Source organism: Muntiacus reevesi, chromosome 1, assembly GCF_963930625.1.
Source record: "Muntiacus reevesi chromosome 1, mMunRee1.1, whole genome shotgun sequence".
NCBI lineage: Eukaryota > Metazoa > Chordata > Mammalia > Artiodactyla > Cervidae > Muntiacus > Muntiacus reevesi.
This window is the reverse complement of record NC_089249.1, coordinates 17364249-18517681: the sequence shown is the minus strand read 5'-3', so window position 1 is coordinate 18517681 and position 1153433 is coordinate 17364249. Positions and strand designations below refer to the sequence as shown.

Genomic DNA, 1153433 nt, shown 5'->3' with positions numbered 1-1153433 from the left:
TGCTATCATCGGTGCTATGCAAATTGAGTTTGGGTTGAAATATGAGTTCTGCTTGCCTGACTTAAAAGCACCTGGTGAAAACATCAGTGCTACTGTAAAATATGGTGACATGCTGGAGTTCATACATTATGCCGAGAGGCCTCCAATAAGACAGTGCAGCACAAACAGTTCTCCTTTATTCTTTTATTCAGTGTTTGAGGGAGCTGCCTATCTAATAATAAATTCTTCTTCTTGGGAAGAGGGCACCAGATGAGCACAAAACAACATTTTTGATGAAGAAAAATGTATATATGTTGGGGGAAGAAATTACTTGGCATTTTTTCAGCTCTTTCCACAGAAGGAAAGAGTGTGGAAAAACACACACTCGTTTATTGTCACAGCAGTAGAACAGCAGGGACTCCACACTGTCTGTTTTTCTAAGAAAGGAAAATGGAGCCACAGAAGAGTTTCTGAGAACTAATAGCAACATGGAATCAGGGGCCAGAATGTTGAGATGGGTCATCACTCCTAAGACTACTAAGGTTCTAGGGGACAGCACCATCTGAAGGGACACAAGCGTGCCCAGTGTGACTGCCAAGACTTAAGCTGGGTTTGTATAGAGTGGAATGGACTTGATTGTGATACTTAGAAAGCCTAAATAAATGGTTTCTAAATTTTGCAAAATTAATTACTTCATAAATTAAAAAAAAAATGTGAGCATGCATCACGAATACAGTAACTCCCTTGCATATGAATGAGTTCCGTTCTGAGAGTGCATTTGTAAGTCCAACAAAGTTAGCCTGGTTACCCAACTAACACAATTCGCCATATCTCACTGCTTTTACACATACTTTTGGACATCCCAGGTTTGAGATAAAGATACCATGCTATTGTACTCTATTCAGTACTGTAGAGTAAGATACGCAACGAGAGAACCACTTGTAGAGGTTGCATGCACATGACAATGTATGCCAGACACATGAACTAACTTATGTGGTTGGACATGCTAATATATGTTCACAGCTTTGAAAATTCACACCTGAAGTGTCTCTGTCTCTCCCTCACCTTCCATGAGGAAAATATAAACTCCATAAGGACAAAGACTCTGTCTTATTCTATACTGTATCTGAAGAGCCCAGAATAGTGCCTGGAGCATTGTGAGTGCTCAATAAATAATTGAAGAGTGAAGTAATAAACATGAATAAATACATGTATATTTATTTATAAATTATATTCATGTTCTTAAACAAACCAATGCATATTCATGTAGTGAAATATTATGCAAATTTTGATGCAATTTGGAAAAGGGGGAAACTTTAAGAAAGGGATATGAATATGAATAGTAGTTCCAGTGACAACTTCCACTCCCCAAATATTTCTATCTATGCCACTTTTCATTGGATATAAAATTACTTTTTATACCTCAGAGTGAATATGAATCACCAGGGAAGCAATGTTTAAATGAATATTTTTATCCAGATTTCCCTTCTGTCCAATCTTTGCCTTCAGTTCAGTTCAGTCTCTCAGTTGTGCCCGACTCTTTGCAAACCCATGGACTACTGCATGCCAGACATCCCTGTCCATCACCAACACCTGGAGTTTACTCAAACTCATGTCCATTGAGTCAGTGATGCCATCCAACCATTGCATCCTCTGTCCTCCCCTTCTCATATTCCCTTTGATCTTTCACAGCATCAGGGTCTTTTCAAATGAGTCAGCTCTTTGCATCAGGTGGCCAAAGTATTAGAGTTTCAGCTTCAGCACCAGTCCTTCCAATGAATATACAATACTGATTTCCTTTATGATTGACTGATTTGACCTCCTTGCAACCCAAGGGACTCTCAAGAATCTTCATCAACACCACAGTTCAAAAGCATCAGTTCTTTGGCACTCAGCTTTCTTTATAGTCGAACTCTCACATCCATACATGACTACTGGAAAAACCACAGCTTTGACTAGATGGACCTTTGTTGTCAAAGTAATGTCCCTGCTTTTTATTATGCTGTCTAGGTTGGTCATAGATTTTCTTCCAAGGAGCAAGCATCTTTTAATTTCATGGCTACAATCACCATCTGCAGTGATTTTGGAGCCCCCCAAAATAAAGCCTGTCACTGTATCCATTGTTTCCCCATCTATTTGCCATAAAGTGATGGAACTGTATGTCATGATCTTAGTTTTTTGAATGCTAAGTTTTAAGCCAACTTTTTCACTCTCCTCTTTCACTTTCATCAAGAGGCTCTTTAGTTCCCCTTCACTTTCTGCCATAAGGGTGGTGTCATCTGCATATCTGAGGTTATTGATATTTCTCCTGGTAACCTTGATTCCAGCTTGTGCTTCATCTAGCCCATCATTTCGCATGAGGTAACATGCATATAAGTTAAATAAGCAGGGTGACAATATACAGCCTTGACATACTCTTTTTCCTATTTGGAATCAGTCTGTTGTTCCATGTCCAGTTCTAACTGTTGCTTCCTGACCTGTATACAGATTTCTCAGGTGGCAGATCAAGTGATGTAGTATTCCCATCTCTTTCAGAATTTTCCACAGTTTGCTGTGATCCACACAGAGACCTTGGTGTAATCAATAAAGCAGAAAGTGAAGTTGCTCAGTCATGTCCGACTCTTTGTGACACCATGGACTGTAGACAATCAAGCTTCTCCATCCATGGGATTTTCCAGGCAAGTGTACTGGAGTGGGTTGCCATTTCCTTCTCCACAATAAAGCAGAAGTAGATGTTTTTCTGGAACTCTCTTGCTTTTTGGATGATCCAATCAATGTTGACAATTTGATTTCTGGTTCCTCTGCCTTTTCTAAAACCTGCTTGAACATCTACAAGTTCACAGTTCATGTACTGTTGAAGTCTGACTTGAAAATTTTAAGCATTACTTTACTAGCATGTGAGATGAGTGCAATTGTGCAGTAGTTAGAACATTCTTTGGCATTGCCTTTCTTTGGGATTGGAATGAAAACTGACCTTTTCCAGTCTTGTGGCCACTGCTGAGTTTTCCAAATTTGCTGGCTTATTGAGTGAAGCACTATCACAGCATCATCTTTTAGGATTTAAAATAGCTCAACTGGAATTTCATCACCTTCACTAGCTTTGTTCATAGTGATACTTCCTAAGGCCCACTTGACTTTGAATTCCAGGATGTCTGGCTCTAGGTGAGTGATCACACTATCATGTTTATCTGGGTAATAAAGATCATTTTTGTACAGTTCTACTGTGTATTCTTGTCACCTCTTCTTAATATCTTCTGCTTCTGTTAGGTCCACACCATTTCTGCCCTTTATTATGCCCATCTTTGCATGAAATATTCCCTTGGTATCTCTAATTTTCTTGATGAGATCTCTAGTCTTTCCCATTCTATTGTTTTCTTCTATTTCTTTGCATTGATCACTGAGGAAGGCTTTATCTCTCCTTGCTATTCTTTGGAACTCTGCCTTTAACTCTAACTCTAACTTTGCCTTTGATTCTGACTTAATAGGCAAGTCTTGGAAATTGCGTTTTTACAAGTCCAGGGAAATTATGTTCTAGGTATAATACTTGGAATTGCACTTGCATGTTATAGAGAAAGCATTGACTACAGGGGGCTCAATTCCCTCCAAGTCCAAGCTTCTGGAAATGAGCCAGCTCCGCCTTCCACAATGATGAAGTTCTTTGGAGTCTGGCTTTACAAACAGGAAAACACACACACACACACACACACATACACACACACCATAATTCCCACGTGCTTGGTACTCTAAAGTTCATATTTAATTACAGCTTCCACATGCAAAATCTAAGATCCCCGCTGGCCCAGGTTTGATGCATAAGACAGGGTGCTCAGGGCTGGTGCACTGGGATGACCCTGGGGGATGGGATAGGGAGGGAGGTGGGAGGGGGTTCAGGATGGGGAGCACGTGTATGTCCATGGCTGATTCATGTCGATGTATGGCAAAAACCACTACAATATTGTAAAGTGATTGATTTAAAATTAAAATAAATTAATTATTTTTTTCAAAAATTAAAAAAAAACTAAGATCCCATGCCTGGGCCAGCTTAGGTCCTGGACATCTATCTCAGGACCATAGACAGCTCCCGGGAGCTTCGCTGGGCAACTCCAGCGCCTGCGAAGCATCATTCTCAGTTGTCTGCTGCCCCCTATGTGCGGAGTGCAGAGCGGTACAGATGACTATAAGACGCTGGAGCTGGGCTTCTGTTCTGCAAGGCTTAGCTGCACTTGCCCTGCGCACTGCAGTGCCTCTCAATTTCCATGCCTACCTTTGTTTCTTCTCTAGTTCTTTCTTCTCCAGAATGTTCGTGAAACCGATCAGCAGCTCACATCAACATCAAATAATTCATGGCCACATATAATGTCATAAAGTGAAAGTTGCTCAGTCGTGTCCAGCTCTTTGCAACCCATGGACTATACAATCCATGGAATTCTCCAGGCCAAAATACTGGAGTGGGTAGCCATTCCCTTCTACAGAGGAATCTTCCCAACCCAGGGATTGAACCCAGGTTTCCCACATCACAGGTGAATTCTTTACAGGCTGAGCCACCAGTGAAACTCAAGAATACTGGAGTGGGTAACTTATCACTTCTCCAGCAGATATTCCCGACCCAGGAATTGAGTCGGGGACCCCTTATTGCAGGCAGATTCTTTACCAGCTGAGCTACAAGGGACACCCATTGTCGTAAAATGAATCAAGAAGTGTGGGGTTGACAGAATAACACCTCAGGTGGGGGAAACTGACAGATCAAGCATATGGTGCAAAACAATTGCATGTGCACTCTCAGTTGTGTCCAGCTCTTTGCAACCCCGTGGACTATAGACCGCCAGGCTCCTCTGTCCATAGGATTATCCTGGCAAGAATACTGGAGTGCGCTGCCATTTTCTTGCCCAAGGGATCTTCCCAAGCAAGGGATCAAACCTGTGTCTCCTGTGGCTCCTGCACTGACAGGCGGATTCTTTACCACTTGAGCCACCTGGGGAGTCCAAAACTATTCTACTAGCATATATTAAATTTCTACTGTATGCCTGACACTATGAAGGATCAACCAAATTAAATATCTTTTTCACCTTTAAAATTTTTATATCATTTTAGATTTACAGAAAAGTTACAAAAATAGCATTAAGTGCTTACATTACTAATGCTAACAACTTAAGCATAGGTCAATTGTCAAGATCGAGAAATTAACATTATAGACTATTCAAATCTCACTAGCTTTCACTGAATGTCCCTTATCTGTTCTAGGGTCTAATCTAGAGTCCCACTTTCCATGTATTAGTTATTAGTCATATTTCATTACCTTTGAATTGGTGACAGTTCCTCATCCTCTCCTTGTTTTTATGACTGACACTTTTGATGGGTTTTGATCAGTAATCTTATAGATTGTCTCTCAGTTTAGGTTTGTCTGAAATTTTCTCATGATTAGTCTGAGATCACTCACACTCAACATTCAAAAAAACTAAGATCACGGCATCTGGTCCTATCCCCTCATGGCAAATAGAGAGGGAAACAATAGAAACAGTGGCAGACTTTATTTGGGGGGGGGGGTGCTCCAAAATCATTGCAGGTGGTGACTGCAGCCATGAAATCAGAAGACACTTTCTCTTTGGAAGAAAAGCTGTGATCAACCTAGACAGCATATTAAAAAGTGGAGACATTACTTTACCAAAAAAGGTCTGTCTAGTCAAGGCTATGGTTTTTCCAGTTGTCATGTATGGATGTGAGAGTTGGACTATAAAGAGGGCTGAGTGCCAAAGAATTGATGCTTTTGAACTGTGGTGTTGGAGAAGACTCTTGAGAGTCCCTTGGACTGCAAGGAGATCCAACCAGTCATTTGTAAAGGAAATCAGTCAGTCCTGAATATTCATTGGAAGGACTGATGCTGAAGCTGAAGCTCCAATACTTTGGTCACCTGATGTGAAGAACTGCCTCCTTTGAAAAGACCCTGATGCTGGGAAAGACTGCAGGCAGGAGGACAAAGGGATGACAGAGGATGAGGTGGTTGGATGGCATCAGCAACTCTATGGACATGAGTTTGAACACGCTCTGGGAGATGGTGAAGGACAGGGAGGCCTGGCGCGGTGCAGTCTGTGGGGTTGCAAAGAGTCTGACGTGACTGAGCTGAGCTGAATTTGAGGTCAGCGGCTTTGCTTAAGTTTTATAAGGGCCACACTTGGGAAATACAATCATGCACACGTATCGATACACATCTCATTCATTTGTGTTTATATATTTTAGAACCATAAATTCATACAGATATCTCCAATTTTAATCCAATGGCACCAAGTTCATACTAGCTTTTCTCCATCCCTTATTCTTAACTTCTTTCTCTGCAAAGATACCTGGTTCTCATTATCTACAATTTATTCACTTGTTTGTGCAACAAGAATATACACGTAGTAAGAAAATGCAAAGCATATCCTACGTGAATACAGTATTCATGCACAGTTCTTTTTGTCGTTAACCTTAAAAGCCTTCTGCTTTTTAAAAAAAACTGCTTTCCAAATGTAGAGTATCTTTGTTATCAATTTATGGAGTAAGTGTGTATGTTTGTGAGTGTATTTTACTCAGTTCAGTTCAGCTCAGCTCAGTCATTCAGCCATGTCAAACTCTTTGCAACCCCATGGACTGCAGAATCCCAGGCCTCCCCATCTATCACCAACTCCCAGAGGTTACCCAAACTCATGTCCATTGAGTCAGTGGTGCCATCCAACCATCTCATCCTCTGTTGTCCTTTTCTCCTCCTGCCTTCAATCTATCCCAGCATCAGGGTTTTTCAAATGAGTCAGCTCTTCAAATCAGGTGGCCAAAGTATTGGAGTTTCAGCTTCAACATCTGTCCTTCCAATGAACACTCAGGATTGATCCCCTTTAGGATGGACTGGTTGAATCTCCTTGCAGTCCACGGGACTCTCAAGAGTTGTCTCAAACACCACAGTTCAAAAGCATCAATTCTTCAGCACTCAACTTTCTTTATAGTCCTACTCTCACATGCATACATGACCACTGGAAAAACCATAGCCTTGACTAGACGGACCTTTGTTGGCAAAAGTCTCTGTCTTTTAATATGCTCTCTAGGTTGGTCATAACATTACTTCCAAGGAGTAAGCATCTTTAATTTCATGGCTGCAGTCACCGTCTGCAGTGATTTTGGAGCTCAAAAAAATAAAGTATGCCACTGTTGCCACTGTTTCCCCATCTATTTCCCATGAAGTGATGAGATCAGATGCCATGATCTTAGTTTTCTGAATGTTGACCTTTAAGCCAACTTTTTCACTCTCCTCTATCACTTTCATCAAGAGGCTTTTTAGTTCTTCCTCACTTTCTGCCATAAGGGTGGTGTCAACTGCATATCTGAGGTTATTGATATTTCTCCTGGCAATCTTGATTCCAGTTTGTGCTTCATCCAGCCCAGCGTTTCTCATGATGTACTCTGCATATAAATTAAATAAGCAGGGTGACAACATACAGCCTTGGCGTACTCCTTTCCTGATTTGGAACCAGTCTGTTGTTCCATGTCCAGTTCTAACTGTTGCTTCCTGATCTGCATACAGGTTTCTCAAGAGGCAGGTCAGGTGGTCTGGTATTTCCATCTCTTTCAGAATTTTCCACAGTTTGTTGTGATCCACACAGTCAGAGGCTTTGGCATAGTTAATAAAGCATAAATAGATGTTTTTCTGGAACTCTTGCTTTTTCAGTGATCCAGCGATGTTGGCAATTTGACTCTGGTTCCTCTGCCTTTTGTAAATCCAGCTTGAACATCTGGAAGTTCACAGTTCACATGCTGTTGAAGCCTGGCTTGGAGAATTTTGAGCATTACTATACTAGCATGTGATACGAGTGCAATTGTGTGGTAGTCTGAGCATTCTTTGGCATTGCCTTTCTTAGGGATTGGAATGAAAACTGACCTTTTCCAGTCCTGTGGCCACTGCTGAGTTTTCCAAATTTGCTGGTATATTGAGTACAGCACTTTCACAGCATCATCTTTTAGGATCTGAAATAGCTCAACTGGAATTCCATCACCTTCACTAGATTTATTTGTAGTGATGCTTCCTAAGGCCCACTTACTTCACATTTCAGGGTGTCTGGCTCTAGGTGAGTGATCACACCATCATGATTATCTGGGTAATGAAGGTATTTTTTGTAGAGTTCTTCTGTGTATTCTTGCCACCTCTTCTTAATATCTTCTGCTTCTGTTAGGTCACTACCATTTCTGCCCTTTATTGAGCCCATCTTTGCATGAAATGCTCCCTTGCTATCTCTGATTTTCTTGAAGAGATATCTAGTCTTTCCCATTTTATTGTTTTCCTCGATGTCTTTGCACTGATCACTGAGGAAGGCTTTCTTATCTCTCCTTACTATTCTTTGGAACTCTGCATTCAAATGGGTATATCTTTCCTATTCTCCTTTGCTTTTCACTTCCCTTCTTTTCACAGATATTTGTGAGGCCTCCTCAGACAGTCATTTTGCATGTCTTCCTCCTCAGACAGCCATTTTGCATTTCTTTTTCTTGAGGATGGTCTTGATCTTTGTCTCCTGTATAATGTTATGAACCTCCATCCATAGTTCATCAGGCACTCTGTCTATCAGATCTAGTCTCTTATATCTATTTCTCACTTCCACTGTATAATCGTAAGGGGTTTGATTTAAGTCATACCTGAATGATCTGGTGGTTTTCCCTACTTTCTTCAATTTAAGTCTGAATTTGGCAATAAGCAGTTCATGATCTGAACCACAGTCAGCTCCCAGTCTTGTTTTTGCTGACTGTATAGAGCTTTTCCATCTTTGGCTGCAAAGAATATAATCAGTCTGATTTCAGTGTTGACCATCTGGTGATGTCCATGTGTAGAGTCTTCTCTTGTGTTGTTGGAAGAGGGTGTTTGCTATGACCAGTGCGTTCTCTTGGCAAAACTCTACTAGCCTTTGCCCTGCTTCATTCTGTACTCCAAGGCCAAAACTGCCTGTTTCTCCAGGTGTTTCTTGACTTCCTACTTTTGCATTCCAGTCCCTTATAATGCAAAGGGCATCTTTTTTGGGTGTTAGTTCTAAAAGGTCTTGTAGGTCTTTATAGAACCATTCAACTTCAGCTTCTTCAGCATTACTGGTCAGAGCATAGACTTGGATTACAGTGATATTGAATGGTTTGCCTTGGAAACAAACAGAGATCATTCTGTCATTTTTGAGACTGCATCCAAGTACTGCATTTCAGACTCTTTTGTTGACTACGATGGCTACTCCATTTCTTCTAAGGGATTCTTGCCCGCAGTAGTAGATACAATGGTCACCTGAGTTAAATTCACCCATTCCGGTCCATTTTAATTCATTGATTCCTAAAATGTCGACGTTCACTCTTGCCATGTCCTGTTTGACCACTTCTAATTTGCCTTGATTTATGGACCTAACATTCCAGGTTTCTATGCAATATTGCTCTTTATAGCATCAGACCTTGCTTCTATCACCAGTTTTACTCAGTACCTTTCATGATTTAAATGGTCCTGGTAGTGCCATTTCCCTAATGTAAAATGAAAACAAGCCAGTATAAATAGTTATTAATATGCAAGATGACTATAGTAGGTGTAGGAAGAGTATGGATGTCACAGAAGGCCTTCTGTCTCAGGTATCAGTTCCTTTCGGCTCTAACCCTTTTGATCTGTATTCAGACCTGCTCTACAAAGCTCAGGATTAATTGCTTGTCACTTTTTCATAAACAAGAGCCAAACCTTCTCTGACCACTGTTTTCCAAGGTCTGTGCTTCCATAGACATCTGTGATTGCCTCTGTTGTAATATTTACTAGAAACTATCTTTTTACTATTCTGTCTCTCTCTCCTCCCAAGACCCTAAGTTTTTGAAAACAAGAGATTTTACCTTACTTATATCTCTCTCTCTACTGAGACTGAACAACAAGAAGAAGTCCAGATGCAGAATCCATAGCTTTGACCATCACAGTGTGGTGTGAAAATCCTGTTTTACATAGCTACAGTTATTAATAATAGATATGGACTTCCCTGATGGCTCAGCCGTAAAGAATCCTTCTGCAATGCAGGAGACACAGGTTCAGCCCCCGAGTCAGGAAGATCCCCTGGAGAAGGAAATGGCAACCCACTCTAGTATACTTATCTGGAAAATCCCATAGACAGAGGACCTTGATGGGCTACAGTCTATGGGGTTGCAAAAGAGGCGGACGTGACTCAGCAACTAAACAACAAAAGTGAACAGATATAAGTAGGTGAGTAAGGGTGTGTGTGTGTGTTTCTGTTTGGCAGTGATGTGATGGGGTCTCTAAAACTTAATCAGAAGCACTGTGAATTTATAATCTTTGTTCACCTTGAGGAAGATGAATGGGGAAGAGGCGCCTGAGCTAGAGTACTGCATCTTGAAGCCAGCTTGATGAAGCTGAGGCCATAAATCTTCCTTCTGGTAGCAAAGCCTTCTTCTAGGGAGATTGCAGCTGACGAGCAGAGGAGAGGGTGCTGTCATCCCGTTTGTGGACATAACGGGACCTTCTCTGGGAGCCCGGGGAAGCTGAGAGGCAGAGCAATGATGACAGGAATAGTCCTCCGTTCTCCTCTCAGGCACAACAGGAGGGGACAACCAGGGACTAACCCCTAAAGCTCCAAGGGATAAGCTTTGGAAACAGGGAAACAGAGGTCTCAATCAGGGCTCTTCCTCTTATCAAATTTGTGACCGTGGGGGAGTCATTTAATGTCTCCAGCCTAACCCACTAACGTGGGTGATCCCCCATGTGAAAACTGGATGATAATAATATCTCCCTCAGAAAGTTGTCAGGGTGATTTAGTAACATGATATTTCATAAAATACTAGCTTGGAGGCTGGCATCTGGTAATGTCCAGTGCTTGTTGGAGACAAACTCTTTCTCTCCTTAACTGATGGTAATGAGACCAATGTTAGTCAGTGTTTTTCCTATAATCAGACCCCAGGCACATTCTGCAAGAAAGAAAGTCAAAAGTAAGTGCCTCCCCAGTGTCAGATGTGGTAGAGCCAGTGGGCTATGTACACGGACTTTGGCCAAAGCTACCGGTCTTCTAAGTGCAGCCCCACTACTCACCTGTTTTCTGGCTTGCAGCAAGCTTATTAAGGTCCTGAAGCCTTAGTTTCCTCACCTGTGAAGTGGGTGATAATAGTAATGCTCCAGCGCGGGGCAGTTATGAGGGCTTGCTGGGCTAGTGCACTTTATGGACTTGACAGAGTCCCTGGCACATGGTAAACTCTTGATGCTCATACCTGCGGTCCTCATGGTACGTGATACGAGACACATTGACTGAGAATGTGGGCTCTAGAACCAAACTTAGCAATCCAGAACCTTCTGAGAGTTCCTGGGGCACAGAAGGCAACCTTCAGCAGCAGCTCAGCCTTCCTGGCTCAGCCCGCCTACCTGTGATACGGTGATAACAGTGTGATCCTCACGGATGTTGCTGTGAAGATGAACTGAGTTGGTACATGGAAAACACTCAGGATAATGTCTGGCTCAAATAAGGACTCAGGAACCATTACATTGTCTTAGTTTCTAAAAAAAGTATCTACTTTGGGGCACAAAGGGCCCCAAAGTGTCTTCTATTTTGTGTCCCCATGGACTGTAGCCTGCCAGGCTCCTCTGTCCTTGGGGTTTCTCAGGTCACAAGATGAGAGCATATATACACAAAATTCATGCTATCAGGGACATGAGCAGAAAAAACCAAATAAAACTCCAGTAAAATACCTAGGAGAAAGGAATTAAAAAACAAGCAGAGGTTGCTGCTTGGGCAGGAAATGAAGTCAGACCATGGTTTCTAAGCTCTGTTAAATGGAGAAAAATACAAATAGTTGTGTCTGTAATAGAAGAGGTTCTCAAAAATTTATATAGATACAATTTAGGTATTTAAAATTATACATCTTATAGAAGTGAGCACATTTATATTTTGACTATATAAAATACAGAAATGTAGCAAAATGTTAAGGAATTCTCAATGCATAATATCCAGGAAACTGAACCTGGTCTATAGCTAAGGGAAGCAGTGTGGTATATAACAGATGTTCACTAATGATTTATTGAATGAATGAATGAATATTGGGGGTATGACTCAAAATTATGAATTAATTTAATACCTGACCAAAAAAGCATGGAAACCACTGGTATACAGAATTATTTTCCAATTCCTAGTTTAAGAATCCATACTCTTCCCATTTCAATCCCATCTCCCTTCACTTTCTTTGTTCCTCTATCCATCCTCCGTCTACTTGTGATTTCATCTCATTTTCCAAACATAAACTGCCCTGCTTCTCTATTTATTTGCGATATTCTTCCTTCTGTCCTCATTCATCCCCAGCTCTTCCTTTCAAGCCCTATTTAAATGACTCATCCTCTATGAAATCTTTCCTAACTCCCCCAGTGGCCTCTTTCTTCCTTGCCTCTATATCAGCTTATACAAAGTTTTATTACAGCTCTGATCACAGTGTATTTTAATAACCCATTTTGAGTCTGTTTTCCCATTCTCTGTTCCACTGTGACAGGACAGTGCTAGGCAAAAAGTGAACCCTTAAATTTCTATTTGTGAAAAAATGAACAAAACAATGAATGGAGGGATATATGAATGAATATTTTCAACTACTGGATGGACTCCTGTCCTCCTCTTCTCTTCCCTTCTAGCAGAGACCTCTTATTCCTCTGACTGTCCCTGAGGGACTTACTGAGTTATTTTTTCACCCTTATTTTTTTTTTAAGTTTTTTTCAATGTGGACCACTTTTTTAAAGTGTTTATTGCATTTATTACAGTATTGCTTCTGTTTTATGGTTTGGCTTTTGGGCCACAAGGCATGTAGGATCTTAGCTCCCAACCAGGGATCAAACTCACACTCCCTGCATTAGAAGGCAAAGTCTTAACTACTGGATCACCAAGGAAGTCCCTCTCTCACCTTTCTTAATCTTCCATCTTTGCATATCTTGCTTTTTTCTTTTCTTTTTACACTTTCTTATACCTTTCTCAGCAATCCCAACATTTTCCATTCTGTATCCATACCTGGTCTGCTGACCTACCAGTTATTTCCCAAATGCCTTTTTTTTTTTTTTGATCCAGCTCTCTGACAGACACTGATCTCAAAAGTCTTCTAAATCACCCATTTGCCTCTTTACTACTTAGCATTCAAAATTCTCGGTGGTGAATTCATTACCACCTCCAGCAAGTTTTGTACAACCAACCCAGAGTCTTTCAAAGAGCCTTTCAGGATTCAAGTCAAGCTGCACCAGGACACCCTCACCCTCCACATCCTTGTTGTACTTTAATTTCCACTTTATGCACTTGCGTTGTACCTGGAAACCTTCCCACTTCTCTGGCTCCACTTCCAGTCTGCCTGCTGTGACGCTGGGAGTTTTGTATCAAACTCACAATTAACAAACTACTGTATTTAAGCTAAAGTGAGAAGTAAAAGTGTTGGCTGTTCAGTCGAGTCCAACTCTTTATGACTCCATGGACTGTAGCCCACCAGGCAACTCTGCTCATGGGATTCTCCAGGCAAGAATATTGGAGAGGGTAGCCATTCTCTCCTCCAAGGGATCATCTGAACCCAGGGATCAAACGTGGGTCTTTCGTATTGCAGGCAGATTCTTTACTGGCGGAGCCACCAGGGAAGCCCTGTACTGAAGCTAACCTCAGCCGTGGCTGCTTGAGGCATCGGTGCTGATAAAGCGAGGCTGTCCCTACTCAGGCAACTCTGCTTCTTCTAGGCTCAATTGCGTCAGAACAAGGAGGTCGCATGCATCCGGCCTCCATCAGAGCCCAGGGATTTCTTAGTTCAGTTGCAGGCGATTGAGCACAGAGATGAATTTGCATTTTCCAGCTTTCTAGAACTCTTGGGAAGGCTGTCCTGTGGACTCAGTTCCAACATCCCCCCCACTCCCCACCTCACTTAGAGATGCTTTCAGGAGCCTCCAGTATGCAGTGAATATTTGCCAGGCAAATCTGCTTGTTCTTGTTCAGTCACCAAGTCATGTCCCACTTCTCAGGACTCCATGGACCACAGCACTCCAGGCTTCCCTGTCCCTCACCATCTCCTGGAGTTTGCCCAAGTTCATGTCCATTGAATCGGTGATGCCATCCAACCATCTCATCCTCTGTCTCCCTCTTCTCCTTCTGCCTTCAATCTCTTTCCCTGCATCTAGGTCTTTTCCAGTGAGTCAGCTCTTTGCATCAGATGGCCTTCAGCTTCAGCATCAGTCCTTCCAAAGAGTGTTCAGGGTTGATTTCCTTTAGGATTGACTGGTTGATCTCCTTGCTTTCCATGGAACTCTCAAGAGTCTTCTTCATCACCACAGTTTAAAAATGTCAATTCTTTGGTGCTCAGCCTTCTTTATGGTCCAACTGTCACATAAGTCCATGACTGCTGGAAAGATTATAGCCTTGACCGCTTACACTTAGTCAAACTGACATTTTTCTGGTGAAAACATTTCAAACCTTTTCTGTTCATTTCCTTTGATGATTACGGTAACATTAGCATATAATATTTAAAATTATATAGAATTAAAATTTCCCTTTAATAAAATGCAGCATATTCTGATCACAGAAGAGTTGAAAAATATAGAAGTTTAATAAAAGGAAATACCGCCCCATGCTTCTAAAGGCAACCTCTTGAATACTTTTGATACATTTCTCTGCAGTCTTTTTCTATTTTCAGTCTCAATGTTTGCATAGTTTCAATGGTTTTATGAATGCAATTTTGAATCTCAATTTAAAAATTAATATAATTAACACTTCCTAAGACTTTCTTTCCCTTGGAGTGGAGCATGGCAACCTACTCCAGTATTTTTGCCTGGAGAACCCCATGGACAGAGGATCCTGGAGGGCTACAGTCCACGGGGTAGCAAAGAGTCAGATACGACTAAAAAGACTTAGCACAGAACACATGCAAGAGTTTCTTTTGCTTGCGTGGGTATAAATAAGTGTCTGGACTACAACAAAATAAAAATAGCTCATTTTGAATATTTACCTTTGTCCATAGTACATATTTCTATGTTATATGTATTTTCCAAACTAGAATCTGTGCACTAATCTTACAAGGTAGATGCTATTATAAACACTTATCCACTCAGGACAATGGGCCCCAGAGAAATGAAATAACCCATCCAAGTTCACAGGGTTAGGATGTAGCAGAGATATAGTTTGAATTCAGGTCTTCTACACCCCAAAACCTGCTCTCTTTACCATTAAGCACACCGCAGCTCCAAAACACATTGACCAGTTTTCTCTACACTAGTGGTCTCTGCACATATTCATGGGAAGGAGAATTCTATTTAGATTTTAATAGATAAAAATCTATTTAGAGTTCAAGCACTTTGGGGATTCATTTCTCTTCTTAGCAGGCTGTTGTTCAGTTGAAAAGATATGTCTAACTCTTTGGGACTTCTTGGATTGCAGCACGCCAGGCTCCCCTGTCCTTCACTATCTCCCGGCATTTGCTCAAATTCACATCTATTGAGTCGATGATGCCACCCAACCATCTCATCCAGTGTCATCCCCTTCTCCTGCTCTCATCTTTCCCAGCATCAGGGTCTTAGTAGGTGGTTTATAGTAAGCCATGTGATAGATAAGGCAGAAACAAAACAGAATAGGAGTTGTAGGAATTTCTCTTTGTCATCAACTTAAACCTCACCCACAAGTTCACATTACCCTTTCCCTGATTTTCTTATCATGATAACACAATCCTGTGACTATTGATATAACAAGAGCTTGGAGCATGCCAATTTAATTTGAATGCTAACTGTGCCACTTGCTGCGTCTGTGGCCTTGAATCAGTTCCATACACTTTTAGTTTTCTCATCCACAAAACAGAAATAATAATGCCTATCCTACAAAGATAATTGCTTTGAGTCTTAAATGAGGATTAAAAGGTCAACAGATATAAAGCCTCTCAGAGTGTCCCTGATAATTAGCAGAGTACCGTTAATGGTAGATATTTCTTTATGTAGGATTCAACACACTTAGGGTTTTTAGCTTTCCTGATAGTATGTATTATCATCTATTTGGTCGCAAATTTTGTTTTTACTAATAACAAGTCCTTGAGCTAAATTAGAAAGATGACAAGATTAAAATTTTACTCATCTTTGGATTTTTCTCTATCTCTTCTGATAGGTCCAGACTCCTGCCTAAAAGGAGGGAGATGAGAGAGAAAATAAGACATAGGCCACTGCCAAATGCTGCAGCTCCAAGCAGCTTAATGAACCAGGAGAAGCAGGAGCTTAGCCAGACCAGTGTCCCTCCACACAGTGGTGGTTCTGGGTAGTGGCATGAGGATTCCCACTTATTTCATTATTTGTATTAATCACAAATATACTCAGTGGCTTACCCAAGAAGAGTCTGAAAAGGTTCGGTTCAGTTCAGTTCAGTTCAGTCACTCAGTCGTGTCTGACTCTTTGCAACATCATGAATCGCAGCACGCCAGGCCTCCCTGTCCATCACCAACTCCCGGAGTTTACTCAAACTCATGTCCATCAAATCGATGATGCCATCCAGCCATCTCATCCTCTGTCGTCCCCTTCTCCTCCTGCCCCCAATCCTTCCCAGCATCAGGGTCTTTTCCAATGAGTCAGCTCTTTGCATCAAGTGGTCAAAGTATTGGAGTTTCAGCTTCAGCATCAGTCCTTCCAATGAACACCCAGGACTGATCTCCTTTAGGATGGACTGGTTGGATCTCCTTGCAGTCCAAGGGACCCTCAAGAGTCTCTCCAACATCACAGTTCAAAAGCATCAATTCTTCGGCGCTCAGCTTTCTTCACAGTCCAGCTCTCACATCCATACATGACCACTGGAAACCACAGCCTTGACCAGATGGACCTTTGTTGGCAAAGTAATGTCTCTGCTTTTTAATATGCTATCTAGGTTGGTTATAACTTTCCTTCCAAGGAGCAAGCATCTTTTAATTTCATGGCTGCAGTCACCATCTGCAGTGATTTTGGAGCTCAAAAAAATAGAGTCTGACACTGCTTCCACTGTTTCCCCACCTATTTGCCATGAAGTGATGGGACCAGATGCCATGATCTTAGTTTTCTGAATGTTGAGCTTTAAGCCAATTTTTTCACTCTCCTCTTTCACTTTCATCAAGGGGCTCTTTAATTCTTCTTCACTTTCTGCCATAAGGGTGGTGTCATCTGCATATCTGAGGGTTATTGATATTTCTCCTTGTAATCTTGATTCCAGCTTGTGCTTCTTCCAGCCCAGCGTTTCTCATGATGTACTCTGCATAGAAGTTAAATAAGCAGGGTGACAATATACAGCCTTGACATACTCCTTTTCCTATTTGGAACCAGTCTGTTGTTTCATGTCCAGTTCACACTGTTGCTTCCTGACCTGCATATTGGTTTCTCAAGAGGCAGGTCAGGTGGTCTGGTATTCCCATCTCTTTCAGAATTTTCCACAGTTTATTGTGAGCCACACAGTCAAAGACTTTGGTGTAGTCAATAAAGCAGAATTGGCTGGCCCCTTATAAATCCCTTTGTGTGTGTGTGTGTGTGTGCACACGCTCACTGACTGTCATGTCCAACTCTTGCGACCCCATGGACAATAGCACGCCAGACTCCTTTGTCCTTGCAATTTTCCAGGCAAGAATACTGGAGTGGGTTGCCATTTCCTTATCCAGGGGATCTTCCTGACCCAAGGATCAAACCCGTGTCTCCAGAGTCTTCTGCATTGGCAGGCAGATTCTTTACCACTGAGCCACATGGGAAGCCTATAACTCCATTTACACAAGGTTCAAATTCTTCTCCTCCCGAGTTCCTTCTCTGCTGAGCAAATTTTCAAACTGTTCGAATACTTGCCAAATACTTTAAAAATTTGCCAAATACTTCTCTCAGCCTGCCTCCAAAATGGAGCTGTGTAGAACTTTGGTTGCTTTTCTGTAGTTGTGATATATTTCATTAGCATGTGGACTGGTCCCTTATTTCAAGATCATTACCACGGGTGGCTCTATCACCAGGATACAATTTTATTATACCTGCACCTTCAGCTCTGGTCAGACAAATTCTTTATGCTCATAGAGCGGATCTCATTTTTATGATCACAATGGTGTAAACATACAGCAGTTCATTTATTTTCTGAGGTTCCATTTGCATATATACTCTTTTTTTGCATTTTATCCCTGTATCTTATTCTACTTCCACTAACTAATATTGATAATTTTTCTTCATCTGATATAAAACATTTCCCTTGCGATCAATACTGCTTAATTAGCAGATCTCACCAAGTAATCCAGTAGACAGACATAAAATCAAATATGGAAATCATCGGGGAAAGCAATCTTACATCTGAACAGTGCACGCACTGTGGAGTAGTGACTGGAAAGAGAGTAGTTAACTCTTCTTAGAGCAATCAGGAAAGCCTTCCAGGGAGGTGAAAGTTGAATTGTGTCTTTAAGACCCAGTACAAGACTTCCAGACATCCCCCTGAAGAAATCAACAAAAAAGAACTGAGAGGTTAGTATGAGGCCAGACATGTGCAAAGACAGTGGAGGCCTGAACCACGACAGACCAAGTAAATATTAGGTTCTTCAGCATGGCTGGAGCATAGGGAGTGTAGGGTTGAAAGTGGAAGATAAGGATGGAAAATAGGTTTGAAGCCCGCTCACAGAAGGCTATAGGTCTCTATAGGGCTGCAAACTGTAGGTGACTGGGAGCCATTAAGTAATAAGCAAGCAAATAAAAAAGCCTGTAATTAAAATAGCAATCATTTAGTGAGCCCAAAATAAAGTGACAGACTCTGTGCTAATTTCACTGTTAGAGATGAAAGGGAATGAAATGATATTAAATAACAATAGCATATGGTATTATATTTAGTGACCCAGGATGGCCTGGATGTTGCCTAAGAAGTCATACCAACCCTACCAAGAAGTTCTAATGTAGATAGTAAAATACCCAAAACTTAAATCCAGCCCTGCCACACTAGGCCTGCACTTCGAGTCACATTTTAGAGTGATTGGTAGTGACTGGGTGGGGAAAACCTTGGAGGAAGTAAAAGAGCAAACAGAATGTTATTTCATGAGTCAAGGTAAGGAGAAACTAAATTAAAGAAGTGGCCCTGGGGATGAAGAGAAATAAATAGATTGGAGCAGTATTTAGGAGATAGAATAAACAAGACTTATTCACTGAGAGCGAAAAGTGAGCAAGAGAGAAAACATGACTGGGCTGCAGACTCTGAGATCGCAGGGATAAAGGACATTTTGGAGAGCACTCCAGCCCTCTTCCTGCTGTCCTCCCATCCAGAACCTCAGCATACCACATCCTGAAACCTTCTGAAACTGCCCCCAAATGCCAGGACTCCCACTGCCTCCTCAGTCTGCCTTCTGTAACTACTGCAAACACAGAGGTGATTTAACTGTACCCTCTCAAGCTTTTCATCACCTTTGTTTGCAGTTAGCTCTCCATTGTTCTGCACTAATTGTTCTTCTGGACACAGCTCATGCTCCACCAGCTCCAGCTCAACACAGAGCCAATTTCTCCTGAACTCTTGTGTCCCTGGTTGTAGAGTGATGGTGAATTGAACTTTACTTTTGAATTTCCAGTGCCTGGCACAGTATCTGGCACATAGAAAGCAAATGAATAAATAAATACTTGACTTTTCTGAGCTTAAGTTTCCTTGTTCAAGAAAAGACGATAGGAAGTCCTATCTCAGTGCATGGTTATTCTTTTTTTTTTTTTTAAGGTTTTTAAAATGTGAACCATTTTAAAGCCTTTATTGAATTTATTACAATATTGCTTCTGTTGTTTATGTTTTCTGTTTTTGGCCATGAGACATGTGAGATCTTAGCTCCCTGACCAGGGATTGAACCTGCACCCTTGGATTCAAAGGTTAAGTGTTACATACTGGACTATTAGGGCAGTCCCTCAATGCATGGTTTTGATGATAAAATGTGATTTTAAAAAGGTTAAAATGTCTTGCTGGTTGCATTGTACAATGTCCATGGGAGGTATTATTATTGTCCTCATTACCATGAACAATGGCTAACTTTGCGTGTCAACTTGACTGAGTCAATAAGTATCCAGACGTTTGATCAAACATTATTCTGGGTGTGTCTGTGATGGTGATTCTGGATGAGATTAACATTTGAATTGGTAGACTGAGGAAAGTATATTGCCCTTCCCAATGCAGATGGATCCTGAAAAATCAACTGAAGGCTTGAATAGAATGAAAAGGCTGACCCTTGCCTGAATAAGAGGGAACCTCTCCTGCTTGGCTATCTGTGAGCTAGGACATCAGTTCTTTTCTTGGATTCGTGATAGAACTGAAAACTCAAACCTTCTTGGGTCTTGAGGCTTCAGCTTTCAAATTAGAACTTCAGTCTCAGATTGGAACTACACTGTCAGCTCTCCTGGGTCTCCAGCTTGCCAACCTCAGATCTTGGGATTTGTTAGGCTCCATAATCACATGAGTCAATTCCTTATAATACATCTCTTTCTCCTATGGATCGATCGGTCAATAGATAGATTGATAGATAAATAGACAAGACAGAGAGATATATAAGTAAACAGAGAGGTGGATGGCAGGTAGATAGCCAGGTAGATGGACAGATAGATGACTTTGCTGTTATTGTTCAGTTGTCAGTTGTGTCTGACTCTTTGGGACTCCATGGACTATAGCAACCAGGCTTGCCTATCCTTCACCATCTACCAGAGTTTGCTCAAACTCATGTCCATTGAGTCGGTGATGCCATCCAGCCATCTCATCCTCTGTCACCCCTTTCTCCTCCTGCCTTCAATCTTTCCCAGCATCAGGGTCTTTTCCAATGAATCAGCTCTTGGCATCAGGTGGCCAAAGTATTAGAGCTTCAGCATCTAACTGAAGCTTTAGCTTCAGTCCTTCTTGTGAATATTCAGGGTTGATTTCCTTTAGGACTGATTTGTTTGATCTCCTTATTGTCCAAGGGAGTCTCAAAAGTCTTCTCCAGAACCACAGTTCAAAAACATCAATTCTTTGGCACTCAGCCTTTTTTACTGTCCAGCTCTTACATCTGTACATGACTACTGGAAACACCATAGCTTTGGCTAGATGGACCTTTGTAGGCAAAGTAATGTCTCTGCTTTTTAATATGCTGTCTAGGTTTGTCATTGCTTTTCTTCTAAGGAGCAAGCGTCTTTTAATTTCATGGCTGCAGTCACAGTCCACAGTGATGTTGGAGCCCAAGAAAGTAAAATATACCACTGTTTCCATTGTTCCCCATCTATTCGCCATGAAGTGATGGGACCGGAAGCCATGGTCTTCATTTTTTTGAAGGTTGAGTTTTAAGGCAGCCTTTTCGCTCTCCTCTTTCACCCTCATCAAGAGGCTCTTTAATTCCTCTTCACTTTCTGCCATAAGGGTGGTGTCATTTGTGTATCTGAGGTTATAGATGATAGAAAGACAGATGTAGATAGAGATTCTATTGGCTCTATTTCTCTGGAGAACAGTCACTAATAAGACATGGTTATTCCTAAGGCCAACATTCCAGAATTCTTCCCTTCTGAGAAGCTCCCACTGAAATCCAACCTATGATGAACAGAATAAGAAATGCTACTGTGGAGAACTTGGGCAAACTCAAGGGACTGGAGTGGACTGAATGAGTGGAGGCTAAGCAGGAGAGACCAACAAGGTCAGCAGCACAATCCACATTTCCATTAAGCAAAAAACCTCAGAAGTGTCCTCAAAACCACAGCAGGAGCAACGCCTGGACAGTCAACTACCGGAAGGAGACATAACCAATCATGTGAAGATAAACCACAGGGCTACAGTCTGAGGCTTCCAGCGTATTACTTTTTGTTGCAATGTATCAGGATACACTTGGGATTATTTCAGGAGACAGAATGAGAAGTGCACAGACAAAATATGTGGCAAATGGCCAGGGTACAGGCATCTCTAATATGTCAAGAAACATCATTGAAAGATTCAGAGATGCAGGGTGAGTTCTAACAAGTGATTCAATATATACAGACACACATACAAAGTCATGGAGTCAGGGGCCTGTGTTTAAGTGGTAGCTCCACCTTGGTGTGATAACAGGAGTGACTTGATGGCTTAAAGAATTCGGGTAAATTAAAGGCTCTGGAGGAAAGTCTTTTCATTTCTTTCTTCATTTTTACAAAATGGGCCAAAGAACTAAACAGACATTTCTCCAAAGAAGACGTACAGATGGCTAACAAACACATGAAAAGATGCTCAACATCACTCATTATTAGAGAAATGCAAATCAAAACCACAATGAGGTACCACTATACGCCAGTCAGGATGGCTGCTATCCAAAAGTCTACAAGCAATAAATGCTGGAGAGAGTGTGGAGAAAAGGGAACCCTCTTACACTGTTGGTGGATGCAACTAGTACAGCCACTATGGAGAACAGTGTGGAGATTCCTTAAAAACTGGAAATAGAATTGCCATATGACCCAGCAATCCCACTTCTGGCCATACACACTGAGGAAACCAGATCTGAAAGAGACACATGCACCCCAATGTTCATCGCAGCACTGTTTACAATAGCCAGGACATGGAAGCAACCAGATGCCCATCAGCAGACGAATAGATCAGAAAGCTATGGTACATATACACCATGGAATATTACTCAGCCATTAAAAAGAATTCATTTTAATCAGTTCTAATGAGATGGATGAAACTGGAGCCCATTATACAGAGTGAAGTAAGCCAGAAAGAAAAACACCAATACAGTATCCTAATGTATATATATGGAATCTAAAAAGAAGGAAACGATAACCCTATATGCAAAGCAGAAAAAGAGACACAGATGTACAGAACAGACTTTTGGACTCTGTGGGAGAAGGCGAGGGTGGGATGTTCTGAGAGAATAGCATTGAAACAAGTATACTATCAAGGGTGAAACAGATCACCAGCCCAGGTTGGATGCATGAGACAAGTGCTCAGGGCTGGTGCACTGGGAAGACCCAGAGGGATGGGATGGGGAGGGAGGCGGGAGGGGGGATCAGGATGGGGAACACATGTAAATCCATGGCTGATTCATGTCAGAGTATGGCAAAAACCACTACAATATTGTAAAGTAATTAGCCTCCAACTAATAAAAATAAATGAAAAAAAATAAAATATTTGAAAGTAAGCATTCATTTTCCAAAAAAAATTCTCTTTAGAAACATGTGCAGCCTGAATAGCTCTGGACTTGAGTTGGAAATGAGTTCTTCCAACAGACCTTTAAACTCATCTGTCAGGTCTGAAACAAATTAACTCTAATATTGTGAAAATACCATCCCTAGCTCTACAAGGTCCCCAGGAAACATGTCCTTGGACAGCAGAGATGCAGAAGAAATATGAGTGGACTGTCCTACCTGAAGGGAGACTCTGATCAATGTGTTCTTGAATGTCCAGGAAGGACCAGATATAAACTACATCAGCCTTGCTATAAAAGGTTGTGCAAAGACCTTGATGGAGGAGCTGCCCAGTTTTGAACCAATCATAAAAGGCACAGACATGATGAAGGACAAACTGGGGGATCAATGCTGGGTCCGGGCCAAGTCGGGGGGGGACTAGATGAGCTCTACTCAGTTTCAAGGTCACCTACTTGAATCAAGAAAGCTTATGAATAATCCAGTAGGCAAAGTGTGTGGCTCAGGGGCCTGGGTTAATCTCCATGAGTGCATATATACTTATAGAGGTACCTGTGCATTAGTAGAAAGACATTTTCTTCTGAGAGCATTCTTTTTCAACATCATTTATACCACTATAAGCTATGAGACCTTTAAAGATTTACATACCTCTTTGATCTATCTGGGCTTTCCTGGTGACTCAGTGGTAAAGAATCTGCCTGCCAATACAGGAGACATGAGTTTGATCCCTAATCTGGGATGATCCCTTGGAGAAAGAAATGGTGACACACTCTAGTATTCTTGCCTGGAGAATTCCACGGACAGAGGAGCCTGGCAGGCTACAGTCTATGGGGTCATAAAGAGTTGGACATGACTGAGGAACTGAACATTGCACTGCATTGCTGATTTGTCTATCTACTAAAAATAAATTAAAATTCTTTGGGGAGACTTCCTTGGTTAAAACTTTGTGCTGTCACTGCAGGGGGCACGGTTTCGATCCCTGGTCGGAGAATTAAGATCCCACATACTGCATGTCACAGCCAAAAATAAATAAATAAAAATAAAACAAAATCTCTTGGGTACAAATGAAAGGAAACAAATTTAATCAAGCTTAAGGAAAAAGGAATTTGCTGATTCATTGACTTACATCATTTAAAATTTATTTTTTGATGTGAACCATTTAAAACAAAAAAAATCTTCACTGAATTTGTTAACATATTGCTTCTTTTTATGTTTTGGCTTTTTAGCTCTTCGACCAGGGATTGAACCCAAGCCCCCTGAATTGGAAGGAGAAGTCTTAACCACTGGGCCAATTTTTTTTCTTTAATGTAGACCACTTTTTAAAAATCGTTACAGAATTTTTTGACTTGTATCAAGGAAAAGTCCAGAAAAATACAAAAGTCGGGCAAGGCCAGGATTCAGTCAAAGTATTCAAGATTCTGTTACTCTCTCCAGTTCTCAGATAGAGTCTGTCCATATGAAGGAAAATATGGCAGCTGGCAACTCCAGACCCAGAGTTTATTTCCAATGGAAACAAACCCTTCCAAAAATTCCAACAGAAGGCACCATGGAAGATTCTAATTGGTCCAACTTGGATCATATTTCCATATCCCTAAGCAAATCACTTTGGCAAGGAGAATAGGATATTCTTATGAAAACAGAGATGCAGGAAACGGTAGTGCAGTGGTGAAACGGGTGGTATATAGATAAAAGGAACAGATGTCTGTACTTGTTTCCTTTTCTATGTTTGTAGGACCAGATGAGATAACTACTTGAAAATTATGTTTTAAAGTGAAAATTCTTGTAAAAATTCAGATATGTCTAGCACTTCACAGGGGGATAGTCAATGTTAATGCTTTATTTGTCCACAAATAGCTGAGAGATAAATGTGGGATCTTTTCTGGCATGGCAACCCACTCCAGTATTCTTGCCTGGAGAATCCCATGGATGGAGGAGCCTGGTAGGCTACAGTCCACGGGGTCGCAAAGAGTCAGACACAATTGAGCGAATTCACTTCACTTTCCCACATTGAATAATACAAAGATAGAGTTTCTGGAATAATGAGACCTGAATTCAAATCTAGACACCCCTGTGTTACCAGATGCGTGATCCAAGGCAGGATCTGCTGGTTCACAGGACAGCTAGGCGGATTAAAGGAAACTTACTATGTGGAAGCACTTTGTTACCCAGAGAGCTGTATGCAAACATAAGAGGAACCAGTAAGAGTTATGAAGCCATGTTCCAGAACAAAGAGAGATGGGAAAAATGCAAACAGCCAGGAGCTTAAATGCTCCCCAGAAGCCTGCAAGGCAGCTTCAAGGTCTGAGGTAGAAAGGTCAGTTAGACTCAACTCTCTGGAGTGGTCAGTTACAAAAGCAGGGTCAGCCTAGCAGTCACTGATGCCAGGGTCTTTTGGTAAATACTTTTAGTGGAGAGAAGACCCAGTTCAAGACTTCTCAGCCATGCCAGCTTCTCTCCATCATCCCACATCACTCTGGTCCTACAGCCTACACTGCAACCTCCTTGGCAAGGGTCTAGTGAAAGGATTCTTAACAAAATAAAGGCTATGCAGAAAGCAGAGCTTAGTGTTAATATCTCATCATCCAAGTTTCAAGAATAATGTCTAGATTTGCATTTACATGAGCTGGGAAAGGCAGGGAGAGGGAGACTGGTGGATGGGAGGGTTGAATAATTTGGCTAGAGTACACAGATGTTTTCTACACCAGACTCTTGGATTTAACCTTGCCTGATGAGTGCTGTAAGACAGAGCAGAAGAATAGCCCTTTTTTTGTGTCATCCTGGGCCTAATTCATTGATTTAATTAAAATATTTAATTCTTATTCTCTAAACATCCCATAGAGTTGCTGAATGCTGTTCTATTAAAATTCATTGAGTCCTTACTCTGTGCCAGGTCCCGTGCTGGAATCTGAAATGTGAGAATGAGTAACCCATGTTCCCTGTCATGTCGAGAAGCCCAAAAGGTAAGGATAGCTCAGCATGATAGGGAGCACAGGGGAACTGGAAGAACAGAAAAGTTGTATCAAGTCCACAGTCCAAGGAGGCATCCCAAGAATGCTTCCTCAAGGAGGAGAGTTGACCTCATCCATGCAAAGGAATGTGGGAAGACCACTTTGAGTTAAAGAAATATGAGAAGCCTCATAATATGTACAGAGAATTGTGAAAAAGTGTATTTTACAAAGGACAAAGCATGAGATAGAAATGAGGTTGTTGAGGGGGTAATTTGGGTGTATAAGGAGCATGGGCCTTATCCTGAGGTTGTTAGGGAGCCTGTGAAGGTCCTAACATGGACTGCCTGGTCTTATTTTTACTTCAGAAATATTTTTATGGTGTCTGCATGGATGATCTATTAGCGGTAAAGCTGGGTGTAGGAAACAAAGAGCTAGAGCAATAACTCAGTTGGAAGATAATGAGGTTTTCAATGAAGACAGAGCTCTAGTAGGGATGAGAGAAGAGAATTAATTTAAAAATATATGTGGAAGGTAAACTTGGCCAGATAGGCTACAAACTGATTGAATATAGAGCTGAGGGAGAGGGCAAAATCTAGTTTAACTCCAGGCTTCTGACTATGGGAACTGGTGTGTGTATGGGGAGGTGGGTGTGGTTGGGTGTGTGTGCTGTCAAGTCTGACTCTTTGTGACCCCATGGAGCCCACCAGGCTCCTCTGTCCATGGGGTTTCCCAGGCAAGAATACTGGAGTGGGTTGCCATTTCCTTCTCCAGGGGATCTTCTCAACCCAGGAATTGAACCCAGGTCTCTTGCATCTCCTGCATTGGCAAGAGGAATCTTTACCACTAGTTCCACCTGGGAACAAGTAGTACCATTAAATGAGTTACTCAAAGCGGGAGGGATAGGCTTAGTGGAGGCCATGATAAGTTTGCTTTAGTATGTATTTAAAACTGTGATGTTCATGGAACATCTAGATGGAGAGGTCTAGTAAGTAACTGCCAGAGAAGGCAATGGCAACCCACTCTAGTACTCTTGCTTGGAAAATCCCACGGGTGGAGTAGCCTGGTAGGCTGCAGTCCATGGGGTTGTGAAGAGTCGGACATGACTGAGCGACTTCACTTTCACTTTCCACTTTCATGCATTGGAAAAGGAAATGGCAACCCGCTCCAGTGTTCTTGCCTGGAGAATCCCAGGGATGGGGGAGCCTGGTGGGCTGCCGTCTATGGGGTCGCACAGAGTCGGGCACGATTGAAGCAACTTAGCAGCAGCAGCAGCAGCAACATCCACAATTCTCTGTGTCAGGGTAAGTCTCACCAGACTAGGGGCTTCCCAGGTGACTTGGTGTTAAAGAATCTGCTTGCCAATGTGAGAGATGTTGGTTCAATCCCTGGGATGGGAAGATCTCCTGGAGGAGGAAATGGCAACCCTCTCCAGTATTCTTACTTGGAGAATCCCAGGGCCAGAAGAGCCTGGTGGGCTACAGTCCGTAGGGTCACAAAAAGAGCTGGACACAATTTAGCACCTAAATAACAGAAATGAGGAAGTAGAACAGATAAACAATGCCAAGAAAAGAGTGGCCAGCAAAGGAAAGACAAAGAAGAGGTAAGTCTCAAGATGGAATGCAAGGGGTCATTGTTATCAAAGGTTACTTAACTGTCACGTGAGTGACAGGCTGAAGAGTCCTTTGGAGGAGGTAATTAGTAAGTCACAGGGGAGAAGAGTAATTGTGATTGAGAGCGATCAGTTCTGGGGGAGTCAATTAATAGCGTCCCTACCTTCCCAGTCTGTGGTCAGAACCAACTGAGAAATTAAGACAGAAAAATCATATGGAAAGCAAAATGTGGCTTAGAAGTGTAATGAGAGAGGCTTGCTTCTTCTCCCTCTTCCCTGAATTGACCTCCTCCCTTGCAAGTTGTGTTCTGTTGGTTGCAGAGTAGAATGTGTCAGAGTGAGCTTGCTGCATGGATGAACAGATAAACCTGAAAGAAGGCAGGAAAGGGTTGAGGAAGCAGGCTTCAGCTTGTTTTCAGTATCATCCATCAGATTAATCTATCCATCCACAGAAAATTGGAGGGAACAGTGAAGCTGCCTTTTGGGCAAAGCTTCATTCTGGGAGGGAAGGAAAAGTTGCCATCCCTGTTTGAGACAAAAGTGAGAGGAGAAACTAATGTTCTCTTATAACAGTGGTGGGGATAAAATCCAAATTTCAAGACACTGAGGATGCGAAGAACTGACATTGGAAAAGACCCTGATGCTGGGAAAGATTGAAGGCAAGAGGACAAGGGGATGACAGGGGAAGATATAGTTGGATGGCATCACCGACTCAATGGACATGAGTTTGAGCAAGCTCCAGGAGTTGGTGATGGGACACCATGACAGGGAAGCCTGGCATGCTGCAGTCCATGGGGTCACAAAGAGTCAGACACTACTGAGCGACTGAACTGGCTGACGACTGACGAATGAATGGGAGTGAGGAAGTAGACATTGTCCATGTAGATAACTCATTCTGGGGGCCCAGCCAGGAAGGGCAGGAGAGAGAGACTGAGAGAGGAGAGTTGAATGTTTGGCTTGGAGCACATGGATGTCTTCGACACCAGACTCAGATTTTGTCTTACTTGCCACAAGGCCATGACTCCTCAATTTCAATTAGCATTACACCCAGGGGCAAGAGAGAAACTTCCTTATCTTAACCAAGGTGAATCAGCTGGTCTTTCCCTCGCTTTGCTCTTTGATGGTAGAAAGAGCGCTGGGTTTGGAATCAGAACATTTGGACTCCAGCGCCAGCTCTTGACTCACTTCTCTCACCCAGAGTAAATCTTCTATTCTGAACCTCAGATTTCCCATCTCTGAAATGAAAGGAATTGGCATTATCTCAAAGGGTTACTGTTAAAATTGACTCAATTTTAACTCACATCAGATTAGGCTGGTATCAGCAGGAGAATGCACATGATCTGGCCTCAGCCCATTGCTCAGGTACTTCATACACCTTCATTGATTCTAAATCTGTTTACTGGCAACCGCACTCTTCTATAAAAGCATCTAAGAACTACAATTTAGGACTATTACACGTGACAATTAGTACACAGTTGTCCCTCTGGGAAGACTCCCTTTTGTTTTACACAGAAGAAACACTGGGCCAAGAGTTTGGCTGCCTACTCAGGGCACAGCACTGTCTTGTCAAAATCACACATTACTAGCGTTTAGTCACCCACTTTGCCAATTTGGATTCTCAATACCTAGAGGCATTATAATTCAAAAGAATAAATTAACACTGGCCAAATTTACAAGAGACCTGGTACATGATACAAGAGGTGCCAGTATATTTTTAACAAATCTCCTGTCTACTGGTGATATATTTAATGTGTTACTTTTATATACTCAATCATTCATTCAAAGCTTAGATTGTTCTGTGTCAGATATTGTGAATACAAAGATGACAATAATGATCCCTTTAGGAGCTAACAGTCTGTTAGCAGAGAGATTTGGGCAAACAGATGCCTGCGAAGCAAAAGATGAGTGCAAAATATCAAGTCTAGGGACTTCAGTACCACTGAAGACAGGTTAACTCTGCTTGTAGGAAATCAGGGGAGATTTGAGGGTAGCAACAGATTGAACTCAGTCTTGGAGAGTAAGTAGGAGATGGAGATGGTAAGAAAGAGTCCTGTAGACAGAAGGAACTGTGATCTGGAGGCATGAAAGAGCCTGCTCATTCTAGGAAATGTTCATTTTGGGAACAAGTTCCATGGGAATGGGGTATTGGATATAAGTGATGTAAGCTGCAATGGAAAGTGGAAAAACAGATGTCATATCAGGGAAGACCATGAATATGACGATTTGGGACTCATCCCATGGGTAGAGGTAGTGAGGGAGAGTGGCTGGGATGAGGCAGCCTCTGTGTGTGTGAAACCAGACTCCTAGGAAACGACTTGCTGATCCTGACGTCAGAACAAATATATATTGATGACACTCTTCATTAAGATCATACAACTCACCTCATTAGCTCATTACTCGCCATCATCAGTTTGGCAGAGCACCTCCCCTCCTCTTCTATGAGCCAGGGGACTATTCTATGTCCCATATGGATAACTTGTTTCCGTTTTAAAATATCTTGTTTCTAACCTATTACAAAAGAGCTCAGCCATCAAGAACGTGGAGCCAGACTGCTTGGGTGTGAATCCTGGCTTCTTCATAGTCATGGGACCTAAAATGTAAGCTAAAGGCTGTTGTATCTCAGTTTCCTTATCTATAAATTGGGGGGGGGGGGGAGTGGCGGTAATATAACTGTCTACCTTGAAGTGTTGTTGGATTAAATGGGTCAGTATACCCATGAAGTGCTTATAAATGTTAGTTGTTGCTATTATATCTTAACAATTAGATTATAGCTTTTAAAGTTCTATTCTAGACTTTTAGCAACACCAGACCCCAAATTGAGTCATTTATGTTAAGCCCCATGTCACCAAACTGAGACTTAATTAATAGTTTCAGCTCTCCCAAAAATGGAATCTTAAAACAGTCAGTAAGGAATTGCTTGATCAGCCCTACTTAGGTAATCTGCCTGATATACTCCTATTATCCCCTAAAGAAAAGTTAGCTTTCAATAACAATCCTTTTTTTCTCTCTGCCTAGTATAACTTCATTATTCTTGCTCCCTTCTGCCTGTAAGTCTTTCATTTTGTTCAACACCTCAGATTTCCTTTCTATCTGTTAGATTGGATCCTGTATGTATGTGCTCAGTCACTTCAGTCATGACCGACTCTGTGCAACCCCATGGACAGTAGCCCCCCAGGCTTCTCCGTCCATGGGATTCTCCAGGCAAGAACCCTGGAGTGGGTTGCCATTCCCTCCTCCAGGGGATCTTCCTGACCCAGGGATGCATCATCTGCATTTCCTGCACTGCAGGCAGATTCTTTACTACCAAGACACCAAGAAAGCCCAAATTGGATGCTACCTGATTCAGATTGATTTTTGTTCAAATAAACTCGTAAAATTCTTAATATTTCTCAGTTTGTCTTTCAACAAGACCCATGCGATTTCCCCAGACTCTGGAGGATTCTGTCTAGTGTTAATCAAAGAAGTTCAAACTGTCTAGGTTCAAATTCCAGTTTTGACCCTCAGAGTCCAGATAATCTTTGGCAAGTTACAAAATTCTGTTAGCCTCAATTTCCTCATTTATAACATAAAAGCTACAATGTGAACCTCAAAGGATTAGCGTGAGGGTTTAGCCCAATAATGGCTGTAAATATTCGCATCACACAGAAGAGATACAATAATTTCCTATTTTTTCCATTAGGAATCAGCTAACACTGATTCTTCCCTGTAACCCAAATAAGAAAATCAACCCAACAAGAAAGAGCACATAGGGAATTTTGTCATCTAGGTTTCAGAGACGAAAAACTGAATAAGAACTGACTTTGAATTTGTCTTTAAAGCCCAGTGAATAGATTAATCATGTTTTATCCAGACACTAATTAACCTAAGCTGATTTGAAAATTGTGAAAAATGTCTTTTGTTCTCTTTGACCCTAGACTTGAGTCTTGGGCACATATCCATCGCAGATTCCTTTCATGTAGATAAACGGTGCTGAAATTGCACTAACTATGATTACTCACCTTGGCTATAGCCTCTGGATGCCTATACAAGTTGTTTTTGAAGTCCCAAAGCATACTTCTATCTGACCTGAAGAGGTGCCAGTTGGAAGATGACTTTGAATTAATCTAGCTGCCTTTCAGAGACACTCTAATGTATCCCTGGTTTAGACACACCTAAGTGAATATACATTTACAAACATTTCTTCTGAAATTTACTCATCTTGGCAGCCAGTTTCTCGTTGGTAAATTGGGGAGTTTTGATTATCTGGGATCTTTTTCCAATTTTTTATTTTTTGTTGAGATATAATTATAACATTGTGTTAGTTTCAGTTTGTGCAGCATAATATTTTGATATTTATATATACTATGAAATGAATACTACAACAAGTCTAGTTAACATCTAGTTTGCAACTAGTTAACTTAGTTACAAAATATTTTTCTTGTGTTGAGAACTTTTAGCATTCATTCTGTTTAGCAACTTTCAAATATACAACACAGTATTATTAACTATAGTCACTATGCTTTAAATTATATCCCCAAGACTTATTTATTTTATAACTGGCAGTCTGTACCTTTTGACCACCTTCACCCATTTCACCCACAGCCAGTCTACATCTCTTACAATTACAATCTGTTCTCTGTAACTATGAGCTCACCTGCTGTCATTGTTTTGTTTTATTTTTAGATTCCACACATACATAGTATAGAAGAGAAATTTGGGAGTTGTCAATATTTTCAGGGTGGATATGCTTTCTTCAAATGGTACAAGTCTCCTGGGGATTCTGATAGTTGTTTTCCTGGAAAAAGGAAAGAAGAGGAAAATGCTTCCCTGCTCCCATAATGGAGAAGCTCAAAATCATGTAATAGAAACTCTTTATTTACTTTTTTGGTAGGAATATGAAGAAGAAATGTTAAGAACTATTGGATTATAGTATTTCTGAGAGCTTAGTAAACTCTCAGAAGTGAAGTAGTTGAAAGGGAACAAGTTTAGATGCTGGAGAGGTGATATTCAAATTCCAAACGCATCTTTTACTAGTGAGAATGAAAAGTTGTTCAAGTCCTAGCCTTGATTTCTCTGTCTTCAAAATGGGGATGATCATAACTGTCTCACAGAAGAGTGAGAGATTGAATGTAAAATCATACTAAATGCTCAAAAACGTCAGATTATTTATCCATGCCGGACACTATGGGACCTCCCCAGAACAGACACCACTCCCTCCTGACCACCATCCCTTGTCCTCAGCCTGCCTCTTGCCTGTAAAAAATTTTAGCCAAAGAGTAAATTTAATCAGAAGACAGAAAATGATGAAACAAAGGAAAACAAGACTAAATAATAATAGTTTAGCCCCATCAAGCAAACTAGCAAACTAGTTCCTTCTCAAGGGCTATAGATAATATTCTGAGCCATATAGCCTTTGAGTTGTTTTTCAGGTACTGAAACTCCCATCAGGTGGAAGAAGTTAACTACACAGTGACCAGATTATAGCCATGACATAAGCTGCTCCATTTGACCAAATTCCAAGGAAATGGGAAGAAACCTACCCTGGAGTTGAAGGTAAATTATACTTAAAACAGTCAAGATGATACTGACCAGACTATCACATGACCAGTGTCAAGATGACTGCAGGAGTTACCTGTACTGTTATACATGTAACCCCCTACCTGTGAACTCCGGAATCTCCCCTTTAAAAACTCTTGCCCCTTGATTGCAGTGAGGACTTGATTCTTTGGGACATGAGTCTACCTTCTCCCTAGGATTGCCAGCTTTCTCAATAAAGCTGTCTTTCCTTTTACCCAGTATCTGTCTCTCTGTATTGGATTCGTGAGTGATGAGCAGCCAAACCTGAGTTAGGTAACAATACTATTTTTTTTCTAACATCCTGAATCTATGATTCAGAGTAGAAGTCACAGTCATCCATCGTTTTACTCTGTATTTGAAATAAATGACTAATATTGGGGGTCTCCCAGTAATTAAATAGACTGATTCATAGAATTTTGAGCCCTCAACTCCTGTTGCCTGCTGCAATTGCTGGAAATAGTCAAATATAGTAACAATAATCTGCTTTTTTAATTATTTTAAAAGATGATGGGATGGGAAGTTATATTAAATGCAATTTAAACTCAAAGACTTTAAGATTCTTTGTAAGTCACTTCTAACTTTTAAAATGTCCTAATAGATAAACTAGATGTTCTAAAGACTCTTCACAAGAGTTCATAGTGACAATACCCCAGTGACCCAGAGAAAGAAAATCTTTATTTAATTATTTTATATATTTATTTATTTATTGTTATTATTTTTTCACATATTTATATTAGTTGGAGGCTAATTACTTTACAATATTGTAGTGATTTTTGCCATACATTGACATGAATCAGCCATGGATTTACATGTGTTCCCCATCCTGATCCCCCCTCCCACCTCCCTCCCCATCCCATCCCTCTGGGTCATCCTAGTGCACCAGCCCTGAGCACTTGTCTCATGCATCAAACCTGGACTGGCGATCTGTTTCACAGTTGATAATATACATGCTTAAATGCTATTCTCTCAGATCATCCCACCCTCGCCTTCTCCCACAGAGTCCAAAAGTCTGTTCTATACATCTGTGTCTCTTTTTCTGTCTTGCATATAGGGTTATTGTTACCATCTTTCTAAATTCCATATATATGCGTTAGTATACTGTGTTGGTGTTTCTCTTTCTGGCTTACTTCACTCTGTATAATGGGCTCTAGTTTCATCTACCTCATTAGAACTGATTCAAATGTATTTTTTTAATGGCTGAGTAATGAGCTTGATCATGGGAAGAAAGTTCTATTAACATTATTTAACTTCAAAGGCATCAATATCCTTGAGATACCATAGAATTAATTGATTGCTTTGTAAAAATGGAGATTACGCAGAGATTACCTGTCAACTAAAAAAAAAAAAAAAAAAAGGACAGGAACAACTATGCAACCAAAAAGTTGCTCTTTTATGTGTCCCCCAAAACAGTTTCACCTCTAGTCCTTTTTGAATTGACTTGAATTAGCTTCAGCATTTATCAGAGGGAAGGAGAATAATATAGCCTTACAGATTGCTATGGCCTCTTTTATTTAGAGGAAAGCAAGGTTTCATGATGAAATCCTAAGCTTCAGCCCCATCTCTGCCCCTTGTAGCAATATGTCTTGAACTAGTCATAAAATGCCCTGGAATTCCAATTTCCTCATCTGTAAACAGGGATAAGTTTTAAACACCTTGTAGAGCTGTTGTAAGAACAGTTGAGATGTGCTTTCCAAAATGTGTATTTTTTTTTTTTTTGCAAAATAGTACAGCCACTTTGGAAGACAGTTTGGTGATTTCCTACAAAACTAAATGTGCTCTTAAAATTAATGACTCAAAGGCACAGAAAATTTATGTCCACACAAAAATCTGGACAAGGATGTTTATAGCAGTTTTATTCATAGTTCCCCAAACCTGGGAGTAGCCAAGCTGTCCTTCAGTAGATGAATGAATTGTGGTATATCCAGGCAATGGAATATTACTTAGTGCTAAAAATAAATAAGCTATAAAGACATGAACAGATATAGAGGACACTTAAAACTTAAATGCATATTACTAAGTAAAGGAAGCCAATCTGAAAAGGCTACATACTATGTGATTCCAATTATAACATTCTGGAAAAGCAAATCTATGAAGACAATAAAAGGTGGGTGGTTGCCAGGAATTGGTTGGGGCAGGTGGAGGAATGAAGAGGTAAAACAAAGGAGATTTTTAAAGCAGTGAAAAGACTCTGACATTAATGATGAATCCATGTCATTATACATTGGTCTAAACCCATAGAATTCACAAGAGGAGTGAACCTCAAGGTAGACTGGACTTTGGGTGACTATGATGTGTCAGTGTAGGTTAATCGACTATAACAAGAGTACCACTCAGGTGGGGATGTTAATAACAGGGGAGGCTATGTGTGGGAGCAGGGAGTATATGAAAAACCTCTTTACTTGCTGTGAACCTAAAACTGCTCTTATTTGCTGTATGTCTCAGGAAACCCAAACAGAGACTTTGTATCAACCTAGAGGGGCGGGATGGGGAGGGAGATGGGATGAAGGTTCAAAAGGGAGGGGATGTATGTATACCTATGGTTGATTCATGCTGAGGTTTGACAGAAAACAACAAAATTCTGTAAAACAATTATCCTTTGATTAAAAAATAAATTTAAATTTTAAAAACTTTAAAAAAAATGTGACCCTTGTGTCACTACTGTTCTGCATATAAAGAAGATATAAAGAAACCAAACAGATAAAGTTTGGGTCCTCTCACTCCACAAAGTCCAGAGTAGCTCTATATTGACTCCAAGATTTTAAGCATTTGAAAACCCTTAAACATTTTCATTTAGTGATTCAGGTATTCACACATGTATACTTTATTTTGCTATGGTCCAGACACTGTCATAGCCCCTGGGGACACAAGAGTGATCAAGATAGACAAAGTCCTGGACTTCATATTCTAATGGGGTAACGTCCATAGGACTGAGGGGAAGTGATTGCTATTTTACTAGAGGACTGGCTTTAAGAAAACCAACAAGTCTGGCTGTCACTTGGAGAACATGTGAAACCTGAGTTTGGAAGCCAAAGCTCTATGTCAAATTTTTCAAGAAGTTGTGCCAATCTGGCCAAAATGCTTCCGCTCTGGGGAAACGGAGTTGCCAAATGGCAAGATGGGTTCCAGTGGGATGGTACAGGCATCCTTCCCCAAGGTGGGGCAAGAAACCTACTGCTCAGAGTAACTTTCCAAGCATCCTCTTCATGATATGAAGAATTCACCACTCTCCACTCTTTAATCATATGGCTGCTTAACCTGCGATCAAAGGCTATCTGTGGATTGCCTTGAGCTAGTCTTTGCTAAGCATGGGTCATTTTCATATCACTTCCAAGGTATTTCTCCTTTTTGCCATATACACGTACTTCCATTATCATGTACAGATGTGTGAGTTGGACCATAAAAAAGGCTAAGCACTGAAGAATTGATGCTTTTGAATTGTGGTGCTGAAGAAGACTCTTAAGAGTACCTTGGACTTAAAGGAGATCAAATTATTCAATCGTAAAGGAAATCAACCATCAACCCTGAATATTCACTGGAAGAACTGATGCTGAAGCTCCAATATTTTGGCCACCAAAGAGCTGACTCATTAGAAAAGACCCTGATGCTGGAAAAGATTGAAGGCAAAAGGAGAAGGGGGCAACAGAGAATGAGATGGTTAGACAGCATCACCAACTCAGTGGACATGAATTTGAGCAAACTCAAATTGAGCAAAGAGTTGGACACAACTTAGTGACTGAAAAACAACAACAACTCACTACATAGGTTTAAATCTACTCACATTTTACTCAAAACTTACTTATAAAAATTTCTAGTGGATAAAAAACTGGAATCACTTTCCAGAAACCAGAAGGTGTGCATAGGGAATAAATGCTACACACACAAAAAATAATGTTATTAAACTCTAACGTGCTGTCTGCTAAAGATTTTCAACCTGAGACCCGCTGTCTCTTTTTAAAATGTACTAAAGAAAGGGTTCAGTCAGTCAGTCAGTAGCTCAGGCATGTCCAATTCTTTGAGACCCCATGGATTGTAGCCCGCCAAGCTCCTGTCCATGGGATTTTCCAGGCAAGAATGCTGGAGTGGGTTGCCACTTCCTACTGCAGGGGATCACCCCAACTCAGGAACAGGACCTGGGTCTCTTGCATCTCCTGCGCTGGCAGGCAGATTCTTTACTCCTAGCATCACCTGGGAAGCCCATAGCAAATGTTAGAATGCTGCTAAAGATAAGCTGACAGTAACCTGGACTTCCTGCTTGCCTTAATCAGAAACATGGAAATTGAAAAAGGGCTGTCTCAGTATGTGACTCAATGATATTTAATTCCATGGCTGCATACCACCTAAATTCATCTCACAGCACACACTGATCTAAAATAAATAGACTGCCATACATTTCTCCGGCAAAGATGGGTTATTTAGAATCAGCAGAGAATTGCAATTTGGGGTCTACAACCATGGTGAGCCACATGCAAGACCCCACATGGAAAGGGAAGGAGATCCTTTTTATAGAGGAGGGAAACGGAAGATGGGAGGGCTGCAGTAAACAAGGAATCTGTGGCTTTTCATTGACTGAGTCCTTATCAGGAAAAAAGAGGAGTCTCTCTTCCTCCTGTTGGGCTCAGCTCCCATCGCGGGGTGTGAGAGCTCCCCCTGCAGGTCTCCTGACTATTCAGCTGTGGTTTCTGTTCATTAGGACTTCCCTGGTGGTTCAGGCAGTAAGGAATTGGCCCTCAATGCCGGATGCCTGGGTTCGATCCCTGGGCCGGAAAGATCCCCTGGAGAAGGGAATGGCTACCCCACTCCAGTATTCTAGCCTGGATAATCCCATGAAAAGAGTTGCCTGGTGAGCTACAGTCCATGAGGTCACAAGAGTCGGACACGACTGAGCAACTAACACTCTGTTTATTAAATGTTTGTCATTTCTGGCTTTACATTTAGGTCTCTAATCCATTTTGAGTTTATTATTGTGTATGGTGTTAGGAAGTGTTCTAATTTTATTCTTTTACATGTAGCTGTCCAGTTTTCCCAGCACCACTTACTGAAGAGGCTGTCTCTTCTCCATTGTATATTCTGACCTCCTTTGTGCCCAGAGGTGGCCAGAGGTGCATGGGTTTATCTCTGGGCTTTCTGTCTTATTCCATTGATCTATATTTCTGTGTTTGTACCAGCACCATACTTTCTTGCTTACTGTAGCTTTGTAGTATAAGTCTCAATTCAGAGAGCCTGATTCCCCCAGGTCTATTTTTCTTTCTCAAGATTTCTTTGACTATTCAGGGTCTTTTGTGTTTCCATACAAATTGTAAAAAAAAAAATTTTGAATTTTGTGAAAAATATCCTAACCCTAAGATTTTGATACAAAGGAAAATAGGAATCTCACTTGACTCTCTAGGGTTAAACCCAATGATAGCTCAAAACGAATTTTTATCATATTTAGTCAGCCATCTGTATCTATGGACTCAGAATCTACAGATTTAACCAACCACAAATCAAAAGTACTTGGGGAAAAAAGTCCAGAAATTTCCAAAAAGCAAAACTTGGATTTGCTGCATGTCAGAAACTATAACATGTTCACTATATTAGGTATTATAAGTCATTTAGACGTGATTTTAAGTCAGTGGGAGGATGAATGTATGTCACAAACAAATATTACACCATTCTATATAAGGAACTTGATCACCCATGGATTTTGGTATCTGCAGGGCGTCCTGGAGCAAATTCCCCATAGATACCAAGGGATGGCTGTACATTGAGTTTGGGGGGAACTGGATCTGCTAATGATAAAGTGAAACTTTGATGTATCCTCCTATTGGTTCTCCTGTGTTTTGCTTCCTTAGGAACTTGGTGGAAATGGGAGTTGTATTATTTTCTATTACTGCTCATCAAACCACCCCAAAACCTAATGGATTAAAAACAATGACCATTGATTTGTTCGTCATCCTCTGGGTTGGCAGTTTGGACAGTGTTCATCTGGGACGGCTCATTTCCGCTGCACCTGTGTCAGCTGGGCTCATTCATGTGTTTCCAGTTGGTGGATCAGCCAAGTGCTGGCTGTCCCTGGATGCCTGATGATTGCCGAGGGTGATGGGGGAGCTGGACCACATGTCTCTCACCACCCACCCAGTTAGTCTGAATGACTTCCTGTGGTGGCTAAGTCTCAAAGGCAGCAAGAACAACTTTCATTCCTTTGTTACCATTCTATTGGTCCAAACAGACCCAGTCACATGACCAAGTCCAGAGACAATGCAGGAAAGGAGATGAGGTATAAAGCCTCACATGAGCTGGGGCTGCATTTACCTCTCTAGCTTTGTCTTTAGCTAGACTACCCCCATCCTCAGCCTCACCAGCCTCCTTCCTTCTATCTGCCTCACTCCCATCCTATCTTATGATCTAGACTCATGGACACTAATTGCATTCCCTACCTTCTCCATGTTTATTTTCATCTCTGGCCCTTTGCTCATGCTATTTACCCAGATTTTGACTCATTTTTTTTTTTTTAACCTACCACCATCCCTCTTCTGCTTCTTGTGACCAGTGCTGGCCATTCTTCAGCATTAAATGCAACTTCCTACTCGAAGTTTTCTGCCAATCCTCTGAGGCTGTAAACTTTTCTTAAAACATGTTTTCATGGTGCCCATCTCCTGTGCTATTACATAACATATGGAGCTTGTCTGTTTGTTCATCTGTACCCCCACCAGACTATGGGCTTTATAAGGATGGAAACCAAGCACATTTCTGTGAATATAGCCCATCGAACTTGTTTTCTCTAACCTTCCTAAGCAAAGAGTTCTCTAGAAAATAAGAAACTCACTTCTGCATTACAGTGGTGTGAGAACAGGGCAAGCTCAGGACATGGAGATGTGGCATTTTCCCATTCTTTTCTTGTTTGGCTAATGTGCTCTATAATTAGCCTTCTGGATTTGAGATGTTCTCCTCTGAAAGCAGTTTACCTATTATATATTGTTATTCTAACATGCTCCCTGGGGGTATTATTGGGAAGGAGAAGATTTAACTGCTACAATGTTAGGATTTTTTTGTCCTTATTTTTTTTTTTTATAAAGAGCTTGTATTTGTAGACATAAATGGGGGGAAATTGACCCACATGGAACAACAATAGAGAGATGACTCAGATAGCTAGACTAGAATTTAATGGCTAATAACCAAACCTCAACACAATTATCAACGTTTCTGCTTACAGGACACATACTGTGGGGCAAACGCCAGGAATACCTTAGTGAATAACCCTTGTCTGACCTTCAAGGGTTGGGAGACATCTTGCTTTGGGGAAGGAACCCCTCACATACATACCATCCCACCACCCTAAACATCAGTGTGGAAACCAGAGAAACTTTCACAAAGTAATTAGTCATCTAAAAGGAGACATCTAGAAACCCATTCCCCCCTACACACCCAATAGTCATGAAGGTTGGATGCCATGTCTTGTTCACAAAGCACAAACACAGCTTTAAGCATCGGAGATACTTAATAACCATATGATGAATAAATTGATGATCTTGACAAACAGGTATATAAAGTCCACATTCAAGTCTATGTTCCAAGTGTGTAAAATTATGAATGAAGCACACCTTCTAGAAGGTACTGAAAAAGTCTGTTGAATGAAGGAAGGAGGCTGATGCCCTAGAGAATGTCATCATTGCTATTCAATCTCAGGAGTTAGCCTCCTCTCTTTGATGTTTCTTCCAAAGTGAAAGTCCCTTATCCTTGAAATCTGCTCCAACACTTTGCCTCTGATTATTCTTGAATATGTAAACAAACAAACAAACAAAAAAAAAAAAAACAAGGCAATCACCTGGGGAAGTAAAATTTATGATGGTAGGCTTTGAGAGGGAGATTTGATTCATTCTGGAATATCCAAGATGGAAACTTAACATGTAGCAATGGTAGAATAGTGGCAATGCCTCTGGGAGTGACATGAGTCCTGCCTACTGCTTCTCATTCCAAACTTCTACCTTGGGAAGATGCAAGGTCTTTAGAACTTCAACGCTGGGTCTGAAATAGAAGACACCTTGTCTCTGCACCTTCTTTGACTACCTAGAGCTACAAATTCATCTCAAGACAAACAGGAGGACAGTACATGGCATAAAGACAGAGTTCTGTGTTGCAGGTTGATAAACCTGGGTTCAAATTCAGGCTCTCCAGATAACGAAGTCTAGATTATTTCTGCCTTTCAGGCTTTAATTTTCTCATCAGTAAATAACTACAATGATGTTTCAGGTTGTGGTAGGCAGTAAAAGAGAAAATTATTTTATAATGAGCCGCAAGCTGTCATTACTATAAAGACAGAGCTCTCAACTAGAGAAACTTAAAATCTAATCAGGGATAGAATCTGTGTTTGAAGCTGGAATTCATGGAAATCCATAATCCTAATCCATCTGTTCCTTGAGTGATTTTCAATCATTATGTGTCCATTTAACAAATATTAATCAGTCAGATAATGCCTAAGCATTATCCTCAGATAATGCGAGGATATAATCGTGGGATAAAGAGAGACCATCACTCTTCTCATGGACCTTCTAACTAGGAGTGAGATCTGCAGACACATGCAAACTGGATGTTGAGAGCTTTTAAGGCAAATCTCATTGGTTGCCTCCTGTCTTTTTTTTCCATGGACTGTATAGTCCATGGGTCACAAAAAGTTGGACATGACTGAGCAACTTTCACTCACTCACTATCTTTTTTTAAAGGTTTTTAAAAACGATACAACAATTTGTTTACTTGTTTGTTTGTTGAGGTTAAAGCGTCTGCCTCCAATGAGGGAGACGCAGGTTCGATCCCTGGGTTGGGAAGATCTCCTGGAGAAGGAAATGGCAACCCACTCCAGTATTCTTGCCTGGAGAATCCCTGGTAGGCTACAGTCCACGGGGTCACAAAGAGTCGGACATGACTGAGTGACTTCACTTTCACTTTGTTTGTTTACAATTTTAGGCCACAAGCCACAGCATGTAGGACCTTAGTTCCCTGGCCAGAGACTGACCCCTTGCCCCCTGCATTAGAAGGTGGAGTCTTTACTGCCAGTCCCTCTCATCTCTCTTCTTTGAGTACTGTGATCACTCTAGTCATTTCAACTGCCTAATCTTTGAAGGCAAATGATTTGGCAACAACTGGGCCTACTATTTGGCTTTTTGCTGAAGGGGATTTATGAGCTAAGTTGTTGTTGTTTAGTCGCTAAGTTGTGCTTGACTCTTCTTGCAAACTGCTTGGACTATAGCCTGCTGGGCTCCTCTGTCATTGTTATTTCCCTGGCAAGAATACTGGAGTGGGTTGCCATTTCCTCCTCCAGGGGATCTCCTGACCTAGGGATCGAACCTGCATCTCCTGCATTGCAGGTGGATCCTTTACCACTGAGCCACCTGGGAAGCCCTTATGAGCCAAAAGGAAGGTTAAGATACACCTGACCATGGAAGGGATATGAAAAAAGTCTGGGAATGGAAAGATAAAAGCTCTTAGGGATTTTAAGGATTCCCAGTCCGAAAGTTTTCACTGACATAAAGAATTCAGTTTAGGGACTTCCCTAGTGGTCCAGTGGCTAAGACTCTGTGCTTCCAGTGGAGAGGACCTGGGTTCAACCTCTGATCAGGGAGCTAGATCCCACAGGCTGCAACTAGGACCTGGTACAGTCAACAAAATAAATAATTAACTTTTAAAAGAATCCAGTTTAGTTGAAGAAGTTCTTATGTTTTTCCCTGGACTGGGTCTTTAAAGTTTTAGAAAAGTGGCTATTGTAGAGGTAGGTACAGGTCCACGTGGCCCTTGTTTCTAAAGTCAAAGTAAGAAAATCAGTGACTCCTTCAGAAATGTAGACAAAGCTGAAGTCACCATCTTAGTAAAAGGGAGTCTGAGGAGTAGAAACATGGAAAATTTGTGAAATTCCCATTCTTATTTTTTTATTTGCTTTCTCATACAGATCAAGAGTGAAAACCCTTTAAAAAGCCAAAAAGGGACCACTTCTTCAGGAGAAGCTGAGAAAAGATGTGGATAATTTATATCCCCTTTTGCAGCTAGAGTGGATCCCAAGCAAAAGCCTGGATGGGGTGTGCTGCAAAGACAACATACTTCAGTGGCTCTGCTGGTTGGTGGGGGAACGGGGAGAATTAGCTGCTGGGATGCTGATCTGGACCAAAGAGGGCACCTGGGGCTGAGCCAGGAAGACCAGGGAGGATTCCCTGAGGAGGGGATTTGTCTATGAAGCCAGAGAAAGTCACCCCAGGGCAACTATGCCATTACCCAGATGGAAAGGCCGAAATCCAAGAAAGGGGGTCACTTTTCACTGACAAAGAATCCTCTCCTCCACTGAACTCTAGTCAGGCCCCTCTGAGCCATCTTCTTGAGTGAGCATCAATCTTGGCCCCCATTCTGTCCTCAGCCCTGCAATAGCCCAGTTTTAGCAAGAATCCTGCTAAGTCAGTTAGTCAACAATCCTCCTACCTTGATGACCTCGTCACCCTAGATAATCTGATCAAGTTCAACATCCCTCACCTTTGATGTGTAAATCCATGTCTGCCTTCAGCAAGAATCCTGTTAAGTCAGTTTAGCAAAAATCTCCCTCCCCTTAGTGTCTCCTCCTAGCAATTTTCCATCCGCTGATCCCTCACTGTTGATTGGCTGTAAATCCTGCTGCCTCTGCTGTGTTTGCTATTGAGCTGAATTCTTCTCCCCACTTCTAATAGCCTTGAGTCCTAATGCAAAGAAGTGAAGTGAAGTCTCTCAGTCATGTCTGTCTCTTTGCAACCCCATGGACTGTAGCCTACCAGGCTCCTCTGTCCATGGAGTTTTCCAGGCAAGAGTGCTGGAGTGGGTTGCCATTTCCTTCTCCAGGGGATCTTCCCTACCCATCCTGAATAAAAGTCTTTTCAACCCACTCCAGTATTCTGGCCTGGAGAATTCCATGGACAGAGGAGCCTGGCAGGCTCAAAGGGTCACAAAGAGTCAGACACGACTGAAGCAATGTAGCAGCAGCAGCTACCATTTTAATTGTCAGAATAATTTTATTTTCAACATGAACTCTAGTGACTCTGCAGAATAAGAACCAGATCCCGTGACTCCAAATCCTGGGCTCTTTTTCCCAATCACTCAGATTTATAGCTTCATACTACTCTACCCACAGCTTGACACAGGTCCTCTGTCTTACAGATCATAGGGAAGCCTCATGGCAAGTCTTACTACTTATCATGATCTCTGCTGCCATCCTCTCCACAGTGTGGTCCATGCAGTATTTCTGGAGAATGTGTGACAGGATACATTTACACCCCAGAGCAGACTCTGTGAAGAAGAGAACGGTTGAATTGTCTCTCAGTTTACATATGGAAGACTGGAAGTTAGATGCAGTCCTCATATATGTTTGTTTTACCCACAGTCTTTTTTATTATTTTTCCCCATTTGTAGTTAACAAAATACATTGTGTGTGTGTGTTCTCAGTCACTTCAGTTATGTCTGACACTTTGTGACCCCATGGACTGTAGCCCGCGAGGCTCCTCTGTCCATAGGATTCTCCGGGCAAGAATATTAGAATGGGTAGCCATGCCCTCCTCCAGGGGATCTTTCTGACCCAGAGATTGGACACACATCTCCTGTGTCTCCTGCACTGCAGGCAGATTTTTTACCCACTGCACCACGTGGGAAACCCAAAATATATTTTAGATGGGCTAAATATGTTTATATATTCATAGAAGTCTACTGGACTCTTTTTAACTCTAACTCCTTATAGTCAATTGATCAAGAAGCACTGTGAAGGCTTTCATAACACTGTGGATGGTGTTTCTACTGACACTTTAAATATGGTCTGACTTGATTAGCAAGAAGTCTCCTTCATGTCTAGTTGAGATGGAGTTGGTGGTTGGTGACCCCAGAGTTTTGTTTTTTATAAAGAATAAGTTAGTTAACAACTAAAATTAAGAATGAAAATCAACCTGGAGAATCAGCTAAGAGCCTAAATTTCTTCCCTTGAAAAAAATGGAGCATCTAGCCCTACTGGGCCAGCATTTCTAAAAGGCAACAATCTATTCATCAGTTGATGGACATTTAGGATGTTTCTTGTCCTATTGAAAATAGTGCAGCAATGAACATTGGGGTGAATGTATCTTTTTTGAATTATGGTTTTCTCAGTGTAGGGTTCTCAACTCAATGTTCTGTGGTGACCTAGATGGGTGGGATGGGGGTGGGGTGGGAGGAAGGACCAAAAGAGAGGGGATATAAGTATATATATATATAGATAATTCACTTTGTTGTACAACACTGTAAAACAACTACACTCTTATTTTAAAAATATAATTAAAAGGCAACAATCCAATGGGGGAGCAGTTGATGTTGTTCTCATAGGTGAAGTGTGTGCACCCCAGTTTGCCCCAGTCCCCACCATTCCCTATCGCTTTATCCCCATCCCACTCCATTGAGTGATTTAACTGCCTAATCTTTGATAACATATATGTTTATGACAAATGGGGAACCTACTTGGGCTTTTTTGTACTGTGTGAGATATGCAAGTTAAAGAGAAGAGTGGACATGTACCTAACAAAGGAAGGATATAAAAACATTGGGTGGGGAGGGAAGAAGTTGGAGAGAAGTGTCAGAAATGGCTAATGGAAAAGTTTGATGAAGCAACCCACACCTTCCATGAAATCTCTACTTTTGGGTGCTTTTTGTCATTGGCTTTGAGAGTTACAGAAAAGCATTCAGAATCAGCCACAAGCAGACATAGTCCCAGAGCAGAGACTGCCTAGGGGGTTGCCCAGCAAACATGGCTTGTAGATCTTCCCGGTCACATCACTCTCCTGTGTTAAATCTGTGTCCCTTTTTCCTATTCAGCGATAGGCCTCTCATGAGTAGGGACCATGTTTTTTTCTTTGTGTCTCTTGTATCTTTCTATCACTTTCCTGATTAAACCCAAGTTGCTGAGACTAGAACATTAGGCCTCCAAGATCTGATTTACTTCCCAATTCTTTTTTCTCACTTCTTCCTCTGAAGCACTGTAAACTGTTTAATACCAAAATGTTTACAGTTCTCCAAATGCACCTTATTCTTCTACATCCTCCTGCCTCCACATTTGATGCTTCCACTGCCTGCAATATCAAACATCACCAAGCAAACAGAAAATTTTCTTCAAGCCTCAGCTTAAGTTTCTCCTTGTTTTTGAATTAATCCCAAAGTCTCATTTTTCCAAGGGCCAAATGAATCCTTCAGCTGTTTTTGTGCATACCTGCGTTACAGGCATTTCATTCATCATATTGTCATGTGAGCACCTCTTTACAGGATTATCATCCCAAAAGTTTTCAGAGCAAAAGATAACAGTAAAAGCATCATTCCATAGCTCAGCCCCCACCTGTTAATGTTCTGCAAATGGAATGCTGGCCCATCTATGAGCATTTCTCTGCCCTCTAACCAGTATGCTCTCTGCTGAATGGATGAGTCTGTGGATGGATAAACATACACATGGCTTGAGAAATGGAAAAGTGATTCCTGATGTGTCCTAAGAAAGATTGCTCTCCTCTGTGCCCATGTTGTCTTGGCTCACACCCGAACTATCTTACATCCCTGCCATTGCCTGATGCAGTCCTCGTCCTCTTAGTCTAGAAAGTGCCACTGAAGATGCTCCTGCTTGGCATCCATAGCACCTAGGACTCTGTCTTTGGGTCCCAGAATCTTTCATATGAGGGGCCAAATAAGCCTCTGGCATGATTCTTCAAAGTATGCTCTGTAATTGGATCAGCAGATGTTCTTTCTGTTTTACTTGTCATTTTTCTTATCATGCAGTGAAAGCCTTCCAAAAGGGATACATCTCACACTGGGAATGTTCTCATTTCTCAGACACTTGCACCATTATCTGGGTGTTTTTTCCCCAAGTTCCACGGAGCGATTCAGTTCCCTCCATACGGGAAGGTGCCCCTTCAGAGAGCTTGCCCCACCTTCCAAGCAGCTCCTTCAGCTTCCTGCTTCCTCTTCCCATTTCATAATATCTCAGTCAGCAGGCTTGACTTAATTTTTGTGATTTTCTTGAATGCTTTTGCCGCACATAGAGGTCTACCTCTCTCACTAGACAAGGCTTCTGAAGAATAGGAGCCACCTTTTCTCATCTTTATGGGCCCTAGAAGTTACTTAATATTAATAACTACTTGTTTAATTAAATCCTGGCCTATAGTTGTAATAATAACTGTAATATTAATGACACAGTTTATTGAGCATGGGCATACATAAATTATGTCATTTAATTTTGCCCTGAATCCTGAATGGTCATATTATTTTTTCCATTTACCAAACCAAGGTTCAGGAAAAGCATAAGACTTGCCCAAAGTTACACAGTTTAAATAGTACCCATGTTTTTGATTGGAACAAAGACTGGACTTCAAAACACATACACAGAATGAATTCAAGAGCAACCATGTGGACGTTTGCATTTGATAGTAAATGAACAAGTAAGTGGAGCCTAAATATTTCAGTGTAGGCATGATCCTATCACCTCCACACATGCTATAACACTGCACAGCTCTTATGATCTGCAGGTGCCTGGGGTCTTAGGAGCAAGAAACTTGGGTACTCTTCAGCCTCCCAATTGTTGCTTGGCTGATGAAGGAGACTCAGGGGTTAGGGCAGAGTAGGAGGCAGAAGGAAATCGGGGAGGAAGTTAACAGAATTTTGCTCTGATCTGTTCATCCGTTCTCTGGCTTGAAACACATTTTTCTCCAATTCAGAAAGAAAAGAAAAACCAGAGATCTCTTTTGCCTCCCCCTGCTCTTCCTAAAGTCTCAAGCTCTTTCCCACAGGTCCACAGAACTATCAAATATCCACTGAAGTGGAAAAAAGGAGATTTTCTATCCTTCAAGTTCTGGTCTTAGGAACACCTCTGGAATGGATCTTTCAAGGAAAAGACTGTCACCTCAGTAATTACATTGCCAGCCACAAATTCCCTCGATGCCTCCAGCACACCTTGCTCTCACTGGAATAGATGACCTGAGACTGGAAGAGCTTCATTTTATTGACATAGGTGAGGGGGACTCAAAGCCCTTTTCTGTAAATGGATTTTCCCCATGTTCTCAGGACTAGGACTGACAAGAGTGTTGAGCCTTCTTGCTAAGGACACTGTCATTCCCCCAAAGAGCTGGCACCAGGGACATGGAGGTAGCTAGGCATTGTGAGGTAGGTAGCGGGCCTCCAGGACTTTTGGACTTCCCTCAGAAGCCCAAACATGATACACTCCCTGATCTCAGCAGCTTTCCCACTTGCTGTTCTCTCATCCTCAAAATACACGTCTCTGGTCTTTTCATCGAAGCCATTGGAACCCAAACTTGTGATCTCAGCCAAAAGATCACCTCCTCCAAGAAGTCTCTCTTGACCATCAGATTATGTCACAGTGGTAGAGTGGCTAAGAGTGTAGGAGCTGGAATCCCTTGGCTTGAAGTGGTACCCAAGCTAACACTTGGAGTTGGACCCATAGCTGTGATCTTTGGGCAAATTGAGCACATTGCCCTGTGTTTCAATGTTCCCATTTCATATTGAATTGGGAGAATAATGCTGTGAGCATTAACTAAGTGACAGCATATAAATCACACAGAACAGCCCCTGCCACGTAGTAAAAATTCCTTAACTGTCAGTTATTGTCATTATCATTATGATTTTCCTTAATTACACTTTGGCACTTGGAGTTATTTGCTCGATAGCAGCATTTGCCCCTAGACTTCAAGATCCAAGGGGTGCAGCGAGTGTGTTTGTCTTGTTTACTGCTGAATTATGGCTGCTGCTCATGGCACATCAAAGACTGAATAGTTTTGAATAATGAGTGACTCAATCAATGAATTGAAAATCTTTAACAAACACTGAAAGTAACACCAGATACCTCTAAGAACATCTATCATGCTTTCTTTTAAATCCCGAAGACCCACCACAGTTTCAGGCTCCTAATAGACAAGAAAGAAATATTTTGGGGGTGAGCAAATGACACTTCTGTGGGGAGCAGGAAGAGTAGTAGAAATAAGAAATGCAATCGCCATGCATGTGGCAAAATGCCAGAAAGGCTTTGTTTTTGCAACTGTTTAGCATCCAACAAAAGCCATCTAGGATAAAGGGGCTTGCCCTATATCAACCTATGAGAACACAGAAAGGAAACACAGTGGGGCTGCCGAGTGAATATGTTTCAGGCAGGTGAGGCCAGGTTGTGTGGTGGAGGGTGAAAGCGAAAATAAATACCTCACCACTGAAATCAATGAAGTTTGATTTCTAGTCCTGCTCTCGGTGCAGAGCTGATCTACAGGGAGCTTGCTCCGTGGACTCCCCCAGGCACCGGGCTAACGGTGGCTCTGTGTGTGTGCTAAGTCTTGTCTGACTCTTTGAGACCCCATGGACTGTAGCCTGCCAGGATCCTCTGTCCATGGGATTCTGCAGGCAAGAATATTGGAGTGGGTTGCCATGCCCTCCTCCAGGGCATCTTCCTGACCCAGGAATTAAACTGGGATCTCCTGCACTGCAGGTGGATTCTTTATTAGCTGAGCTACCAGGGAAGCCTCAACAGAGGCTCTCAGTTCAGTTCAGTTCAGTCACTCAGTCATGTCTGACTCTTTGTGACCCCATGGTCACTGCAGTGCACAAGGCCTCCCTGTCCATCACAAACTCCCGGAGTTTACTCAAACTCAAGTCCATTGAGTTGGTGATGCCATCCAACCATCTCAATGTCTGTGATCCCCTTCTCCTCCCACCTTCAATCTTTCCTAGCATCAGGGTCTTTTCAAATGAGTCAGTTCTTCGAATTAGGTGGCCAGAGTATTGGAGTTTCAGCTGTAACATCAGTCCTTCCAATGAATATTCAGGACTGATTTCATTTAGGATGGACTGGTTGGGTCTCCTTGCAGTTCAAGGGACTCTCAAGAGTCTTCCCCAACACCACAGTTCAAAAGCATCATTTCTTCTGTGCTCGGCTTTCTTTATACTCCAACTCTCACATCTATACAGGACTACTAGAAAAACCATAACCTGGACTAGATGGACCTTTGTTGGCAAAGTAATGTCTTTTAATGCTTTTTAATGTGCTATCTAGGTTCCTCATAACTTTTCTTCCAAGGAGTAAGTGTCTTTTAATTTCATGGCTGCAGTCACCATCTGCAATAATTTTGGAGCCCCCCAAAATAAAGCCTGTCACTGTTTCCACTGTTTCCCCATCTATTTGCCATGAAGTGATGGGACCGGATGCCATGATCTTAGTTTCCTGAATGTTGACCTTTTTTTTTTTTTTTTTGAATGTTGAGCTTTAGGCCAACTTTTTCACTCTCCTCTTTCTCTTTCATCAAGAGACTCTTTAGTTCTTCTTCATTTTCTGCCATAGCCATAAGGGTGGTGTCATCTGCATATCTGAGGTTATTGATATTTCTCCCAGCAATCTTGGTTCCAGCTTGTGCTTCACCCAGCCCAGTGTTTCTCATGATATAGTCTGCATATAAGTTAAATAAGCAGTGTGGCAGTATACAGCCTTGATGTACTCTTTTCCCTATTTGGAACCAGTCTGTTGTTCCATGTCCAGTTCTAACTATTCCTTCCTGACCTGCATACAGATTTCTCAACAGGCAGGTCAGGTGGTCTGGTATTCCCATCTCTTTAAGAATTTTCCAGTTTGTTGTGATCCACACAATCAAAGGCTTTGGTATAGCCAATAAAGCAGAAGTAGATGTTTTTCTGGAACTCTCTCACTTTTTCCATGATCCAGCAGATGTTGGCAATTTGATCTCTGGTTCCTCTGCCTTTTCTAAATCCAGCTTGAACATCTGGAAGTTTACTGTTCACGTACTGTTGAAGGCTGGCTCGGAGAACTTTGAGCATTACTTTACTAGCATGTGAGATGAATGCAATTGTGTGGTAGTTTGAACATTTTTGGCATCGCTTTTCTTTGGGATTGGAATGAAAACTGACATTTTCCTGTGACCACTGCTGAGTTTTCCAAATTTGCTGCTATATTGAGTGCAGCACTTTCACAGCATCATCTTTTAGGATTGGAAATAGCTCAACTGGAATTTCATCACCTCCAACTTTCCATCAATACCAGCTTTGTTCATAGCAATGTTTCCTAAAGACCACTTAACTTCACATTCCAGGATATCTCGCTCAAGGTGAGTGATCACACCATCATGATTATCTGGGTCATGAAGATCTTTTTTGTACTGTTCTTCGGTGTATTCTTGCCACCTTTTCTTAATATCTTCTGCTTCGGGAGGGGGGATCGGGATGGGGAACACATGTAAATCCATAGCTGATTCATGTCAATGTATGGCAAAAACCACTACAATATTGTAATGTAATTAGCCTCCAACTAATAAAAATAAATGGAAAAAAAATATCTTCCACTTCTGTTAGGTCCATACCATTTCTGTCCTTTATTGAGCCCATCTTTGCATAAAATGTTCCCTTGGTGTCTCTAATTTTCTTGAAGAGATCTCTAGTCTTTCCCATTCTATTGTTTTCCTCTATGTCTTTGCACTGATTACTGAGGAAGGCTTTCTTATCTCTCCTTGCTATTCTTTGGAACTCTGCATTCAAATGGGTATATTTTTCCTTTTCTCTTTTGCCTTTCACTTCTCTTCTTTTCTCAGCTATTTGTAAGGCCTCCTCAGACAGCCATTTTACATTTCTTTTTCTTGGGGATGGTCTTGATCTTTGTCTCCTGTACAATGTCATGAACCTCCATCCATAGTTCTTCAGGCACTCTGTCTATCAGACCTAGTTCCTTGAATCTGTTTCTCACTTCTACTGTATAATTGTAAGGGATTTGATTTAGGTCATACCTGAATGGTCTAGTGGTTTTCCCTACTTTCTTCAATTTAAGTCTGAATTTGGAAATAAGGTGTTCATTATCTCAGCCACAGTCAGCTCCTGGTTCTGTTTTTGATGACTGTATAGAGCTTCTCCATCTTTGCCTGTAAAGAGTATAATCAATCTGATTTCGGTATTGACCATCTCATGATGTCCATATGTAGAGTCTTCTCTTGTGTTGTTGGAAGAGGGTGTTTCCTATGACCAGTGCATTCCCTTGGCAAAAATCTATTAGCCTTTGCCCTGCTTCCTTCTGTACTCCAAGGCCAAATTTGCTTGTTACTCCAGGTATTTCTTGACTTCCTACTTTTGCATTCTAGTTCCCTATCATGAAAAGGACATCTTCATTACCTCCACCATAGTTTGAGTGAAGTCACTCAGTTATGTCCAACTCTTTGCGACCCCATGGACTGTAGCCCACCAGGCTCCTCTGTCCATAGTACTCTCCAGGTAAGAACACTGAAGTGGATTGCCATTTCCTTCTCCAGGGGATCTTCCCAACCCAGGGATCAAACCCAGGTCTCCCGCATTGCAGGCAGATGCTTTAACCTCTGAACCACCAGGGAAGCCCTCCACCATAGTTTGGCCCTAGGTAAATAGCAGAGAGAGAACACAGCTCCACCCGTCAACAGAAAATTGGATTAAAGATTTACTGAGCACAGCCCCACCCATCAGAACAAGACCCAGTTTCCCCCTTAGTCAGGCTCTCCCATCAAGAAACTTCCGTAAGCCTCTTATCCTTCTCCATCAGAAGGCAGACAGACTGAAAACCACAATCACAGGAAACTAACCAATCTGATCACATGCACCACAGCCTTGTCTAACTCAGTGAAACTATGAGCCATGCCATGTAGGGCCACCCAAGATGGACGGGTTATGGTGGAGAGTTCTGACAGAATGTGGTCCACTGGAGAAGGGAATGGCAAACCACTTCAGTATTCTTGCCTTGAGAACCCCATGAACAGTATGAACAGGCAAAAATATAGGACACTGAAAGATGAACTCCCCAGGTCAGTAGGTGCCCAATATGCTACTGGAGACCAGTGGAGAAATAGCTTCAGAAAGAATGAAGAGACAGAGCCAAAGCAAAAACAACACCCAATTGTGGATGTGACTGGTGATAGAAGCAAAGTCCAATGCTGTAAAGAGTAATACTGCATAGGAACCTGGAATGAAAGGTCCATGAATCAAGGCAAATTGGAAGTGGTCAAACAGGAGATGGCAAGAGTGAATGTCAACATTTGAGGAATCAGCAAACTAAAAGGAACTGGAATGGATGACTTTAACTCAGATGACCATTATATCTTCTACTGTGGGCAAGAATCTCTTAGAAGAAATGGAGTAGCCTTTATAGTCAACAGAGGCTCTATCATCTTATAATTCACCATCTCAATGCAAAACTTCAGGGTTTGTATCAGCAATGTGAAGAGCTCAGAGAAACACATGTCCCACAGTTCAGGGAAAGAAACTGTGTATTGGATCATTTGGCAGTTCAGTTCAGTTCAGTTCACTCGCTCAGTCATGTCCGACTCTTTGCAACCCTATGGACTGCAGCATGCCAGGCTTCCCTGTCCATCACCATGTCCTGGAGCTTGTTCAAACTATTGTCCATTGAGTCAGTGATGCCATCCAACCATCTCATCCTCTGTTGTCCCTTTCTCCTCCTGCCTTCAATGTTTCCCAGCATGAGGGTCTTTTCCAATGAGTCAGTTCTTCACATCAAGTGACCAAAGTATTGGAGTTTCAGCTTAGCATCAGTCCTTCCAATGAATATTTAGGACTGATTTCCTTTAGGATTGACTGGTTTGATCTCCTTGCAGTCCAAGGGACTCTCAGTAGTCTTCTCCAATACTGCAGTTCAAAGGGATCAATTCTTTGGTGCTCAGGTTTCTTTATGGTCCAACTCTTACATCCATACATGACTACTGGAAAAACCATAGTTTTGAGTAGGTGGACTTTTGTCAGCAAGATAATGTCTCTGCTTTTTAACATGCTGTATACTTGGATCTAAGTTGGCACTACTCCAGTATTCTTGCCTGGAGAATCCCCATGGACAGAGGAGTCTGGCAGGCTACAGTTCACGGTGTCACAAAGAGTCGGACAGCACTGAGTGACTAAGCAAACATGCACGCACTGAGTTGGTGCCACTGGATCTGAATCTTTCGTACAACTCCTAGAAAGCAGAAGTCTTGGAAAGTAGAGTGGGAGTGAAAATGCATTATCTTAGGAGCCAGTAGCAGCATTTTTCTTGAGGATGAAATTGTCTTTTTTGAGGGAAATGTTTTAGGAAATTTCTTGGGGGTAGGAGGTGGGACTCTGAAAGCAGTGATGCTGGCAGGAACTCTGAGAGGAAATAAGCCATTCTGAAGGAGATACAAGAAACAAATGTAAAGGAGAGGAAATCTCATTTGTTCCTAAGAAGGGAAAGATGGTTAAGTGAATGAAACGATGCTCTTGAGATCTAAATCATGGCCCTACTTTCCTCTTCATACACACCTTCAGTAATATCAACCAACACAAAGAGAGCTTAATATAAGCATACAGTGCATGAGTGGGTGGGTGGCTGAGTTCCTATATAGACCGACCATGTATGGAGTGAAGACACAGTACAGTGGTGGGTGAGATATCCTGCCCAACAAGGAAGCCAAAAACTCTGCCAAAGGCAACTATGAGAAGTGTACAACCCCTGGGAATTGTCAAAAATATGGGACAGCACTTTGAATTTCCGGAGACTAGGATGGAGGCCAAAGAGATAGGAAGAGTCTGGCTGGAATCTGGGACATCTATAAATTAAATGCTCATGAAAACATTTCTTCTCTAAGTGCCCTGCAGTTGTAAAAATCACACACTGAAAATAAAAGAGTTCATGGGAAGAATGAATTGGGCAAGATCACTCGAAGCTATTGGTTGACCAAAAAGTTTGTTTGGTATTTTTCTGTAGGACTTTACAGAAAAACCTAAATGAACTTTTTGGTCAACCCAGTATTTGTAACCAGAGCACTTATAAGAAAATAACAGCCCTAGTACAAAGGTCCGTGTGGTCAAAGCTATGATTTTTCCAGTAGTCATGCATGGATCTGAGAGTTGGACCATAAAGAAGAGTGAGCACTGAAGAACTGATGCTTCTGAACTGTGGTGCTGGAGAAGACTCTTACAAGAGTCCCTTGGAGAGCAAGGAGATCAAACCTAAAGGAAATTCTAAAGGAAATCAACCCTGAATATTCATTGGAAAGACTGATGCTGAAGCTGAAGCTCTAATACATTGGCCACCTGATATGAAGAGATGACTCACTGGAAAAGACCTTGATGCTGGGAAAGATTGAGGACAGGAGGAGAAGGGGGCAACAGAGGGTGAGATGGTTGGATGGCATCATCGACTCAATAGACATGGGTTTGAGTGAACTCCAGGATATAGTGAAGGACAGGGAAGTCTGCTGTGCTGCAGTCCTTGGGGACACAAATACTTGGACACCACTGAGTGACTGAACAACAACAAAGTAGAAATAGTAACAGAATAAAGCTTGCAGCAGCAAATACCTGCAGAGCAGAGTGAGATCTCAGGAGCTTTACACCTGGGCCTTATGTCTCTCTTAACTAATAATTTCATCAAAATTAAAAATATGACCTAGGGTGTTACTTTCTTCCTGAACCCATCTCTTTAATATAGGGGAACTGTCTTCCCAGAATCTCTAGAAGCTTAATATGTGGAAAGCACAATAGTTCTTGTGGAGAAAGAAATGACACCCACTTCAGTGTTCTTGCCTGGAGAATCCCATAGACAGAGAAGCCTGGCGGGCTACATTTCATGGGGTCACAAGAGTCGGACATGACTTAGCGACTAAACCACCACCACAGTAGTTCTTGAGACCATCAAACTAGCCATGATGTGTACAAACATTGCTGGGTCACTATTTCTGTTACAAGCTCTTCTTTAATTATTGGAAAACTTGCTCCTGATCATGTTTTTACATGATTAAAATGCTGGGGGAAAGCTGTGAATGAGCTAATGTGACTTCCGCCTTACACAGACATCATGTCTTTCTTAACTGATCACATAGGAGATAATTCATGTCAATGAAATATGTTGGAAGAACAGACAGCATTGGCTACTTGCTTCTCTCTATCCCTTCTTTGTTATTTTTTCTTTAAGATGATGGAGACTTTAGGGCATCTCTGAATCACCCATCTGAAGCCCTGCTTACCCCAGACAGCATCCCTGGCAACAGAGTAGCAGTGATCACTGAGACTTGGACAGGACCAAATGTTAGTCACTCAGTCGTGTCTTACAGTTTGTGACCCCATGGACTATAGCCCATCAGGCATCTCTGTCCATGGAATTCTCCAGGCAAGAATACTGGAGTGGGGTGCCATTTCCTTCTCCAGGGGATCTTCCCAACCCAGGGATCGAAACTGGGTCTCTTGCATTGCAAGAGCAAGAGCTCTTTGTAGCTCTATTTGGACTTGGACAGGACAAAATATCTGCTAATTAATTTTAGAACATTTTCATCTCCTCCAAAAGATGATGGCTGCACCCCTCAGCCATTACTTGTGTCCAACTCTTTGCGACCCCGTGGACTGTAGACCACCAGGCTCCTCTGTCCATGGGATTCTCCAGGCAAGAATACTGGAGTGGGTTGCCATTTCCTTCTCCAGGGGATCTTCCCAGCCCAGGGTCGAACTCTGGTCTCCCGCATTGCAGGTAGACGCTGTATCCTCTAAGCCACCAGGGAAGCCCCAATCCCCTCAATAACTCTTCTCAAAGCTCTCCTATTGAAAAATGTGTCATAGATGCAAAGGAATAATTTAATATATATGTAAAGTTTTAAAAATAAAACAAAGAATAAGTTTTCATTGAATGAAGAACTAATAAGTAAAACAATATTAAAAAGTGAAAATGAAACAAATCTCAAATATTCATTCCCTAGATGAAAATAGAAAACATTGCAAATGCTATTGATGTTCCCTGTGCTTTTCTCTGATTTTATCCACTTACTTTCCACCTAGAGGCACCCAGTGTCCTGAATATTTAAACATTAGCTTGGTTGCTTTCGCTAATAATTTCAGAAGAAATGCATGCGTTCTTTTGTTGTTGTTCAGTCTCTCAGTCGTGTCTGACTCCAGCACGCCAGGCTTCCCTATCCTTCATTATCTCCCAGAGCTTGCTCAAACTCATGTCCATTGAGTCGGTGATGCCATCCAACCATCTCATCCTCTATCGTCCCTTTCTCCTCCTGCCTTCAATCTTTCCCAACAACTGGGTCTTTTCTAGTGAACCGGCTCTTCGCATCAGGTGGCCAGTATTGGAGTTGTAGCTTCAGCATCAGTCCCTCCGATGAATAGTCAGGACTGATTTCCTTTAGGATGGACTGGTTTGATCTCCTTGCAGTCCAAGGGACTCTCAAGAGTCTTCTCCAACACCACAGCTCAAAAGTGTCAATTCTTCAGCGTTCAGCCTTCTTTATGGTTCAATTTTCACATCCATACATGATATTGGAAAAACCATAGCTTTGACTGTATGGACCTTTGTAGGCAAAGTAATGTTTCTGCTTTTTAATACATTGTCTAGGTTTGGCATTGCTTTTCTTCCAAGGAGCAAGCATCTTTTAATTTCGAGTCTGCAGTCACCATCTGCAGTTATTTTGGAGCCCACAAAAATAAAGTCTGTCACTGTGTCCATTGTTTCCCCATCTATTTGCCATGAGGTGATAGGACTGGGTGCCATAATATTTGCTTTTTGAATGTTGAGTTTTAAGCCAGCTTTTTCACTCTCCTCTTTCACTTTCATCAAGAGGCCCTTTTGTTCCTCTTCACTTTATGCCATAAGGATGGTGTCATCTGCATATCTGAGGTTATTGATATTTCTCCTGGCATTCTTGATTCCAACCTGTGCTTCATCCAGCCCAGCATTTGGCATGATGTACTGTGCATATAAGTTAAATAAGCAGGGTGACAATATACAGCCTTGACTATATATTCCTTTTCCTATTTGGAACCAGTCTGTTGTTCCATGTCTAGCTCTAACTGTTGCTTCTTGACCTGCACACAGATTTCTCAGGAGGCAGGATAGGTGTTCTAGTATTCCCATCTCTTTAGGAATTTCCCACAGTTCTTTAACTATGTGTTATTTAGTTTTATCTGTTCTAGGCTTCTGACTAGGCTTCCCTGGTGGCTCAGTGACAAAGAATCTGCCTAACAATGCAGGAGCCATGGTTCGTTCCCTGGGTTGGGACAATCTCCTGGAGGAAATGGCAACCTACTCCAGTATTCTTGTCTGGAAAAGTCCCATGGACGGAGGAGCCTGGTGGGCTACAGTCCATAAGGTTGCAGAGTTGGACATGACTCAACATGCAGGTATGCATCTGTTCTTGAAAGTTGAATAAGTGATATCAAACTTAGTATACTCTTCTGCAACTTGTTCTTTTCCCCTTCAATGTTATGGTTCTTGAGCTGTATCCATGTTGATGCTTGTAGCTCTAGTTAATTTCACTGCTTATTCATTTCTGTTGCATGAGTGGAGCACAATTTATTTATACATTTCATTTATAGACAATTTAGTCAGACATTTTAGTCATTGTTTTTGCAATTCTGAAAAAAAATGCTGCAATAAACATTCTTTACATGCCTTTTAATATTCATAAGCATGCATGTATATAGAGCATAGTTTCAGTTGTAGAAAGCTGGGTAATAAGGCAAGTCCCTGTTCAACTTTATGAGCTAGTGCCAAGATGTTTATCAAAGTAGTTGTTCTATTTTCCACTCCTTTTGTAAATAAATGATATTCCTAGTGTTTCACCTCTTTAGTATTTTTAGACTTAATTATTTTTCAATTTAATATATTTATTTGACTTTGTCCCAATTAATACTGAGGAAACAAACTTTTTGTCACATCCATATTAGCCAATCATGTTTCCTGTTCTGAGACATGCCTAATTTTGTCTTTTGCTTATTTTCTGTTTTGTGATTTGTCTTTTCATATTGTTTCACAGGTACCCACTATGCATTCTGGATAATAACTCTTCCTTGGTTATGCATATTGCAAATACCTACTTCAAATTTATGGCATATGTTTGTGGTGTCTTTTGATGAGAAGAAATTCTTAGTCAAATGTACCAAACTTTCTTTATGGGTTGCATATTTTTGAATCTTGTTTAAAAAATCTTATCGTTTTTGCCATCAGAAAGACTTTCTTTTATACTGCTTCATTCTTTTTTCTTTTAAGATTTTTTGATGTAGACCATTTTTTAGAAGTTTTTATTAAATTTGTTACAATATTGCTTCTGTTTTATGTGTTGGTTTTTTGGCCCCAAGGCAGAGAAGGTCGTAGCTCCCTGACCAGGGATTGACCCTGCACCCCCTGTGTTGGAGGGCAAAGTCTTAACCACTATACTTCCAGGAAAGTCCCTTCACTGTTGTCTAATAATTTTAAAAGTTTTCTTTCGTATTTAAAACTTAGATCCATCTGGGTGTGATTTTTATGTGTACTGTGCAGAAAATATCAATCCTACTTTTCCCTATGAATAAGCACTTAATATATAATGAAAAGGACTTCCCTGTAGCTCAAATGGTAAGGAATCTGCCTGTGATGCAGAAGGCCAGGTCTTGATCCTTGGGTCAGGAAGATCCTGTGGAGACGGGAATGGCAATCCACTCCAATATTCTTGCTTGGAGAACTCCATGGACAGAGGAGCCTGGCGGACTACGGTTCATGGGGTCACAAAGAGTCACACACGACTGAATGACTAACACACACACACAAATAATGAAAAATAAGCTAATGCTTCTGTTCATCTGAAACATCAGCTCCATCATGCATCATGACTCCAAGTAGACAAGGATATGTTTATGGTCCAAAATTGTGTTCATGTGGATTAATTACCTTGCTTTTGCACCAATGCAATCAATTACTATTATAGCTTAATTAGACTTCCTCAGTGGCTCATGGTGAAGAGCCCGCCCACCAATGTAGGAGACACAAGAAATTCAGGTTTGATCCTCAGGTCAAGAAGATTCCCTGGAGAAGGAAATGGCAACTCACTTCAGTATTCTTGCCTGGGAAATCTCATGAACTGAGGAGCCTGGCAGACTACAGTCCATGGTGTCGCAAAGAGTTGGACACAACTGAGTGACTAAACCACAACAGCAACAACTATTCATTATTTCTCCTTTATAATTATTGGTCTATGAAGTTCCATGAATACTCTTCTTGGGATGTTGATTGGAATTTTGGTGAATTTTCAAATGAATTTGGAAGGAATTGACATATTCATGACATTGAGTTTTCCTGTTCATTAGCATAGCATCTCTTCCTGGTATTTGAATTTTCTTTAGTGCCTTTCATATAACATTTTATACTTTTTGCCATAAAAGTCCTGGACAACTTCTCATATATTTTGGTGATTTAAATATTGTTGGTTCATTCATTTTCAATTTGACCATTGCTAATGTATAGAAATGCAATTGAGTTTTGCATGTAGATCTTTTATCTAGAAATTTTGCTAAACTCTCTTACACATTACAAGAATCTTCAATAGGTTCTTGAAATTTTTGATATAGAAGATCTCATCCTCAAGTAATGACAGTTTTATCCTTGGTTTTCAGTGCATTTATCTTTTATTTCCTTTCCTTGTTTTATTTTGTTGACTAGAAATTTCCAATAAAATACTGAAAATAATTGATGATAGCTATCTTTCTCATCTTTTTTCTGTTTGTAAAGGAAATACATTAGCTATTCTACCAGTGGTATAATATTTGCTGCAGAGTTTGTGTATATATGTTAAAAGCAATTATTAAACTCCAAATCTGAGAACTATAATGCTATTAATGGGCATGGAATTTTGATAAATTCATTTTTATATCCATTGAGGTGATCATTTATTAGTAATTTTCCTTTAACTTGAAACACAATGGTTACAATAATAAAATTTTCTAATTTGAAATAACCAGGCATCCTTGGAAGAAATTTAACTTGGTCATACTATATTATATATTTTTATGCCTATGGATTATAGATTTAGAGTACAAGTGTATATTCAGGAGTGAGATTGATCTATAATTTTTTGTCATTAAGATTGCATGGTATAGTTTTGATGTCTAAGTATAGAAGGCAAAGAGTTGGGAAATTTTTCATCATTCATTTTTAAAATTTATTTTAAATTTATATATAGTAAAATTCATTATTTTTGATGCACATTTGGCAAGGTTTATTTTTTTCTATTCAGCCTCCAAATGCATAGATAAGCACTGATATCTCAAGCAGTGACTAATGGTGTTGAATATCTTTCCACGAGCCACCCATATATCTTCCTTGTTAAAGTATCTGTTCAGATTACCAGGTCATTTTTTAAACTGGATTATCTGTTTTCTTATTGTTGCACTTTTAAAATTCTTTATTATTCATATATGTATACATATATGTGTGTGTGTGTGTGTGTGTGTGTGTGTGTGTGTGTGTGTATGGGCTTCCCTAGTGGCTCAGATGGTGAAGAATCTGCCTGCAAAACAGGAGACCCAGGTTCAGTCACTGGGTTGGGAAGATCCCCTGAAGAAGGAAATGACTACCAGCTCCAGTATTCTCACCTGAAGAATTCCATGGATAAAGGAGCCTGGTGGGCTACAGTCCACGGAGTCAGAAAGGGTCAGATATGACTGAACTGCTAATACTCCATATATATATGCATATATATATGATTTACAAATATTTTCTCACCCTTACAGCTATGGTCATTCTTCAAGTTTTGATTTCCTGCTCCAGCTGGCCTGTTACTATTTTTTAGAATTCTCAAGTAGTTATTTTTTGGGGGAGTGAGGCAGGAGTCTAGAGCTTTGTTATAATCAATGGGAAAGTCAGGCTATAAAAAACTAATTTCATCTCAACCTGTATGTAAAGTCAGTCATTCTTTTATCCTCCAAAAATTTTTTTTTGAAAGATTGGAATGATTAGTTTCTTTATGTTCCACAGAATTCACATATAAGACCATTTGAGCCTCTTTGGGTAGATTTTAATTATCTACAGGTTTTGAAATGATCATAAAATCATTCAGTTTTTCTATTTCTCCTTTAGCTGGTTCAGTAATATACATTTTGGAGGGAATTTGTGATATTACTTAAGTTTTAAAATTTATAAGCATAAAGTTATTCATAATATTCTCTTTTCAATTATTGTTGATTTCTAGTTATGGCTTTCTTTTGTTACAGTATTGTTTATCTTTGGCTTCTCTTTTTTGTGGAAGAGGGATGTGTCAGCTGTGACAGAGGTTGACAAATACGTTACCATTTATAGAAAAGGACTTTCTACTTTTTTATACATTTGCATTCTATTTAATCTCTTCCTATTATCTTCTTTATAATTTCCTTCGATCTCTCTTTGAATTCTGTTTTATCTGTAACTTTTCTAGTTGGCTGTGTATTTCATTTATCTCCATCTCTCCAGGATTGTAAGCATTAGAAGCTATACTTCTCCCCTATGTATACTTCTCTATGTAGTTTTAGTCCACATGAGTATTGGTTTGTGGTTAAGAATTCTTCTGATAAACTCTTGTATGTCTTAGTTATGCATTTCTTATAGTGTATCCCACAGGGAAAATATAGCCTTTTGTTTGAGGTTTCTGCAGTTTCCAGTCAATTTTTACTAGCCTCGCATGTATAGCACATGCCTTGTTGGTCTCCCGCCAAGAAGAGTCCATCTGGATATGACATGTCTGATTCTCATGCCTGATTCTCAGTAGTAGGACCCTCGGGGAATAAGTGACTGGCAATCAGCAGCTCACCCAGGAAAGTCTCATCTCTCTCTGGGATTTTCATTCTTCTATTTTCCTTTGCTCTCATAGCACTCAGTTATCTTTTAAAATATAAACTTGCAGTTTACTAATTTTTTTCCAGTTAACGCAAAGGGAAAGTGAGACTACCTCAACCTACAACATATCACTTAGAAATAAAATCCTCTTTGTACATTTTAAAACCATTTCTCATTTTCTTGAGATGCATAAATTTGTATCTCCAGTCCTGAGCTCTTTCTTGATTCTTGAATTCACGTGTTCACCTGCCCTCAGACCCATCAACAAGAAAGCCCTACTTAGAGTTTCAACAGGGTATCCAGCATGCAGCCCCTTAGGCAGCGCCTCCCACACAGCTCAGCCCTCTCGTGTTCCCCGCCCCAGTCGGAGGCTCCACCGTCTCTCCAGTCACCCCAGGTGTTTGCATACCACGCAGTCCTAATGTGAATTGCTATCTACTTACATCCGTAAGCGTAATGATTGGTTAATGAACGAAACCTTGATTCACGATGGGCCAATCAGAATGCTTCCCTGGAAATCTCTCGACTAAACCTGAAATAAGAGGCCTTTCCCATCTGGAAAGACGTGTACCTGAAGCTATTTGAGACCAAGGTCCCAGTCTCACAGATAAAGCAGGGCTGAGAGGATGAGACAGTAATGATAGATAGCTCCCGTTACTTGAGCACTTGTCATGTGCCTGGCGCTGTTCTTAACGCCTTGCATGTATCAACCGTTTAAATCCTTATGCTAACCCTATGAGGTAAGTCGTATTATTCTCCCCATTGTACAGATGAGAAACTGGAGCACAAAGGCGTAAACTAATGGCCAAGACGGTCCAGTGCGGAGGCCAGGCTAGGAACACAGGCAGGCTGACTCTGCTCCTAGTCGCTATGCTATACTGCCCCCTAATGGTTAGTCAGGCGTTGCAGCTGAAGCACATCACATGGAAAGGCATGATCACGTGCGCGTTCCTGGGAACAAGTATTCCTATTTGTAGGGAGTAAACATTCCTACAGAAAAGAAGTAGGAGAAAAGACTGAGTTCTGTCACTTGCTCAGGGCAGCAGAACCAGCACTCAAATCCAGATCTCACTGCTAGCAGCAGTGATATTTCAGCCTACCTCTTCATCATCAAGGTTACACGAAAGTTTCCCCCATGGACGCCACGCTATTGATGTGCCAGTGCCAGGGGAAAGCTGACCAGGTGGTTCCTGATCAATCACACCCGGGATCAACTCTTGTCATTCAGTCGCTAAGTCCTGTCTGACTCTTTGCGACCCCATGGAATGCAGCACACTTCCCTGTCCTTCACTATCTCCTTGAGTTTGCTCAGACTCATCCCATTGAGTCAGTGATGCCATCCGGCCATCTCATCCCCTGATCAAAGACCCTGCAGAACTTCCCATCAGCCTAAGAAGACTTAAAGAAAATTAGCTTCCGGGTTGGAAAACTAATCCTCCACGGAGTGGACTGCCGTTTGCTCTGAATACCGCCAGGAAATAAAGCACAGAAGACAGGTGAGCCGTGTTCCTGGCAGCCGACGAAAGTGAAAATGAAATCTATTCTAAGCTGACAACTCACACCTCTCCTTCAGTTTAACAAGTGTATTATTGTCGAATTTGCAGCTACGGACATGCCAGTTATGGTTCAAAACCCTTTCTGTTTTAGCCCCAACTCAGTCAGATTTGGCAGGGAAGGATTTAAAAAAAACAAAAACAAAAAACAGAATACTTTTCAGTCATTATTCTCCAATGTGAATCTTAAGTTACCGTGGCTGCGTGTGAGTAGCAGTGGGAGAAGTCCCCGAAGGCTTTTCTCAGGTCATTGAGGAGGGCATTTTGCCCCAATTCCATTCCCTTATCTTTAACTTCTTCAAACAGAATTTTCTTCCCCTGGAATTGTTTAAAATTTTAAACATCAAACACAGCCTCCAGGGAATCCTGGTTGAGGGCATAAAATCCTTGCTGAGCCAAAGGAAAAAAGAGATGATTTTGAATTAAGGAACTTACTCCCTTGAAGAGATGCTACGTTAAGACCTGCAGATGGATGAGGTGTCAGAGAACCAAGAGATCTATTGTAAGAAACAAGAAAAGGGAGAGAACCCTGCCACTGCTGTATACTGTTCCAAAAATTTACAGTTACTAACTCATTTAAGCATCACAACACCTTGACTGGTCAAGTACCATATTAGTCATCTCCTTTTACAGATAAGGAAACTGAGTCACAGAGAAGTTAGATAAATCACTCAAAGTAAAAAACATTGGTAGAGGTCTGGTTGAATGCAAGTTGTTTGGACAAAGAGGCCATGCTATTGACCATCATGCCACATGGCCTCTTAGTGCTTGCTTTGTTTCAAGGGACTTTCATGAAGACAATTCTCATGTAGCTGAATGGAGGAAGAGCTTAATCAGGATACAAGCAATGTGTAATGGGCACCCATTACATACATACCACCCATCCATACAAGAAGCTGGAGGGGATGGAAAAGAAGCACCCACCTTAGAGCATGGGTAAATTTGTGCAGGATCATGGGAAGTAGGTAGGATTTTGAAGGATTATGAACAAGAGGTTTGTGGATGGTTCCCTGCTTTTGAGTTCAGGCATGCAACTTCTTTTTGGACCTTCTAAACTTGGCCACTCACTGTGATTTCAACTCAGCATATATGAAACTGAACTCAAAAGTTTTCCTCTCCCTCCAAACCTGTTTCTCTTACACTCTGCTTCAAATAGTGGCCCCTTCATTCCTTCAACCACCCAACTCAGTAATCAACCTTTATTTACTCCTCAACATCTCAACAATTATCCTGACTCTCATAATCTTATTTTGACAGGAAACCCAATGTATCAGGAGAGCTTGGCCTAAGGGACACACGGGGGAGTCTTTGGGAAACTCCAAATGGGGAATACCCTCAAGAAGTTTGATTTGTTAGACTTGCCCATCATTAACTGCTGCAAAATGAACACATCTCCTTGAGGCTCAAATTTCTCTTCTGTAAAATGGCAGGAGAAACAATAAAGAATAAAAGTTGATGGGCTAAATTATTTCTAAATTTCTTTTTAGTTTTAGCATTCTCTTGTTCTTTGCTTTCTGTCCATTTGCTTGCAGTTACTTAAGAATTTATGATAGATTTTGTTTGGTCTTCATCAAGTTTTAATTAATCCTCTTCCCATCCTTCATAAGTTCTGAAGGCAGAAAGAGCTTGATGGACCTGTAAATTCTGATTCTTACAAAATCAGAGGCCCGAGGGATCCCCAGGAGGTTCAATGGGAAATAACCTGCCTGACAATGTGGGTGATGGAGGAGATGTGGTTTTGATCCCTGGGTGAGGAAGATCCCCTGGAGAAGGAAATGGCAACCTGCTCCAGTATTCTTGCCTGGGAAATCCCATGGGCAGAGGAGCCTGGCGGGCTACAGTCTGTGGGGTCTCGAAAGAGTCGGACACGCCTGAGCGACTAAGCACGCACATACACAGAAGCCACAGTGAATCACCTCGCTGAGGTCTTCTTGTTCCCATCTTGGTTATCAAGGTTAGTCCATTGGTCCCTCTATCCTAGATCAGACGGCAAATCTCTGGCCTCAACAGAGCTTCTTTTTCTATAAACCACACTCTGATTCCTGCCAGGTCCCTCAGGATGAAGCTTTCTCTTGAGAAGAGGCATCCCTTGATCTGCCTTATCGAGCCAGTCCCATGGGATGGAAAAGAGGAAAAAAAAGAATCAGATGAGAGAGAGAGGAGTCTAAGACAGAACAAAGAAAAGAGTATCGTAAATTCCCCAAATTTGAAACAAGAAATCTCAAAATGCAAGGGTACCCAAACGCAATAATAAGTTGGTTTTTCCATCCCCAAGTTCCACTCCTTCCTCCTTCCCCCAAGGTCACAGCTCAAAACTGAGTCTTTGACAAAGAAACTCTTGTTTGGAGTAAAATGAGGCAGAAGAAACCTTGAGCTCCTCTTAGAAGTCGAATCCTGCCACTGCTATACAATGTGCCAAATAAAAGGTAGATGTTCAATTGATATCTGTCAAGTGAAGGATGAATACATTAACATTGTTATGTTCTTCTCAACACCATATTTAATAAAAAATCTGATTCAAGCCACTGTTAAGTATTTGACCAGATAAAGCTGAGTTTCCTTCTCTCTGTTTTCCAATCATTTAGTCTTTGGATCTCTACTAATGTTGCTTTTATTTTTGTTTTATATATTTGTCAATTGAAAACATACTGTTATTCCATTCTTTTCATCGACGAGGAAACTGAATTTCAGAGTCTAGGCGCTGACTGACAAGTAATAGAGCTGTGAGGGGAGCCAAGATTCAAATCCATTTCTATCGATTTTCAACTGGATAGCTTTTCCATCTCACTGTGTATTGATAGGTAGAGATGTGAGCAAAGTTCAGGACAAACAGACTCAAGTTTTATCATCCTCCTACCCTCTAGCTTGCTGAGAAAGTAGAACTTTAATTTCCACTTTGCCTGTTCAAATATGTCTCTTAGTAGCTACATCAAGAGGAAGATAGTGTTTCTTGAAGGAGTATCCCATTTCCTTGTCTAGAAATGATAGCAATACTGCAAGGCTGACATTACATTACTATAGACTTTTTTTTTTTTTTACTTATTGAAATTAATGAGTGTTTCAGCTGGGACTCTCCTCCTGAGAATCTATCCTAAGATGCTGAAAGTACAGTCAGGTATATCTTTGTTACTCTCTTTCATTCCAAAGAAGAATAGGAACAAAACAGCCTTCTTACCAGGTATGCAGCATGAGCGGGAGAGCCTGACAGCTTTTTCCTTCTGCCCTTTCCCATCTCTGCCACTGCAATCCAGTCTATTCCACTTCTGGTTTAAAGAAGTTTTTATACCCTTGTTGATAATAGTTCAGTTGGTAAAGAATCTGCTTGCGATGAAGGAGACCCCAGTTCTATTCCTGGGTTGGGAAGATCTGCTGGAGAAGGGATAGGCTTCCCACTCCAGTATTCTTGGGCTTCCCTAGTGGCTCAGCTGGTAAAGAATCTGCCTGCAATGTGGGCAACCTGGGTTCAAAATCTGGGTTGGGAAGATCCCCTGGAGAAGGGAAAGGATACCCACTCCAGTATTCTGGCCTGGAAAATTCCACGGACTGTATAGTTCATAGGGTAGCAACAAGTCAGACACGACTGAGCAACTTTCACTTTCACTTACACCCTTGTTGGTTCTTATGCAGCCCACCATTCTTTACAAAAGACTTGTGCCCAAAATACGAAGACCTAAGTCAAACTCTTAGAGGTATCAGCTTGAGATGCAGGGTTTATCTAGACATTAGCTCAGCTGAACGTAGATGCTAAATCTTAAGGGAAAAGGAGACAATGTTTATACACTGCAAAGGTTTTGGTCTTCCAAATGATCCATACAATTGTAACTTTAAAGAGTTTCTGTTCTTTAAAGATAATTTTTTTTTAATGATATTTCCATTTCTGTAGCTTGTCAAGGTATAATATTAGTAAAATGACTGGTTGGATAGTGCCAGTATTCATCAATTCATATTGATACATATTCACCTGTGCACAAGTACAAGTACCCACACAGCAGCTCCCTTCTCACCCCTTTCCACTTTAGAACTTGTAGGCAGGAATCTTGTTCCTATAATTTGATGTTTCCTTGCAAATGAATTAATATCCACTAGAGAGATTCCCCTGCATCTTGCTGACACCTCACCCCCTCCTTCTCTGAGTGTGAGGGGCAATGCTTGCTCTGGTAACATTTATATGTTATATGACTTTGAGAAGATGAACCAGGTATGTCTAGAGATCTACCTCTTCCATTCTTGTTATCTCTTTGAGAACACCCTTCTGTCAACCACAAGGTAAGTTTACCTGTAAAGTCCTGCCTCCTGTTAGTGAGACTTATCCCAACCCTGCCTGTCTCATTCTGAAGCTTGGTATCAGGAAGCCCGCAGTGGCAACTCATCTAAGCCATGAATCTAGCTTTAATAATGCTGATACCTTCTCTCTCAGTGCTGAACACAGGCAGGGGGAAGGGAAGTTATGAATTTACAACAACAACCCTCAACAATGACAACTGCAATGTTCTTTATCTTTCTGACTTACTTCACTCTGTATACAGGGCTCCAGTTTCATCCATGAGAGAGTCAATTCCTAGGCAGTTTGATAAGAAGTTGGGGGTCCCCAAGGAGAGAGGGGTATGGAATTCTCAAGGAGGAGGAAAGGACAAACTTTTTTTTTTTTTTTTTTTTTGGCTACATTCCTTAGTCTTAGTCAATTACACAACTCAGTTTAAACTCTGGTACTAAGGATTTTACAACAACAATCCTGCTTGAGGACAGTTTCTCCTTCCTGAAAACCTTCTGGCTAATCCTGTTATTTTAAAATGTAGATTATGGGAGTGGGTCTAGTGAGGTCTTTACAACCTCCAGACAGTCTTTTGATTCACTGTAAAAGTAATTAAAAAGTATATAACTCCCTTGCTAACACTAGAACTCTTTCTGCCCCCTTCTGATGCCTATGTCAGAAGCTTTCTCTATCTCCTTTATACTTTAATAAAACTTTATTACACAAAAACTCTGAGTGATCAAGCCTCGTCTCTGGCCCCAGATTGAATTCTTCTCTTCTGGAGGCCAAGAATCCCGGCGTCTTTCGTGGTTCAGCAACAACCTTTCATCTGTCTGTGGAGAACTGGTTCTAGGACCCATGGCAGACCCCAAACACTATAGATGCTCTAGAACCATAGTTGACCCTCCATATATACAGTTCCACATCCGAATATCAATAGACAGTTCTGAATGGTGCAATGCTGTATACATTTACTGAAAAAACTTGCATATAAGTGGTCCTGAGCAGTTCAAACCCATGTTACTCAAGAGTCAAACTTAGTTCCATTTTCTAACCTGTAAGTGGACACTAGCTAAAGGAAGGGAACAAACACAGGATATAGTGATGGAACACAAAAGTCCTCCCCAGACAACAGCTCTGAAATATCCCTTCCATTAAATGGTGGGAGTGGGAAGGGAATCCTGGCTCCTTTTCGGGCTCAGCCAGGAAACCAGCTCCATCACAGTACCACCAAACAAGTTACACACACTCTTATGTTCATAGTAGCACTATTCATAATAGCCAAGGCAGGGAAACAACCAAAGTGTCCATCAAGAATTGGATGGATAAAGATGTGGTGCATGTATAGAATGGAATGCTACTCAGCCATAACAAACAACAAATTAACGTTACTGTCTCAGCAAAAGTTTGTCTTGTCAAGGCTATGGCTTTTCCAGTGGTCTTGTATGGATGTGAGAGTTGGACTATAAAGAAAGCTGAGCACTGAAGAATTGATGCTTTTGAACTGTGGTGTTGGAGAAGACTCTTGAGAGTCCCTTGGACTGCAAGGAGATCCAACCAGTCCATCCTAAAGGATATCAGTCCTGGGTGTTCATTGGAAGGACTGATGTTGAAGCTGAAACTCCAACACTTTTGTCACCTGATGCAAAGAGCTGACTCCTTTGAAAAGACCCTGATCCTGGGAAAGATTGAGGGCAGGAGGAGAAGGGGACAACAGAGGATGAGATGGTTGGATGGCATCGCTGACTCAATGGACATGAGTTTGGGTGGACTCTGGGAGTTGGTGATGGACAGGGAGGCCTGGCGTGCTGTGATTCATGGAGTCACAAAGAGTCGGACATGACTGAGCAACTGAACTGAACTGGGCTGAATGCCATTTTCAACAACATAGATGGAAACAGAGATTATGACGGTAAGTGCAGGAAGCCAGACAGACAAACACCATGTGATATCACTTACATATGGAATCTAAACTATGACACAAATGAATTTATCTATGAAACAGAGACAGAATCACAGACATAGAGAACAGACTTGTGGTTGCCAGGGGGAGGAGAGTCAGAAAGGGTAGGAGTGGGAGTTTTGGGATTAGCAGATGCAAACTGGTATATATAGCATGGATGAACAACAAGGTCCTACCGTACCGCATAGGGAACTGTATTCAATATCCTGTGATAAACCATAGTGGAAAAGAATATGAAAAAGAATACATATAACTGAGTCACTCTGCTGTACTGCAGTAATGAACACAACATTGGAATTCAACCACACTTCAATAAAATGTAAATTAAAAAAAAAGACATTTCCCCACACCCCTTGTGAGCATAGAGGTCCTCTACTGACCCGTTTTATAGATGAGGCACCTCTCTGGGCTGTACCTCTTTCACCTACTGGGGATAATATATAAATAATGGTGCTATCCACCTTATAGGGTTACTGGAGGATAAAAGGAAGACACCAGACAGGAAATGGTTTTGGATGCTCTAGAGGTCTCAGTAATTGAGTCTTTATCCAGATTTGTTATTTCTTTGCTTTGTTTTTACTTCGTGTTGTTAGTTTTGACAATGAGGCTCAGGGAGGTTATGCATCTTCACACAAACACTCATTTCACAATTTGACATCCGTTTGCTTTGACATCTCACCCATCTCTCATCTCAGCTCATTGTTAGCGTAATGCCAAATTAGCCTAAGTGGGCAGGTCTCCTTTTCATGGGAATTGAGTTAGAGTCCTAATCATTTTTTCAAAGTGGTCACCTTTAATCAAGAGAGACAGGACCTCTGTGTGCACAAGAGTCCTCGCTCAGTCCTGCATTGATTGGTAAAGGTGTTTGTGGCACCAAGTCTGTAATTAATTACGCAGCCCTCAGAGGTCAGCTTTTCCACTATCGCCAATTTTGTCACAGATGCATCTAACGTGAAGGAGGAAGGCACAGGGGAAGAGTCTAATAGGCCCTTCAAGACAGTTACAGCCCTGTGAGGACTCTGGGAGCCATGGCTGCAGAAGAAGCAGACCAGGTCAAGAGGAAGTGATGATTTCAGAAGCGTGAGAGTGCTAAGTCGCTTCAGTTGTGTTCAACTCTTCGCAACCCTATGGACTGTAGCCCACCAGGCTCCTCTGTCCTTGGAATTTTCCAAGTAATGATTCTAGAGTGGGTTGCCATGCCCTCCTCTAAGGGATTTTTCTCCACCCAGGGATCTAGCCCATGTCTCTTATGTCTATTGCATTGACGGGCAGGTTCTTTACCACTAGTGCTATCTGGGAAGTCTGATAGTTCAGAAAGCTGGGCCCCTGAGCAGAAAGGGTATGGCTTTGAAGTTTGGAGTTCTGGGTTCAGGTCACCTGTCTGCCTCTAAGTGGTTGCCTGAACGCTGACAATAGAAGGAAACTGGCGTCACTGAATGCTTACCCTGCCAGACTGCTCATGAATTTTATTTCACTTCTTTAATATTGCAAAGAGAGTGACATTATTTCCCCTCCCCCAATCTACAAAGAGTAAAAATTAAGCTCAGACCAACAAAAACTGACTCAAGGGCACACAGTGAGTAGATTGCAAATATGGGATCCAAACCCTAGAAACAGGCTTGTTGCCTGGCATCCTGTCTCTAAGATACCAAGTTTCCAAACTGCAAGATGAGGGATGCCTCTACATCACAAACTGTTCACATGTTCCTCACCAATCAAGGGGAAGCTCTGTGCTATTTCATCCATCACATTGCCTCTGACTCCAGCCAGGTACTATTATCTCTTTGTCCTTTAGATCCAGGGTTATGGTCATTTAGAGGAATCTACACATTGCCTCTGCCTCAAATATACTAGTCCTTTAAAAAGCATTTTGCTTGTGCCTATAATGGACATAAATTATTAAGTCTTCCCAGAATTTCTCCCTTCCAACGGGAATAGAAATTTCTTTTCCTGGAGCTTCTCTTCCTGCAATTCCAACTGTGGTGTTCAAGTGGCTACCACTCTCTTCTTACAAACCCTATCTTCCTGATTACATCGAATTCAAACCAGTCTATCATAATACCACATCTCCCAGCCTTTCTCCACTCTTCCTTGATTGGTCTAGACATGAAACAAGCAAAGGAAAGACTCTGAAAGTGGAAACAGCAGGATTAAAAATGGGTGGCCCATGGAACTCATGGGCGGCCATATCCCATGCCAAGCGGAGAAATCAGCGTGTGTTGGAACTGATTGAAACAGAGGGTTAAGACCAAGGCAAAGGGCGCCCTGTTATTGTTATTGCTCAGTTGCTAAGTCATGTCCACCTCTTTTCAACCACATGGACTGTAGCCTGCCAGGATCCTCTGCCCATGGGATTTCCCAGGCAAGAATATTAGAGTGGGTTGCCATTTCCTTCTCCAGGGGCTCTTCCTTACCCAAGGATCGAACCTGCACCTCCTGCACTGGCAGGATTCTTTACAACTGAGCCACCTGGGAAGCCCAAAGGGCATCAGCTCAGTTCAGTAGCTCAGTTGTGTCCAACTGTTTGCGACCCCATGGACTGCAGCACACCAGGCTTCCCTATCTATCACCAACTCCTGGAGCCTACTCAAACTCATTGTCCATCAAGTCGGTGATGCCATCCAACCATCTCATCCTCTGTCATTCCCTGCTCCTCCTACTTTCAATCTTTCCCAGCATCAGGGTCTTTTCCAATGAGTCAGTTCTTTGCATCAGGTGGCCAAAGTATTGGAGTTTCAGCTTCAGCATCAAGTGGTGTTCAAATCTTCCAGGTCCTATTTAGCTGCATCTGTACACTGCCTTCCACATTGTAGTTCAGCTAATACCAGAATACCTTTACAACAACTTCTGATTTTTGCCTTCTTAAACTGAGTATACAATTTGGTAACAAAAATTGATAACAAAAATTGATAACAAAATAACAAAAAATAATAAGTCAGCTGTTTGCATCAAATGGCCAAAGTATTGGAGCTTCAGCTTCAGCACGAGTCCTTCCATCGAATGTTCAGGGTTGATTTCCTTTAGGATTGACTGGTTTGATCTCCTTGCCCTTCAAGGGACTCTCAAGAGTTTTCACCAGCACCACAGTTCAAAAGCATCAGTTTTTTGGCTCTCAGCCTTCTTGATGGCCCAACTGTCACATCCATATATGACTACTCAAAAAATCATAGCTTTGACTATGCAAACCTTTGTTAGTGAATTCATGTTTCTTCTTTTTTATATGTTATCTAGGTTTGTCATAGCCTTTCTTTCAAGGAACAAGTGTCTTTTAATTTCATGTCTGCAGTCACCACCCACAATGATTTTGGAGCCCAAGAAACTAAAATTGGCCACTGTCTCCATTTTTTCATGATCAATTTGCCTTGACTGGATGTCATGATTTAGTTTTTTGAATGCTGAATTATAAGTCAGCTTTTTCACTCTCCTCTTTCACCTTCAAGAGGCTCTTTAGTTCCTCTTCACTTTCTACAATTAGGGAGGCATCATTTGCATATCTGAGGTTGTTGATATTTATCACAGCAATCTTGATTCCAGCTTGTGATTCATCCAGCCCAGCATTTTGCATGGTGTACTCTGCATTTAAGTTAAATAAGCAGAGTGACAATATGCAGCCAATCTCTATTATTCATACACACACATATATATCTGTCTATAAAGAGAATATTACATATATATATGTATATAAAGAGAACATAACTACCATATATATGTGTGTGTATGTGTGTGTTTGTGTGTGTGTGTGTGTATATATGTATATATATATATCTTCCCTGGTGACTCAGTGATAAAGAATCCACCTGCCAAGCAGGAAGTGCGGGTTTGATCCCTGGGTGGGGAAGAGCCCCTGGAGAAGGACATGGCAACCCACTCCAGTATTCTTGCCTGGGAAATCCCATGGACAGAGGAGCCTGGTGGGCCACAGTCCATGGGATTGCAAAGAGTTGGACATGAAGGAGCAACTAACACTTTCACACACACACACACACACACACACACACACGTATCCATATATGTGTGTGTGAGAGAGGGAGAGAGAGGAAAAGAGAGTGAGAGAGATTTATTAGAAGTATTTTCCAAAAATCCTCCAATGGATAGGGACAATTTTACACATATTCTTAAACCCTTTCCTCATCACTACCCTACTTTCCTCTTACTATTGAGTAAATAAATGCCTACTGAATGAAATGATGATTTTCTCACCTATCTAATCAGATGCTAATTATCAAGCACCTACTGTATCACCATAGACTGTATATTACAACTCATCTGCACAGAAATCCTGCAGAAGCAATCATAATCACTCCCAGTGAAAGGAGAACAGCTTATCCTGGGTTTACCCGTTGTCAGGGGCATTGGAGAGTAACTTCAAGAGGAAGTAAAAACATGAACTTAGGTAGTCTAATACCTGAGTTTGATTTTTAGCACTCATTAGCCCTGAGACTTTGGCCAGTCACTTAATATATGTTCCATAAAATATTCCTCTCTCCATGAGAAGGTGCTCTAGAGAAACCCTTGACCAGCAACCCTCTGAGATGTGTGATGGGCAAATGTCCCTGCAATCACGCAGAGGAAGGGGTTCTAGAGAATAATACACTCTCAATGCCTCCCTTGATAGCGACTCATATGACAGGTAAGATGAGAAAGTTCCCATAAGACAACACAGAGAAAGCTTGAGCCCACAGCTTCATTCTGAAACCACCAGAAATAACCTACCAGAGTCAAAGCTAAAGATGCCAGCAGGGATGAAAGGAGGTTGAGGTTGAGTAATTAAAAGCCCCAGTGAGGATTCTGTAATAAGGGGAAAGGTGAATTGTGGCACGGTGGGCAGAAGCTATCCTGGAGCTATTTGCAAATTAGGAGAACAAAAAGACAAATCCCTGAGGAACCTTTAGTGATCTGGGGAGCCAGGTCTCTATAGTCAAGCCTCCTGTGCATGCTTGGAAGCTGCTGACTAGCTAAATTTGTTGCATAAAAGAAAATAACTGCTTACACATGGCCTAAACACTTTTTAGTTGGCAAAGCACTTTCCCTATGCTGTCTCACATTTGATTCTCACAAATACTCTAGAAAGTAGGCACTTTTACAGTAAGGAAATAGAGACACGTAAGTTAGGGGAAATGCATGAGGTCACATTGGCAGTAAGAGTCACATCTGGAGCCAGAACTCAGGTCATCTGATTCCAAACCCAGAGCTCTTTCTGCCCACCGTCACTGTGTCCACTAGACATAGGGACCCTAGGGACATTAGGAGTATGTTCTGGACTTCTTCATAGGGGACAGAAAGGATAAACCTCATTTCCTATACAGAAACCAAGGAAATGTGATACCTACAAATGAACAAACACCAGGTTGGACCCAAACATCTTCTCACGGAATAGGGGAAAGTGTTTTAAAATATTCTCCAGGTGATTTCAATGTGCAAACAGGGATGAGAACCACTGGACTAGGATAGTGTTTTTCAAACTTTGATATGCATCAAAATCACCTGTATGATTTATTAAAACACCTATTCAGTTCAGTCGCTCAGTCGTGTCCGACTCTTTGCGACCCCATGAACCGCAGCACGCCAGGCCTCCCTGTCCATCACCAACTCCAGGAGTCCACCCAAACCATGTCCACTGTGTCGGTGATGCCATCCAACCATCTCATCCTCTGTCACTCCCTTCTCCTCCAGCCCTCAATCTTTCCCAGGATCAGGGTCTTTTCTAATGAGTCAGCTCTCTGCATCAGGTGGCCAAAGTATTGGAGTTTCAGCTTCAACCTCAGTCCCTCCAATGAACACCCAGGACTGATATCCTTTAGGACGGACTGGTTGGATCTCCTCGTGGCCCAAGGGATTCTCAAGAGTCCTCTCCAACACCACAGTTCAAAAGCATCAATTCGGGGCTCAGCTTTCTTTATAGTCCAACTCTTACATCCATACATGACTACTGGAAAAACCATAGCTTTGACTGTACCTATTACTGGGCCTTTGTGTGCCAAGTTGCTGATTCATTCGTGGGGTAATGAATTTTCACTTTTAATGAGTTGTCAGGTGGTTCTAACTGACACAGCTGGTCCAGGGACCACACCCTGAGAACCACTGTGTTATAGCATGATAGGCTCAGGTATGCCTCTCTCCCCTCTTCAATCCTACCAGTTTGCAGAGACATTTCTTTCTAGGCAGTTTCCCTGCCTAGGCAGTAAACTACATGGGAGAGATTCTTACTCCATCAGAGTGAGATGTGCAATTTTTAAAGGGAAACCAAATAAATCTCAGACTGATGCTGTATTTCCCAATCCAGCTGTGCTTGAAATGAAGCTAATGTTTCTGATTCCTTGTACAATTTTCAATTGATTCCATACTCAGAAGATGAAGATAAAGTTATAGTTCATTGGTACTCTTCAAGCTCCAATAATAGAGAACATAATTTTCAGAACGTTGAGCCTGATGCTCAATGGGATGAAACTTTGGGGGGCCTTGGGTGAGAGTGAATATATTTTGCATGTGCGACCAAGAAGGCTGCTGTGATAGATGGAATCATTAGCCCAGATGCTTCATTCCCCCACTGTGGTGTTACGTATCCACAAGCATGCCATGTCATTGATGGTGTTTCCCTATCTATGCTTTGACTTGACTTTGCTCAATGGGATTTTAGCAAATGTGACATTGACAAGACTTAAAATATGCCTTCCCTCTTGTGCTCTGAACCTTATCTCTGTAGGAAGAATGTGTCTAAAGAAACCGTGTTCCTCTGACCTCTGCTCCCCTAAAGATATATGGAACAGAGTTAATATGACCCATACTCAGAACCCAAGCTCCAAGCAGAGCCATCTGTGAGCACCTGAGTGAGAAGTATCTGCTTATTATTAAATGTCATTGCATTTTACAGTGAACTTATGTAGCACAATTAGAATGATGATTGAATAATACAAGAGGGATGATAGAAATTTCAGAATGAGATTAAATAAGAAATAGAGGGATCAAAATATCTGGAGAAATTATAAGTGTGTATCAGTCAGAGTAGTCTATTAAAAAGAAACAGTGGCATATATATATATTAAGGAATTGGCTTATATGATGTTGGAGGCTGACAGGTCCCAAAATCTGCAAGTTGGGGACCCAGGAGAGTTGGTGGTGTAGTTCTAGCATGAAGGTCAGCAGACCTAAGACTCAAAAGAGTCAATGTTTCTGGTCAAGTCTGAAGGCAAATAAAGAAAAAAGATCCCAGTTCAAAGGCAGTCATGCAGAAAGAGATTCCTCTTATTCAAGAAAGACTCCACCTTTCTGTTCCATTCAGGCCTCCAACTGATTGGATGAGGCCCACCTACATTAGGGAGGGCAATCTGTATTATTCACTTTATTACATGGCTCAGTAAAGTTGACACATAACATTAACCATTATTATCTGCAAGACTGTTCCCAAAGTAAAGAAAGAATAAGACTGCATATTGAAAAACCTCATGTAATACCAAGCAAGATAGAAATAAGAAGCCCTCAACTCAAGATACACAGTGAAACAGCACTAAACGACAAAGAGAAAAATACAAGTGCTTATGAGAAAAACATCTTTTTTATAGAGATCACACCAGTCAGTCTTAAAGGAAATCAACCCTGAATATTCATTGGAAGGACTGGTGCTGAAGCTGAAGCTCCAATACTTTGGCCACCTGAAGGGAAGCGCTGACTCATTAGAAAAGTCCCTGATGCTGGGAAAGATTGAGGGCTGAAGGAGAAGAGGGTGTCAGAAGATGAGATGGCTGGATGGCATCATCGATGCAATGGACATGAACTTGGACAAACTTTGGGAGATGGTGAGGAACAGGGAGGCCTGGTGTGCTGCCATCCATGGGGTCACAAAGAGTTGTACACAACCGGGTGACTGAACAACATGAGAAAAATGGAAGGTCAAGTAAAGAGAGAAAATAATTGGTTTGGGGAGTTAGAGATTGACATAAATGCATTACTAAATTTAAACAGGTAACCAACAAGAGCCTGCTGTACAGCACAGGTGACTCTGTTCAATGTTGTATAAAAACCTAAAAAAAAATTTAGGTTTTTAGGGAATATTACTTTTAGGGAAGAAATATTTAAAATAATAGATATGTGTTTATGTATAACTAGATCACTTGGCAGTGCATCTGAAACTAACAAAACATTGTTAATCAACTATACTTCAATATAAAACAAAAGTTAAAAAAATAAAGACCTTATTTAAGGAAAAAAAGCAATATTGCATAGTCAAATTCAGCTGGACTGAATGGCTAGCAACACAGTGATTTAACTTCACTGTGCCTCATTTCCTTATCTATAAAAAGGGCTAATAATGGTAATACCCACATTTATGAAGTCTTTATGGATAGTAAATGGACTACTATACATCAAGTACCTAAAATAAGACATGGCACATCAGGAGTGATATTTAAGTGTTTACTTCTGTTATTTATCTAAAACTTGTAAACAACACCAGATGCTAGAATATGATGTAATATTTTAAAGTGTTGTAATGATGGGGTTTTTTGTTTTTTTTTTAATTTTTAAATTTTATTTAATTTTCATTAAAAATTTTTTTTTTTTAATTTTTCAGTGGGTTTTGTCATACATTGATATGAATCAGCCATAGAGTTACACGTATTCCCCATCCTGGTCCCCCATCCCACCTCCCTCTCCACCCGATATATTTTAAAGTGTTGTAATGATGGGGGTTTTGGATTTATATTTTATGCTCCACTAAACTAAAAGTTAAAATTAATATAAAATATATTCTTGGTTGTTTAAGTCCTCAAAATGTTTATGTTTAAAAAGACCTTTATGAAAATGTTCCTGCAGAAGAAATATGGCAGGGAGGAACCAGAGAAATATAGTACCAAGGGGGGGATTAATGGGACTCAATAAGAGTTAATATTGATTAAATAAACCGTGACCAAACATACAAGGAAAGGAAAAGCATACTTGTGACAGCACAGACCAAAACTTTTTGATTAAATCAAGTTGTTGGGGTACATGGCTAGGTGGATATGCACCATGACAATTCGTGCACAAATGAAAGAACTTGCCTGCCAATGTAAGAGATGTAGTTTCAATCCCTGGATTGGAAAGATCCCCTGGAGAAGGAAATGGCAACCCACTCCAGAAACCTTGCCTGGTGAGTTCCATGGACAGAAGAGCCTGGTGGCCGATAGCCCACGGGGTTGCAAAGAGTCAGAGACAATTAAGCAACTGAGCATGCGCATTCATAGCAGCATTATTCGTAATAGCCAAAACGTAGAAACAACTCAAATTTCCATCAACCAATGAATGGATAACTAATGTGTGGTATCCACAACAGATTAGTAATAAAAAGAAATGAAGTGCTGGTACATTTCACAATGTGGATGAACCTTGAAAACACTGTGCTAAGTGAAAGGAGCCAGTCACAGAAGACCATATATTTTACAATTTAATTTATATGAAATGTTCAAAATAGGCAAATCTACAGAGTCAGAGAGTAGACGAGTGAAGTCTAGGGCTCAGAGATAGAGGCAGGGGAGGAACACAGAGAATGACTCAGTGGGTGAAAGTCTTCTTTTTTAGGTTAATAAAATGGCAATGGTTGCACAACTAAATATACTGAAACTATTGAATTGTACACTTTAAATAGGTAAATATAGGTAGATATAAATTGTACCTCAAAAAAGAAAAAAGAAGAAAGTTTAAGCAAATTTAAACAAAAATTCTTCAAGAATTAATAAAAATAATTCTAGGCAATAATCATTTCAAAAAGGTCATTAAAATTAATAAAATATTAATTTCAGTTCATCTTAAAGGTCAAGAATAAGATCAAAATTTTTATATATTAGATGAGAAATTTATAAAAACAATCCTTGAGAATGACTTTATTACTTTGTTACTTTGGACAGAACAGAATGTGAAAAGAAGAGAATGACAAAGAAGGTTTAATCATTTAAACAGTATGATAAAATTAATAAACTACATATACAAATATACTGACATTAAACAGAAGACACACCTTTGTAAGTATTCATGTGATGTTTCCAGAATTTAATTATATAGTAGAAATCATACAGGTCGTATTATATTCTCTGGCAACATTGTATGAAAGCTAGAAATTCATCAAAAAGTGTAATCAAAACAATGTGAAAAAACCACTTGGAAATTAAACAACATTCTATTAAATAAGGGTTGGTTCAAAGAAGAAATAAGAAGTATAATTACATGCTATTTAGAAAACAGAAAAAAATGAGAACAATATTTATAAAACATGATAGGAAAAGGTTACCCTTTACCTAAAGTCACAGTAAACAAAAGAGTCCGAAATGCAGTACTTGGATGCAATCTCAAAAACAACAGAATGATCTCTGTTTGTTTCCAAGGGAAACCATTCAATATCATAGTAATCCAAGTGTATGCCCCGACCAGTAATGCTGAAGAAGCTGAAGTTGAATGGTTCTGTGAAGACCTATAAGACCTTCTAGAACTAATACCCCAAAAAGATGTCCTTTTCATGATAGGGGACTGGAATGCAAAAGTAGGAAGTCAAGAAATACCTGGAGTAACAGGCAAATCTGGCCTTGGGATACAGAATTAAACGGGGCAAGGCTAGTAGAGTTTTGCCAAGAGAAGGCACTAGTCATAGCAAACACCTTCTTCCAACAACACAAGAGAAAACTCTACACGTGGACATCACCAGATGGCCAACACCAAAATCAAATTGATTATATTCTTTGCAGCCAAAGGTGCAGAAGCTCTATACAGTCAGCAAAAACAGAACCAGGAGCTGACTGTGGCTCAGATCATGAATTCAATATTGCCAAATTCAAACTTAAATTAAAGAAAGTACGGAAAACCACTAGACCATTCAGGTATGACCTAAATCAAATCCCTTACAATTATACAGTGGAAGTGACAAATAGATTCAAGGGATTAGGTCTGATAGACAGAATGCCTGAAGAACTATGGATGGAGGTTCATGACATTGTACAGGAGGCAGGGATCAAGACCATCCCCAAGAAAAAGACATGTAAAAAGACAAAATGGTGGTCTGAGGAGGCCTTACAAATAACTGTGAAAAAAGAGAAGTGAAAGGCAAAGGAGAAAAGGAAAGATATACCCATTTGAATGCAGAGTTCCAAAGAATAGCAAAGAGAGATAATAAAGCCTTCCTCAGTGATCAGTGCAAAGAAATAGAGGAAAACAATAGAATGGGAAAGACTAGAGATCTCTTCAAGAAAATTAGAGATACCAATGCAACATTTTATGCAACAATGGGCTCAATAAAGGACAGAAATGTTATGGACCTAACAGAAGCAGAGATATTAAGAAGAGGTGGCAAGAATACACAGAACTATGCAAAAAAGATCTTCACTATGCAGATAATCACAATGGTGTAATCGCTCACCTAGAGCCAGACATCCTGGAATGCGAAGTCAACTGGGCCTTAGGAAGCATCACTATGAACAAAGCTAGTCGAGGTGATGGAATTCCAGTTGAGCTATTTCAAAACCTAAAAGATGATGCTGTGAAAGTGCTGCACTCAATATGCCATGAAATTTGGAAAACTCAGCAGTGGCTACAGGACTGGAAAAGGTCAGTTTTCATTCCATTCCTTAAGAAAGGAAATGCCAAAGAATGCTCAAACTACCACACAATTGCACTTATCTCACACGCTAGCAAAGTAATACTCAAAATTCTTCAAGCCAGGCTTCAACAGTATGTGAACCATGAACTTCCAGATGTTCAAGCTGGATTTAGAAAAGGCAGTGGAGCCAGAGATCAAACTGCCAAAATCACTGAAAAAGCAAGAGAGTTCCAAAAATACATCTTTGACTATGCCAAAGCCTTTGACTGTGTGGATCACAACAAACTGTGAAAAATTCTTCAAGAGATGGGAATACCAGACCACCTGACCTGCCACCTGAGAAATCTGTATGCAGGTCAAGAAGCAACGGTTAGAACTGGACACAGAACAACAGACTGGTTCCAAACAGGGAAAGGAATATGTCAATACTGTATATTGTCACCCTGCTTATTTAACTTATATGCAGAGTACATCATGAGAAATGTTGGACTGGATGAAGCACAAGTTGGAATCAAGATTGCCAGGAGAATTATCAATAACCTCAGATATGCAGATGACACCACCCTTATGGCAGAAATCGAAGAACTAAAGAGTCTCTTGATGAAAGTGAAAGAGGAGAGTGAAAAAGTTGGCTTAAAGCTCAACATTCAGAAAACTGAGATCATGGCATCTGGTCCCATCACTTCATGGCAAATGGATGGGGAAACAGTGGCAGACTTTATTTTTGGGGGCTCCAGAAGCACTGCAAATGGTGACTGCAGCCATGAAATTAAAAGACGCTTGCTCCTTGGAAGAAAAGTTGTGACCAACCTAGACAGCGTATTAAAAAGCAGAGACATTACTTTGCCAACAAAGGTCTGTCTAGTCAAAGCTATGGTTTTTCCAATAGTCATGTATGTATGTGAGAGTTGGACTATAAAGAGGGCTGAGCACAGAAGAATTGATGCTTTTGAACTGTGGTGTTGGAGAAGACTCTTGAGAGTCCCTTGAACAGCAAGGAAGTTCAACCAGTATATCCTAAATGAAATCAGCCCTGAATATTCATGGAAGGACTGATGCTGAAGCTGAAACAACAATGCTTTGGCCACTTGATGCGAAGAACTGACTCATTTGAAAAGGCCCTGATGCTGGGAAAGTTTGAAGGTGGGAGAAGAAAGGGACGACAGAGGATGAGATGGTTGGATGGCATCACCAACGAGTTTAAGTAAACCCCGTGTGTTGGTGATGGACAGGGAGGCCTGGCGTTTTGCAGTCCATGGGGTCACAAAGAGTCGGACAAGACTGAGTGACTGAACTGAACTGAAAGTCAAAGCCCTTAAAAGCTTTCATTATTAAACACAAAATAATGCCATTAGAATCACTAAGCATTCTATTTTTAAAAACTAAAATGACACCAAAATTAACTGGGAAAAGAGGAAATGATACTGTTAAAAGGAGATGCTTGTGAATTACAAGTTAATAGCATTCTTAATTAACTTTGGAAGTAATTCCTTGATGCAGGAATAATGAGAATGCGACAACACTAGATGTCCAAGAAGACTTCTCAGAACAACATATGAAATGCTGGATAAAATATGGAACTTGAGTCTTTAAACACATTGCTCAGCTGGCTAGGATGAAATACAAACCTTAAAAGACCAAAAAACAAAACAAAACATGCAGAACGGTAAGTGATCCTTGTAGCACCGTTTGCCATCAAGACTTTTGTCATCCCATGGTGGCCTAGAGTGTGAATTTTAAGGGATTCCAGACATGATGGGGCTTCCCTGGTGGCTCAGTTGTTAGAGAATCTGCCTGCAGTATAGGAGACCAGCATTCAATCCCTGGGTGGGGAAAGCCCCTGGAGAAGTAAATGGCAACCTGCTCCAGTATTCTTACCTGGGAAATCCCAAGGACAGAGGACATGTGTGATGAACACAAGGCATGTAATCAGAAAATAAAACCTGTAACACACAGATGGAAGACTATGGCACAAATCCAAACCCCACTAAGGGCAATGCCATCCTTAGTAAGCTAAAATTATACACACATAGACACACAAACACACATCCTCAGAGACAGACAGATAGAAAATACGGATTCTGATCTCTCTTGAACTTGACTCAGTGTGAAAAATAACAATAATAAAGACTAAAGCAAAAGGGAAAAGATTTCACCCACCTCTGAGTAAGGGGTGGGCCATTGGAGAAACCACAGTTCAATGTAATCGCTATTAAAATCCCAAGTTTCTTTAACAGCAAGTTTATATTCACATGAATTTTGACTACCTTGCCCACTGCCCTCAAAAATACATATATATATATAATATATATGTAATATATGTATAATGTATATGTATATATATGTATATAAATGTATAATGTAAAATGTCCTGGAATAAAAACCGTCCCTAAGCCACTGGCAGTAGCAAATGTATTTCTCTCTGAAGAAATGGACCTTAAACTCACCTCAAAAATTTCCACAGATAACGTTTGACAAAATATCACCTTATAATCATAAATCATAGGTGCAATGGGAAATTAAGCCACCCTAATGGGAGGCAGCAGAAAGAAGTGATCAAGCTCACGATGACTGTAGATGTGGGAAATATCAGATAGACAGTATATAACTGAATATACAATTTACTTAAAAGCAAGAGAAGTAAAGGGATTTAGAGTTCAATATGCAGTTGTTGTTTACTTGCTAAGTCAGGTCCAACTCTTTTGCAACCCCATGGGCTGTAGCCTGCCAGGCTCCTCTGTCCACGGAGTTTCCCAGGCAAGAATATTGAAGTGGGCTGCCATTTCCCTCTCCAGAGGACCTTCCCTACCCAGGGACCGAACTCTCATCTCCTATATTGCAGGTGAATTCCTTACCTCTGAGCCACCAGGGCAGCCATAGCTCAATATAATGTCTATCAAAATCCTAATGACTTTTTTTGCAAAAGTAGAAAAATCTTCCCTAAAATTCATATGGAATCTTGAGGGACCCTGAATAGCCAAACAAAATGTTGAAAAGGAAGAATAAATTTGGAGGACCTATACCTTCTGACTCACTTACTGCAAAGCTACCACATCCAGCAGCAAAATTAAAAGAATTATTCACAATGACCAAATAAGAGTTACCTAAGAAATGCAAAATCACTTATTATAAGGAGGTCTATCAGTGTAACATTTCATGTAAACATACTTAAGAGGGAAAAAGGAGTAACAATTTTAATAGAGGAGGAAAAAACAGTCAGTAACATGAAAAGTACAGTCTATAATCCCCAAATTTGCTTTTTGGGGGGAAATAGAAATAGAAGATTTTTAAAAACATATTAAGACTTTGAGTCTGAAACTAACTACTAATATTAGATTTAAGAGTGAAAAACTAAAAAAGAATTCCTAGTAAAACCATAGGCAAAAGCAAGCAAACAAGATACTCATTGTCATCATTATCATTTGCCATTGTTCTGAAAATTCCCAGCAAAGCAATTAGCATGAAACAAGAAGAAGAGATATGATTATCAAAAAGATGACAAAACTATCTCTTTGTACAATAATGCAATTATATTCTTTAAAACTTCAAAGAATCAATCTTTAAATTATATCTTTTTAGTTTTGTAAAATAGCTTCATAAAAGGTATTGTTAAAATCTGTATTTTTTTTTAATCTGTATTTTTATATATAAATCAGTAATAATCCATGAGAATGACAAAAAAGACATTTTACCATGGCAATAAGAATATAAAACTCTGAGGAAAAAAAGACTTTTTGAAGAATAGGTAGAATTTATGGGGTACCCTAAAAAAATTACTGAAAATAACAAGAAACATTTTTAATATAAAGGCAAAAGTATTCATGTATGAGGGATTTGTACATTAATTCTTCTGGAATTAATTTATGGGCTTAATGAAATCCTCATTACAATCCTAATGGAATTTGTTTGGAACTTAATTATTGGATTCTTAAGTTCTCCTAGGGGAAAAGCAATAATAAGACAAACAAAGCTGATTAATAAAAAGAAAAACTACTGAGAATTTTTAAAAAAGAGTTATTAGGAGAGAATTTTCTAGCAAAAAATAAAGAAATCAAAGCATACAACCATCAAAATCATGTGATAAAAACAAATGGAGAAAGGTTATTTAAGGAGGGTGGTTGAGAAATAGGACTGTTTCCTAACTGAATAGGGAAATCTCTACTCAGGAAGTGAGAGAATATTCACAATATTTTAATGGAAAAATTCACTCTAGGTTTAGGGGAATAAACTGTAGCTTCAACCAAACCACTACACACAAATTTTGTGCTGATAAAGAAAAAAGTTGAAACAAACAAACAAGTACACAAACTCAGAAATCAGAAATAAGGGGGAAATATGGGTGTTTTAACTTAGGCAGCTCATTAGAGCTTCTTCATCAAGCCCTGCCTGTCTCCTCACACCCCACCGCTATCCCCATCTCACCCCTCATCAAGTCCTTTGGAACTAAGTCCTACAGCCTGTCTCTAATGCCTGCCCATTTCTCCATCTTCTCTGCTACCTCACCTGCCCGGGTCACTCTCCTCTGGACCACTGCTGCTATCTCCAGGGGTCTCCTGGTCTTTCATCCTTCCAATCCATTCCCCACCTAGCAATCAAAGTGAACTTCATCACACACAAGTTTATTTGCATTATTGCTATCCTTACTTCCCTTCCAGGCTTCCCAGGTGGCACTAGTGGTAAAGAATCTGCCTGCCAATGCAGGAGACTCAAGACACCCAGGTTTGATTCCTGGGTCGGGAAGATCCCCTGGAGGAGAAAATGGCAACCCACTCCAGTATTCTTGCTGGAAAGTTCCATGAACAGAGGAAACTGTGTGGGTCACAAAGAGTCGGACACGACTGAGCACGCACACCAGCACATTTCCCTTCCTGGCAATCCGTTGCACTTAAACATCCCACAATCTAAAAAATTTTCTTATCTGACTCCTCTTTGTCTCTCCAATCCCAAATTTGCATATCTTCCTCTCTCTCATCTCTTGCTCCAGCTATATTGCATTGATCAGTTTTCAAAAATAAGAAGCTTGGGAAGAAAATAGAAACAGGCAATGAAAGAAATAGCTAAGAGAAAAGATTGATAGATCTGATTACATAAAATTTTAAACCTTCTTTCCATAAAAATCATCACTGAAAAAAATCATCATTAATAAGAGGATGAGAGATGATGAACTGGAGAAGGATTTGCCACAGATAACTAGACCTGGATTCAGTTGCACTGCTACTTAACAAGGCTTTTCAAATTAGTGCGATAAGACCCCAAAATTCCGATTCGAATCTGGGTCTGGAATACACCCAGGGAATTCACCAAATAAATGCTAAGACAAATTGACATGTGAACGATTTTCTTCCTTACTGAGTCAAAGAAATGAAAGTTTGAACTACAAGATAGCATTTTTCACCTATTGCTTTGGTAAAGGCATTTTTTTTCTTTAAAAAATGTTTCTATTGAGTTATAATGTATATACACTAAAATACACAAATATGAAACATACATAGCTTTTGTATCCATGTAACCACACCCAGTGGAGGAAGGCAATGGCAGCCCACTTCAGTAATCTTGCCTGGAAAATCCCATGGACAGAGGAGTCTGGTAGGCTGCAGTCCATTGGGTCTCGAAGAGTCGGACACGACTGAGCGATTTCACTTTTACTTTTCACTTTCATGCATTGGAGAAGGAAGTGGCAACCCATTCCAATGTTCTTGCCTGGAGAATCCCAGGGACGGGGGAGCCTGGTGGGCTGTCGTCTATGGGGTCGCACAGAGTCGGACACGACTGAAGTGACTTAGCACAGCAACCACACCCAGATCAAGATATAGAACATGTACAGCCCCCTGAGAAGCTTCTTCATGCTATTTTCTAGTTAATATCTCCCTCATAAAAAGTAACCGTTTGTCTGGCTTCTGTTTCCCTAGTTTAGTTTGGTCCGCTCTTGAATTGGACAAAGTGGGATTTTATAAAATGTCCTTCTTTGTATCTGTCTTGTTTTGCTCATATGTAGAAAACACTTCAATGTGTCTCTTCATTCTCTTTTGGATGGACATTAGGGTTGTTGTTTAGAACAAATTTGAACAGATTTGCTCTGATACCAGCATTTGTGCTAAGTCACTCAGTCATGTCCGACTCTGTGACCCTATGGACCATAGCCCGCCAGCCTCCTCTGTCCATTAGATTTTCCAAGAATGAATACTGGAGTGGGTTTTCATGCCCTCCTCCAGGGGATCTTTGTGACCCAGGGATTGAACCTGTGTCTCTTAAGTCTCCTGCATTGGCAGGTGGGTTCTTTACCATTAGCTCCACCTGGGAAGTCCTTGCTCTGATATTCTTGTATATATATTTTGGGGGACATATATATTCATTTCTCCTAGATATAAACCTTGCAGCTGGACCAGATTGCCTGGGTCATATGTATTTTATTTGTTCGGCTTTGGTAAATAACACCAAAAGTTGTTCAAAGTTATTACACCAGCGACTGGTGCTCAAGCCTTCTACAATGGAGTTTGGTTCTCTTTCCTAGAATGTGAAGGTATAATATTCTTTTCTTCCTCCACCACTCCTTCCTCCCACCCTTCCCTCCTTTTCCAATCTCTCCCTCCCTCCTTTCATCTCACACTCTTCCTTCTCTAATCTCTTTCCATCTCTTTCCCACCTTTTCTCTCCCCATTCCATCTGTCCTCTCCCCATTCTCTCTCTCGCCCTCCTACAAGCACCATTTCAGACCACTTACAGCTGGAGACGCTTCTGGCCTGAGCAAGGCTGTAAACTAGATTCTGTGCTCCTTGGATCAGCAACCACCTAATTAGAGGCACAATTTGTGGTCCGGTGAAGTCTCCACCAGCCTAATGCGCCTCGCGGAGCTGCATCCTGCCTGTAATTACCTCCAACTTCCAGTTAACAGAAGGGCAAGAGCAACTGTATCAGGAGTGATGAGAAAGCCCTTGCCCAGGGTCCTCTGCAACAAGAATGTAAAGCAGGGAGCCAGCATGAATGGTTCTTCTGTGGGCCATCCTTCACTCCTTCCAACAGCTCCTCAGTATCTACTGTCCTCTGTCTCTCTTGCTCAAAGGAGAGGACTCAGTTTCTGCTTTTGGAGCCAGTATTTATCATTTAAATGGGAGAAGAAGGAGAGAACGAGGCTTGTGAGCAGCATATATTCTTATTTTTAAAAATTACTTTACTTATTTTCATTTCATTTTTGGCTGTGTTGGGCCTTCATTGCCAGGCAGGCTCTTCCCAAGTTGCAGTGAGCACGGCTGCTCTCCAGCTGTTGTGCACGGGCTGCTCCAGTCGCAGTGGCTTGTCCTGCTGCAGAACGTCGTCTCTGGGGTACATCGGCTTCAGTAGCTGCAGCTTCCAGCTTCTGGAGCCAGGCTCAATAGTTGCGGTGATTGGGCCTAGTTTCTCTGCTGTGTGTGGGATCTTCCCGGATCGGGGAGCAAACCTGTGTTTCCCGCATTGGCCGGTGGATTCTTCACCACCAAGCCACCAGGGAAGCCTTGGAGCATGGCTTGTTAAACAGAAGAACACTGAGGCGTGTTGCAAAGTTAGTCGGTTACTAGTAATTAAAGTACCAAAATCTCTAAGTGATGCTCTTTTCCAATAGATAGAAGATGCACATCTTTCCTTACAATAGCAATTCAATACCATGCGTTTGACTCTCTTTAGCACCTACCATGTGCCAGGCAGTGGAGAGTCAGTACAAGAAAAATAGAAGTTCTTCTTATTGTAGTACTTTTACAGTCTAGTTGCATATTAAGCAAGTCATCACTCAATTATTTACTTAGTAACTGTTTCATGTTGGGAAGCAAAGGAGAGGTTACAGAGATATAAGGGCAAATTTCAAGGGTCTTAAAGAAGGATGAGGAGGTCAGGAAAGGCATCATTGAGGAAACGACAGTCGTGGGCTACAGGATGGATGGTTGTTAGGAGGTTGGAGGGTCATAGACCAAATAGTCCAGGGTGAGAGGGTGCTGTGTTGGTGGGAGAGAAGGGGCCAGAATGACAATCAGGTACTGGAATTACCAACTTCCCTGGTCATTCCCATCAGAACATCACAGGCATGCAAAATTTACTCTAGCTTAATTGGCTGGAACAGATAAAAGCAGAAACTTGGTCTGGCAGATATAATTTCTTGAGCACTCACTATGTCCCATGCATCAAACCGGTCAATCCAAAAGGAAATCAATCCTGAATATTCACTACAAGGACTGAAGCTGAAACTTCCAATACTTTCATCACCTGATGCAAAGAACTGACTCATTGGAAAAGACCCTGATGCTGGGAAAGATTGAAGGCAGGAGAAGGGGACGACAGAGGATGAGATGGTTGGATGGCATCACCCTCTCAATGGACATGAGTTTGAGCAAACTCTGGGAGACAGTGAAGGACAAGGAAGCCTGGCGTGCTGCAATCCACGAGGTCACAAAGAGTCAGACAACTTAAGAAACTGAACAACAATGTGTTAAAAGTATTTTCTCATTTAATCTTTACACTCATTTTTTGAGCTTGGCCCTCTTGTCATTCCCAATGTACAGAAGTGGAAACTGAGGTACAGAGTAGTTAAGCAGACTCACAAAGTTGCTAGTAATTTCAGAACCAAGTACACAAAATTTTCCATGTTTGGTGGAAGCAGCAGCAGGCCACCATCCATCCTGGGCCTTCTCTTTAGTTGCAAACCTATTGTTAGCCCAGGGAGTTCCCACCCAGACGCAGTAAAACCAAAAGGCTTCTCAGGGGCCTCTTCTTACATGCAGACTTAGCTGTTGGTGCCGACCTTGCCCAATTGACCTTCTGAGATAAATCCACCCAAGGAATCTGGAGAAGCCTAGAAATGGCATGAGGAAGCCAGTAGAACAAACCCTGTACTTTCAACATGATATTGCCCAGTGTCACAAGCATGACTTTACTCCACAAATTTCAGGTTGAAAAATATTTCAGAATGTGTTCTCTGAACCAAAAGAAATCTGGCTTCTAGGTCACTAGTGGGCAGATCATTCCTCTTTCTAAGGTCGCCCAAGGGCTCAGAGGGGCAGAATCAGCACAAAAAAATGTTGTGAGTACCACTGTTCTCTTCTTCCCTCCAGCTGAGTCTTCTCAGCTCCCTCTGATGAGGTTTGGACTTCTCCCCATCATGGGAGTTCCAGCCCTAAAGCCCAGCTTTGGAGGTGGCGGGGGGGCAAGTGGAATCCAGCCCTCCATTTGCTACATGGCAGAAGCAAAATAATGTATCACTTAGTACTTTCTGATGAGCTTAGGGGAGAAGCAAGGTATCTTGGGGGTCTGTGAGAGAGAGAGAGAGGAGACAGGAGAAGACAAAAATCTAACTAGAAGAAAATACTCCAAATATAAATACTAATTATCTCAGCATATGGGAATTTGGGATGATTTTTGCTTCTTTCTTAACATTTTTTGCTATTTTCTAAATTTTCTAAGACTGACTTTTGTTGCCGTCATAATCAAAAAAGAAACAGTAGAAGTCCTCCCTCTCCCCTGCTTCCTTCCTTCCTTCCTTCTTTCCTCTGTTTCTTTCTCTCTCTCCACTCCCCTCTCTCTCTTTCTTTCTTTTTCTCTTCGACGCTTGTGTTTATTCAACTCTGTATAATTGCAGGGCGCCTTCGCTGAACGTGAGCTCCTAGAATTCCACTGCACTTTCAGCTGCATTTTTGTTTCCTTCTGTCTACATGCCATGAGCAAGCAATGTTATTATCACCAGCTTTCCCCCTGCCTCGCAGTCCAGGGAAATGGGAACTCAGACACCCAACCTCCGCGTCTCACAACTGCAAATTAGGTCTAAGGTTGTGGTGACCGTGACCCGCACCAGGAGAGGAGAACTGAGAGGGAATTTGTTGAGGCCACGTGGGTCTCCATCAGGCTAGGAGGAGAGAGAGGGAGACACTCGGGACAAAGGGACCTGAGATGCTGCCGTGCTGGCTCTGCAATTTTGTGTGTTTTGACAAGAGTGATTTAGCTCTAATTACCAACAACAATTATTTTCCAGTCACAGTGGGAAACTGTCAGGCTTGTAGCTATGTGGATTCCAAGGACCTCTACTTGGGCAACGCCTCTGCTGAGAAGCAGTTTGGGCCCTAAGGGCTCTCTGGTATGAAGGACTGAGCCTAGAGATAAAGGGGAAGTGGGGAGGAGGGATTCCAGGAGGGGAGAGCTGCTGGAAGCCAGGCTGATGGCCAGAGCGCCCGCATCAGAGCATGTGCCCATGGCAAGAACACTAGCCCCAGCACCAGAAGCCCAACTCTCATGCTAACTTGCTGTGTGAATGCAGACCTCTCTAAGCCTCAGTTTCCTCCTCTGTAAAATGGTGATATAATGCCAACCTCACAGGCTTGCTGTGATGATTGAATGGAAAGCTCTGGAAGAGAGGGCCTTTGTTGGGTAATGGCCTCCCAGCCCTCTTGCTACCTTCCCTGAGTTAATGACACTTCAGCTTCTATCTGAGGAACTTCTCCCGCCCCCTTCTTGGTTCACATGTTTCAGGAGGCTTCCCTCACTTGGCTCAAGTGGCCCCAAGTCAATTAGCGCACACAGGTCCAAGGCCCTCAGGCCTCACACGAAGGTGTGTGCACATTAAGTTACAAAAGCCAAATGGAAATTGTACATGTACTCAAAGTGAGGTCAGTCAAGCAAGCTGAAATGTCAAATTTTCTTTCCTTTTTTTTTTTCAAACTTAAGACTCAAACTATATTCTTTCAATGATAAAAAAAAAAAAAAATGATTAATTCGTGCCCGTCCATAGGTCTATTTGTGGAATATCTTTGGTTTTCAAAAAAGCATAAGTACAAATTAATTATTACTTAACAGATGCACTCTTTTAGATATAGCCTTCTGAAACATTCGGTCCCAGGGGAAAATAGCTACAGGGCTGCTTGGGTGTTAAAAATGATGAGATCCTAACGAATTCCCTTCTGGCTCTAAGCATCTATGAGCATCCTATGGAAACTGTAAGCCTCCTGACAGACAGAAGGGAGTGCTTCAGGACTTGGGAATGTAAGTCGACAAACCTGAAACCACACTGTACTTCCAGGTGAAGGAATGACCAGACAGACGGCTCTCCTGGGCTCTTCCCATGAGTGTTCTCACTGAAGTCTCACAAACCCTGAGAGGTGGGAAGGTTATCCACATTTTACAATGGGAAAATTGAGGCTTGGTGAAGTGAAGTAACTTTCACATGTCCCTGTGAGAGAGTAGTACAGTCAAGGCTGGAAGGCAGGAATTCAAAACATTAAAGGGATGTCCAGCCTCAGGCCCAGCTCCCCTAAGCCAGCTCAGAGGCAAGAGCTACAGCCAGTTTCCTGACCCCTGAATCGTAGCTCAGCTGTTTTGTGTCTGGAGTCAAAATTTCTAGTGTTGGAACTTCTTAACTCCCCAAATTCTTAAGAGTGACAGAGGAAGCAGCTCCATTGGAAGCAGCTCCATGGGTGGGCTAGTTCTGTAATGTCATTCTGGGGTGTTCTATGAGCCCAGACTTCTGGCCACTCCTCTATCCTTTCGAAAGATTCTGACACATCCTATTCTTCTGTTTGGGCTTCCCAGGTGACTTGGTGGTAAAGAATCTGCCTGCCAAGGCAGGAGATGCGGGTTCGATCCTTGGGTCATGAAGATCTCCTGCAATTGTTGTCATTGTTCAGTCACAAAGTCATGTTTGACTCTGTGACTCCATGGACTGAAACACACCAGGCTTCCCTGCCCTTCACTATCTCCTGGAGCTTGCTCAAATTCACATCCATCGAGTCAGTGATGCCATCCAGCCATCTCATTCTCTGTGGCCTCCCTACTCCTCTTGCCCTCAATCTTTCCCAGCATCAGGGTCTTTTTCCAATGAGTTGGCTCTTTGCATCAGGTGGCCAAAGTATTGGAGCTTCAGTTTCAGCATCAGTCCTTCCAGTTAATATTCAGGGTTGATTTCCTTTAGGATTGACTGGTTTGATCTCCTTGCTGTCCAAGGGACTCTCAGGAGTCTTCTCCAGCACCTCAATTTGAAAGCATTGATTCTTCCATGCTCAGTAACCCACTTCACTATTCTCGCCTGGAAAATTCCATGAACGAAGGAGCCTGGCGGGCTGCAATCTCTGGAGTCGCACAGAGTCACACATGACTGAGCAACTGAGCATAGCAGACAGCAATCCCCTGTTTAAAACACTTCCTGATGAAAGTATCTACCACAGTTTCTCTGCCTGCAACTGACTCCTGATTGAGTCAATTCTCAACCTCTCTCACCATAAACATGATTCTCTTATCTGGGAGCAGGAGGAAAGGAAACAGCCAGCATATCTGAACACAAAGCAGAACGCCTGCGTGGGGCTTATTTTCATTTCTTTACCCAATGGGTTCTGTCCGCTTACCTTGGGATGTCTGTGACTATACTGGGTTTGGGGCTATTAAATCCACTCCTTCTTTTCTACTTTGCAGCGAATGTCTCCCAGAACACAGTTGCTTATGGAGCAGTGATGCGCCTTCTTTCTTAGATGTCCTCCAAGGGTAAATTGGCATTTAGGAAGTCCTTGCACATTGACAAAGGGTTTAGCAAAACTATTTCTCTAGCTATTCCTTCCACTGATATACCAAACTAGGCTCTGGAATAGGGCCTCAGAACCCATGTCATTGGGAAGCTAAAAATTCCTGTGACCAGAGTACAAATAAGCACTTTCTAGGAACCCAAAGGAACCTCTAGAATCTCCCCCATCTCCCATCCTTGCTGGAAGGCAGCATGGTTCTCTGGGGCCTCCCAGGTCTAGAGTAAGTATTTTGTATTTATACCAGTTTTCCATAATACTGTACAACCATGGACATTTTTTTAACCACTTGGTGTTATTGCTGCATTGACTGAAAAATTAGGATTAAAATGGTACCTATGTACTCCATAAAGTTGTTGTCAGAATTAAATGAAATGATGTGTATACTTCACTTAGGACAAACAGGTCCAAGTAAAATTAAGTTCTGTACAAATACTCACTGTTATTATTGTTCACATAACATACAAGGCAGACAATATTTCTCCATGTTACATTTGAGGAATCTGAAGCTCAGAGAAGTAACTCACCTAAAATCTCTGCTGCCTCTTCCTGTCTATCAAACAAAATACCACCCTACTTCCTGGCCTAGTATGAATACTCTCTTCTCTGTGAAGCTCTTTCTAGTACATATACACTTATGGATGGGCAAACACACACACACATACACATACACAGCCTCCAGATTAGGTAAAATGTTTCCTTTTACTATTTGGTTCCCATAAGATTTAACACTTTTTGACATATACAATTGACAAGGGCACTAACGTTATCCACTTTCACAAACTGCAAGTTTCTACAAGACAGAGACACTGTATTTTAGTGTTTGAATTCGCCCTGGTGCCTAGCATTTTGCCTTTCACACAATAATTATAACGATCCCAACATGGGTATGTAGACTTTCAGTTTACATCAAGTTTTCATTTGGTCCCATCATCCCCCTAAGGACTGGGTGTTGATCTCCACATTTTACAATAAATAAGAAGAAGCTGGGAGGTATGGTAGAGTGAGGGTTTGAACTTCGGCCCGACATCAGAACTCATGGCTTTTCTAATACACTACTATTATTTCAGGAAGAAGCTTTGGGACAGAATGGAGTGGAGGAGGATGGACTGGGGAGATGAGACAGATGAGAGGCAAGGTGAGGACCATGTCTACAGGAAAAACAGGACGCCTTGTCAGAGTCGGATGGAAGAGGTGAACAGTAGAGCTTGATCACTGGAGCACATTTTCACAATAAAAGCACTTGCACCTTCCTTTTCTTCCAGGCTGTTGTGAGAGTGAAATGAGGGGAAAAAACTGAAACTGTTGAGGAGAAACAGTGCTTCCTGAAAACGTAAAGGATGGTTAATGTCATCCCACGTCATTCCAGTGAGGACCAGGAGATGACACCACTTCTGGGCACTCTCCCGGCCAGAAAGCCCTGGTCTGACAGTACTGACATTGAGACTATTGAGGGCAAATCACTCTTTCCTCTCCTCTCACAAGTGCAGGGCCCATTTCTCTTCTCCATAGAGCTGGGATGCCAGAACAGAAGGTAAAGACTAGACCTACGAGGCTCAGGGCAGCTCAGAGGAACTGAGGCCCTGGGTCATGCTTCTAGCTGCTCAGTCAAAGGCAGGAATTCCTGTGGGGATAGTACTGAACATCTGAGGGGGAACCATGCAGAAACTCAAGACCTTAGCTCTAGGTCAGCATCTGGACACCCTGATCCAAGGCAGCAAGGACTCACTTTACCAGAATAGACTTCCTGCTCAAAACTCCATTTTTTTTTTAATGAATTTTGTACATAAGCAATGATATCTTCCTGTCTCACTTATTTCACTTAGCATAATGCTCTTCGAGTACATCCATCTTGCTGCAAATGGCAAATTTTCATTTTTTATGGCTGAGTAGCATTCCATCATGTATCTCACATCTTCTTTGTCCATTCATCTGTCAATTGTCAACAATGCTGCTATTAACATTGGGGTAAATGAAATAAGTCAGACTGAGAAAGACAAATATGGTGTCTTTGACAAATGTGGAATCTAAAAAATACAACAAACTAGTAAATATAACAAAAAAGAAGCAGACTCACAGGCATGGAGAATAAACTAGTGGTTACCAGCGAGAAGCAAGATAGGAATGGGGGAACAGGAGATACAAACAAACTACTGGGTATAATATAGGCTCAAGAATGTATATTGTACAACACAGGGAATATAGCCAAAATTTTGTAATAACTGTTAATGGAAAGTAACCTTTCAAAATTATAAAATAAATAAATAAATAAATTTAAAATTGTAAATATTTGACATTCTTTCCACAGGCAACGTGCCTTACAATGGATAGGAACTGGACTACAAGAATGTTCAAAGTCTGTATATTTTTGAAATTAATCCTTTGTCTGTTGCTTCGCTTGTTATTATTTTCTCCCAGTCTGAGGGCTGTCTTTTTACCTTGCTTATAGTTTCCTTTGTTGTGCAAAAGCTTTTCAGTATAATTAGGCCCCATTTGCTTATTTTTGCTTTTATTTTCAATATTCTGGAAGGTGGGTCATAGAGGATCCTGCTGTGATTTATGTCGGAGAGTGTTTTGCCTATGTTCTCCTCTAGGAGTTTTATAGTTTCTGGTCTTACATTTAGATCTTTAATCCATTTTGAGTTTATTTTTGTGTATGGTGTTAAAAAGTGTTCTAGTTTCATTCTTTTACAAGTGGTTGACCAGTTTTCCCAGCACCACTTGTTAAAGAGATTTTCTTTTTTCCATTGTATATCCTTGCCTCCTTTGTCAAAGATAAGGTGTCCATAGGTTCGTGGATTTATCTCTGGGCTTTCTATTCTGTTCCATTGATCTATATTTCTGTCTTTGTGCCAGTACCATACTGTCTTGATGACTGTGGCTTTGTAGTATAGTCTGAAGTCAGGCAGGCTGATTCCTCCAGTTCCATTCTTCTTTCTTAAGATTGCTTTGGCTCTTCGAAGTTTTTTGTATTTCCATACAAACTGTGAAATTACTTGTTCTAGTTCTGTGAAAAATACCGTTGGTAGCTTGATAGGGATTGCATTGAATCTATAGATTGCTTTGGGTAGTATAGTCATTTTGACGATATTGATTCTTCAAATCCATGAACACAGTATATTTCTCCATCTGTTTGTGTCCTCTTTGGTTTCTTTCATCAGTGTTTTATAGTTTTCTATGTATAGGTCTTTTGTTTCTTTAGGTAGATATACTCCTAAGTATTTTATTCTTTTTGTTGCAGTGGTGAATGGTATTGTTTCCTTAATTTCTCTTTCTGTTTTCTCAGTGTATAGGAATGCAAGGGATTTCTGTGTGTTAATTTTATATCCTGAAACTCTACTATATTTGTTGATTAGCTCTAGTAATTTTCTGGTAGAGTCTTTAGGATTTTCTATGTAGAGGATCATGTCATCTGCAAACAGCAAGAGTTTCACTTCTTCTTTTCCTATCTGGATTCCTTTTACTTCTTTTTCTGCTCTGATTACTGTGGCCAAAGCTTCCATCTCAAAAATATGCAAGCAACCCCTGCAGCTCAATTCCAGAAAAATAAATGACCCAATCAAAAAATGGGCCAAAGAACTAAACAGACATTTCTCCAAAGAAGACATACAAATGGCTAACAAACACATGAAAAGATGCTCAACATCACTCATTATCAGAGAAATGCAAATCAAAACCACAATGAGGTACCATTACACGCCAGTCAGGATAGCTGCTATCCAAAAGTCTACAAGCAATAAATGCTGGAGAGGGTGTGGAGAAAAGGGAACCCTCTTACACTGTTGGTGGGAATGCAAACTAGTACAGCCACTATGGAGAACAGTGTGGAGATTTCTTTAAAAACTGGAAATAGAACTGCCATATGACCCAGCAATCCCACTTCTGGGCATACACACTGAGGAAACCAGATCTGAAAGAGACACGTGCACCCCAATGTTCATCGCAGCACTGTTTATAATAGCCAGGACATGGAAGCAACCTAGATGCCCATCAGCAGACGAATGAATAAGGAAGCTGTGGTACATATACACCATGGACTATTACTCAGCCATTAAAAATAATTCATTTGAATCAGTTCTAATGAGATGGATGAAACTGGAGCCCATTATACAGAGTGAAGTAAGCCAGAAAGATAAAGAACATTACAGCATACTAACACATATATATGGAATTTAGAAAGATGGTAATGATAACCTTATATGCAAAACAGAAAAAGAGACACAGATGTACAGAACAGACTTTTGGACTCTGTGGGAGAAGGCAAGGATGGGATGTTTCAAGAGAACAGCATGGAAACATGTATATTATCTATGGTGAAACAGATCACCAGCCCAGGTTGGATGCATGAGACAAGTGCTTTGGCCTGGTGCACTAGGAAGACCCAGAGGGATCGGGTGGAGAGGGAGGTGGGAGGGGGTTTGGGATGGGGAACACATGTAAATCCATGGCTGATTCATGTCAGTGTATGACAAAAACCACTACAATATTGTAAAGTAATTAGCCTCCAACTAATAAAAATAAATGGAAAAAAAAAAAAAAAAGAATGTTCAAAGCCACGTTGATTCAAATGGAGGCACAGTGGCCAACTCTGGGGACAAAAGTTCTGTGATTCTGAGTCCCAGGAACTCCCCACTAGCCACAGTCTAAGCATCAGAATTGACCGGGCTGCTCTTTTAAGCAGAGGTCAAGAGTTTCCATCTTCAGGAGTTTTCATCTTCCAGGTCTTGGGTCTACTCCTATTCCTGCAAAATAAAGGCATTTACTGCCAATTGTATTCGAAGCAAGTCATGCCCTTGCTTTAATATTATGGGGTGTATATAAGATATAGGATAAAATCTTGGAATCATAACCTGAGCTATGGACACTATCCCTCCTACATTTTTAGATATTCCAAACTCCAAGAATCCATTTATATGAGAATTCAAGGAGCACATGGCAGGGCCAATGATCAAACATGTGGTGTGATCAGGGACCGAGGTCATACATTCATCCATTCTTTTTATTTTTTTTCTTATCAAACATGACAAATGGAAGATTGTCACTGACTTTAAGGATCTTGCATGAGATAAACATGTAAATAAATGATTTTGTTCTTTGAGCAAAACACCATGCCACTGGCAAGCATTTAGCATTGAGAAAGACATCTTAATCAGACTCAGGGGATGGAGAGAAGGCTTCCAGGAAAAGATGAGGCTTAGTTTGAATACTGGGGGATAAGAAGGTGTCCACTGGATGATTAAGAGGGAGAAAAACATCTGGGGAAATATTTAGTTTACTCAACATGTATTTCCCGAGACTATACTATCTGCCACGTCCTCTGCTAGTGACTGGGCATATACAGTGAATGAAACAAGCATGGTCCCTGGCTTCATGGAAATTGCATCTAAGTACTTAACTGTAGATACCAAATAAATTCACCTCTAGCTGGCATCCCTGATAGGAAAATAAATTGCAGAGAGACTTATTTTATATAAAGTTGTGGCCAGGAATGATAAAAGTTAAAGAAAAGCTGGATCAAGGCTCCCATGGACATAAGCAATGGCTTTTATCTAGGAACTTGAACCAAAGTCCTAGGAAGCAGAATTCACTCATGCTGAAACTGAAGCTCCAATACTTTGGCCACCTGATACCAAGAGCTGACTCACTGGAAAAGATCCTGATGCTGGGAAAGATTGAAGGCAAAAGGAGAAGGGGGTGGCAGAGGATGAGACAGTGAGATAGTATTACCAACTAAATGGACATGAATTTGAGCAAACTCTGGGAGAGATGGCAAAGGACATGGGAGCTTAGCATGCTTCAGTTTATGGGGTCAAAGAGAGTCACACTGAACAACAACAATAACAAGGGAACAGAATCGTGATATAGGGTGGCAGCTTGATGCTACAATAAGACTGCACTCAATGAAATGACTATATCTCTGCATCTTTTGGTGGAAACCAAAGCTTTATAACCCAGTGAGAGAAGGCAATGTGGGTAAAATAGAAAATGAATCCACAGGGATTCACTTAACAATTTTTGGAACAGAAGAAATCTGTTAAGTTATTAGGGAGAAGTGTTATCTCACCTCAGTAGCCTCTAAGCAGAGGAAGGACGACCCTTCAGCTAAAGGGTCATTTAGTGGTCTGTATCAAGGGAGGGAGAGCTAGAAGTTGCCAGGGATGGAAGGAAATGGTGGGTGCAGCTAGTGGTGATCCCTACGAGGCAACCTCATGGACCCCAGCAGAGAAGGGCAGAAGGATTTGCATGGGCAGGGTTCTAAGGACTCATGGTAGGGACTGAACCAGGGCATCAATTTTGGTGTGTATCCAGAGAAGTCACGATACCCCAACTCAAAGACCACCACCTCTTGCTCATCAAGTCTCCCCCTCTTTGAGATCAGAACAGCAGATCACACTGCTGGTGACTGGGTAAATTGGTACACACTTCCTTTAAAATACTTTTAAAATTCCTATCATGGATGTTTCTTGAAAAAAAAATCAGACAACATGATATTTTGATATCTGTACACATTGTGAAACTATTAGCATAGCCAAGCTAATTAACATATCCATCATTTCAACAGTGGTAAAATGCCATTGAAACAACTACTAATTGACACCAACTCAGTACCCCCAGATCTGCCAGGATAGCCAGTAAGGAAAGCTCACATCCTTCCCCACCACTGGCTGCCAAGCCATCCCATCCCCTTGTGCTGCTGCCAAATTCCACAGCTTTCAGTGGGGACACTTCAGACGGGCAGGAGCAAGTGGCCCAAGGGAAGGACAGACATTGGGGACTGGCAGAACACTCCACAAGATATGAAGTCAGAACCCAAGATTGTGGCAACAATGCAGGCTGCAAAGCTTACTCTGTGTCAGCAAGTTCCAGGAATCTTCTTCCTAGAAAGTTTTTGAAAAGAGAGAAATAGGGAGCGAGAGAAAGCATTATTTTACTGACTTTAAAAGCCCTGACCTTTTAATCCAGCCAAAGAGAGAATAGTTTGTGTTTCACAATTTCTTTGGAGTCAATGAGCCTGAATACGTTCCTTGAAATAGGCACTCATAAATCTATATATGTACAAGTTAAAAAGATAACGAAGCGCTCCGATTCTGAGAAGCAGCGGTCCTTAACAATTAAAAAACCGAAAATGCATTCATCTCAAACTCTTTTCTTAGACCCAAAGACCTTCCTTCCTATTCTCACTCATTCTCATAATAATTCAATCAAAGCAACACCCGGAGCATATTTTCTTGTCCAGCTTGAAGAAAGCCTTGCAGAGAATACAAAATAAATAAGACTCAAAGAACTTAGACCCAGGGCAGGGAAAATGCAAGTATTTACCCCACACGTATTGCCAGGTGCTAGAGCTCTAACAGGGACCCTTAGAGACACAGTCTTTAACCATATGGAGGTTAAAAATCTATTGAAAATAGGTAATGGGCAGCCCAAAGTGAAACCCAGAGGCTCAGATAAGTGGCAAGGACAGGAAGAAGCTGAAAGTGTAACTGGGTGAGGCTGGTACTGAACCCAAGTTCAGCTGCTCGCCATTCAAAAGGCCAATACTTTTGAGACAAGGAACAGTTGCTTTATTCAGGAGGTCAGCAGCCTGGAAAGATGGTATACTAATGTCCTAAGACCATGTCTAAGTTGCCAATTAGGAGACAAAGGTTTTAAAGACAGTGTGAGGGAGGGGTCTGTAGGGTGTGTGGCCAGCTTGTGCTCAGTTCTCGGATTGATTGGCATCAAGGTGAAGTTTTGAGCATCAGTCTTCTGGTTTCATTGGGTCTGAGATCTACATGCTCACAGTTAGCAGTTCTTACCTGGTGGGGTCTGTTTCCTGTTAAAACAATTTAGGAATGTGTGTCAGACCTTTATCTATATCTTTCAAGGAAGTGGGAGTTCCTTGGTAACTCTGCTAAGTGGTTGGCTTATAGTCTAAATTGTTACCAGTTTCCAGGCCAAACAAGTAATTCTTTGTTTCTACATCTTCACATTTCCTAAGAGAAGCTTGGTCCGCTATACTCCATGGCGCTGCAAGAGTCAGACATGACTTAGCAACTGAACAACAACAACTCTTGAGCCATCCTTTTGACACTTGGGGGAGGCCCTGGGAGGCTAAAGCAAAAATCCTTTTACTTTAAAGGACAGAGACACAGGAACTTGTATGCAGTTTCAATTCCCCCCTTTTCTGTGATGTCTCTCAACCTTGAGGGGAGCACATGTTGGACAAGAAAGGGAATAAGGTTTTGGATAGAGAGGTAAATCATAAACTCCTCGGAGGAGTGCCTGCTTTGTGCCAACACCATGAAGGATTCTTTGCATGCACTGTATCATTTAATTCTGGAAGGAAGGAGTAAGGATTGTACCCCTTGGTGGGAAATTGATTGCCTCCAGATTGCATGAAGAATATGATGACAGAATCCATGTCTCACTCCAAGTGTGTGTTCTTCCAGCATTAATAGCAGTGCTACAGGGACTTCCCTGGTGGCCCAGTGGCTAAGACTCTCTGCTCCCAATGCAGGGGGCACAGGTTCAATTCCTGGTCAGGCAACTAGACCCCACATGCTACAATGAAAAGATCCTTCATGCTGCAACTAAGAGCCGGCACAGCCAAATAAATACATATTGGGGGAAAAAAATGTGTCACAGCCTAAGATGCTGGATCCAGGGAACAAAGGATCGATTGGCTCCCAAATAAGAGGTGCTAGTAAAGCAAATTCCTCATTGGATACTGAGGGTCACTGAAATAGACAAGACTCCTCACAGAAGGAACATGCACACCGTCATTTCCCTGCCTCAGATAAAATCCTGCTTTGGAGAGTTTCTGTTTCCAGCTTCCCTTGGAGTGAAATTGAAAATTCCCCTGTTTGTTCCTGGGAAGCATCAATATTGATTTTCTAGGGCTGCCATAGCAAGTTTCCATACACTTGTGGTGATGAGTTTAAATAAAAGATGTATTGCCTCCCAGGTCTGAAAGCCAGAAGTCCCAAATCAAGTTACTGGCAAGGCCACGCTCCCTCTGAACTTGCTAGGGGAGGAGCTTTCCTTGCCTCCTCCAACTTATGGTGGCTTTGGGTGTTCCTTGGGCTTCTCTGATGGCTCAGACAGTAAAGAATCCACCAATGAGAGAGATCTGGGTTCAATCCCTGAGTAGAGAAGATCCCATGGAGAAGGGAATGGCAACCCACTCCAGTATTCCTGCCTGGAGAATTCCATGGACAGAGGAGCCTGGTGGGCTACAGTACATGGGATCGCAAAGTGTCAGACATGACTGAGCAGCTAACGCTTTGGATGTTTTTCGGCTACAACATTATAACTCCAGTCTCTGCCCTATCTTCACATGGTTTTCTTCCCTGTGTGTCTGTGACCTCTCTTCTTTTTATAAGGATACAAGTCACTGGATGTGGGAACTACCTTACATCAGGGATATCTTGATATCCTACTATATTTCAGAAATCCTATTTCCAAATAATATCATATTCTGAGGTTCTGAATGGATATTTTGGGTTGTACTATTCAACCTATTGCTGGACCCCATCACCCATTTCTTCATTTTATAAAAACACCTAAATGTTGATCAATTCAAAACAATTTTTTCCTAAGCTTCGTACTAGGGTATAAGGAAAAAGTGGAAGGGAAATGGTCTTCACTGACTTGAAACATTTTTATGATTTTGAGAGATGTAGTAGTGACAATATAGAATATGAACTGGGAGATAATGCTTTTAGTAGTAACCCCATTGTTTGCCAATAATGAGACTTCAGATAATTTGACATCTCTCGGAACTCCATTTTTCAGGTCAAGAAATGGAGGCTTAGAGAGGTTTAAAAATAGCTCACCGCCCACCAAAGAGTGTTGTTATCTCTTCAATAGTATAGGTTATTGCTTCAAAGTAGTTGACCAGCCAAAGGTTACATTTCAAGTTCACCTTTCATCTTATCGAGTCTTTTGAAAAGATCTTGCCAGTGGGATTGTGTCACCTTCAGGCTGAGTTAGCTAAGAATTGGTTACACCTCTTCTATCCTCTACTTCCCTGTATGGAGACTGAAGAAGATTCTGAGGGCTTCTGAGAGGGTGGAGCACCCCAAAATGGGCTGAGCCTAGGTTCCTGAATCACCATATGGAAGGCTGCCTAATAACAAGGAGCACAAAGGTCAAGTTCTTAAGTTAACAAGAAATAGACATCAATTACATATCTCTTACATCTGGGGCTTTGTCATTCATCATAGCACATAGTATCACCCTAGATAATAATCCTACCCACAGTCATGAAATGAGTGTGCTGACGTGATTAAAGCCCTTTCCCTTAAGACCCATATCCTTCACCATACTTTCCTGTTGCAAGAGGTGAAAGGAACAGACCTAGACTCAGGCCAGAATCTCCATCCCACAATCAAGATGAGCATTTGGCTGGAATACAGCTCATCCTAAAGCCCTTAGGGAACTGAGCTTGATGGAAGCAGCATAGAAAAGTAAGTACTAAAAGGGGTCACAGAGTGAACTGGAAAGGTGAATGAGTGAGTGAAAGTCGCCCAATCATGTCCGACTCTTTGCAACCCCATGGACTAAACAGTCCACGGAACTCTCCAGGCCAGTAGATTGAGTGAATCAGCGTGAAGGTTGTTGAGGAAGAGTTCAGGACCAATACTGAAGGGAATATTGTACAAGCTTCCCTTGTTGTTCAGTTAGTAAAGAATCTGCCTACAGTGTAGGAGACCCAGGGTTTGATTCCTGGATTGGGAAGATCCCCTGGAGAAGGAAATGACAACCCATTACAGTATTCTTGCCTGGAAAATCCCATGGACAGAGAAGCCTGGCAGGCTACAGTCCATGGGGTCGCAAGACTTGGACACGACTTAGCAACTAAGCCACCACTGGAGGGAAATCTCCACACTGATGAGCAAGTCCTCAGTTTCTGCAAAGGGTGCTATCTTTGAGATGCAGGGTAACCTTTTTCAGACCTGCCACTTCCTCGTCTTCCAGACAACCAACCCAACAACTTCTCAAAGATGTATAATTGTTCTTTTAATAAACCCAAGTCTCTCTTCTCTCTCCTGTCACAGAAATGTATGGGCCTACAGTAAAAAAAAAAAAAAAAAAAATCCCTTACGACAAAGTCAAACATCAGATATTAAAAGTCAACTGTTGGAGTTTAAAAAAAAAATAATAAAATAAAAAGAACACTTCTTGTACAGAACATTCCTTTGAAAAGCCTTTGTATTTCCCATTATTGAAGTGATGGTATTTTATTCAGCCCAGCATAAGAAATTTGAAGCCATTGTAGAATATCCAGAGGAAGTTTGCAGATGGAATTTTCTGTCTGAGATTAAAGGCATGTTAGAGCAAATGCTTGGCATTTTATTATACAGAGGAGATCCCATCAGAGCTCATGCTTTGTTAGGTGGTGGAAAGGCCTTTATTGCTACATTTAATGCCTTGTGTTATACCAAGTTTTGTACATTCAGAGCACTGGATTTGAAGCCTGACAGGCGTGATTTCAGGAATTCATTGTTAAAAGGTTTTGGTCTTTGGAACCCAAAAGAGTACTCAGATCCAGTCACCCTGGCTTCATCCCAAGGGAGAGACACTCACAAAGGACAATGACAAGTGGGACAACTTGGTAAAATTTTATTATTAGTTGGGCTTGTGCCTAAAGCCACATGAAGAGCTTTCTGGTAAATTTAACTGGAGAATGAAGAGGTTCACCGGAAGCTTGAATCAGAGGAATCTACTCCAACCCCAAGGGACCAAACCCTATGTTTACCTGATAACAACATTCAAGTCCAAGAAACAAAGAGAGAAGGACAGAGAGAGAAGACAGATAGGTAGAGAAGCTACTATCATCCCAGTGCTGCCTTCGTATGGATAATCAACCCTGCCCTCTAGGACAGGGGTCCCCAAACTCCAGGATCTAATGGCTGATGATCTGAGGTGGAACTGATGTAAGAGAAGCAGAAATAAAGTGCACAATAAGTGTAATGCACTTGAATCATCCCCAAACCACCCCCCTTCCTGGTCCATGGAAAATTGTCTTTCATTAAACTGATCCTTAGTGGCAAAAATGTCGGGGACCACCGCTCTGGGACATTGCACCAAATCAGATTTCTCAGATGTACCTGTCGGATGAAGAACTCCTGAGTGAAGGGTTAAAAGAGAGTAAAATTGCAGGGGGAAGGAAGACAAATGATGTGGGTGCATCTCATGTTCTAAAATCCTACCCTCCCTCAAAACCCATCCCTCCCACTCACTATTTGTGTACCCTTGGGACAGTCATTGGTCCTTCTGCCTCGACCTTCTTCAGATGATTGTCAGAGGCAGTAAAAGGAGTAAAATACGTAGAGTTTCTACAACAATACCTGGATTCTATAGAGGTGGTGCTATTCCCAGGTCAGATCAAAATAGACCCTACAGATTAGGCGGAAGGATGAGCTGAAGGTAGAGGTTAGGTTTGTCAGATGGCAGCTAAGAAGGATGCAAGTCTGAAGAGGTTTCAAAAGCAGGATGACAAACCAAGAATGAAGACAAAAACTGAAATTCCTTGTTTGGAAGAAACAAGGGTCAGGGTCACCCTGGGTTTGGAGCACAGGTCACCATGAGATCCTCCGATAGGCTAGGTAGCCAAAGATCCCCGCCACCCCCCGCCCCACCTCTGATGAAGAGGCTGATTAGTCTCAGAGCCTGAGGCAAGCCAGACCTGCTTTGAGGACAAAATGGCTTGTGCTGCAGGGGATTGGAAAAATATGGGGGCAGGGAGCCAGGCAGGTTTATTACGAATTCCAGGTGTCGAGCTACAGAGGAAGTAGGGTCTGGCAGTCACAGGCCAAAGAACTGCCAAGACTTTTGACAATTGTCATTTGATTTAATTGTTCTGAGGCAGCATTGCTCAGCAGTAAATACACTTAGGAGGCTTGCAGAGAACTGGGATATTCTGGTGGCCGTTGTGGCATGATGAACAACTGAATAACTCTATCAAAGAGGAGGCAGGCCAGGGGAGGAAAGGAGACAGCTGTGAAGGGAACTGTGCTGCCCCATTGTTCTGGCCGAAAAATGTCCAGGACTCAGAGCACAACAGTCCCTCTTCTGGGCCCTGACCCCTGGTCTAGAAGTTTATTCAAGGTAATTTTTGTTCAGAACTCTCTGCCCTTCCAGGGAAGCCAGGGGTAGTTGGACTTTTGTAGGTCTCCCAAAGGCTGGGCACGTACAAAGGATTTTCCTTAACCAGAGCTGTTAAGTGAAGATTATAGAAAGTAAATAGTAGTTCCTTATGTTTGTTAAACATTTCTAATTTTCAAAGCACTGCAGGAGTGCTTTCTAAGGATTATTTCATTTAACTCTCTAAATGGCCCTATGGATACAGAACAGTTATATACCCATTGTTTAGATGAAGAAACTGAGGCCTATATATGTTAAATAACTTACTCAAGAATGCCCACTGGTCAGTGGTCAGTCAGGAACTCACACCAATGCCCACATCCATAGCTACTATACATCGCCATTTGCCAGGAACCCAAGAGCCTGAAGAAAGTATGTATTTAGCACCATTTCCACTAGAATACATTTGAATGCAAGTAATAGATTGTTTCAGAGCAGCTTAGAGTCTAAAAACAGTTGCTATTTGCTTATTAAAGTCAACACTTCATCAACGTAAAAGCTGATGAAAGCTTTTGAAGTCTTCTTGGACTTTCCCTTGTGGTCGAAAGGTCTTGCCTCAGCTGTAAGGGTTGCTTGCTACCTAAGTGTCACCAACTCATTTCTCTGACACTCTTTACAGGGAGGCTCTTCAAAATCATTTTCCATGCCCTCTCTTTCTCCTGCATCTCCAGCCATTCTCTCTAGAAACAAATCCGACCAGGCTCTTTTTTCACCCCAATCCCACCAAGACTGCCTCTTTGTAGGTCACCAGTGACCTCACATTGTCCAACCCAAGAGTCAGTTCCCAGTCTTGATCTTCTGTAGCCCACTTGCAGCATCTGATACACAGGACAACTCTCTCCTTGGTGAAACACTGCCTTGTTTTGCTTCAGGACATCACTCGCTCTTTGTCCCCCTTTCTGGTCACTATATTTCAGTCCCTCTGCTGGTTTCTCCCCATCTTTTCCAACTTCCAAATGCTGGTGTGCCTCCAGGCTCAGGAGTTAGACCTCATTGCCCTATATTTCATACACAATCCCTAGGTAACATAACTCAGCAAGGTTTTAAACACCATGTGTAAACTCATCACTCAAAATGTACCTTTCCAGCACTAACTTCCAGATCTAAATATAAAACTGACTTTTTAATAGCTCCACTTAGGTGCATCCAAAGTTTACATACCCCAAACAGAATTTCTGATCTCACTTTCTCTCCCAAACTTAATTCTTCTTCAGTTTGACTCTTCTCAGTCAATGACAACTCTATTCCTCCAGTCACTCAAGTCTTAGAATTGTCTTTGTCTTTCACCTTTATTTATCACCCCACGTCCCGCTTATCAGAAAATGTGCTGGGCCTTTCTTTGAAATAAATCTATAATCAGACCACTTCTTACCAGTTCTACTACCTGTTGATTCAAACCACCACCACCTCTTATGTAGACTGTCGCGGTAGCCTCTGTCTGTTCTCTGCACCTCCACCTTTGGCCAATTACATTACACTCTCCAAAGAGCAACCAGAGTCATGTTTTCACTTTATTTATTTTTGGCTGTGCTGGGTCTTCTTTGCTTCATTGGGCTTTTCTCTAGATGCAGCGAATGGGGGCTGCTCTCTCGTTGTGGTGGCTTCTCTTGTTGAGCCACAGGCTCTAGGGTTTGCTGGCTTCAGTAGCTGCAGCTCCCAGGCTCTAGAGTGCAGGCTCCATAACTGTGGTGCAGGGCCTTAGGTGCTCCTCGACATGTGGAATCTTCCCAGATCAGGGTTCGAACCCGTGTCCCCTGCATTGGCGCATGGATTCTTTACCACTGAGCCACCAGGGAAACCCCAGAGTCATGTTTTAAACATATAAATCACTCTTTAACTCCAGATGTTTTAATAGCCTTCTTACCCAGTCCCCTTTCAGAACCTGAAAAAGCACATTCTCTGCCCTTCATTACCTTTCTGATCTGAATTCCTACCACTCTCAACCTATCTCAGTGTAACTGTGGGATATGATCTACTAATAGGTAATCTAATCTATATAGATAATCATGACCAGACTTTTTTTTTAATTGGGGTATAGGTGATTCACAGTGTTGTGTTAGTTTCAGGGGTACAGCAAGGTGAATCTGTTATACATATTCGTGTATCTATTCTTTTTTAGATTCTTTTCCCACATAGGCCATGACAGAGTATTGAGTGGAGTTCCCAACACTATACAGTAGGTCCTTATTAGGTAATGAAATAGAATAAAATAGAATAGACAACATTGAGGTGCACTGCACAGGATAAAGGCATGCATTCCTTTGTGAAATTTTGAGTTCAGTGTGCGTGTGTGTGTGTGTGTGTGTGTCTGTGTGTGTGTGCAAATAAGTGAGTGTGTATGTACCTTGGTTCCAGCAGAAAATTTATGTCTCACTGTGGGTCATGGTCCAAAAGTTGGAGCCCTAGCTCACTCTGCTCCAATCATTCAGATTCCTTTTTAATTTCTCCAACATGCCAATCAAACCACCGCCTGAAGGACTTTGCCTTCTGCCTGGAATTCTCTTGCAACAGATATCTGCTTTCTCACTTCTTTTTAATCATTCCTCAAGGTTCCCCTGATGAGAGAGGTCTTCTCTGGTCACATTATATAAAATAGCACCTCATCTCTTTCTGCTCTACCCTACTTAATTTTTTTTTCTTCATATGGCTTCTCACCACTTGACATGCTATGGATTAATTTTTAAACTCATTCTTATCTTCCTTCTTCCAGTATAAGTCCCACTAAAGATTTTTCTGTCCTGTTCCTGGCAAATAGTGCCAACTCGATAAATATTTTTCAAATGAATGGATTACATAACTCAAATAATATCCTTCCTAGAGATGGGAATAAGGCATTCTCCCAGGATATTTGATTTCTCTCACTAAGAAGAGGTAGAAAAAGCCTTCTTCCAAGTGCTGGGTATACTCAAAATTGGGAAGGAAGAACCTAGACTCCAGGGTAGAATTGTAAACTGAAGGCTTACAGCTTCTCTAAATGAGTTCCTCACCCAGCAGACCCAAATCCATATTGGGCTCTGTGTCTGGGCATCAGATTGGAAGCCTTCTTATCTGCCATCCCCAGCTCCTGGCTCAGACTCAGAAGTGGCCCCAGCTCCATTTTGAAACAGCAGCGAGAATTTAACTGGCCCATCTCAGGGGATAGTAACTCATTCATATCCCAAAATGTTGAATGAACATTTTTGTATGAGGCTCTGCTCTAAGTTCTTGGGATAGAGCTGTGAATAATGCAGAGTCCCTGCTCTGATGAAGCTCGTGTTGTAGTTAGTTTTAGAATAATTAAACTAATGAATAGCTTCAGCTTGATGTAAATGCTGTGAAAAAATTAAATAGGATAATGTGACAGGGTGACAGAGAGGGAGGAGGAATAGGACCATAGGAAATAAAGCAGGTTAGGGAAAACTTCTCTGAGAAGGTACATTTGAGAGGAGACAGGAAAAAGCACATGGTAGGATACATCACTGCTCTTCCAAATATATGCAGACATTATTTTGCACAAGAGTGTGGGATCAGAAAAATGGCCAAGCAAGTGGAACAAAGCAATCTTAACAACAGGAACAATTGTGATAATTTCATGGCCTTGAAAATGTTTGTCAAAGCATCACACTTCCTACCATTTGTAAATACATACAGAAATGAGAAAAATTTAAAAAGGATACAGTAGTTTTGCTTCCCTTCCTAAGTAGCCCCTCTCGGTGACAGGATTACATTTCTGCCTCATTCCTGGGAGATTTGATGAGGACAATGGAATGTAAATTCAGAGCAAAATTGTTTTTATTTTTAATATTTTTTTTATTTAGCTGCATCAGGTCTTAGTTGCAGCATGCGGAGCCCTGCAGTGTGTGGGATCCTAATTCTCCCACAAAGGATCAAACCTGTGTCCTCTGCGTTGGAAGGTAGATTCTCAACCACTGGACCACCAGGGAAATTCTCTGAAGCAAAGTTTTAAGAGCTAACTCTTGGCTTGTGTCTCTCTTTTCAGTCTCAGTAGGGCCTGCTCCATATGCTAGCAAAGTAAGATGTAGAACAAAGCTACAGACAATCCCCAGTGCTCTTGTAAGTTTAATGAAAAACAAATCTTTCTTATTTAAGTTTTTAAAATTTTAGTGTACACCAAAAGCAACCAGAGGTCTCAGTAAGACAAGAGAAGCGGGCCCCCGCCCAAGTTTTTCATTCAGGAGGTCTGGATCTGCATTTTTACCAAGTCCCCAGGTGACACTGATGCTGCCTGTCTAGGGATCACACCTTGAGAATCATTGTTCTAAATCACTCTAATTTGGGGGTTCAATTGTTATGTGGGATAACAGCCTACACTGACTGGTACAGAGAAGAATAAACGAGCTGTGCACAGATGGAGGAAATGAAGGATACAAGCAGAAGTCACTTTAGGGCTTTGAAATTAGACAGTTTGGAGTTAAAATCCTTGTTGTTGTTGTTTAGTCTCTAAGCCTTATCTGACTCTTCAATCTCATGGACTGCAGCACACCAGATTTCTTTGTCCTTCACTATCTCCCAAAGTTTGCTCCAATTATGTCCATTGAGTTGGTGAGGCTATCTAACCATCTCATTCTCTGCCACTCTCCTCTCCTTGTGTCTTCAATCTTTCCCAGTATCAGGGTCTTTTCTAATAGCTCATCTCTTCACATCAGGTGACCAAAATATTAGAGCTTCAACTTTAGCATCAGTCTTTCCAATTAGTATTTAGGGTTGATTTCCTTTAGGATTAAAAATTCTTATAACTGCTTATCATATGTCAGGCATTGTGCCAATATTCATGAAGAGGACTGAGAGTTGCTGCTCTCAAAAAGTTTATGCCCTTGGAATATTTGTCTAGATTTTTTTTAATGGTTCTCTAATTACTTCCATTACTCAACAAGATAACACTTATTATTCCTCTAGGTGATTTTACACTGAATCAAAAATGGGCCAATTTGAATATTTCTCCCAAAAAGTTAAAGTTTGGTTAGAGAAATTCTAGTTAAGGCTGACCTAAACTTGCAAAAGATGTTAATTCAAGATTCTATTGTGTGGCCAAGGATAGCTTGGTATGTGTAATGTGGAATATAAAAGAAAGCTTTAGAAGAATATGAGATAATTGTTCAAAGAAAAGTGAACATGTGAGTTAAAGAGATTGTCTTGATGTCTTTCCAGATTCTGGTTCCAATTTTTTTCCTGAGACTTAGCTACTTTCTTCCCCCTTGGGTGACGTGAGACACTTAAGTATTTTTATAATGAAGTCCTCTAATCCCTCATGATCTTTTTTTTTTTTTTTTTTTTTGGTTTAGCAATCTCCAGTGGATATCTACAATTTATACTTTATTATGATAAAGTTTATAAGAATTATAAGAATGGAGTTTTTAAACAAAGAAATAGACTATACTGTGAGAAGTGTAATGGCATTAATCCACTGGATATATTCTGAATGGTTTTGATGAGTTTAATCATCCTAACAACTCTGGCAAACACATTATCCTTATGCTCTAAAATTGCAAGACAGATGTAATGAAATGTTTCTTTGGCAGTATTTAAATATATAATGACTCGCTAAATTCTCATCTGACTAGACACTGCTTTTAGACGGGATATCATATAGGCAGTGGTAGGAGGTGGAATGTTTGTTCTCAGAGTCAAAGAGGGCGTAGTCTTAGAAGAAAGAGACTTTATGTCAAGGCTTTACCAGTTCCACCCTAATCTCAACCCCAGGTTCTAGAAGGGCCCACTGCTTGGTTTTAGTAACCAACTTCAGGCATGCTCCCTACACCAAAGAACTTGAAGTCTAACCTTGGTCATCAATGCATGTCCTTGTCTGCTGCTGGAAATGTTTGTTGTCACTTTCAAACTGAGGTCTGTTCAGGGCACAGTCTATCAGTGGGTTGCTGAGGCATCATTGTATCTCCAGGTACATTCATTTCTTCAGCCAGTCAGTCAGCCAATCCTCCATTCATTATTCATTATGGTGGGAGGGAGGTTCTGGATGGGGGAAAAACATGTATCAGTTCAGTTCAGTTCAGTTCAGTCTCTCAGTTGTGTCCAACTCTTTGCAACCCCACGAACTGCAGCACGCCAGGCTTCCCTGTCCATCACCAACTCCTGGAGTTTACCCAAACGCATGTCCATTGAGTCTGTGATGCCATCTAATCATCTCATCCTCTGTCGTGTCCTCCTCCTCCTGCCTTCAATCTTTCCCAACATCAGGGTCTTTTCAAATAAGTCAGCTCTTCACATCAGGTGGCCAAAATACTGGAGTTTCAACTTTAACATCAGTCCTTCCAATGAACACCCAGGACTGATTTCCCTTAGGATGGATTGGTTGGATCTCCTTGCAGTCCAAGGGACTCTCAAGAGTCTTCCCCAACACCACAGTTTAAAAGCATCAATTCTTCTGTGCTCAGCCCTCTTTATAGTCCAACTCTCACATCCATACATGACCACTGGAAAAACCATAGCCTTGACTAGACAGAACTTTGCTGGCAAAGTAATGTCTCTGCTTTTTAATATGCTGTCTAGGTTGGTCATAACTTGGCTTCCAAGGAGTAAGCGTCTTTTAATTTCACGGCTACAATCACCATCTGCAGTGATTTTGGAGCCCCCCAAAATAAAGTCAGCCACGGTTTCCACTGTTTCCCCATCTATTTCCCATGAAGTGATGGGACTGGATGCCATGATCTTAGTTTTCTGAATGTTGAGCTTTAAGCCAACTTTTTCACTCTCCTCTTTCACTTTCATCGAGAGGCTCTTTAGCCCTTCTTCATTTTCTGCCATAAGGGTGGTGTCATCTGCATATCTGAGGTTATTGATATTACTCCCGGCAATCTTGATTCCAGCTTGTGCTCCCTCCAGCTCAGTGTTTCTCATGATGTACTCTGCATATAAGTTAACTAAGCAGGGTGACAATATACAACTGTGACATACTCCTTTTCCTATTTGGAACCAGTCTGTTGTTCCATGTCCAATTCTAACTGTTTCTTCCTGACCTGCATACAGGTTTCTCAAGAGGCAGGTCAGGCGTTCTGGTATTCCCATCTCTTTAAGAATTTTCCACAGTTTATTGTGATCCACTCAGTCAAAGTCTTTGGCATAGTCAATAAAGCAGAAATAGACGTTTTTCTGGAACTCTCTTGCTTTTTTGATGATCCAGCGGATGTTGGCAATTTGATCTCTGGTTTCTCTGCCTTTTCTAAAACCAGCTTGAACATCTGAAAGTTCACGGTTCACATAAACTCAAGGCTGAAGCCATGTATACCTATGGCTGATTCATGTTGATGTATAGCAAAAGCCATCACAATATTGTGAAGTATTTATCCTCCAATTAAAATAAATAAATATCGAAACAAAACAAAAAATCTGATTATCAATCACCTTTCCTGAGTCAGATCTCATGTTGTAGATATACAGACACTACAGATATAAACATTGTTTTTCAGTTGCTAAGTTGCGTCCAAATCTTTGTGACCCCATGGACTGCAGCATGTAAGTCTTCCCTGTCCTTTACTATCTCCAGGAGTTTGCTCAAACTGATGTCCACTGAGCTGGTGATGCTATCTACCCTTCTCATCCTCTGTTGGCCCCCAGTCTTTCCCAGCATCAGGGTTTTTTCCAATGAGTTGGCTCTTTGCATCAGGTGGCCGGTATTGGAGCTTCACCTTTAGCATCAGTCCTTCCAGTGAATATTCTGGGTTGATTTCCATTAGGATTGACTGATTTGACCCCATGAACTGTAGCCGGCCAGACTCCTTTGTCCATGAATTATCCTGGCAAGAATACTGGAGTGGGTTGACATTTCTTCCTCCAGGGGATCTTCCTGACCCAGGGATTGAAGCTGCATCTCCTGTGTCTCCTGCATTGCAGGTGGATTCTTCACTACTGAGCCACCAGGGAAGCCCAGATAAAAACATAAATACAGTATTTCTCCTACCTTCCAGAAGTCTAAAGTCTTTCGGTAGTCAAGAGCATAGACTTTGAAAATGATGACTTATCCATCATAGATTGTTTTAAATATTCCTTAAGATTGGGACTTCCCTGGTGGTCCAGTGGTTAAAACTTCATTTTCCACTGCAGGGGGTGTGGGTTCTTGATGCCTGTACAGGGAGCTAAGATCCTACATGCCTCGGGGCCAAAAAACATAAACAATAAAGACTTAAAAATGGTCCACATAAAAAAATCCTTTTAAAAAATTTATTCAGGTAATGCATGTAAATAAAACACTAAAAACAGCCTAGAATTTTGATAAGTAGTTGCCTGATGTGTGTGTGTGTCTGTGTACATGCTTTCTTTTACTTTTGACCTGTGTCCTTATATTTAAAGTGGTTTATTGTAAGTAACATATAACTTGGTGTTTATTTTTTATCCAATATGAGCATCTCTGAGGCATCATACCATTTTGATTTAATGTAATCATCAGTGTGATTGTGTTTTAAACTACCATATTGCACATTTGTTTTCTTTTTATTCCATCTGTTCTTTGTTCCCTTTTCCCTATTCTCCTGCCTTCTTTTGAATTAATTCAGTATATTTTAGTATTTCATTTTGTGTCTATGATTGGCTTCTTGACTATGCTTCTTCATTTATTTTCCTAGTGGTTGCTCTTGAGTTTACATTATATAACTTAAATTAATCATAGTCTACCTTCAAACAATATCATTTCATGGATAGCATAAGAATATAATAATCTTGAACTTACTTGTCCCCTCCTTATCTCTTGTATTATTGCTATCTTATAATTTTTTCTATAGGTTATAAACCTCACAACATATTGTTAAAATTTTTGCTTTAAACAGTCAATTAACTTTTAAAGTGATTAAAAATGAGAAAAAGGAAATTCCCTAGCTGTCCAATGGTTAAGATTCAGTGCTTTCACAGCTGTGGCCCCGGGTTCAATCTCTGGTTGGGGAACTAAGGTCCCCCAAGCTGTGTGGCCAAAAGACAAAATGAGAAAAAGCACTTATATTTATTTCAACACTAGTCACTTTTGGTCGTGTTTATTTCTTTACATATATTGAAATTTCTGTCCGATACCATTCTCCTTCTGCTTAAATGGCTTAGCAATTCTCATAATGTGGCTTGTTCATAAACTGGCCCAGTTTTTATTTTTCAATTACTTTTGAATAATATTTTCCCTGAATGAACAGTTTTTCTGATCCCATCAAATATGTCACTCCAATATCTTCTTGCTTGTATAAATTTTGATGAGAGGTCTGCTGTGATTACTAAATTTGCTCCTCTACATGGTATGTGATTTTCTTTTGCTCTGACTTTTCAATTTTCTAATTACTACTAGCTTTTGGCAATTTAATTATGATATATATTTGTGCAATTTTCTTAATTTTTTTGTTAATTTTTAATGGAGTATAATTGATTTACAATGTTGCGTTACTTACTGCTGTATAGCCAAGTGAATCAGTTATACACATACCAATATCCGCCCTTTTCTTAGGTTTTTTCCCATATAGGTCATGACGGAGTATTGGATGGAGCTCTCTCTGTTCTATAGTAGGTCTTATTAGATGTCTATTTTTACATGGTAGTGTGTATATGTCAATCCCAACCTCCCAATTTATCTCTTCCTTGTTACCCCTGTGAAACCATAAGATTGTTTTCTACATCTGTGACTCTATTTCTGTTTTGTCGACTTTCTTAATAGTTTACTTAGGGTTTGTTGAGCTCTTTGGTTCTGTGAGTATATACTTTTCATCAAATATGGACTTTCTTTAGCCATTATTTCTTTAAATACTTTTTATGTTTCCCACCTGTTTCTGAAATTTTAAACACATGTGTTACGTTGTTCGACATTCATGCACAGAACATAACATTTCTTTGCAGCCCATTATGAAATATTTGAGTTCTCTAAGCTTGGGTTTCCTGACCAGTGATGCAAACTCTCCTCGGCTTCTCTGTGTTGCTCCTGTGGGGCTTGGGAGGCAAAGAAAACCCAGGAAAATCTGAAGCTTAGGCTGCTTGCTGCACTGTGAGCAATCAGTCAGGAATTCCATGTCTCCTACCAGCATCCAGGAAGCTGAAGCAGTCGTCATAGTTCTTGACAGTTGACTCCACATCAGGCCCTATACCACACAGTCTAGGCTAACTGTGATCATCCTATCCCCTTTTACAGACCTACTAAGGTGTGGACATGAGCTCTGGTTTTAACCAATGAGATACAAGAGGAAGCTAACTTCATGGTGCCTCTGGGCAAATCTTCTTGTTTTTCAAGAGAAGGAAAAACAGGAGGAGGAGGAGGGCAGGGGAGAGGAGAGAAGGAGGAGAAAGAGGGGGAGGAGATTTCTTCTGTTTCTCTCCTTCCATAGGATGACAATTTCTGAAATTAATAGAATCATATTTAAGCTTCTATAAAAATAAAGAAGTCTATCTCAAGAAAGCAAGGTCTAAATGTAGGAAGCTTCCAGGGTTAGTTGATTCAGTAACTCAACTCTGTAGTCAAGAACTCAGATTTTTTTCATGTTTCTGCTCTCCTATTTTCAGCATTTTTTTAAACTGGTCTTTGGAATGATAACCAATGGCTGCTCATCCAAACACATTTAGGGGAAAAGCAGAGTCAGAGGCAGTGCTGTCACCACTTTCTTCTCCACTCTGTTCCATTACCCTGCCTTCTTCCTTCTCTGCTTTCTCCCCCTTCCACTCATCTTCCAACCAGAGATGGCTAAGTGTGCACTAAAACCAAAGTGGAGGGCTGCCATAGGAAGCACTAACAGGGGCCATCCTGATGATGCTATGATCACCAAGAAGGAGGCTGCTAGGATGATCCCCAAAGAGTAAAACTTCTTCTGGAGACATTGCCAAGAGCAGAAAAAGAGAAAGCAAATATAAGGCTTTTCCCCCTCTGACAGAATCTTCTTACTGGCAAAACTGAACAAGAAGCCAGATGGCAAGGGAGTTCAGGAAATGTAATTTGCACAGGCTCCTGGCCTCAGCATTACAGACAGAGGTACAGGTGTATCACTTCTACTGGAGAAAGGAAAATGGATTTGAAGCGAAGAGATGATGATGACAGTGATGGCATTGATGATGATGGTGGTGATGATGATGATGATGATGAGGATGATGATGATGGTGGTGATGATGATGATAGTGGTGATGATGGTGATGATGATAGTGGTGATGATGATGATGGTGGTGATGATGGTGATGATGAACATGATGACAGTGATGGTGAAGATGATGATAGTGGTGATCATGGTAACAGTGATGATGAAGATGATGACAGTTACAACAGAAATACTAACAACAACAGAAAAATTAGGATTTGTGGCCAGGACCTGTTCTAAGCACTTTGAATGTATTTGCTCAGGAGAGAGAAGGAAAGAAAAGAGGAGAAATCAGGGGGAAAGGATGGAGAAGAAGCAAACTCACTGCTCTGATACATAGCTTATCATCCCCGAGAAATTTCAGTTTGTCATTGTTCTTGCTCACTGCCCTGCTCTAAAACACAGAGGAGAAAAAAAATAGCATTATGTTGAATGAGAAGCCAGGGGCTAGATGTGGTACTGAGGACTCCTTACCACTTATCTCATCCAATGTTTGCAATAATTGTATGTTAAAAAGGGCACCAGGGGACTTCCCTGGCAGTCCAGTGGTTAAGACTCTGAGCTTCCAATGCATGGGATGCAGGTTCTATCCCTGGTCAGGAACTATGATCCCACAGGCCCATGGCATGTCAAAAATAAAAAAATAAATAACCAGATAAGTAGCTCTGCATCATTTTAAAAAAAGAAAAGAAAGAAAGAAAAGGGGTACCAGGACAAGTTAAATAACTTGCTCACCGTCAGTAAATAGCTTACAGAAAGCAATAATTAATTTTCTGATTTTAGAGCTCCTGCTCATTCAGTCTAAGTGAAAAAAGGAAAAGCTATTCTCACCTGGATATCCAAACCCCGTGCTCATACCTGCACCCTCTCTGAAGGCTGCTTCCACCCATGAGAGGCACGGGGAAACAGTGCTGTCTTTTACCTGGGAATCTGAGTGGGTCTAGAGCCTCTGGCCTGGGGCAACCCACTCTGGCATAAAGAGGATTTGCTTTGAGAAAGGGGTTTTGAAACTGACAATGAAAGTAATTTTCTCCCCAATAGAGCGAAAATAGCAGATAATGAAAATCTGTCAAGCAAAGAATAGTTTAAAAGAGAGAAAAATTCAAAGTGCTACCACTATCCACCCTCCTTCCCCCAAAGGGGGGACATAATTCAAGACAGCATATTATCTAAATTAAATAGTCACAAACAACCAATAAACATTTTTTCCCAGCTTTATTAGGATATTATTGACATATAACATGTGTCAGTTCAAGGTGTTCATTGCAGTAATTTGATATGTGTATATATTTGTGAAATGATTATCACAAAAATGTTATGTAGCACTTCAATCCCCTCACATAATTACCTTTTTTCGCACAGGTGATGATAACAGGTAAAATCTATGTTCTTAACAATTGTCAAGTATGTTGTATGGTGTTGTTAATTATAGTCATCATGCTGTACATTAGATCCTCAGAACTTACTCATTTTATAGCTGGGAATTTGCCCCCTTTGACTAACATCTCCCCCTTTCCCCCATCCCCCAGCCCTTGATAACCACCATTTTACTATTTATTTCTATGAGTTAGGCTTTTTTAGATACCACATATAAATTAGATCATATTTGTCTTTCTCTGAATTTTTCACTTAGCATAATGCCGTCAAGGTTCATCCATGTCACAATAGCAGGATTTCCTTTCTTTTTTATGGATGAATAAAACATATAAGACTATACATATATACATACACACACACACACACACACACACACACACACACACACACACACACATGTTTGGCTTCCCAGGTGGTGCTAGTGGTAAAGAACCCTCCTGTCAATGCAGGAGATGTAAGAGATAGAGGTTTGATGGATTTGATTCCTGGGTTGGGAAGATCCCCTGAAGGAGGGCATGGCAACCCATCCCAGTATTCTTGCCTGGAGAATCCCATGGACAGAGTAGCGTGGCAGGTTACGGGCTATATGGTCACAGGGTAGGCCACAACCTGAAGTGACTTAGCACACATGCGCATGCGCACACACATGCGTGCACACACACATGTGCACACACACATGTAGATAGATATATATCACAACTTTTTTATCCATTCATCCATCAGTGGACACTTAGGCTGTTTCCATGTCTTAGTCATTATAAACAAAGCTGCAGTGAACACAGGAATGCAGGTATCTCTCCAAGGTAGTGATTTCGTTTTGAATATATACCCCAGGTGAGACTGTTGGATCATATGGTGGTTCTATTTTTAATTTCTGGAGAAATCTTCATGATGTTTTTGATCCTGGCCGCATCCGTTTACATTCCCACCAACAGTGCATAAAGGTTTCCTTTCGTCTCCATCTTTATCAGCATTTGTTGTCTCATGTCTCTTTGATAATAGTCATCCTAAAAGGTATGAGGTGATATCTTATTGTGCTTCTGATTTGCATTTCCCAAACGATTAGTGATCATAAGCATCTCTTAATGTACCTGTTGGACATCTGTATGTCTTCTTTGGGAAAATGTCTATTCAGGTTCTTTAACCATTTTTCAATCAGATTTTTTTTTTTTAACTACTGAGTTGTATGAGTTCCTAATATATTTGATAAAGGGTTAATATGCAGCAGTTTTTTTTTTCACAAGGAACCACAGCTTTTAAGGCTCCCTGTGTATGAGAACTTCTGTTGGCAGAATAGCTAGTTAAGTTCACGTAAGTGTGAATGGATTTACTGTCATTTTCCAAGAGACATTTGTGATGATGGAAGAAATAACATCCAGGCCCTAGTGCTCAAGGCAGGAAGGAAAAGGGACCACTCCATTCATTTTTTATCACTGTTGATTTCTGCCACTGCAGACATTACATGTTTATTATAGACATTACACATTTATTATCTCACAATCTCCATGCATCAGGAGTTCCAGCATGGCTTACAGTTCTCTGCTCAGGGGTCACAAGGCTTCAGGCAAGGTGTCGACCAGACCTGGACCTCATCTGAGGCTAGAGGTCGTCTTCCAAGCTCATTTAGTTTGTTTGCAGCAGTCAGTTCCTTGTAGTTTTAAGATTCCTAGTGGCTTACTTCTTCAAAGTCAGACAGAGAGAGAAAGATTGCCTAGAGTGAAGTGAAAGTCACACAGTCGTGTCTGACTCTGTGACCCTGTGGACTATACGGTCCATGGAATCCTCCAGGCCAGAATACTGGAGTGGGTAGGCTTTCCCTTCTCCAGGGGATCTTCCAAACCCAGGGATCACACCCAGGTCTCCCACATTGCAGATTCTTTACCAGCTGAGCCACAGGGAAAGCCCAAGTGAACTGGTCAGCAAAATGAGCCTTATGTAACCTGCTCACAGGAGGTCCTATTGCCTTTGACATGTCCACTGGTTAGGAGTGAGTGGCAGGGCCCATCCACGCTGAGGGGAAAGGACTTACACAGGGGTGTGAACGCCTAGAGTCAAGGATCACTGGAACCACCCTAGAGGCTCTCTGCCCCAACCCCTGGGGCTGCGGAGCAGAGCAGGGACAGGGCGCTGATGAGGGCTTCGCAGCTTCCTCACTTTCTCTCTGTCTATCTTGTGCCCATCACCCACTCTTTTCCTACTTTGCCCTGCTACCATCCTCGTAGACCACGCAGCAGCTTCTGATCACATCCCGCATCTGCCTAGAAACAACACTGGAAGTCTTTGCCACTCAGGGCTCTCCTGACAGGTCCAGGAGCAGGAAAAAAGGCCTTCAGGTGCTCTGTGCCTCAGCAGATCCACGCCTAAGGCCCCTGCACCAGGGCCTATGGTGGGAATGAAGAGCAGGGGATTAGCAGGTGATGAGAATAGGCAGGACTGTGTTTAAACCTTCTCCCCTATCTAAGCTTTTATTGACCGAGAAACATCACAAGGAGGTGTCTGGGAGGAATTAACACTAATCCCTTTCCAACTCTGCAGTGCCTTCGCTCACCAACCTTCTCCTCTGCCTGGATGCTCCACTGGGGATCTGTCAGTCATAGAGGATCCTGGGTAATCAGTTAAGATGCTCACACACCACCTTCAGAGATCCATTAGCTATGGTCCCACCAATACATTTTAAAGTAAATCACAATAGAAGTGAGACCTGGAGCATCACAAATGAATTAAAAGAGGAAGATGAAAGTGGGAGAGACAGGCATGGCATAGGTTTTCACTTAAATAGGAAAAGAGGGATAAGAAAAGGAAAGGAAAGCAAAGGGAAAGGAGAGAAGAAAAAAAGAGAAAGGAGCTAATTTTTCTTTTAAAGCTTAATTCTGCTGCTATAAACTGGGTCTGACAAAGTGTCCAGGAACCTACATGAAATGCACTGGTAGGCCTGCCAAAAGGTGAAATTCATAGTTGTGAAAGTGTAACAAGAGTTGAATGGTCCAAGATGAGGGACTTGCACATTAGAAAGAAGTCTGATCCTTATGTCTTGGGTCATGCTGTCCAGCACACAGCCTGATACAGAGGAGATATTTTGGAACTGTTTTGTTAAATGAATCACTTTTGTTTCCTACACCAGTGTTTAATCACATTATCCCCCCCAAGTTTCTGCTTACCCTATTTTCATTCACTCATCTGTCAATTCATCTATTTACCAGATATTTATTGACTGTAACCCCATCTGTGCCTGTCCCTATGATAAGTGGTGACATAACAGTGACTGAAATGACATGATTACTTTCCCTGCATACCCCTTTAATTGGGCAGATATTCATAAGAGCTAGAAGATGTTAATAGGTGATTAAGTATTAAGTTAGGACCCATAGGAGAGGCACTTATCCTCTGTTTTATGGGACATAGAGAACATTCGGGAGCTAGTTACGTCTAAGTTAAGATCTAACAAGCGAAAGCAGGCAAGGGAGCTTGGGACAAGGGTCTTCCATTCAGAGAGAAGAGCATACTTGAAGACTTGATGTCAAAGCGCACATCAGAGGAGATCAGCGTGGTTCAGAATGACAAGAGCAGGGACCAGGTACAAGTACCAAGTATAAGAAGTAGAGGGGTGTCTGAGAGCTAAGCCTGGAGAAATAAACAGCATCACATTATGTTTCATATTTTGTTCTCAGGGCAACAGAGGCCTCCTGGAGAGTTTCAGGGAAGAAAAATGGCATAAATCTGTTTGTGTTTAAAAAATGTTACCCCAAGTCTAGAGAACAGACTCAAGGAGGTAAAACTAGAGGTAGTCAAACTAGCCAGGAGGCAGGCTGAGACAGCACTCTTGGTAATAGATAAAGGTGACTTGAAAGTGGGTAGTAGTGGAGGTGATGGGGAAAGGTGAAGAGATTTGGGGGGAAGGGGTGGGTGGGAAATTGGCAGAACTTCATGGCCGGTTGTGCATGGGTGGAAAGTCAGGAATGACTTTTCTCCTGGTATCTCTCTTGCTTGACTGGGTGATTGATGGTTGTGTTTACTGGTAGAGTGGTAGGATGTTGGAGGGAGAGAGGTGATGAGTTTAAGTATAGGGACTCTGATTTATCCACAGTACATCCAAGCAGAGATTTCTAGTAGGCTTTAAGAGAGAAATCCTGGCTAGAGGCATCATCATATGGATGGTGATCAAGATCATGCAACTAGATGAGATTATTCAGGGAGATGTGCGGCCTGCAGCCACATCTTGTCTTACTCATTCTTCCTTCCCCCCGTCAGATCTTGACTCCCAGCCCATGTCAGAAGTATAGGTATGGCCGAGCTCCACTAAAATGGACTTTATAGCAGCTTTTGATAGGGAGTGAGAGTTGGGGAGGGACCGTTTCCTTAGCATTAGGTTTGGACCACAGAAAAGCTTTCTGCTTTTCTCACTGTGATTCTTAGAGCCAGAAATATGTATTTGGAGCACTGGCTATTTTTATACTGCCTGTATTCACTGCAATTATTTCCTTTCAGTTTCTCTTAGTGTTTAGTAAAACTCTTTCTGAAAATATCAGCCTGTCTCAGTTGTGTTAAAGAAATAGAAGAAAAAGGAGTTTTGTCAAGCTTGGGTTGGACTGTTGAACGGGTAACTGTGGCCCCTGGGGCCCTGGCATGGTGTCACAGCAGGGACCAGCCAGGAAGAGACCCACGTGGAGGGTAAAACCCCGGGGAATGGAGTTGGGGGCCATGTACACATCTGTCCCCTCTCACCTGAAGATGGTCTTCCAACCTGATTCTCTGCTCTCACTTGTTCTGTGAGATGTGGTGGAATATTGTGAAAAGCAGGAGATTGGAGGTAGACAGAAAGGACTTTGATCCTTAAGACTGACATTTAGTAAATTGAGAGACTTGGGGCAAGTGACTTAACCACGCTGAGCATCTGTTGTCTCACAGGTAAAATGGAAATAATAATAACCAACCTTGCAATATTGCTAGAAAATATCTGTAAAACTCAAGCCACAGAGTAGGAACTCAATAGATGGTGATTGTTGTCGTGATTATCCCTGTTAGTAGCCATAAGGAGTGAAAACGGCTGAGGTCTAAAATTAAAAAATCAGAATGAGCCTAAAAGAGTTGAATCTAGGGAACTAAAGGGTAAAAAAAAAAAAAAAAAAAAAAAAAAGGGTCAACATCGGCATCAAAATCAGGCAATAGATTCAAACCCACTGGTGAGAAACAGGAGATCTGTCAGAAACAGAAGAACAGAACAGAGAGAAGATAAGAGGCCCCACCTTCAGAAGATACCAACTTGAGACCAAGTCATGCCTCAGCCCTTGCATTCTTGTACTTTTCCTTCTGGGACAGCAAGTCTACTCATCAGCTCAGTTCCCCTGTGATCTGAGATTGGCCCAATGGCCAGAGGGAGCAGGTGTCTGGAACATAAGTGGAGGATTCTGATGTTCTTTCTGGGTTGTTGACGTTATTGACCTAGTCACACTGAACCCCTACTGCCTGCCAGTGACTCTGGATGTAGCCTGTATGCTCTATTTACCTTCTCTACCTACTTCGAAATGGAGTCGGATGAGACTCCAGTTACCTTTCAAAGACTGGGTGGGTGACTACACAGAACAACTGCTGGCCTCCAGCTCATTTCCTCCCCCTTGTCAGTTGTCTGCATCCCTCTTCCCATCTCCAGTGGTGGGAGGTGGTTGGACTATAGTTATTTCCTAGGAATTACAGTTGCAGAGATGACAAGATGGATAAGAAGTAGGTCTATCTGGCACAATTCACCCTTTTTGGTAGATATTTGTGATGCCAGAGATGAAAGAAAGAGCTCATGAGCTCACAAAATACAGGAGTTGCAAACTAAACTGCCTCACCTCAATCCTATGTGCCCTTGCCCCTGGGAGACAACGTACCCAAGCCAGAGGGATGTACTTTCCCAGGTGTCCGCCAACCAGTACATGGCATTCTCCTGTGGGTACATGACTGATGTCACAAGGGAATGAGCTTCAAGACTTCCATTCAGTGGTTGGCAGATAAAAAGTCATCTCTCTGCTCCTGGATGTGAGTGAGGGACCAGGTAGCCCCGGGAGCTGTCAGCATCTATAGTGTTGACCTGAGAAGTTAGTCAGAGATCAAAGCCAAACCTCAAAGATGTAGAACCAAGACACCCGGGGGGGAAATGGAATGGCAGCCCCATATCCCTGGTGTGTCCCTGAATGAAACAAACTCTGAAACCTGCTCTCCTGGCTTCCTGGATCACTGCCTATAAGCCACTTTGAGTCAACGTCTCATCATTTGAAATACCAGAGCTTTCTCTTGACTTACTACATGGAGATTCTTACTGTTCTGCTCCCCTATGGATCAACATGGGCCCCAGAAAGTAAATCCACATTCCCACACTCTTCTGCACTCCATACGGAATGCTGACTACCCTTTCGACCTTTGGAAAATTATGTAACCTCAGAACCTCAGGTTTTTTATCAGCAAAATGGGATGATAATAGATGAACAGCAAAGAATGTGCTCAGACCAGCACATGAGTGCTCACTGTACATTGACAGTTCTTACTGCAGACTGTGATAACAGCACTGATGGTAGTTTCATCAGTATTGGTATTATTACCCACAACTCTAATTCTGGGACAATTCTTCATTTTTTTCCCATTACTCTGTGGTCTGGAGTAAGTCACTGGGGATAGGAATTAACTTTGTATTCAATAATCCCCAAGTCTGGGAAAGAGCCTGGGTCTCAGAGGGACCTGGGTGGGGAGATCTGGCCAGGTATCAGCCATGTGGAGTGTGCTGTGATCTGAGTGACAAGGGGTGACAGCCAGACAGCCAGACCGAGGGGTGCTTATCAGAGGAGAGAGGAAACAGGTGAACAGGCAAGTTCAAAGCAAACCCAAACAAACTGAAGTTAACCAAGTCTAAAGGTGATTAACCAGGTCAAAATTCAGGCACAAGTAAGAACAGAACTAGGGTAGGGGAGGAAGAAAGAAAACTTCTAGGGAGATTGCTCTCAGGCCACGTGGTCTTTGGTGAACTGGATTTCTCTAGACACTGAACTTTCTCTAGACACTTTCTCAGCTCCACCTTACTGGTCATTGCTTGTGCGGGTCATGGGGATGGGGGCAGGGAGAGCTGCATTAAAGAATCTGGGTCAGGGTGGACAAGAGCTATTGAGGATTCAATGTAAGCTACTGAGGCTTTTCAGTCACTGCAAAGCCCCTATGGGTCCTGTGATTCTGTGAACCCTAAAAAACAGGAGCAATCTTTCCTGTTGTTTTTTGTGCAATTGTCAACTTCCAAAGTCATCCTGAATTTTTCTTACAGCAAAGTAGTCACCAACCTGCATGATGCCCTCTCCTGATCAGTCCCTCTTCCTGCTACCAAGTCATTCCAGGTGGATAGATCAATTTTCCAGGGGAACCAAGAGATATCACTTTGCTTTCTTCATAATACAATTTGTCTCTGATAATCAGCTTGTCATTTCTAACTTTCCCCCTTCCTAACGGCAGCGACAAGGGCCCTTCTCATTACATGGCTGCCAGACTGGCTCCAGCCCAGTCTGCTGCAGAATTAACTTGTCATGTCCACCTCACTATGGGGACTCGCGGGGTGTCAGAGACTCCAGCAAATGAAATGCCTGAGGAAAAGAGGATCGGCTTCCTGCATCAGTTCCCATCTTCAGCACCACGGCCCGCTCATTAAGGAGTGCATTGGAAAGTGCTGTGGATGGAAAATGTACAAAGAGGATGGGGACTTAAAGGATGAACTTAAAGCCAGGAGGACACGTGTTTGTAGGACATTTTACACCTTCCAAAACACTTTCTCACATTCTCACGTGTGAGGCAGGCCGTTGGGAGGTGATTATTTCTCTTTTCACAGAGTTAGCTGCCATGCTGCAGGAAAAGAATCCCTGAACTCTGAGTCAGGAGCACTCGTCTAAGTAATGCCTCTGCTACCAACCAATTTGTAAATTTGTGCAAAGTCACTTAACTTTTTCAATCTTAGGTCTTCTCAGTTTCAAAATCGAGGCCATAAAACCAATGTTAAGAGGATTTGATCAGGTGAATGTGATTTCAAAATGTTTCATAAATTCTAAAGTGTTGTAAACATTGATCCATTATAATGATTCAATTATGAAGCTGCAGTTCATGCTGAAGTGATGAAGTGTCAGCAAAGGCAGGAGAGCAGCATGTGCCCTGGGGCCAAACTCCCCAGGGTCCAATTTTTGTTCCTTCTTTTCCTGTCACTCTCTGGCCTAGGTAAGATACTTAACTTCCGTGTGGACAGATTGTTGCATCTGTAAAATGGAAAACAATAAATGCTACTTTGAGGTTTATTTCTTAACTCTCTGTGCTATTCTTTGGAACTCTACATTCAAATGGGTATATCTTTCATTTTCTCCTTTATCTTTCACTTCTTTTCTCAGCTATTTGTAAGGCCTCCTCAGACAGTCATTTTGCCTTTTTGCATTTCTTTTTCTTGGAGATGGTCTTGATCACTGTCTCCTGTACAATGTCACAAACCTCCATCCATAGATCTTCAGGTACTCTGTCTATCAGATCTAATCCTGTGAATCTATTTGTCACTTCCACTGTATAATCATAAGGGATTTGATTTAGGTCATACCTGAATGGTCTAGTGATTTTTCCTACTTTCTTCAATTTAAGTCTGAATTTTGCACTAAGGAGCTCCCAGTCTTGTTTATGCTGACTGTACAGAGCTTCTCCATATGTGGCTGCAAAGAATATAATCAATCTGATTTCAGTATTGACCATCTGGTGATGTCCATGTGTAGAGTCTTCTCTTGTGTTGTTGGAAGAGGGTGTTTGTTATGACCAGTGAGTTCTCTTGGTAAAACTCTGTTAGACTTTGCCCTGTTTCATTTTGCACTCCAAAGCCAAATTTGGCTGTTACTCCAGGTATTTCTTGACTTCCTACTTTTGCATTTTAGTCTTCTATAATGAAAATGACATCTTTTTTCGGTGTTAGTTCTAGAAGGTCTTGTAGTTCTTCATGCATCTGGTCCCATCGCTTCATGGCAAATAGATGCGGAAATAATGGAAACAGTAAGAGACTTTTTATTTTGGGGGCTCCAAAATCACTGCAAATGGTGACTGCAGCCATGAAATGAGTCCCTTGGGCTGCAAGGAGATCCAACCAGTCCATCCTAAAGGAAGTCAGTCCTGAATATTCATTGGAGGGACTGGTGCTGAAGCTAAAACTCCAACTCCAATACTTTGGTCACCTGAAATGAAGAACTGACTCAATGGAAAAGACCCTGATGCTGGGAAAGATTGAAGGTGGGAGGAGAAGGGGACGACAGAGGATGAGATGGTTGGATGTCATCACCAACTCAATGAACATGAGTTTGAGCAAGCTTCCAGAGTTGGTCATGGACAGTGAAGCCTGGTGTGCTGCAGTCCATGGGGTCGCAAAATGTCAGAGATGACTGAACGGCTGAACTCAACTGCAATTTATTTTGAGGATTAAGTAAGACAGTGCAGTCAAAGTACACAACACAGAGACTAGAACATCATTACATGTTCACTGAATATTTGGTATTGTCATCATCATCATTATTCACTTCCAGTTACTAAACTACAGAATTAGAAGCTAGAATCCATGATTCCTGGTCCAGTGCTGCAGAAGTCTCCCATCAATTTGATGACTCTAATAATTTCAGACCACAGATGTTTAGAGCAAGGGGTACTAGCAACCACAGCCCACTTTCCTGTTATTATAGACAAGATAACTGGTGTTCAGAGAGGGAACTGAGCTACTCAAGGTCATAGGAAGTGAGGAAAGGGCTCAGACTTCAACTCAAGTTCCTGGGCTCTCAGTCCAGTTCTCCTGGCACCATCCTGCTGAGCCAGAGACACACAAATCTTGGAACTGCAAGGAGTGTGAAGGACCACCTAGGTCTCGTCCCATTGCTCATGATGGGAGATGGGAGGCAGTCGTGACAGAGCAGACAAGGAACAACGTTGCTACTCCATGGTCCTCCTGACTCACCTCAAGTCTCCTAAGAAACTTTGACATTGAGCACCAATGTCAAAATGAAAATCTAAAAGTTCCAAACCAAAAGGAGAAACTGCCTTCAGAGAAACAAAAGAGACAAAGATAACTCACTTATCAACAGATACCAGCAATGCCAGAAAACAAAAGGACGGCTTCTTAAAGCTCTGAAAAAAGCAACTGCTAGTATACAGTTCTACTAAGAAAAAGCATCTTTAAAAAATGAAGGCAAAACAAAGACATTTCCAGAAAAACACAAAAGGAGAGAATTTGTGGCCCACAGATTCACATTGCAAGAAATGGAACTCTTTGGAATGAAGAAAATTTACTCCAGATGACTGACAGTTCAAGAAGGAATGACCAGCCCTGAAGAGGGTAAACATATAGGTTCACTTTAAGAAATATAAGGATGGTTTAAAGCAACACTAATAGCAATGCCTTGTGAAAAGCACAACATACACTGAGAGAAATATATGATAAAAAAAGAAAAAAACAGAAAAGAGATAAGTGGAGTTAAACTATAGTAAAGATGAAGTGGTATTCTGAGTGTGATAAAATATTAATTGTAGGGAGATTATAATAAGTTTAGAATGCATTTTGTAATTTCTGGGATAACCACAAAAAGATGATATTGAAAGACAGAAGAAAACAGGGGAAATAAAATGGACTAGTGAAAATTCTTAATAAATATCTCATATGTAGGAAACAGGGAGTAATAGAGCAAAGGACAGAAAGGACACAGAAGAAATACCAACAGATAAATTTGATAACCTTAGCCTCAGTTTCTAAGTAGCTGCCTTGAATTAAAATAAACACTTCAATTAAAATATTTCCAATGAAGTAAGAAAAAAACAAGACCAGTATGTGTGTTAATTACAAGAAATATATTTCAAATCTAAGGGAGTTTACTTTTGAAAGTAAAAGAATGAAAAACATGCATCAACGATATTTAAACACTAAGCAAAAGAAAGAATGTGTGGCTATATTAACATCAGAGAAAGGTAACATTAAAGGAAGAGTTATAAGGAGAGAAAAAGAGAAACAAATAAAATAATAATAAAAGAGTCAATTCTATTGGAACATGTAGCTCTCCTCAAGTTAAAAGTACTTAGCAATAAGCCTCTACTATATATAAACTCTAAGTAGAGCTAATAGGAGAAATAGACAAAGCTATAAGGGTTAGAAATTTTAATACATGTATCTGAGTTTATCAGAAAACAATCAGAAAAAAATAGTGAGTCTATAGAAGATTGGGATGATATGACCAAATCTGACCAATCTGACCAAATGGGATGCATTCAACAATGTAGAATCCATATTTGTTGCAAGAAACATAACATTTATCAAAACAGACTGTACTGCAGGCTACAAATCATGTCTTTAAAGAATTCCAGGGCTTTCCTGGTGGCTCAGTGGTAAAGAATCTGCCTGCCAATCAATGCAGGAGACTCGAGTTTGATCCCTGATCCGGGAGGATCCCACATGCCGAGGAGCAACTAAGCCCACGTGCCACAATTACTGAGCCCGTGCTCTAGGGCCCGGGAGCCACAGCTACTGAGCCCATGAGGCAACTACTGAAGTTCGTGCTCCCTAGAGCCTGTGCTCCACAACAAGAGAAGCCAGCCCAATGAGAAGCCCATGCACCACAGCTAGAGAGTAGCCCCTGCTATCTGCAACCAGAGAAAAGCCCAAGCACCAGTGAAGACCCAGCACAGCCAGAAATAAATAGAATCATTAAAAAGGAAGAAATATAAACAATGATTAAAAAAGAACTCCAAAGAAGAAAACAATGCAATGTGTACACTGATGAATGTGAAATTAAATTAAAATTCAATAACAGAAAGATAACTAGAAAATTTCCAAGTGATTGAAACTTAGTTAACATAGCTCTAAATAAGCCACCTGCAAAATGGAAATCTAAATGGAATTTAGAAGACATTTTTATCTGAATATTGAATATCTCAAATACTAATGCCTAAATTTGTTAAATGAAGCTAAAGTAGGACCTGGGACGAAAGTATATATTTCAGTTCAGTTCAGTTCAGTCGCTCAGTTGTTTCTGACTCTTTGTGACCCCGTGAACCGCAGCACGCCAGGCCTCCCTGTCCATCACCAACTCCCGGTGTCCACCCAAACCCATGTCCATTGAGTCAGGGATGCCATCCAACCATCTCATCTCTGTCATCCCCTCCTCCTCCTGCCTTCAATCTTTCCCAGCATCAGGGTCTTTTCAAGTGAGTCAGCTCTTCACATCAGGAGGCCAAAGTATTAGAGTTTCAGCTTCAACATCAGTCCTTCCAATGAACACCCAGGACTGATCTCCTTTAGGATGGACTGGTTGGATCTCCTTGCAGTTCAAGGGGCTCTCAAGAGTCTTCTCCAACACCACAGTTCAAAAGCATCAATTTTTCTTTGCTTAGCTTTCTTTATAGTCCAACTCTCACATCCATACATAACCACTGGAAAAACCATAGCCTTGACTAGATAGACCTTTGTTGACAAAGTGATGTCTCTGCTTTTTAATATGCTGTCTAGGTTGGTCATAACTTTGCTTCCAAGTAGCAAGCGTTTTTTAATTTCATACTGCCATCACCATCTGTGATTTTGGAGCCCAGAAAAATAAAGTCAGCCACTGTTTCCACTGTTGCCCCATCTATTTCCCATGAAGTGATGGGACTGGATGCCATGATCTTAGTTTTCTGAATGTTGAGCTTTAAGCCAACTTTTTCACTTTCCTCTTTCACTTTCATCAAGAGGCCTTTTAGTTCTTCTACACTTTCTGCCATAAGGGTGGTGTCATCTGCATATCTGAGGTTATTGATATTTCTCCCAGCAATCTTGATTCCAGCTTGTGCTTCCTTCAGTGCAGCGTTTCTCATGATGTACTCTGCATAGAAGTTAAATAAGCAGGGTGACAATATACAGCCCTGACGTACTCCTTTTCCTATTTGGAACCAGTCTGTTGTTCTATATCCAGTTATAACTGTTGCTTCCTGACCTGCATACAGGTTTCTCAAGAGGCAGGTCAGGTGGTCTGATATTCCCATCTCTCAAAGAATTTTCCACAGTTTATTGTGATCCACAGAGTCAAAGGCTTTGGCATAGTTAATAAAGCAGAAATAGATGTTTTTCTGGAACTCTCTTGCTTTTTCAATGATCCAGCAGATGTTGACAATTTGATCTCTGGTTCCTCTGCCTTTTCTAAAACCAGCTTGAACATCTGGAAGTTCACGGTTCACATATTGCTGAAGCCTAGCTTGGAGAATCTTAAGCAAAACACTTTACTAGCATGTGAGATGAGTGCAATTGTGCGGTAGTTTGAGCATTCTTTGGCATTGCCTTTCTTTGGGATTGGAATAAAAACTGACCTTTTCCAGTCCTGTGGCCACTGCTTAGTTTTCCAAATTTGCTGGTATATTGAGTGCAGCACTTTCACAGCATCATCTTTCAGGATTTGAAATAGCTTAACTGAAATTCCATCACCTCCACTAGCTTTGTTCATAGTGATGCTTTCTAAGGCCCACTTGACTTCACATTCTAGGATGTCTGGCTCTAGGTGAGTGATCACACCCTCATGATTATCTGAGTCACGAAAATCTTTTTTGTACAGTTCTGTGTATACTCGCCACCTCTTTTTAATATCTTCTGCTTCTGTTAGGTCTCTACCATTTCTGTCCTTTATTGAGCCCACCTTTGCATGAAATGTTCCCTTGGTATCTCTAATTTTCTTGAAGAGATCTCTAGTCTTTCCCATCCTGTTGTTTTCCTCTATTTCTTTGCATTGATCACTGAAGAAGGCTTTCTTATCTCTCCTTGCTATTCTTTGGAACTCTGCATTCAACTGGGGATATCTTTCCTTTTCTCCTTTGCTTTTCACTTCCCTTCTTTTCACAGCTATTGTAAGGCCTCCTCAGACAGCCATTTTGCTTTTTTTTGTATATATTTATGTGCATATATTAGGAAAAAAAGAAAAGTTGAAAATCAATTATCTAAGCTTCTAACTTAATAAACTTGAAAAAAATCACCAAATTAAGTCTCCCAAATGTTAACAAAAACAAAAATAGAAGCAGAAAAAATTATGAGAATATAGACATAAAATAGAGAAATTAGCACAGCCAAAAGTTGATTCTTGAAAAGGTCAATAAAATAAACCAATAGTGAGACAAAGAAATTAAAAAAAGAGAGCAAACACAAATTATGAGTATCAGGAATAAAAAGTTACATTATTATAGAATTTGCAGACATTTAAAGGATAAAAGAATATTATGAAAAATTTTATTCCAATATATTTATTAATTGCATGCAATGAACAAATTTCATGAAAAAGATAATTACTAAAACTTTTACTGGGAGAAATCGAAAGTGTGGACAATCCTGTAACTACAAGCTTTCACTATCAGACATCAGAGTTTACAAATCTTTTTGAAACTCTTCCAGAAAACAGAAAAACAATGAACACTTGCTAACTTCTATCACAGTTCAGTATAATCTTGTCCTAAAACCTGACAAGAACATTGTAAGAAACAAAAAATTGAGATTAAGATCCTTCCTGAATAGAGAAGAAACAAGTCAAATCAAAATATTAGCAAATCTAATTCAGTGGCTATTTTTATTTGTTCCAGTAATGCACTGAAGAACAAATGTTACAGGAGACATTTTAAAAAACTGCATGTCAACCTGTCTTGTGAACATAGTATTAAAAACTGCAGAGAGCATTCCTAAGTGTGTGTACAGGAGAAATGAGTGCATATGTACAGAGGCATGTACAGAATTTTATATCCTTTTATTCATCACAGTCAAATCCTAGAAACGGTCAAAATGTCCAAGAACAGAAAAAGTGATAAATTTTCTATATCAGGTGTGATATACTGCACAGCGACAAACAACAAAGCCCTCAAACGTAGAGCAACATGAATTCATCTCACAGGCGTCAGCGCGAGTGAAGCCAGTAGCTTCCACCTTCTGACCGGACCCTGATGGTTGCAAGCACATACTATATGATCTTGTTAGACACACCTGAACAGACCCAATTTATCTATGGTGGTAGAAATCAGAACAGAAGTTACCTCTGGGGTGGTGATATTGACCAGAAGAGGACAGGAGGAAATCTTCCAAAGTGGTGGTGGTATTCTACATTTTGACTAGTATGGCAGCTACACAGTTGTATACATATTGCAAACACTTATTGAGTTTTCACTGTATGTAAAAGAGAGAAATATTGAATTGCCCTTCAAATCATTTTACTGTTACATTATCTTTTTCTTGTCAAGCTGTAAGCACATTTTTAGTTTACAGATACCATGTCTTGATCTTTCAGCAGTATTAAATTTTTTCAGATATATTATTTATTGATCCTGTCCATTGATTTTGTTTATGGCATCTTTCATCATACAGAGTTTAAGTTTTTTTATATAGACAAATATTCTGCTTTTAAAGCCTCTGGGTCTCTAACTATGGTTAACCAGTTGTCAAGGTCCCAGATTGTACATGTTATTCCCTGGATACATTTTTAAGATATTTATTCATTTTCCTTACATATATATTTCAATCTACAGAGAATTTTTTGTACATCGTGTGTTCTATGGGTTGAGTTCTGTCCACTCAAAATTTATACATTGAAGCCCTAACCCCTAATGACTATATTTGAAAATATGGCCTAAAAGGAGTTTAGATGAGGTCATTAGAGTGGGACTCTTGACACTATAGAATTCATACCTTTGTAATAAGAGACTTGAGAGACAGATCACTCTTTTCATCACGTGAGGATATAGTGAGAAAATGACTGTCTTCAAGTCAGAAAGAGAGTCCCCACCGGAAACTGGGCACTGAACTTGATATTGGACTTTGTAGCCTCCAGAACTGTGAGAAATGTATTTCTGTTGTTTCAGCCGCCAGTCTATGATATTTTGTTATGACAGCCAGAGGAGACTAAGACCATCTGTTATGGTAACCTATTTTTTATTTTCTTTAAGGTGTCTAAACAAACCCAAAAGATTTTAAATAATCTTTCTTTATCACAAATATTTTGGGGTCAATGTCTGGATTCTCCATTCTATTACATTAATGTTTGCCATCTCTATACACATTTCAATACCATATGAAAGAATAAATGCTCAGGAATAGTCACAAAAAGAGAATACTAACTATCAGGCTATACTATAAAGCTCCTAAAATCAAATTAATATAGTGTTGCTAATGGGGATACACTTAGAAGTGCTTTCACATATTGCTGGTGGAAATGTGAAGGCCACAGCACTTGTAGAAGCAAATTTTCCAACATCTATTAAAATTAATAATACATATCCCCTTCAATGAACCATTTCAATTCAGAGTATATACCTATGGAAATGAAAGAGTAAGTACATAAAGACATGAATTCTCGGGTGTTTATTTCAGTATTTTTCTAAGTAGAATGCACTGGAAATCAAGTGAATGTCCATTAATAGATCAAAGACTGAGTAAACTGTGGAACGTTTACATGGAATAGTATGTAGTCCATTTACAGAAAATCAGTTAAAACTATCTGAGGACTTGGAAACATCTCTAGAAGGAACTGTTGAGTGAGAAAAGTAAGATGCCTGAAAGATCTGTGACTGTGACTCCATCCGTGTGAGTTGACCAGGACTATCAAACATTTGATCCGTGTGTGTATTATGTGTGCTCAGTCACTCAGCCACGTCTGACTCTTCACTATCCTGTGGACTGCAGCCCTCCAGGCTCCTCTATCCGTGGGATTTTCCCAGCAAGCTTACTGGAATGGGTTGCCAAAATATCTGTATAGAATCTTATGAGCTTTCCAGGTAGCTCAGTGGTAAAGAGTCTGCCTGCCAATGCTGGAGGTGTGGGTTCCATCCTGGGTCAGGAAGATCTCCTGGAGAAGAAAATGGCAACCCACTCCAGTATTCTTGCCTGGGAAATCCCATGGACAAGGGGGCCTGGTGAGTTGCAGTCCTTGGGGTCCCAGAAGAGTCAGACATGATTGAGAGAACAACACAGAACTATATGGACACCAAGAGAAATATGGAAGAATTCATCATGGTTTATTAATATAAGTATACAGTGAGAGCAAGAAGATAAAAAGATCAAGGATGTGGGGAAAAAGTCACACTAAGGAAAAGCAGGCTTATGACTACATTTATGTGTTACTGTAAACCTGTGTGTGTGTGTGTGTGTGTGTGTGTGTGTGTGTGTAGGGGACAATGTTCAGAATCTTTTAAAGAATTTTTACATAGAAGGAAAAACATTGAAAATTTGAAAACTGAGGTTAAGCTCAAGAAATTACAGTAAAAAACTGAGAAATAGAGGATGAAACAATATAGAAAATATCAGAAATTAAATAAATAGAAAAAAACAACTATAAAGGTGAACAAAAAACACTTGCTATTTTAAAAGACTAATAAATACAACAAACAGCTGGCAAAATGAATCAAGGGAAAAGGAAGGGGGAGAGCTACTGCGTATAGTAGCACACAGAAACTAGAAGAGACCTGCTAAATGATGTAACAGGTTGTCCTAAGAATCTAGGTTTGGGAGAGGAGTTAAACGTCACTCCAACAATTTAAACACTGATGGAATTCTCATTCGCCTTAAGAGCACCTATAACCATTTGTGCAGCTCCATAGCTATTTCAGCACTACAACGGGCTTACAATGGGAAGATCTGGATCAAATTAAACATCTACAACAACAGGACAATGAGAAACCAAATCAATTTTCTAAATATTCTTTGAAGCTTAATTCAGTGGCAAGTCTTGTGTTAAAACCTTTAGTTGCTTTCTAATTTAATCTTCACAGCAATCTTGTAAGATAAGAATTATTATTATTTCGCCCATTGTTTTTTTTTCAGGTGAGGAAGGTTCAACATGAGGAATTAAATTGTTTGTCCAGAGTCAACTCGCTTGTAAATGATGGTGCTACAATCATCCCACGTACTCAGAACCTCAGTTTCTCATTTATAGAAGGTGGCTAGTGACCTCTATCTCAGAGGGAGGATCTCAGATCAAAGAGACTGAATGCTGGACATCCACAAAAGGTGGGTGAATTATTATCGGGTTTCCAGAGACAAACAGATCTGGGTTCGTGTCCATCTCCGTTAACTGAGAAGTGGTCTTGAGAATGCTGACTCTTTAAACCTCCACTGAGACCTGCTAGATTTAGCAGGTAAAACACAGAAGTGGAATTAAATTTGATTTCAGATACACAGTGAATAATTTGAGCATAAGTATGCCCTAGGCAATATCAGAGACGTAATTGTACTCAGAAAATGTTGTTCATTTGAAATTCAAATTTACCTGGGCAGCCTATATTTTATCTAGCAACTCTACCTCAGTTTTCTTGTCTGAGATGAATAAGGTGAAAGTAACTGCCAAGCACATTAGTGTCACTGAGTGTGTTAGTTGTGGCCAAGTATCCATCCTCTTCTTTTCCCTAATAGAACCCTGATTTGTAGCTTAGCATGTAGGTACCCACCTAAATAACTGCATTTTCTAACCTTCCTCGTAGGACGTTGTGATCATGTGACTTCGTTCTGTCCGATGAAGAGGTAGAGGAGTATAGAATGGATTTCCAGGAACTTGCGTTGAAAGTAAAAAGATATGCCCATCCTTAATCTCATTTTCCTTCATCCTACTCTTCAAAACATGGATGTGATGGCTGAAATTCAAACAGCCATCTAGACCATGAGGTTGGCCATAAAGCTCATGTCTATCCTAAGGTTTGCAGTGCTAAGAGCTGGAAAAATTGGGAAGTAATGACCATTATCAATGAACTGTAACCTGCCTTTCTATTAGAATTACCTGAGCAGCATTTAAAACTCTTAATATCTCAAATATTTGAATTAGAACTTCCATGGGCATCTGTATTTCTTAAGTGCCCCCTAGGTTACATTATTTGGCCAAAGTTGAGAAGCTCTCTTCCTTTTATTTTATTTATTTTTTATTGAAGTATAGTTGATTTACAATGTTGTTAGTTTCAGGTGTATAGCAAAGTGATTCATATATACATAAGCATGTGTATATTTTTATATACATATATAATTTTTTAGATCTTTTCTCTTATATGTTATTACAAAATAGTGAATATAGTTCCCTGTGCTGTACAGTAGGTCCTTCTTGTTTATCTGTTTCATACATTGTTGTTGTTTACTTGTTAAGTCAATATCTGACTCTTTTTCACTGTAGCCCGCCCAGTTCCTCTGTCCATGGGATTTCCCAAGCAAGAATACTGGAGTGGGTTGCCATTTCCTTCTCCAGGGGATCATCCTGACCCAGGGACTGAACCTATGTCTCCTGCTTGGCAGACAGTCTTTACCCCACTGACATACCTGTTTTATATATAGTACTGTGTATATGTTAATCCCAAACTCCTTATCTATCCCTCCTTCCTCTTTCTCCTTTGATAGCCATAAATTTGATTTCTATGTTTGTGGGTCTATTTCTGCTTTATATATAAGTTCACTTGTATCATTTTTAAAAGCTTCCACATATAAGCGATATCATATGATATTTCTCTCTTTCTGATTTATTTCACTTAAGATAATGATCCTAGGTACATCCATGTTGCCCCACATGGCATTGTTTCATTCTTCTTCATGACTGAATAATATTCCTTTGTATATATATGTATACACCACATCTTATTTATCCATTCATCTGTCAAAAGACATTTAGGTTGCTTCCCTGTCTTGGCTATTGTAAATAGTGCTGCAGTGAACATGGGGGTGATCCCATATACCTTTTCAAATTACGATTTTCTCTGGACAGAAGTCCAGGAGTGGGATTGCTATATCATATGGTAACTCTATGTTTCATTTTTAAAGGAACCTCCATACTGCTCTCCATAGTGTCTGCACCAATTTACATTTCCTCAGCAGTATAGGAGGTTCCTTTTTCTCTACACCCTCTCTAGCTTTTATCATTTGTAGAATTTTTTATTATGACCATTCTGACTCTTGTGAGGTGATACCTCATTGCAGTTTTGATTTGCATTTCTCTAATAATTCATGATTTCTCTATTAATTAAGTTCTCTTCTGTGTTTCCCAGACAATACCCAATGAATAACAAGAGTTACTGTGCCCTTCCGTACCCACCCAGTGGAGACTATAATTCAGTAAGTTTACATGGGGGCCCAGAAATCTGTTTTGTTTCTGTCTCCACTCAGCACTCCAAGAGATGCTCATCTTTAGTCAGGTTTGGGAAACGCTATGTCAGTGTGTCTGAGTCTGCACATCTAAAATTATAATGAGCATCAAAATCACCTGGAGAGCTTGCTTTTTTCAAACAACTTTATTGAGATATATTTTACATATCATAAAATTCACCTATTTCACATGCACAATTCAGTGATTTTTAGTAACTTTACTGAATGGCACCATAAATCAGTTTTAGAACATTTTCATTCTCCCAGTAAGATCTCTCAAGCCCGCCAACAATTAATTCCCGTTACCACCCCCAAGTCCGGACAACCTCTAATCTACTTTCTGTCTTTATAAATTCTGCCTTTTCTGGACACTGCCTATAAATGGAATCATAAAATGCATGGTCTTTGGTGTCCGGATTCTTTCACCAAGCATCATGTTTTTGAAGTTTATCCATGATATAGCATTTATCAGAGTGCAGTCCTTTCTTTTTGCTGAGTGGTGTTTGGAGAGTTTGTTAAAACTCAGAACTACCAGTGGGATCCACCCCTCAGAGAGTCTCCTTCACTGTAATTTGCATTTCTAACATGCTCTCAGGTGGCACACCACACTTGAGCAGTGGTCCAGAAAAGGCCAAACCACAACTGCCTATACTAACATACCTGTCTACTGAATACCACTCCCGCTCTCCATTAAGTGACAGGATATCATTATGAAGGTGCCCCCAGCATCAGGGGTCATCCTGAGGAGGCTGATTGTTGAAAGTTACCTTTTATTTTCACTTTGTCATTTACTGACAAAGATGTCATTGCATGCATGTCCCTGCAAAAATCTCAGAAGTCATTTAGAAAAATAGGGAGATCAGGTCATTGGCATGTGGGAGCATTGCATTTGCCCAATAACTGGGAAGAAAATGTTAAACTTCACTAATAATTTAAAGGATAAAAATTAAAATCGCCTTATCAAATTGTCAATGAGGCATTTAAATATCAAATGCTCAGTGTTGAGGGGGTCATTATGAACTAAGTGTCCCCAGCTGATGGAAGATTAATTGGTAAAACCATTTTTGAGGATAATGTAGCAATATTGTCTATATCAAGATCCTTAAAAAGGTTTGTGCTCCTTTCTCTTCTTAATTCTATTTTTAACTTAATTCTGATAAAATAAAGATGCACACACATAAACAAGAGAGGCCAAGATACAGTAATATTACCTATGGCTTCCCATATCTCCTGCATTGCAGGTGGATTCTTTACCACTGAGCCGCTGGGGAAGCCATAGGTAATATTACTGTATCTATTTTACAGATGGGGAAACGAAGGCAGAGAGGTATTAAGTGATTTGCCCACAGTTATGGAGCCAGCAATTGACACGGCCACTCCAGTATTCTTGCCTGGGAAATCCCATGGATAGAGGAGCCTGGTGGCCTGCAGTCCATGAGGCCACAAAAGAGCTGGCAATGACTTAGTGACTAGACAACAACAACATCAGTATTACCTGCCTCCAGATCCATGATGGATAATTTTATGTGTCAATTTGACTGGGTCACAGGGTACACAGATATTTGGTCTAAAATTATTCTAGGTGTTCCTTTGAGGGTGTTTTGGGGAGGAATTGAGACTGACTTAAGTAAATTCTCCTCCCTTAATGCAGGCCTCATCCAATCAAATGAGAACATGAATAAACAAAAAAGGCTGACACTTTTCTGGAGAAAACTTCTCGAGATAAAACCTCCTACCTGACTGCCTGTAATCTGAGACAATGGGTTTTTCCTGCCTTGAGAGTCAACTGAAACATTAGTTCTCATGGTTCTCCAGCTTGCTGACTGCTGATCTTGGGACCTGTCAATCTCCATCCTCATGGGAACTGACTTCTTCTCACAGATCTGTTGCCATAGATGATAGATGGATAGAAAAATAGAGAAAATATATGTAATGTACATATATCCTCTTGGTTGTATTTCTCTGTAGAACTCTGGATAATATAAAATGGCACTATGGTGATTTCTCAAAATCTTAAAACTAAAATGACTGTATGACCCAGGAATCCCACTTCCAGGTATATTCCAAAAGAATTGAAGGCAGAGACTCAAAAAGATATTTGTGCCTCCATGCTCATAGCAATGTTACTCACAATAGCCAAAGGATTGAAGCAACTCAAGTGCCCATTTGGCCTATGCATTGATAAACAAAATGTGGTCTATATACATGCAAAATAATACTATTCAGGCTCAAATAGGAAGGAAGTTTTTGACATATGCTACACGGTGGATTAACCTTGAAGACATGATGCTAAGTGAAATAAACCAATCACAGAAGGACAAATACTGTATGATTCCACCTGAATGAGGCACCTAGAATAGTTGAATTCATAAAAACAGAAAGCAGAATGCTGGTAACCAAGGGCAGCGAGGAAAGGAAATGGAGAGTTAGTATTTACCAGGTCCAGCTTCAGTTTGGGAAGATAGAAAAGATGGATGGTGGGGATGGCTCCACAGCCCTGTGAATATACTTCATGCTACAGAATGATACGCTTAAAAATGGTTAAAGTGGTAAATGTTATGTGTACTTTACCACAATAAAAAATGAAGGAAAGTTACTTACCTTGTAGAGTCTCTGTGAGAAATAAAAGCATTAATATATATATAAAATGACACACACACTGAGCATGATATAAATATATTTGTTTCACAAATACAGATCTCACATATTTTCCAAGTACATTAGCACATAAAAATACTCATGAGAGAAGGTAAAATTAAAATGCAGAATACAAAACTATGCATTACCAGTATAATTCTAGCTTTACTTGAAATATTTTTTAAGATCTACATATATCTCTGCTTGGCCATCTGATGCGAAGAGTTGACTCATTGGAAAAGACCCTCATGCTGGGAAAGATTGAAGGCAAAAGGAGAAGGGGATGGAAGAGGATGAGATGGTTAGATAGCATCACCAACTCAATGGACATGAATTTGCGCAAACTCCAGGAGATAGTGGAGGACAGGGGGGCCTGGCATGCTGAAGTCCATGGGGTCACAAAGAGTCGGACATGACTGCAACTGAACGGCAACAACAAGTATCTGTGCATGGAAATGTGATCAAGAGTCTTGACGTGTTTCTGATTTTCCCAGTTTTGACAAAGGATGCGTAGTATTTTATAAGCTTCCCCCCAAATGATGATTGTACATGCTTAAGGGGAGCTTATCTGTATCCTATGTTCTAACAGTTCCTCATTTACAGGGGAAGAGACTGTCTGTGTACTGTTTATATCCCCCAGACACTTCATCTATATGTCCAAGACAAAGCAAGGGTCTCAGTATTAAGGACATTTCGTGGCCCATTTGTTTCACATCCTGTCTTCAGAAGAATTTTGAGAATCCACAGAGACCTGGAGACTACAAATAAGACACAGGAGTCAGACAAGAAAGTTGGCTCCTGTCAGATATGGGCAAAGTTGGCATTTCTATGTATGTTCCACTTTTTTGTCAGTTAAAGAGACATCAGGGAACTCACCCCACATCCCATGTAATCAGGGCTTAGTTGGACATCTCTGAGACTGTACTCATCTCTGGGCTCTCTATTGTCAACCACATCTTCTCTTGCCTTCCGTGTAGTTGGAGGGTTTCAGAAGCAAAACTTCAGAGAATGTCACTACGTCCTTCCAAATTTGGCCTCAAGTCTCATAACCTTACTCCAGGAGTCCTAAATCCAAAACATACCAGCTACACCTTTGCACCATCCTCTGCTGGGTACATGCACAACATGCTTGTGCTCTTCTCTCTGCCCAGATGTATTCTTCCTAGTCTTCTGCCTTTCTCAAAATACTTCCCATTTTTCAAGGCCCTCATGAATTGTCAACTCTGGGCAGCCATTCCCAACTCTCCAGGCAGAGTGGAGCTCCACTCAGTTGCCAGGGCATTTGGCAACCACTCAGATGATTCTCTCTTGACGTATGTCTAGGGAGGTACATCAAGAAAGAATCTGAGAATGTGAGCTTCCTGAGGACAGGGATGGTACTCACTCAGCTTTCCAGCCAGAATTCACTGAATATACATCAGATATTAAAGTATTCTGTTCATCTTCCTCTCAGCTGTGACATATCCAGGTGGCGCTAGTGGTAAAGAGCCTCCTGCCAATGCAGGAGACATAAGAAATGCAGATTTGATCCCTGGATCAGGAAGATCCCCTGGGGGAGAGCATGGCAGCCCACTCCAGTATTCTTGCCTGGAGAATCCCAAGAACAGAGGAGCCTGGTGGGTTACAGTCCACAGGGTCCCAAAGAGTTGGACATGACTGAAGGAACTTCATGCATGCACACACTTGACATATCAATAATGGAATCCACAATGGAAAGACCATTCTTGTCTACTTTGCTTGGTTGGCAGAAGGTGAAGATCCAATAAGTTATTGAAAATCTCTTATTCAGAAAGTTTCAAAATGATCCCAAAGGATCATGATAACAACCATGAACTTGCCTGACTCCAACAAAGCAAGCCTGAGCCAAACCATTGCTCTGGTCACAGCATCGCTTAATGCTGCTAGAAGTGGAAGCTTTTCAACCGCATTCACCTGAATAATTGAATGGTTCAGTGCTTGGGAGAGGAACAATTGAGTATTCAACTGTTGGGAGAGGAACTATTGAGTATGCTCCATTGTTTGGGAGAGGACTGATTGAATGTTCCATTGCTTGAGAGAGGAACAATTGAGCGTGGAACTATTTGGAAGAGAAATAATTAGGCATTCCATTGTTTAGGAGAGGAACAATTTAATATCCTATTCCTTGGGAGAACATTTAAGGACACACATTCACCAAATTAGGCTTCTGTTCTACCTAAAAAGTTAGTTTCCAAGTCATTTATTTGTTTTTAACAGAGAACACTTTTATCCAGAGAAACAATGTTTATAATGATTTATAGATTTGTAGATTTCCAGAGTAGCACCTTCACCCCCTGCAACATCTATTAACTTTCCATTATATTTGAAGGAGAGTGCTGACTTCGATTTCCCTTTCAACAAACATATCACCACTTCTGATTGTGCATCAGTAAGAGTGTTCCCGGCAATATAGTCCATGGAATTCTCCAGGCCAGAATACTGGAGTGGGTAGCTTTTCCCTTCTCCAGGGGATCTTCTCAACCCAGGAATCAAACCCAGGTCTCCCGCATTGCAGGTGGATTCTTTACCAGCTGAGCCACAAGGGAAGCCCAAGAATACTGGAGTGGGTAGCCTACCCCTTCTTCAGAGGATCTTCCCAACCCAGGAACCAAACCAGGTTCTCCTGCATTGCAGGCATATTCTTCGCCAACTAAGCTATCAGGGAAGCCTGCTCAGTCACTCAGTCATGTCCAACTCTTTGGGACCCTATGGACTGTAGCCTACCAGGCTCCTCTGTCCATGGGGTTTTCTAGGCAAGAATACTGGAGTGGGTTGCTATGTCTCCTCCCAGGAGACCTTCCCAACCCAGGAATCGAACCTGTGTATCCCATATCTCCTGCATTCGCAGGCAGGTTCTTTACCACTGAGCCACCTGTAAGCCCTGCAGTAAGGAAACGCAGCTCTAAATTCAGCCCTGGATGGCAAGTGTTTGCATTCCCTGCCTTCTCTGCAAATATGTGAACTCTTTTTTTTTTTTTTTTTTTTTGCTGTCCCTGTTGTTTTGGCCCTTCACAAGTAGAACATGCTGGATAGCCCAGCCTGGTCATGCTCTCCATCACTCTATGTATGCTGAAATCAGCTCTGTGTATGTGCGATTCAAGAAAGTGACTCTCGAGGCCATTCACCCCTTAGTGTGTCCAAATGTCCAAAGGTCAGAGTCATACATCAGGTTACCAGTTTCATTGCTTTATGTTTCTTACCTTCTAAGAGCAAGTGACAGTGAGTTGTACCATCAGCTAAGCCACTGGTACAAGATTTCTTTTTTTCTATCTTTTTAATTGAAGTATAGTTGATTTAAAATGCTGAACTAATTTCTGTGGTACAGCAAAGTGACTCAGCTATAAACATGTGCATCTTCTTCTGTAATATTCTTTTCCATTATGGATTATCTCAGGAAACTGTATATAGTTCCCTGTGCTGTACAGTGGGACCCTGTTGTTTATGCATTCTAAATGCAACAGTTTGCACCGACTAACCCCAAACTCCCAGTCCATTCCTCTCCCCACACTTCCCTCTTAGCAACCACAAGGCTGTTCTCTATGCCTGTGAGTCGGTTTCTGTTTCGTAGATAGGTTTATTTGTGCCAAATTTTAGATTCCACATGTAAGTGATGTCATACAGTATTTGTCTTTATCTTTCTGATTTACTTCACTTAGTATGGGACGAGACGTCAAAGCCTTCACTCTTTTGGAGCTGGTTGCTTCTTCTAAGAGATAAATCTCTGACAGTGCCAGTTTCCTTCAGATAGGATTTTAGATACGTCCTTCCCTCTTTCCTTCTCTTCATTTTATACCTGTGATATGTGTATACCTTTATACACATACATACACTATATAAATGTGTATACCTCTATACACATTAAACAACAAAAGCTAACTGCTACAGGAATTGACACCTAAAAGTTGGAAGCTGCTGTAACTAAAATCTAAGATCTCTAGATCAAAGAGACCCACATTCAAAGAACCACAGTCACAGAGCCTCATCATATCTGGGCTTGAAGAAGTTCAGGAGATCCCAGACTTACATTCTACTGCTATAACTGGATGATATTTCAGAGGATTCAGAGATGGAACAAGTATGTTTTGCATGTGGGTGGAATGTCATTGATTTTGCAGAGGGCAGACTGTGGTAGATTGTATAGGGAGCCAAAGATTCTTCTTAGAAAGGCTTGTACGCTATGTTTTAACTTTCTTGCTTCTCTTGAAATGTGTGCTTACTCAGTCATGACCAAATTTTTGCAACCCTATGGACTGGAGTCTGCCAGGCTTCTCTGTCTATGGGATTTCTCAGGCAAGAATACTAGAGTGGTTAGCCATTTCCTTCTCCAGGGGATCTTCCTGACCCAGGGATCAAACTTGGGTCTCCTGCATTGCTGGCGGATTCTTTACTATCTGAGCCACCAACAAGCCTCGGCAATCCTGACACATGAAAAAGGAGTCGGATGCAGCTGAGGTGACTTGGCAGGCATGCATGCATTGGAGAGGGAAATGGCAACCTGCTCCTGTGTTCTTGCCTGGAGAATCCCGGGGATGGAGGAGCCTGGTGGGCTGCTGTCTGTGGGGTCGCACAGTCGGACATGACTGAAGCGACTTGGCGGCAGCAGCAGCAGCCTGTTGGATGATGAGAGAGCTGTGGCAGACATGTTCCTTGCCAGTAACCCACCAGAAGTCTGAGTGATGCCATCTACAACCAGCCCACCTGCCGAGGCCAAACAGTACAAAGTGAATACAAACCTATGAGCAAGCTCTGCTGAGACTCGCAGAGTCCCACCCGTGTGGAAGAGTCACCCATCAGAAATGTGAGCAAAAACTGACACACCTCTAAATACCTGTGATCTATGATTAATCAGGGCTTCCCAGGTGGCGCTAGAGGTAAAGAACCCACTTGTCAATGCAGGCGATGTAAAAGACACCGGTCTGATCCCTGAGTAGGGAAGATCCCCTGGAGGAGGATGTGGCAACCCACTCCAGTATTCTTGCCTGGAGAATTCCATGGACAGAGGAGCCTGGCAGGCTACAGTCCATGGGTGCACCATGAGTTAGACTTGACTAAAGGGACTTAGCATGCACAATTAACCACTTTATCAAAATGATACCATAAAACCACTGGAATAAATTATACATATTCTAATTTTTTGTTTAAGATTTTTTTTTTTTTTGACGTGGAGCATTTTTTTAAAGTCTTTATTGAAGTAGTTAAAATATTGCTTCTGGTTTATGTTTCAGTTATATGGCCATGAGGCATGTGGAATCTTAGCTCCAGAACCAGGGATTGAACCCACAGCCCCTGTACTGGAACTTGAAATCTTAACCACTGGACCACCAGGCAAGTCCCTACATAGTCTAATTTGGAAACTTTAAAGATGCTCCAACTATACCATGTACTTACCACTCCCCTTCATCCATTCAAAACAAGGTTTCCTCCTTTATTCTTTAAGGAGAAAAGTCTCACCTCTTCCCTATCTACACTGTAAACTCTAACCTCCCCCCCCCCCAAAAAAAAAAATGTGACATTGTGGTTAACGTCACAGACTCTGGAGTCACACTATGTGAGTTCAAGTCTCAACTTCATGACTACAAGTTCTGTGACTTTGAGTAAGCCATGTGACCTCACTGCATTCAACTTTCTTAGTCCTAAAATAGGTATAGTAACAGTATTCACCTCTAGGGCTGTGGGAGAATTACATGAATCAATATGTGTTACCTGCTGACAATAACGCCTGGCATTTACTAATAGTGAGTTTTATGTGTTTCCATTATTTGAGGTTCAAGATGAGTCTTAGACAGTGCCAGATCCCCCTCACTTCCTCATGCTTTGATTGATAGTACATATCTATAAATTGTTTGCTGTTTCATCACTAAGTCAGTCCAACTCTTTTGCGATGCCATGGACTGGAACCCACCAGGCTCCTCTGTCCATGAGATTTCCCCAGACAGGTTCCTCTGTCCATGAGATTTCCCCAGACAGGAACACTGGAGTGGGCTGCTCTTCTCCGGTGGATCTTCCAGACCCAGGGATCGAACCCATATCTCCTTCACTGGCAGGTGAATTCTTTACTACTAAGCCACTAGGGAAGCCTGCATCTATAAATAAAGTAATGGTTAATCAAAGATGTGGGAAATTCCAGGGATTAATTAGACTAGGAAAGAGTGAAATAGATGTAGTATATTCATAATCTTGTCAGTATATGGTATTTGTGCAGCACTTTTCTTTTAAGAATCTGGGAGTACAGTGCAGTAAGATTAGATCTCAATTACAGGAAAAAAATTGTTAAAAATTCCAACATATGGAGGCTAAATAACACGCTTCTGAATAACCAACAAATCATAGAAGAAATCAAAAAAGAAATCAAAGTATGTATAGAAATAAATGAAAATGAAAACACAACAACCCAAAACCTATGGGACACTGTAAAAGCAGTGCTAAGGGGAAGGTTCATAGCATTACAGGCACACATCAAGAAACAAGAAAAAAGCCAAATAAATAACCTAACTCTACACCTAAAACAATTAGAGAAGGAAGAAATGAAGAACCCCAGGGTTAGCAGAAGGAAAGAAATCTTAAAAATTAGGGCAGAAATAAATGCAAAAGAAACTAAAGAGACCATAGCAAAAATCAACAAAGCTAAAAGCTGGTTTTTTGAAAAAATAAACAAAATTGACAAACCATTAGCAAGACTCATTAAGAAACAAAGAGAGAAGAACCAAATTAACAAAATAAGAAATGAAAAGGGTGAGATCACAACAGACAACACTGAAATACAAAGGATCATAAGAGACTACTACCAGCAGCTCTATGCCAATAAAATGGACAACTTGGATGAAATGGACAAATTCTTAGAAAAGTATAACTTTCCAAAACTGAACCAGGAAGAAATAGAAGATCTTAACAGAGCCATCACAAGCAAGGAAATCGAAACTGTAATCAGAAATCTTCCAGCAAACAAAAGCCCAGGACCAGATGGCTTCACAGCTGAATTCTACCAAAAATTTAGAGAAGAGCTAACACCTATCTTACTCAAACTCTTCCAGAAAATTGCAGAAGAAGGTAAACTTCCAAACTCATTCTATGAGGCCACCATCACCCTAATTCCAAAACCAGACAAAGATGCCACAAAAAAAGAAAACTACAGGCCAATATCACTGATGAACATAGATGCAAAAATCCTTAACAAAATTCTAGCAAACAGAATCCAACAACATATTAAAAAAATCATACACCATGACCAAGTGGGCTTTATCCCAGGAATGCAAGGATTCTTTAATATCCGCAAATCGATCAACGTAATACACCACATTAACAAATTGAAAGATAAAAAACATATGATTATCTCAATAGATGCAGAGAAAGCCTTTGACAAAATTCAACACTCATTTATGATTAAAACTCTCCAGAAAGCAGGAATAGAAGGAACATACCTCAACATAATAAAAGCTATATATGACAAACCCACAGCAAGCATCACCCTCAATGGTGAAAAATTGAAAGCATTTCCTCTGAAATCAGGAACAAGACAAGGATGCCCACTCTCACCACTACTATTCAACATAGTGTTGGAAGTTTTGGCCACAGCAATCAGAGCAGAAAAAGACATAAAAGGAATCCAGATAGGAAAAGAAGAAGTGAAACTCTCGCTGTTTGCAGATGACATGATCCTCTACATAGAAAATCCTAAAGACTCTACCAGAAAATTACTAGAGCTAATTAATGAATATAGTAAAGTTGCAGGATATAAAATTAACACACAGAAATCCCTTGCATTCCTATACACTAACAATGAAAAAACAGAAAGAGAAATTAAGGAAACAATACCATTCACCATTGCAACAAAAAGAATAAAATACTTAGGAGTATATCTACCTAAAGAAACAAAAGACCTATACATAGAAAACTATAAAACACTGATGAAAGAAATCAAAGAGGACACAAACAGTTGGAGAAACATACCGTGTTCATGGATTGGAAGAATCAATATTGTCAAAATGGCTATTCTACCCAAAGCAATCTATAGATTCAATGCAATCCCTATCAAGCTACCAACGGTATTTTTCACAGAACTAGAACAAATAATTTCACAATTTGTATGGAAATACAAAAAACCTCGAATAGCCAAAGTAATCTTGAGAAAGAAGAATGGAACTGGAGGAATCAACCTGCCTGACTTCAGACTCTACTACAAAGCCACAGTCATCAAGACAGTATGGTACTGGCACAAAGACAGAAATATAGATCAATGGAACAGAATAGAAAGCCCAGAGATAAATCCACGAACCTATGGACAGCTTATCTTTGACAAAGGAGGCAAGGATATACAATGGAAAAAAGACAATCTCTTTAACAAGTGGTGCTGGGAAAACTGGTTAACCACTTGTAAAAGAATGAAACTAGAACACTTCCTAACACCATACACAAAAATAAACTCAAAATGGATTAAAGATCTAAATGTAAGACCAGAAACTATAAAACTCCTAGAGGAGAACATAGGCAAAACACTCTCCGACATAAATCACAGCAAGATCTTCTATGACCCACCTCCCAGAATATTGGAAATAAAAGCAAAAATAAACAAATGGGACCTAATGAAAATTAAAAGCTTTTGCACAACAAAGGAAACTATAAGTAAGGTGAAAAGACAGCCCTCAGATTGGGAGAAAATAATAACAAATGAGGAAACAGACAAAGGATTAATCTCAAAAATATACAAGCAACTCCTGAAGCTCAATTCCAGAAAAATAAACGACCCAATCAAAAAATGGGCCAAAGAACTAAACAGACATTTCTCCAAAGAAGACATACAGATGGCTAACAAACACATGAAAAGATGCTCAACATCACTCATCATCAGAGAAATGCAAATCAAAACCACAATGAGGTACCATTACACGCCAGTCAGGATGGCTGCTATCCAAAAGTCTACAAGCAATAAATGCTGGAGAGGGTGTGGAGAAAAGGGAACCCTCTTACACTGTTGGTGGGAATGCAAACTAGTACAGCCACTATGGAAAACAGTGTGGAGATTTCTTAAAAAACTGGAAATAGAACTGCCATATGACCCAGCAATACCACTTCTGGGCATACACACTGAGGAATCCAGATCTGAAAGAGACACGTGCACCCCAATGTTCATTGCAGCACTGTTTATAATAGCCAGGACATGGAAGCAACCTAGATGCCCATCAGCAGATGAATGGATAAGGAAGCTGTGGTACATATACACCATGGAATATTACTCAGCCGTTAAAAAGAATTCATTTGAATCAGTTCTAATGAGATGGATGAAACTGGAGCCCATTATACAGAGTGAAGTAAGTCAGAAAGATAAAGAACATTACAGTATACTAACACATATATACGGAATTTAGATAGATGGTGGCGATAACCCTATATGCAAAACAGAAAAAGAGACACAGAAATACAGAACAGACTTTTGAACTCTGGGGGAGAACGTGAGGGTGGGATGTTTTGAAAGAACAGCATGTATATTATCTATGGTGAAACGGACCACCAGCCCAGGTGGGATACATGAGTCAAGTGCTCGGGCCTGGTGCACTGGGAGGACCCTGAGGAGTCGGGTGGGGAGGGATGTGGGAGGGGGGATCGGGATGGGGAATACATGTAACTATATGGCTGATTCATGTCAATGTATGACAAAACCCACTGAAATGTTGTAAAGTGATTGGCCTCCAACTAATAAAATAATATTAAAAAAAAAAAAAAAGAATCTGGGAGTATTCTTCAACCATTATCACCACCAGCTCTGCCACATGCCCTGCTAGGTTCTAAGCCTAAAAATGGGTAGATGACTTTTTACACATTAAAGCTGTGTTTTATTATTAGAACCTCCCTTCCTGGGCAGAGAAAACACCTGTTGTACCCCCTCCAAGTCTGGCTGAGGCTGACAAGTGCAGCCCCCAACTGTTCACATCTCACCTTCTTGATAGGATCTACTGTGTGTTCTATGAGCTCTGCTTTTCACAAGGCCTTTGTCAGATCTCTGGACAATCAGCAGCACAATGTCTTTGAAGGCAAAGTCACACTTTGTTGCATGAGACAAAATCTGGAAATGAGTCCTTCGTCATTCAGCACAGGTGAATTCCCCATCGATGGAGGAAAGGTGAATAGGTAATTCCATGAAAAGAGGAAGCTGCCTCAATGCAAGGAATCTTCCTCAACTTACACATGAAGCTTGTCCACTCCAGTCCACTGTGGTCTCAGTAAGAATGTCCACTGGACAAGTCAGGCATAGCTGGTCGGTATCAATCAACACCTGCATTGATTTAATCTGTCCTTGCATTATGGATATTTGTAAAATATGATCCTTGACTCTACATCAGAATCTCCAGGAACCCAACTCAAAATTCTGATGCTGAACTCAACCCAGGCATGTCAAGTACATGTCTCTAGGGTGGGGGTGTGCCTGGGAAACTCCTCTTAATGATCTCCCAGATGCCCCTTGTGCACACTCATGGGTAGGTCAGGGGCTGACTTGTGCTATAATGACAAGAAGCACGATGAAGAGATTGAAATAGAGAGGAAACAGAGTGCATTAAATATCCCTCCTTAACAAATTTCTCCTTTCATTAAAGACAGAATGAATGCCCGTGCAGAATATTTTTACATCAATAGCTGACAGACATACGCAGAAACACACACACTTAACCATAACAGAAGTTTCTGAAAATAATACTTACAAAAATTTCCTGACACAACTTGGATTTCTTCTATCTTTTCATCATACTTTTTTAAGAAACCAGTCACATTCAAGTAAATTGGTTTTTTCCACCCACTAATGATTTGTAAAAAGCACTGGTGTGGATGAATTGGTGTGGTGGTAGCAGTGGAAATTGAGATTCTCTCCAAGTGAGAGTTCCTTGGACTGCAAGGAGATCAAACCAGTCAATCCTAAAGGAAATCAATTCTGAACATTCTTTGGAAGAACTGATGATGAAGCTGAAGTTCCAATACTTTGGCCACCTGATGGGAAGAGGTGACTCATTGGAAAATGTCCTAATGCTGGGAAAGACTGAAGGCAAAAGGGAAAGAGGATGGCTGAGGCTGAGATGGTAGATAACATTACTGACTCAATGGACATGAGTTTAAGCAAACTCCGGGAGATAGTGGAGGACAGAGAAGCCTGGTATGCTGCAGTCCGTGGAGTCTGCAGAGAGCTGCACACGACTTAGTGACTGAACAAAACAACAGTGGAAATTAAGGTAGACGAGAATCAGAAATTGGGCTTTTCTTTTTGCGGTGAGAACTGATAACTAATATTGATTAGAAAGAAAAAGATATCCCTTTCCTCCCCTTGCCTCAGTCACTTTCATGACATGGATCTTATGGATTCCCTATGATAATTAAAACTCTTGGGAAAGATAAATTGAGAATAAAAATAGTAGCTAGCCAGGAAGCAAACACACTGAGTTAGAGGAAGAGGATAGAATAAGATGACTTTCTGCAGACTATGAGGTTTATACCAAAGCTGTTTCTCATGGAGGAACAGCTGTCCTTAGGTCAATATGAATCTCCAGAAGTCTGGAGACATTCAGCTCTGGTCTGTGCCAAAATACCTAACTTTCCACAACATTCTTTTGCTCATCTGACAGAGATTTATTGAATGCCTAGTGAAACGAGGGATAGAGCAGTGAACAAAAGAGATGAAATCCCCTGCCTTCATGGAGCTCATATTCCAGTGGAAGAAGGCAGAATTTTTTTTAACTTTTTTATTTTGTATTGAATTATAACTGGTTAACAATGTTGCAATAGTTTCAGGTGAACCTCAAAGGGACTCAGCCATATATCTACATGTATCACATTCTCCCTCAGAAATCTTTTTTAAAGTAAGCAACATATGTGATATGTTTAATAACAGTAGGTGTTAAGGAAACAAGGAAGACAAGAGTAACAGAGGATGTTGGGGAAAGGGTTGCAGTTTTAGATAGAGATAGCCAGAGAAGGTTTCACTTCAAAGTGCCTGTAGTGGATAGAACTGTGACACATCCCTACTTTTCCCACTTTGGGAGTGGGGATATAGTTGCTATATGAAATTGTGTTAGTTTCTGCCATACAACGAAGTGAATCAACTATATATGATTACTTCTTGGACCTCTACAGATACCTGCAAACTTCCTTCAAAGAGTATTAAACTTTCCTTTCAGTTCAGTTCAGTTCAGTCACTCAGTCGTGTCTGACTCTTTGCGACCCCATGAATCGCAGCATGCCAGGCCTCCCTGTCCATCACCAACTCCCAGAGTCTACCCAAACCCATGTCCATCGAGTCAGTGAGGTCATCCAGCCATCTCATCCTCTGTTGTTCCCTTCTCCTCCTGCCCCCAATCCCTCCCAGCATCAGGGTCTTTTCCAATGAGTCAACTCTTCGCATGAGGTGACCAAAGTATTGGAGTTTCAGCTTCAGCATCAGTCCTTCCAATGAACACTCAGGACTGACCTCCTTTAGGATGGACTGGTTAGATCTCCTTGCAGTCCATGGGACTCTCAAGAGTCTTCTCCAACACCACAGTTCAAAAGCATCAATTCTTCGGCACTCAGCTTTCTTCACAGTCCAGCTCTCACATCCATACATGACCACTGCAAAAACCATAGCCTTGACTAGATGGACCTTAGTTGGCAAAGTAATGTCTCTGCTTTTTAATATGCTATCTAGGTTGGTCTTAACTTTCCTTCCAAGGAGTAAGCGTCTTTTAATTTCATGGCTGCAATAACCATCTGCAGTGATTTTGGAACCCCCCAAAAATAAAGTCAGCCACTGTTTCCACTGTTTCCCCATCTATTTCCCATGAAGTGATGGGACCAGAAGCCATGATCTTAGTTTTCTGAATGTTGAGCTTTAAGCCAACATTTTCACTCTCCTCTTTCACTTTCATCAAGAGGCTTTTTATTTCCTTTTCACTTTCTGCCATAAGGGTGGTTTCATCTGCATATCTGAGGTTATTGATATTTCTCCCAGCAACCTTGATTCCAGCTTGTGCTTCTTCCAGCCCAGCGTTTCTCATGATGTACTCTGCATATAAGTTAAATAAGCAGGGTGACAATATACAGCCTTGACATACTCCTTTTCCTATTTGGAACCAGTCTGTTGTTCCATGTCCAGTTTTAACTGTTGCTTCCTGACCTGCATACAGGTTTCTCAAGAGGCAGGTCAGGTGGTCTGGTATTTCCAACTCTTTTAGAATTTTCCACAGTTTATTGTGATCCACAGAGTCAAAGGCTTTAGCATAGTCAATAAAGCAGAAATAGATATTTTTCTGGAACTCTCTCACTTTTTCGATGATCCAGCGGATGTTGGCAATTTGATCTCTGGTTCCTCTGCCTTTTCTAGAGCTATCCCACATCCGAGGTCAGGGGCAGTGGCCTAGAGGAGCAACCCCATGTCCAAGAAGCGGCGGCTGCATGGGTGCAGGAGGGCCGAGAGGAGCTACTCCACATTCAAGGTCAGGAGGGGCGAATGCGTCCAAGGTAAGGAGCAGTGGCTGTGCTTTGCTGGAGCAGCCGTTAAGAGATACCCCACGTCTAAGGTAAGAGAACCCCAAGTAAGACGGTAGGTGTTGCGAGAGGGCATCAGAGGGCAGACACACTGAAACCACAATCACAGAAAACTGGCCAATCTGATCACAGGACCACAGCCTTGTCTAACTCAATGAAACTAAGCCATGCTGTGTGGGGCCACTTAAGATGGATGGGTCATGGTGGAGAGGTCTGACAGAATGTGGTCCACTGGAGAAGGGAATGGCAAACCTCTTCAGTATTCTTGCCTTGAGAACCCCATGAACAGTATGAGAAGGCAAAATGATAGGATACTGAAAGAGGAACTCCCCAGGTCGGTAGGTGCCCAATATGCTACTGGAGATCAGTGGAGAAATAACTCCAGAAAGGATGAAGCGATGGAGCCAAAGCAAAAACAATACCCAGTTGTGGATGTGACTGGTGATAGAAGCAAGGTCCGATGCTGTAAAGAGCAAGATTGCATAGGAACCTGGAATGTTAGGTCCATGAATCAAGGCAAATTGGAAGTGGTCAAACAGGAGATGGCAAGAGTGAACGTCGACATTCTAGGAATCAGAGAACTAAAATGGACTGGTATGGGTGAATTTAACTCAGGTGACCATTATATCTACTACTGTGGGCAGGAATCCCTTAGAAGAAATGGAGTAGCCATCATGGTCAACCAAAAACTTTCCTTTAGCAAGCACTTAAGTTACTGGATGATCACCTATTCATTCTGAGATTTCTTCTGAAGCTTTGCTAGACTGTGTTTACAGCAGACTTTAATCCAGGCTAGTTTATCCTTGGGCTTCCCTGGTAGCTGAGATGGTGAAGAATCCACCTGCATTGCGGGACACCTGGGTTTGATCCTTGGGTTGGGAATATCCCCTGGAGTAGGGCATGGCAACCAGTTTATCCTTACTACTAAAGCGTGACTCCACTGGGTCTCTTCTGAATGCCTATCGTTCATCAAGGACTCTCTACTGAAGCTGATCAGAGCTCTAATGTCTTCAGCCCTGTATGGGGTCTGGAAATGATTTAACTTACAGCTTCCTGGATATTCTTTGCCCAACCTTGCAGTTACACCCTATACATTTGTGTAATGTATTGGTGATTTGGAGTCCTCCCAGGTGGTGCTAGTGGTAAAGAATCTGGTTCGATCCCTGGGTCAGGAAGATCCTCTGGCATAGGGACTGGCAATCCACTTCTGTATACTTGCCTGAGAAATTTCATGGACAGAGGAGCCTGGTGGGCTACAGTCCAGGGAGTCACAAAGAGTTGGACACAACTGAGTGACTGAGCACACACATTAGTGACATAGTAGTCATCAGCAGATTCAGGAAAACTCGTGTTCAGATGTCTGAAGCTTCCCTTTTATTGCATTGATTCTCTAGGTTAGACTAATCTCAGTTATTCTCTTATAACCAGAAATAAAAATCTTGTTTGAGCTTAAGTACTATTATAAATACAGATTTAAGTATGTTTTGTAGTTATTATTCTCTTTTCACCAATAGATGTCTTATAAAGGTGACGTTCAGGTCTTCTGGACATATTCTCATTAATTATAATAGCTTTCTGGGTTCTACCAAGATGGTCCAGCCTTGTCTTATTGTTTTGTCTGTCCAAGATCTGGAGTCAGGCTTTCTACAGATGCCCTGGTTTCTTCTATTTGGAAGTGGAATTGGGGACCACTCTTCTTCTCTTGTAGCTCAGTCAATAAAGAATCTACCTGCAGTGCAGGAGATCCGGGTTCGATCCCTGGGTTGGGAAGATTCCCCTGGAGAAGGAAGTTGCAACCCACTCCAGTATCCTTGCCTGGAAAATCTCATGGACAGAGGAGCCTGGTGGGCTGCAGTCTATGAGGTCGCAAAGAATCCGGCACGAACGAGCGACAAACACTTACTTATTTCCTTACTTCCTGTGATACTAGGGACACTCATTGCTACAGGACTGGCCATTGAATCCAGTACTTTTCAGTATGCTAAGCTAGGAAATAAGATTTTTATTTTCTTTTTCATTTGAGGGGATTCATTATGTGTCATACTCAAACTTCCAAATCAAATTCAAGACTAAGGAGTTTTTGCTTATTCTCTTCAATCTGACACCTTTATACTACCCCCCTCACACACACACACACACACACACACACACACACACACTAATCATTTTAGTTCTCAAGATACCAATATAAGCACTCATTTAATTTATCCCACAATGTACACACAGAAGTCTCAGAATAACCATAGCAACACTACACCAACATTATTACTGCAGATGTTTAAGTGTATTTTATAGCTATTTTTATCCATGGAATGTATGCCACTAGAGATGTAGTCAAATTATTGTGTTTGGAAGTCACTCAAAATAATTCTTCTCTATTTGGTTATTGAACACACAGCTAAATTCATTTCTTTCACTTTGCTTTCAATCTTTAGAGATTGCTATCTTCTAAATTTGATTTTGTTTTGTAATTATGTAAAATGCCTTTCTGGTTCCAGAGTTGAGACTATAAAGCAAGGTATATTCAGAGATATTTCACTTCACCCACTATGTCCCTCATCTTGTTTCCTCACTGTCCTTAGAGGTATGTGTAACCTTTTTATTTGTGTTATCTTTCCGCCATTATTCTAAATATTCATATATGTGTGTGTGTGTGTGTGTGTATACACACACACACACACACATATGCATGGGCTTCCTGAGTGGCTCATATAATTTACAAACTTACTCCTTTTTTCTCAAATTACACATGCTTCTTTCCACTTTTCTTGATTTACTTGCTTTACCCAGAGTACATCCTGAGATCACTCCATTGCCGTTCATAAACATACTCCTTGTGATAGCCCTGTGGACATACCAAAGTTTATCCAGCTAGTGCCCTGTTGATGTGCTGCATTTAGGTTTTTCCACTCTGTCATATGCCTTTCTTTTTGCCCAAGAGTATTTTTAGGTTCTCCTTTAGATTTTTATGAAATCTTTGACTCTACAGACAGTAGGGTCTTTAATAGATGGGGAGAAATACACCCTTTATGTCTTGTTTCAACTTCAAGGATATTATTGACCCTGTGCTATGTCAAAAGCACTGTGCTAAATAAGTGTCACAGGAGACACCAAGATAATGAGAACCATCTTGCCCTAAAGAGCCCCAAATGAGTCAGAAAAGCATGAGACAATTAGTCATCAATAAAAGGCACAATAAGATCAATGTTATAAGAGAATCACAGATGAGAAGATGAAGAGAAAATATGGGATGACATAGCTGGGAAGAATCAGATATAATATCATGATAGAAGAATACTGGATCTTTTAAACAATTGTAAGACTTTTGACCAACAAAGGTAAAGGAAGATGGGCATGCCAGAAACAATTACAGGCATAAGCAGAGGTGTGCTCAAGGGACATGCGACATGAAGCTTGGGGGACTCAAAGGGAAGCATTCACAGGTAACATAAGGATAGCATAAAATTACACCTTGGGAGTCAGACACCAGAGTTCAAGTCTTGGATGTTCACTTAGACTCTGATCTTCAGCAAGTTCACTCAACATGTATCTTTGTTTATACTGGACCTATTGTGACATATAATTTGCTTATATTGGACCTATTAGTTTTCCCTTGCCCAGCTGAGTCCTAAAATAGAATTCCACAGTGTCTGACATTGTTGATGACCTCCTTCTTAAAACTCTTCATCATGGACTTCTGAGATGACCTCCTCATTTCCTAAGACTAACTCCCTATTCTCTCCTCTGACTGCCTCTCTCCTAAGCTCACAGGGAGGAACTCTAGCAGCAGAGGAATCCAGGCCTTTGTTCTTAGCACAGATTTCTTCTTCCCTAGGTTCCTGCTTTCATGGTGTGGTGATGTGCTGGCTTCTACGGCAACCATCTCCACTATGTGCATATCTCTACATGCATGGCTCTTCCTTCAGACATCTCCAGAGAACTATTCCATGCCTGAGATGCTGGTTTGCACCAGCAATATCTCAACCATCCTATGACTATATAAGTCAGAGAAGTTTCTCCAAACAATCTTTCCCAGAACACCTTACTCTTTGTTGCCATACCAAACTCCTTCAGGCACGTGATGTGAAATTACACGTCATCTCTCCTCAATAACAATAATAATGATTGATTGATAGCTGACATGTTAATATGTATTCAACAAATATTTATCAATTGCCTCTTTTGTACCTGGCAAAGTTCTAGACATTGAGAATAAAGTCATGAACAGAACACCCAGACAAGGCTGTTAAGGAGCATGCAATGTATCAATTGTCATTTAGTCACTAAATCACGTGTGACTCTTGTGACCCCGTGGACTGTAGCCCAGCAGGCTCCTCTGTCCATGGGGTTTCCCAGGCAAGAATACTGGAGTGGGTTGCTATTTCCTTCTCCAGGGGATGTTCTGGACCCAAGGACTGAACCTGTGCCTTCTGCACTAGCAGGCGGATTCATCACCACCAAGCCGCCAGGAAAGCCCTGAAGAGAGCTGGGACGCTCAGTTGAGGCACCGCTGGGATGTACGCCAGGCCATCCGCTGAATATTTTATGTCTATTGAATGAATGAATCCTTGCAACAAGTCTGTGAGATCAGTGTTTTTCTTGAGTCTGTTATAGGTAAAGAAAATGAGTGCTGATTAGAGGAACTAATGTGACACCTGAGCTTGTCTGTATTTTTCTCTTCCTCTGACTAGTTGTCTAACTTTGACACAAGTTTCTTTTGAGAGCTCTGAGCCTCACTTTCCCTACCTGAGAAATAGGGATTATAGTCACTCCCTCGTAAAGGCTTGTGAGAAATAAATGAGCTCTTTCCTGGAAAGAAAGTAGACCAGTAGTAACAGGGTATTTCATAAATGTTAAAATTATTGTTGTATGTTTCCAGACTTATCATGCTTCCCTGGTCCCTCAGAGGCAAAGAATCCACTTACAATACAGGAGACGTGGGTTCAATCCCTGGGTTGGGAAGATCCCCTGGAGAAGGAAATGGCAACCCACTCCAATATTCTTGCTTCGGAAATCCCATAGACAGAGGAGCCTGGCAGGCTGCAGTCCACATTGTCACAAGAGTCAGACACAACTGAGCAACTAAACAACAAGAACAACAAAGAGTATCCTACTCATGGGATGGGACAGTGTTGGTAATTTATACTCTTGCTACTTTCTAAGTCTTATCACATGATATGACATTCATTTGTTTAAATATTTGTCCCCTTAGATTGTGAGAGTCAAAGGATCTCAATTTTGCTTTATTTCAATCTCAAAATCCTCCTGCATAAATGGGGCTGCTAAGACTTTGCAGCTGAGCTGCAGGATTAGTGTGAATGTTTGTTCTTATTGAAAGCACAGTTCCTCATCTATAGCAGATGCTTAATAAATTTCTATTTTATAATTGTTATTACTATCATCACTATTAATTCTTTAATGATTAGCACAGTTCTAGTAATGAGAGAATGTTCAAAAAACATTTTGCGACTCAAATGGAAATAAGTGGGATAGAATTGATTTGGAAGCACCCCCGCCGTCCATGAGACCCGAGGGAGTACCATTGCCCCCCTCTGTTTCCTAAATGGCATCTCATCACTCGCTTTGGTTGACACTGAGCAGGAAGGGCTTACTCTTGCTAACTACTTAAAAACTAATATTGAGTTTGCAAAAACTGCTTTTTAATGACCTTCAACAGCCCTCCAGAAAGCCTCCCTAGCAGGCATCAAATCACCTGGGGCTGTGCAGAGCGGGGTTTGCATATGCATGGCCAGAGGTCATTAGCGCCCATTTGTGTCTGATTAAAGGCAGAGCATGTGCTCTGTACAGGCTCCACAGAGACGCTTCCCCTCGGTTCCTGAGAATCACCTCTTCTTCTTCTTGTCCATCTTATCCGGGGCCTCAGGGCTCAGCCACCAGCCACCTGACCGGCCAGATTCCAGACTTTTCCTGCATGGATCCTCCCTGGTCCTAACAGATAGGCACCATTCCTTTGCTCAAATGCCCAGCATGGATCCCTATTTCCTCTGCCACCAACTCTGATCTCTTCACAGGGGGCCCATCCCACCTCCATCACTTGCTTCTCATGACACCCCCACGCTGAGACCATCTGAATCAAGTAAATTGGGATGCTGTGTCCCAGACCCACAATTTCCCTGCGTCTAAGCTTTTTCACATGAAGTTACCACCACCTGGATTGCCACTGCTCACTCCCCAGTTGCCTTTGGGGCAACAGGAGGGAAGAGAAAGAATTCAGGAAGTGGACTCCATAGATAAGAGTTCTGATTCCATCTTTGTCCCTAAACAATTCTTTGTGAGAGCAAATATATCATTCAATGGTCCACCTGTTCTTCTTTATGATTCAAAATATTTCTACAGTACAAACATGTAGGGTCAGGTAATTCTTTTTTGTTGGGGTGGGTTGGAGGCTGTCCTGTACACTGTAGAATGTTTAGGCGCATCCTGGACCTCTATCCACTAGATGCTGTTAGCAGTCCCCTTTCCCCAGGCATGATCATTCAAAATGGATCCAGAAATTTTCCAATGTCCCCTGGGGAGCAAAATTGCTGGCAGTTAAGTAGTATTGTGCCATACTGATCATAAGAACCTTTGTCATATTCTACCTAGGATACTGTAATTTTCCTCTTCATACATCTAGTATCCCTTTTAACAAAAACAGCAACAGCAAATACTTCTGTAACCCTCATTAAATGCCTAGCATTGTCCTTAAGAGAGCTATTTACGTTAATTTATCATCACCTCCCCCATGAAATAAATACTTTTATTGTCTCTGTTTTACAGAGATGAACAGAAGAGTCACAGGGAAGTTAGATAACTTGCCCACAGTCACACAGGCAGAATTTACTTCCAGGCACTGTGTCTCCAGGATTTCCTCTTCTAAATCCATAACAGCTCTTAAATTAAGAAAATATTTTTAAATAAGAAAGATCTAGGTTTACATTCCAGCTCTGGCAACCATGAGCTCCAGAGTTTTGGGCAAGTTGGAGCTCTGATTTCCTTAGTCATCAAAATGGAGATGAAAATACTGCTGTTGCAGGACTGTTTGAAGTTTAAAACTAATGTGTGTGTGTGTGTGTGTGTGTGTGTGTGTGCACACACACATGCACACTCAGTCATGTCCAGATCTTTGCAACCCCATGGACTGTAGTGTAGACTGCCATGCTCCTCTGTCCATTGGATTTCCCAGGTGAGAATACTAGAGTGGGTTACCACTTCCTTCTCCAGGGGATCTTCCTGACCCAGGGGTCGGATTCATGTCTCCTGCTGCATAGCAGGTGGATTCTTTACCACTGAGCCATATATATGTGTATATATATATATATATGAAAGGTCCCAGTGGGAGACAGAGAGAGAGAAAGAGCTCCTAGAATAGGTCTGACCCAGAGAAGATGCACCATCAAGAGGGCCAACTGTGGTGGTGGTGACAGATAAAAGAGAAGTCAAAAAAGGAGAGAAGAAACTGTAAAATCCCAGGGAAAAAAGGTCAGTGCCCTTTTTCTTCTATATATCCCCACAGTGCAGACAGTTCCTGACATAGAGGAGATGTCATAACTCTGTCTTCCTGGGCCCCCAGAGCATGGGCTGGCAAACAACAGTCCACAAGTCAACATGGCCCACCACCTATTGTTGTTAATAAAGCTTTATTGGAATCTAGCCCCACCTGTTCACTTATTCATTGTCTATGACTACTTTCATACTGTAGTGGCAGAGTTCAGTAGTTTCAGCAGAGACTGATGGCCCACAAAGTCAAAATTATTTGCTATTGGGGTTTTTAAAGAAGAGGTTTTCTTACCTCTTGTATATAATGTGAATTAGAAAACTCTGAATGTTAAGATCTCCAATGTCCTTTCCTGACTCAAATACATCCTGTGATTTTCTGAATTCCCATTTCCATACTCACTTCTTCCACATTACCTTCTGTAATCGACTTCACCCAGTTCAGGCTTTGCTGGTTATTTTTTTCTCGTTGTCCCCCTTGCACCCTCAGATGAAGGCACTGTGCTGTTAATTTTCACCATCTCTCATGTTGTCAATCTGCAGGTGTCTCACGATTGCTTTCAGCATGAGCTTTTGCAGACAAACCCCTGGGGCTAGCTCAGTGTTGTTGCCAAGGGCCGCCCTCTGAAGTTTCTGACAGCACATTTGCCAGCTTCCAGACTGGAGGAACAACACTAGTCTCGCATTCAAAGGGAGCAGACTCAGGCAGGCCCACAGCTGACCCAACCCTCTGCATCTTGGTTTCCCCTCCATCCCTCCTAGGGTCTCCAGATCTGGTTGATTTCCTGTAGATATTGCCATGACACTCAACAGCTATCAAAACTCCTCTCTATAACTATCAGTTACAATAGAACAAAGTTCTCTCTTAAGAATTCAGAAACTTGAAGGGAAGAATAAAGCAAACACAAAAGTATAAAGAAAAACAACTTCTGGGTCCATTTTGCTTTCTAGAGACAGGTGCTTAATTTCTAAGGTAGCTTCCAACTCTGTCACTCCATTTTCCGCAGACTGATGCTGTGATATTAACAGACAGGGTGTTCAACAAATGTAGATCAGGGCCACTTACCAGCTGTGACACTGAGGTATCTCTCCTTATTGGGGCAGAAAACTCTTAAAATAGGTTCATATGCTCTTGCCATAGCTGCATGAGAGATTGAGGAAGTGAGCACCTGTCATTCTCAACATCTGTTGTGAGAAGGGGTCTCTTCCAAACGGAAGAAGTGGGAGGGAAATGGCTGTGGAGCAGGAGCAATCTGTGTTTGTCATCCTGAGTTACTACTACCCAAGAATATATAACGAAATGCCCCTTGTCTATATACAACAATGTATATTATTGTTTACAAATGCCAGCTCCCCAGAGGGCCCACACTGTGAGTCTCTTTTCATTTTTGCTCACAGAAAGACAAGGCTCTATTCATCCTAGCAAGATGCTTTTTCCCCTTTTGAAAGGCTTGAAAGTTTTAACAAATTCCTTGAGTCACCTTTCCACAGCCTGTTGAGATTGGCACATTGGAGACGGGAGCTCAGTATGTGAATATTCACTGTCCCCATGCACCCAACATCCTTCTAATTACTTTCCATGCATCACTTTATTTAGACTCAGGCAGGCCCATATCTCTATCTCATATCAACCCTATGAGAAAGAGATATGCTCATCATCAGGGCCAGGGGACTAGGGTGAAAGATTGAGTGCCTAAGGCTAAAATTTTAAGGAGGTTATTCTCAGGGCTGAGCCCGTGGCTTCCCTGCACTGACAAGACCTAGAGAGTGAGTGTCTCCTTAAATTTTGCACTCTAGGCTCCTCACTCAACTTAGCCTCAATCTGGCCTGATCATCACCCCTGTATAGAGGAGACGATCTGAGAGGCTGTAACTTATCCAAAAATACATTCCTGGAATTTGACAGTCTGCCCGACTCCAGAGAACTCACTCTTAAACACTGGATGCTGCTGCTTTAAGTGATGCAGGCAGGTTCCGTGCAAACAGGGTGGAGGTCTGTTAGAAGAGCTGGGACTTACTGGTAAGCCAGACATCTTAAAGAAACCAGGCTCACTTTACTGAGTAGCTCAGCCATTAAGGGTATGTGTTGACCACAGCTGGTAGAAGACAGCTGCTTCCCTCCACCTCCCTGGTTTGCTGCTAGTCCCACCCACAGCTCAAGCCCCCTTTGTTCTGTTCCTCTCTATGGCATTTGCCTTCCCTCCTGGTAGAATATACCTGCAAATCCCTAGAGCACTCCCCAATCCATCTTCTGAGTAATTAACTAGAAATCTAAAATACAGCATCACCCCCATGCCTCCCTGGTGTCATTCAACAAGAGATACCTTGCTGTTTACCACTTCTTAGCTCAGATTTCCTGTGTGCTAAGTATTGAGGCGCCTTAGTAACAGAGTGCTTTTCCACATCCGGTGAGTGTCACAAGACAATTTGTCTAACCGTGTCTATGCTCTTCCAGTTAATCACGAGTATAGAAAAAAAAATCCATCTGTGCCCAGATAAGAGGACAATGTTCAAATGGTGTTTAATTTGATTGGCAAGTGCTTGGTGAGTTGTTACGATGCGTGAGACACTGTGTAAGTCTTTGCCAAGGACACACGCGCTGAGCTGCTGAGGTTCTGCCCTCCCTGTAACCTAAATTTATGGGCCAATTAACACCTCCCCATAGATCCATCCTGCCACAAATGTGGTGACAGATTTTTATTACTCAAGTAAGGGGTATATTACAAAAAGACATCCAAATCTACCCAGCCCCATGCTTTAGCTTTTATTTCCTTAATTAGATTAAGTGTCATTTTACTTTATAATTTAACAGCTAAGCTTCTACTGTATATCCCACATTTAGGGAGCAGGTTTCTCTCATGTCACTAGGCTTACACAGCACCTTTTCTATCCTGGGTAGACTTCATGGTGTAATGGAAAGAACATGGACTTTGGAAGGAGTTAGAGCTGTTTAGGAAAACCTGAGCTGAAGCAGGAAGGTTCCCTCCTAGTCTAAATATTACTTATGGATACTAGCTAACACTTAACAGAGATCATTTGCCAGAGACTGTTCTGAGTAGTTTATATAGATTGACTCATTGACTCCCCATAGAAAAAGCATAGTTACTATGTCTATGAGGAGGTCTAAGGCACAGAGGGTTTAAATATCTTGTCCAAGTTTGCATAGCAGAGTGCTGGGGCCTCGTCAGCCCCAGCAGTCACATGTGAGAGACTGTGGTCATAAATACTATGCTTCACTGCTTCTCATATGGAATCCTTACAAAAGTAAGGACAACAAAAATTAAAATTATGTTTCACTTTGAAAACAATAGAGATGATTCTCAGATGCCACAAAGAGAGAATTTAAAGCAAAGAAGTAACCAGGGGTTGAAGTAAATACCCAAATTGGTACTGGAATAAAATGTGGGATTTAGGAGCTATGACTAGAGTTCTAATATCCTTTGAGGAACAGGGATTGATACCTCATAACATATTTAAAGAAATAAAATAGGGTAGTAAAAGTATGACAAAAGATCATCTCCTCCCCTCCTAAAGAAAAACTATCAAAATTGATGGGGAAATTTTGAAAAAGAATTTCAAAATGGGAACTTTAATAACTGAATAAATAATACTAATTAGACACTATGAATAGATTATATAGTAGATTATGTAGAGATGAAGAGTCTTGGTGAACTGGAAGATAGGTTTAATTAATTACCAATATTGCAATCAAGAAAGACAAGTCAGGAAATAAGAAAAGGAATCATAGAAGATACAGCAAAAAGATCTAACCCAACAGTTGGTGTCCACAGGGGACAATAGAAAGACTAGAGACAAAGGTCATGTTTAGATTGCTATCTGAAAAATTTTCAGGATCACTGAAAGGCATAATTCTACAGGTTTAGGAAATCCAATAAATCCCGGGAGACAAAAATGCACGTTACTGTCAAAAGGGTTACAGACTAAAACATGACTTCTCATTCACAAAAACGAAAGCCAGAAGATGACGGAATAATATCAAAAGTAGTGAAAGAAAATCATTGTCAATCTAGAATATATATATATAGTCAAAGAAATCACCTTTTAATAGAAATAAAGACATTTTCAGACACAAAAAATAGTGTTTACTACCAAGAGACTTTCATAAAGTATGTCCTTAGAAAGGAAAAAAAGTGAGCCTCAAAAAAAGGAGGAATGGTAAGGGAAGAAAGTAAATGTAGGAAAAGTAAATGTGGGTGAACCTAAATAATTTAGAAATGTACACAGCAACAAAATGAAGTCTTGTTTGTCAGGCTAAAAAGGAACTAAAAAAATGAATCAATTTTTATTACTGGAGGGTAAGAAGTGAACAGCAACTATAGAGCCTCTTGATGAGGTGAAAGATGAGACTGAAAAGCTGACTTGAAATGAAACATTCAAAAACTAAGATCATGGCATCTAGTCCCATCACTTCACGGCAAATAGAAAGAGAAAAACTGGAAACATTGACAGATTTTATTTTCTTGTGTTCCAAAACCAGTGTGGACCGTGACTGCAGCTAGGAAATTAAAAGACTCTTGCTCCTTACAGGGAAAGTTGTAACAAACCTAGACAGTATTAAAAAGCAAAGACATCACTTTGCTGACCAAGATCTGTATAGTTAAAGCTATGGTTTTTCTGGTAGTCATGTATGGATGTGAGAGTCGGTCCATAAAGAAGTCTGAGCACCAAAAAATTGATGCCTTTGACCTGTGGTGCTGGAGAAGACTCTTGAGAGTCCCTTGGACTGCAAGGAGATCAAACCAGTCAGTTCTAAAGGAAATCAACCCTGAATATCCATTGGAAGGACGGATGCTGAAGCTGAAACTCCAATACTTTGGTTACCTGATGTGAAGAGCTGACACATTGGAAAAGACCGTGATGCTGGGTAAGATTGAGGGCAGGAGAAGTGGGAGGCAGAGGAAAAGGTGGACAGATAGGAACCAACTCAATGGACATGAATTTGAGCAAACCTCAGGCGATAGTGGAGGACAGAAGACCCTGGTGTGCTACAGTCCATGGCATCGCAAAGAGTTGGACACGATTTAGTGACTGAATAACAACAAGACATAAAAAAGCATTCTCTGATCCTTTTATTGGTCTATGCTGTACTTACTTGCTTAGTCAGTCGTGTCTGACTCTTTGTGACCCCATGGACTGCAGTCTGCCAGGCTCCTCTGCCCATAGGGATTCTCCAGGAAAGAATACTGAAATGGGTTGCCACGCCCTCCTCCAGGGGATCTTCCCAAACCAGGGATTAAACCCAAGTCTCCTGCATTGCAGGCAGATTCTTTACTGTCTGAGCCACCAAGGAAGTCTTATATTTATTCATCAGGAAAATAATAATTGGTCCTTCTATTGGTCAGGAAGATAATTGGGCTTCCCTGGTGGCTCAAATGGTTTAGAATCTGCCTGCAATGCAGGAGACCCAGGTTCAATCCCTGAGTCACAAAGATCCCCTGGAGAAGTGAATGGCAACCCACTCCAGCTTTCTTGCCTGGACAGAAGAGCCTGGCAGGCTACAGTCTCAGGTTGAAGACAGTAGGACATAACCAAGCAACTAACACTTTCACTTAGATTATTTTAAGCTAAGTATACATTTTAAAGGGCTTCCTTGGTGGTTCAGTGGTAAAGAACACGCCTGGCAATGCAGGAGACATGGCTTCAATTCCTGGGCCAGGAAGATCCTCTGGAGGAGGACATGGCAACCCACTCCAGTATTCTTGCCTGGGAAATCCCCATGGACAGGGGAGAGTGGAGGGCTACAGTCCATGGGGTCACAAAGAGTCGGACACGACCAAGTGACTAAACAATATATATTAAAACATCTAACTACTAAAAGAACAGAAATAGCTAACTTTAAGACTAACAGTAAGAAAACTATAAAATGAAAGATCTCAATTCACAAGATGAAGCAAAAGGAGATGGAATAGAAACACAGAAATTAAAAACAAACAAAAGTAAAACATATTATCTTTATTCCCTTCCCTTCCATATATTATCTTTATTCCCTTCCTTCCTTTATTCCATATTATCTTTATTTCCTTGCTTGGAGAAGGAGTAATGAACTTTCCTGACCACCTGAGCTGGAGGAAGTTGTCTTCATTGGATATCTCCAAAGGTCAGGACATATGAGATTCACAAAGGAAAAGAGTTGCAACTAAAACTGAGCTTGTAGTAAAAAAAAAAAAAAAAAAGAAAAGAAAAAAATTAGTAACTACATGAGGAATAAATGTTAGAGTCAGTAGACATACAAGTGTTAGAGTCACATGTCAAGAACTGTGGATGAGAATAACAACAACAAAGACAATAATAATAATAACAGCACTATTTTATAAACATAGAACTCAGTTTTAGAGAAGTTAAGCTGTTTTTCTAGTATTCAGTATGTTACTTTCTACCCAATATTCTGACATTTTGGAGCCAAGGCCAGGTAGGGGATGAGGCTTCCAACTTAAGTATGTTTAAAAATATTCAAAGACATAAAAGAAGGAAGAGAGTCACTAATGTAATAATTACAAAAAATTACCACCAGATTTGAAAAAGAACAAAAAGAAACTCAAGAAGTGAAAAATATTTCAATAGAAAACAAATAAAACTTCAGTAAATAGATTGAATGGAAAATCTTTCATTGAATTTCACTTCTATAACCTACATATTAATCACAATTAGGCAAATTATTTTACTTCTTTAAACCTTTGTTCCTATATTTATAAAATGGTTTATTAATAGCTATCGCATAAGATTATTATGGTATTTAAATGAATAATATACGTCGACTGGCATGTGGTTAAGCTCAACCTTTTCATTTTCCACATGCTTGCCTGTTTGTTTGGTTTTTTTATGTTCTGTATTATAGTTATTTTTATACTTGACTTTTCCATTATCTAAGTTCTTCACAAGAAAGATCTACCACAAAGTTTGTGCAGAGAGGGTTTTGAATAAATAAAATTATGTATATATAATATAAAGTGTACACAATATGAGCAAACTAAAATATATTGAAAATAAAGTAGAAAATGAAGGATCTCTGTCCAAACACACTCAAAAAACGAACCTGAACAGTTGCCCCAAATTTGAACTGATGGTTCCTGGCATTCAGCCATGCTTATTAAAATAGCTTAGAAATCAACAACCTTTTTCTGTTAAAGACCGGGAAGTAAATATTTTAGGTTTTGCAGATCATATGGCTTCTGCTGTAACTACTCAACTCAGCCACTGCTGTGCAAAAGTAAGCTCTATTTAAATAATTGAATGTGGCTGTGTTCCAGTAAGATTTTACTTATAAAAACAGGTAGCAGGCTGGATTTGGCACATAGGGCATAGTTTGCTAACCTCTAAAGCAAGCTGCTTTTCTCTATACTCTTTTTTCTTTTAGTCCCTTCCTTTTCTAGTCATTATCATACTGTATGCACATTATGAGTATGCACATCTGCCTCCATTACTGGACTATAAACTTCTCCAGGTTAGGTATATGAATAATTCTCTTTTGTAACCCCCATAGTAGTTAGCCATGCCTTGACACAGGAGAGGAGCTCTGTAAATACTGACTATGGAAATGAAAGCTTGAGAGGTGGGGTTTAATACCCGTCTGCTTGAATCTGCACCAGTCTTAGGACTTACTTAACTAATAGAATGTGACAGAAATGATGGGGTGGCGGGGAGGGGGGGTGTTTCTGAAACTTTGACATAAGAAATCTTATTGCTTCTGTTTGGGTTTCTTGAAACACTGTCTTGTAGCCCTGAACACTTATGTGAGAAGTCAGACTATTCTGCAGGGGAGAATGTTTGGAGTGGCAGATGGTGAGACAACATGAAAAAGGAAAGTGACCTAAGACTGGTCTTCTAGTCATCCCTGACAAGACAACAGGTGTAAACAATTTATATTGGTGCCTATAGCCCAGCCCAGCCATCGGTTGAATACCATGATTCTAGGTGCAACGTGGAACAGAAGAATCATCCAACTGAGCCCTGTCTGAATTCCTGACCAACCAAGTTATGAGATAAAATAAAACAGCGGTTGTTTTGGGCTGCCACAATTTGGGGTGGTTTGTTATACAGCATCAGATTATTGGAACCCTTGAATATGTATTTATATCAAGGAGGTAAGTTCCTTCCACGTCTCTGGGTAGCACTTGTTTGGGAAGCTGTCTTATCCAGCAGTCTTAGAATTTCTCTGTTCCATTCATCACTTTCCCAGAGGGCTCTCCTGGCTTAGCTGACCTTTGAAAATCTTGCCTTCAGGATCTAGACCAAGCTAAAGAAAGGCCTTTCTGGACTCCTTCAGGCCATGGTCAACACTTCCTTCTCTACAGATCAATAGTACTTATTTCCTGGTCCACACTCTGGAAATTCTTACACTGCTATTATCTAAAATTGTTGTTTAAGTCTTACTCAGGTTTTTATTAATACATATTATGCTCTAATATATGTGGGAGATTGGGCTGTATGAATTCTCTTCCAGCTCAGCAATTCCTAGGTCACATCGAGGATGTCTGAGCACTTATTCTAGCTGGGTCTAAACTTCTCTTTAACAACATAAACAGCAAGGATAAAGCCTGGAGCAAACCCTCAGGGATCACTGAATGCACAGGAAGAAGGGCAACAGGTTTGGGGGTCCCCTGCAACCTCTTCACCTGCAGTGATGGATACTTGGGTCTGGGCACAGCTGGACAACCTGTCAGTCTGAACTCCAGAGAAGGGACCCCACCTAATGCTCTCCCTCTGTAACAGGTGATCCTGAATATGACCTGCAGAGGGAAATACACATCTTGGACTTGTGTACCAGGCAGACTGAGGCTAGGTGCCAGGTACTGAGAGGCGCCTTGGGGATGACCAGATGCCCAACACCTGGAGGCCTTGGGAAGCAGGTGTCAAGCATAGCCCCTCCCACTAGAGCACAGGGCTAAGACCTCGCTCACTGGTTGCCAGGTAAGGTGAAGAGAGCTGGAGAGGTTATTCAGCCATTCTAGGCTGCACCGGAAGCCTTGTCCCCTTTCCCTTTTACGCTGCCCCATTGGCTAAAACAATCCTAAACCTTTGCATTGTTGGGCCCCATCCCCCACCAACTTTGCCTGACAGAGAACAAACAAATATGCCCTGTGCCTCTTCACGACTGTCAAGAATTTCTTTTTCTCACACTCTGTATCCTTGAGCAGTCCTTCATGAATCCACAGCAGATGTTTCTTAGTCCTTTCATTTTCCTTTTTCAGAGGAATTGTATCGGCTGCGCTTTAATTAGGATCTCCCTCAGGATACTCCTGCTTTCTTCCACACCCGCGAGTCTGCAGCTTCCTTCTTAGTGCACCAGGCTGATTAGATTTCTTAATTCTCTAAAATTTCCTGTCTCAGAGCCTAATAGTGATGAGGTCTGCTCCTATCCCTCTCTTCTCCTTCATGCGCTCACTCCAGGCACCCGTCCCTGGTTAAGGGGCTGATTCTCTGACTTGGGATCCCTTTCTCCAGCGGGTAAGCTGGCCTCACAGGTGGAGCCTCTCCTGGGTGGACACCTTTGCTGTGGCCTCTGCACTGGGCTTCCCAGGTGGAGCTAGAGTTAAAAAGCCCGCCTGCCAGTGCAGGAGACATGAGATGATGGTTCGATCCCTGGGTGGGGAAGATCCCCTGGGGGAGGGCACTGCAACCCAGTCCAGTATTCTTACCTGGACAATCCCATGGACAGAGGAGCCTGGCAGGCTACAGCCCATAGGGTCGCAAAGAGTTGGACACGACTAAAGTGACTTAGCATGCACACATTGCACTGATTTGGACAGTCCTCCTCCTCAGCAGATTGCTCTGATCCCACTGGGTTGAGGGCTTCCCAGGTGGCCCAGTGGTAAAGAATCTGCCTGCCAAGCAGGAGACTCTGGTTCCATCTCTGGGCTGGGAAGATCCCCTGGAGAAGGGAATGGCTACCCATTCTAGTACTGTTGTCTGGAAAATTCCATGAACATGGAGAGAGAGCCTGGCGGGTTGCAGTCCATGGAGTCACAAGAGTCAGACATGACTAAGCATGCATGCACGCACACCACTGGGTTGAATCTAATTTAGAGGGACCAGAATCAGCCTAGCATAGGCTATAACTTCTTATTCATTCACCATCACTCCTTCCATGAATTTTTATGGGGTGCCTGCGATTTGCAGTGGAGATATCATAATAAACATGGCCATTACTTTCTTAGAAATTATTATCTAGAGGGAGAGACCAATAAGTGGAAAGACAATTAAACACCCTGTAGTGAAAATGCCTTTGAGCAAAGCAGGACACCTAGACGGGCATCTCACCAGTCTTTGTGGAACAGAGAGGAATTTCTGGGAAGAGAAACATTTAAATTGAGACTTTAAGTGTAAGTAGATGTTTCAGGCCAAGAAGACATGACAGAAAAGAAGAAGGTCTTCTAAGCAAAAGGAAGACACAGTGAGGCTTGTTGTAGGACTTGCAAGCAATTCATTGTTTCTGGAGGGTAATGCAGGGGACAAGGAAGTGAGGTGGGGTGGATTTGTGTAAGGAGTGTTGAGAGCGAAAGCTGGCAGAGCAGGCAGAGGCCATGGCAAGAGTCAGCGAAGCAACGGGAACCGTTAATCATGTGCGCTGCATCTGATAGAAGTGGTTCTCTCTGCTTTCAATCCCAATGTGGAGTTTATAACCTGGCACCTCGTGTTCATGGGAATTGGGAAAGCCCATCACTACTCACAGCCTAGTTCAGGCTGGTCCTGCCTGCAGTGCTGCCGTCAAATTCTAAAACACACACCATCTCTGCTCCTTGAAGCCTATAAACCACTCTAATGGCAGAAAGTGAGGGGCAACTAAAGAGCCTCTTGATGAGTGTGAAAGAGGAAAGTGAAAAGGCTGGCCTGAAACTCAACATTCAAAAAACTAAGATTATGACATCCGGTCCTGTTACTTCATGGCAAATAGAAGGAGAAAAAGTGGAAGCAGTGACAGATTTTATTATCTTGGGCTCCAAAATTACTGCAGATGGTGACTGCAGCCAGAAAATTAAAACACACTTGCTCCTTGGAAGGAAAGCTCTGACAGACCTAGACAGTGTATTCAAAAGCAGAGACAGCACTTTGTCGACAAAAGCCCATGTAGTCAAAGCCATAGTTTTTCCAGTAGTCATGTATGGATGTAAGAGTTGGACCATAAAGAAGGCTAAGAGTTGAAGAATTGATTCTTTTGAATTGTGCTGCTGGAAAGACTCTTGAGAGTCCCTTGGACTGCAAGGAAATCAACCAGTCAATCCTAAAAGAAAGCAACTCTGAATATTCATTGGAAGGCTGATGCAGAAGCTGAAGCTGCAATGCTGTGGTCACCTGATGTGAAGAGTCAACTCATCGGAAAAGACCGTGATGCTGGGAAAGATGGAAGGCAAAAGGAGAAGAGGGTGGCAGAGCATATGGCTAAATAGCATCACTGACTCAGTGGACATGAATTAGAGCAAACTTAGAAAGGCAGTAGAGGACGGAGGAGCCTGGCACGCTGTAGCCCATGGGGTCTCAAAGAGTCTGACACAACTCAGCAACTGCACCACAGCAGCAAACCCTCTGACCAAGGAGGCAGTTTGGAAAAGGCAAAACGGGTCCAGCAGAGAAGCAGAAAACGCTTACAGCCTCTGTGAACCAGGGACTGGGTGTCCTGGGCCCTTGAAAAAGAAGCCAGTGATTGGGCAAAGCTGCTTTCAAAAATACCCTCACCACATCCAAACATGGCCAATAGCCTCTCCAGACGGGCCCTGTCATTAATACTTGACACAGATGGGTTGTCTCTTTTTATCTTTTTGAAGTTTTGAAACTTTGGTTTGTCTCAAAAGCTTCTTACTGGGCTAAAGGGTAGAAGAATGGAGGAATGGGGCAGAAAGGGCAGTTGTGTTTGTTATTTTTTATCCAGATTCAAGGAAAAGCAGAGAAATGGAACTTTCTCGGAGGATCCAAGATCAGGATAAATATGAATTCATGGAGACCAGAGCAGGACTGGAGTTAGGGACTCGGACAGGAAAAGAGTGAAAGGCAAGAAGACATCACAAACTGACGTCAGCCAGAAGACAAAACCCACAAAGTCCCAGCAGCAGATTGGACAGAAGTGTCAGGTAGGAGGGCTTTCCTGATGGCTCAAATGGTAAAGAATCTGCCTACAATGCAGGAGACCTGGGCTCGACCCCTGGGTTAGGAAGATCCTCTAAAGAAGGAAATGGCAACCCAATCCAATATTCTTGGCTCGGAGATCTCATGGACAGAGGAACCTGGCAAAGAGTCAGATATAACTGAGCAACTGAGCACACACACACACAAGCATCACTCTTTCCTCAAGCCACGGGGTCACAAAGAGCTGGACACGACTGAGTCACACTCACACACACACACACACACACACACACACACACACCAGGTGTGAACGTTAACTATCAACCAGTTGATAACAGTTGATAACACTGTTATCAACATTAGTTACGATGGTTATTATTGTTAACATGATAACTTGGTATCAATCAATAATACTATCAATGATCACTAACAATCACAGTGTGCCGTTATCAGGCATTAACTGTGTGCCAGGCACAATGCTTTCTAGAAGATTGGTGGACAAATACAGACACTTAGATACAGTTAGATATCTAGGTAAGTGGGTAGACACAGCAGGACTGTCTGTCTCCTGTTCCTTCCGATTAGTAGATAAAATCTAATTACGTCAAAGCCATAATTGGGCAAAGTACATCCAAAGTTAATTTTAAAAAAAGGTTTATATGGGGCAAGAAAGATACACAAGCACTGTGAAAAACTAAATCTTATATATAGCCCTCAGGGAGGGCATTTGGCAGAATATTAACCCTTGAGGGACAAGGTATCTGAATAAAAAAAAAAAAAAACTACTCCAGACTACTGAAGGAAAACAGGGGGATAAACGAGTCAAGAAGGGACCCATGCAAATGGTTCTCAAGTCTTTCCCTAACCCCACTCCACCTCCATGGTTTTCTGTCTGCCCTCACCCAGCAACAGAAATATATGCAAGAATCCTGATGCAAAAGGAGGCTGGAAACTTGATCATTGCTAGAAAAGGATGATGGTCTCGGAAAGGAGGGGAGGGGCCTTTCTGAGAAAGGTAGGAAGCTGTTTGACATTCTTCACAGGCGAGAAGATTGTCTACAAGGGCTCCTGGAGACAGGCAGCTGGGGAACTGCTGCAAAAGCCCTAATCCAGAGCAATTAGAACCAGCTAGTTGAAAAGATAGTTAAGGAAGATAAATCTTTGAAAGATGCACATCTTAAAAATTTTGTTCCCACATAAAACATATTCCTGAACACGTGTTTGCCTTTTTCCAGAGGGCCCATATCTTTTTTCCACATCACCCTGCAGATTGGATACCCCCAGTCTTCTTCACTGGGAAAGACCCTGGTGCCGGGAAAGATTGAAGGTAGAAGGAGAAGGGGGTGACAGAGGATGAGACGGTTGGATGGCATCACCGATTCAATTCACACGAACTTGGGCAAACTCCAAGAGATGGTGAGGGGCAGGGAGGCCTGGCGTGCTGCAGCACATGGGGCCTGGAAGAGTAGGACATGACTTGGCGACTGAACAATAACACAACAACAATCTTCTTGTGGCTTCCCCAGTGGCTCAGTGGGGAAAGAATCCACCTGCAATGCAAGGGTCACAGGAGATGCGGGTTTGATCCCTGGGTCGGGAAGATCCCCTGGAGAGGAGAGTGGCAACCCACTCTAGTATTCTTGCCTGGAAAAGTCCCATGGACAGAGGAGACTGGTGGGCTACAGTCCACGGACTCACAAAGAGTAGGACAAAACTGAACAACCAAGCAAACACACAGTCATCTTGTAGAAACCGCCTTCATGTTTCCATTTTTAGCTTCAAACCCTTTAAAATGGAATGAGAGTACAGAGACCCACATGAAGCAATCAGAGCGAAGAGTCATTTTCCGTTTTTACTACTATTTTCCAACCACTTACTATTGCCTCACGTACACCTGATGGAACAGCATTTTTTAAATGACTTGCCTTTTCCGATTTTTCCAATTAATTTAACTTTATTTTTATGGGAACGCTGCTCTATTTCCTTTTACATGCACATTTTATCAACTTATATAATTTCTAATTAGGTTAAAGTAACAAGAGTAGCAGGATCTCAAATGCAATTTTTACTGTTGACCCAGAATTAGCAAATGGTGAGGTGGTGTTGAGTAGCCCATATGCTAAAGAGAACTGAGAAGACCCTCCCTCGGGGTGTCTAGGGTAGGCTGAACCCCCAAATCTCTCTTCTGTATGAGCAGATCACTAGGAGAAGGATGAGCTTCCAGATACCAGCAGAGTCCTCACAGACGTCAGTATGGTTTTGCTCCTCTCTTCTCGCAGGGGAAAGAGAAGATGGCCCCTTCTTCCAAGACATGAAAGGAAGATGTTGCGGGCACCCCCAGTAAATGCTGGGGACACTTCGGTGAGTTGTTGGGTATACATCATATTTCCTGATTTCCCCTGTTCCATGCCTGTTTGAGCAGAGAGAGAAGACAGCGGGGAAGCAATGCCAGGCTAAGAGGAAGAAGGAGCATAGAAGACTGTACTCTCACAGATGTGGCAAGGAGGGAGGGGCTCCTGTGGGTCAGTGGGTACTGCAGAAGTAGCCACGAGCCAGGAGCAGAGAGCTGGTCACTATTGAGGAGACTTTCTTAGCCAAGGTGTGAGAGTTGTGATACAGGAAATGAGCAGAAGACAGGCGTTACATCCTAGTACACACAGCAGAGAATCGCCCCCCACCACTCACTGCAGAGGCCCACACGTGTGTCTGAAGAGTCAGTCTATCACCACACAAAGGGCATTGCTAGCAATCAATGATGGACACAGCTGGCTTACAGCACGGTTTATTTCTCCCTGTTGCCCATTTGTATCCCAGGAGTTAAAGAGATGCTGGTAATTACTGAAGGCAGTAGAGAATACTTTTAGAAACTGTCTGAATATATATATAAACCTATAGATACCTAAATGACAAAAAAAGATAGCAAATCTTTATATGGTACCTATTAATAGGCACTACTCTAAATACTTTACCTGTGTGATAATTCATTTCTAAATATTTATTTGTATATCTCCCTGGTGGCTCAGATGGTAAAGCGTCTGCCTACAATGCGGGAGACCTGGGTTCGATCACTGGGTCAGGAAGATCCCCTGGAGAAGGAAATGGCAACCCACTCCAGTACTCTTGCCTGGAAATCCCATGGACAGAGGAGCCTGGTAGGCTATAGTCCTTGAGGTTGCAAAGAGTCAGACATGACTGAGAGACTTCACTTTCACTTTCAAATATTTATTTGTACATTTATATACAAGAAGATAAAAGAATATATACAACATATGCATTTTGTCCAATAAAAGTGGAACTTATTTATTCAGGAATAGAGACCTATGGCAGATACTGTTAGTTGCTTACCCACCAGCCATCCTTCTTTCTTCTTCCTAATAGAACTCGACTTTATGCTGGGCAAAATCATGCCATCTCCAACTGATGAATTGTGATTGCTCTTAGCCTTTTCTCTTTGCTGCCTGTCTGTTTCTTCCCAAGGGGTAAAGAGGAAAGTGTGCCTGGAACTTTTCAGAAAGGTTTTGCTTTTCTGATTAGAGAGACCTCTGAAGCTGCTCCTTCCCTCCTTCTTTCTCCTTGGATATTGATGTGGTATCTGGCACAGCAGCAATCATCTTGCATTTATTAGGTAATAATAATTATTATTGTATTATAATTATATATTATTATAATTATGATATTATAATCATATGATTAGCAAAAACTAATGTACTAAGGATAGTGAAGCAGAAGGACAGAACATGCATAGTCTTTGACAACATTATTCAGCAGCTGAACCAGTAACAACAACAACTCCTTAATGGGGTAAAGGTGGGTGTTATTTAATCATCACTTAGGTTTTATGCTATTAATTATAGTCACCCTCAAATGTCTTATTCCTAAACTACTACATATCTAGATTTAAAATTCTTTTTGATAAAATTGTATCGGTTGTATATTAAGATATAAAATAAAGTTTGGAAGACTTGATATGAGTTCATAAGAATAACATATAAATAGTACTGTAACTATGAAAAGTAACTTCTATATAATTAGCCAACCTCATATAAGAAGGGATTGAATGACTCTGAAACATGGTTCTGATTAGAAATATACATATCATCACACGGTTTTATCAGGACAAGCAAAGATACATTCTCATTATTTTTCTGAGCACGTCTGCTCGAATTACAAAAGGATAAGTTTTAAAAATGAAACAGAAGAGATGTGCACCAGTCGCTGGATTGCTTGAGCAAGACAGAAAAAAAAAAAATAAGGGGGGGGGGGGTTACTGAATAAATAAAAGGGTTGCTTCAGTACTAATTAGGAATAACTAAGAAGATGTCACACTCAGCATTGATCTTCATTAACTTTTGTTACCCCTAGCCATCAGAAGTTAACTTACACTGTGGTTTGTCAAGCCTTCTGTATGTGTGTCCCCCATTTGCTGAAGTTGTGCATTCAGATCCAGGCTGAAAGGTGCCCCGTGTGAACAGTGACCATTTGACATTAGGAGTCTTCTGAATGGACCACTCCTGATACACAAGTAAACTTGATCTGAGGAAAGCATTAACAGGACCTTCAATTCTTGAAAAGCAGAGGCTAGAAACATATCTTGGCCAAATCACTTTCCACTGCAAATGACAGAACCCAACTCAGCTCTGCTTTGAAAGGAGGGAGGGGTAGCTATTGGTGGCTCATTCAAAGGCAGAGTTGGGTATTCTAGCTTTAAGCAAGGCTGGATACAGTTAGTCAGACAATATCAACGGAAATCAATCTCCCCGTCCCTTAACTCTGCTTTCCATTGTATTGGCTTTATTTTCAGCCAATGCTTCTCCATACTGGTTGGAGGAGTGGGGACAAATGGCAGAAGCTCTTGCAAGCTCCATGATTGCATGATCCCAGCCTCAAGGCAAGAGGAAAGAAAGGTTCTCCTTTCCAAGAGTCCCAACAAAACTGTATAACTGCATCTTATTGATGCCCAGACTGGATCACAGTATCATCAACCACACTTGATCTACTCAGACTGCTGTAACAAAGTACCATAGATTGGGAGGCTTAAACAACAGTCACTTACTTCTCATGACTCTGGAGGCTAGGAGTTCAAGATCAAGATGCTGGTATGGCCAAGTTCTGGTAAGAGCCTCTTCCTGGCTTGCAGATGGCCACCGTCTCATTGTGTCCTCATATGGCAGATAGAGAGGGCTCCACTTTGTTTCTCTTCTCATAAGGACACTAATCTTATTATGGAGATCCCACTAGCATGACCTATCTAACCCTAATGACCTCTCAAAGTCCCCACCTACAAATTCCAATACGTTGGAGGTTAGAGCTCCAGCATATGAATTTGAGATGGGGGTGAGGGGGACACATACCTTCAGTTCTTAATACCCATTGTGAACCAACAGCTGTGCTGAAAGGGAAGAAGCTCTGCTGTGAATAGCCATGCTCACAAGGGCTAGGTACCCTTCCCTGGGGCAAGAGGTGAAGTCAGCTCTACCTGAACCACATAGACTAGGCTAGGGGAGCTTTCCCAGAGGAGTACCAGGACACTGTCATAAGGAGAAGGGGGAGGGATCCCTGGTAGGAAAAAAACCAGATTTCCTCAACAGATAAGGGAGGTTATTGAGCTACCACCAAGTGAGAGCATTCTATATGCTAAGAGAGCTGCAAGCATTGTGTCCGTTCATCCCCACAACCACTCTGAGAGATAGACAGCATTATCCCTATTTCACAATAAAATAAACTGAGACTCGGTACGTTGAGAAAACTTTCCCCCAGCATCACAAAACTAGTAAATAAAGTTGCAGGGACACTATCTAGAATACATCTCATCTCTAAGTGCCTACTCCCTGGAATTCTGCCTTCTGTTGTGCCATTTACAAATCAACCGACATAGCAAGCAAATCCCTGTTCCATTTGATGTGGGGGTAAAGGTTGGTGTTTATCTTCAATAGTCTTGGGATCAGCAGGAAATTTCAATGATGGGCAGAGAACCGAACAGGATTTTGAAGGCAAGGCAGAATTAGCTAATTATGGGGGGGGGGGGGGGGGGATTCAAAATTATAAATACCGAATAGATTATTAGAAATGTAGAAAAAGAAAAAAAGACACACAGACAAACTGCCATCATATATCCCAAAAGATTGAGAATAAATGCTTCAGGGAATTAAAATGTAAGGAATTCTTTTTCCCCTTTATATTTTTCTGATCATTCCAAATTTTCTGCCCTGAGAATGAATTCTTTTTATTCAAGGGAAATTTTATTTTTTTTAAACAATCTTGGAAATACAGGGTGAGAAAAGCCAAACTAACCACTAAGATATTTGAATCAGGTTGATAAGCTGGAAAAAGCTGGAAAAATCTTGTCAGGTTTCTGTTAATGAATTTTTTTTTTAATGCAGCATTGGAGTTAATAGGAAATTCTCTGCATGAACAGAAGCTGATATTTTCATGCCCTACAGCTCTCGGAGGCCAGCAGCACAGAGGGCAGGTATATATATTAACAACCTAGACACGAGTGCAAGTAGCAAGATTGAAAAATTTGCTGACTTAGCCAAGCTCCTAGGGTTGGAGGAGATGAAGCAAAGGCAAAATTCTGAGAATTCTTCCTGGAAGAACTAGAGCTTCCAGGAACACAGACAAGGGCAAGGTGAGCAATGAACCTGGAAAAGGAAAACGAAATGGAAGTTTCCCCTGGGATGCAAAGCCCCAGGCAATACTTGGTGGTGGCTCCCTCCTGGTCACCACCTAAAATCCTTTTTCCTGGTGAAACCTGAGAAACTAGTCCTTATCACAATCAGGGCCCCTCAGATCTTTCTATTCATCACAGTTTACAAACCACTTTCTACTTTACTGCCTCATTGTACTCTGGTTATATCAAAGAATGTTTTTGTTTTTAATGATACAAATACTGAAGTATTTGGGGGTAAAAAGGCATCAAGCTCTCAAATGAAATTTTTCAGAAAGAGAGCAAGCAAAGGAGCAATGGAGAGGGAAAAAGAGAGCCCTTCACACACACACACTTACACACACACACACACACACACACACACACACACACACAGAAGGATTAAACCAATGGTTTACAAAAGTAGACATAAGAGATATAGGCATAGATATAAAATAATAAAGCCTGCTGACAGTTGGGCAATCTGAGCAGAGGTTATAAAACATTTCTTTTTGCTCTTCCTGCAACTTTTATGTCAGTGTGAAACTCTTTCAAAATAAGAAGTTTAAAATAAAATAAATAAATGAAGTACCTCTGAGTGTATAGATTTGGGGTAGATGGGCACCTGAGAAGCAAGTTTCCACTGCATTCGACAAAGAGGTAGGAAGAAGACAGGTGGTTGAATATGGTCACGGATGGGACTCATGAGGTGTATGTTACTTGTTTCCAAAATGAGGTGTACCTGACTTGACTCTGTTATTTTTTCTACACAAGTCACTGGAGAAAGCTCACTACGGTCACATGACAGCTACAACCATACCTGGAGAGACATCCTAATTCATGTGAATGTCATGCCTTGGATCCAAGAATTGGAGATGAGGGAAAATTAGCTATTTGTGACTCCTCTAATAAATACACTTCAGTCTTAAGAGTATGAGTGTTAAAAGCATTTATTTCAACTGGCTCATCTGGACAAGTAGTGGATGAGTGTAATAAGTTGTTCTTATTATGTTGAATAATGGAGCTTATCCACAAGCTGGACAACAAGTCTCTCATATTAGCTATAATAAGATGGCCCAGCAGAGCCAAAAGCATGTATCTTCAGCGCAAATGAAATGGATTGACCACAGAAACCCTGCCCACAGCAAGATGTCAGTGAGGTACATGAGATTAAGTACCCAGACTAGGACAGCATCTGAGGAAACAGCAAAGTGATGTCTTAAATAACATGTGTGACTTCTTCATGGTGTTTTGGAGGACTGGCAATACTACCCAGTCATGGATTAAATTTCAAATCCTCCACATCGGTGTGGGGGCCCTCTGTTTATCATCATAGCTAACCCAAAATCTCCTGGGAAGAACAAGTCCCTTTTCCATTTTGAAGGTGAGAAAAGCCCAGAGGTTAAACAACTGGCTCAAAGACACACAGAACAAGACTATAGCCGTGAATACACATTTTATATCCTCTTAATTGCACATCTTAGAAGAGTCACTTTTAGAACTTGTGATCTTCCACACAGTGTTTCCATCTTTGTCCACTTGACAAAAAAGATATTTGTGAACAAGATCTTTGTAGATTTCATTTTTAATTTACCCCGATTCTAGGATAATACCAGTTATGAGGTTAATGTATAATAAGTGTTTGTTGAGTAGATAAACATGAACCCTTAGTGGTCATCTCAACCAGTGGTTCTCAATCATGGCTATAGATTAGATTTATCTTGGAAGGCTTATTTAAAAATCTCAGTCCCCCCCCCCAAAAAGTGGATATATGTATATGTATAACTGATTCATTTTGCTATACAGCCAAAACTAATACAACCTTGTAAATCAATTATCAGTTTAGTTCAGTCGCTCAGTCATGTCCGACTCTTTGCGACCCCATGGACTGCAGCACGCCAGGCTTCCCCATCCCTCACCAACTCCTGGAGCTTGCTCAAACTCATGTCGATCGAGTTGGTAATGCCATCCAAACACCTCATTCTCTGTTGTCCCCTTCTCCTTCCACCTTCAATCTTTCCCAACATCAGGGTCTTCTCTAGTGAGTCAGTTCTTCACATCAGGTGGCCAAAGTATTGGAGTTTCAGCTTCAGCATCAGTTCTTCCAATGAATATTCAGGACTGATTTCCTTTAGGGTAGACTGGTTGGATCTCCATGAAGTCCAAGGGACTCTCAAGAGTCTTCTCCAACACCACAGTTCAAAGCATCAATTCTTTGGTGTTCAGTTTTCTTATAGTCCAACTCTCACATCCATACATGACCACTGGAAAAACCATAGCTTTGACTAGATGGACCTTTGTTGGCAAAGTAATGTCTCTGCTTTTTAATATGCTGTCTAGGTTGACCATAACTTTCCTTCCAAGGAGCAAGTGTCTTTTAATTTCATGGCTGCGGTCACCATCTGCAGTGATTTTGGAACCCCCCAAAATAAAGTCTTTCACTGTTTCCATTGTTTCCTCATCTATTTGCCATGAAGTGATGGGACTGGATGCCATGATCTTAGTTTTCTGAATGTTGAGTTTTAAGCCAACTTTTTCACTCTCCTCTTTCACTTTCATCAACAGGCTCTTTAGTTCTTCTTCACTTTCTGCCACAAGTGTGGTGCCATCTGCATATCTGAGGTTATTGATATTTCTCCCAGCAATCTTGATTCCAGCTTGTGCTTCATCCAACCCAGCATTTCACATGATATACTCTGCATGTAAGTTAAATAAGCAGGGTGACAATGTATAGCCTTGATGTACTCCTTTCCCGATAATATACTCCAATAAAATTCAAAAAGAGAAAAAGAAAAACTTGCAACTCCACTCTAATCATGAAAAATCCTCAGTCATACATAAAATGAAGGACACTCTACAGACTACCTGACAAGTACTCCCCAGAGTGTTAAGGTCATAAAGTGTCAGCAACTCTCACAACCAGGAGGAATCCGAGGGGACATGACAACTAAATGTCACATGGAATCCTGGCTGGGATCTTGGAACAGAAAAAGGACATTAGTGAAAAATCAAGGATGTCTGGATTTAAAAAAAAAAAAAAGGACTTGAATTAATAAGAAAAAATTCTTAAGTTAAAAATTAAAAACTAAAAAAAAAAAAAAAAAAATCACTGACCTTGGATTATTGTTTTTATTCAGTAGCTAAGTCATGTTTGACTCTTTGTGACCCAAGGGACTGCAGTACACCAGGCTCCTCTGTCCTCCACTATCTCCTGGAGTTTGCTCAAGTTCCTTTGAGTCAGTTCAGTTCAGTCGCTCAGTCATGTCCAACTCCTTGCGACCCCATGGACTGCAGCATGCAAGGCTTCCGTGTTCATCACCAACTCCTGGAGCTTATTCAAACTCATGTTCATCAAGTCAGTGATGCCATCCAACCATCTCATTCTTTGTCGTCCCATTTTCCTCCTGCCTTCAATCTTTCCCAGCATTGGGGTCTTTTCCAATGAGGCGGCTCTTCGCATCAGGTGGCCAAAGTATTGGAGCTTCAGTTTCAGCATCACTCCTTCCTTCCAATGAATATCAGGGTTGATTTCCTTTAGGATTGACTGGTTTGATCTCCTTGCGTCCAAGGGAGTGACTAAATTCAAATACATGGGATTGGAGGAAAAGTTGAGGTAGGGAGAGGTTCTATAGTTCTTTGAAGTTCTTCAAGTGATTCTAACATGCTGCCAGGATTGAAAACACAGATTAAACCAAAATCTCTCACATTTCAGAGGCAAAATTGAGAAATGTGGAGAAGGAAAGTGAACTTGTTAAGGTCTTACATAATTAAATGGGATGACAGAGATTGGAAGGCTCTTTCCTGGCTATCAGCCCTATAATCTTTTCATTCATCATGATGCTTCCTAATTCAGTCACGTTGTCTGGAATGGAATGAGGTGAGAATAAATGGGGAGGCACAGGATGGAAATGGATGCAAGAAAGAGGAATAAGATGGGATGGGAAGGAATGGGGTTGGATGAGATCGGATAGGATGAGATGGGTTATAATGGTCTGGAATGGAATGAAACTGAATGCAGTGGGATGGGCAGAGATGATATGTTATAGAAAGGAATGAAATAGAAAGAGCTGTGATGCAGTGTGATACCCTGCAATGTGATGTGATAGGATTATAAAAGGGGAAAGACACCATCAAGCAGAAAACAGAATGTGGATGACAGATCCTAACATTCATGGCAGGAAACAACATTGCACCTGGATAATGCACTCCATACTCAAAATTCTGCATGATTTAGTTCCACATTCTTTTATATTTAGATCCACGTTCCTCTCAGAGAGAAGTTCATAATATGAGCAGCTGACTTGCCAGCCAGGAAGATTAAGATATTTGTATCCACTGGCCAGCCAGGCAACTTTGGAAAAGCCCTCCATCTCTAAACCCCCCAAACCTTACCTCCGTAAAGTTTCCAGAAACATCTGATACAATCCACTGCTGAATGCATAGTGCACAGAACAGCTCCCTGGAATAAATGCATTATGTCCCACCACCTAAATTCAGGGTTGACTCCATCCACCCCATTACAGGCTCCTGAAAAGACCAACTTGAAATTCATATCAACATATAAATTGTCAGGGTTTGATTAAGCCTTAGAGAAGATTAATTACTGACTTTCTTATGCATTAACCCCCATCCTCTGCTCACATTCCCTACCCCCCACTAAGCCTCTGAAAGAATCTAACATTATAAACAAGGATCTAATTAGCAACTTGAATTCAGATTTAAGATCTTTTGTGAAGGTTTGGTCACAGATGCTGCTTTAATCGCTGAGGATTATTCCTCAGCATCCAGAGATACATCAGTTACTTTCCAGGGCCTTTGAGGAATTTTATCTCATTTGAATACAGCTGCCAGCTCTGAGGACCTGCTGAGAAGTGGACCCAAGATTAGCCCTGAGAGGGCTAAAAAGAGCTCTCTCTCTAGCGTTAGACTTCCTTTCCATTCTGTTTTCATCCAGAGGAAGCTAACTCCCCTAACTCAAGTCCTTGGTTGGGATGACAAGGAGAACGTAAGTCTTCAAATGCTGGCTTCATGTTGGGGAAGATACAAGAGAGCGCTGGTTTGCTTGCCAACTCTAAAGAACTTTGACGGTCAAGACCCCCAGTGCGGTCCCTGGAGCTGATATTCCTTCCCTCCCCTCATTCCCACTGCTCCATCCTCACAGAGGTTATGAAATGAAATGTTTTCTGCTCTATTTTTACCAGTAAACAAGCCTTTTCTAGATGCAAGTTTCCGAGCCCAGGTGAAACAAAGTCAGCTGTTTGGAAGCCATCAGCCACTTCTTCCCCAGCTACTTCCTCCCCACTGGAGAAGGGAATGGCAACCACTTCAGTATTCTTGCCTTGAGAGCCCCATGAACAGTCTGAAAGGCAAAAAGACAGGGCGCTGAGAGATGAACTCCCCAGGTCGGTAGGTGCCCAATATGCTGCTGGAGATCAGTGGAGAAATAACTCCAGAAAGAATGAAGAGGCGGAATCAAAGAAAAAACAACACTCAGCTGTGGATGTGACTGGTGATGGAAGTAAAGTCCGATGCTGTAAAGAGCAATAATTCATAGGAACCTGGAATGCTAGGTCCATGAATCAAGGCAAATTGGAAGTGGTCAAACAGGAGATGGCAGGACTAAACATGAACATTTTAGGAATCAGCAAACTAAAATGGACTGGAATCGGTGAATTTAACTCTGATGACCATTATATCTACTACTGTGGGCAAGAATCCCTTAGAAGAAATGGAGTAACCATCATAGTCAACAAAAGAGTCCGAAATGCAATAGTTGCATGCAATCTCAAAAACAACAGACTGATCTCTGTTCGTTTCCAAAGCAAACCATTCAATATCACAATAATCCAAGTCTATGCCCTGACCAGTAATTCTGAAGAAGTTGAACAGTTCTATGAAGACCTACAAGACTTTCTAGAACTAACACCCCCAAAAGATGTCCTTTTCATTATAGGGGGCTGGAATGGAAAAGTAAAAAGTCAAGAAATACCTGGAGTAACAGACAAATTTGGCCTTGGAACACAAAATGACCCAGGGCAAAGACTAAAAGAGTTTTGCCAAGAGAATGCACTGGTCATAGCAAACACCCTCTTCCAACAACACAAGAGAAGACCCTACACATGGACATCACCAGATGGTCAACACTGAAATCAGATTGATTATATTCTTTGCAGCCAAAGATAGAGAAGCTCTATACAATCAGCAAAAACAAGACCAGGAGCTGACTGTGGCTCAGATCATGAACTCCTTATTGCCAAATTCAGACTTAAATTGAAGAAAGTACGGAAAACCACTAGGCCATTCAGGTATGACCTAAATCAAATCCCTTACAGTTTTACAGTAGAAGTGAGAAATAGATTCAAGGGATTAGATCTGATAGAGTGTCTGAAGAACTATGGACAGAGGTTCATGACATTGTACAGGAGGCAGGGATCAAGACCATCCTCAAGAAAAAGAAATGCAAAATGGTTGTCTGAGGAGGCCTTATAAATAGCTGTGAAAAGATGAGAAGTGAAAGGCAAAGGAGAAAAGGAAGGATATGCCCATTTGAATGCATAGTTCCAAAGAATAGCAAGGAGAGATAAGAAAGCCTTCCTCAGTGATCAATGCAAAGAAACAGAGGAAAACAATAGAATGGGAAAGACTAGAGATCGCGTCAAGAAAATCAGAGATACCAAGGGAACATTTCATACAAAGATGGGCACAATAAAGGACAGAAATGGTATGTACCAAACAGAAGCAGAAGATATGAAGAAGAGGTGGCAAGAATACACAGAAGAACTATACAAAAAAGATCTTCACGACCCAGATAATCATGATGGTGTGATCACTCATCTAGAGCCAGACATCAACATCCTGAAATGCAAAGTCAAGTGGGCCTTAGGAAGCTAGTGGAGGTGATGCAATTCCGCTTGAGCTATTTCAGATCCTAAAAGATGATGCTTTGAAAGTGCTGCACTCAATATACCAGCAAATTTGGAAAACTCAGCAGGAGCCACAGGGCTGGAAAAAGTCAGTTTTCATTCCAATCCCTAAGAAAGGCAATGCCAAAGAAAGCTCAAACTACCGCACAACTACACTCATCTCACATGCTAGTAAAATAATGCTCAAAATTCTTCAAGCCAGGCTTCAACAGTATGTGAACCATGAACTTCCAGATGTTCAAACTGGATTTAGAAAAGGCAGAGGGACCAGAGATCAATTTGCCAACATCTGTTGGGTCATCGAAAAAACAAGAGTTTCAGAAAAACATCTATTTCTATTTTATTGACTATGCCAAAGCCTTTGACTGTGTGGATCACACAAACTCTGGAAAATTCTTAAAGAGATGGGACTACCAGACACCTGACCTGCCTCCTGAGAAATCTGTATGCAGGTCATGAAGCAACAGTTAGAACTGGACACTTAACAACAGACTGGTTCCAAATTAGGAAAGGAGTACATCAAGGCTGTATATTGTCACCATGTTTATTTAACTTACATGCAGAGTACATCATGAGAAATGCTGGACTGGATGAAGCACAACCTGGAATCAAGATTGCCAGGAGAAATATCAATAACCTCAGATATGCAGATGACACCACACTTATGGCAGAAGGCAATGAAGATCTAAAGAGCCTTTTGAAGAAAGTGAAAGAGGAGAGTGAAAAAGTTGGCTTAAAGCTCAACATTCAGAAAACTAAGGTCATGGCATCTGTTCCCATCACTTCATGGAAAACAGATGGGGAAACAATAGAAACAGTGACAAACTTTATGTTGGGGGGGGGCTCCAAAATCACAGGAGATGGTGACTGCAGCCATGAAATGAAAAGACCCTTGCTCCTTCGAAGAAAAGTTATGACCAACCTAGATAGCATATTAAAAAGCAGAGACATTACCTTGTCAACAATGGTCCATCTAGTCAAAGCTATGGTTCTTCCAGTGGTTATATATGGATGTGAGAGTTGGACTATAAAGAAAGCTGAGCATAGAAGAACTGATGCTTTTGAACTGTGGTGTTGGAGAAGATTCTTTAGAGTCCCTTGGACTGCAAGGAGATTCAACCAGTCCATCCTAAAGGAAATCAGTCCTGAATATTCATTGGAAGGACTGATGCTGAAGCTGAAACTCCAGTACTTTGGCCACCTGATTCGAAGAATGGACTCACTGGAAAATACCCTGATGCTGAGAAAGATTGAAGGCAGGATGAGAAGGGGACAACAGAGGATAAGATGGTTGGATGGCATCACCAACTCGATGGACATGAGTTTGAGCAAGGTCCGGGAGTTGGTGATGGACAGGGAAGCCTGGCGTGCTGCAATCCATGGAGCTGCAAAGAGTTGAACATGACTGAGTGACTGAACTGAACTTCCTCCCCAGTAAGGGCTAAGGAGCTGGGCGGATGTGATAGGTGGTGATCTGCCACATTCACCATCTCCTAAACAAGGAATTATTATGTGAAAAAATAAAGCAAGATTGGCCCCAGATAGCTAGATGCATATGAAAGAAATTATTTCAGGAAGCCCAGACATTTGCATCTTCCCATACATAGAAGATCGCTAAATCTCTTCATGTGAGAGATTTAGTTTTCTCTTAATGAACAGTAATCTTCTAGTATTCAGATTACCTGCCCCTTGCTGCAAACTTGTATATAGCCTGGTTCTTTCACCAGCTCCTTCCCTGCCTTCTCAGAGTCTGCTTTCTCAGGGTCACCTGAGATACTATCTCCCAGGCTTGAGTTCTAATATTCACACTGAATAAAACCTAACTCTTAACTTATAGGTTGTGTGTATTTTTTTTTAATCAACAGGTTCCATATGCCTCTTTCCCAGATCACATCTACCTTCACTCCACTTCCATCTGTCTTCACTCCTACATAACTTTCCTACTACAGCCAGCTTCATGGTCTTCAAAACAGTTTTCATCATATTACTGTATTTAAACAAACCTTTAGTGGCTCCTGGCTGTTCAGTGACCAAAACCCAGAGTCCCTGCTATGGATCCAAACCACCATGTCTACCCTTCTGCCTTACCCTCATTGACACACTTTTATTCCAGGTTCTTCAAGCTGCTGGCAATGGCTTATTAAGAAGGCCATATGGGATGTCCCTGGTGGTCCAGTAGCTAACCCTTTGAACTCTCAATGCAGGGGGCCTGGGTTCAATCCTTGGTCAGGGAACTAGATCCTACATGTCACAACTAAGGTCCAGCATTGCCAAGTAAATCAATATTTTTAAAAAGGGAGGTATCAACATTTAAAAAAAGGAGGTCCTAAAAATCAATGAAGTGTATTACAATCAGTATTTTTAATGAGGTGTACAGCAAAATGGCAAATATGCATTAATATTTGGCTTCATCCCCTGGAAAAGGGAATGGCTACCCACTCCAGGATTCTTGCCTGTGAAATCCCATGGACAGAGCAGCCTGGTGGGCTACAGTCCATGGGGTCACAGAGTCGGACACAAGAGAGTGACTAACACTTTCACTTTTTCCTTAAAGCAGGCTCTGTGCTAAATCCTTTACATTAGACTCACAGATGAGGACTCTAGGACCCCATGTGTTTAAATAATTTGCCTAAGGTGGTTAAGCCAAACTTGACCCCGGGCAAACTGGGGGCAGAGGCTATATCCCTAACCACCATGCTGTATGACCTCCTATGCTATAGAACTATGTGGAATAGAAGAGAAAATCCAGGTGCACTGCTTCTATAAGGGTAACTGTCTTATGAAGGTCTGTTGCAGATGAATGTAAATATGTATATACACAAGAATAACAGAAAATGCGTGTCACCTGAGTGCACAGCGTCAGAGTGTCTTATTGGCACGTGAGGTTAAAATGTGTGAAACCCACTCTTCCAGCCAAACTGAAGGAACCTCCAGTGGTTCCCTCACACTTCTCTGCCTCCATGCCTTTACCCACTCTGATCTCAGCACTTGAAATGTCTTTCCTTATCTTCTTCCACCTACATATCTTCAATCCAAATATTGTCTCCTCCACAAAGCCCTTCTTAGTTCTTCTCTCCATTCTGTCTTCTAAAGTAGAACTTTCTCAAGGACTTGTCTATATTAATTTCGTGCTTTCTGATTGAGCCTCATCCTCCCAGAAGTCTTCACTCTTACTCCCCATCAATTTGATAGTTTTCTTGGTCTTCAGCTTCTTTCTGTGTCAGTTCAGGGCAGTGGGAAGTGTGGTCCCCAGACCTACAGCTTCAGCACCACCTGGGAACTAGTTAGAGATGCACATTCTCAGGTACCACCCATCACCTACTGAATCACAGATTCTGAGGGTGAACAACAGGACTGTGTGCTACAACAAGCCCTCCAGATAATTCTGCTGTTTACTCAAATGTGACAACCATTAGCTTAAGGAAAAATCATTCTTATTCAATATCAGAGAAGAGTTTCCTCCATGAATCTGGGCCAGTTGATGCAATGTGATGTTGATGAGGACAAGGTCATGGGATCAACCTCATCATGGATGCAGGTCGGCAATATTTCTCACTTATATGCTGACCTCTAATTTTAGCCTTTGTGCAATTGTAGGCTATTTAGTCCTAAGAGAAACAATGGATGCTTCAGTGCTCATCTGTCCCCTGCTCAAGGCTAACTTGCAGTTCTAAATGCTTACTGCACGGCCCTGGCTCATTTGAGGAGCCAGGCCTGGGCCATGGGCTATCAGCACTCAGAAGCAGGCAGTAAAAGCAAATCTAGGAATGGACAAGGATATTGTCAGAGGCCAAGAGAACCTGGGCAGAACACCAGTCTGTAAGGCAAAAGCATTTTCAGAAGTATAGCCAAGACAGATTGAAAATGATTCCAAAAGACAACGCAAGTCCATATGGGTTTAGAATGGGAATAAAATTTCATAGGACATCACTCACTGGATTAGGGACCACCTTGACACACATGAACTCATCTCAATTTGAGTACATCTGCAAAGATCCTATTTCCAAATAACATCACATTCATAAGTACTGGGGATTAAGACTTCGATATATCTGTTTGTGAGAGACACATATCAACCCACAACAGCCCCAGACACTTCCACCACAGTATCTTATTTTATCACCTTCATAACACTTATCAGTACATGATGCTATCCTATTGACTGATAAGCATATTCATTGTTGCCTACTCCTATAGTCAACTAGAAAATTGAGAATCCTTCCAGCCAGGGTGTCTCTCTATCTTCTTCACAGCTGAATCTCCAGCACCTAGAATGAGGCCTGGCACAAAGTGATGTTTATCACATGATGACTGTATTCCCTCTCCCCATTGGGATCTTTAATCACCTGGACCCACCTCTGCAACCACAGGGATGAGTGTATGACCTGGGCTGGCCAATCAGATTGGGCCTGGTGCACTGGGAAGACCCAGAGGAATCGGGTGGAGAGGGAGGTGGGAGGGGGGATCAGGATGGGGAATACATGTAAATCCATGGCTGATTCATGTCAATGTATGACAAAAACCACTACAATATTGTAAAGTAATTAGCCTCCAACGAATAAAAATAAATGAAAAAAAAAAAACCATTTTAAGGAGATAAGACTGTGTAAAAGGAGGAAACCATGCTCTTTCTTTGAAGTTACTGGCTGTGCAGATGATGAATGACACTGTGGGGTTGCCAAATAAAGAACAGAATAACTAATACATGTTTTATTGTAAGTGTAAACCAAATGGGCTTCCCAGGTGGTGCTAGTGGTAAAGTACTTGCCTGCCAATGCAGAAGACATAAGAGATGCAGATTCAATCCCTGGGTTGGGAAGATCCCCTGGAGGAAGACATGGCAACCCAGCCCAGTATTCTTCTTTGGAGAGTCCCATGGACAGAGGAAACTAGTGGGCTACAGTCCATAGAGTCACAAGGAGTTGGATACCACTGAAGTGACTGAGTGTGCATGGATGCATATCTCAAATATTGCATAGTATTTAGTATATCTTATACTAAAATATGGACTAGCTGTCTGAGATTCGAGTCTAACTGAGCCTTCTATATTTTTATTTGTAAATCTGGAAATTCTATGAGCTCAGCCTCAAACCATCAGCAGCCAGGTTGTCCACCCCATGGAGAAAGCATGCCTAAGAATGAAACTTTCGAAAAGAAAACAGCCTAAAATGACTGATTCCTGGTGATACTTTCCAAATGTCTGCATCCTGCATCCTGTCATGTCTAAATTCTTTCTTTGCCACTGGGACTTTCTGGTAATCCAGCTCAATAAAATCATCTTTTTTTCTTTCCTTAATTTTTTTGAATTAAGTTTTTGCCACTTGCCAATGAAGGCGTTCTGGTGAATACAAGTCGCCTTCCAATCAGCACCAATTCATAGCTCCATGAACAGCAGAAAGTCCATGATCTCTCCATTTCCCTCCTTGCTTTTCTACCACTTTCTTCATGTATCCCTATTTCATTCTGATGTGGTCCCTTGCATTCAGGCCAGACATCTCATCTGCATGCCCTGGATCTGCATTATCAAGTCCCACCAAGGTGCAGAGCAAGAATCAACAAGATACAAAGCCTCGCATGGTGATGTTCCTCACCTTTCAGAGAATAAATTCAATGTGTCACATTATGCAAATTAGTAGTGATGAATGAGAGGGAGGAAAAAAGATGAAGAAGACAGAGAACCCCATCCTATTGCAGCAAAAATGTCAACAGAACCTCAGGAGAGACAGGCCCTAGTGCTTGAGCTGGATGCTGTAGATTTCCTGAGCAACAGGACCCCAGCCTTTCATTCCCTTCTCCAGCTTCACAGCAGAAGCCCTAGAGAAGACCTAGTTGACCATACAAGAGTGACAGCAAAGGGAAAGACCCCAGAGGGAAGGGAACACCCCAGGAGGCATTACCTAGAGAAGATTCGTGCATTGTTTTCACTGTAAAATGTACCCCTTTGCTTCTGCATAATAGATCTTCTCCTGTTGAAGTGGCAGACAGCTGGGATCACTACATTTACTGTTGACAGATCTTGATTTGATAAAGCTTGACTTTCATTCCAGGAGAAGAGAAAAAAGAGGCCAAATACCAACGTGCCAGTCTCTGACCATCTGAGCAGGAAAGAAGAAAGAAAACTCATGACCTTATCAAGAGATCATTCAAATGGCCATAGGCAAGGTCACTGACCTCCACTCAAATGAAACAGTCAGGCTTCTGAGTCCAGTATTTGCCAAGCATATACTTCATAAAGACACTGCTTATTTATCCACCAAATATTTATTAAGCATAAAGAATATGCACTTGGGAAACAACAGTGAGCAAATGTGAATGTGGTCTCTTCACCCTGGTATCTCTAGTAGGGAAGATAAACATGGATCTAATAAACACCCAAGTAAATGAAAACATTATTGTGGCTAAATGCTTCCAAAGAGAGAAACATGTAATATGAGAACAAATAAGAGAGATTCAACAGACTTTATTCAATATTCAACAAATATTTGTTGAACCCCCGCTGTGTGTCAGACACTTGTGAGTGACAACCACACTCTATTCATCCAGGGATTGGATGTGCTCATTAACTGAAGTTATTTACCACACCACCCCACCACCAAACACCCAATGTAGAAGCTCATCTTGGTCCCAGCTTGTATAATGAATATTCTTTCCATCCTGTTGCCCACTTCCTGGTTATCTTTAGCCCAGAATAGACACTTGTCATACCTACTGGTTTAAGCCTGCAGAAGCCCAGGGTTTGCAATCAGTCACTCTGGGCTCTCAGGGAAGCAGGGCACGGCCAAATGAGCTCCTGAATCTGAATGGAGCAGGCTGTTATTTTGTTTCTGGCCTCCACCTGAGATGGAGTAGAATTGAGAGAATTACAGAGTAGCGTTAATGTAGTACCCAACTGGTTAGCATTCAGAGTGCTACACTTTGCTGATGATTCATGAGGTGGGAGGTTTGGGATTTTAACGGTTACATACGGACCTTTACAGTGTTTTGTTTTGTTTAATATTCCTGACTGCCCATGGCTTCTCTCCAAGTGATGTGCCCTGTGATAGCTTGACTTCAGACCCACCCACCACAGCCAGCTGAGGAAAATCCAGCAGTGGTTTCCTTGCCATGAAATTGCCCTTGCTCTTCCTATAGTTTGGCTGTTTGCCCAGATTCAAAATTCTCAAAAATTTTGCAAACTTAGAAAGCATCTTCCAGCAGTTCTGGATCGTAGCAGTTCATGTGTTCGTCAAGTCTTTTGAGGGTAAAAGCAACCCACTCCAAATGAACTTAAGCAGCAAAAACAAAAAGTGGAGAGAGACATGTCTGGTGGTCCAGTGGTGAAGACTCTGTGCTCCCGGTACAGTGGGCTCAGGTTCGATCCCTGGCTGGGGAACTAGATCCAATATGCCACAACTAAGATCTGGCACAGCTAATAAATAAATAATAATAAATATTTTAAAAAAGAAAAGGGGGAGAGGTAGGAGGATGTATTTGGAGGACACACACATGCCTTATAGAACCCAAGGGAATAGAACATCACTGGTCCCTACAAGGGTCTGGAACCAGGAATTGGGAAGGCCACAGGGAACAAGATGATCACAAGTCAATTTCCTCAGTGTCCCCAAGATTTCTCATCTTCGCTGGCCTCTGTGTTACCAGAGTCATTCATCTTGTGCAGAATAGCTGTCTCTTCACTCTGTGCCCAGATGGAAGGATGACCAGTCTACAGCTTCTGCATTTCTACATCCTTACTTTCTGCCACACCAGAGGTTAACTAGCTGTTGTTTTCCTCTGAAGTTGTAAAATTCAGCCATGTACTCACTTAACTGCACTTACGACAAGTGACGCAGTGGTAAAGAGTCCACCTGCCAATGCAGGAGAGGCAGGAGATGCCGGTTCAATTCCTAGGTTGGGGAGATTCCCTGGAGGAAGAAACGGTAACTCACTCCAGTATTCTTGCCTGGAAAAGCCTATGGACAGAGGAGCCTAGTGGGCTACAGTCCATGGCGTCCCAAAGAGGCAGACACAACTAGCATGCATGCACCTATTATGAAGACCTGCCAGAACACTGTTTAAGCACTCTACAAATATTTACAGGTTGAGGTGAGCCCTTCAAAATTATTATTGTGAGGGTCATTTGTGAGGGTCTGATAAGTGCCATCCCCTCCCACATGGTGTATGGAACAATTTGAGAGACAAGAATATCAAGCCAAGTGAAACTGAAAGTCACTCAGTTGGGTCCAACTCTCTGCGACCCCCTGGACTATATAGTCCATGGAATTCTCCAGGCCAGAATACTGGAATGGGTAGCCTTTCCCTTCTCCAGGGGATCTTCCCAACCCAGGGATCGAACCCAGGTCTCCCGCATTACAGGTGGATTCTTTACCAGCTGACATATGAGGGAAGCCCAAGAATACTGGAGTGGGTAGCCTATCCCTTCTCCAGCAGATCTTTCTGACCCAGGAATCAAACTAGGGTCTCCTGCATTGCAGGCAGATTCTTTACGGACTGAGCCATGAGGGAAGCCCCATAGTAGTGGTATGTTTTTATTATTTTCAAACCAAGTAGTATTGTTTTTATTACTAAGACTAGGTTGGATTATGTGAGTTCTATCTGTACATCTTCTAAAACTGAACCCCAGAGTTTAAGACATACCCTCAATGGCAACCCACTCCAGTATTCTTGCCTGGAGAATCCTACGGGCAGAGGAGGCTGGTGGGCTACAGTTCCTGGGGTAGCAAGGAGTCGGGCACGACTGAGTGACTAACAGTCTCAGACACAGGCAGACCTGCCAGGCGAGGCCTAAAGCCCTAAGCAGAGACGAGAGCCGCTGCCTGGAGGAGCAACTTAGAACTCATATACCCTAAGGGCAGCTCATCCCACGGAAGAACCAGGAAGAGCTGAGATGAATGTGACCTGTTTACTTTTTCTAAATTTACCAAATAGATAAATCATTTCTCCTCCCCTCCGGCAGAGTGTCTGAAGAGGCAGAGAGAGCTCAGGAGTAGCAGAACTATCTTGCTACATGGAAAAAAAAAACAATAAGAATAGAAAAAGCACTGTCCATCCTCAAATAATCATGTATAATGTTATTCTTTGTCATTATCATTTAAGTTTTCAAAATCTTTCATTATTTTTAAACTGTGTAGGCATGTTTTACTGCTGATATTTTGGAAATTTGGGGGCTTTGTTTGTTCCAAGTGGCTGTCTTTATAACTATGTGTGATACTTAATTCTCTATTCTTCAGCTGATGTCTGTCAACTCCCTAATATGAACTATGACAACAATATATTTTCTCTTTCTCACATACCTTCTTTCTTTTTGTTAGTACCCAATTTTCCTTGATTCCTTTTTTAAATTTAAGTATGTTGACTTAACAATGTTTTGTTAGCTTCAGGTATACATCAAAGTGATTCAGTTATAAACATTTGTAGTTTTTTTTTTTTGGATTATTTTTCATTATAGGTTAAAAGCTATGATAAACCAAGACAGCATATTAAAAAGCAGAGACATCACTTTATTGACCAAGATCCATATAGTTAAAGCTATGGTTTTTCCAGTAGTCATGTACAGATATGAGAGCTGGACCATAAAGAAGGCTTGAGTGGCAAAGAACTGATGCTTTCAAACTGTGGTACTGGAGAAGACTCTTGAGAGCAGCTTGGACAGCAAAGAGCTCAAATCCGTCAATCCTGAAGGAAACCAACCCTGAATATTCTTTGGAAGGGCTGATGCTGAAACTGAAGTTTCAGTATTTTGACCACCTGATGCGAAGAGCTGACTCACTGGAAAAGACCCTGATGCTGGGAAAGATTGAGGGCAGGAGGAGAAGGGGGCAACAGAGGAAGAGATATTTGTGTGGTATTACTGACTCAATGGACATGAGCTTGAGCAAACTCTGGGAGATAGTTAAGGACAGGGAAGCCTGGCGTGCTGCAGGCCTGTAGGTCTGCAAAGAGTCAGACATGATTTAGCAACTGAAAAACAACAACAACACAGTATTGAATATAGTTCCCTGTGCTATAGAGTAGGGTCTTTTATCTATTTTATATATATTTGTATGTGCGTGCGCAGTCACTTCAGTCGTGTCCCGCCAGGCTCCTCTGTCCATGCGATTCTCCAGGTAAGAACACTGGAATGGTTGCTATTTCCTTCTCCAGCAATAAAGTATGAAGTGAGTGAAATGAAGTGAATCAGTCATGTCCGACTCATTGCGACCCCATGAACTGTAGCCTACCAGGCTCCTCCAGCCATGGGATGTTCTAGGCAAGAGTACTGGAGTGGGTTGCCATTTCCTTCTCCTATATTTGTATGTATCTGGTATCTATTAATCCCAAACTCCCAATTTATTCCTCACCCTGCTTACCCTCTAGTCACTGTAAATTTGTTTTCTATGTCTGTGAGTCTGTTTCTATTTCATAAACAAGTTTATTTGTATCATTTTTCAGAATCCACATATAAATGATATCATATGGTGTTTGTCTTTCTCTGCCTTACCTCACTTAGTGTGATAATCTCTAGGTCTATCCATGTTGCTACAAATGGCATTATTTAATTCTTCTTTTATAGCTGAATAATATCCCATTGTATATATGTACTACATTTTCTTTATCCATTCATCTGCCGATGGACATTTAGGTTGCTCTAGTTGATTCTTATGTTTTTAAATATACTTCTACTACATGATTTATCAGCGTTGTGTTAGTCACTCAGCCATGACCAACTCTTGCAACCCCATGGACTGTAGCCCACCCGACTCCTCTCTCCATGGAATTCTCCAGGCAAGAGTACTGAAATGGGTTGCCATTCCCTTCTCTAGAGGGTCTTCCTGACCCAGGGAGTGAACCCAGGTCTCCTGCATCACAGGCAGATTCTTTACCAGCTGAGCAATCAGAGTAGCCCCTTCACCCTCACAAATCCTGATAAACATCTTTCTACCCTTCAAAACGCAGTGGACTGTTTTGCCTACCCTGCCTCACCTGCAGACTGCTTCTTGGGTTTGTGGTTTGTCTGTGTGAATTCCCCATTCAGTCCTGTCTTCTCTGCTTCTCCATCAGGTCAAAGTGGGTCCAGGGAAACTACTGCCACGAATTTATATACCAGTCCTTGGTGTTCTAATAAGAGCTCACTAGGTTTGCCTTCTGGCTGTATCATGGACTTTGGAGAATGTGTTTGACCATTTTCTCCTGAGGATCTGTAGCGTGAACATACTTTCTCTGTACTTTCCCTCCCTTCATTTGATCTTCACTCTACCAGCAGCTCCTCTCTATAAATCGTGGTTCAGGGTTACAGATGTCTCCTGGCATCACTAGAGATGGAGATTTCATTTCTTTCCACATAATCTTTGTTGCTTTGAGGGTAAACTCCAAGAGGAGAAAGAAGAAACAATCTGTCTCTCTACCATATGAAAGTGGAAATCACAAGGTATGTGATTAGTAATTTGCTTTTCAGAAGATAAATCTTGACTATAGTAGTTAGGTTGGATTGGGAGTAGAAAACAAAAGGGCAGGTTTACACCACGTGGTAATAGCAGATGGTCCAAAGAGAGGTGTCCAGGAGGCTATTGGAAGTTATAGCCCAAAGAGGTTACCAAAGGATGCAGCAAGACAGAACCTTAAGCATTAACTCCAGTGAGCCAGTCAGGGCTCAGTTGTAGATAACAAAGCTATGCTTTTTAACTTTTTAAAAAGATATTTAAGGGAACCAAATCAATACAAGACCTGCAGAAGCAAGTTCTAGGTAGGGAATTGACCAGGCATGACTCTAAAAGAGCACCCCAGAACTGACTCATCAAGGGAACTCGGCAACAAAAAGGCTATTAGGGAGTCGGAGAGCCAGTGGTCTAGCTACTGCTTCCACAACCCAGGCCCAGTGCCACAAATGTTGGATCCAGAAACAATGCACCTTAAGAGTCTTATGAGTATACATTCCCACATGTAAAGGAGATAGCCAGTGGGAATTTGCTGTAACACAAGGAAACCAAACCCAGTGCCCTGTGACAACCTAGATGGGGAGGGAGGTCAAGAGGGAGGAGACATATGTATACCTATGGCTGATTCATGTTGAAATATGGCAGAAACCATCACAATATTGTAAAGCAATTATCTTCCAATTAATAAAATAAAATTTTAAAAAAGAATCACGTGGGGTTCGGGAAGCCACCATCAGCATGATAACCCCTCTTGAGCCAGAGTGGTCCAGACACTGGCAACATAACACTTCATGTGTTGTCCCCTTCCACTCACCTCAGTTCTGAATCCAAGTCTCACATGTGTCTGATTGGCAGGATTTTTACATCAAAAACTACACTTTCAATGGAACGTGTTATTTTTAGATTCCCAACCTGTCTAGTTTAGAAAAGCATATAAGAAGAACACTGGAGCAGATGATGAGCAAAAATACCCAACTTTGGTCCAACTTTCTCCTGCCTCCTCCTGACCTCAGTTTATTGACGCATTGGCTGTTATTAGTGCAGATTCCCTCAAACTCCAGTCCTCTCCCACAAATACCTCTCTTATTGAATATCTCCTACTATCATATTTGCTTATCACAACAGCCCTAGGTATTATTAAACTCCATTTTATAGAGAAAGACACTGAGACCCATAAAAGGTGAAGTAATGTGCCTAAAGTCACCCAGACAGTAAATGATGGATTGGGGACTTAGCCTCACAAACTGCAGTAGGTAACAGTTACCCACTCCAGTATTCTTGCCTGGAAAATTCTACAGGATCACAAAGAGCCAAACATGACTGAGCGACTGAGTACATACATACCTCACGACATAAGGGCTTCCCAGATGGCACAGTGGTAAAGAACCACCTGCAATGTAGGAGACACTTGTTTGATCCCTGGGTAGGGAAGATTCCCTGGAGGAGGAAATGGCAGCCTGCTCCAGGATTCTTGCCTGGAGAATCACCATGGACAGAGGAGCCTGGAGGGCTACAGTCCATGGGGTTGCAAAGAGTCTGACATGACTGTGCATGTGCACTCCCAGCCGAACTCTGAACCCCATCGTGTTTCTTCTGCCTTTTAAATTTATTGAACTTCTTCAACTATGTTTCCTTCTAAGCTGAGAAGGGCTTTGGCCTCTTCTGAGCAAGTAAAGTTGGTTTCTTAATTCCTTTTTCTTTTTTTCAGAAGCCTGGTTACTCTGTACCCCTCACCACTGCATGTCCAGGTGGTTAATGTTGTTACCAGCCTGGCTGAGGATACACATAGCGTTCCCCTATTCTTAAGGGGCTGCCACCTTACCAGCTGCTTCATTTTGCCTGCACGGATCATCAATCAAGTTTCCCCGCATTGGTCACAGTTACTGATGGTCCCTTGCTCCTGAATATCTAAAAGGAAAATTCTAGGCTCTCTGATCCACAGGATTGTTCAGTCTATAAACTGACTGGAGCCCTCACTTGTCCCAATTTCCCCTGATAAACATCACTTGCCTCCACAATCTGGCTGAGTTATTCTTGGGCATGCCCCTGCGTTCATGCCTTTGTTGATAACTATCCTCTTTGCCTGGACTTTTCTTCTTTTTCCCAATGCCTGGGAACCCATAACTTCACTCATCTTATATGATCTATCTCCATCAACCCTTTGTCCACAATTGTAGACTCCTGCATAGATTTCCCCAAAATCTCCATTCCCAAATCTGAGTTCTTGCCACTGCAGACAGTTCTCTGCACCGGACATAGAAATGTGATAACCTACAAGCACAGTTATCTTCAGAGTAGATCCAGAGGTTCAGTCAAAAGGATGAGCTACTTCTCTTTTCTTCAGCACCTCAGGCCCGCTCTCAGTTCAGGGACTGTTGGCTCTGGGACTGGCCTTACCCCCCAGCAGCTGCGAACAGCGGGAGCTCAGGTTTGCGGAGAGCCCGCCTGACTTTGAACACAGCAGGGGAAAGTCAGAGTCACGCTCTCCTACTGGTTGTGATTTCAACAGCATGCAGGCTGTCTGTGCTTTCACAGAAGGCGTGGGGCCAGAGAAAGGGGCCTATGAACTGGAGGCACTGGTTCTAATACCTGATCTCTGGTTAGTGGTCAATGACTTCGGACAGGGCACATTGTCTCTAAGACAACTCAGCATTCTAATCTGTAAAACAGGAGCAACAATAGCTAAATTCCAGGGGTGATGTAGGCATTTAAATGAGATAATGCACGTGTTCACCTATAGTCATTGCTCTGCATTCTTTGGTCTCCTCTGCATTGACCCCTTCATTCTTCCTCTTCATGGATCAGTCGGGATAGACACATGGAGGACAAAACACTAAGACAGAAGGACAGGTTGCAGTAATGCACCTGCAAGCCAAGGAATGTCAAAGAGTGTTGGCAAAGGGCAGAAGCTAGAAAGAGACAAGGAAGGAGGCTCCCTTAGAGTCTACAGAAAAAAAAAAAAAAAAGAGAATGGCCCTGCCAATACCTGGATTTTGGAAACACGAGACAATACATTTTGTTTTCTAAGCCACTCCATCTGTGGTACCTTGTTATGGCAACCAGAACAAAATACAATTGGTTATCATTATTATGTGGCCAAAAGGCTTCTTGAAGACAAGAAGGATTTCGTGCCTTTCAGACAATCTCTTTGGGTTTCTGGGGCCCTTTGGGAGCCTAGAGAGAGGGCAGTCTGGTTTGCAGAATCACAGGAGATTTTATTGAACTCATCCTTTTTATGACATCATGGAAACAAAACCACGAATTATCTCCAGCCTCGTTTACTAAGTGAATTTTAACTGAGGCTTACATAAAGCACACACACAAATAAGCACCCTGCTCCTTTTCTAATGCCTCCTAGCTCTCTTACAGTTTCAACCTAACTTCCATCACCATAATAAGCCATATCCCCGGACAAGCAGCAGGAATGTCATCCAGAGAGACAAGGAGGACCAGCCAGGCAGTGCAGCCTCTGTCCTCATCTCAGAAGACTTGTCATTACCAGTTAGGTCGCAGCCTAACTGGTTCACTTTCTGCATTTGACATTCTTCCCTGTGAGCTCGAAAGGGCTCCATATGGGATCAGACTTCAGACAAAATCTTGGCACCAGGTATATGACTTAAAAACTTCCTCCATTCATTTTTCCACCCAACTTCTTCCTGCTGATCACATCAACTGGAAGGTATATATCTTAGTGGATGGATGCATACCCATAGTGGACATAGCTGGCTGCCCACTCAGCATCCATTTGTCCGTTTCTCCCTCTTCCTCTTCCACAAGCAATGGGCCTCAGGAAACCCCTCCCCACTCCAGGGGTTGGTGCAGGACTGAATGGTACCCAACTCAGAACCATAATATGAGCGGGATTCTGCAGGTGGGCTAGTGAGAAGAATGTCCTCACCCACCAAAGAATGGCAGAGGGAGGCAGGAAAGGGCAAAGAAGACAAAGAGGAGAGAGAGATGCAATCTTTTTTTCTTTTATGGACATTATTGGGTCTGGATATAACACCTCCACCCTAAGGATGAAGACAGCACGCAGAATAGCAGAGGAGAGATTTAGAAAGAAACTGGACTGTTGATAAAAAAAATGCTGAGCTACTAAACCAACCAATTTGGAAGCCTCACATGCTTTGGGGTTTTTTTCCTATTATATGAACTTACTATATTTTCTTTATTATTTAAGCCAGTTTGAGTCTGTGTCTGATACCAGCAAAATAAAAGCATTTCAACAAATAAAAAATATATTTTTAAACCAAAATTACCACATTGAAAATAAAATTTACCTTGCTTTTTCACTTGCCAAGAGAATTTTCTTATGTTGGTAGATAAGCTTTATAAATTTAATTTTATAGAGAGATTATTTTTATATCATAATTTACTTAACTATTTTGGGCTAATTAGGTTTAATTTCATTTTCACTATTATAAACAACATTGAAATCAACATCTACAAACAACTCTTTTTAGTTTCCTAAACTAGATCAGAGAGGTAAAATTTCTGGTTTAAAAAAAAACTTTTTGAAGGTTTTTGATATTGCCAAATTGCTTTCTACAAAGACTAAATCCATTTAAACTTCCATTAGCATGATATACGAGGAACTATCTCACCACAATGTAAATCAAAGGCATTTTATTAAGATAAAAGAATAGCATTCTCATCTTAATTGAAATGTTTGATTACTAGCGATGCAATATTTTCCTCTGTTTACTGGCCACATATATTTTTCTTCAACAAATTGCCCATTCATGTTCTTACTAATTTTTAAATTGAGGTTTCATATTTCCCTGCAGACTTGTAAAAGCTCTAGGACTAATATGTGCAATAAACTTTCAATTCATAATTTACTTTAACTCTCAAAATAATTTTGTTAGGTGGTGGTTGTTTAGTCTCTCAGTCATATCTGACTCTTCCATGACCCCATGGACTGTAGCCTGACGGGCTCCTCTGTCCATGAGACTTTCCAAGCAAGAATACTGGAGAGGGTTGCCAATTTCTACTCCAGGAGAATCTTCCCAACCCAGGGAGTGAACCCATGTGTCCTGCATTGCAAGCAGATTCTTAATGGCTGAGTCACCAGGCAGGACCAATTTTGTTAGGCAGGTTTGATTAAACCCATCTTGGGACAGGGTGTAGGATCACAGAAGTTAAATAAATGTCTAGCAGTCATCCAGGTGTGTGATTCAAGGCTGAGTACAGGTGCACACACAATACCAGCTTGACATCTGCCATCTGAAGCGACTCACCTGTCACCCAGGCCCTGTTCTTTCTCTGGCAGGTGAGCCTTTATATCTGGGTAATAGTCTAGTTCTCCATGAAAAAGAGGTATTGGTAAAAAGACAGGTGTATTTTTTCCAGCTGGTATGTTTCCTGTTCTTTTGATATAACCTCAGCTCCCTGAGAGTGACATATTTCCCACCACGGAAATGCCCCCCAATGAGGCAACTGTAGCGATAAACACAAATGTTTCTAATGCGTGAAATATGGCCAGTAATTGCCTTTACCACCTGCTTCTTGCTTGTTAGCAATCGCAGGGACAATTGCATCCCATGCTCACGCTGACGGATGATACAGTGGTCGTGGGACACTTTGAGCTCCCACTCTGGTAGAAATCATAAAAATAATCCAAAGAAACTGGTGGGAAGGGGGTGTGTAACATATCTGGGTTAGGAACCATAGAGTACCGGTTTTGAAACCACATATAAGAATCACCAGAGAGTTTTAAAACCATCATACTTCAGGTCACACTCAATACCAACTAAATCAAAATCTTGGGTGGGTGGGATGGAGACATTGGTGTTTTTTTACAACCTCTCAGGTGATTCTAACATGCAGTCAAGTTTGAGCACTAGTGATGTAGAATCACACCTCTGATTGTCTGTCTTGCAAAGGAAACCTTGCACTCAGACATTCAGGAAGGCTCCAGGAGAGAGAGAAGAAAGGTGGAGCTCAGGAGGAGCTTGGAGACAAGGCCGGAGCAGTCGGACCATGCTGAGATGTCTTCTCCACTGCCTGCCTCCACTCCAGGGTGTTCTTTGATTTAGAAGTAAGGTACCTCCACTGGCTTAGGTGACTGATGTCGAGGTAGTTCTATCTTTGAGTAAACTCATTCACTGAAAAAGTCAGCTCATTGTCTGGAAAAAAGAGCAAGGGTAAAATACTGGGGCGGGTCCTTGGCTTAGAAACCAAGTCACTGTTAGGAGATGGAGCTTATGTTCTTTTAAAAAAGAAATTCCTCTTGAGCTCATGAAAGATACAAGCATGAGGTGAAAGGACCCAGGAACCCTCTTAATGAGCATGATGATGCCTTCCCAAACTCTGAACTCTTGTCACATCCTTCTGAGGGAGAAGATTTTCTAGAGGCTGGGGACTCATAAAATGATATCCCCCACTACTGCCAGGAAACAAACCAGAATAAAAAGAGCAAACATGCTGAAGGATCTCCTCCTACCTCTAAGCACAGCGAACTCCCATTTCATCCTTTTCTCCTTTGGTTCTTCTTTCAATGGTGGAACTAAATTAGGTTTCTCCTGAACCTAATTAAATGGTGATTATTTATGCACAAGCACTCTTCAGCATTTCTATTGTCCTGAAAAATCTTTCTGCCCCATGACCACAATTTGAACAACAGCTTTATCTCCCCCTATGATACATGTCTTCTACTCTCCCTCACCATTGTTAGTAAAAATCCTCAGATGTGGAGCAGGAGCTACAATTCCTAATTTACAGATGAAGAGGTCAAGAGAATTCCTAGGGTCCAAATCTACTCAGTGGGAAAGATGAGAGACAGTCAGACACAGGTGTGGCCAGTGAGAAAGACTAGCCCAAAGACAACCAGAAAGCAGACAGATGCTCACAGACTCAAAGCAAAAGAAAGCCACAGATTCTGGTGGATGCAAAGACGTAGAAACATAAGAGAGATTCAAAGTCAGGAACAGAAGAGCTTTTCTTCCATTGGAGACAGGTCTTAGCAGAAAAACCTATCAGTAGGTTCTGCTGCTGGGTGTTGGGTCATTTCCCCTGCTCAGTATCCCCCTGTGCAACTGGCAGTAGAAAAGGGATGACAAATGAGTTTCATCTCGTGTGCCAACTCTGATCAATCAGCAGTCACTTACACACTGTATTGACAAGGCTTTGAGGCTACACCTGGGCTCAGAGAAAAAGACTGCAATGATGGATCAGCAATGTCTGCCGTGGATGTGGGTGATGAGAATTACAGTACACATGCCAAGTGTTCTCCAGCTCTGAAGTGGATTGTTTCTAAATTCTAACTTGGGCTCTCACATTCTATGATTCAATGCAACCATGGCAAAAATGCAAAGTCTTTTCACTAGACCACTGTTTTCTTCTAAAATTGTAACTATTAACTGCCATCATTGGGTCCAGGGAAAAAAATAGGATAGAAGGAATATTTAAAGAGGGAACATTTGTGGGTTTTCTTTTCTCCCAGAGCTTCTAGAAATACGAACATTTTAGAGTGCTAGAGGCTGCGTTTTGCATCCCTTGGAGAGATGGAAAAAGGGAGACAGTTGGAAAAATTTAGGACACTTCTAAATTATTTAAGACCCTTTGCTTTACTTGTACTTTCCAAAAGAACACAGGCACCAAGGTCTCAGCCCCATGCACCCTGCTCACTCAATAAGAAATATGGAAGCTTAGGCTGTGAAAATGAAATAACCACAGCATGTGCTCAGAAACATCTGAAAGCTGGAGTTTGGTGATTTGTGTTTTACAGTACAGGTGATTGGTCCTCCAGGAACTGAAATTTGTGAAGGGATGGGGTGGTTGGCAAGGAGTTCAGACCCATGGTGTTCAGAGGGTGGTGATCTTGGGAAACAGAACTGTCTAGCTTGGGCTCTAATACAAGGCTGCCGCTGGGGGCTCTAGCCCTCCTAATGACCTTGCAACACAAGCAGTCTGCTATGAGATGCTCTGGACTTGGGAGTCTAGAAATCGATTTTAGATCCTGAACGTTTCAGAAATCTGTTATTTCTCTCTGACTCTTCCACTAATTCTCTAGACATGTCCTCATCAGCTTTCACCCAGATTCTTGCTAAAGTCTTTTATCTCTTCTCTTGACCTGTTGGTCCACCCTCAACATGGTAGCCAGACCGATCTCTTCAAAATTTATACTTGAAATACTCTTCAAAATTTATACACACTACTCCTGCTTAAAATCCCTTAATGACTCGTGTGTGTGTGCATTTATTTTTATTTTAAATTAATTTTTATTGGAGTATGGTTGCCTTACAACATCGTGTTACTTTCTGCTGTGCAACAAACGGAATCAGTCACACATATACACATATCCCATCTTTCTTGGATTTCTTTCCCATTTAGGTCACCATCGAGAACTGAGTAGGGTTTCCTGAGCTGTACTATAGGTTCTCATTAGCCATCTATTTTATGCATAGTAAATTCAAACTCCTGAAAATGTCCTAAGAGACTTTAATCCCTATTTCATATGTACAAACCCCAACATGGCTGAGCTTCCCCTGCATGTTGCACTCTATACGTTTAATCCTTTATCGGGAGTGACTGATCCATAGCTGTCTGCCTGGATAATTCTTTAGCCTCCCCATCCTCACCCCGACTCTCCATATCATGATATTTATCATATTTTGCTATAATAAATATACTGTTTCTCTACTTTTCCAGACAGGAGCACCTTGAGGATAAGAACAACATCCTACTCATCTCTACACATTTGCCATCTGAAAATGTGCCAGGCGCCATATAAATTTGTGTTAACAATGAATGAAAATATAAAGCATCTGCCTTTTACAAGAATCACTCCTGTTCTTTAGCAAATTTACCCAAAGAAAGTTACAGTGTATCTTTAAAAGGATGAAATAAAAATCAACTTGAAATTCAAAATGGGTTTGTATAAATAGTCTACCTACCCGTTTTCTTCCCATTTGACCATCTTCTCAGTGAAACCATACTCAGCTACCTACCACCCCCTGATCATGTGGAATTATTGTTCCTTTCCATGGTTTCCTTAACATCTAATTTCACATCTTCAATACAAAGTAAATTTTATTTATCAAGAGAAATATCAGTCTTCCCAGAAAGAATATGAGCTCCTTGAAGGCAGGAATTGTGGTTGATTTGTCTTTGGAGTAAAAATTCACAGTACAGATAGTAACCATTTAATAATTTTTAAAGCAAAAAGTAAATAATTTATTATTATAATACCTTATATTTATTGAGTACTTATCTTACTTAACTCTCACAGCAACTCAATGAGCTAGACACAATTGTTACACCTATTTTGCAGATGAATCAATTGAGTCTTCTAAATGGTAGGTGATTTGTCCAAGGTTACATTACCCCCAAGTAGCCGAGCCAAAACTTGAAGTTAGATCTGCCACACAATGAAGTGCCTCAGTGAATGAATGGGTTGATGGATGGATGAATGGATGGGTGGGTGGGGGGATGGATGGATGGATTGATGAGTGGATGGATGGATGTGTGGAGGCGTGGATGGATGACAAGCAAACTACTTGGATTCTAAAATCAAAGGGAAACATTAGACACTCTTCACCACCACTACTATTACCACCACCCCCTGCTCCAAAGTCTTGAGAAGACTAATAGCTCCAGCACTCACTGAAAATGATGATTTTGTAACTAACAGAACACACTGGGCCCTTCCCAGCACAGATTCCCCTCCCCACATCCTCTGCCTGCCTCTTGTCTTGAGAAAAACCTTAGCCTCCTAGGCCTACCCCAAGTCCTGAAGAATAAATTTAACCAGAGAAGTAAGAAAATGCAGAAAGGAAAACAGTCAAGCAAGATAAAATAATAGTAACAATAAAATAATAAACAATAAATTAAACAAATAATAATAACAATTTAGCCATTATACAAAGTCAAGGACCTATAGTTCCTCAAGTGCTTATGCTCAGGTGCTAAGTTGTATCTTTTTGAGACCCCATGCACTGAAGCCCATCAGGTTCCTCTGTTCATGGGGTTCTCCAGGCAAGAATACTAGAGTGGGTTGCCATTTCTTTCTCCAGGGAATTTTCCCAAACCCAGGGATCGAATCTGCATCTCCTGCACTGGCAGGCGGATTCTTTATACTGAGCCACCAGGGAAGTCCCTCCTCCTCCGGGGCTGTAGATGATATTCTTAGCCATATCCTCTGAACTGTTTTGCAGATACTAAAATCCATACCAAGTGGAAGAAGTTAACTGTATGCTGTCCACAAGCACGTAGACCTCAAATCAGCTGGAATCAGAAGGTTGATGGTGTTGACTCCCGATTACCTCACCACCAACCAATCAGAAGACTGTACACAAACTGATCACACACCCCAAACACCCCTCCCTCACCTTATCTTTAAAAGCTTTTCCCTGAAAGTCATTCGTGAGTTTGGGTCTTATAAACACTAGCTGCCTAGACTCCTTGCTAGGTGCTCTGAAGTAAACACTTTCCTTCACCATAACCCAATGATAATAGCTTGACTTTACTGCATGCAGGCAAGTGGACCCAAGTTTGGCTTAGTAGAATTCTTTGTGGGAAGCGGGGAGAGAATCTTGGAGGAGAAGCCTAGTTTGCTTCACCAAGAAATGATATTTTCTTAGTACCTGCATTGTATCTGAAAACTTGTTTTAAGTTACAGGATCTCAGCCTTTGTCCCTATTCATTCTTTTTACTCCTTGAATATTGCTAAACTATTATATGTGTCTGTGTGTTAGAGGTGAGTCTCTTCCCTTTTTACAAAAGAAATACTGACATTTATTTATTTATTTTTAAAAGTGATTCTCGACCTTTTCCCATGCCAGAAGGAATTCCCACTTAGCCTAATTAGGCTCTCTCCTTCCTTAGGTCCCCATCACTCATTTGTTTCCAGCTGAGTGATGCATTACAAGGAGTTTTCTAATTACTTTTGTTTTGTAGGCATCCTCACCTGCAGGTGGCCAATGAATGCTTACCTAAGCCAGACTACTGATCTCTACTGACCATTGACCTAATAATACCTGCTTCCCCCATCTCCTCTCACCCTATTAAGAAATCAAGAACAAAGACCCACACCATACAGTATAAAGAATATCACCAAATAAAGATGTCTTAGAGGAGCATCCTCAAGACGAAGAAGCAGAGTTTCACTTCTGAACGTACCTTTCTTAAAGCCTCAAGTTTATCTACCACAAGATTTCTCAATCAGAGCACACTGGTCCGGCAGTGGCTCCCTATGCTCTACCAGATAAAACCTTTAGTTGGTTGCTACCAGCTGCCCTTCTCTTGAATGCATCAGCAGCTCACAGAAGTTTTCAATAACTTGAGTGACTTTATAATTTATCACCTGAAATTAATGCACTTTCGGAAGTCAAAGTGGGCATTATCATGATGCCACCAAGGAAATAAGCGCAAAGTAGGACCATCCCAATCAACAGCCCTATCAGTAACTACTCAAGCATCTTTGTATTACACCCCTTAACCTCTGTCCATGTTTTCCATCCCTCATGAGGCTTTGGGATGAGGCTGCCTGAGCTACAACTCAGTTCTTCCTATGGCTCTGAGCACGTGCTTCCACCAAACTCCTCACAGAACACAGGTTTACTCTGTCATGACTGCTCATGTCATTGTGCTCCCTTCTAGACGATATGCCAGATGATGGCGGGAATTGGGCCTTGTGTCCCTAGCACTTAGCACAGTTCCTAGTTTAGAATCCGTGGCTAATACATACTTGTTTTGCACATGGACAGTAACTACTGTGTAACCTGCTTCACTGATGACCCAATAAAGACCTTGCGTAGGTGATCAATTGTGTCCAACTCTTTGTGACCCCATCGACTGTAGCCCACCAGGCTCCTCTGTCCATGGCATTTTCCAGGCACGAATACTGGAGTGGGTTGTCATTTTCCTACTCCAGGGGATCTTTCCGACCCAGGGGTTGAATCTGTGTCTCTTACCTCTCCTGCATTGGCAGGCAGATTCTATACCAACTGCCCCACCTGGGAAGCCCAATAAAGACCTGAGGATTATGGAAATAAGGATGATGGCAATTCACCCATTCATTCCTTTTCTCTATTTACTGAGCACATATTACACATGAGCCACCAGATCTTCATTTGAGAGCAAACCCAGGACTATTTGTCATCTCTGTAAATTTATTTCACATTTTCCCCTAAAGTGAATCAGCTGATGCCATATGGGTCCTGTGCCTTATAATTCTTAAATTTTCCTTTTCCTTTTGCTGTGCAAAACACTACGCCTATTTTCTAAAAACCGGGTCAGCAGATTTTGATCCTGACACACCGCAATGGGACAATATGATAGATTAAGCCTAGACAGTCACAATTAATTCCTAAACAGACTTAATTTAATTTCCCTTCTCCAATAAACCCAATTTACCTCAGCGGAGGTGTGACACGTCTGATTAGACACAGCGATGCTGAGAGCAACCGGCCTTACAGAGGAAGGGTTGTGTGCGCAGGGCGATAAGAAATCAAAGCGAAGTGGGATTCCTCCACTGTGTGATTAGCAGTAATTCACCAGAACCTCCAGTTCTGTTGTCCCTCCGCTGCTCTTTAATTGGAGAGATAATTAAGCTGGGAGACGGTGGGGAGGGGTAGGCAGGGTCAGCCCTCGCTTAGCATTGGAATTACAAGGCGAGGAGAGACTTGTTCAAGGAAATAATTTTATAATTTTTGAATGCTAACTCAAGAGTTCTGCTCCCATGGAGTCCTACAGAGGAAGGAATAGGGTCAAGACCAGTGCTTCAGAGATACTCATTTTTCTCAAGAGCATCTAGATAAACTGATTTTTAAGTCAATGTGCAAAGTATTTTTTGTAATTGAATGAGCATGATAACTGTCGATGCTTAAGGCACAGAACTTTTGGACCTCTCTGATGTACTCTGGGTGTTGAGGGTAGTGAAATTAATAAGACATGCAAGTTTGTTTTTTTTTTCTTTTTTTCATTAGTTCCACAAAACTCAGAGGTTGAGTATCACAGATGTTGGGCTTCCCCTGTCCAGTTGTTACTGTTAATCCCCCTGATGAACTAATCATCACAACCATTTACTGAAGCATTGATAATTGCTTCAGACATTTGAGGTTTCTTCCTTTGTAAGGGCAATTTCATCATCCTACCGCTCACCCCTTTAGTATCCTTCTCAAGACATGGCAAACAACATTACTGGGGACTTCCCTGGTGGTCCAGTAGCTAAGAATCTTCCTTGTAGTGCAGAGGACACAGGTTTGATCCCTGGTTGGGGAACCAAGATTCCCTAAGCTCTGGGGCTACAGCTACTGAGGCAACATCCTCTGGAGCCCACCCCACCCCATATAATGCAACGAAGAGCCCACATGCTGCAACTAAGACACAACGCAGCCAAATAAAAATAAATATTTTTTTAAAGACAACTGAGGGCTTTCCTGGTGGGTCAGTGGTAAAGGGTCTCCCAGCTAATACAGGAGACACAGTTTCGATACCTGATCCACGAGCATCCCACATGCCTTAGAGCAACTAACCTCGTGTGCCGCAATTATTGAGTCTGTGCTCTAGAGCCTGGAAGCCACAATTACTGAAGCCCACGTGCCCTAGAGCCTATGCTCCGCAAGAGAAGCCGCTGCAATGAGAAGCCTGCACACTGCAACTAGACAGTAGCTCCCACTCACTGCGACTAGAGAAAAGCCCACACAGCAATGAACACCCAGCACAGCAAAAAATAAATAAATAAAATTATAGGTATATAAAACAGACAACTGATTCTGTTTTTAATTCTTGTTCCTGCCCTGACAAGCTGTGCAGTCTCAGGCAAGCTACCTAACCTCTCTGAGCCTCAGTTTCTTCTCAGCATTAATGGGGATAATACAACCTGCCAAGTGGAAGTCAAATCAAGTAACTAACAGGGAGCACCACTTACTATGTTCTCCATAGAACATGGTGCCTTTCCTTCCTAGGAATCGCTACAATGACACATTGCCCAAGGAAATAGTTCAGACAATTTCCAGATGAAGCAAGGAAGCATCACAATCAGGGGTCTTCAAATGATAGTAGGATAAAGAAAGACAAAAACACCTCTGAATTGTGACTCTGTTGAACAGAACTGAATTTTAATTAAGCAACAAGATAGGAGACACCATGCATTTCCAGGCAATTGTGGAACACCGCAGGGGGTGTTGTAAAGTAAAAGGCTGAGGCTGAGTGACTTCAGAAGCTCACCAATTCCATGCAAACATGGACCCCAGGATGTCTTGTTGCGAATGGGGAGCAGTATCTGTCAATGAAAAGAGGAGAGAACTCTGGCGGCGAGACCAAGCGAGCCATCGGACGGAAAAGCTGGATTCTCATGCCTGAACATAATGATCCCAAGCTCTTTCTGTGTAGTGGTGCTGAGCACACACCAGGCTTTCCCAGTGGCTCAGTGGTAAAGAATCTGCTTGTTAATGCAGGGGACACGGGTTCGATCCCTGGGCCGGGAAGACCCCACATGTCGCAGAGCAACCAAATTCATGTGCTACCACAAGAGAAGCCACCGCAAGGAGAAGCCCATGCATCACAACTAGAGAGTAGCCCCTGCTTGCTGCAACTAGAAAAAAGCCCACATGGCAACAAAGACCCAGCACAAACAAAAGTAAGTAATAAATTAATAGTCTTTTAAATTAAAATAAAGAGTAGACATTTTGTTTAAAAAAAAAAGTTCTTGATGGACAGATGTTAATATCTTACCCATGGTTGGCTCTACTCTTGTCAGTTTGAGGCAGGACTCAAATTTAAGTTTTCAGAATAGAATTGTTGATACTCTACCCCAAGCCTACCCTTCTCCTAATCTTCTCCATTTCATTGAAGGTCACCACCATCTACAAGCTGCTCAAGATGAAAAATTCTTGATCATCCTTAATTTCTGGCTATTTACACACTCTGTGTCCACCAGCAAGTCTTTTAGCTCTTCTTTCAAAAAATACATCACACATCTAACCACTTCTCGTGTTTGTAGTGTCCTCCCAACTGTACTCTCAGCTTCCTCTTTTGCTTTGTATATTTTATTCTCTACATAGCAGCTTGAATCGCCTTTGAAAGATATAAATCTCTCCCCTATACAAAACCCTCCAGTGGCCCATATTCACGCAGAATAAGATCCAAATTCTTTCCCATGACCCACAAGGTCCTACTTGATACAAGCATACCCTCACCTCTCACTCTTGCCTCATTCCACTTTCCTTTCTCACTCTATTCCAGCCACTCTGGTCTCTCTATTTCTGTAAAATGCCAAGCTAGTCACCACCACAGGGACTTTGAATCTGCTTTTCTCTCTGCCTGAACTATTTGCCTCACAGAACTATCATATAACAATCAATAACATGAGGCTTGTTTCCTCATGTTATTCACTTTCTACTACAGTGAACTTCCTTCAAGAATATTTCCCTGTCACTCATATATCCAGACAAAACTATAATTCAAAAAGATACCTGCACCCAATGTTCACAGTAGCAGTATTTACAGTAGCAAAAAAAAAAAAAAAGATACAACCTACATGTCCATCAACAGGTGAATGGATAAAGATGTGCTGCATATATGCAGTGGGGTATTACTTGGTCATAAAAAGAATTGTGTTGCCATTTGAAGCAACATGGAAGAACCTAGAGCTTATCATACTAAGTGAAGTAAATCAAAAAGGGAAAGAAAAATACCATATGGTATCATTTATGTGTGGAACCTAAAATATGACACAAACGAACTCATCTACAGAACAACTCACAGCCACAGAGAACAGACTTGCCAAAGTGGGGTGGGGAAGGGATGGATTGAGAGTTTGGGATCAGCAGATGCAAATTAGTATATATAGGATGATAAACAACCAGATCTTACTATATATAGCACAGGGAACTATATTCAATATCCTGTGATAAACTGTAACAGAAAAGAATATAAAAAAAGAATGTATCTGTGTGTGTGAGTGTGTATAATTGAAACAAAAAGAAAAAATATTTCCCCATCACATATTCTTCTTTTCCATTTTCTCCCAAAGTTTACATTCTACCTACTTTATTTTTCCTGATAATATTTCTCTCTGCCATAAATTGTATATTTATTTATTTCCTGCTTTCCCTGCTAGCATACAGACTCTACCAGGGCAGGAAACTGATCCATCTGACTCACCTCTATGCCCCTCATACCTACTATAGAACCCGGCATGTGACAGGAACCAGAAATATTTGTTGAAGAAAAGAATAAACTGATAGTGGAAGATGGGTAACCATCTAAAAAGATCAGGGTGATTTAACTGGAATAAGGAGAAAAGAATGATGGGCAAGTACTGGCCACAATGTATCCCTATATAAAACTATCTGGTTAGCAGATCAACCCATTTTCTGAATTTCCAGTAATTAAGAGGAACCACATGGATTGTAATAATAATAACACACATAGGAGACCAGCCTTTTCCTGGCTCATCCAAAATACTAGGTTTATTGAATATGTTCAAGAAAAACCCTGATGCCTGGAAAAATTGAAGGCAAAAGGAGAAGGGGATGGCAGGGGATGAGATGCTTAGTTGGCATCACTGACTCAATGGGCATGAGTTTGAGCAAATTCTGGGAGACAGTGGAGGACAGGGAAGCCTGGCATGCTGCAGTCCATGGGATCACAGAGTTGGTCACGACTTAGCGACTGAACAACAACAAGAAGAAAAACTACTGAGATATGGGACTCGCATTCTGACCTATTTAGACTTTTGGTTCAGAAGTTCAAAAGTAAACAAGAAGTTTGTGAAGGAGCTGCTGTAAGTGAGGGTGCAAGGTACCAGTGAAATACACCATCTCATATTTCATTTTAGCATCAGAACACGTTGACTGAATATTTCCACCTTCCTTTTTTACACAAGAAGAACTATAAGGATGGGTGTTTAAGAAAGTAAAGGTAAAGATTTCATCATCCTAAACTGATCTGATTTGATTTCAGACATAAAAGCTGAACTACTTTGAATGCATGAACTAGATCATTCTCTTCCTATAAATACTGCAGAGCAGCCTAACCTATTTTCAGGTGACGTGACGTCTTTTTTTTTTTTTTCCTTCCTAAAGCTTGTATTAAGAGTCTGATTTTAAGAGCAGGTGATCAACACTATGGCCTCATTTGCAATGATGAAAGGCTGAAATTTTTTTCCACCTGTATTCTTCACACTCTTTCAATCAATTGCCTTAAGATTTTAGAGATAGCTTCATTGATTCCCCAAATCTCCCCATCCACCCTTCTATCAATACTGAGTTCAAGGTTACAGGAGGTACCATTTGTCTTATTGATGTAATTCTTCCTTCTATTTCCACTGACCTAGCTTGGATCAATTTTATTAATAATACAATTGGTATCTTTCCGCCCTTTCCCCCTCCCTCAATCCCCAAATACACTTCAACTTTAACCTTTCCATTAAAAGTATTCCCTCTTTCTCAGAACATTCTGAAAAACTGCACTGTCAAGAATAAACCCTCCCTCGGCTGTCTCTGAACTGAGGGTGTTCAACCTTCAATGAATGTTTGAAAAATTGCAAGCTTAGGGAGTCTTTGTTTCCAATGTTTGCATGTTCTTTTCATCGCAAAATGTTCAAAAGTCCAATCTCATTTTATTTATCTTTCTACTATGAGCGATCTTTCTTTTTGTATGTTTCAAATTTACTTCTTTTATCATAAGCCTCTTGAAGGTAGATATTGTATTTTAGTCACCTCTAAGCCTCCCCTATAGCTTAGCAAGGAGCTTGACACATAGGAGGCATTCAATAAGTATTTGGAGAATGCATAAGTAAGTGGATTGTTAAGGTTTCCATAGGGACACTTATGTCATCCTCCTACAGATTTTCTAGAAGGTAGATTCAGAATGAGTGAACTGACTCCACCGGACCAAGCTTCTAAGAGCCTGAGTGTCCCTTACCTCTGTATCCCCAGGAGTGAACAAGCAGCTGGTGACACAGAAGAGTAAAGTGAAATGAAATATTGCCAAAAGAAAGAATAAAAGCAATACTTTAAATTTTTTGTTTACTAGAGTGAAAAGTTGCATACAAAGCTCCTTGAGTTCCACAGAGATGCTAGACTTTTTCTGCTGGGAAGAGAAACTTGATGAAAGGTACTGCATGGGTTGAATGGTAACCCTGACTTCCCTAAAAGATGAGTCCAAGTGCAAAACCAGAGAACCTGTGCATGTGGCCTTAGTTGGAAGAAAGAGTCTCTGAAGATATAATTAAGGATCTTGAGATGAGATTATCCTGGATTTCCTGGTGGGCTTTAAATCCAATGACAGACATCCTTAAAAGAGACAAAAGAGGAAAATACACAAAAAAGAAGAGAAGGTGATGTGACAATGGAAACCGAGACTGGAGTGACGTGGCCACGAAGAAAAGGATGCCAGCAGACACCAGGAGCTGTAAGAGGCAGAGTCTCCCTTAGAACCTCCGAAGGAAACGCAGCACTTCTGGTCTCCAGAACTGTGAGAGAAAATGTTTCTGTTGCTTTAAGCACCAAGGGTATGGCAATTTGTTACAGCAGCCTCAGGACTCTGATACAGACGCTTACATTGAATCCTTGTTTTGTGGAATCCTTTCAGCTTTCAGTATTTTCATTTTTTCACGAGGGGAAAGTTGAAGCACATAGAAGTGAAGTGATGATGGTCTCATAGCTGGTCAGAAAGAGAGCTGAGATTGAAAACAACATGCATCTTGAATAACAGTTCAACAGATTTTCCACGAGACCAGGCTTTTGCTCCCAGTCCAGATGGGACTCTGGGGTTATAGACCCAAATAAGGTGTGAGATCTACCTTTGAGGAGCTTTTAGGAAGCATACTGCCTTATACCAAAGCCCGTGTTCTTTCTTTTGTATGTGTTGCAAAAAAGAAAATGAGAAGTTCGACTTACACATGTGCCAATTTTTCCTTCTATACTTGGCTTTCCAATCTAGATATCCTGTGTACCAGAAGACCGTGTAAGCTGTCTGTCACAGATGCAGGGAGGGAAGGAGGAAGAAGAAGAGAAAGCCAGTCTCCAAGAAATGGTTAACAGGAGAGTATTTCTGTGCTGAAGGACACTGGCTATCTGATACACAGCTGGAGGCTGGTTTTGCACTCTGGAGTGACAAGAGGTTTAAAAAAAAACAACACATCTTCCCCGGGAATTCCTTCAGACACTGAAAGCCAGCTATTATATCCTACCTACTTGTACTCTTCTTCAAGTACGTCTTTCATTTGTGTATTGCTTTAAGGTTTGAAAAACTCTTTCCTCACATATTAACATGCTTAACCCTTCCCATGATTGAATGAGGTAGGAATAAAATTTTAACTTAGTAGGAAAGGAAATAGTTTCATGGATGTTAAATGTTTTTCCAGATTAGAGATAGAATTCACATCCAAGAATTCTAAATACACATTTCCTTACATCTGCACGAGAAAAATTAGGAACAGACAGACTTTGTATCAGGGGAAGCTAGTCCTCTAAATGCATTCTCCCTGTCAAATTTTAGCTGGGTGTGGGGTCACTCAAATAAAAGCAACATTTCTTAGGCACCTCAGCTGCTAATTGTGGCATGTGACTAAGTTCCAGCAAAAAAGAAACATGCAGAAAGTTATTTCCAATTTTTAGAATAAAATCATACACAGAAAAACTATGTTCTTCTTTTCTCTCTGTCCTCCTGATTCTTAGCTGGAATGTTGATGTGTTGGCAAGAAGTTGGCAGTTATGGACTATGAGGTGAAGCTGTTTTGAAATGGTGGATTAGATGCTAGAAAGGAACTAAGATCCAGTGATCATGGTAATGTCTTGTCCACCATCAATTATTTACATTTACCCACATTTACTGGGGGGCTTCCCAGATAGCTCAGTTGGTAAAGAATCTGCCTGCAGTGCAGGAGACCTGGTTTGATCCCTGGGTTAGGCAGATGACACCACCCTTATGGCAGAAAACGAAGAACTAAAGAGCCTCTTGATGAAAGTAAAAGAGGAGAGTGAAAAAGTTAGCCTAAAACTCAACATTCAGAAAACTAAGATCATGGCATCTGGTCCCATCCCTTCATGGCAAATAGATTGGGAAACAATGAATACAGTGACAGACTTTATTTTGGAGGGCTCCAAAATCACGGCAGATGGTAACTGCAGCCATGAAATTAAAAAACGCTTGCTTCTTGGAAGAAAAACTATGACTAACCTAGACAGCATATTAAAAAGCAGAGACATTACTCTGCCAACAAAGGTCAGTCGAGTCAAGGCTATGGTTTTTCCAGTAGTCATGTATGGATGTGAAAGTCTGACTATAAAGAAAGCTGAGCACTGAAGAATTGATGCTTTTGAACTGTGGGGTTGAAGAAGACGCTTGAGAGTCCCTTGGACTGCAAGGAGATCGAACTAGTCAGTCCTAAAGGAAATCAGTCCTGACTTTTTATTGGAAGGACTGATGCTGAAGCTGAAACTCCAATACTTTGGCCACCTGATGCGAAGAACTGACTCATTGGAAAAGACTGATGCTGGGAAAGATTGAGGGTGGGAGAAGAAGGGGATGACAGAGGATGAGATGGTTGGATAGCATCATCGACTGGATAGACATCAGTTTGAGCAAGCTCCGGGAGCTGGTGATGGACAGGGAGGCCTGGCATGTGGCAGTCCATGGGGTCACAGAGAGTAGAACACGACTGAGTGACTGAACTGAACATTTACTGGGAGAGAATTAATTTCAATATGGTTTGTTTAATTTATTATTTCTTTGACGTTTCTGTTATTTTCTGTGAAATCTAATTTTAACTGATATGGTTTCTAAATCTGCAAGGAGACCTACTGGTTCAAAATCTCTTGGGTTTAAGGTTCAGGTGACTTGCCAGTGTTAAACTTCTTAAAATTGCTTTTGTTGTCTGTAAAAACTGTAAAAATGGAAGGACATTAAAAAATCAGAATTGCACTAACCTGTGGAATACCTACGAGGAGCTTGGATTTTGTTAAGAAAGAACTATTGTCATGGATATCGAGTCACTCTATTTCTCTTAGGTCTTGCTACAGGTTGAACTATTGCCTGTTAGAGAGATTGGTTAAATAATTGGGTTTGGTGTAGTCAGCTTATTTCATCCTTTTTTGGTATCAGTTTTATTGTGATATAATAAACTACCATTCAATTCACCCATTTGAAGTATACAGTTCAGTGGTTTTTATATTCACAGAGCTGTTGGCAACCACTGCTGTAGTCGATATGGCACATTTTCATTATCCCCCCAAAAGAAACCCTATGCCCTTGAGTAGTCACTCCCCATTGCACCCTAACCCTCCACTATTAAGCAATCAGTAATCTACTTTCTATCTCTAGGGGGTTGCCTATTCTAGACATTTTTATATAAATGGCATCACGTCATGTGAACTTTTTGCCTGGTTTCTTCCATTTAGCACAATGTTTCAAAGGTCCAACTGTGGTGTAGCATGCATCAGTACTTCCTTTTATTGCCATAATAGTCTTCCGCTGGAGGGATATACCGCATTTTATTTATCCAGTCATCAACTGGTGGACATTTAGACTGACCCCAGTTTGGGGCTTTGATGAACAGGGCTGCTGTGGACACTCCTGTCTTATCTCAACTTTGAAGAGTTCTGACCATTATGAAGTTTTTATTCATAGTAAACCACATTTTAGGACTAAGTTACTATTGATCTTGACTTACTTTCTTGATAATTATTTTAGAAGACAAAATGTGTTCCCTTTGGTCAACTGGAGTCTGTCATAGTATCAAGGGGAAAAGCAACTTGTTTCTAGGGCCAGAGTTTAACAATAGCAAAGATATTAATAACAATAACAGTACTACTAATTGTTGAGATTCTCTTATGTGTTTATCACTTCCCATTAATGCTGTTGATGCACCTTAACTTGGTGAATAATTCCCCTGTTGCTCCCATTTTGTAACATGAAGGTTAATACTTCAAAAACCATTTTCATGCAGGAAAGCTTTTTTTCCCCCTAAGAGTATCTTCTCAGGATAAATTCCCAGGTGGCGCTCATGGTAAAGAATCAGCCTGCCAGTTCAGCGGACGCAAGAGACCTGGGTTCGATCCCTGGGTTGGGAAGATCCCCTGGAGGAGGGCATAGCAACCCACTCCAGTATTCTTGCCTGGAGAATCCCATGGACAGAGGAGCCTGGCGGGCTACAGTCCCCTGGGGTCACAAAGAAGCGGACATGACTGAGCACTTGTCAGCAGCAACAGCAGAAGCCTCTTCTGAGGATAAATTCACAATACTGCTGGTGAAAAGGATAAACCCTCCTACTGCTTAAATGCCATATTGATTTATAAAAGCATTTAGAAATACTAATTTCAGCACACTTCACCATCCCTGGGTTCTAACCTTTAAAACTTTTACAAATTTAATCAGTGAAAAACACAAACTTCTCAATAATGACTAAATTTGCATATCTTTGATTACTTCTTTATTGTTTTGTTGAGAACTGGGGCTGGGTTACCCCATGGAGTCTTTGTGAAAAATTGAATTTAAACGAACACATACTTTAACCCAATATCCTTATGAGCAACTGACCAAAGGAGTGATAACATATTTGAATTAAAGGTGATTTCCTGGAACAAGAGGGAGCCTCAGGGGAATTTCCCAGAAATGCCTGCAAAATTCAATTCCATTGAATGTGCTATCTTCATTAATGATTTGGGAGAAAAGAGTAAACAGCACTGAAATTAACTTCACAGATGGCTCTAAATTGAGAGGATTGTAAATAGCAATGAATAATGAGAAATTACACAGGGATCAGAAAGGTGAGAACCAGCAATACATAAACACCAATCCATCCTGGGAAACAAGAGTGCCAGGGCAGGAAAGCAGAGGCTTATGACCAATACAAAAGAGGGGAAAAGAAGAGAAGTGCAACATGCCCACACCCACAGACACCCACCCTGCATGGAGCAAGTGCCAGGGCCTCTCAGATCCCCACGTGCAGCCTACTCTTGCATCCATAACCACTCACACACAATGTTCCCTTTACCTGAATACCTTACTCTCCAGTATTTACCCAATGGAACACATTCCTCTGGGACTTTGTTCAGACGGCAGTTCCCTCCTCAAGCTGACCTCCAGCTCTTGCCCTAGTCTTCCTCCACACTCAGGAGTATCCCCTGCCTACAGCTGATTTATCACTTAAAAAAAAAAAATCGGGCCACACCACACGGCATTTGGGATTGAACTCACGCCTCCTGCATTGGAAGGCAGAGTTTTAACCACTGGATCTTTTTTTTTATTTTTTTATTTTTTTAAATATTATTTTATTAGTTGGAGGCCAATCACTTTACAACATTTCAGTGGGTTTTGTCATACATTGACATGAATCAGCCATATAGTTACATGTATTCCCCATCCCGATCCCCCCTCCCACCTCCCTCCCCACCCGACTCCTCAGGGTCCTCCCAGTGCACCAGGCCCGAGCACCTGACTCATGCATCCCACCTGGGCTGGTGGTCCGTTTCACCATAGATAATATACATGCTGTTCTTTCAAAACATCCCACCCTCACGTTCTCCCCCAGAGTTCAAAAGTCTGTTCTGTATTTCTGTGTCTCTTTTTCTGTTTTGCATATAGGGTTATCGCCACCATCTATCTAAATTCCGTATATATGTGTTAGTATATTGTAATGTTCTTTATCTTTCTGACTTACTTCACTCTGTATAATGGGCTCCAGTTTCATCCATCTCATTAGAACTGATTCAAATGAATTCTTTTTAACGGCTGAGTAATATTCCATGGTGTATATGTACCACAGCTTCCTTATCCATTCATCTGCTGATGGGCATCTAGGTTGCTTCCATGTCCTGGCTATTATAAACAGTGCTGCGATGAACATTGGGGTGCACGTGTCTCTTTCAGATCTGGATTCCTCAGTGTGTATGCCCAGAAGTGGTATTGCTGGGTCATATGGCAGTTCTATTTCCAGTTTTTTAAGAAATCTCCACACTGTTTTCCATAGTGGCTGTACTAGTTTGCATTCCCACCAACAGTGTAAGAGGGTTCCCTTTTCTCCACACCCTCTCCAGCATTTATTGCTTGTAGACTTTTGGATAGCAGCCATCCTGACTGGCGTGTAATGGTACCTCATTGTGGTTTTGATTTGCATTTCTCTGATGATGAGTGATGTTGAGCATCTTTTCATGTGTTTGTTAGCCATCTGTATGTCTTCTTTGGAGAAATGTCTGTTTAGTTCTTTGGCCCATTTTTTGATTGGGTCGTTTATTTTTCTGGAATTGAGCTTCAGGAGTTGCTTGTATATTTTTGAGATTAAAGCTACATTTTGGAATCGTGGAAAGATGGCTACAGTGGTCCAGTGAGACCATATGGAGCAATTATGATAGCAAAACTAAAATCCCACAGACAATGAGTATTTCCAACACAACCAGGAGATGAGATATTCTCAAGAGCAGCATAACAAGACCCAGTGAAGACAAGCCGTGGCCGTCTGTTCTTCACAGTATCAGCATTTGCATGTCAGGTAGGAGAGGGAAGTAGTCAGGAATCTGGCAGCCTGAGGCCAGAAGAGCTTCTAAAAAGAGCCTCATATGTTCATTAGGAAGTGCAGTGAGTCAACCTAAGAAAGACGTGACATAGGGTGAAGCTTCCTCTGTCATTTGTGAGTGAATGCCAAGGGTTCTCACAAAGCTGAAGCAGCCCATGCCCTATAAACAGTCACAACCAACTACAGTCACAACCTACCACACCCTTTCAAGACCACGCTTCACACTGAGGAAAACCTCTGGAAAGAGAGCTGATATTGAGCAGGATAGAGACAATAGAAGCAAAGGTCAAAGAAATCTAGATAAAAGTGGAAGGAGGAAAAGCAATCATGAGCTCTCCGAATTCATAAGGCCTTGACTTCTTAAAACTGCAAAAACAGCAGAAAAGAGAACTCCAGAGTTCTAAACCTAGAAAATCTATCCTGACTCATCCCTCCCTCCAAAGACTACAGGAAAAGAAATTTCATGTAAAACTGAGCATGAGAAAAAGACTACACTTAAATACCACACAAAGTGATTATGAAAACAGCAAGGTAAGAGCGGGAGAAGGGGACGACAGAAGATGAGATGGTTGGATGGCATCACCGACTCGATGGACATGAGTTTGAGTAAGCTCTGGGAGTTGGTGATGGACAGGGAAGCCTGGTGTGCTGCAGTCCATGGGGTCGCAAAGAGTCGGACACGAATGAGCAGCTGAACTGAACTGAAGAGCAGAATAATGTTCTTACATATGATAAAAGAATGACCCCTCCAAACTGTATAGACTGTCATATAGGAGGAAGTAAGTCAAAAAGAGAAACACAAATGTCACATATTAATGCATATATGTAGAATCTAGAAAAACAGTACAGATGAACCTATTTGCAAAGCAGAAATACAGACACAGACATAGAGAACAAACGTCTGGACACCGGGGGTGGGATGGATTGGAAGATTGGGATTCACATATGTACACTACTGTGTATGAAACACCAGCTTCCCTGGCGGAACTAGAGGTAAAGAACTCGCGTGCTGGCGCAGGAGAAGAAAGAGGCATGGGTTCGATCCCTGAGTCAGGAAGATCCCCTGGTGAAGGAAATGGCAACCCACTCCAGTATCAGTATTTTTGCCTGGAGAAGCCCATGGATAGACGAAACTGGCGGGCTGGAGTCCATGGGGTCACAGAGAGTTCAGCACAACCAAAGCAACTTAGCACATGTATAAAATAGATAATGAATAAGAACCTATCGTATAGCACAGAGAACTCTACTCAGTACTCTGTGGTGACAAAGAGAAGACATGTGTTTATAGCTGATTCACTTCTCTGTACAGCAAAAGCTAGCACAAATTGTAAAGCAACTGAACTCCAATCACAAAATAAGAAATAAATTCAAAAATAAATAAAATTTTAAAAAGTGGTGACTCTTGAAGTTTTATTGTTTTCTAGGGGCAGAATAATGTATTGCATTATGAATGATAAGCCCTGAGCATGTTCTGTTAATTAAAGTCATGAGAAAAAAAAATATTACTTCATAGTGGGGAATGAAAGGAGGAAGAAGAATCTGTTTATTAATTGCAATTGCTTATAGCAGAAAACCAACAGACCATAACTAAAAACAAGGAGATTGAGGGTGTTAGTATACAGATGAAAAAAAAAAAGAAGAAATATCTATACACTGCTATGCAGTTAAGTCCCAAATTACATCTTTAAGACAAAATAAGAAAATATATAAACATGCATTTGGTATGCTCCTATTTATTGAGAAAAATTTTATATATATATATATATATATATATATATACACACACACACACACACACTTCAGTTCTTAAAAAAACAATAAAAGATAAACTATGGATATTTTTAATGGTTATCTGTAAGTGAAGGATTAGGTTAGAGTTAGCTTCCCTGGTGGCTTAGTGGTAAATACCCTGCCTGGCAATGAAGGAGAGGTGAGTTCAATCCCTGGGTTGGGAAGATCCCTTGGAGAAGGAAATGGTAACCAACTCCAGTATTCTTACCTGGGAAATCCCACAGACAGAGAATCCTGGTGGGCCATAGTCCAAGGGGTCACAAAAGAGTCAGACATGACCTAGAGACTAAACGACAACAATAGGGAAAGAAGGAACAGGGTGAAGGTACAGAGATCGAAGGTAGGCTTATTTGAGTATATTTTGTTTTACAAGTTTGATTTAGAATTATAAATTATTTTATGTAATTGCAAACTAAAATAAAAGTACTAAAAATTAAAAATAAATCAAGTTAACAACAACAAAAATCCCTAAAAATGCATCTGATTTGTGCCAGAACCACACAGACAGGAATTATTCCAAATAACTTCAAAGCACAGTAATTTTACCTGTATACCCCTAGTGGAATATAGACCAAGAATTGTTTTTTTAAGATGCAATATAAAAATAAACTGTCTTCCATAATTATAGTACAAGAGATGGTGTTGGAATTATTCTTCCACTGTGTGTACAATAATAAAGCAACTTTCTGTAATACTCTAATTCTATTATTCCCAATTTTCATGAGATCAAGCATCTCCCAAGAAAGAAGATAAATATGTAATACAGAAAAGATTAAGGAAAAACCGTATAATCCTGGCATTGAATTGGAAATATCAGTATAAATTCATGATATAGATTCTCTTAGAAAATATTTCTTAGCTTTGTCGACTTGAAGAGACTTAAAACATTGAAAACCTGATAGCAATGAACATTCCCAAAGCACAGATTGCAATCTTGAAATTTCATTTCCTAGTAGAAGAAATCAGGTTCCCGGCAGAAAAGACTGATTCTCTACCTGAAGCAGGAAATGCACAAGGTGAGCCTAAAACATTATTAATATAAATTAATATATTAATATTAATATTGCCACACTGGAGTCCTACGAAACTCTCCAAGATGACCACTAGCTAATGTTAGAATCAGGAACCAAATCAAAGAGACTTCCACTGGCCAAAAATAGGACATTTTGAGCATCAGGGGGAAATAACTTCAACTGGTTAAAACACAACAAATTTCTTTGCACTCATGAGAACATAATGATGCTTTAAAAATGTAAAGTAATTGGTCACTATTGAAAGATAATAGAGAACTCGGTTTACTATTTTTAAAACCTTGACTTCCTTACTCTAGGCAACAACAGCATAGAGGGGAGAAGTTTTTTTATTTCTAAATCAATAATTCTCTACTGAAATCAATAATCCAATGAATCAAACAGAAGCAATAAAATTAGAATGTCGCCATTTTGTAACCCTTACTTAATAAACAAATGCAGGTATTGACAATTGTCACCAACATCACAAAGAGAGACTTCATGTGCCTCCTGGTGGAAGAGTCTTGTCAAAGAAAAAATAATCAACCTGAATACTTTAGACCCAATTGCCAGTTTATAAGAAATAGAGGATAGAGAAAATGTTTTAAATGTAACATGTGGATGCAATCACTCAAATCCAGAATTAGGGAAGCTATAAAAACAGAAGACATAGTTGCAAAGGGGGACAAAAGAGATGGAGTGAATATTAGATTTAGGGTCTTAAAATACATGTCAAACAAGGTATGGACTTATTTAAACAAAGTTATTAAAAAGTGACACATGAAAAATGGAAATTTGACTACCACCTTTAATATAGTGTTGAAGAACTGAAGTATTATTGTTACTGAAGGATTATTGTTAACTTTTCAAAGTATAATAATGATATTCTGTGTTGCTTTTAGGTTCCTTAATTTGTAAGGATATATAACTAGTAATTCTGGAAGCAATTATATAATGTCTGAGATTTGCTTCAATGTAATATTGTGGACAAAACACACACATGAGTCCAAACACACAGGGAGAAAGCTGAATAAGATCAGCAGATTGTTAATATCCTAGTTGTGCTATTGTATGGCAGTTTTTGTTTGTTTGTTTGTTTTAACTTTCTGTACAGCATGTGGGATCTTAATTCCCTGACCAGGGATCAAACTTGCACCCCTTGCATTAGAAATAGAGTCTTAACCACTGGACTCCCAGGGAATTTGCTGGACTACAGTTTTTGCAAGATGTTACTTTTTGGGGGAAAACTGGGTGAAAAGTATACAGATCTGTGTCATTTTTTACAACTTCATGTGATCTACAATGATCTCAATAAAAATTCAAATTAAAAAATAATAATAATTTTGAGGATATTGGTGGACGCATAGACAAAATAAGAATGACAATGTTGGTGATTAATTTATAATTGTTGAAGCTGAATTTTAAGTTCAAGGGAGTTCATTATACTATTTTATTCAAATTTGTATATGTTTTTAATTTTCTATGATGAAGTTTTTAGTAAATTTATTTTTCATATCTCTCCATCTGTGAAACTTTTGAAGACAGTATTTGTGTCTCATATATCCCTAGTTGTTTGCATAGGACTTGGTTGAAAATATGTTGGCTGGATAAGCTCATGGTTCAATAAACTAATAGAAAAATGGAATGATGAATGAAAGCATATATAAATAGAAAAATACATCATACTGGTGAAAGTTTTAATCCAGATCAGATGCCAAAGTCTAATTGTTATCAACTGTGCCAAAATAAAGCTTAGAGTAATAGAGCTATAGTAGACTATGAATGTGTGTGTTCTCAGTAGTGTCTGACTCTTTGCAACCCCATGGACTATAGCCCGTCGGGCTCCTCTGTCCATGGAATTTTCCAGGCAAGAATACTGGAGTGGGTTGCCATTTTCTGCTCCAGGGGATCTCCCTGACCTAGGGATCAAGCTCACGTCTCTTGTGTCTCCTGAATTAACAGGTAGATTTTTTAACACTGTGCTACCTGGGAAGCCCAGTGGACTATGAAACTACCAGCCAACATTTGATTCCCCACCTTGGCGGTGGAAAATTTTTTTTTTTTTTTTTTGGTGGTGGATAATTTTATTGAAACTTGGTTTGTCATATGACTTGCTTAGCCAATTAAATATGATGAGAAGTCATTTGTGTCACTTCTAGGAAAATCATTAAGCAATAAATCACCAGGAAAAAAAAAGAGAAAGAGAGAGAGAACGAGAATTCACCGTGTTCTCTCTCTTTCTCTGGGACAGGAAGACAAATATTAATTATTCCAGAAAGTGTTTGCTGCATTTCAATGTACGGATCCTGAGTAATGTGGAACAGAGATGAAGACAGCCAGTGATGAGTATGTAAAGTATGCAAGAAAGAAACCTCTGTGTTGAACAGCACCAAGATTTTAGAGTTGTTTTTTACTGTATGATAAGAATAGCATCACCTGATAGAGAGTTACTGGGGTTTTGCTTTGTTTTTTTAATCAGAGCAAGAATAGTAAAAGCCAAGCTTGCAATGGACCAAAAGAGTTGATGAAAACATAAACTAATGGCAGTGAAAAGTGATGGAGCTGAGAGATGTCGTAGAAGTAGCATCCACAGGGCCAGAAAAATGAATAGAGGGCATCAGGGAGAGAAAGATTCAAGAAGTTGTCTGGGTACATGGTGCTACTTTTACTGAGAAAGCACTGGGAGATGAAGAGAAGGCTGTTATGGAAGGGGAAGATGATGACTTTGGTCAAGCAAGACTAAAACTATACTCTATTTGTATTAAAAGTTCTGCTCACCACCCAGCAGACCAATAAAAGATGCTGGGATTGGGAATAATGACTTTACTTGGAAAGCTGAAAGTCCAAGAAGATGGCAGTCTAATGTCCTAGGAAATCATCTTACCCAAGTCAGAATTCAGGCTTCTTTAACACTACAGGAGGAGGGAGCATGACTGGCTTTTGCAAACTTGTTGGGGTTGGAATCATTTGTTCTTGCAGCTGCCCACCGAGGCCAGGTCTTGATGTTCCTGTAAACTCCATCAGGACAGATATCATTCTCTGTTCAGCAATTTTCTATTTCCTTATGAATAGGAAAGTGTTAAACCTTCAAAGTCACAACCTTGACAATGGACGATCTTGTATATTTCCGGCTACAGGTAAAATTCTTAACTGGAAGAAAAAACAGTAGAATATGAAGATTAAAGAAACAAATCTAATATGGAGTCAGATTTGTTTTTCCCTGTTACATTTGTATGGTCTAGCTGCTCAGTAAGCAAAGCAGAATCTCAGCACAGGCTGCAGGTATCAGAAGGGTGGTGATGTGAGAGGAGGCTCCTCCCAGGGTCGTGTACGTGTCCCTGAACTCCCAGCCAGGCTAAGCCTGCAAAATCCCTGACAGATGGGGGTGTTCCTGCTTCTCCGCCTTTGCCAAAGAAGGCAAATTCCCTGACTTCTCCAGGACCCCAGCAGTGTTTGACAAGGCCAGTCGTCAGCAAGTTTTCCTCTTAGTAGGCAGGCAGCATCCGCCCCTGGGGTGGGCAGACCACAGAGCATTAATCAATAATCACTTTTATCAGAGCTTTCAAGATTTGGCATTGGAGGTAGTGTTCCTGGATTCCTGGAGTCTGTCTGAGCTCCAACCTTGAAAAGGCCTCTTTCCAGAAGTCTCTTTCCTTGCCAAAAATAAAACAAGCTATGAGAGATCTTAGCCGTGTATCTTTATTTGGGAGCTTCATGTGGTAGCAATCTCTTACTGGCAGTGGTAATAATAAAATAAGAATTATAAAAATATAATTTATTTAGCACTTCATTATATTCCAGATATTGTGCAAAGGGCTATTGAGCCTGGCAGGAATGGGGGAACCTGGGTCTTTGCAGTCTCAGCTGGTCTTTTCCGAACAGAGAATCCAACCTCAGTGAAGCAAGATGAGACCCACTCAACCCCATAAAAGATCAGGAGCTTCCTTCTGCCTATTCCCACTACTGACCCCAATCACCCTACCAGAGAAGCAGGTGGATCTAGCCTGAAATGCCAAGGTTGTTCCACTTACCAACTGGATCATCTTGAGTGACATAATTTATCTGATTCCCCAGTTCCCCGACAAAATGAGGACAATGGGCAAGACCTACCTATCCAAGAGCTAGTCAGGCTCAAACGGACTTATATATATGAAAGAGCTAATGACCAGGCTTGGTACCCATCCAGCCAAAACACAGACATAGCATCTTCCATCACCACTACTGGGAGACTCAGGACTTTTCTCTTTGAGTCATGACTTAGAGACAGGGGATACCAGGGCACACACCTCTGGGTCATCACGAGCTCTGCAAACTCTGCTCATCTGTAACATGGGAACAATGGCAGGGGTTCCCTCCCAGGATGCTTTTCAGGCCCCAGTGAGATCTTACACGTAAAGCTCTCAGGATGGAGGCTGGCCTGTCATCATGTTCGCCAACCAGGTTGTTAGAACGTTTGGTTTGGTTTAGTTTTCAAGCGTCTCTTCTCCCATCTCCCTGTCATGTGCTAGCATGTGCAGTGCCCACTTGCACTCACTGGAGAGGACCGTGTTTTAATCACCACTTAGGCTGGCCTGTGGACGGGCAAACTCGGAGCCTCAGTCACGTTCTAACGGTTCACAAGGAACACGAAGCGGCCCTGGACTGTACTTTGAAAACATCCTGTTACTGGCTTCTGGGGAATGAATAATTCCATCCAGATCTTTATTTCAGAGATGTCTCTTCTTAAAAGGGCAAAAAAATGTTCAAGGGAAGAGGATTATATTCTTGTTCTCAGACGTTGTTCTGGAAAAGGAACACGAAGTGCTCCCAGTAGGTCGGCATCGATACAATTCTATATTTAATGGTGTGGTTTTGCTTTTGTGAATTCATTATTAGCTGGTCATTAAGAGTATAATCGCTGATTGGAATTGGTACAGAGGGAGGAATTTTCTTGCTGTCTGCTTCTGAATCTTAATTGTAAGGCAGATGGAGTGAGTTTGTGAACTGACCTGGGAACGTGTCTGAAGACATCTTTCTGGTGAAGATAAAAACAAACTAACCAGCCCATAGGCAGCCTGGCTCCCAGCTCAGTCTGAACGGTGGTAGGGAGGGGAAACCGGACAGACCCTTCTTGGGCTGAACTCTGGCATCAATGGCAAAGGAATTTGAAATCGACCAAAGGAATTTGAATTGACCACCAGAGAGACAAAAGCTAGCAGGATACTCAAGTAGATTCATCAATGACCTTGTTCTGAACCCCTAGTAATAAGCATACCCACCTAGATGCTTATTACATACCAACGACATGCCCCTGGGAAAGTGCCTTATTCTCCCTGAGCCTATTTACCTGCCTGTAAAATGGGAATGATAATGTCTTCTCAAGATAATTTCTGTGAGATTTAGCAAACTTATGCTTGGTATATGGTAACTGTTCAGTATGAATGATAATATCATATTACATTATTATTGTATATATTATGCTATAATATAATAATTGCAGGTTTTACTTAAGTAGTTTACACAGGTTTACACAGGTTACACAGGTTAGTTCGTGTAATACACATAATCCTATAAATAAACATTCTTATTCTTAGAAAAAAAGAGGAAAACATAGGCAGAACAGTCGATGACATAAATCAAAGCAAGATCCTCTATGACCCACTTCCTAGAGTAATGGAAATAAAAACAAAAGTAAACAAGTGGGATCAGATTAAACTTAAAGGCTTTTGCAGAGCAAAGGAAACTATGAGCAAGGTGAAAAGACAACCCTCAGAATGGGAGAAAATAATAGCAAATGAAACAACTGACAAAGGATTAATTTCCAAAATATACAAGCAACACATACAACTCAATACCAGTAAAACAAACAACCCAATCCAAAAGTGGAAAAAAGACCAAAACAGACAATTCCCCAAAGAAGACATACAGATGGCTAACAAATACATGAAAAGATGTCAATATTGCTCATTATTAGAGAAATGCAAATCGAAAATAGAATGAGATATCACCTCACACTTGTCAGAATGGCCATCATCAAAATGTCTATAGACAGTAAATGCTGGAGAAGGTGTGGAGAAAAGGGAACCCTCTTGCACTGTTGGTAAGAATGTAAATTGGTACAGCCACTATGGAAGAGAGTACAGAAAGTCCTTTAAAAAAACTAGGAATAAAACCACCATATGACCCAACAATCCCACTCCTAGGCATATACCTTGAGAAACCAAAACTGAAAAAGACACATGTATCCCACTGTTCACTGCAGCACTATTACAATAGCTAGAACATGGAAGCAACCTAGATGTCCATTGACAGATGAATGGATAAAGAAGTTGTGGTACATATACACAATGGAAGATGACTCAGCCATAAAAGAAACACATTTGAGTCAGTTCTAATGAGGTGGATGAACTCAGAGCCTATTATACAGAGCAAAGTAAGTCAGAAAGAGAAAGATAATATTGTATACTAACACATATATATGGAATCTAGAAAGATGGTACCAAAGAATTTATTTGCAGGGCAGCAGTGGAGAAACAGACACAGAGGACAGACCTATGGACAAGGGGAGAGGGGAGGAGAGGGTGAGAGGTATGGAGACAGTAACATGAAACTTACATTACCATATGTAAAATAGACAGCCAATGGGAAATTGCTGTATGTCTCAGGGGACTCAAACACAGGCTTTGTATCAACCTAGAGGGGTGGGGTAGGGAGGGAGATGGGAGTGAGGTTGAGAGGGAGGGGACATATGTACACCTATGACTGATCCATGTTTAGGTTTGACAGAAAACAACAAAACTCTGCAAAGCAGTTATCCTTCAATTAAAAAAATAAATAAATTTTGAAAAAAGAGCATTTGCAACTCAAAACAAACAAACAAAAAACCCAGAAAATTTAGACTTAAAGAAGGTAACTTACTTTCCTGGTCTTAAAGCCAGCAAGTATAGGGTAGAACAGGCTTTACATTCAGATGACAATCTGATTTCAAATCTTAGGTCTTAATTCCTACAATATCATGGTCAACGGCAGAAGCAGGAACATCTGGATTCATCAATAAATAAACCACCATCCTAGCCCCCAAACAGCTTGCAGACTGATGGGGGAGTCAGACATATAAACACATAAATGACTCAACAATGTGTTAAGCGCTGAAATAGAGTCGCAGACAAACGTTTTGAATATATCAAGGAGAGACAAGCTTGTCTGTCTGGTCAAGTGAGAACAGAGGAATATTGAAGCTGAGGAGCTCACCAGGCTGAGAAACGGGAGCTGAGGTCAAACCAAGGAAATGGGAAAACAGGTACAAGGTCATGAAATCACAAATGGGCATGCTTTGCCCAGGCTAAGATGGAAAGTCCAGTGTGACTTTAGTGGATAGAGCGTGGATTGAGAGGGCAGAAAAAGCTCAGCATAGAGAGATTTACTGGGGCAAGATTATGAAAAGTCTTACGTATAGCAAGTTTCAGCATTTGTCCTGCAAAAACCAAGGAGCGAATGGCAGGGAAGTAGAATCATAAAGTTATCAAACTGTATTATTTTTTAATAAAACTCTCCCATGGCAGTTTGGTGTAATGGAGGCAGAACTTGAAACGGTAGAAAAGACTTTGAGAATCAAAGAACCGGTGAGTGACAGACAAACAGAACACAGTGTCAGCAAACTGTAGCCTGCAAATAAGGCAGGATGAATTCTCTGGTCCAAGAATGAAATGCATGTTCTAAGATGGGGAATCATGTCTGCACAGAGGTCAGACACAGAGATGGGGAGGCTTTAAAATGAGAAATGAAGGAGGCAAAAAATGCCCAGAAAAGGCCTTTTCTTGAAGAAGATAAGCATATACTCAGACATTCAATAAATTCATATTAAGTGCTTATTAGATTGGAGGCTCTGGGGGTACAAAGATGAACACCTTGCCGTAGCTCCTGACCCCTTGAGCACAGAGTCAATACATGAGAAGGACACAGAGGACAGGAGGGTTCAAGAGTCACATGGGAAAGACCTTACGAAACATGCTCAAGTATCTCTTCACCTGCCAGCAGAGCAAGCATGGATGATGAACAGCTTGACCTGGGGGTCATCACCCAGGGAGGCAATGCATTCCCAGAGCATCGCAAGGATCCGGTGAAATAGGATTTGAGATAGGATGACCAGGCGGTAGAAAGGTATTATTTTTCTCCTCAAAATAAGAAGGAGGTAGAGTGCACAGACCCAACGCTGGTAATCTACGAGACAATACAGAGTAACTTTCTGTGGCAACATTAGGATAAGATAGAACAGCCTGGCTCCATTTTAGTAACATGAGATTTGGAGTTTGGCCAACCTAGATTCTCTCCTATTGAGTCTCTGAGTGATCTTGATTGGTAACTTCATCTTTCTCCTGTTTCTACAGCCTCTTCACCTGAAGAATGTGGACAATAACATCTTCCACCTAGGTTTGTGGAGAGGAATACATGGGACATTGTGAAATGCCTATTGAAGGGCTGCAATATAGCAGTTGAATGCTGGGAGTCTCTGAGGAAGACTCAAATGTTTATCTCGTCTCCTTGCCCACATTTCTAAGCAAGGGGAGAAATAAAATATAAGAATGTTCTGTAATAACCTAAATGGGGAAAGAATCTGAAAAAGAATGGATCCATGTATATGCAAAACTGAAGCATTTTGCTGTATGTCTGAAACTAACATAATATTGTAAATCAACTATACTCCAATATAAAATTAAAATTAAAAAACACAAGAGTAAATAAAGATGGAGGTCCAATATTAACTTTATTACTCATGTGCAACTCTTTGCAACCCTTTGGACTGTAGCCCACCAGGCTCCTCTGTCCATGGGATTTTCCAGGCAAGAATACTGGAGTGGGTTGCCATTTCCGCCTCCAGGGATCTTCCTGACCCAGGCATTATGCCCTCGTCTCCTGTATCTCCTGCATGGCAGGCGAATTCTTTATGTGCTGAGCCATCTGAGAAGCCCATTACTAATTCTCTGCATAACAAACCACCTTAAAATTTAGTAACTGAAAAACAATCTTCATTTTGCCTCTAGAGCTGCCATTTGGACGTAACTAAATGCAGACACCTTGTCTCTGCTCTAGGGAGCATCAGGTGGGGCAACTCGAAGATCAAGGGCTAGAATCATGTGATGATTCAGTCACACAACTGGCGATTGATGCTGCCGTAAGCTGGGGCCGATGGCGGGGACACTGGTGAGAGTCTCCTCAATGTGCCAATTGGGTTCTGTGAGCAAGCCTCCCCAGGGGGCCAGACAGGAGTTGTATTGCCTTTTATGACAGCCTTGGCATTCACCTGGCATCACTTCTGCCGTTTTCATAGTCCCACCCAGAAGTAGGGGTGGCGACACAGTTTCCCGCCTCTTGATGGAGGAGCATCAACATCACATTTTAAGATGAACACATGTGAAACAGGATATGTATTGACACAGTCATCTTTGGAAAATACAATCTGTCCCATCCATAGGTGTAACCAGTCAGGCTAAGCTGTGGACGAGGGTTTAGTATACACAGAGATGTGGGAAAAGTTTAGGAAACGACCAGGACCTAATTATGGTGGGAGTTGTTACCACATCTTAGGCTGAGGGATAAGGGAGAGGAGTGGTTGCCTGGCAGACTGCAGTAAAGAAAGCAGCCAACCAAAAACAGTCAGTGCAGAGAGACCCAAGGAAATAAATACTCCACCCTCACTCTCCTTCCTTTTGATCTCCCTCCAGACCCCTCATTCCAAGTCTTCAACCAGAGGGCAAGGTAGTCTGTTGATGCAGGAGGCAGTTCAAGATGCAGCAGAGAACAGAGAAAGCAGAATATGGATCCGAAGGGGCAAATAAAAGTCATACAATACAAAATCCATGTTGGGATATCTGGGTTTAGGTAGGATGACTAAATAGTTTGACTGTCCTAAAGCTTCTCAATCTCCAACTAGGGTCAGCCCATCCATAGGAAGCTGGCATCTTCAGAGTAGATACATTTACCCTGGCCATTGCCTGCTACAGGTTGTGCAGAAAAGGAAGGAGGAAGGGACCATATCACTCCCCTTTGCTTCATTAACCCAAACAGAAATGCAGACGGGTCACCAACTAGGCAATTCACTCCCACCACTGCAGAGATGGGGGTTGTAAAGAGGATGGGGGAAGGCAAGTCCCAATCAAGAAACTGGGCAGGGGTCAGAGGGGGATTCCCTCCAACAGGGTTCAGTCCTCCTCTCCCTCTTGTCTACCAGCCGCTTGCCTCCTGATGAAAAGGAAACCACGACACTAAGTTATATGAGTGGAGTGTAGAGATGGAGATTTTGTCTACATTAAGCCAGCAGCACAATCCATCAATTTCAGGCACATCAAACAGACCAACTGAAAACAAAAGGCTTTGCATTGGATTTCTGCATTTCCCATGTACGCAAATAATACGAGAGGAGACAAGCAATGCCCGAGCATCTCAATCTTCCTCCTTCCAGATCCTAACGGAACCTGACACTCTGCCCGGCAACTTCTCAAATAAACAGCCAGGGATGGACAAGAAGCAAATGCTTTGTGCAAACACCACTAATTCTCATTCTATCCTCTTACGTATTGACATGTTCTAGCTGTAATCTTTTGTTTTTTTTTAAAGCTGTTCTCCTTTGGGAGAAGGTAAAGTGGTTCAGAAGGCAATTCCAATGACAGAGAGACCAGATGAGGAAGAAGGGTGACGTGGGAGGTGGTAGCCTGGTAGTGGCCTCATCTGGGAACCCATCCCAGGTCTCCCAGGCATGACCAGTCACCTCTCCTTTCCGCTCCCTCCACACACTGAATCATACATGGCATCTCTCTGTTCACATGGTCCACCCTCCTTAAGGGTAGAGGCAGCTTCCTACAGGCAGAGGCTGCATTTTCTCTCCTGTACCTGGCTCATTAAACATGGGGTGTTTAATAGCGTGAAGTAGGATTGGATGGGGCTTCCCAGGCACTAGTGGTAAAGAACCCTGCCAATGCAGGAGACGTAAAGAGATACTGACTCGATCCCTGGGTCAAGAAGATCCCTTGAGGAAGGCATGGCAATCCACCCCAGTATTCTTGCCCAGAGAATCCCATGAACCGAGAAGCCTGGGGGGGCTACAGTACGTAGGGTCACAAAGAGTCAGACATGACTGCAGCAACTTAGCACACATGCAGGGCAGGCCGGAGTGGACACTCCTGCTATGGAGATAACTCTAACATTCTTCATCTTCTCCACTTGTGACGTTACGTATATGATACATGGGAAATTGCAGTGCAAGCCGTCATGGCTACAATGTACGGCACTCTCTGAGTGCTGACAGGGGCAGCAATCAAAACCCAGAGGCTCCATGGTCAGACTGGTACAGACTATTTCAAATCAGAAATACAGCACAGTTGTTAAAAGCAAGATGGCCTTGGTTCAAGTCCCAGTTCAACATACTACTAACTGTGTGATTCTGCTCAAGTCACTTACCTTCTCTGTGCCTTGGTTTAAATATTCATGAATTTGGGAATATCATGCCATTACCTCATAGAGGGACTTGAGAGTCAAATGAGCCAATACAGAAAAACTCTTGGGGGACATCCCTGGCAGTCCAGTGGTTAGGACTTCATCTTCCAATACAAGGGGCTATGGGTCCTATCCCTGGTCGGGGAGCTAAGAAGCCACATGCTTCGAGGCCAAAAAATAATATAGAAACAATATTGTAATAAATTCAACAGAGATTTTTCAAATGGTCTACACCAAAAAAATAAGAAAGAAAGAAAGAAAAACTCTTGGAACAGAACCCAGCATAGAACACGCACTATACTATTAGCTGCTATTGATAAACATTTTTATTTTCATTATAAATACTAATAACCTATATACAGCTACTGCCTCAATCTCCTGCAAATCTTAGAGGCACAATATTCCATCCTCTCGCCCCCGAACTTCTGATGGACAGGTGCACACTGTCACACTTTTGTCTCCATAAAATTCAGTGAGGTAGATGCCATATTCCCCCATTCTGTAGATGGGGAAATTGACGTTCAACAGGAAAGCTTCTCCTGGTCACACAGCCAGGAAAGGGTAGAACCTGAATCCCAACAGAGCTCGCCATACCGTCAAGCCCTGCTCAGCCCTGTCTTAGCTGGGGGATCACTCTGGGCTCCAGCCGCTGAGTGTGAGCTAACCTTCCCTCTCCCACCTGCCATCTCCTCCTGCTCCATCCCTTCCAGCCACTTTCATTTAGTAAGTGTAAAAACACTTCTACTGATTTATTTATTCATAATTTTCTGAACACCCACATGTGCCAGTCACTAGCATGTGTGCAGTGGGTTAAAAAATAAAAATGAGTAATCCACACTCCCTGACCACAGAGTCTAGGGAACTCTGCGTTTTCAGTGCCAGGCAAACGTTCATTAGGTCATATCATGATGGAGATGGAAGAAGAGATGGATGGCCACAGTAAATGGCTTAGGCTGAGGTCCTCCTAGAAAGCAGAGCCTGAGTCAAGGCCTTACATGCAGGTATTTTGTTTTGGAAAATGAGCCAGGGAACAGGAGTGGGAAACTGGATAGTGAATCATGGAAGAAGGGGAACCCATCTAAGGCACAACACATAATATTGTGCATGCATAAGTTGCCCTGCGCAGTGGACAATCGGGACATGGCTCCCTGAGACCTTCAGAGGAACCCTCTAGAATGCAACTCAGAATTGTCTACCGATATTTGCCTACTAGCTCAGTAAAATATATAAATGGAAAATAAAATCATATAAAACTCAGAAGAAAATTTCAGCAAAAAAACAAAACAAAAACAAATTGTGACCTCTGGCAAAAAGTTCTTAGACATGAAAGCAAAAGCAGGATCCACAAAATAACAAATTTATAAACTATACTTCATTAAAAAAAAAACTTCTACTTTGCAGAAAGAAATGTTAAGTGGATGAAAGGGGGAGCCAGATATTGAAAGAAAATATTTGCAAATCCCCCAAATTTTGTATTCAGTATACATGAAGAAAGCAAAAACGAAACAATAAGAAAACAAGCTGATTCTTAAAACAGGCAAAAGATTTGAACAGACACTTCAAAGAAGATATTTGTACGGCAGATAAGAAAATGAAAAGATGTTCAACATCGTTAAGTCATTAGGGAAATGAAGTTAAAATCCCGATACACGTTAGAATGACTACAATAAAAAATTTTTAAAAATCCAACATTACTGGTAAGTTCAGAGAGCACTGCATCTTTCGTGCCTTGCTGTTGAGAATGTAAAATGATATAGGAAAATATTTTGGCAATTTCTTTTAAAATTGTAAACATGCCCTTATTACATAGCCAAGAAATCACAATCCTTACGTGTACCCTAAAGGGATGAAGTGAAAGTGAAGTCGCTCAGTCGTGTCCGACTCTTTGCGGCCCCATGGACTGTAGTCTCCCAGGCTCCTCCACCCATGGGATTTTCCAGGCAAGAGTACTGGAGTGGGGTGCCATTGCCTTCTCCCAAAGGAATGAAGAGATACGTTTACTCAAAAACCTGTATGTAAATGTTTATAGCAGCTTTATTCAAAATCACTCCAAAAAAACCCTTAAATAACCAATACGTCCTTTAGAAGGTGAGTAGATAGACTATGGCACATCCACACAATGGAATACTACTCATCAGCACAAGAAACAAATTACTGATCGTCACAGCAACTCAGCTGAATCTCAAAGGCACTGTGCTGAGTGAAGGAAGTCAAGTTTAAAAGATGATACAGTGTGTGTGTGTGTGGATCTTCCCAACCCAGGGATCGAACCCACATCTCTTGCATCTCCTGCATTGGCAGGTGGATTCTCTACCGCTGCACCACCTGGGAAGCCCATGCACAGTATACTGCATGATGTTTTAGAAAAGACCAAACAGTTGCCAAAGGCTAGAGATGGGGAATGGTGAGGCTACAGAGGGACAGCACACGGGAGGTGTTCTAAATCTTGGGGCTGTCATAACTGTGAAGGTGGTCACAGAAACATACATGTAATAAAACTCTCAGAACTGTAACAACAAAATCAAATGAGTTTTACTGTAATAAATTAAGAGCAAACAACCCAAAATAAAACTCAGAAGGTAGGCTCTGGGATCATTTGATCTATCTGGTTCTTAGCTGCAACTCAGACTGGCTGTGTAAACTTCAGTAAGTCACTTAACCTCAGTGTTGTAAAACGAAGATATTTTCTGCCTCACAAAATTTGGGGGAGGATTGAGAAAATCATACGTATCCAGAATGTGGCATATAAAATAAATGTCATCATAAAAAAATGTTTACTCTCATTATTAAGTTTAGTCCAGTTGTTATACATTGATTTTACTTTGTTATTCAAAGACTGATTTCTTCAGGGGGGTTGTGCAGAAATTCTCATTTAATTCAGAATATCCCTATTTCTCATTGCAATTTTTTCATCTGTACCAGATTCAGAAGAAGTTTAAGAATTTTGTAATTTACCCTTACAAGACCCTGAGATCATCCTTCTGTATTAAACTGTCTGCCAGGTTTCAAAGATTTTTCAAGTTTGCCAGTTTAAACTAGTTTTGGGGAGGAAGTCAGGACCAAAAATTGGAGTCCAGAAATGGCGTTGTGTCATCTGCTTAACACTGCATGGCTCAAATTCTTCCTAGCTTGTCTTGAATACCATCACTTTGATAGAGTGAATTGTGATTCTTGACACAGAACAACAAATGACTCACACATTCTTCCTCAACCGTGGAAATTCCTGTTATTCTTTTCTCTCGTGTCCTGTGGTTCTTGAAATAATCTCTCTTTTATATTCCTTCCATCTCCCAGTCCCCAGCTTCCCACCGACTCTATAACACACTAAAATAAGGAGATGATGGCCTTTGATATGCCATTTTCGTCTTCAAAGAACTAAGTGTCTCCGCTCTCCTTCTTGAATCATCATTAGCCTCCTTTAGCACATTTTCCACTGGAGATAATTGTTGTGACATGTCCTCAATTCCTTTCTAATGAAAGTGGAGCATAACCCAAGGCTTTTCAAAATTTGAACAAAAGGATTTCATCTCAGGCACACAAAACACAGTCATAGCCAGCTGTCAGTTCCATGCCTTAACAAATGTATACTGAACATCGTTTGTGCAACGCACGATAGGAACAAACACGACTAAGAACGGCCCCATGAAGCCACAGGGATTCTCATATATTGCTGCCTCGAGTGTAAATGGGAATAACACTCGAGAAAACAGTTTGCCATTATTATTAAAGCTGAAGATATACCCTGTGACCCAGCCATTTCACTCATGGGTCTCTATCTTAGATCACCAACGCGCGTGTGCTCCAAGAGAAGTGTCTAAAAACGTTACACAGCATTGTTCCTTACAACACCCAAACCAGAAACAGCCCAAAGGCTCATCAACATTTGAATGGATAACATATTGCTGTCTGTTTATACAATGGTACACAGAAATGAAAATTAATTAACAACAGCTATGCACAACGACATGGATGAGTCTCACAAACACTGTCAAACGAAAGAAAGTCAGACATAAAAGAGTACATTTGATTTAAATAAAGTTCGAAAAAGGTATAATTAAGTCATACTGTGGTACAGATGGTAAATAAAAGATAAGTATGGAAATAGTTCCTTTAAAGTCAGTAGTTAACAGTTACTTCTAGCAAGGAGGGGAATGAGTCATCAGTGATATCAATAATGTTTTATTTCTTAACCTGAGTGGTTGTGTCAATTCATACTCACTTAACTATATATATGTGTATATACATGCATATATTGTTATATATATATATATATATTTATGCTCTTATGTCAATTTACACTCATTCAGCTATATGGATATAACTATATATGTGCATATAGTTATATATATATATATCTTATGCTCTTTTCTTATGCAAATTTGCTATGTAAATTTATACTCATTTAACTATATATATGTGTGTATATAGAGTTATATATATATCCCTTATGCTCTTTTCTTATGCATATTATGTTTCATAATAAAATCTTTTTTAAAAAGGTAAAGTTAAAAGAGAAAAGTAAAGAAACAGACTTACCATCTTTCTCCCACTGGATGCAGAATGCATGGCACAGCTCTTTAAGACTGCTGAAAAATAAACAGCAGGGGACTTCACTGGTGGTCCAGTGCAGGGGATGTGGGTTCCAACCCTAATCAGAGAACTAAGGTCCCTATGGCACCGAGCGCTGCCAAAAATTTTCAAAAATAAATAAATAGCATCAGGTAAACTAGGGAAGATGAGAATTTGAACCACCAAATGGGAGGCGGGTTTTGAGGTTTTGTTTTTTTTTTTTTTACTAATTTTATTTTCTTTTTTATTGTAATATAATTGTTTTACAATGTTGTATTCGTTTCTGCTATACAACAAAGTGAATCGGCAATCTGTATGTATGGACCCCTTCCTTCTTGAGCCTCCCTCCCACCCCACACCCATCCCGCCCCTCTAGGTCATTACAGAGGAAAGAGCTGTGCTCCAAGCTTCTAGCTGTGGCTCCAGGTCCAGAAAGAGTATGAAAACAAACACTCACCTTTTCCTTCTCTCTGTTCTCACTTACCCGGATCTCAAGCAATCCCATGATCCCAAGGGGCAGAGGATTCTATGCGAAGCCACAAGGGCCAAATTCTGAGCTAGGCGATCTGGCTCTGATCCGTGCAACTGTGAACCCAGGAAGGTGGGACAAGCATTGATTGACTTTTAAAAACACGCATTTTTATTTTAGAATAGCTTTAGATTTATAGAGAAGTTGGGAAGGAACACAGAGAATTCCCATTTACCCCACAGGCGGTTTCTTCTATAGTTAACATCTTACAGCCTCAGCTGGGCCCTGAATACACGCACAGGTTAAGTGGTTGGTGCAGAAATGTACTTAAAACCCTACCTTTCTACCCAAATGTAAGGTGCCAGAGGCATGAGGGAGACAGGAGAGCTCAGGAAAGTGATTGCATAAAGTGGCTGATGAATTCCTATGCTCACATCCAAGCTGTGCCCGAGTGGTTCTGATCTGAATCTCTCTTAACCCTGAGACTTGGATCAGCAGCTACACCACTACTCACATACTTAGAATGACCACTGGAGGGTGCAGACATGCGCAGACCTATAGCGTTATGGAGTCTTGGACACAATTGATATTAAAATCAGAGGCCACACAAGGAAAGTTGGAACTTTCCACCGGAGCCTAAGGAGATTGATTTCCTACTCAAACAAAAATGTTCCACCAGGTCCCAGAGTTACATAACAGGCAATTCAAAATGTTCAGAGTCTAATCCAAAATTGCTTAGCATACCAATAATCAGAAAACTTTTAACTCCTATGGGGAAAAACAGTTAAAAGATGACATAGATGTTGGAATTATCTAACAAAGGCAGTCAACATATAAAAATTTTATTTAAAAAAAAGAAAAAAAGTATCAGTTCAGTTCAGTTCAGTCACTCAGTCATGTCTGACTCTTTGCGGCCCCGTGAACTGCAGTAGGCCAGGCCTCCCTGTCCATCACCAACTCCTGGAGTCCACCCAAACCCATGTCCATCGAGTCGGTGATGCCATCCAACCGTCTCATCCTCTGTCATCCCTTTCTCCTCCTGCCCTCAATCTTTCCCAGCATCAGGGTCTTTTCAAATGAGTCAGCTCTTTGCATGAGGTGGCCAAAGTATTGGAGTTTCAGCTTAAACATCAGTCCTTCCAATGAACACCCAGGACTGATCTCCTTTAGTCTAACTATAATAATACTTATGCTAGATACCAAAAAAATAAAAAAGTCAATATACAAATGCTCCAATAAGCAATGATCAACAATCTTGAAATAGGCAGAAACATAAAAAGTCTTATTAAAGAAATAAAAGATCCATCAAAGAATCAACTAGAAACTAAAAATAAAAAAACTGAAACTAAAAAAAAAAAATCTCCATGGATGAATTCAGTTGCAGATTGGATATGACAGAGGAAATATTTAGTGAACTTGAAGGTCTATTAGTAAAGATTATCCAATTCTAAGAACAGAGAAAAAAGATTGAAAAAAATAAGCAGTCCATTACAGGCCTGTGGCATCATAACAAAAGGTTTAATATTATTGTCATCTGAGTCTAAAGGGGGAAGTTAAAGAGTGTGACAGTGAAAAACTATTTGAGGAAATAAAGGCTAAAAACTTCCCAAATTTGGCACTGAAATGATTATTAAAAGGAATATAGTCAAAGTCTAAATAGAAACATTAAAATAAAATACTGAAAAACATTTAAAATAATTCATAAGAAAGCAGGATAGGGAAAATAAAGAAACAAAACCAAAGTGAACAGAGAACAAAAAACAAAACAATAAATCTAAATCAAAACATATGCCACCTAACAAGTTTCAAAACACACCCCAAGCCAAAAAAAAAAAAAAAAATCCACATAAATCCTGAATTATGGTATGAAATGTTTAACCCTTGTCTTTCAGTGATAGATAGAACTAATACTCAATAAATTAGCAAAGATATGGAAGAAATAACAAAAACATCAACTGACCAGACCTCATTAGTTTTATAAAACATTCTACCCAACAACATTAGAATACATATTCTATTCGTGTGCATGTGGAATACTTACCAGGGTAGACCATATTCTCAGCCTTAAGACAAACCTTAACAAGCTTAAAAGAATAAAATTCTCCAGAATATGTTCTTTGACTATAACTGATTTATATATTAACAAAGTCTGGAAAATCTTAATACAGCTGTTTGTTAAAAACATCCTTTTTTTTTTTTTTTTTTTCAGTAGTGGCTAAATTAGGGTAGCTTTTTATTTTTTTATTTTTATTTTCTTTTTATTTTTCAGTGGGTTTTGTCATACATTGATATGAATCAGCCATAGAGTTACATGTATTCCCCATCCCGGTCCCCCATCCCACCTCCCTCTCCACCCGATTCCTCTGGGTCCTTAAAAAACTGGAAATAGAACTACCATATGACCCAGCAATACCACTTCTGGGCATACACACTGAGAAATCCAGATCTGAAAGAGACACGTGCACCCCAATGTTCATCGCAGCACTGTTTATAATAGCCAGGACATGGAAGCAACCTAGATGCCCATCAGCAGACGAATGGATAAGGAAGCTGTGGTACATATACACCATGGAATATTACTCAGCTGTTAAAAAGAATTCATTTGAATCAGTTCTAATGAGATGGAAAAACATCCTTTTAATTAATCAATGAGCCGAAGAGAAAATCTCAAGCGAAACATGCTGAACTGAATAAAAATATAACACCAAATTTGTCAGGTGCAGGTAAAGCAGTTCATAAGGGAAATTTCATAACATTAAATGGTTGTGTTGGAAAAGAAGAAAGGTCTCAAATCAACAATCTAATTTTACACCTTAAGAAACTAGAAGAAAATGAGCAAAATAACCCAAAATTAAGCAGAAGGAAGAAAATTTAAAAAGTTAATGAAAAGAAAAATGAAAAATGAAAGAAAGAAAGAAAAATGAAAAGAGAAAATCAATGAACTGCTATTTTAAAAGACAAAAAATTTGATAAATCTCTGAGACTGACTGTGAAAGACACCGATTACCAGCATCAGAAATAAAAGAGGAGAGAGGGGGAAAAAAGAAATAAATAAAAGAAGGGCTAGTAATAGAACCTACAGACATTAAAAGGATTGAAAAAATGTTATGAACAAATTGACAAGGTAAACTTCACTAACTGGAAGAAATGGACCAATTCCTGAAAAATTCACAAACTTCTCAATTTCATCCAAGTGAAATGGATACACTGAATGGACTTACACCTATTAAACAAGTTAAATCCAGAGTTTTAAAGCCCTCCAAAAAAGAAATTCCCTTACCCAAACTGGATCAGTGCAAATTCTCCCAAACATTTAAGGAACAAATGTCAATTCTAAACAATCTCTTAAAGAGATTATAAGTAGAGGAAACACTTCCCAATTCATTTTGAGACCAGCATTACCCTGATACCAAGGGCAGTTCTGAGCTGGCAGTACAGAAGTGGGAGTCATCAGTGAAACAGGACTTTCTGGGTAACTCACCTGGCAGAGTCCACCTGCAATGCAGGAGACCCCTGTTCAATTCCTGGGCCAGGAAGTTCCCCTGGAGAAGGGGTAGGCTACCCACTCCAGTATTCTTGGGCCTCTCTGGTGGCTCAGCTGGTAAAGAGTCTGCCTGCAATGCAGGAGACCTGGGTTCCATCCCTGGGTTGGGAAGATCCCCTGGAGAAGGCATGGCAACCCATTCCAGGATTCTTGCCTGGAGAATCCCCTCCAAAGGAGCCTGGCAGGTACAATCCATGTGGTCACAAAGAGTCGGACTTGACTGAGAGACTAAACCCAGCACAACAGCACAGTGTAATAGGAAATAGCAGTGCACGTGTAAAATCCGTGCAATTAGCTGAGACTGTCCAAGAAGAACACATCTGATAGGAAGAACCCGGAACGCATGGGAGAACACTGGGAAACCACGAGGGACTGGCGGCTGAGAAGAAGGTCAATGACGGAGACTAAAAAGTGATCAGAACTGAGACCAAGGGAAGCAACAGCCACACACACACACACACACACACACACACACACACACACTGAACGAGAGGTCAATAGCATCAAAAGAAGCAGTGTGATGCTAAATGAGAAGAAAGGTGCCTACAATTACTGTCCACTTAAGAGTACAGACTCCCTAAAAGGGAACCATTGTGCACTCACTGTTGGGATTGTAAAGTGGTTTGGCCACCATCAAGAAGAGTATGAACATTCCTCAAAAAATTGAAAATAGAGCTATAAGTACAACCCATCAATCCCACTTCTGGGTATATAGCCAAAGGAAATGAAAACAGGTCATGGAAGCGCCCTCTGCCCTCCCATGTTTATTGCAGCATGATCCCCTGGTGGGTCAGACAATAAAGAATCTGCCTGCAATGCAGGGGACCCAGGTTCAATTCCTGGGATGGGAAAATCCCCTGGAGAAGGGAATGACTATCCCCTCCAGTATCCTTGCCTGGAGAATCTCATAGACAGAGGAGCCTGACAGGCTACAGTCTATGGGGTCACACTCCTGAGTGACTAAGCACATACACACATTCACAATAGCAGCTGTGGAAACAACCTATGTGACCGCCAGTGGGTGAGCGGATAAAGACGTAGAATGCACACGTAGTAGAATACTGTTCAGCCATGAGAAAAGAAAGGAAACCCTGCCATTTGCGACAACATGGACGAACTTTGAGGATATGATGCTAAGTGAGATAAACGAGAGAAAGACACATACTGTATAATTGCCCTTTTACCTGGCGTCTAAAAAGAATTGAACTCACAAAAACAAACGGTGGAGCTCTGAGTTGGGGAAATAGGAGAGATGCTATTTAAGGTGCGTGTGTGCGTGCTAGGTCACTTCAGTTGTGTCTGGGTCTTTGTGATACCCTGGACCGAAGCTTGCCAGGCTCCTCTGTACATGGGATTCTCCAGGCAAGAATATTGGAGTGTTTGCTAACACCTCCATCACATCATAATCGCAATATAAATGCATCATCTTATACAATAAATAAATGCAAAACTTATGCAATGAAAAGTGAAAGTATTAGTGGCTCAGTCATGTCTGACTCTTTACAACCTCATGGATAGCCCACTAGGCTCCTATGTCCATGGGATTTCCCAGGCAAGAATACTGGGGCAAGTTGTCATTCCTTTCTCCAGGGGATCTTCCTGAGCTAGGAATGAAACCCAGGTCTCCTGAATTGCAGGCAGATTCTTTACCATCTGAGCCTCCAGGAAAGTCCCATATTGCAATATAAATGCATCAAATCAATATGATGCACCCCTTATACAATATTATATGTCAATTATTCCTTAATTTTTTTTCAGGCAATATAGGCTGTCAAGTCCATCTCACTGGGCTCATCCTGACTTCAGTAACTCAGAGCCTTGGTGCCTTATCTATAAAATGGACTGATAATAGTTCCTGCTTCAAAGATTGCTGTCAAAGGAAAGAACGAGCTAACAGGAGTAGACACTTGGAACAGTTGCTGGGTACAAAGAAAGTACTTGATAAATATGGTGTGTGTGTGTGCTCAGTCGGGTCCGACTGCTTGTGACCCCATGGACTATAGCCCTCCAGGCTCCTCTGTCCATGGATAAATATTAGCTACTAATATTTCAGTGCTCTTCCTGCTGACTTTCCTGGCAGGAACTATACATAACATATGTGGAGGCAAAATGAAGTGAACAACCAACACCCACCCCAACACCTTGGTTGGTCTTAATGTAAACACATGATTGCACTCACAGTAAACTCTGACTTCAGTAGAGCTTCAGTCCTTCTCTGAAAATGCTCAGAGAGCACAGTGAAAACCCAGGTATGGGTGTGACCTTGTTTTCTGATTGTGCTATGTAAGTGAGCCTATCTTCCACATACAATTAAAAGGCAACATGATATTTATATAGGATCTGTAGGCCAGTTTGCCAAAAATAAGGGTTATAGCCCTGGATTCTGCCTCCAACTGGCTGTGTGCCTGAATGCTCAGTTGCCTCTGAGTCTGACTCTTTTCAACCCTATACACTGTAGCTCCCCAGGCTCCTCTGTTCATGGAATTTTTTCCAGGCTGGAATACTGGAGTAGGTTGTAGTTTCCTCCTCTTTCTGACTGAGAGATCACACCTACATCTCCTGCATTGACAAGTGAATTGCTTACCACTGAACCATCTGGAAAACTCAGTGGTGGCCACAGGACTAGAAAAGGTCAGTTTTCATTCCAATCCCAAAGAAGGGCAATGCCAAAGAATGTTCCAACTATCTCACAATTGTACTCATCTCATGTGCTAACAAAGTAATGCACAAAATTCTCCAAGCCAGGCTTCAACAGTATGTGAACCATAAACTTCCAGATGTTCAAGTTGGATTGAATAAAGGCAGAGAAACCAGAGATCAAATTACCAACATCCGTTGGATCATAGAAAACGCAAGAGGGAGTTTCAGTAAAACATCTGCTTTTGCTTTATTGACTATGCCAAAGCCTTTGACTGTGTGGATCACACAAACTCTGGAAAATGCTTCAAGAGATGGGAATACCAAACCACCTTACCTGTCTCCTGAGAAATCTATATGCAGGTCAAGAAGCAACAGTTAAACTGGACATGGTACAACAAACTGGTTCCAAATTGGAAAAGGAGTTCATCAAGGCTGTATATTGTCACCCTGCTTATTTAACTTATAAGCAGATTACATCATGTGAAATGTTGGGTTGGGTGAAATACAAGCTGAAATCAAGATTGCCAGGAGAAATATTAATAACCTCAGATATGCAGATGATACCACCCTTATGGCAGAAAACAAAGAAGAACTAAAGAGCCTCTTGATGAAAGTGAAAGAGGAGAGTGAAAAAGTTGGCTTAAAACTCAACATTCAGAAAACTAAAATCATGGCATCTGGGCCCATCACTTCATGGCAAATAGATGGGGAAACAATGGAAACAATGACAGACTTTATTTTCTTGGGCTCCAAAATCACAGGAGATGGTGACTGCAGCCATGAAATTAAAAGATGCTTGCTCCTTGGAAGAAAAGCTATGACCAACCTAGACAGCAAAATAAAGAGCAGAGACATTACTTTGCCAACAAAGGTCCATCTAGTCAAAGCTATGGTTTTTCCAGTAGTCATGGATGGATGAGAGTTGGACCATAAAGAAACCTGAGTGTCAAAGAATTGATGGTTTTAACCTGTGGGGTTGGAGGAGACTCTTGAGAGTCCTTTGGACTGCAAGGAGATCCAACCAGTCCATCCTAAAGGAAATCAGTCCTGAATTTTCACTGGAAGGACTGATGCTGAAGCTGAAACTCCAATCCTCTGGCCACCTGATGGGAAGAACTGACTCATTTGAAAAGACGCTGATGCTGGGAAAGATTGAAGGCGGGAGGAAAAGGGGATGACAGATAATGAGATGGTTGGATGGCATCACTGACTTGATGGACATGGGGTTGAGTAAACTCCAGGAGTTTGTGATGGACAGAGAAGCCATGTATGCTACAGTCCATGGGGTCGCAAAGAGTCAGACATGACTGAGCGACTGAACTGAACTGAGCACCCAACTTCCCAGTGGGCTGTGTGAGCCTGGGCAATTCCATTGACTTCTCTGCGCCTCAGTCCCACCTCAGTATTGACACTTATCTTCCTGTCTCATATCACGACTGTAGGGCTTGAGCAATCACTGAAAGCGGACTCCTCCCCTCCCTCTGTATTTCTGAAAATCTTCAAGGTGCAGCTGTGTCTGAAGTTGCCAGCCTGAGACTTAGCAGGGAGGGTTTGAAGATCAACAGGCCAGTGTGGATGATTTAGGAGTGACCCGATCCCTCCCTTTAATCCCAGGGGTAGAAAGATCCCCTGGAGAAGGGAATGGCTACATAGCCCAGTATGCTTGCCTGGAGAATTCCATGGACAGAGGAGCCTGGCGGGCTATGGTCCATGGGGTCACAAAGAGTTGGACATGACTATGCTATTAACACTTTCACTTTCCCATCACTCCCTAGAATTCCAGATCCCCTTCTAAGAGGTCAAGAGGTTACCCAAACTTTCTGCCATAATGTCGGTGATGGAGATCTCACTATCTACCAAAGCCAAACCCCAAAAACCTATTCTGCATTTGAAAAGTTCTCACCATTCAAGAGTCCCCGAGGATGTGGGTATAGCAGAATCACTAGTACAACAGTCAGGGGAGCTGGGTGCCAGGCCAACTCCTGACCCCAGTTAGCTGTGAGATCTTGAACAAAATACTTCTCCTCTGTGGACCAGTTACCCAAGGAGAAAAACAAAAACAAGTAAATTTCCAACCAGAATACTTAACTGCTTTTCAATAAGAAGGTTTTCTTCTCTTCTCCTTCTGTTCTCTTTGGGTGGCATTTAATGTCCATGGAAAGTGTAGGTTTTAAAGCCACCATGGCAAAAATGCTAGCTGACAGTGATGTCAAATGGGATGAGGGCAACGTCACCTCAGAACCGCTTATTATTCGGGGACACAGGAGGAAATCAACTCCCCATCATTTCCCAATTATTTCTCCTCCTGAAGCTCATTAAGGCATTCTCAATTCATAATCAATACATTAAAGTCCCTCTGTTTTATAAAACAGTTCATCAATATTTTATGGTTTTAATAATTTATGTTTTATTACAGAAGCAGATGGAACCCTACAGCACACATGTTCCCGAGAGAGTCAACAGAGGAGAAAGCAAACCTGAGTTGCAGACTCTAGACTTCGATAGTCAGCCTTTCTGGGCCCTGACTCCAATTTGGAGCTTTGGGAGGCGGAGTGGTGGCTGGAGGATGAGCCAGCCGACCAGACAGTTCATGAGGGAGGATCTAGGTCCGATTACCTCCCGAACCTCTCCCCCATGTCAGTCATTACACTGAGTACTCTGTCCTGGTGGTCCAAAGGCGGGTTGGAAAAGAATTTCCAGACACAGAGTATTGCAGAAAGGAGTGAGTTTATTAAGAACAAAGAGCAGAGACAATGTGGACGCTGGGAGCGCAGCAGGCCGACGCCTTCTGATATGCCAGGGAGAGTCGACCCTCTTCATGGGTTAGTGGCCAATTTTTATAGCCTCAAGACAAAGAAAATTCCTGCTGGAAGGGTGGCATTAGGTGGTTATTTAGTGCATTTTTGCCTAATGTGGGGTCAGGAGGCTGGCTGGGAAGGATCACGGGGACTTTTGGCAGTGGTTGCAATGGGGCTCAGTCAGTTTCGGAGATGACCTTGGTTTTGGACTCGTGTCTGTGGCCTTGGTGCAAAGCCTCGTGTGTGTGGGCTCAGACTCCACTCCACAAATCGATGGATGTTATATCATCAGCTCCCCCTAGTAACATGATGACAGGTTGAGATTGTAGTGGAATAATCCTAGTTCAGGCATACAAACCAGAGTGAGGCAGTCACTGAGAATCTGATCCCAGACACATGCCTGAAGCACCGAGAACCTGAGCTTTCTGGACTGTACCAAAGCTAAGGACACCACCAGTCATTGTTTAGAATACCTGCTAGCTGCAACCTTGTAGTTTCAAGGATCTCTCCTTGCAACTAGGCAACCAATTCAGACCCCAGCCAATCCTTGCTTAACAAGTACCCTTCTTACCAGCTGCAATCATAATACTTGAAAAACAATGCAAGTACCTAAATGTGGCCTTGTGAGTTTTGCCTTTATAAGCCTCCTTCATTTTATGGTCTAGCAGAAAAAACACAGGGGCTTCCCAGGTGGCTCAGTGGTAAAGAATCCGCCTGCAATGCAAGAGAAACAGGTTCCATCCCTGGGTGGGGAAGATCCTCTGGAGAAGGAAATTCTAGTATTCTTGCCTGGAGAATTCCGTGGACAGAGGAGCCTGGCGAGCTGCAACCCATGGGGTTGCAAGGAGTCAGACACAACTTAGTGAATATACAGCAGCAGCAGAACAAACACAATTCAACCGCTTCTTACATCTGTGCTTCCCGACCTGCAGTCCTAAAAAAACCCCAAATAAATGCCTCTTGACTTCAATCAGGTCTTCATTTCTAGAGTTTTGGTTAACAAACCATAGGCGATATGTATTATTGTCCCTCTGCCCAGATGGAGAAATTGGGGCTCACAGCGTGTAGCTTAGCCAAGACAGCACAGCCAGGAAACAGCAAAGCTGGGATTGAAATAAAGTTGTCTGACTCCAACATCTATGCAGTTAACAGCTTGCCATACAAGCTGTTATGTTATGGTCAACATTTCTTCCTTTGGAAATATTTGTTTACTGATCACAGTCTTTTCTAAGCATCCAGGATGCTAAGATGAGCCACACAGACAGGAACCTGAACTCATGGAGCTCACACATTGGTGGGGGGGGTTAGACCACATACAAGTAAAGGTTTTTAAAAATCAAGAGAACTCAGAACTCCCACCAGCATCCATTCAATTTTGCCATTGCAACAAGGCTCCTGGAGCAGCCCATTTTGCATCACCAGCCAGGTCACGGCATGATGTGATCATCTCAGCCAGGCTCATGTGGTTGAGGGCAAAGGCCTGGACCAGACAAAGGAGAGGTCAGACTAGGTTCCAAACAAGTACCCCCAGAGGTACATGATTTGATTGACTTTCCCGCTGGGAGTGTGTTTTCCCTATGCACCTATGAGTATTCTCCTGGGTGTTAATGTTTTCCCAGTAGCTGTTATTCTCAAGGGAGCTGTGGTTTACTGCAAGGCCAGGAGAGTAGCTTCTTTCATAAGCTCGCAAAGGAACTTCAGGCTTGGAGAAATACTTACTTTGATTTCCAAGACAGAGACAAATGTATAAAGGTGTGTTCCACTATAATTTCGTTGTCTGCTTATGAATCTATCTCCCATATTAACTTCTTAAAATGGAGGTTTGTTTCATCACTTGCTAGACTCCATTGCCTAACACAATGCTAGGTGCTCAAGAAATGAATCAAAGGATCACTGCTTGAGTTCAAAACTGGGGCCTGTCATTTACTTCCTATGCAACTTTGTGCTAGGGACTTCACTCTGTGCCTCAGTATCCTCATAGACAAAATAAGGCATAGAATAGTACCCGCCTCAAAGAGCTTTCAGGCTTTCCTGGTGACTCAGGGGTAAAAAACCCATATGCCAATGCAGGAAGCTTGGATTCAATCCCTGGGTTGGGAAGATCCTCTGGAGAAGGAAATGGCAACCCGCTCCAATATTCTTGCCTGGAGAATCCCATAGACAGAGGACCCTGGTAGGCTACAGCATGGGGTTGCAAAAGAGTTGGACATGACTTCGCAACTAAACAACAACATAGAACTTTCATGAGGATTAAGTGAGCGGACAGACATGAAACTTTTAGAGGAATGCGTGGCCAATAATGTACACAAAATAAATAATAGTTTCCTGTTTTTCACAGTGGGTATATAGAGTCATGACCATTTTCCTGATGAATATCATTTTCTCAAGCATATTTTCCACATAAGTATTTGTCCCATTCAGGATACGTTTTTGTATGCATTTTAAATATTGAGTGTGGTCTTTCCCAGAATATATTTTTATCTGTGCTTATTTTTTGAGCACTTTTTACTCCTAGTGAAAATTTTTCTTGTAGGCATTTTTCCCAGAAAGACTATTTCTCCAGAGGTTATCCCCACCCCACCCCTGTTTTTTGCAATGATTTTTTCCCAGTGTATACTTTTCCTAATGAATATGTTCCTGGTGACCATTTCCATAATTACCATTTTTCTTAGGGAGCATTTTTAGTTAGAATTCTTCTTGATGTGTATTTTTCACAGTAGGTGCTTTGATTAGACAGTATATGTTTCCGTGGAAAAGGAAGTTTGTATCCAGTGGTTGTTTTTCCAAATAGGCATGTTTTCCCAGAAGTTACGTGTTTCTCCTTGAGTATTTCCACCAAGAAGCATGATCTTCATTATTGACTGAATTTTGCACCCCCCACCCCACTCAAATATTGAGAGTACGAATGTAAGAGTTGGACCATAAAGAAGATGTTTTCAAAATGTGGTGCTGGAGAAGACTCTTGAGAGTCCCTTGGGTAGCAAGGAAATGAAATCGGTCAATCCTAAAGGAAATCAACCCTGAACATTCTTTGGAAAGACTGATGCTGAAGCTCTAATACTTTGGCTACCTGATGCAAAGAGCCAACTCATTGAAAAAGACCCTGCTGCTGGGAAGGATTGAAGGCAGAAGAAGGGGACAACACAGGATGAGATGGTTGGATGGCATCATCAACTCAATTGACATGAGTCTGAGCATACTCTGGGAGATGGTAAAGGATGGGGAAGCCTAGTATGCTGAGGTCCCTGGGGTGACAAAGAGTCAGGCGTGACTGAGCAACTGAACAACAACAACTCACATATTGAACCATAATCCCTATGTATTTGGAGGTGGGGCCTTTAAGGAGGTAATAATTAAGGTTAAATGAATTCATAAGGATGGGGCTCTGATCCAATAGGATGAGTGTCCTTATAAGAAGAGAGAGAAACACCAGGAGTGTGTGCACTGAGAAAAGGCCATGTGAGGGCATGACAAGAAGGTAGCCATCTGCACACTGTGGAGAGAGGTCTCAGGAGAAACTCATCCTGCTGACACCTTGATCTTGGACTTCTCACCTCCACTACTGTGGGAAAATATGCTCCTGATTTTTTAAACTACCCAGGCTGGTGTTTTGTTATAGCAGCCCAAGAAAACTAACACGATGAAGCCAAAATAGCGATAACCTTTGGCTACTTTCTGCTGATCACTCAAGAGCATCTCTTGCTCACTCCACATTGAACAGTAAGGCCTACCACAGTAGAAGCAGAAAGCCTACACTGGCCTATGGCTCCCTTGTGTGCTGATAAAAGGAGATACTGTCCTTAATCCAATTTATTTCCCAGCCAGCAGCCCTCCATAACTCTAGCCCTGCAAAATCAGCTCAATAATGACTGCCTTCTTCCCATCCGTGCAGCCTGGAGGTCATATCACAAAGTGCTACAGACACATAAAAGATCCTGAGGAGTGCAGAGAAATGGCTTAGGTCCCTTTGCACATCAGGGGGGCACCCCAAGAGTCCTCTCCCCAAGGGTCCATCCCTTCCATCCTCAGTATGGTTCCAGAGACCAGGATTTGTGTTTGGAGAGTTCAAACTCTCTCCACTAGAGGTCTTTCAACGGAGACTGGTTTAGCATTTGGGAAGATGCACCTTATATTGCATCTTCCCAAATGATATATATCTGATATAATAATATATCTCCTTTTATCTCCTGAGACCTCTCTCCACAGCATGAGGGCTTCCCTCACAGCTCAGGTGGTAAAAAATCTGCCTGCAATACAGGGGACCCCGGTTTGATTCCTGGGTTGGGAAGACCCGCTGGAGAAGGGTTAGGCTACCCACTCCAGTATTCTTGGGCTTCCCTTGTGGCTCAGCTGGTAAAGAATCCACCTGCAATGCAGGAGATCTGGGTTCGATCCCTGGGTTGGGAAGATCCCCTGGAGAAGGGAAAGGCTACCCACTCCAGTATTCTGACCTGGAGAATTCCATGGACTTTGCAGTCCATAGGCTCGCAAAGAGTCAGACACAACTGAGCTACTTTCACCTTATATTGAGGGCTTTCCTGGTGGCTCAGACATTAAAAAATCAACCTGCAATACAGGAGACTGTGGTTCAATCCCTGGGTCAGGAAGATCCCCTGAAAAAGGGAATGGCTATCCACTCCAGTATTCTTGCCTGGAAAATTCCATGGACAGAGGAGCTTGGCAGGCTACAGACCATGGTGTTGCAAAGAGTAGGACACTTTTCACCTTATATTAATACGGTTACATGTTAGACTTTGAATAATCATATATTAACTCTGTGAGCATGAGGAGAAGTGCTGGGCAAAATACACCAGAAAAGGACTTCCTTGGCAGTCCAATAGTTAAGACGCCACATTTCCAATGAAGAGGGTGTGGGTTCGATCCCTGGTCAGGGAACTAAGGTCCCACATGACTTGTGGACAAAATAAAATATACATTTCTTTTTTAAAAAAAAGAAGAACTGAGTTCTGGCCAATGGCATCTGAACAAAAGTGATGTGTGTCACTCCTAGGCCCCGCTGATAAAAGCCTTCTTGGCCTGATCCTCACACTCTTCCTCCAGCTAAACAGAGATGTCCCTGATGACTTGTAGCAGGGAGGAGTCACAAGGTAAAAAGAATATGGATTCCCGAGGGACTATGTGGAGGAGAGCCCTGCCTGCCCACGCTGGATGTGATGTGAGTGAGAATTACTTGAAAGAAAAACTTGAATGCATTAAGCCATTAAAATCTCTGGAGTCTTCACTACAGTAGTTAGCCTACCTTGGGCCATTCACTGGCCCTAGTTGAGTCTCAATTTCTGTATTAATTAAAATAAGGCAACCATGCAATGTCTAACATGACTTTCCTTTAAAAAATCTACAAATCTCTTACCTTACTTTAACCCTCATATAACAGAAAACATTTGGAAGCAAAAAATAAGGCAGATTTTCAATTTTCAATAAACACTTCTTAATTACCTACCAAAAAAAAAAAAAAATGCTGCATGTCTCTGACTTTCTCCAGAATTTGGTTCCAAGTCTTCAGGGATTAAAAAAAAAAAAAAAAGTCAAGCGTGTCCATCCACCAAGTAGGCTCTTAGTGTTATGTATGTTATGCTCTGAACAGATCCATTTGTTTTAATAATGGAACACCAGATCCATCCATAACTGGCTCATTCTGAAACCGGGTTTCAATTGACTGAGCCTAAGAGCGCTTGAATCCCATAACAGAAAATCAGTCAGCGATTGACTGAATTTAACTAATTTCAACTTGTGAGATGGCTCCTGATTTAAACACCATTTCTTTTTCTTTTTTCCTATCACTCAGCTCTTTGCCAGCTGTACACTTCCAGATGGATGATTATTCTAGATCTTCCAGCTAAGAGCGATCTCTGGGGGTACCGTCCATCTTAATGGAGCAAACATGCATCTTGATTGCCTCTGTTTGGGAAATTTGGGGCACAGCTAGAGGGAAGGACCTCTCTCTCCCTCAGCAAACTGTATTCACTGACAATAGTGAAGTCTTTCCCAGTTCCCATGATACTCTGTCGGTGAAATCCACCGACAGAGATCAGTGAGAGAAAGAAAAGATGTGTTTTGTTTGTTGTGTGATGATGACTGATTTTCCTAATGGTCCACGCTTTCTGCTTCACCCTAGAGCTTACTCTCAACCCAGCAGCCAATATGATCCTGTTAAAACACAAGTTGGACCAGGTCACTCCTTTGCCTGCAGAATTTAAAGGAATTCTATCTTGTTCAAAGTCAAAGCCATAGTCCTTCCAAAGATCCATGCGGCCCTACATTTTCTGGTCAGATGACATTTCCTTCTCATCTATTGTTCTTCCAGCCCTGTGACTCAAACACCCTAACCAAACTCTTGCCTTGGGGCCTTTGCACTTCCTATTTCTGCTTCCTGGAACACGCTTCCCAAGGCGTCTTTGCATCCACCCCCACTTCCTTCAACTCTGTTCTGATAGAGAGCTCTTCCCTGAAAATCCTGTTTATAACTCCTGTCACCAGTGGTACTGCCTATCCCTCTTCCCTGATGCTATTTCCTCTGAAGCCCTTTTCACCTTCTATATATTCTTACTAGCACACCTAGGTTTTATTTTATTGCCTACCTAGCCCTTCTTGAATATTCTGTGAGAACTTTTGGTGTTCTTTTGCTGCCATTCCCCTAGCACCTAGAAGATTGACTGGGACATAATGAATACTTAATAAATACATTTAACAAAACTGAAATTTTGTTCTGCCCTTGTATTTATGCTTCCCTGGTGGCTTAGAGGGTAAAGCAGCTGCCTGCAATACAGGAGACCTGGGTTCGATCCCTGGGCTGGGAAGATCCCCTGGAGAAGAAAATGGCAGCCCACTCCAGTACTCTTGCCTGGAAAATCCATGGACAGAGGCGCCTGGTAGGCTACAGTCCATGGGGTCACAAAGAGTCGGACACATCTGAGTGACAACACATGTATTTATCAAATGATATTCAAGGCACCTTGTATTTAACATATTCCATTCTGTGCTCTGGGAGGGTGTCAATTGTTTTTTCCATAACTTTCCAGTAATTGCAAGTTTCTCACCCAAAGGTAGAAAATGCAGTGGCATTGCCCCACTCTGAAAAGCCAACCTCGAGAGAAGAAAGAGAGTGGTGGGCATTGCTGGATCACAGAGATCCCTTTCACTCAGATTTTTGACTGCATGGAAGGTCAGCTCCCATAACTCCAGCACTGTTCAGGGTCAACTGAATATGTATATATAAAGTCATATAGACCATGATATGATATTTTATATAATTCATTGCATATTGTGTTTTGCTATGTTATGCTATAGTCAGAGCTTCTGTTCTCAACCAAGTAACCTTAGTTGTAATCAGATCTCAAAAGGATCTAGGATCTCCAAAGTTTAAGAATAGTGTTCTAGAATCCCAGACATAGGGAATGGACTGGTGATTGCCCAGGGGGAGGGTGTTGGGAGAGTTATGGAGTGAGAGGTTGGATTAGCAGATGTAAGTTTTTTACAGAGAATGGATAAACAATAAGGTCCTACTGTACAGCACAGAGAACTATGTTCAATATGCATAGGATATTCAATGTCCTATGATAAATCATAATGGAAAAGAAAATAAAAAAGAATACATATATATGCATAACTGAATCACTTTACGGTAAAGCATAATTAACACAGCATTGTAATTCAGCTATGCTTCAATATAAAATAAAATAGTGTTCTGGAGCTTTATTAATCAAATTATGGCCTGACCAGCATTAGCTTCACCCAGGCAACGGTTACAAATGCAGTCTTTTGGATCCCACCCCAGACCTATTCAATCAGCACCTGCATGTTCACACAGTCCCCAGGGGACTGTTACAGAAGCTTGAGGAGCCCCGTGTGAGCATCGGCATGATGAGGGAGGAAGCTGTCAGACCAGAATTCAGGAAAGCGGGGTCCTAGACTTGATCAGTCCAGATCTATACTAGTGTTCAGGAAATGTTTTTGAACAAATGATTTAATTAAAAGAGTCCTTTAGAAATGCCACATTGAATGCAGAGAGCAAGGTAGTTTTTAATTATTACTACCATTATTATGAGGATTATCTCTTTAGAGATCCCTCCCCAGTTCCAATAGCCTTTGAATCTATGGAATGAGTCACTTATCACTTGAAGGGCTAGCAAGGATGGGTTGTATCTTTTGGAAATCGCAGACCCTCAGCTGATGCTTTTCTTATGAAGATGTCATCAGCAGGTTATGTCAACCCACTCATAGAAACCTTCTTAGAAAACAAGGATTAGCAGATAATTCACCTGCCTAGGAAAAAAAAACAAAACAGGTGCTAACTTCAACTTTATGGCTAAGCCTTGGGGAGGGGGAGTTGATAAAAGGGACTGTTTCCATAGCAACAGAAATGCACACATTAAAGAACATAATGTCTTGCTTAAATCTATTTATAAAAGAATGTGTAGGAAATACAATTAAGGAAACTAACAGCAGATGAAGTGCTTGGGCTCTGGCTTAATTGTCTGTCTTCCATCCTTTAGCACTCAAGAAAAATGGGCTGTAAGAGGGTTGAGGGGTCAGCGCCTGAGTGGGGGTGGGGGCACCAAGAGGAGCAGTGACTTTCCCACATGGCTACAGAGAGCTGAGCGGCCCCCTCCTCCAGTGCCTGGTATTCCCCCAACACACACAAAGCAACAGCTCCTTCTGCCAGAACCAGAACTGACCCTGTTCAGTTTTTCAGAGCTGACCAGAGTTGTAGGTTAGTAAGCCATCACCTCAGGGGCTTGATTTAACTGTCCTCTGAGGCTTACTAGCTGCAAAAGTCTTTATTGTTGACCTGAAATTCCCACCACAGGATTCCCAAAGCTTCATCTATATCCCCTGACTCTTTCCCCAATCTCATAATGCTACCTGGTGCTTCAGTAGTGCTGATATCGCAGCCTTTTAAAAAGCAGTGGCCCTTCCTGACCAGTTTCCTTCTGTCCCATCACCCTCTCTAGCATCCAGAACTGATACCTCCCACATCCCTAAATCTTGCCCACTTTTTATTCTCAACTGTCTCTTGCAAACCTTTCCATTGTTGTGTGCCAAGTTTGCACAAAACGCTGCTGAGCCTGGCTGAACGCAGGTCTTCTGAGGACAGTTCTGGGCTCTTTCCTGAGCCACATCTTCTCTCCTGCCACACGCCCTGGTCCCGGGTTCCCAACCCAGGGTGTACCCAGCTGTCTAAATCCAGTATGCGAAGCAAAAAGTCCACCACACAGTTCCTGAACTGCCTAGCCTAACGCTCGAGGATCGATGCTGGAGCAAACACAGGATGGTTTTATTCCCCGAACAACATCACCAGGTGTTTCCAGCCTTCACCTGGTTTTGCGGAAGCCGGGGTTCTGAGCCTTCCCCCACCACTTCCACCTTCATGCTGTGCGAGGCACTCAGGACATGGCCAACTGTCAGTGGTGACTGCTAACCTCTCTCCCCCACCCTCTCAAGCTCCACAGCATCCACAGGCTCTTATTCAACCTGGAAAAAGGAAAAGAACACCCAGAATATATCTGTCTCTCTTACTAATGAGACAAAGTCATCTGGGCCACCTGGGACCAGTGCAAGCCTGCCTCCCCTCGTCTCCTCGTCATGTGGGTTGATAATGACCCAACACTCCAGCTGATAGAGAAAAGTCCTAAACACAAGAACACACAGCCCCTTGCTTGTTCAACAAGCTCTCCTGGTTCGTTTCTTCAGCACCCTCCTCCCTTCCACCAAACTGTAAATCTTCCATCTTTTCTCTGTAATGACTAAAGGTCAGGATGCTGCTGGAGGAACTTCACCCTTAGGTCATCATCCTTGAGCCAAGTTCAGGTTCTCCTCAAACAAACCAGGTGCATTCCCCTGGGACAGGCTGCTCCCTCTCCCTGAATCCCTTTCCTCCAAATCCTTCTCTGTTTGGCTTCTTCTTCCCATTCTGTTCTCGGCTCAGAGTAGCCTTCCTGGACCACCCTGTCTAAAGAACCAACCCTTCCTGAAAATGTCATCTTCTGTTTGCTGCTTCCTTCATGGGATGTGTCCCTGCTTGTGATCATTTTGTTCATTAATAGTTTCACTTACTCACTTTTTATTTCCTCAGCTTGGATATCCATTTGTTGAAACAAATACCTTATCTATGTTATTCACCGTGATATCCCCAGAATAATGCCTGAAATGAAGTAAGAGTCCAGCAAATATGCACTGCATGGATGAGTGGTTTGTTCATACAGCCTAACGCTTAGAACCATAGGCTTCAAAGTCTGTCATCCTCCATGTAAATCCCGGATTGAACCATCAGTAGTTACCTGACCGCAAACTGTCCAAGGTCTCTCTCTCTCTCTTTTTTCTTTTATCGTTTGTAAAGTAGAGTAACATAAAGCCATTTATCTCATAAGGTGATTGTGGGAACTGAAAGAGAAAATACAGGCCAAACACTAAATACAGTGCCTGGCACATAACCTCAACAAATGAAAATATCGTTATCTTCCTATTTATCCTTATTCTACTTTAAAATGTTCTTCCTATTATTTCCAATTAATAGAAATTAAAATGCATATTCTATCTCACCTATAGTCTTAGTGAGACTCTGGTCTAACCCAATCCTTCCCTATTACCATGTGGAATTCCTATCCACAAGTTATTATAAAATAAGAACGGACTGCTTATTTATCAAGCATCTACTGTACTCAGGCATTTGACATATATTCTCTCTCACCCTCGGGGAACCCTGCCAGGAAGAGGGCAGACACGGACGACTGTCACACAATATCCTTTCTACCTTCCGTCTTCAGTGACACAGCCCTGACTATTGAGGAAGGGGGAGCAAAGAGGAAGATTTCTCAGCCTCTTTTCCTTAATTGTAATCAAGTCAGTGGTACCTGGGTTTTCTCTCCCTAAGTAGGAAAACTTAATCCCAATCTTCACCATAGGCATTAAAGGTCCATGTTCTATGACCCACCTCCCAGAATATTGGAAATAAAAGCAAAAATAAACAAATGGGATCTAATGAAACTCAAAAGCTTTTGCACAACAAAAGAAACTATAAGGAAGGTGAAAAGACAGCCTTCAGAATGGGAGAAAATAATAGCAAATGAAGCAACAAAGGATTAATCTCAAAAAATACAAGCAACTCCTGCAGCTCAATTCCAGAAAAATAAATGACCCAATCAAAAAATGGGCCAAAGATCTAAACTGACATTTCTCCAAAGAAGACATACAGATGGCTAACAAACACATGAAAAGATGCTCAACATCACTCATTATCAGAGAAATGCAAATCAAAACCACAATGAGGTACCATTACACACTAGTCAGAATGGCTGCTATCCAAAAATCTACAAGCAATAAATGCTGGAGAGGGTGTGGTGAAAAGGGAACCCTCTTACACTGTTGGTGGGAATGCAAACTAGTACAGCCACTATGGAAAACAGTGTGGAGATTTCTTAAAAAACTGGAAATAGAACTGCCATATGACCCAGCAATACCACTTCTGGGCATACACACTGAGGAATCCAGATCTGAAAGAGACACGTGCACCCCAATGTTCATCGCAGCACTGTTTATAATAGCCAGGACATGGAAGCAACCTAGATGCCCATCAGCAGACGAATGGATAAGGAAGCTGTGGTATATATGCACAATGGAATATTACTCAGCCATTAAGAAGAATTCATTTGAATCAATTCTAATGCGATGTATGAAAACTAGAGCCCATTATACAGAGTGAAGTAAGCCAGAAAGATAAAGAACATTACAGCATACTAACACATATATATGGAATTTAGAAAATGGTAATGATAACCCTATATGCAAAACAGAAGAAGAGACACAGATGTACAGAACAGACTTTTGGACTCTGTGGGAGAAGGCGAGGGTGGGATGTTCAGAGAGAACAGCACTGAAACAAGTATACTATCAAGGGTGAAACAGATCACCAGCCCAGGTTGGATGCATGAGACGGGTACTCAGGGCTGGTGCACTGGGAAGACCCAGAGGGATGGGATGGAGAGGGAGGTGGGAGGGGGTTCAGGATGGGGAACACATGTAAATCCATGGCTGATTCATGTCAATGTTTGGCAAAAAAACACTACAATATTGTAAAGCAATTAGCCTCCAACTAATAAAAATAAATGGAAAAATAAATAAATAAATAAAGTTCCATGTTCTTGAAAAGCAACCAGAACCTCAGAAAGAATGAATAATGTGCTTAAGATCACACAGCTAAAAAGTCACCACCTGGTATTTGAATGCAGATGAACTTCATTCCAATATACTAGTCTTCACAAGACATTAATCTGCAAGCTATTTTTCAACTCATAGCAGAAACATCAGAGCAGCAGCCTAGTGATGGAGCAAAGCTACCACAGAAGCAAGTAACCAACAACATATCAACCCAAAAACGGAAGGCACCAAAAACATGACAACAGCAGCAGCAACAACAAAGCCCACTGTAATGAAGAAGTCAAATAAAAACAGGAGCCGCTCAAAGAGCTCCCAACCGCAAAAGCTGGAAGAACGTGAACAAGAAAATAAAGTACTATTGGGTTATAACCCAAACCATAAAATGTTCATGAGTCTATGCAAATCACTGAATCAGTAAATAAATGGGAGAGAAGAGAAAAATCTCCCACGCAGAAAAATTTCAAATAATATTTGGAAAAACTCCACCCTCAAGCAGGTGGAGCATCATTTCATGCTCCTTAAGTGCCAGTTGTGCAGAGGGACTTCCTTCCGAAGAAAACAATGTGGCAAGTGGACAGGATAACTTTGCAGTGGAGAAGCCTGGCATATGCGACCTTGAAAGGTGACCAAGATCAACACCAACAGTGACAAGTCATGCTGACGGTGTGTACGCTTTACCTCTGTGATCTTCTTCCCCGAAACCCTCAGGTCTCCTTAAGACTGTAGGTGAGATAGTCGATAAGTTGTGTCCAACTCTTTTGGCCTCATGGACTATAGCCCGCACAGGCTCCTCTGTCTGTGGGATTTACCAGGGAAGAATTCTGGAGTGGATTGCCCTTTCCTTCTCCAGAGGATCTTCCTGACCCAGGGGTCAAACCTCACTGCAGGTGGATTCTTTACCTCTGAGCCACCAGGGAATCCCTCCAAAAACCAAAGCCCCTGTCTAATCATCTTCTGAAAGATATGTGAATACCAGACCACCTGACCTGCCTCTTGAGAAACCTGTATTCAGGCCAAGAAGCAACAGTTAGAACTGGACATGGAACAACAGACTGGTTCCAAATTTGGAAAGGAGTACATCAAGGCTGTATATTGTCACCCTGCTTATTTAACTTATATGCAGAGTACATCATGAGAAACGATGGGCTGCAGGAAGCACAAGCTGGAATCAAGATTGCCAGGAGAAATATCAATAACCTCAGATATGCAGATGACACCACCTTTATGGCAGAAAGTGAAGAAGAACTAAAGAGCCTCTTGATGAAAGTGAAAGAGGAGAGTGAAAAAGTTGGCTTAAAGCTCAACATTCAGAAAACTAAGATCATGGCATCTGGTCCCATCACTTCATGGCAAACAAATGGGGAAACAGTGGAAACAGTGGTTGACTTAATTTTTCTAGGCTCCAAAATCACTGCAGATGGTGATTGCAGCCATGAAATGAAAAGACTCTTACTCCTTGGAAGGAAAGTTATGACCAACCTAGACAGCATATTGAAAGGCAGAGACATTACTTTGTCAACAAGGGTCCGTCTAGTCAAGGCAATGGTTTTTCCAGTGGTCATGTACAGATGTGAGAATTGGACTATAAAGAAAGCTGAGCGCCAAAGAATTGATGCTTTTGAACTGTGGTGTTGGGGAAGACTTTTGAGAGTCCCTTGGACTGCAAGGAGACCCAACCAGTCCATCCTGAAGGAGATCAGTCCTGGGTGTTCACTGGAAGGAGTGATGTTGAAGCTGAAACTCCAATACTTTGGCCACCTCTTGAGAAGAGTTGACTCATTGGCAAAGACTCTGATGCTGGGAAGGATTGGGAGCAGGAGGAGAAGGGGATGACAGAGGATGAGATGGTTGGATGGGCATGGGTTTGAGTGGACTCTGGGAGTTGGTGATGGACAGGGAGGCCTGGCGTGCTGCGATTCATGGGGTCGCAGCGTGTCAGACACGACTGAGCAACTGAACTGAATTGAACTGAATCATGAAAAAAAAAAACATTGGACAAATTTCCACTGAGAGACAGTCTTCAAAATACCTAACCAACACTTCTCCAAACTGTCAAGGTCATCAAAACAAGGAAAGTCTGAGAAAATGTCACAACCTAGAGATGCCTAAGGAGACAGGATGGCTAAATGCAACATGCTGTCCTGGTTGGGATCTTGGAATAGAAAGAGGATGTTAGGGGAAACTGAGGAAATCTGAATAAAGTACAGACTTTAGTTAATAATAATGTATCAATATTGATTTCTTAATTGTGACAAATGTGCCCTACTAATGTAAGATGTCAAAAACAGAGGGAACGATCCGCAGTCGGAACTTTCTGTACTAACTTTGCAATGATTCTGTAAATCAAAAACTGTTTAATGCACAAAGATTAAAAGTGCATTAAAAATACAAAACAGATGGTGTCAGACAATGTGTGTTTTAGGTCTTTGCACATCTGTGGGGATAACCCTGACCAGCCTCTCTAGAGCAATGACCAGTAAGGGTCCCAAAGATTTGTTCTGAATTCAAAAACCCTGTTTCTCTCCTCTTTAAGATCATCTAAGATATGCTCTCCCTTTTTACTCAGATTCTAAATTACAGAGACATAGGAGAGGAAAGGCACTCTAAAAATCAATGAATTATCACAGATAAAAAGGGAGCTTAAAACACTGGACTTGAATTACTGCTTGGACCCATCTAGTAGGGCAGAGATACTTGAATGACAAGAATGATCTTGGGGAAAAAAAGAAGCTCCATTTATGCTGCACAATTTTTTAGAAATTTTTTATTGAAATATAGTTGATTTACAATGTTGTGTTAGTTTCTGCTTTATAACCAAGTGACTCAGTTATATATATCATTTTTCATATTCTTTTCTTTTCATATTCTTTTCATGCGGTTTATCACAGAATAGTGAATATAGTTCCCTGTGTTATACTGTAGGACGTTCTTGTTTACCCATTCTATATATGATAGTCTGCATCTGTTAATCCCAAACTCCCAGTCCATTCCTCCCCCACTCCCCACTTCCTCCCTGGCAACCACAAATCTGTTCTCTGTGTCTGTGAATCTGTTTCTGGTTTGTAGATAAGTTCATTTGTGTCGTTATGCTGCATAATTAAATGTTACATGCCTGAAGAGCTAAGATTGCCAGAGAAAGAATGAAAAGAACAAAAAGTTGTGAGCTGTAGATTTGTGAATAAAAGTTTCTCCCATTCTGCTGGATATATAGTTACTCTTTTTGAGGCTCTTGCTCCCAGGACCTGCCTTCCCAAGTTCAGAAATAAATTTTGACTTAAATTGGTGAGTTTTAAAGAACAAGTGATTAAACAAGGACTCCATGGGCTGAAAAGTCAAGATCCTATTAAACAGAGGAGAGTTAGTTTCCTCTCCTGCCCTTGTTAAAAGGTTGGTTAACAAGCCTGTTCTAATAAGGCTGCTGTCAGGGTGTCTGGAGTTAAACTGACATTCATAATACCCATCCAAGGGATGGACAATAATCTCATCTATTGTGCATTTATTTTAAAATAATTGCTTGTCTTGTACTCTCACTAAATCATTTATTGAACACTTACTACATATCACGATCCCTGGGAGTAGAAACAAAGGACCAGACCTTACTCTTCAAGTGGGTCACAATCTAAAGAGGAAGAAGGACAAATAAAAGGTCTGTGATGGTGCAATTTAATGGGTGCTATGATAAGACGTATTTGCAGAGAGGGAAGAGGAATTGGCATCAGAACCAAGATTTGAAGGATGAAGAAAAACTTGGTCTATGTCGTGAACTTAACTGTATGTTGTTTGCTATTGTGGAATTTCCTTGGTGGCTTGACAATAAGGAACCCGCCTGCCAATGCAGGAGACGTGGGTTCGATCCCTGGGTGGGGAAGATGCCCTAGAGAAGGAAATAGCAACCCACTCCAGTACTCTTGCCTGGGAAATCCCATGGATAGAGGAGCCTGACAGTCTATAGTCCATGGGGTCACAAAAGAGTTGGACACGACTTAGCGACTAAACAACAACGTCATGAACTTAATTATATCCCTCCCCCAATATTGAAGTCTTAACCCCTAACATGATGGAATTTGTAAGTGGGCATTTAGGAGGTAATTAGGGTTAGATGAGGTCATGAAGGAGAGGCCCATCACAATGGTGGGATGAGTGGCTTTTTAAAAAGAGGAAGAAAGAGCACTCTCTCACCCAGAGAGGACACAGAGAGAAGGTGCTGTGGATGAAAAATGTTGCCTGCCATTATCAGCAAACAAAGGATGCTTCAGACATCAAGCCACCAAGCCGCTATAGCTGCTCTCAACAGTGAGCCTGAGGGAACTGGGAGCCGGATGGGCTGCATGCCAAGCCCATCAACTACTGCAGCTGCCTGCAGAGGAGTACCCTGAGGGGTTCCGGATAGGAAAGCACAGGAGCCCTAAAGAAAGAAAGTGAAAGTCACTTAGTCATGTGCAATCTTTGAGACCCCATGGACTATAGCCTACCAGGCTCCTCTGTCCATGGAATTCTCCAGGCCAGAATACTGGAGTAGGTAGCCATTCTCTTCTTCAGGAGATCTTCCCAACCCAGGGAATCGAACCCAGTTCTCCCACATTGCAGGCAAATTCTTTACTGACTGGGCCACCCCTAGATATCAAAGAAATGATGTCAAGGTGCCTGGACTCTTGCATCTTCCATACACAGAAAAGCACTAAATTCATTAACTGGAAATGTTTGCTTTTCTTCAACAGTAACCTTTGGTGTTCTGACTACCTGGTCTTTGTCGCAAGAACTCCTTTACACCCTGGCTCCTCCCTTTCCTCTTCAGAGCCGTCCCTCAGAGCTATCTGAGAGTCTGCCTTCCGGGCTTGCAAATAAAATGTAATTCTCAACTTTTCGGTTGTGCATTTTTTTTCAGTCAACAGTTCCCATCTGAAAACCAGGAAGACGGTTTTCATTAGGCATCTTAATCTTAGATTTTCAGCCTCCGGAACTGTGAGAAGTAAATGCCTTTTGTCTGAGCCTCTCAGTCTGCGGTAATTTTTTTTTTTTTTTTTTAATGCCAGTCCAGGCAGACTCAAACAGACGTAAGGGAGAGAGAGTATTCTAAGCTGCAGGAGCAGCACAAGTAGACTCCCAAAGAGATGTGCTGCGTTTAGTCACTCTGTTATGTCCGACTCTTTTGTGACCCCATGAGCCCTCCAGGCTCCTCTGTCCATGGGGATTCTCAAGGCAAGAATACGGAGTGGATTGCCATGCCCTCCTCCAGGGGATCTTCCCAACTCAGGGATTGAACCCGGGTCTCCAGCATTGCAGGAGGACTCTTTACTGTCTGAGCTACCAGGAAAGTCCCCCAAAGAGAGGAACTCCTGCCATATTTGGGGAGCTACAAACAATTCTAGAGCTCACAGTTCCTGTATTACTGGTGCTACAAGGAAGGTGACAATGACAATGACAATTAGAAATGAAAGGCGACAGATACCCAAGAGTCAACCTAATCATATATGCCCTTCCATGGAAGCGCAAGTTCAGTGAATGGTGAGCAGGGGCCATGGAGAAGGAAAGATGCTTGGAGCGGATGTGGCCACAGAGGGGCCAGGTGCTGGCCCCAAGCCCAAAATAGAATCCAGTACATCCCTATTCTACATCCAATTGTAATATGAGCAAGGCCACCTTTCTCCTCTCAGCCCCTTTACAGATTTTTTTTTTTTTTCCAACCCGGAAGTTGTTGAGGGGCTTGTTTTTTTATTTGCTTAAGGCAGATTAGAGAGGCGAGGCTTTGGTAAATGTACATGGAGCTCATTCAAATTGAATAAATTAAAGTACCTTCTGACCAAAGAATTCCCCAAAGTCCTTGCCAGGCAGGTTACACAGAGGCAATGCTATGTATCATATCCTCTGATACCATCTCATGTACTGGGTTGTACATCTACTGTGGACCCCTATACCAAGGTCACAGGTGGGGAGCCCTGTTCCAGGGTCACAGGATAAAAATCTCGGGAACTGACCAAGTCTCACAGCAACTGTTGCCATGAGCCTCTAGATCTAAACAGGCCAGTTTCCTGACCCCATATTAGGGATCCCCCCCATTACCCGCCCTATAGTTCCCTAATCAATCACTTCATTCCACTATTCTAGTAGGAACTTTCTCTGCCTTGAGGCTATAAAAATTGGCTACTAGCCTGCGAAAGGTTTCACTCTCCCTTGAGCCAGCCCACTGTTCTAACAGCATCTCCCACTCTAATAAACTTTATTCTCCTTTCATTCTGCCTCATGTCTGGAAGAGACACGCACAACTCTATTAAACCACTTAGCACTACCATCCTCAGGCACTTGGGACCAGCAAAGATGGTGTGTTTGAAGGGTGGTATTTAAAAAGACTCATTCCAAGCATGTACAGAAATCATTTTTTCTAACAATTAAGAAACATCTTCAGATACTTTACTTTTATGGGGTATTTCAGAAACATTTGTGTCTTTAAATACCAGTTTCTTCAGGTTGGTAATTGCAGAAGTATGGGAAAAAATTCTATTTGAAGACATTTGTTTCAGAATGCACTCAGTGGTTCAGGATGGGGGACTTTTTAATTCTTTCTCAAACTTTGAAGGATATCTAGGAGTGGTTGGGACATGTGAGGACCTTAAGAAAAGCTCCCTTCCACTATAGTTCAGTTCAGCTCAGTCACTAAGTCATGTCTGATTCTTTGCAACTCCATGGACTGTAGCATGCCAGGTCTTCCTGTCCATCACCAACTCCCAGAGTTTACTCAAACTCATGTCCATTGAGTCGGGATGCCATCCAACCATCTCATCCTCAGTCATCCCTTCTCTTCCTGCCTTCAATCTTTCCCAGCATCAGGATCTTTTCAAATGAGTCAGTTCTTCGAATCAGGTGGCCAAAGGATTGGAGTTTCAGCTTCAACATCAGTCCTTCCAATGAATATTCAGGACTGATTTCCTTTAGGATGGACTGGTTGGATCTCCTTGCAGTCCAAGGGACTCTCAAGAATCTTCTCCAACACCACAGTTAAAAAGTATCAATTCTTCGGTGCTCAGCTTTCTTTACGGTCCAACTCTCACATCTATCCAGGACTACTGGAAACATGATAGCTTTGACTAGATGGACCTTTGTTGGCAAAGTAATGTCTCTGCTCTTTAATATGCTGTCTAGGTTGGTCATAGCTTTTCTTCCAAGGAGCAAGCATCTTTTAATTTCATGGCTGCAGTCACCATCTCCTGTGATTTTGGAGCCCAAGAAAATAAATTCTGTCACTGTTTCCCCATCTATTTGCCATGAAGTGATGGGACTGGATGCCATGATCTTACTTTTCTGAATGTTGAGCTTTAAGCCAACTTTTTCACTCTTCTCTTTCACTTTCATCAAGAGGCTCTTTAGTTCTTCTTCACTTTCTACCATAAGGGTGGTGTCATCTGTATATCCGAGGTTATTGATATTTCTCCCAGCAATTGATTCCAGCTTGTGCTTCATCCAGCCCAGCATTTTGCATGATGTACTCTGCATATAAGTTAAATAAGCAGGGTGACAATATACAGCCTTGACGTACTCCTTTCCCAATTTGGAACCAGTCTCTTATTCCATGTCCAGTTCTAACTTTTGCTTCCTGACCTACATACAGATTTCTCAGGAGGCAGGTCAGGTGGTCTGGTATTCCCATCTCTTGAAGAATTTTCCAGAGTTTGTGTGATCCACACAGTCAAAGGCTTTGGCATAGTCAATAAAGCAGAAATAGATGCTTTTCTGGAACTCTCACACTTTTTCAATGATCCAACAGATGTTGGCAATTTGATCTCTGGTTCCTCTGCTTTTTTTAAATCCAGTTTGAATATCTGGAAGTTCACATTTCACATATTGTTGAAGCCTGGCTTGGAAAATTTTGAGCATTTCTTTGCTAGCATGTGAGATGAGTGCAATTCTGCAGTAGTTTGAGCATTCTTTTGGATTGCCTTTCTTTGGGACTGCAATGAAAACTGACCTTTTCCAGTCCTGTGGCCACTGCTGAGTTTTCCAAATTTCGTGGCATATTGAGTGCAGCACTTTCACAGCATTATCTTTTAGGTTTTGAAATAGCTCAACTGGAATTCCATCACCTCCACTAGCTTTGTTCATAGTGATACTTCCTAAGACCCACTTGACTTCACATTCCAGGATATCTGGCTCTAGGTGAGTGATCATACCATCATGATTATCTGGGTCGTGAAGATCTTTTTTGTATAGTTCTTCTGTGTGTTCTTGCCAACTCTTCTTTTGTCTTCTGCTTCTGTTAGGTCCATATCATTTCTATCCATTATTGAGCCCATCTTTGCATGAAATGTTCCCTTGATATCTCTAATTTTCTTGGAGAGATCTCTAGTCTTTCCCATTCTATTGTTTCCCTCTATTTTTTGCATTGATCACTGAGGAAGGCTTTCTTATCTCTCCTTGCTATTCTTTGGAACTCTGCATTCAAAAGGGCATATCCTTCCTTTTCTCCTTTGCCTTTCACTTCTCTTCATTTCGCAGTTATTTGAAGGGCCTACTCAGTCAACCATTTTGCCTTTTTGCACGTCTTTTTCTTGGGGATGGTCTTGATCCCTGCCTCTTGTACAATGTCATGAACCTACATACATAGTTCTTCAGGCACTCTGTCTATCAGATCTAATCCCTTGTATCTTTTTCTCACTACCACTGTAAAATTATATGGGATTTGATTTAGGTCATAACTGAATGGTCTAGTGGTTTTCTCCACTTTCTTCAATTTAAGTCTGAATTTGCCAATAAGGAGTTCATGATCTGAGCCACAGTCAGCTCCTGGTTCTGTTTTTGCTGACTGTATAGAGCTTCTCCATCTTTGGCTACAAAGAATATAATCAATCTGATTTCGGTGTTGGCCATCTGGTGATGTTCACGTGTAGAGTCTTCTCTTGTGTTGTTGGAAGAAGGTGTTTGCTATGACCTGTGCCTTCTCTTGGCAAAACTCTTAGCCTTGCCCTGTTTCATTCTATACTCCAAGGCCCAATTTGCTTGTTACTCCAGGTATTTCTTGACTTCCTACTTTTGCATTCCAGTCCCATATAATGCAAAGGACATCTTTTTAGGGTGTTAGTTCTAGAAGGTCTTGTAGGTCTTCATAGAACTGTTCAACTTCAGCTTCTTCAGCAATACTGGTCGGGGCATAGACTTGGATTACTGTGATATTGAATGGTTTGCCTTGGAAACGAACAGGGATCATTCTGTCATTTTGAGATTGCATCCAAGTACTGCATTTCGGCCTCTTTTGTTGACTATGATGGCTACCCCATTTCTTCCAAGGGATTCTTGCCCACAGAAGTAGATATAACCTCTATAGGTTAATTTTTTTTAAGTGTTCAGTTTATCTACTGTACTCAAATACTGCCAAAATATCAGTAACTGACCAAGCATTTCATGCTGTTGGGTGTCTTTGTTTTTGTGCTGTTCCCCTGGCCTAAAGTGAACTTTCACAACCATCTGCCTGGTGAACACTTTCTTACGTCCTTTGAAATAGTAGACACATGACTTCCTCCAGAGTCCGCAGGATAAATTTACTCACTTCCTCTCTGCTGCAGCAACACCTGCGAGTTCAGTTCCTACTCTTGGCTACTTGGAAAGTAGAGGTGAGCTTCTGACCCTCTCCTCCCTGCCTTATAAAAATAGAGAATCATGGCAGTTAAAAAAAAAATAGAATGAAATAATGCCACTTGCAGTACCATGGATGGACCCGAAGATTATCATGCTAAGTGAAGTAAGTCAGACAGAGACAAATACCATATATCACTTATATGTGGAATCTAAAAAAACTGATATGAATTAATTTATTTATAACACAGAAATAGACTCACAGACATAGAAAATAAACATGATTACTGGAAGGGATGGGAGAATAAATTAGGAGATTGGGATTAACATATATACAGTGCTGGGGACTTTTCTGATGGTCCAGTGGTTAAGAATTCACCTGCCAATGCAGAGGCTACAGGTTTGATCCTAGATTCAGGAAGACCACATATGCTGAGGAGCAAGTAAGCCCAGGCTTTAGAACCCAGAAACCACAACTACTGAAACCCCTGTGCCTGGAGCCTGCAACAAGAGAAGCCACCACAACGTGAAGCTCAACCACCGCAACTAGAAAGTAACTCCCACTTGTCACAACTAGAGAAAGCCCACACGTGGCAGCAAAGACGCAACACAGCCAAAAATAAATAAATAAATACACACTGCTATGTATCAGATACATACACAACAAGGACCTACTGTATAGTGCAGGGAACTATATTTAATGATTGAATGTCTTATAACTTGTAAGGAGAAGAATCTGAAAACTTTGATATATAAATATATGACCAATGTCTTACAATAACTTACAATGGAAAAGACCTGATAAAGTTTATATATATACATATATATATATATATATATATATATACATGAATCACTACTGTACATCTGTAGCTAACACAACATTGCAAATTATACCTCAGTTATTAAAAATAAAAAAATTAAAATGGAGAGTCAGAACCAGCTTCAGAACATGAGCCTTTGCTCTTCGTCCATCCCAGACACTCATCTTCCATGGCTCTGGCCCAGGCTTATTCCAAAGCTCTCTCAAAGCTCAAGTGGGCATGTTCCTTCCCTGGTGAGTGTTAGAGCTGTGTCCATTCTCTTGATGAACTTACAGGTACCTGGGTGCACACACAATGCTATCTGACAGTCTGTGCTTTCCTAAGTATGTCTGGTGTCTTCACAAGCAGATTATTTCTTGCTCTCAGTCTTTGTGGGCCTGGGCTTTTGGGGCAGGGCAAATCAAAGCTTAGCCTCACACTGGCCAGCCGGCCAGCAATGAGGATTGAATTTTAGGCATTCTGATGAGCACTTAATAGAATTTTTGGCACAAAGTGCTGTGGGAGCACAGAGGATGGAACTGCTGATTTTGTCCAGGGAACAAAGATAGTTTCACAGAGAGATGATCTGTGCAATCATTACATCTATGCCAGTGTATCCCGGACAGCAATGTGGCCTTATCTGGGCTGTTCGGTAGTTCATGGGTGAACATTTAAGTTTAAAATATGTGTCAGTTTAAAGATAAAAAGTAGTAAAGGTAAAATATGGGTTTGGCAAATATTCGAACAACCCAAGTTTATCATCTGCAATTCTATTTGCTTAATTGATGAATGTCATTTTGTCCTTACTATGAGAGGGTCACTCATTTATTGTTTTCAAATATTAATTCATTTGATAAAAAATTCATTTGAGAACAATTCTATGAAATAGATAATCTACTATGTTTAAATCCAAAGGATAGAGGAACTAAAGTACAGAAATGTTAAACAATTTTCCAAGGACATAGAACTAACAAATGGAAGCATTTGATCCCATGCAGTAAGGGGCTAGAACTTGTACACTTAGGTACTGTAGTATGTTGCCTGCTATGCAAATATGTTTGGAAAAACCATAAGCTCTAGGAGGCTAAGATTCATATCTCTTTTTTTTTCCCCTCCCCTGTATATCCATCCTGAGCTTACAGCAAGGCTCATAATAGGAGCTAAATACTAAATACTTTTGAATAAACAGACAACCGAAACAATAAAGAAAAATCTTTTGGTTGCATTGCTCACACTATTGTTTATGTCTGTTTACATATTTGTCTTCTCTTCAGGCCTTGAAATTCTTAAACATAAGAACTAGATATTTTTACTCATCTCAGAATCTTCTCAGGTCCAGCCCACTCCTGTCACATAGTATTTACTCAGTGAATTCATTAATTTAAAAGACATGTATTTTAGTCCTTTAAAACTAAGTATCACATCATAGAAGATCTATAAATGGTGCAATAATGGTGCTGTAAAAACTTGATGGGGGAATTTTTTTCAATCAAAAATAATTAGCACATCAATCATAGGCCTATATTTGTGTACAGTCATCACCACAACAAGGGTAAGCCCCTTTAAGAAAGTCTGATTTCGATCACCAGCCCAGGTGGGATGCATGAGACAAGTGCACTGGGAAGACCCAGAGGAATCGGGTGGAGAGGGAGGTGGGAGGGGGGATCGGGATGGAGAACACATGTAACTCCATGGCTGATTCATGTCAATGTATGACAAAACCACTGCAATGTTGTGAAGTAATTAGCTTCCAACTAATAAAAATAAATTTTTTAAAAAAGTCTGATTTCACAAAAGAGAAATTGACAGAACACCATGCTACTTGTGTTACAAAGAATACAATAGGGTTCTTCCTTATATTGTGTTTTAAGCCACTTCAGTTGTGTCTGATTCTTTGTGACAGGATGGACTGTAGCCCGCCAGGCTCCTCTGTCCATGGGATTCTTCAGGCAAGAATACTGGAGTAGGTTGCCATTTCCTTCTCCATCCCTTGTATTGGTTCCCCTGAAATGGATTTCAAAGTTATCATTTTCAAAACTTTAACTTACACTTTTTCGAGGGCAGTTCTGTGATGTAAAGTGAGTGTACCCATAAATCAATCAACTTAACATTACACACATAAATTTCACAGTGATGCCCACAGAAAAGAGCACAGAGCATTCTCATCAGATAGTTCATAATTCTTCCAGCAAAATTATGTGATGGTTACCCTTTCAGTTGTAATTAGTGACATTATCTGGTAGAACATGTTGCAGAATAGTGAGTAACAATCAGCTTTACAGCTGGACTTATATGGGTCAGATTTCAGTCCGACATCTCTAGTTGTATGCCCTGGAACAAGTGAGTCCTGGAAAAAAAGGAAATAATAATTGGTCGTCTACATGGACATTGTGAAACACTGTATGTCAAGTACCAGATGCATAAGAGGTCCAAAATAAAAATTACTTCCTTTCCTTTTTTCTCATGATCCTCTATATTCATAGAAAGCTATCAATTGTATATTATTAATAAGAAGCACCTAAGCTAGAAAAGACATGCCTTGCCAATGCCCTCCAGTGTTACTCAGGGAGTCTGGTTATCCAGGAATAACTAATAAGGGCTAGAAATTGAAATAGGGTAATAGAATTGACTTCTCCCAACACTTTCAGGGTCATTTTAGTGAGTTCTTTGAAAACTCAATAAAGGGAATTCCCACTGTACTGTTTCCTGAGGTGAGTGATACAAGCTGCAGCAAGCTATTTATAAAATATGTATGCATGCACGTGGGCGTCCCCAGTGGCTAAGCAGTAAAGAATCTGCCTGCAGTGTAGGAGCCACAGGAGACCCTGGTTCGATCCCTGGGTCAGGAAGATCCCCTGAAGCAGGGCATAGTGACCCACTCCAGTGTTCTTGCCTGGAGAATCCCATGGACAGAGGAGCCTGGCAGGCTGCAGTCCATGGGGATTCAAAGAGTCAGACACAACTGAAGCAACTTAGTACACACATGCTCAATAGTATGATATAATTTTCAAGAATGTGGATCCCAGAGCTGGACTACTTAAATTAAAACTTGAGATTTCACATGCACTAGTTGTGTGTTCTTAGGAAACGTATTCAACTACTATATACCTCAAGTATGTCATTTGTAAAAGGGAGATGAGAATAACATCTATCTTTTAGGGTCGTTTGGAGGATTGAATGAAATAAGGCATGTGGGACACTTAGCTCAGTGCCCACCACGATGGAAGTGCCCAAACAACCATGCGCATCCAAATATTTAACAGGATTATCTGGATGGTGCGATGATGGTTGAGTCTCAGTACTTTATATTATTACTTATTTCTTGAATCCTTTACAATGTTAGCATATTCATTCATCCTCTTACACACACACCCAAAACCTTAATTTTGTTTTGACATGATAGACCTTTTAAAAATGAGCAGCCTTTAATTCAAAGAGATGAGAGTTGGAGACTTGCTTAGAGTCAAAGCGTAGAATCCAGGAAGAGCCAACAGCAAAAGACAAGGCAATACAGTCCAGAGCAATTTCTAGGGGGAAAGGAGCTGCAGAAACTTTTCACACAGGCCTCAGGGATGAAAAATCTTTGTAAAAAACTTGTTATGGAGTATAGTTGTTTTACAATGGTGTATTATTTTCTGCTGTACAGAAAAGGGAATCAGCTATACGTCCTCTTTTTTGGATTTCCTTCACCATAGAGGATTGAGTAGAGTTTCCTGTGCTACACACCTAGATTCTCATTAGTTATCTGTCTTATACTTAGTAGGGTGTATACGTCAATCCCAATCTCCCAGTTCATCCTGCCCCTCCTTTCCCTGCTGGTGTCTGTCCATAACTTTGTTCTCTACATCTGTGTCTCCATTTCTCCTTTGCAAATAAGTTCATCTGTACCATTTTTTTCTAGATTACACATATACAGGGGTGAAAAGTCTTTAAAGTAAGATCCAAAATCAAATACCAGCCGATGATACAAATGGGTGAGGGTGAGAGGTTGCAATGAGTAGGGAGTGGCGGGGATGCTAGAGAAACGACAATACGCACAACCCATCTAGAGAGGGTACTTCTTGCTTGCTGTGGCCATGCAAACTTTCTAGATCTTCTCTTTTCTAAAGACAACTAAAAAAATCTGGAACTTTATGTAAAATATCCTAAAATTTAAATGTTGGAAACTAAACTTTTAAAAAATATATTGAAAGCTAAATAAACTTGTCATGAAGCCATCAGTTTACAACCAACCAATGCATTAAAAGCTCATCTCTATCCCCCCAAAAAAGTCTGTAGAAGAACTCCATCTACTGTGCACTCTATTTCTGTTGTTATTATATCACCTCCATTTCAGATTGTCAGGCATTGAATCCTGGAGGTTGGGGACCCCTGATCTAGAGAATAATTTCATGTCAGGCAAGGTGAAGAAATAAAACTGTAAAAAAAAAAAAAAAAGAAAGAAAGAAAACTGTAGACTTGCCTTTGGCTGGCTGCCAAGAACATGGAGCCTGAGTACAAAAGTCAAGGAACAGAGGGTTTAGTTGGTGGCCTCAATGCCTTATTTATAACTATGTTCATCTGGCTGGTATCTAGGAAGGTCCTGGCTCTCATCCACTTGTCACTTTCTTGTACTGTCCAATTTGACAACATACTTTCCAATTTTCCCTTCTCAGATATTTCCATGGCTTGGGAATGAGTAGATAAGTAGAGGGAATATCTCTGGGAGAAGTTAGGGAGACGGGGCATCTGGGAGGAAGAAACTGGCTGGAAATAACTGCCTTAGGAAGATGAGCAGAAATTTGTTATTTTCAGGGTCCCTGTCAGTAGCTCCTCCCTCTTATCTGCCCACCACACTCTTCCTCACCCTAACCCTAACCCTAACCCTAACCCAAACTCTAACCCTAACCCTGACATAGACACTACAGCCAGCTCTGGAGAAAAGCTGAAGCTGGTTCAACTGTCTCAGAAATTTGAGTAAATCAAAAGATGAGAGCCAGGTGTGTCCAACAGGAAAGAACCTCTTCTTTTGTTTCTACATCCTTACGCTCAGAAGTGGAACCTGGCTGCATGCCACAAAGGGCGGGAAGGAGAATTTCTTCCCCAAAGAGCCCTATTTCCTTCTCCAAAGACCTCTTCAACTAGGAGACATATTTTTCATCTTTCTTCCTCAAATCAGAGTTAGTCCTATGTGACTAAGGCGAGGCTCATATAATTACTTAAAGCAGCAGCCCCCAAACTTTTTGTTGAGTGACAAATTGGAAGAAAAATAGCATCACAAAGAACATGCCACTTGGAGGAAGAGAATGACTGTGAGGGATGGCTGCTCAATCTGCTCCTCCTCCTTCCATCCCTGAGGCTTGTCTTTCTCTCTCCCTCCCGTCTTTTCATTACCAGGAAGACCAAAGAACTTAAAAACCATCTCTCATCCTCAACTTTCCTATGCTAGTTCTACTTCTGGCAGATTTTGACTGTCTTATTTCTTTTGACTGTCTTATATCTTTCATGCTCCCTCTACAGCTCACAAGCTTCTAATCATCACTCAGAACCCAACCGAAGTGGCACCTCCTCAGCAGAGTCGATTCCTCTCCACCAGGGAATATAAGCACCCACTCCCCAGATTCTAAAGAACTTTGGCTGTTGTTCACAGTCCTGCTCTTACACCAACCAGGCTGAAATCTTTGCCATGTATGTCCTCCTCCCCATAAGAAGAGTTACCTAGGGGCAAGGACTGAATCTTCCTGTCTCTACCTGTGGCATCCAGCAGAGAGGCTGGCAGCTAGCAAGTGCTCAGGAAATGTATTGACTAAATGAATGAGTGAATGAATGACCAGCATGTGTCCAGTTTTTTTAATAGAAAATTTCTCAAAAGGCAAAGGCATTCAGACATTCCGTAGCTATTTCTTAAGTGCCTACTCTGCGCTGGGGACAGTTCAAGGCCCTGGAGCTAAAGTGTTGTACAAGGTAAGAGAGATAAGAAGCAAGTAGAGAAATAAACAAGATAAAGTTATATAGTCATGATGCTATGAGGGAAATCATGTGGGAGGATGTAAGAGAGTCACTGGGGTTTCTTATAAACAAGAAGTCAGGATGGCCTCTCTGAGGAACTGAGACCTGAATAACCAGAAGGAGCTGGTGGGAAAGATGAGTGAGCAAAGCTGTAACAGGCAGAGTGAGCATTGAGGGAACTGCTCTCAGGAAAAATAGGTTTATCATGTTGGAGGCAGAGTGAGGGGATTTGGGTATCTGATGGGGTGGGAATGAAGAGGGTAGAGGAGATGAGCTTGGAGACCATACGTAAGGGTCAGATCATCCAGGCTAGTGGATCATGGTAAGGACTTCAAAGGGTGTGCAACAGGACAGTGACTTGATCTGCCTTTTGTCGTTGGGAAATCCCTCTGATTCAGGTGAAAAGAATGGGTTTGATGCTACCGCAGGAGGAGACACAGGAAAACCAGTTAGGAGACCATTGCAGGAGTCTAAGTGTCAGCTGATGGCAGCTGGTCTAGGATGTATCGTAGGGATGTAGAGGAGAGGTGAGATTTGGGAGATGTTTCAGAGGTGGGACCTACAGACCTTGCTGGTGTAGTCAGTGCAAAGAGTGAGGAAAGATGAAAGTGGAAGGGAGTGGTTGTTTGCACAAATGCATTTATAAACTAATACATTTCCATTATTCTTTGCTCCTAGAGAGGATTCCTCTCAGTTTCACCTCTCCACAGATCCGGCGGAAGGTGCTGGAGTGTGAAATCTACCAGCACACACCGGGCTGCCTTCTTCCTATTTTCCAACCCTTCTCCGCTTGCCTCCTGCATCTTTTCCTCCTCAAATGCACTGCCTAAGCCTGCAAGTCATTGCTATTGATTTCTCCAGCAAAATGTAATTTGGGAGGCTGGTTTACTTTTTTTAAAACATCATTTGTACACAGGAAAGTGTTATGTGGGGGCTGATGGCTTCTATGGAAAGCCATGCCATCTCAGGCGTGGTAAGGCTCTGGATGAGTCAACAATGCGGGGACGGGGTGGGGGGCTGTAACATTTCATGAAGTGCTGATTCCTTGTGGGGTTTCGTGTCATGGAGGGAGGTGGCCTGAGCCAGTCTCAGGCTTCTTTGGCTTGTGGTTGCCAGAGCTCTTTAAGGAGGTTTAGAGGTTCATTGCGAAAAGAGCCTGTTATAGATCAGACCCCATTGAATCCTAGGCCAGGCTATTAAATTGATTTCTTGTACTTTATTTTCATGGTTTAAATAGCAAATGGGGGTGTCTGCGGTTGGTCTGCAAAAATCCAAAAATTGAAAACGCACCCTACTTCCAGATAGCCCATTCTCTCCTCCCCTCATTGATGTACACTGGTCAGGCTGAGCTCCTCCCAAGGTATTCAGAGCATTTAGTCAGTCAGACAATATACAAGCATTGAATGCCTCTGAATGCTCTGGGGTTAAAGCCAAGATCAAGGCAGAGGTCCCTACTCTCATGGAATTCACATGCCAGTGGGAAAGGGGAGACTGAAATAAGAAAGGAGATGATTTCATAGAACACTGTAACAAGAAAAATAGAACTTATTGCTATAGAGTGACTCCAGAGCTGGGCCTGGCAACTGTTTTCTGTCAAGAGCCAGAGAGTAAATATTTTTGGCTTTGTGGGCTGTAGGGTCTCTGTCACAACTACTCAGCTCACCTGTTGTGGGATGCAAGCAGTCATGGACCATATGTAAAGAAATGAGGAATGAAACTTTATTCTGAGAAACAGGTGGCAGGCCCAGGGACTATATTTTGCCCACCCCTTCTTTAAGGGAAGGTAGGAGGAATATTGAATAGAGTGGACTGAAATAGGGTGACATTTAAGCTGAGGTCTGAATAAAGAGACAGAGCCAGCCCATAAAGATGAAAAGGGAAGACATTCCAGACAAGGAGACAGAAGTGCAAAGTCCTGAGTCATGGCTATTTCGGGAGCAGAAACGCCCACCCATGTGGTAGGGCAACAGGAAGTTGGAAGGAGAGAGATGACAGAGAGTGATCAGGCTGTGATGGGCCTCATAGTCCACGTTGAGATCTGGCACATAGTAGGTCTTCAATAAATTAATAATGGCTCTAGCAAAGGAAATTTAAGGAGCTATAGGTTATTACTCAAGGCTTCCCTGGTAGCTCAGATGGTAAAGAATCCACCTGCAATACAGGAGACCCAGGTTCAATTCCTAGGTCAGAAAGATCTCCTGGAGAAAGGAATGGCAACCCACTCCACTATTCTTGCCTGGAGAATCCCATGGACAGAGGAGCCTGGTGGGCTACAGTCCATAGGTTCTCAAAGAGTCAGACATGACCTGAACACAAGCACGAGGTTATTACTCAAATAATTAGATGACATTCCATAATCTTTGAAATATTGAGGGTAGGAGGAGAAGGGAGTGACAGAGGATGAGATAGTTGGATGGCATCACCAACTTAATGGACATGAGTTTGAGCAAACTCTGGGAGATGTGAAGGACAGGGAAGCCTGGCGTGCTGCAGTCCATGCAGTCATAAAGAGTTGGACATGACTTAGCAATTGAACAACAGCAATCTTTGTTAGCTTTATGTGCCTCATTTGTACCAATTCTAGAATCTTACTTTGCTCCTGTTATCAAACTCCCACCTAGAACCTAGAACCTCAGTTCCCCGAATTATGTTTAGCCTTGACTTCTGTAAGGGGCTCACCTGTGCCTAAACACTGCCTCCATAACCTAACTTAAGATGCCAGATCTTCCCAAACCAGGCCCTCATTAACTTGAACCTAAGAAATTCTTGCCTCTGACGGCTTAGAAGGAAGGGTGTTCCTATGTGCCAGCTGCTGACAGGTGAAGACTTGTTAAGACAGTTATTGGGAATATTCACGAGTACTCTAGTCATAATTTTTCCAGGTTCTTCCTCATTCCCTGAAAGTTTTATGCAATCAGTGACTTGCTTGAGCCAATGAACTGTAAACAGACAGGGCATGTGTCATTTCCAAGTACAAGCTTCAAGAGTCCAGGTACAAATTGCTACCTCTCTCTCTGACACCATAATTGTGGAAGATCTGCCAAGAGGGAAATATGGTATCAGCAGAAATAAACTTGTGTCAAAGCACAAAGACTTTGTGGTTATGATTCCAGCATGGTGAGCTTCTCCATCCAGACTAACACAGAAATGAATACTTAGAAGAAAGAGACTGTCATAGCAAAAATCTAAAATATGTGGCATAGACCTAGAAGTTGCACAGTGCATGACTCAGGATATCCAAAATTAAGTCAAGAGAGAATAAGCCCTAGGATGGTAGGAACACAGTAAATCTAAGAAATATGGCTCCTCAAGAGTTGTGGACATAACCATGGGCTCACAGGAACCACTAGAGATGAATTCTGGCCTCTAGACACTCATACTCTGTGAAGGGCACATCCAAGTAAACAAGGAAACACAATGCGTTGTGTAACAAAGTCCATGGTAGGGTCGTGAACAGAGTCACGGCAATCAGAGAAAGAGATGGGTCATGAATGCTATCTTTAACTGTACAGTGATAGTAAGATTAATGGGCCAGGCTAACTTTCATAGATTATGTAGGCTGGATGAAAGTTGGGATTTGTCTGGCTAATCCTAGAACCCTTCTATGAAGACTGGTGAGTCAGCATTTCATAGATTTTTGTTGAATAAATGAGTTTTGAATTTCAGAAATATAGTGGTGAAAGAGTATTTCAGACAGAGGCAAGAGCATACGCTGAGGCATGGGGCTTATCTCTGTAGTCTAAAGATTTCCACTTACCTGACAATGTAATGTGCCCAGGATGAGGCTGAGGAGACTTAAGAGAAGGGCTTGGGATGGTCCTGGAGAAGTAAACTGGGATTCTGTTTTGCAGGTACCCTTGCATCCTTCACTGTGGCTGGCTATTAACTTACAGACCAGGCTACTCAAGTTTAAATGCCTACAGGGATAAGGAAAAAAAACATGAATGTGTGAGGCCATAAGTTGTTAAGACAATATGTGCTTGTGAAAACCAGGACAACATGATGAACTACTGGTGCATGTTCTGAAGGCTGTCAATAAGTGATGCTTAAAAATACGATGGGGCTTCCCAGGTGGCACAGTGTAAAGAATCTGCCTGTCAAGGCTGAAGACACAAGAGATGCTGGTTCAATCCCTGGGCGGAGAAGATACCCTGGAGTAGGAAATGGCAACCCACACCCAGTATTATTGTCTGGGAAATTCCAGGGACACAGAAGACTTGTGGGCTACAGTCCAAACAGGATCACAAAGAATCAGACACAACTGAGCATGAATGCATGCCCCAAAATATGATGATGGCCAAATACAACATGTCTGTAGGTCATAGACCAGTTGCAAGGCACCAGTTTTCAAATCCTGCTAAAAAAGACAGTCAGAAGCTGACAGAAGTTTCTAGAAAAAGAGTTCAAATCCACAATCCATTAATCCTTATCTTAAAATTCTAAAAGTCAACAACCGAAGAATTTTTCATGAGTTTGGCACAAACTCATTTGTCAGGGAACACTAAACTTACGTGAAGGCTATTTATAATCTTTATTTGTCCCTCTTCATGTAAATGCTCTTTTGCGTTTCAGGATAGGGTGATGGTTCAGAGTACACTGCAAGGCCTACACAGTGTCCTGCATCTTGATTTTCTTTCATCCAAAAGATTCTGAACTTTTGGAGCACTCCGTGTTTTAGATAAAGGATTATGGATCTCTAGCACCATCAGATTCATAATCTTTTGATGGAAAACTTTGGCAGCAGAATTAATGATAAACCGGAGGAAGGAGAGAAGGAAGCTGGTGAAAGAGCCATGGGCAAACCAGTGGTGATAGACACTGACAGCTGCAGCAAGATGGAAATTCTGGAAATTGAAGGCTTTGGGGGCTATTTCCCAGCCATATCAACACAGCTTGGTGCCTGATTGGAGGTGGGAGGTAAGAGAGGAAGGAATCTAAGATGAGCCTCATGCTTCTAGCTTGTAAGACTGGACAGATGGTGAGCCATCCACCACAAGAGAAAATTGAGAATGACTAGAAGTAAGAAAAAATGATAAATGTCAGTTTGGACTTGTGCCTGTGAGATTCTTCTGCATCCTGGGGTTGGAGACGTGTGGTAGGGAGTTAGCAATGTGGATCTGGACCCCAGAGAGAAGCTGGTGACGGAGGTACCAATTTGGGAGGGGTAGTGGTTTGAATAGTGTCCTTCCCTCAAAAGATACGTCCAAGTCCTAATCCCTGGTAAAGCAAATGTGAACTTATCTCTAGGTAGGATCTTGATGGATGTAATTAGTTTAAGGATCCTGAAATGAGATAATCCTGGATTTATAGTGAGCCTAAATACAAAGAATTGGACAGGACTTCATGACTGAACAACAACAACAAAGAAACACAGTAACTGTTGTCCAAATAAGAGAAAAGGAAAGGAGATTTGAAACATAGAGACTACATGGAGACATGGAGAGAACAGAAAGGAAAATGAGATTTGAGACATGGAGGGAAAGACATATGATGATGGGGGTAGAGATTAGATGGATACATCTGCAAGCCAAAGGTTGCTAGAGCCTCCAAAACCTAGGAGAAAGGCATGGAACAGAGCCTCCCTCAGTACTTCCTGGAAGAACCAAACCTATGACACCTTGATTTTGGACTTTTGGCCTCCAGAACACTGAGAGGATAAATTTCTATTACTTTGCATGCATGCTAAGTTGCTTCAGTTGTGTCCGACTCTTTGCAACCAAGTAGACCATAGCCTGCCACGTTTCTCTGTCCATGGGATTCTCCAGGCAAGAATACTGGAGTGGGTTGCTGTGCCCTCCTCCAGGGGACTTTTCCTGGAGGGAAAAGATAGATAGAACCCAGGGTAGAACCCACATCTCTTATGTTTACCCACCCTGATAGGCATGTTCTTTACCACTTGTGCCACCCGGGAAGCCCTCTATTATTTTAAGCCACTTATTTTGTGGTAATTTGCATGGCAGCTCTTGGAAACTAATACAGAAGGGCTTTCATTTGTTTTCAGCTCCATAATAGGGTGAGAGAAGACAGAGGTAGACCCAAGGACAGAAATCAAGGCGACACCAATCTTGAGGAGAAAACGTCACTGTGACTGAGAAAGGGCAGTCGGAGAGGTAAGATGAGAACTAGGAGAGTGGAGAATCAGAAAGGCATGAGCTCCAGGCAGGAAGCTATGTTCCGTGGTGTCAAATTTTGCAGAGAAGACATCTAAGGCTTAGAAGAGGATATCAGATTTAGCAATAAGGTCATTGATGACATCGAGTTGGAGCAGTTTCAGTAACTAAGAAAGAAATGTCAAATCAATAGAGAATTCTTTCAAGATGTTTGGCAGAAGTGAAGGGGAGAAAGAGGCCATGTCAGTAGTTTGAGAGAGTTTAGAGTAAAGAGAAATCATAGGTAGGATGGGAAGCAAGAATATATCTAAGACTTCTGTGGAAACTAGTGCTGGGCAAGGCTGTCAGTGAAGGTAAGAACAAAGAAAACAAAAGAACCAGGATCATACGGCAGCAATAGTTAAATGTTCACCAACATTTGGTGTATAGAGTACAGAGTATTTCTTAATAGAGAGTTGTTTTGGGGAAGCAGGTATCATTGAGAGGCAGCCCTTCCCAGCCTCCCTTGCATCCAGACGGGGACATCAATCAGTTCTAGCCAACAGAGTAGGGTGGAAGTGGTGAGTCGCCTTCATGCCACGGTGGGTGTGCTTTCACTCCCCTTTCTCCCATCTTCAACTGGAAGCAGAGGATTTCACAGTCCTCAGAGAGGGCAAAACCACAAACGTGAAGTGTCTCAAGTTCCTGAATCACCATTTCCCATTAATAGGAAAATCCACAATGGATTGTTACACAAGCAAGAATAAAGATTGTCTTAAGTTACTGAAATATGGAAGTTCATTTGCTGCAGCAGCTAGTGTGACTCTAATACAGACTGCATTTTATATGCCCAGATCTTACAATGTTAGGTTCCCACCACCTGTCAAAGAGTCAACTCCTACCAGCCTAGCCCACTAAAAACCACCTGCCTGGCAGCACCTGGGACCTGTCGCATCCTGACTGAAGGTCTTTCATCCATTCAACACAGAGTTATTAATCTCCTACTGTGCGTGGTACACTGGACTGTAGTCAGGGATGTGGTCATAGATGTGATCAAGACCTGCCTTCAGGTAGATTATTTTCTAATGGGGCAGATAGAAACTAAACAGACACATAAAGAAACATAATAAAAAAATAAAAATAAATAAAAAATTTAAAAAAGAAACATAATAACATCAGGTAGCAAAATATGATGTGCTGTTTAAAGAATAAATAAGGCAGAATAAAGGGATAGAAAGTGATGAGCAGGAAATGGTGCAATTTTGATTTTTTTAATTTATTCTTTAATTGAAGGATTGCTTCAGAATTGCTTTACATAACGTTGTTGTTTTCTCTCAGTGCAATTTTAAATAGATTGGCCTGAAAGGCTGCTTTGAGGACGTGGTGTGGATGCAGAGACCTATGTGAAGGGACCAAGTGAACAAAGAAAGAGCTGGAGGAAAGATAACCTGGACAGAGGGAGCGGCTCATGCAAATGTCCAGAGCAGAGCACAAGCTGGGTGTTTTGGAGACGATCAGGAAGGCCAGTGTGGCCAGAGCAAAGCAAACAAGATGAGGAGAAATGACCGAAGTGAGGCAGAAAGATAGCAAGGGGTCAAACGACAATGGGTCCTGGTGAGGACATCAAGTCCTATTCTAAGAAATAGAGGGACACTGACCCTGCCTAGCCTCCCAGGCAGGCAGAATTTCTCCCAGTGCTCCCCATGAGTCAGCTTCTTCCTCGCAGACCTGTCCAGCTGCCAGGACCCAGATCCAGTCCGTCTGTTCCCGCCCCATTAACTTGCTCTGAGCTCCCCCGGGCACTGAGCCGGCAGACTGCAAGGTGCATTTGCCAAGGGTGAGCAAGGCAGAGGAAGTATCTTTTTTTTCCCAGAGAGGTGACTCCTCTGCAAAGAAAATAAAGTTCATAGGTTTCCTAGGGGAGAAGCTGCACCCACGAGGCACTGAGCACTAAGTCTATATTTGAGCTGAAAAACATGCAGACGGGCGGGCGGGAGCCCAAACACAACTGCTTCTGCCTTCTGCGATGGCAAATGAGTAATTTTGCCTCCTGGAGTTTCAGGAAGCTCCTCTAAGCTCTGAAATGGAACCATTCCTCATACTAGAAGGCTGCAAAGATACGTGTGAGGGCTTTGGGGCTGCCACAGATGGAAACAATCCTAAGAGCCACAGTAACTCGTATTTGCAATCTACACTTCCTTCCTCCCATCCAAGCTGCTCCATCTTCAGAGCAGTATAGGATGGATCCTGGACAACTTCATCCTACAAAGGACATGCTGGCCATGAGAGGTGAAGCGTTATGGACTATATGGTCACAAAGCCAGTGACTTGGTTATTCTCATGTACCATATTTAAAACTAATCATGATTCCCCTGCTTGATATTGTCCATGGGTACTTAAAATTCAAACCTCTCCCAAGGTCCTGCAACATCTTGTACCAGGGACCAGTTAACTGCAGCCCATGACCCAACTCTGTAAATAAAGTTTTCCTGGGACACAGCCATGCCCTCTCATTTGCATATCATCTATGACTGCCTTTGTACTATGATGGGAGAATTGAGGAGCTGTTCATAAAGTATTAGGGCCACAAAGCTGAAATATTAGCTGTCAAACCCTTTACAGAGCAAATATGTCAACCTGGCTCTTTGAGATGAGTCCAGTGCCACATTCTCTCACGTATTCAGTCCTCTCTCTGCCCAGTCTTTTCCAGGCACCTTATTCTTTCTTTTCTCCCCAAAGAAGCCTGGATTTCCTGCCTCAGAATCTGTGTACTTGCCACTGTCTCTGCCTGAAACTCTTTCCTTCATGATTTTGACTCTCTGACATCCCTTCACTTTTGAGGCCTCAGATCAAATGCTGATTCCACAAACTCCATATCTAACAGCACACCCCTCCAAGTCTTATCTCAAATTCACTCCTTTATTTATGGCATATATAACCTTCTAAATTATCTTATTTGTTTACATACTTGTTGTCAGAGTGCCCCACTAGAATAACAGCTCCATGGAAACAAGTACCCAGACAGTCTCGATCACAATGAAATCCCTGATGTATAGAATAGTGTCTGACACATCCTGGGTGCTTCACTGTCAAGGGCTAAATAAATGAATCAAATAACTATTAAATAAATCCTAACTGTCCTTACTCTACATCAGAGTTTCTCATCACTCAATGATCTCATGGATCTCAAATGTCCAGCATCACTGACAGTTGGGGCTAGATAATCCTGTGTTGTGGGGGGCTGTCCTATGTATTGTAGAATGCTGAGTAGCATCTCTGGTCTCTATACACCAGATACCTGTAGCAACAGCCCACCACCAAATTGTGACAATTAAAAATGTCTCCGTGTGTATGTGCTCAGCCGTGTCTAATTCTTTGTGACCCCACGAACTCCTGTGTCCACCAGGCTCCTCTGTCCATGGAAATTTCCAGGCAAAAATACTGGGGTGGGTTGATATTTTCTCCTCCAGGGGATCTTTCCCATACAGGGATCGAAGCCACATCTCTTGTGTCTCCTGCATTGGCAGGTGGATTCTTCCCTACTGTGCCACCTGGGAAGCCAAAAAAATGTCTCCAGATATTGCCAAATGTCCTCCTGGGGGAGAAGACACCACCTCCTCTTGAGAACCACTGGGCTACATGGTTTGAATTTACCCTTGAAACTTAAAATATAAACAGCAAGCTTGTGCACAAGATCAGAATCATTCTGGACTTCTGATTAATTGTAGTTGTACCTAAGGATGACCTTGGCACTGGGGCCAGCTCCATCATAAGTTGATGAGATGGCTCCTGAAAGGAAGTATCAGCATGTTTTGGAAACAAAAGGCCCAAGTTAGAAATCACTTCAGAGTTTTCAGTAGGGAACGATTAATAACAGGGAAGCCAGAAGCTATAGCGCTACAAGTTATTACCACAGTCCAGACTGACATCACCGCAAAAAGATGCTGTTGTGTGACAATGAGAGTGGCAGGGGGAGGAGGCAATGAGAATGGCGAGGCCAAGGGGCTCTCTTGGGGATTTGGCCATTTACAGGGCATCACAATTATTGATGTGAGTGTTTTGTTAAGTCTCCCTCCATGACAACAAGAAAAATGGATGAGAACAGATATGGAGCAAATGCACCGACTGGCAAGGCCTGCCGGTGATCTCTGGGGTCCGCGGATGAAGGAAGGATATGGAAAGTCATTTAGTGATCTTGTTTTCTACAAGGAAAATGCTGAGTGCAGGGAGGCTGTTACTGCTGCAATCTGGCTGCTGCTGCTGCCTTTGACGTAAAGGTTGGTCAGTGTATTTTGCTCAGTTCCCGGGGATGGAGTCTATTTTAATAGCTCTGGGCCCCATGGGGCACAGCTTAATGCAGTATCCAATGGCTATAGTTCTGCTCACCAGAAGGAGGATTGCCCTCCAGCAGATGACCCATGGGGCACCGTGGTGTTAGCCAAGAGGAAGAACTCAGGTCACACAGGCTTCCATGACCTGTAAGCTGCATTTTCTGGTGAAAGTGGGGTTTGGAGTGGAGTAATGGGGCATCACAGCCAGCACCCAGTCACCATGCCTATTGAAGTAAGTCAATTTCTCCCAGACCAACTCCCCATGGGTCCCTCTCCTCTTCTGAAAACCTCCAGGGATGAATTCTGCTTCCTATCCGTCCTCCCTACCACCTCTGTTTCTCAGATTTGTCTCCCACCAAAGACTCGTTTCAAATCGGGATGCAGTCCTGGCTCCCAAATTTCACTGTGGAAAACAAGCCCCCAGTCATTTCTTCCTTGGATGTCAGGACTAGGAAATAGAGAGGGATGCATATAAATAGAGAAAGGAGGGAAACAAATACAGCAGAATCTGTTGTTTTTTAAATTTTTCTAGCATCTATTTCCCCTTCCTATTATAACACTTACATATTGGGGGAGATCCATTGTACCCTAAATCTCAGTCCTTGGAATTTGTGTTATGGCTAGATTCAGTCATACCAGACCAAGGGGCAGGCACGTGGCCCAGTCCTGGGCCAATCAGGATGGTCCATCTTCTGTTCGTGAAAATGGGTGTCCAGATGGACAAATGACCCAGGTCGATTCAATCATCATTAGTCCAAGTTCATATGCACAAGAGTTTAGAGAAAAGGAATGTTTTTTCTGCCTGGATTGAGAAGAGAATAGGAGGAAGGTTAAGAACCACTAAAAATCATTTTGTCATCACTGGTAGGAGGAGTCTGGAGCCAAACGTGAAAGACAGCAGATAGAAACAGGAGATGGGACAGTGTGACTGCATCCTGGTGGCCACTTGATACAGTCATGCCTGAATGTGGTCCTACTCTGAATTTAGCAATCACATGGATGTTCACTATATAGAATACTTTTTGTTGATTTTTTTTGTCAAGCATGTTTCAGTTCAGTTTGGTATCACTTGCAACAAAGGAATCTTGTATTTTAACTGACAAAGTTCCCAAACTCTCTGAATTTCACAGAGACGTGCTATTCGGTCAGTATTAGTTTTCCTTAGTCCCTTTGATTTCTAAGCCTCATTCTTAAACAGTGGGGGGTGGTGGTACTTTCTTAAGTTTAAGAGTATTCACTCTTTAATCCCAGCTAATAAATAAGTATTTGTTGAGCACCAAATACATTCAAGGCATCATGTTTGGTTTTTAGCTAGGCTTTTTCATTTAACTTAGGTTATAAGAACACGTGATACACAGTCTTACTTTTGATTTAAAGGTAAACAATCTGGAATTCAGAAAATAGAGAAAGTGCTAAGTCACACAGCTAATAAAGGGTAAAGCGAACCTTTAAATCCAAGACACCTTTCCTAGGTCACAGAAACTCTCCCATTGAAGCCTGAGGTTATAATTAGGTACTGCTTGACAGTTCAAATTAAGTAATACAATTCACCATTTGAGTACCCACTAGAAGCCCGTGCTCTAGGCTAAATGCATTGCCTATAATATTTCTAATAACAATACAGTAGGATAGGGATTCTTTTCTTTTCATCATCATCTCTTTTCTTTATAAAGGAAGATACTAAGGCTTAGAAAATGTAAAACAGCTTGCCTAAGATTATACATATAGTCAGTTCAGGAAAAGATTGGGTACAAAATCAAACAGACTCTAAGCCCATTGCTCTCTCCAGTAGCTAAATTTTCTCCCAAGTCTCAAGTGAGAAATTAGCATCTTAAGAGTTTTGTCTTCTCCACCCCCAGGTATCCCTAATGTGTAAGAGAAAGCTCTCTTAGGAAATTTCGTCATGTACCATCCACTTAAATACTTCACGCAGGAAAGCATGAATCCCCAGTTAAAATAAGGTACTTGGAGGCTGGGTTCATGACTTACACATCCACCCAGAGGCATAGCAAGTGCATGGTAAATAGTTACTGAAGACTACACTCTTTCCATAACTTTAAAGCCTCCATTTACACCTTTTCCCCAAGTGTGATCTATGGAGATTTCCCCAGGAATTCTACTAAAAATGAAGGTGGCCAGATCTCAGCCCAGGCCTATGAAATCAGACTATATGGGATGAATGGATAAAGAAAATGTAGTATATTGAAATAGTGTATACATATAACAGATACAAATGATATAATTTATATAAGCTATAAATTAAATATGCAGTATATATAATATGGATTTATATATTACAAATTATGCTACATAAAAGTGTATATTATATATAATATTCCAATAATGAGTATATTGTATTATATATTATGCATATTATGTATTATATTAAGTATATTGTATAATGTATTATGAAAGTATTTTTATATTTATAAATACATCTGCTGCTGCTGCTGCTAAGTCGCTTCAGTCGTGTCCAACTCTGTGCGACCCCATAGACGGCAGCCCACCAGGCTCCCCCATCCCTGGGATTCTCCAGGCAAGAATACTGGAGTGGGTTGCCATTTCCTTCTCCAGTGCATGAAAGTGAAAAGTGAAAATGAAGTCACTCAGTCGCGTCTGACTCAGCGACCCCATGGACTGCAGCCCACCAGGCTCCTCCGTCCATGGGATTTTCTAGGCAAGAGTACTGGAGTGGGGTGCCATTGCCTTCTCCGATTATATAGTTTACATATAAATTTATTTATTTATATGTGGATGTACTTATCGGAGAAGGCAATGGCACCCCACCCCAGTACTCTTGCCTGGAAAATCCCATGGATGGAGGAGCCTGGTAGGCTGCCGTCTATGGGATCACACAGAGTCGGACACAACTGAAGTGACTTAGCAGCAAACTATATAATTGTATATAAATAATGTATAAATTATATGGCATTTAATTATACTGTATATAATTATATATCATATTATTTATAATTACACATATAATAATTACTATATATTATATTAATGACATGATTTATATAAATCATTATTATATAACAGCCCAATAAACCACATAGTCCTTATATATTTATATATAACACTCATGTTGAGCTCTGAAGGTTGTGTAGGAATTAACCAAGTATATTGGCAAACTGTTGCAGGCATGAAGGTCAATATGTGCAAAGGTCCTGAGATGCAAAGGTGAAAAGAGGATTCTAGAAGCTGAAGGAAAGGGAAGAAGTCATGCCCTGGAGAGAAAGAGTGAGAGAGAGCTCTGCATCCTCGGGCTGGTGAAGCCCAGCATGCAGGGGTCCCTACACCACAATCAGGTTCAGGTTTTTGAACTCTCAACCCTGCTGCTTTATTGAGAGGAGAAGAGAAGAGGACAAGGGTGAAAGCAGAAAAAACCACAGGAAGGCGATCTTCTCCGAACTGGAAAGGAAGGTGGCATGGACTGGGTGACTGTAGACAATGGACCCAACAGTGTTTTGGGGAAATAGAAACAAGTCTCAGTGATTGAGCTGATACCATGGTTAGCAGAAGAAAGAGTTGCATGACTAGGTGGAAATTCTAGAAGAGAACCAGCATGTGTCAGAGGATGGGATGAACTCGGTCTTAAAAACGCTGAATTTAGGTATATATCAGTCAAGGCTCCGTTGCAGACAACCAAACCCCCTCTAGCTATTTTAAGCAATAGTGGATTTATTTCCCAGATAGGTATGCTCTCTGCTATCTCTTGCTGTGTAACAAGCCACTCCAAACTTTGCAGCTTCTAACGAGAGCCATCTACTTAGCTCATGATCCTGTGGGCTCTTAATTTGGGTTGAGCTTAACTGGGTGGTTCTTCTGGTCTTGGCTGGGTCACACTTTTCTGTGCTCAATTGCAAATTAACTAAGCCTCACTGCATCTGTTGCTTGAGTATGATGAAGACAATGGGGCCATGTATTTATGATCATTTAGCAGACTTGAGTTTTTCACAGAGCTGCTGAGAGAGTTGCAAAATGGAAACTGCCTCTTAAGGCACAGGCTCAGAATGGGCACACTGTTACTTTGCCTCATTCTGTTGGTTAAAGCAAGTTACAAGCAGCCCAAATTCTAGGAGTGGGAAAGAGACTCTTTCCAAGGGGTGGGCTGCAAAGTTTCATTGCAACGAGTTATGAATTTTAGAAGGAATAGGGAAAATTGTGGCCATTTTTTGTGACCAATCTACCATAAGTACTTAACAAATCGTTGAAATGATAGCAGGACATGCTAAGCCTCTAAGAATGAGTCTGCTCACCAGGGGAGCTTTTGCCCCTGCCACAATCAGGAAGTCTATCCCAGGACCACTGATTCCAAGAATACACCACTGTCTTATGATCCCACGATCAAGAAGCCTCTTGAGCTGTCCCTTCAGCAGAACTGCCTTTCCACGTTCAGGAAAGCAGTGAGTGGAGCCTGGAACCCTGCCACAGAAAAATCCAACATCCCAGCTACTGCAGCAAAACAATGACCTCACCTTCCAAATCTAACACAAGTACATATAACTGATGGAGTTGATGGTTTTGATCCAAAACTTCAAGAGAGTCTAAGAAGTGTTTTCCAACCTCAATAGTATAAGAAGTCATTCTGGAAGGAGTTTGGAATGAATTTTGCATGACAAATCACCATATACAATTCATATATTGTGAAAAAGCCAAAGAGAAATCATAATGAAGTAATAGAATAGATGCAATTGCAACTCAGGTAGGGATTCTGGGCTGATCTGGGATTTGAACAAAGACCTGAGCAGGACCCAGGAATTCATCACTGTATGCCTAGGACTCATGCCAAGATCAAACTTCCTAACCATTTCTGGAATGTAGTTAATGTCCAATCCTATTCCCACTGTCTTGGTGATTTGTGCTTCAAGAGAGGAATAGTAAAAACATTTTTCAATTACACCAAGGAGACCAGAGTCTAAGCTTGTTATTCAACAGTTCTGTGAGTGTGACCACCCTCTTTCCTCCCACAGTTTTGGTGTTTTCCCTATCCAGCAAGTTGAGTGGGATTTGTCTACATGGGTGAATGGCAAAAGCCTCTTTCAGCAACAGAATCTATGAGAGTTCCTTGCTCCCATGCCCAGGTAGGACTCATCTACATGACAGAGTCTCTTTGTCAAATGTATACTTCCCAACTGGCACGTGTGTGCTCAGTCACTTCAGTCGGATCCGACTCTTTGCAACCCCATGGACTATAGCCCGCTGGGCTCCTCTGTCCATGGAATTCTCCAGGCAAGAATACTGGGGTGGGTTTCCATGCCCCTCTCCAGGGGATCTTCCCAACCCAGGGATTGAACCTGTATCTCCTGAATTGCAGGTGGATTCTTTACCGCTGAGCCACCAGGGAAGCCCTGCTGGTAGAAGAGCTTATTCACTCGACACTTGGCAATTGAAGCAAGGGATATGCCCCGGGTTGCCTGCCAGGCTGTCCTGTTCCCCACTCCTGATGGAAGCAGCTGTGCCCCCTGCATTGGGATCCCTTCTTTTTCCTTCCCACTTCACCCTTCCCTTCGATACATTCCTACCCCATCCTGCCCTGGACCTGGTCTCTACTGGGGGCCAATTATAGGACATAATCCATCTGTCCTACAAGAGCAGCTTAATGGCTGGGATCTCAGTAAACTCCTAATCCACCCATTACAAATCCAATAGTTACTCAGAGACCAGCCAGATGGTTGGTAAAATTTGCATTCAACTTACAAATGGTCTAAATAACACTCCTGTGTATCCTGGCCAGAGAAGATGCCACACCAACCCTGATGCTCAGTTACTAGGAGCATTCAGAGAATGGCACCAATGCAGTAACCCATCCATTTCTCCAGACTGGCCAAGAAAAATTTATTGGGCAATTACTTGGAGCCAGGCATGGTTCTCAGTGCTAGAGTTTCAAAGGCTAACCTATTTGACAAAAGCTGTGCTGTTGTTGAGTTTGCCTTCTAGAGAGGACAAGTGAACAGAGAATTGAGATCATAAATGAACAACAAACATTAGTGAGTGTTAAGTGCTATGAATAAATCAAAACAAGACAAGGAAAGGTTGAGGGACTAAAACAATCTGCTTGATTCCAGTGACTGAGAAGGCTACTCACAGGACACAGAGGGCATCACCAAGCAAGTGGCCCATGAACTTGAATGGTGCCCAATGGTGAGAAGCATCAGGAGACAAAATTATGAGGATATCAGTTTCCAGAAAGATGGGGGAACAAGTGTAAAAACTCTGAGAGGGGATCAAACGAGACATTCAGGGACAGTGATGCAGCCAGTGTGGCTGGAACCCAATGAGTGAACTGTGGGATGTGTCAAGGCCCAAGATGTCTGCAGGAATTGATGACGTAGAATTAAACAGGCCACTCAAGGAGGGGATTTTAGTCTAAGAGCAATAGGGAGGGGTCAGAGGGTTTTAAGCATGGGCATGTGTAATCCAGCTTGAAAATCACTCTGAGTGCTACAGCAAGAGGAGATAAAGGGGTAAGAGGAGGAGGAGAATTGATCAGGAAGCTATTGCTGAGACCTAGGTAGATGGAGACATGAAAGATGATGGAGCCTCTGCAGAGGTAATGGCAGGAGAGATGGTTGAGCTGTGGTCAGATTGGGGAGGGGGAATGTTAGCCAACAGGACTTGCCATTGCAAGGGGTTACGGGAAATAAACATAATGACTCTTAGTTGTTTTCCTTGAGCTTGAGGGTGGGTCATGCCAACATCACTGAGATGAAAAGTTCTAGAAGAAAGAGTTGAAGAATAAAAGTGTCAAACTTGGCCCAAGTGACACTTGAGATGTGCATACAATGCTGAATTAGATGTGTGAAATAATGGATAATGGATATGGGGATGTGAAGCCAAAGAAGGTCAGGTCCAGAGATGACAATTTTAGCATTATCACAAAATACATGGTTTATAAAGGTCTGTGCTGTTTATATGTGGAATCTAAAAAGAAATAACACAAATGAACTTAGTCACAGAACAGAAACAGACTCACAGACTTAGAAAATGAATTTATGGATTGCCAGGAGGAAGGAGGAGGGTAAGGGATGGTTAGGGAGTTTGGAATGTACAGGTACAACCCGCAAGGACCTATTGTATAGTACAGTTAACTCTGCTCAATGTTATGGGGCAGCCTGGATGGGAGGGGAGATTAGGGGAGAATGGATACCTATATATGTATTGCTGATGCCCTTTGCTGTCCACCTGAAACTATTACAACATTGTTAATCAGCTATACTCCAGTATAAAATAAAAAGTTAAAAACAAAACAAAACCAAGTGGAAAAAAAAAAACGATAATAAAGGCTTGGGCTGGATGTGATTACTCAAGAAAAGAGCAGACATAAGAAAAGGACCCTGGCCTGAACCCAGGGGCCCTTTTTTATTTTATTTTTTCAATCAGAGAGGATAACAAGTCATCAGGGGAGAAGGACCAAGCTAGTGAGGGAGAAGTGAAGCAGGAGAGGGTGGCATCCTGAAGCCAAGAGAAGAACAACACCTGAGCAGATGAGGTTTGCTCTTGCTCTTGCTCAGTCACTTCAGTCCTGTCCGACTCTCTGCGGCCCCATGGACCATGGCCCGCCAGGCTCCCCTGTCCATGGGGTTCTCCAGGCAAGAGCACTGGACTGGGTTGCCATTTCCTTCTCCAATAGATGAGGTTAGGAAAGTCCAAATCAATCACCCCTTCTGGAAGGACATTCAATCAAGGACATTATCTCCATGGAGAAGGGGAGGCATTTACTGAGGAAATGATGTTGGGTAAATAACTACATGATAATCAATAACCATCACCAGGGAGAAGAACTATTTGGTTCAAACAGTAATTACAAGCCCAAATCACAGATCATGGTTTGAATTAATTTTGAGAGCTTAATCTGGTAAACCCCGGTCCCAAGAATATGTAGAGACCAACTAGACAGGAAATATCATGAGAGACTCCACTCCATCCTTTAGATGATGTCTCCATAGTGACCATTAAATTTTAGAAAGGTCTTAATATTTAACTGGCTTAACTTACAGTTGCTTTGCAGTGCTTTTAATTGTAGTTAATCACTTGTAGCTTCAAAGTGAAATGAGATGCCTCAGCTGCAGGAGACAGAAGGGCACCAGGAAAAAAAGAGGATTGACTTCAGATTATTCTAGAAGCAGGGACCCCTTGAGGAGCTGTGGACAGAACTCACAGGTCTGTAAAACTGGGTGGCAAAAATTTTTCCTCTTTATTTTTACTAACCTCTGATACTTGGCATTTCTTTCAATGCCTTTGTCACCCAAAGAATCGAGGGATTTCTGTATCAGAGTTGTTGCAGGTATCTTGAAATATTATTGATGCTCACCTACTACATTGGAGGAGACCGATCTCTAGGTCTTAAAATTTAATGTGTTAATAAAAAAGTACATAACATCATTAAATTATGATGCTTATTTGTTTCATCAATATTTTGATAGCTGAATTTCAATGTAATTCCTTAGTACTCCCTTGTGTTTTACTTCATGCATTTAAAAGCATTACTCTGAGGGGGGGCCCATCAGCCTCACCAGACTACCAAGGAAACCACAATGCAAAAAAGAGGAAGAGCCTGTGTCTAAAAGGAAGCCTGGGCCCAGCAGGGGAAAATTGTTTCAGGAAAAATGGAGAAGATGGGTGACTTCAGAAACAAACCTGATCCAGAAGAGGAGGTATTCAACAGGGAAGATTCCACACAAGGGAAGAACAGAGCTAAGTGGAAATGGCTCCTCAGAAAACTCAGAAAACATCAAGCAGCTCTTAGTACCTGAGTATAACAAAGAAATAAACACCCACTTTTGGAAGTATCTGAGGCAGAAAAACCCAAAGCAGCAATTTTATAGTAAGAGTTTAAAAAGACAATAGTGCAGGTGATATATTCTTACATTAATGGTTTCCAATATAAAGATGCCAGATTTAGCCAATAAAAATATTGGGTGACTGGTTACACTTTAATTTTAGGTAAACAAAAGATAGCATTTTAGTATAAGTATGTCCCAAATAGTGCATAGGACATGTGCTCAGTCACTCAATCATGTCCGACTTTGTGACCCCATGGACTATAGCCCACCAGGCTCCTCTGTCTGTGGAATTTTCCAGCCAAGAATACTGGAGTGGGTTGCCATTTCAAAGTAAAAATTTTAGTGTGTTTCCCAAATATAGCACAAAATCCACTTACTTTATATTTATATTTATATATTATATATATTTTATATAATATATAAATATAAATATATAAACATAAATATATTTATATAAATATATAAATATATACATATATACATAAATATATATGTTTATATTTATATTTTATATATATATAATTTCTTTACTATCTGAAATTCAAATACAACTGATTATTCTGTATTTTATTTGGCAACCCTACCAATAAACTGTAGCTCCCAGCAGCTGTAGCTTTGCATGCCCTTCCCACATTGATTCTGGTCATGTGACTAGCTTTGGCCAATAATATGTCAGCAAATGTAACACAGACAGAGACTTGATAAATGCTTCTGCAGTGAGGCTAATTCTTTTGGAATGCTGCTGCCACCATGTGAAGAAGCTTGGTTTAGCCTCTTTGAGGATGGAAGGCACCATGGAGAAAGAGGCCCAACTGGCCAGTTGGCTTAATCCCAGCTGATGCTGCAGCTGACTGCAGACTCATGAGGGACCCAGGTGGGCCCAGCAGCACAATGCAGAGTGCCAACCCACAGGATTGTAAAAAATAGCAAATCATTGCTGTTTAGTGGTGGTTTGTTAGGTAGCAATAGATAATTAATATGGTGCATCTTCATCAAATTTACTTAATGACTCTGGAGCACCTACTACCTGCCAAACACTAAAATAAGTTGATGAGCTATAATTCCCAGAGCGCTGTCATCCACCTGCATTAGAACGACACAGGTTATCTGTTAAAACTCCATATTCATGGACCAGTCTGATTGAAACCAAACCTTTGGAGGTTGGACTGTGTAATTTGCATTTTTGACAAGCCTCCCTGGTGATGTGTAACCCTCCCTCTTTAGAATTTGAAGATTACTGCACTAAAGAGACACAAATACGTTAGATACCCCTCTGCCCTCATGCTATGCAACCTAGGAGAGAAGATGGAGAGATACATAGATACCTGTAATACAAGACAGAAGGAAAGGACTGCCCCAAATGGGTCTAAAGGAAAACTCCATGAGCCACAAAGAAAGATTAAATCAACTCTGAAAGGGAGGTACAAGAAGGCTTTGCAGGAAAGAAAGCTTTAGAGCTAGACCTTATAGAAGGAGTATGGGTCAGCCCTGGATATTAGAAAAGGGCTAGGCTAAAACCTGGGGTTCCTGGATTTGGGTCTCAGCTAATAATAGCCATCATTTATTGAACAACTACTATTTGTAAATGAATGAGCTAGACTCTTCATACGTGCTGTTTTGAATCTTCACAAAAACTCTTCAAGGTAAGTACTGTAATGCCATTTCTAAATAAGACAAGAGGCTCAGAGAGAAGACATCACTTGCCCATGGGCCCACAGTTAGGAACTGGCAGAGTGAAGATTTAATACCTGTATGCCTGACCCCATGAATTAGGTACCTTCCACTGGCTCACACTGCCAGCTCACCCTCCTGGGCTGGCCTCCACTTTCTCATCTATGAGATGAGACAAGGTGTACAAGATGATTTCTGAGGCCCCATTATTGGGGCCTAATCAACTCTACTCCACATAATGATTGTACTTGTTGGGTGGGGGGAGGAGGGAGTGACGTCGCTGAAGGAGTGAACCTCAGCCCTTGGGGATTTGTTGCTCTGTCAGCTTGTGCTGCTACAGCAAAGATCACAACTGGGTGGTATGTAAAATGTTTACTTCTCTCAGCTCTGAAAGGTGGAAGTCCAAGATCAGGGTGGCAGGATGGGTGACTTCTGGTGAAAACCCTCTTACAGGTTGCAGACTGCCAACTTATTGCTGTAGCCTCACGTGGCTGAGAGCAGAGAGAAGAAACAAACTCTCTTGTGATTCTTTTAAGGGCACCAATTGCATTCATGAGGACTCCACCCTCATGACCTCAACCTTAAGTAATCCTGTTTACCTCTCAAAGTCTCTACCTCCTATACTATCCCACTGTGCAGACAAAGTTTTAACATACAATTTTTGAGGGGACACAAATGTTCAGTACATGACAGAACTCAACCCAAAATACCAGCTGCAAACAATCTGCCTGTCACTTTCAATAACCATAACTCTAAAAACTCTGCGTGTCTCCTTCTCAAGGAAGAGAATGAACAGGAAAGAAAGGATGAAGGGAGTGATGCAAGTTAATGAATAACTGGATGATTATTTGAGAATAAGTGAATGACCGGATGAATGATTGAATGGATAATAAGTCAATAAATAAATAATGGGGACACAGGTGGTTGAGGAAACTCTCATAGATTGGCTTCCAGTTCCTCAAATTAAGAGGAAAATTAGGGCTTCCCTGGTGGTCCAGTGGTTAAGAATCCATCTTCCAATGCAAGGGACATGGGTTCCATCCCTGGTCAGGGAACTAAGATCCCACATGCCATAGGGCAAATAAGCCCATGCTCCACAACTAGAGAGAAGCCCCCACACATCATAACTAAGACCCAGCACAGACAAATAAATAAATAATTTTTTTAAGAGGTAAAAATCAAGTGACTGAAAAGGAGGCAAAGGGGGTTATCTGTTTTTGGAGCAAGAAGAGTTTAGCAAGCATGGACTAAGGCAAAGAGTAAGACAAGGTGTGAACGGGTGATGAGACCAACAACTTTGGCCCTGATAGTTCAGGAGGAAGGGCAGAGAGGATCCAGCAGAGGGTGAAATAGAGCCAGTCTTAGGGCGGTGACAGCAGCCAGCTTGCTATGAAATGCAGGCTGAGTGAAGAGCATGTTAACACCCTCTGCACAAAGTTCTACCCACAGTGGGAGATCAGTCAGTAATTAATGAGGAAATAAACAGGGAGATTTCACTGCAAAAGGTCAGAAAGGCCATTCAGATGCCTGGGTGGTGAAGTGTTGGAATCATCAGATTCTGAGATGATGAAGGCTAATGTGATGGTCAAGAATACCAGCCCATGCTGAGACCTTAATTCTGTACTAAATGAAGTCAATTCAGATCATTTAATTAACTGTGTTCTCAAGTTTTCTTACTTTGAAGAGAAAAAAATGCTTTCATTTTATTCTGATTTCTGAGAAAATTAGACTAGGCTCTAAGACTGTGCATGTAAGCACTTTGAAAATATGAAGTGCTTTTAAGTGCAAGAGATTGCTTTGTTGGAACCAGCATTTATATGCCAAGCTGTGTACTTGATGAACATCAATTCCTGTAATCCATACCACAACCCTCAACGGTGTCTTGTCTCAACTATACAGGTAAGGAAACCCCACCCAGCAGAATCCAGCCAACAAGAAACCAAGCCCCCAGTTCAGGACTTGGCCAAGGGCTTGCCTGTAGGATTGTGATGTGTGTGTCATTGTTTTATTTCCTTTCTCAGGGCACAACCCGGAGAGTACATCTCTTCCAATATCTGCCATACTAAAATACCTTTTCCATTACCAAAACCCATTCTATTAATTGAATTTGGGAATCCTGACTAGGGTCTAATAATTCGATCTTATTTAATATAATTGCTTTCTCCTAGTTAAAAGGGCAAATGTAAGGGCTGGAAAGAAATTTTCAATCCAGTATGCCTCTAACCAAGACTCTCTTCCTGGGAGAATAGTGATAAATTATATTTACATGGAATGTCAAAAGACTGCAGGCATTTCATGCCTGACACATTCAGAACGGAAGCCTGGGTTTTCCCTGAAGTTCTCCATCCTTTCACTATCTTTTCTCATCTCAGTCAGTGTCTCTGGCACCCATCCTATTGCTCAGGCTGTGTTTAGCAGGGAATGTAGGAGTTCCATTCCCCAACAAGGGATCGAACCTGTGCTCCCTGCAGTGGAAGTATGGAGTCCTAACTACTGGACCATCAGGGAAGTCCCAGGAGACATTTAATTTTTTTTCCCTTTACTCTCAATTTGTTCCCCATTAAAACCCTGGGTCCCAAACCCTTTCATCTTCTCCATCCTCACTGTCAGCCTCATATCCCACCATCTCTTACTCGGTCCCCCACTGTGGCTTTCTAACTAATCTTCCATTTCCAGCCTTATCCCACTCTGATTCATTCCCAGCCAGGCCATTTTCTACAAGGACTGTCCTTCTATTATGTTTATCTTAAAGATTAGGAGACTATGATAACTGGTTATACCCCAATACAAAATAAAAAGTTTATAAAAGAAGATTACTTGGACTAAAATTCAAACTCCTTCCTACCGCCCACCTGCCTCCCATGAAGAGTTACTGTTACCCTCCCACGCTCCTTCTTCTCCATTTACTGCAGCTTCTTCTCATAGAAAATGCCAGTCATGAAAAGGCCCTCTCCACCCCTGGATCTTTGCACATGCCATCTTTTCTTCCAGTAACTCCTTCCTCTGCTTTTCATATTGCTTTTTTGGGTCCTAAAGTATCAGATGAAAACTCCTGCTTGGTGTCTATCCTGATTCCCCAGACAACATGGTTTCCTCTCTGAGGTACTAATTCTCCCAGTTGCACACAAATAGTAAGTAGCAGAGTCAGACTTTAAACCCAGGTAGCCTGGTTTTTTATTCTGTGCACTTAAATCTAAAAGTATTACCTACCTCAAAAGAGAAATTTTCTCATTAAAAAAAAAAAAAATTAGTCTCGTTTGGGGGAACTGAGAATGTACAGAATGTTAAACTTTTGATCTACTTCCTTTTAGGCTTTTTCTTTTTTTCTATCTTTGTTTAAGCAGATTATAACCACAGTTTATATACAAGTTTAAAGCCTGCTTTTGAAGGAAATGGCTACATAATTAACTTTGCTACAAATATCTTTGTAAAAAAGTTTTGCAAAGTGAAAATAATAAACATGCTTATTGCTTGCAAGTTACGGTACCCAGCCCAAAAGTTGGAATTCTTCTCCACCAAGGGTTGTAGGGACTCTGACAGAGCCTTCATCTCAGAATTTCAATCTGAAATGTAGAAGCTGATGATGTTTAGTTGGTGCCTTGACTTTATATACTCAAGAACATTCCATTGCTTTCTATCTAGTGTTACTGTTTCTTCCACAGAATACTCGATACCTTCTTTCCTTTGCTCCCCTTCACATCTGCCAGCTAGGGGTCTATTTGGACAACTGCTACTGAACATAGCAGAGGACAATAAGTCCTTGTTTTTCCTTTGAGTTCTTGTTAGTTTATCTTCTGGGGCCTGTGAGTTACACTTTGCAGAAAACAGAGTCTATGCCTTTCAAAAGCAGTTAATAAAGTGCTACAGCTAAACCTTGTACTCTTTGCCCATTGTTTCTATCCAAACACAGCATTTATTAAGCCTTCCTATGTGTTGAAAACAATATATAGAGTGAGAGATTTGGAAGTCTTTATTTTCCCTGATATTGACCTGAAATATCTAAGTAGTCTCCTTATTTCTCAACATTACTTCTCCCAGGAATACATAAACCAATGCTTATGTATTTTATATGATTCTAAATTTGGCGAATTAGTAGTATCTCCTGCATAGTTTGATTTAAATACAAATTCTTAAACTTTTCTTATCCCTCCTCAATTGGAATTTCCAAGGATAAGACCCAAAATGTTCTGTTTTTGAAATATACCCCAGTGTATCTGAAGGTCTGTCATACTGGGAACCACAAAACTAATTCAAGGTATACTGAAAGATACTGGGTAATTGAATTTCAACTGAAATTTTACCTTTTCACTTGGAAAATATTAATTAAGATATAACTCGAAAGTAAAAAGACCAACACAATTGAAAGAGGGCAAAAAGGATCTGAATAGACATCTCTCCAGAGAATGTATACAAATGGACACAATAAACACATGGAAAAGTCTCAACACCATTAGCAATTAGGGAATTGCAAATTAAAACCACAATAAGATATCACTTCATACCCATTAGGATGGCTATAATAAGAAGGTAGATGATAACAAGTGTTGAAAACATGTGGAGAAATTCGAGCCCTCATACACTGCTGGTGGGCATGGAAAATGGCACAGCTACCGGGGAAAACAGGCAGTTCTTCAAAAGATTAAAGATCGGGTCACAATGTGAGCAAACAACTCCACTCCTAGTTACACACATAAAAGAAATGAAAGCATATATCCAGGGACTTCTCTGGTGGTCCAGGGGCTAAGACTCCAAGCTCCCAATGCAGGGGGCCGGGTTCAATCCCTGGTTAGGGAACTAGATCCCACATACCACAACCAAAAATTCACATGCCACTGCTAAAGATCCCACATGCTATAGTGAAGATTGAAGACCCCATGCACTGCAACTAGGACCCAGAACACCTAAATAAATAAATACCAAAAAAAAAAAAAAAAGAAAAGAAAGAAAGCATATGTCCATTCAGAATTCATAGGCAAAGGGTTACAGCAGCACTAATTATGATAGCAGAAATAATCCAAATATCCATCAACTGATGAGTGGATAAATACGATGTAGTATATTCACATAATGAAATATTATTTGATAATAAAAAGAAATGAAGTACTGACAGATGCTACACCACGGGAAGGTCTTTCCATATTTTCCTTGAAAACACACCAAGTGAAAGAATCCAAAGATCACATAACGCATGCTTCGTTCCTATGATATTTCCATAACAGGCAAAGTTATGCAAATAGACATAGATTAGTGGTTGCTTAGGGCCCAAGGGAAGGAGTGATGGGAATTTGAGAATGACTGCTAGTAGGTACAGGATTTCTTTGAGGGGCTATACAAATGTCCTAAAATAGATTTGGTGACGATTACACAACTTTGAGGGCTTCCCTGGTAGCTCAGGTGGTAAAGAATCCTCCTGCAATATAGGAGACCCCAGTTCAGTTCCTGGGTCGGGAAGTTCCCCTGGAGAAGGGATAGGCTCCCCACTCCATTATTCCTGGGCTCCCGTGGTGGCTCAGACCGTAAAGAATCTGCCTGCAGTGTGGGAGACCTGAGATTGATCCCTAGGTTGGGAAGATCCCCTGGTGGAGGGCATGGCAACCCACTCCAGCATTCTTAACTGGAGAATCCCATGGGCATAGAAGCCTGGCGGGCTACAGTCCGTGGGGTGGCAAAAAGTCAGCAATGAAGCACAGCACAGCACACAACTCTGGATATGCTGAAAAAATTAGATTATACATTTAGATGAGTTAGATGGAATATAAATTATATCTCAATAAAGCTATTTTTAAAAAATCAATTAAGATAAACAATTAGCTCAGTCAGACAGCAGTCATTGCATCGTTAAGATAGTTGGACACACCAATCAGACATTTTTGACTCAGTCTTTTCCTTTGTCTGGATATGCTGCTGCTGCTGCTGCTAAGTCACTTCAGTCGTGTCCGACTCTCTGCGACCCCATAGACGGCAGCCCACCAGGCTCCCCCGTCCCTGGGATTCTCCAGGCAAGAACATTGGAGTGGGTTGCCATTTCCTTCTCCAATGCATGGAAGTGAAAAGTGAAAGTGAAGTCGCTCAGTCGTGTCCGACTCTTAGCGACCCCATGGACTGCAGCCTACCAGGCTCCTCCATCCATGGGATTTTCTAGGCAAGAGTACTGGAGTGGGTTGCCATTGCCTTCTTCCTGGATATGCTAACCATCCCAAAATACAGTATCTTACAATGGCAATCACTTATTTAGCTCATAGACCTGTGGGTCCCTTGTGGTGATGCTGGACTGGGTTGAGCCTAACGGCTGACGCATGTCTAATAGTCAGCTGGCCAGTCATTGGGGAGTGATGAGTTAGTGATATCCACTGCACTGATTCATGTCTGTCTTATATGCTCTCTCCTTATTCAATGGAGTATCCTGGCTTTGTTCACATGGAGATAGTGAGTTCTAAGAGGATAAGTGGAATCCTGCCAGACCTCTTGAGCCCTAGCCTGAAATGGGAAATTGGAGTATAGTCACTGCCACCACATTCAATTGGATAAAGAAGGTCATAAATCCAGTTAAGATTTAAGGGGCTGAAGGGGTGTCCCTGAAAACTCATACTGCAAAGGGCAAGCATACAGGAGGAAATAAAGAATTGAGGCAGTTTTTATAATCAATCAATTTCATAGTCTTGGAGCCATAAGTCTAGTTTTTAATTTCATATTAACCACTCATCTTATAGGTAGTGTTGGCCACGTTTATTGCTTCTTCTTGCGAAGAGATCAGGCACGTTTGACCTTCCATTAGATCTCTTGGTTGAAATTAGATTTAAAACTTCTTTATGCTACCTATTTCAGAAAAAAAATTTAAAGGTTAAATACAAAGAGAGTATTCCATGCTTATTAGCAGTAAATGTCTTATGATCCATGGATATAAATAGGGCAGAGTTTAAGCTATCACATACTGGAAAGATCTGAGATTTCTGAGAATTAAAAACCTATTTAGGTAATGCCTTCCTTGGAATAAAAGCAGAGTACAGAAAATCCTTACATACATAGTATGATTCACCCACTCTACCCTGTTCAGTTTACTCTGACACTGTGTAAGACACTGGGATACAAGAATGAACAACACCTGACCCATTCCTTCTAGGAGCAGGTTTAGGTGAGAATAGGAAAAGAAAAGATGCATTCTAGAACCCAAGGTATGAGAGCATTTCAAGAAGGATGACCAGTCAGCAACATCAAAGGCATCCGAGAAGACTGTGAGAGTGACAGTGGAAACGTCCATTGGATTGAGCTGAGCTCATTCACTCTAGACAAGTTAGTTGATCCCTTCTCTGTCTTTTGGCTAAGACTAAGTGTAGTCTTTCTTCTTATCAGTTTAATATAAATGCTAGCTAAGAAGTTACGATGCGCTAGACCCTCTGTTGGATGCTAGAGCACAGTACTTTTTTAATCTTTTTTTTATTTTTTGGCCTTGCCACATGGCTTATGCGGTCTTAGTTTTCTAACCAGAGATCCAACCTGGGCACCCTACAGTGGAAGTGTGGAGTCCTCACCAGTGGACAGCCAGGGAATTCTTTAGAACACAGTATTGATAAGGCTCTTAGATTTCAAAGAACAGGCCAGTGGGAGAAGAGAGACATCGAAAAATAACAGTAAGTGTTTTGATGGAGTCTTTTGGTCTCCTTACAAAGTGTGCTTTCAATGGAAAGAGAGTCAGAGCAAGAACAAGACTGCTGCAGGATGGATAATGAGGGAAAGATAAAGAAAATAATAGTAATTGAAGAGAAAAATAAATCAGGGAGCAGCTTGAGGAGAAGGCTGAATTCTGGGAAATGTTTAGTTTGTTTTGTCTTGACTTTTATTTTGGTTTGAATTTTGTATGTATTTTACACAAACCTCAAGGTACACTTGAAGGTTACCAGAAGAAGCCAGTGGAAAAGAAGAGCTTGAAAGTCAAGAGTGGGGGAAAGCAAGAGCATTGTTTCCTAGAAGGGAACTGGATCCAAGACACACGACAAAGATTTATTTGGAAAGGAAAGAGGAGCACTTCTTTCTGTATGCAGGAAGGAAAGGAGTAAACTTGGGCAAGGGCTCATATTTTTTAACCAAATATCTGAACACAGAGCAATTTGGGTCACTTGAGATCAAAGAGAGGCAATCGAGGGAGATTTACTTTGGATTTAAATATATTGCCATTTCCAGGTACTTCTAAAGTTTACTGGAAACACACAAAACAGAATAATTGAAATGGGGAGCTTCCAGGAAAGCTCTGACTTGAGTTTGTTAGTTATTCTTTTTTAGAGATGAGTGTGAGGGAAGCTGAGAGACATCAGGGCAGCACATCTCCATTTTTCTTGGTGGGGTTGGAATAAGGTCATCTGCCGAGAGTAGCACTGAAGCCGGGGACTTTCAGAAGGCAATGAATTGGACCAACTGACATGAAGGTAGGAATGGGTGCCAACCAGAAGTCATCTCCCCAATTTTTTGGGTACAATTGAAAACGGGCTTATATAGTCTGGGATAGATGCTACAGATCATAGGTGCTTTAGACCACCTAAACCGTGCTGATTTATGGGAAGCCTAATTAGGAAAGTTAATCAGATGCAAAATTATCCCAGTCAGTTCCATGCATTCCCAAGCTCAAGCATTATGATTTGAGAACTGCCTGCTGTTTTGGACCCGGGACACTGCCAACTCTCCTCTACTATTGGAGATAATTGTATCCATGTCTCTATGTACAAATGTGCAGAGCACGTCACGCTTTTTCTGGGAGCCGCTTGTCTCTATGCTAGCTTGTTACCTTGAAAACAGTAGTATTTGTGGTTGTGCTTGGACAAACAATACAGCCAGACATGAAGGCTACCAAGCCTTTGATGGTGTGTGAGTGATATGTGTACCGTCCTGATTCCTAAAAGTACACATTCTCTATCCCCAAAATGTCAGCTCCAATACCTCATATTGAAATCTGCTTTCTTATTTGCTAGGAGCACAAATAGTTGAGGGAGATAGTTGACACTTTTGTATTTTTTCTTTCTTCACAGGAAAATTTTAAATGACTGTACTGAAAAAGACTTGCTGGCTACTTTATTCATAATCTTAATTAGTTTTTAAAAAAACAGCACAAGTTTTCAAGTCAGGTAGTTTAGACTAGAAAGTCAGCTCTGCATCTGGGGTCTGCTAAGTTCTCTGAGCCTCTTGTTTTCTTGTCTGTATTACTGGGCTAACTGTATGTACACAAATATGTGTATAGAGTATGTAGACAATAGAAAGATGATTGATAGAGAATGGTAGACAGATAAACAATGGATATGATGATGATGGTGATGAAGATAGATAAATAGATGATAGATAGCTAGATAATAGATAGTGAAGGAGAAAGAGAAGAATAAAAATGCATGTGTAATTTGAAGGATACTAGTTCAGAGCACAGGCCCTAGAGTTAAACTGCCTAAATTAAATCCAAGATGTTTCAGTTACTAGTTATGGTAACTTGGGAAAGTTCTGCTTCATCGGATGGTTATGGGGATTTAAACTCAATAATCCTCTAAAATCCCTGGCACATAGCCATATTAATAACCAATCATTATTGCATGCCTATTTCGAGTCAGCTTCCAAGCTAAGCAATTTATGCACAGTAACCTACTTAACTCTCCCAAGATCCCCAGGAGGAAAGTGTTGTCCCCATTTTCAGATGAGAGGATGAAGACTCCAGGCAGCGTGTACAGCCAGGATGTCTATGCATTGCCTGCCCCTATGGCTGCTGTCCAAGGACTAGATGGGGTTGAGCTGTCATGGAAATTAAGCAACTTGCCTGAGGTTATATGGGAAGCAAATGGTGAATCAATGACTTAAATTCTGGTACATATAATATCTAAACAAATTTGTGTTTTTAACCCCTAAATCCCTTCTACCATAAACACTGTTTATTTTGTCACCCAAATCAGGCTGGTTGAAAACTTAGTTTAGTGTTCAGAAAGGTAAAGAAGGTAGGGGATTTAAAAAAAAAAAAAAAAAAAAAACTGTTGAAAAAATTATCTTGACATGTCTCCTTTTCTTCACTGACCCTCTGTCTCGGGCATTGCACAAATTCTATTAGCAAGCTTACAAAGTCAGCTTACACAGGATTTAAATTTTTTTGCACTTAAGCTCTGGTTGCTCCCTACTCTCAACTAATTGGGTGTGGCCTATCCCTTGCAAATCCCTTCCTTATTTCCCAAGCAGTAACTATTGGCCCCTCTTGCCTCTCTGTCCTTCAGTGTTTGCTGAGGGAACAAAAGCCAATTTAAATCATAGCCCTAGGAAATCTCCATTAGGATGTCTGTACCTGTTCTCTTTCTCTTTACTCTGACAAATTCCATGCCCAAAGGCCCAAGTCTTGGCAAGATCAGAGTGGAGACACTCATCAATGTTTAGATAATCTGGCTAGGAACAGATACTGAAGGTGCCAGCATGCAGGTTCCAGCTCACTCAGGAATTGTCAGCATCTCACCCTAACTTGCTCTTCCAACAGTGACTTCAGCCCACTTTCTTCCTCCTTAGAGTCCTCTCCAGATGACAAATGTATGTCCACCAAAGGATTTAAAGTAGGGGAATAAAATAGCCAGATTTGCATTTCAGAGAAAATCATCTGACAGAAGAATGGATTGAAGTGGAGTCAAGATTAGAAAAAAGAAAATAAATCAGAAACCTGTTGCAACTTGTCCAGAAGTCAGATGGAGAAGTGAAGATGGAAGGACAGATATGACGGAAGAGACACTGGAGGAATTTCTTTATGTGACTTCCCCCAATTCTCCCATTCTGCTCCAACCTCAAACTAGAATTTGCCTCTTTCTTCTCAGAATGCCATTTTTATTGATAATTCTCTTACAGTCTTGACAATTTTCACCATTCATTATAGGCTTACCTACTCAACTAGATTGTTGCCTTTGGTGACTAGAACTTTGATTTATTTCCCCTCATTGACTGGAGTCACAGTTAGCCATTAATAAATGAATTCACAAAATGGATTAATCCTTACAAGTTAGAAAAGAAGTATTCTAGCAAAATCAACAAAGGGTAAACCCGGAAAGGGAGCCGTAGCAGTTACCTGCTGCTATACAACAAACCATTCTGGAAACATCCTGACTTAAAACCACATCATGATTTACTGCTCACAGATTTACAGGGGAGGTGGGTGGTTCTGCTGATCTGAGCCGGGCCTTACCTCTTTCACGTGTCTGTGGTCATCTGGCAAGTCGCTGAGGACTGACCAAGAGAGGACAACTGTCAGCTGGGCAATGAGGACTCCCGGACCACGTGTCCTCATCTAGCATGCTGGTCTGGTTTGGTTCTCGTGGTAACAAGGCAAGTTTCCAAGAGTGTAAACAGAAGCATGGGAGGCCACTTGAGGTCTGAGCTCAAAAGTGGAACAATATCATTTCTGCTGTATCCAGTTAGCCAAGGCAAGTTGTACAACCAGTCCAAATTCAGGAGGTAAGGGAAGAGAAACGGGAGGAGCTGACAAGTCACACTGTTAAGGACACAGAATAGGGAGGGGTAGAAAACTGGGGGCATTTCTGCAATGAATCTACCATGAGAAATTTCCACACACAGCTTTGGCTGAAGCAAAATCAACCCTTACCACCAGTGACCAAGAGAGAGATTTGTTTGATGATCACAGATGATGATAATGACGATGCTGATGATAATGAAGATGCTGATAATGATGATGATTATAAACATCACACATCACAAAGGTTCTCCTCCATAAATATCTTAGGTAAATGCTGCTGTGATCTCCATTTTACAGATAAGGAAACGTAGTTTTCAAACAAGGAAGTGCCTTACTCAAAATTTTCTATCAACTAAGATGATAACAAAACTAGCAACAAACACACAGAATCACCTTATGGAGTGCTGGACAGTTGACTTGGGATCCAACTGCAGGGAAAATTTAACACAGGCTACCCTGCTTGGTTTGGAACTACAGAAGATTTTTCATTGAGGTCTCCTCTTCCTATTGCATCTTCTTTGTCTTCTCACCCCTCTTGACCATTCCTATTCCTGTTAAGTCTATTTTTCAGATCTAGTTCATAATGTTTTATAATAAAAGACTTTTTTCACTGCTTTATAGAGACATGGAGAGGATTAACACTTCATTTAATATTTGCAAATGCCTTAAGCACCTTGGAATTAAACGTGTCATGTGCAAATAAATAAATAAAGGCTTTAGAGTAGAGACATAGGTTTTCCTGAATTATATGCTCAAAGCATCTAAATGCATGCATGCACACAGTTGAAAAATCCTTAGACAGGGACCAGGTGACCCTAAAATTTGCTTTTTTCATGAGGTCTTAGAAGGAAGAGATGTAAGACAAGATTCCATCATCCACCATATTTTCTATCTGTATATGGAAGAGATAAAAATAAATTAAAAATTCTTTCCTTAATGTTTTATAATGCAAGTACACACACATACACACATCTTTCATATCTTTTTCTATTCCCTTCTTTCTCTATTCCATCTCTCCAAAACTCCTTTACTTCTCCAGGATCCAATCATCTGGTGGGTGACTGAACAAAGAGGGGGAATTGGAGGGTGTGCTTTAAAGTAGACCTAGAAAGAAGTTTGAAGCTTACATAAAGACAATGCCTAGTTTATTAGCATGCTTTTATAGCAATAACCAGTTTATTGATAAACTCTCTGGCTACTGCAGTTAAGGTTTTCACCCATGTTATCCAATCCTAGCTTCATGACTCAGCTAAGTATTACCCTGAGAACTCAGCATGCACAGAAGCCTGTGATTGGAGAGAACCTCTGGAACTAGTTATTTAGCTGAAACTACACGTGAACTTAATATGTCTTTGTGGGTTTCCCTAAAATCACTTAAAACATCTTCTAAACAACTGATGTATGGATGGAGTTTTAGAGCAAAATCTATGGTTGTCAAGTATGTGGCATGCATGCTAAGTCACTTCAGTTGTGTACGACACTTTGCAACCCCGTAGACAGTAACTCACCAGGCTCCTCTGTCCATGGGGCTTCTCCAGGCAAGAATACTGGAGTAGGTTGCCATGCCCTCCTCTAGGGAATCTTCCCCACCCAGGGATCAAACCTGCATCTCTTTATATCTACTTGCAATAGCAGGTGTGTTCTTTACCACTAGCACTACCTGGGAAACCCTAAACCATGACACCACTTCCTAACTTCCTAAACCCTATAAATTCTTAGAGAAACATGGGAAACAGATGGAAAAGCAATCTTTATTTCCTCATCCAGAGCAGAAGTGGCCTAAAACACATGTGGGAGGCTTCCAGCCCAGGACTCTAGTCTGGTTTCTGAGGGATCCAGATGTAAGGAAAGAAGAGCCCCCCAAAAGGAAGCAGTTGGGTTATGGGAGAGACAAAACAGCAGTTTGCCATGAGAAAGCAGGTCTTGCATGAAACTCTTTGTTTCTTCCACAGAAAAGTCCACTCCATCTTCATAGACAATTGGCAACTTTATAAGAGCTCCTCCTTCCAAGTGGGGAGGTGAGGTTTGAATTGGGGAGACACCTGGAAAGACTCTAAAGGGCAGAGTTTGTCCAAGTGTGGTTGTTCTACCACCTGCATTGGAGCCTCCCAAGATGCCTGTTAACATTTCCATCTCTGTTGCATCACCCCATGCACATGTGCTAATCAAACTCAGAAACTGGAGTTTAGGAAAATGCATTCCAATGGGCAAAAGTGATTCTTAGTCTTGATGAAATGAATCAGACTCACTTAGGAAGGTTACTTAAAATGTACATGTCCAGGACTTCCCTTTCTATCCAATAGTTAAGACAGTGCTCTTCCAATGCAGGGGCATGAGTTCAATCTCTGGTCAGGGAACTAAGACCCCACCTGATGCACTGCATAGTCAAAAAATAAAAATAAAATGTACATGCCTGGACCTCATAAGAGGAGATACTGACTCGGTAGATGCAGGGGAGGGACCTAAAATCTACAGTTTGATGAAGATTTACAGGTGATTTTGATGCTAGTTCAAGTTAGACTTTGCAAAAAGCACAGATTTTCTTTTTTTTTTTTTCCTCACAGGATAAGCTTTTTTTAATTTCTTTGCCAGAAAATCTAGGAATTTTCATCAAACACTGCTAACCACATATTGGAGACTTAATATGAGCAGGCACTGTGATGAGCTTTTTAGCGTGGATTACTTCTTTTAACCCTCAAAGCAAACCCATGAGGTAGAAATGTCTATAGCAGGGACAGAATCTATTATTATTCCCATTTTATAAATGAGGAAATTGAGGCTTGGAGAAGTAGTCATTTCTGTGAGGCCAAAAATCTAAAGAGGCAAAGCCAGAATTTACACCCAAGCAGTTTGATACTAGGACCTACACCCTTAATTGTTAAGCCTATTGCCTTCCAAAGATGTTCAGACTAAAAAGATCAAAAAAATTAATTTAAAAACCTGGCCAACTGAGCAAAAGTTGTGTTGTTGGTTTTTTTTTTTTTTAATCTTAAACATTTCTCCAAAATGTCAAATTCCATTTTTCTGGATTTTCCTCATGTAGAAGTTTGAACTAGTTAAAATGGATGTATATGGGTGGAAAGCAATCAGAATAATTGCTTTGAGTAGAGCAAAGTAAGCAATAAATTAACTTGAACAAGACCTTTCTGAGGTGGCCTTCTATTTTGTTCCTATTCTCTGGCCTGGCATTGTCGCTCATTAATTGGTGATTTGTTCTCTAGTCGGGCTGCCTTTTTCCGACACTGCGTAATGTATTATGAGATAATCTACTTTCTGTGACTTCACACAGTTTCCATGGCAACGGTCCATGCCATTTCCGTGCAGAATGGCTGCTTCATTTTTTCCCAATGTGTTGCAGGAATGTAAACATCTTCGATAAAAATGTCCACCAAAGTGACAGTCCAAGCAAAGGATGAGATCTATATAATTACAAAAGGGAAACAATCTATACCCCAACTTCTTTCCCCAAATTGAAAAAGGAGGGGAAGGATCTTGTTACTGTTGTGTTTTATTTTAAGATTTTTTGTTTCGGGGTGGCAGGGGGGGCTGAAATCCAGAAAAGTTTTGCTTAACAAGACTAAATTGTAGAGACACAACATTTCCATGAAAAGATCTTGTTCATTAAAGCTTTAGTTCATTGAAGTTGAGATGGCAGAATTTCTAGAAGGAACATATCCATCAGCCCAACCACCCCAGATGCAAGGCAAGTGCTCACCAGGAGCATTGCCTCAGGTGATCTAGACATCTGGACATTCGAAACCAATAATTCAAGATTTTCCTGGTCAATAGATAGAGTTCTTTATTTTTAGTTCTTGCTAGCTAGCTACTTGTATCCTCAGAGTGAGTTCCTGAGAAAATCTTTCCAATCAAAACTCTAAGATACTATCCCAATGTGAAGGAAATCAGAGTCTAGGTTTTTTTAAGCTTTGTGTGTGTTAGTTGCTCATTCGTGTCCGACTCTTTGCAAAACCCCATAGACTGTAGCCCTCCAGGCTCCTCTGTCCATGGAATTCTTCAGGCAAGAATACTGGAATGGGTAGCCATTCCCTCCTCCAGAGGAACCTGCGACACAGGGATTGAACCCAGGTCTCCTGCATTACAGGCAGACTCTACCATCTGAGCTCCCAGAGAAGCCCATTTTTAAAGCTTTATTAAGGTGTAATTCATACACAAAAATCTGCACATATTTAATGTATACAATGTAATGAGTTTGGACATCGCATTTGGATCTTGAGATCCAAGAGCATCTGCTCCTTTTCTCTATCTTCTTTGCTCTTTCCTCTTTGCACATGCTGTTCCTTCTGCCTTGCCCGCTCATCTCAACTTTTAGGTCAATTCACTTCACTGTCTTTTGGAACTAAGTTCAAGTGTCACCCACTCTGGGAAGCTAGAGCAGGCAGAATTCTAAGATCATCCCCAAGACTCCCATCCCCTTTATACACATCTTGTGTAATCTCTCCTTGAATGTGGGTGGCATGTATGAATATGATGGAATTTATCTCCTGGCATTACAGTAATCAAGAAATTTATCAACAGTGGGCCTGACTTAATCAGGTATCAAAAGAAATTAATTTGGGGCTATTTATTTCAACTTGGACATATGAAGAGCTTAAAAATTATCACTCCTATCCTCATACCAACAAAAAATTGAACAATCTGAAAAATCAATAAATTTTTTGGACCCTTGAGATAACTGAAGATGAAGAAGTCTTGTCCAGAGAGAAGTAGCTGAAATCATCTTATCTGGAGCAGAAACATCTGGGGTCATAAACTGATAGGAAAAATCAAAGGGCAATTTTGACAAACACCTGGGGGCTCAGCAGGCTTAGGAAGACTCCTACACTTATGAACTTTACCTCCAGGAATTCTACTAGGTTTACATGGTGAAGGTTCAAGAAATATGCTTTCCTGGCTAAGCAGCATGAGGGGACGAGTAATCACTTGGAAATATACTGGTGCTTTCTCCATCACAAAGGGCTAGTCTACAGAAGAACTTTGCCAGAGCCATCCAGCTTGAGGGAAGCAAATTCTTCCACTCTAACCCCCTTCAATATTTCTATCTCACCAAAGGAGAGGAAAGAGACAGTCAACATGGGTAAGGGATTCAAGGAAATAGATAGGAAACACTGTAGCCAGAGAAAAGAGGATAACACAGGAAACAAACAAACAAAAAACTCTGTCCCTGGAGAAATATTTGTGAGGATCACAGCCTCAAAACACAAGCACAACAAAAGACTGAGATTTAATGATAAGGTTATAGAATGTTCCTCCTCCTTCTTACCTTACCACTGCATCAACAGGATTGTAATAAAAATAACTTAGCAGGTCACAGTTAAAAGAGCTGCAAGATGCAGGCTCTGAGAAGGAGCACTTAAGGAAGATTCAAGTCAAGAAGAGAGACACAGATAAGGACACTAATGAATCTGAAGCCACTGGCACCCATAGCTAAGTAAACGTCAAACAGAGTCCCACTTCTCCCCAGATTAACATAAACCCTTACACTAAAGGTCTATACCCTGGGGAGCTGGCCCCTATTGCCTAACACAACACATCTGGCTTTCAATAATAATTATAAAGTAGGTCAAAAGGCAAGAGAAAAAAAAATCTAAGGAGACAAAGCAATCATCAGAACTAGACTCAGATATGACACAAATGTCAGGATTATCTGTCAAAGAATTTTAAATAACTATGATTAATATATTAAGGGATCTAATGGAAAAAGGAGACAACATTAAAAAAATACAAGACTAATGAAAACAGGTAGAAACTCCGAGAAACAATCAAATGATGCTAAAAATCAAACACAGAAATAGAAATCAAAAATTTCTTCCAAGGGTTCACCAGTGGACTCAGCACAGGCAAGGAAAGAATCAGTGAGCTTGAAAACAATTAAAAGAAACATCTCAAAATAAAATGCACACAAAGATAAAAAAAAAAAGAAAAAAATAGAACATCCAAGAATTGTGGGGCAACATCAAAAGGTGTAACATACACAGACAGAAAAACTGTAAGAAGAGAGAGTGAAACAAAAGAAATATTTGAAGCAATAATAGTTGAGAACTTTTCAAAATGAATAACACCACCAAGCCACAGGTCCAGAGAAAACCAGTGAGGATAAAAGAAAACAAAAACATTAAGGCATTCATAGTCAAACCTCAAAAAGACAAAGAAAAAATCTTAAAAGAAGCCAAAAGAAAAATGCACCTTACCTATAGAAGAACAACAATGAATCACAAGGCACGTTGCTTCAGAAACCATACAAGAGAAAAGATAGTGTAGTGAAATCTTTAAATGTTGAAAGAAAAAAACACTATCAGCCTAGAAATTTATATCCTGCAAAATTATTCTTCAAAAGTGAAGAAGAAATAAAGACTTCTTGCACAAAATTGGAGGAATTTCATTGCCCAAAAGACCTGCCCTACAATAAATGCTAAAAGAAGCTGTTTAGGCAAAAGGAAAATTATCTGGATAAGAAACTTGGATGTGCATTTTAAAAATGAAGAATATTGGAGGAGGAACTAATGAAGGTAAAATAAAATCTCTTACTTTCCTAATTTTTAATCAATTTAAAATATAACATTTTAAAGCAATAATGGTAACAAAGTATTGCATAGTTATATCATATGGATAGTTGAAATAAATAACAGTAATATCACAATGGATAAGAATGAGAAATTGGGTCTACTCGTCTGTGGGGTTGCACAGAGTCGGACACGACTGAAGTGACTTAGCAGCATTACAAGATACCTGCGGGACCTGTGAAGTGATGTAGTATTATTTGAAACCAGACTTCGATTATATGTGAAGGTGTGTTGCAGATAATACATGGAATGTGATATGCTGAATGGGAACCCAGACAAAAGAGGATATTAGAAAAAACATGAGGAAATTTGAATAAAATAAGGATTTCAGTTCATGATAACATATCAGTATTGGTTCATCAATGATGCTAAAGGTAAGACGTTAATGACAGGAGAAAATAGGTGTGGGATAGGTGGGGAATTATCTGTTATTTTGTGACTTTTTCATAAATCTGAATCTGTTCTAAAGGGAAAGGGAAAAGAAAGTGAAGCTCAGAGACATGATCCTGCCAGTGCCAAGGAAGAAAGCAAACGCAGCTGCCTCTGGAGGAAGGGCATTATGTAATACTGAGGGACTCGGTCCCACAACCACAAGTAACTGAATTCTGCCAAAATCCAAAAGGAGCTTGAGAGAGGACCCCAGGCTCCAGCTGAGAACCACAGTATGGTCAAGACTTGATCGCAGCCTGATGGAACCTGAGCAGAGGTTTCATCTGGGCTATGCCTGAATTCCTGATCCACAAAACTGTGAGATAATAAATTTATGTTTTTTTAAGGTGCTATATGTGTATCCATTTGTTATGCATCAAAAAAAAAAAAAAAAGCACAATTCTTCCCTGACTATTCTAACCCAGATACATGTGTTTCCCCTGGTGGTGCCCATCCCCTTTACCCATTCATCCAACCTACACATATGAAGACCTACTACCTGCTACACACCATGGTAGACAATGAGTGCATTCATTCATGCTCAGTTGTGTATGACTCTTTGTGACTCCATGGACTATAGCCCACCAGGCTCCTCTGTCCATAAAATTTTTCAGGCAAGAATACTTTACTGGGTTGCCATTTCCTTTGATAAACAATGAGAAGAGAATGGTAAATGAAATATACTCCTTACCTTCTTGAAGCCTTGAGTGTGGTGAAAAGCACAAACAAACACCATGTAGATGCTTAATTTATAAACTCTGGTATGTCCAAAACAAGGAAAAAACAGGATTTCACAAGGAGAAGAAATGTTTAAATACTGGAGAATCTGAACAATCTTCTTTGAGGAAATTGGAATTAAAGCTAAGGCCAAAAAGATACATGTGAATTGACTAGACACCAAATGAGAGGAGAGAAGATATTATTTGCTAAGGCCCTGAGAAAGGAAGGAACTGGAAGGTTTTGAGGAGCTGGAAACCACCACATGATAGAAAATCAAATAAAGAGAAAACCTTGAAAAGAGTCAGAGAAAACAGCCAGCGTGGCTGTTGTGAGTGATCAAGGGGAGAGACACAGGATGTTATGCAGAGGGGTAGAGAGAGGCTGACTGTGTAAGGTCTCATAGGCCAGAGTACAGATGCTAGGAGTTTATGTTAAGGACTCTAGGAAGCCCTTGAAGGGTTTAAGCAGGATGGTGCTCAGATTTGCTATGTTAGAAAGTTCAATCTGGCTGATGGAAAACAGATCCTCTGGGGGCAAGAATGGGCTTGAATAGAGCAGTGAGGAGAGGATTCCAAAAGCCCAGGTAGGAGATCAGTCAGGGAAGAATGGTCGCCATAGATATGAAAAGAAGACCTGAGAGCGACTCAGATGCTGGAGTAACTGGACTTGAAGTGAGTTGATGAGAGCATGAAAGAAACATCTATGCCAAGAAGGACCCTGAGGTCTTCCACATCCTGGAGGAAAGCATCAAATGAGGCTAAGGTGAGGAAGGCTGGGATACACATATAGCACCTGTTCTCTTTCAGGACTACACCTTTCTATTACTATTTCCTCTGCCTCAAACACTCTTCTCAGCCAGTTCAGAACCCAGTTCAATGCCACCTCTTCTGAGAAGCAACCCTTGACCACTCATTCTTCTTGTTCTTGCACTTCCTCTTGTCCCTGAGCATTTGGGCACCACTCTTACAGAACAGATTGTTCTATGACATGTCTGTATACTCCCTTGCCCCACAAAAAAGCAGAAAAAAAAAATGTACTTCAAAACTCTCTATTTCCAACTGGAATGTATTTGGCACACAACAAAGGTTTACTGCATGAGCAAATAGAGTAAAAACGTAAGAATGATTCAACATAGGGAGCTACTGTTCCTCAGTGCACAGCCCAAATGTGAGGAATAAAGTCCTCTGACACGTGGAAGGAAATACCTTTAAAGACAAGCAGTGAAGTTCATGCACTCTACCCCAAGGCAAGACACCTCGACAGAACTGAGAGGCAGTTCACAATTTTAAGAAATACAACTTCTCAAGTCTCTTCATCCAGAACAGGTTAGTTGAAATTTACGGAGGTTGCCACCCTGACAATGAGCGCAGAGCAGGAAAATAAAATGCACTTGATGTTGAAACCGGGGCATCTTGCAGCAAAAAAGCAGCCTGTGGGTGTCTAATCTCCAGCCCGTAGCCACATACTGATTGCAGATTTTAAAACAAGGTAATTATAATAATGAGCATTTACATCGCACTGTCCACAAACAAGATTAATTCAATCTTCTTAACAAATGTATGAGAAATTAAAAAGTCTGTTTCAAGAAATGATCCATCTAAAATTCTGGAGGAGGCTTTTCTTGGCCATCCAGTGGTTAAGACTTGGTGCTTCCACTGCAAGTGGCTCAGACGCTATTTCTGGTCAAGAAATTAAGATCCCACAAGCTGCGGGACACAGCCAAAAACTAAAACAAAAAGCAAAATAAAAAATATAAATCACCAAAAAATAAATAAAAGAAAATTCTGGAGGTAAGAGGGGGTGGAGTGGCACAGAATACAGAGAAAGAGGACTATGAGATGAAAGATGAATTCCCCAGGGCATCCATGGGTGTTGGTGATGGTCTGGGTGGTAGTATTAAGGTGTTTACTTATGAGCTTTTACTTTAGAATTATATTCAATGTTTTTATTTGCATGTAGGAATTTTAAGATATAGCTTGCTTGCCCAGGGTCACAAAATTAGTCCATGGCAGAGCTGGTTGAAACTTCAATTCAGACTTTGCAATTCTAAATCCAGTGCCAGCCCCAGTACTCTTTGGTGACCTTGTTGCATAGCAGGTGTCACCATGTGCTACGTCATGGTACATCCCAACCAGTGTCTATACGTGACAGGGGTATCCAGGGAGATGTGAGCATCTTCTTTGGTTAATACCATGAAGTTTGATAATAATGATGCCCTTGTTATGGTTACTCTTGTGGTTTTTTCACTGCATGGGTATACATTGCTTCACTCTATAACTCAGTTTATATATAGAAAATCACTCAGTCACATCACAATTGCCCTTCAGGACAAGTCATATCGCTCCCATTAAACAGAAAAGGAGATTCGGGCTAAGTAACTCAAAGACCACGTGGAGTTGAATTCCTTTCTTCCTGATTCCAAAATGGCATTCTAGCCCTAGTCTCTTCTGGCAGTGTAGGTCTCTACTCAACCTGTTCATCATGCTTCTCAGCAGTAACAGATTGTGCACACAAGACTGCTCAGATACTCACTTGGCCACTTACACAGGGAACAATCACAGAATGGCTGTCAAGACTTCGCTTCAGCCAGAGTTTCCCATTAGCTGAACTCATCGTTGTGGAGTTCAGGTACGATGCTGAGCATGTGGCTCAGATCTTGGGTCTAAGCATCCCTCCGCCTTCTGACACTGAGGGCGAACATGCTCAAACAGGCATGCAGCAAGACAAACAGACAGAAAGACAGAGAGAACTCCTGACTCCAAGATCCTCTGACTCCTCAAGAGGGCCCTGAGCCCAACTACCCAGAGAGCCACTGGATAAAAGGGAGGGGGTGTTGAGGTTCATGCCTTTATAGTCACAGTGACCTGGAAACCAGGTAATTTGATGAATAATTTGATATAATTTTCCTTCCTTATAGTGGTTCAGTGCCTGAAATGTGCACTGGGAGTAGACAGAGTATTTTCTCCAGACCCAGATGATGCTTTCCATATTGCTTCCAATACCAACCTTAATGAGCCTAGGCACTGCACTGGCTTTCCTGTCTTCTGAAGCACATCAACCTGGTCTCTACATGCAATGGTTCTCAGAGTTCAAGATCCAGCTCTAAGTCATAAGTAAAAGTGAGGAACCCATTCTCCCTTTCTTTGTTGCACGCTGCATGGGTTGGTTTCCTTCTAGAATCAAAGGAGACAGTCTCACGTGAGCATCACACTTAATGCTCTCCCAGCTGGATGCCCATGACCGCCCTGCAGATACCCTTTGTGTTGACACATTATTAACTTGAAAAGCTTAGGGTTATTTGCATCATTGGAGATGCTATTGTGAAGAGCAATTGGGAAAGTACTTAAAATCTAAGACCTCACAAATCCTGCTCTTTTAGAGTCTCCCTCAAAAGAAGGGCTACAGTCATTAGATTCTAAACATTTAGCTGGTTTCTGGTCTATTCTAGTCTATCTACAGAATAGACCAGAAGCCAGCCATATTCCATGAGTAATTTTTTCCCAATATGTACACTTCCACATAGAATAAATGTCTATTTTGTTTTCATATTTGAATGATAGTTTCACCAAGTATGGAATTCTATATTGACAGATTTGAGTTTGGGTGGGTATATTAATCTACTTGGGATCCCTTTTTAAAAAATCATAGGCTGAGAGACTTAAACAAAAGAAATTTATTTTCCCACTATTGTGGAGGCTAGAAGTTCCAGATCAAGGTCTAGTAAGGTCAGATTCTGATGAGGGCTCTCTTCTTGGTTTGCACCAAGGCTCCCTTCTTGTTGCACCAACACACTTCTTGCTGTGTTCTCACAAAGGGGAGAGAGAGAGAGAATCTAGTGTCTTTTCTTATAAGGACACTAATCCTATTGGATCAGAACCCCACCCTTATGACACATTTAATCTTAGCTTCTTCCTTACTCAAAATACTGCCATACTAAGGGTTAGGGCTTCAACATACAGATTTGGGGGCTGAGGGGAGACACATTCATTCAGTCCATAACAATGGGGATTTTAATTTTAGTTTATTGTCTTCTAGTTTGCTCTATTTCTGTCTTGAAGTCTATAGTCATTCTTGTCTTGACTCCCCGGTGCATCCTATGTCCTTTTTCCTGGCTGGTTCAGGTTTGTTGAGTTTCTTAGACCTGTGAATGTATAGTGTTCAGCAAATTGGAAAGTTTTCAATTATTTCTTCAAATATCTTCTCTGTCCCTGCTCCTGCCTACCTGGAACTCCAATTACACCCATATTATATCACTTGATATTATCTTACAATGTCAAAAGTGACATGTCACCAAAACTTTTTTCATTTCTTCTCTTATTTAAAAATTTGTTTTGATTCAGTTTAAACGATTAGATTATTTCTATTGCTACATCTTCAACTTCATTTGATTTTTGAAGTCCCTAGTCATCCAGCGAATTTTTCATTTCAGACGTTACATTTTTCATTTCCAGAAGTTTCATTTGGTTCATTTTTTTATATCTTACTCTCCTTAATATGTTCATATTTTCTTTTAAATCCTGGTATCTTCCCAAGTGACACGAGTGGTAAAGAATCTGCCTGCCTGTCTGTAGGAGACTCAGCAGACAAGGGTTTGGTTCCTGGGTCAAGAAGATCCCCTGGAGGAGGAAATAACAACCTGTTCCAAATTCTCACCTGGGAGAATCCCACGGACAAAGGAGCCTGGAGGACTGCAAACCATTGGATCACAAAGAGTCAGACACTACTGGGTAACTGAACACACACACATATACACATATTTAAAATAGCTTTTTTCATGTCCTTGGCTGATTATACCATTGTTTCTGCTATTCTTGTATCTGTTTAGATTGCCTGGTCACATTTGTTTCTTTGTATGTGAAATTTTTTATTAGGTTAAATTTTTGTCTTCCCTTCAAAAAATGTTGGGTATTTTCTAGCAAGCAGTGTGTTACTCGGAGTTCATTCCTTTTAGTGTTACTTTTAGACCCAGGCCTTCCCTCTGGGTCTAGTCTAACCTCACTACTAAGGCATAATCCTTCTGGGTCTCCACAAATTTCCCTGGGTGTTCAAAGAGCCCTTCCACCCTGGATAGTCACAACTTAGGTGTCTTCAGCCCTGTGTGAACTCTGGGAATTCCTCAGTTTATAGCTTACCAGTCACTTTGCCCAGCCTCATGGAGTTTCACCCTACACACGGCTTAGCACTCAGCAAGACTTGGATGAATTCCTGTGTAGATTTCTGGAGTTTGCTCTTTCAGTTCCCTCTCTCTCTGCATCCTCTCTTACTCTGTGTGTGTGTGTGATCAGTTGCTTCAGTTGTGTCCGAGTCTTTGTGACCCTCTGGGCTGTAGCCCGCCAGGCACCTCTCTCCATGGGATTCTCCAGGCAAGAATATCGGAGCGGGTTGGCATGACCTCCTCCAGGGGATCTTCCCGACCCAGGGAATGAACCTGTGCCCTTTGCATCTTCTGCATTGCAGGTAGATTCTTTATCCACTGAGCCACCTGGGAAACACATCCTCTCTTACTCTATGCCCCATAAATGCCAGCGACCACAACCTCCCTGACCTCTAGGCCCTATGTCTTCGTCTCAGCCAGACCACCATGCAACACGGTTAGGACAGTGCCTCCAAGCCAAAAACCAGGACGCTGGCAGGAATTACACTTCCGTTCCACTTCTCTCAGCAGTCATTGTCCTACACTGCCTGCTATCCAATGACTGAAGACAGTTTCATATACTTTATCCTGTTTTTTAGTTTATAGTGGAGAGGGCAATTCTAGTCCCAGTTATTCCATCCTGACTAGGAACAGGAATCTGGTCCCTTTTCAAGCTATTTTTAGCCACACAATTCTCTTTTTGAATGAAATCTGTCATAGGATCACAATAGAGCAGAGGGGTAAATGTGAAAAATTTGGAGTGCCTCTGAATTTAACTCATATTCTTAGACATAATTCTTTCATTATTTATGGAACCCCTTATTGCTCCTCTGTATGCATGAAGTTTGAAAGTCATTGTCTAGATCAGTCTTCAAATCTCTAGAACAAAGAAGGCTTAAAACGACCCTTTGGGGTTTTGGAAATAATACTTGAATTGATCTTTATTTTCAACTCATTTTTAAATGTCCCATTTGGATAAATGCTTTATGGTTAAAAAACATATTAGTAGCATGGTAGGACATTTAAATACTACTTCATAAGTAAACAAATATACATATGTAGGTCAAAAGATGTGGGTTTTTTAACTAAGAGGAGTCCATGATCAAAATAGCTTGAAGGCCTCTGGACTTGATGTGGTCAGTAAACTTTTCCTGTAGAAAACCAAATAGTGAAATTTTGGGCTTTGGAGACCATATGGTCTTTGTCAAAACTACTCAGCTCTGCTCTTGTAGCATGAAAGCTGTATGCACATAAATGAGCATGGCTGTGTTCCAACAAAATTTTATTTGCAAAAACAGGTGGTAGGCTAGATTTGGCCTGCAAGCTATAGTTTGTCAACCCTTGGTGTAGGTGATTTCTGAAGACCCTTTCAGCAGGTTGACCCTTTCAGCTCAATCTCAATCTGCAAACTAGGCCGGGACAGAATGGAATCTCTTTAATACATCCAGCTCCTACATTTCCTTAAAGGGCTAACATGATTTATATCACTGAATCCTAACATTCCTACAAACAACACCCCTTCTTTCACAGCATTGAAATACATAATTAAAAACTCTTCCAAAATCATTGAGTAGTTAAAACTCAGGCACTGAATAAAAGAGAAGTCAAAATCCTTATGCCATGGTGTAGAGCTAAGTTCAGTTTCATCATTACTCCTGTGGACTTCCATCCCCATCATGTGTAAAACAGGGACTTTAAGCTAGCTAGCAGGTCTGCCCCACTGACTGAAAGAGACAATGTATTTGAATTTGGCAGCATAGGTTCACAATAAATACTCCTCCAATCTTCACTCAAGGACCTTTTTGCCCTCCAAAGCAAAAAATGGAAAGAGAAAAACGGCGTGAAAGCAAATGGAAAGATGGAGAGAAAGAGAAAAAGAGAGAAAGTTTTGTTACTCCTTTGTCCTTCTCCCAAAAGTTTTGCTTCCTGTATTGGGAAAGATGAAGCTCTTTAATGCTTTGGTCACCACACCAAAGGTACCTCCCTAAGGAAATGGGATGGGGGAAGAAAATAAGTGATGGCTAGCAAACCTGGTAAGAGATCCTTTAAGATGTGTGCATGTTCAATTGCTCGGTGTGTCTGAATCTTTGCAACTACATGGACTGTAGTACACCCGACTTCTCTGTCCTTCACTATTTCCTAGTTGCCCAAATTAATGTCCATTGAGTCAGTGATGCTATCCAGCCATCTCATCTTCTACTACCTCCTTCTCCTTTTGCCTTCAATCTTCCCCAGCATCAGGGTCTTTTCCAATGAGTCGGCTCTTTGCATCAGGGGGCCAAAGTGTTGGAGCTTCAGCTTCAGCATCAGTCCTTCCAGTGAATATTCAGGACTGATTTCCTTTAGGACTGACTGGTTTGATCTCCTTGCTTTCCAAGGGACTCTCAAGAGTCTTCTCCAACACCACAGTTCAAAAGCATCAATTCTTCAGCACTCAGCCTTCTTTATCGTTCAACTCTCACATCCATACATAACTACTGGAAAAACCATAGCTTTGACTAGATGGACCTTTGTTGGCAAACTGATATCTCTGCTTTTTAATATGCTCTATAGTTTGGTCATAGCTTTTCTTCCAAAGAGCAAGCATCTTTAAATTTCATGGCTGCAGTCACCATCTGCAATGATTTTGGAGCCCAAGAAAATAAAGTCTGTCACTGTTTCCACATTTTCCCTTTCAATTTGCCTTGAAATAATGGGACTAGATGCCATGATCTTTGTTTTTTGAATGTTGAGTTTTAATCCAGCTTTTTCATTCTCCTGTTTCACCCGCATCAAGAGGTTTCATAGTCCCTCTTCACTCTCTGCCATTAGAGAGGTGTCATCTGCATATCTGAGGTTGTTGATATTTCCCCAGGTAATCTTGATTCCAGCTCGTGCTTCATCCAGCCCAGGATTTCACATGATGTACTCTGCATATAAGTTAAATAAGCAGGGTGACAAAATACATTTAATTACTGCTTAATAATATTAAAATGTATTCTCTCTCTTCTCCAGGTAAATGACTAGGGGGAAAGCATCTGTGATTTGGCTGTTGGTGCAAATGCTCAGTGTCGGGCGTGTACTGGGATGCCCGATTCGTCTGCTTTGCAGAAAAACCACATAAAGAGGCAACAGTGGCCTTCCTGAGAAGTTATAAGCTCTTTTCCATTTGAGGTGACAGAGAAATATTTATCCAGGGTTGCAAAAATCCTCCAGGAGGGCATTACATGGAAAAAAAAAAATAGAGAAAAGAAAACAGAAGGAAAGAAATTTCTTGCCGTCTTGGAGAAGCAGCGCTTCCCTTTTGACATTTCATAAGGCATAAATTTGATAGCAACAGAAGCCCCAGAGACATGCAGTGAGCTGAACTGCAGGTGAAGGCGCAATGCTGGGCGGCCTGGGGAGCACTGTGTCCTGGCCTCTGGTACCCTGAGCAGAGCCTGTCTACAGCGTCTCTGGTACACATCTCCCTTGCCAGTGTTAATTCACCGGGGACTGCAGCTTCCAGTTTACCCTCTTAGAGATGCATGCTTTAATCCCCGCCCCTGGCTCCCTCCCAGAAGCCGTCCTGACAGCAAATAACTCCGGGGTCTGAATTTAAGAAATTTGGCAGAGCTCTCTGGGACCTGGCAAGAGCCGATTCTTATTATTTCTGCTGCCTTTTAAAAGTCACCCCCTTGCTCTTGAGTAAGAGGGAGAGGCAAGCCGGACTGCCATCCAAATGGTGACATTTGGGCCAAGGGGAGGTTTTACACAAGAGTGTATTTCCTGAGCTACCAACAACTCCTGGTGGGTTTCCATGAGGCATGTGCCACCACCAACTTTAAAAAGAAAAAAAAAATTTTTTTATGGTTGCCAGGTCCATGGATGTCATGTACACACTGCTATATTTAAAATGGATAACTGACAAGTTCTATGACACATGGAACTTTGCTCAATGTTATGTAACAACCTGGCTGGGAGGGGTGTTTGAGGGAGATTGGATATATGTATATGTATGGCTAAGCCCGTTCATTGTTCTCCTGAAACTATTACAACATTGTTAATCAGCTATACCACAATAGAAAATAAAAAGTTAAAAAAAAAAAAGGAAAAAAATTTTAAATAACAAATGGGTGGGGTTCAGAATCTGATCCTTACTGAGATGAACTTTGGGATCCTCTAAGTTAATTAGAGAAGGTTGACTTGCTGTGGCTCTTGACCTTTGGTGTATTTAATTTGCCTGCTTGCTTTACTGGAAATACAGAATCTTAGCCCCCATTCCAGGAAAGTTTGATTCAGTAGGGTGGTATCTTTGACTCTGCATTTTGCAAGTCATCAGTATGATTTTGATGCAGATGGCTAGGAAGTCAACTTCAGGAAACTCTGATTAAATGAAAAGAGGAAGAACTGCAGAATCAGAAAGCAATATCCACTCTGATTCAAACCCTTACTAGGTCATTGATTTGCTGATTGGGGCATGGAGCTTAACCTCTCTGGGCCTTGGTTTCCTCATCTGTCAATAAACCTCTGTCTCAGGGAGATCCCCACCGTTTGGATTCCTAATCTACTGAATCTCTGAGTGGAAGAGAAAAGAAACCAGGAACCAGCATTTGATTGAGCCCCTGTGGTGTGTCAGCCCTGAGATCTTCCCCTCCTGTACCCTCTCAGCTGAGTATGCTTCCTTTCCAAGTCCAAGAGCCTATACTAATATCTTTGGGCTTCTGGAAAATACAGGGCAGTGGTTTCTGACCCATATTCTAACACAAAATATGGGTAGTGGGTTAATTTTGTTCAACACACCTTGGTTGTTTTATGAAAAGAAAGTCGTTCCGCATGGGTTATTTAATGCAGTTCAATTTCTTTTATTCAGCAATCATTTAATGAGCTTCCATTGTGTTCCCAGCCATGTGTGAGATGCTAGGGATCCCACCTGGAAGAAGTGCTAGGCTGACCTCTCTGAGCTGGGCGCACTGGCCTTCCTGGCTGGCCCACAGGGCAAGTTTATTAAAAGCAGCTGGAGCAGACACGTCCCTGCTCACCCTGGGCAAGGAGGGGCTGAAGAGGAGCTGGGAGGGATTGGCTCCAGGGGCCAGGCTGAGCTGTCAGAGTTTGGCTGTTCTACACTGCAAGAGGCTCAGACCAGGTTCAAAACACCTGCATAAGACAAATAGCAAGATAAGAATAATGTGACATCTAAACCCCGGCATCTAGACCTCTTGGGGCTTCCCTGTGGCTCAGATAGTAAAGAATCTGCCTGCAATGCAAGAGACCCCAGGTTTGATCCTTGGTTCAGGAAGGTCCCCTGGAGAAGGAAATGGCAACCCACTCCAGTATTCTTGCCTGGAGAATCCCATGGATAGAGGAGCCTGGCGGCCACAGTCCATGGGGTCGCAAAGAGTCAGACACGACTAAGTGACTAACACACATCGAGACCCCTTATCAGCTGTGCAGGTGTGTAGGGAGAAGGTTAAAACAATGGAAAAGCCACACATATCCCCTTAGATGGAAACACTGTGACTCAAACAGGCAGGATTTCTTCAAATGTGGTTCCCAGGTCACTGGCCACAAAACTACATGGGGAGCTTATTTAAGATGCAGATTCCTCCCTCCTCTGTTGGTGGGAATGTAAATTGATGCAGCCACTGTGGAAAGCAGTATGGAGGCTTGTCCAAAAAAAGCTAAAAATAGATGCACCATATGAGCCAGCAATTCCACTCCTGGGTATGCTGTTGTTCAGTAGCTCAGTCATATCCAACTCTTTACGACCCCATGGACTGCAGCACACCAGGCTTCCCTGTCCTTCACCCAGAGCTTGCTCAAACTCATGTCCATTGAGTCAATGTTGCCATCCAACCATCTCATCCTCTGTCGTCCCCTTCTCCTCCTGCCCTCAATCTCTCCTAGCATCAGGGTGTTTTCAAATGAGTCAGCTCTTCGCTTCAGGTGGCCAAAGTATTGGTGCTTCAGCTTCAGCGTCCGTCCTTCCAATGAATATTCAGGGTTGATTTCCTTTAGGATTGACTGGTTTGATCTAGAAACAAAAACACTAATTTGAAAAGACACATGCACCCTGGTGTTCATCAGTTCAGTTCAGTCGCTCAGTCATGTTCAACATTTTGTGACCCCATGGACTGCAGCACACCAGGCTTTCTGTCCATCACCAACTCCCAGAGCTTGCTCAAACTCATGTCCATCCAGTCGGTGATGCCATCCAACCATCTCATCGTCTGTAATCCCCTTCTCCTGCCTTCAATCTTTCCCAGCATCAGAGTCTTTTCCAGTGAGTCAGTTCTTTGCATCAGGTGGCCAAAGTAGTGGAGTTTTAGCTTCCAATGTTCATAGCAGCACTGTTTACAATAGCCAAGGCGTGGAAACAACATAAGTGTCCTTTGACAGACGAATGGATAAAGAAGAGGTGGTACACGTATTTACTGGAATACTGCTCAACCATAAAAAAGAACAAACTTTTGCCATTTGCAGCAACATGGATGGACTTGGAGGGTATCGTGCTAAAAGTGAAATAAACCAGACAGAGAATGACAAATACCTTAGGACATCACTTATATGTGGAATCTAAAAAATACTACAAACTAGTGAATTAAATGAAAAAGAAGAAGACTCACAGACATAGAGAACAAAATAATGGTTACCAGTGGAGTGAGAGTGAGGGAACGGGGTAGGGGCAACATAGGGGTAGGGGAAAAGGGGGTTTTTATGGGATTATATGAAATCATGTGTGTGAAACTTTTGAAAATTGTAAAACACTATAGAATTAAGACTTTCACTCAATAAAAAATGGGAAAAAATTAAAATAAAATAACATAAAAATGAAGATTCCTGACATCCCTCCACCATCACCACCACTCCCACCGCCACCAAAATTTGCTGCGAAGAACTCAGACGGGGGTGGGGGGTTGAGGGGGGGGAGCTTGAAAGCAGCATATATAACAAGCTCCAACCCTCCCCTCCCCGCAGTGAATTGCTACAGCTAATCTGAGAACTACTGGAGTCTTTCTGTATCTAACCTGTGTGGTTTTGGTAGTAGATGTGTCTTCCTCCTTTTTGTTATTAGTGCCAATAAAAATAATAATTGATAATGTTTCCTGAGCACTTTCTGTCTGCCAGGGAGTGATCTAGGCACCTCAACTGTAGCTTGTTTTATTCCTACCAAAAAACTATCTGGGTCCTAGTGTTGTTCTCCATTTTACAGATGGGGAAACTGAGGCACCAACTTTTCCAGAAAGATTGGTGATTTTCAGGGATGCAGCCAAAATTCATTCTCAGACCTACAGGCCACCCAAGAAGAAAAATCCAACGTTTTGTAAAAACAAAATAAAATAAAAGCAAGATATTAGTGGCAGTTATCTTAGGGTAGTGGGAATACAAAGGGGTTTATTGTTGCCTATATACCTTTCTAAAGTTTCTACAATGTTTGTGTGCCTGTGTGTGTGCTCCATCATGTTCAATTGTTTGGGACCCTATGGACTGTGGCCTCCTAGGTTCCTCTGTCCATGGAATTTTCCAGGCAAGAATACTGGAGTGGGTTGCAATTTCCTTCTCCAGAGGATCTTTCAGACCCAGGGATCAAACCCACGTCTCTTGCATCTCCTACATTGGCAGGCAGATTCTTTACCCCTGCACCACCTGGGAAGCCTTTTTTTTAAAATAAACGTGCTTTTTTTTTTTTTTTTAGTGTGAGAACAGACCTTGGTTCATATTTGTTATTTTGCATTTATCTGCCGTGTGAATTCAGGTAAATGTCTTAAACTCATTGAAGTTCAAGGTTTACATCTGTAAAATGGGTATAATAATTATTATCATCAGATTGAACTAAGATATTTTATATTAAACAGATGGCTCAGGGCAGTTATATAGCTATTGGTGCCAAAACAGGGTCGTTTTCCTTGCTTCTTTTCATTGCTATTCTCTGACCCTCAAGAAGGCATCCTTGTTTCATCTATCACAAGTGATGAACTGGAGTCTTTCTGCCCTAAGGATGGTCCTGGACCAAAAGCGCTCATATCCCTGGGAAGCTTGCTGGACTCTTGGGTTCCCACCACAAAGATCTACTGAATCAGAATTATGCATTCGGGGACTTCCCTGGTGGTCCAAGGACTTCCTTGGTGACTCAGTGGTAAAGAATCCACCTGCCAATGTAGATGACTTGGGTTTGAGCCCTGGGTCAGGAAGATCCCCTGGAGGAGAAAATAGCAACCCACTCCAATATTCTTGCCTGGAAAATCCCACAGACAGAAAAGCCTAGAAGGCCCCTCAATGGGGTCACAAAGAGTCAGACATGACTGAGCAACTGAGCAGGCAGGCATGCTGGTGGTCCAGTGGTTAAGGATCTGCCTTCCAGTGCAGGGGATACCCATTCGATCCCTGGTGCAGGATCTAAGATCCCACATGCTGTGGGCCAGCTAAGCCCACATGCCACAACTACTGAGCCTGCACACCACAACTAGAGAGAAGCCCACGTGCCACAACAAAGATCCCATGTGCAACAACTAAGACCCAACGCAGACACACACACACACACACACACACACACTATACAATTTAAGGCCGCAAGTAATTCTCATGGAAACCTGGGCTGGAAGATTATTTTCCAAATGAAGTGGTGTTACATGGGAATTAGAACAGTGATCTCCTGGGGTACAAGAAGAAAATATTAGAACTTCTATCTATATTTATTTTTAAGCTCCCATTTTAATGCGTGATATTTGTGTATATTCTGTGATGCCTTTGGTTGATGAGTACCAAGTGCAGACATACATAGAGTTTATGAGTAAACACGGTCATGGTCCTGAAAGAAGGTTGCCCTCAGACCTTCACACATTCAGATGACATCATCCCTGTGGACCTGGATCACCGCCTTCCAGGGGCTCTGCTGATTTCGATGGGGATACCCCTTCCCCACAACTTTACTTTGCCTAAAGGACTCTTTGTTTTGGTAATATGTCCAACCTCTGTTGTTCCTGGGAAAGGGAGAGTGAATTAATCACTTCATTAGTTGGTGACCTAGCCCCTTTCTCTTCCACCTCCTTGGGGAAAAGACATTTCACTCTGCTTTCCCATGATGTGTGCTATAAGGAGCTATTCTTTCCCTATAGGGTACCCCATGGTCACCCCCATGCCTAGCCTGTCAAGTCTCTTGCCTGCCCTTTCTCCATTGAACTTGCCTAGCAAAACTCAAATCCCGGTTTACTCCAACACTCAGCCTGTCAACTCCTACCCCAGAAAGTTGCATGTAATCTGCAAAAACACACACCCAGCCAACAGCGCTCTCCGGGAATGCACGTCCATGAAGGTCGGATGGACCTTTAATCCTGCTGGACCTTCCTACTGTGTTTTCCCTGTCAGTTACTCTCTCTTTCTCCTTTCCCTCCTTCCTCAAACCTCCAAGATCTCCTCTCCCTTCCCACCCTGAGCTCAGGACCCTTGTCCCGTGCTTCAGGTTTTGGGAAGATGCCTGTTCTTCGCCAGGGCTGTTCCCACCTGGACTGTGTATTCAGACATTTCAGCCCTCTGGGATCAAACCAGAGCATCTCCAGTTCTGTGTTCTTTTCCAGCACACAGCACTGCGGGCGCCCTATCAGCGCTGAATCCAAAGACCACAGCTTCAGAAACTGCCCCGCTTCCGAGCACCTTGTGTTGTGTTAGTCACTCAGCCATATCTGACTCTTTGCGACCCCATGGTCTATCCATGGGGTTCTCTAGGCGAGAGAACTGGAGTAGGTTGCCGTTCCCTTCTCCAGGGGATCTTCCTGACCCAGAGATCGAACTGAGGTATCCACCTTTACCATCTGAGCCACCAGGAAAGCCCCTGCTAACCTGGTGAGCGGGTCTAATTATGTTCTAGCTCTGCATGTGCTCAGTAGCTCAGTCGTGTCTGATGCTTTGTGGCTCCATGAACTGTAGCCCGCCAGGCTCCTCTGTCCATGGAAGTTTCCAGGCAAGAATACTGGAATGGGTTGCCATTTTCTACTCCAGGACATCTTCCCCACCCAGGGATTGAACCCATGTCTCTTGCATCTTAAGATACTGGCAGGCAGACTCTTTACCACCAGGAAGGACCCATGTTCTAACTCTAACGGAATCAAAAAATACAAAATGCAAGGATTTCTCCCTGGCTCCCCAGATGAGCTTGTATAACTAGTCTGGAAGATTTCTACAGATGTGGGCTAGTTTCAAGACCCAGAATCCAGGATGGGTGTGAGGGATGCCAGGGAGAGGTCAACACCTTTAAATTCAATGAGACCTTTTAAAACAAAAAACAAGAATGACCTGATCGAGCTGGCTACAAAGGGCCCTCAGATCTTCAAGTGGTTCTCAACCACTAGGCAGGCTGAGGATGGGCTTTGCAGAATCCCCTAAGTCTATTGCAAATGCATATTTCTAGGCCCTAACTTACACCAACAGTATCAGAATCTTCAGGGTAGGATCAGAAAATCTGTATCTGTAACAAACACCTCAGCTGTTCATGATACACAGCCAGGTTCAGGAAACCTTGAGTCCCTCTCATTATTAATCTATTTCAGTCCTAAAATGACAAAGCTGGCAGGGGCATAGAGATCCTTTAGACCAGCTCTTCATTTTATGGATAAGAAAACGAAGTCTCAGAGAGCTGTTGTCTGTCCAAGTTCCTAGACCCAGGGTGAGTTAACTGTGGCCCATTTGACTTTGAGTTACAGTCTCAGATCTAATTTCAGGATCAAATCAGTACCACCGACATACACTTGAATGTTAGCTTTTTTAATGGCTGAAAAGCAAAGCCCAGTTTCTCATGTAGATTCTTCTATCCAATAAAGTGGGGAATTTGAATCAGAAGAATAGGCATCCTCATGCCCCATCAGAGGGACAAAAGCCAGCACAGCAAAAAAGACCCCGCACAGGCCAATAAATAATACATCAATAAATAAAGGACATCTTCCACAAAAGAAGATCAACCTTGTTTTAATCCCTAAATTTAAAAACAAAGAAAGAAAGGGGGAACAGAGTCAGTGGACAGGAAAACAAATAAGCCATCTTAGTGGGTGTGAGAACTGGGAGGGCAACTCTAGCTGTTATCACCTGCGGTTCCTCCCAGAACCTCTCCCTTTAGGGCTTTGTCCCTGCAGTCTTTGCTTGAGCACCGACCCCAGGCCTGTTTACTTGCTTCTTGGACATCTGCCTTCTTTAACTGACCAGAGCCTGCTGGGAGCTTTAAGCCTAGCTCAGTGCCTAGCATTTGGTGAGCACTCACAAAAATATTTGATGAATCTTTGAACTGGAGTTACCCTGATAGCCATGTTTCTTGGGCTGGTTCTGAACCTAACAGCTGATGCCAAGTGTTATCCTTCAGTCGTGTCTGACTCTTCACGACCCCATGGACTATAGCCTGCCAGGCTCCTCTCTGCACTGAATTCTCCAGGCAAGAACACTGGAGTCAGTAGCCATTCCCTTCTCCAGGGGATCTTCCTAACCCAGGGATCAAAACCAGGGCTCCTACATCTCAGGCAGACTCTTTACCATTTGAGCTACCAAGGAAGCTGATGCCAAAGTAAATTCAATTGGATTTTTACCCAACAAGCTTTGAGTGCTTCTTGTTTGCTGTAGCCATGTTAAGGTCAGTGAAACAGATGCCCTCCTCATCCAGAGGCTATAATCAGGGGGAAACGTGTGTCTACATGTTCATGTCATCCTTACGTGAAGCAACTTCTGATGAATGCAACTCAAAGTGCAAAGAAGGAGGCAGCCCAGAGGAGGATTCCCACTTGACGGTCTCCTTTTTATATGTATTTTGAACAGCTTTATTGAGATATCACTGACATAGATATTGTATATATTTGAGGTATGCGATGATGTTTTCATATACATATGTATTGTGAAATGATCACCATCATCAAACTAATTAACATATCTACAACCTCTACACATTTACCTTGTGTGTGTGTGTGTGTTGAGAAAACTTTAAATTTATCTTCTTAGGACTTCCCTGGTGTCCCAGTGTTTAAGACTCTGCCTTCCAACAGAGGGTGTGGTCAGGGAACTAAGATCTCACATGCCACTTGGTGCAGCTAAAAATTTTTTTTAATTATTTTTTAAATGTATCTTCTTAGCAAATTTGAAGTCTCAATACAGCACTGTTAATTAGTCAGCATACTGTACACAGATAGCTCTCCAGAACTTCTTCATCTTGCATAACTGAAACTTTGAACCCTCCTCCCCATCCCTGGAAATCACCATTCAAATCTTTGCTTCTATGAGTTTGACTATTTTAAATTTCACATGTAAGTGAAATTGGGCAGTATTTTTTTTTTCTGTGTCTTTCTTAGTTTGCCTAACATAATGCCCTCAAGGTCCATCCATGATGTTGCAAATGGCAGGATTTCCTCCTTTGTTAAGACTAAATAATATCCCACTGTGGTCTGTGTGTGTGTACACGCATGCGCCATGTGCTACGTCTGTTTTATCCATTCATCTGTCCAAGGATACTTAGGATGTTTTCATGTCTTGGTGTTCATGAATAATGCTGCAACAAACATTTGAGTGCATACAATCCCCAACCCACTCCAAGTTGTTTACTGTCTGTGGATCCCTCTTCAGACAGTAAACACCTCAAGGGTGGGGATCTTTGTTCCTATTTGCTGATCTTGCCAAACATCTGAAACAGTGGTTGGAACACAGCAGGTGATTCACAAATATTTCTGAATGATTTTGATTCAGATGGAGTCTAGATTCCAGTGCTCTTTCTGCTTATTACTATCTCTGGATCCTAGGACAATGCAGTTTTTCGTTAGCTTCAGTTTCCTTGCCGGTGAATCAGGAATAGAGACTCATTGCCTAGTTTAGGGCTAGAGGCATTTAGGGTCATTGGTACCAAAATCCTGGGCTTTGGAAAGGCCAGATAGACTTTCTGCCTCAGTTACACATGTGTTATGACCTTGAGCAAGCCACTTATCTTCTCTGGTCTCAGAAGTCTCTGCCCTGATGGAGCTTTCAATCTAGTTCATGTTATTTCATTATACTCAAAGCCCCATTGGATGGATCACTACTATAATTATACCCATTTTATAGGTGGAGAAACAGAGGCCCTTAAAAAGCAGCTGGACAGCAGAGTACACAATATTGGAGAATCTATCGGTCCCACAGGGTGATTAAAGCAATCTCAGTAGCTGAGAAGGCCCAGTCCAGTGAGTGAGGGATGGCAGTTCAAAACCAATGCTATGTTGGTTCTGACCATATGATCACATGATCATTTGCTCACATCAAATGGTCATAGAAAGTCCTTTATCAGCAGAGGACAGGCAAGATCTCACCTCAGACCCCAGGGGAGGGATGAACAAGAAATAAATAGCAAGAACCCATGTGTACCAGGGGCACAGCTTCTGGGTAGTCATGAAAATCTGTGCTTGTAATCCCTCAGTTTGTGAGCTCACTCCTGGTCAGCATACATCCTAGGTAAGTCTGCAGGAGATTTTCTAAGTTGTTTTCTGTGACTCTTATACCCTCCTCACAAAAATATTTACCAAACCTGCAAAACTCATGATACAGTTGAATCCAATATAGGAATCAGTGAAGGGTCCACTTTGTGGGAAGGTTGACTCAAAGCCCGGAGAAGGCAATGGCACCCCACTCCAGTACTCTTGCCTGGAAAATCCCATGGATGGAGGAGCCTGGTAGGCTGCGGTCCATGGGGTCGCTAAGAGTCAGCACGACAGAGCGACTTCACTTTCACTTTTCACTTTCATGCACTGGAGAAGGAAACGGCAACCCACTCCAGTGTTTTTGCCTGGAGAATCCCAGGGACAGAGGAGCCTAGTGGGCTGCCGTCTGTGGGGTTGCACAGAGTCGGACACGACTAAAGTGACTTAGCAGCAGCAGCGGTGACTCAAAGCCAGAGCAAAGCCAATCCATACAGTCAAAGGGACCACTGATGGTTGGCCAAATTGTACTAGGTAATGTTCCAGTTGAGCAAACACTGTGTGCATGAGAGGGTAGCACAGATTATCTCATTCAGCATTTACAGTATCATGAGAAGCAAGCACTCTTATTCTCTGCATTTTGAAATTTAAAAAATAAATAAGGGCCAGAGAGTTTCAGTAAGTTGCTCAAGATCGTTACGTAGTAGAACTTGGGTTTGAACTCCATTCCATTCGATTCCATGTTCTTGTTCTTAATTACTATACTCTCCAACTCCTCAAATGAAAGGACTGGGTGTAGCCTGCAGAGAGGAGAGTCTGGGGAAGAGACTGACAAGGAAGCTGTTACTCTTTTTTGATCCCCCATTACCCTTTCTGCCTACCCACCAGGCACTTTGCTTTTACATTTCGGTAGTGTTTTTAAAAAATTGGAACAAGAGCAAAGATCAACTACATGGCCCTACATCCAGCTCTCATCCCCAAATCCTGTAACTAGTAGAACATATTTGAAAGACTACATCTATAGCAAGGATGAAAATCAATAAAGGACAAGTGGATCAGAGGAATATCTGAGAAACGGAAGGCAAATTGGATCAGACCACTGATGGAGGGAAAACATGACCTAAAACACCTGCAGGGGCTTCCCAGGCTCTGGGGATGCTGGAAGATGAGAGACAACGCCTGCCTTGCATCGCAGGAGAGGGCTCTGAAGCAAACATCAAGGTGATTGGTCGGGGAGCCTATATTTTAAGCATCAATGCATTGAGCCCCTTCTGTGTCTTACATCTTCCCATGCCAAGCAATGGGCAGGGAGGTTCCTGTCCCTCTCCCCTGTCCAGGACAGGGTTATGAGTGTAGGTGTTTGGGCTAACGAACCTAAGTGGTACCCAAATAGTAACCCCAAGAAAGAATGTTCAGTTGCTAAGTCACGTTTGACTCTTTGCGACCCCATGGACTGCAGCACACCAGGCTCCTCTGCTCTTCACTATCTCTGCAAGTTTGCTCAAATTCATGTCCACTGAGGCAGTGATGCGATCTTGAGGAGACCCCATATATTAAGGGAAAAATTGCTGAGAGGCCAGCCTTGGATTATGTCCTATCGTTCCTCCATAGCTATTAGAGATAGAAGATAATAAACAGAGAAGCCGCAGAAGGAAGGCAGGGCATCTCCAAGTGAGTGAAAGTCGCTCAGTCGTGTCCAGCTCTTTGTGACCCCACAGACTATACAGTCATGGAATTCTCCAGGCCAGAATACTGGAGTGGGTAGCCTTTCCCTTCTCCAACCCAGGGATCTTCCCAACCCAGGGGTCGAACCCAGGTCTCCCACATTGAAGGCGGATTTTTTACCAGCTGAGCCACAAGGGAAGCCCAAGAATACTGGATTGGGTAGCTTATCCCTTCTCCAGGATCTTCCTGACCCATGAATCAAACTGGGGTCTCCTGCATTGCTGGCAGATTCTTAACCAACTGAGCTATGAGGGAAGCCCTTCTCCAAAACAAAGATGGGCATAAAACCTAAAATCACTGATAAACCAAGGAAAAGCAACATCCAGAGAGATGTATGTATCACCAGCCTTAGAAGAGAAGGAAATGTCATATGCTACAACATGGATGAAACTGGAGGACATTATTATTATAAATAAAATGAGCCAATCACAGAAGGACAAATACTGCATGATTCCCCTTACAGGAGGTATCTAAAACAGTCAAACCTGTAGAAGCAGAAAGTAGAAGGATGGTTTACAGGAGCTGGGGGAAAGGAAAATGGTTCAATGCATATATTTTCCATCATGTAAGGCGAAAAACATCTCGAGATCTGCTGTAGCTTAATGCACATATAGTTAATGATAATGTGCTGTACACCTATAATTTTGTTAACAGGGTAGATTTCAAGTTATGTTTGTTGCTTTTTTTTTTTTTTTCACCACAATGGAAAGAGAGGGAGAGAGGAGCAGAGAAGGACAGAGAGAGACAGAGGGGGAAGGAGGCGGGAGAGAGGGAAGGGAGGGAGGGGGGAAAAAAGATGATTTATTCTTCTCTAGCGCCTTCAGAGGGAGAATGGTCCTGCCAAAGCCCTGATTACAGCTACCCAACTTGGAAAAGACCCTGATGCTGGAAAAGATTGAGGGCAGGAGGAGAAGGAAGCGACAGAGAATGAGATGGTTGAACAACATTATTGACTCAATGGGCATGAGTTTGAACAAACTCCGGGAGACAGTGAAGGACAGGCAAACCTGGCATGCTGCAGTTCATGGGGTCACAAAGAGTCGGACATGACTGAGCAATAATAACAATCTCCAGAACTGTGCAAGAGCACATCGCTGTTGTTTTGTGGCCATTTGTTACAGGAGCCCTAGAAAACCAATGCAAGACAGAAACAGCAAGCTCAAAAAGTGAAAGAACTAATGCCCAAGGAAATATAAGAGGACCAAAACAAAAGGAAAAATATTTTAAAAGAATAAGAAGTAAACATTTTCAATGATAAGGGAAGATATCCATAAAATAGAAATAGGCTCTTAAGAGATAAGACCAATTACCCACCATGGATAACACCCTAAAACAAAACAGATTTGATAGTGTAACACACAGGTGTACACACATGGCAGTGGGCGGGGGGTGGGGGCCGACAATGTGGTAGGTGGAGCCTGGGAATTCTCCCGAAATGCTGTGCAAAAGAATAAAAAGGAAGAAAACAAAAAAGAAGATTCAGATATAGAAAATAATTTGAAAAGACTAAACATCTTCAAACAGGAATTCTAGAAAGAGAAAATGGAGGGAATTGAAAAATGAATAAGGAACATCCCTCGTGGTCCAGTGGTTAAGACTTCATGCTTCCAAGGCAGGATGGGGAGTGGGGCATGTGTTCGATCCCTGGTTGGGAACACAAGATTCCACATGCCTGGTGGCAAATAAATAAATAAAAGTAAAAATGAATGAGAAGACATTTCCGGAGTTCATGAAAGACACAAGACTTCAGACTCCATGGGCATTAAAATGCTGAGTGTTTGATGGGAAAGAGAATATTTTGATGTTATAAATTTGGCTCCGTTGCTCATGAGATTGCTCAGAGGCAATTGGTTCCCCACCCTCAGCCTTGACATTTATATTAGGCACATGCCTATCTGGAGGTGTTTTCCTTTCTCTCTCATCTTCAATGAAACTTCTCCTCTGTTATCTGAAATGCAATAAAAACATCGGTTCAGAACTCATCCTTGGTTTGGTGCCAATATTTGTGGTGTATGGAATTGGGAGTGCCATTTCAGAAGAGGCCTGTGGTGTAATTAGAGTTTATTAATCTCAGTAGTGTATATTCATCAGAAGTTCATCCCATTTGACAGTCTTGGCCTGTGACGGGCTAAAGCTTTCATCCTTGCCAAATTAGAAGGGAAATCAAGATAAGGAATCATCTCTGAGATCCTTTATTGCATATAAAGTGTGCAAAATGCTAGAAACAACAACCACCTCAATCTGTTTGGGTAATATTGGAAGGTATTTATTGGAGATGTTAACATGTTTAAGTGAGAAAGCTATAGTTCATAAAGTGAAATGGACTGGGGGTTATAAGAACCTCTGACCAGATAACAAAATAAAGAGCTCCATAAACCAATCAATTCTTTAAATTAAAAGAGCATTAATCTGGACTGTGAGATATCAATTTTGTAAACACAGTTCAGGACTCGTCCTGGGTAACCTCCAGTGTCTCTTGAGAAGTCAACAATTCACAGGATTATTTTGTTAATCAGCTCTTAAGAGACAGAATCAGACAAAATACCATTTTACTTAGTAAATGAAACATATTTAATTTGCTATCTCATTCTGTGTTAGGCCGTCTTTAGAGGAACCCATATCAAGACATATAACAACAACTTCCCGTCAATAATTATTTGACAGTTACTATGCTACTGGGTGTACCTTTCAAATTTATAATTAGGAAGACTTAGGCAGATGGGACACATTGATCAATAACATAGTCAATTTTCCATCATGGAAATAAATTGATATTTCCATTGTAAAAACATTTCTTTCAGTACCTGAGGATACCACCATTTATTTCTAGCAAGAAATTAACTAAGGGGAGGTATAAATGTTAGACAAATCAGTGGCGCAGTGGTAAAGAATCTGCCTGCCAATGAGGGAGATGCAAGAGAAATGGGCTTGATCCCTGGGTTGGGAAGATCCCCTGGAGGAGGACATGGCCACCCCCTCCAGTATTCTTGCCTGTAAAATCCTATGGCCAGAGGAGCCTGGCTGGCTACAGCCCGTGGGGTCACAAGGGGTCAGACAGGACTGAGCAGCAGCATGGACCAGTCCTTTCAAACACACTGCATTTTCAGTCTCCCTAGGAGATGTCAGATTTGCTCAGCAACTTCCTTGCAAGAGTTTTATTCCTAGATGGCTGCCTCAGGTCAGGACAACTGGCCCCAAAACTTATCTTACTGTTCATCCAAGGTGAGTGTTATTGGAAATGGAGTTGGCATCAGGGGCAGGTGGTAGGCAGAGGAATACAGAGCACACGTGTAGAAATCAAACAGATCTGGACATAGATCTTGGCTTTGCACTTGAACATATTACTGACTCTCTCTGAACCCTAGATTCCTTGTCTATTAAATGGACCTGAAGGAATCGAAAGAGGGAGTGAGAGGCCTCGGGAATGGAAAGGAAGATATTTTAAAGGTTTGATGGAGGAGCTGCAAATTGCTGCTCTCCTCCACAGGGTGAGCCTGTGCTTGCCAAAAATGGCTGCAACGACCTCTCCCATCTCCCACACTCATCTGCAATGTGACCTTGACTCTCCTCCACCAACACATGGTATCTAATTTCCTCCCCTCGAAATTTGAACTCATCTCCAGACTTGCTTGTAACCAGTAAAATGCATCAAAAAAGGAATAGATACATGTATGTGTATAACTGAATCACCCTACTATACACCTGAAACTACACAATGTTGTTAATCAACTATAAGTAATTTGTGTGCTAAGTCGCTTCAGTCGTGTCCGATGCTTACAACCCTATGAACTGTAGCCCACCAGGCTCCTCTGTCCATGGGATTTTCCAGGCAAGAATACTGGAGTGGGTTGCCATTGCCTCCTCCAGGAATTTTCCCGACCCAGGGACTGAATATGCATCCCTTAGGTTTCCTGCATTGGCAGATGGGTTCTTTACCACTAGCACCACCTGGGAAGCTCCAATATAATTTTTTTTAATTTTTTAATTAATTATTTTTTTTAAAAAAGAAATGACTCTGACATTTCTAGGACTAGGTCAGAGCGTCCAGGCAGCTCCCACCAGGTTTTTGTGAAACCAGGCACTATGCAGTGAGAAGGCTGCGTACACCTGTGCACTCCAGAGGAATCACCCCAGCCCGGGTACCAGACCAGATCGGACCTCCAGATGATGGTAGCTCCCGGGTGTCTGAGTCCCCACCAGCCATTTGAGTCTCCCCACGTGAAGCCCCACGCATTGTGGAGCAGAGACAAGCTGTCCTCTTTGCTCCCTGCCTGGATTCCTGATCCGCACAGTCTTGTGAGCTGGACAGCACGCCGCCATTTCACCCTGCTGAGTTCGAACTGGTTTGTTATGTGGCATTAGTGACGGGGACACTCCCCAGTGCAGACAACAGGTAAGCACAAGCATAGACACACTCGTGCGTCCTCGTCCATAGTGGGAAGGGGAGCAAATGTTACAAAAGAGAGACCGACTCACTAACTCTCTCCATGGCCCAGTTTCCCCACCCGCAGGTGATGGGGAGGTGATATGGGGCTCCCAAAGGCTCTCCCAGTTCTAACGTTCTGCTCCTGTGATCTCCTCTCCCTCCTCTTCCATTAAAGCCCAGTCTGAAATCCTTCAGGTTCTCTGAGGTACACATGACCGACAACTCCCCAGCAGTGGTTGTATTTTAGGCAGCATCAAAGCCTAAAGGGAAAGGAATAAAGCTTTGGTGGTGGAATTTTAGAGCCCGTGGTTATTTTTTTTTTTTTAAGAAGATGACAGAGACAGGTTATCCTAAGTCTTGAAGATGTAACTGCATCTGCATATCCTTATGATATAAATGAATTCTATGATACAAATTAGACACAGTGATTATTTTACATGGAGTGTTACCACCTGTTGATTCGAATTTTGTGCTGAACGTAATTCCAGACCCTGTGCATGCATTATGCTCCCACCTCATCATGAGTGGTACCTTCCCTGACACCATATTCGAGAACATAAAGGAATCCGTGCCCTGGGGAGATGAGTCTACTTGAGAATTCTGCGCTAAACATGAGCCTATCTAGCCCAGAGAGTTTTCAAACCTCATTACACTGAAACACTTATACTCTGTATTCTGAACCAAGGTGTTCTGCTGCTAAAAACTGAATAATGGTCATTTCTTCATTTGCAGGAGGAATATGCTAATGAAAAGGGTTTTCAATTTTCCTCCCGTAATTTTTTAAACCTCAACATTTGACACCACTCGCTGGTTAGGAAAACTAATTCTAGCTCAAAGGAGAGGAAAATATTGAAGCAGTTATTCAAATGGGCTCTAGAGTTAGACCAGAGTTTGAAAAATGAACAAAAATTAGCCACTCACTGCTGTGTAACCTTGGGTGAATCACTGTTCTAACGCTTAATTCTATTATTTGTAACGTAGAGTGGCTATAGTTCCTTCCATGTAGGGTTGAGTTGGGACTGAAGGAGACAGTGCGTTAGGTATAGTGCCTAGCACACATAAATAGTTAATCAAGGTTTGCTGCTTTTATTAATAAACCATTCCTGTATCACTGCAGCCAGATACAAGGCAGAAGGCAGTTTTGTTTTCAAAGTGATTTTGACCTGCCAGAGAAAGTCTTAGGAAAAAGGAAAGTTGCCTGTGAGCATGCTTTCACATCTTAGTTTTGCAAAGTAAATAATGTCTTACAATGTAACTTCCAGATTGGTTGTTTAATTTTCACTCATTTCTGATATAAAAATATCCTAGAGAAAAATAATACAGTGAAGCAGGAACAGCATAGTCTTTGGGGTAGGACAAAAATGGATTCTAATCCTGGATTGGTTACTTATCTTCTCTGTGCAAACATGTATTAAGTGTTCAATAAATATTTGTGGAGCAGAATTCTAAACTTTTAATACTATCTACCTGTTTCTTTTTTAGGATTAAATGAGATATAGAGTCAAAGTACCTAGCTCACAGTTGCTAGCTGGCAAATGATCATTTTCTTTATCCACACATGAGTTTTTTAAGTGCCTGGCATTTTTTATTAAGAAACTCCAAGTTCGATCAGTTCTTTTCATCCTGATACATGTCAGTTCCTATGTTTATCATGCAGGAAACTGTTTTAGCCACAAACCTGGTTTCACTGAATGTACTTATTCTATTCTACCCCAGAGGTTCTCTAAAGCTATACGCTGTGTGGATAAAGCAATGTTGCTTCTCGAAGGAACTCAGAAACTACACAGATATTAATCTCCATCTTGGTGAAAATAGAAAACACATCATTTTTCATTAAGAGCTAGCTGAGTTTCCTTTTATCATGGAGACACACACATACACACACACTCTTACCCCTTGAGTATGCTGTCTCCTTATAACCATGAAGTTCGATACGGTTGTGGAATCATTAGACTTTCTTCCTCTGGGGATAAATTTAGATCTTTATGATTTCCTGAAAGAAGATCATTTGTTTCATCTTTAAAATGAAGGAGTAGAGGGGGAAAGTTCCAGTGATTCTTTTTTTAATATTGAGCAACTTCTACTTTTCCACTTAGAAGCAACTAAATTCACATCATGTGACTCACCTTCCTGTCATAAATCTGGTGATCAATCTATAAGCCCCAGCCAGCCAGGCATTTCCTAGGTAACCAACCCCAAGTGGCTTTAATGGACAGCCCAAAGCAGTCAGAAACCAGCAAGAGAAAGAGAACACTTGTCCCTCTGTACTTTTTCTCAATATGTTTAAATAATTTAAAACACCATCAAGAAGCTAATCCATAGATAAAATGACATGTAAAATATGATTGCAGAGCTCTCCTCTCCCTTCATTGATTCACTCGGGAGGAGAAAGAGCCACTTACTCAAGGCTTTACTTGTCCCCAAAGACACTTCTTCCAACCTTTGAAATGAAGTTAGAGTTATCAGGCTCAGTCTTGTTGATCGGATGAGTTACAAATGGGCATGAGCTTTACAAGGAACAAAACTGGGTCATTTGCAGAGACGGGGATGGACTGTCACACACAGTGAAGTAAGTCATAAAGAGAAAGACAAATACCACATATTAAGACACATATGTGGAATCTAGAAAAATGGTACAGATGATCTTGTTTGCAAAGCAGAAATAGAGACACAAACATAGAGAACAAATGTATGGACACCAAGGGGGAAAGAGGGTTGGGGGGGTTGGAATGAATTACAAGGTTGGGACTGACATATGTGCACTGCTATGTATAAAATGGATAGCTAATGATAATGAGAACCTACGGTATAGCACAGGGAACTCTGCTCAGTGTTCTGGGGTGACTTAATGGGCAGGAAACCCAAAAAGGGAGGGGGAGGAATATATGTAAGGCTGATTCATTTTGCTATACAGTAGAAACTAACATATAGCAACTATACGCCAATAAAAATTTAAAAAACAAATGAGCATGAGCTACAAGTCATGCTTCTAAGTCTCTTTTTAATCTGGAAATATCATAAGCTGACTCTTTTTGGAATGTTCACTGGATTAAATTTAGTAATTCAAGCAAGTGTAAAGGTTAAAGCATCCATCAGGGAGTTAGTCCACAGCTGAATCCTGACTCCAACATGTATCAGGGCATGACCTTTGGAAAGGATACATAATCTTTTGAGACTCTATGTATTGGTTTGTTAGGTGGGAGGAAAGAAAATAGATTGTATTTCATCGGGTTCTTGAGGATGCCTAAATCACGTAATACAGGTCAAGTGCCTAGCACAATGCTGGTCACATGATAAGCATTTAACAAAGGTTAGAAATAAATGAAAAAAAAAGTGTGGGGGGGGGGGGATCACTTTCTTATATGTAAGTACCTCTGAGCGTCAGGGACCAGGTTAAAGCATTTATACACTTGAAAATACAAGAGCCATAAAGAGTTAAGTGACTCGAATTGGAAGAAAAAACCTTTTAGCTCTGGAATATCATAATTGACATCACAGACAGCAAACATATACTGAGCATCCTTTTTGTGCAAAACAGAGGAGCAAATGGAGAAAGCATGGGTTTAGAATCAGATAGAATTAGGTTCAAATTCTGTTTTTCCATATTAGTTGTATGACCAGGGATAAACAACAGATCTTCTCATCTTCAAAATAGTTACGTCTATCAGGGCTTATGGTTGCAATCAACATAAATGGACTCAGCAAATTAAACCAAACATGCAATTCATGAAAAGTACTTGGAACACTTATAGAGTCAACGAGAGACTGGAAGACCAATTTGGAAAACTGGTAAAGGTTTGGGAAGTTCTCAGACAACTAGGTGGAGGGAATCACAGAAAGGCTACACAGTAGTCTGGTTCAGTTCAGTTCAGTCGCTCAGTCGTGTCCGACTCTTTGCGACCCCATGAATCGCAGCATGCCAGGCCTCCCTGTCCATCACCAACTCCCGGAGTTTACTCAAACTCATGCCTATCAAGTCGGTGATGCCATCCAGCCATCTCATCCTCTGTTGTCCCCTTCTCCTCCTGCCCCCAATCCCTCCCAGCATCAGGGTCTTTTCCAATGAGTCAACTCTTCACATCAGGTGGCCAAAGTATTGGAGTTTCAGCTTCAGCATCAGTCCTTCCAATGAACACCCAGGACTGATCTCCTTTAGGATGGACTGGTTGGATCTCCTTGCAGTTCAAGGGACTCTCAAGAGTCTTCTCCAAGAGGCCATCAATATTACCGGCGTGACCACGACCTCCAGTTGACTCCTGCCCTTAGGTCACTGTGACTGCCTCCTGATTCACATGCTGCTGCTGGCCCTGCAGGATCCAAGAGTCCTCTTTAACCTCCATCACGGGTCCCTCCGCCAGACCATGCCTGATGAGCTATTCCAGAACAGGACAACCGGGCGCCAGACCAGCAAACACCCTCACAAGAATAATGGTGTTTATAACAGAATATCAGAATAACAGAATATCACAGATTTGTGAGGATGAAAGTGCATATCTCAATGTCTGGCACATAGTTGACACTCAAGCTATTATTACTAAATACTCTGAGCATAGGCTCTGGAGGAGAGAAAACTTGAATTTTTTATTTTATTTATTTTTAGTATATTTTTTTTGGCTGTGCCACATTGCATGTGGTATCTCAGTTCCTCAACCAGGGATCGAACCCATGTCCCCTACATCAGAAACTTGGAGCCTTAATCCCTGGACCAGCAGGAAGTCCCAGAAAACTTTAATTGACCACTATTCTGCACCTGATCCCATGCTAGACTGAAGATGAACTGGTGAAAATATAGGTTAATATAGTATGACATCTGCTCATAATGAGATTACAGTGGATTGAGGAAGGCTGAGAAGTCAAAAATAATAATAGCAATTTTAAATAGCCATGATGAGGACCATATGCTCTGGGTAGAGGTGAAGTGCTCTAAATTCTAAAAGGAAAAAACTTTTTATTCTGTCTTGGATGGCTGGAGAAAATGAGGGGGGAAAAGGAATTTCTCATTGGAGTAGTGACAGTTAAGCCTGGAAAGTATTCTTCTGTCTTCTCTGCTGATTCTGTACATTCTTCAAGGTGTTGCCTTGAATGAAACAGTCTTGCTACTTAATCCAAAATGTTCATTGAGGACTTTAATAGATAAAAGTTCTGGGACAAACCTTCTAAGTGGGCAAGAGGTTGCCAGTCAAAGGCATTCTTACATTCTGGGGTTTGTTTTGTTTTTTGTTATTACTCATTGTCATCTTGACATTATTCGCAGAGAAACATTTTTCCTCCTTAATTAATGGTCTGGTGCAAATAAAAGGCTTTTCTCTTATTTACTCATTTATGATTCCAATAGATGGCCAACATTCACTGAAGTGACCCAGGCAGTAATTTTTAGTGGTTAAGCTCTGGGATGATGGAATCAACCAGATTGGGATCTAGACCCTACCTTTACCTTACTCACCAAGAAACATTAGACAACTCACTGAAACTGTTTGTTGTTTATCCGCTGAGTTGTGTCCAAATCTTTTTCAACCCCAGGCTGTAGCCCGCAAGGCTCTTCTGTCCATGAAATTTCCCAGGCAAGAACACTGGAGTGGGTTGCCAATTTGTTCTCCAGGGATCTTCCTGACCCAGGGATCGAACCCACATCTCCTGCATTGGCAGGCAGGTTCTTTACCACTGAGCCACCAGCAAAGCCTTAAAAATGTTTAACTACATGCAAACAAGGGATACACACAATAAACATGTTTCTCAGAGTTGTGACACCACACACATATATCCTTACAGGATGACAGGTGTTCAAGAAATGTTAGCCGTAATAATGAAATATGAGAGAAGGGCTTTCCATTAGCAAAAGACAGCCTAGAGTTTTCAACATGTATATAAATACAAGCAGACCAGGAAAGAAATAAAGAAAGTTCAAGAAGTACAAAAGTTTGACTTAATCAAGAAGAGATTTCTGATTCTTTCATCACCATCACTGAGAGAGGAAAATGGGCAGGTCTGCCTATGGTAGTAATTTGTGGTGGTGAGAGAGTAGAGAAATGAGGTCAGGTTCCCACGTGGCTCAGTGGGTAAAGAATCCACCTGCAAAGCAGGAGATGCAGGAGACATGTGTTCAATCCCTGGGTCAGAAAGATCTCCTGGAAGAGGGCATGGCAGCCCACTCCAGTATTCATGCCTGGAGAATCCAATGGACAGAGGAGGCTGGCGGGTTACCATCCATGGACTCACAAAGAGTCAGACACGACTGAATCTACTGAGCACACAGCACATGCAGAGTTGGATTTAAGCTTTTTACTAAATTGTGTGATGTTGGGCAATATACATTGGGAATCTCAATTGAGTGAACTGTGATTCATAGAGTGTCAGGCGGAAGGGTCAACCCTGAATAAAAAGTAGTGATAACTAAAGCTTCCCTGATTGTTCCATAGTGATAAATTCTTCGGCAACCCTCTCTCACATTCAGTCTAAACAGAGTTAGCGAAGCACAACCAGTGGATCAAAAACAGCAGGCCACTTGTGTTTGTAAATAAAGTTTTGTTGGAATGCAGCCAAGCTCATTCACTTACTTTATCATCTATAGCTGCTTTCACACTACAATGGCCAAGTTGAGTTGCTACAAGAGACCAGATGTCCCACAAAGCCTAAAATATTTTCTATCTCACACTTTGCAGAAAAAAGTTGGCCCATCCCTGTTTTAATCACCAACTGAATACATTTTCTGTGCTGTTTATGATGATGAAGATTTATTGTTACATGCAAACATCCTCTTCCACATTAAGATTTTAAGTTTTTTGAAGCTGGACCACCACATGTAGTTTTTCTCTAATAATACTATTTCACATTCACTTCTTGCTTGCCAGAGAACTTTGATGTGTGAACTGTCATGTCCCACAGAGTCGAGTATAGTGTTGAGCAAACAGAAGACGCCTGAGAAATATTTGACTGATTGATTGCCTTTCTCTGGTATATTTCAAGCTCTAAGCAATTGGGCCAATGGCTATTTTTATCACTGACACGATAGGTCATGAAGACCATACAAATCCATGTATCAAATGGAGACTGGAGACGGAATATTTCAAACCATTGTATGAAATGGCTTTTTTGTGCGTAACATTTCTGGTTGTCACTCCTTTCCATCTGAATCCTTTATAAGCATTATGTGATTTTTTTTTCCCCCACAAGAGACAGTACTGTTTCTGTAGAAAAGAACAATGTTTAGAGTCAGACTTGAGCTAAAAATCCCAGTTTGACCACTTCCTAGCTTTGAGGCCTCAGCCATATGGCTCATGTTTCAGTATCATTTAGAATCTAGACAAGTCAGAAATATGTTCTTCCTTCAGTCATCTATCTTAGTCTCAGTTTTCTACCTAGCAGCTCCACAGAAACAACGGTTTAGAATTTACCAGTTCCTGGGAAATCATATTGGTAAACTGTCTTTTTTAATTATAGGCAAAGGCACAGACTGACCTAAAGTCAGATAAATTCACTAAGAAAAAATAATGACAACAGGCAATGTTCAAGGCAGGCGATAAAGAGATCCTGAGAAATACACGTGCCTGTTTGAGAAGCTCTGAACGGATGTGCCGTTTCTTGTCATTGGTTTGACCTACTTATTGCTCTTCCATGTAACAAACGGCAAAGCACTCAACACTACTAAACATTCTAATTCTGCACAATGTACAGTTAATTTTAATAATGCCCTCTAGTTATTTTGTGCTTTTTTCTTTTGCTTGCTTTAACTTTTTATTTGATATTAATGTATAGCCGATTAACAGTGTTATGATAGTCTCAGATGGACAGCAAAGGGACTCAGTCATACATATTCATGTATCCATTCTCCCATGGACAGAGGAGCCTGGCAGACTACAGTCCATGGGGCTGCAAAGGGTCGGACACGGCTGAGCAGGTAACACTTTCACTTTCACATTTGTCTCTCCTCCTGGGTACGAAACAAGTGGTGCTAGTGCTTAAGAAACTGCCTGACAAGGCAGGAGATGCAAGAGACGTGGGTTCGATCACAAGGTCAGGAAGATCCACTGGTGGAAGGCATGTCAACTCCAGTATTCTTGCCTGGAGCAGCCCATAGACAGAGGAGCCTGGTGGGCTACAGTCTATGGGGCTGCAAAGAGTTGGACTCCACTGGAGCAACTTTGCATGCCCGCATTCTCCCCCAAACTCCCCTCCCATCCAGGAGGCCACATAACATTAAGCAGAGTTCCCTGTGCTATATAGCAAGTCCTTGTTGGTTATCCGTTTTGAATATATTTGTGTTTTGTATCATGTGAACAAGGGAGACCTCTTTAAAAAATTGAATTTACCAAGGAGATTTCACTACAAAAACAAGTTGAACATGGTCCAACTACTTAATATTGTGGCTAAATGTAAACCTGATGCTGAAGATTTTAAATAGGAGATTTATGTAATTATTTTGAATTAATTCTGTCTTTATTCCAGGTATTAGATTCTTCTTTGTTGGAATCTTGTATTTACTAGATGCATTTTTTGCTGGATAATTTATTTTAAAAAGCCTCTGAAAGGGATTATGTAGCCGAAAAACAAGACTAAGTGTGCAAGAGATGTTTTCAACTAAAGGAGAATATGACATAGTCACTAGCAATTCTGCACACCATTGAAGGTAACCAAAGGCATGAATTGCCTTCCATATCATCATATATTTGACAGCAATTTCACATTTATATTTGAATATGGAGAGAGCTTATATTGTGGGAATTCACTTCAAATTAAATAATGAACCATGAAGACTTAAACGTGGTTGAACGTTCTTGAACTTATCCTTCAGAACCTTAATAGTGATAAGTCTTGACTAATAAGTAATAATATTCTCCCCATGGCACTTACCTTATCTCATTTGATCACCATAGTGGTCCCATAAGGTAGGCATCTGTTCAGTTCAGTTCATTTCAGTTCAGTCGTTCAGTCGTGTCCAACTCTTTGCGACCCCATGAATCGCAGCACGCCAGGCCTCCCTGTCCATCACCAACTCCCGGAGTCCACCCAAACCCATGTCCATTGAGTCGGTGATGCCATCCAACCATCTCATCCTCTGTCATCCCCTTCTCCTCCTGCCCTCAATCTTTCCCAGCATCAGGGTCTTTTCAAATGAGTCAGCTCCTCGCATCAGGTGGCCAAAGTACTGGAGTTTCAGCTTCAGCATCAATCCTTCCAATGAACACCCAGGACTGATTTCCTTTAGGATGGACTGGTTGGATCTCCTTGCAGTCCAAGGGAATCTCAGGAGTCTTCTCCAACACCATAGTTTAAAAGCATCAATTCTTCTGCGCTAAGCTTTCTTTATAGTCCAACTCTCACATCTATACATGACTACTGGAAAAGCCATAGCCTTGACTAGATGGACCTTTGTTGGCAAAGTAATGTCTCTGCTTTTTAATATGCTGCCTAGGTTGGTTATAACTTTCCTTCCAAGGAGTAAGCATCTTTTAATTTAATGGCTGCAATCACCATCTGCAGTGATTTTGGAGCCCCCAAAAAATAAAGTCAGTCACTGTTTCCACTGTTTCCCCATCTATTTGCCATGAAGTGATGGGACCAGAGGCCATGATCTTAGTTTTCTGAATGTTGAGTTTTAAGCCAACTTTTTCACTCTCCTCTTTCACTTTCATCAAGAGGCTTTTTAGTCCTTCTTTGCTTTTTGCCATAAGAGTGGTGTCATCTGCATATCTGAGGTTACTGATATTTCTCCCAGCAATCTTGATTCCAACTTGTGCTTCCTCCAGCCCAGCGTTTCTCATGATGTACTCTGCACAGAAGTTAAATAAGCAGGGTGACAATATACAGCCTTGACGTACTCCTTTCCCTATTTGGAACAAGTCTGTTGTTCCATGACCAGTTCTAGCTGTTGTTTCCTGACCTGCAAACAGATTTCTCAAGAGGCAGGTCAGGTGGTCTGACATTACCATCTCTTTCAGAATTTTCTAGTTTATTGTGATCCACTCAGTCAAAGGCTTTGGCATAGTCAATAAAGCAGATGTAGATGTTTTTCTGGAACTCTCTTGCTTTTTTGATGATCCAGCGCATGTTGGCAATTTATCTCTGGTTCCTCTGCCTTTTCTAAAACCAGCTTGAACATCTGGAAGTTCATGGTTCACGTATTGCTGAAGCCTGGCTTGGAGAATTTGAGCATTACTTTACTAGTATGGCAGGTTTTAAAATTTCTATCTTATAGAGAAAAAAAGTAAGCCTCAGGGAAAGCAAGAGATTTCTCCATGCATACTACTGGGTTTTAAACCCGTGTGTATGTGTTAGTCATTCAGCTGTGTCCGACTCTTTGCGACCTCATGGACTATAGCCCACTAGGCTCCTCTGTCCATGGAATTCTCCAGGCAAGAATATTGGAGTGGGTTGCCATTTCCTTCTCCAGGGTATCTTCCCAACCCAGGGATTGAACCCAGGTCTCCTCCATTGCAGACAGATGCTTTACCATCTGTCTTTAAATCGGTTAAGATGTCTAATCGTTTATCAATATGCCATCCTCTGCTATTCAGAAAAGGGGCAAGCCTGACCTTAACAATTATCCTATGTTCTCCTTCCCTAAAGAGTCCATCTGGCTTCTGACTTTTTCTTTGGTCTTGTCGCTCAACTCTAATCTGCACCATCCCCTTGGGAGCCATTAAAGAATTCACCTTCTCTTTGGGGGCCATATTTCTGGCTCCATGTTGTTTTAAGGTAAATACTCAGTACTACCCAATGCATCTGCAAGGCTTGAATCCATTCCTCTCTACTTTTGGAAGACAGTTCCTGCTCTAGTAAGTTATTTTGGCCTACAAAGAATCTCTGTACTCCATTTACTCAGGGAGCATATGTTCCGAGACTAATAGTAGAGACTAGAGTTCTGGTTGGGGACTGGGGATTGAGGAGAAGACAAAGACTGAAGAAAATATGCCCCATCTGGCAGGCTGCTAGAGTCAGGTTTGGTCCCTGTCGCTAAAAGAATAACGCAGGATTGTTTTACTGAGAAATTTTACGAGACTCTGAGCAAAGTCAAAACTTCTTTGGTGCCTGGTGCCTTATATAGGCATTTATTCAGCAAATATTTAATGAGAAACTACTGTGTGCCATATGCTATTAATAGACACGAAAGAAACATCAGGGAATGAAATAGGAAAAAATTCCTGCTCTCAAAGAACTTACATTCTGGTGGAAGATGCAGACAATAAACATAAACAAAAATAAAAACATTTTCGCTTTCCAATCCTTGAACATATGTTTCAATTTACTTATTTATTTCACTTCTCTCAACAATGTTTAATAATTTTTAGTGTACAAATCTTGGCCTTTGGTATATTTAGTTATAAGTATTTCATGTTTTCAATTTGACTGTAAATAGGATTTAAAAAAAATTCACTTTCCGATTTTTTCCTACCAACATGTGCAACACAGTTTATAGGTTTACAACAACTATGAACCATGTGACCTTGCTAAATTCACTTACTATTTCTTGTAGTTGTTTTATAGATTCCTTAGACTTTTCTCAGAGAAGGCAATGGCACCCCACTCCAGTACTCTTGCCTGGAAAATCCCATGGATGGAGGAGCCTGGTAGGCTGCAGTTCACGGGGTCGCTAAGAGTCGGACACGACTGAGCGACTTCACTTTCATTTTTCACCTTCATGCATTGGAAAAGGAAATGGCAACCCACTCCAGTATTCTTGCCTGGAGAATCCCAGGGATTCTGGTGGGCTGCTGTCTATGGGGTCACACAGAGTCGGACATGACTGAAGTGACTTAGCAGTAGCAGTAGACTTTTCTATGTAAATAATCATCATATCTGCAAATAGAGACAGTTTTACTTCTTTCTTTCTGGTTTGTAAATTTTTTTAGTAAATATCTTTTGACAGATTAAGGAAGTTCCCTTTTATTCCTAGTTTGCAGAGGTATTTTATTATGACTCGGTACTGACATTGTCAAGTGTGTTTTTACATCTACTGAAATATTTTTATGGTTTTTCTTAATTATTCTGTTAATATTATCAACTATAACAAATTTTTAAACACAGATATATAAAAAAGTTGTGGAATAAATGCTATAAAGAAAAATGAATTTGTTAAAAGGTAATACTAATAGGAAGTACTGTTTCAAACAGAGTGGACAAGGAAGTCTTTTTTTGAAGATATAATATTTGAATAAAGGTATAGATGAAGGGAAGGAACAAACTATGCAAAAGCATGAAGAAATATTCCAGGCACCAGATAGTAGAAGATGGGTTTAAAGAGATATCCAGGGGCTGACTATAAAGCCCTGGAGGCTATTTTAAGAAGTTTGAGATTTTGTTCTGAGACCATGGGGAATCATTAGTAGGTTTTCAGCAAAAGAGCACCATGAAATGATCTATTATCTTAAAAGATAATTCCAGCTGTTATGTGGAGAACTGAATGTAAGTGGCAAGAGTGGAATGGGGAAATTAATCAGGAAGCCATTTTATTATGCCACCAGGGATTATAGCATCCTGGTTTAGAATGGTTACAGGAGGTGGTAAAACATGATCTCTTTTGGAATTTCTGTTGGGTTGGATCTGGACCCAAGGGAAAATGAGAATTCAAGGAGAAATACTAGAGTTTGGAACCTGAGAAACTGGATGCATGATGGTGCCACTAATTGACGGAGGAGAAGAGGATTGGGAGATTGAATCAAGAGACCTTGTTTTTGCAATTTGGATATTCATCTCTTTAGGTGAATTCAACATACATGACTGGATATAGAGTGCTGGAGCTTAGGGAAGAAGGGAGAGAAAAAAGGTCTTAAGAACACAGGTGATATTTAACTCCACGGCTCTAGGTGAGTTCACAAAGTATATGAGAGTAAATGGAACTATATACTGGGAATTTCTAACACAGGTAGAGTCAAAAAGAAGAGGGAAGGCCAGCAAAGGAGGTTGAGAAGGAGCAGCCAGCAGGGTAAGAGGAAAACACGAGCAGTAGGGTGACTCAAAAGCCAAGAGAAAAAAGGTTTTGAGAAAGAGGGAACGATCTACTGTGTCCAATGCTCCCAGGAAGCCAAGTAAAACAAAAATAAAAAATTGAGAGGTTTGGGAATATTGTGGTGACTGATGTAACAAGGGATGGGAGGTAAAATGGGATCAGGATCTTGTAAGGGAAGATAAGTTCCCAATTTTCATTACAGACTCTTCTTAGAGATTGACCTAATGGATAGTCAGTTGTGAGGACCAATTTTAATTGTCTATCAAGTGTGCATAGATTTCCGGGGCCTATGATGGGTTACACCATGAGATGTCTCTCCTCACATCTGCACAGAAGCCCACACCCCAAGTCCTGGCAGTTTGGGAAGGACTGGGAAACTCTGCCCTTCGTAGACCAAGGAAGAATCTTGATGAGCATGCAGAACAGTGACTTCCCCAGGCATCCTTTAAGCAGATTCCAGAGTGATCAAGATGAATGATGGGAGTTAGAGCAGAAGAAGGTCATCCTTTTAAGAATCCTCCCCCCAAATACCCTACATTCTTGCATGGGAGGATAGGAGTAGAGAGCTTCCTAGTCACTACAACTTGAACATAAGTATGAAGTGACTCCATTCTATAATCATGGGTGGGTGAGGCCAGAGGATATAGAACTTACAGGCAACTGTCCTAAAATCAAGTCTGCTTGCAAAACTTTTCCCAAATAACTCACTTCTTGCTCCCTCTCTTTCCAAAAAAAAAAAAAATTGAAATTTGTGTCTTTTGAAAGCATTCCCTAGAGCTTGCTCCTTGGAAGGCAAACCTAGACAGCGTATTAAAAAGCAGAGACATCACTTTGCCAACAAAGGTCCAAATAGTCAAAACTACAGTTTTTCCAGTAGTCATGTATGAATGTGAGAGTTGGACCATAAAGAAGGCTGAGTATCGAAGAACTGATGCTTTTGAACTATGGTGTTGGAGAAGACTTTTAAGAGTCCTTTGGACAGCAAGGAGATCAAACCAGTCAATCCTAAAGGAAATCAACCCTGAATATTCATTGGAAGGACTGAAGCTGAAGCTCCAATACTTTGGCCACCTGATGTGAAGAGCCAACTCATTGGGAAAAACCCTGATGCTGGGCAAGACTGAGAGCAAATGGAGAAGAGGGTGACAGAGGATGAGATGGTTGGATGGCATCACTGACTCAATGGACATGAGTTTGAGCAAACTCTGGTAGATGGTGAAGGACAGGGAAGCTGGGTGTGCCGAAGTCTATGGGGTCACAAAGAGTTGGACACAACTTAGAAACTGAACAACAAGAGCAGCATGGCTGTTCACCAGATAGATTTCAAAGAATGTCTTCATTGGCAGCGCTATCCAGAGTTGAGGTGTCAACAAAGTAAGTGAGAAAGTAGAGAGGTCTAGGGTCTCACACACAGTCATGCAAGTTCTACACGGGGGCACCCAGACAAGGAGTGCTATTTTCCAATCTGAACAAAGGCACCATATAGGCTAATGGCAGTCCTGAGTGGATAAACTTGAAAACAAAGCCAGAGCATGTGTCCAAGAGGCAACAGAGTACTCTTCATCTGTATAAAGCGGGAGGACATGGACCTCATTTATGGGAAGATTCTGGTGAAAGATGGAGGAAAAACTTGGTTATTTAAATACTTCTCAGTGTTCAACAGCTTTTTTTAGCAAATCGTTTCAAAAAAGGCAATTCACAATATTTTGTCTTCCATTATACATGGCATGAAGGATCTCTCAACATCTGTTCTCGCTCTATGAAGATATTCACTTCTTTGTTTCCCTTCCCTTTCTGAGAGTTAGGATCATAGTCTAATTCATCTTACATTCCCAGGATTTGACCAAACATAGGTACTCAGAATATGCTTGTTGAATGGACCTGAGCAACACATTGTCTGTAACGTGAAGCTTCAGTTCTAAGACAATTCTGAGCTCAGAATTTTAAATCTTACAAAATCAGAATGGAACTAAGAATAATTAATTGCTATTGAGTTCTATATGAATTATATTATTTAGTCCTCACAGCATAGTCCGTAAGGTAGATACTATTATTACTTCTTTTACAAATAATAATAACAACAATAACGAATAATATATAGTATCTAATATGTTCCATTCAGAGTTCTAAACACTCTTGCTTATGTTAGCTAATTTAATCACCCAAACAAACCTTTCAGGTAAGTACTAGTATTCTCCCCCTGTTAATAGCATGATAGGAAAACTGAGTTGTAATTAACGCACTTAGTAAGTAGTAGAGCTTGGAGTATCTCCGGCTTCAAGGTCCATGTGATTGCATTGTCTCTCTCCAAATTCCCCAGCCCAAATAATAAACATTCCAGGATTTTCCTAAACATCTATATTGACCTCCATCTAAAAAACAATAATAAACTCTAAATCCAAAAGATTCTGTGTTCTTAGGAGAGGAGGGAGTAACTAGAAATGGGGAAGTGTGTCTTTGAATGTATTTCATCCCAACGAAATCTTGGGAGAAAAAAAAAACTATCAAGAGTTTAGAAATGTTATTGCAAAGCTTGACTGCACCCTTTCAATGACCTATGTGCCACCCTCACAGTGAGTGGCTCAAGTACAGATTTCCCATTTGGTCATTAACACCCATTATCTCACTCCCCACCCCCCACACAGACTTGCCAAATTTACTTTTAACTGCTCTCAGCACTGAGACAGAAGGGGGGCCGAGATAATGAGCCTCCACAATGTATAATTATTATAAATGAGCAGAGATAAACTACACCTGTCAAAATAAATGATCAGCATCCTAAATCGCTGGTTTCTTCACGAACTGTTTTGTAAACTCGAGTTATTCATTCCTGCTAATTTCTCCCACAGTCATTCCCACGACTTTTTTCCCCCTGATCTGAGCTCCTAGAGTTCGCTCAGAAAGTGCTTGTCACCCCTAGATTCTTCAGAGGATAAGAGAAAAGCTCGAAGTAAATTGTTCCTGCGGGAAATGAATTACTACATCGCGAGAGTTCCCTTGAAAGGATGTCAGACATAGGCTGGTTCATTGTGGCTCTGTCTATCAACGTTCAGCCCTTCAATAATATCCCCTTTTTGTTCTTTTCCTAAGATTCTGCCAAAGTGACAAAAAGACAATGGTGGCACAGCATAGAAGTCACGCTAATTCTAAGTGTAACTGTATTTAAGGAATGTTCAGCTGACAGTATTTTGGATGCAGAAAAAACACTTACTTCATAGTCTACAAAGTTCAAATCCAACTAAGAAAACTATTGCTGGTTCCAGGTCTATGCATCTACACCCATGTAAAATAACTGTCTATGTGGTTTTTAATGAGAGTACACACACCTCTTTTTGCTGTGATTTTCTTTTACCTTACTACCTGGGTCTATTTGTCAGGGTCCCCAGGATGCAAGCAACCCAAACAAAAGAAAGGAAGAAAGGGAGCTTTGTTTAGAAAGACAATGAGTTCATTGAGCAACTCAGAAATAGAACAGGACAAACAGACAGCATGTTGGGAATAGGGACACAGTTCCTCCTAGGGGGACTCAATAGGATTGATTTGAACACCCCCATTCTTTTGAGAAAAGATCTGATTGACCTTGAGAGACCCATGTGGCCAACCACAGGGGTGAGTGAGTCTATAACCAAAGGAAGGGAAAATAAGAACAAAAGCAAAAAATACACAGCTTACACCCTCTGATTGGTTTGTTACTCCACACAAGGAACTCTCAGGCTTCCAGAATTTAGTTCCTGTTCCAACACATGCACTGGCCCAAGACACAGATCTGTTTTCCTTTGAGTTCTTGGGTGACAAGCAGATCTGTGGAAAGAAAGGCAGGTGGGGGGTCAGCACATGAAGTTGTTCAGATCATGCTGTGTCCACTACCTGCTTCTTGTTGCAGTGGTCTGGATATTCAGAGTTTAGGAAGAAAAACGATTGTGTAGCTTGGTCTCTATATACTAAACGCCCTCAAAACCTGCTCTCACACCCTCAATCCTCTGGTGATCCTGTGGTTAACTTCACCTTGAGGGTAAATACATCCAAGGAGGCTATTCAAAGCCTGCGGTAAACCTCATGGCTCGGACTACCCCGCCCCCGCGACCCCCCCCCACCCCTCCCCTCAGCTCAGTTCAGTTCAGTCGCTCAGTCATGTCCGATTCTTGCGACCCCATGAACCGCAGCAAGCCAGGCCTCCCTGTCCATTACCAACTCCTGGAGTTTACCCAAACTCATGTCCGTTGAGTCAGTGATGCCATCCAACCATCTCATCCTCTGTCATCCCCTTCTCCTCCTGCCCTCAATCTTTCCCAGCATCAGAGTCTTTTCAAAAGAGTCAGCTCTTCGCATCAGGTGGCCAAAGTATTGAAGTTTCAGCTTCAACATCAGTCCTTCCAAAGAACACACAGGACTGATCTCCTTTAGGATGGACTGGTTGGATCTCCTTGCAGTCCAAGGGACTCTCAGGAGTCTTCTCCAACACCATAGTTTAAAAGCATCAATTCTTCTGCGCTAAGCTTTCTTTATAGTCCAACTCTCACATCCATACATGACTACTGGAAAAACCATAGCCTTGACTAGATGGACCTTTGTTGGCAAAGAAATGTCTCTGCTTTTTAATATGCTGCCTAAGTTGGTTATAACTTTCCTTCCAAGGAGTAAGCGTCTTTTAATTTGATGGCTACAATCACCATCTGCAGTGATTTTGGAGCCCAAAAAAATTAAGTCAGCCACTGTTTCCACTGTTTCCCCATCTATTTGCCATGAAGTGATGGGACTGGATGCCATGATCTTAGTTTTCGGAATGGTGAGCTTTAAGCCAACTTTTTCACTCTCCTCTCGAGCTCAGGACAGATCCAATTCCTGCTATACCAAGAATTATCCCTTTAGTTGCTGGGTCATGGGAGGTCCAAAGGCTAGTGGGGTGCAGAATATTGGCAGGAACACTCACGGGTCTCAGCACAGCAGCTGTTTACCAACGAGCAGAGAACATTTCAGTAGGTGAACAATCTGCATGGCTGTGCTGATGTGTCTCTGATACCAACCTTACATATAGACTCTGAAAGACTTAAGCCCATGGGTCTTTAGGTTTTTTAAAACCCAGATGAAATCTAAGCGCAGTCTTAGTGATGAGAAATTTTGATTGAGTAGAGAGAATTAGAGAGGACAAAAAAAAAAGTAAAAAAGGCAGATACATTCCAGCACAGACCAAACACTTACTCCTCAGCCCAGGGGATGCTTCCTCCTCCAGTCAGTCTCCAAGACCCTTCCCTCTTGCTGCTGCCTCTGGAGGCCCCCCTGCAGTCAGTTGTTAGGAACATGCTGGAAGCTCTAGTCTGGGTCTTGGCATCAAGTCCTTTGCTATACACCTGAATCAGATGTGATGCACCTGTTGTATATCTGGGCTCCAGTTCTATTTTTGAGCAAGAGTCCCCGTGGAGTGACCCATTATTTAGATACTACAGACAGTCTTTGTCCCCTGGAACCAGCTTCCATTCCAGTACTACGCCTAGGATCTCATTCCCAACCAAGGACATGGACATGGACTGCTGGGTACCATTTCACCTGCCATTCATCCACTGGTCCAGTCACAAATATTCCCTGGGGACTCTGAGATTAATTGAAGCACAATCCTTGGGATTTCCCTGGTGGTCCAGTGGCTAAGAATTCAGCTGTCAATGCAGGAGACATCTCTGGTCCTGGAAGATGCCAAGTGCTTCAAGGCAACTAAGCCCATGCACTACAACTACTGAGCCCGAGCTTTAGAGACCCATGAACTGCAATTACTGAAGCGCTCGAGCCAAGAGCTCAGGCTCTGCAACAAGAGAAGCTACCCCAGTGAGAAGCCCGAGCATTCCAACTAGAGAATAACCCCTACTTGCCTCAGCTACAGAAAGCCCACATGCAGCAAGGCCCAGAGCAGCCAAAACAAAACAAAACCCACAATCCTTGTCGAGGGCAAAAAATCCTACTCTTTGGGCCCCATTTTGAGCAAAGTGCTGGCTACCTGCTTGTGGAACTCTTAGAAAGCAATAACCTACTTGACTTTTTGGTTTATTGCCATGTCTAAAATTGCAGAAGCTGTCCTCTACCCATTTCTTGGGAAGGCTGAATACTGGGATGGACAATGCTGACTGGAGAGCTTGGATATTAGGATTCCCTGGTAGCTCAGATGGTAAAGAATCTGCCTTCAATGCAGGAGACCCAGGTTCATCCCCGGATGGAAAGATCCCCTGGAGAAAGGAATAGCTACCCACTCCAGTATTCTTGCCTGGAGAATCCCATGGACAGAGGAGCCTGGAGGGCTATAGTCCATGGGGTCTCAAAGAGTTGGACATGACTGAGCAACTAACATTTTCATTTTCACTTTTCCTTCAACACGAGGAGCTGCTCCACCCCCTCCAAATGGTATTAATCTAGCTCTCTTTACCCTCCTCTTGGTTTCACAGATGGCACTAGTGGTAAAGAACCTGCCTGCCAATGCAGGAGACATAAAGATACATGGATTTGATCCCTGAGTCAGGAAGATCCCCCGGAGGAGGGCATGGCAACCCACTCCAGTTTTCCTGCCTGGAGAATCCCATGGACAGAGGAGACTGGCGGGTACAGTCCATAGGATTGCGAAGAGTCAGACATGACTGAAGTGACTTAGCACATAGGCACCCTCCTCTCACATTTCCTGGTCTTACTGAGTTACAAGACACACCTAGCTACAACCCCACATAGTACCCTTAAACTCCCCATAAATTTCTGATTCATTGTTATCATGGGGTATCTTGTGTTTACCCTAGGACAAGAGTAACTCTAAGGCCAAAGGCTGTCTTAGTCTGTACAAAATGTGAATGTTCAGCTTTCCCCAAAGCCTCTGCTTTAATATAAAAAGCATATTAGCTTAGAGAGGTCACCCTAAAAAAAATCACTAAAAATAGGTTATTAATTCAGAAGATACCTGATTTTGAGATGTCCTACTTTATTACCCTAAATTTCAGACTGCTATATCCATATCCATGACTAGACATTATATAGCTATTGTAATGTTCACAAAATATAGGAAATTGGAAGCATTGGCTGAAATATGTTTGAGGATATACTTGTCCTTCAGAACAGAAAATAAACTCCCAAAGACAAAATGTCACTGTGGCTATCAGACAAAATTCGTTTTTATTCAAAGGCAACCAGGACACATAGTTGGTGAAAACTGAGAAGGTACCAGATTGTCTCCCTCTGTTGGTTCTGTAGTAAAGTGAAACCTGCAAAGGTTCATGGGTAATATTGGGTTGGTTTTATCTTGTCATTGCATCTTGTCAGTGTTGTAAGATGCAAACAGGGAGCATTTTTGGTGGTAAACAGCCACTGGCCTTCAGCCCTGCAAGAGCCTGTCTCCCTGATTCATCAACCTGGATCCGGAACACCTAGAGTTACCCGGTTCTGACCCTCTTCCAAGGCCCACTCAGTGCACTCACTGCATTGCAACCCAGCTCCAATCCCCAAGTTTCCACCACTCTTTGCTGTTGATGGTCATGGTCCATTTTGAAGGTCTGATGTTCGGTCCCTCTTTCTCTCCTTTCTTATTATGACGTTGACTGATATCTAAAAGTCATTTCCAGCTATTTTGCCTCTGGATGCTCTGGGTAAATACCTAGCCCAATTCTTTTTGATCACTGGGCAGTAGAAAGAGGCTCTAGAAAAAGACGAATGCGAGACAAGCAGTCCTTCTCTACAATAAGCTAACATTTATCTTTCCCGTAAAGACTGGCCATGGCAAGAGGCCATTCCCTTCTAAAGAAGCTGTGAAGTCTATTGCCCTTTTTTCTATCTGAACATCCTGAGGATGCAGGATTGCAAGCATCTAAAGATGGCTCCAGAACTGATTAAACCAAGGTTCAGTGAGTGACATATATTAAAGATCCATCTCTCTTTCCTTTTATGACTGTACCATTTTTTAAAAAATATTTATTTATTTAGTTGGCACCAGGTCTTAGTTTTGGCACACGGGATCCTTAGTTGATGCATGTGGGATCTAGTTCTCTGAAAGTGACAAAGTGAAAGTCGCTCAGTTGTGTCTGACTTTTTGCGATCCCATGGACTATACAGTCCACGGAATTCTCCAGGCCAGAATACTGGAGTGGGTAGCCATTCCCTTCTCCAGGGGATTTTCCCAACCCAGGGATCAAACCCAGGTCTCCCTGTCCAGGGATCAAATCTGGGTCCCCTGAATTTTAGCCACCGGACTATCAGGGAAGTCCCCCATGGTATTAGCTTCATGCTTGGTGAAATCATGATCATAGGACAGCTGCTGTCATTTCAAGCATGATATGCACACACCAAAGTTTTCAAAGGAAGAAGGGGCTATCTCTTCTATCATGTCCCTTTATGTTGGTAACGACACCTGTGCCTAAAGCTGTGGAATATTTATCACACCTCTTTGACCAGAACTGCCTTAAGTCACAACTCTAAACCAATTTCGGGCAAGGAGTACCCCAATGGTAGATTCAGACTAATGAGGATTTCTTCCTGGAGCTGGTGGTGGTTTAGTCGCTAAGTCGTGTCCGACTCTTTCGATCCCATGGACTATAGCCCACCATGCTCCGTGGTCCGTGGGATTTTCCAGGCAGGTATACTGGAGTGGTTTGCCATATCCTTCTCCAGGGGATCTTCCCAACTCAGGGTTTGAACCTGAGTCTCAGGCCTGGAGCTGGGGACTTTGCCAATAAAGATGAAGAAAGAATGGCCTTGGCACTGGGAGGGGCACACCATCTGGATGGCAGAATTACTGTGGACAGTTTGCATATTGGTTGCTTTTCAGAGAATAATCAGGCCTCCCAGGAAGGGTACACAGCAAGTAGCCTAGGAGTGTTTTATAAACAAATATTTAACAATGAGCCGCTCTTCTGAGCTCTGGGTGATTAAGGGAACAGATTTGGAAATACTGCCTCAGGCTATTTCCTGCTAGATGTGCATTTCTGGCAATGGACCAAAAATTTTCTGTGCACAATGGATACTCCAAACTTCCCTTAAGACCCCTTGATGGGAAGAGTTAGTTACACTACAAATTTAGTGTGAGATTGTGATTTATTAAAAGCAATCTGTATTTAGTCTTTGTCCTTTAGAACACAAAGTTCCAAAAACCCTCAGAATTTCCTGAATTATTTGAAGTGTCTTTTGTTATGTTAATGAGATGGCTTTGGACTGCACCTAAGGTTGGAGGCTGATTACCAGGAAATCAACTGGGTTATTAGAGGGTTGGAACTCTCAGTAGCCCCCTGACCTCCAGGAAGGGGAGAGGGGTTAAAGTTTGAATCTGTAGCCAAAGACTAGTGCCTTATTCAACTGCGCTTGTATAAAAAAGCCTCCATAAAAGCCCAAAGTGTGGGGTTCAGAGAGCTTCCAGGTTGGTGAGTATCTGGAGGTGCTGGGAGAGCCCGGATGCTCTGTGCTCTGCCCCCCACAACTGTCCTATGTATCTATTCCATCTGGCTGCTCTTGAGTTGTATCCTTTTACAAGAAACCATTGATTTAGTTTTCTTTAAAGCTATGCCAAACCTAGGTAAATGTATTACAAAGCAGAGACATCACTTTGCCAGTGAAGGTCTGTATAGTGAAAGCTATGGTTTTTCCAGTAGTCATGTATGGGTATGAAAGTTGAACCATCAAGAAGGCAGAGTGCTAAAGAATTGATACTTTTGAGTTCTGGTGTTGAAGAAGACTCTTGAGAGCCCCTTGGACTGCAAGGAGATCAAACCAGTCAATCCTAAAGGAAATCAACCCTGAATATTCATTGGAAGGACTGATGCTGAAGCTCCAATACTTTGGTCACCTGACGTGAAGAGCCAATGCATTGGAAAAGACCCTGATGCTGGGAAAGATTGAAGGCATGAGAAGCGGGCAACAGAGGATGATATGGTTGGTTGTCATCATTGACTCGATGGACATGAGTTTGAGCGAGCTTCGGGAGTTGGTGATGGACAGGGGAGCTTGGTGTGCAGCAGTCCATGGGGTCCCAAAGAGTCAGACACGACTGAGCAACTGAAGAACAACAAAATGGTACAACCATTATCAAGGCCATGCCTCAGAAAGAGTGTGATTAGGAGGCCACTCTGGGTCCTGTCATCCCTTAAAGAACTAACGTGCTAGCTTCCTTTAATTTCTGAGCCTACACCGCTGCCATACCAGCTTTTCAGTGGTCACTGGAACCATCTCCAACTGACCTGGGTGTCTGCTTTACTCTCTCAGATGTCAAAGTCTTTGATGGAGACATTTGATCAGCTCAGCCTAAGTCACCTGCTCATGTCTTAGTTCCCAGAGAGTGCCAGGAGGGAATATCTGCCTTGTGATAGGTATTTGGATATTTGTCCTAGTTTTGACTGCCCAGTTCCTTTTGATCATTTTGTAATCTCTAAGTAATCCATGCCTTCCCCAACAGGTCCCATCTTCTCAAGGTAGAAATCTGAAAAATAATTTTTCTGGATTCCTTTGAAGTCATGGCCCAGAGCTGTGACCTCAGCTCCACCCATCGACAGAGGACAACACAAGAAAATGGGTTCTATGTGGAGCTTCCATTTTGTGGAGTTGCTGGTTGCAAGGTTAAGAACCATGCAGAAGTGGCATCTGAACTGTAGCAAGAAGTCTAGTTCCTAACAGAGGCATAAGCTCTAGAATCTAAGACTCAATGGCAGCTCCAAGTTTCCTTACTGGACCAGCTCTCCAGCACAGTCTGGGGCATGGTCATCTCTGAGGCCCACTTCTTTCACCCTCCCAATGATCTATAAATGATCCCACTTTGTGTTGATCGCAATCAAGATCCCTGCCTAATGATGTATCCCTCTCCAGTTTCTATAGCTGAAGTCTGGAACTTGCCTCCCACCAAGACCAAAATAACAGAGATTTCCCCCAAATAGGAGTGGGAATCTGATCCTGGGAAGCAGAAAATTTTAAAAAGACATATTATTCCTAGGATTGCACTCTCACATACATTATCTTCAACTCTCACGGTGGTCTCTAAATTTTCTGTTTGTTGTTGCTGCTGTTGTTTAGTTGCTTAGTCATGTCCTACTTTTTTTGCAACCTCATGGACTGTAGCCCGCCAGGCTCCTCTGATCATGGGATTTCCCAGGCAAGAGTACTAGACTGGGTTCCCATTTCCTTCTCCAGGGGATTTTCCCAACCCAGGGATCAAACCTGCGTCTCCTGCATTGGCAGGAGGATTCCTTACCGCTGAACCACCTGGGAAGCCAAAGTTTGCTATTAGTATACTCATTTCAGAAATTAAACCAAGGCTCAAAGAGAGAAAGCAACTCGAATGAAGTCACATAAGTCAGCAGAGCTGCACCTAAGCCCATCAAGTTCTGATTCCCAGAGAGCATTCAAAGTCAATTATTTCTAATTCTTGTATAATGTAGTGCATGCATGCTCTGTTGTGTCTGACCCTGCCACCCCATGGACAGGGCCCACCAAGCTCCTCTGTCCATGGAATTTTCCAGGCAAGGGTCAGTTCAGTTCAGTTCAGTAGCTCAGTCATGTCTGACTCTTTGCGACCCCATGAATCGCAGTACGCCAGGCCTCCCTGTCCATCACCAACTCCTGGAGTTTACTCAAACTCATGTCCATCGAGTCGGTGACTCCATCCAGCCATCTCATCCTCTGCCATTCCCTTCTCCTCCTGCCCCCAATCCCTCCCAGCATCAGGGTCTTTTTCAATGAGCCAACTCTTTGTATCAGCTGGCCAAAGTATTGGAGTTTCAGCTTCAGCATCAGTCCTTCCAATGAACACCCAGGACTCATCTCCTTTAGGATGGACTGGTTGGATCTCCTTGCTGTCCAAGGGACTCTCAAGAGTCTTCTCCAACACCACAGTTCAAAAGCATCAATTCTTCGGTGCTCAGCTTTCTTCACAGTCCAACTCTCACATCTATACATGACCACTGGTAAAACCATAGCCTTGACTAGGCAGACCTTTGTTGGCAAAGTAATGTCTCTGCTTTTTAATATGCTGTCTAGGTTGGTCATAACTTTTCTTCCAAGGAGTAAGCATCTTTTAATTTCATGACTGCAGTCACCATCTGCAGTGATTTTGGCAAAATCCTGGAAGTATCCAGACAAGGATACTTCCCTGGAAATAGGAATGGGTTGCCATTTCCTATTCCAGGGGATCTTCCCAACCCAGGGATTGAATCCACGCCTCTTGTGTCTCCTGCATTGGTAAGTGGATTCTTTACCACTGGCACCACCTGGGACACCCATTACTATTTTTTCATGATAACACACGAAACACATTTCTTTTTGTTAACAGAAAGTAAAAACACAAAATGGCACCAAACACAGAAGTCAACACCCACAAAAACCCCTTCCCTTCATGGAAGGCCCGTTCTTCCTAGTAGTAAATTTTGAGAGTTTTTCAAACAGGGTCCTTAGCTAGGAAGATTTCATAGGGTGAAAAATGTCCTTGGAGAAGGCAATGGCAACCCACTCCAGTGTTCTTGCCTGGAGAATCCCAGGGACAGGGGAGCCTGGTGGGCTGCCGTCTATGGGGTCGCACAGAGTCGGACACGACTGAAGCGACTTAGCAGCAGCAGCAGCAATGTTCTTACCAAGAGGTTCACAGCAAACACGTGGGATCTGTTCTGTGGGTTCCTGAGGCAGCACTGCATCATTTCTAGTTTTTGTTTTTTACAGAAGCTTTTTTATAAAAGTTATTTATGTATTTATTTTGGCTGTGCTGAGTCTTTGTTGCTGTGTACAGGCTCCTCTCTAGTTGCAGTGAGGAGGGGCACTCTCTAACTACAGTGCCCGGACTTCTCACTGCGGGGTCTTCTCTTGTTGTGGAGCATAATCTCAGGGCACATGGGCTTCAGCAGTGGTGTCACAAGGGCTAGTTCCCCCAAGCCAGGTGGACTCTTCCCAGGCCAGGGGTCAAGCCCGTGTCCACTGCTTTGGCAGACAGATTCCTAACCACTGGACCACCAGGGAAGTCCCAGCATACCATCCCTGACAGCAGAGGGTGGAGCCACACACTCCTGACTCTGAACCCTGCCTGTGTCACTGAAGCTGTGGCATCCTGGCTTCATTCCTTAACCTCTCTGAGCTTCATGTTACTCTTCTGAGCAACAGGGATAATAATAGAACCATCCCCTTTGTCATGAGAGTTGAAAGATAATGCTTTTAAAGCACTTAGGGAGCACAATATCTGACATAACATTAAACTCTCAACAAAAGTTGGCTATTCTTATCCTTGGGTGACCTTTGATAAAAGGCGAAGGCATTGCACAAGGAGCAAGTCAGCAAAGGGCTTAGAGGGAGACTGTAGTGATGTGGCTGAAGCCTCACGTTGGTCCAACTTGATCCTGAATCTCTACAGGAGCAAATTAAGGCTGAGTTTGGTTTTATTTTTTCCCCAGGGAGATAATAACATCCACCCTCCCTGATTCACAGAGTCATTAAGCAGACAAAATAAGATAATGTATGTGCAAAAAAAGCACTAGGCAAAAAGTTAAGTGCCATCAAGTTGCAAGGTATTGTTGTCCTTGTGGCTGTTATCATTTTTGGAAAGCTTTTACTGTGGTAAATAAGAAGACTTGCCCTTGAAAGCCCTTAAATATGTAAGGTCTAAGTATGTGACCAAAAAAGGGGGAAAAAAAGTTTAAGGGATTTAAATTAGTCTAGCAAAAGGAAGGTTGAATGGGGTGATTTAATTATTTTTTTGTAACACGAATATTGACTCCACAGGGAAGGTTGTGACCAAATCATCTGGTTTCTACCAAGGTCTGAACAATAGGAAATTAGTTTCAAGTGCAAGTGGAAGAGATTAGGTTAACTCTACGAGATTTTATTGGAAGGATTAAAACTGTCATAAGATAATGCTCTCTGTATAACTGCAGGGGCTTTCTAGTACCAGGAGCCCAGGTGAATGATTGGACAAAAATGAAAGGTTTATAAAAATAAGATCATGGCTTTTATTCTAAAGGTAAGCAGAGATGGGACATGAGTTTCTCAAAATGGAAACTGAGAGTTGAGCAATATATTGGAGGTGGTCCTGGTAAAGCCAGATTACTGAAAGGTCATCCCATTCCTATGGGGAAGGAGATGAATGAGAATGGGATGAGAGACACTATCAGAAACTATAATAGGGAAGAATAAATCTGACTCCATACTGGATCTGTTACTTTAACCTGGGTATTCTATTGCTTTTGCTAAAAGTTCATCACTAAAGATGGACTTCTCAGGTGGCACTAGTGGCTAAGAGCCCACCTGACAATGCCAGAGACATAAGAGATGCATGTTCAATGCCTGGGTCGGGAAGACCCTCTGGAAGAGAGCATGGCAACCCACTTCAGTATCATCCCATGGACAGAGGAGCCTGGTGGGTTGCAGTCCGTAGGGTTGCAAAGAGTCAGACATGGCTGAAGCAATTTAGCATGCATGCAAGCACACAATCACTAAAGATTGCACATCATATGGCCCATCTCTGAGAACCCTGCCTCCGAGTTAACGAGCATTAAGCTGAAATACCTTTGTTTAGCTCACAGGAAACATCCTGACCAGGTCCATCTGTGAATGACTGCAGACAAGAAGAAATGAATACATCCCCTCCAGGTGCAGACTAGAACCAAGAAATGTTTGACTTTATTCCTTCCTCTTTCAATATAAAAGAAGCCTGGATTCTAATCAGGCAAGATGGTTCTTGGGAACATAAGTCCACTATCTTCTCAGCCTGCTGGCTTTCCCAATAAAGTTGCTGTTACCTGCCCCCACAATGCTTCTCATGATTTTTTGGTCTGTTGTGTGGTGAGTGGTACAAACTGGGATTCAGTATCAAAGCCAGCTCAGTTCAGAGTCAAAGACACATTGACAGTTTTCCAATAATCTCTCTGCTTAGGATAGTGTATTCCCAGAATATGATTTAAGGGGTTAAGTAGGTCTTCCAGCACAAATGAAAGAAATGCAGGGGGAAGGGAGCAGGGAGACCATCACCAAGGGTAAAGCTGGGTTTCCCCAGGTCTCCTTAACAGGCAAAACTGAAAGACAGAGTGATAGGCTTTTGCTGGAGAAAGTTCCAAAACTGTGCTGACTTGGATCAGCATTAATTTGTGTTGAGTTTAAGGGACCACACTGCTCCTTGGCAATGCACTTATTCATCTTTTGTGATTCCCCCAAATGCCCTCAACAGCTGTGCATGTCCTGTTTCTTTCGGTAAGACTCTCCCTCCTACTCACTAACTTCCAACTGCCCTGACCTTCTTTCAGCCTCTCAAACCTGCCATGTTCTCCTGCCTCATTGCTTTGTACATGCTGTTCCTTCAGCTTGGAATAGCTTGTCTTCATTCATTGCCTGAATTACTTCTACTGCAACCTAAATCGCCCTTCCTTGGAAAGATCATCCTGAACTCTAACTTTGGTCCTTTTCCCATTGTACCTATTTGGTTTCCTTTTTAGTATTTCCCTAATTAACAATTATGTGTGTTTTTTGTTTTTACTTAATGTTTGTCTCTCCAACCTGATCATACTCTCCATGAGGCCCACAAAAAGTCCTGGTTGAACACATGTTGAATGTCTTCATCCGAGGTAACTTCCACCAGCAATCTACTAGGTTGGGCAGGAAAGAGTTAATTCATGACCACGTTAGTCTCAATGGAAGGGTGAATCCAAAGCAACAACCAGGCTAACTGTTAGACTAATCTAACTGGCTTTGCTGTGATAATCTGAGCACTAAATAGGTCTTTTTGTATTCTTCTTATGTTCCCTTGAAGCAGATGATTGTTCTGAGAGAAGATGCAATATTTGAATTCTCACACCTTGTTTCCATTGGGAAGTTGGAATATATACTTTTCACTAAATTATAGCAGCAAGCAAATCCTTCAGCAGGTGATGCTCATAAACAAAGCCCCTCACAACCACGCACAAGAAAATGATAAGCTGTGATCCTCTCCCTCGTGAGCATGGAATAGATTTGATTGCTCACACATTGCCTCTTGCGACTTCTTACAACACAATAACATGGAAAAGTGGGCCTCACAGTTGAGTTGTTATTTCTACCAACTACACAGCTGTTGGTGAGATGAAGAGGCAAAGAGTCATGGATCAGCATTATAGAGGCAATTGAAGCAACAGGAGCTTGAATTCATAGGTAGACCCTTCCTCTGTTTGAGAAAGTCTAGGTCTGAACTCATGAGAATCTGACAGGTATAGTTCCTGCAGGTACAGCAGTATATGGATGCACAGCGAGGGGAAGAGCTGAGAACCTTTGCCTGCTTCTCTTGTTCAGAGTGTGACTTCCCTGGTGGCCTAGTGGTAAAGAATCCACCTGCAATGCAATGCAATGCAGGATATGGGTTTCATCCCTGGGTCAGGAAGATCCCCTGGAGGAGGAAATGGCAACCCACTCCAGTACTATTGCCTGGGAAATCCCATGGAGAGGATCCTGGTGGGGTACAGTCCAAGGGGTCACAAAAGAGTCAGACATGACTTAGCAACTAAACAACAAAAGCAACTAGTTCAGAGTATTGGAGAGCCAGGTGAAGGGAAAGAGGAGATTCATTCTCAATCCAGCAAGCCACATGTGACCCAAGTAGGCCAAGGAGGGAGCATTGGGCAAGGAGCTAAGTGTGCCTACCAATCTCTGCCCAGCTGTAGATCTGGAAAACAATTCCAAGCTACCACTCTTGAGGCTTGAGCTAAGGGAAATCCATCATCAGTGTACTGGTGAACACCGCGTGTAGGTGGATATGTTCTTATTTGAGGATAAATAAGCAGAAAACCACAAGTACCTGAAGCCGACGAAAAGCACCACAGAATAAGGGAAAGGGGAAAACACCTTAAAGATTCAAGGAAAGAGTAGTTCTCTCAAAATGATTTACTGTTGGAAATAAAGTAATACTTTAGAACCTGCCTGACATCCATAAAACTGGAGCAGAAAGGCCAAGATGTCAAGGCAAAGAAAATGAAGTTAAAAGAGAGACAGATGACATAAATAAGAATTGTACGGAGAACAAAAAAAAAAGAAAGAAAATACAAACAAAAAAATTAAAATTTACAATGAAGCAGTAAAAAACAGAAGTGAATATATGGAAATGTGGATCAGTGCAAGGGAGGACAAACCAGGGTAGCCCTCTGTGAAGGTGTATGTCAAAAATAATGAGATGGTGAATGGCATCTATATTAGATGACATATATGGACAAAAATATAGGGAACTAGCCTGCATCTTTATCCACCTCTTCCCCAGCCATTATTCAAGTTGTGAATAACCTTTCAAAAGCTCCTGCTGCTCTGTTTTAGGGGCTCAGAGATGTACCTCCAAATCCATATCTTAGTCTTGTTATGATCTTAATTTGTTTTTGTGATTGCACTTTACAGAGGCAGTATGGCAGAGTGGTTAAGAGCACATGTGTTTGTGCTCACTCAGTCGTGTCCAACTCTTTTCCACCCTATGGACTGGGGCCCACCAGGCTATTCTGTCCATGGGATTTTCCAGGCAAGAATACTAGAGCGGGTCGCCACTTCCTACTCTACGGGATCTTCCCAATCCAGGGATCGAACCTGTGTCTCTTGCGTCTCCTGCATTGCAGGTGGATACTTTACCACTAGCACCACCTGGGAAGCCCAGACTCTAGAAATAAATCATGTGTGTTTGGATTCCAGTCCATTATTACTAATTGTGTAATGTTTGGTAAGTTATATGACTTCTTTATGGCCTATGTATCTAATCTGTAAACTGGTCATGATGATGATAGTAGAGATATGCCCTACTGTATGAAAGAAAAGCATTCCTATGTCACCTTTTGTAAACTGACCTTAGGCCACATCTTGCTAACAGATGCACAACATAGATGGAGATGAAGCCTAGAAGCTCACAGACATGGTTCAAAGCTATGGCGGCTTGACGCAGAGATGTTGAATGTATCTCCCTGGGAAGGAGCTCACAGGGCTGCTCTCACAGCTTGGGGTCCAGGCTCCCTGCAAAATAAATGCGGAACACTGTTTTCGTTTTATGCCCTTTTTCATAGAAACAAAAATCCTCTTTCGATTTCTTTTGGTTAGCAAAAACAGATCCCAATGTAGGGCTTCCATAAAAGAGGTGCCATAAAGTGAACTTTGAAAACATGTTATAACACAGTTTTCTCATAAGATTTAGTAGGATTAAATAAGCCAATGCATGAAAGTGTTTTGAACATTGCCTAGTGGATTGCAAAATCCATGCCGAGTCATTATTCATATCTGTTGCCTTGTCCTTGGTTGCTTTTTTTTAAATTAATCTTTTATTTTATATTGGAGTGTAGTTGATTTACAATGTTGTGTTAGTTTTAGGTGCACAACAAAGTGATTCAGTTATGCATATATCCATTCTCTTTCAGATTATTTTCCCATATAGCTTATTATAGAATATTGATTAGTGTTCCCTGTGCTATACAATAGGTTCTTGTTGATTATCTGTTAATAGTCTATATATAGTAATGTGGACTTCCCTTGTGGCTCACTGGTAAAGAATCTGCCGGCAATGAGGGAGACCTGGGTTGGGAAGGCCCCCTGGAGAAGGGAAAGGCTACCCACTCCAGTATTCTGGCCTGAAGAATTCCATGGACTGTATAATCCATGGGGTTGCAAAGAGTTGGACACAACTGAGCAACTTTCACTACATGCTAGTTTGTATATGTTAGTCTCACAAACTCCTAGTTTATCCCTACCCACCACCATGTTCCCCACTTGGTAACCACAAGTTTGTCTTTGAAGTTTGTGAATCTGTTTCTGTTTTGTCATTAAGTTCATTTGTTATCTTTTTTTTTTTTTTAGATTTCACATATAAGTGATATCATGTTATTTGTCTTTATCTGACTTACTTCACTTAGTATGGTAATCTCTAGGTCCATTCATGTTGCTGCAAATGGCATTATTTCATTCTTTTTTTTTTTTTTTTTAACAATTGGGTAATATTCCAGTTTGCTCCCCAGGCTGCTCAGTGGTGAAGAATCCACTTGCAAGACAGAAGACACACATTTGACCTCTGCATCAGGAAGATTCCCTGGAGAAGGAAAAGGCAACCCGCTTCAGTGTTCTTGCCTGGGCAATCCCATGGACAGAGGAGTCTGGTGGGTTACAATCCATGGGGTCATAAAAGAGTTGGACATGGCTAGAGGACTAAACAACAGCAACAACAATTCCAGTTTAGTATAATTAAATGAATGAATGCATGAAAGTGTTTTGAACAGTACCTGCGGGCATGTGAAATCACTTTAGTCATGTCTAACTCTGCATCTCTATGGACTATAGCCCATCAGACTCCTCTGTCCATGGGATTCTCCAGGCAAGAATACTGGAGTGGATTGCTATGCCCTCCTCCAGGGGATCTTCTCTACCCAGGGTTTGAACCCGCATCTCTTATGTCTCTTGCATTGGCAGACAGATCTTTTATCACTAGTGCCACCTGGAAAGCCCCTCTGAATAGTGCCTATTGGTTTGTAAATCCATGGTAAATCATTATTCACATCTTTTGCATTGTCCCTGATTTCTTCTGCTCTACTCAAACCTGACTGGTATTTCAGGGTTGACACTTCACTTGAGGGTTTCAAATGAAATTCTGAACTATAGGCTTTCCCTTGGCTCTACACTCTGCAGCCCCTGGAGCTCTGGGATCACTCCAAACCTGTCTGGGGTTGGTATCCCAGATCCCCGCACAGGGAAGTCAGACTAGAATTATAAACATTTTTTTTTTTGCAAAGTAAATGGAATAAATAAGACATAGGAACCATGAACTAGTAAAAAATATGCTCAGATATACTCGGTGGAGGTAAATTGGTTAATATGTAGGTATGGGGAAAGGCCAGTATTAGGAAGCTGAAGCTAGTAAGTGGGTTTTGCAGTATTTCAGGTGACAGATAAAAATGTGAGGTAAGGCAGTAACAGTTTGGATGAAGAAGTGGGAATGGATTTGAAGGATATTTTGAGGGTAGGATGGACAAGAACTGGGGACGGAGGAAAAACAGTGGATGAGTCGAAGAAAAGTTAAAAATTTAACCCATCATCTTTTACTATTCATATTTCCTCTCTGTAACTTGGCCACGTTCTATAAAAGAACAAGAACTGTTTATTTTTATTAAAATCCACAATGGTCAACAAGATAACTGACACACAGTAGGGATTCAGATATTCTTTGTCAAATAATTCTAGACCCAACTTGCATTTCCAGTTTCTGATCCCTTAAATAAATGTGTCACCTTAGCCAATCACACCTTCCGCTTAACATCTTTGTTGCTTCTCAAAGATTGAAACTTCTTCCTTTTACATATGGTCCACTCTTGCCAGATCTTCAGCCCAACAAGAACCTCCTGCTCTTAGACACTTTCCAAAGACTAGATGAACCATGTTTCTCTCTCTTCCAGATTCACAGCACTGTTTATCTTTACTGCGTCTTTTGACAACACTCAATGACAGCCCTTCATATTGACTTAATGTTTGCAAAATCACTTAACTCTTCAAAGTAAATGCTTGACTCCTGAATTGAGAATTGGAGGTTCTCAGTTGCAGGACTCACATCCACCTTCCCCACCACACCCAACCCCATAGAATGCATAGAACGGTAGTAATGTATGAATAGTAGCTACTTAAAATCCATAGGCTACACCATTCTAAACACTCAGGTTACATGTTTTGATTTCTTAAGTGAGCAATTTAAAAAATTGTTTAAGATGAAAAATCTTTGACTTTCTAGAAATCTTTGTCAGTGGGTAAAACACTGTCAGAAATGGCCCTTCCGTAGCTTCTGTGCATACCCTAATCTTCCATGAGAGAAGAGACTAATTTGAGGCTTGGGTCTGGAGTTTAACTGGGACAGCAATGACTTGACCCGTCCATGCAGAGGTCACCAATCTAAATCCCCTAGTTCTGTGACCGTAGCATCCTCAAGTCCAAATATACAGAAATAAAAGCCAAAAGGTCAATTGGCATAGTGGAGAAAAGAGTTGTTACGGGCACTTTGAGTCATCAGCAGTTCTCAAGTCAGATTCTTGCCAGAATGTAGATCTGCAAAGGTCAAAGCAAAGGTTCTGGAAGCAGCATCCAGCCCCCATGACAGAAATACTGGAAGGAACTATGGGGCAGGGGTGAGGATGGCTAAAGGACCAACCAAGCAGGCTGGGTCTCAGGATTAGCTTCAGACTCAGTGAGGGATTGGTGTGTTAAATAGATCCTGAGGCAAAGCAGAGTTGTGGTTTAGGAGACCAAGCATGGATGCCCGGTATTAGGTGACGTGTGAGAATTGCAGGTTAATGCTCATGAGGCATGTAGGTCTCTGTTCATGCCAAGCATAAAGTAGCAAATGATTTCCAAATCAAATTTCACTCTTGGGAAGAGGGGGAGCACTTTGAACCCTTTGAGGATCAGCTGTCATTGCATCCAGGAATAAGGAGGATGAGATCTGCTGTATCTGAGTCTTTGGACAGGAAGTCTTTTTATCCATATTTGTTAGGATGTTCTTGGATCCAAGTGAGAGAAACAACTAAAATTTACACAGTAGGTGGATTTATTGACTCATGTAAATGAGGAATTCAGAGTGAGGGTGAGTTTCAGGGTTGGTCCTATTCAGTGGCTCAGTGGTGTCAACAAGTGTCAGATACTATTAGTATGTACCCAAGAGCCATGTCCTCTCTTTCTTTGCTAATGAAACCCCACAATGTTCCATTTCTAGAAGGTGGGTCATGATTAGCATAAGTCAATCCTAAGAGGGAAATATAGCAAAAGAGGAGATACTTTCTGCCTGTCTTTTTCTTTCTGCTTTGGATGTTGGTTTGAGAACATGATGTTTGGAGCTACTGCAGCCATCTTGTGACCATGAGGCAACCCATAAAGTCAATGTGGCTGATAGCAGAATAGCAGACTTGATATAAAAATCTTGTGCCCATGGGGCTTCCCTGTTGGTCCAGTGGCTGGGAGTCCACCTGCCAATGCAGGGGACATGGCTCAATCCCTGGTCTGGGGAAAATCCCACGTGCCTCAGAGCAACTAAGGCCCTGTGCCACAACTACTGAGTCTAAGAGCCCATACTCCACAACAAGAGAAGCACTGCGATGAGAAGTCCGTCCACTATAATGAAGAGCAGCCCCCGCCTGCTACAACTAGAGAAAACCCGCATATAGCAACAAAAACCCAGTACCACAATAAATAAATAAATCTTAAAAAAAAAAATCTTATGTCCTTGAGTTGTCACACCAAATCTGGACTTGACTACCTTGAGACTTCTCCTTATGTGAGATCATTACTTAAGGTCCTATCAGCTGGGCCTTCTGTCACTGGCAGCTCAAAGCAATCCTAACTGATACAAACTGGGTTTTCTGTCTCTCTGTGCTCTACTGTTCTCCATGTCAGTCTTATCCTTTGTGGCAGCAAAATCACTGCAGTTTTGTATCTGTGGATCACGTGGTCCAGAGGTGACAGAATCTTTTCAGTAGTCCAGCATTCCAAAGTCCCAAGAGTCACCTTGATTGAACCAGCCAAGATAATCAACTAGGCTTTGCACCAAGATGGTAGTCAGGAGTACGGAATGCATGGACGAGCTTATGCTATTCAGGGTCTGCTCCTGGAATGAAGGAGAGGTCAGGTCAGGTGCAAAAAAAAAAAAAAACAAAATTAGTACCTTGCTCATCTCTCCTAGACCCATCTCCTTGGGGATCACCTCCATCTCTGATGGACAGTTTCCATATACACTGAAGGTTTCCTACTTAGGCACTTGTGACCTCTCTGCTGTGGATATGCTCTGACGAGGGGAGCAAGGTAGAACTACTAGGAACTGACCAATTTCCAGGAACAACCCTCAAGAAGGAAGAGATTTGGAGGGTAAATACCCCTCTAGATTTCTTGGTCCTTAATGGGACAATTCCAAGTTATTTTCCATAACCTACTCTGTCCAACACAGTAGGCAGTAACCTCATGTGGCTATTTAAATGTAAACTGATGAATATTAAAATAAAAGATTTAGTGTCTAAGTCACACTAGCCTCAATTCAAGTGCACAGTACTCACAGATGGCTAGTGGCTGCCATATTAGACAGGGCAAACATATAACATTTTCATCACAGATAAGTTGTTTTTTTTGTTTGTTTTGTTTTCGACAATGGCATTCTACACAGGGGCTTCCCAGGTGGCTCAGGGGTAAAGAATCTTCCTGCCAAGCAGGAGACTTGGGTTCCATCCCTGGCTAGGGAAGATCCCCTGGAGAAGGAAAGGGTAACCCACCCCAGTATTCTTGCCTGGGAAATCCCTCTGTCCATGGGGTGCTGGTGTGCTACATTCCATGAGGTCAAAAAGAGTCAGACACAACTTAGCGACTAAACAACAGCAACATTCTACACAATCTCTTAGGGGGTCCTTGCCAGAAGAGCACCATTGACAATTCATTGATTCACCCCTTATTGGTCTTCCTCCCATTCCTATTTCATCTCCTCTCACTGAAGCTTCCAAATAAGTTTCTTGCCCCTAAACCCTTTTCTCAGTGTTTACTTTTTGGGGACCACTACTAACATAATTCCCTTGGGATAAGAAAGGGGACATAGGATGTGGTTGACTACCAACAGAAGTCCTCTACAGCCTTTCTCCTTAAAGTTTGGTCCATGGACAGGAACCAGATGCCAAAGCAGAACCTTGGGCCCCACTCCAGGTCTGCTGAATTTAATAAAACTCCCAGGTGATCTGTAGGCACATCGAGGTTTGAGATGTCCTGATCTATGAGTCCCTTAGATAGAGAGAGGGAAAAAAGCAAGACGTGATAAAATACACCCACACAACTATGGCAGCTTTTTAAATAGAGGTTTTCTGCTTAAAAGTCCCCCAAAGCATGTGCCATCATCTTTTATTTCAGGACTTCAGTTTCTTTACCAATGTTTGAATTTTTTTGCTTCTTGTGATCCATTAGCTTGAGATCCCCTTATCTTTATGGGGGCTATGATCTCAGGAGAAAAACTTACTCTATGCTTTATTTATTTATTTTAACCCAAGTGTATTTTATTAAGATGCAAATTGTACAAAAATATCTGGTATTTTATTTCACTTTGTCATCATCTGTATTACAAGTGATAATAAATTTCCCTATACTTCTCCCTTCCAAAAATTAAAAAAAAAATTTCCCTCTTTTAAAAAGTTAATCATTTTTCTCAAAAACCTATCATCAAGGCCAGAAAGGAGATTCAGTCAGAAGCTCCCTAGAGTCTAAAACTGAGGAAAAACACTTTAATACTGAGGAAGGTCTTATTTATCACTGCCTCTAGATTTAATCTAAACTCAGTGGATAAAATAGCATATTAGGATTTTCCACAAAATTTATTCTTTATTCTCTAATTTCAAGTGCACATTTGTAATGACCCACAGTAATAGTGTTGGGTGTTTTCCATTCCGTCTTAAAACAATTCAAGGATAATGAATTAGTGCCTAAGTAAAGGACCATTTGTTACTCTTGTACTTTAAATTGGTCTCTTTAGCACTGATGTTTCCTCCCTGTCTTCAGAGGGGCTTTGGGTCCCCAGCTGAGCATTTTGTCATAAGGTGATCAGGGTACTATATACCTGGCAAGGGTTTCCTCTAATGGATTTTCACAGTCAGTGAGTGAATAAACTCTCTCTCCTAAAGACAATAGGATTCTCCATCTAGAATCAAATTTGTTCTCATTAGCTGGCTCTGAAGCTTTCAGTGGCAAGCTTTCTGGATGTTAATAATGCTATTTTGAGAATACCTGTACCTTACCTGCTTAATGATCACGATGATGGAAACTATTTTTCATTCCACTGAGAAGGACTTCATGCCCATTCCCTAGCTCATGTTTCAGTTGTAGACTTGTTTTGCTTTCTGTGAAATTATGTTCAAATCACACTTCCATTAGTGTTAATTTGGTCGCTTTTGCAATGCTCTTTAATTCTTTAGCTAGCAAGAAGCTTGTTCCCTGCTTATCCCTGATGGAGGCGTTTTGTTTGGCTCAGGAATGTCTTTTGAATACTGGCTTCAGTGACAGAAGAGTATCACAAACGGTGCTTAAATTTACACCTGAAATGTATCTGGAAAGGACATATGTTGTATCAGCAGATTATTTCTACAGTACTGGTTAATTAAAGGACAATCAGGCCTCTCCATATATGTGCAACTTGAGCACTGTTTGATTCTTGATCCTCATAAAAGACATCTTAACCTTATTTACTGGGAAGATGTGGGAAATACATTATGTGACAGCTAAGGATTTGGAAGCCCTGAAAATGTGATTGCTAGATATTAAAGTCTAGGAAAAATTGGGGGAAACTTTATGTGTGGTCAGACTGATATTCAGTTGTTTTGAAAAATAAAACACTATTTGTTAAAATATTGAAATACTTCCACATTGGCTGTCAAGTGTTTCCAGTGGTAAGCTCCCCCTTCCCTCACCATTCCTGCTATACCCTGCCTCACCACCCCAGCAGTCACTGGCTTCCCCTCAAAGAACCTCCACCTCCCTCCCACCTCTATAATTTCACCATTAAATCCACTAAAGATTTAACACCTGGCCTTCCAGGTGCTTCTGATCTCGAGGAGATAGCAGTGAGCAATGACTCGGAGTGAGATCTTAGTTCCCTGCCCAGGCATTGAACCTGGGTAGCCTGGGTGAAAAAACCAGAAATCCTAGCCACTAGACCAGCAAGGGTCAGAGGCAAGAGGCAAAGTTTCCCTGGCTTTTGCTCCATTTGAAAGCAAAAATGTTTCAAGCAGGCAAAAACTGTAAAAACAAGTAAAAAGTTAATTATTAGAGACATAGTCTAACAAGTCAGAGAGGGCAGAGAGAAACAGTTTACTGAAGACAGAAGCAAGGCAGAGATGCACCCCAGAGAGAAAAGGGTGTGGGTGTCCTCCCTAATGGGGAGGAAAGCCCCAGCGAGGTGACCAATTACTTACATAGAGCACTTCTTCTGGGCCTTTGTTTCCTTTTGGCCAATTATCTCATTACTTTCACAACATCTGACTTGTCTTAGGTCCCTCCTTGGCATGCATGCACATCTTTTAGCCAAGAAGGATTCCAGCACAGAGGCCTATGGGAAGGTTGACAACATCCCTTACGGGCTGGCACCCTTCCCTTTTGACCCCTAAGGAGACTTTCTGCGCATGTGTAGTCAAGGAGGCCTCCTTGACCTGGAGGATGAGAAATACATGGTTTCTTTATCTTTTATTCAAGCAGGACTCAGCTCTTCCTCACTCCCGTCATCACATTTATCTTGGAGTGTCTGTCCACAGGGGACAGTTTTCAGCTGCTTAGCCTGGGGACCATCTATCTCCTGCCTCACTTCCAGGACTTTAGTTATTGCTAGTGCCCCTATGGCTAGCTGGCTTTCCATAAGTTGGCTGGTGAATGCTCTGCCGTATAGGTTGCTTAAAGTTTTTTCATGTCACCCCTGTGAGGATTCATTCATCTTGCTACCTATCACTTGAACATTCAAAGCATTCAGAAAACAGCCCGACAATCTTAGAAGAGAGGTTCTCTTTGGAACAGTAAAAATAACTGAGTCAACCTAAAGTGGGTAAGACTATCTGGCCACTTTCATCCCGATGAATGCAATATTCCTTTTACTTGTGTTGCATTTTTTGGAGGCAAGCAGAGTGGGGCACATATTCTTCACTCGTCAGTCAAAATGAGACTCTGGTCTTTTAAGACGTAATGCTCAATTTGCCTCCAAACTTTGCACCATGCTTCTACCCTGTTTTTAGATTCCAGTTTCATTAGTACCCAGAAAATAAGACCTGGAAAGACGGAGGTGAGAGCAGGTTTTTCTCCTTCCTCTTTGAGATGCTTTTAGGGCCCCCTAGTGGCTGTTTTGAAATAGGTTTCTTATGATTAGATCTCCTTGACCCTGATTTTTTTTTTTTTTTTTTTTTTTTGAAAAGACCTTTTTGAATCTCTCCTGTGACAGGTGCAATAACAGTGTGGAGATAAATAGATAACAGTCGGTTTAGAGGGCTCAATATTTTTTTCAATTCTCAGCTCTTAGCAAAAGCAGTGCAGATTCCTTAGAAATAACAGATATATCACCTTACCTATTCTATTCTGCATTCCTCATACTATATCATAGCTGAAATCCTTTGAAGACATTTATATCTGGTTTATGTCAAAGGGTTATAATTCATAGGCAAGTATATCCTACTTTTGGAGATAAAGATATAGATACAGGTATAGCTAAAATCTCCCACTGGTGGGGAGAAGGAATTCTTCAAATGTGGGGTTTGACATGATATTAACAAACAGAAGGGTTCAGTTTGTGGAATAATTCAGTCTGGCAACATTCCTATCATTTACAGTATTAGATATACCACTGACTTTAAAACACTGCAAAACTGAATTGACAGAGGAAAGCTTTTACACGTTTAAGGTGCTTACTGACTGATGCAAGTAATTTGTGTGAAATCCCTGAAAAATGAATGTACCTTACTGACCAAGGTGACTATTATTCCCTCCCCTACCATGTTCATATTTTTCTTTCTAAAATCCGATCTCAAGAATTCACTACATTGGGGTAATTATAATGGAGATGTTTATTTCCCACATGCTTATCTTTTAGTTTCTGATGTTATTCTATTATTTTCCCCATTGCTTGTAAATTTCAGGTCTCTCCTTTGTCAGTCACATTACTCTTATTCATATGCTAATATAACAATGTATTTTACACCACTAATGAATTGAAGCAAAGCAATGAATAAAAAGAAAGCCCAAATTCTTGCCTTAACTTTACCCGGTTCTGAGGCGGGGGTTGGACTAGGGGGAAGTAGGAGGAAGCAAGGACAGTCGGCCGCAAAAAATAAAAACGATCCCCTTGTTTTCAGCGCGTTCTAGAACAGAGCTGCACGTCACAGGAAGAGAGGAGCAGCTTTCGAGCTAAAAGGCTTGGCATTAAACTTTGACACTTTAATGGCCTCTAAGGATATTAGATAATATTTTAGCATTTAATGTTCTCCGACACGGTAATGGCATCAAAACCAGATAAGATCTCCTATCCCTGCAAATGTGCAGGGTCAGACTCGTCCCCGCGGAGATAAGACAGCAGGACCCCAGCTTCGTAGTTAACTTATCCCGAAGCTCCAATGCAAACGTTTTTTACTCCTTCGCCGGGACCGCTGCTTTGCAACCACTACCTCCTATTCGCATTGTCCTCGGCTCGGTGGCCACAGAGATTAGGTAAACTGCGCTCCGGAGCAGGGCAAGAGCGGGTGGTGGTGGTGCTCGCGGTGTAAATTGGGGTGGGTGGGTTGCGGAGTCGTTGCTAAAAGAGGCTGGAAAGAAGGGAGCGGGTGGGGGGAAGGGTCCTGGCGATGACTCGGGTTACCGAGGCAGGAGTCAGCTCCGGAGCGGAGCGAGGGACAAACCTCCGGAGCCCTTGGGTTTCCAGTCTGACCTCTGGAGAATGTGGTCAGCGCGGCAGCCCGAGCTCGGCGTCCTTTGCTTACGCTCCCACTCCCTTCCCCACCCTTGCACTTTCTCTTTTTGCTTCCTTTCTTTGCCTCCTCCAAGGGCTAAAGTGGGCTTTCCGCTGCTTTCTCTGAAACCCAGGCTAAAAGAGCGCCGCGCGGAGGCGAGGCAGAGACCCGCTGCCCACGGAGGGGGAAAGGTGGGGACCCTGGGGGGAAGGGGACCCCAGAAGCCTTGGGACCGAGCTGAGGAAAAACCCAGGAGCTGGATCGCGCGCCGGAGCTCCGGGCTCCCAGAGTTGTCCATCCTTCTCCCAGTCTGCTTTCTCCGTCTCTGGGTTTTCTCTCCGGGCCTCCCCGTTCCAGCCACCCTCACCGTCCCCCCCGTCCCCCAACCCCCGGCCCAGCCGATTTCACCCTTTCCTTCCTATAGAGAAGTCTCGGCGACCCACGCTGGTCTTTAGGATTGGGAGACTGGAAGTCCATTCAATGGGATCTTGCGCTCGGGATTCTTGTGCCGAGAGGGAAAGAGCAAGAATGAAATCAGAACAGGGAGGGGGCGTGTTGTGCTTGCACCGGGTGTGTGTGTAGCGTTGCGGGGGGCGGGGGGGCAAAGAAATGCAGTTTCCCCAAAGAATAGGGAGCCTTGGACCGGATTTTTTGAATACGTAGCTCCAAATGATGCTGTCAAAGCCCTTCAACGTGGCTTCTAGCAGCCTCAGCCTGTCCCATATCCTGCCCACCTTCGAGAAGAGCGGCGACCCAAGACTAAGTGGAGGCGGGGAAACTTCCTACTTCCCACGACGGCTGCTTTGTACAAGCAGGCGTGGACAGGCTGCACGGCCTTGCGAGCTTGCAACAAGAGTCTCTACGGCAGCAGCTGCGGACCCGTCTCGCTTCCCTTCCCCCTCTTTCCGCGAGGCTCGCCAAGCCCGAGGCGGCCGGGAGCGGCCCGGCTGGGGAGGGAGAAGGGCGGGGAGCTCCCAGCTTGCACCCTTTCAGCCCGGCCCGGGCCAGAATCCCGGCTCCGGGTGTTGCTTCCGCCTGAGTGCGAGAGAGCCGAAGAAGTAGAAGGGAGGAGCCTCGTCCGGGGGCGGAGCCTCGGCGCGGGGCGGCCGCTCGGTCCGAGAGGCTGAGGCGCCTGCGATTGGCCGGCTCCGCCGTCACGGGGTGGAGGCGGGCGCCGAGGCGGGCACTGGCCCCGCCCCCGCTCGGAGCCCGGCCGGGGCTCGAGGTCCCCCCCAGCTGCACAGACATGACACAGACACACAGTCACTGCAGCTGCTGAGCGAGCCCGGCGCCCTGGGCACGCGGCGGCGGGGCCAGCCCGGACCTCGGACCCCAGCGCTCGCCCGACTGCACCCCGGCCGGGCCCCGCGAGGCGGCCCCCGCCAGGTCCGGCGCGCGAGGCGGGGATAGCGCGCCGGCTCCGGCCAGCGGCGCCCGGCTGCCTGCGGCGGCTGCAGCGACCGCCCAGCTCCGAGTGCCGGGAGCTCGGGGAAGCCGGCGCGTTTCGGAGGCGGCGGCGGCGGCCGAGGCCGGCGAGCGCTCCCGGAGGCAGCGGGGCCGCCCGCCTCGGCTCCCCGCACCCACTGCTCTGCGCCCCGCCTCCGCTCCGGTGACCTTCCCGGGGCGCCTCCCCCGGCCCCGCGCCCCCCGGCCCCGCGCCCCAGGCCGGGGCGAGGCCCTCTCCAGCGTCTCCTTACAGCGGAGCCGCGGGCGGGCGGCGCAGGCCCGGGGGGAGGGGGCGCCGCGGCCGGTTGCAGCCCCCTCGCCGCCGCGCTCTCGGGTCCCGGCCCGGCCGGACTGCCGCCGCTCCGCCGCCGCGCGGGAGCCCGGGCGCCCGAAGCTGGGGGCGCGGTTGCGCTCGCCCGGCCGGGCTGGGAGCGGGCAGGCCCTGCCCTGAAGGGGCGAAGCGGCTCCGGGAAGCGCGGGAGGTGGAGCCGGCCCCGGCGGCCGCCCCGCGTCTCTCCCCAGCGCCACCTCCCCGGACCCAGCCCGAGGCAGACCCAGGCCCCATCCCATGCGGGGCGCCCCCGGCTCGGAAGAGTCCGGGGGGCAGGGAGCAGCTCCAGGCAGCAGTGTCCAAGGGAGAGGAAGAAGAAACGGTGCTCAGCTCGGGCGGCCCGGACCCTCCCCGCCGCCTTCCGAGGCGGGGGCTGCCCCGAAGTCTGCGCGTGGCACCGCCGCTCGGACTCGGGCAGCGCCTGCTGGGACCCCGACCCGGAACCCCTGCGCCTCGTAGGCGGCGGCGCCGCCGAGCCACCCGGCTCTTCTGCGGTCTCCCTCTGCCCAGCGGCAGTCGCGGCCAAGGTAGGAACCCCGGGGGTGCGAGAGAGCCAGCGCGGGGGCTCCCTGGTGAGCGGCGCCGGACAAGTTCTCCCGACCTGTGGCTGGTACTCCCTCTGCTCAGGATGCTGGAGAAGAGGGAGGGAGGGAGGGAACACCGTCTGCCGCCTGGGCCCAGAGCCCTGAAGAGGCTGGAGTGAGAAGTCGCCGAGTTTCTGGAGTCCTCTAGACTCATCCCCGGGCCTGCCCTGCTGCTAGGCTCTCGGGCTGCTAACTGGGATCAAGGAGGAATTTCCCGTTAACAGCGGGAGGTGTTGTCCCCTCCCCCTCCCCCATGCTGCTTGTTAGCTGTGAGCATCTGTGCTTTAGGGGAACCTGCTGTATTTGAAGCTGTCCCTTTGGGCAGTCCCCACCTGCCTTTCCAGGCGTGATGCTGTGAAGAACTTTTCTTTGCTCCATGTTGCAGAGTCGAGGCCGATTTGGGGTGAGAGCCACAGACCGCGAGTCCCTCGATTGGACAGAGTGGTTTGGGTGACAGTGGTAGTTGGAGGCAGGAAACCCCATCAGGATCACCCCTGTTAGACAAACTTGCTTGTGAGGGGTGGTCTCTGGGTAGCGATTCCGTCTTGTGAAAGTCATTGTTTCTGAAGGATGGAATGACTCCAAAGTTTGTGCATTCTTGTTGTTTTGCTGCCTTAGCACCTTCTTTGAAATTTTCCTCTTAAGGAACCTCAGTCCCCGCAAGCCTACCCTTGCCTGTGTGAAATTTACTGAACCTGTGAGCTTTCCTTGGAACGATCTGATTTTAAATGGGTCACCTAGGAGGGAGCAGATTGTCTCTCCTGCCCTGAATATGTCCCCCCGGGTGACCCTGTTAATGGGGATGGATTTTTTTTTTTTTTTTTTTGTCCCTGAACTGATGTACCTCAGTTGAGCAGGTTTTTGCCCATTTCTGAATCTGTGAATTTTGTCACTCGGTCCTTTAAAATGATCCCCCGAGGGAGCTGGATAGCAGCTTACATTCTGCCTGAATGTCACAGGAAGTTTTCCAGGGTCTTACATAAGTGCCCCCAGAGTGGGCTCTGGTGCCAGCTTCCTTCTTGGGTGGGAGTGGGACTGGGGAAGGGGCACCAGGTGGGCATTCCTCTTCACTAAAGGCAGGTGCCAACCCTTTTCGACACAGGTGAAAACCCAAAGTGCTTATTCACTCCCTGCCGGCAGTCACATCAGGTTAATTTTCCTCCTCACCTCTCCTGCCTCCTTCCCACCTCAGGAGTCAGCTTTGATAGACTTAAGATAAAGGAAGAGTCTAAATTGGGACAGGAACACGTGGAGGTTTCTTCTCTCATCCCTCACAAATGGGTGACATGAATGAATTACTCGCGGGCATGGAGAGTCCTTGCTGAGGATTAAAAAAAAACAACTGGCTTGAAGGTTTCACACGTCTGTTAGTGTACCTTTATTTTTCAAGAGTACTTTACACTTTAGTGAAAATTGCTTGCGGAGAACACACATTTATCGAGCCTGGCCCTGTTAATTCCATCGCGGGAAGAAAACTAATTGAAACAGAGAGGCAAAATTGTCCAGGTTTAGCTCTTAGTGGGTTTTTGAGAATGGTAGGGAAAGAAAATAAATCTCCCTAGTGGGATAGAGAGGTTTTTAAAGAGAAGATGGTATTGCTCTGGGATAAGTGGAGGTTGCTAGCAAGTATGGCTAACACTGAATGAAGTGTATTGGGTTGGGGGTTAACTTTTTGACATGGGATAATGCAGATTCCTTTGCCTTTTTAAAACATAGCTTAGAAGGGCCTCAGGAATGAAATGCAAGCTTTTTCCATATCATTGCAGGTCCCAGGAGTGCTTCCACCTCTTGGGAAGGAAGCGAAGGTTTCCTGTGGTTCTGGGATCCTGAGTCGTGCTTGAAAGTTGATGCAGGAGTGCCTCCATCCTTCCGCTCTGTACAGTGGCAGGACACTAGGGGGGACTAGTTTTCTATTCCATCACCGATGAAGAAAACACCAGGACCTGTGTTACAGAAGGCTGTGGTTTATCTCGAAAGCTCAGGAATCCAAGTTTTTGGTACCCAGTACATCCACTAATGAGTGGATTCTGAATGCTTAAGCAGTAGGCCTGCTTACATCTAAAGTGTCATTTGGGCAATGACAGGTGATCTGCAAAGTACTGTGTGAGACTCTGAGAAGACTCAGTGATAATCTAAGTACGTGAGGGCTATAAGTTTTGGGGAGACAGCACCTCCTGCAAACTCTCTCCTTGGGCATTAGATGATGGTCTCATTTCCCTGGGGGTTTGTAATCTTAACTCCCCCTTTTGGTTTTTTGAGCTGTACGTCTCCTGCTGTCTTCATAAAAACATGCCACCTTCATTCTAGTTGGTGTCTAAATTGACTCCATTAAGCTTAAAGTTTCTCACTGTCATTCCCTTAAAAGTACATGCCTTGTATTTATACAGATGTAACATAACGGTTGGCAGCGTGGTTGCGCGCTCATCCCAGGTGCTGTGCACTTTTAACAGTATTAAATCATTAGTGTCTAGGTGTTATGCAGCAGAAATGGAAGATAATTCTATTTCAGCTGAAGAACAAAGCTGCCTGGCCCAGGCTTACCCATCGTGGCCAAGTCTTATCAAAACTGACTCCAGAAATGGGCAGACAGGAAAGGTTGGAGAAAGAGTCCAAGAAGAGACTGCCCAGCTAGGAATACTGGCACAAAGAGAGGCAGATGTTGCCAAGATTTAGGCGTTACTGGATTCTTAAAGACCCAGCACAGCATCAAGAATCAGACTCAGCCTTTGGGTCTGTGAAGCTGCTGGAGTCGTTTCCCAGAATGTTGGAGCCTAGTAGGTTGTAGCTGTGATCCTTTACCCATATGTAGAGTGCATATTTAAGTAGTTTGAGGAGAGCTACTGATGGGACCTAGGGGAATGGTCAGCATAAAACTGCATTTCTGCTATCAAAGGCTTTGTAGATTGCTTCTCCTGAGTACAGTATAGCCAGGGGGTAAGAGATTAGAACAGGAAAATACTTTAAAATTTTCCGTTGAGAGTCAGCTAGTGAAAACTGGTCTTGGGGAAGGTGTGTGCTGTGATCTCAAGGCATGAACGGGGTCTTGTGACTTTCAAGGAATCCACGTGGCAGAGGTTGAGTAAGAAATTGACGCATGATTTGGGCCTCTTTTAGGGTCCAAGAATAAGGTGAAGGTGTATTTGCAGCCAGAGCTTCTCAGACTGGGTGCGCACAGGGTCAGGGGTGTAAGACTCAGGGGACTAAGAACTCCAGGTCCCTAGCCCTTGGCACCCTTGGTGATTCAGCCATCTCCCAGGATCTGCTAGTGTTGATGAGGCTTTGAACCTCTGCTTCACAGCATCTGACAGTGAGAGGCACTCAAGTCCTCTGTCCCTCCCTGACCCTGCTGCCATTCGGAGAGCAGGAGGCAGCAGCCAGGAAAGCTAAGGCCTGGAAGTGAAAGTCACCAAGTTGTGTCCGACTCCTTATGACCCCATGGGCTGTAGCCTTTCAGGCTCCTCTATCCATGGAATTCTCTACTCAAGAATATTGGAGTGGGTAGCCATTCCCTTCTCCAGGGGATCTTCTTGAGTGTATTCCAGGAGGCTTTTCTCTTTTAACTCAGCAGATGATAACAGAACATCTGTCATGTGACAGATGCCATGCTCTACGTGGAGGCTACCGAGGGTCCAAAATTAGTTTATTGTCTTCTGGGGGCAGGCAGACATTGAACCATTACAATGAGGTATTCTAGAGTACAGGTTTGTTCGAAGAATGAGCTTGAGTTTGCCAGGATAGTAGAATGGGACAGAATCCCAGGCAGAAAGAACAGCATGGAAACCTTAAAATATGTAGTGTGAATGGAGAACAGTCAGTAGTGTGGCTGGAAGATAGGATGTTCTGGAAGAGGAAAGCTTGGTGTTACTTAGCAGGGAAATAATTTAACAGGATTCCTGGTTTCATGCTCTGTGTATTCAAGCTGTGGCAAGAATGATTGCTGGATAAGTTCCAAGAGTACCAGTTGATTATCCCACATTGTTATTAAAAGCAGAAAAGGACAGTTTCTTTTTTTTGTTCTTTATCCTACATACAGCATTTTGCCTGTTCTTAAAAAAAAGAAAAAAAAAAAACTATTAGCAATACAAATAAAGAAAAGGTCCCTTATCAACCATAAGTCTGTCCTCCTGTGTACATGAATTACATCTGCGGCTTTCATTAGGAGATTATGCAGCAGTGGGAGAAATGATGGTGTTACTTGACAAATGATACAGCTAGGGGGACAGATTCTTCCCTGTGAGCACAAATTCCATTTTGTCAGATTTGCTTCTGGGTAGAGTTGTGACTGCATTTAATACTCAGAAAGCTTCTTGTGTTCGAATCATCTCAGTTCTGGCCTCAACTTTCTTTGCTGTTGGAAAAGGAAGAGTTTTGTAGTCTTGAGGATGGGCGTGTATGTGCCTGTGACTGTTTCGTGGGATGAAAGACTTGAAGCGAGGAACATAGGCATCCGTCTTCCTAGATGGCCCTAGTGGTAAAGAACCCTCCTGCCAATGCAGGAGACGTACGAAATGTGGGTTTGATCCTTAGGTCAGGAAGATCCCCTGGAGAAGGACGTGGCAGCCCACTCCAGGATTCTTGCCTGGAGAATCCCATGGATAGAGGAGCCTGGTCAGCTACAGTCCATGGGGTCGCAAAGAGTTGGATGTGACTGAAGCGACTTGGCACACACACACTGGCCAGAGGACATTAGAGAGAATGGAAAACCACAGTTGCAGCAGCGATCCCCAGGGTCAAATGTATTTAGTTTTCCCAAAACAGTAGCCAGGATGAAAGTGAAGGTAGAAGTCTCTCTCTCTGTCTGTGTCTGTGTCTCAGTGTATGTGTGTGTTGTCTCTGTCATCCTTCCCTGAGATCAGTTGAGTTGACTGGGAGGCAGCGTAGTTTAGGTAAAATCTGGAGATCTGGGTTCACATCTTGCTTCAGCTTATGCTGATTTGCACTTCATGGCAAATAGATGGGAAAACAATGGAAACAGTGAGAGACTTTATTTTCGTGGGCTCCAAAATCAATGCAGATGGTGACTGCAGTCATGAAATTAAAGGATGCTTGCTCCTTGGAAGAAAGGCTGTGACGAACCTAGACAATATATCAAAAAGCAGAGACATTACTTTGCCGACAAAGGTCCATCTAGTCAAAGCTTTGGTTTTTCCAGTGGTCATGTATGGGTGTGAGAGTTGGATTATAAAGAAAGCTGAGCGCTGAAGAATTGATTCTTCTAAACTGTGGTGTTGGAGAAGACTCTTGAGAGTCCCTTGGACTGCAAGGAGATCAAACCAGTCCATCCTAAAAGAAATCAGTCCTGAATATTCATTGGAAGGACTGATGCTGAAGTTGAAGCTTCAGTACTTTGGTCACGTGATGTGAAGAACTGACTCATTGGAAAAGACCCTGATGCTGGGAAAGATTGAGGGCAGGAGGAGAGGGGGTTGACAGAGGTTAAGATGGTTGGATGGCATCACTGACTCGATGGACTTGAATTTGAGCAAGCTCCGGGAGTTGGTGATGGATCAGGGAATCCTGGCGTGCTGCAGTCCATGGGGTCGCAAAGAGTCAGACACGACTGAGTGACTGAACTGAACTGATGCTGACGTACTGTGTGACCTTAGACTGTGTGTTGACTTCTCCAGGCGGCTTTGGGTGCTGTCTCCATACTTCAGTGAGTTTTTTGTCTTGTAACTAGGAATGCAGAGGCCAGAGAAAGGGTTCATCTAAGTTAGTTAGTGGCAGAGCTCAGACTCCTTAGGTTTTCTAACTTTCTAGCTCTAAAATGGGAAGAGACCTGACCAGTTCAAAGGTGTACCCTACGTTGAATTATCAAATCACTACAAGCATACAGTGATGAAGAAAAGAACCACAAAACCTTTGCTGTGTTGGTTGTAGATTCCATAGAATTGTAGACTGCATTAGAATTTCTCTGATATGTTAGGCCATTGATATGCAGCTGGGCTTGCTTGCTAAGTTTTTCTGTATTATGGAAACCAGTGGGTTTGGAAGTGTTATCTGTTCTTTGAGAACTACATGAGGATGATGCACTTTGTCATAAAAAGCGATGCTGAAAATTGTAATTGTTTCCAAATTAAGTAGATAAAAGCTGAGTTGACCCTGTGGCATTTTGCAAAGCCTGGACTCTAACATGAAAAGGAGAACCTTCTCATTTCGCCTGGGAGGTTACTTTGTAGGGGAGTTGTAGGGTGAGTGTGAAGGGAGGAATTTGGGGAGGAGACACAGATGCAGAAAAGCAATTGTGTTGAAGTAGAAGTCAGGAAAATTGCAAACCAACTAAACTTTAAGCCTCCAAATTTGTGTTTCTAGAACGAAGCTTCCTCACCACTCTGGTTCTGATGCTCCCCTGGGTAGAAAGTGCTGTGCTTATTGGAAAGAGAAGATTAGAAGTAAGTGCAATTGTAAATATAAGGTTTGTGGCATTATTATTTCAATATTGAAGCTAAGTGTAGGAATCACCTGTTTTTAGGAGAATTGGGAGAATTTTTTCACTCTTTAACTGTTTATTTTGTAATTGTAGCTAAGCATAGGAATGCCCTGTTTTAGGAGAATTTGGCTTATAAATCTGATTTTTAGAAGCAGATAATTCAAAGGAAGTAATTGGAGTACAAAAGTATTTTTATTTTACAAAAAGGATTCATAGCAAACCTCTTTTTAATAGTTCCTTTATTGTATTTCAAGTTATTTGAGTAACACAATCATGATGGATGCTTTTGACAGCCTTGCCTGTTATAGGAAAACCGAGGATTTTTCAAATATAAACTTTTCAAGGAATAGAACTATCATATGACCCAGCAATCCCACTACTGGGCATATACCCTGAGAAAACCATTAATTGAAAGAGATGCATGTATCCCAGTGTTCATTGTAGCACTTTTTACAATAGCTAGGACATGTCCATCAACAGATGAATGGATACAGAAATTGTGGTACACATTTACAACGAAATATTACTCAGCTATAAAAAACATATTTGAGTCAGTCCTAATGAGGTACATGAACCTAGAGCCTATTATACAAAGTAAAGTAAATCAGAAAGACAAGTATTGTATATTAGTGCATGCATATGGAATCTAGAAAGATGGTACTGATGAACCCATGTGCAGATGGTGGAGATGCAGACATAGAGAACAGACTTGTGGGCCCAGAAGGGGAAGAAGAGAATGGGACGAATTGAGAGGATAGCATGATAACATGTACATTACCATGTGTAATATAGATAGCAAGTGGGAATATGCTATATGACACAGGGGGCTCAGGGCTTCCCGTGGCTCAGAGGGTGAAGAAGCCACCTGCAGTGTGGGAGACCTGGGTTCGATCCCTGGGTTGGGAAGATACCCTGGAGGGGGGCGTGTCATCCCACTCCAGTATTCTTGCCTGGAGAATCCCCGTGTACAGAGGAGCCTGACCGGTGACAGTCCATGGGGTCGCAAAGAGCTGGACATGACTGAGTGTCTAAGCACAGCGCAGGGAGCTCAACTCATGTTTGTAACGACCTAGGGGGTGGAATGGGGATAGAGATGGGGAGGGGGGTTCAGGGGAAGGGGACCTGAATATATACCTGTGACTGATTCGTGTTGATGTGTGGCAGAGGCCAACACAGTATTGTAGAGCAAGTGTCCTCCGATAGTTATATTTTGTTCCCTATTTCTCAGTATTGTACGGGTATAACCTTTGGTGATTATTAGTTAACTCACAAACAAAACAAAACACCTACTTCAGTATTCTAACAAATAACACCAGCTTCTCCTGCCACTGACTGCATATTGTTACTTTGCTTGCCTACCTACTGGGGCCAGTTTATCAATTTAACCACCATTCCTCCTGGCAATTTCAGTCATAACTTCATAACTATCCATCTGCATGAGTTCCTCAACCACTCTCATGTTCTATGTCTTAGGACATACCAGGAACAGAAGTGGTTTAAAAAGTAAATTGGGTTAGAGTTTCCAGGCTTCTGCATTTTCCTAGTTGGAGAGACGTGGAAGTAATTTTGTTCCACCGAAGTATACAGTTGAGGCAATATGCATGAGACATTTACAAAAAAAATCGAAATCGTGCTCACTCGCTGGCTCCTTTTTCCCTGCCCTGAAATATCTAGGGCTTTTGGTTATTTTTTTTTTTCCTTTATCTCTTGTGAAAGTTTCCAAAAAAGAATTGGTTCTAGGAATGAAAGAAAATGGAAGGCGCTTAAGGCTCCAGAGGTAATTTTGGGCAACCTGGAGTGGTAGATAATCACAGGCTGGGGTGAGAATGGGATGTGCAGCCTCATCCATAATTTTAGCTTCTCGTGTCACATTATGGGACCACGCTTTGGATGGGCAGCAAATGCAGATGGAGATGGAACCTGGGCTACTGGATGGGGCCTGCTCTTAACAGAGCCCTTTATTTTGACATCCCCAGGCCAGTTGGGAAGAAAGGACTTTCGCTGATCTTTCCAGCTCTACATGGTAGCATGAGAATTTAGGGGGATTTACAACAGAACTTAGTCATGTGGGGATGCCATTCATACTCTCTTTTTTTTTTTTTTTTAATTTAAATTCAGTATCGAATCATGGACTCTTCAGTGTTACTCTGTGGTCAGGGACTGCCTTGGTGCATTAGACACATGTTTGTTATTATTGAGGTTAACATTTTTGTGGCTAACTGGGAACCATCCCCTCCTGGCTTTTGTTTCCAGAACAGTTGCATAGATCTTTAATCTGCCAACACTATTTGTGTACCAGTCTCCTTGACTGATGCCAGCTCTCCTCCGGGAAGGGAATGGTATTTCGTGGCTGCCTGAGGAGCCAAGACAGGCTGAGTGATTCCCAGGGCGGGGCTTCTCTCGCCTGCAGGCGTGGCGCTGGTCACTTAGTGGGTCTGCCGTGAATAAGCGGTTGTGTCCACACAGAGTGATTGCTGTCTGAGTTGTGCTTCCAGCTTCAGAGCAGAGGTGATGGGGAGAGAGAGCTGAGTGGATACTGGTGGGCTCACAGACATGGGCTCCTTGAGGTCTCTGTCAAAAGCTGTTATCTTAAAAATGTGAGGGACATTTCAGATCAGCAAAATGAATTCTCTTAGGAGTTCATTGTTGTGGCTCAGACACTGACAACTTTGTAAAAAGGCAGGGGAAATAGGATCCTGGAATGTGGCGTGGGTCTCCTTTCCTCTGAGTTTCTAGGGACTGTGACTTCTCTGGCCTGGGAGGAGTGGACAAGCTCTGATGTTGATTCACGTGTGCAGGTCAGGTTGCCTTGAAAAGCATCTTAAATATAGCACACCTTCGGACGGATGGTGGATGATGACCTTCCTGTCGATGAATGTGGAGGGACTTAGATGTAGATGCGGCCAGGGCTTCCGCATTTGGAGGGTGAAATGGACCTGAGTGAACAGAGGGGGTACTCAGGTGCTCAGTGTCCAGTAGGAAGGACTTTCTTTGCCATCTTGGCATCTTCTCCCCCTTCTCTGTTGGCATAGTTCTTCCTGCCCAGGCTTGGCAGTACCTTGTAAGTACTCACGGATTCCTTCTCGGTGGATATCTGAGCTGTGATGTTGAGACACCGCCGGGGCTGCAGCTGACCCTTGAACCCACTTGACCTTCATTTCACAGTCGGGAAACTAAGGCTGGGGAGGTCAAGAGAATGGTCCAGAGGGGAGGCAGGAGGGGACCCTGGCTTCCTGACCATCTTGTGCAGTCTGAGGCGCTCCCTCTTCATATCCCCTACCTTCTGGGTGTCTGCCCTCTGCCCTTTCCTCCAGCGCATTCAGCTCCAGTCTATTCCACGTTTCTTGTGTGCTTCTTTTGTGCCAGCCGCTCTTCCATTTGTTCATTTTATGTCACTTCATCCTTAACGATAACCCTGTGAGGTGAGTGGTCTTACTCTCCCATTTTCCCGTTGTGGAAGTTGAGGTTTGCCCAGATCACACAGTCATGGAGCTTGGAGCCAGGACCCAACCCACAGCTGTCCCAACTCCTCTGTCTGCTGTCTCCATACTGACCTGGCTTCTAATCAGAATTTCTCCTTCCTACCCACAGGCCCTCTACACTTTCTGTCTCCTTGAGGTCATCGGTCAGCATCTCCTTAGCTAGTGTTCATTCATCAGCCACCATTCACGAAACTCCTGCTCTGTGAGGTCTCTGTTTGACATTAGGAACATGGAAATGAGCTCACCTGCTTGCATCCTCTAGTAGCCTTGTCTTGGTGAGGGCGGTCGATGTGATGAAGGCATGGATGGAGGGCAGTGGGCATGGGGTCTTGGGTAGCATTTTGCTGGAGGGAGTCAGAGAAGGAGAGAGTTTCTATCTGGGTCTTAGTGACTAGGAGCTGAAAGAACAGAGTGAGAGGGGGCATCACCTAAAACACCCCAAAATGTGCTTGTCCTCTCCTTGGCTTTGTCAATATCTGTCTGCTTTTCTTGTTTTCTTCCTTCTGTGTCAGTGCTTTGAAGCACTGAGACTGGCTTACACTCATCCGGCTCCTCTCCTAGCACTTAGGAATCCTTCAAGAAACATTTATTAAATTACATTGAAAGCCTTCTGTCCTTGCCCTCAGGCAACATAGTTGGAGTGATTGGGGAAAAAAACATGTGTGAGAAGTTAACCACAGAAGATGCAAATGAACCGTTCCGAGCGGCAGCAGCAGCAATGTGGCAGTGCAGGGAGACGTGGTGGATTATTGGAGCCAAAAGTTGATGGAAAATCAGAAGCCAGAGTTTACTTTAGCTGTTTCAACTCAACTAAGGTAGGATTTGACTTGGGTCCTTGGACACAGGATAATTAAAATTTGAATGGAAGGATTAAATGGAGGTAGAGAGGCCGGCTTAGGCTGATGAATGCACACATAGACATTCTGGGGTTGTGAAGTAAGTCAGCTTGGGTTTCCATTAGTGAGGAACTGGAGATGAAATTGGCAAGTTAGACTGAAGCTGTGGGCTTTTGGAAGGCTTTTGATTGGGAAGATGGTGTGTGTATGCAAAGCTCTGTTTTAGGAAGCTGAACCCAGTGGCAATATTGCGGCCAGACTGGAGTGGGGAGAGATGGCAGCTGGGAGGTTACCTAGGCTTTTGTACTAGTTCGGATTTGAAGTTCTAAAGGCCACGGAGTTAGAACCAGTCCAGGTGGATGGAAACAGAGGGATGCGTCGGAATTTTCCTCTGGTCCTACTCATTGAAGTCTGAGATGATTTTCATTGCCCACTGGAAAGTAGTCTCATTGGAATGAAGTCTGTTTGTGGCAGTAGCAGCAGTTCTTAGTGGTACTTTCTGCCTTGTCTGGGCTGGGTGTGAGGATGGGTTTGGGGTAAAAATGAACTCCTGGACCCTGTCTTATTGGGGGCTTGTTCAAATGAGCCCTTGATGATAGAATAACCTTTTTCCTAGTCTTGGATGACTCCGATGAGAGGGAGAATGTAGAAAAATTTTCTTTTCCTTGTGAGTGGTTCCTAAAGCAACTCTGGAGGGATGAGCGTGAAATAATTGGAACTCTGACATCTGGGCTCCGGGTCCAGCTTGAAAGTGAAGCTGGGTCGTGCTCTGTGTGACTGCTGGTGTGTCTCTGCCGAGGAGGAACCCACTGTGAGAGATCACACACTTTTCAGAATTGTGCAATTAGCCATGATGGGTAACAGAATTTTTCAAATAGGAGAGTCCAGTGCCTTACAGAGAGTGTCTTTATTTTGAATCTTTAAGAAGAATGAGGGCTTTTCTGGAATGTTCTATGTATTTATCCTCACTGACTCACTCTCAGCCACTGGAAAACATACAGCTTTCTTATCAGGACGCACAAAGCTTGTTGTGAACTGGCGCCTGCCTTTCTCTGCAGTCTCATCTCCCCCTGCTACCACCGCCCCAGTCCCTAGCTTATTATTTTTCTTTCTTACTGTTTGGTGTGTGTGTGTTAAGTTGCTTCAGTCCTGTCCGACTCTTTGTGACCCTATGGGCTGTAGCCCGCCAGGCTCCTCTGTCCGTGGGGTTCTCCAGGCATGACTACTAGAGTGGCTTGGCATCCCCTACTCCAGGGGATCTTCCCGACTTAGGGATCAAACCCGTGTCTCTTTATGTCTCCTGCATTGGCAGACGGGTTCTTGACCCCTAGCGCCACCTGGGAAGCCCTCACTGTCTACTTGCCCTCAAACCTACCAAACTGTGCATCTCCCTCTCCTTCTGCCTGATAAGCTCTTTTCGCCTCTTTATCTGCTTGGGATACTTCTGTTTTTCCTTCAAAACCCAGCTCAGGCAGTCTTTCCTTCAAGCGTCTCTTGACGCTGGGCGCTGAATTGCATCTGTCTTTGCACTGGCTTCTCCTGCCGTGCCACGTTCCCGGTGCCTCCAGCTGGCTGGCCCGCCCGAGTGTGGGAGCCCTTCAGTACAGACAGCTTCGCACAGCTCTGATTGGACCGTGTGCCAGGGCCATGTGTTCTACCCAGGGAGTGGTGGATGGTGGTGGTGGTGATTTTGGATTTCATTGAATTTGCTGTCTGGGCGTAATGGAACACTTTCTAGCTGAACCTTGACTATTCTCCTGTCCTGTAAGGGGATTCTCAAATCTAAAGAAGGTAGACTCCCTTGCCAGTGACCAGATGCTGGTGGGTCATCCCTGGGGTCCCTTGATGCCTTCAAGGAATGTGGTGGAGGTAGAGGAGGAGATGGGGGTGAAGGGGTGGAGGTGGAAGGGGGGCGTGCCTTACCGTTTCTCCAGGTTAGACATGTCTTCACACCAGCCTTTACACCAGTAACAAGGGGGCGGGAGGGCTGGAAGGCCCTTGGTCTATGTAATCTCCACGACTGTTGCCGCCACTCTCATCCCCATCCCTCTTCTACTTACTGCTTTTCCTGCTGTTTCCCTGCTACATTTTTCTGCTTTTTCCATTTTCTCAGATCTTCAGCCTCCTCATTCCTCTCCTCTTAGGCTTTTTAAGCCCTGATGGAGTCATCGTCAGGCAATCCAAAACACACCTTTTCTTCAAGTGTTTGATTGAAGGCCTTACCCTCAAGTGTTTCCTTTTTTCTGGCCACGGTGTCAGTCCCTCGATGCTCACAGAGGCATGGATCACGTTTTCCGTTTACTAGGCTTAATACCATTTCACATTCCTAGAGAACCAGTTGCAGAATTGCGATTGTAATTGATTGAGAAATTATCAGACAGTGAAGGGGAGTGGCTGGGGAGGGGTGGCTGAATTTGTGCAGAAGCCCAGCGCCTAAAGACTCTTCACTGGATAAGCACGTGTTTATGTTGGAATATTTATTATTGCCTCTAGTATTTGTGAGGTCCATTTGGGTTTTTATTGCACTGCCCTTGTCAGCCAGGCATTGGTGCTGCCTGCATAGATTTGCTCAGCGAATTACGGAGGAGTGATAGACGAACCCTGGGCTTGTCAGAGGGGCCGTGTGATCCAGGCCCCACATTTTATGAACCTGCATGTGGCATGGGCTCTGGTTACATGGTTCGGGAAGTCCTGCTGCTTTTCCAGCGATGGTCTGACCTCATGCACACCCGGGGATACTTTCTCTCTCTCATTCTTTGTGCCAGTTTCCTTTGCCTTCTGCTCGGGTTTATCCATGACTCCTGTTGAAATGGCATTTTTGAGCTCATTGAATCTGTTAATGCGTGTGTAATGCTCAGGACAGCAACTGGTACACAGAAAGCACTCTATATATATACATTAGCTGTTGTAATTGTTTTTATTTAGAGTCTCTCTGTTGTGTCTCCTCCATCTCTCCCCCTTCTGGTGGTGGTACTTGGTGAAATGGGAGAACAAACAGTTCCCAGGGATGAGGAGAGGGGCCACCGACTTTCTCTGTTCAGCCCTGTCCGGAGGTATCAGAAAATATGCCGAAGTCCAAAGGTGAAGGCAAACACTTGCCCGGTAATCACTCGAGGCCATTTTTTCAGGAGCTTTTGGTCCATCTTGCTACTGACTCTCACTGGGGTTTTGGGCTCCAACAGGTAAAGTGGATGAGAGCTAATAAAGAGTATAGGAAGGCACTCTTAAGGAAGTTGTCATGAGTGGTATTTAAAATATCAGTAACATGATAACAGGTGATCACCATGACAGCTCCCATTTATCAGACGCTTCTTATTCACTTCTGAGATGTGCTTGACATGCATGGGACCTTGAAATCTTATAACCCTCTGAGCCATACAGGTTCATGGTACAGATGAGGAAACTGAGGTGCCCAGAGGTTATTTGTCCATGTGACAAAGCCGGAGATGGGAACTCAGTTCTGGCTCTAGAACAGTTTCCTTGTAATTGCTGGTCCATGATCCACTAGCCCAGGTATCTTGACACTGGATTATACAGACCCCTGGGGATACATGAAGTCTTTCATGGAGTATGACAGGTGTGGGTAGTTTTAAGGGGAGTCAGTATCCAGAATTTTGACCTCATTTGGATGCTTTCTTGAAATTGATTGGACTGACACCACCATTTCCACCTCGCCTTTCATAGCTCTTTGTCTCCATTTTATAAAGCCACATCTCTTGTCCAGCACTAATCTTACTGACGTATGTTGCTCTGAGTACAAAGTCCTTAAGGGGCCCTGAACAAAGGAGCTGTTTGAAATTGGTGTGTGGGAACCTTCTACATAAGCAAGGCACTTCTGCAAGGCTGCCTCTTCCTCCTTTTTTTTCACCTGTTTAAACTTGGTGCTAAAAACAAGGCATTTGGGTTCCTTTCTTATACTAAGGAATGCTACAAAATTTTCAGATCTTAAAAAATAGCTTGCTTTTAAATCTTTAAAAATGAATGATAGGTATCAGATTTAGATTCCATTTAAAAATATGATGTGAAAGTTTTATTTTAAAATGTTTGTGTTTACCATATGCTCAAAATTCTGTTCTTAGAAGGTACTCAGTTTATAATGAAAACATTAGACAGTAGCCTAAAAATAGGCAAGGTTTTCAAATCTCAGAATTCAAAAAAAGCTTGAAGATCACTGTACTATACTTCTTCCTAAGATACTGCAGTTCAGAGGGGACAGTTATAAAGTTGTTTTCTGCCACAGACCCTTAAACACTAGTGTGTTTTTTGTTTTTTTTTTTCCCCATAGAATTTTAGCAACATCAATGTCTTCCCAGGTAGCTCAGCTGGTAAAGAATTTGCCTGGAATGCAGGAGACCCTGGGGTTTGACTCCTGGGTCGGGAAGATCCCCTGGAGAAGGGATAGGCTACCCACTCTAGTATTCTTGGGTTTCCCTGGCGGCTCAGATGGTAAAGAATCTGCCTGCAATGCGAGAGACCTGAGTTCGATCCCTGGATTGGGAAGATGCCCTGGAGGAAGACATGGCAACCCACTCTAGTATTCTTGCCTGGAGAATCCTCATGGACAGAGGAGCCTGGCAGGCTGCAGTCCATGAGGTTGCAAAGAGTCGGACACGACTGAGTGACTGAGCACCGTGCTCCTTCACTGTACCCCTGACTATGTTGTTGTTGTTCAGTCCTGTCTGACTCTTTGCGACCCCATGGACTGCGGCACTCCAGACTCCCCTGTCCTTTACTGTCTCCTGAAGGTTGCTCAGATTTATGCCCTTTAGGTCAGTGGTGATAACCATCTCATCCTGGTTAAGCACCCTTCAAATTATACAGAATTTCAGTAAAATGTAATCATACTTTGAATTTTGATGAAACTTTTAAGTACGTAACTAGACGTGTGATCTTGTATACCAGAGTGGTTAGTGATGCAGCCAGGACTGTTTCAGGCATCAGTGATAGAAACCCTATTCACCCTGATGTTAAAGAAAGAGAAATGGACTTTGTCTGCTTCAGTAACTAGATTCTAAAAGGCACCTTCAGGTAGTGCTCGATCCAGGTCCTCAAACTTCATCATCAAGTCCTTGCTCTTGTCTCTTGACTCTGCTCTCTTCTTTGCTGGCATCATTCCCAGGCAGAATGTCCCCATGGGATGGCAGGGATGGTCCTCAGGAACCCCAGGCTTACATCCTGTCCATCTCAGCATCACAGAAGAGAGCATCTTTTCCCAACAGATGTGATGGAAATCTTTGCTGTGAGCTGATTGGAAGGGCCAAGATCACATCCTTGAACCTGATCGAGGAGAGATGGGATCCTTCCTATTTGAATTGCTTGGAGAGAGGAGACAAGGTGGTTCTGAAGGAGAAGCTGAGCAAACAGAAAACCCCAACGTGTTCATAGGAATATTAACCCAAAGACCTTGCAGATCAAGTGAACTACAGGTGTCTTCTCTAAAACCCTTTCACTCTCCTGGGCATGCGTCTTCCCTTACACACGTTACCAGCCAACACTTGTACTGTTGTGACACCCATCTGCCCATCGACAAAATGACATTAGTGATACCGTCTGTTCCCTGCATTGGTAATCTTAAGAGTTTTAAGGCAGTGCCAAAAATCCTTGACTTAATGTATTTTGTGATTTTTTTTTTTAAGCCATTAGTTATGCAATTAAAAAAAAGAAATTAAAAATCATGGAACTCCATCTGTGTTAGTTTGCTAGGCTGCCATAGTAAAGTTCCAGGGACTGGGTGACCTAAACAAAAGAATTTTGCTTTCTCACAGCTCAAGAGGCTAGAAGTCTCCAGATCAAGTTGTCAGCCACATTGTTTGTCCCGAGGCCCCTCTCCTCGGTTACGAGACAGCCAGCTTCTCCCTGTGTCTTCACATGGTGTTCCCTATGTGTATATCTGAGAGATAGTCATACTGGGCTAGGGCCCATGACCTCATTTAACCATCATCCTTTCTTTAAAGACCTTTTCTCAAAATGCAGTCACATGCTGAGGTCCTGGGTGTTAAGGTTTCAGCATGTGAATTTGTGGGGGATTCCATTCAGTCCACAACATACCTGTTATTTTAACTCTGTGCGTGGCTTATATTTTGAAAAATGAATGCACACACCTTTTAAAAAATCCAAATTAGTGACAGGTTCACCTGTGCAAATGCAAGCTAACAATTTTAAATCTGACACAGTTTGCTATTTGAGTATAGTTTCCTTTGAATAGGATCAGAAAGAAGACAGAGTAGAGATGACAACTGGTTGTGAGTTTGTCGAAGTTGCTTGGGGTCAGAGAGTGAGAATCTGGACCTTTCTCATCCTTAAGCTCAGGGCTGCCGCTGTTATTGTCGTCACAACTTCCCTGATCTGGCGGGGAGCTCTCCTTGTGCCAGAGCTGGTGTGTGTTAGAGAGAATCCTGTCATCCTGCTTTTTATGTCTTAGGGTGCAAAGTTTGTACACGAGGGGTTTAATGAGTCACTTTGACCCAAGTCCCCGAAGGACCGTTATTGCATCAGAAATCGCTTTCCATTCACACTCAGGGCTCAGCCTCTTTAAACACCGCAGATGACAAACCGGTCCATTATTCTCTTCTGCTAAGCAGTTGTCACTGTTCTCTTCCCGGCATTAATTATTGTTTTAATATGGCTTGTGTGTTCATTGTCTGGTCTGTCGATGTTTGTCATGGAACATCACAGGCAAAAGGATGTGGAGAGTAGGTAGCAGCTTGTCAAAATGGTAATCTTTTCATGTCAGAAACCAAAAAATCCCCCACCTGAATTTAGCTTGCCTACAATCCAGAAATTCCAAAGCTTCAATGCTTTGCAAAGCAGTTTGCTACAAGATGTGTGTGAAGTGCGCATGTGTTACGCGGGAGGAGGATGAGGTTTTGAAAAACCCATCCACGAAGCATCACCCCTTCATATGCCAGTGTGGATGGTGGTGACTGATTTGGAGATTGACTTGTTGAGAGTAAATTCCAGTCTTGGAGGAAACAGGACCCCGGAGCAAGAAGTTTTGACTGAACAGTGTTATTCGATGGCTCATCGTGTATGAGGCACTTTCCTACATTGTATGGACTACGTATGACTGCTGTAACAAAGTACCACAAACTCAGGGGCTTAGAATAACACAAGCGTAAGGTTTCACAGTTCTGAAGGCTAGAATCCAAAATCAAGCTGTCCCCAGGTGTCAGCAGGCCCACCATCTCTGTGTTGGCTCGGGGGGATAATCCTTTCCTGCCTCTTCTAACTTCTGGTGTTTGCTGACAGTCCTTGGCAATCCTGGGCTTTGAGATGCATCACTCAGGTCACATGACCATGTTCTCACGGTGTGTTTCCACATCGTTTTCCCTCTGTGTGAGCCCCTGTGTTCAGATCTCCCCCTTTAAAAGGACGCTGATTATGCTTGGTGGCTCCATAGTAAAGAATCTGCCTGCAAAGCAGGAGACACAGGAGATGCAGGTTCTATCCCTGGATCTGCGAGATCCCCTGGAGGAAGAAATGGCCACCTAGTCCAGTATTCTTACCTGGAAAAATCCCATGGACAGAAGAGCCTGGCGGGCTATAGTCCATGGGGTCGCAAGGACTCAGACATGACTGAGTGACTGAGCACCCATGCAATCATTCTGGATTAGGGCTCAGCTCAGTGACTTCATTTTAACTTCAATCCTCTGTAAAGACCTTTTTTCCAAATACGGTCAGTCTCTGAGGCCCTGGAGGTTAGGCCTTCATCATAGCTTTTTTGGGGAAACACAGTTCGACTCGTAACTCCGTTCAACTCATAACTCTGCAAGCTTTATTTCTCCTCCTCTAGGAAACGAGGTACACCTTCAGCGTAAGGCTCAAACACAGTCACAAGAGAAAGCACCCTAGGAAATACAACTCCTGGGTGATGGCAGAACGCCCCATGGGACGTTAGATGGCTCTTGTTACTGCTGTATGGTATCTAGTGAGTGTTCGGATCTGATGCTCATGACTTCCATTCTGTGCAGTTTTTCTATGGTAAGTCCTTCAGGGGTGCTGTGAATGTTTGACCCGGGCTGTGTGCTCAGTGGAAACTTGGAGCAGCTTGCAAACTGGCAAGACTTGCAGGGGACGTGCCATCCCGAGGGTCGGACTATGGCCCCGTATAGACTTTCTGGCAGTTGCGTCGGCGGCTTCGTCCTGACTTGTCGTCCACTCACTGCTGCCTCGCAGGACTGTTTGTCTGTAAACCCCGAGACATCTGTCCCAACTCCTGAATCTTTCATGGAGAGCATGGGAATGTGTAGTAGTTTTATTGGTTTCTTTTCAAGAGTTGTGTTTTGGTATTCATAAGAGGTTCACTGGGGCAGAGGCTAAGCGTGTTTTTAGAATACATTTCTCTTTTGCCTGCTGCTAGTAACTTGCAGTGATAAGGAAAAAGCAACCCAACAAACAGGCCAAAAGCAACCCTTAAAGCCCGCACACTGACATTGAAAGGATTTGGTGTGTCTAATTGCCTTTTACATAAGGCACAGGCGTGTATTGCTGTCTGAATATCTGTACATATAGGTGTTTTCTTTGAAATGCTGAAAGCTCTGCATAAATCTCACTTTATTGGTTAGTTTTAGCTCTCTTCCCATTAGCTGGATCCAGGTGTTTTTTTAGAAGGGGCTACAGGTCCTGGGGGCCTCTTGGCTCCATTTCGTTTCTTCACTCACTCATTCAGTGAACGCACTGTCTTCAGTCATCCGTACGTGCCAGGTACTGAGCTGGGCTCTGCAGTGGGGAGGAGAGCAAGGGCCCTGGCTGCATGGAGCGCTCACCCTGGTGGCCTGGTTCATTGTGACCAGGTGTGTTTATCTCCCAGATCTCCATCCTCTTTGCAGGCAAACCTACTTCCTCTGCCCCCTGCCTTCTCGGCTAAAAGCTACCATATATCTAACTCCACTTGGTATTTATTGGGTTGTTACACCAAATTCTGCAAAGCCAGAGGCATCACCTGGTTAGAAGGAATCCTCTTTATTCTGCTCCCCAGAGGCCACTCTGGGCTTTGATGATCCATAAAACCCAGCTCCAAATCTAACATGGGAGCTTGTAACTTATTTTTTCCTTTGAGCTCTTTATAGAGTATTTTGAGAGTTGGGCACCATCAGGCGGGTTTTATGTTGCTGCCTCTCGGATGGGTGATGAAGTTCTGGGATCAATTTTGTTATACGACAGCAAGGCGCTTGGAAGCATGACAACATGAGAAGTGGTCTTTTCATGGCATAATTTCCACGTGGTAATTGACATGGGGCTTCCCTGGTAGCTCAAAGGGTAAAGAATCCAGCTGCAGTGCAGGAGACCCAGGTTTGATCCCTGGCTGGGGAATGTCTCCTGGAGAAGGGAATGACAACCCAGTCCAGTATTCTTGCCTGGAGAATCCCATGGACAGAGGATCCTGGCAGGCTACGGTCCATGGAGTTGCAAAGAGTCGGACACTACTGAGCGACTAAACAGAATTGAGACAGAAACGCCAGAAAGGGCTCTTGGTGTGTCTCTGCCACACACAGGAGTCCACAGCCATCCTCCAGAAGACCCTAAGGGATTTGCTGTCCTGCTTGCTTCTGATGGGGAAGAGTGCATGCTGTTCTCCCTCTTTGGGCATCTGGCTCAGCACATTCTGTCCTTGGGTATCCAGCCTTCCATCCACTTCCTGGTGGATAACTCTGCGAGAGGACTTGTTTACAGTATTTAGGTTGTGCTATTTTGAAAGGCAACTCAAGGGGTGAGGGAACAGGAGGGAAGAAGGTTTCTACATGGGGGAGGATGTCTCAGACAGTTGGATATGTGTTGGTTTTATCTTAAGATGAATCTTGTAATGATCTTATTGAGAGAAAGGCAGGAATAGAAGCTACTATTATCTGGCTTAAAGCTCTTTGCACTCTCTGCATCTTAGAGAAATGCAGAAACCTTCCAGCTCCAAAGAGGCTGTGGACAAACTGTATTGTTTGGGCAGATGGAACACTTCCACCCAGGAGGGCTAAGGACTTGCCTAAGGTCACACCAACTTAATGGTAAAACCCAGGCCCCCTGGGTTCCAAACTCTTACAGTCTCCTTCCAGCCCAGGCTGCCTGCCGCATGATTTGGTGGCTCTTTAAACATGACTCAGGCTGTTTTGGGGGCAGGTGGGTCCCCACAGAAACAACACAGCCCTCCTGGAAATAGTTGGGTATCTTTGGAGTTGCCACAGCCATGGCCATATTGATGCTGAAGGAATGCCAGGGTTGGATCTTGTTTTTTTTTCTTTTTTAAAGCAAGGGTCTCATTGCTACAATTATCGAATGTATCTTTTAAAGATGAATATAAAACAGCTACTCTCCCAAGCAAATCATAAAACAAATTATGCCCTTGCCACCCAGAACTACAGAGAAACAGCAGGCTCTTCGTGGCATGGAGAGTAATGGCTGCAGTATTAGAACAATGATGGGGAAACCAGGATCGGAGAGCCGCAAGGCAGGGAGGGAAGCAGGCCCGTGATCCCCCAGGGATAATGGTTCTCAGTGACAGGTCCCTGTGATTTATTGTATTTAATGTACTTATTTTTATTTGTCCCCTTCAACACAGAGCTTTGTCACTGAAGAGATTTGATAATGGCCTGTTTGTAGTCACTTAGACTCCGTAATAAAGCGCCACATTTTGGCTGTCTGGGGATCCGGCGGCCTCATTGGCATTCCCTCTCCGATTTCACCTTCACGGGCTGAGATGGGATAGAGGGAGATAAGGACTTCTTTGCTGCCCTTGGCGTTGTCCCGTCAGGCCACCCATCCTAACTCCTGCCCCAGAGCCAGACTGGCTCGGCAGCTGTGCAGGCCCCCTGCCTCCCTCTCTCATCTGCTGCTACTTGGGGACAGCAGGAAGGAACCCCTTATTCTGCTGTGATTGTAGATCTCTGGGACTTTATTTTCCTGAACCACCAGTGAGAGTTTACCGCTTACAGCTTTGGGGCTAAGCGAAAATAAGAATGGAGGAGTAGACGTGGGAGGCTTTTCAAAAGAATGGGCTTGATCTGAAGGCTGTGCTAGTCGGGTCACGGTGGCCAGCTGTTTTGCAGAAATGAAGGTGTCCCCTTCAGCAGCGGTGACTGAGTCAGCCTAAGGTTTCATTTCAGCTTCTTCCCGGGTTTTGGGGGACAGGAGCTGGAAGACTCCAGGAAGCATGTCAGAGGACTGGAGAACTGCCTACAACCTGCGAAGGTGTGGGCAGAGAACTCCACGATGCAGCAGTCTAGGGAGATGGCAGGAAAAGAAGCTCCAAGTCTTTTCTGATCCCTCTTTGCTCCCTTGAGAACCTCTGCTGGAATTCAGCTGTCAGGTCTGCTGGGCAGGGAGGGGGCTCTAATGTGGTGTATCCACACTCGGGCCCTAGAGTGCTGCTACTGCTAAGACTACTGCTTTCGCTGTGGCTTGTCTGAGTACCAGGAGAGAGCAAGTAAGAAAACTCAGATAGCGGAACCCAAAAAGACTCCTTTCAAGTGCAGAATAATAGCAAAAGTTAGGAGCAAGGGTGGGTACTTGGGGTGGGCTGTGTCCCTGGGCCTCTGTAGGTGGGTCCCTGCAAACACAGTTATATTTGTACAACATCACAAGGCACCATTGAGGGACAGGTGGTGTGGCTGTGTTACACTGCTCTTGGCTACTTTGGCACTTTTTTTTTAACCCACTCTCTGCTCCTATAAATCTTAACAGGTTCCCAAGCCACTCTGTTCCAGTAGAGGTAGGTGGAGCCTCAACAGTGTTCATAGTACCATGTGATCCAGCAATTGCACTTCTGGATATATATCCCAGAGAATCAAAAGTAGAGACTTGAATGAATATCTGAACACCCAGGCTTACACTAGTGTTACTCACAATAGCCAAAAGCAACCCAGATGTCCATTGATAGATGAATGGAAAAACACAGTGCAGTTATAGCCATACAATGAATGTTGGTGATTGTGGTTCATGGTTAAGTACCTAAGTCATGCCTGACTCTCTTGTGACCCTGTGGACTGTAGCCCACCAGGCTTCTCTGTCCATGGGATTTCCCAGGCAAGAAAACTGAATTGGGATGCTGTGCCCTCCTCCAGAGGATCTTCCCAATCCAGGGTGGAACTTGGTCTCCTGCGCTGCAGGTAGATTCTTCGCCGACTGAGCCACCAATTACTCGGCCTTAAAAAGAAGGATTTTCTGACACATGAACCATCCTGGATGAACCTTGAAGGTATCATGCTATGTGAAATAAGCCAGTCACAAAGGACAGATAATTATGATTCCACTTAGATACCTCAAGTAGTCGGATTCGTGGAGACAGGAAAGTAGAGCGGGGGTTTCCAGGGCCTGGGCCATTAGTGTGTCTGGGTGCAGAGGTTCCCTTTGAGAAGATGAAAACTCTGGAGATGGATGGTGGTGATGGTTACACAACAGTGTGAATGTCCTTAATGCCACTGAAGTGTGCACTCAAAAATGGTGAATATGGCTATATATTTTACCATAAGGAAAAAAGAGACCGATTCCCTGTATCCCCATGTCCTGACGTTCATGCCTTTGTGTGATCGCTGTATCCCCACGTCTTGATGTCCATGTCTTTCTGTGATCACTGTGTCCCCACATCTTGATGCTCATGCCTTTGTGTGATCACTGTATCCCCATGTCCTGACGTTCATGCCCTTGGGTAATCACATCCACTTGGGTGTGAGTGATCAGGACTCGCCTCACCAACGGGATAAGCAAAGGTGATGGGGTGAGACTCCTATGACTGCATTTACTGGCTGACTTTGCTGTAGCGGCTCTCCTTGCTGGCTCAGTGCTATTGGAGAAACCCACATGGCAAGGAACCGTAGGTGGCTTCCAGGAGCTGAGGGTGACATCCAGTCGGCTGCCAGCAGGAAGGTAAGACCTCCTCGGTCCTATGGATACACGGAAGTGAATTCCGCCAACACCCGAGCTTACAGGTGGATTCTCCCCATCCACCCAGAGCCTCCACCTGGGGACCGCTTGATTATAGCCTTGTGAGTCTCTCTTCTGCTGATGACCCAGCTAAGCCATGGCCAGACTGGTGAGCCACAAAAACTGTGAGATAAAGTGCTATTTTAAGCCAACCAACTTTGTGGTAACTTGTTACACATCAATAGCTAACACAGAGCCTCATCGGAGGCTTCTGTGGATATCTTCCATCCTCACTTTCTGCCCCAGACAGCCTCAGACCTCTCTCATCCCTTATTGTGCCCTGGAAGTCTGTGGATAGCCTGTTTTTCTCTTTTCTGCATATGTTCAGGTACATTCATTGTTAGGGCCACTTCATCCTTCTGGTTCCTTCCTCCTCCCTTATGGTTTCTGCCTTAAGGGGTGTGTCCCATCCCTTAAGGAAGAACAGTTAGGTTTTGTTGTCTGTTGTTTTTATTAAAGTATAATTGATTTACAGTGTTGTGTGAGTTTCAGGTTTGTAGCACAATTTCAGGTTTAGATCACTGTGCTATAAACAGCTTATCTATGTCTATATATGTATTTTTTTTCAGATTCTTTTTCCAATATTACAAGATTTTGAGAACAGTAGGTTTTAATGCAATGACTGAGTTCTGAGACCCAGGATACCACCTCCACTCACTTCTGTGCAAGTGAGCTGTTATCTCCATCCACTCAGGCATAAACCCATGTCTTACCTCTCGGTCACAATGCTCATTACAGAAAATCAGGTAATCAGATTTTTCTAAGGTGGCTCTAATTTCAGATATTCTTCCTCATTCGTTGTCCCCATAAACTTTGCAGCTGTCCCAGATATTCTGTGTTGGTATATAATGCTTATTAGACTGGTTCTCTTATAATAAATTAGTAAAAGCCCCTGCCATTTGAGGTAGGGAGGCACCTGCTATATGTCAGACACTTGATTAATGATTCTCATTGTGTCTTCCTATCAGCCCCAGTGAGGTTGGTATCACAGTGCCTGATTTACAGAGGAACACACTGATACGCCGTGGGCTTCATTTTCTTGGCCAAGGTCACATGAAGCTTGTGTGTGTCCAGACCAGGATTAGAACACCAAACTGTGCTCTAATTTACTTGCCTTGCAAAAGAGTACAGGGGTATTTTTGCCAGATCGTGTGTCCCAGCTTTGCTTGGATAATAGAGTTGCTACACGCAGGCCACCTGGAAGGTTCTGATGAATCCTTCCTACTGAACCACAGTGGGATAATGTGGAGCTGAGGGGCATAGCTGAAACCTTAAGTTGAAATGGTGGAGGAGCCCAGATGGTCAGGGATGGATGACAGCCTGGTGAGGGGGAGAGAGAGTGTTCTAGGTTTCCCCTGTGTATTAGGGTCATCTGGGAAGCTTTAATGTTTACAGATGCCTAGGCTCATCCCTGGAAATATTGATTCAGCTGGTTTAGGATGCAGCTTGAGTGCTGGGATCCAAAACTCCCCAGGAGATTAGCGTAATGCCCCGATTCAGAGCTGTGGAAGGAGGGCCTTCGTATGATGGGCAGTTGGGCAGGAGAAAGAGAAGACAGAGGCTAAGGATGGGGCATGGTCCCACCACTGCCACAGTTCCCCACCCCATTGAGAGGCTGACCCTGTGTGCTTCCAGCCTTGGACTTGTAGAGTCAAGTCTCACAAGACTGGCCTCTAGGGACCCAGTTTGGGGACCCAGGGAGGCAGGCTTGTGGTTTCCTCTGGATTTGATGGATCCCTCCACTGTTAGTGCTGTGATCTCGCTCCTTACTCAATACACAGTGAAAGGGACTGAGGGCTTGGGGCACACACCTGCTGCTGCTAAGTCGCTTCAGTCGTGTCCGACTCTGTGCGACCCCATAGACAGCAGCCCACCACGCTCCCCCGTCCCTGGGATTCCCCAGGCAAGAACACTGGAGTGGGTTGCTGTTTCCTTCTCCAATGCAGGAAAGTGAAAAGTGAAAATTGAAACCGCTCAGTCGTGTCCGACTCTTAGCGACTCCATGGACTACAGCCCACCAGGCTCCTCTGTCCATGGGATTTTCCAGCCAAGAGTACTGGAGTGGGGTGCCATTGCCTTCTCTGGGCACATGCCTAAAAGGCCGTAATAAGTCAGCTGTTGGTATCTGCATGGGCTGCCTTTTGCCATTGCTCAGAGTGAGTGATTAAATCTGGGCCTTGTGGTTCTTCTGTGTTACTTGAGTACCTCTTGATTGCAAACACCTTGTGGCTAGGTTACCCCACCTTTGTGTCTGCCAGAGCAAATGACAATAATTTACCTGTCCTGGGTGTTTTCTGCAGTTTCATTTGGTGGTTGATTTTACAAGCTTTTCAAAGTTAAAGCATGAAGAACCTAAGGTTATTGAGGGAAATGAAACACCTGATGGTTTTGCTTCTCTTTAAATGTGCAGCTTTCTGTTAAGTCTGCCCACTGGTTTCCTCCGTCTGCTCCGTTTTCCCGATAGCATCACTGTTAATACGACGTGCAGTTTTCTTGAGTATACGCTGATGACTGCAGAAATTTCTGCCCTGTTTTGTCTTGCACAGAAGCCTTTCAATAAATATTTGTGGAGTGAATGAGCAAATGGTGGCTTGTAGCTGGTGTCAATGGGATCCAGAGGGAGAAATAGACTCATCTAAGACTCATTCCTTGGCTTGAGCTCCAGGAGGGAGCTGTGGGTATTTCTGGGGCAGCGGGACTGGGGAGTTGTTGAAGGTTAATTTTATTTTGCCTCTCCTTTTGGAACAGGTGTCTCCTTTCTCAATTAAAATGTATTTTTTTTTCTTTTTTTTTTTTAGCAATTACCTTGTAACGAAAAACGACACTTCTGCAGGCTTTGAATCTTTAATGTCTTCTAAACGGTGCCTCTTCCCCTGCTGTGGCTTCAATGATGCATCATTTCATAAGTTCACGGACTTTAATGTGTTTCTGTGGAACCTCTAGTCTCAGCTAGGTAGTTAAATGGAAATTAACCACCATGGGTTTGATTCAAAGTCAATTTTTCACCTTCTCTCTCTTCATCTCCCTCCACCCACCCCATGTAGGCACAACGGTGTCATGTTTTCCTTCTTTTACTGAGCAGGTTGCTGTGTGTGTTCTCATGGACTCCCAAGTGTGAATGGATATATTGATTCATTTTGTAATCAGAGAGCCATGAAAGAATAATCATGTGTATATGCAAGTTTTTGAAATTCCACCTCTCCAGCTAAAGTACAGTGGTGTCTAGGGACCCATCATAAACTAATATTAATGAGAGTGGTACTGATGAACCAGATTTAGGATTCATAATGACTGCTGGTAAATTGTCATGTGTCTTGAAGACGCTGAAATTTACTCAGTATTCATTCATTCATTCAGTGTCTGAAGATTATTTTATATGTGTGAGGCATCTGGGTGGTGTATGTGGTTTGCTGTTTGTATGAATGACCCAATTCTTTTACACCTTTCTGAATTCTTACCCAAAGATCTTATTGTTTTCTGCAACTTTTGACTTTGGACTTAACCCTGTGGCTTATTTTGAAGGACAAGGCAGAGGTGATGGGGTGTGCTGGATCTGAGCCTAGTCCTTAGAAGACCTTGAGGGTTTCTCCTTTCTCCACACTCCTCCCCCCACCCCAACTTCTCTGCCTTTGCTTCGAGAACAGCATGCTCTAGTAGCCTGGTTGGTCCAGGGAGCAGCAGAATGAGCGACACTTGGGATGGAGCTGCCCAGCCAGGCCGAGAGTCTTCAGTAAGAACCCAAGTCCACCTGAGGTCACCGGAGTTCCAGCCGACCTGCAGATGCATGAGTGAAGATGAATGCTTGTGGCCTCAAGACTGCTTCCTGGGGTGGCATGCTAGGTGGTGTGATTATACAACAGATGACCGATACAGTGGGATATGATATGACCCCTGTGTGATGTGGATCCCGTTTGCAGGAAGACTTAGGGTTTAGTGACGGTGGTGGGAAGGCCAGGACAAGATCAGTAACTCTTCCAGGGTAGAGAAAGTGCCCTCAGAAAGGACTTGATATGAGGGGAGTTTAAGAAGGGAGAGTCTTCTGTTAATTCGAAAAGATGCATGTACCCCAGTGTTCATAACAGCACTGTTTACAGTAGGCAAGACATGGAAGCATCTCAAATGTTCATCAACAGACCTTGATAAAGAAGATGTGATAAACACACACTCCATGGCATATTAATCATAAGAAAAGAATGAAATAATGCTATTTTCAGCACTATGGATGAACCTAGAGATGACCATACTAAGTGAAGTCAGAGAAAGACAAATATATCATTTATATGTGGAGTCTAAAAAAATGGTACAAAGCAAATTTACTTACAAAGCAAACAGGCTCACAGGCCCAGAAAACAAACTTGTAGTTCTTAAATGGGAAAGGAAGTGGGGAGGGATAAATTAGGAGTTTAGAATTAGCAGATGAAACTATTGTTTATAAAATGTCAATAGATAAGCAACAAGGTCCTTCTTATAACACAGGGAACTAACCATATTCAATATCTTGGCATAGCCTGTAGTGAAAAAGAATATGAAAAAGAATATGCATATGTATGTATAACTGGATCACTTTATATACACCAGAAACTAACACAACATTGTCAGTCAACTATATTTCAATTTAAAAAAAAAAAGGAGGGGGAGTCTTCTGGGTGAAGGATCAAAGAAAGCCTCATGAGGGTGTGGGCTTTGAAAAGGTGTTTTTAGATGATGTATCAAAGTTTAGAGTAGAAAAACATTGACTAGGTTTCTGAATTTAAAATATGTGATGTTTCAAAATTGATTTCTCATCTGAGCCGGTACACTATGCCAATTTCCCATTAAATACCCAATAACTGCTTTCACTGTTACCAAAACAAAAAAAGACTCAAGACTTAAAGCTTCTTTGGTATCAGAAAGCGACACCCCAACCCCCTTGATAATAGCCAACATTTACAATGCTTTTCACAAAGAATTATCCAGAATGGGTTTGGCTTGCATACTGAGTGTCATGGATCTGCTTGCTCAGCATTTTATAGGCATGATGTCATGTAACCCTCTTATCTTCCTAAAAGACAGTAATAGATACTAATATTAATGCCACTTTCCAGATAAACCAAGCTAGAGAGGGGAGGTTACTTGCCAAAGCCACGCAGTGACGTCAAAGTGTCATTCCTGACTCCCTGACCTGACTCTCCTGTTTGATTGACTTCCTTTCTGTTAATTTCTCTATCACCAGCACAAAGCATGAGGCTTGGCACAGAGTAAGTGCTCCGAAGATGTTTGTTCAAGGAAAATATGAATAAATCTCTTAAAAAGGAATCATGACTTCATCTACATCCATATGGAAGTCATAGTCTGGTAGAGAGACAGATTCCTGGACTGATTCTTATAAAACAGGCAAGGTCAATGGCAGAGAGGTAGGAAATATTGATCAGTGTTTGGAAGAACACAGAGGGGGCGCCTTTGGTATAACCTAGAAAGGTAACACCTTCTGGAAATGGTTAACTCTGGAATGAGTCTCAGATAAGGACCCTGAATTAGACAAGGGAGGTGTAGGTGGCTTGCGTTCAGAGGAGATGTGAGGTTGCAGTTTATAGCTTCTGGAACATAGTAGATGCTCTGTTATAAATGATTATTGTTCCGACCTGGTATCTGAGGGAGACACTGGCCATGAACCTTCTGAGCTGCTCTGACCAGTAAAGCTACAAAGATTGAGTCTCGGCAGGCTCATTACCTCTTTCTTTCCAAATTTCCCAATACTTGTCCCTTTAGGGAAACTGAGGCAGCACAAAGGAATTATGGCCTACTTTGACCTAAAGATTTGAGGAATTGTTACCTAATAAGGCTAACTTATAATTGAGATAATGATCTTGATAAATAGTCCTCGGAATTGTGCAGGTATAAGATATACCTGAAGTAGCCTACTACAAGGTAACCTTACCTTGAAGTTTTTGAAACTATTTATTTAAGACTCAAATTGACCCAAATCTGAATCCTGGCTTCAGCATTTTCCTGTGAGATTTTGGTGAAGTGCCTTAATAGCTTTCTAAGCCTCAAGTTTCTTCATCTGTGAAATAGGGATAAAATCCACATCCTAGAAATATTATTCAGCCATAAAAAAAGAATGAAATAATGCCATCTGCAGCAATGTGGATGGACCAAGAGATTGTCATACTAAGAAAAACAAATGTATGATACCTGTGAGTCTATAAGTGATACAATGAATTTATTTACAAAACAGACTCACAGACATAGAAAACATAGTTAGGGTTATCAAACGGGAAAGAGGGGAAGGGATAAATTAGGAATTTGGGATTAACAGATACATGCTACTATATATAAAATAAATAAGGACCTACTGTATAGCACAGGGAACTATATTCAGATTCTTACAATAAATAACCTATGATGGAAAAGAATCTGAAAAAGATATATGTATGTATAAATGAATCACTTTGTTCTATACCTGAAGCCAGCACAGCATTGTAAACCAATTATTTTGTTGTTTAGTTGCTAAATTGTGTCTGTCTCTTTCTAATCCCATGGACTGTAACCTGCCAGGCTCCTCTCTCCATGGGATTTCCCAGGCAAGAGTACTGGAGTGGGTTGCCATTTCCTTCTCCAGGGGATCTTCCTGACCCAGGGATCAAACCCACAGCTCCTGCTTTGGCAGGTGGTTTCTTTACCACTGAGCCACCAGGGAACCAACTATACGTCATTAAAAAAAAAAAAATCCTAAGAGTTGTATAGGTTAATTTAAAAAATAGCTACAATTTTATTTTTTTAAGCACCATCTATGTGCCAGGCCCTCTTTTAAACCTCTGTATGAATGGATCTGTTTGACATTTTAAGTTCTTACCAAAAAACCTTATGATGACCTTTACTTTACAATTTGGAGTTTATAACTTGCTCAGATTACAGGGCTAGTTAGGGGAGCACCTAAGATTTGAACCCCCAGACCCGTGCTCTTCACACCTAAACTGTACTAACTCTGTACCTGGCACACAGCAAGCACCCATTGCCCCGTGTCCCCGTTGCCTTATCTCTGGGGTCCGACCACCATTGCTCCCCGCCTGCCCTGAGGACCCCGTGGGTCCGCCGGGCTAGGGAGGTCTCTCTGTCAGCACAGACAGGGCGGGTGTGCTACAGTAAGTCCCCTGCATATGAACGTGTTCCCTTCCAAGAGCATGTTCGGAAGTCCATCCGGTTGGTTCCTGAGTCCAGCAGCGTTAGCCTAGGTACCATCTACCACAGTCAGCCATAGAGTACTGTACTGTAGCTGGTTTATAATGCTTTTCACATAAATAGTACATAAAAACCACAAAAAATAAAATCATTTTTATCTTACAGTATGGTACCTTGAGAAGTACAGCAGTACCAGCTACATCACCATGGCTTTTACTCTTCTGGACTTTCTGGGCTTAAAGATTCTGTACTCTGTACTCTGTTATAAAGTACCCAAAAGCACAACCATTTGTAGAGAATGCACACAAATGACCGTGTACACCAGACATGTAAATTGACTTACGTGATTGGACATGTGAACACACTTTTGCATATTTGAAAGCCGAAATGTGAAGGTTCATATGTAGGGATTGTTGTTCAGTTGCTAAGTCATGTCTGACTCTTTGCAGCCTACGAACTGCAGCACACCACCCTTCCCTGTTCTTCACTACCTCCTGGAGTTTGCTCAAACTCGTGTCCATTGAGTCAGTGATGCCATCTAACCATCTTATCCTCCATCACCCCCTTCTCCTCCTGTCCTCAGTCTTTCCCAGCATTAGGGTCTTTTCCAATGAGTTGGTTCTTCGCGTCAGGTGGGCAAAGTATTGGAGCTTCAGCATCAGTCCTTCCGGTGAATATTCAGGGTTGATTTCCTTTCAGATTGACTGTTTTGATCTTCCTGTTTGCCCATGTGTTTATCCTCTGAGATTGCACAGTTCACTGGGGCAGGGGCTACGTCTGGTTTCCTGGACCACATTGTATTTCTGGTCCTAAGCATAGTCCCTTTTCCACGTTGAGCACTTGGTAAATACTCAAGGAATAAATACACTTTTGTTCACTTCTCTGTCTACCACCCATCCAATCTTCTGGTTACTCCAGACCATTCTCCACTCAAGGTCTGGCTCAAATGATCCCATCCTCTTGTGGAGAAGCTAGCGGCTGGAACCTGTCTGTGATGCTGGCATTTTATGTCGGTGCCGCTGTGGGTTTTGGGGTCTCCTTTCCTTCCCACTGATGAGCCCCTGGGGACCCCCAGAGCCCACCTCCCCACATTGAATGTTCTCCATCAATGGTGTTGACATAAGTTGATTGAACAGAGGCCCCATTTGAAAAGAGTCTGACCTCTGCCTTTGCTAGAATTTCAGAAGGGACCAAGAAAACAAAGTTTGTTTGTGGAAGCCCTTCTGCAGAATTTCCAAAGATGTATATTCCAGCTTCCAAATCTCATACTTAGGAATGGATGGATTCCAAAGCTTGCATTTTCTTTTCCCCAATTGAGAAGGCTGTCACAGATGCTGGGGTGTGGTGGTCGGTGTGCAAGAGGCTGCCTAGCCCAGGAGAGAGCAGTCCTTCTGGACCTTTGCCATGAGAATAATCAGAGCACTACACTTGCAAACCTGACAGTTAAAACAGGAAGATGAGAAGATTGAATAAGAATCATTTTCATTTATATTGAATGAAGGGGCTTGAGGAAAGCCTTCTGTAATTAAAAGGAGAACCATGGTACTTCATAAATGAGCTTGGGGAGAGTTTTAGAGGCTCTAGTCATTTCACTGCAGCCAGTTCTGCTTCAGAAGGTAGGATTCTCTTTGGAGGAATGAAATGGTGTCCTGTGTGAAGTTCAAGTTTTAGGGTCAGGCCAGACTTCAGTTTAAATCAGGTCCTTGCCTATTATCCAGAAAAAATTATAATTTGAAAAGATATATGTACCCCAATGTCCATAATAGCACTGTTTGCAATAGCAAAGACATGGAAGCCACTCAAGTATCCAGAGACAAATGAATGGATAAATATATATATATACAATAGAATATTATTCAGCCAGAAAAAAGTAATGCCGTTTGTAGCAGCATGGTTAAATGTAGAGATTGTCTATAAGTAAAGTAAGTCAGACAAGGACAAACACCATATGATATCCTTTATATGTGAAATCTGTTAATAAAAAATTACGCAAATGAACTTATTTACAAAGCAAATAGATTCACAAAGAAAACAAATTTATGGTTACCAGAGGATAAGGGGAGTGGGGATGGATAAATTAGGAATTTGGGATTAGCCGATGTGTACTATTATATATAAAATAGATAAACAAAGACATACGGTATAGCACAGGGAGCTATACTCAATATCTTACAATGATCTCTAAGGGAAAAGATTCTGAAAAAAGAATATATACACATATATAAAACTAACACAACATTGTAAACCAACTATACTTCAGTTTTTTGAAAATTAAGGAAAAGTAGGAAAAACAAATTGGATCCTTGACTACACGTGCATCTGACTTAAATTTGCCGAGCACCACCGGTTTTCACACCTCTAAAAAGGGTGAAGTGTTTGTCAAAGCTGTTCTGAGGATTGTGTGAGGATATGTTTGAAGGTGCTCTGTGGGTGGGAGGGGCTCCGATGTTGGCCACTTTCCTACCCCCATCTATGATACAGAAGCATCCTTCTTACATTGACCCACCAAATGCACAGCATTTCTTGGATTGGGAGGACCACAGAGAGGCAGTTGAAAATGAGGCAGGGAGGGGCTTTTTAGAGGCTGTCGAAGATTTTGACAAAATTGAAAAGAAGACTTCCTGGGAATTTGTTTCTCCAACAGTGTGAGCTTGCTGGTATTCTCTAAGTCACTTTTTAAAACTCTTCGCTGCCCCATGGATTGCAGCCCACCAGGCTCCTCTGTCCGTGGAATTTTCCAGGCAAGAATACTGGAGTGGGTTGCTATTTCCTACTCCAGGAGATCTTCCAGACCCAGGGATCAAACCCATGTCTCCTGCATTGGCAGGCGGATTCTTTACTACTATCCCAACTTTTGGCATGAATTTAAATTGACATGTTGATGTTATCTCAATACAAGTATTCTCTGGGTTATTCACATGACCACGAATGGCCAAATATTGCAGGATGGGTACACATTGCTGTGCCATAAATACTGGGTTTGAAGCAAGCTCTGCTACTTCCTGGCAGAGACTCAGTTTCCATGTGGGTGGAATGGGGGTAGCAGTGTTTCATCAGGGCATTGGGATGAAAGGAGTTATCATCTGAAAACTGCCCCATTCATCCCTCAGACACAGTATTCCTGCGTGTGAAGTAGCTTCAGTCATGTCCGACTCTTTGCAACCCTATGGTCTGTATCCCGCCAGGCTCCTCTGTCCATGGTGATCCTCTAGGCAAGAATACTGGAGTGGGTTGCTATGCCCTCCTCCAGGGCATCTTGCCAACTCAGGGATTGAACCCACGTCCCTTATGTCTCCTGCCTTGGCAGACAGGTTCTTTACCGCTAGTGCCACCTGGGAAGTCCTGTTAATATTCCTAGTCCCCCCAGATTCTTACCTGTTCTTTCACCTAATTTTTTAAAGTTTTCTTTATGTGCTCATTTATTTTTGGCCATGCGGGTTGGGTCTTACTTGCTGTGCACAGGCTTTTCTCTAACTGTGGCGAGTGGAGGCTACTCTCTAGTTGCAGTGAGTGGGCTGCTCATTTTGGTGACTTCTCTTGTTGTGGGGCGCTGGCTCTGGGGTGCGTGGCTTGGTAGTTGTGGTACACAGGCTTAGCTGCCCCTCTGTATGTGGGATCTCCCCAGACCAGGGATCCAGACCATACCCCCCTGCATTGGCAGGGAGATTCTTAACTGCTGGACTCCCAGAGAAGTCCTGTTCTTTTATTTAAAAAAAATTTTTTTTTCCTCTGTTAAGTAGTCTCCCCAGTGCACTTGCTGTTGGTATGATGACAGACTCAAGTGACCACCTCTATGGTGGCCAGGCACCTTAGAAGCGCAGGGAGCTTGGGCTTCAGAGCCATGGAGGAGGTGGTTTTGAGTCCCTGGGAAAGCTAGAGGCATTCCTGTCACTGTCTCTCAGACCTGAGGCTTGGCTTTTGATGTCAGTGCATGGGTGCCATGAAGATGGTGACTTGCGGGAAGTGGGGGGCCTCCCTTCCCTGGGCAGGCAGATCAGAGGCTGGGGTGCGGCCCCCAGTGGTGTAAGTAGCAACCTAGAGCTTCTGGTAGCGCTGCGGGTGGTGGCGTCTGTTCTTTGAGTTCCTGCCCCATCTGGTTGGTCCTGGGCTTCCCAGGTGGTGCTAGTGGTGAAGAACCCACGTGCTGATGCAGGAGACATAAGAGGTGTGGGTTCGATCCCTGGGTGGGGAAGGTCCCCTGGAATAGGTCGTGGCAACCTACCCACTCCAGTAGTCATGCCTGGAAAACCCCATGAACAGAGGATCCTGGCAGGCCTCAGTCCCTGTGGGGGTCACAAAGAGTCAGACAGGACTGAAGTGACTTAGCATGCATGTACGCACGCATCTGGCCCTGCCCAGCTCCCACTGGTTGATCCCTCGCATTGCTGTGACACTCCAGCCAAACTCACAGTCACTTAGATGGGACCTGGACCTTCCCACGTCAGGCATGCTGCAGGGCTGGTGTGGTGCTGGGGCCTCAGAAGAGACATGGAGGGTGATAAGTGGGCAGCTTCTCCTGGATGGACTCACCTGAATGTAGTGTGTAAAGAGCATGCTCTTTAATACCAGCAGAGGAAAGGGGTCCCATGTATGTGTATGGAGACCCAGGCCTGTGTCCTTTGCAAATATACAAGTGCTTTCTTTAAAGTGATATGTTCCCCAGGCTGGAGGGACAGCAGCTCAGTGATGACTAGTCGATGGGAGGAAACCCATGTGGACTGAGGCCAATTCTGTGGGCTCAGTTCCTGCCCTCGTGGGACTTAAGCTCTGGCTGCAATGGGGAGAGGTGGTGCAGTGAGCAGAGACCACCCTGAGGCAGTTGTTTAGTCGCTAAGTCATGTCCGACTCTGCGACCCCGCAGACTGCAGCAAGCTGGTCTTCCCTGTCCTTCACTGTCTCCCGGAGCTTGCTCAAACTCATGTCCATTGAGTGGGTGATGCCATCCAACCATCTCATCCTCTGTCATCTCCTTCTCCTCCCGCCCTCAATCTTTCCCAGCATCAGGGTCTTTTCCAATGAGTCAGCTCTTCACATTAGGTGGCCAAAGTATTGACGTTTCAGCTTCAGCGTCAGTCCTTCCAATGAATATCCAGAGTTGATTTCCTTTAGGATGGACTGGTCCTTCATTCAAATCTAATTTTTTTCTTTATCCGTTCATACAGATATTTATTGAATCCTATGTGTGAGTCACTGCTCTTGCACAGTGGGTCTATTAATAAACTGAGCGGTAGAGGTCCCTATCCTCAGGGAACTCATATTCTAGTTGAGGGAGGGGTGTGTGTGTGTGTGTGTGTGTGTGTGTGTGTGTGTGCATGTGTGTGTTTATGGTGGTGGTGGTTAGAGTTGGCAGGTTTAAGTTGGTCACAAAGGCATTCTCAGAGGTGGTGATTTGAGCAGATACCGGAGGAGGTGAAGAGATGGGTCATCTGGGGGAAGAGCTAAGGCTGAGGTAAGTGCAAAGGCCCTGAGGCCACTTCTCAGTTGCTGGCTGAGTGAACACAGGGCTGTCACAGGGCTGCAAGGGAGGAGGCAGGGAGAAGGTACTGGAGCACGAGGTCCCAGGGGAGTGGGGCTTAGATCAGGACTTCTCTGTGGCTCAGACGGTTAAGAATCCACCTGCAATGCAGGAGGTCTGGGTTCAATCCTGGGTGGGAAAGATCCCCTAGAGGAGGGCATGACAATCCATTCCAGTGTTCTTGCCTAGAGGATCCCATGGACAGGAGCCCAGCAGGCTACAGTCCATGGGCTCATAGAGTCAGACACAACTGAGTGACTAACACGTGTAAGCCCTTGAGGGCCGGGGTCAGTGGATCAATGGCATGAGTTACTCATCACGGACAGTGGTACCTCTCCTATGTTGAGAGTCGCCCATCAGGGGCAAAGATGAAGGAGGGGTGCCATGTAGGAGGGGCTTCAATTCAGGCAGCGCTCAGGGTGACCCGGCTAGGGTGACAGTGATGGAAGGCATTGAGAAATGCTGGTTCTGCGTCTCTGTTGCTTACCATCTCTGCCATCCTGGGTGGGCCACTCAGTGTCATTCAATTTTCGTTTTCTCTGTGCTGCAGCAGAGTTAACAAAACCTGCCTAGTTAGAAAGAGAAAAACAAATGTTGTATATTAATGCATATATATGAAATTTAGAAAGATGGTTTGAAGAACCTATTTGCAGGGCAGCAGTGGAGACAGACATAGAGAACAGGCTTGTGTACACAGTAGGGGAAAGAGAGGGTGGAAAGAATTGAAAGAGAGCATGGAAACATACATTACCATATGTAAAATACATAGCCAGTAGGAGTTTGCTTTTAAGAGGCAGGAAGCTCAAACCCATCAGGTGCTCTGTGACAACCTAGAGGGGTGGGATGGGGTAGATGGTGGGATGGGGTAGGAGGTGGGAGGGAGGTTAGAGAGGGAGGGGACATACGTATACCTATGGTTGATGCATGTTGATGTATGGCAGAGACCAACACAGAATTGTAAAACAATTACCCTCCAATTAAAAACAAATTTAAAAAGAGAAACCCTGCTGCGCAGGGTGGTTACAAGGTATCAGCCAAGCATCGGCCTGGCTCTGGAGGGGCCCTGCCCTTATGTCGCTGGTGCTGGAGGTTCATGTGTTACTGCTTCCATTGCATTGCAGGGAAAAGCTCTTACGTGGCTGAGGCTGCTGAAGCATGAAAACTTCCTGCTGGCTCCTTCAGCGCTGGCAGCCCGGGAGACCTTTAGAAAAGTTCTAACCTGACCTTGTGTTATTGATTCGGAAACTGGGGCCCAAAATGATGAGTTTTCCCATTTTCCACATAATTTGTCCAGCCGTATGTCACGTCTCGAAGCCCCTGTGGATTTGTGAGGAGGCTGGGTGACTTGTGGTCCAATGTGAAGAAAATTGGATTATGGAGCGATAAATTAAAAAGAGTTCTCTATCTGTCTGTTGAACTCCCTGTAACTTTGGGCTCCTGGAGTTCAAGATCATCCTAGAAAAGAAAGTAGAAGGGTGGAAGAAAATAGAAGTCTGAGCTCCAGTTTGTAAGCAGGGAATACACACCTGTTGGCGCAAGACTGAATCTTAGGAATTTCCTACAGATGCTGGAGTGGGGTAGTTAAGTGCATTTGATTACTCTGAAGAATGTGTGGAACTTGGGATTTGAAAAGTGCTTTATTGACCCTTTGTGAATTACTTTATATGACTAGGTCAACACTGCTGTTCAACAGAAGACCCCATGCTTTCCTGCAGAATTCATCCTGGGTGTTTTTCCTACACCCTAACCATGTTTCCTTGCTGGGAAGTCCCCTGACCCCTTTCAGGGGTGCTAGAGGCCTGGCCAGTCTGGAGAGAAGCTGGGCCAGCTTTAGACACAGGTTCACTTGCACGAGGTCATAGGCCTTTGTCATGATGCAGATGGACAAGGAGTATGGAGGAACAGAGGCGGTCCTTTTTTAAAAAATGATTTTTATTTTTGGTGGCTCTGGGTCTCTGTTGCTTTGTGCAGGCTTTCTTTAGCTGCAGTGAGCAGGGACTCCTCTTCCTTGCAGTACACAGGCTTATTGCGGTAGCTTCTCTTGTTGCGGAACGCAGGCTCTAGGGCGCCTGGGCTTCAGTAGTTGCGGCACACAGGCTCAGTAGTTGTGGTGCATGGATTTAGTTGCCCCGAGGCATGTGGAATCTTCCTGGACCAGGGACTGAACCAATGTCCCCCTCATTGGTAGGCAAATTCTTAACCCCCTGGACCACCAGGGAAGTCCCAGGGGCAGTCTTGCTGGTGCAGAGCGTTCGCACCTGCTCTCCGAATTAATTCGGGTCGATGTCGCTCCATGTCACGTGCCCATTCTGGTTGGTAAACCCTGAGGGCTTTTGCAGCATCAGTCCTGGAGAACTGGCCCCAGAGGTCAGCATCCTGTCCTCCCACAGGAGAGCGAGCCTCGACATCAGCTCTCTATTTCATCCACTGCCCTTTAACCCCTTGTAACAATGTGATGAAACTTATTTCCTGAACCCTCCAGGTTCAACCAGGATGAGATCGGCTTGGTAGATGGGTTCTTCTCCAAACGGGATCCGTGGGGTCTGAAATCTGTATGTTCTGGGGGAGGGAGATGGTATTTCGACACTTTTTAAATCAGGGGCTTATATTTTGAGGATAAACAATGAAACCAAACTTCCCTGTGATTCTTGGCTGAACTCATTTGCAATGGAAATGTAGTCTCATAAAATAAGACCTGTGCTTTTTTACCAGCTTCCTGCTCTTCTTTAAAAGGGTCAGTTTATTACCCACGTTTGGAAGATTTGATAATCCTAATTGTTTGACCTTCCCTTTCTCAAATCCCCCTCTAGGCGGTGAGGCTCAGGTCAGTCAGCCTTCCCACACACGTGCTCATCTTGCCTTTCAATTCTCTACCTGCTCATTCGAGAGAGAGCCAGAGTGACTTCACGTGGCAACATCGCACGGGGGCTCCTGGGCTGCTGCAGGCTTTGAGCGGCTCGCTCGTTAGGCAGGACAGTAAGCCATGCGGCGTGTCTCCTGTGCAGCACGGCTTTTCCGGTCCCAGGGGGCTGGTAACTGTGCTTCTGGAAGCCTGGTACACAGAGGCATCTGGAATGTCAGACTCTCCATATGGGAGCCTGTCAGGGACTGTCATCAGGAGTCGGCCCAGCGGCCTCTGTGGCATCTTTATTGAATGTGAAAAAAAAAAAGCTACTTATAAAGTGAAAGGGGACAATTTGGAAGGGTAACATTCATCCTTTGCAAGCAGAAGGCTGACAAGTGCATTCTCCTGTATAGGAAACCCTTCCCTCTTCCTCTGGTCCTTCTGCTTCTGTGTTTTCTGCCCACCAGATGAGACACCGCAGGCAGGAGCGAAGGACAGGGGAAATACCTGCCTCCAACACCTGTGTCCTAAGACGGGCCAAAAATGTTCTGATGAAAAATGTTTTAGAGCTGGAAAGCAAGATCTCGAGGGAGGTTCAGATGAAAACATCTTAAGCTGTGACAACTAGAAGGGTGGATAAACCATTGGCACAGGAAAGAAAACGTTGATTGCCTGAGGCTGCCTGCTTCACTGGACTGCCCAGCAGGTGGGTGGTAGGTCTGGGGGAGTGAGCCAGGCCACAAGGAAGAGGCAGGAGTGTGACCATCAAGTCGTGGGTGGCAGGGACTCTGCAGGACTCCTCCAGTGATGACGAATGAGTCTGGATCTTAGCTCTGTCTCATTCAGCTGGGTGACCCTGGGCGAGTCTGTAGCATATTTCTCCATTGAGCCTCAGTTTCCTTATCTGAATGCTGGCATAATAACAGCCATCTCAAAGGATGGTGAAAGGACTCAGATAAACAAGTACATCAGAGTTCACTCAGGTACCTACCTGCTGCATGGAAGCTATGCATGGCTGAGATTTTGATCAAGACTGTTCTTCCATCTAATCTGACTCAGACCCAAAGGTTCGGAAAAACATGGCAGTCGCTCAAGATGCAAAAGACTGTGATGTCATTCCTTTTGCTTCAGCTTACACCTTGTTTTCTTGGCCATCCAGAAATGCTTTCATGTTAGCGTGGGTGGGCAAAATTTGGAGTGCTTGATTAACCCCGCAATTAATAAAAGTGGAGAGGTGACAATCGGTGTTACTGAGCTACAATCGAAAGTGGTGCACTTGGCCTCTCTCCATGCAAACAGATTGGCGGAGAAGCCTCCCGTGGGGAGGAACATCGGAATGCAGAAAAGGGAAGCTGGTTGGCAAGAGGGACGCAGAACAAAAACCAGGGTGTCAAGACAGGTTGGTTGATTATTTCATTCAATCAACAGATTATTTATTGAGTAATTCCTATGTGCCTGATATTGTGCCAGGAACTGAAACTGTACATATGGACAAGGTAAGGCTTCTCTGAAGAGGCTCAGGCTGTTGTGGATATAATAGACATGTAAGCAATGAATTCTAACACTTAGTGGTAAGTGCAGGATTTGTTGTCGTTTAGTCGCTAAGCTGTGTCCGACTCTTTTGTGACCCTGTGGACTGTAGCCCACCAGGCTCTTCTGTCCATGGAATTTTCCAGGCAAGAATACTGGAGCGGGTTGCCATTTCCTTCTCCAGGGCAATCTTCCTGACTCAGAGATGGAACCCATGTCCCTTCATTGGCAGGCAGTTTCTTTACCACTGAGCCACCTGGGATAGGTGAGGTTTAAAGTTCATGGGTGATCAAAGAAAGGAGTGATTGGGTTTATGAAAGAGGAGAGAGATTTTTGACTTTACAGAAAAGGTGGTTTGAGCCAGACCTTGCTGAGGATGAGGGGGCATTCTATCCCAGGGGACCATAGGAGCAAAGACTGGGAGGTGTAAAGCGGGATTCATCGTTGCTAACGAGCCCTGGGATGGAATTCCAGCTCTGCCACGTCCTAACTGGATGACTGGGCAGACCACTGAGCCTTCCTGGGAGTTTGTTTGCTCATCTGTAAAATGGGCATAAAGAATCCAGATCTCAGGGGGCACAGAGAAGATTCATTCGTAGTTCGTGTAAGGCACAGCTGACCCAAGGTGACCCCTCTGGTTAGAGCCTTGCAGCAGCCCGAGTTCCTTAAGTGATTCCGTGTAAGAAGCAGCCAAGACTGGACTTGTCATTTAGGGCCAGGTATCAAAAGCGTGAGCGCATCTCACATTCTAACCTTACCTCTGCAAATGCTCGCTCACACCCTGGTTAAGCCACGTTCCTCCTTGCCCCCCTCGAGGTACCAAACAGTCTTAACCTTTAAAACACAGCCACACACTGGTGGTCCTGGTGACAAGTAACAGACAGTTTATCCTCTCCTGGGGTGAATGTGTGGAGAGACCACCATCTCAAGGAGATCAGTATCTCATTTGGAGACAGGAGTGAAATAGAGTCAAGAGCTCAGCTCAGCACCTGGGGTCGAATTCCGGCTCTTCCATTGCTCAGCCTCACGCCTAGGCCGGTCACTTCATCTCTCCCAGACTCAGTTTCTCCATCCATGGAATTTGGTCTAAAATGTATTTCCGTATTGAGAGGAAACATTTATCTTAAGAACTGAGATGAAAATTCCTGTGAAAGAGAAAACTGCCTTTGTGTACGAAGACACATTGATAAGCTGAAATAATGCTGCACAATAGAAATGTATATCGGGCCATGTATGAGATTTCAAATTTTCCAGTAGTCATATTAAAAAAAAGAGTAAAAAGAAATAGGTGAAGTTAATTTTAGTAATATGTCAATATAGCCAAAGTATATTAAAAACATTCTTGAGATATTTTAACTCTTCATTTCATACAAAGTCTTTGAAATCTGGTGTGTGTTTTACATGTGTAGCACAATTCAGGTGCTCGGTAGCCACATGTGGTTATTATGGCTACTGTACTAGACAGCGTCCACGTTGGTAGAAACCAAAGCCAAAGGTAAAGTGGTTCCACGGAGAAAGTGAATTTCCATCCTCCCTTCTATCCCAATCCCCATCCCTCCTTCTCTCTGTCTCTCTCTCCCTTGTTTGGGTCCCCTTTCTGAGAAGGTAAATGACCTGTGGATGCTCTGGGTTGGTAGGGTTTCATGGGGAAAGAAGACAGAGGTAAATTTCACGGACAGATGTAGCAAAAGACACAGCTCACTGGGAATTTGCATAAATTAACAAAAACAGCCAGAGTGCATTAAGTGCCAACTATACGCCGAGCACCACTCTAAACGTTTTACTGCCTCATCTTATATAATTCTCTCAGAACCCTAAGGGGGAGTCATTACTCCCATTTTCAAAAAGAGAACACTGAGGCCTGGAGAGGTTAAAGAGCTTAACCTAGAGATGATACACGTGTATCAGAGCCCTGCTGTGTTAGATGCCTCAGAAAATCTTGGAGGGAAAAAAAATCTTAACGAGATTCTTGGCTTCCAATAAGGCATGGACTGGGAGGGCGGGCTGCAGGTGAGAAAGCCCTAGGAATCATCTGGAGGCACCTGAAAGGAAGCCTTTTTGAAAAAAGGAGCATTCTTAGTTTTCTTCTTCTCTGGGTCCATGCCTGGCCCACAGTAGCTGCTCAGTGAACATTTGTGCAAGTCAGTGAGGATGGGTTGGCATCACTGGATAGGACAGCCCTAAATCCACTGGGGGGAGGGGTCTACAGATGCCACTTGATCATTATGTGATGGCTTTGAGAATAATTTGCCATGAAATTAAAAGATACTTGCTTCTTGGAAGGAAAGCTATGACAAACCTAGATAACATTAAAAAGCAGAGACATTACTTTGCCAACAAAGGTCTGTTTAGTTAAAGCTATGGTTTTTCCAGTAGTCATGTATGAATGTGAGAGTTGGACTCTAAGGAAAGCTGAGCACCAAAGAATTGATGCTTTTGAACTGTGGTGTTGGAGAAGACTCTTGAGAGTCCCTTGGACTGCCAGGAGATCCAACCAGTCAATCCTAAAGGGAATCAAAGCAGTCAATCGTAAAGGAAATCAGTCCTGAATATTCATTGGAAGGACTGATGCTGAAGCTGAAACTCCAATACTTTGGCCACCTCATGCAAAGAACTGACTCTCTGGAAGAGACCCTGATGCTGGGAAAGATTGAAGGCAGGAGAAGAAGGGGACAACAGAGGATGAAATGGTTGGATGGCATCACCAACTCAATGGACGAGTGTGAGGAAGCTCTGGGAGTTGGTGATGGACAGGGAAGCCTGGTGTGCTGCAGTCCATGGGTTTGCAAAGAGTTGGACACAACTGAGAGACTGAACTGAACTTAACTTGTGATAAGCCCTGGGGGAAGGGGGCCACGTGGCAAGGTAACCGGCATGTTCAGATCCAATGTTCATTCTCTGAGCTTAGGTCAAAGGCTGGTTTATACATCCCTCCCAAAGCTTTTTTTGTTTGTTTTTTCTCGTAAATTCTAAAAATTGAACATATTCTACAATATTGTGCATTCTACAAGCAGCAAAGTACAAGAAGCATGCAGTGTGAAGCTTGGCATATTTTTACAAAGGGAGTCCACCTGTATAACCGGGTCCCAGATCAAGGAGTAGGACATCACCAGTACCCCTGGGCACCTGCCCCTCCCACCCCCCGCCCTGGCCCTCATCTCTGCCTCCTTGCTCCTCGCAAAGGCGCTTGCCCTCCTGGTTTCTGACTTAACGGACTACCTTTTTGTGTCCATGCCTTTGAGTGAATTCTAAAGATTGAAGTGGTGGGGTTCATGGTCTCCAGGTTGGGGTTCTAGGCTGCTTGTCCTGTCCATTGCACAGATGAGAATGACTCGGAGGCTGTGCAGCTTGTCCGGGTCTCATGGCTTGAGAATATGTCAGTGATTCAGACCCAGAGCTGTGGTGTGCCAAAGCCCATGCTCTTGACCACCCCCTGGGTTTTCTTCTCTGACGTTTTGCCTACAGTCCTGAGGCTGGGATGCTCAGGTTGAGATTGCTGGATTTCACAGTATCCGGGTGTGGCTACCATGGTACTATACTGGATTTATCCTGAAGGCATGCTTCCAGGCCCACAGGGACCAAAGGCCCCACCTTCCCTGCCAGAATGACTTGGCTGGTAGAGCCCATCCTGGGTAGGACCGCAGGAGGTGTCAGCATATGGAGCAGGGAGGGCTGTTCCTTACGGCCCCAGGCTTCCCATCTCCCCTTGCTGCTGACAAATGCGCTCAGGCTCTGGTGGGAGAAGCTTTCAATTAAACAGAGTCAAACAGCTCCCTCCCACCGCAGTGGAAGGACTGTGTGCTGCCAAGTTCAAGCTGAAGGCGCTGGTCGGCTCTTGGGACACAGCTGGGGCTGCTGCCCAGAGCATGATGGATTTCAACACTGGTCAACACTCGCTCAGGATGGAGCCGGGGGAGGGCAGTCCCTTTTCCAGCTTGCAGGCCCCTGGGAATGGTCGGAGGTGGGCCTATCTGTGTCAGGCTGGGGAGCTTTCCTCTCCACGTGGAGTGGCCTTCTGCCCCCACCGCTTCCCAGTCGAGAGTGACAGGTGGTGGTTGTCATTCTGCAGTTGGCCCCAGCCACGGAGAGATTTGCCAACAATTCTGGAGTGCAGATACCCGCCACCCCCCAGCCTCTCCAGCTCAGAGAGTGCAGCCTGACCCGTGAAGCCGTGCGTAGGCAGGCAGTTCCCTGAGCCCAGCTTTCTTTCCAACAGGATGGGAATGGATAGCAGGCAGAAACATAAGCGATTACACTAGGTTTTGTGCCCCTAGGATGGAAATTTAATTCAAAAAGGCAAAATAAAAAATCACCCCCCTGGAGGCAGTGGTGTTTATAGAAATAAAGACAGTATATTATGATAATCCTAGCGACGGAGCTGTTGAACAGTTTACTCTCTGCTGTCCACTGAACCTAACATCGGAGATTGGACAATGTAGGTGTGGAGCCAGACTGTCTAGAGGCAGCGTCTACAGTCTCAGCTCTGCTGTGTGGCCTTGAGCAAGTTATTCGACTTCTCTGTCCATCTGTGAAGTGGGATTACAACAGTCCCCAGTGAGGGTTATCGTGTTAATGAATTAATCCACGTTAGACACTTACCGTCTGCCATGTTGAAGACTCAATAAATGTTCACATAACAATGATGAAGCACCAATACTTAGGCCACCTGATGTGAGGAGCTGACTCATTGGAAAAGACCCTGATGCTAGGAAAGATTGAAGGTAGGAGGGAAAGGCTGGATGGCATCACTGACTCATTGGACATGAGTTTGCGCAAACTCTGGGAGATGGTGAAGGACAGGGAAGCCTGGCTCATGCTCCAGTCCATGGGGTCACAAAGAGTCAGACACTTAGCAACTGAACAACAACAGCAAATGATGATGAAGATGTGTACAGGGTCAACGTCAGGTATTCTAGATGGTTTAGTGGGCTTCGCAGGTGGTGCAGTGGTAAAGACTCCGCCTGACAGTTCAGGAGATAGAGGAGACACTGGCTTCATCCCTGGGTCGGGAAGATCCCCTGGAGGAGGAAATGGCAGCCCACTCCAGTATTCTTGCCTAGAGAATCCCATGGACAGAGGAGCCTGGCAGGCTGCAGTCCTTGGGATCGCAGAGAGTCAAAAATAACTGAGGAGGCTTAGCATTCTTAGTTTACAGACGAAGAAACTGAGGCAGACAGGGTGGGTTCCTGGCCCGGGAATAAGTAGCAGAGGTGGGATTTGAACCCAGAGCTGCCTAATGGCATGCTTTCCAATGAATGGTGATCAAAGCCTTGATTGGCTTATTTAGGATTTATCGCCTAAAGAGTAAATGTATTTCAGAACAGCCTCCCTCACCAAAATTGTTCTAGTAGAAACATAATGAATTCTATTTTATGACTCTTAAAATAATAAACATAACTATGTCTATTGAGGGCTTCCCTGGTGGCTCAGATGGTAAAGAATCTGCCTGTAATGTGGGAGACCCAGGTTCAATCGGGAAGATCCCTTGGAGAAGGGAATGGCTATCCACTCCGGTATTCTTGCCTGGAGAATTCCATGGACCGAGGAGACTGGTGGGACACAGTTCATGGGGTCGCAAAGAATTGGACACAGACACGACTGAGCTACTAACACAGTGTCCGCATTGCCCCATTCCAGCCTCTACACCTCTGTCGCCTTGTTGTTTGGGTCATGTCCTCTGTGAAAAAGTTTTGAGATCAGATCCAGTTAGAGGTGCTTCTTTTCTCAGCAAGGCTGTCGGCCATGCTCCTGAAGGACGAGGTGCCCTGGTGTGTGCGGGCCTTCGTGGTGGCATCTTTGGAGCAGGGGAGAACCTGCTTTTTCATCTGTGTCTGTGCTCCGTGTCCTTCATGGGAAGTATGGCCATCACCCCAGCTGGCTGTCCCTCTTGTGGCCTGCCCGTAGTGTCTGTATCAACTCTCACAAAGGCCTAAATCATTGAGGAAAGATGAGGTTTGGGGTTTGACAAAGGTAGGACGGCACAGTGCAGTCTGCGGAAAAAATGTACAGAAATTTTCTCATTTAAGTTCTCTGAGCAGAGGACCAGAGGAGAGGCATGAGAGGGGAGGGAGAGAGAGAAAAAATACAGGATGGAATAGGGAGTGGGGACGAACTCTCAGGGTGGGAGAGTGAGAGGGCAGGGGGCAGGAATGGAGTTGGAGGAGGCGGCGGGTGCAGTGGGTGACTTGAACTCGGAATTTTGTGACGTGGGCAGGATGGGGAAAGACCGCGCAGGAGGCAGATCCTCAGCCTGGTGGGAGCCGGGAGAGGAATGTGAGATGCAGCCGTGGGAGGGTGAAGAATGCAAGTCGATAGGAGAAAGGCTCTATAAGTTTGTTTTTTTAATTAATTAAAAAAAAAAATTGAACCATAGTTGATTTACAAGGTTGTTTTAACAGCAAAGTGATTCGATTATATACATAGATACTTTTGTTTAATGTTCTTTTCCATTGCTGTTTATCATGGTATTTTTTTTTTTTTGGTTAGAGATTTTCCTAGTTTATTACATTTTTACTTATTTATTATTTTTGGCTGTGCTGGGTCTTCAATGCGCTATTTGGGCTTCTCATTGCAGTGGCTTCTCTTGTTGCAGAGCAGGGGCTCCAGGCACGTGGGCTCGGTAGTTGGGACACACGGCCTTAGTTTCTTCGTGGCATGTGGGATCTTCCCAGAGCAGGGATCGAACCCATGTCCCCTGCATTGGCAGGAAGACTCCTATCCACTGCACCACCAGGAAAGTCCCATATCATAGGATATTGAATATAGGTGCTGTACAGTAGGACCTGGTTGTTTATCCATTCTCTCTATAAAAGCTTACATTTGCTGACCCCAGCTTCCCACTCCATCCTTCCTCTAGCCCCCTACCCTTGGTAACCACCAGTATATTCTTTATTCCCATGATTATTATTTTTACTTTTAAAGATGCTTACTTAAATTTATTTTTATTTGTTTATTTTTTGGCCATTCTCTGCAGTATGTGGGGTCTTAGTTCCCCCACCAGGGACTGAACCCAAAGCAGGGAGTCTTAACCACTGAACCAGCAGGGAAGTCCCTCTATGTCTGTGATTCTGTTTCTGTTCATAGATAGTTTCATTTGTAACTGGCTGGCGGAGGCCCACTGTTGGCCACGAAGCGAATGGGTGGCAGTTTCCTGCTCCTGACCTAGTGCCCCTCAGCCTTGTCACCTCTCAGGCCAGAGGGCGACGAGCTCGCTGAGCTGGTTCTGCTGGATGGGTGGGTCCTCCCACATCAGAGCTTCCTGGGGATGCCGGCCCCGGGGCCGGAGCAGGCACCGTTTGACCTCGTTCAGCAGAGACCACACCAGTGAACCTCATGGCGCTTTGTTAGTCGGGGGACAGCTCAAGCTGATGAAGGTGTGCCTCTGTCGTGCAATGCCCATGCCAGGGGTTAAAAAAAGAAATACTCACGCAGATCCAAGGGCTTTTTGTGAGCAGTGCAGAAATAATAAACCCAAGCACAGAGTCCAGCCGCTTCAGGCTCAAGGTTGCACGTCCTTTGGGGCCAGGAGATCGACGAGGCTGCCAGAGGCGGTTGACTCTGAGCCCTTCTGGGGGGCAGCTTCCCCAATGCAGGGCAGAGGTGAGTGGGCATGTTTTCTGTTCATAGGATCTGATTTTAGTGGAAGGGGCTTGTTTGTTTACTCGGCGAGACCAATGCCGTGGCTCTTTACTGTGGCCCCAGAATCACTCCAGTTGGGCCAGTGTCTGGGGTGAGCGCGGCCTGGCCTCACTGTGCCCAAGTGTCACGTGTTGTCCTACGGTCCATGAGAACTCACTTCACCGATGTGGAAATTCAGGCCAGGGCTGTAAATGACTTGTCCAAAGCTTATGTGCTGCTTTGGTGGCAGTAATGGTGATGATGATGGTGAGGATAAAGGAATAGGATCGTGAGGATCACTGATGGTGAAGACTGTGTTCATTCAGCACCGTCGTGGCTAACGTGGATTGCGTGTCTGTGCTCTGTAACGTCCCACTGGTGCTGGCAACCGCTGTCAGGCAGATTCTCTGTGTCCCGTTTACTGTGCAGATAGCAGAGGCCTGGGTCAAGTCAGAGCCTGCAGTCTTTCTGCTAATCCACTTGCCAAGTGATGGCTGTGCCAGCCTGCTGGGTGTGGTGTGACCCTGTGGTGGGTGAGTGGCCGGCTGAATATTGGTGGCAGTGTACATCTTTATTCTAGATCTTTCTTCTTTGGCTCCCAGGAACCCACGTCCCCACCTTCCTGGCATACCTTCCACCACCTCTGTCCCCATCCGTTTTTCCAGGGCTGTGTTCTCCTCCACTGTTGGTAGAAATAGATTATCTCTACATCTGTTAATCGAGGGATAGATAGTTTAGCTGAGGACTTCCCTGGTGGCTCAGTTGTAAAAAACCCACCTGCCAATGCAGGAAACTTGGGTTCAATCCCTGGGTCAGAAAGATCCCCTGGAGTCGGAAATGGCAACTCACTCCAGTATTCCTGCCTGGGAAATCCCATGGACCGAGAAGCCTGGAGGGCTGTAGTCCATTGGTTTGCAAAAGAGTCTTACACGACTGAGCAGCTGAACAGCAGTTTAGCTGAATTAACACTAACCATCACTGGTTACCTATTAACTTTAGTTATTCAAGGATCTGACCTTAAAAGTGTTTTTTTCTGAAGGTGACCAATTACTTCTGTTCCTTTCATTATGGATGAGAAGTCACAAACAATGATTATTGCTGAATATCCTGGTCACCTGTGGGCTTCCCAGGGATGCCAGTGGTAAAGAATCTGCCTGGCAGTGCAGGCGACCTAAGAGATGTGGGTTTGATCCCTGGGTCAGGAAGATTCCCCTGGAGGAGGGTATGGCAATCCACTTCAGTATTCTTGCATGGAGAATCCCCATGAACAGAAGAGCCTGGTGGGCTACACTCTGTAGGGTCACAAAGAATCAGACGTGACTGAAGCAACTTGGCATGGATGCTCGTGGTTCATGCAGTGAAAAAAGTCTAGTATTTAAGGGGGAAGTTGCATAAAGAAGGATAGAAAGGAGGAAGGAGGGGGGAAAGAAAGATGGGTGCGTTTGTATGTGTTGAAAAGAGGTAGGGTTAGATTAGCTTTAAAATAAGAATAAGCTTGAAATTAAAAATGCATTTCAGATGTCGGCTGCTCTGAAACCATGAACTAGGTCTTCCAACAGCACCTCTGTTCTGACTTCAGAGTTAAGACTTCTCAGGATATATGGCAGTTTGATCATGGGCATGTCCCTCCTGGGCTGGGGTCATGTCGTCTATGCTGCCATTACCTGACACTGTACTGGCACACAGTAGGTGCTCATTAAATGTTTACTGAAGTGGCTTAGTACCTGAAAGGTTCGTAAGTAAGGGAGAAGCTTCACGTCCCTCGGCCCGCTTAGGGCTCCAGTAACCTAGTCACTTGTTTCCTGATTTCCGTTGTCCATATGGACCTGGGTCAGTCTCAATTGCTAAAATGAACTTATTTAAATTTAACTTGAACCAATGGGATGTATGCAAGCCACTGCTTGTTTGATTAATTTGTTTGTGTCCCCGGATAAGCATTTTAAGGGGCAGCTCAGTACAGAACATTCTGTGTGGCAGGTGGACGACAAAGTAGAAAGAGGGTACATGTGTTGAAACCAGACCACGTGAGTTCAGGTCCAGATTCAATACTCTTCTGGCTTTCCGTGGTTACGGTGGTTAAGAGGACAGATTCTGGGTTTGAGTTTGAATCCTGATTTCACCACTTAGAGGCTGTGTGACCTCAGGCAAATTACCCAACCTCTCTCTGCCTTACTTTCTTTATTCTTCATTAAAGTGGGATAGCTTCGTGGGGTTGGTGTAGGGCTAGGATATTTGTGGGGATTAAACGAGTTACTACTCTATGTAAAGCACTTTGCACCATGTTGATTTGTTATTGGTAATATTTGCTTTTAATTAAGCTTTGATGCCCTTATGTGTAAAACCTGATGTTTTAGTACCCAAGTCTTCATCAAAGTGTGATGAGGATTGTATTAGTTTCCTGTGGCTAAGTCCCCTACATACGAATGTTCCCAGAGTACATTTGTAAATCCAGTTTGTTTGTAAATCCAGCAACGTTGGGCTTCCCAGGTGGTAAAGAACTCACTTGCCAATGCAAGAGACATAAGAGATGCAGGTTCAATCCCTGGATCAGGAAGATCCCTTGGAGGAGAGCACAAAAACCCATTCCAGTATTCTTGCCTGGAGAATCCCTTGGACAGAGGAGCCTGACAGGCTGCAGTCCATAGGGTCACACAGAGTCAGACACAACTGAGGCAACTTAGCACATACAACAACAAAGTTAGCCCAGCTACCCAAGTAGCACAGTAAGCTGTACTGTAATAGGTTTATAATACTTTTCATGCAAATAATATATAAAAACAAAAAATTGAAACACTTTTAATCTTACAGTACAGTATCTTGAAAAGTACAGTAATAAAGTACAATAGCTGGCATACAGGGGCTTGCATCGCCTGAGCAGGCAAGAATAGTTACTGACTGGAGAAGCAGAGGGGGTAGGAGATGGTAGAGCTAAAGGACCGTCAGCAGTAGGAGGCAGAGGGCACGCTGAAGTGTCACTCACGCCTGATGTTGTTGGAATGTACATTTGCATCTTTGAAAGTTCGCAACTTGAAGTTTTGTATGCAGGGGACGAACTAGGTGGCCCCAAAGAAAAGAAATGTATTGTCTCACATTTTGGGAGGCTAGAAATTAAAAATCAAGGTGTGTCACCAGGCCCCAACTCACTCTAAAACCTGTAGGGTAATCATTCTTGCCTCTTCCTAATGTCCAGTCATTTGCTAACAATCTGGTGTTCCTTGGCTTGTTAGATACATCACTCTAATCCTCTGTCGTCACATGCCTTTCTCTCTGTGTCTGTCTTCACGTGGCCATCTTTTTATAAGAACATCAGTCGTAGTGGTTTGAGGGCCCATTCTCCCTCAGTATGATCTCATCTTCAGTATATCTGCAGATTCACTGTTTCCAAATTAGGTTGAAAGATTGACGGCAAAAAGAGAAGCGTCAGCGGCTAGATAGCATCACTGACTCAATGGACATGAGTCTGAGCAAACTCCGGAAGACAGTGAAGGACAGAGGAACCTGGCGTGCTGCAGTCCATGGGGTTGCAAAGAGTTAGACACGACTTAGTGACTGAAAAACAGCACCACCACCAGGAGTTAGGACTCCATCATGCCTTTTCTGAGCAGACAATTTAGCCCATAACCAGGATGAAATGGGAGAACCAGTAGGGCATTGAGCACAGAACATTGAACAAAACAGTGTCAGTAAACGCTAACTATGATTGTTCTTCCTGTTATCCTGTCCTCATTGTCATGATGACCGCCTTTGGCCTTGTGTGGTTCTCTGGCCATCTTTGAACCCCGGTTTCCTATGTACTAAGTGTGAATAGTGTGGCCCATTGCAGGGTGACCGAGGTACTCATCTTCCCAGATCTGCATTGTCTCATCTCCGAAATGAGAAGGAGGTAGACCCACCTTCGGGAAGGTACCCCCTGGGTAGCCTGGAGTGAGGGCAAGTGTCTACTGTGGCTCAGACATACGGGGTCTCCTGTGTTTGCTCTGCTTATTTCCTGCTGGTGCCTTGTAGCTCAGTGAGGTCAGGCCCCTATGGGTGCCACTGTGCTGTCCAAGAAGCCTCCTCTCTCCCTTTTCATGGGGTCAGGAAGGCTCAGAGATGTCTAGACCTGAGAAGCCTGGGATTCCTCCAGATCCCCAGTTGCTTTGCATTCAGAACAGAAGAAAAAAAATTTTTTTCTCCACTTGGGAGCTGAGCAGATTTGCTACAGAGAAGTCTAGATATCTATGGAAACAGTCCTAATTTTAGCCTTGCTGCACTTAATGCCAACTCTGAGAGTGCAGTGTTGGGTCAGGGCCCAGGGAATGGGGAGGATGAGCAGGCGGAAAGGGTCAGAACGGGCGCGGAGTAGCCAACTGACAAGCGGGATGCTGTGGCAGTCTAAGTGGTCCACCGAGGGGCTGGGGTTTTCTTCTAGGAGAAAGTGGATCTGGAGAGAAGGGACAGATGAGCATGTATAAAAATTAACACTTTGAACTGAGGGATCTCCTTGCCCTCCCCATCCCTGTCTGAATTCAGCTCGTCTTCGGCTTGGTTTGAGACCCCTGTTTCCACTCTTGCCCTGAATTTGCACATCTTTTAGAATTCTCTTGAAGCACTTATGGCAGTCCACTTAGTTTTCAGGTAACTCCATGTCGTTGCTGTCCCCCATTTGTTTTTGAGGCCCTCAAGGTCAGCCATGACCATTGTCCTGTGTGTGTGCTGAGCCTGCCATGTAGAAGACATGCAGAAAATACCTAATGGGTGGAAAAAGACATGGCTGCTGATTTCTGGGTGACCAACCAGGGGTTGGGCAGCTACTGGAAGGGGGCATTAAGCGTGTGACTGTTACAAAGTGTACAGAAGCACTTTCAGTGGAAAGAACCCACTTGGATGGAGATAGAAGTTGCCCGGTAATTCTGCTCAGGACGGGTTGGGGAGGGCCACAGCAAAACAAGGCCATGTCTGGTGGGCATTGAGTGCTGTGGGTGATGGATGACATACACAGAGGCTATTTCAGTAATGCAGACTGAGAGCATCACTTTCCTTGGGTCAGCCCTGTCCTTCCAGCCAGGTCAATCGCCATAGAAATCACCATAGAATATAAAACATGGGAGGGCTTCCCAGGTGGCTCAGTGGTAAAGAATCTGCCTGCCAATGCCGAAGATGCAGAAGACATGGGTTCAATCCCTGGGTCGAGAAAATCCCCTGGAGGAGGAAATGGCAACCCATGTCAGTATTCGTGCCTGGAGAATCCCTCGGACAGAAGAGCCTGGCAGGCTGCAGTCCATGGGATCACAGAGAGTTGGACATGCTTTAGTGACTATGCATGCACCCACATGTCAAACATAGGAAGAACCCTAGATCTCATCTACATCTGTGTATTTTGACATGTGATAATCAAGACAAGCATTTTTCTTAATTCTTGGTGATTTATTTTTATGTGTGAGACCTGTAATCAGCACACATCCTGGTCCTGATGTGAGCATATGGATGTAGAGGTTGTTGGGGTGAATTCTGGTACTGAATTTCCATATGCCTTGTAATCTTTTCAGCAGGATGAAAAGCAGTGTAGTTATAAACTTGGGAAGGTCATGTGCAAGAGATTGCAGGGTGGGTAGCACAGCCAGATCCCCCGCTCTCCTTTGAGTGACAAGGTGGTGGGTGAGACACAGGTAGACCAGATGGCCCTGATAAGGTAGTGGCAGGACTGGGGCCTTGACCCATATCTCCTCCTATCTGACCACCTTGACACATGATGTAGAATATAAACTAGTTCCTACTGAATATAAGTTATCTCATTTAATGCCACAAACAGCATTGTGAAGCAAACAGTGTTCTCCTTACTACACAACAAGGCCGAGGCTGAAAGATTGGAAATGCCATTCTAAGACCTGCCCTGCTGCTAAGACAAAGATTCAATGATCCCACGTAGCCCCTCCTGCGACTTTTAGCTGCGTCAGGGAGCTGCAAACCTACCAAAATGAGCTTCAGGGTTTGGAAATAGAAGCACATTCAGAGCTGTGGTGCCAGCTTCCTCCTCCTGGGAGAATTCTGCCCCCTGAGTCCTAGAACCCAGGCCAGCAGACCAGTCTGAGGGAGGGTAGGAGTTTTCAGGTCACACTCTCCCTCTCGGGTGGCTCTGCATATCCAAAGCCAGTGAAGGGCTATTTGCCCAGTGGGAGAGGTGGGTGCCAGCTTCCTGGCTGGTTCTGTTCCCCCCTGGGTACTGTAGAGGGGAGGGAGCCAGCCCTGTTGACAGGTTGAGTCAGGGCACAGCCCAGAATAGAAGCCCAAGGGCACGCATGTGAAGGCTTCTCTATCCCAGTCTTTAGGGATAGAGAAAGATGATTAAGCTTTATACAGAGCACAGCTTGTGGACTGCTTGGGGATCATTTATTAGTGTTGCTTGGCAACAGCTCTCTGAGCTAGCCACACCCGTAATAGGGTAGTTAGCTGAATCACCCAGGGCCCAGCTCCCTGCTTATGGATCTATTGAGTCTCCTCTCAGCTCCTTCCCTCCATTTGTTCATTCACTTTTATTAGGCGTCCTCTTTGTAGCTACCTTTGTATTTGACAGCACTCCTTTTTGATTGTTGGGGATCTTTAATAGGTGGTTAAAAATGGAAATGTTGATATTTCTGTCGCACTGACATCATCACCCCATTTATTGAGACTATAAGCTCCATGAGGGCAGGGCCTTGATTCACTTCTGTGTCTCTAGAGCCTAGAAGAATGTCAAGTACATAGTAAGTGCTTCATGAACATTTGTTGAAAAAAATGAGTGTGTGAACTGAGTGTCTCTTTGGCCCCATGGGATGGGCTTTACATAAAAGTCTTTCTAATTCTCCCAACACAGGTTCTGTGTGTACCTGTCTGTCACTCACTGTAGGGTATCAGCTGGGGGCATTTCTAAGCACGTGCCAGGCAGGGGATCCTCACCATGACTGAATAATAAAGTGACTGTTATCCCCATTTAACAGATAAGGGAATGAGGCACAGAGAGATTAAATAACTTGCCTAAGGTCACACAGACCCTCTAGAGTCAAGCCATTTTTCTTTACCTCTATACCATTCCAAGAGAACTTAGTGCAGGATGGAACTCCCCCATGTCTACTCTGTCCACTAGCCACAGGCGATTACCGAGCACTTGAAAGGTGTTAGTGAGACTCAGGACCTGGCTTTTAAATTTAAATTAACTCAAACGCCACATGCAGCTAGTGACTGCCATATTGGACATCACAGCTCCCTACGATGCTATCTCTAAATAATAGTAACAGCTCACATTTATTGAGTGCTTTCTATATGCTGACATTTTTTACATGCTTTCCCTGTAGTAAGTGATTTAAATCAGTCCTCATAACAGCAGATGACTGGTGGTTAAGCCTCTCTTGCCACCTCCAAGATTTAACAGCATGAAAGTGATATAGCAGAATCCTACCCCAGGGAGAACTCTGCCTGAGTTTTAAAAGTTCTCCCTGCTTTTCTTCCTCTTTTCCATGAGTATCACCATAAAAAACAGGATTTCATTGTTTGATGTGTTTTTCAGCCCCAAACACAATGTTGCCCACTGTACTTCTTGATAAAGGGGTCATTCCATTTGCAGACTTGCAAACTCACTGTTCCCACCCAATGACTCATTTAGGGGGAAAACATATACTTGAAATAGAGTTGGGTCAGTGTCACTCTGAAAACACATATAAACACACACACACACACACACACACACACACACACACGGCCAGTATTCCTTATCAAAATGTTCATTAATGTAAACAAACCAACCAATGAAACCCACTTCTTAGTGTAATGGTGATAATAGTTTGAGGTGGGACTGGAAAGGAGAGAAAGGGGAGATGAAATTTTCTGTGTCTTGCTGGGTGAAACAGGTAACTGCAGCCTGTGGGCATAGTAATCAGATTTGACTACTCCCTTCTCGAGGATGGGTGGGTGAGAGTGTAAGGGTTGGGCATCAGAGGAGGAACCAGAGGTCACTGAATTTTGTTCCACAGTAGAGATCAACTGTACTTGGCGATAAAAATTCATCTGAATGTGTTCTCTCTGCTGGGCTGTAGCTGTCATGCATGCCTGTGGTTCATCCTGAAGCTGAACTGATCTTGAGGCAGGGCCAGAAATTGAGGTTAGGAGCAGAATTGGGGTAAAGGTGATTGGGAGAGGCACATGGAAAGAGTGACAGAGAGAGAGGCTTGAGGGATGAGACCACATCAGGAGCACAGTCCACACGTAGGCAGTGGTTTTAAACCTGGGAACACAGGTCAGGGGTGCTTTGGGTTTTGATCAAAAGGAAAAGGAGAAGTGTGATGATAGACCTCCATGGAAAACATGTTTTGAGGACTTTGATTAACCAGTTAAATTCATATTGTTCTTCCTGTTGCTGTCTCAAGGCAGTCATGCAGCTTCCCAAACCATCCCCATCTCTTTCATCTCTTTGTTCATCTGTCCATTCAGCCATCCATCTGTCCATTCATTCATCCATCTACCCACCAATCCATCTGTCTATCCATCCACCTATTCATCCATCCACAAGTCCATTCATCCATTCATTTAACATGTATGTCTCATATCTTTCCACAGTACTGGGGGTAGTGTGGTGGATAGGTACCATCCCTACCCTCAAGGAGCTCACAGTCTTGTCTAGAGACCTGTGTTTCTGAAGCAAGTAAAGGAAGCCTTTGATGCTCTGTATCCCAAAGCCAACTGCAGCTTGCTGGTGTAGCTTTTCCTAATAACATGAAGCCAGCCTTGGTTTCTCTACTTACTCTCTCATCTTTATCATACATGTACTTATGTGTATTGTGCTTTGGGATAGGTATTTAATTTATACTCCGTATAGCACTTTATTGCATCTTTATGGTGATCTTCTAAAATATGGGCTTCCTTGTCATCCCTGGCCCAGTTCAATTGTAGAAGACATAGCTGGGGATTATTGAGATAAATCTGATCCTTTAAACCTAGAAAGGACCTAAACAGTCATCAGTGATCTGAGGGGTTACTCTCAGTCTTGTTCTCTCTGCCCCTCTTAGATAAGGTCCATCTGGGTAGGTAAAATCATAAGCCATTGCAGTCAGTGGAAGAAGAAAGGGAAGCCCACCCCTCTCTGAAAATTACATCTCCTCCCTCTTCACAGTCCCCTGGAGATAAGGGAAGGATTTGTTTTGCCAGATTAACAAATGTGGGATTTCACACAAATTTACTTTGCATTCATGTAAATCCAATGTGAATATACCAATTTGTTTGGCTACCAAAATATATATATATATATATATATATATATATATCTCTAGGTTATAGAGATATATATATCTCTATATATAGAGAAGTAGGGGACCACAATTTATGATCTTTTGCAAATAAAGGCATGCCTATATGCATGCATGCCAAGTCACTTCAGTTATGGACTGTAACTCGCCAGGTTCCTGTGTGCATGGAATTTTCCAGGCAACAGTTCTGGAGTAGGTTGCCATGCCCTCCTCCAGGGGATCTTCCTGACTCAGTGATTGGACTCACGTCTCCTGAGGCTCCTGCATTGAGGTGGATTCTTCACTGCGGAACCACCAGGGAAGCCCCAAAGGCATGCCTACTCCCCTTTAGTTCTAACAAAGTTAACCTGAGCCTAGAGCGAGTCCGAGGCCTGGCCCAAATGCATGTTGGCCTGGCACAGTCCAGGCATTGTGAGGTGTCCAGGAGGCTGGGAGCAAGCCCAGAGGGCAGAGGTCTTCACGCTGCGAAAAGAAAGGACAGTGACTTTATGGGAGTTTCCTTTGTCAAGTATTTGAGTCATGTTGCTTCATTTTAATTGTCTCAGTTACCCAGGGAGGCTGGGTTATTCTTCACTTTAGAAATGAGGAAACTCCATAAGCCCAGTGAAACCCATTTGGGACTTATAACCTTCAGAATTGTAAGATAATAAATTTGTCCTAAGCAAAAAAAAAAAAAAAAAACCAGGAAAATCCCAGGAAAAAAACAAAAGATGTAAAGAGATGACATGCCCAAGGTCAAACAGCTGTTGAGTGCCAGGTCTGAGACTTGAGCTCTACATAATCTGTTGGCTCTGGTGTTCCCATCTGCCACCCTGCTGAGGCCCCTCGTGGAGGGAATGCCCTTTCTGGATCATATTCACACCATCTCGGGTTACTCAGCTGACTTCAGTGCCTGTGCTCTCATCTGTAAAATAGGTTAAAAATAATAGTCTTGTCTTGTAGATGAGTAAGGATTGAGTGAGACTGTGCACATTATAAGCACTCAGCACAGTTTAGCTCTAAAATAAAAAGCTGCAATAGTGGCACTTCCCTGGTGGTCCAGTGGCTAAGACTCCATGCTCCCAACACAGGGGGCCTGGGTTCGATCCCTGGTCAGGGAGCTAGATTCCACATGCCGTTAACAAAAGATCCTTCATGCTGCAAGGAAGCTCAAACTTCCCTCGTGCCACAGCTAAGACCTGGCACAGTCAAATAAATAAATATTTTAAAAACCTATAATGGTAACATTAATGATCATCATGGTTTTGATAGTTTTTACTTTTCATAGCAATGTTGACAATTGTGTCGCCGGACTGCCCCTTCTGTGTTAATAGAATTGTTGTAATGATGAAGATACAACTCTTAGAATAAGAATTTGTGTTTTGGGTTATTAGGCCCCCATACAACATCATGGTAGCCCCCATGGACATGTAGCAGAGGTGGGATTTGAACCCAGACTATCTTGCCTCCACATCCCCATGCCACCTCTCCTGGGACCCCAGGGTTCTGGCTGGGACTCAGTTTCATCTCTGTGGTCCTGGACGCTCTGCTTCTGGGGCTGCTGTGTCAGGGAGGCCTGCCCTGAGTGAGTTTATAATCTAGTTGACGGGGACCACAACTCTGCTGGAGACGTGGAAAGACAGGAGGTTGCAGGTTCCTCCCGGCTGAGCTGGAGTTACTGCTCAGTGATTGCCATCTGCCAGCTTCCTTGGGAAAGTCCTGTGTTGCTCCTGGCGGGGTTCAGCTGTCACCACCATCAGGAAGCCTTCCCTGATAGCAAGGACCCTGCACTTCAGGCTCACAGGTGAGGTGGGTGGAGTCTTCTTCACTTCTGTAGCAGTTTATGTGAGCTTCAGTTGTAGCCTTTCCCATGATGTGTTCTTAGGGGTCTGTAAGTCTCATCTCCACCAGCCATGAGCTCTTGAAGACGGGGGGCTGTGTCTGCGTTAGAAACGCCTGCTTCTTGCCCAGATCTGGTCCCCCTTTCTCAGGGCCATGAGAACATCTCCCTTCCCAGCTCCTGTCTATCAGGCAGTGTGATGCACCTACTTCTGGCTGCAGGGTAGTGAGAGGGGGGAACTCTTGTACCTCCAGCCACTGTATTTTTTTGTTGCAGAGCCAATGAGGCTGGCTTGAGCAATGGGAGGAGGACAGGGCAGGCACCCAGTATGCAGTGGGGATGTCTATGAACCCCAATCCTTACAGCAGCATCCAGCAGCCAGGTGTGGCTGTGTGTCTGCTCAGCAGTGAGGACCCCGAAGTCTTTGTAGGGCTCACGGCTGGGGTTCAAGCCCGTGTCTGACTTGTTCTATGACGACACACTGCCATTGACTGGCCCAGGTTTCTGGGGTCATTGTGATAGCAGTAGGCTAAAGGAGTGTGTGTGTGTGTGTGTGTGCGTGTGTGCATGGGGGGCTGTGAATGTCAGTGGAGCAACATTTAGCAGAATTGTGAGGCTTACCCGCCTTTCCAGAGCAGGTGATCGTGGAGGCTGTATCCTTCGCCCAGGTGCTAGCTGTCCTCAGCTGCCCAGGGTAACTGCGGGGAAAATGAGTTCGCTGTTGTCTCTGTGCAGATGCCAGCTTTCCTTTAATGTGGAGTTTCTGTGAGAAGAGCAGAACACGGCTGTGCTTGCTGACCTCCTCACTGCACAGATGGGAAGAGGGGGCGGAGAGAGCAGGAGGAAACGGGACAGGGAGCCCAGGTGGAGGCTGTCTGGGCGATGCCCCGCTGCCCAGACCCCATGCACACACACACATGCACTGAGGACAAGGTGGGTTTGGAGCCATGGTCACGCTGCGACTCTGGGAGCAGGATGTGGACGCTTCTTTGCAGTTGTGGCAGTTGGCGTGAGTGCAGCCTGGCTCTCGGGATCAAGGCACTGGCCTGGAGATCAGCCATGTAGGGTTTGTCCCCACTTTGCCCGGTTCGTTCCAATGAGGCTCACATTTATGAGTCCTTAGAGTGTGTTCTGGGCACTTTCCTAGGCACTGTCCACACATTTATTCTCAGAATGGTCTCCTCTGAGCTCTGGGCTCTTCAGCTGCCTGCATGGAGGCTGGGTGACTATCCTCAGGCCCTAGAGGCTAAGTGGAGAAAGCAGGTTTGCCTCAGGGCATTCTGACTCCAGAGTTTCTAACTGCTGTGGTTTCTCTTCTAGGCACTGAACTTGTCTGGGTCACAGCTTTCTTTTTTTTTTTCTTTTTCCTTTGTTTTCTTTTAATTGAAGTATAGTTGATGTACAATTTTGTGTTAGTTTCAGGTGTCCGGCAAGGCGATTCAGTTATATACATGTATTTTTTTCAGATTATCTTTCATTATAGGTTATTACAAGATATTGAATATTGTTCCCTTTGTTGTACAGTAAATCCCTGTCATTTATCTATTTTATATGTGATAGTGTGTCTCTGTTAACCCCATGCTACCCCTGCCAGGTGTGACCCCAGGGACTGTAGCCCTCCAGGCTCCTCTGTCCGTGGGATTCTCCAGGCAGGGATACTGGAGTGTGTACCCAGGCCCTCCTCCAGGGCATCTTCCCGACCCAGCATTGCAGGTGGGTTCTTTTACCTCTGCTGCTACCTGGGAAGCCTGTTAATCCCATACTCCTAATTTATCCCTCCCCTGCTCCCTTTTCCCTTTGATAGCCCTAAATTTGTTTCCTATGTCAGTAAATCTGTTTCTGTGTTGTAAATACAGCTTGATTTCTTATTTTGAAAATAAAGGAGATGGGAGTCACAAAGATTTATTTAAACACTTCTTGTGTGCCAGGTCCTATATTTAGATTATGGACATTATTTTGTCTAAATTTTATTTCAAGCCCTGGGCTTATGTATCACTCTGTTGATTTTTTAAAAAGACATATTTAAAAAATTTTGAATTGTGGTATAGTACACATAAAATGAACCATCTTAACCACTCTTAAAGGTACAGTTTAGACATGTTAAATATATCCATGTTGTTGTTTAATCAGTCTCTGGAATTCTTCATCTTTCAAGACCAAGTCTCCGTAGATAACTAATGAGAACCTACTATCTAGCACAGGGAACTCTGCTCCGTGCTCTGTGGTGACCTAAATAGGAAGAAAATTTTAAAAAGTGGGGATATACGTATGCATAAGACTGATTCCTTTTGCTGTATGGCAGAAACTAACACAACATGGTAAAACAACTAAACTCCAATAAAAATGGAAAAAAAAAAAGACTGAGTCTCCACACCCATTAGACAAGTCCACTTCCATGAATAAACCACACCATATTTCTCCATTCATCTGTCAATGGACACTTGGGTTTGTTTCTGCCTTTTGCCCGTTTTCTTGATTTAAGTGATCAGTTGAGATCAAGGTCACATACGGCTGCATTTAAACCCAGGCCTCTGTTTGATGGTCCACTTTTGACTTCTTTTACAGCTAAGGAGTTGAGACTTTTGCTCTCTGAGCGAATGATGTTTTCCGTAAAGGAGCCAACGGGGAAAGTTCTAGAAATGGTGGCTGTGGGTCTTCTAGCTCCTCCTGCTACCTGGCTGCTGTGTGCTGCTGCTTTCCAGCTGGGCATCTGCAGTGCCTGCCCACGGGGTCCTGGGGAGTCCGGGGAGGTGGAGCAGCAAGAGCAGAAGGCGCCTGGTTTCTGGCCCTGGCCCTGTCTCCCGGGACGAGCCTGCGCCCACCCTCCTCTGGTCCGGGCTCAGTGAGTATCTGAAGAGGGCCGTTCTCCATGGTGTCTAGTACCTGGGGGTTTCACGTGCCTTTGAAGTCTGGCCCTGCTTGGCCAGAGAAGTACGTTGACCTGGCTCTCGTCAAGCCTGGAATGACTTTGGACCCTTTTTGAATCCCTTCTCAGAGTATTTCTCCCAGAAGCTTTACAGAGACCCACTTTATATCACTTCATTTCACAGTGAAAAAGTGAAAGTGTTAGTCGCTCAGTCCTGTCTGACTCTTTGTGACCCCATGGACGGTAGCCCACCAGGCTCCTCTGTCCCTGGGATTCTCCAGGCAAGAATACTGGAGTGGGTAGCCATTCCCTTCTCCAGGGGATCTTCCTGACCCAGGCAGATTCTTTACCATCTGAACCACCAGGGAAGACCCCAGAATCTAGAAGTAAAGGCTTTTGTTTTGGTGCCCATAATTTTCCTAAGGTGTACTTTCTCCAAGTATTTGACAGTATCCCAGTTTGCTGGATTCATGTAAAGCTCTTGTGTTTCTTTTTGTATCTAAAAACTGAGTATCTTGAGTTGTTCTTCTGAAATTAGCAAGTAGAGTAATATAACACCGTTGTCATTATATTGGTTTGAGTTTTCATGGGTGGCCTCTCTTGAGCCTTAAGAGTTTTTTTATGAAGACCTGATCAGTGGATGACACAGTCATGGGGCTCATGATGGTACTAGCCAGGCCTCCTATGGGATGTGCCAAGAGTTTAGCATTTTGTTTAGATTTTGTTGTTGTCCCTCTGTCCATGGGATTTTCCAGGAAAGAATACTGGAGTGGGTTGCCTTTCCCTTCTCCAGGGGATCTTCCCGACCCAGGGATCAAACCTGTGTCTCCTGCATTGGCAGGCAGGTTCTTTACCACTGTGCCACCTGGGAAGCCCCTTTGTTTATATAGAAGAGTGTTACTTACCAATTGCTAACATTCAGGTTGTTCCCCAAGAAACTACCCTTGAATGCTTAGTTCAGCTGTACTTCCTCTGACCCCGTTTTTTACAGTTGCCTGTCCTTTGGGGATGTTTCTTGCTCCTATCTCTTGAACTCCAGTATTTGGGGGTTTCCTTGTTATTTGAGTGTCAGAAGCTCGTCATGGATGTTCTCCTGACCTTGAGAAGAGCCTGTTTCTTTTGCTTCCAGCTTAGAGCAGAGGAGGAGTGTGAGTGATAAGGTTAGCTCCCAGAGGTCACCAAGCTATCTGCCCCACCAAACTTGACTTAAGATGCTATTTCTGCCTTTTCTGCTTGCTCTTGGAAAAACAGAAATTGGAGAAAAAGAAACATACAATGACAGGCTCATCAGACAGCTAACTTACGGGGGTCTAGATTCTTTCAGAAACTACAATTAGAAACAAATTCAGAGGTATCAGCCCATTGTGGAGCACCTATTGTGGGCCAGGTAAGATGAGAAGCATTTTCAGAGTTTTAATAAATCTCCATGGAAATGCCTCTGAGTCAAGGCTCTGTTATGGTTCTCTCATCACAGAAGACATAATGGCTTCTTCATGTTGACCCAGAAGTGATTCTAAGTCCTAGTTCCAGTGGGACCCTCTCTCTATCTCTTTTTATTTTTTAAAATTGAAGTATAATTGATTTGCAGTATTTCAGATGTACAGCAAAGTGATTCAGTTATACATACATATATATATATTCTTTTTCAGATTCTTTTCCATTATAGGGTAGTATATAATAGGCCATCCTAAAGGAGATCAGTCCTGGGTGTTCCTTTGAAGGACTGATGTTGAAGCTGAAACTCTAATACTTTGGCCACCTGTTGCAAAGAGCTGATTCATTTGAAAAGACCCTGATGCTGGGAAAGATTGAGGGCAGGAGGAGAAGGGGACGACAGAGGATGAGATGGTTGGATGGCATCACCGACTCTATGTACGTGGGTTTGGGTGGACTCTGGGAGTTGGTGATGGACAGGGAGGCCTGGCATGCTGCGGTTCGTGAGGTCACAGTCAGACACGACTGAGCGACTGAACTGAACTGAGATATAATTTCCTGTGCTAGGCAGTGGGACCCCGTTGGTCATCGGCTTGATTTATGGCAGTGTGTGTCTGCTAAGCCCAAACTCCTAATTATCTCTTCCCCTCCTTACCCTTTGGTAACTGCAAGTTTATTTTCTATGCCTGTGATTCTGTTTCTGTTTTGTAAATAAGTTCATTTGTATCCTTTTAAAAATTACACAGATAATCAATATATGAAATTTGTCTTTCTCTTTCTGACTTACATGTAGCATGATAATCTCCAGGTCCATCCATGTCGCTGCAAATGGCCTCATTTCATCTTTTCTTGCGGCCAACTAATATTCCATTATATGGCTGTGTGTGTGTATGCGTATTCCACATATACGTAACACCACATCTTTATTCATTTCCCCTTGTGTCTGTCCTCTCTGCCAGCGGTTGGTACATGTCTTCTTCATCACTCCTAGGAACTGCAGAGACCTCAGAGGTGTTGTTTTAGCCTCTTGGTTTGGTCGTCACTGAGTCCCTGAGAGGGGAATAACTGCTTAGACCCTTCACACAGCTTTTCATCAGGAATGGTTTCTGTCCTTCTGTGGAGGGTGTGTGGCTTTCTGAATGGAGAACATTTCCAGAGGAGCATGGCGCCCAGGAGCGGATTCAGCCATGATTGTGGAGCATTTTGGAATCTCTTCAGCCTGGCGTGGAACGCTCTTCCTTGGCTCCCCCCACCTTGCTCTGACCCTGCTTCTGAAAACAGAGGCCATTCCTTATGCTCATCACCCAGGGGCTATCCCCAGGAGGCCCCCTCAGTTATTAGCCCTGGGGTAAAAGATGCTTCTCAGACAGCTCAGGCTGAACCCTGAGTCTATGATTTATTCTTGGTGTTCACTTAACCTTCTATTTCTCAGTTTCTTTATCTCAAAAAAAAAAAAAAAAAAGGAAAGGTGAGAATAATACCCTCATGGTTTTGCTGCAAGGACTTAGTGAGCGACAATGTTTAATGAGGGCAGGTATTTTTGTTGTATTCAGGGATGTAATTTCAGGGAGGTATTCAATACATATTCATTGAATGATTGGAGAAATGAGGAAACCTTTCATTCTGCCTCATTTGCCCCACTTTGGAAATTGAGGTAATAGTGTTGATCAGTGGTTCTTTAGAGGTTTGCTCATCAGAAATTCTTTGGGGGCCTTTTTTGGCTTTTTAAAATTTTTACAGATTTTCTAATTTATTTTAAAGTTGGTGTATAACTGCTTTGCAGTGCTGTGTCAGCTTCTGCGTACGACAGCGTGAATCAGCTGTAGGTACACGTGTCCGCTTCCTCTTGAGCCTCCTTTCCACCCGGCGCCTCCCAGTCCCACCGCTTTAGGTCACGGAGAGCTTAGCTGAGCCTCCTGTGCTGTGCAACGGCTTCATAAGCACGTGACCAAGCCCTGCTTCTGAAATGTTGACTCATTATGTGTGGGGCTTGGCGCGTGCATTCTGAAAACAAGAGGGCCAGGTGATTCTCCTGTGCAGCCCCGGTTAAGGATGAGGGGCCCCCTGGCCTTCGAGGTCTCTTGCCTGATTCTGTGTTTGGAGATGCTGGGGACAAATGGAATGGCCAGAACATCATCAGGGTCTTCTCAGTGCTCATGAAACTCCTTCAGCCCCCCACCCATTCTTCAAACCCAGCTTAAACATCACCTCCAGAAGACTCCTGTTTCCAGATTTAAAGCACCCCTCTCTGCTGGATGCCCCACGGTCATCCTCCTTGGCATCATGTGAGGGCATCTTCTTTATCAGGTGCGTCTTCTTTATCAGCCAATAGACTAGTTGAGGACAGAGTCTCCCTGATTCAACGTGGTGCTCCTTGCTGCATCTTGCCCAGCCTCTTGGATCTAATTGGGACATCGTATATATTTAAATATCACCAGTAAATTTTATGAAAGGCGATTTCAAAAGCTAGCGTCTTTGGTTTCATGTGTGTGAATCACAGCTGTCTCCCTGGAGATTCCTTCTGTACTTATTCAGACCAGTAACAAAGGGCATCTTTGTTAGATGGGTCTTTTTTTTTTTTTTTTTTTAATAAACCAGAGACACTTGCGGGGAGGTGGGTGGGGGTGGGAAGGCGATTTACTCTTCCTTTGCAATTAGCCTTGATGATTAGACTATCTTTGCTATTATGTTTTATTTTTACTTTCCTGGAATTTATCAAGTGGCCTCTTTTCTGTGAAGGTTATCCTTCAGATGAGTAAGGGAGCTTGATTAGAGCACTGTGGGATTTATGTTGTGTTTTTTAAAAAATAAAGAATATGATGGAGAGGGCTGATGTGAGCAGACGGGTGAAAGGTCAGCCCTTGAGATATGAAGAGACCTTCTCTTGAGGAACTGAAACTGATGCTCCAAGGACAGACTTTTTTTTTTGGCTGACTGGCAACTGCTAAAGCAATTAATAGTCACTTTTGTGCTTTGAATTTGACTTATATTTGACAGAACTCCCTGACCAATTCTTCGTGGCTTGTCCTTTATGTTCAGGGCAAGTTCCTTTTTTTTTTTTTTTAAAAAAGCACATTAATAATTGTATTCATCAACTATAACATTATGTTAGCTATTTGAGTGTGAGTTTTATTTTTTTGGATACAGATAGATTTCAGAGTCAATTCTAGAGTGCCATGGTAGACTACTTAACCCTTACAAAGCAACTTAATCTTCTTGTTCGGATCTAAAAGAAGTTTCCGGTGAGGCTAGGCTGGGTACCAGATTCCTTTCTGCATTCCTGGTTGGGACTCAGCTGGGTATTTGCTGAGAACAGTTTCACTTTCATACTTGCTTTCCCTTGTCCATGGCTGAATTATGAGGCTTTCTTGGTGGAGGGATGGGTGCCCTGGAGTGTTGAGAGCAAAGAGCAGAAGGAAGTGCTTTCATCCATCCATCCATCCATCCACCCATCCACCCATCCATCCATCCATCATTCATCCTCCATCCATCCATCCACCCATTCATCATTCCATCCATCTACCATCTGTTAATTCATCCATCCATCTATCATCCATCCTCCATCCATGCACCCACCTATTCATCCATCTATCCATCCATCCATTCATATATCCATCTATCCACAACCCATCCATCCGTTCACTATCCATTCATCCACCATCCATCCATCCAATGGCTATTTAGTTCCTATCCCAAAACAGGTTCTGAGGATACAGAATACAAATCCTGTCCCCATGAACATGCTTCAGCACCAAGCTCTTTCCAACTCAGCTTATGTGGGAAGGGAGGTGTCCTTGCTGCCTTAGACCTACTTATTTAGTATCACAGCTCTGTGCAATAAATATCGTTAGGGATTGCATACACACATGCACACATCTGTAAACATTATACTGGTGTGTGGTGTTTTGCAAATCATTTCTAGCTATGGAATTATGAATTCTGGACTTGAAGATAGACTCTGCCTCTTAGCAGCTATGTGGTATTGAACTTCAGCATTTATAGCCTCATATCCTTTGCCGAATGATGTTAATGCTTGGACCCACATGTTGGGGTCACTGAGATAACGCATGAAGGGCTTAGCAGATAGCCTGACTACATGGGGTAAGCCTTTGGTAGGTTGGGATCCTAACAAGGGAATAAAGATTTTCCTCTGCCCTGTTAGACTCAGTGGCCAGCCCTTTGAAATAAACTGACAAAAGATAGATTAACAGGAAAAAAGTGTACAAATTTTATTGGATGTTAAGAGTTTTACCTGGCCCGGGCTTGGGGCAAGGGTGGGTGGAGGGGTGGAGGAGGTTTTATAGAAAGAAGGAAAAAAAAAAAAAAAAACCCAAAGAAGCAGCTAGGGGACTTCCCTGGTAATCCAGTGACTTAAGACTCTCTGCTCCCAATGCAGGGGGACCTGGGTTCCAACTCTGATCAGGGAACTAGATCTCACATGCCCCAACTAAGAGTTTGTGTTGGCATGCCATAACTAAAGATCCTGCGTGCTCCATCGAAGATCAGAGATCCTGTGTGCCACAACTAAGACCTGGCACAGCTAAATAAATATTACTAATAAAAAACAGAAAGCAACTAGGGTGGAAGGCTTGTCTACTATTCTGACAAAAGTTGATGGGTTTGTAGAGAAGTGACAAGACAAATGAAAGGGTTTCTGGATGTTTTAGGGGCAGTAAATTGTGGGAAGATAAATATATGGAAAGTGTTTTCCAGTAGTCATGTACGGATGTGACAGTTGGACTGTAAAGAAGGCTGAGCACTGAAGAATTGATACTTTCAAACTGTGGTGCTTGAGAAGACTTGAGAGTCCCTTGGACTGCAAGGAGATCCAACTAGTCAATCCTAAAGGAAATAAATTCTAAATATTCATCAGCAGTACTGATGCTGAAGCTGAAGCTCTAATACTCTGGCCACCTGAGGTGAAGAGCCAGCTCATTGGAAAAGACCCTGATGCTGGGAAAGATTGAGGGCAAGAGAAGAAGGGGACAACAGAGGGTGAGCTGGTTGGATGGCATCACTGACTCAATGGACATGAGTCTGAGCAAATTCCGGGGGATGGTGAAGGACAGAGGAGACTGGCATGCTGCCGTTCATGGGGTCGCAAAGAATCAGGCACAACTGAGGGACTGAACAATAACAAATATATGGAGGACAGCAGTGGCAGACAAAGGTGATTTAACAGAATTTGTTTATGTTGCTGCTCCTTGGTGCCATCTTCATCTCTAATGATAAGGATGCTCTCTCTCTGTTCCATTTTGGAAGATGGGGGCGTCTTCACAGGGGAATTGATGCCCTGTTTTCAAGTAGATAAGAAGAGGGCAGAAGACTCATTCTGTGTCTGCTTTTCCCAATGCCTTCTGTTCTGTCCTTATGCCTGGCATCATTTGGTAGGGGGTGTATTCTGATTCTCTTCGGTGTGGATTAGTTCTAGCCTAAGCCCCTGGGAGAGTGAGAAAGCAGAGGTTCTTCCTGGTTTCAGGCCTCATGCTTCCACCTGTGAGTCTGAGATCCGGTTTGTTGTTGGAAAGAGCTTCCCTGGTGGTTCAGCAGTAAAGAACTTGCCTGCCAATGCAGGAGATGCGGGTTCGATCCCTGGGTCGGGAAGATACCCTGGAGAAGGAAATGGCAACCCACTCCAATGGTCTTGCCTAGAGAGTCCGATGGACAGAGGAGTCTGGCAGGCTTCAGTCTTTGGGTTTGCAAGAAGTCAGGCATTGCTGAGCACCTGAGCACTGGGCAGATTGTGGCAGAGCGTTCGGAGCCCCAGGTGCTCCCTGGCTTCCCCGTGCCATTCCTGGGCAGTCTCAGACACATTCCCCGACCCCTCTAAGTCTCACTTTTCTCATTTCTGAACTGGGACAAGGGTGATGCTCATTTTCACATTTCCCTCCTCCACTTCCTTCATCTGTTTAAATTTCCTGTGGAGGAGGACTTCTTCGGTTACCCTGCTTATGATTGCCACCTAGCCCACCACTCCTAGTCCCCCTGACACTGCTCTGCTTTTTCTTTCTTTCATTTTTCTCCCCCATAACACTTAGAACCTTTTAACAAACTGTAAGTTTATCTTTTAATGTATTATGTTTATTTTTAATTATCTCATTCCCCCATTGGAATGTCACCTCATTTAGGGTTGGGATCTTTACTTATTTTATACCAAGACCCCGTTATAATTGCCTGGCACAAGCAGGTACTCTCAACAGTTGAACAAATTACTGGGAAAAGGAAAAAGAAAAAAAACAAAACAAAACAGCAACTTCTGACTGCTGTCAGCTTGGAGCTGGGCGGGCTGTGATAACTGGGCCCCGGTGTTCTCCTATGGAAATGAAGAATTCCATAGCACACTGCCATGTGACAAGGTTGCTCTGTGATGATGATAGAACAAGACAAAAGCAAGCCCACTCCATAGTCAAGACAGAGCACAGATGAAAACCAGATCATTGTGCAGTCCACAAAACTGACCAAACATCTGCCTGTCTCAGAGCAGGTGAGTGACTGCTGAGTCTACCAGTTACAGCCAGAGCCCTGTGTCCTGCCGTGTTCCAGGTGAATGTTTACAAGGAAACCTGAGCATCACAGTCCTGCTTTATGACTGCACCCAGCAGAGCAAAACTGTGTTTCCTTGAGCCTTCCCCCAAATCACTGAACAAGCTCACGTCTGTACAGTGAGCACCCCTAACATCCTCTACTGAGACACCAAGGTTCTCTGTGGCATGGTTGCAAACCCAACCGTGTCTGACTTCACATATGTTCTGGGTGGTCTTCTGCTGGAGGCTTCAGCATCATGCTCATGGCAAATAAAACTTTGTAACTAGGCATCACTCTACAACTGTGGAGGTTATTACAGTTGGCTTCCCTGTCCATGGGTTCCATGTCCAGGGGTTCCACATCCATGATACAACTAAGTGTGGGCCGATTTTCATTCTTCTGTCCGTGGTTGGTTGAATCCGAGAACATGGAACCTATGAATGTGAAGGCTGATTGTACTGTGTCATTTTATATAAGGGACTGAAGTATCCATAGGTTTTGGTATCTGGGTAGGGGGGAGAGCAGGGATGCTGGAACCAATCACCAGTGGATATCGTGGGATAAGAGTATTTGTTGATGAGCAAATTGAACAGGTGTGCTGTCTGCTGAGGCTGACTATTCTAATCTGCAGCATGAGAGGGTTGACCAAATGACTCTCCTTATAGGTATCAGATTCTGTAATTCCTGAGTATTACTAAACATTTATTGTATGTTGTACATTGTAAGGACTATAAAAAGAAGGGAAGCAGGAGGTGGCATCTTGGAATTCTCTGCTTGGCTACAGTACTTACTTGCTATGTGACCCTGGGCTAGATACAGAACCCTGAACTTAAGTTTTTTTAACTATAACATTGTGATGATGTTGGTTAATAATACTATTAATGATTATAATAGCATGAAACTTCCAAAAGCTTACTCTGTTACCTGAATCAAGCTCCCATTGATTCTCACAATAACCTTAAGAGGTCAGCACTAGTACACATTAAACCCATGAGGGAATGAAGTCATAGAGCAGGTAAGTAACTTTTCTAAGATCACACAGCTTAGTAGTGTCAGATCTGTGATTCACACTGAGGTTTTTGTCATATGAAGTTCCATATCATGTTGTGATTTCTAGGCTCAAACTCTTAACCACAACCCTAGTGAACTAAGGTGGTTGCTACTTGAGAGATGTCAAACCATATTTATCATGAATCCTGCTTTAAATGGTGAACAGTTTAATTGCAGAAGAAAGTCATACATACACTTGCTGGTAGTTGAGACAAATCAGGCTGTGATAGCAAAAATGCAGGGCTTGGGGTGTACAGGCCAATAGGCATGAAGATGAGTGAAAGGGAGTGGAGTGGACTGATAGAGGAAGAGGTACACTCCAGGAGCAGTGCCTCGACTCAAGAAAGCACCAATTTGGATGCTGAAAGACCCAAGGTCTTATCTTGATCCTACTATATAAAAGCTCTTAACAACTCTAATTGTTACGTTCTTAATTTGTAAAAATAGAGTCAGTCATCTCTCTTCCTCCTCTCACAGAGTAGGTAACACCTGTGAGAGCACTTTCATAAATGGCCATGTGCTGTAAAAGGGTAAGGCCTGGCTCCAATTGTGGAGAAAAAATTCTTATGCAGTTTTAAGGCATTTCATGCAACCTAAGCCAGGTGCTAAGTGATCCACGTGCCTTCTGCTGCCCCAACTTTAGAAACAAGGGTTGCCATAGGAACCTTGTCATTATCTTTCAGCAGTACAGACTTGTTAGGGTGGAGTATTTCCTAAAAGACCCTATAGGTTATAGGTAGGATCTTGGGAACTGGAGTGTGATGGCAGAGGCATGCTGGAGATGGGGAGGGATTAGAAGAAGGAAGGGAGCAAAAGAAGCCCCGCCCCACCCACCAGTTGAGGGCGGGGCCCAGGATCCATCAGTCACCTTTAGAGCACTCACCCCGTCTCCTCCATTCTGAGTCAGTCTCAATGGTTCAAGGATTTAAACTGGAAAGTGTGTTAGCCAGATTATCCTTTCAAATCAGGTTCTTGGAAGGTCCGACCTGTATTAAAGAAAGGAGGAGCTCCTTCTGTGGACTTTCAGGTCACAATGATGCTGATGATGACAATAATATTGCCATCTCCCACATTTTGGGTGGTGGATACCAGACACTGTATTCAGCATGTGCCTGCTTGACCTCACTGAACACTGATAACAAGGTCATTGTTATCGCCTTTTGCAGATGAAGAAACTGAAAGAAGTGAAAGTGAAGTCGCTCAGTCATGTCCAAATCTTTGCAACCCCATGGACTGTAGCCTACCAGGCTTCTCGGTTCATGGGATTTTCCAGGCAAGAATACTGTAGTGGGTTGCCACTTCCTTCTCCAGGAGATCTTCCCAACCCAGGGATTCACCCCGGGTCTCCCGCATTGTAGGCAGATACTGTCTGAGCGACCAGGGAAGTCGAGGAAACTGAGGTATAGGCTAAATTACCCACCCACAGTCACGAGGTTTTATAGCCTAGATTTGAACTAAGTTCTTCAGACCTCATGTCCCAAAGCCTTAAGACTGCTAACTCTGTCCTTAACACATAATCCTAGAACATAAGACCTATTGTTTAGGACTATCATCTTTTAGAGGGGAGAAAAGAGGTTAGAAGACATGAGGTCCCTATTGGAAGGCTGTGTCATTACTGGTGTTGGGGACTGTGTTTGGGCCTGAATCTCTTATTGATCCAGGGAGTTAACATGCCTTTTCTCCAGATGGATTTAATGTGTGTTTGTGGCTGCTCTGGTTTCTCAGGCAGAAGTATGGACCTTTTGTTTTTCAATTGGGAAAGACCTAAGGCTATGAAATGGAGCCAGACCCTTTGGCCCTTGCTCTCCCACCCCACCCCCAGCCCCTGCTGTGTCCTCTGCCTGCCACTTGTCTTTGGAAAAGCTTTAGCCAAAGAATAAGTTTAATCAGAGAAGCAAGAAAATGCAGAAACAAAGGAAAACAGTCCAGCAAGACTGAATAATAATAGTTCAGTCATTAAACATAGTTAGGGGCCTTTAGTTCCTTCTCAAGGGCTAGAGATAATATTCTGAGCCATATCCCGTGAGCTGTCTTGTAGAGACTGAAGCCTCCACCAGGTGGAAGAAGTTCTACGTGATGACTAGACTGTAGCCATGTCATAACCTGCCACAATTCCAAGAACTGACCTCAAGGAAACTGGAACTAACCAGCCCTGGAGCTGAAGATTAACTGCACCTAAAACCATCAAGATGATGCTAGTCAGATCACCGATGACCAATTTCAGGATGTCTGTCAGAGCTGGCTGCCCTGTTTCTGCATGTAGCCCCCTCCCTTTATCTATAAAAACTCTTGCCTACTGGTTGTCAGTGGTGGGGGCAGGGGAGTCGGTCTTTGGACAGGCATCCACACCCCTGCACCCTTACAAGCATCCAAAATAAAGCAAAGGCAAACTTTCTTTTTCACCAACTTGGCCTCTTTATTGGCTCTTGAGAGACAAACAGCCAGACCCCACTTTCAGTTACAATTACAGAGCCAGGGCCCCCAATCCTGTTTGAACTAGCCCTGACCAGCCATATGACCTGGGACTTGTTATTGAATCTCTTTATACCTGTACGTTCCTGCATGTAGAAAATGGCGATGCCAGGGTTGTGATAGGAACTAGTGGAACCGATAGAGTTACAGCTTTCAGCCCAGTGCCTGGTCGGTAGCGAGCTGTCTGTGAGTGCTTTGTTGTTGTTCTGTCGCCCAGTCGTGTCTGATTCTTTGTGACCCCGTGGACTGTAGCCCACCAGGCTCCTCTGTCCATGGGATTTCCCAGGCAGGAATACTGGAGTCCCTTGCCATTTCTGTCTGTGAGTGCTGCCTGGTGATGAATTGCTTGTTTGAAGTGGTAGTCCTAATTGGAGTCTGTTCCAGTTGGCTGAGGTTCCTGTTCTTCCCCCTGCCTGAGCCCATACCTTCCTGAAATATGGATATTGTTGAAGATACAGTGAAAGTGGTGAGGTGCTGGATGGTGGGGCAGAGAGTTTCTGGTTCATGAAAAACTATCTGTTGGCCATGGTCACCCTGGTGGTTGGGTTATCTAAGGAGTGGACTTGCATGTGGGTCCGCTGTGCCTGGTGTTTAGGAGACAGGTTTATTTTGATGCAGCATCCCAGCTTTGGTAACTCAGGGAGGCCGAGGCTTTGCCTGGTGATTGAGGCTGATGACATACCCCTAGACCAGGAATGGCACAGGGCTTACGGGTTATATTCTGCTTATCTTCTCTGCATGGTCCCTGTGGCAGAGCCAGAGCTTGCTGAGTGAATGGTCCAGGAACTGTCCTCAGTGGTCAGGGGCAGATAAAGTAGATGGGGTATGCAGATGAAGAACACAGAAGCAGAGAGAATGAAAAGGGGTGGGATGGAGAAGAAAGGAATTAGCCTTCCTCATGCAGTTCGCCTTTTTAATCCTTTACAGAAACCTTAGGATCTTCCGACATGACTTGTAGAGAAGAGAGGTTTCTCAGATGAGGTACACTCCATACTTTAGATGTAGATAGGTTTGTAATGAAAAATATTGTGGCAGCTGAGATAGACTGGGTGGAGGATTTTTTCAATAATTTTGGTTATTTATTTACTTTTGATTGCGTGGGTCTTCCTCATTGTCTGAGGCTTCTCATTGTGGTGGCTTCTCTTGTTGCGGAGCACAGGCTTAGTATTTGTGCTGTCCAGGCATAGTTGCTCCGCGGCATGTGGGATCTTCCCGGCCCAGGGATCGAACGCGTGTCCCCTGCATTGGCAGGCGGATTACTATCTGCTGTCCCACCGGGGAAGTCCTGGGTGGGAGATTTTTGATTAGGCTTTTCCTAATAAGCACTCACTTGCTTATACTCTGAGCTTTCACAGCAGATACAAGTATTAGTAGCCTTCTAGTGTAAAAAAAAAGAAAAAGAACGCCTACAGAGGACTTAAAAATCTATTTTGCCTGATTTAATTTTGATTGCTCATCCCTCTGGCTGCTTTTGTAGGACAGTTAATTGACTGTTGGGAGTGGCTGCTTCTCGCCACAGTAACTTCCCCGTCATGAGGTGGAACGGTGACATTGATCGTTCTGGGTCCTTGAGACTCGGCTACACAGAAACAGGCTGCTAATTTTGTAACCACCAGTTAGCTTTAGTGGGGGTGGCAGGAATTACTGGTTTGAGTATTGATCAGGGGCTGTGATTTATGCTTAGGCTATTTGGGGGAGGAGAAAACTGATGAATGGGTGAGTTAGGGCAGTAAAAGATGGAGTCATATGGGTTTTTAGGCAGTTGTTTAAAAAAAAAAAAAAGGACAAAATGTAATATGGTGAAGAACACGACTTCCTTGGCTTTGCTTAATTTATAATCTGAGAAGACAGTGGGAATTTTTAGAAGGCTTGGTATAACATACAGTACAGCTGGTGGAGCCCTTGTGTGAATTAACTGATAGTGTAGCACTACTTCTAGGAAATCCACTGGATTTACTGGTATTGCTTATTTATTCAGGAACTATTTATCAGTCACTTTTTCTTTTTTTTTTTTGGCCACTCCGTTTAGCATGTGGGATCTTAGTTCCCTAACCAGGAATCTAACTGGTGCCCCCTGCCTTGGGAGCACAGTCTTAACCTCTGGACCACCAGGGACATCCTCATCAGTCACTTACGCTGTTCCAACCACATGCCAGAATTTAAACTGTAATTGTTAATGTGTTGTGTATCCTACTGAATTCTAATTTTTTTAAAAATTAGTATTCTCGTGTTGTAAAATGAAAGGTTTCAGAACATGAGTGGAGTTTAATACAATGTGGTTAAATTAAAAAAAATAATTGTGTGTTTATGTATGAAACATTTTAGAAGACATGTAAGAAGCTGAAAAATAATCTAATATAGAAAGTGGTCATCAATGACTGTCAACAACAGAAAAAAAGAAAAACAACCAGATGTTATGTGCCTCCTGATGCAACTTGAATCTGGTCAAGACCCTTGATTTGACCCTGGGATCACCAGAAAGTTTATGTTAAATGATGAACAGAGATGCCGTCAGGGAAATTCAGGCAATGGGAAGCTGTAGAAAAATGACTCAGTTCTTCTTCAAATTAATTATGAGAAAGAGCATAATGCAGCACTGATCTTGGATGTCAGATAATGTTAAAGAATTAATATTCTTATTTTTCTTGGTGTAGAAATGAAACCAAGATCTAGTTTTTCAAAATCTCTGTGTTTTAGATTACTATACTGAAATGTTTTTAAGTAGTTGGATAATATTTTGGAGATTTGCTTCAAAATAATCTCAAGAATAGGGAAATGGGCTGAGTTGAGATAAAACAAGATGACCATGAGTATGTGTGTGTGTGTGCTCAGTCGCTTCAGTTGTGTCCAACTCTTTGTGACCCCGTGGACTAAAGCCCACCAGGCTCCTCTGTCCGTGGGATTCTCCAGGCAGGAATACTGGAGTGGGTTGCATGCCCTCCTCCAGGGGATCTTCCCAACCCAGGGATTGAACCCTAGTCTCCTCCATCTCCTGCATTGCAGGCAGATTCTTTGCTGCTGAGCCACCAGGGAAACCAGGGCCAAGAGTACATGCTTTGAATATTTTTCAAATATTTTTGACATTTTTTTCATGATAAAGTTAAGTAAGATCATCAGTCTGGTCCTATTTTTTTATCCATTCCACTTTGAGAGGTGTCATAAAGTCCGTTGTAGGGAACATCCTGAAATATTCTAATTTGATGTGATCTTAGAAAAATGATCTCATTTGCTGACACATTTCCAGGATTCCAGGGTTTCCTAGGGGAAGGGAGAGAGGCTTAAGTAGATGGGGCTTCATAAATCCCCTTCATAAATGCACCTTTGATCTTAGCTGCTCTGCTGTATGTTTTATATTTTGGAGTTTCCCCATAAGATTTCATTTTAGAAAAAGGCACTTTTTTCCCTTAAAAAAAAATGGTTGGAAACTTCTCCCCTCCCTCAATTTTATAGACAAGGAAACTGAAGCCCAGACAGGGAAGGTGATATGTCCAGTTTCACACGGCAGGCAAATTGCAGAGCCCAGACTCCCTGTTAGACGTTGGTTACACTACTCAGTCATGCTACGGGTTACCCGTTAAACCTCCTGCACAGGGTCCCCTGGGAAGATCGGTCACCTGCATTCTGATTCTGGTGCTGCTTTGCCTTGAAGTAGAAGCTGGGCTGACCCCATTCCCTGTGTGCAAATAGCCAAAGAGAAAGCCCGGTTAGAGATGCACTTGCCTTGCATTTGGCAAACCCTGATGTTGTCTCTTACTAAACTCCTGGCTGAGTGCCTGTGCCCGGGAGTCTTGCAGCAGGAGGAAAACATTGAATCTGGGGAGTAAGCACTCCAGTATTCTTGCCTGGAAAGTTCCATGGACACAGGAGCCTGGCAGGCTACAGTCCATGGGGTCGCAAAGAATCGGACACCTCTAAGCGACTGAACACACACACACACACAGTACCACTGAGACTCTACATGGGCTAGAAAGCCTGTATATTGAACACTTAACCATTTTTTTTAATGCTTGTTTCACCTGCCACTCATCTTCATCTACCTTCAGTGACACCTCGGAACCTCAGAGGGCCTCAGGAGACACCCCCATCCTTCAGGGTTAGGTGCATAGGTGGAGCACAGTTAGAGTCTAGGTGTGTAGGATGTTTCGGTAAATTGAAGGTTTTTCTCCCTCCTCCCCAATCCAGATATGCACCTAGGAAAAGAGGGGGACAGGCAAACTAGAAGCTTAGTGTTTCTTACATGTATCTGTTATGCTAGTGTTAGACTACTGGCCCATGAACTTTGATTACTGCCCCCCAAAACCTGCAGGATACATCTTATCTCCATCAGAAACATTTTGGTCATGTCTTGGGGATTTGGAGAGGGTCTGGTAAGACATCGGGGGAGGTGGTGGGGGAAGTCAGTTTGGATGCACTTTGAATAATAACTCATAAAAATCTTTAATCTCCCTGGGATCGCACACTTCTGCCCTCACCCACGTCTGGTTGAGATCTCTTTTTTAGACTCTTTCACATTTAGAACAAGGTTGTTTAGCACTGTGGAGGGTATTCAGAACTGAGTTTAAGATTAATAATCTTTAATGAGTGTATATTGTGTACTCTGACTCCATATTGAGATGGCTAAGACCTAGTACCTTCTCAAAGGTGTAGTCTAATAATTTGATGACAAGTAATATATATGAGGGCTTCCCAAGGGGCGCTGGTGGCAAAGAATCTGCCTGCCAATGCAGAAGATGCAAGAGAAGCAAGTTCGATCCCTGGGTCTGGAAGATCCCCTGAAGAAGGAAATGGCTACCCACTCCAGTATTTTTGCTTGGAAAATTCCATGGACAGAGGAGTCTGGTGGGCTATGGTCCACAGTGTCACAAAAAGTTGAACATGACTGAGCAACGAGCACAATGCCTATGAGCTCAATCTTTGCTTCTTGCCAGGCAACCTGGTAATGTTTTATCTGCATTTGGTCATTTAGCTAACCGTAAGGAGTTATAAGGCTTCCCTGGTGGCCCAGAGGTTAAAGCATCTGCCTGCAATGTGGGAGACCCGGGTTCGATCCCTGGGTCGGGAAGATCCCCTGGAGAAGGAAATGGCAACCCACTCCAGTATTCTTGCCTGGAGAATCCCATGGACGGAGGAGCCTGGTAGACTACAGTCCATGGGGTTGCAAAGAGTCGAACACGACTGAGCGACTTCACTTTGACTTTCACTTTCTTTCAGGGAGTTATCATTAATGACTTGATTTTACAGATGGGGCATTGAGCTCAGAGAGGTGGTCTAACTTGCCTGATGTTATGGAGCTACTAATAAGTGCTAAAGCTGGGGATTTGACACTTGGCACCTGTCTGTGGAGCACTCATTCATACTACTGTGTCCTACCCCTTCCATTGTGGAAGGGCCAGGCTTGCGACTCATCACAGTGTGCTGAGTCCAGTCCCAGAAATATGCAAGAACAGAGGCAGTGGAGGAGAGGTGACCCAGTCTCATGAGTGGGGAAGAGAGAAGAAGAATCAGGGAAGGCTTCAGAGAAGAGGTGACCCTTGAACTGGGTCTAGGGGATGAAGAGGAGTCTACCAAACAGCCTAGGAGTGGAAATTCCAGACGAAAGGAACAGCATGTGTAGGAGTTCAGAGGCACCAACAGATACCCTATTTGGGGAACAACAGGTGACTTTCTGTGGGGATAGAAAATGCAAGTGAGAGAATAATCGATGACATGCCGGAGAAATTTTCAAGGGTGCGATCTGTACTGCCGTCCAGTTCAGTTACCACTAGCCACATGTGGTTACTTTAAAATAATTAGAGTTTAAAAAAAAACCCTCTAGTTTCTCAGTCTCAATAGCTCGTGTTTAACTAGTGACTGCCATACTGGACAGCACAGATACAGGGTTTGCATCATCACAGGAAGTTCTGTTGGACAGTGCTGGGCTAAATCATTTTCTTATTTGACTCATACCCAGCAGGCTACACCTGGTGTTTTGGGCCGTGTGCGTGTGTTAGGTTTTAGAGGATGTGGTGGCTTTAGGGGAAGAGCACGTGTTGGCTGCCTTGGCCTGCTGTGGAGGAGTGGAGCGATGGTTTGTACAGTTAGAGGAGAAGCATTGAGCAATTTCTCAAGATATGAATATTGGTAACTTTTTTAGAATGTGCTGCTCAGATCAATATGTGAAAATCCCAAGAAATATGTCATTTCCCCTCTAAGCTGACAGAGCTAGCAGTTTCATTAGAAAGGCAATGGCAAATCTATTTTTAATTTTATTTTTTATTAAAAAAGGCCCTCTTTCTTGAGATTCTAATCTCCAGCTGAATAATAGGTGTCATTTTAGAGTTGCAAATAGCCAGTGCAATAGCATGCGTTGATGCTACTTAATAAATAGGAGTCGGGGCTGTACATTAGCGTAGGGACAAAACTAGGTCAAAAAGCTTTCCTTTTTTCCTTTTGAGTACAATGTCCTGACTTTGCAGATGGTCAGGAACCATTTAGAGCTGTAAAGAGATTTTTTATTTAGATAATGCTCACTGTGTTTAATTTTACAAAATTCATATTTTGTAAAATGAACTTGGCTTTCTTTGAAGTACTGTAGGCAGTCGATCAATATTTTAGAATGTTATTTGTAACTAAGAGATTCCATTTGGGAGACTTCTTGTGATTTACTCTCTATGTTTTAAACCAATTTGCCACTATTTTTGGAGCACTTGGTTTCAGAGATTGGTACTTGAGTCCTTCCTGATTTTTGTCTGCTTGAATCTCTGCAACTTTGGGCAAGTCACATAGTCTATGGCTGGCTCCTCTTGGTTGTCCAACCTCAGCGTTTATTCACCTTGCTCAGTTTTTCTTTGGAAATCCACTGTTCAGCCCATGAGCATTGGTATAGATGATACTGCAAGACTTTAGGGTGAGACAGCTGATTCAAATTACCCTGACCACAGTAATTTGAGTGGGCATATAACCTTGTCAGAGCCAATAAAATGTGCTGGGGATTTTTTTGTAGAGACTTGAGAGAGGTACGTGTGTTTGTTTCCATTGGGCTTGAGCCTTAGAGGATGAGGCTGTGCATATCCTTGTTACATCCTACCTACAACTGTCTGTCTACATTTGGGAATGAAGTCGGTATGATACTGACCAGGGTTCTTAGCCTTCCCCAATCAATAGAAATTGACTAGAGGCCAGACCAGACATCCATGCAAGGTTGTGGGACCCCTGCTGCAGCAGTGGGGAGCAAGAACAAGCAACAGGTTCCTTGCTGGATCCTTCCTGAGCAGGGCCAAGCTTGTTCCTCATATGGGGTGACATAAGGGTGTGTCCAAGGGTCAGGCTGGAGTGGAGCGTGGGTGGTTTGCCCACCCCTAGGTGGAATACACGGTGCATGTGCAATACACTGCTTTTGCTCCTGGCTCTTCAGAATTGGTTGTTGGGGTTTTGGGTTTTTTGTATCTTTTGTCCAGGATTTGCCCCAGTTGCATGCATGCAGTTATTTTTAGTCCCTTATAGTTTCTTAGTATTTTGTTGTTCCAGGAGCGGTTTGTCCAGGTGCAAGCATTGCAGCTCTGCAGCGAAGGATCCCAGGTCCTAGCCTGTTTCAAACATGAGTAAAAGCAGAGCTGAGAAATGGAGAGAGATCAGGTCCTCCCATCTACCCAGACTGAACCTTACCTGAAGGCAGATCTATCCTTGGGCTTTGTAGATTATAAGCCACTAAATTCAGTGTTTTTGTTTAAACTAGTTTTTCTACCACTTGCTACTGAGAAAGCCTTTAAAAAAAAAGCACACATTTCTAAAAGGAAATAATGAGTATTTATCTATGACCTAAGGTTGTTGTAATGACAAAGGAAAGTAATATATATCCAAAAGCATTTTCAAAGTGGTAAAACCATAATTGGATATTAGATATCTGCAAGGGAAAATGAGCTAGAACCTTTCAAAACGGATTTTGACTTTGTCTTCGTTAAAGAGCAATAACTTTTCAGAGATGAAAGCTAACGGAAGAGATTAGACTGTATCATTAGACTCTGTATTTTCCCAAAGTGAGTTGCCCAAAAATAATTTTAAATGAATATACGTAAAGCAGTTCTAAAGGACTGAGAGTAAAACTGCGAAAGGATTCTGTATTTATTTTTAGGACCACTTTCACTTTTCTGAATTAGATCCTTTTCTTGGTACATATGCATGCTGAGTTGCTTCAGTTGTGTCCGACTTTTTGTGACCCTATGGACTGTAGCCTATGACACTTCTCTGTCCAGGGGATTCTCCAGGCAAAAATACTGAAGTGGGTTGCCATTTCCTTCTCCAGGGATCCATTTCCTTCCCAACCCAGGGATCAAACTTGCATCTCTTCTGTCTCCTGCATTGGCAGGCAGGTTCTCTACCGATGAGCCACTAGGAAAGCCTCAATAATTATATATGTGCCTTGATTAATTTTCCTTGGTTTTTTTCTTTGAACTTTTTACTTTGTATTGAGGTGTAGCCAATTTACAATGTTGTGATAGTTTCAGCTGAATAGGGAATGGACTTAGCCATACCTATACATGCATCCATTCTCCCCCAAACTAATTTTCCTAGATTTTTAAGTAGGGGCTGTTCATTGTGAGGGGGGCCTATTTGGTGCCATGCTAGCTGGTTTGCTTATGATGTCATTAAATTGAGTACTTTGTGTTAAGTTTGAAGTAGGAAAGAATGCCTAACCTGGCCAGTATGGATGTGTGTTCTTCACATGACACATTTTCCTCTGTAGGTTTGCATAATCTTTTACTTTTTGCAATTCAGAGGCATTTTAGAGGCTTGTTCTCAAATGATTTGGCCTGTGCATCATTTCATGATTTTATAATCCACAAGTGACTGGAATGAACAGTTTTAAGTCACATGCAGCAGAAAGGGCCTAGGTTTTAAGACTGTGTGGATCTGGGCTTGAAACCCTGCTGTCCACACGCCCTGGGTCTGGGTGACCTCATCTGAAAAACCAAAGGACCATAGTTCTCTATAGTATGTTTGTTATAAAGATTGAAAGAGGCGATGCATTTGAAAGTGCCTCATACCTAGTAGGTAGTCAGTAATAACATTTCTTATCTTTTTTTTTTATTCATATAAATGAGATATTTTAAGGCAGTCAGCCTGGCTCTAGGGAAATTAAGAATTTTATTAAGAATCAATATGTCTCTATAGCTTTCATCTTTTAACTCTTTAGGCTGCTAAATCTTATTCTCATGAGATGTTCTGTTTTTGTGATCTGGAGTAGTTTTAAGAGAATGTTTTATGATTAAGCATGCTAAAAGATGTTTATTTGTTCATTTATTCATCCAATCAACAAATACATAATTCATTCTGTGCCAGGTCACCTCAAGGGAACATCTTATTCTTTTCCTAAGTCATTTCTTGACTTCCTGGTTTGTCTGTGAACTAAACTATTTCTGAAGCTGATGTTGAGATAAAAGTGGAGTTTTCTACCAAAAATTCCATGTAGGCTCCCTCTCTTGGGATAGATTTTTCTGTCGTGGAAGTAGTCCATTCCTTTCATTTCTTCCTCTCCTGCGGCAGATAAAAATGTGGAGAACTCTCATGGGAAAAATGGACTGGATAGATTCTGCAGATGCCACTGGGGAGACCCAGGGACTCTGGGGAGATGGGGAGGTACCCCCAGTGGAACTATCAGTCCTGGAGCTGCCCACCTGCAGGATGGGACCTTGCAGGATGCAACTGAGACCTGCTGCAGCTCATCAGGACCAAAGGACAGTTCCTAACAAAGATATTCTGAGGTCCTAGTAGTTCTATGAGCCACTGAACACTGAATAGAGGAGATCCCAGCAGCCTCCGTTCCAGTAAAGAATGTCAGGAAGACCTTGACATTCAGACCATGTGATCACAGACAGCAATGGGGAATGCTTATAGCAGGGGTTGGCAAAAAAGTGTGCCCTGCCTCTGCCCCTCAAAGGAGGACGTTTCCATTTACATTTTTCAGTGGTCCAAGAGAAAGAAAACTAGAGAATACCATTCCGTGGTGTGTGAAAGTTACATGAAATTTAAATGTCAATGTCCATAAAGAAGGTTTGCTGGCATGCAACCAGACCTATTCGTTTACCTTTGTCTCTGGCTGCTTTCTGTTACGTTGGCAGAGTTAAGTAGTTGTAGCAGAGCCCATATGACCTCCAAAGCCTAAAATATAGACTGTCTGACTATTTACATAAGATGTTCGAAGATCCCTGTACTAAAGTACAACTTCCTGACTCCTTGCACCCTGAAGTCTAGTGGAAAGTGCTAATGTTTGCACAGCACACTGGGATAAATGGTGACAGATGAGGCATTCTAGGGACATGAGGAAACAGACAGTGCTTGCCTTCTTGGATGTTCTGTTCCAGGGTAAGGAAATATGAGAAAAAATTTTTAATGATCAGTGCTATGAAGAAGTAATCCAGATTATGGCTAGAGAGTGGCTGGTGAAATGGGAAGGTTAGCTGGTTAGAGTGGGCACTTGGGGAGGAGACAGCTGAAGGCTGTGATAAAGCTGCCATGCAAAGACAGGACAGTAGAGAATTGCAGGCAGAGGGAACAGCAGGTGCAAAGGTCCTGAGATACAAATAGACTTCGCTTGCTTAAAGGACAGAGAAAAACCATTGTGGCTGAGAGGTAGCAGCGGATGTGGGTTTGGAGAGGGCATGACCAGGGAGCAGCTGAATCAGCCTGTGGTCGAGCTCACACTTGCCCAGCTGGGTCCTCTGTGCTGCCTGGGTTCTAGCTGCCAGCTCTACGTTGCTTACTTGCACTATAGCGGCTGTTGTGAAGTTCACGGGAGGGCCTGTCTTCCTTGTACTTTCTAAGTGTTACCGGGAATAACAACCACTGTCTGAGCTGGCAGCTAGGACTTACAACACGCTGGGCCTTGTCCTTACTTTGTGTGTGCCTGTTAGTTGCTCAGTTGTGTCCAACTCTTGGCAACCCCATGGACTATAGCCCGCCAAGCTACTCTGTCCCTGGGATTCTGCAGGCAAGAATACTGGAGTGGGGAGCTATACCCTTTTCCAAGGATCTTCCCAACACAGGGATCAAACCTGGGTCTCCTGCATTGTAGGCAGACCCTTAACCATCTGAGCCAGAAGCCCCTCACACTTTGCATGGGTTACCTAATTTTTTCCCCAGTGAAGTAGATAATAAGATCATCCCCATTTTATAGGTGAGGAACCTGAGTCACAGAGAGGTTGAGTTACTGGTCTCCAGCCATCAGCTAGGAGCTGGAAAGGCTGATGTTTGAACCTCGGTGGCTTATTCCTGAAGCTGTGCTGCTTCTTGAAACCAAAGAACATAGCTGGGACTCGCCAAGGGGTGGAGCTTGGTGGCAGTAGAAAGAATGTTGAGTTGTAGGGAGATGTAGACAGATGAGGTTGAGCCTGGCTGGATGCAGGCATAGTGAAGGTGGGGGTGTTCATGGGGTGCAGAGAAGCAGTCGATGGACAGAAAGGGCAGTTGTTCCTATTGGCCGGGAAGAACCTTCTTTTCTCCCAGCAGACTCTGAATGGAGAGACGGACACTCAGTTGGCGCTACTGCATGCCAAATGTTTGTTATTATATTTAACCCTCCCAGCAGCCCTGTGAGGAGATAGCCTTGACCCTGTGTTACTGAGGTTGCCACAGTGCTCAGAAGGGTGGAGAGCCCAGCCAAGGTCACCTAGGAGGAGGGCACAGAGCCAGGATTTGAACTTTTAAACCATCTGACTCCTTTGTATTCCTTCTCTCACACTACCTCTCTCCTGCCTGGAGGAAGTAGGCTGAACCAGAAGAGAGCCGGGCTCCACACGGCTCACTGTCAGCTCCTTTTGGTGGTGATTCCTTTGAGAGGCTGTTGTAATTTGGCCTCTTTCCCAAAAGTGCTTGCTTGTGCATGTGTACACAAACACACATACATACACACAGTCACCCACACACTCACCCACACACACACACACAGAATTCTGCATGCAGATTGAAGAGCTTTGTGGAATCCCTCTGGGGGCCCAGAACCCTGTTCTGACCTTACAAAGTCAGGCTGGACACAGAGCTAGAAAAGTTGGAAGGAAAAGTGATTCCTAACCTTGGTCCTTGTCCAGATCTTTCTGGCTAATAAGCACTGAACTTGTTCATCTAAATAACATCACTTGAGCACCTAGCATGGGTCAGACCTAGGCTCAAGAGCTCACATGCCTGATCTCATTTCCATGTCAGTTTAATCCTGTGACGTGGGTTTTGTGGCTTTCTATTTTGAAGATGACAGAACAAAGGTTAGATCTGGAGGGATTTATCGGTACCAGGTGGGCTCCGAATTGTGGATTGTAACTTCGCTCAAGCTCTGACTGCCTCTCCACGTAGCTGGGCGCTGCTGTCGGTGCTGTTGAGTTCTTAGCATAAGTGAACGCATGCCGGGGGATGCTGCCAGGTCCTCAAATGTCATTTCTCACCTGCCTCTGTTAGGCAGCTCAGATCCACGAGCCTGGGGGATGCTATTGAGTTTCTGGTTCTGGCTTGAATGCCATCCGATACAAGACTTAATGTGACTCTGGAGGCATCTCCCACTCAAGGAGGGGTATAGAAATGAGAAGTCCTCCTAGCCCATCCATTGCAGGCAGTGGTGCCATTAATCCCAGCTGACACAGCTCTGAGCCATTGTGGGGGCTGACAATTACAGGGGGTAACACAGACTCACTTGTCATTACAGACCCCAAAGTGCAGGCTTGTAAATGAAAAAAAAAAAACCACTTAAAGATGTCACATATTGTGTAAATGCTTTTCCACAGGTAAAATATTATGCCAACATAAAACCCTTATAAACATGTAATAATAATTTACACCTAAGCACCAGCCATAAAGTGAAATTCACCTCCATTCCAGTTTTGCAAGAATTTTCCCTTGTGGAAAGTGCTCTAGCTAGCCATTGTATGAATTCTCATCTGGGTGAAGAAAAAACAAAATCCATTTCCCTGAGCATGGTTATTCTTTGAAATAGCTTTGGCCTCAAACTTTAGAGGGAAACATTTTTCCTGCATAGGAAATACTTAACTGTATCATTTCTAAAACCACAGTTTTGTTGCTGAGTCCTATTAACATGATAGAAACTTTTACTCAGGGCTGATAACTTGATCCTGTCTGCTGTTTTTCATTGATTTAAAGAAGAATGAAATAAGCAATGCTCTCTGACCCCTTTCTGCCCCCAATTTCCCTTTGAATATTCACTTTTATGGTTTAGCTTTCCTTTTTAAGAAAGGAAACTGTGTTTGTCTTAAATGTTTGGAATCAAAATTTAGACTAGAATGAGAAAAAAATCGCTTATATTCTCAAAACACTTCACTTATTTCTGAAGATTGCTGTTGTTTCATTGCTAAGTCATGTTTGACTCTTTGTGACCCTGTGGACTGTAGCCAGCAGGCTCCTCTGTCCATGGAATTCTTCAGGCAAGAATACTGGTGTGGGTTGCCATTTCCTTCTCCATTTCTAAAGGTAGATATTTTATATTTATATGATGATAGTTATTTACCTCCTTCTCTAGTAATAAGCTCCATGAGAGGAGGGACTTCTTGGTCACTACAGTATCCTTAGCACCTTAAATAGATCTTGTTGTCATTCAGTCAGTGAGTTGTGTCCGACTCTATGACCCCATGGACTGCAGCACACCAGGCTTCCCTGTCCTTCGCCATCTCCCTGAGTTTGCTCAAATTCCTGTCCATTGAGTCAGTGATGCTATCTAACTATCTCATCCCCTGCTGCCCTCTTCTTTTGCCTTCAGTCTTTTCCAGCATCAGGGTTTTTGCTAATGAGTTGGTTCTTTACATCAGGTGGCCAAAGTATTGGAGCTTCAGCTTCAGCATCAGTCCTTCCAATGAATATTCAGGATTGATTTCCTTTAGGAATAATCTTAGCATATGGAAAATATTCAGTAAATATTGAATAACTTTCAGATCCTCAGAAAGTGGTGGAAACGGCAAATTCTCTTGATTCTCAACTTTATTACTTAGTGTCTGACTGGTTCGGACAAGTCTGAGATTCCAGTGTTCTCATGGTAAAATGACGGTAATCACACATCAAGACTGGTACATTACCGGGTATATTGGTTAGGTAGGGCTGCTATTACAGAGCACCATAGACTGGGTGGCTTCAGAAATAGAGGTTCATTTGCTCACAGTTCTGGAAATAGATCAGGGCGTCTGCAGGGTAGTTCTCCTGAGGCCCCTCTCCTTGGCTTGTAGATGGTGTCTCCTTCCTGTGTCTTTATGTGGTCATCCTGTGTGTGTCTGTGTCCTAATCTCCTTTCCTTATAAGGACACCAGTCAGATTGGACCGCCCCAGCGATGTCATCCAAATACCATTAGTTTTCTTTTTAATAATTTTATTTATTTATTTATTTAACTTTCAATATTGTATTTGTTTTGCCATACATTGACTTGAATCCTCCATGGGTGTACATGTGTTCCCCATCCTGAACCCCCCTCCACCTCCCTCCCCATCTCATCCCTCTGGGTCACCCCAGTGCACCAGCCCCGAGCACCCTGTATCATGCATCGAACCTGGACTGGCGATTCGTTTCACATATGATAATTTACATGTTTCAATGCCATTCTCCCATATCATCCCGCCCTCGCCTTCTCCCACAGAGTCCAAAAGACTGTTCAATACATCTGTGTCTCTCTTGCTGTCTCGCATACAGGGTTATCGTTACCATCTTTCTAAATTCCATATATGTGCGTTAGTATACTGTATTGGTGTTTTTCTTTCTGGCTTACTTCACTCTGTATAATAGGCTCCAGTTTCATCCACCTCATTAGAACTGATTCAAATGTATTCTTTTTAATGGCTGAGTAATATTCCATGGTGTATATGTACCACAACTTTCTTATCTATTCGTCTGCTGATGGGCATCTAGGTTACTTCCATGTCCTGGCTATTATAAACAGTGCTGCGATGAACATTGGGGTGCACGTGTCTCTTTCAGATCTGGTTTCCTCGGTGTGTATACCCAGGAGTGGGATTGCTGGGTCGTATGGCAGTTCTATTTCCAGTTTTTTAAGAAATCTCCACACTGTTCTCCATAGCGGCTGTACTAGTTTGCATTCCCACCAACAGTGTAAGAGGGTTCCCTTTTCTCCACACCCTCTCCAGCATTTATTGCTTGTAGACTTTTGGATAGCAGCCATTCTGACTGGCGTGTAATAGTACCTCATTGTGGTTTTGATTTGCATTTCTCTGATAATGAGTGATGTTGAGCATCTTTTCATGTGTTTGTTAGCCATCTATATGTCTTCTTTGGAGAAATGTCTGTTTAGTTCTTTGGCCCATTTTTTGATTGGGTCTTTTATTTTTCTGGAATTGAGCTGCAGGAGTTGCTTGTTTATTTTTGAGATTAATTCTTTGTCCATTGTTTCATTTGCTATTATTTTCTCCCATTTTGAAGGCTATCTTTTCACCTTGCTTACAGTTTCTTTTGTTGTGCAGAAGCTTTTAATTTTAGTTAGGTCCCATTTGTTTATTTTTGCTTTTATCTCCAATATTCTGGGAGGTGGGTCATAGAGGAGCCTTCTGTGGTTTATGTTGGAGAGTGTTTTGCCTGTTTTCCTCTAGGAGTTTAATAGTTTCTGGTCTTTTGTTTAGATCTTTAATCCATTTTGAGTTTATTTTTGTGTATGGTGTTAGAAAGTGTTCTAGTATCATTCTTTTACAAGTGGTTGACCAGTTTTCTATTTATTTGTTTTTGACTGTGCTGGATCTTCATTGCTGGGCAGGCTTTTCTCTAGATGCAGCAAGATGGGGCTACTCTCGAGTTGTGGTGCACGGGCTTCTCACTGCGGTGGCTGCTCTTGCCGTAGAGCGTGGGCTCTTGGTGCGTGGGCTTCAGTAGCTGTGGCTCGTGGGCTCTAGAGCACAGGCTCAGCAGTCGTGGTGCCCAGTCTTAGTTGCTCCGTAGCATGCGGGATCATCTGAGACCAGGGGTGGAACCCATGTCTTCTGCATTGGCAGGCAAATTCTTTAGCACTGAGGCACTAGGGCAGCCCTGCCATTACTTCTTTAAAAACCTCGTGTCCAGGTGCAGTCACATTCTGAGGCACTGGGAGTTAGGAATTCAATGTATGATTTTGCATGCAGAGAGGAGGGAGGATGCGAGAGACACAGTTATCCTTTGTCATCGGTAGGGTGCTCTTCAGGGGTTTAGGTGTTATTGAGGAGTTTAAAATCTAATTGAGATAATATCATTAACAACATACAAGTCAACTTGCTGTCCAGGCTTATAAATTCTTAGCTCCTTGGTGAGTGTGGTGCTTTTGGGCTTCTGGAGAAGACTTCATTGCACCCCCTCAGTGTGACAGAGGGGCATCCTCCAGACTGGACTTTTCAGTCACAGATACATGTGTGCCCTGGAGCTTGTGGAATTCCTGTGGCCTGCCTTTACCCACCTGCGGGCAGGGCTACACCTCAGTCAATACAGGGTGCCTGCCAGTCCCTGTCTGGTCCAACAACAGTGGGCTAATAGCAGCACTTACCGTATGCTGGACACAGTTCCAAGTGTAGAGTTTCAGAAAGCTCCCCCAGAATTACACAGCATGTTCTGGAGTCTGGATTTGAACCCAGGGCATCTGCTTCTGGCTCTGTGTTCCTCTCAGCTGCTGAGCTGTACTGGTTCCATCCTCTTGGACGCTCAGCCTTGCTGGCCTGGGCTGCAGATTGGTGGGCGCTGAGCCTGAAGGCAGCTGGAAACCCCCAGGGGCAAATCTGTGGCCTCAGCTTCCAACAGCTAGTTTTGAGGTGCCCCAAGAGTGCTCCTGTGGGCCAGGGCCGTCCAAGGCCTGGGGAGGGCGTGAGGTCCTGGTGCAACCAGGGGAAGGCGGCAGATCCTGAGGAGCTGCCTGCCTACCCTCCTGCAGCTCTCTTCCAACTCTCGGCATCTTGTGAGCTCTCCAGACCTGTCCCCTTGTCTTCAGGTTTGTTACTGGAGGACTAGGAAAGCAGGCATAGAGAAATGGGGCTCATATGCACCCACACACAGGCTATAATACTGCATTTTTACAAAACTCTTCATGAAATTTTTGGTCACTCCTTTTCTCTGTGTACCCCAGAATCTCTGCCAACATGTGAATGGTGATGTCACCACCATCACTGTTACTCTTCCACCAGCACTATCTCCACTGTCACCATTTTTATCTTCTTTCCTTTCTCTTCCTCCTTCCTCCTACTCCTTCTCCATCATCACCATCATCATCACCATTGTCATCATGACTATCACCACCAGCATTCCCATACCATCATCATCTTCTCATCACCTCTAGTCTCTTGAATGCTTTCATGACCCTCTTGATATACGTGAACTCTTGTAATTCACGTAACAACCCTGATTGGTCATTCCTTGTTGGGATCGTCATGTAACCTTTGAGGAAACGGAGGCACAGAGGTGTTAAGTGAGCTGTCCATGATGACAGAGCTGATAAGCAGTAGAGGTAGAATTCAAAACCGGGCCACCTGGCATAGTGTGCACGTTCCTATCTCTTATGGAGGATGGGAAATGTGTCCTTGATGGTTCCTTACCCCTGAGCTGGGAAGAGGGAAGGACAGCAGCTGCCAGCTCCTCCTATGTGGGCATCTGCATGGCGTTGGTTTCCTCTTCCCTCTGGAGCTCCCTAAAGTTTTATGTTCTCATCGGATGGGCTTGCTACTTGCCCATGGCAATTGATGAAGCTGGACCACCTCTTTCTGTACTTCAAAGATGGAAGGTCCCTTGAAGACAAAGTGGCCATGGGTCTCAGGCATCAGGACTAGGAGTCTACACACTGCTTTAATAAAGGAGCTGAAGGCACTGTTGGCTCCCAGCCAGAAGGCCTCTGTTGACTGATGGGCAAATGGTAGGCTACATGTCATGGCGGCGTCATTCCTCATGGCCCATGGCCATTAACTTGCCTAAGCACTTTTGCTCAGAGTTTCTCCATCTCATCTTTTCCTGGGACAAGTCATCTGTAATCAAGCAGCGACCCTGCCTATCTCCTGCCTTCATTCTCAGGGAAGGATGGTTTTTTTTCCAGGCTCTCACTGAGCCTGGAAGCTCAGTGACTCCTGACTCGGAAGGAGTTAAGTCCAGCCCAGCTGCCTCCTGGGAACCTGTCCCCCTGGATCACTGTTGGTTTTCATCTTCATTATCTTGAATGACAATGCTGTCAGCACCCGGGAGGGGTCCTTGAACAACCAGATGGTGGTTGGATTTTTCTGCTAGTCATCAGTTTTCGTCTGATTGCAGTGCAGGTGCGGGGGGTTGGGGGAGTTATTTCTCAGCACTCCCCCTGACTTCCACTGTTCAAGTACATTCCTCCAGGAGTCCTTAAAGTGGCTACCAAGGCTGAGAGAATTCCAGAGAGGTAAGGTAGTGGATTCATTCATTTAATAGACATTGACTGAGCACCTACTATGTGCCGGCAACTACATCAGGCACTGAGGGTACAAGAATGAACAAAGCCAAGCTCTTGCTCCGGTGGATGTTATATTCCAGTAAACAGAGAAACACGTGTGGAGTCGGTCAAGTGCAGGGGGGCCGGGAAGGGAAGATACAGCTGGTTACAGTACAACAGGTCAAATGGTGATCAGCCCGTGAGTGATGGCTGGGGTTTGTTTTAGAAAAAGAGATTCTTAACAACCTCTCAGAGAAGGTAACAAGTGATCGCAACACTGGATAAAGTCACCTAGGTGATCGGGGAAGAGCATTCCAGGGAGACGGCAAGGACAGGGCTCTGGGTGTGGGGTGTCATTAGCACCGAGTATGGGTCGGGGAGGATTCCACACCCATTTCATGATCAAAGAATGCTTTGCTTTCTCTCATTCTAGCATTCTTACATTCATTCAGTGATCCTTTGCTAAGGGTGCCATCGGTGCCAAGTACTGCTTCAGCAACTGGGGATTTAGAAACACATATACTCCTTTTGGGAACCCCCTGGGATACTGGTTGCTGGCATTTCGGCACCTCCAGAGTTTCCAAACTTGCTTCACAAATTCCTGGCTCTCAGGCCATCCATGTCACTTCTCTTGCTTACCTCTTCCATCTCTCTTTGGATGACTTTTGTCTCTGCAGAGAATGACTTCTCATTGTAAAGATATAAAACCTTGTCTCTCAACCCTGCTTCCTTCTGCATCCACCTTCATCACCAAAGAAGAACCTGCAGAGAAGGCATTGACTTTCTCATCTTGGCCACCAGCGTCTGGCTTCAGTCCCACACGCTGCTCCATGTGCCACTGGCTGCCTGGTTGTCACATCTAAACAACATCTCTGCTGTCCTTACCTTTCCTGAACTCGCCTGCTGATCTCATCATATTGACACCTCCTTCGGCAGAGACCTCTTTGCGATTTTGGAAGAGGGCTCGCCGGAGATCCAGCTTGCTCTTGAGAGCTCCCATCCAGTCCCCTCCTGCCTTTCAAAGGCAGGCTGTCCCTGGGTTCTGTGGCTTTTTCTCATCTATGAACTCACCCCCTGGGGTACAAATGTATTTTCCCACCTGTCCCAGCAGCAGCTTTATACTCAACATGTCAGTTACAGAGTCCTTCATCTTCCCTTCTCTGCTCTATTGGTGAGCCTCACCTTTGTCCCTTTCTGCCATCCTTTGTCTTCTCATCCCCCAGAATCTTAGGGATTCTCCCAGGACTGTCTCTGACATACATCTCGAGTTCCATTTCTACTGCTTTTCTCCTCCCTCACTGCCCTAGCAGCTTCACCAGCACCTGGGAACTTGTTAGAAATGCTCGTTCTTGGGACTCCCCTGGTGGTGGTCCCATGGTTAGGACACCGTACTTCTACTGCTTGGGTTCAATCCTTGGTTGGGAAACTAAGTTCCCACATTCTTCAACTAAAAAAAAAAGAAAAAGAAAGAAAGAAATGCAGATTCCTGGGCCTTACCCGAGATCTACAGAAGTGCAAACTCTGGGGATGGGGCCCAGTAATCTGTTTCAACAACACTGTCCAGGTGGCTGATGCTCCCTAACATCTGAGAACCAGGGAAGGAGATGCTGCTTCCTTCATGGGGCCATGGCTCAGTGCTTGCTGCTCCAGGCAGCGGTACACCACGATGTCAGCTTGCCTTCTTCAAGAGCAGCCCCCATCTCAGCCCTCCTCTCATCAGCCATCTGTCATGGTCCCCTTATCAGCCGCCATGTGACTGGTCTGAGTTCACGTGGTCCAGATGTGAACCCAAGGCCAGGACACTTGAACTTTTTATCTCCAGTCTGCTGAGCTAACTCAGAGATTGCTTTTTTTGGTAAATGATATCCCAGGTGGTGGCTAGTGGTAAAGAACCTGCCCTCCAATGCAGGAGACATAAGAGATGCCAGATTTCATCCCTGGGTCGGGAAGATTCCCTGGAGAAGGGCATGACAACCCAATCCAGTGTTCTTGCCTGAAGAACCCCATGGACAGAGGAGTGGTCCCCAGGGTCACAGAGTTGGACACAACTGAAGCGACTTAAGCATGCATGCATTCCTTTGTAGGGGCTTCCCTGATGGCTTAGTGGTAAAGAACTCTCCTATCAGTGCAGGAGACTCAGGTTCGATCCCTAGGTCAGGAAGATTTTTGGAGAAGGAAATGGCAATCTACTCCAGGATTCTTGCCTGGAAAACCCCAGGGACAGAGGAGCTTGGCGGGCTGTAGTCCCTAGGGTCCCAGAAAGAGTCGGACATGACTGAGGGACTAAACAGCAACAACAATCTCTTTGTAGAGATGTGGCTCTTTTTATACAGTAGATGGGTTCCAAATTTTATGCACGGTGTGTTTTTCTGGGTGGGGCAGGAGAGAGGTTGATAGATTACTATTTTCAAGGAGCTCTTTTAAATGCCCTGGGAGAAGCTGTGAATTGAAATAGCTCTTGTATGCTAGTAGGGTGAATCTTCTGAAAGTGAAAACAAATCACTTTCACTTCTGGCTTCATCTTTTTTATTGGAGGAAACAGGAGTTTGCTGTTTTCCAAGGCTACTCTCAGCTTGGGTATTTTAGCTTTATACTTCTTCCCCGTTTGTTTTGAAAGGTTACCTATATGATTTTCTTAAGATTAGGTAAAATGAGAATTGTAGCAGGATGAAAAAATGTCCCCCAGGACATCAGGTCCTAGTCCCTGGAACATATAAATGGTACCTTATTTGAAAAATAGGGAAAAGCCCATGGGAGATAATTCTGGCTGATGGGAGAGGAGTGGACCCTAAATGCAACCCCATGTGTCTTTGTCAGAGGGGGATGGAGGGAGATACTCACACACCAAAGAGGAGAAGGTGAGGTGACCGGAGCCAGAGATGGGAGCCGAGCAGGCGCCAAGTCACAGGCTGCTGGCAGCCTCTAGGAGCTGGGAGAGGCGAGGAGCAGATGCTCCCCTGGAGCTAGCACAGCCCTATGACACCTCAAGTTTGGATTTCCGGCCTCTCAAGCTGTGAGAAAGTTTCTGTTCTTTTAAGCCACCAAGTTTGTATTACAGCAGATAGGAGATTTTGGAAAATCCTGTGGATGAAGGAGCCTGGTAGGCTGCAGCCCATGGGGTTGCTAAGAGTCGGACACGACTGAGCGATTTCACTTTCACTTTTCACTTTCACGCATTGGAGAAGGAAATGGCAACCCACTCCAGTGTTCTTGCCTGGAGACTCCCAGGGATGGGGGAGCCTAGTGGGCTGCCGTCTATGGGGTCGCACAGAGTCGGACACAAGTGAAGCGACTTAGCAGCAGCAGCAGCAGCAGCAGCAGGAGATTTTCACTGTTACAATGTGTAATCACTAAGTCAGGTCGAACCCTTTTATGACCCTTTGGACTGCAGCCCGCCAGGCTCCCTTGTCCATGGGATTTCCCAGGCAAGAGTGCTGGAGTGGGTTACCGTTTCCTCCTCCAGGGAATCTTCCCAACTCTGGAATTGAACCCAAGTCCCCTGCATTGGCAGGTGGGTTCTTTACCACTGAGCCACCACGGAAGCCCAAGGGGATTTTTTTTTTTAACCAGAATTTAATAGAAATTAAAAAGAAGCTGTAAAAAAGAGAAGAGAAATGGCTATGACTGTGTATAAAGGATGTCCTGGATGGCAGGTCTGTCTCTCCTTGGAATCAAGGCGTGGGACAGGCGGGTTTCCGTCCTCAGCCCTGTCCCTTCCCAGCTCTGTTCTGATAATCTCCTAACCCTCCTGCTCTGCCTTCCCCCTCAAGAGTGGCAGTTCCTGTCTCGCATTCCCAGCCGCTTCCTCTACATCGTGATGTTCCCCCACATCCACACCTGCTCTTTTGTTCTCACTAATTGCAGCGGGGGAGTTTAGCAGCATCCCTTTTGGAGTTGGGATGGACAGGCGGTGGGAAGAACCAGGTGGGCTTTCTCCTCTGTCTCTATCCCCACTCAGTGTCTGGAAACTGGACAGATATCCCAATTAGGAAATGAGCAAACTGGCCTCTGGAATGTTCCTTTATGATGCTTTTCCTTTAGGGCCCCTCCATAGTTTTGTGTAGCAGAGGCCAGTGTTCTCTGCACGGTGCACTTGGAGAGCTGCCTGGGATGCTTAGTCATTAAGTTACTCGTTTACTGGTCAGCCACCGGAAGCACAAAAATGGGGACAGGAGTGCCTCAGGCTCTCAGTTGATGTTTATAGGTGAAAGAATAGAGATCAACAGGTAAGCACGGACTCAGAGAAATAGATGTAACTAAGAAACATCAGTCAATAAAATGCTAGCAAATTCAGGGGACCGTGTGTCTCATGGGGACAAGTATCACGAACTTTTGGTTCTGTTGTTTTCTAATTTGTGAAGTGAGGGTAATAATATCTACCTTATAAGACTGTTCTAAGGATTAGATGGGGTAATCGTATAAGTGAAGTACCTAGCCCACACCATAATGGCATTTTTAAAATTAGTGAATGCTCAGTAACTGCCTGCAGGTTTTGTTCACTGTTAGGTAATGTATTTAATGCAAATGAAGAATGCATTGTCATGGGTCATGGGGTGCCCTGGGGTAACTGTAAAGTCTTGTACCAGGATCTGCCCTTTAATCAGGACAGGGAGCATGAAGTACTGATGACTCAGTTTGAACAAGGATATCTTGACCCGAAGGACTGCAGAAAAAGCTCTGCCCACCAATGGACCTGGCCAGAAAATTCCTCCCTGTCTAAGGGGAAGGCCAAGAGGACACGGGGTGCTGTTGGCTTTGGGCAGACGCATCTGTCCATGGTCACAGTGTCTCTAGGCATGAGTCATTGGCTCTGTCCTCAGATAGAGGGCAAGGACAAGGGACACGCCATGTCATCGGACCTCACCAATGGGGTGGGTGGAGCTCTGTCCTTGTAGAAGGATGGCTGGGCCTAATTCCTTCTCTAGTGACAAGTTTGATGTAAACTTGGGCAAGTTATCATAAAGATTTTCTGCTTCTTGATATCCAACAAGAGGGCTAACTTAGATGAATATGTATTGGCCTCTACTCAGTACCGGGCAGTGTATTAGGTTCTGGGAAGACAGGGGGAAAAGACGTGGTTTCTATCCTTGGGTCCTTGGGCAGCTAAGAGCTCCTAGGAGACTTGCACTGCAGGGAAGCAGCTATGACAGGTGCCCTCTGGTTCTGTGGATGTGTTTACACACACAAACACACACACACGCCCTTTGGGCAGCCAAGGTGTGTGTCATAGTCTGAATATAAGTTTATGCAGTTTTCTCATTGGAGGGCCTCTTGGCTGATGATTCATGATCTTGTTATTTTTTTTAATATACCATTTATATTTATCAGGATTGATCGGGTTATGCTATTTATATGAACAACCCCCAAATCTCTGTGGTTTAAATAACAGAGATGAATTTCTTACTCAGATTAACACTTTCATCTGCGGTGGGTATATGTGTATGTGGTGGATGAGGTCCTGTCCTATGTTGCATTCGGGGACCCAGGGGGGTCCTAGCCCTGGAATGTCAGAGCTCACAGTGACCGGAGGAAGTTGGAACCTGGGGAGTCATGTTCTGGCTCTTGAAGACTTTTGCTCATAGTTCACTGGCCAGAGCTAGTCACCCAGGCACTGTTCACTTCCAGGAGCTAGGGAAGATTGCATCTGCCTATGATGGGGAGAAGAGAAACCAGTGGATTCCTGACAGCCTGAAGGACCCCTGCACTACACCGACTGGCTTCAGGTTTGAATTCTTAAGCTAGAGAATATAACATAATGGTGTCCTTGAAAGAGGAGCTCAAGAAGCTGGTCAGAAACATGAGAGACGTGGGTCTGACCTCTCGGAAAACCACCAGGAAAGCTGTGTCCACAAGCTACAAGGTCAAGTAGATCTACTGCGTAGGACTCTTTGTGGCTCCCAAGGGCACACCTAATGCCATTGAAGCTAAGTAAAATTTAGTGCCACACAGTTCCTTTGCCAGGCACCATGCCAAGGGAGGGGATACATGATTAACTGGGATCATTAAGAAAAATTTAGAATATATTTGTTATATTGATTATAAAATCAGGCAAGCGTCTTTTCGCTTAGTTAAAACTAAATGTTTTAGCAATATAAACAGTAAGACTTTTGTTACCTAAAAAAGTCTCTTAAATGTACCTGGGGAATTGGGGCATCGCTGTTTATAGTTTTGCATTTCCTTCCTGTAGAGTTTGTAAGTGCTGAATCACTTGGGCAGTCTTCTGTTTCACTCCCTTTTTCTTATTTTCTTTCTTGTTCATCATGCTTGTGATTGTTGAGCACTTCTAGTAAGGTATTGAAATTGAGCCACTTTGATATAAGCATATATGTGTACATACACATGTATACACACACACACTCTCTCTCTCTCTCACACACACACCTGCCTGCTAGGAGATAAATGGGCTTTACCAAACAGAAGCTCATTGGTTGGGGTCAGAGAAGGTACATGGCATCATTTGGGAGTAATCTTGCCCGTTAATCTCTACTCCGTCTTCCTCACATGCCCTTAGTCTTCCTTTGTGCAGGTGGTTGGAAAGATAGCTTCTTAAATACCTTTGGCTCACTCTCCTGGAGATCTTCACTACCCAATCAGTCAAACAGATATTTATCAGACATGGTTTTTACACCCAAGGCATGTTGGGAAAAAAAGAGAAGTGTCAGGTATGACCCACCCCCACACTGGTAGTTTACAGTTTAGGAATGGGGACGTAAGCTAGTAGGTACCTGCTGTGTGCCGGGCACTGTTCCAAGCCTATTCTGGATGCATCATCTCATGTCAGCCTATAATAGTCCCCACTAGCTTCTGTTTTTTCTACTTTGTGATGAAGAGATTGAAACTCAGAGAAGACCGCTGACATTGTTGTGCCTATGTAGTAAGTGACAGCATTTATAAACAAAGCTAGGATTCTCTTTTACATCCAGTCTGTGCTCTTACCACAGTGCCTGCCAGCCAGCACAAAAGCAGTTAGAGGACGCTAAAGCAGAGTAGGTTCTCAGGACGGCAGAGATTTTTGTTTGGTCTCTTCCCCATTGTGTTTCCAGGGGCTAAGTGAGAGCTTGACACAGATACAGTGATGATCAGGAAAGTCTCCTGCCTTCAAGGAGTGTATAGTCCAGAGCAGTGAATACTGACAAGTACATTCATCATGTCATTGTGAGGTATTGTGGGCCTTGGTGCAGAGCAGGGTGCATCCCGTGAAGGTTTTCAGTAGAGGTATGGGTTTTAGACAGTGTGCATCTTGAGCAGCAGCCTGGAGAAGGACTGGAGGGGGCAAAAATGGAGGTAATAAGGCCACTCCAAGCCTTGGATGAGTATGAATGAGAAGGGACTGGATCCAGACAGTAGCAGTGGGATGACGTTACTAGGGGTGGCACTGGGGGTGTTAAGCATCGGCAATAAAGGAGCGAGAAGAGTCTGGGAAGACCTGCACATTCCTGGCTTGTGCAACTAGCTGGTTGAGAGTGGACAAGGAGGAAGACCAGGTTTGACCAAAAAGATCCTCCTATGGGATGAGAATATCAGCTTTGGAGTCAAGCCCAGGTTCTATATTAAGTGCTTGTCTGGTGGCTCAGTGGTAAAGAATCCTCCTGCCACTGTAGGAGATGCAGGAAATGTGGGGTTGATCCCTGGGTGGGGGAGATCCCCTGGAGGAGGAAATGGCAACCCACTCCAGTATTCTTGCCCAGAGAATCTCGTGGACAGAGGAACCTGGCGGGCTACAGTCCATGGGGTCGCAGAGAGTCGGATACGACTGAGCACGCACACAGCATGCACACACCTAGTTATATATTAGCTTTTTGACCTTGGGCAGAATTCTTAACACCTGAGCCTTCGATTCTTACACTGTGGAAATACTAATTATACCTGCTCGTAAGGTTATTGTAAGGATGATATGAAATTATACACATAAAGCACTTAAAGTTTGGCATGTAAATGCTGGCTGTTGGTAATAATTAATACTGAATAACTAATGATGAATATGGATAAACATACTGTAGTGGAGAAGTTAATATCTGGTAACCTATATTCTTGTTTTAATGAGTTGTGGTAAAAAGCTATATAGGAAAAAATAAAGAGAGGAGGAAAATTATTAATCAAGTATCTGTTACATTGCCAGGGTCTGTCTCCGGTCCTGTACACTGTGTTTTGCAAATTTTCATTGTTTAATTATCATAACCATTCTGTCAAGCTAGGAAAGTGGTGCCTTAGGTAGAAGCCGGCCGAGTAGACCCAAGAATGTCTAATGACTCAAGATGTTTATTTCTCACTCTCAGATTGAGTGTGTTGGGAGAATAAAGGAGGGGATGTCTCTGCTCCACACAGTGACTCAGGCTACAGGAAACCTATCATCCACAAGAGATTTCTAAGCTCTGGACAGCAGAGAGCAAGATCACAAGCAGTGAGTGTGGGACCACATCTTTGCGGCTCACATCCGGCTGGTTAGAACTTAGTCAGATAGGTGAACTCCAGGGGAGAGTGGAGGACAGAGGAGCTGGGTGCGCCACAGTACGTGGGGCTGCAGAGAGTCAGACACGGCTTAGTGATTGAACAACAACATGGAGGCTGGGGAATGTCTCACCCTGATCAGGGTCTGCTGGGCAGCTGCCCTTCTCCAGAAGAGGCCCGATTTATAGATGAAGAAACTAACCAGGGTTTGCTGGACTGTTGCCCTTCTCCAGAAGAGGCCCGATTTATAGGTGAAGAAACTGACCAGGGTCTGCTGGGCAGCTGCCCTTCTCCAGAAGAGGCCCGATTTATAGATGAAGAAACTGACCAGGGTCTGCTGGACAGTTGCCCTTCTCCAGAAGAGGCCCGATTTATAGACGAAGAAACTGAATTTTTGAAAAACTAACAGTCTTCTTTAAGGGCACAGTGATTATTCACAGGGATGGTAAGATTCACGTTCAAGTTTGTCTCCCCCCGTCGTCCCCCCATGGGACATGTAGAGGATGGTTAGGGAGGCTGTGTGGGTTAAATGAAGTAGATTTGGTTGGATTAAGTACTTGGTAAAGTATGTATGTACATAAGTAATAAAGGAAGGATATTGGAAGTCAAGGTTGTTGAGTCAGCTCCTAGAGGATGTGGAGGGCCGGGAGCTGGCCCCAAGGAGGCGTGGTGGTGCAGGCTGTTGGCGTCAAGGAAATGAATGGCTTGGTAAACCAGTGGTGTGGGTGAGTAGCCACAGTCCTGCTAGAGTTGCCCTGGATGGCAGTATACTTTGAAAATGGAGGAGCTGAGATTTTCTAAAGCACAGCAGAGGGATACAGATCTTGTGGCCAGAAAGCCTAAACTTAAAAAAAAAAAAAAAAGTCATCTCGAGCATTTGTATATATGCACTGTTTTTTAGCTCTGCCATGAATTTTATAGAATTTTAAACTGATGGTGAGCTTTGAGCTCACGTACCACAGGGAGGAGATAAAATGTGATGTGATGATGGGCCTGACAGAAATTGGTTGTTGTGATCAATACCTTTGGATTACAGAGACCACAGGGGCCTGTGTGAACTTTCAAGTTGCTTGCCATCTAGGATCAGGCTGCTGGTGAAATCGATGAGTCCAGTTCTCTTCAAACTGGTGGTCTTTGAAGTTGCTTTTGAACATGGGGATAAATCAGTACATCAGCACGTATTTATTGAGCATGTACCACGTGCCCAAATATTTTCAGCTCCAGTTCTTAGGATGGCAATGGGGAATGGGAAAGAGAAATAGTCTGCAGCCATAGCTGGGATCCAGTTGTAGAGAGGATGCCCTCCCGGGGAGTGGTTAGGGACTAATAAGTCATTTAGTCATCCCAGGGAGATCACAGAAAACAAAGCCCTCGAAGTTGGGATGACCTGAATTCTCATCCACTGAGTTCTGTGAGCCTTCGACAAGTTACTGGGTTGGCTGGTCTTTGGGTGTCTCATCCATTTAACAACAGACTTCCCTGGTGGCTCAGAGGGTAAAGAATCTGCCTGCAATGCAGGAGATCCAGGTTCAGTCCCTGGGTCAGGAAGATTCCCTGAAGAAGGGAATGGCTACCTAGTCCCGTATTCTTGCCTGGAGAATTCCATGGACAGAGGAACCTGGCAGGCTACAGTTCATAGGGTCATAAAAGAGTCAGATACAACTTACCAACTATACAATAACAATAGCACTATTGTGAATGAGAGTGTGCACTCAAATATACTACCTGTATTTTTTTTTTAATGAAAGATTTTCTCCTACTTTTGCACTAAAAATGCCCTGTTGAAGGACTGTTAGTCCATACACATGATCAAATTTTACAAACTGCACTCTGACCTGCACCATTCATTGACTGAGCCCAGGAGCCCCACATTGGAATCTTCAGCCCCCTGTTCCCTCGTGCCCCACCTTGAGGAGGAGGGGAAATGCCACGTATTCAACAATTATGAACTGGCTCTTGTGTCATAGGGAGATCTGAATATTTGTGCCATTTGAGCAGGTATTGTAATATCCCCGTTTTTATAGTTGTGAACTGTCCAAGGTCAAGTTAGTCACGGAGCTGGGGTCTGTACCTGCAAAGGCCCTTTGACCACCCACCCTGTTCTCACTTCCTCCCTCCACCCTCAGCTTCCTGGTCTGTCAGCTGTGGATAATGGTTTTGTCCTGTCTTACTGCTGACCCCCTCAATAATATTGACCTAGCAGGAAGTTGTAAGGCATAACTAATAAAAATGACAGGGAAGCCTCCTGCCAATAGAAGGTGTGCTGCTGCTTGCTAATTCATGGAGGAGCCCGGCAGTGATGGGAGGGCAGATTTATTAGGCAGCTATTTATCTAGTGGATTTTTCTTGCCCTCAGTTCAATTAGGAAGCTGCGTCTGGCTCCAGCAGCTCCGTCCTCTATATTTTTGCTCTGTTACCTTCCGTGGTCTCTCCATATGTGGATTTGGGGACCTTGCGACCACTCGACAGTACTGTTACTCTGGGAGTTGGGTTTGGGGATGCTGCGTTGGGTGCCCAGCCATGAAGGCCGTGGGGTCTGCCCCAGGGGTCTCCCCCAGGGTCTCCCGGTCTAGAGGGAGGGCACAGATGAGTAAGTGACCAGGAGCAGCAAGGGACGGTGAAGCTGGAGAGAGGCCCCCGAACACAGGGCTATGGAACACCTTACCTCTAAGTGAAGGAGAGGGAAGAGGCAATCGGGGGGCCTTCCACAAGGAGTGACACTGGCAGAGTCTGAGCCATGGGCCCACGCAAGAGTCAGGAGCTTGAACTCTGGAGCCCACTGGCCCCTTTCTGGCCGGGAGGCCTTGAAAAGTGTGAAAATGTTAAGTTGCTCAGTTGTGTCCGACTCTTTGCAACCCCATGGGCTGTAGCCTGCCAGGCTCCTCTGTCCGTGGAATTCTGGAGGCAAGGATACTGGAGTGGGTAGCCATTTCCTTCTCCAGGGGATCTTCCCAACCCAGATCAAACCCGGGTCTTTTGCATTGCAGGCAGATTCTTTACCGTTTGAGCCACCAGGGCATTGAGTTTCTCTCTATGGCTGTAATATGGAGGTGGCGAGACTGTCATCATAGCATGACAGTAGGGCTGTCTTGAGCAGGAAATGAATTTTTACATGCAGAGGGCCTACAACAGTAGGTGATACCTGAGTAGTTCAAGCACGAGTGTGCGTGGACCTGTGTGTTCCAAGCAGAGGCATCAGAACCTGCATGGGCTGGCGGTGAGAATGCACTTACACAGGGCTGGGTGGGAGTTGGGCAGGAGGCGGGTGTCAGGACACCTGTGTGACAGGCACAGGGGGACCTGCTGAGGCTCAGGTGTAGATATTTGACATTGTGTGCGTGTGTGTGTGTCTTTGTGTGTACATACACACCTGTGGCACTCACTCAGTGTCTTAACTCTAGGGACAGGCTGTGGTGAGTGAGGTCGGGTGGAGGAGGATGACCTGAGAAAAGGGTGACCATCCATCACACTCGCCTTTCCAGGAGAGCATTCTGGAATTGGAGATGACTGAGTGAGAGTCATGGAGGGGATATTAATTTGGGGGGCCAGAGAGACCTGACCTAGAATCTTGGTCCCCAACATATCTATCTGTCTAGCTACTACTCAATCAATTAATCGTCCATCACTCCATATATTTATATCTATGCATGTTTTATCTATCTCTCTCCCCCCTCTATCCATCCATCTAGCTATCTACCAGTCATCTATCTCTCTGTTTACTTATATCTCTCTGTGTTTTATAGCTGTCTATCTACCTACTTATCTATCATCCATGTCTCTATTTATATCTGTATAAGTCTTATCTCAGAGAAGACAATGGCAACCCACTCCAGTACTCTTGCCTGGCAAATCCCATGGATGGAGGAGCCTTGTAGGCTGCAATCCATGGGGTTGCTAAGAGTCGGATATGATTGAGCGACTTCACTTTCACTTTTCACTTTCATGCATTGGAGAAGGAAGTGGCAACCCACTCCAGTGTTCTTGCCTGGAGAATCCCAGGGACGGGGGAGCCTGATGGGCTGCCGTCTATGGGGTCGCATGGAGTCGGACACGACTGAAGCGACTTAGCAGCAGCAATAGCAGTAACAGCAGCAGCAATAGCATTAACAGCAGCAGCAGCAGCAGCAGCATGTCTTATCTAGGGGGCTTCCTAGATAAGAAAGCGTCCTAGATAAGAAAACTTCCTAGATAAGCTCAAATCTTCAGCTGGTGAAGAATCTGCCTGCAATGCAGGAGACCCCAGTTCGATCCCTGGGTCAGGAAGATCCCCTGGAGAAGGAATAGGCTATCCACTCCAGTATTCTTGGGCTTCCCTGGTGGCTCAGACGGTAAAGAATCCACCTGCAATACAGGAGACCTGGGTTCAATTCCTGCATTGGGAAGATCCCCTGGAGGAGGGCATGGCAACCCACTCCAGTATTCTTGCCTAGAGAAGCCCCAGGGACAGAGGATGTTGCAAAGTGTTGAATATAACTGAGCAACTAAGCCAGCACAGCATGTCTTATCTCACTATCCACCCATCCATCTAGCTGTCTATCAGTCATCCATCTTTCTATTATGTATGTTTTATCTATCTATATATCATCTATCTATCTACCTACCTATCAATTAGTCATCCATCTCTCTATTTGTATTTATATATGTTCTCTCTCTCTCTTTCTCTCTCTCTCTTTCCCTCTCAAAACCAGACTACCTCTTGAGGATTAAGTCAGCCAGGAGAACCCAGATGGCTGCCCTGCTCTGCTCCGAGATAGTTTTTCACTCCTCATTTCTTTCCCACACGGACTATAGTGGGGCGTTGTCTGAGTCAAGCCTTGAGTTTCTCTTAGACACTTTCTGTTTGTGAAAACTGTGCAAGCGTCCAAAAGCCAGGCCATGCCTTTGTGTGCGCATTTAATGAGCAAATTGAATGCGAAAGAGGAAAAGTTTGGAGATAATTGGACTCGGGAGGGTTGCCTGTTTTTTGGGAGGTGATGAGCAGTTGATGGTCTCATAAGAAGCGCTTATGATGATCTGCACATGGTTCGGCAGCTGCATGCCTTCCTTGTGAAGCACCTCCGGGAGGTTTTCCTCTCATGACAAACCCTCCCCATTCTCTGCAGATGCTGAACTCACAGGACGACGGTATAGATGGAAACACACATATCTTCCAGCACCGTCCCCTGGGGGAAAGGTGGAGAAGGAGCTCAAATCTTCGCTGTAATTCTGTGCCGAGGCTTCATTTTTCACGGCCGGGCAGTCTCCTCCCTGAAGTCACAGCCCCAAGTGTGTGGGCCCCTGGGCTGGGTTGATGGACAGGTGCCTGCGCTATGCACTCGGCTCTGTTTCCAAGATTGTACCTCGGATGCAGAGTTCTGTTTGGTGGTTGTCGAAGCCACTGTCCAAAGCTGATCACTCACCCACATGTCTCAGAACAAATGAAGGCCACACAGTTCTTTTTCTCCCATGGCAGATTTGCCCAGCATGAGGAAAGAACATAATTGGAAAATGGGCAATATTCACATAGCAATTACTGTGTCTGTTAATGAGGTTTACATGAAGGCTTCCAGTGCATGGATGAAGAACAGTGAGCTTGGCATTCATGTTGAGCAGCTGAACAGCCTGATAAGGGAGCAGATGAGGGGGGCCTGGGCCTAGCCAAGGGGAGCAGGACCAAGAGAAACCCTCGCCTTGGCTCGCCCCTTTCTCAGCGCTGCCCTGGTCTCCTTGCTGTCCTGGAACAAACAGCCTGTTAGACTCCAACCTCCAGACTGCACCTCCCCAGCCAAGAGGGAGAGGGGCCAGTGTGGCTAGGCTGTGGGCCCCCTCGGGCTGTGCTAAAGTGTAGCCAGTGGCAAACTATTAAGTCTCCTTTCCTTGGTGTTAGGACCTGGGGTATCTTTGGGGGACCACGTGTCAGGGAAAGCAGCATTACCATTTTGAGTGTGAAGTCCTGAGCCTCAATCAAGGCTCTGTTATTAGCATCTGTGTGTTCCTTGGACACGTAATTTGGCTGCAGGTAGCTGCAGTTTCCTCATCCATAGGAAGGTCAGCCTTATGGAAGTGAACGGTTTACATGAAATGACGTTATGCATGTGGTGGTCGCCGTTTGATTCAGTGATCTCCAGAGCAGTAGAACCAATGGGAGCTGTAGATGTAAGCAGATACAGATACACATATTCCCAGAGGCTTTGGTGTAAGGGATCGGCTCACATGACTGTTGAGCCTCGCAAGTCTGAAATTTATGGGGCAGCCAGCAGGCTGGGACCTCAGGCAGCAGTGAATGCTGCAGTCTGGAGGCAGAATTTCTTCTTCTCTGGGAAACCTCCACCTCAAGTTTTTCCCCAGAGGCCTTTGACTTATTGAATGAGGCCCACTCCCATTATTGAGGGGCCTCTCTTTTACTTAAAGTTATCTGACTGTAGATGTTACCCATATCTATCTACAAAACACCTTCACAGGAACGCTGAGACTAGTGTTTGGTGAGTAACTGGGGGCTCTGGGCCAAGTTGACACATAAAAGGAACCATCACAGTCACTGTCATTGTCGTGGGTGTGCCAGAAACCGGGTGCTATGTTTGGCCCCATTGGAGGTTACTGGTAAACTGTCCCTTGCTGACCTGCCACACACCTGGTATCTTAGCTCCAGGGACAGATTGTGGTGGATGAGGTTGGCTTGAGGAGGATGACTTGAGTGATTGAGGCGCTTCAGGGGGGGTGGCAGTCCATCACACTAGCCTTTCGAGGAGAGCGTCCTGGAATTGGAGATGATTGAGTGAGAGTCCAACGTATGTCATCGAGAGGATATTAATTTTGGAGGTCAGACACAGCTGACGTGGAATCTTGGCCTCAAGACATCTTCTTTCCCACCCCACATTATGATCAGTAACTTAATCCTAATGATAGTTTTTCTAATTTGTTCTGTAAAATAGGAAAAACGATTATCTTTTAAGCTCATTGCAAGAGTGTGGAGTATATCTGGTGTGATTTGAACACTCAGTAAATTTTTGTTTCCTTCTCTGTATCTGTTCAGTGTTCATGGAATATTTGTTTCACTCTTAAGATTTTCTTGGACGGGCTTTTAAATTGGGAGCCTTGCAGAATGCAGGGGAGTTAAACTGGAAATACCCATCAAAATGGGGAAGAGTATGCTGCTCAGCAGTGCCTGGGCTTACTGTGTTCTTAGCGAAAATGCATTTCCCCATGAGCTTTTTTTTGTTTGCTGTTTGGATGGGCTGGGCTGGGTCTTCGTTGCTGCACAGGCATTCTCTTTGCAACGAGCATGTGAGCAATGAGCGGGGGCTACTTTTTGTTGTGGTGCATGGGCTCCTTACTGCGGTGGCTTCACTTGTGGTCAAGCACAGGTTCAGAGCAGGCAGGCTTCAGTAACTGTGGCACATGGGCCCAGTAGTTGAGGCTCGGGGGCTCTGGAACTCTGGCTCAGTAGTGTGTGGCCTTAGTTGCTCTGTGGCATGTGGGATCTGCCTGGACCGGGGATTAAACCAGCGTCCCTACATTGGCATGTGAATTCTTAACCACTAGACCACCAGGGAAGCCACCCTCCCCCCATACCCACACACACAGCTTCTTTGAGCAGAAGAGATAGAGCGTCCTGAGCAGTGCTTTGTCATCTGAGCGGAGAGCTGAGATAGGTAGAGGTGGAGGACTGTTTCCTGGTGATTGTGTTTACATGGGACCAGCAGCACATCACTGCCTCTGAAGATGAGGGCTCACTCTTCTCCATCCTTTTTCATGTGTCCCCTGGTCTGTTAGGCCAAGGGGGTCCTACATGCGAGATGCACCTTTTCTACCAAGATGTGTGTGGAGGAGGACATCATGGGCACCCTGTTCTGTTTCTGGCCTGGGATACTTGACTGTCAGGGGCTGAACAAAACAATCTATGTGATACTGGTTGTATTTCTACAAGCTTGGCATCCTTATCTGGGACAGCTTCTTAGAATGGCACTTCTTAATGCACTAGATGTTTCTGGTAGCACCACTGCAATAGACTGGATGTCTGTGTCATCTCCCCTCCCCAATCATTCATATGTTGAAACCTAGTCCCTAAAGTGGTGGTATTAGGAGGTGGGGCCTTTGGAGTTAGTTATGATTAAATGAGAGCATAAGGATGGAACCCCCACGAATGGAATTAGTGCCCTTATAAGAGTCACCACCACCTGCTCGACCACTTCCGACTCCAAAGAGTCGGACGTGAGTGAAGCAGTCGACGTAGCACGCATGCGTGTCGAGGGGGTGACACAGACGTTCAGTGGTGTTGTTACAAACATCTCCTGCATTCAAAAGTGCCATTCTAAGAAGCAATAAGCTATCCCAGATAAGGATGTTGAGCTTCTGGAAATATACCTCTATCACATAGTTTCTTTTGTTTACCTTTTGACAGTGAAGTATCCCAGGACCAGAACCTGACCTTGCTGGCACCTGGATTTCAGACTTCCCAACCTCCAGAATTATGAGAAATAACTTCTTTTTTTATTAGCTAATCAGTGTATGGTACTTTGTTGTAGCTGCCTGAGGTGACTTAAGACAACCACTGAAACCAAATCTAAACTAATAGCCTGAATTTATATACTAACTTGGTACCACCTAATGGGAAGAAAAACCAGAAAGCCACCAGAACCAATCACAATAAATATACCTGTATTTTGTCTTCTTCTTTCTTTGTCTCCTTGAGGAAGCTGTGAACTCCTTGAAGGACAGTTGGCTTTCTTTTCATCTCTGTGCTTCATTGTCTAGGATCTGGTGTGCTGTCAGGGCCTAGTTTGTGTTTGTTGGATGAGTGAATAAACTGTGAAGGAACGTTCAGATCAGTGTTGGGTTCTTGGCCTGGACATCTCTTGAGGTCTGACTGTGTTTATGGAATGAGTTACTCTACACAAAGGGAAACTCAGCAATGGATCAGCATCCCAAGGGGACATCTCAGAGGATCTGTTAGATGGATGGACCGTCTGTGCCCTGGCCATGTGGATCAAAGATGAACATGTGATTGAGTGAGGTCTTAGCAATGACAACCCACCCTGGCTGGAATGTGTGCAGTGGGAGGCTCTGATTTGAGTCCTGGTTTCCCTTGGGGACTTGAGTAGATGGAAATGGTATTGTGTTACAGAGAGCCATCACTTGGGCAAACATTTGGGGGATGTAATGACAAGGAAAAGACAATACATGCCCAAAAGAGCCTTGTCCAAAACGAAACTGTCTATCACAAGCTATGGGGCAAGCATGCTTCCCAGTACCTTCAGAGCTTGCTAGAGCTTATTAGCATGGCCGTAATCTCATGAACAGGTCCTCTGGGGTCTCTGTTCCTGGAGATCAAATATTAAGTCCTCTTGAGGAAGAAAAGAAATGAGTTTTTAAGGTCTATATTTACATGTGTTAATTGTCTTCTGCACTGGTCCACCTAGATTAGACCTATCAAACCATTTTTTCAAGTCTCTCTTAGTGGCATCATTATGTCCCCAAGGTTGACATCTCAGAGTCATCCTTAGAAACGTGTTCTCCCTTCCATTTTCTCTCTCCTTGCCCCCTCTTGCCTAGGTCATCAGGTTGAGCTTTAGACCAGGTAGTCCATTCCCTCCTGGTGTCGCCAGCAGGTTTTTTCACCTCCGTCTGTCACAGCCTTGGGCGGAGTTCCCATCCTTACTGGCCTGGAGTGTCCTACTAGCCTGGCCTCCTCCTCCCCTTGTCTTCTAATCCATCATTCTCCTGCTGCCACAGTGGTTTTTCTAAAGCCCAGAGCAGCTCATGCAGCCCCTGCTAAAACCTCCTTGGTCACTCCTCATTGCCTCTAGAAAAAGTGCAAACAGCTTAATAGGATGTATAAATCTGTTCCCAGGCGGGCTCCGGCCTTCCTGGCCTTGGGCCCTACCTCTATACATCAGATCTCAACTTCCCCACTCTCTAGATCTGACATATTCTCCCATGTTTCCAAGATTTGGAGATTCTTTTTCCCTCTTGGAAAGCATATTAACTTTTCCTGCCTGTCAGACACCTCCTTATCCTTCAAGACTTCAGGTTTTGTTGGTGGAACTGAATCGCAGGCAAAGGATGACTCAGAAGGTGCTGAGACCGGCAGGCTTCCGTGAAATGCACGGCTTTCTTTTCGTGGAAATTCTCTCCAACTCAAGCCAGCAGTGCTGCACAAGGGAGCCTGGTTTGTTCATGCCTTTACTTGCTCTGTTAAATTGTGTTTTATTAATGTGTGTGATTGTACTGACGCTCGGGCTACTGTGCTAATGGCTGATAATTGCCTTAATGAGATATTTGTGAGAAATACAGTAATACCAGGAGGAATGAAAGCAGTCCCCACCACAGCTGGTGGTGGAACAGCCCTTTGGCTGACTTCAGGGAGGAACAGCTCGTAGGATTCTGGCAGTTAGAATAAGGAAGAGTTCCAAGTTCCCCACTTATTTTGAATGCCCAAGTTACCCAACTTCCACTCAAAAGTTAACCACACACATGTCGGGAGGGTACATGATGATGATCAGAGTTTCCCCCATACTGTGTGTCCATCCCAGTTCAGTCCCCTGGGGCTCTCTCTGTTGCATGCTGTTTTCACTATGGGATCCAGGATGGTGAGGTCACCCCATCAGGACTATTGGGGAAGCACACAACTGGTTCTTAAAGCTTCCTCTTCATCACCTGTTTTCTTATTTCTTTGGACAGAGTAAGTCATGTAGCTCTGCCTGGGCAGAGCAGTTCTGTCCTGAGGTACTCAGAGCCTGACGATGCTATTGTGATCAGCCTGAGGGTCACTGTAGCACTGGATAGTGGTGTGTGAAACTCCTGTTGTCACATCCTCAGCGAAATACAGTCTCTGTGCACACATCACCATTTGGACTGCATCTATCTCTAGTGTCAGATCTTAAGCATCCTTGGGATGGGGAGATTCTGGGTCTTATTTACATTTGATCCCAGAGCTGTGTAAAGTGCCTCCTTCAAGGTTTGTAAACACTCAGCAAATAATAGTTGGTTAAATTTATGTGTGACTGAAGAAGGCTTATTATCTGGATTCTCCTCGCACACACACTTATTTGTGTCAAGCACCTTTGTGACAGGTGGGGAGGGGTTGCGTGTGTTCTCTTGCTGACTTCTCCCAACTCTCTGGCAAGTCTTCACCCTTCTTATTCCAGATAAGGAGATGGAGAAACTTAAAGATGGAGGAACTTAAAAATTTAATACCTGGTTGTAAACGCAAAAGCTTACTAAGTGAGCACTTCCTATGCACTGATCCCTATTGTAAGCACGTCTTATGGATTAACTTACTCACTTCCCCACAGTTCTGTGAAGCAGATGGCTATCATCCTGGCTTTGCAGATGATGAAACTGAGCACAGAGAAGTTGAGAAGGTTAGCGGAGGTCACACACCTTGGGAGTGGCAGAGCTGGAATTTTAACCCAGGCAAGCTCTCTCCAAGGCTTTGCTCTTTATAACTCTCTGTGGTCTCACCTGCTGTGCCAAACTACTGATCACACTGTGTTTTTGGGAGTTGCAACATTTGAAAGTGTAAGGGAGAAGATTTGAGGTCAGCTCTGAGTCTCATTGACTCCCTTTGAGCAGGGCAGCTGGCACCCCTGAGAAGTTTCAGGGGCCTGAGCACTGCTCTGGGGACCAGAATTCAAAGATAAATAAGCTCACTCCCCATTTTCAAGGAGTTTATAGTTGGGGAGATGTCCTATTACAGATAATTTCAATGGCTATGTAATGACACAGCCACGTTCTTGGAAAGTGTTCAAGAAGCTATTTGTTTTCGTCCAATATGTGATTACATAAAGAGGTGTTTTTGCTGAAGGTCCAGTAAGCACTGCATCTGGAAAACATACCAGGTTCATTTGTACAGCTCCAGACTGTCCTAAAGGCCAGACTCAGAGACTCTGGGCCATTCTAACGTGTGTTTATAGCCAGGTTTGCTGCCACCGCCTCTAAATTTGGTTTCACAGTTACGTCTGATCCTCTCAACTCCTTCAGGGAACCTTGCTTTTGCTTGTTTCTCTTTCTTCTGGATGATGTGACCCTTCATTCATTCGTTCATTCATTCATCTACTTGTCCATCCATTCATTCACTTAACAGACACTTAAAATTTTAACTACTGGTTTTGTTTTGTTTTTGTATTTTTGTGTTTTTTTGACCAGGCACAACTTCTTGGCACAGGAAATACGAGTGGTGAATAACAATAGACTGTTGTCATCAGCTTAAATTCTACTGACAGACAGTGAAAGAAGTCAGATAGTAGAAAGGTTCCATATTGTATGATTCCATTTATGTGAACTATCCAGAATAGTTAATCTCTAGAGACAAAAATCCAAGTTGATCATGATCAAGGTTTGTTGGGGAAGGGGGCAGAGAGGGAATGGGGAGAAACTGCCTAGTGTATAGGGGTTTATTTGGAGTGATGGAACTGCTTTGGAAATAGACAGATGTTGGGTACACAGCACTGTGAATGGACTAAATGGTGGTGGATGGATGGTTCACTTTAAAATAGTTAATTTTGTGGTATGTTGCATTTCACTTTGATAAATTTCTTTAAATGGTGAAAAAATTCTGAGAAGGAAAGATGGACTTTAAACGATGCTCACAGTGATAGTGAATGTTTCAGAATAGAAGACAGGAAAGGTAAGGGAAATAGGACATGATGTGGTGGGGGTGATGGGCTGTCATTTTACATAGGGATGTATTAAGGGATATTTGAGGGATCCTGAGGGAGGTGGAGGAAAGAACATCCCAGACAGAGGGCACAGCAAGGCAAAGGGCTAAAGAGAGCGTGGCCATGTTACAGAGTCCAAACTCATACTGCCTTCTGTTCAGTACGCCAGTGAGTCAAGAGACGAAGTGCTGGACAAGAAATAGAAACTTTATTCAGAAAGTCTATTGATCAAGAAGGTGGTAGACTAGTGTCCCAAAGAACTGTCATTTGAGTTAGAATTCAGGCTTCTTTTATACGGAAAGGGGAAGGGGTGCCAGAATTCTTTGTTCTTGAAGCTGTCCCCCTAGGTCTGGTCACAATGTTCCTCTAAACCTCCAGCAAGACAACTGTTATTCTCTGTTCTGCAAGTGTTTATCTCTATATGAATGGAAAAGTGTTATACCTCTAAAGGTCAGAGCCGAGAGAATAGGCTATCTTGTGTATTTTGGGGGTATAGACAGCATTCTTGACTTATAGCAAATGCAATAGTGTACCAAAGTTAAAGAAACAGCTCCAGTATGGAGTCATATTTGTTCTTCCCTATTATAGCCATTGAAGTCTAGAAACAGGCTGAGTGAGTGAGGAGGAGGGTGAGACAGCACTTCCTCTATCCCTCAAGTGCCTTTGTGCAAATTAGAAAGACAATTCCTTGGAGGTACAGCCTGAGGGCAGGGCTCATGAGAAGGGTGGGTTGGATTTTCACCTGCCCTCTCCACTCCCCTTGTTCAGGGCATGGTGGGCTTGTGTAACATGGTGGCCCTGCTAAGAGCTGAGGTCAGACAGGGAAAATTACATGCAGGGTGTTTACTTCAAGTGAAATGGAGTAAGAGAACCACTGAAGGGCTCCCAGCAGGGTAGAGATGACCTGCTTGCTTTTCAAAAGAACTCCTCTGGTTCCCAGGGTCAAGGAAGGGATATAGTTAGGAAACAAGGACAGTAATTCAGGCAAGAGATGCTGCTGGCTTGGACCAGAATTGCAGTAGCAATAGTAGGGGGAAGTAATCAGAATCTGGATGTGATTTCAAGGCTGGTTCAACACTTTGGTTGTGCAAACTAACAGAAAGTAAGGAGTCAGTGGTGAATCTAGTTTCTCACTGAGCAGCAGTTAATAGAAGGAATGGGGGAGACTTCCATTTTCTGTAATGGGAAAGATCATAGGAATAGCCAATTTGGAAGAAGATATCAGTAGTTTGGTTTTAGTCTTATGGAATTAGCGATGCTTTTCAGGCAGATAGCTGCGTGAAGACACTGGGCCGGCAGGTGGCTGGCTACGAGCCTGGGGTTCTAGAGCAAACTCGGACTGGAAGATGGAGTTTGGGAGTTGTTGGCATTTAGGTGGCGTTTCAGGCCATAAGCCTGCCTGAGATTAGTAAGAGAATGAGTGTAAGCAGAGAAGGGGAGCCTGAACTTGGCTTCTCTCTCTTCGTGCCCTGGAAAAATAAAATCTGGGCTGCACTGGGAACATTGGGGGCCAGTTCAGTTATTTTTAAAAACAGACTTTTTTTTTTTAAAGCAAAGAGTTACAGCCTTACTCCCAGGGGAAAATAAAAGTAGGTTGCTCATGGTATCAAAACCACACAAACACAGCTGGCTCTCTGCAGAGCTTTCCCTGGGAAGCAGTGTCCAGGTCCGTGCATGGTGAGTGTGTTTATTGTACTGAACAGCAGTGAGTGGGCTGTGGGTTCTTGCAGCCATCTTTCTCATACGTATGTCCCTAGCAACTAACAATCATCTGAAATTCGGAGGTGCCAAATACATGTTTAGGGCTCCCAAGGTTGCACTAGTGGTAAAGAATCTGCCTGGCAATTCGGGAGATCCCAAAGATGTGGGTTTGATCCCTGGGTTGGGAAGATCCCTGGAGTAGGAAATGGCAACCCACTCCTGTATTATTGTATAAATTTCCATGGACAGAGGAGTCTGGAGGGCAGAGGCGTCCATGGGGCTGCAAAGAGTTGGACATGACTGAGCACACACACAAAAATACATGTTTGAAGAATGAATGGAGGGATGGCCTTTGTCCTCTGTGCTTGGAGACCAAGGTAGAAGGATCCAGTTTTATTATTTTATCGTTAATTTGTGGTTTGAACCAAAGAGACTTGTCTATACCTTGGTTGTTGGAGATAAGGTCCATCTTCATGGGTTGAAGTTTCGAAAATTTAGCACATAGGGCTTTTAGGCAACTGCCGAAGAGAAATCCCAAACTGTTATGAACAAAGGCAACGTTGTTGGAATCAGTGGATGACTTCCTAAGGAGACTGCTCTGGCCAAAATTCATATGTATGTATCCCCTCTGGAGAAGAAGTTGACTTAATGAGCCTGACTACCATCTGTAGAAAGCCCTTGGCTTGAGGCTAGTGATCAAGGGATCACTTTCCCACCACCTTTCCTAAAGTTCAGAAGAGTGACTTCCTGTGTCTACACCATTTGTATAGACAGTATCGTTCATGCTGAACACCTCTTTCCTTCTGCATGTCCAGGCTTTTAGTACATGTTAGGCAAAGGATGCTTACCTGAGAGTCCCCAGTGGAAACACTGGATCTCCAAGGAGTGTCCTCTGTGGACCACGTCATATGTGTTGTCACAGCTCATTGCTGGGTGATGCATCCTGGGTGACTCCGCGGGGAGAGGACCCTCGAAGCTTATGGCTGGTTTCCTCAGATTTAACCCCACTCGCCTTTACCCTTTGCTGATTCCACTTGGTGTCCTTTGGCTGTAAGAAGTCATAGTCATGAGTATGCGTGAGTTTGTGCTGGGTCCTGTGAGTCCTGCTGGAGAGTCATGGAACCTGAGGGCTCTGACACCCCCACCGCCCTTTTCTTTTTGTTTGCCTTATTAAACCATCAGTCATAGGCCACTTAATGCCATTAGCATCTCCTGGGTTCTCACTCTATGCATAACACATCATAAAATGGGCAGCTCTCCAGATGAGTTTAACTTTAGAAACTGACTCACACCCTCACATGCTTCCTTGGGTGACTTGTTCTCAAGCCATTTCCACATATGGTGCACCATGTAAGCTATAGAAATGATAGATGTAGACAAATACAGTCTCAATTTGAGAGAGAGAAAATGTTACTTCTGTAAAAGCAGAATTCCCTGAACTTTGGGGAAATGAAGTTCTCTGCCACTTCTATGATGTAATGGTAGCTTTTATTAAAGAGAGGTGTATGATTCTTGTCTCGAGGAAGATACAGAAATAACTGTAAGGCATTAGTAGAGCTGGATGATTTGGAGAAAGAATACTTTGGGGACGGGGGATCGGGATGGGGAATACATGTAAATTCATGTCCATGTATGGCAAAAAACCACTACAATATTGTAAAGTAATTAGCCTCCAACTAATAAAAATAAATTGGAAAAAAAAAAGAATACTTTGCTTTTCCCTGGAACCCCTTACTCTTCTTTCAATTTTCATCAGTCTGTCCATCTATCTACCCATCTTCCTATCCATCCACTTGTCTGTCTACCCAGTCATCCACTTACCTGTTCACCCAGCCATCCAGTGTTGCCAGGCAACTTGTTCCATTGCTGAGCATTGATTATGTCCTGGGCACTGAGGCACAAGAGTGAGTTGACTGGGGTCCCTGCCCTCCTGTGTATGGCCTTGGGTAGGGAGTTATGGAAACAAATACTTCCAGGTGGAAAGTAACAGGCATCCTATCACGTGTCCTGGGAGATTATCCAAACAAGGGCGCCGATGCTGGGGCTGTTCTCTGTCCCCACCTTCATGGTCATTTAAGCAAAGTAAAGGGAAAACAGCCTCCTCTTGTGGGAGTTTCCAAAGGTTAATTTAAAATGCTCTTTTCCTTTGGCATTAAGCTGGCACAGAGCCACCTCTTAGTACACAGCTAAGGACACAGCTGTGTCCTAAGGCAAATGGAGATTACCCTTCCTCACCTGCCAGTGGGAATCAAAGGACACACTCCAGCTGAGTGGTTCAGAACATTCAACAGGGCCTAAGAACTTTTCTCTAAATGCCCATGGGTCGAAAGCCCCCTTTCTTGTGCCTCCTTTGCAATGCCGAGCCCTTTGAAGTGGGAGTGGCGATTATGGAGTCAGCAGTTGTGAGCTGAAGCCAAATTATAGATTTCACTTTTGGCTTTCCCTTGGGTCACAATTCCTTTTGTTTCTGATTTACCTTTTGTTTGAGAAACTTGGCCCGATTTCTGTATTCAGAGTATTCTTTAGTCATCTCTGCCTCCACCAGATCTTTCCATTGCACAGATGTTTGTTCACCCGCATTTTTTTCATAGTTAATTATCCGGCATTTGCTGTCAGGATTTTCCCAAGGTGGTCAAGCAAAAGAAGGTATTACACATTTTCTAATAATAAAATAGCAACAGCAAGCACTGGGTGTTGGGTTCTGTGTAAGTGCTTTATATACTTCAGCTCTGAATTCTTAAAATAACTCATTAAGTAGGTGCTATAATTACTCTCCCCATTTTACATGTTAGGGAACTGAGTCATGGGAGGGTTAAGGGTTGACTCAAGTGTCTTTACTAATCTTGGGTTAAAAAAGAGAGTGGGGGGACACACAAGTCACAACTCATAAACGAAAAGGATACATTGAGCTTAATCAAAATTTAAAAGGCTGCTTTGGCAGAGGAGTCTGTTAAGAGGAAAAAATGATATTGAGAGACTTCCTTGGTGGTTCAGTGGTTAAGACTCTACGCTCCCAATGCAGGGGGCCCGGGGTTTGATCCCTGCTTAGGGAAGTAAGATCCCACATGCTGCAACTAATGAGCCAACATGCTGCAACTAGAGAAGCCCATGGACCACCATGAAGACCCAGCGTTGCAAAATAAAAAATAATAGCAGTAAAACAAGATAAACCACTGACTGACCGGCTGGTCTTCAGGCAAGATTGACCAGGGCACAGACTGTGTCTCAGGCATGTTTCCAGGCTGTGTTCTCTTCCCTCAACCACTGTGGGTTCTACAATCATCAGAGCAACTCAGACCCATGCAGACCCGGAATCAATCACTGGCATGGGGGCTTTAATTACACTGAATGCAACCAACCAGAAGACCTGAGGTGATGAACGCGCCTTCCAACCCAAAGGGGAGAGAGGAACAAATGCCTGGGAGCTAAAGTGGGCAGATGGCAAGTTTCAGAGGCCTCAGGTTACCTGCACCAGGCAAGGTGGGGCTATGAGGGCTCCTTCCTAGAAGGTGATGGTGGCTGAGAAACGGAAGGCACATCTGGGAAGGTGGATGGCCGGGATGGGAGGGATGTCCTTCCCTCCCATTTCATCCACCTACTTCCACATTTACTTGAAATCCAGCCACCCACTCATACACCCACCCACCCCATCTGTTTCTTTTTCTACAAAATGTATTCTTTAAATTTATTTTTTATTTTGTCTGCAATTTCTAAAGGTTACTTCCATTTACAGTTGTTACGCAGTATGACTGTATTCCCCCAGTTGTGCAGTGCACCCTTGAGCCTATTGTACACCCAAGGGTTTGGACCGCTCACTCCCCCCCCCTATATTGCCCCCTCCCTGCCACTGGCAACTGCTAGCCTGTTCTCCATATTTGTGAGTCTGCTGCTGCTTTGATATAGTCACTAGTCTGTTGTATCGTTTAGATGCCACGTATCAGCAGTATCATATAGGATTTATCCTTCTCTGTCTGACTTGTCTCACTTAGCATCGTGCCCTCCAAGTCCATCCTCCTGTGCTTACCCCCGTGCCGGTCACTTAAGTTGTGTCTGACTCTTTGTGACTCCATGGACTGTAGCTTAGCTACCAGGCTCCTCTGACCATGGAATTTTCCAGGCAAGAATACTGCATTGGGTTGCCATTTTCTTCTCTAGGGAGTCTTCCTGACCTGGGGATCGAACCCATGTCTCCTTCATGGGCAGGTGGATTCTTTATCACAGTGCCACCTGGAAAGCCCCAGGTCTATCCATCTAGCTGCATATGGCAGAATTTCATTCTTTTCTGTGGCTGAGTAGTATTCCATTGTATATAACCCATCTGTTTCTCATGTTTTTTGTAGGGTCTCACTTTAATGAGCACCTTTCGAAATGCTCTTAGAAGAGCCCAAGTCTTATGTCACTTTTAAAGTAGAAATGTCCTCTTTTCCTTCGTGTCTCTGTCTCTCTCTATTTCCCCCAGGTCTTCCACAAGAAGGATTTTGTTATTTTCATGTATATATATACTTAAACATCACAAAGTCCCTATGAGATAGGTATAATTTTTTTTTAATCACATTTTACAGATGAGGAAACAGGTCCAGGGGTACCAGTTGGATTGCATAAACTCACACACCCCGTAGGTGGCAGAGGCAGGATTTGAATCTAGGCAGTGTGCCTCCAGAGTCTACACTCTTAATCATTATGTCAACTGTGTTTACAACACACACACATGAACACACACACACACACATATTTGTATACCTCCATATACATATGTCCATTAATCTGCCAGAATCAAATTGGTAACATCTATGTAAACAGAAATATAAGTAAGTAACAGTGATTGTTATTGCTAAGAGTTCACCAAATACATACTGTACACCAGGCATTCTGCTCATTGCTTTACTTATATTATTCCACGCTGAGCTTTCAGTAGTCTTACAGGTTGCTACTATTGTGTTATCCCACTTTTTGGTTGAAGATACGTGAGGCTGAGAGATTCAGTCATTTCTACTGGGTAACACAGTTGATAAAAATGGAACCAGAATCTCTTTAGAGATCAGTTCTCTTCAAACAGGACCCACAGCAATGATGACCACTCCCTGAGTCCTAGTCCATGCTAAAGATGAGGAAGACCCTCACTGAGTCCTGTTCTGTGCTAGGGACTAGGAAGACCACTCACTGAGTCCTAGTCCATGCTAGAGATGAGGAAGCTGCTCCTAACATCATCATTGGTTTCTGTGAATGGAGCTCCTTTTCTCTCTGGAGCTGGTCTCACTTTGGGTGATTGAGTCTGGCTGCTGCACAGATGAGGACACTTGAGTTTAGAGAACTTGTGTGAGTTGCTCATGGCTACATAGCAGTGGGAGGGCAAGTTGGGTTGAAATATCTGCCCGAAGAGCCAAGAGGATCAGCTGTCATAGCCGCTGGTTCCTGTGAGATCCGCTGCCTCCGTGCTTCTGCTGAGAGCAGTATTGGCTGGAAAAGTTAGGTCTGTGGACAGACGCCCCATGCTCTAGCCCGAGTCTCCAAGGCCCCCTGGGACTACTGGTGCCTGAGATGCCATGGCTTCGGCCCCTCTCCCCCTCTTTCTCCCTCCTTTCTCTTCCTCCTTACTTCCTTCCCACCAGACACCATCTTTTGTGGTCCACTGTCTAGGAAAAGACAGAGTGTCCTTCAGCATTTGCAAATTATTCACAAATTATACGCACAGATGCATGGGGTCCTACCACATACTTCACGGACTTGAATGCAGGTCTTGGGAAGATTATGGATTTGGGAGTGTAGGAGGGTGAGCATCTCATCAAGCATAGATTTATCTTCATGCTTTCGGCCTTACAGTATCCACACCCAGGTTATTCTTTATTTTCCTTGCAGTTGGAGGAGAGAGAGCCCCTACAGAAAACTTGGAAATTAAACACATTCTTTTGCAAAAGAAAAAGAACAAACCAAAACAAAAGAAAAGCTACCTCTCTCTGTTCTGTTTTTGTTAGTTTTTCTTTATTTTCAGATCTATTTGCATGAAAGCAAGAAATTCCTTCACCTTTTTTTATGATAATAACAGGCAATAAAAAGACAGATTTTTGAGGAAAAGAGGGGGCTAACCTTATTTAAATAAGCAGAAGCCTGCCTGGAGGAGGAAGGAAAGCAAACCTGCTGGGTGGGTTAGGAGAGGAGCTGGGGAAAGTTCTTTGTAGGAAGAAGTTTTCCTGAGTTCTTGCGTGGTGGCAGGAGGGACTCGGAAATTGACAACTGTTGTCCATATCTTTGTAGCTCATATGGTAGAGAATCTGCCTGCAGCGTAGGAGATCCAGGTTCGATCCCTGGGTTGGGAAGATCCCCTGGAGAAGGAAGCGGCAACCTACTCCAGTATTCTTGCCTGAAGAATCCCACGGACAGAGGAGCCTGGCGGACTGCCGGCCATGGGATCGCAAAGAGTTGGACACAACTGACTAACACTACTACTGCTACATTCATATTCTGGAAGGAAAGCCTTGCTCCTGAGAGAAGGGGAATTCTTTCCTCACTCACAGCTGGTGCTGGGTTTCAGGTTTGCAGGTGGGACGGGGTAGTGGAGGCTTTCATTTCCTACAGTGAAATTGTAATAAAATGAAACCAAAGTCCTAATTCAAATAAAGATGGGGGCGCTGTTGGGAGCAGCTGTTCCCTGGTTGGGAGGGTCCTTTCTGCTCAGTTTTGGGGATGCCAGGCAGGAGCTGAGATCTCTGGTGTTCATCCTCCTTTAAAACTGGAGAAGGCCAGTGTCCCCGACCAGATACGGGGCAGTTGGCTGTTTACTTTCTCACCCAGCTGTTGCAGTTTTGGAAATTGGCAGTCCTGGAGCGATCCAGAATGGTGAGAGAGTGAAATTTCAAACTTCTGGGACATGTTTCCAAGTCTTTTTCAGATCACTAATGTGAGTGATGATGCCCCATGGAAAACCTGTCTTGGAGACGCCTTGGGAGTGCAGTGGGTGTCTCTGAAATCAGGAAGGCATGGTGTGTGATGGCCCAGCCAGTCACGGACCTCCCTTCTCTGAATACACGTGGGGGAGTCTTTGCTGTTTTTGTGAAAAATCATTCCTGGATGTTGAATGAAATAGTACTAGATGGTCAGTACTATGTATGGTTCCTTCTGCCTCTCACCGTGTGTGGCCCCTGCCTACCTTTTCCTTTCTTTGTTTTTTTCAGGGGTGGTGTTGGGGGAAAACTCTTGGGCCCCTAGGGAGTGGGAGTCTGTGTTCCCCTGGGAGCCAGTCATGTTGGGTAGCAAAGAGAGTGAGGGAGACTGGTGTGAACAGTGGGGCAGGGGCCTGGCAATGCCTGTGCTTCCTGGGGAGGGGCTGTCTGAAAGCCTGTGTTTTTGGGGTGTGTACTTTTTATAGTTTTTATTGGAGGAGAGTTGATTTGCAGTGTTGTGCTATTTGTGTACAGTACAGTTGATTCAGCTGTACGTAAACACGTACGCACAGTGATTTGGATTCTGTTCCCATAGAAGTCATCACAGACTGATAGAGTTCCCTGCGCTGTACAGTGGGTCCTTATTTTTGTTGGTATTCAGGTGCTCCGTTGTGTCCGACTCTTTGCAACCCCATGGACTGCGGCACACCAAGCTTCCCTGTCCTCCACTATCTCCCAGAGTTTGCTCGGACTCATGTCCATTGAGTTGATGATGTCATCCAGCCATCTCGTCCTCTGTTGCCCGCTTCTTCTCTTGCCCTCAATCTTTCCCAGCATCAGGGTCTTTTGCAACGAGGAGTTGGCTCTTCACATCAGTTTTTTTTTTTTTTTTAATATACTAGTTGTATGTATTGATCCCAGTCTACCAATTTATCTCCCCCCACGTATGTCCTGGTACCTGTAAGTTTATTTTCTACACCTGTTACTCTGTTTCTTGGTGTGTGTGTTCTGCGTCTCATTTTTGAAGACAGGATGGCGAGTCTCGTTTGCAGTGCCACCCCTAGGGTGTAAACGATGCTTCTCGTTCCTTGCCGGTCCCCTGCATCCTGCCCTCTTCGTGAGGCTCCCCAGTGACAGGTTTTCCTGGTCACGTTCTTCCCCTCTTGATCTGTTTCATCCCACCGGTCTGCCGCCCGAGTGTGTCCTGTCACAGAGCGAAGGTCACGCTCGCCTTGAACTCCGTGTGTCTGAGCACGGACACTGGCCCTGTGCTGGGGGCAGGCGCCTCGATGTCCACTCGGCCTGCTCAGACAGAAGAGGGGCCAGATGATGAGAGTCTCCTTTACTCCTTAGGGCTGTTGTTGAGGATTGGGGGAGATGATGTGATCCAGGGCCTATCCGTGCACAGAGCAGGCGTTTTTAACAAATAAGATGTATGATGGTCTCCTTTTCCCTTAGACAGAATAAGAAGTTACAGTATTTTACTGGAAGGACAGCAGTGGTCATTATTAGTGAGGGTGGTGCTAGCGGTCCTATAGTAGTGATACTGGTGCTCATATTGATACTTGGTTGGTTGAAAAGCTTGTTTGGGTTTGTCCACAACCTGAAGCACTGTACTACACACCTGAACTGACACAGCATTCCAAATCATCTCCTCTAATCACAGCTATAAAAAAAGTACACACACCAAAAACGCAAGCTTCTCCAAACGGTCCCTCCATAGGAAGCACAGACATTTTCTATAACATGGGATGGAAAAATCCGAACAAACTTTTTGGCCAACCCCATGGTAGCAGTAAAGCTTTGGCTTAGCTTCCATAGGGAAGTCCATAAGGATTTCTATATAATGATCCACTATATTACTATACTGAATATAACATTCTGCTGATAATATTATTCATATATTAATAAATAATAATGTAGCATAATATTAATCATCAATAACATTATTAACAATGCAACTGAGCAGTATTATTCCTATGGAAATTTATCTATGAAATGCCCCAGAGCCTAATGATAAGGCATTATTAGTAATAAAGTATTCCGTACACTTGAATTTCCAGATGAAAGAACAGTTTGCCTTTTTTTGGCAGCAAAATTTCCCAAAACAAACCCCAAAATGCATAATGCTGTCCTGGAAGATGTTCTAAACTTGTATTTTTCTCCCTTCTCAAACAGGCAAGTCTGAATCTTTTAAAATTCTTCCTTCTTGTGACTCATTTCGCCTTTGTACTATACCATAATCCAGGGGAATTACCAGGTGTGAAGAACCATTTGCCCTGACAGTCAGTGACCCCAAACTAGCCTGCTTTTGTAGTTCTTGCGACCGCTTTTTATTGTTCATCTTTTTTTAGTGCTGCTGTCAGACCATCCTCACCATGTCTCAATTACTTGGTAAAAATTTGAAAGTGGCTACAGCTTTTTCAGTATGGAGCTCATAGACTTTTTAATTGAATGATTTATCTCATCACTCATGGGCTTTTCTCATTTACTTCTAGGAAAGTGGATTCTTTCTTCATTTCAAGCCTTGTCTTTATAGGTAATACAAGTTATAAAGCAGAGCTCTTTATGTTCTTTTAAGAAAATTTTGTTTATGGTATATGGAAAGAAAAGTTCAGTTCAGTTCAATCGCTCAGTCATGTCCGACTCGTTGCGACCCCGTGAACCAGCAGCACGCCAGGCCTCCCTGTCCATCACCAACTCCCGGAGTCCACCCAAACCCATGTCCATTGAGTCAGTGATGCCATCCAACCATCTCATCTTCTGTCATCCCCTTCTCCTCCTGCCGTCAATCTTTCCCAGCATCAGGGTCTTTTCAAATGAGTCAGCTCTTCACATCAGGTGGCCAAAGTATTGGAGTTTCAACTTCAACATCAGTCCTTCCAGTGAACACCCAGGACTGATCTCCTTTAGGATGGACTGGTTGGATCTCCTTACAGTCCAAGGCACTCTCAAGAGAAAAGTTACCGCAGCTGTTTTTGGTAGAATCTTTACCTGAAGTTCACCTTGAAAGGACGTGTGCCTGTGGGCATTTAAAGCAAAAAAGCAAAAAAAAAAAAAAATTAGGATTGAAACTCTGGAAGTCATCTAAATAAATATTCTGGATAGTTATTATGGAAAAAATTCAAGTCAGCTTTTGGAAACACCTGTCAATTTTTATATCTTGCTGAATTTAGGAAGGTGGCATGTGAGACTTGTAGATCCTCTGGGAGTTTTTCAGGATAAACCTAAACTTTGGTCAACTTCCATGGACAGACAGTTGGCCTTTCATCATATCTTTGAAGGCAAAAGACTAGATGGAGATTACTGGGTGGTATGAATTCTCAGTATTTCTTTGGGGTTACATACCTTAAGGAAAAGAACTATCTTAGTTCCATAAATAGCAAATATTTATTGGCTTTTGAAGCAGTTTGGTATAGAGTTCCGAAGTTGAAAACATTTGGGTCTTAGAGTGAGAAGAGTCTTAGAGTAAGAAGATGTGGTTGAAATTCCAGCTGTGTCCTTTCATGGTTCAGCTGTATCCCTGAGTTTCAGGTTCCCTCCACAAATAGTTATTGAGTGGCTAGTTCATTCTGGGTACTATGCTGAGTGCACAGACACAGCTGAGAACCAGCTCGACACTCTGTCCCTGGCCCTGTGGAGTTTACAGTGGGGCAGGGCTTTGTCCCAGGTGGCTCAGCAGTATGGAATCCGACTGCAGTGCAGGAGGATGCAGGAGATGTGGGTTCGATCCCTGGGTGGGGAAGATCCCCTGGAGGAGGGCATAGCAACCCATTCCAGTATTCTTGCTGGGATAATCCCATGGACAGAGGAACGTAGTGCGCTATAGTCCATGGGGTCACAAGGAGTTGGTCAGACACAGCTGACGCAGCTAAGCACGAGCAGGCACAGGGGTTTGTCAACTCTGTCATTACCATTTTCCTGTTCAGTGTTTGGTCACATCTTCTAAGACCTTATTATTTATGTGAAGGCTTTTATGGTGATAAGACTAAATATCTCCGTAAGCAGCAGATAACCAAAGGAACCATCCTGTGTTCAAGTCTGCCCAGGTGCCATTGTTAGCCAGACGCTGCACGGTGAGAATTCTCAGTTCCCCTTGTCAAGTGTTGGAGGCTGTAAGGATTTACTAGTGCCATATTGAAAAGGTAGGAAGAAACCTTCTCACTGAGTCCTTTTAAACCGAAATAGGAAGATTTTTAAAATGGAGTTGAATGAGTGATTTTCTCACTCTGATGGAGCTGAGCTCAGTCTGATGGGGAAGACTTCATGGAGGGAGGTGATGGTTGAAGTGGGGTCTGGAAGGGCAATTAGGAGTTGACCTGGCAGATAACTGGGAAGAAGCTTATTTCAAAAGAATGGTCATAAAGATTTATTTTATTGGTTTTGAAATGTATTTTATTTGTTGTTGTTGTTCAGTCGATAAGTCATGTCCAACGGTTTGCAACCCCATGAACTGTAGCATACCAAGCTTCCCTTTCCTTCTCTGTCTCCCAGAGTTTGCTCAAACTCATGTCTGTTGAGTCAGTGATGCCATACAACCAGCCCATGCTCTGTTGCCCCCTTATATTTGCTGTAAGATATAGAAGTCTGAAATTGTGGAAATTAAAAGACATTTCTCCTTTAATGAAGAATATTGAGACTTTACCATGAAGATTTATTTTTAAGAAGATCATGGGGGAAATGTCCTGGTCAGTTCCCACCTGCTTTCACTTCCTGCTAAGGATGAAATCATCACCTCTTGGATTAAAGTCACCTGGTCCTGGTCCTCAGGCTGTGAAACTTTACTCTCCAGCAATTTTTCAGAAGTTTGGATTAACCTGTAAGTCAGGGTGTTTCAAAGATCTTCAGAAATTTTCTGTTGTTCCTGTTTAAAATTGGGTGAAAAATAATATGAGCCATTTTACTTTTATTTATTTTACTTAGAAAGAATCCCTGAGGGAGCTTATACTCTACAGGGGAAGAAAGTAAAGCAATAAAATAACCTTGCAAATAAGTGTATTTTGTAATGATGGTACATTCTAGGAAGGAGTGGTATTCCCTGAGCAAGCAAGAACTGAGACTTGTGGGGGATGCTAAGGGGATAAAGGAGGAAAGGATTTGGAAGGTAAAGATGCTCAGAGCCCCTCTGGAGAGAGTGGGCAGAGAACTGTCTGGGGAGTAGGGAGAGAATTGTGCTTCTGACCTCCCTCCTTGGTGGCTTTATATAAGGTCAGGATGTTTCATACCATTTCCCAACTTCTGGGAAAAAAATAATTCATCTTTTCCTAGGCAACCTCTGCCAGCTCTGGAGAGTCTGAAATGGAATTCCAAGGGACATAACTGTGACTTGTGCACTGCAGCATGCCAGCCTTCCCTGTCCTTCACTATCTCCGAGAGTTTGCTCAAGTTCATGTCACTTGAGTCAGTGATACCACACATCCTCTGTCAACCCCTTCTCCTTTTGTCTTCAGTCTTTCCCATCATTAGGGTCTTTTCCAGTGAATCAGCTCTTCACATCAGGTGGCCAAAGTACTGGAACTTCAACCTCAGCATCAGCCTTCCAATGAATATTCAGGGTTGATTTCCTTTAGGATTGACTGGTTTGATCTCCTTGCTGTCCGAGGGACTCTCAAGAGTCTTCTGCACCACAATTCAAAAGCGTCAATTCTTCAGCACTCAGCACTCTAACATCCATACATGACTACTAGAAAAACCATGGCTTTGACTATAGGAACCTTTGAATGAAACTAATTCCTCAAAGGAGAAGTGCCCCTAGGCTATGGAGTAGCAACATTGACTCTTACTTTGCCAGCTCATGATGGCACAATTGGGAGACAGATATTGGGGATGCTTTATTACTCTGATTCAGTCAGTTCAATTCAGTCAGTCCTGGAGCTTGCTCAAACTCATGTCTGTTGAGTTGGTGATGCCCTCCAACTATCTCATTCTCTGTTATCCCCTTCTCCTCCTGCCTTCAGTCTTTCCCAGTTCAGTTCAGTTCAGTCGCTCAGTCATGTCCAACTCTTTGCGACCCCGTGAACTGCAGTACACCAGGTCTCCCTGTCCATCATTAACTCCCACAATTTACTCAACCTCTTGTCCATTGAGTCGGTGATGCCATCCAACCATCTCATCCTCTGTTGTCCCCTTCGCCTCTTATCTTCAGTCTTTCCCAGCATCAGGGTCTTTTCAAATGAGTCAGTTCTTCATATCAGGTGGCCAAAGTATTGGAGTTTCAGCTTATTCTCATTAATAGACTTGTATAAGAACCTTGGTGTTTCTTTGCATTACAACATGCATGTCATATTAAAACATCAGTTTTCCTCTATCAAGGGCCTTAATAGAACTTGGAAAGCCATCTTTCCATCTTCCCAGCATCTGAGCAGTGTGCCCTACTTATGCCCTAGACTACAAGTTTCTTAAGCAATTCCTCATTTTCTCATGATCCCGAGTTTTATAATTTGAAAGCATGTCTTTGCTACTCACAGGATTTAAAATAGGAGGCAGTCAGAGTTGGCTTCCAGGCAGTTTAGAGCTGCCTGTGGCCTGAGTGCTGAAGAACTGATGCTTTTGAACTGTGGTGTTGGAGAAGACTCTTGAGAGTCCCTTGGACAGCAAGGAGATCCAACCAGTCCATCCTAAAGGAAATCAGTCCTGAATATTCATTGGAAGGGCTGATGATGAAGCTGAAACTCCAATACTTTGGCCACCTGATGTGAAGAGCTGTTATTTGAAAAGACCCTGATGCTGGGAAAGATTGAAGGCAAGAAGAGAAGGGGCCGACAGAGGATGAGATGGTTGAATGGCATCACCAACTCAATGGACATGAGTTTGAGTGATTCCAGGAGTTGGTGATGGACAGGGAGGCCTGGTGTGCTGCAATCCATGGGGTTGCAAAGAGTTGGACATGACTGAGCGACTGAACTGAATTGAGCTGACTGTGGCTCCCAACTCGGGGCATTTTAAACATTCTCTGTCTTTCTCCTTTCCTGTGCTTCTTCACCATCATGCCCTGGTTGTGGAGACTTAATATCTGATGCCTGTCAATATCTACTCTTGTTTGCACAAAAATAGTGCACAAATTGGATCAAATAGCGTTTCCTTTGGAGAAGGAAATGGCAACCCACTCCAGTATTCTTGCCTAGAGATTCCTGTGGACAGAGGAGCCTGTTGAGCTGCTGTCCATAGGGTCGCACAGATTCGGACACGACTGAAGTGACTTAGCATGCATGCATGCATTGGAGAAGAAAATGGCAACGCAGTCCAGTGTTCTTTCCTGGAGAATCCCAGGAACAGAGGACCCTGGTGGGCTGCCGTCTATGGGGTCTCGCAGAGTCGGACACGACTGAAGCGACCTAGCAGCAGCAGCAGCAGCATTTCCTTTCTCTCCTGACAGCTTGGACTTTTTTTTTTTTTTAAGTGTCTTTGACAAGAGTCAGGGCCAAATTACTAAATCATCAGGGTGACCCTTTCTGTTCATCAGCTGCTAATGAACATAGGAAATTGGGATCTCATCTGGCAGACAGAATCATTTTGTTTGACAAACAGCTTAAAAGTATTTGTAAACAAGAACAAATTGGGATATGTCATCTTTTTTCCCCCCAAACTGGGCCTATGATCAGGATTGCATGGGTTTTAGAGGTTTCTTTTGTCTTTAGACTTTACAGAGAAACAAAGCACTGAATTTCTTCATATTTTAGTTACTACCATTGTGTTGTCAGCCTGTTGAATCCCGAACACAGCAATGCTTCCAGAATTAATCAGTAGGGTACATTAGACATTGGTCCCCAAACTCTCTGGCACCAGAGACAGGTTTTTTGGAAGATGATTTTTCTAGGAGGTTTGGGGGAAATGGCTTCAGGATGATTCCAGCACATTACATTTATTGTGCACTGTATTTCTATTATTATGTTAGCTCTACGTCAGAACATCAGGCATTAGATCCCAGAGGTTGGAGACCCCTGCGATTAGAAAGGGTGCTAGAAGCTGTGTTAGTGAGATATGGTTTGACCAGTTATGTGTTGATTTGATGATGATAATAAAACTGAAACAGCAGCTCAGGAAGACTAAAATTCAAAATCTAGATTTAATTCTGGTCTTATGCTGTCTAGATAACTTTGGATATGTCATTCCCTTATCTGAGCCCCCATTTCCTTATTCAGATAATTTGTATTGGATTCAAGAAGTGCTCCCTCTGCAACTTTTCTTTTAGATTTAAACTCATTGATTTTTAAATCTGTACCTATATATATTGATTTGCCTTAAATATGCTTGTTAAAGTTTCTTTCTGCTTTTTATTATCCACAAAGCTGGAATTACCTTCTTTCCTTCAGTTTCAGTGTTCTAATAAATATAAAAATAAGTAAATATACTATGTATTCCCATTTGTGTGTGGGTATACATAAAACATTGGCTTTTTTTCTTTCAGGTCCCTCTCCTCTGAGAACTAATGAGACAAATCATGTAAAGTATAGCACAGGGTTTGGCACATGGTAAGTATTAGATAAAAATTCCTTGCTATGTGAATAATGGGTCACCCTGGGTAGACCAGTTGACCTTTGCCCATGTGCCCTTGTTAAATTAATTTTCTCAGGTGATCCCAGTTGGAAGCTTCTTTGATCTCAGGATGGGGCCTCTGATATCTGCTCTCTTTGCCTTCGCTGGTTTGTGGAATGTGTCAGTGTGAAATTATAGATTTGAAAAAAAAAACAAATGCCATGAGAGGAACAATTTACCTTATCCTTCTCTCTTCAAGTGGCATGGGAAATGAAAAATGTCCAAATGAAGACAAATTTATTGGATACCAAAACTACCAGCCTATTGATTCTTAAAGCCAGACAGCAAGGTTATGAATTGGGTGATAAAAATGGAAAGCATTTAGCTTGACTTCTAAGATGGGAACCGCGTTGTGTTATCACAGCTCTTGGGTGCTCCTGACAGCCCCACAACTAATGAACTCGCACTTCTTAACTAGACTGTTTACTTTATGTGCTGCATCTGTCTAATGTGCTGTGGGAGTGAGATATATCGGAACAATTTGATTTTTTTATAGAAGGCTGGATGCCTGCGATTTAATCTGATTTAATTTGAAAGTGGCAGGAATGTTAGCTGAAAGTTCTTACCTACAGCTAGAAAAGGAAGAGATTGTTAGAAAACCATGAATAGTTCTGCAGCCCTGCAGAGAAGGGATTTAAATTTCCCCATGGATTTTGGAACTGATAAGCAGATGTTGTGTTTTGGGTGTCAGAGGTCAGTTATGGAACCTGTAATTATTTTAATTGGATGCCGAGGCCTCAAGAAAGTGAGGGTCCAGTTGGGTCGTGAAATAAGCTGCTAGAACTTGGTGTTCTGGAACTCGCCTTCATGCTGTTCCTTTGACACCGTTTGGAGTATTGGCCACCTGATGCGAAGGGCCAGCTCACTGGAGAAGACCCTGATGCTGGGAAAGATTGAGGGCTGGAGGAGAAGGGGGTGACAGGAAATGAGATGATTAGATAGCATCACTGATTCAATGGACATGAACTCCAGGAGATAGTGGAGGACAGGGAAGCCTGTCGTGCTGCAGTCCATGGGGCTGCAAAGAGTCAGACACGACTCAGTGACAGCAACAACAGAGTGTGAGACCCGTGGTAGTTTTCAGGCCGTCTCGTCCATCTTCCACTTGTCTTGAGTCGTCTTGTCTTGAGCCCCGCTCCTCTTTGACCTGTGGCCCCTGGGGACTGGGTATCCCTGATCCTATAGAACTAAACCACCTCTTCCTGACTCTTCCTCGTGTTGTTTTCTTTTCTTGACCTTTGTGTGATGGTGAAGGTAACTTTCATGGAAAAATTGTGTCCCCCCCCAAAATTTTTATGCTGGAGTCTCAGCCCCCAGGACCTCCATATATGTTAAGATGTCATTGATGTAATTGTCAGTAGCTGGAATTAGATCATACTTGATGAGGGTGGGCCCCCATCCATGTAAAGGTCAGAGCTGTGCTACCCTAGCCAAGGGACCACCAGAAACTCAGAGAGACCTGGAATGGGTCTTCCTCTAAATGTCTTCAGAGAGAGCGTGCCCTACTTACTCACACCAAGGTCTTGGATTTCTAGGCAAATAATGTGAGCATTGGGGAGCAGTAGATGCAACTTCACTCGTTCGCCTGGCGCTGACCTCTTACTGTGCAGCCTGATTCTTAGCAGGCCGTGTGGACTGGTACTGATTAGGATTTCAATATATTAAACCTGAGGGGGATACATTCATTTCATCCTACCCACATATGGAGCAAAGCAGCATCTTGTTAACAGAAATGTCCCCACATCAAGAACATGGCTCTTGGCTTGGTCTCCAGTCATCAGCTTAGCCTCTGGGTTACACTTTCTTCTGCACGAACCCTGTCCTCACACTGCTCGCAGAGTTGCTGGCTTCCCCAAGCACAGATACTTAGGAATCTCCCCAGGAGCCTTGGAATGAAGTTGATGTCTTCTTCATGCAATTCAAGGCCATCTCAATCTCACTCCCTCCGCCCATCAGCCTTGTTGTGTGATGGCTCCCTGTTCTGCTCACCCTGAGGGATTAGCTGCGTCCCTGCAGGCATGCCCTTTCACTTCTCCTAGTAGTTCCCTGATCTTCTAGGATGACTGCTGTCTCCTCACCAGCCATTTGACATTGTGGCATCCTCTTTGGCTCCAATCAAATGTTTTTCTCCTGAGAATCCTGCCTCCCCTGGCCCTGTCTGTGTTCATGTTCCTGGGATCTGTGTCTGTCTGTTTGCATTCTCACAGGGGATCCTCACAGCGGGGGTGGGGGAGGGCAGCTGTCAGAGTCACTTCTGTATCCCTAGCCCCAAGCCCTGGGCCCAAAATAGAACATGGGCCCAGTAAATATGGCCTGCGTGCAATGGATGAATGGCAGAGAGTAGAGGAAAAGTAAAGAAATCACTGCCTTCATTTTCATTTGCCACAAGAGTTATTTGCATAAAATCTCCATCGGCCTCTGCACGCAGAGGGAAAAATAGACTCGGCAAGTTAGACACGTAATCCTCCAGCAGTCGGGAAGACTAGAGTGCATTTTGCAGTATCGGCCCTTGTTAAATGCTTGTGAGTGTTTGCTTAAGCAGAATGAAAATGTGAGGCAGGCCTGCCTAAGTCATCCCTTTCCAGAATGGAAATCAAAAGAGCGAAGACCAAAACACTCCGATGGGTGGCTTCACGGGTAGCCTCGTGGATGTGATTAAGAGCTGATTTAACATTCAGAAGAAAAACATGAAAATCAGCCTTCGTGGAGCTAGAGTCTGACCCCAGGAAAAGTGTATATCCTCAGGAAAGATCAATTTGCATTCAAGATCTCTTTGGCAATGCATTGTTCAAAGAGGTTAATATTGTAAGTGGAAATTTTTGATTGCTTCACAATTCTTTTCCCCCTTTCTGCTTCTCCACCTGTGTCACCCCAGAGAGAGCTCTGTGTTAGAAGTGATATTCACATTGCCTGCCTGTGGATGTCTCTATTAAACTTGAGTTCCTGCCCTTAAAAAGCAGAATCCAGGTTGGATGGTATAATAGAAGGGGAGGAAATTAGGAAAAGTATGGAATGAAGATCAATGTATTTTGCTTTCCCAGGCCACGGGAGGTGACTGGAGGAGAAGATGACCACTGTGAATTTGTAGTTCTTCCTGGCATCTGCCCCCTGGAAACATGCACTGAGCCCTTTAATATGGGATGTACAGGTCCCCCCTGAAGAAGTGGTGCCTTCGATCAAGGTTTCCCAACTTCAGCCCTTTGTTATTTTGGGCTTTGTAACTGTTTGGGGACTGTCCTATGCTTTGTAAGATGCTTGCCAACATCCCATCCCGAAGGGGGCAAGACACAACCTTTAAAAGAATGGCATAGACATAGGACATGACAAAGACTGGTTAGAATCAACTGGGTCCAAGATGGTGGAAGATTTGACTTCCAGTAGACCTTGAGCCTCATTATATTGCTCATTGTTATACATTCAGTTCAGTTCAATTCAGTCGCTCAGTCGTGTCCGAATCTTTGCGACCCCATAAACTGCAGCATGCCAGGCCTCCCTGTCCATCACCAACTCCTGGAATCCACCCAAACCCATGTCGATTGAGTCGTTGATACTATCCAACCATCTCATTCTCTGTTGTCCACTTCTCCTTCTGCCCTCAATCTTTCCCAGCATCAGGGTCTATTCAAGTGAGTCAACTCTTCGCATGAGGTGGCCAAAGTATTGGAGTTTCAGCTTCAACATCAGTCCTTCCATGATTCAGGACTGATTTCATTTAGGATGGATTGGTTGGATCTCCTTGCAGTCCAAGGGACTCTCAAAAGTCTTCTCCAACACTACAGCTCAAGAGCATTAATTCTTCTGAGCTCAGCTTTCTTTATAGTCCAACTCTCACATCCATACATGACCACTGGAAAAACCATAGCCTTGACTAGACGGACCTTTGTTGTTGCAAAGTAATGTCTCTGCTTTTTAATATGCTGTCTCGGTTGGTCATAACTTTCCTTCCAAGGAGTAAGCGTCTTTTAACTTCATGACTGCAATCACCATCTGCAGTGATTTTGGAGCCCAGAAAAATAAAGTCAGCCATTGTTTCCACTGTTTCCCCATCTATTTGCCGTGAAGTGATGGGACCAGATGCCGTGATCTTAGTTTTCTGAATGTTGAGCTTTAAGCCAACTTTTTCACTCTCCTCTTTCACTTTAATCAACAGGCTCTTTAGTTCTTCTTCACTTTCTGCCATAAGAGTGGTGTTATCTGCATATCTGAGGTTATTGATATTTCTCCCAGCAACCTTGATTCCAGCTTGTGCTTCATCCAGCCCAGCGTTTCTCATGATGTACTCTGCATATAAGTTAAATAAGCAAGGTTACAGTATACAGCCTTGACGTACTGCTTTTCCTATTTGGAACTAGTCTGTTGTTCCATGTCCAGTTCTAACTGTTGCTTCCTGACCTGCCTACAGGTTTCTCAAGAGGCAGGTCAGGTGGTCTGGTATTCCCATCTCTTTCAGAATTTTCCACAGTTTATTGTGATCCACACAGTCAACGGCTTTGGCATAGTCAGTAAAGCAGAAATAGATGTTTTTCTGGAACTCTCTTGCTTTTTCGATGATCCAGTGGATGTTGGCAATTTGATCTCTGGTTCCTCTGCCTTTTCTAAAACCAACTTACGTAAAGATCTGGAAGTTCACAGTTCCTGTATTGCTGAAGCCTGGCTTGGAGAATTTTGAGCATTACTTTACTAGCGTGTGAGATGAGTGTAATTGTGCGGTAGTTAGAGCATTCTTTGGCATTGCCTTTCTTTGGAATTGGAATGAAAACTGACCTTTTCCAGTCCTGTGGACACTGCTGAGTTTTCCAAATTTGCTGGCATATTGAGTGCAGCACTTTCACAGCGTCTTCTTTCAGGATTTGAAATAGCTCAACTGGAATTCCATCACCTCCACTAGCTTTGTTCATAGTGATGCTTTCTAAGGTCCACTTGCCTTCACATTCCAGGATGTCTGGCTCTAGGTGAGTAATCACACCATCGTGATTATCTGGGTCTTGAAGATCTTTTTTATACAGTTCTTCTGTGTATTCTTGCCACCTCTTCTTAACATCTTCTGCTTCTGTTAGGTCCATACCATTTCTGTCCTTTATTGAGCCCATCTTTGCATGAAATGTTCCCTGGGTATCTCTAATTTTCTTGAAGAGATCTTTAGTCTTTCCCATTCTATTGTTTTCCTCTATTTCTTTGCATAGATCACTGAGGAAGGCTTTCTTATCTCTCCTTGGTATTCTTTGAAACTCTGCATTCAAATGGAAATATCTTTCCTTTTCTCCTTTGCTTTTCACTTCCCTTCTTTTCAAAGCTATTTGTAAGGCCTCCTCAGAGAGCCATTTTGCTTTTTTGCATTTCTTTTTCTTGGGGATGATCTTGATTCCTGTCTCCTATACAATATCAGGTACCTCCATCCATAGTTCATCAGGCAGTCTATCAGATCTAGTCCCTTAAATCTATTTCTCACTTCCACTGTATAGTCATAAGGGATTTGATTTAGGTCATACCTGAATGGTCTAGTGGTTTTCCCTACTTTCTTCAATTTAAGTCTGAATTTGGCACTAAAGAGTTCATGATCTGAGCCACAGTCAGATCCCGGTCTTGTTTTTGCTGAATGTATAGAGCTTCTCCATCTTTGGCTGCAAAGAATATAATCAGTCTGATTTCAGTGGTGACCATCTGGTGATGTCCATGTGTAGAGTCTTCTCTTGTGTTGTTGGAAGAGGGTGTTTGCTATGACCAGTGCATTCTTTTGGCAGAACTCTATTAGCCTTTGCCCTGCTTCATTCTGTACTCCAAGGCCAAATTTGCCTGTTACTCCAGGTGTTTCTTGACTTCCTACTTTTACATTCCTGTCCCATATAATGAAAAGAACATCTTTTGGGGGTGTTAGTTCTAGAAGGTCTTGTAGGTCTTCATAGAACTGTTCAACTTCAACTTCTTCAGCGTTACTGGTTGGGGCATAGACTTGGATTACCGTGATATTGATTGGTTTGCCTTGGAAACGAACAGAGATCATTCTGTGGTTTTTGAGATTGCATCCAAGTACTTAAGCAGCATCTAAATGACACACCCACCAGTGCCAAGATAGTTCTGGGACTGACCATAAAAGGTAAAAAAGTGGGTGGTGGCCCACTTCCTGGAAATCGCTGTCTCTTCCCCCAAATAATTGGAATAATCCTCCCACTCAGTAGCCTATGAAATTACCCTGCCAGTAAAAACTAACCAGGTCATATTTCAAGGCTCTCTCTGGCCTTCTGAGATGGCCCACACTCTGTCTGTGGAGTGTGTTTCTCTATCAATCCACTTCTTACCTATCATTTCATCTCTGAATTCAAATTCTTTCCTAATGAAGCAAGAACCTCAAATTCACTGGGAAGATTGGTACCCCATTCTTTCCTGTCTTGATCAAAAGTGTCCCTTAGACATTGCCAGATGTCCCTATATATAGGGCAAAATCACCCCCAGTAGGGAAGTACTTGTTTTAGAGGCTTACCATGTTGATAAGTAGGAGGTAGTCTAGTAGGAACAGGAGGCAGGCGGTGGAAAGGCAGGGAGGTGCCCCTCATTTGCCTGGTGGAACCGTCCTGGAAGGTGTGATCATGGTGGCCCTGAAGTGACCTAGTTGGCAGAAATCGGACCTCCGAGGCCCTTAAAGTCATCCTGAGGAAAACACATCGGATCTGAAGGCAGAAGTCTTAGGGTGAATCCAGTGCCCCTCTTCTCAGCTGTGTGGGCCGCGTTCCCTAACCTTCTGGGCCTTGATGCCCTTATCTGTAATGTGGACTCTCACAGATTGTTTGTGAAGCCTAAGTGAACTACGGCTGTGGGGGAGTGTCAGTGGGGTGCCTGGCATCCTAGTTGTGCAATGAACATTGTCTTCTTTCCCAAGCACTCCCACCTGCAGTTACATCCAGTTCTCTCTTGTTCTGCCACCACCAGCTCAGACTACTGTTAGTCTAACTGTATTACTACAGACTCACTTGGACCGTCTGCCTCAAGTCCATTCTTAAGCCCACAGCCAAACTTACTTTTCTAAACAGGATGGTGTCAAGGCCTGGAAGATATTTAAACTTTGTACTGTCTAACATCATGGCTCTCTAGCACCTGAAGTGTGGATAGTTCAGATGGAAATAAGCTGTTAATATAAGGAGTCCTTTGGATTTTGATACAGAATGAGAAAAAGAGTGTGAAATATCTCATGAATATTTTGTATTGATTATGTGTTAATTGCTAATATTTTAGACATGCTAATAGAGACTAGAATAGCAATCCACTCCAATATTCTCACCTGGGGAATCCCATGGACAGAGGAGTCTGACGGGCTACAGTCCATGAGGTCGCAAAAAGTCGGACAGAACTGAGCCTCTGAGTCCAAACAAACATGGGTTCTTAACTCTCCAAGCAGGACTTGAACCCACACCACCAGAAGGCAAAGTCTTAGCCACTGACACACCAGGGAAGCCCCTGAACTTAACCTTATTTACTTCTACCTTTCAAAAAGCAGTTATGGAAAATAGGATGAGTTTTATAAGAGCTGCTATTGTCTTGTCCAAGGAAACATATTGGTTCCTCATGGGAGAATCATTTCCAGGTACTAAGTACTGAAATAGAATTTGTTTCATGAGGTAGTCCCTTTTTAAAGTACAGTAGTGTACTTTTAAAGTAGTCCCTTTATAAACAGCAGTGACGTATTGAATAATATGCTTATTTAGCACAGTTTATTTTCTTCCGTCCTAGTGGATGTTAGGATGGGCTTCTCAGGTGGTGCTAGTGATAAAGAACCCACCTGCCAACACAGGAGATGTAAGAGATGTTGATTCGATCCCTAGGTCGGGAAGATCCCCTGGAGGAGGGCATGACAACCCACTCCAGTATTCTTGTCTGGAGAATCCCATGGACAGAGGAGCCTGGTGGGCTACAGTCCATGGGGTCGCAGAGTCAGACATGACTGAGCAACTTAGCACACACACACCTTAGGATGTCCTTTCCCTTGTATGGTACTCCCTCTGCTGATATGCGCCACCTTGAGGCAGAACATGGCACAGTCATGTTTATTCATCCTCTCTCCTTTGTGTGGATTGAGTGTTTGTGTCCCCCTAAAACCTGTAGGTGGTGCAGTGGCAAAGAATCGGCCTGCCAATGCAGGAGATGCAAGAGATGAGGTTTTGATCCCTGGGTCAGGAAGATTCCCTGGAGAAGGAAATGGCAGCCCACTCCAGTGTTCTTGCTGGGAAATCCCATGGACAGAGGAGCCTGGCAGCCTACAGTGCATGGAGTTGCAGAGTCTGACACAACTGAGCGACTGAGCATGCGCGCACACACACACACACACACGATCTGTGTGTTGAATCCTAATGCCTCGGTGTGATGGCTTTGGGAAGTGATTAGGTCATGAGGGTAGAACTCCCATGAATGGGATCAGTGTTCTTATAAAAGAGGTCCCAGAGAGCTCCCTCACCTTTTCCATGTGAGGGCACAAGGAGAAGGTGGCCACCTGCAAACCAGGATGCACATCCTCACCAGTCACTGAACCTACCAGTACCTTGATCTTGGGCTTCTTAGTCTCCAGAACTGTGAGAAATAAATGCTTGCTGTGTAAGTCACCCAATGTATGATATTTTTGCTGTAGCAGCCCAGATGAACTCAGACACCCTTCTGCATGCTTTGTGGACGTCACAGCAAGGAGCCAGTAGTCTCTGCACTGTCTTTAGGATTTGATTGATCAAGCAGCTAAAATTCAACTAATTCATTTTAATGTTGTTACTACTATTAATACATAGCATCTTACGTTGTTGTGTAAATATATTTGGAATTCATTTGCTCTCCTTTGATCCTTGCATCAACCCTTAATACTTGATATTGCCATGGGTCTTCACACAAAGAGATGGATGGTCTCAAGGTATTGAATGATTTTCTGAGATCCTGCAGCCAACGTGAAGAGCCCAGGTCCTGACTCCCATTCCTCTATAAATGCCATGAGATCTGTATGAAATCATGCTGTGCCTGGGTGTTGTATTTTAACATAATTAGAAGCAAAACAGTCAATACTCTCAGGCTGTAGGTAGCATGTCCTAACTGCAGAGTTTTGGAAAGATGGATGGTTAAATACTGAGGTCATGACCCTAGGAAGGCCTCCACCCTTGATCTGGGCCATCACAGTGGTTCCAAGGGCAAAAGAACCTATTTTCCCACAGCAGAAGCATTGACTCCACAGCAGGATCAAGAAAAGTAAGGTGGTGGGGATGGAACCTTTGAGACCTTAAATCACAGTGAACTCCACGTTGTCAGAGTTTGTTTCAAAGCATATTGCATGTGGCTGTTAAGTTCACATGACCAATTTTTACACAGTGCCTCCCAGGCCAAATGTCATTCTCTAAATGAAAAAAGAGATCAAGAGTGCCAGTTTTATAGGCCAAAGGGTCACCTGCAGGAGAGCGAGGCTTTGGGGCCTGATGGAGATGGAGGAGCGAAGTGACTGCTGATAACCTTCAGGAGGGGGATCCTCTAGGCCCCGAGCCTCTTGTGCACTCTTCCTCCTGGGGCAGAGGAAGGAGAGGAAGCTGCCAAAGTGAAGTTTGCAGGCGGCCTCAGACATCACAAAGGATTTCCGAGGGGCACACCATTACCGCAAGGACCTAATTGAGATACTGTGAGGATTTTGTTTCTCATATTACAGATGGCGTGTGGTCAGACCACTCACTGGCAGGCTTTTGTTTAAAAGGGATTTGGGGACAATACTAGAGTGACGGCAAGGTGCGTGCCCGCCGAGGCTCTCCTGGCACCTTGGACCATTCATTCAAGGAATACCTCCTGGAATTTACCATTCAGAAAAGAAGACATTTGGGGAGAAAAGGAATGTATAAATTATTTATCTCAAAGGATAGGATAGTTAAGGAGTCTGGAATGAACATGTACATACTACTATTTTTTAAAATGGATAACCAACAGGAACCTATTGTATAGCACCTGGAGCTCTGGATAGAGCCTGGATGGGAGGGAAGTTGGGGGGAGAATGGATACATGGTATGTATGGCTGAGTCCCTTTGCTGCTCACCTGCAACCATCACAAGATTGTTAATTGGCTATCTGTCAGTTCAGTCTTGTCCAACTCTCCGCTACCCTGTGGACTTCAGCACACCAGGCTTTCCTGTCCATCACCAACTCCCAGAGCGTGCTTAAACTCATGTCCATCGAGTCAGTAATGCCATCCAACCATCTCATCCTCTGTCATGCACTTCTCCTCCTCCCTTCAATCTTTCCCAGCATCGGAGTCTTTTCCAATGAGTCAGTTCTTCGCATCAGGTGGCCAAAGTATTAGAGCTTCAGCATCAGTCCTTCCAATTAATATTCAGGACTGGTTTCCTTTAGGATTAACTGGTTTGATCTCCTTGCAGTCCGAGGGACTCTCAAGAGTCTTCTCCAACACACAGTTCAAAAGCATCAATTCTTTGGTGCTCAGCTTTCTTTATGGTCCAGCTCTCACATCCATACATGACTACTGGAAAAACTGTAGCTTTGACTATACAGTTGTCTGTCAAAGCTATGGCAAAGTAATCTCTCTGCCTTTTAATATGCTGTCTAGGTTGGTCATAGCTTTTCTTCCAGGGAGAGGCATGACTAGGACTTGCCAAATGACTGACAAGGACAGAGAGAACCCCTGGGGTCACCAAGGAATGGTGATCTTCCTTCGAGGGAGGGGCAGTAAGATTTTGTAGTGACAGCTGGAAGCTGCACTACAAATTAGTCACAACCTGAAATTAGGGAGTTATTTTATTTGTTGGGAATGTTAAGGACTTCCAAGACCGGGAGACAGTATCTCAGTAGCTCTGAGAAAACTGCTCCAAGGAGGCAGGAGAGGGAGTCAAGCTATATACTAGTTTCCAACAAAGGGGGCAGGCAGTCTGAACATCAAAGATTTTTGTTAAGTAGCAAGGAAAACCAGAGTCAAGCCTTGAAATTAGTGTTCTGTGTATGGGAAAATGCAAGCCTCTGGGCTCACTGAATTCATTCCTTTCATATGCACCTCAGCTGTCTGGGGCCAAATCCAGTTTCCTGTCTCTGTAAGGGGTGACAGGTGTGGTGGATGGCTGCTTCTTGCTCCTCACCCACAGCCACCCCCATCTCCTCAGCAACCTCTGTGGGGAAAGGGGTGGCGGCATCTGCTAGATTTCAGGCATTGTGTTCTCTTTGGGGAGCCCTCATTCACCTTAGGAGACCAGAAATTGCTGATAGCTGTGACCTTTTTTTTTTCTTTTTTGCAGGAAATATTTCATTTCACAAGACCAAATTCCTAGCCCTTAGGTATGTGGACTCAGAATGCCACCTGCCCTATCAGTAAACTTAGAATGTTGGGGCCATCAAACCCTCAGCTACTGCAGCCGCCCCGAGCCGTGCACCCTGAGGGGACTTGGGGTGGGCAGGAACAGGATCCTGGCCTCAGAAAGCTAAGATGCTTTTCAAAGGAATGATTGCAATGAGCCCAGACCCTTGCATCTTCCCATACATAGAAAAGCACTACATTCATTATCTTGAGATGTCTGGTTTTCTTTAATTAACAGCAATCTTTTGATGTTCCAGCTACCTATTTTTTTGTTGCAAAACTTCTATACATCCTGGCTCCTCCCTTACCTGTTCAAGAGCAGTCCCCCAGAGCTATCTGAGAGGCTACCTCCAGGGCCTGAATTATTCAGAAAGTCCACCAAGTAAAACATAATTGTTAACTTTTAGGTTGTGCTTCCCTCTCCCCACCCCCCAGTTGATGTTGTATTTGCCTTCAAAGAGTAGAGGAAAGCAGTGGTCTAGGGAACAGCTGTTGCCTTCACTTAAGAGCTGGAGGTAGAATGAAGCAAGGGGAAGTTGAGGATAAAGCAGAATTTGTTGCTCACATAACAGGAGTTCCGCAGGATTCCATGTTGGATTGGGGAGGAAGGAGTGGGTTGGAGGTTGTGTGACAAGAGTCGTTTGTATGATAATGAACATCCAGGGAGGTTGCTGGCTGCGCCTGAGATATTCAGGCCTTGACCCACTCAATACATATTTATTGATTACCTTTTTATATGCCAGATACAGTGCTGGCAACAAATAAAACAGGAGTGGCCAAAATGGACAAGGTGCTTGCCCCTTTGAGGTATCTGCTCTGACTGAGGAGGTACAGATTGGTCATCACTGGTATGTCCTGTAGCAAAGAACTGATTTTCTGTTTTTCCAGAAAATACTAGAATTTGAGTTCCATGATTTTTGATAGCTAATTCAGCATCCTTAGCCTCAGTTTCCCCTTCTGTGAGATGACTGAAGTGATGCCTCTGTGGGTGATGTCGGTGCTGTTCAGTCATTATTCAAATGTGCAAAAAGAGTTTTGATGGAAGGTCAGGATGGGTCCAGGTGGCGTTAGTGGTAAAGAATCCACCTGCCAGTGCTGGCAACTCAAGAGATACAGGTTCGATCCCTGAGTCAGGTAGATGCCCTGGAGAAGGAAATGGCAACCCACTCCAATTTTCTTGCCTAGAAAATACCATGGACAAAAAAACAAAGAAAGAAAAGAAAATACCATGGGCAGTGGGGCCTGGTGGGCTACAGTCTGTAAGATCGCAAGGAGTTGGACACAATTGAAGTGACTTCGCGCACACACACGAAGGATGGGTCGTCAGAGCTACCGTTAGTCCTTAAGATGCTTCTGTTTAATTAGAAAAAGACACTTTTCCTTCTAGAAACCCTGCTTCCATGTGCCAGAGAACTGTTGTAGTAAGTATGAAGTCAAAGAAGTCCAGGAAGTGAATGGTGCTGTCTTCTGCACTGGCTGGTCCCTGTAGGGTAAGGTGAGGGGTAAGAGAGAGAGATGTACATGCTCAGTTGCATCAGACTCTTTGCAACTCCATGGACTGTAACCTGCTGGGGTCCTCTGTCCATGAGGTTGTCCTAGCAAGAATACTGGAGTGGGTTGCCATTTTTCCTTCTCTAGGTTTGGCAAGGTGGTGATGCTGAAAACCCAGCCTCTGTGCACTGGTGCTGAATCAAATCTCAGAGACAGAGTTTGGTGTGCCATGGAAAAGAATTGCTTATTGTTTTGCCACCCAAAAGGTGATACACAGCAGGGTCATGCATATCAAAACAGTGTGTCCCAACCCAGAGGGATTTGGTGAGGAGTTCTACAACAGTGGTTCAACGGCAGAGTTGCTAATAAGGAGCAGAGTGTGTATAAGGCCTGCTCCTTTAATCTGGCCTCACGTGGTCTCCTGATGAGTGTCTCTGGTTCATGGATGAAGAATGCTAATACCTACCATTGGCGCAGTGGTAAAGAATCTGCCTGCCCATGTAAGAGACGTGGGTTTGATCTCTGGGTTGGGAGGATCCCCTGGAAAAGGAAAGACCAATCCACTTCAGTATTCTTGCCTGGAAAATTCTATGGACAGAGGAGCCTGGTGGGCTGCAGTCCATGGGGTCACAAAGAGTCCGCACTACTGAGCACACATGTATGATGACCTTTTGTTGGGAGTTTTGGTTCTGTAAAGAACTCAAAGATACAGTTATGTGTATCTCTTGAGGTGGAACCAGGACCTTGCCTGAAGGCTGCAGTATTGTTTCCTGACTGCTGCTTTCTTGTCTCCCTGATTAGCAGTTGTTCAAATTTGCTCTTTGAAGCTCAGGGAAGCTAACGGAGGCTGGAGTCTATTCCCTGCAAACAAGAAATGGGAGAAATGGAAAGGCTTCTGTGCCCAGGAGCCCCACAGAGTCCTGCTAGGTTTCAGTGGGGAGGCCAGCTTTGGGCATTAACTAGTTATTTACCAAGTGCTTGAGTACAGGCCTCTTAAACGGTAAGGTGCGCTTCAATCACCTGGGATCTTGTTAAAATGCAGATTCTGACTTAGGGCTGTAGTGGGGCCTGAGATTCTGCATTTCTACTGTTACTGCTCATTCAGGGACCACACTTTGAGTTGAGATGGCTAAGTATAAACTGTTGTCTTAGTTACCGGTAGATGACTGGGATTCTTTGCCCTTAGAGGTTTTGATCTGATACAGAGAGATTAATGCACAGGAAGTGACTAGAAAACAATTATGTGATCAGGAAATGTGCTTTTGACACCTATTGGGATTTAGAAAAAAAGGGAAGGAGGGAATGCCTTCAAGCCTGGACTTGCTGGAGAGGTTGCAGAGAACAGAATGACTTGAAATTCCTCCTGAAGTTCAGCAGAGGAGGAAGGACATTGCAGGTTCTGGGGCTGTGTGTGAGAGGATGGCTTGGGTATAGACATGAGAGGGGAGTGTCATACCAGCAATAGTATGAATAATGAATGGTAATAGCCAAGCTAACATCGGTCGGCTGTCTATCTGCTGTGTGGGTTGTGGGTGGGTGTGTGCTCAGTCATATTCAGCTCTTTGCAAATCCATGGACTGTATCCCTCCAGGCTCCTCCGTCCATGGGATTTCCCAGGCAAGAATACTGGAGTGGGTTGCCATTTCCTTCTCCAGGGGATCTTCCTGACCCACAGATCAAATCTGTGCCTCCTTCATTGGCAGAGAGATTCTGTACCACTGAGCCACCTGACTTCCTCTCTGCTATAGGACCTGTATTATAAGCTCAGGGAAAAACAATTCTTTGCCTGCTTGCTACAGCGATGACAATGCTTGACTCTCAGGATTCAGTCAATCTTTTAGTGAGGCAAATTAATGGCCCTTATCTGCTTCATGTCTGTAGGATCAGTTTTTGGATCCTAAGTGATTCCTTTGGATTTTGACCATTGAATTCCTTAGTTGTTTTTTTTTTTTTTTTTGAAGGTTACTTAGATTTTTATTCCCTCTTCATGTGCAGTGTTTCTGGAAAATTTGCACATCTTGAACACCCATGAAGAATCATTTCTAATATCCATGATGCTAAATTAAAGGACAGCCTCTGGTGCCGATGAGAGATGGCTGAACACAGCAGTATTTGGAATGTAAGCCTCTGACTGGTCTTTCGAGTGGTAACCAGCCAACCACGGAGGGTATGTTCCCAACTGGCATCCTACAGACGTTAACTGACTGCCCTAGCATGCAGAGAAAGAGTAACACACACATACTACACTGTCCGCACAGAGGTATTTTGAATCACAAGGAATACAACAAGAAGACACAGTGATTTAAGTTTTTAAATATTTTTAAATGATAAAAGCAATGCATACTTCTTATATTACTATTTAGGAAAAATATGTGTTCATGTTTGTTGAAATTACCCATATGCTATATCCAGAGATAACTTTCAACACATACCTTTTTCATATTTATAGCTACGATAGTATTTATACATTTATAAACAATTTATCACATTGGATGAAGGGTACTTGCAGCCACATTTTATGTTCAGCTTTGAATCCTACTTTTGTGACTTAATAGATCACAATCATTGTTCTGGCACCTACATGTATTTTATAGATTTGAATTTCATTGGCTAAGACAGATGGGAGAAGACAAATGAAGTAGTTATTCGGAGGAGTATTGGCCAAGGAATTGGGTGTTGGATTTGAGAGAGGGGCATTTAAAGATGACTCTTAGTCACCTGGGTTAATAAGTGAGGCCTTCTCCCTCCCCCCAAGCAAGAACAGTTTAGAGACTGGTTTTCTAGTTAATACATCCATATTTGCACATGCTTGGGATGTAATTTGCAGCCCACCTCCTGTTTCTTCCTTCCTTCCTTCTTGTGTTGATTCCCGTATTAACTTCCTGGAGGAACCTCTGATATAAATTGAGATTTTTCTTTAAAATGTGTTTTTACTGCACAGAGGTGTCATTTAAAAGTCAAATCCATGAAGGAATATTTTTTTACCTGCTGGGTTTAATTTCAGATGCCAGTGTTATCATAAAATGCAAACCACCCTAGACTCGGTTTTAAAACTTTGTACAAATTGTGCCAGTTGAAATTAACTTCTGCAGATGGAGAGAGGAGAGGACGAAAATAAGTGTTATAAAGAGTCTTAAAAAGTATTATTTAAATATTAATGCCACTTGAGTTCCGCTCCATATATATTCCATCTTTTCCTTAAAGTATAGACTTTTCTATAGCTTTCCAATTATATTTTTGTCTATTTAACTTTTCTTTTTCTTTTTTTGTGGAATGGGAGCAAACAATGGTGATATGTTTGATCCTGGGAAAGAAAATAATCATAAGATTCAAGATGAAGGATTTAGGTTTGATGAGAAGGAAAATGCCCCCTGGCAGAATTGTTAGGATGAATTATTTAAGGAGAGCAAAGCTTGAGGTGTCTCTGCCCCAGATGTGTGTAACCTTTGGCAAGTTATTTCATGTTTCTGGATTTTAGTATTCTCATCCATAAAATGGGGAGGAAAAATAATATTAATACCTACCTCAGGTTATTTTGAGAGTTAAACAGGTAAAAAACATAGGAAAGTGTTTGACAGATAATAAGTGCTATTTACTGTTGGTTTTCTTTATCATTAAGTGAACTGTAAAAAAAGAAAAGAAAAAAGTGATTTTAATGTAATGGTACCACCTGAAGGGGATGTCCCTGGTGGCTCAGTGGTAAAGAACCGCCTGCCAATGCAGGAGACGCGGGATCAATCCCTGGGTCAGGAAGATCCCCTGGAGAAGGAAATGGGAACCCACTCCAGTATTCTTGCCTGGGAAATCCCATGGACAGAGGCGCCTGGCAGGCTGCAATCCAGGGGGCTGCAAAAGAGTAGGCCATGACTGAGCAACTAAACAAGGACAACCACCTGAAGGAGAATTGAGTAGCAGGTCTTTCAGATTTAAAACACCCCCCTGGACTGTCAGGCAGGACCTACTGGTTGAGATCTAACTTTTTAAGCTGAGCTCTATGCGGGTGGGGGAGAGTGGCCATGATCCCCTGGTGGAGGGCATGGCAACCCACTCCAGTATTCTTGCCTGGAGAATCAATCCCACGGACAGAGGAGCCTGGTGGCCGCAGTCCATAGGGTCAGAGAGAGCCGAACATGACTGAGGTGACTTAGCATACAATGCACAGAGAAGAGCGGCTTGCCAGGGTCACGGCTCTTCAAGTGTGGCACCCGGATTTGCATACGGATCTTTCTAACTGCACAGCCTCCACCAACACTCCCTCCCCCTGAGAGATCCTCAGCTTATCTGCCATCCTCCTTCTTAGTGACTAGCGGAGTCTGTATGTAGGGTTTGTTTGCTGTGCTTCAGAATGTAAAACTTCCCTAAGAGGGACTTCTCCAGTCAACATTCTCCTTGTTTAAAAGAGATTTTGCTTTTTCAGGTTTTGCTTTCTCATCCACACCCTCTAACCCTGTGGTCTTTGATATGTTTCTAGAAAGAGCCATTCAGGAAATCCAGAAGACAGCTTGGCCTTAACAGCTGAGATTGATTCCATCAGGCGTTCATTGCCAACAACTTGCCTAACACAGACTCAGCTTGAGAGGGTCACCTTTGGTTAGGATCCAGTTCTGTTCATTTGTTCAGTAGACAGTCAGCAAGCCCTGCAGGTGATAGGCAGTAGGCTATGTCTTAGTGAATGTGAGGTGAGTCGGAGGGGGCACCTGCCTCCTGAAAACACCAAGGGTGATGGGGAAGGAGACACTTCAACCAGACCTTTGTCCCATAGGGTTTAAGGGACACATCCAAGGGAACATTCAAATCAGCTCTTCCATGGCCATCCCTTCCTTAGGAATCTGCAGGCTTTTGTACCTGTCCGCCCTGTGTCCATGTGGACTTTTCACTTCCAGCCAGTGTGTGATGTCCATGTTAGGGCCTGGGAGGAGATGAGACTGTATGATCTGCTAGTTTTTACATTTTTTTTTTTTTTAACAAGTCATATGCCTTCCTGGTCAAGTACTTGGGTGAAAGATCCTGGGCCCTCTAGTCCATCTGAATTGACCTTCTGCCTCTTCTTTGGTCCTCTCTCTACCGGCCTTCTGTGTGGTCTACGATTGTCCCGCTGCAGGCTGGTTGTAGGTTGTCTGTCTTCTCCTCTCCGATCTGTTCCTGTTTGAATTGTTTCATGCTTTTCTGGACATCTTCCCTGTGAAAGGGGTAAAACCATAAAGACACCCTCTGTGGAATGTTTCTAGGTTTTCCACGGTGATTGAGGTGCAGCATCCAGACCTCTTGGGGAGGATCTCGGGGCCCCTCCAGTCTCCTTTCCCTTGAGTGTGTTGTTCATCAGCCTGATGGGCCTTCTGCATTTCTCTCTGCCGGAACATGGGGACTGTTCTGCCTTCTTGACCCAACATGGATGGATCAGCTTCATTGGTTCGTGAAAATCCCAGTCGTTACATTCTTGGGGTTCCTGACGTTGGTCTTTCTTGTTAGACTGTGCTCTTTAGAGCCAGCCCTTGTTCTGGTCATTTTTGAAAATGCAGCCCTTGTTTAGTGCTTGGTACTTACAAGATGTTTACTAGGTGCTCTTTTTACTAAGTGTTAGCCCAGGCTTCAAAACTCACCTATGTACTTGTCCGTGTATATATGCATGAGAGAGACAGACAGAAACATGGTGGGGGGTGTCTGTTATAGTTCATTTAATTCTGTGTTTGTTTATTTTGTAAAGAACTCTTTTTGAGGTTTGACAGAAAACAGCAAAATTCTGTAAAGCAATTATCCTTCAATTAAAAAATAAAAACAGCAAGGAAAAAAAACTCTTGCAGTTTGGGTAGACTGCAAGACTGCAGCATCATCTCTTGGGATGAAGTTGTAGATGAGCCGAACCACTCTCAGGATCTGCAGGATATTTCTTTTCTGTAATTTGCATCCATCGACAGTGCTAAGAACTCAGCCCTTCCTCTTTGCTCTTCCTTCCAGGGAGTATTATGAGGGAGGCTGAGGACGCCACGCTCGGGGCAGAGACACGGCGCTGGGATTAGGGACTGCCACTTCTGAGAGGATGCTGGGGGTCTGCAGAGGGAGACGGAAATTCCTGGCTGCTTCGCTGACTCTTCTCTGCATCCCAGCCATCACCTGGCTTTACCTGTTTGCCGGGAGCTTTGAAGGTAAGAAGGAAGCTTTCCCACAGGGAGAGGGGTGGAGGGAAGAAGGAACACTGGCTGCCCTGGAGTCCTCGGAACAAGCTCCAAGTCTTCTAATCCCAACTTCACATTCTGTAGAACAATGGAATGTTGATGCCCCATCACAGGGAAAGATTTGTCTAGGTTTGGGTCTTCCCAGGTGGTGCTAGTGGTAAAGAACCCACCTGCCAATGCAGGAGACATAAGAGACATGGCTTAGTTTTCCTGGGTTGGGAAGATCCCCTGGAGAAGGACATGGCAACCCTCTCCAGTATCCATGCCTGGAAAATCCCATGGACAGAGGAGTCTGGTGGGCTACAGTCCATAGGGTCGCAAAGAGTCAGACATGACTAAAGCTACTTAGCATGCACGCACACAGGAAACTGGAGGGAGTCAGTGATGGGAGGAGAAAAAGGTAAATACAAAGATAAAAATAAGGTGCCTCTGGATGCAGCAGTATAGTGGAGGTTACACGAATGTCAGAAACCAGCTTTGTAGGCTGATCGCTGTGTTGATAATGGGAAAAAGGTTGGGTCCTGCAGGGATTACTTCATGCAGTTTATGGAGTCAAATGTTTCATTCATTTTTTCATCTATTCACTCACTTATCTGTTCAGCCAACATTTTGCAACTGTTTAACATTTGTGCTAAACTAGGTGCTGGGAATCTGGTGATAACAGATGGGAACCTTCAGAGTATCATGGAGGAGACAGTGATTGCTGTACATGGTAACTCCTTAAGATGAGGCAAGCTCACGGGGCTGGGAGATAGGGTGGTCAGAGCTATCAGGTGGTCTGGTTGTAGAAGATGAGTGGCGATGCTCATGGACTGAATACAGGGGTTCAGCAAAGGAGACGCCCTTCCCGAGCAAACAACAAACTCCTCCCTGACACTGTCCTGAATCCATAGAAGAGATGCACACACCGTCCTTCTAGCCAGGAGTTTCCAATGTAGTGCGACACTGTGCGTATCAAAGATGCTTTTCTAAGCCTCAGGGAGGGAAGGAACGGCAATATTGAAGAGCCTACTTTCTTTTTATTTACCCCCAAACTTGACTTAAAATGCATATATACATCTCCAGTGAAAATCTGTCTCCAGAAAGTCACTACTGTGTTTTTAAACATTTCCTTTATGCATAATTTTATTGATAGCTCAAGGCTACCTTTTAATTAGGAGTTCCACTTCACTTTCTGAGATTTGCCCTGTATTTGCTTGGCTGAATATCAATGAGCAGGAACTCTGTGCCTTCCGAGCAGGGAAGGGCCCAGTACCACGCTCTTGTCCCTTTCCTGTCCCCAGACCTCCCTGGAGGGGTAGCTAGAGCTCTCACCTAAGCATCTAGATAGAGTGGATTATGCCATGACTGTGGGTGATAGATTATGCCATGGCCGTGGATGGTTAAGTTTTGGTAAAGCGATCAGAGGGAGGATGGTGAGTTGGTATTGGCAGCGGGAAAAAGTAGAAGGAAGCATTCTCCAGGGATGATGGAAGAAACCCCGTGAAAGAAAGCCAAGAGCGTTAGTGCTGGTACAGGCTTAACACATTGAAACGCTGACTTTGGCAGTGTAACTAGACTGGTAATAATAGTGTAGCAGCAATAATGATGATGACAACAACAGATACTGTAATATTCTGAGCATTTCTACATGCCTGGCATTGCTGTGAGGATTTAACACATGTTAACTCCTCCTTTGTGGGGGGTTCCAGTGAGGAGGTCTAGGAAGATCAGCTGCGGTGATATGCCCAGGGGCCCAAAGCCAGCCGAGATGGGGTCTGGGCTTATTGAACTTGAGAGCAGGAGGTTTTCGCTGCAATTCCATGTTGTGGATGGGGCTTCAGTGAGGGTAGACTTTGGGTAGGGAAACGGGGACCTGATGAGGTATCACATGACCTTTCTGGATGTGTATGAGGGAAGCTGTACAATTTTGATTTCTGCTTGTTGGTGGAAACCCAACTCTAAATGATTTTGGCAAAGAGGGAATTCGGTGACTAATGAAACTAATAAGTTCAAAGGAAAAAATTGGCTTCAGGTATGGTTGGATCCAGGGACTCCAGTGATATTTTTGTGGCTCTGTCTCCCTACTTTGTTTTGCTCTGCTTTTCTCTGCTGTAGTTCTTTTCAGGATAGCCTTTCCTCTCCAGTGAAAACTGTGGCCAGCAATTTATTCTCACCAGTCCCTTGTAGAAAGAGGGGGATTCCTCCCCATAATTCTCCATCATCACCTCTGGTTAGATTACCTCTGGTCCCTCTTGGTCTGGAGAGCAATCACTGTGGTTGGGGGAGGTGGATGAGGGCAACTCTGAGCTCTGTGGCTATTTCTAGGCCAGAGTTCCCTGAAGCATGTGAAGTGAGACTGGGGAGGGGTGGTCCCTAAAATTACCTGGTGCAGTTCCCCAAAGAGGGGACTAGAAGATGATCTGGGGTGTGGAGAACTCAGATCTGGCTGTCTAGTGATGGGTTGATATCAACTTGAAGGTCTCTTTCCAGCATCATGCTCTCTAGTCCAGTTCTGGCTGATGGAATGACTGTGCCCATGGACTTCTATTAGACTGGCAGATAGATTGCATTAGATAGGCTTTGGAATATCCAGATGCAGAAAAGATCTTCATGACCCACAAAATCACAATGGTGTGATCACTGACCTAGAGCCAGACATCCTGGAATGTGAAGTTAAGTGGGCCTTAGGAAGCATCACTACAAACAAAGCTAGTGGAGGTGATGGAATTCCAATTGAGCTATTTCAAATCCTAAAAGATGATGCTGTGAAAGTGCTGCACTCAATATGCCAGCAAATTGGGAAAACTCAGCAGTGTCCACAGGACTGGAAAAGGTCAGTTTTCATTCCAATTCCAAAGAAAGACAATGCCAAAGAATGCTCAAACTACTGCCCAATTGCAGTCATCTTACACGCTAGTAAAGTGATGCTTATGATTCTCCAAGCCAGGCTTCAGCAATACAGGAACTGTGAACTTCTAGGTGTTCAAGCTGGTTTTAGATAAGGCAGAGGAACCAGAGATCACATTGCCAACATCCACTGGATCACTGAAAAAGCAAGAGAGTTTCAGAAAAACATCTATTTCCGCTTTATTGACTATGCCAAAGCCTTTGACTATGTGGATCACAATAAACTGTGGAAAATTCTGAAGGAGATGGGAATACCAGACCACCTGACTTGCCTCTTGAGAAATCTGTATGCAGGTTAGGAAGCAACAATTAGAACTGGACATGGAACAACAGACCAGTTTCAAATAGAAAAAGGAGCCTTGACGTCAAGTCTGTATGTTGTCACCCTGCTTATTTACCTTATGTGAAGAGTACATCATGAGAAACACTGGGCTGGATGAAGCACAAGCTGGAATCAGGATTGCTAGGAGAAATATCAATAACCTCAGATATGCAGACACCACCCTTATAACAGAAAGTGAAGAAGAACTAAAGAGCCTCTTGATGAAAGTGAAAGCTGCTGCTAAGTTGCTTCAGTCGTGTCCAACTCTGTGCGACCCCATAGATGGCAGCCCACTAGGCTCTGCTGTCCCTGGGATTCTCCAGGCAAGAACAGTGGAATGGGTTGTCATTTCCTTCTCCAATGCATGAAAGTGAAAAGTGAAAGTGAAGTCACTCAATCGTGTCTGACTCTTCGAAACCCCATGGACTGCAGCCTACCAGACTCCTCCATCCATGGGATTTTTCAGGCAGAAGTACTGGAGTGGGGTGCCATTGCCTTCTCCGGAAAGTGAAAGAGGAGAGTGAAAAAGTTGGCTTAAAACTCAGCCTTCAGAAAACTAAGATCATGGCATCTGGTCCCATCACTTCATGGCAAATAGGTGGGGAAACAATGGAAACAGTGGCAGACTTTATTTTTGGGGGCTCCAAAATCACTGCAGATGGTGACAGCAGCCATGAAATTAAAAGACGCTTACTCCTTGAAAGGAGAGTTATGACCACCCTAGACAGCATATTAAAAAGTAGAGGCGTTACTTTGCCAACAAAGGTCAGTCTAGCCAAGGCTATGATTTTTCCAGTAATCATGTATGGATGTGAGAGTTGGACCATAAAGAAAGCTGAGCGTCGAAGAATTGATGCTTTTGAACTGTGGTGTTGGAGAAGACTCTTGAGAGTCCCTTGGACTGCAAGGAGATCCAACCAGTCCATCCTGAAGGAAATCAGTCCTGAATATTCATTGGAAGGACTGATGTTGAAGCTGAAACTCCAATACTTTGGCCACCTGATGGGAAGAGCTGACTCATTTGAAAAGACCCTGATGCTGGGAAAGATTGAGGGCAGGAGGAGAAGGGGAAAACAGGATGAGATGGTTGGATGGCATCACCGACTCAATGGACATGAGTTTGTGTAGCCTCTGGGAGTTGGTGATGGACAGGGAGGCCTGGCGTGCTGCCAACCATGGGGTCACAAAGAGTTGGACACGACTGAGCGACTTTTCTAACTGATCTGGATACATTAACAGAAGCAAGACCTAGGTTTGTTCCCTGAGTCGGGAAGATCCCCTGGAGAAGGGAATGGCAACCCACTCCAGTACTCTTGCCTAGAGAATTCAATGGACAGAGGAGCCTGGCGGGTTAAAGTCCATGGGGTGGCAAAGAGTCAGACATGATTGAACTGCTGACACTTTCACTTTCTAGCTAGGAGGATGAAGGTGACACATTTCTTTTACGAGGTATCAGTTAGTCCATAGCAGGGCCACTGCGTTTATTTCTGGATGCTGCACTTGGAGAGCAATCTAGATAAATCAGCACATTTAGGAGAATCTAGGTGAATGACAGTGCTATCTCAAACCTTATTTTGTACAAAATAGTGGAAAGAATGGGACTGTTTACCTTGGAGAAGCAGAGGCTCCAGGTGTATATGACCAGCTTCAGCAAACAGTCAAAGGGCTGCCATCTGCAAGAGAGATTGGGCTTACTCTGACAGCCCCTGAATCTATGGAGGGATATGGCAGGGAGCCAGTTGTCAAGATCATCATAATAAGGGTCATTCTGTCCAGTGCTGGGATGAGCGGCCCTGGGAGGGAGGGATGAGAGGTGTGCAGGCAGAAGGGTGATCATGAGGGCAGTTGCACAGGGGGACCTGCCTGCCCAGTCCTGACCCAGAGATCCTGAGACTCTTTAGAAAAGCCTGAATGTTTATTCAGAGACAAAAATTTCCTCCTTGGAGTTTCTGCCAGTTGCCGCAGGCATCAGTACACTTCCAAAAGGGCCTGCAGAGACATTCTTTTCTTTGTAGTTAAACATAACAACTTTGCAATCCATTTATTGACACCCTTGAGTTTTCTGTCTCGAGGCAGATGGAACCATAAATAAGGGACAGAGTTGCTGCCTGAATTCGGACTTTATGTGGGTTTACTTATTTCTCAACCCTGCCTAATTTTGATGGATGATCTCCTGAGAGCAGAGCCTAGAACTCTTCCTGAGATGAGGATGCTTTTAGATAGTGTAAGATTTTGGGGTCAGATTACACGCAACATCATGATATAGTGAGAGCAAGGGATGGAGTCAGGATCTCAGACTATAAAATCAACTCAGAGTAGCTGGTGATTTGGGGCATAATCATGCTTCTCTTCTCCTTCTGCTTGAAATGATGTTATAAAAATGAAGCTCACCTATTGGGGCACAGCATTCTACATGTTTATGATTCTAAGCATCGGATGTGAATGAGTTGGAAATGACCAGGATCTTCTCCAATTAACAGGAAATAGGACAGGAGGAGGAAAAAGTCTTAATGTGATTTGCTCTGGAGTGTGGCTTCCCAGGTGGCGCTCGTGGTAAAGAACCTGCCTGCTAGTGGAAGAGCTTAGAGACGTGGTTTGACTACTGAGTTGGGATGATCCCCTGCAGGAGGGCAAGGCAACCCACTCCAGTATTCTTGCCTGGAGAAGCCCATGGACAGAGGAGCCCGGCAAACTACTGTGCATAGTGTGGCAAAGAGTCGGACACAACCAAAGCAGCTTAGCACATGCACACACGTGGATCCAGGATCAGTGCATAAAAGTTATAGGGAAGCAGGCGTTTTCTTAATGTAAGAAAGAGCACCTCTTCTAACACCTTTGCCAGGTGTTAGAATTCACCATTTGGGAAAGCCTTGAAATCTTCCTTCCTGGAGCTGTTTGTCAAAGGCCGGGTGATCATTGGTTAAGGATGCCCATCAGGCGATGTTTTTGCTGATGCCTTAATCCCCAAATTCCTACACTCCTGACTGCATGTCTTCCCACACCTTGTGTTCCTCTTCCATCTCGGTTAACATCCCCAGCTGCCCATGCTGCAGGCTCTGAGCTTTGGAGCCTTTGTTCTCTTCCCTTTTCATTCCCTTGGTTGTCGTATCCTGTCATATCTCATCTTGGCCTCGTGCAGCTGTGTCTTTTGTTTCCCCCGCTTTCACCGCCTCTGCTGCGCTGGCTCTGTGTCCACGTTCATCCTTTGGGGTCAGGTCTGATGCAGCAGCTGGCTCTCCTGCACGTCTCCTCCACCCTCAGTCACAGCACCTCTCTGCCCCTCGTCTGCCCTCCAGCCCCGTGTCCTGACACCCTCCTCGTGTTACTGTCCAGCCGCGCTAGACTTCCCTCCATGCTCTCTGTCCTCTGGGTTTCTCACATTCTGCTCCTTCCCATCCCGTCTTTGCTGGGCTGACTTAGAATCTCCTATCTCAGGGTAAACGCCAGAGCGTCTCCCCCTTAGCTAGGCTGGCTTCCTCTGCTCCACCCCCCGCCCCAACTCCTCATCCTTTTCCCTCCCTCATGCTCAGGAAACTGTTTTTCTTGTGTTTGGAATTTCTGTCTTCTCTACTGACTGTATTTATTTCTCTACTGACCATATTTTGTCATCTGATGACATTTTTTATGTATTTTGGTCATCTGATGTGAACAGACGACTCACTGGAAAAGTTCCTGATGCTGGGAAAGACTGAGGGCAGAAGGAGAAGAGGGCATCAGAGAAGGAAGATAGTCGATGGCATCACCGATGCAATGAACATGAACTGGGTCAGTCTCCGGGAGATGGTGAGGGACAGGGAAGTCTGGCATGTTGCGGTCCATGGGGTCGCAAAGAGTCGGACACGACTGGGCAACTAAACAGCAACTACTGACTGTAAGCCTCAGGAGGCAAATGGTTTACCCTGTTCATCCTTCCGTCTCCGGCACCTACTGTGTGCCAGGAGAACTGTGTGCTGAATGCATGAGTGAGCGAAGGAACGTGCGCGCTTCAGGCTTTGCATGATGTTGCCAGCTCTCTTGGTTGCCTGCTGTTTAAAGGCAGGCTTCTTGTCAAGGCAAGCCCTTTCACGGGCTTTCTCTCTTAGCCTATGATTTCTATCTTCACTCAGGTGAGGACGCCTCATCGAGCGTCCTGAGAAAACCCGTCTTCATTTTCCCTCTTTGTTCTTTCTGCCCAGGATTCAGTTCTCTTTTCCACAACCCTTCCTCCCAGCCCGCTAATGTCTGATCCTGTCTTATAATTTCCGTCAGAAAACTCACCAAGGGATATTTTGCTTACTTGGTGTCTTTCTAGCCACTTGTGTGTGAGATTCTTGAGACAACAGACTGTTTTACTGAACATCACATCCCCAAAGCCTGGGCATCACTCTGCTCAGTTCTTTGTAAATGTTGCCTGGAAACGATTCTGCTATTAAGGGCAGCAGGAGCCCAGGTGTCTTCCCAGTTGGTGCTAGTGGTAAAGAACCTGCCTCCAGTGCAGGAAACGTAATGAGGCATGGGTTTGATCCCTGGGTCGGGAAGATCCCCTCGAGAAGGAAATGGCAACCCTCTCCAGTTTTCTTGCCTGGAGAATTCCTTGGACAGAGGAGCCTGGGAGGCTACAGTCCATAGGGTCGTAAAGGGTCGGACATGACTGGATCAACTTAGCACGTACACACGCATGTAGGAACCTGTGTAGAGAAGGGCTTCTCCTGGTGCTCTGAGCATCTCTGGTTTTGAGACCTCAGGATATGGCACTGGACGCCTCACCTGCCTTCTGGTTGGGATGTTAATTCTGGGACTTGACTGGTTCTGCTTAAACACATCTCTCTTTGAATTTAGATCCTGCCTGTTATTTTCTGCCAGAATCGCCTTTTCTCATGGGCATGGGAGTGGTTCTTTCTTGTCTGCCCATCAAGGAGATGGCGTTCAGCTGCTATTGAGTTATCAGCAGGTGGAAAAGGGTGCTTTTCAGCCACTCAGAAAACAGTTCACACATGGTTCCCTCCGAGCATTTATTACCAGCTCCGCGCAGGCACTTCCCGTGGTCAATGAAGGCGGGCCAGTGAGGGTTGTGGGTGTTATTTAAAAGCAGACGCTTTCAGAGGTGTAGCACCTAGAACATTTAAAAGCAGTACCATGAATGGGCACAGGATATTAATTCCTGGCTGATTTCAGCTGGCACCCACGTTTGTCATTCCTGAAGCCTCCCCTCACTGTTCATGCGCTCTTTATCAATACAAGCTCCTCCTGAAATGGATGGTTTGCAAGTCATTACTGTAAATTTCAACAGGAGAAAATGAGGTCCTGGCATTTGACCGTTTTGAAGAGTTGCAGTGAGAACCAAGGAGTTGTAAGTTAAAGCATTTTCCTTGTTTTTTCATTATGGGGGACCGCAGGGCACATAAACAGTGGAGTAGGGGAGGTGGGGGCTTGTCGAAACATAACTGCTTGCCTAGCCCCATATTCCCTTGCCCCATTCCTCAGCCTGGACCTGATGCAGGAGGTTGGGAATTTCAGACAAGGTGCTAGTGGGTAATTTGCTGAAGGTTTCATTAGCCCCCGAGGCTGGGCTGTGTGGCAGCTTTGATGGCAGCCAAATCATTTTGCCTTCCTGCCGATGGCCCCAATGTATCACTTAATAAGGATATTATGAGGTATAAGAACATAGGATGCTGAATGCGAAATGAAATGGGAAGTGTAATATAAAAGTTTTATTGATTTAAAAAAAAAAGATCAGAAATAAAGGGCTTTTCTGGCCAGGGCTTAATAGCATTAGTGTTGAGCTTAAGCAAAAGTCTGCAAAGGTTGAGAACGTGCAAGTGAGAGGCTGCAAGTGGTGCCCTGGGCATAGGGCACAGTGGGGCTGTGTGTGTCAGCAGTTCTTACCTTGGGCCAAAAAGCATCTCTTCAGGGTCTTGGAATCTGAAATTGCAGCCCAAGTCTATCAAGGTCCACGATTTTATCTGGTTGTGAGATGGTTGCTAAGGTGACCTCTACTTTTCTTACACCCAGCTTTTTTTTTTTTTTTTTTTTTTTTTAACACCTAGCTTTTAACCTTAAAATACTATCAGTGGTCCTGCTGGGGTGCAGAAAATGACCCTGAAGTGTCAGTTGGCTGCATCTCCTGAAAGAGCTCCTAGCAAGGGTCTTGGGTGAGGCGTCAGGAAACCTGGTTTCCACCAGCCCCAGCAGCCCGCCTGTATTGGTTTCTTGCGGCTACGTAGTGTGTTACCACAAATGTAGTGGCTTCAAACACAGGTTTGCTGTCTTACAGTTTCAGAGGTCAGAAATCCAAAATGAGTCTCATTGGGCTGAAGCCATGATGTTGCCAGGGCTGGTTCTTTCTGGAGGCCCCTGGAGAGAATCCGTATCCTGGCCTCATTCATCTTCTGGAGGCTGCCGTTTTCCTTGGCTTGTGGCATCTTCCTCCATCTCCTGGGCCAGAGGGGTAGCATCTTCAGGTCAGCATCTCTCTGACCATGACCTCTGCTGCTGCGGTCACATCTCCTTCTCCAATTTGTGACCCTCCTGCCTTCCTCTTAGAAGGACCCTTGTGATTATGTTGAGCCCATCTGGATAATCCAGGATAATCATCCCATCTTAGAATCCTTAATCTAATCACATCCACCAAGTCCTTGTTGCCATGTACAATAGCATAATCCCAGGTTGTGAGGATTAGGACGTGCACATAACTGGGGAACCATTATGTGGTCCTCCATACCCCTCCCCCGCAGTACTATACTCCTGCATCCCCTCCATTATCTTCTTCTTCTTTGGAGACAAAGCAAAGGGGTATTATACTATCTGCTTTCTCATAAGGACTTCTTATCCTGCTCCAGGAGTTTTGACTTCAACCATTTGGATACATGAATGCCCAGCAGGACTCAGCACTCATGGAAAAGGGCATTGTATTTAGACGTGTTTGCCTGTTCAATTCTGACCCTAATACTTTGTCTGTAATAGGTGCTTCATCAGGAACCAGTGATAGGTTAAGGTTTTCTGAAATGAAAGGCCCAGAACTTCTGCTCTTCGAGGGTTCTGGTCTGAAAATGGTTTGATTTTTTAGTTTCAGATACCAATTTAACAAAAGGAGGGGGATTTCATCAACCTATTGATGGTTGAGTACATTAGTTTTAAGTAAACGAGAGCCACTTGTGTAATTATTTGGGCTGCTCTTCAGTCTTACCACCTAAACCTATCACCTACCTAAATCAGCCATCTGCCAAAGAGAAATGTGTCTATATCGGCACAAAAGATGAGTGAGAGGAGGTTTACATGGGTGTATGTAAATGCCTGTCCACAGTAAAAATAAACACATCAATAGTGGCATATTTATATTGTGAAATATAGCAGAGCAATGAAAACCTACTCACACTGTTGAGCAAAAGAAGCCAGACACAAAAGAATAAATGCTGTAGGATTTCAATTATATGGGCAAACAGTCAGCTTATGGGTAGAGATGAGACTGGGGCAGGACTAAAAGACTGTGTGCTGGCAATAATTGAATTTACTTTTTAACCTCTGATTATACAGGTGTGTTCACTTTGTGACAGTTCATCCAGTTTTTCATTGATTTGTTTTCCTGTATGTGTGTTGTTTTGTTTATTTAAAAAAAAAAAAAAAAAAACCTATGCAGGCTGCAGGCTTTGTTAAATAAGTCCCTGAATTTGAAGAGATGGTGTGGATCTTGCATTCTTTTCAAATGAGAGGGATTTTATTAACTTTTGCGATTTACGAATCTATGTCACTGTTTAATTTTGAAATTCAAATGCTTTTCAAGCATGGGACTTTTCTTTGGGGATAGATGTTTAACATTTCTGTGCAACCACATTTCCATTTTTCCTTCGTGCTGTACCTCATCATTTGGACACATATTCTCCCTGTGAGAGTCAGATCACAGCTCTGACTTCAAGTTATGAAATTTGCTTATAAAACCCTAATTCTGAAAGAGTGTTTTTATCCATTTGCAACAAGGCCAGTATTCCTACCCGAATTCTGGCAATAACATAGTTCCTATTAATATTAAAGTGGTATTTCATATCAAGGACACCAAACCACGTTGTATAAATGGTCCTATCTGCTTTAGTCAACAAAAATGCATCTTTATAAAGCCCTGGTGCCTGGAAAAGAAGACTTTTATTGTATTATAGGGGATAGAAAACATGAAAAGGCTGTGTACTATTTAAACTATAACCATAATGGAAGCAATAGCAATAGTTTCTGCTCGTGTGTTAGTTGCTCAGTCGTGTCCAACTCTGTGTGACCCCCATGGACGGTAGCCAAGCACCTCTATTCCATGGAATCCTCCATGCAGGAACGCTGTTTCTGTTTATCGCTTGTTAAACAGATTGGCTGTCTCTGCCTTGCAGGTGTATTGGGTTTGGCTTGCTGAGAGCTTATTTGTTACTAATAGTTAAATTTGGAGATGGCACTTAAAAGTCATGATTTCTGGTTAAGTAATAAAATGGAAAGATCTAGCAAGCTGGACCCACCTTGCAGAGCATCGTTGATTGGACCTTAGTGCTGTCACTTTGCCTAGAGCCTGATGCTTCAGTTTGCCCTGGTCCCCACCCTCGCTGGTTTCTCCTGTGTCATTCTATTCACAGAGCCGGATTGAGAAGCAAGAGCCCCTGGTTTCTGCTAATGTCACTTACTGACCCCCAACTGGCTCGGGTTGACTTTGGGCTCACTGTCTGCCATGTGCTGTGTTAGGTATTTTACATACATAACCTCATTTATTTCTCCAGACACTTTCATACCTTCCCACTTTATAGACAAGGAAACAGGCTTTGGGATGTTTAGTTCTTTGACCAAGCTCACCTCGCCAGCGAGTAATGGGGCCAGCATTGGAACCCAGGCCGTGCCTGTAAAGGCCCTGCAGACTGCTCTCCCAGCAGCTTGTAGATACACAAACAACTGGTAGATGACATTTTAAAGTCAACACGCCCAAGTTCTAGACAAGGACAAGACAAACCCTGTGATGAGGGAGCAGGGCCATCTTAGACTAGAAGGCAGACCGTGTTCTGTGGCTGGCAAGATTAGTATAAGCCAATAATAAGCAGAAAATTCAATCAGACCTTCAGTGCAATTTGCATTTTGTCTCTGCCATAGACTCATACAATTAAGAGCGCAGAAGGACAGTAGGAATCATCTAGGCAGGCTTACAACCCAAACGGATCCAGCCTTTGAAAACTACCCAGGGACTTTAGAGCAAGGGCTGATGGTGGAGGGGAGGTGTCCATAAATGACAGGTGACACTTAAATCAGTGACGACAAGTTGCTTACTATCACTGCTGGTCAGTTTCCCCTCCACAAGAAGGGGAATATATGTAGCTACCTGTATGTAGCTCATACAGGCGTTAACAGGGTAAAGTTGAGTACGCATCATTGAATGGCAGTGAGTATTAGTTTTCTCCCCCTCTCGAATTTTCCTAGGATGTTGGAAAGTCATTGTACGTGCATGTGTGCATGCTCAGGTGCTCAGTCGTGTCCGACTCTTTGCAGCCTCATGGACTGTAGCCCTCCAGGCCCCTCTGTCTATGGGATTTCCCAGGCAAGAATACAAGAGTGGGTTGCCATTTCCTTCTCCAGGGAATCTTCCTGACCCAGGGATAAACCTGTGTCTCCTGCATTAGCAGGCGGATTCTTTACCACTGAACCACCTGGGAAGCCCCGAGGTCATTCTGAGAAAGATGCAGAAGATCACCCACCTGGTATGAATAAAGCTCATTGAGGTACCTGAGGTCTAGAGCATGTGATCTAATGAACTAAGCTCACAGCCTGGATCGGTGTTATAACTGGAACCGCCATTCAGGTGTGTTGCCTTTAGCCTGCTGACTGCTTTTATATCATTTTGGAATTTGTTATTAGCAGTTAAAAATTTGGAGATGGCACATAAAAAATCATGATTTCTGACTTTGCTTAATAAAATGAAAAGACCTGATTTCACTGCTTTATCCATGTTTTCGTCAACATTTTTAGTGAAGGCAAGAGTGACTGTCCATTTATTTATGTCTTATCCATCTATATTTCCAGGCATTTTGCAGTTAGGAAGCAGAATGTTAGGTGGGAGGAGACAGGGAGACCCTTGAGATGTAGTGTATGTGCGTGCTCAGTCGCTTCAGTTGTGTCCGACTCTTTTCAACCTTATGGACTGTCACCTGCCAGGCTCAACCATGGTCATAAATGCACCCACATCTAACTGTGAACCCAGCAGCCATGTTTGGAGAAAATGATTTCACACACATTTAAAGAGTCATAAAGAGAAAAGGACCATCCTCTGATGCAAAGTGAAATCACTTTTCTATCTTAAGATTTTTCTGAGGGGGTGGTAGTTGAGTCAGCACACTTTGAATTCCCAAACCTCCCCTTAAATGCTGTGTGTCCTTAATAGAGTGACTTAACCTCTCTGAACTCAAATGGTTTCCTCCAAAGCAGGAGGTACTGCTTCCTATTGAATAGGGGTTTTCTGTCCTGATCTTCCCTGTAGCTCAGATGATAAAGAATCTGCAATGCAGGAGACCTGGGTTTGATCCCTGGGTCAGAAAGATCCTCTGGAGAAGGGAATGGCAATCTATTCCAGTATTCTTGCCTGGAGAGTCCCATGGATAGGAGCCTGACGGGCTATAGTTTGTGGGGTTTCAAAGAGTCGGACATGACTGAGTGACTAACACTGCTGCTGCAGATGAAAAGGAGTCCGTCTAAAAATCTAGCATAGATTTTTAGAGTTACTTTGTGTTCAGCCAGATTCTACGTACTGACTATATGTCTGAAGCAAGTTGCTTAAAGAATAGAGAGTTAAGTGTTAAGATTACACTATTTGGAAGAACCCTGACAATGCCAGATTCCTTCTCTTTCTAGAGTGGGACGTTCAGACAGTGGGTATTTGTCATTTTCGCCCCAGCAGAGGGCACCCCATGCCCCGTCTCCTGTCCATCATGAATTCTCCTGTTGATACAGAGCCAGTGCTGGGCTGGCTCTGATGAGCCAGCTTGAAGCATTGAAGCTTGCACTGATGCCTTGGAAGGAAGCTGCTGCATTGTACCAATAGTAGCAATTTGGGGTAGGGATCCAGGGAAGTGTTGAACCGGAGCTCTCCCATATACATTTAAATAATCCTCTCACTACCCCATCAGTGAGTGGGGATCTTCCATTTTTGAGATGAGGTGATCGAACTTCAGAACCCTTAGGTGACTCCTCCGAAGTGGTTCATTCCTTCAACTAACACCATCAGGCACTATTTTAGGATTTGGGTATGGAGCTGTGAATTACACAAGCCTTTTTTCATGCAGCTCACTATCTAGTGCAGGAAGAGAGATGATTCGTAAATTCATACTCTGCTGAGTGGTGATCCACATTACAGGGAGAAAGCAGGGGAGCTTTGGTGAAGAACATGTTTTTGATAGGATGGTCTGGACAGGGGCTCTCCAGTGATGTTTAAGCAGAGTCAAGCAGAGATTGAGGGCTTCCCAGGAGGTGCTAGTGGTAAAGAACCCACCTGCAGGAGATGTAAGAAATGCAGGTTCATTCCCTGGGTCGGGAATCCTGGAGGAGGGCATGGCAACCCACTCCAGTATTCTTTCCTGGAGAATCTCATGGACAGCGGAACCTGAGGAACTGCAGTTCCACAGGGTCGCAAAAAGTCAGACATGACTCAATCGACTTAGCACACATGCATGCAGGCAGAGATGAAGAGGCACAGCATTTCAGGCAGAAGGGGATAGCTGGATGTGTAGAGGGCTTGGAGCCTTTGCAGAAAAGCAGGGAGCAACCAGGGCTGCTGGGGGGAGGGAGAGGAGGGGGCAGGGTGGACAAAGCCAGGAAAGGTGGGAGGACCCACTTCACAGGCTTCGTGACCGGGTCTTAGGACCTATGTTCTGACTTCTCTTTCCTCATCCTGTCTCCTCCTTGGGAAGCTTATACCTTTTGATCTGGACTTGCCTTTGGCTGCTTGCCTAGGAGGAACCTGAGAGCATTTCCAGCCTGAGAGGAGGTTGCCTGGCTCTCTGGTTCCAGAATTGACAGATAAAATCACCTGGGCAGGACTTTCCTGGTGGTGCAGTGGCTCAGAATCTGCCTGCCAGTGCAAGGGACACAGGTTCCAACCCTGGTCCAGGAAGATCCCACATGCCGTGGGGAAACTAAGCCAGTGTGCCTCAACTACTGAGCCCGTGCTCCACAAGATGAGAACCCCAAGCACCGTGGCTGGAGAGTCGTCCAGGCTCGCTGCGACTATTTATAGAGAAAGCCCACGTAGCGACCAAGACCCAACGCAGCGAAAAAGAAATAAAATAATCACCTGGGCATCTGTCAAACATGCAGACACTCAGCCCACCCTGGGGCAGTACTTGGGAAAAACACAGTGTCAGGGCCCTGTGCTAGGTCTGCTCAACCAGAGTCTACAGGGGAGGTGCCTGGGTATCTGCATTTTTAGCAAGGATGCCAGGTGATCCTTACCTTCTGGCCAGTTTGGGAAGTTTAACCTGGATCAGCTGAAACCCCTGGGTGGGTGATCTTTCTCCTCTCCTCAGGCCCTGGCCTCCAGGGCTTGGGTTTAATAAGGTGGAATCAGGCTGGTGATGATAGCGCTGATGGAGGGCCTGCTGTTTGTCCCACTAAGCAGCTTTGTCGCCTTCGACATTTAAGTCTTAGTCTTCACACCGGGTTCCCGAGGACGATATTATTATCCTCAGCCAATCTATCATTTGTGCCTCTGTTAATCCCTTGTGTTGAATTGCACCTCACTTACATAACTTACCTCCTTTTCAGAGTTGTTGTGCAGACCTAATAGTGTGCATTACTTAGAAAAGCGCTTAGCGCCTAATGAACTCTGGATAAATGGTCATTAGTACTTACTCTGATTTCTACACCCTTCAGATGGCGAGGCCTCGCCTTTCTGTAGTCATCTCTGAATGCTTAGTCTTAGGCACAGTACCTGGAATAAAGTAGATGCTTCATAGGCATTGGAGTGCCAGAGATGAGGATGATGTTAGCTGCTCCTTATGGAGCATTTAATCTTTGACTTGTATTAACTCGTGTGTCCTTCAGAAGTGCCCTACATAAGGTAGATACTGATAGTCCCAGATGAGGAAAATGAGGCACAGCAAAGTTCAATAATCAGCTCAAGTTTCCAGAGCTAGTAAGTGAGAGTTAAGAATTAACCCGAGCATACCTAGAGCAATCAAATTCACAGTCAGAAAGTACACTGGTACATGCCAGGGTCCCCAGGGATGGGGTGGGGAGAGGGGATGGGGAGTTCGTGTTCAATGCGGACAGAATTTCAGTTTAGGAAGGTGAAAAATCCGGGAGACAGATGATGGTGAGAGTTGCAAACAATGTGAATACACTTAGTGTCACTGAACTGTACAGTAAAATAGGGTTGAAAAAGTACGTTTTGTATTATGTGACTTTTACCACAATAGGAAAAAAGCATTAAAAAAAGAAAAAGATTTAACCCCGCAGCTGTGTTCACCGAGATCTCTCCAAGGTTTTGTTTACCTCTTAAATTGACATAACTTTTTAAAAACCAGTAGTTTTTTTGTTTTGGCTGCACTGGGTCTTCATTGCTGTGCAGGCTTTCTCTGGTTGTGGCAAGCGGGGGCTACTGTCTAGTTGCAGTACGTGGGCTTCTCTTGTTGCAGAGCAGAGACTCCAGGTGCATGGGCTTCAGTAGTTGCAGCACTTGGTCTCTAGAGCGCGGGTTCAGCAGTTGTGGCTCACAGACTTAGTTGCCCCTTAGCATGTGGAATCTTCCAGGACCAGGGATCAAACCCGTGTCTCCTGAATTGGCAGGCAGATTCTTATCCACTGGTCCACAGTGAAGTCCTTAAATTGACATTATTGATCTTCCTCTTTGCTAAGTAAAATTCCTTCCTCTTGCTGCGCTCTCCATGGAGATTGGGAAAAGTTGGTCATTTCCAAGTATAACCTTCACATATACTTGAAAAAGGTACTAGATTCACACTTCTGCAGGCTCAGTGAGCTCAGCTGTGTTCACCTTTCTGACTTCTCAAAGCATGCCTTTTCCTTTTGCCTCTGACCCGGTGGCTGGCTGGACGCAGTCCTCGGGGACAGGTGAGGGTCAGCCCATCCTGAGTAGTAAGGTAACTGGGCCCTCGCCTTGCCTTCCTAGGAGGTGTACCTGTGGTTTGTGGTCCCCAGGATGCTTGCCTGGCTTGCTCCAGAGAGACTTGGGGGCAGTTAGGGTTCCAGGACTCCTGGAGTCAGCAGTCCAGAAATGAACGCAGACACCTTCATGCCTGGAGAGGCAGGGCACCCCCAGGGCTGGTTCCAGGGTGGCAGTGAGCGAGACAGGTCGGGAGAGAGAGGAGCATCTCACACACAACTTCCTCTCATGTTTTAGGTAAACACTTGGAGTGAGTGGCATGAAGGGGCGGGTAAGTAAGCATCTCTGGGAGTGAGTATTCATGAAATTTTTCTGTTTCTCTCTCACCAGTCTCTCTTCACAGAGAATCCTGCTCTGATGCCTGGCTGAGCAGAAAAGACTCTGCTTTTCCCTTTGGTACACCCCTCTGCCCCAAATAATCTCTGCCTTGCTTTCCAGATCCTTCAGGGACATGTAGTAATCAGAAAGAGACCCTGGAATTGTGTATATTCTCCATTTCCTCACTAGTTCCATTCCCAGGTGACATCGCTGGTCTCCTCTTGGCTGTGAGGCAGTTCTTCCCTTCTTGTCCTTACTGTTCAGTTCAGTCACTCAGTCGTGTCCAACTCTTTGTGACCCCATGGACTGCAGCACGCCAGGCTTTCCTGTCCATCACCAACTCCTGGAGCTTACTCAAACTCATGTCCATCCAGTTGGTGATGCCATACTACCATCTCATCCTCTTATCCACTTCTCCTCCTGCCTTCAATCTTTCCCAGCATCAGGGTCTTTTTGAGTGAGTCAGTTCTTCATATCCGGTGGCCAAAGTATTGGAACTTTAGCATCAGTCCTTCCAAATGATATTCAGGTCTGATTTCCTTTAGGATTGACTGGTTTGATCTCCTTGCAGTCCAAGGGATTCTCAAGAGTCTTCTCCAACACCACAGTTCAAAGGTATCAATTTTTTGGTGCTCAGCTTTCTTTATAGTCCAACTCTCACATCCATATATGACTACTGGAAAAACCATAGGTTTGACTAGATGGACCTTTGTTGGCAAAGTAACGTCTCTGCTTTTTAATATGGTGTCTAGGTTGGTCATAGCTTTTCTTCCAAGGAGTAAGCATCTTTTAATTTCATGGCTGCAACCACCATCTGCAGTGATTTTGGAGGATCTTAACATTGGTCAGCATCTGCTCTGAGCACTGTTCTCAGCCCCTGTCTCCATCCTCCCCTTCTTGTAGATCATGTGCAAGAACTTCCCCTGGTCACAGAGCCAGTGTGTGCAGATCCGGTTTGTCAGACTCGGAGCCCTGCTCTTAACTGTTGACGCTCAGCCTCCTGCTTCCCTCCCTGCCACCTTGTCCCCCTTCCTTTCTGTTCCGATCGGTTGCCTGCATGGATTCTTCTCTCTCCTGAGCACCATACCAGTCATTAGGTACCAGAAGTCAGAGATTTAGACACAGGAGTGAAACAACCTGGGTGAAAGGGAAATTCAAGGGTGTCCCAAGTGTTCTGAGCTTCTCCAGTGCCTGTCAGAGAGGAACGTCACCTCCCAGGAGTGAGGACAGCAGGTCAGAGTTGGGAAGGACATGGATTTGTAGCCAGAAAGCTTTGTGTTTGAGACTGGTCTGTCCCATGCATGTAGCAGCTGTGTGACCGCAGGCATGTCTCTTCTCTTTTCTAAGCCTCCATTTTCTCACATATAAATGGAAACCACCGTATCTCCCATTCAGATTTATGTGAAGGTCTCATCATTGATTTAGGCAGGCAGCTGGTGTATATTGGACTCTCCGTAAATTCCTGCTCCTTGTTTTATTGCATTTATTTTTGATGAGGTCATTTATCGATGAACTTCAGATCTGTAATTGCAAATAAAATATAGCACAAGAAAATCTCTTGGCACATGGTTGTTGGCCAATAAATATTAAGCAGAGGGTTCATCTGCATGCAGTCGGACTGGCTTCGTGGTCAGCATAATGGAAAAAGCAAAATGAGAACAGAGAGTGGGTAAGTGGATGGCTCGGGGTCACTCGGCTCATAAGTGTCAGGGCTTTCTCATTAGTTCTGCAGCAGCCCTGGGTCAAGTGAGAATAGCATTGTCTTCCTCTTAGAGAAAATGAGGACCTGGGGAAGCTGAATACATCTCATCCGAGCTTTCAAGTCATTACTGCCTAGAATGGACTTCATCACCAAACAGCGGTGTGGCACAACCAGGACCGTTTCCTCATCTGTAGGGTGGAGGTGATACTATCCACCCTGACTTCCTCTAAGAGTGACTGTGGAGATCGGATGGGATGTATCATGAAGAAGGAAACTGTGACATATAAAGGTGAGCTGGCCTGACAAAGGACGGAATTTTTTCTTCTTCTTTTATTTTTTATTTAAACGTTTTATTTTGTACTGGATTATAGCCAGTTGACCGTGTTGTCATAGTTTCAGGTGAACAGCAAAGTGACCCAGCCACACGTATACATGTATCAATTCTCCCCCAAACTCCCCACCCATCCAGGCTGCCCCACAACATTGAGCAGAGTTCAAAGGACAGGTGGAATTTCATTGCCAGATTGTAATTTTCCAGGGCTCCCTATTGAGTCCATTTTCTAGAAATGCAGAAAGCATTTGGAAATAAACTGTTTTTGGTCCACATGAGGAGCTACGATAGAAGTTGAAAGAAAAATGCCTCCTCCCTCTGAATACAGCTGAGGTCTGCGGGATAGATGGTGGAGGTATTTAGCTCCATGGGAGAATTTCTGAATTTATTATACGCCTCATTGCATCATTCAGAGAGTAGCTTCGGCACCTGAGCTCACACCTTCACTTTCCCAGCTCCAGCCCACCCTTCAGGGCCCAGCTTCAAGCCACACTGCCCTACCAGTGCTCTTGCCCAAGCCTTATTCTTCTCAACCCCCAGTGATCACTCTTTCCTGTGCTATCCATCCACCTCCAGGCATTGAGAAGCAGGGTCTACAGTCTTGTGTTGATTTCATAAGCCTCATCTACTTATTCACTCAAGAAAAATTCACTGAGGATCTGCTCAATGTAACTCAGGCACACTTGAGTACTTTGGAAACACTCCAATTCCCATGGAGCTTATAAGTTAACTTAAAGACAAGAAAATGACACCTGCATGCACCATTCTGGATGTTGTGATGAGAAAGGACTTCGGCAAAGTGACATTTGCACTGGTACCTGATGTATAATTATGAGCCACCGGTGCGGGGACAACACCCCAGCAAAGAGGACAAGCATAGTTGCTCAGAGGCTAGATGGGACTGGGTGTGTATGGGAAAAGCTGCTGGAGGTAAACGCGTCTGGTGGATGAGCAAAAGGATACAGGGTCAGAGATGAGGTTGGGGGCTTCGGCAGACACCTCATGGACAGGCCACTGAGAGGAGTTCGGACACTTTTAAAGTCCACAGGTTGTCTGCCTGAGTCTAGGCTGAAGGCAAGGCTGTGTGTATTAGTTTTCTGTGGCTGCTATAACAGATGGTCACAATCAGACTCTCCTTCTGTGGAAACAACAGATTTATTCTTAGAGCTTGGAGATCAGTCATTTCAAGTCAGTCTCACTGGGCTTACATCAATATGTCTGCAGAGTTGATTTCCTCCAGGGCCTCTGTTTCCTTTCCTGCCTTTTCCAGTTTATAGAGGTGATCTGCATCCCTTGGCTCTTGGTCCCTTTCTCCACTTTCAGAGCCAGCCGTCACATCACCCCAACCTGTTTCCATCATCACATTTCTCTGACTTGGACCCTCCTGCCTCCCTCTTATAAGGACTTTTATGATTACTTTATACCCACCTGGATAATTAGGGTAATCTTTGCATCTCAGGCTATGCATTAATTTAATCACACCTGAAAAATCCTGTAAGGCAACCTAGTTACAGCTTCAGAGATTAGGATATGGACAACTCTAGCGGTTATATCCAGCCATTCAGAGATTAGGACATGGACAGCTCTAGCAGTTATATCCAGCCACACATGCCAGGCGTGTGTTTCCAAACAGTCTGGTGTCTTGGAGAATGATCGAAGGGGCATAAGAGTTTGGGCCAGGCCTCCAGCTAGGTGACCGCTGTAGTCATCCAGGTGAGCAGTAAGGTGACCTGAACTCAGATGGTGGCAGTGGAGATGAGGAGACAGGGTTTGGAGGTAGAGCCTCTGCATCTTGGGGGGATGTTTAGGCTGTGAAGGTGAGAGATGGAATGAATCAAAGATGACTCCAGGTTTTGATGGGAGCAAGTGGGTTTCGGGTGGAGAGGCCTGGAAGGAAAACAGGGGTGGGGCAGGCGATCATCCGCTGGCTTGGGACAGAGAGCAGAATAAGTATCTGACAGTCAGCACCCCTACCCTGCTCCCACCTGGATGTTGGGACACTTGAACTGGTGATGCCCAGCATGGAGGTGAGCTAGGACTCCAGGGTCAATCATCTTTCCTAGAAAGAAGAAAAGGCAATATGAAAAAAAAAAAAAAAAGATTGGGATGCCTTTTTCAACTTCAAAATGAAGTATATACTGTGCTACAGTTTTTATCGTAAAAGTGTGGCTGAAGTAGCACTGGTGTGCCAGCCGTGACTTTGTCAGGTGGCGTGGTAGAGGTATGTTAGGGTGGGTAGTGCATGGGGTAGCACGTAGGGTGGACAGTCCGATTCTGCCACTCGCTAGCTGCATGGGAGGAGCCACCTTTGACCTTTCTGACCCTCTGCTCTTCATCACTGTTTGGGGAGTGGTTGTGATATTTAAATGAGCTAATACGTGAGCCTTGCATGCATGGTGCTAGGTGTATAGGGGTTCTTTAAGTGTTTGCCTTCTTTAAGGGAGCAGTGATGGGAGAGAATGTAATTATCATCTGTAATAATAATAACCACTAATTTAGTGAACACTTACTATAACACACTGCAACACACTTGCTGAATCAGTTCAGTTGAGTCGCTCAGTCGTGTCTGACTCTTTTCGACCCCATGAATCGCAGCACTCCAGGCCTCCCTGTCCATCACCAACTCCCAGAGTTTACCCAGACTCATGTCCATTGAGTCAGTGATGCCATCCAACCATCTCATCCTCTGTTGTCCCCTTCTCCTCCTGCCCTCAATCTTTCCCAGCATCAGGGTCTTTTCAAATGAGTCAGCTTTTCCCATCAGGTGGCCAAAGTATTGGAGTTTCAGCTTCAACATCAATCCTTCCAATGAACATCAGGACTGATTTCCTTTAGGATGGATTGGTTGGATCTCCTTGCAGTCCAAGGGATTCTCAAGAGTCTTCTCCAACACCACAGTTTAAAAGCATCAATTCTTCGGTGCTCAGCTTTCTTCACAGTCCAACTCACATCCATACGTGATGACTGGAAAAACCATAGCCTTGACTAGGTGGACCTTTGTTGGCAAAGTAATGTCTCTGCTTTTTAATATGCTGTCTAGGTTGGTCATAGCTTTCCTTGCTAGATGCTGGTGTGTAATTTACGTAGATTGACTCATTCAATCCTTACAACTATCTTGAAGTCGGTCCTATTAATATCCCCACTTGCAGGTAAGGACCCCGAAGTCCAGAGAGGTTAAATTACTCTGTCCAAGGTCACTCAGCTTGGGTTCAGGCTGGAGAGCCTGCCCTCTGGCCCCCAGGGACCATATTTGTAATGACTGAGCAGTACGATCTCTGTGTATAGCGAGGGACCATGGTCATCCCCGTCTTACGGGGGAGGAGACCGAGCCACTGAGACATTAAACACAGAAACTCTGCGGGTCGGTGGCAGTTGGCGCGTTTCTCACTGGTGGATGGATGAGAGCTGAAGCCGATTCTGCTGGGACTCTGAGTCCAGGAGTCCTAGATCCTGAGCCGAGGCTCCGCCTAGGGGTGCAGCGTGGATCCAGGCTCAGGTGCTCTTTCTTGGTGCTCTCCTTCCAGCCCTGGGTCTTGGGAAGGCTGGATTTTTTGCAACGTTTTCCTAGTGTTGCTGCCCTTTTCTCCCTTCCCCGGGGCTCTTGACTCAGCTGCCTCACTCAGCATCCTGGTGCCCTGTAGCCCCTCCCACTGGGTCTCCCCCGTCCATGCCTGTGGCTTGGTGAGAAATTACAGTCTGGGGTGATGGGGGCGTGTTGGTGCTTCAGCCAGAATTCTGCCTCTCTGAGGACTCACAGCCCAGCGGGTCAGGTGTAATTGCTGGCTCAGCATTTCTGCATTTGGCTTGCGCACACTTGGACAATTAGGAAAGTCTCCATTCCACTAGAAATGCTTGTAGCCAGCCTCAGGTGAGTCACATTTGATCTTCAGCTGCTGGTTTTTCTGTGGATATTTACATTCCTATCAGCTGGAAATGCCTTGAAGGTTCAGACTGGCTCTGGGTCTCTTGAAATCCTATACTGTATGTTGTCCACAGTGGGAGTGGTGGAGGTGGTCCTGTATTTTAAAACTTCGTTTAAACTTACCTGGGAGCCGTGTCATTGCATGATGTATCAACTTTGGTTTTGTTTTTGTTTTTGGCATTGGTGAGCTACAGTGTTGTTGGGACTGAGCTACAGGCAGACCTCATTTTATTGCACTTAGCTTTAACTGTGCTTTGCAGAGTGCATTATGTAAAAAAACAAATTGCAGCTTTGTGACAGCCCTACGTCAGATCTGTCGGCACTGTGTTCTCACAGCAGCTTCTCACTCTGTCTCTGTCACATTTTGGTGCTTCTTGCAATATTTCGAACTTTTTCATTATTCTTGTTATGATGACCTGCGATCAGTGATCTCTTGTTTTAAATTGAAGTATAGTTGACTTAGAATGTTAATTTCTGCAGTTCAGCAAAGTGATTCAGTTAATGTACACACACACACACACAGATTCTTTTTTTACATTCTTCCCCATTGTGGTTTATCACAGGACTCTATGAATATGGTTCTTTGCGCTGTGCAGTAGGACCTTGTTCGTCCATTCTCTGTGTTTGCATCTGCTAATCGAAAACCCCTGCTCTGTCCCTCCCCAGCCCCCTTGGCAAGCACAGGTCTTCTGTCTGTGAGTCTGTTTCTATCTTGTAGATGAGTTTATTTGTGTCATATTTTAGAATTCATATATAAGTGATATAATATGGTATATTTCTTTCTCTGACTGATTTCACTAAATATGATCATCTCTAGTTGAATCCATTTTGCCACAAATGACATTATTTTGTTCTTCTTTATGGCTGAGTAGTATTCCAGTGTGTGCCCCGAGTTTTCTTTATCTATTCCTCTGTTGATGGGCATGTAGGTTGTTTCCGTGTCTTGGCTATTGTGAATAGTGGTGCTATGAACAAAGGGGTGCATGTGTCTTTTATAATTATAGTTTTGTCTGGATATTTGCCCAGGAATGGGATTGCTGTGTGATCATTGATCTTTGATGTTATTACTGTAATTGTTTTGGGATACCATGAACCACACCCATTGAAGATGGAGAAATTAATCAATTGTTGAAAGGACAACAGTGGATTCAGAATATTACATAAATTTAGTTGATAAAGCTATGACAGATTTTGAGAGAACTGACTTTAAAAGCAGCCCTACCATGGGTGAAATGTTATAAAACAGCATTGCATGCTACAGAAAAATCCTCCATGAAAGGAAGGGTCAATCAGTGTGGCAAACTTCACTGTGGTCCTCTTTTAAGAAATTGCCAAAGTCATCCCAACCTTCACCACAGCCGTCCACATCGAGGCAAGACCCTCAATCAGCGAAAAGATTACGGCTCCATGAAGGCTCAGATAGTGGTTAGCGTTTTTTACGCATTATTTTTAAAGCAATGAAGTGTTTTAAAATTATAGTAGGTACATGATTTTCTTAGACGTAATGTTATTGTACACTTAAGTATACATAAACATAACATTTGTAAACACTAGGGAGCCAAAAAATTCATATGACTCACTTTATTGTGATATTTGCTTTGTTGTGTCTGGAACCCCGCCTCCAGCATCTCCAGGGTGTGCCTGTGATGACAAGCTGGGGCAGAGAAGCCTCCATACTTCTCAGGTTGCTGCGTGTACTGTATTCCCACAAGCTGATGATTCTATACCTAGCACAGATGGTATGTTCGTCAGGCACATTTTGGTGATGCCTTGTCCTTTTCCGTGAATCCCAGACTAGTCCCCCTTCACATTTGAAGTTTCATGCACTTAATGCAGTGATTCCAGTTCACTCTGTGAAATAAGAGGTTAATTGTTTCTGCAGGAGATCTGCCCTTCGGGGGTTCTCCCCTTCTGAGCCCACATGTCCCAAGTCCTTAAGACCAGTTGTCAGATGGGGTGGGATTTAGGGAACTGGGAATCCTGAGCTTATTTGAGATGAAAATTCACCCAGTGTTTGAGTGAGGCTTAGTAAAGAATGTGGAGGAGATTGAAGGCAGAAGGAGAAGAGGGTGACAGAGGACGAGATGGTTGGATGACATCACTGATGCAATGGACATGAACTTGGGCAAACTCTGGGAGATGGTGAGGGACAGGGAGGCCTGGTGTGCTGCAGGCCATGTTATCGCAAAGAGTCAGGCTTGATTGAGCAACTGAACAACAAGTGGAGGAGATACTCCTTTTTGCTGCTTTTTTTTTTTTTTTTTTAATGACCACCTTTTGAGGAGTATCTTAATACTTTTGAACAGCTAAAGGCTGTGTTACCCCTGATATATTTGTACATTTCATCGTGCTCCTGAGGTTTCCTCTGTGCATCCAGCTGAGTTTTGATGCCTCTATTTTCTACTTCTCTGTTCTCCTATTATTTAGATGATGGGACAAATATTAATATTTATTAAGCCAGTGTCTGGTTTGTACTGGACTAGAGTCTGAGAAAGACACAAAGAACGTTGAGACATGGCCCTTGCCCTTAAGAAAAATTGTTCTCTTGGTGGTCTTGGGCGGTAATGACCTTTCTCTGTGTGCTTATTCCTCAAAGACAGTGGATCCTTGGAGGAAAACAGGAGATGAGGTGATAGAGATACTGTTTAATGGATAAGGAAAGTTATAGGATGATAGTAAGCAAACATTCAAGTCTAAAAGTAGTGATCTCTTTTGGAGGATGGCTCCCAATTGCAATCCACAGGAATTATTGTAATAGTAAATATATACCTGTCTCTGGGAGTCCAGAAGGAAGCACTCATAACTCTCTGGGGATGGACGTCCAGGAAAGCTTCATGAAGTAGCTGCCTCTTGAGCTTTGTTTTGGAACATGACTTGGAGTTGTCCATGGAGGGTGGAGTTGGAAGGCCATACCCGAGCTAATAACCTTGAGTGGGGCCTTAAGATTGCAAGGGGGTGACAGTCTGCTGAGACCATCCAGTCTTTGAGATCAGCATGTTGAACCGAATTGATCCTGTCGTTTTAGTAGGAAAAGTGCCAAGTACACCTAATACTGTATGGTCTCATGTGCTGCTTCAGCCAGCAGATTTCTGTTATAACTTTTGAGCCTTGAGGAAATCCTGTCTTTGTACATTCAGGGTGTCCCTTTCTGCTTTTGTATGGTATTGGCAAGGCATTCTCATCCCTTCCCCCACTTCCCTCCACGCCCCCATCTTTGGCCCTCAGTGATTCTGTATTAGTAGAAGCGATTAAGCCCGCCTCATCTCATCAGGGAGGAGATATTAATCTTCATCAAGCCCAGGAAGGGGCTGCCTTTTTTTCTCCTGCTCTTGCTTCCTCTCCCCGGGCTCCCTCCATGAGCTCAGAGACTGCTCCAGTGTCTGTGGGGAGCTCTCTAATCTGCTTCTGCAGATGCCTTTCAGGGGGTCACTTCCCTGCCCACCTCCCTTAGCCTCCCTGTATCCAAGCATCACACACTGTAATTGAAGACCACTGTTGGAGGATGGAGGGAAGGGAAAAAATGTTCCCTCAAATGGAAACTCCCCGCTTCATTGTCCTCGCTGCTGCTAGGGAAATTAGAGCAGGGCAGTACCACAGCTGGACGCTGTAGGCTCTTTTTGGTTTATGAAATCCTATCCAGCCCTTGGAGAACGATGCTGGCACCTGGGCGCCTTTTTTTATGCTGTTTCTGTGATTAGCAGTAAGCCGAGGACACTGGATGCCAGGGGGCAGGGCAGGAGGAAGGGAGGCTTGAGGATCACTCAGAGAATTAGGATGGAAAGGATTTTTCCCCCAAAGCTCAGGTCCCAGCACTTCTGCTGATCTGAACTGCCTGCCGATAACAACTTCTCATGCCTCGAGGTTCTGTTATGTGCTGGCGCAAGGAAATCACATACATTGTCTTGTGGAATCCTCACAAACTTGCCGATGTGTACTGTTCCATTTTTCAGATGAAGAAATTGAGACTGGGAGTTTCAGAACCTCTCTTGGGGTGGCATGGGGAGCAGCGTGCATGCTAAGTCCCTTCATTCGTGTCTGACTGTATGCGACCCCCATGGACTGCAGCCCGCCAAGCTCCTCTGTCCATGGGATTCTCCAGGCAAGAATACTGGAGTGGGTTGCCAGGCCCTCCTCCAGGGGACCTTCCTGGCCCAGGGATTGAACTCGCGTCTCTTACCTCTAACCTGAATTGGCAGGCAGGTTCTTTACCACCAGCGCTCCATCGTGGGCTTCCCTGCTGGCTCAGATGGGGAGCAGAGAGGGAACCACATTCTATCCTTGGTTTCTTGACTCCTCGTTAGGAGAAAGCTCCTTTGCATCCTGATTCTCTGAGTGATCCTCAAGCCTCCCTTCCTCCTGCCCTTCCTTCTGGCATCCAGCATCCTCAGCTCATCACTAATGTTGTGCCCACTGGACCTAGGGATGTGGTTACAATTTATTGTCCAAGCTGGAGTGCTTTAAAGGATGCTATAATTAGACTGGGGCAGCAGGCATAAACGGGGCGGTGCTTAGTCACTCAGCTGTGTCTGACCCTTTGGACTGAAGCCCACCAGGCTCCTCTGTTCATGGGATTTTTCAAGCAAGAATACTATGGTAGGTTGCCATGCCCTCCTCCAGGGGATCTTCCGGACCCAGGGATCAAACCTGTGTCTCCTGCTTCACAGGCAGATCTTCTACCCACTGAGCCATCGAGGAAGTCCATTAAATGGGGATTGATTCAGGTAAACTAAGAAGCTTCTGCTATACCTGGGGGCGGGGGGATGCTTTCATGATCCTTTTGGAAGCAGAGATGGCACAACACACGTTGCCCTCCCCCGTCTTCTGCTGTCCCCTCCTCTCAGCAGGAGTCATCTGAGGTCCCTGAGGGCCCCGCTGGCCTGCCACACGCCTGGTACAGGAAGGCATGATGAGTGTGATTCCACAGCGTCTCAGATAACCACAGCCCCTTCTGCTCAGCACGCAGCCTCCATGCCCGGATCACCTTGGAGGATCTGCTTAACTCCCTCCACCCGGAGGGACTGGCCTTCTCTGCAGCCTTTGAGCACACCTGGGTTGAGGAGATGATTCTTTTTCCCAGAATGGGCTCTATTTGCATTCCACCAGCAATCTTCTTACTCAGAGGGATTCCAGGGACATTAAATTAGCAGAAAATGATATTAGCGCTAAGAACCAAACTCGATTATCTGAAATACAAGTATTTATTGTAAGGACTCAAACAACCTCATCTCTGCCTCCCCACGCCTCGATCATACCCTCGCACAGTATTTCATTAACACCATTTTCCTTTTTGCTGGCAGTGTTTTGAGGGAGCGAGGCAGATTGTCTCAGAGGCAGAGTCTGCTGCAGTGATACTATGTACCAGCACAAGGAGAGTTTGTCTGTGGCTTTTCCCCATGTAACTCGCTGGCCTTCCAGGCAGTGGTCCATGAATATGAATTCTGGCAGAAGCCACACCCTTCCCCTTCGCTTGCCTCATCTCCTTGCTCTGCTCACTTTTGCTCTAACTCGACAGATATTTGTGTGCCTTTGTCTTTGCCCTCTTTCTGTTTTCTCCCCAGAGAAAAATTCCTGTATCAGAGCTCAACCCCAAGTCCCCTTGTACCTGGGGCCGTGTCCCCGCTCCACGTTGTACTCCTGGTCCTTACTCGCCCTTCTATTAGAGTGCCTGGTGTGGGGTTGGTGCTCCATATGTGCTGTAAGCAGAGGGCTGACAGCGCTCCGTCATAAAGTTAAAGAGCATCAAGAGCACAGAGTACAGAACCAGGCATATAGTAATTACTATTAGCAACTGCATTTGTTGTTATTCAACACTGGGGAGGTGAGAAAGTGACAGGTCTTGGTGTAGGTCCCCCTCACTGAAATGACAGCTCCTCTAGGGCAGGAGCTGTATCATCTTGCTCAGTTTTGTATCCCCAGGGCTGAATACTGATGCTGGTAAGTGTTCAACAAATTTAGTTCTTATGGTAAGGTAACAGTTCACTTGGGAAAGAACCTTTTGATCTTTTTGATAAAGATCCTTTAGCCCCCTAAATACCTGGGGGTCAGTGTGTGGCAGAGAGCAGGGCACAGGGTCTGAGATTAATTAGGGTTCTGTGATAAGAAGCAGATGACAGACAAGTCTTGCAGGCGCGCGGGGTCATTTCAGGTCACTGCAGGGCTGAACCTTAGTGTTTGCGTGGGGTGCCACAGCTTCTGTGGAGAGGGGGAGAGGACCCTTCTGACCTGTACACTGTTGGAGACGTGGGTGCATTGCAGGAGGTTTGGTCTTTAGTGTCAAGATGCTCCTCCTTTCTAGAAGCTTTGCAATAAGGTGGCTTGGTGTTGGGAGAGTTAAAGTTCATGTGGATTACCATCCCTTCAAAGAGTAAAAATGAGCATCAACTCAAAATGGATCATAGACCTCAAGTAAACACAAGAACGAAAGCTATAAAACTGAGAAGGAAACACAGGAGTAAATCTGCGTGACCTTGAGTTAGGCAGTTGTACTTAAATTGGACTTCATCAGAATTTAAATCTGTGGTGTGAATACCATTAAGAAAGTGAAAAGACAGCCAAAAACATAGAAGAAAATATTTGCAATCATATATCTGATAAGGGACTAATATCCAGAATGGATGAAGAATATTTGTAGTTCAACAGAGACAAATAACCCACTTCAATAAGGGCAAAGGACTTGAATAGACATTTCTCCAAAGATTTACAAATAGCCAATAGGCACTTGATAAAAATGTTCAGCATCGTTAGTCATTGGGGAATGCAAATCAGACCCACAGTCGGGTACCACTTCACACCCACTAGGGTGGTGATTATCAAAAAGATAGAAAATAGCAAGTGTTGGGTAGGATGTGGAAAAATCGGAACCCTTGGACCTTGCTGGAGGGGATGTAAAATGGCCCAGGCACTTTGGAAAACAGTTGGGCAGTTCCTCAAGATTACACATAGTCTACAACCCAGTAATTCTACTCCTACATAAATGCCTAAGAGGACTGAAAACAGATACTCAAAACTTATACACAAATGTTCATAGCAACTTATTCATAATACTAGAAAAGAAACTACCCAAATGTCTATAAATTGATAAAATGTGATCTAGCCATACAGCAGAATGTTATTCATGAACCCACTCCAGTATTCTTACCTAGAGAATCCCTTAGAGAAGCCTGACAGGCTACGGCCCACATGGTCACAAAGAGTCAGGTACAACTGAAGCGACTTAGCACGCAGCCCGCAAAAAGGCATGACATATTGATGCCTGCTACAGTATGATCGAACCTTGAAAATATCAGTGAAAGAAGCCAGCCACAAAAGGACGTACTTATGATTCCATTAGTATGAAATGTCAAAATAAGCCATTGCGTAGAGACAGCAAGCGTTTCCCAGAGTCACGGGAGGATAAAACGGGGTATGACAAGGAGTGGGTAGAGGGTTTGTTTTTTGGGTCATGAAGTCAATTCTGGAATTAGATGGTGGTGACTGAACTGAACTGATGGTGGCATAACGCTAGGGATGTACTAAAAACCACTGAATTATGTACTTTTAAGGGGGTAAATTTTATGATTTGTGTATTATGATATCTCAAGGTGTTATTAAAAATAATAGATAAAAATGGAGCTCTTTTGGGTAAGGCAGGACCAGGAGGCCCAGGTTCTCTCAGCTGTTCATTGTCTTGACCTCGCTTTTCAAGGTGTTCCCTGAGATGCCATCACCTTTCCAAGGGGCAGAATCTGGAGGGCCTCTGTGTCCTCTGGCTTGGGTATTATCTAGTTCTAGGAAACTAATCTGAGGGATGGCAGCGCAGCAAGAGGAGGTGTGGAGATGGTTCTCTTTCTCTCTTTTTTAAAAGATATTTCTCTTTCTTCGGCTGCTTTGGGTCCTCGTCGCGGCACTCAGGATCTTGTTTGCATCGTGCGGGATCTCTCACTGAGGTGCACGGCCTCTGCCGCTGTGGCGTGCAGGCTCTCGAGCCCTCAGGCCTTGGCACTTGCTGTGTGTGGGCTTAGTTGGTCCATGGCAAGTGGGATCTTCATTTCCCGACCAAGGATCCAACCCATGTCCGCTGCATTGCAAGGCAGATTCTTAACCCCTGGACCATCACGGAAGTCCTAAGATGTTTCCCTTTCCATTTGGTTCTGACTCCCTGGCCGTGAAAGGGGTGTGCCCGCCAGCCTCCCAGTCTACATAGAAGTAGGAGAAGGTCACTGCGATGACTTGCCACTTGAAGTACAGCTCAGTTCTGTGCCAGAGTGGAGGCAAGGTTGTTAGGAAAGAGAACCTTGAACCCCAACTCCCCTCCTCCACTGCAATGTGAAGGTTGCATGGGACTTCTCTGCCAGTTCTTGGGACAAAGGCAGGCAAAGGGCAAAGTAAAAAGTATGTTGCAGATGGCCACAAATATCTTTCAGAGCATTGCACTGCTCTCGCAGTTCCGTGCTTCAGCCCCTTCAGTGGTTTCTTGATTCTAGTAGGATGGGAGCCATTGTCAAGGCCTGGAGTGACCTTGTCTAATCTTGCGTGCCCTGACCTGTGTCACCAGCCTGCTTGCTGGGCAGTCCTACTGTCTCCTAATCCTCCATTCCCTTGACCGTGCCTGCGGTCTTCTGTCCTGTCGGTGAGCTTGTGTTTGTCTTTTAAAATCCAGCTTTTCACCATGTTATGGGCTGACTTCTCTACCTGCCCCCTACCTGCCACAAACAATATTGAAGTTACAATTCCTAGTGCCTATAGATGTGACCTTACTTGGAAGTAAGGTGGGTCAAGTTAAGATGAAGTCATTAGGCTGAGGTCTAATCCAACGTGACTGGCATCCTTATAAGGGAAAATTTGGATGCAGACATGTATAAAGCAAGGACTCGAGGAGGTCCAGCTCCAGACCTTGTCTGTTGCTTGGGAGTAAGCTCTGAAGGCACGTCTAAACGGGGGCATTGGCGCTTTGGGGGCTATGATGGCATTTTTAGCTGATTTTTAGTTGGAGTAAATGAAACGCCTCTTAAGATGCTGCTCTGGGGAAGACAGAAGTCAGTGGATGTGGGTTCCAGTCTGATTCATTGTGTTCTTAGCACATTGCTCTTTCATGCGTCCAAGCATAAGGATATCTTTGGTTCCTCATCTCTTCATACAATGCATTGAAGCTTGTATATGTCCCCCCAAAGCTGGCTTTGAATGCTTTCCCCATGACATTGTTTATTGCCCCTGCCCTGGTCACATGAGAAAGACTTTCTTCAACTCGTCTGCCTTTCCTGCCCTGACTGCCCCTTTCAATGGGAGGGTTGGTTGTAGTCACTGTCTTTGCTGGGACTCAATGTGTAATTACCTCCTTTCCAACTCCTTACCCCATCAAGTATCTCCTCTTGCCAAATCTGCACTTGGAGTTCTGTTTATATTGTATTTAATCAAGCATGATAAAATCAACCATGGCCACTTAATGAAAGCAGAGGGTTTGCCGAGCTTCCAGGTGGGTGGGCCCTTGGAGGTGCTAGGAGGGCGGTGCTCCCGGATGGCATGGGTGGGCTGTGCCCGTCTCTCCTGTTTCCTGCCCAGTGCATCTCTTCCATTTGGCAGTTTCTGAGCTGTATCCATTATAATACACTAGTGATTGTAGGTAAAGTGCTTTTCTGAGTCTTGTGAGTCAGTTCAGCAAATCATAGAACCCGAGGAGGGGATCTTGGGAACCCCCAAACTTTAGAGCTGGTTGGTCAGTGGTTCAGGAGGCCCAAACTTGTGGCTGGTGTCCAAAATGGGACACATTCTTGGGAGCTGGGTCTTTCACCTGTGATGTTTGCATTGACTCCAGGTAATGTCAGAATTGAATTGGATTCCAGGGCACTCAGATGTGCGAGGGGGAAAAAAAACATACATTTGATGTCAGAAATATTGAGTTCAACCTGTTTGTTGCTTTGCTCCGTTGTCATTTTGTAGTTCAGTAGGACGCTGACTGAGCTCTCTTTGGGCAGGTAAATGGCCCAGTGGCTCAGGTTTCTCAAATAAAGAGTATTAGGAGGATTAAATAATTTCTCAGCCTCAGCACTTGGACGTTTGGGACCTGAAAATCCTTTGTGTTTGAATGAAGTTCGGCAGTTTACCCAGCTTCTCCCTGCCAGATGCTGGTGGCTCCCTGCTCCTGACACATGCATGTACAGTTGTGATCTCAAAAACGTCTCCAGTCATTGTCAAGTGTCCTGGGGTGGGAGGCAGTGGGCAGTCTCCCTCTGCCGAGAAGTACTGGCATGGAATAAGACATCATTAAGTGTTTTTAAAAACATCGCCATTCTTCTGATAATGATGATGATGACGGAGAGTAGTTCTTTAATTTATCTCCCGAGTATTTATGTAGTGCTTACTGTGTACATTGCATGGCATGAGTTCAGAGAGATAAATTGTTGTTTAGTCGCTAAGTCGTGTCTGACTCTTCGCAACCCTATAGACTGCAGCATGCCAGGCTTCCTGTCCTTTTCTATCTCCCAGAATTTGCTCGGATTCATGTCCCTTGAGTTGATGATGCCATCAAACCATCTCATCCTCTGTTGCCCTCTTTTCCTGTCCTCAGACTTTCCCCAAATCAGAATCTCTTCCAAGGAGTTGGCTCTTCCCATCAGGTGGCCAAAGTATTAAAGCTTCAGCATCAGCTCTTTCAATGAATATTCAAGGTTGATTTCTTTTAGGATTGACTGGTTTGATCTCCTTGTAGTCTAAAGGACTCTCAAGAGTTCTCCAGCACCACAGTTCTAAAGCATAAATTCTTTGGCATTCAACCTTCTTTATGGTCCAACTCTCACAACCGTACATGACTATATGAACCTTTGTTGGCAAAGTGATGTCTCTGCTTTTTAATACACTGTCTAGGCTTGTCATAGCTTTTCTTCCCAGGAGCAAGCATCTTTTAATTTCATGGCTGCAGTCACCAACTGCAGTGATTTTGGAGCCCCCAAAAATAAAATCTGTCACTGTTTCCTTTTCTTCTCCAACTATTTGCCATGAAGTGATGGGACCAGATGCCATGGTCTTGGTTTTTTGAATGTTGAGTTTTAAGTCAATTTTTCACTGTCCACTTTCATGGAGACAAATAAATTATGTCAGCCTGTGGTTCTTGCTCTCTAGCAGGTTATGATAGGGTAGGAGAATCTTCCAATGTTGCCTGAAGTGTTTTGGCCCAACTTGATTACAGCAGAAGAATGATGAGGAGGCAAGCTTACTGACTCTCAGGCTTCTTCTTGGTGGATGGATCCCCTCTTTTGATTTCCAGTGAACCTGGTGATGCAGAGAGGAAACGCCCTTGTGGGTTGATCCCCTGGTTCCTGGTGAAACCTGGCCTAGGAAAGGCTGACCCTGACCCAGAACAGTGGCTCTTTGAAAGGGCAGACATTGTCCATTGGGGCTGCTCTTTGATGCTTTCAGAATCCCTGCCAGGATCTTGTGGGGAGAGCACCCTCACCTCCTCGGTTTGTACCCCATAAAGCTACAGAAGGGTTCTTTCAACCCACAGCCACATTGCACAGCACCTCTGCTCCACATTCTCCATCAAACCTGACCACTGGCCTTCTGGAATCTTCTGGAACTGCTGCACCCTGCTCCTCCCCCACCCCGACTCACTTCCACCAACTCCCCTCCTGTCCCTGCTGCTCCTCCTCCTGCCTGCTCAGTTCCCTGTCCCCACCACAGTTGCTCTCCTGTCTGTGCACTCTGCTCCAGCCTCTCTGGGGATGTTCTCCCCACCAAGATCCATCACAGCTCATTCCTTAACTCTCGCTTCCCGTAGGGCCCTTTATGAATGAGCAAGCCTCCTTCTCCCCCTGCCCGTCTCCTTGCCTTGTGTTGTTTACAGCTCTGACCACCACCTAACACAGCCGCTGTGTCCTGCCATCATTGAGGCTGTTGCTTATCTATGTTCTTCCTCTAGAATGTGAATGTCCTGAGGACCGGCCATTTGTCCACCTTATTCAGTGTCCAGAAGAGTGCCTGGCGTGTCCTAGACACGCAGTAATAGTCAGTGGATAATAAATGAGTGAACAGATGGATGGACAGACAGATGGATGGGTTCTCCCTTGAGAGAGGAGATGTTAAGGTGACTCTGTGTTAAGAAAGACAAATATCAGATGATATCTCTTGTCTGTGGAATCTAAAAAAATGATACAGGTGAACTCACAAAACAAATAGGCTCACAGACATTGTAAACAGTCTTAGGGTTACCAGAGGGGATAGTGGGGATGGGGGATAAATTAGAAGTTTGGAATTAACAGATACACACTACTATATATAAAATAAATCAACAGCAGGGACCTACTGTATGGCCCAGAAAACTATGCTCAATATCTTGTAATAATCTATAATAGAAAAAAATCTGAAAATAATATATATATGTGTGTGTGTGTAACTGAATCATTTTGCTGTACACTTGTAACTAACACAGCATTGTAAATTATACTTCACTTTAAAGAAAGAAAAGACTCTATGTTAATACAAAGTTGCCAAGATTGTGTAGAACCTTTGTTCACCCTTTGCTGGGAGGGATGGGCTTCTCCTACCATGACCTGGGTGCTGGTGGAGTCAGTACCTATTTAAAACTCTTGCTAAGGTCAAGTCCAGGGCTTCCCTAATACCAACTGAGCTAAAGAATCCGCCTGCAGTGCAGGAGACCCCGGTTGGATTTCTGGGTTGGGAAGATCCACTGGAGAAGGGATAGGCTACCCACTCCACTATTCTTGGGCTTCCCTTGTGGCTCAGTTGGTAGAGAATCTGCCTGCAATGTGGGAGACCTGGGTTCGATCCCTGGGTTGGGAAGATCCCCTGGAGAAGGGAAAGACAACCCACTCCAGTATTCTGGCCTGGAAAATTCCATGGACTGTATAGTCCAGGGGGGTCATGAAGAGTCAGACATGACTAAGCGACTTTCACAAGGTCAAGTCCATGTTATGACAATCCTTACCTCTCTATCTCAAGATAATTTTCTCCTGGCTAATGAGCCCACCTGGGCGTACAGATGAGGGCATGAAGGGTGACCCTTGTAGAACTCTGCGTCTGATAGCCCCAGGGTCTCACCTCTGACCCACAGCATCATCAGTCTTGTCTTCATATTTTGGGCTCTTTGTCACTGGACCTTTGCTGTGCTCTCTGCTTTCCTCATCCCTGACATGGAAGAGAGAGATTTCCATCCTTTTCATCTAATGCACGTGGGATTTTCAGGAGGAAATAAAAACATGCATTTTGTCCTTGTCACTCCTCCAACTGGTTGTCTTGCACTCAGCGTCCTGTGCAGAATCTGCCCGTCACCCTGGCGGGCTCCATCGCCCACACGCCTCTGGTTCCCCAGCCTGTCTCCTTGTGCATGTCCCCCTTGCTGCCCTCTGTTGCTCTTGCTCAGCATCCCTCCTGTTCCCCTCTGCCCCTGCCCTGTCCCTGGTCCACACTATTCTCTCCACGAAGCCTCCTTTGACTCTTCTTCTCTTGGTAGGTAGAGCCTTCACCTGATATATCAGTCACTCCTTTTCTAAAGCAGGAATCTGTCTTGTTTGAATAAGCTTTTGTTACCTTTTATCTGACCTTGCCTTCTGCCTCCTTTTATTCCTTCTGTTATTTTATTTTTTTATTTAAAATGTTTTATTTTTTTGGCTATGCCATGTGTTATTTCCCCAACCAGGAATCGAACCTGTGCCCCCTACAGTGGAAGCGCAGAGTCTGAACTACTGGAACCACTTTTTAAAAAAAGGAAATGGAGTTGGGGTTATGCACAAGGCTTTACTGTTCCCAGTTAGCACCAAGGAAAATAACTGCTCAGACCAAGTCAGTGGTTTTATGTGCAAAGGTGGTATGATTTCTAGAGCTTCTATGAGAAGAGGAGTTTGTTTGTTCTTGAACCGCTTGTAGTTTTACTACTGTACCTTTAGCCTGCATTGACCGATCAGTCTAAACGGGGCACTACTCATGTTTATTCTCTGGCTGCCCTAGTCTCATCTGTTGAGTTTTCACGATGCCCTTCAACTGGGAGTCTAGATTTGACTTAAAAGACATCCCTTCAAGGCACTTGATGAAAATGTTTGAGTGCGTTTCTTCTTTGTGCTCATGCCTTTGTATCCTTTCTTACTGTTTTCCTCAATTCGCCTAGACCTTTAAATTAAGTGAGGAATTTCTAAGTTTATGATCAACCTTGCATAATTGTCAAGTATTGTATTGGTTTGGCCAAAAGGTTTGTTTGGGTGTTTGTAAGATGGTACAGGAAACCCAACCAACTTTTTGGCCAACTCAGTGATTTAGAAGAGACTCGCCTTTTCAGATTCTCACACAGTCTTCATAATAAAGCTGAGAAGACAGGTATTTCTGTCCACATTCTCTGAATGAGACAACTGAAATTCAGAAATACGCATTTTGTTGTTGTTCAGTGACTTGCCCAAGGTCACAAACCTGGAGAACCAAGATTTCAGTCTAGAGCCAGTGGCTCCGAATTCAGCACTCTTTGTCCTGCACCTGATTCCAAACTCACTTTGACTTAAACATCTGAATCATGCAAGTGGTTGCAAATAATAAAGCCCAGTTATGTTGTTTAGTTGACACTACACTGCTGAATCCTGCTTCCTTCTGCCTCTGGTTTTGGTTTTGTTTTCCATAATTTTTTCTTTTTGCCTGCACCATGTGTCATGTGAGATCTTGGTTTCCTGACCAGGGACCAAACTCATACCCCCTACACTGGAACTATGGAGTCTTAACCACCGGACCTCCAGGGAAGTCCCTCCATCAAAATCTGACTTGCCTTTACTGCTTTGAATTTGTGGCTTCCTTCCAAGCCCTCAGGAACACCATAGGCGCTAGGAACCCAGGAATTGCCCTCCTGGAGCCGAGCCAGGGCTCCGCATGGGAATGGCAGTCCTGGAGGAGCAAGCTCTACTTCCGGCGGCCCTCTGGCTTCAGTCACTTCAGCTTTTATTAGCACCCATCTTCTACTCTGCAGCCAGACTCAACGCCCCCCTTACCCCGCCCCACAGTGGCGTAGGACAGTGTAAATTTCTGGATCTGTTCAAACTAGCCCCTGCCCATGTTGCATCTCTGGCCATTTCCTTCTCTGACATCTTACATGTCAATCTTGTATAGACTGTGCTGTCCAGCCTTGGGCCTCACATGTGTGCTAGTATACCAGTTCTCAGAAAAGAGGGATTTTTTAAAAGGCTCTGATAGGTGGCATTTGCCCATTTCTGTAGTGTAAATTCTCCCACCAGTTAGGAGCCAGCTCTAGCACCCAACTGAAGCCAGGCTGCCTGGAATGCCCTTCTCCTTGTTGATTCTTAGACATTGCTTCTTTCAGGGTGACTTTCTCAACCAGCGCCCACCTGTCCCCTGCCTGGCAGAAGCTCTGTGTTTCTGCATGCCCCCTTGCTAACACCAGTTATAAATAGTGCTTCCCAGACTGGCTCATAATTGTGTGTGCTTGGCCATCTCCCATGTTTTCCACACTCTGTGGGTGGGTACCAGCTGTGTGTTGATTCATTTCTCTAACCCAACGCTACGTACAAGGTCATAGACATACAAAGATGCTCAACCAAAGGTTTGTTCGATGGAGGCGCGTTTTGATTGTAAAAGGACAGTAACCTTTGTACTTAGTTCAGGAAGAGGATTTCGTGTGGATGCAAGTTCTAATCTTCCATATTTTAGTTGCAAGACTTACTGATCTGCTCGAAGAGAGGGATGGCTGTCTTATTTATGACACTTGGGTGTGTGCCCAAACACCCAGGAGCGGGAAGTACAGCTCAGTCGTTACCTGCAAATTTTGGAATCAAGGCTCTTTCGTCTAGGATGTAGGAGGGACTATCTAGTTCTGTCTCTTGTCTGTCTCTCCGTCTTTTTTCCCTCTGATTCTCTCGTTCTCTTTCTCAGTCCTCCACCCCATGTGCCGTCCTTGGTTTCTTTGTTCACCAGCTGCGTTCTTTCCCCTTCACCCATCCAGCTCACTCTGTTCCTTTGTCTTTTGCATAACCCAGGATGGTCTTCCAGCCCCAGCTATAAATGCCTATCAGCTTAGACACTTACCATCTGTGAGAACTTCCTTTTGTGCCTTCTGTAAAATTTTCATGATAATAAATATGTTTGGCTCAGCACTGCTGGTTGAACCACCCTCCCCCCTGCCCAGTCATCATCTCAGATCAGGCATCCCTGGCTGGTGTGATCAGTAGAGGGGAGAGTGGGGTTGGGGTGGGACACACAGACATGACAGACCTGTCCAGGCCTTTCAAAAGTAAGATGTTTCCCTCTAAATGTGCATTCCCAGTCTGTGAAGCTAAAAATGACGGTAACCTGAAGTTGGTGGGGTGACCGCTTCATTTCTCAGTAGACTAATCATGGATCAGGAACTCAGCCCATTGACCATGTGGCCAGGCAGCTCTTGTATTGACTTACGTTGCCTCCATCCAATAGGAACCTAAGTCTATTAAAATAATCGTGGCTGCAGCTTCCGTGATTGCCTTGGGGAGTCCCGTCAACACATTAATTAATTATCCTCCATGTGAACAGATTTCCTCTAGAGAGCCTCTTGTCTGTTTTCTTAGCTTCGTTCTGTGCCTTCCAATTTTTCCACCTTGCTCTCTTCATAAATCAGCCACTGTCTTAAATTTACCCCCAGCATCTGGTCTGACTCTACACAGCATGGTCTTGGTGAGCCAGCTGTGGTTCTGATGGACTACACTTAGCCTAGGATCCTTGAAGCAGGAAGGTGGAGATTTGTTATGGTCTGCCTCTTGATCAATACCTCAGGGTATTGACATCCTTGGACATTTTCTCTGTAGACACAGTCAATGTGCTAATAAGGGACTGTGAACTGATAATGAATTGTAGCCCATTTGGCTTGATTGAAAGAGAGGTAAAGACAGTACCTAAAGTTGTCAGCAGTGCAACTGAAACAGTTGTCTACACTGCAATATTGTGATGGAGCTTTTATTTTTTTATTTTATTTGTGACTTTTATTTCAAAGTATTGCAGGAACCTAGAGGTTAGAAAGAGAAAAGCTTCAGAGCTGCGATGGAAGGAATAAAAGCTGAGTGATGACAAATAGAAGGATGTCTCAGAGATGAAAAGTATACGGTGAAACGAGTAGGGAGGCCCAGCCCAGGAGGGCTGTGACGGGGATGGACAGCCTGACCCTTTGGGACAAAGCGACTTCAGAAGAGTATATTTGAAGTGAAATTTTAGGATGTAGTTAGTTAAGTGGTTTCATCTGTGGTTTTGGTAACCTTTATCCTTCATGCATTAAGTTCCCTTTGCCATTTGTTGCACCAGAGAGAGAAATAAGTGCCAGTTGGTTTCTTAAGCAGTCATTAGTACGTGGGATTGTTTACAGAGGAAGAACCTGTTGGGTCAGCAGCCTTCTCAGATAACCTGTGGCTGGGAGCTCTGCTGCCCCACTCTGGGTACTGGGGTGTCCTGGAGTGGATCTACAGGGTTGTAATCTGACCTTAAGGAAGTATGCTGAGTAGGTGAGGAGAGAGTCCAGGGATTATCAGTACTAGAAGGAAAAAGCCTGGACTGTATGGCAGCACCTGGGGGCAGATTTACAAGTACTCTTTTAGAGAGGCTTTTGCTGGTAGACGTTGGTGATTGACTCCCAGAGTCCCTTAGAGGCCCTGGTTGGGATGACTCCCCACGGCCCTAGAGCATTGCTCTGTTGGGTGTTACAATGAATAGAAAGACAAGGTGGTACGCAGTGCGTGTCCCCGGTGGCTCAGACCATAAAGGATCCACCTGCCATGTAGGAGACCTGGGTTCCATCCCAGGGTTGGGAAGATCCCCTGGAGGGAGGAGGGCGTGGGAACCCACTCCAGTATTCTTGCCTGGAGAATCCCCATGGGCAGAGGAGCCTGGTGGGCCACAGTCCGTGGGGTCACAGAGAGTCAGACCCAAGTACACGACTGAGGGGCTAAACACGGCACACACAGCGTGTGTAATGGGCGGGGGGACAGGGGGACGAGTAAATCAAAGGGAAGGAAAGAGGTGATCCACCGATGTGACTCCAGCAGAAACAATGTTTGGTCTGCTTGGAGAGGAAGAAGATAACATACATAGCAAAGAGGAGTACCTTTTGTGTATCAATGTTGAATCATTTTGGTACTAGTAGCAGAAAAACCAGCTAACAGTGTCTTAAGTAAGGGTGTATTTGTCTTTTTCTTTAACTGGAGTGTAATCGCTTTATAACATTGTTGGTTTCTGCTATACAACTGAAGTGAAGCAGCTGTCTGTAGACGTGTATCCCTCCCTCTCGTATCTCCCTCCCACTCCACTCCCGCCCCACCTCCTCCGTCATCGCGGAGCACCACGCTGAGTCCCCTGTGCTGTGCTGAAGGTTCCCACTAGCTATCTCTTTTACATCTGGCAGTGTATTTGTGTCAAACCTAATCTCCCAGTTCATCCCACTCTCCCCTTTAAAAAATGAAGAGAAAACTGTACATTATCCAAAGGAGTGTATTTGTCTTGCTGTATAAGATCATGGAGGGAGGTGGTTGTTGCCCTCCGTGGCATGGCTCAATGATCTTGTTGCTCTGGGTGGGCTTCTCCGCTGGCCTTTGGTCTCCTCATATTTTTGCAAGCTGGTGGCAGGAAATACAAATCTTAGAAAATACTGAAAATTATCCCCGCCGTAACAACCACTTTCTAAACATTTATCTTACACCCCTGCCTATTTGTCTTATAGCAAGTAACACAGAGTAGAGGTTTAATATATGTTTTTTGAATGAGTGCACAGGTATAGTAGCAGTGTCAGTTAAAATACAAGGCTGTTTTTTTTTTTTTTTAATTGGAGTGTAATTGCTTTGCAATGTTGTATTCGTTCCTGCTGTACAGCAGTGTGAATCAGCTATGTGTACACATCTGTCCCCTCCTTCTTGAGATTCCCTCCTAGCCCTGCCCCCAGTCACACCCTTCTGTGTCATCACAGAGCACGAACTTCTGCTGCTGTCAGTCGCTAAGCTGTATCCGACTCTGCATGGACTGGAGCCCATCAGGCTCATCTGTCCATGGGATTTCCCAGGCGAGAATACTGGGGTGGGTTAACATTTTTTTCTCCAGGGAATCTTCCCAACCAAGGAATCCAACCTGTGTCTCCTGCATTGGCAGGTGGATTCTTTACCACGGAGCTGCCCGGGAAGCTCACAGAGCACAAGGCTCTTTATTAAGTCTGAATTTCAGATAAGTGTTTCAACAATTTTTACTATAAGTACATCCCAAAGGTTTCATGGGACATGCTTATATTTTTTTTAAAAATCTTATATAGTTCGTCTGAAATTCAAATCTAACTGGGTATCCTGTATTTTTCTCTTCAATCTGGTAACCTAAGGGCATAGGAGTGACTTTATGGAAATATATTTGATGATTTACCTCTATTTTGCAAAATGAGGGCTACCTGTCTGAATCATTCTTCAGCATATGGGATGAGGTGGAAATTTGGTCACAGATTGTGCAAAGGGTTGGAACAATTTTTCTAGAGGGAAACATGAAATTGGAATTAGTAGTTAGTGATGGAGAATTAACTCAACATTAAATAAATTGTGGATGGTTTGTAACTCCTTAGAGAGTTTTTTTTTTTTAAGTGTTGGTTTCAGAGCAGTGAAAAAAAAGCTTCGTGCCCGCTGGGACCCACAGGATGTCAGCACGGGGTCCCTTGCTCAGTGACATTTGCCTGTGCTCTCAGGAGAGGTCTGAGCTGTGTCTAAAAGCAGAACGACTTTAGTCAGGTGTGTCTGATGCCACTGGAGTCACAGATGGGGGCTCTGATTTGCGATTCTTGGCCACATGTCACCGGATGGGGGAATTTGGCAGAGGGAATTTCTGAACCTACAACTTGTTTGAAATGCAAATTCTTGGACTCCACTCCAGACCTACTGCAACAGGTGCCTTGGTGGGGTGGGGCCCTGCATTCTTATATTTCAGCCAGACCTCAAGGTGACTGTGATGTCCCCTGAAGCTGGGAGCCACTGTTCTAGTTGGTCGAGGAGCCAGGAAAGAATGGTAGCTTTGCATTCCACCGAAGGGGCACTTGCAGCGTGGGGACAGAGCACAGCTGGCTTGGATAGACCACTTATGGACTAGGTAATCGCCCGGCTGTTCCTGTGATATTGACACATGCTTTAAGTGATTATCCTGATACTGATTACCCTTTAAGTGATTATTGATATACCCTTTAAGGGAACAGTCACTTAAGATACAGATGGCAAAGGATCTGTGGCACTTCCGAAGGAGGAGTGGGGAGGGCTCTGTGGATGGTGGAATGGCTCATGTTGGTGTGAAGCTGTGGGTGATAGGCAGGTACCCTGGTTCTAGTCCTCATCTGGCCAGGAACTTGCTGCCCGGTTCTTGCTTTTTCCTGGACTTCAGTTTCTGATTGTGTAAAATGAGGATCTCAGAGGAACAGCCCAGTTCCACTTCTTTCTAGCCCAAAGTGAAAGTGTTAAACTCTCAGTTGCGTCCGACTCTTTGCGACCCCATGGACTGTAGCCCGCCAGGCTCCTCTGTCCATGGGACTCTCCAGGCAAGAATACTGGAGTGGGTTGCCATTTCCTCCTCCAGGGGATCTTCCTGACCCAGGGGTCAAATCCAGGTCTCCTTCCCTGTCTGAACCACCAGGGAAGCCCCAAGCTTATGGAAAACACGGAGAGAGCGGAAGGCAAGGGTTCCCAGCAGCTGAGCATGACTTTCAGGTCCCCCTGCTTCCATCCAGGCTCCCTTCTCTCTGGGTTGTGGACCTCATTTCTCCCGCCCCTGCTTGTACGCAAGCTCTTCTGGCAGCCTGTCTCCTGAGGACATAAGTTGGGGACAGCTTGTACTTGAATTCCAGACGATGGCCTGGAGTGAACCGGGGGATCTTGGAGGACTTCAGAGCTAAGTTGACATTCCTAAACTGGGCGGCAGACAAGAGGATGTCGGATGAACAAATTAATCTATCAAGCCTCACTTTCTCCATCTGAGTAATGTGCTAAGGACCCCAGACTCAGCAGGGCATGGTGATGAGATGAGTGAGTCATTCAGAGGCTAATTCCCTCCCTCCCTCCCCCTCTCCCCTCTGCTTGTTCTGATAGGATCATCCCAGGATGTCTCCCTGGGACTATCTCTGCATCTTCAGAGCCCAATGTCCAGGACACGTGAGGTGGCCACCCTGCATCCTTCCAGAACCTGAGGTGGCTCGCATAGGAATTCAGGGTGCCCCATTGGCAGAGTGAGGTTTCAATGGGTCAGAGAACTGTGTTTGGTTGGCTGGTGTTAGAGGGGCCAGTGATGGACGCATGTGAGGCCAATATGGGTAGCAAGGTGGGATGATGTCATGTTCCATTTTACCCAGACGCTGCAGATTCTTTTCTGAGTTCCTTTTGTTTTTCTTGTGATTGGTTTGTTACACAGGTACATTTGTATTGCAGTGCTCAATTGAGCACTTACATGATCAAAGCAATGCTTACTGTCTGTATCTCCAATGTGGTGTCTTTTAAAAATATTTTTTTAATTGGAGGATACTTGCTTTAGAGTATTGTATTGGCTTCTGCCATACGTCAGCAAGAATCAGCCATAGGTGTACATATATGCCCTTCCACTTGAACCTCCCTCCCACCTCCCACCTCACCCCCCCACCCCGCCCGACCCCGGGTTGTCACAGAGCATGGGGTTGAGCTGCCTGCTTCATGCAGCAGGTTCCCACTGGCCGTCTCTTTTACGTATGGTAATGTAAGTATTTCCATGCTCCTCTCTGTTTGTCCCGCCTTCTCCTTCCCCCACGGTGTCCACAAGTTGTTCTTTATGTCTGTGTCTCCAATGTGGTGTCTTTTATCTCAGTTTTGACTTTGCCTGTCGATCCTGTGAAGCAGGTGTAATTCCCTCCCCTGGTTTACAGGTGAGGCCACAGGCTTAATGAGGGAAGGGATGTGCTCAAGAGTGCACAAAGAAGTCAAGATTTGAAGTTATTTATCTGACCCCAGAGCAGACAGTTTAATCTTTCCAGGCAAAGATCAACTTTTTCATTCCTCTGGAGTTACGTGGTCAAATGGCAGAGTAGAAAGTCCATCTCTGGCCTGTCAGTCACCATAGTGACATCATGACATCACTTGTAGCTCCCACTATCCTTCCAGCTGTCTTAGCCAACGTAGTAGAAAGGCAGGAAGCAGTCCCCAGTTGCCTGGACCAGTCTGCTAGATGGCCTGGTTCATCCATGTTGACTGGTGTGGGGGTTGATTTTAATCCAGACTATTGAAGAGTAAACAGATAAGGGGATTCACCATTTATAACTGAAGAAATTTATACCTGGGGTTGGGGGAGCCTAAAACAAAGCCACCAACTAAATAATTAAGGAAATGTCAGATGAAATAGTGTCAAAACCTTGTTTTCTGTGTCCAGCCACGTGTGTGCTGGCTGTTGTGTTTAAAAATAAAACACCAGTAACTACAGTAAGGAGTAAACCCCGAACTGTAATTGATGTGCTTCTGAAAGCCAGAGATGGTGCCCTGAATTTATATACTTGAGGAGTAGCCAAGGTGGGAGGTTCTTAGTGAAAAGCTGTCTGGGGATACATTTTAATGTGGTTCCAGAAGGAAGAAGAGATAACCCTCTCGTTTTTCTTTATCCAATTCAGGGGAGGCAGGGGGAGCTGGAAATTTTTTAAAACCAACTCCATCCGTTTCTTTAATGATCATCTGAACAGCAAAACCTCCTGGGACTCTTATGCATAATTGTTCTCTAAACTGTATCCATTTTCCTTGGTCTGTAGATATATATATGTATGTATATCGCCTTCCTCCTCTTTAAATAAAACTGATTAATTATAAGAAATTGATGTGAAATGAAGCTCCAGGATTCACTGATCCCTTAAGTATATGTGGTTTTGCTCTCACGATGGAGAGGTTCATAAGGGGAGATTTTTGAGGACAAACACAAAACAAAGCCACAGGATAGGCAGCTTAGGTGGCTGTAAATTAGGTGTCCTTGTCACCATCGCCAAATATTTATAACACACCTCTGTGAGGTCTGCCACGCACGGCAAATTCCTGAAGGCGCTAGAGTCTGTGCCATGGGGATGTAATTTAAACTTGATTCTGGTTGAGGCTATTGAAGAATGTTGGGGGCCAAGGTCACTGGTCCTTCTTCTCCCTGTTGTTGCCTCTACTTCCTTTTAAAAAATAAAACTAGTGTATTACTAGGTTTTCTTGCTACCCTCATTAGGATGCATGATACCCACATGTGTACACACATTCTTCATCCCTGTCTCCATCCCCCCCACTTCTCTTTATCCCTCCTCCCCTCTCTCCATCTCTTCATTCACCTTTCCATTCTCCTCTCCCTCCATCCTTCCGTCTCTATCCTTTCTCTTTCTCAGTTGCTGTGACTCTAACTCCTCCTCATTTCCTCCAGCTCTCTACCTGTTCCCTTCTGTGTCTTGACCACCCTGGAGCCACGTTGAGATTTTCTGATGTTTTCCCATCAGTGATGGAATGGAGTATGTGGCTGACCTAGTTGCCAAGTGGTTGGGTTTTCATTCTGCCGTGTCTCATAGCCAGTGGGTCCCCTGGCCCTAATTAGTGAACAGTCCCCTTGAAGACCTCAGATCCCACGAACCAACTGATCCTGCCTGCCTCAAGACAGCTTAGATGCTCAGGAAAGGACCATTTCTCCAACTGAGATTGACATCCTTACTGGTACAAGGCCTGGCATCCAAGTTCCTGGCTTCCCTACCAAGTAGTTCCAACTCCCAAGGTAGCATCCCCCATCTTGTTCTTCACCCCACAAGCTGGTTACATTGGGTAGCAGGAGTGACTGAAGCTCTCTAGAGTCTAACTGTATGGGGTTGAATCTTGGCATCAGCTTCTAATGGTTGGGTGATTGTGACAGGTTGCTCTGTTTTCTGGGCCTCAATTTCCTCATCTATAAAATGGCATAGCACTAAGTATGCAGCAAGCAGGAACTCTTATCTTCATTTTATGAAATCTGAAAGAAGCAACTTTTATTGAAACCCCACTTTTCTCCTCGCTTTCCCCGACTCTGTGCTCTTTTCTGTCTGTCTGGGCTTGGGTATTTCTGCTCGTGTCGTTTGGCTGGAGGCAACGCATATTTTTTCTGAACGGCACGCGCCATATGGATCAGTCTACTGTGGGCAACTCACCTTCCTTCTCTACAGTAAGATCATCAACCCTTTTCCTGATTTCCAGAGCACTTCTCTATTCTGTGTAGTATTTTAGGACACATTTAAATGCACGTATGAAGAATTTGAATTGAGGCAGAGTATAGCAGAGTGTTCTATCCCAGAGTTAGAAGGCTTGACAGGGATCAATACACTCTGCTCCTGGAGTCTGTTTCTTCCTCTCTGATGAAAGCTACGTTCTTTGTCCCTCCCCTCTGTCCTTCCATTTTTCCGTCCTTCTGTTGCTCGGCTCCAGCAGTTGACAAGTTTGCTAGCCCCGAGGGCCACACTTTGTGCTTCCACCTTAGCCCAGATGCTTTTCTCCCTTCTGCCTTCTTTGCACTTGCTCACCTTGTGAAACTGCCACATCTCTGAGGAATAAAGTTGGAGTCACGTGTTTCTCAGGCTTCCCTGGTGGCTCAGACAATCAAGAGTCTGTCTGCAATGCAGGAGACCTGGGTTCGATCCCTAGGTCAGAAAGGTCCCTTGGAGAAGGGAATGGCTACCTACTCCAGTATTCTTGCCTGAAAATTCCCATGGACAGAGGGGCCTGGTGGGTTATAGGCCGTGGGGTTGCAAAGAATCGGACAGGCCTGAGCGACTAACACTTTCACTTTTTCGCTTCAGATGTTTCTCATCCCCTTACCTGTCTTGTAATACCTAGCACATTCATGCCTGCTCCTTGCCTAGCATGGTGCCTCATACACAGTGTGGGCTCAATAAGTGATGAATGAATGACTCCCTAAAATAAGAGTTTGGAACAGTTTGCTCTTAGAGCTCTTTTTCCAGTCTGTGATATGTTGCTTTGGAAATCTCTAAAATTTATAACTGGTCTTTTGAGAAAAACGTCATACAACACTTATATTCCACTCTAATGCCCTATCATTGGACGAATAACTTCCTGTTAAAATGTGTCCCTGGTTCTCAGGAACTTTGCTCTTTCTTTCTCTAATGCATGGATCCTCCTCACCACCCTCGAATCATCACGCCTGCCATTGAGGGTCACCTCTTTGATTCATTCGACTCCAATCAAAGCAGTGCAGTTGGAGTGCTGTCAGTTCCTCAGAAACCTCTTACATCGTTTTGTCCCTCTGCCCAGGATAATGGAATGGCTTTCTGATGCCCACTGTGTCCAGTCTAAATGCCCTAGTTGAAAGGATCACTTATGGCCCCCCAGGAACCCTGCACCCTGTGGTTGTCGGCTCCATCTTCCTTCTGCAGACCACCCCACCTCGTTTTTGTCCCTTTTCCCATGACATGTGGTATAGCTTCTGGACCTTTAATTGAAGCCACTGTTCTTTCTAACTTGCTTGCCACCCTGGTCAATCTATGCCCAGGGTCATCCGTTAGACCCAGACCTAGCTATTTCTTGTGATCAAGGCCAAAGTTTCCAGTTTGAGTTTCCCATTTAATTCTTTGATCCACTGATTCATGGTGGATCTAAATCCTAGCTATCCACTGGTCACTGAGTATTCCTCAAAAAATAAACATGTGTTAATATAATTTGCATTATATCATTATACATTCTTATATTTTTTATTTGCTTTAATTACTTGTAAATGCTGTGAGTTCTATCATAGTCTTTCACTTCTTTGGAAACTGCTCATGGTAACTCTTTGCTTATAGAATTACTCACACACATTCCTTGAATGACAATGGCATTTTCCATAAAGGAGCATAGATCACAACAGGGACGGTGGAGTCAGATAATGACTGTGAAATTTTCCTTCTTTCTTTCCACCCAGTAAGGGTCTGGCAAGAGAAGGAAGAACATCAAGTTAGTGTTGGGATTAATTCTAAGGGGAGAGTTTCGTTGGTCCCTGGACTCTGCATGCTGTGCCTGGGTAAGGGCCGTTATCCTCAAGGGCATTTCCATTTTTGCTGGTGATGCCGCCCTGACGTGCTGACTGGGTGGAGAAAGATACACAGGAGGAAGGAAAGGCATTGGGTCTGCTTTGGGTCTGACACAGTCCTCACCCATGAAGCAGCAATCATGTGTCACGTCCTGTATCAGATCGTGGAATTTAAAACTGGTTGCCTTGACTACTCCATCCATTCCTACATACATTCATCCATTCAGCAAATATTTATCAGCTGTCTACTACACGTAAGGTTTTCTGCTGGGCACCATCACGAGGCTCTTAGGAAGCATGAAATCCAATTTAGAGAACAAGCATCAATCAAGTGGGGACTTTCTGAGGGTTGTCATGATTCTACAGTTGAATGGCCTGCAATGAAGTGTTGTTTTTTTTTTTTTTTTTAGCATTTTTGCTGTGCGATGGAGAGTGTGTAGCTCTGCACGATCATGGTGTCTAGACAACACTAAATAGAGGAGAGTGAGTTAGGATGATGGGCAGTTACTGGCTCAACAAAGAGCAATTTTCATCTGAGTAGTCTTAGCATGTTCTGTGCAATTAAGTACTGGGGATAAAATTAGCTAGACCCTGGGTGCAAGTCCCAGTGGCACGCTTTTAAGAGTCGTGACTCTCTGATAAGCTGCTTCACCTTCTTGAGCATTGGTTGGAGGCAGCTCTTCTCTTTGATTTTGTTTTGATACTTTATTTTTGGCTGCACTGGGTCTTCGTTGCGGTGTGTGGGCTTTCTCTAGTCGCTGCGCAGTCTCCTCGTTGCGGTGGCTTCTCTTGTTGCAGAGTCTGAGCTCTAGAGTGCAGGCTCAGTCGTTGTGGCACCTGGGCTTAGTTGCCCCCTGGCATGTGGGAGCCTAGTTCCCAGCCCAGGGATAGAACTCGTATTGCCAACTATGTTGGCAGGCAGATTCTTAACCATTGGACCACCAGGGAAGTTCATGGAGGCAACTCTTTTGGAGCAAAAGGATTGTGTTTTTAGGGAATAGGAAATATGGGTTTGAATCTTAGGTGGGCATGGTGTGTCTTTTGAGAAGTCAGTTGCTTCCTGTGTGTCTCGTGTTCCTCAGTGGCATAGAGATGGTAAGGACTTTGATGGGCTGACTTGTCCCCCTTAGCATTCTTATGTTGAAATCCTAACCCTCAGTATCTCGGAAGGTGACTGTGTTTGCAGTCGGGACCTTGAAAGAGATAATTAACATAAAATGAGGTCATGACTAGTATGACTGTTGCCCAGTATGGACAGTGTGGCTGTCCTAATCCATGTGACTTTCTCAGAAGAGGAGACTGGGACACAGCCAAGGATCATGTGAAGGAACAGTGAGAACATGGCCATCTGCAGGCCAAGGAGAGAGGCCGCAGAGGAAACCAACGCTACCGACACCTTGGTCTTGGACTTCGAACCCCCAGAACTATGAGAAAGTGAATTTCTGCCATTTAAGCCACTTTTTGGCCTTGGTTATGGCATCCCTACTACCATGACAGTCACCTGAAGAGATACAGTGACTCAGAAGGCGTGCCATCGGATGTCTAGGCAAAGGTGCGTGGTGCATGGCAGGCATCCTGGCAGAGGGCATGCCATCGGACATCCAGGCTAAGGTGCGTTGCGCATGGCAGGCATCCTGGCAAAGCCACGTGAGACGCTCAGACTGGCCTCTCTGTGGACACGTCCATTACTGCTGCCACCTTCTGTGGCGCCCCGTCTGGTGGGCAGACTCGGGGCCCCTAGCATGTTAACTAGATTCCTTTATTATTGGCAGCTCCTCTGAGTGTCAACAGCTTCCCTTCAATGTGGGGAGGCTGGTTGCAGGGCAGTGCTAGGCTCCGTTGAAGGCGCTTTTCCTCCTCCAGGCCATGTGGCTGATGAGTTGAGCTCTCTGTCCTGGGAAGTGGTCAAAGACCTTTTTCCTAAGGGTCCTGTCCGGTGTCATTTGGGGCCACATCATTCTCAGCCCCTCAGACTTTGTCAGCCTGGTGGAGTGTTTCTACCTCTGAAAGACCTTGGCTCAGTCTGGCTGACATGTGTGCACAAATGTCCTTCTGATGGGTCTCTGCTTGGTGATGCTGCAGGCATATTCAGAGCCGAGGACACATTGGTTCTCTCGTTTTTCTCTCTGACTTGCTCAGAGTTGCTTGCTGTTGTTGATTTTTATGGGGGTACTTGCCCAAGGCCTGCACAGTACTACTAAAATCATACCAGTGCCTTCAGCCTCTTGGGTGTGTGGGTAGCCAGTGGGAGGCAGCTCCATCTGGAAACTAAAAAGAGAAACAAAATCCTCTTCTTTTACTTCCCCTGGACTTTTCTGTGTTTTTACAGGTAGACAGGGCCAAGTAGGGAATTTACAAATTGACATCTTTTCTTCCCCAAGCAGCTTGATTTTTTTTTTAAGTTCCTTTGATTCCAAAGAACTGGAAGCAGGGAGTAAGTTTGGCTGGGAAGCCAGAGCAATCAGAGAGAGATTGGGCTTGGGGGTGCTGATGCATATATGCCTGGAGTCCTATGTGCTCGGAAAATCTCGGTTGAATGCTGCGAATATGGCTGTAAACCCCAGCAAGAGTAACCCGCTAACCATTTCCAGCTGTTAACACCTGGAGACTTCTGAAGTTACGATGAAAAGAGCGTCTCTGGCAAGCCAAACTTGACTTTATGAATTTTTTTTTGTTGGCATGAATGCCTTTCCTTCTCACCTGGGCATTCTGTATATTTTAATGACAGACACACAAGAAAACCATTATGGCGCTGGTGGCAGACAGCAGGGCTGGTATCCTTTTAGCCATTGCAGGAGAATGACAAGGATAAAGTACTGGGGCAGTAAAGGCAGGGGATTTACCCCCTTCTCCCTCCATTTTCTTCACTAGTCATAGCATTATTCAGCTGGAGTTGGGGTCCCTTGTGCTGATTCTGGATCTCTTGGAGATGATCATCTTCTTATTTGATGGAGGTTATGATTTATTTCTTAGACTGTTTTCAGTCTGCAGTATTACCAAGGTGTGAATTGGTGTAGGATCATGAAGATGTTGTAATGGTAGCTGCCTTAGGGCAGAAAGGGGCCAATGCATGGGTTTTTGCCTGTGCATTTTGAAAACGAGAACTTCTAAGATGATAGGTTACTTGTGCAAATGATCTGGGACCCAGGTATCTTGTCTTGATTTGCTGAATCCTTTCTTTAAGAATTTAAGTCATTCTTTACTAAGAATCGCCCCCAGTTCCTCCAGAGGGAAGTTCAGAATTACATCATGTTGTTTAATAATTGTGCTAGTGTCCATGAAGCTAAGACTGACTTGCTCCAGGTCACACTTTGTGTTGTTGGCAGGGCTGGGACTTGAACTTTTGACTTCTTTCCCAGCCTGATGCTGTTCCCCTTACACAGACCTATGTTAGCTGCTTTCTACTCCTGCCTCTGCACTGCAGAGGGCGCCGCTGAGAGGGAGCCTTCCTGTATTCTTCCAGGCTCTGATGACAAGGTCCCTCTTAGCCCTTGGAGGCTTGTGTCAGGATATGTACCAATCCTTGTGGCTCTCCTTTGCTATAATGGGAAGCAGCTCTCAGAAGAGAGAGAACTGCGTTTGTATGCAGCCAGCCGGATGATGTTGAAATAAACGCTGCATGGATCAAACTACACACAGCGAGTGCATCGTGGGGAAGAGGAACCAAAATGGAATGCTGATTTTTCTCACCCTCTTCTTTAGAAACCCTCTTCCTCACCGCCCACCAGATGATGTTGGCTGTTGGGGCAGTCTAGCATTGCAACAAAATGATTAGGTTTGGGAGACAGCTCTGTGTTCAAATTCGTTTATCAATGGATGTGTTTTCCATTTATAATCTGTGGGTGCTCTTGAGGGAAGTTGCTTTTCTGAGCTTCATTCTTTCATCTATAAACCGGCCCTGTTAGTGCCTTGCTCATAAGTGTTGAGAGTTAAAATAATCGATGAATGTAAAGGGCTTTGCACAATGCCTCGCACATGTTAGCATTCAGAGCCGGTTGCTGCCAGCCTTATCAGAGGCAACATCATCATTATGACTGCCTCATTGACTTGGATGGATGTGGGAGCGTGCATAATAAAGTACCCAGTCTAGAACCTGGACTATGGTTATCATTAATAAATGAAAACTGTTGTCGTCGTCGTCTGGGAAAGCTCAGAGATCCAAATCATTCAGCAGATACAACACAACTGGAGGATTCTGGGATTTAGATTCTTCTCCCAGTCCTGTCTCAAAAGAATCGTATTGCCCTGGGCCAATCATTTTATGACCTCGCTTTCCACATCAACTGAATGGGGCTAACTGAGCTTTGTGGTTGCCAGGTGGCTAGTGGTAAAGAATCCACCTGCCAAACAGGAGACTAGCATTCGATCCCTGGATCGGGAAGATCCCCCGGAGGAGGGCATGGCAACCCTCTCCAGTATTCTTGCCTGGAGACTCCCACGGACAGAGGAGCCTGGTGGGCTGTAGTCCATGGGGTCACAAAAGAATGAGAACACGACTTGGTGACTAAACAACAATTGCTGACCTTTGTGGGCCGCTGAAAAGAGGACAGAAGAGAGGTGCTTAGCCCAGTTTTGTGACAAAGCCAGGGCTCCATCAGCAGCTGTCCAGTCTGCATTGCTGGTCGCATCTGCATCATTCTTTCTGGAGAGTAAACTGCCAGTTCATCCCAAGAACTATAAATTGCCCTTACCCTTTAACTCAGTGATTCTCTTTTTAGGAATGCACTGTCTCCACATATGGATTCTTGAAGGAAGGGTGGAGCTGGGTAGCATAGAGCTTTGTAGCAGTACTCTTTGCATGCGTGCATGCTAAGTCCCTTCAGTCGAGTCCAGCAGTTTGCAACCACATGACTAAAGCCTGCCAGACTCTTCTGTCCATGGGATTCTCCAGGCCAGAATACTGGAGTGGGTTGCCATATCCTCCTCCAGGGGATCTTCCCAACCCAGGGATCCAACCCACATCTCTATGTCTCTGCATTGACAGGTGGGTTTTGTTTACAGCGGGTCAAATAGGAGACTCCACGTGTGCTCAAAGGTGTCAGGCATCTTGGGTGTTTTAATACCATGGAGCCCTCTGGGGCTGTGGGGAACGTCAGTGTCTGGGAAGCGTACATGGCGTATATTGTGGGGTGTCCCGTTTGGGAAGGAGCCAAGTGCTGCTCTGAAGGCAGTGACTTACTGTTTTAACTGAGGTCCGAGAGGGCTAGTGATGTTTGAAATCGGCTCTTCAGCTGGTTGAGCGCTGCTCCCTGTAGGTCCCCTGCTTTGGCCACAGCCAGGGCACTGCCTTGGAACTGGGCCTGTGCCATGGCCTCAGGGGTTGGGCGGTGGTGCCAAAGTGAAGCCAGCTTGTTCGGATCCAGGGCTGCTTGGATGCCACTTTGGCAATGCCTTTGGCAGCCAGTGGCATTCGGCCAAGGACGTGGCTGACAGAGGAGAGTGCAGGGCGAGGGTGTGATGCACAGACAGGATCTGGGGGGCAGGGGTCCTGGTGGTGCTGCGCTGCAGGCCCTGGGCAGAGGCTCGTGGGGTGCAGGATGGAGGGAGAGTCTCCCGTGCCTGGTTTATCTGGCGGGCTTTGTGCTCAGGGAGTGGAGCTCGGTCACACGAGACTTGAGGAACCCCCGGCACCTAGCATGTGCCCAGAAGGGTGACAATCGCCCATCCTCAGAATCCACCGAGGTGCCGTTCACACGCTTGTGGCCCTGAGTCAGCGCTTCATGTGTAGGTTCCTTCCCCCTTCCTAAAGGTAGGGGAGGGGGCTGTTGATTATTTGAGTGTGTGGCCTTTTTATTTTTTAATTTTTTAACTCATTTAGTTTTGGCTGCACTGAGTCTGTTGATTGGCACGGACTTTCTCTAGTTGCGGCAAGAGGCGGCTACTCTTCCTCCTTGTGGTCCCTGGGCTTCTCATTGCTTCTCATTCTCAAGTTCTTCTCTTGCTGCAGAGTATGGGCTCTAGGGTGCTTGGGCTCAGTAGTTGTGATGCACAGGCTCAGTAGTGATGTACGGGCTTAGTTGCTCTGCAGCATGTGGGGTCTTCCAAGACCAGGGATCAAATCTGCATCCCCTGCATTGGTAGGTGGATTCTTAACCACTGGACCACCAGGAAAGTCCTCATGGCCTTTTAAGCCATATAGTAATCATCTGGCCAGAATTTGGGGGGGAACTCCCAATTCCAGTGCAATCCAGCTGCCTGCTCATGCATGCTCATCCTTGATTGCAGCTCTGCAAATATAGCCCTGCATGCGTCTTCAGAACCATTTGAATGGAATGGGGGGATTAGAAATAGTTACACCCACCAGCTGGTTATTCTTTCTTTTCCTAAATTCATTACAGCCCGTGAGAAAAATGCGAGTCAATAAAGTGGGGAATTAGACATGTGGTAATTCCTAAGATTTAAGGTCTCCAAGTTTGAGGATTCAGAGCTTTAGCAGTCTTATTCTCTCATCCCCCTCCTTAATATCTGTTAGCAGCTGCTCCACATGGAAGATGATTCAGCCTGGTACACAAAGCCTTTTGTGCTTTGGCCCATGGCTTGCATCCTCAGCTTGTTTCATCTTTCTGACATGCTTCTTTAACATTAGTGAGGATGCACCTTAAACAATGTGTGTATATTAATTTCTTGCTTCTCTAACAAATGACCACACACTTAACAACTTAAAATAATACAAATGTATTCTTTTATACTTCTAGAGATTTGAAGTCCAGGATCAGCCTTTCCTGGGTAATGTCAAGGTGTCTATAGGGCTGGTTTCTTCCAAAGGCTCTGGGGGGAGAATCTTTTGCCTTGCTCTTTCTTAGCTTCATGTGATTGCCTGCATTTCTTGGCTTGTGGCCCCATCCTTCATCTGTGAAGTGCATTTCTTCAGTCCCTGCTTCTTTTAGTACAGTGACTTTTTCTCTGATGCTGACACTTTCTGCCTCTCTGTACGAGGATTTTGTGACTATATCAGATCCAGCCAGATACTCCAGGATAATTGCATGTCATAATCTTAATCATACCTACAAAGTCTCTTTTGCCGTGTAATTAACATCCACAACTTTCAGGCATTAGCTCTTGGGCATCTTTGGGGACTGTTACTCAGCCTTCCATAATGTGTCCCCAGTCTTTGTGCCTCGTCTTTTTGCTGCCTCGAATGCATTTTCCTGCCTTCTTTGCCAGGCTAACTCCTATCCACCCTTCAGAACCCAGCCTCAGGGTCTTCCTTGTAAGAAGACTGTCTTGAACCTCTTTCCTCTGCTGTCTCGTTGGGTGGGTGATGTGCCTGTCCTTGCTTACCTAACATGTTGTGCCTGTTCCCTCAGCAGCATTATCTCACGCTCCACTATAGTTGTTAGTCTGTCTGTCTCAGTCATCCTTTCTGACAGGGACTGCATTGTAATCGCTTTCTCATTCCTGCCATGTAGACTCAGGGCTGCCCTTCTTAGGCACCAGTTGATGGGTGTTCAGGGGACCAGGGTAGGAGCATGACTCCCATCTTGAAGACATTCCCAAGGAGAAGCCCCTTGTCCTGATTTCTCTTTCTTGTTGGCCTGGAACTGCATTTCCTCCCAGGACCTAAAGTCCTTTGGGCTTCAGTATGTCCAAGTCCCATGTTTTCCTGTCCCTTCTGCCATCTGATTCCCTCTTTGTTGGGCTGCGGGAGAGCAGCCTAAGTTAGAGCAGAGAGACAATTTCTATTAACATTTATATTGCTTTGCTTTTCTATTTCTTGGCGAGGCTCTGAGGACTGGATGGCTGCAGAAAATGTTCTTTCATCTAAATAATGTCCCTGTGGGGGGTGGATTTGGGCTTTTTTCTCAGCTGTGGAGAAGAGCTGGTGTGATAGACTTATGAGCCCAGGAAAATTTAAGGCACAGACGTCAGTGAAGAAATTGCAAGTTTGATTCAGTGAGTGTTTATTGAGAACCCACTGTGTGTCTGCTCCCATGCTAGGGCTTGGTGTCCAGGATTAATGTCTAGCATTTATTAAGTGGTTATTATGGTAAAGAATCTGCCTGCAATGCAGGAGATCCCGGTTTGATTCCTGGGTCAGGAAGATCCCCTGGAAAAGGGAATGGCACCCCACTCCAGTATTCATGCCTGGAGAATTCCACGGACAGAGGAGCCTGGTGGGCTACAGTCCACAGGGTCGCAAAGGGTCGGACATGACTGAGCAACTAACACTGATACTGGCTAGGTATCAAACACTGTTCCAGATGCTTTAGTTCCATCAACTCTTTGAATTCGTAGAACTGCCCCGTGGTACATAGAGTCCCATTGTTGTCTGAGTCTTATAGAGAGAAAATGCCTCCAATGTTTTAAGTCACACTCTAGGAGGTGGCATGGGCTCCAGAGCCCACTGCTGTGCCACCTTGCTGACGTGGAAGACTCGGTCTCTCTCCCCAAAATCCTCATGGAGGTGGCGTCTGAACTGAGAGCACATTGAAAGGTGAATGGGGGGATCCATGGGTATGCAGACGCTTCAGAGGGCATCCCAGGCAGAGGGAGTTAGATAAAAAAAGAAGAAGGGCATATAATGATTTTGTCCACGGAAGAGTGAGTAGCAATTCAGGGTGGTGTAGGTGGAGTTTAGAGTTGTAGCAAAGATTGACAAAGAGTGGGAGACCCAGGGGAGGGGAGAGGGTGTAGCCAGAGCCTGCATCTCCCAGTCTGTGGTCTGAGATGAGCAACTGTAAGTGAAGATGATGGTGACATTAATGTCTCTCAAGCTGTGATGGAAATAGACACATTACCTAGGATTTTGTCAAAATTTAGGCTCTGATTCACAAGGCTGGGGTAAGCATGAGAGTCTGGTTTTCCAACGAACTCCCAGGTGATGCTGTTGAAGTTGCTCCCTGGGCCATACTTTGAGCAGAGAAGTGTGGGGGGATGCTGCAGGGTGTGTGGGTGAAGACACTTGGAAACGATGCCCTCACTTTGTTGTCAGCCTAGAAGGTTGGGTGGGTCTATGAATGTTCTCAGGAAGAACAACTGTGGATGGGGGGGAGGATGGGAAGTGGGAGCTGAGGTATTCAGCAAGAAGAACCTGGAGTTTTGCAGACCGAAAAGAGGCCGATGGAAAGAGAGTGGTACACCAGTGACAACTGGACTCCGTGGCATACAACAGCTGGTCCCCTGTAACTGCGGTTTCACCAGAGGGAAGCTGATTTTTGTCTCCCATCCAAGAAGTCAGGGTGTTGGCAGTGTAGGGTGGCATGGTAGCCTCAATGTCATCAGATCCCAGAATGCCATCTTGCAGTTTTGCCATCCTCAGCTCTGAGCCGAGGCATCTTAGGGTCCAGTGTGGCTCATGGGCATCAGTGTCTTTTCAGACCAGCAGCCAAGAAGAAGCAGGGAGAAGGTGCAGATGGGCACACATCTCAGCAAGCAAGCTGCCTCAGAGTGGTCTTCCTGACCACTTGGTCTTCTGAGTTGCACGCCCTCACATGGTGCCTGGCATAGGATGCATTCACAGAATGTTTTAATTAAACTTCATTGAGTAGTTAAACTTGAGTGATCAAGCTGCTGGTATATGACACTTGGTGATTTTCCTGAAACAGGGCCTCTTAAACTCTAGAGTGCGTCAAAATCAACTGAAAAGCTGTTTATAATAACTCCCCTCCCCACAATTTCTGATTTTGGGGGACTTTGGAGGGCCTGGGGCTTCCCGGGTGGCGCTAGTGGTGACGAACCCACCTGCCAATGCAGGAGACACGGGAGACCTGGGTTCAATCCCTGGGCCAGGAAGATCCCCTGGAGGAGAGCGTGGCAACCCAGTCTAGTATTCTTGCCTGGAGAAAGCCCATGCAGAGGGGAGTCTGGTGGACTACGGTCCATGGGGTCACAGAGTCATACACGACTGAAGCGACTTAGCACACACACGTGGGACGACCTAAGGGTGTGCATTTCTACAAAATTGCCAGATGACACTGATCCTGCTAGCCCTAGGACAACCCTTCAAGAGATCATTATCTTTGAGAAACACTCAGATTTGCTTCTTCTCCCCGGGGAAATGCACAGTATAAATCAGGCCTGAAAATAGACATAGGGATTAAATACAGGAAAATTAAGTCAATGGATAAACCAGGAGAGAAATACTTGGGGTCAAGAGTGCGTCAGAATTTTGTTGCCAATTTTTTTCTCAAACAAATTTCCTATATCGCCTAATCTCAGACACTGCCAATTGTGAGATGCACCATCATTTTATTTAAAGCCAAGAAATCTTAAAAGGCTTTTAATTAAGCTGTGACACAATGCTTTCTCATCCCTTTGAATCTTTTATATTTGTTGAAAAAGCCCTTTTAGACCTAATTAGATGGGTTTTTATCATATTTTACTGCTCTGCCTACGTATGAAGGAAAATATGGGCAAACATGTTGGTTCACGTATTCTTAAAGCTTCCCCACATTGAGCCTCACTCATTGGAATTCCTCCCCTACTTGGTGTCACCGCCATCTGCGTTTTCTCCATTGTACTGTCCTCCGCATTATTATATCAGGTTTCTTACAAGAATCCCACGAAGAAGGCCCTCGTGCCCACTTTGTAGTGGAGCAAGCCTACTCTTGGCTCCTTTTTTGGGAATGTTGCAAACACATCTGACCCTCCACCTGCCCCTTCCCACAAAAGAGTTACAAGAGAGACCCCCTTCCCCCATCAACTGCCGGATGTTCTGGGGCCCCGACACCTGTTGTCCACCTATTTCTGAATGTGCAAGCTATGCAGCTGTGTCATCACTGCTGTGTGGTCTCTGGTTATTGCTGTTGGCTGCTTGATTTCAGAGGGATTTTCAAATGTTAAAACCAGATTGTCCTAGAATCAGTAAATTTTCAAAACTATCCACCACATGTGTTTCACTGTTACGGCTTTTCATATAACCCATCTCAGTATTTACGATGGTTGTTAAAAGTCAGTGTTGTGACCTCAGGTTTAAAGGTGAGACCCTTGGGTCCCCTTTAAACATGCAGACAGGCAGCTTGAGTTCATTCCTCACATTTATTGAGCTCCTACTATGTGCCAGTCATCTTTCTAAGCACTGGGAATACTGACATGGAAAATAGGTACATCTGGCCATCTGTTACTGTGCATTTCACATCTCTGGACTCAGCCAACCTGGGATCAAAGATATTCTGGGAAGAAAATTCCAGAAAATTCTAAAAAGCTAGAACTTAGATTTGCCAAAGGCCAGTAACTATTTAATTAGCAATTACATTGTATTAGATATAATAAGGAATCCAGAAGTGACTTTAAGTATAGAGAAGGATGTGTATAGATTATATGCAAATACTACACCATTTTATATAAGGAATTTGAGCATTTTGGTATTCCTGGTATGGTGTGGGGGGAGTCATGGAACCAATCCCTCATGTATCCTGAAGGATACATGGACCAGTATACAAGGATACTGGTCATAAGACTGAATCACAGATGTGCTGTAAGAAGAACAGTAAGTCAGGAAATGCCAGGTGTTCATTTTTTCATTTAATTATGCTCAGTTGTGTCCAACTTGTTGTGACCCTTTGTACTGTAGCCTGCCAGTCTCCTCTCTCCATGGGATTTCCCAGGCAAGGATACTGGGGTGGGTTGCCATTTACTCCTCCAGGGGATCTTCCTGACCCAGAGATGGAAGCCACATCTCCTATCTCCTGCATTGCAGGCAGATTCTCGACCAGCTGAGCCATCGGGGAAGTCATGCCAGTTATTAGGGAAGGCTTTTTGAGTAAACGCTAGAGGGAAGCGAAGTACATGCTATACAGATAACAAGGATGCAGGTTCCAGCCAGAGGAAATTGCAGGTGCAAAGGTCCTGTGGCAGGAATATGCTTGTCCTATTGGAGGAACAGCAAGTCAGCACAATTTTTATCTACACTTCTGACACCACATACTTGGGGGTTACTTCCCACACCAGTTTTCCGACTCTCTGCGCTCCAGCTGTGTTCTGGCACTCCTGGTGAAGGGCCTCATTCCACAAGACTGTTCCCACTTCAGTACCTGTCTCAGGTTGGCACCTGTCCTTCTGACCAACTGGGTATAAATTCAGGGGGTTTCTACACCTCCCTCCCCTGGACCTCAGGAAAGTGCTCTACTTACTACCCTAGTTTGCTATTCACGGATACAACTTAGGACCATGGTATGGTGGGGGCAGGGGTTGCATGCTCTCACATGCTCTCTAGGCATCCTTCTCTTAGGACCTTCTCGTCAACCCAGAAGCTGTGTTGAACCCTGTCCTTTAGGGGGGTTATAGACAACTGAGTGACTGAACAATACAGTGCAATAATAGAGGTTCATTGTGCAGGGATGACTGATGAAATCACTGGCCCCTGGTGCTCAACTCAGCTGCTAGCCCCTCCACTCTTCCTGGACATTGGGGGCCTGGTGGGGCTGAAAGTTTCAACTCTCTAATCTTACCTTGGTCTTTTTGGTGACCACACCCAGTCCTCAAGCTATCTAGGGGTACCCAGCCACCAGTCAACTCATTAGCATATGTAAGACCCTCATCATTCCAGAACTCCAAAGGTTTAAGAGGCAGTGTGTCAGGACCTGGGCACAGAGGCAAGGAAGCCACAGAGGCTGGAGCAGTGGAAGCTCAGAAATAAAAAGGCTTGACTGTAATTTTCAGATCTTTGAGTTCCAAGTTCAGCGTTTGTCCACATGCAGGTGAGTATGGGAAACCACTTTAGATTAAATCCTTCTCTGTTTACTAGAGTGAGTTTAATCTTCAAGGAAACAAATGTCTTGATTAATTCAGATCCAGTAGTGAGGCACAGCAGAAAAATGTCCCGTGGCTGTCACCATTTTGCTGTCTGGGAAGTACCCACAGTGTCTAGGTCCAACCCAGGGAGCGGTGAGGGCGGGTGTGGGAAAGTGGGCAAAGGAAATGACATAGTGATACAAACATTTCATTCCCAGTGCATGTTCTCAAAATAGAGTGTGGGACTTTCAACTCTTGCTCCTTTGAAGAACGTTGTCAAGAGAGAGACTCCAGCAGCGCACAGTGGAAGAAAGAACAGAGATCAGGTTTTGATCCCTGCTCTGCCAGTAATTAGTCATGGGACTCTGTCTATCAGAGTTCAGTTACAGACTAGAGAATGCATGAGTTTAAGCAGAAAAGGATTTACTGCCGTTATTAGGTGCCTTGCAGAATTCTAGGAGAGGCTGGAGACACACTTCAGCTGAGCTGCGAGGAGCAGTTCTGGGTACCACCCAGAAGCAGACCACCAGGGAAATTGTGGTTAAGAAGCCCCTGGGACCGCTGTTCCCATAAGGAGCACCTGGTCTGCAGACATCTGCAAGGGCAGGTCAGGCAGTGGTTTTTTTGGCTCTCGTGAAGTTCAGGACTGGACTTGGGGATCTAACTACAGATGGCTCTGAAAAAACCAAACATCTCCTCCTTGCCAGGAAAGACTCAAGGCAACAGAAGAGCTGCCCTACCTCCTGATGTTCATTTTTGCATCTAATCTCACACAGGTGTGTCTGCTTGTTGGAACCTGAGTTTCACAGTACGTGTCCAAGATATAAAGGCATTTGGAAAGTGTCTGATGTGGCTTTCAGTGTATGTCAGGGAAATAGTGAAACAGTTCGATTGTAAATGGGAGAGAATAAAGGGATGCAAAGACAGGTAAGGTTTCTGCACTTGGCTCAAACTGGTAAATGTCTGCCCCAGTAGGTGTTGCTAAGTTTTGCGGGTATAATGCAATATTCAGGGCAACCACTCAAAAAGCCATATGAAGAGATACATTGAGAAATACTGTAAGCAAATCAATGGAATTCTATTAAAAGAAAAAGTTTGAGTACCCCACAAAAAGGCAGGAGAAACTATGATGAGATACTTCCACAAACCCACTGGAATGGCTAAAATTAGGAAGATTGACGTCAAATATTGGTAAGGATGTGGCACAATTCCCATACTTTACTGGTAGGAGTATAAAATGGATCATCTATTTTGAAAACTGGCAGTTTCTTGTAAAACTAAACAGACACCTGCCTTCTGACTCTTCAGTTTGAATTGCAATCATTGCCAGAACTGCAGACAGACCAGGTGCTCATCAATAAGGGAGTGGTAGTGATTTATTAATACAATGGTGTATCATTCATTGAGCAGTACAAAGAGATAGCCGATAAGTGCAACAACGTGGGTATATCGCACAATTGTTACACTCTGAAAAAGGCATACCCAAAAGATGATGTACTTTGAATCCTAATGAATGAAGTTCTGGGAGGGGACAATCCAATTTATAATGGAAAAAATTTAAAAATGGTTGCATATGGGGAGTGTAGGCAGAGATTAAGTGGGAAGTGGGTTGAGTAAATTACATCATTACCCCAATATGGTCTGTATCTTAAAAGTGGTTTGGGTTATATAGGTATAGACATTTGTAAAAACTCACTCAGTGGTTGGCCTGTGCATTTCATTCTATGTAATTTTATCAAACCCTAGTTAATGCAATACATACCAAAGTGGCTAGAGAATAATGAGCTGATGACTACCGTACTGTTTTGAAATGCATTTTAAAAATGTGTTGATGGATGGTGAGAAGAATGGGTAGGTATGGTATAGCAAGTATGATAAGATGTTAATAATGGTAGAATATACATGTGGGGATTTTCATGTCCACTGTAAAATTCTTTTACCTTTACTGTATGCTTGAAAACTTTCATAAGAAAATGTTAGGGGGAAAAAAAATTAAAAAAAAAAAAAAAAAGTCACAGAATGACTGGTTCCTTCCTCTCCTGCCTCAGGTAGCAGTTGGTTGTTAAGGTTACTCCAGTTCTCTGACACTACTTTATGGAACAAAGTGATTTTTGCTGAACTGGATAGTTGCTGTTCAGTCGCTCAGTCATGTCTAACTCTTTGTGACCTCATGGACGGCAGCATGCCAGGCTTCCCTGTCCTTCATCACCTCCCAGAGCTTGTTCAAACTCATGTCCACTAAGTTGGTGATGCCATCTGACCATCTTGTCCTCTGTCATCTCCTTCTCCTCCTCCCTTCAATCTTCCCCAGTATCGGATTTGGCTCTTTGCATCAGGTGGCCACAGTATTGGAGTTTCAGCTTCAGCATCAGTCCTTCCAGTGAATATTCAGAATTGATTTCTTTTAGGATTGACTGGTTTGATTTCCTTGCAGTCCAAGGGACTCTCAAGAGTCTTCTCCAACACCACAGTTCAAAAACATCAATTCTTTGGTGCTCAGCTTTCTTTATAGTTCAACTCTCACATCCATACATGACTACTGGAAAAGCCATACCTTTGATTAGGTGGACCTTTGTCGGCAAAGTTATGTCTCTGATTTTTAATATGCTATCTAGGTTGGTCATAGCTTTTCTTCCAAGGAGCAAGCATCTTTTAATGTCATGGCTGTTGTCACCATCTGCAGTGATTTTGGAGCTCAAGAAAATAAAGTCTGTCACTGTTTCCATTGTTTCCCCATCTATTTACCAGGAAGTGATGGGACCGGATGCCATAATCTTAGTTTTTTGAATGTTGAGTTTCAAACCAGCTTTTTCACTCTCCTCCTTCCCTTTCATCAAGAGGCTCTTTAGTTCCTCTTCACTTTCTGCCATAAGGGTGGTGTCTTTATGGGACGAAGTGACTTTTGCTGAACTGGATGAAGTTTTTTCCCTCTCAAAAATGTAGGTAACTAAAATAGCTGAAATTGAAGATCAAGTCTGGGTAGAGCATCTATCCACAGATGATACCCAGTAAGAAGCTAACTACTTCTCTTACTCTTGAATGATAATCCCAAACTCTTATTCTTTTTTTTCCCCCCATCCCAGTCTCTGCACCTCAGAGTCAGGGCCAGTCATGCAAAGACTACAACTAGGTATTTCAGAGGTGAGGTTAATAACTCAGATGGTAAAGAATCTGCCTGCAAGGCTGGGACCCTGCAATGCGAGCCCAGGATTGAACCTCAGTTGGAAAGGTCTCCTGGAGAAAGGAATGGCTACCAACTCTGTATTCTTGACTGGAGAATCCCATGGACAGAGGAGCCTGGTAGGCTACCCTCCATGTGGTCACAAAGAGTTGGACACAACTGAGCAACTGACTTTATAGTTGGAAGAGACCAAATAAATTAATATTTATTTGGCTGCTCTGGGTCTTTGTTACAGCACACAGTATCTTCTATTTTTGTTTTGGCATTCCGAATCTTAGTTGTAGCATGTGGGATCTAGTTCCCTTACCAGGGATCCAGCCCAGGCCCCCTGCTTTAGGAGCATGGAGTCTTACACTGGACCACCAGGGAAGCCCCCCTATTTCTTTCTTTCTTTTTTTTTTTTTGTATGAATTTACCTATATCAATTTGGTCATGCAAAAATCTTGAATGATTTTGTTAGGCAACAGCAGCGGCCAAAAAGTTTGAGGTGATAAAGGGTTAGCATCCCGCTACACCCTCACTATATTCATTAGTCAAGAGTGCTGAGATGATTCTAGCAACCTCCCTGCCTTATATAATTTCAGATGCTCTGGCTAGCGGCTCACAGACAGGCTAACGAGAGGCAGGCATGGCGTTATTATAGGGTCCATAACTCTCATATTATTATTAATAGCTCACATCAGGCAAACAGAAAGAGGTCTTTCCGAATAGAGTCTGAAAACAAGACTGCTTAGCGCTCACCCCTGGGATGACATCACTAAGGCTACTGACTGTAGTCTCTCTAGACGTTCAGTCTGCTAATGAAAAGGAGGAGAGAACCTCTAAAATATTTTATCCAGTCCACATTTCTTGAAAACCTTGTCTCACCAATGAGCCCTCTTTTCCAATAGTCCATATGCCATTTAACAGGCTGCTTTGTCACCAAGAAAACGTCATTCCAAATTCACTAGATCCAGATACTGATGACATACAACCTACAGCATGCTTCTGGGTTGAGGTTTTCCAAGTAGAATGCCCCTTATTTAATTGTCATAAAGTAAAACATAGGAACTTCCCTGGCAGTCTAATGGTTAAAACTCCATGCTTCCACTACAAGGGGCATGAGTTACATCCCCGGTTGGGGAACTAAGCTCCCACATGCCTCTTGGAGTTGCAAAAACAAAACATACACACACACGCACACACACACACACATGCACATAACATTTACCAGTTCAATCATAAAGTCACTAAGTGTGCACTTCCTGGCATTAAGTACATTCATGGTGTTGTGTGACCATCACCAGGTTTCATTTCCAAAACTGTTTCATCAGAGCAGTTTCTCATTTCCCCTCCCCCGGCCCCTGGTGACCTCAGTTCTATTTTGTTTCCATCAGTTTGCCTCTTCTAAGTTCCTCACATATGTGAAATCGTGCATTATTTGCCCTTTCAAGTCTGGCTTACTTTACTTGGAAGAATATCGTTAAGGTTCTTCCACATTGTAGCACATATCAGAATTTCCTTTCTTTTCAAGGCTGAGTGATACTCCCTTGTATGTATGTACTGCATTTTGTTTATCCATTCATCTTTGGATGAATATTTGGGTTCTTCTATCTTTTGTGGACTGCAGGTAATATTACTGCTCCCCTTCTTTTTTTTTTAATACTTTGTAGAAAGTGCATATCTTTTTTTGTTTTATTTTGTGGAAAACTTTTTTATGAATGCTTTTCTAACCCTTTAATTTGGGTGATTAAGCTGCAGGGAATTTTATAAAAAGCTGACATGAGAAATGAGCCTGGTGGCTAGATATGAAAATACATGTCTACACTTTCCTTTGTTTTTGTTTTTTTTTTTAAAATTAATATTTATTGCATTAAATAGTTGCTTTACAATGGAAAGTACATATCTTAGTAGTGTATTTTGGGGATGATATTTATATAGAGATAATTTTTATTTGCAAAAATCAATATATTTTAAATAATACAATAAATAAGTATGAAGTCCTTGACCAGATACAGTTGGTAGAAAACTGGAATTGTCTACAGACACTCTGGAGCATCCCTGGTTGCTCAGTGGTAAAGAATCTGCCTGCCAATGTGAATTTGATCCCTGGGTTGGGACGATCCCCTGGAGAAGGAAATGGCAGCACTCTCCAGTATTCTTGCCTGGAAATTCCCTGGTCAGAGGAGCCTGGTGGGCTACAGTCCACCGGGTCGCCAAGAGTCGGACCCCAACAGCCGGACCCCAACAGCACGCATGCGCGCACGCACATCCTCATAGACACTCTGAGATGCCTCCAAGCCTGAGCAAGCCGGGGATGTGCGTGCCGCTGGCGCTGAAAACGGCTAGGCGGCCTCACGCACAACTGCAGGCTGACAGCGGCGCGGAGACTGTTCCGATCAGGAAGCGGTGTTGTAAACATTTTACATCCTCACAGGAGACTCTGTCGCTTCTGTACAGGTGTTTTATGTTTACGATGTCTTTATTTCATTTTAGGAAACTGGGAGGGGAGAGTTGGCTTCACATTGAACGCATTGTTAAGTTTCAATTACAATCTAAATTTATAATTTTAATTAGAACTTTTCCCATTGAAAATTATGGGAAATTGGTTCCCTGTTAGCTTTGAGACTCAGGACATTTTATTTAAAGGAATCAATTACTGGAGTAAGGGAGATGCTTGGCTTTAAAGGTGTGTGACAGAGACTCAGACACAAGAAGGGATGTGGGTGCAGAGGAGGGAAGAAGCCTGCTCCCCTGGAATTCTTGGTGCTACCTGGAGGTGAGCAGACCCTCTCTCTCCCTGGTTCCTTAAAGGCCTCCCATTGTGTCCATACCAGAACTATCAAGGGGCTGGCCCAGAGAGTTGGGCCAAGCTTACTGTTGAGAGGAGTCATGGCCTTTGCCCAGGCTTCTTAGGAGTGGGTCAAGACCCACTGGGAAACTTAGGAGAGGTGACTGGGGGGCTTGGCCAGTTTTTGTGTCTGAGTGTGTATAGGCGATGGGTGGATGTGAGCCAAGAGGCATGGATTTTGCTTGCTGACTTGCCCACTCATGACCTATGAAAGTCCATGATCTAGTCTTGAACTCGCAGGCTTTCTTATAGCACAGTCAATATTTATGGGTGAGAAATGAGTCCACTGGTACCTCCATGTCCAATACTCAGCCACGCGGATTCTCCCTGATCAATGTCGTGTGTGTGGCTTGCAGTGTTAAGGCGACAACAAATCTATTTTTAATTCCCCCTTCCTCCCATCTTTTAGAAAGGTATGAAACCGTTCTTCCTGACCAGCAACCTCATCTCCTCCTCCCCCTCCTCCTTCAAAATGTCAATTGAATTCAGATTTTGCAGTCGGGGCTGACTTCACGTCTGCTTACAGCACGTGGCTGGACTTTGGAAAGCTGTTGCATGGAGTCCTTGTGGAGTTTCAGTATTTATTTTCTCTTGGTAACGTCCACAGCAAATTTGCTCTGCTCTCGAGCCAAAGGGTGATGCGTGAAACTGCCAGGGCTGCACAGTCAAGCTGGGTCCTCCCTAGACGAGGGCTGTGGGGCCTGATGCTACATAAGCTCTAATGCAACTTCTGGAACTAGGAGGGGATCCTCATGCTTTGAAGAGGTTCTGAGGCAGGGTCTACAGGAGCCTCTGTTCTGTGCTGTGGCAGTGGCCTTGTGGTGCTGGATGAGTCCAGGAGAGTGTAGGATGCTCTACGGGAGGACCAGCCCAGTGCGACCCCTTCCCAGGGCTGGCCTCATTGGCTAGAGGGACCCAGTGGGCCGGATGAGGATGGTCCCTCAACTTGGTTACCTTTGTTAAGGTCGGGCTCTTTCTGCCCACTCCACCCCTTTTTTCTCTTCCCTCTTCTCTGGTTTCTTTGCCTTCTCAATGTCTTCCATTTTACCTGAAGAGAAAATGATGCTTCTCCCTCTGTTTTTCTTTTACATGCTGTCTGTCCTTCCCTCCTTCCCCTCCCCTGTGGCCTATAGGCTAAGGAGCCTAAAGTGTGTGTTTGAGTACCATCTCCTGCTGATTATTGGGTGTATTAACTGGGGTACCAGCATCTTCAAGGGTTAACTGGGGATGCAGGTATCTCCATCGGGGGTTGTTGGGAGGATGAAGTGATCAGAGCAGTCGTGTAAACTTGGGTAGCTCTGATGTTTATATGACACTTACTGGTTCTACATGTGTGCATTCAATCCTCAGGGCCACCCCATAGGGCAAAACTGTTATCCTCAATGTAGATGAGGAAATGGAGACCTAGAGAGGTCCACCAACTTGCTGAAAGTCACAGAGCTAGTATAGGATGAAGCCTGTATTTGGCCCCAGCCTGCCTGGCTTCACCCTTCACACCATGACAGGATCACCCATGGAAGCATCTAGTGCTTGGGGCAGTGACGTTTATTGAACATCTATGGGCAAAAGTTCTTTAACGTGCATCATGAAAGATGTGCATTATATGTGTTTAAAATATTCATATTTTCTCTCCATTTTAATTATCCTTTTTTTTTTTCTCTTCATGTTTCTACTTATCCCTTCTCTTGGGGACTTGATCCAGTCCTCCATCCTCTTTTCTTTGGTCTCTTCTACTTTTTGGACTCCCCAAAATATGTTCCTTCTTCCCTTTTTGTTTGTATTTTCCCCAAAGATTTCCCCTTCCCTTTTTGTCTCCCTAAATCTCTCTTCCCAGCCCTCTGCTCCATACCTGTTTTGTTGTTGTTGCTGTTGTTTTTGTTTTCTCCTTTCTTTCCTCCATCTCTGTCTCATCTCAGTGGTTTTTTTCTGTCTTGATATTTGCCAAACCAAATCCTGAAATTCCAGCATGGTTTGAAGTCGGCCCCCAAATGCACAGCATGACATGAGCCTCAGGATCTGTGGGGCCTCTCATGGCACGATGGGCAGGAGCCGAGGATGGAGCATGGCTCCTTGAGCGTCATCGGGTTCACTCTGTATTTGCTCCTGTTAGAGGAAATGAACCACATGCTGACAGCGGTCACTGCCACATGACTGTGGCTGAGAATTTCATCTTGCTCAGTCAGAAAAGTTACAGAATGAATTTTTGCATTCCTCATAACTTAACCAGACACATGCACGCACACACACACATATATAAAGGCAGTGTGTTTGTCAGCCCATACAGTAACAGACGGTTCTAAGTAGGAGCACGGTAGGAAGAAAGATGGTTACTGTGGGAGCTCTGACTTTTAATTTACTGACTTGGAGGCTCTAAACCAGGGCCTGGTGCTTAATGTAGTGTTTTTACATTTGGATATGTGCTCAGGAAAGGCATAAAATCTTGCAAAACTCAGACCAGTGTTGTGGGGGAAATGACTGGAAGGGGTTCAGGCTGGGGAGTGAGTGGTGGCTGAAGAATTTGGAAGATGAAATGGGGCCAAGTAGAGTGCCTGTATCAATCAGAGGGAAAAAGCAGGCAGATCCCAAAGAGCCCAGCTCATCAGTTTGGGCACTTCATGACCAGCCAAGACCACTTCTGTCAACTTTTAGCTGAGACCCAGGTCCAGAGAAGAGGGGTGATGTGTCTAGAGAAGGAGGAGGGTAGCCAGAGGATATGTTCAAAACAATGCAGCATATGAAGAATTTGGACTCCAAACATCTGAGCTTAAAGAGATGCTGACCACTTACGTTCTACTCACTGTGCGCTGGGTGCTGTTCTCAGCAGTTAAGACTCACACATTTAATCTTTGTTGCATCTCTGAGAGGCAAGTACTACTCTTGTGGTTGCCTTATGGATGGATGTTATGGTGGAGAGGGTGTTAGGCCTCGGTTTCATCCTACGCATCCCAGCTATCAAGTTCTCATGTTGAACATGTTATGTTTCGCTGCATTTAAATCCTGACTTGGTTACTTCCTCTCTATGTGATCTTGTGTATGTTAACTAACCTTGCTGAGCCTCGGTGACAGAAGATGAGATGGTTGGATGGCATCACCGACTCAATGGACATGAGTTTGAGCAAACTCCAGGAGATGGTGAAGGACAGGAAAGCCTAGAGGGCTGCAGTCCAGGGATCACAAAGAGTCAGACACAACTTAGCTGATGAACAACAACAACAAAATGAGAACAATCATAACTACCATGTGCGGTTGCGTGGAATCTCGGGGGAAAGCGGACATACACAAGTTCTCTGCAGTCATGGTGCTTTATTGCTTACCATGCATGGATAGAGAAGCTGATTGAGGCCCCCCCCCTTTTTTCTTTGTAAAAAATTGAGGTATAGTTAATTTATAATGTTGTGTTAGTTTCAAGTGTAGGGCAAAGTGATTCAGTTTTACATACATATGTATACATTTTCTTCAAATTCTTCTCTATTGTTGATTATTGCAAAATACTGAATATAGTCCCCTGTGCTGTATTGTAGGTATATGTTGATTATCTATTTTATATATAGTAGTGTGTATCTATTAATCGCAAACTCATTTATCCCTCCCTACGCCTTTCCACTTTGGTAACCCTGTTTGTTTTCTATGTGAGAGCCCTTCTTTTTGAGGAAGAATAGGCCAGGGATTGGCATTGAGATGTCTTTGCTATTTAGGTAGACATCCCGGTTGGCATCAGACCTCCCTGACAAACAGGTCCCCTTGCTGCCTCCCAGCCCCTCCTGTCCTGCCACACTTTCCCAACATGAACTGTGCCTGAGTTCATGTACACTCCTGAACTGCCCCCTGCCCACCCCCCACCTGCCCATCCCCCCACCTGCCAGGTGTTTCCAGCTGGCACAGCTTCTGTGTGGGGCCTCATAAGTGGAGTGGAATGCAATGCCTCCTCCAACATTGCTTCACTCCACGATTATTTATTTTGTACCCACTTTGCGCCACCCATGCTCCTTAGCTCTGGGAGTACATTCATAACTAAGAGTCTTTGTCCTCATAAAACTTGCTTCCCAGTAAGGGCAATGATAAGAAATTCTGCCTACTAGCAACGAATATTATAAAATAATAAGATAAAGAGCTAGACCCTGAGGGAGAATGTCTTTGAAGAGGCTGTCTTAGATGACAGTAAATCCCCTACATAGGAAGGTTTAAGTTATGATTTCAAAGATGCAGACATGTATCTGGTTCCAGCAAGGAACCAGAACCTGTGCCATCAATGTTGGGTGTGATGGAGGCAGCTTTCCCTCCATCTCCTGTTGCTGAGGATCCTTCAGCTCTGCCGTCTCCCACCTCCTCCCCTCCTCCAGTCAGTAACTCTTCTTGACTTCACTTGATGCCAGCCCCTGTATGCCAGCTATTGTACTATGCTGCTGTACTTTTCATGTGACTGTGTGGTGGTTGTTCAGCCACTATGTCGTGTCTGACCCTTTGCAACCCCATGGATTGCAGCACGCCACACTTCCCTCTCCTTCACTCTCTCCTGGAGCTGGCTGAAACTCATGCCCTTTGAATGGGTGATGCCATCCAACCATCTCATCTTCTGTCACCCCCTTATCCCCCTGCCCTCAATCTTTCCCAGCATCAGTCTTTTCCAATGAACTGGCTCTTTGCATCAGGTATTGGAGAAAATATCAGGAATACTCTTTGCCAAAGTATTGGGGCTTCAGCATCAGTTCTTCCAGTAAATATTCAGAGTTGATTTCCTTTAGGACTGACTGGTTTGATGATCTTGCTGTTCAAGGGACTCTCAAGTCTCCTCCAGCCCCACAGTTCAAAAGTGTCAATTCTTTGGTGTTCAACCTTCTTTCTGGTCCAGCTCTCGCATGCCTACATGACTACTGGAGAAACCATAGCTTTGACTATATGGAACTTTGTTGGCAAAGTGATGTCTCTGGTTTTTATTCCACTGTCTAGGATTGTCATAGCTTTTCTTCCAAGGAGCAAGCATCTTAATTCCATGACTGCATGGTACTGTACTATAAGATTAAAAATGTTTTCATAGCAGATCATCAAAAAAATTTGTTGTTGAGTGAATAGTGTGTGTTTGAGTACAAAACATTTATGCATATATAAATTTAATTATTTTATATGAGTATATATCTGCAAAAATTATTGAAACCAAAAAAATAAGTGTATAAATAGAAAAATTTTATTTTTGTGTTTGTTCTTTGTATGAAAAGTATTATAAACCCTGTTACACTGCAGTGTTTTATAGCTGATTGTATTAGTTGGGTATCTAGGCTAATTTTGTTGGACCTACTCATGAACAAATCAGACTTACCAACGCACTCTCGGAGCAGAGCTCATTTGGGTGTAGAATACTTACTGTAAATGGCTGAATGCAGTCAGGGCTAGAACCCAGTAAAGGTCTGCAAGAAGAATGTCATCGATGGAGGGAATGACAGGTGCAGCCATCCTGAGGCTGTAAGATAGATGTGCTCAGGGGACAGTGAGAGCAGGAGGCAAGAGCAGAGGGTGAGGCCGATGCCAGTGGTGTGAGGCTTGCAGATGCTAGTCGGGAGACTGGTTTTGGTTCCAAGTGCAGCAGAAAGCCATTGATAAAAGTTGCCAGATAAAATACAGGGCAGCCAGTTAAATTTGAATTGCAGATAAACCATGGTTAATTGTGTAGTTTGGACGTAACTGGGCATTGTGCGTTTTTGTTTGCTGAATGCTGGCAACCCGGCATTGATGGGCTCGGAGCAGGGGCCTGCTGTGTGGAGAGCATGTTGACTGAGAGCAATTTTGCAGTCAGGGGACCCGGAGGGAGGCATTGTCTTCCACACGCTGGGGCTGGTCCAAGCCATGGTGGTCCCATGTGGAGAGGCTAAGAAGTATTTGCGTTGGATATGCTTTTGAACTTTGGTGTTGGAGAAGACTCTTTAGATCCCTTGGACAGCAAGAAGATCAAACCAGTCAGTCCTAAAGGAAATCAACCCTGAATATTTGTTAGAAGGACTGATGCTGAAGCTCCAATACTTTGGCCACCTGACTCGAAGTACCGGCTCATTGGAAAAGACCTTGATGCTGGGAAAGATTGAGGACAAAAGGAGAAGGGGGTGACAGAGGATGAGATGGTTGGATGGCATCACTGACTCGATAGGTTTGAGCCAGCTCTAGGAGATAGTGAAGGACAGGGAAGCCAGGCGTGCTACAGTCACGGGGTTGCAGAGTTGGACACCCTGAGGAACTGGACAATAAGAACAAATATTGTGATACCTATGGGACCTGGTGATGGATTGGATATGCCAGGGAAAGAGAGAGTCAGGCGGTCTTTAGCTGGTTCCTAAGCTCTGGTTCACAAAAGGAAGCGTGGTAAGCTGTAGACTAGGTTGCCTGCTGTATCCCTGAGCTCTAATGGGTTAAAGGTTCAGATGCCCACAGAAAGGGGCAATTTGCCATGTTTTGCTGCATCTGTTTGTATAGTTGGTAAATTTACATGCAACCATGTAGATGGATCGATAGATACTGTCATAGAAGAGTACATCACCTTTGAGCACCTAGGCTGTGCCAGACCCTCTGCTAATTGCGCTCCACTCCTGCCTCCTCTTGTTTGAGTCTTGCGCAACCAGCTGGGATCGTCCACATTTTACAGCTGAGAAAGTCGAGGTGCTGTGAGAATGTGACATGCATGTTCTTTGCTTTACTTGTGTCAGGATTATTTCTCTGTTCTCTACAGGGTTGCGGGCATGTGAATACTAGTCCCGCATTCAGCCCTCAGCAGGGACATAGCTTAGATGAGAGACATCTTCTGAAGATGTCCTCATCCTCGGGACCAGACTTAGAACCCAGTTCTGAGTCCCCAGATTTATATTGCCATGTCCTCTGTCTTTAGTGACAATAAAAGCCACTGAGGGGGGTTGTTAAAAAAAAAAATGCAGATTCCTGAAATCCTTGCCTGGGATTCTGGTTCGATCAGAACAGGGTTATGGCCCAAGAACGTGCATTTGGACAAACCTTACAGTTGATTCTGATGCCATTGTTTCTATAGCATGCCAAACATAGAAAACCCCTGCTCCCCGAGATGTCCCAGTGGGTATGCTTCGATTCCACAGTCTGGCCATGAGGAGTGCAATTTTGAATGCAGTTTAATAGCGTGTGTTCCTCATATTCATATTTTCAGGAATTTCCACACGTCTTCGTAGATGCTTCCAGGAGGATCTGTTTTCAGCATTTCAGGCAAAGTCACTCTGGGTTTCTTTTGTGTATCAATGCCCTTATGTTTTCTCAGCACTCAGCTAGTACCAAGGATTTCCTGGCCTTCATCATGCTGCCTCCGTCCTTCTTCCATCTCCAGGACCTGTGACAGCTGCCCCCACACCCCTTCCTGAGCCAGAGGCTGTCTCCTCCCCTCCCTGGGTGCAGAATTGAAGGACAGAGTCCAGTGGCCTCTGTCTTGTTTACATACTCATTGCTAGGGAGATCTCTGCTGTTAGGAGTCTGGAGAAGCATGGTGGTTCCACTGTAGGAAGTCATCAAAATGAAGACTCGAGATGATGTGGACCCTCAGCAGAAGTCACAGGGCACCTTAAGGAAGGGAAGTAAAAAGCTCAGACCTCGGCTGGGACAGTAGGAGGGGTGGAGGGAAGAAAGGGGAGGTGGCTGTGAGAAGACAAACGGGATTGGAGAACCACCATGGCCGAATGTGCAGGGGATTGCAGGGAGGAGAGGGTAGCGTTCTGTAGCCGGCTCTCTGCTTCTTGGCTACACTTCAGCAGGCTTGGCAACGTTTTCCTCCATCCCTGGGTGCATGACTCATGACTAATGAGAAACGTGCTGTGATATACACAGTGACCTCCAGTGCATTAGGTCCTGAAATTCCACAGTTCCACACGGGGTTCTGTGCAGGCATGACTGTCCTTAAATGAGCCACTCCCTTGCCAACAGGCAGTACTACTTAGGAAGCCAATGGAACACAAGATTAATCCTCAAGGAGAACGTCATCAAGGGGTCTCTTGCATCAATCGTGTTCCTTGAGGGTAGGTTGCACCCTAGTTGTACCAGGGACGTGAGGGTATAAAACACATGGACAGCCCGTGGCCAGTCTTTGTACTCTAAATGGTCTCTATCACTGTGTCTTGTTTCTCTCATATGTTTCCTGTAAGTTGTTGTCAAGGTGCCATTGGTGGGGCGTTTGAGTAGAGAAAGGAAACAGATGCCAAAGAGAAGGGATTCCAGAGAGAGGGGTCATATGACACTCCTTCCCTGGCCACATTCTGTACTCACCGTGGGTACCACCCAAGATGATTTCTGATGCTGTTGACTTAAGGGCAAACACCCTTGGTGTTTGGTACCAAGTTGGTACCAAATCTTGCTTCATGTCTTATTAAAGAGCTTCTCACTGTAAAACTCGTATGTTAGTATCTCTGGATGATTTAGTGTCAACACCACCTCCACCTCCTGGCTTCCATGTCAAAGGGCAGCTTTCAGGCTAGAGCAGTCTTGTTACTATTACAACCAATGCTAGTGATGTGATGATGCTGCCGTGTCCTAGTCTCGGGTCAGGGTGGGGGTGGGGGGTGGTATTTGCCTCCAATAAGACATCTGTTCTAGTCTAGTACTTCTGGACCTACCCTTGGGCTTTCCACCAAGGGCTGCCGAAAGGATTCCCTGGTATCCTGGTGGGGTACAGTCAGCCTGCTGGGAAGAGGCAGGTATGATGGGTGGGTCACATACCTTTTAGTTGCTGTGGGACTTTGTGGTACCTTGCATAATCATTCTTTTTCTCGGTTTCCTCTCCTCTAAAAATGGAAATAATAACAGCATATGTCTTACAGTGTTATAAGGCTAAAATTAAAATGCAAAGTGCCTAGCACAGTACTTGTTACATGGGAGGTTATAATGTGTTACCTATTGCTATTTCCATCATTGTTACTGTTTCCTCTTATTGGTAGGTTGAAGCCAGGAAACCTGGGATGAACTTCTTGCTCCACTTCCTGCTCCTGGTGTCACTTTGGGCTAAGGATTGGACTCCCAAGTCCCAGAGAAATCAAACCACATGTCTCCCGCATTCCCTTGGGTTCAGATCACGCAGGGGCAAGCACCCAGAAGAGTGCCTGGCCCACCGTGGGTTATGCACTCAGAAGTGGATTTTCACCGAGCTTCTGCTCTATGGCACATTGTGCGTTAGTTGGGGTAAATCCGGTGACTCAGAGGCACGTGGTCTGTGGTTTGCAGCAGCCTTCTGTTTTCGGAGAACACAGATGTGACCAAAGAGGGTTTCATACAAAGAGATAGTTACTGAAGTGGAAGACTGCATGCAAAGTGGCAGAACCAATCAAAGAACTAAATTCTGCCTGTGGGAGTTCTATGGATGGGTGTTAGGAAACTTGAGAGTTGTTTAAGAATTTTCCATTTGGAGGAAATAATGGAGGCCTGGGTTTTAAGGAATAGCATGGGGTGCTCTGGTGAAGGATAAGGGATGGGAGTGGGGGCGCACCAGGGCCGGGTCACAGGCCATTTCATATATCTCTCTTCAGGCTAAATTCTTCAACTTGAGGCTCTTGCAGTCCGCTTCCCAAGCAACACAGTTTTCACATACATAAGTAACTTTCGTGATGTTACTTTCATGTGCAACTTTGTTGCAACCACTGTGAAGAGACAGAATCAATTGGAATAGTGCAATATACAGATTTATATAAGATTTCTAACGAAACAGAGTCAACAAGAAGTTCAGATTATCAACGTGATGTTGATATGTCAGGGGATGATGTGTTGGTCTCCCAGCATGACTGTGGGAGGGACCTTGGTAATAGAATTTGGAATGTCCGTGTGTCATGTGATTGCTTGCTTTTCCTTGCTTTCCTCTCTTCCCCCCCAAGAGTCTGACCCTAAATCCCTTGAGTCTAAAACTTACAGACATGAATTGACCTTTCAACTCGTCTTTTAGTAGCTACCTACCCAAATAACTAATGGCCCGTTTTCATCATTCTCTGAATAGGTTTAGGGGTTGACGACTTGTTAAAACTTAATATTCAGAGCCACGCTGCCCACCACTATTTGACAATTTCGGATATAAATCTACCTTAAAGATGTACAAGTACAAATTATGCAATTTGACTTTTAAGTGCTTTTCCAGCAATATAAATAATGAAGGGTGTTGGAACTGGCAGGTATATACATTAAATTGAGTGCAATTAAAACACTGGGCTATTTTTAAATTAGCAAGAAAAAATAAGTGGCAAAATTATAAAATCCAAATCTGTCTTTGCAGCGTCCTCCAGCTGATAGCAGGCTGGGTGACTGCAGAGGGTATTAGTAACATTTATGCTCTGGATTTCAAGTGAGATGATAGTCACATTTAACACAAAGAGCACTTTGATTTTGCTTCTGCGTAACAGGCAGATGACATTTCCAACAACATCATCTTTTCAGTTTTTTTGAAAGCAGATGACAAGGGGGTATTCTGGGAAGACATCTGAGTTGAAATAATGACTTGCCTTCTGGGTAGCGTCTCAATGAGACATCTGAAAGTCAGGATTCTCTTTGCTAAATGTGAGAAGAATCTGCATCTTCCACCCTCATGGGTGGGCTTCGCCCTTTCCAAAAGGCAAGAGTCTGTTCTTTGGGACCCGGGAGGATGGCACAGCTGTTCAGATTGTTTTTCATGTGCCTCCCAAAGGCTTGTCAGGTGGGGCAAGAGTTGCTCCCAGCTAATCGTTACTGTAAAACCTGATGGATACATATTTGTTTATCAAAGGTCTCCTTTGGACTTCCTGTCAGTTCTGGAGCTGGGAAGATTCAGACAAGAGACTACTGACTGATTTTGATGTAAACATGCCTGTACCTCTGAATTCACGTGAGGGTATTTGCCCCGGAAATGGTTATCTCGTTTACCTGTCCACTTACTCCCAATGCTTATTACCCTTTATCATTGCTCAGAGGCTCTGTGAAAGTGTTAGTCGCTTAGTCATATCTGACTCTTTGTAACCCCGTGGACTATAGCCCACCAAGCTCCTTTGTCCATGGAATTCTCCAGGCAAGAATGCTGGAGTGGGTACCCATTCCATTCTCCAGGGCATCTTCCCCGCCCAGGGACTGAACCTGAGCCTTCTGCGTTGCAGGCAGATTATTTACCTTCTCAGCCACCAGAGAAGCTCGGTGTTCAGAGGCTCCACGGAAATCCCATTTTTTGAAAGTGGCCTGGAGAACGTGGTTATGGGTGGCCCAAGTGGGAACCGTGAGTAGCTCCAGACTGGAGTGAAACATCCTTGGTTTGGAGTCCCTGTGTGTGAGTCTGCCAGGGCTGCCATGTTACAGTGCCACAAACCGAGTGGCTCAAACAAAAGAAATTTATCGTCTTAACACTTCTGGAGCCAGAAGTCCAAAATGCAGATATGAGCAAGTCCATGCTCCATTGACGGTGCTAGTGAAGGTCTGTCTAGTGTCTCCTTCTGGTCATTCCTCAGCTTGTGGCTGCATCACTCTGGTCTTTTACAGCCTGCTCTTGTCTGCATGCTTCTTTGCAGATTTCCCATTTTCTAAGAACACCAGTCATACTGGAATAGGGGCCCACTCTACTGCAGGGTGACCTCATCTTAGCTAGTTACACCTCCAACTACCCTGTTTCCAAATTCTGAGGTGTTAGGGGTTAGTGTGTCAAGTATAACTTGGGGAAAACATGGGTCAACCCATTACAGCCTGTAACCAGCAAGTGGCTGGTGCATAGATCAATTCCTCATACACTCATTGTTCAGTCCGTGAAGATGAGAAATCTGTGCCAAGTGCTGTTCTAGACACTAGAGGTAACCAGTGAGCGAAACAGACTTCTTGATCTCAGGAAGTTTACTTCATGATGGGAAAGACAGACTTTTAAAAATATATATATTTATTTTTAGGGTCTTTAGTTGTGGCACATGGGGTCCAGTTCCCTGACCAGGGCTGGAATCGTGGACTCTTGCATTGGGAGCACAGAGTCTCAGCCACAAGACCACCTGGGACGTTCCTGGAAAGACAGATACTAAATTTTAAAAATATAATGGCAAATGGTGGTATGTTCTATGAGGAAAAATGGGAAGGCAGATAACCAGTAACACTTGACCTAGGAGGCTCTTTGAGACGGAGTGCTCAAGGCAGGTGTCTCGGACCTGCAGACATTTGGGCCAAGTTTCACTGAAGTCAGGGGTGAGCCAGGGAGAGGTCTGGAGAAGGAGTGTCTCTGAGACAAGTGTTCATTGTTCATTCATTAATAGCATGTGTGTTGTACATTCATAAATAGTATATATGTGTAGAGTCAGTTCAAGAAGGTGTTTTGGGATGAGAGGGTTATTTTTAAAGCACCTTCTGAGTATTTGGCAGTGAATTTTGATAAATAAGAGATAGGCAACCCCGTTAGAGGAAAAGGGAAAAGCAACTTAGGTTTCATGCATGGTAGAACGCCCAGAATCTTCTGTCGCATCGAATCTGAACATTGACCTGGAAAACCATTCCAGAGGCCACAGGGCGTCCTACCTTGTGTGAATCTTGGATTCATGGAGTTTCAGAGAAACTCCACATCCATTCAGTCCCTCCTCCTACCTGGTGTGGAGATGAGCCTCCTCTTCTGACATCTCCAGTGGGGCTCTGCCTTCAGCCCTCTCCTGAGCCACCTCTTCGGTGTGAACTCAGCTGCAGTACTCAGCCCCTGCACAAGCAGCTCCAGACCTCGCTTGCTGGCCCATGGAGATCTTTCCCTCCTTGGCTAAGGTGTCTGCATCCTTGTTTAAATGTTTCTTGCCCTAAACCAGCAGTCCTCAAGGCTGACCATATGACAGGAGTCTTCCGAAGGGCTCTATGCCTGTGCTTAGTCAGTTCAGTTCAGTTCAGTCGCCCAGTCGTGTCCGACTCTTTACGACCCCATGGACTGCAGCACGCCGGGCCTACCTGTCCATCACCAACTCCTGGAGTTTACTCAGGCTCATGTCCATTGAGTCAGTGATGCCATCCAACCATCTCATCCTCTGTCATCCCCTTCTCCTGCCCTCAATCTTTCTCAGCATCAGGGTCTTTTCAAATGAATCAATTCTTCGCATCAGGTGGCCAAATTATTGGAGTTTCAGCTTCAGCATCAGTCCTTCCAAAGAATATTCAGGACTGATTTCCCTTGAGATGGACTGGTTGAATATCCTTGCAGTCCAAGGGACTCTCAAGAGTCTTCTCCAACACCACAGTTCAAAAGCATCAATTTTTCAGCACTCAGCTTTCTTTATAGTCCAACTCTCACATCCACACATGACTACGGAAAAACCATAGCCTTGACTAGATGGACCTTTGTTGGCAAAGTAACGTCTCTGCTTTTTAATATGCTGTCTAAGTCACTTCTGTCGTGTCCAACTCCTTGGGACCCTATGGACTATAGCCCACCAGGCTCCTCTGTTCTTGTGATTCTCCAGGCAAGAATATTGGAGTGGGTTGCCATGCCCTGCTTCAGGGGATCTTCCTGACCCAGGAATCGAACCTAAGTCTCCTAAGCCTCTCATATTGGCAGGTGGCAGATAATTCATTCCTATATCCTCATTAAACTAAAAAACATACTGTGATACATACTGAATTGGAGTTTTGTGGGTGGCTACCTGGCAAATATCTTTATTTATTTATTTTTTACAAAACTGTAAAGTTATACTGCCATTAAGACTCACTGCCTAAAGCCCTGAGACTCTGTCCTCAGCATGCAACTCTTTTACTAGCAGAACATCAAGAAAAAGAATTGAATGTCGGGGGCGGGGGCGTCACTTGTGCCCCCACCATGATGTCTTGGCCATTAAGATGCAAAACTGCCTCAGATGCACTTCTTCCTTGTGGTGGTCGTGAAGGGTTCTGTCCTGTAGCAGAACTCTGCTCAGAATTTTGGAGGATCAGCCACCTCATAACCACAAACTGTCCTCAGATCTCAGCATGTGTTTAAAGAACGCTGAGAGATCTGGGTCAGCTTGGAGAAGCAGAGGGAGAAAGCTGGTTCTAGTGCTTATGCTAAAAACAGAACTTTAGCAGAGATTCATTTTCTTTGCCTAAGGTCCATTTGGACAGAGAAATCAAAGAAATTAATGAATTTTCCTGGTCTAGCATCTCCATGTTGAATTCTGATACAAAGGGAAGAATTAATTGTTTGCAGTGCTAGTTAACCTCCCCCTTCCCATATTCTGTGTACACATTCAGGTTGATAACTTATACCTAGTTATTTATGTCAATTCAGACACTCTGTCGTACCCATTCACAGCCCCTGTTGGAATTTACTGTCAACTTCTTTGAGTCAGATAGGTGCCCCTGCTTGGGTTCTTGTTCTTTGGTATTCTGCCCCTTATGGGGTTAAAAAGCAGCTTTCTGCAACTGTTCAGTAGTACCCCTTTTTACATAAGATAAGAGCAGCCTTCGCCACAATTGTATTTTTATAGTTTTGCATACTGGATTTTTTCATCCATATGATTATTTTTATCACTCTCATTTGGTCTCTCTCCAAGTCCTTCAGATTCTTCCTGAACTGAGTAAACACATCCCACTTCTTTTAAGTACTTTTTTGATTCCAGCTTGGCTCTGTGCTCCTCCAGTCTGCCTGCCTCTCCGATTGTAGATCCCAGTCACCCTTCTTCTCTTTCTGATGTTCGGCGTGTTCGAGGTGAACACCAGCCCCTCTCAAAGAACTAGCTATTGCCTATGGCTCCAACAGGCATCCCTAAATGTGTCTGGCATCACAGGTCTGCTCCATCCTTGACCATGGCTGTTTGGGCTAAGAATGCACCTGTGATCCAGGCTGAGCTTGCGACCAGTTGGATGCTCCATCCCAAGAGTTTGGACAGAGAGCCCCTGGGCATAAGCTGTGGGTCCAGAGCAGGAGAGGGTGGCGTCAGGGCACTGGTGCCGCTCTGGCAGGTGTGCCCATTCTCACGTCAGCTGGGGATGTGAAGGCAGGCACCCGAGGGTTAGCAGAGAACATTGGATGGTAGAGCAGGGAGAATGCTGTGGACCCCTGAGGAGAGCATCACTGGGAGACTCTGGGGCTTTGGAGAGAGGGCTAGGGAGGTCGGGAGGGAAGAAGGGAGAGAAAGAGAAGGAGGGGGAGGTAGGGAGGGACAACAAGGGAAGGATAGAGGGAGAGAGAGCTATGGAGAGGGAGAGAGGGGGTGAAGGGAGGGTGAGGGAGAGGCGCTAGAGGGCGGGAGGATTGGCAAATTATGGACTGCAGATCAAATCAGGCTTACCGTAGGTTTCTGTAAAGAACGTTTTCTTGGAGCACAGCTTTTCTTTAATATACTGTCTGTGGCTACTTTGAGCTACAAATGACCCAGCTGAGTCAAAAATATTTAGTATTTGGACCCTTATAGGAAAAGTTTTCCAACCCCTTTTCCAGGATCTCAGAGTCTTCGTGGGAATGAATAAAATAGCATCTACTATTCCTGTTGTATTTTATGTTAGACTTTAACTTTCACGTTTTATTGTTTTGCCCTATTGGTCTTTATGTATTTTGGCTTTTCACTTAAATTTGTCTAGTACACTTGATGCCATTCTTGGTTCTGTTTGACTGTCTTTAGAAAGCATTCTGAGATAGGTGGTAATGAATCCACCTGCATGCAGGAGACATGTGTTCCATCCCTACTGTGGGAAAATCCCCTGGAGAAGGACATGGCAACCCACTCCAGTATTCTTGCCTGGGAAATCCCATGGACAGAAGAGCCTGGTGGGCTACAGTCCCCAGGGTTGCAAAGAGTCCGACACAACTCACCGACTGAAGAACATCAGACGTTTTTCTTCCCTTTGAATCTGTAATCACGTGATGTGCAGGCTGAACCCACCAGACACGCTGTCACATGCAAAGAACTGCGTGTGGCCGGTGACATGGCTCGGAGGCTTCTCCCACGTGTAACTGACTGGCTCTTGCTCCTCTGGCTTCATTTCCAGAATCCGGCTTCTTTGGGGAAACTTAGAGTTGTGACATGAGTCTCCCAGCAAGTACAGTGAGCACTGAATCTGTATTAACTACTTTTTAACATTTTCTGCCAAAAACAAAAATCCTAATATCCTTTGTTACTAAAATATCACCTACAACTTGCTTAGACTGCTGTAGTGTCTGTGATGCATCAAAACTTAGAACTGTCTTTTGAAAAAAGAATTTAAATAATAGGTATTTTAAAAAAAAAAAAAAAAAAAGCTCCAGGCTTCACAAGGACATGATTTGGTGAAAACTTCAATGATGTTGAAGACAAACCTTATCCAGATCTAAGACTGTCACTTACCAACAGAATGACCTTGGGCTAGTTACTTGTCTTTGCTTCAATTTACTATTCTGTAGATTGGAGAGAATTATTTACTTTGAAAAGCTGTTGGGAGGATTAATTGAGACAATGCATATAAGAAAGTAGGGTTACTGCCCTGCCTACAGTCATTATGTGAAAGGTAGGGGTAGTCTTGGAGAGTTACTTAGAGACAGTTCTTTTGAAAAGCCCCTCAACAGTATAGTACTATTTACACTAGAACTTGCTGGGATTGGAAATCTTCAGAGATTATCAATTTGAAAGTGAAAGCGTCAGTCTCTCGGTCGTGTCTGACTCTTAGCAGCCCCATGAACTGTAGCCTGCCAGGCTCTTCTGTCCTTGGAATTCTGCAGGCAAGGATACTGGAGTGGGTAGCCATTCCCTTTTCCAGGGGATCTTCCTGACCTCGGAATCAAACCTGAGTCTCCTGCATTGCAGGCAGACTCTTTATCATCTGAGCCACCAGGGAAGCCTGGTTATCTCTCTGCTCAGGCCTTTAGGTCCTTTGCTTGGGGCAGTCCATCACGGGAACTCCTCCCTGTTCGTGCTCCTTCCCCGACTCTGGCTATTGCTTTGTGTTCTGTAGTTTGTTTTCCAGTTTCCCAAGTCTACCAACCTCCTTCTCCCATGAGGACTTTGACTTCCTGCCCTTCTGTTTTGGATCTACTCTCTCTCCTGTGTTTGCTGATTAATTCTTTGTCATTTTTCAGTTCTTGGATCAAATCTCCCTTTCTCAGGCATATGACTTTCCTGGACCCGTGCAAGTCAGGTTTTACTCTTGTGCTCATTTGTTCCCCAGTGCTGGGTGCTGCAGAGAATGGAAATCAGGCACTTGTGAGCCAAGAACATTCTGCTAGGCGAGGGAAGCCAGCTGTCCCAAGACAGATCTTGTGTAATTCCTCTTATGGGAGGTACCTAGAGTAGTCAGATTCAGAGAGACAGAAAGTAAAACGGTTTTGTTAGGAACTGAGGGGAAGCGGAATGGAGAATTGTTGTTTGATGGGTATAGAGTTTCGGTTTTGCCCGATGAAAGAGAGCTTTGGAAATGGATGGTGGTGACGGTCACAGCAGTAAGGACGCGCTTAGTGCCACTCCCTTGTACATTTAAAGATGACAAATTTCATGCTCTGTTTATTTTTCCACAATTAAAAATGACTTTAAAAAACAATGGATCCAAGCAGATCTATTGGGAGATGATTTGCAGTAGTCACGGGGAGAGACCAGCTGGGAAATTGATGTGTGGAGTTGCTGGTAGGGATGGTGAGAGTGTGATTTGCCTGCGAGGTGATGGGGAGATGAAGTAGCTAGGATTGGATGATGGTTTAGCTCTGGTCCAGGATGCGGGGGAGGGGAGTTGGGGGGAGGGTGCAGTGTTGGTGTTGAGAGTGGCTCCTGAGTCTTAGGCTTCCCCTTGTGGTGGAGATATTGATCACAACAGAGAATTTCTTTTTTTTTTTTTTTAACTTCTTATTTTGTATTGGAGTATAGCCCATTAACAATGCTCTGATAATGTCAGGTTCACAGTGAAGGGATTCCGCCATATGTACACATTGTACACATGTATCCATTTCCCCCCAAACTCCCCGGACACCAGGCTGCCACATAATGCTGAGCTGAGTTCCCTGTGCTACACAGTAGGTCTTTTGTTGGTTATCCATTTTAAATATAGCAGTGTGTACATGTCCGTCCCAAACCCCTAACTTCCCTCCTCCTTCCCTCCTGAACCATAAGTTCATTCTCTAAGTCTGTGAGTCTGTTTTGTAAGTGAGTTTGTGTATATCATTTCTTTTTAGATTCCTCATATAAGGAATGTCATATGATATTTCTTCTTCTCTAAGACAGAGATTCTTGATGAAGTCTCTCTCACAGCACTTTGCACTTACCACAAATATGGCTTACCACAAATATGACCCGCATAACTTTGCGGGTGTTGATTATATACCTGTTGAACTATAAATAGCTCCCCAGGAAAGTCTGTATCTGCCTTCTTTGCCAAGTGTCCGCATCAGCTAAGTAATGTCTTGAATACAATAGAGACTTCATGTTATATTTGTGCTCAGTCATGTCCGACTCTCTGCGACCTTATGGACTGTAGCCAATAAGTTCCCTCTGCCCCTGGAATTCTCCAGACAAGAATATTGGAGTGGGTAGCCATTCCCTTCTCCAGGGGATCTTCCTGACACAGGGATTAAACCTGTGTCTCCTGCATTGCAGGCAGATTCTTTACTGCTGAGCCATTGAGATGCAAATGATTTGTGGTTTGTCAAATCTACCTTTCCACCAGCTGACTTGGTTCTTTGCTTTCTTTATGGGGTTAAGGTTTTAAGGATCAATACATACAACCCCTCCCTTCCATATCTGAGATGAGAACACATTGAGAGAGACACATAGGACCAGGCAGAAAGAGATCAAGATACCACTTTTTTTGTTGAAATCATTTGGGGAATGAATGAGTCTCCACGAGATAGACTTATTTCCTCACCCAAATCAGACCATCTTAGCAGCAGAGCAAACCACATCAGATCCTCTTCCTGGGGACTCGTGACACATGCTCCCTATAGGCAGATGGAGATCGGAAGAACAGGGAAGCAGGGTCAAGCTGAGAGCTAACACATCCTTCACACAGACTCCTGATCAGCTGTGTAACTCCTCTTCCCTGGGGAGGGGTGAGTGATGGCTGGGAGGACAGCCTGAGCTTGTTTGTGGCTCTGTAGGGCTCACTCTTCCTGGAACCCTGGGCAGTGAGGTGGAAGGGTTAGTAAACATAGGATAGTTTTTCTTGACGCGATTTTCAGAGCTACTCGGTTTTTCTGCTGGAGATCTTGGGAATAGCCGACGTCTCTGTCCCCTGACCATCCTCTGTCCTACAAGAGAAGGAGCCTGTGATGCACATGTGCTCCTGGCTCCTCTGCTAGGCACTCGCTCTCAGTCAGCCTTTAAGACATCCCCCTCCTTCCATCTTTCAAAGACCCAGGGTGGCCAGGAAGACTTTTGTCTTCCCATTACTGTAATGTGTTTTTCTAATTTATGGACATGCCAGGGATGTGGGAGTGACGAAGTCAGTTTAGCTTTAGGCTGATAGAGCTTTTCTGTGACTGGTAAGAAGTTTTTCTTCAATATGACACTTGAAAGGATAAAAGAAACCTTCATGTAAAATGTTTTAGGAGATGGGTTTTCCACATTTATTGTAAATCGTATCACACAGGCAGACAAGAAGAGTCAGCATTCTTAAAGCTCTTAGATTACACTTCAGAGAAATGACAACATGCATTGTTTCAAATGCTTCTTCACAATGGGCTATTATTTAGCCATGAAACAGAATGAAATAATGCCATTTGCGGCTACATGGTTGGACCTAGAGATTATCATACTAAGCAAAGTAAGTCAGAAAGAGAAAGACAAATATCATAGTTCAGTTCAGTTCAGTCATGTCCGATGCTTTGCAACCCCATGGACTGCAGCACGCCAGGCTTCCCTGTCCATGACCAACTCCCAGAGCTTACTCAAACTCATGTCCATCAAGTCAGTGATGCCATCCAACCATCTCATCCTCTGTTGTCCCCTTCTCCACCTGCCTTCAATCTTTCCCAGAATCAGGGCCTTTTCCAATGAGTCAGTTCTTCATATCAGGTGGCCAGAGTATTGGAGGTTCAGCTTCAGCATCAGTCCTTCTAATGAATATTCAGGACTGATTTCCTTTAGGGTGGACTGGTTGGATCTCCTTAGGATATTACTTATATGTGTTATCTAAAATATGGCACAAATGCACTTATCTACAAAACAAACAGATTCATGGACATAGAGAACAGGCTTGTGGTGCCTCTCAGGAGGGGTGCTGGGGAGGGATGGAGTGGGAGTTTGGGATTAAGAGATGCAAATTCTTACGGATAGAATGGATAAACAATAAGGTTCTACTGTACAGCACAGGGAACTATAGTCAACATCCTGTGATAAACCATAATGGAAAAGAATAACAAAAAGAATATATATATGTTTATTGAATTGCTTTGCTATTCAGCAGAAACTAACACAACATTGTAAATCAACTATACTTCAATAAAAACAAATGACTCTTGAAGTTAAGTAGTCTGGGGAAGGGAATGACTATTCTTGCATGGAGAATTCCATGGACAGAGGAGCCTGGCAGGCTACAGTCCACAGGGTCTCAAAGGGTCGAAACACAACTGAGTGACTGACACTTTCAATAAAAACAAATGCCTCCTGAAGCTAAGCAGTCCACAGTTCTCCATATAGCTCTTTCTTATTTTTTCCAAAAGTTGTTTTTAGGATTAGAGGAATAACCATGCCTGAGCTTTGGCAATGATACAGAATAAGGAAAGGAGATGTTAGCCACCCACCACAGGAGGGTCAAGGCAGGACTGATATTCACTGTTGGTTGGCTACTTTCAGAGTATGCAGCTCACATATTGGAGTGCTAGCTGGTGATTACTTTTGTTTGTAAAGCATTCTATACTTTGCAGTCTGTTTTTCCTTGGGTTTAGTGAGTTAGGTGATGTTACAAGCCATTCTGCAGAAGCCTCACAGGACTTCTGCCAGAACTGGCCTAGTTCTCACCTGTCCTCACCCATCACTCCTCAAGTGGGCTCCACAGTGTGGTATCCATGTGGCTGAAATGCAGCCCTTCCATGAACTGAGCAAAATCCAGTAAAAGTCGGGTAGTATTTGGTGCAACGGTGAAGTTTAAAACTCTTCTGTGGCTTCCCCTGGCCTCAGAATGAAGGCCAAGTTCATGCATGTGCTTGCAAGAATACTTTCTGGGATCTGCCCTTTCCAGCATCATCTTTCACCAATCCAGTCCTCACCTTGTCCTTGGTGTCTTAGTCAGATGAAAGGATTTTCTATCTGCTCTAAGGATTGTCTCTCTGGGCTCTAATCCAAAGATTTCCCACATTTTTTTCATTTCTTGGTACCCTTGGTGTAAAAACTTCAGTAATTTTTTTCACCCTGCTCATAGGCCAAATCAAAGACTTAGCTATTCCATTTATTAAGTGGTTATGTCCTAACAGTTTAGTAGTTGTTTGAAAAGAGAACACACATAAACTAAAGGAAAAAGTATTTTTATTTCCCTCTTAAATAACCACAACCATTTACTTGTGGGATGTTTCAATCAGTCAGTTCAGTCACTCAGTCGTGTCCGACTCTTTGTGACCCCTTGGACTGCAGCACGCCAGGCTTCCCTGTCCATCACCAACTCCTGGAGCTTGCTCAAACTCATGTCCATCGAGTCAGTGATCCCATCCAACCATCTCATCCTCTGTCATCCCATTCTTTGTTTACCTGTTGGGCAAACATCCACAGACCTTCTTCTCAGACCTTAGCATCAGACTGGACACCCATTGTGCGTTAATTTTCATGCAGCTACTGCTTTTTATCACAGCGAATTCTGAAAACCCAGCTTTGCAAAATATACAAGATGTGCTATAACCTACTGTGGAAACCTTGGACTACCTGATCACACAGGAAGTGCCCAGAGATACTGCAAATTTCTATACTTCTGGGAGCTTTTCAAATGTCCACGGTGCCCCTGGGGGTTTACTATGGCACGCTGGGGCACCTGGGCAGACATTATATGGGAACTATGGTTCTAAGCCTTTGTGTTTGCTGTTAACTCTGCTTGAACGTGTCTTCTCTCATGCTTTAGCTCTCAACATGGATGCGATGACTCCTCGAAGGTTCCCTGAACCTCTCAGACTAAGCTTGGAGCTGCTCCTACATGTTCCCCGAGCACACACGGTCCTTAGTCCTCTGTGTCGTCTCTGCGCGCTGTCATTCTGACTTCTCTGTCCTTGCACTGGGCTCTCAGTTCCTTGAGGGACTGCCCTCATGTTATCATATTGCAGATACTTTATAAAGGTGTAGATTGAATGAGTAAGTGAGTGAGTGAAAACCTATTGAATTTGGCTTGGAATAAGCTTGTATATTGCAGGAAATAATAGTTCGCGACACGTTGACATGTACACGGCTCTTTTCATTTGTATGAGGATGTCTTTTGAAATGGCCTGACCTTAAGGACATGTCTGATCTCTTTCTCCCCATGGCCTCATTTTCTCTCTGGCCACTTTCTACCGACCTCTCTGGGAATGAGCACATCATCCTCCTATATCATAATACCGACAACAGTGGAGGTCAGTTTGATTCTTTTGCATTTATTCGTGTTGTGAGGCATTGACCCATACTTATATCTCTTGGCTCAGAAACTGTAGATATAACTTGTTTCAGATGTGTTTGTTGTTTCCTTGAGAAGGAAATACATTAAGTTTCCTGATGGCTTGGATTCTCAGGCCCCTGTAATATTCTAGAAAATACCTCTGTGCTTGCAGCCACCTCACTGAGAGGTGATGGCGACTTGGGGACCGTGACACAGCTCCTCTCAGGGGGAGCAGGGCTTGGGATTTACGCTAAAGCAGGTGGGACAGGGTCACTCCAGGCGTCGGCTAGCAGGTGGTGGCCAGTCAGGGGCCTGCTCACTGTCTTATTGTTTATGTCTGTTCCTGGAACTCACGTAACATCAGGAGCCTTCTGACATGATGAGTACCCTCCACCAGGTCGGAATGACTCACATGGCTTTTCAGAGCTCTAAGAACATTGTTTGTCTCCAGCTTTGCCTTATCTTTATAATATGAGGATGGTAATGCTTTCATGAGCATGGAGGGCTGTTTTTGCTAATAAATTAGACAACAAGCTCATCAGTATAGTAATACGGACTTAGTCCTATGTATCTTCACGTAGGAAAAACATTGCGTCCTATTCCCATAAGATTGCCTGTCTAATCTAGGCCTTTCCCATAGGCTGTTGTTTTTTTTTTTAAAACAAAAAAACAAAACATTTCCCAATGGCCCTGGAAAGTGACAGAAAAGTTTGTTCCTTGTTCATTGAGGCTTAGCAGTGTTCAGCGACTTGCCTAAGGGCAGCGCAGCTGGGAAACCCTCTGCTTCCTCCTCTGCGTTGACTCCCCTGCTGCAGGCAAAGATTCTCCTCCCTTCTACTGCAACTGTGGAGGCCTTGAAGACTTTAGTTAACACAGACTGAGGCTTCAGGTCTGCCCACTGTTTCATGTGGGGGGTCACAGAGGGCTGGGGGGTCTGCAGAGATGTTTCCATCTACTCACGCCTGATGTTTTTGCAAAGGAATATCTGTTTCTATTCCCCTTTTCATATCATTAAACAATAGTATCTTTATAACTTTAGAAGGAGTATAAGAAGCAGCATTATATGCAACAGAAACAACTTCAGGAAACGTGAAATAGCACGAGGAGAATTCCTTTTGCCTTCTGGTCCCGCTCCCAACATTCCCAGAGACGTTAGGCAACTGTCTGTGGGTCCCTGGATCTCACTTGCCTCACGAAGAAGTTGTCGTTTCTCCACCTACATCACTTCACCTGAAGGAACAATGGACTAGCACATCCACAGATGCTCCAAATTGGTCTCTGGGTGTTCCACCAATGGGAAGGAGTATTATTTTTATCAGAAGCTCATGGGAGGTGATTTCAAAGCTAGCATCCATCGTTGACAGGAAAAGTGGCTTGACTGATGTAATGAGATAAATTACTACTAAGAAATTTTTACCAAGTCTTGGTTTCATACCTATTATGGGAATCTACATGCCTCTTGTGCATTATCTTATGTATTCATCCCAGCAGTGCCACCAAGTAGATATACAGTGGAAGATTTCTCACTCCACATAAGAACACACCCAGTAACCTAGTATTCCTCCAGGCCCTCTGTCAAGCACTGTTCAGGGTCTAGGGCGTGTGGAGTCTCTTGCTCTTTGCTGTTTTCTAATGCCATGTGACACTGCTGATTCCCCCCACTTGAATTGTGTTCTTAGCTAAAGTCATTTTAATATATCATCAAGACTTTTGGGTGTACCTTTACCATGCAATTAAATAATATAATTAATATAACTAAATTATAATTTAATTAATAACAGAATTGAATTACTACATAACAATGACATAGTACAGGAAGAAGCATGTCAATAAACTACTAAGTTGTATATTTTGGAACAACAACCTTGATTGCCATAAAAATTAATTATAAACAAGACAACTTAAAAAAAATGGAAAGAAAGATAAAAATGAGAAAGGAATGCTGTACTCTGATTACTTCACAAATGTCTTTTTACATTTTCCCTACATCTTAAAGATACTAAGGCCAAAAGCATTTGGCCATTTCTTTGTGGTTTTAGCACATGAAACAGGAAGGCAATGTTTTAATAGAATTTCCTACCTGGGCATGTTCTTACAGAAGAAGTCTTAGCTTCATATCAAAACATTGTCTAATGAAGGCATGTTTATAGATTTTAAATTAAAATGTGGTTGGTCTCGTATAAGAATTCCTGCAGAATCTTTACTCCCATTTTCCAGATGAGGTGCCCAGAGGATCATGGTCTTTAGCCCAGGATGGAAAGACCCAGAGTTAATCATTTATATTGTTTTTTCATCCTGTTGTCTGTTTCTGTCTTTAGAATGTTGTGGATATCATCTTAGACATCCTACACAATTTCGACAATCCTGGCAGCTTCCTTATTACAGTCGTGTCCCAGCAAATGACATCGGTCCTTTAAAGTCCCTGAGTTTTCAAGCCTTGCTAAGGACACTGTCCTCGTTAGACTCCTGGGAATGAAGGCTTTTCTCTGTGTGCCATCCTTTCCCGTGGGAGGAGAGACAAGCTCAGTAACTTCTTCCCTCCTCACAAGCCAAGATAAATGTCATAACAGAGATGAGCCATCAGATACTTGGAATTTGATGCTGTTTGCGTTTCCTTCTTGCTTCTTTGGGGCTGAAGCTTCTTAATCGACAGGTGCCAAGATTGAAAAGTGTCAAATACGTGAGGAGGATAAAAGCCTTCTTTTTGGAGAAACTAATAACCGCTCCATCATCTTGTACAATAACCCAGGTGTGTGTGTGCCTGCCCACATGTGCCAGATTGGATAATCTCAGGCCTTACAGACACCTATCACAGTAGACTGCCTCCTCCCCAGAACTGAGAGGGAGGTCTCTTATCTGAGCCTGGGATTTTGACAAATGCGCATTTTGGGATGTGGGGTTTATTTCTGCTGAGTATCTGGCTTGATGAGTGCGGAGAAGCATGTACAAAGCAGGCTGGAGCCCCGCCCGGCCCCAGCCTCCCCAGGGCTGCGCAATCAGGAAGTGCTTCTCCCTCCCTTTGTGGTTCAGAGGGAAGTATGCTTTACATATGCAAATGCAGGCCCCCGGTTTCACTTAATAATTATCAGCTGGAGATTCTATTGATGAGCAGCTGAAGCTACTCATCAGGAGAGAAACTGAGTTAACCATTTCTAAGTCCCAGTGGAGGCTGCTGCTTCCAACCAGCCTCTGAATACTCTGGCGATGGCAGACAAATGTTCCGATTTCCCCCCATTCTTCCCTTCTGTCTGATGGGAGTCTGGTGGCTGAGCCTTCCTGACCCCTTTTATCATCATGTGTACATTTTTCCGATGCCCCCACCTCCTCTCTTTTTCATAGACTACGGAAGGCAGAATAGGCCCATCTCTATTTGCAGCCTTGGGATTGCTTACAGCTTCGAAAATAATGGCCAAACTCCTGCAGTAGCTCTCCAGCTTAGGTGACCAAAGGCTTGCATTCTTTCAAAAGGACCCAAGATGGGGAAGGGGGTTGGGAAGAATGAACTGGAAGTTTGGTGTTAGTAGGTGCAAACTATTACCTATAGAACCGCTGGACAGCAAGGTCCTACTCAATAGCACAGGGAACTATATTCACTGCCCTGGGATAAACCATAATGGAAAAGTGGCTAAGACTCCAGGCTCCCAATGCAGGGGGCCTGGATTTGATCCCTGATCAGGGAACTAGATCCCACATGCTGCAACTAAGATCCAATGTAGTCAAATAAATTTTTTTTTAATAAAGAGAATGCATATATATGTATAACTGAGTCACTTGGCTGTACAGCGGAAACTAATGCAGCATTGTAAATCAGCTGTGTTAGTCAGTCACTCAGTCGTGTCTGACTCTCGGCCACCCCATGGACTGTAGCCCGCCAGGCTCCTCTGTCTGTGGGATTTTCCAGGCAAGAATACTGGAATGGGTCACCATTCCCTTCTCCAGGGGATCTTCCCCACCCAGGGATCAAACCTGGGTCTCCTGCATGGCAGGCGGATTCTTTACTGTCTGAGCCACCAGGGAAGCCCCCAAAGTCAACTGTACTTAAATTTAAAATATAAAATTTGATGGTGAAAGCACACAAGAGGACTTCACAGCAGGGCACCCAGGATGCCGAGATCAAGATCAGTCAGTCAGTTCAGTTGCTCAGTCCTGTCTGACTCTGCGACCCCATGGACTGCAGCATGCCAGGTTTCCTTGTCCATCACCAGCTCCTGGAGCCTGCTCAGACTCATGTCCATCTGGCTGATGATGCCATCCAACCATCTCATCCTCTGTCGTCCCCTTCTCCTCCTGCCCTCAATCTTTCCCAGCATCAGGGTCTTTTCAAATGAGTCAGTTCTTTGCATCAGGTGGCCAAAGTATTGGAGTTTCAGCTTCAGCATCAGCCCTTCCAGTGAACACCAGGACTGATCTCCTTTAGGATGGACTGGTTGGATCTCCTTGCAGTCCAAGGGACTCTCAAGAATCTTCTCCAACACCACAGTTCAAAAGCATCAATTCTCCGGTGCTCAGCTTTCTTTATGATCCAACTCTCACATCCATACATGACTACAGGAAAAACCATAGCCACCTAGACTAGGTGGACCTTTGTTGGCAAAGCAATGTCTCTGCTTTTTAATATGCTGTCTAGGTTTGTCATAGCTTTTCTTCCAAGGAGCAAGCGTCTTTTAATTTCATTTCTGCAGTCACCATCTGCAGTGATTTTGGAGCCCAAGAAAATAAAGTCTGTCACTGTTTCCATTGTTTCCCCATCTATTTGCCATGAAGTGATGGGACCAGATGCTATGATCTTAGCTTTCTGAATGTTAAGTTTTAAGCCAACTTTTTCACTCTCCTCTTTCACTCTCATCAAGAGGCTCTTTAGTTCTTCACTTTTTGCCATAAGGGTGGTGTCATCTGCATATCTGAGATTAAGATACCAGGAATTTTCCTCCTCTCCTTTTCTTTCTCCTCCTTCCCCTTTTCTTTCTTCTGCCTGTGTTTGTCCTCCAGGACACCGATAATATATTTGGGTTTCTTTGTCAGCCTCAAGTGTTCTGGCTGTGTTTGGACAGAGTTCAGCGGGCTGTTAGAAATGATTTTATGAGGATTCTCATCATATGCATCTTCCTGCAGGAAGTTCTTTGCTTTCTTGATCCCTATTGAAACTGTTCTGCTACTTGTCTCTCTTGTAAGTATACGCCATGCAGGGTGTCTCCAGTTGTCACATGGGAATTCAACCTTGATTTCCTGGAAAGAGCTGTTTAGAGGCAGAAGGTGAAATGAAAACAGAGGTTTGGTGGGTGGGAGGGGAGTGCGTGGTGTCAATTCAACCTCTTCCCTTTGTTTGCAGAGTCTTGGTGAGTTACTACAGCTCTGCCAGTTCTCACTTCTTCCTTTTTAAAATGGAAACAATAAAACCCTCTTCGGAGATTCAGCACCTAAATAAGCTAATGTCTGAGACTCACTCAGCCAACATGCATGGTCAGTAAGGGCGCTCAGAATTGTCATCCTCATTCGGAACCCAATCACTGTCATGGACCTGTTCTAGTAATTGCTTGTATTCCTTGCCTTGGGCATTTAAGACCTTGATTGCAGGCCTATTAAGTGCTTGGTTCTATAGACTCTGGAGGTATAATAGTGGCTGAGACAGATCTACAAAAGACCCTTCTATCCACAAAAGACCCTTCCAGCTCTGAACTTGTATTCTAGGGGTAGAGACAGGCCAACAAGAAGGAAACAAAGAAATGTCTACATGGGAAGAATGCTGTGATATGTGCAGCGGAGAAGAAGGACTAGAGATGGAGTAAGAGAGACGGGGGCCGACAGATGGGCAGGGATGGGGCTTCAGGGGCTGGCGCACAGATTCTTTCTTCTCTAAGGGTTGGTACTGAAGCAGGCCTCCCAGTTCAGAGTGTGAAAGCCAACAGCGGGTGCAGAGGCCCCAAGGTGAGACACCTTGGTGAGAACGCATGGTACGTTCGAGAACCCCTAGAAGGCCGGTGAGGTGGCTGCAGAGGGAGTGGAGGAACATTCTAAGGTCAGAAAGGTGACTGTGGTCAAGGTTTTGTGGGACCGTGTAACCCACAGTGAGGTGTTTGGCTTTTGTTTCTGGTTTGATGGGAAGCCATATGAGGGGTGCTTTGAGCAGGGTGCTGAGGGGGTCTGAGAACCAATTTTTAAGTGTCCTCCGGCTGCTGAGTGGTGAGTGGACTGACGCAGGGTGGCCGGGTAGGAGGCTGTTGCATGAGTCTAGGTGGGAAACGGTGGGGCCTAGGACTTGCGTGGTGCTGGTGAACAGATTGTGGATTCGGGGTGTACTTTGAAGACAGAGCCAACATTCTGACACATTGCTCATGCAGCGTGTGTGGAAAGTGAGGGAAGAAATTCAGGGATGAGCCCTAGGTTTTTGCCCTGTTGCATTGGGAATAGCAGTAATGCTGTTGACTGAGAGGGGAGCAGAAGGTTTAGGGAGGGCTCTAATCTGTTTTGCTGCTGCTGTTGCTGTTTTGTTTGGCTGCACCGGGTCTTAGTTATGGCACACGGGACCTTTAGTTGTGGCATGTAGGATCTAGTTCCCTGACCAGGTGGGAGCACAGAGTCTTAACCACTGGACCACCAGGGAAGTCCCAGGAAAGGCTCTCTTTGGATGTGGGGACATCACTTCACTTCTCAGTCATCATCTTGTTTCCACAGTTGGGAGCATATAAGAATGCCTATCACTTACAGACCTGGTGCTGGACCTTCAGGAAACTAAAGTGGCTTAATGTGGTCCCTGCCTTCCCTGGCACAGTATCTGCCTTGAACAGGTGCTGAGGGGATGGGAGTCCCGGTGCCAAGCAGTTTGCAGGAACAGCTGCTACAAATGTAGTAAGACCCATCACCTTAGATCCATGGTAGGGGGTTCCAGGAAATCTAGTTACTGGGAGAGGAACAGAGCAGCCAACCCACTCTGGGCAGATGGGATAAGGCTGCCTCGAAGGGACTTTTGAACCAGGCTTTGGAAAGAATGATAATTCACCAGGTGACCAGACCTGCAAAGGGAACAGCACAAACACTTAATGCTCATCCCAGTTGCTAGTGGTGCCAGCCAGCAGCTTAGCACAGGGCTTCCTTGTGTAAGGGCTTTGGAGATAACTGGGTAGTGAAGATCCCTGGTTCTTGGAGGTACACTTCAGGCAGAAAATGGAGTCAGAAAGTGCAGGGGATTTCAAGAGCAGTTCCAGGAAGCCCTGTGAATAAGGATTTCCTCTTGATAGATCCTCTCCAATGTCCCCATCTTGACGCGGCCTCTGAGGTCAGTCCCATTAGTACAGCCTCGGGTGGGCCTCTGGCCTGCCAGGGGATCTTTATCTGTGGCCAGGAGTTGCAGTCTGGTCCTGGAGCACCACCACCCAGGTATCCCTCGGGTGCTCTCTAGGTGCTCCCTGCTCCCAAGCCCATGCTTCTTTGAACTTGCCAAAGAAACTCCTGGCTTTGCGTCCTGGTGGAGCTGAGTTGAGAGTACTTCGTTTTATTCTTTTTGCCTCTGTGATAAGGTTGGAAGCACCTTCTAGAAAAATCTCCATTACCCCTGGAGTAGGACTTGGGAGAAAATCACAATCTGTCAAAAGTAGAGATGGCAGCTTTTTCTTAATAGGTATTAGCACGATATTTTCCCCAAGCATCTGTCTTGCTCTTGGTAATGTCTTATCTTTGCCAAGTGCCCATCCGGATAAAATACTATTTCTGTCAAACTGAACTCCTGATAAAAATCTTCTTTCTATCCCTGCCCCCAATCTATGCTGATAAAACCTCATGCTTCATTTCTGATTTCCTCCCAAGGGATAGTTTGGATTTGTCAGGAAAGGGTGAAAAAAGGATGATAAGGGTTTTTCTTCTTCTTTTTTAAAATTTTGTCTCCATGTATTAATAGGTGCTCATGGCAATTGGAGTATAACTTTAAGTAAAACTGATAAGGAGGGCATTGGAGACTGTGAAGAAAGGAATAGGAGAGAGAGAAAAGCAGAACAGTCATTTATAGCAACAGGATGCTCAGGCAGGCTTTTGCTTGCTTTCTCTTGTTTTTAATTTACAATTGAGCCGAGGATGGTAACATTGATTTAGGTGACGTGGCAGTTTACAGGAAGGGGATGCTCTTGAAAGAATCAACCGCATTCACAGAAATACTCGCTTCCTCTGGTCTTTGAAATGTGTCGGAATATTCTTTTATTATTGAAGTATAATTGCTTTACAGTTTCTGCTGTACAATGAAGTGAATCAGCTGTGTGTGTTATATCTATCCCCTTCCTCTGGAGGCTCCCCCCACCTCCCTTATCCCAACCACCTAGGTCATCGGAGCACCAAGCTGACCTCCCTGTGCTTTAAGCAGGTTCCCACTAGCTGTTTTACACATGGTTGTGTATATTGTCAATCCCAGTCTCCCAATTCATCCCACTCTAACCTTTCCCATGTCCGCATGTCCACTTTCTATGTCTTCATCTCTATTCCTGCCCTGGAAATAGGTTCATGTGTACCATTTTTATTTTATTTATTGTTTTTTCATGTGTACCATTTTTATAAATTCCACATACATGTGTTAATATACAATGTTTTTGTCTTTTTTTTTTTTTCTCTTTCTGATGTACTTGACTCTGCATGACAGATTCTAGGTCCTTCCACAACTCTGCAAATGAGCCGGTTTTGTGCCTTTTTCTGGTTGAGTAGTCCACTGTGTATATGGACCACATCTTCCTTATCCATTCATCTGTTGATGGACATTTGGCTGCTTCCTTGTCCTGGCTATTGTAAATAGTGCTGCAATGAACACTGGGGTACAATGTGTCATTATGAATTATGTTTTTCTCAGGGTATATACCCAGAAGTAGGATTCCTGGGTCCTATGATAGTTCTAATTTTAGTTATTTAAGGAATCTCTGTGTTGTTCTCCATAGAGGCTGTATCAGTTTACATTCCCACCAACAGTGCAAGAGGGCTCCCTTTTCTCCACACCCTCTCCAGCATTTATTGTTTATATATTTTTTGATGATGGCCATTTTGACCAGTGTGGAGTGATACTTCAATTGTAGTAACAGTTTTGATTTGCATTTCTCTAATAATGAGTGATGTTGAGCATCTTCTCATGAGCCTCTTGGTCATCTGTATGTCTTCTTTGGAGAGAGGTAGGAATATTCTTTCTGGCAACTACTGGTGCTGGTAGTGGGCTCCGTAGCCATTCCAGACTTTAACCATGCACATCAAGGGTCCTGCTTGTCTTGGATAACTCTTTCTACTGATCTGCTTTCCAACTCCTTTTCCTTGGTATCTCATCAGGTCTAACTATATCATGAACACTGCAGGCCAAGCTGGGCTCTCCTGAGGCGGTACTTTCTGCATGAGGTTTGCATGAAGAGCAGTGGCTATGTCTCAAAGCCAGTTCAGTGTAGATGAGGTGTGTCAGAGAGCCCAGGAAACCTGATGCAGATCAAGCCAGTCCTCACTGGCATGGCACAAGACCCCCTGAAACACCAGAGGTGGGAAATGGGGTTTTCCCTCTATGTTGATCCTCACTCATATGCAGCCCAGAGAGAGAGCCTTTGCTGAGACTGGCATATGCCTCAGTTCAGATGCTGCGGCGGGTAAGCACAGTGATCACCATCACTGACATAGAGCTTGGAGCATACTGTCTCAGCGTCTGGTCATGTTTTGCACTCAGTTTTCCTTTTTCAGTCCCAGAACATCCTCCAAACACAGGAGACTATCCAAGTCTAACTGTGCTGTTTGGTTGTCTCCTCCTTCCCTAGATGAGCGGAGCACTGTCCTTCAAGTCTGACGTGGTGCAGTGAAAGATGCATGCCTGCTAGAAGGCAGTCATTCTTTTGAGTCCTTTTTACAAGAGTCCTTGACTCTTTTCCCTAGATCTGAATTCCGCTCTGACACTTCACCCCTACAATGAGATAACCTAGGAGCCCTGGGTGTAGTGGGGAGTGGTTCACTGGTGGCTCACTGGTAAAGAATCCACCTGCTAATGCAAGAGACATGGGTTTGATCCTCAGGTGGGCAAGAACCCTGGGGGAAGGAAATGACAACCCACTCCAGTATTCTCGCCTGGAAAATCCCTTGGACAGAAGAGTCTGGCAGGCTGCAGTACATGGAGTCGCAAAAGAGTCGGGCACAACTAAGCAACTAGACAGCAATAGCAACAAAGAGCCGTGGGGAGAGAAGGGAGCAGAATGGATGAGTGAGGGCTTTGTAGGTTTGTCTTGAGCCCTGATGCAGCTGCCGCCTGCCATTGAAATCTTCTATCCCTCCATAATCCAAACCAGACATTCTTGTCAATACTCCCCATTAAAATTCTTTTTCAATGTTTTCTGATGTGTAAAAATGGCCACCAAGAATGACAATGTGAAGCTTACGCCAAGTATGAGTTCACATTTTTAGAAAACAATAGTTTTCAGTATCCTTAGTGTGACCGATATAAAATTTAAAACCTCGAAGAGTCCATTCCATGTAGCTTTCTTGATGTGAACAAGATTTTAGTTACCAAAAAAAAAGAAAAAAAGTAAGCCTCATTAAGAATGGTTTACTGTAAAATATGATTCTTTCCAACATATATGATTTGCTACTCTTGGAACATATTAGTGGGATTTTATAAGGGCTATGAATATTTCATATAAAATAGCACATTTATTGCTAAGGTTAAAAAAAAAATAGATCAGTGGAAAAATATGAAGTCGTTTATCTTGAGTACTGCCAGAAAGGAAATTATAAGGAGGAACTCTAGAATATTTCTGGGTCTGATTATTCAATCAAAGGCCATGTTGGTTGGTAACTTGGGGTGGCATGTCCATTTCACACTTTGCAAGGGATAAAATCATTGTGCTCATTTTGCTTCTGGTTTTGAAGTCTCTCCTAATAAAGGGAACTTTTTCCAACTATTGCAAGTGTATGAACTATGTCTCAAGGGACCGTGGGACAGGAAACAGCCATTGAAGATCACCAGTAAAGCTGGGCGTCTTTGAGGCTACACAAGAAAAACATGATTGAAGTTAATGAACTAAATGGGGGCAGAGAGTGATCAAAGGTGATGGGAATGTGAATTTATTTTGCTCTCACACGCTGGTTAATTCTTGAGATTGGAATAAATACCACATTTTCTGGGATGCACCGTATTGTTAACCTCCAGTAGTTGTTTTCTAAACTACCTAAGTGATCTAAGAACTCAATGCTGCTGCCATGTCATTCAATTATATAAAAAATAGAGCCCTAAATACATTATACTTTGTCTTGTTTGGTGACGATTTCAATGCTACCAACAAAGTCTTTCTGTTAATACTTAGGTTCTTTGGACATCAAAGAGAAATAAGATTGGCCAGATTTAGAAGCGGAAAGATTTAGTTATTCTGCTATAATAACAGTGGTTCAAAGACCAACTGTCTCCGACTTTCAGAACTTAGGATATTTGGCAAAAAAAAAAAAAAAACCACATCTGAAGCTTTGAAATCATTGATCCTGAAGTTTCAAGGGGCAAACCACTGACTCTGTTGCTTATTAGGATACCTTTAAGCACTTCTAGCCAAAACCCAGATAGGGAAACAGCAAATTGGTGCTAAAAATGTCTTCATTTTCTTGACTTAATGAAGCTCTTTAAGACAAGGTTCTGGAAGACAATTTCATGAAGGAAAAATCTATTACAATGAGATGAATCTAGGCCGCTTTTCCTAGCCTGCTGGTTGCAGTTCTTTTCTGCTTTTTTTTTTCTTTTTAGTCTATTTTATTTGTTTAATTAGAGGATAACTACTTTACAATATTGTGATGGTTCTTGCCATACATCAACATGAATCGGCATTAGTTATATGTATGTCCCCTCCCTCTTGAACCCTAATCCTGCATCCCTCCCCATCCCACCCCTCTAGGTTGTCAAAGAGCACAGGCTCTGGGTTCCTTGCGTCATACAACAAACTCCCACTGGCTGGCTATTTTACATACGGTAATGTGTATGTTTCAAGGCTGTTCTCTCGTATCATCCCACCCTCTCCTTCCCCCACTGTGCCCAAATGTCTGTTTCCTTGGCTGCCTTTCAAGCAGGATCATCAGTGCTATCATTCCAAGTTCCATATATACATTAATATGATATTCGCCTTGCTCTTTTTGACTTACTTCACTATAACAGGCTCTAGGGTCATCCACCTCATTAAAACTGACTCAAATGTGTTCCTTTTTGTAGCTAATATTCTACTGTATATATGTACCACGACTTCCTTGTCAATTCATCTACCGATAAACACCTGGGTTGCTTCTGTGTCCTAGCTATTGTAAGAAGTGCTGCAGTGAACATTGGGTACGTGTGTCTTTGTCATTCTGGTTTCCTCGGGGTGTATGCCGAGTAATGGAATGATTAGGTCATGTAGTGGCTTTATTCCTAGTTTTTAAGGAATCTCCATACTGTTCTCCATAGGGACTGTATCAATTTACATTCCACCAACAGTCTAAGAGCATTCCCTTTTCTCCACACCCTCTCTAGCATTTATTGTCTATACACTTTTTGATGATAGCCATTCTGACCGGTGTGTGATGATACCTCATTGTAGGTTTTATTTGCATTTCTCTAATAATGAGCAATGTTGAGCATCTTTTCATGTGTTTATTAGCCATCTTCTTTGGAGAACGGCTTCTATGTCTTCTTTGGAGAGATGTCTGTTTAGGTCTTCTGCCCACTTTTTGATTGGGTTGTTTGTTTTGCTGGTATTTAGCTGCATGAGCTTCTTGTATATTTTGGAGATGGGAAAACTGGTCAACTACATGTAAAAGAAGAATTAGAACACCTCCTAACACCATACACAAAAATAAACTCAAAAAGGATTAAAGACCTAAATATAAGACCAGAAACTATAAAACTCTTAGAGGAAAACATAGAACACTCTCTGACATACACCACAGCAAGATCCTCTATGACCTACTCCCTAGAATAATGGCAATAAAAACAAATAAACAAATGGGACCTAATCAAACTAAAAAGCTTTTGCACACAGAGGAAACTATAAGCAAGGTGAAAACTCAGCCCTCAGAATAGGATAAATTATTAGCAAATGAAACAATTGATAAAGAATTAATTAATCTCCAAAATATACAAGCAAATTCTTTTTAGAAGCTTGTGGGGCACTCTTTCCTTACTGTTGTGTTTGATCTTTGCCAGATGATCTCCAGGGTCTTTGCTGGAACTCAGGTTTGCTTTGGTTGCCGAACATGACTTCCAGAAAATGCCTTTGGGGAATCTTGGGGTGAAACATACCCTATTTATCCCATAACAAGTAAGCAGCCTTTTCTTATCATCACTCCCAATTCTCTTCTCTGTGTGAGTCTGATTCCACAATTCCAGAACTTTGGAAAATGGCTTTATCCAGACCTGTGTCTTTCTCTGAAACTATCAACTACCAAGAATTAGTGACAGCTGGACTTGTGACATGTCAGTAGAATCAACTGTTACCTGGGGCTCCAGTGATTAAAATTTAACAACAGTTTTATCTGCCTGCACTGCGGGAGACCTGGGATCCATCCCTGGGTTGGGAAGATCCCCTGGAGAGAAGGAAATGGCTACCTGCTCCCGTATTCTGGCCTGGAGAATTCCATGGACTGTATATTCCACTGGGTCACAAAGAGTCGGACACAACTGAGTGACTTTCACTAAAACGTGCAACTTTCAGGGTTGGACTGAGATTTCTAAATTTTCTAAAATGACTTTGGCCACAGTATTTAATTTATTTTGAAATTTCAAAATGCATTGAAGGAGGGTGTGAAGTTTTTGAGCTTCCCAGGTGACCCCAGTGGTAAAGAACCCACCTGCCTATGCAGGAAGACATAAGAGATGCAGATTCCATCCCTGGGTTGGGAAGTACCCCTGGAGGAGGGCACAGCACCCCACTCCAGTATTCTTGCTTGGAGAATCTCATGGACAGAGGAGCCTGGTGGGCTACAGTCCTTGGGGTTGCCAAGAGTCAGACGACTGAAGCGACTTAGCATGCACACACGTGAAGTTTTATATTGATTGAAAGAAGGGCATTGTGTTTTTTAAAATTACAAAATGAGTCCTTAATGAGCAGAACCTTAGGTGGAAGGTGAGGAATTGGAGAAGTCATTGGAATTAAGTGGCCTTTTGGTCTTAGAGATGGGTGTCTGGGTGAACCAAGGAAGCTGGAAGTTCTAGCTGCTCCAGTCACAGGACCCTGCTTTAGGAAGAACTCTCATCCTGGAAGGAAGGGGGATTGATAGCAGCAAAATCAGCCCCAAACTTGGAGGAGCTAGAAGACCAGGTAGCCTAAGGGTATAAAGGAAATTAAGCTTCCCTGGGTTACATGATGGGAGCTTCTAAGAATATAGTAGAGACTCAAGCAAAGAAGCTGGGCCCTGGGTTAGAGCAGCACCAGAATTAAGTGCAGCAGCGCTGCTAAAGACCTCTTTGTATCTAAGCCAGTTTCTTAAATTTGCCTTAAGGAGCAAACGGTGGTGGCTGGGGCGTGTGGTATCTCGGCCTGAGAACTGGGGGAAATTCCTAAGCCAGCATTTCTCAACCTCAGATACACAGGAGAACCAGGAGGCTGGTGCTTCTTAAAATTCTGATATCTAGACCTTAATCTCCAGAGATTCTGAGCTTATTAATATGGGAGTTTTTGTTGTTGTTTCTCAAGGGATTGTAATGGTAGCCAAGACTGAGAACCACTAGCCTAAGGGACCAAGAGATGAAGCAGAAGAAATGACAAACTAGATTGTACTTGTTTGGAGAGGGGCAAATAGGAAACATTATGGTTGGGGCAAATAGAGAAATTGATCTGGAGCCAGTGAACCTGGATTCAGATTGCTCCCTTTGCTGTTTGTGGCTGGGATGCCACTGAACAAGATAAATCTTGAGCCTGTTTCTTCTTCTTTTTCCCATTTGTCTAACACAGTGAGAACACCCACTTCATTTAAAGAGTTGTATGAATTAAAATGAAATGACACAGCCTCTGAGCACTGGACATGTGCTCAATAGGAACTGACCAAGTGTTTGATGCCGTTGAAGCAGATGGAGTGGCTTCTGTACCTTTTTCAAATTGCAAAATGTGATGGGAATAGAGTTCTCATTAAGAACATGATCCCTGGCGCCTGTGAGTAAGGCTGGCTGGAACAGAGAGAGGTTGGACGTGGGGAGACAAACTGAGGAGACCAGTGTGCTAGAACAATCCCCACAAGCTAGGTAGGGCTTGCAGGAATCGGCCCCGCACTTGTTGTTTTAAATAAAGTTTTGTTGGAACACAGCCATGCTCATTAGGAATGAGTTAGGAATTTCTGTGTCTGCTTTTGTGCTGCCATGCCAGTTGAGTCCTTGCATTCAAGACTGCATGGCCTGCAAAGTAAAATATATTTAGTCTCTGGGCATTTATAGAAAAAGTTTGACCCCTGTTTTAGGATACCATTAAAAGGCTGGGTTTGAGATGGAATGCTTGAAATAGAATGAGAAACAAGTGCTTCAAACATCAGGAAGGGAAAATTGGCAGGCCCTGGCAACAGATTGTACGTGGGGGGATTTTGCTGTATAAAGGTTAGGGATGCAGTGTCTTCATCACGGGTAGGATGATGTAGTTGCGGGGAGGGGGGGGTGGTGGGCGGAGACAGCCTTCATGAAATCTGAGCATGAATACAGGGACTCTGGTGTCCTTGCCTAGAAAGATCTAGGGGTGTCACCTCCGGAAGGGGCTGGTGTGAGCCCCCAACATGGATGGCCTCAGGGCTGAGGGGCCCTGCCCCCATTAACAAACCCCCAGTTCTATCCATTTTCAATGATGGATATCACGGTGTGAAACGCCAGCTCTCCAGAGAGATTTCAGCACACACAAATTGATTCAGATCATCACTTAGGACGTTCTGGATGCCAAGTCCCTAATCTCTGTCACCGCACTGCACGGAGGTTGATTTTCAATTTACCTTTTTTGTTCTGAATCTTAGATGTTTTGATTCTTAATTCAGAACATTCATCTCAAGTGGATTCAGAGATTCAAATCCAGTGATAAATTTATGTTTTTTAAGAAGTTTAGGAGGGAGGAGGAAGATGTTGTCAACTGAGATTTCAAATGATGTCTTGTTTGACATTTTAAAAGTGGGCTGAACTGTAAAGCAAAACATATAGGCATTATGTGATAAAGGTGTTCTCTGTGTACAAATTGAGAGTAGATCCAAAAAAAAAAATAAATCCCCCCCCCATGTCCCCCATTCTACATATGAGGACAGGGAGTCACAGAAGGTAAGTACTTTGCCAGAAGGGAAACCCACTCCAGTACTCTTGCCTGGCAAAATCCCAGGGACAGAGGTGCTGGGTGGACTGCAGTCCGTGGAGCCACACAGAGTTGAAGATGACTGAGGACTGCTTGGTTGAATTCAGGTGATGAGTTGCATGTGGGGCAGGCTGTGTACTCGGCATGTGTATTGGGCTGGAATTTTATCCAAGCTGGATTGGAGGGGAAAGCTTCCCCACTGCCGGCATGACAAATGGTTGCTGTGGGTACAGTAATTTCCATAGGCCATAAAGTCCCATGTGATGGGAGAGACCAGGGTCCAGAAAGCATCACAGAGATGTTCAGGCCATTTCTAAGAGATCAGAGCTTGCACTGTCCTAACTCTCCACTCACCGACCTCCAGAGGGTTAGGAGAAGCAGGAGCAAAAGGGGCAGGAGCCAGAGAGGAGAGGAGTCCAGGAACAAAAGCCAGAGTCAGGCTGAATGAAACTGGGATGAGCTGTGAGTGTGGCAGGGCAGTGGGCCCCGCCGTCTTGATTTCTGCCCGCGCAACACTGGATGGGTCGCTCTGGTTAGAGACGGAGGGTCCATGTGTACTTGAGCTCCTGGGAAGTTAGAGATGAGAAGCGTTGCTGGGGCACGTCTCCAGGACACTCCCTGTCAGAATGAAAACCAGCTGAGGAAGATGAAGGGTCCTGCTCAAGGTGACGCACCATTCAGAAAAACATACACACAAACCAGCAATTCCAATTCTTTTTTTTTTTTTTAATTGAAGGATAATTGCTGTCCAGAGCTTTGTTTTCTGTCACACCGCAACATGAATCAGCCATGGGTATAATATATCCCCTCCTTTTCGAACCTCCCTCCCGTCTCCATCCCTGCTGTTTACTGAGCCCTTCTTAGGTGCCAGGCACTGGGCACAGTCAAGCATGTTGCTTTCTCCAACATCAGCTCCCCCCTCCTTGAGGCCTGGCTTTTATTACTGTATTATTTTTATGTGACTTCATCGATGACAAATTTATGGAGTTTTATGGTAGAGAAGACACCTGCAAGTCTTTGAGAGCTTTGTTTGGTCAAAAACAGCTGGGATTTAAAGCAGGAAATGGACACAGGTTACTGAAAGTATTTTCCCCCTCACTACCCTGGATTTAGAATTGCTTCGGGATTACATAATTGTGTCTTTAACGAACACATAATCAAAGAATTAGAAATAGCGCAAAATGCGGAGCTTTGGGGAGAGGACTTAGAGGAAGTGACCGGGTCCCCATGGGAACCCTGTTTGCTTTTCTCTTTTGCCTCTAGATGAAATTTCACCTGCCTAAGGGTGAAGGGAAGAAGGTGCAGGGATGCCACATATTAAAGTGAAAGTTTGCTGGCCACTTGCTCCCAAGGACCACTCAGAGAACAACCTGTATCCAGTAGATGGAGAGCCCTCAGGGCCCTAATCTACATCATTAGCTCATTTTGGCCATAACCACTTGCACTCCTTGGACAGGGGTTGCAGGAACCAACTGACACCAAATGCCTTCCAATGAAAGGCCAAATGGTTGATATTTCAGTGTCTTACACTTCCAATCATCCTTGCAGGGTGAGCGTTTCCACTCTCTTTTCAGAGAACGGAAGACCAAAATTGAGAGCATTTAATTCCTCTAAAGAACAAATTTATTAGAGTTTCCAATTGTTATATTTTCTTCCAGAGCTTCTGGGATCCTGAAAGCTCTGGGTGGGCTTCCAGAGCCTCCTGGGTTCCTCCCCAAATATACGACGGTCCTTTCAGAAAAGAGAAGACCCCTGAGACACCAGAACAGCTATACCTCCAATTCGGGGCCTAAATGCAGGAGCTCGGCTACGTGCGGTCACAGAGAACTTGTTTCCTGTCAGCACGAGGGGAACATGGCTTAAGCTTTTAGAGGCTCCGTTCCCTCATCTGTAGTGGGGACACAAATTGGCAGCTGCTTGTGATGTGATAACCCAAGACATTACCAGTGTCAACTACCCCGCCCCACACACAGTCATAGCAGGTATAAAGCCTAACTGTCCTGCCCACTGATGGAAGCCAGGTGGTCATCTTCCTCGCCCCTGCTGGAAGGGTCGATGTTGGCTGAGAAAACACAATTGCTGTTGCTACCTTTTCTTCTTCGTTTTCAGTGAAACTAATTTGGTTTTACCAAGCAAGGAGACAGGTTTCAAAAGCCTGGGTAGAGCTTGTAATCAGAGAGCTTGGTAACAATGCAGTCCTAATCAACCTGTGATTTCATGTCCCCACACACTCTGCCTCGGCCTTTGATCTGTGGTCCCGAGGAGTGGAATTCAGCGAGTCATATTTGCTGTGTGGATGGTAGAGGACCCGGAGCTCAGGTGTTTTACCCTGAGGTGATTAAGAGGGAAAAAAGGAGTTGTGTTTGTGCAAACCCAGAGACACATCAAAAGGCCCTGGGCAGAGGCCGGCGCAGCAAGGCAACACAGGTGAAACTCACAGGGTGTAATTCATCACAGTCTTTGATCCTCAAGTTTTGTGAGTCACAGAGTCTCCCTGGGACAGTCTGCAAGCTCAGTGGGGTCTGGGCAGGAAGGAGAAAAACTCCAAGTGGGAAAAAAAAGAGTGGTTTTTTTTTTTGTTTTTTTTTGGAGGCGGCTGAGAGAGGGCAATTTTCTAGAGACGTAATTTTTGCTTGGTTGTCTCTGAGCAGCTGTGTTGTAGCTGGATCCTGGGATTTCTGCAGCATGGGACAGTTTGGGGGTGTGTCTTGTATCCCTGCGGCTCCTCAACCATAAGACTGCATTGAGCACCTACTGTATACAAGGAGTTATGCTAAGTATCCTTAGAGATGGGGCTTTCGTATTAATTTTTAAATCCATGGCTCTCTATGTGGCCTTTTATGGAACTGCATTTAAGTGGAGCATGCACAGGCTCTGAGACAAGAGTAACTTGGGTACAAATTCTGATCCCCCTGCATTCCGTTTGTGTGACTTTGGGAGACATAGTTGCCCTCTCTGTTTGGTTTCTGACCGTGTATAGACTGTTTCTGGCATTCAGTTACATGATTATGCTCCTGCTTCCTTCTTCCTTTCTGCACGTAACTATCTTACTCTTGGCATGGACAGATGCATCCACCATGCCAGCATTTATCAGATATAATGTTACCACAAAGACAAGTAAGACCCAGTTTCTATCCTTATTAAGCTCTCTATCTTCATAGGAAACATTTAGTAAAACAATTTACCAAATCCAGTATGATAGGCACATATTGGTCTTGGTGCTGTGTTGAAATATGCTGATAGATATTTTATCTGAAAATTGAAGGCTTCCCTTGAGAGGTGATGCTTCAGAAACTGGGTTTTGAAGGATGAATAGGAGTTTACATAGGAAGAGCTAAATAAACTTAGTAGTTAATATTTCTCCTTTTTATTTCTTCTCTTCCTTTTGCTCTTCTCCACTTCCTCCTACCCATTGCCATTCTTCTCCTTCCCTCCCACCGCCTCCTCCTTCATATTCATATTTTATTGCTAACAAGAATATCTACCTGGAAATGTGCCCAGTAGAGAAGAGAAGACAGTGGATTTAATTAGGGAAATTACAATTGTCTTCTCTAAACAGCCTGTTTTTTTTTAATTGAAGTATAGTTGATTTACAATATTGTGTTTCTGCTTTACAACAAAGTGAATCAGTTATACATATATACAGATTCTTTTTCACATTCTTTTCCATTATGGTTTATTACAGGGTTTTATATATAGCTCCCATGCCGTACAGTAAGACCTTGTTTATTTTATATATCGTAGTTTGAATCTTTCAATCCCAAACTCCTAATTTACTCTCCATATCCCTTTTCATAACCTAAGTTTGTTTTCTAAGTCTCTTGATTCTCTTTGTGTTTCATAAATAAGTTGGCTTGTGTCATATTTTAGATTCTACATATAGTAGATATCATATGATATTTGCCTGTGACTTAGTATGATAATATCCAGGTCCATCCATCTTGCTGCAAATGGCATTCTTTCTTTCCTTCCATGGCTGAGTAATGTTCGCAAGTGTATACACCACAGCTTTATCCTGTCAATGGGCTCTTAGGTCTTGGTGACTGTAAATAGTTAAGCAGCATGTTCGTTTTTTACCCTCAAGGCAAGTCGTTCTGTTTTCAACTCCGTTCCCGGTTCACTCTGGATGCATGCATTTATAACTCACCTTCCGCCTGCTTCCCCTTCTCAGTGGGACTGTGAAAGGAGCCTGGATGTCCCGGGTACGTGGTGGGGCTCGCGTTGTTTTCCTCGACCTTAACTCCTCCATCTCTCCGTGCCCACAGATGGGAAGCCGGTGTCTCTGTCCCCGCTGGAGGCCCAGCCGCACAGCCCCCGGTACACTGCGTCCAGCCAGCGGGAGCGCGAGAGCCTGGAGGTGCGCGTGCGCGAGGTGGAGGAGGAGAACCGAGCCCTCCGCCGGCAGCTCAGCTTGGCCCAGGGCCGCAGCCCGTCCCACCGGCGCGGCAACCACTCTAAGACCTACTCCATGGAGGAGGGCACCGGCGACAGTGAGAATCTTCGCGCCGGCATCGTGGCGGGCAACAGCTCCGAGTGCGGGCAGCAGCCGGTCGTGGAGAAGTGCGAGGTAAAGAGCCCTGGGAACCTTCCAAGGACCCAGCCCCCCACTGCCCACCCTGGCCCCTGGCCAACGCCTCCTGGAAGCATGGCCAGGGGCCTGGAAAGAGCTGGCGTGCTTGACTCAGGCCTGGGCGTGAATCTGGCCTGATGACTCACTTTGCCTGGCAGATTGTTTAAACCTCAGACTCAGTTTTCCTCATCTGAAAAATGGGGATAAGAAAGCCTGCACCACAGAGGTATTAAGAGCAGCCAGTTGATGGAAACTGCTGCTTGTTTCTTTGCTGCTCATTTTGGCGTGCTCAGAATTTCTAGCTGTCATCCTGGGGGCCCTGTTTCTTAGCCTCCAGTGGGAGAGGTGTCCCTGGCCTGCGCCCCAGCTGGGCAGTTTCCCTGGACCTCATTCTCACTTTACACCCAGCTTCTGTAATTCAGAACCAGAGACTTGCTCATCTAAAGCAGTTTTTTGAACTTTGATGGCTTTCTATCATTTTCCCCCTTTTAGGGCATGCTGGCTTTCTTAGCAACTCTTCGGTCGTTTGAAAAACTTACCCACTGCCCCTCCTTGCTGCCCCTCAGCCCCCTCCTTCATACATCTGTGCTTATGTGTGCGCTGAATGTGCATACACACACACACACACACACACACACACATTTTCTGTTTCCAGTCCTAGTGGAGGGAAATTAGAGCATCTCTGTTGAGTGTTAGTCACTCAGTCGTGGCTGACTCTTTGAGACCCCATGGACTGTAGCCCTCCAGGCTTCTCTGTCCATGGGATTCTCCAGGCAAGAATACTGGAGTGGGTTGCTATGCCCTTCTCCAGGAGATCTTCCCGACCCAGGGATCTAACCTGGGTCTCTTGCATTGCAGGCAGATTCTTTACCGTCTGAGCCACCAGAGAAACCCCTCCTTGTTAAGAGCAAGACCTTTTGCGATAAAGAAGCCTGAGTCTGTTTCCCAGCTCTGTTGGCTTTTGCTGTGAGTGCTTGAGCAAGTTACGTAACCTCTCTGAACTTCAGACGTGCCTCCTCAATAAACTTTAGAAAATAACACCTGCTTCATGCAGTATTGTGTAAAGGAAGTGGGATGGCCAGAGAAAGCCACAAATACTGTCTGGTACAGACTATGTTTTCAATTGTGGGTTATTTTTGTTATTTTTAGTTAGCAACAGACAGATATTACCTGATGTTTGTTTGTTCCATTTCCTGACCACATTCTCATAATGTTTAGACTTTGAACTCCTTGAAGAGAAAAAAGTTTGTGAACTATAAGATGCTGTTCATGTGAAGAGGGTTTTTAGTGATGTCAGTGAGACTGTGTGGTATGTCATAAGCAGATACAGGGTTTAGTTATGAAGTGATGTAGACTCAGGTCTATGCAAGGTCAGGGAGGGGATTCTAGACTATAATGGTCAGGGAGAGGACTGGAAGATTTCTTGTGGATTCTCCAGGCTGGTTGAAGTGTGGGCTGGTGGAGAGGTGGAGAAAGGTAGATGAAGGATGTCCTATGAGGATTGTGTGTGTGAGTAGGAAAAATGGGAAGCGAGGCTCTGTCAAGCAAGAGAGGATTTAGGGCATGGTGAGATGGTTGACCAGGTGAGCCCAGAGAACCCGGGCAGGGAAGTGGCTGCAGTATCATCATCATTCATCCAACAAGTATTTGTTGAGTCTCTGTTGCGGATCTCACACTGTTTTCTATGCTAGGAAATAGCAGTGATGGGAAAAGAGACAAAATTCCGTTTCTTCTGGCTCTTACCTTCTGAGGTGGGAAGTCAGGAAGAGATGATGGACAAAAAGAGAAATTCCATTTGTTCCCAAACTCAGGTTTGTCTGCTCACCATTCGAAAGTCAATAATTTGAGAGGCAAGTATTAATAGAAAGGAAAGATGCTTTAATCCTAAATCTGGCGAGAAGGTGGACTTGGGACCTGAGCCCGGCTTTGAAGATTGTGCTCTGCTGCGATAGTTGTTTTTCCTTAATTAATTTCATTTTTGTTTCACTTTGTAAAAAAATTTGTTCATTTATGTATGTTTTTTTGGCTGTGCTGGGTCTTCACTGCTGTGTGCGGGTTTTCTCTAGTTGCGGCCAGTGGGGGCTACTTCTCCAGTTTACACCGGCTTCTCACTGTGGTGGAGCGTGGACTCTAAGTGAGGGGGCTCAGTAACAGTAGCACACAGACTTAGTTGCCCCACAGCACGTGGGATCTTCCTGGATCAGGGATTGAGCCCGTGTCCCCTGTATTGGCAACTGGATTCCTTACCAGTCGACCACCAGGGAAGTCCTACAGGTTTGAAACGGGAGAAGGGGAGAATCTCATTGAGTCATCAAGGCAGGAAGCTGGGTTCTGCATCCTTCTCCACCGTGTGACTGACTCCTCCAAGTGTTATCTTGCCTGCATGGTCCACCTCCCAGTTTGCTTGGGGGGCTGTTGGAGAGTAGAGAGCCAGCTAATCATTTTGTTAACTGCATAATTCTTCATTCTTCCTTCTATCTAGGAAAAGAATCAGTGGGTTAGGCAAGGCATGGTATGCATTCAGGACTGCATAAGACCAGAATTATGTTAAATTGCCTAGTGATCTGCTTCCTGTAATTAGGTACTGACTGTATGCCAGGCCCAGTCTCATTTAATCGTCCACCACCATTGCCAGTGGCCTCTGTTATGGAAGATCTCTGTTTTACATCTTTGAAAATGAGCACTTAGCAACTTTAACAGTTAAATTCTCATGATCTGGGCTGATCTGGGGTGGGCCCTAACTTGGGGATCGTCTTTTCCTGCCTGAGTGAAGGCTGGTTTGATTTCTTTCAGGTTCTCTGCTCTCGGCTTATGGTCATGACATCAGTTTAGAATGTGGGCTGGCCTGGGGGAGGAAATGCTTTTCCTCGAATGTGTTTACATTATTATGACTCAGACCGACTTAAACCACTGGGTAAGATTAAGGAGGTGAAAAATAGAAAAGGAAAAAATGGGAGGGTGCAGATGTAACAGAGGGTGAAAACAGAGGATTCCTCTTCCTGCTGTTGCCTGTGTGGCCATTGGCTTCTTTCTCCTGCTCAGCTTTCTGAGATACATGTATCCTATTTCTAAAGAGGGCTTCTGCCTCAAGTGCCCCACAAAATAGTGTGGGCAAAAGACCACTGGCTTTTTATTCCTGCCCTGCAAAGAGGTTCATCTGTGCCATTATTCTAGATTCCACATACATGTGTTGATGTATAATATTTGTTTTTCTCTTTCTGACTTCACTCTGTATGACGGACTCTAGGTTCATCCACATCTCTGCAGATGACCCAATTTCGTTCCTTTATATGTCTGAATATATTTCACTAATGTATATATGTACCACATCTTCTTTATCCATTCATCTGTCAGTGGACATTCAGGTAGCTTTCATATCCTGACTGTTATAAATAGTGCTGTGATGAACATTGGGGTGCATGTGTTTTTGATGGATGAGAGGGAGATCCAAGAGGGAGGGGTTTTATGTATACATAGAACTGGTTCACTTCGTCATACAGCAGAAACCAACAAAACATTGTAAAACAGTTGTACCCCAATTTTTTTTAAAAAAAGGCTTTCAAAGTGGGAGACAGGAACCCAAATCTGGCTCCCTTCCTACCTTGATGGTGGTGAGGCTCTGAGCATTTTACATCACTCTTCTGTGTGTTGGTTTCTTTGTATGTTATGGATTAAAATCAAGTTCTTGCCTCAAACTGTTTCAGTAGTAACAATTTATACTAGAACTTTAGGCAAACAGTAGCATCATTAGTTGTGTTAGTAGTTGATTTCACTGTGATTTATCAAACAATTCCAAGTAACAGCTACTTTGCACCTTATTTCTGTTTACATGTGAGAAGTCTGGAGGCTGTTGGTGTAGGGATGTTCATATCTAGAATGCAGTCTTCCTTTATCTTTTCACCCAGCTGGCTTGACTGGCATTCTCAAGGTCATTGCATGGTCTTTAATGACTGTCAGAACTTCAACTCTGTCAGTCACATTCCAACTAGCAGGAAGGGTGAGTGTATCAGCTTGCTATAAGAACAAGTCTTAGAAATTTCACAGTCAGTCCCTTTTAGATCACATTGGCAGAACTTCATTTAGCTGGTACCTTTAGCTGCCACCTAGCTACAGGGGAGCCTAGAAAACAGATTTTTTTTTTTTTTCCTTCAAGGAAACCATATTCTCTGTTAACATTTTGGAGTTCTGCTGCTAGAAAGTGAAAGTGTTAGTCACTTGGTTCTGTCCAACTCTGTGTGATCCCATGGACCATAGTCTGCCAGGATCCTCTGTCCATGGAATTCTCCAGACAAGAATACTGGAGCGGGTAGCCATTTTCTTCTCTGGGGTTCTTTCAGACCCAGGGAACAAACCCCAGGTCGCCTGCATTGCAGGAAGATTCTTTACCGTCTGAGCCATCAGGGAAGCCCTTGGCTACTGAGAACCGATATTATGGTTACAGTGAACATTCTCTGTCAAGTTGGTAGTTACCAAACTGGGTTGTACATTAGAATTACATAACCAAACATGCATATTCATGAACCCCATCCATCCTACTGATTGAGAATCTCTGAGATTGGGACCCAAAATTTAAGTATTAAAATTTTGTATCCAAGTGATTCTGAGATAGTAGAACCTACTGCTTCCCTGGTGGCTCAGACGGTAAAAGCGTCTGCCTACAATGCGGGAGACCTGGATTCAATCCCTGGGTCAGGAAGATCCCCTGGAGAAGGAAATGGCAACCTACTCCAGTACTCTTACCTGGAAAATCCCATGGATGGAGGAGCCTGGTGGACTGCAGTCCATGGGGTCACAAAGAGTCAGACACGACTGAGCGACTTCACTTTCACTTTCAAAGTAAATTATCCCTATGCTCTTTGAGAGATAAAGATCTTGGGCTTGTTGCTACCATAACTTATTTTTTAGTCTTTTACACCTAAGAATTAGGTTTTGTGCACTTATTTATTGAGCACACCCCATGGCATGTGGGATCTTAGTTCTTTGACCAGGGATTGAACCCATCCCTACTCAGAGTCTTAACCACTGGAGTGCCAGAGAAGTCCTTATCTGTTTATTATACTCTGTGTGTGTCTTGATAATGTTACTTCTTAGTTAGTTTTTGGTGGAATTCACCTGTGATGAACCCTGGATTCTGTTCAGAGGTTCCACAGATGAATTAACAAGTCCTGGCCTGCTGGCATCTTATTTCATTGTTGTCTTCTCCAGGGGCACATGTGCCCCGAGATGCTGGCTTTAGACCTATTAACAGGATGCTTCTTCTGTTTCCATCATTTGGCATCTTTAAAGATTTTAGGGAAAATTCCATAGAGGCAAACAAGAAATGTCAGTCAGTGGAGTCAAAATAGAATCCTCCTCCTTCGGCAAGTGCTCAAGCTGGTCCTGACACCCTGTCAGCGTGCAGGGCCTCGTAACTAGGGACGTTGTCATCGTCTCTGGTGGCGCTGAAACTTCTCTGGGCTGTGACAAGTATTTCTGAAAGCCCTTCTGTGACGACGCCTGGGCTGTCAGTGGAGATAGCTGGTGATAGAAATCAGGGCCTTTTCCCAGACCTTGTGCCCTCTTATCGTTTCCTAATGATGTCCCCTTCCAGTCATTGCTGCCCATTTTCTTCCTGCATATTTCTGTTGTCGGGGCATTTCTGCTTCCATGAGGGACTGGTTTCTCTGTGTGTCTGGGCTTGGAACAGAATGACCCTCTTTGATCTCCACTTCAGCCACTGTTTGTACAGATGTGTGCATTTTCCTTGCGTTTCTGGTTCTGGTCTATTCTGGGAGTCAGCCATGGTTCAGCAGAAAAACTGTAAACTGGACGCAGAATGTCTCACCAGAAATCTTCACTTTGCCACTCACTAGCCATGTGACCTGGGGCAGCTCAGTTACTCTCTTGGAGTCGGTTTCATTATTACGACATGAGAATAATAATGTGTTCTTCCCTGTGCATTTGCGAGGATGAAATGAGATAGCAGGTGGGACAGTAACTCTGGATGGGTGTCACATATGCTTATTATGAATCTTCCAGTTCCCAACTGCTGCCTAAGAGATCACCTAAAACATAATGGCTTAAAACAACACCCATCATTTTGTTAGCGCTCACGGTGTCTGTGGGTGAGGGATTTGAGAAGGACTTAGCTGAGTGATTCTGGCGTGTAGAAGGGCCCGTGCAGTTGGTTGGTGTCTGGAGCTGGAACGGCGAGGGTTGGAGCTGTGGGCACTGGCCCGGCGTCTTTCTTCACTGTTACAGATTTGGGACGTTCCATGTGGTCTCTCTGCATGGCTGGTTTGGGCTTCCTCACATCCTGGCGGCTCCAGGATGGTCAGCTACTTCCAGCAGCTGATGGCTTTAAGGATGAGTATTCCAGTGAGCAAGGCAGAACAGAAACACATTAATGACCTGATCTCAAAAGTCACCATGCCACTTTTATCTGTAGTGTAGTCTGCTGGTTGAAACAGTTACAAAATCCCACCCACTTTGAAGGGAGAAGGGCATACACCCCATCTCTGAATGGAAGGAATGCCAAAGAACTGAAACAGCAACAATTGATATTATTATGGAAAGTCAGGTGAATGGTAGTGACTGATGTCAGACCACTGCTTGAGGAAGTATCTCTTTCCTTCTATCCCATGCTTTGAACTGTATTCAAAATTGTAATAGCAATGGAATAATAACAAAAGTGAACATATATTGAGTCCTGAAAGTGTAGGAAACAGCATGCTAAAACTTACATGAAATATCTCATTTAATCTGCATAACATACGTTCTTCTTTTTATAGGGTAGAAAGCTACCACTGAGAAAAGTTGAATAATTATGGCAATGTCATACTGCTAGGAAGAGGTGGAGGTCACGTTCAAACCTAGGCAGTTTGCTTCCTAGAGCCTATGCTTTGAACCACTGTGCTGAAAAGTGAATTAGAGCTACTGGGACCAGTGCTCCATCAGCTCAGAGCTGCAGTCCTTATTCTCTGCCTGACAGGTGCCTCATCTCAGAAGGCTTCTGGGTGACAGGCATGAATGATGTGGGGGTCACCTTTCAGCTTGGGGGCTGTCGCAGCCCTATGGGGGTACTCTTTCTTCTGTGGTCTAAACAAAGACCTGATTGTTCTTTAAAAAGAAGTTGGGTTGTTTTACGGTGCCTGCCAGATTTTGACTGCATTTGTCAGCTCAGTAGGAGTTGAGCATTTTGCTTTAGGTTTTATGTTAATAAACCTTGACACCTCTTACCTGCATTTTCTGGGCCCCTAACAAACCCAATAGAATTTTGATCTGTCTTTTTGTTTTTACTTCTTCTTCAGGGCCTTTCTATAATTACCCCACAGTGAAGGGGTTTGTCTGACATCTTTTCATATACCGTGTCGCTATTGGAAGATACTCATACAGCCTTTGGATTCACGTTTCATTAGCTTCATATGTTGTCTTTGAGGCTCCTTCAAGGACTTACATCTGCTAAAATATTTTCCCCTAAATGTCGAGCCCTTGAACTAGGGAACCTTGTACTAGAAGGTATCTCCACGTGAAGCTGCTTCAGTCACGTCCCAATCTCTGCCACTCCATGGACTATAGCCCGCCAGGCTCCTCTGTCCATGAGGTTTTCCAGGCAAGAATACTGGAGTGGGTTGCCATTTCTTCCTCTAGGGGATCTTCCTGACTCAGGAATTGAACCTGAGTCTCTTGGATCTCCTGCATTGGTAGGCAGGTTCTTTATTATTGGCACTACCTGGGAAACCCACTGGACTGTACCTAGTAGGACTTTTTTCTGCAGTGATTTTCAGGGACCCAAGCTCTAAGTGTGGTCTTTCAGATGCCTTCCTTGAGTATATTATTTATTGCTTCGGGGCAACTTATTCGCAAAACTTAACAGTTTTATGCCACATGCATTTTATTATCTCATAGATTCTGAAAATTGGGAATCTGTGAACAGCTTAGCTGGGGATTGTGGCTCCAGGTCTCTCCTGAGGTTGCAGTTCAAGCATCTGCTGGGGCTGCCTCAGCCGAAGGCTTGATCAGGGGTGGAGCATCTGTTTCCCAGCTGGCTCACTGGCCTGGCTGGGGGCCTCTGAATCCCTCTTTTTATAAAGGAGCCACTGAGGACCAGAGAGGTTAAGTCACTTGTCCAGGATCACCCAGCTGGCCAGAGGAAGAGGTAGGGCCACCGCCTGGCTCTTCTGACTTCCAGGGCTTTACTTTTGTGCAGGAGAGGCCTGCGTTCCATGTTCTCCTCCCTCTGCCTTTTCCTCACCCTGGAAGAGTCATCAGCTCCAAGGCCATGGCAGACTGGGGTAGCTGTGGGCAGAACACTGCTTCTCCTTGTTCTGTAGAAGTGAGAGGGGTGGTCCTCCTCAGAGAAAGTCGGTAACAGATTCTGTGGACACTCCTCCTCCTCTCCCATCAGAATCACAACTAACGTCTGTGGAGTGTTTAACCACACTCCTCAGAGAACTTTAGGTAGAGTGGTTCTTGAGTTGGGGTCCCTAGACTGGCAGCGTCAGCATCACCTGGATGCGGGAAATCCTCAGGCTCCTACAGAACCTCCTGAATGAGGAACTTGGGGGGAGGGACCCCGCGCTCTGTGTTAACAAACCCTCCAGGGCTTCTGATGGATGTTAGAGTTTGAGGACCACTTATCCTCAACAGCCCCTTGAGGGTAAGTAGTATTATGTCCCCATTTTACAGATGAGGAAGGTAAAGCCAGGGGACGATGCTCAGCTTCTCTTTGTGCTGCGTATGCAGTCAGTGACGTGAACAAGCATCAATTCAGTCATGCACTTATGTGTCTGATCCCCTCAGTTTTCCAGTGGGGTATCTATTTTTAATCTCCATTTTACAGGTGAGTCAGTGAGGTTCAGGGATATAAAGCAGCTGTTCCAATATCACACAGTGACTTGTGTTGACATTGCAGCTCAAACCAAGGTCTCTCTACCCTTGTTGGGCTTTCCCCACTAACTGGGGAAATGGACTCTGCAGCCAGCTGTATGCCTCTCCCCAGCTGCCGCGACAGCATCTATCCTCTGGGAGGTCCTGCCTCCCTGCCCCTGTCCCCAGCAGCTGCAGTCCAGAATCTGGACCTAGCCTTGACTTTCCCCCCACCCCGCATCACATGCTAGCATTTAAATAGGTTTCCCTCTCACTCCCACTCCCACAGGCTCGCAGTTAGCAGAGGCTTTCCCTGCATTTGTGCCCCCAAGCAGAATGCCCCGAGGGGAGTACCTGAGCTTCAGGTCTCTGCTAATGGTGTCAGTGGTGGAAGCAGGGCGAGCAGAGTGGTATTTACTTCTGCCCAGGCCACAGCTTGCCACATCCCTCATTAGTTTGGTCCAAATTTCATTCGGGACAGCGGCTCTTCTCCTGCATGCATGTATGAGCAAACAGCCCTATGGGAGGCTCTCCTCTTGGACGGCAGTTCTCTCTCAGGTTACGGGGAGGCTGACATAGTGATGAATCCCTGCTGACTCTGGAGATTGGGGTGAGTGTTGCCCTGATCTAGTAACTGTAGTGTCTTCTGCTGGAAGTTCATCCTGCGTCTGCTTGGTCTCCATGCTGCTGACTGCTCTTGGGGGGTTGGGGGCAGGCAGGGACACTGAGCCTGTGGACATAGGAGCATCCGCAGTCTCTCATGGGATTGTCTGCTTGACTGGATTTCTCCCTCTTCACTTGACCCGGGGAACAAAGGCCGATTGACCTTTCTATCCTTTGAGCCCAGGACAGTGCCTGGCATATCAACCTCTCTAAAAGCACCTATGTCATGCCTGAACTCTTCCTGCAGGCCCCAAAAGTGAAGGTCACTTACTTGACCCCAGTGGCGTCAGGAATGAAGCCCAGTTCACAGCCCTGGCACTCTTACCTGTATATCCAGGTACAGCTTGCAACATCGTATTGATGACTAAAGGGAGAAAGCAGGAAGCTTTCCTTATAAAAAAAATCTTGTGGTCCCTGTGTCTGAGAATTTTGTATAGTGCCTTAACATTTATTTAAGTAAAAAAAAAAAAAAAAAAATGTATTTTGGCCACACTGCATGTCTTGTGGAATCTTAGTTCCTAAACAAGGATCGAACCCAGGCCTCAGCAGTGAAAACACTGAGTCCTAATCACTGGATCTCCAGGGCATGTTCCTTTCAATTTATACCTACAATTATCCATTCTCAGGTTTATTATTTGGATGCCCTTCTGCCTTGCTTTGCCTTAGGGATCAGTGATACATCTGTGGATGCCCCAAAGTCATCAGAGATCCCCTTCTAGCCCCCAGGGTAAATGGGGTGCTGAGGAATAGTCACCAGAATTAGTCAGGTCCTGACAAGAAACAGGGGGCACACTCACAAAAGGTGGGGAGAGGATTTAACATAGGGCCAGGGGCATGGGCAGGGTTCAGGGGAACCAGTGAGGGTTGTAAAGTTCCCAGGAGGGAGTTACCACAACCCCTGGGCCTGCGGGGGCAGGAGGAGGACTTGTGGAACCAGAACTAGAGGTAAAGCAGGAGAGGGGCTTTGGACTCCCGCAGAGGTCTCCCATTGACCAAACTCAACCAGAAACCAGAGACAGGAGGAACACAGTTTGTTATTGTTGTTGTTCAGTCGCTGAGTCATGTCTGACTCTTTTCCACCCCATGGGCCACAGCAAGCCAGGCTTCCCTGTCCTTCACTATCTCCCGGACTTTGCTCAAACTCATGTCCATTGAGTCTGATGCCATCCAACCCTCTCATCCTCTGTTGTCCCCTTCCCCTTTTGCCTTCATCTTTCCCAGCATCAGGGCCTTTTCCAGTGAGTCAGCTCTTCCCATCAGGTGGCCAAAGTATTGTAGCATCAGTGTCAGTCCTTCCAATGAATATTCAGGGCTGATTTCCTGTGGGATCGACTGGTTAGATCTTGCAGTCCAAGGGACCCTCGAGAGTCTTCTGTAACACCACAGTACAAAAGCATCAATTCTTCGGTGCTCAGGTTCTTTATGATCCAACTCGCACATCAGTACGTGACTACTGGAAAAACCATAGTTTTGACTAGACAGACCTTTGTCAGCAAAGTGATGTCTCTGCTTTTTGATACACTTTCTAGGTTCATCATAGCTTTCCTTCCAAGGAGCAAGTGTCTTTTTATTTCATGGCTGCACTCACCATCTGCAGTGATTTTGGAGCCCAAGAAAATAAAGTCTGTCTCTGCTTCTAATTTTTCCCCTTCTGTTCACCATGAAGTGATGGAACCAGATGCCATGATCTTAGTTTTCTGGATGTTGAGTTTTAAAGCAGGCTTTTTCACTCTCCTCTTTCACCTTCATCAAGAGTTCCTCTTAGCTTTCTGCCATAAGGGTGGTGTCATCTGCGTATCTGAAGTTGTTGCTATTTCTCCCGGCAATCTTGATTCCAGCTTGTGCTTCATCCAGCCCAGCATTTCACATGATGTTCTCTGCAGATAAGTTACATAAACAGGGTGACAGGAACCCAATGTATTCGGTCTAAAAAAGGTTCTTGGGGCACAAATTCAGTTGGAAAAGAGCAGTGAGTCCATGATCACACTATTTCAGACTTTCTGGCCAATAAAGGCAAGTTTGATGTCTACCTAGTATAGGGGAGGAGTGAACAAGTGGTCACAGCATCTGATGCTAGACCCTTTCCTTTGAGGGGAGGAACAACCAGGTATCTGGGACCACCTTTAAGCTACCTCATTGAGAAACTTGAAATCTGGACTTCATAGCTTCAAAATGGAAAATTCTCTTAGTGAGGCCATGTGTGCACCCCTGGTCCTTCCAGGAACCTTCATCCCTGTCCCCAGACTGTCCCCACTCCTGCCTTGAGCCCCACCTCACTCCTGCCATTCTCTTCTGCACCCACAAAATTTGGGACCACCCCGAGCTTTTTCAGGTGCATGTTCGTGACACTCCAATTTCTTGCCTTCCTGGGTAGCAGGGCTCTGCGGTGGCGGCTGCAGATGATGAATTTATTCATGGTGGCAGGTGTACTGGCTGAAACTAAAGAGATTGGGAAATTATGTAAAATGTTTGAGAATGTGCGCGCTTGTGCTTACATTTAATGGGCCCATTTTAAAAAGTCCCTGAACCCTGAAGCCAAGACAAAGTTTGATATCTCAGAGGCCGGGTGTTTAAATATTTGCGATTCCAAAGAGCCTGATTCAGCATGCATTTACCCATTCTTGTTCCCACCCTGGTTATACCTCCCATGGGCAGGCATTTTCCTATTCATCTCCTCCACTATTCAAACAGTGACAGTTGCATCTGCCTTACAGACTTTGATTGTGAGTCTTTGGGAGATATTTTCTAGAGATAAGCAGGGCTGTCATCATTTTACAGGTGGGGATGTTAAGATGTGCAGAAATGAGATTGAAAAGGTGGCTTTGGTGTCCTGTGGGATCTGAGCCTCCTCTCACTGCCCCTCTCCTTCCTTAAAACAGGGTCTCCTAGAGACAGTGCTCTTGACCTTTTGCACATAGGGTGATTCTTTTGGGACCACCCTGTGCATTGTAGAATGCAGAGCAGCATCTCTGCCTCCATCCATAGAATGCCACTCCTCACATCCCCAGCAGTGACAACCCAAAATGACTTCAGACATCGCCACATGTCATAGGGGAGGCAGAGGGGAGTGAATTACCCCCTATTGAGAACCACTGCCTTCTAGGAGAGTAGTTAAAGTCTTGGACATCTGAGAGTGTGAGTTAATTGGTGTGAGACAGGGCACAGGGTACATTTTTGAGATCTTTTGGGTGTTTCTGACGCACCACCAGCAGGGTGAAGAATTGCTTATGCAAAATTCAAGTGCCATCTCTCTCAGCTTGTTTCCTGATCTCTAAATCTCTAATACTGAAACAGTAACCCTGTACTTGTCTCGTACAGTTTAAACCTGGCAATCTGTGTAAAGTGCTAAGTACTGTACCCAGTATGTACTAATTTGCTCAATAAATATTAGTTCTTAGCATAGTGATTCTTCTCTTCTGTCTTCCCTCGTCTTCCTTCTTGGTCCCCCATATAAGTGTGGAGCAGGGATCCTGCTTCCCTGACTATGGGGCGATGGCTTGTGTATTGCATGTGAGGGCTGAACATGTCAGGGAGCCAAGGGCAGGGTAGATGGGTCAGGTAAGCAGGTAGGGCCTGATGCACAGGGTGAAGTGGGGCGGGGGGTTCTCCATAAAGATGAGGGAAAGCTGCAGGGGTGAGAGGCTCTGAGAATCCTAGAGCTGCGGGTGAACCCATAATTTCTCAAAAGTGATGATCTGGAGGAAGCCGAGGTTCAGTACCTGGCACTGAGTGAGTAGCCAGGGTGCAGTGAAGGTCGTTGGAATTAAAAAGGTCTTGCAAGCGCATCCTAGACGCTTGGTTGGTTTATCCTGGATATGGTTAACCTTTTGGTGATGTCAGGATGCACAGGCTGACGTAAGTCTGGGGAAGCCTGTTTATGAGGGTGAGCAGGACAACAGAACTGCCCTGCAGCTGGAAGTGGCTGGTGAGGAGAACGGAGAGTCTGGGAGCCAGGCGCTACGAGGAAGGGCCATGCGTGGTTCTGAAAATGAAGCGGTGCTTATCAAGACCCCTTCTTTGAATTTCAGTATTGGGTGCCCAGGGGAACATAAAAATCACAGGCAGCAGAGGGCAGCCAAGCCCAAGGGGTAGCCTGCCCAGTAGCCTGGAACTCTCACTTGAAGAGATGCATTATCTTCATCACCTGTAATTCATTCATGGCACACCAAGATGCCAGATCACCACCGTTTCGGAAGCTCAGCTCTCGAGGGCCTTTCTTCTGTGATCAGGCTGCAGTGTGCCGCATCTCTGTGCTTGACAGAGTCCCCTCCATGACATCCTGCATGACGTGTGTCGTGACCATCATGTTACAGTCAGCCACGTGATGCTGAAGCTTTCCTGGGTCCCCCGGGGTTAATGGGCATGCTGGGGCCCGTGCTCTCAAGTGCTTCAGTGAGATGATCCATCCATGTCCCGTTGATTCTGCAGCCTTCAGTTCCCGGAATGGTATCCCAGCTGGGCCCTTTGGTGTTTCTTGGTTCCCTTTGTCCTGTTATCAGATTGCTCCGACCTGAGATGTCCTGTGAGAACATTTCCTGAACTCTGAGCCACCACGTCTCCAACTGAGATCCCCGATTGTCAATTCATACATTCGGGTGTATTTCTTTCTCCTCTCTTGTTACCGATTGTCATTGTCTCCAGGCTTGGGGGCACGGAACGCACTGTTTGCCTATTCAAGCCAATTGCCATTTCTCTCGTCCCCAAAATGTAATTGAAAAGAGCCTTAATGGTTTCTAAATGATGATAGCTCCATAAACCGATTAAAAAGGCCTTAATAAAACTGTCTGGAGTTATTCTTCACAGCTGCCGCCAATGTTCCTTGTGTCCCGACCATCCCAACAAGATACAGGGCACTTCTCATGCCGTCAGAAGCACCAGGAAAATCCCTCTCCTCCGTCTAATTGCTCCTCTGTTCTCTTCCCAGACAATCCACGTTGCTATTGTCTGTGCCGGATACAACGCCAGCCGGGACGTAGTCACCTTGGTGAAGTCTGTCCTGTTTCACAGGTAAGCGCGCCGGTTGTCCTCTGCAGGTTCTCCTGTGTAGCTGCTGGCCTGCGCCTTTCCTCCAAGAAGGGTTAAAATAAAGCAGCATTTCTCATCCATCATTTAAGCTGCCATGAAAATGTAATTATTGTCTGAAGCCCCGGGGAGATTATTGTGTTAATAATGTTTAACAGCAGGGCTGAGGTGCCCTCTCGCAATGTTGAGAATCGTAGCTCTGAGACCTCAAGGGACCTTCAAGGACGCTCTGAATTTGTTACTTCAATTTCTTCGTTTCCTCTGGTTGACAGTCATCAGACCTCTGTTTACACATCCCTGTTGACAGGCTGTGTTGTGGACTGAATTGTGATCCCTTAAAAATGTATCCTTGGGAATCCTAAACCCCAGTAACTCAAACTGCATTTGGAGTTAGGATTTTTGAAGAGGTAATTCAATTGAAATGAGGTCATATGGGTAGATCCTCATCCAGTGGGACTGGGGTCCTTATAAGAAGAAGAGACAGAACAGAGGCTTAGCCACTTGCAAGCCAAGGAGAGAAACCTTAGAAGAAACCAACCCTGCTGCCACTTTGATTTTGAATTTCTAGCCTTCAGAACTAGAAAAAATAAATTCCTATTATTTAAGGCACCCAGTTTGTGGCATTTTGTTGGGGCAGCTCTAGCAAATTTATACAGATGCTTTCGGTTTGGTTCGGTTCAGTCACTCAGTTGTGTCTGACTCTTTGCGACCCCATGATTTGCAGCACGCCAGGCCTCCCTGTCCATCACAAACTCCCAGAATTTACTCAAATTCATGCCCATCGAGTCACTGATGCCATCCAGCCATCTCATCCTCTGTCATCCCCTTCTCCTCCTGCCCCCATTCCCTTCCAGCATCAGGGTCTTTTCCAATGAGTCAGCTCTTCGCATGAGGTGGCCAAAGTACTGGAGTTTCAACTTCAGCATCAGTCCTTCCAGTGAACACCCAGGATTGATTTCCTATAGGATTGACTGGTTGGATCTCCTTGTAATCCAAGGGACTCTCAAGAGTCTTCTCCAACACCACAGTTCAAAAGCATCAATTCTTCGGTGCTCAGCTTTATTCACAGTCCAACTCTCACATCCATACATGACCACTGGAAAAACCATAGCCTTGACTAGACGGACCTTTGTTGGCAAAGTAATGTCTCTGCTTACTCTATGCCAATGTGGCCCACCCCACCTCCAGGTGTCTCTGACCCTTAGACAGTCCTGCTTCATGTCACACTGAACTTTTCCAATCTGTGGATGGTGTGATGATGTTCTCTGGCACTAATATATCGCCATGGAGACAGTCCTATGAAGGATGGATTCCTCTTCCACTGGAAGTGACCATCCTCTCCTGAGTCATCTCTTCTCCAAGTTAAACACCTGCCGTTTACTTTTCCTTTCTCATGGGACTTTTCTTCTGTCCCTTCACTGTTTTGATGTATATCTAATTATATTCAAAGTATATCCAGAATTGGGTCTACAACTCCAGCTAAGGTCCTTGGTTCTGCCTTTACTTTCTTATCAAAGGTTTGGATGAAGCTTATCCATAGCTACAGCCACCAATGTGGAAATGTATCAGATATCCATGGCAGGATCCAGAAGGATCTTAGCAGTAGGAACAGGCATGAAAAGCTCCAGAATTTAACTGAACAGAGATCAAAGTTTTATACCCACACCAAACTGTCAAGAGCATAAACAGAGTTGGGAAAGATGGTGGACACCCAAGAACTAGCCACCCTGCAGGGAACTGGGGTTCGTCTTGTGTCTGCCTTCTCTTGCAGCCCCCCAGCCAGCCTGTCCACTACCGATGCCTCCAGGTTCTCCCTCCTAAATGATTTTCAGTTCCACCTCTTCCTGTTCATCCCGACTGTGACTGGCATAGTTCATGTCTCCATGGACTCTCACCTGTCCTTCCTGTCTCCCTGACCCATCCTCTGTGATGCCAGAATGATGTTTCAGAGATGCTGATCTGATTGCCTAGAACTTTGCAGTGGCTTCTCCTTGTCCAGGATAGAGAATTGAAGCTTTTTGCCGTGGCTCGTGGACCGTCCAGGATCTGATGTCATTCTCAGCGGTGTTCTTCTCCTCCTCGCTGTCCGGCAGCACTCGTCTGCTGGTAGCTCCACACGCTGTCCAAGGCGCACCCTGCCTGTTGTTTCCTCTTGCTGCCCTACTGTGCCTTCCTCCCCTCCTCCTCCACTCCAAGCTGGTAATCTCCCTTTATTCTTTAAGCCTTGCCGAGGCATCATTTTTTTTCCTGATTTTTTTTTTTTTTTTTTAAGTATAATTGCTTCACAACGTTATGTTGGTTTCTGCTCTACAATGAAGTGGATCAACTACATGTACACATACATCCCCTCCTTCTTGGACCTCCCTCCCAGTCCCGCATCCCACCCGCAGGTCATCACAGAGCGCTGAGCTGAGCTTCCTGTGCTCTTATAGCAGCTTCCCACTAGCTGTCTCGTTTACACGTGGTAGTGTGTATGTCCCTCCCGACTCATCCCAGGCTCCCCATCCCCGACCATACCCCGTGTCCACATGTCCATGCATCTGCATCTCTGTTCCTGCCCTGGAACGAGGCTCATCTGTACGAGTCTTCTAGATTCCACATACATGCATTAATATACGATATTTGTTTTTCTCTTTCTGACTTATTTCACTCTATACGACAGACTCTAGGTCCATTCCCGTTCTCTACAAATGACCCAATTCCGTTCCTTTTTCTGGCTAAGTAATACTTCATTGTATATATGTATCATCCCTTCTTTATCCATTCACCTTTCCATGGACAGTTAGGTTGCTTCCATGTCCTGGCTATTGTAAATAGTGCTTCAGTGAACAGAGGGGTATGTGTATTTTTTTGAACTATGGTTTTCTCAGGGTATGTGCCTAGTAACCAGAAGCCCACTTGTACCTCTCAGCCTGGGTCACGGCTCCCCTTCTACCAGCCCATAAAGTCCTATGTATTTATTGTTATCTTTATTACATTATATTTTCTTTATCTATCCATGTTATATCTTCTAGTAGAATCTGGGTCTTCTGAAGATAAGACACCATGCCTTGATTTTCCTATTTTCCCAGTATCTCAGCAAAGTATTATTTACTACTACTGCTAAGTCACTTCAGTTGTGTCCGACTCTGTGCGACCCCATCCCTGGGATTCTCAAGGCAAGAACACTGGAGTGGGTTGCCATTTCCTTCTCCAGTGCATAAAAGTGAAAAGTGAAAGTGAAGTCGCTCAGTCATGTCTGACTCTTCGAGACCCCATGGACTGCAGCCTACCAGGCTCCTCCGTCCATGGGATTTTCCAGGCAAGAGTACTGGAGTGGGGTGCCATTGCCTTCTCCGAAAGTACTATTTATATGCTCCATAAATGTTTCCTTGTTTAATAACTAAACCTAGGAGACTCTTGAGAGTCTCTTGGACTGCAAGGAGATCCAGCCAGTCCATCCTAAAGGAGATCAGTCCTGGGTATTCATTGGAAGGACTGATGCTGAAGCTGAAACTCCAGTACTTTGGCCACTTGATTCGAAGAGCTGATTCATTGGAAAAGACCCTGATGCTGAGAGAGATTGAGGTCAGGAGGAGAAGGGGACGACAGAGGATGAGATGGTTGGATGGCATCACCGAGTCATGTCCAAACCCATGGACATGGATTTGGGTAGACTCTGGCAGTTGGTGATGGACCGGGAGGCCTGGCGTGCTGTGATTCATGGGGTCGCAAAGAGTTGGACACGACTGTGCAACTGAACTGAACTGAGGAGCCTGCATTAATAAATAACCTAAAGACATATTTATTCATCCAGTTACCTATTAGCCCAGACTTAATTTGATTTCACTTCACATTCAGGCCGCTATACAGCTCAGTGATTTTCAGCAGGCCATTTCACTCTTTAGACTGGCCTTTTTGTATCGGTTAGCTTATATCAGCTAGTTAGGAATCAGTTCACCCCAAAACTCACTTGGTAAAAGACAGCATTTATTTCTTAGCTCGGCTGTTTGTACTCATCTCACTTGGCTGGTCCTTGATGGGCGGCCCTGTTCCTGCAGTCAGCTGGCAGGTTAACAAAACATCGGGTTGGCTGCCCTCCTGGAGCTGGGAAGGGAGGCGGGAGCTACTGACAAATACATTACAGGGTCAGTTGCTGCTGGGGGCCTCGGGTCCTCCTGGTAGCTCTGTCCAGCTGCCACTGTGCTTTCAGTTGTACGTCTGAGGAGGAAATGGGAGTGTGGAATTACGAGGAGCCTTTTCCCACAGCCCTGGTTTCTGTGCAGTTTTGAGGACTTGTGGTTCTACAGCCTTGATCTGCCACTTGAAACCAGCCATCATGTAGGCTAAGCATTGAATTAGATGAGTGGTTCTCAGCCTTTATGTATTGGGATGGCCAAAAAGTTCATTTGTGTTTTTAAACTTGTTGGCCAACTCAATATTTATTCCTTGTCTGCACTAAAGAACTCAGGTCCCTTCCTGGTTGGGAGAAAAAAAAATAACCCACTCTTTAAAGAAAAGTATTTGCACGATTGGGCTTCCCAGGTGGTGCAGGGGTAAAGAACTCACCTGCCAGTGCAGGAGACACAAGAGATGTGGGTTCAGTCCCTGGGTCAGGAAGATCCCCTGGAGGAGGACATGCTACTCGCTCCAGTGTTCTTGCCTGGAGGACTCCGTGGATAGAGGAGCCTGGCGGGCTTCAGTCCATGGGGTTGCAAAGAGTCGGATACGACTGAGCACAGCAGACATGCACTGTATGATTACAGATAGTGATGCTCTTTCTCAGTTATGGCACATTTTAAGATCATAGAAAGTTCTCGTGGTAGTATTGGGTGTAAGTACTATCGTAGCTACAATAATGTATATGTACAAACCTAAATAATTCCAGTCGTTGTTGAAATTGTAAGAATCCTATTGAGTATAAACTCTTCCTCCTACAGTAGCTGCAGCACAAAGATGTTCAATTTAGAAATAGCAGTAGTTTTATTATCAGCTGCCTATGGTGGGCCATACTTTCATGGAGGCATGGAGATCTGAGAAGAAAGCAAATTCTCAGCATGTGATATGAAAATTCTGCACCCCACATCAGGGCCTGCTTGATCTCCTTGGACTGAGCAGCCAGTTAAATCCCTCCCATCCTTGGGATTCTACAGATAAGAATGATTCTGTGAATTGATATGCTAGTGATAATGATTTGAGATATCAAGACAAAGGACTTTTGAAAGACATTCCACTCAGGAAGTGCAGCTATAAATAGCTTCATTGCTTCTGAAGCATGTTATGAGGATTAACTAATACATGATTATAAAATACTTTGACAAACGGAGTACCTTCCTAATGTTAATAATATAATAATAGTGGTGCTGGATGCTTCTTTTGGCTTTCACTGTTAATTACAGTAATTAGATTTATTTTCTGGACAAGATTTTTAGCAAAATTTCATTTAAGGTTTGCTTTGTTACATCAAATCAATTTTTCTGCAGCATGCCTAATGATAGTGGACACACTGTATTTTAAAAGATAGGAAAGGAGTGCTATGGACACAGTTCTTCTTTTTAAATTTCTTTTTAGCATTTATTTGGCTGCATCAGGTCTTTGCTGTGGCATGTGGGATCCTTAGCTGTGGCACACAGGCTTAGTAGTTGTAGCCTGTGGGCTTAGTTGCCCTGAAGCATATGGGATCTAGTTCCCTGACCAGGGATTGAACCCGTATCCCCTGCATTGGAAGGCAGATTGTTAACCACTGGACCAACCACCAGGGGAGTTCCTGAGAGCACTCTTATATACTGATGCTGGCATTAAAAATTGCTATGACCTTTTAGAAAGAAAGTTCATAGTATTATTGCCCAAGATGTTTACCCTCTATGACTACATTAAGGGGTTCTGCCTTAAAGGAATAATCCTAACTATAAAGGAATTTTTTTCTGTGAAATACTGCTTATAACCCTAAAAGTTGTATTAATACTTAAATAATAAGTCTAAATAATGGAATATCCCTCTTATAGTAAGCCATATGCTTAATGGGTTATAAAAAGTATGTTATAACATGGCTAAGTGATAGTTTGTGATATAAAGTAAGTGACAAGACAATTCAAAAATTCATGCTTGTCATTGTTCCACTGCGTAAATACATGCACACATATGTGTCATGCATGCACATACACATCTCCATGGTTGACATACAGGGGGTGAAAGAGTAGCAAAAAATACATGAAAAATGGAATTTCTTTGTGTTATGTTCGGAATGGAAAAAGTACAAATGACTTGGTTTTGTTTTCTCCTTACATACATTTTTGGTCATCTCATTTTGCAACCTTTGTAATGAAGAAAAAAAGTCGATGAGAAAAAAATCAATACAAGGTATATGTGAGCAAAGATTTACCTCATTGAAAATAAGACAGTATTGTGTCTTTGTCATCTGGATGGGAGACTATTTAAAGAAAAATTGGAGGAATGCCTGTAACTCCAATCCTAATTGCAAATAAACTGGGAGATATAGCTATTCTGTAAGGAAACTGAGCTTTTAGTGAGCAGAGAAAAAAATAAAAATATTCTTACTTAGTCACTAAGTGCTTACCTCCTGGGCAGAAAGGTGGACCAGCTTGTAAAAAGTTAATATTTGTTTGCTAGGAAGATCTACTTACTTGCTCACTCCATCACCCTATTGGCAGGAGGAGGCTGGATGGTTTGCGCTGCTTTTCATATCAAGCAACTTTTTTGTTTGTTTGTTTTTAAATTTGTGCCCCTCAAGAGCAGAAAGGATAAAAGAGCATCTTCACAGTCAGTATCTGCCTCTAATTGTCTTATTGCTTATTCAGGCTTAAACTTGTTATAGAAGCAGTTTCCAGATTCTGCAGGGAGGAACCTAGGATTGAATAAAACAAAGAAACTAGAAGTAGGTTCTGATTCTGGTCTTTATCTGTGAGCTGCTGACCCAGGGAGGTCACTGTCCTCCTTGGAGCTTTGTTTTGTTCCCCAGTCTCTCGTAGAGCCCTGTTGTGAATATCAAAAGAGGCAGTCAATGCGAAATGCTTCTGTACTTTATTTATTTAACAAATAGAAGGGTAGTTCTCACTCTGTGGTAGGCTATGTTCTGAGTCTCTTTCAGACACCGATTCACTGAATGTTCATCTAATTCCATGAGGGGTCTACTGGTATTCCCATTTTACAGATGATGAAACTGAGGATCCATATGTGAAGGCATGACTCAGGGTCATAGAGAGGAAGGGCGGGGCTGGGTTTGGACCCAGACAGTCTAGCTTCAGAGTCTGAGCTCTTGAAAAGTTACTGTTTTGAGTATGATTTTCTCATTTTCACTCATCATTTTGGGTGGCCACATAGACATTGTTACTATTCCTGTGATTCCATCTTTATCCCCCACCCAGGTGTGTATTTTTGAGGCATTAAGTATAAATAGTGGGATTTGTTTTTTGGCTGCCCCATGAAGCATTTAGGATCTTAGTTCCCCAACTAGGGCTCAAACTTGCATACCCTGCATCGGAAAGTGGAGTCTTAGCCAGTAGACCACTAGGGAAGTCCCTGGACTGGACGTTAGTGTTCTAGTAACACTTAAGAAAATGCATGGGGGAACGAAAAGAAAATCTTCATGAGGCAGTAGATACATTAATTAGCTTGATTGCAATGATGATTTCACAATGTAGACATATATAAAAATATCACTTTAAATGTTTCATAGTACTTAATGTATCTTGGAAACACAAAGTATATAATACACTTTAAATATACAAATTTTTATTTGTCAGTTATACCTCAGTAAATTTCGGGGGAAGGAAATAGCAAGGACATGTAATATCTTTGAGCAGGTAAAAGATGTATGCTATGTAGTCATGCATGTAAAACCAAAAAGAATTATTTCATATAGTTTAGGTCCCAAGGATAGGTCATTGTATTTGACTTTCATCCCAGCCATGTACAAGTGCATACCTACAAATGGATGAGGAAACTGAGGCTCAGAGGTTAAATCCTGTGTTCAAGGTGAATAAGTGATGCTCCTGGGGCTCTACCCTTGGCTCTGGCCAACCTTGGAATCCATGCTACTTTTACTACACCGTGAGGTCTTTGATTTGCTCTGTTCTTCTCCCCTGGAGACCTCTTCTGACATGATACTGAGGTGTCCTCGATTCTCCCCACATTATCAAGACCACTTGTCCTCCCCCACACCAAGAGCTCACACCGAAAAACCCTCATTTGGGCTTCTCTGTTTTTCTGCAGTGCGTTCCATTAAATCTCTCAGTGTAGCAGATTCACTGAGCATTCAAGTTGCTGTCACAGGCTCTTTCTTTTCCTAAAATTGCAATTCCATTGTAAACTTAATAATTAAGGATTATTCAACTCAGCTGTCCCTGTATATTTTAATAAAAAACAGACCTTGGGTTGCCTTATAGGGACTGTGCACATTCCTGACAGAAATAAGAAAGGAAAAGTGGGGAGAAAGCTTGGGTTTAATCATCTTTGCCTCTTTGTATTACCATATTTATTGCTTCCCAGCCTGAAACAGGGGAGCAGTTAAGGAAACCAGAGGCAGCAGGAGCATTGCTCATTATGAGCAAAATCTGCAGGCTCTGCTGAAGATGAAGCATGCACTTGCTTCCTTCTTTGTTAGGAAAGCGCGATCTGGTCTGAATTAGAAGCGACCTAATGTCTGGGTTGCTTGACCCCAATCAAGCTATGTGGGACCCATTGTATTTGAAGACGTGTACTCATACTGGCCCATTCAGGTAGAAGCCTTTTCCCATGGGCTTAAAGCATTGCTCCCAGAATGCATATGTAACTGGTGGACTGATATTAAAGGCTATTTTAGTTGCTTTATAGACACTGAATCATATATTAAGGAAATCATTCCTTTTGTGTTTCTTCTGAATGAGTTCTTATTATCTTCAGTTGATGAAACTCATTTTGGCATAAATATGTTCTTAACATCTGTCTAACTCTCGCTAATCTCCCTCCAAACAACAGAGAATAGGATGGAGGCTCACGGCCTTTGGCTGGTTTGGGGATTTGCAGGCCTCTGGCATTAAAACAATTTTACCATCCTGAGCTAGGAACCAAATGCAAAGTCTGCCTTGGGGATTACACATTGGGAATGAAATATCACCTGTATTGCTGTTCGTCCTGAATTGTGGAATGTTCTTTGAATTGAGGGCACTTTTTTGTCCTCATGAGTTAGGGATACTTATAGTCTGAGCCAACCTGGACAATTGCTGGCTTTTCCTATCTAGGCAGATCATTTCTTGTACAACACAGCTTCCTAAGACAGCTGAGTAGACCAGACCTCATTCCCTCTCCTGGACTCATAGGTTAGACTGTCACAGTCCATCTCAGGCCAGTGGAGAAGCATTGGGATGTAATTTACATACTATGAAATACACTCTTTAAAAGTGGACAGTTCTGTGGTTTTTGGAACATTCAGAATTGTACAACTATCCCCACCATCTAATATTGTTAATGGCTCATTCTCAGCATCTCATAAAGAAACACCCATCCGCACGAACAATCAATCACTCCCCACTTTCCTCTCCCTCCATCCCCTGACAACAACTAATCTTTCTGTTTATGTGGACTGTTCATTCTGAACGTTTTATATCAGTGGGACCATATGCTGTTTTGTCTTCTTGTAACTGGCTTCACCTTTGTAGCATAAACTTTCCAAGTTTCATCCATGTTGTAGCACATGCCAGCCGTTCGTTCCTTTTCGTTGCCTAATAATGATCCATTGTGTGGATTTACTTCCTTTTGTTTATTCATCACTTGGTGGCGGTTTGGGCTGTTTCCACTTCTTGACTGTTATAAATAATGCCAGTGTGGATGTTTGTGTTAAAGTTCTTGAGGGAACACATGTTTTCATATAGTATTTATTTATATCAGATTGGCCACAGATTGTTTAGGTGTCTCCAAAACATGTTACAGAAAAATCCCAATCAACTTTTTGGCCAACCCAATAGCTAGGAGTGGGATTTCTGGGTAAGTCAGCAATGGTAACTTTATGCTTCATGTTTTGAAAAGCCGCAAAACTGTGTTCCAGAGCAGCTACAGTCATTGTTCTGTCCCACAAGTAGCAGCTGAGGGTTCCAGTATCTCCACATCCTTAATGGCGCTTGTTATTGCCTGTTATTTTTACCTCAGCCATTTTAGTGGGTTTCCGAGTGGTATCCCAGTTCTGATTTGCATTTCCCTGCTGACTAGTGATGGTGAACATCTTTTCCTGGGCTTGTTGGCCGTGTGTATGTCTTCTCTGAGAGATGACTGTTCACACCCTTTGCTCGGTTTCTGATCTGCTTACCTGTGTTTGTATTGAGCTGTAAAATATTTTTATACTATGGTTACAGGTCCCTCACCAGGCATAGCTATGCCTTGCAGATATTTTCTCTCATTTGGTGGCCATCTTTTTCACTTTCTTCATGGTGTTTTTAGAAGCACAAAAGTTTTTAATCTTGATGAAGACAAGTTTATTTTTCTTTTTCTTTTGAGCTTTACATGTCTTATGTCAGAAACCATCACCTAACCCCTACATTAAAAGATAACACTCTCACATTTTCTTCTAAGGGCCTCTATGCCAGACTTGCAGGTGATTGTGTCCACTATGAGGGAATTTGGATCTCTTTGGTAATTATTCATTTGTCCTTTTATTCTTCTTTTTTTTTTTGATAGACTGTTACTGGATGATTATATATATATATATATATATATATATATATATATATATATAAGGAATTGTTAAAAAAAAATCTGAGGAAAAGATTTTTTTTAATAAAATTTATTTTCTAGAGCAGTTTTCAATTTACAAAGAAATTACAAAAGGAATAGCACAGATTTTCCAAAACCCTACAGCCCATTTTCCCTCTTATGACATCTTCTGGTATATTTGTTATAATTAATGAACCAGCCCCTGGTGCTCAACAGGTAAATAATCTGCCTGCAATACAGGAGACACAAGTTTGATCGCTGGGTCGGATCGATCCCCTGGAGAAGGAAATGGCAGCCCACTCTGGGATTCTTGTCTGGAAAATTCCTTGGATAGGGGAACCTGGTGGGCTACAGTCCATGGGTCCTAAAAAGAGTTAGACATGACTTAGCAACTGAACAACAGCAACACTTGTATCTTTCTTACATAATAATACATGGTAGGCATCCAGCCCACCGGTGCTGGTTGGGTAGTTGTATTAGTGCTAACTTACAGACTTAGTTTCCCTTCCCTGGTTGCTCAAATGGTAAAGAATCTGTCTGCAATGCAGGAGACCCAGGTCCGATCTCTGGGTGGGGAAGATGCCCTGGAGAAGGAAATGGCAACCCACTCCAGTATTCTTGCCTGGAAAATCCCATAGACAGAGGAGCCTGGAAGACTATAGACCATGGAGTCACAAAGAGTCGGACATGACTGAGCACATAAAACTCATTACTCATTGATATATTATTATAACTAAAGTCCTGTCCTGTGTTTCAGATTTCTTTACTTTTTGCCTAAGTTCTTTTTTCTGTTCCAGAATCCCATCCAGGATATGATACTGCATTTAATCATGTCTCCTTAGGCTCCTCTTTCTTGAGAGAGCTGGGAGAAAGATTATTTACAAAATGTAGTTCCCAGTGCCAAGACTCCATCTAACAGCGAACAGTTGCAAAAGTGTAAGTTTTGAGCCCTGAATTCAGTGGGAGGCGCTGAGAAAGGACATCCTGACACCATGGAATGTCTTCCTCGGAGCTGTGGTGTCTGAACTGAGAGCCGAAGGCCGGAAGCAGGAGGTGTGGTACCGTGCAGGCAGCGGTGGACCCCACTGCGGTGTGAACACGGCCTGTGGGAAGGTGTGGCCAAGCCCTGACCTGACTCACAGCCAGGCACTTTCCAGGCACCAGGGATGTGGAGAGAGTAGACCAGAGAGTAGGTGCTTTGTGAAACAAGACAGGCTCTACCCTAGATAGCTTGCGTTCTCCTGGAGGGTGGACATCGATCTGCAGATGTACAGAAAGATCTCCAGCCCTGCTAGTCACCGCTGGAAAGAAACCAGATGTGGTGGTGGGATGAGGTGTGATGGGTGGGGAGAGGGGCTTTGGATGGAGTGGTCATGGCGGGCCTCTTTGAGAAGGTGAGATTTCAGTGTACTCCTGAAGGAGACTCTGGTTTATTCATAAGGAAGAAAGCAGAAGAGGGGGAAAGCCCCAGAGAAATGATGGCACCGTCATCCTCCGAGAGCCTGTCCTTCTTACCTACGCTGTCCATCTTCTGCTTGGTAACCAGATTAACCTTCTGAATTACAGCTTCGCTCTGCTGCCTGCCGAGCCCTATAAACCTTATCTGGCTTTCACTTGGAGAATCGAATTCTGTTTTTAAGAATTCACACACCCTGGCCCATCCTGTTGTTAATACTCTCTTTTCATTTCTTTCCTCCCCATTCCTGGCACACACTGGGCGTTCAATAAACATTGTATGATCTGCTCACGTAAGACTGTGGTTCTTTCACAGACGTACTATGGACTTCTCCACCTCTGTTCTTTTCCTAATTCTGTTTCATTCTGCAGGATACATTTCTCTCTCCTTCATCTTTTCTCATCCAGAGGTCCGGTTTACTTGCCACATTACCCGTGGAAACTTCCTAGGTTCTCCCCTGCTGAGAAGCCGTCTCTTTCATTCTTATTCTCCACGAGCACGTGCGTCTGTCCTGGTGCCGCCGTTCTGTACAGTTGTGCAGGTTGTTCACTGCCCAACTCCAGGCATCCCTTTACTCACCGTCCAGGTCAGTGTCTTCACGTGGCTGCAGGGCAGCAGGGAGGCCCTGCTGTTCCCAAACTTGCAGCTGTGTGTGCAGCCCCGTGCATTACAGAGCCCTCCTGTTCTAACATTTATGCGGTTATTTGTATTCTTTCTCTGTCTTTGCTACATTGATTGCTGCCTGAAGAGAGGACTCTGAGCTCATTCATCGCCTAAATCCCTATTCTGCCTTACATGGTGCTTGATATCTCTTTGTTGGATGTTTATCCATTCAATGCATTTTTTGGTCTATGAGTGGAAGAACTAATTGAAAATACTTTATTTGAAAAGTGATGTAAAAGCAGTAGAGAAAATAAGAGTTTCATAAGTTCATGTTGATAACAGTTCTGGTCCATTCAGGCGGCTGTAACAAAATATCACAGACCAGGTGGCTCATAAACAACAGGAATTTATTTTTTTCTCCCAGTTCTGGAGGTTAGGAAGTCCAAGATCATGACACCAGCATGGCCTGGCTCTGGCGGGGGCCAGCTTCCTGATCACAGACTGCAGACTTCCTTCTGTGTTCTCTTGTGTTAAAAAAAGCCAAGGAGCCTCTTTTGTAAGGGCACTAACTCCTTTCAGGAAGACGCTGCTCAGTGACCTATTTATCTCCCAAAGGCCCCACCTCCTGGTACTGTCACTCGAGGGGTTAGGGTTCAACATAATGAATTTGGGGTGGGGGTCAACGAACATTCAGACCATACCAATTATTAACATATATTGAAATATTACCCACGTGCCAGGCATTTTGCTAAGCACTTTAATATATAATATAAAATATATCACATGTCACAATTAGCCAATATATTGATATTACTGCTTATGTACCATTATTGTTCCTGATTTGAAATGAAATTGAGGCCTAGAGAGATGAAGTCACATGCTTGCATTCACTTAGTCCTTAATGCAGCCAGAGTTCCGACCCGCATGTTCTGGAGCAGAACGCCAGCCCTGAACCATTGATGTAAGCATGTCTTCAGCTGCTTTTCCTTCTTATGGGGAATGTGAACAGTGACGGGGAAGGAGAGAGCACGGGCTTTCTTTTCCTGTTGTACGAGTGTTTCTTGAGCCCACGTTACTTGCCAGCCTCTCTGCCCAGCACTGGGGGTGGAAGTGAAAAGATGGCTGCTGTCCTTGGTGGAGGGAAGGAGCCAGGGAAGGAGCCAGGTCTTTGAATTTTTTGTTTTGTTTTGTTTTTTTATTGAAGGGCGATTGCTTTACAGAATTTTGCTGTTTTGTCAAACCTCAACATGAATCAGCTGTAGATACACATACATCCCCTCCCTTTTGACCCTCCCTCCCATCTCCCTCCCCATCCCACCCCCCTAGGTTGATACAGAGCCTCTGTTTGAGTTTCCTGAGCCAGACAGCAAATTCCTGTTGGCTATCTATTTTACTTATGGTAATGTAAGTTTCCATGTTACTCTTTCCATTCATCTCACCCTCTCCTCCCTTCTCCCTATGTCTATAAGTCCCTCTGTCTATCCATAAGGCCTCATGTCTCTTATGTCTGTTTCTCCACTGCTGCCCTGTAAATAAATTCTTTTCTAGATTCTGTATATATGCGTTAGAATACAATATTTATCTTTCTCTTTCTGACTTACTTCACTCTGTATAATAGTTTATAGATTCATCCATCTCATTAGAACTGACTCAAATGCATTCCTTTTTATGGCTGAGTAATATTCCGTTGTATATATGTACCATAACTTTATCCATTCATCTGTCTATGGACATCTAGGTTGCTTCCATGTTCTAGCTATTGTAAATAGTGCTGCAATGAACTCTTATTCAATTTTGGTTTCCTCAGAGTATATGCCTAGGAGTGGGATTCCTAGGTCATATGGTAACTTTATTCCTAGTTTTTTAAGGAATCTCCATGCTGTCTTCCATAGTGACTGTATCAATTTACATTCCCAGCAACAGTGCAAGAGTGTTCCCTTTTCTTCACACCCTCTCCAGCATTTATTGTTTATAGACTTTTTGATGATGGCCATTCTGACCGGTATGAGATGATAATCTCATTGCAGCTTTTTGATTTGCATTTCTCTAATAATGAGTGATGTTGAGCATCTTTTCATGTGTTAGTCATCAGTATGTCTTCTTTGGAGAAATGTCTGTTTAGGTCTTTTTCCCACTTTTTGATAGGGTTGTTTGTTTTTCTGGTATTGAGCTATATGAGCTGCTTGTACATTTTGGAAATTAATCCTTTGTCAGTTGTTTCATTTGCTATTATTTTCTCCCATTCGGAGGGTTGTCTTTTCACCTTGCTTATAGTTTCCTTTGCTGTGCAAAAATTTTTAAGTTTAATCAGGTCCATTTACTTTGTTTACTTTTTTACTTGTCCACTTGTTTACTTTTGTTTTTATTTCTGTTACTCTAGGAGGTGGGTCATAGAGGATCTTGCTTTGATTTATGTCATTGATTGTTCTGCCTATGTTTTCCTCTAAGAGTTTTACAGTTTCTGGTCTTACGTTTAGGTCTTTAATCCATTTTGAGTTTATCTTTGTGTATGGTGTTAGGAAGTGCTCTAATTTCATTCTTTTACATGTAGCTGTCCAGTTTTCCCAGCACCACTTATTGAATAGGCTTTCTTTGCCCCATTGTATATTCTTGCCTCCTTTGTCAAAAATAAGGTACCCGTAGGTGCTTGGGTTTATTTCTGGGCTTTCTATCTTGATCCCTTGGTCTGTATTTCTGTTTTTGTGTCGGTACCATAGTGTCTTGAATGCAGGTGTTTGAATTTGATCTCATGGTGCTTTGCTGTGAGTGCTCAGTTAGCTTCTCATTGGAGGCCCCCAGTTAGGAGGAAAAGGAAGGATGAGGATCCACTCACAGAGGAGGAGATGGCTGACAAACAGTTTGAAGGGGTGAACAGGAAATCACAGGCATTGGGGAGAATTCTGTGGGGAAGGAACAGCGCAAGCAAAGATAAAATGTGTGGAAAACGTGATGTGTTGGAGCAAATATGTGTCCCTTGGTTTGTTGTTATCCTCATGTCTAAAATTATGCCATCCCTCCACCGTGGATAAAAATGCAAGTTGACAGTTATACAGTTTACATTTATCCATTCTTCATATGTAAGATTCCTTTGTGGCTCCTGTGGGAGAGGGAGGAGGTTGTGCCAATACTGAGGGATAAAGGGACCCTCTGTCTTTGAAGGAGTGACAAGTCACCCCTGGATTAGCATCCAGGTTAAGTCACTGGCCAGTGAACAAACAGCATCACACCCTCATGCCTCTGGTCATCACTTAGGACATCAGTAAGCAAGGCAGCTGGCAGCTTCTTACAGAGCTTCCAGGGAGGCTGTAGGGCAGGCACACCACTTGCTTCTGAGCTTACGTGGTTTAAATGAGAGTTTGCAGTGTTCAGGTAGTGGGTACCATGGGGAAGTTCAGTGGTGCTGATGGCTTCTTTGAGTCATTGATTCAGCTCAGCACCCTTGAGCACCTATTATGTGTTTGACAGATTGACCTTGGATAATAACTTTCTTCAGGTCTAGACTCACCCTCCCAGCTCCACTTGGCTTTGCTACCCTCACCTTCAACTTGCTATATCCAAAACCAAACCCATCATCTTCCTCCAGTGTGCCTTTCTTCCTGTATCCCCTGTCCTGGAGACGTCTTCACCAACCCAGGAAACCCCGCTGTCTTCTTCTTCCTCTCTAGTTTCCTCATGTCTGAGATATCTTCTTCTGAAATCCCTCAAGATTTGACTTCTTCGTTGTTTGTTGCTCTTCTCCAGACATGAAGTCAGGTTTTCATTTCACATTCATTTTTTTTGTCGAACCCTTACTGCATCCAAGGCATGGACCTCCATCCTGGGACTCTCCATTTGAGCATCACTGGCATCATGCTTCATCTTTCTAAGCTCGCAGTCAAGGAGGGATGCAGACAAGTAAACAGACAGTTACAGCCCAAGGATGGTACAGATGCTGAGAGGACTGTGTGTTAGGAAGGGACCCTGACCTCATCACCGGTCATCAGAGAAGGATTCCAGGAGCACCCGATGGCCGACCTCAGAAGTGAAGGCTGGGTTAGAGAGAACCAGATGCTGGATGGGGACTGTGAAGTTGAGGAAGGAGGGGACAGGACTGGAATACGTGAGAGCAAGGATGGTGGGTCTTACCACCGTGTCCCCAGCATCCTGCTCATCGCTTGGTGAGTCGTAGGTGTTCAGTAAGTGTAGAATAAGCAAATGCATGAGGATTTCCTACCCAGTAAACCACATATGCAAAGGCCTAGGTTCTAAAGAACGCATGGGGGAAGGGAGAATTGAAAGATGTTTATGTGTGTGGAACTTAGAACAGTGCTGGGGAGCCACTGAACAGGAGGTGAGAGCTATGGGCCAGGTCATGTGAGTCCCCCTGCTGAGTTGATGAAGTACAGACTGTTTATTGCACTGCTTACCGTATACCTGCATCTCTCCCCTTCTCTGTTCCAACCCCCGAGTCCCTGCAGACCTTCCTGCCCCAGCGCACTCTCAACGCCTGCTGGGCTCCATTCAGTCTCTTATTATTCTCCCTGGATCATGTCCCCTCTTCCTTGGCTTTCTGTGCCAAGGATAAAGCTTCCCCCTATGCTTACACATCCTTCTGACCCAGTCCAGATTCACCTTTCATTTTCTTTAGTCTTCTGGAACTTTGTATTCTGTTGTAGCTGTTATCACATTCCACCTCCTGTTTATATTTAATTGTGTTTATAATTAACTATCTCTTTAAATAGTAAGAGCTCCTTGAGATTGGAGTAGGGGGAGGGAGGAGGTCCTTCTCATCTTTAGATTTCTCAGAGGTGCTCCTTCATTACAATGCATCCTCTTATTATTACTAGCACTGTGGTATCTATGGTAGTAGTTCTGCTGAGATGAACTTTGGCTTTGCGCCTGGCGGTCCCTCAAGAAGGCATCTCCACTGTCTTATTATCCCACCTATGCTTGTTGTTGAGATGCAGCGAGTATTGTACTGCGTATCTCATCGAATTGACCCAGTAGCCCCAAGGGAACTCTTCATTGTGCACAGGCAGTGTGGAGGTGTAAGTGACATGTTCAAAGCCCCCTCCATAGATGCTAGATCTGGGCTTCAGACCTATTTACATTTGAATCAGAAGCTTTGCGCTTGTGTGCTGCTGGTTTGTATTTTGGGTGCTGGCTCAGTATGACAGCGGGCTGACTGAGATGGACTGATAAAGACCTTAGAAATATTACATGTGAGGGTGAGCTGATTTTCAGTAATGGGAGCCCCAGGTGCTGCCATTGTGGCTCCCTGGGGGGTGGGGATGGACATGGAGGGGAACAAGCAGAAGACAGGATTTAGTGTTTAGTGCTGTTCTATGAGAGAAATATTTGCCAGCTCCATACAGCCAGTCTATAGACCTCATCCTCTGTCCATGTGCTTCACTGAGGCCAGTACATCCAGGTGGTAAAGATAAAGCAATGACCAAATTGTACACGCGCTATGACTTTTGGAAATACAGATACCCTAATAGCAGGTATGGTGGTTGACTTGCATTGAGTATCATCAATGATTTTACCCTTTCTGGTCCTTGGAGTTGCCACGTCTCTGAAATCTTGAGGTTGGATGAGATGTCCTCTCTCCTTGTCATCTCTGACATCCTCCCCAGTAGGCACTGGTTAGGCAACATGCCTGGTTGACCTTCCCTGTTGCTGTTACAAATTGGTTATGCGTGTTGCTCAGTCGTTTCAGTCGTGTCCAAATCTTTATGACCCTGTGGACTGTAACCCGCCAGGCTCCTCTGTCCACGGGATTTCCCAGGCAAGAATACTGGAGTGGGTAGCCATTCCCTTCTTTAGGGGATCCTCCTGACCCAGGGATCAAACCCACATCTGCTTTGCAGGAGGGTTCTTTACCGCTGAGCACTGGGGAACCCAAATATTTCCAGTTGCTAAGAGTGGGTTTTTGTGGCTAGAATTCAAAGGTCTTGGCTCTCCCTCCTGACTTCTCTCACTGCCTACAGGCGGAACCCCCTGCATTTCCATCTCATCGCCGACTCCATCGCCGAGCAGATCCTGGCAACGCTCTTCCAGACCTGGATGGTACCTGCGGTGCGTGTGGACTTCTACAACGCTGATGAGCTCAAGGTACTGGCGGGAAGTGGGTCATGCTTTTCTTGTTTATGGTTTAGTATACAGAAGCAAAGGCAGAAATCTCAACTCCCAACTGGAAACATCCAGGTGTACCTGAGGGTTTTTGCCACTCGAAATTGATGTGATTATCTGAAGCATTAAAGTAACCACTTCTTTGGCACAAGATACATGTTGGTCTACGCAATTCTGACCCCCAAGCCTTTCTGTGGAGGCTGGAGGCCTCTGGCCTGGTCCGTATATAAAGGAGGCCCATGGTGGCTGATATCTAGAGAATTCGATTACCTGGTCTGGTCAGCACCGAACTCAGAGTGTGATGGGACTGGGTTTGAACTTGTGTATTATCATTTACTGGTCGTAAGACACAAAGTTATACCTTTGCTGGGTCTGATTTTTCATGCATAGACATGTGATTATAACACCAACCTCATGGAGTAATGGCTCAAATGAGAGAATATATGTGAGTGTACTTAAAAAGACTATGCTGAATAGAGACTTCCCTAGCAGTCCATTGGTTTAGACTCTGCGCTTCCACTGCAGGGGTCACAGGTTTGATCCCTGGTTGAGGAACTAAGATTCCTCATGCCATGTGGCACGGCCAAATAACCCCTACAAGATCAGGCTGAATAAATAATAAGGATTATGTTGGACCAGAAGGTTTCAACCAAATGAAGATCATTTGGCCATGTCATTACCTTGCTTGAAATCCTACCGTGGTACCATGTGGTCTGTGCCAAGCTTGAGTTTCACAATCTGATTAAAACGCCCTTCATATTCTGGCTCTAGACTCTTCTTCCAGTCTCGTCTCTGGCCGTTCCTGCAAATCCACTTATTACTGAGCTCTAAGAAACCACCTCTGGGCTCTCTGCCCTCCTTCCTGTGTCTGAGCCATTCTTTCTATCTGACATGCCCTTGCAGCTAACTTGTCATCACTCCACTCATCCGTCAGGACTCAGCTCCATTGCCACCTCCTCTGAGATCCTCCTGTGACTCCCTCAGGAAAGAGGAAGATCTTTTCCGTTCATTTGTCCAACTACTGCTTTAGCATAGAACCTTCTTAATGGGGGACGGGGCTGGGAACACATCTTGTTCTTTTCTGTATTTCTGGCGATTGGTTGGTACCCTGTGCTGCAAGTGGATTTTACAAATTGCTGTTATTAGTGGAACACGTAAGTTTGCAGAAATTGTGGCTGCTCCATCCCAGTCACCTTGGGAAGGACTAAACACCTAGGCATTAGGCTGATTTTAGCAAATTGCTTGTTCTAAACCTCCTAAAGCCATTATCTTTTCATTTCAGAGCCATAACATTTTAAATAGATCACCGAGAATGCCGGCCAGAGTTTCTGATTTTCCCATATTTCAGGCTCTGAGGTTGATCGAGATGTTGAGAATTTAGCATTTGGGGATTGTCGTGGCAATTTGTGTGCCATTCCAGTCTATTCTGAGCTAAAATTGATTAACACTCTTAAAAAGGGAAAAACAAAATTTAGCAAATTGCTGCACTAATTAAGGTGAAAGCAAGCCACTCTGTCTCCCAGGGTCTGAGCACCAACATCCTGGGGAAGAGCTCCGGGAGGGGAGGAGCTGTGTCTGGCACAGAGGGCTGCTGCTTCTCTCTTAGCGTGGTTCCAAGTCTGTGCTCTGTGTGAGCCTGGACCCCCCTGCTTTGTAAGAGAACACAGAGTGGTTGAAAAAATCCCAACTTCATATCCCGTCTTGCCGCTAAAGAGCTGTCTGACTTGGGCTTGAGAAAGTCAAACCCAAGTGAGAGTGAAAAGTGAAAGTGTTAGTCAATCAATTGTGTCAGACTCTTTGCAACCCCGTGGACTAATATAACCCTGCCAGGCTCCTCTGTCCATGGAATTCTCCAGGCACGAATACTGGAGTGGGTAGCTATTCCCTTCTCCAGGGGATCTTCCTGACCCAAGGATCAAACCCCGGTCTCCCACATCACGGGCAGATTCTTTACCTCTGAGCCAGATGGGTAGGACATTGCCAGACACAGAGGAAGATACTGGATTAAACAAGATAACTCACGTGAAGGCCCAGCGGTGCCTGAGAGGCAGCAGGTTCTTGACAGTCCCTTATTCCCCTTTGTAGCCATGGCAATGTAGGATTAAAATGCTCTTAATTGTATGGCCTGCAGGGAAATCCCCGGGCCATGGGGAGGTTGAAAGGTAAGGCACTGTGGCCTGTAACCTGTCCCTGGGAACCCTAAGACTTTCTTACGGTCCTGGAAGAAAGGAGGCAGGTGAGATTGGGAAAGATTGGAGTTCTGACTCCGTCATGCCCACATGAATCCAGGTATCCATTATTTTTACACACTGTTTTTTTTTTTTGGCCCTACTGGGTCTTCATTGTTTCGTTGCTTTCTCCAGTTGCAGCGAGCAGGGGCGACTCTTTGTTGGGGTGCATGGGCTTCTCATTGCAGTGTCTTCTCTTGTTATGGAGCATGAGCTCTAGAGTGTGGGCTCCACAGGTGTAGCACAAGGGCTTAGCTGCTCCATGGCATGTGGAATCTTCCCCGCCTGGAGATCAAACCCATGTCCCCCACATTGGGAGGCGGATTCTTAACCACTAGACCACTAGGGAAGCCTGCACACTGGATTTTTATCCATTTGAAGACTGCTTGGCTTAAAAAATAAGAATTAAAAAGAAAATTGCCACGTGATGTATTCTGAAGGATCTGGTTTCTGGAGTCCTGCCTTTGACCCTGCCTTCTACTGATGCCTGCAATGCAAAGTCCCTCCCACCTGCATTTTATTTCCTTACCACTTAAACATCTATCACCCACAGTCCTATATCCCGTGAGGCGAGTTGTCAGAATCTGGTAAGGACAATGAGTATGAGGCATTTTGTAAAATGTACTTTTCCTATAATTCATGAGAACGGTCATAATAATTTATGCATAATTCTGCCCGACAAACCTAAATCCTGACCTGCCCACTCTCCCAACCTGAGCCTTCCTCACATCTAGCACCACCATCTACTTAGCTGCTCGTCCAGAACTAAGAGCCTGCCTTCAGTGGGTCCCTTTCCCTCGCTCTGTATCTGGCCATTCGAGGTCCAAGCTTGTCTCCGTCTCCCCTGACACTATCATAGTCTAAGCACGTGAGATTTTTCCCCAGACAAATCTCTTCCCTTCTTATCTGCCTACATCTCCTTTACTGACTCTATTCTTCATCAGTAACATAAATCAGCTTCCCCATAGGAAAGCCCAACCACACCATCTCTGTCCTCTGTGTAAAACCTTTGATGGTTTCCTGGTGCTTTTAGGATGGAGAGTACAATCCTTAACTGAGTTGTGTTTCTGGCTCCTGCCTCCTTCCAGCTTCTTCTTCTATTGTTAGCACCACTGCTCACCTGCTGAATTTTCCAGGCTACTCTGCTCATTCCCTTCTGCTGAGGGCCTTTGCACACGTTATTTCTTCTGTCTGTTGTATTTGGAGTCTGTTCTTTCCCCATTGTTAATTAATTCCCCATTATTTTGCTATGCTTCTGTGTACTTGAGGAAACCTTCTCTGCTTTCATCATCTCATAGGGGTTTCTTTGTTATATCTTCTTGGAGGATCACATACTTTTCTTCTGTAAACTCACCACTGAGTGTAAACTTTCATGCCTTTGTGTGATGAGTGGGTAAATGTCTACCTTCCCTCAAGTGTAGGGTCCAAAAGAGCTAGGCTTCTGATTTTTATCACTCTTGTATCCCTACCACCTGGCATGATGCCTGGCCTATGAAAATGTTTGCTAAATGAATACATAGTAAACTCAGGGCTGGGTGCCTAAGAGACAGACGCAAAGTCATTAGGAAAGGATTTCAGTTTTGTTTTGTTTTGTTTTAATTGGAGTATAGTTGATTTGGAATGTTGTGTTAATTTCCGCTGTGCAGCAAAGTAATTCAATTATACGTGTGTGTGTGTGCGCGTTGTGTGTGTGTATGAGCATCTGTATTGAAGTAGGAAATGGCAACTCATTCCACTATTCTTGCCTGGAAAATTACAGGACAGAGGAGCCTGGCAGGCTACAGTCCTTGGGTTTGCAAAAAGTCAGATGCAACTGAGCATATATTAATATATATATACATTCTTTTTATGTTCTTTTCCGTTATGGTTTATCGTAGGATATTGAATATAGCTCCCTGTGGTTTACAGTAGGATCCTGTGATTTATCCATTCTCTATACATAAAGAAGTTTGCATCAGATCCCAAACTCCCAATCCGTCCCTCCCCCACCCCCACCCCCCCGCCCGGCAACCAGTCTGTTCTCTATGTCCGTAATTCTGTTTCTATTTCATACATATGTTCATTTGTGTCATATTTTAGGTTCCACATGTAAGTGATATTTGATGCCTATTTGTCTGACTAAGTTTACTTAGTGTGATAATCTCTAGTTGCCTTGATGTTGCTGCAAATGGAATCATCACCCTCTTTATGGCTGAGTAGTATTCCATTGTGTGTATGTTCAGTTCAGTTCAGTCACTCAGTCGTGTCCGACTCTTTGCAACCCCATGAACCGCAGCCACATCTTTATCCATCTTTATCCATCCATCTGTCAATGGACATTAGATTGAGGAAGGAGTTCCGGATCACTGTCAGGACTTAGCACATTCCTGAGACCCCCTGTACCTCAGGGCGCTGGCAGACGGTCAGGTGTTTGTCTATCAGTGACCCTGCAGTAGTGTAGATAAAACAGCCCCATCTGTACCAACCCACCTTAATCCCAAGAGCAGCCGTGGGGCAGACGTCTTGCCATGACAGGGAAAGCAGGAAGGGGATGCAGTGAGACGCCATCCACCAGATGATGTCAGAGGAGGGACAGATGATGATGTGGAATCATGCTGATTCTGCACTTGCATCCAGGAAGCATGTTGGATGGTACCCACAGCAGACGCATGAGACAGCCTCCCCTGATATGGCTGAGAAATCACTTTATATAGCTGTTGGAAATGACATTTCTCAGAAATACTCCTGTGGGACCCTTATTCTGTCTGTTAGTGCTGGAGAATGGACAAATAGGGGAAAGGAAATTATGAAGGATCAGTGTGTGATTAAAAACAAGCTGTGAGAAATTCACGCTGGACTGGTATGCTTCTCTCCGTAATGACCAGTTAGGGCGGATTTGCAAACAGTGATCGCTCAGCATGCTCGTCCCTGTGGCCTTTGAAACACTCATTGGTCTTTCTGATGTTTTTGTGGTCCGTTCATTTCCGGCTTTCTAGTTCCCAGATTCACAGGCTTCCAGGACTGAGTGCCTCCACATCTACCCAGGACGTGAAGCCCGTCACCAGGGGAGGGAGCAGCAGGATGAGGACCACGACTTCTTTCTGCATGGACCTTTGAAGGTGGTAGCGTGCATCACCTCACATCCTGGGACAGCCCTGTGGAGTGGAAAGAGGACCTTCATCACCTCCATCTCACAGGCAATTTGTAAACTGAAGCACAGAGGCGAAAGATATTTCCCTGAGATCGGGCAGTGAATAAATGCCAAGACCGCTATTTGATTTTTCCCTTTCCAAATGAAATGGTGTGAGATCCGGGGTCGTGTAACTCAGCAGACATGGAGGCGGGATGGATCTGAAGAAAAGGAGGGGAATGTGGGCTGCCACCTGACTGGGGGATGAGGTTGCCACTGTTGACTTGCACTTGAACTCAGAATTCCATTTTCAGTGACTTTGAACCCTATATGCTATGGCATGTGTTAGTCATTCATTGATGTTCAACTCTTTGTGACCCCATAGACTGTAGCTTACCAGGCTCCTCTGTCCATGGAATTCTCCAGGCAAGAATATTGGGATGGGTAGGTAGCCATTCTCTTCTCCAGGAGATCTTCTCAACCCAGGGATCAGGCCCAGGCATTGCAGGCAGATTCTTTACTGTCTGAGCCACCCACCAGGGAAGCCCAGGCTACAGTGTAACCTCTGCTATATATGGAACAATTTCTTTCTTATGTTCCATGGTTTTCACATGGATTGCTCACCATAACTGTGGACTGATTCTATTATGATCCCCATTTTACAGATGAGGAAACTGAGGCTTAAGGAGATAAAATAACTAACCCCCAATCACAATCATAGCTAGTATGTGGCAGTTGTTGTTTTGTTGCTGAGTCATATCCAACTCTCTTGTGACCCCCATGGACTGTAGCCCACCAGGCTGCTCGGTCCAGGGGATTTCTGAGGCAAGAATACTGGAGTGGGTTGCCATTTTCTCCTCTAGATGATATTCCCGACCCGGGGGTAGAACCCACATCTCCTGCATTGGCAGGTGGGTTCTTTACCACTGAACCACCTGGGAGTCCCAGTACGTGGCAGAGCCAGCATTAAAACCCAGGACTGACTGCACAATCCATGTTCTCTCTCCTCTGTTCTGGTTCCTTCACTGTGGCCTATTTTTAAGCTAAGATTCCACAACCGTGTCTAGACAACGGTCCTCTGAGCTCTCGGTGCTGTTCTTTTTCTGGTTGATCCTGAAGAACAAATGTGTTAAGTGTGACTCCTCCATTTAAAGGCCTGCAGGGAGTGGCCTTCCTGCTGTGGACGAAAGTGTGTCTTACTAATGATGCTGCTGAGAGCTGGGACGGCCCCATCCCTGCCATCCAAGGATCAGTAAACTAAGCAGTCCTCCCTCTGGACAGTTTGCCTTAAATCAGCAAGATATTTGCCAGTGTTCAGACGAGGCCCTGAATACCCTGCCTTTGATCTTGCCCCTGGTTGGCCCGGGAAGTCACCCCTGGCCCCCACTGGGGGATAATCCAGAGCTCAGGAAGGGAAGTGGCTGGGCCAGGGGTTGTTTCATGAGGCCTCTGTCTCGCTGGGAGCCCTCATTTATCTCCTTTTCTCTTAGACCTGATGCCTGCTCGTTACCAGCGTCACAAAGATGATGAAGTACGCTTCAGGACCGTGGATACAGAAAGTGTTGATGGTTGACTCTAAAAATTGGCTTCCTACTCACATTCAATTGCCTTTGTGCTGGTCCCTATGGAGTTTTGTAGAGGTTCTCTTTATAACTGCCGTCTTTCACCACCTGCTGTCCTCTGGGAGACAAACTTCTATTGTTCCTCTTCCTGGGGCAGGTGGAGACACGACTGCCTGCCTCATCTGTTTCCTAGGAAGCTATGCCTCCTGAGTGATGGGCATTTTCACTCAGCAGGGATTGATAATGACATGAACTCATAGAGTCTCGGGGTTAAAAAGAAGTTCAATACTTGTAGCTATATTTTTGACAAATGAGGCCCCGTGGCAGAGGGTTAAGCAGATTGACCAGAATCTCACATAGGATTCTTTCCAGTAAGTCCTCTTCCTCAAATTGAATTTAGGTTGTATGATCTCAGGGCCTGGTTTATAGTTCAGGGGGACCACACACTTGGCAATGGTCAAGTTTCCAGTGCAATAACAAAATACCCGCATGGGCTGGAGCAATTCTGATTAGACTTGACCTGCAGAGGAAGGACTGACTCACCAGATGTGTCTTTCTCATGGGTAGGATATGTTCAGAGATGCCCTGCAGAAGAATGATAAATGAAGCAAGGGATATTTGGTCTTCAGAATTACCTTGTCCAGCATCACTAATTATATGGTAACAAGGAAAATAATCATCTTTCAAAGTTGGTGGCTCTAGGTTCCCTTTATTGGTGAAGAAATGCAGTTAAATGAGGTCTTATAATGGAAAGCATGGTGCTTGACACGTAGTAGACCCTCAACCATCTCATCTCATCCTCTGCCACCCTCTTCTCCTTTTGGACCATGGAGTTGCAAAGATTCAGACACGGCTTAGTGACTGAACAGCAACAACAAAGGCCCTCAGCAGATTCTGTTTCCTTCCCTTCCTCTTTGGTGTATTTGATGATGGCTGTGATTTACCTCTTAAATCTTCTCTTTTCCAAACCCACCACATCAGCACACCTTCTCTTCCCCTACATCAAAGAAACAGGTGACCGCTGACCACTCCTCAGAGGATGTATGTTTTAGATTGCTTTCCTAGAATAGTTTATGAATGTAGGCTCTTGTTCTTCCTCTGTTTGTAAGTCAAACATTGTGCAGGAAGACTGGCTGAGGTTTCCAGGTCTGGAAAAGGTGGTGTTTTCCCACTTGCTTTATTGTTTCATGGTTCCTAGATTATATCTGTGATTTGTGAACGGGAGAGATGGTTCTATAAGGCCTGCAATGTACCTCGGGCCTTTGTGTCAGGCCTTTCTCCCTGTCACAGAACAAATGTGGATAAGTGACATGTGTAACATGTGATTCTGTATTCAGAAGACTGATCTTTGGCTTTTAAATAGGATACATGGAACCTTGTAGACAACCAACAGAAACTCATCTGTGTTAGAAAAGAATCGGTGTCAGTTGTACAATTCACTTTGTGCTCAGGCAAATGTTTCTTTATGTAACATAGTGTCTTAATGAATGGGCCCTGTCCCCTTTTGAGAATCATAGAATCTTAATTAGGAAGGAACTTGGCATTCATCTGGCATAACCTCCCATTTTCTTCTATAATATTCTATGTAAATGGTCATTAATCTTCTCTTTTTGAGTCCTTCCGGAGATAAGAGATCATTACTTCCCAGAAGACCTTGTTCCATATTTAGAAACACAATTAGAAATGCTCACCTTATGCTATACTAAAATCTTCATCTCTTTGATCTCCCCCCTCCCCCACACTGGTCCTGAGCATTAAGAAAGGCCAAACGTGAGTGTATCTGTCATTGTCTGGTCACTCGTCTGCCTTCCCTACCAGGCTGGGGGGAGCTGGACGACAAGACCTATACCGTTTATCTTTAGGCCCAGGGTTTAGCATAAAACCTGGCTCATGGCGGTTTCCAGGAATTGCATGAGTTCTGTCTTGGATCTGCAGAGTAAGTCAGACAGGGGGTTGAGGACCCAGTGTATTTACTGGGTCCACTGTTCATCATCCCCGTTCCCTCAGCCATGATCAGAATGGCAGTGCAGGGAGCCTAGTTAACACTTAAATGTGTCCTCTGACCTGTTAACGTGATAAGTGGTTTCTGAGTTCTTCCATGAGTGGGCTCACTTTTTTCTCTCTCTCTTATGTCTGCCATTCTCCGTGGTTCTTCAGAATACAGCAGTTGTTCCAGATCTGTGTATGTGACATACCCCAGCTGGAGCTGTAATTGGTCTGAACTCAGACTTAAAACTCATTTTTAAAGCAATTAAGTGTCCCCTGACTCACCCTTTCCCCATCTGGAACACTGATCCCTTTGCATTTTCATTGCTGTGGTTTCTTGTCCATTCCTCTTGATAAAGAAGGAAATGCTTTTCTGTCCCTGGTTTCATTGTATGTTTTCAAGAATCCCATGCTATAGAAACAGCATATGTTTTCTGTGGTTAATAAAAGTTTATCAAAGGAGTTAGCAGCATGCTGCTAATCAGAAGTCTAAGTGATGCTAGAATCTAGTTCTCTTGGCCTTCAGTACAGTGTTGTGCTCTTGTACCACAGATCTTACCTGTTCAGAATTTGAGTTAAAAAACAACTTCATTGATTCAAGAGAGTAGTTGTAATGATGGATTTGGGTAATATGAGCTGCCTCCCCCCAGAATAAAAAGAGCAAAAAAGAGAGCAGAGGTATTTATTTCATGTATAGTGAAAAGTAACAGCCGGAGCAAACTGGACATTATGGTGTGGTTAGAAAATTTTTACAGTGAGAACAGGACTTTCTGTCCAAATGCTTTGAAAGGATAAAAGGCTGGATTTGGGGAGTGAAACATTAGAGCTTCAGTGTTTTAGAGGAGGTGCATTTTTGGCATGTTACTCTGGGATGGAGTGACTGTGTGAAAAGCTAACGAAAATTAAGGACTGTTGGGCTCATCACTGCAAAGTCAAGGTGTTAGATGGTTCCTCCAGAGTTTGATGAAATCTAAGAAAATTTGTCAAGAGCAGAAAAGAATTCTATACAGGTCGATTAAAGGGGGCCCCTACAATCCAGGTCAAATCAGTGGTAAGTTGCCTACATCAGGCTACACCCTGGAAACAAAGTTTTTCAGTTTATTTTATTGAAGTATAGTTGATTTACAATGTTGCATCAATTTTCACTGTATAACAAAGAGCTTCAGTTATATTTATAATATTCTTTTTCATCTTCCTTTCCATGTGGTTTATTGCAGGATATTGAATATACAGTACGACCTTGCTGTTTATCCATACTATATATACTAGTTTGCATCTGCTAATCCCAAACTCCCAATTCTTCCCTCCCCCATGCCCTCTCCCCGTTAGCAACTGAAAATCTGTTCTCTGGGTCTGTGAGTCTGTTTCTGTTTTGTAGAGAAGTTCAGTTGGGTCATATTTTAGATTCTACATATAAGGGGCATCATATGGTATTTTTCTTTCTGATTTACTTCACTCAGTATTATAATCTCTAGATCCATCCTTGTTGTTGCAAATGGCGTCATTTCATTATTTTTTGTGGCTGAGAGGTATTCCATTGTGCATATATACCACATCTTCTTTATCCATTTAGCTGTTAGTGGACATTTAGATTGCATCCATGTCTTGGCTACTATTAGTAGTGCTGCTGTGAACGTTAGGGTGCCTGTATCTCTTTGAATTATAGTTTTGTCTGGATACATGCCCAGGAATGGGATTGTTGGATCACATGGCAACTCTATTTTTAATGCTTTGAAGAACCTCCTTGCTGTTCTCCATTGTGGTTGTGCCAACTTACTTTCTCACTAATAGTGCAGGACGATTCTCTCTTCTTTACACCCTCTCCAGCATATGTTATTTGTATACTTTTTTTTTTTTTTTAATTATTTATTTATTTTTTTTTTTTTTTTTTTTTTTTTAATATTATTTTATTAGTTGGAGGCCAATCACTTTACAACATTTCAGTGGGTTTTGTCATACATTGACATGAATCAGCCATATAGTTACACGTATTCCCCATCCCGATCCCCCCTCCCACCTCCCTCCCCACCCGACTCCTCAGGGTCCTCCCAGTGCACCAGGCAAGAGCACCTGACTCATGCATCCCACCTGGGCTGGTGGTCCGTTTCACCATAGATAGTATACATGCTGTTCTTTCAAAACATCCCACTCTCACGTTCTCCCCCAGAGTTCAAAAGTCTGTTCTGTACTTCTGTGTCTCTTTTTCTGTTTTGCATATAGGGTTATCGCCACCATCTATCTAAATTCCGTATATATGTGTTAGTATGCTGTAATGTTCTTTATCTTTCTGGCTTACTTCACTCTGTATAATGGGCTCCAGTTTCATCCATCTCATTAGAACTGATTCAAATGAATTCTTTTTAACGGCTGAGTAATATTCCATGGTGTATATGTACCACAGCTTCCTTATCCATTCATCTGTTGATGGGCATCTGGGTTGCTTCCATGTCCTGGCTATTATAAACAGTGCTGCGATGAACATTGGGGTGCACGTGTCTCTTTCAGATCTGGATTCCTCAGTGTGTATGCCTAGAAGTGGTATTGCTGGGTCATATGGCAGTTCTATTTCCAGTTTTTTAAGAAATCTCCACACTGTTTTCCATAGTGGCTGTACTAGTTTGCATTCCCACCAACAGTGTAAGAGGGTTCCCTTTTCTCCACACCCTCTCCAGCATTTATTGCTTGTAGACTTTTGGATAGCAGCCATCCTGACTGGCGTGTAATGGTACCTCATTGTGGTTTTGATTTGCATTTCTCTGATGATGAGTGATGTTGAGCATCTTTTCATGTGTTTGTTAGCCATCTGTATGTCTTCTTTGGAGAAATGTCTGTTTAGTTCTTTGGCCCATTTTTTGATTGGGTCGTTTATTTTTCTGGAATTGAGCTTCAGGAGTTGCTTGTATATTTTTGAGATTAATCCTTTGTCTGTTTCCTCATTTGTTATTATTTTCTCCCAATCTGAGGGCTGTCTTTTCACCTTACTTATAGTTTCCTTTGTTGTGCAAAAGCTTTTAATTTTCATTAGGTCCCATTTGTTTATTTTTGCTTTTATTTCCAATATTCTGGGAGGTGGGTCATAGAAGATCTTGCTGTGATTTATGTCGGAGAGTGTTTTGCCTATGTTCTCCTCTAGGAGTTTTATAGTTTCTGGTCTTACATTTAGATCTTTAATCCATTTTGAGTTTATTTTTGTGTATGGTGTTAGAAAGTGTTCTAGTTTCATTCTTTTACAAGTGGTTGACCAGTTTTCCCAGCACCACTTGTTAAAGAGATTGTCTTTTTTCCATTGTATATCCTTGCCTCCTTTGTCAAAGATGAGGTGTCCATAGGTTCGTGGATTTATCTCTGGGCTTTCTATTCTGTTCCATTGATCTATATTTCTGTCTTTGTGTATACTTTTTAATGATGGCTGTTCTGACCAGTGTGAGGTAGTACCTCATTGTAGTTTTGGTTTGCATTTCTGTCATAATTAGCTATGCTGAACATCTTTTCATTTACCTGATGGCCCCCTGTATGTCTTCTTTGGGAAAATGTCTACTTAGATTTTCTGCTCATTTTTCATTTGGGTTGTTTGTTGTTTTCTTGTTGAGTTGTATGAGCTATTTGTATGGTTTGGAAGTAAAGCCCTTGTTAGTTGCCTCATTTGCAAGATATTTTCTCCCAGTCTGTTAGAAAAATATAAAGAAAAAATTCTTCCTTTAAGAATAATTCTCATTAATAAGAATTGATTATGTGCCAGCTTAATAGCTTCACATGCATAATCTTATTTTATTTCCACAGTAATCCTTGAGGTGAGTATAACTATTTTCATCCGTTTCCAGGTGAGGGAATAGAAGTTTATAAAAGAGACTTGTGGAAATTACTCAGTACTATGGAACCAAAATAGGAATCCGAGTAGTCTGTCTCTTGAGCATTGCCTTCCAATAGAACTGTAATGATGAATCCCATGTAATCAAAAGTTCCCTTGTTATTGTTGCTGTTCAGTCGCTAAGTCATGTCCAGCTCTTTGCAAGCCTGTGGACTCCAGCACACCAGGCTCCTCTGTCCTCCACTGTCTCCTGGAGTTTGCTCAGATTCATGTCCATTGAGTCAGTGATGCCATCCAACCATCTCATCCTCTGTCACCTCCTTTCTCCTTTTGCCTTCAATCTTTCCCAGCATCACGGTCTTTTCCAATAAGTTGGCTCTTTACATCAGGTGGCCAAAGTATTGGAGCTTCAGCTTCAGCATCAGTCCTTCCAATGAATATTCAGGGTTGATTTCCTTTAGGATGGACTGATTTGATCTCCATGCAGTCCAAGGGACTCTCAAGAGTCTTCTCTAGCACCACACTTCAACGGCATCAGTTCTTTGGTGCTCAGCCTTCTTTATGGTACAAAGTGAAACAATTGAAGTGAATTTTAATACTACATTTTATTTAATCCTGTATATCTAACATTTCATCATGTCAACATGTGATCAGTATTTTTTAAATTACTAATGAGATATCTTACATACCTTTTTCCTCCATGAAGTCTTTGAAGTCCAGCATATGTTTTATTTCTCTCAACTTCAACAGGCTGCATTTCACAGGCTCAGTAGCCACATATGTTTGGGTCCATGGGCAAAGGATAGAGCTTGGTATCTAAGGCTACCTCATAAGGGGAGGATAATTGGAGAAAACCGTCCTGTGTTTGAAGAGCCAAAATTTTCACTATAATAATGAACGTCCTACTGCAATGTCTGTAGTGTTTTGAGCAAGACAGAGACCCAAGAATGCCAGTCAAGTTCTCTTATATAAAAGACAACAGAAAAAAAAAGAAATGCTCTGCAAGTGCTCACAAAATATGCACTAGTATATACTTCTTGAAGAAAGTATCATAAGTTATTTGCCAGCCAACTAAAGAAAAGCAATCAAAATTGAAGAGGTCTTGTTTTAAAGGGGCAGGCATTATATACTGGAAGAAGTTACACATGGAATGATCTGTAAATGTTTTGAGTCAGTTTCTAAGTTGAATGTAGATGTCAAAAGTTGTTCTTGTAAATATACAAGGAACCAGCTGATCACAGGCATTTTAAAGCAGCTTTGGAATTATGGGTTGGGTTTGAAACCTGCTTTGCTTCAGTCATTGTGTGGGATAACTCAGATGGCATTTAACCCTTCATTGTGATTATCAGGAAAAAAATAGATGTTTCTGAATAGCTTAAAGGTGACCACTAGTAAAGTTACGTTGTTCAGTCGCTAAGTCCTGTCCAACTCTTTGCAACCCCATGGACTGCAGCACACTAGGCTTCCCTGTCCTTCACTATCTCCCGGAGTTTTCTCAAACTCCTTTCAATTGAATCAGTGATGCCATCCAACAGTCTCATCCTCTGTCGCCCCCTTCTCCTCTTGCCCTCAATCATCCCCAGCATAAGGGCTTTTTTCAGTGAGTCTTTTTTCAGTGACTCTTTGCATCAGGTAGCCAAAGTATTGGAGCTTAAAAATCAGTCCTTCCAAAGAGTATTCAGGGTTGATTTCCTTTAGGATTGATTGGTTTGATCTTGCTATCTAAGGGACTCTCAAGAGCCTTCTCCAGCACCATTGTTTAACAGATTTAAAACTAAGTTATTAGAGATGATTACTACAAACGAAACAGACACTATATAAAATATGTAGGAAGCAAAGAAAATGATGCTGCAGTATTAGTCATATGTAGAAAAATGAATTTTGACCTTCACTAGACAGTATATGCAAAAAATAACTTGAAATGAATCTTACACTTCAGTATAAGAGCTCAGATGGTAAAGAATCCGCCTGCAATGAGGGAGACCTGGGTTCAGTCCCTGAATTGGGAGGATCCCCTGGAGGAGGGCATCTCTTCTATGGTTGGACAAAACTCTGGTGCTTGATTAAATAGTGGTATCTTAGCTGTGTGCTTACTATGTTTAACAAGCACACCTAAAATAAATTATAAAGTTTAAAAATATATATTATGTCTTAGACTTACAAAGACAAATACAGCACAGCTATGTTAATTGCAGATGAATACAAATATAATTAAATACATTTTAATTGGATAAAATTAATAATTTCATCAGTTCAAAATTATTAATTTTATCCAATTAAATGTATTTGATTTAGTTACATTTGAAGGAGTGTGGTTTTCACAAGAGGATATAATAGCCAACCTGTTTTCCAAGTAGAAATCTTCCAAATATATAAGCAAAAGCTGATAGAAATAGAAGATGTATGTATTCTTAAAAACAGTTCTAAAACTATTCCAAAAAATAAAAATAAAAAAAAACTATTCCATATCAATAGCTATCAAATTTCATATCCATAAAATGGAATGAAAATGGATTTTCAAATGGAATAAAAATGGATTTTCTAGTGTTCATGAAAAAATTACATAAATTGAAGGCCAAAGAAAACCTTAAAATTCATATCATAAAAACTATATAGGCCCCACTTTTGGCCACAATATAGTAAAACTGCATGTCAGAAACAAACTTATAAGTCTAATCTCTGTGTCTGTGAGTATATTTCTGTTTGTAGATGGGTTCATTTGTGCCAAGGGGAGGGGATTGGGGGGGCAGGGCTGGGAATTTGGGATTAGCAAATGTAAACTGTTATCTATAGGGTGGATAAACAAGGTCCTACTCTGTAGCACAGGGAGCCATATTCAATCTCCTGTGATAAACCATAATGGAAAAGAATTTTTTTTTTCCTCTATTTTTTTTTTTTTTTATCCTAGTGCTATCAATAGCTTAAGCTAGTGTTCATCATACTATTGTTTAAGGACTACTTGCATGAGAATCACCCAAGATGTTTGCAAACAATACAAATTCCTAAGAGAAGGCAAGGAATGGTGGAGGAGTAGGAGAACAAGAAATTAATCTCTCTCCACAAATGCACCAGGAATACATCTACAGATGGAATGATTCACACAGAGCACCAGCACACTAGCAGAAGACCTCAGACACCAACTGGGTAAGATGAAAGAAAGAAGGTAAAAAGAAGAGGAACGGAAGCAGGAGGGAACCTGCACTCCTAGGGGGTGGAGCTGAAGGAGCAGAAAGGTTCTCAAATCCAGGGAAACCCCCTCACCAACGGGATATCAGTTGGGACAGAAGGAGGGCATCTGAGGCTGTTGGAGGAGAATGAAACGGGAGGAGAATGAAACAGGCAGGACAGAGTGAAACCTATACAGATGGTTTGCACCACAACCCTGCATGTCCCAGCCTGGGACACATGTCCATCGGTCAGCATGGAGGCTGGATGCTGGAACATGGTGACTGGAGAGTGAACCTGGGGAGAGGACTGCTGCCGAAGGCAAGGATACAGCCTGAGGGAACTGGAGTGAGGAAATTTGCAACTGGAAATGCTTGCAGAGGAAATTAAGATTGCCATAGAAGCAACGTGCCATTAATCAGTAATGTGGACAAGATGGAGCCGCCATTGCAGCCACGCTACAACCCTGCCCCCTCAGGAACTAGGAAAGGCCCCCTCTGGGGCTGGCCTTCTTATGACTACAGCGGATGGAAACAAGATGAAAAGACAGCCCTCAGAGTGAGAGAAAATATTTGCAAACAAAGCAACTGACAAGGGATTAATCTCCAAAATATATATAAACAGCTCATGCAACTCCGTAGCAAAAAAAACACAAACAACCTAATAAAAAGTGGGTGTAAGACTTAAATAGGCATTTCTCCAAAGAAGACATACAGATGACCATGAGGCACATAAAAAGATGATCAACATCACCAATTATTAGAGAAATGCAAAACAAAACTGCTATGAGGTATCACCTCACACCAGTCAGAATGACCATCATTAAAAAAGTCTACAAACAAGGTCACTCTCCATCCCCTTCTGATGTCCATGTCAGAAGCTTTCTCTGTCCCCTCTTCACTTCAATAAAACTCTGCTACACAAAAGCTCCCGAGCGACCAAGCCCGGTCCCTGGTCCCGAAGCCAAATCATCTTCGGAGATCATGAATCCGATGTGGTTCACCACAAGCTATCATCTTGGGGGCTCGTCTGGGATCTTCAGGACAGGGTAAAGACAATCAGAGTTCTAACTCGCATGTTATTTTAGTCTACACATGTTCCTCCATATATTCTGCTAACTCTAAGGTGTGTTTGTGATAGTTTTTGGTGAATGATGTCAGATTTGTGATCTCCGAAGAAGATTTAGCTTCAGGACCAGGACCAGGCTTGATCACTCAAGAGCCCCTGTGTAGCAGAGTTTTATCAAAGTAAGAAAAGGGACAGAGAAAGCTTCCGACATAGACACCAGAAGGGGAACAGAGAATGCCCGGAAAAGAATATTAAAAAAGTATTTCTTCATGTGTGTAACTGAGTCACTTTACTATACATCAGAGATTGGCACAACTTTATAAATCATCTATACTCCGGTTTAAAAAATTTTTAAAGAAAAAACAAAGTTTTAAATGGGTGGTTCAAAATACTTGGAAATTAGGAGAGGGTGAAGAATTTTTCTAAATGCTTATTTAATCCAAAACGAAATAAAAATTAAAATGATCGCCTATTCTAGAAACAGCAAAAGAACATTTCACAATAAAGTTTATGGCATGTGCCCAAAGCTGTCACTGGAGATGTTTTAATATCCTTCAATGCTTTCATTACTCAAAAACAAAGATGATGATCAATGAATCTCACATTCCACTTGGTAATTTAGACAAGAACAGTAGTATGGACCTGAGGAAAGCAGAAGGGAAATAAAGTTAGCAGCATAAGTCCATGAAGTAAGAAAAACAAAAAAAAAGAAAACAATTAAAATTTTCAAAGCTGCTTCTGTGTATAGAAAATGACAGACATCTGGCAATCTAATAATGAACAATGGAGAAAATATTAAGCTAAAGAATAAAGAAGATAGTATATAATGATACACATAAAAATGATAACAAGTAGCATTAATATTCAATAGTTTATTTGGTATTTATCACATACCAGATATAGTCATAAGCATTTAATGTAGATTATGTCATTCATTTCTCGTTGACAACCCGTTAAAATCAGTGCTGTTACGATCCCATTTTGCAGATGTGAAACCTGAGATGAGAGACTGAGACAGAGACAATTTGGCTAGAGCCTCTGGGTCAGAAAGGGGTGGAAACAGGAAAGAAGCCCTTCAGCCTGGCCCTAGGTCTGGGTTTTAACCGACACATAGCACTGTGCAAAATCCCTTGCTGATTGGTGAAATCAGTGGGGTGTAATCCTCTGTTGGCCTGAAATAGTGTTTGCATTTATTGCTGCCAGTTGCCTAAGGCACTGTCAGTCCTGATTACTTTGAATTAAATTCTCCATTGATGTTTATGGGAGTAACAGGTAGCCTGAGTATGGTACAACTTACAGAATGGGTGCTCATTCTCAAGACTGCCTCCCTGCATCCAGCCACAGTTCCCCATCAGGTTTAAAGACCAGGCGTTTCCTGTCTTCTCTGTCCTGGGTGGTGGAGTTTATTTCCAGATCACCTTTATGCAGGGAGTACAGTCTTCCGGGTCCTAACTTCATACGGTGTCCTCTCTCCTTATTAGGGCAGACCATGGTCCCTGCCTGCTCCCTTCCGCACCCCACCTATGGCAGTGAAAGCAGAGTTCAAGGGCTGCTTCCCTTAGGGCAACACTTGGTTCCAGGAATTACTTACAGTCTAACTGCCCAACTTTGCTTTGCTCTTAATGTTTGTAGTTTTTTCCAATTATGTTTTATATATTTGTATATATATATTGTGTATATGGTATAAATATATAATTATATGTACATAATAATGACTTATGCATAACTATTATGTAATCTATATCTTAATGTATACGGTATGCATGTGTACTCAGTCGTGTCTGACTCTTTGCACCCCTATGAACTGTAGCCCACCAGGCTCCTCTGTCCATGGGAAGAATACTGGAGTGGATTGCCATTTTCTCCTCCAGGGCATCCTCCTTACCCAGGGATCAAACTGACATCTCCTGCATCTCCTTCACTGGCAGGCAGATTCTTTACCTCTGAGTCATCTGGGCAGTCCAATATATACTGTGTATATATAAGGTATAGAATATGTATATATTATGCCTATATTGAATATATCATATACATAAATATATATGCATATAAAATTATATATACATATGTATATATGGTGAGGGGCTGGGAGGCCTGGCATACTGCAGTTCATGAGGTCGCAGAGTCAGACATGACTGGGCGACTGAACAACAATATATATATATGTCCCAAAGAGAGTGGTTTTGGGTTATCTAGCTCACCATGTTACCTGAAACAGGCATCTATCATTTAGAACTCTGGTTAATCTCAAGGACACTGTTCTTGGCCCGCCATTCTATTACTATTTGGGTTCTTCGCCTCTTAGGGATTCTCATGCCACTCTGTGCTTTCTTTGTCATAACACTTGTCATTGTATAATTATTTGTTCAGTATCTTCATTGTATAATTGTTAAGTATCTTCAAAGTCTTAAGTTCTTGGTTATAAGTCTGACTCATTTGGTACAAAGTAAAATCCACTGAATGGTCTTAACCACCCCATCCCTGTTGGCATATTGCTTCCCATACTGACTCTTAAATAAACAATTGAAGGAAGAAGTCTTGGTAAGGATACTGAAGTTTCTTCCTCCATTCAGCAAGGAAAAGTTCCAGGAGTAGTTATTTCTCTCAGCTGTGAATATGAAAAAGAGCAAGAGAGATACCTTATTTTTTAGGTATTTGTCACCCCTTTCTTAAGGAAGAATTAGCAGCCTATAGAGAAAGAGTGAGTTATGCAACAAACGGCATTATTATAAAGATTAAGGATTTGGGGAAAATGTTAAATAGAAAATCATCAGATGCAAAAGATAAATTTGGGGTTGATTAAAGAGTTACGTTTAAAACATAGCTGGAAGAAAATATGAACATTAAACATATTAAACAAAGCTGGAAGAAAAATATGAACATTTTCATCCAAGGGTAAGGAAAATTTGCATATGCCCAAGGGAGATGGAAAAAATTGTCAAAGGAAAAGTCTAGTAGATGTGATTAATTAAAATGAAAAAGCAAGGGGGAAATTTTTGAATGTCAGTCAGCAACTGAAACAAAATTAAATGGCAAATGATAAATTGGGAAAATTATACTTTAAACAAACATAGTAGATAACATATAAAGGACTTTTACAAATCAATAGGAAAAATAAATAGACCAGTGGAAAAAGAGTAATGAATAAGAATAAAGGAATTCACACAATAAGATAAGCAAATGGTTTAACATATACCTATATAGAGAGAAACAGAGAGTATTACTATTTAATGAAGTAGGAAATAAGATTTTTATATCTAAATGGCAGATCAAATTACCACCTTTTGTTGGATCCTAGAGCCAGGCTTCAGCAATACGTGAACCGTGAACTTCCATATGTTCAAGCAGGTTTTAGAAAAGGCAGAGGAACCAGAGGTCGAATTGCCAACATCCGCTGGATCATCGAAAAAGCAAGAGAGTTCCAGAAAAACATCTGTTTCTGCTTTATCGACTATGCCAAAGCCTTTGACTGTGTGGATCACAATAAACTGTGGAAAATTCTGAAAGAGATGGGAATACCAGACCACCTGGCCTGCCTCTTGAGAAACCTGTATGCAGGTCAGGAAGCAACAATTAGAACTGGACATGGAACAACAGACTGGTTCCAAATAGGAAAAGGAGTACGTCTATAGAGGGTGAGATGTTCGGATGGCATCACCGACTCAATCAACATGAGTTTGGGTGGACTCCAGGAGCTGGTGATGGACAGGGAGGCCTGGCGTGCGGTGGTTCATGGGGTCGCAAAGAGTCAGACACGACTGAGCAACTGAACTGAACTGAGAGAAAGCAGGGGAATTCCAGGAAAACATCTGCTTCCTTGACTACACAAAAGACTTTGTGTGGATCACAACAAACTGTGGAAAATTCTTAAAGAGATGGAAATACCAGACCACCTTAGCTATCTCATGGGGAACCTGTATGTGGATCAAGAAGTTAGAATCTTACATAGAACAATGGACCAGTTCAAAATTGGGAAAGGAGTATATTGTCAACCTGCTCATTTAACTTATATGAAGAATTCAGTTCAGTCACTCAGTCATGTCCGACTCTTTGCGACCCCATGAATCGCAGCAGGACAGGCCTCCCTGTCCATCACCAACTCCCGGAGCAAAGACTACATCATGTTAAATGCAAAGCTAGATGACTCACCAGCTGGAATCAAGATTGCAGTGAGAAATTTCAACAAGCTCAGATGTGCAGATGATACACTCTAATGGCAGAAAGTGAATAGGAACTAAGAAGCTTCTTGACTGAGGGTGAAAGATGAGAGTGAAAAAGCTGGCTTAAAACTCACCATTCAGAAAACTAAGATTATAGCATCCGGTCCCATCACTTCATGACAAATAGAAAGGGAAAGAGTAGAAGCAGTAACAGATTTTCTTTTCTTGGACTCCAAAATCACTGCAGATGGTGACTGCAGTCGTGAAAATAAAAGATGCTTGCTCCTTGCCAGCAAAACTATGACAAAACTAGATAGTGTATTAAAAAGCAGAGACATCACTTTGCCGTCAGAGGTCCGTATAGTCGAAGCTATGGTTTTTCCAGTAGTCATGTATGGGTGTGAGAACTGGACCATAAAGAAGGCTGAGCATTGAAGAATTGGTGCTTTTGAACTGTGGCGCTGGAGAAGACTCTTAAGAGTCGCTTGAACTGCAAGGAGACCAAATCAGTCATTCCTAAAGGAAATCAGCCCTGAATATTCACTGGAAAGACTGATGCTGAAGTTGAAACTCCAATACTTTGGCCACGTGATGTGAAGAGTCAACTCACTGGAGAAGACCCTGATGCTGGGAAAGATCGAAAGCAAAAGGATAAGAAGGCAGCAGAGGATGAGATGGCTAGATAGCATCACTGACTCAATGAGCGTGAATTTGAGCAAACTGTGGGAGTGAAGGACAGGGAAGCCTGGTGTGCTGCAGTCCATGGGGTCATAGTGTCAGGCATGACTTAGCGACTGAACAACAACAATATAAATGGCAAAGCTTTAAGCATGTATCACCTAATATTGGCGACTATCTAGCAGGACTAGCTCTCATGAAAGCGTCTGTTATAAACGAATATCAGAGTAACCTTTTTTTTAACAGTTTGGCAGTACTTATCAAGATTCTTTAAAAATATATACAAGCTAGGTGATGCAAAAATGTGTGGTCAAACAGAATCAGAGACTCATTATGTTATTGTTTGTTTAGCAGCAGCAAACATTACACACAATTTACATCTCTATAGTGGTGAAAGGGTAGATACACTATAGTACATCCTTAGAATGACACATTCGAAGCTTCTCAAAAATCACTCTTTTGACAAGATTTAATGGTAAAAATCTGCCTGCCAATGCAGGAGACCTAGGAGACGTGAGTTCAACCCCTGGGTTAGGAAGATCTCCTGGAGGAGGGCATGGCAACCTACTCCAGTATTCTTGCCTGGAGAATCCCATGGACAGAAGAGCCTGGTGGCCTACAGTCCATGGGTTCGCAAAGAGTCGGGCACGACTGAAGTGACTTCACACGCACACACACGTTGACTTAATAACTTAAAGCTGAGCGTCACTTGAAAACATGAAAAATACTTGCAATGTGATACTAAGTTTAAAAAAAAGACAATGCTACTTCCCTATACCTTGAAATCATCTATACAGTAATTATTGCAAGAGGAAGAAAATCAGTAACATTTAGTAGGTCCCCTCTGGGTACTAGAAATCTAGTTCTCTTTGTTGGTCCATTTTACAGATTCTCTATAGTACCACAGTTTTTAAGAAGTATGATTTTCTTTCTGAAAGAAGGGAGGGAAAGAGGGAGAAAAGGAAAGAGAAGATAGCAACATGAAACAGGTAACCAAAAGAGGAGCCTTTTCTGCCAGTGTGGAGGGCAGCACGGCTTGCTCAGGTATAAGAGCGCACGTGCTATGGGGTCCAACCTGCCTGAATATGCATCTCGGCTATCATTTATGCATGAGGGGCTTGCTGGCGAGAAGCTGGTTGGAGGGGCCTCTAAGAATTTCTCAGGGCTTTTTGTCCTTTGGCGAATCCATCCTTTTCACTTAGATCAGCGGTCCCGCAACCTCCGGGATCTAATGCCTGATTATCTGAGGTGGAGCTGATGTAATAATAATAGAAATAAAGTTCACAGTAAATGTCATCTGCTTGAATCATCTGGAAACCTTCCGCCCTGCCCTGGTCAGTGGAAAAATTATTTTCCATGAAATCGGTCCCTGGGGCCAAAAAAGTTGGATAGTCCTGACTCAGATCATATCTGAGATGTGTTTGTAGAATAGATAATGGGGCCTAATGTGGAGAGAGAGCATCAGCAATTTGCTTCACACCCTTTTGTCAGCCCCAGAGATGCTTGCTCTATCTGTGTGGTTAGAATGTTGTTGGTTCATCTCTTCTAGACTTTCCATTTTGGACTACAGCAGTTCTCAGGAGAAGTTCTGAAAGTGTTTTGGTTAAAACAAAAGTGTTTTGCTTCCTAGTCTTCATCATGATTATCTTATATCAGATAGATTGCTTTTGGTGCAAGTGGGGGTTGGGGGGAAAGACCCCAGTAAAGATGACTTAGACGACTTAGTTATTTTTTCTCACATAGCAAGAAGTTTGGCAGTTTTATGTGAGATTGGTAGTCCTCTTGGGGATTCTCTTGGGTTCCTCGTGGTTACTGTGGTCATTGCAAATCCAGCAGTCATCTCCTCACAGGACAGGGGAGGGGAAAAGAGAAACTTTATTCCTCTCTATCAAGGAAGGACTCTTTCTCCCCAAATCTCCCAGCTGACTTCTCCTCAGCTGCACTGGCCCTGATTGTGTCCTGTGTCCACTCACATCTACAGAGGAGACTGGGCAAGTGAGGGCTTCAGTGTGTGCGTGTGTGTTGCAGGGAGAGGGGGCGGGTTGCAGCCTTTACAGTTGAGAATGAGCAGAGTGGCTTAGGGACGGCAAACGGTCTCTCACACTAGCCTCTGCAGGTTTACCGTTAGAAGAAAATGCGTGCTTAGGAAGCAGGAAAGATCACTGCAAGTGCTGCCGTCCCCATCTCTCTCTCTCTCTCATCTGTGACTTCTGAGTTAGCTACTTTGGAGCGTGGGTTGGCTGGCTTTGTTGGGATTTCCTGAGGCACTTAGTCTACAAGACGAGGTGCTCACGCGCCCCTGGTGAGACCAAGGTGAACGGACTCCGTAGTTCCCGTTCCCACAATGAACGGCAGCTGGCTGGCTTGGGAAATCTGATGCTGACTCTAATTAATAGGTAGCTGAATTCTCTCCTAATTAAGAGGAAACAACAGGTCGGTGCCTGGGTGCCAATCAATCAGGAGATAAGGATGGGCTGAATGCACACTGTGGAGAATGCAGATGCAGGAAAGCTAATGTCTTTTCCAAGGATTTGATTGGAAACCAGAGAAATACGGAGGGACTTCCCAGGTGGTACAGCGGTAAAGAATACACCTGCCAGTGCAGGAGATGCAGGAGACGCAGGTTCGATCCCCGGTCGAGAAGATCCCCTGGAGTAGGAAGTAGAAACCCATTCTTATATTCTTGCTTGGAAAATTCCATGGTCGGAAGAGCATGGCGGGCTGCAGTCCATGGGGTCACAAAGCGTTGGACATGACTTGAGTGACAGCACAGCACAGAGAAAGAGGAAAGAGTAGCACCAATCTCTTACCAGCTGGATAGTCGGGGAAGGCTTCCAGGAGAGGTGGGACTTGGAGCTGGCCTGGGGGCAGTGTGAGTTCCGGAAAGGACAGAATCATTCCCCATGCTAGGTGCCTCACTCTCAAGAACAGGTGGAGAGCTTTTTATCTTGCTCTGTGAATTAGCGATAGACTTTCATTGCCTGAAGAAGAGAGTAGCTTTCCCCAAGCGGAACTCCTTTGCCTGCTTATGATCTGCTGAACTTAGCTATAAAACTTAATACCCTTATCATTGCACTTTTTCTGTCAGAAAAGAAAGACATGCATTTCTTTTATCTGCCTGTACTTCTTTCTATTTTTCACTTATGAAGCCTACACCTTTTCATAGGGGAAGGACCTAATAAACTAGATTACGAAAAGTATCTCCCAGCACTGCTCAGGATGCCTATAAAGGGGGAAATTGGATCATTTTACCTCTGGTCTTCACTGTCCAAGTAGTCATTGTGTCCACATTTGAACGAAAAACAAATGGAATGTCTTTTATTTGCAAAATGTCTTGGAAAGCACTAAGGGAGTTACCAATGTAAAAAATGTGAGTCTTCCACAAAAGATAAAAAGGATGCTTGTATGGGGGAGATAATTAATAGATACACAAATACCGGAGTGTGTTACCCGTGGAGTAAATAAGGTACAGAGAAGCATGCTTAATAGCAGATGAGCATGGACCTAATTGACCTTACATTTGGAGAACTGAACTTTCATTTTACGTTCAGAGTTCTTTTTAAAACCAGTTTCCCTGACCTATTCAGTGGGTTTGGAGGCAGAAGAGACAACTGGGTGGGAGAGGCATTGTTAAACTCCTGCCTGAAGTTCTTTGTCTCTTATTTATTAGATAATGTGCAACAGAAAGCCAGCTCTTTGCCCTAGGGACTTTGCTAAAATGAACCGGTGAGTCCAAGATACCAATCCTAAGGTTCTCAGGTCTAGAGACCTGGTGACACTGTGGTCAGATGTCATGGGAGATGAGTAAAACATCAGAAAAGAATAGACTTGGCTCCTCTGCTCCAGATCTCCCATTGGATGCCATGATAGTGCCCACAGAGAAAGCTCATAAGTGTTTTTGTTCAAAACTGCCTCTGGAGACTGCCTTCATCCTCTCCAGGTGACTGCCTTGAAAGGCAGGTAGGTGTTAACAGCAGATGTGACAGGATTTGGACCTGCTGGATGTAGGGAGAGAGGGATCAAGTTCAGCTCCTAGAATTCTGTAACAAGCTGGTGGGTGCCCGGTGGTATTAGCAAAGGTTGGGAAAACTGAGGAAGAGACAGGCTTTAGTGGGACAAGGAGGGGTTTTATCTGCTAGGGTTAGGGTTATCAACATTGTTCAGTTGATAAGTCATGTCTCTTTTGCAACCCCATGGACTGCCGCATGCCAGGCTTCCTCTGTCCTTCACCGTCTCCCAGAGTTTGCTCAGACGCATGTCCATTGAGTCAGTGATGTCATCCAACCATCTCATCCTCTGTCACCACCCTCTTCTGTCCTCAATCTTTCCCAGCCTCAGGGTCTTTTCCAGTGAGTCAGCTTTTCACATCAGGTGGCCAGAGTGTTAGAGTTCCAGTTTCAGCATCCTTGGTTCAGTGTAAAGTTGAGTTTAAGATGGGGCTTGCCTGGTTGACAGAGGAGACGTTCAGCCACGTGGAAACATGGAATCCCTCTTGTGGAGGGTCCATTGCTCCAACTGAGTGTCTTTCTTGAATCTGCCCCTGGACATTCTTGTTTGTCTCAAGTTTCTATTCTTTCATTTGTAAAGCCTCATTTAATTCTCCTTCTTACTTGTGGAGGGTTGTGGACTTGTCACTTTTTCTTTAAGTCAAGATGCTGAGGACTTTAAAGCCTTAACCTCTTTCCTCAGAAGCAGTTCCTTAACTCTGGATAATGTAGAATTTTCGAGTAGGTCAAAATTGAGCAAAACATGTACTCTCGTACCAGGATCAAATTGAGATCCTGCTGTTCATCCAGACGTTTTTCTGAGTCTTCACTAAAACTTCCCATCAAGGGGCCTCAGCTCTTGATGTTCTGGGCCTGATATGTCTTTGTCGTGGGGGCCATCCTGTCCGATGATGTTTAACAGTCTCTAGCATCTACCCACTCGGTACCAATAGCATTCTGTCCCTCATGTGGCAGCAGCCAAAATGTCTCCAAGCATTGCCAAATGCCTTTGAGGGGGGAAATTTACCCCTGGCTGAGAAGCACTGCATGAGAATCTGAGAAACTTAGGGTGACTCCCCTGTTTAGGCAAGCCCTGACCAACCTGTGGTGCTTTGGGAGGCAGTGGGATAGAAAATCAAGTCCTTATGTCAGAGACCAGCCAGATGGATTTATGTCTTTTTATTCCCAGTCACATCAAACATAAGCGGATGTTCGTTACTGGACACTTGACCTGAGGACCCCATGGTCCATGGTGAGATTCATTCATAACTCTGGCCTCGTTTGGGGCACCAAGGGGCCAGATCCTCTTTGGTCCCTAATTGAAATACGTAAAGCACTCCAGGATTATTGCAAAATAAGGATAACATTTGAATAGGAAACTTGGAAACATTTCAAGTTTTCAGACCATGTTGTACCATATTACCAAGTGGATTTTGGCAAAAGGTGTCAAAATGGGAGTTTTCTTGTTTAAGAACAATAGACAGGACTTCACAGTCTGTAAATTCTGTCTGCTTCCCATGATCAAATCAAGGTATCACATAGAGGCATAAGAAGGCCCTAGACTCTATAAAAGTCATTTTCCTGAAGATCAGAAGAAGCAGGTTTCAACCTTACCATTTACTAATTATGGGACTTTGAACAATGATGTTTTTGTTTGTGTTTAGTTTTATATGGAGTCTAACTGATGAACAGTTTTGTGATAGTTTCAGGTGAATAGCAGAGTGACTCAGCCATACATATACATGTATCCATCTGTGTATGCTGAGTCACTTCAGCCTCGTGTAAAGGTCGCAAAGAGCAACCCCTTTGGACTGTGGTCCACCAGACTTCTCTGTCCATGGGATTCTCCAGGCAAGAATACTGGAGTGGGTTGCTGTGCCTTCCTTCAGGGTATGTTTCCGATCCAGGGATCAAACCCATGTCTTCTGCATTAGCAGGGGGGTTTTTTACCACTGGTTCCACCTGGGAAGCCCATACATGAATCCATTCTCCCCTAAACTCCCTTCCTATCCAGGCTGCCATGTAACATTGAGCAGAGTTCTCTGTGCTATTTAGTAGGTCCTTGTGGATAATGATGTTTTGAAGTTTTAGTGTCCTGTATGTAAAATGGAGATACAAATTCCTTCCTTGCTTAATTCACAGAATGTTTTCAAGAATGCAATGCAATATGAAACTGCATTGCAAACCTCGCCAATGCCCTGCATCCATGATTGTTATCATCAATACCATCATTATTCCTTTTATTGTTTTTGAAAGATGGACATCTTTAGAAACTGACCTGTTAAATATCCTTTTATATACTCAACTCCCTTGGCTAAAAACTTATCTAACTAGGATGTTTTCATTGGATTTAACCACTCAGTCAGGCTGAATTCAAGAACCCCAGTGGGTTTTAAATCTGCTCACTACTGGCTAAATAATATGTTTGAAGAGAAAATAGCAAGCAGTGATCAACATCTTATTCACAGGCATAATAGCGCTGCTGAAACTCCCCTTTCTCATCCCCTGTTATTATTAATATGGTGCTATTACTTAATGTACATTGTGTCCACAAGCGTGCTTGTTGCATTTACATTATATATACATAATACATAGGCCCTCCCCTCCACAACCAGCCATTGTGAAGAAGCGAGGGGAGTCACGGGTGCTGGCAGCTGTGGCGAGGCACTGGCATTCTGAACTCCCTCCCTGTGATCAGACCTTTATTCTGCTTGTCAAGTAATGAACTATTCCTTATTCTGGATTCAGAATTAACTAGCAGCTCCTGAGCGCAGACCCTGTCAGGCCCTCTGCTAACTGCTTCTGTGTACATCATCCCATCCTCAGTCTCCCTGAACCAATGTCAATGGCTTTGGCTCTCTTTTTTAGATGTTGAATCTGAGAGACAGAGCCGAGGATGGACCAGACTCCTGCTTGTGTTTTCCAACTCTGAGTCCAGGCTCCTTTCATTATTCCAGGTTGCTTTCAGATCAAGAAGGCTTAAGTATTCCCACACCAGAGAGTAAAAAACAAACAAACATCTATAGTTAGGGACTTGATACCTGTGCAGATTAACAGCAACACACTGGAGTTATAAAGCCGTGCCGTTAATCTGACTTTTGATGGTCTCAGCCGGAAGTTAGCTTGGATTGGTTGGTTCATTTCCCCAGTTGTTGGGTACCTAGGGCTTGATTGCACAAAACAATCGCTTGATAGCTTTTTAAATGCCAAACAATACCCAAAAAACAATGCCAGCCCTTCCCCTTAATTGTGTGTTAGCATCACTCCTGTGCGATCTTTATGAAACCAAAACAAGCAGTGATGCCAGGCCCTACCACTAGATACCCCAAGTTAGTTTTTCTGGAACAGGTCTGGGAGTGGGCCCAGGTGATTCTCATCTGGGTTGTGACTGCAGCTGAACTTCATCCATGTTGTGGAGAAGGGCACCCAGCCTCCAGAGGGCTTTGCTCTAGGCCCTCTGAGCATTGCTGTGAGCCTTGCTCATACAAAAGGTTGAGCATCAGAGGCCAAGATTTTCTCTGGCTCCCTCTTGAGAGTCCCTTGGAAAGTCAGGAGATCAAACCAATCAAGCCTAAAGGAAATCAACCTTGAATATTCATTGGACTGATGCTGAAGCTCCAATACTTTGGCTACCTGATGCAAAAATCCAATTTATTGGAAAAGACCCTGATGCTAGGAAAGATGAGGAGAAGGGGGTGACAGAAGATGAGAGGGTTTGATGGCATCACCAACTCAATGGACATGAACTTGAGCAAACTCCAGGAGATTGTGAAGTACAGGGAAGCCTGGCATGCCACTGTCCGTAGCGTTATGAAGAGTTGGACATGACTGAGTGACCGAACAACAACTACTATATGTAAATAGATAACCAACAAGGACCTACTGTATAGCACAGAGACTGTTATGGGGGGTGAATGCCAATATATATCTCCAGTCAAAGTCATCTTGAAACAAGGCTTTTGGGATCTAGACTTAGTTTTCAAGCTTTTCTTTCTGCATTTTTATTTGATGTTATTAACAGATTGCCTAGTAGAGTGTTACTGACCACTTGGAAAGCCGCAGACGTCGTACATTTGTGCTGAGGAGGTTGGTGACTCTTTGTTAGCTGCATCGACTGTCACCATGTTGCAGTGTTCATTTGTGTTGCAAATATGAGCTCAGTAGAGTGGTCGTCTTCTCCTTTTCTGATTTCACTTCCTACTTCCAGGTGCAGTTGGTGCTCTATCTCAAGAATTCTAATAAGACTTTATACTTAGCTTTCACTGCCTAATGATCATTTGACGATCTTCTCTGAGTCAGTTTCCACAATGATTAAGACTTTTGGAACGAAGCAAATCAGATTTTCTGCCCCAGCTCCTATAGTTCTTCAGGATTATGTGACTTCCTTGAAGTCTACTTTATTAGGGTAATTGTGTAACTTGAAAGATAATATTTGTAAATTTCTTATAGTGTCAGTTACAAAGTGAGTATTCAACAAATGTGTTATTATAATTATCATAAATATAATACTCTTTTCCTTTAACTGTGATCTCCTAGGAAATCGGAATGTTCTACACTTGTTATTTTTTTTTCCCCATAACATCTAGTACAGAATCTGGCACACACAAAGAATGTTTAGATAAATGAGTCATTTTCAGAATTAGGTGATTTTTTTTTAAGGGGATTTTAAAGCATTAGGAATTCCTTTGATCAGTAACCAAATACCCAAGTGGAAGCAAAGGCTTAAATGGAATTATATTGTACCGTGCACCATTGTCTGTAGTACTTTCTAAGGATGACACTCTGTTCCATTCTGCATTCTCATGTATGATAAATTCTAAATCTAGACAAGTTAGGCAGCTATCCTCAACACCTGGTTTCCTTGACAACCCTTCATATAAATAGTAAGGGCCTGTTATGGGGGGTGGATGCCAATATATCTCCGGTCTAAGTGGTCTTGAAACAAGGCTTTCAAGGTCAAGGTTAAAATGTTTGAAATGATAATAAAACCGTTGGTTAATGTTTCCTAGATGCATTATAAGAGTTGAGTAAAGGCATCATCTCTTTAGGGGTGACCAGTGAAGAGGGTCGTCTCTGGCTGTGAGCCAGGAGACATTGTGACTGTCATTGACGAGATTCTCCTTTGGATCTTTTTACACCAGGAGAGTTTTCCCTTCCATGTTTCACAGTTTTCAAACCAACCAGAAATTAATTACGCGGCATCTCTGGTTCATCCTCCTTAACCCGCCTTCCCTGCTTGCCCTCCCCTGCGTTCAGAATAAAGCTGACCTGCAGGGCGGATCTCTGAAGCTGGGAACAGAGAGTGTCACGGGCAAAGGCTTCGCCTCCAAAGGACAACAGAGCCCTCTGAAAGTAAGAAAGCTGCTCATTAACGCAGAGCAGCATGGGGCCTCGTTAATTGCAGCCTCTGAGGCTGCCCTTTCGATGGTTCCCTGTGAGGGAGGTGGTGAGCCTGGAGGAGGAGGGATGGGGGTGAGGGGATGAGAACAGTTAAAGTATCCTCCACTCTCCAGGTGAACTTGAGAACAGATTGCTGGCCATGTTTCGTGATTAAACTGCCTTCTGATTAAACTCAGGAAGGCAGGAAGAACTGCTCAGCTCAGAACATGCAAATGTCTGGATTCAGGTTTGGGTTTACCTTTCTGTTTTCACACACTTTTCTGTTTGGTGGCTAGTTTGGTGTCATAAAATCCTGTTGCCAGGCGAGTGTATGCTCCTCGGTTCTTGTCTCATCACACCAAAGATTTGCAGTGACGGACATTAAAGCCCTCGGCGCGTCACAGCTCTCGGGTCTTGGACAGACGGTGTTGTGGCTCTCAGGTCTCGAGTGGACCGTGTTCTAGCTCTTAGGCAAGCCAGTGTTACAGCTCTATTTTGTTTAGATGCTAGCAGGAAATTCCATCTTCAGGGCGTGAGGGCATGTTGATCCAAATACGTGAAGAGAAGAGCGCCCCATCGTGCGGGAGAGAGAGAGAGAGCCCTTTGGCTCCTCTTTTTATATGTTTTTTCTTCCCCCTGTGCCTGCCCTGTGCAAATTGGGCTTAGTCAGGAGTGCTGTTCTACCTGAAGTCCTCACTCCGGTCCTCGGACCTTCCTTTGACTTTCTTTTGCTCTATTTTCGCGGGCTTTTCCCTTCCTTGTCTTTTAGCCACCGCCATTTTGGACTCCTGTTTTCTATTCTAACTACCTAACATTCCCTCCTCAAGAGATGGGAGGCCCAATTCTTTGGGAATAGGGGCGTCAAGGTCTTTCTAGCTACCTCCTGCTGAACCGGGACAGCGAGGGGTATTGGGCCTCCCCCTCTTGCTAGTCTCAGGCCTCAGAGTCCTTATAGGGGTGACCATCTAAGGGTAAGTGATATTTTCCGTGTTCGGCTGTAGTTTTATATCTTTGTTGAACTGGCACTGCATGTTTTATCTTGCTGACCTGGTCAGAGACAAAACAGGGTAGACAATTGATAATACCTGGAGCAAGCATAAGCAGCATCAATATGGCATAGCAAAGACTAGTAGGGGCATTAGCCAATTCCAAATTCACATCACCAGGATGGCTCAAGTCCCTCCTTGTTCAGGGATCAGAAGATCTATCATCTCTTGTCTGTTTTGGAATACAATCTCTGTCAAGCTGTGTTGGCTCTTTAGAGCTATCCTGAGAAATCTTATCCCCAGAAACCAGATTTTGGGGGTGTTCATTAGAATGGCACTTATTTGTAGTCCTGAATAGGTATCTGAGATCTCCCAGGGGCTCACAGGTGTATTGATTGTCCTCTTCTGTTTTCTTCCACAGCTTGACTCATGAGTAGTGAATCCAGGAGTCGTGTCCTGTTACCTTGACTGCTATGGGGGTAGAAAATAATACAGGGTAGGGGCCTTCCATATGGGCTGGAGTTGAACCTTTGGGGATCCTTCTTTCCAGACTTTAATTAGGACTTGAGTTCCTGGAACATATAGTGGTGACTCCTTAGAATATTTTGGGTCCTGGTTCATACCCCACAGAAGGCAATGGCACCCCACTCCAGTACTCTTGCCTAGAAAATCCCATGGATGGAAGAGCCTGGTAGGCTGCAGTCCATGGGGTCGCAATGAGTTAGACATGACTGAGAAACTTCACTTTCACTTTTCACTTTTATGCATTGGAGAAGGAAACGGCAACCCACTCCAGTTTCTTGCCTGGAGAATCCCAGGGATGGGGTCGCACAGAGTCAGACACGACTGAAGTGACTTAGCAGTTAGCGATCATACCCCACAAGCATATATCCTTTTGGAATTGCCCGTTGACCATGGTATAAGACTGGAGAGTCTGAACCTCTGGATCTAGGAAGAGGTCATTGACATAAACAAAAGATCTCCCATATAGCATCTCATAAGGATTAAGACCAACCTGTTCCTTAGGGGCAACACTGGTGTGGAAGAGAGCTATTGGTATAGCCTCCTTCCATCCCAGGGAGGTCTCCTGGGTTATCTTTTTTATTGCTGATTTTAAGAATTGGTTGGCTGTTTCTAGTTCTCCTGAAGACTTTTTTGTACTTTTCCTGTGCCTGAGGCCTCCAGGCACAATGGAGATAATAAGTAATGTCCAATGCTTTAGAGACCCCTTGGGCGACCTTAGAAGTAAATGATGTCCCATTGTCACTTTGTAATGACCTGGGCAGACCAAATCTTGGAATGATTTCATGGAGCATTTTTTTTACTACCTCCTCAGCCTTCTCAGTCTGGGTGGGAAAGCCTTCAATCCATCCTGTGAATGTATCTATCATGACTAATAGGTATTTATACCCTTGAGAAACTGGCATCTGGATGAAGTCTATCTGCCAGTCCTCTCCTGGATAGGTCCCACATCGTTGGATGGGCTGGGCCAGCTGGGGTCTTCGAGCTCCTTGGGGGTTGTTTAATTGGCAAGTGGGACAAGAGGAGACCACTTGCCTTATAGTTGTTTGGAGGCCTGTTCCTCTGAAGGACCTTTCTAGTAATCTTTGGAGGGCCTTTTCTCCTAAATGAGTGGTGGCATGTAAGGAGTTAACCAACTTCCATTGGAGGATCCCAGGCAGAAAAAGGAGTCCCTCTTTTTGGAACCACTCCTTGTAATCTTCTTGAAAGCCCTCACTCTTGGCTTTAAGAGTCTCACCTTCAGTATATGAAGGGGTTTCTGGCAAGTTAGTCTGCGGAACTAGGGTGGCAACCCCTCTGAGGTCATGGTTCTGTAACGCTGCTCTCTTAGCTGCCTGATCAGCTGCTTGGTTCCCTGGTGCCACTTCAGTGCTCCCTTTTCTGGTGTCCTTTACAGCGGGAGACTGAAACCTCAGTGGGCAGATGGACTGCCTCCAAGAGTCTAAGAATTTTATCACCATATTCGATTGGGGACCCTCGAGTGGTCAAGTGGTCTCTTTCTTTCCAAATAGCAGCATGCGCATGTAGCACCAGAAAGGCATACTTGGAGTCAGTGTAAATGGCTATTCTTTTTCCTTTTCCCAGCTCTAGAGCTCAAGTCAGGGCTACGAGCTCAGCTAATTGGGCTGAAGTACCTGGTGGCAGAGGCTTAGCCTCTATGGTCTCAAAATTGGAGACTACCGCATACCCCGCTCTTCTTTTTTCATCCAAGACAAAGCTGCTTCCATCAGTGTACCAGATTTCCTCAGGGTTGGTCAGAGGATCTTCTGACAATCCCTCTTGGGGTTTTGTCCAGTGGTCTAAGGCTTCTAGACAAGAGTTAAAAGGGGAGAGAGCCCTTGGGGGTAGGCAGGAGGGTGGCTGGGTTAAGAACCTCACAAGGGGATATAGTGAGGCCTGGATTTTCTATCAGCATTACTTGATCTGAGGATTCTTTGATCAGACATCCATAAATGGCCTCTCCCATTTAGGAGTTGTTTTACTTGGCAGCTGGTAAAAATAGTTAGTTTGCCCCCAGAGGAGAGTTTTAAAGCATCTTCTATCATGATTGCAATAGCTGCAAGATTTCAAAGGCAGGGGGCCAGCCTTGGGCGGTTGGATCAAGTCTCTTAAATAAGTAAGCTACAGGCTGGGGCTCAGATCCCAACCTTTGAGTTAACACTCACAAGGCTATTCCCTCTCTTTCATGGACATAAAGTTGGAATGCTTTTTCTGGGTCTGGCAACCTCAAGGCAGGTGCCTGAGTTAAGGCCTGTTTTAGAGTAGCCTCTGCCTTCTTTTGAGGAATTCCCCATGTGGGAAGGGCAGCTGGAGGATTCCTTGTACCTGATCAGAGGACAGCCTCCTGGACCCGTGTGTAATCTGAACTCCCACGTAGGTGACCTTTGTCTCGACCATCTGTGCCTTAGCATGGGAGACTTTATATCCCCTTTCTGCCAAAAAGTTTAGAACCTGAATTGCATGTTGTTGGGCATTTTTCTCATCTGGAGGGCAGATTAATAGGTCATCTACAAATTGTAATATTTTCCCATTAGGTCCCAGGTCCAGGTCTAGGAGATCCCAGCTAAGGGCCTGTCCAAACAAGTGGAGGCTATCTCTGAACCTCTGAGGTAATACTGTCCAAGTCATCTATTAGTGTTTTTCTTCTGGGGTCTCCCACTCAAAGGCAAAAAGATATTGGGATTCTTTAGCCAGTGGTATGCAAAACAATGCATCTTTGAGATCCAAGACTGTAAACCACTTGGAACTGGGTGGGATTTCTCTCAAGATTACATAGGGATTGGGTACTATGGGATGGAGGGGGACTACAGCTTCATTTATGATCCAGAGATCTTGAACCATTCTCCAGGTTCCGTCCTTTTTCTTTACCGAGAGGATTGGGGTGTTACATGGCAAACTGGTGGGGACCAATAGCCCACAAGCAAGGAATTTATTTATTAAAGGCTGTAATCCCTGCCAAGCCTCTCTTTTGAGAGGATATTGTTTCCGGTTGGGAAACCGAGTGGGATCTCGGAGGACACTGATGGTTCAGCTTGGTGGGCTCATCCAGGAACCCCCTGGTCCCACACCTGGGGGTTAATTTTATCTTCCCATAGTTTTTGGTCCCTCTCTATTGGAGAAGGTGAAATGGGTTCCTCAGTAGTAACCAGAAGCTATAGAGCTCTAGGGGCTGAAAAGCTTCCCATCACAAGGGTGGTCCCCAGTTTAGTGAGTATGTCTCTTCCCATTAAGGGAGTAGGACACTCAGGGACCACCAGAAACTGGTGGGAGAATATTTGTCCATCCCAGCAACAAAGAAGTGCTTGAGTGTATCTTTCAGTAGTTGTTTTTCCTGTAGCACCCAAAATGGTACAGGTTTGGGAGGAGAAGGCTCCGGAGTAGGAGATCAAGACAGAGTAGGTAGCCCCCGTGTCAACCAAGAAATTCTTGGACCTACCTGCCACGTCCAATTGCACCTTTGGCTCCAGCCCCGTGATGGTTATCTGTGACAGGCGGGCTGGCTGGAGTGGGCTGGGCCACTTCAGTCCTCTTGAACCATCGTGAGGGAAGGCTTGGCACTTGACCTTGAGGCTCTTGGGTCCCCAGGGCAGAGTGCCACCCAATGTTCCAGTTGATGTCATTTGTAGCAAGCCAAAGTCTCCATTGTTTTAGGAGACCTGTCACTGGTTTGGACACTCTTTGGCCCAATGCCCCGCCTGTCTACAGATTAGACATTTGCCTCGTACCTTGTCCTTCAAGGACTCAGGGTGTGCCATAGGGCTTCCCTGGAGGGCAGCCAACATCTGGGCATACCTTATCTCTTTCCTTTTCTCCCTCTACTGGGCCTTAGCCTCCTTCTCCTGTTATCTGTTATAAAAGGTATTGGTGGCTGTCTGGACCATCTCATCTAAAGAGGCAGCAGGGTCCTGCTGCTGTAGCTGTTGTAACTTAATTCTGTATCTGATGCACATTGGGACAGGAATTTGTCCTTTAAAATCACCTGTCCCTCGTAAGAGTCCAAGTCCAGATTGGTAAACTTTTGGAGGGCCTCTTTTAGCCTTTCCAGAAGGGCAGTGGGGTTCTCATTGGGCTCCTGAGTTATTGTGGAGACTGGGCACAGTCCCACAAGTAATAGGCTTCTTTCTGTTTCCATGGCTGGACTTCCTTAGGGGTAAGTCTTTCTGAAGCTTATCCTACCCAGTACTGTTGCAACCTGAGAGCCAGGCGTCCCCAGGTCTGGGTGCAGATCCCCAGAAAGGCTGAGGCGTGATAGCCTCCTGGAGACTGAATCCCCGGGCAGGTCGAGGCATGATGACCTCCTGGGACCCCAGGGACTGGTGGATGCCCGAGCAGATTGAGGCGTGACAACCTTTCGAGGACCAGATCCCTAGGCAGGTCAAGGCAGGTTGACTTCCTGAGACCCCCGAACTGGAGTTGGGCATCCCCAGGATCTCCAGTGTGACCAGTGCTGGGGAGGATTAAGGGGTTGTAATTTTAGCTCATTGCTGGTTTGCCCACCGTGAATGGGAATAGATATCATGATGTAAACTCATCCTATCTAGCACTGTTGCAACCTGAGAGCCAGGCGTCCCTGGGTCAGAGTGCAGATCCCCAGGCAGGTTGAGGTGTGACAGCCTCCCAAGAATTGGGCCGCTGGGCAGGTCGAGGCATGACAATCTCCTGGGACCCCTGGGACTGGCGGATCCCCGAGCAGGTTGAGGCGTGACAACCTTTCGAGGACCAGATCCCTAGGCAGTTCAAGGCAGGTTGATCTCCTGGGACCCCCGGACAGGAGTTTGGGCATCCCCCAAGGTCTCCAGCGTGACCAGTGCTGGGTAGGATTAAGGGGTTGGATATTATACAGTATTTTCCTCCCAAGGCCAGCTATTTTTTGGTTATCCCTCTAGTAGATTGTAGAGGCAACATTGTGGGCCTGGATTGGGCTGAGGATTGAGCATGAAACAGGAGGGAAGAAGGCAGAGCACAAGCTTTGAAAGAATGACATAGCACAAGGGCATAAGGTAAACCCGATTGAAATCAGTTGGGTCCAACATGACAAGTCAAATTCAAGTAAACCTTAATCCCAAATCTGTAAGCCAAAAGACACACCCAGAGGTGGCAGAACAGCTCTAAGGCACTGTCAAAAGATGGAGGAGTGGGTGGTTCTCCAGTGGTTGGGATGATCCTCCCACTCATTGGCATATGAATTCACCCTGCAAAACCTATCCAGACCACATTCCACGGCCTGAGCCCTTGCCCTCGGCAATGGCCCACTCCCTGAAGATTCTCTCTGAATCCTAACAAATTCACCTCTTACCTATGCCTTTGTCTCTCACTGAATTTTTGCAATAAGACCTCACTCAGAGCCTGAGCTTTATCAGGTCCTGAAGCCAGAAATTCTGGGTTTTCGCCGGGCTTGAATTCTAGGAGAGAGCTGAAGGACAGGAGGAAAAAGCAGTGGGGAAAACGTGCCACGGAATCCCCTTCATAGCCTGCCGGAAAACCTGCTAGACTCCTGACCTGTGCTCACAGTTTTCATTGGCCTGATTCTTGGCACAGAGAAGAGTAGGACAGAAGAACCCCCACCGGCTTGGGTAAGAGCTACTGGGGCCCAGCAGATAGAGCCTTTGGGACGTACCGAAGCCACTCCAGAGTCCCTCAGTTGCGCCCACGCCGCCCACCTGTTCCTGTAGGGGTTTGAGGAAACAAGAAACGAGAGATTGTAAAGCAGTTAAGATTTTGTTAGGCATGTCACTCCAGCCGTAGGAGTGAGGACCTCCTACCTTAACCGGAGGTCTTCTGGAATCCGGGGCTGAGCCGCGTGGGCTTTCTGCTGAGTTCGTCTTTGCTGTCCCGGTCTCCAGCACGACAGGCCTTCCCCTGCGCTGGGTTTTCTTCGCGTTCCGCTTCCACCGCGGGAGCTTCGCTGAGCTGGGTTCCTGCTGCGCTTGGCCTCTTCCGCTCGGAGGTTGTTTCCTCCAGGTTAAACCCGAGTCACGGCACCATAGATGTCAGGCGAGTGTATGCTCCTCGGTTCTGTCTCGTCACAACAAAGATTTGGAGTGACGGACATTAAAGCACCCTAGGCGGGTCACAGCTCTTGGGTCTTGGACAGACCGTGTTATAGCTCTTAGATAAATCAGTGTTACAGCTCTATTTTATTTAGAAGATAGCAGGAAAATCTATCTTCGAGGCATGAGGGCATGTCGATCCAAAGACGCAAAGAGAAGAGCGCTCCATCGTGTGAGTGAGAGAGAGAGAGAGAGAGAGAATCTTCTTTTCCCTTCTTTTGTTCTGTTTTCACGGGCTTTTCCCTTCCTTGTCTTTTAACCACTGCCCTTTTGGACTCCTTTTTTCTATTCTAACTATCTAACACTATAAAGTTTTTCCACTTTTTTAAAAAATGTGTTATCACCCACCCCTCCCCAGGAGCCTTTTAATATATTTTTTAATTGCCCCCCCCAGTAGATTTTAATAACAAATCATAGTAATATCCAAGATTTTTTCATCCCATAAGAAGCAATTTTTGCTTTCTTGCAAGAAGCAAAATTTTTGCATTTTTAAAGAATGAATGCAAAAGAGTAATTTATGGTAAGGGAAGAAGAGTTTTCTTTTTTCCTCACATTTACTAGCAAAGTGATTGTCTGCATTCTCATCAGGAGCTGAGTGTGCATGTGTGTGTATGGGTATATTTGTACATATTTGTGACTTTTAGCTGGGTCCCCTTAATTGCTCAGTTCACTCCAGGTCACATTCTTCCCCCTTGGTCCTTCATGATGTCTTTCTGTACACACAGGCATATACAAATGGTTGAAGACTGCAGATTAATAGATTATGACATATACCAATAAAACACCTTGCTATCTAACTTAGAACTAGAACAACATCACCAAATATACCTGGGTGCCTTCCCGTTCCATCACCCTACCTCCTCCAACCCCCATCAGTATAAACCACTAACTTAAATGCTGTAATAATGCTTTTTTGAAATTGTTTTTGTGTCTTCTCTACTGTTATCTCTGAGCATTCACCTAATCTTTGAAGGAAGGAATGATGAACGAATCAATGAATGAAGCGGGTTCACCAATGTATCCCCATCAAAGGAATGGTTCTCAATAAGCATTGCTTGTTTACATGTATTATTCCAGTTTTTCAAAACTATTCATTGAGTGCCTCCGTGTGACAGACACCGTGCTAAGTAGACATACATAAATACATACCGTAGACTGTAATAAGAAGAATTGCAGTTTCTAAAAATATTAAGTCCAGGCTACGCAGAAGCTAATGCAATTTTCTCCTCAGTGCATTGAAAAATCTATTAGTTAAGAAGGCAGCAATATTTCAGGAAATTAAACCACTGTAACAGTCCAGTTCACAAATCAGAACTCCCAGTGCTTTGAAATGCTCCATTTCATAGCATAAAGTACTCAGAGAGGTTCAGACGATCCATAAATGCTCCAGTGACCAATCCCCCCCAAGCTTCACAGAGTTAAATAGAGGATGCTTCTTGCCAGGCAGGAGCGAGGAAGGGGTCTTGTTGCCACTGATACTGGGAGGAATGTGTTTACAGATCCGCGATCACATTCCTCTGAATTCACTGTGCCTTTGTCATCATCCTCGAATTAATTATGCTTGTGGAAGATGGCTGCTCAGTCGATTTCTGAATAATGAGCATTTCAGGTGAAAGCCAGATAACTCATTTTGGGCTGGGGTTGCATTTTCTGAATAAATGTTCATTGATGCCTCATAGTGAGCTGGGGTTACATTTTCTGAATAAATGTTCATTGGCACCTCATAAAGTCGCTGTCACCCATAAAGACTTAATTTGGGAGCTCTCACAAGGTTTCCTGTGAGACCCCCATTGTGGGAAGATGGAAACTGTTTCACTTCGCTCTCCTGTTGGTACTGGTCACTTAGAATTTCACAGGAGGTGACCTAGAGCTGCTTTTATTGAAATGGGATTTCTGGGTTTAGAAGTAGAATAGCCAGGAAGCCTCCCTACATAATGATCAAAGGATCAATCCAAGAAGAAGATATAACAATTATAAATATATATGCACCCAACATAGGAGCACCACAATATGTACGGCAAACGCTAACGAGTATGAAAGAGGAAATTAATAGTAACACAATAATAGTGGGAGACTTTAATACCCCACTCACAGCTATGAATAGATCAACTAAACAGAAAATCAATAAGGAAACACAAACCTTAAATGATACAATGGACCAGCTAGACCTAATTGATGTCTATAGGACATTTCACCCCAAAACAATCAGCTTCACCTTTTTCTCAAGTGCACACGGAACCTTCTCCAGAATAGATCACATCCTGGGCCATAAATCTGGTCTTGGAAAATTCAAAAAAATTGAAATCATTCCAGTCATCTTTTCTGATCACAGTGCAGTAAGATTAGATCTCAATTATAGGAAAAAAATTGTTTAAAATTCCAACATATGGAGGCTAAATAACACGCTTCTGAATAACCAACAAATCATAGAAGAAATCAAAAAAGAAATCAAAATATGTATAGAAACAAATGAAAATGAAAACACAACAACCGAAAACCTATGGGACACTGTAAAAGCAGTGCTAAGGGGAAGGTTCATAGCATTACAGGCTTACATCAAGAAACAAGAAAAAAGCCAAATAAATAACCTGGCATAGGGTTATCTAAAGAACTCCTGATCTTCCATCAACACTTTCTTTTGTTAGTCTTTGAAAAGGGTCCTCTCTCCCTATACATCCAACCCTGTCAAGTTCAGGGCTGTCTTTATTTTATTTTTTTTCCATTTATTTTTATTAGTTGGAGGCTAATTACTTTACAATATTGTAGTGGTTTTTGTCATACATTGACATGAATCAGCCATGGATTTACATGTGTCCCCGATCCTGATCCCCCCTCCCACCTCCCTCTCCACCCGATCCCTCTGGGTCTTCCCAGTGCACCAGGCCCAAGCAGGGCTGTTTTTAAAGGCTTTTTTTTAATGTGGGCCGTCTTTATTGAATGTATTACAATATTGCTTCTGCTTTATGTTTTGTTTTATTGGGCAGGAGGCATGTGGAATCTTAGTTTCCCAACCAGGGATCAAACCCGCACCTTTTGCATTGGAAAGTGAAGTCTTAACCCCTGGACTACCAGGGAAGTCCCAGGGCTATCTTATATCTTGTTTCTGAGCAGTAAGCTGCCTGGTGATCCAGTGTAAATGACTCCACCAACGCCTGAAGAAATAAATGCTTCCTATTTCTCCAAGTTAGTGTTTCTTAGGGTGTATTCTGGAACACCCGCTTTAGGATTCATGGCGCTCTGGTTAACAATTCAGATTTCTGGGCTCTGCTCTGGACCTGATAAATCATCACTTCTGGGTATGATCCTGGCAGTCTGCATTTTCTGTAGACGTCCTCCAAGGTCTTGATGCCTGTCAACTGCCTTCTGTTAATCTTTCCTTTCAACGGGTTGCTAGAGTATGTTTCAAAATTACAATTGAGATTTTGTGTCTTTGCTAGTGAAAACCTTTTGTTTCTTCCCCTGGGCCCTAGGATGTGGTCTAGAATTTTTTAGCGTAGTGTCCAGGGCACTCAAACATTTATCTGTCACCTCCTCCCCAAGGCCTTTTCCATCACTTCCAACTTCAAGCTTTACCTAGATATATCAGATTGTACTTATTTTACACACACAAACACACATGATTGTTTATTTATAACTCTGTGCCTTCACTGATGCAGACACCTCTCCCATCCTGCTTTTCTCTCAATATTTGAAAAACTCAACTTTCAGCTCATTTTGTCCAGATCAAATTGAAGGCTTATCTTTTCCAGACGTCTGTGATTATTCTCCCTTCCTTCCAACCACCCTCCTTTGACTGTCCTTCTTATAAGTTGCTGCTGTGCATACACCTGGAGTTTATCGTGGTCCAGTTATTACCATCTTAGTATTGGAATTGTGGTAGCCAGTTTCTGAAATAGCCCTCAATGACAGCATCTCTTGGTACTCACGCTTTTGTCTTATCCCTTCCCACATCACCCAAGGCTGACCTGTATAATCAATAAGATGTTGCAGAAATGACACCATGCAACTTCTGAGGCCAAGTCATAAAAGACATCCTAGCTTCTTTCTTGTTCTCTCTGGGATCTCTTACTCTGGGAGAAGCCAGCTGCCACGTTGAAAAGGCATCCAGACAGACCTATGGGATTGTCCATCTGGTGAAGAACTGAAGTTTCCTACCAACAGCCGTGGTGGGCTTCGCTGGTGGTGCAGACTGTAAAGAGTCTGCCTGCAGCGTCTGCTTCCCACCAGCACCAGTGCCTCTGCAGGGCCAGGACCCACGGCAGCCCTGCGTCCCCGCCGCTCACGAGGTTGCTCACAGCCCCCTGCCACCTGTGCTTCCTTAAGTTGTTTGGAATTGTTTCAACCAGGGCCCTGCAAACAAAAGGGCGAGCAGCTCTGTTTCTGAATCGGCAAAAGTCACTCAGCGTCATGCATTGGAATGAGCCCTTGAAGAACCTAACGGTTTGTACCTGCATTTTGTATTTTTAGGGGTAACTTAAATCTCAGTGTCTCTGTTTCTGCTGTAAGTGTGTAGGGAGGCTGGGTGGAGGGCTCATGGAATCTGTATGTTACCTCCCAGGTTGCATATAGTTAATTTCAAAATGCAAAATTTTATTAAAGTATCTAGGAAACAAACAAACAAAAAAATGAATCTGCCTGCAATGCAGGAGACCTGGGTTCCATTCCTGGATCAGGAAGATCTCCGAAGAAGGAAGTGGCTCCCCACTGCAGTGTTCTTGCCTGGAGAATTCCATGGACAGAGGAGCCTGGGGGGCTATAATCCATGGGGTTGCAAAGAGTCGGACACGACTGAATAACTAGCACAACAGCAAGCATCACTTCCCAGGCATGTAGTAGGAGTGAGCCATCTTGAAGCAGATCCCGTTGCATTCAGATGTCTATAAGGTCAACCAAGGTCTTGACTACAACCTTATGAGGAATCCTGAGTCAGAGACACCCAGAAAGTGGGCTCCCAAATTCCTAACACAGAAACTGTGTGAGATAATAAACAATTATTGTGGTTTTAAGCTTCTGTGTCTTGAGGTAACTTGTTATGCAGCAAAAGATAATGAATATCCACTAGACCATAGACTCTTCGAGTACCGACTATGTTTTATTCATGGTGGATGCTAGTCCCTAGACCCTTCTCAGTACCTGACCCATATTAAGTGTTCCATCAATGCTGATTTAAATGATTCCAACTGAGCTAAACTGGAGCATTTTTTTTGCTGGCAAGGGTAAATACAAATGGAGATGACTTTATCTTGTAGGTAAGAATCTCATCTTCTCTGTTCTTCTAAATATCATTGGTAATACTAACAATTAAAGATAATAGTCAATACCTGTATACAGCATCAGAATTCTCATGAGCCTATGGAGTATGTTCTGTGTGGATGCCCATTTTGCAGATGAGAAGACAGACGTACGTGGAGCAGCGTTTAATTACTTGGCCAAAGTGACCCAGCCTGGTGAGTGATGAAGCCAGGATTGGAAGCCAGGCAGTCAGACTCCAGAGTACAAGCTGTTAGCCAATTGAAAAGCTTACGTTGAGCACTTGCAGAGTAGCATACACTGTACCAGACCCTTTAATTCTCTTGCCTCATTTAGTGCTCTTGCAAACCTCATGAGATACGTATTTATTCCCTCTCTTTTATGGGTGAGCAGATTGAGGATGAGAACAGTGAGTTCGCCAGTGGGAATCTGGCCGTTCAGACTCCCGAGCTTATGTTCAGTTCACAGTCCTCCATGGCATGGCCCAGGGTCCCCCACCCACCTGAGCTTCTTACCCTCCATTTCTCAGCAATTATGTTCTGAACATACAAGTCGGTTGCCAAGACAACCACTCAGAAACAACATGAAAGGCAAATGACTTTTCAGACATTCTGCAGCCAGGATGGTTTCTTTTTTAACTTTTAAAAATGAGTCAAGGTGATTTGTAATCCACAGGGAAAAAGTGGATAGGTAAAATAAATGTATTATTTTTTCTTTTTTGAAAAAAAATTGTATTGGAATATGGTTGTTTTACAGTGTTTTGTTAGTTTCTGCTATACAGAAAAGTGAATCAGCTCTATGTACACATATGTCCCCTCTGTTTTAGGTCCTTCCCATTGAGGTGGTCACAGAGTCCTGAGTAGAGTTCACTGTGCTATACAGGGCTCCCATTAGTTATCAATTTTATACACACTATCAATAGTGTATATATGTCAATCCCAATCTCACAGTACATCCCATGCCCCCCTCCCCCCTTTGCTGTCCATACATCTGTTTTCTGTGTCTGCGCCTCTGTTTCTGCTTTGCACATAGATTCATCTGTACCATTTTTCTAAATTCCATATACATGCATTAATGGGCGATATTTGTTTTTCTCTTTTTGACTCACGTCACTCTGTATGACAGTCTCCAAGTCTACCCGTGTCTCTATAAGTAACTCAGTTTCTTTCCTTTTAATTATTCTTGTTGTTTAGTTGCTAAGCTGTGTCTGACTCCTTGTGACCCCATGGACTGCAGCCTGCCAGGCTCCCCTGTCCTTCACTATCCCCCAGAGTTTGCTCAAACTCATGTCCGTTGACTCAGTGATGCTATCCAACCATCTCATCCTCTGTCACCCTCTTCTCCTCCTGCCTTTAATCTTTCCCAGCATCAGGGTCTTTCCCAGTGAGTCGGCTCTTCGCAACAGGTGGTCAAAGTATTGGAGATTCAGCATCAGTCCTTCCAATGAATATTTCGGGTTGATTTCTTTTAGAATTGGCTGAGTCTTCCGTTGTATCTATGTACTACATCTTCTTTATCCATTCCTCTGTTGGACATTTAGGTTGCTTCCATGTCCTGGCTGAAGAAATTTATTTTGAGCAAAAAATATTCCTAGCATGATGAGGAAAGATTCCAGATTAGATATAGAGCAATTCCCTAGGAAGGGAGCAAGATATACCAGTCTTACTCCTGTTTTTTCAGATGAGAACATTAAGATCCACAGAGATTTTCAGTTCAGGAATACCCAACTCCAAAGCATTTGTACCTAATTGCCTTGAAAAAAAACTGCTTCTTGGTGAAAATAGATTTCACTGATGGAGGCAGGGGCTTGGCTATGATCCTACAGTTATTAGCCCAGAGGAGTGGAGGACAGCTCTGAATAGACCAGTATCAATGGGAAGGGTAAAGAAGAAAGAAACACTTCATCATTTCAGAGTATCTAGGTCTGGGGGACTGAAATTTGAGAAAAGGGAAAGGACTTGGTCCTCTCCCCCCACAGTTCATATACCAGGATAATAATACCTGACCTTTAGTCTGGTTGAAAGTAATGTAAATAAGACATCACATAGAAAGCTTTCCCCACAGTGCCTGCGTGGTTGCATGCTTAGTTGCTAAGTCGTGTCTGACTCTCTGCAACCCCATGGACTGTAGCCCACCAGGGTCCTCTGTCCATGGGATTCTCCAGGCAAGAATGCTGGAATGGGTTGCCATTTCCTTTTCCAGGGGATCTTCCCAATCCAGGGATCAAACTTGCGTCTGTCTCTTGCTTTGGCAGGTGGGTTCTTTACTACTAGCGCCACCTAGGAAGCCCCCCAGGGAGCCCCTCACAGGACCTGATGGCCAGTAAACAGCTCAAGCCCCAGCAAAGGCTAGATAGTATTATCATCATGGGGGCATCCCAATGCCCCGGTCAGAATTCCTCATGCTCCTTTATGTAAGTGCATTCAGTGGTATTCTTAAGCTCAGTTGCATTTTTGCTAATTAAATCTTAGAGCATGTCTGCTTAGAATTATTAACAGCCATGGCAAGGATAATAATCTGTCCATTAACATAAACCTAGCTTTCATTCTTACTATTATTTTAATTACCTGAACCCTTTGGCGTGTTCAGTGATGAAGAACACGCTAGGATATTGCTCTGCTAGGTGGTGATATTTCTACAGGGTGCTCTGGGGGTCAGTCTGCATGACACCTTCCAGATCTCTGTAACCTGCCTCTGAAGCTGATCTTCTCCACATTCATTCCCTGCTGGCTCAGATGGTCAAGAATCTGCCTGCAGTGCAGGAGACCTGGGTTCGATTGCTGGTCAGGGCAATCCCCTGGAGAAGGGAATGGCTACCCGCTCTAGTATTCTTGCTTGGGGAATCCCATGTACAGAGCAGCCTGGTGGGCTACAGTCCATGGGGTCGCAAAGAGTTGGACACAACTGGGCGACTAACACTTTTACTTTCTTTCTGTTTATTCCAAGAATTTAATATCCTCAGTTGGACTGGAGTTTATTGTAGCCTGGAAGTGAGATCGGTAGCAGTGTGGATTATACCAGGAGACTCCCCGTAAAGGTTATATGGGTGACCACGCACACCCATTTTTTTCCTCCTCCTAAAACCTAGGATGTGTGGTCCAATTTGGAGATTCACTAAAGAGGGCTTCACATTTCCCAGTAGAGCTCAGTTTGTGATTTATTAATCTTATATATAGAAATATAGGAAAAAGATGTGGGTGATTTATTTTCCCTGTCAGAACTATCTCTGTTCCCTGTTTCCCTTTTATTGTCAAAGGTATTAATACCATGGGCTTCCCTGATAGCTCAGTCGGTAAAGAACCTGCCTGCAATGCAGGAGACCCTGGTTCAGTCCAGGAAGAAGATCTTCCAGTGGTCAGGAAGATCCCCTGGAGAAGGGATAGGCTACTCACTCCAGTATTCTTGGGCTTCCCTTGTGACTCAGCTGGTAAAGAATCCACCTGCAATGCAGGAGACCTGAGTTCTATCCCTGGGTTTAATGTCTTGTCTTTATCAGACTCCAAATCATGTATCATCTGAATCTGGGTAGCACTGACACATACTCATTAGGAGAAGGGAAATGGACTTTATTTCCCTCCTCTTTTTTAAAAAGACAATTTTATTTATTTATATGTATATTTTGCCTGGGCTGGGTCTTGGTTGCTGTGTGGACTTTTCTCTAGTTGCGGTGAGTTGGGGCTACTCTCTAGTTGCGGTGCCTGGATCTCTCACTCCGGTTTCTCTTGTTGCTGAGCATGGGCTCTCAGGCACGTGTGCTTTAGTAGTGCCAGTAGGTCACAGACTCAGTAGTTGTGGCACGTGGACTTAACTCATCCAAGGCATGAGGATCTTCCCAGACCAGGGGTCAAACCTGCGTCCCCTGCCTTAGTAGGCAGCTTCTTTACCATTGACCCACCAGGGAAGCCCATTGACTTCCCTTCTCTTAACGAATAGATGCTTTGTAATCCTCACAGCAATATTGTGAAGTGAGTGTTTGAAGTTCCCATTTTGCAGATGAGAAGACTGAGGCTTATGGCGGTTAAGTGACTTGCCTTGAGTCGCATAGCTTATAAGCTTATTAGAGCTGGTGCTAAAAACCAGGCTCTGGAGCTCAACAAGCTATGCCTTTTTCAATGTACTGTACTGATCTGGACCCAAGCAATTACAGATGCCTCTTCTCCTAATTGGCCAAAATGTCACAGGTGGCATTTGAACTGAGGCCTGGTTAAGTCTGCAGTCATGCACATGATCAAATGACTGTGTTGTTACCATAATATGAATGACATCATGCCTACCTCAAGGATTTCTAGTCCAGAGCTAGAAAGAGACATGGAAAATTAGACACAGTGTGATAGCTTGCTGTGCCGAAGGAAAGGAAACAGCTTGATTTGGGAGCCCTCAGCCTTGGGCAGCAGGGAGGGGGGCCAGAGGCTGGTGCCTTCTAAGTTGGGACTTGAAGGAAGAGCAAGATTTAGACAGAAGTAGAGAGCACAGGTTCCATGCTTCTTCTAAGAGAAGGAACCATTTGTAACAAATATATCTGCTTCTCACCACACGCTCTTCCCTCTTCTAGATTCCTTAGTTTTCTTTCTGAATACAAACTCATTCGAATGCTTCCTTTACCTCTCACTGAACACTCTAACTTAATTGATTATGTATTAAGTCAGGGACTTGGGGCGACGTTCGGGCCTGGGATCATGTTGAGATTAATTTATTCCTGTGGTCCTACTGTTCTGTGATGCATCCGAGTGCCTTGCCTGTGTGTGAAAAATAAAGCCGGGAGTTGGAGCCATCTAATTAGACGGCTTAACCCAACGTGCTGGTGTTCGGTCTCCACCAAGCTCTCTTGCTTTGATGGTAACCAAAATAGATGAATAAGTTAATCAGAGGTCTGATTAAATAGCACGACTCTGCGGCATGGGCCGGTGATTGCCAAGCTTCAGTTCAGGCAGATTATCAGGGGAGTGAGGAAACCCAGCTGAGTTCCAAAGGCCCAGGCTTACACGAGGAAGAGTTTTATAAAACCCACAGGAGGGAATTATTCAGAGTCCTCAGGCCTCAGATCTTAAGGTGATGGCTGGCCTAGAAGCTGACTTCAAAGGAAGACTATGGTTTGGGGAAGGCACACAAACATTTCGCCTGGCAGATTCCAGCTACAGCTTTGCATCTTGCTTGGTGAGGATTTGCGACTAATCAGTCACCTTCCTGTGCCATCCATCTGTCTGTCCATCTATCCGTCTGTCTTCCCATGCATCCTTCCATCTCCTCAGCCATCTTGCAGATGCGTGTTGTGTCTGTGATGTGTAAGGCTTGGTGCTTTGATCTTGCCATCATTTGTTTAAATTAATGGTCACTCTACTGTGTTAGGTTTGTCCCTCTGGGTTCTTTCTCATCTTTCTTCACTCTTCCCCTTGGGCTGATACCTAAGGGCTACAACCCCAAGCTTACTTTCTCACTGGATTTTGTTAGGGTTTGCCCAGTGGGGTGCCCTGGCAGGAGTCCTTGGGGCAGGAGGAGAGGGGGAGCTGAGATCTCTCTCCCTGATCCATCCTGAGGGATTGTTGCAGCAGGATCGTATCCCTCTTTTGAAGGTCACTGCTCCTGCTAAGGGGCTTATTCATCTGACTCCCCTCTTTGGATACTAGCAGAAGCTGGCATTGACCCTTCATGCCTTGAGTGGTAACAACCCCTATCTCTTCCCCTCCCCAAGCCTGCCCAGTGCCTTGTTTCTGCCCTTAAATTCTGCATTCACCCACACTCTGACTGATAATAATACACTGGAAGTGACTCCCTTTTATAAATGGCAGAAACTCAAGCCTAGCAGACTTGACCAAGTTGACATGGTGATTAATTGACAGTGTCAGAATATGAGCGCAGGTGTATATCTGACTCAAGGACCCAAGGTTCAGTTCTGTACTAGATCCCAGAAATGCCCCCAGCCTTCAATATGAAGCATTGAAGAGGTGTGCGCCTTTGTGTGTTAGTTGCTCAGTTCAGTTCAGTGCCTCAGTCATGTCCGAGCCTTTGCCGACCCCATGAACCGCAGCACTCCAGGCCTCGCTGTCCATCACCAACTCCCGGAGTTTACCCAAACCCATCTCCATTGAGTCAGTGATGCCATCCAACCATCTCATCCTCTGTTGTCCCCTTCTCGTCCTGCCATCAATCTTTCCCAGCATCAGGGTCTTTTCAAATGAGTCAGCTCTTCGCATCAGGTGGCCAAAGTATTGGAGTTTCAGCTTCAACACCAGCCCTTCCAATGAACACTCAAGACTGATCTCCTTTAGGATGGACTGGTTGGATCTCTTTGCAGTCCAAGGGACTCTCAAGAGTTTTCCCCAACACCACAGTTCAAAAGCATCAATTCTTCAATAGTTGCTCAGCCATGTCCAACTCTTTGCAACCCCATGGACTCCTCTGTCCATGGAATTTTCCAGATAAGAATACTGGAGTGGGTTGCTATTCCCTTCTCCAGAGGATCTTCCCCCCACAGAGATCAAACCCAAGCATAGCTATGTACATACTGGAAATGGGGAGAGAGAATCAGGACAAAGGGTGGGAGCACATTTGCTGAGGATCTTTTGTGTACCAAGCAGTTGAGTCCTTTAGACTCCTTCAGTTTTTACGGTAACCATGTGATATAGCAGCAGCTCCATTTTTACGGGTAAAGAAACCAAGGCTTAGAGAGATCAACCCTTCATGTGGGGCTGGAGTCCAGATTTGAACTTTTGTTTCTTTTTTCCCTCCTCCGTGCTACCCAGGAACAAGATGACAGATTGTAGGCAGTCCTCAATGGTTCTTTCTCTCGAAATTAACACATGGTGAAGAGTTCGTTTACGTTTTCTTTTTTTCTGGTCAGAATTGTACTCAATGCAAAGAGCCGTTGCAAAACTGAGAATAAGGAATAGCTAAAATGGTATTTGCAAACAAATTGGAGATGAAAACATAACATGGAGTAGGTGTGAGAGACGGAATGGGTCATGTGAGTTATCACAGAAGGTCCTTTCTGATACCTTTCTTAAACTGACTTCGTAAGCTCCTGCTTCCCATCACTGGATCCTTATATGTTTAAAATGAAGAGTGTCACGCTTAGTTTTTCTTTACAACATTAGTAGTTGCTAATTTTTTCAAGTTGGCAAAAATAGATTGAGTGTGTGTGTGTGTGTGTGTGTATCTGTATCTGGGGCTTCCCTGGTTGCTCAGATGGTAAACAATCTGCCTGCAATATAGGAGACCCTGGTTCAATCCCTGGGTTGGGAAGATCCCCTGGAGAAGAGAATGGCTACCCATTCCAGTATTCTTGCCTGGTGAATTCTGTGGACAGAGGAACCTGGCAGGCTATAGTCCATGGAGTCTCAGAGAGTCAGACACAACTGAGCACTAACACTTTTTCATATCTATGTCTATTTACAGAGAGAGGCTGTGTACTCCTATCATCCCCCAAATGATTGGTGTTAGTGGTTTGATGCTGTGCTTCCATTTCTTTTTTCTCTGCATTAATCTGGGTGGATATGTTTTCATATTGTTTGATTATATATAGTGGTTATTAAGCAAAAGCAGTTTTTAAGCTTCCTTTTTTTACTTTTAACATTATATGTCAGTTTCTTTTCATTCCATCTTAATCTATATTGTTTGTAACAACTGCACAGTGTGCTGTCAATGCTTTGTGTCTGCATCAGGTTTTAGTTGTGACATGCAGGATTTTTTTTTCTTTAGCCTCAGCATGCAATCTCTTTGTTGAGATGGAAATGGAATGGCAACCCACTCCAGTAATCTTGCCTGGAAAATCTTATGGACAGAGGGGCCTTCTGGACTATAGTCCATTGGGTCACAAAGAGTTGGACATGATTTAGCAACTAAACAGCAACAAATATTGGCTCTTAGCTGTGGCATGTGGATCTTGGGGCATATGGGTTCTAGTTCTGTGACCAAGGATTGAACCTGCATTGGGAGTGTGGAGTCTTAACCACTGTACCACTGGGAAAGTCCCCTATCAAATTTTTAAAATACCACGTTTTAATTGACTGTTTAGTTTTTTGGCATTTGGATTGTTGCTATTTATTTACTTTTATGACATGATGTGGAGAAGGCACTGGCACCCCACTGCAGTACTCTTGCCTGCAAAATCCCATGGACAGAGGAGCCTGGTAGGCTACAGTCCATGGGGTTACTAAGAGTCAGACACGACTGATCAACTTCGCTTTCACTTTTCACTTTCATGCATTGGAGAAGGAACTGGCAACCCACTCCAGTGTTCTTGCCTGGAGAATCCCAGGGACGGGGGAGCCTGGTGGCTGCCGTCTATGGGGTTGCACAGAGTTGGCCGCAACCAAAGCGACTTAGCAGCAGCAGCAGCAGCATGACATGATGATGAACTTCAGGAATAAAACTTTTATCTCGTTCTTAAGTGTGACTTAAAAAAAAAAAAAAAGTGTGTCCTCGAATGGAATTACAAGGACAAAAAGGGTGAATATTTTTTTTGGAATTTTTATGAGGCGACCACATTTCCATTGAAGGGTTCCATTTCAAATGTTCATTCCTTGAAAACAAATGTGCTTTGGCTTCCATGGAGATTCCCGTGGCAGCTGAGACGAGACCCTGCCCATAGTGATCTTCATAAATGGCCTGTGCTTCTGGAAGCTTTCATCACCCTTGTGTTCGGTATTATTGTCAGCCTTCATTAGTAGTAGTACTGGTAGTATCAGTACTGGTATTATCAAATGGTACTAAGGTGTGTGACTCGCTGATGCCCCCGCCCACCTGAGGGACATCTGGCATTCCTTTGTTCTTGTATGTTCTCGTGTCTGACTCTGCGACCCCATGGACTGTAGCCCGCCAGGCTCCTCTGTCCATGGGATTTTCCAGGCATGAGTACTGGAGTGGGTTGCTATTTCCTACTCCGTGGGGTCTTCCTGACCCAGGGATTGAACCAGCCTCTCCTGCACTGGCGGGCTGCACTCCACTCAGCCACCTGTCATTCCTTAATAGCATGTGAGGATTTCAGTGTTAGCGCTCCATGGGCCACCCCGCTGTGAGTATATCCTGTCTTGCTACCCAGTGAAGAGTGGCATGTAGATCATGACCAGGTCCTTCCTGTGTGTTTATCTGAGAGTGAAAAGAATGGAGCAACAATAACCTGCTCCATTGTAGCTTTAAAAAAATAGATAAGTGTACCGTTTAATGATACCATTAAGTAGTCATTTTTAATGACACAGAAATGTAATAAGACTTTAAGGAATATATCTATCCAGGAACAATTAGACATTGGTTGCAAAAATATATACAGTATGATTCAATTTTTGAAACCTTTATTTCTTTTGTGAACGTTTTCTCCAATGAGCCTATATAATTTCTATAATAACAAATCTTATTTTAAAATATCTGAGTGTAGTATTTGCATGGGGTAGTTATTTCAAAAACATTACTCTCCTTCTCCCTTGATTCAGATACATTTTCTTCTAAAAGAACTTCACAAGCCCAGCTGTAAATTACTTGAACAAATCTTTAAGAAAATATTCATTCATTTACTCTACAAATTTTTATCAGAACCTTTTGATGTACCAGGCACTATTTATAATGCTTGTGTAAAAAATTAAATGTAGTGATTTTCTTTTTGCTTTCTCCTACTCTTTCTCTTCACTTCCCTGTCTAGTCTGAGGTTTCCTGGATCCCCAACAAACACTACTCTGGGATTTATGGTCTGATGAAGCTTGTCCTCACCAAGACTCTTCCTGCCAACCTGGAGAGGGTCATCGTCCTTGACACAGACATCACCTTTGCAACAGACATTGCCGAGCTCTGGGCTGTGTTCCACAAGTTCAAAGGTAATTATAGCTCTTTTTTGTTTTTCTGACATCTTTGAAGGTATTGACTGACATGACAGGAATAGCAGTTGTATTTTTTTTTTTAATGTGAGGGCAGCTCTTAATGAGGTCATGCTAATGAAATAGACAAGGAATTATAAATGGAGGTGAGCATCAGTTCTACTCTCATTTGATACATGTCAGAGGAAAACTGGGATTGGCTTGGATGTCTTTAATAATTGAAGAGGTAAGATCTGTGTTCATAGGAAGAACCCAATTGAGGGTTGTTGAATTGCTTTGTAAGAGACAGATATCAAATGTGTGTATTTTGTGTGCCCATAATTGAGTGTTGGTTTTCTCATGTGGAGACACGCATTTATTGGTTTTCCCTTTTTATCAAATGTTACTTTGATTGCTGAGAAAGCCTGTGAGATGGTGGTGATGGCTACTCATTATAGAGTGTTTGAAAATGTTTTTATGACTTTTTCTTTCATTAAAAATTTAATGGTTTATCATTTTAAAGAAGTAAATTTGGCTTTCTAAGAGGTTCTTTCTGGTCAGTTTCTTCTTAGTTTTTATTGTTAACTCTTGTCACTGCCCCAAGGTATGTGTGAGTATCAGGTAGGAAATTGTGAGGACAGTCAGTGTTTATAACTGGTGTGGATGCATGAAAGAAGCAGCAGGCACAAACCCTGCTATTATTTTAATACCCCTCTCCCAGGCATCATCCTTTAAATTACGTTATTAGTTTTATATTCTTAATATTAGACAAATACATTGAGAGATAAATCTAGTGGTGAGTTTTGTTTTTTTTATTCTTCTGGCTTCTGCACTCTGGCTTCTGTGTTTAAAATCCCTCCTGCCTCTTCTCTATCGCTCCTTATCCTCTGAAGGTGAAATATTGCTTCGTGATTTTAAATCACAGCATTCTCAAGAATCACAGGTTATTCCAGTTGGTTTCTGTTTCCATTCACTGACAGAAGAGTAAACTCCGCACCCACTCCAGCCTCTGCCTGCTTCCTTCTGGGAGCCTCCCAGCTTTGGGATAATTGAAAAAAGTCCTCCGCACACCATGGGAGTGAAACTACTCTAACCCTTGGACTCTTTTCCTTGTCAGGATCAAAACTTTCCTTACCGTGTCAATAAAGACACTAATAGACTGTTGAAACAGAGTGTGTCTCAGCTTTCTGATCGCTTCTTCATAGAGTATTTGGACCTGTCGTTTTAGTTCACAAATAAAGGAATAGAAGCTTGGCAGGACGCAAGGTTCCACTTGGAGCTGAGACTAGAGTGTGTGTGCACATGGTCTTCCCTGCGCATCTCTTTTCAAGGCCTCCATCACATCTACTTGTTTTTGTTTTTTCCTGATTACAATGCACTCTTTAGGGGCGTTTTTTCTATAGTGATGTGGCATTTTATTCCTCTTTTAGTGCTGACCTTCAGTATTCAGTGATGTACTTATTCAACAGGCACTTGTTGCATCCCTGCTGGGGGTCATCGGCTGTAAGGAGTCATCCACTGGGCCCTGGCTGTATCATAAGAAGTGAAGAGGGGAGGGAGGGTCACCGCCTCCCGTGGAGGGAGAGACCTCCACCTCCAGCTGGGACCATGTCACTGTAGACGTGATGATCATGTCCGTCTTGCAGGATGAGAGTTGTGGTTGTGTGAGGTGGACACTCACATTCCCCTTGGGGAGGAAAGGCTCATTCCTCCAGCTGCTGGGAGACTGCCTACAGGTGGGCTCTGCTCTCGGCCGTCTTTGGGGAATGGTCTCAGGTGAAGAGAGTCACCTTGCCCGGGGCCACGCCCACACCATGGACTGAATGATGCATGTGAAATCTTGCAGGATCCACTGGCATCTGCCTGGCAGCCACGTTTCTCCCTGTGGCGAGTCCTGCTGGCACTCCGCCCCTTTCATAGATGCTGTTCTGAGAATTCTCCCTAAGTTAACCCCCAGCGTGCTCACTCCCATTCCCACATCTACTTCCCAAGAAAGTTAGCCTGCCATATACATTCAGAGCTGCAAGTCTCTCCTGGATGAGTGTAACTCAGCAACATCCCAGGGACGGGTGGTCCCCAAAGGTAACCTGTCGCTGGGAAATCACATCTATTCTGTCCCAGCAAGGACCTGCCACCGCACTAGTGGGGTTCCGTCGCCCATCACAGCCACAGTAATAATCCTGGTGTTAAGCCCGCCCATCCCCATATCCCCGTGGACGGGAAGGTACCCAAGGCTCTTGCTGCTCCCGGAGATGACCCAAGGTTGTGGATTTGGAGGGCTCAGAGACTCAAGGCAGCTCCTGGGGCAGAGCAGAGTATATGGGCCAAGGTCAGGGCCGGGGAAGTTTGACTGCAAGGAGTTCAGTTAATGGGCTGCATTTTATTTGCCCATCCTCTCATTGGTTCATTTCGAGCATTAGTCAGGCCCCCACAGTGCAGAGGAATATATTAGATGCCGTTGTTAGAACAGGGCACCTGCCTTCAAGGCGCTCACAGGCAAGGAATACTGTGTCTGTGTTTACCTATCACCAGTAAAGAAGTATGACAAGCGTCTGAGGTTTTCCCATGCCCACCCTAACTTTTCTGGGAAAATAAGGAAATGAAAAGAAAGTAAGTAAGCTCTTCTCTTTTCCATATGGTGCTCTTTAGTATAGGGTTGTGTGTGTGTTTGTGTGTGTGTGATTATTTTTTCTAAACAGAATGATTAGAAGCCAGGTCATGGAATAGGAGTGAAGTCCCTTAGGACAGACCCATAAATGTGGAACACTGTGACCCAGGAGGGAAGGTTCCCCTCTCATAAAGGTAATCGCAGTTGATATCTTTCACTGTAAACCTTTTGAGTGACACTGATGCCATTTGGCCTTGCTGGGATTTCTCTGGCCTGGAACAGCTAGTTTATCTGGGCTGTAGTGACTAGTGTTCAGTCTCATATAGACTTGACTCCTTAAGCATGCTGTGAAATCCCCCTTACCTAAACTCATTACATGGAGAACTAGTAAAGAGCTTTTTAGTAAGGACTTAGGCCAGCCTCAGTCTCTGCCGTGGTCATCGCCTATGTGGCATTTGTCTGTCTCTGCATCCTCATCAAATCTACTCTAGCTGGCATTGGGGCAGAATCAAAGGCATAAGGAATGTGATTTTCCCCAGATTTGAGAAATAAAACCTCCATCTGCAGAAGACTGGCCCAGCTTGTGAAGTTCCAGGACACCCTCTTTAAAGTAGCTGTGAGCCCTAGGAAGTCTCCGCATGTGTTCATCCTGATCCGGTAGAATAAGCCAGAACTGGAGCCCCTCTGGAGGCTCTGTGACCACAGGCAGGTTACTTGACTCCTCTGGGCTTCAGTGAGCCCAGAACAATGCCAGCAGGGTCCTTGCAGGAAATGCACAGATAGTTTGCATTATTCTTCCCATGTTCCATTTTCTCTAAGGACTCCTGCCAGCAGGTGTGGGGGTAACAACAGATACCATTAGTGGGTGTCCGCTCCAACACCTTGCAACTTTGCCCACAAAACCATGGGACAGCTGTAAAGTGTACAGTAATGTAAAAAAGCCAAATATGAAGAACTTTGGAAGTATTATTTTTGAAAGGACATTTAAGAACTTCTGTGGATATAATCACTTGCCTTGAAGGGGTTTTTGGACCCCCTAGGGCCCTTGTGTGGGACCTTCCCGCATCCCTTCCTCCCTGCTTCCCTGCTCCTCCAACCCCACCTCCCTACCTTCCACATCTATTTGGTCACTCATTCATTAATTCATTATCTTTTGAGCCCTTGGACCTGTCCTTGGCCCTGGGGATAAAATACTAAGTCACACAGACCCAGACCTGCCCCCATGTTGCTAATTCCTATCAGCTGTTTTTTCTGTGTCGGGAGCCAGCCTATCCTGTTTCCCCCTCAGAAGTCTTTAAGTGTCTTGCCAGAGATCCTACAGCCTGCACGAGGCAGTGGTGGGGCCTGGATGGAAGCCAGGCAGATCCCAGACTGACCTCAGAGCCTACTAGATGTTTAACCACTGGATTCTAGATCCAGCTGAACTCACAGTTACATAAAGTGTGGAAAGTACCTTGAAAGGCAGAATTCACGGTGACGTAGAGTCACATTTGAGGGGAAGCAGCCTTGGCCAAGGGGCTTCCCTGATGGTTCAAACAGTAAAGAATCTGCCTGCAATGCAGGAGACCCAGGTTTGATCCCTGGGTCAGGAAGGGCCCCTGGAGAAGGGAATGGCAACCCACCCCAGTAACTCTTGCCTGGAGAATTCATGGACAGAGGAGCCTGGTGGGCTACAGTCCAAAAGGTTGCAAAGAGTCAGACACAACCGAAGCGACTCAGCAGCAGCAGCGGTCTTGGCCAGGGAGGCTTGTGAAGGGAAGAAGTGATGGCAACATGAACCTGGTGGCCCCACGTAGCAGGGATGCAGTATCCAGAGGCTAGAGGTCCCGAGAGACAGTGCAGATACTGAAACACACTGCAGTCTGTTCCTCAGACAGAGCAGGCGGCCCCTGCTTTGGTCATTTGCTCTGATGTCCCCGTGCTGGGATGCTAGTCCCCCAGGTCCCTCCCTGTCTTGCTGCCTGAGCTCCCTTTAAGGTTTTGCTCAAAGTTCAGCTTCTCTCACGATTTCTGCCAACTGGCCCCTTTAATCCTACAACCTGGGGTACCATCCCATTCCTCTCACGCTGTTCTTTCCTGTTTTTTACTGCATCCATCATCTTCTAATCTAGTCCATAATTGCTTATTAAGATTGCTCTGCTCCACCCAGGAAGCCGCAGACCCCCAGATACCAAGGACCTGGCTGGCTTTACCTGATTATTGTGTATCTTTCCAGCTAATACATACGTACCTTGAGGGCAGAGGTCTTTGTCTTCTTCCTGATGCTTTCCCAGCACCTAGAACAATATCTGGCAGGTGCTCCTTAAATAAATGAATAGATAAAACTTGTGATTCCTGGTTTGCAGAGTAGGAAATAAGGCAAGAGAACCACGAAAGGTTTTGTCAATTGCAGCTTTGGGTTTTATCTAAAGGTAACTAAAAACCAGTTGAGAGTTTTAGGTACAGAAAAGGATGCTCAGATTTTCAGATTTGAAAAGGTTCCTTTGGCTGCAGCGTGGGTTGGTTCTATAAGATGAAGCAGGAAACCAGTGCCTTGAAAGAAAGTTTTGGCAGTAGGCGGGAGGTTGTCTACTGCTGTGGTCCAAGCAAGATATGACAGTGGCCTTATTGCAGGATGTTGCCCTTGGGGGCAGCAGGTGATGTCGAAGAGAGACAAAGGCAGGAGTGGAGTGGATGGCCGCAGGTGATGAGTTCCTGTGTTGGGCGTGTGCAGGTGGAATGAATAGGTCTGGATCTTACAAAAGCCTCTGGGCTGGAGGTGTCTTTAGGTGTTTCATTTTTGGAATGAAAACAAAGCTATTTTATTAAAATGTTCCCATTGGATTATGACAGTTTCCTTTTCCGATTTCCAGGTGTAGAATCCAGGGGTGCTGATGCTGTGGCTCCCAGCCCTGAAGGGAGGGTGGCTGGCTGGATCTGCTGTTTATCCAGTGGGAGGTTCATTGAGTGATGGCAGGTGGAGGTCACCACGTCCAAAGGCTGGGTGAAGTGTGATTGGTAGGGTGACATTAGCAAGGACGGGGAGCAGACTTCTTGGGAGAAAGGGTCATGGAGTACACCCTGATTGTGTCAGGAGATCCTGACAGTGCAGCTCACACCCAATGAGTGATGTCAGTTCCTGCCCCTAGTTACCACTGTGTCATCAAGCCAGCCACGTCGTGATTGCCCTGTCTGTGTGGGATGGGACAGGACAGCCACACCCATGCTCCCCAGGGTCCGCTGATGAGGCAAAGGGACCTCTGTCCACTGTGTGAATTTCCTTCATGCACAGGGATACAAGCTCTCTGTGAAGTGAGCTAGAGAGACACTATGAGTCTCCTAGAGAGGAGAAGGAAGGAGAAGTTTCTAGAGTGCTGTGAGGTGTTTCTTCCACCTTGTCCTCATTCAGCTCAAGGGTCCACTCCCGGAGTCATTGGACACAGATGTCCAGGGCCTTTCCTGAGGCTGCCTCCCATCCGCCCTCTCACCGTCTTTCTAACCTTGGCAGTATTCATGTCTCTGGACCTCTGTTTCTTACTGGCAGAGTGGGGATGATGACGTGGCGAGGGTGATGTGAAAGGAGACGTAAGAAGGTCTCAGCACGGTGCCTGATGCAGAGGAGGGACCAGCAGCGTGTCGTTGCTGCTGTTTCTAATGTGTGAGTCATTTTACTGTCATCACAGTAAGCAGCTGTCTGCCTACCTGAAAGAGTCAAGGTGGGAAAATCTTCATCTTAGAGGAGATGGTGTTAGTCCTCTATGAGTAAGAAAATTTCCCCAGATATCCTCCATCAAGATGAGGATGGAGGGGTGGGTACAATATATAGTGGAATATTGCTCAGCCATTAAAAGAAGGAAATAATGCCATATGCAGCAACATGGATAGACCTAGAGATGGTCATCCTGGGTGAAGTAAGTCAGAGAAGGAGAAAGTAAGTCAGAGAAGGGATGTCAAAAATAAGTTTGACATCCCTTATATGTGAAATCTAAAATGAAATGATACACCTGAACTTACAAAACAGAAAAACACTTACGGACGTAGAAAACAAGCTTCTGGTTCCCTGCACATACTGCTGGTTTAAGATGGATAACCAACAAGGATATACTGTAGAGCACATGGAACTCTGTTCAATGTTAAGTGACAGCCTGGATGAGAGGGGAGTTGGGGGAGAATGGATACATGTGTGTGTGGCTGAGTCCCTCTGCTGTTGACCTGAAACTATCACAACATTATTAATCAGCTGTATCCCAATACAAAATAAAACGTTGTTGTTTTTTTTTTAAAAAAAACAAAGCTAAATGAGAGGAAAAAAAATTTTTTTTTAATGAGGATGGGGGCCTGGGAGGAGGGTCATGTAAGAACAAGGGTCAGGATTTTGTCCTGATGGGAGTCACCAGCTGTGTGTCTCAGTGGGGAGGAGTATGAGGTTCTCAGACCTGAGTGGAGGCCCGGCTCGCCCCTGTAATTGACACTTCAGTTTTAATAGGAATAATATTTCAGAAGCAAAATATGTAACTCACCTAGTCCTTTGCAGGGATCTGTTAAATTATCTCAGTTTTTGATGCAGATTTTTTCGCATTTTACAGTTTCTGGAACTGAGATGTGACTTACCAAAGCCCCTTGACTGTTGATCTTTTTCTCCTAGAAAATGTTTTGCTATATCAGTGTCCCCTTAGAATCTAGAAAATATGCCATATTATTTTTATCAGTATTGTTTCTCGAGGTTTTCCTTTTATCTTAGAGTGCTGGAGGGAAGAAGGAGGGTGGGTAGAGTTCTGGGCTAGAGAAGGAAGAACTGAATTGGCAGGCTGATTAGAATCAGTAAGAGAGAAGGATCTTAGGGTCTTGGATCTTAGGGTCCCCTTGAGTACCTTTTATTATGTGACCTCAGGGTCCTGAGACCTTGTGCTGTTGCCGTTTTTGGTAAATACCTTGCTTGAGTCTCACAGTTAGAATGGTTCCATCTCCTGACAGGCCCACGGGACTTTTTTAAAATTTCAGGGAGAGATAATGATAAGTTTAAAGATTAAAACTATAGGGAGTTCCCCTGCCCAAAGGTATTTTCTCGCTCATTCAGACATTCGATAAATGTTTACTGGACACCTATTTGGTACCGGATACACAAGTTATGCAAAGTAAGGCCTGATTCAGTAGAAATTCATGTGACTAACTCATCCTTACTTGAAAAATATCAGACACTTCCGGGGAACATTTTAGGGTTACCTGCCATTAGTGTGAATTACTCACTTCGATTGCTTTTCTAATATTTTTTTGATATCAGCTGCCTTGAGTGAAGGAAATCTTTATCGTGAATGTAGCCCTTGTGGGTGCTTAGATGTGTGGGCTGTCCTAGGTCATTCTGGGGGAATTAGGAGATGAGAGGGTGGGGCAGGATCAAATAAAGGTACTAAAGACCTAGTGGGGGTGACTGTGAGAGAGAGATGCAGACCAAGTAGCAGGAAGAGGCAAGAAGCAAATACTTACTGAATCAGTTTATGAAGGGGCTTCCCTGGCGGTCCAGTGGTTAAGACTTCACCTTCCAAAGCAGGGAGTGCTGGTTTGATCCCTAGTCAGGGGGCTAAGATTGCACATGCCTCGTGACCAAATAATCCAAACATAAAACAGAAGCAATACTGTCACAAATTCAATAAAGACTTTAAAAGTGGTCCACATCAAAAAAAAAAAAAAAAAAACCTTTAAAAAATAAATTTATGGAGTCAGAGACATAGCCCGTCTTGAGAATCACGTGCTCAGGAAAGAAGCCTTTTTGTTCTTGTTCGTTCTATACGTATCTGGGCCAAAGGGGTCTTCCCTGAGGGTTAGCTCTGTTCCAAGTCTGTATTAGTGAAATACCAAATCGGATTAACAGGCATATGCTAGTCAAGCAACTAATGGTCATTTGCAGCTGTATTCTCTGAGCAGTAATTCTGAATTGCAGGGTGGAGGCTTTCAGTATCAGAATTAATTACCTGTAGTGTCTTTGCAAACTGTGCAACTCCAAGGCCCCTCCCGTCTCCTGCCAGCGGTCTGGACCACATCAGTGCCTTGGCCACCATTGCCTTCATGCAAGATTTCTCCACCTCTTGACATTCAGCGTTGGGTAATTTGTCATCATGGGGACTGTCCTGTCATCCCTCGCCTCTACTCACTAGATGCCAGTTGCACTCCCCTTCCCCAATTGTGACCAGCAAACGTATCTCCAGGCATCTGCAAGTGTCCCCTGAGGGACAGACTTTCTCTGTTGGGAACCTCTTCCTTAGTGGTTCCATTACTGATTTTAGAAAAAGGTATAGGAAGTCCAGCGCTGGTGGTGCTGCTTTACCTAGTTTATAATGGCAGTGCCAAAGAAGAAATGAAATCTGAACTTTCTGCCACTTGTTTATTGGTTCATATCTTGGAGACCCCTTACCACGTGCCCTTTATGAATGACTTTCGGAGTCAACCCTATGCTCAAGCTTCTACTGCGTGCGCTTCAGACTTCCTTTCCCCCTTTTTTATGCTCAACACTACCTTCCAAGTTGCTTGATGTGTGAATTTTTTCCTCTCCTAGGGCTACAGATAGTTGAATAGCCACTAGTGAATTTCCTCCTTCAGAAGATGAAGTGGTTGTTGCAAGTACCTAAGTCGTGTCTGACTCTTTGGGACCCCATGACTGCAGCACACCAGGCTCCTCTGTCCTCCACTGCCTCCCAGAGCTTGCTCAAATTCATGTCCATTGAGTCGGTGATGCTATCCAACAATCTTGTCCTCTGCTGCCCGCTTCTTCTGCCTTCAGTCCTTCCCAGCATCAGGGTCTTTTCCAATGAGTTGGCTCTTTGCATCAGGTGGCCGAAGTATTGGAGCTTCAGCATCAGTCCTTCCAATGAATGTTCAGGGTTGATTTCCTCTAGGATTGACTGGTTGTATCTCCTTGCTGTCCAAGAGACTCTCAGGAGTCTTCTCCAGCCCCACGGTTCAAAAGCATCAATTCTTTAGTGCTCAGCCTTCTTTATAATGCCTTCATTCCCTTGTACCTGGAAGGAAACTTGGTACTAAGGGAACGCATGACTGAATTGACCTGACTCAAATGCATTCTTCCATAAATTAGGGTAGGACCCTCTGGAGTTTATGATTTTTCCCTCAGAATCAGAAGACCCAACATGCTGCTCATCTCCATACTTGTGAAGAGAAGAAGTCATGTGACTACTGCAAGGACACATTTTTTCTCCTAAACACGTACACATAGATTATTAGCAGCATCTAATATATGACAAGGACGGACATAGCCTGTCAAGGAAGACAAATGGCTGTTCTCTTCTCCATGCGGTGCACTGGGCTTGTGCATCTGGAGAGTGCAGTGGGCAGATTCGTGTGTGCTAATTCCTTATTGAGATGGATGGAGGGGCTGTTGAAGGGAACACTGTCAGCCAGCATAGGATGGGGTGAAATCACCAGCTTCCCGAGAAGCAGAAGGATATTTTTTTCATTATCCACCATCTCCATTCGACCAGGAAGCTTGGGTTTCTGTTTTCTGGTTTACCTTTTGTTAGGTCTAAGGATAGAGAAGGTGTGGCAATTTGAGGCTTCTCTTCTTTACGGCTTAGATGTCAAAAGATCATATCCCATGATGGCAAAAATGCTTAAAAGATTAAAAAAAGATTTCCCAAATCTACCCAATAATCCATTTTCTGGAACAGGGAGGAGAATGATGTGATACTAGAATATTAAAAAAAATAAAAAAAGAGGCATCTTTTGAAGGATTTTTGGGTGGAAGTGAGAAAGAAGGGAGGGGGGGAGGGTTGGTTGGCAGAGACGGAACTTGCTTTTTTCTTCTTTAAGTGAACTTTAAAAATTTTTGGAACAGTTTATTATTTACAGAAAAATTATGAAGTTGGTACAGAGTCCTCATATACTGTGCACCCAGTGTCCCTTATTATTATTAATATCTTGAATGAGTTTGGTACATTTGGGGGATACCTTGCTTTGATGAGATGCCTGATACAGTCCAGATTCTGCATGCACCTGGATGTTCCATATACATTAGCTCTTTTCATCCTCACAGCAGTCCTGACAGATGGCTAGTCCAATCTGTGTCTTACAAGAGGGAGAACTAATGCTTAAAAAAGTTAAACAACACACCCAAATCATCTACCTGGTAAGTGGGAGAGCCACAGTCTCAGCCTTCAGCCTGTCTTTATCATTTGTGGATTTAGTCCATAGGTTTTTAAGCAGTGCTCCTTGCATTCTCAAAGTCAGTACTGAGCTATAAGGATGGGTAAGATGATACACTGGTCTTCATGAAGGTGAACTCTAGTTGAGAATTCAGAAGGGCAAATAAATACTAAGAAAGGGTTATAGTGAGGGATAAGAGCATGTACCAAGCACAGTGCTGCCATCCTGGGAGGAGAGATTAGCTCTGGGATCTGGGAAAGTCCTCACTCACAACACAAGAAAAATGGGTCTTGTGAGTTGACTGGAGATCTCCACGTGGGAAAAGTGGGACCAGGGAGAACAAAATGGACCAAACTCATGATGTGAAACAGAATGGCATGTTGCCTGAACTTCAGGGCATTCCTACTGCTGGACCTTTTTGTACAAAGAATTGAGTATGGGTGGGTGGAATGGGAAGCTGATGGAAGATTGCCAAGTAGGTGGGAGCTAGATCATGGAAGGTGTGGTGTGGCATGCCACACCAGGGAATTTGGGTTTTTCTAGGAGATGGTGAGCATCCGCTGGCAGTCTCTGAGGCGAAGAGTGACCTGATCAGGCTGGTCAGTCCTCAGGATAGAAAGGTGACTGGGCTACCGTGGGTGGGATGGGCTGGACGGTGCGAAACCAAAAGCAGAGTCCAGTCAGTTGGCCGTGTCAGTAATCCAAGAAACCAATGATCGTTGTCTGAGCTAACGTGGAGGTAGGATGGAACAACATAATCGTTGAAAGATGAGTGTCCCAGTAAGATGTAATGCACGAGAGAAAAATTCATCTCTAGTTTCCCAGTTTAGACGATTAGGTGGGAAACACAAGAGAAAGCATATATTTAGGGTAAAAAAGTAAGTTCAGCTCTCTTAGTTCTGTGATTTTGTGCTGCTACTGGTGGTGGTTAATGTTTATACAACAAATGCTTCCTCATAATGCACTCCATTTGTGCTCCACTGTGATAGACGTTCTGTCTTAGCTGCTCAGCATCCATGCCCCGCTTCCACCAGCATCAGCAGGGTGTCTCTCCTTGTCTTGACTGGTTTTTAGCGTGCGTAACAGTTGGCGATCCTATCCCTGGTTGCAGGGATAAGGGCATGACCCTGTCCTGCCTAGCAGTGGGACTGCAGTCATCTCCCAGGCTCTGGTGACTGGTTCACAGTGGTGGTATGCCTGAAGCTGAATCCATCGAAACTAATGAGGGTAAGCCAAGAACTTTTACCAGAACTTCTGGGAAAGATTTTCTACTACAGTTGCTGTTACTATGAAAAGATAAGACCAGAACTTTTGTTGGTCATTTTGCCACTGTGTCAGGGATCCCCAAGACTACCCCTAGATTCAGTGTTCTATTAGGAGGACTCATGGGAGTCAACATGAGTGGAATTCATGGCTGTGGCTTATTACAACAAAGGACATAAAGCAAAATCAGCAAAAGACAAAGGTGTATGGGGTGGAGTCTAGGGGAAACAAGGCTGAGGCTTCCAGAATCTTCTCCCAATGGAGTCACATGGGGTACACTTGATTCCTCCTGCAGTGTGTGAAATGCTCTCCACTAGGGAAACTCATTAGAAACTCAGCACCCAAGACCTTTATTCAGGGCTGGTCATGTAGACATCTTCTCTTGTTGTTTAGTCATTAAGTCTCTCTGACTCGTTTGTAGCCCGCCTGGTTCCTCTGTCTGTGGGATTTCTCAGGCAAGAATACTGGAGTGGGTTGCCATTTCCTCCAGGGGATCTTCCTGACCTGGGGATCGAACCCATGTCTCCCGCATTGGCAGGCAGATTCTTTACTACTGAGCTACCTGGGAAGCCCCAGGCATCCTCTGGCACATAGCAAAATCCCAGACTCCCAAAAGGAAAGTGGGCATTCATCATAAACTATAATGTTTGCATAAGCAATTTTAAACACATTGGGCCATTTTTACCAGGGAATAATAATAGGAACCTTCCTGGAACGCACGTTCACACATGCCGGCCAAGCAGGTCTTTCTAAGGATGGCAGCCTCAGGCTGGGTGTGTAACCTCTTTCCTACACAGCCACTGGGTCTGAGAGTGAAAGAAAATCTGATATCCTGAGAAGAGAGACAAATTCCATATTACGCTGTGTTGCAGTCTCTAATTCCAGCCAGGCCGGGAGCAAAATATCTTTCTTTTTTTAAATTTCTTAAAGTCAGTTTAAATTCCTGTCACTTGCAGCCTTACGGAGCACACTTTCCAATAGAACCCATTCTAAATACAGTGTTCTCTTTTTATTCCCTTCCCACAAACCCCCATCACCACTTCCTGTCTCAGACAGACGGGGTCCTCCTCCATGACCATAACAGGTAATAGACATTTGCACATTTCTGATACATGAAGAGATTTTTCTTTAGCATTTTAGAGTGCTGTTATGTCTAGATGGCGAAGGTAGATTTTGGAGCCTACTGGCCCACAGATTTGACCTAAATTGAGAGTTTAACATACCTGAATATCTCCTTGATCTTCCCTTTTGCACATTGCTCTGCTCTGAGAAATTGTACGCTGCTCGTGGTAAGGAGTACCTGCAGCTTGAGCTGTGTCCTGCGCTTTCTTCCTTGTTTGGTCTAATTAATTGTGTCATCATTCAAGCAGATGAGGTGTGTGCCTTCCTGGAACATCAATTACAAAATAAGTCAGTGTTTGTCAAAGTGAAAAGGTGGCATGTTGAAAGATAAATTTTCTTTCCGGTCTTGTACAGAAACAAAAGGAAATGAGGGAAGTTGTAGCGTGGCTTTGCTGGCATGCACACATATAGAAAACAGGATCGGAAGGAATCTTAGAGATTGGAACTAGTGCATTGCTTTTTGTTGCAAAGGCGAAGAAGACCCAGAAGGTCTTTCATTTGTGTGATGCAGTTGCAAGAGTACTTAACTTGGATGTGGGTCTGTGTTCTACCGTCACTAGCCTTAGGCAAGTCACTCTCCCTTTCTGATCCAAGGATATCTGTTCGATAAGTATTTGTTGAATGACTGGTGAAGAGATGAATGAGTCTGTAAAATAGGTTTGACTGGGATCTCAGTGCTCCTTTCAGGTCTGCGAATCTTATACAAATTCACACTGGCAGAAGCAGAGCCAGAACAATATAAAGTGTGAGTACCTTTGATATCTTTCTTGCCCTCATGCTCTGCATTTATCTGTTGACTCGGCCTTCAAGGTCTATCCCAGTCTGACCCTGGTTGATGCTAAAAAAATTCGTTCCTATAGTCCCCCCTTATCTGCAAGTGGTTGCCGGAAACTGGATAGGACCAAATGTCATATAGGCTATGTCTTTTCCTACATTACTTTGCCAGCAAAGGTCCGTCTAGTCAAGGCTATGGTTTTTCCAGTGGTCATGTATGGATGTGAGAGTTGGACTATAAAGAAAACTGAGCACCGAAGAACTGATGCTTTTGAACTGAGGTGTTGGAAAAGACTCTTGAGAGTCTGCAAGGAGATCCAACAAGTCCATCCTAAAGGAAATCAGTCCTGAGTGTTCATTGGAAGGACTGATGATGAAGTTGAAACTCCAGTACTTTCGCCACCTGGTGCGAAGAGCTGACTCATTGGATAAGACGCTGATGCTGGGAAAGATTGAGGAGGATTGGGAAAGGAGGAGAAGGGGACAACAGAGAATGAGATGGTTGGATGGCATCACCGACTCAGTGGACATGAGTTTGGGTAAACTCTGGGAGTTGGTGATGGACAGGGAGGCCTGGTGTGCTGCGGTCCATGGGGTCACAAAGTGTCAGACACAACTGAGTGACTGAACTGAACTGAACTGAAACATACCTTGGACTGCAAAGAGATCAAACCAGTCAATCCTGAAGGAAATCAGTCCTGAATATTCATTAGAAGGACTGATGCTGAAGCTGAAACTCTAACACTTCGGCCACCTGATGCAAAGAACTGACTCATTGGAAAAGACCCTGATGCTGGGAAAGGTTGAAGGCAGGAGGAGAAGGGCATGAGATGGTTGGATGGCATCACCCACTCAATGGATGTGAGTTTGACCAAGTTCCGGGAGTTGGCTGATGGACAGGGAATCCTGGTGTGCTGCAGCCCATGGGGTCACAAAGAGTCAAAAACAACTGAGTGGCTGAACTGAACTGATATGTACCTACCTATGATAAAGTTTAATTTATAAATTAGACACAGTAAGAAAGTATCCACATTGTCAACATTGGTACTCTTGACTTTGGGCCATTGTTAAGTAAAACAAGGGTTCCTTGAACATAAGCATCACAATACCTCGACATCCCATCTAATAACCAAGGCAGCTATTAATACTAAGTGACTCATGGGTGGCCTTGTTTTCAGTCACTATGTTGCATCTGACTCTGAAGTCCCATGGACTGCAGCATGCCAGACTTCCCTGTCCTTGCGTATCTCCTGGAGTGTATTCAAACTCAGGTCCATTGAGTCAACGATGCCATCCAACCATCTCATCCTCTTTACTCTCTTCTCCTACCTTCAACCATTCCCAGCATCAGGGTCTTTTCCAATAAATCTGCTCTTTGCATCAGGTAGCCAAAGCATTGGAACTTCAGTGTCAGTCCTTCCAATGAAAGACATTAGAAATAAAATTCAGGACTGATTTCCTTTAGGAATGACTGCTTTGATCTCCTTGCTGTCCAAGGGACTCTCAAGAGTCTTCTCCAGCACCACAGTTTGAAAGCATCAATTCTTTGGCACTCAGCCTTCTTTATGGTCCAACTCTCACATCCATACATCACTACTGGAAAAACCATAGCTTTGACTATCTGGACTTTTGTCAGCAAAGTAATGTCTCTGCTTTTTTATTACACTGTCTAGGTTTGTCAGAGCTTTCCTTCCAAGGAGCAAGCATCTTTTAATTTCATGGCTGCAGTCACCATCCACAGTGATTTTGGAGCCCAAGAAAATAAAATCTACTACTGTTTCCAATTTTTTCCCTTCTATTTGCCATGAAGTGATGGGACCAGATGCCATGATCTCAGTTTCTTTTTTCTGAATGTTGAGTTTTAAGCCAACTTCTTCACTCTCCTCTTTCACCCTGATCAGTAGGCTCTTTAGCTCCTCTTTGCTTTCTGCCATTAGTGTAGTATCATCTGCATATCTGAGGTTGTTGGTATTTCTCCCAGCATCTTGATTCCAGCTTGTGATTCATCCAGCCCAGCATTCTGCATGATGTACTCTGCATATAAGTTAAATAAGCAGGATGACAATATACAGCCTTGTCTTTAGTGAACAAAATTAGCTTTTCAGTTTCTGTGGCTCTTTGCGTTCTACAACATTCTTTTTTTTCCCTTTCTGCTCCTGTGAAGTGGCAGATCACAGATTCCCTGGAGCCACCCCGGGGGCTTGCCCCACCAAGTTCATATCCAGGCGAGAACACACCACGTGAGGTAGAAACAGACACAGAGAACGGGGAGTGATGTCAGGCCCCAGAGTTCCTGGAGGAGTTAGATCTCCCAGGAGTGAGTGGTGACATGTTGGCTCAGCCTAGTGAGAATCTCAGAGCAGAAATCCGGCTTCCAACCCACACTAGGTCCTAGCCTCTGTCTCTGGAGACAGTGTTGGAACCACTACGGTGGGAGGTGGGGTTTTGAAAACTCCTGGAAGCTTTTCATAGCAACACACAGTAGGTGCTCTTCCCCAAATGCTTGTTTCCCTTAGGACTTTAGAGATGCACTGATGGTATATGGCATCACCTCCCCTTCCCCTCCCCCCATATATATGTATATATAGAAAGAGTATATTTATTATGCAATATATACTATATATAGTTTTTGCTTATTTTTTGGTCACACCATGTGGCATGTGGGATCCTAGTTCCCTGAGCAGGGATCAAACCCGTGCCCCTGCATTGGAAGTTCAGTGTCTTAACCACTTTACCTCCAGGGAGGTCCATATTATATATATCATACATGTACACATATGTGTGTGCATGTATGTGTATATTAGTTTCAAGGGAAATATATATTCTTTGTAGAACCATAAGATCAGAATTCCAGACAGGACAGTGTGACTGCAGCATAAAGTATCCCCAGGCATTATAGTAATAGTGAAAGGGCTTCACTTTAGAGGCAGAAACAAGAATTCACCGGACCGTTTCAAGAGTAGACTGTTCTGTCGCAGGCATCATTAAGGTTCAGTATGTGGATCCCCTTGATATGCGTGTATCATGAATAAAACAGTGCCTATCCATAACACACAATGAAGAAAATATAATTCCTCCTGTGTTTCTACTACCTAGAGTTAAATATCATTAACATTTTGGGGTAAAATGTTAGTTACTTGTTATTTATATGTTTTTATTATAGTTATGTTGGCTTCCCTGATAGCTCAGTTGGTAAAGAATCCTCCTGCAATGCAGGAGATCCTAGTTTGATTCCTAGGTCAGGAAGGTCCACTGGAGAAGGCATAGGCTAACCACTTCAGTATTCTTGGGCTTCTCTTGTGGCTCAGCTGGTAAAGAATACACCTGCAATGCAGGAGACGTGGGTTCTGTCCCTGGGTTGGTAAGATCCTCTGGAGAAGGGAAAAGCTACCCATTCCAGTGTTCTGTCCTGGAGAATTGCATGGATTGTGTAGTCTATAGAGTTACAGAGTTGACACAGCTGAGCAACTTGCACTTTCATAGTTATGTTATTTTCTTTCAGGCACTTTTCTGTTTTTCTAATGTATAAACTGGGATCATATTATAGTAATGTTTATATTCTAGCATTTTTTAACTACATGTTGTAACCATTTCCCTACCTTATGCATCGAGTCATTTGTTATGTTTCCTGGTATTCCATGATTATTATTTATCTGTTCAAGCCTTGGATTGTTATTCTGTTTCCAGTTGCTTTGGGTCTTCTAAAAGAGCAAAATGCTATTCCTCTCTTGAACTTTAGAAGACTATAGCCTGAGGCTGCTCACATACAGATGTCTATAGATGCTCTGAGCTCAACAGTGCGATGTCTTGGCTACAGAAAGAGTCAGACAGCCCTGCGTCCAAGTGCCAAGTGGCTATTTGATCCTGGGCTGAGCCAGCTAACCTCCCTCTGTTGTATATTCCTGGTATGAAACTGAGCACTTTTTCCACCAGTTCACAGAGGCTGGCCAGAGTACTGGACCAGATCATCTACCTCTCCGTTCCCTTCACTTCTCCCAAACGCAGTTATTTTTCACACTGGCTGCAGGTTAGAATCATGACTGGGTGTGGGGGTTGCACCTTAAGAAGAATGATGCCCAAGTCTTCCCTTTGCCAGCCAAGCCAGAATGTCTCGTCTGGACCCTCGACATCCATACTTTCCAGGCTCCTTATCTAAGGCTTAAGTGCAGATGGGTCCATGCTCACTGCACAAAGTTACTGACCCAGGATCTGCTGTCAACTGCAACAAAAGAGACTTTGTGTCTTGGCTGTCTTGTCACTGGGGCAGGGTAGCATTTGGGAGAAGTGTTTGGAGACCAGGATTAAAATCCTGGCACTTGTACCTCCCAGGGAAGTATGCCAACCTGTTTACTTTGTGTCGAGAGCTCAAACAGTGATCAAAATCCGATCCGACATCATAAATACCAGAAAAGGTCAGGGTTGGGCTGGTTATGGGATCAGGCGCACACAGCCGCACTGGGGCTGGCCCTGGGTCAGCTCAGACATTCAGTGGGGGGCAGGGGGACTCAGCCAGACCCAGGCACACAGCACCCCCAGCCAAAGAATGAAGGTTCACTTGGCTCTGTTGCTTTTACTGAAGGAGGAGAAATGCCATTCTCTCAGCAGTGGTTCTTCTTGACTCATTAGTGAAGTTGGCATGTGGCTATTTTGTAACTTCTCTGCAAACATTCATAGAAAGAGAAGGGGAGCAGCAGGCAGGAGGTGTGAGTATTTAGTGAGCTCCTGTTCTGTGCTTGTCTTCCCAGGGGTTGACAGGACATTTCCCTTACCCCAGGCCCATGCCCACAGTGCCGCTGAGGGTCCCGAGTCAGTCACATGGCCAGCAAGTGGCAGAGATGGGATTTTGTCCCAGGTCAGCAGAACTCTAAAGCCCGCCTTTTCCCCCCTCAAGGCTACACATCATAATAGTTAGGGGGATTTAATGAGGCTATTTCTAGATAATCAGATCTTGATTGTGACAATGAGAAGGAAATCCCATTGCAGGCTGTTTAAAAGAAGTTTCCATGTACATTTTTAAAGTACAGTGGAGGTAGTGGAACAAAATGATGAGGTCCTTTCCCCCTTGGGGTTCACATGAGGACCCCACTGTCTCCTTTAATAAAAGAGCGTCCCCATCCTCAGGGATGGCAATGGAGGGGGTGTGAAACACAGATACCCATGGACTTGGGGAGCTTGCCTGCTTTTTATTAAAAGAGCTGGTGGGGAAGATGCCCAGTAAAATGCATTACTGGTAGGAAAAAAACTAAGAGCTGGTGGAGTCCATTGCCAGGCTTTGCTTTTCCTTTATAACCAGGTGGAGATATTGGCCCATCAGTACTTTTCATAGCTTATCGACTGTATCCCACAGTAGGAAATACATTTCACATCGCAATCCAAAAAATACATATGTGTGTGTTATACACGACCATACATATATGTATATGTGTGTGTCAGTCACTCAGTCATGTCTGACTCTCTAAGATCCCATGGACTGTATAGCCCACCAGTCTCCTCTGTCCTGGAATTCTCCAGGGAAGACGACTGGAGTGGGTAGCCATTCCCTTCACCAGGGGATCTTCCTGACCCAGGGGTCAGATTCGGGTCTCCTGCATTCAAGCAGGCAGATTCTTTACCGTCTGAGCCACCAGGGAACCCACATATGTATATACAGGCACATTATGTAGATGTGCAACCTAAATTTTTCTTTCATAAAATAGTACTTCACCTTACTGTGTTCAATGAAGTTTATATTTTCTCGTTTATTTAGTGTTTTAATTTTTAAAATGCTTGTTAAATCCACTCAATTATTTTCACAGCCCTGTAGTGTATGGCAAACTCTAGTTGCAAAATATTGGACCGGAAGGTCTCTTAAGGTGCCTTTTAACTCCATGTTAAGCATTCTGAAGTTCAGCAGAGCTGCCTATAATCATAAAGGAGATCATGAACTCATTTTCTAAAATCCATGTGCTGGAAGGGAACATGGGGATCTCATTGAGGCTCCCTCCCTCTTCCCTGGCAGACCTCCACTGAGGTCCTTTAAATGAGCTAACGTGTAGGGGTGTCATGCACAGTGGTGGGCAGGTAGTAGAGGACTCAGTGTATCTCATTTTCCTTTCCTCCCAGGCAGGTGTCATGTTTTATTCATCCCTGTGTTGCTAACAGCTGGTGTAATGCACAGCATTGGGCTCAGTAAATTGATGGGGGAAAATGGAAAAAAAAAAAAAATGTCTCAATTCTCGTCTTTTACTTAGTCTTTGGGGAAAGCTATACAGTCTGCCTTTTATCATGCAGTTCCTTTCTTTTTTTAAACTAGTTTCAGTTTAATTCAGGAACAGGTAATGAATGCTCAGCTACGTGCCAGGTAGTGTTGGGTGTGCAAGATACTAAACAATCCATACAGAAAGGGATTCCTGTATAAACAGAAAAAAGGAGAGAAAAAGCAGAAATAACTGCAAAGTTGTGTGATTGTTGCTTGTACAGACAAGTTACCAAAGTTCTGTGGAGGCACTGAAGATGGAGAGCCAGTTCTGCTCAGGAGAGGTAGGAAAAAGATACAGAGGAGAAGCACTTGAGCTGGGCCTTGAAGTTTCAGTAGGAGTTTGTGAGTCACCAAGTAAAGGGAACTTTTAGGCAAAAGAAACACCTTGGAAAAGACATGGAGGAATAGCCTTGAAAAGGTGGGGGTACCGTGATCATGGGTGTGGCTAAAGCTCGAGGCTCAAGGGGGAAGTGGGTGTACAGGATAGTTGAACATTTGGTCTTTGGACACAAGATTAGGGTCTGAACCCCAAGCTTTCCTCTTTCTGTGGGCATGCGTGATAAGTCGCTTCAGTTGTGTCTGACTCTTTGTGACCCCGTGGACTGTAGCGTGCCAGGCTCCTATGTCCATGGGATTCTCCAGGCAAGAATACTGGAGTGGGTTGCCATGCCCTCCTCCAGGGGATCTTCCCGACCCAGGGATTGAAGCCGAGTCTCACATCTCCTGCATTGGCAGGCAGATTCTTTACCACTAGCGCCACCAGGGAAGCCTTGTAGAAGGATATCTTCCTCCTAATTGCTGGAACGTATGAAAGTTAACATATAAGGCAAAAGGGACCTTGAAGGTGTGATTGAGTTAAGGTTCTTGAGGTAGGAAGATTATCCTGGACTGTATGTGTTGGCCCTAAATGTGTCTGTGATATAATAAAAAATACGTAATTGGTCTTTGTCCCAGATTCCTCACACAAGAGTTTCTAAACTCTTTGGAATTTTCCAAAGGAAAATAGGAGTGTCTTTTATTCTATTAAGGCCAGTCCTGGCCCCTCAATAACTTTGTGATGGGGCTGGTTGCTGGAAAGACCAGGGCATGATTAGAGGTTAGGGAATTTTAGCTGCACCACCTCAAGGCAGAGGAGAGGGGCTGGAGATTGAAGCAGTCACCACTGGCCAGTAGTTTGGTCAATCCTTCTATGGCCTGAACCCTCTAATAGAAACCTTAAATGATGGGATTCAGTGAGCTTCCAGGTTGGTGAGTATAAGGAGGTGCTGGGAGGGTGGTCCACCAGAGAGGACCTGGATGCTCTGTGCCACTTACCTGCCCCGTGCGTCTCTTCCATGTGGATGTTCCCAAATTGAATCTTTTATAACAAATGAGTCCTAGTGTGTAAAGTGCTTTTCTGAGTTCCCTGAGTCTACCAGATTATCAAACCTGAAAGGCAAGGGTTGAGGGCACCCCTGACTTTCTAGCCAAGTTGGACAGAAGTGTGGGTACCCTGGAGACCCAACACTGGCAGCTGGCATCTAAAGTGAGGGCACCGTTTAAGACAATGAGCCCTTCAGCTGCTAGGGTCTGTGCCAACTCTAAAAGTGTGAGAAATGAATTCGGTTGAAAGACTCAGGTGGTGTCCAGAATGTTGGGGATTGACTAGTGTGAGGAAAATGCCTATACATTTGATGTTCTGGGTGTTGTGAGTAAAAGCAGTTCCGAGTATCTTCAGAGGAGAGGGAGAGAGGGAGATTTGACTGCAGAGAGAAGCCACATGATGTCAAAGGCAGCGACTGGAGCGATGCACTCTGAGGATGGAGGAAGGGACCATGAGCCAGGAGATGCAGGCAGCACCAGAAACTGTAGAGGGCAAGGGAGTCAGAGTCCCCCTCAGAGCCTCCAGAGGGACGCAGCCCTGCTGACACCTTGACTTTAGCCTCATAGGGTTATGTATTGATCTCCAGAACCATGAGATAATAAATGTGTGTGATTTTAAGCCACTGAGTTTGTGGTATCTTGTGACAGCAATGAAGAAACTAACACAATGCCAAAACAACCTTTGGAAATGACCTCTTCTCTTACGCGCGGGGATAAATGGGAATAATCGTAGTGGAGGAACAACCTCATAGGGTTCTAGTCAGGACTGCATATGTAAACTTTACACGGTGCTTGGCTGAGGATCTGGCACAAAGTAAGGCCAGGAAGCAGATAAAGATGACCTAAGAGAAGCAATCACAGATGGACTTTACATCTTATTGGGAGTGCATGTTGACATGTCTTTATTTCTGGTGAAATACGATGAGAAGGGACCACACCTATCCAGTCATCGCTGTCTCCTAGTACATAGTGGGGCCCCAGCCTGTTTCACCTTCCACAGTTAACTGGTGGAATGACTGGACACAGACACTGTTGTATTTAAAGTTCCTAAATCAGGGCAGAGAAAGGAACAGCACAGAAGCTGTTTATAGAGGGAGGGGTCCCAAGTAAGTGTGGTCAGTGCACTGATCCAAATGAGAGATGCCTTTTCTTCATATCTGTTAAAATTCCTTAATTGTTGCCCTTTCATGCTTAGGACCTGTCATTCCGTTCTCAGAGCAACAGAAGAGCTGCCAACTGGCCTCCAATGGTGTCTCCTCTACCGTTAATTTGTTCTTCTGCCTTCTCTTTCCTAGCAAAATGACCCAGATTATCTTGGCTTTCCCTTATGCATGGTACAATATCGCAGTGCCTGGCAGATGTTACAGGCAATGGCCCAAAGGAGGAGTCTGACTTGCACATGCGTTTTAAGTGACCCACACATTCTTTTTTAAAAATGTGATTTATACAAGATGGCAGATTGAACACAGGAGCTTATTGTTATACTTTCCCAAAGTCCGCTAGAGTGGAGGGAAAGAATAAAGAACAGACATAGTTCACAAGGACAAAGATAACAGAAAAAGAGAAGAGCAGACAAGTCTGGGAGCCAGAATATAGATGGGCGGGCAGGGCGTGGCATCTCAGAGCATCAATCTGATTGGGTCACAGGACAGCAAATGAGTGCTTGGCTCCACTGACCTCAGACAAGGTTCAGCCATAAGAGGCTGTAGGTATCCCAGATGCAGCAGGGAATGAGTACAAAGACAGCTGGGACTCCAGCCTTCCCTCAGTGCAGCCAGGCAACCATTCATCCCTGCCCCCCAAGGTGTTGGAGCTTTTCTTTTGGGACACACCCTCATGGCTCAGGACACAGCTCACCATGCACAGATAGAGCTGGACAAGGTTCTAGAATGAAAATCCACAAAGAAAAAACCCTTCAGCCCCTTCCTCTACTCAGATCTTAAGAGGTCAGAGGCTGGTACTCTATTCTGCAGACAAGAAATTGTGTGATGTCTCTGGGAAAAAACCCAGCCAAAGAATCTGGTATGGATTTTTGGGATACCCACACCCCACTGAGCTCACTTAAGGTAATTTTAAGTTATCACTCTATTTCAAACCCACCGTTCTGGACTGAGCTCTAGGCAGGGACCCTGCTGATATTTCGGTGTTGCCAGGGGCTCCTGGGAAGATCGACTTTGGGGAAAGAGGGAATCTGAGGCTGGAGGGAATGAAGGGTTCTGCTTCTGCTTGTCCACTCTCTATCTTGGGGAGAACCATCCCAGCTGGGCTTCCTCATCTGGTTGTGAAGTTCATTCTAGTCTGCAGCCTTGCATTTAGATTCCCCGTTTCCCGAGACTGGGTCCTTGTGCTGTGGGCCCCCTTTCCAAGCTCCAAAAGCCTAGGAATCCTGACTCCTTCCTGTTACTGACCCAGTCCTAGGAATAGCAGTTGCCACTTTTAGGTGCTATTTATAGGCTGTCTTTGTATCCCCCTTTTGCTTTTACAGTCCATTATACCTGGCGAGCAGGTCTTTATTAACATTTCTCTGTGAGGGCTTCCTGTTTCTTGAATGGACCCTGATGGATGGACCCAATAAAAGCCCAAGTTTGCTTTACTATGCTTTAGTGAAGGTCAGCCACCAAGAAGCCCACCCCCATGAGATGTCAAACGTACGAACTTCCATCTGCAAGATTAGCAATTTGGGGACCCAGTGTGCAGCAGGGTGATTATAGCTAATAATGCTGCATCTTACATACTTAACCAACACAGCAAAAAGAAATTGTAAATGGTCTTACTACCATAAAGAAATGGCAACTGTGATGGGACTGAGGGGCTACCTAACACTACAGTGGTGATCATCTTGCAATGTGTAAATGTATTCCATCAATATGTTGTACACCTTAAACCTACAGAGTGGTATGTGTGGTATCACAACAAAACTGAGGGTAGGAAAGACGGTCACCCACAGACTCAAAGCTACCAAGTCATCTCTAGGGCCTTCCCATCTGTACTGTGAAGAGTCAGCAGATACCGGAGGGAAAAGGCATGGAAAAGTCAGAGGTCTGACTTGACACATTAAAAAAGGAGTAGGTAAGAAACAAAGAGATGGCAGAGGGGAGCAGGGAAACGTCAAAGAAAAGCTAAGGTCGGTGTCCTCAGAGAGGAGAAAATGGCCATTTTAATCATAAGATATGAGCAGATCCTATGTTTAAACAAACAAACAAACAAACAAAAAGGATTGTTCAGAACACAGGCACTGTTAAAAATGAAAGATCTGAGAGCTGATGAGTTACAGAATGGTCAAAAGTTAGAAGACAAGGTTGAACAGTTCTTGAAGCAACACAAAGAGACAGAGATCTAGAAAAGAGGAGATGGAAGATAATTAGAGGATTCGTTGAGGGGAGATTTCTACATCTAATCAGTAGGAGATGAAGATGAGGAAAACTTTTTTCTCATTGTAAATTTTTATTGAAATATAGATGATTTACAATGCTATGTTAGTTTCAGGTGTTCAGTTATATGTGTGTGTGTGCATATGTATTTTACATCTCGTACATTCTCCATTATAGATTATTGCAAGATACGGAGTATAAGTTCCCTGTGCTATACAATAGGTATTCGTTGGTTATTTTGTAGTTTTTAAAGCCTGCATTTCCAGATTGAATGGGCTCACCAAATGCTCAGCACATTGAATAATTAGGAAACATCAAGGCATATCCTTGCGTGGGAATTTCTGACCCTGACACTTAATAACTTTTGGTCTTAAGAAAGTTACTAAGTAGTTCTGGACTTCTTTTTTCTTATAAATAAAATGGGGATGACAGTACTTAGTCCCTCATAGAACTCTTGTGAGTATATATCTTAAAATACGGTCATCTAGCAAAGCTCTTGACACAATATTGCATAAACATTTTAGTAATAATGATATGTAATAATAAACAATAAGGATTGTTTAGCTTCATATCTGCTTAGCAGGGAGCCTTACCATCTAGCTTCTTTCACCGTGTCTTTAAGTGCATGAGAGAGAAACAAAACTAACATTTCTTAAGCACCAATTGCCAGATCACTGGGCTCACTTTTCTTCACTTTATGTCACCCCATTGATTACTGGTGAAAAATCCACAAAGTGTGAGAGTTTTACCTGTGCTGTATTGAGGAACTGATGCTCAGAGGTCACTGCCTGATTTCACAGCTCCTGTTAAAAACCCTCTGTGCCTCTGAGAAGGGGAGCTGCCTGCCTGCAGAGGCAGCATGCCACAAAGTTTCTGAGGGGCCATATGGACAGACAGCCTCTTCGTTGTCTGGCTAAGTTAAAAACAGGAAGGTGTTCCAAATAGAACTCGGCTGATAGGAATCGTCCCAAGTGAAGTCTTGTTCTTTCAGGCATGGACAGGGCCACCGGCAGCTGATAACGCTAATAAAATTGTCAGGCAGCTATTAGAATAGCTTAAAATTATCCCAAGTTTGTATAGATACCTAAGGAGTTCAAATGTTCATAAAATGAACATCTGTTAGCTCCTGAAAGACTGATATCTCTGCTTTGTGGCTGAGCTTTAGTGGCTCACTCCTTCTGGGGTACTCAGTGATACATCAGGTTTTTACCCCCTTCTCTAAAATGATCCTTACAGTAAGTGCATCTCCTTGATGCGTCTTTGTTCTAAATATTTTTTACCTTTTTTTTTTTTTTAATGACCCCCACTGAAAGATCTGGAAGTCAAGAATTTGGGTTCAGCAAGCATACCTTGAATTCTCCCTCCCATGTGTTTTGCTGTATGCTGGCATTTGTTGCTATAGTTTACCATCTCTGTGGCCATTTCTCATGAATCAGTTCAGTTCAGTTCCGTCGCTCAGTCGTGTCCGACTCTTTGCAACTCCATGGATTGCAGCATGCCAAGGCTTCCCTGTTCATCACCAACTCCCAGAGCTTGCTCCAACTCATGTCCATATAGCCTGTGATGCCATCCTAACTGGAGATTGTCTCGCAGCCATGGCCAGCCCAGTTGTGCTTAAACACTGTGACAATCAGTTAGAAGACAAGGTTAAATCAGTGCTAAGTCACTGCTAAAAATCAGTGCTAAAACACTGATTTGGCAATCAGGGAGGAATGAACACAAACTTGTATATATAAAGGAAAGGGGTCATAAGTCTGAATACTTTCATCCTGGTACATCTGCACAATCTGAATGTTATGTCTTAGAAATACCAGGAGGAAGAAGCCTAAAATTTAAGCAACTATTAATAATGGTGATGATGCCAATCCTTTGCAGACATGAACTATGCTCACCTGTTAGTTGTCTATTCTTGAATCAAGGACAGTCTTGCCCTCTTAGCTTCAGTTTTTATATCTATAAATTGGGGGTGAAAGATCTCAGCCTTAGAGCGATAGTATCTCAATTATTTGAGATAATCCACGTGAAAGGCACAGATTGGCACCTGCACAGGAGTAGGGCTCAATAACTAGGTGTTCGATGATGTTGTTCAGCTGCTAAGTCATGTCCTACTCTTTGTGACTCTAGGCCTACAGTCTACAGGACTGTAGCATGCCAGGCTTCCCTGTTCTTCACCATCTCCTGCAGTTTGTGCAAGCTCACATGCATTGAGTCAGCGATGCCATCCAACCATCTCATCCTCTGTCGCCCCCTTCTCCTCCTGCCCTCAATCTTTCCCAGTATCAGGGTCTTTTCCAATGAGTTGGCTCTTCACATCAGGTGGCCATAGTATTGGAGCTTCAGCTTCAGCACCAGTCCTTCTAATGAATATTTAGGGTTGATTTCATTTAGGATTGACTGGTTTGATCTCCTTGCTGTATTCTATAATCTCCCTCTTTTTAGGACTTGCACATCTGTGTGTTCACCTGTAACAGGCACAGACCCATCTTCCATCCCTCTGGGAACAGAAACAAGAATAACTGGTGTTATAGCTGGGGCGGGGGTGGGGGGGGGGAATGGGACATTGAAAGATTAACAAGACCTTGGATCTCATTGCACAAGGAAAGAAGGATTTATAGAGGTTAATACTATTAGCACATGATGGAGATAAAATAAGGGAAATACCTGGTCCTCTTCATCTCTATTCTATTCCGTGTACTTGTTTAGGAAATATTAATTAAATGCCCACTGTGCGTCACACATCGAGTTGTACCATTGCTGCATCTAAGTTCATTTAAAAATTGTGCTTAAACAGGTTTTGGAATCTTCTTGGTGCTCCTGAGGCTTCAAGTCCTCCCTTATAAACCCTGCCTTGCAGGTGTGCCGCCTCAGTTGTATATATCCCTTGGAAGGAAACTCGTCTGCAAGACAGTCTTCTCTGTTTCTGGGCATCTGGAGTAAACTTGGTATGAGCCTGGACCAAGGCTCTGTTACTTCCTCTCTCTGGTGTGAGTTCTGTCCTTGAGACCATATGGCCAAGGTTGGTTAATCCTCCTCTGACTGTCCTTCTAGTCACTGAAGGCTGTTTCCACACTGCCTGGGAGTTTCTCTACTCTAGCCAAACAGTCTGAGTTACCCTAGGAAAAGGCTCCCAAGTTCACAGGACCCCTGGCTGGGACAGCAGCGCATAATCACAGGGTAGGTGACCTTGAGCTAGTGAATCAATCAATCTGCATTAGGGCCCCTCAAGAGGAAGTGGAGGTCACAATGGTGTCCAGCCCCTGGGTCGTGGCAGGGTTAAATGATGTAATTTTACATGCGAGTGTTGTACTTGGGGGTGGGGGTCCCAGCTGTCCACGAGTGCAGAGCTACTAGTCTCAGGTTATCAGTGAGGAGGCCGCAGTGTGGTCAGGACAGGCCAGTCTCCCAGAGTGACTCATCTGACGAGGGTGAAAGAGGAGAGTGAAAGAGCTGGCTTATAACTCAACATTCAAAAAAAAAAACTAAGATCATGGCATCTGGTCGCATCTCTTCATGGCAAATAGAAGGAGGAAAAGTGGAAACTGGCAGATTTTATTTTCTTGGGCTCCAAAATCACAGATGGGGAAACAATGGAAACTGAGAGGCTTAATTTTGGGGGGCTCCAAAATCTCTGCGGACGGTGACTGCAGCCATGAAATTAAAAGATGCTTGCTCCTTGGAAGGAAAGCTTTGACCAACCTAGACAGTGTATTAAAAAGCAGAGATATTACTTTGCTGACAAGGGTCGGGATAGTCAAAGCTATGGTTTTTCCAGTAGTCACGTATGGATGTGAGAGTTGGACCATAAAGAAGGCTGAGTGCCAAAGAATTGATGCTTTCGAACTGTGATGCTGAAGAAGACTCTTGAGAGTCCCTTGGACAGCAAGGAGATCAAAGCAGTCAATCCTAAAGGAAATCAACCCTGAATTTGATTTCTAACGTCAGTGATGATTAACATTGGCACTCACTTTTGAGGGAGCCTCTGAACCGCCACCCTGGAACCACCAACCACGAGTCTTGTGAAGATTAACCTCCACTGAGAGGATAAATCTCACTGCCCTTGCTCTTGCACCCACTCCACACCCACCTGGCCCTTTGGAGCCCCTGCCACATGAGAGTATCATTGTCACTGTGCCTGTGTTTCTCAAGGTTGTTCTCAGGACCACAGGCCAGAAGCATGTGGGACATCCTTGGGAAAGCAGATTTCCGTGTCTGGCTCCCCAGACCCACTAGGATTTGTCCTTGGGAATACGTATTTTTAACCCTCCCATGGTGGTGGGGCTTCGGTCTTTGGGCCATGCTCTGCAGAACTGCTTGAGCTGCATGGGAGCAATTCTGTGCCCCTGTCTTTGCATTCCCAGCACTGTGCCTGGTGTAATTGTTTTTAATTGAATGGTGAGTTAATTGAGTTACTTGATTAATTAGGATACAAAGAGAATAGAAGGTATTCCAGGAAATGGAAAGTTGTAGTTTCCTAAGAGTAAAGCAAAACAGAATTAATTAAAGTTGCCCTGAAAGACTGCTGCTGCTGCTGCTAAGTCGCTTCAATCGTGTCTGACTCTGTGCGACCCCATAGATGGCAGCCCACCAGCCTCCCCCATCCCTGGGATTCTCAAGGCAAGAACACTGGAGTGGGTTGCCATTTCCTTCTCCAATGCATGAAAGTGAAGTCGCTTAGTCGTGTCCGACTCGTAGCAACCCGATGGACTGCAGCCTACCAGGCTCCTCCGTCCATGGGATTTTCCAGGCAAGAGTACTGGATTGGGGTGCCATTGCCTTCTCCACCCTGAAAGACAGAATGGCCTTTATGATTTAAGGGCTTGTGTTTGACTTCTCCGTGTGAGATTTTCTCAGGGCTGCATCCAATGCAGGTGCTGTCCTGAGTCATACACACTGAGACTGCAGGCTCTGGATCTTCTACTCTTCGGAATATAATCTCAAGCCAGACCCTCAGCTGGAGAACCTCACTGAAATATAAACAGATGCCTGTACTAGATCGATTCACCTGGTCACTGCCTCCCAAGACCCCAGTCCAGTGTGAGCATCACCTCCTCTCCCCAGTGCATTCTTATCTTCCCAAGCCAGGTGAGGTCCCTCTCTGCTTTATATAAGCACTGCCTGTTTCTAGAACAGACCTCTTAAACAGCTTTGCATTGTAGTTATTTAATATGTTCATGTGTGTATTTCCATCATTAGACTAGAAGCTCTTGAAGTCAGAACTTCTAGTACCGTATACATAGTTGGCATATAAATCTTTCTGGAACGGATGAATGGTTAATGGAGTGATGCTAGTTCTGCTTCTTCAGAACTAGCTGACTTCATCCCCCTGCTTCTGATTTTCTTGAATCTCAGAAAATGAATGATTAAGCAGTGGATCAGGCTATGAATGGAGGAAGATACTAAGAGGTGGGCTGCAGGCTCTTTATTATCCATTTATAACATGTAGCATAGAGACCAATTACTTTAACTCATCTTCCAAAGTTATAAGGATACTGATTAACTTGGCTTTGATTTTTTTCCCCTAGTACTAATTTTTTAGCAGGCATTCATTTACTGGGTCTTTCTTCAAGTATTTTATTGGGTAAGCCCATTTCTTTCTTTTTTAAATAGCAGCTTTATTGAGATATGATTCTTAAAATTTACCCTTTTAAAGTATGCAGTTCAGTGATTTTTTAGTATATTTGAGTATTCAAAGAGCTGTGCAGTCATCATGGCTTTCTAATTCAGAACATTTTAATCACCCCGAAATAGATACCTCTTTCCCGTCAGCAGTCACTTACCATCATTCCTTCCCCTACGAGTCCATGGTAACCACTAATCTGTCTCTAGAATTTGCCTGTTCTGGATGTTTCATATACATAGACTCAAAACAGTTTGTGATCTTTTGTGACTTGCTTCTTTAGCCTACCATTATGTTTTCAAGGTCCATCCATGTTGCAGCATGTAACTGTGCTTCTTTATCTTTTAAGGTCAAATCATCTTCCATTGTCTGGATGTACCACAGTTTTTACATGCATTCATTCACTGATAGACATCGTTTCCACTTTCGGCCAACATGAATAATGCCAGTATAAATATTCACATACATAGTTTTTGTGTGGACATACTTTCAGTTCTCTTGGGAATAGACTTAGAAGTGGACTCCCTTAAGTGTCATCCCTAAGCAAGGTGACTTGTATTTAATATTTTGAGGAACTGCCAGATTGTTTGTGCCCAAACAACTACTCCATTTGCAAACCTCTGTCTTGGACTCAGCTGTTCGTGTGCCAAGAATACCAATGCTCTGTATCTTTGTCGCACGCCAGCTAATCGGACAGGTGGGGCAGGTGATGAATGTAGAGTGGAGAACTGCAGAATCTTCCCATCCCTGCAGCCACTCTGAGCACCAGTTCAGACCCGATGAATTGCTCCAGTGCACTGGGTTCAAACACAGAGGATCCTGGGTACAGGGGTCACCAGGGAACAGATGAAGTTGTTTAACCATGAGCTAAAGGCGTGATGCTATTTAATAAATTTCCATGTCTGAGCCTATGCCCTATTTACATGTCATACATATATCACTTGCTTTTGTTTGTCTTTATTTTCAGTGACATGTAACGAAATTATTTGAAAATCTATCTTTTGTGGCTTCTCAGCTTGCTTAGGTCTCTTTTTTCCTTTGCACAATGGTCACAATCAAGATTCTTAATCCCTCCAACCTCTGATTGGAGGTCACACGCTCTAAGCTGCAAATTGTGCTGATACTGGGGCCCTGGGTGTTGGTGGAAGTTGCGCAGGACACAATTTCATTGAAGACATCTTTTCTCTGGGCCAAGGTCTTAAAAGAATGGAGCTGAGCATATTCTTGCCAGAAGGTATGAGGATCTCTGATGCTGAGAGCAGAGTATGTAATGGGACCTTTCTGAATAGAGTCAGCTTTGACCCTTGTCCTCTATCCTCTCTCCCCTGATTATGTGTCTCAACTGAGATGGGACATCCATGTTTATGACAATATCTGCCTGACAGAAAGATCCGAAACTAAAATTAAACATGTAAATGCTTCCTAAACCACAAGAGCTTTGTACTAAATTAATAAACGCTTATCCATCTCAGCGGTAGCAACCCTGCTGTGTTTCAGACAGATTCTCTGGAGTCCTTACTGTGCCAACCAGAGGCAAAGTTAGTAGATACACATGGGGAAGAAAAGGCTCCTGTACTGTGCCTTCTCCCACTAGGCTCAGCTTAGCTTGTGTGTGTGTCCATGTGCTTTGTCGTTTCTGACTCTTTGCAACCCCATGGACTGTAGCCTGCCAGGCTCCTCTGTCCATGGGATTCTCCAGGCAAGAATGCCGGAGTGGATTGCCATTTTCTTCTCCAGGGGATCCTCCTAGCCCAGGGATCGAACCCGTGCCTCCTGCATTGGCAGGTGGATTCTTTACCTTTGTGCCACCAAGGGATCTTTTTTTAAAAAATCTCTACCTTGTGAATTTTGGTAGACCTGTGACTTCAGCTAGCCAGAAAGAGAGAAGGAGCCTTTTCAGACTGCCAGGCACACCTTATTCCCTTTTCCTCACACCCACATTGGAATGAGAAAAGAGATGGGCTGCTCCTAGGATCTCTGAGCTGGAAGACAGTTGTCTGGTACCTGTGGTAATTCTAGAAAAGGTGTGGTTATAGAGAATGGGGGAGTTCAGGAAAGTGGCAATGAGATGTTATGTGACCACAGGACTCTGTCAGAAGTCTGCTCTGCTCAAGTGAACAAGTTTTATATCTAATGCTATACTTGGAGCACTAGAGAAGATTTTATAAGTTGATGAGAGTATGAAGAAAGATCAATATATTAGAAAGGAAATAATATTAGCAGTGGCAAGGAGTTAGGGATAATGGGGGAAGGGATAGTACAAGGGGATAGCTGTGATTTTTAAAGGGCCGAATTAGGGAGATCTTGGTGGTGATGAAACAGTTCTGTATCTTGACTGCTGTGATGTTTTAATGAATCTACACCTATGATAAAGTGGTATATACACATGATACTAATGTCAGTTTCCCAGTTTGCTTGCTATAGCTGTCTAAGGTGATGATACATGAGACCTCTTTGCACTCTGTTGTAACTTTCAGTGCATTTATAATTATTTCAGAAATTTTAGAAAAATGTTTAACCTGGGAGGGGAGGAAAAAGGAAAATAGTAATACGAACAGAAAAAAGTAAATGATATGATAGACAGTGAAAATAATGGCATAGCCTCTAGGTAGCTGTAACCTCTATTAGGCTTCTGACAAATGGTGACATTTAAAACAGAAAGATAGCCACAGTGAGACTAATGTAGTGGCTGTCATTAAGATTTCCCAAAATGTCTGTGACTCATGTCACAGGCAGTGGGCTAATCTCAAAATTATATACAAAGAACTTCTAGAAATTAATATGGGAAAGACCAATAACCATGGCCAAAGAATATGAATATGTAGTTCATAGAGGAGGAAATACAGATTTTTTTAATATTTTTTATTTTTATCTCTTTGGTCATGCTGTGAGCCTTGTGGGATCTTAGTTCCCTGACCAGGGATTGAACCTCTGCCCCCTACAGTAGAAGCATGGAGTCCTAACTGCTGGACCACCAGGGAAGTCCTGGTGGTCTTCCAGGACTGGTTCTTAAACATAAAAAGACTCAACTTTCACACTATCAAAAAAAATTTTTTAAAGAGTAAAGCAAATTTTAAAAATGCCAAGATGCCATTTTTTAAACTCCTAGTTTACTGAAAAATCTAAAAATTTGGTAATACATTCTGCTGCTAATGCTGAGGCCCTCTCAGGCTTTACTGATGGCAGCCCAAATGGATACAGCCCCCTACAGACACCTACTTGGCAGTCTTGACACAATTCCAGAACAGAAATGGCTAACTGTACACCAAGATTCATTTTTCCCTTCCGTAGTAATACAAATGCACCTGGAAAGTGGGTAAGCAGATACAGAAAACCCTTTGCAGCTCCCCTCCCAGACACATTGCATGTTCTTTCCAGGGGGATATGAGTAGGAAAATAGCATGTGCATATGCTTGTGAATGTGTGTGCACATTTGCAAAGGTAGCCAAAAATTCTTCCCCTCCCTCTGCCTGGGTCATGACTTGGCAGCCCCTCCCAGGAAGAGAAGTCCGTCTTAACTTCCTGAATCTTGCCTGCCCTTATTGCTTACTGCCAATGGGACAGTAAGAGACGTGCTGGGAGCAGAGACCTGAAAGTGCTTGCCTTGGAGCTCACTCTGCTGCTGCTGTTGATAGGAACAGCTATCACTGCTGTGATAGGAACAAACCTGGGCTAGCCTGTCAAAGGATGGGGGGCCATGCAGAGGGAAGCCCTGGTCATCTGAGCTGTCAGGACTGTCATGTAGTACATTACCAGCTGGTCCACAGGTGCTGAGCAGGAACAGCCAAGAGATCAGCCATACTGGGTCAGATCCAGAGCAGCCATACTGGGTCAGGCCAGATTGCCCACCTGCACCTTTAAGCCGCTATATTGGGAGTGATTTGTTACACAGCAGTGCTAACTGATACAATGTCCTACTTCCAGGACAAGGTTTTTTAGAACTGCGTGTGCAGATGTGGACCTGGGAAGTAGTGGCAGAACGGACCTTGGTTCAGAACTGGCCTAACGCCTGGAAGGGTAGTGGGGGCATGTGCCAGAAACGTGTGTTAGAGATGACCCTGTTATGTGTTTGGCAGAGAGGGGTCTGTTACCTGCGATGCTTGTTAGAAACAGAAGCCTGGAGGGTTCTTTCTGCCCAGCTGTGGGCTCCAGGAAAGGACGTTTTATCAGACCCACGGCAGCTTAAGAACCTCTGGAATAGACAGACAGTCTCTTAGCCTCCTCTACCAGAGGAGGCCAGATGGAGAAACTTTTTAACCCCAAGGAGAAGAAAATGCTCTTTAGATGAATATCCAGATGAAACTGATCCCCCCTTTCCTTGAGAACATGACTTGGTCATCTTATCTTCTATGCCTCAAAGTAAAAGCAGACTGTAGGCTGGCAGTGTAGCCCTCCAGATCAGATCTCTGAGCGATTGGCTTTCCTTTCCTTTTTTTTTCCCCCTCTCCTTTTAAAATAGTACGTTTCTTCTTTTGTTAAGTAACAGACTTTCTTCAGCAGAGGATGTAGAAAGGGCAATGATTTAGATGAAATCTGAGAAGGAATCTATCAATTTTTTTTTTTTTTAATTCAGGAGGTTTACCACTTAGGGGCGGGAAATGGGGAACCTAGTGTCTGATCTGGGACCTGAATGGCGGTTTCTGAAGGGTCTGCTTGATTTTATTAGCAGCTCAGGTAAGCAGCCTCAAGACTTGTATCTTAAGGTGGGTTTTAGAGGTAACAGTGCCCCCTTCTGGTGCAAGTGGGGTTTTAAAGTGTAACGTGCAAATCTGAGCCCACTGGCAGTTTTCCTTTCCTGAGAGGTGGAATCCTTGCCTCAGCAGATCTTCTAAGGGGAAAACCTCTCTCTGGGGTGTCTGTCTTCCCCCACATGGGCAGTTCAGGGGCCTTCGAGTTTAGCCAGAGATCACTGGTGTCTCAGACAGTAAAGAATCTGCCTACAATGCAGGTGACCCAGGTTTGATCCCTGGGTAGGGAAGATCCCCTGGAGAAGGAAGTAGCTACCCACCCTAGTATTCTTGCCTGGAGAGTCCCATGGACAGAGGAGCTTGGCGGCCTACAGTTCATAGGGTCACAAAGAGTCAGACATGATTGAGCAACTAACATTTTCACTTTCTTTTTTTTTTTTTCCCACTGTGCCAAGTGAGGAGTTCTTCACTTGCTTTCCGAAGTCATCTAGGGTTCGCTTTCCCATGGCTCAGGTTGTAGGACCTCAAGATGATCAGCCAGGACGTATTCACAGTTAGGGAGGAGTATATGCAGAAAAGAAAGCCACACACTGCCTTCCGCAGCTGGCATTCTCATCAGCTCGTCTGAATTACTCACACTCCTCACTCCCTTTATTGATGTAGATAATGAAGAGTCGGCTGCAGTTTGGAGTCAAGGACCCAACACAAGAGCGTTTGCATTGCTGTTTATTTTTTTTAAGGCTCTAGTAAACATTTAAATAAATGATGATGCTGTCCTTGTGGGCTTTGCTGTGGGAGTCTTGTCATCACTCTCTGGTAAATGAGAGACAGGTGCTTAAATAAGAGAAAATTGGGGTGCTCACCCTGGTTAATGCAGGCGTTATTCTCTAGGGTGCTCTTGGTCAGTCCTCCACCAATGGAATGGTAGGAAGCAGGACCAACTTTGTAATCTGTGGGGTCCAGTGCAAAATTAAACACGGGGCCCTTTTAGAGTGATAGTTATGAATTCCAAAACGGTGACACAGCAGAGCTTCAAACCAGCAGCCTCCTTCTCAGCACAGGGCCCAGTGTGACTGTACAGGTCACAGGACCCTGAAAGCATCCGTGGCTGGGATGCTAGCATGTGGGGCTTCTTCCCCTAGCCCCCCTCCTCTTCAATCTTGCTTTCTGCTGCGCGCTCATCATGCGGAGTTCACGCCTGCCTCGTAGCTTCATGCTTGCTCTTCTGTTCCTCTAGATTTCTGCTCAGATGTCATTTAGTGGTGACACCTGAGTCTGTCTTCACATTCTCCCTGCATCCTTTGCAATAAAGACATGACTTATATATTTCCTAGTTTATCATTTATCAGTGTGCTCTTACCCCAGGAAAGCGTGAGCTCCTGGAAGACTGGTGCTTGATTGGCATTGTTCCCCACCATCATCTTTAGGGCTGGTGCAGTGCTGGGCACACAGGGGTGTGTGGCATGCACATGTTGGGGTGCTTGGGCCAGCTGATGAAGGCAAGCCAAGAGTTAAAGAGTTCAAGGAAATGGTGAAGCTTTGCCTCTGACTCTTGGCCCACTTTTCACTAATCTTCTCAGGCAGAAACTCTTTCTTCCTCCTGGTCTCCATCCCCTTGGGTGCCATTGTAAGATTCAGGACCCTGCCCATGAAACAGAGAAACCACCTTGATGTGACAGAGGCCGAATTCGTCACTGATTTTTGAGAATCTGCTAAAACACACTCCTTTCCAAGGCGCGTTATGGGCTGTGGTATAGGAGGGCTCTGAGGGAGGATGAGTTAGACAAGGTTGCCTGATGCTTGACTGCAGGATTCTCAGAGCCCTTTGTTCGCTGATACACATTGCTTTTCACCAACTTACTAGGCCACAGGAAGCTATAATTCATCAAGCATCACAGGGCACCAGTGATCTCTGAAGTATGTTCATGCCTGCTAAGTCTCTTCAGTCGTGTCCAACTCTTTGCAATCCTATGGACTGTAACCCGCCAGGCTCCTCTGTCCATGGGATTCTCCAGGCAGGACTATTGGAGTGGGTTGCCATGCCCTCCTCCAGGGGATCTTCCTCATCCAGGGATCAAACCCGCATCTCCTGCAGCTCCTGCACTGCAGGTGTATTCTTTACTGCTGAGCCACTGGGGAAGCTCAATCTGTGAAGTATACTTGGTTATATATTCACCCTGGCATGGTGGACTGCATGTCAGGAGACTAAATCCCATCTGCCTCAGCTCTACCTTCTGGTCAGATTAAGTCAAAGCACCACCACCCCTCTCCTGGGTTCTTCAGTATGTGAAAGGAAGCCTTTTCTGCATGTTACTATCGAATGTGTTCTGGTTGAGCCCAGAGTTCCTGTCCAGCTCCAACATTCTAGAAAAGACAATCTTGGCTTCCTCTTCTCTGATCCCTGTCAAAATTAATTCATTTATTCAACAACTGTGTGTTCAGTGCTTAATATATGCCAGGGATTCTTCTAGCCCTTCAAAAAACAGCAGTGAAAACTAACACACCAAAGGTCTGCCCTCTGGGGCTCGTTTTCACAGATGTCCGGGACGCACAGGCTGGTAGGGAAGGGTTTACTGTCTGCCGAGGTCTGAATGAATCAGTTAGCATTGACAGAACCCATCATCACACTGTAAAGAAAGGAGCATTGTGACCCAAGTCTAGAGACCCAACTCAAAGTCTAGCCCGTGCCACCATCAGGAGTGACTTTGAGATCGAGCTTGTGCTCTCAGGTCAGTCCAAGCAGGTCCTGTCTTGGCTCTCCTGCTGCTGAGACTATGAGCTCATAACTTCTGAGGATCAGTTTGGGTTTGTTTTTGTCTTCCTCTGGAGGATGGGGTCGGAACACCTTCCATCACCATGGAGACGCTGCCCATGAGGCGCTGAGTCCAGAGCCTGGCTCCTGCTGTTCGTGTGATGATGCTGTTCACAGCTCCTTTCTGTTGTCACACCCTCGGCATACTTAGACAAGTCAGCCTCTTTGGACCTTGCTGTCTTCTTCTATAAGATGAAGTGCGTGTCTCAGCTCCATGTGAGTCTGTGTTTCAGACTCAGTTTGAGTAGTGTTGGAACTCGAATGACTGTCTCTCTTCCACATGTAGACCAGTTGGCTGGCATGTGGCTGTGTGTGATGTCTTCATCTCTGTGTAGGTTTAGGCATACCTTGGAGATACGGCAGTTGGGTTCCAGACCACTGCAAGTAAAGCAAAGGTTGAAAAAAGCAAGCTGCTTGAATTTTTTGGTTTCCCAGTGCATATACGAGTTATGCTTTGTTGTCATTGTTCAGTTGCTCAGTCATGTCTGACTCTTTGTGACCCATGGACTGCAGCACGCCAGGCTTCCCTATGCTTCACCATCTCCTGGAGCTTGCTCAAACTCATCTCCTTTAAGTCAGTGATGCCATCCAACCACCTCATCCTCTGTCGTCCCCTACTCCTGCCTTCAATCTTTCCCAGCATCATGGTCTTTTCCAGTGAGTCAGCTCCACTGTAGTCTACTAAGTGTGTAATAGAATTATGTCCAAAAAACCCAATGTACATGCCTTAGTTAAAAATACTTTATTACTAAAAGATGCTAACCATCATCAGAGTTTTCATTGAGTTGCAGTAGTAACATCAGAGATCACAGATCACTGTAACAAATTTAGTAATAATGAGAAAGTTCAAAATATTGTGAGAATTACCAAAATGTGACAGAGACATGAAGTGAGCAAATAGTCTTGGAAAAATAACACTAATAGACTTGCTAGACACAGTTGTCACAAGCCATCAGTTTGTAAAAAAAAGTTTAAAAAACACAGTATCTGTGAAGTCCAATAAACCTGTTGTGTCTGTATAAATATGTATGTGTACATAAGTCTCTGCATATACATACCTGTGCTCTGTGTATATATGCATCACCATTGGTGTATGTTCGCACATGCGTACACACGCGCGCACACACCTCAGTTTTCAAGTCTCCAAAGCTTTCCGCACTGCACCGCCACCTTTCAGCCAGCCTTCTAGCCTCTGAGACCTGCCGCTTTTGCACTTGCGGGCCGGCTCCAGGGTCAGCAAAATGAATTCCTGCCCCTTCCAATGCAAGAATTCTATCAATCCTGTTGTAATCCAGAGAGATCTCACTTCCTCTTTTGCATGTGTCTTAGTATTGTTTTATTTATTTATTTATTCATTTTTGCAAGTTGACTCTTCCTCCCTCCTGGGTCTCTACCCATCAACCTGCTTACCACTTTCAGATTGCCTGGGACAGGAGCATTTTCTTGCTGCCGGTCCACATCCATCTGCCATTTGTAAGATTCAGGACCCCAGCCTTGTAACAATCTGGAATTGGAACCAAAAAGTGCTTGAATGGCTCCAAGCTCAATAATACTCAGATTTCACAAGAGTTAGCCCATTTAGCACACAAAGGAGGCTCAGCCAAAATTTAGACATGGGTAGCTTTTCCTATTACCTTGAAATTAGTCTCGATTACCCTTAAATTATTGAAGATTGACCACCATGCAAAGTGGTTTCTCCTTTCATTAATCTTACTAACTGGCTGCATTTGTTACAAATCTTTTTTTTTCCCTAGCCAGCACATGATTTCTTTTCTGCAGAAAGCCTTCTCTCCTGCAGTGCCTTTCTTTTACATGATTTACTTTTATTTGAGCATTTGATTAATGGTCACACCAGAACACATCCTAACAGCCTGTTTCTACCTGTGTTTCACCAACAATGGCATCTGGATGCAGTGTTTGCCTTGTCCGAGATCCTCGGGCACTAAGGACTTCTTTTTGCAAAAACTTTGGTCTGAGTGATACAACACATCTGGCTCAGGCATTTAAAAATATAAAAACTAAATAACAGTCAGTATGCTTCTTCATTATAGAATAAAGCATTTGTATCACAGAATATGTTGGAGGCTAGAGAAAATCAGGAGGGAAGAGAGAGAAATCATGTATTGCCTTCCTAGAGATTGCCGTTATTTGATCAGTTGCTTCCAATTTCTTTTTCTGCATATTTTTAAATATAGTTGTCTTCCTTCTGTGCACAGTTCTGACTCCTGCTTTGTATTTTCATGTAACATTATTGATCTTCATAATCGCTTTCACTGGCTGGGTTATGTTCCATCTAGTGACTTGTCATCATTATTACTTTTAAGACATTCTCTTATTTTGGGCCAGTTAGGATGTTTCTGAATTTTTGTAGATTTAATGAAGACTTTGTTGAATTTCTTTAGCATATGGCATTCGTTCTTTTAGGTTCATCACTGAGTATAAATGAGCAGAATGTGATTTCTGAGTCAAAGGACTTGAATTTTACCAAGGTTCTTAATCTACAGTGTTGATTTTCTTCCTAAAAGGCAAAAAGTGATGTCAGAGAGAACCCTCGCAGAGCTAAAATTTAATGTTTAATGCAGTTATGCCCATGACTTTGATTTTTCTTTAAGAGGATGGTTTTGATTTAAAAAAAAAAAAAGATGGGGGGAATAGTGGCTTTCAAAAAAAACATTTTAATTGTATGCCCACCATCTGACAAAAAGACTGTTCAATTCCATTTCCTGAACTTCAGTTTTCCTCCCTGTAAAATAAAGAGATCAGATGAGATGATACGCCCTGGTCCCTTCTTGCGTGGGGGTGGCCGTTACAGGTAGACAGTTAGACAGAAGCATCTCTTCTGGTGGAGCAGGAGGAGGAAAGGCTGGCCACTAAGTAGGAAAATGGCATCCGGTTTCATGGGGAAAAGCAACTTTGACATCACTCAGATTTGTCTCACCAAGACGGAGTAGGCAGAAAGGGCCTCGAGATAGAAACAGGACGCCGTGGAGGCAGTTAGATGTGAGAAGACATGCTCTGTGTAAACATATTTCTTCTCGTCCTCCTGAAGCATGCCATCCCTGCCATAGGGGCTTGCAAACATCATTCTCTAGTCCAGAGTCATCCTGTCTTTATGGGATTAATCTCAGTGGTGAAACTGCTTAGTTCACCTAAATCCTTAGAATATTCGGGAACTTATGATAACAGAGTTGGAAAGGCTCTGGGGTTTATGATGCAAAGCTGATTCCTGCTTTGCTCTCTGTAGTAGCAACATGGATAACATGTAGAAAACCTCTTTAAATGCCAGGAAAATACCACCCGTGCTGTCTGTGTCAAAGCCTTCAAGCCTCCTTAACACAGTGTAAAGGAGACGCTAATATTACCACGGAAGGTATTTAGCTTCCAGATCTCTCCACGGACAGGCATAAGGAAGTGAAGACACAGGTACCACTCACGTGGGTGGTACCAGCGGCATGAGGAAGAGGCAGCAATAAAAGCTGTGTGTGAAGATACCCAAGTGCAGCTGCCACATGTGGAAACATCTGGCCAAACGGGAGCAGAATCTGGCTCCCCCAGATTGGTGTCATTAGTCATTTAATAGCCCATCAGTAGAAGACGAAGAGAGTCGCTTTGTGTGTGATGGATGGCTTGACACTATAGCACCGCAAGGGCACCCTCCACCTTAAAACCTGTGCATTTATGAGCCTGCCACTTTCAAGAACAGCAACTATGTATCTGTCATCAGAAAGCCCTGGGCATATAGCACAGACTTCAGAATCAAAAGCTAAGTCAGTTTCTAACCTTTGCAGGTTGCAGTTTTCCCACCCACTGAAAGATGGGTGACGCCACTCACCAGCAGAGACATTGGTGGATAGCTTAGTCTAAGGGCTAAGGTCAGTAGGACCCTCTGGAGCCAGTTAATGTGGGCACACATTTTACCTCCACCTTTTATTAGCGGCATGGCTGTGGCCAAGTGACTTAACCTCTCTGTGGCTCAGTTTCCTCATCTGTGAAGTTCCTAGCACACAGGGTTGTCTGCTGCTGAAATAAATAAGCAGATACGTGCACAGCGCTTGGAGGGAGTGTGGGACCCAGCAGGCACTGTGTGCACGTTCCCTGGCATCAGCGGTCCTGCCTCATTTTTTCAAGGGGGCTGGCAGGGGCAGAGACTCATACCCTATACCGCTTGGTGCACACGGCAGGCTTCATAACTGGTTGTTACAATGACCACGCTTATACTCTGAAGCCAGTGATTCTCAACAGACCGTCCGGGACTTGCAGCGTCAGCACCGCTTGGGAACATTGGAGATGTTCACATTCTTGGCCTCCCACCCCAGACCTACTGAATTAGAATTTCTGGGGGTGGGGTCCAGTGGTCTGTGCTTTCATAACCCTCCTGGTGATTCTGACACATGGGCAAGTTTGAGGGCCACTGGGTTAGGCTGAACATTTCAGGTGGGTGATCCGTTTGATAAGACCAGCCTCAGGCCTGGTATACCTGCTCTTTTTCCTCACTCCCCAAGCAAATATATACCTGTGACCACACAATCAGAGCGGTAAATTGAAGCCAATTAGCAGCTAAGTAACTGCCAGCACTTGTCACCAGGGTAGTTGTTAGTAATTAGCACTAATGACTCTAGAGAGGAAAGCAGTTGTGGTTCAAAGACATCCCCACCATTTGAATTCGCTCAGAGTTTTCTTCAATATCTGCCTGCCATGTTTGCCTTTTACATGCAAACACCATCTCAGTAGGGTGAATGCTTCTCTTGAGGCAAGATCACATGGAGCAGTAACACATGGTGGTGTTTTTAATGAATGCCAGGATGAGCTGATTCAGTTGGGGTGTACTCGAAAGTTGTGAATCAACCTTTGGCATGCACCCTGCATAGTAACTACAGAGACGTCAGGATATACTTTGTAACTTTCTCCAGGAAGCAACAGGTGATTTATCGACATGACAGATGATGGATGAGCTCCCCAAATGACAGTCCTTTCTGAGTTTTGTGAGAATAGACCCAAAGGGGAGGAAGAGAAACTGAGAAAGGATAACTTTCAAATAGGAAGTCAAGTATGTAAAGATTGGTGTTGAGTTACCAAACGTAGGTTTTTGATTAGCACATCGTTGATTTATAATGTTGTGTTAGTTTCAGGTGTATAGCAAACTGGTTCCTTTATTAATATACATATATATATATTCTTTCTGAGTTTCTTTTTCATTATAGGTTACTGCAGAATATTGAATATAGTTCCCTGTGCTATACAGTAGGTCCTAGTTGATTCATTGGAAAAGACCCTGATGCTGGGAAGGATTGGGGGCAGGAGGAGAAGGGGACGACAGAGGATGAGATGGCTGGATGGCATCACCGACTCGATGGGCATGAGTTTGAGTAAACTCCGGGAGTTGGTGATGGACAGGGAGGCCTGGCATCCTGCGATTCATGGGGTCGCAAAGAGTCGGACACGACGGGGCGACTGAACTGAACTGAACTGAACTTGTTTGTTATCTCCCCATAAGTTTGTTTTCTATGTCTGTGGGTCTGTTTTTATTTATTTATTTATTTATTTTGTGGGTTTTGTCATACATTGATGTGAATCAGCCATAGAGTTACACGAATTCCCCATCCCGGTGTCCCATCCCACCTCCCTCTCCACCCGATTGTTTTTATTTTTTTTAAGTTCATTTGTACCTTTTTTTTTTAGATTCCACATACAAGTGATATGTGGTATTTGCCTTTCTTTCCCTTTCTAGCTTACTTCACTTAATATGATCATCTCTTTTGCATCCATGTTGCTTCAGGCTGCATTATTTTGTAACTTATGGTTGAGTAGGATTCTGTGTGTATGAACACCACATCTTTATCCATTCATCCATCAGTGGATATTGAGATTGCTTCCATGTTGGCTGATGTAAATAGTGCTGCAGGAAACACTGGGGTGCGTGTGTCTCTTTGACTTATGATTTTCTTCAGATATACCCCAGGAGCGGGATTGCAGGATCATATGATGGCTCCATTTTTATAAGAAGCCACAACATAGAGCTACCAAATGCAGGTTTTAGAAAATTCTTCCAGGAAATGGTGAGGGATAGGATTAACGTGACTCTCCAATCCACTTGTCCACGAACATGGGGTGTGTTGGAACAGGGGAAGGGCTACCCTGGAACCCATGGTGCTCCTTCCAGTTGGCAGCGACTGTATGTTCCTTGCCCGGGGTTGACCTTCCTGACAGTCTTTCAAGGAGGTTGGATTGAATTGAGTGGCGTTGGAGTGAATGGTCTGATTTGGGCTTCATGAAACTCTCCTGTTCAGAGCAGATGCTGTGTGCTCTACTGTGATCAAAGCTCATCACTGTGAAAGTTTTTGAAATTGGCAGATGTTTAGTTGTGCAGGGTCTTGTTAATTAGAAGAAGGAGCAAGTTATCAAAGGGAAGCCTCCCTGTCTCAGCTGTCTTCTTCCTTCCTTCAACCCAAAGGTATAAAATTAGGGGCATTTGTTTAAAAAACAAAAAATTTGTGGAGGAGGGGAAAATTGTGTGATTGGAAGTTTCACCTCTTTCAGGAGGGGACAGCTACTTTAAACTGCTCGATTATTTCTAAACAGTGAGCCTGAGACCATTCCCATGAGTATATGATTCCCATACCGCATCAGTGCAAAACAATCTGAGATTTCTGAACTTATACAGATTAGAGAAGGGTAGTCCTAAACATGTGTTTACCAGCACACCATCCTTCCTGGGTCCATTCTTTTTTAAAAAAGAAAATTATGGTGGTAAAATATACATAACAGAAATCAGCATTTTAACCATTTAAGTGTACAGTGGCATTGAGTATACTCACACTAGCTGCAGCCATCCCCCCATCCACTAATCTCCCCAAACTGAAACTCTGTATCCATCTAACACTGACTTCTCCTCCCTCCTGACCCCCTACCTGGCAATTACCATTGTACTTTGCATCTGTTTGGATCTGACTGCTCCAAGTACCTCCTGTGAACGGAATCATTCTGTGTTTGTTCTTTTTGTGACCGGCTCTTTTCATAAAGCCTTCGGGGTCATGCCTGTGTCACAGTTTCATTTCTCTGGGCATGTACTGAAGGACCATCAGCACCCTTAGCTGTATGTTCAGGGTTCCTCTCTAGGTTTCCCTTCCAGCCCCAGGCGCCCACACAGACCCTTTGCTTCAGCCACACTGAACTCTTTGTGGTTCACTAGACTCACAAGGTCCTAGGTCTTTGTGCCTTTGCAAAAGCTCATACCTGTGCTCCAAGGCCCATCTCATCAACCTGCTAAGTTCCATCTCATCCTTAAGTCTTCTCTCAGCTGTCACCACGGTCTGGGTACTCACATCCCTCTATTTACATGGCTCACATCTGTGACGCTTTCATAATTGTCAGTTCCTTATCTCCTCACGATGCTTCGCTCCTGGTCCCTTCAGCCTGTGAGGACCCTGAAAGCAGAGACTCTTGCTCTGAGGTATCCCAAATATCTGGCACAAAGCCCTGCAGTCTGCTGGTAACCCCCACTGTTCAGATGATTCTGAGCAGCTTGCTAATCTTAGGCAAGAAAGCCCCAAAATTCACTAGAATTTTTACAAATGAAGGGGATCCATTTGGGACCAAACAGGTTCTTTATCTGGCTCTATTATACTATCTCAGCTCCTTCCTGGGTGGAATTTTGCAAGTGGTGTCCAGCCGAGGCAAAGAAGAAGTCTTCCCCATAGGATACATCAGCAGTTGTACACCCCTCATGCTGAATCCTTGCTCCAGGGGAGTCAATTTCTGGCCCCAGGAGCTGTGTGGTTTCTATGCCTGGCCCAAAATTGTCACTTACTGCTGGGTTTAAATGGAAAATTGTTCCAGAAGTAGCAGCTGCCTCCCTAGCCCTGAGTAAGAAGAATATCTCTTTCTCTGATTAAAACATTAAATAGATTTTATGCAGCAATACTGTGTTCAAGGGTTTCCTAGGTGGTACTAGTGGTAAAGAACCAGGACTGCCAGTGCAGGAGACATGAGAGATGTAGGTTCATATTCAATCCCTGGGTCGGAAAGATCCCTTGGAAGAGGGCGTGGCAATCCATTCCAGTATTCTTGCCTGGAGAATCCAATGGACAGAGGAGCCTGGCAGGCTGCAGTCCATGGGGTCACAAAGAGTCAGACACAGCTGAAGCGACATAGCATGCAGACACGCACTGTGTTCAGGGCACCTTGTGAGGCCCAGAGGTTTGCAAGGAGACGCATTCTCCCTTCAGGGAAGATGTAACCTCAGAGGAGAGTCGGAGGTGTCGGGGAGAATGCATTGCAGTGAGTTTTAAAACTGAGTGAGAACATTTTTTAATTGTAAAGCATAGCGGATGCTGCTGCCACTCTGACTTGGACTTTCAGCTCTGACTGTGCCTTAGGGCCCCAGAGTGTCTGGGACTAGAGGTGCCCCTGGCCAGGCTGGCAGCACAGCACCATCATTATATCCAGTAAATCGTGGCCCGAGCTTTGTCGAGCAGAGAGCAGGTTGCCCCAGAGTACAGTTGTCGTCAGATCCTTCTTTTTCTTAAGCATTGATAAGTGAGGGAAGACAAGGGAAATTGATTCCAAATGACAGGAAATGAGAGATAATACCAAAAATGACCCATGCTCAGCATGACAAGGAATCCTGAAAGCCTGGAATGCCTGCTTGTCTTGCCTAAATCTTCATCAGCCTGTGCGCGCACACACAAATACACCCCAATGACAGGGAACTCACCACCTCTCACTGCAACCCACTATACCTGCTCCGAGGAGCTCTTGCCCTTTGAAAATTCTTCGTCTTGAGTCCCAGATCTCCTCCTGTTAGTTACACACGGGCTCTTGAAGTCACGTGCCTGCTCGGTTTTGGCCAGATTGACAAGCAGAGACTCTTCAGGAAGACCCTATGTGTGGGTCTTACCCCTCCCCACACAGAATAAGTCCTCTTGCCAGCATTACCTTCTCGATGTCTGGAGCATCTCTGATGAGCCTGGTGGGACTCTTCCTCCAAGAAACCATCCTCTGTCCAGGCAGCCCTTTGAGGGCTGGGGCTGACATGCAGGCTGGAGAAGGGATTATTGGAGCCCATCTGAATGTCTCATCTCCGCTATGGGAGGGTTTTACAACAGCCCTACCCAGAAGCCGGTGAAGCCTCTGAACCCCCGGCAGCACAAGCCTTGGCTCAGCCCAACTTCTGGATGGGCCGCGGGGAGGAGATGCCTGCCGCTCTGGTGGGCTGTGTGTCCACTTCTTCATAACCCAGGGCTTCTCTCTGTACCTCAGGGTATGGGAGGGGGCAGGAGAAGATACACATGGGCTCTTAAAGTCCCATGCCTACTCTGTTTGGTCAGACTGACAAGCAGAGACTCTTCAGGAAGGCCCTATGTTCTGAGCATTTTCAACTTTGAGTATTGATCTGTTAGAAATGGAACAGCTTATTCTATCAGTCAACCCTTCATTGCCTCCTCACCCCTGATGCCTTCAGCCACTGCCTACCTTTGGACCTGGGCTGGCCACCTGAGTTCTGTCCCCACATCCAGACTAGGACAGTGAAAACATGAGTAACGCAGCACTTGCCTGAAAATGTGATTCACTGTGCTCCTGAATTCCATTTGTTGTTTCAGTAACCACAGCATCTAGCTATGGGATTTAATTTTGTTGACTGTTCTGTTCCCTTTGAGATGCGGGTGTCTTATGGCAAAAGGGATGCTTAGACTTCAGGTGAAATATTTCATTTTGGAGTGGCAGCAGCCCCATGAGTTGATTTATGCATCTTGCACAGATGTGGAAGCTAAAGCTTGGAGAGAAAAAAATTCACCTGCCCTATTTCACATGGCTTAGCGATTAGTAGAACTAGGACTCAAAATCCCGTTAGACTCTAATATTTGAACTCTTACTTACTGTTCTTTTTTAAGACATAGTTCAGATGTAAAACCCACCCGTTCATAGAGTACAGTTCAGTGGTTGCAGTGTGCTTGCAGAGTTGTGTGACCATCACCACGATCTAATTTTAGAGCTTTTTCAAAAGGAAACCTGCCCCCATGAGCAATCATTCCTCATTCCTTCATCCTTTCAGCTCTAGATAACTGCTAATCTGCGTTCTCTCTCCATGGATTTGCCTGTTCTGAACATTTTATATCAATTGATTTATACAACATATGGCCTTTTGTGACTGGCTTCCTTGGCTTAGCATAATGTTTTCAAGATTCATATTACTGCAAGGAACAGGGTTATGTTTCTGTATATAATATAGATGCATGAGTAGACTACATTTTGTTTATCCATTCATCAATTGATGGACATTTAGGTTATTTCCACTTTTTAATTTTTATGAATAGTGCAACCATGAATATTTGTGTACAGATTTTTGCATGGATGTATGTCTTCATTTGGTGTATACTTAGGAGGAGACTTTCTGGGTCGTGTAGTAGATCCATATGTAACAGTTTGAGCAACTGCCACCCCGTTTTCCTTGGTGACTGCACCATCTCCTAGTCACTGTTGTTGACTGCTTTTCTGAGAGCAGGAGTTGTGTCTAAGGTATTCTGGGCAAACTTTTCCCACCTCATTATTCTAGTTCAGTAACTCACCTGGTGATTTTTTTTTACTGCACTGCACAAAACGGGAAACCTTCTGAAGCATACTGGATTGGGGTCTCACCCTTGGGGTCTCAGTTCCATAACTCTGGGTGTGTCGAGTCTGTCAGCAAGGTGAGTTGATTTGATGAGAATCAGTGTGGTACAGGATATAAAAGCTCGGCACAGAGCCTGACGCATAGTAGGTCCTCTTTCATTCACTTGGTATTTCTGCTTAAACTCCTTCTATGCACTATCAAAACACATAGCAGGAGCTGGAAGGGTAAGCAGTGGACAATACAGACAAAGGTCCACACCAGCCTGCTTTCTTCTCTGCCTGTCCACACCTCCCTCTTCCCAGCTCGCTCTGGAAAGACTGGTGTTCCGGTGGTCCTGGAGTGAAACTCCTTCCCTCCTCAGGGCCTTTCCACATGTTCCTCCCTCGTGGTGGAGCTGTCTTCCCTGTGTTCAGATCAGTTCCTCCTATTTCACCTCTACATAAACATCATGTGTTTCCCCCCTGTAGCACTTACCTTGGCTGTCATTTTGCGTTCATCTGTGTTTGCATGATTCTCTGATTAATGTCTGTGTCCCCCATTAGACTGGAGGCCCCAGGAGTGCAGGACCTGGGCTGCCATTGTTCGCTGATGTATCCCCAGCACCTGAGACACCTTAGTAAATGCTCAACTAACGTCTAATGAGGGGACGAATACCCATTCCTCTCCCTGTCTTTACAAACTGTCCACCGTGACTTGGTGCAAGCCGGAAGGCAGCAGCATCCGCACCATGCCTGGGTGAGTGAACAAGCCGCCTTGTTGTGCAAGCTGCCTGCCACCCCATCTGGACCACGGTGTTTATTTAGAGCGCGAGATGATGGACAGCCAGGGGTTCAGCAAGGCTAAGATTAAGAAAGACTTGGAGCACTTCCTACCGGTTCCAGGAAAGGACCCCAGAGCACATGAGACCAGAACTGAGGGCTGCCAGAAGGCGATTTCATGGCAGCCAGCCCATCTTCTACCCCACGATAAAGTTCATTAATCGTCCCTCTAATCCATTGTCCTCCCACCCCATGACCATTGCCAGCTCCTGATCACCACAGGCACATGCATCCAGATCCATGCCCCCTGGAGCTGGGCTCTTTTTGCAGCAGAGATCCAGGAGTGACCTCCCACCCTCTCTCCAAGGCAGCATCTTCTGTTTCCTGCTCCTCTTCTTCGAGGGAACAGTGCCTCTCCCCAGCCCCTCTGCTGCTCGCTGCCTTTGAAGTATAAGTAATAAACTTTTACAGATGGTGACAAGAAAAGCCTCATTAGCTTCATCCCTGACTTGGAGAGTGGCTCTAATCCACTCGCCTTCTGAGTCCAACTCTTTAATGTATCATTTCCAATCCCGTACTTCTCACATTCAGCCCAGCAGCTCCTTTGAAGTGTCTCAACATCTCCCCCCACCCTCCTGCACCGCATCGTTACTCTCTTGCTTCCTCTTTATGTTCCACGCCTGTCCATGGAGGGTCCTGGGCTGGGCCTCCCATGGGACCTCCAGAAGCTTGCGTCCTTTCACTGGTCCAGAGATGGAGGTCCGCCCCTCTCCACTGCACTCACATCTGGGCTGAGGGCACATGATCTTCTTCCCACCCTTCTGGGGATGGCGACTCTTCCTTTAACTGCTCAGTGAATCTCCATTAGGTCATTTGCTTGTACTGGCCTTTGTGTTAGCAAGTACTAAAGTCATAACAGTGATGATAGTAGTAATGCCAGCAGTAATGATAAGACATTCCATTTATTGATAAAGCTGGTCATTAGACTAACGGCTTCATACATATTGCAATATTTAATCTCCCAACAATCATTAAAAGAAAAGTGCTTTTTTTTTTTTTCTTTTTAGCACCACTTTATGGATGAGGACACACAGATTTAGGGAGGTTAAGTAGTCAGCAGAGAGAGGCTGTGAACTTAGAATCGGACAGAATGGTGCAAGCATATACACTAACCACCTTATAAACCAGGAAGTGATGGGATGTGTTTTCTTTAAGAAAAATGCACTAGAATTTGTATATCTGAGTGGTCTCCCTTGGGAGATTTGGCACTTTAAATAATACTTTTCCCTTGCATTAATTGTCAACATCATGTTTTTCAAATGGTGTTTGTTCCTATAATTGGACAGGTGAGATTAGGGATTCGGGGGCCATTGAGATGAAGTAAGTGCCTTACTAATTCCTTCACTGCCTAAAGACGTTCCAAAGCTTAAATGTAATGGTCTTATTTTTTTTTTTAATTGGAATATAGTTGCTTTACAATGTTGTGTTACTTTCTGCTGTACAGTGAAGTGAATCAACTATATGTGTACATATATCCCCTGCCTCTTGGATGCCCCTCCTACCCCCACCCCCACTCCCATCCCACCCATCTAGGTCATCACAGAGTGCTAAACTGAAACCCCTGTGCTATGTGGCAGGTTCCCACTAGCCCTCTGTTTTACACACGGCAGTGTATATGTCAATTCTACTCTCCATTTGTCCCACCCACGCCTTCCCCCACTCGTGTCCACACACCCATGCTCTATACCTGCGTCTGTGTTCTTGCCCTGCAAATAGGTTCATCTGTACCATTTTTCTAGATTCGACATATCTGCTTTACTGTATGATATTTGTTTTTCTCTTTCTGACTTACTTTGCTTTGTATGGCAGACTCTAAGTCCGTCCACGTCTCTATAAATGACCCAGTAGCATTCCTTTTATGGCTCAGTAATATTCCATTTCGATAAGCCTGGCATGTTGCAGTTCATGGAGTCTCAAAGAGTCGAGCCTGACTTAGTGACTGAGCAATATTCCATTGTGTATATACATACCACAGTTGATGGGGATGTAAATTGATATAGCCACTATGAAGAACAGTATGGAGATTCCTTAAAAAACTAAAACTAGAACTAGCATATGATCCAGCAATCCCACTACTGGGCATATACCCTGAAAAAACTATAATTGAAAAAGATACACGAACCCCAAGGTTCATTGCAGCACTATTTACAATAGCCAGGATTGGAAAGCAACCAAAATGTCCATCAACAGATGTGATGGTCTTTTGAGAGAATCCCCTCCCACTTAGCACCTCACTGTGTTGTAAGCACCAGGGATTCAAAAGTGAATTCAACCCATTTTCTACTTTGAGAAGCTTACATAAAGAAGAAAAGAAAAACATATAAACAGAGTTACATATTATCTCATGTATACATATGTACATATGTGTTTTAATGTATACATAATATATTTATGCTATAAAATTTTGACTCTGCGTTCACATATCTAACAGTTATTGTAAGGCCTGATGACATAAGGTGCTATGGAAACAGGGTATTAAGAGAAAGTCAGAAGTAACAAATAATATATTACATTGATGCTCATGCCTCGCACTAGAAGTGTTGCTCTTACTTATTCAATAGTTTCTGGGCACTTTGTATGTTTTATCACATTGAGAAAGTGACATGAATATAGCCCCATGCTTCTGGCAATAATCTTCCATGAATCATCTCCACTGAAGTACAGGACTCTTTTTAAAACTGTGCAGAATAATTACTATAGCTGGCACTTACATAGCCCTCTTGGCCAGTCACCACAAGGCAAGCATTTTATCATGGTCCTTAGTGTCTATTGAGGGTACTGAAGCATAGACTGTTTATTTCACTTAATTAAGTAAATAGCAAAAATAAGGTCTGAGCTTGACAGTCCAGAGCTTGAGCCTAGGATTTGGGTCCTTCTCCAGGTATCTCAGAATACTACAGAGAGCCCAGTTTTCATTGATAGAAGCAAAAAACAAAAATCAGCAAATATAAAAAGAAGACATAAAAACAATAAAAAGAAACAAAGTTGAATTTATTACTTCCTTGTCAGGTCAGGGAACACACCAATGGGGGAAAATTACTCAATAGATGGCAGAGAGAAAAGTTGAGAGTTTTTAAGTGCAAAATGGGGAAGATCAGATAGATGGAGTCTGAAGACTGTGTTCTGCATAGGAAGGAATAAATTCATAGGTTTGTACAAAGTTGTTCATTGACTAAAAAAAGATGAGAAAACATCACATTAGACCAAGTTAGAGCTTGCCATGATGCTAGTCTGTTGAAATACAAACTTCAGTTTTGATCTCCCCTAGGCAGGTGCTGGTGGGGGCATGAATCTTTCTTTTCCTGCTAAATTCCAAAAGCTGCATGAAGTGAACAATATAGGCACAGGACTTTAGATTTCTGGTTGGGGGAAACAGACCGTAAACAAGGGAGTTATCTCAGATGGGAGTCGTGCTGTGAGAAGTGCAAGAAGGAGCAACACGATAGATTGAGGGGTGGGAGTTGGAGGCTGTAGGAGGCTGCTGTTTAAAGTCACAAAACATGAGGGGCTTCCCTGACGGTCCAGTGGTTAAGACTCCAGTTTTTCAAGACAGGAGTCCCATCCCTGGTCGGGGACCTAGGATCCCACATGCCATGCAACACTGCCAAGAAGTTTAAAAAAGTAAGTCACAAAAGATGAGAAGGTTCAGCTGAGACAAGATACCATCACTTGCAGGAGGAGGAGTGTTCTAAGCAGACAAGAGCATGTGCAGAAGCAGGAGCGAGTTTGTGATGTTTGATGAAGAAAAAGGAAGCCAGGGTCACTGAAGGGAAGCAAATGGAGGAGCAGGAGTTAGAGACTAGTTCCTGAAGGACTTCCTGATGAACTGGAGGCAGGAGACAGAGAGAAGAGAGGAAGTCCTTAATTCTTCCTGGACTTGGGGCTTGGATGGCATCTATGAATGGAGTGTGGCTCTCCCTCTGAACCCCAGGATGCAGCCATCTGCCTGAAGGCAGCACGAGGAGAGGACAGAGACTCCAGGAGAGTTTCCTGCCTCCTCATGGGCTAGCTGTGTGGTCCTGCAGAAGTCGATGAGCTCTCTTGGCTGTGATTCTGCAGGATCTGCAGGTGTTTTCTAAGAGCAGTGGCAGATTAAAAAGGAGAATCCAGTTCCTGGTCTTAGCCGCAGAAGTGATATTCACTAACCTAGTGCCTTGAAGCCAGTTCTTTAATCTCACATTTCTCATCTGCAAAATGAGTGTTATATTAGTTGAGCTACCTACCTGCAAGGGGAGTTGTGATTCTCCACTGGAAAAGCTAGTGGGAAAGCAGTTTGAGACAATTGAAAGGATACAAATTCACAAGGCATTAATGTTATTGATCTGACCAATTCAAAGTATAAATGGCAACACAGTGGCTAATATTTTTATGCAATTATTGTCATCATCAGCTACCACTTACTGAATGCTCACTACGTGGTAGGCACTATGATGAACACTTTCATGGGCAGTAATCTGTGTTGGATTTTAGCAGCAACTCAGCCATTCCAGTCATTTATACAACCCATCAGGTAGCACTTACCTAGGGAAGCTCATCTCCATCACTTTTTACAAGAGCACCAAGAGACAAGCATTGGTATCTGCATTTTACAGTTGGTGGAAACAAAGATGTTGGTTAGATTCAGTGCTCAGAAGCTTGCAGCCCGTAAGTGGAAAAATTCCAGATCTACACCCAGGGCTGTTTGTGTCCAAAGCTGATTCTCTGATGACAATGTACTGCCTCCTCTTAGCAAAGTTCTCTATAGCTGTAACCATTACTGGTATCTACAAATTACCTAATACTCAGACTCAGCTCTTTGGGCTGAAGATATTCAAAAGCAAACGTCTCTTGGGCATTTACCCTTGTACCATGTTAAACTTAGTATGGGCATTGCCATGTTTGAAGTAACATAACAAGTTGAGATGAGGACCTGTAGAAGGGATTGAACGACTGCTGTGTGCTTTGCAAACATAAAGCACCTCGTGAGTGCTACCGTCAGAAGACAGAGGATCCAACAAATGTGTTAGAAGAGCTTCATAATTGTGTCAAGAGAATGGATGCTAATATATATTAGCTTTGTATGAGGCAAATTTGGACCAAGGAGATAAACTGCCTGGGACCACTAGGTAAAATGAAGGCTCTTGAGCTGTGAGTCCCAGTCCCAGGATGTCCTAGCTTGGGTCCTCTCCTGGGGCATGGGCTCAACCACTCCTGGGGCTCAACCTCTCATCTGCAAAATGTGTGTGACTGTGCTGCCCACCTCATAGGGTTGTTGAGGGTGGATAATTGGGCAGAACTCATGTAAAGCCCTTTGGCCAATGGACTGGACCAGCACTCAGAGTCAATCTGTCATTTCCTTTAGACTGAACAATTGTACTACTTCCACAAAAGGTGCTTATAGACGTGAGCATGTAAAAACAAAACAAAACAACAACAACAACACAAAAAACCACACTATGCTGGTAGGGACATCCACTTGGATAGAGAAGAATTTTACCAAGAAGGGAGCAGAGATAGGTTCTTTCTCAGTTCAAGAGAGTACATGCATTTTATTTGCCTGAGCCCTACTACCCTCCTCATCAACCCAGTCATTAAACATAACTTTGATGGGGTATGCTGCTGTTTCCTATTTGGCCTTGGAAATGAGATCTTAGCAGGCAGGATGGTCGAATACATTGCCTTCAAGACAGAGTGCTCTTCATCCCCCATTGCCCTCCCAAGGGGACTCGCTATTATGGCGGATACTGTTCTAAACCCCAGGACAAGGTCAATAGGCCCTTCCATATAGTTGTCATTGTTGTTCAGTCACTCAGTCGAATCTGACTCTTTGCGACCCCATGGACTGCAGCACGCCAGGCTTCAATGTCCTTCACTGTCTCCTGGAGTTTGCTCAAACTCACGTCCCTTGAATCAGCGATGCCCTCCAGCCATCTCATCCTCTGTGGCCCCCTTCTCCTGCTGACTCATTTGGGCATATATTCATTCCCAAGGACTCTCAGGGATTGTGTTAGTGACAGGGCATGCACAGCTCTGGGAGCGCACGGTCTGTGCTTTTGGACAGATCAGCCCGAGTCTATACTTGCTTCCCACTTGCTGTGCAACCAGTGTTGCTCAGAGCTTCAGCTTCCTCTGCTGTAGAATTAAGATAACATTACTTTCCACGTGGGCGGGTTTGGGGCAGCATCAGAAGAGATGACCCGCATCCAGAGAGAGCACGGTGCCCAGCAGGTAGCTGACACCCAGTTAATCGCCCACCCTCCTTCAGCCTTGCTTTGGCCTTGGGGAATCAAGGTGGGCTCTGTTGCCAGCCTGACAGTCTGCAGCCTGAACTGCTAGCCCTCTGTGCTTCCCCGCCACAGAGGCTTCATCTGGAGCTGAGCATCTCAATGCCTTCCTCACATCTCCCTTGGTGACACATTGTCTCCTCTGTACCTGCCAGCGGACAACCCTCTCCATCAGTCTTGCTGTCACCTATTCATCTGCTTGCGTTTCTTCTTTTCTCTCATCACCCCACTAGTACTTCAGCACTTTCCTGGCACCCACTCTGTGCAGACAGAACACAGCAACTTTTGTATCTTTCTGGTTCTCTAATATTTGGTGAAACTCTTGTCATCTGTCAAGTCCCACGGCCCCTTCAGTGGGTTGGCCCCATCTCAGCAAAAACTGTGCATTACAGCTGCCTCTGGAATGCTTTTTTTTTTTTTCCCCTGACCTTGTCTGCATTTTATAGTAGTTCAGCTACATCTTGAATTCCTCTTCTTTTCTGTGTCAGTTGGACAGTTTTGCTTAGTTTCAGCTACGCAGGCAGCAATAGGCGAAAAGACAGATGGATCCATGCAATCTGAAAGCTTTTCAAACCTACCCAGTGCTGGGCACAGAAATGGAGTTGTAAAGCCAGTGATAGAGTTCCAGCTTAGATTAAGTGGCTTATTGTCTAGGCAGAGCCTTCTGTGACTTCTTCATCATAGACAAAGAGCTATAAGCTCAGGGGAAATGCAGCCAACCAACACTTTAATTAAAAGGAAGTTTTGAGAAGATTCTTTCATCTTCAGAATTTCCTCTCACCTTGAAATGAGTGCCTGGCATTGTCGTTTAAATTACTGAGTCCTGGCTGGTTGGGATGCACAGTGGAGAATATGCATTCATCATCTTAACTACTTTTATCAGCAGTTCTGTCTGACCTGCGTCTGATGCAGGTCTAGTGACCTCAGTCTCTTCCTAGCTCTATATAAAGACATAGTTCCTGCTTAAGCCTAATTAATAATTCTTGAGCTGCGTCTTACATAACCACATCAAATAGATGGCCAGCTATTCAGCGAGAATGTTTTTGTGTCCTCAAGCTTTCAGAAGTCCCTGAGCTTGGAAGTAGACACAGAACAGCCATGGCGCTAATACCAATTCAACCTGTGTGCCAGCCCTGTTATTTTAAAAAAATGAGCATCCTCTTAGCTGCCTTAAAAGCCAGTGTTGGGTCTTCCCTAGCAGTTTAGTGGCTAAGACTCTGCGCTCCCAATGCAGGGTGCCTGGGTTCAATCCCTGGTTGGGGAACCAGATCTCACATGCTACAACTAAGACCCAGTTCAGCCAAAATAAAAACAGACAAAAAGCCAGTGTTGTCCCCACTTTACAAGAACATTCTGAGACCCAGAGACTTATCTGCCCCAGTTGGTGTCACACACTTAAGTGGGACAGGTGGGTGCTACACTCGGTTTTGTCTGGGTGAGCTGCTGAGGTTGTTTCTGGTTTCTAAAGGACGATCTATAGGCAACATAAGAGAGGAGAAATAGGGGGCTAAGAGGGAAGAATCCCCAGGGAGTTGGCAGCAGTGGTGGGAGGAGGCAAACAGCAGAGAAGGTTTATGAAGCGAGGACTGCTCTGCAGCTCAGGCTTGGGAGCAAAGGGCCACCAAAGAGTCAGCACTGTAGGCTTTGAAGACAAAGAGTCTCTCCTCCATGTCTGAGTATGAAGAGTGTTGGAAGTGACATAGGTCACCTCTAACTCAGCTCATATTTGAAGACATTGCAGCACCTCGCTAGGGAGTAGACAAGCTGTACAGAATTCCCAGGCACACACTGCGGGGCTACTCTGGTCAGAGACTAAAATCAGAAATGTATCAATAGTATACTAGGTAACAGAACATGTTATTATAGTGGATCCCCAAAAATTGATATAGATTAGTAATCTAAATTGCCCGTAAGTCCTGAGCAGTTTTCACATTCTGATACTGTTGTAAACACTTTCCATCTATTATTTCATTTAAATGTCACATGAGTCCTTTGTTACAGATGAGTGCAGTATAAAGAAAGGCAGTCTTTCAAGCAGGGACAAAATGTCAGGGGTTCCTCTTTTATTCTCTACAATAGGGAAGCTGGGCAGGCTTTGCAGTGGATGTTCCATGAAAGTTTCTAGAGTGAATAAGTGAGGATGAATAAGACACAGTCCTTGTCCTTCAGGCATTTGAATCCAGCAGAACTAACATGTACCTAAACACAAAAGCATAATGTAATACCGTGTGATACTATGTAAATCAGGGTATTTACAATGTACAGGGAGAGAGGATCCGAAAAGCTCCAAGGAAGCAGCACTGCAGTCAGGGCTTAAAGGAGCAGGCGGCCCCGCGTGCACAGTGGGGAAAGCGCATTCCAGCAACCGTAAGCCATGCATGTGTGTAATCTGCATGTGCAGGTGTGGGGACCTTCTCTATGGGTGGGAGCACCATCTACGCCAGCCCCATCTGTGTACTCCCATCTTTCTTCACCTGCTTTATCCGCCTTACCTTCATCTGAGCTTTTACAGTATCATCTCTGCCTCTAGAGTGTAAGCGCCCTCAGTTCAGTTCAATTCAGTCGCTCAGTTGCATCTGACTCTTTGCCACCCCATGGACTGCAGCAAGCCAGTCTTCACTGTCCATCGCCAACTCCCAGAGTTTACTCAAACTCGTGTCCGTCAAGTCAGTGATGCCATCCAACCATCTCATCCTCTATTGTCCCCTTCTCCTCCTGCCTTCAGTCTTTCCCAACGTCAGGGTCTGTTCTCATGAGTCAGTTCTTCGCATCAGGTGACCAACGTGTTGGAGCTTCAGCTTCAGCATCAGTCCTTCCTATGAATATTCAGGACTGATTTCCTTTAGGATTGGTAGGCTCCCTCAGGGCAGAGTTTTTGTTTTTTCTGTTCATTGGTCTAATCCCAGTGTACATAACATCTCTTAGCACATACTAAGTGTTCAGCAAAATCTCATTGAGGGAATGAATGAACAAATACAGCTTCAAAGGCTTTTAAGAGAATAATGTAATGTCTACATATAAAAAACTGCCCCACCACCACCCATTTTTTGGCCTCTGTAGCACCATCGCTATTTGGCATCCTATCAGTATATATCTTAAACATATTTATTTCTCTGTTGTCTGTCCTCTCCTATTAAAATGGAAGCTCCATGAGTGTAGGAATCTAATCTTGTTTTCTGTTGTCTTCCCTACTACATCTCTAGTACCTAGAGTAATATCTGGCACATAGCAGTGCTGGATTAATATTTGTGGAAGGAATGAATGACTGAATGAGGCAGCCGCTGGAGGGGTGGATGGAGAAGAGACAGTGAGGGCAGGGATGGGAGTGAAGGAGTGATGGTGAGAGATTTGACAAATTGCATAGTCCCTTTGTGAAGGGGATCCTGTCACAGCCCAAGGGCTTCTGATGGGGATTCTAGGGAATGGAGTGCTTTAAGGGAATTTTGAAGCTGGGTGATGTGATCACATTTGCATTTTCCAAGGAGCATTGGGTGTGACCTGAGAGAGGCTAGGAGCACTAGTATATGGTAGGTTAAACTAGCTCCTTGTTTTGGGAAATGGCCCCTTAGGGATGCTACTAAATCACTTCAGTCGTGTCTGACTCTGTGTGACCCCATAGACGGCAGCCCACTAGACTCCCCCATCCCTGGGATTCTCCAGGCAAGAACACTGGAGTGGGTTGTCATTTCCTTCTCCAATGCATGAAAGTGAAAATTGAAAGTGAAGTCGCTCAGTCGTGTCTGACTCTTCGAGACCCCATTGACTGCAGCCTACCAGGCTCCTCCGTCCATGGGATTTTCCAGGCAAGAGTACTGGAGTGGGGTGCCATTGCCTTCTCCCTGCTTAGGGATAGATTATCAGAATTAACACTGTCAGAGCAAATGGTAGGAGTGGATTCTGTATGACTTTCTAAAAAATGTCTTTATTTTATTTTTGCTAATTAGTAAAAGATCTGAAAATGCAATACCTTTGAGTGATGCTGAACTGTTGGTAACCATAGCTATTAAAGCTGCCTTATAGAGCCATTGTTCTACGGGCTCAGTACTGTCCAACTGTTTGCGACCCCAGGCTCTAGCCCACCAGGCTCCTCTGTCCATGGGTTTTCCAGACAAGAATACTGGGAGTGGGTTGCCATTTCCTCCTCCAGGGGATCTTCCCGACCCAGGAGAAGATGAACCTGCACTTCCTGTGTCTCCTGCACTGGCAGGCGGATTCTTTACTGTGGGGGAGGGAAGGTGGGTAGTGATAAAGAAAAGCCTCATAAAGCCATTAAGTACCCTGAGAGCACTTCTTCAGGACAGCCCCCCCAGTGAGAACACTGTTGGTCCCCACAAATGTGTGAAGCCATAGAAGGATTGCATGAGCCTCTGTGGGACTGACCCTCAGGCTCTAGTGTTGACTTTTCCACTTCTCCTGTCATAGGTGATTCTCCATCTCCCAAGTCTACCCAATAGAACCTTCTGCAATGATGGAAATGATTTATATCTGCACTGTTTAACAAGGTAGCTGCTAGCCACATTGGTCATTAAACACTTGAGATGTGGCAGTTGTAACTAGGAGACTTAAATTTTAATTTGATCTAATTTCAATTAATGTAAAATTGAGAAGCTACACGTGACTGGTGGCTATCATATTAGTACAGCTGTAGACGTTTGGATCAACTCTGTCTGAAATTTCACCAAATTTTGTATGCACCATTGATTTAAGCCCGGAACTATCTTGGTTACTCCAGGAAAACATTCTTCCTGGCAGACAGAAATGGCAAATCCTTCACTAAGGCTAGCATGAGTTCGAACAACTGAGATTAAAGAAGATTCTGCTTGTGAAAATGCTTCACATGCTGCTTGACTCATTGTAAATGCTCAATAAAGGTAGTGTTTACTTAATTCTCACAGTAACCCTGGAGATCTCTTTATCTCCATTTTACAAATAGGGAAACCGAAACACATTTTTTTTTTTAATTAGGGTATAGGCATGTATGGATGTGAGAGTTGGGCTATAAAGAAAGCTGAATGCCGAATAATTGATGCTTTTAAACTGTGGTGTTGGAGAAGACTCTTGAGAGTCCCTTTGCCTACAAGGAGATCCAACCAGTCCATCCTAAAGGAGATCAGTCCTGGGTGTTCATTGGAAGGACTGATGCTAAAGCTGAAACTCCAATACTTTGGCCACCTGATGTGAAGAATTGACTCATTTGAAAAGAGCCTGATGTTGGGAAAGATTGAAGGTGGGAGGAGAATGGGATGATAGGATGAGATGGTTGGATAACATCACAACTCAATGGACGTGAGTTTGAGTAAATTCCAGGAGTTGGTGATGGACAGGGAGGCCTGGCATGCTACAGTCCATTGGGGTCACAAAGAGTCGGACACGACTGAGCGACAGAACTGATGGTTGCTTTACAATGTTGTATTAGTTCCTACTGTATAGTAAAGTGGATCAGCTGTGTACATAAAGCTCCTCTCTTTTGGATCTCCTTCCCATTTAGGTCACCACAGAGCATTGAGTCGAGTTCCCTGTGCTAGACAGCAGGTTCTCATTAGTTACCCATTTTATACATAGTATCACCAGTGTATACACGTCAGTCCCAATCTCCCCATTCATCTAATCTCCCCATTCATCTGATCTCCCCATTCATCTAATCTCCCTGTTCATCTCATCCCCCTTCTTTCCCCCTTGGTGTCCATACATTTGTTCTCTACATCTGTGTCTCTGTTTCTGCTTTGCAAATAAGATCATCTGTACCATTTTTTTCAGCTTCCACAAATATGTGTTAATAAATGATATTTGTTCTTCTCTTTCTGACATGCTTCACTCTGTATGAAAGTTTCCAGGTCCATCCATGTCTCTTTTTTAAATCCACACCCGAGATGGTCTTACAGCCAGTGAGTAGCAGAAGAGAAATTCCTTACCCAGGTCTGTTTGTGCTTTCCTGGCTAGCAGGCCAAAAAGCAAGCTTGTTTTCCAGATTTCAGTGCATTTTATCACCTTCCTCTGCTAAATGAGGTCAGTGACCTCTGCAGAGCACCAGCACATACACTGTGTCCTTTGCAGCCCGTTCACCCGTCTCCCTTATTGAGTCCATATGCTGACTCTGAGAAATGATTGGATAGGTGCTTTCTCCGGTTACCCAGCTGGGTAAGGCCTTTAAAAACCAAAGTGCTCTCCGAAGGTCCTGACTCAGGTAACTCACGAGCCAGAAAAGCTGCCAGAGGGGTGTGTACTGGGGACAAGGACATGGAAGAAGAAAGGAAGAACATAGGCTGCCACAGAGAAACCCCCAGACTGATGTAAGTCAGAGCAGGAGGTCTCCATCTGGAGGACGGTCTCCATCTCCAAGTGGGAGTAGGGTCTAAGGATTCAGCAGACCTGCAATGAGGACAGGAGGCTGCTTTCTAACTCCTAGCTCTGGTGACTGGCATCTTTTTCTCCAAGTTTGAATGACATTCTTTATCCCCCTTGCCTGGATCAGTGTCTTGTTGATAGGAGATGTTCAATAACTATTTGGTGAATGGATGAACAGGTGAACAAATAAATCACTTGATGAGTATAAATTTGCTGTTGCCCTGAAGCATTCGTCCTTAAAAAAAAAAAAAAAAAAAAAAATGGTGTTTGCTCTTGCAAGCTTACAGCAATCCAGAAAGACTGGAGAATAAACTTGGATGCAATCACTCATCTGGAGAGAATGTGAAAAGGAATATTTGTGTCGGCAATTCAGATCTAGCCTTTTGATAAGAGTCACAGAATCACAATAAGATAGTTATATAACGCAGTAAACAGATTTGATAGGAATCCGGATATATTCTCCTAAATGAGTTATGGGAGATTTAGCGGCAGCTTTCAGAGGACCCTGCAGCCCTTCCTCGTTTCCTGCGTTTCCTGCTCCCCCTCCGAGGGGCGGAGGAGGAGGCGCCAGGTTCAGATTGGCACCCGTTTGGGTAATCCCCGTGGGATTAGTGCAGTGTGACAATTGCATAAGGAGGATTTAAATGAGATTTGCAAGGATTGTGTGAAAATTAGCTCCCCTACTTTTTTGGGTGCTCTTCTTCTCCTTTTCTCTGAAGTTAACGTTTAATCTGATGGGTGGAGTTTCTCAGTCTTTCTCAGCTGCCTCTCCCTGTCTCTTCTGTTCAGTCCTGCTCAGCCGAGGTGTCTTGGGTGCCCTCCATCCTTCTGTTTGAGAATCTCAAACTGGTTAGCCGGTAGGTGAATTCATGAGATGGACTTCCCTGTTGGCTCAGCAGCAAAGAATCCACCAGCAGTACAGGAGCCACAGGTTCAATCTGTGGGTCAGGAAGATCCCCTGGAGAAGGAAATGGCAACCCACTGCTGTAAACTTGCCTGGGAAATCCCATGGACAGAGGAGCCTGGCGGCCTATAGTCCACAAGGTTGCAAAAGAGTCAGACATGACTTAGTGACTCAACATAAACAAATTAATGAGATAATCAAACGAAATCACTTAGAGAACTGTCCATTGCTGTGCCAGTGGAAGGCCAGTAGTGGACTGCATGGAGAGATTGTGGTTAGACACACACCCTGCTTTCTCTGGGTTCATGTTGTTTTCTCCAAAGACTCTGTATAGTATTGAAGAGCAAGGCAATGTAAGAGCCTGTAGGCATTAGGCCCTCTCATTTGCATTAGTCAGGAGACCAAGTCTCAGGGTGGACAAGCCACGTGCTCAAGCTCAACCCAAAAATTAGCAACAGAGCCCACACTGGCCACAGGTCTCCTGTTCTCTTCCTGTCTCTCCCTCCCTTCCCTCTGCTGGCAGAAGTGCCAAGGAGCAAGCAAACCTGCAAAGGCCATCGTTTGTTCCTAACAGCTCTTGACTGTTGGCGAAGAGAAGCATTCATGGTTCTCTGGATAATCTGGGCTTATTCCTTCAGCATTCTTTGCCCTTGAGCACTGGGGATATAGCCACAAACAAACAAAATCCATGTCCTCATGGAGCTCATATTCTCCCTTGGGAAAATGTGTCATTATATATGTGCTGGATGGTATTACCTGCCTTGGTGTAAAGCAAGCCAGAGTCAGGGGGACTGGGAATTCCAGGGTTCCCAGAAAGGGGGTCTCTGTGGTAAATGGCAGGTGTGGGTCAGCGAGGCCTTGCTGATAACATGATACTTAGACGGATTGTTGAATTTGGACAGTGGTCTAACGTAACTTATTGGCCAGAGACATATTAGTATATCTTCTGTTACCAGAACGTTATTTACTGGAGTGTTTCAGTATTCATATACATAAAAAGTTGTTGGCTGCAGACATTAGTTTCTGCAAACCACTCCCCTCCCCCCCCAGTCAGTAATGTGTTAAAATCCAAATTCAAAGTAAGAATTTGGTAGAAAGTAGCTAAGGTTTTTTTTAAAACATAATTGGTAAAGTCTTTGAATATCCACCAAAATGTTCAGTGCCAATCTCTAATTCATGGGACTGCAATTATTTTGATTTTGTGGGTTTTTTTTTTTTTTTTTTTTTTTTGGCCACGTAGTATGTGGATCTTAGTTCCCTGACCAAGAATCAAACCCATGCCCCTTGCATTGGAAACATGGAGTCTCAACCACTGGATTGCCAGAGAATTCCCTTTTTTTGTCTTTTTCTTTTTTTACTTCCTGACTTTTCTACAAGGAATGCATATTCTTTAAGTAATTTTAAAAGCAAACCAAAAAACCCCAAAGACTCATTGATTACATTGGAGGCGGGGATTTTACTGTAGTGTAGTGGCAGCAAGCCAGTGTGGGAGGGAGGGAGAGGTGCGGGGGAAGAGAGATTGAACTGGAGTACCAGATGGGGGCAGGGCTTTAGTTCTGGCTCAGCATCTATTGGCAGGTTTAACTAAAAAAATTTGGGAGAAGGAAAGAAAGAGCAGCCATTATGATTGACCAGTAAAGTCAGCAGGAGGATACCTCCTCAGCCTCTCCAATATCTGTCTTTCTTCAGTTTGAGGCCCCTCTAGAGCCTTCCTCCATGCCTGTCCCTCCTCAATTTAAGACATGAGTGTCCTCAAGCTCGTTAGCATTGCTCCCACCTTCAGATGCAGAAACTCCGAGAAGATGGGAAAGAGGAATTTATCATCCTTTAACATTTGTTTTCCAGAGCATTATTCCCTTTCCAAGTATGATTCATAATAAGATTTATTAAGTTCTGTTCCTGCATTTAAATCATGATGACATTGAGTTTTGGTTGGGGGGGAGACTCTTAAATAGTCATTAAGTTGAATCTCTTCAAGGTTAGGAACTGTGGCTCATTTTTCTTTGTATCACCCGTAGCACCTAGCCCCATAAATATTTATTGATTTTATTTGAAAAGAGTATTTGAGAAAGTGAAAGGAGCCATGGAAATGTAGCTAACTAGTTTTTTTAAACATAGGGACATCAGAATCTCCCCCAAGTTGTCCGTTATCCCACTTTCTTTATTAAGTGAAGAGTGTCTTTGAGAATTTGGTCATCTTCAGGAGAATCTTTGGAAAGAGAAATGTCTATGTAGGGAGGAGGCAGTGGTCATCAGCCTAGATCACTGCTTTCCGCTCCTTACAGTCAACTGTCTTCTCAGATGTGCTTGAGGATTAACAGAAAATCTAAAAACTTCACAACTATCTTGGCATGGGTCTCACCTTCCCAAACCACTGTGATGGCTGCACCCGTCACAAGGAGATGCCCAACAGCAGACTGAACCTCACAAGGAACGGGAAGCACCTGCTAACAGGAACAGCTCTCCTGCCCATCCGAGTGTGTTACCCCTTTGAGATCACCACTCCTCTGGTGTGTCATCCCTGTTTGTGAAGAGGATTCTAAAAGTTAGAGGCCAACGGCCCTGCCTCCATCAGTTTAACTGACTGAAGATAATTTAACTGTTCCTTAACAAGGCAGGATCCGCAGTGCCTCTGGTTATAATTAAGAGCATCAGCGATCGTTATAAGCATCTATTATCCTGGTGCGGTCTCCTCCTCTTTAGTTCCTTGTCGTTACTCCTCTGCCCACCCTCACTTACCTCCCTCTGAGTTTTAGTGCCCTGAGCTTCCATCTCACAATTTCTAACCTGATTCTTCACTGTCCATACCCGCTTACCATCCATCCTTTCCTCCCCAAGCTTCCAGTGTATCCCCAAACTTTGCTGGACTACTGGTCGTATGGGAGAGCATTTCCATTAATACATAGTAAATAAATATATTAATATTGATAATAATTAAATTATTAAAAGTAAAAATGCCATCTTTTCTAAGAAGAGTTTGGTGCCCTCTAAAGTGTCAGACTTTATTTTTGGGGGCTGCAAAATCACTGCAGATGGTGACTGCAGCCATGAAATTAAAAGACGCTTACTCCTTGGAAGGAAGGTTATGACCAACCTAGATAGCATATTAAAAAGCAGAGACATTACTCTGCCAACAAAGGTCCGTCTGGTCAAGGCTATGGTTTTTCCAGTGGTCATGTTTGGATGTGAGAGTTGGACTGTGAAAAAAGCTGAGTGCCGAAAAATTGATGCTTTTGAACTGTGGTGTTGGAGAAGACTCTTGAGAGTCCCTTGGACTGCAAGGATATCCAACCAGTCCATCCTAAAGGAGGTCAGTCCTGGGTGTTCATTGGAAGGACTGACGCTGAAGCTGAAACTCCAGTACTTTGGCCACCTCATGCGAAGAGTTGACTTATTGGAAAAGACCCTGATGCTGGGAGGGATTGGGGGCAGGAGGAGAAGGGGACGACAGAGGATGAGATGGCTGGATGGCATCACCGACTCGATGGGCATGAGTTTGAGTAAACTCCGGGAGCTGGTGACGGACAGGGAGGCCTGGCGAGCTGCTATTCATGGGGTCGCAAAGAGTTGGACACAGCTGAGCGACTGAACTGAACTGAAATCTGTCATGGACTACAAGTCAGTTGACACACATGAAAATTTCTATGACACAAGTAATCAAAAAAGGAAGAATATAACAGGAATTAAACACTGACAGTAATTTATATACATAGTTCTAGTGATAGTAAAGATTAAAAAATGTACACCCTTATTGCTGGAGATACTATAAATTACAAAAGCATTTTTGTAGGACAGTTTGACAAAATGTATCTGTTGGTCCTTTAATGGACCAGAACCTGGTGGTCCGGAGAGTGAGAGAGAGAAAGAGGCTGATATCCCCTGGTTTCCGCGGAAAGCCAATAGAGCCCTGTTCTTAGGGCTCGCGCTGCTGCACGTAGGCACCAGGCGCCCTCTCCAGTGGGTGAAGGCACAGTGCGCCTTCTCCAGAGGGTCTTAGAAGCCCGGGCAAGAAAGTGAGCTCAGCGGGCCTCCAGGCTCCAAGGAATTAGCCAGAAATAGAGAGAGAAAGACAGAAAGAAGGAATAGAAAGAAAGAAAGACACGGGGACCCAAGCTCTGATGGAGCAAAGGTGTTTTAATCAACATGGCGTGGGCATATATACTGTCTTACAAGGTGATTATTCTCAGCAAAGACAAAGATTAAAATTCCAGACCTACAAAACATAAGATGATCCCTATCAGAGAGAGAGAGTTGCAAACAATCACCTTTTACCATTTGGCTCATAAAAAGGAAGAGGGTACTTATCACTGTAATGAGAAATGCCTGGATTCCTCAGTCCCAGGAAAGGCGTGCCTCTCCTCTTAATTCCTGAATATTCAGGAATCAATAAGGGCCAGAGGGTTCCTGACAGATCTGAAACAGCACACAGGAAGCCTCTTGTTAAATGCTTCCTGACATGTATCTAATTTTTAAAAGAATGTATATATGTGTGTGTGCATGTGTGTGTAACATAGCACTTTTTAAAAATTTGTTTGGAGTATAATTGTTATACAATGTTATGTTAGTTTCTTCTGTATAGCAAAGTGAATCAGGGCATAGCACATTCATTTCTAGAAAATTATAGCAGAAGAAAACAGGGAGATCTTATCATTATGATAAAATATTTCAGACAAACCCAACTTCTAAAAACAAAGGCTTGTTACATTTTGGTGTTCATATAACAGAATAACATGAAACTAATAAATAAGATGTAGAATTGGCTTATTGCTGTTGTTTTCAGTCACTCAGTCTGCTCTGACCCTTTGAGACCCCACGGCCTGCAGCACGCCAGGCTTCCCTGTCCTTCACTGTCTCCCTGAGTTTACTCAAACTCATGTCCATTGAGTCGGTGATACCATACAACCGTCTCATCCTCTGTCGCCTCCTTCTCCTGCCTTCAGTCTTTCCAATCATTCATAGATAAGCTGTAAAAGTGGGTTATATAATCGTTCTACCATTATCCTATTTTTGTCAAAACGTATCTGTATATCCAAACATGTTATGAAAGTCTGATTACAGCCTAATATTATTTCTAGGTGGTAAGACTGCAAGTAATTTTTGATTTTGTGTCTGTGCTTTATCTGCTTTGCACATTTCATGCAAGGAACACTTTGGTTTTGTCCTCAGAAATAAAGGTAATTATATGTGTAAAGTTATTGGAAACGTGAGATTTGATTTACTGGGATTCCATCTATGGAATTGCCTTTGGAGAACATGTTCATTGTTGAAAGCAAAGCCCAGGACTCTACAATTAGAATAAGGGTTTCTTTCTGGAAAGTATACCCAGGAATGACAGGGCAGTCTGTTCTGGGGCACTGGAGGCTCACCTTTCCTCCCTGGGCGGGGGGAGGGACAGAGAACCAGAGAATCGAGCAATAGATTTATACCCACTTGACTTCTTGTTCTTATCCCTTTTGATTAAAAAATACATCAAGACATGAAACGGATGGAAAAACCCATAAAAATTGTTTTACTGCATCATAAAAGGCTTACATTTCTGACACTGGGATCACAGAGGGATTAATTGATGCTGTCAGTCTCTGCCTTGCTGTCAGAGCACACGCTAGGTGGGATGGGTGTCGCTTCTCGGCGATCCTTGAAGCCGAGGCTGGTGTTCCTTCTCCCCGAGCTGCTGTCGCCCCACTGTGTTCAGTCCGGGCAGGGTCCTGGGTCTTTGTGCTCCTGGAGGGCAGTGACCTTGTCTTCTTGCATCCCCTGAGTTCTGTTTGCTCCTTAGCGTGCAGGAGACACTCATTTTTCTTACTGTCCTTCATTTTGGATTATATGAAGATTAAAATACCTGAATAATTTGGGAGAATAAACAGACCAGAAAGCAATCTGAGAGCAGTTTGATCTGTCAGTGAGAAAGCATCCTTCGGAGCCGGTTTTCCCAGTGGTGGCTTGCTTAGTTTTCAGTCGTGCATCTCTTCATTCAACAAATAGTTTCTACCAGTGCCAGGCAATGTCCTAGGCCCATTGGATACATGAGAGCTAACAAGGGACAAAGGTGTTGTTTTTAGGGAGTTCATATTTCAGGAGCATTGCAGTTAGTTCCTTTCTTTAATCCTTCTTTTCCTTCCTTCCTTCCTTTTCCCTATCCTCCATCCTTCTTTTTGTCCATCTACCATTTATTGAGTGTTCTTCAGGTGCCAGGTGCTATGCTAGGCATTGGCGGATACCAGTAAACAAGACCCCATCCATATTCTGAAAGGTTATAGAGTTTAATGGAGGAAATGAGACGAGGTCCAGGGCATCCATAAGACCTATGCCAGGCATAACTCCAGGGTGTCAAGGGGGCGCAAATGGGTCCACCCCCCACCAGCAACAGCTCACCTCGGTTCTTGCCACAGAGGTACCTGCCATGATCTAGTTCCTGCCACTGCAGCTCATCTGTTCTGGTAGAAAGAGGGGCCTCAGAAACCGGGCATCAAGAAGTCAAAAGATGTTGCCATTTTTCCAAAGTCACACTGGTGGATAGTACAGCTTCTTGAGGAAGTAGCTGATGAAACTTGCATTAAAGCATGCAAATAATAAGGCTCCTTGGGGAAACTGGCAAAATCCTTGATGTCAACCACACATTGAGCCACCTGCTGCATTCTGGGGTTCAATGAAAGTGTAAGTCTTGGAAGACCCAAGGTCTGAGCCCCAAGGAGCATTCTGAAAAGAGAGCTAGTAGTACTTACCTGCACCTTTAAATGCCAAGTCAGTGACTCAGACTGTCCCTAGGAAAGGAGTTCCATGAACTAAGAGGAACAAGTGCTGAAGAATTGATGCTTTCAAATTGTGGCGCTAGAGAAGGCTCTCGAGAGTCCTTTGGACAGCACAGAGATCAAACCAGTCAATCCTAAAGAAAATCAACCCTGAATACTCATTGGAAGGACTGATCCTGAAGCTCCAGTACTTTTGGTCACTGATGCAAAGAGCCAACTCAGGAAAAAACTCTGATGCTGGCAAAGATTGAGAGCAGGAGGAGAAGGAGGTGACAGAGGATGAGATGGTTAGACGGCATCGCTGACTCAATGGACATGAGTTTAAGCCAACTCCAGGAGATAGTGAAGGACAGGGAAGCCTGGCATGCTGCAGTCCATGGGCTTGCAAAGAGTCAGACATGACTTGACGACCGAACAACCAGAGGGACAAGAAACAAATTCCTATCGATCACCTGTTAGATTTCTCCCAGGCGTTGTATCAGATGCCTCCATGTGCTATCTCATTTAATTGTCACAGAAATCCTGTGACAAACGGTTCATTATGTTTTCATAGATGATGAAATAGTAGTTCAGAGAGGTTAATTGACTTGACCAAGGTCACAGGTATCTAACTGCTAAACTCAGCTCCCAAACAGAGCTGCCTCGCCTCTCCCTCCTTCTGCATTTAGGAAAGCCACATGAAGGACAGTGTACCCTCTGGCACTTTATTTGAAGTTCTCTCCCAGCAATTATTTCATCCTACTTTCTAATGCAATGCTGTGTCCCAGACTGTTTTGTAGGAGATAAGATGCCAGTAGGTGTTTGTGGTTAAATACATTGAGGAGATACTGAGTTAAACAGGTTTCAGGAGGGAACTCTTTCATGCCTTCAGTATACCCCCAAGTATTGTGACACTCGAGGAGAAATTGCAGAAGGCTTAGACAAAGACACAGTGCCTCAGGGCACCGATGTCCTGTGGAAGCCAGGTTGGGAAGTCTTGTTCATTTAGCAAGCATCTGATGAGCTGCCGCTCTGAGAATGGCCTGTGGTCCATGCTCTTGCCTCTCTCTGGATGTAAACAGACTATGTTGTGTTCCTCTCACCAGTGCCCACTGACTTGTCATGGTTAGAATTTAATCAGTGTCTGAGCAAAGGAGTGAAGTGGGCCCTGATCTTGACCCTGAAGAAGGTCGTAGAAATAGTTGTAGACTGAGAAGTGGGCTTCCAGGAAAAAGTCATTTACTGACCAGTAAATTCTTTCTCGGAAGAGACCCGTTGGTCATGCCTCCCTTTTGCTTGTGTTGTAATGACAGGCTGCTGAGCTCCTCCCGAGTCATATAAGAAGGGAGAATCTATGCACTCAAGTGTCAGGATTTCTCCAGCCCCAGGTGGGACTTTTTCTAAGCGCATTCCTAACAGTCCCCTTGTCACCAGAGGCACTTTGAAAATTGTAAGTCACAGCAAAGCTCTTAGCACTTCTTTTTCATCTCTTTGAAAACTTTTCCCAAGGAAGTTATTTCTGCATGACCTGAGAAAGGAGAGCTTGTGACAGGCTCATGAGGCGGCCTCTTGCAAGAAGTTTCTTCGTGTCCCGGGCAGCGCTGTGCCTCCCCACTGCCCTTCATTTCAAGCAGGCTAGACTGAGGAGTAGCCAGTGTATTAATCTGCTCAGGCTGCTGTCACACATCACCACAGACCAGGCGGCGTGGACATTTATTTTCTCACAGTTCTAGAGGCTGGGAATGCACGCGCATTCATACTGAGTCGCTCAGCCGTGTCTCTCTGCAACCCCATGGACTGTAACCCACAGGCTCCTCTGTCCATTGGATTCTCTAGGCAAGAATACCAGAGTGGGTTGCCATTTCCTACTTCAGGGGATCTTCCTGACCCAGGGATCGAACCTGCGTCTCTTGTATCCCCCGCACCTCTGCATTGGCAGGCAGATTCTTGCCAATCTGAGCTACCTGGGAAGCACAGAGGCTAGGAAGTCCAGGATTAAAGTGCCAGCGAGGCAGGTTTCATCAGGAGGCCTCTTCCCTTGGCTTTATAGGTGGCTGCCACTTCACTCTGGCTTCACACAGCCTCTTCTCTGTGACCATGGGGCAGGAAGCACGTGTCTCTTCTTCAAAAGTTATTATAAGGGCACTAACCCCATCAGACCTGGACCTGCCATCATGACCTCCTCTAACCTGAATTACCTCCCAAAGTCCCCCCCTCTAAATCCCTTCTCTTAGAGTTACAGGCTTCAATAAAAGAATTTTGGAAGGATGCAAACTTCTAGCTCCTAACGGCAAGATATCACATTGCATTTCTGAGTCATGTCACTGAATCTTGATGTGCATTGATAAAGAAAAATCCTGTGTTATCCACACCCCAATGCAGCCATTCTGGTCTTTGATTCTTCTCCTTTTTGTTCGTGACCTTGCCTTGCATTTAGGGCCTGCATAATGAATACTCAGTTTTTGCCTGAGGTGTAGGTATGGAACAGAATAGAAATGAAATGTTACCTTGTTTAAATGACAGCCTTCTCTAATTGTTGCTATTCAAGCTATGGGTTCTGGATGGAGTGCTGGTGGCGGTAATATGACTTAAAAGAATGCCTACTTGTTCAGTGCATTAATTATATCTTAATAAAACTGTAAATAAAAGATAAATAATGGATAACTGATATTGACTATCCAGAATGAAGCAGGAACTGGACAAAACGTTTTCTCTGCATGTTCTCCTTCAGTTTTCTTCAGAACAGCCTCTGTGGTGTAAATTCTGTTACTAAGGGAATCAACCCTGAATATTCATTGGAAGGACTGATGAAGCTGAAGCTCCAATACTTTGGCCACCTGATGCGAAGAGCTGACTCATTAGAAAAGACCCTGATGCTGGGAAAGATTGAGGGCAGTAGGAAATGGGAACAACCAAGGACGAGATGGTTGGTTGGCATCACAGACTCAATGGACATGACTCTGAGCGAACTCTGGGAGATTGTGAAGGACAGGGAAGCTTGGCATGCTGCAGTCCATGGGGTCACAAAGAGTTGGACGTGACTGAGTGACTGAACAATGACAAATCATCCTTACCAAACAAATAAGGCAGTCAATTCTTTAATAGTCAACTCGGCTTTGACTGACAGGGTTATGGAAGAAGGAAAGGACCAAATAAGAATTTGAACCTAGTGATCCAACCCCAGAACCCACATTCGATTTTGGATCAGGCAAGATTTCAGATGGAAAAAATAAACTTATTCTAAATGCACTGTTTTACATCCCAAAGCTCTATGCCGGTGAGTTGACTCCCTATTCCCTTTCCAAAATTTAGGTCTTCTGTCTATGCCTTGTCATACCGCTTATAGGGTTCCCAAAGATGGTTGCTTTTAGAGGTGTGGCTCAACCTAAGAGGCCATGAGGTCTTGTTAAATCCTGACATTTCAGGAGCAGATGCTCTTGGCTTCTCACTTCCATCCGTCTGTCTTCTTTTGTGAACAATTCTCCCTTAAACAAGATTGCTTCAAGATTGCAGATGAGCAGCTGTGCTTTGGGTACAGGCACTTTCACATTTTGCTGACAGCTGAGTTTCCTCTGGGGACATCAGCCCTATGATTTCTTTGTGGAAGTTGAGTCAACCTATTTGCCACTGGAAAAACTGTGTTGGGGAGCAACTTTGCATTCAACTTTAAGACTATGTATGAGATATCGTCACATTACAGGGTGGTCAGAAGGTATGCCTTCATATAAACCACACATTTCTAGAAAGGAGCGTGAATGGGGGTAAAATTTGTGTAACTCTGAAAAAATGCCCTCCTATCTCTGTTGTTTTTTTCCTTCTCTCTCATCTCCCATTCATTTAATAATATTTTTTCAGCACTTTCTATGCACAGGTACTAGGGGAAACATGGAAACAGTGAGAGACTTTATTTTGGTTGGGGGGGTCTCCAAATTCACTGCTGATGGTGACTGCAGCCATGAAATTAAAAGATGCTTGTACCTTGAAAGAAAAGCTGTGACCAACCTAGACAGCATATTAAAAAGCAGAGACATTACTTTGCCAACAAAGGTCCATCTAGTTAAAGCTATAGTTTTTTCAGTAATCATGTATGGATGTGAGAGTTGGACTATAAAGAAAACTGAGCACCGAAGAACTGATGCTTTTGAACTGTGGTATTGGAGAAGACTCTTGAGAGTCCCTTGGACTGCAAGGAGATCCAACCAGTCAATTGTAAAGGAAATCAGTCCCAAATATTCATTGGAAGGAGCTGATGCTGAAACTGAAACTCCAATACTTTGGCCACCTGATGTGAAGAACTGACTCCTTGGAAAAGACCCTGATGCTGGGAAAGATTGAAGGCAGGAGAAGAAGATAACGACAGAGGATGAGATGATTAGATAGCATCACTGACTCAATGGACACGAGTTTGAGTAAGCTCTGGGAGTTGGTGATGGACAGGGAAGCCTGGCGTGCTGCAGGCCATGGGATCACAAAGAGTCGGACACGACTGAGTGACTGAACTGAACTGTACTGTATGTATGGAGGGTATAAAGAAAAAGAGGTGATATGATTTTGAAAGTATAGTATATTTTGGGGGGGGGGTTGTTTGGTATTTTTCTTTCCCCTTGGGCCACACCACATGGCATATGAGTTCTTAGTTCCCTAACCAGGGATTGAACCCACAACCCCTGCATTGGCAGCACAGAGTCTTAACCACCCAGTTAGTCTGGACCACCCAGTGTATTTTTAAATGTTCCTGATAGTAGGGTGTCCAGCTCATCCCACTTTGCCTGGAACTTTCCTGACTTGGCATGAGAAGTCCTACATCCAGGAGCCCCCTCAGGACAGTCACCCTCACACTCAGAGTGACCCCTCAAGAAGAAATGCTGGGGGCATCACATGCAAGCATCAGCACGTAGCCTTCTTGTGCATGTGACAGCCATACATGCAGAAGGATGCGAGGGTGGCTGTGTCGGTGACTCAGGGACTCCAAGCAGCACTGCTGTTTGCCATTATTTTACAAAAGGATGAACAACTCTTGGTAAGATTCCAAATGAAACAGAGTCAGTCTTCCCTCAATTTCCACAGCTGTACGTTGCTAGAAAACTCAGCATATGTTAACAGGTGCATAAACCCTGGGGTAGCATCAGCAACTCAGTGGGCATGAATCTGAGCAAACTCCAAGAAATAGTGAAGGACAGGGAAGCCAGGCGTGCTCTAACCATGGGTCACAAAGAGTCAGACGTGACTCAGTAACTGAACGATAACAAAACGCTTGAAGCTTGAGTGTAAAATATGACTTGGATTTTATACACAAATGATTATTGACATCTTTTTCACGTAAATGAATACCTTTTGAAAGCCATGAGAGGCAAGGGACAACTCTTTGTTGTGTGGAATTGTCCCATATATTGCAGAATATTGGTATCCCTTGACTTTGCTTCTCCATTTAGCCAATGGCATCCTTCAGTCAAAGCAACAACAAACCACATGCTTTGACTTCCAAAATATCCACTGAACGGCAGTCTTGTCTTCCTTGGGAACCATTCTACTAGATATTTGAGAAGAAAGAAGTATTTAAGAAAAGATAAAGTATTAGCTGAAACATTCGACTGTCCTTTTCTCTTTATTCTTTTTCCCCCTCCTTCATCAGCTATAAACTGTTGAAATTTTCTTTATGTACAACATCCTGCAAAGTGCTTTGAAAAGTCTACAGATAGGTACCATCTTTGTCTGCAAATAGCTTAAAGTATGCTTGGACATACAAGCACTCTGAATTTATTCAGCAGATGAATAAATAAAGAAGATGTGATATCTATAGACAGGAGACTCTTACTCAGCCATAAAAACAATGAAATAATGCCATGTGCAGCACTATGGATTGATCTACAGATGATCATACTAAGTATGTAAGACAGAGACAAGTATCATATGATATCACTTGTATGTGGGATCTAAAATATGATACAAATGAATGTGTTTACAAAACAGAAACAGACTCACTGATATAGAAAACAAAGTTATCATTCCCAAAGGGAAAAGAAGAGACTTAAATTAGGAGTTTGAATTAGCAGACAGATACAAACTGTAAAATGGATAAACAGCAAGGTCCTACTGTATAACACAGGGAACTATATTCAGTATCTTATAATGAATTATGACAGAAAAGAATATATATGTATATAACTGAATTACTTTGCTGTGTAGCAGAAACTGACATTGTAAATTAACTGCACTCTGCTGTGCTTGTGTCTGACTCTTTGCAACTCATGGACCATAGCCCGCCAGGCTCCTCTGTCCATGGGATTCTCCGGGCAAGAATATTGGAGTGGGTCGCCATGCCCTCCTCCAGGGCATCTTCCCAACCCAGGGATCAAACCCAGGTCTCCTGCATTGCAGGCAGATTCTTTACCATATGAGCCAGCAGGGAAGCCCCAAAATTTCCATTTAAAAAAATAAGTAAATAAAACCAGGCAGAAGTTGGGTCATCTGTGAAATGACCCCCAGCACTAACTCGGGGATGTCTGCTCACCTCCAACTGCGGATGATAGGATGGAGGGCAGGCTTTCCATGCCTTCGCTGACTTTCATCTGAGCCTCCACTTCTGTTCTGTTCTGTTGTTCACCCGCTAAGTTGTGTCTGACTCTTTGCAACCCCATGGACTGCAGCACATCGGGCTTCCCTGTCTTTCACTATCTCCCAGAGTTTGCTCACATTCATGTCCATTGAGTCAGTGATGCCATCCAACCATTGTATCCTCTGTAGCCCCCTTCTCCTCTTGCCCTCAATCTTTCACAGAGTTAGGATCTTTTCCAATGAGTTGGCTTTTGACATCAGGTGGCCGAAGTATTGGAGCTTCAACTTCAGATCCACTTCTCTTTTATGGATCATAAAATCAGCCCAGTCTCTCCAGCCCCTCTTTTTGTCTCCCAGCTTGGCAGTGGGAGGGAAGGAGGGAGCTCAGACCCACACTTCCTGGAGTAGAATATCCTGGGTGGTCTTTTATTTGCTCTCAACCAGTTATTCAACATATTACATATTGGCATTTTTTCAAGTGGGGTGAGGTTCAGTGGTGAAAAATAAGATGGATAAGACATACAGAATTGGAGATGAATGAGGAAAGAGACCTGAAAGAAATTAGAGAAGCACATTTGAGAATGTGAGCAGATGTTTCCTACTGCTCGAGAAGCAGCAGTAATAACAGCAATAATAATGTAGAACAATAAAAATATAATAATTACTGTTTTCATACTTCATGGGGTTCTTTTGGACTTTTCCAAAATCCACGTCTCAGGGCTAGAAGAACAACTCAGATGTTGAATCTCACTGCATTTATAAGTCACTTTTAGAAACATTATCATATAAACAGTCATCCCTTGGTATCCATGGGGATTGGTTCCAAGACTCCCTGCAGATACCCAAATCTGCAGATGCTCGCCTCCCTTCTATAAAATGATGCAGTATTTGCATGTAACCTACGCATCCTCTGTATACTTTAAACCATCTCTAGATTACTTATAATACCTAAAACAATATAAATGCCATGTAAATAGTTGTAAATGCAATGTAAATGTTATGTAAATAGTTCCCTGGGCATGGAAAATTCCAATTTTGCTTTTCAGAACTTTCTGGAATTTTTTTCCAAATAGTTTCCTTCCAAGGTTGGTTGAATCCACAGAGGCGAGCCAACTGTGCTCAGAAGAACCTGCTTCCTGCCTCCAGTTTATAGAAGTGTAACGTGAGGCTCAGTGAGAATGGATGATTTGGCGAAGGTCTCACAACGAGAAAGTAATTGGCTCCTATCCACTGGTATGGTTTCCATCACACCACACTGGTCTTTACACAATGGCTGTTTGTGGAACAAATCTATATGAAGCATGAGATGTGTGGGCTGTACAAGAGGGTTGGCAGGGCCTGCTCTCCCTTATGGAAGAACTGAAACTCAAACTAGGTCTAGAAATGGGGCGAAGATTTCTGAAGGGAGTGAGGGGCTCTTCCCGGGAGATGAGGGAGACGGGGGTGCCTGCAAGAAAGCCGGGAGGCTTCATAATGAAACCAGGATTATTGGGCCAGTAGGCGCTAGTGTGTATTTTGACTGGGAGGGGACTGTGGGACAAAACGAACAGATTTTGAGGTCTTTCAGACCAAAGTCTGCCTGTTCATGTTTATCTTCCCAGGATACGGAATATAGATGCCTGAAACAGAGTAGGTGCCTAAAAGATGTGCACTTGAAGGTTGTGTGGGCAGGTTGAAGTCAAGCCAAGGAGTCTTTTGTTGTTGTTGTTTTATTTTTTGAGATTTCTTACATATTAGGACAGACTTTCTTTATTTGATTTTTTTTTTTTTTTTTTAAGAATAACAGCTTTACAACATTATATTGGTTTCTACCACACATCAACATGAATCAGTCACAGGTATCCATCCCCTCCCTCCCAAATCCCACTCCCACCTCCCGCCCCATCCCGCCACTCTAAGTCGTCACAGAGCTCATCCCCACTTTCTGTCTCTTTTTCACGTGGTAACGTTTATGTTTCCATACTATTCTCTCAATTCGTCCCATCCTTTATTTTACCCACTGTGTCCACAAGTCCGTTCCCTGTGTCTGCGTCTCCATTGCTACCTGCAAATAGGTTCATCGGTACCATTTTTATATGGATTGTTTTTCAAAGTCTTTATTTAAAATGTTACGATATTGCTTCCATTTTATGTTTTGTTTTTGACCATAAGGCAGGTGGAATCTTAGTTCCCTACAAGGATTAGATCTTCACCCCCTACATAGAAAGGTGAAGTCTTAACCGCTGGACCACCAGGGAAGTCCCCAACCAAGGAGTTTAGACTTAAAGATGCCAGCAAGAGAGAACCTGTCTCCAGCAAGAGAGAACCTGTCAGTGCATTGATAATATTGTGGTTTCTAATTACTAATGAAACTCACAGCTCCCAGGGAATGATTAACGGTGGACATGGTGTTATAGGAAGAGTAATCTGGTGGTGTGAGATGGAGGAAGGTCCGGATGGAGATCTGGGCTCACACGGAATCCAGATGGGAAGAGGTGAGAGGCTATGAGACCCTCCAGGAGATAGCCCTGGGTGATTGAAAGAACAAAATTCTGTGGTCTTGCAAATGAGAGTTTAAATCTTGGCTCTGCCAATGTCTAACCATCTGCCCCAGACAGGAAGCCTCAGACATCAACCTCAGTTTCCTCATCTGTAAAAAATGAGATAACATACCTCAGAAAACTACTGGGAAAAAATAAAGCAGAGAATACTTGTGAAGTTCCTGTTCCTAGGAAATAATCAACAAATGCTGTGCCATTTTGTTTTTTTCCCCCCCCAATGGAATGATTGATCAGAATCTGATAACCAGTTGAGTTCATGGCCCCAGATGTGTTGCCTAAAAAATTACTGACCATGTTAGAAAATTTAGGAGTTTGAGTTTTTGATGTTTTGAATTTGAGTGACAGCCTAGGTGTGGTGTTGGTGACTTGAAACTCAGAACAGATTTGATAAGAGTGAGTAGTTCTGGGAATGTTGATGTGGAATGAAAAGTGAAAATGTTAGTCGTCAGTCATGTCTAATGCTTTGTGACCCCTGGCCTATAGCCCACCAGGCTTCTCTCTCCATGGAATTCTCCAGGCAAGAATGCTGGAGTGGGTAGTCCTAGCAAATAGGTCCTTCCTGCTGAGAGGGTGATAGGATCAGAGTGGAGACTGGGGTCTTTGTGTTCAGTAGCAACACCATGTTTTAGAAAACAAGCTGCTTAATTCCATTCAACAGGATACTTCTCAGATGTTACTGTCAGATTCCTCACGGGGCCACCCCTCAGAGCGTCATCAGGATAGAAGAGAAACTCGAGCTGGAACTTCGTAGCATTCTGGAGAGGCTGAGCTCTTCCCATCCCCACAGATGAGTGGAACTAACAAGCAAGGCTTTTCAGGTGACTTGGGACTCAACCAAAGCCACTCCAGGTTTTAGAATCAGAGCACCCTGTTCTGTTGCTTTCCACCTGTGTAGCATTGAAATTATCCAGAGCATGAGTGCCAAGTAATGAAGTCTGGGTCATTCCCCATCTGTCTCAGTAAATGCCACTTGGAGCCAGAGCCTTCTCATTTGACAATAAAATCAATGAATGAGATATCGTAGGGTTGCAAGCGATGCTGTGCAGAATTCATTACGGGCGGCGCTGTGTTCAGGGAATGGAAACGCTTGGCCCACTGTACTTTACTTTCCGGAAACATCAACACATCTACTTAATGAAACTTGAACCTTCTGTTAATCCTTCACCTTATTTGCTTTTTAAACTTGACTCCTTTGAACAAAACTCACAAGGCCTTCTCTTTGGATTCTGCCTCTTTATGAATGAGCTGTAATGAAAAAAAAAAAAAAAGGAATATGCATCAGTTAAGGCGAAAAGGGACTAGTTAATTAGGAAAATGGTTGATGAGATTAGAAGGCTTTTTCTGGTAATCACCGGGTCCCCTGTGCATGAACACTGTTTCTTTTTGAATTGTTCTTTCCTTCCAGGGATCATCTCAGTACTGAGCACACTGAACTGAGTATTAGGATGTGTACAGATTCAGAGATAGCCATGGGGTCAGTGGGCAAAGAAGGGCGGCCAAGGGAAAGGAGGGTGTCTCCAGGTTTTTCTTTAGAGTTGGCCCTGCCCCTTGGAGAGTATAAGCGACTATTGAAACAATAATATCATTCCTTCAGGAGTGATGAAAAGATAGGATTAGGGTGGGAAAACAACCTCTTAAGGTTTGTGTGTGGCAGAGTGGGGAGAGCAGGAAATCAGGGAAAAGTGAAGCAAGGGCTGGTTGTTCTGCTGCCCTTTTGTTACAAGGAAGTGTTCTTTCCTTAGGAAAGCAGGTGTTAAGTGAGAGATCAGGAAAGAGGAAGAACATCTGGGATCACAGTTAATGGCTCATCCAAGGAATACCTTCAATTTTAATCCAGTCTACCACTTTTTCTTTTTTTTCCCTTCAACAAATAGTGGACTTTCCTGGTGATTCAGTGGTTAGGAATCCCCCTGCCAATTCAGGGGACATGGGTTCAATCCCTGCTCTGGGAAGATTTCACATGCCGTGGGGCAGCTAAGCCCATGCCCTGCAACAAGAGAAGCCACCACAATGAGAAGCCCCTGCAACTAGAGAGTAGGCCCCACTCGCCAAAACTAGAGAAAGCCCACACACGGCAGCAAAGACCCAGCACAGCCAAAAAATTCAAAAAAATTATTGAGGACTTAGTATATTCCAGACCCTGCTGGGCTCTAGATATTTATATGTAATAGCAACAACTCATAGCCTTTACTAAGAGGCTTACGTCCAAGTATGGAAGAGAGGCAAGAGAAACATATCAGTGGAAGCTCTGAAGGCAATGTAAGAGATTGAGAAGTAGAGAATAAGGGCCAAGAAGCTACTTCGGAGAGAGGGTTGTGAAGGAAGGCTTCTCTGAGGAGGAAGCGTTTATGCTAGAAGAGTGCAGAGTTGCTGATACTGAAGAGGGAAAGTGGAAGACAGCGTTCCAGCTTGTGTGGAGCCTGGGGTGGGAAAGAGCTGGTAGCCTTGGAGGAATAGGAAGTCCCCTGTGGCTGGAAGAGTGAGTGGCAGGCCGTGCTGGGAGGGACAGGAGATGGGCAGGAGCTTGTTCCTAAAGGGACCCGGAGGCCATGATGGTGAGTTTGCTTTTTATGTTTATAATAGAGTTTTGTAGTGGGGGGCTAAGAGCTGTAGTGATAGCTGATTTGCATTCCAAAAGCCCTGCTGGTCTGCTGTGGATAATGAATTGGGGGAGACAAGCGTGGAAGCAGGGTGACCAGTACACAGCAGCATTTGCAGAGAGGGGATTGGACCTCGGATGCATTTGAGAAGTGCTATTTTGGATGTTAGGATGTGGTTGAAGAGGGAGGAGGAGGAATCAAGGTTGACTCAGCTTTCTGGCTTGAGCAACAGAAGGAGGATGTGGTCACCACAAATGCTGGTGGCCTGCTAGCAGTGTGCTCTGCACCTCCCCAGCCAGGGCTAGGGAAGTGGACTCGAGTGGACTGCAGGCCTGCCCTCTCAGGGTTCACAGTTCAAACAGAAAGACAAAATAGAATGTAATAGAACCTGTAGGTACAAACGTGCAGCTGGAGTCTTTGTTAGAGTTCCCCTGTTCATTTGTTCTCCCCACTCCGGTTTATATTTATTTTGTAACAATTGTTGTCATCTTTGGTCTTGCTTAGATATTTAAAATATATGTTGGGGGAGCATGGATATGTGTATAGGTATGGCTGCGTCCCCTCACTGTTTACCTGAAACCATCACAACATTATCAGTCAGCCATACCCCAATACAAAATAAAAAGGTAAAAAAAATTATAACAAATGCCTGGGAAAATAATGAGTAATTAGAAACAACTCATATTCCTCCAGATTGGAGCAACAGTAAAAATGGAATAAACGTTGTGTTTCAAAATTCCTCATCGGTGGGCAGTGTTTACATTGAATGTGTCAGGTAACAGTAGAGCCATGTGGAATGTTTTACATGCGTTAAAGTGAAGCCAAGGAGAGGATGGAAATGTAAGTAATTGTCACTTTGGGCTTATTTTCAGTTTTTATGTGCATTTCCTAAACGTTTCCTAAAAACTACCATCTAAAAATAAGTACATCAACATCACTGTGGTACGTGAGAAAGTGCTAATTACCTTATTACAGCATTCAAGATTAAAGAATAAGGACTTTATATATAGTCTATATACATAGATGGAAAAATTTTCCTTCTAACCTGTGATTTTGGAATATAAACAATTATGTGTTTCAGCAAGAAATAAAAGGTATGATACATATTCTACATGGAAAGGAATATATGTAATATTTACGTTTTGTTTAAGTAATAATAAATCCAACATCCATATACCTACCACCAAGGCAAACAAGTCAACCTTAATCACACCCTTTGAAGCCCTGTGTACACTATGACTCAGAGTTAAACATTATTCTGTATTTTGGATTTATCAATTCCATGATCTTCTTGGTAGTCAAACTCCCATGTTCCCAAACATAGTATTTGCCTGTTTTCAGTTCAGTTCAGTTGCGTCCAACTCTTTGCGACCCCATGAATTGCAGCACGCCAGGCCTCCCTGTCCGTCACCAATTCCCAGAGTTTACTCAAACCCATGTCCATCAAATCGGTGATGCCATCCAGCCATCTCATCCTCTGTCGTCCCCTTCTCCTCCCGCCCCCAATCCCTCCCAGCATCAGGGTCTTTTCTAGTGAGTCAACTCTTCACATGAGGTGGCCAAAGTATTGGAGCTTCAGCTTCAGCATCAGTCCTTCCAATGAACACCCAGGACTGATCTCCTTTAGAATGGACCTGTTGGATCTCCTTGCAGTCCAAGGGACTCTCAAGAGTCTTTGCCTGTTTTAACTTCATGTAAATGAGAGCATTCTACATACACGCTTCCATGACTTCCTTTTTTGGCTCATTGATGTAGCATGTTAATCGAGCTCATTCATTTTCATGCCATGTATGAATAAGTCACAGTATATCAATTCTTTTGTCACAGATCACTTAGACTATTCACAATAATACTTCTATGAATATTATTTTAAAATCTCCTGGAGTTTTCCTGAGGACTTTGGGTTATAAAGTATATATGCTCAACTTTGTTCATGATTGTCAATGGTTTTGCAAAGTGGTAGTTACAATTTACATTCCCATCCTGGTGATGAACAGTTCCCGCAGCTACCCATCTTCAGTAGTATTTGCTCATTAGTTTCCCTTTTTTAATCTTTACCAACCTAGTAGATGAAGAAGTATATGTTAATGGCATATTAGTTCACATTTTTATTACTAATGAGGTTGTACGTTTTTAATATGTTTATTGGCTGGTTGAATTTTCTATTCTAGAAGTATTTGTCCATGTCTTTTGCACATTTTTAGTTGAGTTGCTCATCTTTCCCTTATTGATTTGTGGCCATTTCTCATGTTCTGGATGCCAAGCCTTTGCCAATTTTATATGCTACAAATATTATCTCTGGGTTTACTGTGTGTCTTTCTACTTTTTTATGGTGTCAATTTCAGTTGATATACTGAAGTTCTTAATTGTAGTGTAGTTGAATTTATCAGGGTTTTCCTTTATGGATAGCATGTTTTTATATTTGGTTTAAAAAAATAACTGGTACTCTGATGTTGTGAAAATATTTTCCTTAGAGTTTTGCCTTTCATTTAATTCCTTCATGTGGGAGTGATTCCTATCTGAAGTATGGATTGAGTTTTTTGTTTATTTTTTGTGTAGTAACCATTTGCTCCAACATAATTTTTCAGATAACCTTTCCTTCATTTATCTGCCATAGATCAAGTTCCTACATAGGCATGATGTTGTTGCATTGCATATCCCTATATCAATACCATATTATCTTTATATAATTATATAATCATACCTTTATAATAAATCTTAACATCTGGTAGCTCTAGTCCCCTCACCTGTTCTCCTTCCTTTTTAAGAACTTTTAAAAATTGAACTGTAACAAAAATACTGTGTTTATATATTAATAAGTATATAGAAAAATGAATTATCACAGTCTTGGGTAATCTCAAATATACATGTTTTAGAATAGACTTGTCAAGTTCTGTGCATGTACATACATACACATATAAACACACAATGGAATTTTGATTGAAATTTTATTGACTTTGTATCCATGAATCACTTTGAGAATTGTTATCTTTATGGTAATGAGTCTTCCTGTCTATAAAATTGATTTGTCATTCTTTTGGTTTGTTCTTCTTTCGTATCTTTCAAAACATTTTACAGTGTTCCCCATACAAGTTTCACACATCTCTGGTAGTGGTATTTCTGGATATCTAATATAGTTTGTTGACATTGCCAATGATATTTTAGTGTATTTTTTTAACTATTGCTAGCATATGAAAAGGCAATTAATGTTTGTTATTCAGAACCTACTAAACTCTTTTATTGATTCTAATAAGTTATCGATAGACTTCAGCTTTTCCATAATGTAAACACATCCTGTAAGAATGTCTTTTTATTAATAACCATATTTCATGTTTGCCTTTTGGGTATTTTTTCATCTTTTTATTTTCAGTTTCTTTGTTTTCAATGATACATAGCTGCAGTTTTAAAAATTTTGTATAAGTATCTCTCTTTCTCTCAGGAAGCTTAGTTTATTTAGCCAGGTAGCTGTTACCAGTATGGTTGGTGTTATTTCTGCCATTTGATTTTTTGCTTCCTGTTTGTCTCCTGTTTCTTCATTTCTCCTTTCTTACCTTCTGTGAACTGATTATGGATTTTTATTACTCATTCAAAATTTAACATCTACTAGTTGAAAGTTACACAGCAGGGATCTTAACATGAATACTTAATGTTTGAAATTAGTATCTTCCCTTTCCTAAACAATGTGAGACGTTTAGAATACTTTATCTATAATTACCTCCTCCTGAATTATATGCCTGTTATTTAAAGTATGCTTATTTATTTTCCTGTTGCTCCAGTTTCTTTCATTACATGGTATTGATGATGTTCACTTGGTGCCTGAGTGCCTGCTCAGCCGCTCCGTTTTGTCCATCTCTTTGCGACTCTACAGAATGTTGCCCACCAGGCTGCTCCGCCCATGGAATTCTCCAGACAAGAATACTGGAGTGGGTTGCCACTTCACTTTGTACATTTTTAAAATTTTATCTATAAATTGGCTGTTTTCTTTTTTCACTCTCCTTTCTCACATTTTAGACTTCCTTCTGGAATCATTTTTCTTCCTCCTGAAATATATCTTCTAAAAGTTCCCGTAGTGAGTATCTGCTACTAGTAATACCTGTTTTTGATTCTCTGAGAAAAAAGTCTTTATTTTGCCATCCTGAAGGATGTTTTCACTGGATCTATATTTCTTGGTTGACAGTTATTCCTCTTGGCACACCAAAGATGTTATTCCACTCTCTTGGGCTTACACTGTTTCTGTTGATAAGTCAGCTATCATTCATTTTTCATTTCTATACCTTTTACTTGGTTCATTTTCAAATATGCTGGGTCATTTTTTTGACAGTTTTCTTGTTCTTTGTTGTACTTTTTATAGTCTGTATGGTTGTCTATTCATGTATAACAAGTTACAATAAAACTTAGTAAGTTCAAACAAGTTGCTTTATTAGGTTGTATGGTTTCTGTTAGACAGAAATTCAGCAATGTCTCAGCTAGGCTCCTCTCTTTTGGCAGCTCTTATGCAGTTATAGTCTTGTGTCAGCTTGGGCTAGATAATTGATTTTTTTCAATTAAAAAATGATACTGTGTTATGGTGTTTGTATTTTGGGTTTTGTTTGTTTTGTGTTTGGTTTTATTGACATATGATTGACTTATTGTATATATATTAAAGTCTACACTTTGTTGATTTGATACGCTTAAGCACTGCAAAATGATTACCACCATAGTGATAGGTAATAATCGCCATTATGTCACATTATTACCACTTCTTTTCTTGGTGATGAGAACATTTAAGATCTGGTCTCTTAGAAACTTTCAAGTATATAATATGCTATTATTAACTGTAATCACCATGTTCTATATTATTTCCTCAGAACTTAACTCATAACTGTAAGTGTATACCTTTAACCATCATCTCCCAAATTCCCCCAGCTTCCAGCTAGTGGTAGCCACCATTCTCTTCTCTGTTTTCTAGGAGTTTGACTTTCATATTTCATATATAACTGAGACCATATAGTATATATCTTTCTCTTTCTGACTTATTTCATTTAGCCTAATGTCCTCATAGTCCATCTGTACTGACCCAAATGACAATATATCCCTGTTTTTATGGCTGAATAGTACACCCTTTGGCAGGGGACATTTTCCTTATCCATTTATCCATAGATATAGACTGAGGTTTTTCATCTCTTGGCTATTATGAATAACGCTACAATATATGTGAGTGTGCAGAGATCTCTTTGAGATTCTGTTTTCAGTTCTTTTGGATATGCACCAAGAGGTGGGATTACTGGATCATGTGATATTCTGTTGTTAGTTTTTAAGAAACATCCATACTGTTTGCCATAGTGACTGCACCAATTTACATTCCCATTAACAGTGCACATGTGTTCCCATTTCTCTACATTCCTGCTAATGCTTATTATCTCTTATCTTTTTGATGATAGCCATTCTTTTTTTTTTTTAATTAGAGTACTGCCACCCCATTCTAACTAGATGGGAAGTGATGTCTCAGTGTGGTTTTCATTTGCATTTTCCTGATGATTCATGATGATAAGATACTTTTTGTGTAACTTATGTATCTTTGAAAAAGTGTTTTTTCAGTCCTCTGCTCATGTTTTCATCAGACTTTACTTTTTTGCTGTTGAACTGTAAGAATTATTTTGGACATTAACCCTTATCATATATACTATTGGCAATATTTCTCCCATTTCATAGGTTTTGTTTTCATTTTGTTGATTATTTCACTGTGCAGAAACTTTTTAATTTGCAATCCTACTGGTTAATTTTTGCTTTTGATTCCTATGTTTCTTTTAATTTAATTGGAAAATAATTGCTTTATAATGTTTAATTGGTTTCTGCTGTTTAACAGCATGAGTCAGCCGTAAGTATACATATGCCCCTCCCTCTTAAATTTCCCTCCCTCCACCTCTCTAGGTTGTCCTGTTTTTTGTGTCATATCTAAAGTATCTTTGTCAAGATCAGTGTCAAAGAACTTTTTCACTGTTTTCTTCTAGGTGTTTTATAGTTTCAGTTCTTATCTTTAAGTTCTTAATCTATTTTGAATTAATTTTTGTGGCTGGTATAAGATAGGGGTCTAATTGCATTCTCCTACATGTGGTTATCCAACTTTTCCAATATCATTTATTGAAGAGACTAGATAATTGGCTTAAGATGCACTGACATAGCTGGCAGATTGATGACTGCTGTAGGCCAGGGGCTTTCTTTTCCTTCCTTGGGAGCCTCTTCACAGTACATCTTGAGTATCCCATGACATGGAGACTGACCTCTCTCAAAGTGAGTAAACAGCGAGAGAGAGGAGGACAGAGAGAATAAGAATAAACAGGCAGATAGAGAAGGATGGTGAGCCAACAGAGGTGGTATCCTTTTCATCACCTGAATTCAAGAGGCATATAGTATCACATCTGTCACATTCTGTTCATCAAAAAAGAGTCACTGAAATGAAGCATTTAATGGGAGGGGTTTTGTTGTTCAGTCGCTCAGTTGTGTCCGACTCTTTGTGAGCCCGTGGCCAGGTTTCCCTGTCCTTCACCATCTCCCAGAGGTTGCTCAAACTCACGTCCATCGAGTCAGTGGTGCCATCCAACCAATCTAGTCTTCGTTCATCCCCTTCTCCTCCTACCGTCAATCTTTCCCAGCATCAGGGTCTTTTCCAATTAGTCAGTTCTTCACATCAGGTGGCCCAAGTATTGGAGCTTCAGCATCAGTGCTTCCAGTGAATATTCAGGATTGATTTCCTTTAGGATTGACTGATTTGATCTCCTTGCAGTCCAAGGGACTCTCAAGAGTCTTCTCCAACACCACAGTTCAAAAGCATCCACTCTTTGGCACTCAGCCTTCTGTATGGTCCAACTCTCACATCCATACACAGCTACTGGTAAAAACATAGCTTTGACTATTCAAAGCTTCTTTGTTGGCAAAGTAATGTCTCTGCTATTTAATATGCTGTCTAGGTTTGTCATAGCTTTTCTTCCAAGGAGCAAATATCTTTTAATTCTAAAAGACCAAGGAGGGGATTTAGACTGTGTCTTTTCATGCAAAAAGAATGAAAGAAACTGGGGATATATTGTACAACCACCACCTATTTCTTGTTACTTCTTTAAATATAATATATTAAACAGATCTGCCTTGTGTTCTATATATATTAATTTCAATCAGTCTTTTGGAGTTAAATTCGTTGTTACTTCTGCAGCATTTGTTTCCTGATAGATTTTGTGTTTGTGGTTGTGTGTGTGTGTGTTTGTCAATTCATTTTCCTTGAATATTTATCTGTGGGAATTGAGACCAGGTTTTAAAATACAGTCCTCTAGAGAGAATCTATATTTACTTCTCCCAAACAATAGTTTTCACCATGGCCATGAGACCAAAAAGTTAGCTATGAGTTCTGGCCCTCAAACTACCTAACTCTGGGCTTAGAGTTAAGCATTGTCAGTAGTGACCTCTTTATCATTGCCTTTCACCCAAATCCAAGACCAAGACAAGTTTTTTACCCTCTCCTTCTATGGTGCTGGCTTTCTACCACTTCACTCTCCAAGGGTCTGACTTTTGGAAGACTGGATTTATGCCTTGTTCTCCAGGGTGCTTTCACACAGAGCTAGTCTTCTCCTTTTGCTGTGTTTGGCTCATTTAAAACAATGCTTCATGATGCCAGGGATGGGCAGGTTCTCCAGCTTACATCATGCCTTCGGCCTGCTTCCCTTTCTGCACTATGTTCTCTTATAATTTTCATTACTGAATCTGAAGAATGACCTTATTTTCTTGCCTATTCATTTTTTTCTTACATACACATGTGCATTGATACATACATATATTACTTTTTATTGATTGAGCATTTTTAGATTGTTCTCTACCATGGTTTTATTTTTCAGGATATATTGCCTTCCACAGTATTGGATACACATGGACCTGGAAAGCACTTTAAAAATACAAATTCCCTGGCCCAACCCAGACTTAGCAAATTAGAATCTCCTGAGATGGAGCCAAGTACATATATATATTTTTTAAAAGTCTCCCCAGAGGAGCCTGATGCCCACTACTGCTAAGAGATAATTATTATAGTGAAGACATGGTCCAGAAGCAACAGAAGTGCAGCAGGAGAGCTAAATTTGGCCCACAAAGTTGGGGAAGATTTTATAGAGGAGGAAATTGCCTTTTTTCTAAACACTCTCTTTTATCCTTTAACTGCTGCAGTTAGCTTTATGGTGTGTGAGCACCACCACCCCCCCCCCCCCCCCCGCCCTCCACCATCAGCATCACTTCATGTATCTGAACACCCCTGGGGGATGTCCCAAGGCAGCCATCTCACTGTGTGTGTATCGAGATCACGGGACTTGACCTGCATTGTGGTATAAGGCTCCCCAGCACTTGCTAATGCCCATCCACATGTCTGCCCATTGCATGGGCTCAGAGCTGCCAGGAGTCCAGTCTACAGAGCAGGAACCCACTGGCATTGCTCTCTGGTCCAATTGAGGGTAGGCAGTGGGCTTTCTGAATTCACAGGTAGAGCATGAAAATCAAAGAAATTCAACTATATTGCCTGGGCAAGGAGGATTCTGCCAAGAAGACAACTCTCAGAAGGTCAAATCCCATTCTTACATGATCCTGAGCTGTACCAAACCTTATGATGCCCATAGAGCTTTGTTTGACCTTATTCTTCACTACCCTGTAAAGGCTTTCACACCTAGTCGATCTAGTGGACCATACCCCTAGATCCACTTTGAAAGGAGATGCTGAACAGTTCAAGAGGCTTCCATATCTAGGGTCAGGAAGACCTAGTTTTGAATCCTGGCTCTACAACTTACTAGCAGCATAACCAGAGGCAGGGAGGGGACTTCAATCTTTCTGAGCATCAGAATTTTTCCATTTCTGTTACATGGAAGATAATCATATCTGTCTTCTAAGGCTGTCAGAAAACTTAAGTACCCAGTATAGTGGGTACTGGATGCTTCTGTTTGTTATTTTTGCTGTTGCTCTTACGATTCTTAAAAACCCTGAGAGATAAATAGGACAAGGATTATTTTCATGTGCTTCTCCTATTTAGAAAGTTGAATATGCACTTTTCTCTCCAAAGAGGTCGAGACCAAGCCTTCTGTCTTCACATGCTGACTATAGTCTGCTAAAGTTTCCCAACTGCAGCGTGCAAGTAGAAGAAATTCCCTCTGCCCGAGTCACATATGATGTGGAAATGGTGACTGGATCAAATCTCCTGTTCCCAGACCACATCTTTCTCTCTGGCCCCCTTTGGCGTTTCAGTTCTCACCTGGCATGGTATTTCAAGTCTGCAGAAGGTGACTGGACAGCATGTCAAGCTCTCTCCAATCAGAGCTACAGCTGCCCCCATGTACAGGCTCTTTAAAGTAATTCACCACGAGGAGCCTTACACCCGAGTTCCTGGGTCAGCATCAGTCAAAAATTGCATAAATGGAGTGGAATTAGAATCACTCCGGGGCTAAGAGGTTGCATTTATAACAGGTTCTTCCATTTCTCTGATGTCTTTTATTCAATGACATCTCAGTGGAAAGTTAATTGAAATGGAAAAACATCAAGCACAAAGGCAAAAAGGACTTTATAAGATGTTCAGGATTAGTCTACATTTTGATTTAGGTACAGATGCAGAAGTCACAGGCAAACCAAAGACTTTATGTTTGAAAACTGTTAAGGCAGTGATATTTCCAAAATCTTACTTTCTCTAAGATTCAAAACACCCAAAATGGGGAGTATTGAGTCAGCAAATAATGTAAGTTGGAGTTCTTAGATCATATTGGAGATTTTTTGGTACAGATGGACTGGTGATTGGGTCTAGATCTTAAACAATCATGAAATAATTGAAAGCCATAAAATCCTAGACTATGAGAACTCAACAGAGCCTTTGGGGTTATTTTTTGGAAATCTTTCACAAAAGTGTAGGTCAAGGTCTGAGAACAATTGGGCCTGGCCTAGAATTCAAGGTCTCTCATTGGCTTTTTCTAATACTGTCTGTAGCAATGACTCAGACTATCACAAAGCTGGCCACAACATAGGAAGAAAATGTACAAACAAATCATCACTGTATGATAGGAGAATTGCTCCAAGTGAAGGTGTTTTTACAGCCACAGATATTTCTTTGAGTTAGAGTCCATTTATTAGACTTTTGTGGCATTTTTTCTTACATAGCCTATACCTGTAATGTTATTTCCAATGCCAGTTATTTAAAGCAGAGTTAATATTTAAAGGCATGCTTCAAGCACTGAAATCCAGAATCCAGCTAGATTCTTACTACCTTTCTGAGTTGTCTACTACAATAGTATTTTTTAAGCACTCATCCTTATCAAATCTTTTTCAAGAATTCAATTTAGTTTTCAGAGAAACAACTCTCTTTTCACACTTGTAATTAATCCATTTATATGATATTTACTTAGCATACTTAATTGCAACAATAAGAACTGATATAAGCAGGTTTGAGAACAACCACAACTCACTGTTGGTAAACACACAACCCGATGAGTGTGGGGACAGGGACAGGTCACGTGCTGAGAGCTGCTTCCAGTGAGTTTTGTTCTGTGTGCCGTGTGCTCCCATCCATTTAAAAATACTCCTGGGAAAGAAGGAAAGGGCTGGTGGCAGGCCCTCAGTGTATTGCAACCCAGTCCCCCCCTTTATTGGAGAAGGCAATAGCAACCCACTCCAGTAGTCTTGCCTGGGCAACCTCATGGACAGAGGAGCCTGGTGGGCATATACAGTCCATGGGGTCGCAAGAATCGGACATGACTTGGCAATTAAACCCCCACCCCTCCCTTTATGGGCCTAGGAAGGAAAGAAAGAAAGGTGACCTGGTATGTATCAGCACGTCAATGATGGAACTTCCATCACACTCATAGCACTTATTGGGAGGGAATTCTTATCTGTCATCTATTTATCTGTCTCTCTATCTCCATCTCTCTACCTCGCTGGCTGGCTAGTTAGCTAGCTGCACCAAGTCTTATTTGTGGCACGCAGAATCTTTAGCTGCAGCGTATGAACTCTTAGTTGCAGCATGTGGGATCTAGTTCCCTGACCAGGGATCGAACCCGGGCCCCTACATTGTGAGTGTGGAGTCTTAGCTGCTGGACCACCAGGGAAGTCGCTGGGAGGGAGTCCTCATCTGTGGGTCTCTTCTAGCAGCCTGTACTAGGATTAATTTGGTGCGTTAGTCTCTTTGGACTGTGGTAACAGCATACCATAGACTACGGGACTTAGAAACAACACCCATTCATTCTCAAGGTTCTGGAGGCTGGGAAGTTCAAGATCAAGTCACCAACAGATTCGAAGTCTGGTGAGAACCTGCAACCTGATTCATGAATGGCCATCTCGCTGTGTCCTCAAGTGGAGAAAGGGGCAGGGGATGTCTCTGGGGATCCCTCTGGGGATCCTTTCTAAGAACACTTATCCCTTTTAAGAGAGCTTTACCTTTATGACATAATAATCTGCAAATAATCTGGCCCACCTCCACATAGCACATTGAGGGTGAGATTTTGACATGTGAATTTAGGAGTACATAAATACTCAGTCTGTATGTGTGCTCAGTCGCGTCCGACTCTTGTGACCCCATGGACTGAAGCCCTCCAGGCTCCTCTGTCCATGGAATTTTCCAGGCAAGAACACTGGAGTGGGTTGCCATGCCCTCCTCCAGGGGATCTTCCCGACCCAGGGACTGAACCCGCGTCTCTTGTGTCTCCTGCGTTGGCAGGTGGATTCTTTACCACTGACACCACCTGGGAAGCCCATTCAGTCTGTAGCATATGGTAAACAAATCTAATCAGTGGATTTATGGGACAGGGCTCCATGGACAATAAACGGTGTAACTGTTGGAATATAAAATAGGGATGTTTCGTGGCTGACATGTTCCCTTCAGTGTAAGTGATGGCAGGATACATGACACAGCTCAGAGACCTCAGATGTTTCATCTGGACCAGAGCACTTGCCAGCGAGGAGAGGAATCAGGGTGTGACACTGGCCGTCCTGGCTCCTCTCTGCCTGGCTCGTGCCTCGGGATTACTTGATTTTAGGAAGGAGCTCCGACCGTTGTAGATCTGACCCTCGATGTCATTTCAGTTGCTTCGTCCAGTACATAGATTAAATGTGCTTCAGTGAAGAGCACCTCTGATGTATGTTCAAGATGTTCTGGGTAATGGATAAATGAGGGGTTTTCCCATTTTTCAGTTTTTTGAGAAAACTTTGAGAGAATCCAGGCAAGTAGTGGGAACTACAGAAAGTAAAACAGTCGTAGGAACTGGAGATCAGAGCAGAGTTACTACTGTGTGAATTTAGGCAGAACCAATTATAAAAGAGAAGAAACAGGATTCAGGAGAGAGAGGGAGACAGAGTCAGGTGGAGACAGAATGAGGAGGAACTGGCCCCAGGCAGCTCTTGGCTGTGCTGCAGGTCAAGGTCTGTGTTCAGGGCCAGGTCCCTTGGTGACATGGGTGAACCTTTCTCTCCTTGACTGTAAGTGACTCTGTGCATGAGATGTAGCTTGTAAACCCCACCCACTACAGGTGGGACGATTGGCTTGCTCTGTGGGATATTAAACTGAGTATATGGAGTTGTCCACGTTTGGAAGCCAGTGAAAGGACAGCATCTCAAAGTCTTAGCTCTAAGACAGTCCTAAGTTTTTATATGGTGACAATGAAGTCAGCTGGGCCCTGGCCCACTGTCAGAAACCGGAAAGTGCGAAACAGGTTTTGAAAACTCACGTACAGCAAGTCACAGAGACCATGGAAGACGTTTAAACAAACAGGAATCTGACAGGCACTGTGTGTGTGCAAATGTTCTGTTTTATTTATTACTCATTTATAGCCTGCTTTCTTTTACAAAAGGTTTTAGGCAACTTGTAAGAAGAGATGTAGGAATTTATGTACAAGCATCATTGTGCGTGCTAAGTTGCTTCAGTTGTGTCCGACTCTTTGCAACCCTATGGACTGTAGCCCACCAGGCTCCTCTGTCCATGGGATTCTCCAGACAAGAACAATGGAGTGGGTTGCCATGCCCTTCTCCAGGGGATCTTTCCAGCTGAGGGATTGAACTTGCATCTCTCAATCTCCTGCACAGGCATGCGGGTTCTTTACCACTAGCGTCACCTGGTTGTATCTGACTCTATTTTGAAAGTTGAACTCTGAGCCTCTTGGCAGTCTGCTCAGTCAGAGGATTCTTGCTCCAAAAGAATATATATCATTTATTTTCAGTGGATTTGAGTTAATCCCATTCTTTAGTTTTGAAAGGAATTTCTTACCTTGGATTTCCCAAAAGGAATACTGACCTAGAACTGTGGTGGACAATGTCCTAAACAATATCCCTGCTATAAATGCAACAGGAAGTTTTATAAATCCCTTCTGTTCTGTGTCCAGCATCCTGCTTCCCCCTAAGGGCGCTAGACTTCAATGCAGACCCAGGCAGTGTGGATCAGGCATGCAGGACTCTACGATTCCCTTACTGGCCTTCAGAGAGTCATTCACTGTGTCTTCTCTCTGCTGGGCCTTTGGAAGACCTACATAGCAAATTATCCAGCGTTTATTTCTTGCAGAGGAAAAACAAGAGCATTTTGTAAACTATAATGTAAATTAATGGAAATAGTCCTCATTTTGACTTAGGAAAGAGGATGAGAAAACTGCAACCCTCTGCAAGGGTGTCACACTAGAACTTCCAAACCTGTGGGCTGAAGGGAGCGTGTCATTTTCCTGCAGTTTTCAGTCTCTACCCAAGTTGGGCATCTTCCCCTCCTTGGATGGCTCTGGAGTGTTATTCTGACATATCCACCATGCTGCCAGATGCCTTGCCGACCTATTCATTGTCAAACACTCCTGAGCCCTAAATAAGGAATAAATGTCATCCCAGGCCTATTTTCACCTGCCACTTGCTACAAAGTCGGTGACCTTTCCCAAATCGAGCCTGTGACAACAGCGTTTATGCAATCAACTCACCTGGGGCAGACACGTGGGAGCTGCCCCCAGCGTGCCTTTTCTGGAGGCCTTAGCGCTGGAGCCTCCCTGTTCATCTACTCTTTCTGCTTCCCCTGAGCAGGGAAAATGTCCTTTCTCCTCAAATATAAGCTCAGCCCTGCTTTCAACCCTGCCCCCATCTTCTCTAGTAGATATCCCACCCCCATCACTCTCCATCTCTTCATCTATGTTTCTTTCATATAGTATCTCTTAGCATCCCTCGGAGTTTATCATATATCTATTTGTCCAGCTTCCCTGCTGGAATGAACATGCCCAAGAGACAGAGACCTTGGGATTTTGGCTTTGTTTGTGTCGTTGTTTATGACTCAGAGCCCAGAACAGTGCCTGCCACATAATTGGCACATGGATGGAAGGACAGATGGACGGATGGATGGGTGGGTGGATAGACAGATGGATAGGTGGATGGATGAGTGGGTGAACTTAGATTGAAGTGCAGTCTCTGGCTCCTTATTAAAAGTGACTGCTTAGTGGTCATCACAGGCATCCCCCCTCTTGCTGTCCCCAGCCACTGCTCAACCATGTCTGTGACTTTACCAGACAAACATTTTCTACCCTGAACTTGGAAGCCTCCACTTAGTTTCTATCAGAAAGGATATCAAAACTATTAAGGTCAAGGCCCTGTTCCTTGTTATTGTTGGTGAATCAGTGCCATTCCAGGGGAAGGCCGTTAGCTGACTCTTGTGGGCGTGTTGTCCTTGGCTTTCTAAGAGAGGACTGCCTCCCAGAAGGGCAGCAAGACACAGGCTTATAGAGGGTGCCTTCACTAGCTGAATCTCCAGGGGTTCATGTGGCATGTTTGCTGCTCAGCATTCAGGGGTGTTGGGTGGGAATAGTCTGTGTCAGGGCCTGAAGGAAGCTGTGGTTCATCTATGCACCGAGTTCTAAGTGTTCATCTCAGCAGCCTTCATTTCCAAGTTGACATGGAGCGGCTGAGAGGCTCAGTTTTAAGAAACAAGGGTTCTGGTCCCTACTCAGCTGTGTGATCTTGAGAATATCATTTCCCCTGGCTACAACTCAATTTCATCTGTGATACTGTGGAAGAAGTTAGACTACATGATCACTAAGGTTTTTGCCAGGTGTAATGTTTTTAATTATATTAAGAGCTCCTATTTGTATGATGTTTCTTCTTAAAGTCTGCCTTTTGTTAGCATATCTCCATAACACATATGAATAGTTCAGGCTATGTGGTCATGTGTGCCTTGCCCCACAGCCTTTTCAAGGGGGAGAACCCCATCTTATCTACAGACTTGGCACCCAGAGACTGACCCAGTGCCCCAGTACTCATGCATTCAGTGGACAGAACAACCCACCTCTTCCTTCTCCTTTTGCATACTCATTGGTTGAGTTATAAACGTGCAGTGAAGCATGCCCAAAGACAGGTAACTTGTGCAGAATTCATAAATCATCCATGCATACATAGGTTCTCAGAATCTTATCGCCCGTGCATGCCCTCTCTGACACCTCTTGGATACAGGAAACTTCTTTTTAATCCTTCTCCTTTAACTTCATCCCAGTAAAACAACACCAAGGCTTTGGGGTCACACTCAGATCCCAGCTCCATCGTTTACTACCTAGTTGTGCAAAACTACTGGTTTCTTTCCATCTTTGAGCTTCAGCTTTCTTCATTGTAAATGACAATAAGAATACTAACCTTGCAGGGCTGGTTGCAGGATCAAAGTAGCCTCTAGCACAGTACCTAAGAGGTACTCAGTAATTTTAGTTGTTCCCTCCTGGGTTTAGTTCAAGACACCCCTTCCCCTCAGAACTTTCCCAGCCAACCCTTGGCAGTTGTTCTTTAGGCGTCTAAGTCTATGACACCTTTATTGTTATCTGTCTAGAAACATCTAAACTGACAAAAGGACTGTAGGATGCTAAGAGTCAGGGCACATCGTGGTGCCTATGGAAGTGTTTCCTCCTTTCATAGCCCAGTGTCCTGAAAATAACGGGTGCTCAGCTCAGGCTGCTCGATGGCAAAGGCGACAGCACAGTGTGCAGGAGCGGAGCATCTTCACCATGTGGCCTTGCTTAGGTCCCGGGCCCTCTTTCTGCTTTAGTTCTCATCATTCAAATGAAAAGTTTGGACCAAAATATTCCCCAGGCCCTTGCAGTTTTAATCTCCTGTGCTGTGATGCTGTATCAGGTTTTAACAAAAGTACAGAAACCTCCTCTTGGATGCAGGAGTTTCCCTCCACACAGAGAGGCCCTGCTACACATGGGAGGCACAGTCTTCTTGCGTGAGCAGCAGCCCTCAGGCCGTTGACAAAGATGAATGTGTTTGGGGCTCAGCTTTCCTTCAGAAGTAGGCTGGCTTGGCCATCATATTGTTCTGGGGGGAGGACCAGTGCTGGTTTCTCTCCTGGAAGAATGTGCATCTTGACACCTGGATACCAGGTGTTTCCAGCTGAAGCGGAAGAGAGGAAGAGACCTTGATTTTTCACTGAGGATGCTGAGGAAGGCTATTACAGATCTCAGGATCTCACAGAGCATCTTTTGAAGGGAAGGTGGGGGCAGCTATAATTAAATGGTAAATATGAGCTTTGGGGTCAAGACTGCTTATCGGCAGTTTTCAGATCTAGAAAAATCTAACACAGGGACCGTCTAGAATCTCGACCCTTAGATCCACATTGGTTCCTCTTGACACAACACCGCGTGGAGGCCTTCTGCTGTTGGAGGGGGACATGCACAACCTCTTTTAGGAAGACTTCTTTTCTGGCTTCTCGTCCTCTTTTACTCAACAGCAGCTAAGCGTTGGGGGGAAGGGGTACCCCTGCACCTTGGTGATCTTCTCCACTAACCTCTCCTATACATGAGCTTGTGTTTTTAAATATCATTTAAGGTCATTATCTGCAGTTTGGTTCTCAGGCATAAGTTAGGAAAAACAGAACTCCTGATTCCACCCAAATGGTGCTGTAGCTATACTTTGGAAGACCACTCAGCAATGAAAAGGAATGTGATAATAATACAAGTGACAACTTGGGTGAATTTCAAAAACATTATGCTGAGTCCAGGGAGTCAGTCACACAGAACTGCACACTCTGTGATTTTGTGGTTCTTTTTATGTGCAATTCTAGGAAAGGTTAAACTGTGGTAACAGGAAGGAGATCAGGGGTTACCTGGAGCTGAGTTTCAGGGAAGTGGATTAATTGCAAAAGGGCCATAAAAAAACTTTGGCTACTGGAATAGTTCTGTATCCTGATGGTGAGGATGGTTATGTGACTGTACCCAACTGCCACAGTTCGTCAAGCTGCACTTACTTAACATGGATGAATTTATTCAGTTTTATTGTACTTCAATAAAGCTTAGGGGAAAAGAATGACTCCATAGTTTCTGACCTAAGCAACTGGGCAGCTGGAGAGAGTGAGCTGCTCTTCCCTGACCTGAGTGACACTGGTTCGAGCAGGTGCAAAGGAGAAAAGTCAAGATTTCAATTTGGGATTTTAAATCTGAGATGCCTTTTAGCTGTCCAGAGTAGAGGTGTCAGGTGGGCAGTTGAATTTATGATTCTGGAACTCAGTATAGAGGTCAGACCAGAGACATAAATTTTGAAGTTATCAACATATAGGTGGTATTTGAAGCAGTGGCCTGGAGAAGATGACCAGGGATGCAGGGCAGGAATGGAAAAGAGAAGAGCTTGGGGAGACGGGGGTTGGGGTCAGGAGTGAGGACGTCCCAGGCACACCAGCCTTTATAGTGAAGATTCAACAGGATAAGCTGCGTAAAAGTACTACTGCAGTTGTTCCTGCCATGCTAGCTGTATCATCCTCATTTTTTTTATTAAGTTGAAATTCACATGATTTCATATAAATAGCCATTTTTAAATGTGCAATTCAGTGATATTTAGTTACTTACAGCATTATGAGGTGATCTCCTCTGTCTAGTTTCAGGACTTTTTCATCACCCCAGATAAGCACCATGTACTCATCAAATAATCGCTCCATATCCCCTCTCCCCCATCCTCTGCTAACCACTGATCTGCTTTCTATCTTTATGGATTTGCCTCTTCCGGATATATCCTATAAGAGGAATCGTAGACTATATGACCTTTTGTGTCTGGCTGCTTTCATTGAGCATAATGTGTCTGAGGTTCATCCAAGTTGCAGCATGTATCAGTACTTTGTTCCTTTTTATGGCTGAATACATTATTTTATTTTATTATTATTCTACTTCTATCCCCACACCAACTCCTGAGGATGCATGCATGATTGAGTGTTCTTGCCTGAAAACTTTTCTCCAATTCTCTAAAAACTCAAGTGGGTGTCCTACAGTTCATTTCAATTCTGGTACTATTACCCGGTGTTAGCAACAGACCCCATGGGATTAGGGCTCAGACCTACAAGACTGTCTATACTTCAGATACCAGTCATAAGTATCAAGTCCCTGGGTTACCCTCATGTCTGTCAAATTTGGCTCCAAAGTCAGGGGGTTTCCAAACCCAACTCTCCTCACTTAGGTTTGCTAATTTGCCAGAATGACTCTCAGAACTCAGGAAAGAGTTTCATACACATTGTGGCCTGTGTGCTCAATTGTGTCTCACTCTTTGTGACCCCGTGGACTGTAGCCCGGCAGACTCCTCCGTCCATGGGATTTCTCAGACAAGAATACTGGAGTGGGTTGGCATTTCCTTCTCTAGGGTATCTTCCCAACCCAGGGATTGAACCCCCATCTCCTGCATGGACAGGCAGATTCTTTACCACTAGTGCACCTGGGAAACAATGTTACTATTATTTACTGTTAGTGGTTAACTATAAAGCATGTAACTCAGAGACAGCCAAATGGAAGAGACGCATGGGGCAAGGTATGGGGGCGTGGGACACATCCCCTCTGTGGGCCCACCACCCTCCCAGAATCATCATGTGTTCACCAACTCAGAAGCTGTCTGCAGCCTGTCATTTAGGGGCATGTATGAAGGTTCCATCCGGCAAGCATGAGTGATAATCATTGACCATCAGTGATTTTTTAAATTAATTAATTTACTTATTCGGCTACACCTGGTCTTAGTTGTGACATAGGGAATCTAGTTCCCTGAGCAGGAATGGGACCCAGGCCCCCTGCATTGAAAGTGCAGAGTCTGAGCCACTGGGCCAGCAGGGAAATCCCCAGACATCGGTGATTAACTCATTCTCTGCCCTGCCTACCTTTCACCCAGAGATGGGAGAGTGGAGCTGAACGTTCTAAGCTTCTAATCAAGGCGTGGCTTTTCTGGCAAGCAGCCCCCATTCCAAAACTCTCTAGGGGCTGCTGAGGGTTTCTTCATTACAACAAAAGATGTTCTTATCACTCAGAAAATTCCAAGGATTGTAGGCGCTCTGTGCCAGGAGCCAGGGACAAACACCAAACATCTTTCTGGGGCACCACAGCCCTCATCCCTGCCAGGCTTCCTCCTGCAAGATCTCAGAGCACACTGTTCCTCTTGTCTTCACTCTCCAAACATCCTCCTTCAGATTTTGATTTAATCCTTATTTCTTCAGGTGACTTCCGGACTGGCATCCCCTTTTCCAGACCCTGGACATTACTCTGGACTGCTCCCTCCCATCCTTTGAGGGTCACAATTCTGCCGTTTTTTGCTGTGAATGTTAAGCGACGCTGACCTATGGGATGGCTGAATTATGTCCCCCAAAGTTGATTTGTTGAAATCCTAACCCCCAGTGTCTCAGAATGTGACTGTATTTGAACTTAAGGTTTTGAGAGAAGTCACTAGGTGAAATGAGGTCATTAGCGTGGGCCCTAATTTAACCTGATTAGTGTTCTTATAAGAGGGGGTGAGGATGCTGACCCTCAGAGGAATGACCTTAGCAGGATCCAGGGAGCAGATGACCCTTTTGTGGGCCCTGTGAGAGACCTCAGAAGAAACAACTTGTCAAAACCTCGATCTCAGACTTCTGGCCTCCAGGACCACGAAAGTGTTAGTCACTCAGTGGTGTCCAACTCTTTGCAACCCCATGGACTGAAGCCAGCTGGGCTGCTCAGTTCTTGGAATTCTCCAGGCAAGAATACTGAAGTGGGTAGCCATTCCTTTCTCCAGGGGATCTTCCTGACCCAGGGATCAAACCCAGGTCTCCCTCATTGCAGGCAGATTCTTTACCAGCCGAGCCTCAATTATCCGCTGTTTAAGCTACCCAGTCTCTGGTACTTTGTTAGAGCGGCCGTAACAAACTAATGCACACTATAAGGATGTGAACTCCCCCAAGGGCGGGAACCACCTCAGGCTTCACCCATCACTGCATTCCCACAGCTCAGCTTGGCTCTGATGTGTGTTCATTAACTGTTTGGTGAATGTATGAATAACTTACCTCAAGGTGATGACAGAGATCTTTGAAATATGGATATTCCATTAACCCTGTACAGACTGGTCCATAGCCAATGCTCCTTTATCCTTTCAGTTTCTCTCTTTTGAATTTCCTGCCTGTCCTTCTTCACTGAAGGGGCATAACTATACCTCGATAATCTGCCCAAGGACCGGCCTCAAGAATAGAGAGAGATTTTGTGCTCAAGTTTCCTGAGTGCTTCTCGGACACACAGGGGCCTCTCCTGATAACTCCCACCTGCCAGGCTGTGTGTCAAAGAATAAAGTTTGCTCAGCATCTGGCCTTTGCAGAAATAGAATACCGGTGAATAATAATCTTATAATTTCAGAAACACTGCTATCGAGGAAAAAAAATTAGATAATAGCTACATAAGATTCAGAAAACCTTGGTCATAATGATAAGACTTAAAAGTTGAGCAGTATTTTCGAGTTTACAGCCTTTCATTTCACCCTTAAAACAACCTTATGATGGCCTGATGGTGAATTTTATCATCATCCCTTTTGTAAAATGAAAATAATGACAAAATAATAAAAACTAAAGCTCAAAAATGGAGTTGTTTGAGCCCAGGCTGCACAGTGAGTAATTGGAAAAGCCAGAACTTTAAATGTTGCCCTTTGAGTCCTGCAAACAAGTACTTCTTCTGCAACCCAAGTGGGGAAAGTTGCAGGGTTTCTCCTAGGCCCTTTTATTAGTGATTCAAGGAGTGTCTGTGAGTGAAGGATCTGAAAGATGCCAACCCACTGTGTTTTTAAAGAGAGACTGACCCAAGGAGTTCGAGGATGGAAGTGGCAGCTGGACTCAGGCCAGCTCTGCCCCAGCTGAGCCCCCGTCTGAGAGGTGACAGCAGCCGAGTGTCCTGGGAGTCGGTGTGATAAAAGCAGCCTTGGAAGAGAGCCCAGCAGCTGGCTCCATGTCCCTTTTTCATTTTTCCCATTTCCAAAGACCAGAGATCACGGAAGGAAGGAGAGAGAGATCATTATTTGAGATCGAGCAGGAGTTTTCAAACCATAAATTAAGTTAAAGTGGGCTCACTTGGGGCTGACTCGAGGGATGGGAACTTGTCCTTGTAACTTGGCAGACGAAATCGTCGTCTGAACCTTTATTGGATTGCAGGCTCTTCTCTGTGTCTCAGTCCTGCCTTTTTTATTCTCCCTAGATGCTCCTGGGTAGGATGTGCTCTTAGCTCAGTGCCCTGGGATCACCACTAAAAGAGATTAGATTCAAAGTGCCCTGCTGGGGACCAAAGGACTCTTTAGAGTCCCCTAACCCTAACCTCTGCCTGCAGCCCCAGGAGGTGCGGTGGGCAGAAACAGTGGGCTCATCACATATTCCTTGGCCAGCCTTTCCCCCCATCTTCTGCAGGTCCTTTGGAGCTCTTTGCCCACAACTATGCCAGCTGCAGCCCTTCCCCTGGGGAGAGGAATACCTTATGGCTGGTTCCCAACCACAAGTGTAGCAGGAAAACATGGGTTTTTGCAACAAGGAGACCTGAACACAAGCCCCAGCTCTCTGGTCCTTAGTCACATGTCTTTGACACATGACTTTCCCTCTCAGTCCCAGCTTCCCTTCTGAAAGATGCGATGAGCACCATGCTCACCTCACTGGGTTGTTGGAAGGCACTCTGAGATGATGCAAGACAAGCACAGAGTCCGGTGCCTGGGCCAAGTGCTCACCGAGCAGGGACTGCCCTGAGAACACAGCCTTCAGCTCTGCATGCACACACAGAAGAACGTGTCTGAGGACAGTCCAGCCTGAGGAGAAAGGCTTTGCTGGCCTAGAATAAAGAGATACCACGGTTAGGTTGGAAGCGAGCTTCGAGGTCCTCAAATCTAGTTTTCTGCTTGGTGTAGGTAAGCCCCCTCCCACCTCCAGCCTGCTGGGTGACCTCCCTCTCCCAAAGGTCCCCAGGCCCGCTTTGCATCAGAATCCGCGCAGCTGTCCTTGGCAGAGAAACTCCCTGGCCTCATCCTGGGAGAATCTGCTTCAGTCAGATTTGGGTGGGGCCTGGCAGACCACAGCCACAAGGCTTGAGAAGCTTTTTGCAGAGATCACATCACCCGGAAGGTGGGGACTGGGTCTGTTCCTTTAGCGCTGTGTCTCCTGCAGCTGGCAGGGGCCCCCGTGCACAGTCGGGATGTGATGAACACCTGCCAGCTAGGGGTTCAGTCACGCAGCCTCATCTAGAACTCTCCCAGTGCCCGGAAGCTTCTCCCTGAAAATGCAGCTCACTTCTGTTTGGGTGGACTCCGGTGGTACTTATGGCCTGGCTTATAAGAAGCAAAATCTATCTTCCTTCAATCTTAACTCATGCAGCCTAATTCTACCTTCTAGAGTGACACTGATTCTAATTCCTCTTAGAAGGGATTATCCCTTAGCTATAGAGGTCAGTAAGGGTGAAGTATTTTTGTCCAAATGAGATCAGGGTTGGCTGAACCAAGGTATAAATTGGAGCCAGGGATGCTTCACCAAGCAGCCCAAAGGAAACAAAAGGATGGACCTTTTTAACTAGAGCACGTGGACTCCATCTCAAGGACATGCAACATAAACGTGGGGTATAGAAGCCTGGTTAAGGGTCTCAGTGCACCCTCATGAAATAGAATCCTTTACCATTTTAGAGAGGCAGAACCTGGGAAGCTAAGAATTTGCCCAGGGTTACCGTTCAGGCTTAGAAGAGCTAGAAATTTGAACCAGATGAGAATTAAAGTTCAAGGAAAGAAGAGGAGGCCAAGTTGGAGAAGCTTAAACATAGGGGAAAAAAAAAAAAACAAAACCCACGTGGTGTAGAGTTGGTGGTGGAGTCCCAGCTCTTGTGTTGATGGCATGTTTCTAAACATCTCCCTCCCTTTCTATGGGCTTCATCTGTCGAAGTAGGCGACTCAAGAGGAATTACTAAGCCCTCCTCAGCCCCTGTGAACCTCTGTGATCCCAGAGTGCATTTAGCTGGAGCTGAGCTAAAAAGCCTCTTGATGAAAGTGAAAGAGGAGAATGAAAAAGTTGGCTTAAAGCTCAACATTCAGAAAACTAAGATCATGCCATCTGGTCCCATCACTTCATGGGAAATAGATGGGGAAACAGTGGAAATAGTGTCAGACTTAATTTTGGGGGGCTTCAAAATCACTGCAGATGGTGATTGCAGCCATGAAATTAAAAGACGCTTGCTCCTGGGAAGGAAGGTTATGACCAACCTAGATAGCATATTAAAAAGCAGAGACATTACTTTGCCAACAAAGGTCCATCTAGTCAAGGCTATGGTTTTTCCAGTGGTCATGTATGGACGTGAGAGTTGGACTGTGAAGAAAGCTGAGCGCTGAAGAATTGATGCTTTTGAACTGTGGTGTTGGAGAAGACTCTTGAGAGTCCCTTGGACTGCAAGGAGATCCAACCAGTCCATCCTAAAGGAGATCAGTCCTGAGTGTTCATTGGAAGGACTGATGCTGAAGCTGAAACTCCAATACTTTGACCACCTCATGCGAAGAGTTGACTCATTGGAAAAGACCCTGATGCTGGTAGGGATTGGGGGCAGGAAGAGAAAGGGACAACAGAGGATGAGATGACTCGATGGCATCACCAACTCGATGGACATGAGTTTGGGTAAACTCCGGGAGTTGGTGATGGACAGGGAGGCCTGACGTGCTGTGATTTATGGAGTTGCAAAGAGTCAGACACGACTGAGTGACTAAAATGAACTGAACGGAATAAGTTGGAGCTGTGAAACCTGCAAGTTCAGAAACATTTCTTTTCAACCCTTTCAGGGTTGTTTAAATACCCTTTTGTGTCGCATCTTCTCAGGAGATGTTTTATTGTTCTACACCCACTAGTGGTGGGTGGGGCGGGGGTGGGGGTGCACGTGTGGCTGTGAAGCGGTTCTTTCAGATGTTTAGTAAATGGCAACGTGATACTCTTGTGTTTTCCTTATTACAGCCATCCTGCACTCAGACATGCATGGAATGGTGCCATTAAAGCCTTTCTCTTTTAAAATAGCTTAGTAGAATACGTAAGAGGTTGGAAGCGCATTGTTAACTTTCTCTGCTGATACTCGGACAGCCCCTGGTGATAACGTTTTCATATTCACCTGCTGCCTTAAGCACAGCTGGTTTGGTGTGCAGCCGTGATTGGCAGACTCCCTGTGTATCCAGGAGCTTCCCAGGGGGTGAGGAAAAGAGAGCTCTGGAAGCATCCATGATCAGGATGAGAGCTGCTGCTCCTGGTGTTTACCTGGAGAGGTTAACTAGTGCCCACCTAATTCCATGCCATTCACATAGAGCCCACCAGTTCCAGATAGGCTAGGTTTATGGGAAACAGATGGTATTTACTTTTCATTTATCCATTCATCTATCCATCCATCCACACTATACTAGGCCCCAGGAGCATTAACTTTTTCAATCAAGGAAGCAAAATCATTAAATTTGACTTCTAAAATATTTCTGTGGCCAAGTAAAGCGAAATATTGGGTTGGCCCAGAAGTTCATTTGAGTTTTTCTGTAACAGCATACTAAAACCCAAACAAACTTTTTGGCCAACCCAATAGAGAAGCAAGGGGCTTCCCTGAGGGAAAGGCAACCAAGTATGAATCTGCTAAGGTATCAGGGAAAGAGAAGTGATGAGGATGGAGCCAGGAAGGGGAAGAGTTTGGAAAATAAAAGATAAAACCTGTAGGAGTTAGTTATAGCAGTGATGTGATAGGTGGGGAAGGGGGTCTCATGGTTGACTCAGAGGTCCTGGCTTTGGTGAAAAGTTGGGTCTTGATGCTACCAACCAACAGAATAGGCAGGAGTCAGGCTGTTATTTAGGAAGAGAAAATTGTGGATCTGATTTTGATCAGTTTGAGTTGAAAGTCTCTGTGAAAGAGCCAAATGAAGCCGTGAGCAGGTAGTTGGATTTAAGAGTAAGAAGCTCTGGAAAGCAGTCTGAGATGGAGATGGGCAATGATCTTCCTCTTGGTGGTATTTGAAGCCATTGGAGTAGATTCCATCAGGGGCCGAGGATGGGAGTTGGGGAGCCCAACTTTGAAGGGGAGGCAGAGGGAGGGGAGCCCCTGAAGGAGGCAGTAAAGGAATGCTCAGAGGGAAGAAAACAGCCAGGAGACTAGTGTCACAGAAGTTAAAGGCTTCAGTGGGGCGGGGGAGAGGCCAGTAGGGCGGCAGGTAGGGGAGCAGTTGGCCAAATTTCCTAGAGTCCTGCCTATGCAGCAAGTGTCAGTGCTTCAAAGAGAAAACCTAGACTTCATGAACAATGACAATCACAAAAGAGAAGTCAAAAAATGCCTTTAGTTGAGCAGCTACCAAGGGCCGGGTGCTTTGTTTATGCATATTATTTATCTGCACATTTATTTTTCGAGGCAAGTGGGGGAATTCTATTCTTGTCCTTTTACTGATAAGAAACTTGAGGCTCAGAGAAATTATGCCTTGGTCAAGCCATAGAGAACTGGGGCTAGAACTCTGTTTTCCCTGGTTCTAAAACCTTTTGTCTTTCTAATTTATATCTGGTGGGTGAATGCCCCACCTGCCCTTGCCACATCCAGCGTGCCACCTGGAAGCATCACCATGCCCTGCTCCCTTGGGCCCTCACCTCCTGAATGGCAGGAGCGTTGCCGGGAGCCAGAAGCTGCGGAAGGAGGGAGCCAGGGGAGTTCCCCGTCTGGAGCCATTCGTCTGCTGCCACCAACACCAGGGCCCCAGCAGGAGAGCAAGCTTGTTCACTCTCGTCTGGCTGTTGGTGGTGATGTATGAATAAGCAAAGAAGACAGCTTCATTTTCATCAGTTAACTTGTGCCTGGAGTAAGGAAGGCGGGAAACAGTGCACTTAATCATAACCACAGGGCCAGCACAGAAAACAATGACAAAGCCTTTTCTGTTCCCCATGGTGTTTTATGATAATAACTCCCAAGGAGAGGAGGCAGTCGGTGTGGGATGCTGAGGGAGGCGGCACACCAGCCACCTGGGTCATCTCCCCGAGAAGATTCCCTGGGATTTTTCCTCTTATTGGGATGGCAAGCCCAGGACGTGTTTGCGTCATCAAGATTAAGGCTTTAGACTTTGACCTCCAGAGACCAGACCCAGACTGCAGACGCCACCTGGCTGGTCAGCTGGGATTGGTGGAGCTGTGAAAGATAATCTGTCTCAGTTGTGCCATCACTGGGGACCTGGGGGGACCTGGTGTCTGGGAGGGTGTGACAGGACAGTGCTGTCATCGGAAAAGCTTTGGGGGAAGCCCGGGAGCTTGGAGGTCTGGGTGGAAGGGGCAAGTATGGCTGTGGTTCAGCAGGGGCTGTGGTATATGCTCCAGGGAAGACGGGAAGTAGACTTGGCCCACCCTGCCCATAGAATCCACTACTCCCTGCCCTCCGCTCCTCTGAGTTACCAGCACTTCTGTCATTGCAAGCATCTCGCTGAGTCATAACTGTTTATCTTTCTCCTCCTAACTGCCTCGAGGGTGCAGACTGTATTTTATTTCTCTTTGATTCCTTAGTACTTTGTGTGGTATCTGACCCAAAACAAACGCTCAATCAGTATTAAACTGAACCAAAGCCTAGGCAAAGTAAGGGTGGTGTCAGCTAAGGCAGCGAGGAGACAGCTGAGACCACAGATGCCTGAATCCAGGTAGAGGGGGAAGAGTATAGGGCTGGGGGACTCTGGGCATAATGTTAAGCTTAGATACCTACTGGACATTTTACTGTTTTCTGGACTTCTTTACTGGCGATCTGTGAATAAGCAAAGAACACAGCTTCATTTTCACAAATTAACTTGTGCCTCTGTGTGTATGTGTGCACGCACACGCTCAGTCATGTCCAACTCTTTGCGACCCCAAGGACTGTAGGCTCCTCTGTCCATGGGATTTCCCAGACAAGAATATGGGAGCAGGTTGCCATTCCCTTCTGCAGAGGATCTTCCCTACCCAGGGATCGAAGCCACATCTCTCGAGTCTGCTGCGTTGGCAGTCAGGTTCTTTACCACTAGCACCACCTGGAAAGCCCTGACTTGTACCTAGAGAAAAGAAAATGTTTAGTTCTAGAAAAGAAAATGAACGGACAAAAAAAGGAAAAAAAAAATAGGCACAGAGAGATTAAGTAACTAGTCAAAGGTCACACAGCTGTCAGCTGGGTAAGGAGCCGGGGTTGGAACCCAGGCAGTCTGGCTCTGTCCTTCATTTTCGTCCCCACTTCACTGTACTCAGGAAGCATAGCCCTAGAGGAGGCCGCTGAACTCTGCTGGTTGATGAACTGGATTTATACACCACATGGGTTGACTGTGTGCTAGTGGCCCTTTGAGGGAACCTTGCTGTTGACTAAAGCAGAGACAGAGCTCCCAGATCTTGATGAATAATTCGCAAATTTTAATATACATCCAAATTACCTGGGGATTTTTTAAATGCACATTACCAGACTCAGTGGCCAAAATTCTTATTTAGATGAGTGTTAGGTGACAAGGTAATTAATATATAATATTACACCCACACTCCCAGACCTTAGAGATAAAATGGAAAAATGAGAACAAAATGTCACCTGATTTTGCTGATAACAGTAAATTTGGAGGATTCGACTTGATGTGTATCTACAGTGGATATTCACTTTGCAGACAAAGGCCCGTATAGTCAAAGCTATGGTTTTTCCAGTAGTCATGTAGGGACATGAGAGTTGGACCATAAAGAAGGCTGAGCACCAAAGAATTGATGCTTTTGAACTGCGGTGTTGAAGAAGACTCTTGAGAGTCCCTTGGACAGCAAGGAGATCAAATTAGTCATTCCTAATTGAAATCAACCCTGAATATTCATTGGAAGGACTAATGCTGAAGTTGAAGCTCCAATACTTTGGCCACTTGATGCAAACAGCCAATTCATTGGAAAAGACCCTGATGCTGGGAAAGACTGAGGGCAGGAGAAGGGCCAGCAGAGGATGAGATGGGTTGGATGGCATCGCCAACTCACTGGACATGAATTTGAGCAAACTCCGGGAGATAGTGAAGGACAGGGAAGCCTGCGAGCTGCAGTCCATGGGGTCATAAAGAGTCGGACACGACTGAGTGTGTGACGACAGCATTGGGTATTCAGGATACCAACCCCGGAGCTGGAATGGCCCACCTCGTCACAGGAAGCGTGCAGCGACCGCAGCCTCCTTCAGAGGGGGCCTGCCCGGTGAGACTCATCCGAGGCAGAGGCAGCGCTCTGCTGGCAGGCTGGCTCCTGGAGGGAGGGGGAGGGAGGGCGGGGCTAAGCTGCCTGAACTCAGTTCTCTGTGAAACTCATTGGGGCAGGTAATTCCTTCCACATGCCCTTAGTGAGAAATGGGAAGCAGCCTTCCAGTCACAATGAATTTCACAGCTGAGGTCCAGAAATCTGCACTTTTAACAAGAAGCCCTGGTGCTTCCTTGATCTTCCCAACCCAGGGATTGAACCCAGGTCTCCTGCATTGCAGGCAGATTCTTCACCATCTGAGCCACCAGGGAAGCCCTAATTGGTCCTCAGAACACACTTTAAGAAATAAAGGTCTAGGGTCCTGGCAGTCCAGTGGCTAAACTTTGCCTTCCAATGCAGGGGGTGTGGGTTCAGTCCCTGTTTGGGGAGCTAAGATCCCACATGCCTCATGGCCAGAAAGTCAGAACATAAACAACAGAAGCAATACTGTAACAAATTCAACAAACTTTACAAATGGTCCATTTAAAAAAAAAAATCTTAAGAAAAAAAAAATTCTGGAAAGTGTTCTAGAAACAAAGTGCTAGCTGACCTCCAGAAAGAAAACCATGTGGATGGGTTTGCTGTCTTTCGGAAGCTGATGGATGAGCTTGAATGATGGTATTTCAAAAGAGCTGTTGTATTACTCATATGATGTTTCACATGGCCCAGCCCCTGTGGTTAGCCCTTAACATATGTGAAGACATTTAAACATGTGAAGTCACAATAGTTAGATATTAGGGCAGAGAGAGGTTAAGAAATTTTCTCCAGGCTGCACAGCTGAAAAGTGGCAGGGCTAGAAATGGGAACCAGGACGTCTGGCTCCAGTCTGGCCCTCTGGCTCCACTACTACAAGTGGTTCCCTATCCACGGACACAGATTTCTGCAGGGGTCAAGGCACTGAGCAGGTAGCCCAGGGTGTTCCCAAGCCCACTTGCAAAACCCAGCTATCAATTTACTCATTGACAGAGCAGCTAATGAATTCATCTAAAAAAGCAAAATGAAGTCTTAGTAACTGTTTATTATTTTGCCTTCCCAACCAGTGAATATTAAAATTATAACTATCATGTTGCTAATTAAGGATTTTGTTTTCTTCACCTTGAAGAGGACTGGTGTAACATGAAAGAGCTGTATGCCACCATCATAAGAAATACAGCCCAGATGCAAAGTGAGAGGAGAACTTGGATGTTATTCTTTGAGATCACATGTTTTAAGGTTGACAATGCAAATTACTCCTTCTCTGGAGATGAAGACCTTCAGTTGAAGACTCCAGTAGAGCAACCCATATAAAAAATGCTTCAGGGACTGTCACCCCGTGTTTGCAGTTTTCCACGCAACTGAGGATGACGCCAGGGTTCCCAGAGCTGAGTGGGAGAATGTGTTGATTTTGGCAAATGGGGAAAGGATGAAATGCTTTGCAGTGTCAGAAATGTGGGGACGCTAATATAGTAACATAAGTGGTCTCCAATCAGGAGAGATTTATGTACCAGACATCGTTTATTTGGCAGACATTTATTAATGCATTAGTGTGTTAGCTATTACAGTCCTTGCCCTTGGTCAAATGGAGAGATGGACATTTACAGATGAGGTTAGTGTATGTGAATATTATCCATTGTGTCCTTGGCAGAACGTAAGTCAGCAGATGGCAGAAATACCCAGAAGAAGTGCTAGGTAGAAATGTCCCCCATCTGATGTGGGAATTCACAGGCATCTTCTTGCTAGAGATGAGCCTGAAAGGATTACTGTTGGGGGTTGGCAGGTGGGCAGGCCTAGCAAGAGCTGTATGAGCAAGATGGACATGAGGATACAAGCAGCAGAACTATGCCCTTTCATGTGGCTATTAGAGAAGTCATCTGCAGAAGTAGATTGAGGCAGAATACAGTTCATGGAATTCCAGAAAGTGGAATTTGGACTTTCAGACAGCTGAAGACTATCTTTTGTGAAATTTGGATGGCCACCCTAGATTCAATGAAACCCCACTCCCTTTTTATAATTTCTGAGCAGATAACACTCTTCCTTCATCATACCAAAAAAGCCATGATGGTGCCAACTAGGGTCATAAGTAATGATGAATAAGCTCCCCCAAGGACCCACATCCCCTTTGCATTCTAACCTCAGAGCAAGGTTATTTAGTAGGCTCTCTAACAAGGTCACAGCATCAGGACTAAGCACGCAGCTTGCTTGACTGAGGGCACCATGCCTTTCAGATCTGTTTTACACGAACGTCCCAAGCTTGTTGTGTGTGAAATTGATTAGCTCTTGCACTTGCTGAATTGGTGATCTGTTTTTCTGAGGGATTCTACACGTATTGGATATGATCATATACAATGACAGAGTGGGTGGTAGTATTTTTCCTATGCCTCTAATTTATGTATTTGTGCTGGGGTGATGATTTAGATGGAAGCTCGATAAATTGATCAAGTAAATTACACCAAACCCACACACCATCATTTCAAGGAGCTGTCATCACACCAAGGAGGTTTTATTTCACCCAGCATGGTATTCCTGGAGAACCACTGTTTTTTCTTCACGTGCTGCTGGGGCTTTCATTTGGTCAGAAGCAGCTTTATTTCTCAGACAGGCCAACAGTATAAGAATTTTAGCTCCAGAAAGCATTGGTTAGCTGTGACAGACAGTGCCTCTTCATCTCCTGTGACCTTTAGCAAGTGATTTAAACTTTCTGAGTCTCAGTTTCTCATCCTGTAAAATGTAGATTTATCATTTCTACCTCCAACCTTTGCCCTAAAGGTAAGCAATAATTCACTGACAGTGGAAGAATCTGGATGTCAGATGACTGTGGATACATATCTTGGCTCCATTGCTACTTATGCAAATCATGATCCTGTGTGAGTCCTCAGTTTCCTAGTCTATAAAAGCTGCTGATCATAGGTGTGTGGAGGATTGCTTCTGCACGTGGTGGGATAGGGTTGTCTAAGAGAAGACAGTTGCCCTACCTAGAAGACCTGAGTCCAGAAACATTAACACACCAAGAAGTTGGGGTGAGTGGTGGACTCACCTGAGGTGCTAAAGCTGCTAAGAGATTGACTGAGAGACCTGACTCACCTTTGATCCTATGTGATTCTCAGTATACTCACAAGCCAAGCTCTGGGGACGGAGAAGCAACTGTTCCTCTAGAAAACACTCCTGCCTTGCTGACACAAGACAAAGTGGATGTGAGAGTCAAAACGCTGTGAGAGGGTGGCTCTTCCCTGGGATATCCTTTCTCACTAGCCAAGGGTCCTTTCTTCCTTTCCGAGTGAGAAAATTAGCTCATGCCCTGAAAGCCAGTACATTAATGCACCTTGAGAAAGAACTGGAACATTTAAAGAGGAGTATAGCAGTAAAAAAATAATACACATTGCATGAGTTAAGGGATGGATGGATGGATAAATGGATGATTGGGGATTCTGGCTTTATCACAGATTAACTGAATGACCTTGCATACTGTCAGTTCAGTCCTGTCCGACTCTTTTTGACCCCATGGACTGTACCCTGCCAGGCTTCTCTGTCCGTGGGATTCTCCAGGCAAGAATACTGGAGTGGGTGGCTGTGCCCTCTTGCAGGTGATCTTCCTGACTCAGGGAGCAAACCCACATCTCTTACATCTCCCGCGCTGGCAGGCAGATTCTTTGCTACTCGTGCCACCTGGGAAAGCATGAGTGACCTTGGGCAAGTTAATTAGCTATTGTGGGTGACTTCCATTTCTTTTCTATAAAATAGGGATAATGAAAATGGCCAGGCTGCCTAAGTGTGAGAATTAAATACATTGATAGATGTTAAGCACTTAAATCAGGTCTCAGTACCTCGTAAACGAAAGCCACGTTACAGTGATTTGCTGCTGTTTTCTGTCCTGTACTCACGTGGCTCGGCTTCTTTTTTGACTTTCGCATTCTCTGTTCTTTGCAGGTCAGCAGGTCCTGGGCCTGGTAGAGAACCAGAGTGATTGGTACCTTGGAAACCTGTGGAAAAATCACCGTCCTTGGCCTGCCCTTGGAAGAGGCTACAACACAGGTGAACTCAGGAGGGTGGCGTGCTGGGCAGTGGAGGGTGGGGTGCGGAGTGACGTGAGGACTTTCTCAGGAAAAGGAGGTGAGTCACAGCACGGGAGAAGCTGCCTGGTTGCCTGAGTTCGGCCGTGGACTGTTCTCAAGTCGGCCCTCTGGTTCTTGCTTCGGGCTGCAGCTACACGCACTGTCGCTACTGGGCCGTGGCAGTGGCTGGCATTCTCTCCTGACCTTCAGTCCCTGATCCAGCTGGCATCTGTATGAGTGTCACCTGTAGGATTCATTGTCTTTGTAGGGGGATGAAAGTAGCTGATTTTTTTTTGGGGGGGGGGGGGTGCTACAACATGTCATAGTTGCAGCATGTAGGATCTAGTTCCCTGTGTGTGTGTGGGTACTAAATCACTCAGTCGTGTCTGACTCTTTGTGACCCCATGGACTGTAGCCCGCCAGGCTCCTCTGTCCATGGAATTCTCCAGGCAAGAATACTGGAGTGGGATGCCATTTCCTCCTCCAGGGGATATTCCCAACCCAGGGATCAAACCCGCATCTCTTACGTCTCCTGCATTGGCAGGAGAGTTCTTTTATCAGCAGTGCCGCCTGGGAAGCCCTTAATTTCCTGACTAGGAATCAAACCCAAGTGCCCTGCAGTTAGAGTGTGGCACCTTAGTCACCCTACCACTGGGGAAGTCCCCTGATGGCTTACTGACTCTTAAAGTTTCTGATTAGAAGTGGCATAATCTTTTTAATTTTTCTTTTGGTTTTTTATTTTTTAAATTGAAGAAGAGTTGATTTATAGTGTATTAGTTTCAGATGTGTGGCAGTGATTCCGCTATACATCTTTTTCTTTTTTTTCAGGTTCTTTTCCCTTATAGATTTTTACAAAATATTGAATATAGTTCCCTGTGCTATACAGTAGGTGCTTGTTGGTTATCTATTTTCTATATAATAGTATGTATATGCTGATCCCAAATGCCTAATTTATCCCTCCCCCTTTCCACTTTGTAACTATAAATTTGTTTTCTGTGTCTATGTGTCTATTTCTGCTTTGTATATAAGTTCATTTGTATCTTTTTATTTTAGATTCCACATATAAGTAATGTCATATGATGCTTGTCTTTCTGTGAATGGCTTCCTTCACTTCATGTGATCATCTCTAGTTGCATTCACATTGCTGCACGTGGTGTTATTTCATCATTTTTGTGGCAGAGTAATATTCCATCATGTATATATACCACATCTTCCTTATCCTTTCATCTAACAAGGAATGTTCAAGTTGCTTTCATGTTTTGGCTATTGTAAATAATGCTGCAGTGAACACTGAGGTGCATGTGTCTTTTCCAAGAAGTGACGTTTCCAACAACATTAAATTGGCTAAAGGATGCCGTGTGGTCATGCCCACCTTCAGAGGGCGTGGCCAAGTGTAACACAGCCGTGTGCCTGCAAGGAGAAAAGGCAGATATTTTGGTCACTGGTACTTAAAAGGAGCACAGCCGCTAAACACCTTGTGCCAGAAACCAAATCCATTTTCTGTCTTGCTGCTAACCCCACACATGGGTCTCTTCTTTTCTTCCTATCTCTATCAATAGTGTCATTCATTCATTCATTCTTTGTTCACCTTCTGTCTCTCTAACATTTACTGTGTGCTGGGCCCTGAGCTAGTGTACCAGACATAGCCCATGACCTTGTGGAGCTTATAAAGAAGGAAGCTAGAGTAACCTCCCCTCTTTAGGCTCTGGTCCTGCCACTGTCTACCTTCAGAATGCCTCTGGAGATCCTCTTTGTGTTGATACCTTGTTCTCAAGGGTGCAGACCTGTGTTGTGGGTCAGGATGAGAACTTGGAGCTCAAGGAGGGCAGCAGGATAGGTCAGACCAAGAAGGGCTGGGACTCGGAACCTAGACCAGCTCTACTGAGTTAGGGCAGGGGTCTGCGGATGGTGCCCCCTTGAAGGTGATAGGTGGTAGCCAATCCTGGAGGCTCAGGTGAGTCTGTAGTGGGAGGAGTCAGTCAGCTCTGAGTGCTGAGGGTCAGATGCAAATGTGAGGCCCCAGCGGCCACAGGACGAAGGATGAGAGTTGAGCATCCAGACGTGCACATTCAGAGATCAGGTCAGAGTGGGGTCAAAGCTGGAATAAGACAAGGGAAGAAAGGTCCAGGCTGAATGTCCTAGGCGGCCAGAGGTCCAGGATGCCTGTACTGAAGGCCGTCCTGAGTGGGGAGACGTTCCTTAGCTGACATTTGCCAGAAGGTCCGGGTGTGCCTCACAGAATGTCATTTTCCTCTGTAACACCTACCAGGCATTGCAACCTGCAGGGGGTGCAGTTGAAGAATTGTAACCTCCAGCACTTCCCTGCAGTATAGGGTATTAACCCTTGAGTCGTGGAATGGTAGGGGATTCTGGAGCATCCCTGAGAGAGGCCAGGTTCAGGGTGGTGGTTGTTCTGTTGCTCAGTTGTGTCCGACTCTTTACAATCCCATGGAGTGCAGCACGCCAGGCTTCCCTGTCCTTCACCATCTCCCGGAGCTTGCTCAAACTCATGTCCATTGAGTCGGTGATGCCATCCAACCATCTTGTCCTCTGTCATTCTCTTCTTCTCCTGCCTTTTTTCTTTCCCAGCATCAGAGTCTTTTTCCAGTGAGTTGGCTCTTGACATCAGGTGGCCAAAGTATTGAAGCTTCAGCTTCAGCATCTGTCCTTCCAATGAATATTCAAGGTTGATTTCTTTTAGAATTGACTGGTTTAATCTCCTTGCTGTCCAAGGGACTCTCAAGAGTCTTTTCCAACACCACAGTTAGAAAGCATCGATTCTTCAGGTTCGGGGAGGGGTCCCCAAAATGGACTCAAAGCAGCAGCTCTGATTAGCTGGTGTGGAGGTATTTCTGTTGTGGTGATGGGCAAGGCAATGTCTCTGCATCCCAGCTCAGTACTGGCCAAGTGATGTACCCAGTGTGTTCTTGGTGGTACTCTCACTGATGCTCACACTAACCTCATGGGGCTATTCTCATCTCTATTTTATACCTAGGAAATTCAAGCTTAGAGAGTTAAAGTTTGGAGTCAGTAAGGAGCCTGCTGTTAGCTACTAACCTTCCTAGCTTGAATTTTAATGGTTTCAAAATCAAGAATCCTATTTTTAAAAAGTAACCCTGTCTCAGTAAATCACTTTCAGTTGGGACTGTCCACTGGCCACATGGCTCCGTGTCAAAGATCTGGGGACAGGTGAGATTTGACTACTTAAATCTATGAGTGTATTAGATCATTTTAGCTGCTAGAAAGTACTTTGTAAGGCACCTTTTTATGTGAAATTCCTGGACCACGCAGGTTATACAAAGTGAGGAAAGAGAACTGCAAAATTGTTTAAATCCTTGCTCTACCTTAACTACAAAGTTAACAGTGCACGGAGAGAAATTTGACCCTATCAAGAAGAGAAAGCCTGAAAATAATTTCTTCTTTCTGTGACTTTGGAATCATTGCAATATTTTAGGCAAACAAGAATGTAAGAACTCTTGATGCTTTCGTTATCTTATTCAGCAAATCACAAAATACAACAGAATAATATTGTTTTTAAAAAATGTGGGCTCTAGACTCTGCACCTTGAAAGGTCTGGGAGGAGCCCAGGGTTCTGCCTTATACAAAGTCTCCAGGATGTTTCTGGAGCAGAAGGTGCAAGGATCTGTTCTGATTAAACATGATACCTTGTTTCCCCTTCCAGCAAACTTTCCCAAGGACTCTTTTCTCAGTGCCTTTGAGGCTGGACCCTTTAGAGACCCCCAGGGGGCCAATGAGAAGGCTTCCCATGCTTCTTTTGTTCAGAGAATGATCACCTCATGTTGATCTCCTGTGCCTGGATTTCAGCACCTTCACTCTAGGCTTTCATAAAGCTGGAGACACCCATGCTTCTCTGCTGGGTGAAGGGACATCACAGGTAAACTCTGGTGTGTGTTTAGGCCCTGCCTTCCGCAGCATGGAATAATAGAAAATGTCACATGGAGATAAACTACAGTGCCTCCAGGGCACAGGATCAGGGTCGTGATTATCCACGTCAAACAAAAACCACCAGTCATCAATCTGGGTTTGCAGGGGGAAAGAAAAATGTAGCACACTGGGGAATTTATTATGACCAAAATGGCATGTCCCCTCCTGCTCCTCCCGGTCTATCTCTGACTGTGAGGTCAGGAGACAGACAGGTGCCTAAACCCTCTTCAGCTCCTACTTGGTATTCCAAGACAGTGAGTTCCTTCCCTTCTTGCTGCTTTTGAAAGGGCAGAGCAGATGGGGGAAAGCCCTGTTAGAAGTGATGTGTCCATTTAAATCAGCCAGTGACATCAAGTGATCATTAGAAAAGGATTTATGGGACATCAAAATGCATTGACTTTCATGACGGGGATTTGTTATTTTAAGACTGAGGATTGCGCCACACATCAGCGGATGAGTCATCCAGACCAGACATTTAGATTCTCTTGGAAATCGTGAGGACTCCACTGGAGGGAACCTCTCTCCCTGAATCCGAGTGCATCTCAGGCATCCAGACAGGGTGTCTTCAGCCAAGCTCCGTGCTGAGCCTTCAGCTTGGTGCTGGGAAACCGAGGCAGGTTTGGGTTAGGCTGGAATTCACCTGCTTAGTCTCTGGGAGCTTAGCCCAGTTGCCTGCTTGAACCTTAGTTCTCTCCCTGGTAAAATAGGATAAATAACAACAGCACCTAGCGTGTGAATATTAATGAGGTAACTTGTTTAATCAGCTTTTGGTCTGTGGCCTGTTGTATTTTTCTCCCACTTATTGCATTAGAGAATGAGATCCACCTTTTTTTTTTTTTTTTTTTTAACATGATCTTTGTTTAAAAGATTTTATTCACTTATTTCTGGCTGCCCTGGGTCTCTGGTGCCGCACGCGGGCTTTCTCTAGTTTCGGTAAATAGGAGCTGCTTTCTAGTTGCTGTGTGCAGGCTTCTCACTGCGGGGGCTTCTCTCCTCGCAGAGCACAGGCTCTAGGAGTGCAGGCTCGGTAGTTGTGGCAGGAGGGCTTAGTTGCCTCGAGGCATGTGGGAACCTCCCGGGCCAGAGTTCAAACCCATGTCCCCTGCATTAACAGGTGAATTCTTAACCTCTGGACCACCAGGGAACCCCCCACTTGCTTTGAAAATGGTGATTAACTGATTGCCTAGGGTTTGCTAAGGTCTCCTAAGCCATTGGGTCAGAAAAAAAGTCCTTTTTTTGCTTTTCCCCAAGTATGACATAGTCACCTTGCAGTTTTTTAATCTCTCCACTGCCTAGAAAAGGTTAACTTTTTCATATTAGGGGGAAAATGACAGTTTTTGTGTATCAGCTGTGTTCTGCTTGGAAAATCCCCAGAAAATGCATGAAATCTTAGAGTTGGAAGATGGGCCTCCAAGACTTGACCTTGTCCCTTTGTGCCTTTGGAAAGTGACTCAGGTTCGGTCCCTGGGCTGGGAAGATCCCCTGGAGAAGGGAATGGCTATCCACTCCAGTGTTCTGGCCTGGAGTGTTCCTTGGGGTCGCAGAGTCGGACAGGACGAGGTGACTTCCACTTTCACCTTCAAGCTCTCCAAGCCTTGAGTTCCTCCTTGTGGGTGATCTGAGAGTGATCGTCCCGCCCAGAGCCGTCAGTGAGGCTCTGAGGTGGTGGTGTGGCTCCAGGCAGGGCTGGTAAATCCAAGGGATTTTGGAACTTGGTTGTTTTTCTTTCTCTTCTTGACCATAGCCTGGCCGCGTACCTGTTTTCGAGGAATGCAGGTTTCAGCCGTGTTGATCAGATCAGCTGTGTTCCCCAGGGGTCCTATAGAGCAGCCTTACCGTGTGGTGTCTATGTTCGTTCCTGGAATTATCTTCTGTGGTAGACATTCACCTTCCAAGAGCCAGCCAGATCTGCTTCCTCTTTGTTTCCCTTTCCCGGCCAGCTGCACCCAACCCACAGGCCCCTAAAATAGGAGGGAAGATCTGCCCACCTCTCCCATTTAGCCCCCTCCCTTCTTATTGAAGTGATTTACGATTTAACCCGTTATTGACCAGGGGATTTTTGTAGAAACTAAGGACTGTGGCTGGTGGTTTTTCTTTTGGCTGCTCGAAAACTAATTAAGTCTGGTATTTAACTAACAATGGGTTATAATAGTCAAGAGTTACACTTGACATACCTTGACATACATACTTGACATACACCTGACATACACTTGACATACATACATATTCTTCTAACTTTCGTGAACTGTCTTCAACCCACTCTTCTATAGAAGCTAAGGAGCGTTCTCCAGCACCCTGAGTTTCATGTTCACTTAATATATCAGAACCAATCACTCAAGTTGTTGGTCTTATTGTTGATCTAATATTCATGTCTTCTGAATCAGAACTATATTCTGAAGAGCTATCATCTTCTGAGATACTAGTATATGTGTTGCTCGGACAATAAGAGAAAATGTCTGCATAAAATTCACCTAAAACTTCCTCTTCACTCGAAATTTCACGATGGGCCATTTTTGAAAATTTTGCATTTATAATATATGCAAGATTGGAACAAAAACATAACGGAGCAAAATGTGAATGATAACAATCATAAGCTGTATAATGAACTCTTGATCAACTTTAAGTTCTAACAACTTCCCGTGGTGATGTTAATTACATCACTCTCTAAAAATGTATTGATATGTCTCCAGTCAATAACGTTCAGGTAACAAAAGATGTGTTAATATGTCATGACCAGATGTCTGTAGTCAATAATGTGTTAATTCCGTATTAAGGGAGCTCCTAAACCATAGCAGCCGTGGATGACCAGATAGACACAAGCACAGGGTCCTTGCTGCAGCTGCCCAGGTGGAATAAAGGGGAACTCCCACATCCTTGCACAGAGATGTTTTCACTTCCAACTCTTCTGTCTATTCATCATCTCTTATGTGCAAGCGACTGTCATTCACCCAGCAGTCAGTTGTCTGCAGAACTTTAAAAACAAAACTAAGATGATGATAGTCTCATAAAGATTCAACCCACTTCAGTTCATATGCTGTTAGTGAGTATCTTAAAAACAAACACCAGCAAAAAAGAGAAGGGGAAGACAGCTCAAAGTAGCAGATGATTGGAGAAGGAGTGGGGGAAGACAGGCCAGCTGAGAGAAGATGGCAAGTTTATAGGAGGCTTGTTTGCACAGGATCCCAGACATTGCTTATAGAGAGGACATGTCCTTCTGTATTAAGGACATAATACTAACCAGAGGATGTGCTTTAAGAAACAATTTAAAAGTAAACTGCATCCTGTTCCTTTCAGTCTCCAAATTAGGCCAGGGACAGGCAGATGGATACCTGGCTCTCTAGGGAGGGAGGAAGAATTTCTCTAGGAATCCTTATCTGCAGAACAACAAAATTGGGATATTCAAGGACTGACTCACCTCTGAGTTTGGATCAAACTGGGTCATGAACAAGTAAGGGAAAGGTAATTGATGGCAAAGTTGGAAACCATGGTAAATTTCATGGCAATGATTAAGGAAACCAACATTTGATAACTTGCTAAATAACTGTGAAAGAGATACTTTGAGTAGGATGACTGGCAGTGTGAGATGTAGGTCAACCCTCTGCTCTGGCCTCTGACAACCCTAGGCAATTCTTCATTTCCCTGAGCCTCCTTGGGTCAGGAACCAAGATCTCTTCATGCTGGAAAGCAGTATTGTGATTGGATGATTTCTGTCTATAATAATTTCATCCAGAGAAACCAGATTTAAATGTAGCTTGTTCATTCAGCACATGGTACTGAGTGCCTGTTATTTGAGACAGAAAATTAGTTTTTAAATGTAATACCAAGAGCCTTCCTTCAAGAAGATGATTGTCTAGTAGAGGAGAGTTTGCATATCTACAAATAAATTCAGTGTGACTTGAGCCTGTAGCTTGGTTGAGATTCAGATTTGAACATCAGCCCTGCAGTAACCCTGGACTGGCATTTTCTAGACAAATATTAGAAGATATTGCAGGAGATGGTAATATGTGTTCGGAAACTGTGGACAGAGAGACTGAGAAATCCGCATATTCTGTCCCTCCCTTGGACATTCAGATTACATGCTAGCATATTAGAAATGCTGAGAAGTCCAGAAGTAAAGCTGTTAAACCCACTAGCATTCCCCACTCTTACTTGATACTAAGAATATGGAAACAAGTTTGGGAAAAACCACCTTTACATGAACTCAGGACAGAAATTATCACTTTTGAGCTCTGTATCCCAAGTCCTTGGCATACAAGTATTTAAATGGAGTGTGTAGAATAGTCCTGATGAAAGATGCTTGCTGTTCTAGGAACCATTCATCTGATACCACACTTAGTAGAAATGTTTATTCTCTTTTGTACTATAGGATCGCATTCATTTTCCTACTGTAAGGACATAGACACCATATTATTACACCTTTTCTTATGAAGTTTTATTGGAGAATAGTTGATTTACAAGGTTGTGTTGTTTTCTACTACACAGCAAAGTGAATCATATACATATATCCCCTCGTTTTGAATTTCCTTCCCCTTTTAGATCGCCACAGAGCACTGAGTTCCCTCAGCTATATAGTAGGTTCTCACTGGTTATCTATTTTATACACAGATCAATAATGTATACACTGCACCTTCTTAACAACATGTACGGCAGTTGCATATCTAAGCTAGTCATCAGAAACAGCCCTCCAGAACTTTCCATATGAAAGAATGCGGTGTGAGATGGCTTTAATCTTGATTGGTAGGTCACCTCTCCATAGCCCAATCTCTCTGCTTGAGGGTGACATTCTAATTCTGACAGCATGCTCTGGCTCTTATCAGACTATCGGAGGCTCACACCTCCACCTGCACACTTTCACCCACTTTTCTGAATCATTTAACGTGTCTGTTTAAGGTGTCACTTTTTAGGCCCTAACCTGGAGAAATTGATATGAACTTAAATCCTTGTGTTTTTTTATTTGACTTCATTTTAGTTCTTAACTTAGGGTCTATCAAAAAAATAATGAAAATGCTTTCTTTGCATTCAGCCCATGGTCTTGCCCTGTTTTTTGTGACAAATATTTTGAGCGCCTCTTTTACAATCCTGGAATAAAATTCAAAGATTACCTATATTACACTGTCTACAAGTGTAATTTCAATAAAATCAATACAATGCCCTAGCTATGATATAAAGACAAAAAGGAAATTAATTTACTGTAAAATAATATTGACTGCAACATGTAATTGTTCAGGCTTATCTACAAAGACATAATGAAGTACTAAATGCTTCTACATTTGGAATAGAGTTGTCTTCAGCATGGTGGCTGCAAAGCAAGATGGTTCTAATGGGACACTGACGAGTGATCCAGGTTCCTTGAGTGGGGTTTGCCATTTGTGACAAGTTTTCCAAACTAGCAAATGGCTCTTCAGAGAGCAGGAAGTACCATATTTTCTTGATTTATATTCCAAGTTCAGTATCTATTAAATGATGTGCCCCCGCCCCCACCCACCCCCCCGCCAAAATCACTCTGTTTTGTAAGTAGTAGTATTAATAGTTTGAGGCTCAGATAGTTACAGCAATTATGCAAAAGTATACCATGAATGTCCAGTGGGGCCCGAGTGAGATGCGGCTATACTCTTCATTGTGCCAGCCTGTCTGGGAAAGGAGTTCTCTGTCACCATTGAAGATCATGAACCCAAGATATTACAGGCTGGTTCACAAAGCTGTGATGTGCCCAAGATCCTCCTGGACATTGATGTCAGTGAGTGAGAGCGCTCCTGCCTGGAGTGGTGGCGGGGAATGAATTGGAAATTTGGGATTAGTAGACACTAATTTATTGGAAAGGACCCTGATGCTGGGAAAGATAGAGGGCTGGGAAAGATTGAGGAGGAGATGGGGGTGACAGAGGATGAAATGGTTGGATAGCATCAGTGACTCAATGAACATGAGTTTGAGCAAACTCTGGGAGATAGTGAAGGATAGTGAAGCCCAATGTGCTGTAGTCCAAGGGGACATAAAGAGTTAGACATGTCTTAGCAACTGAACAACAGCAAAATGGTTAATAGAATGAATGAACAGCAAGGTCCTACTGTATAACACATGGGAGTATATTCAGTATCCTGTGATAAACCATAATGGAAAAGAATATGAAGAATATATACACATATATATATAATATATATGTATAACTAGGCTTCCCTGGTGGCTCAGATGGTAAAGCGTCAGCCTGCAATGCGCGAGACCCAGGTTCAATCCCTGGGTTGGGCAGATCTCCTAGAGAAGGAAATGCCAACCCACTCTAGCACCCTTGCCTGGAAAATCCCGTGGACAGAGGAGCCTGGTAGGCTACAGTCCATGGAGTCACAAAGAATCGTACACGACTGAGCAACTTCACTTCATGTATAACTGAATCATTTTGCTCTACAGTAGAAATGAGCACAATATTGCAAATAAACTATCCTTCAATAAAATAAATTTTTTAAAAAGAGTGCTTCCTGCTCACAGAGAGAGTTCAACCCACCAGAAATCTACTCAGCAGATATTCCATCCAAGCTACTTTTCTCCACTTGCCTTTCTTCTAAGGTTTGGTGATTTCACCTGAGGCTCATCCACTTCATGTCCTAAACCAAAGTCTCCTTTGGCCTAAATGCTGCCTTGTGGATTCACACAGGATAAATCTGTTCCCTCATCTACCTGATGACCCCGCAGGTATCTGAGGGAGAGATGGTGAACAATACATCATAGTCGCCTCTTCTGGGGACTCACCACCCCTGGTTCCCTGCAGGTACTGATTCCCTGAGTCCCCATTTATTCAGAGATGAACATGGCTGGTCCTTCTACCTCACAGAGGATTGTTGTAGGCCAGTGAGATCACAGAGTACATTTAATATGATAAGGCAAGATTGGGCACGGAGTCAGGGCTCAGTAAATGTATGTTGCATGTTGTCATCAGTTACAAGGTAGAAAAAGGGACTGCAGGATGTCTGACCTCTAACCATGCTGATCACCCTAAGCTTCTCGAGCTCCTATTTCATTTTTCCTATTAAAAGATAGTATTGCTTATGTCCTGGAGATGAACTATCCTGGGTTAAATTCTTGCCTCCATGATTTGGGGCAATGACCAGTTTCTTTCTTTAGTTATCATATTAGGACAAGAAGAGTTCCCACCTAACAAGGTTGCTTTGAGGAGGAAATGAGATCATATTGGAAAAGTGCTTGGGACGATGTTTGGATCAATAAATTGTCAGATGTTAGTATTACTTGCCCTTTCCTTTTCTATTTGAGATTCACAGGTGGGGCAGACAAGTGTGACTCTTCAGCATCTTTTGATATTAGCTCTGTCTTTTGTCCAGTGAAGACACCTGGGGCTGAGCTCTCCCTCCCCAAGGCTGACCATCCATGTGTCCATTCATTAGGAACATTCATCAGGCACCTTTCAAGGCCCTGGAGATGCCACTGCCTGGGACAAACAGGAGCCCTGTCCATAGGAGATCTCTTGTCATCGAGCGAGAGGAGCAATGTTCCCCTGGTGTCCTTTGATGTTGTCTTCTCCTGGCTTCCACACCCACCCAACTCCAGCCCTTCTGCCTTTCCTGCTGTCCCTTGAACCTGTTTAACCCTGTGAGCCTCTCCATCCATCTCCAGACTGCAGCCTCACTTTAATCCCTGCCTGCCTCATTTTTCTCCATAGTGTTCACTGCCATCTGGTCTGTGACATTTTGTCAATTTTCTTCTTAATTTTCTGTCTCTTTCTCTGAGGATGTAAGTTCCTTAAGGGTTGTAATTTTGGCTGTGAACTTCCCTACTTTATTTCCTGTCCCTAGAATTATGCCTGGCATATACTATACTACTTACATATTGAGTAAGTTTTTGTTGTGAAATGAAATAATTTTGGAAGATGGTGTTTTGGTGTCCCCTTTGATGTCCTTGGGGACACTGGAAATGTCCAGAGACATTTCTAGTTATCACAATGAGGGAGATGCTCTTGGCATTTAGTGGTTAAAAGCCAAGGAGGCTGCCACACACCTTGCAGGAAACAGGAGGGTCTGCTACACTAAAGAGCTGTCCTACTTAAAAAGTCATAGTTCTGAGACTGAAACACCCTGACATAGGAATTGGATTCTTCTAGAAAGAACCTTCTTTTACAGAAGGGTTCTCTGAGAGAGTAACATTTGAGCTAAAGATATGAGGAGGGGAAGCTGGCAGCCATACTGAGATCTAGAATAATAATATTCTAGGCAGAGACGTCTCTTGAGGGCAAAGACCTCTGAGTGGAAGTGGACCTGGATGTATATGTTTCTTTCACATCATCATGCCTCACACTCCCTGGTCAGAGACATCAAGCAGGCCTTCACCAGGCTCCAGATGAGTAGCCCATGTCCAGGCCATTCCTGTCCCCCTCGCCTACAATCTAGTGATGCTCTAGTGAATCAGATTCTGCAAGTTCTCAGACTGAGAATGCTGTCAATTCTTCCTTCCATGCTCTTTGAGCTCTCTGAATTGATTAACATGCTTTAGAGCTGGACATTTGATCCTGTTTTCCTGCCTTAGCTTTAGAGTTTGTAAAGACTGCCAGCAGCCCAGGGTGAATTGTTTCAAAGCAGAACATCTGGGAAAGGGTCTTCCTGGGCTGGTCTTGGCTAGCTCTGCAGACACATGGCCCCTGCTCTTCCCTGGGCACTCCTGTCCAGCCCCACTGGCCTCTGCTTGTTGCCCAAATGCATTCCCATCCCAGGCCTCAGCCCTCTGCCTGGATGTTGTTCCACCAGCCCCCCATACCCCCACTCACCCTATTACTTCCTTTGGTCCTCTTGGATGTCATCTCCTCACGGTGGGCCTCCCTGTCTTATCCAAAGTATCAATAGCACCTCCAATGCCCTCACTCAGATTTATTATTCTACACTGCACTTTCCAGCAGCATTATAAAATACATAAATCAAATTAAAAAATTAACTACAAAAATCAAATAACATTTTGATTATTCCCCTGTTGCCGCTTTGGCAGGCAGAATGCCTACCCACCCAAAGATGTTCATGCCCTAATCCCTGGACCTGTGGTTGTTATGTTACATGGCAAAAGAGACTTTGCAGCTGTAATTATGGATCTTAAAATAGGGAGATTATCCTGGATTATCCGATAGGCCCAGTCTAATCACAGGAGTCCTTAAAAGCAGAAAATTTCCTCCACCTGGAAGCAGAACAGATGTTACAGAAGGGAATTCAGATTTGAACCATAAAAGAGTCATTGTGCCTTAACTAGTTTGAAGATAGAGGGGACAAAGTGACAAGGAATGTAAGTAGCCTTTAGGAGCCAATGAAGTGTCCCATCTGACAGTCAACACGCAGTAGGGAAGTTCAGTCCTACCACCATAAGGAACTGAATTCTGCCAACACCCTGATTAGCTTGGAATAGACTTTCTCTCAGAGCCTCCAAGTAAGATTCAGCTGGGTAACACCTTGATTATGACTTTGTGGGAGTTCAAGGAAAGAACCCAGCCAGGCCCTAGATATCTGACCTATACAACTGTGAAATAACAAACCGATGTGTTTTAATTCAGTAAGATTCTTTGTTATAGCAGCAAGAGGATACTCATGTCCCTGACTTTGCCTGTAAAAATGAAAGTTCCTCGGGAGAAAGGATCTTGTTTTGTTTGCTCCTGTGTCCCCATCTGGAACATGAAAAGCTCTCAATAAATATTTGTTGAATGAAGAAGCAAATTCTAGTTTTCTCTACTCGTGACTTTCTGGTCATGGGAGAGAGCATGGAAAACTGTTGATGGGGAACATTCGGTATTCCCAGGTCTTACCATGTTGCCCATTCAATAGGCAGAGCTCTCAGCAGGTACTGGCTACCTGGCATTGGATCTTGCACCAGGAGTTGAAATTAGAAATAAGATACAGTCTCCATAAAGAGGACTGAGCACCAAAGAATTGACGCTTTTTAATTGTGGTGCTAGAGAAGACTCTTGAGAGTCCTGCAAGGAATGCAAGGAGAGCAAACCAGTCAGTCCTAAAGGAAATCAACCCTGAATGTTCATCAGAAGGACTGACATTGAAGTTGAAGCTCCAGTACTTTGGTCTCCTAATGCAAAGAGCCTACTCATTGAGAAAGACCCTGATGCTGGGAAAGATTGAAGGCAAAAGGAGAAGTGGGTGGCAGAGGACGAGATGGTTAGATAGCATCACCAACTCAATGGACATGACATTGAGCAAACTCTGGGAGATACTGGACAACAGTGGAGCCTGGCATGCTGCAGTCCACGGAGTCGCAAAGTCAGACACGACTCAGGGACTGAACAATAACAAAAAGCCTCTGCTTGCACCATCATCACCCCCTGCCCCCTACAGTTGGCCCGCCATATAATTAAAGGTCAGCAGGTTAAGGACAGCTAAATGCCACGTGGTTGGGTGCTGTGATGGAGGAGCACATCCATGGTATAGAGAGCTAGGTTGGAGGTGGGCTTGGATACATTGAGAAGGGTGTCAGAGCCAGGAGGGCTGTAGGTGGGGAAGATGGAGCAGATGTCCCAGGCCAACAGAAGAGCAAGTGTGGAAATACTCGGCAGGAATAGGGAACAACACATAGTTTGTCTCTTTAATCACTTATGTAATCTGCCCAGCACACAGGGTATGCTGAAGTGCCCAAACTCTGTCTCCATCCTTATTAGTAAAGCAACCTTGGTTACATTCCTTCATCTTTTTTTGTCTTGGGTTTTTTTTGTTTGTTGGTCAGATTTTTCTCATCTTTATAGTAAGAGTATCAGTACGGACTCACAGGATTGCTCTAAAGGTTTTTTTGGGGTTTGTTTTTTTTTTTTTTCATTTTATTTGTTTTATTTTATTTATTTAAATGCACCGCTCTGCATTTGGGATCTTAGTTCCCCGAACAGGGATTGGACCTGTGTCCCCTGTAGTGGAAGCACAGAGGCTTAACCACTGGACCACCAGGGAAGTGCCACAGGAAAGATGTAGTGAATGAAAGTACCTAGCAAACAGGAAGCACTCCCTACAGGATTCCTGGAAGTCCTGGCCGTGGAACTAGATGGGAGGTGCAGGCAGGGAGGCTGGGAGCTGGGTGGATCAAAGGTCTGAATGCTAAAGAGGCAGTTCAGCTTTATCCACTGGCTGCGGGGAAGGGGACGTCAGTTAAACAATGCACAGTTTCACTCCAGGCCCCAGGGAGAAACCACCCTCCCCCACCATCCTCTTCGCTTTATATGGTCTCCATTTATGTCTTGTCCCTGAGCCAAATTTTCATCTCCTAAGGCAGGGGCTGAGCCTGTTCAAACGCTATGCAAAAGTTCCCTACAGCAAGCCCCGGGCACTTAACCCACCACATCACCTTCAGTGGTGCTGGGTCCTCTGAAGTACCCTCTGGAGGCAGCCAAGCACAAGCACCACCACCTCCCCCCACCCCCCACCCCTGCTTTTTGGGCTTGGGGGCCTCTTATTAAGCTGAAGAGTTCTCCCAGCTGCATACTGGAAAGATGGGAAGATCTCCCATCACCCACCCTCCTGAGCCAAAGCCGCTGTTATAGAAGAGTTACTCTGTCATTGCTTCCTCCTTCCTCCTGCACAGCCTCTTGGCGGGGAGAGAATGTGTATTTAATTTGAGGCTTCCAGAATCTGACCATAAGTGCAAGAAGACTGCCCCTTCTCCTCTCCCTCTATCAGACCTTTTCGCCTGAACTATTTTCCTTATAAATGATTCTATTTCCTGAGTGGTTCTGATGGTATGGTTTTCCTCACCTCTTTGCTAAGTAAATTGCAAGGCTTCTGCATGCTGGATAATGAGAAACAAAACAAAAAGAAACCAAAACCTTTCCATTGAACTGGGTCCCACCTGCCATTATCCACATGAGCTAGAAGGACTGCGTCTGTCAGGCTGTAGAACTGGACACTGGGTGCTCCCTCCTGGGGTTGTAACTCACTGCTTATGCTTCTGAACTTAAGGCCTCTCCAAGCCCCTCTGTCCTCTTCTGCAAACTGAGACTAATGATGCTGTCTTAGTCTTTTCAGGCTTCTGTGGCAGAATACTGTAAGCTGGGGGCTTATAAATGACAGATATTTATTCTTCACTGTTCTGGGGACCCGGAGGTCCAAAATCAAGGTAGCTAGTAGATTCTGTCTGGCGAGAGCTCACTTTCTGGTTCATAGTTGGCTGCCTTCCTAGGGGAAGGGGTGAGGGAGTTTTGTGGGATCTCTTCCATAAGGGCACTGATTCCATCTCTGAGGGCTCCAACCCGATGACCTTTTGTTGCTGCTTAGTCGCTGTCTTGTCTGACTCTTTGCGACCCCATGGACTGCAGCACATCAGGCTTCCCTGTCCTTCACCATCTCCTGGAGTTTGCTCAAACTCATGTCCATTGAGTAAATGATGCCATCCAACCATCTCATCCTCTATTGCCCCCTTCTCCTCCTGCCTTCAATCTTTGCCAGCATCAGGGTCTTTTCCAACGAGTTGGCTGTTTACATCAGGTGGCCAAAGTATTGGGCTTCAGCATCAGTCCTCCCAATGAATATTCAGGGTTGATTTCCCTTAGGATTAACTGGTGGGATCTCCTTGCAGTCCAAGGGACACGCAAGAGTCTTCTCCAGCACCACAGTTCAAAAGCATCAATTATTCAGCACTCAGTCTTCTTTATGGCCCAAATGCTCAAAACTCTTTACTTCCTAATCATTTTACTGTTATCTAGACTCTTAAAGTTGTTTACATCTGCTCTGTCTATATGGTATAAAATAGAAATGCTGCATGTCCTACTTGTACATAGCTTCCCAGTTCTGGTTAGTAGCCTGATATCTGCCGTGGTGAGCATATTTACACCATGGAATGAGCAAGCAGTACAAATCAGGGCTTTTCTTTTTTCTTTCTCTCTCTCTCTCTTTCTCTCCCTCCCTCCCTCCCCTCCTTCCCTTTCCTCCTCCCCTCCTCCCTTCCTCTCTTTCCTCCTCCCCTCCTCCCTTCCTTCTCTTTCCTCCTCCTCTCCTCCCTTCATCCCTTCCCTCCTCTCTCTCCCTCCATTCCCTTCCTTCCCTCCCTTCCTTCCTCACTTCCTCCCTTCTTGTCAAACTTTACCAACTGCCACTGAAATAGATGAATACATGAAATCTCCTTTCCTCATCATGTTCTCTAGAATTAAACACTGTTAGAAGTTTGCAGTGTATTCTCCTCTTTTCCACTTGTGTAATTATCTATTTCTCTCTGTGTATGCATTTCCTTTTTAATTATTAAATGCTCAATTTACTTAAAAATAAAATGTTGGTTATCTTTCTACATTGATACTTAAAGTATATTTTTTTGAAAACTGCATAGTTTTTCCATTTGATGAATGTACCATAATTTGTCTCATTTCCTCTTAATTGGTATTTTAGTTCCTAGATTCTCCATGCCCCCAGTTATAAGCAGCACCACACACAAACATCCTTTATATTCATCTTTGTTTGCTGATGCAGTGGATTTTCTGAAATGGTACTGCTGTAGTATAGATATTTTAAATTTGTATGCTTTGTAAAATGCCAAATGTGTCAGAGGTCAGATAGGTAAAAATAGAAGTAATATTTGTAAGTAAACCATTTTAAAATTAAACAAATGAGTGTGTGTCTTTTGCTTGTTTAGTTTCTGTGCTGGGAATACAGTGTGTGTGTTGCAGAAGAATTGGTATTTTGCAGAGTAGCTGCTTTAGAAGAACCTGCTTTGGACTGAATTGTTTCCCCCACCCAAAATTTATGTGTTGAAACCTTAAACCCCAATGTGGGTTATTTGAAAATAGAGTCTTTGAGAGGTTATTAGGTTCAGATGAAGTCAAGAGGGTGGGGCCCTCAGGGTGGAATCAGTGCCCTTTTAAGAGGAGACCAGAGAACTTGCTTTCTCTGTCGTCTGACCACACAGTGAAACAGTTCCCTTCTGCAAGCCATGAGGAGAACCCTCATCGTACCAGCAGCTGGATCTGAGGCCTCCAGAACTCTGAGAAAATTCTGTTGCATAAGCTTCAGAGTCCATGGTATTTTGCTGCAGCATCCAAGTCACCCAACAGAGAACCTAATTTCAGCTTTTGTCAACATGGGCAAATGGTCTCTTAACTAAAAGGTCCAGCCAGGCTTTTGAAGCCATAAACGATGGACCCTTTCCTTGCTGTGGATAACTTTACCTGGCTCTGGTATTTCAGTGAATTGACCTGGCCTGTGAGTGGACACAGGGGGTGGCCATTTCCTGAAAGTGTTTCTGCCTTGCTCTGCTGACCCATGCAAGGTCAGTGGTTTCTGTGTCACTCACTCAGGTCTTGGCATAATAAACGCTAACAAGAGCTGTGACCCAGCCACCCTGACGCTGCGTTATTCAGTTTGCAGTGCAAGGGAGAGAAGAGAAGATGTGATCCTGAATCCTCTTGCCATAAAGAAAATTGTGTGTTTATTCAGTGCACGATTTCTGTGAAGGCATATTTATGGTGAGAAGAGGCGTCTGATTTCCTAGAGGTCTCGTGAGTTCACAGTCCCCAGCTCTTCGATTTGACTCATGCATTCATGTGCATTAGCTCACGTAATCCCCATTACGGAGGAGCCGATGGAGCTGCAGAGAGGCTTATCGACTCCACAAGTTGGCAGCTAGTAGACCACAGAGACGGAGAAGGCAATGGCACCCCACTCCAGTACTCTTACCTGGAAAAACCCCATGGACGGAGGAGCCTGGTAGGCTGCAGTCCATGGGGTCGCTAAGAGTCAGACACAACTGAGCGACTTGACTTTCACGTTTCACTTTCCTGCTTTGGAGAAGGAAATGGCAACCCTCTCCAGTACTCTTGCCTGGAGAATCCCAGGGATGGGGGAGCCTGGTGGGCTGCCGTCTATGGGGTCACACAGAGTCGGACACGACGGAAGCGACTTAGCAGCAGCAGACCACAGAGCCCAGTGCTTCAGCCTACCTTCCAGTCTCTTCTTGGTGCTTCAGACTGGTGGAGCATTTGCTCAGAAGAGACTCTTCCTCAATACACAGGACTAGACAGCTGAGAACCATCTTGTAAACCTGGTGCCATCCTTTAATTGAGAACCCATATATATATATACATGTTCATATCACCAACTAATATTCACTGAGCATTGACTTTGTGCCAAGTCTATGCTAAGTGCTTTTCATGTTTTATTTCATTCAGTTCTCAATATATTCTTTGCAAGGTTTACATGTTTATTCAAAAGTCATTCTTTAGAACATCCTTCAGAATCATGGCTATACATGGAAATCACCTGAGGAAATTTTAAAAAGCTCTGAATCCAAGGCTCTCCTTAAATCATCAGAAACTCTGATATGGGACCCCTCCATTAGTAGTTTCTAAAACCGTGCACTTTTTTGTTGTTGTTGTTTAATCTCTAAGTCATATCTGGCTCTTCATGAGTCCATGGGCTGTAGCCCAACAGACTCCTCTTGTCTCTTTCCACGCAAGAGTACTGGATTGGGTTGCCATTTCCTTCTCTAGGGGATCTTTCCAACCCAGGGATGAAACCCACATCTCCTGCATTGCAGGCAAATTCTTTACCCCTAAGCCCATGGGAAACCCAAAACCATGCAGGTATACATCTAAAACTAATATCATACTCTAAATCAATTATACTTCAACAAAAAAAGTAAAAGCATGCAGGCGATTCCTATCTACTAGATAGAAATGTGTGTTTATCTTTGCAAATATTGCATTAGAAAAACACATTAGTACCTTTTTTGTAACCTCCTTTCCCTCTTCTTTATTCTCTTTGTCCTGTTTTCCTAACCATCACCAGACTCTGGGACTCCATAATTTCTGTATATTCATTCAGGAAGATATTTTGAGTATTAGCTATGAATAATACCATTCCCCCAACTAGGCTATGGGGATGCTTAAGTGACACCAGAATCCTAACCTTGAAAGGCTACTGTCAGGAAGGACGTAGGACAATGAAATGCCCTTCAGATTCATCCCTGGTATTACAAATGGCAGGATTGCTTTTTTTTTTTTTTTTTTTTTTTTTTAAGGCTAAATAATTTTCTGGTGTGTATGTGCATGTGTACGCATTGTTTATACCCACATTGAGGAAACATTTCATCTTTGATCTTCATATATATATATATATATATGATATTTCTCTTTATCCTTCATCCTCGAGGGGCATGTAGGTTTTTCCATATCTTGGCTATAATGTTGCAGTGAAATGGTGTGCGGATATCTCTTCAAGATACTGGTTTCGGTTCCTTTGGAGAATTACCTGTGTGAGGTGAGGGATGTGCTAATTGTCTTGAGGACCATTCTGCATATATACCATTCTGCAGTATATACCATATCGTCATGATGGACACTGTAAGCACACACAGCTATGGGTCAGTTATTCCTCAATAATATTGAAAACTGAAAGAAGGCTTAGGAGAAATTGCAAGAGATTATCAGACTTAAATGCCCAGATGGAGACCGCCCTTGGGCTACTTGTTGGGAAGAGGGGGTGCAGGAATGCCCCTTCCAGGGGTTGATTTGCACCTGGCTCTTGTCTGGATTACAATCCTCTGCTTTCTCTGGGACTGATGGAAGCTGGCAAAAAATGTGGGTGACAGTAGAAGGGGAGGGAGCAGCCTGCCGGTGGTTTTCTGCAACCTTTACAGCTGAGAATCCCCTCTGCCCACCCCTGCCCTGTCTCCCAAGCCCGCAGTTACGGAATCTCCTCTTAGATCACAGTTGACTTTTTGCCCCAGCAGGTCAGATGTATTTGAATCAGAATGCCATGGCTGATCCTGAATTGGTTACTGCAGCCTTGTGGGACCTGCTACAAGTAAGGGAGTCTCAGCTCAGACAATTATTCAAGAGAAGTGGCCCGACTCTTTTCAGGCAGGCTTTGCTGACTAGACCCACATGTGTTCATTCAGGCTAGACTGTGTGCCCAGCGTGGTGCAGGGAGGCTCCTCCTCATCTCTGTTCAAAGTGAGTGTTGGTCTCTCAGTCATGTCCAACTCTATTCCACCCCGTGGACTATAGCCCACCAGGCACCTCTATCCGTGGATTTCTCCAGGCAACAATACTGGATTGGGTTGCCATTTCCTCCTCCAGGGGATCTTCCTGACTGATAGATCAAACCTGGGTCTCCTGAATTGCAGGCAGCTTCTTTACTGTCTGAGCCATCCAGGAAGCTTGTTCAAGGGAGGCAAGAAAAGAAGTAGAAAACATGGCTCTTGGTTCAAAAAAAAAAAACAAAAAAAAAACCCCTAGCATCAAGTTGGAGTAGCAGGCAAATATACTAAGGAAACATGTAACTCTTAATCTTATTCAGAGTCGATTTACTATCTTCCTGAGGAATCCTTAACTGTTTACAGCAGGGATTGGCTCATGCCAGATTTACCCAGCACCTGCTTTTGTCTGTCTCAAGCGAGGAATGGTTTTCACATTTTTAATAATTGAGGGAAAAATCAAAAGGCAAGTTATGTTTTTATGGCACATAAAAAAAGAAAAAATATATAAAATTCAAATTTCTGTGTCCAGTAATTAAGATTGAGTGATACACAGCCACACCATTCATTTTGGTGTCGTCTGTGACTGCTTTGGGGTTGAAATGGCAGAAGTTGGGCAGTTGCTGCAGAGACTTTTTGGCTCACAATGCCAAAAATATATACATAGTCTGGCCTTTTCAGAAAAAGATGACCAGGGAAAGCTTGTAGCTTAGCAGAAAGAGCATAATTTGGGGAATTCAGGCTTGGATCAAGATGTTACCTCTGCTACTCAGTTTTCCACATCAGGAAAATGGGACTAGGAAGATATCCTTAATAGGCTATTGTGAGGATTAAATAAGCTATTGTAAGCATAGCACAGAATCCAATGATCTAGAATTAGTGTGTGTGTGTGTGCGCGTATGTGCACACGCCCGCTTTGTAGCTTCAGTCATGTCCAACAAAGAGTTGTAGCCCGCCAGCCTCCTCTGTCCGTGGGATTCTCCAGGCATGAATAGTGAAGTGGATTGCCATGCCCTTCTCCAGGGAATCTTCCTGACCCAGGAATCGAAGCGAGTCTCTTGCGTTGACAGGCAGGTGATAACTAGTGTAGATGCTCCATCAATATTGGTTATCTTCTCCTACCTTAATTATTGTGCAGGTATATGATTTCATTTCTAGGCACCGAAAGAAGGACAGAGTTGCTTGAGATTTAGTCCTACAATTAACTGGAAAGTTCAGTTCACTCAGTCATTTCCGAGTCTTTGCAACCCAATGGACTGCAGCACACCAGGCTTCCCTGTCCATCACCAACTCCCAGAGCTTGCTCAAACTCATGTCCATTGAGTCGGTGATGCCATCCAACCATCTCATCCTCTGTCGCCCCCTTCTCCTCCTGCCTTCAATCTTTCCCAGCATCAGAGTTTTTTCCATTGAGTCAGTTCTTCGCATCAGGTGGCCAAAGTATTGGAGTTTCAGCTTCAGCATCAGTCCTGCCAATGAATATTCAGGACTGGAGAGAGATGTCCCCAAAAATAAAGAAGAAAGGAATGGTTCTCATGTATGTATGCGATTTGTTGAAATCTTCGCTCCCCACCTATAAGGAAGAGACAGAGGGAGGGAAGAAAGACCGGAGTTACAGGTTGTGATTACTCCCTGAAGTAATGAACCAGGACGAGGATATCAGGACAGACTTCTCTTGAGGGGATGCTGTTTGAGCTGAGACCTGAAGGGTGCATTGGAACTGACGGTGGGCCTAATCTGGAATCAAGAGCACAAGAGCCCTGACGGGAGGTACGCCCTTGCCTTGTTCTGGGACTGACTGCAGGGTGAGGGGCAGGAGAAGCTGGAGGTGAGACTGGGAGTCATGCAGGAGCCTCCTGGGTGTGATGACATGCTTTGGAGTGTGGATTTTGTTCTCTAACACGGTGGTAAAGAAGCCTCTAGCTGAGAGCATCAGTGATCTTTTGTCCATTAGTAATTAGTAATAATGACTATTATAAAATCAATTCCCGTGTATCATTACTCATTCAATGCTGATTTTACAGGACATGCCCCCACTTGCATCTCAGTAAGCCGTTTATCAGTGTGTTTGCTTTGCCCGCTGTATCTGATACTCTCTCCAAATGTTCATACAATTGTAGGACATTGAGGGAGACCTTCCCAATTCTGTGTCCCAGCTGTGACTTAAATGACTGGGGTGAAAGGCACTCCCAGTAGCCTTCACTCGCCCTTCAGTATTTCTTAGCCGGATTATTTGCATCATCTCCCCGCCTCTGGCCTCCTGTGTCTCCTTCCAGCACTCAGGTGAGATACTCCAGATGGCTCTGGACTGTGGAGCATGGCCATTCCAGCTCCTTCTACTGTTTTATCTTACCATCCTCTTCCCCCATTGCCTCCCTTCTTTGGAATTATCACCAACAGGTATGTTAAAATCTTTGTATAACTGAAGTATAATATTGTATTTGAAGGACAGAGCCACAGAAGTAACTCCTCACAGAGCAGACTATCCCCAGAGAGAATCTTGCCTCTGGAGAAAAGAGCTGTATTTGCCACCCCCATTTCACGTCTCTGAGAACCGAGACAGTAAGTGACTGTCCCAGCATCACACAACTAGGGAGCATCAGAGACCAGATTCAGACTCAGGTCTGCCTGACTTCCAACCCTAGCTCTTTCCAAAACCCTCTGCTTTGGCCCAAAGTTAGCAAGTGGGCTAAGGAGATGGCCTGAGGAGCTTTCTGATGCGAAGTTGTGACACCTTTCACTGTGATTGGGAGATGAACAGTCATTTAATACAGGAGCGGTGTTCTGACTTCTTGGTCTCATTTGTCCTGGTCACCCTCCCAGGACAAGCTTACTATGCTCCACAGGGCTTCTCAGATCTCTGTCTTTAACCAGTTTACTTGCCTGTATCAAAGCCCTTTTTACCATTAGCCATTCGGTAGATAGTAACCGAACTTCTGTTGGGTACCTCTGGGCAGGTTCTCTCTCATTTCCGAGCTCATTCATTTGTTTATCAGCTCAGTCGTAAGTGTTCTCTGGCTCTGTCTGCCAGGTCTGCTGTAGGGATGGGTTCTCCCTGCCTCAGAGAACTCATCCTCTAGAGGGGACCCCTAGAAGCAAGGTGAGTAGCGTAAGGGACTAGCTTATGGGTGGAGATGTGTGTGGCCAGCTGTGCTGCAGGGTCCAGGAAGGCATTCAAAGAGAGGGCTGGGAAGGGCAAGAAGCAGAGAGGGAAGCGGGTAAAGGAAGGCAAGAGGGAGAAGAGCTCAGAATTTCATGATTTTTTTTTCCAGTATTATTGACATATAACTGACATACAGCCCTGTATAAGTTTAAGGTGTACAGCATACTGATTTCACTTACATACGTCATGAAATGATCACCACAGTAAGTTCAGTGAACATCCATCATCTCATATGGATACAAAACAGAAAGAAAGGAAAAAACATTTCCTTGTGATGAGAATTCCTAGAATTTATTTTATTAACATTTTATCTTTTGTTCACAGGTAGCATATAGCAGTGTTAGTAATACTTGTATACTACATCACTAGCACTTAACTCTTCTTATAACAGGAAGTTTATACCTTGTGACCACCTTCATCCAATTCACCCCCCCACACCTGCCATCTCTGTTAACCACAAATATGATCTCGTTTTCCATGAGGTTAGTTGGTTGGTTTTTAAAGTATAGTTGCATGATTTTAAATAGATTCATCATTGTCTTGAAGAGACCAATTATAAGAGACCTTGGGGGCGGGGGGGGAAGTAAGCATAGCTTAGGATAACTGCATGCCCTTAAAAGCCAACATAGGAGGCCAGCAAGTTCCTTTATCTTCTGGTCCCCAGCCTCCCAATACCAAGTCCATCTACTTGGGATCCCCTTTAGTTACATGATTCCTGAGAATCCCCCCTGAGCAATTCCCCCAGGTTCAGCTCTCACCACATGCTTCCCCTCCCCCATTTAAGAGAAGCAGAAATTAGTTTCCAGAGAAAAATTTCACCCTGCATTAAAGAGCTCCTTAAAAGGATGAAGGACTTGGCTCCACCATCCCCCACCTCTCCTTCCTTCTTTCTGTGTTATTGAATGCTAGAAAAATTATCAAGGGAAGGACATTGATCACTCTTGCCCAAAAGCTTGAACCAGGGATCGCTTTCCACATTCTTTAGAATCATTGACACCACACAACACAACAAAGCCGGGTTTATTATTAGTTCTTCCTTCTTTTTCCCCAGCACTCAGTGCATACCCTGCTAATCCAGTTTACAGGAAATCCTCTCCTAGGAACTGGACAGCCCATGGGTTTGCCACATCAGGCTGGCAGAGAGCACATAGCCTATTCATTAGTCAAGGTCCAGACCCCAAAGGGTGACCATGGCCTCCTCGCCTGCCGGAGTCACTTTCCAGTAAATCAGGGCCTTTGTGTGCCCACAGGAATAACATTAATAGTCCTAGCTAACATTTATTGAGCACTTGTTATGAATGTGATATTTCAAATGGGTTATTATCTTGTTTAACTTTCACAGCAACCCGGGAGGCAGGCACTCCTAATTGTTGCTGCAGTCAGTCAGTTCGCTCAGGGCCTTTGCATTTGTTGCTGATTCTGCCTGAGTTCTTGCCTTGTATCAGCCTGGCATGCTCCCACGCCTCCTGCCATTCTTTGCTTAAATCATATCCCTTCTCAGAGAAGCCTTTGCCAACCACCCATTGAAAATCTCAATAGTCCCCCAACCTGAGTCCCCTTGGCTTTCTCTACTTTGTCATTATCATATGTCATCCTGTATGTTTAACTTACCTACTTTGTTTACTGTCTGTTCTCTATTTGCCTGAAGCCTCCATGAGTATAAGTGTTTCTGTTTGCAGAATGGGTTCTGGTATATCCGAGTCTCTCAGCAGGTATCCATTGAGTGAAAAAAATAAATGCAGTATCACCATAACCATTTTACAAGTTAGGTAAGAGAAGTTTACCTAACACTCAAAAAACTAAGACCATGGCATCTGGTCCCATTAGTTCATGGCAAATACATGGGGAAACAATGGAAACAGTGACAAACTTTATTTTCTTGGGCTCCAAAATCACTGCAGATGATGACTACAGCCATGAAATTAAAAGAGGTTTGCTCCTTGGAAGAAAAGCTATGACAAACCTAGACAGCATACTGAAAAGCAGAGACACCACTTTGCCAACAAAGGTCAGCATAGTGAAAGCTATGGTTTTCCCAGTAGTCATGTATGGATGTGACAGTTGGACTATAAAGAAAGCTGAGTGCTGAAGAATTGATGCTTTTGAACTGTGGTGTTAGAGAAGACTCTTGAGAGTCCCTTGGACTGCAAGGAGATCCAACTAGTCCATCCTAAAGGAAATCAGTCCTGAATAGTCATTGGAAGGACTGATGCTGAAGTTGAAACTCCAGTACTTTGGCCACCTGATGTAAAGAGCCGACTCATTAAAAAAGACCCTGATGCTGGGAAAGATTGAAGGCAGGAGGAGAAGGGGACAACAGAGGACAAGATGGTTGGATGGCATTCAATAGACAAGAGTTTGAGCAAGCTCCAGGAGATGGTGAAGAACAGGGAAGCCTGGCATGCTGCAGTCCATGGAGTCGCAAAAAGTCAGACATAGCTGAGCAACTGAACAGTGACAACAAAGAGATGTTTACAGACATTCACCCACAGGCCCCAGGTTCTATGGAAAACAAGTAATGGATCCAGAATTAACCTGCATCTTTGGCTTCTAAGTCTTTTTGACACTACAGAGCTAGCGCTCGGCCAAATGCAAAGCCTTCTCTAGAACTGTGGTTGTGCTGGGAAACAAGGGGACAGAACTACCTGTTCATGGATTGAAATGTCCCATTGAAGTCGGCTTTGGTACTGTAGGGATTCACCTTAATAGAAGAACCATCTCAGCCCCTCCTCTGCTCTGGGCACTTGCTTATTGAGATTCAACTCCCTGGAGAGAATTCAGTTCCATTCAACACCAGTGCAGGTCGTTATGCTTGAATGAGCAGACTTACTGTGTGCTGTAGACAGTGTCGGAAGCTGTGGGTACAAAGTCAATGAGATGCACGACAGCATGTATGTATCTACACTCACTGTGCATTTTAACGTTTTAATGTCACACACAGACTGGTCACACGGTGCTTTTCTGATTCTAGTTTCCTAGACTAGTCACATCCTACTTCATCTTATGGGCTTCCCTGGTGGCTCACGTGGCAAAAAATCTGCCTATAATGCGGGAGACCCAGGTTCAATCCCTGGGTCAGGAAGATCCCCTGGAAAAGGGAATAGTTACCCACTCTGGTATCCTTGCCTGAAGAATTTCATGGACTGATGAGCCTGGTGGGCCACAGTCCACAGGGTTGCAAAGAGTTGGGCATGATTGAGCGACTAACGCTTTCATTTTCATTTTCGTTTTATCTTATCAACAGTGTTATTAGAAAATGCATGGGCTTGGGAGCCGGAGGAAACTATGTATGCATCTGGGTCCTTCCTTATTAGCCTCTTACTTACTGAGTCTTTCTGGGATGTTGTAAGGAGGAGGGGTGATGCCTGGGGCCTGGGGCCGGGCAGGCACCAAGCAGCGGTGTGCTGCCAGCTTTGTTAGCTGTCACTGCCATCATTTATTTTTGGTCAGCTTATGAGTGGTGGTTTTGGTGCCTACAGGAGAATAGGAACTTATTTTGAGTTTTAAAAAAATCTGCCCTAGGTAGTAACAATAGCTCTTATTAAATTGAGACTAGCCTTTGTATTGGGCTTCCCTGATGGCTCAGTGGTAAACAATCCACCTGCCGGTGCACAAGACTAGGGTTCAATCCCTGGGTTGGAAAGATCCCCTGGAGAAGGAAATGGCAACCCACTCCAGTATTCTTGCCTTGAGAAATCCGTGGACAGAGAAGCCAAATAGGCTACAGTCTATGGGATCAAAAAACAGTCGGACATGATTTAGCAGCTAAACAGCAACAAAGCCTTTGTATTAGTCACTGTGCTGAGTGGTCTGTTTTATCTTCTTTAATCCTCACCACAGTCCTATGCATTTGGTGTCTACAGGAGAATAGGACCTTAGTTTGGGTTTTAAAAAATCTTCCCCAGGCAGTACCAAAGGCTCTTATTTAATTGAGACTACCCTTTGTATTGGGCTTTCCTGGTGGCTTAGATGGTAAAGAATCTGCCTGCAATGCAGGAGACCTGGGTTCAATCCCTGGGTCGGTAAGATCCTCTGGAGAAGGAAATGGCAACCCACTCCAGTATTCTTGCCTGGAAAATCCAATGGACTCCGGAGCCTGGTGAGCTATAGTCCATGGGGTTGCAAAAGAGACCAACATGATTTAGCAACTAAACAACCACAAAGCCTTTGTATTAGTCACTATGCTAAGTGGTCTGTTTTATTTAATCCTTGCCATGGTCCTATGAATCATTATTTATACCTATTTTACAGAGGAGTACATAGAGCAGTACTTAAGGCACATGGCCATGGTCACAGAGCTGATAAACAGGGAGCTGACATGTGGATGGATGCTGGGACCTTACTCCAATCTTTGTGTCGATTCCCCCAGGTGATCCAAGTGTGGGACTTGAGAGGGGACTTTCTTCTTGCCGTCTTTCTCAAACTAGTCAGGGAAGCAACAAAAAGTGCTGAAACTGGAGTCAGAAGACTTCCACTCAAATCCTGACAGATTCTGCCACTTGCATGAGCATCCTGGCTTTAGGACATTGAGCTCGCTTCTCTGAGTTTTGATTTCTCTGTGGCAAATTAAGAGATTGCTCTGGATGATGTCTGTGAGTCCTTCCCACTCAATGGGCTTCTTTATTCAAACTGGGATAGGCCGAAGAATCTTTAATAACTGCCTTAACTACAGTAGGTTTGAACTCAACAGAAATGCATACCTATGACACCAAAAGACATGTTCAAGAATATTATATCAGCTTTCAAAATTGGAAACCACTCACATATCCATTAGCAAAGTAATGTATAACTAGGATGAGATATATTCATAGCGTAGGTAAACAATACAGCATTATTGGCCTTTGATGCAAAGAGATGACCTGTTTGTTCAGCATGCTGCAGGCCTGCAGAGTCAGTCAGCCACACATCAGGGTCAGGAAGACCTGAGCTGGAAATTCCAGCTCTGCCAATCATGAGCTGTATGACCTCTCTGAGCCTCAATTTCCTTATCCATAAAATAAGCGTTGTTGTTGTTGTTTAGTCAGTAAGTCATGGCCAACTCTTTGCAAGAATTGTAGCCTGCCAGGCTCATCTGTCCATGGGATTTCCCAGGCAAGAATACTTGAGTTTCCATTCCCTTCTCCAGGGGATCTTCCTGACCCAGGGATCGAACTCGTGTCTCCTGCTTTGGCAGGCAGATTCTTTACCACGAACGACCAGGGAAGCCCAGAATAAGCATGGTCATTCCAATTTCAATGGGGCAGTCCAGGGGATTAAATAAAATAACATTCGTGTAATAGGACCCCATCATCTTGTCAGATTAATTCCAGTTCTTTTAATGAAAGGACTCTTTATGGAGTGGACAGAGAGCATTGATGTGTCAGCAAGCAGGCTGAGGCCACAGAGACCAGCAGAAGCAGTCACTGTTACCAGCTCTGGGCCAAGAGATATGTGTTAGTTTCCTGAGGCCGCTGTAACTAAGGACCACGGATTGGGCAGTTTAGCAGAATTTATTTTCTTACAGTTCCGGAGGCTGAAAGTCCAAGATCAAGGGTTGGTTCTTTCTGAGGCCTCCAGCCTTTACTCACAAGACGGCTGTCTTCTCCTGGTGTGTTCACGTGGTCATCCCTCTCTGCCTGTCTGTCCAGATGGCCTCCTCTCATAAGGATAACTGTTCCTTTTGGATTAGGGCCCACACTCATGACTTTAACACTTCTTTGAAGACCCTCCCTCCGATCATAGTCACACCCTGAGGTCCTGGGTGGGGGTTAGGACTCCAGCATATGAATTAGGGGGAGGACATAGCTCAGCCCATAACAGGCTGCGAAGGAGGTGATGCTGTCAGACACCAGTTGAGACTTTGAGCTGTGAAGGTAGCTGCCTCGAGGAAGCTGCAGGGGATGAGAGTCAGGCCCCACTGGAAGCACTGCCCAGACCCGAGAGTGTGCCGAGAGGACCGCCCCCTCCTGCCTCCCTCCCTCTGGTCCGTTTCGACGTTTCCAGTGGGAAACCAGCCACCAGGGATCCCAAGCGATTCCTTCTGAAGGCCGTGAGCCCTACATTCTCCACCGGCTGTTCTTTCAGCGCCTACTTTTCTTTCAAGCGTGTGAGCGAGTGAGTGATGAGGATATGTAGGGTGCCTTTCCGTGTGGGTTCACTTTGTTTAAGCTGGAAGTTGCAGAAATGCTCCTCGCCCTTCCGCTGTCCATTAGCGCGATGTTCAGTCAGGCTCTCATGCGTGTTCGGCTGGTCCACACCGCTCGGCCTCCCGAGCCGTCTCGCCCTTCTTGGTGAGCAAATGAGACATCATCTTGTTCAGCGAAGCATCTAGCCACACTGGTAGGGAGATGCAGACTCATTATTTGTTAGAAATTAAAATCTGCATGCCGACAAGCCGGGCAGCAGATCTGCCTTCTCTTCACGAAGCAGTTATTTTTCGGTTCCTGATAGAAAGTCTGTGGGCCTTAGGACCCCGAAGCAGGCTCGGCACCGTCCTCGGCTTTTGCACCCACCCCTGACTTTTCTAAGCATCTTAACATGTCCTGTTTTGTTCAGTGGTCCTTTTAAGATCAAAATCTTGGACACTCTGTATTTTTCCCCATACAAATCCAAAAAAACACTTTCTTCAAGCTGAAAGAGATGGGCTGAAGTCTTTAATAACCGCCTTAAGTACAGTAGGTTTGCACTCAGCAGAAATGCATACCTGTGACACTGAAAGACACGTTCCAGAATGTTGTATCAGCTTTCAGAACCGAAAACAACCTACATGTCTGTCAGCAATGTAATGGATAAGTAGGGTGACATATATTCTTAGTGTAGGTAACAATGCAGCGTTAAGTGAACAGACTACAATGACATGCAGTAATATGGGTTTCACAGAAGTAATATTGAGCCAAAAGGCCAGGCATAAAAGGAGTCCATACTGTATGATTCAATTTATATATAATTCAGAACCTGATGAGGTATCCCAGGTGCCACAGTTGGTAAGGAATCCACTTGTCAATGTAGGAGACACAAGAGACACAGGCTTGATCCCTGCGTCCAGGAGATCCCCTGGAGTAGGAAATGGCAATGTGCCCCAGTATTCCTGGCCAGGAAAAGTCCAAAGACAGAGGAGTCTGGAGGGAGTTCAGTCCGTGGGGTTGCAGAGAGCTGGACATGACTGAGCACGAACCGGCTAGCTGACAGAACCTGATGAAACTGAACTGTGGTGTGAGAATTCAGGATCACAGCAGGGTGGTGTGTATATATGTGACTCTGAGCCGACAGTAAGAGAGATTCTGGTCTTTCTGTGATGTTCTGTTTCTTAGTCCAAGTTCCAGTTAAAACAGTGATTTCACTGTGAAAATTCATTACACTATGTACTTAAGATCTATATACTTCTATGAGTGTATATATTAATAATACTTCAATATAAGTTCACTTATAAAAGGAGTGGTTAAAAGGTATTTGCCAGCCACCAAACCCTTATACTCATTGGAAAAGACCCTGATGCTGGGAAGGATTGGGAGCAGGAGGAGAAGGGGACAACAGAGGATGAGATGGCTGGATGGCGTCACTGCCTCGATGGACATGAGTTTGAGTAAACTCCAGGAGTTGGTGATGGACAGGGTGGCCTGGCATGCTGTGATTCATGGGGTCACAAAGAGTCGGCAGGACTGAGCTACTGAACTGAACTGAACCCCTTTATGTTCTTGGCTCTGTTCCTTGGATAGAAGAGATTAACCCTAACCTCCAGGCTCTTGAGAGCAGGGACTACTGTGTTCTTTTTCGGATACCTGGTGCCTAGCTTGTAAAAGTCCCTTGATAGACATCTACTGAATGAACGAATGAGTGAGTGAGTGAGTGACCACTAGCCTTTTATCAAGATAGAGCTGCTTTTTATGCTTCATCCATTCACACTCTCAGAAACCCCAGCAAAGTCAGGGAATGCTTCAGGAGAGAGGATTTCCATTTTCTCTCCCTCTGATAGAGAGTTTTTGAGAAGGAAAACACTTAAAAAGTGAAAAGTAGAACCTTTTAATTTATATGATCAAAAGGAAGTCCTAGGTAAAATCAGCAGGGGATTTTTAATTAAGCGAATTTTAATAAACTCACCTTCTATTGGGTCATCATGCATAAGAAGAGAACTCTAGTGCTTCAAAGCAGAGAGAGGAAAGTCAGAATTATGTGGGACATGGTCATAAACAATTCTGGGATGGGAGCTGGCATCTTCCCCAGAGGCTCCTGCGTGGACAACCACTCCATCTCCACTTTAAGTTTTGTTTCGTTGATTGATGCCAGCAAAGCAACCGGAAGGGCTAAAGGAAGAACCAAGGGATGGACTTCCATTTTCATATATCAGCCCTTGAAGTGCAGGCAGAATGCTGAGGAAATGCAGGCAGAAGCCAGAGAGGACTCAGGCAAAGGGAAAAAGCAATATTCTACCAGTTTCCTGGGGGAAAGGTCCTGGTAAATAAATCTAGACAGTGTAGATGCGGTTACCACCTTTGAGATTCATGAGGCACATTGATAAAACCAACACAGTTTAACTGTATTTAACCCCCTATCTCCTAAACTAATTTAACAACGCAGACCCTGCTTCCCATAATGTCTGTTAGCCTCGTTCAGCAGGCCATGAAACACTGCGGGAAACACTGCCTCTGGGAATAAAAGGTTTAATCTGAAATTTGTTCTCCACTGGTCAAAGGCATCAGCTAGCCTCTTTGTACCTTCAGTTTCTTCTGGTTTAAGGAAGCACGTGATTGGAATTGACCTAGTCTGTCCCAGTCATATTCTTTAGCTTGGCTGAGGTGTGAAAGCAGACTGCTTGGAAAGAAAGAAAGAAAGCAGAGGCAGAACCTCCTCATTTTTTACTTTTTTTTTTACACTAAGTATTTATTTGTGCCAGGTCTTAGTTGTAGCACAAAAGATCTTTGATCTTCGTTGCAGCGTGTATTCTCAGTTGTTAAGTCATGTCCAACTCTTTTCGATCCTATGGACTATACCCCGCCAGGCTCCCGTGTCCTTGAGATTTACCAGACAAGAATACTGGAGTCGGTTGCCATTTCCTCCTTCAGGGGGTCTTCCCAACCCAGGGATAGAACCTGTGTCTCTTGTATCTCCTGCATTACAGAAAGATTCTTTAGCACTGAGTCACGGTGAACTTGTTAGTTCTGGTATGCAATCTTTAGTTGTGGCATGTGGGATCCAGTTCCCTGGCCAAGGATCAAACCCAGACTCCCTGGAGCATGGAGTCTTAGCTAGTGAAACACTAGGAAAGTCCCAGAACCTCCTCTTAAACAGCAGATTGTCTTTAATACAAGCTTGAGGTCTTCCCTTTGCTGGAAGGATTTTAAGGGATTCTCCTGGTCTGCAGGAGGTGGTACAGCACAGGCTAAGAGGTTAGTTGTGGACTCAGATACAGAAAGAAGAGGATTTCTGTGCCATGTGGGAGGGGAATTGACATGTTAACTATGGAACAGCACACTGCTTTAAATTATTCTCGGCTGCAACCCATGGTCCCTTTTACAGGTTCAGACCTCACCTACACGATCAGCCTCCGTCACTCAAGGCTCCCTGCCTCTCCTGTCTTTGAATGCTTGGTTTCCTCCAGGTTCTGACACATGCAATCTGATTTTGGCCTGTGGTCTTCGCAGAATCCTTCAAACATTCACTAACTGTTCCTCTAGGGGCTCCCTGACTTGTTTTGTCTTCAGGTCACAGATTCAGCAAAGTCTCACCATATTTACTATGGTCCTGTACACAGACACACACATACCACAGGGTGGTCTGGTGTAGCTCAAGAGACCACAGGGCTAAGAGTGAGATGAATTTGGTCACCTACCAGCTAGACACGAGCCTTAGTTTCTTCATCTCAAAAATGGAAATAATTCCATGAACCTAGCCGTCTCATCATAAGAGTCGGAGGTCATCTAGGTCATGTACCTTGTCTTTCGGATACAGAAGTTGCTTAATAAATAGTAGGTGACACTCATCAGCTTGTCACCATTTTTATTCTGCTTCCCTCTTGCAGTTGCATTGCTTAAAAAAAAAAAAATCAGTATCTGGCTCATTTTTTTTAAAAAGCATTATATTCTGTCTCCATATTCACATCCAGCCTCCTCTCCCTGCCATATTGGCTACCAAGCTGTTACTACATATTCAGTCTGGGAAAAAGAAACATTGTCCTCTGATCCAGGGATGAAACGCCCCACTACTGGACCAGATGTTCACGGGAGAAGCCTTTGATTTTTCATTTATTTATTCATTTATTTATTTAGTGTTAGTCTCTTAAGCTCCCAGCACAGCAGCAGAAGGTAAGGCTGTGCAAGCCCCACACATACCAGCCAGCTCCACTGGGAGGGCCTTTCAAATTCCAGGCATGCTGCCTCCATGCAGAGCACTGGCCTCCGGGGCCAAGGGCTCGCTCCTCGCTCCCAGACCCCAATGGCAAGAATAGAAATGGCAAATCACGTAGCAGCAAATGCCAGGCAAAGGCCAGAGTCAAGCTTTTTGGCACCTCTGTCCCCCTGACAGCAGGAAGCAGTGTCAATCTCTGTCCTGGGGCCCATATTCCAAAGCCAAAGCTGTGTTGTTTCAGCTTGAAAAGGTCCAATTGCAGAAGAAGCCATTTTCATCATTTTTAACTAGGGTTCACTGAAAAAGCTTCCTCCCACATTGCGTGCATGCCCATTAATTTGTGTTAATTCAAGTGGGAATCAAGCAAGTTCAATGAGTGATAATTAGGCACCTTAATGAAGAAATCTATAGTTTCTGTAACTGTTATTTACGAGCTTTTATGTACCACTTCATATTTCCAGAGACCTTCACAATCATTTATCAGGGCAACTCTCAGCACTGTAGGAGTGAGGTCAATAAGTACTGAGAGTTGTGGTTCCCTTGGAAATGTTTTTCAGCTCTTGTATAATCTGAGTACAAATTCCCCACCTTTGACGAAACACGAAGATTCTCTTACAAATGCATACCCATGTGATTATATTTAACAGCCTAACAGACTCCTTAGCTGCTTGAAGACACAATTATGTACATGATTGTAAATACTTAGAGTGTATTTTCTTTTTCTTAAATGATTTTTTTTTCTTTTTTTTTTTTTTTAACTGTGCTGGGTCATCACTGCTGAGCAGACTTCTCTCTAGTTGTGGCAAGTGGGACGCACTGTCTAGCTGCGATATGTGAGCTCATTGTTGAGATAGCTTTTGTTGCGGCTCTGGAGTGCGGGCTTCTGTAGTCGTGGCTTCCGGGCTCCAGAGCACAGGCTCAATACCAGTGGTGCAGAGGCTTATTGCCCTGCGGCATGTGGGATCTTTCCTGATAGGAATCAGACTCGTGTCTCCTGCATTGGCAGGAGAATTCTTTACCACTGAGCCATCAGGAAGCCCTGGAGTGTATTTTCTTTCCTCCGGTCTTCTTTTTTTTTTATTTCCTGTGGGTTGTATGCCTTGGCAGCCGCTTGCAATATCCCCAAGGGACATCCTAGTCACACAAGTGCTTAGCTGATGACCCCCTAAGCTGTTGCTGTTCAGTCGCTCAGTCGAGTCTAGTCTGACTCTTTGTGACCCCATGGACTGTAGAACGCCAGGCTTCCCTGTCCTTCACCATCTCCCGGAATTTGCTCAAACTCATGTCCATTGAGTTGATGGTGCCATCCAGTCATCTCATCCTCTGTCATCCTGTTCTCCTGCCTTCAATCTTTCCCAGCATCAGGGTCTTTTCCAATGAGTCAGTTCTTCACATTAGGTGGCCAAAGTATTGGAGCTTTAGCATCAATCCTTCCAATGAATACTCAGGGTTGATTTCCTTCAGGGTTGACTGGTTTGATCTCTTTACAGTCCAAGGGACTCTCAAGAGTCTGACAAAAGACTAAGAAGCAATATGGACCTGGCAATATCTCACAGTTTTTAAGTGTCCAGTGCATTCTACATACAAAAGGAGGTTTTTAGAAAGACCAGTGAATTTAGGTTCATAAATAAATGAATGGGTATAGACATTTATCATCAATATTTCTGAAGTCAGCAGTATTGAGAACAGTTTCTACTGTACTCAGTAATTTTTTTAATGTCATGGAATCTTTATTTCAAAGTAGAAAATCATAAATCATGGCTTATACCAGACATAAAGTATTGGAGCTTCAGTGTCAGTCCTTCCAATGAATATTCAGAGTGAATTTCCTTTAGGATTGACTGGTTTGATCTCCTTGCTGTCCAGGAGACTCTCAAGAGTCTTCTCCAGCACCACAGTTTGAAAGCATCAAGTCTTTGGTGCTCAGCCTTCCTTATGGTCCAACTCACACATCTGTACATGACTCCTGGGAAAACCATAGTTTTGACTATACGGATTTTTGTCACCAAAGTGCTATCTCTGCTTTTTAATACTCTGTCTAGGTTTGTCATAGTTTTTCTTCCAAAGAACAAGTGTCTTTTAATTTCATGACTGCAGTTACCATCCGTAGTGATTTTGGACAGAAAATAAAATCTGTCACTGTTTCCACTTTTTCCCCATCTATTTACGATGAAGTGATGGGACTGGATGCCATGATCTTAATTTTTTGAATGCTGAGTTTTAAGCCAGCTTCTTCACTCTCCTCTTTAACCCTCATCAAGAAGCACTTTAGTTCCTCTTCACCTTCTGCCATTAGGGTGGTATCATTCACATATCTGAGGTTGTTGATATTTCGCCTGGCGATCTTGATTCCCACTTGTGATTCATCCAGCCCAACATTTCACATGATGTACTCTGCATAAAAGTTAAATAAGCAGGGTGACAATATACAGTCTTGATGTACTCCTTTCCCAATTTAGAACCAGTCAGTTCTTCCATGTCCGGTTCTAACTGTTGCTTCTTGACCTGCATACAGATTTCTCCAGAGGTAGGTCAGGTGGTCTGGTATTCCCATCTTTTTCAGAATTTTCCACAGTTTGTTGTGATCCACACAGTCAAAGGCTTTAGCATAGTCAATGAAGCAGAAGTAGAATGTTTTTCTGATTTCTCTTGTTTTATCTATGATCCAACGGATGTTGGCAGTTTGATCTCTGGTTCTTCTGCCTTTTGTAAACCCAACTTGTACATCTGGAAGTTCTCAGTTCACGTACTGCTGAAGCCTAGCTTGAAGGATTTTGAGCATTACCTTGCTAGCATGTGAAATGAACACAGTTATATGGTAGTTTGAGCATTCTTTGGTATTGCTCTTCTTTGGAATTGGAGTAAAAACTGACCTTTCACAGTCCTGTGGCCACTGCTGAGTTTTCCAAATTTGCTGACATATTGAGTGCAGCACTTTAACAGCATCATCTTTTGAGATTTGAAATAGCTCAGCTGGAATTCCATCACCTCCACTAGCTTTTTTCATAATAATGCTTCCTAAGGCCCATTTGACTTCACATTACAGGGTGTCTGGCTTTAGGTGAGTGACCATATCATTGTGGTTATCCAGGTCATTAAGACTTTTTTGTATACTTTTCCTATGTATTCTTGCCACTTTTTCTTAATCTCTTCTGTTAGGCCTATACAATTTCTGTCCTTTATTGTGCCAGTCTTTGCATGAAATTTTCTCTTGGTATCTCCAATTTTCCTGAAGAGATCTCTAGTCTTTCCCATTCTATTGTTTTCCTCTATTTCTTTGCATTGTTTACTTATGAAGGCTTTCTTCTCTCTCCTTGCTATTTTCTGGAACTCTGCAGCATTCTGTTGGGTATATCTTTCCCTTTCTCCTTTGTCTTTCCCTTCTCTCTTTTTCTCAGCTCTTTGTAAGACCTCCTCAGACAACCACTTAGCCTTCTTGGCATTTTTTTGCAATGCTTATGGTTAAACATTTACCAGCCTACCCCTAGGGCATGTGGCAGTTTTCTGAGTTTGCAAGGGCAAGTAACCCTGGTGGCTCAATGGTAAAGAATCAGCCTGCAATGCAGAAGACATGGGAGTTCAATCCCTGGGTCAGGAAGGTCCCCTGGAGAAGGAAATGACAACCCACTCCAGCCTGGAAAATCCCATGGACAGAGGAGCCTGACAGGCTACAGTCCATGGGGTCGAAAAAGAGTCAGACACAACTTAGCAACTAAACTACAACAACCCAGGTAGAAACCAAAAGTCAGAAAAAGAACTAGTCTTGGTCTGAGTCGCAAAACTCCACAGAGGCATTGCTGGGGCTCTGGTCTGTGTGGTGTCGCTGAAGAAGCTCTGGCTTTGGAGTCAGGCAGATCTGCCTTTGGATCTCATAGAACTGCTCTTGCACAGTGAACTGTTCAAGTGTCTGACCCAGCATCAACCCCCCTCAGCCTCCCTCCTGCAAAATAAGGGTGACAATATCTAGCTTATCCATGTGCAAAAAAAACCTAACAAAGCACCAGGGAGATGCGCAATAGGTATCATTTGCCCTTTAGACTTACAAGTTCAGATCTCTGTGTATTAGCCCATTCTTGCCATAACCATATATATGTATTTTTTTTTTTATTTCAACTCTACCCAATGGACCAAACACCTTTCACAAAATAGTAAATATACTTTTTTCTTCAAATATGTTCCACTGGAATAAGTTTTTTTAAAAAATCTCTCAGTGTTGACATTTATGTGTGATTTGGGGAATCGGTTTCTTTCCAACAATCTTAGAAATGTATGTACTAGGTATCAAGTAAGATCATTTTTCAGCTGCCCGGAGTTTTCTCCACTGACTGTTCTGCTGAGCTAGGGCTTCCTGAGGAGGATTGATTTGGGAGCCCATGGGTGCCACAATTCCATCCACCAAATTGACTGCAGTAGCCTGCAGGGGCATCCTTTTGGCGGTTTGTGTTCTGTGCTGTGTACCTTCTCTGCATACGCTCACCAACCAGTTAGTAGACACTCGCTCCTAAGCTATTCAGCTAAGCCAAAAATGTACTTTTCCTTTTAGACTTTTACTAACTTATTTTTACCTGAATAATACATTTAGTTATTTTTAACATTTTTAAAAATACAAAGGTGCATAAAATGACAGTTTCCCTTCCATGGGAATTTCCATGGGATTTCCCCTGGACAAGAATACTGGAGTGGGTTGCCATTTCCCTCTCCAGGGGATCTTTCTGACCCAGGGATCAAATCCAAGTCTCCTGCATTGGCAGGTAGATTCTTTACCACTGAGCCACCAGGAAATTCCTTCCCTTCCTATACAATCCCCCATTCACTCAAGTCTCTCCCATAAACCACCCCCAATAAAGAGGGTAGAGAGGAGGAGGAAGCAACCTCTGACGGTTAGTTTCTTATGAACTTGAAGGCTCTCAGGGCCCCATCTTGAACACCCAGCATCAACACCGCCTTCACCATAGTTTCTACCTGTGTCTAATGCATTGGGCCAAAGACAGCTATTAAAAGCAACAATACTGCAATGAGCTCATCTGGCTTGTCAGGAGGTATAAAGCAAATTGGCAAAGACACACCCATAATAAAGTCAGAGAGGATCTGCTTTGTTTCTGTAAAGATGAATGACACCGTTTGTACAAACACCATCTATCAGCTAACCCTCGGTAGCTTGTCATTTATCTGGGGAAAACGGGAGAGAATCTGTGTTTACAGGGTATGTACCATATGTCGGTGTGCAGTGCTAGGCTCTTTTTTTCTTTTTCCTGGTGGTAAAATATACAAAACATAAAAGTGCAGTTTTAACCGTCTTTTAAGTGTACAGTTCAATGGCATTAGATTCATTAACCATGTTGTATGACCATCATCACCATCCATCTCCAGGGAGTGATAGGCTCCTTTGCCCATCTCACTTGGTCCCTGCAGCGGCTTCTGCGATCTCTGTTAATGTTCTAAGTACAGTGAGGATATTTCAGAGAGACTATTTATCATCTCATACCAAGTACCTGGCAGAGCCTGGGGTGAACCCAGGCGTGCCCGTCTCTGAAACATGTGGTCAGGCGTGCCTGGCTCGCTCTCTTATCTGTGGTTTTTTCCCTCTGTTTCATCCCATGCTGTTGTCCAGGGGTGATCCTGCTGCTTCTAGATAAGCTGCGGAAGATGAAGTGGGAGCAGATGTGGAGGCTGACCGCAGAGAGGGAGCTGATGGGCATGCTCTCTACATCCTTAGCTGACCAGGTGAGTCACCAGTCTAGGAGGTACCGTTATTCCCAAGCCCCCTGCTATGCTGCTTCTCAAACCTGCATGCAGCTGGGTCTACATTGTTTTTCCAGCTCTTGCATGACTTCACACTTGGATAGATCTGCCTCATTCTTGCCAGCCTAAGACCACAGCCCTCTCCTTAGTTCATTCCCCTTGTTCATCCGTGTTTATCACACTTTTTCCTGCACACTGTGCATGCCAGGAACTATCTTCAGAAATAGGATTACAGGGATAAATGAAGGACAGAATCCTTGGCCTCAGAAAGTTCATAGTTTATTGATGTCAACTCACAAGTAAATGATAATTTGGTGTGTTAAGAGGAGGTCACGGTCTTCACCTCAATGTAGAATGCACAGCGCCTGCCCCCTGAGATTCCGAAATGCCAAGGCATATTTCCCGGACAAGATTTCATTTGCCTTCGTGGCAAATAGAATCTAACTTTTAAAGCCAAGCCTTTTGCTTAGCTCCTATACTGTGACCCCCATCCTCAAGGGGAATGAATTTAAGTAGAAGGGACAAACCTCCTTGACTGGTGAAATCAGCTTTTAATCCAGGCAGTCTGAAAAAGTCCATGAACTACAGCAAGCAGCTAACATAAATTCATAAAATCCCCACTTCTCATTTTTGCTGAGCCTTTGACTTTGAATCTACTAGGGTCATACATCGTAATTCTGAGATTCCCATGTTATATGTGGCCATCTCGAAATGTAAAGATATCTCTGAGTTCACTACATGTTATCCTTTCCTATTCAACCAAAAAGCAAGCCCACTTTCCTTGTTTTTGTTCATCATTCAGCTGCCCGATTCATTGAATTCTTGGAGTTTTCTAGTATGAAGGAAATAAGAAACTCTGTAGGGTTACTTTACTATTTTTTTTTTTAGCATTGTTATTATTCAGTATTTCCCAAGCAGCCAGAAACTAATTTCCTTTTTCAAACAGGAGATATGGTATAATGAATGAGTTAAAAATTACCCAGGTAGGTGCTTTAAACCTGAGGGGAAAATTGTCCTCCATCATCATATTTCAAGTCGGGTCACAATGACTTGAGCGTGTCCCCAAAAGCTAGCAATTGCATGTCCATGTCCAATGAGGATAGTTTATTCAGCCATCTCCTTCTGTGAAGACCCATAATTCACCTTCCGGCACCACCTGTCAGCAGCTAGTTAATAAGCATGGCCTGCTGGTGCAGGAGCTTGGAGAAAAGCTGGAAAGAGGGGAGAGCCCCATAGAAAAGTCAGAGTTGACTTTGGAGATGGAGAGCGCAGATACAGGCACCCTGGCCCACAGGCACATCCATCTTCAAGTCTGCCCAGAGCCCCAGGAAATGCGGCTGAAGCAGGATGTATCATTTGTCTCAGCCCCTGAATCAGCGGAGCGACTTGTCATCACACAGTTTCCTCTCCAGGAGGCTCAGGATGGATGACACGGGGTCCCTCTGTGAGGTGAGAAGACGGCCAGAAAAGCGACTTCATTTATTATATACCGGCTCGAGTGGAGAAGATGCTCTTTGTCTGCCCCCATGTCCCTTTGCTGGAAGGGAATCACTCAGACCAACAGGACCTGTGAGCGTCAAGTCAGCGTGGGGCATTCGCCCCAGTGTAGGGGGATCTAGCCAAACAGGAATGCTTGGTTTCTAGAGATAAAAGGCACGGGAAATGCCCAGCAGGGCAAACCAGCCTGTGCTCCAAGCAGGAGGCTCATGAGAGATTGCACAGGAGAGATGTCATGCCTCGAGAGCCAGCATCACAAGCTGAGCCCATGTGACTGGTTGACTGTTGTCTCTGGCTTTTATCTCCCAGGACATTTTCAACGCTGTCATCAAACAAAACCCCTTCCTCGTGTATCAGCTGCCCTGCTTCTGGAACGTTCAGCTGTCGGACCACACCCGCTCCGAGCAGTGCTACAGAGATGTATCTGATCTAAAGGTAGGATGAGGAAAGCCCCGGTGGGCATGGGCTCATCCCCCGGGTGGAGTGAGGTGCCCAGCAGTGGCAGAGGGAGCCCAGATGGGGCAGCACTCTTCAGGGGCATGAGTGGCTCGGAGCCTGTGTGCAGTGTGGGGAAAGAGAGAAGGGTGTGGGAGAGCAGGATGAATGTGCTTCTCTTCTTTGTTTGGTTCCCCACCCGCCTTGTTTGGGCTTGCTGGAAAGCATAAGGCCTCCCAGCACAAGAACCAACTTATGTGGTTATGCTTCCTGCCACCTGCTGCTGGCTGTTTGGGTTCATGTCAGCTCCCCAAATCCAGTCATTTAATTCAAACAAAGCATTTAGGGAGGGTCTACTCTGTAGATATTGTTCAGCCAGATGCTATAGATATGGATATGAACAATTTACTTTCTACTTTCAAATCATTCTTGCAGAGAGGAACAGAGAAACAAGTGAAGAAATAAATGTTAAAAAAAAAAAAATGACAAATGCTATGAAAGCTATGAATGAGGTGAGCTGTTGGATAGCTATATGGATAGCTCGGGCTTCCCTGGTGGCTCAGAAGGTAAAGAGTCTGCCTGAAATACAGGAGACCTGGGTTCGATCCCAGGGTCAGGAAGATCCCCTGGAGAATGGTCTTGGAGAAGGAAATGGCAACCCACTCCAGTATTCTTGCCTGGGAAATCCCATGGGCAGAGAAACCTGGTGGGCTATACCCCATGGGGTTGCAAAGAGTCGGTCATGACTGAGCGACTGACACACATATATGGATAGCTATTTATGATAGCATAAATTTTTCATTCAACTCTAGGGAGAAGGGACAGTGACAGAAAAGCCTTCACTGTGGTGTCTCCAAAAATGCCTGGTAGGGCCTAGCACTAGATAAAGAAGGAGGGGATGTATCAATTACCTACCATAGATAATGCTGCATAGATAATGTTGCATAACAAGGTATTCTAATAAGGGCTTAAATCGTTGATTTAATCATCAATCAAATCATCTAATTGTAGACAATTTAGTTGATAAGTCTAAAAGTTGGCTAGATGATTGTCGGATACTTGGTGGCTTAGCCAAATGTCTGTGGTCAACTTCAGACCAGGAGACTGGTGGCTAGCGCAACTTGGTTCTCCTCTAGTCCCTACTGTGTCCCGTCACCTGGCCAGTCTAGCTTGTTCTCGCAGCAAAGCAGAGGTAGAAAAGGAAGCCCTTGGACACATAAGGAAACCTGAATCCTTTTTGCTGGCATCCTATGTACCAAAGGAACTGTGGGGCCGAGCCCAGAGTTAAGCGGTGTGTCAGAATTCCTTACCTATAGTTGTGAAGGAGTGAAAGAGTGAAGAGCTGACTTCAGCTATTAAATGATGGCTTAACGATTTAACCTAGGCCTGTCTGACACCAAGTGTGTTTTCCCTCAGGCTGTAACAAAGAGGAACAAGATACATATATCCATAGAGAGTTTATTTCATTAAAAATTTATACCCATTGCCCAGGTGACAATGTGGTAACAATAATTGCAAGTTATAAAAAGGAACCAAACCTTACTTTTCTAATAAGTCAGCCTTTTCTTACTGACTTTTGGTCCATGTCTACATCGTGTGCATGTTATGTCTTATTTATGGTCACAATATACATGGAATTTTATACTCTTCCCATTACATAGCCATAACTGATACCTTCAGTTCAGTTCAGTTCAGTTGCTCAGTCGTGTCCGACTCTTTGCTACCTTAGTTGTTTCCAAATTTTCGCAAATATAAATATGTTAAAATCAACAGCTCAAAGTTCACACCTTCTCAGGAGTAAGATCACAGAGTCAAAAAGAAAGAACTGTTTTTTTAAACACAGTTGAAGTTCATTGCAAAATATTTAAAACAGAAGTACTTGCATTATTCATTCTTTCAATCAGCATTTATGTAATTCATTCAATAGGCCATGTACTTCAGAGACATAAGGAAAACAGCTGAAATGCACATATTTCCAAGAAAATCATGAACAAAAAGTTCAAAGGATAGAAAAGTGAAACAGCCTTATAAAGAACACCTAAATATTCTGCATAAAAAAATTCTGATGTTTCAAAGGCATAGTTGATCAGTTCATATGGTAAATGAAGTAAGCAGAGTCCAGAAAACAATGATAACATGTGACTCCAGACTGATAAAAAGCAGCTGCATGTGATACTTGCTGGGTATTTGCTGATTCTTGGTGGCAGGGAGCCTGGTATCAAGGTAGGTAACTGTATAATTATTTGTTCAAACAAGGGAATTCTCTCATGAGTTGCATGGAATAATAGTTGTCTTTCACCATCTCCCAGAGTTTGCTCAAACTCATATCCGTTGAGTCAATGATGCCATCCAACCACATCATCCTCTGTTGCCCATTCTTTCTTGCCCTCAATCTTTCCCAGCATCAGGGTCTTTTCCATTGAGTTGGCTCTTTGCATCAGGTGGCCAAAGTATCGGAGCTTTAGCTTCAGCATCAGTCCTTCCAATGAATATTCAGGACTGATTTCCTTTAGGATTGACTGGTTTGGTCTCCTTGCTGGAGATCCCTTGGACTCTCAAGAGTCTTCTCCAGCACTGCAGTTTGAAAGCATCAATTCTTCAGCACTCAGCCTTCTTTATGGTCCAACTCTCACATCCATATATGAAATATTGGAAAAACCATAACTTTGACTATGCGGACCTTTGTGGGCATTGATGTCTCTGCTTTTTAATATGCTATCTAGGTTTATCATAGCTTTTCTTCCAAGGGGCAAGCATCTTTTAATTTCATGGCTGCAATCACCATCTGCAGTGACTTTGGAGCACAAGATAATAAAGTCTGTCACTGTTTCCATTGTTTCCCCATCTATTTGCCATGAAGTGATTGGACTGGATGCCATAATCTTAGTTTTCTGAATGTTGAGCTTTAAGGCAACTTTTTCACTCTCCTCTTTCACTTTCATCAAGAGGATCTTTAGTTCCTCTTCACTTTCTGCCATAAAAGTGGTGTCCTCTGCATATCTGAGGTTATTGATATTTCTCCCGGCAGTTGACTCCAGCTTGTGATTCATCCAGACCAGCATTTGCATGATGTATCCTGCATATGAGTTAAATAAGCAGGGTGACTATACATAGCTTTGCCACACTCCTTTCCCAATTTTGAACTGTTTTGTTATTCCATGTCCAGTTCTAACTGTTGCTTCTTGAACTGCATACAGGTTTCTCAGGAGGCCAGTAAGGTGGTTTGGTATTCCCATCTCTTTAAGAATTTTTCACAGTTTGTTGTGATCCACACAGTCAAAGGCTTTAGTGTAGTCAGTGAAGCAGAAGTAGATGTTTTTTTCTGGGATTCCCTTGCTTTCCCTTGTACTATATAAGAAATAAAAAAAGAATATTGAAAGTAGGTTAGAAGAACAAGAGATTACCAAATATGAATAGGCCTATTTAGATCAACTAGAACTTTTAGAAGTGAAAAATGTAGTTATTGAAATTATAAATTAAATGAATATGTTAAGCAATAGATTAGTGCCAGCTGAAGACAGATTTAGTGAACAGGAAGAAATATCTGAGGAAATTACCCAAACAACACACTGGGAAAAAAAGATAGAAAAACAGAGGGAAGATAAGATATTGGGATGTGTCTAATTCGATTATAGGAAAGAAATAAAGAGAAAAATTGGAAGTGAGGCATCACTGGATGGGATGGTGAGTGGGTATTTTTCAACTGTTAAAAGGTATCCATGTGTTTTCTAAGCAGTTTAAAGAGAAAGGATTGTGTTTGCAAAGCAGTTTAAATAAAGAGAAAGCCTCATTTAGACTTACAAGAGTGAAATTTCACCAAGGTAAAGAAAAGTGGTTTTAAAAATAGCCAGAGTAAAAAGACAGATTCTCTACACAGCAATTTCATGTGTGATGAGAGTTCCAACAGCAATGGATGGATGTCCGAAAAGAATAAAAAGATTACCTTCAACGTGCTGAGAGACAGTAACAACACATTGTATACCTATGAAAACAATCTTTCAAGCATGAGAGAGGAATATCTAGATGAGTAAAAACAAAGAGGGTTTACCATCAACATATCTATGCAAAGCAGCTTCCAAAGGGTATGTTTTGGAATCCGTTGGAAAATGGTTCCACCTTCAAGAAGGAATGTTGAACAAACAAGTTAGAAATGTGTCAGAACTCTAAATAGAGTTTCTAAATGATAGCAATAATAGTAGTAATAATAATACTATGGCATGTCAGTTTAAAAACATTATACCTAAATTATCAGAAAATAACAGTGTGTATCAGGAGTTAAATGATGAGACTTAAAGTACTCTGGAATTATTGCTTTGTTGAAGTGGGATATGAGAGAAGTTAGAACTTCTCTGGGCTTCCCTGATGGCTCAGATGGTAAAGAATCTGGCTGCAATGCAGGAGACCCCGGCTCGATCCCTGGGTCAGGAAGACTACCTGGAAGAGGAAATGGCAGCCCACTCCAGCATTCCTGCCTGGAGAACCCCATGGACAGAGGCGCCTGGCAAACTGCAGTCCGTGGGGTTGCAGAGTTGGACACGACTGAGCGACTAGCACTTTCACTTTTGCCTATGCACGCTAACATTTCAAGATTAAGCTCTAATAGAATTGAAAAAGGAGGTGGGATGGTATGGAATAAGAAAAACCAAACAACCAAACAAAACACCTCAATTATTTAAAAGAAAAATTAGATTGCAAGAAAAGAAAAAAATAAGTGAAAGTTAAACTAGGAAGAAGTAGAAAACAAAAGATCAAGATGATATAAATAAGTTCCAGATATATCAATAATCAAATAAACTGATTTTGCCAGTAAGAAGATAGGTTGTCATATTGAATAGGAAACAATATCCAACATATGTAGTTTACAGAAGATATGCCTAATACAAAACAACCCATTAAGTTTGACAGTAAAAATTTTGGAAAGAATATCAAGCAGAAATCATCCCAAAGGAAACTAGGTAACTATCTTGATATCAGACAAAGCGCAGGTAGGTACAGAGATGGTCACAACTTAAAAACATAAAGTACGTCAAGAAGATATAAGAATTCTAACTTATGTGCCTGTCATGCTGTTGCATATATGTATGCAAACCTGAATAGAACTCCAGAGAGAAACTGACAAGTCTGCTATCATAGTAGAATATTTTAACATATCCTTTTCAAATTGAAAGATCAGACATGAAAAAATGATATATATTCTTCTCAAGCTTACATAGGACATTTATTAAAGAGTAACCATGTATTAGACCATAAAACAAATCTCAGCACATTTCAAAGAATCATACTAAATCATACTCATGGTTCTAAACAGAAATCATAATTGAAACTGAAAAGTACTTAGAACCAAATGAAAACAAAAATATTACATGCCAAAATTAGTGGAATGAAATAAACAGACAGGGAAACTTACAGCCTTAAATGCTTATAATAAAATAAAAGCCTGAAAATTAAGCCAAGTATACAACTTAAGATGATATATGAAAAATATTAGGATAAATTCAAAGGAAGTTAAAAAAATCTTCAACAAATTCAAAGTTGGTTCTTTGAAAGAGACCCATAAAACAGACAAAGCCATGGCAGGACTCATTGAGGAAAAACTAGAGGACTCACCAATAAATCAATCAGTAGGCATACATGCAATTTCATTAATTCATTCATTCTCCAAATGTTTTTGATCCCAGTGATTCTTCTGAGTTTCAGGAATACAACAAAGATTAAAGCACACAAAAGCCTCTCACTTATGGTGTTTTCGGTCTAGGAGATACAGCAGAGTTATAGGGGATAATATGAGAATACTGTGAACAAAATTATGTCAATAAATTTGAAAACTGTGAAAAGAACATGTTCCTAGAAATGTATAATTTACTAAAACTGACTTAAGATTATTTTCTAGTCATTAAGCTTCCTTACAAAGAGAGTAGCAGCCCTAGATAGTGAAAAGAAGTTGTTCTACCAATTTTTTTAATCAAAAGATTATTTCCAGTTTTAAGTCAACTTTTTCAGGGAATAGGAAAAGAGGACACTTTTTCATTCATTAGGTGAGGCCAGGCTTTCCTTGATACCAAAACCAGTCAAGGAGATTACAAAAAAAGGAAAATTGCAGACCTATCTCATTCATGAATATTGATGTAAAAATCTTAAGCAAAATATTAGCAGACCAAATCCAGCCATGTATAAAACAGATCATACATCATGGCCAGGTTGGGTTTATTCCAGGAAATCCAAAAGTGATGTAACACTGAAAACACCCACAGCAGTCATTTAGCATGTTAATAGGTTGAAGGAGAAACGCTGTCTGGTTATCTAAATAGATGCAGGAAAGTTATTTGATAAAATTAAATATTTGTGACAAATCCTCTTATGAATAGTATCTACTGAAAGCCTACAGCAAGCTTTTGCTAAGCATTTGCTTAGGGCTGTGCTTAAAAATGAAAAGAAAACAATAGGAAGCCCAGGAACACCCACATGTTATGAAAATTTGATATATGACATTATATGAGACATATATATGAGATGGCATTGCTGGCCATTGGAGAGAAGATGTAATTTTCCATAAATGGTGTTGAGGCACTTAATTATGTTCTCATACATGAGAATCAAGAAAAAATGAAAATGGGTCCCTGTCTCACACCATACACAGAACTTATTCTGATAGAGACTTAAAGGCCAGAGGGCTGGCAGTCCAGTGGTTAAGAGTCCACGCTTTCACTGCAGGGGGCACAGGTTCAGTCCCTGGCCAGGAGACTAAGATCCCACATGCCAAATCAACAAACAGAAAAATAAAAAGTGAAAGGCCAAATTAAACATTTATTTTTTAAAAACTAGGAAACTAGCGTATTACCTTAGAATAGGAAAGAATTTACTCAGTAAGACACCAAAAGTGATAGTTGCTCAGTTGTGTGCAACTCTTTGCGACTCCATGAACTGTAGCCTGCCAAGGCTCCTCTTGCCATGGAATTCTCCAGGCAAGAGAATGTTTGAGCACTATCCACTAGAGCGGGTAGCCTTTCCCTTCTCCAGGTGATCTTCCCCATCCAGAGATCAAATCCAGATCTCCTGCATTGCAGGCAGATTCCTTACCATCTGAGTCACCAAGAAAGCCCAAGACACCAAAAGCATATATATCAAAATGAAAACATCAGTAAATTCAACCACATTGAAATTAATAACTCATCAAAGTGATATCAAAAAGAGACAACAAATAGTTGCAACATGTAGCACTAACAAAAGACTAGTAAACAAAGTATAGAAAAATTTTTAAGAAAAACATGTGAAAGCTATAGAATCATTTCACAGAATTGCAAAAAAAAAAAAAAAATGGCCAATAAACACTTGAAAGGATGGACAACCTTTTTGTTAATCAGGAAAGTGAAAATTAAGACCACAGATAATTAGAAAACTGGTAGTAATACAGTCTCATTTATCAGTAGGAACACTTCATACTGTGTTTTTTGTTATTTTAGTTTCTTTTTTTTAGTGTTTACCTTGACTGTTCCTAAGTTTCACTGATGATAAAGAATGAAATCAGTACTTTTTTTGTTTTTTTAGCGTCTTTTTCTTTATTTCATGTGGCACCTTAGTTCCCCAACCAGGGATCAAACCCAGGCGCCTATACTGGAAGATGGAATCTTAACCACTGGACCTCAGGGAAGTCCCTCTCCTATAGTGTTGATGGAAGTATCAGTTCGGTTCAGTTCAGTCACTCAGTCATGTCTGACTCTTTGCAACCCCATGGACTGCGACATACCAGGCTTCCTTGTCCATCACGAACTCCTGGAGCTTACTCAAACTCATGTCCATCGAGTCAGTGATGCCATCCAACCATCTTATCCTCTGCCATCCCCTTCTCCTCCTGCCCTCAATCTTTCACAGCATCATGGTCTTTTCTAGTAAGTCACCTCTTTGCATCAGGTGGCCAAAGTATTGGAGTTTCAGCTTCAGCATCAGTCCTTCCAATGGATATTCAGGACTGACCTCCTTTAGGATGGACTGACTGGATCTCCTTGCAGTCCAAGGGACTCTCAAGAGTCTTCTCTAACACCATAGTTCAAAAGCATCAATTCTTCGGCACTCAGCTTTCTTTATAGTCCAACTCTCATATCCATACATGACTACTGGAAACACCATAGCCTTGACTAGACAGACCTTTGTTGACAAAGTAATGTCTCTGCTTTTTAAATACACTGTCTAGGTTGATCATAGCTTTTCTTCCAAGGAGCAAGCATTTTTTAATTTCATGGCTACAGTCACCATCTGCAGTAATTTTGGAGCCCCAAAAAATAGTCTATCACTGTTTCCATTGTTTCTCCATCTATTTGCCATGAAGTGATTGGATCGGATGCCATGATCTTAGTTGTCTGAATGTTGAGTTTTAAGCCAACTTTTTCACTCTCCTCTGACTTTCATCAAGAGGCTCTTTAGCTCTTCTTTGCTTTCTGCTATAAGGGTGGTATCATCTGCATATCTGAGGTTTTTGATATTTCTCCTGACAATCTTGATTTCAGCTTGTGCTTTATCCAGCCTGACATTTCACATGATGTACTCTGCATATAAGTTAATTAAGCAGGGTGACAATATACAGCCTTGATGTACTCCTTTTCCTATTTGGAACCAGTCTGTTGTTCCATGTCCATTTCTAACTGTTGCTTTCTGACCTGCATACAGGTTTCTCAGGAGGCAAGTTGGGTGGTCTGGTATTCCCATCTCTTTAAGAATTTTCCACAGGTTGTTGTGATCCACACATTCAAAGGCTTTGGTGTAGTCAATAAAGCAGAAATAGATGTTTTTCTGGAACTCTCACTTTTTCAATGATCCAGCGGATGTTGGCAATTTGATCTCTGGTTCCTCTGCCTTTTCTAAAACCAGCTTCAACATCTGGAAGTTCGCACTTCACGTACTATTGAAACCTGGCTTGGAGAATTTCAAGCGTTACTTTGCTAGCGTATGAGATAAGTGCAATTGTGCAGTAGTTTGAACATTCTTTGGGATTGCCTTTCTTAGGGATTGGGATGAAAACTGACCTTTTCCAGTCCTGTGGCCACTGCTGAGTTTTCCAAATTTGCTAGCATATTGTGGGCAGCACTTTCACAGCATCATCTTTTAGGATTTGAAATAACTCAGCTGGAATTCCTTCACCTCCACTAGCTTTGTTCATAATGGTGCTTTCTAAGGCCCACTTGACTTCGCTTTCCAGGATGTCTGGCTCTAGGTGAGTGGTCACACCATCGTGGTTATCTAGGTCATGAGGATCTTTTTTGTACAATTCTTCTGTGTATTCTTGCCATCTCTTCTTAATATCTTCTGCTTCTGTTTGGTCCATACCATTTCTGTCCTTTACTTGTGCCCATCTTTGCATGAAATGTTCCCTTGATATCTCTAATTTTCTTGAAGAGATCTCTAGTCTTTCCCATTCTGTTGTTTTCCTCTATTTCTTCACATTGATCACTGAGGAAGGCTTTCTCATCTCTCCTTGCTATTCTTTGGAACTCTGCATTCAGATGGGTATATCTTTCCTTTTCTTCTTTGCCTTTGGCTTCTCTTCTTTTCTTGACTATCTGTAAGGCCTCCTCAGACAGCCATTTTGCCTTTTTGCATTCCTTTTTCTCGGGGATGGTCTTGATCACCGCTTCCTGTACAGTGTCATGAACCTCCGTCCATAGTTCTTCATGCACTCTGTCTATCTGTTCTAATCCCTTGAATCTATTTGTCATTTCCACTGTATAATTATAAGGGATTTGACTTAGGTCGTACCTGAATGGTCTAGTGGTTTTCCCTACTTTCTTCAGTTTAAGTCTGATGGAAGTGTAAGTGGATACAATCCAATTGGATAAACACTTTGGCACCATCTTGTAAAATTGGAGTCATGCCTGTTTTACAACCTAGGCTTGGCTGGAACTGGTCAAAAATTGAGAAGTTCCTGCAGAAAGCAAATGGAGACAGATGGAAGTCAGGTCCCGTGTCCTCATAGTAAGTGACATTGTTTGAAGAGGAGAGGATGTGGTGGACTTAAACTCTCAAGTCTTATTTACATATCAAAAAAAAAAAAAACATAAAACTTCCACCAAAATTGGTGCAACTAAAAACCCTGGCAGACTTTAAAAAAGAAGGAAATTATGACACAGGCTATAGCATTGATGACCTTTGAAGACATACTCAGTGAAATACTCCAAACACAGGACAAATAATGTATGAGTCCACTTATGTGAGATACCTAGAGTAGTCAAATTCGCAGATACAGAAAGTAGAATAAAGATTCCCAGGGGCTGCAATTAGGGGAGAATGTGGAGTTAATGGGTACAGAGTTTGAGTCTGGGATGCTGAGAAAGTTCTGGAGACAGACAGTGGTGATGGTTGCACCATTATGTGAATGTGCTAAGGGCCCTGAACTGTACACTTAGAAATGCTTTAAATGGTAGTTTTTATGTACATTTTACCACAGTAAAAAAAAATTATAGGGGTGGAAGGAACTTGGCAAGTGTCCTATGAAATTGGTTGTTCCTAGAAAGATTAGTATGAGCTTCATTAAAGAAACTAATCCTAAGCCAGTATATTTGGCGTGATTTCTGAATAGCTCTATATCGGCAGCCACAGTTGTGAATTTTCAATTTTGACATTTTATAGATGCCAACAAAGCGTGGTCTCCAAGTGTGTGTCCCATCTTCCCACCACGCATGTACCAATGTGCTCACGTTCCAGTCTTTACTGAGTGGTACTATACGCCAGGCACTGTTACAGGTCCTCATGATGCTGCAGACAAAGCCACTGGTCACATACAGCTTAGGCATTGATGCAGCAAATTTGCTTTTGCTTAGTGGTTGCTTCATTATTTCATTTGATGGGTTCATAGTGACAATGATTTGTGAACCCTCTTTGGCAACCTCTTCTGTATGTAAGTAGAGGAATTTCAATGATATGACAAAACCACAAAGAATGATTTAAACCAAGTTTATTCATCCATATCTTTTTAGATAAACCTAGAAAAGAAGTCATTTTGCCCACTTACAGCTTATCTCACAAAGGCTGACACTGAAGCCTAAAATACAGGCCATATATAAGAAGAGGAACTGCCCTGGGGTGAGGGGAGAGAATTAAGAGATGAGGGAGAGAGATTGGAAGGTCTGAGCCCCACCTTCTGGGTCTTATCAGAGTTTGAGCATTGATAAGGAGCCTAAAGAGCTGGTCCAAGAACCCAGCATGTCTGTAGGTCCTTCCAGGCCAACCTGGTCCTCAGTTTCCAGTGAAAGGTGCAACTCTGATGTTTTCTTTCTTTTTCCTCCCACCCTCTTCATTCATTCATTCATTCATTCATTCATTGTGTTCAACATCTGTAAAGAACCTCCTGTTTGCTGGCTATTATGTCCCTTCCTGGGGAGTATCCAGGGTACCCTGAGCTCTGCTCTCCCTCAGCTCACACTCTGCTGCCCAAAAGGGTAGCCAACCTGTGAGAAGCCCACCTGTGGGACCCCCAGGCACCTGAGCTGGGTCAGCTGATGGCAAATGTCGGCTTAAGCGAGAATCATAAAATTAAGTTAACCTTGACTGTCCTCTAGGGCAAACCAGGACCAGGTCTTTTTGTGGTGGATTGTGCAGTGGGACACTTACGTGACTGTCCTCCTGGTCCTCTGTGGAGAGGTTCCTTCTCACGGTTCCTTCAAGTCAAACAAGAAGTTAAGGACTTCACAAATCAACTGAAGAAGAGTCCTGGATTTTTGCATTTCCTCCACTCTTTTGCACTCATCTCACCCACATCTCATCTGACAGTTTTGTTTTTTTAGTCATTTCTTTTTGTTGAGTTGTTCCAGAATGTTTAACTTGCCTTTCATGGAAATAGTGACTCTCACTTAATTCAAAGAATGTTTAACTGCATTTCCAATCACATTTGAAGTAGAAGTGGCATAGGAACACATTTGGTGACAAATACGGCTTCCGCCTGGTAGCACAGAGCTCAAGTGTAGGAGCTGACAGGCTCCCACTTCCTGCTAGAGAAGGGTTTACCCGCCTTGGCATCTAGCCTGCCCTGGATGTCAGCCGACAACTTTGTGCTAAGTATAGGTTGGTTAAGAGAAGGTCTAAGGGGAGAAATGGTTTCATTGAGGAGGTAGAAGTAGATAGGCTTTTGGAGCTAAGCAATCTTGTAAATTCTAATGACAGTTCTGCCTCTTATCAGTTCTTTCTCTGAAGGACTTGAGTAAGTCACTTAACCTCTCAGGCTCAGTTACAGGATTCTCATAAAATGGAGGCCATTATTCTCGCCCCATCTCAGCCAGGCCCCTTGAGTACTCCATTGAAATGCACTTGACTTTACCTCAGCCTTTTGTGTTTCAAAGGCCTTCATTTTTATCTCTTCCATCCTAAAGCTTGATGACTCAGCCTTCCCTGGCTGAATCTTAAAAGAGAAGGACCCCGAGGAGCACCTTTTTATCCCTTCACCAGGAGTGCAGACTCAGGAGACCAGCAAAGAAGCTGTGGGCTGGCTTAAAGGAGGGAGATGGGAAGAGATTCTAGGAAACTGGCCCTTGAGTCTTGAGTAGACTGTTTATTAGCTAAGGAAGCCCTGCTCAGAAGTGATGGGCAAGGGCAGGAAGTGGCAAGCAGGGGACCCAGTCCTCAGGTCTGAAGAGCCCAAGGTTGAGTAAGCCATAATTCCTGTCCTTGGGAAAGTCACAGACTATTTAGGATTAACCAGTAAGGAAATAGAAAATCCCAGTGCAGCCTGCTAAGTGCTGTGAAAAGTGAAGAAGTGATAGTGTTAGTCACTCAGTCGTGTCTGACTCTTTGCAACCCCACATAGCCTGCCAGGGTCCTCTGTGCATGGGATTCTCCTGGCGAGGACACTGAAGTGGGTAGCCATTCGCTTCTCCAGGGGATCTTCCCGACCCAGGGATCAAACCCAGGTCTCCCACGTTGCAGGTGGATTCCTTACCATCTGAGCCACCAGGGAAGCGCTCAGTGCTGTGAGGCAGGGAAATAAAGGGAGAGTGAGAGCCGCAGGAGGAGCCCTGTCTAGTTGGGAGCATGACGCCATCTGTGTCTTGGAGGGATTTCTGTATCCTGTTATCCAAATTCAACTGCATCCGTGTCCTCTGCCCTCACGTCACTATTCAGCCCCCAAACACCCAGGCTGGCCTTCTCACCAAGTCTTTTCCCTGTTGCTCCTCTACTTAGGGACTTGGAGAATAGGGAGTGGAAACTCACGTGGAAGTTAGGAAGGACAAACCAGATGCTGGGTAGGCAAGCAGTAGGGATGGCGCCATGGCTACAGAAACACCTGCCAAGAATGCCCTGACCGCTTTCTGGGGTCAACAGGAAACACCTCAGAGGAAGCCAGCTGTGACCAGGACCTCAAAGGATAAAATGGAATATTCCAGGTAGATTGGATGGGAATGGTGTTCCCAGCATGGTGTCACTTAATCTTGACAGGTTTCACTGGGTGAATTCTGTTCAGCCTGTTTTATACATCAGAAAATGAAGCATCATACACATTAGTCACTTACTTGCCCCAAATCACACAGCTCAGTATGACAGAGGTGAGCTGTCTTCTGAGTTCCCACCTGAATGTATTTTCCCAGAAAAATGTTTTTTGTTAGTTAGCAGGTCTATAGAATTATTCTTGTGCGTGTGTATACTAAGTCACTTCAGTCATGTCTGACTCTTTGCGACCCCATGGACTGTAGCCTGCCAGGCTCCTCTGTCCATGGGATTTTCCAGGCAAGAATACTGGAGTGGGTTGCCGTGCCCTTCTCCTGGGGGATCTTCCCGACCCAGGGATCGAACCCGCATTTCTTAACGTCTCCTGCATCTGCAGGCAAGTTATTTGCCACTAGTGTCACCTGAGAAGGCCAAATTCTTGTGAACCCTCTTTAAATTAAGTGGATTTTTGAGAGCTAACCCCAGAACAGAGACCCTTAGTATAACATTCTCTCCTTGAAAGAACATTTGAATTTGAAGCAGCAGGCACGGATGCTGAATTTTTGAATTGGGAACTGCTGCACTTAAAAAGAAATACCCTAAAGGAGAGGAGAAAAACCAAGAGAAAACATGCCATCCATATGGGGAAATGATCTATGTTCCTAGAGGCAATCTGTAGCATTTGCATAAGAGGAGTAGCACATAACTCAAGTTTTAAAACATTTTATAATACTTAGAGAGGTGTCAGATTTCGCATCTTTTGAGGAAGATAAGGGACCGCCGTAGATTAGCATCCTGAGCCTGCCGTAGCTAAGCAGACTGCAGTGAAAAATGAAGCAGGGGAAGCCTGAGAGAGGGTAATAAGAATGATGAATGGTGAGGTTGATTTTGGAAGATTGGGATGGATTGAGGAAGAAAAAACAGTTGCGTTGGGGGAGAAGATCTAAAATCTAGAATTACCACCTTCCATCCAGCCCCCTCTTTCCTTCAGGCCAGTGCCTGTTTGATTTCATTGCATGACCCACGTCCGAGGACTCGAGTGTTTTATTGTCTCCGTGCCCTGCCATGGCTGGTAAACCCAAGGAGTTCTGGGATTAAATATGAGGCGGCTGGCCCCTATCCAAGGAGCTTGTCTTTTGGCATCGTCGCTCTGTGGCTTATACCTGGGAATTGCCCATTCACCCAGCAAACAGGAGCACCCACTGTGGGCCAGACTGCAGAGCTGTCATTGGGCTATTTAACCTCTGCACCTTGTCCTCACCTGAGAAAGTAGGGACGTAATCATTCTACGGAGGAGATGTAAAGATTAAAAGAAGTGGCTCATTAATACAAGACATGTAGTAAGCCTAGCATTCTTTCTTTTTTGCCTTTTGTATTTTTTTAAATTGAAGTATAGTTGATTTACAATGTTGTGTTAGTTTCAGGTGTATAGCAAAATGATTCACTTATATATGTATGTGTGCATATATATACATATATATGTTTATGTGTATATATATATAAATAATATTTATATACACACATGTACTTTTTCAGATTCTTTTCCATTATAGGTAATTACAAGACACTGAATATAGTTCCCTGTGCTATATAGTAGGTCTTGTTGTTTATCTGTTTTATATATAGTAATATATATCTCTTACACCTAGTATTCTTTTAAAAAAAAAAAAAACTGCCAATTTCTTAATTCCATTTGTTTTCAAAGAGAAGGATGGTTTTTCATGTGGCAGTGCTAAAGAGCCCCAGCCTGTAAAAAGATATTTTCCTATAGCACATCTCAGTTGTGGTCTTTTGTTTTCTTGTCTTTTTGTTTGTCTATTTCTGGACTGTTACTTGACGTGAAAAGGTGCATGCCTGCTGTATTTCCATTGTGAATTGTACTCCAGTCCATTAAAGATAGGTCCTTTGTTTTATTTTTCTTTTGCTATCTGAATTTTTGTTTTTTTAATTGGAATATACTTACTTTACAATGCTATGTTAGTTTCTGTTGTACAACACTGTGAATCAGCTGTCTGTATACATATATTCCCTCCTCCTTGAGCCTCCTTCCCAGCGCCTTCCCCATCCCACCCCTCTGGGTCATCACAGAACACTGAGCTGAGCTAGGGGTCTTGTTATTAACAACCTGTGAGTATGGTCTGCACCCTCTTGGGGTAATGTTCAGTCAGACTAGCAGGCAAAACCTGTGAACCAGGTGTCTTCCTCCTCATCCACCCCAGTGCTTACCTTTCACAGGCCGGAATCGGGGACCTGCAGAGGGGAAGGGGCTCACCCCAGGTTAAGCACTGATGGGTGGTCCATCGCCTGATGTCTTGACATTGTGCTAGAGAACAGCTCACCCAGTGGAAGGGACTTGAGGTGCTTTTAGCTAAGTCTTTCGTCTTTCCTCAACACTCACCCATTCTTGGCTCATGGGGTACTTTTTAGAACTTAACTCCGTTGATTGTTATTGATTAAAGTTATCCATCGCTGGCTTGGTTACACAAAGCTGAAGTTTAGGTGCATTTATTCCTGGAAACATCAACTCTAGAAGCCAGCCAATGACCCTTGGAGAGTTTGCCTTGCATATAGCACTTTGTGGAGCATGTGGCCACACGGTGGGTTTTCTTTAAGACAGAGGAGAGCTGGGGAGAGGGAATTTCTGTTTACTGTGTACTGTACCGGATGCCATATTATAAAATCCTGCACCAGGGAAATCTGACCAGTTTTATGGATCCCCCAGCCTATTCCCCCACACATTCTGTGTCAACACACAAAACTGACTGTGGAATGCCTTTGGGACAGGTTCCTGAGAAGCCCACCGTAAGAAACACTTCCCCAGATACACTGGGCTCTGTTAAGAAGGAGAAGGGTTTTGAGAGAGTGGAGCACCAACTAAGCAGTGTTTGTTAATTATGGACATGAGTCACTGAAGTTTTTAAGAATGGAGAGATGATGAGTTTGATAGGGAACAACATTTTTACCTAAAAATCCCTATATAAAGAGGGAAACAATTTCAAATATGTATTTCTAAAAGTTCCATCTCTGTTACAGATTCTTTATAAAAGGAGTTACTTTTACATTCATCACATTTACATTAAAGGGTCAGATTCAGGGCTGTGTTTTTTTTTTCCCCCAAAAGCATGAGATAGCATACCACCGACAACCGTTTTTTCATAAAAGCAGAAATGCGTGAATCATCTTTACATATGTCATCTATTATACTTCCTTTGCCTTGAGTTAACTAGTGAAGCTCTTTGTTGGCCAGAGGGTTTCATTCTCATTCCTCATGTCACTAGAATGTATTGGAAAAAGTCTGATATCTTCAGTCTTTATAGTTACCCAAATCAACGCCATCTATTAATAATAGTACCAAAGTACTGATGCACACGGGCTTCCAGTGTTTTTTACAAACTTGCCCATCAGTGGTGGGAATTCAGTAAGGGGCACTCCCTCTGTAACTTTTCTTAGAATCCTCTTGTTATTCCAGTTAAAGCAACTGTACCTTCAATGATTCCACACATGCACTCTCCATAAAACATTATCATCATTGAAGTAGGAATTCACTGCGCAGAATAGAATTTCCCCAGGACATCTTTCCTGTAGCACTCACTGGGGAGTTGCTTTTTGTGTATTTCATTTTCTAAACAGAATCTTGCAAATAACATAAGATGATGCATGTCCGAATCCTCTGTACTTTGATTTAACTCTATAGCAAACCTCCCATGTAATTTGTTATAATACTAATTTCTTCAGGCTTTCATCTGTTTTCTAGGATTCTTCCTACAATATTTGCTGACCAAGGAATTTACTTCGTTTGTTACCAGATTATCTTCTGTGTATTTTTCCAGCCATTTTTGCCAAGGCAGGAAAAACAAGTGTTTTCCTTATTGGATTTTATTATCTTTCATTTTGATGTATGAAATCTCCAAAAAGACTGCAGAACCCTTTTCATGGGGTTTTAGTGAATGTTGTAAAGTTCAAGACTGGCTATCACAAGATTTAAAACGTCATCAAAAATATATAGAGGCTCATCTTCATATTCTGGATGCTTTGTTTTTAAATGTCTTGCTAACCATGCATCTTTGTAGTAACGTTAAGTAATATCTCAAGGCATAATACGCACTTGGGGTGAAGTTTTTCCTTTACGATCATGCTTGTAAATTGTTTTTGAAGTAGTCTTGAGGATTTAATTTTTCTTTAACCAGTTTCTTGTCAGATCTAATTAGATAGGCATTTCTGTACTTGGGGATGTAGCTAAGAAAGCGCTCGTGTTGGGAACAGAAGAATCAGCTCAGCTGTTTTCTTGCTGGTCACATGCTTGTGTTCTTAGTATTCTCAATCGGTCCTCCCTTTGTAGAGCTCTTTTTTTGTTTTTAATATGCACTTTTATTTGGAAGAATTTTAGACTTGAAGAAAAACTCTAAAAGTAGCAGGTAGAGTCCAGTTTTCCCTAATGTTAACATCTTTGTGTGTGTGTTCAGCTGTGTCTGGCTCTGCTATCCTTTAGACTATAGCCCTCCAGGCTGCTCTGTCCATGGGATTTCCCAGGCAAGATTACTGGAGTGGGTTGCCATTTCCTTTTCCAGGTGATCTTCCTGACCCAGGGAAAGAACCTGCATCTGCTCTGTCTCTTGCATTGCAGGCAGATTCTTTACCCGCTGAGCCACTGGGGATGCCAGCATCTTATGTAACAACTGCCAGCTTGTCAAAACTGACATGCCAACATGGATGCATTGCGGTTACTAAACGTCAGGCTTTAGCGTCACTTCACCAGTTCTTCCCTTTATGTCATAGTCTCCTCTAGCCTGTAATAGTTTCTCAGTCTTTTTTTGTTTTTCTTTCATGATTGACCTTGATACTTCGGAGGTATGAACTGATAAGGTACTCAAATGGGTATCCTCTCGTGATCAGACTGAGGTTATATAGGTCTTTGGCAAGACTGTCTCAGAAGCGAAATGCCCTCCTCATGACATTCTGTCTGGAGGAATCTCATCTCTACCCATGGCACCACTCACGTTCATAACCACCTTTCCTTTTTTTTCCTTTTTTCTTTTTGAATATTTTATTTTATTTTATTTTGGTTGTGCTGGGTCTCTATTGTGGCGTATGAGATCTTTAGTTGCAGCATATGGAATCTAGTTCCTTGACCAAGGATTGAACCCGAGCCCCCTGCAGTCTTGGCCAGGGGATCACCTTGCCAGGCTTCTGTGCCATAAATTACTGTGTTTCCCTTTCCTTCTTCCTGTTTTGGAAGTGAGTCAGGACACCTACCCCGAACTGGAAGTGAGCAAATTGAGCTCCACTTGCTGGGGAGGGGGTGGAATCCAGGTCTGTCACTGGGGTTCTTCTCTAAGGAGTTTTGTCTCTTTCCCCCATGTATCCTTATTTCTTAGATCATGAAGTCATATCCCCATGGGCTCATAGAGATTTATTTTGCACTTTGGGTTATAATAATGCAGGACTCTTTTTAAGTCCTTTGTTCATTTTGTGACAGTTATTTTAGTTAAATATTATTGTTATTATCAAGTAATATTCATAAATGCACTGAAAGAGATATTAGCATGACTGGTAATACACTTAGCCAGGCATATTTGTTCTCAGTACAGCTCGGTATGAGGGCTCGGGATCCTGCCCTCTGCACTGACACAGTGAGACGTGGAAACTCCAGTGACAGAGCCCTCCTGCCTCTCCTCCTCTCTCTGCTTCTTGCTCTGTCTGCCTCCTCTGTCCTGACAGGGTGACTTCCGGCAGCCTCCTCAGCTAGTATGGAGAGCTTTGTCATTCAACAAATACATACCGCACACTCGCTGTGGCCCAGACACCGTCCTGAGCACTGATCATGCATGGTGAACCAGGTAGTGGGACTGTGCTCTCCGAAGCTTATATTCCAGTGCAGAAGACAGATATCAACCAAGAAAACAAATGATCAACCTGGTCCTTTCAGGCAGGAAAACACACTGTGAAGAAATCCTAGCAAGGGAATGTAAAAGCGACGAGTACTCAGGATCTCAAATTGAAGAGAGAGACCCCTCTCTCCCCCAGTGACCCTGCAGGGCAACTCTGTTGACCCTTCCTGGGACTCATGCGCGCAAATGGTCTGGAATGTCTCATTGGTTATACCCTTCGAGTTGCATGCCCTTGCTCTGGCAGATCAGACCTGACCAGTAGCCCTGTTATAATCACCGGAAGAAGGTAAGGTCTGGTTCTTTGAAGGAAAGTGCAGAGCATGCAGAAAAGCGACAACAAGACCTGCTGGGATCCTGGAAGCCAGCTTTGCCTTCTCGTAGTTTCCAAGCAATGACTCAGGGGGCATTACTAACATTCTACCAAACTGGCTTCTCAACCAGCCTTGATAGCATCCCTCACCTGAAGAGTTCATACCTCTCTCTGGAGGTGGAAACTACTTCCTTCTGTACTCCTTGTCCTCAAATCAACGGAGACACCCTGGAGGATGCTGTAGGGAGGGGTTCTGTGAAAGTGAGTACACAGTAAGTCCTCTACATGTGAACCTTCAAGTTGTAAACTTTCAGCAATGTGAACATGCATTTGCATGTCCAGTCTTGCAAGTCAGTTCATCTCTCTGGCGTCCACTGTTACGTGTGTGCATCCTCTACAAGCGGTTGTGCTCCTGTGTACTGAACAGCACTGCACACAGTACCGTACAGCAGAAGATACTCAGAAGAGGCGGCAAGAATACACAGAGGAGCTGTACAGAAAAGGTCTCCACGACCCAGATAATCACGGTGGTGTGATCACTCACCTAGAGCCAGACATCCTGGGGTGCAAAGTCAAGTGGACCTTAGGAAGTATCACTACGCACAAAGCTAGTGGAGGTGATGGAATTTGAGGAGGTTGAGCTATTTCAAATCCTAAAAGATGATGCTGTGAAAGTGCTGCCCTCAATATGCTAGCAAATTTGGAAAACTCAGCAGTGGCCACAGGACTGGAAAAGGTCAGTTTTCATTCTAATCCCAAAGAAAGGCAATCCCAAAGAATGCTCAAACTACCACACAATTGCACTTATCTCACACGCTAGTAATGTAATGCTCAAAATTCTCCAAGCCAAGCTTCAGCAATACATGAACCGTGAACTTCCAGATGTTCAAGCTGGTTTTAGAAAAGGCAGAGGAACCAGAGATCAAATTGCCAACATCCGCTGGATCATTGAAAATACAAGAGTTCCAGAAAAACATCTATTTCTGCTTTATTGACTATACCAAAGCCATTGACTGTGTGGATCACAATAAACTGTGGAAAATTCTGTGCAGACCACCTGACCTGCCTCTTGAGAAACCTGTATGCAGGTCAGGAAGCAACAGTTAGAACTGGACATGGAACAGCAGACTGGTTCCAAATAGGAAAAGGAGTACGTCAAGGCTGTATATTGTCACCCTGCTTATTTAACTTATATGCAGAGTACATCATAAGAAATGCTGGGCTGGAAAAAGCACAAGCTGGAATCAAGATTGCTAGGAGAAATATCAATAACCTCAGATATGCAGATGACGCCACCATTATGGAAGAAAGTGAAGAACAACTGAAGACCCTCTTGATGAAAGTGAAAGAGGAGAGTGAAAAAGTTGTCTTAAAGCTCAACATTCAGAAAACTAAGATCATGGCATCCAGTCCTATCACTTCATGGCAAATAGATGGGGAACAGTGAAAACAGTGGCTGACTTTATCTTTCTGGGCTCCAAAATCACTGCAGATGGTGATTGCAGCCATGAAATTAAGACGCTTACTCCGTGGAAGGGAAGTTATGACCAACCTAGACAGCATGTTAAAAAGCAGAGACATTACTTTGTCAACAAAGGTCCATCTAGTCAAGGCTATGGTTTCTCCAGTAGTCAGGTATGGATGTGAGAGTTGGACTACAAGGAAAGCTGAGTGCCGAAGAATTGATGCTCTTGAGCTGTGGTGTTGGAGAAGACTCTTGAGAGTCCCTTGGACTGCAAGGATATCCAATCAGTCCATCTTAAAGGAGGTCCGTCCTGGGTGTTCATTGGAAGGACTGATGCTGAAGCTGAAACTCTCAATACTTTGGCCACCTCATGCGAAGAGCTGACTCATTTGAAAAGTCCCTGATGCTGGGAGGGATTGGGGGCAGGAGGAAAAGGGGACGACAGAGGATGAGATGGTTGGATGGCATCATCGACTCAATGAACATGAGTTTGGGTGAACTCTGGGAGTTGGTGATGGACAGGGAGATCTGTTGTGCTATGGTTCATGGGGTTGCAAAGAGTCGGACACGACTGAGCGACTGAACTGACTGACTGACAGCAGTGTATAGAGTACAATAGTCCAGTATCTTTATTTCAAGCCCAGGATGCCCAGAAGTAAGCATTAACAGCAGCAGTGATGTTGTTGGCACTGCTATACTTTTCAAGGTACTGTACTGTAAGATGAAAAATGTTTTATTTTTTGTGTTTTTTTGTTTTTTATGTATTATTTATGTGGAAAGTATTATAATCCTATTACAGTACTATATACCCAGTTGTGTTAGTTGGGTGCCTAGGCTAACTTGGTTGGACTTACGCGCATGCTCTCGTTCATATGTTTGGGTGTGGGGGACTTAGTGTAAAGTTTTAGTAATTAATTTCCTCTGCAGGGAACACGTAGGGCTGGCCCCCATCCACAGGTCGAGTGACTGCAGAGACGTCACGCTAGGCAAAGTTATAGAAGGTCCTTGGGCTGAGTGCATCACTTTCCCACTTCTGGATCTCAGAGGTCCATCTGGAATTCTTCAGACAGACCAGACAGAATCCAGTTCAAGTTGATTAGTATTCCCATTTTAGAGCAAACAAAACAAAACATTGAGCATGATGAATGTTAGAGAACGTAACTGAATCTTCTTGGAGTTGTGACCCTCCCAGCCCTGAGTATTTTCAAAGTTATCCACTTTCCTATTTTTTATTTTGTGATTTTTTTTTTTTTTCGCCTCTCCTCAACCTCTACCACCTCAGGCAGGGAAAATTGAGAAATGTTACAGATGACAGACTAGACATGATCAGCTGTAAGACAGGCCTCAGATGCATGCCCTGGCCTAAGTGTCTACATTTTCCAGATGAGGGAGCTAAATAATCACTGAGTTTGGTCTTTCTTCCCCTTTCCTGGGTAATGATGCATTTTTGTCTGGGGAGAATTTTTTTCTGGGGCTTGTGAAAACCAAGGGACAACAGGAACCTTTGTAAAAGGAGGCTGAGAGTCACAGAGGATCTGTGGCTTGTAGTCTTGAGTATCAAGGGCACCATTTTTATTTAACAGCAGCTACCTGGCACTTGTCAGGAGTGAGAAAAGAGAAGGGAGAGAACTGGAGTAGAATCTTTAGCAGTTGACGGTTGGGGAGCAGGAAATCGAAGTGGATTCCATGGCAGTCAGGAAACACTAACCAAGCCTGTCACTGTGTGTGCAGAGATGGACAAACACAGGTCTTGCAGTCACAGAACCATCAGTCTAGGTTTAAGTACAGCCTGAGGGTCAGCATCACCTTGAAGACAATCCTTGGGGACAGATCACATATATTCCTGAGACTCCTGCACAATGAGTGCCGGTCTGTTTCAGGCTCCACAGCGGACATCTTTCCATTTCTTGTCTCGCTGGTGCTCTGAAGCACATATTGTTATTGATGATTCCTTTTAACAGATTGGAAAATAGAGGTGCAGATATGTTGTTTGGGTGACAGAGTTGGGAAAGGCAAAAGCAACATTTGCCTCTCTCCCCTGCCTTTTAGCACCCTCCAGTCTCTGCCCAAGGAGTAAATCCACCTGAGTGTCTGCCTTCCTGCATAGCCCCTTCTTGAGATGCTACCAGGAGGACCCTCCTCTGGGCTGTTGTCTGTATGCATCCTACCATTCTGCCCCTGGCTCCCTCAACCTGCAGTTCATGCTCTTAAATCTTATTGCTTATTCCTCTGCTTTCCTGTTTTCTTCCAGCCTTCCTAGTTGATAGGGTGGCTGTTTCATGCAGTCTATAACCAGATTTATTTTGTAATTTAATAAGCACAAGTGAAATGCCTTCATGCCCATCAATCCATCAGTCCTGGTCTTGACCACACATGGCAAGGCAGTTGCTCTTAGTCCCTTTTATAGATGAGGGACTGGCTTCATGATACTAGGCAGCCATGTCCAAGCCACCTCGCAGATAAGAGCTGGACTTGGGACTCGGATAAGGTGTGTGTCTTGTTCTTTTCTAGCATGCATCATAATCCTGAAGATGACAAGGAGAGGAACTTGAGAGACCATTGTCCTTCTTGAAGCACCAGACAAGGGAAGAACAGAGGAGCTTAAACTCCTTCAAGAGAAAATGACAAGCTATTTGGTCCTTAGACGAAGAAAAGGGGACTATGTTTCTCCATCCTAAAGCCCACATGAATAGGGCTTTTATGACTGATTTGCTGTAGACAGACAGAAAATGAGGATTATTGAGAATGTCATCATCATGATTTCCATTCTTGAACAAAATTGCAACTATTGAATACTAAGTACCTGGCAGGCTGTATGGCACTCAGGAAGAATAATAAGTCATGGTCCCTGCTGGTTCAGAAATTCCTATTCCAGAGCTGCCAGGTGCAGGAATGTAAATAAATAATTACAAGAGCATGCAATGAGTTCTCTAATAGAATTAAATACAAGAGCATTAAGGAAGGACCCAATAACTGCCTTGGGTGTTATATTAGGAATGCTCACAGTGAAAATCAGAAAACCCAATTTGTAGTGGCTAAAAATAAAATAGGGTGTTTGAATTTCTTCCCTAAGAGTTCTGGTGTAAGCAACTATAGAATTGGTTTGTAGATTAGCAGTGTGTTGACCTCACAGTCACAGAATGGCTGTCATGGTGCCAATCTTCACATCTTTATTCATAACAGAAAAGTGAGTGGGGTGGGAGAATGATATCTTTTCTGAACCTTATGACTAAGAAATCAAATATATGCTTTGCCATCTCTTTTTGAGCAATCCTGGGCCACATGGCCTCCCCTAGCAGCAAGGGAGTCTGGGAAATCAGAGTAGAATCATCATGATTAGCTGAATCCTGAATGAATCATGAGCCACTTACGGGGGCTAGGGACATTGCAATTACAAGCAAAATCAATGTTAGGAATGAAAAATAGGGAAGAGAGAAAGACTGCTCAGAGGCAGCCTTCTGACACGAGTCGTCAAGGAGGGAATTACAGAAGAGGTGCATTTGAGCTCATCCATGAAGGATAAGCAGTCATGTGTATGGTAGAGGAGAAATAAGGATATTCTAGGGAGGAGGGGGACATATGCAAAGGCACTGAATCATGGAAGACATGTTCAAGAAATACCAGAAAGTTCTTTTCTCCTGGAGATAGAGTTGGAATTGTAAGTGGAAGCCAGTGTGCAACAGGTTTCACTGCCGATCTAAAGAGGATAGTTGTTATTCTGTAAACCAAGAAAGTCAGTGGAGGTTTTGAGACAGAGACCCGTTTTCCAAATACTCTATCTCAGTAACTTGGAACACATTAGCCCTTTGTTCTTATTTACCTGGCATTTGCACACAGGTTCTGATTTCTTAGCAGTTTTGCGCCATCTATTATTTTATTCCAGAGGGCTTCCTTGGTGCCTCAGATGGTAAAGGACCCACCTGAAATGCAGGAGACCCAGGTTCGATCCCTAGGTCAGGAAGATCCCTTGAAGGAGGGCATGGCAACCCACTCCAGTATTCTTGCCTGAAGAATCCCATGGACAGAGGAGCCTGGCAGGCTGTAGTCCATGCACAGACAAAGAGTCAGACAGAGCTGAGTGACTAACACTTTCACTTGTGGGTTCCAAGGACTTCAGAAGTCAAAGTATTGGCTACACTCTTCCCATAGCCTTATCCTTGTACCAGGGCCTTGTTTCTGTCTTTGAAATGCTTTTTCCTGCACCCTTGATGGGTGACAGAGTTTTTCTCCTTTCATCACGTTGACTTCCACTGTCTTCTCAGATGATGTTTAAGTTTCCTGGACAGTAGTCAATTTCCATCAATTTCTCAGGCTTATCTCAGGTTGACTCTAAGTCTGCACATATTTTCAGCCTTTACAGACTTTTCAGATCCAATCAGATCACACCCCTGGGGCCCCCAATGCCTGGCAGCTTCTGCAGCCCACCTGCCATGCAATGTGGGTGCCACCCCTCCACTTCCCCCTCAGTCGGAAGTTCAGCTTGTATATCTGAGAAGCGCTAAATCACCCTGCAGCCTTTGTATTCCAGGTTTGGGTACAGTCTCTACATTCAGGAGGGGAGAGTAGGTATCATTTCTCATCCTGTAATCTGAAAATCTCATGTTCATTGCTGTAATCAGTCATTTGATGATTGCATGGGAGGAATAAGAAAGATTCTTAATGTCTCTACCTCTGAGTTTGAATCCTGCATCTCCCACTCTCTAGCTATATGACTCAGGGAGATTTGCTGAACTTCCTTTACCTATAAGATGGGATCGGGAGAATATCACTTGTAACATTAAGTAAAGGGTCAATGAACTATGAAAAGTGAGGTGTCCAGAGCAGTGCTTGGCACATAGCAGGAATCCAGTATATGTTAGCTGCTAATATTAATAATATTTTTATTACTGTGCTAATGTGTCCCAGCAAGCAGAATAAGTTAAGATTGGTTTTCAGAGACTCAGAAGTACCAGCTTCTTGCAAAAATGTTTTGGGGGCACATTCCCAGTGTTAGTTTCTCTCACATGTGAAAGCTCGTCAGTGTATACCATCTACACCACCAACTTGCTGCCCCTGAGCCAGCGATGATGGGTGATTCTATCCCTCAAGGGACCAGGAAATGACATCTCTCAGTAGTTAGACATGTGCTGATCAGAATTATCAGAAATACTCATCCTGAGTTGGAGTTTCAGAAGCAGACGCATGACAGTCGCAGGAGCAGTGGCCTGGGAGGCAGAGCTGGGCACCGCTTTTCCCTCTGCTGTGACTCTGGGCAAGTCCCTTTCTCCCTCTGTGTCTTAGTTTCTATAAACTTGCAGTGACCCAGCCCCAAAATGACCACCAACAGCCTCTCTTTGCCATCTCTTTAAAAACCATGCGTCATACCTAGTGGATGGTTATGTAATATCTGCCTCTTCCCCTCAGTTGTAAATTCCAGAAATAGAGCTGTGATCTTTTGAGTACATCACTGCAGCCAATGCAGGAGACCTAAGAAACATGAGCTCCATCCCTGGGTTGGGAAGATTCCTCTGGAGGCGGGCACGTCAACCCATTCCAGTATTCTTGCCTGGAGAATCCCATGGAGTCTGGAGGGCTACAGTCCATGGGGTCACAAAGAGTCAGACACAACTGAAGCATCTTAGCACATGCACACACTGCGGTCACAGACCCAGTCAGGACCTGGCACAGAGCTATTGCTCATTCTAATATTTTTTTGAATGAATGAATGATGTGGTATAAAGAAAAAGATTTGGGAGTAAGACCCAATTTAGAATTAGGACGTGCTACTTACTGAGAGACTCTCATGATTATGGCCTGTAAAGTAAGAATGATAACAGAAAAAAATTTGCCAGGTTGTTTTGAGGACTGATGTGAAAGTTTACACACACACACACACACACACACACACACGCCCACCCCAGAAGCCCTGGCCTATGTCTAGCATATAATTAGTGTTAGGTAAACAATAGATATTTTGCTTGCTTCTATAGAGGCTAGCAAAGGGGAATGGAGTATTCTATGTTCTGATGATTAAGTCCTAGGTGACAAAGTAAATCTGAATATATATTAATAGACCTAGCGTGCACTCACCTATCACAGGGCAGCCAGGTTCGTGCCTGCTTAGTCGCTCAGTCATGTCCAACTCTTTGGGACCCCATGGACTGCAACCCACTAGGCTCCACTGTCCATGGGATTCTCCAAGCAAGAACACTGGAGTGGGTAGCCATTCCCTCCTCCCGGGGATCTTCCTGACCCAGAGACTGAACCCAGGTCTCCTGCACTGCAGGCAGATTCTTTACCACCTGAGCCACTAGCGAAGCCAAGTTCCTAGGGTTTTCTAAAACCCCCTTGGCCTGCTAGCGACCCACCATCTTCTCCCCCTACCTTCCTTTAACCTTTGCTGCTTTTCATGGAACCTCATGTTTTGCCTTAGATGATACACAGATCTAGATCCCTGGGCAGACACAGCATAATGAGGCATAATGGGCTAAGAGGTGGCCTGGAGTAAGAGGAGGGTGGGAGGCAGTGGGGGAGCACCAGGAGGCCTGTATCCTCTTCCCAGCCCTGGCCTGGTCCAAACTCCCCACGTGACTGTGAGCGAACCATCTCTCCTCTGCAGGTTTCCCTCTCCACACCTGTAAAGCTCTCAGCCATTGACACAGAACACGATAGCACTCAGGAACCTGGGGTTTGGGGTTCGGAGCTGGGTTTGTCTCAGCTCTGCAGCCTGACCGCTGTGACATATGGGCAGGTCAAAGCACCATCTTTGTAAAATGGACAGTGGGATTCAGATGGGCTCATTTGGAGCATTTAAGGACATGGTGCCTCCAGAGTTTCCAGCAGGTTTGTGAATGCGAAGTTACGATTTGTTTGTTGGGAGCCTCACAGGCCGGCACTGACATGCCTCTTAGTTAAAGTTTCTCCCTGATGAAGAAGCTCAGGTTTCCTGAGTCAGATGCACATCCATCAGCCTTCCTGCTGGCTCAGCACTTGGCAAGCACCGGCATCTTTCACAGCAGAGACATGATCCCCACTGGGTGTGAGTGTCAGCAGCTCGCATGCAATCATTTTAATGTCTGGCCCCAGACCTCCTTCTGCCCCGACTGGGCATGTCTCAGGAGAGTCCCCCCTCTTCTACCCTTCAAGCCCCAGCTCGTGGCAAGGGCTAAGTCTCCTTCTAAGAGATGCTTCTCTGAGCTTCCAGAGATGCCATTTCTTCTTGATCCTCCCTCCATGATTGCCTCCTATTACCTGCCTGGGGACCCATCTCCCCAGCAGGCCACAGACAGGCACTGCCAGCAGGGACCTCTGCCATCTCCCAACTCCGTATACTGTAGGCACTTAATAGTCAGAGCCCTCATGTACTGAGCACTCGTCCTATGCCAGGCAGTACTTCCATGCTTTACATGTATTAATGAGTTGATTTTTCCCAGCAGCTCTGGGAGACAGTGCATCCGTCAGTCCTGGCTGGAGGCAAAAACCATACCAATTATTTGAACAGAGAATTTAATCTTTAAAAATGATAACTAGATGTAAAGAGTTCACTTGGTAACTATAAAAGCAAAAATAGAAAATTGCAGGAAGCAGTTCCCACCCCTGGAGCTGAAGTAACAGAGGGAAGAGGTGGAAATTAGTCCAGCTCAGGGCTGGAAGCCACACTCTGAGGTGGGGTCTGCAGGCAGCTCCCAAGCCAGCAGCACCAGGCGGGGACAGAGGACCAGGAAGTGGGGTCTGAGTTTTGGAAAAACCGCAGAGTGGATTTAGCTGCTGCTGAAGGAAGGAAGTGCCACAGCTGGTGTGGAGAAAGGACTTAGGGACAGGAAGCAAAAGGAACGGGCAAGTCTTTCTTTCTCCCCTCCTGACTTTTTCTCCCTCTCATGAATAGGAAGTGGCTGGCAGAGCAAAAGTAGGGCTTGCAGAGTCTTGGCTTCAGCATCACAAAGCAGGTTTGGAGCTGAGAGGCAAAAGCTTAAAAGACTGATCTCACCTGGAGCTGTTACTATTCAGTTTCACAGATGAGGAAACTGAGGCACAGAGAGATTCAGCAGTCTGCCCAAGATTAAACCACTACCTAGAGCAGAGCAGGATTTGACTCCAGGCAGTCTGGCTTCAGCACCCTGGCTCTTAACCCCTGGACCGTAAATGCTGAATGATGAATGGATGGATGAATGGGTGGGTGGGTGGATGGATGGATGGATGGGTGGGAAGGCCCCCAGATAGTGCTTAGACAAATACCCAGCCATGCTTCCCACAAGCACAGTTCCTCCCGGCCTGACTGTCTCTTTGTTGCCCACCAGGTCATTCACTGGAACTCCCCCAAGAAGCTGCGGGTGAAGAACAAGCACGTAGAGTTTTTCCGTAACCTCTACCTGACCTTCCTGGAGTACGATGGGAACCTCCTGCGACGGGAGCTGTTCGGCTGCCCCAGTGAGGCTGACGTCAACAGTGAAAACGTGAGTGGCCCCAGGGCTCGGCCACATAGGCGGGGGTGGCCTCTCTGCTGGTCTGCCAAGGACCTCCAGTGCTTGGCTCTGTGCCAGGCTCCGGGCAGGCCCAGGAGGAACCAGGTGCCATCCCCACCTTGGAGTGGGGAACGGGGCAGCGGGGGGACAGGCACATCAGCAGGTCACTTCCATGCTCATCTCTGGATGCAGAGGGGATACGTGTGCCCAGACCAGGTGGAGTCAGAAAGGAGCTGCCAAGCAGAAGGATCAGAGTGAGAAAAACCTCAGTGAAACAACAGGCTGAGGGTCTCTCCTCAACTGGGGACTCTGAGGGCTTTGTGGACACGCCACACACATGGGACACCCAGGATTCAGGGTCAGTACATGGGGTGGCACAAAATATTTTCACAGCTAGATCACAGACACAGCTGACATCTACTGTATTATCCTGTTTCTTCAGGGTTTATAATTTCTTTGTATATCTTATTTGATGCTCATAGAAATCTTTTTTTTTTCCCCAATTAGAGTTGAAGACATTTTAGACACAGAGAGGTTATACAGTTTGCTTGTAGTCACATAGCACGTAGGAGCAAATTGAGATTGATTTGAAGCTCTAAGGAGCAGGAAGTGGGGAAACAGCTTATTATAGTGGAAAAGGCAGGGCATGTGGGATCAGCTTGGCCTGGTTGGGCTTTAATCCCTACTGATTTCCACTTCTGTGATCTCAGGCAAGTTACTCAATCTCTGTGCTTTGGTTTCCTCATGTGTCAAATAGAGATAAGAAAAGCTGTCATAGGGCTATTCTGAGACTGAGAACCTCTGTGTAATCCATCTCAGTCAGCATCTGCCCTATATTGCTATTGTTGTTCAGTTGCTATGTCATGTCCAACTCTTTGTGACCCCATGGACTGCAGCACACCAGGCCTCCCTGTCCTTCACCATCTCCAGGAGCTTGCTCAAACTCATGTCCATTGAGTCGGTGATGCCATCCAACCATCTCATCCTCTGTTGTCCCCTTCTCGTCCTGCCTCCAATCTTTGCTCTGTGTTAGATGCTTGATAAATGTTTGCTCCCTGTACTCTCCTTGACCCTTAGTATTAAACACATGAGTAACTGGTTCATTCAGTCAGTCAACAAACGTTTATTGAAGGCCTTCTTGTTCTGAGCGCTGAGGATTCATTCACAGGACAGTGATCCCCGCTCTCATGGTGCTGCTATTAATATTTTAGTAGGGAAGATACAGTAACCAGACAAGCTATCAGGAGAAATTATCAGCCAGCGGCACATGTTACATAATGACATGAAGTCAAGGAGGACTTCTGAGGAGGTGACATTTTATCTGAGACTCAGATTCAAGGAAGAGGCAGCTGTGGAAGCGTGCAGGATCAGGGGAATACAAGTCAAAGTCACACGAGGAGGCAGTACCTCCTCAAGCCTGTCAGGAACAAAAGATAGTAAGAGTTGGCAAAGACGCGGAAAAGTTGAAACCTTGTCCACTGTCAGTAGCATGTAAATGGTGTAGCTGCTATGGAAAACAGTATGGAGGTTCCTCAAAAAAAAAAAAATAATAATAATAATAGTAGAGCTGTCATATGATCCAGCAGTCCTACTGCTGGGCATATGTCCTAAAGTAAATTAAAATCAGGATCCTGAAGCAGTGTTTACATTTCCATGTTCAGTGCAGCAGTATTCTTAATAACCAAGCTACAGAAACAACCTAAGTATCCATTGAAAGGTTAATGGGTAAGGAAAATGCAGTCTGTACACATACAATGAATGTTGTTCCACTTTAAAAATGAGGCCAGTCTTATCATTTGTGACAACATGGATGAACCTGGAAGACATGGTGCTAATGAAATGAATCGGTCACAGAAGGACAGATACTGCACAAGGTCTCACATACGAGGCTTCTGAACTAGTCCCACGTATTGATGCTGACAACAGAATGGTGGCTGCCAGGGGTTGGGGAGAGGGGTCATGAGGAGTTGATGTTCAGGGGCTGTAAAGGTGCAGTTAGTGCCAGAGATGCCCTCTACAAATATGTTTAAGAGTATAGATTCCATGTTAAGTGATGTTACCACACACACACACACAAAGGAAAAACCAAGAAACATTTCGAGGTGATGGTTGTCTTTAATACCTTAAACGTTGTAATAGTAACATAAGTACACAAATACAGCCAAACTCACTAGATTGTTTTCATTATGTGTCATTTTTTGTATCCCAACTATACTGCAGTAAGACTTCAGTGGGTAAAGAATCCACCTGCAATGCAGGAGACACAAGAGATGTGGGTTTGATCCCTGAGTCAGAAAGATCCCCTGAATGAGGAAAGGGCAACCTACTCTAGCATTCTTGCCTGGAAAATCCCATGGACAGGAGCCTGGTGGGCTACAGTTCAAAGGGTCACAAAGAGTCGGACACGACTGAGTGACTAAACATACACATATGGCAGTAAAGTTGGAAAAGGAAAAAAGAACAGCAGAGGAAGCGCATTCCAGGCAGATGAAGTTGCTGGCACGGATGTCCTGAGGCTGGGCGGGTTTGCTGTGAGGACCGGAAGGATGGACCGTGTGCCCAGGGGCTGATAGGAAAGGTGGAGAGCAGGAGATGCTGAGCAGCGGGGAAGCAGGAGGCAAGCTGGAAGGATGCTGGAAGTGGGTTAGAGAGTCAGGATTTTGTCTTACTACTGTTGTTTGTATTCTTGGATGTCAGGAGAATTCTTTGAGGCTCTAGGGCCGGGGCGGAGCGGGAAGCTCTGCCAGCATGTACCTACCTGGCCCTTTAGCAGGATGACCAGTAGCATGGCCTCCTGTCACTTACCCCCAGGTCACAGCATCATCCCCTCAATCTCCAGCCTTTCTCTAGTCACCCTCCACCAGCATCTGCCCTTCTTTTCCACTCACCAGAGAGGAAACAAACCCATTAAGCTCTTGACCTCCATCTCATACCCTGGGATGCCTTTAGAGGTCTCCACAAACACTGTGTTATTCTGGGTTTTCCTTCCGTTCTTTTCACTCAAGTCAGAATGTGTTATCATCATCAATATTTGAGTGCCCATTCAGCACTTTTCCCCCAAACATTAAATATAAACTGTTCTCCTGCTCCCTTTTTTTTTTTTTCCTCCACGGAAGAGGCTCAAATACAAAGCCTTGCAGGGTGATGTCATCCGTTAATCTCTGTAGGGGTGAGTTCCCGTGGCGTGCTGCTCAATGCCTTATGAAGTGGAACGGCCTTTAACAGACTCACCAGCCCTTCCTACACCAGTCTCCCCTGGTGGATCATCAGAGGGGAGAAATCTTCCGTGGTCCTTCTTGGAATCTGTGGCTGCATTTACTTGGTGCATAAGCACTTAAGAGAGCTGGCCACCCGCCAGGTGCCATGCAGGGCACCACGGTTGAAATCAGAGGCTGCTCCAGGCCCTGGAGATGGTGCTCACCACGGGACAGGGTCAGAGATGGTCAGAGGACAGTCTGCCCGGGTGCGGGGAGAGCAGCCTTCTCTAAGGCTCACCCCAGCCGTCCCCCCAAAAAACTCTCCCCTTGACACTGAGCCCACACCCCCCACCTTTGTGTTCCATCCAACATCCCAAGGCCTTTGCACTTTCTTCTCCAGTCCTGGCACACCCGGCCTGTCCCAACCTCAGGTAGCCCTTTATATCACTCTCTGTGAGGTGCCCTATTTTCTTTTCATCGGCACACACATGCTGTCCACAATTATTTCATTCATGTCATTTTCCCCCTATTTTTTCCCCCAAGTATAAGCCTGTTAGAGACTCTGCCTGTACCATTCACCTCTGGGGTGCCCGCCCCTAGCATAGCAGCAGGCACATAATAAATATTTACAAAAAGAGCAGAATGAAGGACCAGACGTGAAGAGCCAAGAAGTAGAGAGTTCGCAAAGAACATGCTGATGGTTTCTCTACTGGAGCAGAGGCATATCGGCAGAAGGGCAGAGAATGCAGCTGACCCTTGCAGGGCCGTAGCTATGCTTGGGCATTTAAATTTAATCCTGTTGGCCGTGAAGAGTCACCAGAGGGCTTTAGACATGGTCAAGTTTACATCTGAGAAAAATTGCTCTGTGTGGAGAACAGAATGGAAGGGTCTAGACGAGAGGCAGGGAGCCTGCTTAGAGGCCATTGCTGCGCCCCAGGCAGAAAAGATGGTGGTGGGGCTCTGGGCGCAGGCAGCAGCAGTGGGGACGAGAGGACAGATGGATGTTTTGTGGGTACTGAAAACAGGGGAGCAAGTGCAGCCAGTACCCATAAACCGAGATGGCAGGTCCCAGTGTCCTGCTTCAGTCAGCCGCCTCCGGCCCAGCCAGCTCAGAGTGAGGAGGGCTAGAGCAGGAGTCTGTAACACACAGCCTGGAACCACATCCCTGCACCCTGGGCCCTCGCCGCCTGCCCAGTGTTATCTGCAAGCACTGCCAGAGGGAAAGGGTAAGACCTTGGATCCGGCCCAAAGCCGACAGCTCTCCGTTCTGGGAAGAGGTCGCTGGAGCCGTGAGAAGTGTACTGATAGTGGTCCTCTTACAGAGAGGAAGTCAGGGACCTCTCCACTGAACTGCGGATCCCAGATGGGAAAGGGCTCCGGTGGCAGGCGCCAAGTCTCAAGACACGTTCATCCAGTCGGCAGATAATCACTCAAACAGTTCCCAGCCACAGGGCCGTGATCTGGGGCAGCAGTGCAGATCGAAGCCCGACTCTCACAGTGCTTGTCTAGTGACGGGTGCGGACAGGCAGGAGGTTGTCATCAGTGTGAGACGTGCCGGGACAGTGTGGTACTTTGAGAGCACAGAAGGAGAGAAGGTGCGTCAGGGAAGACTTCCTGGAGGAGGTGGGATTCAAAGGGTGAATAAGGAGGCATGAGAAGGTATGGAGGGTGGAGGGAGCAGCATGGGCCGTGGAGACCAGAGGTGAACAGGAGCATGGCACTCTCTGCCTCCAGCAAAGCCAACATGAGCACACAGGGACTGCACAAGTTCAATTTTGTGTTATTATTATTCCTTCATGGAGAACGTGATGATGATAAGCGGTCATTCCAGACCGCTCATTTCAGTAGACACAGGAACCTCGGAGAGGTCACATGGATGCTCTGAGCCTCGGGTTCATCATCTGATCAGTAACTGCAGACAATGATGCCTTTGCCATAGTGTCTCACAGATAATTTGTGTTAAATCACCAGTAATAGGACTCAGCACCCAGAACACAATATTCATTGAGATGGGGTTTTTACAAACCGCCTGCCTGATCGTAATCTGTTGTTACACAAATGGGTTTGGGGTTTTTAAGATTTTTTTTTTTTTCTAGAAAGGCCTAGTAGAGAGGTGGACCTACACCTCTGTGTATACAGCATGGGCGGGGACTGTCACATTTGCTCTGGTTCAAACAAACCCAGGTAGATTTCCCTGCAATTAGGAGAATTTGGGTAGGAAGGAAGAAGCCATTTGATTGGTCTTGGTGCCAGAAAGAGAGAGGGAAAGAGACAGGAAAAAGGAGAAGTAGCAGGGAAGGAGCATAAACGCAGGAAGTTGGGGGTTCAGCCCTTCAGTAAGCAGCAGACCTCCTCTTCCAGCCTCTGAGGTACTTGCTCCAAAGCAAGATGGTTTTGTTTGGAAGAGCTTGGGCTCCCCGTGTGGTGTAGAATGACAGTAGCTAATGGGACACAGTCACTCCTGTCCCGTAGTTTGTCTGGGCATCTCTTCCTGGAACCAGTAAATTAATCTGTGTAATGCAATAAGCATTTACTTGGCCTTAGTTACTATAATTTGATTGAAGTCACAATGGAGGCTAGAATTTTACATATTAGCATTTCTCTCCCCTTTCCTCAGCAACCCAGCCCCTCAAGCATAGCCAAGAAACCCTGGGACTCCTCAGAATACAGCTGGATAATCATGGATATTCTCCACCCCCTAATCCATGCAAAAATCCTTCTACAGCATCCCTAACAGGCTCGCATCTGGCTTCTGCTGGAATCTTCCCAAAGACAGGGAGCCTACCATCTCCAACAGCTTACTGCACTGTTAGAAAGCTCCAGATGCTAACCCATTCTTCCTCATGTTGAGTTGAAATCCCCGCTTCTGGAAATAATCCATTAATCTGAGTGCTGTCCTTTGGAGCAGTGAAAAATAAGGACACCCCCTGTGGTCCCCAACAGCTGGGCAGGTAGTGTTGCTTCCGTACAGTGTGTTGTCCAGAAACACGTAACTCTCTCGCAGGCAGTGTATTTATAGCAGGCTGCTTTTATCATCAAGAGTGCCTTGCTCCACCTCAGGGATTTTTTTCCAGATAAAAGAAGGTCACGTTTATAAATGCAAGGCCATTAAAATATATATTGTTACAGGTGTTTTATACTTTCCAATTTGGATGGGAATCTTGCTTAAAGTACATGCCCTTCCTTAGTAACCAAAGTGTACCAAACTCAATTTATAATTTGCAATGGCTAAGGTTGCACTGAGTAGGCTGAAGGGGCAGGAATTGGCCAGAGGAGGGAAGATGCTGTTTATCCTGGCAGGAATTGGCCCCAGACTGTTTGCTGCTTGTTCTGCAGATTTCATTCTGACAGCTGTCACTTTCAGTTCATCAGCTTCAGAATAGCCCTTTCTGGGCTCACCACCCTGTGCATCCTTTCTCTGGCAGCCAAAAAAAAAAAAAACGGAAATCCAGTAGTCAAAGTCAATGGTAAAAGAATTATCCACTGTCATGTTAGAAGTTAAATTATGAAACATAACATCCAAGGAGTGAAAAAAAAAGAAGAAGACCAGACATCACTGAGTTTTCACATTTATGTGTAATTGTAAGTCGATAGACAGTGTTAGCAAACAGAGTTTTCTCTTATTTCTTTCTTTATTTTGGCTTTGCTGGGTCTCCGCTGCTGCTTGGACTTTTCCCTAGTTGCACTGATCTGGGGCTACCCTCTAGCTGCAGCATGCAGGCTTCTCACTGCAGTGGCTTTCCTTGTGTGGAGCTCAGGCCCTAGGACATGCGGGCTTTAGTAGTTGTGGCACATGGGCTCTGTAGATTCGGCTCCTGGGCTCTGGAGTACAGGCTCAGTAGTTGTGCACAGGCTTAGTTGCTCCAAGTCATGTGGGATCTTCCCTGACTGGGGCTCAAACCTGTGTCTCCTGCATTAGCAGGCAGATTCTTTACTACTGAGCCACCTGGGAAGCCCCCAACTTAAGTTTTCTTATCCCATGCCCACAGCAGACATCACTAATTGATGACCTCACTCAGCCATCTGGGGTCAGCCCCAGACTCAGAATCCTCCCCAAGACAGCACACCAGTGAACCAGTAACAGTTTCCCAGTGGTGACACGGGAGATGCCGAAGCCAACGGGGGCATCCATGCCCTAGGCCTTAGTCATTGTGTTCTCTCCTGCATTGGAAGAGCTCTCTGTGCTGCTCAGAGAGCTTTCTCTGTTTCTTCTGGCCTTTGACAATTGGAGATTTCCTGCAGAGAAAGCAAAGAGGAAATGCAACTTTCTTCTTCACCACAATCAAGGGAGGACGGCATTAACAAGTCATATTTCACAGATGAGAACGCTCAGAGGAGATGAGTTACATGCTCAAAGTCAAGCAACTCCTACATGGTGGGGCCATTATTGGAAACCAGGTTGCCTGACTTTGAAGCCATGCTTCTCATGTGAATGTAGATCCCTATTTAAAATTAACAGAAGATGGACTGCCCTAGTGGCCCCTGGTGCCTAAGACCCTGTGCTTCCACTGCAGAGGACATGAGTTCAATCCCTATTTGGGGAAGTTCCGCATGCCACGTGACGTGGCAAAAAAATATATATTGTTGTAGTTTAGTCACGAAGTCATGTCAGACTCTTTTGCAGCCCCATGGACTGTAGTCTGCCAGGCTCCTCTGCTCATAGAATTTCCCAGGCAAGAATACTGGAGTGGGCTGGCTGCCCTTTCCTTCTCCAGGGGATCTTCCTGACTCAGGGATCAAACCTGCAACTCCTGCTTGGCATGCAGGTTCTTTACCACCTAGCCTCCAGGGAAGCCCCAGAAAGACACACATAATAAACATAAGAGGAACTACAAGTCATTCAGTGATTCTCCTAGCGGCTTTTAGTTTGTATCATTTTTCTTACTCTTTTATGAGCCTGCAAGGTGTTTATTATTAGCATTACTTTTTAGAGGAGAAAAAGGAGGCTCAGAGAATGGAATTCAGAGAGAGGATAGGTTGGCAGCAGCTCTGGAGTTGGTGTCAAGCTGAGTGGTCATTTTACAACCACTGAACGCACTCCCCAATCTGAAGTTGTCATACCTACCCACCCCGACCCCCGCACCCAGTCTCCCAGAGCTCTGGCTTCTCATTTTCGCTGCAGCTCTTATCACCAATCAATGATTATATTCTGGACTTATTTTTTTGTTTTGGTTATATCTCTCCAACTAGGATGTAAGCTCTGGGATCGCGGGACTGTTTATCTGTTTCATTCATCAGTATATCTTTATGCCTATAAAAGACTGCCTGGTATGTGCTTGATAAATTTCGTCAAACAGATTAACTATTACAAGTCCTTCCCTTAAAGTATCTGTGGTGCTCTGGAAAGATCCCTGTACTTAAAAATCAGAAAACCTGGCCCTAGGACTAGACCTGTGCCTTCGAACGTAACTCTTGCCTTCCATGAGCTTTAGTTTTCTCACTTATAAAATGGTCATTCAACAAGCCGAGCCCAGGCTGGGATGAGGGCTCAAGGGGATAAGGTGTGAGCAGGGCTGCAGGGTGCAGGAGGTCTCATTACTAGTGTTGACCAGAAATCTTATCCTGGACACCGTCCCTTCCAGCTGCTCTGAGATCTCTGCCTCATTGCTGAAATGAGGGCTTCCAAGTTCAATGCCCTCATGCTACAAGGGTGATAGGCTGCCTGCAGGGTCACATACCCAGATGCTGAGCTCACTAAGAAGGAAAGAAAACGGCAACACCATGGTTTAATGAGAAGTTAAAAATAAGACACATGTAAACAGATCCTACAAACCCTTTACGGCATCACTGCACGGCAGTTCCAGGGAACAGATGGCGCTGTAGAAACAGCTGTATCCCCGAGAAACCCCAGAGAAACCCCAGAGTGCATCATTGCTCTCACAGGCGAGCCGCGTGTCACCAGCTCCTTCATCACGCAGTGGGCAGCGGAACCGAGAGTGGATGGCACCCAGAGTCCCATGACAGGTTGCCCAAGGCCGGCCTCCCGTGACCCTCCTTGGCATGTTAAATCTCAGAGCTGAAGCATCCCAGTGTTTGCCTAGGTGCCCAGGAGAGGGGATGAAGAAGGAGCCCAGGGTCCAGAGACTCACAGGGTCTGTCTGGGCCACAGGCACACACCCCTCCTTCACACCCCTGGGCTCTGATCTATCCAAACGTCATCTGTCCAAACCAGCCAGGTGCTTGACTCTCCCACATCTTTGTCACAGACCTCTGCCTACTTTTACTTTTGCCCTAACTGGCTCCTTGCATGAAACATAAGAGGAAAGCTCTGGATCAACATTGCCTCACGTAAAATGGTAGGAATACTCCCTATGGGATTTCAGGCCACTCAAACTCTGTGCCTCAGTTTTCTCATCTGTAAAATGGGAATCTGTAAAATGGGAATCAGACTGTATAAACAATTTCAATACAGACACTGGGGTTCATTCCACACTCCTAGCCTGGGGCTTGGCATAAAATAAGGGCCTATTAATTGTGTGGGATGTTCACATTAATAGTAATACCTGGGAAGGAGCAGACCATGCCATTTTCTTCTTTATTTTCTTAGAGTCTTAGTCAGTGCTAGGCAGACGTCTCTGAACCTTCACTGAATGGTCCTAAGCCCATGCCTCTCCATTCCTGTGAAAGAGAAAGTGGCCCATGGTTTGGTCTCCTTGGAAAACAGTATTTTGGGTTCTTGGAACTTTGATCATTAGTACACACAGCAGGCAACCAGTGAGCTGGTAATCTTTTTCTGCCTGTCCGCATGGTTTAATAAAACTTAACCACTTCATGGAAACCACAGGGAAGAATCGTGAATGAGGTTCCAAGAGATGTGTTAAGGGCCCCAGCTTTTCTGAGCACATCCGTGGTGCCTCAGTTTCCTCATCTGTCAACTGGGGGCAAGAGGGTAGCCCTCCTGGTCTCATACGCTTACTGGGAGGGACAGATGAAGAAATGGATATCAAGGCTGCTGAAAGTGTAAAGCAACACTCCCAAGTGTTATTTTATCCCGATGTTTCTACCCATTGTCCTAAGGCATCAGAAGGACACGTGTCACAAGAAGGGGTGGCCTTAGAGACTTCTGAATTGGTCTGTTGCACTGTCTTCATCACTTACTGACTCAAAGAGTTCAAGTAAGCATGTTAGTTAAGGGAACGCAATTACTTATCAAATGGGCTTGGGGGACTGGAAGTATATGACTCACACAAAGTCCAAGTGGGTGTTCCTAATTGGCAGGTGGCTCTTCTCCATGTTCAGGGTCCAGACTCCTCCCATCTTGTGGCTCTGCCCTCCACGGAGCATCCTCCACTAGGTGCTTCGCTTGTGCATGAGACAGTCAAAAATGGAGCCTGTAGTAGCCAGAATCTACCCACGTCTACTGACCTGAACTTGGCCACTTCTCTCAGCCTGAGCACCAAAGATCTCTGTCACCAAGGGGGACACATGATTCAGAACTCTACAGTCACTGAAACATCTACCATTAGACCCAGAGGTTGATGAACAAGGCACTGCAGTGACTTTATTACGTACAAGAACTTGGAGGAAATACTGCTAGTTGTGAATCTCAGCTGCTCTGTTCATTTACTGTGACCTTGACCAAATGGCCAAAACTTTCAGATGATGATCATCTTCGTCCGTAAAACAGGACTGCTCGTGGTCTCTGACCCATGTGAGTATTAATGAGGAAGTGCCTGCAGCGCTCTCAGCACTCACCTGGCCTGGTGAACACATGATCCTTGCAACCCAAAGTCTTTGTCCTGCTCTCGGGAGAAGTGACTTGCTCCAGGTCACATAGCAAATGAGGGTCAGAGAAGTCAGGCCTCATTGCCCACTGATCCCCATAATCTCTCCAGGTAGTTTTTCCTGACTTTGAGCAGAAGTTCAGAGGCCAGAGCCCCAGGACACACTTCCTATCCCTCTAGAGTCCGCAGGCATGACAGCCATCATCTCTGGCAGCTCAGGGGTCAGTCTAGGCCACTGTCCTTAAGGATGGGAAGAAATAAATGCAAACGGCTTAAAGGCCATTTTCCTTTGAGTCCAAATTTCCCTGTGCCTCAGCTGGCTACCCAAAGAAGCAATTTAGCAAATGCTTTTTATCTCAGAAGGGATCTGTCTTTTGTTTCTGCAACTTGCTGGTCGGGAATCCCCCTGCTCCCCACATGACTGGAGTGTGGAGTGGGGATAGCATTCAGACCCTGTTAATAAAAGCCACACCACCCTTGCCCTCCAGCTAAGCATCTCCCTGGAGATATTACCTGGATGTGAAGGAGACAGGTTTCAAGCTGCTCGAGTCTTCTCCTTGGGATCAGCCTGAAATCCCATCAGCCATGCAGTCAGCAGTGAGCAGTCCTAGATTAGAATTTGAAAAGGAACATAATGCAATCATAATATTTCTGAGGTATGTGTAGCACTCTACAGTTTACAAAGCTCTTGTACATGCATTAGCTCATTTGAGAAAATTGAAGGGAATTACTTAAGTACAAAAAGTATAACAAGGCCAATAAAATTCATCTGTGAATCCTCCACTCAGAAAAAAGCTTGTTAACATTGCAGTGGATTCCCTTTGGTCTGTTTCTGCCTGGGGTTGGCTGGTCTGTCTTTTCGCTGGGTTGTGATCATACTGCAAATGCATTTGTGTGGCTGCTCTGTTCACCGCAGCATGCTATCTTCCACCAGCACATTTGGCCTTCACATCCATCTCCCAGGAGAGAAGTAATTGTGTCGTGAGATGTCCCTGGTGTGAAAGGTCCGAGGGCTGGATTCACAGTCCAGACTGCTGCTCTCTAGCTCTAATTGGCAGGCGACACTTTCTGGGCCTCAGTTTTCTCCTTTGTAAAACAGAGATCTGTGCTGAAAACAAAGCGGCGCGTCTGATTTAGCTCTGCACCTGGCACAGAGGTGCAAAGCACCATGTTGATAATTAATATTAAAACTCAAGGAAGGCACTGGTTGGTACAGAGTCCCAGACTCTAGTGTATGTCTGATGTCATATCCTCTGGGCTCTCCACAGCCCCCTGTGTGACTGGTAAACAGCAATGTTATAGATCCTAGCCTTTAAGCATCGTGATGGTTAGGGGTGACCTTGGGAAGTGGCTGCCACTGAGCCACATCAGTACCATGCAGCTCCTAGTGGAGGAGGAGGCTACTTATCCCCCAGGACTGCTGGTAGACCCTCTTAGAAAGTGACTCTAGAAGCACTTTCATTGGCCACTGTTCCCCTTTCCCTTAGCTATGAGTGGCTATGAGTATATCCACTAGAGGCTTGCTGGGCATGCAGATCAGGGAGGAGTCCTGTAGGCCAGGAGACACTGAACTTAATCCTGCAGTCAGAAGGGGTCACCTGGCTCCTAGGGCCTTAGACAGAAGGAAAATTCTAGTTCCCAGCCTTATATCAGTTAGTTACCCTGTTGGTATAGGGGGAACTTTCAAATAGGCAAGTACATCAAATTGGTCTTGAGAAGCGGAGGAATATCCCTGACTACATCCTTTCTAAAGGTTAAAAATGTTCAAGATAACTGAGCATGTCTCATAGATCACTGGATCACAACTGATTACCCAAGTGGCCTTTGGGAATGTATGGGAGCATTTGGAGTTATGCTCAGTCATCTGGAGAATGCTATGATCATTTATCGGGCTGGGGCCCAGGAGGCTAGCCACCCTGTGTTGTGTGGGACAGACTCATGTAATGAAAGTGACACTACCTGTCATCTAGTGCTCAAAACCCATAAAACCTCAGTGGTGTACAGAGAGAAGCGTGAACAATGAGAAGTGCTCATGGAGGCAGCTCTGCTGACCTTGGCTGGGCTCGCTCACGTGACGGGCAGTTGGGGAGACTCCACTCTGTTCCATCTGTCTCCTCTCCTAGCAGGCCAGTCCAGGCATTTTCCCAAGGAGTATGCACTTCCTCTTCAACCTGATCCCTCAAGATTGGGACATCATTGCTTCCCCTCATACTGTTTGCCAAAGCAAGTCACAAGTCCAGCCAAGGAGGTTCAAGGATTGGGGAAATAATCTTTGCCTCTGTAGTAGGCAGCACCAAGAGTCACATGACAAAGGGCAGGGGGAAGTGAAGGAACCGGACCATTTAATGCAGTCAGCTGTCAGAGTACACATCTTGAGAAATAAGATCATAGTTTAACCCAGCAGTTCCCAACCTTTTTGGCACCACAGACTGGTTTTGTGGAGGACGATTTTTCCATGGACCGAGCAGGGGTTGGGGATGGTTTCAGGATGGTTCAAACACATTACATTTATTGTGTACTTTATTTCTAGTTGGATGCTAAGTTCCTCCTTTCCTGTCAGTGGGACAGCTAACTCTTCCACTAGTTGGTTAGGAAGGAGAATAGGAGAGCTAAGTGAAGAAGTCCTATCGGCAGGTTAATGAAGTAAAACATCTCAGAGTACCAGAAGAGAGGGAGAAAGAGAAAAGAGCAGGTACTGAGACTGATTGAACTTGGATGAAATTAAAGGAAGAAATTTTTTTGTATGGGATTGCTTTTCCTTTCCAGTACATGGTATAGAGTTTTAAGTCTGTAGCTCTAGAGAGAGAAGAGCATCGGGTCACACAAAGGTACTGTTCAGTTTGGTTTTCATTACTCTGTTCTTTGACAGTTACCACCTGTTGTTTGAAATTGTTGTGCTGGGTCATCAAGGAAAATGTTTTTTGTTTTGTATAAGGAGTTTGTGGTTGCTTATCCATTTGTCAGTGCTGCCACCATCACTCTCGGCTCAGAGGGTCTCATTCCTCAGATGATGAGGCAGCGGCCCTCTATCATCACCTCTTTGACATCAGATTATATTGCAGAAGAAAATGAAGACAGGACCCTGTCCTTCTCTGACCGGCCGATCAGCAAGGTCCAGCGGATAAGAAACTCAGGGAAGGACAGGGCATGACAGGCAGACCCCCTTGGGGATCCCCTTCTTGTTCCCAAGCCTTCTTTCCTACTTTTCAGCTCCAGAAGCAGCTCTCAGAACTGGACGAGGATGACTTGTGTTATGAGTTCCGGCGAGAGCGGTTCACCGTCCACCGAACCCACCTATACTTCCTGCACTATGAGTATGAGCCTGCTTCAGACAACACAGACGTCACCCTGGTCGCTCAGCTCTCCATGGACAGGTAGGTAGATGGACCCCGCTGCCCACACAGTCCCCTCACTGCTGCCCTTCACCTGGAGAAGGCAGAGATGGCCCCACCAGCTTGGAACATGGAAGCCTGATAACATAGGGCTTATGTCTCATCCCTTCTCCAGCAATGAAAACCAAGGGCTCCTGTATTTTGATGATGCTGGTTGTTTTTGAGGATGGAGGAAGAACTGATTCTAAAAAATAGAGCTCTAGTCAAATTACCTCAAGGAAAAGGGGAGGTGTATTAAAAGGAAACACCTGGACTGGACCCACAGTCGATGTTGGAAAGCAACCACTATTTCTTTTCTTACACATGTGTTGATGCAGGGATCATTCTTGGAGCCTTTATCAGGAACTACTGATGTGGTCCCTACCCTCATGTGGCTTACAGTCTATTGCACTGATTCTCAGCTTTAACTGGGGACAAATCAAATAACCAAAGGAGCTTTAGAAAAAAAAAAAATCATGGTCCAGCTCCATTGCAAACCAGTTAAGTAAGAATCTTTGTGAAGACCTTGCATCATTTTAGGTTTGCCATGTGCATCCGGTGTTGATAATATGGGACTAGTAAATAGTTAAGTCAAATAATTAACATTGTGATAAGTGCTTTGAAGGAACAGAGATCGATATTAACAATGTCAAGAGAGGGACCTTCTTTAGGTGGTATGATCAGGGGGAGGTCTTTGAAAGGAGGGGACACTTCTACAGAGACTTGAGGATAAGAAAAGGAGTCAGGCATAGTGGGGGGTGTGTGAAAGTGTTAGTCGCTCAGTCATGTCTGACTCTCTGTGACCCCATGGACTGTGGCCTGCCAGGCTCCTCTGTCCATGGGATTCTCCAGGCAAGAGTACTGAAGTGGGTAGCGATTCCCTTCTCCAAGGGGATCTTCCCAACCCAGGGATAGAACCTGGGTTTTCTGCACTGCAGGCGGATTCTTTATTGTGTGAGCCACCAAGGAAGCATGTGCATTGCCAAAAAAAAAAAAAAAAGTTTTCCAGGCAGATAAAACAGCAAGTGCAAAGGCCCTGTGGTTGGAAAAGCCTTGTGTATCCAGATACCCTGACAGAAGGCCAGTGTGGCTGAAGCATCACTTGAGAGGGACTTGAGATGGAAGCTGCATGAGGTTAAGATTGTAAACATTAGAAACTCATAAAATATTTGGATTTTATTCTAAGTGTGATGGGAATTTATTATAGAAATTTACACAGAGTTTTTACTTTGGTTTATGTTTTTGAAAACATCTCTGGCTGCCAGGAGGTGAGTGGATTCAAAGCCTTCCAGGGTTATGCAGTTTTTCATTTCTGGCTGTCCTGTGTGCTTCCTGCCCACCTCTGCTAGCCAGCTTCCTCTCCAATTTACACATGGTGTGCAAGTGGCTGCCCTGGCCCCAGCTTTCTCCATGTCATTCCCTCTCCACTCCCATAGTTAGGAAGGGAGTGTGATGGCCTCATTCTGTCTTTGAGCCACTTTGGAGATGCCTGTGGATATGATTTCATGGGGTGGTTTTAGGAGGAAATAAGTTCATGCCTTTAAAGTGCTGAGGACAGTACCTGGCACACTTAGTAAGTGTTCAATAAATGTCACTTGTGATTAGTCACAAGTGATTGGAGAATGAACAAAATGAAGAAGCAAGCACAGGGACACGAGATGGTTCACACAGTAAGCAGCCTGGGAGTCCCAGAGAGTGGGGGAACCTGGCCTCCAGGGGTATCTGGGAATGACGCGTGTTGACAGTAGCTGTGGAGGCGGTGAGTCCCACTGCTTCTTAGCAAATGACAACTTGTAGAATTAAATCGCTTCATGGCTAGTGGTTTCCTGGAGATGCACAGACTCCAGAACACCTGTGCAGAACTTGCTGGTCATCGTTCAGTTGCTAAGTCGTGTCCAATTCTTTGCAATCCCATGGACTGCAGCACACCAAGCTTCCCTGTCCTTCACTATCTCCCAGAGTTTGCTCAAACTCATGTCCACTGAGTTGGTGATGTTCTCTAACTATTTCACCCTCTGCCACCCTTTTCTACTTTTGTCTTCAGTCTTTCCCAGCATCAAGGTCTTTTCCAATGAGTCGACTCTTTGCATCAGGTGGCCACAGTATTGGAGCTGCAGCATCAGTCCTTCCAATGAATATTCAGGGTTGATTTCCTTACAGTCCAAGGGACTCGCAAGAGTCTTTTCTAGCACCACAATTTGAAGGCATCAGGTCTTCAGTGCTCAGCCTTCTTTATGGTCCAACTCTCACATCTGTACATGACTACTGGAAAAATCATAGCTTTGACTATACAGACCTTTGTCGACAAAGTGATGTCTCTGCTTTTTAATATGCTGTCTGGGTTTGTCATGGCTTTCCAAGGAGCAAGCATCTTTTAATTTCATGGTTGTTGTCACTGTCTATAGTGATTTCATAACAAGTAACAACAAAGATGGAATGAAACAAATGGGACGAAAAGGACAAGTACAGAGGTTCTGGCACCAGCCAAGTCCTTGACCTGCTGTGTCCTCTCAGGAAAGGTCTTTCTGTTCTCATGACCCCAGTTTTCTCGTCTCCAAAATTCATATGATCTCTCAGCAGATAATATGGAAGCATCTATTACTGTGTTGTGGCCAACTCTTGTAGGGCTGGGAATATATATATGACTCTATTCCGCCCTCACAGAATATGTAGTGAACTCAGGACTCAGATCATGTATTTGTTTTCTATTGTGGTTTAATCAGTCACCACAGATCTTGCAGCTTTAGAAACACACTTTTTTCTTATCTGACTGTGTCATGGATCAGAAGTCTGGATACATGTTAGCAGGTTCTCTGCTTGGGGTCTCAGGCCTGAAATCCAGGTGTTGACTGGACTGTAGTCTTACCTGGGAGTCAGGGTGCACTTCTAAGCTCATTCAGGTTTCGGCAGAACTCAGCTGTAGAACCAAGGTCCCCATTTCCTTGCTGGCTGTTAGTTGGGATCCTTCTGGGCTCCTAGAGGTCACCCTTAGGTCTTAGCTCTGTGGAGCAGCTTACTTCTTCAAAGCCAGTAGGAGAATCTCGCCAGTCTGTTATATACATAATCACAGCTGTACTATTCTATCGTATAGAATAGTACCAGGTTCTGCTCACACTCGAGGGAGGGGTGATCCACGACCATATACCAGGAGCTAGGGCAAGAGTCTTGGGGCCAGCTGAGAATTCAGGCTGCCACAGGCAGGGAACAGGTTTGACAACAGACGGGTGCTATGAGAACCCACGGGAGGAGCCCCTGCCCTGGCTGGGGCAGAGAATGGAAGGAATGGGGAATACCCCCAAGAGAGGTTCTGCCTACATTGAGCTGGAGGCTGAGTGGACTGACATTAGAAGCCTTGTAGGGAAAGGAGGAGCCCCCTGCGAGGAAGCAGGACCCCAGGCCCGCTGGGATGCACACAGTTAGGGCTTAGGTGCTCGGGTGAGGAAGAAGAGAGCAAATGATGTCAGCCAGGTGGGCATGGCTTGGGGAAACCAGGGTAGGTGGCCAACCCTTCCAGCGCAAACCTGCCAGGCTGCCAGTGAGGCTGCATGAAGGACTGACCTAGACCCATGTCCCAAGTCACCCCTGCCCTTCCTTACCAGTCTGGGTGCACACGCCCTCTCCCACCAAGCCCAACAGCAGGCTACCCGCCAGAACAGTCCACTCTTTGTGTTTATTTTTTCCTTCTTCTCTGTGTCATTTAAAATGAAAACAAAACCTAATCCTTGATCGTTGTACTGAACGATGGTCAGGCTTGGTCTTCTGTTCCAGGCAGCATAAGTATATCTCAGTCCCCCCAGAGGAAGCACATGAAGCTCAGATATTGTGATCTGCCCAGGTGAGTGAGTTCCAGGCGATCCCAGTTTCCCATCTTTCAGAGCATCCTGGTTTTCCTTGGTCACATTCACACCTTCTATTTGTACATTCAGTTTATCGCCAAGATATTCCCCATCAAGATCAGTAGCCAGTGGCCACCTGTGAACTCAGGAGAAAAATGTGAGGCTCTCTGGGAAAGCCCTGGGACATAATGATGTTCAGTTAGTGCCTGCCAGATCCAGAGATGCTGACCACAGCATCTGCACAGGGTAGGTATTTAGGAGAGGGAAAATGAAGTAGGGGGATAAAGGAGAGGAAGACGGGTTCAAGCTGCACTACAGACTAACCATATGAATTTAGACAAGTTATTTAGGCTGTTTGCGCCTCACTCTACTTACCTATGAAGTGACAATAATACCATTCACAGGTTACCATCTGCTTTATAAAGTAAGAGACTAGAAAGTACCCGGTGATCAGCAAATGTGCCACAAACACCAGCACAGTTCTCTCAGTGGTTTTTACCTTTATGCTGGCTATGGCATTTGCAACCTGGAATCCACAAACAATTAGAAGGGAAGGACTTCAGAGGCGGTCTAGTGGTTAAGAATCTGCACTTCCATTGCAGGGGGCACCGGTTCAATCCCTGGTTGGGGAACTAAGATCCTATATACATCATAAGTGCCCCCCCCCCCACAAAAGGAAAAACATTTAATTATTAACAACCCAAATCCATCCTTATGTATATACTTGTTATCAACGAAAGAATACAGACAGGACAGAGCCCCTCCTTCTGCGGGGCATCCTCCTGGCCTGAGCTGCAGGAGACCTGGCACCTGCCCTCACCACCCCCTTAAAGACAGGCCAGGCACCTCTCACCTCAGCTGCAAATACCAACCGCAGATGCCTTCCCTTCAAAGCACACGCATCCCCCAGCATGGCAGACGTGTGATTCCCCCCTAACGCATTGTGACAAGTACTGCTATTCCAGACAATACCTCACAGAACTCAAGGAATTCCACACCAAGCAAGAGACGCTTCGCGGGACATAATCAGAAATTATAAAGCAGTAGCACACAAGCTGATGAAGACGGCGGAAATGCCTCCTTCCACTCCACCCCACACATCCAATTACGATGCAGCGGGCTGACTGGTGCCTCTTGGATTGATTTTTAATTGAAGAAACATTTTGGGTATGTTTGTAAACCTTTGAGTCAGAAGGAGGCCCTACGTGAGTGCCACAACGAATTAGGGGAGCCGGCATGTGGGCTCCTGTGCCCGGCTCCCTCTAGAATTCCGCTCAGAAAGAATGAATGTCGCCTGCTGCACTGGTGGACCCGGCCACTCACTCCAGAGGGTGGTCAAAAGGACAGAGGGAGCTGGCCAGGAGGGATCCTGATTACAGCATCCCTCCCACCTGGCCGGGAGACGCTTGCTCTTCCCTGCTTCTTGAAGGAAGCCCTTGAAGTACCAACTGCAGTTCCAGGGACTCATGTGGCTGATGGGCCTGCTCTGTTTTCTGCAAGTGAGGGAAAGAGAACATGAGCTAAGCTAACGGGGTCCCATTCTTAAGTCCCATCGCAGCACAGCGTCTCTTGGGACCTTATTAGAGCACAGATACGCGGATCTCACCCCAGATCTGCCCAACAGGGATCTCTGCAGTGGGACCCAGGAATCTGTGTTGTAATAAGCCCTCCTAGGTGACCCTGAGCCTGCTGAAGCTTGGAAAGCATCATTCTAGAGAGTGAAAAGTACTCCTTTCACCATGTGACAGCCAGGGTGATCTTTATATATATATATATACACAGCAGGTCACATCATTAGAACTCCCTGATGCATTCTTATCGCCTTTAGAAGTCTTAGAGCTGCCCACCGAGACCTTGACGTCCCTGTATGACCTGACCCCTGACCATCCCCAAACACGTCTCTCCTTTTGCCCCTCTCGTGTCCATATGCCATCTACGCTGGTCCTGTTTATTCTTACTTGAGAACACACTAAATTCTGTATCCCAAGGGCTCCTCCCTCTTCTTGGAAAACTTTTCACCCAGGCTTTCTCAAGATCGAGACCAGTCTTTCTCCTTGTTCAGGGCTCACACTGACCTTTCCACTTGCCTTCACCCTGACTCTTCATCCTCTTTCCTCTTCTGTGGCCCATCTAGCCTCAATTCACTCTGATCTTATCTTGGTCTGCTTATTATCTTCTCTTCAGAAGTGCAATTGAAAACCTTGTCTTTCTCATTCATTCTGGGGCCCAGCACAATAGCTGCATGTTGTAGATGCTCAGTAGATATTTGCTGGAGGTATGCGTATTTGAAAGGCAGCAATCACAGGTGTCAAGTACCAAGCGTGGATGTGTGCTGTCTGTTCAGTCATGTCCAACTCTTTGCAACCCTGTGGACTATAGCCCACCAGGCTTCTCTGTCCATGGAATTCTCCAGGCAAGACTGGAGTGGGTTGCCATGCCCTGCTCCAAGGGATCTTCCCAACCCAAGGATCGAACCCACATCTCCTGCAGCTCCCACATTGCCGCGGATTCTTTACCACTGAGCCACCAGGGAAGCCCCCATGTGCCGAGTGCCTGCTGCATATCCAGTTCTGTGATAGACACGTGATGGTCAGGACTAAGGCTGTTCCCAGGCAGCGGTCACAGGGTTCCAGGAGCAACTCTGGGCAAGCCCCACCAAACAACCACTTTTCAAGGCCCCTACTTGTGTCACATTTGTTGATGTCCCATCGACCAAAGCACGTCCCATGGCCAGCCCAGAATCAGTGAGGGGGAGGGTAATAGCAAAGCATGTAGATAGAGGGGGAAGAGTTTATAGCCAGTTTGTCATTGACTAAGGTATTATTGTCCCCTGTATGCATGTGTGGAAATGGAAGCACAAACAACTATGGTCACTTGCCCAGAGACACTGACACAGGTCAGAGTTCAGACCTAGTTCTGCCTGAGCCCAGAACCCTCAGTTACCCGCTGGACCCCTCAGCCTGCCTTGCTCAGGGTACCAGATTGGAGCCATCTGCCTTGTAGGGAGCAGGTTCCCCATTCCAGCAGAGGCTGAGTGGCCATCTGCCTGGCTGCTCGGAATGACTGACATTCTAGAGTTCCTTCCAAGCCCAGTCTTCTGGATTTTGGACTCGGCCATCTCCCTGACACCCCCACAGACTGTCTGGGGCTCCCTGTCTCAGTAGGACCCCCTGGGGGTCCTCCCTAGGCATTCCTGAGCCTTTGCCCTCCTCTTCCCAGCATGAAGCGATGGGGGGCATGGCGGGGGAGGGGAGAGCAGGGGACAGAGCATCAGGATGGGTCCTGGTGTCAGCGTTTCCTCTCGTATGCTGCGTGCTCTTCAGCAAGTCAAGACCCTCCCTGAGGCTGAGCCCTTTCATCATAATGATGGTGTAATCAGACTGAAAATCTCAGAGGTTCTTTCCAATGGATGATACTGCAGTTGCAGAATTAATCTTTGTCTCTTGAAACCCTCTCCATTGGCCCAGGTCCTTGATATGCCAGATCCTTATCTTCCTACCTAAGAAAGACTCAGCACAAAACTCGGTGTCAACAAGAACTACACAGGGACAGACCTTAGGGAACAAGCGTGTTTGGGGGGAAACAACCAGGAGAAGGATGAAGAGGATGGGGGACCTCTGACCCCAAGAGAGACCAAGGAGGAAGAGGAGGAGGAGGGAATAAAGGGAAGCTGATGCCAAGCTTAGACCAGGTTCCAGTTTGGGGAGACAGGTGATGGGGACATGTTTCTCAGCCAAACCCAGTTCATGTTGAGTAGTGGTCTGGATCCCGGGCGCTGGAGTCAGACCTGGGTGTGTGGATCCAGCCTGTCTACCTTGTAGCTATGTGACTTGAAAGAAATCGCTTCTCCTGGAGCGTCCTCCCCTGTAACACAGTGATGAGACTCTGCACTGTGTTTATAGCATTACTGTGAGTCTTAAAAGTGCTAACAGCCCAAATGTGGCTGGCATGCCGTAAACAACAGCTATGTGGTAGAGATTTATTGTATCATGATCACATTCTCTCTATTATCATCATCATGATGAACCTCGGTTTATCTATCTGCCTGTTGCTCAGATCCCAGCAGGGAGCTTGGTTTTAAGGGACAAGAGAGATTGGAGCTGGTGGCAGGAAGACAGGAAGTGGCCATGCCATCACTTGTTTTCAGTCACTGAGGTTTTCTGGAACCTCTGGCGCTGATTCCTGTAGAGTCCACGTGGATGTGACGTTTGTCACATTAGCAGCACCTTTCTCCTGAAAACCCTAAGTATTTTGTGTCTCTGTCCTCACTCTAAACTCTTTGCTGAGGGGGGAAGACAAACTGAATCAGGCAGGGCTTGCTCCCTGCTTAGAAAACTCAGACACAAAATCCAAAAGCAGGTCAGTGGGAGAGTCCCCAGCCAAAGTTGGCCTCTCTTCACACTCAGTCATGCCTCCTGCATCCCATCCCCTTTAGCAGTTCTGACATCCACATGGATGCAGAAATTATCCTTGCCCTTTACTCCCCAAATTTCAAAGGCTTTGTATAAACAGTTCTGTCATCCAATTGCAGAGTCTGAGATGCAGGTGGGATCATTCAAACTCCCAGGTCTCAGAGCCCTGCAGAGACCAGGGGCCTTGTAGCAGAGGCAGGACACAAATTTCAGTGAAATCAAGCACTGTGGAGAATATAGTGCCTCTTTCAAAACTGGCTGTGGTCAATTTGATTAACAAGTGCTATAAAGTATGAGAAATGGAGGGCATTTTACCCCATGAATACCTTAATCCTCCTTAGTGAAAGAGGAAGCAAATCCAGGCAATACCAATTCACAGAATTACTGAGAGGAAACTGAAAGTCCGTCAGGAAAGCCATTGACACAAGATAGGTGTGCCCATTTTCTTTTGTTTAGAAGCATGGAAATGCATGGAATCTATTTCCTGGTAATTGTCCAGATAAAGTGAGCATTCTGATTCTGTACCTCTTGCTGAGTAGGGGGAAAAAAACTGAAATAGGCTTTTGCTGTTTTTTTAACCGTAGATTTTATGTAGCAGGCACTTCTAATGCTTCTGGGGGGAAAATACTTTTTTTCTAGATGTCTCTTCAAACATTTTTGCAGATCCCTCTTGGTTGGGAGCACCTTTTGTTTTTTATCTGGGCTCCATTCCCCCGGAGCAGTAAGGGCTCTGAAAAATGAAGACAGCATCACCCCAGGCTCACTTTTGTCTCCAGCATTCACATGTTTTGTTTTTTTTTCCTTCCCTTTGCCAGTGTTTTCTTTTCACTGTCTTCAAAGTCCTGTCCAGGTACCAGTGCACACAGTCCAGGTCCAACACTAAAGCTGAATGGACACCCGGAGCCTCAATTCCTTCATCAGGAGAATGGGGGGAATGGCAGATGAGGGGCACAGGGTCTGGGAAGTGCCTGGTGCATAGTGATGAGTCGGTCACTGTGGTTATTATCACTCTTATTATTACAGCTTGTTTTCATGCTCCTTGTACCTCACGGCCTCCCTTTGGCCAAGCCTCCTATGCTGGTCGCTGCTTCAGGAGAGTAGTGACACTGCTGTCTACCTTTGCTGAGCGAGAGAGGGAGGTGGGGAGTTTTAAGCTGGAAAGGGTTCTTTACATCATTCCATGTACTTTTCCCCACCCACTATTGAAAAGAGGAGCCTGAAAAGGCTTATAGTGAAATGTGACTCTCTCCATGTCACCTGTCTGGTTGTAAGCCGAGTGTTTTGTGCCCGTTCTATAGATAAAGGAACAGAGGTTTGGTGATTGGCCCCGGTCACACAGTGTTTAACTAATGCTTAGAGCAGGGGTCTGGATTCGGCACCAGCGCCAGGCTGGCGGACGATGCGCAGGTACGCAGATAATGGTTGGTTACGCCGGTGAGGCCCGCGCATGCGCAGGTGCGTCAGGTGTCCTTTCCTCTTGCAGGCTCCAGATGCTGGAGGCCATCTGCAAGCACTGGGAGGGGCCCGTCAGCCTGGCGCTCTACCTGTCGGACGCCGAGGCCCAGCAGTTCCTCCGCTACGCACAGGGCTCCGAGGTGCTCATGGGCCGCCACAACGTGGCCTACCACATCGTGTACAAGGAGGGCCAGTTCTACCCCGTGAACCTGCTGCGCAACGTGGCCATGAAGCACGTGGGCACGCCCTACATGTTCCTGTCCGACATCGACTTCCTGCCCATGTACGGACTCTATGAGTACCTCAGGTGAGCACGCGCGGGGTGCAGGCTCCAACGCCCCCTCTCTGAATGGGGCGGCTGGAACCCAGAAGGGGACGGGAACTACCTAAATCCACCCAGGGATATGGCCCCTGACTGCCGGGTTTGGAGGGGCCCCACGGCTACCCAGGGCCTTCATTTTTCTGACTATTGGCTTGAAATCCCAGTTTACCTCATGAAATGTTCGAGGCAGAGCTTGGTCTAGAAAGCATCTCTTGTCTCCCAGTCTAATGCTCTGTCTATAGCTTTCATGAAAACATCCCTCTTCTAATTTTGGATCAGACAGCCTTCATCTAAGCATTCTAGTAAGATCACTGCTTATTCTGTAAAACAAATCAAAGTGGTGGTGATGGCTAACATGTATTGAAGTGCTCGCTGAGTGCCTGGCACAGTTCTGAATGCCTGACAAGTGGGATTTCATTCCCTCCCCTTGCAATCCTTGCCACAGGTACTGTTATTAATCTTTGTTTCCCCAGTGGGAGACTGAAGGGCTGCATACCTACGAAAGTGGGAGCTGAGGGCAGCCGGCCTAACCCCAGGGCCGTGTACTGATCATTGCTGCTGGCTTGGCAGCTGGGACTCCCTTTCAGCCCTCCTAACGTGGAGGGCAGGGATCCAGCAGCTGGAGAAAGCTCTCGACTTGTGAGAGGCATAGATGGCTGTGTGGGGGGTAGCATTTGTTGTGGAATAACAAACCATCTGAAGCAGAAGGGACTGTAGAATCTACCTAGCCTGAAAGTCCCCAAGCACGCAAACTGAAGTCACAACATGTAACTGGTCCAAGTTTGCTTTAACCCTTTATCCCTGTCATATGTCAGCGTGAGTCACCTCTGCTCCTGAGTGCCCTCCTGACCCAGGTACCATGAGGGGTGGTTTGCATATATTGTCCTACTGGATCCATACGTCAAGTTTAAAAGGCAGGCATGGTGACACTCTCCCTGTTATTGTGAACAGGGAGGCTCGGGGAGGCAAGGTAACCTGCTCAGGTACGCCTGGGCTGCGTCAGGATTTGAGCCATCATCTTTCGGACCCCAGCTCTACAGCCTGTCTGCTTCATGGTTGTCTGGCTGCTCTGTGGCTACCCACTGTGCCTGGCAGAGCAGGATCAGGATTCTTTCTCGCCTGGTCTCTGGCCCTCCCCACTTCCCTCCGCCGTGTGTCTCTCAGTCTTACAGTCTTAAAAGAACTCCCACAAGAGTCTTTAACGCTTTGGTCCTGAAGCCAGAGTATGTGTTTGATGTGCGCACACCCGTCCCACCCCACCCCCAACCCCTGCCCTGCTCTCGAGAGCAGGGGAAGGCAGTCGGTGCTCCCTGTCCACTTTCTGAATTGAGTTTCCATCCAGGCTTATCTTGGGATGTTTCTGCCTGCTGAGCAGGTGGAATCCCTTCCAGCCTGTCTCGGTTAAGAATCGCAGATGAGTGACCTCAAGGCAACACACCCCTCAGTCAGGCAGGATGGGAGGTGTCTTCTCAGAACACATGGGCAGTGACACTGAGCACCCTGAACCCAGGACCCTGCCGGGGCTTCAGGAATGGAGCTGTCCTCCGGCTCCAGCTGGGCCTTGGGATCTCGGGTGTGTGGAGTGAGGGCGCCCCCGCGTGGCAAGACCGCACTTTCAGCCCCTGATTCTTGTGAGACCTCAGTTGCTTGCAGGTTGGTGACAGAGTAGACTCTGGGTGCATTGGGTAGGGTTTCCAAGTGAACAGATGGTTGGGGGGGAGAGCTGACCTCCCACCTGCCAGAGAGAGGCTTCGGGACTGGACCATAGCCCACCCTGCACCCTCTGGGACTCTTGTGCAGGAGCACCTGTGGAGACCTCCTTCCAGTTAGTTGAACTTGGCCCCGTCTTAAAACTCAGGTCTCTGCTCTCCCATCCAAAGACTGTTTTATCATGGTCCTCATGATTTGAAAAATATTACACATGAACAGACTATTCAGAATGTATTTTATCTTCCTGTGTTTTATTGATCAAAGCTGTCAATAATTGCTAATCATGACCTTACCCAATGTGATTGGGTATTGCCCATTAATTAGCACTTTCTTACTGCAGAGTGAACTGAAGTTTGTTGGCCTGTAGCCACATCAGAGGAACATGTGTGGTTTCCCTTGTGCATTTTGAAATATTGCAAATTGCCCCTAAAAGCCCATTCCTTTTTTCACAGGCCAAGACCCTGAGCTGAAAATAACTGCTCCTATCCAGTGCTTTCTTTTTAAATTATTTTTAATTGGAGGAGGATTGCTTTACAATGTTGTGTTGGTTTCTGCCATCCAATAACATGAAGCAGCCTTAAGTATTCATGTCTCCTCCCTCTCGAACCTTCCCATCCCACCACTCTAGGTTGTCACAGGGAACGGCATTAATTTCCCTGTGTTACACAGAAACTTCCCACTAGCTCTCTGTTTTACATGTGGCAATGTATATATTTCAGGGCTACTTGGTTCGTCCCACCCTCTCTTTCCCCCACTGTGTCTACACGTCTGTTCTCTATGTTTGTATCTGTATCCCTGCCCTGCGAATAGGTTTATCAGTACCATTTTTCTAGATTCCATATATATGTGTTAATATACGGTATCTGTTTCTGACTTACTTCACTCTAACAGGCTCTGGGTTCATCCACCTCACTGGAACTGACTCAAATGTGTCCCTTGTTATGGCTGAGTAATATTCTGTTGTATATAGGTACCACAACTTCTTTATCCATTCATCTGTCGATTCGTCCAGCCTCTTCTCGTGCACATGTGAAGAGAGACCAGAGAAGCGAAGTGACTTCCTATCTAGGGTGAAAAGATAGTGGGACTTCCCTGACTTTTCTTCTCCTCTATCCAGTTTCCATTCATTTAGTGAGTAACCATGACAAGGTACCTTAGGGCCCCCATATTTGTGACCCACACAGATAGGATCTGTGAATCCCATAGCTTTAGACCAGCAGGAATGGCGGCTGATTACAGACAGACTCTTTAGGTACCCTGATGGGTGTGTCCTGTCCCAGGGCTATCAGCCTGATCTGGGGTGGAGTCAGTATAGGACGGATGTTCTAGAGAGTTCGACCTACATGGAGGCCTGAAGACTGAGCTGGAGTTCACCAGGAGAGGGGCGATGGTCCAGGTGGAGAGAGAGATTCATTCTGGAGAGGCACGGTGGCCAGAGCCCTGATGGGGAGAACAGCAAGAGCTGATGTGGCCAGAAATGTAAGCCAGGGTGGGTCCTGCAGGGCTTCTCATAAAATGTGCTAAGGAGTTTATACTTTATGAGCAGGGATGGAGGGACAGTGGAAAAACACTGAGAGCATGGCATGACTAGATGTCCATTTAAGGAAGATCATTTTCATTGCATCGGGGAAGGATCACAGTCAGTAGGGCAAGAGGAGATAAGTTAGGGGATGACTGCATTCATTCTGGCGAGACATGGAGGCCAGCGAAGGGATTGGAAGTAGCAGCAGAGACAGATAGATGGACCAGAGAGCAATTCTGCAGCTCAAATCAAGAACTGTCTGCAAAGGTGGCTGGGCTTTAGAAGGCAAGACAGGGAACCTCTTTCAAATGTTGCCACCCAAGACTTCCTCTGCAAAAGTCTGTACCTGGAAGTCCTGCCTGCTTTGGCCTGTTTCTTGTACTGGGCCTCTCTTGATCTACTGTGCCTACGTCCTTCTTGGACTGACCGGGATGTCATGGCATTGAACTTGAGTGTTACAGCGGATGAGGCCTGCACAGTGACCCTGGACCCCACTTGCACCCTGAGCCATAAGTAAATGCGTGACTTCCAACAGTTTGGTTTTTTGCAGCCTGTTTCCTCACTGTGAAATGAAACAGACATACCAGGAGTCGCAAATACAAATGCCCGCTGGGGCCAGGACCTTGGCCTAAAGGAGCCAAGGGTGGTGAGCATGATTCATCACTAGGGAGACAGGAGTCCCCATCTCAGGCAGCTGCCATCTGTGCATGCTGATGCTGGGGAGGGTAGAGGTCAGGCCTAAGGTCTTTATATTTTGCAAGAGGAATGAGAAATCTGGATTTTCATGTTTTAATTTCTAGCGTTGACAAGTAATTTTTTTTTAAAAACTGAAACACGGTTGAGTCAAACCAAACATGTCTTCAGGATGAATAGAACCTTCTTGCCCCCAAAGACCAACAGTTTGTGACCTCTGACCTTTAAAAAAAATTTTATTGAACCATAGTTTTTTTTCTATTGTTGCTAATTTATTAATACATTTATTATACAAACATTTTTTATCGCTATCTTTGTATGAAAAGCAAGACTGTTCCTTCATAATTTTAATGATAGGAGGGGAAAAATCAGGAAAGGCCCTTCTATCCTCTGTTTTGTTTTTTAACTGATAGAGGCATATCGGTTAGAGAAAAGACTTTAGTAGTTCATCATCTAGTTTGTCATTAGGAGACTAACCCTTTTCTATCCCTATGGCATCTTTCTAACTGTTTCTGAGAGGCCATGTTCTTAGGTCTAAACAGTGGTTCCTCAAATAGATAACCAAGTTGCTTTGTGGAATTAGCAGAGACATAAGTATGCCACTGGCTTTTTGTCTTTCAGGGACTGAGTATATGTAGACTCCACTTGAGGAAGGAACCCTGGCCACCCACAACCCTCAAAGCTTTTAATGTGGAAGGCATGCCTTCAACATGTGGAGCATAGTTGATTTACACTGTTCTGCTAGAGTGATTCAGTTATACGTGTATTTATTTAGAGTCTTTTCTCATATAGGTTATTACAGTCTGTTGGGTAGCACGCCGGTCATCTATCTTAGACATAGTAGTGTACATGTGTTCAACCCAGGCTCCTGATCTATGCCTCCCCACCCATGTCTCCCCTTCAGTAACCCTAAGTTTGTTTTCAATATAAGTCTGCTTCTGTTTTGTAAATAAGTTCATTTGTATCTTTTTTAAAAATCAGATTCCACATATGACTGATACATATTTGTCTTTCTCTTTCTTACTTGCTCCACTTAGTATGTGATCTGAGTCAGTCCATGGTGCTGCAAATGGCATCATGTCCTTCTTTTTGTGGCTGAGTAACACTCCATTGTATATATGTGTACACCACATCTCCTTTATCCATCCCTCTTGATGGACACTTAGGTTGTCTCCACGTCTTGACCATTGTTAATAGTGCCGCTGTGAATGTAGGGGTGCATGTATCCTTTAGGATGATGTGTTCTTCCCAGATGTATGCCCCAGAGTGGGATTCTGGATCATATGGTAAGCCTACGCTAAGGTTTTTAAGGCGCCTCCATACTGCTCTCCATTAGCAGTAGTACCAATTTACATTCCCACCAGTAGTGTAGGAGGGCTCCCTTTTCTCCACACTCTCTCCAGCATTTATTAATAGTTTGTAGACTTTTGATGATGACTGTTCTGACCATTGTGAGGTGATACCTGGTTGTAGTTTTGATTTGCACTTCTCTGGTAATTAATGATGTTGAGCATCTTTTCCTGTCCTTTTTTGGCCATCTGTATGTCTTCTTTGGAGAATGTCTTTAGATCTACCTATTTTTTTATTGCATTGGGTTTTTGTTTTGTTTTTTTACATAGAGCTGCATGAGCTATTTGTAAGTTTTGGTGATTAATCCCTTGTCATTGTGACCTCTGATTTTGATCATCCCTAGGAACTAAAATTTTGAGAACTGGTAAGGAGTATGATTCTATAAGAATAAGTCCCAAATCAGCACGCAGTCCTTTTCATGTGAAGATAACCATATTGACTTGCTGTAGGCTTAAGGAAAATTTTTTCAGTGAGTGGGATAGATTTGTTCCTGATCCAAACACTAAAAGTGGATATGTTCGTGACCAGCATTGCATTGGTTTGGGATGAGGTTCAGGGCACAGTTTGCCGTGGCAGCTGTGAACCCCAACACCACCCCCAAAGATTGACTTCTTCAGTGTGGATATCCAACAAAATACTCTCCGCAAGCCTTGTTAAAGCATTACTGCTAAAAATGATGATAGTTACTATTGACTGAACCCTTACCAGCTACCAGCATCCTTGCCAGCTGCTTTATATAAATTTCCTCTACTCTTCAACACTTCTTTATGAGGTAAGTGTTATAACAGGTGACCAAACTGATGCCCAGGGAGGTTAACTCTTACTGTCCAAGAAGAAAGGTAGACACCCCTACACTAGGCTGCTAAGTAAATGCAAGCAGCTATATTCCCCCTTGAAACTCAGTATACCAGAGCAGTCTGATTGGCAGTCTTATCAGACCCCCAAATACTTACCCATATCACCTTTTTTTGGGGGGGGGGTGCTACTTGATGACCAAAAAAAGTTCAGCATCCCAGCTCTCCAGCAGTTGCTTAGTAACTAGCTAACATTACAGCAAAAACAAACAGATCAATTGGGGAATAATGAAATGGGCTCTATGCATAGACACAGCTGCAGAGTTTCACTGAAACCTCTCTCCCACCCCCTCCCCCTGGTTCTTCTAAAAAACGAGCGTGGAGATGTGCAGTCTTCACTCCTGATTTCACAAATGTCAAGTGAGATTTCGCAGGCATGGCGGAAGTCACGCAGACCTGCCTTGGAACCAGGTTCTGCTGTGCTCACCAAGGATGTGCCTTGGGGCTGCTTGTTTCATCTCCCCAACCCCCTTTCCTCAGTTAGTAAAGGGGCTAATCATAGCTTTGTGGGGGCTCCAGTAGGCGTTCAGCAGGAGTTAACTGTCTGTGTTTTGGCCCCTTCTCAGCACACGGAACTGAATGTCTCTGCCAGGCCCCCACCCAGAACCCCCCACTCCTGCACACTCTGCTGCCTTCAGGACAGCCTGGCGACTTAGTGTAATGATCTCGTTTTTTAAGAAATGAGAAACTATGTGCTCATACCATTCACTCGTGAGCACCTTCTGTACACTCGGCGGCAGGCAGCGTCGTGGCCGTGCTGTCCTTGGAGTCACTCAGACCTGCTTCTCAACACTGAGCATTCTACCCTCCATTCACGGACCTTCCGAAAGGTACTTAACCTCTCAAACTTCCTGTGAGTGGGGACCACAAGGTTTCTCCGCACTGAAGGCTCTGGGAGGATGAAGTGGAGTAATGGTCGGAAAGCACATGGCTGCCACGTCCCACACTGCACAGCTGTGGTCGTACATCTGCGTGGCCAGGCCCCGTTCTAGGCGCTCGGGCTGTCGCAGTGCATGGGACAGGCCAGGTTCCTGTCCATGCAGGGTCTGTGCTCTAGAGGGCGCTCCAGCTGCGGGCGCTGCCGCTACTCCTAGCAACACAGGAGCTGAGACCCACAAGACGATGACCCAGTGTGGGTGGGCGGGGCAGGCCTTGAAAATGGCTCAGCCGTAAAGGACTAGTTGGTATCCAGGCATGGACTGTCTTGGCGTGTTTGAGGAATGTTGCAGAATGGCCGAAGCTCAGACAGCTCCATCACCTGGAACCTCCCACGTCCACAAGACTGGGGCAGGTGTCTCACCTCTTTCCCTCACCCAGCAGAATCCTCATCTTTGTTCAGTGCTTGCAGCTTTAAACCCCTCTGCTTTGCTTTTTTGCTGATGTTGCCTTGCTCCCTAGGGGACAGACCTGCCCCATTGGTCGAGACCATATCCTGGCTGTACAGGTGAGTGACAGATTCCACGTTTATTGCGTCCTCTGCAGGAGGGTGTCTCACTGTCCTCCCCCATCACGAGTCCCCTGGCACGTGATGGCTGCTCTGTCAACACCGGTTGAATGAGGGCAGACATGTGAACAAGGGCCAGGAACAGGTGGTACCACATGAGGCCAACTGGCTACTTGATGAGGGACGTGACCAGGTGGCATTTCCTTGTGTTCGTCATTGTTTCTACAACAGTGAACATTTGTTGAGCACGTATTATAGGCCAAGCACTGTGGCAAGTGCTTCTGCATGTGTTTTGTCATTTAACCTTATCACAGTTCATTTAACAGATGAAGATACCTGGGTGAAGTAACACACCCACAGGCACAGCATTACTAAGCAGAAAACCCATTTAGCCTGAGTTTATCCAAAGGCATTCTGCTTAAACTATACTTCAATTTTTATAAAAAGCAGGTTATTTAACAATGTTGTATTAATTTCTGCCCTGTGGCAAAGTGATTCAGCTATACATATATATACAATATATAACCTCTTCAATGTTGGTTTATCATAGGACATTGCATATAGTTCCCTATGCTTACAGTAGGACCCTGTTGTTTATCCATTCTGTGTATTAATATAATAATTTGCATCTGCTAATACCAAACTCTCACTCCATCCCTCCCCAGCCCCTTGACAACCACAACTCTGTTTTCTATGTCTGTGAGATTGTTTTGCAATAAATTCATTTGTGGCATATTTTAGATTCCACATATAAGTGATGAAGGTGAAAGTGTGAGCTGCTCAGTCGTGTCTGACTCTTTGCAACCCCATGGACTGTAGCCTGCCAGACTCCTCTAATCCATGGAATTCTCCAGGCAAGGATACTGAGTGGGTTGCCATTCCCTTCTTTAGAAGATCTCCCCACCCCTGGGATTGAACCCAGGTCTCCTGCATTGCATGCAAGCAGATTCCTTACCGTCTGAGCCACCAGGGAAGCCCAGTGTTAAGTGATACCATATGGTATTTGTCTTCCTCTTCCTGGCTTGCTTAATATGATAATGTCTAGGTCCATCCATGTTGCTGTAAGCGGCATTATTTCATTTTTTAATGGCTGGTATTCCCTTGTATATATGTATATACCACATCTTCTTCATCCATTCGTCTGTCAATGGATATTCAGGTCGGTCCCATGTCTTGGCTACTGTAAAGAGTGCTGCAGTGCTGCATAGGGGTGCCTGTACCTATTTTTGAGTTTTGTCTGGATATATGCCCAGGAGCAGGATTGCCAGATCATGTGGCAAGTCTATTTTTAGTATTTTTGAGGAGCCTCTATACCTTTTTCCATAATGGCTGCATCCACTTATATTCCCACCAATAGTGTAAGAGGGTTCCCTTTTCTCCACACCTTCTCCAGCATTTATGATTTGTAGACTTTTTGATGATGGCCATTCTGACTGAAGTGATACCTCATTACAGTTTTGATTTGCATTTCTCTAATAATTAGAAATGTTGAGCATCTTTTCATGTGCCTGATGGCCATCTGTATGTCTTCTTTGGAGAAATGTCTTATTAGTTCTTCTGTCTACCTTTTGATTGGATTGTTTGCATATTTTGGAAATTAAGCCCTTGTAGGTTGTGTTGTTTACAAATGTTTTCTCTCCATTCCATAGCTGTGTTTAACCTGTTTGTGGATCCAAATGCCTGATGGGCCCATCTCTGTCATCATTATGACGGCCATGATCATCCTCCCCGATTGTAGTTATCAAATGCCTTCTATGCATTGAAGAACTGTCTCAGCTTCTACATGAGATGGCCCATTTAATCTGCCCAGGTCCTAACACTAGCCCCATCTCACAGGATAAAACAGTGGCACAAAGATGTAAGTTGCTGGAGAGTAAGAGGAGGTGAGTGTCCAAGTAGGGCCTGAATCTGCGCAGGCTGCCCTCCAAACTGTGACGCTCTTGGCAGCCCCTCCAGTGACCGCCGGCTCACAGCTAACCCAGGACAGCACACAGAAAGCACCCTTGGTTCTTCGGTCATAACTGCTAACAGGAAACGGGTTACATTATTGCCAACAGGTAGGAATGAATAAGGATGTTGAGACGGACGTGAGATACTGACCAGAGTCCCTGGCAGAGATCTGGGTGCAATCAACAATGGCTTTTTCTTTTATTAATTTGCCCTGAAAGCTCATTCGTAGCTTTTCTTTCTTTTCTGCCCCTCCCTACCTAACTTCAACTGGCTATGTTAATACCATCAGTCAGAAGCCACAAGTCGTGCTGCCCCCCAGCCCATCAGAGCACTCTGCCCATCGCTGCCTGCATTCCCGATGTGTCTTACAGCTCCATTGCCTGCAGTCAGCCTTACCGCCCTCATTTGCAAGTCCTTGCTGTTGTCCCCACATACCTCCTGCAAGCCTATCTACTGGGAACTTATTTCCTAGGCAACTGGAATAGAATCTGAGCAAAACCATATTACCTGGCCGCCTGAGCAGGGGTGTGAAGCAAGGCCTGGGATGGGCTGTGCCCAGGTCAGCCTCCATAGTTACCACGCAGATGAGAAGCAAACCTAGCCCAGAGGTAGGCTGCTAAGTCCTCCTGAGAGGTGTTATTGAGATGATCTCTCGTTGCTCTAGTGGAAGCCAGGCTCTGTCGGGTCCTCTTGAAGTTAGGCAGTATAAGGGGTGTGGGGGCATCTGGAAACAGGGGGCTTCTCAGAGCTACACACACATTTTTCTGTGCCCCTCCAAGGGTTGGCGGTATCTATGGCCATGTTTTCTTGCCTGGAGAATCCTGTGGATGGAGGAGCCTGGTAGGCTGCTATCCATGGGGTCGCAGAGAGTCAGACACGACTGAAGCGACTTAGCATAGCATGCCTGCGTGGCCATGTCAACCCTGCTGCTTCTCACCATCTGCCAGCTTGCTCACTGGTTCGTTTGCACTGTACCCACACAGTTCCAGGAATAAGCAGAAATCAGAGAAGTACGGGGGCATTTAAGACACATGTCTCAGCCTCCTCTTCAAGTAGGGATCACCCCAGCTGTGCCTGTCGACTCCTCGTGAGCCTCCTGGGAGGATACGAGGGTGCAGGCAATCCTTGCAGACTGAGAGCTGTCTACAAGCACCCTCCATGCACCAGCAGTTGTGCTAGGTGCTTGACAAATGTGATTGTTTTTATCATAAACGTTACCATTTTTTTAATGCAGAAGATAAACTTGATCAAAAGCCCCAAGTGGCAGAACTACAGTTGCCATCTGGCCCTGTCCTTTCCAAGGGCCTTCTTCACAGTACTACCCGTTCTGTCACGTAAGATAACCACAGATTGATTCCTTCATTTAATGCCTGCTGTGTGTCTGGCACAGTGCTGGAGCAAGAAACATAACCATGAGCAAGGCTCATCGCTGACCTCAAGCATAGCAGAGCTGATGGGTACATGAGCAGGCAACCTGTGTGTTATTAACGCTGCCACCACCCACCGTCCCCAGTGAGCAAAGAAGTCTGGGATGATGCTCAGCATTGCTAGTTATTAGAAAAATGCAAATCAAAACTACAATGAGGTATCACCTAACACCGGTCAAAATGGGCATCATCAAAAAGTCTACAAACAATAAATGCTAGAAATGATGGAGAGAAAAGGGAACCCTCTTACACTGTTGGTAGGAATGTAAGTTGGTACAACCATTATGGAGGACAGTATGGGGGTTCCTTAAAAAACTAGAAATAGAATTCTCATATGATCCTTCAATCCCAGTCCTGGGCATATATCCAGAGAAAACCATAATTTGAGAAGGTACATGCACCCCAGTGTTCATGTTGGCACTATTTACAATATCCGAGACATGGAAGCAACCTAAATATCCATCAACAGAGGAATAGGTAAAGATGTGGTACAAATATCCAGTGAAATACTACTCAGCCATTAAAAAGAATGAAATACCATTTGCAGCAACATGGGTAGACCTAGAGATTATCATACTAAGTGAAGTACAGGCAAAGACAAATGTGATATCACTTATATTTGGAAACTAAAAATGCTACAAATGAACTTATTTGCAATATACAAATAGACTCAGACTTCAAAAACAAACTTATGATGACCAAAGGTGCGAAGGGGAGGGATAAATTAGGAGTTTAGGATTAACATACATACACTTGTTGTTTAGTTGTTAAAAGCCAGCTCTAATTATGATCCCATGGACTATAACCCACATTTCTCCTCTGTCCATAGGACTTCCCAGGCAAGAATACTGGAGTGAGTTGCCATTTTCTTCTCCAGGGGATCTTCCCAACCCTGGGATCCAACCAGAATCTTCTGCATTGGCATGAAAATAAGATAATCCATAAGGACCTACTGTATAGCACAGGGAACTCAGTATTCTACAATAATCTATATAGGAAAAGAACCTGAAAAAGAATGGATATTTGTATAATGGAACCACTCTGCCATACACCTGAAACTAACAACACTGTAAATCAACTATACTGCAATATGAAATTTTTTTTTTTTAAGTCCAGAATGAACCAGTCCCATAGAAGATGTAGCTCCGCATCAAACGGGACACATCAAGACCAACAGAGGTGGTCGGGGAGGTACAGGGAAGCAAGTTCCTCTAACTGGCTGCTCACAAAGTCTTAAGAGAAAGAGTGATGCTGTTCTGGTTTTGGAAGCGGAGGCACACTCCAGCACAAATTTCTTTCCCTCCTCCTGTTCCTTTTACTGTAACTTTCCTGTGAGTGAGTCCTGGGAACTTGTGTGAGCATCGCTTAGGTTCCTTACAACTCGGGCTTGATTAAAAAGTGGTCTGACATTTGATGCTGCGGGTATCCAAGCTCCGAGAGCTGAGGTCTCGTTCTCTCCTGACAGCAGCCCCTGTACCTTCAGCCCCGTGGCTCCCAGCAGTTTGCCACTTGTCAGCATCAGCCTCAGCCACTCATTGCACCAACACAAGGAAATCAGCCCAGCCACTTCTGTTGACAGAGTGGAAGCGCTCATGACCAGAGAGTGAGGATTTTCACCCCTACCCAGGGAGTGGGGGCAGCAAGAGATGTCCAGAAGACAACGCGCACCAAGAGGGCTCATGCACAAAGCAGAGAGTGGGAGATGGCGCTCCCAAGCTCAGGGCAGAGGGATTGGTCTTTAGCACCAAGTGCAAAGGAAAGGCAAGAAAAATGAGAACGGCAGAGTCTGTTGGATTTGACAATGAGGGGCCATTGCTGACCTTGGCCTGATCCAAGGAGTCAAAAGCAGACTGTAGTAGTTAGGGAAACTTGTGGATGGTAAAGAAAAGAAAAATCACCAGTGTAGGAAGCTCAGTAAGCCAGGAGGTCGGTGCACGCCTCTGTATCTCCAAATGCTGCCTGCATCCTGGCCTCTGCTCAGTTAGGTAGGATTCCCCCCTGGGGATGCCGTGTAAAGAGCATCAGCATGCAGGCTCCAGCCTCCTGCCATCTCCCTCCATCCCTTTCCCAACCTCTCCCACCAGCTGCCTTGATCCGTGAACTCCCATGAGGCTCATTGCTCTAGCTGCCAAGTCACTGCATTAACAGATCTGGTCCATATAGATCCTGTGATTGTTGATTTTTCCAGGTTATTTCTACACTGGTATAGCCTTGATTCATACAGTATTGATGTCAGTGTCTTCATCCTTTGTTAATGATGGTGGTGATCACTAGCTGTGCTTCAAGGCAAATCACTTAGCCTCTCTGAGACTGAATGTCCTCTTTGGTAAACTTGGAACACTAGTACGTATGTCACAGGTTGCAGTGATTCAAGGAGTAATGCCTATATAAAGTGCCTGGCACAGGGCTTGATACTGAATACATTGAAGAAATATAGGTAATTCTGATTACTGTGTATTCACCACCTACAATATATCAGGCGCATTATAAGAAATTCAGTTCCCCTGGGTCCTTATGCTCCCTTATTTCCAAACTTTGCAGATACCTTGAACCCCCTTCTCCTTCTGACTGGCCATCTCCTGCTTCTTAGAACACAGCTTAACCAACGGCATTTTTCACAGAATTAGAACAAAAACATCTTAAAATTTATATGGAAACACAAAAGACCCCAAATTGTCAAAGCAGTCCTTACAGTGACAAATGAAGCTAGAGGAATCAGACTCCCAGATTCAGGCTATACAACGAAGCTACAGTAATCAAGACAGTATGGTAGTGACCCAAAAACAGGAATATAGATCAAGGAAAGGATAGAGAGCCCAGAAATAAATCCACACACTTATGGTCAATTAATCTGCAACACAGGAGGGAAGAACACACAATGAAGAGAGTGTCTCTTCAATAAGTGATGCTGGGAAAACTGGACAGCCACCTGTAAAAGAATGAAATTAGAACATTCTCTAAAACCATACACAAAAATAAACTCAAAATGAATCAAAGACCTAGATGTAAGGCCAGACACTATGAAACATAGGCAGAACACACTTTGACATAAATTGCAGCAGGATCTTTTTTAATCCACTTTCTATAGTAACAAAAATGAAAATGAACATAAATGGAACCTAATTAAACTTAAAACCTTCTGCACAGCAAAGGAAACCATAAACAAAACCAAAAGGCAGCCCACAGAACGGCAGGAAATATGTGCAACAAAGTAACCTACAAAGGATTAATCTCCGAAATACACAAACAGCTCATGCAGCTCTGTGTCAAAAAAAAAAAAAAAAAGCCCATTGAAAAATGACAACTAAAGGGACATTTCTCCAAAGAAGACATACAGATGGCCAACAGGTACATTAAAAGATACTCAACTTCACTAATTACTGGAGAAATAAATGTATTTTATTATCTATAAACTCCAATCAGGTATCACCTCAAACCCAAAATGGCCATCAGCAAAAAGTCTACAAACAATAAATGCTGGAGAGGGTATGGAGAAAAGGGACCCCTCCTCCACTGTTGGTGGGAAGGTAAATTGTTACAACCACTGTAGAGAACACTATAGCGATTCCTTTAAAATCTAAAAACAGAATGACCATATGATCCAGGAATCCCACTCTGGGACATGTATCTTGAGAAAACAATAACTCAAAAAGATACGTGCACCCCAGTGTTCACTGCAGCACTATTCACAATAGCAGATGAATGGATTAAGATGTACATATATACATTGGAATATTACTCAGCTCTAAAAATGAATGCAGTAATGCCATTTGCAGCAACATGGATGGGCCTAGAGATGATCATACTAAGTCAAGTCAGTCAAAGACGAATATATGTTATCAGTCATGTGTGGAATCTAATTTTTTCAAAAAGAGATACAAATGAATTTACTTACAGAACAGAAATGGAAATAAAATTATTGAAGACAAACCTGTGATTACCAAAGGGGAAAGGTGGTGGGGAGGGATAAATCAGGAGCTTGGAATGAACACACAGACACACACACTACTATGTATTATTAATAATAGATAACCAACAAGGACCAAGTTTTCCAACTACTCAATATTCCATGATACTATATGTAAGAAAAAATGACGAAAAAATAATGAACATATGTATAATTGAATCACTTTGCTATACACCTGAAACTAACATTAAAAAAAAAACTACTCCAATAAAAGTACAGTTTTTAACAATGCATCATCCTAACCCACCTCTACATCTTTTAAGTATAGTTTGATGGCATTCAGTCTCATTGTTTTGCAACCATCATCCATCTCCAGAACTATTTGTACCTTCAGAACTGAAACTCTGTAACCAAACAGTAACTCCCCACTCCCTCTCCCTTAAGTACCTAATAATCTTTAATATAGTGATACTTTGTCTCTCTAGGAAAAAACAAAAAAGAAGAACCCAGCTCAGTGCTGGGAAACTCCACCCCAGAGACCCTACATTTCTGTCCCCACCCCCCTCCTCTTTGGGCTCTGTCACGACAGAGATTATCATCAGTTCGCTCAGCTCTGGCCTCCGTATTTCTACCTGGCTTCATAAATATTCACTAATTAATGAGCATATTATCTCAGCTTTCTTAATAACTGAGCCTGTAAAGTATTTATTATTACCCAGATAAGGAAACAAAAGCCCAGAGTTAAGAAAATTGCCTGTGATTTACACAATTAGTGGTGTTGAGATAGAATCTGCATCACCTGATGTAGAAGATGACGCTCTTTTTCTCACTACTCGGCCTCTCTTCAAATTGGCATCCCTTGAGAGACACCCAGCCCTCACATGTGTTGAAGATCACTTTAGTTGGCTCCTCTTGAAACATCAGAATATCTGGCCATCCTATGTGGCAGCACCTATATTATGTCAAGGGCTTTGTGACTGATCTGGGAGACACTACAGTCAACTCCCAGCAGCAGAGTGATTTTTTTAATACAGAAAGCTGATCCTCTCGCCCCTCAGCTCCGAGTTCCCCAGTGGCTTATCTCACTGAGTAAAACCCAAGACCTTTGTATTGGTTTCCTGTGGCTGCTGTAAGGATGCTGAGAAGGGTCAGGGTGTCTGCAGGGCGGCACACTCAGGGGCCCTAGAGGAAAAGCTGTTCTCTTGCTCCCTGGAGGCCTACCCACATTCTTTGACTTGTGTCCGCGTCACTTCAGCCTCTGCTTCCGTCATCCCTTCTCCTCCTCTGACTCTCGTGTGTGTGTGTGTGTGTGTTAGACACTCAGTTGTGTCTGACTCTTTGTGACCCTATGGACTGTAGCCTGCCAGGCTCATCTGTCCATGGGATTCTTCAGGCAAGAATACTGCAGTGGGTTGCCTCCTTCTCTTACCTCCCTCTTACAAGGATCCTCACTGTTACAACGAACCCACCTGAATAATCCAGGATAACTTTCCTATCTCAGCATCCTTAATCACATTTGCAGCATCGCTTTTGCCCTGGAAGGTCACATATCTGCAGGTTCCTGGGATTAGGAGGTGGATGGCTTTTGGGGAGGGGGTTCACTTGCCCACCACACCCTTCAGTGATCTGTAAACCCTGTATAATCCGCAGGAGCCTCTCCAGTCCCCTTTCTAGGTCCTCTCTCTGCGCCTTACTGTGCTTTTGTCAGGTGGGTCTTTGCACTGGCTGTTTCCTTTTCCAGAAAGCTCTTACCCCAGATCACCATGCGGCGTGCTCCCTCACCTACTCCAGCCGTTTGTTTAAATATCCCTTTCTCTGTGAGGCCTGCCTGGACCACCTTATTTTAAATCACAACCCATCCCCCACCTCTGGCATTCCTAACATCCCTCACCCAGCCCCGTTCTCTCTCAGCAGTTCTCACTTTCCAACATACCATGCTGTTCACTCTTTGTTCTTCTCGTCTGTCCCCGACCACAAAATGTCAGCTCCCTGCCACGAGGACAGGGATGTCTGCCTGTTCTGTTTACCAGTGTAGCCCAGGTGTTTCAGCAGCGCCTGGTACTGGGTGCAACGAGCCAGGAAATGAGCCAATGACAACAAAATGGGAAGATCCAGGGTGGGTGCCAGGCTGTGGGCAGGCCAGCATAAAAAGAGGGGCGGGTGCCCATGCTGATAAGCAGGGCACACCACAGCTTGTCATCTGCCAGGCAGAGGCTGAGCACTCGATGCATAGCAACCCATTCAGTCCTCACCAGCACCCTCCAAGATCAACGTTGGGATCACCATCTCCATCTTACAGACGGAAACCACAGGTCAAAGAGGTTAAGTAATCAGCTGGGATGCAAACCTGAGCCCCCAGCCTCAGAGCCCTCATCTTTATTGCATTAGAACCCACAATGTATCCCTGTTTCTTATTTCTCTGAGACTCTTTCCCATCATCTCCTCGTGTCAGAAATCTGGGCTGTTTTCCTGATGACAGAAGCCTGCCTCTAGGATGGCGGATGGGGTTATAAAGAGAAAGGGTGTGGGTGGGGGGGGCGGTATACACACAGTCAACTATCAGGATCAGTCTTGGAGTTTGGTCATTTTAAGCACCAGGGAGCTTCCTCAGTTATTCTAGAGTGTCTCTAAAGCGATGGTTTCACTTCATCCTCACAGCAGTTCCAATTGATAAGAACATCATGTCCATTTTACAGATGGGAAGGCTGTGACTACAAGGTCCCCAAGGTCACAGGAGGGTGACAGGCAAGACCTGAACCTGGTGCTGGCTGCTTCCAAGTCACTGTGTTTACCAGGCACTCTGTTACACCAGCAAGATTCTGAATTACTGCTGTAGATAACTAAGGTGCCTTCTAGGAGTTCTGCATGCCTGAAACATTCTAGTAGGCTTGTGAATGTTTTCAAAGGGGTCGTGGACAAGGGCAAGTGGGCTAGTCAGGATTTTTCAGAGAAACAGAACCATAGGATGACTTTAAGGAACTATGATGGTGGCAAGTCTGAAATTCATAGAGCAGACCAGCAGGCTGGACACACAGGCAGGATTCCTGTGTTACAGTTTTGGGGTAGAATACCTTCCTTCCCAGTAATGCTAAATTTTTGCTCTTAAGGCCTTCAACTGATTGGACAAGGCTCACCCACATTATCAAGGGTAAGGGTTTTTACTTGATCCTAAATGTTAATCACATCCATGAGATGCCTTCACAGCAACATCTGGAGGAGTATTTGACCAACCAGCTGGGGACCACAACCCAGCTTAACTGACACATAAACAAACCATCAGGAGCGGCCACCATCAAGTAGTCAGTGCCTAGTACATGCCAGGCACTGCACCAAGCATTTCTGTATGCAAGGCGTACCTTTTCCTATCAGAATGTTTTACATATGCATGAACCCTGAGACTCAGAAGGGTCCAGGTGACTTGCCCAAGAGGAGTGATGGAGTCAGGGTCAGAAACCAAGTTGCCTAGTTACTACCATACCAGACTGCCTTCCAGAATCTTCAGCTGAGGGGCTCCCCTTGGTGGTCCAGTGGCTAGGACTCCATGCTCCCAGTGCCAGGGGTCTGGGTCCGATCTCTGGTCAGGGAACTAAATCCCACATGCTGCAACTAAAGATTCCACGTGCCCCAAGAAAATCAGAGAGCCTGTGCGTGCCACAACTAAGACCCGGGGAAGCCAAATAAGTAAAAATACTGTTTTAAAAAAATCATCAGTTTGAATACTCTAGATTAACAGTCTCAGAGAGATGAATGACAGACTCCAGAGTCATTCAGCCTGTCAGAGCTGGCTCCAGGACGCAAGTCTCTTGGCCCCTGGGCCAGCCTTCCCACTTCAGCATCCTCCCTTTGCTCCTGGAGGAACCTACACTGGAGACATTCTGTCCCCTCCTGGACTCACTTTCTAGTAAGAGTGGCCGTAGACCATGCCACTCAAGGTGGTCAGCAGGCCAGCCAAGGTGGGAGGTGCTGGCTGGACACACTAGTGCAGGAAAGCCCAGGCTGCCGTTACCAGCTCAGGGAACAGATGTTCTCAGAGTCCGTGCCCTGAAGCCACTTTGTTGCTGAAACAACTTCTTAATAAGAACCATTCAGGACATCGATATCAAAGCCTCCTTGAACTGAGGTTGAAACGAACCTATCTAGTGACAAATCCGTCTCCGTGGTGCTTTGTATTTCAGCGAGATTAAATGGAATTTACAGAACACTCCAGAATCTCATGCTCTCTATGCAGAGGGAAATAAGGTTTCTTAGGACTCAGTTTTGGGCAGCATACTGGTGACTGGGTCTGCTTACTCTGGACCTTGCAGTGTATTGGTTGTTTGGTCGAAAGCAACAGAAACCAATGCTGGACGCTTAATTAAAATGAAAAGAAATCAAAGGGGAAGCATAATTACTGAGTGGTTTATCTTATGGAATCAAAGTAGGATTCAGAAAACTAGTACTTGAGACCATAAGTAACCCATGGCAGCTCTGGGCCCCTGTGCAGCAGAAATTCAGAAACCTCCGAAGTGCTGCCTGGTGTTAGCACAAGTGAGCTCTATGGTCTCCAGCCTCTGCATCTGTTCAGATTTCCAAGAGTGAGAAGCTGATTTGCTCAGCCTTTAGTGTCTGCCCCTGAACACCTGGTCAGGGCTTCACATAGGGCAGCACGGCTCAGGGCTGCCCCTGTGTACAGGGGCCATGAGAAGGGGAGTTATCTTCTATTCCAAGAAGTGGCTTCTAGAGATTTCCCTGGTGGCCCCGTGGCTAAAGCTCCATGCTCCCAGTGCTGGGAGTCCGGGTTTGATCTCAGGTCAGGGAACTAGATCTCACATGCAGCAATAAAGATCAAAGATCCTACACGCCTCAACTAAGACCTGGCACAGTCAAATAAATAAAATTTTTAAAAAAAATTTTTAAAGAAGTGGGTTCTATAATAACCTTGATTGTAACAACTATTTGAGGTTTATATAGAGATACCCACATTCATAGATCTCTGTAACTGTTGTGTGTGTACACTTTGCCATTCCTTTTGTCGTTCAGCCCTCCCAGCCTCCCACTCCATTTCCACAGCAATCATATCTTCACATAATTAGCTGCAAATGCAATCTTGAGTCCTAGTTTAGCGATCCTTGTCCTTGGGCTTTTAGCATCCTGAAACATTTTAGATGAGAACGTCAGCATCAGGCAGGAAGAGATTTTGGAGGTGGTATTCTGTATTTCTAAGCAGAGTAAATGCATGGTGACTGTTGAAGGAATAGCGACCACCCATCAGTGCTGGGATATCTTCCCTCCCTCCAGAGGCTTCGCCATTTTGATCCAAGGATATTCTTTAGACCCATATGTCCCATCCCTAACATCCACGTCAATAAATAAGATGCATGCCTTTCCCGGGTTTCCCAGATTGCTCAGTGGTAAAGAATCCATCTGCCAAGCAAGGGATGAGCATTCAATTCCTGGGCAGGGAAGATTCCCTGGAGAAGGAAATGGCAACCCACTCCAGTATTCTTGCCTGGGAAATCCCATGGACAGAGGAGCCTGGTGTGCTACAGTCTGTGGGGTCACAAACAGTCAGACACAACTTAGCAATTCATCATCAACAACGTACCTTTCCTGGAGGAAAGGTAACAAGCCCCCAGTCTGCCAATGTCCAGTGTAAGGTTGATATGAAAGAGGATGTCTGGCCACAGGCCAGGGAACCTTAGGTGATTGTATAAAGGCATTGCTTGGAGAAAGACAAGAGGAATGCAGGCCAGAACAAGCTGACTCAGACGTCTGATCCTCTAACCGGCCAAGGGTAGCTCACCTAAATTCTATCTTGGTGTCATCCTTTACAAATCTGTCTTGAAATAGTGATGTGAGGGTCATATATCATTTGGTATATAGTTAACTGAAGCATAATTATAGAGTGAACTGCAAATGATACTTGAAGAATTTTCATGTCAACTCCCAGTCCATCTCAACCACCCTCTTCCACTGGGAGCTGGTGAGGCCCCTTCACCAAGAGTGGTTCTGAGAAACCCCTCCTTATTTTGACCTGGTCCAGATTCCCCCTCATTTGTGGCTACCGAACCCTGCCGCTGTTGTTCTTTGTATTGCTTCTCTGTTCATGTCTCATGCTAGCCTGGGCTCACAAGTTACTTCCTTACAGTGTGCCTGCTCCTTGCAGACCAACCTGTCCTGCACACACAGGCTCAGAGGTCTATTGAGTAAAGTTACTTTAAGTAAGAAGCAGTTGTATTGCGCTTGCTCCTTGCAGCATTTTTGCAAAATACCTCGTGTTACTCCAAGGGAGGCTTCTTTCTCTGTCTCAGAGATAATGAGCACCTCAGGATGGCCTGAGACCCAAGGGTCAGTAATCTGAGCAGGAAGCCAGCTTGAAGTATCACAGCCATGGCCAAAGAGATGCCTGGGAATAGGACAGCACTGCAGCATAAGAGGGACTCTTTGCCATGTGCCCGGTATACCTGTCTGTACTGGTATTTCTGGTACCTTGTCCAGTTTCCACAGCAGCTCAGCAGGGAGATATTATTGCCCCATTTTGAGGAAGAACCTAAGGTCATGAGAAACCGAATCACTTGTAAAATATGGCAAGACACCTAAAGTGAAAAGCCAGGCTTTTAAGTCCTCTCTGTGGTTCATTAACAGTCTCATGCGCCGTGACCTTTCTCTCTTTCAAATGATGGCCTCAGAGCCGGCTCCAGGCAGACAAATCCAGAAGACAGGAGCTGGATCTCGGAGGTGCAGAAGGCAGGAGTGAGGGAGAGGATGGTGGGTCCAGAGCTCTGGCATGTTGGGTGCTGACTCTGTGGCGTCTGTCAGGCGAGTTTGAAGGCTTAGCATCTGAAGGAGTTCAAGGAGTGAAGAGTCCCAGAGATGGGACCACAGATGCCCATGCTGGCGATCATCTCATCAGCATTATGTCCAGCCCTCCTTATGGCCAGTGATGCATCAGGCGTGCGGCCAGCCCAGGGGACCCAGCAAGCAGGCTGGTCTCTTGGCTTTTGCACTTGGCTCTGACAGGGGCACACGCTGCGGACGTGAGGGGTAGGGGTCCCCAGCCCCTCTGCTCTCTCTCCAGAAAGACTCTGCCTTCTGGCCCAGAGACAGCCAGGCTCCTGAGTGCTGCTGGACAAGCTTCCAGGCCTCCCCCAGGTCTCGGATTCCCTGTTGTTTAAACTGAGGCTGCCTCTGGCTTTCTCTCTGACCCCTCCTTGTGCCAGCCCCCTCCACGCCCTCGCCTGGGGGCAGCCTCTACCCCTGGCATTACAGGGGCCCCGTTTCTCTGCCTGCCCTCTCTCCAGGAAGTCTGTCATCCAGCTGGACCTCGCCAACACCAAGAAGGCCATGATCGTCCCTGCGTTTGAGACACTGCGCTACCGGCTCTCCTTCCCCAAGTCGAAGGCAGAGCTGCTCTCGATGCTAGACATGGGGACCCTCTTCACGTTCAGGTGAGTGGCCCTCACTGCCATCCCCTGGGAGAGGGGGAGCCCGAAGTCCTTCTCGCTCCTGGGAAACCAGAAGCAAGAGGAGCTACTGGCCCCGATGGTTGTCACTGGCATTAGACCATTTTCAGGCCAAAGCAGCACCGCTGGCCCCAAACTGTGTGCTTGGAATAACTCTTTCTCTTCCCACATGCCGTGTGCTTTTGGTGTGACTGACCTGTAGGGCTTCCCTGGTGGCTCAGTGGTAAAGAATCACCTGCCAATGCCTGAGACCTGGGTTCAATCCCTGGGTGGGAAGATGCCCTGGAGGAGGAAATGGTAACCCACTCTAGTATTCTTGCCTGGGAAATCCCATGGACAGAGGACCCTGGTGGGCTACAGTCCATGGGGTCATGAAAGAGTCGGACACGACTTACCAGTGAGAGAGAGAGTTCACCCTGTGTAGCCAGATGGAAAGGACAGGAAGGGGGGGTAGGGTGGTCACCTGCTTTCTTCTCCACTTTAATCAGTTGATGTTCTGCCCCGTCTGCTGACTCTGACTTCTCCTCTTGGTTTGCTCGTCCATTCACTCGTTTGATCAGTGGGTTTCGTCGCATTAGGGCCACGGTGGCCATCTCTCGTTTTCTTTTCTTGTAAGCGGTCTGTTCTCTGAGGTCCTCAGGCCTGGGATGGGCAGCAGTAGTAGCTTCAGCAGCTAAAGGCATCCAGGTGACTCCAAGATTGGATATAGCAGTGTGGCAGCTGTCTGTCCTGTTGCCCGAGTGACAGGTTCAAACAAATCCCTCATCTCCCTGACTTCCTAGACCCCTCAGTCCTGCAGAAACATAGAGGAGCTACCCATCCCCCTGTCCAAAGGGCCAGGGAGTCTGCACAGTAGCACAGATGCAGATGGCTTCTGTCCCCAGGGACATAGTGCACCATTAAGGGGAGCACCCCTGGGTGAGCAGGAATCCTGCTCAGTCTCCCGATTGTAAGAGAGGGCCGTGCCTGCCTTCTGCTCCCATTTTAAAGAAAGGCCTCCCTTTTAAACAGTATAAACACTTCCTTTGAACTAAAACAACAAAAAAACCACGTGTGTGCTCAGTCACTTTAGCCGTATCCGACTCTTCACAACCATATGGACTGTAGCCTGCCAGGCTCCTCTGTCTGTGGGAATTCTCCAGGAAAAAATACTGGAGTGAAAAAAAAAATACTGCAGTCGTTTGCCATGCCCTCCTCCAGGGGATCTTCCCAACCCAGGGATCAAACCCATGCCTCTTATGTCTCCTACACTGGCAGGTGGGTTTTTTACCACCAGCACTACCCGGAAAACCCCCAAAAAACATACATTTCTACGCAATCTGAATTTTGCTGAAAAGATCCTAATAATAACTTAGGTTTGTATATCACTGTTAAGTTACTAGAAGTTTCTAGAAGGTTTTCTCAAGCAGGCATTATTTTGTGAAGATAACTTTATGAGATAGGTTATTCATGCAACAGTTCAGAGGAGCTCCCTTTTCACCTCTCATACAGATAAAGGAATCGAGGAGTGGCGTGAAGGACAGGGAAGCCTGGTGTGCTGCAGTCTATGGGGTCACAAAGAGTCAGACACAACTTAGCAACTGAACAACAAACCATAAGCTAGGCACTGGGATCAGCTCATCTAACCCTCACAGCAAATCCCTGAGACAAACATGCTGTCCCCATTTTACAGATAAAGAAACTTGAGGCTCTGAGAGGCTCCATAACTAGCCCAAGCCACACAGCCAATACATGACAGAGCCTGGATTCAGCCCAGGTCTAAGAACCACAGAGCCTAGGCTTTTAACCAAAATACCATCAGACCACCAGTCAAGTCCTGAATTTACTTACCAGCACCTGAAAATGCAGGCAAAAGTGGAGGCTTTGGACGCCATAGCCTAGTGGCTGTGTGTGTGCTCACTCAGTGGTGCCTGACTCCGAGACCCCATGGACTGTGGTCCTCCAGGTTCCTCTGTCCATGGGATTTTCCAGGCAAGAGTACAGAAGTGGGTTGCCATTTCCTACTCCAGGTGGGCATCCCAAAGGCTGATCACCTGGCAAGTCTCTAAAGCAGCCTTCCTTCCAAATCCCCAGGTTATTTAAGAACTCATTTCAAGGCCAAGGCCAAGGGCCTGAGAGCTGGGAGAGCTGGGGGTTGGCCTGCTGTGTCCGTGATTGCTACTCTGGCCAAGAGCTTGCAAGCCAGCATGCTAAGTGCTGAATTACAGACCTTCCCTCCGAGAACCTGCTCTGTCACCTTCCCTCCAAATGATGAACTCTTACACCTCCTAGCAGCTGAAATCTACTCCCAACAGCACCTGAACTAATAAATCATGCTTAGGTCTACCCGTCCTCCAGGACAGCAGTTCTGAGCATGGTCCCTGGACCAGCAGCATCAGCACCCCCTGGGAACTTGTTAGAAGCACCAAGTCTCAAGCCACACCCCAGCCCTACTGGATCAGAAACTCTGGGAGTGGAATACAGCAGTCTGACAGTTAAGTAATCCTCCAGGGGATTCTGATAGGCATGCCAGCTGGAGAACCTCTGCTCAACGCGGAGTGTCCCAGGTTTCTTCTAAGCATCCCACAAGGTGGACCCAGGAAATGTCTCTCATCACTGGTTTTTTTTTTTTTTTTTTGAGGCCAATGTAGATGGTCTCAGAAAGAAGTTCTGGAGACCACTGTCTACTGGTGTGACAGTAGGTTTCTTAGGGCATTTTCTGAAGCTTTTCTTCCTAGAATTTTCTTTTTCTTGGGCCCCCATCTGCTGCTTCATTGGCTCTCAGCCCCCATCTCTTTTAGCATCCAGAGACATATTCCTGCCCCACTAACTGGCTTCTGTCTTAGGTGCCTCTCAGGTTTTTAGATTTTTCTTTCATTTGTTCAACTTAGTGTATAGCCCCCATTGACTACTTGTTCTAGATACAGGCCAGAGAGTGTGGTGACAGTGACATATAAAAAGAGGTAACTCAGCATAGTTAACTTAGACCTTAACCTGATTAAAGGTCCTATCCCTTGAACCAGGCTGCCTAGGTATGAATCCCTGGTCTACCTATTGCTATTTGTAACTTGATATTGGGTAGATTATGAGAACTTACAATTATGGGTAGTACAATATAACCAGTTTAGAGTTAAGTGCTTACTAGAGCTTATTATCATTATTATTGTTGTTGTTCAGTTGCTAAGTCATGTCCAACTCTTCGTGACCTTATGGACCATAGGCTTCCAGGCTCCTCTGTCGATGGGATTCTCTAGGCAAGAATACTGGAGTGTGGTGCCATTTCCTCCTCCAGGGGATCCTCCCGACCCAGGGATTGAACCTGCATCTCTTATGTCTCCTGCATTGGCAGGTGGGTTCTTCACCACTAGTGCCAGCCATAGTTATATTCATTTCTATTGCTAGATAACAAATTACCACAAGTTTAGAAGCTCAAACAATACAAATTGATTATCTCACAGTCATTTTCTGAGGGTCAGAGGTCCAAGCATGGAATGACTGGATTCTCTGCTTATGGTTCTCATTTGGCTGAAATCAGTGTGGGCGAGGCTGCAGTTGTCTCTAGAGTGTGTGGTTCTTCTCCAGGCACACTGGTTGCTGACAGGATTCCTTTCCTTGTGATTGGAGGACTGAGGTCACCGTTTACCCACAGGCTTTTTGCCACATGACCCCCGTAGGCAGCTCACACATGGCTTTTTGCTTTCTTCCAAACCCAGATCTAAAGGTTCATATGATTAGGTCAGGCCCACCCCAGTAGTCTCAAGTCAACTGACTGGTAACCATAATTGCATCTACAAAAATTCTTTTTGCCGTATACTGTAACATAGTTGCAGGAGTGATATCATGCTCATAGTCCTGCCTCAAGAGGAAGGACACTGTACTAGGGCAGGGTCACCAGAAGCCATCCTAGATTTCTGCCCTCCACTGCCTGCTACAGACTAGCCTGCAGTTCCATATCAGTGACAGACAGCAATCCAGAAAGCCATGTACCTTTTCATAGCGATAGCCTCTTCATTAGTGAAGGATGGATTGGATTGGCCAAAAAGTTCATTCACGGTTTTCCTTAAGAAGTTATGGAAATCCCTGAACACACTTTTTGGCCAACCCAAGGGGCTTCCCCAGTGGCGCAGCAGTAAAGAATCTGTGTGCCATTCAGGAGACATAGGTTTGATCCCTGCGTCGGGAAGATTTGCTGCAGAAGGACATGGCAACCCACTCCACCATTCCTGCCTGGAAAATCCCAGGGACAGGGGAGCCTGGCAGACTACAGTCCATAGGAGCTCAAAGAATCAGACACAACTGAGTACATGAGCACAAGGGTAGGAAAAAAAACCTAGGAATTCAGGAAAAAACATTTCAACATTAATTACATGATCTTGGTCAAGCTGCTCAACCACTCTAATGCTAAAAAACATATGCAAGAGGCTGTCTCTGTTGCTATAGGGCTTCCCTGGTAGCTAAACTGGTAAAGAATTTGCCTGCAACGCAGGAGACCCTGATTCAATTCCTGGGTCAGGAAAATCCACTGGAGAAGGGATAAGCTACCAACTCCAGTATTCTTGGGCTTCCCTGGTGGCTCAATTAGGAAAGAATCCATCTGCAATGTAGGAGACCTGGGTTCGATCCCTGGGTTGAGAAGATCCCCTGGAGAAGGGAACGGCTACCCACTCCAGTGTTCTGGCCTGGAGAATTCTACGGGCTGTATAGTCCATGTGGTCGCAGAGAGTCGGACACATCAGAGTGACTTTTAGTTTGGTTGTTATAGCAAAGTACTACAAACTGAATGGCTTAAAATGACAGAAACTTATCCTCACCATTCTGCAAACCAGAAGTCCAAAATCGAGGTGTTGTTGGTAGTTCCTTGCTTCCTCCAAAGGCTCGAGGGCAGATATCTCTCTTGCCTCTTTCTAGCTTCTGGTGGTTGCCAGCAATCCTTGGCATTCCTTGGCTTGTAGGTGTCTCACTTTGTCTCTGCCCACATCTTCACATGGAGTTCCTCCTGCATATCTCTGTGTCCAAAATTTCCTCCTCTTGTAAGAACTTTGGATTACAGACCACAACCATCCACTGTGACCTCCTCTTAACTTGATCACACAAAGATCTTCTCTCCAAATAGGTTGCATTCACGGATACTAGGGGTCAGGACTTGAACATAGCTTCTGCCGGGGCAGGAGGGAAGGAAAGGAATGGAGACAAAAATACAACCTACAACAAGGACTATATCAGCATACACGTCTTCATCCTCCAGACCAGCATTTGGAAACCTCTGCTTCCTTCCCCTCCACCAATGGCTTTTCTCCATGTGTCCCAGGTACCATGTCTGGACGAAAGGCCACGCACCCACAAACTTCGCCAAGTGGCGGACTGCCACCACGCCTTACCAGGTTGAGTGGGAGGCGGATTTCGAGCCGTATGTTGTTGTGAGACGGGACTGCCCTGAGTATGACCGAAGGTTTGTGGGCTTTGGCTGGAACAAGGTGGCTCACATCATGGAATTAGATGCCCAGGTGAGAAGAGTAGAATGTTATGTCCCCAGTATTGTGGAGGTGGGGGGAGGGGAGGGGAGGCCTGAACCTCAGAGCTGCAAGAGCCTTGGAGATAAGAAGGCAGGGACTCAAGAAGGAACAGGATGTGTTCGGGGTCCTAGAGTAAGAATGTGGCAGCACTTGTTCTCAGCTCTGTTGATTCCTAATTCATTTTTCTTTCTCCTCCCTTGGATGAGAGTTGGGTTCTCTGCCAGGTCCCCAGCACATCTGAGTGTCCTGGAACAAACCATTTCACCCCCTCATCCTCACTCAGCCGAGTGATGAAGATGAGTAAATGATGACCATTCATCACTCAGCCTGTGAATCATATAACTGACACAAAGCATTCTAGGAATTCCATATAAATGACACAAAACTTGCAAATAAGGTGCAGCTATTCTACCCTGTAACTAAAGGAGTGATTTTTCAGGCAGTGTTTAATCATGAAACCCTTTCATTCTTTCAGCTAATACTTATTGAGCACCTGCCTCAAAAAAAAATATCCTACAGAATCCTAATAGGTTAAACCAGAGGTCTGTAGAGCTTTTCTCCAAAGGACCAGGTAGTAAATTTAGGGGGATTTGTGGGACCAGTAAGTTTCTTTTTGAGCTCCTCAATTCTGCCTTCGTAGTTCAGTAATAGACGGTATACTATAGGTGTGTAGTACTACTATAGGTGTGTCTGTACTACCATAGACTGTAGTAGTCTCAAGGCAGTCATATTACTTTCGCTTTATAGATGAGAAAATTAAGGCTCAGAGAAGCCAGGTGATACACCCAGGGTCATGGAGACAACCTTGAACTAACTGCCCTCATCCGCGTGGTGACGCTGTCCGTGGTGCTGCCCTGGTACTGGAGTCATTCATGACTTCATTCCCTTGTTTCGTCAAGTAGCTGTCTGCTTGGGTGTTCATTATACATCACAGGGTGACTCTGCAGGCCTCAGTCTGCTCTTGTCTGCTTCCAGGAGTATGAATTCATCGTGCTGCCCAATGCGTACATGATCCACATGCCTCACGCCCCCAGCTTCGACATCACCAAGTTCCGGTCCAACAAGCAATACCGCATCTGTCTCAAAACCCTGAAGGAAGAGTTTCAGCAGGACATGTCCCGCCGCTACGGCTTTGCTGCCCTCAAATATCTCACGGCTGAGAACAACAGCTAGCACCAGGAAGCCCAACACGAGTGACAGACGTTCTGCAGGGGGGTGGAGAGCCACTTGCTGTTCGGGGCCCAGCCTTCAAACTCAAATTGAGCATCGCTGTTTTGGTTAGTTTTTATTTGTCTCTTTGGCCCAACTAAGCTGCCCTCATTATGGAGATCTAGGACAAGGATCCAGCCAACCCTGCTCTGGCCCATGATCCATCATTCCCAGAGCAGGGGAAATCACCCATCTACGCAGCCTCTCCAAGAATGGGACATGGAGGGTGAGAGGGAGCAAATGGGCTATCCTTCCACAAAGCTACACAACCCGGTCTTTGGGATGTTTTCATTGCTTTTTTCCTTTTTCTTTTTTTTTAAAGGGAAGGCAGGGTGCTGGGGGTTATCCATCCCAGGAAATAAAAGCAAAAATGTCTCTTTATCAGAGAAAACTTTCTTCTTCGCCCTACAGTTTAACTGTGTATCCAAAAGGAGGGCATGCCAATGATCGAACCAGCTACTTGGGGAAACCCAATGGGGACATTGTATTTGACAGGACCTGGAGGTAGGATTGGTTGGCTCCTTATCCTCAAGGTCATTCTTGTTTTGTTTTGGGGGGGTTTGTTTGTTTGTTTTGAGTCTGAGAATCCCAAAAATAAAACCTGATCCTTTAAGGCTCCGAAGGAAAACCAGCTGCCTCAGCTAACATCCCTCGATCAGCAGTGGCTCAACCAAGAAGACAGGAGTCTTCAACCAGTATTTAAACATGGGTAGCCTTCTTCAGGATGGTCCTCAAGGCCCCATGACCTTAAATTTCCAACTGTTCAGAATCCAGGGACTACAGAGGACTGTGGAAGTGCAAAGACCAGCTACTGTACAGCTGGTCACGTTTCCTTTGGGCAGTGATGAGTCATGGGGACAGGGCTTTAAATGGATGGTTTCTGTGCACGCAAAGGGTACGAACCTCTCAGGCCTTTAGAACTTTCATTATTCAGTCCTGAAGATTCATGAGCCCGTTGGGAGAACTTTGGAAGAATGTATGGGGCTCCTCTGTGATCATGTCTGCTCTGCTGCGGCTGGGCCAAGGTCATGACCTCAGGCTCCCTTGGGGACCCATCCAAGGGTAGGCCAGCACCTTCACCATCACACAGACTGACGGGACACTGGACTTTTTACCCATTTTCTTGAATCTTCAATATTAATGTTGTGTTTACATTGATGAGAACAAGAGTCAGGGCCCCACTCTCTGCCGGGCTGTTTGTATGGAGTCGCAGTGTGACCAGCAGGCGCTGCATCAATAAATGAAAGTACAGACTGTTTCTTCCTCACTCCCCTCCCACTCTCCTAAGGACCTGCCAGAAACACTTCAGTGTAGAGCAAAGTCGATAAACGGCAACTTTACACTTCTGTCCTCCCGTTGTGTTTGCTCATCATTTGAACTTGAACTCCTTTTTCTCCCTACCTGAGGTTAGATCTCATTTCACACTCGCGTCCTCAAAGCAGTTTCCCACTGTCCATTTAGTTTCCATCACAACATGGAAGCCAGGTGTTTTAGGTACCAGATGTGGGCTAGCAAGGTAAATCATGGCAATTTATGACAATTATGAAATTATGAAACCCTGCGGCAGCTGGATTTATGAGAGCCCCTCAGTGTATTACACACTCAAGTGCATTCGCTCAAATTTACTAAAAACTTTAGGAAGACTGTTAGGACCAACTCTCACACAAATATGTTGGGTTGACCAAAAAAATTGTTCAGGTTTTTGATACGATCTTATAGAAAAACCCAAACAATTTTTTTTAGCCAACCCAATATATAAGTTCGTATGTGTATTTATGTCTCATGAGTGTGTGTTTGTGTGTGTGTATATATATATATCATGTACATATATTACATACACGCAGGATTTGTTATTATGAAAGTTATACATTAATATTGTAGAAAGTGAAACATCACAGAAGTATTCAAAGTTCATGTTAAATCCCCATTTTCCGTTGGTGCGTGGGAGCCAGCTCATACCAACTCACGAGAACTTACCGTGCACATCTCTTTCTTACTCCTGTGTTCAGTAACATCACATTTGTAGCATGAAATCATCCATGATCGTAGTATTTACACCATGGAAATCAGGAAACACCACAAATCAGGGCACCAACACCCTGAGAGCTGGTTGTTGAACATCTACTGGCACACCACCTTTTCCCATCCCCTGAACACACACAAACACAGTCTCTTTCTCTCAAACTTTCATATGCTGGTAGCTCTAATTCCTCAGTGTTGAAAATCAAATTTTAATTCCCTAAAACTTATTTTTTAAAATTTTTCATGGCCCTTGAATCATGCCCAGCCACCTTGCTTTCACTTGCATTTCTATGAGTATGGTTATGTCTACGTAATTTGTTATCTGAAGTGGGTCACCTCTGAGAATGAAAGAAGGTGCTAATTACTTAGACACAATAGGTATAAAGTGGGGGATGGCATTGCTTCACGTACACTGAATTTATTAAAGCCAGAATCTGACACTCCATACCAATAAGAGAAAATCCTATTTTCCCCCAAGACAGGTGCCTGACACTCTGAAGCCAATCTCACTTAAGGCTAGAGCTCAGATGTTGGCTGATGCCCAAGCTCAACACAGAGACTGCCAGCCCAGTGGAGACTGAAGTGTGCAGAGCCAACGGCGTGAATTCCCAGAACTTACGTTGAGAGCAGCAGCCCATTGCCAGCCCCAGCTCCTGTGTGGGGAGCTGCAGCCACTTGGGCAGAAGCAATTGCTGCAGATGTCGATTCCTTCGTATCAGTTTCCTAGGGTAAAACAAGCTTATAAATGGGGCACACTGATGTTTTCATGCTTAAATAAGCCAATGCCGTCTTGGCTTTCAGCTGGGAGGAAGGAAAGGATTGTCTCATTCAGCCCCCATAATACTCAGCGTCCAAGAGAGCTGAGATGTATTGAGTAACCACTGTGCAAGGACCTTTGGCATGTATGAACTCACTGAAGCCTTGCAGCAAAACAGCAAAGTGGATATTACTGTTTATTGATGGGGAAACTGAGCTCTGGGAAATTAAGTAACTTACCCAAATTCACATAGTTCACATATGGCAGAATCAAAATTTAAAACCCAAGCCTACCTGTTTAAATCCAAAGCCATGTAACCTGCAATGATGCTCTCTTCCCCAATAAAAAAAGAAATGTACTAAATATTGTCAGAGGACCTTCCCTGGTGGTCCAGGGGTTAAGAATCTACCTTCCAATGCAGGGGATGTGGGTTCAATCCCTGGTTGGGGAACTGAGATCCCACATGCCAGGGGGCATCTAAGTCCAACTGCCACAAACTGCAGAATCCACATGCCACAACTAGAGAGAAGCCCCCGCACCACAATGAAGAATCCATGTGCCACAACTTACTGACACAGCCATAAATAAATAAACACTGAAAGACGATTTGAACCAATGGGAATATTATGAGATTCCTGGTCCTTCACCATCCCTCTAATAATGCACACAGCCTAGAGAGCAACCCTTCTTTAGATAGTCCAAAACTTGCAATGCTCACAGGCTTTCTGAAAATTCATTTGAAACAGGTCTGGGAAATCTATAACCATATACAGACAGCTGAGATCAACTCTAGGAGGGCAGTAATTGATTCCTTGCACACTTCTCCTGGGTTATTTCCTAGATGGTGTGACCCAGGTAGAAACACTTGTAAGTTTTCAGCTCCCCTTTGGACCTCATCAGCATGCTGCTTCAAAGTCATCTCTCTGAATGCCTTGAGCTGATTTGCAGAGGACATATTTGCTGAATTGACTAATAGCGACATATTTGCTGAATTGACTAATAGCGTCTTTGTACCCCATCATGAAAGGACAGACCCTACTTTAATTCTGTTCCTTTCAAAGACTCCACTGTCTTCGAGTTAAGGCTTCATTTGTGGTCACCAGGCCTTTAGGGGGCTCTGTGTCAGTGGAAGAAACGTGAGTAAAATCCCCTCTCAGATGCGGCCCCTACACCGTCTTGCTGAAGATAATAAGAGCTGCCATTTACAGAGTCAAGACTTCCATGGGAGTTGGCACTGACGGGTCTTCACAGCAACATTATAACATAAGGAAGGTGTTATTATCTCTATTATTTAGCTAATGGAACTGGTCCCAAAAGAAATTACGTTACTTACCTTAATTCACACAGAGGTTGTTAAGGAGGTGCTGGAATTTGAACCAAAATCTAGCTGACATCTAAAACCCATGTTGTTCTTCTCTATGCTGCTGTCTCAAACGATACTGAAATCAGTTTGGCTGATGGACTTATACAGTTCTATCTTCATATAGTTCATGACTGTATGCTTTTTTTTCCCTCTTGCTTTTTTAATCCCAAGGATTTATTTTTCAGTCCAGTGTCATTAAAGTTTAGGATAGTCAGTTATCTACCAAATGCATTCTAAGAAGTTTCAGATCCAGAGAATCTAGTATCAAAGATACCTGTCTTTGTTTTCATTCATTTAACAAGAATGTTCTAAGTGTTCTCTGATTTCAAGGGATGACTGATGATATCTGAAAGGAGACAGTGGGGCACCACAAAGATGTAGGGGTTCTGATTGTGAATATTTGATGGATGTGATTATTGGTTTTTACAACACATTCAATAGTCTTCAGAGACAGCATCGTCTGAAATCCAGGCGTGTCTGTCAGTCAGTAGGGAAGTGTTTCTCACTTGGTTCTCAGGTACCAAGGCCATCTGGTCAATGAAGCCGGATGCTGTCACAAAATGATTGACAGGGCTTGCTCAGAAGAGACTCCTCAACAGATTCCTGGGTAAGTAATGCTGCTGTGGTTCCAAAGGAAAGACATCAAGGCTGTGGTAGCATCTTTATCACTTCTTCTGTATTCCACACAACCGAGGATCTGCTCCATGATGGGCATGTGAATACAACAGTAAGCCAGGCACAATTTATTTTCGTGTCACGTAGAATTATCTAGTTAACTGAAAAGTAAACAGACGATGCTAAGATGTTTCACCATATTACATTCATGGAAACAGTTTATTCTTAAACTTACAGTACGGAAAAGTGGCAAGAATAATACAAATGACTTTCGTATACCCTTATTTAGTTTCACCCATTGTTAACATTTGGCCACAGATGCTTCATATCTCTGTCTATAATATTTTTTCTGAAACATTTCAGAGTAAATTGCATATGTCATGCCCCTTACATCCCAATATTTTAGCATGTATTTTTAAAATAAAGACATTCCCTTCTGTAACTGCAGTGCACTGATCAAATTTTAGCAATTTAACACTGATGCAATACTATCATCTAACTCACAGCCTACATTTAAAGTCTGCCAGTTCTAGTAATGTTTCGTATCAGTAACACTTTTAATGTCCATCCCTTACCTCCACCCCTGATCCCAAGACCCTGTCCCAAGACATTTTAGTTGCCCGTAGTCTTTAATGAGGAACAATTCCTGGTTCTTTTCTGCACCTTATGACAAGGACATTTTTTTTACATTTATTTTTATTAGTTGGAGGCTAATTACAAGGACATTTTTGAAAAGCACAGACAGTTGTCTTGCTAGCTTAGTGTTTTGAATGAGAAGTAGTTACACATATTCAGGGCAATTCAGAAAACAGATATGTATATAGATGTGACTTTTTGAGTTCATCAATACTATATAGCACAAGATGTAACAAACATTTATGGCAGATGGTGCTGAAGAAGCCGGAACTCAGAAGGCTCCCCACCAATGTGTACACGTGTACTGCTGAGACGGTCACATGAGTGGTACCCTACACCAGTGTACAGTGTCGCAGGACACCACTCACCCCACTCTGCTGCCTTATCACCTGACAATGGAAGTGACCATGCTCTACCTGCTTAAAGTTCTGCAGCAACTTTTAAGATGTATCTGCTAATTGAAATATTGTGTGTGTTCTGATGAGTGCATGTTATGTGCAGATATAAACGTGAGCCTTTTGGATTTTTTCAGCTTCCCAGACCTACAAGAAAAAGGTAAAACAACAATTCTAGACCTTTCCCTGACTTCATTATGTATGAGCCCACATGACCTATCTCACTAATGTTTCCACTCTCCCCAAGGATTATTGAATATTTAGGGAGAACTGAGCAACTTGATTTTCTTCCCAAGAATATTATGATGAATATTTAGTATTCAGACCTTGCATGGATTAGAAACTAGGTGACAGAAGACACTCTTACCCCCATGACGCTAACATCCATGAAAGAAAAGGGCCAAGAGCTCTCTTGGTGTAGACTGGCTTAGCAATCTGGCCTCAAAACAAAGCGCTGCCCCTCAGAAGTCTCAGCAATGCCTGTTTTCTTATTGGTCCACGGTCACTGCAGCACACAAAGCTGGCCACTCTCAGATTCCAAGATCCCAGAAGCACCTCCACAAGTGATGCACTCTGTCGTCCAGGGCATCCTGTACACATTATGGAGCAAACGGCAACTCTGAGCTTGGCCATTTCATCAACTCTGAGTTATCTAGACCATAAAACCTACAAACATAAAAACCACTGTCTAATCCAACAGAAAAGGCTCATGAAGGCCCTGTTTAATCACATCTTCCCACAACTAATCTGCTGTAAAGATTCTAATGGTGTTCAGAGCCACCTGCAACCAACCACTGCTACCATTGATGGAGCATTTATGTGCTGGTGGGACAGACCTGTTGCTTCTCTTGCCTGTAGGAATCCCGTAAGAGGTGGGATTGTTCTTTTCGTAAATGAGGAAACTGAGGCTGAGTGAAATGAAGTAGTTTGGGAGCCACAACTCAAACACTATTTTTGTGACTCCTAGGACTGTCCTCTGCAGTTTTGGTGGATGGAAGTGACATGAGTATGGGATGTGAGGACAAAGAGGAGGAGGAGACATGTGATCTCCCTCCTTAAAGTTTTTTCCTAGTGCTGCTTGGTAGTCAGAAACCATTCTCAATAATGCAGGTAAGGGTGAGTCCAGAACTGGGGGAAGCAGTAGGATGGAATAAACATTTGCTGAACAATATACAATATACATGATTTTATTTCATCTGCAATAGAAAGTATGGTGTGGGTATTATCCCCATTTTAAAGATAAGGGAACAGAAACTCAGAGAGGTAAAATGAGAGTCCTGAAAACTGAACCCAGGTCTATGTGCCCCATGGATTACAACCTTGTCAGTTATCTGCACAGTTTCCCAAGGATTCAGATAAACACGAGATTACAGAAACTTTACTTATGAAAGAACCTTAGTAGTAACAATAAGCCTAGTCTTTAGGATCATATCTTTTTTTTTTTTTTTGCCCACACCAGTGCTTCTCAAAACTTTAATGAATCACTTGTGAAGATCTTAAAACCTGATTCACTATATGCAGCCTGAAATTTGGCATTTCTAACAAACTCCCATGTGGTACACTGGCTGCTGGTCCACGGACCACACATAATACCATCTCTACATACTTTTAAGAATCAACCAGCTATTCCCAAATATTTATGAAGCCCTGATTGCATGTCCAGAGTCATCACTAGATACTGTAAAAACCCCAACTCAAGTGATTGGTTCACTATTTAAGAAATATTGCTAGGCAAGGAGCCCTGTATTTTCATTTTGCATTAGGCTCCACAGATTTTATTACCTTTCCTGGTGGCTCAGACAGTAAAGAATCTGCCTGCAACGCAGGAGACCCAGGTTCGATCCACATGTAGGGCCATCCAAAACAGACTGGTCATCGTGGAAAGTTCTGACAAAATGTGATCCACTGGAGCATTCTTGCCTTGAGAACCCCATGAACAGTATGAAAAGTCAAAATGATATGACACTGAAAGATGAAATCCACAGGTCTATAGAATTCCAAATGCTACTGGAGAAGAGTGGAGATGTATCTCCAGAAAGAATGAAGAGGATGAATCAAAGCGGAAACAATGCCCAGGTGTGGATGTACCTGATGGTGAAACTAAAGTCCGATGCTGTAAAGAACAATGTTGCATGAGAACCTAGAATGTTATGTCCATGAACCAAGATAAATTGTTAAGTGGTCAAATATGAGATGGCAAGGGTGAACATCAACATTTTAGGAATCAGTGAACTGAAATGTATGGGAATGGCAAATTTAATTCAGATGACCATTATATCTGCTACTGTGGGCAAGAATCCCTTAGAATAAATGTCATAGTCAACAAAAGGTCCAAAAATGCAGTACTTGGGTGCAATCTCAAGAATGACAGAATGATCTCAGTTCATTTCCAAGCAAACCATTCAAATCAGAGTAATCCAAGTTTATGCCCCAACAACTAAGGAAGGCCAAAGAAGCTAAAGTTGAATGGTTCTATGAAGGCCTACAAGACCTTACAGAACTAACACCAAAAAAATGTTCTTTTCATCATAGGGGGCTGGAATGCAAAAGTAGGAGATCAAGAGATACCTGGAGTAACAGACAAGTTTGACCTTGGAGTACAAAATGAAGTAGGGAAAAGGCTAACAGAGTTTTGCCAAAAGAACACACTGGTCACAGCAAACACCCTCTTCCAACAACACAAGAGATGACTCTACACGTGGACATCACCAGATGGAATACTTAAATCAGATTTTGTAGCCAAAGATGCAGAAGCTGTATACAGTCAGCAAAAACAAGACTGGGAACTGACTGTGGCTCAGATTATCAGCTCCTTATTGCAAAATTCACCCTCAAATTGAAGAATGTAGGAAAAACCACTAGGCCTTTCAGGTATGACCTAAATCAAAACCCTTATGATTATACAGTGGTAGCGACAAATAGATTCAAAGGATTAGATCTAAAAGACAGAGTCCCTGAAGAACCTCCTTATGAACAGAGGTTCATAAATGGTGACCAAAGCCATCCCCAAGAAAAAGAAATGCAAAAAGGCGAAATAGTTGTCTGAGGAGGCTTTACAAATAGCTGAGAAAAAAAGAGAAGCAAAAGGCAAAGAAGAAAAGGAAAAATATATCCATCTGAATGCAGGGTTCCAAAGAAATGCAAGGAGAGATAAGAAAGCCTTCTTAAGTGAACAATGCAAAGGAATAGAGGAAAACAATAAAATGGGAAAGACTAGAGATTTCTTTTTTTTTTTGTCCCCGCCCCTAGAGATTTCTTAAAGAAAATTATAGATATCAAGGGAACATATCATGAAAAGATAGGAACAATAAAGGACAGAAACCGTAAGGACCCAATGGAAGCAGGAGAAATCAAGAAGAGGTGGCAAGACTACACAGAAGAACTGTACAAAAAAGATCTTAATGACCCAGATAACCACAATAGTGTGATCACTCACCTAGAGCCAGACATCCTGGAGTACAAAGTCAAGTGGGTCTTAGGAAGAACTACCACAAACAAAGCTAGGGGAGGTGATGGAATTCCAACTGATCTATTTCAAATCCTAACAGATGATACTGTTAATGAACTGCACTCAATATTTGGAAATTGGAAATTTGGAAAATTTGGAAAACTTGGCAGTGGCCACAGGACTGGAAAAAGTCCATTTTTATTCTAATACCAAAGAAGGGCAATGCCAAAGAATGTTCAAACTACCACACAGTTGCACTCATTTCACATGCTAGCAAGGTAATGCTCAAAATCCTTCAAGTCAGGCTTCAACAGTATGTAAACCGAAAACTTCCCAGATGTATAAGCTGGATTTAGAAAAGGCAGAGGAACCAGAGATCAAATTGCCAACATTCACTGGATCATAGAAAAAGCAAGGGAATTCCGGAAAAACACCTGCTTCTGCTTCATTGACTATGCTAAAGGCTTTGACACTGTGGATCACAACAAACCGTGAAAAATTCTGAAAGAGATGGGAATACCAGACCACCTGACCTGCCTCCTGAGAAATCTGTATGTAGGTCAAGAAGCAACAATTAGAACTGGACATGGAACAACAGACTGGTTCCAAATTGGGAAAGGAGTACGTCAAGGCTGTATATATGTCACCCTACTTATTTAACTTATATGCAGAGTACATCATGAGAAATGCAAGGCTGGATGAAGCACAAACTGGAATCAAGATTGCTGGGAGAAATATCAACAATCTCAGATATGCAGATGACACCACTCTTATGGCAGAAAGTGAAGAGGAACTAAAAAGCCTCTTGATGAAGGTGAAAGAGGAGAATGAAAAAACTGACTTAAAACTCAGCATTCAAAGAACTAAGGTCTATGGCTGATTCATATCAATGTATGACAAAACCCACTGGGGGAAAAAAAATAAATAAAAGAAGAATGTAAAAAAAAAAAAACAAAAAAACAAAGAACTAAGGTCATGGCATCCAGTCCCATCAGTTCATGGCAAATAGATGGGGAATCAATGGAAACAGTGAGAGACTTTATTTTCTTGGGCTCCAAAATCACTGCAGATGGTGACTACAGTCATGAAATTTAAAAATGCTTACTTCTTGGCACTAAAGCTATGACAAACCTAGACAGCATCAATTTGCCAACAAAGGTCTGTATAGTCAAAGCTATGGTTTTTCAAGTAGTCATGTATGAATGTGAGAGTCGGACGACAAAAAAGGCTGAGTGCTGAAGAATTGATGCTTTCGAACTGTGGTGCTGGAGAAGACTCTTGAGAGTCCCTTGGACAGCAAGGAGTACAAACTACTCAATCCTAAAAGAAATAAACCCTGAATAATCATTGGAAGGACTGATGCTAAAGCCAAAGCTTCAATACTTTGGCCACCTGATGTGAAGAGCCAACTCCTTGGAAAAGACCCTGATTTGGGAAAAGGTTGAAGGCAGGAAAGGAGGGTGATGGAGGATGAGATGGTTTGATGGCACCATTGATTCAATGGACATGAGTTTGAGCAAACTCCAGTAGATAGTGAGGGACAGGGAAGCCTGGTGTACTGCAGGCCATGGGGTTGCAAAGAGTCAGACACAGCTGAGCCACTGGACAACAAACAGCACAGATTATGTATCAGTAGCTGGTCCTGCATATGTGGTAAGTAATGGGAATAAGCTCAGAGCAGAGTTCTGCCTACATACTGTTTATGGAACTTTATGATTTCCACCAATCACTGAATATGAGGGGCCATGGGCTCAGGAAAAGAGCAGCTCCAAGTAGACAGAGAGGAGATGGACACTGCTGTGTGGTCTTCCTCCTGGCAGCAGGAGGAAGCAGCAGTCTGAGGGCCTGGGAATGGGAAGACAGGGAGGACTGAGACACCTCCTCTGGTCTGCAGAGACCTGCCTGTCCTGCCTGCCTGACATGACAGAGAAAATCTGCCATGAAAACTTAAAAACGATGTTAACAGGATTCAGCAGCTGGGGCTTCTCTGGTGACTCAGTGTTAAAGAATTTACCTGCCAGTGCAGAAGACATGGGTTAGATTCCTGGGCTGGGAAGATCCCACATGCCTCAAAGCAACTACGCTCAAGTGCCACAACTACTCAGCCTGTGCCCTAGAGCCCAGGAGTCACAACGACTGAGCCCAAGAGCCACAACTACTGAAGCCTGAAGGCCCGAGAGCCCATGCTCTGTAACAAGAGCAGCCACCGCAATGAGAAGCCAGCACACTGCAACTAGAGGGTAGTGCCCCCCTGCCGCAACTGGACCAAAGTCTGTGAGGCGATGAAAACCCAGCACAGCCAAAATAAATACTTCAACAGCTCTCCTTTTGAATCAAGGATTCGCTGCTTCCCAGCTAGTTACTGCACCTCTCTGAGCCTCCATGTCCTATTTGCAAAGTGACCATGCTAAGGACTCCTACCTTCCAGGACTAAGAAATTTATGTGAAATAGTACCTGGGACATAGTAGGTACACATAGAGGTGATCCTTTCTTTTCCTTTTATCTTCCCTGTTGTTTCCCTATCCCTTTCACAGATGTTTCCTCTGCAAATCCTTGCAGGAAAGAAAGGTCTTTAAGTTTGAACTCTGAGAACCATCAAGAGCGTAGGGGTGAGAGGGAGAAGAGAAGGGTAGAGCAGTGACAGACCTGGGGTGGGAGGGAGCAGGATATAGGGATACCAGGAGGTAGAGAGGGCAGTACAAGATAACAGAAGAGGAAAAACAGAGGGCCAACCCCACTGCCTCTTGTGTTTTTAATTACAGTCCCTCCTAGTATTCCATCACTTTACACTTCTTGTATACACTGTCCCATCTGCCTCACAAAACAGCCCCGAGATACAGACAGTGTGTACCTTTTTAACCTGATTTTGCAAATGAGGAAGTTAAAGCTTAGAGTGGTTAGCCAGAGTGCCCAGGTCATACACAAGAAACAGAGTCGGCACTGGCACTCAGGCCTGACTCCAAGCTCTGTGCTCTTAAGATAACTCTTTGATGAGCCATCATCAAGAGAGGAGCAGCTGGAGGGAACGTAAGGTCCGAGCAGTTCATCAAAAATCCACTCTCAGAACCTGTCAGGGTTGGCAGGGGGCTTATAAATGGGAAAATAAAAGGCTCTGGTTGACCGGAGGTTAACAAATACAGGAGGCAAAGGTTGAGGAGTTTACAATAAGTCATCCACGGATTTTCTTCAAGATTACTGGTTGACTGAACAACAAGAACAAAAATGGGCAGGCAGAAAGCAGACAGCAGAGGTGGCTCTACGTTACAGACAGGAGGAGAGGATGCATGGGCAGGAAGCAGCCACCATATCCTGGTCCTGTGCTGCATGCAGGACCTTCATCATCTCATTTCATCCTCAACCAGCCCTGGGACACAGATGCTGTGATCCTCTTTTTTGTGCACGGGAAGTAAGGGTCATGGAGGGGAAGCAAGGGGACTTCCCTGGTGGTTCCCTGGTTGAGGATTCAGCTTCCAGCGCAGAGGATGTGGGTTCGATCCCTGGTCAAGGAACTAAGATCCCACACCCTGTGGGGCAGCTAAGCCAGTGCATCACAACTACTGAACCCAGGTGCTCTGGAGCCCACATGCCACAATGAGACGGAAGCCCTTACACCACAATGAAGATCCCACATGTGGCAACCAAGAGCCAAAGCAGCCACATAAATAAATAATAATAATAATAATAAAGGTGGTGAAGCAAAAGCCCATAGTCTTGCAGCGGTAAGGGGTGTATCAGGGCAATTAACTCAGGTGTGCCAGGCTCCAGAATCCTTGCCATTCCACCAGCATACGTCCCAAGACCAGAGAGATGTCACATGGGATTTCTCAGAAGGGAATGAAAGAAACCAGCCTGAGGAAGAGGTTTGAAAATATTGCTTTCAGTCACTAAATCATGCCCAACTCCTGCAACCCCATGGATTGTAGCCCACTAGGCTCCTCTGTCTATAGGATCTTCCCAGGCAAGAATACTGGAGTGGATAGCCATTTCCTTCTCCAGGGCATCTTCCCAACCCAGGGATTGAACCCACATCTCCTAAACTGGCAGGCGGATTCTTTACCACCTGGGAAGCCCTTTAAAATGTAGGTTTTGCTATTATTCAGGAACGATGAGGCCAACAGATTAGGAGATGGTTGCATTGAAAATAGAGTTGTTACTCACAGTTCCCAAAAGGAGGGGACTGGCACACCACGCAGGGCCATGTGGGGAAGCAGCAGGACGGGTCCAGAGGCAGAAGGAACAGGAGAATGTGGACAAGAGGCCCTGCTGTGGTTTCCAGGGAAGGAACAAGTGAGACAGACTAAGAGGCTTAGGGTTGGCTAGTTACAATGTCAGCGGGCTGTAGGTGAAGGGCCTTCTCCTCTTGTCTGTACCTGACCCTGTAGTGACTGGTGCAGAGAAGTGGCTCTGTGAGAGCCTGATAAAGGAGGCGACAGGACAAGTGAGCTTTGCATTGGCTGACTTGCATATGGAAGATGAGCTCTGGGAGGGGCCATCTCTCCATCTCTCCAGGGTCAACAAAGCCCCAGATGTTGGACACCCATGGTTCTTACAGAAAAGCAGTGTTTAACCAGGCAAACAGGTTACAGCACAAAACTTCAAAGTAGCTAATAATGGTGCTCCTGGGTCTTCTCTTCGTTCTGGAACCAGAGAGTGGGACTTCACAACACCAGGAAAGACCTCTCAGTGCACTGCCATCATTTAGAGAAAGCAGGATGGGCATTATTTTCAGCACCTTGACAGCAAATGATTGCAGATCAAATGACCCAAGAGGATAAACTAATTGTAATTAAATGAGATTAATCAAAATTAGCTCTGTTATCTCTGTATCAGGAATGTCAAGACATTGTTTGCTAAAAAAAGAAGTGCATATGAAGCATGTGTTTGTGTGTGTGTGAACAATGTTCACACAAATCCAGATTGGAAATAAAGAGAGGGCATTTGACTGCCTAGGCAGGCAGGGAAGTAGAATGAAGCAAGGGACTAAAGGAATGTTCTTTCAAGTTTATTTTTTGCCCTTTCGATGATTTCTGGATATAAATAGAAATTGAATCTGCCTCCTCTATTACTTATCCTTAACATTATTTGACAGTGCGATTAAAAGTAAGGAATAGAAATAGGAATCAGATAAACCTTGCAATATTTCTAGGATAAAGATAAAGTTTCTTATCATGGCTTATAGGGTGCTGCAGGCTCCAACCTCCACCTCCATTTCTAACCTCATCTCACACCACACTCTACCCCACTGCCTAAAATGCCCTTGGCCCTCCATCAGCTGCCTAGCACCCTTTCATTCTCAGCTTTATTTATCTCACTAGTCCATCAAGAGAACCCACATATTCCATTCACTGAGAAGCCACAAAGAAAAAGACAAATACCATATGATATATGTGGAAAGTAGAATATGACACAAATGAACTTATCTACAAAACAGAAGCAGACTCACAGACATTGAAAACAGACCTGCGGGTGCCAATGGGGATCACTGTGGGAGGGGTAAACTGGGAGCGTGGAATTGACAGACACAAACTACAATATGTAAAATATAAACAACAAACTCATAACGTATAGCTCAGGGAACTATATTCAATGCACAATGGGAAAGAATATGAAAAAGAGTACACATATAAATGTATAACTGAATCACTTTGTTTTATACCAGAAACACAACACTGTAAATCACCTATACTTCAATTTTAAAATAGGATTAAAAAAAAATCCTACCAACAGAGAAAAATGAAGTGCTTATTAAGCTCCCTGCTCAAGTCAAACCCCCAAACTATGTTCTCAAAGCACAAACTTCTCCCTTGCAACATCTGTCACAGCTGAGTTTCACACTTGTTTATGTAATGATTTGTTCAGTAAGGTTGACCGGAGGCTGTAGGCTCTTGAGGTAGGTAAGAACTAAAACAGTTTTTATTCAAGATCCTAACAGGTAAGAGGTCCTAAACAGATACTCGTTAGATGAGTAAACACATGAATGATCTTGCATTCTCTTCCCAGACCCATCTCTGTACAGCTCCTCATTCTTGAATAAGTTATTCCCCCAGCTACCGGCCTCCTTTATCTGTAATATGAAAGAATTGATTGCAGTGGTTTCTAAAGTTGTTCCTGGTCTGACGCTGTGAAGGGCTGTTTAAAGGCGTTCTGTGTCCTGGAAGGAGCAGTTTTATTTCCTCCTCCTGGTAAGGAGGAAAGGGATTTCTTTCCGATGTGGGAAGGCTGTAGGGAGAAACAGCACTCAATATGTTGAAGGATGGTCAGGGGAAGTCTCACTGAGACGTTCAGAGACTTGAAGGAAGTGTGTGAGTGAGACGTGTGGACATCTGGGCAATAGCAGATGCAAAGGCCCAGAGGCAGGAGAATCCTTGGCAGCCTACAGGATTGGCAGGATGGCAAGGAGCATGGGAGCAGGGTAACAAGCGAGGAGGACAGGAAGTCAGGCTGGGAGAGGACCAACACGCGGGCCCTGTGGGGCCATGTGAGCCTGGCTCTCACTCAGAGTGGGTGCAGAAACCATCGGAGAGCTCTGAGCAGGGGAGTGACATGAACATAAGACCTAACTGGGTTCCTGGATGACAGTGAAAAGATGAGTTACTGTAAATTGAGCTTATATTGTCTACAGGTGTAAATTCCCTGGAGTTCCATGTCCATAAATTCATGTCATGCCATAAAAACACTGCAATTACTGAAGAAAACAAACACCAATATATGTAATTTTAAAAAGTACCCTTGGAATTCCAACTACTCATTCCTTCACCTCTCTTTCCAATAGTGTAAACAAACACTGGATGGATCTGGAGTTTGTCATAAAGAGAAAAAAAAATATCATATATGAATGCATATATGTGGAATCTAAAAAAATGGTATGAAGGAACCTATTTGCAGGGCAGAAACAGACACAGACATAAAGAACAGACTTGTGGACACAGGATGCTAAGCGGGGATGGGAAAAATTGGGAGGTCAGGATTGACATATATACATTGCTGCTGCTGCTGCTAAGTCGCTTCAGTCTTGTTTGACTCTGTGCACCCCATAGATGGCAGCCCACCAGGCTCCTCCGTCCCTGGGATTCTCCAGGCAAGAACACTGGAGTAGGTTGCCATCTCCTACCACGTGTTAAATAGCTAGCTAGTGGGAAGCTGCAGTACCACACAGGGAAATCAGCTCAGCACTCTGTGATGACTTAGAGGGTGAGAGGGAGATCCAAGAGGGAGGGGATATATGTACACATATAGCTTGTTTGCTTCACTGTATAGAAAAAACTAACATAACATTAAAAGCAATCATACTCCAATTTTAAAAAATGGCTTTGTAGTAAACCTAGAAGTTTAATTTTGTCTCTGATAAGTTATCAACTATGAGACTTTGAACTTAAGTTATCACTTAAATTCCCAGAACCTGGTCTACAAAATGAACGCAGAAATAGACCTTAATACATGCTTCACTGGGTTAATGGAAAAGTTAAATGAAAGTGCACATGTAACATCCTTCCGATAGTACTTGGGTCATACTTGATGCTCAGAAGATACTAGTTTCCTTTCCTCTCCTTTTTGCATGACTTAAACAATTCTCCATATGGGAATGGCAGACTGGGGCTTGGGGCATGTAAAAATCATGACAATAATATACATTTGACCAGAAATGAATTATGTTCCTAAACACTGGTACCAGACAATTTTGTGGGCTATCCAGAAGAGAAAAGCATCTCCATTTTATAGATGGAAGGAGTAAAATCCAGCAAGTTAGAGAGGCTTCTGTGGGATCACAGAGTGAATAAACGGCAAATCAGGGGTTTTGAGCTTTACACCCCAGCGCCCATTTCTGTGTTCTTTCCAGATACTTCTCTCCAGCATTTGGCTTCAGTTTGTTTGAACAGTCAACCAATTTCCAAAAGTGCTGGAATCTGTGAAAGGTTTAAATAATAAAGGCAGTCCCCACAGGTGTTATCCACACCATGCCTAAGAATCTCTTCTCATATCCTCCAGATGTATAAAAACCACATTTGAAAGATTCAAGGAGCCACGCATCTCTCAGTAGATTAATTCTGCGGGAGAATTACAGCTGATAAATTCTTGGCTCGCCTTGCTGACAGTTCCCTGCTCAGCTGGTAGAGGAAGCAGCAAGAACTGCCATTCTGGACTTGATTTAGATCAATAAGGAACCACTGACTGCTTGTCTGGCAAATGACTGAAATGAAAGAAACAGGTCAGCATGGGGTAAAAGGAAGACGCCCCAGCACTCGCCTCCTGGGGCTCTAGACTTTGATAACGCAGATGTCAAAAGTAAGGCAAAAAAATGGACATGATCCCAGAAACTGACTCTTCAAAAAAGCAAAACACTTAAGATAGAAGACCCTAAAAATGAAATCTGACAACATAATTTACAATATTCCTAGCCAGAGATGAAAGAGAGAGACATCTTAAGAAATTAATACAGCTGCCTAGGTAGGGTCTATGTCTTAGGTAGGGTCCTTTTGGGCAGAAACAAATCACTTTGAATGAACTTTAGAAGAATCAAATAAAGAGGAATACGTTAAAAGGATTCTGGGAAATATCACAGAATCCAAGGGCAGCTAAGTCCCTTTAGTGCTTCTGGATTTCAAACAGTAAACTCAAATATACAAGAAATATTGCATCAGCATACATCTGGTTGTGGTTCTCCCATTTGCCAGGTTGAAGGGATATAAAATCTTGGTTATCTGGGGGACATCCTTGCCCATCTTTGTCCATGGAGCACCAGAGAAGAGAGGAGGTCTCTCTAGTCTTTGGTTAGCAGTTCTCAGTTTCCATCTGTTGTTCTATTTTTTTTCCTATTGTCCTAGTTATTTTCCCATTGTCCCAGTCTGAACTCCAGGTCTTGAAACTCTGTTGTTTCCTTACTGAATCAGATAAGATTCAATATGGCTATATACAAAACTTAAAATAGCAATGGATTAAGACAGAAGTCTAAGGGGCTTCCCTGATAGCTCAGCAGGTAAGGAATCCGCCTGTGATGCAGGAGACCCAGGTTTGATTCCTGGGTCAGGAAGATCCCCTGGAGAAGGAAACATAACCCACTCCCATACTCTTGCCCCCAAAATCTATTTCCCTCTCATATGAAAAAACAGAAAAAAGGAAATCCAGCCACTTTTACAGGGGTGACCAGCTAAAATTTGGCATTCTTTTCCTGCATAAGAAAAACAGACTGGAAATGGGGAAGCTGCTTGGCAGTCTGACATCCCTGCCATCTTCTGGGCCTAGGGACTTCTACTGAAGCTTAGGAGCAGAGTCCAGCTTTCCCAGGTTCATGAAGAAGGCAGTGCTCCCCACTGAGGCTCAGCCCATCCTCAGGCACTGCTTCAGAGTACTGCACGAACTGCTGCTCTGCCAGGCCATCCTAGTCTCTACTCTCTACATGGTCTGCTCCTCCCAACACACCCAGTATCCTAAACGGTGCTCCTCTCCCTCATCTCATCCTCTGGGGTACTCTTCTTCAATTAGTTTGGGTCTTCGGGGTGGGGGGGGGGAACTATGATAATAAAAATAACTTGCACTTATTAGTTCCTTTATGACTTGATGATGATTATTCTAAGAATGTTATTATGTTTTTACTTAATTTAATTGTCACACTAACACCATGAGGTAGGCAGCATTATCTCTAACTTACAGATGGGACAACAGGTAGATTAAGTCATTTGCCCAGGTTCACAGCCAGGAAGTGATGCAAGATCTTCTAAACCAGAAGGCCCAGCTGGAGAACACTTGCTATTATTCACCACCCTATCCTGCTTCTGCGTGTTATCTTTAGGCAGCTCTTGCTTTCTACCCTATAATATGAACAGCCAAGGGGACAGCAGGAATCCAGCAACCACCTCATAGTGGGAGCAGGGACACACAGAAACGCAAATTGAAGTTTCAAAAAATAATCTGCCATAATTTGCTCTATATAAGTGAAACTCGCTCAGTCATGTCCAATTCTTTGTGACTCCACGGACTGTTGTCCGTCAGGCTCCTCTGTCCACGGGATTTCACAGGCAAAAATACTGGAGTGGGTTGTCATTCCCTTCTCCAGGGGATTGTCCTGACCCAGGGATTGAACCCAGGTCTCCTGCATTGCAGGCAGACTATTTACCATCTGAGCCACCAGGGAAGCCATGATTTGCTAGAACCTGGAAAGTCATCAGGAGCTCGTCTCCTTGGTTCACTGTCTGTCATTCTGTACATCTGTCCATTTTCCTCTCTTACCAATTCATTGTGTACAGCCCAATTATGCTGCATTTCACAACCTCTGAGGTCCCAATCTTTCCATTCAAGCAGTTAACCCAGACTAAAAGACCAAATCATTCTCACCTCCAAATTTCTGGGAGAAAGAGTTTGATTCCCAGGTGTCCATCCTTTGTCCAGTCTGCAATCAAGAGGGATGCTGACCTCGCACCAACCCTACATCTGGTGGTAGGCTCAGAGAAAGAGAGTGACCTCAAAAAGAATCTCCTAGGTTCTGTTTTTTAAATAGAAGCCTCTGTACAAAATGCAGAGAAAGGGAATCACAGCCAAACAACAATGACAAATTATTGAACCCAAAAGAATTTTGCCAGGAAAAGCAGACGTTGACATAGTTGTAAATAATACAACAAAGGAAACAAAGGAAGGAATAGACTCACTTCTTTAAGGCAGATATTAGAATGTTATCACATGAAACAGAGAAAAGTAAATGATTCAAATCCTACTTTGCTTCACTGCCAAGGGGAATCATTCTAACAATAAATGGTAGGAAAACTGTCTTTAAAAGGACACTTCCCTGAAGATAAAAGATGATAATAAAAGAGCATTTAACATATTTTAAATTCCCAGGACCAGAATAATTACATCTCAGGGCACAAAATGTATTAATAAAACGTATCTTTGTTGATGCAGTCAACATTTCTGCTCTTTAAGAAATGATGGAGAAGGAGAGTTAGGTTGGAAGACTGGGGGAAGGTAAACGTCATTCTGTTTTACCAGTAAGGTAAAAAAGAGGACTTCTAGAAATAACTATTAATGTTTTTGAAATTAGGACAAAAAAACTGAAGAAAATATCATTAAAATATGGTTTATCAGCATTTAAAAACTATAAAAGATTATTAGGAGCTGGAAAAAATAAATTATAATTTATTCATTTGTCAAACATCTATTGAGTACGTAATACATGTGTCGACTGAAATAATGCGCAACCTAAAAGCTGAGAATTATGTTTTATTAGGTGAACTCACTGAGGACTTAAGCCCAGAGGGTAGCCTCTCAGATAGCTCTGTGGGACGGCTCTGAAGAGGTGGAGGAGGAGCCAGGATATATAGGAGTTTTTACAAAATAACAGGTAGTCAAAAGAGTATTGGTAATTCAAGAAAACTAGACACCTCAAGTTAATGAATTTAACCCTTCTCTACATTAGGAAGATGCAAGAATCTGGGCTTTACCTTTGATGCGCTCCTTAACATAGAGGGCCAGGATCCTGCTTTTCTCCATCCTGAAGCCCCTGAGGTGCGCAGTAGGGGCAGCTGCAGTGACTGATGGCTTGATGGCTGCAACATCATTTGTTTACTGATATGGCAAGGGTCCGTCTTCATCTACATGTGCCAGACAGAGAAGTTATAAAAATATATAACTTGGACTTCCCTGGTGGTCCAGTTCAGTCAATCCTAAAGGAAATCAGTCCTGATGTTCATTGGAAGGACTGATGCTGAAGCTGAAACTCCAGTACTTTGGCCACATGATGCGAAGAACTGACTCCTTAGAAAAGACCCTGATGCTGGGAAAGATTGAAGGCAGGAGGAGAAGGGGATGACAGAGGACAAGATGGTTGGATGGCATCACTGACTCGATGGACATGAGTTTGAGGAAGCTCTGGGAGTTGGTGACGGACAGGGAAGTCTGGCATGCTGCAGTTCATGGGGTCACAAGGAGTTGGACACGACTGAGCAACTGAACTGGTGGTCCAGTGGTTAAGAATCCACCTGCCAATGCAGGGGACACTGCTTTGATTCCTAATCCAGAAGATTCCACTTGCCACAGGAGAACTAAACCCATGCACCACAACTACTGAAGCCCAAGTGCTCTAGAGCCCATGCTCTGCAACAAGAGAAGCCACAGCAATGAGAAGCTCTAGCCTGCTGCAACTAGAGGAAGCCCGTGTATGGACAAAGACCTAGCCAAATAAATAAATAAATTCTTTAATATCTATGTGTGTACACACACACATAGATATCATGATTTCGAAATGTGGTGCTGGAGAAGACTCTTGAGAGTCCCTTGGACTTCAAGGAGATCAAACCAGTCAATCATAAAGGAAATCAACCTTGAAGATTCATTGGAAGGACTAATGCTGACGCTCAAACTCCAATACTTTGGCCACCTGATGCAAAGGGCTGACTCATTGGAAAAGACCCTGATGCTGGGAAAGGGTGAAGGCAGGAGGAGAAAGGGGTGACAGAGGATGAGATGACTGGATGGCATCACTGATTAAATGGACATGAGTTTGAGCAAACTCGGGGACATAGTGAAGGACAGGGAGGCCTGGGGTCCTGTAGTTCATGGAGTTGTAAAGAGTTGGACATGGTTGAGCAACTGAACAACTATATATATATATGTATAGCTTTCCTATCAATTTAGGAGCATTTTCCTAGCAAAAATTCAGAATTAGCCTCACTATATTTTTTGATACTTTTACTAGTTTGGTAGGAATACATTTAAATTCCAGGAAGCCCTTTGAAATGGACTCTGATAACTTATGGACAAGATGAGGTATTTGTTAAATCACCATAAACAAAGGCTGTTGACTACTTGTCAGTCTTACCACAGTGAACTTCTCTGAGGCCCAGGCATATTGTCTTCCAGCTGATGGGGACAAGGAGTGAGCTGAAAGGCTGTGTAGATTCCCAGCACCAAGGTGGGAGATCAGTGGAGGAAACAGATCTGGCAACAGAGGCCAGGTTTGGAATTTGAACGAAGCTGAATAATAAATCCCTCTTCTAAGCTTCTGAATCAGCTGAGAGAGGTGAAAACATAAGTAAAGAAAGAACAAAAGTTCTACTTCATTTACCAAGAAAAGGTGATATTGGTAAATGTGCCCCAAAGGCCAGCTGAATCCCTAATACTGAGCCCTGCAACAGACAGATCCGTCTACGTTGTCACAGCTCATGGGAGAAGCTGGCCAGACTGCCTATGTGAGGGCAGCCCCTTTTCTGTGTTTCACATGGTTCCGAGGGGAAACGAGAGGAAGGCTCTGGGCTACTCATGCCCAGTTATCCTTTAAAAATCACAAATCCCAGACTTCCCTGGTGGTCCAGGGTGGAGAGTCTGCCTGCCAATGCAGGGGATGTGGGTTCCATCCTTGGTCTGGGAGGACTCCACATGTCACAGGGCAACTAAGCCCACAGGCCACAACTACTGAGTCCATGCTCTGGAGCCCTGAGCCACAACTACTGAGCCCTTGCGCTGCAACTCCTGAAGCCTAGGCACCCTGGAGCCCATGCCCTGCGGCAAGAGAAGCCATCACAATGAGAAGCCTGTGCACCACAAATAGAGGAAGCCCGCCCGCAATAACGAAGATCCAGCACAGTTGAAAATAAATAAATTTTTAAAAAAATTACAAATCCCACAAAAGAGGCTAGTTAAGGCCTGGTGTGTCTGACTTGTAGAGCTACCTCCACACGGAAGAGCCCATCAGGAGTAAAGAAGAAACGTGTCTTTCTCGACCACAAACCCCAGAAGGAGCAGACAAGTGGTCCTCATTCAAAGGAGCACCATAGTCCATCTTACCGCCAAACTGAAGCACTTGGCTCTAGGACATTCGGTAGAGTGGGTGGAATTATCAAGGGTCCAAGTGAGCGTACAAGCGTGCTAAGTCACTTCAGTTGTTTCTGACTCTTTGCGACCCCACGGACTGTAGCCCACCCAGCTCCTCTGTCCATGGGATTCTCCAGGCAAGAATACTGGACTGGGTTGCCATTTCCTTCTCCAGGGGATCTTCCCGATCCAGGAATCAAACCCGTGTCCCTTATGTCTCCTGCACTGGCAGATGGGTTCTTTACCACTAGCGCCACCTGGAAATATCAAGTAGTGAGCAATCAGATTTAGTCATGGGTCAAAAGTCAAAGAGGAATTTCCAATCTTGGGGGGGGGAGATGTGGCCAAAATGAGGATTCATGTTAACTAAATCAGTGCTCTGTAATTCAAACTGATTTTCTGCTCCAGGGGTAGAGGCTTTTAGAGGAGAGAGAGATCTAATCAGAATTTCTAGCACCATCTCAATTTCTCAGCATTTGCAGACTCTTCATGGGCATTTGTTGCACACAAGGCACCAGTTTTAGATTGTCTGTAGCCAGTTTAATCATGGACAGCTTGACACATGTCCAGCTTCCACAATCAGCAGATAATTCCTTACTCTTTATACCTTCTAAATTGGAAGATCCCAATTCATCATTGTAAGGATGTTTAGATAATTCTGGCTCTTCAATTAAAACACTGACTCGGAAAGAACAGATTTATCACAGAAGATTGCTTTCCATGTTCATTAGACATGAACACATCATAGGCAAAGTTTTAACTTTAATCTTTCAACTTGAAAGATGAATACAAATTCATTCTTGGGTTGAATGCATCTGTGGAAAATATTTCTACAAGGTTTGTGACAGCATTTTGATGTGATTTTTCAAACATTATCAATAATATATCATTAGTTTCTTTATCTAACAGTGGGAGAAAATTATTATCATGATGATCGAAGAATTTCTTTACAGTTTGGTCTTCTTAAGAAATTCTGCTATCTTGTCCTAAATATTAAAAATTACAATCCTTTATCTCTGAAATGATAGATTCAGTTTTCAAGATATTGACTCCCATTTCGAAATATATCAATCCATTCTAAGTAACTGAAGTAATTAAGTCACAAAGAAATGTTTCCTTTTTATCCCTAACTTTAAAAAAAGAACATTTTGCTTTTATCAGCCCCTATGCATCAGCATGAAAAGAAAAATAGAGTTTTGTATACACTGACCATTTTTTCAACACATAACACCGAAAAAATTCACATATACAGGCTTTCATTCATCATGGTAAAAATTTCCATTTTTGTTTTCAACCTTGGATCAAGATTGGGAGGCGTATTGTTGGCTGCTGATTAGCCTCTGGGAATAAAATATTCTAAAAAATATGTGTGCTCTATTGGTATGGGTCCTCTGCATCTGTACTGTCCTTCTCACGGCTCACAAAATCACTTTAATTTAAATGAAAAAAGTTTTCTTATGGTACAAGCTTTCAATGATCAGAGGTTACTGAATGCTTCTCTGTCATATATGTGGAAAAGAGCAGGACTCTATGGGCCCTTCTCATCCCCATCCATGTCCTCTGTCTGCCTCTTGTCTGGAGAAAAACCTTAGCTTCCTAGGCCTTCCCCAAGTTCCAAAGAATAAACTTAATCATAGAAGTGAGAAAATTCAGAAAGAAAGAAAAACAAAGACAAAATAATAATAGCTTAGCTATTAAATAATTTCAAGGACCTTTAATTTCTCCTCAAGAGCTATAGATAATATTCTTAGTCATGTCTTTTGAGCTGTTCTGCAGATACTGAAACCCCTAACAAGTGGAAGAAGTTTACTGTACACTGCCCACAAGCACACAGACCCCAAACCCACTGGAATCAGGTTGATGATGTTGATTCCTTTACCTCACCAGCAACCAATCAGAAGAACGTCCATGACCTGATAAGCCAAAATCCCCCTCTCTCACCCAGTCTTTGAAAACCTTTCCCTGGAAGCTATTCAGGGAGTTTAGGTCTTTTAAGCACTATCTGCCTGGACTCCTTGCTTGGAGCCTTGCAATACACTGCAGGTTCCTTCACCACAACCCGGTCTCAGTAGATTGGCTTTACCAGGAGCAGGCAGGTGGACCCAGTCTGTTTTTGTAACACATGCACTATACATGTTTAAGGAGTTGACTTATGTTCTGCAAACCAGTGTGATGACCTACATGTAAAGCAAAGCATACGCTAGAAATGTACACCTAGTAATTCCTCTTCACATTTTTTTTTTACAGTTGATAAGATGTAAGGTCCAAAAAAAAACAGAGACATTACTTTGCCAACAGAGGTCTGTCTAGTCAAAGCTACAGTTTTTCCAGTAGTCATGTATGAATGTGAGAGTTGGACTAGAAAGAAAGCTGAGCACTGAAGAATTGATGCTTTTGAACTGTGGTGTTGGAGAAGACTCTTGAGAGTCCCTTGGACTGCAAGGAGATCCAACCAGTCTATCCTAAAGGAGATCAGTCCTGGGTGTTCATTGAAGGACTGATGCTGAAGCTGAAACTCCAATATTTTGGCCATCTGTGCAAAGAGCTGACTCATTTGAAAAGACCCTGATGCTGGGAAAGATTGAAGGTGGGAGGAGAAGGGGACAACAGAAGATGAGATGGTTGGATGGCATTACCGACTCAATGGACATGAGTTTGAGTAAACTCCGGGAGTTGGTGATGGATAGGGGGACCTGGTGTGCTGCAGTCCATGGGGTCACAAAGAGTCGGACACGACTGAGCTACTGAACTGAACTGAAGATTCAAAAATGTTATACGGTGAAAGAATTTTGTAATTTTTTTTTATTTTGGCCCTTCCTTAATCCAAAATTCAATAACTTTTTAACTAGCTTGATAAAATTTTCAGCAGTGGTATGATTGGTACATATTTTGAATAATGCCTCCGGAGTTTTGGACTCTTTTCTCCATTTGTATATACAATTCACTTATATATCATACTATTAAGCATTATTTGGTGCAAGGACTAGAGGAAGAAAACATGACTGGATTACCAAAGATTTTGAAATGTTTATTTCAAATTTTATTTGAAAATAGTACATTTCTGTGGCTATTTGTCAGTCTTTGCAAGGATTCAAAAGTGACAGTTCCCTAGGCAGCAGACGTAAATGGAATGCAAGCTCAATAAAATACATTTTCAGATACTTACTATTTAATATTTTTTGGCTGAGGATTTATTCTTCACTCTGTGTTGTATGGAGGAGACCTTTCCATAATTTATATCTATAATGTTATTTTGAATTCCTCTCCACCCTGTATTGTATGGAGATCTCTCCACAATTTACATTTGTAATATCATTACTATTTTCATTACTTTTATGTTTCAAAAAAGCACTTTTGAATCAGTAGTATTTTGCACTTTGCAGAACTTATCCAAAGCAGACTAGTTCTTGTCATCACTTTTAAAAATATGATAGCACTCTGAATGTTGTCTTCACGGTTGTCATTAAGAAATTAGAGAGAAATTCCAGAAGATGTGGGAAACTAGTACAGAGTCTGACACACAGTAAGCAGCTCCATAAATGACAGTAACGTCCAGAAGAGGTGCATTCACAGAAATAAACGGGAGCATGAAGACAATATTCAGATAAATGGCTTTATCCAATGTCATCTTCCAGATAACCTCACAAGCTTGATTCTACATTCTCCTCACCTGGATGCTATATAGCCAAAGGGCTTACTTTAAATGTTACTTCTCAGGGAAAGTTTTCACAGCCCTCCATCCCAGTCCCCAAACAAGGCTAGATAATCTTATTCTATGCTATTTAATTCTGTAATTTCTACCTCATGGCACTTACCTTAATTTCTGGTTGATGCTTGCTTAATTATCTTTATTCCCCCACAGGATTACAAGTTTTATGAGGGTAGTGGCTGTGACTGTTTTGTTCAATGTTATACCCCTAGTAGCTTAGACAGTGATTAGTTAAAAAAAAAAAAAAAAAAATAGAGCATTATAAAGATTGGGTAAATGAATGAAGGAATAAAATTGGGGTCCAGAGTTTTTCGAGATGCTAAAAATCTCACAGTCTGCAAGTGGGGGGTGTCTACAGCTACATACTGAAGTCCTAATGCCAGATACCTCAGTATGTGACTGTTAGGAAACAGGGTCATTATAGTGCAATTACATATATCTAGATCAGGTCATACTGGAGTAGGATGGCCCTTAATCCAAAATTACTAGTGTCCTTATAAAAATGAGGAATTCTGACACAGAGATACATACAAGGCGGACATCCCCTGAAGAAGGAGGCAGGGGCTTCCCTGGCGGTTCAGTGGCCAAGACTCCATGCTCTCAATGCATGGTGCCTGGGTTCAATCCCTGGTCAGGGAATTAGATCCCACATGCTGCAATGAAGAGCTAGCATACTGCAACTAAAAAAAAGATACTGGGGGCTTCCCTGGTGGTTCAGTGGTAAAGAATCCACCTGTCAATGCAGGAGACACAGGTTTGATCCCTGGTGGAGGAAGATTTCCCCATGCCACAGAGCAACTAAGCCCTTACACCACAACTATTGAGCCTGTGCTCCAGAGTCCCCCATGCCGCAACTACTGAAGCCCACACACCCTAGAGCCTGTGCTCTGCAACAAGAGAAGCCACCACAATGAGGAGTCCACGCAGCAGTGAAGACCCAGCACAACCATAGATAAATTAAAGTATTAAAAATGAAAGATCCTGCATGCTGCAATGAAGATTGAAGATCCTGCATGCCACAAGACCTGGCATAGTCCAAAAAAAAAAAAAAAAAAGAAAGGCAGAAATCAGTACGATGCTTGTATAAGATTGCCAGTAAACCACCAGAAGCTAGGAGACATGGGACAGATTCTCCCTCACAATATATGGAAAGAACCAACTCTGCCACCATCTCAGACTTCTAGCCTACAGAATTATGAGAAAACGCATTTCTGTTTATAAGACAGCCAGCTTGCAGTTCTTTGTTACAACAGCCCTAGCAAACTAATTCATGTCCCTTGAGTTCACTGTTCAGCCTTGTTAATCATTAAATTCAATTTATGTTTATTGAATGTCATCAAGATCGTCAACATTAATTTAGATCCTATGAGGGAAAAAACACAAGAAATAAGAGCTGCTCTCCTTGGGGAATGTATGTATGAAGAAAAGGAAGAAAAACTTAGTTTTTTCAGTTCCCAGAAGTAGTTCTGAGATTGTATCCATGTCAACCAAAATTATGTAGGATTGCTTTAAAAAGCAAAGGCCAAAACACTCATTTACAGTGTGAATCTATCTACTATTATGTGTTACCCAGCCAACACATATCTGCTCCAGTTAAGAAATCTGCTTGGGAAGGGCATTAAGATTAGAAGCTTAACTGGTGCAAATAAATTGATTTTGGACAAAGGATATTTTTTAAAAAGTGTTGGGGAAGAACAGGTCACCTGTCTCCACCACAGGTACACAACTGCCATAAGGTCTTTCATGAGGCAGGATTCCCATCTCCTAAGAGTGCACCATCTGGAGAAGGAAATGGCAACCCACTCCAGTATTCTTGCCTGGAGAATCCCATGGACGGAGGAGCCTGGTAGGCTATAGTCCACGGGGTCGCAAAGAGTCGGACATGACCGAGCGACTTCACTTAAGAGTGTACCATGAACATACTGACAGTATCTATTAATTTTTTTTAATTGATTTTTTTTTTTGGCCACACTGAGTGGCTTGTGGGATCTCAGTTCTCCAGCTAGGATCAAACTCATGACCCCTGCAGTGGAACTGCAGAGTCTTAACCACTGGACCACCAGGGAAGTCCATCTACTTATTCATTCTTTCCTCTAACATATATTGGTGGAGAGCCTTGTCTGTGCCAGGCACTGTACTAAGAGCTAAAAATTTAACAGTGAGAAAAACCCAGCTCCTGCCTTTGAGGAACACAGCATTAAGTGCTGCTATGAGGAATCGCAAGACGCTGCCATGAGAGTTCATAGATGAACATCTTAACCACCCCTGAGGAATCAGGAACAATCTCTAAGCTAGTAGGATGGGGAGTGGGTGTATCTGGGGGAACATATTGTTTGAGGTGGAATAGTAGGATGTGCAAAAGTCCAGATTTGAGAGAAAGTGTATGCATTCACCAAAACAGATGGCAGGTGTTCATGTGTTCATGAACATGTGTTCCTCTTCTTCTGTGAGAACATCAGAATTGCAACTAGCTGCTAAACAATCATCAACAGGAGAACGTTGGAATCCACCAGAAAAAGATATCCCACGTCCAAGCACAAAGGAGAAGCTGCAACAAGGTGGTAGGAAGGGCGCAATCATGTTTAAAATCAAACCTCATACCCGCCAGAGGCACCTGAAGGACATAAACATAACCTTGTGCAGGGACTTCCCTGGGGGCACATTGGATGAGAATCCACCAACCAAGGCAGGGGACGTGGGTTTGATCCCTCACTGGGGAAGATCCCACGTGCAGAGGAGAAACTAGACCCAAGTGCCACAACTACTGAAGCCCATGCTCTCCAATGAAGAGTAGCCCTTGTTCCCCACAGCTAGAGAAAGCCTATGTGTAGCAACAAAGGCCTAGCATGGCCAAAAATAAATAAATTTTAAAAACAAAAACCTTGTCTAATGAGATGGATAAAACTGGAGCCCATTATACAGAGTGAAGTAAGCCAGAAAGATAAACACCAATACAGTATACTAATGCATATATATGGAATTTAGAAAGATGGTAATGATAACCCTATATGCAAGACAGAAAAAGAGACACAGATGTATAGAACAGACTTTTGGGCTCTATGGGAGAAGTCGAGGGTGGGATGATCCGAGAGAACAGCATCGAAACATGTATATTATCAAGTGTGAAACAGATCGCCAGTCCAGGTTGGATGGATGCATGAGACAAGTGCTCAGGGCTGGTGCACTGGGATGACCCAGAGGGATGGGATGGGGAGGGGGGATCGGGATGGGGAACACATGTAAATCCATGGCTGATTCATGTCAATGTATGGCAAAAACCACTACAATATTGTAAAGTAATTAGCCTCCAACTAATAAAAATACATGAAAAAGAAAAAAACAAAAAAACAAAAAAACCTTGTGTGCACCGGGACCCAGGGAAAGGAGCAGTGACCTTCACAAGAGACTGAACCAGACCTGCCTGTGAGTGTTTGAGGGTCTCCCTCAGAGGCATGGGTCAGCAGTGGCCTGCCATGGAGACAGGGCCTCTGGGAGCAGCAGTACTGGTAGGTGCAGTGTGTGGCTAAGCCCTCTTGGAGGAGGTCGCCATTAGCCCCACTTAAAGCTGCCATGTAGGCGATCCATAAACTGGAGAACAACTCTACCAAAGAAGTTCTCACACTGCTGCGAAAGTTCTAGGCCCTACATCAGACTTCCCAAGTGATGGATTCAACAAAGGGACTGAGAATCCCCAGGGAGTCTGACTTTGAAGGTCAGTGGGATTTGATTACAGAACTTCCACAGGACTGGGTACACAGAGACTCTTGGGGGGCACAAACAAAACCTGGTGCACACCAGGACCCAGGGAAAGGAGCAGTGACCCCATAAGAGGCTGAGCCAGACCTGCCTGTGTGTATTTGGGAGTCTCTGCCAGAGGCATGTGTCAACAGTGGCCTGCGTGGGGTCAGGAGCACTGTCTACAGCAGTCCTGAGAGGCACGGTGTGTTGGCACAAGTCCTTTTAGAGGAAGTCACCATTACCCTAGCATAGTTTGGCCTCAATGAAATTATGAGCCATGCTATGTAGGGCCACCCAAGATAGATAAGTCATGGTGGTGGGCTCTGATAAAACTCCATGGTAGTCCATGGAGAAGGCAAAGGCAAACCACTTCAGCGTTCTTGCCTCGAGAACCCCATGAAAAGTACGAAAAGTCAAAAAGACATGACACTGAAAGATGAACCCCCCAGGTTGACAGGTGTCCAATAAGCTACTGGAGAAGAGCAGACAAATAGCCCTAGAAGGAATGAAGAAGCTGAGCCAAAGAGGAAACGATGCCCAGTTGTGGATTTGTCCAGTGATGAAAGTAAAGTCCAATGCTGTAAAGAACAATATTGCATAGGAACCTAGAATGTCAGGTCCATCAGTTTAGTTCAGTTCAGTCACTCAGTCATGTCCAACTCTCTGCGATCCCATGGACTGCAGCATGCCAGGCTTCCCTGTCCACCACCAACTCCCAGAGCTTGCTCAAGTTCAAGTCCATCGAGTCAGTGATGCCATCCAACCATCTCATCCTCTGTTGTCCCCTTCTCCTCCCGCCTTCAATCTTTCCCAGCATCAGGGTCTTTTCAAATGAGTCAGTTCTTCACCTAAGGTAGCCAAAGTACTACAGTTTCAGTTTCAGCATCAGTCATTCCAATGAATATTCAGGACTGATTTCCTTTAGGATGGATTGGTTGTATCTCATTGTTGTCCAAGGGACTCTCGAGAGTCTTCTCCAATGCCACAGTGCAAAATCATCAGTTCTTCAGCGCTCAGCTTTCTTTATAGTCCAACTTTCATATCCATACATGACAACTGGAAAAACCATAGCTTTGACTAGATGAACCTTAGTTAGCAAAGTAATGTCTCTGCTTTTTTATGTACTGTCTAGGTTGGTCATAAATTTTCTTCCAAGGAGCAAGCGTCTTTTCATTTCATGGCTGCAGTCACCATCTGCAGTGATTATGGAGCCCCCCAAAATATAAAGTCTGTCACTGTTTCCATTTCTTCCCCATCTATTTGCTGTGAAGTGATGGGACCAGTGTCCTATCTTTTTGGCCTTTTCATACACTTCATGGGGTTCTCAAGGCAAGAATACTGAAGTGGTTTGCCATTCCCTTCTCCAGTGGACTACATTTTGTCAGAACTCGCCACCATGACCCATCCATCTTGGGTGGTCCTACACAGCATGGCTCATAGTTTCATTGAGCTAGACTAAGGTTGTAGTCCATGTGATCAGATTGGTTAGTTTTCTGTGACTGTGATTTTCAGTCTGTTTGCCCTCTGATGGAGAAGGATAAGAGGCTTACAAAAGTTTCCTGATGGGAGAGACTGACTGAGGGGTAAACTGGGTCTTGTTCTGATGTTTTGCTGATGCTCAGCAAATCTTAAATCCAATTTTCTGTTAATGGGTGGGGCTGTGTCCCCTCCCTGTTATTTACCTGGGGCCAAACTGTGGTGTTTCCCTTGTGGCTCAGACGGTAAAGAATCCACCTGCAACGTGGGAGACCTGAGTTCGATCTCTGGGATGGGAAGATCCCCTGGAGAAGGGAAAGGCTACCCACTCTGGTATTCTGGCCTGGAGAATTCCATGGACTATATAGTCCATGGGGTTGCAAAGAGTTGGACATGACTGAGAAACTTTCACTTTCACAAACTATAGTGGAGGTAATGAAAATAATGGCCACCTCCTTCAAAAGGTCCCACACATTCACTGCTACACTCAGTGCCCCCAACCCTGTAGCAGGCCACTGCCGACCCACGCCTCCACCAGAGACTCCTGGACACTCACAGGCAAGTCTGGGTCAGTCTCTTGGGTCACTGCTCCTTTCTCCTGGGTCCTCGTGCATGGAAGGTTCTGTTTGTGCCCTTCCAGAATCTGTTTCCCCCAGCCCTGTGTAAGTTCTGGTGGCTCTATGGTGGGGTTAACAACAACCTCCTCCAAGAGGGCTTATGCCACACCCAGGTCTGCTGGTCCCTGCCCCTGCGGCAGTCTACTGCTGACCTGTACCTCCGCAGGAGACACTCAAACACAGGTCTGTCCCAGTCTCTGTGCGGTCTCTGGGTCCTGGTGCGCACAAAGTTTGTTTGAGCCCTCTGAGCATCTCTGGTAGTTATGGGGTTTGATTCTAAACGTTAGGTCCATGAATCATGGTAAATTGGAAGTGGTCAGAAAGGAGATTGCAAGAGTGAACATCAGCATTATAGAAATGAGTGAACTAAAATGGACTAGAATCAGTAAATTTAATTCAGATGACCGTTATATCTATTACCGTGAGCAGGAATCCCTTAGAAGAAATGGATAGCCCTCATAGTCAACAAAAGACCCCGAAATGCAGTACTAGGATGCAATCTCAAAAATGACAGAATGATCTGTTTGTTTCCAAGGCAAACCATTCACTATCACAATAATCCAAGTCTATGCCCCAACCACTAATGCCAAAGAAGTTGAATAGTTCAATGAAGACCTACAAGATCTTCTAGAAATAACACTTTAAAAAGATGTCTCTTTCATTATACAGTCTGGAATGCAAAAGTAGGAGGTCAAGAGATACCTGGAGTAACAGGCAAGTTTGGCCTTGGAGTACAAAATGAAGCAGGACAAAGGCTAACAGAGTTTTGCAAAGAGAATGCACTGGTCATAGCAAACACCCTCTTCAAACAACACAAGAGATGACTCTACACATAGACATCACCAGATGGTCAATACCAAAATCAGATTGATTATATTCTTTGTAGCTGAAGATGAAGAAGTTCTATAGAGTCAGCAAAAACAAGGCTGAGAGCTGATGGTGGCTGAGATCATGAACTCCTTACTGCCAAATTCAGAGTTGAATTTGAAGAAAGTATGGGGAATCATTAGACCATTCAGGTATGATCTAAATCAAATCCCTTATGATTATACAGTGAAAGTGACAAATAGATTCAAGGGGTTAGATCTGACAGAGTGTCTGAGAACTATGGAAAAATAGCTGAGAAAAGAAGCAAAAGGCAAAGGAGAAAAGGAAAGATATACCCATCTGAAAGCAGAGTTCCAAAACATAGCAAGGAGAGAGATGAAACCCTTAAGTGAACAATGCAAAAATAATAATAATAATACAGGAAAACAATAGAATGGGTAAGATTTAGAGATCTTTTCAATAAAATTGGAGCTATTAAGGGATGTTTCATGCAAAAATGGGTACAATAAAGGACAGAAATAGCAAAGAGCTAACAGAAGCAGAGATTAAGAAGAGGTGGCCTTCTTAGAATTGAAGAACTATACAAAAGAAGAACAGAAGAACTATACAAAAAAGATCTTAATGACCCAGATAACCACGATGGTGTGATCAGTCACCTGAGCCAGATATTCTAGAGTGTGAAGTCAAGTGGGCCTTAGGAAGCATTATTACAAACAAAGCTAGCGGAAGTGATGGAATTCCAGCTGATCTATTTCAAATCTTAAAAGACGATGCTGTTAAAATGCTGCACTCAACATGCCAGCAAGTCTGGAAAACTCAGCAGTGGCCACAGGACTGGAAAAGGTCAGTTTTCATTCCAATCCAAAAGAAGAGAAATGCCAAAGAATGTTCAAACTACTGCACAATTGTACTCATTTCACAGGCAAGCAAGGTAATGCTCAAAATCCTTTAAGCTAGGTTTCAACAGTATGTGAACTGAGAACTTCCAGATGTATAAATTGGACTTAGGAAAGGCAGAGGAACCAGAGATCAAATTACCAGCATTCGTTGGATCATAGAAAAAGCAAGGGAATTCCAGAAAAAACATCTACTTCTGCTTCATTGACTATGCTAAAGTCTTTGACTGTGTGGATCACAATAAACTATGGAAAATTCTTATAGACGTATGAATGCCAGACCACCTTACCTGCCTCCTAAAAACTTGTATGCAGGTCAAGAAGCAACAATTAAAACCAGACATGGAACAACAGACTGGTTCCAAATTGGGAAAGGAGTACATCAAGACTGTATATTGTCACCCTGCTTATTTAACTTATATGCAGAGTACAGCACGTGAAATGCTGAGCTGGATAAAGCTCAAGTTGGAATCAATATTGCTGGGAGAAATATCAATAACCTCAGATACGCAGATGACACCACCCTAATGGCAGAAGGGGAAGAGGAACTAAAGAGCCTCTTGATGAAGGTGAAAGAAGAGAGTGAAAAAGCTGACTTAAAGCTCAGCGTTCAAAAAACTAAGATCATGGCATCCAGTCCCATCACTTCATGGCAAATAGATGGGGAAAAAAATGGAAACAGTGATAAACTTTGTTTTCTTGGGCTCTAAAACCACTGCAGATGGTGACTGAAGCCATGAAATTAAAAGACTCCTGCTCCTTGGAAGAAAAGCTATGACAAATAAACATTGTATTAAAAAGCAGAGACATGGCAGAGCCAAGATGGCAGAGGAATAGGATGGGGAGACCACTTTCTCTCCTACAAATTCATCGAAAGAACAATTGAACGCAGAGCAAACTTCACAAAACAACTTCTGACCGCTAACTGAGGTCATCAGGAACCCAGAAAAGCAGCCCATTGTCTTCAAAAGGAGGTAGGACAAAATATAAAAGATAAAAAGAGAGACAAAAGAGCTAAGGACGGAGATCTGTCCCAGGAAGGGAGTCTTAATAGAGGAAGTTTCCAAACACCAGGAAACCCTCGCACTGGTGGGTCTAGGGGAAGTTTTTGAATCTCGGAGGGCAACCTGACTGGGAGGGGAAGAATAAATAAAACCCACAGATTACGTGCCTAAAAGCAACTCCCAGCAGAAAAGTACCCCAGACGACCGCATCTGCCACCAGCAATTGGGGGCGGAACAGAGAGGAGCGGGCGGCATTGTTTAGGGTAAGGACCGGGCCTGAGTGCCCTGAGGACAATCGGAGAGAGCTTTTGTGAGTTACCAACTTAAACTGTGGGACAGCAAGAGAGAGAGAGAAAATTAACCGGCCGGAACACACAGCCGACCGTTCGCAGAACAAAGGGTCTGAGCAAGTCCAGAAAAGAGATCACAGGCTGCGGACCGGCCCAGCCCCGCTGGAGGCAAGAGGCAGAGAGGAGGGGAAAGGGGCAGGCTCGGGGCCAAGGACCACATCCCCTACCGCACTGCAAACAGGCCTCCAGTTTCTAATCAAAGACCTCCTGAGATTCTGGATGGTCGACATCCGCCGGGAGGGTCGTGGCGAGACACAGGGTGCAGGTACCCGACCAGAGCAGGTGTGGACTGGGGCTGGGGACGCGGAGGGCAGAAGACGCACGCACCTGACTGGCGCGGGCGGGGACTGGGACTGGGGACACGGAGGGGAGAAGGCGCACCACACCCGGGGAGAGTGCCCTGGTCAAGCTCCTGGCTGTCTGAGCCGCTCGGATGGGGAAGGCACAAAACTCAGGCGCAGGTTTTTGTTCCGCGCTTTTGTGGAACACCAGAGGGCTGGAACCGCGCGCAGCGCAGGGCACACTCCATATAGAACAGCCAGGAGCCTGAGCAGCATAGACAGGGAAAGCAGCGCCAGTCCCTCCCCGCAGCGCGCCGGAACTAGCAACCTGAATAAGAGACCACCTCTGCCCACCTGTGTCAGGGCGGAAATTAGGCACTGAAGAGACTGGCAAACAGAAGCCAAATAAACAAAGGAAACCGCTTCAGAAGGGACCGGTGCAACAGATTAAAATCTCTGTAGGTAACACCGACTACACCGGAAGGGGCCTGTAGATATCGAGAAGTGTAAGCTGGAACAAGGAGCTATCTGAAACTGAACCGAACCCACACAGACCGCAACAGCTCCAGAGAAATTCCTAGATATATTTTTACTTTTTTTTCCCTCTTTTCTATTTTTTCTCTTTTATTTTCTTTTAAAATTCCCTATTACTCCCCCATTACTCCTTAACTTTCATTTTCATAGATTTTTTACAATTTTTTTAATTAGGAAAAATTTTTTTTTCTTGTTTTTTTTTTCCTTTTTCTCTTCTTTTTTCTATTTTTCTTTTTCTCTTAATTCCTTTTAAAGTCCTCTATTACTCCTCTACTACTCCTTAATTTTCATTTTCATTACACTATAACCTTGCAAAAAAAAAAAAAGAGAGAAGCCCTATTTTTAAACCGAACTTCATATATATTTCTAAAATTTTTTTGTGTTTTGGTTTTTGTTTTTAATATTGTATTTTTAAGAGTCTAACCTCTACTCTAGATTTTTAATCTTTGTTTTTCAGTATATGATATAAATTGTGGACATTTAAGAATCCAATATTCAGTTCCCATTTTTATTCAGGAGTGTGTTGATTACTCTCTCCCAATCTTGACTCTCTGTTTTCTACCTCAGAACACCTCTATTTCCTCCTTTCCCCTTCTCTTCTCAATCAAATTCTGTGAATCTTTGTGGGTGTCTGGGCTACAGAGAACACTCTGGGATCAGACAACTTCGTAGATCTGTCTCTCTCCTCTTGAGTCCCCCTTTTTTCTCCTCCTGCTCATCTCTATCTCCCTCCTCCCTCTCCTCTTCTTCATGTAACTCTGTGAACCTCTCTGGGTGTCCCTCACGGGGGAGAATCTTTTCACCATTAACCTATAAGTTTTATTATCAGTGCTGTATAGTTGGAGAAGTCATGAGACTACTGGAAGAATAAAACTGAAATCCAGAGGCAGGAGACTTAAGCCCAAAACCTGAGAACACCAGAAAACTCCTGACTAGAGGGAACATTAAGTAATAAGAGACCGTCCAAAAGCCTCCATAGCTACACTGAAACCAACCACCACCAAAGAGCCAATAAGTTTTAGAGCAAGACATACTACGCAAATTCTCCAGCAATGCAGGAACATAACCCTGAACATCAACATACAGGCTGCCCAAGGTCACACCTAGCACATAGACCCATCTCAAAACTCATTACTGGGCACTCCATTGCACTCCAGAGGAAGAAATCTAGTTCCACGCGCCAGAACACCGATGCAAGCTTCCCTAACCAGGAAACCTTGACAAGTCAATCGTCCAACCCCACCCCTGGGTAAAACTTCCACAATAAAAAGGAACCACAGACCTCCAGAATACAGAAAGCCCACTCCAGACACAGTAATCTAAACAAGATGAAAAGGCAGAGAAATACCCAACAGGTAAAGGAACATGAAAAATGCCCACCAAGTCAAACAAAAGAGGAGGAGATAGGGAATCTACCTGAAAAAGAGTTTAGAATAATGATAATAAAAATGATCCAAAATCTTGAAAACAAAATGGAGTTATAGATAAATAGCCTGGAGACAAAGGTTGAGAAGATGCAAGAAATGTTTAATAAAGACCTAGAAGAAATAAAAAAGAGTCAATTAAAAATGAATAATGCAATAAATGAGATCAAAAACACTCTGGAGGGAACCAAGAGTAGAATAACGGAGACAGAAGATAGGATAAGTGAGGTAGAAGATAAAATGGTGGAAATCAATGAAGCAGAGAGGAAAAAAGAAAAAAGAATCAAAAGAAATGAGGACAACCTCAGGGACCTCTGGGACAATGTGAAACGCCCCAACATTCGAATCATAGGAGTCCCAGAAGAAGAAGACAAAAAGAAAGGCCATGAGAAAATACTCGAGGAGATAATAGCTGAAAACTTCCCTAAAATGGGGAAGGAAATAGCCACCCAAGTCCAAGAAACCCAGAGAGTCCCAAACAGGATAAATTCAAGGCGAAACACCCCAAGACACATATTAATCAAATTAACAAAGATCAAACACAAAGAACAAATACTAAAAGCAGCAAGGGAGAAACAACAAATAACACACAAAGGGATTCCCATAAGGATAACAGCTGATCTATCAAGAGAAACCCTCCAGGCCAGAATGGAATGGCAGGACATACTTAAAGTAATGAAAGAGAATAACCTACAACCTAGATTACTGTACCCAGCAAGGATCTCATTCAGATATGAAGGAGAATTCAAAAGCTTTACAGACAAGCAAAAGCTGAGAGAATTCAGCACCACCAAACCAGCTCTTCAACAAATGCTAAAGGATCTTCTCTAGACAGGAAATGCAGAAAGGTTGTATAGACGTAAACCCAAAACAACAAAGTAAATGGCAACGGGACCACACCTATCAATAATTACCTTAAGTGTAAATGGGTTGAATGCCCCAACCAAAAGACAAAGATTGGCTGAATGGATACAAAAACAAGACCCTTATATATGCTGTCTACAAGAGACCCACCTCAAAACAAGAGACACATACAGACTAAAATTGAAGGGCTGGAAAAAAAAATTTCACACAAACGGAGAACAAAAGAAAGCAGGAGTCGCAATATTCACATCAAATAAAATAGACTTTCAAATAAAGGATGTGAAAAGAGACAAAGAAGGACACTACATAATGATCAAAGGATCAATCCAAGAAGAAGATATAACAATTATAAATATATATGCACCCAACATAGGAGCACTGCAATATGTACAGCAAACGCTAACGAGTATGAAAGAGGAAATTAATAGTAACACAATAATAGTGGGAGACTTTAATACCCCACTCACAACTATGGATAGATCAACTAAACAGAAAATTAACAAGGAAACACAAACCTTAAATGACACAATGGACCAGCTAGACCTAATTGATATCTATAGGACATTTCACCCCAAAACAATCAACTTCACCTTTTCTCAAGTGCACACGGAACCTTCTCCAGAACAGATCACATCCTGGGCCATAAATCTAGTCTTGGAAAATTTAAAAAAAAATTGAAATCATTCCAGTCATCTTTTCTGACCACAGTGCAGTAAGATTAGATCTCAATTACAGGAAAAAAATTGTTAAAAATTCCAACATATGGAGGCTAACTAACACGCTTCTGAATAACCAACAAATCATAGAAGAAATCAAAATATGCATAGAAATGAATGAAAATGAAAACACAACAACCCAAAACCTATGGGACACTGTAAAAGCAGTGCTAAGGGGAAGGTTCATAGCATTACAGGCTTACATCAAGAAACAAGAAAAAAGCCAAATAAATAACCTAACTCTGCACCTAAAGCAATTAGAGAAGGAAGAAATGAAGAACCCCAGGGTTAGTAGAAGGGAAGAAATCTTAAAAATTAGGGCAGAAATAAATGCAAAAGAAACTAAAGAGACCATAGCAAAAATCAACAAAGCTAAAAGCTGGTTTTTTGAAAAAATAAACAAAATTGACAAACCATTAGCAAGACTCATTAAGAAACAAAGAGAGAAGAACCAAATTAACAAAATTAGAAATGAAAATGGAGAGATCACAACAGACAACACTGAAATACAAAGGATCATAAGAGACTACTACCAGCAGCTCTATGTCAATAAAATGGACAACTTGGAAGAAATGGACAAGTTCTTAGAAAAGTATAACTTTCCAAAACTGAACCAGGAAGGAATAGAAGATCTTAACAGACCCATCACAAGCAAGGAAATCGAAACTGTAATCAGAAATCTTCTAGCAAACAAAAGCCCAGGACCAGATGGCTTCAGAGCTGAATTCTACCAAAAATTTAGGGAAGAGCTAACACCTATCTTACTCAAACTCTTCCAGAAGATTGCAGAAGAAGGTAAACTTCCAAACTCATTCTATGAGGCCACCATCACCCTAATCCCAAAACCAGACAAAGATGCCACAAAAAAAGAAAACTACAGGCCAATATCACTGATGAACGTAGATGCAAAAATCCTTAACAAAATTCTAGCAAACAGAATCCAACAACATATTAAAAAAATTCATACACCATGACCAAGTGGGCTTTATCCCAGGAATGCAAGGATTCTTTAATATCTGCAAATCAATCAATGTAATACACCACATTAACAAATTGAAAGATAAAAACCATATGATTACCTCAACAGATGCAGAGAAAGCCTTTGACAAAATTCAACACCCATTTATGATCAAAACTCTCCAGAAAGCAGGAATAGAAGGAACATACCTCAACATAATAAAAGCTATATATGACAAACCCACAGCAAGCATTACCCTCAATGGTGAAAAATTGAAAGCATTTCCCCTGAAATCAGGAACAAGACAAGGGTGCCCACTCTCACCACTACTATTCAACATAGTTTTGGAAGTTTTGGCCACAGCAATCAGAGCAGAAAAAGAAGTAAAAGGAATCCAGATAGGAAAAGAAGAAGTGAAACTCTCACTGTTTGCAGATGACATGATCTTCTACATAGAAAACCCTAAAGACTCTACCAGAAAATTACTAGAGCTAATCAACGAATATAGTAAAGTTGCAGGATATAAAATTAACACACGGAAATCCCCTGCATTCCTATACACTAACAATGAGAAAACAGAAAGAGAAATTAAGGAAACAATACCATTCGCCATTGCAAAAAAAAGAATAAAATACTTAGGAGTATATCTACCTAAAGAAACAAAAGACCTATACATAGAAAACTATAAAACACTGATGAAAGAAATCAAAGAGGACACAAACAGATGGAGAAACATACCATGTTCATGGATTGGAAGAATCAATACTGTCAAAATGGCTATACTACCCAAAGCAATCTATAGATTCAATGCAATCCCTATCAAGCTACCAACGGTATTTTTCACAGAACTAGAACAAATAATTTCACAATTTGTATGGAAATACAAAAAACCTTGAATAGCCAAAGTAATCTTGAGAAAAAAGAATGGAACGGGAGGAATCAACCTGCCTGACTTCAGGCTCTACTACAAAGCCACAGTCATCAAGACAGTATGGTACTGGCACAAAGACAGAAATATAGATCAATGGAACAGAATAGAAAGCCCAGAGATAAACACAGAAACTATGGACACCTTATCTTTGACAAAGGAGGCAAGGATATACAATGGATAAAAGATAACCTCTTTAACAAGTGGTGCTGGGAAAACTGGTCAACCACTTGTAAAAGAATGAAACTAGAACACTTTCTAACACCATACACAAAAATAAACTCAAAATGGATTAAAGACCTAAATGTAAGACCAGAAACTATAAAACTCCTAGAGGAGAACATAGGCAAAACACTCTCTGACATGAATCACAGCAGGATCCTCTATGACCCACCTCCCAGAATATTGGAAATAAAAGCAAAAATAAACAAATGGGACCTAATTAAACTTAAAAACTTTTGCACAACAAAGGAAACTATAAGTAAGGTGAAAAGACAGCCCTCAGATTGGAAGAAAATAATAGCAAATGAAGAAACAGACAAAGGATTAATCTCAAAAATATACAAGCAACTCCTGAAGCTCAATTCCAGAAAAATAAATGACCCAATCAAAAAATGGGCCAAAGAACTAAACAGACATTTCTCCAAAGAAGACATACAGATGGCTAACAAACACATGAAAAGATGCTCAACATCACTCATTATCAGAGAAATGCAAATCAAAACCACAATGAGGTACCATTACACACCAGTCAAGATGGTTGCTATCCAAAAGTCTACAAGCAATAAATGCTGGAGAGGGTGCGGAGAAAAGGGAACCCTCTTACACTGTTGGTGGGAATGCAAACTAGTACAGCCGCTATGGAAAACAGTGTGGAGATTTCTTAAAAAACCGGAAATAGAACTGCCATATGACCCAGCAATACCACTTCTGGGCATACACACCGAGGAAACCAGATCTGAAAGAGACACGTGCACCCCAATGTTCATCACAGCACTGTTTATAATAGCCAGCACATGGAAGCAACCTAGATGTCCATCAGCAGACGAATGGATAAGGAAGCTGTGGTACATATACACCATAGAATATTACTCAGCCATTAAAAAGAATTCATTTGAATCAGTTCTAATGAGATGGATGAAACTGGAGTCCATTATACAGAGTGAAGTAAACCAGAAAGATAAAGAACATTACAGCATACTAACACATATATATGGAATTTAGAAAGATGGTAATGATAACCCTATATGCAAAACAGAAGAAGAGACACAGATGTACAGAACAGACTTTTGGACTCTGTGTGAGAAGGCGAGGGTGGGATGTTTCGAGAGAACAGCATGTATATTATCTAAAGTGAAACAGATCACCAGCCCAGGTGGGATGCATGAGACAAGTGCTCGGGCCTGATGCACTGGGAAGACCCAGAGGAATCGGGTGGAGAGGGAGGTGGGAGGGGGGATCGGGATGGGGAATATATGTAACTACATGGCTGATTCATGTCAGTGTATGACAAAACCCACTGCAATGCTGTGAAGTAATTAGCCTCCAACTAATAAAAATAAATGAAAAAAAAAAAAAAGCAGAGACATCACTTTGCCAACACAGGTCTGTACAGCCAAAGCTATGGTTTTTCCAGTAGTCACGTACAGATGTGAGTGAGCACTTGACCATAAAGAAGACTGAGTGCCAAAGAGATGATGCTTTCAAATTGTGGTGCTGGAGAAGATTCTTGAGTGTCCCTTGGACAGCAAGGAGATCAAACCATTTAATCCTAAAGGAAATCAGTCCTGAACATTTATTGGGAGGACTGATGCTGAAGCTGAAGCTCCAATATTTTGGCCACCTGATGGGAAGAATGGATTCATTGTAAAAGACCCTGATGCTGGGAAAGATTGAGAGCAGGAGAAGTGGGTAGCAGAAAATGTAATGGTTGAATGGCCTCACCAACTCAATGGACATGAGTTTGAGCAAACTCTGGGAGATAGTGAAGGACCGGGAAATCTGCCGTACTACAGTCCACGGGGGTCGCAAAGAACTGAACAGGACTGAGCGGCTGAACAGCAACAACAAAATATACGTTCAGGGAACTACTACTGGCTTATGATAGCTGAAGCAGTAATATCAAACAGTGAGGTTAAGTGAGGAAATCAGAGAGGTTCCCCCATTCAAAAGTTTATCTACCACATTGGGCTGTTTGGAGACTGTTCTTCTTGCTGTTCTCAGGAATACAAGGCATCTCATGGAAACTGTAAATGAGACTGTCTGGTTCCCCAAGACAGAGAGGTCATAATACTGAGTAGATAATCTGAGCAGAACTCACCCAGAAAGCAGACAAGCCATGAACTTGGAGATAAGCTATGGATTGGTAATTAGAGGAGGGGTAAGGCATCAAAGCAAGAGAGAATACTAGTACCAAGCTAAATTTAATTGGATGACAAAGTGAAGAGTCTAGGGGGTTCAGACACAGAAGAAGCAGAAAATAAATAGTGCCTAGACCTAGGGTAGATTAGCAGTGGACAAGAAAGGGTTCATCCAAATAAATAGCTTTTCAATCAATATGTAAGAATGTCCACTCTCCCCAAACTGATTTATTAATACAAACTAAATAGAATATCAATCAAAACTTCACTGACGAACTTTCCCAGGTGATACAGTGGATAAGAATTCACCTGCCAATGCAGGGGACATGGGTTCAATCCCCAGTCCAGGAAGATTTCACATCCCTCAGAGCAACTAAGCCCGTGTGCCACACCTACTGAGCTTGAGAGTCCATCAGTCACAGTTGCTGAGCCTGTATGCTGCGACCACTAAGCCCATGTGTCTAGAGTCCCTGTTCTGCAACAAAAGAAGCCACTACATTGAGAAGCCCACGCACTGCAACAGAGTAGACCCCGCTCACAGCAACTACAGAAAAGCCCACACAGCAACGAAAACCCAGCACAGCCAAAAAAATGTGTGTGTGTATATATATATATATTATATATATTCTTCATTGACAAGCTTATTCTAAAATTTATATGGAAACAAAAGGAATTTTTTAAAGTTCATTTATATCCTTTTTTTGATTCCAAATACAAGTGATAGCATATCTTTGTCTTTCTTTGCCTTACTTCACTCAGAATGATAATATCTAGGTCCACCCATGTTGCTGAAAGTGGCATTATTTCATTCTTTTCTATGACTGAGTGCGTTACCACATCTTCTTCACCCATCCATCTGTTGACAAACACTCAGGTTGCTTCCACACCTTGGCTGTTGTGAACGGTGCTGCTGTGACACTGGCGTGCGTGCACGTTTTTCAGTTAGAGTTTTCTCTGGATACATGCCCAGGCGTGGGATCACTGGATCGTATGGTAACTCTATTTTTAATATTCTGAAGAATCTCCATACTCTTCTCCATAGTGGCTGCACCTATTTACATTTCCTCCAAGAAACACAAAAGATGTTGAAGAGCCAAAGCAATGTTGAAAACTGAGGAAAACCAGACTCTCTTACCGACAGGAGGGGAGACAAACAGATGGATGGAACCTAACAGTTCAGAGGTATACTCACACATATATGGTCAATTGATTTTTTTTTGCCAAGGCACCAAGTCAATTCAGAGGAAGATAGAGCGGTTTTGTTGTTGTTGTTGTTGTTTTAACAAATAGTGTAAGAATAACTGAATATTATTTATGGAAAAAGTTAAAAAGAGGGGACTTCCCTGGTGGTCCAGTGGTTAAGCTTCCACACTTTCGCTGCAGGGATGTGGGTTTGATTCCTGTTCAGGGAACTATGATAATGCATGTCATTCAGCCAAAAAAGAAAAGAAAAAAGAAAAAAAAATTCATACCTAAAATAAAAGAATATAAAGAAGCCCTTGAAATCAATAATGCAAAGGCAAACATTCCCCCAAATGGACGAAGACTTCAGACACTTGAAAAACAGTTATGAATGGGCAGTATGCAAATGTTACTAGTCTTCAGAACATTGAAAACAAATCACAAGAAAGAATATTTCACACCCATTATAATGACAAAAGTTTAAAGGACAGACAAAAGCAAATGCTGGTGAGGATGCAGAGCAACATGAACTTTTATACATTGCTGGGGGGAGCATAAAATGATTCAACTATATTGGAGAATGGTTTGTCAGTTTCTTACAAAATTTACTGCATTTCTCTATTATGATCCAGACTTTCCACTTTTAGGCATATAGTCTCTAAAAATTAAAATGTATGTTCCAAAATGACTTGCAAATATATCTTCTTCCACTATAGGAGAAATTTGCTCTGCATTTAAATGACATAATATTATTGTCTGGAATTGACAACAAGTTTCTACAAATCTAACAGAAAAATGCAAACAATACGACAGTACAAATACAAAATTTGAAAGGGCAATTCACAGAAGAGAATATATAGAAATATCATTATTACTGATAACCAAGAAAGTGTAAATTAAAATCACTATGATACACCATCTCACATGGTTGCAACAAAAAGCCCCCCAAAACAACCTGTTGGTACTATTAGCAAGCCTGTGGATAAGTGAGTACTATCACCCACTGCTGGTAGAAGTGTAAATTATTATAATTATTTCAGAAACGCATTGACAATACATAATATCCTCTTTGACCCAGAAATTTTCCTAGGTATATACCCTTCCCCCAAATTCCAGCATGAATAGAATAATAAGAATTTTCAGTACAACACATTGATCTTTTTTTCTTTCCTGTCAATAACAATTTTATTCCAGTACACCAACAATCACCAAATCAAAATAAAAGTTTCTAAAATCACCAAGAAAAATTATGCTGAGACTTCCAAAGTAGAAAATACAACTCACTCATGAAAGGCAGTCTACCAAATTGCTAACAGTGCCAGATTCTGCCTACTACTTAGATAGGTTTCTGGGATGTTCCTAAATAAAAGGAGATCAATTTCCACCAACAACAAACATAATTATCTAATAAGTCATATTTGTTACTTATAGTTTAATATATAGCTCTGCCTACTTTTTTCATTCCTAATAAGGTCAATTTTTGCTTTTTTTTTTTTTTGATTGATCTTTTATACAGTTATTAGTCTTTTAAAGGGAACATTGATTCTTTTGTTTTCTCTTTCATTAATTTTGACTCCTACTCATCCATTCTTTTCCCTTTGGAGATTATTCTGCTCTTTTTCTTTCATCTTCTTGATTGTGACAGCTTCCTAAATTATCTTCAGTATTCCTTATTTCTCAATATATGAATTTAAAGTTATAAATTTCCCACAAGGCATTGCTTCAGCAATGTCACAAAGTCTTCTGAATGCACTAGTTTCATTGTTACATGATTCTTGTTTGTTGGTGTTTAGTCGCTAAGTGTGGTGTTCTGACTCTTTTTGACCCCACGCACTGTAGCCTCCCAGGCTCCTCTGTCCATGGGATTCTCCAGGCAAGAAAACGAGTAGTTTGCCATTTCCTTCTCCAATGATTCTCCATATGATTCTTAATATTTTCTAATTATTACTGTTACAATTTATTCTTCAAACCATGAATCATGAAGATGTATATTTTCAGTTCCGAGCATGGTTTCAGCAGATTGTATTTTTGTTACTGATTTCTAAATTTATAGCACTGCAAAATACTTATTCTTTGGTATTTGCTAAGTTTTATTTAAGGACTATTTTGTGGTCAATGTGGTGGGAAGATTTGTTAAGAACTGGACTAGAGACCATCTCTGTCTAACCATCCATGGTAATCTCCACTGTCTTACACTTGTTACATTTTTTAAAACAAGCCCATATCCACTGTCTCACTTGACAACGAGATGTCAGTAGTTTGATGGTCTTTAAGGTTCAATCTGTAAGTCTTACACAATTGTAAGCTGCTCAGTCATGTCTGACTCTTTGTGATCCCATGGACTGCAGCACACCAGGCTTCCCTGTCCATCACCAACTCCTGGAGCTGACTCAAACTGTAAATCTCAGATTCTGGTAAATAGCTGGACTTCCTGAGGCACAGGTGTCTCATATAAGTCTCCCTCTTCTACGAGTATGGTTGGGACACACACCATTCTTTCTAGATCCATGGATCCTGGTCACAAATGCCCAGTTCCTGCGGCCTCCTCCTAGCTTTGAACTGGACTGGCCTTGTGCCTTATAGGGGGAAGTGACAAGAGCATCCACCAAAACCTGGGTGGTTAATTATGGTTCCTGGATTTCAGCCAGGACAGGAGCCCAGAAACGGTCAAAGCTTTAGCTCAATCTCTACATACTGCTAAGAAAAGTTTAAAACATTTTTTCACTCATGCACTTGTTTTCTAGGGCTGCTGTAACAAATTACCACAATTTGGGAGGCTTAAAACAACAGAAGCTAATTTTCTCACAGTTCTGGAGGCCAGACATCCTAAATCAAGGTGTCAGCTGAGTTGGTTCCTTGTGGGGTCTCTGAAGGAGGATGGTTCCTGCCTCTTTCCAGCTCCTAGAGTTGCTGACAATCCTTGGTGCTCCTTGGATTAGAGTTGCATCACTCCAGTCTCTGCCTCTATTACCACATGGGTTTCTTCCCTGTATCTCTGTGTCCTGCCTCTTATGAGGATACCAGTCATGATATAGGGCTCACCCCAATCCAGTATGACTTCATTTTACCTTAACTAATTACACCAGCAGAGACCCGATAAAATAAGGTCACATTCTGAGATGGTGCATGAAAATGAAGTTTTCTGTGTGTGTACTTAGTCATTCAGTCATGTCCAACTCTTTGCAACCCCAAGAGGCTCCTCTGTCCATGGGATTCTCCAGGCAAGAATACTGAAGAACAGTATTTCATTTCTTAAGTGTTCCAAGTTTGTCCTGACACTGAGGCCTTGCAACAAACTTTTCTCCCCAAATGACTTTTCCTTCAAGCATTCACATGGGTAACTCCTTCCTATCATTCAGCCTTGAGCTCAAATGTTACCTCTCAAAGTAGCCACTCCATCATAAAACTCCCAAATATTGTTGTTACCTGACATTTACTTCCTTGCATAGTTGTTTACTTGGCTTTTATTCTGGATCTCCTCTTCTTCCTCTAAAATGTATATTCCATGCTGAAGAGACTTGTCTTGTTCACTGCTCTATTCCCAAGTCCATAAGAGTGCCTGACATACAGGTGACTCTTGATAGGTAACTGTTGAATGAATGGAAAAATGATAGCTTGTGTTTTAAAGTTGGAAGTTTCTTGAATCAAGCTGTCTAAGAGTTCAAATATTAGCTGTAGCATTTATTAGTGTTCTTATGTGAGTTACCTAATTTTCCTGAGCTGTTTCCTCATCTATAAGACAGGAATAAAACTATTCATCTCAAAGTATTTTTTGTAATTATTTGATGAAATAATTAATTGTAGCATGTACAGATCTCAGCTAGGAAACTCAGGGTTTTTTTCTTTAAATACAATTACTTAATTTTATTGAAACTTGATTTTCTTATAAGTCCCTTGTGTCAGAAGTATAATCTCAGAACATTTGGGTTTCTCAGTTTCCTTTGTATTGTAAGTGCTGGGCATGTGTGGTATCACCAGGGCACCTGGCCAAACAATTCTCCTTTCTCCCAGATATATGTGGCAGAGTTGGACCCTTTGAGGATAGGAGTGACTTTATGATGCCCATTGCTCACTGAAATGTAAGCAGACAAGACACGTGTCACCTCCTGCATAAGCATTAAGTGCGTTTCACATGCCACAGTCTCATTCTACCTTGGCAACTGTATAAACAAACATTAGGATGGAGGCTTCATGAACTGGACCCCTGAGCAACTTGATGAGCAGAGACCCTTGCTGACACGTTAGACATGGAGCATGAGTGATATTTTGTAGATGAGTCCATCGGATGTGGAGGCTGTTACTGTGGTCTATCCTTATGATGCAATGTATTCCCCAGTGCAGGCATTGGTGGGGACACTGGTCCATGGGAGGCAGTACAATACAGGGGCATAGAGCAGGAATAATGTTCAAAATATTTAGCAAACACTGTGGCACAAGCATTTATCAATTTGGGGTCTTATTTGGGAAAGAGGATCTGGCGAATCCTTTGAGTTTCCTCTTCTGCTCCTGATCCCTCAGGCCATCATTATGGACTGAACTGTGTGCCTGTAAAGTTCCCATGTTGAAGTCTTAACCCTCTTAACCCCACACTCTGAACCTCAGAGTGTGACTGTGTTTGAAGATAAGTTCTTTAAAGGGGTAACTGAGTTCAAATGAGTTCCCCCAGCGGTTCAGGCAGCGGTTCTGCCAATGTAAGAGACACAAGAGACAAGGGTTGAATCCTTGGACCAGGAATATGCCCTGGAGGAGGGCATGGCAACCCACTCCAGTATTTTTACCTGGAGAATCCCATGGACAGAAGAACCTGCCAGGCTATAGTCCATCGGGTCACAGAGAGTCAGACATGACTGAAGCGCCTTAGCACACATGCAGTGGGCCATTAGGGTGAAATCTAACCCAGTGTTACCGGGGTCCTTATATGAAGAGATTAGGACACAGACTCACTTAGAAGGAAGGTCATGTGGAGACAGTGGAGGGAAGACAACTTAACGATCCATAACTCAAGGAGAGGTGACTCAGAAGAAACCATCTCTTGCCATCTTGATCTTGAACTCTTAAACTCCAGAATCATGAGAAAATAATTTCCTGTTGTTGAAGCCATGCAGTCTGTGGTGTTTTGTTAGGGCAGCCCCTAGAGAACTAATACAGCCATCTCTGAGGGTGTCCAGCTATGAGACTTTTTTCTTAGAGACCAAAGCTTTGTGTCATCTCTCAGACTGTCCTTTCACACTAGCCTGGGAACTCTTTTCTCATCTGCAATCACACTTCCAACCTTCCAACCAAGGAAAGCTGATCATGCATTCTGTTTTTATCATCTGAGGTCCCCCATGACCTAGACCTTTCAATCTCGAGGTCAAATGAGTAAAGAGAGGAGGGGACTAAAAACACAGGCTGTAGGATGGAGGCCAGAGGGAGGACAGGAGGTAGGAGAAGATACATGACACCTTTCATATATGGAGGTTCTCAGCATAGGTTCAGCATAGAATAAATACTCAGGTTGGATGGATGAGACAAGTGCTCAGGGCTGGTGCACTGGGAAGACCCAGAGGGATGGGATGGAGAGGGAGGCGGGAGGGGGGATCGGGATGGGGAACACATGTAAATCCATGGCTGATTCATGTCAATGTATGGCAAAAACCACTACAATACTGTAAAGTAATTAGCCTCCAACTAACAAAAATAAATGGAAAAAAAAAAAAGAATAAATGCTCTGCAAGTGGTCACTGCCATTATTGCACTGCCATCATCTCCACCACCATCATCATCTCCATCGTGAACACCACTACACAGGCTGCTAACAACCTGACTTAGGCAACTCCCTCTAGCTGGACGTTCACTGCTCTTCCACCTTCATTGTGTTCTCTCCCAAGAGCCTCCCAGAATTCCTTCTCGCTCCCGAGCATGCTCAGCGTCGACCCACCTTAGAAAACCAGTTCCTGATAATGGTTAGCAACCCTTGGAAAAATGAGATTTTCAATGAGTTGTAATAACAGAATTCAAAGCACATCCTACCTTGGAAGCTCTGCAGAGGTCTCCAAGGCCTATGAATTCCCCCGCCCAGGTGATAAACGGTGCACACTGATACCTCATGAGCCACGAGGGTAAAATCCTCCTTTCTAATCTCAGAAAGCTAAGTTGTATTTGGTGTGCAATCGCTTTCCCACTTTTCTCCGCTGTTTTGAAGCACGATTGCCAAGGCCTGAAAGACTTATGAGTCCATAAGTTAAGCACCTTGGGAAATGGCTACCATCACTCTCCCATTCTTCACCCTGCCTTACCAATCAGCCCCATTTCTCTGCGACCTCCACACCACAGAGCTTCCTTTCCCCCTATACTGCTCTGTGTTTCTGTCAAACAGACCTCACTAAGGCCATCACCTAGGATGCGCTTTGTCAACATAATCATGGCAAGAGCTGGAAAGGAGGAGCCTAAGCGAGAAAGCAGAAGGTCAGGCTTTCCAAATACCAGGAGGAGGATGGGACTTAATCTTCAGGCCATCCACTGCCAGATTCATGGCCCCGTGGTGGTTTTCTCTTGGTTTATTTTTTCTCTTTCTTCCTGCAGGTGAGCTTGACAGAGTTCACCCTTACCTTTGGTCCCCAGAGGATGTACACAGACTTGTCGGTTGCAGGAAACATTGCAAGTCAGTGGGTGTGCCACACTTTGGTGCTGTTACAGTTCTTAAAACACAGGCATCTGCTGGGTGTAGAGAAAGCTGTCGGCCTGTGCTTTCTCTAAATCATTAATATGCCACTGGCATTTTGACAAATTGGCACCGATTGTCAGGCTCAGCAACCAGGCACAATCTGTTTTGCAGGCTGAGAGAAACAGCTGTAAAACTCTGGTAAAAAATCTGTTCCATTGTGTTCAAATACATTTTAGGTTGAGAAGTAGATTGTTGAAGTGGAAAAGGCATGGTTTGGGGACACAGAGGGATCTAGGTTTGAATCCTGATACTTCTGCTCACTGCCTCTGAGTGGTGAGCAATTTTTTCTAGACATTTTCCTCATCTGTAAAAATGGAGAAATAAATACAGTCCTTGCAGAAATGCTGCAATGATTCAAGATAATGTTTTTATTTTAAACATGTCTAGTGTAAGATTGGTACATACATGGTTTCTGGTAGTAAGACAGTGAGAATTTCACAGCAGCACTGTTAGTTATCGTTGTGGTAATAGCAGCTATAATAGCAGTAGTTGAAATATAAAGTGAAGTCGCTCAGTCATGTCCAACTCTTTGCAACCCCATGGACTGTAGCCTACCAGGCTTCTCCGTGCATGGGATTTTCCAGGCAAGAATACTGGAGTGGGTTGCCATTTCCTTCTCCATGAGATCTTCCCAAGCCGGGGATTGAACCCGGGTCTCCTGCATTGTAGGCAGATGCTTTACTGTCTGAGTCACTAGGGAAGTATCAGTAATAGCAGTTGTAATAATAGTAGTAAAGTGATGAAGCTGCTGGTCATGAGCCAGGAAACTGGGGTTGTACAAGCGATAGAGCTAATTGAATAAGTGGTAGGTTAAGAATCAAGAGACCTGATGTCTAAGTCTTGGTAGCTCCTCAATATTTTGTGTCAGTGTAGAATTTTAGAAAAATGGAAGATTTTATGGTCCTCTCCAAATCTTCATTTAAATGTCCTTCTCTAATTGCAATAACATGGAAGTTGAATAGCAAATGTTTCTTCCTTGTTCTGTGTGATTTAAGTGTTAATAAAAACAACAGCAATTTATGCTAACTTATATTGAGCATTGCCATGTATCCAGAATATTTCAATTTTATGCATATTTCTTCATTAAATTCTTAAAAGTACTCTATGAGCTATGTCTTCTTTTATTCCTATAGTTCCATGTTGAGGTATAAAGAAATTAAACATCTTACCTAAGGTCACAGAGCTAGTGCTAGAATCAAAATTAGATCCTAGGAAACATGGCTCCAAAGTTTGTGTCTAAACTGTTTTCCTATATGATCCTGCATTAATGAAAGTTGTTACAGTTTGGAGGGTAGGGCACATGGCTTATATCATACGGAAGATTTCTTTTTCTATGTACAATCTGGTGTTACAATCTATCGAGTGGTTTAGCTCAGCTGAGAGGCCAAGACTTAAGGATATATAAATTGCTTTTGTCTATTCAACAACTCAACTAATCAATCAATAAACAATCAATATTTATTTAATAAATAGTTCATAAAATATAACTCGTTTTCAAGGATTGGTGAGCAGCCCAATCATTTTGAGAGGAGGGTTAGTCTGGGGAGTAGTGGAAGACTATCTGAAAGGACATGATGGTGAAAGGCTTAGGATCTCAAGCTAAGTCTGAACTACAAATAATGAGGAGACAGACACCTCCTCTTTGGGTGGGCATCCCACTCCTCTACTTAAAAGCACACCCATTCTTTATAATGAATATGAACTTATTGCATTCAGCGTCTTGTAAGTTCTTTGAGATCTGTGACAATTTCAGTGTCCTGATCAGTCCAGACAACTATGTGTGTCTTCCATTAGAACCTCTCAGGCCAGTAGGCAAGTTCAATCACCTACCCATATACCGACTTCCCTGGTGGCTCAGACAGCAAAGAATCCACCTGCAATGTGGGAGACCTAGGTTCAATCCCCAGGTGGGGAAGGTCCCCTGGAGGAAGGCATGGCAACCCACCCCATTATCCTTGCCTGGAGGATCCCCAAGAACAGAGGAGCCTCACAGGCTACTGTCCATGGGGTCGCAAAGAGCTGGACACGACAGATCTGCTAAATACACAGCACACATACCCATACTACCAGCCCAGCCCATCTCTGAGAAAGGATCTACTCTCAGAGGTTGGAGTAAGTTAAGAACCTAAAATCAGCACAAACTTATCTGCCATGAGTGTCCCTCCCTTTTCTAGAAAGGAAAAGATGCTTTATTTTTAGGAAATTCTAGGTCCATAAATACTGGCATACACTCTGATTTCCAAGGGCCTTTTCATTGCTCTACAAGGACAAAGTTTGGAACTAACTGATCTAGGATGCTCATCAATGCAGGGTTTCACCACTGCTCTTGGATAGGAAAGAGTTGGCATTAATTCCAGCATAGTAGTTATTTAAGAACTTCAAAGATACTATTTTACAATTCTCTGGTCATTATTGTTCATAAGAACTCTACTGTTAATCTAATCATAATTCTTTTACAGGGTAGTCTTTTTTCCTTTCTTGTTGCTTTCAAGGTTTTCTTTTTTGTCTTTGACATTAAGTTTCACCATGATGTGTCAACGTATGGGTTGGATTTTATTTATTATTCTTAAGACTCAGCGTGCCTTTTCAAGCCATCTTTGTTCATTTTAGAAAACTTTGCCACTATTATCTCTTCAAATATTGTCTCTTCCCTATTGTATTCCTTCCTCCTGAGCTATTTATATTCTCTCTTTCTGAAATTTCTATTAGATGTCTCCTTGTATCTTATGTCCTCATTTAAAAGTATCTCATAAATTTTATTCCTCTCTAATATTTCCTTGGGTTTATCTTCCAGTTTATTGATTCTTTTTTCATCTATATCTAATCTTGTATTTGAATCCACCATACTGCTTTCAATTTTAATGACTGCATTTTATTCTTAAATATTTTGATAATTTTTTAATATGTGGTTTTTTCCTCACATTTCTGGTTATTGCTTCTATTTAATATTTTTTCTCTTTATTTTACATATCATTTATTATTTTTTCAGGTTGTTTTTTCCCTCCATCTGTGAGTACTAATTCTTTTTATTACTTGTTGGATTTTTATCATGATAATTGCTATTTCATTTATAATTTTGTATGGAAACTCATGTTCATATGATTTTCCCCGCCAGTGGGAGGTCCATGTGTCTCATAGGTATAAAGAGTGCTTTTGAATTTGCAGCTGCTAAGATCCTTGTGATCACACTAATTCCACAACAAAACAAGCCTTTATTTACTATTTGGGGTTTTCTGAAATATGGTAATAATGTTATTCAGCTTACCTACCAGGATGCTTCAGGCTCAATATTTATATTTCTTATAGTGACTTTGTTTTCTCACCCATTTATAGTAAAGCTTACCTGAGCAGGAAAACAAAAGTTTTATCTCCTCTTAAAAGATGGAACAGCACTTCAAGGCTTCTAGCTTTGTAAAAGCTATCTCCTTCTCTCTCTCACCTCACTACAAAAGCCAAGACTCTTCACCCTCATACGGCTATAAATATCCCAGTCCATAGCTCACATGACCTAGTTATAAGACTACTAACCCTGTGCAGCATTATTTCTTACTTAACATTTTCCTCAACTTCTTATTTTCTTTCTAGCAGCTACATATTTCTTTTTCTTCCTTTTGGGCTCAACATAAGGTCAAGTACATGGCTGCTACAACAGAAAAGTGTATTTTCTTTATTTCAATTTATTTATTTTTAATTGGAAAATAATTGATCTATAATATTGTGTTGGTTTCTGTCACACATCAACATTAATCAGCCATAGATATATATATGTCCCCTCCCTCCTGAAACTCCCTTCCACCCCCCGTCTCATCCCACCTCTCACGGAGCACTGGGTTGATCTCCCTGTGTTATACAGTAATTTCCCATTAGCTATCTATTTTATACATGGTAATGTATATGTTTCAATGCTACTCTCTCAATTCATCTCAACCTCTTCCCTCATTGTGTCCTCACGCCTATTCTCTACGTCTGCCTCTCTATGCCTGCCCTGCAAACAGGTTCATCAGTACCATTTTTCTAGATTCCATATATATGCGTTAATATACAATATTTGGGAAAAGGTGTATTTAAAAAAAAATGTTTAACTGACTTTATATATTTGGCCACATCTCCCGGCATGCGGGAACCTAGTTCACTGACCGGAGATTGTGTCCGTACCCCTGCAGTAGAAGCAAGTAATCTTAACCACTGGACCACCAGGAAAATTTCCAAGACAGTACATATTTTACAGGCTCTGTATTAAACTTGTTCTGGTTTTAACTTAGTGAGTATTTGTAGTGCTAAGAATTCCTGCAACATTAGGTCTGACATACTCTCAGAAGTTGCCCTCACTTGGTATCACAGATGATTTGTTTTCAGACAACAGCCAACATTCAAAACATACACAAGGTTATCTTCCAAGCTGCTTCTGTAGCATCCCTCTGATTTTGAGGCAACTAGTTAAGAACAGAACAATTGTGCTGGGTAAGTATTTACTCCCATATAATGTTTGCTTCACAGTGAGGCAGTCAAGGTAAGGATGCACTCCCACCTCATTTATAATGATTTAATTTGAGCTCTAGTCATACTACATTTATCGTTTATCTTGTATCACGGGTATCTATCATTACAGTCGGCAAATGATAAAAATAACAACTAACATTTATTGAGCTCCTACATTTGTGCCAGGCACTGCTCTGCATACTCCACACATACAATTTCATTTTATCTTTACCACAAAGAACTGAGGTACAGAGAGGCTAAATAACTTGCTGATGGTCACACAGCTAGTAGATGGTGGGTCCAGTATTTAAGGGCTTCCCCCATAGCTCTGCAGTAAAGGATCCGCCTACAATGCAGGAGACGCAGGAGACATGAGTTTGATCCCTGGGTAGGGAAGATCCCCTGGAGGAGGGCATGGGAACCCACTCTAGTATTTTTGCCTGGGAACTCCCATGGACAGAGCTGCCTGGCAGGCTATAGTCCATGGGGTCTCAAAGGTCACAAAGTATCAGGCACAACTGAGCATGCATGCGACTGCACTAGTATTCCAATCTGGCCATTCTGATAGATGAGTACCTCTAATGAGTACCTACATATAGACACCCAATGGATGAATAGGAATACGCTGACATTACCATTATTACTATCATCAGCATTGTATTTGGAGAAGAATGTATTTGAATGAGATCCTCCCTGAGTGTGAGAAAATGGAAGATTGATGGGCAAGAGAACCAGGAGGTATGAAGTGTGTCAAGGAAGCTATGCAGGAATGCATCCAGCCCAGGGGTTTACATTCCAATTAAAACTGTGGCAAATTGTTCTTTCCTTCCACCATGGCCCCAAGCACATTACTTATGCAACTGATCGTTAAGGCAGCTTTTCTTTGAAATCTAGCTTTTCTCCTTCTAAACTCTTCAAGCCTTATAACTGTAGTTAGAAGGTTTAAATGAAGCAAATTAAAAAATTATCTTTGGTAGCACCATGTAGATATAGTGCCCTGTATCATGCAATGAGCATGTTTTTTAAAATCCAGACAGGTGTAGGGTCAAATCCAAGCTCTATGACTTGCTCACCTCCTTTTTTCCCAGAGGTGAAATGGAGAGAACATATAACCAGCAGGGTTGTTATAAAGAGAAACTTAGATTATGCGATTGGGGGAGGGGCTCCAGTATCTAGTCAACAGTATTTCTGAAACTTTGATGGCAGAAAGAGGGGACACAACTGACAGCATTTCTCTCCTAAGGCCCCACCATGTAAGCCGGGTATTGCCTTTGGGTCTCTCAGGTCTCCCTCTGAGCAGAGGGGGACCATTGCAGGGAAGCCTAGTCCAGTAGTTAAGAGCACTGCCACTCAGCCAAATGACTTGGGTTAAATCCTGCTCTGCTACTTGCTGTGTGACATCAGGCAACTTACCCAGGCTTTCTGGGCCTTGGGGCTCTCATCTATCAAAGTAGATGTTACCTCATATGACTGTTATAAGGATCATGAGCTAAGTATTTGGACAGCAGCACCCGGCACTCTGGCGGTGTTCTGCAGGTCTTCTAAAAAAAATACCTACGGGGACTCCCCTGGTTGTCCGGTGGTTAAGAGTCTGTGCTCCCACTGCAGGAGGCACAGGTTCAAGTCGTGGTGCGGGGGGATGGGGGCAGGGCACTAAGATCCCACATGCCACATGGCCAAAAAAAAAAAAAAAAAAAAACCCTACCTCCATTCGTTTATAACTTAGTCACTCAGAACTAAAGGCAAACGCTAAGTTTCAAGTGTATATACTTGAATTGAATGGTCAATTCTTTTGTTTTATAATTACAGTGCTATCTTCATCATGGGTGGTATAGCTCAAGTGAATTGTTTCTACTTATTTCTTTTTAATTTTCCTCTTGTGAGGCTCTGAGAAAGAGGGGAAAGAGAGGGGGCTGGAATAGCAATGTTAGGACTTAGAAAGAGAACTCTTGTCTGGAGAGCTAAATGAGCCTGAGGTCGACAGCTCTGGGTCACAGTGACCAGAGGAGCTTGGTGAGAAGGGAAGGGCTGATGTGTCCTAGAAGCTGGGACTATGGATTCCCCGGGTGCTGTGCAGTGTCCTTGTTTTATTCTTAAACTCTGGTCAGGAGCATCCAGCATGAATTAGCTGTGTGTTGGGACTTCAGAGAGGGTCTTGCCTGCAGTGTGGTGATGAGCAGTATGTGGCAATCTGCAAAGTGGGCCCCGCAAGGCTGCTGACAGCATGGAGACATGATTTTGAGGCAGCCAATGTGAACAGATTTTAGTTCATAAAGCGGCCTAAAGGGAGTGGTGACAAGCAACAAATGGATTTTTGGAACATAAAGCAACCTGGGAAGTCTCAGAAATGCCTAGGAGATGCCCTGTCCTTCCAGCAAGCTGCAGGATGAATGCTGGTATTAGTTATTTAGAAATAAGACTTACTCTAAAATTTGGTAACAGACATACGGCGCCTATCTTTAGAGCAGTCAGCATGGTGCCTCGCACATTATGGATGTCCAAATGTTGATCATTTTCTCCCCCACTCTCCCCGTTTTTTTTAACCTTCGTGAACTAAGGTGTTCCCAAGGCACCCCACATTTAGACCAAGAGGTTGGCAGCTCCTCCAGCCCTGCTCCTGGGCTCAGAGCATCCTCCAGGACTTTGTTCAACAAGTCACCCTCGGCTGCCTGACCTGGCTGGTCCCTAACACCACCTAGCAACAGATGTTCCCTACATCTACAGCCAAGCAGACGTAGGAGGGCGGTGTCTTCTGGCAGATGCCAAGCAGCAGCTTTCTCAATGAGCCATTGAGAGCCCTGACAACCAGCGCGGAGGGGACTTCATCGGGGAATGCGGAGGATGGAACTGTCTGGGTTTCCAGCTAGCTCTCCGGCAGGAGCTTGTCTGCCCAACAGGCTCCACAGTCACCCAAGCACTTCCTGCAAAAGAAGAAAGTCTCTTTCTGCTTCTCCTTCAGACAAATGACTCTGAATAATTATTCTGATTCATTTCTTTGGGCTGTCAGGCCTGGCTCTGTCTCCTTTTGACAAGGGCTGATAGCCTGGGAGCCTGTGGCTTACCTCTCCTGGTTCTTCTAAACACTGGCTCTCCCTGTCCTGTTACTGACACGTGTCATAATCTGAACCACCTTTGATGAGGCCTGCAGGTAGGGATCAGATGCATTATTCACTTGGCACCAGGGAGCTTCTTGGGTCCCGATTCAAGACATGGTAGACTCCAGAACCTAGGTCAGTGTTCTCTGAACAGTGTTAGTACCTGACGTGGTTTTTGACTGTGTGAGGTTGGAACAGTTTACTGCGATACAAAGATACTGAGATGCTGTTTATCATTTAGAATATGAAAGTGAAAGTCACTCCATTGTGTCCGTCTTTTTGTGACCCCATGGACTATACAGTCCTTGAAATTCTCCAGGCTAGAATACTGGAGTGGGTAATCTTTCCCTTCTCCAGGGGATCTTCCCAACCCAGGGACTGAACGTAGGTCTCCCACATTGCAGGCAGATTCTTTACCAGCTGAGCCACAAGGGAAGCCCAAGAATACTGGAGTGGGTAGCCTATCCCTTCTCCAGGGGATCTTCCCAACCCAGGAACTGAACCGGGATCTCCTGCATTGCAGGAGGATTGTTTACCAACTGAGCTATCAGGGAAGACCTTATTTAGAATTTAAAGTACCCTTTAAAGTAGGATTTTTACTCCTCAAACATTTAAGAAAAAGAGGTGATTCAATTTAAAGAATATAAAATCTATACTAGTATGGGCAGAATATGGGTATAGAAAAAGTCACAAAGGTTAAAATAAGAATGAATACATTTGGAAGGTGGGTGGGAAGGAGGTCCAAGAAGCAGGGGAAGTAATGATATGTTATACTATGCCTTGCAACATCCACTGAGGAAACTGGCAGAATCAACCAGTGACTGATTTGGTGTCTATTATTAATCCTAGCTTATAGTACTCTCCTCCTCATAACAACAACAAAGCTGTTGAAATAGTTTATCCATTATCTGACTTGTGGAATTTTATACACAGTCTAAGATGAATCTTTTGTTGGCAATTAGACTTCTAAATTATGCAGCTTTCATCTTTTTCATAGGAAGTAAAATGTTTTCAATTAAAAAAAAAATTAATACATCTTAGGCAAATTTGACACAAGGAGGAAGCTGCACTGCATACACAGAAGGGGACTGTGTTAATTTACTCATTCATTAAATAGCTTTTTGAGCACCCACCATGTTAGGCTGTTGCCGAGATGGTGAGTATCGGAGTGGCAACTGTACAAAGACGCTAGGCCACATGAGCAGCAGTGAATTGTTGTGAGGTTTTGGGGTTGGGTGACCAGCATTTAGCAACAGCAAGCTTCAGGCCCAGGTGCTTGGTAGTTCTGAGAAAGGTCTGGCACCAGAGACCTAAAGTCGGGTACTGCTAGAGGCTGGTCCATGAAGAACTTGGACATTTTCACTTATGACAAGTATGGTTCCAAGAGTCCAAAATGAGTCACACATGGCCAATTTGAGAGTTGGCCTGTGAGGGACTGATTTACATGAGGGATGTTTCTACTGAATGAGAGAAGAAGGAATTTGGTGCATGGGTGTCCACTTTCCCCCTAATATGGTGTTGGACACCAGCATTGACTCAATGACTATAGGACAGATTGGGTAGTACGCAACCCTGGAGGGCATCGTTCCCATTTGAAGCATGGACCATTTGAATTGTGGCAGTTTCTGGGCAGATGATAGTAAGTTGTTTTATTCCATCCAAATTAGCATATTATAACCACTTTCCCATAAATGGAAGCAAAATGTTTTGGGGAAGGTGCACTATAGACAAATTCCCAAGTGATTCACATGGAGCATCTTGTTTCTTTTAATCTTGATTTTGCCTATCATCAATATTCTTGGCTCACAGAAATAAACCCACATGCCTATAATCAATCTTAAACAAGAGAAGCAAAAATACACAATGGAGAAGACAGTTCCTTCAGCAAGTGGTATTGGGAAAGCTGGACAGCCACGTGGAAATCAGTGAAGTTAGAACACTCCCTCATAAACTCAAAATGGTTTAAAGACTTAAATATAAGACACTTACCATAAAATTTCTAGAAGAGAACATGGGCAAAATATTCTCTGACATAAATCATAGCAATGTTTTCCTAGGCCAGCCTCATAAGGCAATAGAAATAAAAGCAAAAATAAATAATTAGGACCTAATAGAACTTATAAGCTTTTGCACTGCAAAGGAAGCCATAAACAAAACAAAACAAAATGTATGGACTAGGAGGACATATTTGCAAATGATACAACCAACAACAGCTTAATTTCCAAAATATACAAGCAGCTCATTCAACTCAATAACAGAAAAACAAACAACCCAGTCAAAAAATGAGTAGAAGATGTAAATAGTCATTTCTCCAAAGAAGACATATGTCAATAACACATTAAAAGCTGCTCAACACTGCTAATTGGAGAAATGCAAATCAAACCTACAACAAAGTATTACCCCACACCAGTCAGAATGACCATCATCAAGAAGTCTACAAAATATAAATGCTGGAGAGGGTGTGAGAAAAGAAAATCCTACTATACTGTTGGTGGGAATGTAAATCAGTACAACCACTATGGAAAACAGTATGACAGTTCCTTAAAAAGCTAAAAAGAGTTACCATATGATCCAACAATCCCACTCCTTGGCATCAGTTCAGTTCAGATGCTCAGTCGTGTCAGACTCTTTGCAATCCCACAGACTGCAGCATGCCAGGCCTCCCTGTCCATCACCAGCTCCCGGAGTTTACTCAAACTTATGTCCATTGAGTCGGTGATGCCATCCAGCCATCTCATCCTCTGTCGTCCCCTTCTCCTCCCACCCTCAATCTTTCCCAGCATCAGGTGGGAAAATGAGTCAGCTCTTCACATCAGGTGGTCAAAGTACTGGAGTTTCAGCTTCAGCCTCGGTCTTTCCAGTGAATATTCAGGACTGATTTCCTTTAGGATGCACTGGTTGGATCTCCTTGCAGTCCAAGGGACTCTCAAAAGTCTTCTCCAACACCACAGTTTAAAAGCATCAATTTTTCAGCACTCAGCTTTCTTCACAGTTCAACTCTCACATACATACATGACTACTGGAAAAACCATAGCCTTGACTAGACGGACCTTGATTGGCAAAGTAACATCTCTACTTTTTAATATGCTGTCTAGGTTGGTCATAACTTTTCTCCCAAGAAGTAAGCATCTTTTAATTTCATGGCTGCAATCACCATCTGCAGTGATTTTGGAGTCCCCCAAAATAAAATCTGCCACTGTTTCCACTGTTTCTCTATGCCATGAAGTGATGGGACCAGATGCCATGATCTTTTGTTTTCTGAATGTTGAGCTTTAAGCCAACTTTTTCACTCTCCTCTTTCACTTTCATCAACAGGATCTTTAGTTCTTTACTTTCTGCCATAAGGGTGGTGTCATCTGCATATCTGAGGTTATTGATATTTCTCCCGGCAATCTTGATTCCAGCTTGTGCTTTTTCCAGTCCAGTGTTTCTCACGATGCACTCTGCATATAAGTTAAATAAGCAGAGTGACAATATACAGTCTTGACATACTCCTTTCCCAATTTGGAACCAGTCTGTTGTTCCATGTCCAGTTCTGTTACTTCCTGACCTGCATACAGATTTCTCAAGAGACAATTCAGGTGGTCTGGTATTCCCATCTCTTTCAGAATTTTCCAGTTTATTGTGATCCACACTGTCAAAGGCTTTGGCATAGTCAATAAAGCAGAAATAGATGTTTTTCTTGGACTCTCTTGCTTTTCCGATGATTCAGTGAATGTTGGCAATTTGATCTCTGGTTCCTTTGCCTTTTCTAAATCCAGTATGAACATCTGGAAGTTCACGGTTCACGTATTGTTGAAGCATAGCTTGCAGAATTTTGAGCATTACTTTACTGGCATGTGAGATGAGTGCAATTGTGTGGTAGTTTGAGCATTCTTTGGCATTGCCTTTCTTAGGGACTGGAATGAAAACTGACCTTTTATCCAGAGAAAATTCTACTTTGAAAAGATACATGTACCCCAGTATTCACAGCAGAACTATTTACAATAGCCAAGGAATGAAAGCCACCTAAATGTCTGTCAATAAATTAATGTATAAAGAAGATATGGTATGTGTGTATATATATACACATACACACACATACACAGTGGAATATTACTCAGCCATAAAAATGAAATAATGCCATTTGCAGCAACATGGATAGAACTAGAGTTATACTAAGTGAAGTCAGACAGAGGAAGACAAACATCATTTGATATCACTTATGTCTGGAATCTAAACTATGATACACATGAGCTTATTTACAAATCAGAAACAGACTCACAGATATAGAAAACTTATGGTTACCAAAGGGGAAATGTATGGAGGAGGAATAAATTTGGAGTTTGGGATCAGCAAATACAAATTACTCTATATAAAATAGGTAAACAACAACAAAAAAAAATAGGTAAACAATAAGGTCCTACTGTATAGCACAGGGAACTATATCAATACATTATAATAAACTATAATGGAGAAAAACAGTTCAATTGTTCCTTGTGGTAATGCCTCATTAGCATTGATTATTCTGAGATTTTAGGGAGTAAGTAACAGCCTATTTTCTCCACCTGAGAGATGGTCAAAAAAGTCAGGCAGATGGATATCAAAACATTACCCTTATGACAGACAAGACTGGAGTGAAATGGATTAGATTTTTTGTAAAGTGGTCTTGCTAATTTTAATCCTGAGTAAGGCATGCTCATTCATCCTGATACTGACCCAACTTCTCACACTCACAGAGCTCCCCATACAGGGGCAGGCAGGCCCTTTACAACAAGGCAGAGAGCAGGTGAGAAAAGACATCCAGGTAAGCAGATCCCATACAAGAGGAGAAAGGGAGGGTCTGAAAACAGTAATAGGTTGTTTTACCTCCTATGGAGAAAAAGGCCAGGAATATTACTCAAATGTCCCTACTATCCAAAATGATCTACAGATTCAATGCAATCTGTATCAAAATTCCAATGGCATTCTTTTCACAAAAATAGAAAATACAAACCTAAAATTTGTATGAAATCACAAAAGACCCTGAATAGCCAAAGGAATCTTGAGAGAAATGAACAAAGCTGGGGACTTTACATGTTCTGATTTCAAACTACATGACAAAGCTGTAATAATCAAAACAGTATGGTGTCAAAATAGGCACACTGATGAATGGAACAGAATAGAGAGCTCAGAAACATACCCATGCATACATATGTGGTCAATTAATTTATGCCAGATGCACCAAAAACACACAATGGGGAAGACAGTCTCTTCAATAAATGGTATTGGGGAAACTGGAAAGTTACATACAAAAGAATGAAACTAGAACCTTGTCTTATACTACACACAAAAATCAACTCAAAATGGATTATAGAGTGTAAAACTGGAAAGTGTAAAACTTCTGGAAGAAACATAAGGGATAAAACTTCTGGAAGAAACACAAGCGATAAGCTTCTTGATATTGGTGTGGCGATGACACTTTGGATTTGACACCAAAAGCAAGAGGAACAAAAGCAACAATAAACAAGTGGGACTACATCAAGTTATACTCATCTTGAATAACTAGTATTTTTAATACAAAGCAGAAGCAACATTTAAACTTCAAATCTATGGCTTAGCCTTCATTTGGCAGGCAGCCTCTTGCAGAAGAATATCAAGGTGAGCAGAGGAGAGAGAGAGAGGTGGGCATAGGAAGAGGCAGCACAGTCACTTTCCCTGGATGTTTATAGTTGACTTTGCTAGAGATGTAAACATAACAATTGTTACCAGAATTGTCTGTCAAATTAATTCTTTCGTTCTTTGTGTATGCATGCTCAGTCATTGGAGAAGGCAATGGCAGTCCACTCCAGTACTCTTGCCTGGAAAATCCCATGGACAGAGGAGCCTGGTAGGCTGCAGTCCCTGGGGTCGCTGGCAGTCGAACACGACTGAGTGGCTTCGCTTTCACTTTTCACTTTCATGCACTGGAGAAGGAAATGGCAACCCATTCCAGTGTTCTTGCCTGGACAATCCCAGTGATGGGGGAGCCTGGTGGGCTGCCGTCTATGGGGTTGCACGGAGTCGGACACGACTGAAGGGACTTAGCAGCTCAGTCATGTCTGACTCTTTGCAACCCATGGACTGTAACCCGCCAGGCTCCTCTGTCCATGCGATTTTCCAGGCAAGAATACCGGGGTGGGTTGCCAATTCCTTCTCCAGGGGATCTTTCCCAGGGATCTAAGTGTCTTCTGCACTGGCAGGTGGATTCTTTACCACTAAGCTCCTCTTTTGTTCTTCTCTCTCCCTTTTTTCACAAGTGCAAAACATTGAGCAGAAAAGCAGTATCCCTTATAATTTAATAAATTTCTTAATGGTAGGATATCCTATACTTTTGCTTCTGGTGTGTGTAGTGGGGAAGACATGGTGGGGACTGGAAACCTAGGGCCCCATGGGAACCCTCCCTTTCAATTTTTCACGGTCTCTCTCTTGTCAGAGTAGGAAAGATAATAAGGCAGATTGTAGCCCAGAAGTCTTGCTCTACCCATGCAAGGCAGAATCTCTGTCCCCTAAATAGCAAGGGATTACATGCAGCTGCCTTCCTAAGAGAATGAGCGTGCAGGATTCAGCTGAAGGGTTTCCAGGAGATGAAGGGAGAGGAAGGAGGGCAGCCAGTGTGGGCTGTTAAGATGTACAAGATGCAAAAATTGATTCCTTTCTGCAGCTGTATCCTCTGTTAAACAGCATCTGACTCAGAGCAGTCTAGACACAGCCTCTGTGCCATGCTCAAGCAATTGAAAACTTTCTAAGATTATCCTTCAATACCTAAGAGGAATTGAAGAGGAAAAAAAGAACAGGGTCACGGACAGTTTGAGTGGGTGGGGAGGTCAAGAAACTGAAAAACTTATGCCACACTCCCTTCAAATGAAAGAGAGGAAGGCAGGACCTAAATTTTCTTCCCCTTTTTGGAATAGCAAGTTCTTTTATCTATCTATTTGCTCTCTTTTTCTACGTTTACTCTGCACTTACCCTCCATTCTATCTTTGGTCTTTTTACTTGGTGTGGGGCTTTTTTTCCCTTGATCTTTCCACATTTTAAACAACTGTTAAAACAAAACATAAAGCTGACAAAACAGGCAAATATCATTTTATAACCTAACCTGAGCTCGTAACAATATTAGCATAATCTCTCTCCCCAGAGAAAGTCATTTTGAGAAAATGGCTTGAGCTGACAGCAAACTCAATAAATTCTATGCTCCCTGAGCTGTGCGTGGCCTCACAAGTCCAGAGATGGCCTCTCTTTGTCCTCTTCCATTAAGAGAGGTTAGCAGTTTTCCCCAGAGTCCACAGTAGTAGAATTCAAGATGGAATCAAATTCACCATCAGTTGGATGAGGCTAGCATTATCAGTCCTTATAGGATAGTACAACAAACATCAAGGTTATTGTGGGCTTTTATCAGAAAATAATCTCAAAAGTTCCTTTCCCCCCCTCAGGACTAAGGCTTTTTGAGGGGGAGGATCCTTTATGAAAGATTCTGTTGGGAATAAATTACCCCTGGTGACAGTTGGGGGGAATCTGAGTTTAACCACTGCTCTAAGCTTCAGACAAGTTACCTGCTTCATGGGCAGGCTGGACAGTAAGTCCCACAGACATGAGGTCTGAGTTGTGACAGCTTGAAAGACAGCCTTCAGAATCAACAGCAGAGGGCCCATTGTAGCACTATTGACACTAGCCAAAACATGGATGCCAGCCAAATGTCATTGACGGAGGAATGGATAAAGAAGATGTACGTATACACAATGGAATACTGCACAGCCATAAAAAAGGAAATAATGCCTTTTGCAGGACTTAGATGGACCTAGAGATTATCATATTAAGTGAAAAAAGAAAGACAAATATACGGTATCACTTATATCCACTTATATGTGGAATCTTTAAAAATGATACAAATGAACTCTTATAAAACAGAAAGACTCACAGACTTCAGAAATAACTTATGGTTATCAAAGGAGAAAGGTGTGGGAAGCAATGTGTTAGGAATTAACGTATACACACTACTATATATGTATAGTCAACAAGGCCTGGGGTATAGCACAGAAAACTCTACTCAACATCCTTTAATAACCTGTATGTGGAAAAAACCTGGAAAAGAATGGATAAATATATGTATAACTGACTCAACTGCGGTACACCTGAAATTAAAACATTATAAATCACCTATATTAATATAAAATAAAAATTAAACCAAAAGTAAAACACAAACAAAACAAAAAACCCAGCAGAGGGCCATTTCTGACAATGGTTTAATGTCTTCCTGACTTCAGAAGGGATCCTGACGGTGTTATCCAATAGGCATTAGGGAAATTGCACTGGATTTGGAATCAGGAAGACAAGAAAGGTCTGGGGTTCCTTTCCAGATAAATGCCCTGGGGCTTATACTTTTGTTCACTCGTGTCTACAAAGTTTCTGGGTCTCTACTCTGTGCAAGCACTATGCTAACTATTAGAAGGAGACAGCACAGAGTGGAAAAGAGTTGCTCAATTTTTAGCATGAGCATTCTCAGGTGGTGCACTGGTAAAGAATCTGCCTACTAAGGCAGGAGATATAAGAGACCCACACGGGTTCAAACCCTGGGTCTGGAAGATCCCCTGGAGTGGGAAATGGCAACCCACTCCAGCATTCTTGCCTGGGAAATCCAGGGACAGAGAAACCTGGTGGGCTACAGTCGATGAGGTCCCAAAGAGTCTGACAGGACTGAGCACGCACTCACAGCACGAGTTCAATTCTCCTGGGGAGGTTGTTAATAATGCTGATTGTTGTCGTGAAGTACTAGAGAGATTTATATTCAGAAAACCTGGGGCGAGGTCCTGTGTCTACATGTTAGGAGAGCCTCAGGTGATTCTTGTGAAGAGAAAACGTTATAGACAGCCAAAGTTATGAGACACTGGCTTTCAGTGATGAAAACTGTAGGCGCTGGATCTTACAGATAACTTTATAGTATTCCTTTAATCAGAATCAAAATAATTTAAAACTACGCAAAAGCAGGGCTAAGAGGCAAGCTTAGAGTGGTAAATGCTTACATTTAAAAAAGGACTAGGGGAAGAGTCAAGATGGCGGCAGGAGGACCCTGGCGCACCTCCTCTCACAGCACACCAAAAATCACACCTCGGGACAGCCATCTATGAGAAAGACTGGAACCTTCCAGAAAAGACCTTCTACAACTAAAGACAAAGAAGGAAACACAAGGAGACGAAAAGGAGGGCTGGACTCGAGATATAATCAAATCCCATCCTCCCTGGTTGGGAGACCCACAAACAGGAGAATGATATCACAGAGGTTCTCCCGCAGACCTGAGGGTTCCGAGCCCCACGGCAGGCTCCCCCGCCGAGGGCAGAGGGGTGGGGGGCCCTGCACCGGGAAGACGAGCCCCACAGAACTAGGGGAAACAGAGTCTTCACTCGGAAAGGGCATACTAAACCTCGCACGCACTGGGTTCAAGCGCAAAAGCAGTGATTTGCTAGAAGCCTGGGCCGGACCTACCTGCTGGTCTTGGAGCTTCTCCTGGAGAAGCGAGGGGTGGCTGCAGGTCACCATGGGGACGGAGACACATACTGGGGGGCATTCAGCCACGGGGCCCTGCGCCGGCTGGTATTTTGCCTGGCTAGCCCCGAGACCTGGCATCAGCCAACCCACAAGCCAGACAGCTAGCTGGGCGGGGACACAGCCCCCCCCATCAGCCCACGGGCCGCCTCACCACTAGAGAGCCGCGGCTGCCTTGGGACGTGCCTCCGGGCAAGGCCAGCCCACCTGAGGGCAGAGAGCCCGCTCCACCCAGCCCTGCACCTGCACTGCCCCCTCCCGCTCAGAAGCCTGAACTAACTTCTGAACCCCCAGGGAGCAGACTCCATAAGCGGAAAGCTATAATCCTGCATTACAGGCCGGACACTACTCTGGAACCAGCTGGGCCCTGGCCCTGCCACTAGGAGGGCAGTGCAAACTTCCGGACACCCCAGACTGTGTCTGGAGTGCTCAGTCATGTCCAGCTCTTTGTGGCCCCATGAACTGCAGCCCGCCTGACTCCTTGCGACCCCATGGGCTGCAGCCCGCCTGGCTCCTCTGTCCATGGAATTTTCCAGGCAAGAACACTGGAGTGGGTTGCCATGCCCTCCTCCAGGGGATCTTCCTAGTCCAGAGATGGAACCTGAGTCCACCGTGTCTCTGCACTGCAGGCGAGCTCTTTTCTGCTGAGTCCCTGGGCCTTCCCCAGACCTCATTCCAGACTGTCCACCCCTCCACCCACACCCACTGCACTTCCCCCACTCCCCGAAATAACCTGAACCCAGCTTTGGGATCCCTGGGCCCTGCAGCCAGACTCCAGGAACCAGCTCTGCCTGCCAGTAGTCCAGCACTAACCGTGGGACCTGACCTTACCTGCCAGGGGATGGGCAGCCGCCCCGGAGACTCTGGGACCCTGACTCCACCTACCAGGCAGCCAGGACGAGCCCCAGGGCCCCTTCGGATCCCACACCAGCCTCCTCACGACCAGGCCCTGTAAAACAGCAGCTTCTGCACAAGTCGGAGCCTGGCAACCAGACCAGGGGCCAGCCAAGAAAAGAACTATCTCAACTTAACCGCCTGGCCTTAGGGGATTCCCGGTGGTCCAATGGTTAGGACTGTGTACCTTCACTGCTGAAGGCATGGGTTCAATCCCTGGTCAGGGAGCTAAGATCCCACAAGCCCTGCAGTGCAGCCAAAAAAAGAGAAAAACCCAAGCCCTAACTTTATACTTCAAGGAACTAGGAAACAGAGAACAAACAAACTAAACCCACATCTAGCAGGAAAAAGAAAATAAAAAAGATTAGAGCAGAGATCAGTGAAATAGAGAACAGAAAAACAATTTTAAAAATCAAACTAAGAATTGGCCTTTTGAAAAGATTAACAAAACTGACAAATCCTTAGCTAGATTAACTAAAAAAAAAAAGAGAGAAAAGATTCAAATAATAAAACCAGAAATGAGTTTTATGACCCATGCCACAGAAATAAAAAGGATTATAAGAGAATACTATGAAGATTTGTATGCTAACAAATTGGATAGCCTAGATAAAAATGGATACATTTCTGAAAACACACAGCATACCAAGACTAAATACTGAAGACATGAAAATATGAACAGACCAATATCGGGTAGGGAGACTGAATCAGTAATCGCTACCCTTCCCCCACTTCTGCAATATGATCAGTGTCTTTATAAAAGGAGATTAGTACACAGACAGAGGGACAACCAGGTGAAGACATGGGGAGAAAGTGGCCACCCACCAGCCAAGGAGAGAGGCCTCAGAAGAAACCATGCTGATAACACCTTGACCTGGGACTTCCAGCCTCCAGGAACATGAGAAAAAAATGAATTTTCGTTTTTTAAGCCACAGTCTGTGGTACTTTGTACTTCGTTTGTTACCCCAGCAAACTGAAACAATGCCATGAGCATCAGCTTCCTCCATATTTGGGGGAGCAGCAGCATCAGGTATAGCAGGAGGCACAGAACCTGGGGGAGCCTGTGAGCCAGTGAGAATCAGAGGCAGCCCGTCCCGTGGGTCTTGCCTGCAGCCTGGGAGACCCAGGCAGGTGACAGAGTGCACTGACCCTTTCTCAGCGGCAGCAGTGGGTGACACGCGGGTGGTGTGAGGCTGGAGGCCAGGGGCTCTGGACCCACGCCTGTGAATGACACCAGGGCTGGGAACGGAGCCGCAGAGGGTGGTCAGTAGGCAGGCAGAGCCCGGAGAAGGCAGAGGCCAAGTTCAGCAAAGACCAGAACCTCCCCGCTGAGTTTCCAAGAGTGCGGTTCAGGCCAGGCATCTTCCTGGAGTGGCATCAGTTACCTGGGACAAAAAACCACCGCTGAACCAGTGCCAGGAGCTGTGTAGACTGGGTTCTCCCACGGACTTGTAATTTTTCAGGGAATGGGACAGTGGGAGAATAAATTCATTTTCACCACTGGATGTCACCCTTGTGCCAGCAGGCTTCCTTCTTCACTAAGTTCAGTAGAGGGACAGAGGTGATCCTGTTGCTGCTTCCCTGTGGAGGTTTAACAGTGGAGGCAGGCAGGGATCCCTTCATCAAGGACCAAGGCTGAGAAGGATTTAAAAGGAAAGTGGCACACTATTTATATACAAAATAGGTTAAAAAAAAAAAAAAAACAAGGACCTTCTGTATAGCACAGTGAACTATATTCAACATATTGTAATGGCCTATAATGGAAAAGAATCTGAAGGGAAAAGTATATATAACTAAATCACTTTGATGAACACCTGAAACTAACACAACATTGTAAACCAACTATATGGGTGTGTGCATGCTAAGTCACTTCAGTTGTGTCCGACTCTTTGTGAACCATGGACTGTAGCCCGCCAGGCTTCTCTGTCCATGGGATTCTCCAGGCAAGAATACTGGAGTGGGCTGCCATGCCCTCCTCCAGAGGATCTTCCCGCCTCAGGGATAGAACCAGCATCTCTTACATCTCCTATACTGGCAGGTGAGTTCTTTACCACTAGCACCAACTGGGAAGCCCTAAATCAACTACACTTCAATTTAAAAAGGAAACTGATGACTCATGGGAAAGGAGCACATACTCTGGATTACTTTACAATAGTGTTTCTTCACTTTGTCTGCATACCAGAAACTTCTGGAAAGCTTTAAACAATTTTATGCATGAATCCCACCCTCTAGATCTTCTGTGTGGGTTGACTGGGTGTGTAGCAGGGACATTTATTTAGAGTTTCTTCATGCTTGCCCATTCATTCATGTTCAGTTATTTATTCATTCATTTCCCAAACATGCTTTCAGCACTTGCCATTTTCCATCCTTGTGCTGGAAATAAAGACTGTAAAACTACCAAAGCTTTATACCCCTCTTCAGTTACTTTCAGCCAGTGGGGGGCAGACCAAGAGTCTTCCAACAGAACTTAATAATTTCTATAATAGAAGTTTAAAAAATGCAGGAATAAGGGCATCAACAATGCACAGTGGGGACACAGTTGAGAAGAGTTCACCTCTGCTTCATGAAGTGGGGAAAGTCTCTTCTCAGAGCTGGGTCTCCAAGAAAAATGCTAGCTTAACCTTCTTTGAAAAGGGTTTTGAGGATATTCCTGGCAGGGGAAATAGCACATTCAAAGACATGAAGTGAAAGTGCTTAAAGGTTGAAAAGAGCATGACTGGTTCTGGGAGCCCTTGAACTGAGGTTCAGCCCTGCAGAAAGCAGTGGGTCTAAGGTTGGTTGCACACAAAGGCAGCGTGTGAAAGTTGTGCCACACCAAGGAGTTCGGGCTTTCTCTTTCAGACTGAGAATATTCACCTGGGAAGTCAGAGCATCTGGGTTTTAGAAAGATTGCTCAGGTAGAATGACTTGAGGATGGATGATGGATTAGAAAGGGGGAAGTTAGGGCTCAGCTGGTGAGGGGACTGTCAGGATGATCTCAGTGAGGAATGATGAGGGACTAACTAGGAACCCGACAGGAGTCAAGCTATGAGACATTTCTGGGGTCACAGCATTTGACCTTGATGATTAGTTGGGTGTTAGGAATTAGGGATAGTGGCAGATTAGCGATATCTTGATGATGTCTAGCTTGGGAGGATGATGAGCCCATAAATGGAGACATTTCCATGCAAGAAACCTGACATTTCAGTGAAATGCAAAGTTAGAATCTTCTCTAATGGTTTTAGTGATCTTCTGAATTGTAGCCCCTTAATTTCTGCATTAGCCTTTATGTAGTTCTCTTGTCCTTCTGAAACAATAAGGATAATGATTATTACTAAATGAATTTTAGCATTGCACAAATAGCTCTTTCTCTGGCAGTGAAATGGGTTACTTTCTTAGAATTCATGATCACTTCCCGTTAGCTCTTAGCTCTTCCAGCCTCATGTTTTCAGTATTTCTTCCCTCTCTCCTAATGACATTCATTTTTCTGTTCTAAGAGCATTTAATCTGATTCCTCAGGACCAATGTGTATATTTTCCCATTTTTCTTTATTTTAATTTAATCATGCACCTTATGATATGCAAAACCCCCTGCTAAACCTTGGGGACATACAGAATAGTAAGATGGTCTGTCTCATTTGAGAACCAGAGTTTACATACAAAACAATTATATGCACATTGAAACACACATTTAAGTGGTATAGGGAAGAGGGCATGAAGGAGCAGAAAGAAATACATGACTGATTTTTACCAGGGTAAGGCAAGGGGTGGTGATCAGACAGAGTTTCATAAAGAAGGTGATAGATGTTCCAGCTGAACCTCCCAGGAAGAGTGGGTATCTCAAGGCAGAGTGGATGGGGAAAGCATGCTGGGAAAAGGAAGCAGAATAGAGTCACAGAAACCCAAAATGCTTGAGACACTGCGGGGGAAAAATAAGCAGGTCTGTGTGGGTCTTAACTTAGCATGCATGTCATCACCTCTGCTTGCCTTTCCAGCTTCACTTCATGCAACTCTACCCTTGCTATAAACAAACTTTCCATACACCAGTTAAAAGCATGGAAAGCTGTGGAAACCTTCCTAGCCATAGCCGAATAATAGAGAGATTGTTGGCACACCTGGGAATTGATGGAGAAACGGAGCTATAAGGCGTTCAAGGATCCTTGCTTAACAGTTCCCCCTTGGAACACTGGGTGGCGCTGTCCACCCACTAAGGGGGAAAGACGTTTTGAAGCCGTTTTCAGCAACCATTTTCTTGGGAGTTAGGACCATTCATCCCCCCGGAGGAATGTGTAAGGCAGTTGGGCAGCCTGCTCTGAACTGGGACAACTAAAAATGTCTGACGAAGAGGAAGAGGGAACCTGGCTTTTCAAACTGATTTTGAAGTGGAAGCAGAATTGAGACCCATGATACCAGCCCCGGTTGATTGATAACTTATTTTGCTAGAGTCAGGAACACACACACACACACACACACACACACACACACACACACACACACACAGGTCATGTGACATAAATGTGAAGTAGTTTTATTGGTGGACTACCTCAGACAGACGGGTCAGCAGGGTGTGCTGTTCCCCTTCTCCTCTTCCCGTTCTCTTGAGAAGTATGTCAGTAGCTTTCACCACCCTGGAAACACCAAGGGAAGTTCCAATAGAAGGACTCATTCCCATAACTGTACAAAATCACAGGGAATTTCAGAAAGACAGAGGAAAGAGTTCACCTGGCTGGTGAACTAACCTGACTAGGGCTTAGCTAGGAGAATTTCCATTCCAACAGTGCAGCTATCAATTAGAGAACCCATGTTTCTTCAATTAGCAAACTCAATTCTGCTGAGCCAGCCCCAAGCCAAATAACCCAAAGTGGAAAGAGAAAGAGCCCCCCGGACCATGCACTAGGACAGCCAAATGATGTAACATTCTTTCCTAAATTCACTACCTGGATCTCCTATAATCCATCTTTTAAAATTTATTTATTTATTTTTGGCTTCTCATTGTGATCTTGGCGAGGCAACAATAAGCAGTGGTGTAAAGCGAAATCTTAATTCCCTGCCCAGGAATTGAATCTGGGTAGCCTGGATGAAAACCAGGAATCCTAGCCACTAGACCAGTGATAACTAGAGGCTAGAAGCTATTTTCCCCTGATTTTTGCCTCTAGTGAAAAATGCATTTATCACAGAGGCAAAAACCATGAACGCGGGTACAAAATTATTAGAGGCAAAGCAAAACACAAGTGGGAGAGCACAGAGAGAAGTGGTTTGTTTAGATGAGACAGAAGCAAGGCAGAGATGCACACCCGGGGAGGAAGAAAGAGTGTGGGTGTCCCTCCTAGTAAGGAGGAGCCCAGGAAAGACGTGGTTAAGTCATTTATATAAGGCAGTTCTTCTGGGTCTTTGTCTTCCATCAGGTCAAATATCTGGTTTCTTTTTCCACACCTGACCTACCCTGGGACCCTAACCTGGATGCACATGCACCCCTCAGCCAAGATGGATCTCAAAGTGAAGGATTGTGGGAGGAACAAGACTCTATGACCTGGCATTATCCTCTCATTTTTGACCCACAAGGAGCCTTTCTGCACATGTGTCTCCCTTGTCCCCAAAAATGGGAGAGTGGAGATCCCTTAATCCTTTACTCAAGTGGGATTTTGCCCCTCTTTGTCCTTGCCGTGACTATTACCATAAACTGTTCACAAGAGACAAACACTGTCTATTTACCCTGTTTCTGTTGTTACTTCCACTTTGGAGGGCAAACAGGAGACTGTAAATTCCTCATCTGGGCTCTACCCAGCTAGAGCCTACCTCATTTTCTATCTCAGGAAATGCTAACAGTTGTCGGTATCCAGCCCACTTCTTAGTTCCCCATGAAATGCAAACAGGAGGCCAGTTGTAAACATCTAACTGGAGCCCATCTATCACCCAACTCAATCGCAGTGGCTTCTCTTATTGCAGAGCGTGGGCTCTAGGGAGCACAGTTAGTAGTTGAGGCTCATGGGCTCAAGAGTTGTGGCGCACACTTTTTTCCTGGACCAGGGATCAAACCCATGTCCCCTGCATTGGAAGGCAGATTCTTAAGCACTGTACCACCAGGAAGCCCTATAAGCCATCTTCTTACGGTTAAGGATGTGGCAAGGTGCCCACAGTCACATTACTTATTAATGGCGAAGTTAGAAGATAAACCTATTAGTTTGGATCCTGAAGGACATACCTGTGTTGTAGAGATGCAAAATATTCATCCGGAAAGCAGAGAAGTTCTTCCCACCCACAAAACAGTAAACATTGTATGTTGACTTGGTGGATTCCCGTATGCTACCAGGGCTTGACTTGTTTAGTGTGAACACGGAGAAAGACTCAACAGAAAATATTTCTAAGCCCTACTCTCCTCTCCATTCATTCCCTTATCAAAGTTGGCTCAGAGAAAGAGTCATCAGCACATTTCATTTTTATTGTAATTTAAGCAGTTGTTCACCCTGCACAGAGACATTTATATCAGTAGTGCCATCTTCAGTTGTAAAAGGAAAGACTCTGCCCCCCCCCCGGGGTGGGGGGGAAGATGCCAGAATTAAGTGACGGAGGGGATGTTTGTGAACACTTAGGTGTTTTAGAATCATTGCAATTGAACACTACTCTCTTTCTACCACACAAACATGTGCATAAAGACTGGCACCTTTCTGGGCATGTGAGAGATGGCCAAAACAGTAGTTTAATGAATGCAAACTTTAGTGTCCTGTTGAAGAAAATTCTGCCTAACCCAAAACAATATCCCCAGGGAACCCTTCCTGCCCTCTTGGTCCTGGTATCCCACGGGGTCCTCGACTCCGAGATCAACAGGGTGGAACGAGGTGGTGTGAGTCAGTTTCACTGCCAATGGCTCTCACCCCACTCTACCTCCTGCCTTTTCAGTTGTCATATGTATTTGAGATACATACTGTGAGAAAAAGAACTTCATTCTTCTTACCAAAAGGAGTCACAGGGAGTTAGGGCATTAGATAAATTAACTATTGTTGGCTCTAAGAACTGACTGGGTTTCAGCAAATTTTTACCCATCTAGACAGGGAAGGCAAGTCAAGTCTTAACACAGTTCTGACCTCAAATATTCCTGCTTCAATCAGGATGTAAGTATAATCATGTATGATTTATTTGAGGGAGCTAGGGCCCCCGGGGACTTCTAAGTACATAAAACAGAACTTGGCTCCCATAGGCGAAGAAGGAAAGGATTTCCTTAAGAAACAAATCCTAACAAGTTGAATATTAAATGCAGCATTATCTTAGTTGTAATTAACATCTAGTCAAGCCTGGGGACATCTATAAATAAGTAACTACTTCCTGTGGCAAGAGATACTTTTTAATATATTGTGGAATTCCATTTTCTGATATTACCAAAGAATTATATGTCAGTGTTCACAAAAGATTTACTGCTGTGAAGCAAAATGTTCCTGAATGGAGTCAGGGTACCGTGGTTAGTTCCTCATAATTAAAGTGGAGGGAGAATACAAGAGACTATATTGTGAAGTTTGTTGGTTTCTACGATAATGGAGTCCATGTGGTATTGCCTATCTGTGTGGTCCATGAGCAGAACTGCTACAAAACTCAATCTGGTGCTGCTAGATTTAGAGCAGTGGCCCCCAAACTTTTTGGCAAACTGGTTTCATGGAGGACAATTTTTCGTGGACCGGGGGATGGGGAGAGGAATGGTTTCAGCATTATCACATCCTGGAGATTGGGGACCCATGGTTTAGCGAATTTTAGGCAGAAGTGTCAAAGTGATAGTTCTTCAGAGACAAGGCAGCTTCTGCACTCTTGAATTCCATAACTGCCCCCAAAGCTGGAATTGTGGATCCTGTCAGGATGCACAGTCCTGGAGATGGGAGAGTTTTCATGGGTTAGGATTAGGAAATTGGTATGGCCTGTTAGAACACAAGGACAGTTCACGGGCCCAGGGAAGGAATGTGGTGGGATGTACATGGCTGGGAGTGAGAATAGGAAAGAGAACCTAGGACAGAGGTAGCTTGAGTCAGATGTTATACTGTCACCCTAATTGGAGTTGTTTGTATTGAATTTTTAACTGAAATTCATAAGAATTTATAGATTTACAAATTGTAGATTCAAACAGACATTTCACTCACTGTGCCTCTGTTTTCACAATGAATGGATTAAACAGAACAAAGTACATGGCAGTTATTGGGTATACAGAACAGGTCAATAGAGCAGAGTGGTTAAAACCTGTGGACCCTAGGGTCAAAGTCCCTGTTTCAAAGGTGGATTCTGGACAAGTTTCCAAACAATTGCTTTGCTTCCATTTCATTTTCTATAAATTGAAGATAATAATAGTAACGAATATTATGGGCCCATTGTGTATTAGGTAAAATAAACATGCAAATCCTGGTACGTAATAAATTCACAGTAAGTGTTAGCTATTAGTTTTGTTGTTATTGTTCAGTTGCTAAGTCTGTCTGACTTTTTTTGACCCCATGAGCTGCAGCATACCAGGCTTCCCTGTCCTTCACTATCTCCTAGAGTTTGCTCAAATTCAAGTCCATTGAGTCAGTGATGCCATCCAACCATCTCATCCTCTGTCATCCCCTTCTCCTCCTGTCTTCAATCTTTCCAAGCATCAGGGTCTTTTCCAATAAGTCAACTCTTTGCATCAGGTAGCCAAAGTACTAGAGCTTCAGCTTCAGCATCAGTGCTTCCAATGAATATTCAGGATTGATTTCCTTTAGGATTGACTGGTTTGATCTCCTTGCAGCCCAAGGGACTCTCAAGAGTCTTCTCCAGCACCACAATTCAAAAAAGACTCTCAAAAGTTCTCCAGCAGCACGATTCAAAAGCAATAATTCTTCGGCGCTCAGCCTTCTTTATGGTCCAGCTCTCACATCCATGCGGGGAGCGGCTTGAAAGAGCTGACTCTGGGAGCTGCCTTGATTGATTATCAAGGGTCTGTTCAAGGACATAGCTCTCTGTCCCGCCACCCCTCTGGAATTTACTATCCAAAGTTAAAAAGAACACTAGTAAGCCTTGAATGCACACGTGACGCAGATGGATAAGCCTTTCACGACCCCCCCTTAAGATAAACGGGATGCCCTTCTTATCCCTTGATGTTATCAGAGAGTTCTGGTGATTGTTATCTCAAAGTGATGTTTATGGAAAAATATTTTCTCTTCTTAAGATTCTCTTCTTGGTTTAGTATAAATGTAACCCTGAGAAATAAAGAATCATCGCTGACTGCAGCGATCCTCTCGACCCCATCTGTTCTGTGTCTTTATTTCTTAGCCTAAAGGAACGCATCGTGTTGCTCGCTGAAATCTTCCGGCTGGTCCCAGCACATCCATACATAATTACTGGAAAAACCGTAACTTTGATTATATGGACCTTTGTTGGCAAACTGTTGTCTCTGCATTTTTAATATGCTCTCTAGGTTTGTCATAGCTTTCCTTCCAAGGAGCAAGTGTCTTTTAATTTCACTATTGTTTATAAATCAATAAACTGAGATTTCTCAAATGATGAAGTTATATATAATGGGATGAAATAGTTGCATTTTTTTCTTAAGCTTCTGAATAATCACCTCTAGAGAAAAGTATGTTTCTTTCTTTTGTGCTAGGGTAAGTTATTCTACTTATTATGGGAATGAAATAATTAAAAGCGTATTAAAAACTCAAAATCAGGCTTGAAACAAAGTAAGCAGTTTTAATATTGTTGCTTTTATTGAAGGAGGAAACAGAACAGGCTCTATCTTGAAAGCAGGACTCCATCTTGGGCTGGACCGTGGACTCTGAGCTATATGCCCAGTATCTATGGAAACGACACACCAACTGGAAAACCAAGCCCCCGGGAGGAAGGGCCCCACGGCTCTCCATCACCTAAAAGAATACCCTAATTATCTGTGTAACCGAATTCATACATTCTATTATGCTTATTGGGGTATGACCACAAGTCTATTGATAATTGTCCACTCTTAACAATCTAGGCTTAAGGTTTATGAATCACGGGTTAACTTTGATTGTATTTTTCTTTTTCCTTTGTTCAGACTAGTTTCAGGGAATTTTGAGGAGGTGGGTTTGGGCATGTACACTTAGGGTGCATGAGATTGTCACAAAAACTGGTCGGGGTCCTTGGCTAGGAGGAGACTCTATACCCTGGACCCACCGGTGTGATAAACTGCACTCCACTATCTGCATCGTCCTTCTGAGTGAGTTTGTTTCCCGGAACGCTTGGCTACAAGATTATAAGGAACTCTTATCTGTAATTCCCATGAAGAATATTCCTCCTCCTTCCCCAGGCATCCTGACTTGTGGAAAGAAATTTGAACAACCATAGAGCCTCTAGGTTTTTCTGTTCTTATCTCCTGAGCTTCATTTAGATAGATTTAAGTAGGCTGATTAAATGAACTGATTTCAATAAATGTTTGATTTCTCTCTTAAGGCTAATAGGCTGGTTAATTTTTAACCAGAGAAAATTTAGGGCGATTGGCATTCACACTGGGGTCCTTCCCTCTACACCCCTCTGGCAGTTGAGTTGCCGGAGACCAGAATCTGATTATTGAAGTAAATGGACTCCACCCTGGATCTATTCCTCTTTGAGCCACATCACAGCCCCAGAATGTGACCCCAACTGCTCCCTTATTTTTTCCTTCTACCTAGAGAATAGGACTGGGTTTATGAGCTTGGATTTTTTCCTTGGCATTCACAAAGGCAGCTAAGGAATTAAACGATGCCAGTGGGAAAGTCATGAAAGCTACATGTCCTATGTGCATCTTGATGGCTAACATGAAAGGCCACAAACTTAGGAGCTAAAACAGCATCCATTTATTATCTCATAGTTCCCATGAGTCAGAAGTCTGGGTGAAACTGTGGGAGTGGGGGAGCACCATGTGGGTTCCTGGGTATAGAGGCCTTTTTTTTTTTTTGTCCCCTGTTTCTTGTAGGCAAGATTCCAACCTCCAAGACCTTCCCTGAATTCCAAAGGGTGGATTCCAACTGTTACTAATCAAGGGAGGAGCAGCCAAGAAACCACCAAAGGCAAGATTAAAGGGACCTGAGAAACTAATCAAGATTAGGAAAACAACCACCTCAGACCACGCACACACTTGAACCTTGTCAGCAACGTCGCACTGAAGTATTGAATTCTTGGGTGAGGAAGATGCCCTGGAGAAGGAATGGGCGATCCACTCCAGTATACTTGGGCTTCCCTGGCGGCTCAGATGGTAAAGAATCTGCCTGCAATGCAGGAGACCTGCGTTCGATTCCGGGGTTGGGAAGTTCCCCTGGAGGAGGGCGTGGCAACTCCCTCTAGTATTCTTGCCTGGAGAATCCGCATGGACAGAGGAGTCTGGTGGGCTACAGTCCGTGAGGTCACAAAGAGTCAGACACGACTGAGCGACTAGGTGCACACACACACACAGTCTCAGTTGCAGCACGTGGGATCTTCCATCTTCACTGCAGCATGCAGGGTCTAGTTCGCTGACCAGGGATAGAACTCGGGCCCCCTGCATTGGGAGTGCAGAGTCATAGCCACTGGACCACTGGGGAAGTCCCAAGCTACCCTTTTCTCCTTTATCTCAAACTCTGTTTTTGAGATTCAATTCAGCACGGGCGCACAGAGGCCAAGCTTTGGCATCATGGGCATAATATAGGTAAGAGGAGTTCTCTGCTGAGAGTCCCAGGAGGCCAAGATCAATGTGCCCATAGGGATACCTTCCTTTCTGAAGGCATCAGAAGGAAAACTCTGCTTCTAAGCTTATTAAGGCTGTTGGGAGAATCTGTTTCATGAGGATGTAGGTCTGAGGTCCCTGTTTCCCTTCTGGCTTCAAGTTCAGGACCATCCTTAGCTCCTAAAGTTTGCCCTTCACCCTCAGCCATTCACATTTGTCTGCCTTTCTCTTTTGCCTTCCTTTTCTGCTTTTAAGAGCTCAGGTGATTACATTAGGGCTGCCCCAGACAAGTGAGGATTATCTCATTTTAAGATCAGTCTGTAAGCTGATAGGTTAGGGGTCTCTGGAGAAAGAGAACCAGGCAAAATTTCTTGACTTAAGTCATTTTGTGATCTAAGCCTTGCTGCAGTGCTTACCTTTGAACAGGTCTCAGTCATCAGTGATCTTAAGGAAACAAAGGAATTCAGGAACAGAGAAAAGGCAAATGAACAGACCTATTGCATTGATAGGGCTTCCCAGGCAGTGCTAGTGGTGAAGAATCTACTGCAGGAGACGTAAGAGTGCAGACGATCCCTGATTTGGGAAGATTTCCTGGAGGAGGGCATGACAACCCACTCCAGTAGTCTCGCCTGGAGGATCCCATGGACAGAGGACCCTGGTAGGCTATAGTCCACGGGGTCACAAAGAGTCAGAGAAGACTGAAGCGACTTAGCACGCACACATGCATTGCATTGATAATTCCTCCTCAAGGAGTATACATAAGAATATATCTGAGTTCTACAGGAACGAAGGCAGAGCATGCAGGATGGAACAATGATGCTGACCCTTCTGACTTCAATTAACTACAGCTGGGACTGTCAACTATGCCCTAATCATATGCTGAATTCTCCTCTGCTCAAGCGCCTTCATGAATATGCATGTACCGTAGCTTAAAACTTACTCGGTTTTGCTGCTGGAGAGACACTGATTTGGGAAAGATCCCTGGCGTTCCACTTATTTGCTGCAAGTAATGATAAACCCTTTCTTCTCTCACTCTTTGCTTGGCTGTGTCTTTCAGCTGCACATCCACTAAAAGGCAAGCCTAGTTTTCAGGTAACAAGTTGCACATATGACAGAACACAAGCACAGAAGTGAAATCACACTCACAGAAGGCTGGGCATGAAATCTTGGGGGAGTGATTCTCCCTGCCACAATATGTTTTAATTTCTCTTAGGATGGACACCCAAGATTGGAATTGCCGAATCATACAGTTAGTATGTTTAATGAAACCCCCAAACGGCTTTCCCCAGCAGCTGCACCGTTTTACATTCCTTCTAACCATGTCGGGGGGGCTCCAGGTACTCTGTATCTGTCTTTAAAATTAACTAATTTACTTTAATTGGAGGATAATTTCTGCTCTATATCTTTGTGTTATTAGTATTTTTAAAGTTTTTATTTTCCTAGTAAGTATGTAGTCACGTCCCATGTTGACTTTAATTTGTGTTTCCCTGATGACTAATGGTGTTGGAACATTCTTCAATACACTTTTAAAAATTTTCCATTTGTATATCCTCTTTGGTGAAATGTTCAAGCCTTCTATTTTCTAAAAGAATTGTTTGTTTTCTTACGCTTAGGTTTAGAGCATTTCTTGTGTACTCCCTTTATAAGTGCTTTGTCAGAGATTGCAAATACTTTCTCCAGTTTGTGGCTTGTCTTTTCCATCTCTTAGCAGTGTTTTAGAGCAAAATTTTTCTTTTCCAGAAAGTCTCTTTATCAAATTTTGTCTTTTGTGATTTAAGTTTTTGATATCATGTTCAAGAATTCTACCTAGCCCAAGATTAGGAAGATTTTTCTCCAATGTTTTCTTCTAAAAGTACTACAGTTTTACATTTTACACTGAGATCTGTCATCCATTTAGAATCAATATTTGTATGAGGCATGAGGTTTTCATTGGAAGGACTGATGCTGAAGCTCCAATACTTTGGCCACCTGATGTGAAGAGCCTGCTCATTGAAAAAGACCCTGATGCTGGGAAAGATTGAGGGCAGGAGGAGAAGAGGGTGGCAGAGGATGAGATGGTTGGATGGCATCACTGACTCAATGGACATGAGTTTGAGCAAGCTCCAAGAGATGGTGAAGAACAGGGAAGCCTAGGGTGCTGCATGAAGTCCATGGGGTTGCAAAGAGTCAGACATGACTTAGTGACTGAACAAGCAAACAGCAAATGAGGTTTAGGTTAATATTAATTTTCTCAACCACCAATTGTTTCAACATCATTTTTAAATTTTTTCTTGGAGTACTTTTGCTTTATAGTGTTGTGTTAGTTTTTACTACACAGCGAAGTGCATCAGCTACACATATGCATATGTCCCCTCTTGTTGAAAACTCTCTCTTCTCTGCTGAATTAGCTTTGCATCTTTGTAAAAAGGAGGCTGATAGTGTGTAATTTATGCAGACTTTCTTTTATGTTCCACTGATGCATGTTTATATCCCTCTGCCAATACCACAGTGTCTTGATCACTAACATTATATACTAAGTCCTAAAATTGAGCAGATCATAAATCATATGATTATATCAATTGATACAGAAAAATAATTTGACAAAATTCAATACATATTCATAAAAAAAAAAAACCTCTCAGCAAACTAGGAATAAAGGGGAACTTTCTCAACTTGATAAAGAACATCTTCCAAAACAGCTACTGTTGACATCATATTTATGGTCTGAAAATTATGTCTGGTACATGTATGATCATTTAATTCTCTTCCCTGTGGTTTTGGCTCCAGCTGCAACCACATCAAAACACATATTCCTAGCAAGGACTCTCCCTGACAAGAAGTACTTTCTCCAAACAGAATTTAGGGCACACATGGGAAGAAAAGTGTTTCCCCATCTTGTTCTATGTACGGTCAAGTTCTAACCTTTCCTTGATGAAGGAAGTCTCTGTTATCATCAATTAGATATATCCTCAGTAGAACATTGATTTTCTTTTTGAATTTTTAAAAACAATTTTAATTAATTAATTTATTATTTCACTTTACAATATTGTACTGGTTTTGCCCTACATTGACTTGAATCCTCCATGAGTGTACATGTGTTCCCCATCCTGAACCCCCCCTCCCACCTCCCTCCCCATCCCATCCCTCATTGATTTAAAAAAAAACAATCATTTATTACACAAAAGCAAAGTAATGACAACTGTTCAACCCTCTGCTTGCAAAAAGTATTCTAAAAGTGAAGTCAGAGGATTCACTCACCTACATGTTCTGGGTTGCTTACTGGGCATTTACAGTCCACTGCTAGGTCAGACGCGTTTATTCCCTTTGACAACCTTTGGTATGCCAGTTGGCCTTGCATCCTAGGCAAGTAGTGGTTTACAGGAAAATAACAAGCAGTTATTCACTTTTGAATTATAGTTCACCCACTTCACTGTGTTCAGTGCTGAGCTGTTCCCTACCCTAACTCAGAACTAACTTCTAATTTATTCTCTTTGTAAAAATCTCTTCTTCCCATACATTTATATATTTGATATAGATACGAAAGGAGACCTTGGACCCAAATTTTAGAGTTCATTAAAGTGCAGGGGTATAAGAATTCCAGGGAGAAAGAATTAAAAAAAGGTAATAAGAATATGGAGTGTTCTATAAATAGTTTGGTTTGTATAAAATATAATAAATTACAGATATTTTCCTTTTAAGAGTGTCATTGGGATCAAAAGAGGCAAGTGCCATGCATGTTAAAATAACACGTGCATGCTAAGTCACTTCAGCAGTGTCCAAGTCTTTTCACTCCTATGGACTGTAGCCCTCCAGGCTCGTCTGTCCATGGGATTCTCCAGGCAAGAATACTGAAGTGGGTTGCCACGCCCTTCTCCAGGGCTCTTCCCGACCCAGGGATCAAACCTGAGTCTTACATCTCCTGCACTGGCAGATGAGTTATTTACCACTAGCACCACCTGGGAAGCCCGTGTTAAAATAGTATCTAATATTAATTAGCACTGCATACTTTACCTTTGTTTGACCACTTAATTATGTATGGCAATGTTGGTTCCCCTAGTACATTATTCTTACTGGGAATTACCCTCAATTCTAGACTTCCTGCTCTGCATTTGGCCTTCTGTTCAGAAAATGGTCTGTGATGACTACAGATCTGTGGTTAAACATAAGGAATAAGTCTTCAGAAAGAAGTCAGAACAGGAGAAATGTCCTCCTTATCCCCTCCTTATATGTATTGACAGCTGCTTCCATAATAGACCTGCTGGAAGGGAAATCTGAAAATGACTTAGGACTTCTAGTTGACAATCCTACTGGGCCCAAGATCCAAATTCAGAAAGAGTGGGTGGTCTAAATCCACTTAGTGATTAAATATTAATTTTGTTGTCTCAGTTTGAACCAGCGATAAATATTTGAACAGGCAACTTTGTATCATTTAGCTAAGGCCTTGACCGAGTGAACAGTGACCAGAGCCCAAGCCTCAGACACACAGCTAGGCATTTCAGAAAGAAATCTGAGAGACGCCCATCCCACAAAGGAAAGGCTCTGTCCTGAGAATGGCTGGTAGGAGATGAACGGAGGTTGTGGGAGGGGGGTCAAGTATTTGTAAGAGGGTGGATGGAGTGTATCATTGTTAATAGAGGTGAATATTCTAGTGCCAAAAATGGGTTTTCTGAAATTATTTCGCTGGAAGACAGAAACATGACATAAACGTACAGTGAATACATTCCAAATCAAGGTGCATCTTGTGGGTTGCTGTGCTATAAGACCCAGCTGGATGAGAAAGGTGAAAGCCAAGAGCAGAGGGTTTGCAGAAATGAGAGGGCAGGGCCACCAGCTAACAATTAATTAGCTAATTAAAAGCACATAGTTGAGAAATCTGATTCTTAATTCAGAATGCCTTGAAAAGCATCTTGCCTCAGACTCTAACTGGGGTTTCCCAGGTGGCTCAGTGGTAAAGAATCCATCTGCTAATGCAGATAGACGTGGGTTCGAACCCTAGATCAGGAAGATCCCCTGGAGGAGGAAATGGCAACTGGCTTCAGTATTCTTGCCTGGAAAATGCCATGGACAGAGGAGCCTGGCGAGCTACAGTCCATGGGGCTGCAAAGAGTTGGATTCCCCTGGGCAAACAAGCATGCACCCTCAGGTTGTAATTAACTAGCAATCTGGTTGGAAATAAGTAGAATCACCTCTTTGAATCTCAAACCACTAATCTGTAAAATGAAATATAAACTTTTCCTTGTAGGGGTGTAATGAACAGTTCTAGGTACAGTTCTAGACCACCAGATTCCTTGCCACAGACATCGTGGTTGCAAGCGTTTTCACTGCAGATATTTTTACCTCACAACTAAATGGCCATAAGGCAATTTTGCTCTAAAAAATAAAAATAATGAATAATAAAAGAGGGACATTTAAAAGGATATAACAAAACATTTAAGAAGTGAATAATGAAATTTAGAAAACTTAATTGTGAACTACAATTATTTGAGTACATTAAAAACGTGCAGATTCATGACAATATCCTACAAATAGCTGATTTTACTTTGTAGGTTGTACTTAAGCACTTGTCTTTTTTTTCTTTTGCTTGTGGAGTTGTCTCTTCTTTCAGCATTGCACTTTTTTGCTAAAACTTTCTCCTTCCGTTTTCAAATACTAGGATGCATGTTTGCAATGAGCTCTGTATTGCGTTGTGAAATCCTCTACAGGACTGTTGCTCTCTTAACATTGTGGCACATGTCCAGTGACAGATATTCCAAGGTTCCATGGGAAATACTGGCTCAGCTCTTTGCCTTCAAATCACCCAAGGATTTGCAAACTGATATGTTGTTATTTTCTGGGATGGTATGCAATCTGACTTTGTGCTATCTTATTTCACATTTGTAGTAAGTTTTATCCACATCTTTTCTATCAAGTCTTTATATGTAACTGTTATCATCCACTGTCTTGAGATCACCACGCCTACTCGTCACTATCAGGACCATTATGAGGGCTAAGATTTGTGTAACATAAAAACGGGAGTACTGCATCCATGGAGAAATAAAACCAAGCAACTGTCAGCCAGTTGAAACTGAACTGTCAACCAGTTATTTTTTCTTTTATGGCAAAATTGCCTCATGGCAAATTAATTATGAGGCAAAAATGATTGTGTTGAAAATGCTTGGGGCAAAGATGCTTATGGCAAAAATACCAGGCATGTAATGACTTCTCACTGATATGATGTTTCTAACCCAATGTCTTTTCCATAACAAGCACTCAATATGTAGTAGGTCGGGGCTTCCCTCTTAGCTCAGTTGGTAAAGAATTTGCCTGCAAAGCAGGAGACCCAGGTTCGATTCGGGAAGATCCCCTGGAGAAGGAAATGGCAACCCACTTCAGTATTCTTGCCTGGAGAATCCCATGGACAGAGAAGCCTGGCAGGCTACAGTCCATGGGGTTGCAAGAGTTGAAAATGACTTAGCGACTAAAAAGAAAGAAAGAGATAGATGTAATAGGTTCTCATAAGAATAAAGCATTTTGTATTTAAGAATTTTGACCGAGTGCTTTCTGTGTTCTATCAGTTCAAAGACAGATGAAGAAAAAATGTTGACCTTTCAGGATTCAGAAACAGTTTTAACTGAGTAATTATTGCTGTATATGAATGATAAAGAAATATCAGGGAATAACTTGCTCAGTTTACCGGTAAGGGTAAGATTGTTATTTGAGTCCATGTGTTTAGTTCTAGATATGATACCTTTCCTGGGCCAGGTTGCAAATCTACCTATCCACACTTCATATATAAATAAAACAAAATAAAAAAACAGAAAAAAAAACCCCACTTCTCTTTATTTCTTTAATCAAGATCTCCGGATATTGCTTAGCATCATCCTAATGGCGAATGCTGTCCTGGAGAAAGGAGGGTGTGCCACACCTCCGGGGCCAAGAGGACGCCCAGGACCTGCAGGTGCAAGAGGGCCGCCTGGTCAAAGTGGTAAGAAATACATTCTTCTGCTTTTTATTTGCCCCTCTTATTTCATGTTTTTGGTAGGAAAGTCATAATCCTCATAAACTCAGGAGCAAAAGGCATTGAGGATTAAAAGAATGTGGAGGAAATGGTCCCAGGGCAGGGGAACCAGAGTTCAAATCACAGGGGACAAGAGAGACTGGCCTAGTTCTAGAACCAGGGTACTGGGATCCATGTGGGTTAGTCATGGTGGGGACATGTGCTCAGTAGAGTCAGTATCATGAATCAGACTATCTGATAAGCCCCCCCAAAAAGGGGAGTTTAGTAAGTGTAGCAGGGCATCATGTATCATCAGAACATTAGATTTCATTGAGCACTGAGAGCCCCAAACCTAGTTCTTATGAAAAGGGTGATGCCCAGGGAGCCCCTGAGTATGAAGCAAGATTCTTCCCAGATTCTATCCTGGCTACCAGGACTTCTTTGTAGCCAATGAGACCAGACCAAGAGGGGCTTTCAGGAAAGATCACAGTTTTGTGTCATCTCTTATGGTGCCATTATCATGGGCCTTAAGGGTTAGAGTTGGTAATCCAAAGGCTTTCTGGTCCCCAGACTTAGACACCCATCCTTTTTATCATCTTCAGTGAGATTAGAATCATTAGCAAGAATTTTCCTTCCCAAGGTTGGGAAGATCCCCTAGAGAAGGAAAATTTCTGCTGGGAAGATCCTCTGGAGAAGGAAAATTCTTGCTAATGATCAAACCTGGGTCTCCTGCATTATAGGTAGATTCTTTACTGACTGAGCCACAAGCGAAGCTGTTAGCAAGAATTAGTCCCACCCAAATCAGGATGAAATAATATATAGGAACTAACACGTATGCACCATGCACAGGTACTATAAGAACCTTACAACTTCACAATAATCACATGAGACATTAATAATATTTTCAGATGAGGAAATACAACCCAGAAAGTCTGATTAACTTTAGCAAGATTACACAGCTGGTCCGTTTCAGAGATGTGACTTGTAACCATTTAATCATACAGCAAAGATCAATCTCTTAATCATGACGCTATTTAAAAAAAAAAGTGGTGGTTTCACACACTGACTGAAGTAACATCTTTTTATTGGATTCTATGACCTTCTTACTGTGTCTTGTCCTTTTCTTCAAGGGATACCAGGTTTACCAGGTATGGAGGGAATTCCAGGACCAAATGTAAAATGCCCGTGCAACAGAAAGTCCGCCTTTACTGTGAAGCTCAGCGGCCAGCTGCCTTCACCTTCGAAGCCTGTCCCCTTCACAGAGGTCCTCTACAATGCCCAGAAAGACCTGCAGGAGGACACTGGGGTTTTCACATGCAGGGTGCCAGGAAATTACCATTTCCTCTTCGATGTGGATCTCCATCACTGCAAGGTGACTGTTCAGCTGATGAGGGACAAAAGTTCTGTCTTAGAAAAGCATCAGGTCTCCACCAAAGAGCCCAGGAATCTCTCTGGCATGTTGACCCTGCCGCTGCGTGTAGGCGAGAAGGTGTGGCTGGAAGCAGAAGTGGAAGCGGAGAAGCTGGAGCAAGCCAGAGTTACAATTTATTTCTCTGGTTTCCTGACATAGTTCTGGCCTCTTGCAGTAGCAAAAGTAAATCCCTTATGATTCTGCTGTCAAAAGCAAACAAACAAATAAATATGCACTATATCTTGGCCTCTTGGGCTTTCCTTTCCTTAGCATTTTGGAGTTTTGGTGAATAGATTCTCTGTTCATATGAGGGAACTGGTAGGTTTGGTCACAGTAGAACTGGACCTTAGAATTTTACTTCAGAAATCATGACATTATTTCACTTAAATCACTCTTCTGATAGCTTCCAGGGTCAAGCTGCCCCCCTGTCCCCAGATCCCCATTACTGGATGGACACCCTCTTATCCAAGAGAAATAGGCTCACGGTGCCTCCCATTCCCCAATTTACTTCTCCACCTAAGTGACAAGTTTTACCACATGCCTCTCCTCATCTCTCTAATTCTTCCCTCTCTGTCACTCACACCATGAATCTGGTCAAGTCATTTTTATGGTTAAAGAAGGGTGAAGAAAAGCACACTGCCATCATCCTGCTTATGATAAGATTTACCCTCCTTCTGTAGCAACAAAAACTTGGGAAAATTTATATGATTTAAGGTAACACTAATTGATGAAACGGGGAAAAGAACTTAACTCAATAGAAGTTTATGTCTCACTTATTAAAATTCCAGTATTGGTATTCCTGTCTGGAGGGTGAATCTCTCCTGAGCAGTGACTCTGGAATTCAGACTCCTTCCGTCCTTTACGGCTCTGCTATCTTTGACATGTGGCTTACGAGCTTCCATTATTCTTATGTCAAGAGAACCAAAGTGGAAAGATCCTGGAGAGTCCTGTGGGAGATGTTTTTTTAACTGGGGAACACCAAGAGATGGGTCACAAAAGTTTTGCTTGCATGCCGTTGACAAAAATTCAGTCATTGACTATCCCTAACTTTACCTCCCTCAGAAGTGTGGAATTTTGGTAAACAGATTCTAAACACTTAAAAATCACTCTTCTCAAGTGACAGATGTAGAAAACTTGTGGTTATAAAGTGGGGGAGGAGAGGGTGGGATGAATTGGGAGCCTGGGACTGACATATATAAACTACTATATATAAAGTAGATAACTAGTGAGAATCTGCTGCATAGCATAGGGAACGCTATTCAGGGCTCTGTGGTGGCCTAAATGGAAAGGATATCCATAAAAGAGGAGACATACTATGTACACGTATGACTGATTCACTTTGCGTACAGCAGAAACGGACACAACATTGTAAAGCAACTACACTCCAATAAAAATTTTTTAAAACTCCCTCTTCTCATAGCTACCAAGGTCATCTTTCTTCTTGTCCCTGAATCCACATTACTGCCTGGAAGAATCCTTTATCATAGCTAGAAATTAAATGAGAAAATTACATAGCCATTTAAAAGGACAATAAAAGGACTTGATTTTTTAAAAAATCAGAACTTACTAAAAGTTTAAAAATCAGTTAGGAAATAAAGAATAAAAGAGAATTTTCTTTTTTTAATTTTAAATTTATTTATTTTTAATTGAAGGATAATTGCTTTACAGAATAGCGTTGGTTTCTGCCAAACATCAACATGAATCAGCCGTAGGTATATGTTTGTCCCCACCCTCTTGAAGCTTCCTCCCATCTCCCTCCCCCTCCCACCCGAGACTTCTCTTAATCTGATAGTGAGGACGGAAAAGTTATACACGGAGCTTCTCACCCTGGAATGTGAGCTTGCAGACTGAGACCCAAAGTAACATGCCCACAATCACTTCCACTCAGTACCGCACCAGAGATTTTCACCCGTGGCATCAGCAGGAAAAAATATAAAATTAGAAAGGAGGAATCAAAATTTATTATATTACCAGTGTATGAATTCAAGCAGAAGAAAAAAAACCACTTATGTGTTATTAAATTAATGAAGATTAACAAACATTTTGGATATAATTTAACTCAAAAATCAGTTGTGCTTTCTATAGCAGAATCAATTAGTCAGAATATAAAATGAAACCATGCAATTTAACTAGCAACAAAAATAGCAAATATAGGTAACCTGGGCTGGGAAAGAGGGAGCCAAGCTCACAGAGTGAGCCGGCAGAAAAGAGCAAGAAGGGGTTGATTCAACTGCATCCCCCATTGTTTGGTGGTTCCCATGGCCATCTCTGCTCTGCCTCCAACAGGCCTGTGCCTACTGACTGCTGGGAGGAAGGCCCAGAGTAACGGAGGGCACTGTATCTTTTATTTTTTAAAGCAAATGTACCTAGGATGAGACCTAACAGAATTGTGAAACTATTATTACATTTTTACTGAAAGGTTTTAAATAAGATAAAGAGAAACCCTGTTCAAGGATTGTAAGACTTAACATGCATGCATTTTCCCCAAAACTGGCTGATAGTGTTCATCGATGGATTCCTAGTCAGATAAAGAAAGGTGTTATGGGGGAAAGTTTTGTACGGAATATACCTAGTGTATCCTTAAAGAACTGGCGGCATATTGAACAGCAGGTAAGCGTGTTCGCAGTAGCGTAATAACAACTCAGATGTACCTTGACAGTAGCATAGAAACAGGATTCCCAGTGCACACATGTCATGGAGTGCTACACAACGAAATTAAATGACATTGCCCACACATGTTACACGTACTGTGAAGTGAAAGTACTGTTGGTTTAAAGGATTCTTACAATAACATCCCATGTTTATAAATTTAAAGAGCATGCAAGCCGGGAGCTCCCTGGTGGCCTAATGGTCAGGATTCTGGGTTTAATCCCCAGTTGGGGAAACTGAGATCCCATAAAAAACAAACAAAAACAACAAAAAAGCACATACTAAAATTAATAAATAAACACTTCAAAAACATGCAAACCTAGACTACATTTAAATTTTTTTAAATTAGTTTATTTATTTATTTTTGACTGGGTTGGGTCTTCATTGCTTCATATGGGCTTTCTCTACTTGCCTTGAGCGGGGTCTCCTCTTTTCTGGAGCACGGGCTCTAGGTGTGAAGGTTCAGTGGTTTCAGCTCTCGGGCTCTAGAGTGTGGGGTCGGTAGTTGTGGCGCAAGGGCTTAGATGCCCTACAGCAAGTAGGATCTTCCCGAACCAACGATGGAACCCATGGCCCCTGCATTGGCGGGAGGAGTGTTAACCACTGGACCACCAGGGGAGTCCTAAACTACATTTTTAAATGATTGATGTGTATGTATTAAGATGAAGAAAACTTAGTTACAAGTCCTAAAAGGAGCATGGGGTCTTTTAAAAGAATTCTGCCCAGGCAGTTATTTTATAGTCACCTATCATATTGTTCATGTGCTTTGCACTTTTCAGTATTCAGGCTTTGTTCACAATTGGGAAATCGTTAGTATGCAGCCACAGTGATTTCACTCTCAATTCAGGACCACCGGTCACAATTAGATCCTTTCTGTTGCTTAGCAACTCCATGCTTTGTCCTTCACTCCCATTTACAATTCACACCCTCATTCTCTCTGAAGATCTCCAGCACCAACATTCAGCTGATGACCCTGTGTTCTGTTTTGCCTAGAAAAATAAACAATTAGAAGCAAACTTTTCAAAGTCCTTCCATCACGCTGACTCACAGTTCTGCCCTGCAGCTGAATTTTCTGCCTTCTTTCTGTCTTGTTCCTCAGACTGATGGCTGCAACGCTATGTAGGAATTCCATTTACGCACTTGGTCCTGTTTTCTTGAGCTACTTGTGGACATAGTTTTACTAAGTCTCCCCTCTCTCACCTAGTTCTGTTCTCTACTAGATTATTCCTTCTGTGTGCAACCACACCAGGTTTCCACATCTTCAAAGAGAAAATTCTCCCTTGACACCAAAGTCTTCTCCAGGGAGGGGGGATCGGGATGGGGAATACATATAAATCCATTGCTGATTCATGTCAATGTATGGCAAAAATCACTACAATATTGTAAAGTAATTAGCCTCCAACTGATAAAAATAAATGGAAAAAAAAACAAAGTCTTCTCCAACTACTGCCTGGTTTATCCTCTTTACACAAAATCTTCTCAAGAAAGTTTCTATGAGCTGAGTTATATACGCACGAAATTATCATGCTGAAGTCCCAACCCCTAGCACCTCAGAATATTACAGGACTTTTAAGGAGCTGATTAAGGTCATGAGGGGGAATCCTGATCCTATTATGAACTGGAAATTTGGGCACAGGAAGGGGCAGAGGGAAAAAAAGCATGTGAAGACTCAGTAAGAAGGTGGCCGTCTACAAGTCAGGGAGAGAGGCCTCAGAGAAAGCCAGCCCTACCAACACCTTGATCTCAAATATCCAGCCTCCAGAACCATGAGAGAAGAAATGTCAGCTCAATCACTCAGTTCTGTGGCCCTAATACAGTTGTCTATACTTCAGTTCCTAATTTCTCTTTCTTTTCAACATACTTCACTCAAGCTTTCTGTGTTGTCCCACCAAAAGTATTATTACCAATGTCACGAATAATCCTAAAATTGGATCCAGATGGTCAGTCAACCTTCTGCTTGACACACTTGATCCCTAACTTGTTGCTACTTTTCTCCCTTGACGCCTGTGTCACCAGACTTGCCTGACTTTCCTCCAACCCCAGAGGTTTCTTTCTCAATCCCCTATACATTGGCATGTCCTGTTTTTTAGATGTGTTTTTACTTCTTAACTCCTTTCACCCCGGGGCTTTCCTGGGGGCTCAGTGGTAAAGAATCTGCCTGCCAGTGCAGGAGATGCAAGAGACATGGGTTCAATCCCTCGGTCAGGAAGATTCCCTGCAGAAGGAAGTGGTAATCCACTCCAGTTTCCTTGCCCGGAGAATCCCATGGACAGAGGAGCCTGGTGGGGTATAGGCCATGGGGTCACAAGGAATCGGACACAATTTAATAACTAAACAGCAACAACAATCCATTCACCTCACATGTGATTTCATCCCATGTTGTGCTTTTAAATAACTTCTAGATGCTAACAGTTCCAGAAATGTCTCTTTCCAGACCAACCTCCTGGACGTCAAACTCCAACTGAAATATCAGACAGTGCTGAATGGTCAGCACAGTCCCATGAAATAGTAATTCTACAGGAAACACACTTTACTGAAAATGGGCAAAGAAGACGACAGAGAAGCCATCACAAATAAAACAGAGACATTTGGGAGATTCTAAATCTGTCAAGCAGGGATTATGGGATCTCTTTTCTCATCCCAGAAAATGATCAAGTTCCAGAGTGCCGGCTGCAGGGCAAGATGGCTCAGGAGGGACATTTCGTTCGGGGATCTCTAGGGTTTTATGTCTTCCCTGCTGGCTCAGCGGTGAAGAATCCACCTGCAGTGCCAGAGCTGCAGGAGACACGGGTTCGATCCCCAGGTCAGGAAGACCCCCTGGAGAAGGAAATGGCAACCCACTCCGGTATTCTTGCCTGGGGAATTCCATGGACAGAGAAGCCTGGCGGGCTATAGTCCATGGGGTCACAAAGAGTCAGACACGACTGAACCAACTAGACATGCAGGCAGGGCTTTATACTTTGACACTCACCTGGTCCTTCTGGTCATAAGGGGTACATGACTAGCTTCCATGTTTTATCAATACATTAGTAAGTTGCATATTTATTTAAAATAAACCACTCAAGAGCATTAGATCTAAGGTTTAGAAAATGTCTGATTGGTTACATTTACAAACTTCTTTGAGAAAGGTGAGGATCAAATGTCAGAGCAACTAACTATTCATCCTTTCTTTTATTTAAAAAATAATTTTTAATTGACATATAGTTGAATCTCAATACTCGTTTCAGGTGTAGAGCATAGTGATTCAGTATTTTTACAGATTATACTCCGTTAAAAGCTGTTACAACATATTGGCTATAATTCCCTGTGCTAAACAATATATCCTTGTTGCTTATCTACTTTATTCATAGTAGTTTGCATCTGCTAATTCCTTGCCCCTAATTTGTATTTTCCCTCTCTTCTTTGGTAACTGTGAGTTTTTCTGCATTTGTCAGTCTGTTTCTGTTTAGCATATACGTACATTTATATTTAAAATGAGCTATTTAATGAAATAAACAAACATCCTAGAAAGAATGATGGAAGCAAACTCAAAACTTGTTGAAATATATATTATAAACATTTTGTAAGAATTAACATTATACCATTTACATTTCAAAGCAAACTTCTAGTAGCTTGACGAATTACACTTATGCTGAATCACATAGCATTTGTCCCAAGGGTCACTGAGAGTTTGTTTCTTTTCCTTCAATATTTTTTCATTTTGTTTTTTGGATTGGATAATTCCCTTGATCTTTATTTTATTGATCCTTCCCCCTGCCAGCTTCAATCTGCTTTTGACCTAATCTAGTTAATTTTTATTTCAGTATTTTCTTTTTCAGCGCTCAAATTTACTTTTGGAATGTAATTTTTATTTTGCTATTGCAATTCCCTCTCTAAACATGTATTTCCTTTATTTTTGAACACACTTCCCTTATTTAAAAAAATATATATATTTATGATAGTTGCTTTTAAGTCTTTGTTAATTTCAACATCTGGGCCTGGTTGAAGTCAATTTCTATCAGCTGCTCTTTTTTCTCCGCTGAAGATGGGAAACTGTTTCTCGTGTTTCTGTTTATTGTAATTTTTTTGCTTGAAAACTAGTTATCATAGATAATACATTGTTGAGACTCTGGGTTTTACTAAGCTGTTCTGAGGATTGTTATTTTCTATATTGCTTCTATTTATTTATAATACATAAATAATATATATTTCCATATGTTATATTTCTATATTATTTTCTATATTGTTCTATTAGGCAGTTAGCATGTCTGAATTCTAGCTGCAAATATTTACCCTGCTAATATTACTGCTCTCTTTCTTGGGTCTCTAACTCTTGATTTAATTTTTTTAACCAGACCTCTGTGGGTTTTCCCCATGCCTGTGTAATTTGCTGCCAAACATACAAGTAGAATTTAGAGAGAGATTGGGCTCACCCCGTGGGTATCTTGCTTGGGGGGATAACCTAATTTCCAACTACATGGCTGGCTCTACCCTCTACCACCTTGAGGCCACAAGGCTTCAGTGCTCTTCTGTCCAAACTGCATCACTGTGAGATACATTCAGTTGAAAAGGCAAAAAATCACAAGTCTTGTCCGGAGCTGCTGTGTCTTTCAAGGACAGATTTCTTTCTTGTCTCTGCCTGCCTCTGTTATCTCTTGCATATGTAAGTCTCAGCCAGTACTCAGAGTTCATACTCACACCTTGGGTCTAGAGACTCTCCAGCTGCCAACACTTACTTCCTTTAAATTTCCAGGTGATTTTTCCAGCTCTGAACTCCTCTTTGTGGCACCCTAGGCGAGTGGTAAGGCTACAGACTTCTCTGCTGTTTTAGGGGATGTGAAGGGTTGGGGAGTGTGCTAGGCCAGAAAGGCACACTACTGCAAATTCTACCCCTTCTAGGGGAACATTTTTGAGCATATACACTTTGCCATCTACTGTCTTATCTCATATGCTTTTCAGTGTTGTTTCAGTATTTGATCAGTTTATTTTAGTACCCGTGGCATAAACTTCAGGCCTTTTACTTTGATAGTTATCCTGAGTCAATTAAGTGATATACGTACAGTAGCAGACCTTATATAAGATGTTAGATGGAAAAGCTTTACATCACAGCTGTGCAAACAAGTTAAGTGGAATGAAATCTTAACCTCCCATGTTCTTCTAAGTTGTTGCCATGTTTCAGGCCCTTTCTCTTCCTTCACAGTTTTACCCTGATTCAGCTCCTCTTATTTTGTTATATACATACCCACTTACTTTTTGGCTGGAAGTGTATCTTTTCAGATCTAAGGATTTTTTTAAAACAGTCTGTGTACTTGGAAATTAATTAGAGGGCCCCTCAAGATTGATTTCTGAAGAGGAAAGCTTATAAATAGTAAACAAGTAAAAATATATAAATAAAAATGTATAATTATATATAAGTAGTATTTTGTATACATATATATTCACACATGTATATATTCATACATGTATATTCCTATGTATGTATTCACACATATATATTCACACACATTGTGTATGTTTTAGTACCATATATGTGTTTCTGTATGATTGTTGCAATAAGTTAGTTTGTATCTGTTATTAAAATCTAAAAGTATAAGGTGCTAACTCTAATATACATAAATAACTACAAATGGTATAAAAGTAAGTGCTAGGAAGTTCAGTGTAAAATTGGACTATTTTTTGGCAACATATCTAAAAGGAGGGGTTAGGATTATGTTTAGGGACAAACCTCCTCTGAACTTCTTTCTGACAGCTCAGTTCACCTGTGGTTCATCCAAATGGGATGAAAGGGACTTAGAGTATTGGCTGCAGGGAACAGAAAAACAGTCTAAGCCGGTCACATCACTGAAATCATGTCCGTCTTTCTTGTGAGACAAATGATGTGTACACTTTCTGTTACACTGAAAGTAAACATTTAGCAGAGATGCATGGCCTGGTCAACATTTCCATGCCCTAGAACCGTGTTAGTGTTTAAACAAAAGGTCATTCATTCTGGATAGTAGAAGCTATGATGTTTTAATCTTTCCTTCCTCTCCCTCCCACCATTGTTAGTGTCAGCTACAAATTGGCACTTGCCATCTACCTCTACAAGGATTAAATCATGTGCTGCTGCAGCTGCTGACCTTCCACAGCCCCTGAAAGGAGTTCAGGGTAGAAAAGAGAAATGAGGTACTCTGTGCTCAGGGGAAAACTGGCAGAACAGGTCTTCAGATAGATATTTTCCAGAGCCAATTTTTTGAGCCCAATTCTTATGTCTCCTCATTTCTAGAAAGCACTAAAATCCTTCATAGTGATGACTATTGCGTGTGACTAGCAAAAGCTCCACGAGACTAGCAGAAATTTTCTGGAAAAACATGTGGTTGATTCCACATATCCCCTCTTTAGCAGAATCGCATATATACTGACCTTCTCCCCCACCCCGACCCCACATCTCTGGAGCAGTCTCTCAGAGCTATCCGAGGTGCTGTCTCCTGGCTGCAGTCCTCATTTTTGCCCCAGATGGAACTTAGCTTGCAACTCTCACATCGTGTATCTTTTAAGTCGACATTAGTAAGTAGAAATTAGTAGGAAATGTTTCTTTCCCACTCATGGGAAAGTTATACCTACCTTCACGCCTTGGCTACACATGCGCATGTGTGTATGTGAACATGTGTGTGTGTATGCGCGCACACACACACACAGTAGGTCAGAAGTGGCAAGTGTCAGTTTTGTGCTTTATGTGTTTTTTGATCCCTACATAGTTATAAAAATCCCTTCTAAAAATGGGGAGAAATTGAGTGGGAAAATTTATATTAAAAGGGTTTTGCATGGATAAAATGCCTCACTGATGTTCCTTACCATTAGTAGAGACTTCATATCCAGAAACAACTAAAACGTTTGAAAAAAAGAGAATGCACTGTTTCCGTCTTCTTTGCAAATTTTCAGAAATAACTCAAAAATATTGGTGAAACAATATGTCTTCTTTCAAAATATTCTTGGATATTATAGAGCACCAGGTAAATTAAGACACAGGCATGTAAATCTATTTTATTGAGAGTGAAGGGCTTGGAGCATAGTAAGTACTTAATATACATCATTTTGTTTCTTCTTGTTGCTCTCCCTATCACTCTGTAAATATCTGTCTACTGAATAAATGCATGAATGGTTTGAGTGAGTGTTGACTAAATCACACTACAAGTTATGATTGGTACAAAGTCAATTTTTAGTAAGAACAAAATAGCAAATCTGATTATAGCAAGTTAAACTTACCATGTGCTAACAACTGTGCTAAGTGCTTCTCTGCTCTCATTATTTCAAAAACTACTGAGCACCTAGAATGTGCTAGACATATGTGGGATTTTGAGATTACAATAAAGACCAAAATAACAGCTAGTTTTTGATATCAGGAAACTCACAGTTTAGCAGAGGAGAGAGACATTAGTCTGAGAATTTTTTAGATGTAAGAATAAAGTGATGGCTGTTATTACAAAGAAGTAAGAAAATCATAATGAAAGAATGCATAAAAGGGGCCAGTTAGTTTATTATTAGTTCCTTTCTCAAGAAGCTATTTCTGAATTCTGACTCAGCACAAAAAATGTTGGTGATTATGGAGATAAGTGACCTAGGCAGAGGGATGAACAGTGCAAATGCCCTGTGGCAGTGCAGTCCAATGACCATACATTATTTGAGGGCCTAAAACTTTAGTGTAGCTGGAAACCGGTCACTAAGGAAAACTGTAGTAGGAAAAAAATATGGAGAGGTGTAAGGTAAATCATATTAATAATTTATTTTTTATTGTTTTGATTGAGGTATCATTGACAAAATGAAGTTATTTCCAGATGCACAACAGAATGATTCAATATTTGCATGTATATTGTGAAATGATCACCATAGTAAGTCTACATAACATCTGTTATCATACATAGGTAAAGAATTTATTTTCTTGTGACAAGAACTTTTAAGATTTACTCTCTTAGCAATATTCAAATATGCAATTACAATTTGATTTTTATCCTAAGAAAAATGAGAAGCCATGAGATGATTTTAACCAGAGACTAATATGAAAACCTTGTCTTTTGTGCAATGACCATTCCCTGCTGGGATGAGATAAATCCAATCAAAGAGCACCGAGTGGAGGACTGGCCCATCAGTTAGCACAGTGACAGGTGAAGATGATGGTGTTGCTTGTAGGAATATAACGACGGAAATTGATTTAGCTTGGTGACGATTGGACTGGGGAGGTGGCATGAGGGGAGGTAGGTGGCACTAATCAGTGGATGGTGATGTTTCATGGGGAAAGGAAACAATGGAAATACAGAAGGTGTTAGAGGAAGAAGCAGTCATGAACTCAGTTTTGGACACATTGATACAGCAACCCTGAGAATGCCTCTGTGTGCACATTACAGAGATGTGACTCGTTCTCGTGTCTGTGTGTGAATTAGAGTGGGATTGTTAAGGTTAGAGATTATCTCTTAGCACAGTGTAGATGTTTAAGAGATGATGGAAAGGAAAGGGGGAAGAGTAAGGAGAGTGGATGGTAGGTGAAGTCTCTAGAGGAGAGCAAGTCTGTGAAGGAAAAGAACAGGTTTATCAGGGCTGCATCTGGCTACATCTAACAGAAGCCAGTGTGCATTGGCTTACTCAAATCAGGGATTGTTATTCTCATCTGTAAGTCTGGTGTGTCTGTGCAAGGACATTATCTAATCTGTTTCCTACTCCTTCAGTCTGCTTAGCAATACATGTCTTTTGTTCTCAGGTTTGCAAACAGCTGCTTCTGCCACAGGCATTGCTTCTTCTTGGGTGTGGGAGTGGGGGAGGGGTGATGGGTGAAGAGGGAAGAGTAGAGGGCAAAGGATAAAAATCCAAAGGAACAAGTCACTTGAGGATTTGTCTTTGAAAGAATCATCCAGGAAGCCCGCCTGACTATATTTCATTCTCCAGATGGTGTCACAAGTGACCCATGGTTTGCAAAGAGGGTGAAGATCAAGCCTCTAACTAGGTTCATTGATACCCAAAGTTCGAGCTCTGTTAGAAATAAATTTAACAAGGGATAGAATGGGTGCTGCATAGTCTCTGAGGACTATTAAGCAACAAAATAATTCCTTTAATCTGTACCCTTGCTCCCTGCTCAAACCATCTTCAAAGTATGCAGTATGCATCAAATGCAAAATATGTACTTGGTAGATTGTATTCATAGCTTAGTGTGACTTGAAGCAAATTTTCTTCATCTCTTTGGGATATTTGCTTTCCTAGCTATACTATAAATTGTGAAATTGAACTGGTGTCAGGGCTGTGATCAAGACTATTTTTTTTCCTCTGGTGAAAACTATCAGACATAATCTAGAAAAGGCTTGATGACTTTCCTGGTTCCCCAGCCTCAACCAGCTCTGGTTTCCTGACCTACCCTCTCCCCAAAGTTCCTAGGGTATAGCAGAATACATGAAATTTCATGGGCTTTCAATAAGAAATTGTTGACCAGTTAATGGATAATTAATCATTACTGCTTTTTAGGGTTACATTCACAGGGGTAAATTGGACATTCTTAATGTAATTTATTCATGATCACTGAAAAGTATTGGGGGGAGGGGAGGGAAGTTTGCTGTGAGGTTTAGGACCACTTGAGGAATTGAAGTGTGCCATTAGCCTTTAGCCAGGATAGTTTCCATAGAGCAAATACCCAAAGAACAAACTCTGAATCGATCCTTTCTCAGCCTCTGCTGTGTCTAGCTTGGATTCCAGCCAGACCCTGTCTCCCAATGTCAGCTGCAAGATGATATTTCCGGAAAGATGCCTATAATTGTCCTTGGCCTGGGACTCCTTCTCCAGGATTTGAGTGCCATTCTTCATGAGCCCTAACTTTACAGCGTGCTGGAATAGCTCAACATCAAAGCCAAAGTGGTACACGCCAGGGATGGTGCAGGTGAACACTCCCGTGGTAAGATTGAAGTGGTCCTGGTCATTATGCAGGGCTTCCTTGAAGACAATGGGCTGGGAGGGGGCTGGGAGGGGATCACTCAGCTTCACTGCAAAGGCAGATTTAGGGGGAGACGAGCAACTCTTGATGTCTCCAGGTGGTCCTTGGAATCCTGGAGGGCCTCGGGGCCCTAAACACCAAAGTAACAGAAGGAAGATAGAGGAGATTTGAAGTTCATACATTTCACAGTCCATAAATGCCTTTCCACACCACCCCTCCTACTAACTTACACTCTCCCTTCAAGGATCATCTTACACATCCTTTTTCCTCCCCTCTCTGTCATTACAGTGTCAGAATCCAGTATTTACTTTGATTGTAGCATTTGCTTACACTGAATAGTCCTCTCTCCCATTAAGTACCTGTTTTGTTTCCTTAAATAGATGATGAGCCAGTGGCCTACCTAATCTTGTTCCTAAAACACGATCATATGATATCCAAGGTCCAGCTGATAGGCACAGTATATTTTTGGAAGCAGTGATTCAATAAATAATTGCTTGAATTGCCCTTTCAATTCGTTTCATAGGTATGATGCTTTTATTATCACAAACGCTAAGTAAGGAGTACTCAGGGAAGATGCTGACACAGGGAACGCTAGGAACTGTAGCATTCTAGAGATAAAAAGGGGTATTAGAGAAACATTTCCCTGGCTGGACTGTGCACGAGAGTCAGCTGTGGAACCTGTGAATAGTAGTGTCTTAGTTAATAATACGTGACCATCTGAATTGGAATTTCAAGGGGATGAAACCTCGAACCTGAATATTAACCAATGTCCACAGATGATTTAAAGGCAGTCAGGTTAAGGAATCAATGATGCTGGATCACTCTGGTGAATAATTTCCAGTGAGACTGAGATGGCAAAGTAAGTTCTCAGAATTGAGGAGAAAGTGCACAATGCCTTATTCTCAGTTGTTTTCTACAATACCATTTTGCCCTTGAGTTTGCAGGAAACTCAACAGTATTCCAGTGTGAATTGAGGGTGAACACAATAATTATGGGCTTCCCTGGTAGCGCAGTTGGTAAAGAATCCGCCTGTACTTCAGAAGACCCCAGTTCGATTCCTGCATTGGGAAGTTCCCCTGGAGAAGGGATAGGCTACCCACTCCAGTATTCTTGGGCTTCCCTGGTGGCTCAGATGGTAAAGAATCTGCCTGCCATGTGGGAGACCTGGGTTTGATCCCTGGGTTGGGAAGATCCCCTGGAGGAGGGCCTGGCAACCCACTCCAGTATTCTTGCCTGGAGAATCCCCATGGACAGAGGAGCCTGGTGGGCTACAGTCCATGGGGTTACAAAGACTTGGACACGACTGAGCAAGTAAGCACAGCACAGGGTAACTAAGCCATATTAAAGAGTACACCAATATACTGTCTGAACTGTCATTTTAAGTTCACATGGCGGCTTCTTCAGAACCCATCCCTGACATTTTTCTGGGGTAAAAACCTCATCATCTGCGTTAAGACTCTAGGTGTGTAGATGGGCTGGGAAGTGGGAAACCTTGGTAATTTCCCCCCAAAAACCATTGTCTCCATTATTACTGACCATCAGAAGCATCTGGATATTTCCTCGAGCTTACAGGTATTTCAGTCAGAAAGAAGTGACCGATGCAATGTGAAGAGAAATGTTTTCTCACCTGGAGGACCATGTAACCCTTGAGGGCCTGGGGGCCCTGGAAATCCTGGAAGTCCTCGAGAATCACAGGACCCGGTAACTTCTGGAGAAGTGGCATCAGCCGTGACTGATAGAACAGACAAAGCTAAAATCCAGACATCTAGAGCAGGGGATCAAACGGATAAATATTCACATAAGTTGGAAGATGGGGCTGCTTCTCCTGAAAGATTATGCTCCCAACACTGCCTTGGCAGCCAGGTCTCCCAACCTCAAAAAATAACTGTGAACTTGGTCATAAAGAGAGACTTCCCCCCTCTTTCCTTCTTCTTTTTTCATTTTAAAGTCTTTATTGAATTTGTTACTATATTGCTTCTGTTTTATGTCTTGGTTTTTTTGGCAGAGAGGCATGTGGGATCTTTGCTCCCCTAGTAGGGATTGAAACCACAACCCCTGCACTAGAAGAAGTTTTAACCACTGGACTGCCAAGGATATCCGCCCCCCCCCCCCCCCCCCCACTTAATGGGGTGCAATCAGGGCCAAAGATAGTCTGTAGTTTCCTTGTATTTGCTGTTAATATTCTTACTGAAATCTGAACTTCTGATGACCTAGAGGTTTTCTCTAGGACACTCAAACATCCTGTGTCTTTCCGTCCCTCATCTCTTTAAGTAAATAGTCTTGTGGTATTATCCTTATGACGGCTAGACACCTGCAGCCCTTAAGCCTGGTGTTTCCTCAAAAACAAGTCGACTGGGGGCTTCATTTATTGATTCTACACTGCTTACTAAATGTTTTCCTTGTATCTGCATGGTAAACTTTTCATCCTTGAAAAACAGTTAGGGTTCAGGACAGGGGGACATATGTATACCTATGACTGATTCATGTTGATGTATGACAGCAACCAACAAAATACAGTGAAGCAATTATCCTCCAATTAAAAATAAATAAATTTTTAAAAAAATTCAGAGTTCACTCATCTTGGGATATCCTCCATGATTTCCTCAAAGGGAACTAATTGTTGTATTTTAAAATGCACAGAAAGAGAAGCTGTCAGGTGAACAAGTGATGATGAACAAATTCAGGCCAAACAGTGGAATAACTTTCAATTATTTGGGGATCCAAAGACCTTTGCTTGATCCTGAAGTATTGAAACACAGGATGGTCTTTGGAAATGATGTTGTTGGGTGGTTTTTTTTTTAATCAGTAAAAAAAAAAGTTACATTTCATTTTATAATGGTATATAGGGTTATATAAAATATATTCCAGGCCTAAGTGACAAAAATAATTGGTAAATAGATACCATATCATAGCAAAATAAAAATCAGAGCTTGAGTAATTTAGTTTCTCTGAATATCTCTTTCCAAATTGTGACATATAGATAATGAGGGTTGTGGTGAGAATCAGTGACAAACAAAGCATCTAATGCACTGTTGGCTGTAAAGAAAATGCTCAACCAGTAACTGAAACTATACAAACATGTAGGACTTTCCTTGAATGACACCCCTTTACCTGCCTTAATTAAGCAGTGGTAATACAGCATAGACATGAGAAGAAAAACTGTTAAGATAGGTGCCTCTGTTTATGGGTTAGCATATGTACAAACAAAAATTATCCTAGAAAACCAAAATTCATCTCATCAGTGAAACATTGATGAAGTTACTTTTGTTGAGTATACACGTCCAAGTGTTAACATTTCAACAGGTAAGAATGCACTGAAAAAAGGAAGAAGAAACAAACAAAAAAAGACAGCTCTTTGTTGAGATATAGTTTGTATACCATGAAACTCTTTCATTTTAAGTGTAAAATTTAACGATTTTAAACAAATTCCCACGGTTGTGTAACCACCACCACCATCCAATTTTAGAAGATCCCCATCGTCCTCAAAAGACCCCATGTACCCATTTGCAATCAACCCCCCATTTCTACGTCTAGCTCCAGGCAACTCTACTTCCTTCCAAAGGCAAGCAAACCATCATCAATTTTCTGCAGCAAAGCTGACCTTCATTTATGGTTTTTTTGAAGCTTCGAGTAAAAAAGAAGAAAAGTCACAAAGAGAACAATTACACTCATTTTTTCACGTGTTTTCCAAAGTCACTCAGAGAGAGGGAATGTAAGTCCTAGCCGCCTCAGTACGTCCATTTTGTGAAATGTGTCCCAGGTCACCTTGTGCTCTCTGCTTAATATTCAGAACGGTGCAGTAAATAGCACCTTCCTCGTTAAGTGGTTTTGAGCCTTAAAGAAAACGAGGTATGAAAAGGGTCTCACACCATATACGGACGTTACGGTATATCTCCTGAGTATGTGATACTTCCCTCCCATCTTCTGACCTTCCTGTGAGCATGCTATGCTGATTTCCCAACAAAGGAAGGTGACCCCTCAAAGTGGTGATGGTAACTAATGTGACAACCCAGAGCATCCATCAGAGATGGATCCATTCTAAGATGAACATACAAAAATTGTCTATGGTGTCTAGACACGTGTCTTTCACGTCCTTAATCTCCTTTTCATGACAACTTGTGAAATGGGAAAGAGCTTGATATTGTATTCATCACTGTAGAGAAGGGAAACAGAAACACGCATTCCACAGTCAAACACATGAAATTTTTACATTCTCTCTCCTTCTGTTTTCTTTATATCATAAGTCCCTTGTGCTAATTTGCTATTAATTAGGGCTATTTACAAATTGATAGCATAAGCTTCAGTCCAAATATAAGGGGGTGGAAATGGAAGTTTCCACTTGTATTTGCTGTATCTGATTGGAAATGCTGAAATGAAATCTATCCTTTTGCCTGTGTTGTGGGAAAATTGTATCTCAGAATTATTATGATCATAAAATGAATCACAAGTGTTGGCAGGAGAGAGTCCTTTGGATAGTTCTTCGTAACAACATATGGAATCCAATTCTCTATCAGTCAGTAGTGATTACACTTACCTACACACACCATGGAGAGAGATTGTCCTCCTCTCCCAGACATCCTGATGCAAAGATGGAAGTTGTTGTAAGGGGTATGTCTTCAGCTGCTCTGTTCCTCTTTCACTTGTTTGCCTGTCAAAGGTATGAGGAAGATGTTCTAATAAATCAATATTCTTTAATATTTAATTTTTTGCCTGTCTGAGGCTAATGACCTCTGTTGGTTTTTAACCAGGGTGAAGTTGTGCCAGTTGATGTTCAGACAGAAGCTCTATGTGTTACTTGTACCCTCTTTTTTCTTTTAGTAATTTCTGGAATAATTGAGAATTTAAAAATTTTTATTGATTTATTTATTTAGGTGTTAATCCTTTTGTATTTTCCATACACATATGCATATAACTTTTCTATTTATTTTTGTTTTTTTCAAATTTCTATTGTTTGTATATAGTATTGCATATACATATGGATGTCCTGTTGGAGAAGGAAATGGCAACCCACTCCAGTATTCTTGCCTGGAGAATCCCATGGACAAAGGAGCCTGTGGGCTATAGGCTATGGGATCACGAGAGTCGGACACAACTTAGTGACTAAACCACCACCACCACCCTGGATATCCTATAGTTAACGTAACTATTTCCTATTGAAGAGCATGTACACTGGTTATAGTGGCTCTTTAAATTTTTACTTATTTTTAATCGAATGAAAGATTCTCTAGACTCTGTAGTGCTTTACATTTTCAAAAGTTTCACACACATGATTTCGTATAATCCCATAATAACCCTTCCCTTTTTCTTAACCCCCTTCCCTCTCTCCACTGGTAACCACTAGTTTGTTGTCTGTATCTGTGAGTTTGCTTCTTTTTTTTATCCACTAGTTTGTTGTATTTTTTAGATTCCACATACAAGTGATATCATACAGTCTTTCTCTGTAATGCCCTCCAAGTCCCTCCATGTTGCTGCAAATGACAAAATTTCATTCTCTTTTATGGTTGGGTAGTATTCCTTATACAAATTTTATATATATATATATATATATAAACATTTTCTTTATCTCCACTATTGGGCTATTATCTATACCTTTGGTTTTATTGTGTGTGTGTTTTTAGTATGATTTTTGTAACATTTAGAGTATATAGTTTCAACTTATCACAGGCTGACTCCTCAGATGTGTATCCATGAAATTTCATTTCCCAAAGATCAGGAAAAGGTAAGTACCTTTGCCCTTACTCTTTTTCAACATAGTACTAGACGTTGTAGCCATTGTAATAAACAGCTAAAGGAGATAAAAGGCATGCCCATCGGGAAACAAAAGAAATAAACCTGCCCCAACTGTCTATGTTAAAATTTCAAGGACTCTACAAAAGAAACTCCTAGCACTAATCAGTGAGTTAGACAAGGTTAAAGGAGACAAGGTCAGCACACACACAAATCGATCATATTTCTGTTTACTACCAGTGAACTCATTGCAAATAGAAATGAAAAACACAATACCATGTATTATAGCTCTGAAGAAATGAAGTACTTGTGTAAAAGTCTAAAAAGACATGTACAGGATACGTATACTAAAAGCTACAACCAGCAATCCCACTCCTGGGTATTTATCCTAGAGAAATGAAAATGTATATTTGTGTAAAAACCTGTGCATAAATGTTTCTAACAGTTTTATTTGTTACAGCCCCAAACTGGAAACACACCAGTGAGTCACTATTCATGAATGGATGAACAAGCTGTGGTACATAACATAAAGAATACCAGTGAACAACAATGTCTTTTGAGGGGAAGGAAATGGTGAGGACTTCATCATATGGATGGACTCATTCCTTTGGAGGATGGAAAGAACCTACATGACATATTACCTCATTGGTGCTGACAAGAAAATTCCAGACTGGTTGATTAAGATTACATTTTGAAGGAAGATCAAAACTACAATTAAGTTAGATTTTAAATCTAAGTTTGGTATCATGAGCTTTAGCACAAGTGATACAATTTTGGATCTGTGACTCCTCTATTAAGTGGATCTTATGTTCATTATACAGAGTTCCAATCACAAAGTCACCCTAATATCCATCAGCAGAAGAGTAAATAGATAAATGGTGGCATATTTGTAATGGAAGACTACATTTCCATTCAATGAGACGTTTCACTTCTGTTACCACAGTGTGGAAGGATTTCACAGACATTATGATGAGTGAAAAAACACTAGATGCAAAAGATTTTATATTGGATTATATCATTCATACAAAGTACAAGTATAGGCAAAGATGGCAGCTTCCCAGGTGGTTCAGTGATAAAGAATCCATCTGCCAATACAGGAGACGCAGGAGATGCGGGTTCCATCCTTGGGTTGAGAAGATCCCCTGGAGGAGGAAATGGCAACCCATTCCAGTATTCTTGCCAGGACAATCCCATAGACAGAGGAGCATAGAAGTCTACTGTCAATGGGGTCGCAAAGAGTTGGACATGTCTGAGCAACTGAGAGTGAGCATCAGTTCAGTTCAGTTGCTTAGTTATGTCCAACTCTTTGCAACCCCATGGGCTGCAGCACACCAGGCCTCCCTGTCCATTACCAACTCCCAGAGCTTGCTCAAACTCCAGGATGCCATCCAACCATCTCATTCTGTTGTCCCCTTCTCCTCCTGCACTCCTGAGCATGAGCATAGGCAAAGATAATTGATAAATGATGCTGACAGTCAGAAAAATAAATTCAATGATGCAGGTGTGATTGTAGATGGGAAGGGCACCAAGGAGACTTCTGGGATGACAGAAATGTTCTATGTATCAATCTGAATGATGGGTCCATGTTTGTATGCATATAAAATTAATTAAATAGCTTACTTTAGATTTGTGTTTTACTGTATTTAAGTTATACTTCAATAATAAAAAGAAACCCATCAATATTCTTTTATTTTAAAAACTATTAATTAAAAATATTAATTTATGTATTTGGCACTGGGTCTTAGTTGTGGAATATGAAATCGTTAGTTGCAGCATATGGGATCTAGTTTCCTGAACAGGATTTGAACACAGTCCCCCTTTATTGGGAGGGCAGAGTCTTAGCCACTGGACCACCAGGAAAGTCCCCAATATTCTTTTAAAAGTCTAGTCATCAGTAGTATAAAGTTGACTTATGTGTGTACAAAAAACATTGTTACTTTTATCCTCCTGCTCAACCATGGATTGTGTGGCTTTGATTTAATGCCTGCAAGATGGTTGTTGCAGCTGTAAGCACTGCATCTTCTTTCCTTAGAGAAGAAAAGGAGAAAGCAAAGAGCAGAGATCAAACGCCAAAAACATAAGCCAGTTGAGTCATTTCGCTTTTAAATATGACTCCTGTAAGTACCATGCACTTAGGTCTCACCAGGAAGGATAGTGTTTTTCGTGGCCACCCTAAATGCAATAGCGGCTGGTCAAATTACTTTTGTCTTTTTTTAAATGGGTTCATTGAGGCAATGCAAACAAAATTAGCTATAATAGAAACTTGTAGAAGGGATACTGGGTAAGTAAGTAGCAGCTTCAAGTAAATTAATTATTAATCTGAAAACTATGAAGCCACCGAATTTCCTTCACTTCCATCTTTGACCCTCTGCCTTATGTACTATCACTTATCCAATTATCTTTAGGGTAATTCTTTGATGGAAAGCATTTTCATTTGGTATTTTAAGCAAACTTGCTATCTCTGCCAGAGATATTTACTTCTGTATTTACATCCTTAATTCCCAAAAGAGATTTGAGACTTTGAATGAGGTTTTTTGTCCCCTGGGGGTGAGGTGGGGTGTTGTTGAGTCCTTAAGTCATGATCTAATTCTGTGATCCCAAGCACTGTAGCCCATCAGGCTCTTCTGTCCATGGGATTTCCCAGGCAAGAATACTGGTGTGGGTTGCCATTTCCTTCTCCAGGGGATCTTCCTGACCCAGGGATCGAACCCACCTTTCCTACATTGGCAGGCAGATCCTTTACCTACTGCTGAGCCACCAGGGCGGCGGGGTGGGAGCAAGCAAAACGGGAGCTGAACGGGGGTTTTCCTGGCGTGTTTAACAGCAACCTGGCTGGGCAGCCCCCTACCTCACTTTGTTTTTTCACCCACTTTTTGCCACCCAGGATCTTGAAATTTGGGAATCACAAGAAATTACTGATAAATTGATGAGCCATGCATCTTTATTGGTTTCAGCAATTGGTAATACATTCATTTTGTCCAAGTTGGCCATTACTGTTTTAGTGATTTGTTCATCATTTAGCAGTTCTAGATGAAATATTTGGGATGCAGGAAGCTTCTTTTCTTAAATTCAGAGTTACCTGAGGGAGAGAACTGTGCAGTTACCCCTAGCCGTCTTAATTTCCATTGAGCAAAAATCCATAAAACATAGTGTGAGTAGTTCCTTTTTCAGATTCTTCTTTGTCCAGCTTAGACTCCAGCCAGACCCTGTCGCCTTTCTCCAGCTCCAAGATGGAACTTCCAGAAGCCTGCTCGTGGCTATCCCCAGCTTCTGCCTGCTTGTCCCGGAGCTGGGTGCCATTCCGCATGAGACCCACTTTGACAGCACTCTGAAACAACTCAATGTCAAAGCCAAACTGGTACACGCCAGGGACGCTGCAGGTGAACACGCCAGTGGCAGGGTTGAAGTGGCCCTGATGGTTGTACAGAACTTCCTGGAAGACAATGGGCTGGGAGGGTCCTGGGAAAGGCCCGCTCAGCTTGACGGAAAAGGCAGATTGAGGTAGAGGAGGGCAGTTCTCAACTAGTCCAGGAAGCCCAGGTCTCCCTCTTGGTCCTGGCATGCCTAGATTCCAAAATAAACAGAAAATAGAACGAACCATTTAAGGTGTTGTATTTTGCATAGTAAATGAATTACTTCTTCCTTCCTATGCTTCTTGCCCTTCCAGCTACTTCCCTTCACTGGTCAAAGCCTAGCTCAAGCATCACTGCTTCCAGAAGGCTCGCCTGTCTCCTCTAGATTTGGAAAAGTTCTGTCTCCTTGTACCACATCGGGTATTAACTGTTCCCATAGTTATAAAGAATTACCACAAAGAATTCTAATCCTTCCCTTAAGTGACAGCCTCATCCAAATCAGGAGCAAGAGTCGTACTTAATTTTCTTCCTAAATGTTATACTCAGCATCATTTATAAAATTAGCACTCAAAATATGTTCAATAAGTGAGTACTTGAATGAATAAGTATATGAATGGATCTTTAGACATGTTCTGCCATGTCTTTTCTTTGCTATAAGGCTGAGTATTAAGGATCATTATTGGAAGTTACCCAGATTAAGTCTAAGGATCACACTATGGCAGGACTAAACAGGAATTCTGAACAGGGGTATGCAAACATGCCTGTTTATCAGAACAGCTGTGGAACACCATCCTACCAGAGTCCCCCAGTCACTCAGAGCCAGACTACACTGCAGGCCTCTAGAGGACTCTCTTGAGGATGGAGACTAGGAACCTACATGTTTAACAAGTCTGTGAGTGATTCGGATGCTCAGCCAGATTTCAAAACCATTGCTTTAGAAGTTGAATACAAGTCTTCAAAGCTGATGGGATCTCCATGGGAACTTAACTTAATGTACTTCTCAGCAGATGACAAGGGAACAGTCAAAGTCAAAGTATCTGCTGCCCCATATGCCGGTGTTATCACTGGACAAATGTCAGCTTACACCTGCCCCGCGTGATGCCAACATAAGTGCTCTACGTAGCCTAGAGATGGGGCTGTGTCCCTACGTCTCAATTCGCACTGCACACCCAGGGTGTCTGGACAGCAGTGTGAGCATACAGATTTCTTGGGAGTTGGAGGCTATCTTAGTAGATGAATCTTAGGACTCCAAGGAATTGAGAAAAAGAGGCCATAGTCATTCGTTACCAAAAAATGACTTATCTCAATGATCAATATTCTCACCAGATCACTGGGAAGAGTTCACTGAATCTATGAACACTGAAACCAAAGAGACACTATGGAGGCCAAGAGAGCCATTGAATCTTTTTCACCTGCAAAACCATGTGGCCCTGGAGGACCGATGGGTCCCAGAGGTCCTGGGGGCCCGCGAGGTTCACACAGCTCCGAGTCTGCTGAAGACTTGACATCAGCCACAAGTAAGAGGACAAGCTGAGCTAAAATCCAGAAACCTGGAGCAGAAGAAAAATCAACGAAGGTTCAGATAGGTTGGGAGATGGATCAGCCTCTCTTAAAGAGACTGTGCTACAAATTTTGTCTACTGGCTGGATGGTTTCACAATTCAAAGAAATTGATATTATTTTGATCTTTAGTTCCATGAAGTACTACATGCACCAATGCTGTGATTCATCCAGACAATATCAGGAAGCATTTTGAACGGACATACTTTCACGTTGAACACAATGAAATTAAAAAAAAAAATCTTCTAATTCATGCTATATGAAATCAATGCTGCTTTTTCAATCTCATGCAAACCTCTCATGGACTCAGAGCCTCCTGCCATCTGTTTAGCAGTGATCTTTAAACAGCTGGTGAGAGCGGTCTTCTTCTTATGATGAATAAGCACCTGGTTTACCCATGTGTTACTCTGTATTGTTTTATTGGTTTACCTGTTGGATCGGCTTGGATCACAGAAGATATATAAGGAGTGGTTGTTTGTTGGTGAATGAATCGACAAATACCAAAGACTGAATCAGCCAATCAGTACTTCCCATTACTCTAAACCTTTTACTTAGTGCAGTAGCCTTCATTCCACTTTGAACTATAAGATTCTGATAAGATCAATATGCTTGCATTAGACTTGCTCCTATTAATGCACTTATTATGTTGTCCCCTTTATGACACATTGAACCTTCTACCCCCAGTCCATGGCCCAGGGGTTGGAGATCCCTGATTTATGTCATAATGACCTTGATTTAATTTGAATGATTTGATATTGATTTCATAATGAAAGCAAAGGTCTTGCCCTGTCCCCCATTAGCTTCTATTCCTTCCATTCCCTTTGCAATATCCAACTGGCAGATTTGAAAAAGTGTCTCTATTCTTGTCCAGCATTATAGGCAGCTGCCTTCCAGAGATGTTCTAATTTTTAAAAAATAATATAAATCACATGCTGGGAGACTAAATTGCTTTGGAAAGTGCTATCTACCAGTGTAATGGGTTAATTTAATTACGGTAGATATTAATAAGAAAACTTACCTGCAATGTTCATGGATCTGGCTCTTCCCCTTCCCCCAGGCATTGAAATTCTTTCATTGACCATCTCCTCACCTGTCCTATAACTTGATCTCTGCTTGTTTTTGAAAGTTTATGGTAGATGGTTTAATAGATTGGTTTTTTCCTCAGTATTTGATTTTCTGGTCTCCTGAAGCTGAAGTCAAGGTTAATTTTTAACCAGATCAGTCAAACATTCAAATATGCCAGGAAAGCTCACAAATTGACATTCAAAGTGAAATCCACCCATATCTGGAAGTCATCTCTTCTTGCGATGGCCAAACCTGGGACTATTAGGCTGATGAACTTTGTTTGTTAGAGATGAACCCATCTCTGACTCTTCCAGGAAAACAGAAATATGAGATATGGACTCATATATCCCATTTCCTCTAGTCTAAATCCATAATTTCATAGACTGTGATGCTAGCCCAGGGGAGGAAGTGATTTAGTGGATAAAATTGGAGCTAAATATAGAATAATAAACACTTTTCTCCTACTTTAGAGCCCAGGAGATTTTTCTTCTTCTTCTCTCCCTTACTATCTATATTTTCTGAGAACTTATTGCTTTTCTATAATAATCAATCTACTGACATCCTTGTGTGTGCCAACCAGGCACTCTGTGCTTGCCAAAGTGAACCTAAGTTAATAAAAATTTAATTAATTGAGAATGAGACCTTGGAAATAGCTGAGGAAAGAGCCTGACAATCTTCTCTTTAAAAAGCAAAAATAAAATTGAGCAAAATTGCCACACACAAAAATTGCAACTTTGGGAATTGATCAAAGTACAAAAAAAACCTAAGAAATATTTATTTAAAAAGTCCACTGAATCTCATTAAGAACAGATGTAGTCTGTGGCTTCTTTATCAGAGGCTGCTCCCGTCTAACTCCTAACACTGCTCCAGAAGTTCTGCTGGAGTGGGGAGGGCTAGGAGGACTGGTAGGAGAGGGGACTGACTTTATTTTGAGCAGTAGGTGGAAAAGTCCATGCCCAGGGCATTGTCAATACAGTGTTATAAGCATCCAATGATCAGGGAAAGCCAACACCACAGCTAGTCTGACATCTTGATAATAGTTAGAGCAAGCAATAGACTAGCCAGAAATTTTAAAGATTGTTGGGGGAATGGAACAGCCAACCAGGGCTTTAATAAGATAGATCCACCAAGGCAATATTCTCTTTACACTCTTTACACTCTAGTTGGAAAAAGTTGAAGATTTAGTTCTGTTTCTTTCTTATCCTGGTCTAATCATTGGGGACCTTAGTCACTGGAGGGTTTTTCATAAGACTCCCCATCTTGGATAGTTCTGGGACATTACTTCTGTCTTCATTGTCTCATAAAGCAATTAAAGGGTGGCTCCTATATGAACATATTGGAAAATACCTTCTGTAGGGAAAAAGTAGCTCCTGTGTCTTAATTTCCTTTTTTTACTTCTCTTACCTCTAAACTCAGCCTTGTGTCTTTCTTAACATATATTAGCTTTGACATGCTATTAAGGCAAATATAGATATACATACAGAATATATCTATACATAGAGATAGATGTATATCTCTATATCAGGGACTGGCTAGTTGTTAACCCAGATTGCTTCTCCTTCATCTTGGTTTCATATGGAAATCCTCTTCACCTTACATTTAGTAGGGACCATGCAACTGGCTTCCAGTATTGGCACTCGTAATGGGAGTCACTTTGAAAACTTGTCCACAGATTTCTCCCATGTACTCTCATCCATCTTCTTTTCTCTTCTGCCACTTTGAACGTGCAGAACCTGGAAGCACATGCGGAAGAAGATGCACATTCACAATAAGGAAGGACCCTGGTTCTCTTACTACTAAAAAGAGATTCACTCTTTTTTCAGAAATGCCCTTGAAGAGTTTTTGTGAACACTTTGTTCAGCTATTGAGAGTTACAGGTGACTACGCTACAGCAGCTATTGTCACTTTTTCTAATACAGTATTTTAATTCATCCTCATGTTTCAAGAAGAGGAATGATCACAATTTGTTAGCCCTCTATTATTGGCAAGGGAAAGTTCCAGGTTTGCCTCAGCCCCTTTGATAGTACAAATCGGCTTGACAGAGCCTTGTGTTCATGCTTAGTCGCTCAGTTGTGTCTGACTCTTTGCAACACTATGGCCTGTAGCCCGCCAGGCTCCTCTGCCCTTGGGATTTTCCCCAGCAAGAATACTGGAGTGGGCTGTCATTTCCTCCTCCAGGGAATCTTCCTGACCCAGGGATTGAACCCTCATCTCCTGCACTGCAGGTGGAATCTTTACCACTGAGCCAACAACGAAGCCCCTGACAGAGCCAATGGGGTGAGTTACAGAAAATTATTTACATGGAAGAATGCACAGAGAATAAGTTCTTCAGGCACGTAAAAACTCTGAAAAAAGATGGGATGTGAATAGGGAAAGTGGGGAGAATGTATTCATCACATCTTCCCGAGAGGGATGATCTGGGGTCCAGTGGACTCTAGTCGGGGTGGTGTAAACAAGAATATCCTTGGTCTTAAGGATGGGGTTGATTGAGTTAATTTCCTGATTCTGATAACATCTTTCAAGCTCCAGTTTTAATGAGAGTAGAAATGCCTTTTTTAAAAAATGCAACCATTTTTCTCAGAAGGGGAAGAGGAATAAATCCAAGATTTTAGGAAGTGAAACCTGGCTTTATTCCCTTTCAAGTTGCAGACTCATATGAGGCTTAGAGTTTCAGGAATGAATTAAGGAAACCTGAGAAATAGTGACTTCTGCTTGCTTTTATTCCTCACTTTCAAATTCTTCTAGCCACACCTTATCCCCCTTTTCCAATAACATAATTATAACATCAAAAATATTATCATACTCTTCTTTGGCCATCAGATGTTTTTCCACAACTTGAGTTTGGTTCATCATTAGCTAAACCTTCACCTTGGAATATTAAAGCTCTACATCAAAGTTGAAATAGTAATTTTCAGGAGTCCTGCAGGTTCAGTTCAGTTCAGTCACTCAGTCGTGTCTGACTCCTTACAACCTGGTGTGGACTGTAGCATGCCAGGCTTCCCTGTCCATCACCAACTCCCGGAGCAAACACAAACTCATATCTATCAAGTCAGTGGTGCCATCCAACCATCTCATTCTCTGTTGTCCCCTTTTCCTCCTTCTTTCAATCTTTCCCAACATCTGGGTCTTTTCCAAAGAGTCTATTCTTTGCAACAGGTGACCAAAGTATTGGAATTTTAGCTTCAGCATCAGTCCTTCCAAAGAACACCCAGGACTGATCTCCTTTAGGATGGACTGGTTGCATCTCCTTGCAGTCCAAGGGACTCTCAAGAGTCTTCTCCAACACCACAGTTCAAGCATCAATTCTTCAGCACTCAGCTTTCTTTATGGTCCAACTCTCATATCCAAACATGACTACTGGAAAATCCATAGTTTTGACTAGATGGACCTTTGTTGGCAAAGTAATGTCCCTGCTTTTTAATATGCTGTCTAGGTTGGTCATAACTTTCTTCCAAGGCTAAGTGTCTTTTAATTTCATGGCTGCAGTCACCATCTGCAGTGATTTTGGAGCCCAGAAAAATAAAGTCTGACACTGTTGTCATTGTTTTCCCATCTCTTTGCCATGAAGTGATGGACTGGATGCCATGATCTTAGCTTTTTGAATATTGAGATTTAAGCCAGCTTTTTCACTTTCCTCTTTCACTTTCATCAAGAGGCTCTTTGGGTCTGCTTCGCTTTCTGCCATAAGGGTGCTGTCATTTGCATATCTGAGGTTATTGATATTTCTCGCGGTAATCTTGTTTCCAGCTTGGGCTTCATCCAGTCCAGCATTTCACAAGGTGTACTGTGCATAAAAGTTAAAGAAGCAGGGTGACAAGTAAGTCCTTTAAGTCCTTCTGGAAAGATGACAATTGTGGAGGGTGGAGGAAGGCTTGCATTGAGCTTCACTGTGAAGACTGACCTTTCTCCACAAGGACATTGAACATTTTGACTCGATGGTCTTGGAATTCCTGGCTCACCTCTCAATCCAATAGGTTCTAGGAGGAACACAGAGCTGTCTATGAGAAACTAATTCCTTAGAGGAGCCTGTATCCTTCCAGAATGCACTCGTGGTGATGTGATTTCACAGACTGATTTTGAGATGCACTGCTCTCTGGGTTATTCTGTCTAGATTCCAATATATCAGAGTTTCAATTTCTGTTCTAGCTCCCCTTGTGCTATCAGAGTCCTCAATATAGTGTTCCACTGAAAGCAATACTAGCTCTATTTCTGCCTGGCATTTGCGGATCCAGATGCTTACCCTTTACTGGAACAAAGTTTCAAGGGCTTCTATTCTGTACTTGGCCAATACCAACCACTTTGGGACTGTTTCAGTTTTGTATTTTGGGACTCTTGTTCAGAGCTTGGAAACTCCAGCTTGTTACCCGCTAGCTCTCTCATCCTTGCTCTTCTGAGATTTTCTTTCACTTTTATCAGAGCAAGCTATGCATCAATCAGAAAGTCAACTTCACATTAGCATTCCTGTGGGGATTAACACACTCCCTTGGTTAAGAGTGTGAGTTTTGGCTTATAAAGGAAACAGTACAGGTCATATCTCATCCCTGGTCAAGCTTCTTAACATTTATAAGGGTCCATTTTTTTCATCATCCACAAAAGCAAGTCATAATATGAACTCTCATTGGTCTGTTCTGAAACAATGTTAGCATTAAATATTATGTGAGTTATTTTACATAAATTAATAGTACAAAGTACAAAAATATAAGCAGGAGAAAATTAGAAGTAGACAAAAGACAAAAAGTAAAACCATACTAAATGGTCAATTAAAGTGCATATGTGTGCATCTACCCAGTTTCAAAATTCTAGTTGAAAATATGAAGCTGAGTTTCCTGGGGGCAAAGCAAAACAGAAAAAATGCCCCCTTATATAATTCATATTGTCCATAATGGAAAATATGCATTTTGGGGGGACATTTGCAATACGGATAGGAAAAAATTATTCCCAAAGATTTCATGTAGGAGCATAGCATGAAATAAGTCAACTGATTATTTAATAACACCTTCCAGTGGTGGTTATATTTTCTAATAAGCAGAAGTACTATTACAATATGTCTGAGGACAGTGCTATAGCACCTAACAAAAAACTATTAAATTTACTTTGCTGTACTAGGCAACCTGTGTTGAATGACTGTGTATGTGAGAGAACTTTGTGTTGGAGCGGCAAGCAGGTATATGTCTGTGTATATTTATTTGGGGGCAGGGGGTGTAGGGTACAGTTTAGACTCTGAACATACCAGGTGTTCCCCACTCATCTCCAGTCATGTGGGATTCAGCCATACCTAAATAACAGCACAATCACCGAAGAATAAACAGAACAGTATTATAAAACAAGCTCCATCCTGTAAAACCATCTCAAAGGAGTCAAAATACTTCCCTTTCCTGACTTCAATGTTTTCCTCACTCCAATGGGGAATGTAATGTTGAAACTTTCTCAACCTCACAGGGAGGTGTGAAGTGAGGTGAAGTCACTCAGTCGTGTCCGACTCTTTGCAACCCCATGGACTGTAGCCCACCAGGCTCCTCCATCCATGGGATTTTCCAGGCAAGAGTACTGGAGTGGGTTGCCAGGTCTAGAAAATTACAAAAATAAAATAAGGGCTATGTAAGCCTGAACACTTGGGATTTTCCTCATGACCATCTTAAAATTATTTAAAGATGTCCCAAGGCTTTTATATGAGAAACCATCAATAATTTCTGGTCATAAATATGCTCAAAGATATACAGTGTTTTCATTAGAAGGCAGAGAGTAAGGGCCAGGGGCCAGGAGTTACTACATGGGACTATTTGATGTACCATGCATCATGGCAGGCATATTTATTACATCATTCTCTTTTGCTTCTAAGCAATTCTGTGACTTACGTCAGAATTCATAGCGCCACTATAGCTGAGGCTGAGAAACAGTTTAGTTATTTTCTTCAAGGGTGCACAGTTGGGAAGTGTCAGAGCTAGCATGTGTGAAAACACATCTGACTTTGAGAAACAAATTCTCAGATTATTTTGATAAACAACTGTCTTGATTTGCACTCACAATTACTTAACATTTTGTGAGTCATCAATGGGATAAGAAATTACAGCCAGTTTTTATTACCAAGGATATGACTGGTGGCTTAGTTGTCTTTTAAAGCAAGTGTTAAGATTATTAAGATGACACAGACATTAGATGTGTAATAACAGTTAGGACCACTCTGCTACAATAGTTGATTTATCAGCACAGACAGAACTTTCAGTCATTAGGACAACTAGGGACAATTTCCTCTAGAATTTATATTTATTGTTGACCTATTTTGTTATATTTAAGTCTATGTTCAGGCTTTGTTTTGTTAATAGGAATAAAAGGATGTCAATCAAGGGAAATTTCTACCTCCTAGATATATTGACAAGAAGAGCAATGGTCAGGATAATCTTACATAGGATGTCAGCCTTGTGCCTTCATTGTGCTAAATACTTCATTATATTATCCCCAAACCCTATGCTACCCTCTTAGATAGCCTTAATTACCCCTTCATGTATAGGTGGAAAAACTGAGAATAAATGAAACTAGGCAATTTCTCTATGGAAGAAACCTCAATGCTTAAATGAGTGAACTTCAGATGCCAAACCATCACAACTAAGACCAAGTAGCAAATGTGACCGCCAGAGGCTATTTCCAAGCCGGCTGAAGCATAAATTAGAAGAAGTGACATTGGATTACAATAGGAAAGATCAGCAGGTCCCTTCTGCCTTTTCCATGCCCCATCTAGAGGGCATTTGGGATAATGCCCTGGGAACCTTCCTAACCTTCTCTGACCCTAGTCCCAGCATTGACGTGGACGCCTGTAGTAACAGATACTCCTTGCGATTGTGAGGGTTTGTATCCCTTTGATGGGGTGGGAATATGATCCTTCAAGAGCAGCAGCACTAGTTTCCAATCTGTGAGAACCTTTTCTGTTACTCTTCTGCTTTAGGTTCCTGGATTTGGGCCCTGTCCATCATATCAGCCCTAGCTGATCTCAAGACTGAAGGAAATCCTGAACCTGTGAACTTTTAGGACTCTGAGCCCTGCTCCCCCCCCGCCCCCCACCCCCCAGACCCTCCAGGTCATTTGGGAAGAGCTGGTGAAGAAGGTGAGAGAGTTTTCTTTTGCTTTTACTGGTCTTTCCTTTCTCTGGTTGGAATGTTCACAGACCCAGTTAAACTCCCAAATCCATTTGATAAGATTACTGAAGCAAGACATTTCTTCTTTTCAGTACCTATGAATTGTTTTCTTAATTCTGATTATGCATCAGAATGTCAAAACATCATCCTACAGTTACTGAATCAGGAACTTGGGAATAGATGCAAATTACCTATATGCTTGGAAAGCTCTCAGGATATTTGATGTACCACTAGAGACCCAAGGCTGTAACTAGTCGCTATTCACACACAGCATGTTGTGGGAAAGGACAAAACCATGCATTAGATTCATTTAGTGTATCTATAAAGAAATGCGGGGGAACTCTTGTGGGTAAAAGTATCAGTAGCACAAATTCATTCCCATCCCCTCACCATCTTGTTGAGGAGTGAACTGGGTTTGAGGCAGTTGGTTTGTACTTCGAAAAGATCTCCAAAAAAGGGATTCCATCTGCATATTGCTATTTATAGTAGGCTTAACCATTCAAAATTGCTGTTTTGTGGGGCAAAAGCAGGGAAGTACTGACACTGCAAACATTTCAATCTAATAGACATAAATTGGCAATGGGTCAGGTGACACAGTCAACTACATAACAAGAAGTGCTCCCTCGATGGACTGTTGATGTTTGGCTGGAAGCTCACTAAGAATTCACCCACCAATACTGCAGCTCTTGGCTAGAGACCTGGTGTTTTCCCACTAGTTTAGTTCTTTCTCTAGAATTGGGAAAACGTAGTAAGTTCTAAATTGAGATACGTTTTGATTCACGTGGTAAGAAAGACCACTCAGTTAACACATGCACGTGAACACATGCACACACCCACACACATGCAAACACAATGTGAAAAATAACTCACTTGTAAAACATTTAGAGACAAGTCTATTTGCTAGGTTAGAGAAAATGGCTGAACCTGGTGAATTTAGAGAGCCTACCATACAAGACATGCATGAATACTCAGATTGTTTGTTAATTTTTAAGTGTGGTCATGTACATAAGAGAATAAGTTAACTTTATATTCTAAAAAAGACATTGATAGTGCCCATATACTTGGTTATCAGTAAGGATAATTAGTTTGAAAAAATAGCTTGAATAGTACTTTTGCAAATATCATTGTTATTTCCGTGCACTGTGGCAGCACATATTTCACACTGAAGCAGTGGTGATTCTCACAAAATCAGGGGCAAGGTGGTATCATGAAAAGATACCAATAGGCTGGGGATTAGGAAATCTCCATTCAGCTCTGAACACCTGCTCTGCCACTTGGATACCTGAGAACAGTGAGTTCCATCAGATTGACCAGCGCACATCATTAACCTCAGCTCCACAACCAGGGACTCAGATTTAGAAGAGAGTGCAGACAGGGTATAGTGAGCCTTTTGAGCTCCACGGGTGACTGTAATGCTTCCGTGGGTTCAGTATCACTGACCTGTGTCTTTTACTATATAGTACAATAAGATTTCTGGATTTTTCTACATTGATGCCTACAGAAAGTGGTCCTCAGATAGGAGGTTTATAATAAAGAAAACATATGATTCTGCCTATGTGGTAAGAAAAACAATTAAAAAAAAAACAATTCATGCACTTATACATTCAGAAAATATACTTTGAATTCTGACTACAATCTGGACAATTTAATGAGGCACAGGTATAGTCAAGGACACAAGTGCTTAGAAACAGTTTATAATTCAGCGTGATAAAAACTATGACAAAAGGAAGCACTGGATGCCATTCCCATAGACTAGAGACAGAACCCTGAAGAGAAACTGTATGATCATAACTAAAAAAGGATGGGAGGGCGGGAGACAGAAATGATCAGAAAATGCATGAGTTCAGACTTATTTCCTTCATTTGTCTATATATCTTGAGTATAGGTCCTCAAGGTCATCCAGGAAAAATGGAACAAAGACGGCCACCTGGAGCTTCTGAGAAGTGCTCATCGCCACCAAAGTCTGCCTTTTTCGAGAAGTTGAGTGAACCGCTCCCAAAGCCCTTCCAGCCCATTATTTTCAAGGAAGCCCTGTAAACCGACAAGGCCATTTTACTCTGAACACTGGTGTTCAGCTGCACCGCCCCTCATGTGTCGCACAATTGTGGCTGTGACAGTTCGTGTATGTTGTGCCAATGCAGTTCATATTGTACCACTGCAGTTGTGACTAGTGTCCCTTTCACACTTACAATTGCATTATGAGAAAAGTATAATCTACACAACCTGCATGCTCAATCTCTCAGTCGTGTCCGACTCTTTGCCACCCCATGGACCATAGCCTGCCAGGCTCCTCTGTCCATGGAATTTTCCTGGCAAGAATACTGGAATGGGTTGCCATTTCCTACTCCAACACAATCTGTATTTATGTATAAATAAATATATATTTTGGAACCATAAAAAGGCAACAAATATTTAAAGAGAAAAAAAATCACTTTGCCATAACTTTTGAGCCCTTAATGAATATAGCAGGTAAGATAGTGGAGGTCATATATTCTGTTTTAATATTTTCCAGAGTTTTTTTTTTTTTTTTTCTAAGCAGCAACACCACTCAATGACAGTGAACTGCCACAGGAACTTAAAGTTGCAAAATCCTTCATGAACATTTTCCTGTGCAAGCTTCAGAGCAAGTTTTTTGAAGAGGCATTTTTTGGTTATATTAGGATGACAAACTGTATGTGTCCAGTGATTCCCTGGTGACTGAGTGGTAAAGAACCTGCCTGGCAATGTAGGAGATTCAGGTTCAATCCCTGCTTCAGGAATATCCCCTGGAGAAGGAAATGGCGACCCACCAGTATTCTTGCCTGGGAAGTCTTATGGACTGAGGAGCTGAGTGGGCTACAGTCCACGGGGTCACAAAGAGTCAGACACGACTTAGAGACTAAACAATGACAACAACCAGTGATGAGGATATGGCTATATTTGCAGGGGGGTGGGAGTAGGCATTAGTCACCCTATCTATCTGTCCTACAGACTTTAATCAACAGAAAAGAGAAGAGGGGGAAATCAGGAACATATATTTCCCCTCACATCACAATCCAATGGGTGGTTCTGAGTTGCAGTAGTTTCAAGGCTCCTTTGTGTTCATGTGTAATCTAACATCAGCCATAGCTACTGTAAATCTTTGGTGGGTACGGGAACATATGACTACTTGCTCTCCTTTTTTGCCTTACTTCCAATTTTATATGCAACTGGTGCCCTGAGAGTGCACCCTCCAGTAAATTATCTGCACATAAAGGTTCTTCCTCAGCCTGAGTTTTCCGAGGATCTGGGCTAGATGTTTCCATTAACAAGAGCATTTATATGCAATTCACATGCAAAGAAGTCTTCCATCTTCCTCAAGGAAACCGACTTGAGAAGAAAGCTCTTCTGGTAAGTGATTCCTCAAAAGCCCTGTTTTGTCTCACTCATTTGTTTTTCAAAGTTTTGGTGAGATGTATTATTAACCAATTTCCATTATTATTTGCTAGTGTAGTCTCTCCTAGGCTTCCCTGGTGGCTCAGTCAGAAAAGAATCCTAAGCCAAAGCAATCTTGAGAAAGAAGAATGGAACTGGAGGAATCAACCTGCCTGACTTCAGGCTCTACTACAAAGCCACAGTCATCAAGACAGTATGGTACGGGCACAAAGACAGAAATATAGATCAATGGAACAAAATAGAAAGCCCAGAGATAAATTCACGTACCTATGGACACCTTATCTTCAACAAAGGAGGCAAGAATATACAACGGAAAAAACCTCTTTAACAAGTGGTGCTGGGAAAACTGATCAACCACTTGTAAAAGAATGAAACTCAAACACTTTTTAACACCATACGCAAAAAAATAAACTCAAAATGGATTAAAGATCTAAATATAAGACCAGAAATTATAAAACTCCTAGAGGAGAACATAGGCAAAACATTCTACTACATAAATCACAGCAGGATCCTCTATGACCCACCTCCCAGAATATTGGAAATAAAAGCAAAAATAAACAAATGGGACCTAATTAAACTTAAAAGCTTTTGCACAACAAAGGAAACTATAAGCAAGGTGAAAAGACAGCCTTCAGAATGGGAGAAAATAATAGCAACCGAAGCAACAGACAAAGGATTAATCTCAAAAATATACAAGCAACTCTTGCAGCTCATTTCCAGAAAAATAAATGACCCAATCAAAAAATGGGCCAAAGATATAAACAGACATTTCACTAGAGAAGACATAGAGATGGCTAACAAACACATGAAAAGATGCTCAACATCACTCATTATCAGAGAAATGCAAATCAAAACCACAATGAGGTACCATTACACGCCAGTCAGAATGGCTGCTATCCAAAAGTCTACAAGCAATAAATGCTGGAGAGGGTGTGGAGAAAAGGGAACCCTCTTACACTGTTGGTGGGAATGCAAACTAGTACAGCTGCTATGGAGAACAGTGTGGAGATTCCTTAAAAAACTAGAAATAGAACTGCCATATGACCCAACAATCCCACTCCTGGGCATACACACCGAGGAAACGAGAACTGAAAGAGGAACATGTACTCCAATGTTCATCATGGCACTCTTTATAAGAGCCAGGACATGGAAGCAACCTAGATGCCCATCAGCAGATGAATGGATTAGAAAGCTGTGGTACATATACACCATGGAATATTACTCAGCCATTAAAAAGAATACATTTGAATCACTTCTAATGAGATGGATGAAACTGGAGTCCATTATACAGAGTGAAGTAAGCCAGAAAGATAAACACCAATACAGTATTAGTTCAGTTCAGTTCAGTCGCTCAGTCGTGTCCGACTCTTTGCAACCCCATGAATCGCAGCACGCCAGGCCTCCCTGTCCATCACCAACTCTCAGAGTTTACTCAAACTCAAGCCTATCGAGTCGGTGATGCCATCCACCAATACAGTATACTAACGCATATACATGGAATTTAGAAAGATGGTAACGATAACCCTATATGCAAGACAGAAAAAGAGACACAGATGTATAGAACAGACTTTTGGACTCTATGGGAGAAGGCGAGGGTGGGATGATCTGAGAGAATAGCATTGAAACATGTATATGATCAAGTGTGAAACAGATCGCCAGTCCAAGTTGGATGCATGAGACAAGTGCTCAGGGCTGGTGCACTGGGAAAACCCAGAGGGATGGGATGGGGAGGGAGGTGGGAGGGGGTTCAGGATGGGGAACACATGTAAATCCATGACTGATTCATGTCAATGTATGGCAAAAACCACTACAATATTGTAAAGTAATTAGCCTCCAACTAATAAAAATAAATGAAAAAAAAGAAAAGAAAAGAATCCGTCTGCAATGCAGGAGACACAGGTTCACTCCCTGAATAGTGAAGATCCTCTGAAGAAGGGCATGGCAACCCACTCCAGTACTCTTGCCTGGAGAATCCCATGGATAGAGAAGCCTGATGGGCTACAGAGTCAGACAGAAGTCCATAGGGTTACAGTCAGACAATACTGACTAGAAGTCAGACATCTAGTCTCTCCCAAGATGATACATGCAAGTTAGAAGGCTTTGTTTCTGTATCAGGGTGCAAGTCTAGATATCCAACTCTGCTAATTAATGACCACTTATACTGATGATCATGGATCTTTTATAATTTGCTGATTAGGGCTACTTTACATCTTCATATTGCCTAGCTTCCCAATGGTTCCAGGGAATAGTGTGTAAGAACAGAAAGACACCTTAAATATTACACTCCATCCCAATAAGTTTATTGATGGAGTGGCTGAGGCTTAAAAAGGAAGTGAGTTCACACATTTAGGCAGCAGTTTTTAAAACAATTTACCTTTTTATTTTTAGCTTTTTTGGTCACACCACCCAGCAGGTGGGATCCTAGATATTCAACCTTAACCCATGCCCACTGTAGTGGAAGCATAGAGTCTTAACCATTGGACTGCCAGGGAAGTCCCACAATGCATCTTTTTTTTTTTTAATGCAAAAATACTTTAAATTAACTACACATAAAATTATAATGTATCAGTGCAATTACAGAAATAATTAAATGAAGAGTCATGTGTTCATCACCCAAGCCAAACGAATGTAGTGTTGCCATACACCAAAAGCCCCTTAGAATCCCCTCCTGCTTTCCCTTTATCCAAATAACTACTATCCTAAAATTTGTGTTGGTGGTGGTGGTTTAGTCGCTAAGTAGTGTCCAATTCTTTAGATCCCATGGACTATAGCCTGTCTGCCCATGGGATTCTCCAGGCAAGAAAACTGGAGTGGGTTGCCATTTCCTTCTCCAGAGGATCTTCCTGACCCAGAAATTGAACCTGGGTCTCCTGCATTGCAGGCAGATTCTTTACTGATTGAGCTATGAGGGAAGCCCCCAATTTTTTGTTAATTATTTTCTTTCTTTTATTTGTAAATAAAGTTACTAAGTACATATTTATATGCTTTCATTAGTGTTCCTAGGCACTCATCTCACGTGCACTCATCTTTCTTGGGTATAATACACACAAGAGTGGAATTACTGGGTCATAAGGTAGGTATATTCAGCTGCAGTAGAAATTGCTAAGTTGGTTTCCAAAGGGGTCATACTATTCTATACTGCGACCAGCAAGGGTTAAGAATTCAGGTTGTTCCACATGGCCACCATCGCTTGGCATTAATATTTTAAAACGTATCCATTTTGCTAAGTGTGAAGTGATACATCAATGTCGTTTTAATTTGCATTTGTCTGAAGAGTAATTACTTGACCACCTTTTTTCCTATGCTTCCTGGTCACATGGATACCTTCCTTTGAGAATGAGCTGTTGGTCCATTTTTAAACTGGGTTATCTTTTTTTATTGATTGCAAGAAATCTTAAAGCTTTCCTCTTACATGTTTTGTAAGATACATATGAATTTTAAGGGCTTCCCTTGTGGCTCAGCTGGTAAAGAGTTCGCCTGCAATGTGGGAGACCTGGGTTCGATCCCTGGGTTGTGAAGATCCCCTGGAGAAGGGAAAGGCTACCCACTCCAGTATTCTGGCCTGGAGAATTCCATGGACTGTATAGTCCATGGGGTCACAAAGAGTCAGACACAACTGAGTGACTTTCACTTCACTATGAATTTTAAATTTCTTCTCTAATTCTCTGGATTACCTATGTATTCTGTTCACAGTATATCTTGAACAGATCGGAAGTCTCAATTACCTTCTTTTAAAGTTAGTTGGTTTGTGTCTTGCTTAGAGCAATTGCCTAACTGAAATTAGAAATAAACTCCTTTATGTTTTCTTTGGTAAACTTAACAGTTTTAACATTCTCACTTTAAGAAATTCATTTCATCATTTTCTTTCAGAAACAGGAATAAGGTAACTCCCCAGTGGTTCAGTGCTTAAGACTTCACCTCACACATTTAATTCCTGGTTGGGGACCTAGGATCCCACATGCCTCAGAGTTAAAAAAAACACAAACACATAAAACAGAAGCAATGCTGCAACAAATTCAACAAAGATTTTTTAAATGGTCCATATTTGAAAAAAGAGTAGAAACAGATATGTGTTCTGATTTTTGGTAAGTTGATAACTCTTGATAATTACTCAGGGAAAATTGGGCCCTGAATTGGGTCTTATCACACTCTCCTCATCATTACTCATCATAGTACCCCTGCCCCCATCCCCTCTCCTCTTGCCCCGCACATTCTTCCCCTCTACTTTCAGGAAATGTGTTGTTCTTCAGGTTTCTTTAGTGACAGGAGTGATGTACAACTTTAAAAGAACTGAGTATGAAAAAGAACTGGAGATTAAATATTTGAGGATAAATTTTATAATTAAAATTTCAGGGACTACCCTGGTGGTCTCAGTGCATAAGACTCTGCTTCCAATGCAGGGAGCCCAGGTTCAATTCCTGGCAAGGGAACTAGATCCTGTATACCGCAACTAAGACCCAGTGCAGTCAAAACAAATAATAAATATTTGAAAAATAAAAATAAAAATTTCATTCTGTGGTTCACTGTGCTTAAATAAGCTTTTCTCTTCCTTCTTCTGACAAGTGAACAGGATATGTTACCTAGATGCCCAAGAAGATAATTCAGGCACCATGTTTAGTGAGTTCCTTGGCCCTGAGTCATTGACCTATTTGGGATTCACGAGATTCAGTTTCAGTCCCAGTGAAAATTTTCCCAGTTGACCACCGTGCTCAGGAACAGAAATCCTGTGTGGCTCGTTGTCTTCAGATCTGTCTGGGGGGTTGGGTATATAAGCAACCAGAGAAGGTGAGGTGTGAGTGGGTATAGAAGCAGCCAGGGAGGGGTGAGTGAAAAAAGGTGGAACCTCCTTCCCTTGCTCCCTGCTTCCGCATCTCACTCGCTCCTGGCACATTTCACCTGCAACAGCAACTGAATGATAAGAAAAGTCTACTTCTCTCAAGTGTAACAAATCCCTCTGTTGTCTCTAGCTGTTGTTCAGTCACTAAGTCGTGTCTGACTCTTTGTGATCCCGTAGACATGCCAGGCTTCCCTGTCCTTCACTATCTCCTGAGTTTGCTCAAACCCATGCCCATTGTCTCAATGATGCCATCCAACCATCTCATCCTCTGCCGCCCTCTTCTTCTCCTGCCTTTCATCTTTCCCAGCATCAGGGTCTTATCCAATGAGTCAGCTCTTCTAATCAGGTAGCCAAAGTAATGGCGCTTCTGCTTCAACATCAGTCCTTCCAAAGAATATTCAGGGTTGATTTCCTTTAGGATTGACTAGTTTAATCTCCTTGCTGTCCAAGGGACTCTCAGGAGTCTTCTCCAGCACCACAGTTTTGAAAACATCAATTCTTCAGTGTTCAACCTTCTTTATAGTCCAACTCTTACATCAGTACATGTCTCTAGAGGGTGCTCTGAATCTACCAGTCTACACGCAAGCAGCTTCCAAAACTACAGTGAAGAACACCGAGGAGCCAGAGAAAGAATAATGCAAAGAAGGAGCAGAGAGCTAAAATGAATAGAGCAAAATCCTTTTCTCCTTGGGGAAAGAATTGATGACCACTGAAGTTCTGGTTTGCTCGGCCCCAAGATATCACTCAGCATTTAGTATTCTCCCAACAGGTAGACTTGAACAGAAGACTCTTTACAGTCCCTTGGACTGCAAGGAGATCAAACTACTCAATCCTAAAGGAAATCAGTCCTGAATATTCATTGGAAGGACTGATGCTGAAGCTGAAGCTCCAATATTTTGGTCACCTGATGTGAAGAGCTGACTCACTGGAAAAGGCCCTGATGCTGGGAACGATTGAAGGCAGCAGGAGGAGGGACGACAGAGGATGAGATGGTTGGATGGCATCACTGACTCAATGGACATGAATTTGAGCAAGCTCCAGGAGTTGGTGATGGACTGGGAAGCCTGGTGTGCTGCAGTTCACAGGGTCACAAAGAGTCGGACACAACTGAGTGACTGAACTAAACAGGTATCCTGAGAGATAGAACTAATCTACGCATTCCTCCGTGAAATAATATTAGATATACTATGAATAATATATATACATATATATATAGCATAAATATAACTACCATTATATATACATCCATTTTGTGTGTTATTTTGTTCACAATGCTTTACTCACACACTATAGCTTATCCTAGCAGCAACACAATAGGATACATTTTATTCCATTTGCTTCATAGACGTGGAAATTGAGTTGCAGAGAAGATGAACAGCTTGACCAAAAGGAACATAGTGTACTGGTATTGTAACAAATTTCAAATTCATATTTCCTCCCATATATCATCCAGACCTTTTTTCAGGCTTTCAGAAAGTCCAAAATTGACCTAAGGTGCAATGATTTACACACATATTGCAAAATAACAATGCATGATACAAATCGTTAAATACAATATATGGAAGTTTATAAAACAGAATTTCAGGGCTAAATCTGACCTCAGAGGCCATTCAGTCCAAAGCACAAATCAATGTGAGTCAATCTTCATCATATGTTGAAGTGTCCACTGCAGTTTCTTCATGAATGGCTCAAATGAGAAGGAATCCCCTACTTTGCAAATACATCCTTCCACTGATAAACTACTGTCAAATTTTCCTTGTGTGAACCCAAATCTGTTGTCCTGAAACTTGCAGCTGTATCCTAAAGACATTATTTGAGTCCACACAGGACAAGACCATTCTTTATTTTATATAAAAATATCTCACATTTACATGTCCATTAAGCTGGCCCTATCCCTAGAGTTTCTCCAGGTTTTACAAAAATCCAAGTTCCTTCTCTATTACCTTATATATTGCAAGCTTCAGGTTTATCCACAATTTCCTTTGTCTTATTCTGGACACATTCACACAGATGGATACCAAGAATGAGCAAATATCTATTTGTCACATACCAAAAACCTCACGTATGTCCCATTCACTGCAACTCTTTTCCAGACACCTCTTTAGAGTTAATCATACACTTCTCAGGACCTCCTCTTTCTAAAGGCTTAATGGCATGTAACATTTCTGGGTTGTGATTTATACTTTCATTTCTTTAACAAGGATTTGAAGGCAGGAACTATATTCATCTTTACAACCTTAACAGTGTCTGGTACATATTGGATGTTCAAAAAATGTTTCAGTTTTCTACTTAGATTTTGTTCACTGATGTGTACCCATCAGTTAACTGCAACTTGGCTCTAGTCCTAAAAAAAAAAAATTACTGAGTGACTGCACACATGACTCAACAAAGTGTTCCAGGAAAATCATTAAATCATGTGTTATTTTAAACAGTATCCGCTGAGCATATATTAGGTGCCCGGCCTTATTCTATCCAAAGAGATTCCAAAATTGTAACCCAATGTGTCATTTTATGATTTTGACAATTTGATATGTTCCAACAGTCTAAGGTTGTTTACCATAAAGGCAAGACTTTAGTCTTTTTTTCAGAGTCTGTTATTAAGCCAACTCTCTCACTTACCCTTTACCACTTTATGACAAAACTTGACAGTGTATTAAAAAGCAGAGACAACACTTTGCCAGCAAAGGTCCATATAATCAATGCTATGATTTTTCCAGTAGTCATATATGGATGTGAGAACTGGGCCATAAAGAAGGCTGAGCGCCAAATAATTGATGCTTTTAAACTATGGTGCTGGAGAATACTCTTGAGAGTCCCTTGGACTGCAAAGAGATCAAACCAGTTAATCCTAAAAGAAATTCACCTTGAATATTCATTGTAACGACCGATGCTGAAGCTCCAATACTTTGGCCACCTGATGCAGAGCTGATTCACTGGAAAAAGACCCTCATTCAGGGACAGACTGAAGGCCAAAGAAGAAGGAGGTGACAGAGGATGCGATAGATAGTACCACCTACTCAATGGACATGAATTTGAGCAAACGTCAGGAGATTGTGGAGGAGAGGAGCCTGCCACGCTGTAGTCCATGGTGTAGCAAAGAGTCAGATATGACTTAGCACCTAAACAACAGGACTCACTTACCCTCATTCTAGTGTTTTAAAGTTTGGAGGCTATGTTTTAGATTTATTGCTAGCATAATCTAACTTGCTCTTTTCTTCCCTTCATGCCAGCATATTGATAGTTTTCTGAATCCTGATTCTATTATACAATCCATTTGTTCTTCCTCTCAGCCTCGATACATTCTCAGATTTGATTAGAGAACTATCAATGCTCTCACATGAAACATCGATAAAAATGTTGAACTGGACAAGACCAATGCCAGAACTCCTAAGAGACCTTTGTTCCAGGTTGTCATTAATCAATTAGTCAGCGATCTCGGGACACAGTTATTCAGTGACGATTCCACTCAACAGTAATGCCATCAATATTTGGTCATTTGTTCACAAAGGCATAATGGGATTTTGGAAAACGCCACACTAAAATCCACATGTCCGTGTCTCTAGTCATCCTCCCAACAGTTCGTGTATAAACAAACCAACAAAGAATGTGAGTAGGACTTGTTCTTGGTAACACTTTGATCCTTCTTTGTAACCACTGTTTTATCTTCTAAGTTTTCACATGCCATCTTCTTGGTATTCTTATCTAGTCACAAGAAACAATTGTCACCATGAAGGAGTTTAGTGCTTTTCTAGGTATGAGGCGGTATAAGAATTGGGCTCATAAAATCAGTGCCTGAGAATAGCTAACTATCTGAAGACCTGTCCTGCCAGTTTTTCTGGAGCACAGAGTGCCTCATTTCTGCTCTCCCCACTGAACTCCTTCAGGGGTGTTGAAGGTCAGCTGCTGCAGTGGCACATGATTTAATTCTTGTAGAGGTAGATGGCAAGTCCCTACCAATTTGTGGCTGACAAAACAGAACAAGGTTCAGGGAGGTGAAGTAACTTTTCCAAACTAGCAAGTTGTAGAAATAGTTGTGTGATTCCGGGCAAGTCACTTATCCTCCTCAATCCCAGTTTCTTCAGCTGTAAAATGGTTAAACAATGTTACCTACACAGTAAGTGTGGGTGATAATTAAATGGCATAAATGCATATAAAGCTCTATGCCAAGTTCCTGCCACAAAGTTAGTGCTCAAAATAGTTCCTCTCAACAGTCTGAGAAGTTTATAATGAGCACACATTCTTTTAAAACCCACAAAAACAATAAAAACATTCCCATTTTGAAATGAATCTTCACATGCCATTTGTCTGAGCCATGCGACTTGAATGTATTTAACAGAGCAAGACTATCTTTTCTTCTCTCTTGGATTTTTATTTCTTTATTCCCTCCAACCAACTTCAGTTTCCACTCTCCTGACTCAGTGATTAATTCTCCTGGCAGGCAGGATGGAGGATAGGAACACTCAGGATACAGGTTGTATATCTTCTGTGGGCTTCTTGTACCAAACTGAAAAATAGCCTTTCCATCTGCCTGGAGATTTTTAAGCTTTCTTTCCCAACCCTCTTCAAAGGGTTTCCCATCCGCCCACCCCACTCGCCACCTTTAGGACACCTCCTCATTGTGTCCTAATCCAGCTCACAAAAGCAGGCACACTGACCTCTTTAGATGACTTCCCTCCTCCCCTCTCTCCTTCTTTCCTCACCAGGACCATTTGTACGTTTTAACCAGGATTTCATTTTTGAAAAGGGCTTGTTCTAGTACTTGCTGCCCGTGCAGTCTTTCCTTTGCCACTGCAGTATGCCCTGAGAGCATCCTCTACCGCGTCCAGCACCGCCGCTGCCACCACCAGCAACAGTAACACTCAGTTCCATCCTGCCAGCACGCAGTGTGTGGCAGACGCCATGCTCCATCCGCTGCATGCATGATCTCTTTTAATCCCATAACAACTCTGGGAAAAGGATGCTGTTATTACCCTCCATAAACACTTGAAAAACAAACTGAGGCTCAGCAAGGTTATCCAAAGCCAGAGGAGGAGCACATGGAACCATCACCCACTTTTCTCTATACCCACCTCCATCATCAAGGCTGCCACTCCAACCCCTAGACTGGGTCACCAGCCTCCCAGCTGGGCAGCTTGTCTCCAGCCTTCACCCTCTGCCAATCTTTTTAGGAGCCAGGTAAATGAAGTTATAAAAACATAAATAAAGTCATGGTCCTTCTTTGCTTAAAACCTTTGGGTGACTCCTCATTTCTTTTATGATCATGTGCTAAGTCCTTATGCAGCTTTCATCTATCTAGATTTGCCCGAGATTTCCAATCTCAACTTACTTCCCCTCAATCCTTTCCCCATAGTTTATTGGAAGTCTGGTTCTATTGGACTTCATCTGTCCTGAGGCCTTTCACTGTCTATTCTCTCAGCTTAAAAAACTGTTCTTTGTCCTCCACCCTCTGCCCTGAAAGAAAATAAAGGCATCTCTCTTGCTTCTCTGCCCTGTACTTCCTTCAAAAAAATATGAATTTCCAGGTAATTCAATGCATTTGTAAGTTTCTATTACATCATTTAATTCACTCCCAACCCTTCATAGGAAAGGAAACCAAACTGAAACTAACCACTCAAAATCTGAGTTCCAGCAAGAGGCTGAGTTGGGATGTGAACGCATGTCTGTCTGACTTCAGACACTGTGATGTTTCCTCCGAGCTCTGTTGCTATGATGTTGTTTGAGGTTAAAAACAACAGTAGGCAAATATGGCTGGGGGTTGGGATTCTCTAGAGGCTGAAATTAATCTAGTGAATGGGAAGAAAAGGAATCTCAGCCTATGCCCTTGGGGGTAGGAAGGTCAGGCATTGGGCTCTAGCTCGAGTGGTTTTCTGTTTTTTTGAATCAGAGTAAATTGTTTTGCCCACCTTGTGTGCTATAATCACAGGATCTGTTTTATTAAGGCCCTTGGCAAAGCCCAGCAAGATGATCTGTCCTTAGCAATGAAGAGGCAGCTGAAGTCAGGTCTACAGAGCCAGAGGCTCAGTAGGACACCTGCAGGGGAACAGAGAGGAAATCTGCCAAGGAGACAAGGATCCCAAAAAACCAGGTTTTCAGAAATGCTCTCCGGAGAGCTCTCGACATCTCTCCCTCACCCCCTCTCTGCCCAGCACTCACCTACTACCTTGAAAGCTCTCGAGGGAAGGGCGTGTTCTTCACCTCTGACAAAAGACTTTGAGTTCCCGCTCTGCTGTGTGACTTTCTCCACGTTCTTTCACCCACCCAGCTTCAGTTTCATCATTTGTAAAATGTAATAAAAGTACTAGCTACTGCACAGGTTTGTTTGTGATTTCATTGAAACCATGATGTGTAACAGGGAGCAGACAGTGCCTGACTCAGAGAGGTTTTCTTCAGTTATCTATGTCTGCCCAAAACTTAGAAAAATGAAATTAAGAAAATGCATGAGATTCCAGTGTAGAATGACCCAAGTCTCGCCTATAGCTTTTGGCATAAACCCCCACCTGATTCCCTGAAAGACCAACCCTTGTCTGAGTTCAGTCTTCTGTCCCACCTAAGCAGCAGCCTGCTCATTGTCACTGAGTTCCCTGTTATTGTGAAAAGCAGAAATCAAAGCATTCGCTCCTTGCCCACAGCTCAGCAGATGGACAACTGACCTTCTCATCCACTAGGGCTGTTTTAGCCATTAGGCTCCATGATAACAGCATCTAAGACCTACAAGCTTTCTAAGGACCTAGGGAAATCTTTGAGATTTCAAATACAAAATCTTTGACCCTGAAATATGAAAGCAATAAAATCTAAATTAATATGTGTCTCATTTAATATGTCTACAAAATGTATCATAAAAACTTTCACAACTTTATTTTTACAACTTACAACTTTATAATTTGCCATGTGTAAATTCCAGTTATCATGGGATGTGGGGCATTCTAATATGTTTGTGTGAGGAACCAAAGTCAGAATGCACAAAGCTAAGGATGGCCTTAAAATAACCCATACTAGCACAACAGACAAATTCCATCTGCTTCTTGATAAACTTTCACTCATAGTTTTCCTTTTCCCAAAAGGACTCTACCCCTCTGAGCCACTGGTGCTAACAAACAGGCAGGGCCCTCTACATCCTCAGAAGGCTGTCCCCTCTGTGATTCCATCGTTCCTCTATCATTCCTGTCTCTGTGGTACAACCTCACTACCTCGATCATTAGGGGCCCTCTTTGTCAAGGAGAGAGAGCTGTCTATGTCCTTGAGGTTCTCCCTGTGAAGCAGGGAAGTGAACAAATCCACATAAAAACACAGCTTTAAGCCAGCTTTCCAATGGACAATAGATTTCCTCCGGCTTTCTCTGGCTTGAGAATTACATGAACCTGTAGGACCTCTAAGTTCCAGGAGGTCTCTTAGCTGAGCCCATGCCTTCAGAAGCTGTCATGATTAAGGTATTTCTATGTAAGGTCCTCTATGGTGGGGGGAAATCAGGAAAGTTTGACAATAGCTACAACCAGCTCCTCTGATTGAATAATCAGATCTCAAAGGGAACTGGCATCTAGCCTGTGATAAAAGGCTTGATGCCTTGCTCCTGTCTTTGGCCTGATCCTGTTTAGCTTTTTAAAAAACATGCCAAACATACATCACACAGTTTTACCTTTATATAAGCCTTCTTTATATAAGCAGAGCTTTTTTATCTCTGCCTCACATGGAATTTTCCCTTTTGTTGTTTTATTATCTAAGCAATGCATATTTATTATGAAAGAATTAGACCAACAGATAAACAATGACTCAAACCACCATCCCCTTGGCATTGTGACTGATGATCAAATCTGCCGCTATAGCAGAATGCCAAAAGCCTCCTGCCAGATGGTAAACAACCTGAGTGGGAGAGCCACGTTGGCAAGCCAGGCCCTGTAGGAAAGCAGGGATCGGGGAGCCCACGATTTGGTCTTGGACTTGGAGCCCTGCCTTGCTGGCTGTGCAGAAATCTCTACTCAAACTGCTAGGAACAATAAGGACAGTCACTGACCCAGGGACCTGAAAGCTCAGGACTGACTTTCTCCAATGGTCTGACTCTCCTGGTCATGCCCACCCCCTGCACAACTCATGCTCAGGCTGACGGTGAGGTGGCTGCGGTACCCAGACCCCAAAACCACACACGACAATGTCACAGGATGAGATCGTCTCCTGCCGAGCCCTGCTCTAAAGAGTGAAGATGATATTTACAGAACAGAAAATTTTCCCTTGCACTTTTTTTATTCAAATGGATGCTCATTTCTGAACTAATCCATAGCCAACAGAATGCTCTGCGCTGATTGGCTCAGGCCTGGGTTCTCCCACTGATTCCCGAGGTGTGCTCTGCTTATCAGGTCCTGCCCTTGCAGGTGTTGTGGAGTGCACGTTGGGAAGTCGATGGTAATTGTGTGGTGTTGGAAAAGTTGGCCACTCCTCTGAGCATCAACTCTCTCACTGATAAAATGGGAATAATCACATACATTCTGTGGTGGAGAGGATCTGAGATAAATTCATGAGAAATGGCAAAACATCGTGTCTGATGCTTAGGAGAGGCTTAGCAGGTGAATAATGTTTGATGAATCCATTAACTAGGCAGCTTCTTGAAGGTGGTGAAGACCAATGAGAGGATCATTTCTTCACTCCCCCTGGCTGGACATTTCAGGGTGCGTGACTTCAGAAAGTCCTTGAAACAGAATTAAGGTAAAAAAATCTACCCACGCTTGAGCAACCAAACCTGGTTTGGTTAATGATGAAGAGCGTGGGCTCTGTGGTTAGACTTCCTGAGTTTTGAATCCACAGCTTATTGGCTGTGTGCCTTTGAAATCATGGCCTTTCCTCCTCAAGCCTCTTCTGCCTCCATGAGATGATGGGTCCATAAGAAGCAACACCTCTTAAACACCAGCATCACATAGGCGTCATTATAATCAGGGTACCTCTACAACCCCTTATTGTGGCACTTTCATCTCACCGCTTTGCCTGGAAAGGCTGTCACTTGCCTAAAAGTTTATATTCAGTAAGTGTGGAACAAGGATTTTTAACGCTAATAGGTTAAAAGTATGTTTTCATAATAATTGACTTCTATCATTATAACAGTATATACCTCATGGGATTTTTGTGATGATTAAATGATATAACACATGCATGGTGCTCAGTAGGCTCTATAAATATTATTATTATTATTAGTCACAGGTGGTGATGAAAGATATTTTTACATTAACCCAAAACTTTCACTATGAGAGCAATCTTGGTTTGATACCCATAAGGGCATACGTGACTATTGGTTCTCTCATCTCCCAAGGAGAAAGTACAGTTCCTTCCTCGATTCTCCTGTGCGGCTCATCCCACCCTCCCCACGGGGCACAGCGCCAAGCCTGCTGACATAAGCCTCCGTTCTCCGCTCAGCTGTCCCCTGTGATGGAACAATCCGCTATCTTCCCACCATGCTGATTGAACAATGCCCTTTTTTTTTCTTTTTCAGCGAATCACTCCTTCCTTTGCATCCAGGAGTGAGTAGGTCAGGCTCTCCTTTGGTGTGTAGATTGTAATCAATTTTCAGCATCATCAGTTTAATGTCTGTCTCCCCCTCAGTCCTGGGATGATGGGACATCACATCCCAGCCATCTTCTTTTCCTCCAGGGCTCGATACAGCAGAATACAAATTCAGTAGATGTTTGTTGAATGAATCACCGTATCACAGTTAGGATGAGTACCTACTAAGCACCGGCTGGGTACTAGGCATCACCCTAGGTGCTTTATGTGCTACATTACAGCTGTGGTTACAGGTGACAAATGTGCAGCGTAGATGATCTTACATGGAAACAGAGGAGAACATGTCTGACCACATAGCCTGATTGGTGGTTACATAGTATTGTTTTATGAGAATTTTAATATTATATAATATATTACACATATCTTCTTCAGTCTTCTGCATATATATGTTTTATTCATCTTCTTTATGTGTGATATCTTCATTTTCACTTATTTTTAAAGCTTCAAAACAAAAGCCTGAAGGCAAAATACCTCATTAAGGAGAAAGTCATAAAACTGAATGAAGCCTCATGGTAGCTGAGAATATTAAAATATGTAACTAAATTTTAATATTTGCCTTAAATGTGGTTCAAAATGCAATGCCATCAATAAATATTTTTTAAATGGTTGAAAGCCATTTGGGGAATGCTGACTACGGTAAATACATCCGGTGATGAGCATAACAGGAATAGAACTGTCACTCTTAGGAATTATTCATTTCTTACACTTGGTATTGGAAGTAGTTTCTCAGTTGAGTGGCCTCCATCATTGTGTGCGAATTATTTTTTTTTTTCAGTTATGGAGAGACTACAGGATAATAAGTAACCCTGAATTATTCTTGAGGTCTGGAGAAAACTGCAAGGACATTTAAATGTTAAATCACTGGAAGAAAATGAATTTTAACTTCTCTGGTCATTTCACACTGATCTTTTTCTCAGTGAAGTTTTTTTTTTAAACTTTGACTGGAGCAGAGTTGATTTACAATATTGTGTTTCAGGTGGGCAGCAAAGTGATCAGTTATACATACACATGTATCCATTTTTAGATTCTTTTCTCATATTGGTTATCACAGAATATTTGAGTTAGCACTCTTTGTGCTATGCAGTAGGTCCTTGTTGGTTAGCGATCTTATACATAGTAGAGTGTGTATGTTCACCCCAAGCTCCTGATTTATCCCCTCCCTCCACATTTCCCCTTCGGTAACCATAAGTTGGTTTTTGATATCTCTACGTCTGTTTCTGTTTTATAAATACTTTTCATTTGTATCAGGTTTTAAAAAAATTAGATTCCACATATGAGTGATATCATATTTGTCTTTCTCTGACTTACTTCACTCAGTATGGTAATTTCCAGGTCCATCCACGTTCCTGCAAATGGCATTATTTCATTCTTTTTAATGACTGAGTAATAGTCCATTGTACATATGACCTACATCATCTTTATCCATTCACCTGTCCACGGACATTTAGGTTGCTTCCGTGTCTTGGTTACTGTAAAATGTGCTGCAATGAACATTAGGGTGCATGTATCTTCTGACTGAGATGGGAAAAGTCTAGTAACAGAACTGAATTCCTACTAAAGCCCATTTGGAATGTGTAGTCTCTTCCTCATTCTAAGCTCCTTGCATGTATCATTCAATCAGGGCTTAGTAAGAGTTCATACCACTGTTCATCTGGTTGTCCACATCCTCATCTGCTAGAAACAAGTTCTTAAAGGGACTGTCTCTTTCTTTTTCTGTATCCCCAGCTGTTTCCGGGATGCTAGCACAGTAGAGGCATCCAACCAGCAGGTGCTCATGGAACCTGGTTCAACCGAGCAACAACCGCCAAGGCCACATCAGAATTTCTTTCTGCACCTTTAACTTCCCATACCTGCCTGCTGGGGCCTGAGAGTGAGCTTGGAGACCTGGCATTTGGGGAGCTGCTCATATAAACCAAAAACATGCCAAAGCCAGAGAGAAACTTGAAAATCATCTGGGTTTACATTTTCATTTTGGAACTGAGAGAAAGGACACCCACAGTGGTAGAGGGTGTTATCTGATCTGACATACCTGGTAAACAGTGAAGCTGCGACTAAACCTCAGGTCACCTGGTTTCCAGCACATCCTCCTTTGTCATCAGGCTTTGCCTGCCCAGAAGGATGTGTGCCCCTCTTTTAAGGCTGGCACAGAAAGTTTCCAGGCTATGCAGCTCAGTGCCGTCTGTAGGAAGGAAGCCTGCTACCAACCTGTGTCAAGAGTGAAATGTTAGTCACCCAGTTGTGTCCGACTCCCAGCAACCCCATGGACTATAGCCTGCCAGTCTCCTCTGTCCATGGAATTCTCCAGGCAAGAATACTGGAGTGGGTTGCCATTTCCTTTCCCAGGGTATCTTCCCAACCCAGGGATCGAACCCGAGTCTTCTGCATTGCAGGCATATTCTGTACCATTTGAGTCATGAGGGAGCCAACCTATCTTAGGAGAACTCATTTTTCGGGCTTGCAACTCTTGGCATAAACAACTTGGACTCAAGGGGGATGTTTCTTACAAGGAGCTGCCATGCAGTGATTGCTCCATGCTAAGAGCTGACTCACCCCTGCCTCAGCCTCTGGGCTTATTTTAGCCCCACGTTTCTGGAGGAGGAAATGAGAACATGATCAAGGATCCTGTGGGAAGAGCCTGGGGCTTTGGATTTCTCATTGGGGGCCTGAGGCAGTGCCTCCCAGCTCCAGCTTCTTTAGAAACTCACAGCCAATTCCCTTCTATTGAATTAGGGTTGCCAGCCTGACCCAGTTATAGGGTGCCTGGCTTTAAGAAACGCGCCCCCTGCCCTGGAAGTGAGAATTAGGCAAAGGACTAAATTTTGAAGTTGATTATTGACCCAGCAAAGAGTTTCTTTCCTTTTCTTCGGTGAATGGGGAAGAGTAGAACAAGTAAAGCTGTTGGATTCCCAACTTCTGTTATTAAGCTATAAAACCTTGGGTCTGGGATGAACCTTACTGAAACTGGGGAGTTAGGGGGCCTTCGGGGGAGGAGTTTGGGGCTGAGTCTTGAAAGACAAGTGAGGAAAAGGGAAAGGGTATTATAGAGAGAGGAAGGGGAATACGCCAGTTTCTGGAGGTATGAAAGTGTGGGGAGTCATCCAAAATGACTGCAGAAAAGGAAGGGGAAGCCAGCAGGGTACCCTGCAGCATCCTCACTCCTCACATCTGCCATACTCCTGTCCACACCATTTTCCTTAGGCCAACCCCCTTACCTGCAGTCTCCCCTGTTCTCTCCAGCTCCCAACCCTATCATCCATCCCTATCACGTGGCCCACTTCTCACTGTCCCAGGCCACGGGTCCCCTCGGCTGGCCTCTGGAACCACTTTCCTTCCACGCTCCACTCTGCCTTTAGCCTTGGCACTGTGTGATCAGCAATGTTTTTCATCTAGAACAGCAACAAAATTCATCTACAAGGACTTCCCTGGTGGTCCAGTGGCTAAGAATCTACCTTTCTATGCAAGGGACATGGGTTTGATCCTGGTTGGGGAACTAAGATCCCATATGCCGAGTGGCCCGGACAATAAAGAGGAAAAAAATAAAAAAGATTCATCCATGAGCTTTCCCATCACACCTGTTCTCATGCTCCCTCTGTGTTAGTTTTCTATATTAGTTGCAGGTAACAATTTACTTGAGCTTCCCAGGTGGTGATAGTGATGAAGAACCTGGCTGCCAATGCAGGAGACATAAAAGACGCGTGTTAGATATCTGGGTAGGGAAGATCCCCTGGAGGAGTGGGGCTAAGGCAACCCACTCCAGTATTCTTGCCTGGAGAACCCTATGGACAGAAGAGCCTGGTCAGTTTTAGTACATAGCATCGCAAAGAGTCAGACACGACTGAAGCGACTAAGCATATACACTCACAATTTACTGCAAACTTAGAGTTTTAAGACAGCACCCATTTACTAGCTCACGATTCTCTAGGTCAGATATTCAGGCACAGCGTGACTGGGATCTCTTCTCAAGGTCTCATGAGGCAGAGATCAAGATGTCAGCCACGTCGTGTCCCTTTCCTGGGTGCTCTGAGGAAATAACCCACTTCTAAGCTCACTGACGTTGTTGGTCAGAATCAGTTCCTGTGGTTGTGGAACTGAGGTCGCAGTTTCCTTGTCCAGGGCTTCTCTGAGCTCCTAGAGGTCACCCCATTCCTAGCCACGTGGCCCCCATAGATGGCTCATGACTTCTTGCTGCTTCTTCCAGGCCACCAGGAGCATATCTCTTACCTCTTCGTTAGTGACCAACAAGAGAAAACCCTCTGCTGTGGTCTGTTTTGTTTGCTTTGTCATGTGGTTTATTTTTTTTTAATAATGCACATTATAAATAGAAACAAATGCATATTATACATTATATTGATTATAATTTAAAAATTAGAAATTATACATATCTTAATTTTAATAGTTATTTGACGATGTTTCTAAAAAGTTTAAGCAATTCCTGTTAGCATCAGCAATGTTTGAGAGAATGCTTCTCCCCATATTCAAACTAACAATTAAAGATGAGGGCTTTAAAATGTTTTCCAGTCTGGAAAAAAGTGATTGTATTATTATTTTAATATGCATTTCCATACTTCTGTGAAATCTATCATTTTCACATGTTTCTTGGTCATTTGCCTATTCATATCTTTTGCTCATTCTCCTTCTGGGTTATTTATCTTTCTAGTCTACTTTTTAGAGTTCATTTTTCACTGTAAAAAAGTATCATTATATGAACATTTTTAAAAGACTTATCTTTAGTTTTATTTTCATGAGGTTTTGGTTTTAAAGGCTCAAATATATTTACATGTTTTTAATAACTTCTGGGTTTCCAATCTTGGTTAAGATCTCCCCTCCTTGATATTGTACTCAGAGTCTCTTAGATTATGCTCTAAAACAATGATTACTATCACACTTATCTGTGTAATAGGTCTAGGTTTCTTTTAATGGTTTAAAAGCAGGATTTTGTTCCTCATTTGGAGAGCTAGTAGTGTCACCATCATGTATTAAATTACTCACTCTTTTACATCTGGTAAAATCACAACTTTAGTCAAATATTAAATTATCAAATATACTAGGATCTACTTTTGGATTCTACATTCTATTCCACTGACTAATAAGTAAGTCAATCTATAGCTATGCCAATGCCAAATTTGTGAAAACCCTCTGCTTTAAAAATGCTCACTTGATTAGGTCAAGCTTCTCTGGAACATCTCCCTTTGTTAAAGTCAACATGCATGTAACATAATCTGATCACAGGAGTGAAATTCAGCATGCTCACAGTCCCAGGTATTCTGCAGGGCTTGTACCCCAGGAGCAAGGATCCTAGGGGACATCTTAGAATCCTGTCTACCACACCCTCCAAGCTTCTCTCTATTGAGACAGAATACTTGTATTCAGGATCAGTTTGTGAATTCTCCTTTGTAATCTTAGAACTGGACAGATTCCCACCCCAAAGCAAAGAGAGCTAGGGCTACAACCTCTCTCCCAGCATGTGGCAAAATGTGGAGCAGGCCAGGAGCATGAACTTTCTGGAAGGAAGTGGCCCTGTGGACATCTTTCTCCCTGTGGAGGAAGAGGAAGTCACAGGAAACAATTTATGTGTGGAGGGATGGGTAGATGAGGGAGGCAAGTCTTAGGGCTATTGCTTAGCCGGAAAACTGGGAGAAGAGTCAGGAAAAATCACAAGCTTGATTTTATTTTTTAGGTGTTCATTTATTTATATATTGGCTGTGTCAGGTCTTAGCTGCAGTATATAGGGTCTAGCTTTCTGACCAGGAGTCGACCCCAGGCCCCCTGCGTTGGGAGTGTGGAGTCTTAGCCTTTGGGCCACCAAGGAAGTTCCACAAGCTTGGTTTCAGGAAAGATTTGGTAGGAAGGTGAGAACGAGAAAGGGAGTTGAGAGGAATGAGGAAAAAAATTTTAAGAAGCTCTGCTTTGAGCTGTAAATTGCATCCTCTGGGACACTCTTCAAGGGAAGCCAGTAAAAACATAAATTTGCTTTTACTAATGTTAGTTATTGGGCTGTCTTTCCTTGGATATGACTCTGTGCAGACTCAGTGACATATCTTTCTGTTGCATATGTAAAGCCTTATATAACTAGTTAAGTAGTAAGCCGGGTTGCCCTAAAATGTCAGCAGAAATATGGAGCAGCAAGGTAAAGGAGAAGCATATATTTTCATAGAAATGTACCATCCAACATCATGAGACATATTTTTTTAATCAAACTAAATAAGATCTCAAACCCAAAGACCTATACCAATGCCAGACATTTCCAAAGCTACCTAGGAGCCCTTCAAGGTCAGGGACTGTCTTGATCACATCATATTTTCTAGTCCCTAGTACACAGTAGATATATGAGAAAATAGACTTTGCAATCAAACCTATTTGGTTAATAAATATATTAGCTAACATTTCAGGGCTTCCCAGGTGACTCAGTGGTAAAGAATCTGCCTGCCGATGCAGGGTTCTATCCTTGGGTTGGAAGATCCCTTGGAATAGGAAGTGGCAATCACTCCAGTATTCTTGCCTGGAAAATTCCATGGGCAGAGGAGCCTGGTGGGCTACAGTCCATGGGGCTGCGAAGAGTCAGACATGACTGAGGGACCAAGGACACAGAGCTAGCATTTATAAAACACAAAATTTCAAAGGTAAGATATTGGTTTCTTTCATGTTTTGATGATAGAAACTGAGGCACAGGGAGGTTAAGTGACTTGTTCAAGTTTTCACAGCTATTATAGTAACTTCTAAAGTCAGGAATTTAACATAGGCATTCTGAGTCTCTAGCCCAAGGACTTGTCCATAAACTATGAACCTTCAGTAAGGGACATGGGACTGATATGCTATATACCTTCTTCCTTGAAGAAGTAAAACTTAGAATGGGTGTGGAAGGAGTTATGTAGAAGTTCTCTGGGCACCATCTGTTTTCTACAAGCACTGGAGAACATGCCCTGAGCTCTAAGTCCTTGTTATTATTGAACAGTGGTTCATGAACCAACAGCCTTGACACCACCAGGGAGCTTGTTAGGAATACAGAATCTGAGTCACCACTTCCAGACCTAATGAATCAGAATCTGCTTGTAACAAGATCCCCAAGTGATTCATAAGCACAATTGGAATTTGGGTAGCCTGAGTCATATTATCTAGGCCAGCATAGTTCAATAAATCTTTCTGCGATGATAGAAATGTTTTATATCTGCACTGTTCAATAGAGTAGCCCACTTGTGGTTATTAAGCACATGTGGTTAGTATGATTGAAGAAGAGAAGTTTTTATTTTACTTAATTTTGATCTATTTAGATTTAAATAGCTACATTTGGCTAGTGGTTATTTTATTGAACAGCACAGATTCTAAACTTATTGTTCCCCTGTGTTTATTTCCCCATGATCCAAGACAAGAGAGTCTTGTCTTGAAACAGCCATGTCAGGGAACTCAGGGGAGGGCTTTGTGTCTCTTCTCTGCTTTGGTTAGAGCATTAGAGAAGACAAGAAATTGTAGCACCAAAGGCATTCTATGGTCCGGCTGATCTTGCTGCCTGCCTGATGTGCCTATGTACTTCTTCAACAACCTGTGCATTCTTGTACTGTCATAGGTACAGTAGTATCTACTGTTTACTCAACTGTATTCATCACCAAATGCAAGCTCTCTAAAGACAACAACCAAGCCTAAACATTAGGCAACTTCTGTAGCCATCAGCATGCCTTCAGCTATCAGTAACAGAAAAAACTCTTCACTGAAAACACCCATTGCCAAACTTATTTTAAATCACCTCCCTCCTGCTCCATGCTTCTTATTTTTCTCCATACTATTCATTCAACACACATAGGGAAGGGAAAAAAAACCTTTCTCTGTACACGCCTAGGTTCTCTAGGAGGCCAGTGCTGAGACCTTGCAGATGAAACCACAAGAGACAGATTAACAAGAGAAAAAGAAACATTTTATTAACAGCATGAAAGACACTGATGAGTAACTCAAAGGAGTGGCTAGAACTTGGGCTTAAATAGCATTTTAGCAAAGAACAGTAAATGTGCAGAGAAGTGATAAAGCAAAGAAAAAGGATTAGGTTTCCAAGGGCAGCACAACGTGTGAAGAGAAGTACTGGGGGGAACTAATGGAGGAGGTTTTCTTTGTGCAGATGGATCTCATTGTGGGCTTCCTGTCTTCTCATGACTATGAACCTTTCCTGAGAGAGGGGATTTATGGTGGTCCTCATTTCTCAGAAGTCTCTGCTTTTAGTCAGATAAGGCAAACTACTGGAAGGAGCCTTTTTGCAGCTGTTGATTCTTATTTGCCTCCAGCACAAAATAATATGTATGTCAAAGTGACATTTTTTTGAGTGGGATACTTTGATCTTCTATACATGCTATATATTTTACTTATTTGTGTATGGTCTCACTTCAATCAAAGCTTTATGAAAGCAAATGTTAAGTGCTAGGAATAGAAGAATGAAAAATACATTCCAAGGGTTTCATAAATCCAGCTCTCTAATAATAGCTACCATACAATTAAGTTTGTCACTATGCCAGGACTATTTGAAGCACTTGACAGGCATCGTGTCATTTCATTTTTACAGTAACCCCGAGCGAGCAAAGTATCATACTCACTCTTTTAAAATGATGAAGAAAATGACCATCAGAATAAGTGCACTCACCTTCCTCTTACTTGACCTAAACTCTTAATTCTTGAGTTAGCTAGAGTCATATTAGAAATAATTGGGATAACAAAAGACGTCCTTGTAGGAGGCACTGGAGCGCCTAGTGCTAAGATCCAGAGAAAATGAGCTAATTCTCTTGGATAGAGGTGCCCGAAGAGGCTATTTAGATAGAGCACTCCTTACTGACTTATGCTTTTCTTGGGGAAAAAAAAAATCACATTAAGCTTGATTATCTCTTCTGCTGCTCCTTCCTCCATATTAATAGTTTAATCTGCATGATAGGTATTGGATGTGCACCTTGGGGCTGTTTACAGCAACTTGTGAAGTACTTAACATTCTAAAAGAAATTAGTTGTCTGGTGTAGAGGACTCCAGAGAGCAGAAGAGCAAGAGACAGGATGTCTGACAATTCTGGTGTTCTTCTGGAAGGGGGATAAATGAGGTCACTTTCTCCTGGTTCTCCTCCAAACTTGCTGACCTCTTTCATTTTCTTACTTTTATTTATTTCTTTGCTGACCCCTTAAAGGTAGATGTTCCCCAGGTTTATCTTTGGCTGTCCCTTCCACTGATGTTATATTCCGTCAATGGACCATCTCATCCGTCCAGTGTCCCAGAAAGCAAAGTAAGGGGGCCCATGTGCGGGGTCTAAAGAACCCAGGACACTCAGGACTGGTATTAAAAAATATACTCCCAATTTTTTCTGTTTTTGTTGGCAATCCTGGAATTCTAGTACCATTAGCTTCAGGAGAGCTTTGAGGATCCTCTAACCTTGTTTGGCTTTCCAGATGACACAGTGGTAAAGAATCTGCTTGCCAGTGCAGGAGACGCCAAGACACAGGTTCAGTTCCTGGGTCAGGAAGATCCCTGGAGAAGGAAATATCTAACCCACTCCAGTATTCTTGCCTGGAGAATCCCATGGACCAAGGAGCCTGGTGGGCTACAGTCCATAGGGTCACAAAGAGTCGGACACAACTGAAGTGACTTCGCATGCATACATGCAATATCATGGACCCAGACACTTTCAAAACTCAGCACAGGTCCTGAAATGATGTCCTCTGAGCATGAGTGGACTGATAAACTATCATAAGTAAGTGATTGATTGAGAACAAGCTGCTACCATCTTGGGGGAGGGGGTGGTGGGGAAACTTGCCTAGAACACAGAGGGAAGCAGAGCAAAGATAGAATGAGCTAAAGACTTGATCACATCACTGGGACCCTTGGATCTAGCCATGCTTGAAGCAAGATTTTATTCTAGGACTCCCCAATGATATTGTTAATAGAATTTTTAAAAACTCTGCTTTTACTGTTGTGTTTTAAGTTAGCTTGAATTAGACTCTCCATCAATTACCATCAGATGAATTCTACCAAATTCACCACCTGAACGTAGATGCCTTATAGCTTGACATCTACCCAGATGTCTTTCCCGAGCTTCTGACTCAGATACTCAATGAGCTATTTCTCTGGAGATCCTCACAGGTCCCTCAACTGAATATGGCACCAGTTAAGAACTAAAGAGCCTCTTGATGAAAGTGAAAGAGGACACTGAAAAAGTTGGCTTAAAGCTCAACATTCAGAAAACCAAGATCATGGCATACAGTCCCCATCACTTCATGGCAAACAGATGGGGAAACAGTGGAAACAGTGACTTTATTTTTGGGGAGCTCCAAAGTCACTGCAGATGGTGACTGCAGCCATGAAATTAAAAGATGCTTGCTCCTTGGAAGGAAAGTTATGACCAACCTAGACAGCATATTAAAAAGCAGAGACATTACTTTGTCAACAAAGGTCCGTCTAGTCAAACCTATGGTTTTTCCAGTAGTCATGTATGGATGTGAGAGTTGGACTATAAAGAAAGCTGAGTGCCAAAGAATTGATGCTTTTGAACTGTGGTGTTGGAGAAGATTCTTGAGAGTCCCTTGGACTGCAAGGAGATTCAACCAGTCCATCCTGAAGGAGATCAGTCCTGGGTGTTCATTGGACGGACTGACGCTGAAGCTGAAACTCCAATACTTTGGCCACCTGATACAAAGAGCTGACTCGTTTGAAAAGACCCTGATGCTGGGAAAGAGTGAGGGCAGGAGGAGAAGGGGATGACAGAGGATGAGATGGCTGGATGGCATCACTGACTCAATGGACATGAGTTTGGGTAGACTCCAGGAGTTGGTGATGGACAGGGAGGCCTGGCATGCCATGGTCCATGGGGTCACAGAGTCGGATACAACTGAGTGACTGAACCAAACTGAACTGAATCTGCCATCCATCCTCCCTATCACTTACCATTCTATCATTACTCCCCATGAACAACTTGTCAATCTTCATTGTCCCAACTCATGCAGACCTAGTTGTCCTAACCAGGAAATTTGGGGTCTCTGTCCCTCTTTTTCATCTCTCAGACCCAATGATTAATTAAACTCTCCTACCAAATAGTTTCAGAATTCATTCTCTCCTCTCCAAGGAGAGGATTTGTAATTCTTTGACTCAGTCCACCATCACCTTTTACTTGGTGATAGCCTTCTAATTTAGTCTCCCACTCTGATTTTTCCTTACCAAATGTAATCTGCAATCATCCTACATTACAGTTATAAAGTTATGTCTCTCTATCCCACTTTGCCACTTTAAAAGTTTCTGTGTCACCCCATGATGCTCAAGATGAATTTCAAATCTTTTATTGTGGCATTCAAAACCACATAACTTTTCTGGTCTCCATCTCTGGCCACTGCTCCCCACCCCTGTGCTCCTATATACATACATACATACATATCTATATATATATAGGCTTTCCCAATGGGTCAGGGGGTAAAGAATTTGCCTACAATGCAGCAGACACAAGAGACATGGTTCGATCCCTAGGTCGGGAAGATCCCCTGAAAGAGGAAATGGCAATCCACTCCAGTATTCTTGCTTCGAAAACTCCTAGGGCAGAGGAGCCTGGCAGGCTAGAGTCCAAAGGGTCACAAAGAATTGGACCCGACTGAACTCAACAGGAGTATATGTATATGTATATATATATATATATACATATACATATATATACATACATTCATATAAACACACACACACAAAACTGTCGTAGACTGTAAAAACAGACAAGAATCTTCCTATCCCTATATTCTTGCCCCTTTCAGGATGACCTTGCAGCTCCTCTCATCAAAAGGGGTGACAATTCCCATACTCCTTGAATCTAACCTTGATCGTGTGATTTGCATTGACAAACAAGAGCAGTAAAAACAGGGCAGAAGAGGCAGATTGAAAAGTACTTGAACATTTGTATTTGACTTTGTGGCTCTTGGAGATTCTGTGACAACTTTCATATGAACAAGCCCAGGTGAGTCTACTGGCAAATAGATGGGAAAATGTGGTAACAGTGTCAGATTTCATTTTCTTGGACTCCAAAATCAATGCGGACAGTGACTGCAGCCAAGAAATTAAAAGACGCTTGCTCCTTAGAAGAAAAGCTGTATCTCCATACAAATTGTGAAATTATTTGTTCTAATTCTGTGAAAAATACCGTTGGTAGCTTGATAGGGATTGCATTGAATCTATAGATTGCTTTGGGTAGAATAGCCATTTTGACAATATTGATTCTTCCAATCCATGAACACGGTATGTTTCTCCAACTGTTTGTGTCCTCTTTGATTTCTTTCATCAGTGTTTTATAGTTTTCTATGTATAGGTCTTTTGTTTCTTTAGGTAGATATACTCCTAAGTATTTTATTCTTTTTGTTGCAATGGTGAATGGTATTGTTTCCTTAATTTCTCTTTCTGTTTTTTCATTGTTAGTGTATAGGAATGCAAGGGATTTCTGTGTGTTAATTTTATATCCTGCAACTTTACTAACAAATAATTTCACAATTTGTATGGAAATACAAAAAACCTCGAATAGCCAAAGTAATCTTGAGAAAGAAGAATGGAACTGGAGGAATCAACCTGCCTGACTTCAGACTCTACTACAAAGCCACAGTCATCAAGACAGTATGGTACTGGCACAAAGACAGAAATATAGATCAATGGAACAGAATAGAAAGCCCAGAGATAAATCCACGAACCTATGGACAGCTTATCTTTGACAAAGGAGGCAAGGATATACAATGGAAAAAAGACAATCTCTTTAACAAGTGGTGCTGGGAAAACTGGTTAACCACTTGTAAAAGAATGAAACTAGAACACTTCCTAACACCATACACAAAAATAAACTCAAAATGGATTAAAGATCTAAATGTAAGACCAGAAACTATAAAACTCCTAGAGGAGAACATAGGCAAAACACTCTCCGACATAAATCACAGCAAGATCTTCTATGACCCACCTCCCAGAATATTGGAAATAAAAGCAAAAATAAACAAATGGGACTTAATGAAAATTAAAAGCTTTTGCACTACAAAGGAAACTATAAGTAAGGTGAAAAGACAGCCCTCAGATTGGGAGAAAATAATAACAAATGAGGAAACAGACAAAGGATTAATCTCAAAAATATACAAGCAACTCCTGAAGCTCAATTCCAGAAAAATAAACGACCCAATCAAAAAATGGGCCAAAGAACTAAACAGACATTTCTCCAAAGAAGACATACAGATGGCTAACAAACACATGAAAAGATGCTCAACATCACTCATCATCAGAGAAATGCAAATCAAAACCACAATGAGGTACCATTACACGCCAGTCAGGATGGCTGCTATCCAAAAGTCTACAAGCAATAAATGCTGGAGAGGGTGTGGAGAAAAGGGAACCCTCTTACACTGTTGGTGGGAATGCAAACTAGTACAGCCACTATGGAAAACAGTGTGGAGATTTCTTAAAAAACTGGAAATAGAACTGCCATATGACCCAGCAATACCACTTCTGGGCATACACACTGAGGAATCCAGATCTGAAAGAGACACGTGCACCCCAATGTTCATCGCAGCACTGTTTATAATAGCCAGGACATGGAAGCAACCTAGATGCCCATCAGCAGATGAATGGATAAGGAAGCTGTGGTACATATACACCATGGAATATTACTCAGCCGTTAAAAAGAATTCATTTGAATCAGTTCTAATGAGATGGATGAAACTGGAGCCCATTATACAGAGTGAAGTAAGTCAGAAAGATAAAGAACATTACAGTATACTAACACATATATACGGAATTTAGATAGATGGTGGCGATAACCCTATATGCAAAACAGAAAAAGAGACACAGAAATACAGAACAGACTTTTGAACTCTGGGGGAGAACGTGAGGGTGGGATGTTTTGAAAGAACAGCATGTATATTATCTATGGTGAAACGGACCACCAGCCCAGGTGGGATACATGAGTCAGGTGCTCGGGCCTGGTGCACTGGGAGGACCCTGAGGAGTCGGGTGGGGAGGGAGGTGGGAGGGGGGATCGGGATGGGGAATACATGTAACTATATGGCTGATTCATGTCAATGTATGACAAAACCCACTGAAATGTTGTAAAGTGATTGGCCTCCAACTAATAAAATAATATTAAAAAAAAAAAAAAAAAAAAAGAAAAGCTGTATCAAACCTAAACAATGTTTTAAAAAGCAGAGACATCACTTTGCTGACAAAGGTCTGTATAGTCAAGGAGATCAAACCAGTCAATCCTAAAGGAAATCAACCCTGAATATTCATTGGAAGGACTGATGCTGAAGCTGAAGCTCTAATACTCTGGCCACCTGATGTGAAGAGCTGACTCATTTGAAAACACCCTGATGCTGGGAAACATTGAAGGCAAGAGGAAAAAGGGGTGACAGAGGATGAGATGGTTGGATGGCATCACTGACTCAATGGACATGAGTTCGAGGAAACTCAGGAAGATAGTGATGGATGGACAGAGAAGCCTGGCGTGCTGCAGTTCATGGGGTTGCAACGAGTCAGACACGACTCAGTGACTGAACAACAATAACAACAGTCTACTGGAGACATATGGCTCCCAAAACTCCATTACCCCAGCTAACAGTCAGCATCAACTATGGGACATGTGAGTAAAACCACTATGAGCTGACCAGTCAGTTGACTGCAGCTGCATGAATGAGCCCAAGCAAGACCAGGAAAAGAACTACCCAAGGGATCTCAAGTCACATTGCCAACCCACATGAGCGAATAAATGATTGCTTTTTAAAATCACTAAATACAGAAATGGTTGTTACGCAGCAAACATTAACTGATCAGCTGTGTGACCTTAGGGAAGTCATGTTACCTCTCTAGGCATCAGATTCCTTGTAACTAGAAGGGGATAGCATCTCTATCCTGGATGAAAGGACTGCCACGAAGGTCAGTTGAAATATGGTTTTAAAATCCCTTTCTAAATTGGCATCAATAATATAAACATGACACTTATTCTGATATATGTATAATTAGTGTACATATTCAGCACTGTTTCAGGCTGTCTTTGGACACTACCTATGCTGTGTCCCTGGTCTAAGGCTACATGTTCCCAGAGTTGAGGTCAGGTTTTAATTTATCACACAGTCTGAAAAAGTGAGACTAAGACCCATTATTAAATGATTATGACACTAATGATGAGGTTCACAGTATCTGAGGTTACTGGACTCCAAGAGCATGTCTCAATTCTGGAGATTATGTAGAGAGGAAGTGGGATCCAGCATTTTTCAGAGGCCCAAAGAATTTTTTAAAAAGACTACCAAGAGCCAGAGAGCAAGTGCCAACATCCAGATGTCTTTCAACCTGCATTTGCATCATATTTACTACTCTCTCAATGGTCAATGTGAATCACATGGTCAAGATTATAGCCAAGGAGTAAGAGAACTACCTCCACATTTTGATGGGGGAGCTGCAAGGTTGTGTTGCAAAGGGGTGAAAATATAGGGAAAGAAAGAATGTGTGTTTAAATAAAATTTGAATACTATATAACTAATTAACAGTGTCACAACTTACTTCAACTTGGGTAAACTCCAGGCGATGGTGACGGACAGGAAGGCCTGGCATGCTGCAATCCATGGGGTCACAAGGAGTTGGACATAACTCAGTGACTGAACAACAACAAACTTACTTCTATGTCCATTACGTCAATAACCTTGAGAAATTGGGTACTATCCCCGTTTTACAAGGGAGGAAATAAGACTCAGAGCAGAACGGGAGTGGAGAAGTGGGGACTCAATCCAGAAGAGCCTACAGATTTATTTTGTGTCTCCTTGCAGAGAGTAAAACTCCCACAGCTGCTGAGAGGGAACAGGCCCCAGTGATCTTTGGGGGATGGGGGGTGGGGTCCCAGCTGGACTCCCACGCCCCTGAACTCACTGCCAGGAAGGTCCTGAATTAGTCATGAACACTCTGGCATCAGACACATCGGTAGGTCTATTTAAAGCTAAGAATGCAGGGTGAGCTGAGGACTGCAAAAGAACAGGCTGGAAGTCAGGCACTTCGTGGGAGAGCCAACGATGGATGAAGCCACAGTTTGCTTTCCTCTGTAACCTCGATACCTCACGAAGGGCGGAGCATAAATGGAGGCGAGCATAAATGAGCGAGAACTGGGATAACGGATTCTTCCTTTCGCTCACCTTTAATGCTTTCATCACTGAACGAGCATTTTTAGGTATCACTGAGATGCCGGGCTGGAGATGAAAATGGCAACTCACTCCAGTATTCTTGCCTGGAGAATTCCATGACCAGAGGAGTCTGGCAGGCTACAGTTCACGGGGTCACAAAGAGGCTGACACGGCTGAGCCACTATCATTAGATGCCAGGCAGTGACACTACACAAATATATAAAACCTAGTGTTGTGGGTTGAATTGTGTTCCCCAGTACGACATGTTGAAGTATTAACCCTCCCTCTGGCTTCCCTGGCGGCTCAGATGGAAATGCTGCAGAAACCAGTACTCGAGAAACCAAGCACCACGCTCAGAGAGCTGGAGAACTCAGGTTTGTTACACCGGTGGGCCCAGAGGAGTTCAAGCTTCAAGCTCTGAGGCCCGAACAAAGGATTACAGAGTTTTTATAGACTGTAGTGGGCAACACTAGCTGTTAATAGGCTGGTTTAAACTAAAGTGTTTTGCGTGTGCGGTAACAGTGGTCAAGATGGGGAGGGGGATGCCTGACCTGGACAGGCATGATTAAGTAGGTTTGCAGGGGCTGGGTGACTGCAAAGAGCAAGACAAGGGTGAGTGAGATAAACTCCAGTTCCTAATATTGCAAGTCCCCACTTTCTGAGACTACGTGACCTATGTGATCCAGACTTTGCAAGGGGCAAGGTGAGTTACAGAGGCAGAAGGAGGTAAAATTTTAACTTTTCCTCTTCAGTAAGGAATCTGTCTGTAATGAGGGAAATCAGGGTTCGATCCCTTGGTCAGGAAGATCCCCTAGTGAAGAGGATGGCCACCCATTCCAGTATTCTTGCTTGGAGAATCCCATGGACAGAGGAGCCTGGCGGGCTACATACAACCCATGGGATTGCAAAGAGTCAGGCAAGACTGAGCAGCTAACACTTTCTTTAACCTTTTCCCAACATGTGAGCTAATGTGATCTAATTTGGAAATAAGGTCTTTGTGGATGTAATCAAGCTTAAATGAGGTCATACCGTAGTAAAGTGGGCCCAAATCTCGGGACTGGTGTCTGTATGAGAAAAGAGAGGTTTGGACACAGAGATACAGAGGAGAAGGCCATGTGATGACAGAGAAAGAGATCACAGTGATGCACTTGCCAGCAGTCACCAGGAGCTAGGAAGAGTCAGGAAGTATTCTTCTCCAGAATCTTCAGAGGGAGCAAGGCCCTGCAGATACCTTCATTTCAGACTTCTAGCCTCCAGGAGTGTTAGAGAATAAAGTCTGTTGTTTTAAGCCAGTTTGTGGTACTTTGTTATGGCAGCCCTAGTAATTCACTGAGTCTTTCTCCTCAGCTGAAGAGACAGATGCATTAAAAGATCATTGTAATACAAAATGCCAATTATAATACAATGGAGGTATGTGCAAAGTGCTACCCAGCACAGGGGAAGGAGTGATAAACTCTGAAAAAAACAGAGAAGTCCTCATAAATAAGGTGATATCTGAGTGGATTTTGAAGAATGGATGAGAGCTCATTAATCAAAAATTGTGGACAAAAGCGTTTCAGGCAGAGTTGACAGCACATGCAAAGGACTAGAGGCTAGGACTCAAATGGTGTTTGGCTGTTGTTGTTTAGTCGCTCATTCATGCTGACTCTTTTGGGATCCCCAAAACTGTAGCCCGCCAGGCTCCTCTGTATGGCAAGACACTGGAGTGGGTTGCCATTTCCTTCTCGAAGGGATCTTCCTGACCCAGGATCGAACCCGCATCTCCTGCACTGCAGGCAGATTCTTTACCACTGAGCCACCAGGGAAGCCTCAATGGGTGTTTGGAGGAAATGGCAAATAATTTGCAAAGACTCAAGCTAAGTATGGGCTGGATGTGAGGTGGGGAATTCCACTGAGATTGGAGTGTGGAGTCTGCTGGAGCCCAGCTCCCTGCCAGGGGAGTCTCCGAGAGGAATAGCATCATCAGACAGAACTGGAGCGGAGACTGGAGGCAGGACCCTGGTTGGGGGAAGCTGCTGAGTGCCAAGGTCCAAACAATACAGGAGAAGTCTCTCCACTGATAGAGACAGAATGAAGGGACAAAATAGGTCATTAGATAGTTAATCCCATTAGGAGATTGTAAGTAGAGAAATATGGGAGGCCCCTGTTAGTTAATGATTATTTGGGAAAGCAAATTTACTTAACCACAACACCAAGCAGGCCTGCTTAGCAAGAAAGCCATGCAACAGAAGCAGGCTCCAAAACAATAAAACAATTGTGGCATGAGACTCACATCCTGCCCAGTGAGCTCAATAAGTTAATAATCCCTAGGAATTTGTGGACCTGACTTGACCACATAGGGACAAGAAAATTCTCCTGCTCAACCTGGAGAAGGAGCTGATGATGAAAACAGGATGCCTACTCAAGAAAGACAAAGAAGGTCTTCTCCCCCTCTCTGCTTTTCCTTTGATTATAAAACTGTAGCCCACTAAGTTCTCGCGGCATGGCATTTCTAGGCCACCCACTGGTAAATCGCACAAGCATCCTATTCTAATAAATCACTTCTTATCTACCACTTTGCACTCACTGAATTCTTCTCTGCACTGATATAAAGTACTACAGTACTGGAGCTCTTCACAGCCCCCCTGAAATGACACCAATCAGTTTCACCACTAGGACAGTGGGGAGAAAGGCTCAATTTGACCAAAGAGCCAGTCCGATAATGACTTGGACAAGCCACAGCCTTCTCCCTAATCCTCCATCCCCCACACCGGAAGAGCTACAGCGATTCAGGGACAGCATCTTTTCTGATCCCTCAGCTTCAGATGAGCTGTGAGAGTCACTTTTATTGAAGAGCTATATTGAAGATGCTCTGACATGGAAAGTTCAGTTAGGACTTCTCTAGTGATCCAGTGATTAAGAATCTGCCTGCCAGTGCAAGGGGCATGGGTTTGATCCCTGGTCCGTGAAGATCCCACAGGCCACATGGAGAAACTCAGCCCGTGCACCACAACTACTGAAGCCCGCACACTCTAGAGCCCATGCTCTGCAACAAGAGAAGCCACCACGATGAGAAGCCCTCATGCCACAGTGAGCAGGAGCTCCTGCTTGCTGCAACCAGAGAAAGCCTGCACACAGCAACAAAGACTCAGCACAGCCAAAAACAAATAGTGTATAATTCACTTTTTAAAAAATTTCTAGTTATATCTTTATGCCATATTACCACGCAAGAACCTAATCTCCTGGATTTAGAATAAACACTCACTTTATTTGTTACAGAGATAGGCAGCCAGAATGTCTGTAGATCCCTCCACCCACTCTTCCCCACAGTACTTGCTCAGGACACAATGGAATGATTCCCAAAACTACTTCGACAGCCCCTGAGGAGCTGGATCTTGGGCGAGTGAAACTTCTCTGTTGTATTTACTTATTTATTGAAGAAAAGAGAAAAGATAAAACCCTGCTTACTCTACAACTCTCTTCTTAAAGAATTTGAAGGAGAGCATAAAAAGTATTTCTGCTGGGGATTCAGGAGACTGGACTTTCTGAGATCTGGCTCTCAGAATAAAATGCTAAAATGGATAGTAATGGGATGGCAGGGAGGAAAACATCAGAGGAATATCAGAGATTAAAACATCAACTCTGGGGGTAATATCCTGGTGGTCTAATGGCTAAGACTCTGTGCTTCAGCGTAGGGGGCCCAGGTTTGATCCCTGCTCAGGGAACTAGATCCCACATGTTGCAACTAAGAGTTCACATGCTGCAACTAAAATATCCTACATGCTGAAACCAAGACAGACTCTCCTTTGTGCCACAACTGAGACCGAGTTCAGCCAAATAAATAACTAATTTTTCAAAAAGTCAACTTTGAGCCTTTAGGTGGTCCCAGGCAACTAAAAACTCATCAAACCACTAAACTCTTAAAACATATCTCCAAGGTCAATACTACTATCTTCACTTCAGGGACACAGAAATAAAGGTTCAGAGATATTAAACCACTCTGCAGAGTCACACAGCACCTGAAGGGGCAGAGCTGGAATTTGAATCCAGCCCTATCAGTTGCAAAGTCTTTCTTTTCCCCCATTCTAGCTTAGCACCCAGCCCAGGCCAAGGATGGGATGGCTCTGGCCAGGTCTGCTCCAACCAGGCACATCTGGGCTCCCTTCTGGGTGTCTAAGAAGAAGACCTGGAGCAGTCAGAGGAGAGGAAGTAGATGCTGGAGGTACTTGTCATATGAAGAATGAAAGCAGGAATGGGGAAGAGAGCACTCTGGGGATGTGGCAGCCGTCTTCAAATATTTGAAGGGCTGTCATGAGGAAGAAAGATTAGACTTGTTCTGAAAGGCCTCCAGGGTGTAGAAATAAAGATGATGGATGGTGATGACAGGCAGTCAGATGTCAGCTCAATGAATGAGCGACTTCCACCAGGCAGAACTAGGAAGATGGGAAGATGAGAGCTCTCTGTCACCAGGGTGTCCAAGAATAGGCAGGTGACGCTGGTGTCAGGGCTGAGGAAGAAACCCAAGGACTGAAGAGTAAAAGGACTCAGTTCTCTTAGAGGCCTCTGATGGCTCTGAGAATCCAATGTTGTGGTCTATTTATACTCTCGGTGACCAAACATGACTAGAAATAACTATGCAGTTAGTAACTCAAGCCCCATGGTTATATTCTGTGCACCTTAATAACTTCAGTTCAGTTCAGTTCAGTTCAGTCTCTCAGTCAAGTCCGATTCTTTGTGACCCCGTGGACTGCAGCATACCAGGCCTCCCTGTCCATTACCAACTCCTGGAATTTACTCAAACTCATGTCCATTGAGTCAGTGATGCCATCCAAACATCTCATCCTCTGTCATCCCCTTCTCCTCCCACCTGCAATCTTTCCCAGCATCAGGGTCTTTTCAAATGAGTCAGCTCTTTGCATCAGGTGGCCAAAGTATTAGAGTTTCAGCTTCAGCATCAGATCTTGGATCTGCTTGCAGTCCAAGGGACTCTCAAGAGTCTTCTCCAACACCACAATTCAAAAGCATCAATTCTTTGACACCCAGCTTTCTTTATAGTCCAACTCTCATATCCATACATGACTAGTGGAAACACCAAAGCGTTGACTAGACGGACCTTTGTTGGCAAAGTAATGTCTCTGCTTTTAAATATGCTGTATAGGTTGGTCATAACTTTTCTTCCAAGGAGCAAGCGTCTTTTAATTTCATGGCTGCAGTCACCATCTGCAGTGATTTTGGAGCCTCCAAAAATAAAGTCTGTCACTGTTTCCACTGTTTCCCCATCTATTAGCCATGAAGTGAAGGGACCAGATGCCATGATTTTAGTTTCCTGAATGTTGAGTTTTAAGCCAACTTTTTCACTCTCCTCTTTCACTTTCATCATGAGGTGCTTTAGTTCTTCTTCGCTTTCTGCCATAAGGGTGGTGTCATCTGCATATCTGAGGTTATTGATATTTCTCCCGGAAATCTTGATTCCAGCTTGTGCTTCATCCAGCCCAAGGTTTCTCATGATGTACTCTGCATATAAGTTAAATAAGCAGTGTGACAATATACAGCCTTGATGTACTCTTTTCCCTATTTGGAACCAGTCTGTTGTTCCATGTTCAGTTCTAACTGTTGCTTCCTGACCTGCATACAGATTTCTGAAGACTTATTAACTTCACTGGAAGTAAAGCTATAGTCTTTACAGGGTCCCACAAGGCCCTACATTCTACTCCAGACACAGCAGTCTCTCCTTGCTGTGCTCTGAACAGGCCAGATGCACTCCTCCTATAGGACTTTTTGAATGGCTGTTCCCTCTAAGCACACTCTTCACCCAAATAACCCTGTGATTATTTCCCTGGCTCTTCTTTTACAGTTTCCCAAGTGCTCTATTCATAAGCCTTCCTAAGAATTGTTTAGATATTTCCCACCCCTACATCCCGTCCTTCCAATTCCCCTTCAGTGAGTCAGATTTCTTCATAGTGTTTATAATTTTCTAGCACACTGAATAATTTGCTCATTTAATATGTTATTATTTAACACCCATCTCTGCCCTGCTTGTCCACTAAGATGCAAGTTCCACCAGGGAGGTTTTGTTTTGTTTTTTTTTGACCATTTTATTCACAGCTGACTCCAAAGCACACAAACAGTGTCTGAAACAAGGTGTGTGTGCTTAATCACTCAACTGTGTCTGACTCTTTGCGATCCCGTAGACTGTAGCCTGCCAGGCACCTCTGTCCATGGGGATTCTCCAGGCAAGAATACTGGAGTGGGTTGCCATGCCCTCCTCCAGGGGCTCTTCCCAACCCAGGGATAGAACCCGGGTCTCTAGCATTGCAGGTGGATTCTTTACTCTCTAACCCACCAGGGAAGCCCAAGAATACTGGAGTGGGTAGCCTAGCCCTTCTCCAGCGGATCTTTCCAACCCAGGAATCAAACTGGGGTCTCCTGCATTGCAGGAGGATTCTGTACCAACTGAGCTACTAGGGAAGCAAGATAAGCACTCAATAAATATTTCTGGAAATAGTGAATAAATGAATGAGATTTCCTTTCATTTTCATTCTTCTGCCTTGGGGGAGTACCTCTGGTAAACCTGAGTGAAGAGGCAGAAACTGCTCAGCATGATAGCACATCTACATTCAACTGTGAAATAGGGTCAAAGTCAGTGGGAAGAGTTGTTTTAACAGATATTCCATTCTGCAGAAAATGGAAGACTTATTGTCTTTTCCAAGGATGACATGAGTCTTAAGGACTTGTGATTTCTTAAATTGGAACTAGGGTACTATATGGAGGACTGAGGATTAGTGAGGAAGTAGATGGAGACAAATAAGAAAAGGAGGAAATTCCTAGAGGCTCATCCATGGTGCACTCAGCATGGATGATAAAAGACATTGCCCATTTACTGAGAACTTCAAATATGGCAGGCACTCCTTGAAACACTTTACTGTATAATGGCTATCTCTCTCTTAATGAACCCTATGTGATAGGCCCTATTATTATCCCCATTTTTAGATGAGAAAATGAGGCATGGTAAATTAATTGATATACCCATATTCATTCAATTGCTAAATCCCAAATCTTAAATCCCCTAGCAGCTGGGAATTCAGAGCCTGGCAGTCTGGTTCAGGAGCCTGTACCCTTTAACTATATTAAGATTCACTCCCTGAAAAAATAAACAATTAAGCTCCGATCTCTGAATTTGTGTGTTAAGCTGTGATCGGCTGAGGGTAAGACATCTTTCTGCTGTCGACTGTACCTATACACAGCCTACCAGCAACGCGGGCTTTCCCGGCTACTTAACAAAGTCGTCCTGCTTTCTATGACACGGGTAATTTCTGAATGGAGTCACATTCAGCCCGAGACAGATTCCTCACTGGCACAGATGAGACAAAAACACGAACATTTGGGCAGTGTTTTAAAACTTATAAATAGAAATATTTGATCCACACAGCAAATATGTGAAGTGTTATAAGCAATCTCTTTTAAAGAAGAGACATTTAACACACACAGCTAATGAGCAATGGAGTAGAGACACCAAGCCCAGTCATTTGGTTTAATGTCCCAAGCTTTTCCCCATTACAACCATGCTGCCTTCACCACACACGGTTGTCTACACCACTCCAACCTCTAGAATCCCCACTAGACTATTAAACACCAGATAACTCTCTGTGTATCACCAATCTTAGATTAGAGAGGAGCTAAGTATGATGCAGCTCAGCTTAGGTCTTAATTCCCAGGGCTCAAATGTAAAGTTGGTGAAAGATGTTTATCTGGGTCTATTTATTCAAAGGATATTTGATGACAGCATACAGTGTGTTAGACCTGAGCTGTCCAATGCAGTAGCCACTAGTCACATGTGGGTTTTTCTTTCAAGGTTAATTTATTCAAGTTGAAGAATAATTGCTTTACAATACTGTGTTGGTTTCCGCATGATGCATCAACATGAATCAGCCATAGGTATACACATGTCCCCTCCTCCCCTGAAACTCTCTTCCGTCTCCCACCCCATCCCACCCCCACATGTGGTTTTTGAGCAGTGAATTTAGAACCAGTGTCACTGAGGAACTGAATTTTTAATATTACTTTTTATTGCTTTATATTTAAAGTTAAAAATGGAAACCATGTAAAATATTTTTAAATTAATTAATTTTAATTGGAGGCTGGTTACTTTACAATGTTGTGGTGGCTCTTGCCATACATTGACATGAATCGGCCAGGGGTGTACATGTGTCCCCCATCCGAACCCCCTCCCACCTCCCTCCACACCCCATCCCTCAGGGTTGTCCCCGTGCACTGGCTTTGAGTGCCCTGTTTCATGCATCAGACTTGGACTGGTGATCTATTTCACATACATGTTTCAAGTCTATTCTCTCAAACCATCCCACCCTCTCCTTCTCCTACAGAGTCCAAAAATCTGTTCTTTATATCTGTGTCTCTTTTGCTGTCTCGCATATAGAGTCATTTCAGAGAAGGCAATGGCACCCCACTCCAGTCCCCTTGCCTGGAAAGTCCCATGAACGGAGGAGCCTGGTAGGCTGCAGTCCATGGCGTCACTAAGAAACAGACACGACTGAGCGACTTCACTTTCATGCATTGGAGAAGGAAATGGCAACCACTCCAGTGTTCTTGCCTGGAGAATCCCAGGGACCAGGGATGGGGGAGCCTGGCAGGATGCTGTCTGTGGGGCCCCACAGAGTCGGACACAACTGAAGCGACTTAGCAGCAGCAGCAGCAGCACATAGGGTCATTTAGCAGAGCTTTACTGTTTTGGTAGAAGTACATTTCACCTTAGCTTTTGTGTTGTATAAGACAGTATGACTGTATAGTAATGCATGTATGTGCATGCTGTCGTTTCCACTAATACACATAAACACATCACTGATCTAGTTGGAGTCGACGGATTGGTTCAGTCTGAACGATTTTTTTCTATACATGACACATTGTAGTGGGTTTTCTTGGAATATTTTATTCTGATAGCTCCAGTTATTGCATCAACTATGTAAATCTTCATTGATAATAAAATTGAAACACTTTCTAATATTTTAATTATAATACAATGAAAAATTTTTGTATAAAAATAAGTATGAACAGATTTTTAAAAATGTAAAAAAGCACACTACTGATGCAGAATTGAGTGGTGAAGGCAAAGCTACTACTGTGATCAGAATAGAAAAGAAAATAAGAGACTGGAAGAAAAATATTCTAAGCTTTACAATGAGTGGCAATTGCAATTTACTGCAGAATAAGACAAAGAAGATTTCTGTCTCATAAAAAAGAAGATAATAGACAAATATTAGAGATATTTATAGCAAATATGACAAATTTGATAAAAAGTTCCTTTTCAATAGTCAAAAAATAATTCACTAAATTGGTCAATAAATTTTAAAGATTTTTAAGAGACTCTGAGCTTGTAATTTTGGCCAGCTATGAAATGACTCAGATTCTTACACATATATACATACACAGAACCATTTTCTGATAAATAATAGAATGAATTACTATTTCACTTATGAAAATTATTTTAAAATTATTAAGAAAATTATGAGGAAAGTACTAAAGTGATATTTTACAAAAGTAGAAGATTTTCAACTAAGGCAGTAACCAGTTGCTCATAGATTGTAAGAACTTTTTAACATCAAAGATACATTAACACAAAATTTAAAAAATTTTGAGGATTGTTTTCAGCTTCTAATGAGTTAGGAAATCTAAGAGATGCTCCTCAATTAATATTTGGGTACATATTTCTCAAATTTCAAAAATATTGTTAACCCCTGTCCGAAAGTATACTACTTGTGGCATAGATCATTTTTAATTTTTTGCACTTATAAAACAGGGATTTTCTTATATGTAGAAAAAAACAAGTTTCAGTCATAACACATGATGCTCTAGCCATGTTAAATGTTTTTAACTGATTTTTAAAAAATTTTAAACAACAGGCATCTATTGTTTCATTTCACCGTATGATATATATTGAAAATATTTGGACTACGTATCCAAAGCATTTTTTATGAAAAGTGTCATGTTTGCAGTTGTTAAAATTCTTTAGTATGTACACATAAACCGAGTGAATCATAGTCGGTTTACAGATCTATTAAACAAAAGCAAAGGCAATGACGTCAATGATCTTTCGTTTTTTCTTTTTTTTTTTTTACCAGTACTTATCAGCTGAGTTGTTTTGTAAAAATTTACTGTATTGCTAACTCCAAGACTTTCTTGAAACAAAATTCACTAAGTCAAAGATGAAACATGTCACTGTAATTTACCTTTCTAGCCATGTGAATGAACCACTACATATGAATGAGCCAGACTTGAGGCTTCATGGAAAGGACACTTACTTGTGACCCAACAAAATTGGTATGGGAATTTGCTGACATTAAAAAATTCCATTACACAGGTTAATAATAATGCTTTTAATATACTTCTCTAGTGGGGATCAATATGCAGAACATTGTTACTGAAATTGAAAGAAGTAGGTACTCTGGCTGCAAAACTGACAAGAAAAATTTGAAAAGCTTTTTCTTGGAGTAAATTTAGAGCTGCTTTTCAATTTATCCAACACCGTTTTGCATCCAATGTTAACACTGAGTTTATGCATGCATGCTAAATTGTGTTCAACTCTTTAGGACTCCATGGACTGGAGCCCACTAGGCTCCTCTGTTCATGGGATTCTCTAGGCAAGAATACTGGAGTGGGTTGCCTTGCCCTCCTCCAGGGGATCTTGCTGACCCAGGGATCAAACCTGTGTCTCCTGAGTCTCCTGAACTGGCAGGTGAGTTCTTTACCACTGGGTCACCTGGGAAGCCCAATACTGAGTTCACACAAGAGTCAATGAATCTATACGGATAAACTTAGTTTTGCAATGGATATGCTTTAGCTTCAAAGCCAAATTAATTGTTCTAAATATGATGGACCAGTTTTGTCTATATGGATTAAATAGTAAAGGAAAACGATATTTTTGGTATTTAATTCCAATTTTAGAAAACTTTTAAGTATGTTTAGAAGAGTACGAGTATATGACTATACTGTTTTTGAGAAGAAATTTTGTAAACTCTAACTGTAGATCAAGCATTTCTGACGAAGCTTTGGTTTCTGAGTTGAGATGTGCTGTGAGTATAAAATACCTATCAAATTTTGAAGACTTGGTGTGATAAAAAGAATGTAAACTAATATTGCTGAATATTTTCCACACCAATTAAGTGCTGAAATGATGATGTATATATTGGCTTAAGTAAAACACATAAAGAAAATGAGTTTCCTTTTTTCATATTCTTTAGATAGGCTACTAGAAATTTTAAAATTATACATGTAGTTTGTATTATATTTCTACCATACAATCTGAGTTAGGCAAAGAGGATAGAGAGATGAATAAAACCTAGTTCCTCCCTCAGGAAGAAAACTAAGCATAGACATCCCACTGTAACACAGTACAGAAGTCAAGTGGTAGAATACAAAAGATGTGCAAAAAAGAGAGCACCTAACTCAGATTGGAGAAAACAAGGAGGACTTCTTGGAGGAGGTGATAATAGAATATGGCCTTAAAAGAGGAGTAGAATTAATAAATGAGAAAAAATAAAAATGGCTTTCCAATGCAGTATTATTATCAGCAAAGGTTTGAAGAGGTAAAATTGAATCCTCATGTAGGGAATGAAAGCAGATCTGGTTTACGAGGGTATAAAGTGTGAGGAAAGTGTGGTCAGAGATCAGTTGGAGAGATAGTTGGATCACCTAGGCCTAGTAGACTATGCTAGCACTGGGACTTATTTTGAAGGTGATGGTAAATAGATTAAGTTGGACACTCAGCCAATAAACTCTAGTTCCAAGAAGTTTTTCTTTCCTAAACTGTTTCAGTGGGGGAATGGGATCACTGATTATTTTCACTGTTTATTTTTTATTCTGTTGGATAAACAGAATTAGTTACAGTTACCTTTCTTGAGAGATGAAGTGATGTTGTATGGCAGCTGGCTTCATGTCACTAGTTTCAAGTCTTCCCCACATAGTATGTTTCAAACACAGATGATTTCTAAGCCCGAAGTCTTACTAAATTTCAGCATTTATTGATTGCACTGATTATTGTCTGATATAATATTATATATTCATTTGTGGCTCAGATTTTCCCATTGGAATATAATTTCCATGAAGCAGAGATTCTGCCTTGTTCACGACTCTATCCCTAGCACTTATAATAAAGCCCTAACATAAAAGTACATGCTCAGTATATACTTTTTAATTACACGTTATATAAGATGGTGACACCTACTGGTAACATGCAGTATTGCTACCTAGCTCTACCGCAGTCTGTAGATACCTGGCTAAGTCACTATGGAAGACAAATTCCACCAACATGGCATCATTAGCTCTGAATCACGCTGAGTTAACTGGTTCAAAAAAGTTAAAGCAAGTGGAAAGTAAAGGGAGGAAAATCCATATATATTAAAATTAGGCAGCTTAATGTAGTGGAAGAATAAAGAATTCATAATCTCTCAAGCTGGGCATCAACAGTATATGAGCCGAGAACTTTCAGATTTACAAGCTGGATTTAGAAAAGGCAGAGGAATCAGAGCTCAAATTGCCAGCATCCATTAGATAATAGAAAAAGCAACAGAATTCCAGAAAAACATCTTCTTCTGCTTCATTGACTATGCTAAAAGCCTTTGACTGTGTGGATCACAACAAACTATGGAAAAATTCTTCAAAAGATGGGAATACAAGACCATTTTATCTGCCTCCTAAGAAACCTGTATGCAGGTCAAAAAGCAGCAGTTACAATCGGACATGGAATAACAATTTCAAAATTGGAAAAGGAGCACATCAAGGCTATATATTGTCACCCTGCTTATTTAACTTACATGCAGGGTCTATCGTGCGAAATGCCAGGTTGGATGAAGCACAAGCTGGAATCAAGATTGCCGGGAGAAATATCAACAACCTCAAGTATGCAGATGACAGCACCCTTATGAGCAGAAAGTGAAGAGGAACTACAGAGCCTCTTGATGAAGGTGAAACAGGAGAGTGAAAAAGCTGACTTAAAACTCAACATTCAAAAAACTAAGATCATGGCATCCAGTCCCATCACTTCATCGCAAATAGATGGGGGAAACAATAGAAACAGTGAGAGACTTTATTTTCTTGGGCTCTAAAATCACTGCAGATGGTGACTGCAGTCATGAAATTAAAAGATACTTGAAAGTAGGAGAAGAAGGGGATGACAGAGGACAAGATGGTTGGATGGAATCATTGACTCAAAGGACATGAGCTTGAGCAAACACCAGGAAATGGTGAAGAACAGGGAATCCTAATGTGCTGCAATCCATGGGGTCACAAAGAGTCGGACATGGCTGAGCCACTCAACAACAGCAACTTAGACCAGAATAGAATTCAATTCTTCACTTAGGTTTTTACTTGCTCTGTGACTCTGTGCAAAGTAACTCACATCTCTGAACCTCAATTTCTTCATCCTTAAAATGGGGCAATAAAGCCATTGGAAATAACAGAATTAGAATTTGTGCTATAAAGGATTAGTTTCTATGTAAGGTTAGAAGATAGGAAATGGGGTTTGCTAGTCTCTTTCCAAATTTTCCTCCCCATTTTGATCTAGGAGGAGCCTTATAACTATTCTGAAGCATGTGTTTTTTCAGAGAAGGTAGTTTCTTTGCTCATTGCATTATAATCCATTTTCTGGCCTTGTATGGTGAGCAAGTAAGGTAACACATGGATTGCCCAGATTGCTGAGATCAGAAACCTCTCTCCAGAGGTTTTCCAGGCATGAGGAAATCAATATCCATTGTCAGGCAGCTTCAAAGCTGATTACCTTGAAATGAATGGTCACGCCTCCTTTTTAGGTCTCCATCCTCCCCTTGTTCAAAGGACTGACTGCAATACATTAGGTCCCTAATTAAGAAGGATGATGCTCAGTAAATGACTCCTTTGAGCAGAATACTAAACTGGAAAAGTCTTGGAGCAGGTCTTCTGGCAGTCACAAAAAGGGAGCAAATGTGAGTAGAGTTGATGCTGCCTTAATTGGCAGTGGTGTGGGGATTATATTTCACCACTCTGCTGGGAGTAATAAAGGCTGACATTATAATCACTGTGGCAGTAAAGAAATGGAAACTTAGCATCTGAGCTGCTCTGCTATTCAGCTAGAGCCTGTGAAGAGGAAATGGATACTGCTTCAGCTGTTTGAAAATATAGACCCTTCACCTAATAATAAAAATACCATTGGCAGGATGAAATCAGACTCGCCAACTTCAATTCAAATTCTTTATCATTTATTACCCGCCGAACCTAAAGCATATTGCTGTCTTTCTGATATCCGGTTTCAACATTTATCAAACGGGATTATAAAAAACATGCTAAATAAATAATTTATTGTAACTAGCAAAGCCTCTGGCACAGAGAAAGCTTGCAAACAATGCCATTTTCTCTCTTCTCTTTCCCTACTATTCGAAATGTCTTTACATTTTTCAGAGGTTACCAACCTGAGATCTGTATGGACGTGAGGGTCTTTACTGATAAGCATGTCAATGGTTTTCTGCAGATTCCCAAAGGGGTTTTTAAATCTCAAAACAAGGCTACTGCTGCAAAATCTTGTAAAAACCACTGATCTGTATCTTTCTTTTATGGTCTGGTTCCTGCCTCCTTCTATACTTTCATTAACTGCCAGTTTCCTTCTCATTCATTGCACTACAGCTAATCTAATCCTCTCTGTTCCCAAACACACCACAGCTTCTTCCTGCCTCTGAGGCTTTTTGCTTGTCATTCTCTCTGCTCTCTAGCTCTTCACATGATAAACTTAGATCAAATGTCACTTCTTGATACGGTCTTTCACTGATCTCCCAATCTAAAGAGCCTTCCCTAGTCACTTTCTATCATATGTGCAATTAGTCTACTCAGGCTGAATTACAGATTTCTGCATAGATGGGGTGGCTTAAACAACAGACATGGACTTCTCAGTTTCGGAGGTTGGGAAGTCCAAGATCATGGTGCCAGCCAACTCAGTTCCTGGTGAGAAATCTTGGTTTGCTGATGACCGCCTTTTTAACTGTGTCCTTACATGGTAGAGGAATAGGGATCTCTTGCTCTTCCTTCTCTTATAAAAGCACTAATCCCATCATGAAGCCCCCATCCTCATGACCTCATTTAACCCTATTATCTCTTAAAGGGCCCATCTCCAAATACTATCACTTTGTGGGTTAGGTTTTCAATAGATGAGTTAAAGGGGGACACAATCCAGATCATAGTAGTACCACACATTTTACTGACCTCAGAGCATTTATCCTTATCTGGCTTACTGATTTATCCCTTTATTAATTTTATTAATATCCAGTGTCTCATCAGTTCAGTTCAGTCACTCAGTCCTGTCCAACTCTTTCCCCATGGACTGAAGCATGCCAGGCCTCCCTGTCCATCACCAACTCCTGGAGTCCACCCAAACGCTTGTCCACCGAGTCGGTGATGCCATCCAACCATCTCATCCTCTGTCGTCCCCTTCTCCCCCTGCCTTCGATCTTTCCCAGCATCAAGGTCTCTTCAAATGAGTCAGTTCTTCACAACAGGTGGCCAGAGTATTGGAGCTTCAGCTTCAGCATCAGTCCCTCCTATGAATATTCAGGACTGATTTCCTTTAGGATGGACTGGTTGGATCTCCTTGCTGTTCAAGGGACTCTCAAGAATTTTCTCCAACACCACAGTTCAAAAGTATCAATTCTTTGGCACTCAGCTTTTTAAATAGTCCAACTCTCATATCCATACATGACTAGTAGGAACACCATAGCTTTGACTAGATGGACCTTTGTTGGCAAAATAACGTCTCTGCTTTTTAATATGCTGTCTAGGTTGGTCACAGCTTTTCTTCCAAGGAGCAAGTGTCTTTTAATTTCATGGCTGTAGTCACCATCTGCAGTGATTTTTGAGCCCCCTAAAATAAAGTCTCTCACTGTTTCCATTGTTTCCCATGAAGTGATGGGACCAGATGCCACAATCTTAGTTTTCGGAATGTTGAGTTTAAAGCCAACATTTTCACTCTCCTCTTTCACTTTCATCAAGAGGCTCTTTAGTTCTTCTTTGCTTTTTGCCATAAGGATGGTGTCATCTGCATATCTAAGGTTACTAGACCAGGGTCTCCTAGGTCATGGAAGAATATAACCCCCACAAGAACAGAGACTTAGGCTTATTCACCACTAATTCAAAACAATTAGAACAATAATTGGCACACAATAGGTATGCCAATTACTACCTATTCAACCACTACCAAGAGTGGATGAATGGTTGGATGGATGGATGGATGGATGGATGATGGATAGATGGACAATGTCTATGTTTACCTTTGTAAGGGATGGAAGAAAGAGATTTCCCCCTAATTTTACACATGGGGAAGCTGAAACTTGGACAAGTTCAGTGCCTTGAAAAAGGTTTATGCACAGTAATTAAGAGCAGTCTCTGCAGCTGACCGCTTGAGTTCAAATCCTAGCTTTTCCACTTTTCGAACTATGTGACTTTGGGCAACTTACTTAACCTCTCTGTTTTCAGCTTCCTCCTCTATAAAATCCTGATAATAACAGTATATTATGGTAGCTGTTCACCAATATTCTGGTTCTCGTATTTCAGGTAGGTAATAAGATATCTCTTCCATAACTAGAAGCTAAGTACAGCCATTAGGTGGGAGCCCTGTGACCATGTGACTTCCACGTGGAAGCACTGAAGATCATGTGTGATTTGTCTCTTCCTTTTCCCTGACATGAAATCTAAAATTTCAGATGGAGGCTTCTCGAACAGCCTGGATCCTGGGGTAAAGACAGTGTGGAATGTGGTACCCAGAGACCTACCATGAACACAGAGCGTGAGTGAGAAACAAATCACTGAGATTTGGCAGCGATTTGTTATTACAGTATGACCTAGCTTAGCCTAATATAGCAAATCCTTGAACCTTTGTGATGACTAATTCAGTTAAAGTACCACATAAACAACAGGGTCTGGCACGCAGCAGGCACTGTATACATGGCAGCAATTATCATTACCCAGTTTATGTCAAAGCTGGGACAAGTACCCAGGTTTTCTGGCTATTGTTATGATGTAATTTCCACCACCATATTTTGTTATTTCAAAATCTGCAAAAGAACACCTGAGAGAAAGAGGGGAGAGGACAAGCAGAAGCCTCACGCTCACAAGCCTGCTGCCTCTGGCTCTAAGAAACCCAGCACTGGGAGGGATGGCAGCTCCTGAAACAAGCTCCTCGACACACGCAAGAACAGCGTCACTTTGGCCAATGATTTCACTGTCCGGGGAGAAAGACTGTGATCCACTTTCATGGGCTTCTTCAGCAAAGCATCCTGGCTCTACTTTTCTTCCTTCTTTCCTTGGGGTCTGGAGTAAAACTGTACCTTGAGGGGAAATTTCCAAGCAGCCCTACATCGCTGGGCTCTTCTCAACAGAATGGACCGACAGTTCAAGTTTTAAAGGGAAGAGAAGGCCATATTTTTGCTAGCTCATTCTGTGAGGAAGCTGCGTTTGTTAACTCTGCTGATGTCTCTGGAAAGCATGGCAAAGCGCAAAAGAAAATTACAGTGTATGATCCAGTCTAGTCCGTATTATCTCTAATAGAACAACGAGATAGTAATAAGCATAAAAATAATAAAGATAGTGGGTAATTAGAGCAATAGCTAGCTGCTACGGACTGCTTTTAATAAATATACCCTGCTCTGGGTGATTTGCATATCTTAGCTCTCACATTTAATTCTTACTGAACAATCAAGGAGTTAACAGTATTACCATCCTCACTGTATAGTTGTTGTTGTTGTTCATTATTCAGTTGCTCAGTTCACTTCAGTTCAGTCCAGTTGCTCAGTCGTGTCCAACTCTTTGCGACCCCATGAATCGCAGCATGCCAGGCCTCCCTGTCCATCACCAACTCCTGGAGTTTACTCAAACTCATGCCCATCGAGTCGGTGATGCCATCCAGCCATCTCATCCTCTGTCACCCGCTTTTCCTCCTGCCCTCAGTCCTTCCCAGCATCAGGGTCTTTTCCAATGAGTCGACTCTTCGAATCAGGTGGTGAAACCACTGGAGCTTCAGCATCAGTCCTTCCAATGAACATTCAGGATTGGTTTCCTTTAGGATTGATTGGTTTGATCTTCTTGTTGTTCAAGGGACTCTCAAGAGTCTTCTCCAGCACCACAGTTCAAAAGCATCATTGTCTAGATGAGAAACTACAGCACAAAGAAGGCAAGGAACTTGCCACTGACCACGAGGCAGAACCAGGATTCAAATTCAAGAAGCCTAGCTTCAAATCTCTGTGCTCTAGTTCCTCCCATGTTTTATGCCATTCAGTTTCACATTTCCAAGCCTTGGTACATGATGTTTCCTCTGAATTTTCACTTTTTAAAAATTACTTATTTATGTATTTGGCTGCACCGGTTCTGTTGTAAGCATGTGGGATCTAGTTCCCTGACCAGGGATTGAACCCAGATCCCCTACCTCATTGGGAGCATGGAATCTTAACCGCTGAATCACCAGCAAAGTCCCCTGAATTTTAAAAACTTAGATTCAGTGTCATATTTTGTGGCGATCTCCCTGATCACTCCTCTTTCACTCCTCTTTGTCTTCTTCTTTCTCTTCTGTAACCCTCGCTGCCTTTATTACAATGAATTTCATACTAAGCCACGAGGACCTCAGGGGAAGAAACTACATCTGAATAATCCTAGCATTCTTTGTGACTCACACAGTCCCTGGCACAAATAAAAGCTAATTCAATGCTATTGAGTTTATATCTAAGGATTTGAAAGCCTTGAGTGGACAGAAAGCAGCAGAACACAGAAACAGGGAGCCTGGGCTCTGAAGTCAGACTGCCTGGCTTAAAATACCAGCCACCAATTTTTATAACTAACAGGGATGACCATGGCATGTTGATTTATTTTTCTGTGCCTCAGTTTGTTAATCTATACAATGGGGAGACAGCACATATCTCAGAGAGTCATTGCAAGGATTAAATGAAATGATGTAGCAAAGAACTTAGCCAGGGTCCTGACACACAGTCAGTAATAAATGTTAGCTCCTCCTTCCTGATCATCCTGGTACATTTCACACTGAGGATGCATTACAGCTACGCCTACTACTGACTAAAGAGAAAGGAGTTATAAGACCTTGGCCAAATAATGACAACATGCCGGACCGAGAGGCATAAACCAATTTATCTGTAAAGCTGCTGTACTTAAGTAATTTAGTCCATGCCCAACAGCAATCAACACATGCTTAACATTTTTTTCCATTCAGATGGATGGAGGTTGAGCAGTCAATAGGGGAAAAAGAAATAGCCCTGAGAAAATTGATTACACCATTACCAGTTACTTCCTGAGAACATAATAATGCAGCTTTCATTATTTCTTTTATATGCCAGTCTCCTACTGCAAATTGAAAATAGTACATACACTTCAGATATCTCTGAAAAGAAGCCTAGTTTTGAAAAGAACTGAAAACAAAACAGTGATGTATAAGCATATCCATCCAGATTGGACATAAATTACAGTTTATTATACTCAGACTGCAAGTGGGATTTCAAGTGAAGGATATTCCAGTATTCAACTTTAGACTATTGGCACAATAAACAAAATGGATTATTGAAATTATTTTAATCATTGGATCAGGGGTGAGGGCAGTAAACCAAAAGCCATAACATATTCTAATCTCTGCATTAGTATTAATAATAAAATACACATAGCACATGTTTAGGATCTACATGCTAACTGTGCTAATTAGAAAAGGAAAGGGAAAAATCCCTTATCTTCCTATCTCCTCAAAGAAAAAGATTAAAATTTTGTAAAAATATCTTGCTGTATGTGAGGCTATACATTCCAATACTGAAAGAAAAATTTTAACCAAAAGTTCTCTTTGAGCCACCACTGTCTCACCTACAGAAGATAGTACTTCCATATCCAGCCTGCCTTCTACATCACCAATTGTGGAAAATCAAAAGTATTGCGAAGCAGCAGTGTTGTGTTTAAGAGTCCAAATTTTGGATATAGATAACCTAGTTTCAAATCTTAGTTATAAAACTGCTATGTGGCCCTGGGAAAGTTACTTAAGCTCTCTGTCTATAAAGTTCCTCACTTACAGTAGAAATACTGCAAAGGAAATATTGAACTAGTACATCTCATACAGATAAGCTCTCAATACATTTTAATCATTATTCTGTGTCTTGAGTATGTTATTCATAAATACCCTTAGCAAAATGAACAGAGTAATAATAACTTCTTATTAGTACATAGCACTTTCAATATTAAAGATTCAGCTTTTAGCATTTTTTCTACATTAACTCCTTTGATTCTTATAAAAAACCTTTTGTGATAGTTCTACAGGGTAGAGGAGAAATAATTTGTCCAGGGTCACATAGCTAATGAGTAGTGAGTAGCACATTAAATTTCTTTTAAGTTTGTCCATGTTTATTTCCGCTGAGCCAACTCAGGGAAAATAACCAGATGCTAGGAAAGATTGAAGGCAAAAGGAGAAGGGGCAGCAGGGGATGAGATGGTTAGAAAGCATCACTGACTCAATGGACATGAACCTGAGCAAACTCTGGGAGACAGTGAAAGGAGCCTGGTGTGTAGTCCAGGGGGTTGCAAAGAGTTGGACATTGCAGCTGAACAACAACAAATATTCATTCCACTCATAGGCATATTGACGAACACAGTTTTCTGTGTCTATAGGTTTTTATGAGGTCTAAACATTTGGTTTTGTTTCTTTTACCTTTTCCTCGCCAGCTAAAAGCAACCACATTTGGAACCCTAGTGGCTTGTACAATTCAGCACCAGGGACAGAAGACAAACTTGGTTGGCACTAGGAATATAGCTGAAGCTTTTCTTTCAAAATTCCTGAAGATCTGGTACTTTAGCACACACACACATATACACACACAGGTATTAAAAAAGATGAAGAATCCTAAAAATTACTAAACACAAGTCTCTCGAACAGAGAGGGAAATTTGCATCCACAAGGCTGAAGCCAAGAACTAACTAAATTCCTAGAACTAATCTATTTATAATTTATCCCATCTCAAGTACATTGTCACCATCAAGAAGGGTTGTGTATACGTTCAGTGGGATGGTGTGATGTTTGGTGACAATTGCCTAAATAAGAATCAAGGAAGAAGTCAGGTACTCTGATTTAAGTTCCACAGGTATCTTTATTTAGTCAGTTAGGGAGGTTTATTTCCAAATATTAGTATTTTATTATTTCCTATCCCCGTATTTTTCCTTATATATTTGAAAGCATGGGTGAAAAGAAGTTCCAGGGTTGATCAGAGGAGAGACAGATCTAAGTTACTACTGTCTCAGATACTGAATTTCTTTGACCT

The 1153433-nt window shown here is 43.4% G+C and overlaps 3 protein-coding genes and 1 pseudogene across 10 annotated transcripts; 2 read left to right on the top strand and 2 right to left on the bottom strand.

Annotated features, from left to right (window-relative positions):
- Positions 1-310428: 310428 nt before the first annotated feature.
- Positions 310429-310637, top strand: LOC136156546 (U2 spliceosomal RNA; annotated as a pseudogene).
- A 79823-nt stretch (positions 310638-390460) lies between these two features.
- Positions 390461-980352, top strand: LARGE1 (LARGE xylosyl- and glucuronyltransferase 1). Of its 8 annotated transcripts, none has more exons than XR_010663630.1 (16): positions 390461-390599; positions 539721-539908; positions 651130-651431; positions 665869-665951; positions 684678-684801; positions 738388-738559; positions 852230-852334; positions 892323-892435; positions 894260-894385; positions 923729-923884; positions 938025-938188; positions 947917-948195; positions 970348-970494; positions 975797-975992; positions 976977-977278; positions 979715-980352. XR_010663630.1 is itself a non-coding variant. In XM_065938571.1 (16 exons), the coding sequence occupies exons 3-16, from the start codon at positions 539803-539805 to the stop codon at positions 977172-977174; spliced, it is 2271 nt and encodes a 756-aa protein (XP_065794643.1). In that variant the 5' UTR covers positions 390493-390599; positions 520842-520905; positions 539721-539802; the 3' UTR covers positions 977175-978560. The 8 variants fall into 8 exon arrangements, 6 of the variants coding, with proteins under 6 accessions (XP_065794626.1, XP_065794643.1, XP_065794653.1 ...); XR_010663631.1 differs by having other exon boundaries at positions 979711-980352; XM_065938571.1 differs by lacking the exon at positions 979715-980352 and adding an exon at positions 520842-520905 and having other exon boundaries at positions 390493-390599; positions 976977-978560.
- A 96870-nt stretch (positions 980353-1077222) lies between these two features.
- Positions 1077223-1084026, bottom strand: LOC136159240 (protein HP-25 homolog 2-like). The gene is made up of 3 exons (XM_065921228.1): positions 1083920-1084026; positions 1081013-1081150; positions 1077223-1079515 (listed from the first exon to the last, which is right to left on the bottom strand). Exons 1-3 carry the CDS (start codon positions 1083960-1083962, stop codon positions 1079058-1079060), a joined length of 639 nt encoding a protein of 212 aa, XP_065777300.1. The 5' UTR covers positions 1083963-1084026; the 3' UTR covers positions 1077223-1079057.
- Positions 1084027-1088227: 4201 nt separating this feature from the next.
- LOC136159234 (protein HP-25 homolog 1-like) lies at positions 1088228-1091179 on the bottom strand. The gene is made up of 3 exons (XM_065921215.1): positions 1091043-1091179; positions 1089872-1090015; positions 1088228-1088679 (listed from the first exon to the last, which is right to left on the bottom strand). The coding sequence occupies exons 1-3, from the start codon at positions 1091104-1091106 to the stop codon at positions 1088228-1088230; spliced, it is 660 nt and encodes a 219-aa protein (XP_065777287.1). The 5' UTR covers positions 1091107-1091179.
- Between the last annotated feature and the right edge of the window lie 62254 nt (positions 1091180-1153433).

What these genes read in the sequence shown, in the direction of transcription:
- LARGE1 (XM_065938554.1), top strand. Translation starts at nt 539,803, where the DNA reads ATGCTGGGGGTCTGCAGAGGGAGACGGAAATTCCTGGCTGCTTCGCTG. An exon ending in GTTTGCCGGGAGCTTTGAAG is followed by an intron (nt 539,909 to 651,129) that starts GTAAGAAGGAAG and finishes CCGTGCCCACAG; the next exon opens with ATGGGAAGCCGGTGTCTCTG. An exon ending in AAGTCTGTCCTGTTTCACAG is followed by an intron (nt 665,952 to 684,677) that starts GTAAGCGCGCCG and finishes CACTGCCTACAG; the next exon opens with GCGGAACCCCCTGCATTTCC.
- LOC136159240 (XM_065921228.1), bottom strand. Translation starts at nt 1,083,962, where the DNA reads ATGTCTGGGAGAGGAGGACAATCTCTCTCCATGGTGTGTGTAG. An exon ending in TCTCTCCATGGTGTGTGTAG is followed by an intron (nt 1,081,151 to 1,083,919) that starts GTAAGTGTAATC and finishes CCCCTGCTCTAG; the next exon opens with ATGTCTGGATTTTAGCTTTG. An exon ending in AGGGTTACATGGTCCTCCAG is followed by an intron (nt 1,079,516 to 1,081,012) that starts GTGAGAAAACAT and finishes TTTGGTGTTTAG; the next exon opens with GGCCCCGAGGCCCTCCAGGA.
- LOC136159234 (XM_065921215.1), bottom strand. Translation starts at nt 1,091,106, where the DNA reads ATGGTCAATGAAAGAATTTCAATGCCTGGGGGAAGGGGAAGAGCCAGA. An exon ending in CAGATCCATGAACATTGCAG is followed by an intron (nt 1,090,016 to 1,091,042) that starts GTAAGTTTTCTT and finishes CTTCTGCTCCAG; the next exon opens with GTTTCTGGATTTTAGCTCAG. An exon ending in ACATGGTTTTGCAGGTGAAA is followed by an intron (nt 1,088,680 to 1,089,871) that starts AAGATTCAATGG and finishes TATTTTGGAATC; the next exon opens with TAGGCATGCCAGGACCAAGA.